General features: G+C 44.9%; 6 protein-coding genes across 13 annotated transcripts in view; 4 read left to right on the top strand and 2 right to left on the bottom strand.

Annotated features, from left to right (window-relative positions):
* RIN2 (Ras and Rab interactor 2) overlaps positions 1 to 128,973 on the top strand; it is a 214,463-nt gene extending 85,490 nt beyond the window's left edge. The window contains exons 3-12 of one of the 2 annotated variants that reach the window (XM_075339393.1): positions 29,245 to 29,345; positions 62,507 to 62,693; positions 71,518 to 71,629; positions 75,460 to 75,532; positions 89,034 to 89,125; positions 98,370 to 99,470; positions 117,107 to 117,412; positions 118,030 to 118,161; positions 121,776 to 121,939; positions 122,154 to 128,973. In XM_075339393.1, the coding sequence (XP_075195508.1) occupies positions 29,245 to 29,345; positions 62,507 to 62,693; positions 71,518 to 71,629; positions 75,460 to 75,532; positions 89,034 to 89,125; positions 98,370 to 99,470; positions 117,107 to 117,412; positions 118,030 to 118,161; positions 121,776 to 121,939; positions 122,154 to 122,492 (2,607 nt within the window). In that variant the 3' untranslated portion in view covers positions 122,493 to 128,973. The remainder of the gene's footprint in view (positions 1 to 29,244; positions 29,346 to 62,506; positions 62,694 to 71,517; positions 71,630 to 75,459; positions 75,533 to 89,033; positions 89,126 to 98,369; positions 99,471 to 117,106; positions 117,413 to 118,029; positions 118,162 to 121,775; positions 121,940 to 122,153) is intronic. The other variant, XM_075339394.1, reaches the window with a different exon arrangement.
* An 81,185-nt stretch (positions 128,974 to 210,158) lies between these two features.
* Positions 210,159 to 234,337, top strand: NAA20 (N-alpha-acetyltransferase 20, NatB catalytic subunit). The gene is made up of 6 exons (XM_075339392.1): positions 210,159 to 210,271; positions 219,508 to 219,532; positions 219,645 to 219,735; positions 223,056 to 223,191; positions 223,264 to 223,409; positions 231,452 to 234,337. The coding sequence occupies exons 1-6, from the start codon at positions 210,219 to 210,221 to the stop codon at positions 231,535 to 231,537; spliced, it is 537 nt and encodes a 178-aa protein (XP_075195507.1). The 5' UTR covers positions 210,159 to 210,218; the 3' UTR covers positions 231,538 to 234,337.
* A 23,080-nt stretch (positions 234,338 to 257,417) lies between these two features.
* Positions 257,418 to 349,617, bottom strand: CRNKL1 (crooked neck pre-mRNA splicing factor 1). The gene is made up of 14 exons (XM_075339391.1): positions 349,501 to 349,617; positions 346,706 to 346,858; positions 338,300 to 338,391; positions 336,332 to 336,490; positions 336,077 to 336,243; positions 322,000 to 322,178; positions 314,801 to 314,971; positions 314,520 to 314,711; positions 314,379 to 314,438; positions 289,619 to 289,699; positions 271,464 to 271,703; positions 264,050 to 264,151; positions 259,733 to 259,981; positions 257,418 to 257,727 (listed from the first exon to the last, which is right to left on the bottom strand). Exons 1-14 carry the CDS (start codon positions 349,546 to 349,548, stop codon positions 257,545 to 257,547), a joined length of 2,076 nt encoding a protein of 691 aa, XP_075195506.1. The 5' UTR covers positions 349,549 to 349,617; the 3' UTR covers positions 257,418 to 257,544.
* Positions 349,618 to 349,678: 61 nt separating this feature from the next.
* CFAP61 (cilia and flagella associated protein 61) lies at positions 349,679 to 797,421 on the top strand. 4 transcript variants are annotated; one of them, XM_075339388.1, is made up of 26 exons: positions 349,680 to 349,941; positions 352,008 to 352,179; positions 363,293 to 363,446; positions 393,220 to 393,296; positions 397,664 to 397,731; positions 402,797 to 402,923; positions 409,416 to 409,548; positions 422,825 to 422,978; positions 458,498 to 458,592; positions 477,898 to 478,073; positions 479,834 to 479,873; positions 498,326 to 498,465; positions 527,339 to 527,465; positions 531,866 to 531,943; positions 533,994 to 534,200; positions 551,697 to 551,831; positions 576,535 to 576,662; positions 657,754 to 657,846; positions 667,981 to 668,149; positions 675,266 to 675,440; positions 705,696 to 705,988; positions 708,659 to 708,986; positions 714,042 to 714,133; positions 715,786 to 715,991; positions 782,979 to 783,069; positions 797,071 to 797,421. In XM_075339388.1, exons 2-26 carry the CDS (start codon positions 352,037 to 352,039, stop codon positions 797,269 to 797,271), a joined length of 3,630 nt encoding a protein of 1,209 aa, XP_075195503.1. In that variant the 5' UTR covers positions 349,680 to 349,941; positions 352,008 to 352,036; the 3' UTR covers positions 797,272 to 797,421. The 4 variants fall into 4 exon arrangements, with proteins under 4 accessions (XP_075195504.1, XP_075195503.1, XP_075195502.1 ...); XM_075339387.1 differs by having other exon boundaries at positions 477,895 to 478,073; XM_075339389.1 differs by lacking the exon at positions 551,697 to 551,831 and having other exon boundaries at positions 349,679 to 349,941; positions 477,895 to 478,073.
* A 34,198-nt stretch (positions 797,422 to 831,619) lies between these two features.
* On the top strand, positions 831,620 to 835,187 carry INSM1 (INSM transcriptional repressor 1). The gene has a single exon (XM_075339386.1). The coding sequence runs from the start codon at positions 831,734 to 831,736 to the stop codon at positions 832,988 to 832,990; it is 1,257 nt and encodes a 418-aa protein (XP_075195501.1). The 5' UTR covers positions 831,620 to 831,733; the 3' UTR covers positions 832,991 to 835,187.
* Positions 835,188 to 850,657: 15,470 nt separating this feature from the next.
* LOC142296126 (ral GTPase-activating protein subunit alpha-2-like) overlaps positions 850,658 to 982,500 on the bottom strand; it is a 487,199-nt gene continuing 355,356 nt past the window's right edge. For 2 of the 4 annotated variants that reach the window (XM_075339383.1, XM_075339384.1), the window contains 4 exons: positions 980,034 to 980,192; positions 951,275 to 951,402; positions 878,053 to 878,174; positions 850,658 to 853,540 (listed from right to left, as the gene is read on the bottom strand). In XM_075339383.1, the coding sequence (XP_075195498.1) occupies positions 853,389 to 853,540; positions 878,053 to 878,174; positions 951,275 to 951,402; positions 980,034 to 980,192 (561 nt within the window). In that variant the 3' untranslated portion in view covers positions 850,658 to 853,388. Of the gene's footprint in view, positions 853,541 to 860,528; positions 860,560 to 878,052; positions 878,175 to 951,274; positions 951,403 to 980,033; positions 980,193 to 982,500 lie in introns of all 4 variants that reach the window. The other 2 variants (XR_012751590.1, XM_075339385.1) reach the window with 2 other exon arrangements.

Genomic DNA, 982,500 nt, shown 5'->3' with positions numbered 1-982,500 from the left:
AGCTTGGAAGCTCCTGAGCTTTTCCTTCTGCCGCTGTGATGTGCTAAACAGAACCACATGTGGACTCGTGAGCTTGGCCGGCGAGCGGCTCTCTGGTGGAGCGCTCCCTTACTAAATGAATTTTGAATAGTGTAAAGCATTGCCAGTTTTACATTTTTTCAACAAATCCAGCAATTTATGCTGTGCCAGTTCAGAAAATGTGGAAATTCTGTAAATATTCATATAAAAGGGTGTGTTACTGGTGGGGATGATGGGGGTATTGTATGATCCAGCGCCTTCACCAGTGTGCCTGTCTGTATGGAGAAAGCAGAGATGTGGCCACAATGCAGGTAAAGTAAAAAGTAAAGTAAAATTGAACTCTAGAATGCTAATTATTTGCACTTTTTTATTCTATATGAAAAGATTCGCAGAAATTTGTATGCCAAACAATTGTGTTGGCGATCAGTTTTAAGTGGTAGAAATCTGCCATAAATGAGGTCTGTACTGATCCTTAGGCCAGAGTCACACTTGCGAGAGGCTCGCGCGAGTCTCGCTTCGCATCACATTACCCGGTACAGCCTGCTGCTCTTTGCACAGGAGCATCTGAGCTGCATAGAAATACATGCAGCTGACCCACCCTTGTCAGGAGACTGTTCGGCTGATGCGATGTGAGACTCGCTCAAGTCTCTCACAAGTGTGACTCCGGCCTTAATGTGCAGGCATATCTGTAAGCTCCCCTACAACAGGTACAGTGCCTATCCAAGGCTAAATTAAAGCACCAATCCAGCGTTCTGATTTTATTTTAGCGCTGGGGTGACACTTTAAATCTAAGTTCCCTGCCCCTTGCCATATACGCATTTTCCGGCAGCGTCACCATTTTTCGGCTCCACTCCAGCTTCACGACGCCATCTTGTGACAGTAACTTTCGACTGTCCAGAAGTCAGAAGTGACATCACAGGCTCCCAATGAAAGTCTATGAGAGCCAGAACTAGACTTGTATTGAGCTAGTTCTGCCATCGGGTCATAAATTACAGGAGACTGACTGGAGCAGTGGCGACAGAAGATGAAGGTGCCTGAGGGTAAGTATAAGACAGGGGGCAGGGGACTAAAGGGCCTGTTACATGCTACGATATATCTAACGATATGTCGCCGGGGTCACGTTGTTAGTGACGCACATCCGGCATCGTTTGACATATCGTAGCTTGTGACAGCTACGAACAACTGTGAACGAGCAAAAATACTCACCTTATCGTTGCTCGCTGACACGTCGCTCATTTTCAAAAAAACGAACGTCCTTCTGTGCGCTGGTTGTTTATCGTTCCTGAGGCAGCACACATTGCTCCATGTGACACCCTGGGAACGATGAACTGCAGCTTACCTGCGTCCCGCCGGCAATGCGGAAGGAAGGAGGTGGGCAGGATATTACGTCCCGCTCATCTCCGCCCCTCTGCTTCTATTAGGCGGCTGCTGTGTGACGTCGCTATGACGCCGAACGTCCCTGCCCCTTCAGGAAGTAAATGTTCGCTGCCCACAGCGAGGTCGTTCGGGAGGTAGGTACATGTGACGGGGGTTACCGACTTTGTGTGACACGGGCAACAAAATGCCCGTGTTGCACAAACGATGGGGGCGGGTGCGATCGCACATATGATCGTCGGATAAATCGACGCTTGTAAAACGGCCTTTAGATTTGAAGTACCACTCCAGTGGGGCAGTAAAACAAAACAAAATGATGTAGTGGTGCTTTAAAGGTATCTTACCCAGCCAGTTCCCTGCTCCTTACCTATGTACACATAGTTATCTCTAGAAAACTTATCGACATATAAATTGACAAAATATGATCAATATCCGCCTTTGAGACCTCCCACTTGTAATCCAAAATGCCCACTTTTGGGTTTGGTGGCCACATGGCTGATATTGAAGGATTGTATCTAAAAGATTGAGACTCTTCGTTGAAATCACTTCTTATCACTAGTTTCAAGGCTTTTAATGGGTTGTACAAGAAATCTACCTATAAATGGCACTAGTGAGACCGCTTCTTTCCCTTTTGGAGGAGAGCTAATTTGCATATGAAGGTGGATTGGGGATTTTTCTAGTGGTTTTTGTATGAAATCCAACAGAAAATAAATGTATGTTATGCCCCTTTTTATCCTGTATGTGCATTGCCTGTGAGAAGTGAGAATTTCTCCCCTGATGGAGCCTATATGGCAGTGCGCGGAAGCTGTACATCTCCATACTAAGGTGTACAGCCTGCGTACACTGCCAATCAGGCTCTATGTGCCGGGATCTGCCATGTGCCGGGATCTGCCATGTGCCGGGATCTGCCATGTGCCGGGATCTGCCATGTGCCGGGATCTGCCATGTGCAGGATCTTTTATGGGGAATGTGTTCTCATAAAACCCAATCTGTGTCTGTCATCAGTAACAAGCATTTTACTATGATCTCGGGCTGCTGTATGATCGGCCTCCAGGAAAGCGCTGGAAAGTTTATAGAGAATTGAAGCTAAACGTCCTCTGTTGGTGATGACCTGCTTCACTTTACTTGGCATGTGTAGTCTATAATTAGTTTAACTGCTCTGTAATTGGAATTGCACTGACCTCCTCTCAAAAGTGTGATAGTAATGTGATTACCCGAAAATGTATATGCAGAAATTATGCAAAGCTCAGGGGACAGATAAAAAATATATTTTTATTCATGTAAAATTAAATTGATGATAAGCATAGAAGGTCATTACAGTAAATGGATCAGCAAAAGGATCACAGTGCATATTGGATATTAAAGGGAACCTGTCAGGTCCCATATGCGTTCTGACCTACAAGCAGGGTGCTGTGTGGCCTAGTAACCCTTTCCTACTCATCCCTGTGTTGTAATATTGTGTAATATGAATGTATAAAAAAAAGTTTTATTACTGCCATGTTCCCTATGTAAATGATCAGAGGGGGTAGTCCCCTGGGTGTCGCATCGCACTGTGGGCGTTTTCATGTTTTCCGTGGTATCATGCCCCTGTGGTCGTGATACCATGGATTTACATGAGCGACGTCACCGTCAGCTCCTTGAGATCCCGCGCGTGCACGCTTGCCATTCGCGCAGCCTTGTTATCCTGGTGCTTGCTTGTCGGTTTCACAAGTGCACTGCGCATGATCAGAAGACTCTTGTGGCTCAGACCATGCGCAGTGCGTGTCTGAATCCGACAAGTAAATATCCGGATAACAAGGTTGTGCTAATGGCAAGTGCGTGAGATCTCAAGGAGCGGATGGTGACGTCGCTCATGTAAATCCATGGTATCACGACCACAGGGGCATGATACCACAGAAAACATGAAAACGCCCACAGTGCGATGCGACACCCAGGGGACTAGCCCCTCTGATCATTTACATAGGGAACATGTAAGTAATAAAACTTTTTTTTATACATTCATATTACACAATAAAACACAGCGATGGGTAGGAAGGGGTTACTAGGCCACACATCACCCTGCTTCTGGTTAGAACACATATGAGCCCTGACAGGTTACCATTAAGTGATAGTTCAGTGTTATCACAGCGGTGAAGACAAATACTCACAAGAGGTAAAAACCAGAGCACCCCAAAAAATCAATGCCTAGAAGAAAGCTATGAAAAACAGAAAGGGTCCCACCTACTGAATTACAGTACTTACCCAGTGGTATTAATAATGGTTTACCTATACAAAAATGCGTTTCGCATCTGGCTTCATCAGGGGAGCCATCAATACTACTAGGAAAGTACTGTATTTCACTATGCTGGACACTGTTTTTCATTTTCTTTTTTTTTCTCTGCATTGGTTATCTTGGCTCTCTGGTGTTTACCTCTTGTAAGTATTTGTCTTCACTGCTGTGATGGTAATTGAACTATCATTTACACCCCGTATAGCCATATTTAGTGTGGTCTATGTGCTTACCTATTTACTGTAACTATCTTTTATGTATCTGACCTCTTATGGTAATCAATTACTTTTAATTTTATTTAAATAAAATATAATATTTTTATCCATCCCAAGTTTTGCAAAATTTCAGTGTGCGTACAGGAAAAGAAATAAATAATTAGATCAGAAGTGTAAAACCTGGTGGACAAAAGTGAAGCGAATGCATGAGGCTTAGTTGAGTGGATGATTAATTACTAATATATACATTGAAGTGGATGTATCTCCAGATTTCACAGTACAGATTAGCCCACATTACTAATAGCTCTCTGATCCCTGATGAAGCTATTGTACTTACTTTGTAAATCTGTGTGAGATTGGATGCATAATCTTGAAACTAAAATGAACATTTTGAGTCAGCTGAAGCTAAAGCTGGACCCACATACTGGTCATTTCAATATCAGACAGAAACCTTTTATATAGTCATTATTGAAAGCGCTATACAGTAACTTCTACTTCGATTTTCAAAGTAAGTGCACTGGCCTCATCAGGTCCAAAATATCTATTTGAGAATGCATGCAGTTTATACTGTGAAATTTGGTGACCTAATTTGTAATTATATTTTTTTTTTTTTTACAACTAGACCCAGGATAGTCTAAAAAGTCAAAATCTATTCTAATCTTGCTTTTTCCAGCTGCTAATTCAAAACACTGCCCAGTTATACCGCTTCACTCCTTGCTTTCTTTTGCACCGCGGAGGTGTTGCATATAAAAGGGAAAAAAGGCCTCTATCAAAATTGACTGATCATCTAATTTCCTCTGTCCATTACTTTCACCCTCTGCAAATAGCTGAAGAAAGCTGGGACTAGCTAGACATTTCCCAGGTGTGACTGCGGCAGAGGATATGTACCACCGTACTACATAGTGGCCATTCACAAATCCAAATAGGATGAATCCTCCAGAGTAGGAGCGCTCCATTGCTCCATGTGCTGAGGACCCTAATAAGTCTTATAGATATGTGATACCCCTGCACTACAACCTGCGGTCTCTATAAAATAAATGGGGCAGAGTTACTTTTCCCTTTTTGTCATCAATTTTTTATCCTTTTGTAACTTTCATATATAATTTAGCAAAACATTCATAATTGAAACTGATTTTGCTCCGTGTTTATTTGACCACAAATTTTAATCACTTTTACCAATGCAAATTACCCATATATAATCTGTAACAACCACATAACCACATCCATTATGTAAAGTTACTTCCAACAATTCTCATGTGTCTCAGAGCATATTCCCCCTGACTGTAGGACTGATGTCACTTTCAGTACAGGAAGGGAACAGTCCACTTACTGAGCGTCGCTGGTATGTAGATACCCAGAAACTGAGATCCCCATAGTTCAGAGATAAGAAGCTAAGAATGCAGATGACAATAAGCAGTTCCAGACAGGATAACAGGTTCTGCAAGATGCCTTCATGTTTAGGTCATTTCGGTATTATTTCGGTACTGCGTGGTGGTACATTATGATTAGAAATGTATTATATACTGCATATGACAGTAGAATCATTTACGCTATAATCTCCCATGTATCATTACACATAATCAACCACAATTAGCCATAATGTTGACACCACTGACAGATAACGTGAATAACAACATCTATTACCTGGGCACAATGGCACTTGTCAAAGGGTAGTATATGTTAGGCAGCAAGTAAACAGTCAGTTCTTGAAATTGAGGGGCTGCAAGCTGAAAAATAGGCAAGGATCTGAGCATTTTTGCATAGGGTACCAAATTGTGTTGTCTGGAGATCTGGGTCAGAGCATCACCAAAATGGCTAGCCTTCTGGGATGTTCCTAATGTGTAGATATTAATACCTACCAAAAGTGGTCCACAGTAGGACCATGTGCGCCCAAGGCTGAGAATTGAGTCCCAAGAGGTCTGATCCCAGATACCAAATAAGAAAATGTTACTGTTGGCTATGATAGATGGGTGTCTGGATACACAGTGTGTGTTACTTACCTGGAGAATAAGTGGTACCAGCATGCAATATGGGAAGAAGACAAACCAGTAGAGAGCGAGATTTTCTGGGCAATGACGTGCTGGGAAACCTTTGTCCTGGCATTTATGTGGATGTTACTTTGACACGTGCCACCTAAGTAAAAATTGCTATAGATTCTAGGAGCTACTAGGACATCCCCCTTGTTCCAGTGGTGTCTGGTCTCGCGTTCTCGAGGCTCACGTGAAGTTGATATGCCTATGGACAAATGCGTTGATGAACAGGAAGTGAGCACTGCAGCTGTCACTCACTTCCTGTTGATTGCTTCTGTGTCCCAAGGTGGGGAGACTGAAGCCGGCGGTGTTGTGACATCATGCGAATCCCGGCACATCTGGAACCGCACCACCACCAGGAATGAGTATAAGGCTGAGCACACATGGTGAGTAATACGGAGCGAGTGGAATGCGATTTTAAAAAAATCACATTCCACTCAAACCAATATTACTCTATGGGGCAGCTCATGATGATTTTTTTTTTTTTCTCAGCCCTAATCGTACTGAGAAAAAAATCACAGCAAGCTGCGGGTGGAATGTGATATTGTTCCACTCGCACCCATTCAAGTCTATGGGGGCAAAAGAAACATCGCATTGCACTCGCATTACAGTGGTGTAACGCGAGAGCATTGCGATTCTCGCATCAGCCGGCAACAAAGGATATAGGAAGATAACTCCCTCTCCTCCGCAGCGCTGGCCCTCCCCTCCGCAGCTATGGTCTGATCACACTATCGGACCACAGTCGCATGACCCTCGCATGACACTCTGCTCCCGCTGTGCTGCGAGCGCGAGCAGAGTGTCATGCAAGGATTCGCACTTATCCCTCTTTAACCTCAGCCTAAGCGCTTTTATTTTAATTGGGGGAAACCTGTGGAATAAGAAGGGTTTGTCCTAGTATTGGACAAACCCTTTAAGTACCCCTTCATAAAAACTGTATTCTCTAATGGCAATGGTCTCTTATTTTATAGCTCCAAGTCTGGGCAGCTTTTGGCCCTACTGTTACACAAATTCCTATGAAATGGAGATTGAGTCACAACGTCTTTAGGTTTTTTTTTCACTATGACCGCCACTATTGACCACAAGCCATGTCATGCAGCTCAGATCTATTCACTTGAATACAACCAAATTTAACCTAAATCGATTTACAGCTTTTAAATTCACAAGCATTTTGCAGTTTCTCAGCTTCAGTGATAGAAAGATGCAGAGAAATGGTGCTGAGCGCTGCCTTGAAGTTCATCAGATCATCTAAGGACAGCGCTGTGCACAGGGGGTGCTTATGTCGAGCTCTGCATGTGTTGCCTGCTCATATCAAGTTCAGAGACACTTCTAATCCATCCTGTGCCCAGACTGGTAATTATTACTTATTAAAGGGAAAGTAGATCAGGATGGCAGACTCTGGAAGAACTACAGAGTTATATTATAAAGAAATGCAGGAAAAGGTTATTTTACCAGCTATTATATCATGTTTTCTAAAGCATATTTTAATTTTTAGAAGGCACTCTGCAGACACGCCCTGCGGAGAAGGCTGTCAAAGTGCAGGGAAAGACATAGCAACAGTCACTCACTGTACAGCTCTCTGCACCGCATATAGATTCCCTTATACATTGCTTATACAGTTTGTCCACCCATATCCTGTCCACCACCATTAACTTGAGAACGGCGGCAGCTATAGGAATAGAAGTGGTGTCTAGGTATAGTAAAGTAGCCATGCGCTACTCAATGAAACCACCTTATAGCGCCACCTGGTGGAAAACAACGGAGTTAGCATTTTTATCTCGAAAACTGCATGAGAGAGAGAAAAAAAGTGAATTAAAAAATTGTAGGGCATCATCAATTCAATACGAAACGAAGGAGGACAAAGATGGCCAAAAGAGGAGGTGCAGGACCCGGAGAACGGAGACGCCCATCCGACCAGTCTGTGCCACACCAACCGTTAGGTAAGTATTATGAACATCCGGGGACAGGTTCCCTTTAAACGTTGACTTCCAGATGAAGTTCCTAATGACCTCTGTTAAGGGCATCATTTTATTCCAGGTCTGTATGTCAAACAAAGTTCAAAAACGTAATAAACACAGAGCCAAGGGCATGTGGAAAAAGAATGTCTAATGCGGGCGTCACACGGGACGGTAAATCATGCGATCGCATGAGCGATCGTACCCACCCCCATCGTTTGTGTGGCACGGGCAATTAGTTGCCCGTGGCACACAGTCGTTAACCCCCCCGTCACACGTACTTCCATCCCGGGCGACGTCGCTGTGGGCGGCAAACATCCTCTTCCTGAAGGGGTAGGGACGTTTGGCGTCACAGCGACATCACACAGCGGCCGGCCAATAGAAGCGGAGGGCGGAGATGAGCGGAACGTAAACATCCTGCCCACCTCCTTCCTTCCACATTGCCGGCGGGACGCAGGTAAGCTGTGTTCGTCGCTCCCGGGGTGTCACACGGAGCGATGTGTGCTGCCACGGGAGCGACAACCAACCGGAGCACAGAGGGAGGGACGATGTTATGAAAATTAATGACGTGTCAGCGATGAACGAGAAGGTGAGTATTTCTGCTCGTTCATAGGTGTCACACGCTACGATATCTCTGACGATGCCGGATGTGTGTCACTAACGACGTGACCCCGACGATGTATCGCCAGATATATCGTACTGTGTGACGCCCGCATAAAGCTCAGTGATGTAGGGAGCAGTCTTATCAATTTTCTTGTATCGAGGAGATCAGGGAATTCCCCCACTGCGGATCATTTTTCCCTGGAAATCCGGTATGTGTGTTTTGCAATGAAAATGCATCAGGCAAACCTCTACATAACAATCTGACATTTACCTTTATGCTTTACAGTGTGGATATAAAGTTAGCAAAACAAGACAAACAACATGCCAAACTCCACAAACGCACAAAGACTTCATTCTGCTTACTTATGTAAACTTGGTTTCTTTAATTAACAGCGGGGATTTCAACAAAATTTCCCGGAAGCAATTATTTATTTATTGTGTTATTAATTTCACTTAATGCCCAGTCATGGGATTTAATCATATATATATATATATATATATATATATATATATATAATATATATATATATATATATATATATATATATATATATATATATATTATAATATACACAGTGCCTACAAGTAGTATTCAACCCCCTGCAGAATTAGCTGGTTTACACATTCGGAATTAACTTGGCATTGTGACATTTGGACTGTAGATCAGCCTGGAAGTGTGAAATGCATTGCAGCAAAAAAGAATGTTATTTCTTTTTTTATTTTTTTTTTAAATTGTGAAAAGTTTATTCAGAGGGTCATTTATTATTCAACCCTTCAAACCACAAGAATTCTGTTTGGTTCCCCTAAAGTATTAAGAAGTATTTCAGGCACAAAGAACAATGCGCTTCACATGTTTGGATTAATTATCTTTTTCCAGCCTTTTCTGACTAATTAAGACCCTCCCCAAACTTGTGAACAGCACTCATACTTGGTCAACATGGGAAAGACAAAGGAGCATTCCAAGGCCATCAGAGACAAGATCGTGGAGGGTCACAAGGCTGGCAAGGGGTACAAAACCCTTTCCAAGGAGTTGGGCCTACCTGTCTCCACTGTTGGGAGCATCATCCGGAAGTGGAAGGCTTATGGAACTACTGTTAGCCTTCCACGGCTTGGACAGCCTTTGAAAGTTTCCACCCGTGCCGAGGCCAGTCTTGTCCGAAGAGTCAAGGCTAACCCAAGGACAACAAGGAAGGCGCTCCGGGAAGATCTCATGGCAGTGGGGACATTGGTTTCAGTCAATACCATAAGTAACGTACTCCACCGCAATGGTCTCCGTTCCAGACGAGCCCGTAAGGTACCTTTACTTTCAAAGCGTCATGTCAAGGCTCGTCTACAGTTTGCTCATGATCACTTGGAGGACTCTGAGACAGACTGGTTCAAGGTTCTCTGGTCTGATGAGACCAAGATCGAGATCTTTGGTGCCAACCACACACGTGACGTTTGGAGACTGGATGGCACTGCATACGACCCCAAGAATACCATCCCTACAGTCAAGCATGTTGGTGGCAGCATCATGCTGTGGGGCTGTTTCTCAGCCAAGGGGCCTGGCCATCTGGTCCGCATCCATGGGAAGATGGATAGCACGGCCTACCTGGAGATTTTGGCCAAGAACCTGCGCTCCTCCATCAAGGATCTTAAGATGGGTCGTCATTTCATCTTCCAACAAGACAACGACCCAAAGCACACAGCCAAGAAAACCAAGGGCTGGTTCAAGAGGGAAAAAATCAAGGTGTTGCAGTGGCCTAGTCAGTCTCCTGACCTTAACCCAATTGAAAACTTGTGGAAGGAGCTCAAGATTAAAGTCCACATGAGACACCCAAAGAACCTAGATAACTTGGAGAAGATCTGCATGGAGGAGTGGGCCAAGATAACTCCAGAGACCTGTGCCGGCTTGATCAGGTCTTATAAAAGACGATTATTAGCTGTAATTGCAAACAAGGGTTATTCCACAAAATATTAAACCCAGGGGTTGAATAATAATTGACCCACACTTTTATGTTGAAAATTTATTAAAATTTAACTGAGCAACATAACTTGTTGGTTTGTAAGATTTATGCATCTGTTAATAATTCCTGCTCTTGTTTGAAGTTTGCAGGCTCTAACATATTTGCATCTTATCAAACCTGCTAAATCTGCAGGGGGTTGAATACTACTTGTAGGCACTGTGTGTATGTATATATATATGTATATATATGTGTATATATATATATATATATATATATATATATAATATATATATATATATATATATACTGTATATATAAATAACAAAAAAAAAAAATATATATCAGAGACTAAGCCCCATTTCTTACGATAAATTTTGAAGTTGTGGCTTCTTCAACTTTTTTCGGGCCCCCATTCCAGACTCGTGTAATGTCCATCGCACATTGCTTGCATGGACGTCTGTAACGAAGCATACGAGCCGCCTCCATTGCCATGTTTGTCGGGCCAGATCTGATAGACCTTGTGATGAGCCGACTTGTCAACTCCGATATTTTGCTTGGACATCCACTTCTTAGCTTTGAACGGATGTACGTACTTCACTTCATAGTCTTCCAACTGTCATGGCACTCACATGATGCAGTTTGGTAAGCCTCAGTGGTTCCCCACCTTGATAAAGCTACATACCCTTCGCGAGCAAACTGTAGATGAGCCTTGACATGACGCTTTGAAAGTAAAGGTACCTTACGGGCTCGTCTGGAACGGAGACCATTGCGGTGGAGTACGTTACTTATGGTATTGACTGAAACCAATGTCCCCACTGCCATGAGATCTTCCCGGAGCGCCTTCCTTGTTGTCCTTGGGTTAGCCTTGACTCTTCGGACAAGCCTGGCCTCGGCACGGGTGGAAACTTTCAAAGGCTGTCCAGGCCGTGGAAGGCTAACAGTAGTTCCATAAGCCTTCCACTTCCGGATGATGCTCCCAACAGTGGAGACAGGTAGGCCCAACTCCTTGGAAAGGGTTTTGTACCCCTTGCCAGCCTTGTGACCCTCCACGATCTTGTCTCTGATGGCCTTGGAATGCTCCTTTTGTCTTTCCCATGTTGACCAAGTATGAGTGCTGTTCACAAGTTTGGGGAGGGTCTTAATTAGTCAGAAAAGGCTGGAAAAAGCGATAATTAATCCAAACATGTGAAGCTCATTGTTATTTGTGCCAGAAATACTTCTTAATACTTTAGGGGAACCAAACAGAATTCTGGTGGTTTGAGGGGTTGAATAATAAATGACCCTCTGAATAAACTTTTCACAATTTAAAAAAAAAAAAAAAAAAAGAAATAACATTCATTTTTGCTGCAGTGCATTTCACGCTTCCAGGCTGATCTACAGTCCAAATGTCACAATGCCAAGTTAATTCCGAATGTGTAAACCTGCTAAGTCTGCAGGGGGTTGAATACTACTTGTAGGCACTGTGTGTATAATATATATATATATATATATATATATATATATATATATATATATATATATATATATATATATATATATATATATATTTATATATTAATTTTTTTTTTTTTTTTGTCCATTTCAGTTGTTTGTAATTTTCATTCAATAATTCTGTACACCTAGCACATGGTCTTCTAAAAAATTCAAAACCTCACATTTGCATTCTTAAATATTTGTTTATTGGGATGATCGAATATCTCAGATATTCGGCTTCGCGAATATCCGACGAATAGGTCGCCGCTATTCGAATATTCAATGCGCAATGTAAGTCTATGGGAAGCCCGAATAGTTCCAAATAGTTGTTATTCGGGTTTCCCATAGACTTACATTGCGTATCGAATATTCGCGAATAGTCAAATAGAGGCAAATATTCGCGAAGCCGAATATTTGAGGTATTCAATCATCCCTATTTATTAACCTTTTTGGATTGTCCGACTACCCAGTAGTTGCTCAGTAATAAACCCTTAGAAAAACAGGATATCAAAGTCTAAACAGAATAGGTCAATCAAAATGATGAGTGCAGGCTGCTGAACGTTTTCTTTTGTATGTAACTGAAACCAAAATGTTACTGTGCTGCAGTAAATAATGTGATCTGTCCCAGAAACATGTACTTATTCATTTAAGTATCTGTTTCCTGTTTTTATCGCTTTCTGACATATTCCACACAGATTGCAATCACACGTGTCCCTGTCTGCAGGGATTTACGATCCTACATGCACACACACTGGAGTAAAGGTACCGTCACACTAAGCAACATCGCTAGCAACATCGCTGCTGAGGCACAACTTGCTAGCGATGTTGCTGTGTGTGACATCCAGCAACAACCTGGCCCCTGCTGTGAGGTCGTTGGTTGTTGCTGAATGTCCTGGGCCATTTTTTAGTTGTTGCTCTCCCGCTGTGAAGCACAGATCGCTGTGTGTGACAGCGAGACAGCAACAACTAAATGTGCAGGCAGCAGGAGTTGGCTTCTGCGGACGCTGGTAACCACGGTAAACAGCGGGTAAACAAGAAGCCCTTTCCTTGGTTACCCAATATTTACCATCGTTACCAGCGTCCGCCGCTCTCACTGTCAGTGCCGGCTCCCTGCTCTCTGCACACATAGCTAGACTACACATCGGGTAATTAACCCGATGTGTACTGTGGCTAGGTGTGCAGGGAGCCAGCGCTAAGCGGTATGCGCTGGTAACCAAGGTAAATATCGGGTTGGTTACCTGATATTTACTTTAGTTATCAAGCGCAGCATGCTTCCACGTGTGGCGACGCTCCAGCGATCCCTGCCAGGTCAGGTTGCTGGTGGGATCGCTGGAGCGTCGCTTAGTGTGACATCTCACCAACGACCTCCTAGCAACTTACCAGCGATCCCTATCAGGTTGTATCGTTGTTGGGATCGCTGGTAAGTTGTTTAGTGTGACTGGGCCTTTACTTTCATGGGAAGGCAATTAACTAATAATCATGTCTGGCAGCTTGAACCCGAGGGGGAATCTTTGAACAGAGCAGATATACCAACTCCTTGTAGATGTTCGGTGACCTCAGAGAAAATGGGTGCAGCCTAATGTTTAGATGTGAGCCAAATAAAGTGCACAAAAAGTTTGTCCAAAATTTTTGAGACCAAGAAAGTCAACTAAAGAGAGTGGAAACTGTGACATTCAGATAAACCAGATTTATAATCTAGCATAAACCACTTTGAAACATGTAAAGGTAGCACATGTTAAGACTTAAAGGGAATCTGTCAGCAGGTTTTTGCTACTTTATGAGAGCAGCGTGATGTAGGCAAAGACATCCTGAATCTAAAGATGTATCACTTAGATTACTGCGTGCAGCAGTTGTGACACAATCAAAGTTTTTAGATTTAGCAATACAGCAGATCTCAGAAAGCTGCCAAGCCCTGTATATACAATGTCTATACACAGTGAGCTGCTTATCACAGGAAGGGGGTGTGTGGTCAGACTAGTGTTGTCCTTGCAGTGTTAATACAAGGTAATAAAACCTTCGCTATAAGTAAACAACACCAGCAAGGTAATAAATGACACATATGACACATCGTTCTGCTGTCTTTATTTTACATAACAAAAACCTGCTGACAAATTTACTTTTTAAGGTCCATTTAAACTGTAAGATACTATTCCTACAACATATGAAACAGTGTTACATGGACTTTTTCTATGATGTAGAAACGTCTGGATCTCATGCAACCAGTGTTTTCCACATACTAGTGGTAGACTGATCTTCGGTGCATGTTCATATTCATTCTAAAGCTCGCCACACAGGTTAGATAAGTGTTAGTAAAAACCACTGATTTTAGCAAGATACAGTTATGATCTTATACAGGAGGGAATCTCCTGACCCCCTTTCCACAATTTAAAGGAATCCCGTGAGCAGGTCTTTAGTGCCAAAATAACGTCATCACAGTAGTGTACCTGTAATGATGATTACTCTCATATCTCTATTATAAGTCTTTGTCTCAATTTGCTTATAATCAAATGGCAAATTATGTAAATGAGCTCACAAGTGCAGGAGCTCGGTCTTTACTAGCGTCTTTATTTCTCCTCTCCTTTTTCGTCTCAATACCAGCATCATGGCAGTGATTGACAGGTCGCTGTATTCTGTGACCTGCTGTCCTACCTGCACTCTCACAGGTGCCGTTATTGGAAGGGGGGACACGTACAGATTGATAGCCCAGCTGTTACAATGTCATTAGGACATTAGCACTACCACCGAGAATGATGGCACGTGCGCAAAATCTTGGCTGGGGGAACAAGTAACAAAGCATCACAGAAAAAGCAGCCATTACCAACACAAGACCAGATTACCAATGCCCTACAGGATGCAGCAGGCCCCCATGATGATAAAGAAAGGGGCAAGACCGGTGCAAAATACTGATGAAAGAACCGCTCACAGCCTACCAATTCATGGAGGAGATGGTTGCTGATATTAGACATACACACAGATAGGGCCTGCATAGGCCGCTCGTCACATATAATGCACAGTATGTGACTTACAGCCTATTGATGACATACTCTTAGATCAGGCGGACTGCCCAGCACTCTATAAGTAGACTCCACAGAACCGGCACCCTGGGTTCTCCCAACCAACACTAAAAAGCCTGGCTGCATGCTGCATAAAGATGGGGGAACAAATTGGGTGGAGGGGAGTAGGTCACAGAGGAGTGCGGTGTCGGGAGGAGAAAGATGGAGACAGACTGGAGAGCTGCTAGTGAAGGCCAAGCGCCTGCATGTGAATGCTCATTTGTTTAAGAAATCGCCAATGGATTACATGAGAACGGCGACACGGACTTATAATATAAAGGCACGGAGGTAATCATCACTACAGGTACTTTACTGTGATTATGTTACTTTGGAGTCTACAAAGCTGTTGTTAGACAAAAGAAATTGGGCATGTTGAAAAAAAATAAATAAATAAAAAACATTATATATATATATATATATATATATATATATATATATATATATATATATATATATATATATATATATATATATATATATATATATATATATATATATATACACAGCGTGCTTAAAAAAAATGTATACACACATTGAGTTATCATAGAAAATGTATTCTCCGTCCTACAAGGTTAAATTTAAATTTACATTTTCTTTATTTTCCAAATTGGACTTAAGCTTTCCTTTTCCAGAAATGCAATCTTGTAGAATGGGAAATACATTTTCTATGAAAGTTCAAAGTATGTATACATTTCTTTTTTAAGCACCGTGTGTGTGTGTGTGTGTGTGTGTGTGGGTGTGTGTTTTTTATATATAATATTTTTTAATTTTATTTATTTATTTTTTGACGAAAAGTTAATTGTGACTTAAGCGGGCTTTACACGCTACGATATATCTAACGTCATTTGTGACTCTGGAGCTGATAGTTTCTATATGTATGTACACTTATAAGCACGTTAGCACCTTTTTTTTTTTTTTTTTTTTTTTTTTTTTTTAGTCAAGCAACTTTGCTATATTCAGCTAAATAGCTGAACACTATACTGTGCTTTGCTATTTACCTTGTCTGTGACTCTGTAGCTGACAGCCTGTGTATATATATTTATATACTGGTAAGCACTTTGGCACCTTATTTAACAAGTTTTTCTGCTTATTATTTTGTAATATACAGCTGAATTTTTCTTCCTATTCTGCTCTTTTTTCTTTTATTGAGATCGGTTTTTGCCATTTGGCTTGAATATTTTTAAAGGTATTTTGGCTGATTAGTTCCTTCCTTCTTACAACTTTCATGCGATCTAAATTGCAGGTCTGTATATTATACTCTGTATTTTGAGACTTTTTGGTCATTATTGTGCTTATATTTAAAGATCTTTACTGAATTAGGCTTTAGTCTTACATTTTCATGTGACTTTTATCAAAATTAGCACTTTGCACATTGCATCTTATTTTTTACTTTTATTTTTGATTTATGTAGTGATTGTTTCACCCCTATTTTCACAATAATTTTTTTGAGTAATATAGTCTTATGCACATTGTGTGTTCTTAATTTTTACATGATTCACACACTATTTTACCTTGAATATTATTATTAATTTTTTATAAAGTCACACGTAGATGTTTCTTATCCATCGGCCTAAAAATTTTTTTAAAAAAAGTAGTAATTTTTTCATAAGCGCATGAAGGTTTTAATAAGGATATTTAACCTGTATATATATACAAATTTGGAATACATTGTTTTATGTTATTTAATCTAAATTTGATAAACAGTTCGGCTTTGTATATACTTTGGTGCACGTTTTATAGTTTTTTTTATATTTTTTCATATTTTTGCTTATATATTGTCCCTCATGTTGAAGCATCATTATTATTATTATTGATTTTAACATTGATATGCATATTTTTATGAATTATTCAGAAATAAAACTTATTGAAATCACTGTTTTTTTGTGGACAATCCTTGCTCCTCAAATGTTGTTTTGAATTTTATTACAGTGAATATTAATTTCAGACCTTGTTGTTAATGATATATCTAACGAGATGTCGCTGGGGTCATGAGGTAAGTGACGCACATCCGGCATCGTTAGTGATATCGTAGCGTGTGACAGCTGTGAACGAGCAGAAATACTCATCTTCTCGTTCATCGCTGACATGTCGCTCATTTTCTAAAAATCGAACGTCCTGTTGTTCCTTGTTCCCGAGGCAGCACACATCGCTCCGTGTGACACCCCGGGAACGATGAACTGCAGCTTACCTGCATCCCACCGGCAATGCTGAAGAAAGGAAGTGGGCGGGATGTTTACGTCCCGCTCATCTCCGCCCATCCGCTTCTATTGGGTGGCTGCTGTGTGACGTCGCTGTGATGCCGAACGTCCCTCCCCCTTCAGGAAGTGGATGTTCGCCGCCCACAGCGAGGTCGTTTGGAAGGTAAGTACGTGTGACGGGGGTTACAGCATTGTGCGACACGGGCAAGAAATTGCCCGTGCCGCACAAACGATGGGGGCGGGTGCGATCGCACGACTAATTGAAACGTGTAAAGCAGCCTTTAGCCTACAGGTTTTACATGCATTCTGTAATGTAGTTTGAGTGATGGCATTTCTTCTTACATACCCGTGTCATTCAGACAGTGCCTCATTTTGGAAGTAACCCATCTTACGTGATTTGCTTGACAAGTACATGTTGACATCTGCTTCCGTTAGAATTTCTTTTGGCAACTTTTTGTTTTTGTATCTGTTCATTATTTTACGAATGCAGTAGAATTGATTCATCCATTTTATTATGTTTTTTTTTTTTTGTTTTTTTTTTTGTCATTTGGATTGTCTCCAAAGACTTATTTGTACAGTAGCAGGAAGCAGCAGGAAGGATGTAAAGCAGAACTCCGCCATGTCTCAGAATGGTTTCTAAGAGCCTCTTACACAGATAACATTCTTGCTATCATATAAGGCATTAGTGGAAGATTTGACTCCCTTTAGAAGTAAGAGATTTGGCTGAAGAATGATGAAGGCCACACAGCAAATCACACTCCTAAAGGTCCAGTTACACTAAGCAACTTACCAGCGATCCCAACAACGATAGGGATCGCTGGTAAGTTGCTAGGAGGTTGCTGGTGAGATGTCACACTGCGACGCTCCAGCGATCCCACCAGCAACCTGACCTGGCAGGGATCGCTGGAGCGTCGCTACACGAGTTGCTGGTGAGCTCACCAGCAACCAGTGACCAGCCCCCAGCGCCGCGTGGAAGATGCTGCGCTTGGTAACTAAGGTAAATATCGGGTAACCAACCCGATATTTACCTTGGTTACCAGTGCACGGAGCTACACGTGCAGAGAGCAGGGAGCAGCGCACACTGAGCGCTGGCTCCCTGCTCTCCTAGTTACAGCACACATCGGGTTAATTATCCGATGTGTGCTGCAGCTGCATGTGCACATAGCAGGGAGCAACGCACACCGTTTAGTGCTGGCTCCTTGCTCTCCTGGCTACAGCACACATCGGGTTAATTAACCCGATGTGTCCTGCAGCTACATGTGCACAGAGCAGGAGCCGGCACTGACAGTGAGAGCTGCGGAGGCTGGTAACAAAGGTAAATATCGGGTAACCAAGGACAGGGCTTCTTGGTTACCCGATGTTTACATTGGTTACCAGCCTCCGCAGAAGCCGGCTCCTGCTGCCTGCACATTTAGTTGTTGCTGTCTCGCTGTCACACACAGCGATCTGTGCTTCACAGCAGGACAGCAACAACTAAAAAATGGCCCAGGACATTCAGCAACAACAAACGACCTCACAGCAGGGGCCAGGTTGTTGCTGGATGTCACACACAGCAACATCGCTAGCAACGTCACAAAAGTTGTTCGTTAGCAGCGATGTTGCTAGCGATGTTGCTTAGTGTGACGGGGCCTTAAGGCCCAGTCACCCACAACGACTTACCAGCGATCCCGAAAACGATGCCACCTGATCAGGATCGCTGGGAGGTCGCAGGTGAGATGTCACACAGTCAGATCTTACCAGCGATGCAGGAACGATACAGGTCGCAGTAGTGACCTGTATAACGATCTCAGCAGTCACTGTGACCCTGTCACACAGTGTCAAGCACAGCGATGTGTCCTGCCCAGCAGTACATCGCCTTTGAAGAAAATGGCCTGGACCATTCTGCAACGACTAGAGATCTCACAGCAAGGGCCTGATCGCTGGTAGGTGTCACACACAGCGACATCGCTAACTGGATCGCTACTGCGTCACAGAAACGTCTAGCGATCTCGTTATGTGTGACGGTACCTTTAGGAGAGACATCCATGACTAAAGCTGGGTTCACACATAGCGACAGCGACAACGACGTCACTGTTACGTCACCATTTTCTGTGACGTAACAGCGACCTTGTAAGTCGCTGTTATGATCGCTGCTTAGCTGTCAAACACAGCGACGCAGCAGCGATCATAACGTCGCTACATGTGCAGAGAGCAGGGAGCCGCGCACACTGCTTAGCGCTGGCTCCCTGCTCTCCTAGCTACAGTACACATCGGGTTAATTACCCGATGTGTGCTGCAGCTACATGTGCAGAGAGCAGGGAGCCAGCACTGGCAGCGTGAGAGCGGCGGAGGCTGGTAACGAAGGTAAATATCGGGTAACTACCTTGGTTACCCGATGTTTACCCTGGTTACAGCTTACCGCAGGCTGTCAGACGCCGGCTCCTGCTCTCTGCTCGCTTCATTTCGTCGCTCTCTCGCTGTCACACACAGCGATGTGTGCTTATCAGCGGGAGAGCAAGAATAAAAAAACGAACCAGGGGTGTGTGTAACGAGCAGCGATCTCACAGCAGGGACCAGATCACTGCTCAGTGTCACACACAGCGAGATCGCTAATGAGGTCACTGCTGCGTCATCAAAACCGTGACTCAGCAGCGATCTCGCTGTGTGTGAAGCACCCCTTAAACATAAAGGGCATGTTATCATGGAAAATCCGACAACGCAAACGTCGTAAAAGATAGTGCTCAGACAAGTCTAATAAACCCTCCATTACATTTTCTTTTAAAAGAGATCAATACATTTTAGCAAATCTAAAAAGTTGAGTAACTTCACATATACAGTTGTGTTCAAAAGTTTACATACCCCAGTAGATTTTTTGCTTTCTTGGCCTTTTTACAGAGAATATGAATGAGAATACAAAAACTTTTTTTTTTCCACTCATGGTTAGTGGTTGGGTGAAAATGAAGCCATTTATTATCAAACTATTGTGTTTTCTATTTTTAAATCATAATGACAACCAAACACATCCAAATGACCCTGATCAAAAGTTCACATACCCAGTTCTTAATACCGTGTCCCTCTAACACCAATGACAGCTTGAAGTGCTAGTTGTGGATGAGGGTCTTTATTTTCTCAGATGGTAAAGCTGGGTTCACACATAGCGACAGCGACATCGCTGTTACGTCACCATTTTCTGTGACGTAACAGCGACCTTGTAAGTCGCTGTTATGATCGCTGCTTAGCTGTCAAACACAGCGACGCAGCAGCGATCATAAAGTCGCTACATGTGCAGGGAGCCGCGCACACTGCTTAGCGCTGGCTCCTTGCTCTCCTAGCTACAGTACACATAGGGTTAATTACCCGATGTGTAGTGCAGCTACATGTGCAGAGAGCAGGAGCCGGCACTGACAGCAAGAGCGGCGGAGGCTGGTAACGAAGGTAAATATCGGGTAACCAGGGAAAGGTCTTCCCTTGGTTACCCGATGTTTACAGTGGTTACAGCTTTCTGCAGCTGCCAGACGCTGGCTCCTGCTCGCTTCATTTCGTCGCTCTCTCGCTGTCACACACAGCGATGTGTGCTTCACAGCGGGAGAGCGACGACGAAAAAATGAAGCAGGACTTTCAGCAACGAGCAACGACCTCACAGCAGGGGCCAGCTCGTTGCTGGATGTCACACACAGCGACAGCGATGGGACGTCGCTGCAACGTCACAGAAAATGGTGACGTAGCAGCGACGTCGTTGTCGTCGTCGCTGTGTGTGACACCACCTTAAAGCTACCCTTTCTTCTTGGCAAAAAGTCTCCAGTTCCTGTCAGACCCGCAACACACATCCGTTTAATTTGTACGTGTGAGGTACGTATTTGCACGTACCGGAGACACGTACACACGGAGACCCATGTTATTTTATGGTAGATGGCACACACATGTAAAATCACACTGAACGTGTGTCCGTGTCGTAAGTACGTGTGTGTGCGCTTTTCTACATGGACAACATGTCCGTTTTTGTCCAGCAGCACGCAGGCACGGAACCGCTTTAGTCTATGGGTCCGTGAGCGGTAAGTATGAGAGAGGGCTGCTCACTTCAGTCACTCAGGAGATTAGCGGTCACTGGTGAATCCTTCACAGGTGACCGCTAATCAGTACGCGGCACACAGACAGAGCCACGGCATGACAATGAAGTCCGGTGAAGTTCACCCGAGTTCATTCTCATCGCGCAACTCTGTCTGCTGTCAGCCGACATGTATCAACGACATTGTGCAACACACAAACGGACATTCCACACGGACATTCCACGTACACATACACGGGCATTTTACACACAAACACTGACATTTTACACGTACACACGGCTCGCATACGCCATCACACGGATGCCATAGGTACCGGAGAAACGCCCCAAAAAAACGGAACACGGACCCGAAAAACGGACCGTGTCAAACGGACGTTTTTTTTTGCGGAAGTGTGTTTTTAGGCCTCAATTCCTTGACTTTCTTGCATGAACTGTGCACTTGAGTTCTTCCCAGAGTGACTCAATGATATTGAAGTCAGGAGACTGAGATGGCCACTCCAGAACCTTCACTTTGTTCTGGTGTAGCCAATGACAGGTCGACTTGGCCTTGTGTTTTGGATCGGTGTCGTTCTGCTCCTCTTCGGAGTGACATCACTGCTCTGCAGATTCTCCAGCTCATGCTATGCTCTCTGTGCATCAGAAGTCTCTTTTACAGTATAAGTCGATGGTGCCTTGTTCTGATGCTCCATAGACTTACACTTTAAAAGCCACTTTTGAGTCACACACAGCGCAGTGTGACCCGGAGAGTCTGAAGAGCAGTGACGTCACTGAGAATAGGAGCAGAACCGGACACCAGTGTAGGCAGTAGTATGTGATCTTAACACTCTAACATTACACTACATACACAGGTTTAGAGTAAAAAAATGTTTATCAGATGGCTTCTTTAAGTTTTTTGTATTGATCCTGAGTTTGTATTTTAGAGAGCAACTTTTAAAATTCCACAGGCTTCAGAGCTGAAATCATTCATAGCTGAGTGATTGTCTTCACACTCTTTCTCCGGTGATTTGCATCGTTTATGAGGCTGCAAATCTATCTAGTTTATTCCATTTTGCTGTAGAGTTGCTCAAGAGGAAGGCAAAGCAATCCTGATGAGACATTAGGAGACACAAATAACTTGTTTGTGCCAAATCTAGCAATCAGACGATTCCCTGGATCAACAACCCGTCATCACCGATCTAGCGCGCATTATGTGTAATGATATTTCTTTCAAGTCAGGCATCCAGACAACTTTTCAAATAGTTCACAAAATGAACCAAAACGTTATGTTACTCATTTTGCCTGGCTCCAGTGCCATGTTCAGGTGAATGGGTGGCCTTGGCTCCTGATGTCATTCAGGTGTTAGACAACCATGGACTTTATCATCCACTGTTCTAGTTTCTGCTTTTCACCATGGCCATGCTGGTTCAGGCCATAAACAAGCAGCTGTGTATTCTCAGTAATTTATAGTTTTTAAGACATCTGGAATCTAAAACTGATGTCAGACTTGATCAGCTGAAGACTTTGCCTCCTTCTTCAAGCAGAAGATTGACAACATCAGAGCAAGCTTTGGCCCACAATCACCACAGCCACTCCTCACAACTACTCAGCCTTCTTCCTCCAAACCCAGCTTCTCCCCATGATAGAAGATCATCTTTCCACTCTACTCTCAAGATCACATCTCACACCTGCCTGCTTGATCCACTCCCATCCCACCTCATCCCCAATCTCAGCACAGTCTTCATCCCAACCCTAAGCCATCTTTTCAACCTATCACTAACAACTGGTGTATTCCCTTCATGCTTTAAACATGCCTCAATCACACCCATCCTCAAAAAGCCCTCCCTTGACCCTTCCTCTGTGTCAAACTATCGCCCCATATCCCTTCTCCCCTGTGCCTCAAAACTACTGGAACAGCATGTCCATCTTGAACTGTCCTCTCACCTCTCTTCCTCCTCTCTCTTTGACCGGTTACAATCTGGCTTGCAACCCCATCATTCCACTGAAACTGCCCTGACCAAAGTCACTAACGACCTACTCATCGGAAAAGCCAAGCGAAACTACTCTGTCCTCATCCTCCTGGACCTGTCCTCTGCCTTTGACACAGTGGACCACTCCCTTCTACTACAAATTCTCTCATCTCTGAGCATCACAGACTTGGCGCTATCTTGGATCTCCTCATACTTAACCAACCGAACTTTCAGCGTCTCCCATTCTCACACCACTTCCTTATCTCGTCCCCGATCTGTCGGTGTCCCCCAAGGTTCAGTTCTTGGACCCCTGCTGTTCTCCATCTACACCTTCAGCCTGGGAGAGCTCATAGAGTCCCACGGCTTTCAACATCATCTCTACGCTGATGATACACAGATCTACCTCTCTGGATCTGACATCACCTCCCTACTAACCAGAATCCCACAATGTCTGTCTGCTATTTCATCCTTTTTCTCTGCTCAATCCCTAAAACTGAACATGGACAAAACTGAATTCATTGTCTTTCCTCCTCCTCACTCAACCCCCCCCCCCCCCCACCACCTGACATATCCATCAATATCAATGGCTGCTCACTTTCCCCAGTGCCACGTGCTCGCTGCCTGGAAGTAATCCTAGACTTTGATCTCTCTTTCAAGCCACACATCCAAGCCCTCTTCACCTCCTGCCACCTCCAACTCAAAAATATTTCCCGGATCCATACATTCCTTTCCCAAGAAGCTGCAAAAACCCTAGTACATGCCCTTATTATCTCCCGCCTGGATTATTGCAACCTCCTGCTCTGTGGCCTCCCTTCTAACAGTCTCGCACCCCTACAATCTATTCTAAACTATGCTGCCCGGCTCATCCACCTGTCCCCCCGCTACTCCCTGACCTCTCCTCTGCCAATCCCTTCACTGGCTTCCCATTGCCCAACGACTCCAGTTCAAAACACTAACCATGACATACAAAGCCATCCACAACCTGTCTCCTCCCTACATCTCTGACCTAGTCTCCCGGTACTTACCTGCACGTAACCTTCGATCCTCACAAGACCTCCTTCTCTACTCCCCTCTCATCTCCTCTTCCCACCATCGCATCCAAGATTTCTCCCGTGCCTCCCCCATACTCGGAATGCTCTGCCTCAACACATCAGACTCTCGCCTACCTTGACAAGCTTCAAAAGGAACCTGAAGACCCACCTCTCCTGACAAGCCTATAACCTGCCATAACCCTCAGTCTGATACAGCGCCGTACAATCAACTCTACCCTAACCTACCGTATCCTCACCTATCCCTTGTAGACTGTGAGCCCTCGTGGGCAGGGACCTCGATCCTCCTGTACCTGTCTGTGTCTTGTATTGTTTATGATTATTGTACTTGTCCCTATTATGTATACCCCTTTCACATGTAAAGCGCCATGGAATTGATGGCGCTATAATAATAAATAATAATAATTTACTTAAAGGTAAAACCTCCTACCATCTTAAAGGTGCATAGCTCCGCCATGCTTTGCCTAGTGATTGAGGTACATCTTGTTATGGCTCATGTTTCGGTGCTGAAGTCTTGATCCTGATCTCAGCCTTGGCCACGAGCCTGACCTGGCTCCCGCTTTATCTCTTGGATTGTCTAACTGGTAATTCTAGTTCTTCCTCTGGCTCTAACATTCACTAATGCTCTTGTGTTGCCCTGTGGCTTGTCAAATGCTTGCTGATGATGACCCTGGACTCCATTCCTGCCCACAACAGTCTTTTATCAATGCAACGACCACTGATCAATGACTATTTTGGAGGCCACAACCTGAAAATCCTCCTGAAACTGTCTGCAAACTGGTCTATCCAGCGTCAAGCTTAGAGATTTTATAAGGCCCTGTGTGCGTGCTGCATTTTTTTGCCACGTTTTTCAGGTGCAGTTTTGGTCTCCAAACCGCATGAATTTGCTTCCTCAGCAAAGTCTATGAGATTTAGCCGCATCAAAATGCATGCTTTTTTTGGATGGGTTGTGGCCAAAAATGCTGCATCTTTGTGGTCACCACAAAGATGCAGCATGCGCACATAGCCTAAGGCCTAAGACACACGGCATGAAAATCGGAGCGAATGGGATGCGATAAAACATCGCATTCCACTCGGCCCAATATTAACCTATGTGCTAGCATCCATGAGCGATTTTCTCAGCCCTAATCGGACCGAGAAAACAATTGCAGCATGCTGCGACTATAATGCGATCCAGGTTTCTCTCGGACCCATTCAAGTCTATGGGGTGAGAGAAAAATAACACTTCACTCGCAGTACACCGGTGTACCGCGAGTGCAGGGTGAGACTGGCAATAGCCAGCAACAGAGAGGAGAGGAAGATAAATCCCTCCCTCTCCTCCTCAGCGCCGGCCCACTCCTCCTGAGTGCTGGCCCACCCCCCCACAGCTGAGGTCCGATCGCATGATCGGACCTCAGTCACAGTGACACTCACATGACACTCTGCTCCTGCTGTGCTGCCACCGTGAGCCGAGTGTCATGCGAGGATCGCAGTAGTCCCCATTTGGCCCAATCACCCTGTGCCAGCTAGAAAGCTATTCTGGTGCAGTACCTAGTGCTACCCTGGGGGTGGCGCTGTGTGCAGCATTATAACAATTACCTATGACATCTTCACTTTCAGAAGAACTTTTCTCTGTATGAGGGTTTGTAAATGTTTTCCTTTGAACTCATTCATACTTTTTAGATATCTCAGAGTTGAGTTCCTAGTATTTTACGTCAGGAAATAACCTTGGAAAAGGGAACGAGAGCACAATACCAAAATTCAGGAAGCTCTAATCTGTGTCCATCAGTTCATGGTTCATGCTATAAATACACATAGGAGTAATCTGTCTGCTGCAGATGAAATATTACCGCACATCACTAATGATAACTGTGACTTAGTAAATTGAGATTTTTACAGATTTTTGTGTTTTTATGTTGGTAATGGGTGGGTATTTTGTTAAATGTCAAACTTCTTATCCTGAATATTCTTATTCTTGCTTATACAGCTCTAACATATTCCCCATTGGGGCTCACAATCTAAATACCCAATCAGTATATCTATGGATTGTAGGAGGAAACCCACGCAATCACGAGGAGAACATGTAAACTCCTTACAGATGTTGTCCATGGTGGGATTAGAACTGAGGAACTTGGTCAATTTCTGTATCAGGCTAAATTCAAAGAAATTCTACAGCTAAAATATTCTTTTAGCAACATAAGATTGAGGTTTGATGGAAAGTTCCCCATCTTTATCACTACTGACTAACTATGGGACATGGGTGACGTGGACAGACCAGAGGCTAGGGTTACCCAGACCCACAGGTATAAAAGAGGTTGTTCAGTTCTCTCTCAATACAAGTGAATTGAGCAAGACCTAGTATGTCTAGTTGGTATATGGCATAATAGAATTTCTAGTTTTTTGGGTGGGGTTTTTTTCTACATTTTTCTCATTAGCGACACTCTCTTCTTTATAGGACACATTTGGCATTACAGTCCATCCCTATTGAAAAGGAATCTGTCAGCAGGTTCTTGCTATGTAAGATGAAACCAGCATGCTGTAAGGGTTAGCACAGAAAGTTAAAGGATGCCCGATCTTGTCACAATCCGATTTGCTGTCTGTTTAAGCAGCAGGAATTATCATTGCTCGGACTACAATGCTATGTGAGGGCAGCCCGGCACGCCTCCTCCTCTCACACTTCACTGTCAATGTACAATCTAATACATGACTAAAGCTAAAAATTCAGATTTTTTTATCAGAATGGCTGCACCCAGTAATCTAAGTGATACATCGTTGGATTCAGAATCTCATTGCCTACATCATGCTGCCCTCAGATGAGGTAGCAAAAAACCTGCTGACAGATTCTCTTTAAGTAAATGTGACTGAGATGCAAAACCAAAGACCGTCTATGAAGCAGGAGTGACACTTTTTGGAAAAAGGAAAAAAAACCTCATTTTTTTAATACTTCTATTTCACTTACCTGAGTGGTAGAATAGAATGTGAAACATAGTGGTCATTTTTTTTTTTCCATCGGATAAATATGTAGAAACTTACTGATGTATTAGTTTATTTGTGGGCTTCAAAGGTAACTACATTGAAATATTATTTTGTTCTGTATTGGACGATTGTTACATTATGTTACGAGCTTTGGTTTATTAAATGCTGCAGTTACTTGTGTCAGTTCTTGTTTACCTTCCATTTGCAGTAATATGAGGTGCCTTGTGGAGTGGCACAGGCGCTCCCTTGTCAGACGCTTTGGTGCAGATGATGTCGCTGTTTGTGCTCGTTAGTGACTGTTTATGGTGCAGGTTAATAATTACTTTGCCAAGGACTTTTTGACCTTGAAACGGTATTTTACTATTTCTCAAGATCATTATAAGAACGCCGGGATAATCCTTGATGGTATGGCCATTTCTTAGCGTGATGATAGTAAATCAATAGTTTTATTTTTTTAAGTGTTTCTGTAACCGGGGTACTTGACATTGCATGCCATAGGGAAAGTGTTTTAGTTTTTATAGAAAAAGCTCCACTCTTATCCTTAAGGCCCCGTCACACGCTACAATATATCTAACGATATGTCGTCGGGGTCACGGAATTTGTGACGCACATCCGGCATCGTTAGAGATGTCGTAGCGTGTGACACCTATGAGCGACTGTTAACGAGCAAAAATACTCACCTTACTGTTGCTCGTTGACATGTCGTTCATTTTCATAAAGTCGTTCCTCCTTCTGTGCGCCGGTTGTTCGTCGTTCCTGAGGCAGCACACATCGCTCCGTGTGACACCCCGGGAACGATGAACATCTCCTTACCTGCGTCCACCGGCAATGAGGAAGGAAGGAGGTGGGCGGGATGTTCCGGCTGCTCATCTCCGCCCCTCCTCTTCTATTGGGCGGCCACTGTGTGATGTCGCTGTGACACCGAACGTCCCTCCCCCTTCAGGAAGTGGATGTTCGCCGCCCACAGCAAGGTCGTTAGGGAGGTAAGTATGTGTTACGGGGGTTACCGACATTGTGCGCCACGGGCAATGAATTGCCCGTGACGCACAACCGACGAGGGCGGGTGCGATCGCTCATGCGATCGCATGATATATCGAAGCGTGTGACGGGGCCTTAAGGCCGGAGTCACATTAGCGTATGGCATCCGATGCGAGCGTAACAGATGCGATATGCTAATCACACCTCTGTGAGCGTGAGCTGAGTGTCATTCGACTGTGACTCGATCTTGTGATTGGGTCACAGCTGCGGAGGAGAGGGCTGACACTGCAGAGGAGAGGGAGGGGTTAATCCCCCCCCCCCCGACATCTCCATTTTCAGCCTGTGCGTATATCGTACTGCACTTGGTCCGAGTGCAGTCTGATGTTTCTCTCGCACCCATACACTTGTTTGCTGTCCTTGGCGGTGCAGTCCCTGCGATGCCCCGGCTTCCAGGTCCTCAGTGCAGTGAATAATCAACAAATATAATGTGCGGGGGTCAGAAGCGGGAGACTGCAGAGCCGAAGAAAACAGCGCTGGATACAGGTGAATATAGAAAATATTTTTATTTCAAAAACCCGTGTTTTCTCCGGTACGTGTCACACTGATGTCACAAGTGTATGTATGACCATACCAATACACGTGGCTTGTACCTGATTAAATACGGACATCTAAAAGGGGTCTTATGGTGTGAGTTTGGACTATGTATGGCAGTATGTACATTGGCCAGAGATCATACAAGACTAATTTCCTAGTCCTTAGTAATAAAATATTGTAACAGTTTGACAATTTACAAACTTGAACTTGGTAAATTTGCTCTTAATATTTATATATCTTCATTGTATAATAATGTTCAATAATGTGGTTTCATCAGGTCCGATCCTCTCCTGCTATGTGTACATTTATTTCTACCTTTTATATTGTTTTATTAATATAATCAGTCTTCGGTATAGCTATTAGTAGAAGGCAGCGTGTCTGCTATATGCTATGGGATATTTACTGTACGCATCCTGCTCTTCTTGTGTATTTGGGGAAGTTCAGGGCGTTCAGATTTACAATCCGCACAATGAAGTGACTAAACCTGCCTGAAGTCTGAGTGCACGCCCTCCAGCCAACTCACGTCAGTGTTTTGTCCTTCCTCAGCTCATTGACACCATTGCCACAGAGATCGGGGAATGGAAACAGGAGATGGTACACACCGAATTCAGCGTCCGTCATGAAGAGGAGCTGATCGAATGCTTGAGGTGAGGATGTGTACAGGAACGCCAGAGTCCGGAGAATTTGTCCTCTACTTTTACACTTGTCGGCACCATTGTAAATATTACCGTGGTCACTGACAACGCTAGCTACACTGCAATATCTATCAGCAGGGGGTTTTATCGCACCAACATATACCACAGTGCTGTATCCAGCACACGATTACTCATTCCTATCAGAACCAGACCTCCGTTGTCCCTCACCGATCTACAGACATGTAGGATAGCACATAAAGGATAAAAAAGTGTGTGTGTGTGTATATGTATATGTATATAATATTATATATATATTATATATATGTGTGTATGTATGTAAATTTAAGTGTGACCCTATAAATATGCCTTACGACTAAGTAGTTAAGCCGTTTCTCATATACACACACACACACACACACACACACACACACACACTATATATATATATATATATATATATATATATATATATATATATATATATATATATATATATATATATATATATATATATATATATATATATATATATATATATATATATATATATATATATATATATATATATATATATATATATATATATATATATATATATATATATATATATATATTTATCTACAGATTATATGTGTGGGTAATAAATATATATATATATATATATATATATATATATATATATATATATATATATATAAAATGTACACACTGTGTGTGTGTATATATATGCACGTATATAATCTATAATTTATGGACAGGTTGCTAAATAGATATTTTGTGTGTATATGTGTACTAATACATATATATTAGTACACATATACACACAATATCTATTTAGCAACCTGTTCATAAATTATAGATTATATACGTGCGTATGTGTGTGTATATATACAGTGTACATATACATGTACAACATATATTTATTACCCACACATATATATATATATCTATCTATCTATAGATTATATTTTTTGTGTGTGTGTATGTATATAATATATATATATTATATTATAATTATAATTATTTAATTATAATTATTATTATATAATTATTATTTTTTAATTATAATTATAATTAATATTATATTATATTATTATTATATTATATTATATATATATTATAAATTTACAGTATATGTGTATATATATACTCTATACACTGTATAGAGTGGTTTACGGATTCTTTTTAAATAATACATTTTTTATTCATTTCATAAAGTTGTTTTTTTTTTTTTTGTTTTTTTTTGTTGCACATATGGTATGTTAATATGAGATATATTTCTTCCTTTTGAATTGATTTCCCATTGCCTACATATAATACCGTTTTAGCATCTCCACTAACTGTACAGCGTCAGAACGGCGTCCATACTATCACCACATCATAATTCCCTTGTTTTACAATAATTCTACCAATATGTGTTCTAAAAGGGAAAAAATTTGTGAATAAAATCAAGTTAGCTTAAAAATTCCATTCTGTAATAGTATGCTGCTATTTCGTAACATTTCAGTTTTAGAAATGTCTGACTTAGCAGAATTTACTGATTGCATTACACAAGACATCCATCCAGTTAGCTGTCTTCTGACTATACTAGTTGACTCACATTTTGGTTATTGACCTAAAGCCGGTCATAGATATGAGATTTCAGCAGGTCGAAATTAGCACATGTTGCCTGACATTAATCTCATAGGTATAACCGTTTTAGAAATGATGGTAATTTGTGAGTTGCTCCCATATATATGGTCTTCCTTCACCCTATAATGCAGGGGTCCCTAACCTGTAGCTCGGGAGCCACATGTGACTCGCAAGCCCATGATGTGTGGTTCGCGGCTGTCTGCAAGCTTGGTATCCTAACACCACATCTAGCAAATAACTGTGAAGAACAGTTAGGCTATGTGCACACACTGCATTTTTTTGACGCTGCGTTTTTGTGCGTTTTTGGCCGCTAAAAACGCACCTGCGTCGAAAAAACGCGGCAAAAAACGCACGCCTTTTGCCACGATTTGGTGCGTTTTTTGCTGCGTTTTGCTGCGTTTTTGCTCACTGCGTCCTTATGCGTTTTTTATCAGTGAACAAAAAAAAAAGGTCTGATGTCATTTCCTCCTTCAATGTGTTCTTCATTCTCCACTAGTGTATGCAGAAGAGCAGACAGCTGCAGAACTACAAGGCTCAGCATCCTCCATCCAATAGTGTATGCAGGAGAGCAGACAGCAGCTGTCGAACTACAAGGCTCAGCATCCTCCTTCCAGGACTGTATGCAGGATTTCTTTGCCCCCCCAAACAAAAAAAATTACATGGGCTTCGCCATATTTTTGTATGCTAGCCGGGTACAGCAGGCAGGTACGGGCTGCCCCCAACCCCCAGCTGCCTATTTGTACCCGGCTGGGAACCAAAAATATAGAGAAGCCCTTTTTTTTTTAAATTATTTCATGAGATAATTTTAAAAAAAAAATGACGTGAGCTTCGCCCAATTTTTAAGTCCAGCCGGGTACAACTAGGCAGCTGGGGATTGGAATCCACAGTGCAGGGTACCCATGCTTTCTGGGCACCCCCGCTGTGAATTGCAGTCCCGCAGCCACCCCAGAAAATGGCGCTTTCATAGAAGCGCCATCTTCTGGCGCTGTATCCAACTCTTCCAGCTGCCCTGAAGCCGGGTGGCTAGCTGGGTAATAATAATGGAGTTAGGGCTAGCTGTATATTATCAGCTAGCCCTAAGCCCGAAATTCATGGTGTCACGCCAATATTAGACATGGCCACCATGAATTTCTAGTAAAGATAAAAAAAAAACACAACACACAGAAAAATATTTTTATTAGAAATAAAACACAACACAATTAGTGACTCCATCTTTAATGAAATAAAGAACCCCCCCTCCGCAGTAATCCTGGGTCAGGGTCCCGCGCCGTCCAATCCGGATCCAATATCATCTGATCGGTTTGCTGGAAGGCAAAGCGATCAGATGATGTGTCAGGATCAAGTGCCTGAATCACACCACACATCAGCTGATTGTATAAAAGCCGGTTATACAATCAGCAGATGCATCGGTGCAAAAAAAAAAAATAATACTCACTTATGTGCTGATTACCGGCAGCTCCTGGAGCGATTGGAGGAGTCTGATCCCGTCTGATCGCTGCAGCAGCTGCCGGTAATCAGGGATGAAGTCTCCTGACGCATCCGCTGATACCGGCCGGGCGCCCGCATCACCGCGATACTTACGATCACCTGATGCGTCAGGTGACTGCATCAGGTGATCCATCGCCAGGTCCTGCATCCATCGGAGCTTTCCCGGCCGTCTGCACACAGCCGGAGCGGGGGTGGCGATACCGTGAGAGGAGATGGGAGCGGGCATGGCACCGGGAGTCTGCAGACAGGTGAGTATAACTTTTTTTTTTTTTTTTTTCTACTGTTAACTTTTGTTTTCGCAGCCACTTCCACCTCCGGCCTGTACATGGCGCCGCACGGCAGCATACATGCACAGGACCGGAGGTGGAAGCGACGGTGACGGTACCGGGAGGATTCACGCTTCTGTATATACTGACAGAAGGAATCCTCTTCCTGTACACGTCACTTTACTACCCACCTCCTGCGTTTATAGCTGCGTTTTTGGTCTTAGAAACGCACCAAAACGCAGCTATTTGCGTTTTTCATTGCGTCTTTCAACATCCCATTGAACTCAATGGATGAAAAGCGCAGTGAAAAACGCGGGAATAATTGACATGCTGCGTTTGTGTGGCACCACAAAAACGCAGCTGAAAAAAAAACAGATGTGTGGGGACAGCAAAAATGAAAACTCATAGACTTTGCTGGGGAAGCAAAGTCATGCAGTTTTGAGGCCAAAAACGCACCCGAAAAACGCGCAAAAACGCCGAGAAAAACGCACTGTGTGCACATAGCCTTATTTGGTCTTCAGATAATGACTTTTATGAGTAGCCCCGGACAAAAGAGCAGATCTGGATGGGGGTAATGCAGGAACCCCTTGATCTATGTATACCATCTTATTGTAATTTATGTGGAAAAGCTGTGGATGCCATTATACTAGTAAATGGGGGCTCTGGGTGTCACTATTTGGAAGGGAATGGGAGCTGGATGTGGCTTATGACCCTCTCTCAGCTAGATGTGGCTCAGGATCCTCTCTCAGAACTGCATGTGGCTCGCGACCCTCTCTCAGAACTGCATGTGGCTCGCGACCCTCTGTCAGAACTGCATGTGGCTCGCGAACCTCTCTCTGAGCTGCATGTGGCTCGCGACCCTCTCTCTGAGCTGGATGTGGCTCGCGACCCTCTCTCTGAGCTGCATGTGGCTCGCGACCCTCTCTCTGAGCTGGATGTGGCTCGCGACCCTCTCTGAGCTGGATGTGGCTCGCGACCCTCTCTCTGAGCTGGATGTGGCTCGCGACCCTCTCTCAGAGCTGGATGTGGCTCGCGACCCTCTCTCGGAGCTGGATGGGCTTTCAAGGTTTAAAAGGTTGGAGACCTCTGCTATTATGTTAATATACAATATATATTGTGGTGGAAAGATATGCATATATAGCCCTATTATCAGATCTGGATGTTTAGTAATGTCACTAATTCTTACTCAAGGTCCATTTTTCATTAGCGTCACAGAGATCCATTCGCTATTCCTTTTTCTCCAACCAAAGACAAATATGGTTCCCAGAAGAGAGGGCAAGGAAAATCTTCCCAATTCAAATGTTTGGAAATATTTACTTTGTTCCCAGTGAGATCCATTCCTAATTTGAGATGAGAAAACCAGAAGGCAGAATGCCCCCGCTCTAACACTAGTGTTAAGGAATATGTCGCTATTAATATAACTACTTACAATGTTTTCATGGCAAATATTATTCTATCACTGTCTGTAGTTATAGGAGCCATTGTCTTGATTCATTATGTAGATTCAGATTGAATGTATTCATAATAACAGTCTCTATGGTTATGACGAGTAGAGTAAATATTCGTCTTCGTACCTTTGACATAGCTTTTACCACGTTGTCCTATTTATTCAGAAATAGTAGGAAAATCAACATTTTTAGGAGATTGTCATTGGTTTGTGAAAGTAAAAAACATCCTAATGTCCCAGGGCCACTGTACATCTTATCGAAGTTTATTTAGTGGGTATTCGTGTTTCTTAAGCTGGGGCTACATAGCGATTTTGGTTGCCCCAGAGGTCACGCTGGTTGTAAAAAGTTGAAACCCATTGGATATTTAGTGATATGCTTGTCACAGTTATCTGAGGGGTTGCAATAAGACCTCATTCACCTGCATTATGACAAAATATAACAGAAGCTTAGAGCGATCTCCTGCCTTGGAACCCGTGTCACCACCCAAGTCACCATGTAGCACCAAATGTATGAACCTTTTGTAGTGCTCTAATTCTATAAAGGCAATCAAGTGTTCCCCCCCCCCCCCTTCATTGTGTAGTAATGTCCTCCATCCTGGTATATATATTACCCATCCTGGTATATATGTCCTTCATCCTGGTATATAGGTCCCACATCCTGGTATATAGGTCCCACATCCTGGTTTATATGTCCCCCATCCTGGTATATACAGCTCTGGCAAAAAATAACAGTCCACTGGAAAATTTTTCGTTTTTCTGATTTTTTTCTCTTTATAGGTATATTTTTGAGTAAAATGTAAATTGTTCTTTTATTCTATAAACTACTGACAACATGTCTCCAAATTTCCAAACAATACATTTTGTATTTATTTTCTGAAAATGAGAAATGGTCAAAATAACAAAAAAAATTGCATTTCTTTCAGACCTCAACTATTGCAACGAAAACAAGTTCATAATCATTTAGAAACCACAATACTAATGTTTTACCTCATGAGTTCAGAAATCAATATTTTGTGGAATAACCATGATTTTTAATCCCAGCTTTCATGCGTCTTGGCATGCTTTCCACCAGTCTTTCACACTGCTTTTGGGTTCCCTTACGTCACTCCTGGCCAGTGGACTGAGGTGTACTCTGGTTGGAATTCAACTGACACTGGAACTGTGTAGTGGTCTCTTAATTTTTGCCAGAGCTGTATGTCCTCCATCCTGGTATATATATCCTTATCCTTGACCACGTCCTGGTAAATATGTCCCCATCCTGGGCATCTTCCTGGCATATATAGTACCCATTCTAGCTCATTAAAAAACAAACGCATAAAACCTCTCGGTGTCTTCCTCTGTAGCCGTGGCATGTACCCCCCAGTTATGGGCACATCAGCGTCAGCTGCTGGCCTCTGTTCGGCTGGCAGTGTGTATTGCAGTGCTGGATCTAACTAGTCTCTGTTCTGCAATGCATTACAGCTGGATATGCATCCTCAGACACACCTCCTCCAGCTGAATTATGTGCTGGGGTCAGCGGGCTCCTGTACCACCAGGCAGAGGTTGAGACTCCAATCATTACGCCCTTGGCTCTCAGAACAACAGGCAAAAGTGTGAACGGCCCCTGTGGACTTTCTTGCTTGGCCATTGATACTGTAGTATTCACAGAGAGAAGTATTTATTCTCAGCATCAAGCATTGTAGTGGGTCACTGATAACAAATCATTATGGTTTTACCTTTCCTGGTCACCACCTAAGGCATGTCGCTCTGATATTCCTCTTCTAAAATGTATGAATTAACTCCTAATGGAATGTCACCATTTGAGGACGATTCCTTCCACAATCTGACAATGTCCAGTCCATGCTGACGGCTTATGACAGTGCAGGGATGCTCCCATTTTGACATTGAAATGGAAACAAACAGTTCTCCTATTTATTAATATATTTCCAAGAGGAATAATAGCGGAACGGCACAGGGCACCTTCCTGTACTGATGCGTCAGAATTTCTTAGGCGCTCTATTGGGAGACCCAGACGATTGGGTGTATAGCACTGCCTCCGGAGGCCACACAAAGCAATTACACTAAAAAGTGTAAGGCCCCTCCCCTTCTGGCTATACACCCCCAGTGGGATCACTGGCTCACCAGTTTTCTGCTTTGTGCGAAGGAGGTCAGACATCCACGCATAGCTCCACTGTTTGTAGTCAGCAGTAGCTGCTGGCTCTATCGGATGGAAGAAAAGAGGGCCCATATGGGGCCCCCAGCATGCTCCCTTCTCACCCGCGGTTGGTGCTTGTAAGGTTGAGGTACCTATTGCTGGTACGGAGGCTGGAGCCCACATGCTGTTTTCCTTCCACATCCCCTGGAGGGCTCTGTGGAAGTGGGATCTTGCCGGCCACCAAGCCCTGGGGCCGGGCTCCATCCACAGACCCATAGAACCTGCTGGATTGGGAGCGGGAGTGCCGTTCAGGGACAAGGCCCTGCAACTTTCAGGTACTCTGTGTCCCCGGCAGGCACGGACACTCTCAGGGCTTGCTGAGCGTTGTAGTGCGCCGGGGACAGTGGCGCTGTACGCTAGGGGTTAGGTCACTGCAGCTTTGCTGAGTGACGTTGTGTGTTGGGAACTACTGCGCCGACCGCTCCTGGAGCGGCGGCGCAGCTGCGACTTGTGGTGCGCCGGGGGCTTTGCGCCGACCGCGCTTTTACGGCGGCGGCGCTTCTAACTTTAGCCCCCGGCTTCTGCGGCCTAGCGCCGCTTCGTTCCCGCCCCCACCCTGTCAATCAGGGTAGGGGAGAGACGCTGCTCAATGGCAGCGCCGAGGGCTGGAGCTTTATTTACATGCTCCAGCCCTCTCACTAGGCACAAGGGGAAGCAGACTTCCCGCTCTTCGTCGGTGTACGCCCAGGGCCCGCCCCCCCTCTCCACAAGGACGCCGGCAGCCATTACACATGCGATCTGGCTGGGGAAAGGCAGCAGGCTCTGGGAGACCCAGACTAGAGGGATTTCTGGCGACCACACACCGCTCCTAAGCGGGCGGTAAGCTGCACAGTAGTGCTGGCCCCACTAGTGCCTCAGTGATATATTAGTGTACTTTTTTCTTGGTACCATATATATATATATATATAGTTGCACTGTAAGGTCGCTTCTTGGCTGGACACCCTGTACTGCTCTGAGGAGGCAGCAACATGTCATCCGCAAAACGCAAGGCTGCCAAGGCACGGGCTGTGTACACTGTTTGTACTGCATGTGGGGCTGATCTACCGGCAGGCTCCAATGATTCACATTGTGTGCAATGTTCAGTCCCAGTGGCACTTCGTCAGCCAGAGCCTATTGTGGTGGTAGCCCAGGCAGAGACGCCTGTGAACCCTGCCCCGGTAACGGGGACAGACTTTGCAGTATTTGCTGATAAAATGTCTGAGGCTATGACAAAAATCCTGGAGACCTTGCAGGCCAGGCCAGTTCCTCAGACCATGGACACTGCTGTGGCTATGCTCTCTAGTCCCCCTCAGTTGGAACTAATCCGTACTTCAAGGGGGTCTCAAGCATCACAAGCTGAAGTCTCTGACTCAGATGACAGTCCCAGGCAGCCTAAGCGAGCTCGCTGGGAAAGACCCTCGACGTCATCACACTGCTCAGGGTCTCAGCGAGAAGAATCTCTCTGTGATGAGACTGAGGACGGTGATCAGGATTCTAATCCTGAGGCCCCTCTCAATCTGGATGCCCCTGATGGTGACGCCATGGTTAATGACCTTATATCGGCGATTAATAGACTGTTGGATATTTCTCCCCCAGCTCCTTCAGCAGAGGAGGCAGCTGCACAGCAGGAGAAGTTCCATTTCCTGTATCCCAAGCGTAAATTAAGTGCTTTTTTGGACCACTCTGACTTCAGAGAATCAATCCAGAAGCACGACGCTCATCCAGACAAGCGTTTCTCTAAGCGTTCTAAGGATACCCGTTATCCTTTTCCCGCTGCAGTGGCCAAACGCTGGACCCAGTGCCCAAAGGTGGATCCCCCAATTTCCAAGCTTGCGGCTAGATCCATAGTCGCAGTAGAGGATGGCGCTTCACTTAAAGATGCCAACGACAGACAGATGGACCTTTGGTTGAAATCTGTCTATGAAGCTATCGGCGCGTCGTTTGCTCCAGCATTCGCGGCCGTGTGGGCACTACAAGCTATTTCAGCTGGTTTAGCACAGGTGGATGCTATCATGCATCCAGCAGTGCCACAGGTGGCGTCCCTAACTTCGCAAATGTCTGCGTTTGCGACCTATGCTATCAATGCTGTCCTAGAATCTACGAGCCGTACCTCTATGGCGGCCGCCAATTCTGTGGTTTTGCGCAGAGCCTTATGGTTAAAGGACTGGAAAGCAGATGCTGGTTCCAAAAAATGCTTAACCAGCTTGCCATTATCTAGAGACAGACTGTTTGGTGAGCCATTGGCTGAAATCATAAAACAGTCCAAGGGTAAGGACTCTTCCTTGCCACAGCCCAGAGCAAGTAAACCTCAACAGAAAAAGTGGCAGTCGAGGTTTCGGTCCTTTCGAGGCTCGGGCAAGCCCCAATTCTCCTCGTCCAAAGGGACTCAGAAAGGACAAGGGAGCTCAGATTCCTGGCGGGCTCACTCACGTCCCAGGAAAGCAAATGGAGGAACCGCTTCCAAGGCGGCTACCTCATGACTTTCGGCCTCCTCCCTCCGCATCCTCGGTCGGTGGCAGGCTCTCCCGCTTTTGCGACATTTGGCTGTCACAGGTCAAAGACCGGTGGGTAACAGACATTTTGTCTCGCGGGTACAGAATCGAGTTCAGTTCTCGGCCTCCACTTCGGTTCTTCAGAACCTCCCCACACCCCAACCGAGCAGATGCCCTGCTGCAGGCGGTGGACTCTCTAAGAGCAGAAGGAGTCGTGATCCCTGTCCCCCCTCTGGAACGGGGGCGAGGATTTTACTCCAATCTCTTTGTGGTTCCAAAAAAGGACGGCTCCTTCCGTCCTGTTCTGGACCTAAAACTGCTCAACAAGCATGTGAACGCCAGGCGGTTCCGGATGGAATCCCTCCGCTCAGTCATTGCCTCAATGTCCCAAGGAGATTTCCTAGCATCAATAGACATCAAAGATGCTTATCTCCACGTGCCGATTGCTACGGAGCACCAACGCTTTCTGCGCTTCGTGATAGGAGACGAACATCTTCAGTTCGTGGCTCTGCCATTTGGTCTGGCGACAGCCCCCCGGGTGTTCACCAAGATCATGGCAGCAGTGGTAGCAGTCTTGCACTCTCACGGACACTCTGTGATCCCTTACTTGGACGATCTACTGGTCAAGGCACCCTCTCAGGAGGCATGCCAACTCAGCCTGAATTTTGCACTGGAGACTCTCCAGGCGTTCGGGTGGATCATCAACTTCCCAAAGTCAAATCTGTCACCGACCCAATCACTAACGTATCTTGGCATGGAGTTTCATACTCTCTCAGCGATAGTGAAGCTTCCGCTGAGCAAGCAGCGGTCACTACAGACAGGGGTGCAGGCTCTCCTTCAAGGTCAGTCGCACTCCTTAAGACGCCTCATGCACTTCCTCGGGAAGATGGTGGCGGCAATAGAGGCGGTTCCGTTTGCGCAGTTTCATCTGCGTCCACTTCAATGGGACATTCTCCGCCAATGGGACGGGAAGTCGACATCCCTGGACAGGAAAGTCTCCCTTTCCCAGACGGCCAAGGACTCTCTGCAGTGGTGGCTCCTTTCCACCTCATTATCACAGGGAAGATCCTTCCTACCACCGTCCTGGGCGGTGGTCACGACAGACGCGAGTCTGTCAGGGTGGGGAGCAGTGTTTCTCCACCACAGGGCTCAGGGTACGTGGACTCAGCAGGAGTCCAGCCTTCAGATCAATGTTCTGGAAATCAGAGCAGTGTTTCTTGCCCTACTAGCCTTCCAGCAGTGGCTGGAAGGGAAGCAGATCCGAATTCAATCGGACAACTCCACAGCGGTGGCATACATCAATCACCAAGGAGGGACTCGCAGTCGGCAAGCCTTCCAGGAAGTCCGGCGCATTATGATGTGGGTGGAAGCCACGGCCTCCACCATATCCGCAGTTCACATCCCCGGCGTAGAAAACTGGGAAGCAGACTTCCTCAGTCGCCAGGGCATGGACGCAGGGGAATGGTCCCTTCACCCGGACGTGTTTCAGGAAATCTGTCGCCGATGGGGAAGGCCGGACGTCGACCTAATGGCGTCCCGGCACAACAACAAGGTCCCAACCTTCATGGCACGGTCTCGCGATCAAAGAGCTCTAGCAGCAGACGCCCTAGTGCAAGATTGGTCGCAGTTCCGGCTCCCTTATGTGTTTCCACCTCTGGCACTCTTGCCCAGAGTGCTACGCAAGATCAGATCCGACTGCAGCCGCGTCATACTCGTCGCTCCAGACTGGCCGAGGAGGGCGTGGTATCCGGATCTGTGGCATCTCACGGTCGGCCAACCGTGGGCACTACCAGACCGACCAGACTTACTGTCCCAAGGGCCGTTTTTCCATCGGAATTCTGCGGCCCTCAACCTGACTGCGTGGCCATTGAGTCCTGGATCCTAGCGTCTTCAGGCTTATCCCAAGGGGTCGTTGCCACCATGAGACAGGCTAGGAAGCCCACGTCTGCTAAGATCTACCACAGAACGTGGAGGATATTCTTATCCTGGTGCTCTGCTCAGAGAGTGTCTCCCTGGCCATTTGCATTACCTACCCTTCTTTCTTTCCTCCAATCTGGGTTAGAAAAAGGTTTGTCGCTCGGCTCCCTTAAAGGGCAAGTCTCGGCGCTATCCGTCTTTTTTCAGAAGCGTCTAGCACGGCTTCCTAAGGTGCGCACGTTCCTACAGGGGGTTTGCCATATAGTTCCCCCGTACAAGCGGCCGTTAGATCCATGGGATCTGAACAGGGTACTAGTTGCCCTCCAGAAGCCGCCCTTCGAGCCTCTGAAGGAGGTTTCACTTTCTAGACTATCACAGAAAGTGGCTTTTCTGGTAGCGATCACATCTCTTCGGAGAGTGTCTGAGCTAGCAGCGTTGTCTTCCAAGGCTCCCTTCCTGGTCTTCCACCAGGACAAGGTAGTGCTGCGCCCCATTCAGGAGTTTCTCCCCAAGGTGGTATCCTCTTTTCATCTTAATCAGGATATCTTTTTGCCTTCGTTTTGTCCTCATGCAGTTCATCGGTATGAGAAGGATTTACATTTGTTAGATCTGGTGAGAGCACTCAGAATCTACATTTCCCGCACAGCGCCCCTGCGCCGTTCGGATGCACTCTTTGTCCTTGTCGCTGGTAAGCGCAAAGGGTCGCAGGCTTCTAAGGCCACCCTGGCTCGATGGATCAAAGAACCAATTCTTGAAGCCTACCGTTCTGCGGGGCTTCAGGTTCCATCAGGGCTGAAGGCCCATTCTACCAGAGCCGTGGGTGCGTCCTGGGCATTGCGACACCAGGCTACGGCTCAACAGGTGTGCCAGGCAGCTACCTGGTCGAGTCTGCACACTTTCACCAAACATTATCAGGTGCATACCTATGCTTCGGCGGACGCCAGCCTAGGTAGAAGAGTCCTGCAGGCGGCAGTTGCCTCCCCGTAGGGGAGGGCTGTCTTGCAGCTCTAACATGAGGTATTTCTTTACCCACCCAGGGACAGCTTTTGGACGTCCCAATCGTCTGGGTCTCCCAATAGAGCGCCGAAGAAGAAGGGAATTTTGTTACTTACCGTAAATTCCTTTTCTTCTAGCTCTTATTGGGAGACCCAGCACCCGCCCTGTTGTCCTTCGGGATTTTTGGTTTGTTTGCGGGTACACATGTTGTTCATGTTGAACGGTTTTCAGTTCTCCGATGTTACTCGGAGTGAATTTGTTTAAACCAGTTATTGGCTTTCCTCCTTCTTGCTTTTGCACTAAAACTGGTGAGCCAGTGATCCCACTGGGGGTGTATAGCCAGAAGGGGAGGGGCCTTACACTTTTTAGTGTAATTGCTTTGTGTGGCCTCCGGAGGCAGTGCTATACACCCAATCGTCTGGGTCTCCCAATAAGAGCTAGAAGAAAAGGAATTTACGGTAAGTAACAAAATTCCCTTCTTTTACTCTTGGGGAATACAAATATTTACTAAAGGCTGCTGCGTATATGACTAAACTCACTGATGACTAATTGTCAACGATGATTATTTTCCCAGTACACAGATCTCGCTGGGCACACAGACTCGTTACTGGCACAGTTAGGACTCGCAGCCTCCTCGAACTACAATGATAAGACGGCGCCTTTTCCTTCAACTTCCATAGGTTAAGTGTAAGGGGTACTTTATACGCTGCGACATCGTTACCGATATATCGTCGGGGTAACGTCGTTAGTGACGCACATCCGGCGCCGGTAGCGACATCGCAACGTATAACACTAATGAGCGACTATCAACAATCACAAAATCATTCCAAAATGGTGATCGTTGACACGTCATTCATTTCCTTAAAATCGCTGCTGCCACAGGTACGAGGTTGTTCGTCATTCCTGCGGCACCACACATCGCTATGTGTGACACCGCAGGAGTGACGAACATCTCCTTACCTGCGTCCACCGGCAATGAGGAAGGAAGAAGGTGGGCGGGATGTTACGTCCTGCTCATCTCTGCCCCTCCGCTTCTATTGGCCGGCCGCTTAGTGACGTCGCTGTGACGCCGAACGCACCTCCCCCTTGAGGGAGGGATTGTTCGGCAGTCACAGCGACGTCGCTGACCAGGTATGTACGTGTGACGCTGCCGTAGCGATAATGTTGGCTACGGCAGCGAGCACCAAATGTCGCACGAGCAACGGGGGCTGGAGCTATCGTGTACAACCGCTAGAAATTGTTAGCGATGTCGCAACCTGTAAAGCACCCCTAAGGCTGGGGTCACACGAGTGTATACAAAAATTGGTCCAATTTTCATCCAGAAAAGTGAAACAATTTCTTTTCTCACTTATTATCCATGTGGTGTCCATATGCAATCCTTTTTTTTTTTTTTTTCTCAGCAGCTATGATTCATTTACAATTTTTTTTTCTTGCACCCGTACACTTGAATAGGCAAGTCGCGTCTGATTTACGTGTCCACTCGCAGCGTGCTGTGATTTTATCCTCATGCTGAGCACAGTTGAGAATAAAACTACAGATCTGCACTCCCTCACTGAATATCATGGGTCCGAGTCCAGTCCCTTTTTGTCATTGGATTGCTCTCATCCAATTTATACACTTGTGTGAGCGAGCTCTATGTGGGCCGCTTTACTATTGTTAGCCTGCCTCCACTACCATCGGCAGAAAATGGGACAAATTTTAGCAGAAATTGTTGCATCTAGCTTTAGACCTATTATTATTAGTTAAAAGGCATCTGTCGTTAGGATCAGCCCTCTCTATGGGCATGTAGAGCATAGAAAGGCAAATAAAATGATATCCTGATATCTCAGATGTCTTAACCCACAGAAATCCTTGTTTTTCTTAATATGTAAATCAGCTGTTCAGCTCTATGGGCCGGACATAGATCTCCCTGAGATTATTGTAGATGAAAGGGGGTGTTACCAGTGTGAGACCTGTAGATCAGGAGAGCAGACTGTCAGTCATTACATGTCTCATACTGGTAACGCCTCCTTTCATTTAAAATAAGCTCTGGATGTAGATTCTCAGGGAGATCTTTGTCTGGCCCCTAGATGTTAATAGCTCATTTACATATAGGAGAAATTCTGATTTCTCTGCAATAAGACAGATAACCAGGTATCAAGGTATTTTCAGCCTTCTATAACCTGCATTCAAGAGATGGCATAGCAGGGGTTGATCCCAGACAGATTCCCTTTAATAATAATTAAATTATTTATTAAATTATTTTACTGACTTATATAGCACTATTAATTCCAAAACACTTTATAGACATGATCATCACTGATCCCATTGGGGCTCACAATCTAGATTTCCTATTTGTATGTCTTTGGAGTATGGGTGGAAACTGGAGTACCCAAAGGAAATCCACGCAAATACGGGGAGAACATACAAACTCCTTTAGATGTGTCCTTACAGCACTGGGGTCCTGGGTTCAAATCCCGCAAAGGACAAGAATTTAGTTTGCCATTTCCCCCTCGCTCCCCATACTGTGTCTTTACATTTTCCCCCTTGCTCCAAATACTGTGTTCTAAAATGTTGCTCCCAACACTGAGTGTCCATATACACTCCCTCCAACTCTCTCTATACTGTGTCCACATACACTCTCCTCCCTCTCCCCTTACTGTGTCTGTATACATTCCCCCTACCCTTTACCCATACTGTGGCCTCAAATTCCCACCTCCCTCACTCCACATACTGTCCTCAAATTTTTCCCCCCTGTGTGCTCCTAATACAGTGTTCCTCCATCCTTTCTCCCTCTGTGCTGTGCACACAAATTTCTCCCCCCCCCACTCCACCTTTCCCTAAATTACAGCATATCTTTAGTGTCTTCAGGGGTGGGGTAGCAAAATCCAGCCGTCGGGGAGACATCTTGGGCTGCTGAATCAGGCGACCTAACTGAGCCCAGCTGCGCCTGTGACAATGCCCCGCCTGCCCCCCCCCATAGATACCCCACTATCTGCCTGTACAGAGGGGACCTGTAGTTTCAAATGCTTGTACAGAGGAGACCTGTAGTTTCAAATGCCTGTACAGAGGAGACCCGCAGCTTTGCAATCCTGTACAGAGGAGACCCGCAGCTTTGAAATCCTTTACAGAGGAGACCTGCAGCTTTGAAATCCTGTACAGAGGAGATCTGCAGCTTTGAAATCCTGTACAGAGGAGACCCGCAGCTTTGCCATCCTGTACAGAGGAGACCCACAGCTTTGCCATCCTGTACAGAGGAGACCCGCAGCTTTGCAATCCTGTACAGAGGAGACCCGCAGCTTTGCAATCCTGTACAGAGGAGACCCGTAGCTTTGAAATCCTTTACAGAGGAGACCTGCAGCTTTGAAATCCTGTACAGAGGAGATCTGCAGCTTTGAAATCCTGTACAGAGGAGACCCGCAGCTTTGCCATCCTGTACAGAGGAGACCCGCAGCTTTGCCATCCTGTACAGAGGAGACCCGCAGCTTTGCCATCCTGTACAGAGGAGACCCGCAGCTTTGCCATCCTGTACAGAGGAGACCCGCAGCTTTGCCATCCTGTACAGAGGAGACCCGCAGCTTTGCCATCCTGTACAGAGGAGACCCGCAGCTTTGCCATCCTGTACAGAGGCGACCCGCAGCTTTGCCATCCTGTACAGAGGCGACCCGCAGTTTGAGATGCCTGTACACAGGGTAGTGTGAATGAAGCCCAATGTATATTTTCAAGCGTAAACTGTAGAAATCTGGACGGACGTTTTTTTATATCCTTCCAAGCTTCCATATTTAGTACAGGTAACTAAGCTGCATGACTACCATTGCAATCAACACTCACATTATAGTAACCATTTACTAAATTTGGGAGCCAAAGAAACAATTACTCTAGCAGATTTGTACAGTTTGTGCCGAGTCTGCAGAACAGACCACGAGACGCCCAGCTGCATGGTCTGAGGAAATCTGCTAAATTTAAAAAGTACATACGGTATATTGAAACAGTTTTTAGGGCACATCTGCATAATCTATGGCAGCTCACTAATTGCAGCTTATTCCATTTAATGGTTCAACAGAGGTTTATCTAGGGCTCACGTCTTGTACTGCAGTTGTTTCATGTGCAACGTTATGAGTAATTGGTATTCAGATGAAGCTGCTTTTCTTATACCCATCTAAAGTCTAATATTCCTATTTAACGCCCTAATATCATGGGAATCTTGATAGTTTCCAATTTTATACAAATACAGATGCGGTTCTGCACCCCCGCGTTATACCTTGAAATGGTATAGGGAAGTAGTAGGTGATGCCCGGGCCTTTATCCAATAGCACACTGGTCATGGGTACACGTTGAGGGAAAAGAATTCCTATATGAGTCCCAGGAGATCAGAAGACAACAGCACAAGCCTTTCGATATCCAAAACATGCGTTATTTAATCCAAGAAGTGCATTAAAAAGCGGGGAGAGAGCCAGGTGCAGGCCCCCAGGGGACGACGGCTGTTTTGCACCTCCTAGTGCTTCCATGGGACCCGGAGCACGTTTTGGATATCGAATGGATTGTGCCGTTGTCTTCTGATCTCCTAGTTTCCGATTTTTCTATCCGTGCAAAAGCAGCCAGACTACAGAATTGTGGCCCTTCTGCCGCAGATATGGTATTATACACCTATTTTATACACTTGTGTTTTCCTGGATTTGGCCGCTTTCTCTACTTCCTTTGTTATAATACCGAGCAGCAGGAGAGAGGAGACAGGATGGGTGTGGGGGGCCCGGAGCCTTAGATATTGACTCTTAACTATGCTTTCATTTTCAGTGATGTAACAATGCAGAATATATTAAGCCTGGACCTTCTGACAAGAGCAGTCATTATGAAAGCTTTACCTGAAAATCAAAATCTGTTTGTACTTCATATAAAGATATTTACTCCTCCACAACCTATATGTCTTGGAGACACATGGCGTCTTCTTCTACACTGCAGGTTGTATTGGCAGTACACACTCATCATTTACGTAGCATTGTCTTAAATAGGTGCTTAGAATAAAAGCAGTGACGCAATCACTTGAGGCTGCTCTGACAGCTGTCAAACGTCCCATCCCCATGTTTCATTCCAAAAATTCTTTGCAAAAATGTCAGTGTATATATATTCTGGTGCTTGGTGTATCATTGTGATTTTCACTATTATACATTTTGTAAATTCTCCCTGTAACTGTATCAGAACCAGACACAAATGTGGGGACGGACAGTGCCAGAGGCTTCTTACATGCCCCTTCTTCTGCAGTAGCCGCTTCTGGCAGACGTGACTAGCTCCTGGCTGTAACTGCGTGATGTGTGTGCCACCCAGGTTATTTGTTGGCCAGCACTGCCATCACACACTGCATATAGTATACGTGATGTGATATATTGGATTGACTTCTTCTTTGTTGACCTGCTTAGCCCCGGGATACCTTACTGCAGCGGTCCCAAACCTTTCTCACCTTGAGAGCCACATACAACTCTGGTCACGAGCCACATCAAGAGTCCCTTCGCCTGTAGTAGTGATTCCCAGAGCCAGTGTAATGATAACCAAAGCTTACAGCCAGAAATCGCATCGTGGCCTTGTACACCCCTCCTATATATGCAGCATAATTACATTCAAGCATTCCCACACCACCCCTATTCAGCTTTTTCACATCTGGCGCTCCCAACACACTATCGAACCCCTTCTTACTGACAGTATCAGCCTATCATAGTTATCTCCCACCTGCCACTATTTGCACATCCGAATCTGCTCTTCTGTGCGGGACTACTCACCATCTGGAGATCTGCTATTCATAGTTGCCAGACCTGGTGCTAATGTACCAAGCTGGCAGACAACTTGGAGCCACAAATCACAGGCCAGCAAGCCACATGTGTCTTTCAAGCCACAGGTTGAGGACCTCTACCTTACTGTATCAACCTTTTAGACCTCCTTAGCACTCTATTAGAATTAGAAAAACATGGCTACTTTCTTTCTTTTTGAAACAGCGCCACACCTGTCACAGGGTTGGGTCTGGTATTGCATAGATTGCATTACAGATGACTGGTATGGCCCTCTTTTTTTAATAAAGTAGCTTTTCTTCAATTCCTATGCATCCCGTTTTAGAATTACTAAGCAAAATCCTCTGAATATGATATAATTAACTAATAAAATGAGGCAGGGGGCCAAGATGATGTAACTGCATAGCAATTGTGGAGAGTTGGGAGACAACTTTTAAAGGAATTTTAATGGCTGCTATACGTGGTTATCACCATTGGCAATCCAGCGTCTGGTAGACCAAGGTTAATGAAAAACAGCATATCAAAACTATAAACCATTGGATGATATTTCCTTTTTTTAAGTTATTTTGTAACTGATCACATATTTAGATAGTATAAAATAAACATCACATTATAGGCCCCTGTGCACATTAGATAGCTGTTGGCCATGACGGCTATCCCACATTCTCCTCCGCGTGGCTTTCTCTATGGGCAGCCACTGCCTGACTCTGGTCGAGACTAACCTCTTCAGAGAATAATATGGTGTGGTATTGAGTTTCAACAGGTCAGAGCCTTTTACCCCTGAAATCCTATGTTGGTGGAGACTTGGGAGGCCCCTATACAAATTAGAGGGTTGGCCGATCCCGCAGTTATCGATAACTTCAGCCGACCATAGTCTAATGTAAAACCAACGCAAAGATGGTGATCTGAGACAAAGGAACTCAGATGTGCAAGAAGAGATAAACAACAAAGAAGAAAAAGCATGGTAGACCAAAATAACAAAAAATTGGTTAGAACTTTTATTAAATATAGATTTGAAGGATCTGTCACTCGAGTCAAGCTACCAAAACCACAGGCAGCATGAAATTATAGCCATGCTGTGCGATTACAGCCAGATGAGTGTTTCTCTGAATTGCTCCCTACTCCCCTTGAATGGATTGCCATGTATATACATAGAGAAACCCCTGTCAGAGACCTGTCAGTCAACTAGAGCAGTAAGGTGAGACGTCAGCCAGGCACTGGAGTAAGGGGTCTGACCAGTCTGGGGTCGCTCCTGCCCAGCTTCTTCCTGCATTGCCATAGTTGATTGCCAGGTCTCTACCATGTGTATACATAGGAAGAAACCTGTCAATCAAAGAGAGCGCTCTGGGGAAAATCTGGTCACGGATGAGGCCAGACTGGTAAGGTCTCTCCCTATAGTCCTCGTCAAACTATGTTTTCTCTGAAACATTACAGCATTTCGTAGGAGTGCGTATCTGGCTGCAATAGTGTAGCCATGCTCTAATTTCATGCTGTCGGTTTGGGCACCATGAATCGAGTGACAGCTTCCCTTCAGAAGACATGTAAATATCCAACATATTAGGCACAACCCCCAACACCCCACAAAAACACAGGTTAGTGAGTGAGCCAGCAGGGAACCCCATACAAAATGGATATGTGGCTTAAACCCCATAAAAATGCAGATAAAATGAAAATAACACATGTGGTCTGATGGACAAATGTCAAAAAAGTGGCAAGATAAAAGTTATAAGACCCTGCAAAAATTGAATGAAGGAAATAAATATAAAAGTAGCATGGTATAATAGTGATCACCCACTACAGCACACATTTCGCAACTGCTTCCTCTGGGGTGTCCTTTTGGTCTAATTTTTGTAGGGCTAGAGTTGAGCGAGTATCTAACTATTTGTACTCACTATACTCATAATGAATACCGTCTAATACTCATGTATTCATTCCTAATAGCGTGTGCAATGTAAGTCAATGGGGAAAAACTCGCAAAATAACAAGTAACCTGAATTCAGCACTATTCGATACTGGCATGAATAGTACGGCATTCGGGTTACTAGTTACTTTGCGAGTTTTTCCCCATTCACTTGCATTGCACACGCTATTGGGAACGGATACATGAGTGTTAGACAGTACTCGTTATGAGTATAGCGAGCACGAATAGTTAGATACTCGCTCAACTCTAGTAGGGACCGTTAAGAAGTTTGCAGAGTAATCTCAATATCTGAACGTCAGTCACTTTCTAGCCTTGTTTAGCCTGGGCAGGTCATCTTCCTGTGTGTAAAGTGGAAAAAATGTAGTTATTGATTTCCTACGACGTAAGAGAGCAAAGTGCAGCTTAGGTAGTTGCACATGTAAATACATGGGAATAGCCGGGTGATGATACAGAGGAATAGGACACGTGCGGTTTATAGAAAGTGTAAATATCTCAGTATAGGCAGGAAGAAAACCACACCATGGCAGGCTATCATTATATCACTTTTACTATCCAGCTGATGTGATGGTAGGAGAAAACATAGAGAAGTATTTACTTAATCATTGCTTATCGTTAATGCCCGCTCAGATCTACCTCAATTGTACAGTATACAGTCCATGTATGACAAAACACACACACATGCAACATCTGTAGAACCTCTTTGAGGACTTCTAGTTTGGTATTGATCTCAAAAGAGCTTTTGTAGGAACTGTCCAACATTACAATGCACCATGTACTAACGGGAACCTGTCAGGTCCCAAGTGCAGCCAGAACCACGAGCAGTTCTGGGTGTGTGCATTTGGGCTACTCGTTACATTGTGAGTTTTTCCCCATTGATTTGCATTGCACTTGCTATTTGGAACAAATATGTGAGTATAGCAAGAACGAATAGTTAGGTACTCGCTCAACTCTACACTGTGTTCCAAATTATGCAAAAAATATTTTTTCATATTTTCCTAAATTAACTTTATGAATTGCAGTCATTGTTATTTTCCAGTCATCTACTATTCGAGTATAATTGAAATGTTTTTGATCAAACTGCCTATGAAAACATATATCTTTTTATACATATATATATATTTTTATACATATATTTTTAAAAATAATAAACACTCAAAATGCCCTCAAAATCCATGTTCCAAATTATTATGCACAGCAGAGTTTTCAACCTTTTTCTTTTGAAAAACAAAATGCTCAATTGTGAAATTATAAGCATTATCAGCTTATTACAAAATTAAATCAAACCGTTTTCAAGTCAAAACTTAATTCTAGGTGGTGTTACATTTGCACATAGGACCTCTTGTTTGAAAGAAGCTTCTGAACTCTCTCGTCCATTGAATTTGTCAGTTTTTGGATGGTTTGTGCTTCAATTGTTTTGCATGTGGACAGAATACCCTCCCAGAGCTGTTGCTTAGATGTGAACTGCCTCCCACTAGCATAGACACTCCTTTTGATGATGCTCCAGAGGTTCTCAATGGGGTTGAGGTCAGGGGAAGATGGTGGCCACACCATTAGTTTGTCCTCTTTTATGCCCATAGCAGCCAGAGATGCAGATGTGTTATTTGCAGCATGAGACGGTGCATTATCATGCATGAAAATGATCTTGCTGCAAAATGCACGGTTCTTCCTCCTGAACCATGGCAGGAAGTGCTGTTTTAGGAACTCCAGAGATTATGGAGTTCATCTTTACCCCTTCACGGATCCTAAAGGGGCCGACAATCTGTCTTCCCATGATTCCAGCCCAAAACATTACTCCACCTCCTCCTTGTTGGCGCCTTAACCGTGTTTTCATGTGGTTTCCATCAACCAGCCATCCTCCACTCCATCCATCTGGACCATCGAGCGTTGCTCGGCACTCATTGATGAACAAAACCGTTTCGAAGTCAGTCTTCGTGTATCGTTTGACCCACTGGAGCCGTTTCTGCTTGTGTGCAGTGGATAGAGGTGGTCGACAGGATGGCTTACGCACAGCTGCAAACCTCTGAAGGACCCTGCATCTTGTTGTTCGGGGGACGTTGGAGGCACCAGCAGCTTCAAAAACTTGTCTGCTGCTATGACATGGCATTTTAGCAGCTGCTCTTTTAATCTGAGGCAATTGCCTGTTGGAAAGAGTCCTCAATTTCTCCTTATCAGCACGCACACGCGTGTGCTGTGAATCAGCTATATACTTTTTGATTGTGCGATGATCACGATGAAGTGTCTTGGCAATGCTGATTGTAGTCATGCCTTGACCTAAATACTCCACAATTTGTTGCTTCTCAGCAGCCGACACATCCTTTTTCTTTCCCATTTTGGCAAAAAACGTAGGCTGCTTAATAATGTGGAACAGCCTTCTTAAGTAGTCTTGCCTTTATTTGGACACAGCTTCCAAACTAATTTGCACAGGTATCTGCAATTGCTTTCAGTGATATAAAGAGCCCTGACACACATCACCATCAATGAGTTTACATGACAAACAAAAAATTTCTAACCTTATCACTCCAACTCTTTTTGCATAATAATTTGGAACACCGTGTAGTAGGTACCGTTAAGCAGTTTGCAGAGTAATCTCAATATCTGAACGTCAGTCACTTTCTAGCCTTGTTTAGCCTGGGCAGGGCATCTTCCTGTGTGTAAAGTGGAAAAAATGTAGTTATTGATTTCCTATGATGTAAGAGAGCAAAGTGCAGCTTAGGTAGTAGAATCCCTGTCTAGTAGTTCTAGCATATAGCAGCGTACATAAACAGACCTGTAGAAAAAAGTATTTCTAATGATCGCTTATGATATGCTAATGAGCACAGGAACTAGTCGCAAAGGCATTAGTTCCCTGGTTGGTCGTCCCACTAAGGGTGCCTTCACACTTTAGCGATGCAGCAGCGATCCCACCAGCGATCTGACCTGGTCAGGATCGCTGCTGCATCGCTACATGGTCACTGGTGAGCTGTCAAACAGGCAGATCTCACCAGCGACCAGTGACCAGCCCCCAGACAGCAGCGACGTGCAAGCGACGCTGCGCTTGCACGGAGCCGGCGTCTGGAAGCTGCGGACACTGGTAACTAAGGTAAACATCGGGTATGGTTACCCGATGTTTGCATTAGTTACCAGCGCACACCACTTAGCTGTGTGTGCAGGGAGCAGGAGCCGGCACTGGCAGCGTGAGAGCTGCGGAGGCTGGTAACGAAGGTAAATATTGGGTAACCACCTTGGTTACCTGATGTTTACCTTGGTTACAGCTTACCGCAGGCGGTTAGACGCCGGCTCCTGCTCCCTGCACATTCAGGATTGTTGCTCTCTCGCTGTCACACACAGCGATGTGTGCTTATCAGCGGGAGAGCAACAATAAAAAAACGAACCAGGGCTGTGTGTAACGAGCAGCGATCTCACAGCAGGGGCCAGATCGCTGCTCAGTGTCACACACAGCGAGATCGCTAATGAGGTCACAAAAAACGTGACTCAGCAGCGATCTCAGTAGCGATCTCGCTGTGTGTGAAGCACCCCTTAGCCTAAAGCATGTTATCACACCCCCTGTGGGCATGCCAACATGCTATGTTCACACAGGGCATCTTTTGTTATGTGCGTTTTGAGTGATTCTCATTTTCTGAAAATGCACCCGTGGCAAAAATGCATGCGTTTTGACGCATTTTTACTGCGTTTTTCTCAATGCGTTTTGTAAGTGAAATCTATTGACTGGATGGCTCAAAAACGTGGTAACTCAAAGAATTGACAAGCATCTTGGGTTCATCTTGAAAAACGCAGCCAACAAAAGATGCCCAGTGTGGACAGTAAGATAGAAATCTCATAGACTTTGCTGCGGGAAGGAAATGCATGCATTTTGGTGCATCTTTGTAACCTCAAAAACGCACCAAAAGATGCCCTGTACGAACTTAGCCTTACAATTGCCCAGCGGCTTCTGCATCCAGGTATAGCCTAAAATAGAGGGGTAGTGCACACAAGTGTGACTATCTATCCATTCTGTCTCACCATTAAATCGAAGAGTCTGGAACACCATTCTATTATGTAAAACAAAAAATTATATACCATATTACAGAGAGAGATTTATCGATTGGGGCCAGAAAAGCCTTCCTATGGCTCAGGACGAAATCAGATAACACGGAGGCACAGTAGAGACCCCATGCACCTCTGTTATGCTTTTCAATGTAGGCTATATCATTACAATGCAAAATGCTGCTAATGGCAAATTACATTTGCAATCCTAAAGGGTGCTTTACACGCTGCGACATCGCTAACGATATATCGTTGGGGGTCACGTCGTTTGTGACGCACATCCGGCGCCGTTAGGGACATCGCAGCGTGTGACACCAAGGCGCGACGATCAACGATCGCAAAAGCATCAAAAATCATTGAACGTTGACACATCACTCCTTTTCATAATATCGTTGCTGCTGCAGGTACGATGTTGTTCGTCGTTCCTGCGGCAGCCCACATAGCTATGTGTGACACCGCAGGAACGACAAACATCTCTTTACCTGCGTCCACCGGCAATGCGGAAGGAAGGAAGTGGGCGGGATCTTCCGCCCGCTCATCTCCGCCCCTCCTCTGCTATTGGGCGGCCGCTTAGTGACGCTGCAGTGACGTCGCGATGACACCGAACGCACTTCCCCCTTGAAGGAGGGATTGTTCGGCGGTCACAGCGATTTCATTGACCAGGTATGTGCGTGTGATGCTGCCGTAGCGATAATGTTCGCTACGGCAGCGATCACGAAATGTCGCATGGGAGTGGGTGCTATCGCGCACAACATTGCTAGCGATGTCGCAACGTGTAAAGCACCCTTAGCTGTCATACATACTCTATAAATGTAAGATATTAGGAGTATATATAAACTGCTACTGCTGGGATCATTGCACTTTAAGAATACTCACTTATTGCGCCAACCACCAATAGCTTGAAGTTGGCATGCCGTCGTCTTTACCGTACATAAAAACAGGTTTCGTTTTTATGCACTGGGTCCAGCTGGCTATGACATGAGAGCGGAGCTTTCCGTTCTAATGTGTTTACCAGATTCTCACTGATGTTCTAATTCTTTAATTCTTTCTCCAGAAGTTGTGTCGCCAAAGCTGCATATTTCTAATTGTCCGCAGCAATGGGACGTTCTACAGGATGTGCTGGTCTGTGGGATAAGGAAGCTTTCTAAACACAATGGTGACGCTCTATGTCCAGAACGCAGTGTACAGGACATGTCCTTATATAAGGTCTTATATAAATACGTCCTATGTATTTACATTTCATTAAGTGGAAGGAAAAGTGTCAGTAAATAAGGACATACCAGTACAGAATAGCGGGAATTTCCTAAGTAGTATCTTTAAAGAACATTCGTTTAACCACTGGAGTCTGTTTTGAGACTGTATTTAAGGGGTTTTCCATAGATCTGGACAGGGAATTGACTAAACGGAATATTTCATGGCAGATATTCCGGTTTCCTTCCTGCAGTATCTTGGTGTAGCTGTTTAATAAGCAGTCAATGCAATCTTCCTGAGTATCCATTGGGGCACTACAGTGTACCTTTCATGATATCCTATAGTCTGCAAATGGGAAACAGAAGTGGGAAGAAGCTAAACACATTTATCCTGCTTACTGGGAAGCTGCCGTGAATTTGCAGTGCCCCAGGCCGGCCGGCTCTGCTTTCAGATCCTTTCCGCTGCTAACTGAATAGAATCCAAACTTCCAATTAGGGATGTGGAAACTTTGCTTTTAGTAATTTTGTGATGTTTTCCGTCAAGGTATGTGCATACTTTGGCATCGCATTCAATACCTCTGAAATATTCAGGAAAAAAAGAAAACGCTTACCATGAAAGTGACTGCAGAGAGCACATATCCTCACTTATTGGTACTTCTGTGGTGGGAAGGTGATAACACGAAGATAAGTCATTGTGTCAAAGTCTGTATTGGGGAAAAGAGAGTTCAGAGACTTAAGCGGGCTTTACACGCTACGATATATCTAACGAGATGTCGGCGGGGTCACGCCGTAAGTGACGCACATCCGGCATCGTTAGTGATATCATAGCGTGTGACAGCTATGAACGAGCAGAAATACTCCCCTTCTCGTTCATCGTTGACACGTCGCTCATTTTCTAAAAATCGAACGTCCGGTTGTTCAATGTTCCCGAGGCAGCACACATCGCAGTGTGTGACACCCCGGGAGCGATGAACACAGCTTACCTGCGTTCCGCCGGCAATGCGGAAGAAAGAAGGTGGGCGGGATGTTTACGTCCCGCTCATCTCCGCCCCTCAGCTTCTATTGGCCGGCCGCTGTGTGACGTTGCTGTGACACCGAACGTCCCTCCCCTTCAGGAAGTGGATGTTCGCCGCCCACAGCGAGGTTGTTTGGAAGGTAAGTACGTGTGACGGGGTTACAACATTGTGCGACACGGGCAACAAATTGCCCGTGCCGCACAAACTATGGGGACGGGTGCGATCGCAAATGCGATCGCACGACATATTGAAACGTGTAAAGCAGGCTTTACTTTTTGTTCTCGGTCTAAAGGCCCCATACACGTTACCTGGCTCTCAGATGAACTATCCACTATTAGAGATGAGTGGACACGTAGAAGTTCAGATCGGCGGGTTAAGACAGACTTTTATATAAAGTTCGATTTGGGACCTGGACTTGTCCTGAACTCCAATGGAAGTCAATAATTAGGCAGTTCGGGTCTCCACCTACATGCAGACAGCCATAAAGAGATCACTTCCGGGGGAGGATGGGCTGGGTTTTCCATATTTATTTATTTAGTTAGTTAGTTAGTTATTTTGAGTGCACACTACATCAGATTACGATGTTGTTACCCCCAGTGTGAACTGTTCAAACATGACAAGCGGCTCACACTGAGCCGAGCACTGAGCGTACCCGAGCTTGCGCAAGTAGTTTGCATACGTGAAGCAAAAGATCTCCGAACCCGAACTGTTTTTGTTTTTTTTTTGTAATGTCTGTGTTCAGTAAGAACTGTAAACCTCAGGTTCGCTCATCCCTATCCAATATCTCTCGCCCATACACATGAAGGTTCAGCTTGGATGACTTCTTCATTGTACTCTGAGAGACATAGAGCAAAAGGATCGGCCACTGAAAATCAAGAGGCCTTTTCTCTCTGACACGATCTGTCCGGTAACAGCCAGGTGGCCTTCAAACACATCAGACTGCCGACAAATCCTGACCATATCGGCTGGTTTGTCCAGCTTTAGCCTAATGTAAATGCGTTCCTTTCTTTCAGTTTCCATCTTGCTCCTGGATTTCTGTACCACAAATATTATATCTAGAGCTTTCAGTCATTTTTTTTTAAACTGTCTAGTTATTTATTGAATATATAAAGGGATAAATAAAAACACACAATCATTAGGCACTTAACTGTGCTGAGATATATACAAAGGAACAATTACTGAGAGATGGAAATATTAACCAAAACAATTAACTAATTACTGAGGGTTATACAGAGAAAAAAACAATATTTGAGCCTTAAAGAGCAAGATATGAAAATACATATCCAAAATTGCTTAACGGGAACCTGTCACCAGATTTGGCAACTATAAGCTGCGACCACCATTAGTGGGCTCTTTTATATACAGCTTTCTAACATACTGTATACAGTATAAGAGCCCAGGCCGCTGTGTAGAACATAAAAAACACTTTGTAATACTTAAGGGTCGAGGCGGTGCAGACTGGTCAGATGGGTGTCTCTATTCTCTGGTACCAGCGCCTCCTCTTTTGGCCATCTTTGGCCTCCTTCTTCTGAAGCCTAGGTGCATGACGTGTCCTACGTCATCCACACAAGCCAACACTGGGGTCCTGCGCAGGCGCACTTTAATCTGCCCTGAGCATGGCAGATAAAAAGTATTGTGGTGCATCTGCACGGGATCTTGATGCCGGCTAGCGTGGATGACGTAGGAAATGTCACGCACCCAGGCTTCAGAAGGAGGACAAAGATGGCCGAAAGAGGAGGCGCTGGTACCAGAGAATGGAGACACCCATACGACCAGTCTCCACTGCACCACCCCTTAGGTGAGTATTATAAAGTGAGTTTTACGTTCTACACAGCGGCCTGGGCTGTTATACAGCATTCTAACATGCTGTATATATAAGAGCCCACTGGTGGTGGCCACATCTGGTGACTGGTTCCCTTTAAGTCGATTGAACTAGACATGAAAGTAAACAAAGAAGAATAAAGAGAAAAGCTTAAAAGAAGAATAGCAAAAGGAGAAACACAAAGAAAAGAGAAGAGGACATGGGGGGGAGGGGGTTTAAGGAAGGATAGAATATGAAAATGTTCCTAGATTAGGCCCAAAGGTCACAGATCAGTTTTCCTCAGCAAGATATTCATCCAACGCTCTAAATTCCATCCAATAAAAACCAGGTATTATGGAAATGATCATAAGAATTATGAACTCTTCCATTAACATCACCTATCAGAGGGAGATTGTCGGAGCAGTATCTTTCTTCCAAAGTGGGAGAAGACTCGCTCTTGCAGTTACAATTAGATATCTTAATATCGAATGCTTGTAGGTTTTATGGGAATGACACAGTGATGGAGGACAAGAGCCAGGTCCAAGTCTAAAATAAGATTTGTGATTTTACATATCCCCTCCTGCACCTTCCCCCAAAAAAAAGACCGAAACCTGCAGGACCAGAGAATGTGTAACATATGACCCTCCTCCTCACCGCATCTCCAACACAAGGGACTGGCCTCCGGGAAGATCGAGTGCAGGCGAAGCGGGACTGTATACCACCTGAAGAGTCATTTATACCCGGCCTCATAAAAACAGACAAAGACATAATTTATGCGTTAGGGTGAAGATGCACTTCCACTCTTCACAGGTCCCTCCTTCCACAGGTCTCTCCGTGTGTGTGTGTGTGTGTGTGTGTGTGTGTGTGTGTGTGTAGGTGGTGCAGTTAGTCAAAGGGGGAAAGCAAGGAGGGGAGAAGCCGCTGGACGGATGACAGTTATGCTTAGTTAATAATTAGGAATTCAGGATGCAGAGGAGAGAGAAGTGGCTCATAAATGATAAATGGAGAAAAAAGTATATTTCTCTGATAAGATATAATACAAGTGTTCATATAACTGCTTTCATTATTTATTTAACGTAATTTTCAGATAAGAGGCAACTCAAATGTAGAGGAGGAAAATTGGGAAAAAAACTTTTTTAAATGTTAAAATGGGAGTTTGTCTTGTAGTCTTATGGTCCGTTTTATAGGCTGAATGTAGCTTACCAGGGGGCAATGCTGGGAGAGGGGTTGTTGCGGTAGTGCGAGTGAGGTGCTGTTGATCTCCTGGCAACGGACGGGATGGACTTCAGGAAAATGCGCAGATTGAGATCTCTGAGAGCCTAGATCTCCATCTGCGCATGCACCACCTCCAGCGCCATTTTCCTGAAGTCCATTGCGTTTGTCGCCGGGAGATCAATGACGCCTGCCTATCTCCGCCAGTACACCCCCTCCTCCCAGCCCATGGCCCACAGCATCACCCCAATCATACCGCTACTTTCTTCCTGTGACCCCCCCCTTCCACCGCCCCCATAAAGCTTCATTCGGCTTATATGACGCACCCCCATTTCCCCCACTTCCCCATTTTTGGGGAAAAAAAGTGCATTTTGTAATCCGAAAAATATGGTATGCAGTTTTATAAGGAATCTGCCAGCGTTTCTTTAGCTCAATCTTGGTGGTAATCCGACAAACTAGCCTTCACTGATGACTCTGATGTCTCTTGAATTATTGTCCCTTGCGAATAGATGGGAATTGAAGATACAGGATGCTTGCCTGCTCGAGAGACCCCTAGAGGACAGTTGGAGAATTATTTGTACAACGCAGGAGTTGTTAAAAGCCGACACATGCATATATGTTCAGCAGGTTCTCTCCAGCCTCTCTATAGTAATAACAGCTTAGGGGAAGGTAAAGCTGCCGACACCCTGTATGTTTTAGTAAGGCAGTCATCCTCTCAGTAGTGCAGCCTCAGGCTTTAGTTTTCTGGTGTCACTAGGTCGAAGTGTAGGTTAAATATTTATTAGGGATTTAAATATACATCATTCCTTACAAACATGTTATTCTGAATATTGTAATTAATATATATAGCATATGGATAATAGGCTGGGCAGCACAGTGGCTCAGTGGTTAGCACTGCAGTCTTGCAGAACCTGGGTTCAAATCCCACCAAGGACAACATCTGAAAGGAGTTTGTATGTTCTCCCCATATTTCTTGCAGGTTCCCCAGTTTCCTCCCACACCCCAATGAGATAGGCAGTTTATAGTTTGAGCCCCAATGTGGACAATGATGATGGTGCCTGTAAAGCACTGTGAAATTAATAGTGCTATACAGTGTGTCCACCCATATCCTGTCCACCACCATTAACTTGAGAACGGCGGCAGCTATAGGCATAGAAGTGGTGTCTAGGTATAGTAAAGTAGCCATGCACTACGCAATGAAGCCACCTATAGCGCCACCTGGTGGAAAACAACGGAGTTAGCATTTTTATTTCGAAAAGGGAACGAGATAGAGAAAAAAAAAAGTGAATTACAAAATTGTAGGGCATCATCAATTCAATACGAATCGACACCTTGCATAGCTGCCGCCGTTCTCAAGTTAATGGCGGTGGACAGGATATGGCTGGACACACTGTATAAGTGAACATAATAGGGCATGCTGTGATGTAACATTTCAAAACAGAACTCCATGAATCTGACAGCAGAATGCAGGTAGCCATTTACAATGCAACTTTTGTAATATAAAATATTGAAAGATCATAATTGTCCATTTTTGGTTGCCACATTTCCACTAAAAATGCAATGAAAAGTGATCAAAACATCATATGTTCTCCAAAATGGCATTGATAAAAATGTCAGCTTGGCGTGAACAAAATAAAAAGTTATGGTTCATAGAAAATGCCCAATTCAATTCAATTTTTTATTTTTTTTTTAATTTTAATTTTTTTTACTGCTAAAATAATAAACCTTGTTTGCATCATTATAATTATTACTGACCTGTGGAATCCTATCACCAGATCATTTTTACTCTACAATGAACGCCGTTAAAACACCCAAAAAACAATTTATATATTTTTTTCACTGTTTTGCACCACTTGGAATATTTTTCCATTTTTCAGTACAGTATTTTGTAAAATGAACAGTGTCATTCAAAATTACAACAGGCCCCATGAAAAATAAACCCTAATAAATAAAAAGTTATAGCTCTTGGAGGAAGGGGAAGAAAAAACAAAAACTCAACAATGGAAAAATGTCAGTGTCATGAAGGGGTTTAGTCACCTGAAAGTAGAGCGATCATTTAAAATTGGATAATGTGCGGATGTTTCAGTGATCACATTTCCACAGGGGATATGATCCGTGTCCACTAGATGGAGGAAGACCGCAGGATTAGTTACTGAAGCAGAGCTGTGAGCGAGTCCTGTGCCGTGTGTTGGGAACTTTTGTACAAGTCTGAATTATGCATTTTGTCCGACTCCTCCCTAGCTTCTAACCATGGGGTTGTGTTACCTATTTTAAGGATACTCGCCCACCGTTTATGGTCCTGACTAATAGGCCGCACCGTGCCACATCTTGGCAGTGCTCTGGAATGTGCACTTGTTCAGACAACAACCCTTATAAAACATCTATAAAGAACACATTCAGTTTATGGGGCATGCTATGCAAGTAGCCTGGAGTAAAAACTTAATCCATTAAAGTTCATCAAATTGAAATTAAATTCAACCATAATGAATCAGATACCGACTACAGCATTACTGTCACATGTCCACCAGAGTCCGCTCCTGTGACTTCTGCTGTATTCCCCCGTGGGTGGTGCTGGTGATGGGGGAGGAGTCAGTGGCTCTGGTGGGCAAAGGCTCCGCTCATCCATTAAGCTGGGTTTCACTAGGATCTGCAGTACCAATAGCTGACTGTGGTGGCGTGTGCCTTCCAGCTGAAGTCACCACATTTCAGTCAGGGCCAATGGGAAGACACCACACCCTTATTATTCCTCCTCGCTGGTAGCTGCCAGATAGTCTTGTTACTGCTGTCGCCTGGTTCACATACTGCTTGATACTATTGATTCCCGTGTTTTGACCTCTGCCTGTTCTCTGACCACTCTCCTGCCTGCTGTTTTTGTACTTTGCTGCCATATCCGGTTTGACCTTAGCCTGATTACCTGACCACTCTCTTGCCTGTCCAATTTGTCCGTTTTGTATCTCTGTTTTGACTCTTCCTGGCGACCACTCTTCTCCGGATTGCAGCTTTCCATAGGCAGCGACCTCCTGGGCCCTGTAGCAATCCCAGATCCCTGTACAGGGGTTAAAGGGTTTCGGGGTCCTCGGGATCCTGCTGAGTGAGCGATTAGCCATAAGGCCCCTTTACACACTGAGACTTTCTAGCGATCCCACCAGCGATCCCGACCTGGCCGGGATAGCTGGAAAGTCTCTGGTGAGCTGTCAAACAGGCAAACCTGGCCAACGACGCAGCAGCGATATGGACCTACAGAACGACCTAGCTGGTCGTTGGGGACGTGCCAAAACAGCTATTTGAAAGGGAAGTCGCTAACTAAGTCGTTGTAACGGTGTCAAACACAATGATGCTTGCTGCGCAGCGGGAAATAATGGACAAAAAATGTTCCTGAGATATGTGTAGCTATCAGCGACCTCACAGTGGGAGCCAGGTCGCTGATGCGTGTCACACACTGCAATGTCGTTGGGGAGGTCGCTATTACGTCACAAAACCGGTGACCTTACAGCGATATCGCTAGCCATGTTGTAGTGTGTAAAGGGGCCTTTAGTCTGACCGCCATCCTGAGTCTGTGGTCCCGGGCAGACGTCACAATTACAGACCAACAACACATTGTCCACATTCCCGTCAAAGAGTCAGCTAAAAGTCTACAATAAAGCGTGCACTCTACTGCCAGAATGTTAAAACACCAAGTGACAAGTCCTTTTTCTGTCTGGCACTGGACCAGCAGAAATACGTTATAGTAAAAACTCCACCCTGATTAGATTAAATGGGGAGTCAATATACAAAACTGGATGTAATAATCCTTCTAAGAACCCCAGAGAGATGTACTTGAATGTTGCTATTTTTTTTACACAGTATTGAAAAGGAGATGGAGAAGAACATATTGGTTGAAAAGAAAGCTTTTCTTCGTGACTCGGGATATGAAAGCGTTGCCTACAAGCCCAGCATTCTGGATAAACTTCTCCACACTCATCCCGTGTGGCTTCAACTTGGTCTGAGCGATGACAAGGTCCAAGACGTCCTCCAAGATCAGCCTCCTGGGGTATGTGCAGGTTCATGGTAATTCTACTGATCATCCGAATACTATTGACATATTGTCATTTTATTGGATTATAGACACAATGAGGAGATTATTTTTCACATTTATCATTGCAAATGGTTTCTTATTCACAGAGTAGGTTTATCTTATGCTATATTGACCCATGGTTATGACACTATATCAAATATTAGAATGTAGTCCAACTAAAGGAAATCTGTCATCAGGTTTTTGCTAACTCATCTGAGCGCAGCATGATGTAGGCAAAGAGACCATAAATCCAGTGATGTATCACTTAGATTACTGGGTGCAGCCATTCTGACACAATCACAGTTTAGTTTTAGCAATGTATAAGAGTTGAGAAAGCTAACCCCGCCCACTCCAGGCTCTCTATGTGCAACCTCTATAGCCAGTGAGCTGCTAATCACAACAGGGGGTGTGTCAGCTTACCAAACATGAGGGAGTGTAGTCCAGCAATGATAATCTCCTGGTGCTAAAACAAACATGGCAGGTAAGCAACAGCATTGACCTTGATAAAAGACACATTACTGATATCTGTCTTTTAACTTCTACATGTTTTCTTCAGATTACGTAGCAAAAATCTGCTGACAGATTCCCTTTTAAGGCATAGAAACGGAGGTATAACGGTAAACCCAAATCAAAATGGGCCGTAGCATAACCCAAAATGGGAACTATTTTCTGTTGAGAGCGCTGCGAAATGATCACTTTTGCAAGCCACGAAATAAACATGTGACTGATGGCTAGATAGACTTCAGAAATGCATAAAATGCTACTATTTTAGATATAATGTCCACTGTTACGTTTTACGTCCTAAGGCCCTGTGCACACACTGCGTTTTTACCCGCGTTTTTTGTGTTTTTGCTGCAGAAATTTCTTGACAAAATGGTTGTAACCTTTCTGCAGACATTTCCCAGCAAAACCTATGGGGGAAAAAAAATTAGCTGTGCTCACACTGCGTTTTTATCTCAAGAACATCCTTTCTGCAGAATTTCTTGAGAAAAAGAATGTGCATGTCACTTCTCTTCTGCAGGTACCTGCGTTTTTTGCCATAGATAATGGTTAAAAAAAATGCAGGGACCAACACATGGAAAAACGCACCAAAAACGCGACAAATTGCTGTAAAAATGCTTGCGTTTTTGGTGTGTTTTTTAACGCAAGTGCGCTAATCTTTCAGACTCTCAAGAAATTTCTTGAGAACTTCATTTTCTAGTGCGCACAGGGCCTAAATAGCGAGTTGATTAATCATCATTTATCAGTAAAGTGCTTGGAGCTTCATTTAGTTGACAAAAAGATCAACTACAAACATATCTTGCTTTCTGAAACCTGGATAAAGAGCTTATAGGGCCCTCTATGGGTAAAAGCTTGAGAGGGTATCGGCAAGCTGTTTAGTGTAGGCCCTCAACCAGTGATCCCAAAATAGCTGCCGGGCAATCCAGTCTGAACTGCAGAATGTGCCTTGTTCATAGTGGAAACATGAAGCGTAGCCTGTGTATTCATAAAATACCAGCAGTAGAGTAATAAAGAAGACTGGACTAAGGAACTTTCAACAATTTTTTCACATTGAACTGGACACAGGATGTAATTGTGGCTACTGAGCTGAATGAAAGGTTTTCTTTTTTCATTTTTTATTTTGCCTCTCCATTGAGAAGATATTAGCCAAGTATTTGGCACCCAATGAGTTATCAAATGGTTTTCACTGGGGGCGTGTACTTCTTCTCTCTGTATTGTGTTTATCCAATCAAAATCAGGCAGCAACACTCAAAGGAAATAATAACACGCCCCTACCATAGCTCAGAGCAGGTTTCTCAGTGTATGAGATGTAATGGTGCAGCTCTGATCTCCAGGTTTATCCTCCTGCGTGAGTCAATGAGGCGGAGGGGCAGTACAGCTGAGCTTAGCTGTGTCACATTACAAAGCTCTCCCGATTACTGTGTGCTATAAGCTAAGGTGGGGATGTGTTGTTCTTTCCTTTAAGTGTTGCGATCTGATTACGATTGTGAGGTATCATACAAAGAGAAGTAGCCCACCTTCTCCCCCGTTGATTGATAAAATCTCCGCAATGGAGAGGCAATATAAATTAAAAAAAAACGTTTTATTCCATTTTGAAGTTATTAATACATCGTGTGTCAAGTTCAACATTAAAAGCATGGTGAAAGGTCCTTAAAGAGTTTGTCCACTACTTTTATATTGATGGCCTATCCTTAGAATAGGTAATCAATGTCTGATCGTCCGATACCCTGCACCCCCACCAATCAACTGTTCTTGGTACAAGTGGCAGCAAGTGCTCAGTTCCGGAGTTGCCCTGACAACTGATAGCTACGTCCGGATACTGCAGATCTTTCACCTGTTTATTTGAATGGAAGGCAGATGTGCAGTACTCAGCCCCTGACGTTATTAGTTGATGGGGCAGCTCCGGAACTGAGCATTTCTGGCTGCCGGATCCAAGAGCAGTTGATCGTGGGGGTGCAGGGTGTCAGACCCCAGCTGATCAGACATTGATAACTTATACTAAAGGCCCCGTCACATGCAGCGACGTATCTAACGATATATCGCCAGGGTCACGGATTCTGTGACGCACATCCGGCATCGTTAGCGACGTCGTTGCGTGTGACACGCATGAACAACCGTTAACGATGAAAAATACTCACCAAATCATCCATCGTTGAGACACGTTGTTCCTTTTTAAAAAATCATTGATTGTTGAGCACGCAGGTTGTTCGTCGTTCCCGAGGCAGCACACATTGCTACATGTGACACCTCGGGAACGACGAACTGCCGCATTGCTGGCGGCCGCAGGTGAGCTGAAGGAAGGAGGTGGGCGGGATGTTACGTCCCGCTCATCTCCTCATCTCCGCCCCTCCGCTTCTATTGGGCAGCCGCTTAGTGACGCCGCTGTGACGCCGCACGTACCGCCCCTCTAGAAAGGAGGCGGTTCGCCGGCAACAGCGACGTCTCTAGGCAGGAAAGTCCCGTGTGACGGATCCGAACGATATTGTGCGCCACGGGCAGCGATTTTGCCCGTGACACACAAACTACGGGGGGCGGGCGCTTGCACCAGCGATATCGCTAGCAATATCGCTGCGTGTAACACGCCCTTAAGAATAGGCCATCAATGTTAAACTAGTGGCCAACCTCTTTAAATAAGATAGCCTTTACACATAGAATGTGATGAAACTGATTGAAGGGTGCTCTGCTTTTGGAGAGGTTTCAGAGTATCCTGTGTTTCGTGTGAAGTATAATCAGTCTCCATACACACACGCCATGTGCACAGCATACATGCAGCCTCCTACAGCCAAGTTCCGTTGTACAGCACCTGTTACTTGCAAATGTTAACAATTTTGGGAATACAATGGAGCATTATTAAAAGTGAGAATTCCCTCTGGATGGACTTTATGACATTTCCAGCCCCGGACAGCTGCAGCTATAGCACACCGCACACAATATCAGCTGGCTTCACTATTTTTTAAGAAAAACACATTTCTTCCTAGCACCCTGCACCCCCCAATGTACCCACAGTCCTAATGACTTCTGCATAAAAGGTGATCCTGTTTGTGAACTTCAGTCGAACCTTTGAGGCTACTAGATGTTGTGGGCTGAAATAGTGCTGAGCTGTTGAGGGTAAAATTGAGCTTGGCTCTATACTCTTGGAGCGCTCTGAATTGGGCTGGACTCCTGCCATACATTTCTTCTCTCAAGGAAATTTCCACCCTTTTGATAGAAATTTTGCTCTGCTCTATTATTATTCCTACAATTTAGAATACACAGAGTTTTTTCCATTCCCACAAGTAAATCCAAAAATTTATCTATGTTACCTACTTAATCTTCTATCTGTAAGGGTCAACTATAAAACAATTTTATTTTATTTTTTATTTATTCTGGGTCTTTTTATTTTTGTGATTACCAATCATCTAATGATATTTATTAGTTTCTCTTAATATTTAAAATCTCTGCTCAGGGAAAAATTCATAGTTTCCCAGGATAAAATGATTTGTGCCCCCTGCTACCTACCATAATCTCATCAGTATGTTGGATCCGATTTTCATCCATTTCTGGTCTGTCTGTTTTTACCATCAGTGTGACATTTATTTATTTTTTCCTGCAAAAAGGGCAAAAAATCCACGCTCCTTCCCAGTATACTGTAGTAAATAGATGGCACTCGGATGGCACGTGTATATCAGCTTTTTTGTGCTGGTCGTTTTTTCATGTACCCAATGATTTGAATTGGGTGAGTTTAGTTCACATATGGGATCAAAACTGGACTTGTCTCCATTTTTTATTTTTTTTTTTTATATATATAGACAATTGGTCGGTCAAAACAATGTACAAGTGAACAAACCCATAGACTACAATGTGTACATGATGAAGCCGGTGGACTTACTATGAAAATCCATACCAGAATGGGTACCGTATATAATTCTGGCATTCAGTTATAGAATGATGAGTCAGAGTGTATTTATCCTTGGCCCACCTAGTCTTAGGGTGCTTTTCATACTGTATTCTTCTCTAAATTATTTGGTCCTGTTGGGACTTATGTCCAAACCACCCAATATGGGATCTGGACGTATGTATCGACAGAGCCATTGAATATAATGATGCAGATGGAGTAACCATGTGTTATGTTGAGCATCATTTTCAAGTAGTAGACTGCGTCTGGGTGTCTGACTCCAGTCAGTGTATACAACAGAGCACACGGTGACTCCTTCTGTGCCATTGTAGTCAATGGTCCCTTCGGCACATACTTCCAAATTCCGTATTGGGAGGGGGCCCTGACCGGACACTGAACGTGGGAAGACAGTAGTGTAAAGGGGCCTTTACTGACAACTGCAGCATGTACTGAGCAGCGTGAGATATCCACAGCAGCAGGGAGGACGGATACTGAAGAGCTGTCAATCACATTGGTTGGTATAGATTGAGTTAAATTTCAGAAAAGACTATACAACTATCCTGAGATGGATTTTCAAGGTAAATACACCAGCCTCACCAGGTCCACAAGTTCTATTTGATAGTGTATGCAGTTTGTACTGCACAACTTTGCATCGGAGATACCATGCCAACTGTTGCAATAATGAATGTTGGCAGAGGGGAGTCACTGCAGTATGTACACTGTTTTATCTTGCATACACAAGCTAGCTGGCTGGCTGTCACAAACGTACGTGACTGTATGGAAAAAGTGACTTTATCAGTGGGTGTTTTCCTGGTATTTCTGCATTGATAAATTAATATGACTCTTATACAAAGTAGAGAAGTAGAGTCCAAGCTTTGAATATGAGATATAATAGAGATGTCCATCTTTTTACAACTTGTAAGCCACATTCATCTTAAAGTGACAGTCAGAAGCCATATTTAAGCCATTAATATTACAGTGTTATAGCCTGAGGAATGCTAAATCATCACATTTTAGTTTTCACATATAGTTTTTAGTTTGACATTTGACACACTGATATAACACCATCCAAGCTGTTACTGTTCTGGGGATAAGTTTGTACATTGAGAATTTAGGTGTCAAATTAATTGAGTAAATATAGTAAAAGCTCAAGGTGTCTATGATGAGCCAGTGCTCCCGACACTTGTTGGGGACCTCTCCGATATTGGGGATGCAAAATTTAGGATGACACATTCCTCTATATATTAAAAAAAAAGCTTACCTGTCAAGCAGAGACTTTGGGGAAGGTCCGGCATGAAGTGAGACACACAAATAAACAAGGGTTCACTTCAACAAATAATGGGTACACTGGGGACACTTTAACAACCGTGGGCCCTGGTGCTAGAGAGAGGGATGATTGGACACCTCCTGCACTCCTAGCCATTCCCTACACAGGTTCTGCACCTGTCACCGAGCAGGATACTTGAAGCCCTGAGAAACCCTGCAATAACCCTAGCTAGTGAGTTGGCAGGTGAGTATCGCTAGTCCTACCGCTCCACTAATACAACATGAAGGTAAGGTAGAGCAGACTGGGGAAACAGACACCAGGCCTGCAGCCTACACCACTTCACTGCAACAAGGGCTCCAGCTGCTCCTTCCACCTCGGGGCCTAGCTTCAGAATGGATTCAGAATAATCAGTGCTCTCTCCTGTGCTGAGATAATGTTATGAATGTGCCCCTGCTATGTACTGTGTAATGACTGTGTCCAACCATGCAAAGTTGCCACAGTTTATGACCAGCACTTACCATAGCTGGCCAGGTGAGGAATTACAAATCCCTTATGATAAGCAAGTATACAGACAAAACAGCAGGGGCTTGCATCTGGTGCTTTCTGAGGTAACATTTTCCTGCCTGTTTTATCACAGGAGCAAGTGTTTCTGCCACTTCTCCAGCCCTCTGAGCTCATCATAAATCAAGTAAAGCCTGGTTTACATGTTACGATTCTGCATACGATATCGTATGCGATCGTAACCGCCCCCATCGTATGTGCGACACGTTCAATTTTGTTGAATGTGCCGCACAAACGATTAACCCCCGTCACACGTACTTACCCGTCCATATGACCTCGATGTGGGCGCCGAACGTCCACTTCCAGGAGTGGGAGGGACGTTCGGCGTCACATCGACGTCACGCGGCAGCCGGCCAATAGAAGCGGAGGGGTGGAGATGAGCGGGACGTAAACATCCCGCCCATCTCCTTCCTTCCGCATTGCTGGCTGGGAGCCGCAGGACGCAGGTAAGATCTGTTCATCGTTCCCGGGGTGTCACATACTGCGATGTGTGCTACCCCGGGTACGATGAACAACCTGACGTTCAATTCATGAGGAATGAACAACGTGCGTGCGATGAACGTTTTACCGTTCAATCGCATGTAGCTGTTACACACTGCAATGTACCTTACGATGCCGGATGTGCGTCACTTACGACGTGACCCCGTGACTAAAGCGGGCTTTAGTGATGAAGAAGTGCCAATGGCCGCTGAGCTTACAGTCAGGGCCAGAAATATTTGGACAGTGACACAAGTTTTGTTATTTTAGCTGTTTACAAAAACATGTTCAGAAATACAATTATATATATATATATATAATATGGGCTGAAAGTGCACACTCCCAGCTGCAATATGAGAGTTTTCACATCCAAATCGGAGAAAGGGTTTAGGAATCATAGCTCTGTAATGCATAGCTCCTCTTTTTCAAGGGACCAAAAGTAATTGGACAAGGGACTCTAAGGGCTGCAATTAACTCTGAAGGCGTCTCCCTTGTTAACCTGTAATCAATGAAGTAGTTAAAAGGTCTGGGGTTGATTACAGGTGTGTGGTTTTGCATTTGGAAGCTGTTGCTGTGACCAGACAACATGCGGTCTAAGGAACTCTCAATTGAGGTGAAGCAGAACATCCTGAGGCTGAGAAAAAAGAAAAAATCCATCAGAGATAGCAGACATGCTTGGAGTAGCAAAATCAACAGTCGGGTACATTCTGAGAAAAAAGGAATTGACTGGTGAGCTTGGGAACTCAAAAAGGCCTGGGCGTCCACGGATGACAACAGTGGTGGATGATCGCCGCATACTTTCTTTGGTGAAGAAGAACCCGTTCACAACATCAACTGAAGTCCAGAACACTCTCAGTGAAGTAGGTGTATCTGTCTCTAAGTCAACAGTAAAGAGAAGACTTCATGAAAGTAAATACAAAGGGTTCACATCTAGATGCAAACCATTCATCAATTCCAAAAATAGACAAGCCAGAGTTAAATTTGCTGAAAAACACCTCATGAAGCCAGCTCAGTTCTGGAAAAGTATTCTATGGACAGATGAGACAAAGATCAACCTGTACCAGAATGATGGGAAGAAAAAAGTTTGGAGAAGAAAGGGAACGGCACATGATCCAAGGCACACCACATCCTCTGTAAAACATGGTGGAGGCAACGTCATGGCATGGGCATGCATGGCTTTCAATGGCACTGGGTCACTTGTGTTTATTGATGACATAACAGCAGACAAGAGTAGCCAGATGAATTCTGAAGTGTACCGGGATATACTTTCAGCCCAGATTCAGCCAAATGCCGCAAAGTTGATCGGACGGCGCTTCATAGTACAGATGGACAATGACCCCAAGCATACAGCCAAAGCTACCCAGGAGTTCATGAGTGCAAAAAAGTGGAACATTCTGCAATGGCCAAGTCAATCACCAGATCTTAACCCAATTGAGCATGCATTTCACTTGCTCAAATCCAGACTTAAGACGGAAAGACCCACAAACAAGCAAGACCTGAAGGCTGCGCCTGTAAAGGCCTGGCAAAGCATTAAGAAGGAGAAAACCCAGCGTTTGGTGATGTCCATGGGTTCCAGACTTAAGGCAGTGATTGCCTCCAAAGGATTCGCAACAAAATATTGAAAATAAAAATATTTTGTTTGGGTTTGGTTTATTTGTCCAATTACTTTTGACCTCCTAAAATGTGGAGTGTTTGTAAAGAAATGTGTACAATTCCTACAATTTCTATCAGATATTTTTGTTCAAACCTTCAAATTAAACGTTACAATCTGCACTTGAATTCTGTTGTAGAGGTTTCATTTCAAATCCAATGTGGTGGCATGCAGAGCCCAACTCGCGAAAATTGTGTCACTGTCCAAATATTTCTGGACCTAACTGTATATGTTACTGACTTTGAATGATAATGAACTGGAGGGCTGGAGACGCGGCAGAACTCTCACTCTTATGATAAAGTGAAAAGAGTGGAAGAGCCGAGGTCGGGAAGACCGAAAAGGAAGTAGAATGAAAGCATAGTATGCATTGTGCTCTCCATAACAGGTTTGACTTTTAGGGATATTAGATGTTTGCCATCTTTCCATTTTTAATTGTACCTCTAATGTTGTTGAATTTGCTTCCTAACAGACCTTTTTGGTGCGGAAGTCTACAGCGCTCCAGAAGAAAGTCATCTCACTTCGGGTCCAAGAAGAGTCTGGGTCGTGGTTTCAAGAATTTGTGATTAGGGAAAGTTCATACAGTAAGTGGAATCTCTAATCCTCCTGAATATCACTCACTAATGATTGTGTTTGTTTTTTAAAGCCATACTTTTTTTTTTTCTGTGATATGTAACATGTTTTACGACTTGTCAGTTTTTACAAATTAGGACACTGAAAAAAGCATATAAACCTTTGGAATCTTAAATGGATGTGTAGGGAAGAATTGTATTTATTTTTTATTTATTTTATTTTTTTTTTTTTTGCATGTATACGGCTAAAACAAGATGTATGAGAATCTGCAATAATTGATCTGTGCCTAAAAAGGCTTTTCACAATTTTGCTTCCTCTTGATAAGATGCCGGCTGATAACATGTAAAGGGCATTGTGAACCTAAATCACCATTGATTCCCAAAGATACTTGGTAAAGCACCAAAATTCTTGTGACTACTATACTGGAAAGTACCATAATTTGGAATCAATTGCCCTTGTTCTAATACCCTGTATTTGATATGTACAGTAAGATAATTGGAGATACTTTAAGCTTTAATCGAGTCTTCAATCAAGAACAATATCTGAGATTCAGGATCTTGTAAATCATGAATCCGAACAATTGTGTATTGGATATTTTCATCAAAGCCATTGCCACATGCAGGTGATTAGTCAACGATCCAAATCCCTAACTTATCTCCCAATGTGTGGGTGTCTTCTTTTTGTGAATTTGTTCAATATCCTAAACTTCAGATTTTTTTCCATTAAGGCTATGTTCACATAGAGCATTTTTGCTATGTTTTTTTTTCCGTATAAAAACCTTATCTTCTGGCAGGAAGTCTCCTGGTTGTTTTCTGCGGTTTTGGCCAGGCTTTGGTATGGTTTTTATGGTGTTTTTTGCAGCGTTTTTTACTGCAGGTTTTTTTGCATTTCTTTTGGTAGTGATGCCCAGACCAAGTGCAGACCCACAGGGGTTCAAAAGTACCCGAGTCTCGGGCCGGGATTGATCTGCATCCGGGACTCTGGTAAAAAAAATAAAAAGTAAAATGGTCTATGAGACCCCCCTCCATTACTAATCTGTAAGTGAAAGTAAAGAAACACCTCCCATTTATTAATCTAGAGGTTAGTGGCAGCTATGAGCTGCAATTTACTGCTGGGTATCAAAATTAGGGTGGGACCACACTCTCTCTCTCTTTTTTTTTTTAATTTATTTATTTAATAATAATATAATAATGATTAAAAAAGTGCTGCATGTGGTTCCTCCTATTTTGATACACAGCGAAGATAACTGCACGGCTGGGGGCTGGAGCCTGTAGCTGTAGGCTTTATCTGTGCTGAGTATCACAATATGGCGGGACCCTACTCCAATTTTTTATTTATTTTATTTTTATAGCACGATTAGACGCGCATAGCCTCTGAGATTGGTAGCCGTCAGACGTGCTGTCACTCAGGGTGGGGGTGCGTGTGACTGCAAACAATCACATACGCCGGTGGGCGGGGAGAGCAGTAAATATGCATGAGGCTAATGAGCAGCCCCAGAAGTAAAAGGAGGTGCAAGGAGGTCAGCCGTGCCAGAGCCTCGGTAAGTATAGCGCGCCTGTTCCACTCCCCCTATCTTTTCCACCACCATTTTTAAATGCCGGATTCTGGTCCCCATATTATATAGGTACAGTCGTCAAGCTAGATATTCTGGATCAATTCCAGGCCGGAACTGGGTTTTTTACTAACCCAGTTAGGCCCGCCGATCCAGGGTATCTGCGAGTCCGCCCATCACTAGGGTGAGAACCAAGACAAAAACCGCTGAAAGAATTGACATGTAAAGCAGCAAAAACCAAGGCACCTGACGAAACTGGTAGGAAAACACCGCAGGTGTGTGTATGAGATTTCTATAATCTCATAGGCTTTGCTGTGATTGTGAAGGCAGCATTTTATTAGCATGGATATGCATAAAAGCAAAGCAAAACCACGCTAAAAACACTGCAAAATCACCCTATGTGAACATAGCCGAAGGCTTCTTTCACTTCTGTGCATTTGTGGTTGAATGTGCAACAGAATATACAATGCAGTTGTCTACGTAGTATTATTTTTCTTTTCTTTACACTTTCTTGGCACAGGTTGGATGCAATTTTCATTGTCTGGCATATTTTTGTTTCTGAACCAAGAGATGTTAACAAAGACACTCTATGCTGTGCGCAGTTTTCCTCCTACGAACATGCCTCAGATGGGTATTCTCTGACATGCCTCTTGTAGATTTTCTCCAAACACAACTAAACGTTGCACAGTCATCAGCAAATATCAAACCTGGCATAGTAAACCTGTGATTCTTGGGTCTACGTGTCCCAGCTTGACTAATACAAGGATAGCATAAAGTAACAATGGTGGTCTCACGCTCATTTATAGTTGTTTGCATTATTCCTATCTTACCGAAACTTTGCGGTCATAAAAGGTTTTGTTTCCATTAACATAAAGCAGCGTCAACGCTCTCGTACAACCCACGGATTACGCAAATGATATGCAATGTTTATTAGTTTAAATCACCACTCCGGTGGTTTTTTTTTTTTTTATATCACCCCCGGAGTGGTATCACTAATGTGTGTTCCCTGCCCAGACTATAATCATTACGCCGTTTCTGCTCTCCCTGGCGCCACTTTGGTCTCATTCTGCATTTTATGAACTCAGCTTCTGACTGACCAGAAATCATATATTCTAATTGTTAGTCTATGAGAACCTCATTCTGGCTCTCATAGACTTGCATTAAGTAGTGACTGGAATACTGGAGCGATCCAACTTGTCACAACTACCAAAACATTAGTGATAAATAAAAACATACGCTAGGGTTTTGCTTGAAGGAATAAGTGGAGACGGACTGAACTACTAACTGGTAATGCTCTATTGAGATTGTCTCCATAGCTGTGTGATAGGTGACATAATATAGGCTCCAAAATATGATGGTAACATGTTAAACCATTAGTGTATGTGCATGTGTTTTAGTATTTGCAGCAGAAAGATCTGTAGCAATTACTTGTATTGGCAGGTAAAGTGCAAATACATGTGTTTTTTGTGTGGTTTTTTTTTTTTATTTTTTTTTTAATTTTATATATATATATTATATATATATATATATATATATATATATATATATATATATATATATATATATATATATATATATATAATATATTTTATAAAAATATATATATATATATAAATATAAATTTTTTTTTTCTTCAATTTATTGGGATGGGTGAAATCTTTAGTAAAAATGCTGAAAGAATTGCACCAAATCTGCATGGAAAAATAAGCAACGTGTGCATTTTACACCTATTTTAGTTGTGATCTTGATTGGGCATTTTTGCCATTGAAGTTAGGGAGAAAATATAAGCATAGAATGGTGTCTAATCAACAAGAGTGAAAAATATGTAGAAATAGATGTGTAAATGCAAATTTCATAACCTCCCATTGGCTAATTTCACACATCTGTCTGCCGTGATCAGAGCAGTAAACATCCTGCCTAACACCACTACAGACGCCAGCATTTGTATGGGCAAAGCCAGAGAGGGTTGCGGATCATGTGAGTCCTTTGTTTTGTTTTCTAACTTCTTCATTGTGCAACTCTGATCTGTTTTGACCCATTTTTCAAGGATGAGTGAATGTTCCAGGAATGAGGAAAAGGGACATAAATTCCCGGCTCCTTATATTTAGCCGAATTACTCTGCTGGCAAAGAAATGTGCGCGGCACAGTTGTTTTCAATTAGGAGAACACTGCTTTGTTTGATAGTTGCAAAACATTACTGCTTACTCTGTGCAGAAAAACACCAGGATCTGATTTAACCTCCTCTTGTTTGCGGTCTTATATGGTGTCCATTATCTTTTGTCCCCCCAGCTTTTTCCTTGGAAGGATCTGGAATCAGCTTTGCGGATGTTTTTAGGCTTGTTGCGTTTTACTGCATCAGCAGGTAAGAGTCATATGAATGTAAATTTAATATATTAGTTTATATATTTATTGTAAGGCATATATAAATACACCTAGATTTTAATTTTGAAGGTAATACATATAATATTATAATTTAGAGGGGTTGCAGAGAGAACTGCTCTACCTGTCACGATCGTCTCTTTTCAGAGATTAGTGACAGCTTTAGGACTGGAGCCTCTCATCTCCATTTGGGACTCTACATTTAAATGTTTTGTTTCTCTTGGTGCTGAGACAGTTAATGTCAGTTTTGCTGCAAGCTGCTTTCCAGTAGGGCAGGTCAGCTGGAGCTGCTCTGTAGCCCCGCCCCTTTGTGTTTAAGCAGCAGGGTTTCCCAGTAATCTTTGCTGATTATACAAAGCCATTTGTATTAGTGCAGCAGGGAGCCTTACCTTCCCACTCACTAGCCAGAACTATTTAAGGGTTTTTTCAGGGCTTCTGGTTCCTTCTCGGCGACAGGTGCGGAACCTGTATAGGGTCTGGCTAGGAGTGCAGGGTACAGCGGCAGGTAAAGGCAGGAGGTGTCCCATCTACCCTCTCACTAGCGCCAGAGCCCTCATTGTTATTGTGTTCCTGGTGTCTCCCTTGTTTGTTGTGGTGTTGCGGGATGTTTTTGTTGTAAGTTCAGACATCTTTTGGTCAGAACATGCCCACCACGTCTAAACAAGTGACAGTACCATTCTGGAGGACTTGAGCCATCATTGTTTAAGGCTAGTTTCACACTTGCATTGAACGGCATCCGTTTCATTGCGTTGTGTGACGGATGCAACAGATGTGTTGCATATAGTGGCACAACGAATGCAATGGATCGCACAAAACAACGGAATCTGCTTTTTTTTTTTTTTTTCTTTTTTTCTTTACAGTTTTACCGGCGGCAGACTATTGTGAGCGATCAGCTGATCACCCGGCCGCCAGGTGATCAGCTGATCGCTCACAGAAGCCGGCCGCCGGGTGATCAGCTGATGGCTCAGAGAAGCCGGACGCCGGGTGATCAGCTGATCGCTCACAGCAGCCGGTCGCCAGGTGATCAGCTGACTGCTCAAAGAAGCCGGCCGCCGGGTGATCAGCTGATCATTCGGCCGGCGAGAATATGTGCGGGGGGCGGGGTGGGTGGAGCCGAGCGGGACCATGGCGCTGAGGACGTCAGTGCCGCAGGGACTGCATGGCTGGGGACGTGTGTGTGTATGTGTGTGCATGAGTACATGCGGAGTGGAGTGCGGGAGGGGGCGGAGCCGAGCGGGGGAAGTGTCGGGCTCCCTACACACGTAGCCAGGGTAAATATCGGGTAACTAAGCAAAGCACTTTGCTTGGTTACCCGATATTTACCTTGGCTACCAGCGTTAACCGCTCAGCGCTGGCTCCTTGCACACGTAGCCAGGGTAAATATCGGGTTACTAAGCAAAGCGCTTTGCTTAGTAACCCAATGTGTACCCTAGTTACGTGTGCAGGGAGCCAGAGAGAGCATGCGCAGCGAAATCCTAAGGATTCTGCTGCTCAAAAAAACGTTACATGCTGCGTTCCTTCCGCCCGGCGGAAGCAACGCAGGTACTTCTGTCACAATCCGTCATCCATACAAGTCTATGGGAAGCAGCGGAATCCGTTCACGTATTCCGCTGTTTTTCAAAATGGCGGATTGCGACTGAAGGAAAACAACGCAAGTGTGAAACTGGCCTAAGAAGAATGGCCATGCGTCTGAATGGCTGCCATGCAATGCCAGAGATCCCCCCTCTAGTGGACACTGTAGTAGAAATGCGTGGTCGGCTGCAGCTTCCTCCAATAAAATCAGCAGCTGCCAACAAGCTTTGGGTCTATCACCTGATTATCCAAGAGGCTTCTTTCTGAAGGAATAGTCTGTAATTAGTCAGCCCCTTTAAGGCTATGTGCCCACGGGGATAGTGTCCTGCGGATATATAGATATGCTCCCAGGAAACAGCACCACAACTTCTGTCTGTTTCGATGTTGCGGAATGTCCTGCGGATATGGTGCGGGCATTCTGCATTGAGGATACAGTACCATGGCTTCGGCACTGCATCCTCAATGCCGAACAAGTGCTGCAGTGATCTCCCCCGATCACTGCAGCACTTGTTCTGCATTGAGGATGCAGTGCCGAATGCATGATGGAGGTAAGTATGAACTCCCCCATTCATACTTCCATCATGCAGCACCTCGCTTTCCGGCAGCCGGGTTACTCTCTCAGCGTCTGCAGGAGAAGGTGGGCGGGCCTGAACTAGCTCCGGCTGTCACATGACGGGAGCTCGTGCAGGCTCCGCCCACCTCTTCCTTCCTGTACCTGGATTCACCGCGCTCCTGTACACCGGACAGAGAAAGTGACTCTGGTGAGGCAGGTAAGTATATGGGACCCTGCGGAGAAATCCGCAACAATAATTGACATGCTGCAGATTTTTCCGCACGAAAATCTGCACGATTTCCGCTGCGGAAAGATCCGCAGCGTGGGCACAGCATTTCCCAAATGCCATAGAAATGGCTGGGGAGTAGCTGTGCTGCAGATTTCTGGAAAATCCGCGGCTTTTCCGCGAGAAATCCGCGGCAAAATCCGCGCATTTTCCGCAGCGTGAGCACATGGCCTTAGAGTGTTTTTAGTGCTTGTTCTGTGTATTCTTATACGGCACTAGATTTCTCATTTAGTTTTAACATTAACTTTTCCAATATTTGAGAAAAATAAACCTAGGTCAGTGCGAAAATATGGCCAAAGTGTTCAAAGAGTCCACGGCCAACTTTAGGCCCAATTACCCTCTCAGGCCAGTCTATAACTGCCCAAATCATGACCATGACTCAGTTCTATTTGAGGTATAAATCCGGTTTTTATGTTACATGTATTTTAAAAAAAAAATGAAAAAAATTGCCAATTGTTTTTTTATTAAAAAGAATATTAGTAAACTTGCAAAATTCACAATGGCCGCTGGCGCTTTTTTAGACTCTTAACTTCCTGTTCTTTCAGAACGAGTTTTCAGCAGGTTCAATATCATCACAGACAGGATTACAATGACAGGTAACACCTGTCACACTACCCACCAATCACAATAAGTAATTTTACAGCTGACCATAATTTATATTTGGTCCAAATGAGGATTTGATGGGTGGAAAGAGGAGGCATAAGTCAGTGTGGAATGGTTTCAGTAAAAGGTGCTTCCACCTGGTTGTCATGAAAGCCACAAAGATTTGGGATCTATAATAAAACCAGCCGTCAGAAGCAGATGATCCGGAAGAAGTGAGTGGCATATGTATGTAAAGGAAAGGGGTAGAATTACTAGTGGTCGAACAAGTTCTCTTACCCAAACATTTAGGGGTACTTTGCACACTACGACATCGCAGGTGTTATGTCTGTGGGGTCAAATCGAAAGTTATGCACATCCGGCGTCGCTGTCGATATCTGAGTGTGTAAATCGTTTTTGATACGATTAACGAGCGCAAAAGCGTCGAAATCGTATCATCGGTGTAGCGTCGGTCATTTCCATAATTTCGGAAGGACCGCTGTTACGATGTTGTTCCTCGTTCCTGCGGCAGCACACATCGCTGTGTGTGAAGCCGCAGGAGCGAGGAACATCTCCTACCTGCGTCCTGCGGCTCACGCCAGCTATGCGGAAGGAAGGAGGTAGGCGGGATGTTTACGTCCGGTCATCTCCGCCCCTCCGCTTCTAATGGTCGCCTGCCGTGTGACGTCGCTGTGACGACACATGACCTGCCCCCTTAGGAAGGAGGCGGTTCGCCGGCCAGAGCGACGTCGCATGGCAGGTGAGTGCATGTGAAGCTGCCGTAGCGATAATGTTCACTACGGCAGCTATCAGAAGAGATCGCAGCTGGGGCGGGGACTATCGCGCTCGGCATCACAGCATTGGCTTGCGATGTCGTAGTGTGCAAAGTACGCCTTACTCCATTTCAAGCCTGAAATCCTAAAGGCTAACAAATACAGTGTATTTCTTATTTTGTGCTTATTTTTAAGAGAACCTTTTTTTAAAGTGTTTGTTTTGAGACTCCACACTCCTGTACTGCCCCTCCCCCATTCTGACTAAAGCCTCTTTCACATGTCAGTGATTCTGGTACATATGTGCTAGTTTTTATACGTACCAGAATCACTGACACACGCAGACCTATTATAATCAATGCGCCTGCGCACACATCAGTGATTTTTCACTGACCGTGTCTCTGTGCGGCATCCATGCATGTCCGTGATTGCTGCACGGAGACATGTCCGTTTTTTCTGGTATCACTGATATCCCACGGACCACACTATGGTGTTATCCATGAAACACGTACCAGAAAAACACGGACATTGAAAATAAAAAGCATTTTTTACTCACCTTCTCCAGCGACGATGTCTCCGGCCTTTGTATGCTGCTACTTCAGAGCCGGCTGCTTATTCTCATGCATATTCATGTATGGAGCCACAGCCGACCCGGAAGTAGCTGCAGCGGGGGTGGAAACACAGCAGAGCCAGAGAGTTCAGCACCACGGACAACAGGAGCGGGGACAGGTGAGTTTATCTCCATGTGCAATCACAGATGACGGATCACATCTCATGGATTGCACATGGACCACCCACGTGTGCTGTAAATCATGGCATACGGAGGGACATAGGTGGTTTTAACACGTCAATGAAAAACATCTGTTTTTCACTGACGTGTGAAACCGGCCTAAATCACGCTCAGGTCTGCTATTCTCCAGCACGTGCTGCACACTGCAGTGTGTTTTGTGAAAACATGTCTGCAATCTGTTCTAAGCTGTGGAGGGGGCGTGGTTTTCTCTCCCCAATTTGTTGCTGCATGCTTTTGATTGATCAGAAAGAGGAAGATGTACACGCCCCCAGTGAAATCTCTCTGGTAATGACCACCTGGACTTAAAAAATAACTGTTTAGGCGCCAAAACCTTTGATTGCTAATATCTCCACAATGGAGAGGAAGAATTTTAAAAAAATAAAAAAAGTTTTATTCCGCTATACATCGCCTATTACATTGTGTGCTCAGCGTAATATGAAAAATTTGGTGAGAATTCCTCTTAAACCCAGAGGTCCAATGTGGGTAATTGTACTTTGTGTTTCCAAGGGCAATCAACACAATGGAGTTGGAATCTGTGTGTGTGAATGGCTTCCTTGCTATGATGTAATCTCAGAGCCAAAAAGATAAATGTAGTAAATTGCTAGTGAACCATGTGTTAGCTAATGTGAAAAGTTCACTCATGAGATCGTGTAATAGCAACATGAAGGCCGCAGTATTATTTTGATGAATTAGCTGTTTATTGTTCTGTTTCCCGACGCTCCATTTAATATCTGCTGTTCCTGTTATTGTTCATTCTTACTATCTTTATAGCCTGTGATAACAATCTGAGGCTTATATTGTAAAATAAGAGCTTTATTATGAGCTCGGGCTGAGATCTGCTGTTTAGGAATGGCTGTGACAAGCACATGTGGTCGGCTGATTGAGGATAATGCTGGTCTGGGCTGTAGACCAAGGAAACATGTAATAATATCAGCTCCTATGAAAGGAAGTGACAAACATGGGCTCATCTGCACCCGATGCTCCCTTGTGTTCTTTAGGCAGAAATTGCGAATGACGGATTTGTGCCATAACTGGTGGAAATATGATCCATGTTTCCACCTCAAAAGGGACTTTTCCTGCACCCAGGAAGCCGGGTCATGGTGCGTAGCTCTCCGACGGAACAATGAATCACACTGTAAACTCACTGCACCTTGTATTTTTTTTTTTCTTTTGTTCCTTAGAGGAAGTTGTGAATACAACTATTTTTTTGGAGAAGTACAGAATATATTAGAGACACTATAGAAATATATTTTTTTTATTTTTTTTAATTTATTTCTTCATTGCATCAGGCGGTAGGCTGCATGTGTTTATGTATATATGTATTTATACTATACATATATGTATTTTCTGCTGCATATAGCTGTGCACTACATTTTCCTGAATTGCAGTATATACAATCATGGCCGAAAGCGTTGGCCCTCTAGAAATTATTACAGAAAATGAAGTATTTCTCCCAGAAAATGATTGCAATTGCACGTTTTGTCATACACATGTTTATTTCCTTTGTGTATTGGAACAACAGGAAAAAAACACATAAAAATGCAAATGTACATAATTTTACACTAAAGGGTACTTTACATGCTGCGATATCGCTAGGGAGCGTACCCACCCCCATCAGTTGTGCGTCACGAACACATCGCTGCCCGTGGCGCACAACATCGCTAACACCCGTCACACTACTTACCTTCCCTGCGACGTCGCTCTGGCCAGCGAACCACCTCCTTTCTAAGGGGGTTGGTTCGTGCGGCATCACACGGTAGCCGTCCAATAGCAGAGGAGGGGCGGAGATGAGCGGCCGGAACATGCCGCCCACCTCCTTCCTTCCTCATTGCCGGTGGACGCAGGTAAAGAGATGTTCGTCGTTCCTGCGGTGTCACACACAGTGATGTGTGCTGCCACAGGAACGACAAACAACATCGTACCTGCAGCAGCAACGATATTAAGGAAATAAATGACGTGTCAACGAGCAACGATTTTTCACGTTTTTGCGCTCGTTGATCGTTGCTCATTGGTGTTACACGCTTCGATGTCGCTAACGGCGCCGGATGTGCGTCACTAACGCCGTGACCCCGACGATACATCGTTAGCAATGTCGCAGTGTGTAAAGCACCCTCTACCCTCAAATGGGCCGGACAAAATTGTTGGAACCCTCAACTTAACATTTGATTGCACACCCTTTACCCTTTGGAATAAATAACTGCAATCAATCATTTCCTATAATCATCAACAAGCTTCTTACACCTCACAACTGGAATTTTGGACCACTCTTCTTTTGCAAGCTTTTCTCATATTTGAAGGGTGTCTTCTCCTAACATCACTTTTAAGATTTATCCATAGGTGATCAATGGGATTTAGATCCAGACTCATTGTTGCCACTTCATAGCTCTGCAACGCTTTGTTTCCATCCATTTCTGGGGTGCTTCTTGAAATATGTTAGGTCATGGGTCTTCCAGGAAGACAATGACACCAAAGACGCAAACCACGCTTTCTGACACTGGGCACTACATTGCAACCCAAAATCCTTTGCTAATCTTTAGATTTCATGATGCCTTGTGCACAGTCAAGGCATCCAATGCCAGAGGCATAAACACAAACCTAAATATCTTTGAACCTCTACCATATTTGACTGTGTACTGTGTTCTTTTCTTTGTTGCCCTCTTTGTGTTGTCTGTAAACTGTGGAATGAGATGCTTTACCAAAAAGCTCTATCTTGGTCTTATCTGTCCACACGACGCTTTTCTATAAGGATTTTGGCAAACTACAGCCTAGCTTTGTTAGGTCTCTGTGTCAGCAGTGGGGTCCTCCTGGGTCTCTTACCATAGCGTTTCTTTTAATTAAAATGTCGACAGATAATTTGCGCTGACACTGATGCACCCTGAGCCTGCAGGATGGCTTGAATTTCTTTGGAACTTGATTGGGGTTGCTTATCCACCATCCAAACTATCTTGCGTTGCAACCGTTCATCAATTTTTCTCTGCCGTCCACATCCAGAGACATTAGCTACAATGACATGTCTTGTAATCATCTTGATTATGTTGCACAGCATGGAAAAAGGAGCATTAAGTTCTCTGAAGATGGACGTTTAACCTTGAGATTGTTAATATTTTTCAACAATTTAGGTTCTCAAGTCCTCAGACAGTTCTCGTCTCCTCTTTCTGTTCTCCATGCTTAGTGTAGCACACACAGAAACACAATGCAAAGATTGAGTCAACTTCTCTTTTCACCTGGTTTTAGGTGTGATTTTCATATTGCCCACACCTGTTACTTGCTACAGTTGAGCTTGAACGAGCATAACATACTTGAGGCCCCCTTCACACGTCAGTGAAAAACACTGACGTTCTTCACTGACGTGTAAAACACGCACATGTTCCTCCGTGTGCCGTGATTCACGGCACACATGGGTTGTCCAGGTGCAATCCGTGATCCATGATTGCAAATGGACATTACTCACCTGCCTTCGCTCCTGCTGTCCATGGTGCTGAACTCCTCGGCTCTGCAGCGTCCGCCCACCACTCTCTGCAGCTACTTCCGGGTTGGCTGTTCCTGCTTTCATGAATATTCATGAGCCGGGCAGGAGCTGCAGAGAGCGGAGGCTGCACAGCGAATCGCTGGAAAGGTGAGTTGAAAATGTTTATTTTAGGTCACTGTTTTTCTGGTACGTGTTTCACGGATCACACACGGATCACACCATAGCGTGGTCTGTGGGTCATCAGTGATGCCAGAAAAAAACGGACATGTCTCCTGCAGAATCACAGACATGCATGTATGCTGCACGGAGACACGTTCAGTGACAAATCACTGATGTGTGAGCAGACCCATTGATTATAATGTGTCTGCGTATGTCAGTGATTCTGGTACGTACAAAAAAAAGCACAAACGTACCAGAATCACTGACGTGTGAAGGGGGCCTGAAACAAAGTTGTTTACCCACAATTTTGGAAAGGTGGCAACAATTTTCTTCAGCCCATTTTTGAGATTTAGTGTGTGATGATATCCAATTTGACTTTTTTTTTTTTTTTTTTTTTCTCTGTTGGAAAATGGAAAGTTGAAAATCTACACATACAGTCATGGCCAAAACTGTTGGCACCCATGAAATTGTTCCAGAAAATGATTGCAATTTCTCATGTTTTGTTATACACATGTTTATTTTATTTGTGTGTATTGGAACAACACAAAAAAAAGAAAACCAGGGAAAAAATGCCAATTGGACATAATTTCACTCAAAACCCCATGTGACCGCCGTTCCCAGCTCTGACATTGGCAGATCCTCTCAACGCACAGTGTGTGTGATGTGAGAGGTCACAAGTCTGCAGTTATATAGTGTGACTGCAGACTTATGTATTTACGGTAGATCGGACAACCGGAAAGTTACTGTATTAGGTGCCAAATACTTTGATTGGTAATATCTTAGAGAACTGAAATTAAAAAAAACAAACAGGAAAAAATGTTTTATTCCACTCTGTAGCCACTATTACATTGTGTGTCCCGTTCAACATGAAACGCATGAACTACGGTAACCACCAGGATTTTACCAGATAAAGTAAAGGCAGTGCCATACTGGCAGTAGCATGGTGATTAAATTCATGTCTTCACTGTTCAGATTTCATCTTTGATTACAGAAAAAAACATTGATAAAGGTCCAGAAAATGGTGCATTCCTTGATTAACATGTGCAGCGGGGCGGCGTGGGTCGGGTCCCCCTTGTAAATTCCTTCTCTAGCGTCCTCCTGGCTTGCCCCTTTTCTTTATTCAAATTTCGCACGGCTCTGCGCATTGATTTCTTCATTAAAATGGCGCTAGAGTGAGTGCATGTGCATACTGCGATCTCTGGCACCATTTTATTGAAGAGCCTGTGGAAAAACTGTGTGCGGCAATGGCTCAGGCGCAGATAAAAGAAATGACTTAATCTGCGCATGCGCTGCTGCCGCTCAGTCTTCTCCGCAGTGTCTTCGATAAAATGGTGCCTACGATCGTGGGCGACAAGGTGGCTCAGCGGTTAGCACTGCAGTCTTGCAGTCCTGGGGTCCTGGGTTCAAATGCCACCAAGGACAACATCTGCAAGGAGTTTGTATGTTCTCCCCGCGTTTGCTCCGGGTACTCCGGTTTCCTCCCACACTCTAAAGACATACTGATAGGGAACCTAGATTGTGATCCCAATTTCGACAGTGTTGCCATTGTATGTAAAGCTCTGTGGAATTAACAGCGCTATAGAAATTAATAAATATTATATCATTATTATTATTATTATTATTATATTACGATCGTGGGACGCGCATGCGCTGCCTCCGGTGCCATTTTAATGAAGAAATCATTACTCTAGCAAAACGTGCGCAATGCCAATAGCAACAATGGCAGTAACGCATGAAATTTGAACAAAGGGGATGCCGGAGGAGGAATTTACAGAGTATCTGACCCACAAAGGCCTGCCCCGGTGCACACGTCAATCAAGGAATGCACCAATTTATGGACCTTTGTCAACTTTTTTTTTTTCTGTAATCGAAGATCCAATCCGAAAAGTGAAGGTATGATTTTAATCACCATCCTAGCGCCATGATGGCACTGCCTTTACTTTATATGGGAAAATTCTGGTGTCTGGTCCTCTTTAAAGGATTATCCAGAGATTGTACTGCAATTGTATAGGATTGGTATAATTATTTAACAGTAGTTTTTCTTATTGCTTATTTTTGTTTAGTAATAACCATTTTTATGTGTTCCAATCGAAACTGGTCAATTGGATGAGGGTCCCTAGATACTGCAGGTGGTGGAGGATGCGGGCACGAGCCACTCATGTCCTCTATGTAGCATGCAATGGTTGTTGATATCTTTATAGCATTTTGAGTACAAACGTAAGAAGCTCAAAGGAAAAATCGTGCTCAATATAACGTATGCATAGATAATTATCATAATCAGATAATTGTCATCAAGTGCATTATCCTAAATATCCCCAGTAGTTACAACAGCACAGTTCCTCTTTGTGATCAGGTTCCCTGACATTACGATCTGACCTCAGAAGCTCTTCATTCATGCACATTTTTTTCAAGCCGTTGGACTGTTTCCAGGCTGCGCTATACAATGTTTTTGGCCGGCACATCCTAAGTAACCTCAAATAAACTTTTCGTTTCATGCTGTGTATAAACAGGACTTGATACCGTAGGTATAAAAAGCATTTTGGAAGCACGCAGCGCCTGCTCTGTCGTATTTGACCCCACTGTTTATAGGGAAATGACATAATGCAGCCATGAAAGCTTTACTGAAATTTATATGCGTGCCAATAACTCGGGGATAAAGCGCATATAAACTTATTATCGCACATCATTATTTAGTATATGGCACTACTATGTTCCACATGTTCTCTGGATGAAATATGTCCTCTCCTTGCATAAACCTGTGCACTGCACTACACTATCCATTTCCACAGATCGCTAAAAAAGCTACGGGCACTCTACGATGGGCGCAAAATCTCCATATATCCTGATTTTTCTTTATTTTAAAGCGCTCATCATGGCTTTAATAAAGAAGCCATTCTTGGAAAGTGTTACTAGAATTACTTCAGTGGAAGTTTTTACTAAACTGCTGTGTCTTATTAGTCACGGATTTATTGCAGTTTTGCTATGGATTTCAATCTTAATTGAATGTGGACAATACCGCATTGAAGTTCGCAGTATCGTAAAGTCGTTTTATTTTTCTAGGAACAACAGATTCTGTATAAAAAGTCACTTCACTCAAAAATGCTGGTATTTTCATGAAGATTTTGCAGTAGTTTTTGCGGTTTGGTTATGGTGCTTTGTGTTCCATACTTGCTGCAGTTTATGCAGGTAGACTAAAATGTGTCATCTGGAAATTGAAAGTGTCCTACAGCTATAATCACATAGCCAAAATAATGCTCTATACAGGGCTGTATGGAAAGCTCCTTTACAGCGATGTACAGTTTTGGCGATGTTCACACAGTGCACAATTATGGTGCAGCATTTGCATGAACTTTGGTGACATTTAGTTAAATATCTGGGCACTTTGTGAGAGATGTGTGGCAATATGTGGACATAAATACCATATTTTTCGGACTATAAGACGCACCGGACTATAAGACGCACCCTGGTTTTAGAGGAGGAAAATAGGAAGATAAAATTTTAAGCAAAAAATGTGGTCATGACGAGTTGAGCGGATCGGTCATAATCCGGGTCCGGCGGATCCGGATCGGGTTGCCGCCAAAGTCCGGATCCGATCCGGAATCCTCGGCCATGTAAATCAATGGAGAGAGAGAGGGGGAGAGAGAGGGGGAGAGAGAGAGAGAGATCCGGATCGCGAATCCCGGGTACTGGTCGGACTCGGATCGGGCGCTCAAACCGTGCGGATCAGGATTTTGCGGATCCGGGTCCGCTCAACACTAGTCATGACACACTGTTATGGGGCGAGTATCTGCTGCTGACACTGTTATGGGGGTAATGTCCCCAAATTCTCTAAGGTACCCTATCCTGGTAATGATCCTCCTGCCTTGTATATGATCCCCATCCTTGTGTGTGTGTGTGTGTGTGTGTGTGTGTGTGTGTGTATATATATATATATATATATATATATATATATATATATATATATATATATATATATATATGTATATATATATTATATATATATATATATATATATTATATATATATATCTATATCTGTATGTCCCTCATCCTGGTATAGCCCCCATCCTGGTAAATACCCCCATCCTGGTATGTGCTCCCATCCTGGTAAATACCCCCATCCTGGTATGTGCTCCCATCCTGGTATATGCACTCTTCCTGGTATATGGCCTGCATTTTGTTGCACATGAAATGAGGCTAATGAGCGGGACCACGTGGTCCACGTGGGGGGTGCTCCACCACCACCGCACCCCCCTTTTCCGCAGCCATTGGACTATAAGATGCACCCCCCACTTTCCCCCAAAATTTTTGAGGAAAAAAAAGTGCGTCTTATAATCCAAAAAATACGGTATAGCCTTATGTAGGTGCTAGATGGCTCAACATTATAATTGTATGACATTATCTGGTACTGTGGCTACACCATAATGTATGGCTGTGTGTGCACAAAATGGGCTCCCTGTGTATATTCTGCATATATTACACGTGTCCTTCTTTACGTGTGCTGTATGTGGCACAAGATAGCCAGCTGTAAAAAAAAAAAAAAGAAAAACAGAATTTTCTGATACCCAAATATATGTGCTCTAGGTGTCTAAGCGTGGTCATCACCCAGTAATTGTGATGTTTACAGCCTGTTAAAGCGAATCTGTCAGCAGGTTTTTGCTACCTCATCTGAGAGTAGCATGATGTAGGCAATAAGTCCCTGAGTTCAACGATGTATTACTTAGATTACTGTGTGCAGCTGTTCTGACACAGTGAAAGATTTTATATGTAGCAGAGCTGTGGGAGCTGTCCCCGCCCACACCAGGCTTTCAGTATATATTTCCATAGACAGAAGCTGCTAATCACAGAAGGGGGCAGAGTCGGACTAGATTTCAGTGCTGCTGAGACCCACTAATGATAAAGATAACCGGCTTAAGCTAAAGTCTCTGTTTTAACTATAGCAGCATTCTGTCTTCAGGTTACATTGCAAAAACCTGCTGACAGGGTCCCTCTAAGGGTTTAGCTGGCATGTCACAACATTGTATGGAATTTTTAGGGGGTAATAATTGGAACCTTTAACCAACAGAGTAGAGTGGGCACTTCTGTGTATGGACACTGAACAGCATTGTATGTGCATCGCACACTAATGTTTCTGTTTCCTTTCTCAAAAACATTAAAAAAAACGCATCAAAACTGCACTAATGAGAACTACATTTATGGGGACCTATTGGGCCCATCTTCTACATTCCGATTTAGCCATGAAAATTCTGCATGATCAGTAGTAAAATATCTCTAATAATTCTACATTTTATTTCTCTTTACCAACAGGGACGTCCTTCCGTTTACCCTGAAATTGCCTCACGCCATTGCCAAAGCAAAGTCAGATGCTGAACTTGAAGATATTTCTCATCTGGGGATCGGTGAGTATATTTATTAATAATTATGCCCCAACGTAAGATCTCATACTGTTTGGAGGTGTAATAAGACACTTATGGAGGTGCACTTCTCAATGCATTGCTAAAGAAAATGGCTCTAGCCATAGAGGACATTACCAAGACACAAGGAGTTGTTGCCAGCTTCTTATTTCTTCTGCATGGTTTCTATGCTATGTCTATGGTGCCTAAGCTTAGTGCGTGTTTACATTGTATGATTATTGTGATTGAGCATACCCATAATCGTCCAGTGTTTTACAAGTTGTCAATCACTCCGCGAACAAGCAAAAAACTTGTCTGCCAATTGAAATTATTTTTAAGCTTCCTTTAAAATCTTAGTTCTAAGCAGCACATAGTCCTGTGCATATAAGACGTGCTGCCGAGAACACTGACCGTATATCTGCACAATACAATCTATTAATAATAGATCTGTGCACATATTAAACGGCTGCTGATCGGCTTGTATGTTGCCCAGTTGGCCAGTGTAAACAACCCAAATCATTAATGCTTCAAGTGGGGTTATGTTTTGCTTTTTGGTTTTTTTTTTGGGGTTTTGTTTTTTTTATATCAAACAAATTTTATTAGGCATGTTATAGTCATAACAAATCATGGCATCATCAGAATGCAATATATATCAAGGCTTACAATATTCTTTATATAACTATAAACAGCCCATCCCTTTTCCCCTCCCTTACCACCCCTTAACTTGAGAAAAATTTGCAATACAAGTCATACCAGATACAAGATCATAAAAGCAAACAATTAAAGAGCACATCGCTGGCAAGCGCTCATCAGAAAGCACAGAAGGACTTCGAATCCACTCACCCCATTGTTTACCGAACTTGGGAATGGCACCTCTTTTGATATAAATTCTTTTCTCCATTAAAATGATATTATTTAGGCTGGCAATTATCTCGGATATCCCAGGGTGGGTTAATGTTTAACTATGAATTACTTAACTTATTTTAACCCAAGAACCCCTTTATCACCTTATCAGTGAGTGTTTGACCCCTGGGACCCTAACAAATCAGCATAATAGGGGATTTTATCTCCAACAGGGCACTTTGATCCCCATTAGAAAATGGAGCGGCACCTGACTGCGGCTCCATTCATTTTCATAGGGAATGAAGCGCAGTTCGAGCATGTGCAAAGCCACTTTACTGTAAAAGATAAAAGTTCCCTATTCTGTTGATCGGTGTAAGTCGCGGTGGTTGGACTCCACAGATCAACCAGTTATCATCCATCCTGTGATAACTTCTTTTACCCGGATATCCCTTTAATGGGTCACATGTAATAAACAGATCTGAAACGTAAAACATAGAATATTTATGATAACAGTACTTTTGTAAATCCTATACACTTGATTCCAAGGACATGCGTGGCAAAATCTACATTAGTAAGCTACCGGAGCTAGCAGAACATCGGTCAGTACAATGCCATCCCACCAGACTTTTCTGCATGTCCTATCAAAGTTTACCTAAAACTGTAATTGTGTCAGCTTTTCAATTAATTACGGGTATGAAGTTTACACAGACACAGCACCATACACAGTAGAGTGACTGTACTTGGCCATGCAGCTCACTTAAATAAAGCCAGGTTAAACAGAATTCACATTTTTTTTCAAACTCTTAGAAACTGAACATCTTTCATCAGTGTTCTGGATCCAGTTTTCATTTATTTTTGGTCCATGTGCCCATTTTTTTCCCATCTGTGTGTCATCTGTTTTTCTTGTTCGCTTCTCCTAGCAATCAATTTCTTGCACTAACCCATTCACTTGAATAGACTGTTTCAGTATTCAAGTCAGGTAGGACTTGGTTGTATTAGGTTTTCATGTGGACCACGGATCAGAAAAACAAAACAAAAAAATATTACATGTGAAAACTCCCCTGTTACCAATATGCAAAATATGTAACCAGGCAGAACATTAAAATAAACAAATAATTACACCTTCAGCCCCTTTCACACTGCGTTATGACCTAGATTCACTGGTCTCAATGAGGCTTACGTCCAAAACCCCCCGCAAAACTGGTTTCAGATGTATGCGCCAACGGGGCCATCGACTATAATGGTGCACCATGTGCTCTGTCATGCACCATTTTTGGGTTTATACACTTTCTGCAGGTGGATACCCAGATGCAGTCTACTATGTTTGGGTGTCTGCCTGCAGAAAGCATATACGCCCAAAAATGGTGCAAGACAGAGCACACGGTGACTCCGTATGCACCATTATAGTCAATGGCCCTGTTGGCGTATGCGTACGAAACCCGTTTTGCGGGGGAATTTGGATGGAAGCCCCAATGGGTCCATGAATGTAGGTCATATCGCAGTGTGAATGAAGCCTTAATGTGAATTTATCTTAAAAGGTTATTTCCTTTTCTGGCATGGAAATACCTGCTTTTATAAGGCAGCCAAAAGTGGTCCATACAACTCCAAGAAGTGTATGGGGGTTCCAGAAGTATAGCACGGCACACTATACACTTCCTTCACAAATAATTTTTCATTCCTTTACTCTAACTGAGACTTTATCCATTCTGAAGCTAACTTTAGAAACTTACAAAAAGCAGATTTTCTGACAACCTACTTGGCTTGCATATGATAAACATTTGAGCGCTCTCGTCTTTCCTCCTTTTCTACATCAGTCTTGGGCCTCCTACAAGTAGGCCAGACATATGTTTGAGTTCTTCGCAGAGTTTCCTGTTACTCATGGTTATAATCTATGAAAGCACACAGCATGTCTTTTTTTTTTTTTTTTTTTCTGACCACGCACTATGATAAATTCCTGGTTTAGCAATCCACACGCATGCAGCTGTGTGTTTACAGGCAGAGAGGGAAGGAAAAAAGCTGAGCAGCTGATGATCTGGGCCGAGGCTGAAAAAAGGAGCTTTCAGCTTTCATTTGCCTTGCCTGCCCTTTCTGCAAAATACTCTTTTTGTTCCCTGCCAGGACAATACACTTGTCCTGAAATGTTACTTATAAAAGCTGTTCTTGGTCAGGTGTGTGTGTGTGTGTGTGTGTGTGTGTGTGTTCACTCTGCAGCAATAACTCCTGGCATGTGTAATAGGTGGATTGTATTAATGTGATGTACGTGCAATCTAAGGCGCGTGCTCACTGCAAACTCCTAGCTGTACAGCGCCATAGTCAGCATCCATAGCATGCAGGCATACAAAAGTTCACATGTGCCATGTTTTATCAGACTCCGCATTACTCTAACACCATCAATTCTAGAGAAGAACATCTCCGTATTACAATGCCGTTTGAAGGATCTTGCGCCTTCTAGGCCACAAGGATACCCAGCAGAGAATGCTGGTGGCAGAACTCAAGATTGCCTTGGCCCGGCTGCCAGGGAGAACTGCAGATTAAAGGGAACCTGTCAGGTGCAATATGCAGCCAGTGCCACAAGCAGTTCTGGGTGCATATTGCTAATCTCTGCCCAACTGTCCCAGCATTTACTAACATACATAAAGAGATCTTTATAAAAAGTATTTCTAAAGATCTTATATCATATGCTAACGATCGTAGGGACTAGTTGCAAGGGTGTTCTTGCACCTGACTAGTCCGCCCTCTTAGCATGTTGGCACGTGCAACAGGGTCGAGCCAACATGCTATTCATTGGCCATCGTTATCGGCAGTGACGTGTGAACTTTTGTCTGTTGTCACTGCTTCAGACCGCCGGGTTTAGGGTCGGTGCGCATGATCAGAAGTCCCAGCACTTCCAGTCATGCGCATTATAAAGCCAGCTGTATGCATCCCGGCTATAGAGAGGTCTAGTGCGCATGACCGGAAGTGCAGGGATTTCTGATCGTGCACACTGACCCTAAACCTGGCTGTTTGAGGCGGTGACAACGGACACAGGAATGCGCGTCACCGCTGATGACACTGGGCATTGTTTAGCAGGTTATCACACCCCTATGGGCCTGCTAACATGCTAAGAGGTCAGACTAGTTGGGAGAAAATCACGCCCTTGTGACTAGTCCCTGCACTCATTAGCATATCTTAAAGGATCTTTAGAAATACTTTTTCTAAAGCTCTGTTTATGTATCGTAGTATAGCCTGGGATAGTTAGGCAGGCATTAGCAGTATGTACCCAGAACTGCTTATGGTTCTGGGTGCATATTAGACCTTACAGGGTCACTTTGACAATGAGTTTACGTGAGGTTTCACTTGATTTGTTATTGCCTGCTCATTTTTTTATTACTTTCTTGGTTAAACTAAATGTGAGCTGTTTGTTTGTCTTCATCATCAAAGGGTTCTTTACAGTTAGAGCAGTCAGACTGTGGAATGTCCTACTACAAGAGGTAGTAGTGGCAGACACTGTAAAAAGGGCTGGATGATTTTCTCTGTATGCAGAATATTGCTACTTATTGTGACAAAAATGTATGATTGGTGGAGAAAGGTTGAACTTCATGGATTTAGGTCTTTTTTTCAAACTATGTAACTATTATTTGACCTTGGCCAGACTCCGGCCATATATCTATTACCTTAGGGTACGTCCACATCTACTGGAGTTGAAGAGAACTTTTGGAGCATATGGAGAAAGCATATCTGAAAACGTAACAATATTGTGGAAGATTTTTATGCAGATTTATTTAACGTATTTGCCTGCTTAAAAATAGTTGGACTGCTGGAATAATAAGGACTATACTCTTCCCTGGTCCTGTATATTTGCCTCCAGCTATGGCCTGAATCACATGTGACCATTGCAGCCTATGATTGACCGCAGCGGTCACAAGGATTGTGCAGAGATTGGTGGGGGCCATAGATGCTTTGCCATAAGATTTTCAGAGGAGATATAGTTTGGGGTTTCTTAATTTTACACTTATCTGAAATTGTTGATTTTCCTGTGGTCCTGGCAGGTAATGTGCAGCAATATCAATGACAAGTCTGTGTGTATTCTGTAGCAGGATTAGACATGTTGCATATTTAAAGTCTGCACCACATGGCAATTTCTTTGTGGCAATTATCTACTACATATGGAAAAGATACATTCACACAAGATGATAAATGAAAGCAATAGCTGCCCTTGGACGTAGTCTGCTGACCATGTGGACCATGACCTCCGCAAGTCAGTCCTGGATGTGAAGATATGAGGTCCGATGGATATGACTAAAGGTCGCTTTACACGGAACAATATCGCTAATGAGATGTTGTTGGGGGTCACGGAATTCGTGACGCACAGCCGGCCTCGTTAGCGACGTTGTGGCGTGTAAAACGCACGAACGACCGTTAACGATCAAAATTTCTTACCTAATCGTTGATTGTCGATGCGTCGTTCCTTTCCCGATTATCGCTGCAGGTTGTGCGTCGTTCCTGCGGCAGCACACATTGCTATGTGTGACACCACAGTAACAAGGAACATCATCTTACCTGCGGCCGCCCGCAATGAGGAAGGAAGGAGGTTGGCGGGATGTTCGTCCCGCTCAACTCCGCCCCTCCGCTTCTATTGGGCGGCCGCTTAGTGACGCCGCTGTGGTTCGCCGGCCACAGCGATGTCACTAGGCAGGTAAGTAGTGTGACGGGTGTAAGCGATGTTGTGCGCCACGGGCAGCGATTTGCCCGTGACGCACAACCGACAGGGGCGGGTACGCTCGCAAGCGATATCGATAGCGATATCGCTGCATGTAAAGTGCCCTTAAGGCTATGAAATGTCTAAATATATAGTTTTCAGCATCTCTACCTGTACATCCAGGGGTGGGAGATCCAAGTAGTTTTTTTTACTTGGATGCTGCCTTCTTCTAGTTGGTTGTTGGTGACGATATATTGTTCAAGTTTAATGTAAAAAAAAAACCAAAACACCATGGAATTCCTCCTCTAGTTAAGGGGAGAATTGTATTTATTAAGAGTTTTGCAATAATGATTTTCACAGCAAAAAAAGTTGTGATGTGATGTATGTCTTCAAGGCTTGATGTTTTATAACTGCGCCGGTAAAGCCAAAGTCACCGCACAGGACTAACCGAATATTCAGGCTTGTTATAAGCCACAGTGAAATGACAAAAAGATATATATCAGCAGCACCGAAAAGTCACTCAGCTGAATGACTGCACAAACATTAAAAGGGTAAAAAAAAATAATTATCAAATATATGGGATTCACCACAGTATGTCTACAATCCTGGGATCACATGTATTATGGATGATTTATTACATGAATGCTCCCACAACAGATCCCAATACTACACAATATGACCCAGCAACAATATTACCCATTGACAGGTCCTGATACTACACAATATGACACAGCGACAGGTCCTGATACTACACAATATGACCCAGCGACAGGTCCTGATACTACACAATATGACCCAGCAACAATATTACCCATTGACAGGTCCTGATACTACACAATATGACACAGCGACAGGTCCTGATACTACACAATATGACCCAGCGACAGGTCCTGATACTACACAATATGACCCAGCAACAATATTACCCATTGACAGGTCCTGATACTACACAATATTACTCAGCGACAGGCCCTGATACAACACAATATGACCCAGCAACAGGTCCTGATACTACACAATATGACCCAGCGACAGGTCCTGATACTACACAATATGACCCAGCAACAATATTACCCATTGACAGGTCCTGATACTACACAATATTACTCAGCGACAGGCCCTGATACAACACAATATGACCCAGCGACAGGCCCTGATACTACACAATATGACCCAGTGACAGGCCCTGATACTACACAATATGACCCAGCGACAGGCCCTGATACTACACAATATGACCCAGTAACAGGTCCTGATACTACACAATATGACCCAGCGACAGGCCCTGATACTACACAATATCACCCAGCAACAATATTACCCATTGACAGGTCCTGATACTACACAATATGACCCAGCGACAGGCCCTGATACTACACAATATGACTCAGCGACAGGTCCTGATACTACACAATATGACCCAGTGACAGGCCCTGATACTACACAATATGACCCAGCGACAGGCCCTGATACTACACAATATGACCCAGTAACAGGTCCTGATACTACACAATATGACCCAGCGACAGGTCCTGATACTACACAATATGACCCAGCGACAGGCCCTGATACTACACAATATGACCCAGTAACAGGTCCTGATACTACACAATATGACCCAGTAACAGGTCCTGATACTACACAATATGACCCAGCGACAGGTCCTGATACTACACAATATGACCCAGCGACAGGTCCTGACAGTATGACCTAGCGACAGGTCCTGATACTACATAATATGACCCAGCGACAGGTCCTGACAGTATGACCTAGCGACAGGTCCTGATACTACATAATATGACCCAGTGACAGATCCCAAAACTACACAATATGACCCAGCAACAGGTCCTGATACTACACAACATGACCCAGTGACAGGTCCTGATGCTACACACTATAACCCAGCGACAGGTCCTGATACTACACAATATGACCCAGCGACAGGTCCTGACAGTATGACCTAGCGACAGGTCCTGATACTACATAATATGACCCAGTGACAGATCCCAAAACTACACAATATGACCCAGCAACAGGTCCTGATACTACACAACATGACCCAGTGACAGGTCCTGATGCTACACACTATAACCCAGCGACAGGTCCTGATACTACACAATATGACCCAGCGACAGGTCCTGATACTACACAATATGACCCAGCGACAGGTCCCATTACTACACAGTATGACCCAGCAACAATATGACCCAGCCACAGGTCCTGATACTACACAATATGACCCAGCAACAGGTACTGACACGACACAATATGACCCAGCAACAGGTACTGACCCTACACAATATGACCCAGCGGCAGGTCCTGATACTACACAATATGACCCAGCAACAGGTCCTGATAATATGACCTAGCGACAGGTCCTGATGCTACACAATATGACCCAGTGACAGGTCTTGCTACTACACAATATGACCCAGAGAGAGGGGAGCCAGCACGATCTGAAATTGGCATGCATCATATAAAAAGTGAAAATTCACAGATTTATTCCAACTGTACTACAATAAAAAAAAAAAAAAATGAGATTTTTAGCAAATAATTGATCAATTTTTTGAGCCACCCCTGCCAACGTCACGGCAAATCTCAATAGGGGGGTCCTACTCTACATTCTGTATTTCATGTGCCATGCGGCCTCCTAGATAAAGTTAAAAGCAGAACCATAATACAGCACACATACCTGTAACCTGTATATAACCGCTTCTATGTTGCAAAAAAGGCACTTGTGGATAGAGACCAGCCCAGGTCCCAGCATGTGGAGCAAGCTCTGCACCATACCAGGACTATATCAGAACTGATCCTCCCAGTGCCAAACAGCAACCATTGATAAAGGAGGACCAGATCCAAGATGGTGCTTAATTAGCAATGCCTGTGGAAAGGGTGAGGCAACTGAATCTGAACAGCTACCAACAGGAGGAATACAAAGCAAACCAAAATCAGGCGTGCATGGCATGGTGGTGACCGGCCACCAGAATTTGACCCAGCGACAGGTCCCAATACTACACAATATGACCTAGTGACAGGTCCTGATACTACATAATATGACCCAGTGACAGATCCCATTACTACACAGTATGACCCAGCAACAGTATGACCCAGCCACAGGTCCTGATACTACACAATATGACCCAGCAACAGATCCCAATACTACACAATCTGACCCAGCGACAGGTCTTGCTACTACACAATATGACCCAGCGACAGGTCCCAATACTACACAATATGACCCAGCGACAGGTCCCAATACAACACAATATGATGCAGCGACAGGTCTCGATACTACACAATATGACCCAGCGACAGGTGCTGGTACTACACAATATGACCCAGTAACAGGTCCTGATACTATACAATATGACCCAGCGATAGCTGCTGACACTACACAATATGACCCAGTGACGGGTCCCGATACTGCACAATATAACATTATGATATACATAGTATGGATTTCTGTTTCAGGTACAATTCAATGGCTGCAATTTCCCTTCTCTGAGTTTGTAATGTGAAGTAAATACCATTCTGACTTCTCCACACTTATTTGCCGGCGTTGTGCCACCCAGATGATGGTTTGTGGTTTGTCGTCTGTGGAAGAGTAGATTAACCTCCTTGTAAACTTGTGAAAGTTATTGATGCTATTCATTTTATATCCGACACATACGGTATTTGTGCACGTGTTTCTTTCACACATTGACGGTTGTTTTGTGTTTTTCTTTTAAGACTTTTGGAAATCTTCTGCAAACATCAGACCAAAATATCCTCCACCTTCTCCCAAGCCTCTCCCCCAAGGCAGTGTCAAGAGGCAGTCACATCATCTACCTCTTATAAATGGAGTGCATTCTCTCCGCACCAGAACGCCCTCAGAACTGGAATGTAGCCAGACCAACGGAGCTCTGTGTTTCATTAATCCTCTCTTCTTAAAAGTGCACAGCCAAGACTCAGGGGGAAGCTTGAAGAGGGACAGCACAAGAACCCTAGAAGCAAATGGCCTAGAGAGGGCGAGATCACCACCTCCCAGGCCCCCACCCCCTTCCATTAACAGTCGTCGCACAAACTTTCAGCTGTCCAGAGCTGTACAGTCAGAGCCAAGCATGCCAGAAACACTTATTGATACTAGGCACGGGAACTTGGACTCTCCTAAACTTGCTGTTCCGATCCCCCCTCCTCGCTTGAAGAAACAGGCTACCATTAACAGGTGGCAAAACAACGAACAGATCCCATCACTTAATAGCTCCTGTACGTCTTCTTTTGACTCTCAGCCTGAAGAATCTCCACTCCAGAAACAAATGCAGAACATGAACGTGAGCCAGATGAGCAGTTCACCTGTGCAGGGCACCTTACGCATACAGCGTCTGAGCGATATGAGCATCTCAACGTCCTCATCGGACTCTTACGAGTACGACCGTAGTATAGTGCCTGCATTTTACGAAGGTGACAGCTTGGAGGATTGTGAAGAAGAGAGTGATCAGGAGAGCATCGCGCCACCAGTAAAGTCCAGAAATAAGAGGGGTACATCTCTGGGACTCTCCAAACTCGTGAAAACTCACCTGCGTAAAATGAGTGGAGTCTTCAGTTCCTTGGTGACACCAGAGAAGAAGATGATAAAGAAGATTGTTGCCATGTCTCGGGACAAGTGTACGTATTTTGGGTGTCTTGTACAGGATTACATCAGTTTTCTGCAGGAGAATAAGGACTGCCACGTCTCCAGCACAGATATGTTGCACACCATCCGACAATTTATGACTCAAGTTAAGAATTATTTGGCCCAGAGCTCGGAACTGGACCCCCCAATTGAATCCCTGATTCCAGAGGATCAAATCGGTAAGACACAGTTATTTCATACTAAATCACAATGTATGTATTGCACAAGATCCTATAATGCAGCCATGTTATGGCATCAATTACTTCTGTTATGTCTTCATATATCTTCATATATCTTAGACCTATGGTTCATGGAAAAATATTAGGAATGGTGAATTCAATCAATGTCTTACAACGTGTAGCCCAAATTCTGCATACATCCTAGGAAATAGTACCTCAGATGTTTTTGTTTATCCATGAAAGGCACAGACTGCTTAAGTAATATGGACGTCAGGCCGGGGGGGAACATGAAAAGGATTCGGTAACGAAAACCACTTGCAGCGTGTCTAAGGCATCTGTCTTAGGAGTTAATCAATCGCGTATTAGTTGTCAGTGACAAGTGATGTATTTTACAGATCTTTAAGAGCTTGCACCCACTATATGATGAGGGTTGAATATGGCAACCTATACACATACACACTCGCACACATATATACGGTATATATATAAATATACGGTATATATATATATATAAATAAATATATATAATATATATTTAAGTCTGATGCAATAGAGATCTGTTAATATTCCGTTACAAAAATGCTTCTGCAATGCAGAGGTTAATGTCTACCAGGACCAGCACCCCTTGGCTCCTCTTAGGAATTTCTTCTGCTTGGCCCGTCCCTTTTTCCTTGGATGCTGCCAGGAAGGTATCTTGCCAAGCTACTCGCTGCTTTCAATTCACATATTCAAGTGGAAATGAAAACTGAGAAAAAAACCTTCCCAGGCTTGGCATCGGCAATGCTAATTAAATTATATTTTGCTGGTCTCCACTTGTCTGCATATGATTTAACTCCTTTTATGCCAGGCTTATTGCCTGTGCAAGAGACTCCCTGCGCCAGGATTTTGGCCTGTGATACATAAGTATAAAGTGTCAAGGACCTCCACCCCCTAGGCTTAATAGATGGGAACAAACAGGTGGCAAGCATTGCCCCCCCCACTGATCTAGTGTGTTAGGTATGGACAATTTTGCAAATGCTAATGCTCCATGAGTGACTCTGGAAGTTGGGATGCCCCGAGCAGTGAATCTTGAGCGTTTCGCCTTATATATACTGCTGTTTTGTGCTTTATGATTCTGTAAGTGCAGTTTCCATTGTTGATATGGGCTCGTTCTGTACCTCCAAGTGCCACAAATTGTATACAGAAATATCCAAAAATGTTGCATGTACCAAGCTTCGGGATTTCTCCAAGCCCCATTCAGCTGATTAAGACAGTCCATAACCAAGCTACATGTGATAGGGAGTGTTTCAAGTCATAAATAGATATAAATATCTTAAATTAAAACTATTGCTCCACCTTTTAAACTATATTAATTAGTAGAGAATTGTGTAATAAGAGGTTTCCTGGGATATATAGTATATTATATATGCTAATAATGTCCTCCCATCTCTAATCGGTAGGAGTGCTCAGATAACAATCTGTAAAGGGTTTTTCCAAGATGAGTCTTCAGGATCGTACGGCCCCCGACTTCCTGCTTCACGCTTCTGAAGATTAACAGTTTAGACCAGTGTTCCAAACTCCAGCCCTCAAGGCCTACCAATAGTGTCAATGTCTTAAGGATTCCCTTACTATTGCACAGGTGATCATGTAATCACCTCCACAGGTGATGACTCCAAAACCTGTGCCCTACTAAGGAAATCCTGGAAACATGCCCTATTGGTAGGCCTTAAGGACTGGAGTTTAGGAACACTGGTTTAGACCATCATCATAGACGTGCCACTGTTTCAAACTCCCCCGCCCCCCCCCCCCCCCCCCCGGCTTTTTTGCCTCTGCAGCATGCGAGAAGCACCTGGGGGGGGGGCAGAGTCTGGTCTGATGAATTGACCTGGCCAGCTTCAGAGCGGTGCCAGCAGGCTGCAGAGCATAAAACATGCTAAAACCGCATGCTAGCCTAGAAGATCATCTATATAGAGGTGGTTGGTAACCTAGGAAACAAGCTGTACACTTCAAAATTAAAATTCAATTATGAGATATGGGGTAAATTTACAAAGCTTGCAATTTTACCCATGGATGAACTTGAGACCACCCCTTTAAGGCTGCAGGAAATTGTAAATTCTGACATTTGGATACTGGCACCTGTAGTCTGTTTCTGTGATAGCTGAGATCATTACACTGCACTACATACATGTTGTGTGTGTGTGTGTATGTATGTATGTACGTGTGTATGTATATGTGTGTGTGTGTGTGTATATATATGTGTGTATATATATATATATATATATATATATATATATATATATATATATATATATATATATATATATATATATATATATATATATATAATATATATATATTATATATATATATAATATATAAGAGTGGGTCCCATGGATGACATAATATAGTATATTCCCGGCACTGCTAAAATTACCATTAGTGTTTGCATTATGTCAGAACCTGTCGCTGCCAATGTCAATGCTTTCCTAACCATTGTCAACAACACATTTATTATGTGAGCCTCTTAACTGAGTTGTTGCTTAATCCACCCACCCACGAGTCCTAGAAACCAGACAGGTTTTTATTTCCCGGGGCCACAGCACACTGAGCGTGCATCGACCTCCCTTGTAGGATGAAGTCATCCTACTATAGAACTTACAACACTTTTGTATGATGAGGGATTGTATTGTGACTAATGTTTATTATATATATTTATTAATATTGTGTCTTTTTCATTTACTAAGATTCACTGGTGACTTTTCTGCATAGCATATTTTTGGTGTATAAGCATCTATACCACATAGTAAAAAAAAAAATTTGGGGGGGCAGCATTCTTTGCAGGAAAAAGTAACATTTTCAGTAAAACTATATACATTTTTTTGTACATCATAGGATCACTTTTTTAAAAAGTTTTCACTTTTTTTTTTAATGAAATGCCATTCATCGCATCGTAAGGGTTATGATACGGTTTTATAGCTTGAATCGTTTCGGATGTGGCGATAACATGCACTTTTTTTAATTTAAGTTGCTATATAAAAACATATTTTTAATGTTAACAAAAATTTCCACACTTTATTTAGAAAATGTACTTTTTTTTTTTTTTACATTTTACCCCCTTTTATAAGTAATATTGTTTTACAAATGGCATGATATAGTAATTCTGGCCAACATATTGAGGTAATTTTTCCATGGGGTCCTCATCATGTAGTAATATGCCCATCCTTGTCCCCATCCTGTAGTAATGTGCCCTATCCTGGTCTCTTTCTTGTAGTAATGTGCCCTATTCTAGTCTGCGTCTTGTAGTAATATGCCCTATCCTGGTCCCCTTCTTGTAGTAAAGCCTTATCCTGGTCCCCATCCTGTAGTAATGTGTCCATCCTTGTCCCCTGTAAGAATGTCCCCATCCTGTAGTAATGTGCCCATCGTGGTCTCCTTGTAGTAATGTCCCATCCTGTAGTAATGTGCCCATCCTGGTCTCCTTGTAGTAATGTCCCCATCATGTAGTAATGTGCCCATCCTGTAGTATTGTGCCCATCCTTGTCTCCTTGTAATAATGTCCCCCTTGTAATAATGTCTCCTCCCTGTAATAATGTGCCCGTCCTGGACTCCTTGTAGTAATGTCTCAATCCTGTAGTATTGTACCATTCTGATCTCCTTGTAGTCATGTCCCATCCTGTACTAATTTTCCCTTATGTACTGTTCTTCATATACACATTAAAAAAAAAAAATCTTCTCACCTGTCCTCCGTTCCCTCGGTGTCCTCTTCCCTTCTTCTTCTTGCAGCCCACAGGCTCGTGGACCCCGTGACGTTCGCGGCCGATGCCTATACTAGTCAGTGCTTATTTCATTTGAATGAACAGTTGGCGCCATGCAGAGCTTCACTGCAGCCCTAAACAAATGGCAGCTGCCGGCCAGAGTCCAGTGCTTGATGTCCTATCACTACGTCAGCTGCTGGCCTGTGATTGGCTGGCGGTTGCCTTAGGTATAGCTGCAGAGAGCTCAGCATGGCGCCAGCAGTTGATTAAAATGAAATAAGCGCTGACTACTGAGGCCCCCGGCACCGATCGTCACGGGGTCCATGGGCCTGCGGGCCTCAAGAAGAAGCCTGAGGGGCCGCGTGTTTGAGACCTCTGATATATACTATAGAATACTTTATACAGTAAAGCAACATGATGTACAACATATGGATGACACATGTATCACTCAGATGCCCCCTGTGTGGTACCCCCATTGTTGGCAGCTGCAGATAGATGGATGTCCCAGTACTACTAAAGCTGGTCCTCCACACTTGATCAATGTGATCCGAACCTGCTGATTTTGCCAGTACCAGCTAACAATTTAATGTGTATCGGGATCTTTAAACTTCTGTAGCAGATTTTGGGGTAGAGAAGAATCAGGAAGTTATATTTTAACATGTCAGGTCCATTATTGTACAGGAAATAGTTTGCCACCACAGGTGTATGGCAGCAGCGTGCTCCTGAGACCTGAACGTGTATGTCTATGGGGGTTGGGAGGGAAAGCTATTGGACAATGAGTGTCTGGCCAACATATCATATACAGTCATGGCCAAAAGTTTTGAGAATGCTACAAATATTAATTTTTACAAAGTCTACTGCTTAAGTTTTTCTAATGGCAATTTGCATATACTCCAGAATGTCATAAAGAGTGATCAGCTTAACAGCAATTACTTGCAAAGTCAATATTGGCTAAGAAAATGAACTTAAACCCCCAAAACACATTTCAACATCATTGCATTCCTGCCTTAAAAGGAGCAGCTAACATTGTTTTAGTGATTGTTCCATTAACACAGGTGTGTTTGTTGATGAGGACAGGGCTGGCGATCAATCAGTCATGATTAAGTAAGAATGACACCACTGGACACTTTAAAAGGAGGCTGGTGCTTGGTATCATTGTTTCTCTTCAGTTAACCATGGTTATCTCTAAAGAAACACGTGCAGCCATCATTGCTCTACACAAAAATGGCCTAACAGGGAAGAGTATCGCAGCTACAAAGATTGCACCTCAGTCAACAATCTATCGCATCATCAAGAACTTCAAGGAGAGAGCTTCCATTGTTGCCAAAAAGGCTCCAGGGCGCCCAAGAAGGACCAGCAAACGCCAGGACCGTATCTTAAAACTGTTTCAGCTGCAGGATCGGACTACCAGCAGTGCCGAGCTAGCTCAGCAATGGCAGCAGGCTGGTGTGAGTGCTTCTGCACGCACTGTGAGGCGGAGACTGCTTGAGCAAGGCCTGGTTCCAAGGAGGGCAGCAAAGAAGCCACTTCTCTCCAGAAAAAACATCAGGGATCGACTGTTATTCTGCAAAAGGTACAGGGAGTGGACTGCTGAGGACTGGGGTAAAGTCATTTTCTCAGATGAATCCCCTTTTCGATTGTTTGGGACATCTGGAAAACAGCTTATTAGGAGAAGAAGAGGTGAGCGCTACCACCAGTCTTGTCTCATGCCAACTGTTAAGCATCCTGAAACGATTCATGTGTGGGGTTGCTTCTCAGCCAAGGGAATCGGCTCACTCACAGTCTTGCCTAAAAACACAGCCATGAATAAAGAATGGTACCAGAATGTCCTCCAAGAGCAACCTCTCCCAACTGTCCAAGAGCAGTTTGGCGCCCAACAATGCCTTTTCCAGCATGATGGAGCACCTTGCCATAATAATAATAATAATAATAATCTTTATTTCTATAGCGCCAACATATTCCGTAGCGCTTTACAATTCAGGAGGATCATATACAAACAAGTAACAGTTATAGAAATACAATATTTAGAGGGGGAAAAAAAAATACAACCCTGCTCGTGAGAGCTTACAATCTACAATGAGATGGGGGGAGAGGCAAGGTTCAAGTGCTTATTTACAATGACAATCCAACCATCTCACGGAAATGGGGCTGGATAATGGTTTCCTGGACCAGTGGGCCCGAGCCTTGAGATGCCTTTGGGTGCCATGGAGTTTGATGTGGAGCTATGTTGTGAGAGGTTGTAGAGGGACTATGTGAATCGAATCTGCCATAAAGCAAAGGTGATCACTAAATGGCTCATGGAACAAAACATAGAGATTTTGGGTCCATGGCCTGGAAACTCCCCAGATCTTAATCCCATTGAGAACTTGTGGGCAATCATCAAGAGACGGGTGGACAAACAAAAACCAACAAATTCTGGCAAAATGCAAGCATTGCTTATGCAAGAATGGACAGCTATCAGTCAGGATTTGATCCAGAAGTTGATTGAGAGCATGCCAGGGAGAATTGCAGAGGTCCTGAAGAAGGATCAACACTGCAAATATTGACTTGCTGCATTAACTCATTCTAACTGTCAATATAACCTTTTGGTACTCATAATATGATTGCAATTATATTTCTGTATGTGATGTAAACATCAGACAAACACAATTAAAAACCAGAGGGCAACAGATCATGTGAAAATATCATTTTGGTGTCATTCTCAAAACTTTTGGCCATGACTGTATTATAGATGTGGTCAGTCTGATCATGGTGTGTAGTATGTGGTTCATTGACCCAGGATTATACAATGGCCGCTTAGCACTACAACCAGATGTTTGTTTCATAACATTATCAAGTAGGATTTCTGTCTGTTTATATATTGTAACTGATTCACTATAATAATTGGTGGATCTGTATGTAATACTTATTATTGCCCAATACCATTTCTGATATTTCACTGTTGTACAGAGTGTACCGTCCTATTAGTCCGTATGTTGTTTTACTTCTCATCCTCGAATATAATCCAATATTAATGTAGCCAGCAGTGAAATCCAATGTTTGCTTTTCTGCTGAAACCCGCTGCTCATCTGTGTCGGCATTGCTCAATCATCCAGACAGAAACTTGTGACTAATGCTTGAAACTCCATGTGGTTTTGGCATCAGAATAGCTTAATAGGAAGCCATTGTGCTAGTCAGCATTACAGGAGCTGGAGGGGACTGCATAATACCCTCAGTTACTATTTATAATCGGAGACCCTTCCGCTGTCTTCCTAAGGTATTGCAGGTGAAGTAATCCCTCTAATCCAGCTTCCAGGAAAGATCCTGTGTGGTTAGCATTATGTGAAAACAGCGGTATCAGCGATCTTCAGTGCTGCAGCCACAATGAAGGTTTTATCTCTTGGACATTATCATTGCTGCAAACTGTGACCAGCTGTCTTGTGTCAAGTCATTCAGCCACGCCCCCTGCTCTGTTAAGCAGGTTACTGTCGATACACAATGTACACAGAGAGCTGTGTTGTGGGCGGGGTTAGCTTTCTGAGCACTGCTACATCTAACACTCGGTGTTACAACTCTTGCACCCAGTAAACTAAGTGATACATATCTGGAATCGGGGTCTCTTTTTTTCCTACATTATGCTGCTCTCAGATAAGGTAGCAAATACTTTGTGACAGGTTCCCTTTAGGTCAGACCATACACATGAGATAGTTGATGGCCGAATACTCGTTTCGCAGACTGTTTCTACCCCGTACGCGGGAACTCAGCATCTATAGTAGCAGCTTATCTCCCCTCAATACAAAAGGATCGTAAGTTGACATTCCAATAGTCCGGATCCTTCTTTCTCCCACCATCATCTGTCAGAGAAGAGTCAGGAGGCCCCATATACATTAGATGGTCTCACCTAAATTGGCAGGTTTCACCGGCTTCCATCGAATATGTATTAGGGCATCTATGCACACACTTATCACTCATTTGGGCTATCAAGATGCAGGATTAACCAGATTTAATTCAGCAATAAGGTCCATGCTCCTGATAATCTGCTAACACTGTCATCTTTACCTTTTATATTGGAACAATGATATCTATAAAACAGATCAATTTCTGAACAGTTCCAAACAAGTCCCGAAGGATCCGATTGACTAAAGGGGGTGTTACACGCAGCGATATCGCTGGTGAAAGCACCCACCCCCATTATTTGTGCGTCACGGGCAAATCGCTGCCTGTGGCGCACAATATCGTTCGGAGCTGTCACACAAGACTTACCTGACTAGCGACGTCGCTGTTGCCAGCGAACCGCCTCCTTTCTAAAGGGGCGGTTCGTGCAGCGTCACAGCGGCGTCACTAAGCGGCCGCCCAATAGAAGCGGAGAGGCGGAGATGAGCGGGACATAACATCCCGCCCACCTCCTTCCTTCCGCATTTCCAGTGGCCGCAGGTAAGCTGCAGTTCGTCATTCCCGAGGTGTCACATGTAGCGATGTGTGCTGCATCGGGAACGACGAACAACCTGCGTGCTCAACAATCAACGATTTTTTAAAAAGGAACGACATGTCAACGATGGACAATTTGAGTATTGTCCATCGTTAACGGTCGTTCGTGCGTGTCACATGCAACAACGTCGCTAACGATGCCGGATGTGAGTCACGGACGTGTGACGGGGCCTTTACAATGGCCTGTCTGGTTTCCATCATGGTTTGGGTGAGCCGGAATGGTGTTGCACACTGTCCTATTTTTGCCATCAAACATACAGAACACATGATGGAACGAGCATGGACAGGAGCCTTGTAGTTTGTCTCGTCTTGGGCTTTGTTATCCCTGATCCCAGGTTGGAACCTCCTCAGAATAAATAAATCACAATGGCCAGCATTATTTATGAAGTTGTAGAACAAAAGTGAAAAGACAGAGGATTTCTGCCCAGTGTATTTAATGCTAATGCTGCTCCATAAAGGATCCCAGTGTTCGGTGACATCATTGTTATTCAGTTGCTGTGCAAGATATTGTAATTCCTCCTCGTGTATAACATACAGAGAGGCAGCGGCAGCTGAGTAGGCCCCAGCCTGAATGTCACTGGACATGATAAATATACATGTCCTCATCTGAAAGGACAGGAGCATGAGTATTAAATAAAGCGAGCATTCAGACACCATTCGTCTATTACGTCCTAAGCCTTCCATAGAATGTATAAAGCGGTCAGCTCCATTCCTTACCACGCACACATGCATGATCAATTCGACCAAGTGTGCATGTGTTCTGAACACTGAAAAGGGAATCGGCTGCTGCTAGACCTCTCTGGGGGCGACGTATACACCCTGAGAACAATAGGATCAGACTGAAAAAAATGGCACATAATAATATGTTAACATTGAGACACCATGTGAACAATGCTGTAAAAATACTCAAAGCCTGTACTGAATGCATTGTAAGCCTGTACTAAGCCCAGCACCATATTACTTACTTATATACTTACATATCTGGTCTTTATCGTCTTCATTGTTAATTATTTGTTAGTCATTTGAATAAATAGGCCATTTAGTAGCTTTTACCACTAAGGCTGGGTTCACACATAGCGACAGCGATAACGACGTCGCTGTTACGTCACCATTTTCTGTGACGTAACAGCGACCTAGTAAGTCGCTGTTATGATCGCTGCTTAGCTATCAAACACAGTGACGCAGCAGCGATCATAACGTCGCTACATGTGCAGAGAGCAGGGAGCCGCGCACACTGCTTAGCGCTGGCTCCCTGCTCTCCTAGCTACAGTACACATCGGGTTAATTAACCCGATGTGTACTGCAACCACATGTGCAGAGAGCTGGGAGCCGGCACTGGCAGCGTGAGAGCGGCAGAGGCTGGTAACGAAGGTAAATATCGGGTAACCACCTTGGTTACCCGATGTTTACCTTTGTTACAGCTTACCGCAGGCTGTCAGACGCTGGCTCCTGCTCCCTGCATATTCAGGAATGTTGCTCTCTCGCTGTCACACACAGCGATGTGTGCTTATCAGCGGGAGAGCAACAATACAAAAACGAACCAGGGTTGTGTGTAACGAGCAGCGATCTCACAGCAGGGGCCAGATCACTGCTCAGTGTCACACACAGCGAGATCGCTAATGAGGTCACTGTTGCGTCACCAAAACCGTGACGTAGCAGCGATTTCGGTCGCGATCTCGCTATGTGTGAAGCACCCCTAAGGTATTTCTATCATAGGGGGTCCTAAAATATTGAGCCATAATCAGTTTAAACCATTCAAAGTGATGTTTGAATTTCGGATTTAGCTGAATAACCAGTTGCATGCCGAGCAGCAGTGTGTAAATCAGACACGCATTTCTTAGGCCAACTCATTAGTATAACTGATTGGATGCGGTCTCTTATCACCAGCAGTTCTAGGGAAATCAGAAATATCCACATTGTAACACTTGGTTTATTTTAGGAATACTCATAACCGACAAGGAATGCAGAGCATGAAGTCTCAGGACCTATTCATCGACTGTCCTTGAATGAGCTGAGCACACGATCAGAGGGTCAAGTCAATGCATGATGGGTCAAGACTATTAACAATGGTTCTGTGTTACATGTTGAAGGTTCTGTCACGTAGAAGTCACATTACAGCTTGTTATCTTGCATTTATGTCCTGACTTTCTAAGACACAGATGAGTCACCTGTGAAGTTGACACAACCGTGGCTCAGTGGTTGAATGTTCACATTGGTGGCTCAGTAATTAAATGTTCAGTGAAGGCTTAGTGGTTAGCACTGGTGTCTTGTAGCACTCCATTTAATATCAATGAGAAAAATCCATGTCTGTATGCTGTATATTAGAGTATACACATGTCATAGTGCCATCAGGTTCCTATGGCTGTGGTCACAATCTTTCTAATCCCTGAAACGTGAGTCCTCTGTACAGTAATCAGACATGTGTTAATGACACTGCTTTATGGACCTAAAGTGAGGCCCTGACACTAAAGGGTGGAAACCACAGGTGAAGTAGTTCGCAATCCTGGAGACTCATCCCTAATAAAGTGAACAGGTGCCATTTTTTGGACACAGGGACACTGGCTCTGAGCAGTCACGCTCACGTGCTGTAGCAATCACCCTTTGCACAAAACTCTAGTCAAGTACCCTAGACAGATAGACGGTAGAGGAGGCACTGTGTGGTGGTGAGGTCTTGATAGATAATTGAGAACTCTACCATATATTCTCCTCCAAGTTACTCAAGTTTGTGCTAGGATGAGCAGTAATAAAAGCTCTACTGCAGCAGATAAACTCAAGGAATTCGCTAGGGGGGACCAGCGGGACAACACTAAAACATTAAGTGCCTCAGTCCAAAAACCCTGGAGCATGAATTGGAGGAAGGGCAGGAAGACCTAACTCTACACCAGGTCTCAGAGCACTTACTACAGGCCCTCTCAGTTTGTAAGTGCGCAATGACTGGGAAACTTGAGGAGGTACGGTCAGACGTGAGACTTTTACGTCAAGATATCCAGGCTTTAAGTGGCCATATCTCTGAAGTGGAATCTAGAGTATCATGTTTGCAGTACAAACTTTCCCCTATGGCAACCAAACTAAACAAGTTGGCTGGGTCAACAGATGATCTTGAAAAACAACTTTGCCGCAATAATATTAGGGTTCTTGGTTTACCTGAAAAAGCTGAAGGTCAACATCCTGAACAATTTATTGAAACCTCAGTTAAATCTTACTTGGGAGATGAATTTTCCCCCATGTTTGCAGTGAAGAGAGCCCATAGTGTTCCAGCAAAACCCCTACCTCTAGAAGCCCCTCCTAAACCATTACTAGAAGTATAGCTACAGTATAAAGAGCACGTTACACGCTACGATATATCAAACGATATGTCGTTGGGGTCACGTCGTTAGTGACGCACATCCGGCATCGTTTGACATATCGTAGCGTGTGACAGCTACGTGCGACTGTGAACGAGCAAAAATACTCACCTTATCGTTGCTCGTTGACACGTCGCTCATTTTCTAAAAATCGAACGTCCTTCTGTGCTCCGGTTGTTCATCGTTCCCGAGGCAGCACACATCGCTCCGTGTGACACCCCGGGAACGATGAACTGCAGCTTACCTGCATCCCGCCGACAATGCAGAAGGAAGGAGGTGGGCGGGATGTTTACGTCCCGCTCATCTACGCCCCTCCGCTTCTATTGGCCGGCCGCTATGTGACGTCGCTGTGACGCCAAACGTCCCGCCCCCTTCAGGAAGTGGATGTTCGCCGCCCACAGCGAGGTCGTTTGTAAGGTAAGTACTTGTGACGGGGGTTTACAACTTTGTGCGACACGGGCAACAAATTGCCCGTAAAGCACAAACGATGGGGGCGGGTGCGATCGCTCATGCGAACGCACGATAAATAGTAGCGTGTAAAGCAGGCTTAACCATGCAACAGTCTCCATATATCTAGATTTTTCTGTGGATCTCCAAAAGCAGAGAGCCCAGTTCATGGATACCAAGAGTAAGTTTAAAGACCGAAACATTTCTTATTCTATGGTTTCTCTGTCTCAACTCCACATCGTATACACGGGATCCACAATTTTCTTCGCTAACCCCAGCAAAATGTTGGAATGGTTGCAATTTCATCCTGGAGAAATTGTAATCTCTCACCAAAGGACACCCGGATCCTTCGTTCGTAGGAGCTCTGGTTTTGCAGATTGTTGGTAACAAGTATACATTTCAATATATTTAGTGTGGTTATCCCCGAAATTGTAAACTTTACGAGGTATCACCCTCCTTATCTTTCCACAGTTAAGTTGATATTTGTTTGTTGCTTGCTGCCAAGACTCTAGTTTTTTGCACTCCTCTACGTACTTTATTGACTCAGATTGGACGAGTCACTTTTTGTATATACAGTGCCTATAAGTAGTATTCAACCCCCTGCAGATTTAGCAGGTTTACACATTCGGAATTAACTTGGCATTGTGACATTTGGACTGTAGATCAGCCTGGAAGTGTGAAATGCACTGCAGCAAAAAAGAATGTTATTTCTTTTTTTATTTTTTTTTTAAATTGTGAAAAGTTTATTCAGAGGGTCATTTATTATTCAACCCCTCAAACCACAAGAATTCTGTTTGGTTCCCCTAAAGTATTAAGAAGTATTTCAGGCACAAAGAACAATGAGCTTCACATGTTTGGATTAATTATCTCTTTTTCCAGCCTTTTCTGACTAATTAAGACCCTCTCCAAACTTGTGAACAGCACTCATACTTGGTCAACATGGGAAAGACAAAGGAGCATTCCAAGGCCATCAGAGACAAGATCGTGGAGGGTCACAAGGCTGGCAAGGGGTACAAAACCCTTTCCAAGGAGTTGGGCCTACCTGTCTCCACTGTTGGGAGCATCATCCGGAAGTGGAAGGCTTATGGAACTACTGTTGGCCTTCCACGGCCTGGACAGCCTTTGAAAGTTTCCACCCGTGCCGAGGCCAGGCTTGTCCAAAGAGTCAAGGCTAACCCAAGGACAACAAGGAAGGAGCTCTGGGAAGATCTCAAGACAGTGGGGACATTGGTTTCAGTCAATACCATAAGTAACGTACTCCACCGCAATGGTCTCCGTTCCAGACGAGCCCGTAAGGTACCTTTTACTTTCAAAGCGTCATGTCAAGGCTCGTCTACAGTTTGCTCATGATCACTTGGAGGACTCTGAGACAGACTGGTTCAAGGTTCTCTGGTCTGATGAGACCAAGATCGAGATCTTTGGTGCCAACCACACACGTGACGTTTGGAGACTGGATGGCACTGCATACGACCCCAAGAATACCATCCCTACAGTCAAGCATGGTGGTGGCAGCATCATGCTGTGGGGCTGTTTCTCAGCCAAGGGGCCTGGCCATCTGGTCCGAATCCATGGGAAGATGGATAGCACGGCCTACCTGGAGATTTTGGCCAAGAACCTCCGCTCCTCCATCAAGGATCTTAAGATGGGTCGTCATTTCATCTTCCAACAAGACAACGATCCAAAGCACACAGCCAAGAAAACCAAGGCCTGGTTCAAGAGGGAAAAAATCAATGTGTTGCAGTGGCCTAGTCAGTCTCCTGACCTTAACCCAATTCAAAACTTGTGGAAGGAGCTCAAGATTAAAGTCCACATGAGACACCCAAAGAACCTAGATAACTTGGAGAAGATCTGCATGGAGGAGTGGGCCAAGATAACTCCAGAGACCTGTGCCGGCCTGATCAGGTCTTATAAAAGACGATTATTAGCTGTAATTGCAAACAAGGGTTATTCCACAAAATATTAAACCTAGGGGTTGAATAATAATTGACCCACACTTTTATGTTGAAAATGTATTAAAATTTAACTGAGCAACATAACTTGTTGGTTTGTAAGATTTATGCATCTGTTAATAAATACTGCTCTTGTTTGTAGTTTGCAGGCTCTAATTTATTTGCATCTCACCAAACCTGCTAAATCTGCAGGGGGTTGAACACTACTTGTAGGCACTGTATACTGCTCAAAAAAAAATAGGGAACACTAAAATACCATTTTGTTGTTTAAGTGTTCCCTTTATTTTTTTTTGAGCAGTGTGTATGTATATATATATATATATATATATATATATATATATATATATATATATATATATATATATATATATATATATATATATACAGTTAGGTCCAGAAATATTTGGACAGTGACACAAGTTTTGTTATTTTAGCTGTTTACAAAAATATGTTCAGAAATACAATTATATATATAATATGGGCTGAAAGTGCACACTCCCAGCTGCAATATGAGAGTTTTCACATCCAAATCGGAGAAAGGGTTTAGGAATCATAGCTCTGTAATGCATAGCCTCTTCTTTTTCAAGGGACCAAAAGTAATTGGACAAGGGACTCTAAGGGCTGCAATTAACTCTGAAGGCGTCTCCCTCGTTAACCTGTAATCAATGAAGTAGTTAAAAGGTCTGGGGTTGATTACAGGTGTGTAGTTTTGCATTTGGAAGCTGTTGCTGTGACCAGACAACATGCGGTCTAAGGAACTCTCAATTGAGGTGAAGCAGAACATCCTGAGGCTGAAAAAAAAGAAAAAATCCATCAGAGAGATAGCAGACATGCTTGGAGTAGCAAAATCAACAGTCGGGTACATTCTGAGAAAAAAGGAATTGACTGGTGAGCTTGGGAACTCAAAAAGGCCTGGGCGTCCACGGATGACAACAGTGGTGGATGATTGCCGCATACTTTGGTGAAGAAGAACCCGTTCACAACATCAACTGAAGTCCAGAACACTCTCAGTGAAGTAGGTGTATCTGTCTCTAAGTCAACAGTAAAGAGAAGACTCCATGAAAGTAAATACAAAGGGTTCACATCTAGATGCAAACCATTCATCAATTCCAAAAATAGACAGGCCAGAGTTAAATTTGCTGAAAAACACCTCATGAAGCCAGCTCAGTTCTGGAAAAGTATTCTATGGACAGATGAGACAAAGATCAACCTGTACCAGAATGATGGGAAGAAAAAAGTTTGGAGAAGAAAGGGAACGGCACATGATCCAAGGCACACCACAACCTCTGTAAAACATGGTGGAGGCAACGTGATGGCATGGGCATGCATGGCTTTCAATGGCACTGGGTCACTTGTGTTTATTGATGACATAACAGCAAACAAGAGTAGCCGGATGAATTCTGAAGTGTACCGGGATATACTTTCAGCCCAGATTCAGCCAAATGCCGCAAAGTTGATCGGACGGCGCTTCATAGTACAGATGGACAATGAACCCAAGCATACAGCCAAAGCTACCCAGGAGTTCATGAGTGCAAAAAAGTGGAACATTCTGCAATGGCCAAGTCAATCACCAGATCTTAACCCAATTGAGCATGCATTTCACTTGCTCAAATCCAGACTTAAGACGGAAAGACCCACAAACAAGCAAGACCTGAAGGCTGCGGCTGTAAAGGCCTGGCAAAGCATTAAGAAGGAGGAAACCCAGCGTTTGGTGATGTCCATGGGTTCCAGACTTAAGGCAGTGATTGCCTCCAAAGGATTCGCAACAAAATATTGAAAAAATATTTTGTTTGGGTTTGGTTTATTTGTCCAATTACTTTTGACCTCCTAAAATGTGGAGTGTTTGTAAAGAAATGTGTACAATTCCTACAATTTCTATCAGATATTTTTGTTCAAACCTTCAAATTAAATGTTACAATCTGCACTTGAATTCTGTTGTAGAGGTTTCATTTCAAATCCAATGTGGTGGCATGCAGAGCCCAACTCGCGAAAATTGTGTCACTGTCCAAATATTTCTGGACCTAACTGTATATATGTGTATATATATATATATATATATATATATATATATATATATATATATATATATATATATATATATATATATATATTTCATATAATATATTTGATAGATTTTCTGGCCCTTCTATAAACTGTCGGCATGAATGCATCTTTCATGTGGACCCTCTGCCCATTAGTTTTTTGGTCACTTTTACCAGTGGTTACACATTTTAAATATTTAAGGATCAACATTCATCAAGACAGTAAAAGGGATATCTTTTAACATTCTACTACTATTAAATTATGCCAAACTGAAGTTTTATCTTTGGGGGAAACTACCTTCAGCAGTGCAGTGCCTGGACGCATAAACCTAATTAAGATGACATTATGGGCAAAATTCAGTTCTAAAAAATCCTGATGAAGCTAAGAAACCCTGGCGAAACGTACCTTGGGTGTCTTTAGGTCCACTTTGTGGGGACTGTTGGGACCACCAGGAGCCTTCCTTGGGACACAGCCATGCACTTGGCTTTTTAAGAGTCTGGTATGTCCATTCCCTTTAATTGCTATATTGTGTTATCTTTTTAGTCTGGGTGAAGGATAGTCCACAGGAACCTGAATATTTATTGCATTTCTCTTGTATTGACCATATTCCTTTTCTCCCTTTCTGACTATTTTGTATCAACAGCCCCTTTTGTCCGTACAATATTAGGGGTGGTGCTTCATCCCCATCATGCTTGATTTTATATACACAGGGGTTTTATTATGTTTACTGTTTGATCGATTGTCATTAGTACAATTTTGTACTTTTGCACTTTATACTCCAGTCCTCTTTCCTTGCTAATGACTCTTGGAGTTTTGGGCTTGCTATGGTTTAGCCGTACCTGGACTAACCATTAGCCATTATAGTTTGCATTTTTTTTGAGGAGTTTCTCATTTACATGGGTTTTGATTGACTTGCTGTTATCAAACTATGTAATGATACGAGTACCTGAGCAGCTCCTTTATACAGTATATACCGTTTGAAGAACAATGCATATTGTTGTACTTTTGTTTCCTACTTCTGAAGATGTTGTTTGGAATACAATTTTCTATAAAACAAATAAAAAAAAAAAAGATAACTATAGAAATGTGTTCAGTTATCACTACTCATATTAATCATATCTACCAATAAGCTGAAAAATGGGGTTGAGAGGCGACTGTTTAATCAGCAGCATAAAAAGCTGCCCTGGGTCCATAAGTAAAAATAATATACAAGAAGGGCTGGCTGATATTACTAACAGTTTTTCCAGAACCAATGGCTGATATGACAGCTGTCCCAGCATTCCTCCTGGAGTGTTAATATTGGGAGGGTGCCATGGTGTTAGATGATGTAAGGGAGGGTGTGTTACCGGATATTGCTATTTAGGACACTTTCTCTGGAGTAGCATATTGTGCCTATAACAGCTGATTAGGCTGCTGAACATGTACATAAGGGGAAGACAAATATTCAGTGTTAATTAGACATAACCATAATTACTAATACATATGATGACTATAAAGTCTAACACTATAGTTGGAGTAGATAGATAGATAATTGATGTCATAAATATCTTGCTTGGTAATTCCTGTAGGCGCCTTTTTGATTCTGCATTTTCAATGTTGGTTTTTCCTCTATATCCGTTGTCTTCATTGACCTGCTTCAATTACTTTTTCAGATGCCGTCCTGGAGAAAGCCATGCACAAATGTATCTTAAAGCCCCTTAAAGGCTACATAGAAAACATGCTGAAGAACTTCCGCACAACAGATGGATCCTGGAGCCAGCTAAAGGAAAACCTTTTGCTAGTAAGAAAGAGGACTCCTCAGGAACTTGGGGTTTTGACCCCTACGCCAGAGGCCGTAGATGTGGAAAAGATCAGATTCAAGTTCTCTACCATGCAGAAAATGTATTCTCCAGTGAAGAAAGTGATGCTGTTACTGAGAATCTGCAAGCTCATTTATACGTGTATGGAGAATAACTCAGGTACGGATCTTCCGCACTGGATCCTATTTCCCGTTCGTTGGGTTGATAAATAAAACAGGCGCAAGAAGTAAATTCCTTAGACATGAGTATTTCCTTTCTTGCTCTTTTTATGGCTGATGGCCTGGTCTGGTCATCTGCAGTCAGGTTTAATCGGTTGAGTAGCTGAGGACAACATATTGTATGTGCATTGGGATCAGAGACTAAGTCGGCACAAAGACACTATGGCTGTTGAGCCTTAATAATACTGTATCCAATAGAGTATTTCAAGTAAAAAATCAGACCTGCACAGGGGTACAGTTTGGCCCCAACACTTCTATGCGTGCCGTCAGGTGGCTGCGTAGAACTTGGGAGGTTGTACAGGAGCCATAATAAGGACGTGTGAGGAGACCTAAGGCTTAATGTGAAGCCAAAAATAATTAAATTGACCCTACGTCACAGGACTGAATCACATTACTATATGCCGATGCTAGTAGTAACATTTTCAGGAAGAGCTGGTTAGTAGGCACTAGCAAATATAAATTCTACATATGTCTGTTTATTAAAACCATCGATCCGTGTCATGTGACATTGTTTTCACTTGTATCAGTAGTAATTATTGGTTTCTATGTCCCTGACAGGGAGGATGTATGGCGCAGATGACTTTTTGCCAGTGCTGACGTACGTCATCGCTCAGTGCGACATGCTGGAAATTGACACTGAAATTGAATATATGATGGAACTGCTGGACCCATCTCTGCTACATGGAGAAGGTAAAATGACCTGATTAACGAGTAATTAATTTTTTGTTTAACAATTGTATCAGTTTGGAAGGTTAATAATGTATCCAATGCAAATGAGCCCTGTAGAGGCCTCAAAAGGGAACCTGATGCCTAAGGTGCTGCCCCCTCTACAGAGATAATCTGAACTCCTTGTACATGGACACAGAAATATGGATACTGAATAAGAACAAGGGAAGCCAGGCAAGTAGATCGGGAAAAACAGTAGCTTAAAGGAAACCTGTCACCAGGTTTTTCCCTTATGAGCTGCGGCCACCACCAGTAAACCCTTTATATACAGTACTCTAGAATCGTTTAAAAGCCCAGGCCGCTCTGTAGAACGTAAAAAAGACCTTTATAATACTCATCTAGAAGGTGGTCCGGTTTGATGGTTGTCTCTGCTCTCAGTCCGGCACCTCCTCTATCTTGTGTGATCACCATCCTCTTGCCCAGCCCATTGTTACGTCCTGCGTCATTCACGGAAAGGTCTCCATTGCACCGCTGCGCATGTGCACTTGGGTCTACCATGCTGATCGCAGATCAAAGTATTGTTGTGCGCATGTATGATCGCTCTTTGACCTTTTCTCGCGCCTCTGCATTACAGTACTTTACTCTGCCCTCAGCAGGGCAGATGATAGAGCAAGAGCACAATGGAGGCCTCTTTGTGAATGATGCAGGACGCATCAAACACATGGGGCTAGATAGGAGGATGACGATAGCAAGAAGAGAGGGGGCACCATATGGAGAGCAGTGACACCTATCGGACAGGACTGCCCTCTAGGTGAGTATTATAAAAGTGTTTTTTACGTTCTACACAGCGGCCTGGGCTCTTATATACTGTATTTTGGAATGTTTGATATAAGAGCTCACTGGTTGTGGCCGCAGCTTATAAGAGGAAAAACCTGGTGATAGGGTCCCTTTAACGTACTGTTTTTCCCGGTCTACTTGCCTGGCTTTCCTTGTTCTTATTGAGTATCCATACTCCTGTGTCTATGTACATGGAGTATGGATTCTCTCTGTAGAGGGCGCAGCACCTTAAGCGTCTGCTCACTCTTTAGCACGGTAGTGCGGTCACTTGGTCTTCTGCAATGTGGCATATTTTTCTATTTTTCATGTCACTGTCTATTATTTCATATATCTATGTGGCTGCTATCAATCATATCTTCAAATGTTAACAGCAGCTCAGGCAACATATCACCCCATAATCATATACAGAGAAAAGTAGAACAGAATATTAACAAATCATCTAGTGATTACATTCCCTTTAAAAGGTATACATGTATTTCTCATGTGGTCATTCTACCGATAACGGATGGATTCATGCAGAAGTGTCTGTTATGTCTGCCCCTTTATAAAGACTGAAGTAATTTTACATCCAAACACTGTGTAATCTGGAAATGAAATGGAAGAACGTGGCTTAGTAATAGTCATAATAATATATAATATTACTATTGGTGTTCACCACTTTTCTGATGAGGAAGAATATGCGGCACAAGTATTTCCTCTGCCCAGTGATCTTTTTTTGCACAGCATGATTTTTCCATTGCAGAATTCCTGTGTTTTTATGGTCAGGGTATAGTAAATTGTTCCATGCTGCGGAGGGAGTTGTACTGTAAGTCTCAGATAACCCGAGGGAACCTCCTTCTCCTTCCTGGACGTGTCTAATCAAAGCCATAGCAAAAATAGTTCCTGCCATAGAGAAAATAGTCTGCCACTCAGAGATAACAAAGCATCAGATCTGGAAATATATAGCACAGCAGCATAAGGAGGATATGGAATGAAATAATGACAGCTTCTCCTGTGAATACGGCGCATGATAAAAAAAAATGGTGGAAAACTGTTGGCAAATATATATATGTATGTATGTATGTACGTATGTATGTGTGTGTGTGTGTGTGTGTGTGTGTGTGTGTGTGTGTGTGTGTGTATATATATATATATATATAAATTTATTTACTTATTTTTTTTTTTTTTTATCAATGTGTCCCAATGTGCCTCTGCTGTATTGTCTGGTACTAGATATACCATTTCAGACCTATCATATTATTTATGCTGAGGTGATGTTACTTGGTGATTTCCACGCCTACAGGCTTGGTGACAATTGGGCAAGAATATGGAAAGCCGGCGCAGCAATGCTGCTTATTAGTGGGACCGGATTTGCTGGCCCCACCGATAATATCCTGGAATAATAAAGGTGACATTACTTCCACATAGCTTTTCAGATTCTTTGGCTACAACAAGACAGGATGGTTTTTCCCATACTGCTCTACACTTCAGAACAGGAGGTGTCCAGTTTAGAAAACCCATTATCAAATACTCTTGTTAGGGACTTGAAGCAGCATTCCAGAGTGGGGGGTTTTCAGCGCTGGAGTGGCGGATTTAACTTAAAGGGGACCAACCATCAGGATTTTCCTATATAAACTAAAGCCAGTGCTATACTGCCGCTATCATGCTGATTCTATACATACCTTTTAGTTGTGAGATCAGATATATAATTTCTGAAATACACTGTTATTTGATAGCAGCTACAGAATATATAATATGTGGATTGGGTTTTGCTAGTTATTCCTGCCCCTGTCTGCCGCAGAAAGGGACGGGAATAACTAGCATTACCCGACCCACCTATTAGATATTCTGTAGCTGCTATCAATCAAATAACAGCGCATTTCACAAAATTTACTTGCCTGTATTTCAGAAACTTTACATCCAATCTCACAACTAAAGGTATGTATAGAATCAGCATGCTAGTGCCAGTATAGCACTGGCTTTAGTTTATATAGGAAAATCCCAGTGGTTGGCCCTCTCTAAGATGCCTGCCTTTTTTCTTATACTTGTCCGCCAGCATTTTCACCTTTTTCTCAACGTTACTCTGGTCCCGTGGCACCATCTTGTGATCATAACCGCTAATCAGCCAGAAATGAGGAGTTACGGCACCAGCTCTCAATGCATCTCTATGATAGCCAGAATGAGACTCTCATAGACTTGCATTGAGTTGTGATTTCCTTTGTACTCCATGAAACACTGGAGCTGCCGGCAGGTCACAAATTGCTGGAGACTGACGAGAGCGACACTGATAACGGATGAAGGTGATGGTGAGTGAATTCAAGACTGGGGCAGGGGACTTAGATTTAAAGCACCACTCTAGCGGTGAAATAAAAAAATATATATACTGTCGTGGTACTGTAAAAAAGAAGAATCTGCATATTTATAAACCAAAGTGGAGAGTGGTCCCCATCAAAAGTGTCTCTAACGCTGGAAGACCAGTCTTGGCCTGCTTTACTCAGGCAACTCCTTTATTTGAATAGAAATTGTGCAATCTTGTCCTAGTGGTGGTGCTGCCATGAAACTGAAAACGTTCTACTAGGTTTTCCCACCGATTGCAACAGAGCACTGGAGATCACACCACACTTTAAGAGACATTTAATACAAGTTGGGAGTAGGAAACCCCTAGAAAGAGGAAGCATAAAAGAGTTGTGAAGCCTTATGTAAGAAGGTTCCTATAAATCAGAGCTAATTATCAGTCTTTAACATTCATTTTGTGCCTTTTTTTTCAACCTGACAGTGTGGCCCTGATTTTACACCGCTAACTTGTATCCATTAATTTCTAGGAGGCTACTACCTGACCAGTGCATATGGAGCTCTATCCTTGATAAAGAATTTCCAGGAGGAACAAGCGGCACGATTACTAAATTCTGAGACCAGAGACACATTAAAGCAATGGCACAAGAGGAGGACTGCAAATAGGACCATTCCATCCATTGACGACTTTCAGGTACGACCCATTACATCTGGCAGGCCATATCCTTTTATATATCCTAAGACTAAACCAATGGTAACTGTCTATAATTTCAGAGCACTCTGACATATCATGTCATAAACGTCCAATACTCTTAATAGTTTATTATTTTTAGAAAGAATAATTGTAAATGATTAGGTTTATGAGTGTGATTTGTTGTCATTGACCTTATCTATGTGCTGTTTTACAGAACTACCTGAGGGTGGCCCTGCAGGAGGTGGACAGCGGGTGTACAGGGAAGACACTTATAGTTAAGCCCTATACCACGACCGATGACCTATGCCAGATGTGTGCCCTGAGGTTTAACGTAAAGGATCCAGAAAATTATGGCCTCTTCCTTTACATTGATGACACCTGGCAGCAGCTGAGTGAGGACACCTACCCGCAAAAAATCAAAGCCGAGCTGCACAGTCGACCCAACCTCCAAGTCTTTCACTTTGTGTATAAGCGCATCAATAATGATCTCCAGGGTATAATCAGCTATGACAATGATGAAGACGATGACAATGACGATGATGCGGATTTTTAGAAGCTGTTTGTTCCACGATAGATGGTTTTGCACTTGAGTAGCTCTATAGAGGTGGAGTCTAGCTCCGTTGGGCATTGTCTGCTAATGAACACTTAGTGTATACTAGTAGCCAAACTGTGGTCACGTGAAGATCTCAATGGAAGTAGATTTTCAATATTCAAGTATCTTGGATCGAGAATGTCATTGGGTGGAGACCAAAGTTTGGAGCATTGGACTTGTTGAGCGCCAGGCAATTTCAAGACTGTAGTGATCGGTTACACTTTGGGATGTTGCCGAAGTCCTTAGAATGGTGGGAGCGTCGTGTCTGTATATTTCCATTTTTATTAAACGGGTTTTTTTTATAATCATGGAGAAAAGTGAATAGGGAGAGGATGGTCTTGTTCACAGAATTAGTTGGCACTGAAATTTGGGTTTGTCAATTAAATACACACAACAACTCCTTCATCCATGTAAATGTCCCAAGGTACAAGGACGTCCTCAGCTGTACTGTTATTTTGTAATATATTTTAGCAGTGGAGTCTTTTGTATGATGTATATATTATGTATTTTTTTAAGACCGTGACTCCTTGTTTTATAAGCAGCTATTATAGTGTGTGACTTATTTTAACTACTATTTTCCAATGTAGACGTCAATAAGAACTGGTTAATCTGATCACGTGCGTCACTGGTGATGTCACTGGACAGTACTGGTTATTAAGGTTTATACAATGACTTCCAATCCAATGTATGTCTCCGGTTACATCTAAGACTGGGAGACAGGACAGCGAAACGCTCATCTGCTTCACCTTTAGTACCAATGGCACATTCTTTACTCCAAACACTTCTCTGGAATCCAAAGAGGATATCTGACACCGCCTATTACATGGCAGCAGGCATAAATTTAATATGTAGACATTTATTTCAGGTCCTAAAAATCTGAAATAATTTCAGATTCTAATCTGACACATCGCACATACTTCTAGGTGTCATATTTCAATAATGATTGTGTATATAGGAAAATGGTGACTGGTATATGTAGGTTGTTTAGGATTGTAAACTGTCTAATTTAAAGTTACCAAGTGTTCAGGACTGGTCCCTTCATATTATGTAGTGTTACAGGTACCCTAAAAACACCAGAATAGTGTGCAGTATTGTGCCCGCTCCGTTAACTCCTTAAGGCTATGTGTCCATGATGCGTTTTTACCTGCTTTTCTGCAGCGTTTTCAAGTGCACCTTTTTAATGCCAAAATGTATGTGTTGTGATTTCCCAGCAAAGTCTATGAGAAATAGGGATTTCTTGTGCGCACTTTGCAGTTCAAAACGCTGCGTTTCATTTGCATAATTTTGGGCAAAAACTCAGCGTTTAAAAAAGCAGCATGTAATTGTTTTTGCCATTTGGGCTGCGTTTTGATAACATTGAAGTCAATGAGAAGTTGGAAAAAGCAAGCAACATCAAAATTCCAGCGTTTTACGTGCTTTTTAGGTGCAGAAATCATGCGTTTTGGACTACATAAACTCATGTTGTTTTGGCATCAAAATAATGAAATATGTCCCTTTACACACACACATAGTCCGACAATTAAAATAATGAAATATATGAATTTATTGCTATTTTAGCGATAAATAGTATAAAACCACTATAATTTTATGAAATATAAATTTTATCTTTATTTTTACAATATTTGTGTCCATTTTTTTCCCTTTTTTTCATTGTGTTTGACTGTTTAAACTTTATTTAGCAGTGTCTTTATGTTCAAAATGCATCTGTCTAAACCCAATGGAAAAGCATGTAAATAGCGCTAAAAACGCGGTAAAAACTCATGCGTTTTTTGCCCTAGTTTGTGGTAAAAAGCAACTTTGGCAAAATCAATTACTGTCAGAGGGTGCGTTTAGAACTACAAGTAGCTCGACGTATCGTGGACACATAGCCTTACTGCTCCTGAACAGACTGGTAAAGCTAGTGCTCGGGGCGGACGTATCATTAGGGCAACCTGTGCAACCACACTGGGGCCCAAGAGGGAAGAGGGACAATTTCTATCTCCAAACCAGGTAGAATTGTTCATTTTATTGTTATTGGACTGAAAAGGGCCCATTGGGACCCTCATCTGTCTGTGTTTGCCAGTGCTAGTGCCACAAATGCTTCTTCCTCCATAAGCCACTCTCGGGCTTGGGTTGTTCTTCATGTGCTAAGAAAGCTACTTGATCATGTCTCCATAGTATCTACAGGTGCCTGCTCACCTGACAGAGGCCACAAGTGTCCAAATTGCCTCTGCTTACTCCGTATATATGTCTGTGTACCTTTTTTACTTTGCAGAATACCATAACACACTGTGCTATAACCGAAACATAACATGTATCATGTGGTATCAGTTTTTTCATATTAGGAACCTATGGTGCCACCATATGCCTATACAACGTTATCTGCCAAATGTATATGCCAGGAAATACTAACAGTATACCTCCGACAGACCATGTAAAATACAGAGTAGAAAAAATGTGAACATCAGACATTTAATTGTTTTTATGATACAATAATCAAGATATTTGGATAGAACATAAAATATTTATTGGAATACAACTTTAGAACACAAAAAACTAATAAATTGTAAATATGTAATATATATATATATATATATATACACACAGTGTATATACACACACAAGATATATATGTAATCTACTGTATATTACATAGTGTATTACATATTTACAATTTATTACAGTTTTTTGTGTTCTAAAGTTGTATTCCAATAAATATATTTTATGTTCTATCCAAATATCTTGATTATCGTATCATAAAAATTATTAAATGTCTGATGTTCACATACACATATTCATGTACTACAATAAATTTTTCACCTAACTAAGCAATATATGTAGGAGTCGGAGTCGGAGCCGGAGTCGGAGTCGGTGCAAGAGAATTTGAGGAGTCGGAGTCGGAGTCGAAGGTTTGGCTTACCGACTCCACAGCCCTGCTAGAGACATCTTACCTTTAAAGAGTGGTGACCAATATTGTTAAATGGACATCTGCTCATGGAAGGACACTTTTTTAGATCTCGTGCATTTCTAAGTGCCATAGGGTACCATTTGCAGTAGTGGTAAAGTAGGTGTCGCATCTACTAATATACGTGCTTCTGGAATCCCTTGCCGTGGTATTCGCTTGTATAGATATATTCTAAAGAACAATCGGTTTCATTGCCATGGCTTATAATCACTGGGTATAATATGATGTCACTATGGCAGTAGCTGTAACAGTCGCTCATACACGGTTATAGTGCTGGCCCTGATGTGGCGGAGTATGGCATACGTATGCCCTGCACATTCCTCAGGACCTGCACCAGGAATAACCAAATGTATACAATACTGGCATAGAAAACTGTAACATTGTGCAACAACCCAACATTACTTCAATGACCAGAAACCTAATGAGGAGTAAAATACCGTACACACTATTTAAATGCATATAACATTGCTGGAAGTATCTCATTGTCACCAGCATTGGTTTGACTACACTGTTAGATGCAGTGCATCACAGTATGATTACAAGGTTAATATAAAAGAAAATCATTAAAAAAAAACTGCTATAGTTTTTAATTTTAGCTATATTTGTTAGAAATTCATATCACAGTTTCGGGAAAACTGTATTTTAGGTATAAGTCATAAATGTGCATGTGTAGTTAACATTTAATATATAAGAACATGTTATCTCTTGCTGGCTCTAGAGCATCACATCTATATGTTGTAATGGGTATATAACATGAGTTGTCGTAGGCAGCGGTCGCTTTATTAAGGTGTATGAAGGTTTTCATGTACGTCGGCTTTGTATCTCGGCTGCAGAAAGGAGTCTGTTGCAGATGGCAGCCCGTCTTTTGCAGAGACGAGATTGTCGAGGGATTACATGCAAGTGAAATATGTCTGGTAAATGAAGTGATGGTTGTATATGAGCTGATTTGGCTGAGGTATTGGTCCAATAGCTCATTTTGAAGACTAACTTACTAAACTAAGTGTTAATGTAATGTTCTCCTTTGTCCTCATTTACTTGTGGGGCGTTGATCAGGTGAAAGCTGACAATCCGGTTTTAAGACAGTAAATCATCTCAACTATGAACTGCTTTGTCCTTTTTCACAATAAGCTATTTTTTCCCATACCTTTCTCTTTGGCGGCAGCATCAAAGGCCATTAACTTTCCCTACAAATATAAGTAAATTTGCCAGGTGCAGAGTTGATTTTTGAGTCAATGGATGCCATCAGATGCTCCAGGACAACAGCTGAGTTGCATTTCTTCAGTTTGTCTCCAAAGTTCCAGAATTGTCATCCTCTGGGTTATGTGGATTGTAGAAAAAAAGGTTGGCGTAAAGGTAGATATGCATATTGACCGACAGCCATCTCTCCCATACACAGGAGTGCTCATTCGGCCGAGTCCTCATGTGTTCAGGTTCTGCCGGCATCTTATCTCCAGAAGAACAAATTTATCCCCAGTCTGAAAACGGGCATGCTCGAACACCAGCTCACCAACAATCACTTGGATGGCGCCCCCATACACATTAGAGTGTTGGACGAATTGTCCTTACCGGGGGGTTCAGCCAATGTTAGTCTAATGTGTATAGGGGCCTTTATTCTCATCCATGGTATAGCAGCTAAGCGCCGTGTAAGTCAGCATGGATGAGCTACAATACTACACAGTGCCAATGAAGTGATGCTGCTTCTAAAGAAAAGGTGACCCTCTTTTGTAACCCGATACACCCCCATAGAGTTGATAAATATTCCAATCAATAATTCTAATGTTATGATTGGGTGAACCTGCATATAAAGAAGACCTGTAGCTTGGCATAAATATGTAATTGTGTTAGTTGGTGTAAAATGCTGCCATTCTCCTGAACCTGGTATTAATTTTACTTTCTTCCTTGCCTCTCTGTTCCTGAGATATCGCCCTCTCCTTCTCTGTATACAAGTGAAGACCTTTCAGCCAACTAGGCATGGTTCTCAAGAAGACTCCTATAAAAATATAATGGTCACGCCCAGTTGGCTAACAAGACTAGAATGACTTACATGAAAGATGAAGTCCATATCACTGGGATAAAGAGGCTCCGGAACCATACAAGAACAACTACAGATTCAGGAAAACAGTATTTACCCCAAGTGAAAAAAAAAAGGAACAACATATTTAAAGCAAATGACTGGACCTCTTTAAGTAGTAATCTTAATTTAAGTAGTCATCTAAAATTAAATCTTAGTTTACCCGGCTACAACCATACATTACTTTTATATTGCCTTTATGAAAAACTTCCACTTTAGTTCGGGTTTCAATTCCAAATTATGGGACACATCAGGCTGCAAAAACAAGTATGATAATTTTTGGAACGATATAGTCCAAGGCCCATCTATGACTACTGGAAAAATGTCAGCACTAGTTTTACGTACTGTATTGATTTTAGGGTAATTTTAGGAGGCACAGTATTAAAAAGCGGTATTAAAGAAGAGAATTTGTTACAGTTTAATAAGGATGTAAACCAGCATTATAATATCTCCATACATATTTCGGTAGACCCTGACGATGTATTGAGATTTACCTTTCAGTTTTAAGAACTTAAAAAAGACTAAAATGAGTATTTACCACTGGATTAAAGAAATTGGACGTTATCTAGGATTGTGTAAATGCAGATTTTTAATTGTGTAGTAAAATCAGTCAAGAATACTTTGAGTATAAAGTTTTCAAGATCGCTGCGTGATATCAAAGAATTAAAATATACTGTTAATTATATCGGAACCTGCGTTCTATAATAGAATGATTACATTCACTAACAGGAGGCATAGATCTTGAAAATGGAGGCATTAAAGAACAAAGTGTTTCAGAAAATGGCTTATATTTTTTTGTTTAATAATAAATTAGGTATTTACACGTAAGTAGAAAACTTCTTAAAGTGAAGTAGCACCAGCAAATAGTAGAAATGAAATTTGTAGAGGAAAAAAAAATAATGGATATATCGGCTTTAATTCCCCAACCAAAGTCCTTTATTGCCGGCAGTGACAAGGTCTTAGGATGTACTGGACAGATCCAAGTAGAGACGAGCACTAGAATGTAGTGAATGGCATTGATTGATATAATATTGTGATGTAACAGTACTGTACTAGTCTGCTGGCCCAGACAATGGCAGAGTTATGGAGAGAAATCTTGAAATGGGTTTGCAGGCACAAACCCCGTGATTCTGTTAGGTTGTACAAGATACTTTATATATGACTTCATGAAAGTAAACACTAATTATTTAAAGTTATTTCATTTTATGTAGGTTGCTTTTAAAATAAATAAAAGGTAAAAAAAAAATATATGTAAGGAACAAAAAATGTATTAATGTAAAAACACAAATGTTTTTTCATTCAGTATGCCAGATAAAGGCGACGTGCTTTTTTAAGGTCATCTTAGTACTTTAGTCTTCTCTGGATTTATTTGTATTGTGATATGTATGTATTTTGCACATAATAAATGGTTATGTGGTTTGATAATATTTGTGGTCTTATGTTTTATATTTGTGTGGATACTTCTTTAGGCCCCCTTCACACGTCCGTGATACACGTGCGTGTTTGGTCCGTTTCCGTATATACCGGAGACACGGCCAAACGTGCACCAATGTTAATCTATGATTGTGGTCACACGTGCGTTATTTCATTATGTCCGTGTGTCCGTGATCCGTATGTGTTTGCGTTTTGCACAGATGCATGTCCGTTATCTGCACGGAGCACGCACACGTGGACACAATGAAAGTCTATGGGTATGTGCACACACGTTAGTAAACACGTATGCATCTACCTATAGTCCGTGTCCGTTTGGTGTTTTTATTTCTAGTGATGTCGGCTATTCTTTCTATTTCTGTGTATGTGGGTCAATCTCCCTGAGTCCGTCGGTCGGTCTCTCTGTCGGTCTCTCTGTCTGTCTGTCCCTCTCTCACAGTCTATCGGTCAGTTTCCCCCCCTCTCTCATACTTACCGTTCCCCGATCCCCGGCGCGGCGCTGCACGGCTTTCTCACTGCTGCGGCGGCTTTTACTATTTTGAAAAAGCCGGCCGCTCATTAAACAATCTCCTATTCCCTGCTTTCCCCGCCCACCGGCGCCTATGATTAGTTACAGTGAGACACGCCCCCACACTGAGTGACAGGTGCCTCACTGCACCCAATCACAGCAGCCGGTGGGCGTGTCTATACTGTGCAGTAAAATAAATAAATAAATAATTAAAAAAAAACGGCGTGCGGTCCCCCCCCAATTTTAATGCCAGCCAGATAAAGCCATACGGCTGAAGGCTGGTATTCTCAGGATATAGGTATATAGGTATTGTCAGGCGTCTCACCGAGATACCCTCCATGATTAATCTGTAAATTACAGTAAATAAACACACACACCAGAAAAAATCCTTTATTAGAAATAAAAAACACACACATATACCCTGGTTCACCACTTTAATCAGCCCCAAAAAGCCCTCCATGTCCGGCGTCATCCAGGATGGTCCAGCGTCGCATCCAGCTCTGCTGCATGGAGGTGACCGGAGCTGCAGCAGACACAGCCGCTCCTGTCACCTCCACGCAGCTAATGAAGACAGCCGCGCGATCAGCTGAGCTGTCACTGAGGTTACCCGCTGTTACTGGATCCAGTGACAGCGGGTAACCTCAGTGACAGCTCAGCTGATCGCGCTACTCACCTCATTTGCTGCGTGGAAGTGACCGGAGCGGCGGTGTCTTCTGCAGCTCCGGTCACCTCCATGCAGCAGCGCTGGATGCGACGCTGGAGCATCCTGGATTCCGGCGGACATGGTGGGCTTTTTGGGGCTGATTAAAGTGGTGAACCAGGGTATATGTGTGTGTTTTTTATTTCTTATGTGTGTTTATTTACTGTAATTTACAGATTAATCATGGAGGGTATCTCGGTGAGACGCCTGACATGATTAATCTAGGATTTAGTGGCAGCTATGGGCTGCCATTAACTCCTTATTACCCCGATTTGCCAAAGCACCAGGGCAAATCGGGAAGAGCCGGGTACAGCCCCAGAACTGTCGCATATAATGTATGCGGCAATTCTGGGCGGCTGCTGACTGATATTGTTAGGGTGGGGGGCTCCCCATAACGTGGAGCTCCCCATCCTGAGAATACCAGCCTTCAGCCGTATGGCTTTATCTGGCTGGCATTAAAATTGGGGGGGACCGCACGCCGTTTTTTTTTAATTATTTATTTATTTTACTGCACAGTATAGACACGCCCACCGGCTGCTGTGATTGGGTGCAGTGAGGCACCTGTCACTCAGTGTGGGGGCGTGTCTCACTGCAACCAATCATAGGCGCCGGTGGGCGGGGAAAGCAGGGAATAGGAGATTGTTTAATGAGCGGCCGGCTTTTTCAAAATAGTAAAAGCCGCCGCAGCAGTGTGAATGCCGTGCAGCGCCGCGCCGGGGATCGAGGAACGGTGAGTATGAGAGAGGGGGGGAAACTTCAGTCACTCGGGGGATTAGCGGTCATCGGTGAATCCTTCACAGGTGACCGCTAATCAGTACTAGACACAGACAGAGCCGCGGTATGAGGATAAAGTCGGGTGAAGTTCACCCGAGTTCATGCTCATCGCGCAACTCTGTCTGCTGTCAGCCGACATTTATAAACGGCATTGTGCATCACACACACGGACATTCCACACGGACATTCCACGTACACATACACGTTAATTCCACACACACACACGGACGTTCTACACACAAACACGGCTAGCATACGCAATTCACACAGGTGCCACACGGACCATAAAAACGGACAGAAAAACGGGACACGGACCCGAAAAACGGCCCGTAACACACGTGCGTGTTTTTCACGGACGTGTGAAGGGGGCCTTAGAAACACAAAGGTGGAGTGTAAAGTCCCTTGACGTCATTGAAAGATGTGCCTAGGGCCTGTCAATCATCAGACTAATAGTATCCTGAAATAGGGCTTGAGCAGCCCCTTGAGGATTTGCAACTAATGATGAGCGAGTTTCGAAATACTTGGATTCGCGATACTCATAAAGAATACTGTCTAATACGTATGGATTCCGAATAGTGAGTGCAATGCAAGTCAATGGGGAATACTCGGAATGTAACGAGTAACCCGAATGCCGCGTCTTTCGTGCGAGTAGCGAATAGTACGGCATTCGGGTTACTTGTTGCATTGCGAGTTTTCCCCATTGCATTGCAATTGCACACACTATTCGGAATGCATGCGCGAGTATTAGACAGTACTCGTTACGAGTATTGCAAATCCAAGTATTTCGAAACTCACTCATCATTACTTGCAACTTTTATTGGTGTACAATATCAAAAAATCCATAAATCCAAAAATGGGTAGCTTAAGATTTAATGCCCCATAATAGCACACTCTGAAAAACAGGAGGAACACAGAGTATGATGTAAAATTAACAAATTTATTATAGGAACTGGCACAAGAAGAAGAGGGAAGAATAGTCCATGAACCAAGATGCAATACAAAATACAAATGCAATAAAATAGTACAATGACTATTACCAAGGGTATGGGCGTTGGGTGTGAAATCCCAGTCACATGAAAAGATGATTATTTTTATTTTCTGCTGCAGATAAGCTTAAGACCTAATAATAATGCATATCACCTATAGTGCAAGTATATGTAATCCTATAATGTACCCCTATATGCACTGTTTGGTATATAGTCATTGCACACAATCCCATGCACACTGTATAGCAGCACATGTGAAATTATAAATGAATCATATCAATATGGCCAAAGAGAATCACCATGCAAATAAGTAGGTCTGTTGCAACTAAATAGAAAATTGAAACAGATAAAACCAAGCAGTGGCTATACAGAATGTACAAAAAGCACCTGTACAGGGGCTAACAGAGATGGGTAAAGAATAACATATCATCCAAAATTGCACTAAAGGGGGCTTTACACGCTACGACATCGCTAATGCGAACTCATTGGGGTCACGGAATTGGTGACGCACATCCGGCCGCATTAGCGATGCCGTTGCATGTGACACCTATGAGCGATTTTGCATCGTTGCAAAAACGTGCAAAATCGCTCATCGGTGACATGGGGGTCCATTCTCAAAAATCGTTACTGCAGCAGTAACGAGGTTGTTCCTCGTTCCTGTTGGCAGCACACATCGCTCCGTGTGACACCGCAGGAACGAGGACCCTCTCCTTACCTGCCTCCCGGCCACTATGCGGAAGGAAGGAGGTGGGTGGGATGTTACGTCCCACTCATCTCCGCCCCTCTGCTTCTATTGGGCTGCGGTTCAGTGACGCAGCTGTGACGTCGCTGTGATGCTGAACGAACCGCCCCCTTAGAAAGGAGGCGGTTCGCCGGTTACAGCGACGTCGCCGGGCAGGTAAGTAGTGTGACGGGTCTGGGCGATGTTGTGCGGCACGGGCAGCGATTTGCCAGTGTCGCACAACAGATGGGGGCGGGTACCCACGCTAGCGATATCGGTACCGATATCGCAGCGTGTAAAGCGGCCTTAAGTATTGCACAATGCCCAAGTAGCATTCACATGGTCCCCAGATAAACATATAGAGCAATACCCATTTGTTTGCACACAAAGGTCCACTGGACGTAGCAGAGAGGTCCCCCAATACCTGAGACTCCGACATACGTTTCACGATATGAATGTAATATCATTTCATCATCATGATGAACATTACATTGTACGATTACATATACTTGCTGTAATGCTGCCACCAGGGGGAGCCAGAGCTCTGTAGCATAATACACTACACAGAGCAATGAGAACCAGGAAGTGAATTCACAGCGTTCTCATGCATTACCTCAAAGCACAGCTGAGAAGCAGAGCTGCCGAGCATGCAAGGAATAGTCACACAGGCTGGGTCAAACACCGCACGGGCAGAAGCAGGACCGAAGGAACGAGCAAAAGCGGAGTCAAAGTCAGGCCAAGGTCAGTACCGGAGGAAGCAACCGAGTGGGGAAATAGGAGAGGGGACAGAGGACAGGAGGGACGACCAGGGGATGGAACACAGACAAGGGCACGGGGGCACAGGAACAGACAGATCAGGATATCACTCACAGGACCAGCAATCACAGGCAAAGCAGTGCTAAGCTTATAGCCGGCACTGGTTCACTGGAAATGCCAGCTTTTAAAGCATCCAGGGTCTGGAAGTGAGGCTCGAGAGAAGGCTCTGCCCCCTAGCCATGTGGACAGGGAGGCGAACCATGACACTTGCACTATAGGTGATATACATTATTATTATTATTATTATTATTATTATTATTATTATTATGTGCTTATCTGCAGCAGAAAATAAAAATAATCATCTTTTCATGTGACTGGGATTTCACACCCAACACCCATACCCTTGGTAATAGTCATGGTACTATTTTATTGCATTTGTATATTTTGTATTGCATCTTGGCCCATGGACTATTCTGCCCTCTTCTTGTGCCAGTTCCTATAATAAATTTGTTAATTTTGCACCATACTCTGTGTTCCTCCTCCTGTTTTTCAATTTTTTTATTGGTGTACGTTGCTGTAAGTCCCAAAAGTTTATAGTCATATGCTGGCTAGTTAATGAAATTAATATTCTCTCCTTTTCCCACCATTAATGAAAAACTGATATTTCCGCCTTCCCACCCATAATCAATGACGCTGGCAGACAGGAAGACAGGATTATGGGCGGGAAGGCGGAAATATCATTTTTTCATTAATGCATGACCCAATCACTGACAATACAAAATGTCATCCCCGAAAATAAGCGCTAGCGCACCTTTTTGGGGCTAAAATTAAAGCAGTGTCTTATTTTTGGGGAAACACTATCTGTTATATATCGATCTATCATCTAAATATCTTTTTTTCAAATCAGGTTCATTTTTATTAAAGGGAACGAGCAGTTCTGGGTGCATATTGCTAATCCCTGCCTAATCGTCCCTGTATCTAGTAGCATATGATAAAGAATCTTTAGAAATACTTTTTCTAAAGATCTCTTTATCATATGCTAATGAGGCCAGGGACTGGTCGCAAGGGCGTTACTGGCCGCCCTCTTAGCATGTTAGTATGCCCACAGGGGTGTGCGAACATGCTATTCAATGCAGCATTACCAGCGGTGACGCACGTACCTGTGTCTGTGGTGAACGCTAAGCTGAATGCCCCACACTTCCAGTCATTCGCAGTATGAAGCTGGGTGTACACGTCCGAGCCTCAGACAGGTCTAGTGTGCATGACCAGAAGTGCGGGACATTCAGCTCTGCGTTCACCGTGAGCGTCCAGCCACGCCCCCCAAATTTTATAGAAGTTCTTCAGTGAAATTCTTTTAAGGTATACCCCCTTCTCCAACCGAAGTATGGCGTTAATTCTCTCCCTCAGGTCCTTGATAGCCGGAGGAACTGGATCCAACCAGTGATAAGCCAACAGTTTCCTGGCCTGATATAGAAGTCGCGTAATACCAATCGTCAACGGTAAGTTCAAATCCGAATCTCCATCCAGGAGACCCAGGATGCATGTAACTGGTCTTGGTTGTAGTCTTAGGGGTACTTTGCACGTTGCAACATCGCAGGTGCGATGTCGATGGGGTCAAATCGAAAGTGACTCACATCCAGCGTCGCTGTCGACATCGCAGTATGTGAATCCTTTTACATACGATTAACGAGCGCAAAAGGGTCGTTATCGTATGATCGGTGTAGGGTCCAACATTTCCATAATTTTGCAGCAGCGACGGTACGATGTTGTTCCTCGTTCCAGCAGGCAGCACACATCGCTGTGTGTGAAGCCGTAGGAGCGAGGAACATCACCTTACCTGCGTCCCGGCTGCAATGAGGAAGGATGGAGGTGGGCGGGATGTTTACGTCCCGCTCATCTCCGCCCCTCCGCTTCTATTGGCCGCCTGCCGTGTGACGTCGCTGTGACGCCGCACGACCCGCCCCCTTAGGAAGGAGGCGGGTCGCCAGCCAGAGCGACGTCGCAGGGCAGGTAAGTGCATGTGAAGCTGCCGTAGCGATAATGTTCGCTACGGCAGCAATCACAAGATATCGCTGCTGCGACGGGGGCGGGGACTATCGCGCTCGACATCGCAGCATTGGCTTGCGATGTCGTAGTGTGCAAAGTACCCCTTAGACTGAAAACCTGCTCAATCAAAGCACACACTGCCCTCCAATATGCTTCAATATTCCCACAGGACCACATCATATGCAACAGGTCAGAATTCTCCCGCCCACATCTAGTACAGAAGTCATCCGTCCTGACCCCATTTTATGTAATAGACCTGGTGTCCTGCACACCCTATGCAGCAAAAATAACTGTGACAGTCGTTGATTTTCAGAGACAGTCAAGCCCGGAGTCTGGGGCAGGATGCCATTGTGGCGCCCCTGAGGCTTCCGTCGCCACAGGTCATTGCACCCCATTCAGCGGTGTGATGCCCCATTCTGGGTGAGGAAGGGAGTGAACACCGGTCCCCTGGTAAATCCACACTACACCCATTGCTAGGAACATACTGGGACCTGGGAAAGTGGCAGTTACCCTCCCATGCTGCATGCTGGGAGGGGCCGTAAGACCCATCCCTGCTCCTATAGGGTAGATCAGAGCAACTGGGGAGGTGGGAGGTGCCACAAGAGAGCAGATAGAGAAAGGAAGGTCAAGTTAGTTTCGGTCTACCTCAGGGAGTGAGAGAGTGAGGAGCCAGCATGTAGTTGAAGAAGGAGAACGAGAGAAAGTGGGGAAGGAGGAGGAGGCAGGCAAGGAGGAGAAGAGAAAGGAAAGAAAGCTCCAAGTCAGTCAGGAGCTGAGAAACAGAAAGAGACGCTTCCTGGTGAAGATCCTGGGACTCGGAGGGTCCAGGTGACACCACGCGGGGAACAGAAGAAGTCGCAGGGCCACGGGTAGTCTGTAGAGCTGTCCAGGGCAGTTTAGAGCTGCGGTGGCCTGTTCCACAAGAACATCGGTGGAGGGATCAAGCTGCAACAGGGGACGGTCCCTAGAGACTGGAGGAGTGCAAAGATCATCTCCAAACAGTAAAAACCGAGGCCCAGGGAATGTTGTAAACTCCCCGGGCCAGAACCCATAGCAGACCTTCCAGAAAAGGGGTAATCAGCCGACAGGTGACCCCCCCAGCCTGGAGGCTGTAGTGGAGGCCAAGCCAGGTTCACCCTATCAAAGGCAAGGCTAAGGAAGACAGCAGAAGATAGAGACACTAAAGAGAAGGTGTGAGGCAAATCCCGGGATATGAAGATGAATTATGACTTCCAGTCATAATCGCTCATCACTCCCTGGCAGTGCCCCCTCCCTTCTTGTCCTCAATGTCCAGCATCTGTGAAGGTGTCACATCCCATGGCCATCTCCTATGATATGGAAATTAGGTGATGTGGGAACAATGGACACAGGATGACTCCCTGCCGTGACCCTGTGGTAGGAGCTGCTATCTAATTAGCAAGCTTGGAAGTATCCAGACAGAACGACTCCAGTAAAAAATGGTTCATATCTCGCAAGCCATATTTCCGATAAATATGGCAACCATAAAAATGGTGTCTCCGCATGCGGACGACGCTGGCACACCCTTTTTATGGGAGCGGGAGCTTGGGAAATACCCCAGGCGTGATATCAGCCAATGGGGAACTAGTAGACAAGTCATGAGTCCTCTCATTCTGTAGCTAAATTCATAGCTGTCACAATGAGAGCATTGGCGTCTGCCTACGACGCTCCCAGGCCAAGTTATGGCCATATCCATGTTGTGGATTTTGTCCATAACTCCAGCCAGGGGTGGAGCAGTGCTCCCTCTGAGGTCACTAAGGTAGGAGGGGACCTGGATTTGCCCAGGTTGATAACCCTACTTCGGCCATTTTCCAGGGTTCTTTCGCTGGGGGTCACGTGTAGGAAACATCTGTGGGAGTTCCTGGAAACCTGGTCTACAGCGCCCCCCTGTGGCCAGACGCACAAGGTAACTGATTGAATTGCATACCTGTTTGTAAACCATGCTTTATCTGTAACTGTACTCTGACCTATGTATATTCTGTAGATTCCCTATTGTATATATTGTAGTTTCTAGTGTGCGTTAGGCTGATTAAATTATATAATTAATCTTGGGCTGTTCTGTTATCTCGATCTTGAATCCCACGTCTGTGTGTTCGGCTAATAGTTACCGTGAAGCGGTTGGTGGCAGCGAGTTGTGCCAAGGATTATTGTGGGGAGGCCAGTGAGATTCGGGGAGGTTTTATATATTCCGCCCGCGGAGGTCGGGGGAATATATACCCTACTCTCACCGGGGACCCTTCAATAATCGGCATAAGTAGTATAGCGGCCTCCTTGCTTATTGTCGGGCAATTCCATAATTGGCCTGACTATAAGAGGGGCGCTAGAGAGCGCGTCACGTGCTCTGTCTGTCGGTCGGGAGGTATAAAGGAGGGGTGACCCCCACTTGTTACCCCCCGATTGTGACGTACTGGTAGCCAGCGCGGGGGATTTCTGAGTGACCCCCCCGGTGGTTCCTGACAGAAGGGTACCGGCTTTTACTCTCAGAATCACCCAGAAACGGCGGAGGTCCCTGACAGTGGTCCCAGCAGTCCAAGGGCCCCTGGGCCCCGACAGGAATTGTGAGTAAAGAACTTGAACTGCACCCTTGGAGTGGTCTCTGTTATTTCAGCTGCATAGACATTCACAAGCACCAACTGTGCCCCGGGCATTGCTCCACCTGTGGGGAGCAGTACCACCATTGCTGCCATAACATCATCCCGGTGGCCTCACACAGCAGCGGCGGCTTAATAGCCGCATACCACAGGTGGCGTCACGAACACAAACTTTATTCATCAAGCCACATACTCTACTGACACCCACCAGGGCCACGGAGTCGGGCCCAGCCACCACTGACTACCACCGGACTAGTCCGGCCCGGCACCGGGTGTCCCATAGCCCTGGGGTGGGCGAGTCACCATCCAAATTGCTTATCTGTCATAGGTCCTACATCTCTCTCCCACTTCTCTCTAATTTGTAGAAGGAATTTGTTGAGATTTCTAGGTAGCAGCGCGGTATATAACCTAGAGATAATACCATAGGAGCGGTCCGAGATCAGCAGGTCAGCGAGGGTGTGATTTCGCTCTATACTAATACCCACATGGCATGTCTGTGTCTTGTCGGCGTGCCGGAGTTGTACGTACTAATAGGAGGAACTATGGGGTATCCCAAATGCAGCCTGAAGCTGATCAAAACTTTTAAGTATGTTATTCTGAAGTATCTGAGACACCAAATGCACACCCCTGTCCACCCACATTCTTCAGCCCGGGAGTTTCTGCAGCTCTAATAGTCCATGATTATGCCATAAGGTCCAGCACTCTGTTGTTCCCAATACTCCCAGCAACTCCTTCCCTCTATCCCACACTCTATATAGCAGTGCCAAAGTTGAATATGAAGGTCTGTTTTTGGAAGAGTATCCCGTGTCCAGAAAAGCCACTGGGTGTCTCCATTTTGTAACGCTCGTCACCAATTTACCCCCAACATCATATTTCCCCATCCCTTAAAATACTGCATCTGTGCTGCAATGTAGTAAATCCACGGGTTGGGGACTACCTGGCCCCCCTCCTCCTTCCATCTCTGCAAGGTCTCAAAACGAATTCTGGCCTGCTGCTTTTTCCACAGGAGTTTCCAAAACAAAGTGTTTATTTTACGTAAAAACTTCCAATGTATCCATATCGGGGCGTTGTGGAGAAGGTACAAAAGTTTATGCATCAGCCCCATTTTTTGTAGGTTGTTTCGGCCATTAAGGGACAGCGGGATTCGGCACCAAGCGTCTATCTTAAAGTAAAGCAGTAGAGGTTCTAAGTTTTGAGTATAATAATCTTGTGGCCGGGCACTGACCACTATCCCCAGGTATTTAAATTTATCCACCATCGGGATTTGCAAACCCAGGGCAGAGTCGTTTGGTGTGAGCGGATCTTTAGGGAGCAAGGCTGACTTCTCCGAATTTATTAGGAGCCCTGAATGTTTCCCAAATTAATTTAAATCATTGATTGTTCTCAGTGAGAGAAACAAAATTATAATCTTGTTGTGATAGCTTTTAATGGCTAACTAAAATAAAGTATAACTATGTCTTTTTAACCAAATTCTTTACTAACTGCCAGGCCCACTGACGTCTCCACCTCACTAAAATACAATAATATATTGTCGGCATATAGAGATACCTTTTGCTCTGGCCCTCTGATCCCAAATCCTTTTACACCAGTGGAGGCACGAAGCATAGCCGCTAATGGTTCAATTGCCGCTGCGAATAATAAAGGAGTGAGAGGACAGCCCTGTCTTGTGCCCTTGGCCCAGGTTAAAAGGCGATGAAGTGCATCGTTTTTGCCTTTCGGGTTCAAATTTCTCTTATATACACAACACGAATGTACGCTTTCATAGTGTCCCACACAATATGCTTAGACGCCATGCCATCATTCATCGTAAAAAATTCCTGTATAGTGTCAGTCAGAGTGCTCCCTATCAAATGTATCCAGAAGGGGTTAAGCCACCATGGTACACCCGCCAGCTGACTTGGGTCCCAAAGCCTGAGACGGACTCGTAGTGGGGAGTGGTCTGATACCCCCCTGGCCAGATATGTGACTGATGATACATAAGACAGCAGCTTAGCGTTGCTGATGGCTATGTCTATCAGGGACAGTGAATGATGAGAGCTGGAATAACATGAGAATTGCCGAACCTTTGGGTTTCTTATTCACCAAAAATCTACATACCCCAATTCCTTCATCAGTCTAGCAAGGGAAGTAGCCACCGCCCCCTCCTAGATATTTCCTGTATGTAGCTTATCCCAGAAAGTATGCAGGTAATTATAATCTCCTATTAATAGGGTGGGGACCTCAGGGAGGGAAGCAATAAAATTAAAAATACGTTTCACTGGTTCACTTGCATACGGCGGTGAAATATATATAACAACTAGAATGCAGCGCACATATAGAGGACACAGTAGGGACACACATTTCTACTCTCCTGGTCTACAGAATTTGAGACATGAGAATGGCACCGTCCTGTGTACTAGGATGCACACCCCCCTGGCATGTATGGAATACACGGAATGGTACTTGTGAGCTACCCATTTTTTGTGCAGCAAGTGGATCCGTTCTTCCAAGTGCATTTCTGAAAAAATATTAATGCTGACTGAAGCTGCCGGAGCAACGTAAACATCGCTGATCTTTTAATTGCGTCACCTCATGCCCATACATTCCATGCCACTATATTAGCCTTCTTTGTCATAGGGGTGAGCATACAAATCCAACAGCAGAGCGCAGTAGGGAGACCTCCCTGGACCTATCTGTACCATCTTTCTGCAGAAGAGCATAGACCAAGCAAGTGTGCAGAACAAAAAAAACAAACAACATATACACATACAGCAAAGTAACCAAGACATTCCTCTCAGAGGGAGGTGGGGCTAAAATAACACAGAGAGCATATGGCAAATTAACTGCCTGAGAAGTCAAGAACTGTCCATAAGTGTTACAGCCAGGTAGCATGGCAAAGTCACTTCCACAAATCCAACATCAAGAAAATGGCAGCCATCTTCAGCGAGCATTTTTGCACAGCATTTTTTCATTAGTATCGAGCCATGTTGCCGCATCCTTTTAGTGAATCAAAAAATTGTGTCCCGCCATCCACCACAACTCACAACCCGGTAGGGTACATCATCGAGTAAGGAACCTGCAACTGCCTCAGACTTTTTATATGTCGATAACTTGCGCTCCCCTCTGCTGTATTTCGCCGAAAAATCTGGAACCAGCGAGACCCTGTGACCATAGTAGCCAGAACCTTAATCTCCTGGCCCTGTGGAGCACAGCGTCACTGTCCCGGAAGTGCAGCAGCTGAGGCGTATAGGGCGATGCGGTGCCCCTGGTAGCGGGGGTCGGGTGGGGACCCTATGTGCACACTCGATAGTAAAGAAAAGGGAGAACAGATTCTTGCCCAAGGTCTTAAGGAGCCACATTTCAAATAAGGCCACTGAGTTATTACCCTCCACCTTCTCCGGGACGGAGTTTGCTCCTACAGGACTTGTTCTCCAGATCGTCCACCTTGGCCCTGAGCAGTGAGATAATATGGATTGCTCTGCCAAGGTCCCGAGTCAGAGGGGGAAGCTTATCCTCTGTGGAGCTGACCCATTCCTCCGGGGCCCCCACCAGCACATTAACCCCTGCAGGCTGCAGCTCCTGTTTGATAGAAGATTTATCCACTTTAATTCCTTTCATCTGCACATTCATAGTGGCCAGCATATTATTGCAGGTGTTCACAGCCATCAGCACATTATTGAGGGTGGGCTCAAGGTGTCTCACAAGCTGCATCTTCAGGGTGCTCCCCTGGGTACCTCTGCTACAACATGCTCATAATTCAGTGCCGGTCCCTGGGTTAAGGAGAGGGTTTTCTTTGCACTCTGTGTCAGCACTTTGGCCTAGTCTAATGTCTAAGCCAGACCCTTTCATTTATGTATTAGTTTTTTTAAAAAAGGGGGCAGTAATTACTATTGAAATCAGGCAGGTGGACAGGTCACTTGTTCACAAGGGGTGAGGATGCCCTCTGTGTCAAAAACAATGTGATGTGTAGATGTTCTGGGACTGGCGCTCAGCTTAAACTTGATCAATAAATTCCATGGGTTGCCACTTGTACGTCACATCTTTTGTAGTTTGAGGTTTAAATTGATGGTAATTTGGAGAAAGATGTGTGACAACTCACTCTTGGCTTTGATGAAAAAGAAAAACCTTCACGTATCCTGTGACAACCAAAGGGGTAACAGCTTAGGTTGGCAATGTTCCCTTTTTCTGTAACCATACACCAGCACATGACCCCTTATGTAATATTAACAAACAAGTGATTGTAGAATATCTGTAGTTCCCCTGAACACATCAGGGTGCTACAAGGTTCTGCATCCCCACAAGGATGCAGGGCCTATCCCCTTAGGGACCCAGAACTCCAGTGTTGGTAACACCAAAAACCCAGGTAATCCCAGTTTTCCCCAACATTCCCCCATATAATGGTACCCAGCTAGGGTGGGACCAATGGATGGCCGTCTAGAGGTGGAGCCACTCCAGTCCACTAGTTGACCAGGTGAGAGGGGCAGACTGTGGAGAGAAGTCGGGAAGACAGTAGTCAGAACTGAGGTGACTATTGAAAGTGTCAGACAACAGAGGTGTAAAGGTGGAAGCGAAGTGACATCCTGGCTCGGGTTGACGGTGACCTGGTACCCAGGAGAAGTGGTAGCCGGTGGAGTATGGTAGAGTACTCCCGGAACTATGCACCGACGGGGTACAGGACCCTAGGACAGGAAAGAGCTTCAAGTCGACCTGTTAACACCTGCACAGCAAAGGGGACCATCAAGGACCTTGCTGACAATAAAGAATCCGAAGACTCAGTAGCAAAGGGAGAGCCGGGGACAGGACCAGAGACTCCCACACATCCCCACAGGATTCACACGGGGACAGAAGTGGACAAACCATAGAACGGGGACCCCCAGTGTTCTATACCACGGGGAACCAATTACCAGAGACAGGTCCAGGGGGAGAGGGTACCAGAGAACCAAACTGGCACTGAGATGAAGGGGACCTGGAGGAGAAACCAGCCGGCCTCGGGCAACCAGTTAACATCTGCAGAAAGTGAGTAAACCAGTTGCACTGAATACCTGTGTGGACTACCTTCTTCCGACGCCCACTGCATCATACAGTGCACGGAAATGGATAACGGCCACCACAGTGACAATCCCAAGAGAGATACTGCCCGAAACTGAATACCCCATATCCCTGGGTGCTACATATCCACACAAACATTAAGAGTAAGGAAGGAGTAAATGTCGTCAGGCCCGCCAAACTTCAAAATGAAAACTGCTTTTTAGAAAACTGGACCCCAAAGAATTCCTGTAAGGTAAAATAACAAAGAAAGAAAGTTCTCACCGTTTTAGAGCGCGCCCCTCGCTGCTGCACTGCTTACTGTGTTTCGGAAAGCTCAGCGGCTTTTTCCTACCCATGGAATACACCGTGTGCAGAATTATTGGGCAAGTTGTATTTTAGAGGAATTTTTATTATTGATCAACAACTATGTTCTCAATCAACCCAAAAGACTCATAAACATCAAAGCTTAATATCTTTGGAAGTTGTAGTGTTTTTTTTTTTAGATTTGGCTATCTTAGGAGGATATCTGTTTGTGCAGGTAACTATTACTGTGCAGAATTACTAGGCAACTTAATAAAAACCAAATATATTCCCATCTCACTTGTTTATTTTCACCAGGTAAACCAATATAACTGCACAAAATTTAGAAATAAACATTTCTGACATGCAAAAACAAAACCCCCCAAAAATATTGAACAATATAGCCACCTTTCTTTCTGATGACACTCAACAGCCTACCATCCATAGATTCTGTTAGTTGCTTGATCTGTTTACGATCAACATTGCGTTCAGCAGCCACCACAGCCTCCCAGATACTGTTCCGAGAGATGTACTGTTTACCCTCCCTGTAGATATTACATTTTATGAGGGACCACAGGTTCTCTATGGGGTTCAGATCACGTGAACAAGGGAACCAAGTCGTTATTTTTTCATCTTTTAGACCTTTACTGGCCAGCCACACAGTGGAGTAGTTGGATGCATGTGATGGAGCATTGTCCTGCATGAAAATTATGTTTTACTTGAACGATACCGACTTCTTCCTGTAACACTGCTAGAAGAAGTTGTCTTCCAGAAACTGGCAGTAGGTCTGGGAGTTGAGCTTCACTCCATCCTCAACCCGAAAAGGTAAAACAAGTTCATCTTTGATGATACCAGCCCATACCAGTACCCCACCTCCACCCTGCTGGTGTCTGAGTCAGAGTGGAGATCTCTGCCCTTTACTGATCCAGCCTCTGGCCCATCCATCTGACCCATCAAGAGTCACTCTCATTACATCAGTCCATAAAACCTTTGAAAAATCAGTCTTAAGATATTTCTTGGCCCAGTCTTGACGTTTTATCTTATGTTTCTTGTTCAAAGGTGGTCGTTTTTCAGCCTTCCTTACCTTAGCCATGTCCCTGAGTATGGCACACCTTGTGCTTTTTGATACACAAGTAATGTTATAGCTCTGAAATATGGCCAAACTGGTGGCAAATGGCATCTTGGCAGCTTCACGCTTGATTTTCCTCAATTCATGGGCAGTTATTTTGTGCCTTTTTTTTGCCCAACACGCTTCTTGCGACCCTGTTGGCTATTTGCCATGAACTGCTGCATCTCTCTGCAAGACATCTCACAATTTTGGGGTTTTCAGAGCCCGTCAAATCTCTCTTCTGACCCATTTTGCCAAAGGAAAGGAAGTTGCTTAATAATTAAGCACACCTTATATAGGGTGTTGATGTCATTACACCACACCCCTCCTCATTACAGAGATGCACATCACCTGATTTAATTAATTGGTAGTTGGCTCTCAAGCCTATACAGCTTGGAGTAGGACAACATGTATAAAAAGTATCAAGTGATACAAATACTTATTTGCCTAATAATTCTGCACAGTGTAGAGTACTAGAGATGTGCATGCTTCACCCCCGCTCCATTGTTTGTCTACGGGACGTCTGGATAATGCCAAGTGCAATACTCTAATTCCAGCAGACCGATTTAGAATGAATGAAGCTGAGGCCGAGCATATGCACTGCCACTTCATTCAAGAATAAACTGAGGCAGATTCCCAATCTTGGAATCAACAATGAGCAGCAAATGATCCCTTATCCTACAGATGGATTATAACTTTTTTTGGGGGGGAACAAAACTTTTATTAAAGCGGATCTGTCACTAGATTTCACAATGTAACCTGCATACATGTTAAAATAGATCTCTTAGACCTGATAAGGATGCTGAATCTACAGTGCTGGCCAAAAGTATTGGCACCCCTGCAATTCTGTCAGATAATACTCAGTTTCTTCTTGAAAATGTTTGCAATCACAAATTCTTTGGTATTATTATCTTCATTTATTTTGCTTGCAATGAAAAAACACAAAGGAGAATGAAACAAAAATCAAATCATTGATCATTTCACACAAAACTCCAAAAATGGGCAAGACAAAAGTATTGGCACCCTTAGCCTAATACTTGGTTGCACAACCTTTAGCCAAAATAACTGCGAACAACCGCTTCCGGTAACAATCAATGAGTTTCTTACAATGCTCTGATGGAATTTTAGACCATTCTTCTTTGGCAAACTGCTCCAGGTCCCTGAGATTTGAAGGGTGTCTTCTCCAAACTGCCATTTTGAGATCTCTCCACAGGTGTTCTATGGGATTCAGGTCTGGACTCATTGCTGGCCACTTTAGTAGTCTCCAGTGCTTTCTATCAAACCATTTTCTAGTGCTTTTTGAAGTGTGTTTTGGGTCATTGTCCTGCTGGAAGACCCATGACCTCTGAGGAAGACCCAGCTTTCTCACACTGGGCCCTACATTATGCTGCAAAATGTGTTGGTAGTCTTCAGACTTCATAGTGCCATACACATGGTCAAGCAGTCCAGTGCCAGAGGCAGAAAAGCAACCCCAAAACATCAGGGAACCTCCGAAATGTTTGACTGTAGGGACTGTGTTCTTTTCTTTTTTTTACCTGTAAACTCTATGTTGATGGCTTTTCCCAAAAAGCTCTACTTTTGTCTCATCTGACCAGAGAACACTCTTCCAAGACGTTTTAGGCTTTCTCAGGTAAGTTTTGGCAAACTTCAGCCTGGCTTTTTTATGTCTCGGGGTAAGAGGTGGGGTCTTCCTGGGTATCCTACCATACAGTCCCTTTTCATTCAGACGCCAACAGATAGTACGGGTTGACACTGTTGTACCCTCGGACTGCAGGGCAGCTTGAACTTGTTTGGATGCTAAGCCTGCTTTACACGTTACGATTAAGCATACGATATCGTATGCGATCGTAACCGCCCCCATCGTATATGCGGCACGTTCAATTTGTTAAACGTGTTGCACAAACGATTATTTGCTGTCACACGTACTTACCCTTCCATATGACCTCGATGTGGGCGGCGAACGACCACTTCCTGGAGTCGGAGGGACGTTCGGCGTCACATCGACGTCACGCAGCAGCCGGCCAATAGAAGCGGAGGGGCGGAGATGAGCGGGACGCAAGCATCCTGCCCACCTCCTTCCTTCCACATTGCCGGCGGGAGCCGCGGGACGCGGTAAGATCTGTTCATCGTTCCCGGGGTGTCACACACTGCGATGTGTGCAACCTCGGGAACATTGAACAACCTCATGTTTAATTTTTAGCAATTGAACGACGTGCATGCGATGAACGTTTTAACGTTCAATCGCAATCGCACGTAGCTGTCACACGCTACAATATAACTTAAGATGCCGGATGTGCGGCACTTATGACGTGACCCTGCCGACACATCGTAAGATATATTGTAGCGTGTAAAGCCCGCTTTAGTTGAGGTTCTTTATCCACCATCCGCACAAACTTGCGTTGAAATCTCTCGTCAATTTTTCTTTTCCTTCCACATCTAGGGAGGTTAGCTACAGTGCCATGGGCTTTCAACTTCTTGATGACACTGCGCACCATAGACACAGGAACTTTCAGGTCTTTGGAGATGGACTTGTAGCCTTGAGATTGCTCATGCTTCCTCACAATTTGGATTCTCAAGTCCTCAGACAGTTCTTTGGTCTTCTTTCTTTTCTCCATGCTCAATGTGGTACACACAAGGACAGAGGTTGAGTCAACTTTAATCCATGTCAACTGGCTGCAAGTCTGATTTAGTTATTGCCAACACCTGTTAGGTGCCACAGGTAAGTTACAGGTGCTGTTAATTACACAAATTAGAGAAGCATCACATGATTTTTCAAACAGCGCCAATACTTTTGTCCACCCCCTTTTTTTATGTTTGGTGTGGAATTATATCCAATTTGGCTTTATGACAATTTTTTTTTTTTATTGAAGACGAATTAAATGAAGATAATAATACCAAAGAATTTGTAATTGCAATCATTTTCAAGAAGAAACTGAGTGTTATCTGACAGAATTGCAGGGGTGCCAATATTTTGGCCAGCACTGTAGTTGTTTGAAAATCCATGACAGGATAGCTATATAATCTATATATATAATTGCCTTATTCTGTCTGTCTGTCTGTCTGTATGTCTGTCTGTCATGCTCCAAAATTGTGTCCTTACGGTGACACAAAGCTGATTGGCCGCTGGGCTCGCCATGGCCCCGCCCCCCCCCACACGGATTGGCCTCTCGCCCCGACTCTCTGCAGGACCCGCCCCCCTCACGCAATGCACGCTCGCTCTGGCCCAACTGACACGGAGCTCCGACTCCCAGGTGAGTACACACACACACATCAGATCACACTCACTCTCACACACACCTCACACATCACATCCACACACTCACAACATCCTGGGATATCGCTTGCTTCTACACCGGCTCCGTCACGATCCCAGCAGCGCCAGACATAACCTTGCGATGCTGGGATCTTGACGGAGCCCGTGAACGCTGGTAACCATTATACACATCGGGTAACTAAGGTCCCTTAGTTACCCGATGTGTATCATAGTTACCAGTGTACACCGGCTCCCGGTACACATGTGCAGGGAGCCGGCATTATACTCCTCTCCCCCCAGGACTACTCCTCCTATTACAGTCCTCCTATTATACTCCTCTCTGAGTATAATAGGAGAACTATTATAGCATGGGGGATGTAGCACGATGGGGGGTGCGCAGCATGGGGGATGTAGCACGATGGGGGGTGCACAGCATGGGGGATGTAGCACGATGGGGAGTGCGCAGCATGGGGGATGTAGCACGATGGGGAGTGCGCAGCATGGGGGATGTAGCACGATGGGGAGTGCGCAGCATGGGGGATGTAGCACGATGGGGAGTGCGCAGCATGGGGGATGTAGCACGATGGGGAGTGCGCAGCATGGGGGATGTAGCACGATGGGGAGGTGCGCAGCATGGGGGATGTAGCACGATGGGGAGGGCGCAGCATGGGGGATGTAGCACGATGGGGAGTGCGCAGCATTGCGGATGGAGTACGATGGCGGGTGCGCAGCATGGGGGATGTAGCACGATGGGGAGTGCGCAGCATGGGGGATGTAGCACGATGGGGAGTGCGCAGCATGGGGGATGTAGCACGATGGGGAGTGTGCAGCATGGGGGATGTAGCACGATGGGGAGTGCGCAGCATGGGGGATGTAGCACGATGGGGAGTGCGCAGCATGGGGGATGTAGCACGATGGGGGGTGCGCAGCATGGGGGATGGAGCACGATGGGGGGTGCGCAGCATGGGGGATGTAGCACGCTGGGGAGTGCGCAGCATGGGGGATGTAGCACGATGGGGAGTGCTCAGCATGGGGGATGTAGCACGATGGGGAGTGCGCAGCATGGGGGATGTATCACGATGGGGAGTGCGCAGCATGGGGGATGTAGCACGATGGGGAGTGTGCATCATGGGGGATGTAGCACGATGGGGAGTGCGCAGCATGGGGGATGTAGCACGATGGGGAGGTGCGCAGCATGGGGGATGTAGCACGATGGGGAGTGCGCAGCATGGGGGATGTAGCACGATGGGGAGTGCGCAGCATGGGGGATGTAGCACGATGGGGAGTGTGCAGCATGGGGGATGTAGCACGATGGGGAGTGCGCAGCATGGGGGATGTAGCACGATGGGGAGTGCGCAGCATGGGGGATGTAGCACGATGGGGAGTGCGCAGCATGGGGGATGTAGCACGATGGGGAGGTGCGCAGCATGGGGGATGGAGCACGATGGGGAGTGCGCAGCATGGGGGATGTAGCACGATGGGGAGTGCGCAGCATGGCGGATGGAGCACGATGGCGGGTGCGCAGCATGGGGGATGGAGCACGATGGGGAGTGCGCAGCATGGGGGATGTAGCACGATGGGGGATGTAGCACGAAGGGGGATGTAGCACGATGGGGGGTGCGCAGCATGGGGCATGCAGCACGATGGGGAGTGCGCAGCATGGGGGATGTAGCACGATGGGGAGTGCGCAGCATGGGGGATGTAGCACGATGGGGAGTGCGCAGCATGGGGGATGTAGCACGATGGGGAGTGCGCAGCATGGCGGATGTAGCACGATGGGGAGTGCGCAGCATGGCGGATGGAGCACGATGGCGGGTGCGCAGCATTGGGGGATGTAGCACGATGGGGAGTGCGCAGCATGGGGGATGTAGCACAATGGGGGATGTAGCACGATGGGGGATGTAGCACGATGGGGGGTGCGCAGCATGGGGGATGTAGCACGATGAGGAGTGCACAGCATGGGGGATGTAGCACGATGGGGAGTGCGCAGCATGGGGGATGTAGCACGATGGGGGGTGCGCAGCATGGGGGATGTAGCACGATGGGGGGTGCGCAGCATGGGGGATGGAGCATGATGGGGAGTGCGCAGCATGGAGGATGGAGCACGATGGGGAGTGCGCAGCATGGAGGATGGAGCACGATGGGGAGTGCGCAGCATGGAGGATGGAGCACGATGGGGAGTGCGCAGCATGGGGGATGGAGCACGATGGGGGGTGCGCAGTATGGGGGATGGAGCACGATGGGGAATGCGCAGCATAGGGGATAGGGCATGATGGGGGGTGCGCAGCATGGGGGATGGAGCACACCTCCCCCCAACACACACACACACACACACACAGGGAACCACAAACACCGCCATACACAGACACCCACACACACAGACAACGCTGCACACACACAACACCCAACACACAAACACCGCGGCATACATAAATATACGCACATACCGCACAACACACACATTGCACAAAACATACCTCCCCCCAAAACACACCACACCCACACAAACCGCGCAACTCACACACACACAACGCTACAGACACACAGCGCTCCACAAACAACGCAACACACATACAACACCGCTCTCACCCCCCGCCACACCCAGACAACACCCAGAACATGTACAGCGCCCTACACAAACACTTGGTAACTACACACAACAACATATATATATATATATATATCTATATCTATATCTATAACAAAAATCATACATGAACTACACAATACGTAAATTCTAGAATAGCCGATGCGTAGAATCGGGCCACCTTCTAGTCTATTATAAAAGTTTAACTCTCCTCCCAGTTAGCTTGATTGACAGTTCTTCAGTGTCCGTGCTGCTGCTGAGTTCTCACACTGCTCAGTACAATCTGCAACTGACAATCAGGCTGGTTGCTCGGAGACTGAATACATCGACTCATGAGAGCTCTCATTCTTTAGCTGGACTCTTAAAATGCTCATCTTAATATCAGGATCATACATCTATTCTGTCATTGATTTTTAAAGTTAATACACCAGTCTCATCAAGTCTAAAAGATCTATTTAATATTGTATGCAGTTAGTATTGTGAAATATGTTGACAGATCAGCTTTAAAGATTTGGTATTTCTTTAATAGGACATTTATTACATCAGCTGATCAAGTATTGGAGTAAAGCTGGGTTCACACTAAGCGACAGCAACAACGACGTTGCTGTTACGTCACCATTTTCTGTGACATAACAGCGACCTTGTAAGTCGCTGTTATGATCGCTGCTTAGCTGTCAAACACAGCAGAAGCAGCGATCATAACGTCGCTACATGTGCAGAGAGCAGGGAGCCGCGCTTAGCGCTGGCTCCTTGCTCTCCTAGCTACAGTACACATCGGGTTAATTAACCCGATGTGTACTGCAGCTACATGTCACAGTGCAGAGAGCAGGGAGCCGCGCACACTGCTTAGCGCTGGCTCCTTGCTTTCCTTGCTACAGTATACATCGGGTTAATTACCCGATGTGTACTGCAGCTACATGTGCACAGAGCAGGAGCCGGCGCTGGCAGCAAGAGCGGAGGCTGGTAACTAAGGTAAATATCGGGTAACCAGGGAAAGGCCTTCCCTTGGTTACCCGATGTTTACGCTGGTTACAGCTTACCGCAGCTGCCAGACGCCGGCTCCTGCTCCCTGCTCGCTTCATTTCGTCGCTCTCTCGTTGTCACACACAGCGATGTGTGTGTCACAGCGGGAGAGTGACGACCAAAAAATGAAGCTGGACATTCAGCAACGACCGGCGACCTCACAGCAGGGGCCAGCTCGTTGCTGGATGTCACACACAGCGACAGCGACGGGACGTCGCTGCAACGTCACAGAAAATGGTGACGTAGCAGCGACGTCGTTGTCGCTGTGTGTGACACCAGCTTAAGACAAGCTGTTTACATAGAAGACTACTCTCCAATATACTTGTCCACAAATGCTGGTGTGTTACCAATACTGTAATTCAGGTCAGATGTTGTTTCTCCAAGTATTTGTATTCCTGCAAATATGCCAGAATTCTTAGAAATCCCTATCACGGGTGAATGAATATTTATCACTAGTAATGCTTATTTTGGCAAGTGTAATGCGGCAGTGGAGAAACAAACTTAATGCATAGTATAGAAGTGATAATTGAATTATATCCACGTTCCATTTCCATAAAACATAAAATTATTGTTTAGCTCCAACATGGCCATACGAAAAACATACCGTATTCTGTACTCACCACAGAGTAATGGTTTCAACAGACCAATATTATCTAACTAGTAACCCTTTAACAACTGCTGATAAGTAAATCACATCCGTTAAGGGGCTTAATTCCCTCATCTTATTGCTGGCGATCGGGAACAAGTGAATCTTTTCACCAAAAGATAAAAGCATTATAGCTCTCAGAATATGGCACAAAAAAGTATTTATTTTTTTTATAAAAAAGCATTTTTATTGTGTGATAGCAGCAAAACATAAAAAAAATAATCTGGTATCACTGTAATGGCAGAGACCCGAAAAATAAAGCTGTCTCATAACTTACACTGCACGGTGAACTACGTAAAAATAAATATAGGAACTATTCTTGTCCTGCCTATTTGTTCATTTAATCTCATAGATATCGGAATAAGGATTGGTTCACATTTATCCTGCTCTCTCCGCTGAGCACTTGTGTTAGGGTTTTCGTGTAAATCCTAAAAAACGCAATTCATTCAAAACCCCCAATGGAATCAGTCGCTATAATGAGGCAGATGGAGACACTTTGGACTCTGTCCGGTCTCCAGTTGTGTCACGTTATTTTAGGCGTCTTTTTTTTAGTGCACAAGTGTGGACGGTCACAGTTCTGTATATGTCTAAAAACATGGATACCACCTGTACATATGCCAAACAAAATACAAAGTGTCTCCAAATGCCTCATTATAGTGAGTGGTTCAGTTAGGGGTTTTGTCTGAATTGCGGTTTTTAGAAATTACACGGAAACCGCAATGTAAGTCTTCAGGGTAAAACAACAAAATATGATTCCAGCTTTATACTGGAAGCAATTAAAAATGTTCTGTACCCCAAAATGTTACCAACAAAAACCCTTAACTTATCCTGAACAAAATCAGCCCCGACTCAGGTCTGTCATCTGTCACTGAAAGTTTACAGGGCTCACTGGTTACTGGTAGAACAAAGACTCTGGAACAGTGATATGACTCCCACCCACCCAAATAAAATCCAAATCCAAATGCCCCCTTCCTTCTGAGCCCCATTGTGCCTAAACCACAGTATGCAATCACGTTTATCATTATTGTAGTGGGGAGAGAACATTTAACAATTTACAGGGTGCGTGTCGCCAGAAGCACAAGCTGGGCACAATGTATGGGCTCTAGACTGGCATATTTGCAATTCTCCACAAAGAAAAGCACAGCATGGATGTTACAAAATAGTCCCTGCAGCCGTGGATGAAGTCATTGAGAGGTGCAATTTCTCCAATGACCTCACGTTTGGGATATTTCTGCTGTTCTATGTCACAAGGAGGTTTTTGCAAGCATCACCAACTGTCATGGCGGTGCCAAGGTCTTTGGAAAGTACAGATTCTTGCACTCTGCCTACTAATTTCTCTGATGTCTGTGATCAGATCAGAGAGACTCAGGCGTCAACCCACAGATATGTAGTTCATAGACAGGCTAGCAATAGTTAATCTCTGCTGGGCTGCTCGTTAATCTACTTTAGTCACATGATATGGGGGAGCCAGGCACTTTCACTCCCCTCCTATATATGCTGGCAGGACACTTCCATTAGTGCCACCTATAGTTTGTCTATACCAGTCTGGAGATGTGGCTTGATCCAGACTTACTGGTGTTTGTAGTGCTTTATTGCTGTGTGCGATTGGGGTGTTAACCTTTGTTGTTCATTTGTTGCTGCCTTACTTCTCTTGCTCTTCTCCCTAGTTTCCTACTCTTTGTTGCTGTAAGTTTGTAGTGTGTCTGAGTTTTGGTTTTTCCGCGTCTGTCTAAATCTGTGTTGCCATCACGCACCTGCCCTTTCCTTCCTTTGGGGGGGTACAGATTAGTTCTGGTAAGGAAAATAGCCAGGCACAGGACTCAGGCATCTCCACCATTAGGGGTAACCCTGAAGTTAGGGATAGCCTATGGTCCCCTAATGTGAAGGGCAATATAGAAGCCTGTCCCTCATTATCCTGCAGTCACATCGTAACATTATAGCTCGCCCTACTTTTGCAACTTTCCAGGATGGATCCAGTTTCTGCATTAGCGACACAATTATGGAGCTTGTCTTTTCATGTGGCTAAACTAAAAGTGACGGTACAGCAGCAAGCTCAGTCCGCCACACCGGTGTAATCTGCCCTGGTCTCTGGATCATCAGAGCTCAAACTACCTCTGCTGGAAAGATATTCAGGGCAGCGCAACTGGTTTGCTACATTCAGAGAGGCATGTAAGTTATATTTCCGTTTACGTCCCCACTCCTCTGGTGGTAAGGAACAGCGGGTTGTAATTATTTACCACAAAAAAAACTGGAGATTTTAATTGGCTGAAGTGAAAATATGTATATTTTCTTGATCAATCATTATACAAAATATAGAAAGAATTATAAAGACAAAAAACACCACACAGTTAAAAACAAGGTGCCATTGATGTTAGCAAGGGAAGAAAGGGAGAGGGAAAGGGTCCCACCCTATCCTAATCCCACAAGAGGCATGCACACCAGTGTATATTAAGGGGTGTATCATGGGAGTACAAGATATAACCATAAAATTATGATGGTATCCAAAGGGTAATGAATAATATATAAAGGGGACAGGGTTATTGCACATGCCAATGTATTTAATTTACTATATTGCCCTATGTCCCAGCCATAATTAGACGGAGAGAAAATTTACTCAGAAAGGGATGGTAGAAGGTTCTCACCCATAATGCAGTAACCCCACCGATGTGCCTCTATCTGCCTGAAACCTCCGCCGCGCGTTTTGCGATGTTACATTTACCGCTTCGTCCGGGAGAATGATCTGAATTAAAATTGCAGGACCTTAAATCCCCGGTCACATGACCGGATTGGTTGCGCACTATCCGGCCTCAACAGCCAATCCGTGCCGAACATTGGCGCATGCGCGCCGCATGTACCATGCCCAGAAACGCCCACGCCAGTGTCATGGAGACGCACACAGGGAGCGCGCACAGCGCCACAGATTACTATGGATACCGCGCACACGCCCACATCTCCATACAGACACTGACGTAGGACATCACAGGCACGCACAGGCGGCAGGCACGCGCACCGACGGCAAGGAGAGGCTGTTCACACAGCATATAGTGATAAGGAAATTATATAGATGATAGTATAAGTACTATGCATACAGAAATAGCCATAATAATCATAATATATTTAAAATTGCATAAAATTATAAAGCTGTTTCTTCTTTGCACTTTCTTTCTGTATGCATCATGTGTTTTCCTTCATTATCGCTTTAAAATGTATAGAATTCAATCATATTCACTATGTTCAGATGACAGACAGTACAATAAGAATGGACCTGCAACAATCAAAAAGGGCAGAAAGAGAGGATTTTGTTTAGAGACAATGGATTTAACATATGAAACCATTTATTAGCACCATATAAATATATTGAAAAAATACTTAAAAACACATTAAAAATTGATGGTAGGTACACAATAAATATATTACATATTGGAATTAAATTATAAAAAGCAGGAGAAGCTCAGAGACTCGTTGAGCCCTTTAGGGAACACAGTATCCAACACAGTAATCCACCTCGCCTCCCTTTGGGCCAGGAGTTTCTTAACGTCAGCACCCCATATACCCATGTGGCCACATCAATCCCCCTGACACTGAAAGATTTAGGATTACACTCATGGAAGGCCTTAAAGTATCTGGGGATGGTCTTAAGTTCTGCCTCATTTGTCGTCATTCTAGCTGCGCCAATATCCCTCACATGTTCCCGTACTCTCACCCTCAATTCTCTAGAGGTGAGACCTACATAGATTTTTCCACACGTGCCATAAATTATTGTCTCTTTCTTGAGAAGGCCTTTTCCTTGCCCTCTGAATCTCCTTTATTTTTGACGGAGGACATTTTTTCTCGGCGCTTGGGCTCCTCTATGTTAATCCGGATAGAACATCATTAACCGAGTTTAAGATCCATTCCCTGCAACAGGGGAATCGACCTGCAGAGGATTATTACTCTGAATTCTGGAGCTGGTCCACAGATACACAGTGGAATGACCCGGCGCTGAAAGGACAGTTTTTCCAGGGAGGCATTGGTTATGTATGAGACTCCTCCTTCTTTAGAGTGCTCTATGTCTTTGGTAATATGTATTGATCGCTGATTTCGACAGAGGTCCCATGAATTTAAATCATCTTGTGAGAGGGTTTCTGTATCTGTATTACCTTCAGAGGCCTCACCCAAGCCCATGCAGCATGTAGGAATGTCCTGTGGAGGGAGAACCTCCACTTAACTAAGAAAGGGCGGAACCTGTTTTTTACTGTGGCAAAGAGACACTTTATCTGTGCCTGTCCCTCGGTGCCCAGGCAAAGACGTCAGTCGTAAACCACTAGGCTCAGGTTGTTTGGGGGATCCCAACCTGGGTTTACGCATATCCTTCACAATGGTGTCTCAATGTTTAATATCCGCTAGAGTTAAGGTTGAGGGACAAGAAATTTTTACTACGGTTTTTCTAGACAGTGGTTTAGGGGCTAACATGATCGATGAACAGTTTGCTCATTCCACAGGGTTGGATTTGAAGGTATTAACAAATCCTATTCAGATTTTTGCTATTGATTCTTCGCCTCCTTTTCAGGGGGGCTTTTTTGAGTGTGTACAGGAGCTGGAATTCTGAATAGAGGTACTGCATTCAGAGCGGATATTATGTTATGTTCTCAAGGGCCTTCTACACAAATGGTATTGGGGTTTCCCTGGTTAGCCTTACATATCACTACCATTGATTGGCAAACTCAGGAGATAATGAAATGAAGTACATATATATAATTTTATTCTAACAGTGATGCTAGTGCTCTGACCAGGAGAATATAGCGAAAATCTGCTGACAGTCAGTTTCTGCTACAGAGCCCGGCTCACCGTACCCGCACTGCAGGCAGTGGAAGACGGGGTATTTCTGGACAGTGTCACCGTGAGTGGATGTGGCATTGGGGACCCGTGCTGCCCTGTGGTGGACTGTGGTAAAGTGGCTGGAGGAGGCTGCGTCAGCAGCAGAGTTAACACTTTACAGTTTGAACAACCGTACCTCCCGATGTGGGAAGATGCATGTTTGTAATGTTTAACTTTTTTTTTTCCGTTTAATAAATGCAGGTAGCTGGACAGCCCGCGGACGGTCTGTATTTTACCAAGGGGAAGTGTGCCGCCCTGGCAAAACCAGGGTGTCACAGAGGTCTGCATCCATCTTTTTGGTGCAGCTCTCCCTCTCCCTTGGGGAGTTTCCCACACCAATACACACCAGCCAATCAGGCCCCACTTGCCCCCTCCTCAGGAAAACGGGAGGAGGAGAGAGGAGCTTGGGGAGAGCAGAGTATAGTTTCAGTCAGTCTGAGGAGAAAGGGCTGGAAGCAGCCCCTGTGTGGGGCTGGGAGAAGTGGCAGTGAGGGCCTCAGGAATAGGCCAGCCGCTTCCTGTGTACGGAGCAGACACAGACACCAGGCAGGAAAAAAACACCCGATTTACACACACGGGTGTGGGACCCGTCGTCACAGCAGCCGTGGGCACCAGCTACCAGCAACTTGGTTAATTCTTGGACTCGTGTCAGTTATTGCCTTATACTGTGAGTACTCCTGCACCACCCGGTTCAAGCCGTGGACTGCACCCGTTACTCCCCAATCCATCACACCGGGGTCCCGGGACATCAACACCCTACCCGTGGAGGGAAAATCACCACCTTGCTGCCCATTACCATCCCCGGGATCCTGTGACTGGCAGCAGCGGTGCTCCATTACCTCACCGCACACCACGGGTGGCGTCACGGAACATAGACTACCAAATCTCTCCTGTATATAACGCCCCTTTTGTTGTGGTGCCTGGGATGACAGACCGGGTCACGCCACCGTGATACCTTCAGAAGCGACCCCTTGGCCCGGATCTGAGTACCCCCTATCCCTGGGCGACACACATGCTGTATATAGGGGGCTGTGTGTGGGCTCATGCTGTATATATAGGGCTGTGTGTGGGCTCATGCTGTGTACAGGAGACTGTGTGTTGTCTCATGCTGTATATAGTAGGGCTGTGTGTAGCTCATGCTGTTTATAGAGGGGCTGTGCGTGCGCTTATGATGTATATAGGGCACTGTTTGTGGCTCATGCTGCATATAAGAGGGCTGGGGGGATCATACTGTATATAGGGGGCTGTGTGGGGATCATACTGTATATAGGGGGCTGTGTGGGGATCATACTTTATATAGGAGGATGTGTAGGCTCATATTGTATATATGGGTCTGTGAGGGATCTGATACGGTATATGGGAGGGTGTCAGCAGACTTAAGCCTGGTCAATATTAAGTGATACAATTACTAGTAATATAAAATAATATGATTAATATGTTAAAATTAAAATTGAGCAAAATTAATATCAGCCTATTCATTCGGTCTCCACAACAGTCATGGTCTCTCATGTTGCCCCTCAGGAATATGAATTGCCCACCTCTACTATACACTATACAGTATATACAGAACTCCTGTGATCTCCATTTTAGGCTATATTTACATGACTGTCCCATTTTTACGGTCCACAAAAAACGGTCCTGTTTTTTCACGGATGTATCTGTGTGGCATCCGCATGACATCCGTGCCATTCCGTATACGAGCTGACTGCAAAAAAACGTAAGCAGCTAGATAGATAAATAGATGGATAGATATAGATAGATTATTATATATTTTATACAAATAATATACATATTAACCCCTTGAGGATATTATTAGTATTTTTCGGGGGGGTTTTCCGCTTTTGTCTTTCTTTTGTATTTTCCAATATCTTTTGTTTTTTTTATTTTTTTTGCTATGAGACAAGGATGTGTTTGAGCCTCTGTTTCTTTCTTGGAAATGGAGGAGGCTCATATCCAGTGAAAGTAACTGCAATTATCTGTGAAGAAACAGGTTTATTGAACCACATTTCAGTATACAATACAATTCAGGACTCACAGGTCCCTTTCTCAAATAGGAAAGACTAATAAACAGTGCATTAAAACAAATTTCAAGGCATAGATTCAATATTGAGAGGGATGTTCTCCCTATTTTAATTTTTAGGGTAGCACGCTCCATCAACCAACCACATACATAGCAACACTCATAATTTATCAACGCATAGCGCAGGCACGCCACAACAGACAACTTGTGTGCGCATGCGCAGTGCTCAAAACACTTTAATGGCATCTTGAAGATTACTTAACATCACACCTTGGCACTGCAGCTCAGCACCCATAGCTTTTCATCATTTTAACTTTCATTTTTAAACTCTCAATTGGTTTGAATAGACTATTTGGTTTATTGATGTTTTAATTTACCAATTTATCTTGTGATTAAATTCTCATTTAAAAAGTTCTGTGGCATCACACCCTTTGCAACACTGCAGGGCTTTGCTATGGTTTTAATTATATTTAAATTATTTGTTTTAAGCTCTTCACGACACATGACGTACTGGGTACATCATGGATCGTGTCAGGTTAATCCCTGCCTGCTGCCGTTGGCAGCCGGCAGTGATCCCTGCATATGTCAGCTGATTTGAACAGCTGACATATGCGGCTATCAGGCACCAGTGGGTCCGGGACCAACTAGCGCCTGTTAACCCCTTGCGTCTCACGGTCAAAATGTGACAGTGAGATGAAACAGCGCGCCGCGGTAAACATTCACTTACTCGGCTCCATCGGTAGTCACGCGATGTAATCACATGGATCCGATGGTTGCCATGGTAGCACAGGGTCATGTGATAGTTCCTGTAGCTAGCATGAGTCACTTCTTCTTTCACTCGGCCAGCTGCTGCCACTGACAAGAGGTGAGTGTCATGATCCAGGGCCGGGATTCTCTGCTCAAGAGTTTCCCAGACCCGGCCTGGTCATGTCAGGGGTTAACTCCAATCAGCCTCATTCTGGTTTCAGAAGACACTATATCTGGCCTCTGCAATTGCATCCTGGTGCTGGTTATAGTTTTGCTCTGCAGCCTGTGACTGGCTCTGGTGAGAATTCCTGTTTGATCTGACTCCTTGTTACCGTGGCCTGACCTGTACCCTTCCCCTCTCGTCCGTCTGTCCCAGCCCCTGATTTCCTGCTCCTGTCTGTTGTTTGTATTTCCCTCTGCATATCTGATCTCCCGACTTCCGAGTCGGTTCTGTTTTCTAACTTGGTTTTGTTTCTCCCTTTGCAGTGACTCGACTTTCATGGCTTAAGCCTGGCTTAAGACTCTGACTGTTTGACTACTCTTTTGCCTCCTGTTGGTTTGCCTGTTAACTGACTGCTGAAGTTACACTGCTGTACTTCAGCTGCAGTTCTGTTGATGTGTTACTTTGTCTCTCCTTCACTATTCTGCTAACCGCCTACTGGGGAATACACGCTGTACTACGTCCTACCAACCCTTTGTACAGCGTGACAGTGAGCTTTTCTGCTGGTCTCAGTTGTGTAGCTGTGATCAACAGAAAAGAATGAGCAATCAGACTGCTGATCCTTACAGTCCCCTAGGGGGACTAATAAAATAAAAAAACTTTTAAAAATTAAAAAAAATTAAAAAACCCCTAAAACGTCAAATCCCCTCTTAAAAAAAATATAAAATATACACATATTTGGTATCACCGAATTCGGAAATACCCGATCTATCAAAATATAAAATCAATTAATCTGATCGGTAAATGGCGTAGCAGCAAAAAAAATCCAAATGACAAAATTACATTTTTGGTCACCACATATTTTGCGCAAGATGCGATAACAGGCGATCAAAACATAGCATCTGTGCAAATGTGGTACTATTAAAAGCATCAGCTTGAGATGCACAAAATAAACCATCACTGAGCCGTAGATCCCGAAAAATGAGAACACTAAGAAAATGGTGCAAAAAGTGTGTCTTTTTTTTGGACAAATTTGTGAATTTTTTTAACCCCTGAAATAAAAGTAAACCTATACATGTGTGGTGTCTACGAACTCGTACCGAACTGAGGCATCACACTCGCCACTGGTGGACATATAGCTGGTGCAGCCTGTGCAGCCGCAGGGGGGCCTAGAGGGGTAGGGGGCCCATTACAAACAAGGTCTGACTGGCCTGGCTAGAGAGCGTAGGCTCCGAGTCCTCAGCAAGCCCCCTGTGCTTGATAGAGAGGGGGCCTGCAGCCGGTAACCACAGTTGTTAGAATGGGCCCATGGGCCATTAAACGTCACTGCTATGCGCCGAGTACTGACATCACCATGCAGCTCATATCATAGCAGTGAAGTTTAATGGCCGCTGGTCTATCAAAGGTCGCGCATATTAGCGAGCGGCCTTTGATAGGCCAACGCCCATTAAATGTCACTGCTAAGCGCTGCATACTGACGTCGGCACACAGCAGTAACATTTGATAGCCCATTTGCCCGTTCTAACAATCGCAGTTACCGGCTGCAGGCCCTCTTTATATCACGCACAGGTGGCCCGCCGAGGTCGTGCTATGTGCCTGGAACTGCCATCAGTGCGCGGTGCACAGCAGAGACATTTATTGGCCATCACTGCTTTCCACTTTGCCGCTGAGGCTGCAATGACTCTGTGTCAGACTGCAGAGACTGTGAGTACACACTGAGGGACAGAGTGAGAGAGAGCAGTGTGGGGTGAGTGGACTACATGGAAAATGGGAGGCACAGTATTTAAAAGTGAAGAAACAGTATGAAGAAGAGATTAACTGTATAGAGAGGTAAGAACTTGAGGGCATAGTATGGATAAGTGGGACCATGGGGGCAGTATAGATAAGTGGCAGCATAGGGGGATTATAGATAATTGGGAGCTTAGGGGGGACAGCATGCATAAGTGGCAGCATAAGGGGCAGTATGGATAAGTGGGAGCATAGCGGGAGCAGTATAGATAAGTGGGAGCATAGGGGAGCAGTATGGATAAGTGGGAGTATAGGGAGGCAGTATGGATAAGTGGGAGCATAGGGGGCAGTATGGATAAGTGGAAGCTTAGGGGAACAGCATTGATAAGTGGCAGCATAGGGGGCAGTATGGATAAGTGGGAGCATAGGGGGCAGTATGGATCAGTGAGAGTATAGGGGGCAGTATGGATAAGTGGGAGCATGGGGGAACAGTATGGATAAGTGGGAGCAACGGGGGGATTGTATGGAGAAGAGGGAGTATAGGGAGGTGTGAAGCCCCTCCAGTGCAGTGTCGGTGCATTACCTTCAGGGACTCCACTCGGCTGGATCCTGTCACAGGTAGGAGATCTTCTATTTAGGATTGTCGTGACGCCACTCTCAGAATTGCGGTCAGTGGGGACCGCCACTGCAGATTAAGGGATGCCTGGGGCTGATGGTGGGTGCAGTCAGTTGTAGTAGCCTCCTGAGAGTGAGGCAAGCCCCAGGGCCCTGTGTAGGTGTGTAGAACCACAAGGCGCAGAATAACTCCACACAAGCAGAATGTCTTTCAGGGGTTTTACTCACAGTTGATGGCAGGGTGAGTAACCCGGGCGTAGCTGGGATGAACCAGGCTGGAACCAGGTGTCCTTCAGGCTGACTGATGAGGGTGGCTACCGACTCGCCTTCCTTAGCCCTTCTGTGGTTTGTGGTAACCCCGACTTTTAGTCCCTATGGGGGTCACCCAGGGAAGTAGCTGCTCCCCTCTTTTGTTTGCCGTTTGCTTGTCGCCTGGACCAGATCACTCCAGCTGCTTGCCTCCTGTGAACTATGGGCCCTAACTGTGGCTACGTGGCTGCGGCTTTTGTGGTGTTGTGGCGTGGGCTTTAAGGGCCCCACACCGGCAGGTTTAGCAAGGAAAGGTGGATCTATCCCCGCATCGGGATCTGCCGCCCGTTTGGGCCTGGTACTCCCTGACAGTCTCCGTACTTTCCACTACACTGCTCTCTCTCTAGCTGTGTGTGGTGTTCGGGCAGCACTACCAGGTGACCGTTCTCCCCCGTCGGTAGTCACTGCGCGGACGCTGTTAGACTGCAACAGCTCCAGGGTCTGCTTCTGCTCTTCCTGGACTGCTGCACTAAACTGGCTCACTCGTGGGACCTGCACTGCTGCTCCTGTCTGAGCTCCACTTCTTTGCTCCTCACTCCTCCACACTCTGCTTCAGACTGTTTACTCCTCCTTCTCTTTTCCCCTTGTGCCTGCCTACGCCACCTAGCAACCAGGCTCTCTACCACACCCCTTGAGTGGAGATGGAGGCTTCGCCCCCTCCACTCCTCAAGTGGAGGTGAAGGCTTTGCCCCCTCCTGGGATCCCCAGGGGTCCTCCCAAAGGTACATGTGTGAGACCTGATCACTATGCGCCTGTGTAGTCACACCTCGGTCAGCCTTCTGGATTACCTGTTTTGTACTGTCCCCAGCATGGGTGCAGTACTCAGTGGTGCCTGACCAGGTCAGGGGCGCCACAGAGGCATTATGGATAAGTGGAAGCAATGGGGGGATTGTATGGAGAAGTGGGATTGTAGGGGGTATGTATGGAGAAGTAGAGGAACTATATGTTGAAGTAAGAGCATGGGTGGACAGTATGGAGAGGTAGATCTATTTTCTGGTAACAACCTTACCATTGTTAAAGAAGGCTCGCAATAAATGTTGTATTCACTAAATTTGTGTATGTGCATGTAATGTGTGATAATATACTCACCTACCGCTGCGCACTCTGGTGTCCAGCGCTGACCTCCATTTCTCAGTAGCGTTAGCGTCACTGTGCTATAGACTCTCCGGGACACGCTACTCTTACAAGTCCCAGAGGTGACTTTTTGCCTCGGGGAGGACGGGGGGGGGGTTGCAGGGGGGCTGGCCCATACAATCAGGCAGTCACATTTTATTTGCAATTTTTTTCGCACTTGGAATTTTTTGCTGTTTTCCAGTACACTATATAGTAAAACTAATGGTTTCATTCAAAAGTACAACTCGTCCCGCAAAAAATATGCTCTCATATGGCAAAATTGACGAAAAAAAATAAAAAGTTACGGCTTTTGGTAGAAGGGGAGGAAACAAAAAAAATCGGAAAAAAGTTAAATCGTCCGGGGCACTGTTTATATATTCTCTTTATTGAGAAAAGGCCCTGTACGCCCTGAAACACTTTGCATTACAAGAGTTGGTTCAATATATTTTTTTCTTCACCGTTATCTGGGATTATTTTCACTGGATGTCAACAGCCTTCATTGTCAAACAAAAACACAGAAGTCCTAACAAAATTGTCGTCTCATGGCATTATTTCTAGCAATGAGTGAGCACTACCATACTCAGGTGCTCGGTACCCATAATGAGCAGTTAGACACTTGGATGGGTGCGACTCGCGTACAGAGTATAATAGAAGTCAATGGGAAACTTGAGCAAGTTTCTTCCGAAAAAATTCTCGAGTTCTCCATTGACTTCTATTATACTCAGTACATGAGTTGAGCCCATTCGAGCAGCCGATTGTTCGTTATGAGTACTGAGAAGCTAAGCATAGTAGTGCTCACTCATCAACAATTATTTCCACTCCAATTGAAGCATGGCAGCTATATCACTCGGAAAGCAGCAGTGCCATCAAGCATTCAGCCTTTTTTTTCTAGGCGAGCTGTACATTTTATTTGTACCACTGACATACAAAATTACAGTACATTTTATCACTTTTTATAGTGCGGTTCATTAGTATTTTATTGCCCACCCATGGAACATTAGGATGACAGACATGGCATTCAAACAGCCCAAAGCTGTCATAATAGCTCATCAGTAACATGTCATTCTTCTCAGGTGAGGTGAAAGAGGCCATTGACCACCACATATAGGGGTTAAGCCGCTGTGATCAAAGCAACCGAACAATACAGCCAGCACTCTCTGAGTATAGCCAGCGTCACACTTCCGTATGACTCGGCGAGTCTCGCATCGGCATCACCCGTCACGGCCGTACACTCTCCTGACATATACAATATGCAAGTGTGATTCTGGCCTAAGGATAATGCTCGGTTCCCTACACACGCAAGCAGAGATGAACCTGTCAGTCCACAGAAAAGCTGCTAAGTACTTACCTTTTCGACTAGTTCCCCATACTACCGTAGTATGTTTTCTCTGAAACGCCACAGTATTTCAGAGTCAAACATACCTGGCTTGAAAATATGCACCCAGTGATTTTGGGAGCGTGTACCAGCTGTTAGGTTCCCTTTAACATATGTAATACTGAAGAGCATATAGAAAACAGCAGGGGCATATCTAGAAGGGACAGGCAGGGTATATGCCCTGGGCATAGCTGGCAGAGGGCAGCCTGACAGCTGGCACAGAGAAAGTGTAAAACGCCTGTTCTTAGCAATCAATTGTACACATGTCTTTCAGATGTGAGGACACTTCTGGGTCAGGGCGATAGTAGCAGTGTGATAAGGTCATCTACTCACAATGCTGATGTTACTTTCTGGCACAGAACACTGATGTGGTAAACACTCCAATAGAGCTGAAGAAATAAAAGATTTTTTTGTAATTTGCGGGAGGATTTGAGGAGACAGTATGGGGAGAATGTGTGAGGAGACAGAAAGAAGAGTGAGTTGTATGAAGAAACAATATGAAAAGTGAGGGGTAGTAATGTGTGAAGAAGGGAATTGTTGAGCTATGGTGAGAATGGGTGTGGACACGGTTTTGGAAGAGAGGGAGGAAAGTGTCAGGAAACTGTATGAGGAGCAAGGAAGGAATGATTGTGAACACAGTATAGAGACAGAGGGGGGAACGTGTGAGGAAACAGTATGAGGAGTGAGGGGTATGGGTACGAACAAAGTCTGGGGAGAAAGGGGGGATGTGTGAAGAAATTGTAAGAAGGGCAAGAGAGGAATGGATGTGGACACATTATAGAGAGAGGGGGGAATGTGTGATGAAACCATATGAGTAGCGGGAGAGGGAATGGGTGCAGAAAGTATGGGGAGCAGGGTGGATGTGTGAAGAAACAGTATGGAGAGCAAGTGGGTAAATATGTGAGGAAATAGTATGGTTAGTGGGGGGCTTAATGATACAGTATGAGGGAGGGAGGAAATGTGTGAACAGACTATTGAGTGGAATTTTGAGGGGAGAGCATGGGGGAGGGATAAATGTATGAGGAGACTATTGAGGAAAAAGGTGTGAGGAGATAGTATGGGGTAAGAAAAGTGTGAGGGGGCCCAGAACAGAGAATGGGTTGTGTGGGTGCAGGTATAGTGAAGGAGTAGCATGGGGATACAGTGTGAGGACATAACAAGGAGGGCAGGGGCTGGCTGGCACATTTTAGCCTGGGGGGCAATCATAAGGCAGTGTCCCTCAGGTTGCGTCGGGCCACCTTTGGTCTGTTTATCTCTGGCCACTGCATTAAAGCAGCATTGGTAACAGGCATTATGAACAGACTGGTACATATATATGGGAACAGAACCGTGCTTACTGTTTACGTAGATACTGCAACAGAACCAAGATGACTACAGAGATATGGGAACTGCAAGGAGCTTACTACAGAGATATGGGAACAGAACCGAGCTTACTACAGAGATAAGGGAGCAGAGCCGAGCTTACTACAGAGATATGGGAGCAGAACTGAGCTTACTACAGAGATATGGGAGCAAAACTGAGCTTATTGCAGAGATACAGGAGCAGAACCAAGATTACTACAGAGATACAGGAACAGGTATGGGAGCAGAACTCAACTTACTACAGAGATAAGGGAGCAGAACCGAGATTACTACAAAGTTATGGGAGCAGAACCGAGATTACTACAGAGATATGGGAGCAGAACTGAGCTTACTAGAGATATGGGAGCAGAACTGAGCTTACTACAGAGATATGGGAGCAGAACTGAGCTTACTACTGAGATATGGGAGCAGAACCGAGCTTATTGCAGAGATACAGGAGCAGAACCAAGATTACTACAGAGATACAGGAACAGGTATGGGAGCAGAACTGAACTTACTACAGAGATAAGGGAACAGAACCAAGCTTACTACAAAGATAAGGGAGCAGAGCCGAGATTACTACAGAGATATGGGAGCAGAACTGAGCTTACTACAGAGATATGGGAGCAGAACTGAGCTTACTACAGAGATAAGGGAGCTAAACCGAGTTTACTGCAGAGATACAGGAGAAGAACCGAGATTACTACAGAGATACAGGAGCAGAACCGAGTTTACTACAAAGTTATGGGAGCAAAACCGAGCTTACTGCAGAGATACAGGAGCAGAACGGAGCTTACTACAGAGATTAGGGAGCAGAGGCACACTTACTACAGAGATAAGGGAGCAGAACCGAGCTTACTACAGAGAAATGAGAGCAGAACAGAGCTTACTACAGAGATAAGGGAGCAGAACCGAGCTTACTACAGAGATATGGGAGCAGAACCAAGCTTACTACAGAGATATGGGAGCAGAACTGAGCCTACTACAGAGATATGAGAGCATAACTGAGCTTACTACAGAGATACGAGAGCAAAACCGAGCTTACTACAGAGATAAGGGAGCTAAACCGAGCTTACTGCAGAGATACAGGAGCAGAACTCAGATTACTACAGAGATACAGGAGCAGAACTGAGCTTACTACAGAGATATGGGAGCAGAGCTGAGCTTACTACAAAGTTATGGGAGCAAAACTGAGCTTACTACAGAGATAAGCGAGCAAAACTGAGATTACTACAGAGATAAGGGAGCTAAACCAAGCTTACTGAAGAGATACAGGAGCAGAACCGAGATTACTACAGAGATAGAGGAGCAGAACCGAGCTTACTAAAGAGATAAGGGAGCAGAGCCGCACTTACTACAGAGATAAGGGAGCAGAACCGAGCTTACTATAGAGAAATGGGAGCAGAACAGAGCTTACTACAGAGATAAGGGAGCAGAACCGAGCTTACTACAGAGATATGGGAGCAGAACCGAGCTTACTACAAAGATACGAGAGCAAAACCGAGCTTACTACAGAGATAAGGGAGCAGAACTGAGCTTACTACAGAGATATGGGAGCAGAACCGAGCTTACTACAGAGAAATGGAAGCAGAACAGAGCTTACTACAGAGATATGGGAGCAGAACCTAGATTACTACAGAGATATGGGAGCACAGCTGAGCCTACTACAGAGATATGAGAGCAGAACCGAGCTTACTACAGAGATATAGGAGCAGAATTGAGCTTACTACAGAGAAATGGGAGCAGAACCGAGTTAACTACATAGATATGGGAGCAGAACCGAGCTTACTACAGAGATACAGGAGCAGAACCGAGCTTGCTGTACCTATACAGGAACAAAATCGTACTTACTCAGTCTACTACATAGAAACAGCAGCAGGACACCAAGCCACCTAAATAACTACGGGAACAGAACAAGGTTACTGCATAGACACAGTACCAGAACTAAGCTTACTGCTTAAATATGGTACCATAACTGAGCTTACTGTGTTGATATAGGAGCAAAACCATACTTGCTACATAGATACAGTACCATAACCCAGCTAACTACATGTACAATTACAAAGCTTATCCTATATTTTCAATGTTAAACTTGTACAGAACACGACTGGCACACGGACTATACACTTATGCCTTCTGTGTGCTGTACGTGTTTTTCACGGCCCCCTAGCCTCCTATTGGCCCTTGTCATATGCGCTGCTGGGGAAAAAAAAAGATGTCTCTGTAGGGAATGGATCACACACGGTCTGTATAAACACACGGATATGCGAGCAGCACCATAGATTATAATGGGTACGCGTTGTAACCGTGAAAAAAAACGGATACAACACATACTACATACACAGAGATGTGAAGGAGGCCATAAGGTGGTGACATAGCTACGTCACAGTGCAGGGGTTAATTTCACTTTTTTTTTCATAAACATGGAAAGACAAATGAAATTCCCTAACACATATGTGAATGAGCCCTTAGTGTTTTTACTGAGTCCAAAATGCTGCATTGTACAGTACAGGCACAGTGGATGGATTTATAGAAATCTCCAGCCCCCTTGGCTTCTTTTAGATGCTCCATAAACTGACCTGTGGCGTTGGTTTCCTATCCTCAGCAAGTCAATTTATTTTAACAGTGATGCTAGTGCTCTGAGCAGGAAAATATAGCGAAAATCTGCTGACAGTCACTCTAGAGTCTTCACCAGAGAAAGTATGCTGCGTCGAGACCGTGAGGACGCCTGATGGTGGGCACTCACTCATATAGATTTAGTGTTATGCCCTAAAGATACGTTTTACACATACACAATGCACTCTTAGGGGCACTTTGCACACTGCGACATCGCAGGTGCGATGTCGGTGGGGTCAAATTGAAAATGACGCACTTCCGGCATCGCATGCGACATCGCAGTGTGTAAAGGCTGGATGATACGATTAACGAGCGCAAAAGCGTCGTAATCGTATCATCGGTACAGCGTCGGCGTAATCCATAATTACGCTGACGCAATGGTCCGATGTTGTTCCTCGCTCCTGCGGCAGCACACATCGCTGTGTGTGAAGTCGCAGGAGCGAGGAACGTCTCCTACCGGCCTCACTGCGGCTTCCGTAGGATATGCGGAAGGAAGGAGGTGGGCAGGATGTTTACATCCTGCTCATCTCCGCCCCTCCGCTCTGATTGGCCGCCTGCCGTGTGACGTCGCAGTGACGCCGCACGACCCGCCCCCTTAACAAGGAGGCGGGTCGCCGGCCACAGGGACGTCGCATGGCAGGTGAGTGTGTGTGTGAAGCTGGCGTAGCGATAACTTTCGCTACGCCAGCTATCACCACATATCGCTGCTGCGACGGGGGCGGGCACTATCGCACTCGGCATCGCAGCATCGGCCTGCGATGTCGTAGTGTGCAAAGCCCGCCTAAGGCTATGTGCCCACAGTCTGGACATGGTATGTCCTGGACGCAGCATGTCCTCTCCTGCGGGGCCGCGAGTGCTCTCCACAGGAACCACAGCGGCCTGTGTCGACAGTCAGGGTTCGGGCCGCTGTGGTCTCTCTCTTCTGTTCTCTTTGTGGAGACACTTGTGGCTACACAGCAATAAATTGACATGCCAGGGCTCGGGAAGCCACACCACAGGTTAGTTTTCACTGTGGGCTGTACACACACAGTGGGCATAGGATTTCTAGAAATCCCATCCACTGTGCTTGTACTGTACAATGCAGCGAAAACACTCTGAATACAAAACACTGGGAACCCTGAGGGTGGGCACGCAGCCTTACATACAGGCATCTTACCAACATACACAACCCCAAAAACACGGACATGTAAACATACAGTACAGAGATGTGTACACATATACAGCATTCAGTCGTATACACCTACACACACCTGCATACAGCCGTATATACCTACACACACCTGCGTACAGCCATATAGACCTGCAGACACCTGCATACAGCCAAATAGACCTACAGACACCTGCATTCAGCTGTACACACCTACACACACCCGTGTACAGCTGTATATACCTACACACACCTGTGTACAGCCGTATACACATACACACACCTGCGTACAGCCGTATACACCTACACACACCTGCGTACAGCCGTATACACATACACACACCTGCGTACAGCTGTATACATATACACACACCTGTGTACAGCCGTATACACATACAGACACCTGCGTACAGCCGTATACACATACAAACAACTGCATACAGCTGTATACATATACACACACCTGCGTACAGCCGTATACACATACCAACACACCTTCTGTATTCCAACACTTTGCTTAGGCTGCTTTCACACATCCGATTTTTGCTGAACGGCACAATACGGCGCTTTGCAGAAAAAACGCAACCGTTTTTTTTTGCCGCCGGTTGCGTTTTTTCCGCATAGACTTGCATTAGCGCCGTATTGTGCCGTATGGCCTTGCGTTGCGTCCGTTTTTTGCCGGATGCGGCATATTTAGCCCATGCAGCGGCCGAATGGAACGTTGCCTGGCACTTTTTTTGTGCGGCGAAAAAAACGCATTGCAACGGATCCGGCGCGATGCGGCCCGATTTACAATGCAAGCCTATGGACGCCGGATGCGTTTTTTTGAACTGTGCATGCTCAGTATCAAGCCGCATCCGTCAAAAAACAGACGGGCCGCATGGAAAAACTTATGCAACGGATCAATTTTTTTCGCCGCATCCGTTGCATAGGTTTTTGAGCCGAATTGTGCATGATGCAAAAAACTGATGTGTGAAAGCAGCCTTATGAAGTTTTTTAACATCTTTTGAGGAATTTTATAATTCTTTACTTAGGTGACATTCTCATATACTCATGGGATTATGGGTCTCATATGGAACATGTCAGATAGGTACTACAGATTCTCAGAGATAATAAGTTGTATGCTAAGATTAAGGGGTACTTTACACACTACGACATCGCAAACCGATGGTAGCGATGCTGAGTGCGATAGTCCCCGCCCACGTCACAGCTGCAATATCGTCTGATAGCTGCAGTAGCGAACATTATCGCTACGGCAGCTTCACATGCACTTACCTGCCCTGTGACGTCGCTCTGGCTGGCGAACCGCCTCCTACCTATTGTTGAGAAGGACCTTTCCATCAAATACTTAATTAACCTCTTGACAAGGGATTGTGGGAAATATGTCGATTTGCCTTACATAATTCAGGTTTCAGATCATATACATGACACAGATATAAAGATGACCACCATTTCCTTTCTCCACACCTTGTTTGGAATGCAAGGAATGTCCAGATGAAAGAAGATACCATATAAGGGAAGACCCCTGGTCAAGCTAGAAGACCAACCCACAGATCAGATGACATCACAGACCAAACCATCAGCATGGATCCACTAAATGACGTCCCTCCCATCATCATGGTTTCATCCACTGGTCAGACCCGCCCATCAACAGCAACACGGATCTCCCCATTCGCTAGCCCATGAACTGTCCCACTAAATGGGCATATCTGAACTTGTGTACGCCCCTAGCCTATATCAAGAGGACGCATGATTCTCCTCAGTCTGTTTTGGTGCCATCTTTACTGTGACCAAGAAGAGATTTCATATCCGACTGTGTCTGGTGTGAATTCTTTTATGCATGCACTTGGCCCATATCAATTTGGCCAGGCAGTAGGCAACTAGTGATCTCTGGTTAAGAGTTCACCCTAACATTATTGGCACCCAACGTGGGGCCATCAGACGTCGACACCCGGAAACCCTTGGAATCGGCAATTGGAACGGCAGGACGAGCTCCACACCTTGAGAAAGGAGATTGATCGCCTCCCATTAAACACGGTGAGTCTGCTGATTTTTATAATCTGTAGTCTTTCCTGTGTGATCTCGGGGTGTGTGGCACTGATTGCCTGACTGTGTCCGGTTTTCAGGGTCTCTGTACACGACAGACGGGTCTCACGGCTGCTGGCCATATTAATTGCGGAAAGAACTATCACGTGTTCAGTTGCCTGCTGCCTGTTTGTCTCAAGGGGAGATTGACTGGTAGTTAAAAGAGCAAGTGGGTTTGTGAGCAGTGTCTGGAAACAAAAAGGATATTGTCTGTCACATGGTTTGTGGTTGCCTGTGATATGGTTTGTGGTTTTTGTAGTGCCAAGCTCAGACTGAGTGCACAGCTTTTTGTACTGCCAAGCTCAGACTGAGTGCAGGGCTTTTTGTAGTGTCAAGCTCAGACTGAGTGCAGAGCTTTTTGTAGTGCCAAGCTCAGACTGAGTGCAGAGCCAGATGTAAGTGCCAAGCTCAGACTGAGTGCAGAGCCAGATGTAAGTGCCAAGCTCAGACTGAGTGCAGAGCCAGATGTAAGGGCCCAGCTTTGGCTAGACTGAGTGCAGAGCCTTACGTTATACATAAATCTAACCTTTTTAAAGTGTTTTTTCCTGGAGTGAATCGGCTGGTATAGACACCTTGTAGCCAGGGGTGACACCATTGGTGTCTTTGTGAATTACAGAACACAGAAATCAGACAGGGACCACATGACAGAGTAAGGAAGGATTTGGAAGTGTGTGCTGCAAACCCTAGGTTTTCTTTAGTGTTTCAGTTGTGTCATCTCCCCATCTCTTTGTTTGTCTGTTATTCTTATCTTGGTCTGCATAGAGAAATATTGTTTGGTGTTGTTTATCTTGGGAGAGGATGGAAAAATTGATGAAGTTTTGTCGTATTGGCAATAAGCCAAATTCAGATGGCAAATTAGACCCATGCACATTAGTTGAAGCTCGTGAAGGAAAGAGTCATATAAAACAATATACAAAACTCATGACATTGTGTGGGATGCCAGCAGGAGGAAGATTGCAGCCTTTAGAGTGGAAGCTTGTGTTAACAGAGAGAAAAGGTGTTTTGGAAGACAATGGATTGCTATCTGCTACTTGTGCATGGGGAAGAGTTTCTGAAAGATTATATAGAGAGAACTGGGTAGAAGAAGTGAGGAAAAAGAAAGACAAAGTTTTAAATTATGTGTATTACAAGAATATACCTTGTGAGCGACCACCTCCATATAATGCTGATGCTGTAGGATGTGGTGACTCTAGGCCGCAAAATGGTGGACAAAAGCCATGTGCCACTTCTAGTGTCCGCCATTTTGTTGAAGACAAATGTGCTCGACCCGGTGGTAGCCATTTTGTTGAAGACAAATGTGCTCGACCTGGTGGTAGCCATTTTGTTGAAGACAAATGTGCTCTCCCCGGCGGTAGCCATTTTGTTGAAGACAAATGTGCTCAACCCAGCGGTAGCCATTTTGTTGAAGACAAATGTGCTCGACCCAGGGAAATGAACAAGGCAGGTGCACCACCCTAAGAGTAATAAATAGTTAGGTGCTCACCCATGTAGCGGAAAGGGCTGAACAATGTATAAAGAAAAGAGCTACATATAACAGGGAGCACACCCACAATAGTATATATATATAAAAGGCAGTCTTTATTGTAACAGCAAGAATAAAAACACTAAAAAATTTGACACACAAGATAACACGGCCTGAAACCCCTTGTGACCCCCGTCATGTACACAGCATGAGCAATAATATGCGATCATGAAGACGTCATACATATAACCTATAAATCATGCAAAATTGTATAAAGGCTGATGAAATATCTCACATAAATGCACAATGCCAACTGGCTTGTACACAATCAGAAAAACCTGCTTAGAGGATATATATAACCATATAGTAACAGTGCCCACTGGCCATGAAAAACAGTCATATCCCAAAGGAAAATATATATATAGACGGCAGACAGTACCAATATATGTCAGGGGAGCAGTATCACCTCCTAGACCACATGTAAGGCAAGCAGTTATCCATCCACAGGCAACCACTATATAAAATGTGGCAGCCAGATAATGGCAAAGAATTATACCATGTGCAAGTAAGCGAGGCAAATAAGCAAGGCCAAAGGAGGTACACAGGGGACAGAGAATACCGTGGGGGACCCACGCGTATCGCCGCACAGCGGCTTCCTCAGGGCAAGTGTGTACATCGTAGCCTACAACAAAGAGGGTATATAAGCCTATTAGTTAGAAGATCATGAGAATCACCTGTGTGGAGGCTGGCAGTAGAACCCATTCATGACCATATGGGAGCGCATATTACAGCGGCTGTAATGCATATAGATGCGCGCCGCCATCTTGGAAATTCCGCGCATGCGCGGAAAGTCAAAGATCGGTGCGCGTCATCAACAGGGAACTGCGCATGCGCAATATCACACGTACACGAAGAAGCAGCAATAAGAAGAGGGAATCCTGTATGTAATTTTAAGAGTCCACAGCACCCCCAATAATTGTGGTGAGACAAGGAGTATATAAATATATATCCGAGGGACAAACTGACAACAGTGTATACGGTAAAGTGAAGTAAAGAAATTACAGAAAAATAGATAAAGAAAAATGAAAATGAATATAAAACTGAAAATAAAATAGAATTAAATTAATACAAAAAGAAATAAAAGTAACCAAAAAGGATATGAAACATACGTGAGATGGAAAAAGAGAGCAATAGTGAAATATGTACAAAACTGTAAAATAGAAAATGATAGTAATGAAAGAAAAAAAAAATGATTGTAACAATGAAAATGGGAGGGGGGGTGAAAGGGGGGGGGAAAGGGGATATATCAGTGAATATGAAAAAACTGTACCAAATTACCACAAAAATGGAAAGCCAAAATAGCACAATTTACAAATCATCATCAGTATTCAACTCCCGGCCTTTCATTTTGCAACCATGGAAGGGAAAGTAGGAAAAAAAAAAAAAGGAAGAAAGTTTTTTTATATATAATATCCAATATACACTTAGAGTCAAGAAAGTTCCACAGATACTCCGTATAGAGTAAAAAGATCTTTTTGCGTAGTAGAAATCCGGATTTCATAATCCACAATCGGTGGTCTTGTGTGGGATATAAAGCAAGGCCCAGAAATTTCACAGGGGGAACAATGAGTCCAAGGAATTCCCCAGATATTCCATATAGAATGAGATGAATATATAGCCCACAGACGATAGTCTTGTGTGGAATATCAACCAAATGCCAGAAAGTCCACAAAGGGCAGAGGGACGTCCAAGATGTTCCCAGATTTTCCGTGTAGGGTATGATAGACGTCTTGTAGAAAGAGAATCAAAATTTCGCAATCCGCCGTTGGTAGTCCTGCATAAGATGCACACCAAATGTCAGGGTATCTACAAAAGGAAGAAGGAAAATATAAGGAAAAAGGGGGAGGGGGGGGTCAATCACCCCAAAAAACCAGTGAACGGAAGATCTTCATTCAGTCCATCCGGGGCTACCGAATTTAAATTATATATCCACTTTGCTTCATTTTGGAGTAGCCACTTATGGCATGAGCCACCTCTCCCATTACCCACAAACTTCTGTAGTCCCAAAATGCGAATATTTGTGCAGGACCCATGGTGGTGTGCCAAAAAATGTGCCGCCACCGGAGTTATAGGATTACCTTTATCCTGATCAGTAGCCGCCAGGTTGATGGTGGAAAGGTGTTTTTGTGCTCTTTTCCTGAGCTCCTGGGAAGTCTGACCAACATAAATCATGTTACATGGGCATATTAAGGCGTAAATAACATTCTTCGTTTTACAATTAATGTAAGCCTTAAGAGGGTGCTTTGAAGAGTTCTGTGGATGACAAAAGATATTTGGCACAGGATGCATGTATCTGCAAATACTGCAGTTGCCACATGGAAAGGATCCCCTAAGAGATATACCCCGATTTAATTTGTGGCAAATCCCAGAAAAATGGCTGACAACCAGAGTGTCCTTCAAATTAGGAGCTCTTCTGGCTGTCAGCAAGGGATGAGGGCTAACCACCTGTGCTGTTTGAGTGTCCGCCACCAAAATATCCCAATGCTTCTGTAAAATGTTTTTGATCTTACCCCATTGGTCATTGTACGTAGTGATGAACCGAGTGCGAGCATCATTCGTCCGACATTTTGGAGTAATAAGTGACAATTGCGACTCTGACTTGGCCTGTTGGTGGGCTCTGGAGATGGTGCTCCTGGGATAACCACGTTCAAGAAATCTAGAAGTGAGATTTTTAGCCTGTTGTTTATAATTGGCATCATCAGTACAATTGCGTCTAATACGCAAAAACTGGCCAGTCGGAATACCTTGTCGAATGTGCAGGGGATGAAAGCTCTGGTATTGAAGAAGACTGTTTGTGGAGGTGGCCTTACGATACAGATTTGTAGAGAGCGCACTACCCTTAGTTGACACTTCCAGGTCCAAAAACGTGACTGTAGAAGAAGAGACGGTAGAGGTCAAAAATATATTGAACCTGTTGTTATTCAAAGACGTCAAAAACTGCGCACAATCCCCCTCAGAGCCCCGCCACACAAAAAAGACGTCATCAATGTAACGATGCCAATGCATGACATGAGTACTGAAGGCGGGTAATGAATAGACAATAGTGGACTCCCACCACCCCAAAAAGAGGTTGGCAATAGCCGGTGCGCACCGTGCGCCCATTGCCACCCCAGAAATCTGTCTATAGAACTTTCTATCAAATAGAAAGTAGTTATGCTGGAAAATGAACTCCAGCAATTCAATCAAAAATGAATCATGCATGCGGTCAGACCCACCCTGGAGGTCCAGAAAGTGTGTGACCGCATGCATACCATCCCTGTGCCTGATATTGGTATATAAGGATTCGACATCACAGGTGACCAAAAGGTCACCTGGAAGAAGTACAATATCTTGGCAAATCCGAATGAAATGTGAAGAGTCCTGAATGAACGATGGCAACGCACTAACCAGTGGTTGGAGAAAAAAATCCACATAAACACTGGCTTTCTCGCATAAACTACCAATGCTTGCCACAATAGGTCGACCAGGTGGCTTAATTATGGATTTATGCACCTTCGGTAGCATATAAAAGGTTGGAATAATCGGGTGCTCGATCCACAAATACTTCTTCTCACTCTCAGTGATGATCCCCAATTGCCAGGCAAAATCCAATAGGTGTCGAAATTTAGATGTAAAAAAGGGGGTGGGATCAGATGGGAGTCTGGAGTAAAACTCCTTATTACTCAACTGTCGGTTAGCCTCTTCCAAATATAAATCCACTGGCCAAATCACCACATTCCCCCCCTTGTCCGCCTCTTTCACCAAGAAGTTCTTATTATTTTTCAAGCTCTGAATAGCTAGTTTCTCTGCCCGACTGAAATTAGGGGCCCTTGGTGTAAAAAGTTGCAATTTGTAAATATCTGCTTTAACAAGTTCAAAAAAGATACGGACAGCTGGTACCAATGAAAGGGGGGGGTTGGCAGTGGATTTGTTCTTAAAGGGGAAACGAGGCTTACCTGGGCCACTCTCGTTTTCTTGTAGTAGATCCAGAAGATCTTGAAACGCATTCTGCTCCTCCGATCTCATATTGTCAATAACCGTAGGTTTATTATACAGGACCTGAAAAATAAGGTTTCTGCAGAACAAAAAGAGGTCCTTGGTCAGAGTAAATTTGTCCAATGCACATGTCGGAGAAAAGGTGAGACCTCTTTCCAACACAGACGTCTCCTGTGAGGTCAGTGTGTAATCAGTCAGATTAATAATCCGGAGTTTATCATCACTCACCTGGCCAGCCGGCTCTGAGACAGAAGCCATCTCTAAGGACGCTTGGCCCTCCCCATGTTGGTACGCTGGGGTCCCCGATTCCTGGATCTGGTGTATCTCGGTGAATGAACGCCCCCGCCGGCCCCCTCTTCTGGTCCGGCGTCTGGGTCGCTGTCCACCGAGGACAAAAAATCACTGGAACTATTGCCAGCAGTGGATGTCTGGCCAGTTTGCCGAGGGACATAATTCCTAGAGCGTGTCGGACGTCTCAGATTCCCTTTATGCTTCCATCTATACGCCGACTTAGTATCGAAATCGGTCTGATCACGATGAAATTTCTTCCTTTTTTTATTTATAATGTCTTTCTCATACACATTCATAGAATCTTTCAACTTTTGCTGGAACATCAGAACCTGGGCTTGATTATCAATTTTGGCTAATTTTGTTTCAAGGTCTTTTATATTGGTTTTGGTTGTCGCCAAAAGTGTTCTATCATGTTCTAACAACATATTGATCAATATATTAGAACAGCGACCCAGACCCTGCTCCCACGTCTCCTGGAAATCCAGGGAAGGTTCCCAGGCCGGAAAAATCGAGACCCGAAGGCCCCTCGGTACAATCCCAATGCGCAAATACTCCTCAAGATACCGGATGTTCCACCACAATCTTATGCCAGTTTTGTGGGCTGTGGTCAAATCAGAAGTGAGCAATGTAAACTCATCTGTACTGCTGATAGTATGAGTACTCAGTCCAAACACATGGCCAGATTGGGCCAAACATGCCGCTTCACGCGATTCCCAGTCCATATGGGATCCCCACCACGGCCAAAATATGCAATTTGTGTATAATACTAACAATATTAAAATATTCAATACCAGGTGTGCTACCTTAGAGAAGCCCACAACAATGAGGGCAAAGGAGGACCAAGGGAAATGAACAAGGCAGGTGCACCACCCTAAGAGTAATAAATAGTTAGGTGCTCACCCATGTAGCGGAAAGGGCTGAACAATGTGCTCGACCCGGCGGTAGCCATTTTGTTGAAGACAAATGTGCTCGACCTGGTGGTAGCCATTTTGTTGAAGACAAATGTGCTCGACCCGGTGGTAGCCATTTTGTTGAAGACAAATGTGCTCTCCCCGGTGGTAGCCATTTTGTTGAAGACAAATGTGCTCAACCCGGCGGTAGCCATTTTGTTGAAGACAAATGTGCTCAACCCGGTGGTAGCCATTTTGTTGAAGACAAATGTGCTCGTGCTCTCCCCAATGGTAGCCATTTTGTTGAAGACAAATGTGCTCGACCCGGCGGTAGCCATTTTGTTGAAGAGAAATGTGCTGGACCTGGTGGTAGCCATTTTGTTGAAGACAAATGTGCTCGTGCTCTCCCCAATGGTAGCCATTTTGTTGAAGACAAATGTGCTCGACCCGGTGGTAGCCATTTTGTTGAAGAGAAATGTGCTGGACCTGGTGGTAGCCATTTTGTTGAAGACAAATGTGCTCGTGCTCTCCCCAATGGTAGCCATTTTGTTGAAGACAAATGTGCTCGACCCGGTGGTAGCCATTTTGTTGAAGACAAATGTGCTCGACCCGGTGGTAGCCATTTTGTTGAAGAGAAATGTGCTGGACCTGGTGGTAGCCATTTTGTTGAAGACAAATGTGCTCTCCCCGGCGGTAGCCATTTTGTTGAAGACAAATGTGCTCGTGCTCTCCCCAATGGTAGCCATTTTGTTGAAGACAAATGTGCTCGACCCGGTGATAGCCATTTTGTTGAAGACAGATGTGCTGTCCCTAGTGGCACCCGCCCAGATTCCTTCTAACCAGTAATGACCATTAACGGTCAGTACTACATCCCTCTGAGAAGTGAACAGACATTACCCACATTTCCTGTCACAACGATTTCCAGTGAAGCATCAACCCTTTCCCCCACCACTTCCGCTGTGAATCCAGCTATCCTCCCACCTGGATCATCCCCAGCACCGACACTTTCCACTGTCACTTCCACTGCTAATTTAGCTGCACAATCATAAGAATCACTCTCAGCACCAACCCTTTCTACTGTCACCTTTGAGGTCAATCCAGTCACACACTCACGTGAGCCACTCCAAGCAGCAACCTTTCCTCCCAACACTTCTGATGCAACAGCACTCTCACGCTCACGCAGTCTCTCTAATACTACTCCCGGTGCCTCGAGGGTCCTTTCACAACCAAGTGCACATCTATATGGGACGGTAGCCACTGTATCAGAGGAAGGCACATTTTGGGAAGGGAACACTAATACCACAGGAAGCATAGGGGGAAGGGAGTACTGGCAACCAGTTCTTGAAAAAGAGATTCCAGAAGGACCTTTATTGGTGGTGGGTAAGGGGGATATAACAACAATGGAGACAGATGCTATTGTCAATGCTGCAAATTCTCATTTAAAACACAATGGAGGTATAGCTAGAGCTATAGTGGAGGCAGGAGGGGCGACTATTCAAGCTGACAGTCGAGTCATTGTTGAGTCACGTGGGCAGATAGCTATTGGGGACATAGCAGTGACTAAACCCCGCAGTCTTCCCTGTAGATTGATTATACACGCTGTGATATCTACTTTTGACCCCATACATCCGGACGTTAGTACACAACATCTTCGCACAGCAATAACTCGCATTTTAGAATATGCGAATACTAGTCAGCAGATTGAAACCCTGACAATCCCCGCTATTGGTTCTGGCATTTTTGGATATCCCGTTCATGCATGCGCAAGAGAGATAGTAGGCGTTATAATGAACAAATGCAGCCCCCCAAACATTTGCTGTCTCTCTGAAATCAGGTTGATTAGTAATGAACACCGGATAGTAAAAGCTCTCAAGACTGCCTGCCTCACCTGGACTCCACCTCATGATATAGGAACTGTTCAGTCGGAAACTCTCCTTCCAGGCTTAACACCTCCTCCTGCTCCTCTCATACAAGTGTCGATGCCTATACCCCCGCTGCCACCTCCAATCCCACCGCTGGTGCCACTACCGATAGCGGAAAAGCCCACGTCTGGAGAGCCCACCCGCTATGTCAAGTTTACACCACAACAAGCTGCTACTCTATTGAACCAGCTTCCAGATCCGGAAAAACAGCCGATGCCTTTTTACAGAAGCATGCTTCAAATCCAGAGAAATTACTCCGTAATGTGGCAAGATCTAATTTCCCTGGCAAATCTTAAAGCGGGCGATGCATCTTGGCTTGTTATGGAAACTGCATTCAATGATGCCACACTTGTCAGTGACACCACGTGGGACTCCGGTTTTGAGTTCTGCCAACAACTTAAAACATGGGCCTCAGATAAGCTGGCTGATCAGTCAACATCTTTCAAGGATGTCACACAATACTCAGGAGAATCAGTGGAAAGATACCATGCTCGTTTAACTCAAATGTTTAGTGACCTCGGTTTCAGTAACCAAATCAAGGTTCAACGGACACTGCTCGTCATCTCATTTGTTGAAGGCCTTCGAGAAGTCCTGAAGAAGCAATTTCAACTAATCAGACCTGAGTATGCTACATTGGATCCTAAGGATGTCTTAACAATAGCTAAAGGATTCGAGAAGGCACTTCCTGAAAAATCTACAACAGCCTCAAGCAAGAAGACCCATATCCTATGGACTAACGTACGAGATCAAGACCAGTTATCTCCAGCACCACATAACAAAGATGCCTGCTTCAATTGTGGCAATACCGGACATTATAGACGAAACTGTAAGGCACCTCCTCAAGGACGCAGATTCAGGAACCACAATGAAGATAATCAAAGATTCAACTATCCTCGTCACAATGATCTATACTACAGACGACCGTTCCAAGCTCAGATTCATTCTGATACTAACCATACCGCTGCTCTGGTGGATCTAAATACCCAATAGGACAAGGGCAAGCCCGTGTCCACTACTTTGGCTTCTACGTCTGGTCCAATAGCCAAAGTAACTATCAACGTTCAAGGCAAACCCTTACCGTTCCTTGTGGATACAGGTGCAGCCAGAAGTGTTATCAGACTACAGGACCTGCCTTTTCCCGACCTGATATCCTCTGAAGCTGTGACATGCGTGGGAGTAGATGGCAAGCCTACGTCTAACAAGCTCACCCGAGAAGTACAGGTTGGACCATACGAAGATGTATTTATGCGTCTAGTGGTGTCCCCCACTTGTCCCACTAACCTTCTGGGAGCAGACCTTCCCCAAAGATTGAGAGCGACTATCAACTATTCATCTAATGGTCTTACCATCACCATTACTGATCCGCTCGATCCGAGTGAAGCGTGTCAACTTCAAGCAGCACCTTTGCTTATGATGATGGACGAAGTCGTTAATGCTGCCTCGGGTATTCCACCAGAAGTGATGTCGCAAGTCCCATCTACTCTATGGTCCACTAGTCCTGAAGATATTGGACGTCTTGCTGTACCTCCGGTACGGGCCATTCTTAAACCTGGAGATCAACTCCCCAGGGTGCCTCAGTACCCACTGTGAGGTAGTATGGTCGGCTGCGCGGCAGAAGACACGGGATCCAGGCACCAATGGTCACAGCACACGGTTTATTGCATAAACAAAGTCCAAAACAGCACACAACACGTTCTGGAATGTCCTCCTCCTGGACCAACAAGCCAGGTTCCAGAAATGGCTCGTATGTGCTTCTTTGGCAGAAACTCAGGGAGTTGTGTTCACTCCCCCACACTAGAGGCCCACGCCCATGTTCCTGTTTCCTTTTAACCCTCCTTTCAGCCTGCAGGGAAACAGCATTAACCCTGGAGTGGAGTTGCTTTCTATACATGGAGGGAGCACAACCGGGGCGAGACGTACCGGCCGTCATAGACAACCCCGGTCACAGTCTCACATACCCCCCCTCAGTTCAAGCGTGCGGGGTTGAACTCCCACCATCAAACATGGGCCGCGGGACAAGGCATCAACGTTTCCCTACAACCAACCGGCCCGGTGTTCAACCGTAAACCAGAAGTTCTGTAGAGAAAGGAACCACCGGGTAACCCGGGCATTCCGTTCCTTGGCGGACCTCATCCAGACCAGCGGAGAGTGATCAGTCACCAAGCGAAACTGCCGTCCTAGCAGGTAATAGCGTAGGGACTCCAAGGCCCACTTGATCGCCAGGCACTCCTCCACTAAGCTATAATTCTGCTCGGGAGGGGTGAGCTTCCTACTTAAGAAAGTGACAGGGTGTTCCTCCCCCTGAACCACCTGAGACAGCACTGCCCCCAGGCCGACCTCAGAGGCGTCAGTCTGTACTATGAACTCCTTCCGGAAATCAGGGTTGACAAGAACGGGCTGTCCGCACAGGACCCCCTTCAGGGCCCGGAAGGAGTCCTCGGCCTGCGGAGTCCAGCGCACCATGACGGACATCTTGCCTTTGAGAAGGTCCGTCAAGGGGGCTGATAGTCCCGCAAAATTTTTAACAAACCTCCTGTAGTACCCCACGATACCCAGGAAGGCCCTAACCTGCTTCGTGGTCAGGGGTCTAGGCCACTTCTGGATCGCCTCAACTTTGTTAATTTGGGGCTTAATCACTCCTTGGCCTATTACGTAGCCCAAGTAGCGGGCTTCCGTGAGCCCCAACGCACATTTCTTGGGATTGGCTGTCAACCCGGCTGTTCGGAGCGCGTTCACCACCGCTTGTACCTGTTCCAAGTGGGTCTGCCACTCGGAGCTGTAAATAATGATGTCATCAAGGTACGCTGATGCATACGCCTGGTGGGGTTCCAGCACCAAGTCCATCAACCTCTGGAACATGGCCGGAGCGCCATGTAATCCAAAAGGCAAGACAACATAGTGGAAGAGACCCTCCGGCGTAACAAAAGCGGTTTTCTCCTTGGCGGACTCCGTCAGTGGCACCTGCCAGTACCCCTTGGTCAGGTCGAGCGTGGTGAAATATCGCGCCTGTCCCAGCCTATCAATCAGCTCATCCACCCGGGGCATGGGGTAGAGATTGAACTTGGATATTTCGTTCAATCTCCTAAAGTCATTGCAGAACCTTAAGGAGCCATCGGGTTTTGGTATTAGGACAATGGGGCTAGCCCATTCACTCCGGGATTTTTTGATGACCCCCAGGCGTAGCATTGTCTTCACTTCCTCTGATATGGCTTGTCTTCGAGCCTCCGGCACCCGGTATGGCTTCAGGCGTACCTTCAGGTGAGGCTCGGTGACAATGTCATGTCGTATCAGACTGGTCCTACCAGGCAGCTCGGAGAAGACATCGGGGTTCTGCTGAACCAGCCGTCTGGCCCCTCATCTCTGTTGCTTGGTGAGGGCTTCTCCAATCCTTACTTCCGGTTCGTCCTCTCCGGAGGTCGCTGGAGCCGGGTTTGAACTACCCGAAGAGGAGGGAGATGGGGAAAAATCAACCATCAGGCTTTCCTGTTCCCGCCAAGGTTTTAACAGGTTGACATGGTATATTTGTTCAGGTTTCCGCCTACCGGGCTGCAATACCTTATAGTTGACCACCCCGATTCTTTCCTTTATCTCGTAGGGGCCTTGCCACTGAGCCAGGAATTTACTCTCTGCCGTGGGGACCAATACCAACACCCGATCCCCGGGGTTAAAGGTCCGCACGGTGGCTTGTCTATTGTAAATGCTCCTTCACAATTGGCATGACCGCGCTTATGCGGTTCTGCATTCCTAAAATGTGTTCAATCACACTTTTATGGGGTTGGGCTCCTGCTCCCATGTTTCCTTTGCCAGGTCCAACAATCCCCGGGGGTGTCACCCGTATAACAACTCAAAAGGCGAAAACCCCGTGGATGCCTGTGGCACCTCTCGGATGGCAAACAGCAAATAGGGAAGCATCATATCCCAGTCTTTCCGGTCTTTGGAAATCACCCTTTTGAGCATGGTTTTCAGGGTTTTATTGAATCGCTCCACTAAACTGTCCGTTTGAGGATGATACACAGACGTACGCAACTGCTTGCTCTGGAGTAGCCGGCATAGCTCTTTTGTCACTTTAGACATGAATGGGGTCCCCTGATCCGTAAGGATCTCCTTGGGCAACCCCACCCGGCAGAACACAGCAAACAACTCCCGAGCTATAAGCTTCGCTGCAGTATGTCTGAGAGGTATCGCCTCTGGATATCGGGTGGCATAGTCAACGATCACTATGATGTGTTGGTGCCCTCGAGCGGACTTTACGAGGGGCCCCACCAGATCCATCCCTATCCGTTCAAAAGGGACTTCTATAATGGGTAACGGTACCAACGGACTGCGAAAGTGGGCCAGGGGTGCGGTAAGCTGACACTCCGGGCAGGTTTCGCAGAACGGTTTTACCTCCCCAAAGACCCCGGGCCAATAGAACCTTTGCAATATTCGCTCCTGCGTTTTCTTGACCCCTAGGTGACCACTCATCAGGTGTTTATGAGCCAAGTCGAGGACCCGCCGGCGATATGGCTGGGGCACCACCAACTGCTCTACCCCCACGCCCCGTATTTCATCTACCCGGTAGAGGAAATCCTGCTTAAGAGCGAAATGGGGGTACCTTACCTGGGCACCGGGCACCTGTGCCACCCCGTCAACCACTGTCACCCGACTCCGGGCATGTATTAATGTAGGGTCCTGGAGTTGGGCTGTCCCAAACGTATCCGGGGATGCCTCCAACTCCGGGATGGGCTCGACCATCTCAGCCTCTCCTGCCAATACCTCTAGGAGTGACCTATCAGGTTCACATTCTGTCCCTATCATGGGGACCCCTACGGCAGGTGTCCCGGATTCGGGATTGTCGGGCTCAGGTCCCGAACTGTCCAATATCTGAGGGGACTAAGGAGGCCCCTTCCATAGAGTCCAAAAATATGGCAGATCCCTTCCTAGGATCACGTCATAGGGAAGAGTGTTCATAAGTCCCACCTCATGTTGCACCTAACCGCAGGGTGCTGTGATGGTGACAACCCCCGTGGGATAGTCTCGGCGGTCCCCATGTATGCAAACCACCCCCACTGTACGTCCTGTGGCCTTTACTTCAGCCATTAGGGTTGATCGCACAAGGGTCACTAAGCTTCCGGAATCCAACAAGCCTGTAACCGGACATCCATTCACCTGTATTTGGCACAAGTGGGGCTCAGTCTCCGGGGAGACAAGGTCCACGGTACACACCGCCTGAGCATACATTGAACCCCGCCGGGTAACCCCACAATCCATGGGCTCCGTGGTGAGTGGACACTGGGCTTCCATATGTCCCACCCACTGGCACCACCAACATCTAATAGGGAAGGAAACCCCCTTGACGAGTTGTCGTTTAGGGTACATAGCCTTCCGGACCTCAGGGACGGCGGGCGCGGCCTCAGACGGGACGGTAGCGGACTCCCGCACCAGTGTCAGCGGTGGGTCCTTGGCCCGAGGCTTGGAGGGGCCGGACCGACGGGCGGCACGCAAAGTCTCAGTGTCCCGTATCAAGTCCTGCGTAGCCACATGCCGCTCCACCAGGCACACTAATTGGTCCAGGGTACTTGGGTCGCCCTGTCCTACCCACCGTTGAATGGTGACGGGTAAAGTGCGCACAAAGCGATCAACCACCACCCTCTCCACCATTTGCGCACGGCTCAGAGTGTCAGGCTGCAACCACTTCTTTACCAGATGCAACAAGTCATAGGCTTGGGAGCGTACGGGTTTGACTTCCTCATAGAACCACTGATTTACCCGCTGAGCCCGTACATAGGTATTCACCCCCAACCGAGCAAGTATTTCGGCTTTCAGGGTCACATATTCTATGGCGTCCTCGGTACAGAGGTCCAGGTATGCTTTTTGAGGCTCCCCCATCAGATAGGGCGACAATACCTCAACCCACTGGGGGGTCGGCAGCTTCTCCCGCTCGGCCACCCGCTCAAACACCGCCAGGAACGCTTCCACATCATCCCCCGGGGTCATCTTTTGCAACGCTTGTCTCACCGCTTTCTGGACGCTGCCGTCGTCACCCGGTCCCGGGGTTGTTGCTGCCGGTCCGGCACGGATCGACTTGGCCAGGAGAACCATCTGTTCTTGGTGCCTTTGTTCCTGCAATTGCAAGGAGTGCTGGTGCTGTTGCTGCTGACGATCCAACGACCGGAGCAGGTGTGCATTAGTCTGTTGTTGCTGTGCATTAGCCTGAGCCAGCTGCTTTAGTATGTCCTCCATGGCGTCGCCGGGTTTGGGCTGTAGTATAGCCTCTCGAATCCAGGGCATGCGCTACTGGGTCACCAGGGATGGATACTACACCTCACCGGGCTGGCATGCCCACGTTCTCCACCATCTGTGAGGTAGTATGGTCGGCTGCGCGGCAGAAGACACAGGATCCAGGCACCAATGGTCACAGCACACGGTTTATTGCACAAACAAAGTCCAAAACAGCACACAACAGGTTCTGGAATGTCCTCCTCCTGGACCAACAAGCCAGGTTCCAGAAATGGCTCGTATGTGCTTCTTTGGCAGAAACTCAGGGAGTTGTGTTCACTCCCCCACACTAGGGGCCCACACCCATGTTCCTGTTTCCTTTTAACCCTCCTTTCAGCCTGCAGGGAAACAGCATTAACCCTGGAGTGGAGTTGCTTTCTATACATGGAGGGAGCACAACCGGGGCGAGACGTACCGGCCGTCATAGACAACCCCGGTCACAGTCTCACACCACTCAAATCTGCCCAGGAAGAGTCTTTAGGCACTCAAATTAGGACTCTCTTGGATAACGGGGCACTAGTCAAATGTACCTCTCTCTGTAACACGCCTTTGTTCCCAGACAAGAAGAGGACATTGAAGGGAGAGGCCCCAAAGTACCATATGGTTCAAGATCTCCGGGCTGTTAATGCAGCAACTGTATTGGAAAGTCCCATCGTGCCCAATCCACATACATTGCTGTCTCAGATACCCTCGGATGCTACATGTTTCACTGTCATCGATCTAGCCAATGCTTTCTTCAGCGTACCAATGCATCCAGAAGATTGGTACCTGTTTGCCTTCACTTACCAAGGATCACAATACACCTGGACGGTCTTGCCACAAGGAGCACAGAATTCACCAAGTCATTTCTCTCAAGCCCTTGCCTCTTGTCTGCAGCCTTGGAGAGAGATGAACCATCAGGTTGTTCTCCTTCAGTATGTGGATGATCTTCTATTGTGTTGTCCTGATCAAGCAGTAGCTGAAAAATCAAGTCTCAGTCTTCTACTTCACCTCGCACAACAGAACTGCAAAGTGTCCCTCAACAAAGTTCAATGGTGTCAACCCAAAGTTGTGTTTCTAGGACACTGTCTCTCTCCAGGGTTAAAACATCTCACAAGTGAAAGAAAAGACGCAATTGAGACAGTTCCTCTACCAAAAGGAACTAAGCAGCTACAAGCTTTCTTGGGACTTATCACCTACTGCCGGCAGTGGATTCCAGATGCCTCCAAGTTGATGCAACCATTGTATGATGACCTCAAGTTGTCTGCTTTCCCACTAAAACCAGAGTCTGTGGAAGCTTTTTATGCTCTTAAACAAGCCATACAATCTGCACCAGCCCTTGGAATCCCGAATTATCAGCTGCCTTTCTACCTGTTTATCAGTGAAGTAGCAGGACATGCCTCCGGAGTCCTAGCCCAGAAACATGGGGGAAAAACAAGACCCATCGGTTATTCCTCTGCCCGTCTGGACTCTGTGTCTCGAGCTTCACCAACTTGCCTTAGAGCTGTACATGCTGCACATATGCTCCTGGACAAGACTTCAGACATCATCTTAGGACATCCAGTGCTCTTGATGGCTCCACATGATCTCAAAGCTATACTTGACCAGACTCAACCTAAACATCTGTCACTACAGCGTCATATGAGACTCCAATGTTCCCTCCTAATTCCGGATAATGTCACTCTTGTCCGCTGTACCGTCCTTAACCCGTCCACACTGCTTCCTCTTTCCAGGGGGGATGTAGATGATGACAGTCATGCTCCAGGAGAAGAGGCCTATACATACTCAGAGGATCATGACTGTCTACAACAGATGCAGCAAGAAGCAGCCTCAAAGAAAATTGTGTCCGAAAACCCACTCCCGCATGCTGACCTGACGTTCTTCACTGATGGTTCAAGATTTGCAGATGAAACAGGAAGGTTCCATACAGGATATGCCGTGGTTACATATGACCAGGTTATCTCAGCCGGATCCCTACCACCACACATGTCTGCACAAGAAGCGGAACTTAAGGCTTTGACGCTGGCCTGTCAAGAAGCGGCAGAGAAGGTGGTTAACATCTACACGGATTCAAGATATGCTTTCGGAGTGGCTCATGACTTTGGCAGCATCTGGGCAGCCAGAGGATACCTAACGTCCAGTGGAAATCCTGTAAAACATGCTGTTGCCATACAAGAACTTGTGGCTGCTGTGGACCTACCTTCGGAGGTTGCAGTGATCAAGATTAAAGCTCATGGGAAATTAAATTCTCCAGAGGCGAAGGGAAACTTCTTTGCTGACAAAATAGCGAAAACATATGCTGTGCACCCACCTGGGAAAGAAAAAGCAGTGGTGTACGTGTCTCAAGATCCTGAAGAGGGACTCCAGAGCTCTCCTATGAAGTTTATTCATCTACACCAAGACAAGGCACCCGATGATGAGAAAAAGCATTGGCAAGAAACAGGAGCAAAAAAGGATGAAAATGGAGTTTGGAGGAAGAACAAAAAGATCTGTCTACCCCGCAACCTATACCCCTCGGTGACAGAATGGGCACACGGTATCACCCATAGAGGCAAGAACCAGATGAATGACTTGATTTGGAAGACGTATCTGGCACCAGGGATCTCTACTGTCACCCAAAACTATTGCAAGTCCTGCCTTGTGTGTGCAAAATGCAATCCAGCACCACCCCAGAAAGTTACTCAAAAACATTTGGCCAAACCACTCTATCCTTTCCAAAGAATTCAAATTGATCATATTCAAATGCCAAATATAGGGAAGTACGAGTATGTACTGGTAGTGACTGACATGTTCTCAGGATGGCCCGAAGCCTATCCGGTAACCAATATGACTGCCAGGGGGACTGTTAAGAGACTGATAACTGAGTTAGTATGCAGATATGGGGTCCCAGAGGTAATTGAGAGTGACCAAGGACCTGCATTCACAGCAGTATTGACGAAGGAGCTATGGACGTTTGTAGGAGCGGATTTGGGTCTATATACCCCATATCACCCTCAGAGCAGTGGAAAAGTAGAAAGAGTTAATGGTACCCTGAAAAACAAAATCCTGAAAGCTAGTCAGGAGGTTAAACTTCCCTGGACAGACATTTTGCCTATTGTCTTATATTCAGTCAGAAACACTCCAAGGGGTCCCACTAAACTCACACCATACGAGATTCTTTTTGGGGGGCCTCCAAGGCTGGGTCAATACTTCCCACAACAGCTAGCTTTAGGTAGTGATACTCTTGTGAATTATGCTGTTGCCCTTGCTAAAGAATTGTCAATAACACATGCACGAGTTTTATCATCCATTCCAGATCCAGATTCCAGTGAAGGTGTCCATAATTTCCAACCTGGTGACTACGTGCTGGTAAAGAAGTTCACCAGAAAGACAGCCCTGGAAGCGAGATTTGAGGGTCCCTACCAAGTGCTTCTGACTACTCCCACTTCTGTCAAACTCGAAGGAAGACCAACGTGGATACACGCCTCCCACTGCAAGAAGTTCACGCCTCCATCAGAGCCTTCTGCATAATGCCGCATATCTTTTACCTTATGTATTACACCTTTCTACACTCATTTGTAGGAGCACAACAGGCCGCGATCACCCAAACTGGGGGGGTGATTACATTCTGGTATAACACCACTACACATGTTGCTTCTTTTAAATTCGATTATTGTGATGTAGTACAGTGTGACACTCAATGGGCTTCCTCACCTTCCTCAATGAGTCAACCAGCACAATTAAGATCAGGACAACAATATATATGTGTTACAGGTGATGGGTGGGGACAAACATGTGGTTCATGGAGGGCAGTCGGGTGGAACACTGGTGAAGATTGGGGGTATAGACCGAAAACAGCCCTAAATAAACTAGACTCCCATGGCAAACCTCTACTCAACAGGATGACACTCTCCCGTACAAAAGTCATCAAGCCCTGTGATACTATTGGTCAATGTAATCCACTAGTCCTTAACCTGGAGAACCCTCAACCTGGCGATAATGGCACCTATCTACTGGGCACATATGTATATGGTGGGTGTGCTAGTTGTGCCCATCTAGGTGTGTTCAGATTAGCAGACATGAGAGAAATGTCGACAAAAGATAGAAACACACTCAAATTCCCTAATGTTCCGTATTCAAAAACTTAATAAAATGATGGCCATTGCAAACCCCACATTTGAAGATATCCTTGCTGTTGAAACAGGGTACACTGAGACCAACTTATGGTTGAAGTGGATGAAATATACCGCCAATCAATATAATAAGTCTAATTGCTTTGTCTGTGCAGGGGCGAGACCCCACCTAGGATCTGTCCCTCTAGATCTCCCCCCAGATGTGGAAAAATGTTTCCTGAGTCTGTTCACTAACAAATCCCTTAGTGAATTAAATTGTGAAAACTGGAAAAAGAAGTACCCCATAGTCACAGACACACCTAACCCAGGTCAAGGAATCACCATATATCCAGGAAAATACATCTGTTATACTAACACTGAGGGGAACACATTTGTGGGTAATTTCACAGAGGGATATTGCAGCAGATATAGTAATGCCACCAGAGAAGACCTGGTCAACCAGACCCAGTCCATTTCTGATGTCTTCTGGATATGTGGGTACATGAAGATCAGAACTCATTTAGAAGGTGAATGGATGGGGGAATGCACACTAGCCAAAGCCATAATACCCTTCTACATATCAGCAGAAGGAGAGGAAGCCCTAACATCAGAAGAGCTACACAGAACAAAAAGAGAGACAAATCCCGAACCCAAAGGCAGTTTTGACCCCCATGTTTACATTGATGCTATAGGAGTCCCAAGGGGGGTACCAGAAGAATTTAAAGCCAGGGATCAAGTCAAAGCAGGTTTTGAGTCATTCATACTACCTCTAGTGACCATAAATAAAAACGTAGACTGGATCAATTACATCTCTTATAACCAACAAAGATTTGTCAATTACGCTAGAGAAGCTCTTCAAGGTTTGGCAGATCAGCTAGGCCCTACATCAATAATGGCGTTTCAAAACAGGATGGCCCTTGACATGATACTGGCAGAGAAAGGAGGTGTTTGTAAAATGGTGAAATCCGCGTGTTGTACCTATATTCCAGACAATACGGGTCCCACCGGGAAGGTTACGGTAGCCATAAAAAAGCTAGCTTCTCTACAAAAAGAATTAAAAAGGAATTGAGGTGTAGAGGATCCCTGGGACCAATACTTTTCATGGATGAAGGGATGGCAGAGATGGCTAGCTCAGATAGGCATAGTGATCCTTGTTGTCTTAATTGTTGTAGCTATTGTTGTTTGTTGTGTTTTTCCCTGTATAAGGAAGATGATCGAGAAAGGAGTAGAAACGTCAGTCCCCACTTTCCTAGCTCAGGAGGTTAGCTATTCTGTAGATATAGAGCAGCTAGGCCCCCTTCAGTCTTTCACAGTCCCCAGCTAGGCAGTCAGAGTAGGGCGAGTACATCAGGCCCCAATCGAAGTCTGTACCAATGGGGGCAAAGGCTTAGCATTGCTCGTATAGCGGGCAGCAAAAAGAAAAGAGTTGCAGCCAGGTATTGGAGACTGATGGGTTAGGAGTAGGGTCAGAAGGTTAATAAAGTATTTAGGGGGGACTGTTGAGGGGGACCTTTCCATCAAATACTTAATTAACCTCTTGACAAGGGATTGTGGGAAATATGTCGATTTGCCTTACATAATTCAGGTTTCAGATCATATACATGACACAGATATAAAGATGACCACCATTTCCTTTCTCCACACCTTGCTTGGAATGCAAGGAATGTCCAGATGAAAGAAGATACCATATAAGGGAAGACCCCTGGTCAAGCTAGAAGACCAACCCACAGATCAGATGACATCACAGACCAAACCATCAGCATGGATCCACTAAATGACGTCCCTCCCATCATCATGGTTTCATCCACTGGTCAGACCCGCCCATCAACAGCAACACGGATCTCCCCATTCGCTAGCCCATGAACTGTCCCACTAAATGGGCATATCTGAACTTGTGTACGCCCCTAGCCTATATCAAGAGGACGCATGATTCTCCTCAGTCTGTTTTGGTGCCATCTTTACTGTGACCAAGAAGAGATTTCATATCCGACTGTGTCTGGTGTGAATTCTTTTATGCATGCACTTGGCCCATATCAATTTGGCCAGGCAGTAGGCAACTAGTGATCTCTGGTTAAGAGTTCACCCTAACATTATGGGGGCGGGTCGTGCAGCGTCACAGCAACGTCACACGGCATGCGGCCAATAGAAGCAGGGGGGCGTAAACATCCCGCCCACCTCCTTCCTTCCTCATTGCAGCCGGGACACAGGTAAGGCGATCTTCCTCGCTCCTGCGGCTTCACACACATCGATGTGTGCTGCCGCAGGAACGAGGAACAACATCGTAACATCGGTCCTTCCAAAATTATGTAAATGACCGACGCTACACCGATCATACGATTTCGACACTTTTGCGCTCGTTAATCGTAGTAAAAAGGATTCACACACTCCGATGTCGACAGCGATGCCGGATGTGCGTCACTTTCAATTTGACCCCACCGACATCGCACCTGCGATGTCGTAGTGTGCAAAGTACCCCTGAGAATTGTCAATTCACCCTTTTTGGGGTATATAATTTCGCCGCCAGGTGTTCGGATGAATCCCACTAAATTACAGGCTATATTAAAATGTGACCATCTGGGAAACCTTAAGGCTCTGCAATGTGTTCTAGGTTTTGCGGATTATTACAGAACATTTATTAAGAACTTTTCTGCCATAGCAAGACCACTCACTGACATGACTAAAAAAGGTAAGAACTTCTCGAGATACTCTGAGGGTACTTTAACAGTCTTAAAAACTGCCTCTTGTCAGCACCTGTATAGACACAGCCTGATTTATCTCGGCCTTTAGGGTATGTTCACACATCAGGTTTTTGCTCTGCGGCACAATCCGGTGATTTGTAGGAAAAACGGATCCGTTTTTTTTGCCGCCGGGTGCGGTTTTTCCTCATAGACTTTTATTAACACCGGATTGTGCCGCATGTACTTGCGTTTGATCTGGTTTTTGCCGGATTCAGAAAAAAATCATCACTCCGGCGGCCGCACAGGACGCAGAGAGGAACGTTTTTTTCCTGTGGCAAAAAAACGCACAGCGCCGCACCCGGCATGGTGCATAATGAAAGTCTATGAGCCCCGGATGCGGTGGCATACATCAAACGCCGGAAACATGTACCGGATCCGGGTTTTACTTCTGAACATGCCCAGAAGTGATAACAAGTCATTGCTTGTCAGAAAATCAATCACTCACTCACTCTCTCTCAAACTCTCTCACTCATTGACTCACTGACTCTCTCACTCACTGACTCACTGACTCATTCACTCACTCTCACCCACTCACCGATCACGGGCGCGGCACTGCACGGCTGTCACACTGCTGGCGGCTTCTCCTGATTTGAAAATGCCGGCCGCCCATTATTCAATCTCGTATTCCCTGCTTCCCCCACTCACCGGTGCCTATGATTGGTTGCAGTCAGGCACGCCCCCACGCTGAGTGACAGCTGTCTCACTACAACCAATCACAGCCGCCAGTGGGCGGGTCTATATCTGCAGTAAAAAAAGTAAATAAATAATTTAAAAAAAACGACGTGCAGTCCCCCCAATTTTGATACCAGCCAAGATAAAGCCACACGGCTGAGGGCTGGTATTCTCAGCATGGGGAGCCCCACGTTATGGGGAGTCCCCCAGCCTAACAATATCAACCAGCAGCCGCCTGGAATTGCCCGACACCAGGGCAATTCGGGACTCTACCCGGCTCATCCCGAATTGCCCTGGTGCGGTGGCAATCGGGGTAATAAGGGGTTAATCATGGCAGGCGTCTATGAAACACCCCCAATGATTAACCTGTAAGTTAAAGTAAATAAACACACACACCCCAAAAAATACTTTATTTGGAATAAAAGACAAAAAAACACCCTCTTTCACCATTTTATTAAAATCCCCAAATACCCCTCCAAGTCCGACGTAATCCACAGAGGTCCCACGACGATTTCAGTTTTGCTACATGAAGCTGACAGGAGCGGCAGTAGAAAACTGCCGCTCCCGGGAGCTCCACGCAGCAACTGAAGGGAGTCGCGCTGTCAGCGGGGACGTCACTGAGGTAATGCCTGTGTGTGCGGTGATGATGCGTGCGGTAGTGCCTGCTTGTGCTGTGATGATGCGTGCGAGAGTGCCTGGGTGTTCGGTGATGATGCGTTCGAGAATGTCAGTGTATGTGCGGTGATGATGGGTGCGGTAGTGCCTGCGTGTGCTGTGATGATGCGTGCGAGAGTGCCTGGGTGTGCAATGATGGTGCGTGCGGGAGTGCCGGTGTATGTACGGTGATGGTGCGTGCGGGAGTGCCTGTGTATGTGCGGTGATGATGCGTGCAGGAGTGCCGGTGTATGTGCAGTGATGGTGCGTGCGGGAGTGCCGGTGTATGTGCGATGATGATGCGTGCGGGAGTGCCGGTGTATGTGCAATGATGGTGCGTCCGGGAGTGCCGGTGTATGTGCGGTGATGGTGCGTGCGGGAGTGCCTGTGTATGTGCGGTGATGATGCGTGCAGGAGTGCCGGTGTATGTGCAGTGATGGTGCGTGCGGGAGTGCCGGTGTATGTGCGGTGATGGTGCGTGCGGGAGTGCCTGCGTGTGCGGTGATGGTGGGGGCGGTAGTGCCGGTGTTTGTGCGGTGATGATGTCTCTCTCTCAGCATAAAAAAAAACAACAAAAAAAAAGGATCCGTTTTTTTTACCGGATCCGGTGCATCCGTTTTTACACAATCTGAGACGGATCCGTTGCATCAGGCACAAACTGGATTGTGCCTGATTGGAACAAACTGATGTGTGAACTTAGCCTTAACTGTAGAGGTTGTTGCATCAGAAGTGTGTGTAGAAACTGTGCTGTCTCATGTCTGTCACTTGGTAAACTGCATCTATGTGCTTTTTTCTCTAAGAAACTATTGTCAGCAGAACGATATTGGTAACAGGGAATTACTTACGATCAAATTAGCATTTCAGGAGTGACTACACCATTTGGAAGGAGCTATCCATCCTGTTACAGTAATTGTCGACCATAAAAAGCTTCTCTAACTTGAGTCTGCAAAGCGTCTTAGGCGGGCTTTGCACGTTGCGACATCGCAAGCCGATGCTGCGATGTCGCACGCGATAGTCCCCGCCCCCGTCGCAGTTGCGATATCCTTGTGATAGCTGCCGTAGCGAACATTATCGCTACGGCAGCTTCACATGGACTCACCTGCCCTGCGACCGTCGCTCTGGCCGGCGACCCGCCTCCTTCTTAAGGGGGCGGGTCGTGCGGCGTCACAGCGACGTCACACGGCAGGCGGCCAATAAGAGCGGAGGGGCGGAGATGAGCGGGATATAAACATCCCGCCCACCTCCTTCCTTCCGCATATCCTACGGAAGCCGCAATGACGCCGGTAGGAGATGTACCTCGCTCCTGTGACTTCACACACACAGCGATGTGTGCTGCCGCAGGAGCGAGGAACAACATCGGACCGTCGCATCAGCGTAATTATGGATTACGCCGACGGTGCACCGATGATACGATTACGACGCTTTTGTGCTCGTTAATCGTATCATCTAGGCTTTACACACTGCGATGTCGCATGCGATGCCGGATGTGCGTCACTTTCAAATTGACCCCACCGACATCACACCTGCGATGTCGTAGTGTGCAAAGCCCGCCTAAGGCTACTTTCACACTTGCGTTGGACGGCTTCCATAGCATTGCGTTGTGTTACGGATGCAACGGATGCGTTGCATATAGTGGCACAACGGATGCTATGGATCGTACAAAACAACGGAAAGCTTTTTTATATATTTTTTTTCTTCTTTACAGTTTTACCGGCAGCAGACTATTGTGAACGATCAGCTGATCGCTCTCAATAGCCGGCGGCCGGTCGCTCAGCTGAGCGCTGTCACTTGCTGGCGGCCGGGCATGCCGGCGGGCGAGCGCTCAGTTGAGCACTATCACTTGCCGGCGGCCGGTCGCTCAGCTGAGCGCAGTCACTTGCCGGCGGGCGCTCAGCTGAGCGATGTCACTTGCCGGCTGGCGGGCGCTCAGCTGAACGTTCAGCCACCGCGAGACGTTGCATGCTGCATTCCTCCCGCTGGGCGGAAGCAACGGAGCGTCGCCCAGCTGAAGCAACGCAGGTCCTTTTGGCACAATCCGTCAATCATACAAGTCTATGGGAAACAGTGGAATCCGTTAACGGATTCCGCTGTTTTCCAAAAGGGCGGATTGTAACGGAAGGAAAACAACGTAAGTGGGAAAGTACCCTTACAAAGACAAGCTCATTGATCATTGTTGTTCAATAGGTTTAACTTCTTTGTAACTTATCGCCCTTGTACTAAAAACATTAGGCCGATGCTTTGTCCAGGAGATTTGTGGTGGGAGAACACTGTGAGGAAAGGTCCCCATTCTTCAGAAGGGAGTGGTGGTGTCAGTTCTTAGTGCTGATTTTGAATCTGAGATAACAGAAGCTCAATGTGATGCGTCATCTGGGGTTCCGGTGAACAAGTCGTTTGTTCCTCTGAAGCTAGATGATTTTGTTCATCCTGGGTTTAAAAGAACTCCTGATCTCATACTGCGTCACTTTTGGTAGCCCAAAATTCAGAGGGATGTGGTAGCCTATGAGCCTGCCTATGCCACCTATGTGCGCTATAAGGCACCTCACTCTAGTCCTCCTGGATGTTTGTAGCTTTTGCATGTCCCCAGTCAACCTTGAAAAAGACTGATGGCACATCCTACCTTTCTAATGTGAACAGGTGCAAACTGAACATGAAGCATAGTAACAAAAATGAGACAGTTGCACTCTGTAGCGCTACGACATGTCGCACAATGAATTTGAGAATATAGATATGCATTAGTGCCTTGAAAAACATGCAAAAATTTAGATACTTAGCACACAAAAATGGCCAGTTTTATTTGAGCCCAACAGCCAATAGCAAGACGACCTCTTTTTGGTTGGGTCCCTATCCATCTAATGCCTCTCTTTCGGTTAAAAAAACCCCTACAATATATGGGCAAATAAGAACCTGAAAATTGAGAATTAAAGTTGTCTGAGGCTGAAGAGCAGGAGTGCTCAATCAGAAGGCATAGCCCTGTAATGAAAGAAAAAGACTGATGGCACATCCTACCTTTCTAATGTGAACAGGTAAAAACTGAACATGAAACATAGTGGATGTTGGGCTCACATAAAACTTGCCATTTTTGTGTGCTAAGTATCTCAATTTTTGCATGTTTTTTTCATAGCAGTAATGCATGTAAATATTCCCATATTCATTGTTCCACATGTCTTAGCGCTACAAAGTGCAACTGTCTCCTTTTTGCTACTATGTTTCATGTTCAGTTTGCACCATCTTATGTCTGTAACGTCCGACAGGTCGGAAATCAGAAGTTACGTCACAAGCGCTCAATACAAGTCTATGAAAGTCAGAAAGAGGCTGGTGCGAGGCTCCCATAGACTTGTATTGAGCTGTGACCTCCTGCGTACTTCATGAAACACTGGAGCAGCCAGTAGGTCACGAATCACAGGAAACCGACTGGAGCGACACTAAAAACAGATGAAGATGCCGGAGGGTGAGTATCAGACAGGGAGTAGGAGACTTAGATATAAAGCACCGATGAAATGAAAAAAAAAAAAAAACAACAACAACGCTGGACTGGTGCTTTAAGTTGAGTGGTGCGGGGAGACGCCAGTCTTTGACTACATCAAACCTGTCAAGGCTCTTTCTGTGGTCCCCAGCTGAATTTTCAAGCAACATTTTGTCTGAAACGCTGCAGTGTAAAACAAATCTGGCTGCCAGGCTCTGATTCATGCTGCCCGTTGTTCGGGTAGCATGAAAATAATAACAGGTTGCTTTAAAGACGTGTGTCCCAATTCTTTACTTCATGTAGTGTTATGAGCTTATTAAATTGTGATGTAAGCTTTAGTAGATCCAAAATGTTACTGTTTTTTCTACCAGATGGTGACGTTAAAAATATGTGCCTACAATCAGGACCGACTGCGTCCTGGATGCGATGGGTCCTGACCTGTAGGGCCGCAAGTCTCCTCCGCAGATGACCTTAGCTGCTCGTGCCCAAGATCCGGGCTTGGGCAGATGTGGGCTCTCGCTGTGTTCTTCCTGCGGAGAACACTTGCATCTCCGCAGCAATAAATTGACATGCTGCGGCTCGGGAACAGCACCGCAGGTCAGTTTTTGCTGCTGGAAAAACAAGCACAGTGGGCATTGGATATCTTTAAATCCCATCCACTGTGCTTGTACTGCACAACACAGTGTTTTGACCGCACCGAAACATGCTGCGTCCAAAACGCTGTGAGCCCTGATCGTGGGCACGCAGCCTAAGGCCCCCTTCACACGTCCGTGTCTCCGGTACGTGTTAGGTCCGTTTCCGTATGTACCGGAGACACGGACACACGTACTCCAATGTTATTCAATGTATGGAGTTACACGTGCGTTTTTCCATAAGGTGTATGTGTCCGTGTGCATGATACGTTTGTTTGTCCGTAAAACACGGATGCATGTCCATTTTCTGCACGGAACACGCACACACGCACCCAATGAAAGTCTATGGATCCGTGAGCACACGTACGTGACACGGATGCATCTCTGTATAGTCCGTGTACGTTTTGTGCTTTTTTGAAGCGATGTCGGTCAATCTTTTTTTTCTGTGTATGTCAGTCAATCTCCCTCAGTCGGTAGGTCGGTCTCTCTCTGTCTGTCGGTCGGTCTCTCTCTCTTGTCTGTCTCTCTCTCAGTCTGTCGGTAGGTCTCCCCCCTCTCTCATACTCACTGTTCCCCGATCACTGCCGCGGCGCTGCACAGCTGTTAAAAAAACTCCGGCGGCTTTTACTATTTTGAAAAAGCCTGTGACGGGGTGTACATCAGAGCAAAGAGAGACAACAGGCCGAGGATGATCCAACAGGTTTACTAACAGGAATACAGGAACAGCACACGACAAGTCCAAATAAAACAGATTCGGGGGCCCTTCCCGACAATCCTCGGACCGGATAACAAAGCAATCGTCCTTACAGTAGTCCAAAGAGTTCCACACAATCCCACGGGCCGCCACACAGGCCTAGCTCCGTCCGTGTCCACAGCCACCCAGGCTGGGGCTCCTGCTCTCTTCAAGTTTCAGCTCACTCTGAAGTTACAAAAAGGGAAATGCATTGTCTGTGCTCCTTGACCAGCCCACCATGTTCAGGGGGTGGGGGTCACACATCCTATCATCAATGCTTTGGTCCATCACAGGGCTCCGATATGTCTGCCAGCCACAGTAGATGAAGGGATCCCCTGCTGTGCAGAACAATGACTATTCCTTCACTGGCCAATTCAATTACAGATTAGATACACAACTCTGGAAAGAAGAGGACAGGCTATTTACATAATCACATTAGATGCCAAGACTGCAATTGTATGAGAGAGACACATTGAGATCAGTAGCTCCCCCAAGGAAATACATGAATTACAACTAATACAACCAGGGAAATATGCATATCATGACATAGTATCACAGCATATACAGTGAGAGGGTAAATTACATCTTCACAATCCCTCCCCCTCCCAATTTGTGTACGTACTAGGGACCTCTACAGGTCACTGGTTAAGTACACACAGGCAGAGCGTTACTTACATGTGGCTTCATGCAGCCACGAATTGGCATCGTAGCTCTCCCACATCATTGCCCAGGAGAACAGCTGCAGGCAGACCACCCATCACCCCAACCACACATCGCCTGACCCCAAAACCAAAGTTCAGATCCACAGTGGCTGTGGGAATAGTCCTCCATTGTCCACCAGCCAGTTCAATAACAATCCCAGGTCCTCTATGGATTGCCTCAGGCCGAACCACTCGGGGATCAGCCAGTGTGAGGAAAGCACCCGAGTCACAAAATCCAACAAGTCTCTGTCCATCCAGCACAACCTCCTGCAAGTGCTTACCTCGATGAGCAGAAGTCGTCATAACTGCGGGTCGCACCCCGTAAACTCCTGGTGGTGCAACATGGGGGGCTGAGTCACTAGGCCAGTCCTCACATAACGGTGCCACATCTTCCTCCATGGCACTGGGCTGTAAATAATTAACAATCCGATTGGGTGCAGGATCAGTCCTCATTTGAACAGCTGGGCAGGAGACTTGCCGATGCCCTGGCTGTCCACATTGATAGCATCTGAGCTGGGTCTCCCTCCATCCAAGGCGTCCTCTTGGGTAAGGGGTAGGGGAACTTGGAGGCCGGCTCCCACCTGAAGGTGCTGTAGGGGTTTGAGGATGATTCCTCCATGGCCTGGCTGGGCATGAGGCCTGCAAATGCCCGGGATGCCTACAAACATAACACCTGCGCTCTGTTACTTCCTCTCCCCGGCGTATTCCAGAAAGTGCAGTAGAAGCAACTGGAGGCACATTAACACGGGTATCAACATGTGGTGGCTTAGAGGAACGGGGAACAATGGGGACAGAATAACTGGGGGCATCCGGTGTTGTGGAGCTGTTAGGCGTCTCTCCATCCTCCAACAGAACCCTCCACTGAGGCTTGATGGTGAGAGCCTCATCAGCGAGAGCAGCAGCTTCCTCCACTGTCGCTGGTTTTCTCTCACGCACCCATTCCCGGATCTCAGCGGGGCACTGGGCAAAGAATTGTTCTTTTAGGATGACCTGCAGGAAGGTCTCCCAAGATAAGGCCTCCTCTGCCTCCAGCCAGCGATTACATATTTGTTTGAGTCTATGAGCATATATCTTAAAAGACACTTCCCCATCACAGGCTAAAGCACGGAACTGAGTCCTGTAAGTGTCTGGGGTCACAGCATAATGTTTTAGAATACTCTGTTTAATCTCCGCATACTCACAGTTCCACCGAGGGTCCATAGCTCTATAGGCTTCAGCAGCTCCTCCCTCTAGGAGCCCAACCAGATGCCGGACACGCTCCCTGTCCGGGACTTCCATTAATCGACACTGATGCTCAAAGTCCTGGAAGAAGCCCTCAATGTCGCCTGCAGCCTCATTAAACTGCTTGAAGTCTTTGCGGGACACTCTGGGAAGTTCCCTCATGATGGGTGCTGGGGTTACAGTCTGTCTGGAACCTCTCGCGGCTTCCACAGCGAGCTGCTTATCCAGCAATGCCATCTCCTCCATCCTGCGCTCCTTCTCTTCAGCTCCACGCATGGCCTCCCTCTTATCTTCTATGGTGGCCTCATCTCCAAGCAGTGCCATCTTTTCCTTGTACCACACAACCCATTGACTTTTTTGGGTATTCACCTCCGGCTCCCGTCTTTGCTCCCCTTGCTGTGGAAATTGTTCCTCGGTGCAATCTTGCAGGCAAGCGTGTTCCAATGCCTCAATTAGTTGCTCCTTGGAGAGTCCTTTGAAACGAACTCCTACTTCACGGGCCTTTGATTGCAGGCTCCCCAAAGTCCAGGTCTTGTACTCTGCAGTGTTGGTTCCTGATGTTGAGCCATTGTCCTCCATTCCTTCTGCTCTGATCCCAGCGCTGCCAACCAGTTTGTGACGGGGTGTACATCAGAGCAAAGAGAGACAACAGGCCGAGGATGATCCAACAGGTTTACTAACAGGAATACAGGAACAGCACACGACAAGTCCAAATAAAACAGATTCGGGGGCCCTTCCCGACAATCCTCGGACCGGATAACAAAGCAATCGTCCTTACAGTAGTCCAAAGAGTTCCACACAATCCCACGGGCCGCCACACAGGCCTAGCTCCGTCCGTGTCCACAGCCACCCAGGCTGGGGCTCCTGCTCTCTTCAAGTTTCAGCTCACTCTGAAGTTACAAAAAGGGAAATGCATTGTCTGTGCTCCTTGACCAGCCCACCATGTTCAGGGGGTGGGGGTCACACATCCTATCATCAATGCTTTGGTCCATCACAGGGCTCCGATATGTCTGCCAGCCACAGTAGATGAAGGGATCCCCTGCTGTGCAGAACAATGACTATTCCTTCACTGGCCAATTCAATTACAGATTAGATACACAACTCTGGAAAGAAGAGGACAGGCTATTTACATAATCACATTAGATGCCAAGACTGCAATTGTATGAGAGAGACACATTGAGATCAGTAGCTCCCCCAAGGAAATACATGAATTACAACTAATACAACCAGGGAAATATGCATATCATGACATAGTATCACAGCATATACAGTGAGAGGGTAAATTACATCTTCACAAAGCCGCCCGCTCATTCTTCAATCTCGTATTCCCTGCTTTCCCTGCCCACCGGCGCCTATGATTGGTTGCAGTGAGACACGCCCCCACGCTGAGTGACAGCTGTCTCACTGCAACCAATCACAGCCACTGGTGGGCGTGTCAATATCGAGCAGTAAAAAAAAAAAAAATTTAAAAAAACGACGTGCGTCCCCCCAATTTTGATACCAGCCAGGGTAAAGCCAAATGGCTGAAGGCTGGTATTCTCAGGATGGGGAACTCCACGTTATGGGGAGCCCCCCAGCCTATCAATATCAGCCAGCAGCCTCCCAGAATTGCCGCATCCATTAGATGCGACAGTACCAGGACTCTATCCGGCTCATCCCGATTTACCCTGGTACATTGGCAATCGAGGTAATAAGGAGTTAATGGCAGCAGCCCATAGCTGCCACTATGTCCAAGATTAATCATGACAGGCGTCTCCCCGAGATACCTTCCATGATTAACCTGTAAGTTAAAGAAAATAAGCACACACAACGAAAAATCCTTTATTTGAAATAATAAACAAAAAACACCACCCTCGTTCACCACTTTATTAAGCCCCGAAAGCCCCTCTAGCTCCGGCGTAATCCACAGAGGTCCCGCGACGCTCTCAGCTCTGCTACATGAAGGTGACAGGAGCTGCAGTAGAACACCGCCGCTCCTGTCAGCTCCACGCAGCAACTGAGGTGAGTAGCGCGATCAGCGATGATGTCACTCAGGTTACTCGCGGCCACCGCTGGATCCTCCAACTGTGACAGCAAGTTGCCCGAGTGACAGCGATGAAGTCACAAGTGGGTTGCGGTCTCGGGTGGAGGATCCAGCTAGCCGTGGGTAACCTGTGTGACAGCAGCGCTAAATGCGCTCACTTCAGTCACTCAGGGGATTAGCGGTCACCGGTGTGTCCTTCATAGGTGACCGCTAATCAGTACGCAACACAGACAGAGCCGCGGGTTGACAATGAAGACGGGTGAAGTTCATCCGAGTTCATTCACATCGCGCAACGCTGTCTGTCTGATGTCAGCGGGCATATAGCAACGTCATTGTGCATCACACACGGAACATTTCACACGGACAACACACAGACAACACACTGACATTACACTTACGTATCTCACGCACACACTGCCATTCCACACGCACACACGGCTAGCATACACAATCACACAGATGTCCCACGTCCTAGAAAAACGGACAAAAAAAATGGAACACGGACCCGAAAAACGGCACGTAAGACATGCACGTGTTTTTCACAGACATGTGAAGGGGGCCTAAGGTTGACCAGCTCAGGGTTGGTCCTTGAGAGAAGATGAGAAGTCATATACATTGGTGCTGTCCCTTGTTCTTTATTATATAGTATGGCATCATATTCAAAATGCCTCAAAAAGCAAAAAATGTAGAATTTCTTGAGGGAACTGGTGGTTACAGTGGAGTCAACAATTATCTCTATGATCGCTGGTTTGGGCATGATAAGGCACGGCCGGGCGCTGCACCAATGTATGTTTTCTAGCATATATACATTGGAAGACATTGTTTGCGTTGATCACCGTATTTATGAAGCCCCTGCATCCCCTTTTCTAACATGCAGGGCCGGATTAAGGTTGGTGGGGGCCCCTGGGCAGAAAATCTGGTGGGGGCCCAATAACGTTAACATTTTAACCATAACAGTAGAGCACGAACTGTAGCATTTAGATATAAATACTGCACCTCAGTCTCACATTCCCCCTCCTCAGCATACTGTGCCCTCCATACTGTGCCCTCACACTGGCCCCCATGCTGCCCCTTCTCTATACTGCCTACCTCCTTCACTATCCAGTCACTATACTGCACCTTAGTCTTGCATTCCCCTCCGCAGCATACTGTGCCCTCCATACTGTGCCCTCACACTGGCCCCCATGCTGCCCCTTCTCTATACTGCCTACCTCCTTCACTATCCAGTCACTATACTGCACCTTAGTCTTGCATTCCCCTCCGCAGCATACTGTGTCCTCCATACTGTGCCCTCACACTGGCCACCATGCTGCCCCTTCTCTATACTGCCTACCTCCTTCACTATCCAGTCACTATACTGCACCTTAGTCTTGCATTCCCCTCCGCAGCATACTGTGTCCTCCATACTGTGCCCTCACACTGGCCACCATGCTGCCCCTTCTCTATACTGCCTACCTCCTTCACTATCCAGTCACTATACTGCACCTTAGTCTTGCATTCCCCCTCCGCAGCATACTGTGTCCTCCATACTGTGCCCTCACACTGGCCACCATGCTGCCCCTTCTCTATACTGCCTACCTCCTTCACTATCCAGTCACTATACTGCACCTTAGTCTTGCATTCCCCTCCGCAGCATACTGTGTCCTCCATACTGTGTCCTCACACTGGCCACCAGGCTGCTCCTTCTCTATACTGCCTACCTCCTTCACTATCCAGTCACCATACTGCACCTCAGTCTCACATTCCCCCTCCTCAGTATACTGTGTCCTCACACTGGCCACCATGCTGCCCCTTCTCTATGCTGCCTACCTGCTTCATTGTCCAGTCACTATACTGTATCTCCGTCTCACTTTCCCCCTTCTCAGCATCCTATGCCCTCCATACTGTGCCCTCACACTGGCCACCATGCCGCCCCTTCTCTATACTGCCTACCTCCTTCACTATCCAGTCACCATACTGCACCTCAGTCTTACATTCCCCTCCGCAACATAGTGTGTCCTCCATACTGTGCCCTCACACTGGCCACCATGCTGCCTCTTCTCTATACTGCCTACCTCCTTCACTATCCAGTCACCATACTGCACCTCAGTCTTACATTCCCCTCCGCAGCATACTGTGTCCTCCATACTGTGCCCTCACACTGGCCACCATGCTGCCCCTTCTCTATACTGCCTATCTCCTTCACTATCCAGTCACCATACTGCACCTCAGTCTCACATTCCCCCTCCTCAGCATACTGTGCCCTCACACTGGCCACCATGCCGCCCCTTCTCTATACTACCTACCTCCTTCACTATACAGTCACTATACTGCACCTCAGTCTCACATTCCCCCTCCTCAGCATACTGTGCCCTCCATACTGTGCCCTCACACTGGCCACCATGCCGCCCCTTCTCTATACTGCCTACCTCCTTCACTATCCAGTCACCATACTGCACCTCAGTCTTACATTCCCCTCCGCAGCATACTGTGTCCTCCATACTGTGCCCTCACACTGCCCACCATGCTGCCCCTTCTCTATACTGCCTATCTCCTTCACTATCCAGTCACTATTCTGCACCTCAGTCTCACATTCCCCCTCCTCAGCATACTGTGCCCTCCATACTGTGCCCTCACACTGGCCACCATACTGCTCCTTCTCTATACTGCACCTCAGTCTCACATTCCCTCTCCTCAGCATACTGTGTCCTCCATACTGTGCCCTCACACTGGCCACCATACTGCCCCTTCTCTATACTGCTTATCCCCCCTCCCCCACTACCCAGTCTCCATTCTATGCCCCGCACACTTTTCTTTCCCAATACTGTCCACTTACAATTTTCTCCCACCATACTGCTGCCTCACATTTTCCAATGGTGCCCCCCTGATTGCTGTGCAGGGACAAATATGCCGCATGCCCCCCAAAGGTACGCCTCTGTACAGTGTACAGGAGAATACATGACTGGTACACGCAGGGCCGGCTCCATGTTTTTGTAGGTCCTGGGCGAAAAAGTCTCAGTGGGCCCCATCCACACATAGACATGCACAGATACTGTACATACACATACAGGCATACGTACACATACAGTATATATTTAAAGACAAATTCACAAAAACACATATAAACAGACATAAATCTAGACACAGTCATACACACCGACATACATAGATGACACATAGATACGCATCATACATGCACACACAGACAAATTTTTATATTTTTATCTAATTTTTAATATTGGGAAGCCGGCAACAGCCTCATTCACCTCCCCGCTTGTCTCCATCCAGCTCCTCCTGGGCACGTGTCTGTGCCACGCTGATTGGTGGCTGACACTAACAGACATGGCCGCACAGAGAACACTAACACTGCTGTATATACATCACAAGAGAGGCTGGGGACATACACATTACTGGGGACATCCATATTACTGAGGAAAGGGGTACATAGCAATGGGGGGCATACAGCTCTAGAGGGGGGCAGTGGCTCTGAGGTGGGGGGGACAAAGAGCTCTGAGGTGGGGGATGACATGCAGCTCTGGGGATATACAGCTCTGTGGTGTAGAGGACATACAACTCTGGGGGTATAGTATTATGCAGCCCCCATATTCCTCCATATAGTGTTATGAAGCTCCCATAGTCCTCCATATAGTATTATGCAGCCCCCATGTAGCACTATGCAGCCCCCATATGGCACTATGCAGCCCCCATATGGCATTATGCAGCCCCCATATGGCATTATGCAGCCCCCATATGGCACTATGCAGCCCCCATATGGCACTATGCAGCCCCCATATGGCACTATGCAGCCCCCATATGGCACTATGCAGCCCCCATATGGCACTATGCAGCCCCCCATATAGTACAATGCACACCCATATAGCATTAGGCACCCTCATGTAGTACACAGCCCCTATATAGCACAGTGCAGACCCAGATAGCATTAGGCATCCTCACATAGTACACAGCCCCTATATAGCACAGAGCAGACCAAATAATATTAAGCACCTTCACATAGTACACAGCCCCTATATAGCACAGTGCAGAGCCAGATAGCATTAGACACTCACGTAGTTCACAGCCCCTATATAGCACAGTGCAGAGCCAGATAGCATTAGGCATCCTCACGTAGTATACATCCCCTATATAGCACAGTGCAGAGCCAGATAGCATTAGGCATCCTCACGTAGTATACATCCCCTATATAGCACAGTGCAGAGCCAGATAGCATTAGGCATCCTCACGTAGTATACAGCCCGTATATAGCAAAAAGCAGACCCAGATAGCATTAGGCATCCTCATATAGTGTACAGCCCCTATATAGCACAGTGCAGAACCAGATAGCATTAGGCACCTTCATGTAGTATACAGTCCATATATAGCACAGTGCAGAACCAGATAGCATTAGGCACCCTCATGTAGTATACAGCCCCCATATCATTTAATGCACCCCCATGGTCGTCTGGCCACAGTGATTGTACATACTCACTTCTCCTCGTTCCCCCGCTCCTCCGGTCTCCTCAGCGTGTCCACTGCTGTCGCTTTCTCTGACCTCTCAGTAGGCGCGCAGTGATCACGTCACCACGCTCTGCTGCAGAGCTGTCAGAATGCCAACAGACACAGCGAGAATCATGAGAGAGAGCGCGCCGCTCCATCTCATCATTGCTCTCAATTGTATCGGCAGCTGCGATGCCGATACAATTGAAAGCGCGATCCTCGGCGGGGGGAGGCAGCGCGGGCACCGGGCCCCCCTTACTAGCGCTACGCCACTCCTGCCACCGCGAGTGGGCCCCCCCAGCATTTGACCGGGTTTACTGTGATACAGACACCAGATGTTATAGAATATACACATTATTATATACCATCTGATGTGTGTACACAGTATATCACACTGCTCTGTGCACTGGATGTGATATACCATGTACACAGATATACAATGCCCTGCACTGATCACACCTGGACCTACAGGACCTCACATATTCTAAATGTAATATGGGCCATATAGTGTAATGTGTGCTGCAGGCTCAGATGTGATCAGTGCAGGATCTGTGTAGTGATGTCTGTGCTGGAGATCAGTGTGAGTTATTGCAAGGGAGAGATGAGGCTGCAGCCGATGACCCGGCACTGACAGCCCGACCTGTACTGACAGCCCGACCTGATCTGCTGCAGTTCAGACTCCGGCAATAACTCACACTGATCCCGGGCAGAGCTGCCGCTGACACTATGGAACCGGTCTGGAGTTATCAGCGGCGTCTGCTCCCTCCTCACTGCAGCCTCCTGCCCGGCCGGCACCATGATTAATAACCTCATACTTACCGGGATCCACTGAAACCTCCGGTCCTCCCACAAGCTCCTCTACGGCAGGAACTTAGAAGCAGCAACAGGTGCGCGGTGACGTCATCCTAGCAGACGCAGCCCACAGAGCGTGCAGTGGGCGTGTCTGCAGAAAAGTGACGGCCGGGATTGAAATTCTTTAAAGGTACAGTGCGGTCCTGAACCACACTGCGGCGTTAATAAAATGGCGCCCACACTGATGGTGGTGGGGGCCCCCTCAGAAGCTCTTGTGGTGGGGGCCCCTGGGCGGGAGCCCCGTCTGCCCCGCCTATAATCCGGCCCTGCTAACATGTGTGGTCTTTCAGTCCGTGAACTCAATCCCAACCCATTCCTGTGACAGATCTGTCTCGGCTGCATTAGTGCTCTGTATACGCAGATGGACCGAGCGAAATGAGCAAAATTCTGCCTCAGATTGTGCTCAAAAACACGGTTTATGTGAGTGCCATGTGTATGGGTCACATTTGTGATAGGCAGTGTGGTGTACCATGCAGAATTATTCACGCCCTTGCCATTATATCCACATAGTGTTTTTTTTAGGTTTTTGCACCCAGTTCAGACTTAGAATGGTGTTCCAAACGTTATTCCTTACTTGCCATTATATCGGCACCCAATATTGTCATCAAAGGGGTGTCATGTGCCCTGTCTCGGATTTATGTCAAAGGTAGAAGTGTATTATTTATTACATCTGCCCATAGGTATTACTAAATCTTGTGAGGAGGCGGCAGACATTTTGTCTATTCCACAGCTGGACAACCATTTGCTCTAAGTCTCCCCCACATACCTATGAAAATAGGACTGAGCGTGACAGCTGCTGACGTGATAATAATAGCCTGACAGACACTGGTGACAGGCCACAGAGCGCTAAACTGCACGGCCATCACATCGCCATGACAACTGCCGCCCTGCCAGCGTTCTGCATGGCTGCCGAGTATTTTGCCAGTGCTCTGACGTCACTTCCGCGCACACTTCCTTTCGTGACTGCCAGACTTCCGACAGTGGTGGCCGGCGTGCTGCCGCTACAGAGGGAGGATGACTTCCCTGAGAGCCTTCAACTGTGACGATCTATTTCGGTTCAACAACATGTAAGACGAGGGGCTGGAGAGCACGTGATATTTAGGATGTTCCTTCCCAGAAAGCAGCCCTGCATGCTGGGGATAACTTTACAGGGGTTGTTTGACCAGCACTGTTTATAAATAGAGCTGGCCTTAAAGGGGATGTCTGACCTGGATTATAGTCGGTAACCATGGATACTATGATGGGTTGGTGCTGAATCTGTGTCACAATGGACCGCACTGACTCACAGAGGCGCAGGAGGTTACTGAGGGGCCCATTGTTTTGTTAGGAAAGAAAGTGATGGAATCAGGACCAGTGGCTCTGCCTGGCTGTGATCATGGCTGTATGACATGGCTGCTCCTATGGGTTATTCCTACCATATTAGGGTACTTTCCCACTTGCATTGTTTTCCTTCAGTTGCAATCCGCCGTTTTGGAAAATAGCGGAATCCGTTAGCGGATTCCGCTGCTTCCCATAGACTTGTATGGATGACGGATTGCAAGTGATGGACCTGCGTTGCTTCCGCTGGGCGACGCTGTGTTGCTTCCACTGTGCGGAAGGAACGCAGCATGTAACTTTTTTTGAGCAGCACAATCCGTAGGATTTCGCTGCGCATGCTCTCTCTGGCTCCCTGCACACATAACCAGGGTACACATCGGGTTACTAAGCAATGCGCCTTGCTTAGTTACTCAATATTTACCCTGGCTACTTGTGCAGGGAGCCCGACACTTCCCTGCTCGTCTCCGTCCCCTCCCGCAGTCCGCATGTACGTACACGCACACGCACACACACACCTGTCCCCAACCATGCAGTCCCCGCGGCACTGACGTCCTCAGCGCCATGGCCCTGCTCGGCTCCACCCGCCCCGCGCGCACATTCTCGGCTGCTGTGAGCGATCAGCTGATCGTTCACAATAGTCTGCCACCGGTAAAACTGTAAAGGAAAAAAAAAAGATTCCGTTGTTTTGTACAATCCGTTGTGCCACTAAATACAACACATCCGTCACACAACGCAAAGCAACGGATGCTGTTCAACGCAAGTGTGAAACTAGCCTTAGGTTCCTACAGGATAGGTGACACTAGGTGCTCAGTGTCTGACCTCCGAGGCATCCATTAATCCTAAGAACCAGCCACAGAAAGGCCCCTTCAGATAGGAGCAAGGGCTGCCGTCACCGCATGCTTCATTGTCTATGACGAGAGCCAAGCACATCTCCACTAGCTGCGCTGGCCTCTGCTCCATTCTCCTGTGCCCTGCCCTGCACTAGCCTCATCGGCCTCTGCTCCATTCTCCTGTGCCCTGCCCTGCACTAGCCGCATCAGCCTCTGCTCCACTATCCTGTGCCCTGCTCTTCACTAGCCGCGCTGGCCACTGCTCCATTCTCCTGTGCCCTGCCCTGCACTAGCTGCGCTGGCCTCTGCTCTATTCTCCTGTGCCCTGCCCTCCACTAGCTGCGCTGGCCTCTGCTCTATTCTCCTGTGCCCTGCCCTCCACTAGCTGCGCTGGCCTCTGCTCTATTCTCCTGTGCCCTGCCCTCCACTAGCTGCGCTGGCCTCTGCTCTATTCTCCTGTGCCCTGCCCTCCACTAGCTGCGCTGGCCTCTGCTCTATTCTCCTGTGCCCTGCCCTCCACTAGCTGCGCTGGCCTCTGCTCTATTCTCCTGTGCCCTGCCCTCCACTAGCTGCGCTGGCCTCTGCTCTATTCTCCTGTGCCCTGCCCTCCACTAGCTGCGCTGGCCTCTGCTCTATTCTCCTGTGCCCTGCCCTCCACTAGCTGCGCTGGCCTCTGCTCTATTCTCCTGTGCCCTGCCCTCCACTAGCTGCGCTGGCCTCTGCTCTATTCTCCTGTGCCCTGCCCTCCACTAGCTGCGCTGGCCTCTGCTCTATTCTCCTGTGCCCTGCCCTCCACTAGCTGCGCTGGCCTCTGCTCTATTCTCCTGTGCCCTGCCCTCCACTAGCCGCGCTGGCCTCTGCTCCATTCTCCTGTGACCTGCTGTCCACTAGCCGCACTGGCCTCTGCTCTATTCTCCTGTGCCTACTCTCCACTAGCCGCGCTGGCCTCTGATCCATTCTCCTGTGCCCTGCTGTTCACTAGCCGCGCTGGCCTCTGCTCCATTCTCCTGTGCCCTACTCTCCACTAGCTGTGCTGGCCTCTGCTCCATTCTCCTGTGCCCTGCTCTCCACTAGCTGCGCTGGCCTCTGCTCCATTCTCCTGTGCCCTGCTCTCCACTAGCTGCGCTGGCCTCTGCTCTATTCTCCTGTGCCCTGCCCTCCACTAGCCGCGCTGGCCACTGCTCCATTCTCCTGTGCCCTGCCCTCCACTAGCTGCGCTGGCCTCTGCTCCATTCTCCTGAGCCCTGCTCTCCACTAGCTGCGCTGGCCTCTGCTCTATTCTCCTGTGCCCTGCCCTCCACTAGCCGCGCTGGCCACTGCTCCATTCTCCTGTGCCCTGCCCTCCACTAGCCGCGCTGGCCACTGCTCCATTCTCCTGTGCCCTGCCCTCCACTAGCCGCGCTGGCCACTGCTCCATTCTCCTGTGCCCTGCCCTCCACTAGCTGCGCTGGTCTCTGCTCTATTCTCCTGTGCCCTGCCCTCCACTAGCTGCGCTGGCCTCTGCTCTATTCTCCTGTGCCCTGCCCTCCACTAGCCGCGCTGGCCACTGCTCCATTCTCCTGTGCCCTGCCCTCCACTAGCCGCGCTGGCCACTGCTCCATTCTCCTGTGCCCTGCCCTCCACTAGCCGCGCTGGCCCACTGCTCCATTCTCCTGTGCCCTGCCCTTCACTAGCCACTGCTCCATTCTCCTGTGCCCTGCCCTCCACTAGCCGCGCTGGCCACTGTTCCATTCTCCTGTGCCCTGCCCTGTACTAGCCGCGCTGGCCACTGCTCCATTCTCCTGTGCCCTGCCCTCCACTAGCCGCGCTGGCCACTGTTCCATTCTCCTGTGCCCTGCCCTGCACTAGCCGCGCTGGCCACTGCTCCATTCTCCTGTGCCCTGCCCTCCACTAGCCGCGCTGGCCTCTGCTCCATTCTCTTGTGCCCTGCCCTCCACTAGCCACGCTGGCCATTGCGCCATTCTCCTGTGCCCTACTCTCCACTAGCCGCGCTGGCCACTGTTCCATTCTCCTGTGCCCTGCCCTCTGCTCCATTCTCCTGTGCCCTGCCCTCCACTAGCTGCGCTGGCCATTGCGCCGGCCATTGCGCCATTCTCCTGTGCCCTGCCCTCCACTAGCCGCGCTGGCCTCTGCTCCATTCTCCTGTGCCCTGCCCTCCACTAGCCGCGCTGGCCTCTGCTCCATTCTCCTGTGCCCTGCTGTTCACTAGCCGCGCTGGCCTCTGCTCCATTCTCCTGTGCCCTGCTCTCCACTAGCTGCGCTGGCCACTGCTCCATTCTCCTGTGCCCTGCCCTCCACTAGCCGCGCTGGCCACTGCTCCATTCTCCTGTGCCCTGCCCTCCACTAGCCGCGCTGGCCACTGCTCCATTCTCCTGTGCCCTGCCCTCCACTAGCTGCGCTGGCCTCTGCTCTATTCTCCTGTGCCCTGCCCTCCACTAGCCGCGCTGGCCACTGCTCCATTCTCCTGTGCCCTGCCCTCCACTAGCCGCGCTGGCCACTGCTCCATTCTCCTGTGCCCTGCCCTGTACTAGCCGCGCTGGCCACTGCTCCATTCTCCTGTGCCCTGCCCTGTACTAGCCGCGCTGGCCACTGCTCCATTCTCCTGTGCCCTACCCTCCACTAGCCGCGCTGGCCACTGTTCCATTCTCCTGTGCCCTGCACTAGCCGCGCTGGCCACTGCTCCATTCTCCTGTGCCCTGCCCTCCACTAGCCGCGCTGGCCACTGTTCCATTCTCCTGTGCCCTGCCCTGCACTAGCTGCGCTGGCCTCTGCTCCATTCTCCTGTGCCCTGCCCTCCACTAGCCACGCTGGCCATTGCGCCATTCTCCTGTGCCCTACTCTCCACTAGCCGCGCTGGCCACTGTTCCATTCTCCTGTGCCCTGCCCTCCACTAGCCGCGCTGGCCACTGTTCCATTCTCCTGTGCCCTGCCCTCCACTAGCTGCGCTGGCCATTGCGCCGGCCATTGCGCCATTCTCCTGTGCCCTGCCCTCCACTAGCCGCGCTGGCCTCTGCTCCATTCTCCTGTGCCCTGCTCTCCACTAGCCGCGCTGGCCACTGCTCCATTCTCCTGTGCCCTGCCCTCCACTAGCCGAGCTGGCCTCTGCTCCATTCTCCTGTGCCCTGCTCTCCACTAGCTGCGCTGACCACTACTCCATTCTCCTGAGCCCTGCTCTCCACTAGCCGCATCGGCCACTGCTCCATTCTCCTGTGCCCTGCTCTCCACTAGCTGCGCTGGCCACTGCTCCATTCTCCTGTGCCCTGCCCTCCACTAGCTGCGCTGGCCACTGCTCCATTCTCCTGTGCCCTGCCCTCCACTAGCTGCGCTGGCCACTGCTCCATTCTCCTGTGCCCTGCCCTCCACTAGCTGCGCTGGCCACTGCTCCATTCTCCTGTGCCCTGCCCTCCACTAGCCGTGCTGGCCACTGCTCCATTCTCCCGTGCCCTGCCCTCCACTAGCTGCGTTGGCCACTGCTCCATTCTCCTGAGCCCTGCTCTCCACTAGCCGCGCTGGCCACTGCTCCATTCTCCTGAGCCCTGCTCTCCACTAGCCGCGCTGGCCACTGCTCCATTCTCCTGTGCCCTGCCCTCCACTAGCCGCGCTGGCCACTGCTCCATTCTCCTGTGCCCTGCTCTCCACTAGCCGCGCTGGCCTCTGCTCCATTCTCCTGTGCCCTGCTCTCCACTAGCTGCGCTGGCCACTGCTCCATTCTCCTGTGCCCTGCTCTCCACTAGCTGCGCTGGCCACTGCTCCATTCTCCTGTGCCCTGCCCTCCACTAGCTGCGCTGGCCTCTGCTCCATTCTCCTGTGCCCTGCTCTCCACTAGCTGCGCTGGCCACTGCTCCATTCTCCTGTGCCCTGCCCTCCACTAGCTGCGCTGGCCACTGCTCCATTCTCCTGTGCCCTGCCCTCCACTAGCTGCGCTGGCCACTGCTCCATTCTCCTGTGCCCTGCCCTCCACTAGCTGCGCTGGCCACTGCTCCATTCTCCTGTGCCCTGCCCTCCACTAGCCGCGCTGGCCACTGCTCCATTCTCCTGTGCCCTGCTCTCCACTAGCCGCGCTGGCCTCTGCTCCATTCTCCTGTGCCCTGCTCTCCACTAGCTGCGCTGGCCACTGCTCCATTCTCCTGTGCCCTGCTCTCCACTAGCTGCGCTGGCCACTGCTCCATTCTCCTGTGCCCTGCCCTCCACTAGCTGCGCTGGCCACTGCTCCATTCTCCTGTGCCCTGCCCTCCACTAGCTGCGCTGGCCTCTGCTCCATTCTCCTGTGCCCTGCCCTCCACTAGCCGCGCTGGCCTCTGCTCCATTCTCCTGTGCCCTGCCCTCCACTAGCTGCGCTGGCCACTGCTCCATTCTCCTGTGCCCTGCTCTCTTGGTCAGTGATGACCCCTGCGGTCAGGTTGCAATAGATCAAGGTTTTCACAAGAGATGAGTAACTGCATTAGCCAGTCCCTGGTTCAGCAGTCACATCATAAACTGACAGGAGCCCTGGAAATGCCTCCTACCCATGGGGGTCCCCGGTGTTCAGATTTGTGGTCCCAGCATGACGTCGTTGTTGCAGTGTGACACGTATGACATCTTGCCGGACCTACATGTCAGGAGAAGCGCATCCCACCCGGCAGTCACGGACTACAGACTTGGCTGCTGCACCAGGGTCCTGCAAATCGTTGTCTCCTATTACGAGTGCCTCGAGTAAGGCTGTGTTCACACGCTGCTTTTTATTCTGCAGCAAAACCTGTGCTTTTGGCAGTAAAAAAAAAAAAAAAAAAAAAAGGCTTCCACAAAACAGGTTTTGCTGCATTTTTTATGTCCTTTGTCTACAGTACACGGTTAAATAAAGTTAGTTTCATTCACCAAAAAAGCTGCAAAATCGTTGAAGAAATGGACACGCTGCTTCTTCAAAAATGCAGCAGTTTTCCATTTCAGTCTGGAAATAAAGCAATTGTGTGCGCAGATTCCTGAGATCTGATCGCTTTTGCTGGAAATGTAAAAAGCAGCTTTTAATTTGCTTAAAACTCTTGAGAAAATGCTGTAGACTGTGCGCACGCTGCGTTTTTTTCTGACCATAAAGATGCAGCATTTTTGGCCCCAAAAAATCGCGCCCACAGGAAAAACGCATTAAAAAACGCATGGGTTTTTGCTACGTTTTTGTCCAATGCATTCAGTGGGTGAAAAATGCAAATATAATTGACATGCTGCGTCTTGGTCGTCACCACAAAGATGCAGCAAAAAAAACAACCTGAAATGTGCGGACAGCCAAAATGAAATCTCAGACTTTGCTGGGGAAGGAAATTCATGCAGTTTTGAGACCAAAACCGCACCGAAAAATGCGCAAAAAACCGCAGTGTGCGCACATAGCCTAAAAATGCATTTATACTGTAGGATGATCGTGAACAATGCATTCCTAGGAACGCTCGTTTCGTAATAACTGTACAACCAAAACACACTGCTGCTCACTCCACGGAGGAGCAAAACACTCGGTTGCCAGATGAATTGATCTGTTGGTTCATTTAACAGGACTTGCCGGGGACAATGGCAGCCAATATTCACTAACCGATGTATGAGGCCTCTTTCACACGTCCGTGCCTCCGGTACGTGTATGGTCAGTTTTCTCACGTACCGGAGACATGGGCACACGTAGACCCATTAAAATCAATGGGTCTCCGTTCACGTGCGTATTCTGCGATGGATAGTGTGTACGTGTGGAGCATACATGTGCCCATGTGCTCCACACATAGACATGTCCCTGTTTTCTCCGGCATCACGGGTGTCACACGTAACACAAACGGACCACATGGATGTGTTCCGTGTGACACACCGAAGAAAACACCTGTATCTGCGAGGAAAAAAACCCCAAAACTTTGCTCACCTTCTCCAGCCCTCCTGTCTTTGTCGCTGCTGTCACTTGCTGCCGACCGCCGCTCATTGAATATTCACTTCACTGCGGCCGGAGGAAGCAGCAGCAGCGGGGAGTCGGCAGGACCGGAGACCGAAGATCAGTACCACGACAGCTGAGTAGAAAGTTTCCGTTCTCCGTGTGTTATCACGGATAACACACGGAGAACAGACGTAGGCCATAAACAAGGCTCATGGAGGGCAAAACGCACCTCTGAAACGCCCGTAAAAAACGTGCGTGGTTTTTCACGGACGTGTGAAAGAGGCCTTACTCAGTATTTAGTGCCCGGTCTGCCTGTGTAAATAACAGTCCGTCAGTAAATAAGTAGCCGATCGGCGGTCATTTAGTGCCCAGGTCAGGAGTTGAAAATGGACCCTCGCACTGTATTTGTGCTCTACCGTTACTGATATAGGGCAGTGTTTCTATGCCAAGACCTCTTTACAGTGCCCATACGTCCTCACTAGCTGCTGTGAACACGCGATCAGCTGACTGCATTCTCTCCTGACCCTGCACATGCATGCATACACCACCTGGTAGAGCGTTCATGTGTCTTCACAGCTGCCAGACTTTACATTCCGGATCCTTCTTCTGTATGTCAGGGCCTCCACAGAGACGCATCGTAGATGTTTGCTTTCTGTGAATTTTTCGGTCTGCTGGCCTTGCTGTAAAGAATATGGGCATCATACACTCATAAAATCTCATGATTAGTGATGGGTGGTCACACAGATACCTGAGATTGGCAGGTCCAACAGGGTTAAAAATAAAAAATAAATCCCAATTCGTGCCTGAAATTGATCTCTAATATCTGGTCGGACGCCGGTTCCCATATAAGTGTATGGGGACCAGAATGTGGCGCTTTAAAATAGTGTTAGAATGTATAGGGGAATTGGAGCAGGTACGTTATATTTACCGAGTCTCTGCTCAGCTCTACCGCTACTTCCAGGGCCGCTCATTATCCTTCATACATATTCACTGCGTCCTCCACCCACCAGCAGTCTGCGCGTCCCTGGTTGCAGTCAGACGTGCCCCCACTCTGTCTGAGAGCGTGTCTGGCTGCAACCAATCAGAGGCACTATGTGTGCATCTCTATTGTTATAAAAATAAATATAAAATTGGCATAGGGTCCCCCCATATTATGATACCCAACACAGATAAAACCTACAGGTACAGGCTGTGGTACCCAGCCGTGCGCTTTTCTTGGTTGCTTATCAAAATAAGAGGCACCGCGTGCTGTTTTTTTTTTTTTTTTTTTTAATTATTGAAATAATTTTAAAAAAATAGCTTGCGGTCCCCCCAATTTTAGCACCCAGCCACGATAAAGATGGGAGCTGGTATTCTCGGGCTGGGGAGGCCCATGCTTGTTTGTCCCCAAAGCCTAAAAATAGCAGCCTGCACTCGCCCAGTATTGTCGCATCCATTAGATGCAACAATCCCAAAACTTTTCCCAGCTCTTCCCAATTGCCCTTGTGCGGTGGCAATCAGGGTAATAAGGGTTTATTAACAGCTCACAGCTACCACTAAGCCCTAGATTAGTAATGGGAGGCATCGGAGAGCCCCCCATTACTAATCTGTAAGCTAAAAGACATAAACACAGACACCAAAAAAAATCCTTTGTGTGAAATAAAGTAAAAAAAAAAAAACCTCCTCTTTCACCCCTTTATTAACCCCCAAAATACCCAGGTCCGATGTAATCCATACAAGGTCCCATGACGATTCCAGCTGCGAGCTTCAGGCAGAGAATGAGCCGCCTGATCACCACCGGTGATGTTACTCAGGTTGTTTGCGCTCACAGCTGGAGGTTAAAACAGTCCTCCACCTGTGATCCCAGGTATCCTCACCTGAGGTCAGGTTACCTGAGGTCACAGGTGGAGGACTGTGGGAATCTCCAGCTGTGACTGCAAATAACCTGAGTGATATCCCCACTCATTCTCTATCTGAAGCTCACAGTGCTTTTGCATATGCCCCAACTGTTTATACTTAACCCTTTGCCTTTCCCATGCTTTATACAGCAGCCCTGCTTGCTGAGGTTAGCTGCAGTCCATAAACACAATCCCAGTACTAAATGAGCAGGAAGAGGAATGATTATAAACTATACAAAATCGGCATCATACATGTCCTAACCCAACTCCGGCTGTGGAGATAGCTTGCAGTCTTAGTGCTATGTATCCAATGCTTAGGTTATTAATTATGGTTATTCTTGGTTTATTGGATGGTATTTTGGCCATGACAAGCACTTAACATGTATTTATTTTTTCACCAGAAATTTGGATCCTCTCACAGAAACTGTATCCTTTTTGACTAATGTAAAATCCCTTCAAGTTCTTTATATGAAACCGCGTTGTTACAGAGATCATGGCGAGACCATGGAAGTGAATGTTCCCTTAACGGCAGCTGTAGTATGGGATCCCCTTCTACCTGCAGTATCTGGCGCACTGGCCCGAATACTTCATTGTCGCTGAGGCGCCTGGTGGAGAACTTATGGGTTACAGTAAGTACGTCTACACTGATATAATACACATGGTGGGACCTGAGCTCTTATCGGAAAAAGCAAGTGACCTACAGCGATTAACAGAGTAATCTTTGATCTGTTATGTCCACTGTTTGGTGGTTTTGGTTGGTGGGGGTCCTGGTTATGAGACCTCCACTAATTGCTGAAGTAGAGATGACTAGTGGGTTGTACTTCGAGCACCAGGAGTGATGTTAAAATCCTGAAAATGTAATGCATCTTTAAATATTGTGTTGGGAGTAGCGGCAGAGGTCACGCATTTCGAGCAGTGCTGCTCTTAGTTTTGGCTACAGTCATTGTGGTACAATATTTAAAAGCAATTGCCAACCAATCATAATACTAGAATCTCACATGTTAAACTAGGCCAATCCTGGTGATAGCCACTGAGATGTGAAATTAGCACTTGATGATATACAACAACCAGATTATTATTGCCAAATGTAGGTAGTGAACATTAGACCTGCGCATAAAAAGCTCCCTTCTTTGTGAGTGTGATGTACCTGCCTGGGTCCAGTGTCCATCCCGCACCTCTGTGGCAGCCTGACCTCACTTCTGCCCCAGGCATCCTGGGCACGTGATGACGTTGCAGCACCTTGTAAGCAGCAGAGGAACGAGGATGGCAGGCGCAGAATTGAAGACTGGCTGCTGCAGCCCCAACTGGACACTATGGACCCTTTCAATGTAACTTAATATTGCTTATAGCTACGCTTAAACCAAAGGGCAGAAGCACTCAGCTTATGACCTCGGTTCCACTTGCGTATAACTTCCGATGCGAGAGAAGAGGGTGCGATGTACTAATGACCCTCAGCTCAGGCTCTGCTGCGAGCGCAAGCCGAGTATCATGTGACTGTGATCTGATCTTGTGATCGGATCACAGCTGCGGAGAAGAGGGAGGGAGCACTTTCTCCCCATCTCCTCCGCTGCCTGTCTCTCCGTTTATCGCACTGCACTCAGATGACCTGCGAGTGCAATGCAATGTTTCACACACTCCCATAGACTTGTGTGAGTTGAGACATGCTGTCCAACACAGCATGCTGCGATTCTTTTGAGAAATCAATCGCAGATGGACACTGCCCCATAGTTTTGCACTGATGCAAGTGCAAACTTTTGTTTTATTGGATTGCACTCGTCTGTACAAAACGCAAGTGGAACCGAGGTCTGTTTGAGTGTGAGCAGAGGAGTGTATGGGCTCAGTGGGATGTCTTTTCATCTATACTCTGTTCTGCTGGAATATAAGCTGAGCCCTTCTGCTCCTTGGTTTCAGTGATTGGGTGAAAACTTAGGACATGGATACAATTAACCACCATTAAATAGAGGAGAACATCAAAGCATATTTGGAACATTCGCTGCCCCTTAGGGCTCAGCTCTCTACTGTCCGAGGCTCCATTGCCATTTCTATAAAATTTGATGTGATGTCAGAACAACAAAAAAAAATAAAAAACCCCATTATAGGTCAGGTTGGTTTGGCCAAGATAATACAAATGTGCGTAGGTTAAGGTGATCCTCCACCCTGGCACTGAAGATTGACTTTTATATTTGTCACATATAGTCGCCTTACCAGGTACTTTTCATATGTCTCCTCAGCTAGAGACCGTGTCCTGGTCCTCCTACATCTAAGATGGCAGCCGCAGTGGTATAGAGTACAGTGTTTACTCTGAGCTGCTCCTCCACAGGAGAGGTCGGGGAGGTCTGGTTCAGACTTTCCACTACTCCCTATACCACTGATTACAGTCTTGGATGCAGGAGATCCAGAATTCGGCCTCAACGGAGGAGCTAGGAGGACGCAAATGGAAAGCACCTGGTGGAGCGGCTGTACATGGCAAGTGTAGAGTCACTTTCAGTGATGGGCGGAGGTCAGATTTAACTCTTACCTATTGCTAGAAGACTTAAAAGTAGATAATTGATATTTTATGATGACATGTGGATATCTTCCAGCCGGACAGGTTCAGCTGGTTGGATAGAGCTCATACCTTCAGCAAAGGCACATGAGTACAGAGCATTGCTTATTAGGAAATGTGCTGGGAGATCTTGTTGCTTTTATGACACACAATTGAGATGAGCTTGTTGTCCCCTCAGTACCTGACCTTGCAGTCACCGTTCTTTTCCCTTCTCCTCCTCCAGAGGGAGAACAGCTGTAAGTCCCTCTGGTCCTTTCCCTTTTCTGTACTTGACAATTATGTTGATTGAGACCAGTAATCGAGGACAGGGCTTCCATCTTTTTACAAAGTACAGTGGAACCTCGCTTAACGAGTAACCAACTTAACAAGAATTTCACTTAACAAGCAAAGCTTTCTGTAAATTTGTAACCCGGCTTACGAGAAAGCTTGGCTGTACGAGCAAAATCCTCACTGCACACACTTCCGGTTCCGCACGCACGCACGCACGCACACACACACACACACACACACACACACACACACACACACACACACACACACACACACACACACACACACACACACACACACACACACACACACACACACACACACACACACACACACACACACAATATTATGCTCACCTTACCTTCCATTCCACCGCCGGCCTCATGGTTCTTGTAGTCCGCCGGCTCATTGCGACGTCCTCGCGGCGAACTACAAGACCCAGGAGGCCGGGGATGGAACGGAAGGTAAGGTGAGCATAATATGTGTACCTTCAGTTCCATCGCCGGCCTCCTGGGTCCTGTAGTTCGCCGCTCCACTCCAGGCTGTGCATCGGCAACCATAGCGACGAAGCAGGAACTTCCTTTGTCACCTCTACTCAAAGGCAGCGCACTGGCCAATCGGAGGCAAGCGGCTCCTGCCTTTGACGTCAGCGCTCTGGCAGCGGAAGTTCCTCCCTCGTCGTTATGGTAACCCAATACACGGCCCGCACCGGAGAACAGCAAGTCTCAGGAGACCGGCGATGGAAGGTAAGGTGAGCATTGTGGGTGTGTGTGGAATGACACAATAGGGGACCAGGATGGGACATTTAACAAGTTGTGGAACGAATTGTCTGCATTGCAATGATTTCCTATGGGAAATCTTGCTTTGCTGAACGAGTAACTTGGCTAACAAGCACAGTCCCAGAACAGATTGTTCTCGTTAACAAAGGTTCCACTGTATAGCGAAGCTGAAACTAGACCATGCTCTGCTTCTATGTTGTAAAGTTTTCACCTACCTACCTATTTTATGTGGATGCTGATTTTACTTATCCTTCACCTCCGAATATACCATTGTGTAAGCCATTAGGTAAATTGGTGTGTGAGGTTATTACCGGTCTGTGTTCTCCTTAGTAAATTTGATTTCATTGTATTGCAGTAATGGGGAAAGCGGAAGGATCGGTGGCCAGAGAGGAGTGGCACGGCCACGTCACCGCACTCTCCGTAGCACCTGAATTCCGCCGTCTTGGTTTGGCAGCTAAACTCATGGAGCTCCTAGAAGAAATATCTGAGAGGTGACAACTCTTCTGTGTTCATTACATTGCGGGTTTTATACTCTGCGCTAATATCTGTTTCTTCTTATTCAGGAAAGGAGGATTCTTTGTGGATCTTTTTGTTAGAGTATCTAATCAGGTTGCAGTTAACATGTACAAGCAGCTGGGTTATAGTGTGTACAGGACCGTGATCGAGTACTATTCAGCCAGCAACGGGGAGCCAGATGAGGATGCCTATGGTAAGTAGCAAGATGGAGTTATGGAATAAACTCGTACAGTGCCTTGGTGCAATGCCCGGAGCACATTGAGGTACTGTTACAGTCGAGGGTTATTCCCTTCTCTGACTCTCAGGGCTAAGATGGGAATAACTGCTTCTACATCCCAGCTCCCAATGACACGGTTAGGCTGTGTGCACATGTTGCGTTTCTTACTCTTATTTTCTGAAAATTTTCACATCTGAAAGTACCGTATTTTTCGTTTTATAAGACGCGCCGGATTATAAGACGCACCCCAAATTTAGAGAAATAATAAGGGGTCCATCTTATACTCCTTTGGGGTCACAAGATGCAGGGACTGTGCTGTAGCAGGGCGATGCTGCAGGCGCTATGGTGGCTGTGTGAAGCAGGGCGTGCTGTGGGTGTCACAGATGGCGGTGCGAGCTTTAAAGAAATTGCTCCCGGAGTTGATGCATGCACAGATTGAGCTCTCAGCTCAGTGACAAGCAGAGAACTCATCTGCGCACACGTTATCTCCGGGCGCTATTTTTTTTTTTTTTTTTTTATAAAGTCCGCTGCCGGGAGATCAATGGTCCAGAGGCGACGCGTGCGCAGATGATATCTCGAGCCGATCGCTCCATCTGCGCACGCGACGACTCCTGGTGCCGTTATTTGAAGCCCACACCGCTGAAGCATTTCACCCGCCGCACCACCCTGCTCCACACACTCCCCACTGCAGCCAGCACAGCGACCATTCTCCACTTCCCGATAAGCTACATTAGCATTATAAAAACACACCCCGTTTCTTTGTCGCTCCATTGGGAGACCCAGACAATTGGGTGTATAGCTTCTGCCTCCGGAGGCCACACAAAGTTATTACACTTTAAAAAGTGTAACCCCTCCCCTCTGCTATACACCCTCCCGTGCATCACGGGCCCATCAGTTTTATGCTTTGTGTTGAAGGAGGCACACATTCACGCAAGCTCCACATTTTAGTCAGCAGCAGCTGCTGACTTTATCGGATGGAAGAAAAGAGGGCCCCTCACAGGGCCCCCGGCATGCTCCCTTCTCACCCCACTTGGGTCGGCGGTGCTGTTAAGGTTGAGGTACCCATTGCGGGTACAAAGGCTGGAGCCACATGCCGTTTTCCTTCCCCATCCCTTAGGGGCACTGGGACCGGGCTCCCTCCGCAGCCCCTGTGGGAACCTGACGGACAGGAGACTGGATGTCATCAGGGACAGGCCCTGCTTCTCTGAGGTACTCTGTGTCCCCTTGGGGACGGCGCATAGAGCGCCTGTGGATCGGACACTGCAGCAGCTGCGCTGTGTTTGGGGCCGCCGGGACTACCGCACCGACCGTGCCCGTTTGCCGGCCGCGCTTATAACTCGAGTCCCCGGCTTTTGCGGCCTAGTACCGCATATTCCCGCCCCCGGGCCTGCCAGTCAGGGGCAAGGGCGGGACGCTAGACTGAACGTCAGCGGTGAGGGCTGGAGCATACTTAGTATCCTCCTCCCCCCTCACTGAGCACTGCGGGGCACCAGATTCCCGCACTTTCTAAGGCACGCCCACGGCTCCCTCCTCCTCACAGAACGCTGGCAGCCATTATTATCATCGCTGCTGCCGGAGGAGAACTTCAGATAGAGCTCCATAACTCTGGGAGGCCCAGGCAGGGAATCTGGTGGACACACAACCGCTGAGCGCGGTCGGTAAGCCGCACCTGTTACAGGTGCTGGCCCCCATGGGTGCCGCAGTGTGTATATATATATATATCCATATTGGGTATACATTTGCTCTGCTCGGCTGCAGTATTTGCTTAGCTATATACCCTCACTGTTTGCTAAGAGGAGATAACAGCATGTCTGCAAAAAGCAAGGGTGCCAAGGCACAGGCTTATTTTGCAACTTGTACCTCTTGTGCGGCTATGTTACCTGCAGGTTCCACCTACCCTCATTGTGTGCAATGCTCGGCCTCTGTGACACTCACTCAGCCGGAGCCTCAGGCACTGGTGGGACCCTCGGCTCAGGTAGAACCACCGGCTGTTACTGTCCAGGTGGCAGGGACAGAGTTTGCAGTGTTGGCTGACAAACTTTCTGAGTCCCTTTCACAATCCATGGCTCAGTCTATGGACAAATGGTCTGCTAAGATACTTGAAGCTTTGCAGTCCAGACCGGTAACACAGGCCCCGGGCACTGTTGAATCATTGACCCCAGGCCCCCCTCGGTTAGAGCAGCAAACTGCTCCTGAGGTGACACATAGGTCCCACGGGGAGGACTCCGACTCGGACTGTAGTCACAGACCGTCTAAGCGGGCTCGCTGGGGACCTTCATCCACTTCATCACGCTGCTCAGGGTCTCAGCATGAGGACTCTCTGGAGGATGAGGCGGACGTTGCAGCTCAGGGCTCTGATCCGGACGGTGCTCTCAATCTTGATACACCTGAAGGAGACGCCATTGTAAATGACCTTATAGCGTCCATTAACCAGGTGCTAGAACTTCCTCCTCCAACTCCACCTGTTGAGGAGTCAGCTTCACAACAGGAGAAACACCAGTTTAGGTTTCCCAAACGTACAAGGAGTGCTTTTTTCGATCACTCTAACTTCAGGGATGCTGTCCGGAAGCACAGAGCATATCCGGACAAGCGCTTTACTAAGCGCCTTAATGACACACGTTACCCCTTCCCACCTGATGTAGTTAAGGGTTGGGCTCAGTGTCCCAAGGTGGATCCTCCAGTCTCTAGGCTGGCGGCTAGATCCGTGGTATCAGTGGCAGATGGCTCATCGCTCAAAGATGCCACTGACAGGCAAATAGAGCTCCTGATGAAATCCATCTATGAAGCCATAGGTGCGTCTTTTGCTCCAGCATTTGCAGCCGTGTGGGCACTCCAAGCTATCTCAGCTTGTCTGTCTGAGATTAATGCGGTCACACGCACCGCTACTCCGCAGGTCGTGTCTTTGACTTCTCAGGCGTCGGCTTTTTCGTCCTACGCCATGAACGCGGTCCTCGATTCGGTGAGCCGTACAGCGGTAGCATCCGCCAATTCGGTGGCAGTCCGCAGGGCCATGTGGCTACGCGAATGGAAGGCAGACTCTGCTTCCAAGAAGTTCTTAACCGGTTTGCCATTTTCCGGCGACCGCTTGTTTGGCGAGCAATTGGACGAAATTATCAAGCAATCCAAGGGAAAGGACTCGTCCTTACCCCAGTCTAAACCGAACAGACCTCAGCAGCGAAAGATTCAATCGAGGTTTCGGTCCTTTCGGCCCTCAGCCAGGTCCCAATCCTCCACGTCCAACAGGTCACAGAAGGGCCAGAGCAACTCTTCGGCATGGCGGTCTAAGTCACGTCCTAAAAAGACCGCCGGAGGAGCCACCCCCAAGGCGGCCTCCTCATGACTTTCGGTCTCCACAAACCGCATCCTCGGTCGGTGGCAGGCTCTTCCGCTTTTGCGACGCCTGGTGGCCACATGTCCAAGACCGATGGGTGAGAGACATTCTGTCTCACGGTTACAGGATAGAGCTCAGTTCTCGTCCTCCGACTCGTTTCTTCAGAACATCTCCGCCCCCCGAGCGAGCCGATGCACTTTTTCAGGCGGTAAACACTCTGAAGGCAGAAGGAGTGGTGATTCCCGTTCCACCTCAGGAACATGGTCACGGATTCTACTCCAACTTGTTCGTGGTGCCAAAAAAGGACGGATCATTCCGTCCCGTTCTAGACCTCAAGCTGCTCAACAAGCATGTGAGCACCAGAAGGTTTCGGATGGAATCTCTCCGCTCAGTCATCGCCTCGATGTCACAAGGAGACTTCCTAGCATCAGTCGACATCAAAGATGCTTATCTCCATGTGCCAATCGCTCCCGAGCATCACCGCTTCCTGCGTTTCGCCATCGGGGACGAACACCTTCAGTTCGTGGCACTGCCTTTCGGCCTGGCGACAGCCCCACGGGTCTTCACCAAGGTCATGGCAGCAGTGGTGGCGGTCCTACACTCTCAGGGCCACTCGGTGATCCCTTACTTAGACGATCTTCTAGTCAAGGCACCCTCCAGGGTGGCATGCCAACACAGCCTGACCGTCACTCTGGAGACTCTCCAGAGGTTCGGGTGGATCATCAATTTCCCAAAGTCAAATTTGACACCGACCCAATCGCTGACTTACCTCGGGATGGAGTTTCATACCCTTTCAGCGATAGTGAAGCTCCCGCTGGACAAACAGCGTTCACTACAGACAGGGGTACAATCTCTTCTTCGGGGTCAGTCACACCCCTTGAGGCGCCTCATGCACTTCCTAGGGAAGATGGTGGCAGCAATGGAGGCAGTTCCTTTTGCGCAGTTTCATCTGCGTCCACTTCAATGGGATATCCTCCGCAAATGGGACAAGAAGCCGACGTCCCTAGACAGGAACGTTTCGCTGTCACGGACAGCCAAGACCTCTCTTCAGTGGTGGCTTCTTCCCACTTCCTTGTCAAAAGGAAAATCCTTCTTGCCCCCATCCTGGGCTGTGGTCACGACGGACGCGAGTCTGTCAGGGTGGGGAGCGGTCTTCCTCCACCACAGGGCTCAGGGAACCTGGACTCCGACAGAGTCTTCCCTTCAGATCAACGTTCTGGAGATAAGGGCAGTGTATCTGGCCCTAAAGGCGTTCCAGCGGTGGCTGGAGGGACGGCAGATCCGAATACAGTCTGACAACGCCACGGCGGTTGCGTACATCAACCACCAGGGCGGCACTCGCAGTCTTCAAGCCTTCCGAGAAGTTCAGCGGATTCTGCTGTGGGCGGAAGCCACAGCCTCCACCATCTCCGCAGTTCACATCCCGGGCGTAGAAAACTGGGAAGCAGATTTTCTCAGTCGCCAGGGCATGGATGCAGGGGAATGGTCTCTTCACCCGGACGTGTTTCGGGAGATCTGTTGCCGCTGGGGAACGCCGGACGTCGATCTAATGGCGTCTCGGCACAACAACAAAGTCCCGGCATTTATGGCTCGGTCCAAGGATCACAGAGCTCTGGCGGCAGACGCGTTAGTTCAGGACTGGTCGCAGTTTCAACTGCCTTATGTATTTCCTCCTCTGGCACTGCTGCCCAGAGTATTACGCAAGATCAGGTCCGACTGCAGTCGCGCCATCCTCGTCGCTCCAGACTGGCCGAGGAGATCGTGGTACCCGGATCTGTGGCACCTCACGGTGGGTCAACCGTGGGCACTCCCAGACCGACCAGACTTGCTGTCTCAAGGGCCATTTTTCCATCTGAATTCCGCGGCCCTCAACCTGACGGTGTGGCCATTGAGTCCTGGCTCCTAGCGTCATCAGGGTTATCTCAAGATGTCATTGCCACCATGAGACAGGCCAGGAAACCAACGTCCGCCAAGATCTACCACAGAACTTGGAGGATCTTCTTATCCTGGTGCTCTGATCAGGGTTTCTCTCCCTGGCCGTTTGCCTTGCCCACTTTTCTTTCTTTCCTTCAATCCGGATTGGACAAGGGCTTGTCTCTCGGCTCTCTCAAGGGACAAGTATCGGCGCTTTCCGTGTTTTTTCAAAAGCGTCTAGCCAGGCTTCCGCAGGTCCGTACGTTCCTGCAGGGAGTTTGCCACATAGTCCCACCTTACCAGCGTCCGCTAGAACCCTGGGATCTTAACAGAGTGCTGACGGCTCTCCAGAAGCCACCTTTCGAGCCGATGCGGGATGTCTCTCTATCTCGCCTTTCGCAGAAGGTGGCCTTCCTAGTGGCAGTCACATCACTTCGGAGAGTGTCTGAGCTAGCAGCGCTGTCATGCAAAGCCCCCTTCCTGGTGTTTCACCAGGATAAGGTGGCTCTGCGTCCGGTCCCGGAATTTCTACCTAAGGTGGTATCCCCGTTTCATCTCAATCAGGATATCGCCTTACCTTCTTTTTGCCCTCATCCAGTTCACCAATGTGAAAAGTATTTGCACTTGTTAGATCTTGTGAGAGCACTCAGGCTCTACATTTCACGCACGGCGCCCTTGCGCCGTTCTGATGCGCTCTTTGTCCTTGTCGCTGGACAGCGTAAGGGGTCGCAAGCTTCCAAGTCAACCTTGGCTAGGTGGATCAAGGAACCGATTCTTGAAGCCTACCGTTCGTCTGGGCTTCCGATTCCTTCAGGGCTGAAAGCCCATTCTACCAGAGCTGTAGGTGCGTCCTGGGCATTGCGGCACCAGGCTACGGCTCAGCAGGTGTGTCAGGCAGCTACCTGGTCGAGTCTGCACACTTTTACAAAACACTATCAGGTGCATACCTATGCTTCGGCAGACGCCAGCCTAGGTAGGCGAGTCCTTCAGGCGGCAGTGGCCCACCTGTAAGAAGGGACCGTTGTTTCGGCTCTTTTTTTATCGAGGTATTCTTTTACCCACCCAGGGATTGCTTTTGGACATCCCAATTGTCTGGGTCTCCCAATGGAGCGACAAAGAAGAAGGGAATTTTGTTTACTTACCGTAAATTCCTTTTCTTCTAGCTCCTATTGGGAGACCCAGCTCCCGCCCCTGTTCCCTTCGGGCTGTTGTTCTTTTGTGTACACATGTTGTTCATGTTCAATTGTTCTTTGGTTCATGGTTTCAGTTCTCCGAATATCCTTCGGATTGAATTTACCTTAGACCAATTTATAAGTTTCCTCCTTCCTGCTTTGGCACCAAAACTGATGGGCCCGTGATGCACGGGAGGGTGTATAGCAGAGGGGAGGGGTTACACTTTTTAAAGTGTAATAACTTTGTGTGGCCTCCGGAGGCAGAAGCTATACACCCAATTGTCTGGGTCTCCCAATAGGAGCTAGAAGAAAAGGAATTTACGGTAAGTAAACAAAATTCCCTTCTTTCTCCATATAAATGAATGGGAGTTAAGGAAACAGTAGCAAAGCTGACTTGCAATGTTGTGGAAACAGTGTAGACAGCAGCACTACACGGTTTCTGTAAATCCCATTAATTTCTATGAACCTTGCACAAGGAGCATATCACAGCTGCACTCGCCTGTTTCAGTAGTCCGGTTTCTGGTGGCCGAGACCTACAAGCACTTATTCTGAGACATTAATAATGGAGTGACCCTTCAAGGTGATGGCACTGCAGGAAGTTGTAAGTTGTAATTTACAGCTGAACTCCCGGCCTCTCAATGCTGCCCCTGGCCTGGCAATAGCACAGGAAAAAGAGAAAGATCGGCTGTAATTGTACTTCTGTAGACAAATGAGCAGGTTAATGAAACGACTGCAGAATTTCAGAATATCTCATCCAATGGCCATGACTTTGTCATAAATCTTCTAAGGTCACAATTCAGAACCTAAAAGCCACATGCGCTGAATGTCAGGTATACAGTGACGGTCAGCCACCGAAGAAGAAGCTTGGGATGTGAATGAAATGTAATAAATCTGTCAGGTCCTGCTGTATTCTTAGGGGCACTTTGCACACTACGACATCGCAAGCAATGCTGCGATGCCGTGCGCGATAGTCCCCGCTGCGATATCATGGTGATAGCTGGCGTAGCGAACATTATCGCTACGCCAGCTTCACATGCACTCACCTGCCCTGCGACGTTGCTCTGGCCGGCGACCTGCCTCCTTATTAAGGGGGGCGGGTTGTGCGGCATCATAGCGATGTCACACGGCAGGTGGCCAATAGAAGCGGAGATGAGCGGGATGTAAACATCCCGCCCACCTTCTTCCTTCCGCATTGGCGGCCGGGACGCAGGTAGGAGATGTTCCTCGCTCCTCCGGCTTCACACACAGCGATGTGTGCTGCCGCAGGAATGAGAAACAACATCGTAACATCGGTCTTTCCCAATTGATGGAAATGACCGACGCTACACCGATGATACGATTACGACGCTTTTGCGCTTGTTAATCGTATCATAAAGGATTTACACACTACGATGTCGACAGCGACGCCGGATGTGCATCACTTTCGATTTGACCCCACCGACATCGCACCTGCGATGTCGTAATGTGCAAAGGGCCCCTAAGTGTTTCTGGTCAGATTGCTTTGTTTACATTTGGCATGTGATTTCTAGAGATTTTCCCTGTTAGCAGTGTAACATTATACCGTCCTGTTCGTGATTCCTTCTCCTGTGTTTTCTTTGCAGACATGAGAAAAGCACTTTCCCGAGACACAGAGAAAAAGTCCATCATTCCTTTACCGCACCCAGTGAGACCGGAGGATATTGAATAACCTTAGCTGTGGTTCTTGGGCAAAATAGTGGAGATCATATTTGCATATTCTGTATATATAGCACAGAGCTAAACTAGTCCGACAGCGTTCTTTCCATTAATCACAAACTGCTAGAAATAGCCTGCAATGTTATTTTCTACAAAAAGCCCTTCTGTACTCGCTCACTGTAACTCTGCTCATGTTCAGTCAAATCATTCAAGTCCTATTAGGTGTCTTTGCTTATAAAATGGTCTTAAAGGGAACCTGTCACCAGATTTGTCTCCTATAACCTGCGACCACCACCACTGAGCCCTAATATACAGCATTCTAGAATACTGTATAGAAGAGCGAGCCCAGGATGATCTGTAGAACAAATACCTTATATTATACTCGCCTGGTGTGGTCGGGTCCAATGGGCGTTGCTGGACTCAGTTTGACACTACCTAACTTCTTACGATCATCATCCTCCATCCCTGCTTTGTGTGGATGACGTGTCCTAAGTCATCCACATTGAGGCCTCCTTTGCGCTGCTACACACGCACACTTCTCTCTGCCCTGCCGAGAGCAAAGCAAAAAGTACTGTAATGCGCAGGCTTGGGGAAAGGTCAAAGAATGTCCACCCATGTGCACTACAATACTTTGCTCTGTCGTTGGCAGTGCGCGTGTGCAGGAGCGCATTGGAGGCCTCGATGTGGATGATGTAGGACGGGTCATCTACATGGAACAGGAAAGGAGGATGGCGATGGATGGAAGATAGGAGGTGACGGACCAAGACCAGCCATGCACATTGGACTCGACCACTCCGCAGGGGAGTATAATAAAAGCTTTTTTTACATTATACAGAGTGGCCTGGGCTCTTATACACAGTGTGCAAGAATACTGTATATAATAGCTTACTGGTGGTCGCCGCAGCTTATATGGGACAAATTTGGTGACAAGTTCCATTTTAATAACAGAACTTATAACAATATGCTAAATCTTCGCCTAAAATTACCTGACTTTTCTGATCATGTAATGAATATGGTAGCTGACTGATATAAAGGGGTGCATTGGCAGCGATAATTCATTGAGCAGTGAGGAGCGCTGACGACGTTGTGTCTCCATATCCCTGCCCGGTCTCGTGCACGATCGAGCTGATGGATAACTTTCTTCCGGCTGGGAGGGACATGCCACTGTAGGTCAGTGGGTCGAAGAGAAGCCGCTGGGACCAGCCATCTGGACCAGTGATCCGAAACGCGTTGTCCCAGCCGGCCTGTCCAAAGTAGGTTCTCTTAAACACTGCAGTGTTTCAGAGTGAAACAGCTGAAGTAACAGCCAGTGACTGAGTCACGCTCTGTGATATCAGCATGATCAGCTGTCAGATTCACTGTTAGGGTCCAGTCACACTAAGCAACTTACCAGCGATCCCAACAACGATAGGGATCGCTGGTAAGTTGCTAGGAGGTTGCTGGTGAGCTGTCACACTGCGACGCTCCAGCGATCCCACCAGCAACCTGACCTGGCAGGGATCGCTGGAGCGTGGCTACACGAGTTGCTGGTGAGCTCACCAGCAACCAGTGACCAGCCCCCAGTCTCCTAGTTACAGCACACATCAGGTTAATTAACCCGATGTGTGCTGCAGCTAAATGTGCACAGAGCAGGGAGCAGCGCACACTGAGCGCTGGCTCCTTGCTCTCCTAGTTACAGCACACATCGGGTTAATTGCCTGATGTGTGCTGCAGCTACATGTGCACAGAGCAGGAGCCAGCAGCACAGGCAGTGAGAGCGGAGGAGGCTGGTATCAAAGGTAAATATCGGGTAACCAAGGACAGGGCTTCTTGGTTACCCGATGTTTACATTAGTTACCAGCCTCAGCAGAAGCTGGCTCCCTGCTCACTGCACATTTAGTTGTTGCTGTCTCGCTGTCACACACAGCGATCTGTGCTTCACAGCAGGACAGCAACAACTAAAAAATGGCCCAGGACATTCAGCAACAACCAACGACCTCACAGCAGGGGCCAGGTTGTTGCTGGATGTCACACACAGCAACATCGCTAGCAACGTCACAAAAGTTGTTCGTTACCAGCGATGTTGCTTAGTGTGACGGGGCCTTAAGTGGACGCACGTAACCGATTCATATGATATAAAAGATTAGATACAGTGCGTGAAAGGTTCCAGCCACTGCTGCACAACTAGTCTGTATGTGTGATATGCTAAAGGATGGGAGCATTTTAAGGGTACGGTCATATTTACCACTACATTAGTTACAAATGCGCTGATAAACCACATGTACATTTGTATGTAGAACACAAAAAAAAAGACTGACACTTAAAGTGGTGTCCAGGATTAGAAAAAAAATAAAATTTAAAGGGTTTGTATCTGGTAATGCTGTGCATCCTAATCCAGGTATATTAGGCTGAGCTGTAGTACCAGACAGAGACAATGGACCAGAGGGGCGCTGTTTTTGGAAAATACCATCAACATCTAATCTGATCCTATGCGTTTCCTTTGAACACCAGCCTCTGTAGTGAGAGATTCTCAGGATACAAATGAGTCAATAAATTCTCATTTTGGTATAATATTGTAAAGTTGTCACTTGCTGGGGCCATATGTTATGTTCTTACGCAGCGCCCCATAGACCTGCTGCACTTATATGGATGTGTAAATAGTAATATAAGGTGGTGCCTTTGCCCAAGAACCTTGTGTATATACTGCTTCAGTCTGCCAGGCCGCTGTGATAATGATCTGCTCTGTAACCTGCTCCTTTGTTAGGAGATGATGATGCTGTAATAAGCTGATGAGACTGTGTATGCAATAAAATGTGCTGCTGTTTTAGAATATAGTAATTGCTGAGGTTTTAAAATATAATTTGTAAAATATCTGCAATGAAGGAATACGAGGGGCTGCTAAGTCTTTGGGATAGGATGATGAAACTTTAAATTTATTCCACATACTCTCCACTGATGTTAACACACTTCTTACATCGGTATTCCAAGTTCTATAAGTTTAGCAAAAAGAAGGATTTTGGTTGTGCCTCAAACCAAGCATCCGTAGCAGCCATGGCATCAGAAATGGGGTGAAATTTTTTTACCCTTCATGTGTTTATTCAGGTTTGGAAACGGATGATAGTCGGAGGGAGCTAAATCTGGTGACTAAAGTGGGTGGTCAACCAGCTGGAAGCCCAACTCTGCCAGTTTTGCAATGGTCTCTTTTGCAGTGGGAACGGAAGCGCTGTCTTGCAGGAACGAGATTCCTTTTGACCTTCAGAGCAGCCTTCAATTAGTCCAAAAGTTCAATGTAATCCTTGCATTGATGGTGGAACCCTTTTGAAGGTAGTCAGCTAGCAGCACACCCTCCTTATCCCATAACACAGAAGCCATCACCTTAGTGGCTGATTTTTGCACCCTGAACTTCTCTGGATGAGGAGAACCACTATGCTTCCTCTCTTTTGACTGCTCCTTGTTTTCAGGGTCATACAAATAAATCCAGGTCTCATCCATAGTGACTGGTCGATCCAGAAAGTTCTTATCAGTCCGGAAACGCTGACAAATGGACGGGGAAGTTTTCACTCGCATGCTTCTCTGATCTGTTGTCAAACATTTGGGGACCCACTTTGCAGATAGCTTCCTCATGTCCAATGTTCATGGATAATGACACAAACACGTTCATTGGAAATCCCCATGATGTCTGCTATTGCTTTAGCTGAAATTCATCAATTCTCCAGTATGAGGTTGTGCACAGCATTGACTATCTCTGGAACAACCACCACTCTGGCGTCCAGGACGTTCCTCATCATTGGTGCTGAAGTGGCCCGTTTCAAATTTGGCAACCCAGTTCTTAACTATAGAATATGAACGACATTGATCTCCCAATGTCTGCGACATATCACCATGAATATCCTTTGTGGACTTTCCTTGCAGAAACGAGAATTTTATCCCTCCTCTGCTCTCAGTTGCTGTGAATATCACATTCGACTCCTCCGTCTTGTTTTCCTGTGTGCGTAGAACACTGTTGCCATAAGCAACAAACTATTTTGAAAACATATATAAGACACATAAGGCTTTCATGTGCTGTAACATTCCTTACCATAGAAACAAAAAAGATCACAAAGACTTATCAGAAGCCCCTTATATATCGTTTAAAATCCAAGGCTGCATTCACAATCCTTCAGTAGTCAGAGCTGAACTCTCCCAGAAATCAATATTGCCCGTATGTGTGGACAAAGCTTGCTCTGTTTTCACAGCTTTGCAGAAGATTGACTAGACTTGTTTGTAAAATGGTTGGTCCCATCGGGGTCATCTATGGCATATCCACGGGATCTGCACAAATGTCAAAATGATCCAGAGCCCACCTACTGCGACTCACATCTGGTTGAGATGTGATGCCCATGATGTGGGCCGCTGTACCTGGGAATGTCATCTATTGCAAAGCATGCAATATCATCCTGTAGTTTTCTAGTTCTGTACAGACAGTTTAGGTACAGCCATATGGACATATTTTGCAGCAATTTTATCTGAATTTTACCGCCTGCTGCAACCTGATATCAAGATGTCTGCTCCACCGCATGTAAAATACAAGCCGCACCAAAGAGTGAAACTGAAGCCATCCCATTATAGACAGCCATGTATGTGAATAGCTGCTATGTAATCTGACTTTTCTGCTGCAGTGAAAATAGCAGTCTGGTAGTTTATAGCACTCCCTAGCAAAATCTGCTGTTTCCCAAGCATGGGTGCTAGGACAAAATCTATTTGCCTACCGCATAAACGCTCCTGACATGAGTGATGGGCCTTTACTCTGTTTTTAAACTTAAAGGGAATTTCTCACACAGTCAAAATTAGCAAGTTTTTGCTCTTATTTTATTCCTGACATTCCAGAGTGCATGTTTTTAAAATCATTAAACAATCAGGCTTGTTGCTCATAGTGTTAAGGCTTTTTCAGACATCCGTGCAACATGGCCATGCATAGACCTGAATGTATGGACTGGCTGCGGCTTTCCTGCCCAGAGTGTGACAGATTCATATATTTCTGTCTTGCTTGGAGCAGAACACCCATAGCCAGTCTGTTGCACTGTGGCCGTGCGTGGACTGGCCGCAGGTCTCCTGTGCCGAGCGTGACAGCCTCATAGAAATATACAAAGCGGTCACACTCTGGTCAGAAGAGCTACAGAAAGCCTGTGCTCTGCCCGTGTTGCACAGATGTTTGTAGGAGCCTTTATGATGAAGGGCAGCCTAAAGATATGAGCTTAGAGAATTCTGTGAGCAATGCCTCCTTGAGAAAGACTGTAAACTTTAGCACTAAATAAAATGGCCCATATCCCTTTATTAATAAGAACCTGTCATTACAATTTACTATAATACTTTCTTTGAGATATTTCACTGATAAAAGAGGTTGTCACCATTCAATCTTTGAGAATAACCTAGGAGCAGTTTATACCAAACATCCCACTGTTCCCAAGTCCAACCCTGAGCCTCCGCTCAAAGTGCCTGGCATTTGTTACAGCGCTGACATGTCGACAGCCAATCGGTAAGCTTAGCAGCCCTGAGTGTCACATTCTGTCTACACTGGAAAAGACTATGCTTACCGGTTGGCTGCTGCACTTTCTACATGTCAGCACCACATCCAGTGCCAGATTCTGGGAGCAATGGTGAAGACTAGAGTTGAGCGAGTTATTCGTAGTACTTGCTATACTCATAACGAGTACTGTCTAATACTCGTGTATTCATTCTTAATAGCGTGTGCAAAGCAAGTCAATGGGGAAAAACTCGCAAAGTAATGAGTAACCAGAATGTCGTACTATTCGTGTGAGTATCAAATAGTGTGGCATTCGGGTTACTCATTACTTTGTGAGTTTTCCCCATTGACTTGCTTTGCACACGCTATTCAGAATGAATATGTATTAGACAGTACTTGTTATGAGTATAGCGAGTACAAATAGTTAAGTCTTGCTAGAGTTGAGCAAGTACATATCGATGGATGCAGAGACATACTTTTTTTTTAAATTATCCAAACTGCATCCGGGATGAAGATTAAAGGAGTTCAGAATTATATTAATTTTTTTTTACTACAGGCCTAAAAACCAACAGGAGATCGATTCTGACTACCTGCCTGCTTTTCCCAGCTCAGAGCGGTCACAGACTACTTCTAGCGGCAGCTGCTCCACAGTAACTGAGCAGCTCTTCCCTTTCCGGTCTGCTCTGGCGGTAGGGCGTGACTGCCAACGTCTTGCTGGTTAACAGCTGTCTGTCAGCATGTTGTCGACAGTCACGCTGTGTCAATGGAGCAGAATGAAAGGCAAGCCAAAGCTCTGTCAATGCGATGTTAGCGTAAACCACTGAATCACCGGCAGGAGTGGTCTGTGACCTCTGTGCAGGCAGAGGTCGGCATCGGGCAGAACAGGCAGGTAGTCCACAACTACCTACCTGTTCGTTCTTAGGCACATAGTAAATAAATGTAGTAGTCCCAAATAAACTCTTTTTAACTGAAAGGATAAATGCTTTAAAAACAAAATTTTGAAATGTGTACGTCATTCTCCTGGGATTCACTGCCTGTTTATCTTTTTTTTTTCTTTTAACCTTAATGTGAAATAAGACTTTTTCTCCTTTTTTCTGACGTGTTGTCAGATATAATTTCAAGCCCTGAAGAAGAGGTCTGACAATACTAGATGATGTATTCTGCACACACCACCACTCCAGGACATAAGTGTGCTGACTATGTGGCTTCACAAACCACATTACTTCCTTCTGAATCAGAGTTTTGCTCCATCACTCCTGCTGTTATAAAAAAAAAAAAAATATTACAGACTAATAACATATATACAGTGGGTACAGAAAGTATTCAGACCCCTTTTATTTTTCACTGTTTTATTCCAGCCATTTGGTAAATTAAAAAAAATCTTTTTTTTCCGTAATGTACACTCTGTACCCCATCTTGACAGAAAAAAACCGGAGAAATGTATACATTTTTGCACATTAATTAAACAAAAATAACAAATATCACATGGTCATAAATATTCAGACCCTTTGCTTAGAATTGAGTAGAAGCACTCTTTTGAGCTAGTACAGCCATGAGTCTTCTTGGGAATGATGCAACAAGTTTTTTACACCTAGATTTGGGGATCCTCGGCCATTCTTCCTTCCAGATCCTCTCTAGTTTTGTCAGGTTGGATGGTGAACGTTGTTGAACAGCCATTTTCAGGTCTCTCCAGAGATGCTCAATTGGGTTTAGGTCAAGGCTCTGGCTAGGACAGTCAAGAATGGTCACAGAGTTGTTCTGAAGCCACTCCTTTGTTATTTTACCTGTGTGCTTGGTGGAAGGTGAACCTTCAGCCAAGTCTGAGATCCAGAGCACTCTGGAAGAGATTTTCTTCCAAGATATTTCTGTACTTGACTGCGTTCATCTTTCCTTTAATTGCAACCAGTTATCCTGTCCTTGCAGCTGAAAAACACCCCCATAGCATAATGCTGCCACCACTATGTTTCACTGTTGGGATTGTATTGGGTAGGTGATGAGCAGTGCCTGGTTTTATCCACACATACCATCAAAAAGTTCTATCCTTGTCTCATCAGACCGGAGAATCTTATTTCTCATTGTCTGGGAGTGCTTCATGTTTTTTTTTGTCAAACTCTATGCGGGCTTTCATATGTCTTGCACTGAGGAGAGGCTTCCGTTGGGCCATTCTGCCATAAAGGCCCGACTGGTGGAGGGCTGCAGTGATAGTTGACTTTGTGGAACTTTCTACCATCTCCCTACTGCATCTCTGGAGCTCAGCCACAGTGATCTTGAGGGTTTTCTTTACCTCTCTCACCAAGGCTGTTCTCCCATGATTGCTCAGTTTGGCTGGACAGCCAGGTCTAGGAAGAGTTCTGGTGGTCCCAAACTTCTTCCATTTAAGCATTATGGAGGCCATTGTGCTCTTCGGAACCCTTAAGTACTGCAGAAAGTATTTTGTTACCTTGGCCAGATCTGTGCCTTGCCACAGTTCTGTCTCCGGTTCTTATTTGGTCTGTGAGATCTTATATAGACAGCTGTGTGCCTTCCAAAATCAAGTCCTATTAGGTTGCTTTCACACATCCGGTTTTTGCTGAGTGGCACAATACAGCGCTTTGCAGAAAAAACACAAACGTTTATTTGCCGCCGGTTACGTTTTTTCCGCATAGACTTGCATTAGTGCCATATTGTACCGCATGGCCTTGCGTTGCGTCCGGTTTTTGCCAGATGCGGCATATTTAGCCCATGCGATGGGCGGATGAAACATTACCTGGCACTTTTTTTGTGCAGCGAAAAAACCGCATCGCGACGGATCCGGCACAATTTACAATGCAAGCCTATGGACACCGGATGCGGCGTCCTACAGTAAAAACCGCATCCAGCCACCGGATGCGTTTTTTTTTAACTACGCATACTCAGTATCAAGCCGCATCCATCAAAAAACGGACAGGCTGCATGGAAAAACTTATGCAACGGATCAGTTTTTTTCGCCGCATCCGCATAGGTTTTTGAGCCGGATTAATCCGCACTGCAAAAACCGGATGTGTGAAAGCAGCCTAAGTTTAATTAAACACAGCTGGATTCCAATGAAGGAGTAAAATAATCTCAAGGAAGATCACAAGGAAAAAGAGAATTTTGTTTACTTACCGTAAATTCTTTTTCTTATAGTTCCGTCTTGGGAGACCCAGACCTTGGGTGTTTAGCTTCTGCCTCCGGAGGACACACAAAGTACTACACCTAAAAGTGTAGCTCCTCCCTCTGAGCTTATACACCCCCTGGTGAGCCAGTCCCAGCCAGTTTAGTGCAAAAGCTGAAGGAGAATAGCCACCCACAAGTAGAACAGAGCAAGAGCCGGAAAAACCGGAGACTCTGTCCACGACAACAGCCGGTGAAAACACGCGGAACAAGGAAATTGCCAACAGGCAACAGGGAGGGAGCTGGGTCTCCCAAGACGGAACTATAAGAAAAAGAATTTACGGTAAGTAAACAAAATTCTCTTTTTCTTTATCGTTCCTTTGGGAGACCCAGACCTTGGGACGTTCCAAAGCAGTCCCTGGGTGGGAAATAAACAGAAAAACTAAGAAGTAGGCAGAACCTAACTTCACAAATGGGCGACCGCCGCCTGAAGGATGCGTCTGCCCAAGCTCGCATCTGCCGAAGCATGAGCATGCACTTGGTAGTGCTTCGAGAAGGTATGCAGTCTAGCCCAAGTGGCAGCCTGACAGACTTGTTGAGCCGTAGCCTGGTGCCTAAAAGCCCAAGAGGCACCGACAGCTCTGGTCGAGTGTGCTTTGATCCCCGGCGGGGGAGGCGCCTGCGTTCTCTGGTAGGCGTCCGAAATGGTCGACCTAATCCAACGGGCTAAGGTCGGCTTAGAAGCAGGGAGGCCCTTGCGCAGACCTGTGGTTAGCACAAAAAGAGAGGTGCACCGCCTAAGCGCAGCGGTGCGAGACACATAGATCCGGAGAGCACGCACCAGATCTAGAGTATGTAGAGCTTTTTCAAAGCGATGAACAGGGGCCGGACAGAAGGAAGGTAAGGTAATGTCCTGGTTAAGGTGGAAGGGAGAGACCACCTTAGGAAGAAAGTCCGGAGTCGGACGGAGAACCACCTTGTCTTGATGAAAGACTAAAAAAGGTGACTCCGAGGAGAGCGCAGCCAAAATCAGAGACTCTCCTGAGAGAAGTTATGGCAACCAGAAAGGCCACTTTCTGTGAAAGACGATACAAAGAAACCTCCCTAAGGCCGGTTTCACACATCCGGCTTTTTGCCGTTTTGCCGGATACGGCGCTCTCCCGTACAGTTAATACAGTACAATGACAGCGCAACAAGCGCTGGTCACATGCTGTCATGTAACCCGGAAGTTACAGCGCTGTCACTGTACTGTATTAACTGTACGGGACAGTGCTGCATCCGGCAAAACGGCAAAAAGCCGGATGTGTGAAACCGGCCTAAGAGGCTCAAAGGGGGGTTTCTGCAAGACTGTGAGAACCAAGTTAAGGTCCCAGGGGTCCAAGGGCCGCCGGTAAGGCGGAATGATGTGAGACGCGCCCTGCATGAAGGTGCGGACCTGAGCCAGCCGAGCGAGACGCCGCTGGAACAGAACTGACAGAGCCGAAACTTGTCCCTTGAGAGAGTTGAGGGACCGTCCTAGCTGCAGACCGGACTGTAGAAAAGACAGAAGAGTCGGCAAGGAGAATGGCCAAGGAGGATGGCCGGTAGAGCGACACCAGGACAGGAAAATTTTCCAAGTCCTGTGATAGATCTTAGCGGAGGAAGACTTGCGCGCCCAAGTCATAGTGGAGATGACTTCAGGGGGGATACCAGAAGCCGTCAAAATCCAGGACTCAAGAGCCACGCTGTCAATTTGAGGGCCGCAGAATTCGGGCGGAAAAACGGACCTTGCGAGAGTAGATCTGGACGGTCCGGGAGATGCCACGGCATCTCTACGGACAGTTGGAGCAGATCCGGATACCAAGCTCGCCTGGGCCAGTCCGGTGCAATGAGGATGACTCGATGACCCTCCATTCTGATCTTGCACAGGACTCTGGGCAAGAGAGCTAGAGGGGGAAACACGTAGGACAGACGAAACTGGGACCAGTCCTGAACCAGAGCGTCCGTGGCGAAGGCCTTAGGATCGTGGGAGCGAGCCACGTAAACAGGAACTTTGTTGTTGTGACGGGATGCCATTAGGTCCACGTCCGGAGTGCCCCATTTGCGGCAGATCGACTGAAATACTGCCGGGTGCAGGGACCACTCGCCACCGTCCACGGTTTGACGGCTGAGATAATCTGCCTCCCAGTTGTCTACGCCTGGGATGTGGACTGCGGATATGGTGGACCTGGAGTCTTCCGCCCATTGAAGAATGCGTTGTACCTCCATCATTGCCAGGCGGCTGCGTGTCCCGCCTTGATGATTGATGTAGGCAACCGCTGTCGCGTTGTCTGACTGGACTCGAATGTGTCTGGCCGCCAGCAGGTGGTGAAATGCTAGGAGAGCTAAAAGCACGGCTCTGGTTTCCAGCACATTGATTGAAAGGGCTGACTCGGACGGAGTCCAAGTGCCCTGTGCTCTGTGGTGGAGACATACCGCTCCCCAGCCGGAGAGACTGGCATCCGTGGTGAGAATCACCCAGGACGGGGCCAGGAAGGAGCGCCCTTGGGACAGGGAGAGGGGCCGAAGCCACCACTGAAGAGAGCTCCTGGTCCGTGGCGACAGAGCCACTAACTTGTGTAAGGAGGAAGGCCGCTTGTCCCAACAGCAGAGAATGTCCAGCTGCAGGGGGCGCAGATGGAACTGGGCAAAGGGAACAGCCTCCATGGACGCCACCATTTGACCCAGCACCTGCATCAGACGCCTGAGGGTATAACGGCGGGGCCTCAGGAGAGAGCGCACCGCCAACTGGAGTGACAGCTGTTTGTTTAAGGGCAACTTCACAAGTGCCGGCAAAGTCTTGAACTGCATCCCTAGGTACGTGAGACTCTGGGTCGGAGTCAGAGTGGATTTGGGAAGATTGACAAGCCACCCGAATTGGGCTAGAGTGGCGAGAGTGAGCAAGACACTCCGCTGACAGTCTGCGCTGGATGGAGCCTTGACTAGAAGGTTGTCCAGGTAAGGGAGCACTGCCAACCCCTGGAGGTGCAGAACCGCAATCACTGCTGCCATGACCTTGGTGAATACCCGAGGGGCCGTGGCTAACCCGAAGGGGAGAGCCACGAATTGGAAATGATCTTCTCCTATTGCAAAACGTAGCCAACGCTGGTAGGCATCTCTGATGTCGATGGACGCTAGGAAATCCCCTTGGGTCATTGAGGCAATGACTGATCGCAGAGACTCCATGCGAAAGTGCCGCACCCGAACATGCTTGTTGAGAAGCTTGAGATCCAGGATGGGCCGGAAGGTACCGTCCTTTTTGGGAACTAGGAAGAGGTTTGAGTAAAAACCTCTGAACCGTTCCCGGGCGGGAACTGGTACAATTACTCCGTTGGCCTGCAAGGCTGCCACGGCCTGTGAGAAGGCGGCGGCCTTGGAGCAGGGGGGAGTTGAGAGAAAAAAATCTGTTTGGTGGGCTGGAAGAGAATTCTATCCTGTAGCCGTGAGAGATGAGATCTCTCACCCACTGATCGGAGACTTGTTGAAACCAAGCGTCGCCAAAGTGGGAGAGCCTGCCACCGACTAAGGACGTTGCTGGAGCGGGCAGAGAGTCACGAGGAGGCTGCCTTAGTGGCAGAACCTCCTGCGGTCTTCTGTGGACGCACTTTTGGGCGCCAGTTGGATTTCTGGTCCTTAGCTGAGTTAGCGGACGAGGCGGTGGGCTTAGAGGACGACCAGTTGGAGGAACGAAAGGAGCGAAACCTCGACTGATTCCTACCCTGGGCAGGTTTCCTGGTCTTGGTTTGTGGCATGGAAGTACTCTTCCCGCCAGTAGCTTCTTTAATAATTTCATCCAGCTGTTCACTGAACAGCCGGGAACCAGCAAAAGGGAGCCCAGCAAGGTACTTCTTTGAAGAAGCATCTGCCTTCCACTCTTGAAGCCACAAGATCCTGCGGATAACGAGGGAATTAGCCGAAGCCACCGCAGTGCGGTGAGAAGCCTCTAGCATGGCAGACATGGCATAAGATGAAAAAGCTGAAGCTTGAGAAGTTAAGGCAACCATCTCGGGCATAGATTCCCTGGTGAGGGAATGCATCTCCTCTAGAGAAGCAGAGATAGCTTTGAGAGCCCACACTGCTGCAAAAGTTGGGGAAAACGCGGCCCCCGCCGCTTCATACACGGATTTGGACAGAAGGTCAATCTGACGGTCAGTGGAATCCCTAAGGGAAGTGCCATCAGCCACCGACACAACAGTCCGGGCTGAGAGCCTAGACACCGGAGGGTCTACCTTTGGGGAGTGAGCCCACTCCTTGACCACCTCAGGTGGAAAGGGAAAACTGTCATCAGAACCACGCTTTGGAAAGCGTTTGTCAGGACAGGCCCTGGGTTTGGTCACAGTGGTCTGAAAACTGGAGTGGTTAAAGAACACACTCTTTACTCTCTTAGGCGAGGTAAACTGGTGCTTTTCTGCCAGAGAGGGTTGCTCCTCTGATACTGGCGGATTGAGATCCAGTACAGAATTAATGGAAGCAATCAAGTCACTGAGATCTGAGTCACCCTCGGAAAGATCAATGGGGCACATGGAGTTAGCCTCCGAGCCCCCTGTAAAGGCATCCTCCTCATCTTGCGAGTCAGCTCTTGAATCAGAGCCGCGGGATGAGGAGGGAGAGGAAACCCTGCGGCTCCTCTTAGGAGGATGTGGTCTGTGCCCTGATGATGAATCCTCTGTGAGCTCCGGTGGATGGAGGTCAGATGATAGGGATCCTAAAGGACCCTTAGCAAGAGCATTAGAGGCACCCTGTGGAGGGTGGCTGATGCATATTCATCAAAGTCCTGGACAGAAGTCCCATGGACTCAGCAAAAGACTGGGAGATAGACCTAGAGAAGGACTCTACCCAGGCCGGGGGTTCAGCCACAGGTGCAGAAGCAGCCTGAGAGACCACTGGGGGTGAGGCTCCAGGCTGTGGCACCTCCAAGTTAGAGCAGACATCACAATGTGGATAGGTGCTCGGTTCAGGCAGCAGGAGCTTACATGCAGCGCATACAGTATAAAGCTTTGGACCCTTGCTCCTCGTGTGAGACATGCTGCTGCAGTGGGGACAGCTTCTACAAAGAGAATGAACCCCAGGGAGTATAAACAGAGGTCCACAACCAGAGACCGGCTGTGGCTTACCAGACCGCTGGAAGCGGTGTTGTGTGCCCTCCAGATCCCGAAGCCCGGACCCCCAATGCACAGCACCTCAGCAAGGATGTAGAGTGCAGGATGGCCCAGCGCAGAGTGAACCCTGTCCAAGAAAATGGCCGCCGGAGCGAAGAGAGGGGGCGGGACGGGGGCAGCCCTGTAGGAAAGCGGGATCTGGAGGGCCATAGAGACCTGCAGGGGAGGAGTCACGCACAAGCAGTGGGGAGTGTCCCTCCCCTGTGCAGGACAGCCGCCGAGAGGAGCCGTGCCTGTCCCTCTGTATGAGTGACATGCGAGGGCCGGTAACAGAAACTAGGCCTCCGGCGAAGCCGGGGCCTAAATTTGAGCAGCGAGGCCGACGCGCAGGCACCATCGGCGCGGTTCTCGGGCGAAAGCCAGAGAACCCGCCGGAAATGCCAAAATAAATACAGCAAACACACTCTCCCCATACAATAAAGGACAGGGACCCCCAACATATGAACGTCTCAGGTACTTAGCTGCTGAGACGCAGGGCCAGGTCCCTGGGGATGAGTGCTCCAGTCCAGCAGAGTCCTAAAGGGCTGTGGACGGAGACCGGTGTCCTGCCAGGCATGGAGACCGCGCTGGCTCCCACTTCAAGCCAGAGCCCAGGAGGGATGGTGAAGGAGCACGGCATGTAAGGCTCCAGCCTTGGAAATCAACCTTACAACACCACCGACACAGTGGGGTGAGAAGGGACATGCCGGGAGTCCAGACGTGGACCCGTACTTCTTCAATCTCTTTCCAAAAAGCAAAGAAGGGAATTTTGTTTACTTACCGTAAATTCCTTTTCTTCTAGCTCCTATTGGGAGACCCAGACAATTGGGTGTATAGCTTCTGCCTCTGGAGGCCACACAAACTATTACACTTTAAAAAGTGTAACCCTCCCCTCTGCCTATACACCCTCCCGTGCATCACGGGCTCCTCAGTTTTGGTGCAAAAGCAGGAAGGAGGAAACTTATAAATTGGTCTAAGGTAAATTCAATCCGAAGGATGTTCGGAGAACTGAAAACCATGAACCAAAGGAACAATTCAACATGAACAACATGTGTACACAAAAGAACAAACAGCCCGAAGGGAACAGGGGCGGGTGCTGGGTCTCCCAATAGGAGCTAGAAGAAAAGGAATTTACGGTAAGTAAACAAAATTCCCTTCTTCTTTGTCGCTCCATTGGGAGACCCAGACAATTGGGACGTCCAAAAGCAGTCCCTGGGTGGGTAAAAGAATACCTCGATAAAAAGAGCCGAAAACGACCCCCTCTTACAGGTGGGCAACCGCCGCCTGAAGGACTCGCCTACCTAGACTGGCGTCTGCCGAAGCATAGGTATGCACCTGATAGTGTTTCGTGAAAGTGTGCAGACTAGCCCAGGTAGCTGCCTGACACACCTGCTGAGCCGTAGCCCGGTGCCGCAATGCCCAGGACGCACCCACGGCTCTGGTAGAATGGGCTTTCAGCCCCAAAGGAAGCGGAAGTCCAGAAGAACGGTAGGCTTCAAGAATCGGTTCCTTGATCCACCGAGCCAAGGTTGACTTGGAAGCCTGCGAACCCTTACGCTGGCCAGCGACAAGGACAAAGAGCGCATCTGAACGGCGCAGGGGCGCCGTGCGAGACACGTAGAGCCGGAGTGCTCTCACCAGATCTAATGAGTGCAAATCCTTTTCACATTGGTGAATTGGATTAGGGCAAAATGAAGGTAAGGAGATATCCTGATTGAGATGAAAAGGAGATACCACCTTAGGGAGAAATTCCGGAACAGGACGCAGAACCACCTTATCCTGGTGAAAAACCAGGAAGGGGGCTTTGCATGACAGCGCTGCCAGCTCCGACACCCTACGGAGCGATGTAACTGCCACTAGAAATGCCACCTTCTGCGAAAGACGTGATAAAGAGACCTCCCGCAGCGGCTCGAAAGGTGGTTTCTGAAGAGCCGTTAGCACCCTGTTAAGGTCCCAGGGTTCCAGCGGACGCTTGTACGGTGGGACTATGTGGCAAACTCCCTGCAGGAACGTGCGGACCTGCGGAAGCCTGGCTAGACGCTTTTGAAAAAATACGGATAGCGCCGATACTTGTCCCTTGAGAGAGCCGAGAGACAAACCCTTGTCCATTCCGGATTGAAGGAATGAAAGAAAAGTGGGTAAGGCAAAGGGCCAGGGAGTAAAACCATTATCAGAGCACCAGGATAAGAAGATCCTCCAAGACCTGTGATAGATCTTGGCGGATGTTTGTTTCCTGGCCTGTCTCATGGTGGCAATGACATCTTGAGATAACCCTGAGGACGCTAGGAGCCAGGACTCAATGGCCACACAGTCAGGTTGAGGGCCACAGAATTCAGATGGAAAAACGGCCCTTGTGACAGCAAGTCTGGGCGGTCTGGGAGCGCCCACGGTTGACCCACCGTGAGATGCCACAGATCCGGGTACCACGACCGCCTCGGCCAATCTGGAGCGACGAGAATGGCGCGACGACAGTCGGACCTGATTTTGCGCAGCACTCTGGGCAGCATCGCCAGAGGAGGAAATACATAAGGCAGTCGAAACTGCGACCAATCCTGAACTAACGCGTCCGCCGCCAGAGCTCTGTGATCTTGAGACTGGGCCATGAATGCCGGGACTTTGTTGTTGTGCCGTGACGCCATGAGATCGACGTCCGGCGTTCCCCAGCGGCGACAGATCTCTCGAAACACGTCTGGGTGAAGAGACCATTCCCCCGCGTCCATGCCCTGACGACTGAGAAAATCTGCTTCCCAGTTTTCTACGCCCGGGATGTGAACTGCGGAGATGGTGGAAGCTGTGGCTTCCACCCACTGCAGAATCCGTCGGACTTCCTGGAAGGCTTGACGACTGCGAGTGCCGCCTTGGTGGTTGATGTATGCGACGGCAGTGGCGTCCGACTGGATACGGATCTGCCTGCCCTCCAGCCACCGATGAAAAGCCAATAGGGCTAGATACACTGCCCTTATCTCCAGAATATTGATCTGAAGGGATGACTATCGGAGTCCAGGTTCCCTGAGCCCTGTGGTGGAGAAAAACCGCCCCCCACCCTGACAGGCTCGCGTCCGTGGTGACCACAGCCCAGGTTGGGGGTAGGAAGGATTTTCCCTGCGACAGAGTTGGGAAGGAGCCACCACTGAAGTGACGTCTTGGTTGCAAGGGAAAGAGACGTTCCTGTCGAGGGAAGTCGACCTCCTGTCCCATTTGTGGAGAATGTCCCACTGGAGTGGCCGCAGATGGAATTGCGCGAAGGGCACTGCCTCCATTGCTGCCACCATCTTCCCCAGGAAGTGCATGAGGCGCCTCAGGGGGTGTGACTGACCCCGAAGAAGAGATTGCACCCCTGCCTGCAGAGAAAGCTGCTTGTCCAGCGGTAGCATGACTACCGCTGACTGTATGAAACTCCATCCCGAGGTAAGTCAGTGATTGGGTCGGTGTCAACTTGGATTTTGGGAAGTTGATGATCCACCCGAACTGCTGGAGAGTCGCCAGAGCGACGGTAAGGGTATGTGCGCACGTTGCTTTTTACCTGCTTTTTACCTGCTTTTTTGCCGCTTTTTCTTCTGCGCTGTTTAATGCCAAAATGGATGTGTTCTTCTATTCAAGCAAAGTCTATGGGAATTTGGGTTTCTTGTTCACACTATGTTGTTCAAAATGCTGCCTTTTTGTGGCAGAACTTTGGTCAAAAACTCAGCTTTGCAGTGCACAACCCAAATGGCAAAAACAATTGACATGTTGCTTCTTTGAAAAGCTGAGTTTTTGACCAAAGTTCTGCCACAAAAAGGCAGCATTTTGAACAACATAGTGTGAACAAGAAACCCAAATTCCCATAGACTTTGCTTGAATAGAAGAACACATCCATTTTGGCATTAAACAGCGCAGAAGAAAAAGCAGCAAAAAAAGCAGGTAAAAAGCAGGTAAAAAGCAACGTGCGCACATACCCTAAGGCTGTTTTGACATGCCATCTGAGAAGGTGCCCTGACTAGCAGATCGTCTAAGTAGGGAATCACCGAGTGGCCCTGAGAGTGTAGGACCGCCACAACGGATGCCATGACCTTGGTGAACACCCATGGGGCTGTCGCCAGGCCGAAAGGCAATGCCACGAACTGAAGGTGTTCGCCCCCGATGGCGAAACGCAAAAAGCGTTGATGTTCGGGTGCGATCGGCACATGGAGATAAGCATCCTTGATGTCGATCGATGCTAGGAAGTCTCCTTGTGACATCGATGCGATGACCGAGCGGAGAGATTCCATCCGAAACCGTCTGGTGCTCACATGTCTGTTGAGCAGTTTGAGGTCCAGAACGGGACGGAATGAACCGTCCTTCTTTGGCACCACGAACAAGTTGGAGTAAAAGCCGCGACCATGTTCCTGGGGGGGAACAGGGATCACAACTCCTTCTGTCTTCAGAGCGTCCACCGCCTGAAAAAGTGCATCGGCCCGCGCGGGGGGGCGGAGAGGTTCTGAAGAAACGAGTCGGGGGACGAGAGCTGAACTCTATCCTGTAACCGTGAGACAGAATGTCTCTCACCCATCGGTCTTGAACATGTGGCCACCAGGCGTCGCAAAAGCGGGAGAGCCTGCCACCGACCGAGGATGCGGTTCGGGGATGCCGAGAGTCATGAAGAGGCCGCCTTGGAGGCATTGCCTCCGGCGGGTTTTTGGGGGCGTGACTTAGCCCGCCACGCATAGGAGTTCCTCTGGCCTTTCTCCGGCCTGCTGGACGAAGAGGATTGGGGCTTGGCGGAGGGACGAAAGGACCGAAACCTCGATTGTATTTTCCGTTGCTGAGGTCTCTTCGGTTTGGACTGGGGTAAGGAGGAGTCCTTTCCCTTGGATTCCTTAATAATCTCATCCAATCGTTCGCCAAACAATCGGTCGCCAGAAAACGGCAAACCGGTTAAGAACCTCTTGGAAGCCGAGTCTGCCTTCCATTCGCGCAGACACATGGCCCTGCGGACTGCCACAGAATTAGCGGATGCCACCGCTGTACGGCTAGCAGAGTCTAGGACTGCGTTCATGGCGTAGGAAGAAAAAGCTGACGCCTGAGAAGTCAAAGACGCAACCTGCGGAGCAGAATTACGTGTGACAGCATTAATCTCAGCCAGACAAGCTGAGATAGCTTGGAGTGCCCACACGGCTGCAAAAGCCGGGGCAAAAGACGCGCCCGTGGCTTCCTAGATGGATTTCACCAGGAGCTCTATCTGCCTGTCAGTGGCATCTTTTAGCGATGAGCCATCTGCAACCGATACCACAGATCTAGCCGCCAATCTAGAGACTGGAGGATCCACCTTGGGACATTGAGCCCAACCCTTAACTACGTCAGAGGGGAAGGGGTAACGTGTGTCAGTGAGGCGCTTAGTAAAGCGCTTGTCCGGAACCGCTCTGGGCTTCTGGACAGCATCTCTGAAGTTAGAGTGATCGAAAAAAGCACTCCGTGTACGTTTAGGGAACCGAAACTGGTGTTTCTCCTGCTGAGAAGTCGACTCCTCTACAGGTGGCGGCGGGGGAGATAGATCTAACACCTGGTTGATGGACGAGATAAGGTCATTTACTATGGCGTCCCCTTCAGGTGTATCAAGATTGAGAGCAACGTCGGGGTCAGAGCCCTGAGCTGCGACATCCGCCTCGTCCTCCAGAGAGTCCTCAAGCTGGGAACCCGAGCAGCGTGAAGAAGTCGGGGAAGATTCCCAGCGAGCCCGCTTAGCCGGTCTAGGACTGTGTTCCAGGCAGGAGTCCTCCACGTGAGACCTAGGGCCCCCCCTGGGAGCGCGCTGCGGTGCGGAGAGAGAGGGGCCTGGAGGCGACGATCCAACAGGGCCCGGGGCCTGTGTAAGGACCGGTCTGGACTGCAAAGCTTCAAGCAGCTTGGCAGACCATTTGTCCATAGACTGAGCCATGGATTGTGAAAGTGACTCAGAGTTTCTCAGCAAAAACGACAAACTCTGTCCCTGCCGCCTGGACAGGGGGAGCAGGGGGGTCTACCTGAGCCAAGGGGCCCACTAGTGACCGAGGCTCCGGCTGAGCAAGCAAAACAGGGGTCGAGCATTGCTCACAGTGAGGGTAGGTGGAACCCGCAGGTAACATAGCCGCACAAGAGGTACAGGTCGCAAAATAACCCTGTGCCTTGGCACCCTTGCTCCTTGTGGACGACATGCTGTTGTCTCCTAGGAGAGTGATCACTGAGGGTATATGGGAAAAGGTATATAGCCCGACCGAACAGAAATTATATAATATATATATATATATATATATATATATATATATATATATATATATATATATATATATATATATATATATATATATATATATATATATATATATATATATATATATATATAGTATCTATTCCGGCACCCTAAGGGGACCAGCACCGGGTGACCGGTGTGGCTTACCGACCGCTAAAAAGCGGAGCGTGTGTTCTCCAGATTCCCTGCCTTAGGTCTCCCAGAGTTGCAGAGGTCTTTCCTGTAATCCTCCACCGGCAGAATGCCAAAAAAATGGCTGCCGGGTCTCTCTGGGGAGGAGTGGAGCTGTGGGCGGCGCTAGAAAAGCGCGGGAATCTGGGGTCCCCACAGTGATCAGTGAGGGGGGAGGAAACATACAGGATGCTCCGGCCCTCACATCCGACGTCAGGTCGGCAGTCCCGCCCTTACCCCTGACAGACAGGCCCGGGGGCGGGAGTTTTGCTACTAGGCCGCAATGAAGCCGGGGACTAAATTTAAGACCGCGGCCGACAAGCAGGCGCGGTCGGCGCGGAAGTCCGCCGGTCTTCACAAATCAGCAGCTGCTGCAGCGTCCGGGATGAAGGCGCTCCATGCATAGCCCCCATGGGGACACAGAGTACCTTAGAGATGCAGGGCCCGGTCCCTGAGGATGGATAGACTCCTGTTCGGCAGATTCCCACAGGGGCTGCGGAGGGAGCACGGTCCCAGTAAATGGATGACCGCTCAAGATCCCACTTCTCCCAGAGCCGCTAAGGGATGGTGAAGGAAAACGGCATGAGGCTCCGGCCTTGTACCCGCAATGGGTACCTCAACCTTAACAGCACCGCCGACGTAGTGGGGTGAGAAGGGAACATGCCGGGGGCCCCGTGGGGGCCCACTTTTCTTCCAACCGATATAACTAATATGAGAATGCATGAGTGGATGTGTGCCTCCTTCCACACAAAGCATAAAACTGAGGAGCCCGTGATGCACGGGAGGGTGTATAGGCAGAGGGGAGGGGTTACACTTTTTAAAGTGTAATACTTTGTGTGGCCTCCGGAGGCAGAAGCTATACACCCAATTGACTGGGTCTCCCAATGGAGCGACAAAGAAAAAATCATATGAGAATGCATGTGTGGATGTATGCCTCCTGAACACAAAGCGATAAACTGGCTGGGACTGGCTCACCAGGGGGTGTATAAGCTCAGAGGGAGGAGCTACACTTTTAGGTGTAGTACTTTGTGTGTCCTCCGGAGGCAGAAGCTAAAACACCCAAGGTCTGGGTCTCCCAAAGGAACGATAAAGAAATGGACAGCATGTGACTTAAATATGAGTGTTTAATTAAAGGGTCTGAATACTTATGACCATGTGATATTTAAGTTTTTCTTGTTTAATAAATTTGCAAAAATGTCTACATTTCTGTTTTTTTTTTGTCAAGATGGGGTGCAGCGTCTACATTAATGAGAAAAAACAACTTACCAAATAGCTGCAAAGAAACAGAGTGAAAAATTTAGAGGGACCTCAATACTTTCCATAGTGTGTGTGCGTGCGTTCTAAGTGAAAATGGCCAAATGTGCCCAATTAGCCATTTTCCCTCCTTGGTGGTACAAGGTCTCAGGTGAGAATGGGGAGTAGGTGCGTAACATTTGGTGTTATCCCTCTCACACATACTGGTCACTGGAAGATTAAAATGGCACATCATGGCAAAGAATTCTGAGGATCTGGGGAACAAAATATAGATTTGTCGACAAGCTCTACATAAAGATGGCCCTGGATATAATATTTCCAACACCCTGGGTGGCAAAGACCATACGGCAGTTTAACAAGACAGGATCCACTGATAACAGGCCTCGCCAACGGACGACCAAAGATGTTGAGTGACTGTGCTCAGCGTCATATCCAGAGGTTGTCTTTTCAAAATAGACCTATTAGTGCTGGCAGTATTCAGAGGTTACAGGGGTGGTGGTGGGGGGGAATCAGCCTGTCAGTGCTCAGCCCATGCGCCGCACACTGCATCAAATTAGTCGGTATGGCTGGTATCCCAGAAAGAAGCCTCTTCTAGAGATGCACACAAAAGCCCACAAACAGTGCTGAAGACAAGCAGAATAAGGACATGTATTACTGGAACCATGTCCTGTGGTCTGATGAGACCAAGATAAACTTAATGATTACACCATTGAACCAAATATGTGACAGCAACCAGGTGAGGTTTCAAAGAGTTGTGTGTCTTCCCTACAGTCAAGTATGGTGGTGAGTGTAATGGTTTGGGGACTGCAGGAGTGCTGCCGGCTGTGGGGAGCTGCAGGAACCATGAATGTCAACATGTATTGTCAAACAATAGAAATTAAGAAAGAGTTAATCTGCGCCGCCAGACGATGTAGATTATATTATTGGTCGTGTTTCAAAGCCCTCAAAGGCTTTCTTCATCAGGACAATCATATACAGGTAAGCAGTATACAAGCACACATATATACCGTATATATAGTCTAACAAAAAAAAGGGGCAGGTAATTACAAAGGTCAGAATGAACGTCAGTGATGACAACAAATGAAACAGGAAAAAAAAAAAAAAAACACAGTTAAAGGGAACCTGTCACCGGATATTCATAATACTTACCTAACAGTGGGTGCGGAGCAGACTTGTCGGATGGGTGTCTCCATTCTCTGGGTCCTGCGCCTCCTCTTTCAGCCATCTTTGTCCTCCTTCCGAAGCTAGTGTGGATGACATGTTCTAAGTAATCTACACTATCCCACATTGAGGTCCTGCCAACCATAGCGTCCCACATCCTCAGCGCAGCCTGAGGACCAAGTGAGCCTCTGTGTTTTGGGTCAATCCAAAAGGAGATAGCTCAATGGGACAGTGGAAGAGTCCTGCTCTAATAACTGTTTCGAGGACCAATGGTGGTGGCTCCTATGGTTAATGGATATATACACGTGTCCATTGTTTTATTTTTGGGGTTCTGAGCCACACAGATTTATTTTAAATTTAATGTTTTTTTGACATACAGTATTTCTTTACAATGATTCTTGAGTTAACAGAATTTTATTATTTTTATGCAACGTTACTTTGTTTTTTTCTGTTTTCTTCGTTGTCACCACTGACATGCATTCTGACCACTGTAATTACCCGCCCCTCTTGTCAGACCATATATACAGTATACCGTATGTGCTCTTGTATACTGCTTACCTGTATAGGATTGTTCAGATGAAGAAGCCTTTGAGGTGTTTGCAATGTGTTGATCAATAAATCATATTTGATCTACATCATCTGGACTATGTGGCAGCGCACGAGATTAACCATTTCTTCATTTCCATTGTTTGATCTCCACCTGAATTCTGCAGCGGCCTACAGGCATTTATGGTGGTTGTGACTTGCACAACCACATGAGGTGAGCCTCTGAGTTTTTCTATTTTATTTGTAATTGGATAAGACCCTATTTGTGCGATTTCCCTTTCCAGCCCCTATTTATTAATATGTACTGGAACATACTGAAGCAGAACATGATCCGCAGGGCAGTATTCCAACATGAACACGACCGCAAACACACCTCCAAGATGACCACTGCCTTGCTGAAGAAACAGAGTAAGGTCATAAGCCCACGGGAGAAAGTAACTGCAGATTTTGCTGCGGGAAAACCCGCGTATTTTCTAGATTTTCCAGATAAATCCGCTGGTTTACGCAAGTACAGACACTCCCATTTTATCCTATGGGATTTGGGGAGTGCTGTATCAATGCTGCTGTATTTGCAGCTGCGGATTTCCCGCAGCCACACAATTCCGCATGAATAAATGACATGCAGTTATCTGCAGAATTCCTGCCTTTCCACTATGGAGATACAGGGCGGGACATTCGCAGGAATTCCTCATGAAATCCGTACCGTTTCCGCAGGTTTACCGCAACAATTCTGCAGAAATACCGCATCAATGGATAGCTGCGGATTCCGGGGAGTTGCTGTTGCGTGAACCTGCAGAAATACCTGCAGAAAAGTCCGCATTTACTTTCTCGCGTGGGCACATGGCCTAAAGATTCTGTAATGGCCAAGCATGTCTCCAGACCTAAACCCTATTGGGCATCTGTGGGGCCTCTTCAAACAGAAAGTGGAGGAGCGCAAGGTCTCTAACATCCACCAGCTCCATGATGTTATCATGAAGATTGGAAGAGGATTCCAGTGGCTTTTCTGAAGCTCTAGTGAACTCCATGCCCCAGACAGTTAAAGGTCGTACTTGAAGATAATGGTGGCTACACAAAATATTGACACTTTGGGCACAATTTGGCCATTTTCACTTAGAGGTGTACTCACTATTGCTGCAGTTTTGACATTAATGGTTGTGTTTAGTTATTTTTATTATATTTACACTTTTTTACAAGCTGTACACTGACTATGTTACAACACTGAAGATATGATACTTTGGTACAGTGTAAAGTAAAGATCTAAAAATTAGAAAAATGGTATGAGTGTACTCACTTTTGTGATATACTGTACTTATAGCATGATTCAAAGCTTTCATGCCAGAATTCTGGCATACAAGCTTTGAAAAGGCACAAACCTTTGGCACAACTCAGGAGTTGCGTCAACATTTTGCGACTTGGGTGTTTTCACACCAGTTTCTCCCATATCCCTCATAACTGGCGTAGCCATGACAAAACAGGAGCATGGTGAGGATGTGATGCCACAGCTTGTTTAATAAGTGAGCTTTTTGGCTTTGCATATTCCACTTGTAAGACACTCAAGAATCATGTAGAAGCGTGCACCTCTTCTTGAATCAGGAGCATCTGACACCATGCAACCTGATCAAGATCCCCCCACCCACTGGTCTTGATTACTTTGGGACTAAGTGCACATATTGTCCAAGACATGAAAAATGTAAATAGCAGGTAGTATCCAGCAGTTACTTATAGCAAATAGAGGGCAGCAGTTATAACCTGCCCAGGCCAAGTAACTAATGCACTAGCAGGATGCAGCAAGACCCCCAATGAAGTGGAGGCATCACAGGTGCAAGAGAAGCAAATCACTCTCACACTTCCAAATCGATGGAGGGGGTGATTGTTGGTTGATAAAATTGCACACTAATGGCTTTCATAGGGCGCCGTTCACACATGTAGGTGCTCAGTATCATATATAATATATATATATATATATATTATACATATATTATATATATATATATATATATATATGGTATTGTGGCCAAAATACGGTTGCCCATAACCTGGCCATAATACAATCTAATACCTCATATATTTTATATATTTTTTTTGCCCATAATTTATACAGGATGCAGCCAGGCCTCTTAATGTAGGCCTTGTATATTAGAGTCCCCTTCCGTTTATGGTGCACTTAGATAGTACTAGGCAGCTCGCCTAGTCGAACAGTATGGGCGTAAGTAATAGGCTGCTAGCCAGATACTGTGCACCTACATGTATGAACGGCGCCCTATACAAGCCATCTGTGTGCAATTTTATCAACCAGCAATCGCCTCTTCCATCGATTGGGAGTGATTTGCTTCTTTTGGAGCTGTGTTGCCTCCTCCTTATTGGGGGGTCTTGCTGCATCCTACTAGTGCATTAGTTCCTTGGCCTGGGCAGGTTATAACTGCTGCCCTCTATTTGCTGTAAGTAATTCCTGAATTTTTGGAGGAGATTTTTATCCCTTTTTTTGTTGCTTTTTTATAGTATCCAGCAGTAAATCGATCTGAACGTTTCATAGAGCTCAATCCATCATCCAAAAATAAAAGTATGGAACAATTGCAAACTTACCAAGACATGGCCGTCCACCTAAATTGACGTCCCAAGCATGAGAGCAGTAATTTGACCATGGTCCTCTCGGCTGCTTCCCTTTCTGTAGGAGCTGCAGAGATCCACAGCTCAGGTGGGACAATCTGCATGTATGTATTATACATACACCACACAGGGAGGGAGCTGCTTTCCAATGAAGGAACGTGTAAACTATTACAAATGGTTTATTTTCACATAAGAGGCTTAAACAGCTTAATAACAAATTCATCTGGTCTGAGGTATGTACAAGGAAATACAAAGGGTAGTAAGAAAGGCCGGAGAGCTCTCCCTGTGTCAGGAGCAGCTCTCGTCAATGTCTTTATCAGGATCTTGTCCGTCGTCCTCCTCATCCTCCTCATCTTCATTCTTCTGTTGCTTCTTCCAGAGTTTGGCCATGGCAAGAAGCTTAAGATTGGGTTGATTAGCTGCATCTTCTGGGAATATGTAGTCGTAGTATTCCTCCCATCCAGCATCAGACTAGAAAAAAATACATCACAATTATAAAATGTTAGTTGGTGGCAGACATTGCAGGCCGGCATACAAGGGTTATTAGGCCCCGAGCGATCAGCACTTTATAGTCTATCCTGTGGAAGAATCATCATTTTAACGCCTGTGCCGATTGGGCACCATTCCAGAGCGGGTTTTTTGGGGTTTTTTTCAGCTCTGTAGTGGTGCTTTAAATGTAAGTCTCCTGCCCAGTCATATACCCACCTTCTGGCGACTTCATAGTTTTTCGGCACCATTCCAGTCCCTCATCGCCTTCCTGTGACTATTACTTAGAACTGTCCGGAAACCAGAAGTTACATCACCAGCTCTCAATGCACGTTTATGAGGCCAGAACGAGTCTTTCAGAGAGATTCATTGACTAGTAACCTCCGGCACTGTCCATAAAACACTGGAGCGGCCAACATGTCACAAATCACAGGTGACCACCTGAAGCGGTCCTCGAAACAGATGTAGACGCCGGAAGGTGAAGATAAGATAGTATATAGGGGACTTACATTTACAGAATCACTCCAGAGGTGCAATGAAGAAAAAAGACAAAACCGCTGGAGTGATGCTTTAAATTGTTTGAAGAGAAAAAAAAATAAAATGTAAATTTCATGAGACTATTAGAAGAAGAATAAAATGCAGAATGTAATAAAAACTGATCAAAAAGTCACATACAGCACAACATGGCACCAACAAAAAAAAACAAAAAAACCCAAACAGCTGGTCACAAAAAAAGAATAAGTTCTTGGTATAGCTCTGGTGGCAGAAACGTGTGAAACTCAGATCTCAGAATATGGCCACCCAAAACAAAATGATTTTTTTTAAAACGTGTATTATACAAAAGTAATAAAACAATACAAATTTGATAATGCCATAATCGTGCTGACCTGCAGAACAACAACATTAGTACTTGTTACTTATTGTTGTAGCATGAAGAATTGCATAACAGTTAAAATCATAGACAGTGGCAGAATTGGTGTTTTGCTTAAATTTCACCCAATAAAGACTTAATTATGATAGGTAACATGTATCCTACAATGAGGACACTGAAAACCACAAATCATAATCCCTCCCATAGAAAAAAAAAACAACAAAAAAAAAAATAACCAAACACCCAAATAATACTGTTCCGGCCCTCAAACTATAAAGATGAGATCCAAAGTGCTGTTCCTGTAATTAAGTGTGACGCTGGAGCTGCTCCTCGGTGCTCCCCCTGCCCTCTGGGATGTTACATCACGGGCCTGGCCTACTCCATGCTGTTGGTCACAGCCAGCCACCTGATAATAGCTGCTACCCTGCAGTCCAAGAACAGAAGCAGGTAATATAATGGGGCTGGCTGTTACCAACAGCATGGAGCATACCAGGCCCCCTGATGTGTGCTGTAAAGTCCCAGAGGGAAAGTGGGAGCAGAAAAGGGCAGCATACACCCATGGTCTTCTGTGTCCCCCAAAGAAGCGACAGAGAAAGAGCTGTTTCAGCATCACAATGAATTACAGGTACAGAAACAGCATTGTGCATCTCATCTTCATAGTTCATGAAGGCAGGGACAGTAATATATATATATTTTCTTATCTCCCCGAGGTACCAGTTTAAGGGGACTGTCAACCCAGAATGACTCTTCAAACCACGTACAGGCACTAGTGCATGATGGTGGGGTAATTATTTAAGTGCAACTTCCCGCCTGATTGTTGTCCCTATAGCTCCATCCCCCATCCTCCTCTTTGATCAACAGCTCTAGCTTTATAGAGCCAGAGAAGGGAGGACAATGATGTGGAAAACAAGCACTTGGGAAGGTGCACTTAAATAATTACCCCACCATGATAAGCCGAACGCCTGTACTTGGTTTGCACAGTCATTCTGTGCTGACAGAGTCCCATTAACAAAGCGTTGTGTTGTACCAATACAGTGGTCAATAGTACTGATGCAACTTGGGCTCTGGAGGTCTGCACTCAGAGGAGAACAAAATCCATCCGTATACAAATAAACTTACCCCATCCTCTGCTTGAAGTTTTCGCCTTTTCTTGACTCTCTCTGGCATGAGTTTGGCCACTCTCTGCTGTGTGGATTCGGCACCAAACTCTTGTTCGTAGCTTTTCCAGGACTCCAGTAACATCAGCCGCTCTTCCTTCTCCTCACAGTTCCTCAGCGTCTTATTTGCTTCCTCATAGATCTGTCTACATTTCATCAAAGTCTCACCGCTTCCAGTAGTCAACTCAAACTGTGCAAAGCTTATCCAGACCTGGAAAGTGAAGCAGCAATTAGCAGGGTAACTGAATGCAGAGGCTGTGAACATTACCTTTCTATAGAAACCACTTCTTGGAAAGCTCCATTAATGATCACTTTACGCAGATGTCTACCTCACTGGTGCACTTCCCCAGCGGATGGAACAGGAGCTGTACAGCCAGGAGACGGACGTAAATACACAGCCAATAACCTGCTACAACTTCAAATAGAATTAACGATAAATGTTATGTTATGTTATAAATGCTTAAAATTGGCTGGTCATTGAAGCTATTTTAAGGCTAGTCATTTTTTTTCCTTTTCGCCCCCTGATTATTAGTGAAAAATGAAAATTATGAAACAAAGGCAAAAATAAAACTATACATTTACAGTCCTGCTCGAAAATGTTGGCACCCTTGAAATTGTTGCAGAACATTAAGTATTTCACTGATAAAATTATTGCAATTACACGTTTTGTTAAATTTCACACAAAACCCCAAAAACGGGCTGGAAAAAATTGCTGCCACATTTCCAAAATTGTGAGCAAACATCTTTGTTTCAAGCATGTGATGCTCGTTCATACTCATCTGTGGCAAGTAACAGGTGTGGGCAATATTTAAACACCTGAAACCAAATCTAAAAAGGGGAGAAGTTGACAATCTTTGCAGTGTGTGTGTGTGTGTGTGTGTGTGTGTGTGTGTGTGTGTGTGTGTGTGTGTGTGTGTGTCACACTAAGCATGGAGAACAGAAAGGAGACGAGAACTGTCTGAGGCCTTGAGAATAAAAATTGTTGAAAAATATCAAAACTTCAAGGTTAAAAGCCTATCTCCAGAGCTCTTGATGATCCTTTGTCCACGATGCGCAACAGAATCAAGACGTTTACAACCCATGCAACTGTAGCTAATCTCCTTGGACAGCAGAGATTGATGAAAGGGTGAAATACAGGATAGACCAGATGGTGAATAAGCAGCCACAGTCGAGTTTCAAAGAAATTCGAGCCATCCTGCAGGCTCAGGTGCATTAGTGTCGGCGCAAAATATCAGTCGACATTTGAATGAAATGACACGCTATGGCAGGAGACCCAGGAGGACCAAACTGCTGACACAGGCATAAAAAAGCATAAGCTAGACTGCAGCTTGCCAAAATGTATGCAAGCTAAAATCCTTCTGGGAAAGTGTCTTGTGGACAGATGAGACCAAGATCGAGCTTTTTGGTAAAGCACATAAAATTCTACTGTTTACTGAAAACGGAATGACATCTACAAAAACAACACAGTACTTCAAATATGGTGGAGATTGAAAGATGTTTTAGGTTGTTTTGTTGCCTCAGGCACTAGGTATCTTGACCTTGACTGTGTACAAGACATCATGAAATCTGAAGACTACTAAAGGATTTTGGGTCGCAATGTAGTGCTCAGCGTCAGAAAGCGGGGTTTGTGTCCTTTGTCATGGGTCTTCCAGCAGGACAATGACCCCAAACATACTTCAAGAAGCCTCCAGAAAAGGATGGAAACAAAGCGCTGGAGAATTCTGAAGTGGCAGCAATAAGTCTGGATCTAAATCCTATTGAATAGCTGAGGTGAGATCTTAAAATTGCTGTTTGGGGAAAGCGCCTTAAATATGAGAGACCTGGAGCAGTTTGCAAATGACGAGTGGTCCAAATTCCAGTTGAGAGGTGTGAAGTCTGTTGATGGATATAGGAAGCGATTGATTGCAACCAGATCTGTATTTGAGGGTGCCAACAATTTTGTCCAGCCTATTTTTGGAGTATTGTGTGAAATTATGTCCCATTTGCCTTTTATTTCTAGGGTTTTTGGGTTATCCCAATATTCACAAAGGAAATAAATGTGTATTACAAAATGTGTAATTCCAATCATTTTCTGAGAGAAATACTTCATTTTCTGGAACAATTTCAAGAGTGCCAACATTTTTAATTGTGTACAGAGTCATGATCGAAACTGATTTTTGTCTTTTATTTGTACATATATTTTTTTGTAACACTTAAAACTTGGAGAATAATTATTATCATTATTATAGCGCCATTTATTCCATGGCGCTGTAGATGTGAAAAGGGGTATACATAATTGGGACAAGTACAATTTTGTTGTGCAATTTCTCCTAAATACAGGGATACCCCACATGTGGTCAGAAACTCTTGTTTTGGCACAAAGAAATGCTCGGAAGAGAAGAAGGAGCGCCATTTGATTTTTGCAGTGTAAAATGGTCGGGAATAGATTGCATGTGGAGAGTTGATGAGGTTCCTAAACAGCAAAAACCACCCAAAAGAGACAACGTTTTGGAAATTACACCCCTCAAGGAATTTATCTAAGGGGCTGGTGAGCTTCTTAAACCTATTCTATTGATGCTTCACAGAATTTTATAATATTGGGTTGCGAAAATGAAAATGTTATGGTTTTCTTTTTTCAACGAAAATGATGCTGAAGGCCCAAATGTTTAAATTTTAACAAGGGTAACCACAAAATTTGTTATATGATTTCTCCTGAGTATGGCAATAGCCCCCATATGTGGTCGGAAACGACTTTTCAGGCACAACGCATTCTGGATGCATCGATACAAAATATTTTTACTTTATTAGTTTATTTTTACATAAATATTTTTGTTTATTGGAGTACTATTTTTTGTTCTTATTGTGTGGGTTTTTCTTAAGTTTTTCCAAGTCCCTCTATGGGACTGATTTTTATTACTCTCATCACTGGTCTCATGCACTGCAATAGACATGAATTGCACTACAAGACACCTCCCAGATTACACTGAAAGAATGCCTGTTAGGCCGGTTTCACACATCCGGCTTTTCGCCGGATCCGGCGCTCTCCCGTACAGACAATACAGTACAGTGACAGCGCTGTAACTTCCGGGTCACATGCGCCGGTCACATGACAGCATGTGACCGGCGCTTGTTGCGCTGTCACTGTACTGTAGTCACTGTATGGGAGAGCGCCGGATCCGGCAAACCGGCGAAAAGCCGGATGTGTGAAACCGGCCTTATACCCTACCTATGGCTAGGTCTAACAGGCCACCATACTTGACACACCAGGAGGTCATTGTTTGACTTTGTTGTGCCATGACAACCATCGGCTCCCAGTGATTTTGTCACGGGTTCCGATGGGGGTAAGAAAGGTAGCCTTCACCCTCTAACAACCATCTAAATGCTACGTCATCTGGAGGGTTAGGCCGGGGCCACACAGGGCACTAGTGCGATGCTCGCATGACACTTGGCTCGCGCTGGCAGCACAGCAGGAGATGAGTGTCATGCTAGTATCCTTGCGACTGCAGTCCGACTGTGCGAGCGGACCTCAGCTATGGGGGCGGCCCGGCTCTCAGGAGGGGCGGGCCAGCGCTGCGGAGGGGCGGGCTGGCACGGAGGAGGGGAGGGAGGGATTTCTCTCCATCTCTCCTCCGTAGCCGGCTATTGCGATTCTCGCTCTGCACGTGCGATACACCGGAGTACCGCGAGTGCAGTGCGATTTTTCTTTCGCCCCATTCACTTGAATGGGTGTGAGAAAAATGAGTGTCGCATTACAATCGCAGCATGCTGCGATTGTTTTCTCGGTCCGATTAGGGCTGAGAAAATGATCGCTCATGTGTGCTGACACAGGCTAGAATTGGTCTGAGTGGAATGCGATGTTTTATCGCACTCCACTCGCACCAATTTTCTCGCCGTGTAGCTTAGGCCTTAATGACTCAAGAGTGGCGTGCGCCGGACCTGGCTATCACTGCAGGAACTCGGCTGTCAGCTAAGCTGAGCACCTGCGGTAATCGTGTAGGGAAGTTCTGATATTTCAGCACATGCCACCAATTACATGCTGTGTTCAGTCAGATTGATTGATCACAGCGATCAGAGTGCGGGGACCGCTGTAATTGGTTCCTGCATCTTTTCCAGTGTCGGTCAGCTGTCAGCATGGAGCAATTTTCACACACTGACAGTTTAAATCCATGACGGACATAGCACATCAGAATGGCGGGACTCACACCTGCTCATGAGGTGCTATGCACATCATGGGGTATTAAGGGATTAAAAGGGCATGATACTGATACAAAACACCTCAATTTCCCGTGTTACTGAATACCTTGACGTGTTGTGTCCTCTGCAGAAGTCGCCTATATAGATTTCTTGTCTTCTCAAATTCTTCTTGTTCTATTTCAAAGTCAATATAAGATTTCCAGAGAACCTGCCAGTGAGAAATTGACAAGATCATGAGTGAGAACGGATATGATATATGTAATTTGTGTAAATATGTGTATATTATATATATATATATATATATATATTTATTACACACATATATACACACACACACATATATACACACACACACACACACATATATACACACACATATGTAAAAATATATAAATCGAAAAAGGTGTCATTGTCGTGCTTTTATAGAGCTCCACATCTTCACACTTATGACTGATAATTATGGCATATCCGCAGGATAAACCATGAATATAGACAGGCATCACCTCTGGAGTGCTGAACATAGTAACAGAAAGGAGACCGTTGCGCACTCTATAGCGCTAAAATACATGGAACGAAGGGAATTTTGTTTACTTACCGTAAATTCCTTTTCTTCTAGCTCCTATTGGGAGACCCAGACAATTGGGTTTATAGCTTCTGCCTCCGGAGGCCACACAAAGTATTACACTTTAAAAAGTGTAACCCCTCCCCTCTGCCTATACACCCTCCCGTGGATCACGGGCTCCTCAGTTTTGGTGCAAAAGCAGGAAGGAGAAAACATAAATTGGTCTAGGGTAAATTCAATCCGAAGGATGTTCGGAGAACTGAAAACCATGAACCAAAAGAACAATTCAACATGAACAACATGTGTACACAAAAGAACAACCAGCCCGAAGGGAACAGGGGCGGGTGCTGGGTCTCCCAATAGGAGCTAGAAGAAAAGGAATTTACGGTAAGTAAACAAAATTCCCTTCTTGTCGCTCCATTGGGAGACCCAGACAATTGGGACGTCCAAAAGCAGTCCCTGGGTGGGTAAAAGAATACCTCAATAAAAAGAGCCGCAACGGCCCCCTCTTACAGGTGGGCAACCGCCGCCTGAAGGACTCGCCTACCTAAACTGGCGTCTGCCGAAGCATAGGTATGCACTTGATAGCGTTTCGTGACAGTGTGCAGACTAGACCACGTAGCTGCCTGACACACCTGCTGAGCCGTAGCCCGGTGCCGCAATGCCCAGGACGCACCCACGGCTCTGGTAGAATGGGCTTTCAGCCCTGAAGGAAGCGGAAGCCCAGAAGAACGGTAGGCTTCGAGAATCGGCTCCTTGATCCACCGAGCCAAGGTTGACTTGGAAGCCTGCAAACCCTTACGCTGGCCAGCGACAAGGACAAAGAGCGCATCTGAACGACGCAGGGGCGCCGTGCGAGACACGTAGAACCGGAGTGCTCTCACTAGATCCAAAGAGTGCAAATCCTTTTCACATTGGTGAATTGGATTAGGGCAAAATGAAGGCAAGGAGATATCTTGATTGAGATGAAAAGGAGATACCACCTTAGGGAGAAAATCCGGGACCGGACGCAGAACCACCTTATCCTGGTGAAACACCAGGAAGGGGGCTTTGCATGACAGCGCTGCAAGCTCAGACACTCTCCGGAGTGATATAACTGCCACTAGAAAGGCCACCTTCTGCGAAAGACGTGATAAAGAGACATCCCGCAGCGGCTCGAAAGGTGGTTTCTGAAGAGCCGTTAGCACCCTGTTAAGATCCCAGGGTTCTAGTGGACGTTTGTAAGGTGGGACTATGTGGCAAACTCCCTGCAGGAACGTGCGGACCTGCGGAAGCCTGGCTAGGCGCTTTTGAAAAAATACGGAGAGCGCCGATACTTGGCCCTTGAGAGAGCCGAGTGACAAACCCTTGTCCATTCCGGATTGAAGGAATGAAAGAAAAGTGGGTAAGGCAAACGGCCATGGAAGAAAACCGTTATCAGAGCACCAGGATAAGAAGATTTGCCAAGACCTGTAATAGATCTTGGCGGACGTTGGCTTCCTGGCCTGTCTCATGGTGGCAATGACATCCTGAGATAACCCTGAAGACGCTAGGAGCCAGGACTCAATGGCCACACAGTCAGGTTGAGGGCCACAGAATTCAGATGGAAAAACGGGCCTTGTGACAGCAAGTCTGGGCGGTCTGGAAGCGCCCACGGTTGTCCCACCGTGAGATGCCACAGATCCGGGTACCACGACCGCCTCGGCCAATCTGGAGCGACGAGAATGGCGCGACGGCAGTCGGATCTGATCTTGCGTAACACTCTGGGCAGCATCGCCAGAGGAGGAAACACGTAAGGCAGTCGAAACTGCGACCAATCCTGAACTAACGCATCCGCCGCCAGAGCTCTGTGATCCAGAGACCGAGCCATGAATGCCGGGACTTTGTTGTTGTGCCTTGACGCCATGAGATCGACGTCCGGCGTTCCCCAGCGGCGACAGATCTCTCAAAACACTTCTGGGTGCAGAGACCATTCCCCCGCATCCATGCCCTGACGACTGAGAAAATCTGCTTCCCAGTTTTCTACGCCCGGGATGTGAACTGCGGAGATGGTGGAGGCTGTGGCTTCCACCCACTGCAGAATCTGCCGGACTTCCTGGAAGGCTTGACGACTGCGAGTGCCACCTTGGTGGTTGATGTATGCGACGGCAGTGGCGTTGTCCGACTGGATACGGATCTGCCTGCCCTCCAGCCACCGATGGAAAGCCAATAGGGCTAGATACACCGCCCTTATCTTCAGAACATTGATCTGAAGGGAAGACTCTCGGAGTCCAGGTTCCCTGAGTCCTGTGGTGGAGAAAAACCGCTCCCCAACCTGACAGGCTCGCGTCCGTGGTGACCACAGCCCAGGTTGGGGGTAGGAAGGATTTTCCCTGCGATAGAGAATTGGGAAGGAGCCACCACTGAAGAGACGTCTTGGTTGCAAGGGAAAGAGAGACTTTCCTGTCGAGGGAAGCCGACCTCCTGTCCCATTTGCGGAGAATGTCCCATTGGAGTGGCCGCAGATGGAATTGTGCGAACGGGACTGCCTCCATCGCTGCCACCATCTTCCCCAGGAAGTGCATGAGGCGCCTCAAGGGGTGTGACTGACCCCGAAGAAGAGATTGCACCCCTGCCTGCAGAGAAAGCTGTTTGTCCAGCGGTAGCTTGACTACCGCTGACTGTGTATGAAACTCCATCCCGAGGTAAGTCAGTGATTGGGTCGGTGTCAACTTGGATTTCGGGAAGTTGATGATCCACCCGAACTGCTGGAGAGTCGCCAGAGCGACGGTAAGGCTGTGTTGACACGCCACCCGAGAAGGTGCCCTGACTAGGAGATCGTCTAAGTAGGGAATCACCGAGTGGCCCTGAGAGTGTAGGACCGCCACAACGGATGCCATGACTTTGGTGAAAACCCGTGGGGCTGTCGCCAGGCCGAAAGGCAATGCCACGAACTAAAGGTGTTCGTCCCCGATGGCGAAACGCAAGAAGCGTTGATGTTCGGGTGCGATCGGCACGTGGAGATAAGCATCCTTGATGTCGATCGATGCTAGGAAGTCTCCTTGTGACATCGAGGCGATGACCAAGCGGAGAGATTCCATCCGAAACGGTCTGGTGCTCACATGTCTGTTGAGTAGTTTGAGGTCCTGAACGGGACGGAATGATCCGTCCTTTTTTGGCACCACGAACAAGTTGGAGTAAAAGCCGCGACCACGTTCCTGAGGGGGAACGGGGATCACAACTCCTTCTGTCTTCAGAGCGTCCACTGCCTGAAAAAGTGCGTCGGCCCGAGCGGGGGGCGGAGAGGTTCTGAAGAAACGAGTCGGAGGACGAGAGCTGAACTCTATCCTGTAACCGTGAGACAGAATGTCTCTCACCCATCGGTCTTGAACATGTGGCCACCAGGCGTCGCAAAAGCGGGAGAGCCTGCCACCGACCGAGGATGCGGCTCGGGGATGCCGAGAGTCATTAGGAGGCCGCCTTGGAGGCAGTGCCTCCTGCGGCCTTTTGGGGGCGTGACTTGGACCGCCACGCATAGGAGTTCCTCTGGCCTTTCTCCGGCCTGCTGGACGAAGAGGATTGGGGCTTGGCGGAGGGACGAAAGGACCGAAACCTTGATTGTATTTTTCGTTGCTGAAGTCTCTTAGGTTTGGACTGGGGTAAGGAGGAGTCCTTTCCCTTGGATTCCTTAATAATCTCATCCAATCGTTCGCCAAACAAGCGGTCGCCAGAAAACGGCAAACCGGTTAAGAACCTCTTGGAGGCCGAGTCTGCCTTCCATTCGCGCAGCCACGTGGCCCTGCGGACAGCCACAGAGTTAGCGGATGCCACCGCTGTACGGCTAGCAGAGTCTAGGACTGCGTTCATGGCGTAGGAAGAAAAAGCTGACGCTTGAGAAGTCAAAGACGCAACCTGCGGAGCAGAATTACGTGTGACCGCATTAATCTCAGCCAGACAAGCTGAGATAGCTTGGAGTGCCCACACGGCTGCAAAGGCCGGGGCAAAAGACGCGCCCGTGGCTTCATAAATGGATTTCACCAGGAGCTCTATCTGCCTGTCAGTGGCATCCTTTAGCGATGAGCCATCTGCAACCGATACCACAGATCTAGCCGCCAGCCTAGAGACTGGAGGATCCACCTTGGGACATTGAGCCCAACCCTTAACTACTTCAGAGGGGAAGGGGTAACGTGTGTCAGTAAGGCGCTTAGTAAAGCGCTTGTCCGGAACCGCTCTGGGCTTCTGGACAGCATCTCTGAAGTTAGAGTGATCGAAAAACGCACTCCGTGTACGTTTGGGGAACCGAAACTGGTGTTTCTCCTGCTGAGAAGCAGACTCCTCTACAGGTGTAGGCGGGGGAGAGAGATCTAACACCTGGTTGATGGACGAGATAAGATCATTTACTAAGGCGTCCCCTTCAGGTGTATCAAGGTTGAGGGCGACGTCAGGGTCAGAGCCCTGAGCTGCGACGTCCGCCTCGTCCTCCAGCGAGTCCTCAAGCTGGGAACCCGAGCAGCGTGAAGAAGTCGGGGAAGATTCCCAGCGAGCCCGCTTAGCCTGTCTAGGACTGTGGTCCGGGCAGGAGTCCTCCACGTGAGACCTAGGGCCCAACCTGGGAGCACGCTGCGGTGCGGACCGAGAGGGGCCTGGAGGCGACGATGCAACAGGGGCCGGGGCCTGTGTAAGGACCGGTCTGGACTGCAAAGATTCAAGCAGCTTGGCAGACCATTTGTCCATAGACTGATCCATGGATTGTGAAAGTGACTCAGAGAGTCTCTCAGCAAAAGAGGCGAACTCTGTCCCTGCCGCCTGGACAGGGGGAGCAGGGGGGTCTACATGAGCCGAGGGGCCCACTAGTGACCGAGGCTCCGGCTGAGCAAGCGAAACAGGGGTCGAGCATTGCTCACAGTGAGGGTAGGTGGAACCCGCAGGTAACATAGCCCCACAAGAGGTACAGGCCGCAAAAAAACCCTGTGCCTTAGCACCTTTGCTCCTTGTGGACGACATGCTGTTGTCTCCTAGGAGAGTGATCACTGAGGGTATATGGGAAAGAGTATACAGCCCGACCGAACAGAAATATATATATAAATACGTATCTATTCCGGCACCCTAGGGGGACCAGCACCGGGTGACCGGTGTGGCTTACCGACCGCTAAAAAGCGGAGTGTGTGTCCTCCAGATTCCCTGCCTCAGGTCTCCCAGAGCTGCAGAGCTCTTCCCTGAGAATCCTCCACCGGCAGAATGCCAAAAAATGGCTGCCGGAGCTCTCAGGGGAGGAGTGGAGCCGTGGGCGGCGCCAGGAAAGTGCGGGAATCTGGGGTCCCCACAGTGATCAGTGAGGGGGGAGGAAACATACAGGATGCTCCGGCCCTCACAGCCGACATCAGATCGGCCGTCCCGCCCTTACCCCTGACAGGCAGGCCCGGGGGCGGGATTTTTGCTACTAGGCCGCGATGAAGCCGGGGACTAAATTTAAGACCGTGCCCGACAAGCAGGCGCGGTCGGCGCGGAAGTCCGCCGGCCTTCTCAATTCAGCAGCTGCTGCAGCGTCCGGGAAGAAGGCGCTCCCTGCACAGTCCCCATGGGGACACAGAGTACCTTATAGTTGCAGGGCCCGGTCCCTGAGGAAGAATAGACTCCGATCCGGCAGATTCCCACAGGGGCTGCGGAGGGAGCACGGTCCCAGTAAATGGATGACCGGTCAGGATCCCACTTCTCCCAGAGCCGCTAAGGGATGGTGAAGGAGACGGCATGAGGCTCCGGCCTTTGTACCCGCAATGGGTACCTCAACCTTAACAACACCGCCGACGTAGTGGGGTGAGAAGGGAACATGCCGGGGGCCCCTCTTTTCTTCCAACCGATATAAGTAATATGAGAATGCATGAGTGGATGTGTGCCTCCTTCCACACAAAGCATAAAACTGAGGAGCTCGTGATCCACGGGAGGGTGTATAGGCAGAGGGGAGGGGTTACACTTTTTTAAGTGTAATACTTTGTGTGGCCTCCGGAGGCAGAAGCTATACACCCAATTGTCTGGGTCTCCCAATGGAGCGACAAAGAAAATGAATATGGGAATATAGAAATGCATTACTGGTATGAAAAACATGTAAAATTTAGATCCTTTGCACCCAAAATTGGCCAGATTTTATGGGCGCCCAACAGCCAGCGGCAAAATGACCTCAGTTTTGTTGGGTCCCTATCAAACAAATGCCATCAGTCTTTTTCTTAGATTACAAGGTTATGCCTTCAGGTTGAGCACTCCTGCTCTTCAGCCTCAGGCTATTTTAATTCTCTATTTGTAGGTTCCTGTTTACCCATAAATTGTAGTGTTTTTTTAACCCAAAATGAGGCATTAGTTGCAGTGTGCAACTGTCTCCTTTTTGTTACTAGGTTTTATATTCAGTTTGCACCTGTTCACATTACATTAGAAACATAGGATGTGTCATCAGTCTTTCTTGAACTTCTTACAAAAGGTGGCTCCTGATTCCCATAGTAAGGGCCCCCATAAGAAAAATGAGGCTCTTTCATTCCTATGAGTAATACAGAATCAGCAGAGGCAGAATGCTGGACAGCTCTTGTAGCTCCTATAGCAGTGAATAGAGAGAACTGCTAATTTCAGGGTCACATCTTCCATGATTCTCTGCCTTGACAAATTCGGGTTTAGGGGACCCAGATCCGCTTTCTACAAGATGTTACAGTATACAATATGTGATCCGTTTGTTTTTTTTGCATGCCCATTGAAATACAGATCACAGTACTGCATGCTGCAATCTATAACACACAGACCATATGTATGTGTATAAAAACGTTCCCGAGAACTATCACATTGACATGCATTGGTCTTTGTGCTGTGTACCTGCTAGCCATTTTGCAGACAGACCGCACACGCACAAGGACTAATTGGATACCGGTCTGGACGAGCCCTTACTGTGACAATTTTGTGACAACTTCTCCAGTGCTTTTTTCCCAATCTTAACACAAAGTTAATAAGTAACGTAACTTACTTCAGGCATGTCAAGCCGTGGTTGTCCAATAGCCAACTCATACACCGCTCGGGCCCTCTCCGTATCTCCTAGAATGGTTTCCAGCTCGGCAAACTTTATCCACGTGGTGCAGTTTTCTGGAGCAAATTCCAGGAACTTCTCGTACAGTTTTCTACAGCGGTCAAATTCTCGAAGCTGCAGCTCCAGCTCTATGTAACCTTTAAATAGTTTGTGCTTTGGACATTTTCCGATAGAGGTTCCCTACGTAAAAGAAATAAGTGGTAAGTTATACAATGTAAGTTACCAAATGCAAAATATCCAGCTGGTAACTCCAGGCCAAATATCTCTCTCCGAGGTTCTTCGAATCCTTGCGTCATGCACCACCCCTCCAGCCCTGCACTACAAATAAACGATATACATTTTAAAGATCGTGTTCCATTATTTGGAACCAGAAATGTCTGCCTTTACCACTATAGATCACAGCACATTTATTTTATTTGGCAGATCTAGGGTCTTTACTACACCTACCCTTTAGGCTGCTACTTGAAACCACCAGCAGCATTAGAAATATTTAAAGGCACAGGGCATATTTGCAAATGCAAAATAAAGCAACTTTGTAAATGGTTTTCTTTAAAAATTTACTATCATTTTGATGCCGTAGGATCTATGCAACTCTTTCACATAGTTGGCTGTGCTGCTGCTTCTAACATAGATCCAATAGCACACTGCTCCATGGTAATATTGGCTTTCTATACCTGGCCAATTTAACATCTCATGGAAGCCTAGTGTTGAGGGATATCAGCTAAAGGGGGAGGAAGGGAGTTTTTGTTTTTTTTACATAGACAAGAGTGTGGAGAGGAGAGGAAACATGTTCAAGGAGGGAGGATTACACAGAATGTATAGTATAAGTGTAGATGAGGAGAACATAAGCGGTGGTCTGCACGTGGTGAATCACAAAGGCTGGGTATCAGTGTAGCAAGAGAGCAAGAGGTGAGAGCCCACTGCAGAGCTTGCAAACGGGAGGATGGGAAATCACATTAACATTACTGTGCCAATGTAAGAAATAAATTGTCCACGAGAAGTATAGAAGTGGAAAGCAGTACAGGAATACAGCGGTGTCCATACATGAGAGCTAGTGAAGGCAGCAGCATCCTAGACATATGAAACTCACATCCAGAATGTACAAAAACAGATTAGAAAAGTGTGAAACTAGGACCAGGATGTACCGTAACTCATTAATCATGAATCAAGGAATTACAGCCAGAAACTGAATGCAACGTTTAAGCTTAAAACGGCTGTCAGGACTCAAAGTTTAGAAGTGGCAGGAACAGCTTCAGAATACCAAAAAGCAGGCAAACTAACCTGCTGTAGCCCCCACAAATCCAGTACAGGCTGCTCCAGGGCTCAGCGCTCTGATAGAAAGCTATCACGGCCAGTTCGGATGGATCACTAATGATAAGCCGGTCAAGGTCACTCACAGGCCTCAGCCATCAGGTGGTGCCATCACTTACTGTCCCGTCAGACACCAGAGCAGCCTCAGCTGCATCCATGGGGTTACAGAAGGTGAGCATTCCTGATTGGGTTACTATGAAGCCATCCATGATACTAGTCAAATCTGGCTGCGGATATAGACAGGGTCACACAGCAGTAGTGGCATGCAGACTTTCCTACATGTTTTAGCATTAGAGCGGTGTCCTCGCACAATATACAGAATGATAGTCATTACACAATGAAAGAGAAGCAAGTTAAGCGCTAGGTAAGAGTAAGTCAGGTGGTGGTATACATCTAGGATTGTACAAGGGCAGTATGTTGTAGGATAAATTCATTGAAAGGAGGACCGGAGTTATCTTGTTAATGAAAAAAGGAAGCGTTCTTCATGGACTCCCCCTCGTTCAGATCCATTTTCGAGAATGTGACTATTTGTCTTCCCCCTTGCTGAGATAGGGGAGAAATCTCCTTGCTGTTCCACTTGTTGGTTTCCCTGAGCGATCAGGGGGGCTGGCATTGGACAAGCTCTGGCCCACATTCCTCCAATCCCTGCCTTTCTCTTTACTTCTGTGGATGGCCGCCTCTGTTCTGTTCTTTTTGTTCCTTTTATCAGTTCTTGATACTTCTGTTTCCAAGTTACATGCTTTATTCTTATCTTTGGTTACTCTGCTTTTGGACACAACTACATGGACATTGGGACCTATTTAAGAATTAATCTGATATATGTAGAGATCTTTATTGTATTGGATCATCTATTGTTACAACTGTTTTCTCAACACGTGTCGATGGCGGTGTCCTAGTGGTTGTCCTAAGAGGACTATATAGACATATTGTTAATACTGTTTTGCATTATCTTGTAATTCCATGAAAGTTTAAATAAATAAATAAAAAAAAACAACCCAAAACCCCCCCAAAACTTTAAAACTACTTTAAAATAACCAAATAGGAAAGGTCATCTCTCATCAGTCGACATGTACTTGTGTGTAAAATATATATATCACTCATACATGGTAATCAGGTTTGCCGATTTATACAACTAACCCCTTCACCACCCGGCAATTTTCCACCTTTCCTCCCCTTTTCCAAAATCCTAACCTTGTTTTTTTTGTGGGACGAGTTGTACTTTTGAATAAAATCATTATAATTTACCATATATTGTACTGGAAAACAGGAATAAAATTCCAAATGCGGTTTTGGAGGTCATATATTTACTATGTTCACTATATGCAGTAGCGTAGCTAGCGGGGGGGTGGGGGGGGGCAGAGGGTGCGGCCGCCCCGAGCCCGTGCTCAGAGGGGGCCCACCCAGAGCTGTGATACCATTAACTATATCAGCGTGCACAGCGCGCCGATATAGTTAAACTCTGCGGCAGTGCGGAGGAGACTATATCCCTGCACTGCTGCTGATGACAGCACACACAGGACACAGCATAGTGACATCATCGCTCAGCGCCGGGACTCTGCTGTCTTGTGCACGCGATGTCCTGCCTGCACTGCAACGCTCAAGACCTGAAGGAGCAGGTGAGTAGGATTTTTGTTTTGTAAAACACAGCACAGGGGACATGTATACCAAGGCTGGGAGCCCATATATACCAGCTGGAGGCCCATATACACCAGCACAGGGCCCAGGATGAAGGCTCATATATACTAACATGAGGGCCCATATATACTAGCATGGGGCCCAAGGTGGAAGCCCATATACACCAGAAAGGGACCCATCTCGGGGGCCCATATACACCAGGCTGGGAATCCATATACACCAGGATGGGGACATACTATATATACCAGGATAGGGGACATTATTACATAATGAAGGGGGAGTAACACATGTATTGTTATGATTTAGAAAGCTGAAGGGGCCAGTACATGTGACAAACATGAGAATGGAGAATGGGGGGGGCAGATACAAATGTTTCATCGGGGACCATCGGTCTGTAGGTATGCCACTGGTGTGGGGGGCACTTATAGAGTGTGAGGAGCCTTTATACAGTGTGGGAGCTAATGTAGGGGTCATTATACAGTGTGAGAGCTAATGGGGGGCCTTTATATACTGTATAGGAGCTAATATGGGGGCTGTCATACTGTGGTAACTACTTTGGGGGTCCTCATACAGTGTGTGGGGCCACTATTGAAGCCATTATACAATGTGGCGGCTACTGTGGGAACAATTAATCAGTGTGTCAGCTACTATGGTGTCCATTATACAGTGTGTGTACTGTTTTGGGGGAGCTGTAGGCCCATCATACTGTGTATAGGGGAGGTATAGAGGTATCATATTGTATATAGGGGAGGGGTAGGGGCATCTTACTGTGTATAGGGGAGGTGTAGAGGCATCATACTCTGCATAGGGGAGGTGTAGAGGCATCATACTGTGTATAGGGGAGGTGTAGAGGCATCATACTATGTATAGTGGCGATATCAAACTGTGTAAAGGAGGTGTACAGTTATACTGTGTATAGGGTAGGTGTAGAAGCAGAGCTATGGGAACATCATACTGTGTATAAGGGAGGTGTAAGGGATTCATACTGTGTATAGACGAGTTGTACATTGGAGGGACATTGAATAATGTTAAGTGGACACTTAGGAACCATTAAAGGGAACCTGTCATCAGAAATTTCGCCCAAAAGCTAAAAGATTCCCCCTCTGCAGCTCCTGGGCTGCATTCTAGGAAGGTCCCTGTTATTATTGTGCCCCATGTGAGACCAAAATAAAGCCTTTATAAAGTTCTACCTTTTTGTATGCAGCTTCTGTAAATCTGACACGGGGGCGGGCTCTCTGCCGTCCGTTATTCTGCCTCCTGGTCCTGTATGCCGCCCCCATCGCTCCTTTCCATATCTGATGCACCGCCCACTGCTCCAGCCATCCCCGCGCATGCCCAGTGCCAGTCTCACGGGACTGAGCAGTGTGTGACCGCTGGTGACGTGTGCGCAGACAAGTGATTATGGGCGGGACTGTGACTGTTATCAGCAAGTACCCGCCCATAATCTCGTGAGCGCGCAAACCTCTCCAGCGGTCACACTGAGCTCAGTGTAGATGCTAGACTGTATGGGCTGCTTCCAGGGATGACGTCCCTTTGTCATGTGATAGTATTTTGAACACGCCCCTATCACATGACAAAGGGACGTCATCCCTGGAAGCAGCCCATACAGTCTAGCATCTACTCTGAGCACAGTGTGACCGCTGGAGAGGTTTGCGCGCTCACGAGATTATGGGCGGGTACTTGCTGATAACAGTCACAGTCCCGCCCATAATCACTTGTCTGCGCACACGTCACCAGCGGTCACACTGCTCAGTCCCGTGAGACTGGCACTGGGCATGCGCGGGGATGGCTGGAGCAGTGGGCGGTGCATCAGATATGGAAAGGAGCGATGGGGGCGGCATACAGGACCAGGGGGCAAAATAACGGACATCAGAGAGCCCGCCCCCGTGTCAGATTTACAGAAGCTGCATACAAAAAGGTAGAACTTTATAAAGGCTTTATTTTGGTCTCACATGGGGCACAATAATAACAGGGACCTTCCTAGAATGCAGCCCAGGAGCTGCAGAGGGGGAATCTTTTAGCTTTTGGGCGAAATTTCTGCTGACAGGTTCCCTTTAATGTTATAGGAGCACTCAGGGTATTGTGACCGTCAAAGGCACACTGGGGGCGGCATTACTACTTTCTAGGAACAATAAGTGGGCACTTTTCTAGGGCACTTACACAGGTCACTAATATTTTCTAGGGGGATATGTTACCATTTATTTTTCTGTCAATCTTGCTATATAAAGGGCTTATTTTTTGCAGGACGAGCTGTACTTTTGAATAAAACCATACGTACTGGAATACGGCAAAAAAATTCAAAGTGCGAAAAAAATTGCAAAAAAAAAAAAAAAGAGAATTTTGTTTACTTACCGTAAATTCTTTTTCTTATAGTTCCGTATTGGGAGACCCAGACATTGGGTGTATAGCTTCTGCCTCCGGAGGACACACAAAGTACTACACTAAAAAGTGTAGCTCCTCCCTCTGAGCATATACACCCCCTGGATAACCAGATCTAGCCAGTTTAGTGCAAAAGCTGAAGGAGAATAGCCACCCACAAGTAAAGACAGAGCAAGAACCGGAACAACCGGAGCCTCTGTCTACAACAACAGCCGGTGATAACACGCGGAACAAGAAACTGCCAACAGGCAACAGGGAGGGTGCTGGGTCTCCCATGTCGGAACTATAAGAAAAAGAATTTACGGTAAGTAAACAAAATTCTCTTTTTCTTTATCGTTCCTATGGGAGACCCAGACATTGGGACGTCTCAAAGCAGTCCATGGGTGGGAATAAACAGAAAACTGAGAAGTAGGCGGAGCCTAACTTCACAAATGGGCGACAGCCGCCTGAAGGATGCGTCTGCCCAAGCTCGCATCTGCCGAAGCATGAGCATGCACTTGGTAGTGCTTTGAAAAGGTATGCAGGCTAGTCCAAGTTGCAGCCTGACAGACCTGCTGAGCCGTAGCCTGGTGCCTGAAAGCCCAAGAGGCACCGACAGCTCTGGTCGAGTGTGCCTTGATCCCCGGCGGGGGAGGCACCTGAGTACACTGGTAGGCATCGGATATGGCCGACCTAATCCAACGAGCTAAGGTCGGCTTAGAAGCCGAGAGGCCCTTACGCCGACCTGTGGTTAGCACAAAAAGAGAGGTGCACCGCCTAAGAACAGCGGTGCGAGACACATAGATCCGGAGCGCCCGCACCAGATCCAGAGTATGCAACGCTTTTTCTTTTTTTTTGTAAATTCTTTATTTAAGATGTTTCTTAATATTACAGAAATGAAATTGCAACAACAAATAAGCATAAACATGTATTTTTCAGATGAAAGGAAAGAGAAAAGGAAAGGAAAGAGGGAGAGATGGGGACGTGAGTTTGGTATAAAGTAAAGAGAGGACAAGGGGTTGGGAATGTAGAGGGGGTAGGGGAAGGGGAAAAGGTGAGATTCCCACCTATTTCTAAGAAGGTGTCTGGTTACTAGGATTTATATATATGAAAGTATGAAAAGGTTTTGTTTTCAGAGGTGTGTATGAACAACGTGTTTGTTTTGCTTAACTGTCTATTCGGTTTCTGAGCTAATGTGTTATCTTTGGATGAGAAAATTTGTCAAGAGATTTTAGTTAGCTTTTGGTATCTGTCCCATTTGTCCCAAGATTCTAAAAGCTTCGCATTTTTCCTAGTGTAATGCAATCGAGCTTTTTCATGTACGCTTATAAGATTTGATTCATTGAACCACTCGGTTAGACTCGGTGCATCGCCTTCTTTCCAGTGTCTGGCTATTAGAAGTTTTGCTGCATTTATGAGATGAGGTATTATTGAGAGTTTGTTTAGGTGTTCCTTTTGTGGATCTAGATTGAGGATAATAAAGTTTGGGTTGAAAGGGAGTTTGGTCTTGAGAGCATTTTCTATGTGAATTTTAATGGAATCCCAATATTTTGCTATTTTTGGGCAATAATACCAAATGTGTGAAGGGGTGCCAGTCATTTGATTACATCTCCAGCAGTGTGGTGACAAGGAGTTGTCAATTTTGTAGAGAATGTCTGGGGTTTTATACCACCGGGAGATAATTTTATAGTTGAGTTCTTGATATCTAGATGCGGTTGATAGGTTGTGGGCGTTGTTGAAGATCATTTGAATTTCACTAGGGTTGAAGGTGGTGTTTAGTTCCATTTCCCATCTATTAATGTAAGAAGGTTTTTCCGAAGTGTTATATAGTAGTTTGTATATTTTTGAGATTAGCCTATTCTTCCCTTGAGCATGTAGTAGAAATTCTTGTTGGGGGGACGGGTTTGAAGGGGAAATATCTGGGATGTGATATGAAGCTAGGTCTCTAATGATGGCTAGGTCTTTATCTTTTAAATCTATTGGATTAAAGATGGATTTTAGCTCTTGTATAGTTAATGGTTCATGGTTATGGATTATCTCTGACAGTGTTATGTTGCAGAGATTTTTTGATGTCCTAATTTTGTTTTTTAGGAGTCTAAATTTTTGCGGGATTACATGTAAAATGGGGGTGGCTCTGCAAATATTCGGAATTAGATCTAGTTTTTTATTAAATTTGTGCCAAAGCTTAAGTGTTACTTTGGTAAAAGGGTTCAGTATGTCTTTAAATTTGAATCTGTTGTGAGGGGTTGGCCATAGAAAATGTGATAGGTCTCCTTTTAAGTTGCTGATTTCCAAGGTAGTCCAGTTTTCTAGGGGGGTTTGTCCTCATCTCCATGAGTCTGGCTATGTGTGTGGCTAGCCAATAGCGTTCAAAATCTGGGAGTCCTGTACCTCCTTTAGATTTAGGAGCAGTCAGTATAGTGTACTTTAGTCTATGGCTCTTTTTGAGCCATATAAAATTTGAGATCATGTTTTTCAATTTGCTGAAGAAATGTTGTGGGATATCTGTAGGGATTACTTGTAGAAGATATAAGATTTTTGGCAGAATGATCATCTTGATTAAATTGGTTCTCCCAAACCACGAGATTGGTAAACTGCTCCAAGCGGAAATGTCGGCTTCTATTTTGTGAAAAAGTGGCTTGAGATTCAGATCGTATAGTTGAGACAGGGAGTTGCTAATTCTTACGCCTAGGTGGGTGATGGAATTGCTAATACTGAAAGGGGATGATTCTGATACATTTTTCCATATTTTGGGGGGAATGTTAGTTTAATAAATGGGATTTTGAAAAATTTATTTTGAAGTTGGAGACTTCACTATATAACTTGAAATCAGCGGTAAGGGCCTTAATTGAATTTGAAGGGTTCGTTAAAATGAAAAGTATGTCATCTGCAAATGCCGCGGATTTGTATTCTATTTGGTTGCATTTCAGGCCTGAGATCTTGGGATTTTGTCTTATTTTCTGGAGAAAGGTTTCTATTGTTAGAATAAATAGAAGTGGTGAAAGGGGACAGCCCTGTCTGGTTCCATTTTTTATGTTAAAACTAGAGGAGAGTTCATTATTTATTTTTAGCTTTGCGGTTGGGGTGGTATAAAGTGCCAGGATTTTGTCAATGAATAAGGGTGGGAAGCCAAATTTTTTTAAAGTTTGTTCGATAAATAGCCAATTGACGCGGTCGAAAGCTTTTTCTGCATCTGAGGTGATGATTGCAGTTTCAATATTGTTATGTTTTGCATATTGAATGGCATTTAGTGTTTTAATTACATTATCTTTTGCTTCTCTCTCTTTTGTAAATCCCACTTGTTCTAGGTTTATAAGATCAGGTATTATGTTTTGCATTCTTTTTGCTATGATTTTGGCATACAGTTTTACGTCATTGTTAATCAGCGAAATTGGTCTATAGCTTCCGCAAAGGGATGGATCTTTTCCTTCTTTTGGGATTAGAGTTATGTGAGCTGTTAGGGCTTCTTTATTGAATGGGTTATTCTTGTTTATATAGTTAAAATAGTTTGTCATATGTGGAACTAGTTCTGTTTTAAAAATTTTGTAGTACTCAATTGAAAAACCATCCGGGCCTGGACTTTCCCCTCCCGGAGTTGAGTTTATGGATGATTCTACTTCTTGGGAGGATATTGGGATCGTTAGATTTTGTGCTTGTTGGGTTGTGAGTTTAGGTAATTTCAGGTCTTTTAGGAAAGTTTTTATGAGTTTTGTTTTCCCCTCTTGAGACTCTTGTGCTGTTGTGAGGTTGTATAAGTTGGAGTAGTATGAAGAGAAAATATTAGCAATGTCTTCTGTTTTGTGATGTACTTTGTCATTCGTATTTTTAATTTTTGTGATATATGTTGTATTTGTTTGTTTTTTAATCATGTTTGCTAAATTACGTCCACTTTTGTTGGAGTAAAGGTAGGATCGAAACCTTGCATAGTTAAGGTATTTTTCGCTTTTTTGATTTAAAAGAGCTCTGAGCTCAGATCTTAGCTTGAATAAGTCCTTCTGTAATGAAGGGTTTTGATTTGTTTTATGTTGTCCTTCTAAGTTTTTTATTTGGTCTAGAAGGGAAATTGTTGTTTTTTCTCTTTCTTTTTTGGTTCTAGTGCCGAGTTCTATTAAAGTACCTCGTAGAACTGCTTTGTGGGCTTCCCAAACGTTAGGGTCACATATGTTATTGAAGCAATTTTCTCTAAAGTAGTTTTGGATGGACGTTCTTATGTAGTCTTGAGAAGTTTTGTTTTTTATTAAACTGTTATTGAGTTTCCAATTGAGTGGGCATCTTCTGCCTTGTGAAAGCTTTATGTTTAAAAGTAGGGGGGCATGATCAGAAAGTAATATTATATCATAATGTATTTTTTCAACATTGCTTAGAAGTTGATGGGATATGAATAGATAATCTATTCTGGAGTATTTCTTATGGACTTGTGAGTAATAAGAGTAATCTTTGGTTGAGGGGTATGAGATCCTCCAGCTGTCGACCAGAAGTAATTCTGTGAGGGATTTTTTAATGAAATTTACTGTTTTAATTGGGATCGTTGAATGTTCATCTGAGGTGTCTGATGGAGGGTGTAGAGGGATATTGAAGTCACCTCCTAATATTATATTCCCTTCTGAAAAAAGATGCAGAGTGTTGAATATTTTCTTAAAGAAGGGCAGCTGGTTAGTATTTGGGGCGTAGATGTTTATGATTGTGTATAAGGAGTTGTATAGTTGGCATTTCAAGAAGATGAACCTGCCGTCTGGATCATAAATGACGTCTTTGAGGTTAAAGGGTATCTTTTTATGGATAATAATCGAGACCCCTTTATTTTTCTTGATTGGGGAATTGGCATTAAACCATCTAGTGTAGACCTTATTTTTTGTTACTGGTGTGTACGTCTTCTTGAAGGGAGTCACCTGGAGAAGAGCGATATCTATTTGGTGTTTGTTAAGATAGCTCAGTATTTGTGATCTTTTTTGGGGGATGTTCATGCCTTTAACATTGAACGTTATAAAGTTAAGATTAGCCATAGTTACCATGAAATAATTGATAATTTATCTTTGAAATTTGGGTAGGTATCTGGGAAGGGTGAAAAAGATTTAGTATAGGGTAGAGTGTGAGATATTTGAGTCTCTTAGCCATAGCCTTGAGACGTTGTGAATTTCTCAAATTGAGAAATGAAAAAACAAAGAAAATTTGCAGCTGGAAGGGATAGGGTAAGCCAAGCCAATCCCTTCCAGTGTAATCTGCAATAGTGGATTTTCCGGTCCGTTTTTCAAAGCGATGAACAGGAGCCGGACAAAAGGAAGGCAGGGAAATGTCCTGGTTAAGGTGGAAAGGAGAAACCACCTTAGGGAGAAAATCCGGAGTCGGACGGAGAACCACCTTGTCTTGATGAAAAACCAAAAAAGGTGACTCCGAAGAGAGCGCAGCCAAATCAGAAACTCTCCTGAGGGAAGTTATGGCCACTAGAAAGACCACTTTCTGTGAAAGACGAGACAAAGAAACCTCCCTAAGAGGCTCAAAGGGGGGTTTCTGCAAGGCCGTGAGGACCAGATTGAGGTCCCAGGGATCCAAGGGCCGCCGGTAAGGCGGAATGATGTGAGACGCGCCCTGCATGAAGGTGCGCACCTGAGCCAGCCGGCGATACGCCGCTGGAACAGCACTGACAGAGCAGAGACTTTCCCTTGAGGGAATTGAGGGATAGTCCTAGCAGCAGACTGGACTGTAGAAAGGACAGAAGGGTCGGCAAGGAAAAAGGCCAAGGAGCATGGCCGGAAGAGCGACACCAGGACAGGAAAATTCTCCAGGTCCTGTGATAGATTTTGGCCGAGGAAGACTTCCGAGCCCGAGTCATAGTGGAGAGGACTTCAGGAGGAATACCAGAAGCCGTCAAGATCCAGGACTCAAGAGCCACGCCGTCAATCTGAGAGCCGCAGAATTCTGGCGGAAAAACGGACCTTGTGAGAGAAGGTCTGGACGGTCCGGAAGATGCCACGGCACCTCTACGGACAGATGGAGCAGGTCTGGGTACCAAGCTCGCCTGGGCCAGTCCGGTGCAATGAGGATGACCCGACGGCCCTCCATTCTGATCTTGCGCAGAACTCTGGGCAAGAGAGCTAGAGGGGGAAACACGTAGGACAGACGAAACTGGGACCAATCTTGAACCAGAGCGTCCGCTGCAAGGGCCTGAGGACCGTGGGAGCGAGCCACGTAAACCGGAACCTTGTTGTTGTGCCGGGATGCCATTAGATCCACTTCCGGAGTGCCCCACTTGCGACAGATTGACTGAAACACTGCCGGATGCAGGGACCACTCGCCACTGTCCACGGTTTGACGGCTGAGATAATCTGCTTCCCAGTTTTCCACGCCTGGGATGTGGACTGCGGATATGGTGGACTTGGAGTCCTCCGTCCATTGAAGGATGCGTTGAACCTCCAACATTGCCAGGCGGCTGCGTGTCCTGCCTTGGTGATTGATGTAGGCAACCACTGTCGCGTTGTCTGACTGGACTCGGATGTGCTTGCCCGCCAAAAGGTGGTGAAAGGCTAGGAGAGCCAGAAGCACAGCTCTGGTTTCCAGCACATTGATCGAGAGGGCTGACTCGGACGGAGTCCAAGTGCCCTGTGCTCGGTGGTGGAGACATACCGCTCCCCAGCCGGATAGACTGGCATCCGTGGTGAGGATCACCCAGGACGGGGCCAGGAAGGAGCGTCCCTGAGACAGAGAGAGGGGCCGAAGCCACCACTGAAGGGAGCCCCTGGTCTGTGGCGACAGAGCCACTAGCCTGTGCAAGGAGGAAGTCCGCTTGTCCCAACAGCGGAGAATGTCCAGCTGCAGAGGACGCAGATGGAACTGGGCAAAGGGAACAGCCTCCATTGACGCCACCATCTGACCCAGCACCTGCATCAGGTGCCTGATGGAATGACGGCGGGGCCTCAGCAGAGAGCGCACCGCCAGATGGAGGGACTGCTGTTTGACTAAGGGCAGCTTCACAAGTGCCGGCAGAGTCTCGAACTGCATCCCTAGGTACGTGAGCCTCTGGGTCGGAGTCAGAGTGGATTTGGGCAGATTGACAAGCCACCCGAATTGGGTTAGAGTGGCGAGAGTGAGCGAGACACTCCGCTGACAGTCTGCGCTGGATGAAGCCTTGACTAGAAGGTCGTCCAGGTAAGGAATCACTGCCAACCCCTGGAGGTGCAGAACCGCAACCACTGCTGCCATGACCTTGGTAAATACTCAAGGGGCCGTGGCTAACCCGAAGGGGAGAGCCACGAATTGGAAATGTTCCTCTCCGATTGCAAAACGTAGCCAACGCTGGTGTGAAACTGCAATTGGCACATGCAGATAGGCATCTCTGATGTCGATGGATGCCAGGAAATCTCCTTGGGTCATTGAGGCAATGTCTGATCGCTGAGACTCCATGCGAAAATGCCGCACCTGATCATGCTTGTTGAGAAGCTTGAGATCCAGGATGGGTCGGAAGGAACCGTCCTTTTTGGGGACTAGGAAGAGATTTGAGTAGAAACCTCTGAACCGTTCACGGGCGGGAACCGGTACGATTACTCCGTTGGCCTGCAAGGATGCCACGGCCTGAGAGAAGGCGGCGGCCTTGGAGCAGGGGGGAGTTGACAGAAAAAAATCTGTTTGGCGGGCTGGAAGAGAATTCTATCCTGTAGCCGTGGGAGATGATATCCCGCACCCACTGATCGGAGATGTGTTGAAACCACACGTCGCCAAAGTGGGAGAGCCTGCCACCGACTGAGGATGTTGCTGGCGCGGCCAGATAGTCAAGAGGAGGCTGCCTTAGTGGCAGCAGCTCCTGCGGTCTTTTGTGGACGCGCCTTTGTGCGCCAGTTGGGTTTTTGGTCCTTGGCTGAGTTAGTGGACGAGGCCGAGGGCTTAGAGGATGACCAGTTGGAGGAACGAAAGGAACGAAACCTCGACTGGTTCCTACCCTGGGCAGGTTTCCTGGTTTTAGTTTGTGGCATGGAAGTACTCTTCCCGCCAGTAGCTTCCTTAATAATTTCATCCAGTTGTTCACCGAATAGCCTGGATCCAGCAAAAGGGAGCCCAGCAAGGTACTTCTTTGAAGAAGCATCTGCCTTCCACTCTCGAAGCCACAAGATCCTGCGGATAGCGAGGGAATTAGCCGAAGCCACCGCAGTGCGGTGAGAAGCCTCCAGCATGGCAGACATGGCATAGGATGAAAAAGCTGAAGCTTAGGAAGTTAAGGCAACGATTTCGGGCATAGATTCCCTGGTGAGGGAATGCATCTCCTCTAGAGAAGCAGAGATGGCCTTGAGAGCCCATACTGCTGCAAAAGATGGGGAGAACGAGGCCCCAGCCGCCTCATATACAGATTTGGCCAGAAGGTCAACCTGGCGGTCAGTGGAATCCTTAAGAGAGGTGCCATCAGCCACTGACACAACGGTCCGGGCTGAGAGTCTACCTTTGGTGAATGAGCCCACTCCTTGACCACCTCAGGTGGAAAGGGAAAATGGTCATCAGAACCACGCTTTGGGAAGAGTTTGTCAGGACAGGCCCTAGGCTTGGTCACAGTGGCCTGAAAACTGGAGTGGTTAAAGAACACACTTCTTGTCCTCTTAGGCAAGGTAAACTGGTGCTTTTCTGCCAGAGAGGGTTGCTCCTCTGATACTGGCGGATTGAGGTCCAGTACAGAATTAATGGACGCAATCAAATCACTAACATCTGCGTCACTTTCGGACAGATCAATGGGGCACATGGAGGTAGCGTCCGAGCCCCCAGTAAAAACATCCTCCTCGTCCTGCGAGTCAGCTCGTGAATCAGAGCCGCGGGACGAGGAAGGAGAGGGGACCCTGCGTCTCCTTTTAGGAGGACGGGGTCTGGGACCAGATGAAGAATCCTCTGTGAGCTCTGCTGAGAGAGCCCTAGCAGCAGAGGCGCCCTGAGAAGGGGGCTGATGCATGTTCAGCAAAGTCCGGGACAGCTGTCCCATGGAGTCGGCAAAAGACTGGGAGATTGACCTAGAGAAGGATTCTACCCAAGCCGGGGGTTCAGCCACCGGAGCCGGAGCAGCCGGAGGGACCACTGTTGGTGCGATTCCAGGCTGAGGCATTGTCAGGTTAGAGCAGGCATCACAATGTGGATATGTGCTCGGTTCAGGCAGCACGAGCTTACATGCAGTGCATATTGAGTACAGCCTTGCAGCCTTGCTCCTCGTGTGAGACATGCTGCTGAAGTGGGGGCTCTGAGCCAGAATGACCCCCAGAGAGTATATAAGAAGGTCCACAACCGGAGGTTGTGGCTTACCAGACCGTTTGTGTGCCCTCCAGATCCCACAGCCCGGACCCCCAAGCAGCTTAGCAGGGATGCTGCAGCCAGCGCTGATCCAGAGAAAAACGCTGAGAAAATGGCGCCGGAGCGAGGAGAGGGGGCGGGACCTGCTCTGAGAGCGGGATCTGGAGGGCCAAGGAGATTTACAGGGGAGGGGACATGTACTCAGAGAGGAGTGTCCCTCCCCTGTGCCGAACGGCCGCTGGGCGGAGCCGCACTGTCCCTCTGCATGATTGACATGCGAGGGCAGTGAAATCGAAAGTAGGCCTCCGGCGAAGCCGGGGCCTAAATTTAAGCGATGCGGCCGGCGCGCAGGCACCATCGGCGCGGTTCTCAGGCGACAGCCAGAGAACCGGCCGGAAATGTCACAAAAGTTACACAGCACACTCTCCCACCATAATAAAGTACCGGGACCCCCCGAATATAAATGTCTCAGGTACTTAGCTTGCTGAGACACAGGGTTTCAAGTCCCTGGGGATGAGTGCTCCGTCCAGCAGGATCCTGAAGGGCTGCGGATGGAGACCGGTCTCCTGCAAAGCAAGGAGAACTGTGCTGGCTCCCACTTCAAGCCAGAGCCCGAGGGATGGTGAAGGAGCGCGGCATGTAAGGCTCCAGCCTTGTAAATCAACCTTAACAGCACCGCCGACACAGTGGGGTGAGAAGGGACATGCCGGGAGTCCAGGCTTGGACCCGCTTTTCTTCAAAAACTTTCCAAAAATGAAAAATCAGATGAGAATGCATGTGTGGATGTATGCCTCCTGAACACAAAGCAATGAACTGGCTAGATCTGGTTATCCAGGGGGTGTATATGCTCAGAGGGAGGAGCTACACTTTTTAGTGTAGTACTTTGTGTGTCCTCCGGAGACAGAAGCTATACACCCAATGTCTGGGTCTCCCATAGGAACGATAAAGAAAGTGTGAATGCCCGATTGTTTTGGGATATTTTTTCACCGTGTTCACTATATGGTAAAACCGATGTGTCGATGTGATGCCTGAGGTCGGTGCGAGTTTGTAGACACCAAAGATGTATAGATTTACTTTTATCTAAGGGGTTAAATTTTTTTTTCCACAAGTTTGTCCATAAAAAAGGGAGCACTTTTTGCACCATTTTCCGTGATCCGTAGCGTTCATTTTTCGAGATCTATGCTCAGTGACAGCTTATTTTTTGCGTCGAGCTGACGTTTCTAACAGTACCATTATTGTGCAGATGCTACGTTTTGATCGCTTGTTATCGCATCTTGCGCAAAATAATCATTGACCAAAAAACAATTTTGGCGGTTGGATTTTTTTTTTGCCGCTACGCCGCTTACTGATCAGATTAATTGATTTTATATTTTGATTGATCGGGCATTTTGGAAAGTGGCGATACCAAATGTGTGAATATTTTTTCTTTTTTTTTAAGTCTTATTTTCAATGGGGCAAAAGGGGGGTGATTTGAACTTTTAGGCGTTTTTTTTACTTTTTTGTTTTAATTGTCTTCCTAGGGAACTATAAGGATTAGCAGTTTTATCGCTTGTTCCTTTCTGTAGATCACAGCTGCACAGCTGAGATCTACAGAAAAGTTGCTTTACTCTCACACACGGCAGTCTGCCGGGTATAAGAGGAAGTGGACTCATGATAAGTACAGGAGTCATCACAAGGCCCTGGGCTACCATGACAACCGTCGGATAAACTTCCAATGGCGCCGGGTAAGTGAATACTTACCGTGGCGCTCTGTTTCATCTCACTGTCACATTTTGACAGCGAGATGCAAGGGGTTAACAAGCGCAAGTTGGTCCCGAACCCACTTGTGCCTGATAGCCACACATGTCAGCTGTTCAAATCAGCTGACATGTGCAGGGACCTCTGCTGTCAGCGGGGATTAACCTGACACGTCATAAGTCGTGAAGAGGTTAAAAACGCCCCCCCTACACCTTTTCACTAGTCCCCTATGGGGACTTGAAGCTGCGATCCCTCGCTTGTGCTGTACAGGGCAATACATCAGCACCGCTCTATGTAGCAGAGATTATGATCTATGAATAGCAGCTCGCAGCTGACGTTCACATGAAGTTCGTCATGATTGATACAGAGGTCATCAGCTGACCCCTGGCTATTATGACAACCCATCGGCGACCTGCAATCACGTTATGGGGTCAGGCAATGGGAGCGAGGAATGGCGCGCTTCCTCACCGGCGTGTGTTAAATCCTCTGTCAGAGATAGATAGCGGGATTTAACTAGTGGAGGGAGGAGTTCCGATCCGCCTACAACTGTTAGAGACACACGTCGGCTGATGAGATCAGCCTACATGCTTGGAAACATGCGGAATCAGCGTTGCGAGCCAGCATCAAAAAGGAGGGACATGACCTATGACGTACCAGTACTTCATAGGTCATGAATTGGTTAAAAAGAATCTGTCAGCAGGTTTTTGTTTTATAATCAGAGCAGCATATTATACGCCAAGCGAGTCCGATTCCAGCAATGTGTCACTTACTGGGCTGCTTAGTGCAGTTTTGATAGAATTTTTGTTTGACTGATTAAGATGTGGTAGAGCTAAGACTTCTGGGCTGTGTATAACCTGCCCTCACTACTGGCAGCTTCTTGTGTACTGTATACATGGTCAGCAAGCTGTTAATCAGTGGTGGGGTTATATAGATTAGTCCGACTGCTCTGCGCTTGTGATGTAGTCCTCTAGTGATAATCTCCTACTTATAAAATACTGATTATATTGAAACCACAACAAAGCCCAAAAAGTGACATCGCTGGAATCAGGGTCTCTTGCTCTATATTATGCTGCTCTGATTGAATTGCAAAAGCCTGCAAATTCCCTTTAAAGCTGTATTAACTACAGTATAAATTAATTTAAAAAAAAAATAAATAAAATCTGTAAAACTTGTGATTTATGTAAAAAATATTCGCTATTCTCGGGCTGTTTTTTTAGTTGGCATTGTCTACCTTCATTTACACAATGACTAAAAACTTTAATCATATAAAACCCCTTTAACCTCGGTGACTGGGAGACTCCGTTTCTTTGCACTTTCAATTTTTCCTCTCCTTTATTCAGAGTCATAACCTACCTTTCTGTCGACAGATGATCGTCTTGTATGGGGGACAAGTTGTAGTTTTGAATGACATCATTCAATTTACAATATTATGAGCTGAAAAATGGCGAAAAAGACCAGGCAATAATGGGGGCTTATAGCAGGCTCCCGACTACCATGTTAACCCATAGGCACCCTTTGGCACAGGAGGCAAGATAGGTCACACGCCCTCTATTGACAGCAATATTTAAATAGTTAAGCAGAGTGATCAGAGCTCACTCCGGTCGTTGCCATTATAGGCAGATGCCAGCTGTATAAAACAGCCGACATCTGCTGGGTATGATGCAAATGCACTTCTTTAACCCGCTGTATCCTGAAGCCATAAAATTGTTATATGGTAAAGAAGGGGTTAATTGTTCTAACTAAGAATCAGCAAGAAAAGAAATTGTAATAAACCATAACATGCGGTTAGATAAACTTACCAACGCTTTCCGGGCAAATGGAAGATTCTTTTGTCTTATTTCAAACTGTGCGTACATTAACCAGATTTTTGCAAAGGTAAACTGGAAGACAAAAAAAAACAAACAAACCTCAAAAAGAATAAGAACACCAACTTTATGTGAAAATGGTGCTGTGAACAGGAATGTGTTCCCTCTCACAAGTATATTGGGCTTTATATTATTAACCCCTTCACCCCCGGCCACTAAAACACCCTAATGACCGGGCCATTTTTTGTTATTCTGACCAGTGTCACTTTGACAGGTTATAACACTGGAATGCTTCAACGGATCCTGGCGATTCTGAGATTGTTTTTTCGTGACATATTGTACTTCATGTCAGTGGTAAATTTAGGCCGATATTTTTTGCGTTTATTTGTGAAAATTTAGGAAATTTTGCGAAAATTATGAAAATTTCGCAATTTTCAAACTTTGAAAATTTATGCCCATAAATCTGAGCGACATGTCACACAAAATAGTTAATAAACTTTCCCACTTGTCTACTTTCCATCAGCGCAATTTTCTAAACAAATTTTTTTTTTCGTTAGGAAGTTAGAAGGGGTCAAAGGTCATCAGCAATTTCTCATTTTTCCAACAAAATTTACAAAATAATTTTTTTTAGGGACCACATTACATTTGAAGGGACTTTGAGAGGCCGAGGTGAAAGAAAATACCCAAAAGTGACCCCATTCTAAAAACTGCACCCCTCACACTGCTCAAAACCACAGCCAAGAAGTTTATTAACCCTTTAGGTGCTTCACAGGAACCAAAACAATATGGAAGGAAAAAATGAAAATTTTACTTTTTAACACAAAAATGTTACTTTAGCCATAAAATTTTCATTTTTACAAGGGAGAAAAGAGAAAGTGCACCATACAATTTATTGTGCATGTTCTCCTGAGTACGCTGATACCACATATGTGGTAAAAATCAATTGTTTGGGTGCATGGCAGAGGTCGAAAGGGAAGGAGCGCCATTTGAATTTTTGAACGCAAAATTAGCTGGACTCATTAGCGGACGCCATGTCGGGTTTGAAGACCCCCTGAGGTGCCTAAACAATGGAGCTCCCCCCACAAGTGACCCCATTTTGGAAACTAGAGCCCTCAAATAATTTTTCTAGATGTTTGGTGAGCACTTTGAACACCTGGGGGCTTCACAGAACTTTATATCGTTGAGCCGTGAAAAGAAAGAAGGGAATTTTGTTTACTTACCGTAAATTCCTTTTCTTCTAGCTCCAATTGGGAGACCCAGACAGTGGGTGTATAGCTACTGCCTCTGGAGGCCGCACAAAGAACTACACTTAAAAGTGTAAGGCCCCTCCCCTTCTGGCTATACACCCTCCCGTAGGAGTACGGATTCCTCAGTTTTAGTACCAAAGCAAGAAGGAGGAAAGCCAATAACAGTTTCAAAAACAAATTCAATCCGATAACAAGATCGGAGAACTTAAGAAACAACATGAACAACATGTGCACCCGAAAAACGAAACCCTAAGAACAAATAGGGCGGGTGCTGGGTCTCCCAATTGGAGCTAGAAGAAAAGGAATTTACGGTAAGTAAACAAAATTCCCTTCTTTTTCGCTCCTAATTGGGAGACCCAGACAGTGGGACGTCCAAAAGCAGTCCCTGGGTGGGTAAAAAGATACCACATGAACGGGCTGTCAGACAGCCTCTTCCTACAGGTGGGCCACCGCCGCCTGAAGGACCTGTCTACCTAGGCTGGCATCTGCCGAAGCGTAGGTATGCACTTGATAGTGTCTGGTAAACGTGTGCAGACTCGACCAGGTAGCCGCCTGGCACACTTGCTGAGCCGTAGCCTGATGCCGCAATGCCCAGGACGCACCCACGGCTCTGGTAGAATGGGCCTTCAGTCCAGATGGAATCGGAAGCCCAGCAGAACGGTATGTGTGAAGAATTGGTTCCTTGATCCACCGCGCCAGGGTGGATTTGGAAGCTTGCGATCCCTTATGCTGACCAGCGACTAGGACAAAGAGCGCATCAGAACGGCGTAGAGACGCCGTGCGAGAAATGCAAATCCTGAGTGCTCTCACCAGGTCCAACAGATGTAAACCCTTTTCAAATTGGTGAACTGGATGCGGACACAAAGATGGCAAAGTGATATCCTGATTGAGATGAAAGGAAGAAACCACCTTGGGAGAAAACTCTGGAATTGGACGCAGTACTACCTTGTCTTGGTGAAACACCAGGAAGGGAGATTTGCAAGATAACGCCGCTAGCTCGGACACTCTTCGAAGAGACGTGACCGCCACAAGAAAAACTACCTTTTGTGAAAGCCGAGAAAGGGAAACCTCTTTCAAAGGCTCGAAAGGCGGCTTCTGGAGAGCAATGAGAACCTTGTTCAGATCCCAGGGTTCCAATGGCCGTCTGTAAGGAGGAACGATATGACAAACTCCTTGGAGAAACGTGCGTACTTTAGAAAGTCGTGCCAAGCGCTTCTGAAAGAATACGGATAGCGCGGAGACTTGACCCTTAAGAGAGCTAAGCGACAAACCTTTTTCCAACCCAGACTGCAGGAAGGAAAGAAAAATTGGCAATGCAAATGGCCAGGGAGAAAACCCTTGAGCCAAGCACCACGCTAAGAATATCTTCCACGTCCTGTGATAGATCTTAGCTGAGGATGGTTTTCTAGCCTGTCTCATTGTGGCAACAACTTCATGAGATAAACCTGAGGCCGCTAGGATCCAGGACTCAATGGCCACACAGTCAGGTTCAGGGCCGCAGAATTCAGATGGAAAAACGGCCCTTGAGACAGCAAATCTTGACGGTCTGGTAGTGTCCACGGTTGGCCTACCGTGAGATGCCACAGATCCGGGTACCACGACCTTCTTGGCCAATCTGGAGCGACGAGTATGGCTCGATGGCAGTCGGACCTGATTTTCCGGAGAACTCTGGGTAACAATGCTAGAGGTGGGAACACATAGGGGAGTCGGAATTGCGACCAATCCTGAACCAAGGCGTCTGCCGCCAGTGCTCGGTGATCGTGAGACCGTGCCATGAAAACTGGGACCTTGTTGTTGTGCCGTGACGCCATCAGATCGACGTCCGGCGTCCCCCAGCGGCAACAGATCTGCTGAAACACGTCCGGGTGAAGGGACCATTCTCCTGCGTCCATGCCCTGGCGACTGAGAAAGTCTGCTTCCCAGTTTTCCACGCCTGGGATGTGAACTGCGGATATGGTGGACGCTCTGCTTTCCACCCACGTCAAAATCCGCTGGACTTCTTGAAAAGCTTGGCGACTGCGTGTTCCCCCTTGGTGGTTGATGTACGCCACCGCCGTGGAATTGTCCGACTGAATCCGAATCTGCTTGCCTTCCAGCCATTGTTGGAAGGCTCGCAGGGCAAGATAGATTGCTCTGATTTCCAGAACATTGATCTGCAGGGTGGACTCTTCCTGAGTCCACTTCCCCTGAGCCCTGTGGTGGAGAAACACCGCTCCCCACCCTGATAGGCTCGCATCCGTCGTGACCACTGCCCAGGACGGGGGAAGGAACGACTTTCCCTGTGACAATGAGGTGGGGAGAAGCCACCAACGCAGAGAGTCCTTGGCAGTCTGAGAGAGGGAGACAGTCCTGTCGAGGGACGTCGATTTCCCATCCCATTGGCGTAGAATGTCCCATTGTAGAGGGCGCAGATGAAACTGCGCGAACGGGACTGCCTCCATTGCTGCTACCATCTTTCCTAGGAAATGCATGAGGCGCCTCAGTGAGTGCGACTGGCTCTGAAGGAGAGATTGCACTCCAGTCCGTGGCGAGCACTGCTTGTCCAGTGGAAGCTTCACTATCGCTGATAGAGTATGGAACTCCATGCCAAGATAAGTCAGAGATTGGGTCGGGGTTAGATGAGACTTTGGAAAGTTGATAATCCACCCGAAACTCTGGAGAGTGTCTAGTGCCACCTTCAGACTGTGCTGGCATGCCTCTTGAGAGGGTGCCTTTATAAGCAGGTCGTCTAGATACGGGATGACCGAGTGACCCTGCGAGTGCAGAACAGCTACTACTGCTGCCATGACTTTGGTGAAGACCCGGGGGGCTGTTGCCAGACCGAAAGGTAACGCTACGAACTGCAGGTGTTCGTCGTGTATGACGAAGCGTAGGAAACGCTGATGCTCTGGTGCAATCGGCACGTGGAGATACGCATCTTTGATATCTATTGATGCTAGAAAATCTCCTTGAGACATTGAGGCTATGACGGAGCGTAGGGATTCCATCCGGAACCTCCTGACTTTTACGTGTCTGTTGAGCAACTTTAGATCCAGGACGGGTCGATACGATCCGTCCTTTTTTGGGACCACAAACAGATTGGAGTAAAAACTGTGACCTTGTTCCTGAAGAGGGACGGAGGTCACCACTCCTTCCGCCTTTAGAGCGGCCACCGCCTGCAACAGAGCATCGGCTCGGTCTGGTGGTGGAGAAGTTCTGAAGAAACGAGTTGGCGGACGAGAACTGAACTCTATCCTGTACCCGTGAGACAGAATATCCCTCACCCAACGGTCTTTGACGCGTGACAGCCAAATGTCGCCAAAGTGGGAAAGCCTCCCACCGACCGCGGGTGTGGGAATCGGAGACTGCAAGTCAGGAGGACGCCGTCTTGGCAACGGTTCCTCCGGCTGTCCTTTTTGGGCGTGACTGAGACCTCCAAGAATCTGAGCGTCTCTGGTCTTTTTGAGTCTTTTTTGACGAGGCGAATTGGGACCTGCTCGGTCCTCGAAATGACCGATAACCAGACTGACCCTTCCTCTGTTGGGGTTTGTTTTGTCTGTGTTGCGGTAAGGATGAGTCCTTACCCTTGGAGTGTTTGATGATTTCATCCAAACGCTCTCCAAACAATCGGTCACGAGAAAAAGGCAAATTGGTTAAGCACTTTTTGGAATGAGAATCTGCTTTCCAATGTCTCAACCACAGGGCCCTACGCAAAACAACGGAGTTGGCTGACGCCACTGCCGTGCGGCTTGTAGCGTCAAGAACAGCATTAATCGCGTACGACGCGAATGCCGCCATTTGCGAGGTCAATGGTGCTACCTGCGGGGCAAATGCACGTGTGACTGAGTCGACTTGCGCAAGCCCGGCTGAGATAGCTTGGAGTGCCCATACGGCCGCAAAAGATGGCGCTAACGACGCTCCAATCGCTTCATAGATGGATTTCAGCCAGAGCTCCATCTGCCTGTCAGTGGCATCTTTAAGTGCCGCTCCATCTTCAACTGCAACCAAGGATCTAGCTGCAAGCCTGGAAATTGGAGGATCCACTTTTGGACACTGGGTCCAACCCTTGACCACCTCAGGGGGAAAAGGATAGCGTGTATCTTTAAGCCGTTTAGAAAAACGCCTTTCAGGATAAGCGTGGGGTTTCTGGATTGCGTCTCTAAAGTCAGCGTGGTCCAGAAAAGTGCTTAATGTACGCTTAGGGTATCTGAAATGGATTCTCTCGTGCTGCGAAGCTGACTCCTCTACAAGAGGAGCTGGTGGGGAAATATTTAACATCTTATTGATGTTAAATATAAGATCATTAACTATGGCGTCGCCATCTGGTGTATCTAGATTGAGAGCGGTCCCAGGATCAGAATCCTGATCAGTTACGTCCGCCTCATCACCCATAGATTCATCTCGCTGGGATCCTGACCATTGAGATGAATGTGAAGGCCCGTCATAGCGAGCCCGCTTAGGCTGCCCGGGGCCATCGTCCGAGTCAGAGTCTTCACCCTGAGGTGTATGTGCCCGTCCCGGAGCTTGGAGGTAATTCAGCTGAGGGGGACCAGGGGGCAATGATTGCACAGTGTCCGTGGCCTGAAGTACAGGCCTAGCTCGCAATGTGTCAAGAATTTGTGACATAGTGAGAGACATTCTGTCAGCAAAAGCTGCAAACTCAGTTCCTGTCACCTGGACAGCATTCACAGGTGGTACACCCTGGGTCACGTCCAGCAGAGGTCCCGACTGTGCAAGCGCCGCAGGGGCCGAGCACTGCACACAATGGGGGTCCGTGGAGCCTGCCGGTAGAAAAGTCCCACATGCGGTGCAGGAAGCATATAATGTCTGTGCCTTGGCACCCTTGCGTTTTACGGACGACATGCTGCTGGCTCTCTGCAATGTGAGAGAGTCTATAGCCAAAGGGCGACCAGCGCTATGCAATACAAAGTATTTGTAGAAACAAAATACTAAGAATACTACTGGCACAAGAGGGGGTGAGCCCTGAGGGCTGCTTACCGCCCGCTGAATAGCGGGTAAGAGGCGCAGAATTCCTTGTCTGGGTCTCCCCGGCTCCCCTCTGCAGCTCAGCGTGTCAGCAGGAATGGCTGCCGGCGTCTGTGGAGAGGGGCGGTCCGTGGGAGTTCCTAAACAAAAGTGCGGGAAACAGTGTCCCCTCTGTGCCGATTGTGAGGGCTGGAGTATGTAAAAACGACTCCAGCCCTCGGCGCTGATGCACTGACCAGCGTCCCGCCCCTCTCCTGACTGGCAGGTCTGGGGGCGGGAACGAACGGAAGCAGGCCGCAAAAGCCGGGGACTCGAGTTATCAGCGCGGCCGCCGTAAAAGCGCGGCCCGCGCTGAAGTCCCCGGCGCACCACAAGTGCCAGCCGCGCCGCAGTCCCAGCGGCCGGCGCGACCGATTCCCAGAAGTGTGCCTGCTTCAGCGAAGCTGAATGAGGCCATGGCACAAGCGCCGCAGCGCTGATGTCCCCGGCGCACTACAACACCCAGCATGCTGCGGTGTGAGCGCCAAATGCACGGGGACACAGAGTACCTTGAGGAAGCAGGGCCATGTCCCTGATGTACTCCGCTCCATCCAGCATCTTCTCCAGGGGCTGTAGATGGAGCACGGTCTCAGTGCCTGGAGACCAGTAAATCCCACTTCACCCAGAGCCCTGTAAAAAGGGATGGGGAAGGAATCAGCATGTGGGCTCCAGCCGCCGTACCCGCAATGGGTACCTCAACCTTACAAACACCTCCGACATACAGTGGGGTGAGAAGGGAGCATGCTGGGAGCCCTGTATGGGCCCTCTTTTCTTCCATCCGACATAGTCAGCAGCTGCTGCTGACTAAAAACAATGGAGCTATGCGTGCGTGTCTGACCTCCTGCGCACAAAGCTAAAACTGAGGAATCCGTACTCCTACGGGAGGGTGTATAGCCAGAAGGGGAGGGGCCTTACACTTTTAAGTGTAGTTCTTTGTGCGGCCTCCAGAGGCAGTAGCTATACACCCACTGTCTGGGTCTCCCAATTAGGAGCGAAAAAGAAAACATTTTTTTTACCACAAAACGGTTGCTTCAACTAGGTAGCTTTTTTTTCACAAGGGTATCAGGAAAAAAATCACCATGAAATTTATAGTGCATTTTTTCCTGAGTACGGCGATACCTCATATGTGGTGGAAAGTAATTGTTTGGGTGCATGGCGGGGCTCAGAAGAGAAGGAACGCCATTTGACAGCAAAATTGGTTGGAATCATTAGCGGACGCCATGTCACGTTTGGAGACCCCCTATGGTGCCTAAACAGTGGAGCTCCCCCACAAGTGACCCCATTTTGGAAACTAGACCCCTCAAGGAGTTTATCTAGATGTTTAGCGAGCCCCAAGGGGCTCCACAGAAGTTGATAATGTTGAGCCAGGAATACAATTTTTTTTTTTTCACCACAAAACTGTCACTTGAACCAGGTAGCTTTTTTTTTCCACAAGGGTATCAGGAAAAAATGCACCATAAAACTTATTGTGCAATTTCTCCTGAGTACGCAGATACCTCATATGTGGTGGAAAGTAATTGTTTGGGCGCATGGCGGGGCTCAAAAGAGAAGGAACGCCATTTGACAGCAAAATTGGTTGGAATCATTGGTGGACGCCAAGTCACGTTTGGAGACCCCCTATGGTGCCTAAACAGTGGAGCTCCCCCACAAATTACCCCATTTTGGAACTAGACCCCCTCAAGGAATTTATCTAGATATTTGGTGAGCCCCTTGTACCCCCAGGGGCTCCACAGAAGTTGATAACGTTGAACTGTGAAAATTGTTTTTTTTATTTTTAACCACAAATTTTTTTGCATCAATCAGGTAGTTTTTTTTTTTTACAACGGTATCAGGAAAAACTGCGCCATAAAACGTATTGTGCAATTTTTCCTGAGTACGTAGATACCTCATATGTGGTGGAAAGTAATTGTTTGGGCGCATGTCAGGGCTCAGAAGAGAAGGAGCGCCATTTGACTTTTCAAACGCACAGACGCGGTGCACTGATCTGCCGCTGCAGGATGCACAGTCGGATGCGATACAAAAAGTGTCGGGGACACGTAAAAAAAAAAACGCCAAAAATTGACCATGGATGCAGATACGTTATGTGCATCCCTGATCAGCGCTTGGCGGGATGCACGGACGGATGCGATACAAAAAGCGTCGCAGATACGGAAAAAAGTCACGCCAAAAATTGAGCAGGGATGCAGATACGTTATCTGCATCCCTGATCAGCGCTTGGCGGGACGCACGGACGGATGAGGTGTAAAAATGGACAGGGGATACAGAAAAAAAAAAAAAAAGTTATACTCAGTACCCAGAGGATCACTGACCAGAAGAGCTGCAGGAGGAACAGATGGCAGAGAGATGGACAGCTTTACAGGAGCAGCAGGCAGGAAGTTGGGCAGATCAGCAGAATGCCCAGGAAGGACCCAGCGATGGAGGCAGATGTGATCGGGCCAGTTAAGACCTCGGACGACCCGGTGAAGACAGGTAAGAGGACGTCGGGAGAGAGAAGAGGGGGGGGAAAGCGCAGAGGGGGGCGGGAGAGCGCAGAGGGGGCGGGAGAGCGCAGAGGGGGGGGGAGAGCGCAGAGGGGGGGGGGGAGAGCGCAGAGGGGGGGGGGAGAGCGCAGAGGGGGGGGGGGAGAGCGCAGAGGGGGGGGGGGAGAGCGCAGAGGGGGGGGGAGCGCAGAGGGGGGGGGGGAGCGCAGAGGGGGGGGAGAGCGCAGAGGGGGGGGGGAGAGCGCAGAGGGGGGGGGAGAGCGCAGAGGGGGGGGAGAGCGCAGAGGGGGGGGGGAGAGCGCAGAGGGGGGGGGGGAGAGCGCAGAGGGGGGGGGGGAGAGCGCAGAGGGGGGGGGGGGGGGAGAGCGCAGAGGGGGGGGGGGGGAGAGCGCAGAGGGGGGGGAGAGCGCAGAGGGGGGGGGAGAGCGCAGAGGGAGAGAGGGGGGGGAGAGCAGAGGGAGAGAGGGGGGGAGAGCAGAGGGAGAGAGGGGGGGAGAGCAGAGGGAGAGAGGGGGGGAGAGCAGAGGGAGAGAGGGGGGGAGAGCAGAGGGAGAGAGGGAGGGGAGAGCAGAGGGAGAGAGGGAGGGGAGAGCAGAGGGAGAGAGGGAGGGGAGAGCAGAGGGAGAGAGGGAGGGGAGAGCAGAGGGAGAGAGGGGGGGGAGAGCAGAGGGAGAGAGGGGGGGGAGAGCAGAGGGAGAGAGGGGGGGGAGAGCAGAGGGAGAGAGGGGGGGGAGAGCAGAGGGAGAGAGGGGGGGGGGGAGCAGAGGGAGAGAGGGGGGGGAGAGCAGAGGGAGAGAGGGGGGGGAGAACAGAGGGAGAGAGGGGGGGGGGACAGAGGGAGAGAGGGGGGGAGAACAGAGGGAGAGAGGGGGGGGGGAGAACAGAGGGAGAGAGGGGGGGGAGAACAGAGGGAGAGAGGGGGGGGGGGGAGAACAGAGGGAGAGAGGGGGGGGGGACAGTGGGAGAGAGAAGGGGGAGAACAGAGGGAGAGAGAAGGGGGAGAACAGAGGGAGAGAGAAGGGGGAGAACAGAGGGAGAGAGAAGGGGGAGAACAGAGGGAGAGAGAAGGGGGAGAACAGAGGGAGAGAGAAGGGGGAGAACAGAGGGAGAGAGGGGGGGAGAACAGAGGGAGAGAGGGGGGGAGAGCAGAGGGAGAGAGGGGGGGAGAGCAGAGGGAGAGAGGGGGGGGAGAGCAGAGGGAGAGAGGGGGGGGGGGAGCAGAGGGAGAGGGGGGGGAGAGCAGAGGGGGGGGGAGAGCGCAGAGGGGGGGGGAGAGCGCAGAGGGGGGGGGGGGGAGAGCGCAGAGGGGGGGGGAGAGCGCAGAGGGGGGGGGAGAGCGCAGAGGGAGAGAGGGGGGGGAGAACAGAGGGAGAGGGGGGGGGGAGAACAGAGGGAGAGGGGGGGGGAACAGAGGGAGAGAGAACAGAGGGAGAGAGGGGGGGAGAACAGAGGGAGAGAGGGGGGGAGAACAGAGGGAGAGAGGGGGGGAGAACAGAGGGAGAGAGGGGGGGAGAACAGAGGGAGAGAGGGGGGGAGAACAGAGGGAGAGAGGGGGGGAGAACAGAGGGAGAGAGGGGGGGAGAACAGAGGGAGAGAGGGGGGGAGAACAGAGGGAGAGAGGGGGGGAGAACAGAGGGAGAGAGGGGGGGAGAACAGAGGGAGAGAGGGGGGGAGAACAGAGGGAGAGAGGGGGGGAGAACAGAGGGAGAGAGGGGGGGAGAACAGAGGGAGAGAGGGAGAGAACAGAGGGAGAGAGGGGGGGGAGAACAGAGGGAGAGAGGGGGGGGAGAACAGAGGGAGAGAGGGGGGGGGGGAACAGAGGGAGAGAGGGGGGGAGAACAGAGGGGGAGACCGGAGAGGGAGCTGCAGAAGCAGAATAGAGATAATGGGGGAGGCAGTCAGATCGCGGGGGGAGCAGATCGGGATGTCGGGGGGGGGGAGGGGGAAGATCAGGGTGTGGGGGGGCAGATCGCAGGGGGGCACGGGCAGGGGCCATCACGGGAGCGCGCACGGGCTGCAAGGTGAGCACAGTACTCATGTGCAGCAGGAGCGGTGACCTCAGCTACGGCGGCGGCGGCAGCAGCAGCGGTGGCGTGGTACCACAAGTACCAGCCACTGCACGCTGCAGACATGTTGGGAGAGGGCTCGCAGGCCAGCACAGGCCTGGGGAGGGCGGCCACCGGCAGATCAGACCGCCCCACTGCACACTGATTGGAGCAATTGCGCGTCATAGCACGATCGCTCCAATCAGTGCTGCAGGGGCTGGGGGCGACATTTTAGAGCTCCGGCTATGATGTGGTGAAGCTGCTAGAGCAGATCATAGCAGCATAGATCTCACAGTATCGCAGTAATTCTGGCATTATTTTTGCCGTAATTAGTGCGAACGATGTGGTTGGCGGTTCAGATTTGAACAGCCAATCACATCGATCGTCGATAGGGGGTTGCGATGCCACCCCCCTGGGGTCAAGCAAAGGTCCCCTGCTGTAAGAAACAGCAGGGGACATCATTTGAAAGCAGTTGCTATGGCCACGGCAATCAAATGAACTTTAGGCCGTAAAATTACGTCCCTGGTCGTTAAGTCACGTTAAAATAGGACGTAATTTTACTGCCCGCGGTCGTGAAGGGGTTAAAGGAGATGTCCAGAACTTTAACATTGATGACATTTCTTAAGATAGGTGATGAATGTCTCATTGGTGAGTGTGCGCCCCGCCGATCAGTGGTACCGGGTGCCATTGCTGGGCAGGATTAGTTAGGAACCGGCGCAGCACAGCTCCATCAACAGTATAGTTGCAGCAGCTGGGTACGGCATATCCATCCTCTGATTGGCTCAATAGTTGAAGGGTATGCAGTACCTGGCCAGGGCCACAGTTCCGTCAATGACTAATTCTGGCTAGGGCTGGTGACACTGAAAACAGCAGATTGGCGGGGGTGCCAAGTGTCGCAACCCCACCAGACATTGATGACCTAAGGATAGGTCATCAGTGTTAAAGGGAACCTGTCAGCAGAAATTTCGCCCAAAACCTAAAAGATTCCCCCTCTGCAGCTCCTGGGCTGCTTTCTAGAAAGGTCCCTGTTATTATTGTGCCCCATGTGAGACCAAAATAAAGAGTTTATAAAGTGGTACCTTTTTGTATGCAGATTCTGTAAATGGGACACGGGGGCGGGCTCTCTGCCGTCCGTTATTCTGCCCCCTGGTCCTGTATGCCGCCCCCATCGCTCCTTTCCATAGCTGATGCACCGCCCACTGCTCCAGCGATCCCCGCGCATGCCCAGTGCCAGTCTCACGGGACTGAGCAGTGTGACCGCTGGTGACGTGTGCGCAGACAAGTGTTTATGGGCGGGGCTGTGATTGTTATCAGCAAGTACCCGCCCATAATCTCGTGAGCGCGCAAACCTCTCCAGCGGTCACACTGTGCTCAGTGTAGATGCTAGACTGTATGGGCTGCATCCAGGGATGACGTCCCTTTGTCACGTGATAGGGGCGTGTTCAAAATACTATCACGTGACAAAGGGACGTCATCCCTGGAAGCAGCCCATACAGTCTAGCACTACCCTGAGCACAGTGTGACCGCTGGAGAGGTTTGCGCGCTCACGAGATTATGGGCGGGTACTTGCTGATAACAATTACAGTCCCGCCCATAATCACTTGTCTGCGCACAAGTTACCAGCGGTCACACTGCTCAGTCCCGTGAGACTGGCACTGGGCATGCGCGGGGATGGCTGGAGCAGTGGGTGGTGCATCAGCTATGGAAAGGAGCGAAGGGGGGCGGCATACAGGACCAGGAGGCAGAACAATGGACGCCAGAGAGCCCGCCCCCGTGTCACATTTACAGTATCTGAATACAAAAAGGTACCACTTTATAAAGTCTTTATTTTGGTCTCACATGGGGCACAATAATAACAGGGACCTTTCTAGAATGCAGCCCAGGAGCTGCAGAGGGGGAATCTTTTAGGTTTTGGTCGAAATTTCTGCTGACAGGTTCCCTTTAAAGTCACATACATAACCTTTACATTGTAAAATTAATTTGAAGCAGAAGCCGAGAGGCTCCGATTAGATCTTTGAACAAATTATTAAACAACATTTATGCAAGTACCTGGATGAGAAGGAAGTGATTAACCAGAGCCAGCATGGGTTTGTAACAAATAAGTCATGTCAGACTAACTTAATTTCCTTCTATGACAAAATCACTGACTGGGTGGATCAGGGAAATGCAGTAGATATAGTATATCTTGACTTCAGTAAAGCATTTGACAAAGTATCTCATACAATCCTTATTGAAAAAATGACCAAGTGTGGAATGGACAAGGCAACTGTTAGGCTGTGTGCACACGTTGCGTTTTTTACCGCGGAAACGCTGCGTTTTGAACCGCAGCGTTTCAGTGGCAAATTGCATGCGTTCAGCTTTCCCAGCAAAGTGTATGGGAAAGCTGAAAAATCAGTGCACACAATGCGTTTCTTTCAGCAGCGTTTTGGATGCCAAAAATCGGTGCGGAAAGAAAAGCAGCATGTCACTTCTTTTGTGCGTTGTGGCTGCGTTCTCTCCCCCATTGAAATCAATGATGTGGGGTCAGAACGCAGCTACACCGCATGGACCTGCTTTTTTGTTGCGGTCCGCGGCCTTTGTCGGCACGCCAGAACGCAGGCATTTACCTGGAAGTGAGGTCAAGAGGTTTCCTGTTGACCTCACTTCCTGGCAAAGCCCCCGGTGTCGCCAAAGTGCCCGCCCCGACCCCCGACCCCCCTCCCGAAAATCCAACATGGCCGCGCGCACAGTAGCGCACCGGCCGCCCTGCTCCTATGATTTCTGTCGCATGTGCAATAACACATGCGACAGAAAAAGAGAATTTTGTTTACTTACCGTAAATTCTTTTTCTTGTAGTTCCGACATGGGAGACCCAAACCATGGGTGTATAGCTAGCGCCTCCGGAGGACACACAAAGCACTACACTCAAACGTGTAGCTCCTCCCTCCGGGCTATATACACCCCCTGGATGACAATCTACCCAGTTCAGTGCAAAAGCTGAAGGAGGACATCCACCCATAAGTAGAGAGAGTAAAACTCGGCAAAACCAGAACTCTGTCTACTAACAACAGCCGTGAAGCACACGGAACAAAAAACTGCCAACAGGCAACAGGGAGGGAGCTGGGTCTCCCATGTCGGAACTACAAGAAAAAGAATTTACGGTAAGTAAACAAAATTCTCTTTTTCTTTATCGTTCCTTCCATGGGAGACCCAAACCATGGGACGTTCCAAAGCAGTCCATGGGTGGGAAATAAACTAAACTGAGAAGTAGGCAAAACCTAACTTCACAAATGGGCGACAGCCGCCTGAAGGATGAGTCTGCCCAAGCTCGCATCTGCTGAAGCATGAGCATGCACTTGGTAGTGCTTAGAAAAAGTGTGCAGACTGGACCAAGTGGCAGCCTGACACACCTGCTGAGCCGTAGCCTGGTGCCTGAAAGCCCAGGAGGCACCGACAGCTCTGGTCGAGTGCGCCTTAATCCCTGGCGGGGGAGGCACCTGAGAAGACTGGTAGGCATCGGCGATAGCCGACCTAACCCAACGAGCCAGGGTCGGTTTACACGCCGAGAGGCCCTTGCGCTGACCCGTGGTTAGCACAAAAAGTGAGGTGCACCGCCGAAAAACGGCGGTGCGAGACACATAGATTCGGAGCGCCCGCACCAAATCCAAGGTGTGCAACGCCTTCTCAAAGCGATGCACAGGGGCCGGACAAAGAGAGGGCAATGAAATGTCCTGGTTAAGGTGGAAGGAAGACACCACCTTAGGGAGAAAGTCCGGAGTCGGACGAAGAACCACCTTGTCTTGGTGAAACACCAAAAAGGGGGATTCCGAAGAAAGCGCAGCCAAATCAGAAACTCTCCTGAGAGAAGTTATGGCTACCAGAAAGACAACTTTCTGTGAAAGTCTAGCCAAGGGAACCTCCTTGAGAGGCTCAAAAGGGGGTTTCTGTAAGGCCGTGAGGACCAGATTAAGGTCCCAGGGATCCAAGGGTCGTCGGTAAGGAGGGATGATGTGAGATGCGCCCTGCATGAAGGTGCGCACCTGAGCCAGTCGGGCGATACGCCGCTGGAAGAATACCGACAAAGCCGACACCTGTCCCTTAAGGGAATTGAGGGACAGACCCAACTGTAGACCTGACTGTAGAAAAGACAGGATGGTCGGCAAGGCGAACGGCCAAGGAGCATGGCCGGAAGATCGACACCAGGACAGGAAAATTCTCCAAGTCCTATGGTAAATCTTAGCCGAGGAAGACTTCCGAGCCTGAGTCATGGTGGAGATGACCTCAGAGGGAATACCAGAAGCCGTCAAGATCCAGGACTCAAGAGCCACGCCGTCAATCTGAGAGCCGCAGAATTCTGGCGGAAGAACGGACCTTGAGAGAGAAGGTCTGGGCGGTCCGGGAGACGCCACGGCATCTCTACGGACAGGCGGAGCAGGTCTGGGTACCAGGCTCGCCTGGGCCAGTCCGGAGCAATGAGTATGACTCGACGGCCCTCCATTCGGATCTTGCGCAGAACCCTGGGCAAGAGCGCTAGAGGGGGAAACACATAGGCCAGACTGAACTGAGACCAATCCTGAACCAGTGCGTCTGCTGCGAAGGCTTGAGGATCGTGGGAGCGAGCCACGTAAACCGGAACCTTGTTGTTGTGCCGGGAAGCCATTAGATCTACCTTCGGAGTGCCCCACTTGCGGCAGATTGATCTGAACACTGACGGATGCAGGGCCCACTCGCCGCCGTCCACGGTTTGACGGCTGAGATAATCGGCCTCCCAGTTTTCCACACCTGGGATGTGGACTGCGGATATGGTGGACTTTGAGTCCTCTGTCCACTGGAGGATTCGTTGAACCTCCAACATCGCCAGACGGCTGTGAGTTCCGCCCTGGTGATTGATGTAGGCAACCGCTGTCGCGTTGTCCGACTGAACCCGAATGTGCTTGCCCGCCAATAGGTGGTGAAAGTCTAGGAGAGCTAGAAACACAGCTCTGATTTCCAGCACATTGATCGGGAGGGCTGATTCGGACGGAGTCCAAGTGCCCTGTGCTCGGTGATGGAGAAACACCGCTCCCCAGCCGGAGAGACTGGCATCCGTGGTGAGGATCACCCAGGACGGAGTCAGGAAGGAACGTCCCTGTGAAAGGGAGAGGGGCTGAAGCCACCACTGAAGGGAGTTCCTGGCCTGTGATGACAGAGCCACCAGCCTGTCCAAAGAAGAGATCCGCTTGTCCCAACAGCGGAGAATGTCCAGCTGCAAGGGGCGCAGATGGAACTGGGCAAAGGGAACCGCTTCCATGGACGCCACCATCTGACCCAGCACCTGCATGAGGTGTCTGATGGAATGACGGCGGTGCCTCAGCAGAGAGCGCACCGCCAGACGAAGGGACTGCTGTTTGACTAAGGGCAACTTGACAAGTGCCGGCAGAGTCTCGAATTGCATCCCTAGGTACAAAAGTACCTGGGTCGGGGTCAGAGTCGACTTGGGGAGGTTGACAAGCCACCCGAACTGAATTAGCGTGGCGACAGTGAGAGACACTCCGCTGACAGTCTACACTGGATGAGGCCTTGACTAGAAGGTCGTCCAGGTAGGGAATCACTGCCAACCCCTGGAGGTGCAGGACCGCAACCACTGCTGCCATGACCTTGGTGAACACTCGGGGGGCCGTGGCTAAGCCAAAGGGAAGAGCCACGAACTGGAAATGTTCCTCTCCGATTGCAAAGCGTAGCCAGCGCTGGTGTGAGACCGCAATAGGCACATGCAGATAGGCATCTCTGATGTCGATGGATGCCAGAAAATCTCCCTGGGTCATTGAGGCAATGACCGATCTCAGAGATTCCATGCGAAAGTGCCGCACCTGAACATGCTTGTTGAGAAGCTTGAGATCCAGGATGGGCCGGGAGGAACCGTCCTTTTTGGGAACTAGAAAGAGGTTTGAGTAGAAACCGCTGAACCGTTCCCGGGCGGGGACCGGAACAATTACATCGTTGGCCTGCAGGGATGCCACGGCCTGAGAGAAGGCGGCGGCTTTGGAGCAGGGGGGGGTGGACAGAAAAAATCTGTTTGGCGGGCTGGAAGAAAAAGGTATCCTGTAGCCGTGGGTGATGATATCCCGCACCCACTGATCGGAGACGTGTTGCAACCACACGTCGCCAAAGTGGGAGAGCCTGCCCCCGACCAAGGACGTTGCTGGCGCGGCCAGATAGTCACGAGGAGGCTGCCTTGGTGGCAGCGGCTCCTCCGGTCTTTTGAGGACGCGGCTTTGCACGCCAGTTGGATTTACGATCCTTGGCGGTAGTGGACGAGACTGTGGGCTTAGAGGATGACCAGTTAGAGGAACGAAAGGAACGAAACCTCGATTGGTTCCTGCCCTGGGCAGGTTTCTTGGGTTTAGCTTGTGGCAAGGAAGTACTCTTCCCGCCAGTAGCTTCCTTAATTATGTCATCCAGCTGTTCCCCAAACAGCCGTGACCCCGTAAAAGGGAGACTCGCAAGGAACTTCTTAGAGGAAGCGTCCGCCTTCCACTCTCGAAGCCACAAGATCCTGCGGATCGCGAGGGAGTTAGCGGAGGCCACTGCCGTGCGGTGAGAAGCCTCCAGGATGGCAGACATGGCGTAGGATGCAAAAGCCGAAGCTCGGGAAGTTAAGGCATCCATCTCAGGAATAGAGTCCCTGGAGAGGGAATGAATCTCCGCCAGAGAGGCAGAGATAGCCTTAAGAGCCCACACCGCCGCAAAAGACGGAGAGAAGGAGGCTCCTGCCGCCTCAAATACAGACTTGGCCAGAAGGTCAACCTGGCGGTCAGTGGGGTCCTTAAGAGAAGTGCCGTCAGCCACAGCAACGACTGTGCGGGCTGAGATTCTGGACACTGGAGGGTCTACCTTTGGGGACTGGGCCCAGTCCTTAACCACCTCCGGTGGAAACGGGAAACGGTCATCTGAACCAGGGCTGTGGAGTCGGTAAGCCAAACCTTCGACTCCGACTCCTCAAATTCTCTTGCACCGACTCCGACTCCAGCTCCGACTCAGACTCCGACTCCTACATATATTGCTTATAGTTAGGTGAAAAATTTATTGTAGTACATGAATATGTGTATGTGAACATCAGACATTTAATAATTTTTATGATACAATAATCAAGATATTTGGATAGAACATAAAATATATTTATTGGAATACAACTTTAGAACACAAAAAAACTGTAATAAATTGTAAATAAGTAATACACTATGTAATATACAGTAGATTACATATATATCTTGTGTGTGTATATACACTATATATATATATATATATATATATATATATATATATATATATATATATATATATATATATATATATATATATATATATATATATATATATATATATATATATAATTTATTTATTACATATTTACAATTTATTAGTTTTTTGTGTTCTAAAGTTGTATTCCAATAAATATTTTATGTTCTATCCAAATATCTTGATTATTGTATCATAAAAACAATTAAATGTCTGATGTTCACATTGTACTACAATAAATTTTTCACTTAAATATACGCATTATACTAAATGTTATTATTTAGTAAAATATTCAGCACATTCTGCATTGCACTCCTGTCCCCAATTTATTATATATTTTAGGAGTCGGAGTCGGTGCATTTTATACCGACTCCGACTCCACCAAAATGAGCTCCGACTCCGACTCCGACTCCACAGCCCTGATCTGAACTACGCTTCAGAAAGCGTTTGTCAGGACAGGCCCTGGGCTTGTTAACAGTGGTCTGAAAGCTGGAGTGGTTAAAAAACATACTCCTGGGCTTTTTAGGAGAGGTAAACTGGTGTACCTCTACCAGAGAGGGTTGATCCTCTGACTCATGTGGGTTGAGGTTCAGTACAGAGTTAATGGACGCAATCAAGTCACTAACGTCCGCATCGCCCTCAGACAAGTCAATGGGGTACATAGAGGCAGAGTCTGAGCCCACAGTAAGTGAATCATCCTCGCCCTGCACCTCGGCTTGTGAATCAGAGCCGTGGGACAAGGAAGGAGAAGGGTCCGTGCGTCTCCGTTTAGGGGGACGGGGTCCTAGGACATGCTCTGAGGGCTCTGCAGAGCTCGGAGCCGCAGAGACTGATGCATAGACAGCAGCGTCTGGGACAGCTGCCCCATGGAATCGGCAAACGACTTGGAAAGAGCCTGTGAAAAGGATGCTACCCAAGCCGAGGGTTCAGCCACCGGGGCCAAAGCAGCCGGAGGGACCCCTGCGGAGGCTCCAGGCTGAGACACAACCATATTAGCACAGTTATCACAATGTGGGTACGTGCTAGGCTCTGGCAGAATAAGCTTGCAAGCAGTGCATATAGCATACATGTTTGCAGCCTTGCTCCTAGTGACAGACATGCTGCTGTGGAGGAAGCTCTGCAGCCAAAACACACTCCTGTAGAATGCCTGAAAGTGTACAAAAATCCACAACCAGAAGTTGTGGCTTACCAGCCCTGCACTCTGTGTGTCCTCCGGATTTCACCGCTCCCCTGTGAAGTGTCAGTCTTCCAGACAGTATGCTGCTGCAGCATCCAGCGCTTCTCAGTGTAAAACACGCTGAGAAAATGGCGCTGGGAGAAGGAGGGGGGGCGTGTATAAGCCCAGGAGCGGGAAAAACAGAGGGCAGAGAGATACAGGGAGGTAGACAGGGGAGGGGACATCTCCTTAGAGAGGAGTGCCCTCCCCTCTGCTGGCCGGGCGGTGGGCGGCGCTGTATGCAAAACATGCAGGAGAAGCCAAAAACGAAACTAGGCCCAAACTGAAGCCGGGGCCTAGATTTTAAAGTGCGGCCGACGAGCAGGCACCGTCGGCGCGGTTCTCATGGGAAATTCCCAGAACCGGCCGAAATTAACAGTAACGCTAAAGCACATACTGCCCCCATAATAAAAGTACCCGGGACCCCTGAAAAAACGTCTCAATACTTAGCTTTGAGACGCAGGGCCATGTCCCTGAGTGGGGGTTAACGCTCCTTCCAGCAGGGACCAGACAGGGCTGTGGATGGAGCCGGCCTCCTGCAAGCAGAGAGGACCGTGGAGGCTCCCACTTCAAACAGAGCCTCGACAGAGGATGCGAAGGAGCTCGGCATGTGAAGGCTGCAGCCTTATGAAAATCAACCTTAACAGCACCCCGCAGAGTGGAGCGTGAAGGGACATGCCGGGAGTCCAGACTGGACCCGCTTTTCTTCCAAATCTTTAAAATATTAAAATAAAATTGAAAAAAATATGAGGAAATGAAAGTGTGTGTGATCCTCCTGGAACACAAAGCGTTGAACTGGGTAGATTGTCATCCAGGGGGTGTATATAGCCCGGAGGGAGGAGCTACACGTTTGAGTGTAGTGCTTTGTGTGTCCTCTGGAGGCGCTAGCTATACACCCATGGTTTGGGTCTCCCATGGAAGGAACGATAAAGAAAAATGCCCCCCAGGCCCTGCCCGTTCACCCCAATTCCCCCCGGTGTCATACATATCTGTCCGGTCGCAGCGCTGATCCCCCGCGGCTCCCTCCTCCTTCACAGTGCACGCTGGCCGGTCACATGTGCAGAGCAGCTGACAGCCAGCACTGTGTTCAGTGTGAGCTGTGCTGGCTGCTCGGCAGTCTGCAGCTGTGACCCGGGGAGAGTAGGTGCAGATTTTTGGCACCCACTCTCCTCAAATGGAGGGTCTGCCCTCCTAGAAAATGGGGGATACGTTCCCTGAACGTGTCCCCCATATTCTAGAAGGTCCAGAGCCGACGTGGGACATCCAAATGGATTTCTGCGGACCCATTTTTTTTATTAAATTGGAGAACAAGGGAATGATTTGGGGAGTGTTTTTTCTAATAAAAAATTTTTTGTTGTCTTTTTTTGCTTTTGTTTACTGTCAATTAGTTATGTCGGGTGTCTGATAGACGCCGTGACATCACTAATTGCTGGGCTCGATGCCAGGTGACATTACACATCTGGTATCAACCCCATTTATTACCCCGTTAGCCAACGCACCAGGGCGCGGGGTGAGTTGGGGCGAAGCGCCAGGATTGGCGCATCTAATGGATGCGCCACTTCTGGGGCGGCTGTGGCCTGCTATTTTTAGGCTGGGAAGAGTCCAATAACCATGGCTCTTCCCACCCTGAAAATACCAGACCTCAGCTGTCAGCTTCACCTTGGCTGGTGATCTAATTTGGGGGGACCCCATGTTATTTTTTTTTTTATTATTATTTTTATTTATAAATAAAAAAAAAAAACCTGGGGAGCCCTCCAAATTGATCACCAGACAAGATGAAGCTGTCAGCTGTGGTTTGCAGGCTACAGCTGTCTGCTTTACCCTGACTGGCTATCAAAAATAGGGGGGACCCCACGCCATTTTTTTTTTTGTTTTTGTGATAAAAACTAGGCTAGGCACCCTTTAGTGCCACATGAAAGGTACTAAAGGTGCCAGCTTAGAATATGCAGGGGGGGGTGGGACGTTGTATATATATTTGACCTCCATTGACGCTTTTTAGGCTGGATGCCCACAATCGGGGTTTGCAGCGTTTTGGGCGCAGATTGTTTTCCCTGCGTCCATGACGCTGCGTTGTGCAGTAGAAGCACAGTGGAAGGATTTTTAGAAATCTCATGCCCACTGTGCTTCTTTTCTCCGCAGCATAAACCGACCGGTGGCGCAGCTTCCCGAGCCTCAGCATGTCAATTTATGCTGCGTAGATGAGTGTTCTCTGCAGGTAGCATAGAGCTCCACAGCAGCCTGAACCCAAATCGTGGGCATGGCCAGCTGCGTTCTCCCGTGGACAACACTCACATCTCTGCAGGAGGCTGACACTGTGTACTGGACGCCGTGTCGCTGGATCATGGCCACATAGCCTTAGGCCTGTTTCACACGTCAGTGATTCTGGGACGTTTGTGCTTTTTTTTAAACCAGAATCACTGACATACGCAGACCCATTATAATGAATGGGTCTGCTCACACATCAGTGATTTTTCACTGCACGTGTCTCCGTGCGGCGTACCCGCGTGTGCGTGATAGCCGCACGGAGACATGTCCATTTTTTTCTGGCATCACTGATGTTCCACGGACCACGCAGTGGTGTGGTCCGTGAAACACGTGCCAGAAAAAAAGTGCTTTTAAAATAAAAATCATTTTTACTCACCCGGCGTCCAGCGATGTCCTCTGCAGCCCGTGCAGCTTGCTGCTTCTGAGCCGGCTCATTATTGTCGCGCATATTCATGATGTGCGACACAGCCGACCCGGAAGCAGCTGCTGCGGGGGTCAGCGCCAGCCGGATGCTGCACCGCGTGAGCGATCAGCACCATGGAGAGCGGGAGCGGGCACAGGTGAGTTAATCTCTAAGTGCAATCACGGGCCACGGAGAACGGAGCCCGGATTGCACTTAGACAACCCATGTGTGCCGTGATTCACGGCACACGGAGGGACATGTGCATGTTTTACACGCCAGTGAAAAACGTCACTGTTTTTCACTGACGTGTGAAACGGGCCTAAAAGTGAGAATATTGTTGCTACAGCAACATTTTGGGTGAAGTAGCTGTGGATTCAAAATGCTTAATATACTCCTGAATAAAATCCTTGAGGGGTGCAGATTCCAAAATGGGGTCACTTGTGGGGGTTTTCTGACGTATAGGTACCCAAGGGGCTCTGCTAATGTGACATGGTGCGCGAAGTTTATTTCAACTTTTCCAAAATTCAAATGGTGCTCCTTCCATTCCAAGCGCTCCCATTTATCCAAACAGAATGTGGAGAAGGAAATGACATCACAGGTTTTTTTTTCCAAAGGTCTGTGTTCAACCAACTTTATTAACACTGACAAGTCTTAAAAAACGCACCTAAAAAAACGCATGAAAAACGCATGAAAAAAGCATGAAAAACGCATGCGTTTTCGATGCCTTTTTCTCAAAAAAGCATTGTTTACAATTCTCCCCTCTGCCAGAGGGTGCGTTTTTTTCCGCGCTGAAAAAAAAGCAACGTGTGCACATACCCTAAAGGCCCCGTCACACTAAGCAACATCGCTAGCAACATCGCTGCTAACGAACAACTTTTGTGACGTTGCTAGTGATGTTGCTGTGTGTGACATCCAGCAACAACCTGGCCCCTGCTGTGAGGTCGTTGGTTGTTGCTGAATGTCCTGGGCCATTTTTTAGTTGTTGCTGTCCCGCTGTGAAGCACAGATCGCTGTGTGTGACAGCGAGACAGCAACAACTAAATGTGCAGGCAGCAGGAGCCGACTTCTGCGGAGGCTGGTAACCAATGTAAACATCGGGTAACCAAGAAGCCCTGTCCTTGGTTACCCGATATTTACCTTTGTTATCAGCCTCCTCCGCTCTCACTGTCAGTGCCGGCTCCTGCTCTGTGCACATGTAGCTGCAGCACACATCGGGTAATTAACCCAATGTGGGCTGTAACTAGGAGAGCAAGGAGCCAGCGCTAAGCATTGTGCGCTGCTCCCTGCTCTCTGCACATTTAGCTGCAGTACACATCGGGTAATTAACCCGATGTGTGCTGTAACTAGGAGAGCAGGGAGCCAGCGCTCAGTGTGCGCTGCTCCCTGCTCTCTGCACGTGTAGCTCCGTGCGGTGGTAACCAAGGTAAATATCGGGTTGGTTACCCGATATTTACCTTAGTTACCAAGCGCAGCATCTTCCACGCGGCGCTGGGGGCTTGTCACTGGTTGCTGGTGAGCTCACCAGCAACTTGTGTAGCGACGCTCCAGCGATCCCTGCCAGGTCAGGTTGCTGGTGGGATCGCTGGAGCGTCGCAGTGTGACATCTCACCAGCAACCTCCTAGCAACTTACCAGCGATCCCTATCGTTGTTGGGATCGCTGGTAAGTTGCTTAGTGTGACTGGACCTTTAGATGGATTTGTAACTGGCTTAGTGATCGGAGTCAAAGAGTGGTCATAAATGGCTGCACATAAAGTTGGAAGATTGTCTTAAGTGGGCTCCGTCCTGGGCCCGGTGATGTTCAACATCTTTATCAATGATTTAGATAAAGGTATTAAGGGTAAACTGATTAAATTTGCTGATGACACAAAGCTAGGAGGAATAGCTAATACTAGAGAAGAGACAGAGAGGATTCAACAAGATCTAAACAAGATGGAACATTGGGCAGTAACTAATAGAATGGTTTTTAACAGGGAGAAATGCAAAGTCATACATCTTGGCAAGAATAATGAAAAGAGCATATACAGCATAGGAGGAATAGAGCTATCCAAAAACATGTGTGAAAAAGACTTAGGTATACTAATAGATCACAGACGGAACATAAGTCAACAGTGTGACGCAGCAGCAAACACCATTCTAGGATGTATTTACAGAAGCATACAGTCTAGATCACGTGAAGTCATTATCCCCCTTTACTCCTCTTTGGTCAGACCTCATCTGGAATATTGTGTCCAGTTCTGGGCACCACATTTTAAATAAGACATCAACAAGCTGGAGCAAGTTCAGAATGGTGACTGGTGACCAGAGTGACCAGAATGGTGACTGGTCTGCAAACCATGTCATATGAGGAACGGTTACAGGATTTAGGATTGTTTAGCTTGCAAAAGAGAAGACTGAGAGGAGACTTAATAGCTGTCTAAAAATATCTTAAAGGCTGTCACAATGTAGAGGGATCAGTTTTATTCTCATATTCACAAGGAAAGACTAGAAGCAATGGGATGAAACTTATGGGGAGGAGACACAGATTAGATATTAGAAAAAACTTTTTGACAGTGAGAGTGATCAATGAGTGGCGCAGGCTGCCACGAGAGGTTGTGAGTTCTCCTTCAATGGAAGTCTTTAAAAAGAGGTTGGACGGACATCTGTCTGGGATGATTTAGTGAATCCTGCTTTGAGCAGGGGGTTGGACCAGATGACCCAGGAGGTCCATTCCAACTCTAATATTCTATGATTCTATGACTATAATGACATTAGGTTTGGTGGTGTAAGGCAATAGATGGAATCCTGACCCCCTACACCATTGTAGCCCCCAATAACTGCAAAAGTCAACTCCCTTTACCTTTTTGTGAGGTATTAGCTCTAAGCAAGCCTGATACACTTGTCTTGTCAGTTCTGGATCCTGTAAAGTATAGATAACATGGTTGGACTCATGACAAATATTCTACCAATGACTGATTAAGCCGCACTGCCTTCTATATACCCTGGCCTCCAGCTCCTCATACAAGGCGTAATTGATCCATAGGTAGATGTATCTCTTCCAGTGCCTTTTCTCTTTAGTGGGTGGAACATTGGCAATTGCTCGCTCATACACTTCTCGGACAGTGTCGGCATCGGTGTCACTTTCCACCAATCGCAAGTAATCAAACCAAGCATCGTAATTATGGGGATTAGCCTAAAAAAAAAAAACCAAAAAAACAACACATCCTTAGGAGAGGTAATGCAAGAGAATAAAAAGAAGAATTGCAAGTAATAACTCGTTACCTTCACTTCTTCCTCGTACTGAAACCTCCTCTTGTTCACAATGATATCTTCAATGCCTCGCCGGTCACCGTACTTCTTCTCAAAAATGGTATAGGTTTTGAAGAGCTCTTGGGCTTGATGCTTTGGGATTCTGTCCAGGGCGTACTTGTATATAACCCGGACCCTTTCCGACTGGATAATACAGCAGGGAAAATATACAGATGAGATCCTAATAGAGATACACTAGATACAATATTAGAAATAAAATGTGAGTTGTGCTTCTGTAACATACAAAATACAGTGTGTGGTGATTGACATGATCGGATGTGTGTACATTATATAATAAACACTACTCACAAAAAGTTAGGAATATTTGGCTTTCTGGTAGCTTCTCATAGGACAAAATAAGATACCCACACTTTGCACTGACGAGGGGCAATCACCCCGAAACACCGTATCTGCAAATTGGGATTCTGATCTGGCATATATCCTAGGTCATATGAAAAGGCTTGTTAAAAGGCCACTTTTGACTTTTAGGATTGCTACTTCTAATAGGTGGCGCTAGAGTTTGTCTCCTTTCCTGGAGAGACAATTTGGCTTTCTGGTGAAATTTATGGAATATGTGAAAAGTTCACGCTACAGTGATATTTTATCATGAAAGTGGGCATTTAAATGGAAACATCCAACGGGAGGGGGGGGGATGGGTCAGGGGTTTTTCTCATCTCAAACAATTTATTGAAACAAAAGCCAACAACAGTGGTGGGTATACCCCGCAAAATGCCAAAGGCTCAATAATGTGTCATCTGGTCTTGAGCATCAATTACAGCTGACATCGACGTCTGTTCACAAGTGGAGTTATTGTTTGCGGAGGCATGGCATCCCATCTCTTGAAGGGCGGCCCTCAGGTCATTGAGGTTCTGGGGTACAGAGTTACGAGCCTCTATGCGACAGCTCAGCTGATCCCATAGGTTTTCTGTGGGATTCACGTCTGGAGAAAGTGTAGGCCATGCCATTTGAAGTACACCAGTCTTCAGCAGCTGTTCCCCAATAATGCGACCTCGATAAGTTCAAGCATTGTTGTCTAAGAAAATGATATTAGGCCGGTGTTGTTCATTCAAAGGCACAATTACTGGATTAATGATGGTATTCCAGTATCAGGGGCTTGTCACTACCATTCACAAAGTTTAGGGCAGTTCTGTATTGACTAGACACACCTGCCCACATTATAACATCACCACCAAAGGCTCGTCTGGTGATAACAGTGGCTAATGCACAGCACTCACCTTGAGGTCTCAAACATCGTTGGTGGCCATCATTTCTGCTCAGCATGAATCAACTTCATCAGTGAACAGCACTGAGGCCCAATGGTCCCTCATCCAGCAAGACGATACCTGTGCCTTGTGTTGTGCACAGGTACCCCTTGCAGGTTGTCTAGCACGCAGTCCACCCTGATGTAAACAATTTCAAATGGTTTTACGTGAAACTTAGATGCTTCTCATCTCCCTTAAATGTGCCTGAAGTTGTGTGGCAGTCATCTTCTGGTTCTTCAAGCATTATTCAAAATGAAGAGGTCATCAGTGTGGTATATGGCCAAAGGATTTCCCCTTCTATGCCTTTCTGTGACTCTTCCAGTCTCTCTGTATCTCTGTTGGAACCTGCTGATGACACTAACACTCTAAGCTCAGTGGTCACTTTCGTCTGAGAACATCCCGCTTGAAGCCTCACAATGGCACGGTACTGTTGATCAATTGTTAGGTGTCGTCTAAAGGGGGCTTTACACGCTGCGACATCGCTAACGATATAACGTCGGGGTCACGGTGTTTGTGACGCACATCCGGCGTCGTTAGCGTCATCGCAACGTGTAACGCCTATGAGCGACCTTAAACGATCGCAAAACAGGCAAAAATTGTTGATCTGTGAAACGTCGTTCATTTACCAAAAATAGTTATCTGGTCAGTAGCGAGGCTGTGTGTTGTTCCTGCAGAAGCACACATCACTGTGTGTGACACCGCAGGAACGACGAACATCTCCTTACCTGCGTCCACCGGCAATGAGGGAGGAAGGAGGTGTGCCGCATGTTCTGGCCACTCATCTCCGCCCCTCCTCTGCTATTGGCCGGCCGCTTAGTGACGCCGTTGTGACGTTGCTATGACGCCGAACGCACCTCCCCCTTGAAGGAGGGATTGTTCGGCAGTCACAGCAACGTCGCTGACAAGGTATGTGCGTGTGACGCTGCCGTAGCGATAATGTTCGCTGTGGCAGCGATCACCAAATGTCGCACAAACGACGGGGGCGGGTGCTATCGCTAGCGATGTCACAGCGTGTAAAGCACCCTTTAGTCTGATGATATCGAAATGTGAACGGCATGATGAGGAGGACTGTTTAAATTCTAATATGAGCCCCAAAATTTATTGGGTGATTCATGCATCAAACACCTGTTGTGAATTTTGCCATTAATATCCTTGTTAGAGAACAGAAAGTTGTGCAAAAAGTAGAGACTTTGAACAGTTGGACATGTGCGTTCAAAAGTCTAGAGAAGGTCATGTGAATTCACCTGGAAAGGTTAGCGGGCACTTTAGAATTATCTTGAAATTCCACCTGAAAGCCAAATATCCAAAACGTTTGGTGAGTAGTATTATACAATCATAATACACAGTATATGAAAGTCTGTAAGAGACCGAGAATAAAACAACATGTAAAGATCAAGAAAGCTTGACTATTAACCCTAGAACAGTGATGGCGAACCTATGGCACGTGTGCCACCAGGGGCACGCAGAGCCCATTCTGCTGGCACGCGCGCTGTGTCCTCATCCTGCCGCTTTGATCTGCTGGTGCGGTGGCGCCGGCAGATCAAAGCTGTGTTGGAGCGGAGGAGACATTTCTCCTCGCTCTGACACTCCTCCTCTCCCAAGCTGCAGGTGTGTTGCCTAGGAGACTGAGGAGCGTCAGTGAGCGGTGCCGGCGTAATGAGGTCTTCTGGCCGCGTGGGAACTGAGGACCCAGCGGCGCACAGCGGTGGAGCGTGTGCTGGGAGGTGAGTTGTATGTTGTGTTTTTTTTTTTTTATAACTCGTGTGCGGCTGTGCCAAGGTGGGGATGGGGGGGGGGGGGGGCAGTGTCAGAATGGGGTGGGGGAGAACACACATGCCAGCATGGGGTGGAAAAACACACATGCCAGCATGGGGTGGAAAAACACACATGCCAGCATGGGGTGGAAAAACACACATGCCAGCATGGGGTGGAAAAACACACATGCCAGGATGGGGGGGGGGGAAGAGACACAATGCATGCCAGGATGGGGAAACTATACATGCCAAGATGGGGAAACATACATGCCAGGATGGAGGAAACATGCATGGCAGGATGGGGAAACATACATGCCAAGATGGAGGAAACATGCATGGCAGGATGGGGAAACATACATGCCAAGATGGAGGAAACATGCATGGCAGGATGGGGAAACATACATGCCAAGATGGAGGAAACATGCATGGCAGGATGGGGAAACATACATGCCAAGATGGAGGAAACATGCATGGCAGGATGGGGAAACATACATGCCAAGATGGAGGAAACATGCATGGCAGGATGGGGAAACATACATGCCAAGATGGAGGAAACATGCATGGCAGGATGGGGAAACATACATGCCAAGATGGAGGAAACATGCATGCCAGGATGGGGAAACATACATGCCAAGATGGAGGAAACATGCATGCCAGGATGGAGGAAATATGCCATGATACGGTACATTTACCAGGAAGGGGAACATGCCAGGAAGGTGGACATTTACCAGGATGGGGGTAAATTAACCAGGATTGGGAACATTTACCAGGATGGAGGACATTTACCAGGAATGGGGTATATGCCGGGATGAAGGAACATTTACAAGGATGGGCAATATGCCAGGATGGAGGACATTTACCAGGATGAGGTATATTTACCAGGATGGGGCCATGATGGGGATATACTAGAATGTAGGAAATAGATATCAGGATGGGGGAAATGTTTACCAAGAAGTGGCCCAGGAAGGGGGACATAACTACACAATGAAATAAGAGGGGAGTAACTCGTTTGTCTTTATGGGATTTCAAGATGTTCAGACTTTGAAATGTAGGTGTGGATTACAGGGTGACATCTGATTGCATTTCATGCTAAAATCTCTGTCTAATATGCGGCAATTTATTCCAGAAAGATCAATCCAACTGCTGTGTCTGGAAAGGGCTCAGCTTCCATGTGTGGTAAGCGTGATGCCCCCTGCTGAAGAGAAGACTGCAAAGGTAAGGTTAAAATCAACTATTTACATAACAGGATTGGTTGGCACTTCGGAAAAAAAATTGGGTTTAGGGCTACAGTTTGGGCACTCGGCCTGTAAAAGGTTCGCCACGACTGCCCTAGAACGTGCAACATAGAAATCAACCATAGAAATCAAGTAACGTAGCAGGCCTGCGAAGGCCCTTCTAGGGTTAAACATTTCCTGTTACAATACAGAATGTGCTGGTCTTACCATACTTTTCTTTTTTTAAAATGTAGCCTTCTAAAAATGGTACCCGTTACCTTCCCTGACATTTCTATTTTGCCAAAAATGTGTATTGCCCAGGAAATAATTCTGGAAAATTTATTTTTCTATAACTATGAATTGTCAGTAAGAGATAAATGGCATAACTGGGTGTTACCATTCCCCTTGACAAAGCGGTGTGTCCCTACACATTCTGACCTTGCGCTATCAGTGCTGTCAGTGTCAGAATGTGTAAGGACACCCCCGAGTGGTGACAGATACAATTCTAGGAGGGATAAAAGAAAAACGGCCCTAAGAAAACAAGATCCAGACATCTCATATTATGGCCAATGCAATTACTTAGTAAAATAGACAAATCCGTAGAGGTGACATTTCCTCTTTAAAACCTAATTCACATTTTGAATTCATTTTAATTCATTTTAAGCAAAAATGATAAATAAGAGGTGTAAAGTATTTTTCAACATTAAGGCTTCACACCTCCACAGTAGGAATAAGGGGCCTGAGTCATTAACGCTTTTATGTCAGAATTCTGGAGTAAAAGTTTTGACGTCCCGACTCATTTAATTCATGACAAGCTGTGACTGGAGTGAGACTTCTGACATAGTGCAAGGAGGTGCTCGCCACTCCTCAGACGTCCTCCTCTTCATCAATCAGGAGGGACCACCTAATCAGGACCCATGTGAACAATGCAGGTCTTGCACAAGTATTTAAACTGTGATTGATTTAGGATGATATACTGCCACCTTCTGGACAAGGGCAATATTACACTACAGTTCAAAAGTTAGGGGTCACTTATATATTTCCTTATTTTTTAAAGAAAAGCACTTTTTTTTTTTAAAGAAACTAACATTAAACAGAAATACACTCTATACATTGTTAATGTGGTAAATGACAATTCTAGCTCCAAACATCTGTTTAATGCAATAGTTACATAGGTGTATAGAGGTCCATTTCCAACAACCACCACTCCAGTGTTCTAATGGTACACGGTGTTTGCTGACTGTGTTAGAAGGCTAATGGATGTTTAGAAATCCCTTGAAAACCCTTGTGCAAGTATATTAGCAAAGGTGAAAACAGTTTTGCTGATCAGAGAAGCTATAAACCTGACCTTCCTTTGAGCTAGTTGAGAATCTGGAGCATTACATTTGTTGGTTCCATTAAACTCTCAAAATAGCCAGAAAAAGAGAACTTTCATGTGAAACTCGACAGTCTATTCTTGTTCTTAGAAATGAAGGATATTCCATGTGAGAAATTGCCAAGAAACTGAAGATTTCCTACAACGGTGTGTACTACTACCTTCAGATGAGTGGACAAACAGGCTCTAACCAGAGTAGAAAGAGAAGTGGGAGGCCGCGCTGCACAACTGAGCGACAAGTACATTAGAGTCTCTATTTTGAGAAATCAACGCCTCACAGGTCCTCAATTGGCAGCTTCATTAAATAGTACCTGCAAAACGCCAGTGTCAACATCTACAGTGAAGAGGCGACTCCGGGATGCCGGCCTTCAGGGCCGAGTGGCAAAGAAAGAGCCATATCTGACACTGGCTAATAAAAAGTAAAAGATTAATATGGGCAAAAAAAAAAAAAAAAAAAAAAAAATCACAGATATTGGACAAAGAACATTTGTGAGATGCAGAACTACTGAAAAGATGCTGGAAGAGTGCCTCACGCCATCTGTCAAGCATGGTGGAGGTAATGTGATGGTCTGGGGTTGCTTTGATGCTGGTAAAGTGGGGGATTTGTACAATGTAAAAGGGATTTTGAATAAGGAAGACTATTACTCCATTTTGCAACGCCATACCCTGTGGACAGCGCTTGATTGGAGCCAATTTCATCCTACAACAGGAAAATGACCCAAAGCACACATCCAAATTATGCATGAACTATTTAGGGAAGAAGCAGACAGCTGGTATTCTATCTGTAATGGAGATGCCAGCCCAGTCACCAGATCTCAACCCCATTGAGCTGTTGTGGGAGCAGCTTGACCGTATGGTACGCAAAAAGTGCCCATCAACCCAATCCAACTTGTGGGGTGAGGGGGAAGCATGGGGTGAAATATCTCCAGATTACCTCATCAAATTAACAGCCAGAATGCCAAAGGTCTGCAAAGCTGGAATTTCTGCAAAGGAGCATTCTGTGCCGAAAGCAAAGTTTCAAGAAGAAAATTATTATTTCAAGTAAAAATCATTATTTCTAACCTCGTCAATGTCTGGACGATATTTTCTATTCATTGCGCAACTCATTTGATAAATAAAATTGAGATTTTTCATGGAAAAGACAAAATTGTCTGGGTGATCCCAAACTTTTGAATGGTAGTGTATATTTAATCACAATTTAGGACAAAAACTTTATACGTTCACAAATATAGGTTGTTTTTGTTAACACTTTACATGAACAATGATATCTCAAGCCATAAAAGGGCCTCATTAGAGGTTTAGGACCCTTCTGCTTCACACAGACACATTGAAGTTTTTCTTCTGACAGATTCCTTGTGAATTGGACAGTGGAGCTTCTCAATTGGAATTCAGAGACACTAAGGTACTCCTCCTCTGCGAGTGCAGCTTCCTGAGGGATATGATGGCTCCATACACCCAGTCCTACAGAGCCTTCACTGGAGAACACAGGCGGTATAGATCGATGCTAGATCTTATCTCCACAGCATCCATTATTCTGTATAGTAAAAATCAGATGTAATAAACTCACCTCTTTTTGATTCTCTTCAAATTTGGCAAATGCTACATACAGATTCTCATCCATGTGATCCTCGCCAAAAAACTCCACAGCGCGCTCATAAACTTTCCGGCCGTGCGCTATATAACCGTGCTTTTCTTCAAATCGGGCGTACTTAATCCAGTTCTTTACATCAGGGTGTACAATGACAAGTGCACATGTATTAAGGAAAATCTGCACAAAGTCCAGCAAATAACATAAATGATCTGCTTGAAATGCCAGAAATGATGCAAAACACTTGTGCAACTCGTAATTACACCAAAAATGTGCATCTTTTGTCTCTCAGCAGTTATACAAGCAGCACTAATATAGATCAAACTCACAATTCAGCACAGAGTTTAAGAATTAACCTCCGCTGCATGGCAGCCGGTCCAGAAACGCTCCAAAGACATAGGGGAAGATGCATCAAGATATCAGTTGCAACATTTTTGCGTAACTCCAAACTTTTGCACAAAAACATTGCAACTTTTGGCGTTTACATGCAAGTCAATGGCCAGCTACACCAATATGGGAGTGGCGTGGGCAAGAAGAAGGGAATTTTGTTTACTTACCGTAAATTCCTTTTCTTCTAGCTCCTATTGGGAGACCCAGACAATTGGGTGTATAGCTTCTGCCTCCGGAGGCCACACAAAGTATTACACTTTAAAAAGTGTAACCCCTCCCCTCTGCCTATACATCCCCCCGTGCATCACGGGCTCCTCAGTTTTGGTGCAAAAGCAGGAAGGAGGAAACTTATAAATTGGTCTAAGGTAAATTCAATCCGAAGGATGTTCGGAGAACTGAAACCATGAACCCAGAACAATTCAACATGAACAACATGTGTACACAAAAGAACAACAGCCCGAAGGGAACAGGGGCGGGTGCTGGGTCTCCCAATAGGAGCTAGAAGAAAAGGAATTTACGGTAAGTAAACAAAATTCCCTTCTTCTTTGTCGCTCCATTGGGAGACCCAGACAATTGGGACGTCCAAAAGCAGTCCCTGGGTGGGTAAAGAATACCTCGGTAATAGAGCCGTAAAACGGCCCCTTCCTACAGGTGGGCAACCGCCGCCTGAAGGACTCGCCTACCTAGGCTGGCATCTGCCGAAGCGCAGGTATGCACCTGATAGTGTTTCGTGAAAGTGTGCAGACTCGACCAGGTAGCCGCCTGACACACCTGCTGAGCCGTAGCCTGGTGCCGCAATGCCCAGGACGCACCCACGGCTCTGGTAGAATGGGCTTTCAGCCCTGAAGTAACCTGAAGCCCAGAAGAACGGTAGGCTTCTAGAATTGGTTCCTTGATCCACCGAGCCAAGGTTGACTTGGAAGCCTGCGACCCTTTACGCTGGCCAGCAACAAGGACAAAGAGCGCATCCGAGCGGCGCAGGGGCGCCGTACGAGAAATGTAGAGTCTAAGTGCTCTCACAAGATCTAACAAGTGCAAATCCTTTTCACATTGGTGAACTGGATGAGGGCAAAAAGAAGGTAAGGAGATATCCTGATTGAGATGAAAAGGGGATACCACCTTAGGGAGAAATTCCGGAACCGGACGCAGAACCACCTTGTCCTGGTGAAACACCAGGAAGGGGGCTTTGCATGACAGTGCAGCTAGCTCAGACACTCTCCGAAGTGATGTGACTGCCACTAGGAAGACCACCTTCTGCGAAAGGCGTGAAAGAGAAATATCTCTCATTGGCTCGAAAGGTGGTTTCTGAAGAGCCGTTAGCACCCTGTTCAGATCCCAGGGTTCTAGCGGACGCTTGTAAGGAGGGACTATGTGGCAAACTCCCTGCAGGAACGTGCGGACCTGCGGAAGCCTGGCTAGACGCTTTTGAAAAAACACAGAGAGCGCCGAGACTTGTCCCTTAATAGAGCCGAGAGACAAACCCTTTTCCATTCCGGATTGAAGGAAGGACAGAAAAGTGGGCAAGGCAAATGGCCAGGGAGTAAAACCCTGATCAGAGCACCAGGATAAGAAGATCCTCCACGTCCTGTGGTAGATCTTGGCGGACGTTGGTTTCCTGGCCTGTCTCATAGTGGCAATGACCTCTTGAGATAACCCTGAAGACGCTAGGATCCAGGACTCAATGGCCACACAGTCAGGTTGAGGGCCGCAGAATTCAGGTGGAAAAATGGCCCTTGAGACAGTAAGTCTGGACGGTCTGGTAGTGCCCACGGTTGACCCACCGTGAGATGCCACAGATCCGGGTACCACGACCTCCTCGGCCAATCTGGGGCGATGAGGATGGCGCGGCGGCAGTCGGACCTGATCTTGCGTAACACTCTGGGCAGTAGTGCCAGAGGAGGAAATACATAAGGCAGCCGAAACTGCGACCAATCCTGAACTTATGCGTCTGCCGCTAGAGCTCTGTGATCTTGAGACCGTGCCATGAATGCCGGGACCTTGTTGTTGTGCCGGGACGCCATTAGATCGACGTCCGGCGTTCCCCAGCGGCAACAGATCTCTTGAAACACGTCCGGGTGAAGAGACCATTCCCCTGCGTCCATGCCCTGGCGACTGAGAAAGTCTGCTTCCCAGTTTTCTACGCCCGGGATGTGAACTGCGGAGATGGTGGAGGCTGTGGCTTCCACCCACAGCAGAATCCGCCGAACTTCCTGGAAGGCTTGCCGACTGCGTGTGCCGCCTTGGTGGTTGATGTATGCCACCGCCGTGGCGTTGTCCGACTGAATTCGGATCTGCCTGCCTTCCAGCCACGGCTGGAACGCCTTTAGGGCTAGATACACTGCCCTTATCTCCAGAACATTGATCTGAAGGGAGGACTCTGGCTGAGTCCAGGTACCCTGAGCCCTGTGGTGGAGGAAGACCGCTCCCCACCCTGACAGACTCGCGTCCGTCGTGACCACAGCCCAGGATGGGGGTAGGAATGATTTCCCCTTCGACAAAGAAGTGGGAAGAAGCCACCACTGAAGGGAGGCCTTGGCTGCCCGAGAAAGGGAGACGTTCCTGTCGAGGGACGTCGACTTCCTGTCCCATTTGCGGAGAATGTCCCATTGAAGTGGACGCAGATGAAACTGCGCAAATGGAACTGCCTCCATTGCTGCCACCATCTTCCCTAGGAAGTGCATGAGGCGCCTCAAGGGGTGCGACTGGGCTCGAAGGAGAGATTGCACTCCTGTCCGTAGTGAACGCTGTTTGTCTAGCGGAAGTTTCACTATCGCTGAGAGAGTATGAAACTCCATCCCGAGATATGTCAGCGATTGGGTGGGTGTCAATTTTGACTTTGGGAAATTGATGATCCACCCGAATCTCTGGAGAGTCTCCAGAGCAATGTTCAGGCTGTGTTGGCATGCCACCCGAGAGGGGGCCTTGACAAGGAGATCGTCTAAGTAAGGGATCACCGAGTGTCCCTGAGAGTGTAGGACTGCTACCACTGTTGCCATGACCTTGGTGAAGACCCGTGGGGCTCTCGCCAGGCCGAAAGGCAGCGCCATGAACTGAAGGTGTTCGTCCCCGATGGCGAAACGCAGGAAGCGCTGATGCTCTGGTGCAATCAGCACGTGGAGATAAGCATCCCCGATGTCGATTGATGCTAGGAAGTCTCCTTGGGACATCGAGGCGATGACGGAGCGGAGAGATTCCATCCGGAACCGCCTGGTTTTCACGTGTTTGTTGAGCAGTTTGAGGTCCAGAACGGGACGGAAAGATCCGTCCTTTTTTGGCACCACAAACAAGTTGGAGTAAAAACCGTGAGCCCATTGCTGAAGGGGAACAGGGATCACCACTCCTTCTGCCTTCAGAGTGCTCACCGCCTGAAGAAGAGCATCGGCTCGCTCGGGGGGGCGGAGATGTTCTGAAGAAACGAGTCGGAGGACGAGAGCGGAACTCTATCCTGTAACCGTGAGACAGAATGTCTCTCACCCATCGGTCTTGGACACGTGGCAACCAGGCGTCGCAAAAGCGGGAGAGCCTGCCACCGACCGAGGATGCGGTTTGGGGAGGCCGAAAGTCATGAGGAGGCCGCTTTGGGAGCGGTTCCTCCGGCGGTCTTTTTAGGACGTGACTTAGACCGCCATGAATCAGAGTTCCTCTGACCCTTCTGTGGCCTGTTGGACGAGGAGAATTGAGACCTGGCTGCGGGCCGAAAGGACCGAAACCTCGATTGTACCTTCCGTTGTTGAGGTCTATTTGGTTTGGACTGGGGTAAGGACGAGTCCTTTCCCTTGGATTGTTTAATGATTTCATCCAATTGCTCGCCAAACAGGCGGTCGCCAGAAAATGGCAAACCGGTTAAGAACTTTTTGGAAGCAGAGTCTGCCTTCCATTCACGTAGCCACATGGCCCTGCGGACTGCCACCGAATTGGCGGATGCTACCGCCGTACGGCTCGCAGAGTCCAGGACAGCATTCATGGCGTAGGACGCAAACGCCGACGCCTGAGAGGTTAAGGACACAACCTGCGGAGTAGAGGCACGTGTGACTGCATTAATCTCAGACTGACAAGCTGAGATAGCTTGGAGTGCCCATACGGCTGCGAATGCCGGAGCAAAGGACGCGCCGATAGCTTCATAGATGGATTTCATCAGGAGCTCTATCTGCCTGTCAGTGGCATCCTTGAGTGATGCACCGTCTGCCACTGCAACTATGGATCTAGCCGCCAGTCTGGAGATTGGAGGATCCACCTTGGGACACTGAGCCCAACCCTTGACTACGTCAGGGGGGAAGGGATAACGTGTGTCATTAAGGCGCTTAGTAAAGCGCTTATCTGGAAAAGCTCGGTGTTTCTGGACTGTATCTCTGAAGTCGGAGTGATCAAGAAACGCACTCCGTATACGTTTGGGAAACCTAAAATGGAATTTCTCCTGCTGAGAAGCTGACTCCTCAATCTGAGGAGTTGGAGGAGAAAGATCCAACACCTGATTGATGGACGCTATAAGGTCGTTTACTATGGCGTCCCCTTCAGGTCTATCAAGGTTGAGAGCGGCGTCAGAATCAGAGCCCTGATCTGCCACCTCCGCTTCATCCTCCAGAGAGTCCTCATGCTGAGACCCTGAACACTGTGATGAAGTCGAGGAAAGCTCCCGGCGAGCCCGCTTAGCCGGTCTGGGACTGCGGTCCGTGTCAGAGTCCTCACCGTGGGACCTATGAGTCGCCCCAGGAGCACTTTGCTGCGCCGACCGAGGGGGGCCTGAGGGAAAAGGTTCAAAAGTGCCCGGGGCCTGTGTTACAGGTCTGGACTGCAAAGCTTCTAGTATCTTAGCAGACCATTTATCCATAGACTCAGAAAGTTTGTCAGCGAATACTGCAAACTCTGTCCCTGTCACCTGGACAGTGGCAGCAGGTGGTTCCACCTGGGCCGAGGGTCCCACCAGTGGCAGAGGCTCCGGCTGAGTGAGTGTCACAGGGGCCGAGCATTGCACACAATGAGGGTAGGTGGAACCTGCAGGTAGCATAGCCGCACATGAGGTACAGGTTGCAAAGTAAGCCTGTGCCTTGGCACCCTTGCTTTTTGCGGACGACATGCTGTTGTCTCCTCTTAGAGCAATCAGAGAGGGTATATAGCCAAAGCACTAGTGCGGCCGTACAGAGTAAATGTATACAATATAATCATATAAATATACACTTCGGCACCCAGGGGGGCAAGCACCTAGTAACAGGTGCGCTTACCGACCGCCCTCAGCGTTTGTGTGACCACCAGATTCCCTGCCTGTGCCTCCCAGAGCTGTGGAGCTCGTCTCAGAAGTTCTCCAGCGTCAGAAGTGCTGATAGGAATGGCTGCCAGCGTTCTGAGAGGAGGAGGGAGCCGTGGGCGTGCCTTAGAAAGTGCGGGAATCTGGTGCCCCACGGTGCTCAGTGAGGGGGGAGGAGGATACTAAGTATGCTCCAGCCCTCAGCGCTGACGTCCAGTGCAGCGTCCCGCCCTTACCCCTGACTGGCAGGCCCGGGGGCGGGAATATGCGGTACTAGGCCGCAAAAGCCGGGGACTAAAGTTATAAGCGCGGCCGGCAAACAAGCGCGGTCAGCGCGGTAGTCCCGGCGCGCAAACACAACCAGCAGCTGCTGCAGCGTCCATTAGACAGGCGCTCTATGCGCCGTCCCCAAGGGGACACAGAGTACCTCAGAGGAGCAGGGCCTGTCCCTGACGATACCCGGTCTCCTGTCCAGCAGATTCCCCCAGGGGCTGCGGAGGGAGCACGGTCCCAGTGCATGGTGACCGTTTAGGATCCCACTTCACCCAGAGCCCCTAAGGGATGGGGAAGGAAAACAGCATGTGGCTCCAGCCTTTGTACCCGCAATGGGTACCTCAACCTTAACAACACCGCCGACCAGAGTGGCGTGAGAAGGGAGCATGCCGGGGGCCCTGTTATGGGCCCTCTTTTCTTCCATCCGATATAGTCAGCAGCTGCTGCTGACTAAATTGTGGAGCTTGCGTGCATGTGTGCCTCCTTCAACACAAAGCATAAAAACTGAAAAGCCCGTGATGCACGGGGGGGTGTATAGGCAGAGGGGAGGGGTTTACACTTTTTAAAGTGTAATACTTTGTGTGGCCTCCGGAGGCAGAAGCTATACACCCAGTTGTCTGGGTCTCCCAATGGAGCGACAAAGAAATTCCCTTCTTCTTTGTCGCTCCATTGGGAGACCCAGACAATTGGGACGTCCAAGAGCAGTCCCTGGGTGGGTAAAACAATACCTCAATAAAAAGAGCCGAAAACGGCCCCCTCTTACAGGTGGGCCACCGCCGCCTGAAGGACTCGCCTACCTAGACTGGCGTCTGCCAAAGCATAGGTATGCACTTGATAGTGTTTCGTGAAAGTGTGCAGACTAGACCACGTAGCTGCCTGACACACCTGCTGAGCCGTAGCCCGGTGCCGCAATGCCCAGGACGCACCCACGGCTCTGGTAGAATGGGCTTTCAGCCCTGAAGGAAGCGGAAGCCCAGAAGAACGGTAGGCTTCGAGAATCGGTTCCTTGATCCACCGAGCCAAGGTTGACTTGGAAGCCTGCGAACCCTTACGCTGGCCAGCGACAAGGACAAAGAGCGCATCTGAACGGCGCAGGGGCGGCGTGCGAGACACGTAGAACCGGAGTGCTGTCACTAGATCCAAAGAGTGCAAATCCTTTTCACACTGGTGAATTGGATTAGGGCAAAATGAAGGCAAGGAGATATCCTGATTGAGATGAAAAGGGGATACCACCTTAGGGAGAAATTCCGGGACCGGACGCAGAACCACCTTATCCTGGTGAAACACCAGGAAGGGGGCTTTGCATGACAGCGCTGCAAGCTCAGACACCCTCCGGAGTGATGTGACTGCCACTAGAAAGGCCACCTTCTGCGAAAGACGTGATAAAGAGACATCCCGCAGCGGCTCGAAAGGTGGTTTCTGAAGAGCCGTTAGCACCCTGTTAAGATCCTAGGGTTCCAGCGGACGCTTGTAAGGTGGGACTATGTGGCAAACTCCCTGCAGGAACGTGCGGACCTGCGGAAGCCTGGCTAGGCGCTTTTGAAAAAATACGGAGAGCGCTGATACTTGGCCCTTGAGAGACCCGAGTGACAAATCCTTGTCCATTCCGGATTGAAGGAATGAAAGAAAAGTGGGTAAGGCAAACGGCCATGGAGGAAAACCGTTATCAGAGCACCAGGATAAGAAGATTTGCCAAGACCTGTAATAGATCTTGGCGGACGTTGGCTTCCTGGCCTGTCTCATGGTGGCAATGACATCCTGAGATAACCCTGAAGACGCTAGGAGCCAGGACTCAATGGCCACACAGTTAGGTTGAGGGCCACAGAATTCAGATGGAAAAACGGGCCTTGTGACAGCAAGTCTGGGCGGTCTGGAAGCGCCCACGGTTGACCCACCGTGAGATGCCACAGATCCGGGTACCACGACCGCCTCGGCCAGTCTGGAGCGATGAGAATGGCGCGACGGCAGTCGGACCTGATCTTGCGTAACACTCTGGGCAGCATCGCCAGAGGAGGAAATACATAAGGCAGTCGAAACTGCGACCAATCCTGAACTAACGCGTCCGCCGCCAGAGCTCTGTGATCCTGAGACCGTGCCATGAATGCCGGGACTTTGTTGTTGTGCCGTGACGCCATGAGATCGACGTCCGGCGTCCCCCAGCGGCGACAGATCTCTCAAAACACTTCTGGGTGCAGAGACCATTCCCCCGCATCCATGCCCTGACGACTGAGAAAATCTGCTTCCCAGTTTTCTACGCCCGGGATGTGAACTGCGGAGATGGTGGAGGCTGTGGCTTCCACCCACTGCAGAATCCGCCGGACTTCCTGGAAGGCTTGACGACTGCGAGTGCCGCCTTGGTGGTTGATGTATGAAACGGCAGTGGCGTTGTCCGACTGGATACGGATCTGCCTGCCCTCCAGCCACCGATGGAAAGCCAATAGGGCTAGATACACTGCCCTTATCTCCAGAACATTGATCTGAAGGGAAGACTATCGGAGTCCAGGTTCCCTGAGCCCTGTGGTGGAGAAAAACCGCTCCCCACCCTGACAGGCTCGCGTCCGTGGTGACCACAGCCCAGGTTGGGGGTAGGAAGGATTTTCCCTGCGATAGAGAATTGGGAAGGAGCCACCACTGAAGTGACGTCTTGGTTGCAAGGGAAAGAGAGACATTCCTGTCGAGGGAAGCCGACCTCCTGTCCCATTTGCGGAGAATGTCCCATTGGAGTGGCCGTAGATGGAATTGCGCGAACGGCACTGCCTCCATCGCTGCCACCATCTTCCCCAGGAAGTGCATGAGGCGCCTTAAGGGGTGTGACTGACTCCGAAGAAGTGATTGCACCCCTGCCTGCAGAGAAAGCTGTTTGTCCCGCGGTAGCTTGACTACCGCTGGCTGGGTATGAAACTCCATCCCGAGGTAAGTCAGTGATTGGGTCGGTGTCAACTTGGATTTCGGGAAGTTGATGATCCACCCGAACTGCTGGACAGTCGCTGGACAGTCGCCAGAGCGACGGTAAGGCTTTGTTGACACGCCACCCGAGAAGGGGCCCTGACTAGGAGATCGTCTAAGTAGGGGATCACCGAGTGGCCCTGAGAGTGCAGGACCGCCACGACGGATGCCATGACTTTGGTGAAAACCCGTGGGGCTGTCGCCAGGCCGAAAGGCAATGCCACGAACTGAAGGTGTTCGTCCCCGATGGCGAAACGCAAGAAACGTTGATGTTCGGGTGCGATCGGCACGTGGAGATAAGCATCCTTGATGTCGATCGATGCTAGGAAGTCTCCTTGTGACATCGAGGCGATGACCGAGCGGAGAGATTCCATCCGAAACAGTCTGGTTCTCACATGTCTGTTGAGTAGCTTGAGGTCCAGAACAGGACGGAATGATCCGTCCATTTTTGGCACCACGAACAAGTTGGAGTAAAAGCCGCGACCACGTTCCTGAAGGGGAACGGGGATCACAACTCCTTCTGTCTTCAGAGCGTCCACTGCCTGAAACAGTGCGTCGGCCTGAGCGGGTCGGAGAGGTTCTGAAGAAGCGAGCCGCCGGACGAGAGCTGAACTCTATCCTGTAACCGTGAGACAGAATGTCTCTCACCCATCGGTCTTGAACATGTGGCCACCAGGCGTCGCCAAAGCGGGAGAGCCTGCCACCGACCGAGGATGCGGCTAGGGGAGGCCGAGAGTCATGAGGAGGCCGCCTTGGAGGCAGTGCCTCCTGCGGCCTTTTGGGGGCGTGACTTGGACCTCCACGCATAGGAGTTCCTCTGGCCTTTCTCCGGCCTGCTGGACGAAGAGGATTGGGGCTTGGCGGAGGGACGAAAGGACCGAAACCTCGATTGGATTTTTCTCTGCTGAGGTCTCTTAGGTTTGGACTGGGGTAAGGAGGAGTCCTTTCCCTTGGATTCCTTAATAATCTCATCCAATCGTTCGCCAAACAAGCGGTCGCCAGAAAACGGCAAACCGGTTAAGAACCTCTTGGAGGCCGAGTCTGCCTTCCATTCGCGCAGCCACATGGCCCTGCGGACTGCCACAGAGTTAGCGGATGCAACAGCTGTACGGCTAGCAGAGTCCAGGACTGCGTTCATGGCGTAGGATGAAAAGGCTGACGCTTGAGAGGTCAAAGACGCAACTTGCGGAGCAGAATTACGTGTGACAGCATTAACCTCAGCCAGACAAGCCGAGATAGCTTGGAGTGCCCACACGGCTGCAAAGGCCGGGGCAAAAGACGCGCCCGTGGCCTCATAAATGGACTTCACCAGGAGCTCTATCTGCCTGTCAGTGGCATCCTTTAGCGATGAGCCATCTGCAACCGATACCACAGATCTAGCCGCCAATCTAGAGACTGGGGGATCCACCTTGGGACAGTGAGCCCAACCCTTAACAACTTCAGATGGGAAGGGGTAACGCGTGTCAGTGAGGCGCTTAGTAAAGCGCTTGTCCGGAACCGCTCTAGGCTTCTGGACAGCGTCTCTGAAGTTAGAGTGATCGAAAAACGCACTGCGTGTACGTTTGGGGAACCGAAACTGGTGTTTCTCCTGCTGAGACGCCGACTCCTCTACAGTAGGAGGCGGGGGAGAGAGATCTAACACCTGGTTGATGGACGAGATAAGATCATTCACTAAGGCGTCCCCTTCAGGTGTATCAAGGTTAAGGGCGACGTCAGGGTCAGAGCCCTGAGCTGCGACGTCCGCCTCTTCCTCCAGAGAGTCCTCAAGCTGGGAACCCGAGCAGCGTGAAGAAGTCGGGGGAAGATTCCCAGCGAGCCCGCTTAGCCGGTCTAGGACTGTGGTCCGGGCAGGAGTCCTCCACCTGAGACCTAGGGCCCAATCTGGGAGCGCGCTGCGGCGCGGACCGAGAGGGGCCTGGCGGCGACGATCCAACAGGGGCCGGGGCCTGTGAAAGGACCGGTCTGGACTGCAAAGCTTCTAGCAGCTTCGCAGACTATTTGTCCATGGACTGAGCCATGGATTGTGAAAGTGACTCAGAGAGTTTCTCAGCAAAAGAGGCGAACTCTGTCCCTGCCGCCTGGACAGGGGGAGCAGGGGGGGGTCTACATGAGCCGAGGGGCCCACTAGTGACCGAGGCTCCGGCTGAGCAAGCGAAACAGGGGTTGAGCATTGCTCACAGTGAGGGTAGGTGGAACCCGCAGGTAACATAGCCCCACAAGAGGTACAGGCCGCAAAAAAAACCCCTGTGCCTTAACAGCTTTGCTCCTTGTGGACGACATGCTGTTGTCCCCTAGGAGAGTGATCACTGAGGGTATATGGGAAAAAAGGGGTATACAGCCCGACCGAACAGATAGATAGATAGATAGATATCTCTCTCATATATATATATATATATATATATATATACATACATACATACATACATACATACATACATACATACATACATACATACATACATACATACATACATACATACATACATACATACATACATCTATTCCGGCACCCTAGGGGGACCAGCACCGGGTGACCGGTGTGGCTTACCGACCGCTACCAAGCGGAGTGTGTCCTCCAGATTCCCTGCCTTAGGTCCCCTGGAGCTGCAGAGCTGTTCACTGAGAATCCTCCACCGGCAGAATGCCAAAAAATGGCTGCCGGAGCTCTCAGGGGAGGAGTGGAGCCGTGGGCGGCGCCAGGAAAGTGCGGGAATCCGGGGTCCCCACAGTGATCAGTGAGGGGGGAGGAAAACATGCAGGATGCTCCAGCCCTCACATCCGACGTCAGGTCGGTAATCCCGCCCTTACCCCTGACAGGCAGGCCCGGGGGCGGGATTTTTGCGATGAAGCCGGGGACTAAATTTGAGACCGCGCCCGACAAGCAGGCCCGGTCGGCACGGAAGTCCGCCGGCCTTCTCAATTCAGCAGCTGCCGCAGCTTCCGGGAAGAAGGTGCGCTCCCTGCACAGTCCCCAATGGGGACACAGAGTACCTTTGAGTTGCAGGGCCCGGTCCGAGGTTGAATAGACTCCGGTCCGGCAGGTTCCCACAGGGGCTGCGGAGGGAGCACGGTCCCAGTAAATGGATGACCGCTTAGGATCCCACTTCTCCCAGAGCCGCTAAGGGATGGTGAAGGAGACGGCATGTGGCTCCAGCCTTTGTACCCGCAATGGGTACTTCAACCTTAACAACACCGCCGACGTAGTGGGGTGAGAAGGGAACATGCCGGGGGCCCCGTGGGGGCCCTCTTTTCTTCCAACCAACATAACTAATATGAGAATGCATGAGTGGATGTGTGCCTCCTTCCACACAAAGCATAAAACTGAGGAGCCCGTGATCCAAGGGAGGGTGTATAGGCAGAGGGGAGGGGTTACACTTTTTAAAGTGTAATACTTTGTGTGGCCTCCGGAGGCAGAAGCTATACACCCAATTGTCTGGGTCTCCCAATGGAGCGACAAAGAAAAAGCGTAGTTATGTCCACCCATCAAATACAGAAGTTACGTCACTACAGTTCACATACGTTTCTAGCAGTGGTGTATGCTGGTACCAGACAGGCCAGATACATCAATTAATGTTTGATACTTAATGAACCAGTTCATTACCCCAGCGAGCACGTCATTAAGACTTAGATTGTGAGCCACACGGGGGACAGTGATGATGAGGTCTATAAAGCGTTGTGGAAAATGTTGGCGCTGTATAAGCAGACAGAGTTAAATATAGTTACTCAGTCTTAGATAGTGATGAGCAAACCCGAACTATAAATTTCAGGGTCCGTACCGGGCACCTAGTGTCTGTACTTGGACCCCGAACATTGACTTCTCAGAGACGTCCGTGTTACTGTTCGGGTCTGGCCACCCGGATAAAGGGCTAGGTGGCTGCAAAAGGAAGCAAAATGGCAATCAAAGCAGAACAATTTTGAGTTTCCTTGTCGCTGTCCCACCGATTCCAGGTCCACTCATTAAACCTTATGACTATTCACCGCTTCCTCCGCCCACCGTCTGATTGGTTGCAGTCAGACTGTGCCTCCATGCTCTGTGGGGAAGCAGTGAATAGTCATAAGGTTTAATGAGCGGACCTGGAAGCAGTGTGACAGCCACGTGGAAACTTGGTAAGTACAACTGTCCTGTTTTAACTCCCAAGTTGATTCCTTTTGCCGCCCCATAGCCTAGCTCTTACTAAAGCAGGCTTTACACACTACGATATTTCTAGCGATATCATACGCTAAAGGTGCGTTCGACGTCACGGCGACGTCACTAAGCGGCCGGCCAATCAAAGCGGAGGGGCGGAGATGAGTGGGACGAATATCCCGCCCACCTCCTTCCTTCTTCATTGCGTGCGGGACGCAGGTAAGGTGAGGCTCCTGCGGTGTCACACACAGCGATGTGTGCTGCTGCAGGAACGAGGAACAACATCTATAAACAACCATTAACAATTTTTGGTTTTAGGACGACCTCTCCATGGTGAACGATTTTCACCACTTTGGAGGACGTTTAAGGTCGCTGGTAAGTGTTACACGCTGCGATACCTTTAATGACGCCGGATGTGCGTCACTAACGACGTGACCCCGACGATAACACATTAACGATATCGTAGAGTGTAAAGCCCCCATAACACCACGTTATAGCACTAAAGTTCAGGTCCCCATAGACTTATATGGGGTTTGGGCTCAAGTTCGGTCTCGAACGGGACTGGACCAGGTGAACCCGAACATCTGCAAGTTCACCCATCTCTAGTCTAACTTTTCTTTTTTTTTTAAGGCTCGATTGACAATGTGGACGTAGTTTTCATTATTCAGACTTTGGGGAAATTCATAATTTTGGACTTTGCATATGTGCCAATTCATGCAACATTGTGCTCCAGTTTCATTAATTTGGCACAAAAACTGCACACCCAAAGGAAAAAAAAAACCCAGAAAAAACAAATGAATTAATAAGGATCTTTGTGTCCCCAACCATGCCAGACGAGTGTATATGACATGCCTAGTTTACAGCTGGAAGGACCCAGGGGGTCAAGTATAATTGGGTATTTATTGGTCGGCTTTCCTGAGCCAATCAGCATTCCAAGAATTGTTCCCGGTAATTGTCAGCTACTCCCCAACCACACACAAACAGGTTATCTTTAAAGTATTTCCAAATATACTTTTTAGTTGGGCGTCAGGTATGTATATGGAAAAAAGCAAAGGTTTGTTTTGCATTAGAAAGGATATATCTTTCATATATGGAGCGTGCTCTGTCCACCTCCTTGTAACGAAGCTCAAAATTGATGAAGGAATGCCAGGCTTGTTCCTCAGGCTGCCACTCCATCCAGCGCTCAAACACTTGCCTAGTCCCAGCCACGTTGCCCAGCATCTCTTCCATGTAGGTGTATTTATACCTTTAAAATGAAATATGAAATGCGGTACACTGAGGTCCCATGTCACAAACAGGTTGGACACTGTAAGCTTCAGGGGTAGGTTGCTTACCAGAACTGGTTGACTCTGGGAAGAATGGTGATGGCTCTATCCCAGATGTTACGTGCATGGTTAACCTGGCGATTCTTCATCTCCATTTCGGCGTACTTGAGCCATAATGTAATATTCCTGTGATCCACATCTAAGGCTCGTTCGTATATCGATCGTGATCTATGGAAGGGGGAAAAAAAAACACAATTTATAAAAGATGAAAGTATGACGGATACGTTACCCTTAACCTGTGGATTGATGGGATTAAAGTTAGACACAATTTACATAGATTTGTGTTTAACTACTTTTGTCCCAGAATATCACTTTAAAAAAAAAAAAAAAAATCTGTAAGGACTCTTTTATTGCCATCATCTTGGATACATACAGCTTTTTGATCACTGATTTAATTCTTGTCAATACTTTACTCAGAGTCCGTAAAATTATGACATCAATTTAGGGATTAGTTTTGTGTGACAAATTGTCATGTTCAAGTATAACTTGTTTGAATACATGTGGCTTTTTAAAAAAAAAAAAAACAAAAAAAAAACAGCAAACAAAAAAACCCAAAAAACTAAAAACACATTGCTAACCATTCACTAAAGCAGATCTACCATATTCCCTATATTCTGCTGCTCGATCCAACAAACGACAATACTTAATCTATAGTTTTTTACTTCACTAATTATGCTGCTTCTTATCCCATTTTTAGTAGAAAAGATGAGAAAAGAGAAAAAAAACAAAACCCAAAACTTAGCAACAATGGCACTTATTTTGTATTTGTATTGTTATGGCTTTCATCGTGCAGGATAAAAAAAAAATATAATAAGTTCACACTATGAGTCAATGCGATTACAGCAACTAAGATCTTTAGATTTACTACTTTTGCACCCCACAAAAAAAGAATAAAAATAGAACTTAATATTTGGTACAGAAACCTGTTTTCAATTACAGAGGTCAGACGTTTTCTGTACTTCTTGACCAGGTTTGCACACACTGCAGCAGAGATTTTGGCCCACTTCTTCATACAGGTCTTCTCCAGATCTTTCAGGTTTCGTGGCTGTCGCTGGGCAATCTTGAGTTTCAGCTCCCTCCAAAGATTTTCTATGGGGTTCAGGTCTGGAGTCTGGCTAGGCCACTCGAGGAGCTTGAAATGCTTCTTATGAAACCACTCCTTAGTTGCCCTGGCTGTGTGTTTTGGGATCTTCCTCAATTTGCAGCATAAGTAATTAAATAGTTTTATAGTATTAGCTGTTACAGATGAGGCGGTACTAAATATATGTTTTTTTCTTCCAGCCTATCATTAGGCTTCATTTAGACATCAGTGATTTTTCTTGTAAGCAAAAGTCATTTTCATCATTGATAATTCGTTTTTTTTGGATTTTTTTTATGTGTATGAGAAGACTTCCCAACCTTCTATAAAACAAACTATAAAAATCAGATAGCGTATAGTTGGAGTATACGTGCTGTATGATATTATCTTGGACCTCTAGACTTAGAAGACAGAAGGGAACAGAATTCCTACACAGAAAACGGACTTTGAATCAAGCCTTATCCTGTTGGTTAGTATTTTAGAACTTGCCTCTGGAAGGATCTATTAGGCTCTGGTTTATAAAAGACCTAAAGGCCTTAAGCATTTGGGTGCTTCAGCTCCATGTGATTGTTGAGGAAAGATGATTGAGTGACAAAAGGCGCTCTCTGCCTTTGTCAAAACACCTTACACGCTGCAGTCACTCTTGACCACGGCATGTAAGGAGTTAGCAGAGATGTTGCAGATTCTAGCCTTGCTACCTTCATGCTGATGTGTCCCTGCTTACAGTGGGGAGTAGGTAGGGTGACAATGATTAAGCCTGGGGTACACAATGATGGTTGGAAAACAGCCCAGCCTTTATATACACTAATGGAAATAGGCATTAAGGATTTGGAAAATAAAGTAAAGTAGTCACAAGAAGCTCATGGGTCTTCACCAATGACATCTAGTGGTGCACTTACCTTTGAACCTCTTTGAGACTTTCCTCCCATTGTGCATACTTTATCCAGTTGCTAATAACAGTTCTATTTTTCCTGATGTTATCTTCAAAAGTCTGAAGGTGAAAAAAAATTTAATCAGAAATATTGAAATTGCAGGAGCCCCAAGGTGCTGTGTCCTGACGCGTACGCCTTGTTTTGATGAATCCACCGCGAAACGAGTGTCAGGCGTAGGGGACACAGCACCTGGGGGCTGCTGCAATCTGGCCAAGCATTATTCAGGTAGTTGATTCCACTCCAAAGACATACAGATAGGGAATTTAGATTGTGAGCCCCAATGGGAACAAGTGTTCCTGATGTATGTAAAGCGCTGCGGAATATATTAGCGCTATATAAAAAAAATAAAGATTTAGCAACATTGGTTTTCTTACCATTCTATCTGGATATTCTTTATTATAGCTTCATCTACAAGCACTGATATTTCTTTGCAGTTCCCCCTCCGTATACCATCAGTATACTTTGTTACTTTTTTGTTTTATAAGCAGGTATAGGGATTGAACTATAGGTGCCCTTCACATACGGTATATTTATATATTATTTTGGATACTTAAGCGGGCTTTACAAGCTACAATATATCTAACGATGTGTCGGCGGGGTCACGTCGTAAGTGACGCACATCCGGCATCGTTAGTGTTGTTGTAGCATGTGACAGCTACGTGCGATTGAACGTTAAAACGTTCATCGCATACACGTCGTTCAATTGCTAAAAATTCAACGTGTGGTTGTTCAATGTTCCCGAGGTAGCACACATCACAGTGTGTGACACCCCGGGAACGATGAACACATCTTACCTGCGCCCCGCCGGCAATGCGGAAGGAAGGAGGTGGCGGGATGTTTACGTCCCGCTCATCTCCGCCCCTCCGCTTCTATTGGCCAGCTGCCGTGTGACGTCGCTGTGACACCGAACATCCCTCCCACTCCAGGAAGAGGATGTTCGCTGCCCACATCGAGGTCGTATGGACGGGTAAGTATGTGTGACGGCAAATAATAGTTTGTGCGACACGGGCAACAAATTGAACGTGCCGCACATATGATGGGGGCGGGTACGATCGCATACGAGATCGTATGTTGGATCGTAACATGTAAAGCAGGCTTTACAAATAACCTCTTACATCTTCTTTAAGCAGAAGCTTGTTTTAAGGTTTACACACACTGCACTTTAATTTTTTGCATATGACTGTTACACTTTTACACTTTTTTTTGTGAGGTGTTGTGAATCCCTGTTTGTTCTACTTGATAAGAATTTCCCTGTATTTTCACATATTTTTATTAAAACCGTTTTTTAAATTATATAATAAAAGAAGGGAATTTTGTTTACTTACCGTAAATTCCTTTTCTTCTAGCTCCTATTGGGAGACCCAGACAATTGTTTTTTGACAATTGGGTGTATAGCTTCTGCCTCCGGAGGCCACACAAAGTATTACACTTAAAAGTGTAAACCCCTCCCCTCTGCCTATACACCCCCCCGTGCATCACGGGCTCCTCAGTTTTGGTGCAAAAGCAGGAAGGAGGAAACTTATAAATTGGTCTAAGGTAAATTCAATCCGAAGGATGTTCGGAGAACTGAAAACCATGAACCCAGAACAATTCAACATGAACAACATGTGTACACAAAAGAACAACAGCCCGAAGGGAACAGGGGCGGGTGCTGGGTCTCCCAATAGGAGCTAGAAGAAAAGGAATTTACGGTAAGTAAACAAAATTCCCTTCTTTGTCGCTCCATTGGAAGACCCAGACAATTGGGACGTCCAAAAGCAGTCCCTGGGTGGGTAAAAGAATACCTCGGTAATAGAGCCGTAAAACGGCCCCTTCCTACAGGTGGGCAACCGCCACCTGAAGGACTCGCCTACCTAGGCTGGCATCTGCCGAAGCGTAGGTATGCACCTGATAGTGTTTCGTGAAAGTGTGCAGACTCGACCAGGTAGCCGCCTGACACACCTGCTGAGCCGTAGCCTGGTGCCGCAATGCCCAGGACGCACCCACGGCTCTGGTAGAATGGGCTTTCAGCCCTGAAGGAACCGGAAGCCCAGAAGAACGGTAGGCTTCAAGAATTGGTTCCTTGATCCACCGAGCCAAGGTTGACTTGGAAGCCTGCGACCCTTTACGCTGGCCAGCGACAAGGACAAAGAGCGCATCCGAGCGGCGCAGGGGCGCCGTACGAGAAATGTAGAGTCTAAGTGCTCTCACAAGATCTAACAAGTGCAAATCCTTTTCACATTGGTGAACTGGATGAGGGCAAAAAGAAGGTAAGGAGATATCCTGATTGAGATGAAAAGGGGATACCACCTTAGGGAGAAATTCCGGAACCGGACGCAGAACCACCTTGTCCTGGTGAAACACCAGGAAGGGGGCTTTGCATGACAGTGCAGCTAGCTCAGACACTCTCCGAAGTGATGTGACTGCCACTAGGAAGACCACCTTCTGCGAAAGGCGTGAAAGAGAAATATCTCTCATTGGCTCGAAAGGTGGTTTCTGAAGAGCCGTTAGCACCCTGTTCAGATCCCAGGGTTCTAGCGGACGCTTGTAAGGAGGGACTATGTGGCAAACTCCCTGCAGGAACGTGCGGACCTGCGGAAGCCTGGCTAGACGCTTTTGAAAAAACACAGAGAGCGCCGAGACTTGTCCCTTAAGAGAGCCGAGAGACAAACCCTTTTCCATTCCGGATTGAAGGAAGGACAGAAAAGTGGGCAAGGCAAATGGCCAGGGAGTAAAACCCTGATCGGAGCACCAGGATAAGAAGATCCTCCACGTCCTGTGGTAGATCTTGGCGGACGTTGGTTTCCTGGCCTGTCTCATAGTGGCAATGACCTCTTGAGATAACCCTGAAGACGCTAGGATCCAGGACTCAATGGCCACACAGTCAGGTTGAGGGCCGCAGAATTCAGATGGAAAAATGGCCCTTGAGACAGTAAGTCTGGACGGTCTGGTAGTGCCCACGGTTGACCCACCGTGAGATGCCACAGATCCGGGTACCACGACCTCCTCGGCCAGTCTGGGGCGATGAGGATGGCGCGGCGGCAGTCGGACCTGATCTTGCGTAATACTCTGGGCAGTAGTGCCAGAGGAGGAAATACATAAGGCAGCCGAAACTGCGACCAATCCTGAACTAATGCGTCTGCCGCCAGAGCTCTGTGATCTTGGAACCGTGCCATGAATGCCGGGACCTTGTTGTTGTGCCGGGACGCCATTAGGTCGACGTCCGGCTTCCCCCAGCGGCAACAGATCTCTTGAAACACGTCCGGGTGAAGAGACCATTCCCCTGCGTCCATGCCCTGGCGACTGAGAAAGTCTGCTTCCCAGTTTTCTACGCCCGGGATGTGAACTGCGGAGATGGTGGAGGCTGTGGCTTCCACCCACAGCAGAATCCGCCGAACTTCCTGGAAGGCTTGCCGACTGCGTGTGCCGCCTTGGTGGTTGATGTATGCCACCGCCGTGGCGTTGTCCGACTGAATTCGGATCTGCCTGCCTTCCAGCCACGGCTGGAACGCCTTTAGGGCTAGATACACTGCCCTTATCTCCAGAACATTGATCTGAAGGGAGGACTCTGGCTGAGTCCAGGTACCCTGAGCCCTGTGGTGGAGGAAGACCGCTCCCCACCCTGACAGACTCGCGTCCGTCGTGACCACAGCCCAGGATGGGGGTAGGAATGATTTCCCCTTCGACAAAGAAGTGGGAAGAAGCCACCACTGAAGGGAGGCCTTGGCTGTCCGAGAAAGAGAGACGTTCCTGTCGAGGGACGTCGACTTCCTGTCCCATTTGCGGAGAATGTCCCATTGAAGTGGACGCAGATGAAACTGCGCAAATGGAACTGCCTCCATTGCTGCCACCATCTTCCCTAGGAAGTGCATGAGGCGCCTCAAGGGGTGCGACTGGGCTCGAAGGAGAGATTGCACCCCTGTCCGTAGTGAACGCTGTTTGTCCAGCGGAAGTTTCACTATCGCTGAGAGAGTATGAAACTCCATCCCGAGATATGTCAGCGATTGGGTCGGGTGTCAATTTTGAGTTTGGGAAATTGATGATCCACCCGAATCTCTGGAGAGTCTCCAGAGCAATGTTCAGGCTGTGTTGGCATGCCACCCGAGAGGGGGCCTTGACAAGGAGATCGTCTAAGTAAGGGATCACCGAGTGTCCCTGAGAGTGTAGGACTGCTACCACTGTTGCCATGACCTTGGTGAAGACCCGTGGGGCTGTCGCCAGGCCGAAAGGCAGCGCCACGAACTGAAGGTGTTCGTCCCCGATGGCGAAACGCAGGAAGCGCTGATGCTCTGGTGCAATCGGCACGTGGAGATAAGCATCCCTGATGTCGATTGATGCTAGGAAGTCTCCTTGGGACATCGAGGCGATGACGGAGCGGAGAGATTCCATCCGGAACCGCCTGGTTTTCACGTGTCTGTTGAGCAGTTTGAGGTCCAGAACGGGACGGAAAGATCCGTCCTTTTTTGGCACCACAAACAAGTTGGAGTAAAAACCGTGACCCCATTGCTGAAGGGGAACAGGGATCACCACTCCTTCTGCCTTCAGAGTGCTCACCGCCTGAAGAAGAGCATCGGCTCGCTCGGGGGGCGGAGATGTTCTGAAGAAACGAGTCGGAGGACGAGAGCGGAACTCTATCCTGTAACCGTGAGACAGAATGTCTCTCACCCATCGGTCTTGGACATGTGGCAACCAGGCGTCGCAAAAGCGGGAGAGCCTGCCACCGACCGAGGATGCGGTTTGGGGAGGCCGAAAGTCATGAGGAGGCCGCTTTGGGAGCGGTTCCTCCGGCGGTCTTTTTAGGACGTGACTTAGACCGCCATGAATCAGAGTTCCTCTGACCCTTCTGTGGCCTGTTGGGACGAGGAGAATTGAGACCTGGCTGAGGGCCGAAAGGACCGAAACCTCGATTGTACCTTCCGTTGTTGAGGTCTGTTTGGTTTGGACTGGGGTAAGGACGAGTCCTTTCCCTTGGATTGTTTAATGATTTCATCCAATTGCTCGCCAAACAGGCGGTCGCCAGAAAATGGCAAACCGGTTAAGAACTTTTTGGAAGCAGAGTCTGCCTTCCATTCACGTAGCCACATGGCCCTGCGGACTGCCACCGAATTGGCGGATGCTACCGCCGTACGGCTCGCAGAGTCCAGGACAGCATTCATGGCGTAGGACGCAAACGCCGACGCCTGAGAGGTTAAGGACACAACCTGCGGAGTAGAGGCACGTGTGACTGCATTAATCTCAGACTGACAAGCTGAGATAGCTTGGAGTGCCCATAGGGCTGCGAATGCCGGAGCAAAGGACGCGCCGATAGCTTCATAGATGGATTTCATCAGGAGCTCTATCTGCCTGTCAGTGGCATCCTTGAGTGATGCACCGTCTGCCACTGCAACTATGGATCTAGCCGCCAGTCTAGAGATTGGAGGATCCACCTTGGGACACTGAGCCCAACCCTTGACTACGTCAGGGGGGAAGGGATAACATGTGTCATTAAGGCGCTTAGTAAAGCGCTTATCTGGAAAAGCTCGGTGTTTCTGGACTGTATCTCTGAAGTCGGAGTGATCAAGAAACGCACTCCGTGTACGTTTGGGAAACCTAAAATGGAATTTCTCCTGCTGAGAAGCTGACTCCTCAATCTGAGGAGTTAGAGGAGAAAGATCCAACACCTGATTGATGGACGCTATAAGGTCGTTTACTATGGCGTCCCCTTCAGGTGTATCAAGGTTGAGAGCGGCGTCAGAATCAGAGCCCTGATCTGCCACCTCCGCTTCATCCTCCAGAGAGTCTTCATGCTGAGACCCTGAACACTGTGATGAGGTCGAGGGAATCTCCCGGCGAGCCCGTTTAGCCGGTCTGGGACTGCGGTCCGTGTCGGAGTCCTCACCGTGGGACCTATGAGTCGCCCCAGGAGCACTTTGCTGCGCCGACCGAGGGGGGTCTGAGGGAAAAGGTTCAACAGTGCCCGGGGCCTGTGTTACAGGTCTGGACTGCAAAGCTTCTAGTATCTTAGCAGACCATTTATCCATAGACTCAGAAAGTTTGTCAGCGAATACTGCAAACTCTGTCCCTGTCACCTGGACAGTGGCAGCAGGTGGTTCCACCTGGGCCGAGGGTCCCACCAGTGGCAGAGGCTCCGGCTGAGTGAGTGTCACAGGGGCCGAGCATTGCACACAATGAGGGTAGGTGGAACCTGCAGGTAGCATAGCCGCACATGAGGTACAGGTTGCAAAGTAAGCCTGTGCCTTGGCACCCTTGCTTTTTGCGGACGACATGCTGTTGTCTCCTCTTAGAGCAATCAGAGAGGGTATATAGCCAAAGCAATAGTGCGGCCGTACAGAGTAAATGTATACAATATAAGCATATAAATATACACTTCGGCACCCAGGGGGGCAAGCACCTAGTAACAGGTGCGGCTTACCGACCGCCCCCAGCGTTTGTGTGACCACCAGATTCCCTGCCTGGGCCTCCCAGAGCTGTGGAGCTCGTCTCAGAAGTTCTCCAGCGTCAGAAGTGCTGATAGGAATGGCTGCCAGCGTTCTGAGAGGAGGAGGGAGCCGTGGGCGTGCCTTAGAAAGTGCGGGAATCTGGTGCCCCACGGTGCTCAGTGAGGGGGGAGGAGGATACTAAGTATGCTCCAGCCCTCAGCGCTGACGTCCAGTGCAGTGTCCCGCCCTTACCCCTGACTGGCAGGCCCGGGGGCGGGAATATGCGGTACTAGGCCGCAAAAGCCGGGGACTAAAGTTATAAGCGCGGCCGGCAAACAAGCGCGGTCAGCGCGGTAGTCCCGGCGCACAAACACAACCAGCAGCTGCTGCAGCGTCCATTAGACAGGCGCTCTATGCGCCGTCCCCAAGGGGACACAGAGTACCTCAGAGGAGCAGGGCCTGTCCCTGACGATACCCGGTCTCCTGTCCAGCAGATTCCCCCAGGGGCTGCGGAGGGAGCACGGTCCCAGTGCCTGGTGACCGGTTAGGATCCCACTTCACCCAGAGCCCCTAAGGGATGGGGAAGGAAAACAGCATGTGGCTCCAGCCTTTGTACCCGCAATGGGTACCTCAACCTTAACAGCACCGCCGACCAGAGTGGGGTGAGAAGGGAGCATGCCGGGGGCCCTGTTATGGGCCCTCTTTTCTTCCATCCGATATAGTCAGCAGCTGCTGCTGACTAAATTGTGGAGCTTGCGTGCATGTGTGCCTCCTTCAACACAAAGCATAAAAACTGAGGAGCCCGTGATGCACGGGGGGGTGTATAGGCAGAGGGGAGGGGGTTACACTTTTTAAAGTGTAATACTTTGTGTGGCCTCCGGAGGCAGAAGCTATACACCCAATTGTCAAAAAACAATTGTCTGGGTCTCCCAATGGAGCGACAAAGAAATCACATATTTTAATTTTGGTATTTGCCTCTTTGGTCTGTATCCAGACCTCAGTTGGTGGTATTGTATCAGAAGGAGGTGGTATCACACCATTATTTGTGCTAGGACATTGGTATTATATGGCTGCAATACATAGTACAGGCTCAGCTGGAAGTCAGTGCAGGGTGATATAGGATACCTTACAGGGAGTACAGAATGATAAAGAGTTCATGCATCTGAGCTCCTAGTGCGGGGAAAAAAACCATCAGGTACTTGCCTCACATATACATGAGCCTCAGAACAGTGGAGTGATTATCGGTAATTCTGCTTCTATACATTTCCTCGGATTATTGGAAGCAGAGAGACCCCATATGGAACATTCTTAAAAGGTTATTCCCGTGTCCTTTTGTAAGAAGAATTGCAAAATGCTTGTAAAAATCATTATTACTTACCGGTAATGGTTTTAACAGACCCACAACAGCGCCACTACTTCTGGTGGCGCTGTCGTGGCGACGGGAAAAATCATGATGACTTACTGGTAATGTTTTTTTCCAGAGCCACGACAGCACCACCTGAAGTAGTGGCGCTATCGTGGCGACAGGAAAAAGAAACTATGCAATTCATTTTTTGTTTAAAAAAAAAAAAAAAAAATCCTCTTTGCTCTCAAGTATGGGGAGAATTTTTAATTTTGTTTGTTGCCTTGGTTACCAGCCACCGCTACAGTATAGTTCCACTGGTAGAACATGCACAGTGCATACAATTCTGCAATCGAGCTTCAAAGCGCTGCTCTAAAGCTAGCCGGGTCACTGTTTGCTCCTGATCACGGACAGTTTTCAGCGCAATTACTCTTTTCCAATGCTACACAAGAAAAGCAGCCTCATATTAGCAGCGTACAGATCATGGCTCTGATGTAACAATGCTGCAGGTCTGAAACTGTCAATCAGGAGTGTAGAGCCCCCAACAAACAAAGTCAGAACGTTAGGAAGGGGGTGCTCTCCGACATGAGAAGATGTGACAACCACTTTAAGCCAAACCACACCAGTACTTGCCTTTCTCTTTCTTAATTTGTAGTCATTGAGCTCCTCTTCATCGGTGATCTTCTGCTTGGGAGGAGGCGGCAGTAACTCAAGTTCTCTCTCCTTGGCTTCTCTAAGCAATTGCTCCGCTGTTATCTGCACTTCAGCCGGGGCTTTATTTTTTACCTATGAAGACAATGGATGTGTTAACTGCATGACATATATACATGGTGTGTATAGTACCTGACACTGGCTATTGTTATCACATTACTGTCAGAAGGACTACAAGTAACAGCTGAGGATCTCAATATACAATCATCTTACACACAAAAGAAACAAGCTTTCAAACACTGATAAAAATGGCTTATGGGACATTTAGGCTATGTGCACACGTTGCCTTCTTTGGTGACCACAAAGATGCAGCGTTTTTTGCTGCGTTTTACAACGCTTTTTCTAATGCATTGCATGGGTGAAAAACGCTGGCAAAGACGCAGAAAGAATTGACATGTTGCCTCTTTGTGGTCACCACAAAAATGCACCTAGAACAAAACTGCACTGTGCGGACAACAAAAAAGAAAACTCAGACTTTGCTGGGGAAGGAAAATAATGCGGTTTTAAGACCAAAAACGCACCCAAAAAATGCGCAAAAACGCAGTGAAAAATGCACTGTGCACACAGCCTTAGACTACATGCGCACACTGCAGCTTTTACTGCGTTTTTGGTGACGTATTGAGGTCACAAAGATGCACCCAAATACATGCATTTCCTTCTCTCAGCAAAGTCTGGGATTTCTATTTTGCTATGCGCACAGTGCATTTTTTTTGGCTGTGTTTTTGAAGACACAACCAAGATGAAGGAGATCAATTCTTTTTGCATTTTGGAGGACTGGTAGATGAATTCCCGCCGACTTGGGAAAATGGAGGGGCCCCCATGTCTTTATTTAATAAATAAATTAAAAAAAAAAAGCGTGTTCTCCCTTATTTTTCATAACCCGCCAAGGTACAGCAGACAGCTGAGGGATTCAGCCTGTAGTAGTTCTCATGCTGGACATGAAAAATGAGGGGGGGGGGGGACCCCATGTCTTTTTTTTTTAACCAAAAAATAAATTTAAAAAAAAATTGCTGGCCAAGCTAGCTATCGCTTTATCGAGCTATTCTGTTATTTCTGTTTTTTTCTATCAATTATCCTATCATATTTTGTTTCTCCTTAAAAAACGCGGCAAAAATGTCATGCATTTTTTGAGCCACAAGCTGCGTTTCTATGACCACAGGATAAAAAGATACACTCAGAAAAAGATGCAGCGTGTGCACAGTCTTATACATACAGACATCTGACCAATTTCTGTTCAATCAGATCAAAATTGCTGTGTGGAAAGGATTATTTCATCTGATTGAAATCTGTCAGAAAATGGATTGTATGCTAAAAGAAAACCAATCCAGTCTGCCAAACACAATGATTGCAGATTGTGAATAGATATCTGGAAGACAACGCCACTATCAGGGCCCCATACACATTAGATTGAGCCGACAGTGTAATGCTGGAGGGGGCCCAATATCCATGGCCCCCACCTGTCTGCTTTACTGTGTCTGGATATCAAAAAAGGGGGGCTGGAACCACACGTCTTTTTCTCCCCTGTATTTTGATATCCAGCTAGGGTAAAGCTTACAGGTGGGGTCTGCAGTTTTACCCTCGCTGGCTGTCAAAATATGGCAAGAGCCTATATCATTATTTTTTAATTACTTTTTACACTACTGTACAGCAAACTGACTGCAACCAATCACAGATGCAGCCACATGGTGGGAGGAGTGTATAGCAGTCTGCAACCAATCACAGACACTGACACAGAGGCTGGGCAGGGGAAGCAGTGAATATTTATGAATCTTCATTAGTGGGCCCAGAAGAGAGTCTGACTGTCGCGTGATCCTCCGGGAAACACGGCGTGTATAACTGTCTTGCTCTTACAACCATTTAAGGCCTCATTTACACGTCTGTGCAAAACACACACATTTTGCACAGTCCATGGTGTAGGTGCGTATGTGTGCTGTCAGTGTGCTCTGTGTGACATCCGCATAGCACACTGACAGCATGAACTTTTATACTCACCTGCCCATGGTGCTGCTGTGTCTGGCGCTGCTGCAGCTTCCGGTCCTTGGTGCAGTGATGCGATGAGCGGGGGTCGGAAGTGACAGCAGCGTCAAAAGACAGCAGTTCTCTAGAAGGTGAGTATAGGAAATCATTTTATTTCACAGACACGTGGTTTTCTCTGGTACATGTCACACGGAGCACATCAGTGTGCGGTCTGTGTGACACCCGTGTTGCCAGAGACATGTATCCATGTGGAGCATATGGACACCCGGTCTGCAGGTGTGCGCAAACCCATTGATTTTAATGGGTCTACGTGTGTCAGTGTCTCTGGTCTGTGTGAAAACGGTCGTGTGAAGGAGGCCTAACTTCCATTTGTAGCCCCCTAGACCTTACTACAGCCATTTTACACCCCTGAACGTCTCATCCCCATTGACTTGTATGGGGTTTGTGGTTCATTCACATTCAGCGTCAGGTTCGCTCGCCACATCTAATTTTTCTGCGGTCACACCCGGCCCCTCGCTGCAGTCTATTCTGTTGTTGTCATTATTGACTTTTGTTGTTAAACCTGTAAAAAACAGAAAAGACAGTGCAGAAGAAGAAACCATCTTCTGCACGGCGTCTCATGCTGGGACTTCTGGTGCCACAGCCAGCACTATTAACCCCTCCCTGCCCTCTATAGCAGCCTGCTGAGTGTAGAAGGCTCCGCACAGCTGCAGGCCTCACCACCCGCTCCCCCCACACACCTTGGCCACTTTCGGGATCCTCTGCTTGCCCGCCGCTGTGGAAGCCATGGTGCCTGCTACTCAGCGCGGAACCTCCGGGAACACACACACGGGAACTTTACGAAATCACGTATAGCCGAACGTGATGACGTCAGAACGTAACCTTACAGCCTCCTCCAATGATGGTCTCACAAACACTAGAGGCAGAAGTGTTCCCTGACTGCTTTCTCTTGGCTATAGTGTAGAACCCATATCTCCGAGAAAATGGCCGCCAGCCCTGGGTTATTTTCAAGTTTTCGCCATGTTCTTGGAGACCAAAGTACAGCGGGTGTTACACAGTGACGAGAGGCTGGTGACGTCAGGCCCCTGAGTTTCTATAGCAACCAAACAGCGCGTCCTGTCCAGTATCGCTAGGAACCGGACCACATCGCTTTGGTCTCCGGGGTGAGGAGCAGGTGACAGGTGAGCTCGGCCCCGGGTGTGTCCTGCTGCTGACTGCTAGTGTGCCGCATTGCTGGGACTTGTTGTTCCTCCTGACAGCCTTGTAGTCTTCTATGGTGACACTATGGAATGGCAGATAACAATGTATGGGCTTTCATACAGTTCTCCAGCAGTGCCCGAGCTTCTCCTGTGTGCAGAGCTCTGCCCTGTACACTCACTATACAGACTGCTGCCTGCATATTACAGCAGAGGGTCTGACACCATCAGAGGTTTTAGCTTTAGCAATGTAGCAGAGCTGAGAAAGCTGTCCCCGCCCACACCTGGCTCTGTATGTACTATAGAAAGTGAGCTGCTAATCACAGCAGGGGGCGGAGTCGGACGAGTGCCTGCATCAGCTAGTCACAGCAATGATAAGGTGCTAGTGATAAAACACTCAGTTTAGGTAAACTGCAGCACACAGCCTGATGTGTAATACATTGCTGAATTCTGTGTGTTTACCCCTACATCATGCTGTACTCAGATTACATAGCAAAAACTTGCTGACAGATTCCCTATAAAGGGGGTTAACTAGGACCTGGACAAACCATTTCAAATGACGTTGTCCCCTTGTAAAATAAGAACACCTCATGCTCATTCCTGCATCGGCGCTGTTCCAGTGACGTCAGTGCTGGGTCTCCCAGGCTTTGTGTGACGTTATCTTTCTTTTAAAGCCTGAGATCGTGCTTTCATCACCATAATGCCCTGAATATTTTAACAATGCCACATAAAAAATCAGTACACAAGGACATGGTCTATGGTAGCCCACTCCGAAAGGAAGAAGGCCCCAATAAACCATTCCCTATCCCTCCAAGTAGTGGCTCCTCTTCACCAAAGCTCAGGGAAAGCACAAAGTGTGCTCTCAGCATCCCCCCGAGCTGCCACCCAAGTGACACCAGAGCCACCCTAGAATGGCTGCTCCTGAAGGGGTAAGCAGAAATTTGATGGCCAAACACTCCCCCTTCCCCCCCAAACCCTTCAGGAGGAAACCCATAAGGGAACCTTATCCTGAGAAGGCCTTGATGCAAAAAGGGACACAGTGAAAAACAAAAGTAATAGTGATACGGTAGCTATTTATGGTATAAAACTGACCGGACCTCCCGATGTAAAAAACACCTATCCTTGCCGGAAGGCCTGAATTAAAGGTGTGCCCTCAGAAGGCGTGACAGAGAAGTGCTGTGCCAATGTGTCATAGAACTCAGTGGGTTCCCCACGCCTGATGAGTACTCCTGGGGTACTGTGCACCTCGGGCTCTCACAGTAGCCCGACCAAGGCCAGGGTCTCCACCGGATGACTATATAAGCCACCCAGCGTACTGATGATCTATGAGCATGGCTTTGCACGTCCCATTTTATCAGTCACAATAGTGGAGGGGAGCCAGAGCACCGCTTCTGACATGCTGGCATCCATGGCTCATCTTATGATTAGCCGGCCTGGCATGATGTCATCACTACTACATGACTCACATGTGGCACTGCATCAGGTTGGCTAATAAAAGAAGAATCACTGACGCCAATAGGTAAGAAGTGGTTTTCCCTATTCCCATACTGTGGTCACAAATCACGGTCATGGCTGATGGAATGGGACGTGTGAATTAATTTGTGCCAACTTTAGTGATGTTGCAGTATGTAGTAAAATAATCATAAGCTTTTCAAAAATAGCCCTAATGGAGCGGCACATTCTGAGTTTACGGCACGTTGTTGCTTTGTTCCTCCCTGTATAAATAAAGGTTGCCCAGTGTGAGCCGGAACAAAGTATTGTACAGAGATTTTAGCAAGAACTGTTCATGGCATTGATGTAACATGTACATTTATAGGATATCACCCAATGTCTTGCCAATCTATGCATTGAGTCATGTTTCCAGGCGCCTTGCGATATTCCTATACCTGAGAAGTTTGCTACTTCCTGCCATGATTTCATCATTAAACTGCATTTGCCAGTATTCCTTTATGTGTGAAGTGATCTAGTGTTGTATGCTGCCTCCATAAAACCATCTAGTAGGTTTATTATTCATGCTTTGATCATGTATCTCTTGTCCTTTGTTCTTTCAGTTCCATTTTACAGCTTTCCTCCTTCCATAATGATTATCCTGACCTCAGAAAGTGGCACAACTACAGTAGTGACTGTCAGAAGGACAGAGTCCCAAGATGTCCAGGGCATCTCCAAACTCAAGACGTCCATCACTCAGCGACTATTTGGAAATGTGAATGTTATATATCTGCTGTAAGTACACCCTAAGATCAGTGCACTCCAAGATAAGTGCACCCCTAAATAAGTACACCCCGCCATAAGTGCACTCCAAGTACACCCCAAGATAAGTGCACCCCAAGATATTAGTCGGCTTTTTCTGATCTTCCTTTTGTGTTGTCATTATGTCTCTCCAAAGAACTCCAGTCGGTTTTGCTTATGTCAGTGCAATCTACATGCTCTATCTATAAGGTCACACCATAGAAGAGGAGGTGCCAGTCCTGGAACCCCTCTAAAAGCAAGAACAGAGGGCCACTACAAAAACCAAACACATTTTTTTGCAGTGGCCCTAAATGTGTCATCATCCACAGTTTCCTCACAAATTAGTTTTCAATAGGGTTGTGTGAGATAATATAATAATAATATTTATTCATTTATATAGCGCTGTTAATTCCACAGCGCTTTACATACAATGGTAATCCCCATTGGGGCTCAAAATCTAGGTTCCCTATGAGTATGTTTTTGGAGAGTGGGAGGAAACCGGAGTACCCGGAGGAAACTCACGCAAACACAGGGAAAACATGCAAACTCCTTGCAGACGGTGTCCTTGAAAATGGCCATAAATGGGGATGACTTATATATAATTTAAATTGGGAGAGAAAAGGCGCAATAGGGTCTTACCCGATTTACTGGGTCAAAAATATAAAGAAGTGGTGCACTCACCTGATCGGGTTGTGCCAGTCACAACTCCTTTAGTAGCATAAGCGAGTGCCTAAGCGGTCCAGCAGCAGCCCTGTTGTACAAGTAGAACATAAAATTTGGAACTGGAGGAAAAACAAGTTTAGCGCCGCGCTTGAAGACCACGGACATCAGTGTTGAAACACAATTCTTTTATTTCATTTCATTCCTACGCGTTTCGGAGACCACAACTGCCTCCTTCTTCAGGGAAAAGAACTTATAGAAACCAAGGAGGAGCCTTTAAAAAGGGATGTACAGAAAAATATACTATACTACTTGAAAATATAATATATGCCCCGTTTCTATATGCTGTGATTCGCATATCATTTGCACTAGGTTATTAATGGTCTTTTGTAGCTAATCATGAGGCACTACTAAATCCCTCTGATAGTGTAATGGTTGTGAGATGGCCGGTCAACTTCACGGCCTCTCTACTCCGGGTTCGTGTCAAATATCACTATCAGTTGTATATCTGTTTCCTTCTTTTTTCTCCCGTTTTTCTTCCCCTTTTTTTCTCTTTTTTTTTTTTCCTCTTTCTTACACTAAATCGATTTTTTATGAAGGCTCCTCCTTGGTATCTGTAAGTTCTTTTTCCTGAAGAAGGAGGCAGTTGCGGTCTCCGAAACACGTAGGAATGAAATGAAATAAAAGAATTGTGTTTCAACACTGATGTCCGTGGTCTTCAAGCACGGCGCTAAACCTGTTTTTCCTCCAGTTCCAAATTTGATGTTCCACTTATATATAATTTGACATTTTCTCTGGCTGGTTATTATAGGGCCATAGACTATAATCATGAAAATCATGGAATAAATAACTTCCCACTGCAATTTTTACCTTCCAACTGTATCAGTGCTATATGTAGCCTAAGTGTGGCCTTACAAACTAGTTTAAAATTACTCTAAAGCCTGCTTTACACGTTGCAATTAGTTGTACAATCGCATTTGCGATGTGACACGCCCAGGTTGCATACGGGATCTTATGAGATTGCACGTAGGTCGTTCATTTGCTGTCACACGAGCGTTAGTAGTCTATGTTAAATTGATCAATTTTGTGTGCGATCCTTTAGATCATGTGTTCTGTGACGTATGCATTGGGCACCTTTTTTTTTTTTTTTTTTTTTTTTTTTTTTTATTTATTGACTTGCCAAGCGTGTGTAAGGCTTCTGCCACACTCACGTGAAATTCACGCACGTGCCGAGAGACACGTATTTTCCCTGCGTGTTGCGTGCAGGTAAGTACGTGTCTCTGGTACGTGCGGGACACGTGTGTTCTACGTGTGCTATCCGCGATAGCACACGTAGAACCGGTAATTATTATACTCACCTGGTCCTTCCTGATGTCCGCGCTGCTGTCCGTGGTGCTGATCCTCGGTCTCCAGCCCTCCCGTCTCCCCGCTGCTGCTGCTGCCAGGCATTGAAGTGAATATTCTATGAGAATAATGAGCGGCGGTCGGCAGCAAGAGGCAGCAGCGGCAGAGACAGGAGGGCTGGAGAAGGTGAGTTAATGTTTTTTTATTTTTCACTGACATGTGTGGTTTCTCCGGTGCGTGTCACACGGGACCGCATCCACACTACACCCGTGTGGTGCGGGTGCGGGCCGTGTGACACCCGTGCTGCGGGAGAAAACACTGACATGTCAGCGCTTTCAAAAAAGCACACACGTACAAACGCACACGGACACACGTTCCGTGTGGTTTTACGTGTGTGTGCCTGCTACAATAGGGTAGCATTGGTTAAAGTGTCTCCGTGCCGCCGGTACGTGTAAAAAATGACAAACACGTGCCGGCAGCACGGATGTGTGGCGCTAGCCTAATGTGTAGGGATGCGTTTTTACTATGTCATCTGCCATTCAGCTCTGTTACATGGCTGCTAACAGCAGACACAGACAGCCATGTAGCAGAGCTGAATGGCAAATGACAGCAGACACAGACAGAGCCGCACTGTCAGAATGAACTCGGGTGAACTTCACCCGACTTCATTGTCATGCTGCGGCTCTGTCTGTGTCGCGTCCTGATTAGCGGTCACCTGTGAAGGACTCACCGGTGACCGCTAATCTCCTGAGTAACTGAATTGAGCAGCCCTCTCTCATACTCACCAATCCCCGATCCCCGGCGCTGCACGGCATTCACACTGCTCCGGCGGCTTTTACTGTTTTGAAAAAATCGGCCGCCCATTAAACAATCTCGTATTCCCTGCTTTCCCCGCCCACCGGCGCCTATGATTGGTTACAGTGAGACACCCCGCCACGCTGAGTGACAGGTGTCACACTGCACCCAATCACAGCAGCCGGTGGCCGTGTCTATACTGTGTAGTGAAATAAATAATTAAATAATTTAAAAAAACGACGTGCGGTCCCCCCCAATTTTAAAACCAGCCAGATAAAGCCATACGGCTGAAGGCTGGTATTCTCAGGATGGGGAGCTCCACGTTATGGGGAGCCCCCCAGCCTAACAATATCAGCCAGCAGCCGCCCAGAATTGCCGCATACATTATATGCGACAGTTCTGGGACTGTACCTGGCTCTTCCCGATTTGCCCTGGTGCGTTGGCAAATCGGGGTAATAAGGAGTTATTGGCAGCCCATAGCTGCCAATAAGTCCTAGATTAATCATGTCAGGCGTCTCCCCGAGATACCTTCCATGATTAATCTGTAAATTACAGTAAATAAACACACACACCCGAAAAAAGAGAATTTTGTTTACTTACCGTAAATTCTTTTTCTTATAGTTCCGACATGGGAGACCCAGACCATGGGTGTATAGCTTCTGCCTCCGGAGGACACACAAAGTACTACACTAAAAGTGTAGCTCCTCCCTCCGAGCATATACACCCCCCGGATGACAAATCCAACCAGTTTAGTGCAAAAGCTGAAGGAGGACATCCACCCATAAGTAGAGATAGAGTAAAACCCGGAATAACCGGAACCTCTGTCTACAACAACAGCCGGTGATACAAGAAAACTGCCAACAGGCAACAGGGAGGGTGCTGGGTCTCCCATGTCGGAACTATAAGAAAAAGAATTTACGGTAAGTAAACAAAATTCTCTTTTTCTTCATCGTTCCTTATGGGAGACCCAGACCATGGGACATCTCAAAGCAGTCCATGGGTGGGAAATAAACAGAAACTGAGAAGTAGGCAAAACCTAACTTCACAAATGGGCGACAGCCGCCCGAAGGATGCGTCTGCCCAAGCTCGCATCTGCCGAAGCATGAGCATGCACTTGGTAGTGCTTCGAAAAGGTGTGCAGACTAGACCAAGTGGCAGCCTGACAGACCTGCTGAGCCGTAGCCTGGTGCCTGAAAGCCCAAGAGGCACCGACAGCTCTGGTCGAGTGCGCCTTGAACCCCGGCGGGGGAGGCACCTGAGAACATTGGTAGGCATCTGATATGGCCGACCTAATCCAACGAGCTAGGGTCGGTTTAGAAGCCGAGAGACCCTTGCGCTGATCTGTGGTCAGCACAAAAAAGAGAGGTGCACCGCCTAAGAACGGCGGTGCGTGACACATAGATCCGGAGCGTCCGCACCAAATCTAAAGCATGCAACGCTTTCTCAAAGCGATGCACAGGGCCCGAATAAAGGGAAGACAATGAAATGTCCTGGTTAAGGTGGAAAGGAGACACCACCTTAGGGAGAAAACCCCGGAGTCGGACGGAGAACCACCTTGTCTTGGTGAAAAAAACAAAAAGGGTGACTCCGAAGAGAGCACAGTCAAATCAGAGACTCTCTTGAGAGAAGTTATGCCCACCAGAAAGGCCACTTTCTGTGAAAGACGAAACAACGAAACCTCCCTAAGAGGCTCAAAGGGGGGTTTCAGTAAGACCGTGAGGACCAGATTAAGGTCCCAGGGATCCAGAGGCCGCCGGTAAGGCGGAATGATGTAAGATGTGCCCTGCATGAAGGTGCGCACCTGGGCCAGTCGGGCGATACGCCGCTGGAACAACACTGATAGAGCCGAGACCTGTCCCTTGAGGGAATTGAGGGAGAGTCCTAGCTGCAGACCGGACTGTAGAAAGGACAAGATGGTCGGCAAGGAAAAAGGCCAAGGAGCATGGCCGGAAGAGCGACACCAGGACAGGAAAATTCTCCAAGTCCTGTGGTAAATCCTGGCCGAGGAAGACTTCCGAGCCTGAGTTATAGTGGAGATGACCTCGGAAGGAATGCCTGAAGCCGTAAGGATCCAGGACCCAAGAGTCACGCCGTCAATCTGAGAGCCACAGAATTCTGGCGGAAAAACGGACCTTGTGAGAGAAGGTCTGGGCAGTCCGGGAGATGCCACGGCACCTCTACGGACAGACGGAGCAGGTCTGGGAACCAAGCTCGCTTGGGCCAGTCTGGGGCGATGAGTATGACCCGACGGCCTTCCATTCTGATCTTGCGCAGAACTCTGGGCAAGAGGGGAAAAACACGTAGGTCAGACGGAACTGGGACCAATCCTGAACCAGCGCGTCCGCCGCCAAGGACTGAGGATCGTGGGAGCGAGCCACGTAAACCGGGACCTTGTTGTTGTGCCGGGATGCCATTAGATAACTTCCGGAGTGCCCCACTTGCGGCAGATTGACCGGAACACTGCCGGACGCAGGGCCCACTCGCCGCTGTCCACGGTTTGACGGCTGAGATAATCTGCCTCCCAGTGTTCTACGCCTGGGATGTGGACTGCGGAATGCGTTGAATTTCCAACAGGGCTAGGCGGCTGCGAGTCCCCCCCTGGTGATTGATGTAGGCAACTGCTGTCGCGTTGTCTGACTGCACTCGAATGTGCTTGCCCACCGACAGGTGGTGAAAAGCTACGAGAGTTAGGAGCACAGCTCTGATTTCCAGCACATTGATCGAGAGGGCTGATTCAGACAGAATCCAAGTGCCCTGTGCTCGGTGGTGGAGAACACTGCTCCCCAGCCGGATAGACTGTCATCCGTGGTGAGAATTACCCGGGACGGGGCCAGAAAGGAGCGTCCCTGGGACAGAGAGAGGGGCCTAAGCCACCACTAAAGAGAGCTCCTAGTCTGTGGCGACAGAGCCACCAGCTTGTGCAAAGAAGAGGGCCGCTTGTCCCAACAGCGGAGAATGTCCAGCTGCAGGGGACGCAGATGGAACTGGCAAAGGGAACCGCTTCCATTGACGCCACCATCTGACCCAGCACCTGCATGAGGTGCCTGATGGAATGACGGGGGAGCCTCAGCAGAGAGCGAACCGCCAGATGAAGGGACTGCTGTTTGACTAAGGGCAGCTTCACAAGTGCCAGCAGAGTCTCGAATTGCATCCCTAGGTACATAAGTTCCTGGGTCGGGGTCAGAGTGGACTTGTAGCGAGAGTGAGCGCGACACTCCGCTGACAGTCTGCACTGGATGAAGCCTTAACTAGAAGGTCGTCCCGGAAAGGAATCACTGCCAACCCCTGGAGGTGCAGAACCGCAACCACTGCTGCCGTGACCTTGTGAATACACGAGGGGCCGTGGCTAACCCGAAGGGGAGAGCCACGAATTGGAAATGTCCCTCTCCGATTACAAAACGTAGCCAACGCTGGTGTGAAACTGCGATTGGCATATGCAGATAGACATCTCTGATGTCGATGGATGCTAAGAAATCTCCTAGGGTCATTGACTGATCGCAGAGACTCCATGCAAAAAAGCCGCACCTGAACATGCTTGTTGAGAAGCTTGAGATCCAGGTCGGAAGGCACCGTCCTTTTCGGGGACTAGGAAGAGATTTGAGTAGAAATCTCAGAACCGTTCCCAGTCGGGAACAGGTACAATTACTCCATTGGCCTGCAAGAATGCCACGGCCTGTGAGAAGGCGGCGGCCTTGGAGCCCCCTGCGGAGGTGACAGAAAAAAATCTGTTTGGCGGGCTGGATAGAATTCCATTCTGTAGCCGTGGGGATGGTATCCCACACCCACTGATCGAAGACGTGTTGGAACCACACGTCGCCCAAGCTTAAATTATCATTGGCTCTGTATTTTCGGGGCGGCCGGGACTCGAACTCGTGGAGCTGTGAGTTCATTGTTTCAAAGGCAGCAGCTTTACCACTGAGCTACTGCCTCTATTTGGGAGAGCCTGCCACCGACCAAGGCCGTTACTGGCGCGGCCAGATAATCAAGAGGAGGCTGCCTTAGAGGCAGCAGCTCCTGCTGACTTCTGAGGACGCGGCTTCATGCGCCAGTTGGTTTACGGACCCTGGCTGAGTTAGTGGACGAGGCCTAGGGCTTAGAGGATGACCAGTTAGAGGGACGAAAGGAACGAAACCTCGACTGGTTCCTGCCCTGGGGGTTTGTGGCATGGAAGTACTCTTCCTGCCAAAAGCTTCCTTAATAATTTCATCCAGCTGTTCCCGAATAGACTGGTCCCAGCAAAAGGGAGCCCAGCAAGGAACTTCGTAAGAAGCATCTGCCTTCCACTCTCGAAGCCACAGGAGCCTGCGGATAGCGAGGGAAGTAGCCGAGGCCACCGCAGTGCGGTGACAGTCTCCAGCATGGCAGACATGGCATAGGATGAAAAGACTAAAGCCTGGAAGTTAAGGCAACCATTTCAGGCATAGAGTCCCTGGTGAGGGAATGCATCTCCTCCAGAGAAGCAGAGATGGCTTTGAGAGCCCGCACTGCTGCAAAAGATGGGGAGAACGAGGCCCCTGCCGCCTCATATTTAGGTTTGGCCAGAAGGTCAACCTGGCGGACAGTGGAATCCTTAGAGAGGTGCCGTCAGCCTCTGATACAACTGTCCGGGCTGAAAGTCTAGACACCGGAGGGTCCACCCTTGGTGAATGAGCCCACTCCTTGACCACCTCTGGTGGAAGGGGAAAACAGTCATGAGAACCACGCTTTGGGAAGCGTCTGTCAGGACGGGCTCTGGGCCTGGTCACAGTGGCTGAAAAACTGGAGTGGTTAAGGAACACACTCCTTGTTCTCTTAAGGTATACAGATGCTTTTCTGCCAGAGGGGGATGCTCCCCTGATACAGGCGGATTGAGGTCCAGTACAAATATAATGGACGCAATCAAATCATTAGCATCTGCGTCACCTTCGGACAGATCAATGGTACATGAAGTGGCGTCCGAGCCCCTAGTAAAGGCATCCTCCTCGTCCTGCAAGTCAGCTCGTGAATCAGAGCCGTGGGACGAGGAAGGAAGGGGAACCTGCGTCTCCGTTTTAGGAGGACGGGGTCTGAGACCAAATGAAGAATCCTCTGTGAGCTTTGCTGAGCAAGCCGTAGCAGCAGAAGCGCCCTGAGAAGGGGGCTGATGCATGCTCAGCAGAGTCCGGGACAGCTGTCCCCTGGAGAGAGGGATTATACTCAAACCGGGGGTTCAGCCACCGGAGCCGGAGCAGCCGGAGGGACCACTGATGAGCTTCCAGGCTGATGTTAGAGTAAGCATCACAATGTGGTTATGTGCTCGGTACAGGCAGTACGAGTCTACATGCAGTGCATAGTAAGAACAGCCTTGCAGCCTTGCTCTGATGTGAGACATGCTGCAGAAGTGGGGGCTCTGTCCAGAATGACCCCCAGCAGAGTGTATAAGCAACTGCACAACCGGAGGTTGTGATTTGCCAGACTGTTTAACATAGAGACATCTCTGTGCCCTCCAGATCCCCCAGCCCAGGCCCCCATTTGTCACAATGTGGTATGCAGCATTGAGAACGCTGATAAAATGGCGCCGGAGCGAGGAGAGGGGGCGGGGCCTACTCTGAGAGCGGGCTCCGGAGGGCAAATGAGGTATACAGGGGAGGGAATCTTTCCTCAGTGAGGAGTGTCCGCTCCCTGTGCTGAACAGCCGCTGGGCGGAGCCGCACTGTCTCTCTGCATGACTGACATGCAGGGGCACTGAAACCGAAAGTAGGCCGCAACTGAAGCCGGGGCCTAGATTTTTACATGCGGCCGACGAGCAGGCACCCTCGGCGCGGTTCTCAGGAAAAACCCAGAGAACCGTCCGGAAATCACAGCAAAGTTAACAAACACACTCCCCCCTCAATAAATGTACAAGGGACCCCTGAATAACGTCTCAATACTTAGCTTATGAGACGCAGGGCCATGTCCCTGGGGGGGGGGTAAACGCTCCGTCCGGCAGGATCCTGACAGGGCTGCGGATGTAGACCGGTCTCCTGCAAGCAGAGAGAACTGTGATGGCTCCCACTTCAAGCCAGAGCCCCAGGGGATGGTGAAGGAGCGCAGCATGTAAGGCTCCAGCCTTGTAAAGTCAACCTTAACAGCACCGCCGACACAGTGGGGTGAGAAGGGACATGCCGGGAGTCCAGACTGGACCCGCTTTTCTTCCAAATCTTTGAAATCAAAAAATTAAAAATCAAAAATCAGAAAATGCATGTGTGTGTGTGACCTCCTGAACACAAAGCATTGAACTGGTTGGATTTGTCATCCGGGGGGTGTATATGCTCGGAGGGAGGAGCTACACTTTTAGTGTAGTACTTTGTGTGTCCTCCGGAGGCAGAAGCTATACACCCATGGTCTGGGTCTCCCATAAGGAACGATGAAGAAAAATCCTTTATTAGAAATAAAAAACACAAACATATACCCTGGTTAACCACTTTAATCAGCCCCAAAAAGCCCTCCATGTGCGGCGTAATCCAGGATGCTCCAGCGTCGCATCCAGCTCTGCTGCATGGAGGTGACCGGAGCTGCAGCAGACACAGCCGCTCTGGTCACCTCCACACAGCAACTGAAGACAGCCGCGTGATCAGCTGAGCTGTCAGTGAGGTTACCCGCTGTCACTGGATACAGCGGTGGCCGCGGGTAACCTCAGTGACAGCTCAGCTGATCGCGCTACTCACCGCCGCTCCTCTCACCTCCACGCAGCAACTGAGGTGAGTAGCGCGATCAGCTGAGCTGTCACTGAGGCTACCCGCGGCCACCGCTGGATCCAGTGACAGCGGGTAACCTCAGTGACAGCTCAGCTGATCGCGCGGCTGTCTTCAGTTGCTGTGTGGAGTTGACTGGAGCGGCTGTGTCTGCTGCAGCTCCGGTCACCTGCATGCAGCAGCGCTGGAAGCGACGCTGGAGCATCCTGGATTACGCCGGACATGGAGGGCTTTTTGGGGCTGATTAAAGTGGTTAACCAGGGTATATGTTTGTGTTTTTTATTTCTAATAAAGGATTTTTTCGGGTGTGTGTGTTTATTTACTGTAATTTACAGATTAATCATGAAAGGTATCTCGGGGAGACGCCTGACATGATTAATCTAGGACTTATTGGCAGCTATGGGCTGCCATTAACTCCTTATTACCCCGATTTGCCAATGCACCAGGGCAAATCGGGAAGAGCCGGGTACAGTCCCAGAACTGTCGCATATAATGTATGCGGCAATTCTGGGCGGCTGTTGGCTGATATTGTTAGGCTGGGGGGCTCCCCATAACGTGGAGCTCCCCATCCTGAGAATACCAGCTTTCAGCCGTATGGCTTTATCTGGCTGGTTTTAAAATTGGGGGGGACCGCACGCCGTTTTTTTTAATTATTTAATTATTTATTTCACTACACAGTATAGACACGCCCACCGGCTGCTGTGATTGCGTGCAGTGTGACACCTGTCACTCAGCGTGGGGGCGTGTCTCACTGTAACCAATCATAGGCGCCGGTAGGCGGGGAAAGCAGGGAATACGAGATTGTTTAATGGGCGACCGGCTTTTTTAAAACCGTAAAAGCCGCCGGAGCAGTGTGAACGCTGTGCATCGCCGCGCATCGGGGATCGGTGAGTATGAGAGAGTGGGTAAGAGGGATAGACTGACATGGTCAGAGAGAGAGGGACAGAGATCGTGACCGACTGACAGAGATTAGTGAATGACAGACATTGTGAGGCGCTTCAGAACGCAGCTTTTCAGCTGCACTCTGAAGCGGACCTTTTTTAAGCTGCGGTGCAGAGCGCACACCTGCGCACATAGCCTCAGACATCAAAATCGTATGAGGGATGTCACACGTTTCAATTGACTAGGTTTGCGCAACAAAACGCTCAATTCTAGACAAAGATACGATGTGTTTGCGATCAACGGTTTTGCGTTCAATCCTGATCGCACGTAGCTGTCACACGCAGATACCTCACAAACGATGCCGGATGTGCGTCACTTACAACTTGACCCCAACGACGGATTGTGAGATATATTGAAGCGTGTAAAGTGGGCTTTAGAGCTTCCTGCACACACAATGGACATGCCCACCACCGCCACTGCACCCATGTATGCAAAAAAAGTATCCTTTTTGCATATATCGGGCCAATATGCATTGGCATTCCATTTTTTTTACTACTGTTGCTTCTGCGGATGGAACAGGTAAGTAATTCTTCTTGTGCCGGTTTCTCGCACGGATGCTTTTTGATTGATCCAGGATAACCCCATTAATATGTATTAGTACCTAATGTGTTGGAATATTATTTGCTTTCACAAAGTACATTGGATTATATAATAAAAGTCCATTTTTTTTTCAGTGAAAAGTCCAACCTGGCACTGACCATCAGTGACGAGGAGAATAATGTTGTGGCTCATGCGGCCTTTCTGGACTATCCAAGCTGGGATGTGTCAGATCAAGCAGAATGGGAAGATTGGATGTATGGCAACTATGAAGAGACAGACAAATGCACAGTGAGTATAATCATAATGTGTAATTAAAACCCGAAATACTGTGTAAGACGCTAAGAGAAGTTATCGTAATATCATGAAAGATATATTTTTTTGTGTGCCATATTTTTTTATTTTTTCCATCTTAAGTTACTTAAAAACATGAATGACTGAAATAAAAAATAAAGGAGCATTGAGTCCCATCAGGTGATCCCATCGACTGCTATAGGCACACAACAGATTGTTTGCTGCAGGTGACTCGCCCACCCCAGGGCTATGGGACACCCGGAGTCGGGCCGGACTAGTCCGGGGGTAGTCAGTGGTGGCGGGGCCCGACTCCGTGACCCTGGTGGGGTCAACTAATATGGCAGTTATGGTGGTGGTGATATTAATTAAAGTTTGTGGAATTATTCGTGACGCCACCTGTGGATTGCGGCTATGGAGCCGCCGCTGCGGGATGGGACCTCCGGGGCTGATGGATTAGCAGCTGGGATGGTTCTGCTCCCCACAGGTGGAGCGGTACCCCGGGGCAACCGTTGGTGCTTGTAAGAGTCTATGATGCTTTGGAAGTGGATGCGGTGCAGGGCGAAATAAAGGAGGCAACACCAGGGGGTGCAGTTTCAAGATCTTTTACTCACTGTTCAGCTGCTGTAGACAAGGGGTTGCCCACTGGTGTGCTGGGATCCCCTGTCAGGGGCCTCCGCCGATCCCGGGTAGATCTCAAGATAAATGCCGGTGCACCCTAGTTTGTGTCTCCTTCCTAGACTGTCTTCATAGCCTTGACCTTTGTAGATAGACTTGTCTCGGCCTCCACCATAGGTTCTGGTCAAGAAGGCTTGCCTGGATGGAATCTTGCCCTCTTCCCAGGGTATCTACGGTGGGTTGTGGCCCGGTGCGCTTGCAACCACCCTGGGCCTCGGTGTTTACTTTTGGAAATGTCTTTCTTTCCTTAGTTTCTAGGGACTGTCCCTGATTGCAGCCTGATCCCTCCACCCGATGTTCTAGTGGAACAGGCCACGAGCTTGAAAGCCTTTCAGTGGCCCTGGAATCCTTTCTTTCTTAGTCTGTGGTGTCACCTGGGCCTAGCTGGGCCCCAGAATCTCCACCAGGAAGCTTCTCCTTCTCTGTCACTTTTCTGAGGTGTCTACCTCCTTCTCCTTCTCTCTCCAACTCTCCAACTCAACTGCTCCAGACTCACTGCTTCCAACTAACTGACCTTGAACTTCCTGTTCTGCTCTAACCTTCTGTTGGCTCCTCCCACTTTCCCAGTTGCTAGGCCCCACCCTATGGGAGAAGAGATGGGTCTTACGGCCCCCCATCATACAGCATGGGGGTAGCTGCCACTATCTCCGGTCCCAACATATGCCTAACAATGGGTGTAGTGTGAATTTGCCTGTGAACCGGCGTTTACCTTTGTCCTTAGCCAGGATGGGACATCACACCTCTGGCTGAGGTGCAATGTCTCTGTGGCGACGGAAGCCTCAGGGGCGCCACACAGGCTCCACTGGCAGTACTGGGCATATTGGGATCATTTATGTTAATATGGAAAGATGGTGACATCAGATTGGTTCCTAAACATTAACCAATTACAATTTAAAGATATGAGAGACATGTTTTTCAAGTCAGCTTTATTTTTTTAATAATAATAATAATAATAATAATAAAAAATGTATTCATTGATAAAGCTCTATTAATTCCACAGCGCTTTACATACATTAGCAACACTATCCCCATCGGGGCTCACAATCTATATTCCCTATCAGTATGTCTTTGTAGTCTGGGAGGAAACCAGAGGAATTCCAAACAAACACGGGGAGAACATACACACTCCTTGCAGATGTTGTCCTTGGTGGGATTTAAACCCGGGACCCCAGCAAGGCTGCAGTGCTAACCACTGAGCCACCTCTTTGTGACTACATTGCCATTATTTTTTTTTTTTAATTCTTTTATTTATAAATGTAATCCTTTAACAGTACACGTAACAGTTCTTAAGATCAAATGGACCTTTGTAAGATACATTCAACACACCAAAAAATAGGACATAAGGCACACTTTACATTTTTACATTGTGACAGAAAATGTTCCCGCAAATGCCCCCTTTCAGGTGTATAGACATTCAAGGTTCCATCTAGCTTTTTCAAAGAATAAATTCATATTTAACAGGTAACATACGTAACTCACCAAGAATAGTAAGAAGCGAAAGAGGAAAAGACCAGAAAGAAAGCAAGAGAAATAAAACAAAGAATAGAAAAGAGTGAGAAACTGGGGAAAAGGAGAAGGGTGGTGGGGGGGAGGGCTGGGAGGTGGAGGGGCCAGGTGAGGGTAAGAAGGGGTGGGGGGGGCTGGGAGGTGAAGGGGCCAGGTGAGGGTAAGAAGGGGTGGTGGGGGGGCTGGGAGGTGGAGGGGCCAGGTGAGGGTAACAAGGGGGGGTGGGGGGGGGTCTGGGGATCCGCTTATGTACTACCTTCTGTGGTTCCCTCAGCCGCCTCAACACCGCCCACCAGAGCACCATAGTCCTCCGAATGCTGGAAGTCCATCCACTCCCTCCACGTGGCCCAAAATTTCTCATATGAGTTGTGTAATGATGAAGCTAGATCCTCCATATACATGAGGTCATTGACCTTATTGATCCATTGAACCAGCGAGGGGGGTGCCGTGCTCCTCCATCTCTCTGGGATGCACACTCTCACCGCCATGATGAGGAACTTCCTCAGAGATTTTTTGTATATTTTTTCAGAAGTCCCACAGTGATGTAACAGGGCGGCAGCAGGTCCCAATTCCTCCTCTCCACCCGTCACCCGTGAAATTATATCAGACACTCCCCTCCAGAAGGGCCGGATCGCCTCACATTCCCAGAACACGTGTAGAATGTTGCCCTCTGCTGTGCCACACCGCCAGCACATGGGATCAACCGTTGGGAACATCGCATGTAACCTCGAAGGTACTCTGTACCATCTGGTTAGCAGCTTGTAGCTAGCCTCTTGAAACCTGGAGCTGATGGAGGATGTGTGCGCCAATCTGTAGACCCTTTCCCACTGTGTTGGTGTCAGCTGGATTCCCAGATCCCGTTCCCACTGTGAAGCAAAAGGGGGGATTTGTTGGTCCGGGGGCAAAGATAGGAGCGAATATACTGCCGAAAGAGAATGCCGTATCGTGCCTGGTCCCATACATATTTGTTCAAACTGTGTCTTGGGTCGCTGAAAGAGGGATCTGGCTGGAAGGCTACTGAAAAAGTGTGCCAGTTGCAAGCATCTCCAATGACCAAGTGAGCTGGGATCCTGTTTAGCTGCCAATCCCTCTACCGACGGCCAGGTGTCCCAGTTTCCAAAGTCCTCTACCCGATCCACCCCGCCCCGAACCCAAGACTGAAAAACTGGATCCGCTCTGCCTGGCTCAAAGGCAGGATGGCTCAGGATTGGCGTCAAGCTCGATTGCCTGGGTAACATTTCTGATTGCACCTACCCCGTATTACAGTATTTCACAGTTGACCCGATAGTTGGATGTGTTTTCAAGCTTGCATGGACCTCCGAGAGCACCCATGGCAATTTGTTGAGGGGAATTGGGGAAAAGGACTGTTCAATTTGTATCCAAGCCTTTTGAGACCCGTTCCTGCACCAATCAATCATTCTAGTTAGATGACCTGCTAAATGATACCTTCTCATGTCTGGCAGCCCAATCCCCCCGCTACACTTGGTCCTGTGCAAAATAGCTCTTTTTATTCGTACCGATTTACCTGCCCAAATGAAGGAGGACTGAATGGACTCCAGAGATTTGAAAAATCCTGAGGGTATTTTGATTGGGAGCGCCTGCAGTAGATATAGAATTCTAGGTAAGATATTCATTTTGTAAATCTGGCTTCTGCCAAACCAAGAGAATAATGATTTCCCCCATCTGTCACAGTCTCGCCTAATGGAAGACAGCAGAGACGGGAAATTCTGAGAGTAGAGCAGACCGAGATCCCCAGTCAGCCGTATCCCCAGGTAATTTAGAGATTGGGATGCCCATCGGAAATTAAACGATCCCTTCAACTCTTCCACCTCTTTGGATGAGAGATTTATGTTAAGGGCCTCAGATTTCGTGAAATTTATCTTGAAATTTGATAAACTGGAGTATCTCCGGAATTCCCTCATTAAGTTGGGCAGGGAGATCTTGGGGGCTGAAACGAAAAACAGGAGATCGTCCGCATATGCAGCTACTTTGTGCGTAACATGGCCCACCCCAATACCCGCAATATCTGAGTTGGCTCGTACGTGTCTGAGGAAGGGTTCTAGCGTCAAGATGAAGATTAAGGGAGACAGCGGACATCCCTGACGGGTGCCATTAGATATTTTAAATGGGTCCGACAGAATCCCATTCACTCGGACTCTCGCCGAGGGTACCGAGTATAAAGACATGATCCAACCCATCATTCCACTTCCCAACCCCAGACACCCGAGCGTGGCTTCCATAAAGGTCCAATCCACTCTATCAAAAGCCTTTTCGGCATCAGTTGACAGCAGGATAGAGGGTAGACCCCCACTTTTAGCTTTATATATCAAATTAATGGCCTTAACTGTGTTATCACGTGCCTCACGACCCGCCATAAACCCTGCCTGATCTGGGTGGATTATTTGAGAGATCAGAGGTGCCAGCCTGCTTGCAAGGATTTTAGCAAATAATTTTGTATCCACATTCAACAGGGATATCGGGCGATAGCTAGCACATTGTGTTGGGTCTTTCCCCATCTTAGGTATTACCGTGATGTGTGCTCTCAATGAATCTGCATTGGGAGTTGAGCCCTCTGAAGCCCTAGAATTAAAGGCTGACAGGAGGTATGGGGATATAATCTCCTTAAGTTTTTTGTAGTATACGAGGGGGAGTCCATCAGGCCCAGGTGCCTTTCCCGATTTGGATGACCCTATTGCGTCCACCAGCTCTTGATTTGAAATTGGAGTTTCCAATGCGGCTTTCTCGGAGTCTGTCAACCGCGGCATTTTTGCTTCTCTGATGTACTCTGAAATTTTACTTTTAATAGATGATATTGACAAAGTGGGGTCATGTGTCTCTAAATTATATAAGGATGCATAGAATTTTTGGAACGTCTCCGCAATTTCTGCCGAAGAATGTAATATTGATCCCTGAGGGTGTGTAGGGGAAATTTTTGATATAAAGGTTGTCGCCTGTTGTTGTCTGAGTGCTCTCGCTAATGTCTTGCTACACTTGTTCCCATATTCATAAAAATGTCTACGGCATCTATTAAGGACCCCTTTTGCCTTGCTGTTAAGTAGTTTCCGTAGCTCGTCCCGGACTTTGAATAAGGTTCCCCCCACCTCCGCCGAGGGCATCTGCTTATGTTGTGTCTCCAGATCTCTCAGCTGTGTTAGCAGTCTGTTGACCTCTAGTTCCCTTTCCCTCTTTCTTCTTGCCCCTTGCTGTATGAGAACCCCTCGAATAACACATTTGTGGGCCTCCCAGACCGTCGTTGGTGATGTATCCCCACCCGCGTTCAACGTAAAGTATTCAGTCAGGGAGTTCTGTACTGACTGAAGGCCTTCAGGGTCCTCCAGTAGGGAAGTGTTCAGTCTCCATTGACACTGCTGTGGAAACGGAGACTGTAGGGTTTAGAGCGATATTGAAATCATGATGATCATAATGAGTGTCCCCTCCACGAAATCCTCCATAGTTTCAACAAATCCGGCCAGGGTATCAATTTGCCCCACATTGGGGAGGTATATAGAAGCTAATGTGTAAATATGCGTAGCGATCCTGCCCTTCACCAACAATAGCCGTCCCCTGTCATCACTGCGGGAGTCCATGAATTCCCAAGGGATGGAGCGCGAGACAAGAATACTAGTACCTCGGGACTTCGGGTCCGGCGAGAAGCTATGATACGCCTCAGGGAACCAGCGTGATGTCAATTTAAACGGTTTATGTTTGCACAGATGCGTTTCTTGCAAGAAAGCAATTTGGACCCCCATTTTTTTTAACGTATTTGCCAGGATAGACCTCTTACCCGGGCTATGTAAACCTTTCACATTCAATGTCCCACATTTCACCTCCGAGTTCCCTGGTTTATGCATGTTGGGTCAGGAACAGTGTTGAACCCCCTACAAAACACTGACCGGATACGGGAAAGTGGGGTAAGGATCGGGTGGGGGGGGGATCAAGAATCAAGTAGAAAAAAGAACTAGCAGCAGAGAAGAAAGAGCAGAGAGAGAGAAAAAAAAAAAAAAAAGCGATAAGTATTAGCAGATAGAAAATATGAACAGTAACAGCTGGCCTAAAGGAATGGCCAGTAAGTTTCACACAATAAAACTATGCAGTCTCTGAAGAACTTAGAGACCTGGTGCTCTCCAGATGGGAGAACCACCCTTGGGGTGCGTGGAAGACCAAGGGCAAAAGCTAAACAAGCTCGAGGCAGAAATGACAATATTATAGTGAACTGAAAATCCATGTCTCACCCCCCCCGTTACACGACAGGGCAGTGAGAGGCACATTTCTTAGAAGAACAACACATTTATCAGACTATCCATCAACATTATCAATTGAAGGGTCCATGTGAGACCCCCTTAGGGGGAGAGAGAGACAAAGAGAGGGGGTGTGAAAGGGAAAGCGAAAGAGATAGAAAAGGGGAGAAAAAGATAAAGAAGAGAGAGAGTGGAGGAAGAGAGAAAAAGGGGCGAAAGAGAAACGACGAGCAGAGAGAGAGCGAAGAAAGAGAGAAAGGGACGAGAGAGAAAAGGAGGAGCAAGAAGAGAGAGGAGAAAGAGAGGGAAGAGAGAGAGAGAAGAGGGAGAGAAAAAGAGAAAAGGGAGGAACACAAACGGATAAAAGAGAGCATAGAGGGGGAATAATAATCTCTCCACCTCTCTCCCTGCCACCCAAGAAAAGAGAGACAAATATATTTCAAGTAGCAATTAACCCAATATTTAAGTTCGCGTCCGGCCTATAAGGGGCCATCCTCCCACATCTCCCGCTCCCCCCACCACAAGATAGAAAACCGCAATCAGACCCAAGTCTTCAATCTGGCTCCTCCTGGGAAGATTCTCCGGCCGGCTTGGGATCCCTGGAACTCTTCTGAGGTCTTGCACGGCGGCGTCCACCTTCTCTTCTTCTTTGGGGTAACCCGACGGGTCTGTCCATATGTAGCCAGTTAGGGATCTCCACTGCCGGTGTATCAAGAAATTGGAAGAGACCCTCCACCTCCTCCGGCCGCTCCAGCAGATATTGGTCTCCATTGTGGCGTACTATTAGGTGAAATGGATGTCCCCATCTGTAAGATGCTCCTTTCTCTTTAATTTTTTGTAGAATAGGGAGGAGCTGACGCCTCATATACAGGGTTCTGGCTGATATGTCAGGAAAAAGCTTGATTTCAGACCCTTTGTAAGAGACGGTTCCATGGACCCATGCCTTCCTCAGTATGGCTTCTTTATCCATGTAGTAATGCAGTCTGCACAGAACATCTCTCGGCTGTGCTGTGTCACCCGGCCCCTGGCGGAACACTCTGTGGACTCTGTCGATCACATAAGTGGAGTCCTCTGCAGCTCCCATCACTTTGTTGAAAATTAAAGTTACAGACTTAAGGAGGGCAGCTGCTGCTATCTCTTCTGGGATGCCTTTCAAACGAATATTATTTCGCCTCCCCCTGTTTTCTTGGTCATCTAACAGGATGGCGATATTTTGCAGGTGTGTACTGGCTTTGGATAGAGTTTGCTCCAGTGTGTTAACTCTTTCAAATAGTGTAAACACATCATTCTCCACTGCAGTGGTGCATGTATCCAGAGCATCAATGTCCCCTTTCACAATGGACAGAGCCCTCTCATGTGCCGCCTCCATTTTAGTAACTAGATTGTCCAGGTCATGTTTGGTGGGGAGAGCAGCCAGCAGCTGCAGGATGCGCTCTGTATCCACAGTGGATCTTCCTGGGTTAACTCCTTGTGTGATCTGACCTCCATTTTGGTTCCCCTGACTGTGTGGGGATTGACTGCTTTGGGAACCTGACAACTCCTGACATGCCTGGGAGGCCCTGCATTCATTACCCCCATGCATATCTCCATCAGTGCCCAGACTCCTGCTCTCTTCACCAGCCTGGCTCATCAAGCTCTGCTGTGGGGCCTGAACTCCACCGCCCCCCTCCTTCTGAGTATTCTGTGCAGCAGCCTCACCTCCTGTATACCCCTGCACCACTGGTCTCTGTGACGAAAGCAGAGATCTCGGTCCCAGCTGATCTCTGACGGTACCGCCCTGTACCTGCACGCCATGCATCGCCACCGCCACTTCTGTCCCGCTGCCACCACTGACGGCTGCTGTTGCTGCAGGCCCCTGCCTCATGGATGCAGGTGCCATTACTGGAGCAGGCCTGGAGACCGGAGAGAGCTTCCCCCCTTTGAACAGACGATCCACTGCTGCGCTGCTGCTTCTCAGGGCTGGTGGTCCGGTCTGTGGTGCTGTGCCTCTCTTCCCCGGCATGTTAGAGAGTGCCAGGTGGGTTTTGCTATGTTATTTGCCACCTCAGCCTGCAAGAGCTCCTACAGAGCACGTCTGCCTGCCATCAAGCTCAAGCCACGCCCCTACATTGCCATTATTTGTGCTAAAATTTATCAAAGTGTCACATGATGTTTGATGAATTTGACGCAGAAACTGCTGTATGAATACTGACATGAACAATACAATAGCCATATGTAGAAATTAAAGTATGAAAATGGAATCTGCATTACTGCCATGAACTTTAAAAATAAGGAGAAATTTGTCTTTTGAATTGATCAATACAACAGAGCCCCAACACCTCGTCACAGTATTTTGTACGTTGGAGTCATGGTAAGTTTTTTAACTGCATGAGAGGACACACATTAGCTAGGGACCCCAACGTAAAGAATACCGTGACGAGGTGTTGGGGCTCTGTTGTATTGATCAATTCAATAGCTAAATTTCTCCTTATTCTTTAGTTCATGGCAGTTATGGAGATTCCATTGTCATATTTTCATTCTCACATATAGCTATTGTATTTTTCAGGCCAGTATTCATACAGTAGTTTCTGCTTTACATGTATTCCCCTTGCACTGTCGCTGGTGTGCATACTTTCTCTCTATATAGTGAAGTTTTTTTAGGGTTTTTGCACCCAGTTCAGACTCAAAATTGGTGTTCCAGACATTATTTCTTAACTGATTTGTAGTCTTTCGTTTGTGAACCCAACCCCACCCACACCTATTGCAAGTCCACATTATATGCATATATAGCCTGGGTCTCAAGCTTCCCACACACAATAAGTTTTTTAACTGTAAGAGAGGACACACATTAGCTAGGGACCCCAACGTAAAGAATACCGTGACGAGGTGTTGGGGCTCTGTTGTATAGATCAATTCAATAGCCAAGTTTCTCCTTATTCTAAAAGTTCATGGCAGTTATGCAGATTCCATTTTCATACTTTCATTTCTACATATCGTTATTGTATTGTTCATGTCAGTATTCATACAGAAGTTTCTGCTTTACATTTATTCCCCTAGAATTAACAGCAGACGTGCTCAGTAGAGAAGGGACTAACTCAGCCCTTGAAATAGAGGTCCCTGATGCCGCTTTGTTTCAGGGAGGGGGCATACGCTGCAGCAGTGACTGCAGCATATGCCCACCCGATGGCCACTCATTTTAGTCTCCCAGCATGCACTTGGATTCTCAAACAAAGCATCATTAAACATGAAGTAATAGAAAAAAAATAAAGCCATTAGATAGCATAGTGATGAAACAATAGGGAATTTTTAATCAAAGTTTATTAGAAAAAAGATTAGATTACAAGTAGTTGTCCAGTAGTGCATAATCCCTTTAAAGAGAATCTTTTTGGCTACCTCATCTGAAACCAGCATAACGTAGAGACAGAGACCCTGATTGCAACGATGTATCGCTTAGTGCACTAGGTTTGTCGCGGGCGGGGAGGAGGGTGTCAGCACACTACGCTCCTCACCCCTTCTGCTCGGGTCCGGCGGTTGCTGCTCAGTGGTGGCTCGAGCTGTGGGCCGGATCCCGGGGGTTTCTCGAGCGGCACTCCTCGCCCGTGAGTGAAAGGGATTGGTTGGGTGTGGGGATTGTTTATTGTCCGTGACGCCACCCACGGTTGTGGTGATTGCACCACCGCTGCTCTAGATGGGGATCCCGGGGATGGTGATGCGGAGCAGCCAGGTGTTGTGTTGCCCCTCCGTGGGTAGGGGTTGGTGATCCCGGGGCCCGGTGATGGCTTGGGGGGTGCAGGGCCTGGTGGGCGCAGGGACGCGGGGGCAGCGCTGTGCCTTGCGGCACTGTGGTACTCACTCAGCCTGAGACGTTGACACAGTTTTTACGGTAAACCAAACGGCTGGTAAAACGGTCCCACGGACGGCTGCACTTGCTCTCCCAGTAGGTGACGGTGATGTCCCTCTTCCTAGCACCTTTGTGTACTTGTTGGTTGCGATGGGTCCCCACCGGTAACCCGCTCCCCGGCTTCAAGCTGGACCGGAGGAGCTCTACTCTTTGCCCGCAGGCGCTGGCCCTGAGAAACTGGTGCCTTGGCGGTGGCGGTGTCTCTCCTACTCTGGTTGGGCTGTTGCCTTCAATCGGGACTTGGTTGTTGGGGGATCTACGTCCCCTTCACTGACGGATTTGGCAAATTTTGGCGACTCCAAGCCTTGCCGGGGTCCGAGAGGCCCCTGCCCTGGTGCTGACTGTCCTTCGGAACACTGCTCCAGACCGCCGGGCACACAGCCTCCGGGGTCCTTCCAGGAACTTCCAAACGGTCCCCCTCCAGACAGTCACCGCCGTTGCTGACCTTGCTGACCTGTCCTGCACACAGCTGGACTACTTCAGGCTTTTGCACACTCTTTCTGTTCTGTCACCACTCTTGCTTTCCTCCTTTACTACTTTTCTTCCTTCTACTTTCACTTAGCTGTTTACTCCTTCACTCCCCTAGCTTATCTGCCTGGTTTTTCCCGCCTCCAGAGCTGTGATCTCCTCGGTGGGCGGAGCCAACCACCTGGCCCACCCCCTGGTGTGAATCATCAGCCTCTGGAGGAAGGCAACAAGGATTTTTGTTTAGCTTTGGTGTTCCTAACTGGGATGTAGGGTGTGGTGGTGTGTGACCTGTGTCCCCTGGCTTGCCCAGGGCGACACATTCCCCCTTAGCAAAATGCAGACCGTCCGCGGGCTGCCGTCCAACACCGGTTTTATTTTTCTGTAAAAGATAACATGGTAAAATAACATATGTACATTTTTAATAACTCTTCCCTTAACGGGAGGCACATTTCTTAAACGTTTCAAACGGTTTACGGTTACGGTTTCCGCTCTCTCCCACCCAAGCAACCTGGCCCTGATGCTGCCCCTAAAGCCCAGGCAGCACCCCTTGACCCACAGTCCAGCACAAGTCACCCGAGCGGGATCTGTCCTTCCCCTCCAGAGGGTAGCCACCGGTTCCTTTGGTGGCTGGGCCCCAGCCTGCTCTGCTCAGGGCCCTCCCTCCAACCTGCCTCTCCGGAGGCGGCATTGCGGAAACGGTAACGGCAAACAACATATTTACAAGCCACTTAACGTTTGTGGGTGCCCTGCAAGTTCACGGGCTTGTCCATGGATAGTTTCCATGCAAAACTTTTTAAATGGTCCCTACGGGGACAACGGTGCCGGCTCCAGCCGGTTCAATCACAAAGCAAATCAGGTTAAACTTCGGTAATCATTTTCATCATTAGCAGAACTTTCAAACTTTTTCAAACTTTTAAACAAACAAACACTCTTTACATTCCCTGACCCCTTTTACTCACAGAACGGTCTCCCAGTACCTAAGTGGAGGTCTACCTAGGTTGGAACGGGTGGACCTTCGGGGACCGGTGTCAGTGGTACTAGACAGTGGGGTAGAGGAAACAATCGGTTCCTCCTCCCTGCTATGGTGTGGAGCAGGCGGAGGTGTAGGGGAGCTGAGTACAGGTTCATCCCTGGGCACTGGCACTGGTTCTGGCTCACGGTTAACCGCTTCCACTACTTCTTCATCCACGGGTTGTGGGAACAGTATCACTGGAAGAATCACCGCGCCGTTCTGTGTAGGCCAGTTTGCTGGGAAGTCACCCATTACAGTGTGGATTACCTCTGCTGCCTTCTCTGCTGGTGGAGGAACCGGTACTTCAGCCTCTGCCTCCAACGCTGGGGGGCACCTTTTTAGATGGTCCCGGGAAACTGTGGCCAGGGTGCCCCCTTGGTCACGACTGATCTGGTAGGCCTTCCCATCTCCCCATTCTGTGGGTTGTATGACGTAAGGGACTTGCTCCCACTGATCATCCAGCTTGTGGGCCTTCCTCTTCCGTTTCAGCACTACATCTCCGGGCTGGAAAGGACCCGCGGACGCCTTCTGATTGAACCGGTGCTCCTGCTGTTCTCGACTTCGACTGAGGTTTTTCTCCACATACTCCTGGATTTGCCGGTATTGTGCTCTCCTCCGACTTTCCCACTCCACCGTCGAAGGAAGTGCTTCTGGGGCCTCCAACCCCATCTCCAGATCCACTGGCAGGCGGCCAGGCCGAGCCCTCATCAGATACGCTGGGGTGCACTTCGTCGAGCTAGAGGGGATATTATTGTACATGTCGACCAAGTCGGGTAACTTTTCCGGCCACAGGTTCCGTTCTTCCAGCGGTAGCGTCTTGAGAAGCCCCAGGACCAAGTGGTTCATTTTCTCGCACATGCCGTTGGTTTGGGCGTGGTACGGAGTGGTCCGGATTTTCTTGCAGCCGTACAACTTGCAGAATTCGTGGAACACCTCTGCTTCAAAGGCCGGGCCTTGGTCAGTCAGCACCTTTTCGGGGTACCCATGGGGTCGGCAAAAATAAGCCTGGAACGCTCGAGCAGCAGTTCGACCAGTCAGGTCCTTAACGGGGACTACCACCATAAATCTTGAGTAGTGGTCTACAATGGTCAATGCGTAGGTGTACCCACTTCGGCTAGGGGTGAGCTTGACATGGTCTAGGGCGACCAACTCCAGCGGCTGATGGGTGACTATTGGATGTAAGGGTGCCCTCTGGCTAGTCTCGTCCTTTCTCCTCAGCGTACAAGGACCGCACTCTCGGCACCAGGCTTCCACCGATTCACGCATCCCACTCCAATAGAACCGCTCCCTCAACAGCATCTCCAGCTTCTTCCACCCGAAGTGGCCAGCACCATCATGGTATGCCCGCAGGACAGTAGCGACGTCAGCTTGAGGAATGACCAACTGGCATATTTTCTCATGGGTCTTCGGGTTGATCAGCTCACGGTACAGCCTCCCTTGGTGTAGGTAATGCCGTTTCCGTTCCTTCCACAAGCGTTGGGCTTCGGCTGGAGCGGCAGGGTCTATTCCCGTAGCACCTTGTTCCACCAGAGTCTTAACAAGGCGAACAGCCGGCGCTTGGTCCTGAGCTTCCTGCCACTCTTGACTGGGCCGTGGGTCCAGATCCACTCGTTGCTGATGTACTTGTACCCTCTCAGTAGGCGGCTGGTGAAACGCAGGCAACTCGATCTCCTCGAGGTCGTCATCCTCGCACCCCTCTTCTGACAAATGGGGCATTCGGGAGAGTGCATCCGCATTTATGTTGACGCGACCGGCTCGGTACTTTATGGTGAAATCATAGTTGGCTAGCCGGGCTACCCACCGCTGCTCCAGCGCGCCTAACTTGGCCGTGTTCAGGTGAGTCAGCGGATTGTTGTCCGTAAACGCGGTGAATGTTGCTGCCGCCAAGTAGTGGCGGAACCGCTCCGTGATAGCCCACACCAACGCCAATAGCTCGAGCTTGAAGGAGCTGTAGTTCTCAGGGTTCCTTTCGGTCGGCCGGAGTTTTCGGCTAGCATAGGCAATCACCTTCTCCTTTCCATCCTGGACCTGGGATAGGACCGCTCCTAGCCCCACGTTACTGGCGTCCGTGTGGAGGATGAACGGGCGCCCATAATCAGGGTACGCCAGGACCTCTTCTCCGGTCAAGGCCGCCTTCAACTGGCAAAAGGACTCCTCATGCTTGTCCTCCCACGACAGTGGGGCTCCAATGGGTCTACCACCTTTGGTCTGTCCCACGAGGAGGTCTTGCATGGGGGCAGCCATCTTCGTGTACCCCTTTATAAAGCGCCGATAGTACCCCACCAGACCCAGAAACTGCCTTACTTCCCTCACTGTAGTTGGTCTCGGCCAGCTCTGGATGGCAGTAATCTTCTCAGGGTCGGGGGCGACACCATCCGCACTCACCACATGCCCTAGATACTGCACCCGGGGTTTCAGCAGGGGGCATTTAGAGGGCTTCAATTTCATCCCGTACTTGGCAAGGGACGCGAACACCTCGGCCAGGTGCTCCAGATGGGCCTCATACGTCTGGGAATAAACAATCACATCATCCAAGTACAACAGGACGGTCTCGAAGTTTAAATGTCCCAGACAGCACTCCATCAGCCGTTGAAAGGTTCCGGGGGCATTGCACAGCCCAAACGGCATGCTATTGAATTCGCAGAGCCCTATCGGGGTGGTGAAGGCGGTCTTCTCCCGGTCCTCTGGGGCCACGGCCACTTGCCAGTATCCGCTGGTGAGGTCAAGGGTCGAGAAGTAGTTTGCAGTTCTCAGTGCAGCCAAAGACTCTTCAATACGAGGTAATGGATAGGCATCTTTATGGGTTATCTGGTTGATCTTCCGGTAGTCCACACACATCCGCATGGTACCATCCTTCTTCTTGACCAGTACCAACGCAGCGGCCCAGGGACTACAGCTGTCCCGAATAACCCCTGCTTCCTTCATATTCCTCAACATATCCTTGGCACACTGGTAATGTGCAGGGGGAATAGGTCTATACCTCTCTTTGATAGGGGGATGTTCACCGGTGGGGATGTGGTGTTGGACCCCCTTGATCTGCCCAAAGTCTAGGGGGTGCTTACTGAAAACCTGTTCGTACGCCTGCACCACCCTGTATACCCCTGCCCTGTGATGTGTAGGGGTATCATCAGTGCCTACATGTAGCTGTTGATGCCACTCCTTTGTCTCCCCCTGGGGTGGGGAAGTGCTGGTGGTAGGTGGGAGTGTGGATGGACTGGCTTCATGGATAGTGTGAGGGTCCAGAGTGAGCAGCTTGGCAATGGTGGCATACCGGGGAAGCCTGACTTCTTCCTCTCCACAGTTCAGCACTCTCACAGGCACTCTCCCTTTCTTCACATCCACCACCCCTCGGGCGGCCATTACAGTGGGCCAGTGCTCGGAAGGCATGGGCTCCATCATTGCAGGGTAGTCACGCCCCTGAGGCCCTACTGCTGCCCTACACCAGATCATCATCTCGCTCCTAGGGGGCACAGTCAATGGAGCAACATCCATCACTCTCACTCCACCAATCTCCCCTCCTGTTGAGCTTACATGCTGGCGGTACATCAGGGCTCGGATCTCACGCTGCACAGCCCTCTGCCGGCTCCCTGCCGCTGTGGCGGCCAGCTGTTGTAATAGGGTTAACACATCAGCCATGCAGTGCTCCATCACATTGGTTCCCAGCACTATTTTCGGGTTATGATCACTGGGTTCATTCATGATCACAATCATACCCTGGTGTTGCAGTTCGGCTTGCCCCACTGTCATAGCCACTTGTTTATACCCCACCTGGGTCAATGGAAGTCCATTAGCGGCAATCAACGTTATACTATTGTCTGGGGGCGCTAGCTCGTCTACGGCCCAATACCGCTGGTACAACGTGTACGGTATGGTAGTTACCTGTGATCCAGTGTCCAAGAGAGCCATCACTGGTATGCCGTCCACAGCCACGGGGATGATGGGGCGGGCCCCGATATATCGGTCCCGCCAGTCCAGGGGGCCACGATGTTCTACTCCTGAGGATTGGCCCGGGGCCCCAGGGGTTGCTCGTTTAACGGGCACTGTCGGAAGTAATGACCCGGCTTACGGCACTTGTAGCAGATTGGGGGTCTGCTCCGCGGGTTGTTAGCACTTTTCCGCTGCATCCAGGGAACATCCTCGGGACTGTCAGCAAGCTGTATCTGTGCTGGAGGCTGAGATCTGGTCAGAGGTTGTAGTGCAGCCAGGATTTTGGCAACCATCCATGCGACGGACCTGGGCTGCCAGTTCTTCCACTGTGCTGCTCGGGGCTGCAGGTGTTGGAGAGGTTGGTTTGGCTGAGGCCGCCACAACGGGAGCCGTCTCGATGGGCCACGGGGCGGGTTCCAGAACTTCGGTTGCTGGGGGCTGTAGTGCTTTAATGGCCCGCTCCTTTAACACAGCAAAGTCCACATCAGGGTGTTCCAGGGCCCACAGCCGGAGTTGTTTACGATCCTCAGGGGACCTCCTCCCCTGCGCAAATTGCTCCACTAACATCTTGTTGCTATCCGCCTCATTAATAGGGTTCGCCCGCTTCAGCGTGCGGAGGGCGGTCTGCAGACGTAGAGCATAGTCCCGAATGCTATCCCCAGCTCGTTGCCGGCACTGGTAAAACTGCATCCTCAGCTCAGCTTCAGTCCGGGTCTCGAAGGCAGTCTGTAGCTTCTCAAAGATGGTGGCTACAGAGAGCCGGTCCCCCTCGGCCCAGGTCTCCGCTTCCTGCTCCGCCGCACCGGTTAACTGGCCTAGCACTATCGCTGCACGTTGCTTATCAGTCAGGGGGTACAGCTCTAGCAACGGGTTAAGCTTTTTCCGGAAGGCCTGTAGGGCATCCGGTTTCCCGTCATACTGCGGTAGCCAGGCAGCTCCGGGCGCATAGGGCAAGGAGAACGGCATGACCTGAGCGAGCGCGGGGGCCGCGGCACCTCCCGCCGGTACGGCCGGGACCTGGGCAGGTCCATTCCCATCCGCGGGTGCCGCTGCGGCTGCGACCACCGCTCCTCCAGCGGCTCCGTCGGGCGCAGACATCTTGTTTCCGTCCCCCTTAGCTCTTTCCGGCCCCTCCTTTCTCGGGGCGGGGTTTTGGCCTTCGCGCCTCTACTACTCGAGAAGACGCTCGAGCGGGAACTTTTCGCGCCAAAGATGGCGGCTTCTGAAATTTTTCTGCCGGATACCTCCGGCGGTAACAAGGCGCACCTCTACCAGACGGCAGAGCGGTAAGATCCTGTTCGTGACGCCAAGTTGTCGCGGGCGGGGAGGAGGGTGTCAGCAGACTACGCTCACCCCTTCTGCTCGGGTCCGGCGGTTGCTGCTCAGTGGTGGCTCGAGCTGTGGGCCGGATCCCGGGGGTTTCTCGAGCGGCACTCCTCGCCCGTGAGTTAAAGGGATTGGTTGGGTGTGGGGATTGTTTATTGTCCGTGACGCCACCCACGGTTGTGGTGATTGCACCACCGCTGCTCTAGATGGGGATCCCGGGGATGGTGATGCGGAGCAGCCAGGTGTTGTGTTGCCCCTCCGTGGGTAGGGGTTGGTGATCCCGGGGCCCGGTGATGGCTTGGGGGGTACAGGGCCTGGTGGGCGCAGGGACGCGGGGGCAGCGCTGTGCCTTGCGGCACTGTGGTACTCACTCAGCCTGAGACGTTGACACAGTTTTTACGGTAAACCAAACGGCTGGTAAAACGGTCCCACGGACGGCTGCACTTGCTCTCCCAGTAGGTGACGGTGATGTCCCTCTTCCTAGCACCTTTGTGTACTTGTTGGTTGCGATGGGTCCCCACCGGTAACCCGCTCCCCGGCTTCAAGCTGGACCGGAGGAGCTCTACTCTTTGCCCGCAGGCGCTGGCCCTGAGAAACTGGTGCCTTGGCGGTGGCGGTGTCTCTCCTACTCTGGTTGGGCTGTTGCCTTCAATCGGGACTTGGTTGTTGGGGGATCTACGTCCCCTTCACTGACGGATTTGGCAAATTTTGGCGACTCCAAGCCTTGCCGGGGTCTGAGAGGCCCCTGCCCTGGTGCTGACTGTCCTTCGGAACACTGCTCCAGACCGCCGGGCACACAGCCTCCGGGGTCCTTCCAGGAACTTCCAAACGGTCCCCCTCCAGACAGTCACCGCCGTTGCTGACCTTGCTGACCTGTCCTGCACACAGCTGGACTACTTCAGGCTTTTGCACACTCTTTCTGTTCTGTCACCACTCTTGCTTTCCTCCTTTACTACTTTTCTTCCTTCTACTTTCACTTAGCTGTTTACTCCTTCACTCCCCTAGCTTATCTGCCTGGTTTTTCCCGCCTCCAGAGCTGTGATCTCCTCGGTGGGCGGAGCCAACCGCCTGGCCCACCCCCTGGTGTGAATCATCAGCCTCTGGAGGAAGGCAACAAGGATTTTTGTTTAGCTTTGGTGTTCCTAACTGGGATGTAGGGTGTGGTGGTGTGTGACCTGTGTCCCCTGGCTTGCCCAGGGTGACACAGGTTCAGCAGTTGTGACACACTCACAGTTCTTAGATGTAGTAGAGCTCAAACACCTAACACCGCCCACACCATAGCTCTATGTGTACATTGTCTATTGACAGTTAGCTGCTTATCAGAGATGGGGCCATGGTCAGACAACTGCTCATGAACTCTATAGTCCAAGCAGTGGTAATCACCTGGTGGTAAAACCCTCATTGTGTGTAAACAACAGCAGTCAGCCTAATAAGTGACACATCACTAAAATCTGTGTCTTAACCCCTACATCATGCTGTCATCATTATATAGCAAAATCCTGCTGACAGATTCCATTTAAGGAGATTACTCACAGGCCATACTTATTGTCATACTACATATCTAAGGATCCATGAGTCAATCTCTTGTACACAACTCCAGGGAAACTACTAACAAGGATTTATTTTATACTCATCCACCACAACACATTAACACTGTTTTGGGAGTGCGTACCATTCTAACATGTGCAGGACAGTGCCAGTTCTTTTGCTTAGTAAATCTTCCTGAGTGGACATTTCTTTTTCTTTAGCATTCTGCCAGCACTATAGAAGCTGGTGCTATTTTTCTCTTTCTTCCCAGCATGCAATGCACAGTCATTGTTCTATTATGTCTATATGCAGTTTGACAAAAAGGAGAACAAAAGCAGAGACGTAAAGACCCACTCCCACTATCTGTAATTTCACTCCGCAGACAGATTACACCTTACAACAGGCAGTAGGCTCTGGTACTTAGGAGTGATTATCCCGGGATAAGACAGTATCTGCCAAATGCTGGCAATAAATATAGTGTCTATTAAATCCAGGTATTGCTGCTATATATTAAAGGCGGTTTCTGGTCTTATAAGACAAGTCTGCAGTCACTCTATGTGACCGCAGACTGCCAAATTAATTGTATTTTTCTTGTGGGAGGGCGGTCACATGCTCACTTGTATGCGATTTACATACTTGCGGTCATGAGTCAACTAGAAGCCTATACTTCTCTCAATTCTCTTCTATACAGAGAAGCCGATTGAAAATAGTCTGTATGTGACTGAAACTGTACACATGGCACACATGCAGTCATGTGCCGCCCTCCCTGTCTCTCTCTCTCCCTTGTCTTTCTCTATCTCTCTGTCTGTCTCTATCTTTCTCTGTCTGTCTCTCTATCCATCTCTCTGTCTGTCTCTCTCTGGCTTTTTCTATCCCTTTCTCTGTCTGTCTCTCTCTATCCCTCTCTCTCTGTCTGTTTCTCTCCCTCTTTGTCTGTCTCTATCTCTGTTTGTCTCTCTCTAGCCCTCTCTCTCTGTCTGTCTCTCTGGCTTTCTCTATCCCTCTCTCTTTGTCTGTCTCTATCTCTGTCTGTCTCTCTCCCTCTCTGTCTGTCTCTATCTCTGTCTCTCTCTATCCATCTCTCTCTGTCTCTCTTCCTCTCTGTCTATCTCTATGTCTGCCTTTTTCTATCTCTCTGTCTCCCTGTCTCTGTCTCTCTCTCTTTAGCTGTCTCTCTAGCAGTCTCTCTCTGTCTCTTTCTGTCTCTCTATCAGTCTCTCTTTGTCTCTACCAATCTCTCTCTATCTATCTCTGTCTCTGTCTGCCTCTCACTGTCTGTCTCGGTTTGTCTCTTTCTGTCTCTCTATCCGTCTCTGTCTGTCTCTCTCTGTCTCTCTCTTTCTGTTGGTCCATCTCTCTGTCTGTCTCTCTGCATCTCCCTCTCTCTTTCTGTCTCTCTCCTGTCTTATACTAAGAATATCCTTTGTTGCCTATATAACCAATCGGAGCTCCTATAAATGACCTGTAGCTTCCAACTCCATTGACTTTAATGTAAGCAGGTTTTTTGGCGAATAACTGAAAAGCGCAGGGTTAAATTCTCCCCTAAAAACAAAGTCTATAACGTTCCATGAGACAAATGAGGTGGCTGTGTAAAATTTTGTGATTGTAAATGCGAGTAAGGATTCCTTTAATGGAGAGACACACATACACACATACATACAGTCAGCTTTATATATTTGATTTTCAAGCATCCTCTTCAGAGACATCTCGTGCCACCTATCAGGGGTAACAATCCTAAAAGTCAATATCGACCCTGTAAGGAGCCTTGCCTAAGGGGGGCTTTACATGTTGCGACATCGCTTCCGAAATATTGTCAGGGTCACGTCGTTAGTGACGCACATCCAGCGCCAGTAGCGACATCGCAACGTGTAAATCCTAGGTGCGACGATAAACGATCGCAAAAGCGTCAAAAATCGGTGATCTGTGTAGCGTCGTTCATTTTCATAATGTTGGGTCGACCGCAGGTACGATGTTGTTTGTCGTTCCTGCAGCTCCACACATCGCTGTGTGTAAACCCGCAGGAGCGACAAACATTACCTTTCCTGCCTCCACCGGCAATGCGGAAGGGAGAAGGTGGGCGGGATGTTATGTCCCGCTCATCTCCGCCCCTCCACTTCTATTGGCTGGCCGATTTCTGACGTCGCGGTGACGTCGCTGTGACGCCGAACGCACCTCCCCCTTGAATGAGGGATTGTTCGGCAGTCACAGCGACGTCGCAGAGCAGGTATGTGTGTGTGAAGCTGCCGTAGCGATAATGTTCACTACGGCAGCAAACACCATGTATCGCATGTACAATGGGGGCGGGTGCTATGTCACTGGGCATCGCTAGCCAATGCTAGCGCTATCGCAGCGTGTAAAGCCCAACTTAGAATAAGAAGGCAAACCAGACTCTCCATTTATAGACATGTTTCAGGAGTTTTCCCCTCATCAGTGCAAAGCAGAATATTTTTTATATTGTTACCATTTTTCAAACCCAGATATTCCTCAAGTCATCTGTGCTGCTGTGACCAGCTAAGTGTCTTATTAATCATTTTACTGCCCTGCTAATTCTACACTATGACAATACGGTCAGGCTTCGGCTCTGATCCTAGTAGAATATGCAATTCATTGTACAATTTCTGGTGTAAAGATGTTGCTCTGATTCTGCGAGATGTTGATGATAATGACACAGTGATAAAACTCTCATCAGAATGAACCGAGTGGTTATTTTTGGTAATGTGTAAAACAAGCCACAAAATTAAAAAATAGGTGATGTGCCGGGCCTGTTTCCATACATGTAAAAATAAGTGGGGCACCGAGGTTCACTCCTAAACACACAATGGCTCATTTATCTAAACAGGTTTTTTACAAGTACAGTTAGGTCCAGAAATATTTGGACAGTGACACAAGTTTTGTTATTTTAGCTGTTTAAAAAAACATGTTCAGAAATACAATTATATATATAATATGGGCTGAAAGTACACACTCCCAGCTGCAATATGAGAGTTTTCACATCCAAATCGGAGAAAGGGTTTAGGAATCATAGCTCTGTAATGCATAGCCTCCTCTTTTTAAAGGGACCAAAAGTAATTGGACAAGGGACTCTAAGGGCTGCAATTAACTCTGAAGGCGTTGTGACGGGGTATGCGACAGAGCAGTAAGGGACGCCAGGCCAAGGAACAATCCAAGAAGATTTAATGAGGCAGGGAGTATAAACCATCCAATATTAAAATGGTTCTTTAGAGTCCACACAAAGGAAATAGGTCCGGGGGCGCCAAGGAGAATGCAAAAGTCCTCAAAGTCCAATCGTCCATGTACGGGCGAAAAGGAGCTGGCCTTAGCACAGGTCCTCACCCTTCACTCAACAAAGCATAACTAAAAACTAAAACATGTGGCTGAATCTCCCACCCCTCCTTAGATCCACCCCCTTAACATTTGCTACTTGTAGCTACTAGCTAGAAAAGGGTTCCTAGACACAGTCTCCAGAGATTATGTACTAGGCAATCCCCCTGCAGAGGAGAACAATATATATGAAACCCCCCCAAATCAAGGACAATAGCTACGGCTGAAGCCTGATTGCAATATGATACAGGCTGGGGGGATATAATGTTACAACCCCTTCCCCCTCAATTGGTGTACGGACTAGTGACCTCAACAGGTCGCTTGTCAAGTACACGTAAACATGGTGGACCTGACTCAGGGCTCTTCTTGCCTGGACAATCCGTCTGCATTTTGGTGTTGGCTGCCCCTTCTATATTGTATGGTAAAGTTATAGGGTTGAAGAGCCAGGCTCCATCGTAGTAATCGTCCATTGTCCCCAGAGACTCTGTTCAGCCAGGTGAGGGGATTGTGATCAGTAACCACACTGAATTCTCGTCCATACAGATACGGCCGTAGTTTCCTAAGGGCCCACACTACAGCCAGACATTCTTTTTCAACAGTTGCATAGGCCACTTCTCGGTCCAGCAGTTTCCTGCTGAGATAGGCAATGGGGTGCTCCTTCCCGGCTGCATTCACCTGGCTGAGGACAGCTCCCAGTCCATAAGAAGAGGCATCCGTCTGCACAATTAATCTCCTCTTGTAGTCTGGAGCAGCCAGAACAGGGTCGCAGACCAAGGCGTCCTTCAGCCGGTTAAAAGCCTCATCACAGGCTGGAGTCCAGATCACCAGCCGGGGCATCGTTTTCTTCGTGAGGTCTGTAAGGGGCTTGGCCACACTGCTGAAATGAGAAACAAATTTTCGGTAATAACTGGCAGTGCCCAAAAAAGCCATAACTTGTTTCTTGGTTTGGGGTACAGGCCAGTCTCTAATAGCCTGGATTTTGGCAGGTTCAGGACGTAACTTCCCCCCTCCTACTCGATGCCCTAGATATTGGACTTCACCCATCCCCAATTGGCATTTATCAGGTCGAATAGTTAGGCCTGCTGTGAGAATCCGGTCAAGAACAACAGCTACTTGATTCAGATGTTCCTCCCATGTGTGGCTGAAGATGGCGATATCATCCAGGTAGGCACAAGCGAAGTCGCCACATCCCCGGAGGATCTGGTCCACCATTCTCTGAAAGGTTGCAGGGGCTTTTTTCATTCCGAAAGGCATGTTTAGAAATTCATACAGACCAAAGGGGGTTATAAAAGCCGACTTTTCTCTACCTTCCTCCGTCAGGGGAATTTGCCAGTATCCCTTACTGAGATCCAAGGTGGTGACGTATCGTGCCCCAGCTAGGCGGTCTAGAAGTTCATCAATGCGGGGCATTGGGTAAGCATCACTGATGGTATGGTCATTTAGTCGTCTGTAGTCCACACAAAATCGAGTACTCCCATCTTTCTTGGGTACTAACACAACAGGAGAGGCCCAAGGATTATGGGAGGCCTGAATCACCCCAAGCTGTAACATCTCCTCCAGCTCATGCTGCATGGTGTTTCTAACTGATTCTGGTACCTGGTAGGGAGCCTGTTGTATGGGACGGATGCCCTGAGTGTCCACATGATGTTGGGTTACTGTGGTTCGACCTGGTCGGGATGAGAAAGCAGCCTGTCTCTGATGGAGCACTCCCAGCATTTGTTTTTCCTATAAGGAATCTAAGTGATCTCTCAGAGGAACCTGTTCCACAGTGGATGGGGCTCTGGCTGCTTCAACAAGATCAGGTAATGGGTCCTCATCCTCCTGACCATCTTCTGAAGCCAGCCGACAGCTTGCTATCATAGGTAATGTCCGGTCATGGTACTCCTTAATCATATTCACATGGACAGTCCTTTGTCTTAGACCCTGATCATCTAGAGCAAGAAGGTAATTGGTGTCGTTTAGTTTTCTGAGAACCCGGAAGGGACCCTCCCATGTTGTCTGGAGTTTATTTTGCCGATGGGGAACAATCATTAAGACTTGTTGTCCCTCTACAAATTCTCGATAGCGTGCTTTGCGGTCATACCATGTCTTCTGTCTGGTTTGAGCCATCCGCACATGATTCTGAGCCAAACTAGCAAGTTGAGCCAGAGTTTCACAAAGCTTGAGGACATATGGAACAACAGGAGTTCCTGTATCTTCAATTTGCCCCTCCCAATATTCCTTTAGCAGAGTTAAGGGTCCTCTGACCTTTCTTCCATAGAGTAGTTCAAAGGGGGAAAACCCAGTGGACTACTGGGGAACTTCCCGGTAGACGAACAGGAGATGGGGTAGGTACTTCTCCCAGTCGGAATCACTGTCAGTGAAGGCCCTTAGCATATTTTTCAGTGTTTGATTAAACCGTTCACAAAGTCCATTGGTTTGAGGATGGTATGCTGTAGTTCGAATTGCCCGTACTCCACAGGTGCGCCACAGGTGCGCCACAGACACTGCACCAACTCTGACATAAACTGGGAGCCTTGGTCCGATAAGATTTCACTGGGGAATCCTACTCGGGTGAAAATGGTAACAAGGGCCTCGGCCACCTTGGCTGCAGAAATACTTGACAAGGCCACGGCTTCTGGATATCGGGTGGCGTAGTCCACAACAGTGAGAATGTACTGCTTTCCAGATTTACTTGGTTTAGCCAGTGGTCCAATGAGATCGACAGCTACTCTTTGAAAGGGTTCTTCTATTATAGGGAGTGGTTGCAAGGGTGCCTTTGGGTGATCTCCGGGTCGCCCTCTACGCTGACATATGTCGCAGGTTCGGCAGAAATGCGCCACTGCTTGAGAAATTCCAGGCCAATAGAAAATTTGAGTCAATCGTCTCTCGGTGCGGGTTTTCCTTTGATGGCCAGCAGTAGGAATGTCATGAGCAAGGTGTAATAGGGAAATTCTGTATTTCTGAGGAACAATCAGCTGTTTGCTATAAGTCCAGGGCTTATCTAAGGAGTCAGCGTTGGTAACTCGATATAGGAGTCCATTTTCTCTGATAATTTTTTCCCCATTTTCTCCTAACTGCCCTACTTCAGCCCGAGCTCTAAAGCTAGCCAGGATGAGGTCAGTCTCTACCTCTTGTCTAAACTGAACTTTATCCCAAGTGACATTCATAGGAGACCCACAAGAAGAATCACTCACCGGCTGTGAAGGCAGTTCGGGTGGCCTCAGTTCCATTGATGGGTTGAACACGTCCACGTCTGATGCTCTCTTTGCTTGACTTCTGGTTATCGCGCCGACAAAGTGGCATTGAAGATTCCCCACATCATTCCCTAGAAGAATGTCTGCAGGAAGGCCGCTCATCACACCAATCGTGCATTGTTTTGCTCCAAAGCCATAATCCAGGGTCACACTCGCTCTTGGAATATATCTCTGAGTACCTCCAGCCAATTCAATAGCAATTCCTGGTCCCTTTTGCACTGCTTCTGGTTGAATTACTCGGGGATCTGCGATGGGGAGAAAAGCCCCAGTGTCACGAAAGGCAACAACTTTTTGGCCATCCAGCACAACCTCCTGTAGATGTTTATGCTGAAGATCAGAAGAACGGGCGGCTGTGGCTCGCACCCCATAGACTCCTGGTAGGGAAGTCAACATATCAGAGTCACTTGGCAAATCATCAGGGAATGAATCCAGCTCTTCTCCTGTTGAGGGTGTCTGTAGATAATGAACAGGCAAAGGGGGTCTGTAACTGTTTTGCCTCTGAGCACCTGGACAGTGAGCTTGCAGATGACCAGGCTGCCCACATCCATAACATCTGCGTTCTATGAGTCTTTCTCCACGTCGTACTCCCAAAGAGGAGGCAGGAGTAGTAGGAGGCACATTCACACGGGGTCCGCCATGTGTTGGTAGTCTATTGGGACGGTGAACATTGGAGGCCAAAGGAGAAGGGACCACTGGTGTTGGGGAGCTGGTAGTTTTTTTGTCACCGACTAGTAGCCTTCTCCATTGAGGCTTGATTGTGAGCACCTCATCAGCTAGAGCGGCAGCTTGTTCCACAGTTGATGGCTTTCTCTCACGCACCCATTCTCTGATTTCCGCAGGGCACCTGGCATAGAACTGCTCTTTCAGGATGACCTGGAGGAAGGTCTCCCAAGTTAAGGCCCCCTCTCCCTCCAGCCAGCGATGGCATACTTGTTTCTTGTCTTGTTTCAGTGGGCAAACATCTTGAAAGACACTTCTCCATCACAGGCTAATGTACGGAACTTAGTCCTATAAGTATCTGGGGTCACGGCATAATGTTCCAGAATGGTCTGTTTTATCTCCCCATATTCACAATTCCACTGAGGGTCCATAGCTCTATAGGCGTCGGCAGCTCCACCCTCCAAGAGGCCCACCAGGTGTCTGACTCGCTCTCTTTCTGGGACTTCCATTAATCGGCACTGATGCTCAAAGTCCTGGAAGAAGCCCTCAATGTCACCTGCAGCTTCATTAAATGGCTTAAAGTCCTTGCGGGACACTCTGGAGAATTCCCTCATAGTTGGTGCTGTGGTTAAAGTTTGTCTGGAGCCTCTAGCTGCTTCCACAGCAAATCTCCTCTCCAGCAATGCCCTCTCCTTAGCTCCGCGAATAGCCTCCCTCTTATCTTCTATGGTGGCCTCATCTCCAAGCAGTGCCATCTCCTCCTCATACCACACAATCCATTGACTTTTTTGTGTATTTACCTCCAGCTCCCATCTTTCCTCCCTTTGCTGTGGAAATTGTTCCTCGGTGCCATCTTGCAGGCAAGCGTTTTCCAATGCCTCAATTAGTTGCTCCTTAGAGAGTCCTTTGTAACCGACTCCTAATTCACGGTACATTGTTTGTAGGCTCACCACAGTCCAGTTCTTGTACTCTGAGGTTCTGATTCCAGATGTTAATGGGCCGTTGTCCTCCATTCTTTCTGCTCTGATCCCGCTGCTGCCACCAGTTTGTGACGGGGTATGCGACAGAGCAGTAAGGGACGCCAGGCCAAGGAACAATCCAAGAAGATTTAATGAGGCAGGGAGCATAAACCATCCAATATTAAAATGGTTCTTTAGAGTCCACACAAAGGAAATAGGTCCGGGGGCGCCAAGGAGAATGCAAAAGTCCTCAAAGTCCAATCGTCCATGTACGGGCGAAAAGGAGCTGGCCTTAGCACAGGTCCTCACCCTTCACTCAACAAAGCATAACTAAAAACTAAAACATGTGGCTGAATCTCCCACCCCTCCTTAGATCCACCCCCTTAACATTTGCTACTTGTAGCTACTAGCTACCGTGTTTCCCCGAAAGTAAGGCCCTGTCTTACATTAATTTTACCCCCAAAAGTCCCACCCTGCCTTACTTTCGGGGGAGGCCTTACATTGGAAAAAAAAATAACACCCCATCCTCCCCCCTGCAGCCTCCCCGTTGTTTGAAAGTCCGGCATCCACCCCATCCTCCCCCCTGCAGCCTCCCCATTGTTTGAAAGTCCAGCATCCACCCCATCCTCCCCCCTGCAGCCTCCCCATTGTTTGAGAGTCTGGCATCCACCCCATCCTCCCCCCTGCAGCCTCCCCATACAGTGGTTCTGCCCCCCACTCTGCCACCACACACACTGACACATACGGTACCGGTACAGCCCCACACGGCACCCACACACATATCGTACCGGTACCGTACACACACACACACACTGACACATACAGCCCCATACGGCACCCATACACATACCGTACACATACCGTACACACACACACGTGTAACTTACCATTACTTTCCTTCTGTTTCGATCTCCTCTGCGGTGCCGGGCTGACGATTCGGATGCCGGGGACGCTGGACCAATCGGAGCGAGCCTGCAGGCGGTGACGTCGCGGCTGATTCGGCCAATCAGCTGCGAGCCGGCTGACTGGCCAATCACAGCTCGAGCTGATGGCCAGCAGGGAGCCTGTGACGAACAGGCTGATCGGCCAATCAGCATCGAGCAGGAAGGTATCGAGCAGCATCGAGCGGTAAGTTCCTGTACTTTCCCCAGGGCCCCCACCCATATGCGGCCATACTGTCCCCAGTGACCCCACCCATAGGTGGCCTTACATTCCCCGGGCCCCCCCGCTACCCTGCCTTACAATCGGGGGGTGCCCTACATTGGCGGACCCCCCCGAAACCCCTACCCTGCCTTACTTTCGGGGGGGTCCTACTTTCGGGGAAACACGGTAGAAAAGGGTTCCTAGACACAGTCTCCAGAGATTATGTACTAGGCAAGCCCCCTGCAGAGGAGAACAATATATATGCAACCCCCCCAAATCAAGGACAATAGCTACGGCTGAAGCCTGATTGCAATATGATACAGGCTGGGGGGATATAATGTTACAGGCGTCTCCCTCGTTAACCTGTAATCAATGAAGTAGTTAAAAGGTCTGGGGTTGATTACAGGTTTGTGGTTTTGCATTTGGAAGCTGTTTCTGTGACCAGACAACATGCGGTCTAAGGAACTCTCAATTGAGGTGAAGCAGAACATCCTGAGGCTGAAAAAAAAGAAAAAATCCATCAGAGATATAGCAGACATGCTTGGAGTAGCAAAATCAACAGTCGGGTACATTCTGAGAAAAAAGGAATTGACTGGTGAGCTTGGGAACTCAAAAAGGCCTGGGCGTCGACGGATGACAACAGTGGTGGATGATCGCCGCATACTTTCTTTGGTGAAGAAGAACCCGTTCACAACATCAACTGAAGTCCAGAACACTCTCAGTGAAGTAGGTGTATCTGTCTCTAAGTCAACAGTAAAGAGAAGACTCCATGAAAGTAAATACAAAGGGTTCACATCTAGATGCAAACCATTCATCAATTCCAAAAATAGACAGGCCAGAGTTAAATTTGCTGAAAAACACCTCATTAAGCCAGCTCAGTTCTGGAAAAGTATTCTATGGACAGATGAGACAAAGATCAACCTGTACCAGAATGATGGGAAGAAAAAAGTTTGGAGAAGAAAGGGAACGGCACATGATCCAAGGCACACCACATCCTCTGTAAAACATGGTGGAGGCAACGTGATGGCATGGGCATGCATGGCTTTCAATGGCACTGGGTCACTTGTGTTTATTGATGACATAACAGCAGACAAGAATAGCCGGATGAATTCTGAAGTGTACCGGGATATACTTTCAGCCCAGATTCAGCCAAATGCCGCAAAGTTGATCGGACGGCGCTTCATAGTACAGATGGACAATGACCCCAAGCATACAGCCAAAGCTACCCAGGAGTTCATGAGTGCAAAAAAGTGGAACATTCTGCAATGGCCAAGTCAATCACCAGATCTTAACCCAATTGAGCATGCATTTCACTTGCTCAAATCCAGACTTAAGACAGAAAGACGCACAAACAAGCAAGACCTGAAGGCTGCGGCTGTAAAGGCCTGGCAAAGCATTAAGAAGGAGGAAACCCAGCGTTTGGTGATGTCCATGGGTTGCCTCCAAAGGAACAAAATATTGAAAATAAAAATATTTTGTTTGGGTTTGGTTTATTTGTCCAATTACTTTTGACCTCCTAAAATGTGGAGTGTTTGTAAAGAAATGTGTACAATTCCTACAATTTCTATCAGATATTTTTGTTCAAACCTTCAAATTAAACGTTACAATCTGCACTTGAATTCTGTTGTAGAGGTTTCATTTCAAATCCAATGTGGTGGCATGCAGAGCCCAACTCGCGAAAATTGTGTCACTGTCCAAATATTTCTGGACCTAACTGTATATGGAGGAGAAATTGGCACAAGTGTGTGCAGTGTGCACCACATTCATAAAGCATTTTAATAACATATTTGCATATTGTCTTGCTCTAAAAATGAGTGTCAGGTCCATAAAGCATGTGCCGTATAAATCATGTCGGCCAGTCTTATTTCTGATAACTGATTTCTATTTTTCAGCCATTGAACACCTTATTTTTACATATGTTTGTGTCAGAAGAGGAATTTTCCGTACAGAGCATCAAAGAGATCATCAAGTGAGTGATTTATTACCAAATTCACCAGACATCACTGTTATTAGATGTCGTCATGCTCCTATGTTACACAATGAGACCTTATCCACCTCTGGGACCTCACCTGTCAGGATATAGGGACACAGTAACATCCATTTGTAGACTTTGTGTGGCCGCTTTACTCCTTGCATTTGGTGGAGAGGTGGATACTTGTCTATATATACTATACTATACAGTCATATGAAAAAGTTTTGGCACTCCTATTAATGTTAACCTTTGTTCTTTATAACAATTTGGGTTTTTGCAACAGTTATTTCAGTTTCATATATCTAATAACTGATGGACTGAGTAATATTTCTGGATTGAAATGAGGTTTATTGTACTAACAGAAAATGTGCAATCCGCATTTAAACAAAATTTGACAGGTGCAAAAGTATGGGCACCTCAACATAAAAGGGACATTAATATTTTGTAGATCCTCCTTTTGCAAAAATAACAGCCTCTAGTCGATTCCTGTAGCTTTTAATGAGTTCCTGGATCCTGGATGAAGGTATATTTGACCATTCCTGTTTACTAAACAATTCCAGTTCAGTTAAGTTTGATGGTCGCTGAGCAATAATGTGCAAGAATCAGTGACGAAGTTGAAGTTACGCAGGGGATGGATATTTCAGCAAGACAATGATCCAAAACACCGCTCCAAATCTACTCAGGCATTCATGCAGAGGAACAATTACAATGTTCTGGAATGGCCATCCCAGTCCCCAGACCTGAATATCATTGAAAATCTGTGGGATGATTTGAAGCGTGCTGTCCATGCTCAGTGACCATGTTGAGGTGCCCATACTTTTGCACCGGTCAAATTTTGTTTAAATGTGGATTGCACATTTTCTGTTAGTACAATAAACCTCATTTCAATCCAGAAATATTACTCAGTCCATCAGTTATTAGATATATGAAACTGAAATAGCTGTTGCAAAAACCCAAATTGTTATAAAGAAAAAAGGTTAACATTAATAGGGGTGCCCAAACGTTTTCATATGAGAAAGCCGCGGAGACACCATCACATGTTTCTCAACGCAGTGATTCTAGAGCAAAGCCCCCTGGGAAGTATGCAAATGAGAAAGCCGCGGAGACACCATCACATGTTTCTCAACGCTGGCAGGAAACTAGCCAGGTCTTTCACCGGGAAGGAACAACCACGGGAAGGGCAGTCTCCAGTCAAGGAGACCACCTATACCAAACATGGTATCCATCCACAGACAGCCGTTTCGGGGTATTTGCCCCTCATCAGTGTGGAGTAGGAATCTGGCTAGTGGGGGCAATGCCTAGTAAAAGACTACTTAAGCAAGCATTGTTGACCTTAGGGAGATCAACATATCCACTGCGGAGACACCATCACGTGTTTCTCAATGCAGTGATTCTAGAGCAAAGCCCCCTGGGAAGTATGCAAATGAGAAAGCCGCGGAGACACCATCACATGTTTCTCAACGCCAAACATGGTATCCATCCACAGACAGCCGTTTGAAACGGCTGTCTGTAGATGGATACCATGTTTGGTATAGGTGGTCTCCTTGACTGGAGACTGCCCTTCCTGTGGTTGTTCCTTCCCGGTGAAAGACCTGGCTAGTTTCCTGCCAGCGTTGAGAAACATGTGATGGTGTCTCCGCGGCTTTCTCATTTGCATACTTCCCAGGGGGCTTTGCTCTAGAATCACTGCGTTGAGAAACACGTGATGGTGTCTCCGCAGTGGATATGTTGATCTCCCTAAGGTCAACAATGCTTGCTCAAACGTTTTCATATGACTGTATACTGCAATACTGTTGTAAAATTTAAATCACCTCCTTTTTCCCCTCTAAATCAAGGAAATGTCCATAAAAGTCCAATATATCAAAATATTAAACTAATGAACCAATATATTGTAAATATCGTAAAGAGAAAAAAAAATAAAAATACCAAAATTGTGGGTTTTTGGTCACTGCACCTCCCTAAAAAATACAAGGAAAACTATGTACCCAAATTGGTATCAATAATTCTGTCAGCTTGACCCACAAAATTAAGCCCTCTGGCAGCTCCATTAGCAGAAAAATAAAAATGCCATAGGCCTTGAAAAATGGCAACAAAAACCCAATTTTTGTATGTTTACGAACTTACAATTTTTTTTTTCACCATTTAAAGGGAATGTGTCACAAGGTTTTTGCTATGTAATCTGAGAACAGCAAGATGATGGGGCAAAAACGCTGATTCCAGTGATGTGTCCCTTGCTGGTCTGCATGCTGTTATTTTGATTCAATCACTGTTTTTTCTTCTGCAGATTAGCAGAGCTTGGAATGCCAGGCCCTTTACAACCCCACCCACACCACTGATTGGTGGTTTTCTGTGTACAGAGAAAAATCTGCTAATCAGTGGTGGGGGTGGGTCTACACACAGTAGTTGACTAGGAGGAACGAGACACGTACTCCTGTAATGATAATCTCCTGCTAATAAAACTGATTTTATTGAATCAGTAGCACACTGTCTAGTAAGTGACACATCTCTGGAATCAGGGTCGCTGCCCCTACATCATGGTACTACCAGATTTTATAAGAAAAACCTACTGACAGAACACCTTTAAATAAAAAAAAAACTGTGCAAGTTTAGAATCACCATAATTGTATTGAAAAGAAAAATCATATTCCCAAGCCATCGTACCATGCAATGCATGCTGTAAAAACAAAACATAAAAACCATAACGGAATTGCATTTTTATCATACACTGCATTGTTCAGCTGGCTATGCATTCTAGTCATATCATCCTCATTCACCATGTTAAATGATATTATTCGCTCTTAAAAGCGTTTAGTCACGCTGGATGTCCTATTCCTCCATTAATAATTATTGGAAACATGCGTTATCTGTGTATAGACAGGAGGAATAACTCTACGATGTATCACAGGACTCCAGCCTCTTCAATGTCTTCTGGTGATTCTCAGCACGGCCTCATAATTCACCTTTTATGTCATCTCCATGTGTATACACTCCACAGGATACATTGTTCTACTCCTGCATATTGGGAGGCTCCGAGAGCGGAGCATCTGGTGCAATGTTTGCTTTTGCATCACATTTAGAGCACTTCTTCCTATCATTTATTAAACCACATTTTATTGTTAAGGTTTTCTTGGAAAAAGCGGGCATTGTCAATACCATTCTTATATAAATGGCACGTACTTACTAATGACATTGGAGAAACCATTTAAGGTTAACTCATGCACTGCCAGATTTACTGCTGCTTATTCTGGTTATTCATTCTGCACAATTGCCATTATTTAGGTAATTGGAACACATACGAATACAAAAACTGAACAAAACCTTTGACACAATTCTAGTACTGTATTTCTTATTCAACATTGCGTAGGGTTAATATGTGATATCCGATGAATCCTGTAAATTGTGCAAGATAACCACAGTGGCTGGATATATACCATCATTGTATTCATGGCCCCTTCAATAAATCTTGACACAGTGTATTATTCCCCCATAGGCCTATGCAGATATTAGACTTGTGATCTCTTTTCCATTTACTATTGATTCATGAACATTATATATTTTATTAAATCTTGGAACGTTTGTAGTTTCCAGTTTTTGAAACATGTTTAGAAAAAAACAAAATAGACTTTAAATTGAAAATGACGGGCCTGTTTTGAGCCCATGGCGGTACCCAAAATATTAGCAGTATGTTAAAATCTGTAGTAGTAGTATAAGAGAGTGCACTGAAGGTGAAGTCTTTGTTCTGTAGACTACCATGATCAACAAAACAAAATTTTCAGCATTATAGAGCCCATTAGACTAATCTTGTTAACATGAGCACATGCAAATCAACATAAAATAGTTTCTTCTCTAACCTGCCTCTTATACAAGACAGATTGTTACATATTAATGGACAGAAACACTAGCAACCACTAGATCAAGTGCTGATAAACCACACTGAAAAACTACCGACAGTCCAACGGGTCCTGTGTGGATAAACATAAAAGAAACTATGTATGTGGTACAGTCATGCTAATAAGACAGTATGATGGCCTGATAACTATTGCTCATAGAAATATACAGAATGCGGTATATTTGCATCAGATAAAAGACATGTCACATAAGTATTCCAACTCCAGACCGATCCATTTATAAGGCCGGTTCAGTATTTGGTCTGTTTTTTACATCAGTATTTGTAAGCCAAATCAGGAGTAGAATAGAAACAAGAGCATTAGCATTAGCGTCTGGTTTTGGCTTACAAATACTGATGTGAAATACTGACCAAATACTGAATGTGTGAACATGGCCTGTCATGTGGATGAACCTTCTGGTTACATTGTTTTTATACTTAGAAGTCCTCATACTTTCTTACCTTGTGTTTCTTACAGAGCCGTGTTTACTACAGTCGTAGATCTACATTTTGTGTGTCTTGTCACTCCACACAAAGTTAATTTGGGTAAGTTGCACCCATTTTTTTATATAACAATACATTTTTAACTCCAGATGACACAGGCATTTACATATTGTATGTGGAAAAGGACTTTCCTTATCTGAATATGTTTCTGGACTTTTCTGTGTAAACAAGGGAAAAGTAATAGTGCGCCCCCGATTTCTGCTTCTAGGTCCAATTTACCTGTAATGTTTACATCTTTTACACCAGCTATATGGTTGCTAAAAACACTGGGAAGTAGAATATCAAGTTGTTCTAAATATATTATTCTCTAAATGTGACATATGGATGTCAATGCCAACAATTGCCTATGTGACATGTGCGACAGTATTGGAGTTTTTTTGCTAGGCTTTGTGACAAGGCTGGACTCACACATGTAATCTTTGATAGAGCTTGAATTGTAGATTTTTACACAGTGTTTTACACAAATACAAAGAAAGAAAGAATAAATCCTAGTGAAAAAAAAACAATCGTTGTATTGCTACAAAGTAATTTTGTTCATAATTTCAAATTGTATCATTGTTGCTTTCCTAATGACCTATCCGATAATAAATCACATTATTTTTTTTTATTATTTTTGTTTTTTTTACAATAATCCTTTATCTCCAATCTATAGTGCCATGATCAGCTGGTCCCATAAACAGTGAATAAAGCGAAGTCCATGATTGTGCACCTCTGCTCCATTAAAAGGGTTGTCCAGGTTTATCAGAAGAGTCTGTTTTTAGGCTATGTGCCCACGGGAGTTTGTACCTGCGGATATATCCGCAGGTACATCCGCAGGTTTCCCGCAGCTACCCCCCGAAAACCAGTAGTAGTTGTACTACTGCGGTAGTACAGCGAAATAGCTGCGGTAAACATGAGGACATTCATGCGGCTTACCTGCGGAAGTCCCAGCCACTATCTCCATAAATAATTGACATGCAATTATGTGCGGGTGCGGGACATCCGCAGCATGATCCACAGCCGCATATTCCGCAGCGTGGACACAGACACTCCCCATGTCCCATAGGATAACGTGGAGAGTGTCTGTACTTGCTAAAACCTGCAGATTTATCTAGAAAATCCAAATAAATCTGCAGGTTTTCCACAGCAAAATCCGCGGGTACAGAGTCCCGTGGGCACATAGCCTTATATGTGAATGCAAACTTGTGAAACCTCAGATCGCACAAAGCGGGCACTGGGAGGGTTTTCCCGTGGAAGTGGTGAGACCGAGCGGTCATGTAACCACAAATATGAGACATGCATACTTCTGGCCACATTCCAACTAGACTTGTGTGGCCTCGTTCAGTTCACACGACTAGTCGGAATGTAGCCAGAAGTATGCATGTCTCATACTTTCAGTCACATGGATGCTCATTGTGGGGGTTCTAATTCCTCGATACCAGCAGTTGGACCTCCAGCGATCAGCAAAGTATCCCCTATCCTTCGCATAGAGAATAACTTGTTCTTTTTTCACAATACTTTTTATGTACCCCAAAATGATGTGACAACTTATCTACTCTTCCCATAAACAAGCCCCTACTTAAATGCATGTTTTGGGGTCTTAAAAAAATCATTTTTTTAATTGGATTACTTTAAAAATTTTCACCCTTTGCCTTCTATAGCAATTGTGTTGCACTGTTTATTGCTAGCTGCAGAATGAGTTAACTGTGAATCAGTCAGCCAGCTCTGACAGTCTGATGGGGAGTTGGTGACTATTATCTGTCTTTTACTGAGCTCCTCTCAGAGTTATGACCACAAACCAAATACAAGTAGAATATGCAGGTAACCAAAGAGATCTTTAATGATACTCATTTGCAATAATGATTTTTAGCCCCAAATACATGAATTTAAAGGAGTTGTCCGACATAAACTCCAAAAATGTTTTCAAGCTAATCTGTGCTGCATTGTCATATAAAACATCCCCACATTATTATTTTTGTTTTCTGACTTTTGTTCCTCTTGAATTATCCCTTTATTCTCTGCAGCTCTTTGTTTACCTTCAGCTCAAGCAAACATGAAATCTTCCAATATTCTTGGTTGTCAAACCTCACAGTCAGAGCCGACACCGCCTGGCCTCACTGTCCAGCCCTGCCCCCTGCCCGCCCTCTGCACACTCATTGGCTGTCAGCAGTCTGCCCAGCACCTGACCTTTCATCACTACAGCATTAGAAATAACAGAGCAGAGATCCTGACACCTCACACCTCACATCAGATGCTGACACACTGCTGTGCGGGCAGAGGCTGACACACTGCTGTGCGGGCAGATGCTGACACACTGCTGTGCGGGCAGATGCTGACACACTGCTGTGCGAGCAGATGCTGACACACTGCTGTGCGGGCAGATGCTGACACACTGCTGTGCGGGCAGATGCTGACACACTCCTGTGTGGGCAGATGCTGATACACTGCTGTGCGGGCAGATGCTGACACACTGCTGTGCGGGCAGAGGCTGACACCCTGCAGTGCGGGCAGATGCTGACACACTGCTGTGCGGGCAGATGCTGACACACTCCTGTGTGGGCAGATGCTGATACACTGCTGTGCGGGCAGATGCTGACACACTCCTGTGTGGGCAGATGCTGACACACTCCTGTGCGGGCAGATGCTGAAACACTGCTGTGCGGGCAGATGCTAACACACTGCTGTGCGGGCAGATGCTGACACACTGCTGTGTGGGCAGATGCTGACACACTGCTGTGTGGGCAGATGCTGACACACTGCTGTGCGGGCAGATGCTGACACACTGCTGTGCGGGCAGATGCTGACACACTGCTGTGCGGGCAGATGCTGACACTGCTGTGCGGGCAGATGCTGACACACTGCTGTGCGGGCAGATGCTGACACACTGCTGTGCGGGCAGATGCTGACACACTGCAGTGCGGGCAGATGCTGACACACTGCAGTGCGGGGAGATGCTGACACACTGCAGTGCGGGGAGATGCTGACACACTGCTGTGCGGGCAGATGCTGACACACTGCTTTGCGGACAGATGCTGACACACTGCTGTGCGGGCAGATGCTGACACACTGCTGTGCGGGCAGATGCTGACACACTGCTGTGCGGGCAGATGCTGACACACTGCTGTGCGGGCAGATGCTGACACACTGCTGTGCGGGCAGATGCTGACACACTGCAGTGCGGGGAGATGCTGACACACTGCAGTGCGAAAGATGCTGACACACTGCAGTGTGGGGAGATGTTGAAACAATGCAGTGCAGGCAGCCTTGGGGCTGGCCCCGGAGCGGAACAGAGACTGCAAGGGAACCCGACGGAAGTCACACGGAAGTGCTTCCATGCGGCTTCTGGGGATTTTGCGGACCCATTGACTTGTATTGAGTCATGGTCCGTTATTACGGAACAGAATAAGACATGTTCCATAATAACAGATCAAACATACGGCATCCGATGTGTTTCTTTGTATGATCGGATGCACATGGAAGTGCTTCAGTGTGCTATCCGATTCGACACACAAGACATTGAAAAGATGGTCCTTTCAGTAGGTCCGCAAAAAAACTGGAACTGACTAGGACAGACGGAACGGTCGTTTGAATGAGCCCTTAACCCCAAAAATACGTTTGAAGTTACACCGTAATCCACACAATGTGCCACGACAGTCCTGGCTCTGCTACATCCGAGCCTGGAGAGACCGAAAACATGTCCGATCTCTCTAGGCTCCAGGAAACACTGACAAGAAGGAACCGGCTAGCAGCAGTGACATCACTCAGTTCACCAGAGGTCATACCTGGGTTCCCACGGTATGACCTCTGGTGACCCAAGTACCGTACTCTGGTTTAAAGTACGGGTCCATGCCCCACACTCTGCAAGCCCTTTAACACTGACAGTGCCGGCCAGGGAGTACGGGGCTACCCCGAACTCCCAGATCGGCACTGTCAGTGTTAAAGGTCTGGCGAGGTGTGGGACATGGTCTCTTCCCCCCTCCCGTGTTCTCTCTTCCCTCCTCTCGTGCTCTCTCTTCCCCCCGTGCTCTGCCTCCCACACTTTCGTTCATCTCTCTTCCCCCGTGCTCTCTCTCCACCCCTCCCGTGCTCTCTCCCCCCGTTCTCTCTCTCCCACATTCCCATGCTCTCTTTTCCCCCTGTGCTCTGTCACGCAAACTCCGTGCTCTCTATCCCACACTCTCGTTCATCTCTCTTCCCCCCCTGTGCTCTCTCTCCCCCCTCCCGTGCTCTCTACCCCATGTGCTCTCTCTTCCCCCGTGCACTCTACCCCTGTGTTCTCTCTCCCACACTCCTGTGCTCTCTCTTCTCCCCCTCTGCTCTCTTTTGCCCCCCTGTGCTCTCTCTTCCACATTCCCGTGCTCTGTCTTCCCCCCTGTGCTCTGTCTCCCACACTCCCGTTCATCTCTCTTCCCCCCTGTGCTCTCTCTCCCCCCCTCCGATATGAGCACAGGTCCGATATGCAGGAGATTAGTGCTGGTCTTTGCTCCCGGCTTTAAATCGCTGCAAAAACACTGCTTAATGGATGCAGAGTTTCAGCATATTACATGCCGATTTCATGCGCTCGGGATGCTGCCTCTCCCATAGACAGATTGGGAGCTGCATCCAAAGCGCACAAGTTAATTGACATGCTGCTTTTTTGAACGCACGGATTTGGGTCAAAATTTTAGCACCCAAATCGCTGCGTTCAAAAAAGCAACATGCACATGTATCATGCACAATCTTCATAGATTGTGCAGTGAACGCAGGACGCATGCATTTACGCTGCAGTGCAATACGCAGCGTAAATGCATGCTATTACGCAACGTGCACACAAGCCCTAATGTGTTTATTTTGCTATATACTTGTATTCCCCTTGCAATAGCAGTGTTGCAGCTCTTTTTCTTTGATTTCGTGCTTTTCTTCTTTTATGCCCCCTCTATGCATAATTTGTGCTGTTACCATGATTCTTATCCTGGAGGAATAACAGGACGGTTCTCAGAATGTTGTGCTCCTAGAAAAGGCGCTGAGGATTGTTATCTTATGATGAATGCAAGATTCTGGTTGTTTGGAAATTCATTATAAAACATAGTTTATAATTTGTTTATTCACATTAAATTTTAATACATTTTTCTATTTGCAATCTTCCCAGTTCCAGCCTTGGCTTCTGTATTTGAACCTGTCAGGAGCGTTCCAGGATCCAAGCTTACCGAGAGGTTTTCAGTGTATATGTGCCACAGACACGATCACTGTCCCCAGCTCCATGTGCGGAAAGCCAGGTATCACTATCTCTGCTTAAAGTTACAGAAAATCCTGTTTTTTTTCAATGGGAAGGGGGTCATGTGACACATCAAACACATAGAGAATTGCACAAGAAAAGCAATCGTTATCCGGCTTATTTTGCTTTTTTTTTTTTCATTTCACTACTGGACTAAATAGGAGCAGGTAAGTAGATAGCAACTACGTACCTGCTCTGCTGTCAGCCCCTCTCCTCAGGCTCAGAGCAGTCATGTGACCACTCCTGCTGGGATTTTGCTGCTTCCTGTGATATCACGTCAACAAGGGCAGGACCCTGTTGACGGGCATCACAGCCGACGACATGTTGCCACCCTGCTGGGTGGGTACAGTGCGTCAGTGTCCTCGCACTCATTCTGTAGTGCAGTGATCTCAAAGACTCAGGGCATGCGGCTCCTGATGCTTCTTGCAGTCCGCAGCCCCCTTGATGATCGCTCCCTGTGCTGGGGGCCATGCAGTCAGCTCTTTATATTAGATGACTGATTTCCGGGCGCTGTGCAGATGCGAGCTCTCTATACAGCTACTGCAATGATCAGTCGCCGGTCAATCAGAGGCTAGCAACTGATCATTGGACACGGAGGGAACGAGGACAAATGAGAAGAATTTGTCTTTGTTTTTATGTGTATGTGAAGAATGGCACAATATTGGTCAATTCTACAGGATGGAGAATTGCTACAAGAAGAGGACTAGGAAAAGAGGACATTACTACAAGAAGAGGACTAGGAAAGGGGACATTACTACAAGAAGAGGACCAGGAAAGGGGACATTACTATAAGAAGAGGACCAGGAAAGGAGACATTACTACAAGAATAGGACCAGGAAAGGGGACATTACTACAAGAAGAGGACCAGGAAAGGAGACATTACTACAAGAAGAGGACCAGGAAAGGAGACATTACTACAAGAAGAGGACCAGGAAAATGGGACATTGCTACAAGAAGAGGACCAGGAAAGGAGACATTACTACAAGAAGAGGACCAGGAAAGGAGACATTACTACAAGAAGAGGACCAGGAAAGGGGACATTACTACAAGAAGAGGACCAGGAAAGGAGACATTACTACAAGAAGAGGACCAGGAAAGGGGACATTGCTACAAGAAGAGGACCAGGAAAGGAGACATTGCTACAAGAAGAGGACCAGGAAAGGAGACATTACTACAAGAAGAGGACCAGGAAAGGAGACATTACTACAAGAAGAGGACCAGGAAAGGGGACATTGCTACAAGAAGAGGACCAGGAAAGGAGACATTGCTACAAGAAGAGGACCAGGAAAGGGGACATTACTATAGGATGAGCAGGATGGGCACAATACTACAGGATGGGCACATTATTAAAAGATGGGCATAAGGATGGGGCATGGTGGGGGCATTACTATAGGATAGGCACAAGGATGGGCACATTGCTACATTATATGTGCCCATATAGTCCTCTGTGGTAATGTGCCCATATTGTCCTCTGCTAGAGGTCAGTGCTAGGCAGAATACTGACAGCCAATGAATGTGCAGAGGGCGGGGCTGGACACTGAGGCCACGCGATGCCAGCTCTGACTGTGAGGTTTGGCAACCTAGGAGAGGAAAAAGTCAAGTTTACTTGAACTGCAGGTAAATAAAGTGGGTGAAGAGAATAAAGTGATAATTCAAGAGGAGCTAAAGTCAGAAAACAAAAAAAAATAATGTAGGCGTGTTTTATATGACGATACAGCACAGATTAGCTTAAAAAAAATGTTGGAGTTTATGTCGGACAACTCCTTTAAATTTCTGGACCAATTTCAAGGGTACTAACACTTTCGACCATGACTATATATTAGAATACAAAAATACATACAGCTGCACTCTGAAATGCTAACATTGAATAAGGGAACTCTAGTATTGCATTACTGCTATAGGAATATTTGAAAAAAAGAGATAATTAGCTTATGTTTTGGCCAAAGCATGCGAGCCAACGACAAAGTGGTCTCTCCTATCTATATATACTAGGACCCTAACTTGCTGGACTTGTGGATCAGTCTTTTTGATATATTTGTAGTGCATTTCTTTCTGACTGACTACTACGCCCTGTAACCAGACTGTGTCCACCCTCTTTAATAGCTGGATCCTTTCCGTTCAGACACGTAGGTTTTTAACCCAGATCGCGGCATTTCAAATTAGAGTCCCTGCATACAAGTGATTATCTTGTCGTGGTCACCGGGCTCACATGCATTGGCCAATACATAAGCTAATTATCTCTTTTTTCAAATATTCCTATAGCAGTAATGCAATACCAGAGTTCCCTTATTCAATGTTAGCATTTCAGAGTGCAGCTGTATGTGTTTTTGTTATTCTAATATATAGTCATGGCCAAATGTGTTGGCACCCTTGAAATTGTTCCAGAAATGTAAGTATTTCACCCTGAAAATTATTACATTTGCACATTTTATGTTATACACATGTTTATTTCCTTAAGGCCCCGTTACATGCAACGACATATCTAACGATATATCACCGGGGTCACAGATTCTGTGACGCACATCTGGCATCGTTAGCGACGTCGTTGCGTGTGACACCAACGAACGGCCATTAACGATCAAAAATACTCACTTTATCGTTGATCGTTGACACGTCGTTCATTTTCAAAAAATCGTTGATTGTTGAGGACGCAGGTTGTTCGTTGTTCGCGATTAAGCACACATCGCTATGTGTGACACCTCGGGAACGACGAACTACAGCTTACCTGTGGCCGCCGGCAATGAGGAAGGAAGGAGGTGGGCGGGATGTTATGTCCCGCTCATCTCTGCCCCTCTGCTTCTATTGGGCGGCCGCTTAGTGACTTCGCTGTTTCGCCGCACGAACCGCCCCCTTAGAAAGGAGGCGGTTCGCCGGCAACAGCGACGTCACTAGGCAGGTAAGTATGTGTGACGGCTCCGAACGATTTTGTGCGCCACGGGCAGCGATTTGCCCGTGATGCACAAACGACGGAAGCGGGTGCTTTCACCAGCGATATCGTGATGTGTTTTGGAGCAAAAAAAAACAGAAAAAAAAGCTAATTTTTTAGAATTTCACACAAAACTCAAAAAATGGGTCAGACAAAATTTTTGGCACCATCAAATTAATATTTGGTTGCACACCCTTTACCCTTTGGAATAAATATCTGCAATCAATCGCCTCCTATAATCATCAACAAACTTCTTACATCTCTCAACTGGACTCTTCTTTTGCAAACTTCTCCAGGTCTCTCATATTTGAAGGCGTCTTCTCCCAATAGCAATTTTAAAATCTCTCTACAGGTGTTCAATGGGATTTAGATCCGGACTCATTGCTGCCACTTCAGAACTCTCCAGCGCTTTATTTCCATCCATTTCTCGATGTTCCATAAAGTATATTTAGGGTCATTGTCCCCCAGCTTTCCATCACTGGGCACTACATTGCAACCCAAAATCCTTTGGTAATCTTCAGATTTCATGATGCCTTGCACAGTGATGGCAGCAAAACAATCCCATCACAGCTTGTAAAATGATCGTTTATAGCTATTAAACTTTGCAAACAAAACTATTGTTCACTTGCAAAACATTAATAATCCTTTTGAACAAGACACCAAACTGCACGTCGGCTGAGTTCTTGGCTACATCTGACTCTCCGGTGGACCTTACCCCAAAACTTTTCACTAGAGATCTAATTTTTGTCCTTGACGTTGAGGAAGAATATGTCGACATGTACACCTTTTACCTTAAATTAATATTGACTTTTGTTTTCCTAGGCCCACATGTAAATTTGTACAGCAAGGGTAAGAAAAGGTGGCACTATGTTAGTTATACCACCAAACACGTTAAAGGGAAGTGTTACCATGTTTTTGCTGCAGCAGCAGCATGATGTAGGGATGGAGACCCTGATTCCAGCGCTGTATCACTTATTTTACTGGGTACGGCAGTTATGATAAAAAAATAGAATCTCAATTTTCTCATCTGCAGATGTAGTAGGACTCAGAATGCTGAGCTGTGTATAACTCCGCCCACACCACTGATTGTCAGCTTTTTGTGTACATTGTATTATGCCAGAAAGCTGCTAATCAGTGGTGAGGTGGGGTTGGACTAGGAGGCACAAGACACCTAGTTCTCTAATCATAATCTCCTGCTGATAAAACAGTGATTTTATTGAAAAAGAAAAGCACAGCCCAGTAAGGCCTCTTTCACATGTCAGTTAAAAACACATATGTTTTTCACTGACATGTTAAAGGTGCGTATGTCCCTCTGTGTGCCTTGATTTTGGCACACATGTGTTCTCTGTATGCTATCCGTGATAGCACACGGAGAGCAGGAACTTTATACTTACCTGTCCCCAGCACTGCTGTCCGTGGTGCTGATGTCCCATCGCTGCTGTCTCCAGCGCTGTTACTTCCGGGTCTGTGGTGCAGTGAATATGCAATGAGCGGGCCCTGAAACTAGAGACAACAGCCCCGAAGATAGCAGTGCTGGAGACAGGTGAGTATAGAAAATTATTTTTTTTCAAAGACACATGTTTTCTCCGGTACGTGTCACATCACTGTGTGGTCCGTGTGACATCAGTGGTGCCGAAGAAAAACGGACCCGTCTCCGTGCAGAGCACACAGGCACCTGTGTGCAACACACGGACACATGGTACGTGAGAAATCACTAATGTGTGCGCAGACACATTGATTTTAATGGGTCTGCGTATGTCATAGTTTCCAATATGTATAAAATTGGTGACATACACACCAGAATCACTGACGTGTGAAGGAGGCTTAAGTGACACATCGCTGGAATCAGGGTTTCTGCTCCTACATTATGCTATTCTCAAATTACATAGCAAAAACCCGCTGACAGATTCTCTTAATGTCTTTTCATATAAAAGGTCGTATCGGCGCTCGCTTAACATTCTCCATCTCATGAAAAATGTCCAAATTTATATGGCCCATGATGACCGTAGGTAGAACATGACTGAGCCTCTCATTGTGCGTTGTGTAGGCTCTGACCTCTGCAGATGACACTATCCGCAGTTATTTAGTATTGTGCATTTTAATGTTTTGTAATGTTTTGACCACATGGGGGCGCTGCAGCTCTTTTAATAATAAATGTTATCGGAACTGCTCTACATAGAAGAAAGCCAAGCAAATATCGGTATATTAATGATATAATGTGGCAGAATGAGACACTAATGAATGCACTAGAAGTCTCCTAAGAAGTATTAATGGCAGGTTTTTCTTCTAGAAATGGACTTGGTAGTCAGAATCAGGAAAATTTAAATAAAAGGGATGATTATTATTATTATTATTATTATTATTTAAATAATTTGGATAGTAAAATTATTTTTATATACAATTTCCTAACTCCATTTCTACAACTCCAGCAATACATACCGTATACAGCAGAAATGTATCAATGTTCATTTTATTGAGTTACTTCTGTCTTCTTCAGTGATCCATGAATCTTCTTGATAACAGTATTTAGGCTACCTGGGCACGACAGTACCGACATCTTGTTTGTCTTCCTGGATACTATGTTGACCTTGAAACATTTAGCAACAGGAAGATGTAAAGTAGCGTTTAGGCTAGTTTCACACTTGCGTTGGATGGCTTCCATAGCATTGCGTTGTGTGAGGGATGCAACAAATGCGTTGCATATAGTGGCACAACGGATGCTACGGATCGTACAAAACAACGGAAAGCTTTTTTTTTCTTCTTTACAGTTTTACCAGCAGCAGACTATTGTGAACGATCAGCTGATCGCTCTCAATAGCCGGCGGCCGGGCGCTCAGCTGAGCACTGTCACTTACCGGCAGCCGGGCATGCCGGCGGCTGGGCACTCAGCTGAGCGCTGTCACTTGCCGGCAGCCGGGCATGCCGGCGGGCGGGCGCTCAGTTGAGCGCTGTCACTTGCCGGCGGTTGGGCATGCCTGCGGGCGGGCGCTCATCTGAACGTTCGGCCACCGCGAGACAAAATAAAGTTTGTGATTTAAAAAAAAAAGAAAAAAAAAGAGCATGCGCTGTGAAATCCTGAGGATTCCACTGCTCAAAAAAAAGGTTACATGCTGCGTTACTCCCGCTGGGCGGAAGCAATGGAGCGTCACCCAGTGGAAGCAACGCAGGTCCTTTTGGCACAATCCGTCAACCATACAAGTCTATGGGAAACAGCGGAATCCGTTAACGGATTCCGCTGTTTTCCAAAAGGGCGGATTGTAACGGAAGGAAAACAACGCAAGTGTGAAAGTACCCTTACAGTATCAGCAAAGTAATTGAAAGTTCTGATTGAGCTTTAAATCTGCAACATATCAATTCTTTCAGTGTTTTTGCAATGTTTTTTTTACCCATTCAAATGAATATGAAAAAAAAATGCATAAAAAAACGCTGCAAAAATTCAAGTAGATTTCCCCCATATAACTAAAAATTAAATAATAAACACTGATGGTGGAATAAAGATCCCTAATATGTAGTAAATGCTCTGATCTGCAGACTCTTCATGTTGAACATTCCGATTTTGCTTTCTAGGGTAGAAGATCATGATGACTTGATTCCAATTTTTCTGCGTCACAATGATGCCCTGACTGCCACGTATGGAGAGTATTTCCTGGCCGAACTTATCAAGGCACAAGATGAGCACAACCATGCTGTCGTTTGTGAGGTTTGTGTGCTTTCTTCTTCATGGGTATATCCATGTTCTAGTCGGATGCATGGTGTCTTAAAGGGATTATCCACATTAGGACAACTCCTTCTCATTCCCCATGTTTGCCCCCATTAAAATAAAGAAAGGTTATACTCACATCACTTGCACACACAATTCCAGCAGTGTCGGTGCTCACGTTCTTGGGGCTTGTATGAGTTTGTGACGTCACATGAACCCCGAGCCCAGTCACTGCCGACTTCTCTCTCACCGGATTTGGTTGTATAAGCAATCAACAGGAAGTGAGCAGCTGCCACAACTCTCACTTCTTATTAAATACTTATATGTCTGAAGGCTAAGCGAGAGAAGTCGACAGTCATTGGGTGCAGGGCTTAAGAGAAGCCGACAGTGACTGGGTGCAGGACTAGAGAGAAGCCGGCGGTGACTGTATGCAGGGCTCAAGAGAAACCAGTATTGACTGGGAGCAGGGCTCCATAGAAACCGGCGGCGACTGGGTGCAGGGCAGGTCGAAGCCAGTGGTGACTGGGTGCAGGGCTCAAGAGAAGCCGGTGGTGACTATGTGCAGGGCTCAACAGAAGCCGGTGGTGACTGGGTGCAGGGCTCGAGAGAAGCCGGTGGTGACTGGGTGCAGGGCTTGAGAGAAGCCGGTGGTGACTGGGTGCAGGGCTTGAGAGAAGCCGGCGGTGACTGGGTGCAGGGCTCGAGAGAAGCTGGCGGTGATTGCATGCAGGGCTTGAGAGAAACCGGCAGTGACTGGGTGCATGGGTGCAGGGCTTGAGAGAAGCCAGGAGTGACTGGGTGCAGGGCTTGAGAGAAGCCGGTGGTGACTGGGTGCAGGGCTTGAGAGAAGCCAGCAGTGACTGGGTGCAGGGCTTGAGAGAAGCCAGCAGTGACTGGGTGCAGGGCTTGAGAGAAGCCAGGAGTGACTGGGTGCAGGGCTTGAGAGAAGCCGGTGGTGACTGGGTGCAGGGCTTGAGAGAAGCCAGCAGTGACTGGGTGCAGGGCTTGAGAGAGGCCGGCGGTGACTGTATGCAGGGCTCAAGAGAAACTAGCGGTGACTGGTAGCAGGGCTCCAGAGAAACCGGCGGCGACTGGGTGCAGGGCTTGAGAGAAGCCAGCGGTGACTGGGTGCAGGGCTTCAGTGACGTAAAAGCTGGGAACTGTGCCGCCATGGAAGGTGAGTATAAGTTGTTGTTTTTTTTTGAGAATTAGAAGGAGTTGTCCTTGTAGTGAACAACCCATTTAAGCTGCCCAAAGACAAGAAGATGTGCCATCGATCCAACCAAATAGTTATTACTATCCTACTCAAGTCGCAATACTGCATATTAATAAATACAGTATGTCTTCAATATGAGGAATAATTTTCCACTATTTACTACCATAGGGGAGGGACAGGTTTAAGGGTCAGTCGACAAGAAGCGGAGGTGTCATCTATCATTAGGGTACCAACCTCCATGGCTAGGCAGGGGACAGATGTGCTATTAGGACAAGATTAGGATTATCTGTGACAACTCTTCCCATTTGTTACCTTACCCTTTCTATAGCACTATGCACCTTTTACAATGACTTTGCAATTCGTCTGATCATTCTTCATAACAATCTGGAGTTATTGCAATTTGTCACTTTAAAAACTGAAGCAGCAAACTTTTTGAATTTGTGTCAGTTTCAACATTTTTAGCCATGACTGTATAAATATATGATCTCTGGTCATTCAATTGCTGGAGCACTGGCCACTCTCAAAAATGAGGAGTCCCAAAGCCCCCTGTGTGAATGGACCAGTATTGTGTGACCACCTTTCCATTCACTTCTATGAGACTAAGGAAGAGTTAAGGCCCCGTTACACGGCACGATATATCGGGTGATCTCATGAGCGACGTGACACGCCCAGATCGTATTTACAATTTGCCGGTATCGCTCATAGGTCGTTTATTTGCTGTCACACGTAAAGATCTCAAAATCGACGCATCAGCGATCAACGATATATTGTTATACAGGCGGTCGTTTGAATGTTGTTCATCGTTGGCAGGGTGTTAAACGGAGCAATATGTCGGCTGCGTCCCCAAAAGCGAACAATTTTTTTTAGAAATGAACGACGTGTCAACGATCCACGATTTTCATCCTATTTGCGATCGTTCAGAGTCGCTCGTAGGTGTCACACGCAATGACGTTGCGAACGATGCCGGATGTGCATCACGGAATCCGTGACCCCGACAACATATCGCCCGATATATCGTCTCGTGTAACGCCGCCTTTAGACCCATCAGTCATAGAAGTGATCAGTCATACTCCTCCATTCAGTCCGGGGACTATATGATCAGCCAGGATCATCTCAGCGCTCTGACTCCATACTGTGTATTGGGGATGAATATATGTAGTGGGATAATGCATGTAACTAAAAAGTAAAATCTGTTGTTACATGACGTAAAGCCAGTAATTTCAGTGTAATATGATGTTACAAATCATGACTTGAGATTGCCCTCTGCATTATATAACCATTAACATGTGTCCTATTCGCACGTATAGACATTTTAGAAGATCCATCTCCCCTGAGCATCAAACAGGCGACACCTCAATGAGCACAGTGTTTAGCCTAATTACCCCAATATGTATCCTCTTTCTAATGTCCTCACAGAAATTCTGGAAATCATAAAATAAATGTTCCTGGCGGGATCCCCATTATTTCTAGCGGAATTTCCAGTACTTTGGGAGAATACATCTGCATTAAAAGAGTAGTGTATAATACATCACATCTCCTATGTGTGGAAGATAGATTAGATACAATTCTAGTAAAATACTGAATACTGCATAGGAACATCATCCTCTAGGATAGCAACAACCACAGGCTAAAAGAAGGATATGATTGCTGGGGGTCTGGCAGCTGAGACCACCACTAAGCCCAAATAAAAGAGGCCCAAGATCACCTATGTTAATGGCGTGAGCATGTGCGACCACCAGTGCTATGGACAGTGATTGGGGCAGTGGTCACTCATGCTCATTACCACTGCATTCACACAAGAGTCTCTGGGTCCCCTTGCCTGGGATCAGTGAGGTTCACAGTAGTCAGAACCCCACAGTTTATATGTTTATCATCTATTGCTAGAATATGCCTTTATTTCATAATCAATTGATGTCTGACCTCTGGGACCTCCTATAATCTTGATCATGAATGGTCTGTAACTCTGATTTAGTTTTTGTTCTGCACAGATGCGATCCTGGGCCCCTAGTAACTTATGTAGACCCCATTCACTTCACTGGGGTGATGCTGCCGTTCCCTGCTCAGTGATTAGCCAGATGTTCTGCTATGCAGGGAAATACATTAAAGGGGATGCAGCCCCACAGTCCCTTCCATTTCAGGACTGGCGAGAGTCCCAGAGGCCAGGTCAAGCATTTACTTTAGAAAGGTTTTAGGATGGGATTAACTCTTTCAGTTCCTCTGGTCTGCTATAGGCCTTATATAGAGACTGATCATTTCTGCAGCTCCCTAGTACTGTATTGTTGTAGGCGCACAGGTCCATATTGCCTCATATTTTGTGCTATTCCTGCTATATGCATTTTCTCCATAAAACTGGAGATTTCTTTGTGGCTTTCCATATGTGCAGTGCATATTGTTATAGAGATAATTGTATCTGACAATGAGCCATTAGTGTAATCACGTACGGCAAACAGCGACACAATAAATAATAGATCCGTGCCACGAGCCTCCAGAACTGGAATACACTGAAAAGACATTTCAGGCGGAGGGTTCAGCACTGTTAGGATAGACAGGCCGGTCTGAGCCAAGCTTCATACATGAAGCTGGCACATCTCCGGCTCACATATGGTAGATGGATTGGTTCATCAGCCTGTGCCGAGCATCGGGCCCATAGTACGGGGGGCAGCGCCTCTGCTTCTGTTCAGGCGCTGCTAGAGGACAAAACACACAGAGGAATAAAGTTGTTAGTGTTGGATTTTCCTTCTATCTGTGCGTCCAATCTGAGCTGATAATGAGGCAGAACTTGCGGTACGTTCCCACCATTTTTAATCTATTTTTTAGCCTGTGGTTTAGTTTACAGCAGCCTCAAGGTAAAACATTACGAAGAATGGAGTGTCTGATAATATCTATGGTTAAGACCATGGGCAACTAATTGTCAGTGTATGAGTGGCCATAACTATAGATACCTAAGCTGCAATGTCCTGCACATGAGGTAAGACATATGGCTATATCAAAAGAACTATACTACATTTCTAATTGAAGGTATTTACTAATATTAATAGTATTACACCTACTACATATTAGGATAGGATCTTGGAGATGGGAATACCCCTTTAAGGCAGTATCAAGAATTGAATCTAATCTGTGAGCTAAACTGTGAAACCATGTGGTGGTTTTGAATCATTTTAGTGCTACAGTTACCAATATTTCCGCGGATGTTTACACCTGTCCCATAACCTGACCCCCCACTCCATGTAAATGCCCATTTTGCGCCAGGCTTACGTAAATGCTTCCCATTTTAACCCAAGAAATCTGGGACAGCTGGCGGCTTTGTATTGTACCTTTAGCTATGAGTAAATGGCTATCCACAACGCTGTGCAATGCCGCCATTTTATGTAGAGTTTGGCCATTTTTTATCCAGATTTCTAATATACCGTAAACCTTTATGTCTAGTGAGAAAAAATGCATATGTTGGACATGGTGCTTCCCGGACAGTCTCGCAGCTCCAACAGCTTCTACGCAGATACAGAATATTCTGCAGCCTGTATCTGCGAACGCACCGAATCCTATCAGCGCTGTGTATAAGTGGGCTGAGCAAGAAAACAGCTAGGAAACCAGTTACATCAGTAAATCATGGGTAACCACCAATCATTTTTTCTTTTTCTGTAGACCGGGGAGAGCTGTGAGTATTTTCTGTCCTCTCCATGGGTCTTGGCTTCTTCTGCTTCCTGGCACAGAACACACAGATTTATTACAAATCAGAAATGTTACTTCAAAGTGACCAACGCTTGAGAAAAAAAAAAGATTCACTGCAGAAGACCTGTCACTCGTCTTAAATATACAATTTTTATTACATGGTTGTAATGCCGCTGTTTTTTGAACCTGGTGTTATATTTTTTTTTGTTCCTGAGATACGGCGCCTCTTCCCTGGATGTGAATCTAGTCATTTTAGCCAACTGGATGTGGTCATTAATAATATGCTCAAGAGTTGAGGACCATGAACCATGAACAGTTGGCTACAGAGTTAGAGTACTTTTTTTTTCAAAACAATTTTTATTGATTTTACAAACTTATTTCAATATCGTATCAAAAGTAGTATGATTTACAAAAGACAAGATTGCAGCTGTCGATAAGTATCATTGGAAGGGGTAGAATCCCCTCTCTATCTCCAATCCCGCTTCAGATTGCATTGACAGATAATGAATCAGAGTTAAAAAATCCAAACATAACATAAATGAAACAAACCCCTGAACCCCTGTGCCATTCTCTAATAGTTCTAGTGCCAATGTCATGTCTTGATGACGTCATGTTGTCTCGCCTTTGTCCCTCACCTGGGTCCCTGCTAATTAGTCCTCAGCTTTCCCAGACTATCCTGGATTTCATTTATGAGGTACCACTCCGTATGTCTGAAGGGTGCCACTAAATGGCTTATGTCCTCCTGTTTGTAATGAACTTCTATAAAAGTTTTCCACCTCCTAAAAAACTTGGTTGTCAAATTATCCTTGTCCCTTTCTGCTTCTAATTTCTCCAGCCTCAAAAGGTTGTGCAGTTCACTGATGACTTCCCCTATGGCTGGGGCCTCCTCCTGTATCCAGTGCCTTAGGATGCATCTTTTAGCTATCATGGCTATGTCATGTATGATTACAAATGTTTTTTTGTCCTGAGCGTTCAATCCCCCTCTAACTCCACCCTCCAAAAAGTGGAAGATCCACACCATTAGTTCTAGTTTGCAGGAAATTTTCCATGTTGTTTGAACTAACGCTCTGACTTGGTACCAAAACCTCTTTATTGGACTGCATTCCCACAAACCGTGCAGCATGTCTGTTTTTTCTTTGTGGCACTTAGGACACCGTGCCTCCCTGCCCGGAATGTTGAAGCCCAAAACAGCCCTGTGTAATATCCTAAATTGGGTGTCCCTCCAGCTCTCGTTAGTGACTTGTTTCCTCATCTGAACCCATCCTTTCAGTATGACCTCCACTACTTCCTGTCCTTTCAGTTGTTTTTCCCATGCTAGAAGTGTTCGACTATCTTCCCTGGATATTAGCACACCTCTAAATGTTTGGTATATTCGGGAAACATTTACATTTGTTACGCTACATCCCATGAGCTCATCAATCATGCTCTTGTTCAATTCCCTTCCAATCTCACCAAGCTCTTTCAGTATTCCATGTTTCAATTGTTCGTACTGCATAATGTGGGGGCCGTTGAGATTGTACTTATCAAGCACCTCCCGACCTGTCATCCATCTTCTCTCTTCCACATTCATGACATCTATCAGACTCCTAATGCCTCTCTCTTTCCATTTGAGGAATAATTTATTCTCTCTCCCCTGGGGAAAGTTTGGTGACGCCCAAGGATTTAGGTATTTTGATACCTTCCAGGAGAGTCCCAATTTCCGTCTAACCAATCTCCAGGCCAACATGGTGTCTCGAAATATAACCGAGTTTCTTATATGACCTTCAACCTTAGACATTGGGGAGTGTAAAATGGACGTCAGGTCCCATGGTTCTGCATACTTGAGTTCCGTTCCATAATCTGAGTGCCTGCTCGTTCCTCTCAGCCAGTCAATCACATGTCTCATAATGCATACAATGTTATACCCTCTGACATCCGGAAAATTTATCCCACCCTCCTCCACTGACTTCATCAGCGTGCGCAGCTTTATTCTGGGTTTCCTTCCCCTCCAAACAAAGTCTGCATACGCTGAATTAAGTCTGTTGACGTCTTTCAGTGTTATCAATAGCGGGATCGTCTGAAAGGGGTACAGCAGCCTAGGGAAGCTCATCATTTTTATGAGGTGACATCGTGCCAATAGTGGCAGGGGCAGCCCCTTCCAGCCCCTCAACTGGTTAATGATTTTTCTAATCAATGGACCATAATTCAATTTATAAATTAATTCCGTCGTCCTCCCTATATGTACTCCCAGGTACTTTACTGATGAGTGCGCTATAGGGATCCCATTCACATGACCCTCACTTGGGTTTCCCACAGTTGGTCCTTTGCCTCCGCTCAGGAATAAGAGCTCGCATTTTTTTTTGTTTAACTTAAAGCCTGAAAAGGCACCAAATTTTCCAATCATATCAAGTGTCCAGGGTAGGTCCGCAACAGGGTCCCCCATATACAAAATCACGTCATCGGCGAACAGCGCTAACTTCATCTCTTTTCCCCTTATTTTGATCCCTTTAAAACTATTGTGACCCTGCAGCACTCTTGATAGGGGTTCTATTGCAAGGTTAAAAAGTAGGGGGGATAGCGGGCATCCCTGTCTCGTCCCTTTCATCAGGGGGAACACGTCAGACAAAAATCCCGGTGTGTGGATCCTTGCTCCCGAGTTGGCATACAAATTGTTAATGTAAAGTCTCATCCTACCCACTATCCCTGCGGCCTCCATCACCTTGTCCAACCAGTTCCAGTTAACATTGTCGAACGCTTTCTCAGCATCAAGCGTGACTAAAGCAGGGCTTGCCTTTCCCTCTGTACGCCCCAGTCTAACCGCATCAACCACTAAAATCGTCTTTCTAATATTGGTCACTGCATTTCTTCCTTTTATAAACCCTACCTGGTGTTCTGAAATTAATCTAGGTAAGACTGCTGCCAATCTGTCAGCCATGATTTTAGACATTATTTTTAAGTCCTGGTTGATGAGCGAAATGGGTCTATAACTCGAGGGGTCGTCCAGGTCCTTGGCTCCCTTAGGAATTAATTTAATGTACGCTATATTTGCATTTTTAGGGATTTCTGCTCCTCCCAGTATCGCATTAAAGACTGAGGTTAAATCCGGCGAAATCTGGTCCTTGAGGGCTTTATAAAATTCACTATTAAAACCATCGGGCCCTGGCGCCTTGTTGGTGCTAAGTTCCCCAATTGTTCTTGAGACCTCCTCCTCCGTGATGTTTGTATTTAGGGCCTCCCTTTCCTCCTCCGTTAAGCTAGGTAGTTGGGCTTGTCGTAGCCACTCCGATTCGTCAGTCATGTCATTCTGTCCTGGCCCGTACAACTTTCTATAATATTCTCCCAGCACCTTGTTAATATCTTTAGGATCCGAAGTCATCCCCCCATCCTTCGTTTTCAATGAAGAGATTACTGTCATTTTTCTGTTGCCTCTTGCTAGATTTGCCAACATCCTCCCCGCCTTGTTACCAAATCTATGAAGATCTGCCTCTTTATGTGACCAAAATAATTGCTCCTTTTTTTTTGCCCACTCGTCAAAATCTATCTTGGTTGCCAGCCACCTCTCCCTTGCCCTGCTAGACCTGTCTGACAGATAATTAGTATACGCTAGACGTACTGCCTCACTGTGCAAGTTGTAATTCGCATTCGTCTTCCGTTTGACCATGGCAGCATACCCCATCAAGCGTCCTCTCAAGACCGCCTTTGCAGTTTCCCAGAACAAAATCGGGGTCACCCTGTGATCCTTGTTATCCTCTGAGAACTCCTCCCACCATTCTTTTATTATCCTGCGAAAATTGTCCTGTCTAAGGAGAAACGTCGGGAATCTCCAAATAATATCTGATCCCCTTTTGAATTTTTCTCTAAGGTCCACTCTCACCGGGCTGTGGTCTGAGATTACCATATTCTCAATCATACAGTTTTGCACACCATTCGCAAGTTCCATAGATAACCAGATCTGGTCTATGCGAGACCAACTGTTGTGTGGGTGAGAGAAGTGCGTATATTCTCTATCGTGCGGGTGAGTTAGTCTCCAGATGTCTTTTAGGCCTACATCCTCCAGTGATACATCTCTGTGATTTGTTCCCTTATCCCCGGATCCTGGCTCCCCCTCTCCCTTGCTTCTATCCTCCACCGAGTCTGGCACTGCATTGAAATCCCCCGCCACTATGATGTTAGGCTCCTTGTCCAAGAGAATTATGGCTTTTATGGTGTCGTGAAACTGATTCTGCTTCGAGTTTGGGCCATAAATATTATATATGCTGAGTGTCCCCGCTGGGCTATTAATTATTATGTGCTGCCATCTTCCCTGGTCATCCTCTTCCTGAGCCACTATTTCATGTCTAAGTTGCTTGTTTATCAAAATCATTGTGCCCGCCTTCCTTCCTTGCGCCGCTGCCCCATATACTGAGCCCACCCAGTACTTTTTCATGCGAAAGAAATCTTCCCTCCCCAAGTGAGTTTCTTGTAATAGAGCAATGTCTGTTTTTAATCTTTTCAAGTGTCTTAGTACCATTGCTCGTTTGTTAGGTGATCTTAGGCCCTTAACATTCCATGTCGTTAGTTGCACCATGTTTGTCTGGGTAATTTGCTCTTATCAATACCACCCCCCAGGTCCCCAGCTGTAGGAGAGACACGACTATCATTATATCCTTCACACGTGGTTTCCCCAGAATGGCATTTCTTTTCCCCAACCTGTGTGTAAACTCTTAAACAACATATGCAAAGTATAAATCCTACAACAGTATAACAAGTTGTCCCTTTGGTGGGACTTTCGGCACTTTTTGCCATGCTAGTGGCTTCCCTTTTTCCTGGCCAAAATATGAGTCTCCCTAGTCCCCCCCCAATAGACAGATTCAGAGCTCTATCCCCCGCGTAAAACATAACGATCTGAAGTAATATACATAGATTAAAACATTATGTTATAAGTGGTAGGACCTTAAAGAGAGTTCATCTACTGGGTTAGTCCTAGTTTCGTGGGACCTTCCTGCCGACCCATTCGTGCCCACTGTATTTGGACCTGCAAAGCAATCCACAAAGAGAGAAGAACAACGGAGCAGAGACAAAGAGATAAAAGAGCCCAGCATAGAAATAGATAAAGGATATCATAGCCAAGAAGCACGAGAGGGGAAGAAACAGCGCAGAGGAGAAGAGAAGAAAGAAGCGAGGAGTAGTATTGGAAAAAAGGCAAGAGAGGTAGAACCGGGGAGGGCATAGAGAGAGAGAGGGGGGAAAAGAGGGGAAGGGAGAAAGAGAAAAGAAGGGAGAACACACCAGAGACAAATTAGGGGAGAGAAGGGAGGAGGTAGGGAAGAAAAGAGAGAGGGAGAGGAAGAAGAGAGGGGGAGAGGAGAAAAAGGAGAGAAAAAAAAAAAAAAAGGGGGAGGAGGGGAGGGAGAGTAGGTGACTTGTTCAGTCTCCCCTCCGTCCCCTTCACGCTGGCTCGTCCCCCTCGGCTCGGCCACCTTCCTCACTCAGGGGGGTAGATCGATAAGGGCCAGTAGAGATCAGTTCAAGAGTCATCTTGTGTCTTGGTGTCTTTCAAGAACGCTGCTCCCTGGGTCCCATCCCTGGGCTAAACTGCTGGGCTGGACTGCGTCTCCCCTCTCCACTGGCCTCGGGTTGTGTTTGCCTTCCGCGTTGTCCACCTTCTCCTCTCGAACCCGTTGGGGAACCTTTTCTGAAGTTTTCTCCTCCACTGGGTCTCCTCTCCTGCCCCTCCGTCCGGTTCCCTTTATGTTCTGACATGAGAATATTCTCCGCCTCCTTGTGATCTTTATAGTATGAGAACGAACCATTGGAGTTCCTGACCTTCAGCACTGCCGGGTAGAGTAGTTGGCATTTTATTCTTTTATTGTACAGAAATGTGCACAGTTTACTGAAGTCCTTCCTCCGTTTGGACACATCAACGGAATAATCCCCAAAGATCAGCAGTCTACTTCCTTGGTATTGTAAATGTCGCTTTCGTTCTCTAAAGGCTTTTCAGAATTTCCTCTTTGTGCTTGTAGTCAAGGTATTTGACTATCACCTGTCTGGCTCTTGAGGGCGGTTTATTGCTTGAATTTTGCCCTTCTCCCTCCTTCGCCTCTTGCTGCCTCAATGGTCCCACTCTGTGGGCTCTCTCCACTCTAAATTTCGCCTTTATGCCCAGCGCCTGTGGTAGTTCCGCCTCACAAATATTGTCCAGCTGTCCCGGTGTTACCGATTCTGGCAGCCCCACAATGCGAAGATTGTTTCGTCTCGATCTGTTTTCTAGGTCCTCTGCCTTGTCTCTCAGGTAATCATTAGATTTTACAAGAGTTGCTATCTGTGCTTGCATGGTCAAGATTGTCTCCTCAGAGTTAGAGATTCTTTGCTCTGCTTCTGTGAGTCTCTTTGAATGATCAGTCAATTGCTTCTGCATGGCGGCTAGTGAAGTTTGTACGGCTACTTCAATGGCTATTTTTATGTCTTTGGACAAGTGAGATGCTACTTCTACTGCCAGTTTTTTATAATCCATATGAAACTCTTGCACTTGCTTGTTTTGGTCAGCAGGTGGTGCTGTTTTCTTAGATCTGCTTATTTGCATTGAATCTCTGCCTCCCTCAGATGTCTTGTAAAATTGAGATGTCAGTGGATCCTGTTGTTGTTTTTTTTTTCCTCCTTTACAGGGGGTGCCTGAGGTTGATCTCCTCCTGTATTGCGGCTGTCTCCCTCTGGGCCCTCTACTTCGCTGGGTTTCATTTTCCTCCAGCCCTCCTACTCCTCCATAGCTCCCCTCCATAACGCCAGCGTCCTCCTCTCCAGTCTCTCCCCCCACCTCCCCCTCATCCTCCCACTGTGAGCTGCCCTCCTCCGACCCCTGCAGCCACCTGTCTCCAGCTCCACAGTCCTCTGCCTCTGCAGCCGTGTCCTCTGCTAATCCCTCGCTCCGACCCGGCTCCATCGCGTCTCTTCCCCGCACCTCTGGCTCCGCCCCCGGCCCACTCATCGGCGCCATGTTCCTCTCCTCCATTCCCCTCATGTCCACAGCGTCGCCGCCTCTCCCGGGCCCTTCACCGCCGCTGGCGCTCCTCAGCAGGTATCTGTCCATAGCTGCAGATCTCCGCTTTCAGGCTGGGTCCCTCCCGTCCCGGACTCCGATGCGGGGGGGCTGCTGTCTGACTGCTTTTCTCGGGGGGGGCAGGAGCTTCTCCTTTATGCCTCCACCGCGGCCAGGACCGGAACCGGAAGTTCGTTAGAGTACTTTTACACTTGCGTTGTTTTCCTTCAGTCGCAATCCGCCCTTTTGGAAAACAGCGGACTTGTATGGATGACGGATTGTGCAAAAAGTACCTGCCTTGCTTCCGATGACCGACGCTGTGTTGCTTCCGCCGAGCGGAAGCAACGCAGCATGTAACGTTAATTGCTTGCGTCAAAATGACGCCGAGCAGCAGATTCCGTTGCTTCCGTTAAAATTTATAATGGCTCCATATGGTAGCGGATTCCGTTGCAAAGTGCTTTAAAATGGAATCCGCTGCTGGATTCCGCTAATTTCTACTGAGCATGCCCAGAATGAAAAAAATGAAGAGAAAGAAAACGGAGCCGACGCATTTTGTTAGATGGACGCCTAACGGACGCTAAACGGGTCCGTTATCTCACAGGAATCAGCTAACTGATTCCTGTGAAACAACGTTGCATCTGTTGACAACTCAAAAATAACGGATGCGTCAAAACGATGCAGCAACGGACCCAGCGGATTTCGCCCAACGCAAGTGTGAAACTAGCCTTACATACATACATACAAAGAAGAGGACCATGAAAAAAGAGTTTCCAGCTCACCTGATAATAGAATCACCTTGTTCCTTGCTCAAAGGAACAATGCAAGGAGGTCAGCTCTGTGTCCAAGAGGTGGGTCCAAAAGCATTAGAAATTTTTTTTCCCAGCAACACGTTTGATTAATTCCTTAAAAAGCCATTTATTTCCAAAGATTAAAACAACACTAGGTTGTATGGATATCCATAAGAAAACAGAAAACACGTCTAAAGAAGAGCACCATGTATGATGTCATATGGATTGGGCTACAGGCTTGTATTACACTTCTATAGGCACTTATTGTACTTTCAGTTGGTTCTTCCACATCTTCTCCCTAGAAAACCAATTACCAAAAATGCCCTACAGTGACATACATCTGCCAAAGACGTAACTGGCTACACCTTCCAACTCTGGGCGCATACTGACTAGAGGTCTTCCAAAGGGACCCTCTTATGGCACACATCTGACCCATCATAGGCCACCACTGAGAGGACACTCCGGACACAGCGGACATCAGTGTCATCCTATGACTACATTGCTCCTCAGCAGCTGACTTATTGTGGTGTTTTCCAGGTGTACATATTCAGAATATGACCTAGTAATGTTCCTGAACCCCCTGTGCCATGTTGTCTCTCTGTACAGGACCAAGGCTTCGCTGTGGGCTTCATGAGCGTCTGTTCTGAGGTGAACGTCCAGCTGCTGCAAGACTCATTTGATCTGGGGCCTTTCCATGGTTTGTGCAAACCACATCCTGATGATCTCCTGCAAACAGAAGAGTATCTAGGTTCTGAAAAAGGTATGGCCACCTACACCAACTAAATTCTGAGAAACATTATAATAAATAAGAAAATAACACATAAAATACAATTGTCTGCTTATTTTTAATGCATCTGAGGACAAACATTATACGTTCTAAAACTGAAAAGATCCAAATTTGAGAAAACCTTTTATGTAGTCCTACAGTATTGAGCAATTTTAAAATGAAGGTTATATGGCTTGGCCAATGTAAAAAAAAATATTTTAAGGCATGAATATACTTAAATTAAAAAATATTGGCATATTCACCTTCCAGTGCCCCCGGGGATCCAATGCCGGCCACTCAGGTGGTCTGGCCCAGCCTTGTAAGTCATTCCCTACTACTCGGGTTTTGACTGGTAGAAAGCGAAGTACAGCCCTCTCTATTTCCACCAGTCCCATACACAAATAATGTAGCGGAGTCCAAGCACGTGCACCTCCATTCCATCCAAAATGGGGCTATACAGTACTTTAATCTTGGGAGAGCTGGAGGTCCCAGCAGATGGCCACCCGGGAATCAGCAAGTTACTCCTATCCTACAGATAGCGTAGCAGAAAATTTGCAATTTTTCAGATTAACATGTATTAAAATGTATAAAAGTATTAAGCATTCACAGCACAAAAGAATAAATGAAACTTTGATGGGGTAAACAAGGGGAATGAGTAGGAGTTGTCCAAGTAGTAGACAACCCCTTTAATGCTCACATGACATAAACAATGTCATGTGATCTCCAGGAGACTTGGAGCTGAGGAGCAGCATTGGGTCAGGAAGATAAGTTTGCTTTTTTTCTTATTTTATTTAGCACACTAGGAGCATTTAAGAGGGGTTGCTCAGTAGTGTACAACCCTTTATGTAATGCTATACTGGATTTTCTAATATGCAGTTTTTTATCATTTTATAACTGAATAGTGTTAAATTTTTGAGATCTCTGGGAAATTAAATACTTCTATAGTTTGTTTTGCAAACATTTTTTTACCTTGCTAAGTAAAGAACATGTTAATATAAAGGGAATTTGTCAGCAGGTTTTTGCTATGTAAGCTGACAGCAGCAAAATGTAGGGACAGAGATACGGATTCCAGCTATATACTGTATCACTTAATCTACTGGGTGCAACCATTGTGAAAGAGTCACAGTTTTCTCTTGTAGATCTAACAGAGCTCAGAGTGCTGAGCTGTGTATAACCCTGCCCACAGCACTGATGGGCAGCTTCCTGTGTACACTGTATATCAAAAAAGCTGCTAATTAGTGCTGGGGGGTTGTTTGAACTATAAAACACAAGGCAACTTGTCCTGTAGTGACACTTTCCTGCTGATAAAACACTGATTGTATTGAAACAGCAGAACAATGCCCAGTAAGTGTTACGTCACCGCCGGAGTCTGCTCCAGCGACTTCTGCTCCTATCGCCAGGCGACGCCGTGTTCCTGCCGTGGATGGTGTTGGTGATGGGAGAGGAGTCGATGCCAGCGGCACCGGTGGGCGCAGGCTCCGATCATCCACTGGGCTGGGTTAGCTTGGGATCTGCAGTACCGCTGGCTTCTGTGGGTGGCGTGTGTCTTCCAGCTGAAGTTGCCAGCATTCAGCTACAGCCAATGGGAAGACACCACACCCTTCTTATTCCCCCTCCTGTCACATGACCACTGCCAGAGATAGTTCTGATTTCCTGGCTCCTGGTCCGCCCTATTCTGTTTTGCGATTCCTTTGTGCTGACTTTTGCGTGTTTTCTGACTACCCTTCTTCCTGCTGCTTTTGTACCTCGCTGTCCGATCCGGATTAGACCTCTGCTCCGTTTTCTGATTACGTCCTTGTCTGCCGATTCTGTCCCTGTTCTGCTATTCCTGGTTTGACCCTGCCTGACGACCTTCTCATCGGACTGCAGCCTTCCACGGGTAGTGATCTCCAGGGCCCTGTGTAATTCCAAATCACTGTATAGGGGTTAAAGGATTTCAGGGTTCTGGGGGTCCTACTTGGTGAGTGGCTTCTCTCTAGTCTGTCCATTATATCCCACCTGAGTCTGTTGATCCAGGCAGGCGTTACAGTAAGTGACACTTCACCATAATCAGGGTCATTGCACCTACGTCATAGTAGTCTCAAATTACATAGAAAAAACCTGCTGACAGATTCCCTTTATTAGGTCTGTCTGGGCAAAATCATTTTTTTCTCTAGGGCTTGGTATGTTAAAAAATAATAAAGCTATACTCACATCCGGCACTTACCTGATCCAGCACAAGCCGTGCCTTGGTTAGTGTTTATTCTGGAAGGGAGATGGCAGCAGGCGAGCAGTAGCAGGACAGATGTGGTTGGTGACTGGCCATCACAATCAGGTGACTTCCATAGCATGTTATCGGTGGCATTAGATAATAGGTGCATCTGTCTCGTACTGTAATAATTATTGAAAAAAGGATAAAAATTGCATATGGAAAATGTTGAGGATTGGTACAAGTAAATGTACTTTGATGTCAGTGCATGTAACTTTCTATAAATAAAGGTTTTATGGTGAAGCTTTACAGTTTATGGACGTGAACAAGGATTATGTGCCTACAAGCTCACATAAAAATAGCTTCCTTACAGCTGTGTGTGAATGGTGTCTTGCTTGCCTTTTTGACACCAGATTGCATTTTGCTTTCCATTTTTTGCATCAGACCGAGGCAGATATCCTTTAGTCGCCAGGACTCGTACACCCAGGCCCAGCTGCACACCACTAGTGCTTCAGTATCTTTGCCAGGTCTAATCACCCATTTCCACCAGACACCAGCTGCACAGCATCAGTGCTAGATACATTCTGCCAACCGTGGCTTCCAGCTTTCTCCTTTTCCTTCGATGCCAGGAGCCCTCTAAAATTTCTCACTGGAAATTAGTAGCAAAAATTGACAGGTTGTGGGAAATCATTGGAAAACCTCAACTAATTTCATTCTCTGCTGAGGACACTCCAGTTCTACCACTGAACATTTACGAGTCACTATACCCTTAAAGAGGTTGTCCACTTCTTGGACATCCCTTTCTCAATCCTTATTTTTGCCCCCAGTAAAATACTAACACTAATATTCACCTGCAGTGCCGTTTCAGTGGTGTCAGCACTGGCTCTCCAGGGGATAGCATGACTTTGTTATCTCACATGATCTTTCCGGCCAAGCAGCGCTGGCTTCACTCTCCTCTCCTTTGGACAAATATGTGGCTGCTCTCTTTGACCTCCCCCGGTTATCAATTATGTCCATGGAGAGGAGAGTGAAGCCAGCGCTGATTGGCTTCATGATAATGTCATGCAATCCCTGGGAGAGCCAGTGCCAACACTGCTGGAACACAGCTGGTGGGATGAGTATAAGTGTTATATGTTTACTGTGGGGAAACATGGAGATTGAGAAGGGGTTGTCTGAGTAGTGCACAAACCTTTAAATAAGGAATGATTCCTTTTTGGTAAAAATAAAATTGGTTTGAAAGGTAGCCAGCACAATAAGTGTGTGAAATGCATATGCACTAGGTGAAATCTGGAGCAAACTGGTGTCAAAATCCACTTGTAACATGTGACTTCGAAGCAGATTCGCTACAAAATTCTCCATCCGGGCAGATGTCCTTAGGATATGTGCTCAGTTATCAGGTTTGCTATGGCTTTTTCCTCAGCATATCAAAATCCACGTTAGATAGTGCAGAGCTCAGGCCAGTGGCTAAACCATGCAGCCAGCCTGAACTGTCAATCATCGGAGCCCACCGCACTAAGGGAGCAGGAAGGCTTAAGGCAGAGGGTCAGGGTGGTATTTTGTTTGTTTTTTTACTTATTTATGAACACTTGTATCTATCTAACAAAAAACAAAACAGCACAAGTCAACCTTAGCAAACGATGCACATTCACCAGCTGTCACCCACACAACTTCATAATATGAAAATCCAAAAATGTGGATGGCCCACATGCAAAAAATAAAAATAATATAGTGGTTTATTTCTTAATGTGGAAAAATGACAACTTTTTGGCTCACAATTACTTGAGCCTTTTGCCTCCTTTTTTGACTTTCAGACCTATCTACTTATCTGTATATACATTGTCTAGGTGTGTGTATATACATTGCCTGTGTGTGTGTGTGTGTATATATATATATATACTGATATATATATATATATATATATGTATATGTGTGTACAAATATATTTTTATATACTATATTTTTCGGACTGTAATAAATCGTGCGATCGCACCCGCCCTCGTCGTTTGTGCGTCATGGGCAATTAGTTGCTCGTGGCGCACAAAGTCGTTAACCCCCCCGTCACACGTACTTACCTCCCGGGCGACATCGCTGTGGGAGGCGAACATCCTCTTCCTGAAGGGGGAGGGACGTTCGGTGTCACAGCGACGTCACACGGCAGCCGGCCAATAGAAGCGGAGGGGCGGAGATGAGCGGGACGTAACATCCCGCCCACCTCCTTCCTTCCGCATTGCCGGCGGGATGCATGTAAGCTGTGTTCGTCGCTCCTGGGGTGTCACACGTAGCGATGTGTGCTGCCACGGGAGCAACGAACAACCGGCGCGCAGAAGGAGGAACGAGATTATGAAAATGAGCGACGTGTCAACGATGAACGAGAAGGTGAGTATTTCTGCTCGTTCATAGGTGTCACACGGTACGATATCTCTGACGATGTGGGATGTGCGTAACTAACGACGAGACCCCGACGAAATATCACCAAATATATCGTACCGTGTGACGCCCACATTAGACTATGTGCTGACGATCAGGATGTGTCCTGGATGCAGCGGGTCCTGACCTGCGGGTCCACGAGTCTCCTCCGCAGTAGAACGCAGGAGACCGCAGCTGCTTGTACCACGATCAGGGTTCAGTGCGCTGCAGTCTCTCGCTTGTGTTCTGCCTACGGAGGACGCATGTGAATCCGCAGCAAACAATTGACATGCTGCAGTCTGGAAAGATGCACCGCAGGTCAGTGTTTACTGCAGAAAAAACAAGCACAGTGGGCACGAGATCTACTATGCTTGTACTGTACACCTCAGCGTTTTGGATGCAGCTGAAGTATGCTGCATCCAAAATGCTGCAAACACTGATCGTAGGCACGTACCCTAAGATGCACCTGTCTTTAAGACGCACCTGTCTTTAAGATGCACCTTGGTTTGGACAGCACAAAATAGGAAAAATTAAATATTAAAAATAGAACTACCCTGGTGACATAAAGATGTGGAGGGGATAATGTCACTAATGTTGGAGCTCTGCGGTTGTGCTTGTTTCTTGGTGCTCTAAGGTAGAAGAGGGGGTAATGATTTATTCCAAAGTGGTAAAAGTACAGTGACACGCAAAAGGTTAACAATGTTTTGAACTTTCGACTGTCAGGCTCCATATCTCACCATCCACTACAGCTTTGAGCATGATACGACCTTCATTTCCTAGACAAACATCTTGGCTATCTCATACATACATTTGACTTCCAACTATTTAGCATATGATCAGTTATGCAGATTTTTGACATGTCACTGCATTGTTACTGTTTTGCTTCTAAAAATCTACATTTAATTTTTATTATTTTGTTAATATTTTGTAAATCCACCTTTGGCTTTCAACACTACCTGAATACTTCTGGGCATCCACTCGATCAGATTCAACAAGTCTCGACCGAAATCTGATGCCATGTTTCTTCTACATATTCCCAATGTTGGTGCATACGGGTTGACTCACTTGGGTATGTATACGGCTTTATCTTCAACTTTACCCACAGGTTTTCTATTGGGTTGTGGTCTGGGGACTGTGAAGGCCAATCCAGCACCTCTTTTTCATTGTCATTGAACCATTTATTCTCCAATCTCGATGTATGCTTCAGGCTATTGTCCTGCTGGAATGCTATATTGTCCTTTTCATACCCATAGTACTCGTCGAGTAGGATACTCACATATAGCTCATCACTGAGACCACTATTGATTCTGGTCAGGTATCTAACACCTTTAGCTGTGAAAAGTGACGTAGCAACTGCTTTTGCCGCCTGGGGCGGTCGTCAAGTTTGCCGTCCCCCTCCGTTCGTCATCGATAATCCAGAATATATATAACTTGGGTATCTTGGGTATTGGGTGACGGATGGAGGGGGGCAGCGGCTGATGGGAGAGCGGTGGTGTATGAAGGGGGGCAGCGGCTGATCGGGAGAGCGGTGGTGGATGCAGGGGGGCAGAGGCTGATGGGGAGAGCGGTGGCAGATGGAGGGGGGGCAGCAAATTGAGGAGCGCGGTGGCAGATCCAGGCAGTAACGGCGGTGGATCTCGGCGGTGACTACTGCTGGTGCGGCTGAAAGGGGGCAGTGACGGGGGCAGCGGTGGATTGGGGGCAGCGGTGGATCCGGGGGCACTTACCAAATGGCACTTGTAGGGATCACTCTCCCCAGCTTTCACCGATGAAGTGAAGCTGAGGTGAGTGGTCACCTACAGGTCAGCGGCCCCAGATCCAAGGTGATTGGAGAGATCGGTCTCTCCAATCAGAGCTCGGGGCTGGTGAAACAAAGTTCACACAGCTCAAGCCAGTGATCAGTGCTATAGCTGCACTGATCATGGCTGGATTTCAATGTTATAGCCATTTTCAATGGCTGAAATATCAGTGGCTGTGATTGGCTGAACAGAGTTCGTCAGCCAATCACAGCCTCCGTAGGTCCGGGGGGGAGACACCACCCCTCCTGAGGTCAGGCAGATGTCCCCTCCTCCCCGAATCTAAGGTTTTTGTACACCCATCGTAGCCACCGAGGCATCGGGGCTGCGATTTCACCATGACGTATTGGGTACGTCATGGGTCGTTAAGTACCAGGTCACCATGAAGTACCCAGTATGTCATGGGTCGTTAAGAGGTTAATCAACAATTATTATTCCTTCTATGTTTTTCTATTTTTTATTTTTCACCCCCAAAATTCCGCTCCCCTGACACGGACTGTGGCGGACTGCCCCCTCCGCCCCCCCCCCTCCTTTGCTACGCCACTGGCTGTGAAGCAACTCCATATCATCAGGCTTCCTTCACGAAACTCGACAGTTCCTATAATTTCTCGATCTGTTAGCCCCCTTTTCTCTTGTTTCTTCTAAACTTCTACCCATCAGAGCCTTTTGTTTCATCACTCCAAATCACCTGTTTCTACCGTTCATGTTTTAGACTCCTTTGCAAACTCGAGCAGAGGCTTCTAATGATGATATTGAAGTCAAGTCTTCACCTTTTTTCAGGCCACCATTCCAGACTTCTGTAATGTATATCACACAGTGCTTGCATGGACAGCTTTGCTCTCACTATTACGAAACAAACGAGCCACCTCCACTGCTTTTCGTTACAGAACTAATAGACCTTGCGATAAGCTGAATTGTTGACTCCCATATTTTCCCTGGACATACACCTCTTGGCTTTTGAATGGATGGACGGACTTAATTTCGTATTTGTCGAACTGTCATGGCACTGTCAAGTGAAGTAAGGGGATAACCAGGGACCGGGGCTCCTATACTGACCTTCAGGCTAGGGGAGCCTTAGCTGTCCCTTATGTCTGAGGTACTTCTGATGGTGAGGAGGTCTGGACAGCCAGCCTAGCCCTGATCCTGGCCAGCCTTGCTCTAGTAGCCACACTCCCCAACCTCTGGGCAGGGCCGTGACAGGAGTGATTAATCCCACGGAAAAAGACAGACAGGGAAAAAACAAAAGTCAAACTCACTGCAAGCATACACAGAGGTATAGAGAATACGTGCTCAGTGGGAAATGGTGAACAGGGTGGAAATAAGCAAACAACAAGGATATTTCCACAACACCTTCTCATTCAAAGATTTTTCTTTATTTACATGACTCTGAAAATTGTAGATTCACATTGAAGGCATCAAAACTATGAATTAACACATGTGGAATGAAATACTTAACAAAATAGTGTGAAACAACTGAAAATATGCTTTATATTCTAGGTCCTTCAAAGTAGCCACCTTTTGCTTTGATTACTGCTTTGCACACTCTTGGCATTCTCTTGATGAGCTTCAAGAGGTAGTCACCGGAAATAGTTTTCACTTCACAGGTGTGCCCTGTCAGGTTTAATAAGTGGGATTTCTTGTCTTATAAATGGGGTTGGGACCATCAGTTGTGTTGTGCAGAAGTCTGGTGGATACACAGCTGATAGTCCTACTGAATAGACTGTTATCATTTATTTTATGGCAAGAAAAAAGCAGCTAAGTAAAGAAAAACAAGTGGCCATCATTACATTAAGAAATGAAGGTCAGTCAGTCCGAGAAAATGGGAAAACTTTTAAAGTGTCCCCAAGTGCAGTGCCAAAAACCTCAAACGCTACAAAGAAACTGGCTCACATGAGGACTGCCCCAGGAAAGGAGGACCAAGAGTCACCTCTGCGGTGGAGGATAAGTTTATCCGAGTCACCAGCCTCAGAAATCGCAGGTTAACAGCAGCTCAGATTAGAGACCAGGTCCACAACACACCAACTAGCGCACAGAAAATATCCAGAATTTGGAACACCACATCACAGGGAACGGTATCGCAACAAGCTATAATCGGAGTCGAAGTATTAAATTCACCATCTTAAAAAGGGCAGGGAGCAGCTGTGATAGGTCTCTCACAGCATGTGAATCAAGAGACAATCACCAGGCTAGTAGAACTTAACTCCTGCAAGCCTTAACCAAAGAGAACACAGCTTTGTCTACGCCCAACCCTGTCTGAGAAACTCAAAAGCCTAACAAGAGACCTAGGGTGTAGTGTCAGACTCTGCTGTATGAACAGGGTCATATGCCGCTCTGATACTCAGTGAATTCTGAGCTAAACTGTGCTAAACCCAGTGTGACAGGCACTCACATGATGCAGTTTGGCAATTTTTCTTGGCCAAGGGACCACTAGCAATGAACTGTATGATGCTGTTTCTCTTTTCTTGGAAAATCTTGTTCGTGAGTGTTATATTTAAACCACTGACCTTTTGCTTTTGATCGCAGTTGATTCTTTTGGTGAGGTAAAAAATTTCCCTGCCTGTTTTTGTGTAAAAATGTTTTACCTCCAAAAAGATGTATTTGCGATCCTGTGCTGTAATGTCTGTATACTTTTTTTATTTCCTCCCTTGAAGATGTGGTATGATTAGACCATGTTCCTGCACGGTCAGAAACAGCCACTAAACAGCACAGAGCAGGGACATATACTACTGTATATCTCAGCACAGGAACATTTTTTTTTTAATACGTCCAAGGTGGAACTAATTATTTTACAAGATTTATTTATATTATTATTAAAATGAACTTTGTTCATGGGGAAAACCCCTTTAAGCTACTTGCAGCAAAATATAATGCTAATGCTCTAACATAAAATGCACAACTCGTTGTTCCTTAGCACAAATGGGCTATAACATCAGACAATCAATCTGAAGGCCATTGTTATCTAAGGGATTAGAAACACAAGACTCCAGTGGGCAAAAGAGCACAAAAATTGGATCAATTATCAGAAGAAAAACCTTACCTGGTTAGACGAATCCATATTTCTCTTGCGCCTTCCTGACGGAAGGGTCGGAATTTGGGACAAGCAACATGAATAAATGGACCATTCCTGTCAGATGGCAACACTTCAGGTTGGTGTGTGCAGAGTAAATGTAGGGGCAATCTGTTCTTTGCTCATACTAGGTCCTCTATTACCTGGGAATGGGCTTTTGGACATTAGAACTCATCTAAGCATTCTGGCCGACCATGTTCATCCTTTCATGGAAGTTCATGCTGGATAATGCACCAATTATTGCGCTTTTTCTCGCTCTCAGGAAACGCTTTTCTGTTTCCCTTTGAAAGCAAGTGCACTCAAACTGGTTATCTGCTTGTGTAGCCCATCCTAAGGAACGAGGACTTCTGCCTTCAGACATGTTAGTTGGATAGCACCATTGTATTTGGCCTATTCATCAGAGCAATTCTTGACATCCTCTTCTGACTGCTTCCGTTAACTAGTTCTTCACATCCACTGGATCCCTTTTCCGTTAATGTTTTTGCTTGATCACATCATTCTCATATACTCTCAACACCATTGTGAAAGAAAACCCCACCAGGTTGACAGAGGTTGAAAATCTGTTCCTGTTTAGTCTAGCACAGCTAACCATACTTTTCTTCGATGCTGCTCATGTCGCTTAAAGGGAATCTATCACCCTTTTGTGTCTTTTTTTTTTATTAATATGGGCATACAGGAGGCATAAAGATGATATTATCCATACCTGTATGCCTCCTGGATGAGAGGTCGATTAGCAAAAATCCTCTTTTATATCATCTATCTTCCAAGCTATGGGGGGGGGGTGCTGCCCGTAAGATAAGCCTGCCTCCAGTCTTCATTATATAGGATTCCTCATGCCCTGCTCTTCCCTGGTGTCCCTGTGACAGGTGCACGGACGGAAATCCAGCGCATTATGCCTGCCGTCCCTCCCTGTACTTTTCCACCCTTCCTGTGCGCAGGCATCGGGGAGTCACTACTGCTTCATAGTGCAGGGGAGAGACGGCAGGCAGAATGCGAAGGCGCTAGATTTCCAGCCGCGCACTAAACAACACAGGGACTCTGAAGAGAAGGGGAACAAGAATCCTGTATAATGAAGACAGGAAGCCAGCTTATCATTCGGGCAGCACATGCCCCATAGCCTGGAAGATAGCAGATATAAAAGAGGATTAAGGGGTACTTTGCACACTACGACATCGCAAGCCGATGCTGCGATGCCGAGTGCGATAGTCCCCGCCCCGTCGCAGCTGCGATATCATTGTGATAGCTGCCGTAGCGAATATTATCGCTACGGCTGCTTCACATACACTCACCTGCCGTGCGACGTCGCTCTGGCCGGCGAACCGCCTCCTTATTAAGGAGGCGGGCCAATAGGAGCGGAGGGGTGGAGATGAGCGGGATGTAAACATCCCGCCCACCTCCTTCCTTCCGCATAGCCGACGGGAGCTGTGGTGACGCAGGTAGGAGATGTTCCTCGCTCCTGCGACTTCACACACAGCGATGTGTGCTGCCGCTGGAGCGAGGAACAACATCGGACCGTCGCGTCAGTGTAATTATGGAATTCGCCGACGCTACACCGATGATACGATTACGACGCTTTTGCGCTCATTAATCGTATCATCTAGGATTTACACACTACGATGTCGAGAGCGACGCAGGAAGTGTGTCACTTTCGACATGACCCCACCGACATCACACCTGCGATGTCATAGTGTGCAAAGTGCCCCTTATTCCAAACTACCCCACATCCAGGAGGCAGACAGGTATGGCTAATTTCACCTTTATGCCACCTGTATGCCCATATTACTAACTAAAAAAAAACACAAAAAGGTGACAGATTCCCTTTAATGTTTCCATTCTGATTTGAATACACACTAAAAGTGATCCACAGAAGATTAGCTCACTTGATTTAATGCTTCACTCCAGAGTCGTGTCTATTTTCCATACAGGAGAGTCACATTCCTGTAAGGGCACTCAAGTAAAAGTCATTTTTTGTTTTAGAATATGGATGTTAACTACTCAACAAAAAATGCACTACACAAATATGCCTAACAGTAAAGTTTCAGTGTAAATCGTTTTGATGAGTTATAGAACGTCAGACCATTGTATATGTTTTTCTGTCCAATTTAACATTACAGAATAGATTCTCAGAAATATTAGCATTAATATTTAGCATTAGAGCCTAATCGGCATTACCTTTCAGTGCTATGTTCTGCAAGACTCCCTCCTAGTGTGATGAGCTGTCTCACAATAGGGAACGGCATTACGGCACATACTACACACTGTTTATCCGCTCTTGCTGTATGGAAGGAATCAGCCACTTGTCTCAATCATGTTCACTGCTCGCGCCTATCATGTCTCATCAGTTCTCCCCTCTCTCTTCTGCTGCGATGGTTCTTCAGTCATTGCAACCCGTTATGTAATATTCAACATGCGATGGAGAACAGTCTGTGCACTTGGAAGTCTATGGGGTCCTTCTACTGATAGAAACTGATTACAAAATAGATTGTAGTTAATGTCCCTTGGTCACCTACAGCATTCTGTAAACAAGCGTCAAATATACAGTAACTAAAAGTGATACAGATGTAAAGAGGCAAAATTGTTACATTTCTTAAAGGGAATCTGTCACCAGGTTTTTGATATGTAATCTGAGAGCAGCATTTTGTAGGGGATGAGAGCCTGATTCCAAGGATGTGTCACTTCCTTGTCTATAAGGCGTCATTTTGCTAAAATCACCACTGTTTTCTGTGCTGCAGAGCTAGCTGAGCTCAGAATGCTGAGCCCTGTATAACCCCACCCACACTGTGTACACTGTATAGTGACAGAAATCTGCTAATCATTGGTGGATTAATTGATTTGTAGTCTTTCGTTTGTGAACCCAACCCCACCCACACCTATTACCGGTCCACATTATACATATATAGCCTGGGTATCAGCTTCCCACACACAGTAAGTTTTTTAACTGCAAGAGAGGACATACATTAGCTAGGGAGTGGGACCCCAACGTAAGAGAATACCGTGACGAGGTGTTGGGGCTCTGTTGTATTGATCAATTCAATAGCCAAATTTCTCTTTATCCTTAAAGTCCATAGCAATTATGCAGATTCCATTTTCATACTTTCATTTCTACCGTTATCATATTTTCATTTTTACATATAGCTATTGTATTTTTCATGTCAGTATTCACATAGCAGTTTCGGCTTTACATTTATTCCCCTTGCACTGTCGCTGGTGTGTAGACCTTCTCATTACATAATCATTGGCGGAGGGCAGGATTACACAGAGCAGTTGACTAGAAGGCACAAAACACCTAGTCCTGTAGTGATAATCTCCTGCAGATAAAACACTGATTTTATTGACACAGCAACACACAGCCTTGTAAGTGACACATCATTGGAATCAGGGTCTTTGTCCCTATATCATGCTGCTCTCAAATTACATATCAAAACCTGCTGACAGATTCCCTTTAAATTCTTAAAACTACAAAGTTTTTGTAAAAACATACACATTTGCAATTTAAAGGGGTGGTTCACTACTCAGCATTAGTGGCCACATTGCTCTAAAACTCATAGGGAAGACTTTTGGCAACTACCTTGTATAGTACCTTCCTTCTGCCTCTGAGTGGCGCTATTGCTGTCCGCTCATCCCCATAAAGTGACCCCCGGGCTCTGTGACCTCTGAAATCCACATCAACTTTCAGTTGACCCAACATCACCGAGGCGGGCACCAGTCTCCCTGAGTGACGGGGCTTTAGGCGGAGTTTCACCACTCGTCACAGCCCAGGATCTTGCGTACTCTCTCCTTCACTGCAGAGCGCCGCAAGCAGGAGCGATGCTAGACTGTGACGAGTGGTGAAACTCCACTCACAGCCCAGTCACTCAGGGATACTGGAGCCGGCCTCGGTGATGTTGGGTCAACTGGAAGTTGACGGGACATCACTGGATCTCAGAGGTCACGGAGCCCGGGGGTCACTTGTTGGGGATGAGCGGACCGCAATAGCGCCGCTCAGGGGCAGAATGTACTACACAAGGTATTTGAGAATAGCCTTCTCAGACTAGTCTGAGGGAAGAGCTGAACTAGTATGGTCTCTCCCAATGGTCCCAAGCTGTGAGTGTATATTCTCTGAAACACTGGAGTGTTTGGGAGAATAACACACCCTGCTAAAGTTGTGCAGACTGGCTGCGATTAATGCTGGCTGTGGTTTTGGAAGTAGCAATTGCTAGACAGGTTCCATTTAAAGGGAATCTGTCACCAGGTTTTTGTTACCCCATCTGAAAGCACCATAATTTAGAGAAAGAGAGCCTGACTCCAGAGATGTCACTTACTGAGCTGTTTGCTTTCTTTTTGTTAAACTCAATGTTTTCTATGTTGCAGATCTAGCAATTATACAGAACTCATGAATATGCTGGACTACCTTGCAGCATTCCAACTAGTCCTCTAATGATAATCTACCTGCTGATTAAACAGTGATTTTATCAAAACTACCCTAAGCAGCTCAGTAAGTGACACATCGCTGGAATCAGGATCTCTGTCCCTACATTATGCTGCTCTCAGATTGTGTCAAAAACCTGTTGACAGATTCCCTTTAAGGCCACTATACAAGTTTAACTAAAGTTGGCCGTACCTGCCAGTATCCTCAAGATTAGCAGACAATCTAATGGGTACAGGGATCCTCCAGAAGATTGTTGGAGACGATAATGGTCAGGTATGTAGCAACCTACCCTTTTGTTACTCTTTCTCTCACCCTAGTTTATAAATACATGAGCATTCAGCTAAGCCAATCATTCCTGTATATGGGGGGAGGTGGGAACCATCGACAGCTATGTAATGTGTATGGGGACCTTTAGTCATCTGGGTGTATTCCTGTTGCCTTTTTCCTGCCTGGCTTTACTTGATAGCCAGGTGTCTCCACATTTGAGTTTTGGGAGAGATCTGTCAATTATACTGAGCCATGGTGGACATGCCAGGATGATTGTTCACCCCACTGTTTTCTAAACTGTTTTCTCAGAATTTCGTGAACATTTCAGAATAAAACATAATAGTCTGCAATGAGAGAGACTCTGTATATGTAACGCTGCAGCATGAATCACCTGACAGCTGTTGGTGTGCTGCTCCATACTTTTGCTTTACATTCTTACGGCGTACACTGTTAACTTTGTTCTTCTCGCAAAAACAAAAGAAAAAAGGGAAAAATTTAATCGCACAACAAAGTTTATTTTCCCAAAAAATAAAGTCTTATTATCCATATATGGACACGTTATACACTTTGAAAGCAATTAGAGTGCCCCACAAGTGCCATCAAATCTGAAAACTACAATTCTTACATTAGTATGTAATTTTAGCACCAAATGTTTCACACCATTGTTTTTTTACATATTGACAGCAACACAACATTTTAGTTGCAAACTGCTGCTAGAAAGAAATAAGCGCTTTCACAGTCCAAGTTTTGCGGAAAGAGTTTTTCAGGTAAGATTTTGCATTTGCAGAATTCCTTAGGTACCAGTACAGTGGATCACCCTGGTAGGAGAACCCATTCTTGAAATGACACCTATTAAAGAACTCGCTTAGAATTTTATCGAGTATTACAACCCCATTTAATTGGGTTTGCTAAGAGATCCATTTTTGCCGATAGCAATGCCAATTGTGTACAGTGAATGTTTTACCGCCTGCAGTTTTACCATGGATTCCATTTCAGTGCCAAATATAGTGTGCCCAGTTTTTGACATTGTAAAAATACATAATAATTATGATTGTTTCATGGTTTTACAAACTATTTATTCTAATCTTTAGCCCGGACACAGGCAGAGACATTGTCAGGCAGCGTATGTTCAGAATACATAGCGAGGTCAGAAGCAAAAGGGTCAGGATAAACAAAAAACAAGCCGGGTCAATAACAGGAGAGTCCAAACAGAAGTGAACAGACAAGGCACTGGAGGTGAACTGACAAAGACCTAAGATGAGGCCAAGTGTGGAGGGAGGAGCTGACCAATATAGCCACTGCAGGCAGGGAGCAAGCCAGGGAAGCAGAATACATGTGGTTAAATTCCTGCAAAGTCAGACCACGCCTCCCTATAGCCAGGTGGAACCTCTAGCAACAGCAGAATGCAGCAGAACTGGGTGTGTTGCAAAGGGAGAAGCAGAGGGTTGCCTGCAATGAGTAAGGCGACGTGTACAAGCTGGGTGACTCACAGGCATGATACATAAGACTACACTTATTTTTTTTAATTTTAAGGTAAATTCATTTTATTCAAATTATGTAATTCATAAAAGTATAGAAATTAACAAATGCTACCACACTGTCACGGCAGGTACGGGGAAGTACCAAGCGAAGGGGAAGGGAAACCCTGTGTCTAGCCTACCACTGGGTCCTGTGTTCCCTCACCGTCCTAGATAGGTTCAGCACCTATGTGCCGAGCCAGATACCTGACCCTAAGCTGACCCTGATCTGGGCCCTAGGTAGGGAGCGGATGAGATGAGCTCTTCGTCAACCCCACTAGGCACTAAAGGACACACAGGGATAACAAACTAGGGAAAAGAACAAACAACTCATCTCTAGACGACTTAGTAAGAAGTACAGTAAACAGCATTAACAATCCCACGGATGAGTGAAAGCCGCCTGCTTGCATTTAGAGCTTGTGAAGGAACTGAATAATATCACCAGCACAAGTCCAGGGAAGATGGGAGTATTTAAGCACATGGGGAATACTGATAATTATCAGCTGGACGGAAGGAGTGCTCTGCTGGGTCCTAAAGGGGAATAGATGAAAACCCAGCAGGAATGCTACCTAGTACAATGAATACTAGCAGTAGGAATAATAGAAAGTCAGGGAGCATTTTGCACATCCAAAGACTATGACCTTCTATTGCCAGAAACCACACCCTGTCACCCTGGACCGGGCTAAGGTTTATGTGAACATTAATTGTAAGAATTTTGCATTACTATAATACATTTAAAAAAATCTGAAAAGTTTGATCAAACTGTGTGACCCCATCTGCCAGGGTCCACTATAAATGTCATAAAAAACAATAAACCATACACATATTAGGTATTCCCATATTCATCAATACCTTCATAATAAAGTTATGTTCTCAATTTTAACTGTGAACCATAAAAGAAATATTAATCTAATAATGGTGGAATTAGATAATTTCTGCTTCAACATGTTCAGTATATTCAGTAAATAAAAATGGTTGACAGAACTTCAAGTTAGGTGATGAATACCCATGGTGGGGCATCAATCAACTGTTAGCAGGTCTGTTAAAAAATATACGACTTACTTATTTGTTTAAGTAAGTACGCGATGAAGCACTGGAAAGATAAGCTTCAAGATTTAAAAATAAATAGATATATTTTGTATAGAATAAAAATCATTGACAAAAGTAAAATAGTTCATTGTATGTTGATCAGTTACAGAAAAGAAAAAGTATATTTTCCTTTATCTTACGTGATGGCTTGTTTGAGGTTCTAGTGCATAATAGTCCATTTCTCTGCTAAATCAATAGACGTTTTGGCTCTACATTCAGCTTTTTCTGGTTCTTGAATGGGTTAGGTCATGCTGTAGGACTCGGACGTGTCCTCCATTAGGGTCTCTTGCTTCTGTTCTGACGTGTTCCTGCAGTGATGAGCCCCCGAATGAAGTGAGTCCCCCTTTGTGTTAAGTGATGGAGTATTTCTATGTTTTAGGTGCAGCTGATGATATTCTTCTTAGGAAATCCTATCCCTTGCATGATGCAACTCTTCACCAGGATTACACACGGACATACACTTTTGATATGTCAGCAAAAAATCAAATAAATATATACAGTACAGACCAAAAGTTTGGACACACCTTCTCATTCAAAGAGTTTTCTTTATTTTCAGGACTCTGAAAATTGTAGATTCACATTGAAGGCATCAAAACTATGAATTAACACATGTGGAATGAAATACTTAACAAAAAAGTGTGAAACAACTGAAAATATGTCTTATATTCTAGGTTCTTCAAAGTAGCCACCTTTTGCTTTGATTACTGCTTTGTACACTCTTGGCATTCTCTTGATGAGCTTCAAGTTGTAGTCACCGGAAATGGTCTTCCAACTGTCTTGAAGGAGTTCCCAGAGATGCTTAGCACTTGTTGGCCCTTTTGCCTTCACTCTGCTGTCCAGCTCACTCCAAACCATCTCGATTGGGTTCAGGTCTGGTGACTGTGGAGACCTCGTTATCTGGCATAGCACCCCATCACTCTCCTTCTTAGTCAAATAGCCCTTACACAGCCTGGGGGTGTGTTTGGGGTCATTGTCCTGTTAAAAAATAAATGATGGTCCAACTAAACGCAAACCGGATGGAATAGCACGCCGCTGCAGGATGCTGTGGTAGCCATGCTGGTTTAGTATGTCTTCAATTTTGAATAAATCCCCAACAGTGTCACCAGCAAAGCCCCCCCACACCATCACACCAATCTCCTCCATGTTTCACGGTGTGAACCAGGCATGTAGAGTCCATCCGTTCACCTTTTCTACAAAGACATGGTGGTTGGATCCAAAGATCTCAAATTTGTACTCATCAGACCAAAGCACAGATTTCCACTGGTCTAATGTCCATTCCTTGTGCTCTTTATCCCAAACAAGTCTCTTTCTGCTTGTTGCCTGTCCTTAGCAGTGGTTTCCTAGCAGCTATTTTACCATGGAGGCTGTTGCACAAAGTCTCCTCTTCACAGTTGTTCTAGAGATGAGAAGGTGTGTCCAAACTTTTGGTAAGTACTATATATATATATATATATATATATATATATATATATTAGTGTGAATTATTTAATGAATGTGGACTTCTTACAAGGTCCCACCATGGCCACTACACAGGCCAGAAATCCACTGTACAGAGTGCAGTGGCCGTTGGAGGTACTGCAGATCAGCTCCTATTCTGTTCTAAGAAAATGAAAAAAAAAGATATTTTTAAATGACTGTAAATAAAACAAGCAGTGAAAGCTTTCCTGTCATTGATGGTGGCTGTTGTGATTTCATTCACCTTCTCTAGGTTTCCCTTCTTCAGGATGTTTTCTGCTCATATGATGATCTGTCATTTATAAGTTCGGGTCTCTAATAATCACCATGTGTATTTTCCCACCCAGTGGCTTCATTTCCTTAATCTTTGCACTGTCCACAGGTAGTTATTGTTTTCCTCTTAGAAATCCATGTTGAACAACAACAAGGAATAATTAGGCAAAAATCAATTGTAAGTATACTGTCGATATGCCATTTATGTCAGGAGATAATTACAGTTATTTGGATGTTACTCTATGTGGGGTCAGGAATTAGTCGCTGGAGAACGCTGATTTGTAACTATTGAAAAGATTTTCCTCTAGGTAACACACTGAGCGTTGTGGTCCTGCTGGGGTTTTTTTCTCTTTCAAATCCTAATGTCTTTTCTGTTTTCCGAAACAGCTTTTACATCTGTGATTATTGAATTTAGAAGTGCGCTTGTTTTCAGCTAACATTTCAGATGTTTTCTACATAAGAAAACCTCTCAGCCAAGTGGGGATGAATAGATTAATAATTTAAATTAAAATAATTCAAATTCCAATCTATATGATCAGGATTTGTCTAAAATAAATAAGGATAGATCTGTAAAATACATGGACAAAAGTATTGGGACACACCTCTTAATTCAAGTTTTTATTCTGTCCTATTGCACTAGAAAAAAAATGATCAGTTATTTGCTAAAAATCTCATTTTGTATTATATTACAGTTAGAATAAATCTGAGAATTTTCACTTTTTATGTGATGCATGCCACTTTCAGTTCGTGCTGGCTGTAGTTATGCTACATTGGTCTGGTGGCTGACCACCACCATGCCATGCACGCCTGACCTTGGTTTGCAATATATATTATATTGGTGGCTGTTCACATTCAGCCACCTCACCCATTTTCACAGGGATTGCTAATTAAGCACCATACTTGGATCTGGTCTGCCTTTATTTGTGGTTGCTGGTCTGGCACTGGGAGGGTCAGTTCTGACATTGTCCTGGTGTGTGTGGTGTCTACTGCACATGCTGGGACTTGGGCTGCTTTTTATCCGCAGTTGCCTCTTTTGCAACATGGAAGCGGCTATATACAGGTTACAGGTATGTGTGCTACAATATGGTTCTGCTTTTAATTTATCTTGGAGGCTGCAAGGCACATGAAATACATACAGTTAGGTCCAGAAATATTTGGACAGTGACACAATTTTCGCGAGTTGGGCTCTGCATGCCACCACATTGGATTTGAAATGAAACCTCTACAACAGAATTCAAGTGCAGATTGTAACGTTTAATTTGAAGGTTTGAACAAAAATATCTGATAGAAATTGTAGGAATTGTACACATTTCTTTACAAACACTCCACATTTTAGGAGGTCAAAAGTAATTGGACAGATAAACCAAACCCAAAAAAAAAAAATTATTTTCAATATTTTGTTGCGAATCCTTTGGAGGCAATCAGTGCCTTAAGTCTGGAACCCATGGACATCACCAAACGCTGGGTTTCCTCCTTCTTAATGCTTTGCCAGGCCTTTACAGCTGCAGCCTTCAGGTCTTGCTTGTTTGTGGGTCTTTTCGTCTTAAGTCTGGATTTGAGCAAGTGAAATGCATGCTCAATTGGGTTAAGATCTGGTGATTGACTTGGCCATTGCAGAATGTTGCACTTTTTTACACTCATGAACTCCTGGGTAGCTTTGGCTGTATGCTTGGGGTCATTGTCCATCTGTACTATGAAGCGCCGTCCGATCAACTTTGCGGCATTTGGCTGAATCTGGGCTGAAAGTATATCCCGGTACACTTCAGAATTCATCCGGCTACTCTTGTCTGCTGTTATGTCATCAATAAACACAAGTGACCCAGTGCCATTGAAAGCCATGCATGCCCATGCCATCACGTTGCCTCCACCATGTTTTACAGAGGATGTGGTGTGCCTTGGATCATGTGCCGTTCCCTTTCTTCTCCAAACTTTTTTCTTCCCATCATTCTGGTACAGGTCGATCTTTGTCTCATCTGTCCATAGAATACTTTTCCAGAACTGAGCTGGCTTCATGAGGTGTTTTTCAGCAAATTTAACTCTGGCCTGTCTATTTTTGGAATTGATGAATGGTTTGCATCTAGATGTGAACCCTTTGTATTTACTTTCATGGAGTCTTCTCTTTACTGTTGACTTAGAGACAGATACACCTACTTCACTGAGAGTGTTCTGGACTTCAGTTGATGTTGTGAACGGGTTCTTCTTCACCAAAGAAAGTATGCGGCGATCATCCACCACTGTTGTCATCCGTGGATGCCCAGGCCTTTTTGAGTTCCCAAGCTCACCAGTCAATTCCTTTTTTCTCAGAATGTACCCGACTGTTGATTTTGCTCCTCCCAAGCATGTCTACTATCTCTCTGATGGATTTTTTCTTTTTTTTCAGCCTCAGGATGTTCTGCTTCACCTCAATTGAGAGTTCCTTAGACTGCATGTTGTCTGGTCACAGCAACAGCTTCCAAATGCAAAACCACACACCTGTAATCAACCCCAGACCTTTTAACTACTTCATTGATTACAGGTTAACGAGGGAGACGCCTTCAGAGTTAATTGCAGCCCTTAGAGTCCCTTGTCCAATTACTTTTGGTCCCTTTAAAAAGAGGAGGCTATGCATTACAGAGCTATGATTCCTAAACCCTTTCTCCGATTTGGATGTGAAAACTCTCATATTGCAGCTGGGAGTGTGCACTTTCGCCCATATTATATATATAATTGTATTTCTGTTTTTGTAAACAGCTAAAATAACAAAACTTGTGTCACTGTCCAAATATTTCTGGACCTAACTGTAATATAGAGTAGGACCCCTTATTGAGATTTGCCGTGACGTGGCAGGGGTGGCTCCAAGAATTGATCAGTTATTTGCTAAAAATCTCATTTTGTATTATAGTACAGTTGGAATAAATCTGTGAATTTACACTTTTTACATGATGCATGCCACTCTCAGATCGTGCTGGCTCCCCTCTCTCTTTTGCACTAGGTGTATAATATATCCTTACTAACATTTCACTATAACAATGAATATCTTCCTTATAAAATATTCCACAATCAACTGAATGGTATTATTGAAAAATGAAAGCATTTATGAGCCTCAAAGTGGAAGACCATGTAAAATTACAGAGCAGAATCAGAAATGCTGAGCATACTAAAGCTCTATTGACTCGATCACTATACTGTAGAGCTCTAAACCTTTTCTGGCTTTACCATAAGCAGAAAATCTGTGCACCATGAGCTTCATGGCAAGGATTTCCACGGCTGAGCAGCTGCAGTGAAGCCTTATATTACCAAGCACAATGTCAAGTGTTGGATGGAGTGGTGTACAGCATGCAACCACTGAACTGTGGAGCATAACCATGTTTTGTGGAGGGATGAATCCCGCTTCTTTATTTGGATCTGGCAGTCTGATGGACGAGTCAGGGTTTGGCGAATGCAATTAACATGTTACTTGCTTGACTATATTTACAGACAAAAAAGACTTACATGCCAAAGCTTGCAACTAAAAAAAACAAAAAAGCAAAAACAAAATTGCTAAATATTTTTTGAGGTGTATTGCATATCAGAATGGCCATTCTCATACCTGCCCAGTAGACACGTCACAGCAACCTCATTGTACTGGGTCCTACTCTATATTACTACCTCTTTCATGGTTTAAAAAGCACATATATTTGGGGAAAACACCTCAAAAATATTTAAATTTTCTTTTTTTTTTTTTGTTGCTTGACTATATTGTAGAAATTGTAGAATTTGGTAGATAGGGATAATTCTGTGTGGCTATTTTTCATGGGTTGGCCTAGTCCACTTCCAAAACATTTGAGACAGTTGTATGCTTCCAACTTTGTGAGAAAGTTTGAGGAAGGCCCTTTTCTGTTCCAGCCTGACTGTTCCTCTGTACAGAAAGCAAATTCTACAAAGGTACATTCTATAACACCTTCACGATATCTGGCGTAAGCTACTTTCACACTTGCGTTTTTTTCCTTCAGTCGCAATCCGCCGTTTTGGAAAACAGCGGAATCTGTTAACGGATTCCGCTGCTTCCCATAGACTTGTAAGGACGATGGATTGCAACTGATGGACCTGCGTTGCTTCCGCTGGCCGACGCTGTGTAGCTTCCGCTCGGCGGAAGGAACGCAGCATGTAACGTTTTTTGTGCAGCGGAATCCTTAGGATTTCGCTGTGCATGCTCTCTCTGGTTCCTTGCACACGTAACCAGGGTACACATCGGGTTACTAAGCAAAGCGCTTTGTTTAGTTACACGATATTTACCCTGGCTACGTGTGGAAGGAGCCAGTGCTAAGCGGCGTACGCTGGTAAGCAAGGTAAATATCGGGTAACCAAGCAAAGTGCTTTGCTTAGTTACCCGATATTTACCCTGGCTACGTGTGCAGGGAGCCCGACACTTCCCAGCTCGGCTCCGCCCCCTCCCGCACTCCACTCCGCATGTACACACGCACAAACACAGACACACACACACACATTCACCTGTCCCCAGCCATGCAGTCCCCGACACTGACGTTCTCAGCGCCATGGCCCCGCTCGGCTCCACCCACCCCACACTCCGCCCCCCGCACACATTCTCGGCGGATGAACGATCAGCTGATCACCCGGCGGCCGGCTGCTGTGAGTGATCAGCTGATCACCCGGCGGCCGGCTGCTGTGAGCGATCAGCTGATCACCCGGCGGCCGGCTGCTGTGAGCGATCAGCTGATCACCCGGCGGCCGGCTGCTGTGAGCGATCAGCTGATCGTTCACAATAGTCTGCCGCCGGTAAAACTGTAAAGAAAGAAAAAAAAAAGCAGATTCCGTTGCTTTCTACAATCCATTGCATCCGTTGTGCCACTATATGCAACGCATCCGTTGCATCCGTCACACAATGCAATGCAACGGATGCCGTTCAACGCAAGTGTGAAACTAGCCATACATGTACAGCGCCGCAGGAGATGCGTTTTCACAAACAGCCATACATGAATGCTGGTACGATTGCGTCGTCTCGCATGCAGCACCGGCGAGATCATCAGCGGGTGTCAGCTATGTATCATAGCTGTCATCCTGCTGTAATGCCCACTGTCGGTGCTAGCACCGATCGTGAGCTTTTAACCTCTATGATGCCGCTGTCAATAGTGACAGCGGCATCGATCAGTTTGTAGAGGGATGGGTCTCCCCCTCTGCTCTGATCGGCATAACGCGATATTGCGCTGTGACAATAATCTCCATGGTGATCCCTAGCCAAAAAATGGCCACAGGGTCCCCCAGGTACGGACTGTCTATGAAATCCTCCCTTGAGCAGAACCTGACATGCCTCCTGCCTGTGTGCCAGTCACTGATCTAATGTACTGCAATGTAAAAGCATTACAGAGCATTAGATCAGCGATCAGGGCACGGAAAGTTGATGTCCCAAAAATAAGCCCCCACTCAGCTCCGTCCGCAGAAAAATAAAAACTCATACCTTTCCGAATATAGCAATGCAAAAAAACAATTCTTTTTTCCCATTAAAAAAATATGTATTACATAAAAGCGGCATAACATAAAAAAACTAAATGTGGTATTGCTGTAATCGTTCTGACACAAAGAATAAAATCGTCTTTTTAATTTTACCACACAGTGAACAGCATGAAATAAATAAAAATCCTGAATTGCTGTTTTATGTTAATTTTGCCTCCCAAAAACTGGAATGTTTTTTTCCAAAAATCATCCAGTGCGCCATTTTAACCATTTCATTTTTTTATGACTTAGGGTTTTTTTTTGTTTTTTTTTTAAAGAAAGCCTATAATATGGTTTAATTTCCATGTGAATAGATGTCTTGTAATAAATGGTATTCATATATGCCCTGGATGGCTTAATTTGATCCCTTTACCACACCCGTTATGTAGGCTTGAATTTATACAGTGTGTCCAGTCATATCCTGTCCACCGCCATTAACTTGAGAACAGCGGCAGCTATAGGCATAGAAGTGGTGTCTAGGTATAGTAAAGTAGCCATCCGCTACGCAATGAAACCACCTATTGCGCCACCTGGTGGAAAACAATGGAGTTAGCATTTTTATCTTGAAAACGGAACGAGATAGAGAAAAATTAAAAAGTGAATTACAAAGTTGTAGGGCATCATAAATTCAATACAAATCGATACCTTGCATACAGAAATGCTATGATTAGAACGTGTAAAACTCACAAGGCTGCGGACGTGAAGCGATACCTCATGGAGACCTTCCTACAAGTCATTGGGTATGGTGGCTGCGTGGAGTGGCCTCCACGCTCACTTGACCTGACCCTATTGGACTTCTTTCTGTGAGGTCACATCAAATAGCAGATGTATGCGACCCCTCCACCAACATTGCAGGACCTACGACGACGTATCACAGATGCTTGTGCAAATGTGTCACCTACCATATTGCACAACGTGCAACAAGATACCAAGATACAGTATGCTGTCCAGAGTCCAGATGTGCATTGCAGCTGACGGTGGCCACTTTGAGCAACAAAGTTAAATGAGCGCCATATGCGTGACCAGCATTCAATGTTTTGGGGGGATCATGGGTTTCATATCATAGCATTTCTGTATGCAAGGTGTCGATTTGTATTGAATTGATGATGCCCTACAATTTTTTAATTCACTTTTTTTCTCTATCTCATTCCGTTTTCAAGATAAAAATGCTAACTCTGTTGTTTTCCATAAGGTGGCGCAATAGGTGGTTTCATTGCATAGCGCATGGATACTTTACTATACCTAGACACCACTTCTGTGTCTATAGCTGCTGCCGTTCTCACGTTAATGGCGGTGGACAGGATATGGGCGGACACACTGTATGTGATTGGGTGTCTAGTAATGAATGGTATTTGTATATGCCCTGAAAGGGTTAATTTGATCCCAGTACCACACCTGTTGTGAATGTCAGTTATGCTTTGGCTGCTGGTAGGCTCCCTCTTGTGGCCAGGAATGGTTTGGACAGGTGTGTTGAGCAATGGGCGTTTCCATTGCTAACTCTCTGCTTATTTAAATCCTGGTCTGATATACGGCATAGCCTGCTGTCAGTTGTTCTTTGTTCACCAGCCTGCTTCATTCTGCTCCACACCACATCTACCCCAGATAAGTGCTTTGCTCTTTATTTGTTGTTTGGTTCTTTTACTCTTATCTGAGTTTGTCATTTGCTGTGGTTGTTTTCAGTTTATTTGCATGCAGGGATTTTCCCTCTCAGTTGCTTAGCTGGGAAACTCCCTGCAGTTTTGTTTGGAGTATAGCTCCTATATGTCCATGTGTTTGTGGCTTTTTGAATTTGTAATGATTCTTCTTTTTCTGTTCATTGGTATGAAAAGAGCGCCTGGTATAGGACGGAGTGCAGATCGTGCGATCTGAGGACCTTTTTGTACTATCAGGAATTTGGAATTTTGCAGGATTTTTCTCTGGCCACCATCAGCCCCTTTCCTGTCCTTTCCTATTTTAGTCAGTGGGGACCTCACCTTTTGCTAATCCTATCATCTATCTGTGTATTGTGTTTTCCTATATCACCGCAGTCTTTGAATGTGGGGGGCTTGCTATTCTTTGTCTATTTTCTGAGGCAGAGAGTTATTCATCTTTCCTTCCTTTAGGATAGCTAGTTCTCCGGCTGGGTTCGCGGTGCACAGGATGTTAGTTCACCCCTCGGCTACTTCTAGTGTTGATGGTTAGTAAGGGGATGGCGGCCAGATTAGTTGCCAATGCTCTTGTCACCTTTTACCAATGAGTTATGGTGGTCTTCCATGGTTCCAGATCATAACACACACCTATTGTATTTTATGTGTACTTGAATCCCTATATGTTGTGAAACTGAAATGACAAAAAAGGGGGCGCAAATGGTGTCTTATCCGGTGGTATCAAAAAGAATTTTAAAGGTGCACTAACCTGGTGTGGTGAGTGCATATGTGAATAGGTGTCTAGTAACAATTGGTATTTGTACATGTCCTGATTGAGTTAATTTGATCCCTGTACCACACCCATTACGTAGGCTTGAATTCCTATGTGAATAGGTGACTAATAATGAATGGCATCTATGCAAGCTCTAAAAGGGTTAATTTGATCCCTGTGCCACACCGATTGTGTGTGCTTGAATCCCTATGTGAAAACAGATTTTATTATACTCGTCTGCAGGGTGGTCCGTTCCAATTGGCGTCGCTGGTCTCAGTCCCACGCTTCCTCTCTTCTTGTGTTCGCCATCCTCTTTCCCTGCTACCGTGTGGATGACACGTCCTACCAGATCCACACAGAGGCCTCCATTGCGCTCCTGTGACACACACTTCACTCTGCCCTGCTGTGGGCAGAGCAAAATATTGTAATGTGCAGGGAAAAGTCAAAGCACACCCATGCATGCGCACTACAATACTTTGATCTGCCCTTAGCAGGGTAGAGAGAAGTGTGCGTGTGCAGGAGCTCAATGGTTACAAGTGAAAAGGTTTTGGTACCGTGTTAGCCAGTTGAAAAATTATTGAATGTTCTCAGGGAGAGGAACAAAATTATAATCTTGTGATACCTTTTAATGGCTAACTAAAATAAAATAAAGTGATGTTACAAAGCAAGCTTTCGAGACATCTCAGGTCCCTTCATCAGGCATGGTATGATAAAATATCAGACGAAACACAAATATATGCACAAACAGAGCACAGGGATGGCTAATAAAAGACATTTAAATAAAAAAAAAACACTGAGCTTAGAAAGTTAATCCTTAATTAGCTTTGATTAGTGGTGTGAGAGTTTTATTGTCCCAATATCCATGTAGGATCAGTGGTCTGGTGAGTCTCTGGAATAGAGTCCTCAGATTTTGTAATGGGCTATAAATCCTCCTGACAGGTGTGTCCACACATTTTAATGAATTTGTATTCCCAGACCCTGCGATGGCTCTGTGATCTGAAGTTGCCTTTTAATATGACAACTTTCATATGGTTTATGTTGTGTCCTGAAGCACAAAAATGTTTGGCCACAGGTAAATGGATTTTTTTGTCTGTAATTGTGTGGCGGTGAGAGCTCATCCTTGCTCTCAGTCTCTGTCCTGTTTCTCCAACATAGAGGCCCCCAAAGACCAAAAACCGGATACAGATCCCTAACTCACAGAAGGACTATAAAATTCCTGGTACATTCACATGTTCCTCTTCCAATGTGGTGTACTTAATCTTGTGCACTATATGTCCTATTGGGGGCCTCTATGTTGGAGAAACCGGACAGAGACTGAGAGCAAGGATGAAATCTTACCGCCACACAATTACAGACAAAAAAATCCATTTACCTGTGGATAACGGTGATCGCAAGAAGATAGGAGGTGCCAGACCAAGACCAGCGATGCCCATCCGACCGGAACATCCTGAGGGGAGAATAATAAAAGCTGTTTTTTACATTATACAGCACGGCCTGGGGACCTGTCTACAATATTGATTGTAGAATGCTGTACGTAAGAGCTCAGTGGTGGTGGCCGTAGCTTATAAGGGGAAAACCTGGTGACAGGTTCCCTTTACTTATACAGATGTCTGCCATTAAGGAATTTAGGGGCATGTATTTCCTATAATCATATAAAATAAGTTAGTATCTATACTGTAAGAAATTCCAAGACATATTCTGTAACAGGAAGACGACCCCCGACATCTACAGTGTTTTGTTACTTTAGTTCTTTCTAATGTATGATCCCCTTATGGCACCAGGAACCGGGAGGTGCTGTTACCTCTACACCCTTATAGCTATATCCTTGAAGATCCTGGATCTTCTGTTGTAAGGCATGACATTTTTAAGGCCACTTATGATTAGTGATATTATACTGAACATTGCATTACACTTCTACTCAACTATCAGAAGCCATAACTAATGGATTCGGAGTGAGTGCCCATGCTGCTCCTCCATCATCTGGTAGGGTTTAACAAATATAGAAACAACTGTGTACACGGCATGTTTGCGAGATAAAGGGCACCAGTGACATGTTCCTGAAATGTGAGTCCTGCTCTTGTTAAATAGAACAATAGGACAGCTTGCATGTCACTCAGCCTGTTTATTGCTGCCTTGAAAGTGGACGAGGACTGATAAGCTCATCTGTACGTTCACATGTGTCCGCAGTGCGTAATACACGAGGTGGCATTTATGTGATTTTGTACCGGAAACTACAGCAGCTGCACTGTTCTTCATAATGACTTTGTTAATGTTGATTTACACCAATTGTAATCTATTTAAATACGACCCAATTAAAAAAAAATGCACCCTTTAATTTTTATTGTATTTTCAAAAATAAAAACCAGAACTAGAAAATCCAACTGAACTCAGTGTGTAATATCATGCTTCAACATGAACGAAAAAAGTAAAATATCCTTCATTTTGAAGATGATAGTTAATATGACAGACGGCGGAAGAACTGCAGTGTAAAGTGAAAATCTTTCCCCCCACTAATGGCAATTTTCAAAGGTCTCTTTTCATAGGCTTCAAAATACATGAAAATGTTTCTTTAATTGGGAACTTCAATAGTTTTGCCCTTATATCAGTGTCTTTTAGTAATAGAGATATATTCGGAAGGAATAATCAAAGTAAAAGAACATTGCTGACTGAATCACTTTCTCACACATATGATATATTTCTAGAGATTTTTAATTTACATTTTGAAAAAAAGAAACATGCTGTGTGCGCTTATTCCCAGGAGAAAACCACAAATGCTGCAAAGTTAACTTTCTTGTAAATAATGAGTTTCTCTTGGGGTTTTTTGATTCCTAGCGAACACTCATATTCTTTGGATCGAGAGACGACGAGGAGCGGGGGGCACCCAATACTTTATGGCTGGTAGGTAGGCGATGGGGAGGGATAGACCCCCCCCACCTATAATAATAGGACGTCTACCCCGCAAAACTACAACTATTGTAGTTGGCTTACCTATAACTAAGAGATTACCATCACTCCTCCCACAAATCGTCTATACCACTTTCCACACCCACCTCACGTGACCGGTCTATACTGAGTGGACATTGAGAAGCAATATAGCTTTTTATAGTTAATGATTTTAATATTGAATACTAATAAAAATCTATTTTAGGATTTTTTCTTTTGTTTTTTTCCTTTATATTTAGGCCTAGTGCTGGCTTGCACAGGGTAAGTGCAGTGGCGCCATGAGTTTTCCTCACTCCTCACACGTGTACTGCACCTGACCTCTCAGAGAAGAACCATCACAAAATGTCTGCTCTGGTTTTTATAAACCTACATGCCTTCCATGTCCCCTCCCACCATGTGACCTAAGACTGGGCTAAACATGGGCAGCGTCTTTAGTTTCCAGAAAGCTATGAATTGGCAGTTTTCCCCATATCTCCGCCCCTGAGTGTCCCACGCAAAAGATATGACCATCATATTTCCCATCAGGATTTTATTTATCTATAGATAGGAAACACTCCCCCTCCTCCTCATCACATTATAATCTGTTATGTTTGTATCTACCTTTTTCTTACCTGTTATTTTTTAATTTAGCTTTCTGAACTTGATCTTAAAATGGTGACCATACAATGCAACAACTTTTTTTGCAGTCATGACAGCACAGTCAGTCCCTGAATAGTCCAATTCCATAGTTTATAAAAAATAGTATATTATAAAGTTGGAATAACTAATAAAAGAAAATGAAAGGCAACAAATCAATTTGTCAGGCAGTTACTTGCAATTATTTTTAATTTCATTTTATTTTAATATAAAGATCATAACCCTATAGTACAGGTAAATATAAGAAACTGTGTAATATGTGTTATCAGGGAAATCTGCTTTTTTCCCTACTTATGAGCCATTTTTTCCCCTCCTCACCCACCATCCACTCTGTAAAAATAAAAATCAGCTCAAATCCATCTTGGTCAAAGCAAAACAACCTGTTAGCAGAGAGAACATAGGTTACACCTCCTAATGTACTGTATTGAAAATAGAGGGTTGAAGGCTGGAGGAGCTCTTGGCACAGTGAAGCTGGAGCCGCATCTGCCCGTGTCTGCTTCTCTATCAAACAATTGTTTTACCTGTCTTCAGTCCTGGATGCACAGCCGCACAGCTCAGTACTGCTGTAATCTTTCATGCGGCTACTGCTTCTGTCTCATGTACTTTAGAGAAATAAGAGAAGGAATTTATCATGTCTATGTAGTGTGTATACAACATATTAAAGAAGGTAGTCTTCACCAAATAGCTCAGAGAGAACTGAAAAGTACTCTGGAGTCACACTTGTGTTTAACTCGTGCGAGGATCGCATTGGCAGCGTCTTTCCTGACAGGAGAGGGTTAGCTCCATCTATTTCTATGCAGATGACACGCTCCAGTCAGGAGAGAGACCAGAAGGTCCAGGTGATGCCCTGCAATCCTCATGCAAGTCACATGCAAGTATGACTCCAACCTTAGAGAGAGAGAGAGAGAGTAAGTAGAGGGGGAAATTTATACAATACTTATGATGGACAGAAATAGTTTTAATCCTCATATATACATACATGTGCCAGCTTAACTTGTGGCTATTTTTGGTGGCCATACACCTTTCTTAATTGACAACTGAAAGGTTTTTTTCCCGATCTCCCTTCATACATGTGCGCATAGCTTGGGAAAGATTAAAGGATCAGGTATGTTTTAAATTAATTTGCTTGATCGTTCACCCTTGCACATGTACATTTGAGGTAGAGTTTGGTAACCAACAACACTAGAAGTTTATCTGGTTCTACCAAAATCAGCAGGTTTAGCTGACATTAACTACAGTGGAACCTCCCTTAACGAGTAACCCAGTTAACGAGAATTTCGCTTAACAAGCAAAGCTTTCTGTAAATTTGTAGCTCGGTTTACGAGAAAGCTTTGCTGTACGAGCAAAATACTCAACGCACTTACTTCCGGTTCCGTATCTCCACCACGCTCTAACCCGCACTTGCAGTCCACACAACCACACACAAGCACGCACAAACACACACGCACGCACACACATACAGTATTATGCTCACCTTACCTTCCGTTCCACCGACGGCCTCATGGTTCTTGTAGTCCGCCGGTACATCGCGACGTCCTCGCGGCGAACTACAAGACCCAGGAGGCCGGCGATGGAACGGAAGGTAAGGTGAGCATAATATGTGTACCTTCAGTTCCATCGCCGGTCTCCTGGGTCCTGTAGTTCGCCGGTATAGGCTGTGCATCGGCAACCATAGCGACGAAGCAGGAACTTCCTCTGTCACCGCTACTCAAAGGCAGCGCACTGACCAATCAGAGGCAAGCGTCTCCTGCCTTTGACGTCAGCGCTCTGGCAGTGAAAGTTCCTCCCTCGTCGTTATGGTAACCCGATACACAGTCCGTTCTAGCGAACAGCAAGTCCCAGGAGACGGAAGGTAAGGTGAGCATATGTGCGTGCATGCTTGTGTGTTTGTGTGTGTTTGTACATGTTTGTGTGTGTTTGTGCATGTGTGGAATTTTAACAATTTGTGGAACGAATTGTCTGCATTGCAATGATTTCCTATGGGAAATCTTGCTTTGCTGAACAAGTAACTTGGTTAACAAGCACAATCCCAGAACGGATTGTTCTCGTTAACCAAGGTTCCACTGTACTTCATTCCCAGGCAATTTTCCATTTTTCGTCTTTTCCTTTTTTCTTTTTATCCTTCCCTTAATCCAAGAGCTATACATTTCTTATTTTTCCCTCAATATAGCCATATGAGGGCTTGGTTTTTTGCAGGACGAGTTGTACTTTTGAATGACATCATTAATTTTACCGTATATTGTAGTGGAAAACAGGAAAAAAAAGAGAGGTGAAATTGCAAAAAAGTGCAATTCCACAATCTTTTTTTTCTTTTTTCTTATTTCCATGTTCATGTTATGCTGATTATATTATTATTATAATTCCCCAGGTCAGTATGCGTTCATAGATACCAAACATGTACAGTTTTACATTTATTTAAGTGGTGAAAAATTCTAAATTTTGTAAAAAAAAAAAAAAAGAATTGTGCTTTTGTTGTCATTTTCCGAGACCCATAATATTTTCGTTTGTCAGAATCTGAGGCTCAATGATGGCTTATATTTTGCATCTTGAGCTGACATTTTTAATTATACCATTTTTGGATAGATGGAATGTTTTGATCAACTGTTATTGCATTTTAATGCAATGTTGCGGAGACCAAAAAACATAATTATGGCGTTTTGAATTTTTTTTCTTTCTACGACCTTTATTAATCAGATTAATTAGTTTTATATTTTGATAGATTGGGCATTTAGCAATACCAAATATATGTAGGGAAAAAGGGGGGTGATTTAAACTTGTGGTTTTTTAAAATTTTTATTTATGTATATATATATATATATATATATATATATATATATATATATATATATATATATATATATATATATGTATGTGTGTGTGTGTGTGTGTGTGTGTGTATATATATATGTGTGTGTATATATATATATATATATATATATATATATATATATATATATATATATATTTTTTTTTTTATTTTTTTTTATTGATTTTACTAGTCCTCCTAGGGGATTTGAAGCCTGCACTATCTGATCGCTTCTGGTGTTCAGAGCAGTGCTTCAGTATCCCTTTGATCAGCAAAAATGCTGACCTCCTGTGAATGCCAGCACTTTGCAGGCATTCACAGGAACTTTGTCTTGAAAGCAAAAGGGGCATTAACTGACCACTAGCTGTCATAACAACACATTGAAGTCCCGTCATCAAGTCACGGGGTTACCATGGCGATATCCCCGCCGGAGGGCGTTAGATCGCGCTGTCAGAGTTTGACAGCACAATCTAACTAGTTAGCAGGTGCGTGTGGATCCGAGCCACTCGTGCCTATTAGCTGGACATGTTGGCTGATCAGATCAGCAGAGCTGTGCGGGGAAAGATGCGAGCTTAGAGCGTGAACTTGCATCAGTCAGGGACACGACCAAAGGACGTTCAGGTACGTCCTGGGTCTTGAAGGGGTTAATCTATATTATTTACTGCCAAGTCCTCCTTATATATTTATATACTTACTGCCAAGTCCCCATGCGTGTAACATCTGATCACAGGTGTCCCCTCTGATCAGAAAGTGACATACTGTAACTTGCTGAGACTAGAAAACTTGTTTAACCTCAGGGGCTCTCCATGAAAATATATTGTCCAAACACCTTTCCCTTATTCCCATGAAATATTCTTACAGTGATAGAATTTTCTGTCATTGTAAAAAAAATAAATAAAAATGAAGTGAAAGAATATGTAAAATGATTATGAATGCACTCCAACAATCTTGGTAACATAAGGCCCCGTGACATGCTACGATATATCTAACGATACGGGTCACGGAATTTGTGACGCACATCCGGCATCGTTAGAGATGTCGTAGCGTGTGATACCACCGAACAACTGTTAACGAGCAAAAATACTCACCTTATCGTTGCTCGATGACACGTCGTTCATTTTCATAATGTCGTTCCTCCTTCTGCGCGCCGATTGTTAGTCGTTCCCGAGGCAGCACACATCGCTACGTGTGACACCCTGGGAACAACGAACACAGCTTACCTGCGTCCCGCCGGCAATGCGAAAGGAAGGAGGTGGGCGGGATGTTTACGTCCTGCTCATCTCCACCCCTCCGCTTCTATTGGGCGGCCGCTGTGTGACGTCGCTGTGACGCCGAACGTCCAACCCCCTTCAGGAAGAGGATGTTCGCCGCCCACAGCGACGTCATTAGGGAGGTAAGTACAAGTGATGGGGGTTAGCGACATTGTGCGCCACGGGCAACGAATTGCCCGTGACGCACAAACGTCGGGGGCGATTGCACGATATATCGTCGCGTGTAGCGCCGGCTATAGCCGTGTCTCCAGGACATGGAACGCCCATTCTCACACGTACCGGAGACATGGACACAAGTAGACAAATTAAAGTCAGTGGGCTTACCCACACGTCCGTGTTTTGACATGGACTGTGTGTCCGTGTGGAGCACATGCGTGTCCGTGTGCTCCACATGGTGACATGTATGTTTTCTGCCAGCAGCACGGATGTGACACGGATGACATACTGATGGAATTCGTGTGACATCAGTGCGCGATGTATTTTTATACTTACCTGACTCCAGGGCTGCTTTCACACTTGCTTCGGGCACGCTCATTATGCTCATGAATATTCACTGCACTGACTGCGGACCCAGAGACAGGTAAGCATACAAGATCATGCTGTCTGTCTGCTATCCGGATGTCACACGGATAGCACACAAACAGCACATGGAATTTGTACCCACAATACATAGTTTGGTGGGGGGAGAGGGTATTTCTCTTTTTATTGAAAGATTTCCTCTGAATTTATGTGTTGTTTAAAAACATTAAAATCTCAAGTGAATGGACGATAAACTGCAGTACTTGGCAGCGGCCTTTAACCAACGTGCACACTGTGTTCTTCTCTACAAATTTGCTTACATCCTGCACAGGTTTACGCAAGAAAGCCAATCATCTAAAGCAAGGATAGTTGATAAGTTTGGTCTCTAGTGGTCCTACAGCTGTACCCCTGTGATCACAATCCTCTGTTCTTCCTCCTTATTTGAAGCTTAATGTAGGGGCAGGGACACATGCATATTGCAACTATGTTCATTTTCTATGGAAATGATGGAGATTACCAAGTAGAGTTGAGTAACAAAAAAGGCCTCCAAAGGTATCCGTGTGTGTGTCCAAGAACAGTGTGCAATGATACTGTCTGCTCTGTGTTAAAAATCCAGTGAAAAGAAAAATAAACATGGACCTGTCATTTTGTAACACCTATACACATCAATGAGAGAGGAAGAGAATGATTTCTGGAAACATCTATCCATAGACTGAAGTGTGTGTCCCAGCTCTGTCTGCCATACTACAAGAACTGTCAAGGCAGTCTAATAGCTCAAAGGCAACAAATATCATTAGCCTTGTTTGTAGTGGCAAGACTGCACTTAGCCCGGGCAATCTGCAGTTGTTAATGGCTTCCAGAATCCAATCTGCTTCTCTTTTCAAACACAACAGTCACTTTAATTAATATCCGAAAATAAACATATAATACGTCTTTAATTAATTAGCCTTAAGTCATTACCAGTTGCTTCTCAGTGTTTGATGTAAACATTATGACTGTCTTCCAGGAGATGTAATGCTAAGCAGACAAACAAGTCAAAGGTCAGGATCCAAATTATCTCTGCTGTCAGACGTCATAAGTGTTCAAGAGACAGATGAGAAGGTAAGGTACAAAACACTTTAATTAATAGGTCTCATTTGGAAATCTGTGTCTGCTTCATTATTGTCATCATTATATGTTCTAGAGTGTAAGAAATGAAGATATCAGGAGTACTTACTTAGGCCGGTTTCACACATCCGGCTTTTTGTCGTTTTGCCGGATGCGGCGCTCTCCCGTACAGTTAATACAGTACAGTGACAGCGCAACAAGCGCCGGTCACATGCTGTCATGTGACCGGCGCATGTGACCCGGAAGTTACAGCGCTGTCATTGTACTGTATTAACTGTACGGGAGAGCGCCGCATCCGGCAAAACGGCAAAAAGCCGGATGTGTGAAACCGGCCTTAGGCTTCTGTTCTTTCATGTGATAATTGTGTAAGATCCCTTTCTTCATCATCAGAGATCTCAAAAGTTACCTAAAGGGGTGGTCCTGCATCTAAAAGGTTCTTCTTTACTATCTATCTGTACACACTAAACACTTTTCTAATTAGCGTTATTACACACAGAGGTGTAACTAGGGTTTCTAGGCAAGCAGATCTGTCAGCTGAATCCTAACAGGGAGTATATTACATGCTGTTAGGGTTGGGCATACTACAGTGCTTAATTTTATAATTAGTGATTGTCCAGTTTTATGATGAAAGTCTGCAATCATTCTGGTGACTGCAGACTTCTGAATTCTCACAACGCATGCTCTGCACACTTTTAGGATTCTCCTATACCAGTGGCGAGAGTGGACGGACATGTGAGCACAAGTATGCCAGGTACTGCACATCCGCCTCATTGATTTAAATATGAGCGGATGTTTAGTACCCAGCCACAGCCACTATCAGAAGACAGAGCAGATCTGGAATTGAGCACTTCTGGCCACCTGCTGCTGGCGGTACCTAGAACAGCCTGATTGTCCGTGGGGAGGGGGGGGGCGGGACTGTGTGTACAGGATCAGAACTAATAACAGCATAGGAATAAAATTAGCAGAACCACCAGAGGTACAGAAATACATATTTAGAACACCCATTTGTACAGAAACACAGCATCACAGCCACCAACAGTAAAGAAATTCATCATCAGAACCCCCAGCAGTTTAGACATTCCTCGCCAGAACCACTACCAGTACAAAAATTATTCATGAGAACCACCAGCAGTACAGATATACATCCATATAATCTCATAAAAACAGAAACACAGCATCAAAACCCTCATCAGCACAGAAATACATCACCAGAACCACCAACAGTATATAATACATCAATTGTAATGTCAGGTCAGTTCCATATACATTTGTATTGCATGAACCTACAGTTTCCAGTAGACTTCCATCCCCTCTGATCTTTTGCAGCACATTCTGGCACAATACCTTTAAAAATAGCAGAATGATTATAATGCTCCTATATAAAAAATATCTACCCTACGCTGTGTGCCTGATTAAATAATTGCCCTTCTCTCTGTTCTATGCACAAAATATTGATGCATACACTGTCCCTCAAATGGTACATTCTCTCCACACTCCCCTCTTGTTTCCATACTTTGCCCCCTTTTCACACTGTCCTCTACACTGTGCCACCACTGTACTGCCCATTCTTTATACTGTGCCCCATCATCACATACCCCTCTTCGCTATGACTTCACACTGTCCCCCCATGTTGCCCCCTCTCCATATGACCCCACTACCAAGTCTCTATTTTTTGCTCCCTCACATTTTTTTCATGCTATACTGTCTCCTCACTACCGCCACACTCATTTCCTTTTACTCAACATACTGTGTCCGCATACATTTCCTCTTCGCTCCCTATACTGTATCTGCACCCGTTCTGCCCACTTGCTCCGAATACTGTGTCCTCAAAGATTACTCCCTTGCTCACATATAGTCCTGATATTTCCCATACTCTGTACTAAGATTTTTTTCTCCTGTTTTCTCCCCATACTGTGTTCGTATGCACTACCCCTTTGATCCCCATATTATATTTGTATACCATACATCCCCCTTACCCACCCTCTCTCCTCATACTGTGTGATCATATATATTCCCCCTCCCCACTCTGTGTGGCTATATACATTCCCCCTCACCACCCTCTCTCCCTGTACTGTGTGGCAATATATACACATTCCCCCTTCTCCGCCCTCCATCCCCATTCTGTGTGGTCATATATATACATCTTCCTCCCCTACCCTGTCCCTTTTAGTTGTGGCCTTATATATGTGGCACTCCTGAGGCTCAGTCGTCACAGGGAATTGCATCTGATTTAAGTTGTAATTCTCTCCCGGGTGAGAAGAGGTTAACCACTCGTTTCTGCCACTTAGGCTACTTTCACACATCCGGTTTGAGCCCTGCGGCTCAATCCGGCTGTGAAAACTATGCAACGGATGCGGTGAAAACACCGCATCCTTTGCATAAGTTTTTACATGCGGCCGGTCCGTTTTTTTCCGGTTGCGGCATGCTACTGAGCATGCGCAGTGGAAAATACCACATGCGGCGACCGGATGCGGTTTTTTCCGCATCGCGCCGCATCCGGCCTCCATAGGGATGCATTGAAAAATGCGCCGCAGCGGCCGGATGCGGCTCGATGCGGTGTTTTTTGCCGGAGCAAAAAACGTTGCAAAGAACGTTCGATCCGGCCGCCGCATCGGCTACATCTGCCGCATGCGGCAAAAACCGGACCGAACGCAAGCCCCTGCGGCACAATAAGGCACTAATGTAAGTCTATGCAAAAAAAACCGCAATCGGCGTTACAAAAGCCGGTTGCGGTTTTTCTGCAGAACGCCGTATTGTGCCACAGAGCAAAAATCCGGATGTGTGAAAGTACCCTTACACAGAACATCTAGTATGAGTCACCACATACAGGAATCCAGACTTCAGGTGGTTACCATAGCAACAGGTAATTCCCCAGCACTGCTGAGTCATTCCAGAGGGTGGGGGCTGCTCAGTGAAGGAGTAGAAAGAGACAAAACAGTTTCACTTCAGTGAGAGAACAGTCTGAGACAGCGAAGAGAGAACGGGTCCCCTAGGGGGAGCGTTACACACAGCTCCCCTCAGGGGGACCACCCGGGATGCATGCCTAAGAGCTATCTCAGAGAATTAGGAGAAAGTGCCAGAACATCATGGGACTTGTAGTACCACGGCTACTATAGAGAGTGCTTCACAGAACTTCTATAGCTATAACCGGCCAGTCTGGAAGAGGACAAGAGACAGAGGCGACCGGTGAAGATGGTGAGACAGAGGAGACATGGCAGCTGGTGGGGAGCTTAACCACTTCCACAGTGCCAGCGCAGTCGGGGTGCAGAACCCTCAGTTGGGGAAACCTTCATGGACTCTAACAAATCTGCAGGGGTTGGAGATTTCATCTCCCATCGCCCATCACCCACTTTTCCTGAAGCACAGTGACATATAGGATCTGGGGTCGGGACAGGACACATAACACAGACAGCGGAGTCCCCAAGTTGTTTCAGGCCACGGGGAGCCGCAATTAGCGCAAGGAGGAAGGTCTCACACATTTCCACAGACACCGGTGATTGCCTCCGATTCACCCGGGACCGGCTGGAGTCCATCCATGGCGGCGGAAAGCGGCACCTCCAGGGAGCTTTAAGAACTGTGAGTAAACGGAACTTTGAACCGCAGTTCCCTGTGTCGTTCTTGTCATTGCCGGTGCCGCCGCCCCTTGCTTTGGCGCCATCAGCCGTCCCCATCGTCCTCCTCATCCTTGGGGCTCGCTCCATCTGTGGGGAGCTGGACTATCTGAGCTGCGTTAACATCAGCCCCGGAGGAGGGCAACATTTCGCAGCGGTGGCTAATTCCTGGCCGCACACCATGGGTGGCACTGCAAAGCATCCCCTATTCCCATCCAACACAGCCGCTGGGAGAGGAAAAGTTGCAGGAGGGGTTGGCGGGCGAGACCCCAGTCGCCACTGCAACCGGTGACGTTTCCCAGGGACCTTTCGCCCTCCTTCCATCCCCCTCTACACCGAACACCCGTTCGTCTGCCCTTTACATGTAGCCGACGGGACCACGGAGCCGGGTCAGGCCAGTCACATCAACTCCACAAAACCACTGGCCCGGTGACGAGTAACCCCTGAGTCCCCGTGGGGCACTACATATACATTCCCCTTCACCACCCTCTCTGCCAATACTGCATGGCCATATATACATCTCCCTTCCCCACCCTGTGTCCTCATACTGTGTCGCCATATATACATTTCCCCTCCTCATCCTCTCGCCACTTACCACCAGCACTGTTTGTCGCCTCTGATCACAGGGAGTCAGTGCGCTGCACTTTCTCTGAGTCCAGATGTCAACTGCTTGACAACCAGACTAAAGGCCGCTTTACACGCTACGATATATCTAACGTTATGTCGTTGGGGTCACGTCGTTAGTGACGCACATCCGGCCTCGTTTGACATATCATAGCGTGTAACACAAATGAGCGACTGTGAACGAGCAAAAATACTCACCTTATCGTTGCTTGTTGACACGTCGTTCATTTTAAAAAAATCGAACGTCCTTCTGTGCTCCGGTTGTTCAGCGTTCCCGAGGCAGCACACATTGCTCCGTGTGACACCCCGGGAACGATGAACTGCAGCTTACCTGCGTCCCGCCGGCAATACAGAAGGAAGGAGGTGGGTGGGATGTTTACGTCCCGCTCATTTCCGCCCCTCCGCTTCTATTGGCCGGCTGCTGTGTGATGTCGCTGTGACGCCGAACGTCCCTCCCCCTTCAGGAAGAGGATTTTCGCCGCCCACAGCGAGGTCGTTCGGGAGGTAAGTACGTGTGACGGGGGTTACTGAGTTTGTTCGACACGGGCAACAAATTGCCCGTATCGCACAAACGATGGGGGCGGGTGCGATCGCACATGCGAATGCACGATAAATTGATACGTGTAAAGCAGCCTTTAGAATAGCCAGCTGCCACTACGGAGGGTGGCAAAACACAGCTGCCGAGAGACTCTAAGGCCCTGTGCGCACACTGCGTTTCTTGCCGCAGATTTGCTGCGGTTCTTGCTGCAGAATTGGGGTAGTATTTGTTCATAAGCTTCATGCAGTTCTTCCCCAGCAAAGTCTATGAGAAATCCAAAATGCTGTGTGCACGTTGCGTCTTTTTTCCTTACAGGTTTTGCTGCAGAATTTCTGCCAGTTAAATAGGGTTTGTCAGATAATTAAGGAAATTAGCACCAGGTGCCAGATCATCAATAATAATTACATCAATAATTTGCAGGTATCTGAAAGTGTTCTCTAATTTTGATCAGAGTTATTTTTAATTTATTAATTTACATATTAAGTACGTGTGCGTTTAAAAAAAATGAATTTCTGAACTAAGCTTAAAATACTGCGAGTTTACTCATGTTAGGATATAATAACATAGGATTAAGGCTGCTTTACACATAGTGACATCGCTAGCGATCACACCCGCCCCCGTCGTTTGTGCGTCACAGGCAAATTGCTGCCCGTGGCGAACAATATTGCAGGTACGCGTCACATGAACTTACCTTCCTAACAACGTCGCTGTGGCCGGCGAACAACCTCTTTTTTAAGGTGGCGGTTCATGTGGCGTCACAGCGACGTCACACGACAGGCATCCAATAGAAGCAGAGGGGCGGAGAGCAGCCGAATAAACGTCACTCCCACCTCGGAGGACGCAGGTACGGTGTTGTTTGTTGTTCCCGGGGTGTCACATGTAGCGATGTGTGCTGCCTCAGGAACAACGAACAACCTGCGTCCCAAAACGAGCAACGATTTTTTGAAAATGAACGACGTGTCAACGATCAGCGACTTGGTGAGTATTTGGGATCGTTAGCGGTCGCTCGTACGTGTCACACGCAACGATGACGCTAACGAGGCCAGATGTGCGTCACAAATTCCTTGACCCCAGCGATATATCGTTAGTGATGTCGTTGCGTTTAATGGGGCCTTTACACAATGACCTTAACATTAAGGAAATTGTGTGGTGTTCTCTAATTTTGATCTCCACTGTATGTGTTACTACGGTAATTGAGGATCTGTCCTTCCTGCACACTGACACTGTAAAATAACTGCTGACTGAGAGAAAGTAAAACCCTATTATCAATATATTCACACATTTCTAGGAGGAACACCAGAGGAACAGTACCACATAATATAAGAAATTATGTGCCAAGATTGGATAGGGGAAATTTAAAGAGGACCTGTCATCACAGTTTTGCATGTTATAGTAAAGGCATGGCCATAATGGCGCTGTTAAACAGATTAAATAGATACCATTAATGAATAAATTTAATGTAATATGCTAATTACCCTTTTGGCACGTTCATGGGGAGTTAGTTCACTAGAAGTAGTCCTCCTGCTCAGCATGTTATCACGCCCCTGTGGACATGATAACATGATTTGTGTTTCATTGCCAAGTCTCTGCAGATATTGCGCATGTGCCCTGCTTTTTTCCCATTGTTTGCTTCTCGGTTTCAGAGAGGTGCACTGGGGCAAGTCTGGAAATGAAGAAGAATGCTCCTTAACTTCCGGACATGCACAGTGCGCCGATCTGGGACATGTAGTTATGGCTTCAGAGGCACAATGATATTGTGAAGAAAGTTGCGCGCATGCGCAAGATTTGCAGTTAGCTGGTAATGACGACACTTCGTGCAAATCATGTTATGTCCATGTGACAAGATGCTGAGAGGCCGCCTTGTTTGAGGAAATTCCCCGTGGACAAGTCATAAGGCTAATTAACATGTTAAAAACAGGGTTTATAAAGAGTTTTTTAAATATGCACTTAGGTGTAAACACAATACAGGGCTGATTAGCAAGGGTATTTATAAATATACCAATACTGGTTGGTTGGAGGGCATGAGGGAATTGTTAGGTTCTCTTTAATCAGTATGACAGCACCGTTATTGCCGTACCTTTACTTTAACATGCTAAATCGTGATGACAAGTTCTCAATAAGATCCAATTCCACTTGCTAATTGTTGACAATTCCTCAGTTTCTAAGCAATTATATTAATACTGGCCAGTGGGCAAGAAGACCGATGTTATGATGTAAAATTATTTGCAATGGGTAAATTCCACAGCATAAATTTAAACTCCACCAGAGGTCAATTTATACTTTTGGTAAATATCACCTATATCATGACTTGTTTAATATGCTATGAAGTTTCTGACCTGAATTCCGCAGTAGAAAATCTGAAATGTATTCGCTACATGAGAACTTAGCCTAAGTATAAATGCCGTCATTAGAAATCGGTGATGCTACTCATTTGTAGAAAACTCCTACTCACTGGAAATCCAGTTTCATCAAAAAAGTAAAGGAAAACACAGAAGTATGGGTGGTACGGTGGCTCAGTGGTTAGCACTGCAGTCTTGCAGCGCTGGGATCGTGGGTTCAAATCCCACCAAGGACAACATCTGCAAGGAGTGTGTATGTTCTCCCTGTGTTTGCGAGGGTTTCCTCCGGGTACTCCGGTTTCCTCCCACACTCCAAAGACATCCTGATAGGGAATTTAGATTGTGAGCCCCAAATGGGGACAGTGTTGCTGATGTATGTACAGCGCTATGGAATTAATAGTGCTATGTAAGTGAATAAATATTATTATTATTATTATAATTATTATGTGATTGACTAAAAATCTGACTTAGTATTTCGAACACGCCCCTATCACATGACAAAGGGACGTCATCCCTGGAAGCAGCCCATACAGTCTAGCATCTACACTGAGCTCAGTGTGAATGCTGGAGAGGTTTGCGCGCTCAAGAGATTATGGCCGGGTACTTGCTGATAACAGTCACAGTCCCGTCCATAATCACTTGCCTGCGCACACGTCACCAGCGGTCACACTGCTCAGTCCTGTGAGACTGGCACTGGGCATGCGCGGGGATGGCTGGAGCAGTGGGCGGTGCATCAGATATGGAAAGGAGCGATGGGGGCGGCATACAGGACCAGGAGGCAGAATAACGGACGGCAGAGAGCCCGCCCCCGTGACGGATTTACAGAAGCTGCATACAAAAAGGTAGAACTTTATAAAGGCTTTATTTTGGTCTCACATGGGGCACAATAATAACAGGGACCTTCCTAGAATGCAGCCCAGGAGCTGCAGAGGGGGAATCTTTTAGCTTTTGGGCGAAATTTCTGATGACAGGTTCCCTTTAATAAACTGCTGTTTGGGCATCTGAGATTCAGACAAATCCTGGTACACGGACATTGTCTGTGTGTTCTTGTGTTTGTCTCCGATGCATCGGCATTAATTGGACCAACATTGGCAGATCTGGAGATCGCTTGGCCTCTCATACTAAATTAGCTTTCCGAGGAAAGGGGTTTCCACGACATAAGTAACTTGCAACTTCCCTAAATTCCCTCTCAGGGCTTCAGTACTATACCAAGCTGTATTTTTAAACCCTTTCATTAAATATGAGATTTCCAACTGAGTAAAACAAAGTTCAATAAACGTTCTCCAGGTTTTAAAGAATTTGTCTGTTTTTTTTCTTTTTGTTTCTCAATCTCAATTTTTTTTCAAAAACCATCAGTCTCTTTAGTAAGTCCTTCTGATACCTCTGCCAACTGCCTTTCTAACCAATGTCTAAGTGTGCATTTCTTTGCTACCAGCAATACCGTGTGAATTATGAGGGGGGCTCCCTGCCTCCTATCTCCCCCACTTTCATGTGAGTTGAGATAATGGAAGATACATGCCTAAGGCTGCTTTCACACTACGTTTTTTTAACATGCGTCATGAACGTTTTTTTGCTGTAAAAGTGGATATTGTTTTTACAAAGAAAAACGCATGCAAACGCATGTGTTATTTTGCAGGATCCTATCACTTGAAGTTTATGGGCGGGCATTGAAGTCATATGATCGGGAGTGAGGGGAACTGAACGTGATAGACTGGGAGCCGGTATCTGACAGCTGCGGACGCTGGTAACCAAGGTAAACATCGGGTAACTAAGCGAAGTGCTTTGCTTGGATACCCGATATTTACCTTGGTTATGAGCGTCTGCAGCTGCTAGGAGCCGGGCTGCCTGCTCCCTGCACACGTACCCAAGGTAAACATCGGGTAACTAAGCGAAGTGCTTTGCTTGGTTACCCGATACATACCTTGGTTACGAGCGTCCGCCGCTCTCAGGCGGGGGAGAAAGAGAGGGAGGAGAGAGAGAGGGAGGGGGAGAGAGAGACTGATCACGCCAGGCTGGTTTCTGGGCATGCTCAGTAGAGCAAGCAGGATCCTGTCTATCAGCATACCAGCGTTCACATGCGTTTGCGTGCAGTATATTCAGGATCCAGTTAAAAACAGTATTTGGACGCAGCTCAAAAACGCTACAAGTAGTGTTTTTGAACAAAGTTAAAAAACTACAAGTCGCTGGATCCTCACTATAACGCACGCAAACGCATGTGAACGCATGTTGACGCGAGTCCATTGCAAATGCATTGAAATGAAAACGCATTTGCACTGGATCCGTTTTTGCGTTAAAAAAAATGTTCATGACGCAAGTTAAAAAAACGTAGTGTGAAAGCAGCCTAAGGGGTTTTAGGAACCTCCACATTTCAGATATACTTTGTGTAATCTATAATGTCTCCCCGCATGTTCTGAATAATCGAGCATTCCCACAGACATTGAAATAGATTTGCTCTCTGTAATCTACATTTTGGATAAGCCGTTAGATAATGTGCAGGTGAATTTCGGAAGGAAAGGTTTAATGCATATGTCGCCTTTTGTATTATTTTGAAATACATTTCTCTCCACTGCTCAATGATCATAACCTTCCTCACTTTATTCCATTCCTCCATGATCTTTTCGTACAACTATGAATCTTTTATGGCTTTGTTCCACCCCAAAAAAATCTCTTCACTCTAACTTGATTGTGCTTCCGTCGCACTATATATTATTTTTTTTCGTGCCCATTTTTTTCAGCAACCACACATCCGTAAAGTGAGAGAACTTTATCCTAATAGGTGTATAAGCAACCCAATTATACCACAAATGACCATGATCGTCATTTTCAGATGTAAGTTGAAACACATATTTGCGTTTTTTTTCCCGCGTTTTAAACTGTTTTAATGATCTTTTAAGCAAGGGAAAAGACAACTTCACCTGATGAATGAACGATTCAGCAGTTGATTCAGACATTCCATGCCATTACAAATAAATCAAGTTTCTATTACAAATTCCTAAGGAGTGCCAGATTTATTGTTTACATCACATATAAGGAGTGGTATCCTATCTGCAGCACCCATCATCAGACGGAGTGACGTGTATCCTATCACATCATAAAATATTAACTTTACTCCTCCCAGGTGGCCACCAAACATCAGTTACAGAGGCATCTCTGGAGAGGCTTTAGTCACCACTCGGTATACAGTGAGCAGCGTCTGTATGCACACCCTGGCACATTGATTGACAGCTCACTATGTAGTGTATCTCCGTAACGTGAGCTGTAAATCAAAGTGTCGGGCTATACTAACAGATGCTCCTCTCAATAATGTGCGTGATGACTGTAGCCGAGCCGCCATGCCTCCGTGGATGAAAGCTGGCGGCTCCTGGGAAAAATAAAATTACTTTTCTCCCAGTAGCCACGCATTCAGAAAGGTGGACGAACAACATTTGGAACGCTATTAACCTGCAGATTAACCCTATAACTGCAGGTAATTAATGTTTAGGGAAATGACAGGTTCCCTTTTAATAGAAATAAAAAAGTAATCATATGCACAGCAAGTTATTTGTACATTGTAATATACCGTACATATTGTTTTTTTTACATTGTTTTTTAGTGCTTTTTCATTTGGGTTTACCCTTAGTTTGCTATGAAAATTCAGCTCTCCTGGAATCTTATCTCTATCATCATAAGAATCTGCTTGAGATATTCCCTAAATACTGCTAACTTTGAAATTAGATAAGTTACATGTCATTCACCTTATTAAAGATTGTCCAATGGGGGCGTGGCCTGGACCTCATGTAGAGAGGAAGCAGCGTGGGTGAGCTCCTGCCTGGATCCTGAAATATCCTGCACACCGGCCTTGCTGACAGGCACTACCGACCCTGGAGGGCTGCAACACTACTTATAACACCCGGGGAAGCGAGCACAGCCAGGATATGCCGACCCGCAGCAGCAATAAAAGGGACAGAGACGCGCAGGAGCGTGCCTCTGAAGAATCCAATATGGCGCCGCCGGCATGCACACCATCCCGAGCTGGAGCAGTGGGAGTAGCAAGCAGGTTGGAGCGGTTTGCCAGAGTGGCCCCTGGCACAGAGCCTACCTACAACGAGGCACCCGATGGCAGCGCTGAACGGGCCCTGGAGCAGGGAGAAAACATACCCAACGGTGAGACTGTGAGTACCCTGGGCCCTGCATGTTCAGCAGCACAAGATATGCAGACACAGAGGCCTGCGCTGGCAGAGGGAGGAGGGGGAGATGTGGAGCAAACAACACCTGTTTTCACTGAGGCCACACTGAGAGACATTCTGGCAGCAATTAACTCTTGCAATACCACATTGGCCACTCTAAGCAGCCAGATGGGAACTGTCACCTCAGATATGGCCTGTATTAAACGTGAGCTGCAAGGGGTGACTGTCAGAATGGGGGAGCTGGAGGAAAGAGTGAGTACAACAGAGGATAAATTACCACCAATGTCACGAGAGCTGGGAAAGGCCACGCAAAATATCTCCACACTGCTAAACAAGGTGGATGATTTAGAGAACTGCTCCCGCAGAAGTAATTTGAGACTGGTGGGGGTCCCAGAGAGGATGGAGGGCAATGACCCATTGAATTTCTTTGAAAAATGGCTTAAAGACATCATGGGAAAAGACATACTATCCTCTTTTTTCACCATTGAAAGAGCGCACAGGGTCCCTGCGCGTGCCCCACAGCCGGGAGCACCCCCATGTCCTATTCTGATTAAACTACTGCACTATAAAGATAGGGACACTATCCTGCGCAGAGCCAGAGATATCAAAGAACTTGCAATTGATGGGAGGAAGATATCAATATTTCCTGATTTCTCCATGGAAGTGCAATGTAAAAGAGCGCAATTTATTGAGATCAAAAAACGCCTGCGCAACCTACAAGTGCCATATTCCATGATGTACCCTGCTAAGCTGCGGATTGCTGTGAACGGAGAGACTCATTTTTTTGATACGGCTGGGGCGGCGCTGTCTTGGCTGGATATCAATGAGAGGTCTCTGAGGAGGAAGAATACCTGAGATTTCCCTTTCTGCCGCCAGGCGTTGTTTTTGTTTGGGACGCTATGCTGGTGGGCTCATTACAGTTAAATTCATCTAGGATCCAGGATGGGAGACGGCCGGTTCATTGTGGACACACGCTGCACTAGCGAGTTGTGGACCCCCCTCCCTGCATGGACTTGAGGCGTATTTTTAGCCCTGATTCTCTCTATTTGGGAGAAATGTGTAAGATACACTTGATTTTGAGGGCAGGGGCACTGCGCACTGGTGTGCGGAGCCCTATCTCTCTCCTTGTTTTTCTTGTTTATTGTTGTATGATGCAATCTGTTTGGGAAGTGTGGTGTACCTCAGTTGTGTCGCTCAACCTAATGTTTTTGAGAATCGGTGGAGAACGCCTCACTCCTCCAGGTATGAAGTATCCGTCCGGATCATATCTTAGTCTACGCTTATGGCGACATCTTTAAATATTGTAGCGTGGAATGTTAGAGGGCTCGGAGATGCGAACAAAAGATGTGCTATATTTACTCACCTACAGAAACTTTTACCGGCTATTTTATGTCTCTCCGAGACCCACATGGTCAGGGATAATGTTCATTGGCTGAGGAAGGGATGGATCGCGCATGAATATCATTCCACATACTCGACCCATGCACAGGGTGTGAGTATGTTGGTGCACAAATCCATCCCGTTCTCATGTACCAAATCAGTGATTGACCCGGGGGGCAGATATGTATGTTTGCTTTGCACGCTGTATGGTATACAATTTATTCTGGTTGCGATATATATCCCTCCACCATATTCAGTCGAACCGGTAAAAAGGATATTGTCTATTTTAGATTCCCTTCCATCTGTGCCGACGCTTTTGATAGGGATGTAAGTAATTATTAAAATCCCCTATCTAGATAAATTACACTCGGGAAACATATCGGAGAACGCCGCCCCGACTTCATTTGCTAGAATGCTAACAGAGCTGGGTTTTGTAGATCTTTGGCGTGCCCAACACCCCACAACCAAACAGTTCTCATGTTACTCTAGCTCCCACCACACCATGTCACGGATAGACTTGGCTATTGGAAACGCACTTATGGCCTCATATACACAAAAGGTGGCCTACCTACCTAGAAGTGTATCTGATCACTCACCATTACATGTTACGCTTGCATGGGGAAACCCCCTCACTCTGCCCAGGCCTATCTGGAAACTTAATCCCTTCTGGATCCAGCTTATTGGGGGATCTTTATATGGTAACATTCTGGAATACTTTCATCTTAATGAGTGCTCTGCACCGCCACACATAGTTTGGGACTCTATGAAAGCTGTGGTAAGGGGCATATATATTAGAGAAATATGCATACGCAAAAATCAAACCAAATGTTACACCCAGAGTCTGATTCAGAAGGTATCTGATGCGGAGGCTGCGGTGGTGCTCAACCCGACAGTAGAAACTAAAAACACTCTAGAGAAGGCACAGATGTCACTCAAAGAAAATCTCATGTCGGTGGCAGAAAATAAACGCTATTTCCTTAAACAAAATTATTTTATGGCGGGGGAGGGCGTGGGGCACCTACTGGCCACAGTCATTAGAGCACAGGAAGGATCTTCCTATATAAATAGGTTAAAGACGGAATCAGGTGACTTTTTAACAGAAAGCGAGGATATAATAAGAGAAATAAAGAGGTATTATATGCGGCTATACACATCAGACTGAGACCTCACGGAGACTGAGAAGTATTTGGATGCTCTCTCTCTTCCTACACTGAGTGATATAATCAGGGAATTGCAGGACCGGGACATCTCATTGGAAGAACTGGAGGAAGCGCTTGGCCAGACACAAAATGAAAAAGCTCCGGAAACGGATGGCCTGCCTGGAGAGTTTTATAAAACGTATGTACCCTTACTGCTACCCAAACTACTTAAGGTATTTGAAGAATCTGAAAGGCAGAGGGTCCTCCCGCCCTCTATGAGGGAAGCCTTAATAGTCTTAATATTAAAACCCGGAAAAGATCCAGAGATCCCGGATTCGTATCGCCCAATTTCTTTCCTACAAACAGACATTAAATTGCTGGCCAAGGTGCTCGCCAATAGGATGTCCCGAGTCATCTCATCTATAGTACAGAGTGATCAGACAGGATTCATTCCATGCAGAGCCACATCTATGAATCTCAGGAAATTATATTTGGGAATTCAACATAGTTCTGAGGTACCGGGGGAAAGGGCAATTTTGTCTTTAGACGCCGCTAAGGCGTTCGATAGCCTTGAATGGGAATATATGTGGGCTGTACTTCGGAAAATGGGCTTTGGACATAGATTCATAAATTGGGTAAAACTGCTATACGACTCACCGGTGGCGAAGGTTAGGGTTAATGGCAGGGTCTCCGAGTCTTTTCCTCTTGGAAGAGGTACTAGACAGGGGTGCCCGCTTTCACCCTTGCTATTCGCGACTGCAGTGGAGCCGTTGGCAGTGGCAATACGGAAATCCAGGGAGGTAGAGGGATTTCGGTGTGGAGCCGTGGAACAAAAGATATCATTATACGCAGACGATCTACTCTTATATTTAGACAGGGTACGTTCCTCGATTTTGCCGGCAATGAATATCATTCGGGAATTTGGACAGAGGTCTGGTCTATGAATCAACTGGTCCAAGTCGGCTTTAATGCCGTTGGACCCCCTTCCGGGGGACTTTTCGGACTTACAGATTCCAGTTCCTGTGGTCCGGGAGTTTAAATATCTGGGAGTAATTGTCAGCCCAATCCCGAAGGATTTCCAGGCCCTAAATCTGGAACCCCTGTTTCAGCGATTCAGAGCAAAAGTGCATACCTGGTGCCGCTTGCCGCTATCAAATATCGGCAGATCCAATTTAATTAAAATGGTAATGATGCCACAATTACTATACCTTATACATAATTCTCCAGTGTGGATATGTAGGGAATTTTTTGTAAAAATTAATACAATATTCCGGGAACTTATTTGGAAGAAAAAGCAAGCTAGGATTCGACTGGAAGTGCTACAGAGGGGAAAGGAGGAGGGAGGACTGGCGGTACCAAACCCAGATATATACTATATAGCCTCCCAGATGCAACATCTGAGGGGTTGGGGCAAAGAAGGAGGGTGTGATACCAGTGGTGATATAGTGAGAGAGGGATCAGTATGGAAGTACCCAGGTTGCCGGTTGGATGTGGGACAAAGACAGATAAATGGGGCACGATATCCCACACTGGCTATGATATTCCGGGTGTGGGACAGGGGTAAGTCTCTTTTGGGGATAAGCGGACCTACAGAGCTCTGGCCACTGTGGCAGAACCCCGACTTGCCAGAAATTAAAAAATTAGTAGGGTTCAGAGGATGGGAGGTTAAAGGGATCCATTTAGTGTCACAAGTACTACAAAATAATACTCTTAAAAGCTTTGAATAACTGAGAACGGAGTTTCACCTTCCGCATGTCTTCTTTTATCAGTATTTGCAGCTGAGACACGCACTGGAAAGACAGGGGAGGACAAACCCAGTAACAGTGACACATAATCAAACATTACATAGGCTGCTTACATCTGAGTCCTCTAAGGGTCTTATTTCGGAACTATATAAAAAAATTACTACCTGCCCATCTGGAAACACATCCATTGATTGTTAAAAGCAAATGGGAACGAGACGTCGGTCCCCTGACGGAAGGCCAGTGGTCTGATATATTGGAACAAGTTCCTAAACTGGCGGTATCGGAGTGCCAAAAGCTGTCTCAAATATATCTCATCCACAGGGTATATAAAACTCCCGGTCTACTATTTAAGATGGGACTCAGACCAAACACACAGTGTGTTAGGTGTGGACAGGATGATGCCCATTTGATGCATGTTATGTGGGAATGTGGACACATTGGTGATTTCTGGAACCAAACCCTGGGACTTATAGATCAAATATATCATATCACAATACAACCGTCGCCCCGCCTGTGCCTGTTGAGTCTGTGGGAAGGAGAAGTGGATCCGGATTCTCCAACAGCCCTGGGAATAGCCCGTATCTTGTACCAAGCAAGAAAGCTACTTGCATATCACTGGTTAGACCCTCTACCACCAACATTACCAGAGCTCAAAAACAAATTAAATAACGTCATAAGATTGGAAAGGGGAGTTTATTTAAAAAGAAAAACATTGAAAAAGTTTTACAGCATTTGGCGGCCATGGATAGAGTTGCCGGGCCTACCCTCTAGTGCACTGGTTCGGGATGCAATGCTGGACCGGTTACTGTTGTGCCTGCAGTGATGGCATGTGTGAGGAAGGGAATTAAAACTAGTTTTTTCTGTGACGAAGTGGACTTTGAATGAAGAGGTGAGAGAGGACTGGAACGGTTTCATTGATGACTGCACGGAGAGGGAGGCGCGGGAGAGTATAGCAATATGATGTGGAGCGACACGGCTGATGGAGGAGGTGTTCCTGTTAGTCTGAGGCATTATTGCATAATTTAAGTTTTGTTTATTTGTAGAGCCACGAGGTTTGTAGGCTCAAGCTATATAATATAATTATGATTTGAGAACTCTATTACTATATTTACATATATGCAGAGAAAGAACCTGATTTATAAATCACATGTGTTTATCTGTTGTTTATTGTTATCAGTTATATGAAAAGTGAAATACTCTCTGTATTGATCCCTAATGATTTAATAAAAAAAGATCTGATTTAAAAAAAAAAAAAGATTGTCCAATGAATGCGCACAACTGTGGAACATACTCAGGCAGCGGTCTGTTGTTACTAATACAAGGGGCTGCTTATAAGTCTTTGGCTTTACCCAGAAAGAAACGAGATAGGATGATGAAACTTTACATTTATTCCACATACTCTCCATTGATGTCAGCACACTTCTTACATCAGTATTCCAAGTTCTGTAAGCATAGCAAAAAGAAGAATTTCGGCTGTGCCTTAAGGCCGCTTTACACGCTACGACATCGCTCAAGCAATCTCGTTGGGGTCACAGAATTTGTGACACACATCCGGCCACTTTAGCAATGTTGTTGCGTGTGAGACCTATGAGTGATTTTGCATCGTCGCAAAAACGTGCAAAATCGCTAATCGGTGACATGCCCCACTATTCCCAATTATCGTTGCTGCAGCATGTACGATGTAGTTCGCCGTTCCTGCGGCAGCACACATCGCTATGTGTGACACCGCAGGAACGAGGAACCTCACCTTACCTGCGGCCGCCGGCAATGCGGAAGGAAGGAGGTGGGCGGTATGTTACATCCCGCTCATCTCTGCCCCTCCGCTTTTATTGGCGCCCGCTTAGTGACGTCGCTGTGACACCGAACGAACCGCCCCCAAAGAAAGGAGGCGGTTCGCCGGTCACAGCGACGTTGCTAGGCAGGTAAGTAGTGTGACGGGTCTGAGCAATGTTGTGCGCCACAGGCAGTGATTTGCCCATGTCACACAACCGATGGGGGCGGGTACGCATGCTAGCGATATCGGTAACGATATCGCAGCGTGTAAAGCGGCCTTTAAACCAGGCATCCATAGTAGCCATGACATCAGAAATGGTGTAACGTTTGGTACCCTTGAGGTGTTTCTTCAGGTTTGGATACAGATGATAGTCACAGGGAGCTAGATCTGGTGAATAAGGTGGGCAATCAACCAGCTGGAAGCCCACCTCTGCCTTGCTTGAACAAGATTCCTTTGGACAGCTTGCCGTGCCTTTTGGCCTTCAGAGCAGCCTTCAATGAGTCCACAAGTTCAATGTAATACCTTGTATTGATGGTTAAACCCTTTTGAAGGTAGTCCACTAGCAGCATGCCCTCCTTATCCCAGAACACAGACATCATCACCTTAGTGGCTGATTTTTGCACCCTGAACTTCTTTCGATGAGGAGAACCACTGTGCCGCCACTCTTTTGGCTGCTCCTTGTTTTCAGGGTCATACAACTTAGATCCAGGTCTCATCCACAGTGACCAGTCGATCCAGGAAGTTCTTATCAGTCCGGAAACGCTGACAAATGGACCCGGAAGTTTTCACTCGCATGCTTCTCTGATCTGTTGTCAAACATTTGGGGACCCACTTAACAGATAGCTTCCTCATGTCCAAATGTTCATGGATAATGACACAAACACGTTCACAGGAAATCCCCATGATGTCTGCTGTTGCTTTAGCTGAAATTCGACTATTCTCCAGTATGAGGTTGTGCACAGCATCGTCGATCTCCAGAACAACAGGACGTTCCTCATCATTGGTGCTGAGGTGGCCCTTTTTAAATTTGGCAGTTCTTAACTGTGGAATATGAAGGACATTGATCCCCCAATGTCTGTGACCTATCACCATGAATAACCTTTGCGGACTTTCCTTGCAGAAACAAGAATTTTATCACTCCTCTGCTCTCAGTTGCTGTGAATATTGCATTAGTCTTCGCCATTTTGTTTTCCCGCGTGCGTAGAACACTGTTGCCATAAACAACAAACACAAAATTTTGAAAACATATATTAGACACATAAGGCTTTCATGTGATGTAACATTTGTTACCATAGAAACAAAAAAAAATCACAAAGTTAAAGACTTATCAGAAGCCCCTTGTAGAACTGCGGGAGGGAGGACGGGCCGTAGTGGTTCCTTACGGGCAATTCAGACATGGAATTTACACTTGGCAAAGTATTTCAAGCAGTGTGAGATCTCACTTTCTATAAATACTCAATTAGTGCATTTGAACAATATGTCCATTCTTTCACTTAGGTTTACGTGTCCTAATGGCGGTATCGCTTTAATAATATTAGCAGCTTGCATTATTTCCAGAACATAAAACATAAAACACTCAGTTCTGTTGACCTAGTTTTTCGTTAATAAGGTTGCATATCTTCTACTTTTGAAATCAAAATACAGAATTTCTTTTATACAATTTTATTAGGAGTCTGGGCGTCTATGAATTTGAAGTAGAAGACAGCAAAAGTTTGTTGAGCCTGTAAAGTAGAGGCAGTTGTAAATGTAGAAGTCACAATTTATTCTTTTATCATTTCCATACATTCTTGCTCGTTGTGTGTATGGGTCTTTTATCATGCACATTCGGAGAACTCGCCTGAATTCATAAAACTTTTGGATTTGTTTGTGCATTTACTTACTGCACATTTGTGGCCGCTACACCATTTGTAGTGGCTGGTGATGCATTGTTTTTTTGTATTCGATTAAAGGTAATTCTCATACCCCCACCTCTAATTGCAGCAGATAGGAGATCTGAACCGGGCTTCTAGTGCAGATGGTGCCATCGAAAGTGTGATTAGCAAAACCCCAGAGATACCAAGCCCAGAAGCCGAGAGGCAGCCCTTCCGCACTGTGTACAAAGGGGACGTCACTGCCTTCTGCATACAACTGTTTTGCATTGATGAAAAGCATGAAACAAGGCAAGTATAGAATATTGGATATAGTTATGACTGTCCACCTATAGCCATACTACAACTTTTGTATAGTAGTTGGCGGACTCGCAGATATCGGGAAGCGTCGGGTCTAACCGGGTTAAACAAAAAACCCATCTCCAGTCCAGGATTGATCCTGGGTATCTGGCTGGACACCAGTCCCCATATAAGTCTATGGGGACCAGAATCCGGTGATTAAAAATGATGGTAGAAAGGATAGGGGAATAGTAGCAAGCGGGCTATACTTACAGCAGCTGTAACTGCTCCTGTGGCCGCTCATACACTTTCGGGACCGCTCATTACCTTCATTGCATATGCCCACCTGCGTTAGTGATTGGTTGCATTCAGACGTCCCCGCACCTTGACTGGCAGTGTGTCAGCTGAATGCTTCCAATCAGAGACGCTGGGTGCGACTATTGTGGTATAAAAATAATTAAATTAAAAATATTGGCATAGGGTCCCCCATATTATGATACCCAGCACAGATAAAGCATATGGCTACTAGCTGCAGCCCCCAGCCGTGAACTTATCTTGGCTGTGTATCAAAGTAAGAGTAACCGCATGCATTTGTTTTGTTTTTTTTATTTCATTATTGAAATGAATAATTTAAAAAACAGCATGTGGACCTCCAAAATTTTGATACCCAACCAAGATAAAGCTCTACAGCTGGGGGCTGGTATTCTCAGGCTGAGGAGACCCATGCTTATTAGGCCCCCCAGCCTAAAAATAGCAGCCTGCAGCCATCTAGGTTTGCTGCATCCATTAGATGCAACAAGCCCGGCACTTTATCAGCCTATAGCAGCCTGGAATTGCCGCATCCATTAGAGGCGGCAATTCTGGCGCTGAACCCAGCTCTTCGGGTTACTCTGGTGCGGAGGCATTTGGGGTAATAGGGGTTAATCGCAGCTCACATCTGCCACTAATCCCTAGATTAATGATGGGAGGCGTCTATGAGACCACCCGATTACTGATCTGTAAGTCAAAAGAAATAAACACAAACACCGAAAGCATCCTTTATTTGAAATAAAAGACAACAAAAAACATCCTCTTTCACCACTTTATTGACCCCTAAAAGACCCCAAAAGGTCCGACTTAATCCATACTAGGTCCCACAATGATCCCAACTCTGCTACATCTGAAGTTACAGCGAGTGGCCATATAACATAAACCGTATGCTGTAACTTCAGGTAGAGACTGAACTGCAGCGATCAGTGGTGACGTATCTCAGGTTAGCTGCGGTCACAGCTGTCGGTTCCGATGGTCCTCCACCTATGTCCGCATGTAATTTGACACCAGGTAACTTCATTAAACTCAGTGACCTCACCTCGAAGAAAAACAAGAGTTTGTCCCTTGTTCACCAATCTAAATTCTGCTGTTGATATTGACCGCAGCATATAGAAAGTTAAAAGGCCATGATTGATACCAACACCGATTGTGGCTAATGCACAGGTTGTCAGCCACAGTGTATGCTGACACCCGCTGAATTTTCACCCATCGGATGATACTAATCTTATTCCTCATGTCAGTTAAAAGGCATGTTGGTTGGCATTAGGGGGTTAACTAAGAAAAATTTGAGATTGTTAAGTTGTAGTGTTTTACAGAAATAAAAGATACAGAATTTCCGGTCACTGTTTCTTTACATAAGTATTTTCCCCATGATCATATCAAATATCCTCTTGGTTTGACTTGATGCAATGCGTGAGTTCTCTAACTCTTTTGTTTTTGTTGTTTCTTTTTGTAATATACAGGTCCATTGATTTTTTGAGTCATGTCTTCCAGCTATTTCCTGTAAGTATAATTCCTCAATAAATGAAGCTAGTAACAAGAAAAAATCAGCTCATTGCTGAGAAAATAGTTATACTGAAGGCTGCCAGTGTAAAGGGGGCTTTACACGCTGCGATATCAGTGCCGATATCGATAGCGTGCGTACCCGCCCCCATTGTTTGTGCGACACGGGCATATTGCTGCCCGTCGCGCACAAAATCACGCACCCCCGTCACACGGACTTACCTGCCCTGCGACATCACTCTGGCTGGCGATCTGCCTCCTTTCTATGGGGGCGGGTCGTGCGGTGTCACAGCGACGTCACACGGCAGGCGTTTAATAGAAACGGAGGGGCGGAAATGAGCGGAACGTAACATCCCGCCCACCTCCTTCCTTCCGCATTGCTGGTGAAGGCAGGTAAGGAGATGTTCCTTGCTCCTGCGGTGTCACACATAGCGATGTGTGCTGCCGCAGGAACGAGGAACAACATCGCTAATGAGACGTAAACGATTTTTTGTTTTAGGACGACCTCTCCGCGGCAAATGATTTTGGCAGCTTTTGCGATATTTTTAGGTCGCACGTAAGTGTCACACACTGCGATATCGTTAATAAAGCCAGATGTGCGTAACTAACGATGTGACCCCGACGATAAAACATTAACGATATTGTAGCGTGTAAAGCCCGCTTTAGTCCTTAGGTACATGACCGAGCTGTGGGCAGAAGCCTGTACAAGAGCGCACAGGCTCTGTCACGTGGGAAAGCGTCCGTGCCTCATCTGATGGAGAATGTCACGTTTGTTGTAAAAATGTATAGGCTCTCTTCAGATCTTCATTATCAGTGCTATTATAGCATGTAATGGCCATTTACTAGGAATGGTAATGAGCAGCCATAATTCTAATTGCCCAGAGTACTTGTAATAAGAAAATTACTCTAAATTGTGAGAAAAGTTGATAGATGTAAATGTGAAAGATCTTAAGACAAAATCACTGAAATCACTACTGTACTCAATACATATAATCAGCGATGTTAACATTGTTACTAAATATGGTATTGCCAATATACTTCAAACCATACATGTCAAAAATCAATTTAAAGGGATTTTCCACCACATTGCTATCGATGACATATATTGGATTGTTGGAGGTTCGACACCCAGCACCTGGACAAATCAGCTGATTGTAGCTTTGACAGAGGTAGGATGTAAATAATGTATGAGACATAAAACCTCACCCCATACACGCTTTATTGGCCAGGAATTGCAGATCAGATCCTATTATTTGAACGGGAGCTTTTCTGTAGTACCCCGTATAGGCAACCATATAGTGTAATGGAGGAGTGCTGTTCCGCTCCATACACTATTTACATCCAGCCTCTGCCGGCAGAGTAAACAGATGATTGATGGGGACTGTCCCACTCCCCCTGATCTGCTATTGATAACATACGGTATGTGAGTGATAGGTCATTAGTAGCAATGTGGTGGAAAACTTGAAAAAATGGCAAATTCAGTAATTCATGGTAAACCGCCAATTGTACCCACGGCCGCCAATTCACGTGTAATAACAATTTAGGGCCTCTTTTAGACATCAGCGGTTTTGTTTTTTTTACGGCAAAAAAACAGATTGATTTTAAGCCAATACAATATATCACACATATGAGTAGACCCCTCCCATTTTTAGTAAATATGTTTTAATATGTTTTCATGGGACAACACTGAAGATATGACACTTTGATGCAATGTCAGTGTACAACTTGTATAAGTCCGGGGCCGCACGGGGACTAATGCGATCCTCGCATGACACTCAGCTCGTGCTGGCAGCTTAGCAGGAGCCGAGTGTCATGCAAGTGTCACTGCGACTGAGGTTCGATCATGCGATCGGACCTCAGCTGTGGGGGACTGACCGGCACTGAGGAGGGGCGGGCCAGCGCTGAGGAGGGGCGGACCGGCACGAAGGAGGAGAGGGTGGGATTTATCTCACTCTCTCCTCCGTAGCCGGCTATTGCCATTTTCGTACTTCACTCGTGGTACACTGGTGTACCGCGAGTGCAGTGCGATCTTTCTCTCGCCCCATAGACTTGAATGGGTGCGAGAGAAAGAGTCTGGCATTACAGTCGAAGCATTCTGCGATTGTTTTCTCGGTCCGATTGGGGCCGAGAAAATAATCACTCATGGGTGCTGGTACATAGGCTAATATTGGTCCGAGTGGAATGCGATGTTTTATCACACTCCACTCGGTCCGATTTTCATGCCGCGTGTCTTAGGTCTTATAGTGTAAATTTGCTGTGCTGTATAAATAACTCAACACACAGCCATTAATGTCTAAACCGCTGGCAACAAAAGTGAGTACACCCCCAAGTGAAATTGGCCCGATTGTGTCCATTGATTGACACTGGCAGAACTGTTTTGTCTGTTTTTGGGTCAGGAAAAACAGAGCTGTCCATTCTGCTCTGTTACCCTACCTGAAAGACAAGAGAAAAAGGAAAAATAAAAAGATACACCTTTTGCAGAAATGGGTCTTGAGCTCCGGACCTGTGTCTGCCTCCTACTGACACTAAGCTAAACTATATAGGCGGGTATAGCCTACTGAGGAGGAGCCAACTTTTTTTTTTCTTAAGCTGTAATTCTTAGTATCAGCCTCCTGGTGGCAGCAGTATACAACCAAGGTTTCTTTGTCTCCCCATGAAGGCCACAAGTAAGGGATTTTATAGTAAGTCCGAATATCCACATTTTTTTCATTGACCAATAGCTTTGTATGGGTTATTTTGATCCATGGACTGATCAAAATGTCCTCGTGATTTTTCTACAGACACATTTTTCAGAACAAAACGTGTGTACATGTAAACAGCTCCAAAGACTATAAGAGCATGTTCTATCCATAAAAGGCACACATAGAGCACATACATGATAAACCTGAGTCTGAATGAGGTCTAAAGTGTTCTTAGATAAGATCTAGTTTAGAGTAATAGATTGATCCTATCTTACCACAACTCCTCCACTTATTAACCTAGAAAAGACTGACGTTCTGGTAATGAATTATCAGGAGCTCCCGTCTCGGCTCTGGGTAAATGGCTAGCCTCAGGCCAGCCTCACAGACAGCTATTTTATTAGCTGTAGACTGTCCTCAGACAGATGGTGTCTGTATCTTACATTATAAACTGTAAATGCACTGTTCAGTAATGTACCTCTTAGCAGTGTTCTGATAAATGTGTTTTTTTTCTTTTATTAGCTTATTTTTATCATACGGTAACAAAGGTTTAGACTGCGGTTAAGCGGCAACACTGAAATCGCAGCATTGGATGTAATGGTTTCCTATGGTGTCACATTGTGTCCTGCGATATGTTGTGACTATGACACAAATTTGCAAATATTAGCATATGTGCTGTATTTTCTGTCCGTGATTGCAAAACACATGAAACACACTTGCCATAGATGTCAATGGAAGTCACATGTGATATGCAACTTATCTGCAACTTGCCTGTTTATTTAACCCCTTCACGACCGCGGGCAGTAAAATTACGTCCTATTTTAACGTGACTTAACGACCAGGGACGTAATTTTACTGCCTAAACTTCATTTGATTGCCGTGGCCATAGCAACGGCTTTCAAATGATGTCCCCTGCTGTTTCTTACAGCAGGGGACCTTTGCTTGACCCCAGGGGGGGTGGCATCGCCACCCCCTATCGACGATCGATGTGATTGGCTGTTCAAATCGGAACCGCCAACCACATCGATCGCACTAATTTCGGCAAAAATAATGCCCGAATTAGTGCGATCCTGTGAGATCCAGCTATGAGATGCCGCAGCTGCTGCAGCATATCATAGGTGGACCTCAAACATGCCGCCCCCAGCCCCTGCAGCACTGATTGGAGCGATCGTGCTATGACGCGCAATCGCTCCAATCAGTGTGCAGTGGGGCGGTCTGATCTGCCGGTGGCCGCCCTCCCCAGGCCTGTACTGCTCTGGGGACCCTCCCCCAACATGGCTGCAGCGTGGAGTGGCTGGTACTTTTGGTACCACGCCACCGCTGCTGCCGCCGCAGACGCCGCCTCTGCTGTCACCGCGCCAGCTCCAAAGGTAAGTATTGCGCTCCGGCGATGGCCCCTGCGCGCTCCCGTGAAGGCCCCTGCGCGCTCCCGTGAAGGCCCCTGCCCGTGCCCCCCCAGATCTGCCCCCCTACGCCCCGATCTGCCCCCCTACGCCCCGATCTGCCCCCCGGCATCCCGATCTGCTCCCCACGCGCTCTGCCTGCCTCCTCTGTCATCTGCTTCCAAGGTTCCTTCCTTCTGCTTTTGCTTCTCCGCCCCCTCTGCTCTCCCTCTAACCCCCCCCCATCTGCCCCCCCTCTGCCCCCCCTCTCCCCATCCCCCCCTGCACCCCCCCGACGTCCTCTTACCTGCCTTCACGGGTCGTCCGAGGTCTTCACTGGCCCGATCACATCTGCCTCCATCGCTGGGTCCTTCTGCTGATCTGTCCAACGTCCTGCCTGCTGCTGGTGTAAAGCTGTCTATCTCACTGCCTTCTTGTTCCTCTGCAACTCTTCTGGTCAGTGATCCTCTTGGTACTGTGAGTATAACTTTTTTTTTTTTTTCTTGTATCCTGTCCATTTTTACACTTCATCTGTCCGTGCGTCCCGCCAAGCGCTGATCAGGGATGCAGATAACGGATCTGCATCCGTGGTCAGTTTTTGGCATGACTTTTTTCCGTATTCGCGACGCTTTTTGTATCGCGTCCGTCCGTGCGTCCCGCCGAGCGCTGATCAGGGATGCAGATAACGGATCGGCATCCCTGCTCAATTTTTGGCGTGACTTTTTTCCGTATTCGCGACGCTTTTTGTATCGCGTCCGACCGTGCGTCCCGCCGAGCGCTGATCAGGGATGCAGATAACGGATCGGCATCCCTGCTCAATTTTTGGCGTGACTTTTTTCCGTATTCGCGACGCTTTTTGTATCGCATCCGTCCGTGCGTCCCGCCGAGCGCTGATCAGGGATGCAGATAACGGATCGGCATCCCTGCTCAATTTTTGGCGTGACTTTTTTCCGTATTCGCGACAATTTTTGTATGGCATCCGTCTGTGCGTCCCGCCGAGCGCTGATCAGGGATGCACATAACATATCTGCATCCATGGTCAATTTTTGGCGTGACTTTTTTTTTCCGTATCCCCGACGCTTTTTTTATCGCATCCGACCGTGCGTCCTGCAGCGGCCGATCAGTGCACTGCGTCTGTGCGTTTGAAAAGTCAAATGGCGCTCCTTCTCTTCTGAGCCCCGCCGTGCGCCCAAACAATTACTTTCCACCACATATGAGGTATCTGCGTACTCAGGAGAAAATGCACAATACATTTTATGGTGCATTTTTTCCTGTTACCCTTGTGAAAAAAAAAGCTACCTAATTGAAGCAACCGTTTTGTGGTAAAAAAAATTTTTTTTCTTTTCACGGCTCAACGCTATAAACTTCTGTGAAGCCCCCAGGTGTTCAAAGTGCTCACCAAACATCTAGAAAAATTATTTGAGGGCTCTAGTTTCCAAAATGGGGTCACTTGTGGGGGAGCTCCATTGTTTAGGCACCTCAGGGGGTCTTCAAACCTGACATGGCGTCCGCTAATGAGTGCAGCTAATTTTGCATTTAAATGGCGCTCCTTGCCTTCCGAGCACTGCCGTGTGTCCAAACATTTGATTTCCACCACATATGAGGTATCTGCGTACTCAGGAGAAAATGGACAATACATTTTATGTTGCATTTTTTCCCAATACCCTTGTGAAAAAAAAAGCTACCTAGTTGAAGCAACAGTTTTGTGGTAAAAAAAAATGTTTTTCTTTTCACGGCTCAACGTTATGAACTTCTGTGAAGCCCCCAGGTGTTCAAAGTGCTCATCAAACATCTAGAAAAAATATTTGAGGGCTCTAGTTTCCAAAATGGGGTCACTTGTGGGGGAGCTCCATTGTTTAGGCACCTCAGGGGGTCTTCAAACCCGACATGGCGTCCGCTAATTAGTGCAGCTAATTTTGCATTTAAATGGCGCTCCTTGCCTTCCGAGCACTGCCGTGTGTCCAAACATTTGATTTCCACCACATATGAGGTATCTGCGTACTCAGGAGAAAATGGACAATACATTTTATGTTGCATTTTTTCCCGATACCCTTGTGAAAAAAAAAGCTACCTAGTTGAAGCAACAGTTTTGTGGTAAAAAAAAAATTTTTTTCTTTTCACGGCTCAACGTTATAAACTTCTGTGAAGCCCCCAGGTGTTCAAAGTGCTCATCAAACATCTAGAAAAAATATTTGAGGGCTCTAGTTTCCAAAATGGGGTCACTTGTGGGGGAGCTCCATTGTTTAGGCACCTCAGGGGGTCTTCAAACCCGACATGGCGTCCGCTAATTAGTGCAGCTAATTTTGCGTTCAAAAATTCAAATGGCGCTCCTTGCATTCCGAGCACTGCCGTGTGTCCAAACATTTGATTTCCACCACATATGAGGTATCTGCGTACTCAGGAGAAAATGGACAATATATTTTATGTTGCATTTTTTCCCAATACCCTTGTGAAAAAAAAGCTACCTAGTTGAAGCAACAGTTTTGTGGTAAAAAAAAATTTTTTTTCTTTTCACGGCTCAACGTTATAAACTTCTGTGAAGCCCCCAGGTGTTCAAAGTGCTCATCAAACATCTAGAAAAAATATTTGAGGGCTCTAGTTTCCAAAATGGGGTCACTTGTGGGGGAGCTCCATTGTTTAGGCACCTCAGGGGGTCTTCAAACCCGACATGGCGTCCGCTAATTAGTGCAGCTAATTTTGCGTTCAAAAATTCAAATGGCGCTCCTTGCATTCCGAGCACTGCCGTGTGTCCAAACATTTGATTTCCACCACATATGAGGTATCTGCGTACTCAGGAGAAAATGGACAATATATTTTATGTTGCATTTTTTCCCAATACCCTTGTGAAAAAAAAAGCTACCTAGTTGAAGCAACAGTTTTGTGGTAAAAAAAAAAAATTTTCTTTTCACGGCTCAACGTTATAAACTTCTGTGAAGCCCCCAGGTGTTCAAAGTGCTCATCAAACATCTAGAAAAAATATTTGAGGGCTCTAGTTTCCAAAATGGGGTCACTTGTGGGGGAGCTCCATTGTTTAGGCACCTCAGGGGGTCTTCAAACCCGACATGGCGTCCGCTAATTAGTGCAGCTAATTTTGCGTTCAAAAATTCAAATGGCGCTCCTTGCATTCCAAGCACTGCCGTGTGTCCAAACATTTGATTTCCACCACATATGAGGTATCTGCGTACTCAGGAGAAAATGGACAATACATTTTATGGTGCATTTTTTCCCAATACCCTTGTGAAAAAAAAAGCTACCTAGTTGAAGCAACAGTTTTGTGGTAAAAAAAATTTTTTTTCTTTTCACGGCTCAACGTTATAAACTTCTGTGAAGCCCCCAGGTGTTCAAAGTGCTCATCAAACATCTAGAAAAAATATTTGAGGGCTCTAGTTTCCAAAATGGGGTCACTTGTGGGGGAGCTCCATTGTTTAGGCACCTCAGGGGGTCTTCAAACCCGACATGGCGTCCGCTAATGAGTGCAGCTAATTTTGCGTTCAAAAATTCAAATGGCGCTCCTTCCCTTCCGAGCTCCGCTGTGCACCCAAACAATTGATTTTTACCACATATGGGGTATCGGCGTACTCAGGAGAAAATGCACAATAAATTGTAGGGTGCACTTTCTCTTTTCTCCCTTGTGAAAATGAAAATTTTATGGCTAAAGTAACATTTTTGTGTTAAAAAGTAAAATTTTCATTTTTTCCTTCCACATTGCTTTGGTTCCTGTGAAACACCTAAAGGGTTAATAAACTTTTTGGATGTGGTTTTGAGCAGAGTGAGGGGTGCAGTTTTTAGAATGGGGTCACTTTTGGGTATTTTCTGTCACCTCGGCCTCTCAAAGTCACCTCAAATGTGATGTGGTCCCTAAAAAAAATTATTTTCTAAATTTTGTTGGAAAAATGAGAAATTGCTGATGAACTTTGACCCCTTCTAACTTCCTAACGAAAAAAAAATTTGTTTCGAAAATTGCGCTGATGTAAAGTAGACAAGTGGGAAATGTTATTTAGTAACTATTTTGTGTGACATATTTCTCAGATTTATGGGCATAAATTTTCAAAGTTTGAAAATTGCGAAATTTTCAAAATTTTCGCCAAATTTCCTAAATTTTCACAAATAAACGCAAAAAATATCGGCCTAAATTTACCACTGACATGAAGTAAAATATGTCACGAAAAAACAATCTCAGAATTGCCAGGATCCGTTGAAGCGTTCCAGAGTTATAACCTGTCAAAGTGACACTGGTCAGAATTGCAAAAAATGGCCCGGTCATTAGGGTGTTTTAGTGGCCGGGGGTGAAGGGGTTAAAGGAAAATTACAGCTTTAATATAGTCCGTGAACAGCAGACAAGTTGCACAACTTTTCAGAGAATTACTGTTGTATGACAAATGTCGCAGTATAGCCCTAGCCTAGAGATAAAGGTAATCTGTCACCAGGTGTTTTCCATCTAACCTGAGAGGAGCAAATTGTAGAGACAGAGGCCCTGATTCCAGCGGTGTTTCACTTACTGGGTGGCTTAGTGTAGTTTTGATAAAATCACTGATTAATCAACAGTAGAATATTATTAGAAGACTACTTGGCATGCTGCCAGATAGTCCAGCATATTTTTGAGCTCTGTATAACTGTTAGATCTTCAGCAGAGAAAACATTGGCTTTATCAAAATGACAGGAAACAGCTCAGTAAGTGACACATCACTGGAATCAGGATCTCTGCCCCTACATTATGTTCCTCTCAGATAGGGGAGCAAAAACCTGGTGACAGATTCCCTTTAAGTCTTCTGTTACCCCCCACCAAACATACCCCATTTTTGTGCAGTACCAGCTTAAATTTGAGCAGGACTTGTCATCTCTCCTGACATGTCTTTTTAAGTAAATACTTACATTCCATATAATGATACTTCTTCATATAAATTGGTATTCTGTTGTTCCTCTGTTATTCCTATTTATAAATACATTGGCAACTTGGTGTTACCAGCTGGGGGTGCAAACTGTGTAGAGACACGCCCTCTTTACAAGGGGAATGACAACACCCACTTATATATACACATGTCCAGCAGGACTAACGGGAATGGCACAATATAAAGATGTGAGCGAAGATACCAGGAATCGTTCTATCACATGGAATACCAGTATGTACTAAAATTACATATCATGAAAGCTGATGACTCTTTAACATGATAGGATCACAGCTGCAGAGGAGAGGGAGGGATTAATCCCCCCATCTCCTCTATTATCAACTGATGCGATTATCGCACTGCACTCGGATATCATCCAAGTGCAGTCCGATGTTTCGCTCGCCCCCATAGAATTGTATAGATGTGAGTGACACAACTCTCACTGACAATTACTGCATACTGCAATTTTTCTTTCATCCAGAATCTGGATTAGAAAAAGCTGACAATTTGCTCTCCCTCATTGCATAACATTGGTCCGAGTGCAATGTGACATTTTCTTGCATTGCACTCGTCAAAGTTACTGTGAGTTACAGCATGTTATATCTGGTCAGCTGCATTCACAATTCTGCAGGCTTCACTGAAATCTCCCAGCATCCTTTGCTAGCTCAATGTCACCTGGGAGGTTCTCTTTCTAGGATCCTCATCTCTTGGCCTGGGTGTAGAGTGGTTACAAAGAGCATCTTTCTTTCCTGAGGTCTTGTCCTGTTGTACATTACACAGAGAACCTACATATTGGTCTGGGGTCCAACCTGCCATGCCATTTTGTAACATGGATAAAAGACCCCCATCAGGGATAAAAAAAAATCCCTGTTCTGCTAATCGGTGTGAGCACCAGTGGTATGACATCCTTATGTGGATAGGTGATTACTTGTTTTCACTGGACAACCAATTTAATTACCAAAACAAAAACAAAAAGATAAATCACTTCACCCATAGTTAAAATGGTAAGGGTCTAATTCGAAGGTACATGGAATTATGAGGCTCGTGGTCCTCAAATAGAAGCAACAGAAAAATAGGATATTCCAGCACCAAATATTAAAATCCAAAAATATATTGAAACATGATAAAATTCAAAAAAGTCAGAACACAACACTTGAATAAAAACATTTTTCTAAAATCCTCTCTTTGAGATATGTAGCAATCATCTCTAGATGATTTTGTTGCAATTTAACCCTGTGGTGGTGCTGCCAGTCCTGATGAGGGGCCGTGCTGCAGTCAGACGCTTTTGATTCATGAACAGGTAGACGCCTTCTCATCAATCTTGAGTATCTGATGAGCGTCACATACCTACACGCGTAATGCCAGAAACCTCCCTCCAGTCAGGTACTCAAGTGAGATTTTTGGCATAGGAAAAGCCACATCTCATCATGAAATAGATGAGCTGTCTTGTCACGCTTCGTCCTGCCACAGCTTTGCCCATTTTGGTAGAGATGGGAGAAACTGAAGTGAAGATTCCCAGAGTCACAAAATTTAGGTTCAGCTCTAAGTTGTACCTAAACTTTGAGACTTTTCAAAGCTTTTATTCTAGTATTAAGAAACCGGACAACACAGTTATTGGGGGGTGCTACTGCTATGGACAATAAGAAACACGCTGCCACTTTAAGAGACAGAAACCTCCCCGTGTTGAGGGGTAATGGAATGTTCTGCTCCCCCTGCAGAAAAGTGTGCTAATGGACAGCTCGAGTGTAAGAAGAGAAGGGAGTTTCTGTTTTGCTTTTAGATGCATGTGAAGGAACACACAGCCTGTGTGTCTCGGAGGATTGGAGTTTTTCTTCTGAATCGAGAGAGAGACTTGCAGATAACAGGGAACAAGCGAGGAATCTGAAGCAAGAAGAAGATTTTGATCTCCTTAACCCGGCCCAGGAGAAGTGCGCACCTCCGGATGAGACTGTTGTTGGGGGGCCCCCGGGACTGGATCCATGTCCCCAGCATCACTGTGAGTTGAATATGGTGCACATACTAGGGGCTAAAGTAGGCTTCAGTAGGTAGAACACGGCATCCGTGTGGCCCGTTTAGCAGAGGCCAGAGAGGTTACGTGTAGAGTAGCATTGTACCTGACTGTTTTTGTGTTTCTTGAACCTGTAATAGTTGGAGCACCGTGCTATTGAGCGGACCAGCTAGAGAATACAAAAGTGTTGTTAAATCACATTTTGCCACTGTATACCCCGTGCCTGAACCTGCCGTCTCCACATCTTTCCCCGCCTGTTAATAAATACACCCTTGTTGTTCGCACCTCGTCTTGTGTACTGTAACCTACTCTGCACTGCGGTGGTCCTCTCGGCCATCGCTTCAAGTGGCGCTGCGAGCAGGGTACGGTCACCAAGATGGAGGCAGCAGACAGCAACGGCGGGAACGCTAATGTTAATGGGGGTGCTGTGGGCAATGGTGGAACCCTTGCAAGGACACTTCCAATGGGCACCATATTTAGTGTGCTACCAAAATTCGATGGCAATAACATGGCACTGTGCGACTGGGTGTCCCGGCTGCAGAGCACCCTGAAAGTGTATAACATCGGCCCAGAGCTTGAGGTGGACATCGCTTTGACTGCCCTAGAGGGAGAAGCACGTAGAAACGTCTGTCTACAACCAGAACCCACCCGTAGTACCCTGAAAGAGTTAGTTGGATTCTTGGAAGAGATCTATGGCGAGACTGCTAGCGCGGGACATCTTCACGCCAAATTGTTTTCGAGGCTGCAGCGGGAAGAAGAAGGGATCTCTCAGTATGCAACAGCACTACAAGAAGTGTTAGCGGAGGTCCAGAGAAAGGAGTCAGATGGACTCGGCGGCATAGGCTCTACCGACCGGATACACCGGGAACAGTTTATTCTGGGATTGCATAGCGTATCCTTGCGGCGAGCCCTGGCAGAACGGGTCCGAGCGAATTCGGCTCTTACTTTTTGTCAAATCCTAGCAGAAGCAGTAGCCCGAAGTAAAGAAGAAAGTTACGCATCTGGAGTGGTGCGCGTCCAAACCGCCACCTCCAGAGTGGACCCAAACTGCCAGGTGGGACTGGTCCAGGTGGTGCAAGATTTACAGAAATCCGTTCTCAACGTACAGGAGAAGCTGACCCAGATGGAGCAAAGAATGAGGGACTTGTCTGGTGAACATCCCTACCCAGCTGCATCCTCCTCCTTCCAACCTGGCCCATCATACTCACGCAATAATTCCTCGGCTCTACCAATGGGGGACTGGAGGCTGCAGGCTTCCTTTCGTCAGCCACCAGAGGCACGAGGTATTCCCCAGCGAGGAGAAGACATCCACTGCTGGGGATGTGGAGATCGGGGGCATATTGCCAGGGGGTGCCGGAATAACACTCAAAGCCAACGGAAGCCATCGTTAAACTACCAACCCCCGCAGTAGTGCGGCACTCTGCGGGGGAGGCGAGAAGGGAGGCCGCTCCGTATCATAACGAACATTTGATCTCTGGTTGTCCCATCCTACGTGCTGAATTCGAGAGTGTCCCAGTGAATTGCTTGATAGATACTGGGTCACAAGTGACGATGATGCCAGAAGCATATTTCAATCAACATTTCCAGACACTGGCCAGGCCAGAGAAAGAGACCCTGATCCGGGTGATTGCTGCTAATCAACAACCGATCCCGGTCACAGGAGTTGTGTGGATGAATGTTCGAATCTGTGGGCAAGAAGTGGGGAAAAAAGGGATCCTACTAGTCCCCGAGCCCATCAACGAAGATGTACCTGTAATATTGGGGATGAATGTCCTACGTGAATTAGATCAGATTATGTTCACCAAACGGGGACCCGGATACTGGAAGCAAGCTACTACACATAAGCCTACACAGGAAGCACTTCAACGGCTGATCCGCGTCTGTGGGACGCAGAAGAGTGTGCCATCTCATCAGACGGTAGGGGTCATCAGGGCTCCTGGGAAGGAACCTATAATCCTGCCTCCCGGCCGAGAAAGTATATTACACCTCCCAGTGGGAACCTATCGCAATCTCGATGGGATAGAAGTGATTGTTCAGCCTGTAGCAACCGAAAGAGTGGACCAAGAAGTTATGATAGCTCGTACGGTAGCTGTGGTCCAACAAGGACGCGTCCCTATCAGAGCCTTGAATGTGGGCCCCGGTGAGGCCACCTTGCCTCGAGGGACGGATCTGGCCCTGGTGTACGTACATAAAAGCGAGGTAATGAGTCATAAAGAGATATCCTTATCGCCGATAGAAGGTGTGGGGTGGACCCTTGCAGTCTCTGCGAGGGCCAAAGAGATGCCATCCCCAGAGTGGAGTGGAAAGGCCATCCTCGATCAGATGGAAGTGGATATGAATTCGCTGGGCCCTGAGCGTGTGCAAGCAGTAGAAGCTATGCTGTGGGAGAACCAGGCTGCATTCGCTCGCCACGCTGAAGATTTCGGCTGCACTGAAGCCATCATGCATGAGATACCGACCGGGGAAGCTCGCCCGATTCGAGAACGGTACCGACAGATCCCTCCCAAGATGTACAAAGAGGTAAAGACGTTACTGAAGCAGATGCTGAATTCAGGAATAGTGCAGGGCAGCCAGAGCCCTTGGGCGGCCCCGGTGGTACTCGTCAAGAAAAAGGATGGAACCATCCGGTTCTGTGTAGACTACAGAAAACTCAACGCTTGTACCGTTCGCAACTCGTACCCATTACCACGAATCGAAGAATCCTTGACGGCCTTGGGGAAGGCCAAGTACTTCTCCACCTTGGATTTAGCAAGCGGGTACTGGCAAGTACCTGTGGCGGAAAAAGACAAAGCCAAGACCGCGTTCATCCTCCCAATGGGATTGTTTGAGTTTAACCGGATGCCCTTCGGACTCTCCAATGCTCCGGGCACGTTTCAACGGTTGATGGAAAAGTGCTTGGGAGACCTAAATTTTGAAGCTACCCTGATCTATCTGGATGACATCATCGTGTTCTCGGCCACGTTCAAAGAACACCTTGACCGGCTTGGACAGGTACTCGGGAGACTGCAGGCTCATAACCTGAAGGTGAAGCCCAAAAAATGCCACCTCTTCAAGAGAGAGATCGAGTACCTGGGCCACACAGTGTCACAAGATGGAGTCCTACCCTCCACAGAAAAGGTGGCGGCCATTCAGAAGTGGCCAGTCCCTCGAACGGTGAGGGAACTCAAGGCATTTCTTGGACTCGCCGGATATTACCGCCGGTTCGTCAAAGACTTCGCAAAGGTGGCGGGTCCTTTGAACGAGCTGCTGAGGGGGACCGCCGGAGTGTCGAAGAACCAGGGCATCTCTTGGGCTCAAAGACAAGATGAGGCTTTTCAGGCTTTGAAGAATGCCCTTACTTCAGCCCCGATCCTGGCCTATGCGGACTTCGACCGACCATTCCTGCTGTACACAGATGGTAGCCTTCATGGACTCGGTGCCGTATTGTCTCAGATGCAAAATGGACATGAGAGAGTCATTGGCTACGCCAGTAGGTCCCTGCGGGACAGCGAAATAAACCCCCACAATTACAGCTCCTTTCGACTAGAGCTCCTGGCCCTAGTGTGGGCCATGACAGAGAAATTTTCTGGCTTCCTGACAGGAACCAAGATCCAGGTCCGGACAGACAATAATCCTCTGGCCCACCTTGAGAATACCAAATTGGGAGCCTTGGAACAACGGTGGGTGGCTCGCCTTGCAAAGTTTGACTTTACCATCTGTTATCGCCCTGCTACCGAAAACGCAAATGTGGATGGGCTGTCAAGAGTGACAGTGGAGACCCCAGTGGGGATCTCGATGAACGATTAGAGGAGGAAGAAACGCCAGACTTTAGCAAGTTTGGGCCCTCGGTGGTTGCGTCCCAGTTGAGTAGGCAGGCTTGCACACTGCCCCGGTCCCTGGGGAGAACCAATGAAGAATGGGGACGTGCTCAAGATGCAGACGAAGGGCTGCAACAGATGAAACACTGGGTAACTGAGAAGCAGAAGCCAGACAAACAAGAAAGGGCTAACCTGGACGCCGAGATGAAGAGTGTCTTACACCAGTGGGATAGACTGGAAGTTCGAGGATCAGTGTTATATCGTAAGAGACAACAGCCAAAAGATATAGAAGCAAGATGGCAGGTGGTCATCCCCGGAAAAATGGCTCAAGAGGTAGCTAAGGAAGCTCACGAGTTTGGCGCTCACTTTGGACCTGAAAAGAACTACCAATGGTTACAGCAGTACGTGTACTGCCCCAGGTTGGAGTCTGTGGTGGAAGAGGTTTGCCGGCAATGTCAAGTATGCGACCTCGTTAAAAGCACCGAACAAAGGGCACCCGTTCAGACCATACAGACCAAAGAAGCGCTAGAACTGTTGATGATTGATTATCTCCTCGTGGGACACTCCACTCGGGGACTACAATACTGTTTGGTTATGACCGACCATTTCTCCAAGTTCGCTGTAGTCACCCCGACTAGAGATCAGACTGCTGAGTCAGCGGCACGGGCCATCTGCCAAGACTTCATCCGGGTGTATGGATGCCCGAAGCGGATCCACTCCGATCAAGGTGCATGTTTTCAAGGCAAGGTGATGGAGGAATTATGTCGTATGTATGACATCGAGCGATCTCGGACTACACCTTACCATCCCCAAGGCAATGGAGCATGTGAACGCTTCAACCGAACTCTACTTCAAATGCTGAGAACATTAGAGGAAGATAAGAAGGCATGTTGGCCAGATTACCTGGCAGAACTGGTCTGGGCCTACAATAACCGAGTTCACTCCACTACAGGTTACACCCCATATCTACTGCTGTTTGGAAGAGTTGGGCGAGAAATCATCGAGCTGAATTTGGAGCAGCCAGAGGATTTCATGGAACGAACTGTCACTTCGTGGGTGAAAGAACATCGACAAAGATTACAGACGATACGTCGGTTGGCTTGTCAACAGCTACAGAAGAAAGAACATATGAGCCCTAAACCGATTCAAGAGATACCGCTTCAACCTGGAGATCGAGTGTTAGTCAGAGAGAAACGCCCCAAGGGTAAACTGAGTGAAAGATGGGAAGTTCAACCCTACAGAGTAATCGAACGGGTGTATGCTGACGGCCCGGTCTACAAGGTGCAAATTGAGAATGGAGCGTCCGGCCCTAGAGTACTACACAGAAATATGTTGCGACCATGCCGGTCTGAAGCTCTTTCTACGCCAAGATCTCCTGCAGTCTCTGCCCCACTCCCTGAACATACGTCATCTGTGTGTGAAGTCGATGATGACTGGTGGACAGCCCCCCGATGCAGGGGGGGATCCTCAGCCTTCCGGAAACGGAGATCACATGGATGAGCCACTACTGCCACGGGAAGAAGAGACCAGCCAAGATTCCACTGCAGCTCCCACAGCAAGTGTTCTGCCGGAAGCTAGTCAAGCCGGGCCTGATAGTCAAGATCTTAGAAGATCTCAGAGGTCTACTGCAGGGGTTCCACCAATCCGATATGTTGAACAATGTACTAGGTCTGCTGTACTGCCATTGTTGTCTCCTCTACAGGTTTGAACCTTCCTTCAAAACACAGTGGGCTCGAAGCTGTGATGGCCGAGGACGACCATCATTAAGTGGGGAGGCATATTGGGGGGTGCTACTGCTATGGACAATAAGAAACACGCTGCCACTTTAAGAGACAGAAACCTCCCCGTGTTGAGGGGTAATGGAATGTTCTGCTCCCCCTGCAGAAAGTGTGCTAATGGACAGCTCGAGTGTAAGAAGAGAAGGGAGTTTCTGTTTTGCTTTTAGATGCATGTGAAGGAACACACAGCCGGTGTGTCTCGGAGGATTGGAGTTTTTCTTCTGAATCGAGAGAGAGACTTGCAGATAACAGGGAACAAGCGAGGAATCTGAAGCAAGAAGAAGATTTTGATCTCCTTAACCCGGCCCAGGAGAAGTGCGCACCTTCGGATGAGACTGTTGTTGGGGGGCCCCCGGGACTGGATCCACGTCCCCAGCATCACTGTGAGTTGAATATGGTGCACATACTAGGGGCTAAAGTAGGCTTCAGTAGGTAGAACACGGCATCCGTGTGGCCCGTTTAGCAGAGGCCAGAGAGGTTACGTGTAGAGTAGCATTGTATCTGACTGTTTTTTGTGTTTCTTGAACCTGTAATAGTTGGAGCACCGTGCTATTGAGCGGACCAGCTAGAGAATACAAAAGTGTTGTTAAATCACGTTTTTGCCACTGTATACCCCGTGCCTGAACCTGCCTTCTCCACATCTTTCCCCGCCTGTTAATAAATACACCCTTGTTGTTCGCACCTCGTCTTGTGTACTGTAACCTACTCTGCACTGCGGTGGTCCTCTCGGCCATCGCTTCACAGTTATACCCTCTTTCTGTCATCTTAGTGCTGTCAGGTTTCTACTGTTGCCTCAGTGGTGACAAAAACTGTCACACCGATGAATACTGGATACAGCACACTGATAAAAGACTGTTCGTTTTATCGCCTATGCGATAAAATAGACTTCAAATTGAGGCCTTATTGCGGCATATTTGCAGTATTGGGGACCGGAAGTGACTGGATGTGACCACCTGGAGATAGTAGGCAGAGTGGAGATAGGGTGGGCATGACCAGCTTAGATGGCCCGGGTAGTGGAAAAGACATTGATTTTTAACTCCACGTGGTCATGAAGTTCTTTATAATAGAAGCAGGAGTCTGGGGGTAAGACCCCAGGCAGGGGTTAAAGTGGCACACATGCAGCTTACTTGGTGGGCGTGATGCTTGTCTTGGTGGGCGTGGCCTGACTTACCTTCTGTGCAGTATATCAAGGGACACTATGACATGTCCAAATGATATTCTGTTATATATCACGTAACAAGTCTTAAATATGCCCCACAATTGGGGAACTTACCCCCCAGACCCTGCTTCTATTATAAACTCCATGACCATGTGGACTTATGCCCACTATCACCGCTCCCGACCACGAACTCCGGGCGATCATGCCCACTGTCTTCATTCTGCCCACTATCTCTGCCCGATCATGCCCAGTCACTTCTGGTCCCCGATACTGCAAGTATGCCCTTATTGCCAGTGTTCCTCACAATTTACAGCTGATTGTTGGGGGTCCTAGTAGGAAGACACATTCTGTAAACTTATTGTCAAACAAATAATGATTGTGAAAAGTGGAGAACCTCATTTATTTCGCTAACACCAGCCCTAAAACTGATCATACAGTTAGTAAGTTGGACCATGCCGGAGTAGATATCTACAATACATGAAAGATTTGCAGGGTGCAGGAATAAATAATTTCCACACTAAACGTTTGACAAACAATCAGTATAATTAAAGCTAAGGCAGTATTAATGTAGGTAAAGTATTATCGCTCATGTAATGCTATGGTATTGTTTATTTATAAGGTGCCCCTGCCAGCCCCCGCCATGAAATCATTCCAGGCTAATAGTGTGATCTCTGATGCATGAAACATTTTAATTAATTAGTATTTATTCCCAGTTGTATGATATGCATGGATTCCAGTAATGTGTTTGTGTTTCATTGCTCAAGGATAAAGACTTCTGCATCATCACGGTTCCTCACCTCACCCCTGAATTTCCTCTGCTCCAGAGCTTTGTGCGAGCCGTGCCTCTGAGTACATGCACTTTGCCTCAGGAGCTTTATATTTTCCACCGAGCTGGCTTGATCAAGTAAGTGGAAAATCAACCTCAGCAATCTCAGCTTGTCTTTTTATACACCTGCACATGTGAGCAAATAGGATCAGGGCCAGATTAAGGTTGGTGGGGGCCCCTGGGCAGAAAATCTGGTGGGGGCCCCATAACGTTAACATTTTAAGCCATAACAGTAGAGCACGAACTGTAGCATTTAGATATAAATCCACTGAGCATGGATCGTATCCTGTTCTGCCACATTCAGATTTACACTTATACACAGAAAATAAAGTTACTCACATTTTTTTATTGATCCCAATGTTAAGACAGCCAAGTAATAGTAAAAATACAGAAAGGGAAAGTTCTCACTGGCAGCAATGGTTGCTGAAAATCACAATGTGCTCTCTATTGTATTGTCTCCGGAGTAGTACATAGCAGCTGATGTCTGCACACGGTATGCCATACACTGTATCAGAGGTGGATCTAGGTTTTCCTGTCCATGGAGTAGGAGGTCAGTTTGGCGCCCCCTTCTATACACGGCTTATGCGGTTTGAGTAGTTGTCATGTGACCGCTCATACGCCATTTTCACACGTGCCACGTGCCGATGAGCTGCTCTTCCTAATTCTCTCGATGTTCAGTGAAATACTACAGCCCATAAAGAGAAGCAGGAAGAGAAGCTAATTGTGACTCAAAGTATTAAAATGACCTGCAAGTGGTCATGTGACCACTTCTAAAATTAGCAAGCAGAGCCGAATCCTTACATTGAGTATATTACAGGTTGTTGGATTGGGCATGCTACGGGGCTTACTTTTATTATTAAAGGGGTTGTCCAGCTCGACAAGGAAAATTTGTAGTTATATGACTGCAGACTTCTGAATTCTCACAGCTTGCGGACTGCACAGTGTCATGATTTTCCCGTGCCATGAGCAAGTAGTCATGGCACTGCAAGTATGCGATTTGCTTACTTCCGGCCACATTCAAATTAGACGTCTGCAGCCTCACTCAATAGTTACATGCCCTCAAGCTCTCACTGCTGGCATCGGAGAGTCCTGACAGTGTGCAGTGTGCACACTGAGGATTCAGAAGTCTGCAGTCACATAGAAACTTTCATCACAAACCTGGACAACCCCTTTAATGCTACTAACATAATTTAGAAACCCTTGCGGTCATGTAATTTTACAAATCATGGCTTGCTACATGTGTACAGGATCAGAATCAGTAAAATGTACATAAATACACTGTGTGCAGAATTATTAGACAAATGAGTATTTTGCTCACATGATACTTTTATACATGTTGTCCTACTCCAAGCTGTATAGGCTGAGAGCCAACTACCAATTAAGTAAATCCGGTGATGTGCATCTCTGTAATGAGTAGGGGTGCGGTGTAATGACATCAACACCCTATATAAGGTGTGCTTAATTATTAGGCAACTTCTTTTTCCTTTGGCAGAATGGGTCAAAAGAGAGATGTGACGGGCTCTGAAAAGTCCAAAACTGTGCGATGTCTTGCAGAGGGATGCAGCAGTCTTGAAATTGCCAAACTTTTGAAGCGTGATCACCGAACAATCAAGCGTTTCATGGCAAATAGCCAACAGGGTCGCAAGAAGTGTGTTGGGCAAAAAAGGCGCAAAATAACTGCCCATAAACTGAGAAAAATCAAGCATGAAGCTGCCAAGATGCCATTTGCCACCAGTTTGGCCATATTTCAGAGCTGCAACATTACTAGAGTATCAAAAAGCACAAGGTGTGCCATACTCAGGGACATGGCCAAGGTAAGGAAGGCGGAAAACCACCACCTCTGACCAAGAAACATAAGATAAAACCTCAAGACTGGGCCAAGAAATATCTGAAGACTGATGTTTCAAAGGTTTTATGGACTGATGAAATGAGAGTGACTCTTGATAGACCAGATGGATGGGCCGAGGCTGGATCAGTAAAGGGCAGAGAGCTCCACTCCGACTCAGACACCAGCAAGGTGGAGGTGGGCACTGGTATGGGCTGGGATCAGCAAAGATCAACTTGTGGGACCTTTTCTGGTTGAGGATGGAGTGAAGCTCAACTCCCAGACCTACTGCCAGTTTCTGGAAGACAACTTCTTCAAGCAGTGGTACAGGAAGAAGTCGGTATCGTTCAAGAAAAACATGATTTTCATGCAGGACAATGCTCCATCACATTAATCCAACTACTCCACAGCGTGGCTGGCCAGTAAAGGTCTAAAAGATGAAAAAATAATGACATGGCCCCCTTGTTCACCTGATCTGAACCCCATAGAGAACCTGTGGTCCCTCATAAAATGTGAGATCTACAGGGAGGGAAAACAGTGCACCTCTGGGAGCAGTGTCTGGAGGCTGTGGTGGCTGCTGCACGCAATGTTGATCGTAAACAGATCAAGCACTGACAGAATCTATGGATGGTCGGCTGCTGAGTGTCATCAGAAAGAAAGGGGGCGATATTGGGCACTCATTTTTTGGGGTTTTGTTTTTGCATGTCAGAAATGTTTATTTCTAAATTTTGTGCAGTTATATTGGTTTACCTGGTGAAAATAAACAAGTGAGATGGGAATATATTTGCTTTTTATTAAGTTGCCTAATAATTCTGCACAGTAATAGTTACCTGCACAGACAGATATCCTCCTAAGATAGCCAAATCTAAAAAAAAACCCACCCCAACTTCCAAAAATATTAAGATTTGATATTTATGAGTCTTTTGGGCTAATTGAGAACATAGTTGTTGATCAATAATAAAAAAAAATCCTCTAAAATATAAAATGCCTAATAATTCTGCACACGGTGTACAGCACCAGAACCAAAAGCAATACCAAAATACATCACTAGCACCCTCATCAGTAAACGAATATATCACCAGAACCACCAATACATGACTACAGTACCAAATTTACTACAACAATATATTGTAATGTCACATCCCCATATACATTTGTATCACATGAATTAACAACTCCCAGTATGTCCTTAACAATTGTAAGAAAATGCTGGGAATTGTTATCAGTATTCATCAGACTTTGGACCATACAGGAACCACAGTCCTGATGAGAAGCATTGAGTATCACACACATACAGTTACATCCAGGTACCTTGTATGTGACATCTTCTCTGATCGGAGTCATCTTATTCTTTCTTCTCCATCTTGTCCAGACGTCATGATGACTTTTCACATCCACAGCTCCTCTCTGCAGACCTCCCGGGTCTTCTGCAGCACATCTCGACATTATGCCCTTAAAATAAATAGCAGAATGATTATAATGCTCCTAAATATAAATATATGACCTACGCTGTGCGCCTGAATAAATAATTGCCCCTCACTGTGGTCCCTGCACAAAATGACCCACACAATGTCATTCTTATGGTACATGGCCTCTTCTTTCAGTACTGGGCCCCCTCTTCACACCGTCCTCTACATTGTGTACCCACTATACTTCCAAATGTCTATACTGTGCCCCCTCCTCACACGCCCCCTCCTGAGCTGTACCCTCACACTGTTCCCCATGCTATCCCCTCTCTATACTGCCCTAACCCTCAGTACCAAAATCACTGAAAGTGCAACTCAATCTCACATTACCCCTCTTCAGCATACTGTGCCCTCCATACTGTGCCCTCACACTGGCCACCATGCTGCCCCTTCTCTATACTGCCTACCTCCTTCACTATACAGTCACTATACCGCACCTCAGTCTCACATTCCCCCTCCTCAGCATACTGTGCCTCCATACTGTGCCCTCACACTGGCCACCATGCCGCCCCTTCTCTATACTGCCTACCTCCTTCACTATCCAGTCACTATACCGCACCTCAGTCTCACATTCCCCCTCCTCAGCATACTGTGCCCTCCATACTGTGCCCTCACACTGGCCACCATGCTGCCCCTTCTCTATACTGCCTACCTCCTTCACTATCCAGTCACTATACCGCACCTCAGTCTCACATTCCCCCTCCTCAGTATACTGTGCCCTCCATACTGTGCCCTCACACTGGCCACCATGCTGCCCCTTCTCTATACTGCCTACCTCCTTCACTATACAGTCACTATACCGCACCTCGGTCTCACATTCCCCCTCCTCAGCATACTGTGCCTCCATACTGTGCCCTCACACTGGCCACCATGCCGCCCCTTCTCTATACTGCCTACCTCCTTCACTATACAGTCACTATACTGTACCTCCGTCTCACATTCCCCCTCCTCAGCATACTGTGCCCTCACACTGGCCACCATGCCGCCCCTTCTCTATACTGCCTACCTCCTTCACTATACAGTCACTATACCGCACCTCAGTCTCACATTCCCCCTCCTCAGCATACTGTGCCCTCCATACTGTGCCCTCACACTGGCCACCATGCTGACCCTTCTCTATACTGCCTACCTGCTTCACTATACAGTCACTATACCGCACCTCAGTCTCACATTCCCCCTCCTCAGCATACTGTGCCTCCATACTGTGCCCTCACACTGGCCACCATGCTGCCCCTTCTCTATACTGCCTACCTCCTTCACTATACAGTCACTATACCGCACCTTAGTCTCACATTCCCCCTCCTCAGCATACTGTGCCCTCCATACTGTGCCCTCACACTGGCCACCATGCTGACCCTTCTCTATACTGCCTACCTCCTTCACTATACAGTCACTATACCGCACCTCAGTCTCACATTCCCCCTCCACAGCATACTGTGCCCTCACACTGGCCACCATGCTGCCCCTTCTCTATACTGCTTATGTTCCCCACTACCCAGGCTCTATACTATGCCCCTCACACTTTTCTCCACCAATACTCTCCACTTACAATTTTCTCCCACCATACTGCTGCCTCACACTTTTTAATGGTGCCCCCCTGATTGCCGTGCAGGGGAACATATGCCGCATGCCCCCCAAAGGTACGCCCCTGTACAGTGTACAGGAGAATACATGACTGTTACACAATATACTGTGATACAGACATCAGAGGTTATACAATATACACATTATTATATACCATCTGATGTGTGTACACAGTGTATCACACTACTCTCTCTGTACGCTGGATGTGGTATACCATGTGCACAGATATACAATGCCCTGCACTGATCACACCTGGGCCTACAGGACAGGATGTAACATATTCTAGATGTAATATGGGCCATATAGTGTAATGTCTGCTGCAGGCTCAGATGTGATCAGTGCAGGATTCTGTGTGTAGTGATGTCTGTGCTGGAGATCAGTGTGAGTTATTGCAGGGGAGGGATGAGGCTGCAGCCGATGACCCGGCACTGACAGCCCGACCTGATCTGCTGCAGCTCACACTCCTGCAATATCTCACACTGATAGCAGAGTGGCCGCTGACACTATGGAATCCCGTCTGGAGTTATCAGCGGCGTCTGCTCCCTCCTCACTGCAGCCTCCTGCCCGGCCGGCACCATGATTAATGACCTCATACTTACCGGGATCCACTGAGACCTCCGGTCCTCCCACAAGCTCCTCTACGGCAGGAAGAAACAGCAGCGCGGTGACGTCATCCTGGCAGACGCAGCCCACACAGCGTGCAGTGGGCGTGTCTGCAGTACAGTGATGGCCGGGATTGAAATACCTTAAAGGTACAGTGCAGTCTTGAACCACTGCGACATTAATAAAATGGCGGACACACAGATGGTGGTGGGGGCCCCCTCAGAGGCTCTTGTGGTGGGGGCCCCTGGGCTGAAGCCCCGTCTGCCCCGCCTATAATCCGGCCCTGAATAGGATCACAATATCTTGTCATGTCGGTGCGCGCCTCCTGACTTCCACCATCCGGTGCTTTTTTCTTAGAGCTGTATTAAAAAAGGATGAAAAGAATCCCCTAATTAAAAAAAAAAACCTCAACATATTGCACACAAATATACAAGTACTTTTACATTTTCTGACATAATGAGCCTTTTGTACAAAGTCTTCTTTGTGTTTAGAATAGGTTTTATATCTCCTTTATGTAGAGAGGTCTTGGATCTATAGTTGTCGTAATCTCAATATGACTAATGAACGTGTTGTCTTTTTATTAATCTATTAAACTAATTGTTATTACAGTTTAAGACAAGGTAGAAAAAGAATGGGAGTTCCGTAAGAAAGAAGATGTCAGAAAATGTGAATATAGATAATAAATGCTAAGAATTAACAGGCAGATAGAGAAGAGACCTATTGTGTAACATACTAATGCAAAAAACAAATATACAAGTAGGTAAGCGTATAGGCTGTAAGGCTATGTGTCCACGAGAGAATGTTGCTGCGGATTTTTGTGCCTCAAAATCCGCAGCTTTCCCCCAGAATCCGCACCTTAGCATAGCTGCGGATTTGACGCGGATTTGACGCGGATTTGACGCGGATTTCGTTGCGGATTTTGATGCGGATTTTGTCCATTGTACTCTAATGTGTTTCTGAATAAAGCTTTGACTGTTTTGAAAGCAAAAAAAAGTCTCTTTGTGTCATTTCCTGTCCCAACCCTCCTTTCTTCTCCATTATCCATTTTGTTAGCAGTCTCACAGTGTGCTTATACAGAAAAGCTGCGGCCAACACCACTGGGCTCTTACATTCTAACAGGCTGTATATAATAACCCAGTGGTGGTGGCCGCAGCTTATAGCCAAAAAATGTGGTCCCATGTTCCCTTTCACTGTTATTTAAAAAAAAAAAAAAAATGTGCTCCGCTGTATTTTCACTGTCCAGCCCGATGCAAGCAAGCAACTGGGGGCTGTGCTTCTCAGCGGGATAAGGCTGAAGCATTCTCTGCCCCTCCCGCTGAGAAAAACAGTCCTCAGCTGCCCCTGAAAATGGCGGCTTCATTGTGAAGCGCCATTCTCAGGTGCTGTACCGAGGCTCATCCAGTCGCCCTGATGCATTTGGCTGGCTGGGTAATCTGAAGGGGTTAATGCCAGTTTTCTGCAAACTGGCACTAAGCCCGAGGTTCATAATGTCATGCCTGTGTAGACACGGCCATTATGAACCTCCGTTTGGTAATAAAGAAAAGAAAACACTTTTTGAAAAATTTTATTTGAAATAAAAACACACAAACATCCCTGATTCCCATCTTTATTACTCCCAAGCCTCAGAGGTTAATCCAGGACAATATCACAGGAAAGCTCTCTGCCGGCTGCTGGGAGCGGCAGAACTCACTGGCCGGGTCAGCTCAGTTCATAGCTGAGCTCGGGTCAGCTGACTTCAGAGCATCAGCTGACCCGGGCACAGAAGTCAGCCGGTCAGCTGACTTAATTCGCGAGCGCGGGCGGGTCAGCTGAGTGCACATCGACAGCTGAATAGTCGGCCGATGTGCACTCATCTGACCCAGGCACGGACGTCAACCGGTCCCAGCAGACGGAAGAGAGCTTTGCAGCATCTCGTACACTGACGGCTGCTGGGACCGGCTGACGTCCGTGCCCGGGTCACATGACTGCACATCGTATGCTGACTTAATTCGCGAGCGCGGGCGGGTCAGCTGACTGCACACCGACCAGCTGATGTGCCGGGCTCCGATGTGCACTCATGTGACCCGGGCACGGACGTCAGCCGGTCCCAGCAGACAGAAGAGAGCTGTGCAGCATCTCGTACACTGACAGCTGCTGTGACCGGCTGACGCCAGTGCCCGGGTCAGCCGGGTGCACATCGGAGCTGTCATGGATTATCGTCGGGGGATTCAGGGAGTAATAAAGATGGGAATCAGGGATGTTTGTGTGTTTTTATTTCAAATAAAATTTTTCAAAAAGTGTTTTCTTTTCTTTATTACCAAACGGAGGTTCATAATGGCCGTGTCTACACAGGCATGACATTATGAACCTCGGGCTTAGTGCCAGTTTGCAGAAAACTGGCATTAACCCCTTCAGATTACCCAGCCAGCCAAATGCATCAGGGCGGCTGGATGAGCCTCGGTACAGCACCTGAGAATGGCGCTTCACAATGAAGCCGCCATTTTCAGGGGCAGCTGAGGACTGTTTTTCTCAGCGGGAGGGGCAGAGAATGCTTCAGCCTTATCCCGCTGAGAAGCACAGCCCTCAGTTGCTTGCTTGCATCGGGCTGGACAGTGAAAATACAGCGGAGCACATTTTTTTTTTTTTTTTTAAAAAGAATTGTGAAAAAAGAGCTGGGATCCTGTTTTGCCAGCTAAAAGCAAGCAGCCTGTAACTAGCTGCTTTTAGCTGGCAATCCAGAGTCCGGTCACAACACGACTACACTGCCACTACTCTACACTACAAAATGGTGAAACTTCCTCTTCCTGAACTATCCTACATCACTTCCTGCGGATTTGTTTGCGAGATCCGCACCAAATCCGCAGGAAAAAGAGCCTGTGGGAACAGACCTGCGGATTTCTTGCGGATTTTACACCTTGCATTGACTTGCATGGGAAAAATCCGCACCAAAATCCGCAACAATAATTGACATGCTGCAGATTTTTCCGCATCAAAATCCGCGGCAAATCCGCCGCGGAAAAATCCGCAGCATGGGCACAGCATTTCCAAAATGCCATTGAAATGGCTTGGAAGTGCTGCTGCTGCAGATTTTCGGCAAATCCGCGGTAAATCCGCGGCAAATCCGCGGCAAAATCCGCGGTAAATCCGCAGCGTGGGCACATAGCCTAATGAATCTTAGGCCACGTGCACAGATTGAGTATTTGGCGAGTTGTTTTTTTTACCTTACTCCTGGCTTTGGCTTACAAATCCTGATGTTGAGTATTTGGTGAGTTTTTACCTCAGATTTTGTAAGATAAAACCAGGAGTGGAACAAATCCTAAGGTAAAAATTCACCAAATATTCAATGTGCACGTGGCCTTAATCACAATAATAAATATACATAAACTAAGGCCACATGCACATGTTGAGTATTTGGTGAGTTTTTACGTATGCATGTGGCCTTATTTTATGTATATATTATCGTGATTAAGGCCATGTGCACACATTGAATACTTGGTGAATTTTTACCTTAGGATTTGTTGCACTCCTGGTTTTAGCTTACAAAATCTGAGGTAAAAACTCACCAAATATTCAACGTGTGCACGTGACCTTAATCACGATAATAGATACACAAACTAAGGCCACATGCACACAATGAGTATTTAGTGAGTTTTTTACATCAGTATTTGTAGCCAAAACCAGGAGGGGAACGATCAGAGGATAAGTTTAAGGTCGAAGTCAAACTTGTGAGAAACTTGCGCGAGTCTCTCATCTCACCACACGGCAAGGCCGCACACTCTCTGGATAGGAGCGTCTCAGCTGCATAAAAATACATGCATCCGACCCGCTCCTGTCAGGAGAGTGTGCGGCCATGCCACATGATGCGATGAGAGACTCGTGTGAGTCTCTCGCAAGTTTGACTCCGGCCTAATAGAAACATGAGCACCACTTTGTTACCTACTCCTGGTGGCACGGTGGCTCAGTGGTTAGCACTGCAGTCTTGCAGCGCTGGGGTCCTGGGTTCAAATCCCCCCAAGCACAACATCTGCAAGGAGTTTGTATGTTCTCCCCGTGTTTGCGTGGGTTTCCTCCGGGTTCTCCGGTTTCCTCCCACACTCCAAAGACATACAGATAGGGAATTTAGATTGTGAGCCCCAATGGGGATAGTGTTCCTATTGTATGAAAAGTGCTGCGGAATATGTTAGCGCTATATAAAAATAAATATTTATTTATTTTTATTTTATTTTTGAATTACAAATCCAGAAGTAGATACTCACCAAATATCCAACTTGTACACATGGCCTTAATCACGATAATATATACACAAACTAAGGTCATGTGCACACGTTCAGTATTTGGTGAGTATTTTACCTCAGCATACGTAAGCCAAAACCAGGACTGGAACAATCAGAGAAAAGAATAATATTGGGGGCTGCTGATAAGTCTTTGGCTTTGTGATCTTTTTTTTTGTTTCTGTGGTAACGAATGTTACATCACATGAATGCCCTATGTGTATAATATATGTTTTAAAAATTTTGTGTTTGTTACTTATGGCAACAGTGTTCTACGGACGCAGGGAAACAAAAAATGTCGGAGTCTAATGCGATATTTACAGCAACTGAGCAGAGAAGGGATAAAATTCTTGTTTCTGCAAGGGAAGTCCGCAAAGGATATTCATGGTGATATGTCGCAGAATTGGGGGGGTCAATGCCCTTCATATTCTATAGTTAAGAACTGGGTTGCCAAATGTAAAATGGGCCACATCAGCACCAACGAGGAGGAACGTCATGGATGACCGAGAGTGGTGGTTGTTCCGGAGATTGTCGATGCTGTGCACAACCTCATACTGGAGAATCGACGAATTTCAGCCAAAGCAATAGCAGACATCATAGCCATTTCCCATGAACATGTTTGTGTCATTATCCATGAACATTTGGACATGAGGAAGCTATCTGCAAAGTGGGTCCCCAAATATTTGACAACATATCAGAGAGACAAGCAAGTGAAAACTTTCCGATCCATTTGTCAATGTTTCCGGACTGATAAGAGCTTCCTGGATCGACTGGTCACTATAGATGAGACCTGGATTGATTTGTATGACCCTGAAAACAAGGAGCAGGTCAAAAGAGAGGACGCACAGTGGTTCTCCTCATCCAAAGAAGTTCAGGGTGCAAAAATCAGGCACTAAGGTGATAGCGTCTGTCATCTGGGATAAGGAGGGCGTGCTGCTAGTGGACTACCTTCAGAAGGGTTCCACCATCGATGCAAGGTATTACATTGAACTTTTAGACCAATTGAAGGCAGCTCTGAAGGCCAAAAGGCTCGGCAAGCTGTCCAAAGGAATCTTGTTCAAGCAAGGCAGAGGTGAGCTTCCAGCTGACTGATCGCCCACCTTATTCACCAGATCTAGCTCCCTCTGACCATCAGCGATCACGACGACGATCTGACCTCATCAGGATCGCTGCTGCATCGTTACATGGTCGCTGGTGAGCTGTCAAACAGGCAGATCTCACCAGCGACCAGTGACCAGCCCCCAGCCAGCAGCGATGCGTGTTGTTCCTGCAAGACAACGCCTCTGCTCACACTGCACAAGCGACCACGGCAAAACTGGCAGAGCTCGGTTTCTAGCTGGATGACCACCCACCTTATTCACCAGATCTACCTCCCTCCTATCATCTGTTTCCAAACCTGAAGAAACACCTCAGGGGTACCAAATTTCACACCATTTCTGATGCCATGGCTGCTACGGATGCCTGGTTTGAGACACAACCAAAATCCTTATTTTTGTTAGGCTTACAGAACTTGGAATACTGATGTTAGAAGTGTGGTGACATCAGTGGAGAGTGTGTGGAATAAATGTAAAGTTTCATCATCCTATCTCGTTTCTTTCTGGCTAAAGTAGAAAGACTTAGCAGCCCCTCGTGGAAACACGGGCACTATTTCTACAATTGTTACCCACTCCTGGTTTTGGCTTAGGGTATGATTCCACTTGTGCATAGCTTCCGATGCGAGAGTGTACCGCCCCGTGCTCGGCTGCAGCCGAGCCGCTCGGATCTGGGCTTGCTGGTGGGTGGCTCGAGCGTCTCCGGATCCGGGGGCCCTGTGGTCACTTCAATCTGAAAGGGGCTGGCGGTTTAGGGGACGTAGGTGTACGGCCGGAGCCGTGGTTAAGTGTTTGTGACGTCACCCACGGAATGTGGTGAAGGTGGACACCACCGCTGCGGTTTACGGGGCACCCGGGGGAGATGTTACGCAGCAAGTGGTTAATCCCTCCGTTGGTAGGGATGGTGGCCCCAGGACCCGTTGGGGGTGTTTGGCGGTGCAGGGAGATGGGCGGCCGGAGGGCACTGGTGTACTCACGATTAGAAACACACACAAGTCTCTGGTAAACCAAGGTGATGGTGGTCGGTGCCCTCAGCCGGCTACAGTCTGGTCCCCCACCCGATTGGTGGTCTCTGCCTTTCTCCTGCACCTGTTTGTGATGATGGACTACCTGAACTTGCAATACAGGAGTCCGCTCCCCGGCTTGTAGATGTCGGAAGAGCCCTTTGCCCGCAGACGCTGGCCCGTGGGATCTCTCTGCCATGGCGGTGGCTTTCTATCCCCCTCGTTGGGATGTTGTCTTCAGTCGGGACTTTGGGTGGGAAAGGACCTATAGTCCTGGCCGCAATCAGTTAATTAGCTAGCCCCCAGTAGCTTCTGGACCTAGCTTCAGGGTCTGAGTACCCCCCTTTGTGCTCCGGTTTCCAGTCGATTCCCCAGGTCGGTACCGGCGGGCCACTACCCTGTCCCGGTCCACCACGGTTCCACCAAGCCATCTTCCCGGCTCCTGCAGGCAGAGGCCTCCATATGCCTCCTACCCAAAGGTGCCCGGGCTCCAACCCTGGCACCTTTCAGTCTGCTACAGGCCTGTCACACAGGCCTGACCTCCTCCATTCAACTCTCAAACTAGACTCCTAAACTCAACTGACTTGTGTTTCCTGCCTCAGGCTCTCTGAACTCCTCGGTGGGCATGCCAACCGCCTGGCTCCTTCCCCTGGTGTGTCTATCCAGCACTGAGAGAGGTGACTAGGGTTTTAATGGTTTGGCTGCTGGCACCTTGTTAGGGAACTGGTGTTGTGCGGGGCTCTATCTGTGACTACCTGGCTGGTCCAGGGCGTCACAAGAGCATCAGAAGCAATTTGCTAATGACCCTCTGCTGCGCGTGTGAGCCGAGGGTCATACAACTGTGATGCAATCTTGCAATTGTATCAAAGCTGCGGAGAAGAGAGAGGGAGCACTTTCTCCCCATCTCCTCTGCTGTCTGTCTCTGCGTATATCCCACTGCAGTTGGATGACATGCAAGTGCAGTGCGATGTTTCACACGCTCCCATATACTTGTATGGGGGTGCGTGAGCCGAGACTCGCTGCCAAACGCAGTATGCTGCGATTCATTTTTCTTCCGGATATGGCTTGAAAAATCAATCGCAGTTGGACTTTGCCCAATAGTTTTGCACTAGAGTGAGAGCAATCCGATGTTTTATCGGATTGCACTTGTACATGCAAAACACATGTGGAAGCGAACCCTTACAAATACTGAGGTAAAAACCTCACCAAATACTCAACATGTACACGTAGCCGAGTTCTGGGGAAAAAAGTGTAGTCTGAGTGAAAAGTGAATTGTCTGCACACACAGTAAGGGTTGTCATTTCTACATCCAGATCATGACTGCCCTATAGGACAAAAACACACTTCCGCATAAAAAACGTACGTGTGACATGGTCCGTTTTTCGGGTCCGTGTTCCGTTTTTTTGGGTGTTTCTCTGGTACGTATGACATCCGTGTGATGGTGTATGCTATCCGTGTGCGCGTGTGGAATGTCCGTGTGTGCGTGTGGAATGTCAGTGTATGTGTACGTGAAATGTCCGTGTGTAACGTCCGTGTGTGTGGTAAAATGTCGTTGATACATGTCGGCAGACAGCAGACAGAGTTGCGCGATGAGAATGAACTCGGGTGAACTTCACCCGACTTCATCTTCATACTGTGGCTCTGTCTGTGTCGCGTATTGATTAGCGGTCACCCGTGAAGGACTCACCAGTGACCGCTAATCCCCAGAGTGACTGAAGTGAGCAGCGCGATTAGTGCTGCCGTCACTCAGGCTACCCGCGGCTAGCTGGATCCTCCACCCGTGACCACAACTCACCTGTGACTTCATCGCTGTCACTCGGGCGACTTGCTGTCACGGTTGGAGGATCCAGCGGTGGCCGCAAGTAACCTGAGTGACGTCATCGCTGATCGCGCGGCTCACCTCAGTTGCTGGATGGAGGTGACAGGAGCGGCGGTGTTCTTCTGCCGCTCCTGTCACCTTCATGTAGCAGAGCTGGAAGCGACGCTGGAACTCCGTGGATTATGCCGGACATGGATGGGTATTTGGGGCATAATAAATTGGTGAACGAGGGTATTTGTTATTGTTTATTATTTCAAATAAAGGATTTTTTCATGTGTGTTTATTAACTTTAACTTGCAGGTTAATCATTGGGGGTGTCTCATAAATGCCTGCAATGATTAATCTAGGACTTATTGGCAGCTATGGGCTGCCATTAATTCCTTATTACCCCGATTGCCAACGCACCAGGGCAAATCGGGAAGAGCCGAGTAGAGTCCCAGAACTGTCGCATCTATTGTATGCGGCAATTCTGGGTGGCTGCTGGCTGATATTGTTGGGCTGGTGGGCTCCCCATAACATGGGGCTCCCCATCCTGAGAATACCATCCTTCAGCCGTATGGCTTTATCTTGGCTGGAATCAAAATGGGGGGGGACCGCACGCCGTTTTTTTTAATTAATTATTTATTTATTTCACTGCACAGTATAGAGCCGCCCACCGGCTGCTGTGATTGGGTGCAGTGAGACAGCTGTCACTCAGCGTGGGGGCGTGTCTGACTGCAACCAATCATAGGCGCCGGTGGGCGGGGGAAGCAGGGAATACGAGATTGATTAATGAGCGGCCGGCATTTTCAAATGAATTGAAGCCGTGTATTTTCGGCACAGCTTTTCCTCGCTGCTCTGGTGATCGAGGATTGATAAGTATGAGCCGGGGTAAGAAAAAGGCCGAGCGCCAATGTAAGTATGACTGAGAACAGCAGAAAAAAAGGTAAGTAGACTGACTTTAATAAATAAAAAAAAATAGATCGCTCGTTTAAAAACGCACACGGATGAAACGTGCTGAACACGGACATGCTCCATGTGCCGTCCGTGCAGGCACGGACCCATTGACTTTAGCGGGTCCGTGCCTGCGTGCTGACCGCCAAAAACGGACATGTTGTCTGTGCGGGAAAACGCACACACGTACTTATCACACGGACACACTATCCGTGTGATTTTACGCGTGTGTGCCATCACCCATAGAATAACATGGGTCTCCGTGTCTCCGTGTTTCCGGTACGTGCAAAAACGTACCAAACACGTACCGGAGGCACGGATGTGTGTTGTGGGCCATACAGTGTCCAGTCCTTGGTGGCAGCCGGTCTTCACTTTTGCACCAAACGTCCATGCCACGTCATCTTGGATGCCTCTGGTGCACTTACTACGCCCCTTAATGGTCTGATATGCCGGGCACAGGAGTGAGGACCAGCTGCCATGAAAGCCTTTGACTTCACACCAAACTAGGACAGCACAAATCAAATTTATCAGTTGGCCCATCACATGCTACTATTATAATAGTCCATGTGGAGTCCTATTTTTCTTTAGTTCTATAGCATGCACTAACAAATGCTCCTTAGTGTAATGATATTTTTGGCATGGCCAATATGGACTCATAAATACCGCCCACTTGGATCAACCTTAGCTGCCTATGCATCATGCACTTAAACTTCTTTAAAACTTCTTACCCTGAAAAAAACAGTAGTCATAAATGTGCATTACTGCTCCATGTAATGCCTATGGGTCTCACACAGACTGCTGCGCTCTGTACTTAGCTATCTATGAAATCTTAAAAGTGTTAATGATCTACGTGACTACCACTTCTTTCAAACTTCTTAGGAGCGCCCATCCTGGTGACCAGATGGAGTCCCAGCAATGGGACCTCCAGTCATCATACCTTTATCACCTATCCCATGGAAAGGTGGTGAATGTTTTTTTCATGGGCTAATCCTTTGCATATAGGCCATGTATGTGCAGACTTTTACAGAAAAATCTGTAACAAGGTCTCCCAGCTTTACACTGCACAGCGGATAGCGGTGAGTATCACTGTGCAGGGAAATACTGAGAAGGAGCCACTGCGATTGGCATTTGGCCCCTACTGATTGATGCCATATTCTAGCAACACATCATCATTTACTAAAATAGAAAAACTCCTTAAAGGGAATCTGTCACCAGGTTTTTGCTTCCCCGTCTGAGATCAGCATAATGTAGGGGCAGAAATCTTGATTCCAGTGATGTCACTTACTGAGCTGTTTGCTGTCATTTTGATAAAATCAATGTTTTCTCTGCTGCAGATCTGCGGCCTCTTTCACATGTCAGATAAATACACAGACGTTTTTCACTGACGTGTGAAAAACGCATATGTCCATCCTTGTGCCGTGATTCATGGCACACGTGGGTTGTCCATGTGCTATTCGTGATACATGATCCGTCATTCATCATCTGTGATAGCACATGGAGGTATACTCCCCTGTCCCCTCTCCTGCTGTCCGTGGTGCTGAACTCTTCGGTTTTGCTGTGTTTCTGCCCCCGCTGCAGCTACTTCCGGATCGCCGTGTCGTTCATAACTGAATATTCATGACAGTAATTAGCCGGCTCAGAAGCAGCAGCCAGCAGAGGCCGGAGACAGTGTCGCTGGAGAAGGTGAGTATAAAATGCTTTTTATTTTCAACGTCCGTGTTTTTCTTGTACGTGTTTCACGGATCATACCATAGTGTGGTTCGTGGGACATTAGTGATGCCAGAAAAAAATGGACATGTCTCCGGATACACGTGTACGCCACACAGAGACATGGTCAGTGAAAAATCACTGTGTGCGCAGACAAATTGATTTTAATTGGTCTGTGTATGTCCATGATTCTGGTACGTATAAAACCTATCATATACGTACCAGAATCAGAGATGTGTGAAAGAGTCTTTATACAGAGCTCATGAATATGCTGGACTACCTGGCAGCATGCCAAATAGTCATCTAATGATAATGTACTGTTGATTAAACAGAGTGATTTTATCAAAACTACACTAAGCAGCGCAGCAAGTGACACATCGCTGGAATCAGGATCTCTGCCCTTAAGATATGCTGTTCTCAAATTAGGTGTTAAAAAGTTGGTGAGAGATTCCCTTTAAATCACTGATTCAGGAAATTGTACTTTAAACTGCATAAAATTGTGGTCTGTAGGGGGAATTCTTTATGCACCAGCCTTGATCCAAGGTCTGATTTGGTAATACACCGTGTGCAGAATTATTAGACAAGTTGTATTTTAGGGGATTTTTTTTATTAGTAATCAACAACTAAGTTCTCAATCAACCCAAAAGACTCATAAATATCAAAGCTTAATATTTTTGGAAGTTGGAGTGTTTTTTTTTTAGATTTGGCTATCTTAGGAGGATATCTGTTTGTGCAGGTAACTATTACTGTGCAGAATTATTAGGCAACTTAATAAAAAACAAATATATTCCCATCTCACTTGTTTGTTTTCACCAGGTAAACCAATATAACTGCACAAAATGCAGAAATAAACATTTCTGACATTCAAAAACAAAACCCAAAAACATTATTCACCAATATAGCCACCTTTCTTTCTGATGACACTCAACAGCCTACCATCCATATATTCTGTCAGTTGCTTGATCTTTTTATGATCAACATTGCGTGCAGCAGCCACCACAGCCTCCCAGACACTGTTCCGAGAGGTGTACTGTTTTCCCTCCCTGTAGATCTCACAGTTTATGAGGGACCACTGGTTCTCTATGGGGTTCAGATCAGGTGAACAAGGGGCCATGTCATTATTTTTTCATCTTTTAGACCTTTACTGGCCAGCCACGCTGTGGAGTAGTTGGATGCATGTGATGGAATTGTCCTTCATGAAAATCATGTTTTCTTGAACGATACCGACTTCTTCCTGTACCACTGCTTGAAGAAGTTGTCTTCCAGAAACTGGCAGTATGTCTGGGAGTTGAGCTTCACTCCATCCTCAACCTGAAAAGGTCCCACAAGTTCATCTTTGATGATACCAGCCCATACCAGTACCCACCTCCACCTTGCTGGTGTCTGAGTCGGAGTGGCGCTCTCTGCCCTTTACTGATCCAGCTTCCGGCCCATCCATCTGGCCCATCAAGAGTCACTCATTTCATCAGTCCATAAAACCTTTGAAAAATCAGTCTTAAGATATTTCTTGGCCCAGTCTTGACGTTTTCAAAGGTGGTCGTTTTTCAGCCTTCCTTACCTTGGCTATGTGCCTGAGTATGGCACACCTTGTGCTTTTGATACTCCTGTAACGTTGCAGCTCTGAAATATGGCCAAACTGATGGCAAATGGCATCTTGGCAGCTTCACGCTTGATTTTCCTCAATTCATGGGCAGTTATTTTTCGCCTTTTTTGCCCAACACGCTTCTTGCGACCCTGCTGGCTATTTGCCATGAAACGCTTGATTCTTCGGTGATCACGCTTCAAAGGTTTCTCAATTTCAAGACTGCTGCATCCCTCTCCAAGACATCTCACAATTTTGGACTTTTCAGAGCCTGTCAAATCTCTCTTCTAACCCATTTTGCCAAAGGAAAGGAAGTTGCCTAATAATTAAGCACACCTTATATAGGGTGTTGATGTCACTACAGAGATTCACATCACCTGATTTACTTAATTGGTTGTTGGCTCTCAAGCCTATACAGCTTGGAGTAGGACAACATATATAAAAAGTATCATGTGATCAAAATACTCATTTGCCTAATAATTCTGCACACAGTGTATGCAGCAAATTAACTAAAAAAGTGCAGGCCTCTTACTGAATTTGGTGCTTTTTCAGCTGCCATGCACCTGACTCAGAAATGTTCTGCTGTCATAGACTCAAATCTACTTTTGATTTAATTTTGTAGAGTAAATTATTCAGAATCTTTTGGGCCATGAAACATTATGCCGCTCCTTCTAAGCTCCACCTGCTTTTTCAAAAAGTTGATGGACCTGATGTAAAAAACACTAAAAGTTGCCGATCTTTTGCACCCCTATACAGTATGCAAAGCTTTATGGCTTTTGTATCCCAGTTTTCTTGTGAAAATGACTTGGCATGTTCTCTCCAATGTGTATTTTCACACCTTCTACTATAAGGAAAGGATCGATGTCAGTAAATAAATTCTGTAAATCCTCACTGCAACTGTTCATATAAGGATGATGTGGGCTTATTATAATCCAACACACAAAGCTGATAATTAGAGATGATAATTAGTCTCATTAGTGGTCTTCACTCCCAGCATAAGATAAATGTGGCATTGTAGAGGTGTTTAATTCAATATCATTGTAATTGTATTCTTCTTGGATCATAAATTACAAATGACCTGAGAAAATTCACATTGCCTAAACCATTTTGGGTATCCGTTATTAGTAAACATCTTCAGTATGCGAGTATTCAAAACCATCCCGATAATTATACATTTGTCATTATTTTTACATCAGTGTGCTTGAATACTTTAATTGTATGCAGAAAGTGGATGCGAAATAGTAAAGAAGTTAATCAAATGGCTAATAGAATCCAGACACCCATCAGAGCGATGGGACTAAGCTTTAATTAATGAGCACAGATCCTACAGATAAGAACGCTGAACTTAATTAATATGATGTCTTCTGATCATTACACCGCTGGTGGTGTCTAGGAGAGGATAAAATAGACATGTTTAGTCACATGCATATGTAATCGATGCCGGGTGCTTTTATTCCACACTTTATAGTATTTCACATTTGTATTTTTCTTTTTTTTTTTCATTATTTTATAGCCGGTGACATAAATATTGAACACGTCACCAATTTTCTAAGTAAATATATTTCTAAAGGTGCTATTGACATGAATGTCTTCCTACATGTCGATAACAACCCATCCAATCCACACAGACAAAAAAATCAAACCATAGATGTCCATAAATTAAAATGATGTGTAATAATGAGAAATAACAGAGGAAAAAGTATTGAACAAATGAAGAAAGAGAAAAGCAAAAAGCCATGGAAAGTCATGACAACAGCTGAAATTTATCAGAAATTAGAACACAATCCTGCCACTTAGTGAAAAATATCATCTGGCTCAACTGATGGACTATTAAATAGTGTATACTCAGTGTATGTATATATTTACATACAGTACAGACACACCTCATTCAAAGAGTTTTCTTTATTTACATGACTCTGAAAATTGTAGATTCACATTGAAGGCATCAAAACTATGAATTAACACATATGGAATGAAATACTTAACAAAAAAGTGTGAAACAACTGAAAATATGTCTTATATTTAAGTTCTTCAAGGTAGCCACCTTTTGCTTTGATTACTGCTTTGCACACTCTTGGCATCCTCTTGATTAGCTTCAATAGGTAATCACCGGAAATGGTTTTCACTTCACAGGTGTGCCCTGTCAGGTTTAATAAGTGGGATTTCTTGCCTTATAAATGGGGTTGGGACCATCAGTTGTGTTGTGCAGAAGTCTGGTGGATACATAGCTGATAGTCCTACTGAATAGAATTTGTATTATGGCAAGAAAAAAAGCAGCTAAGTAAAGTAAAACGAGTGGCCATCATTACTTTAAGAAATGAAGGTCAGTCAGTCCAAAAAATTGGGAAAACTTTAAAAGTGTCCCCAAGTGCAGTGGCAAAAACAATCAAATGCTAAAAGAAACTGGCTCACATGAGGACAGCCCCAGGAAAGGAAGACCAAGAGTCACCTTTGCTGTGGAGGATATGTTTATCCGAGTCACCAGCCTCAGAAATCGCAGGTTAACAGCAGCTCAGATTAGAGACCAGATCAATGCCACACAGAGTTCTAGCAGCAGACACCTCTCTAAAACAACTGTTAAGAGGAGACTTTGTGCAGCAGGCCTTCATGGTAAAATAGCTGCTAGGAAACCACTGCTAAGGACAGGCAACAAGCAGAAGAGACTTGTTTGGGCTAAAGAACATAAGGAATGGACATTAGACCAGTGGAAATCTGTGCTTTGGTCTGATGATTCCAAACTTGAGATCTTTAGATCCAACCACCGTGATTTTGTGCAACGCAGAAAAGGTGAACGGATGCACTCTACATGCCTGGTTCCCACCGTGAAGCATGGAGGAGGAGATGTGATGGTTTGGGGGTGCAAAGCAGTAATGAAAGGAAAAGGTGGCTACTTTGAAGAACCTAGAATATAAGACATATTTTCAGCTATTTCACACGTTTTTGTTAAGTATTTCATGCCACATGTGTTAATTAATAGTTTTGATGCCTTCAAAGTGAATATACATTTTCAGAGTCATGAAAATAAAGAAAACTCTTTGAATGAGAAGGTGTGTCCAAACTTTTGGTCTGTACTGTATATTCAGCAGGTGAAATAAGTATTAAACACGTCACCAGTTTTTTTTTTATAAATATATTTCTAAAGGTGCTATTGATATGGAATTCTCACCAGATGCTGGTAACAACCCATCCATTCCACACAGACAAAGAAATACAGGGTGGGCCATAAGTATGGATTCATCCGTGATAAAATGGAAGAGGTTGCTGATATCACCTTTTCGTTTGTGGCATATTAGTACATAGGAGGGTCCAAACTTTTGAGGCCGGGTGACGCCCATGGCAGCCATCTGCAAAGCCACCATTTTCAACTTTAATTTTTTCAATGGGAAGGGGGTCATGTGACACATCAAACACATAGAGAATTGCACAAGTACAACAATGGTGTGCTCAGTTTTAACATAGCTTTATTCATTATCGCGTTATTAACACGTTTGTGACATGAAACAACGGCAGTAACCCACTAAAGGATGTGCTCAAAGTGCTGCCCATTGTGTTTAGTTGTCAACACGATTTTCTTCTCCCACTCTTGACACACCGAGAGCAATACCGCAGATCCAGGATCAAGGATGTCTGGCACCTGAAACAACGAATACAGGAGGCCTGTGGTAGCATTTCTTCTGCGGTCTTGCTCTTGGTGTGTCAAGAGTGGGAGAAGAGAATCGCATTGACAATTCAACACAATGGGCAGCACTAAGTGGCAGGATTGTTTTTTAATTAATAACTATCAGCTGGTTTCATGACTTTCAATGACTTTTTGCACCTTTATTTCGTCATGTGTTCACTACTTTTTCCATGTGTCATTTCTCATTATTACACACAACTAAATTTATAGACATCTAAGATTTGATTCCTTTGCCTATGTGGACTGCATGGATTATTACCGACAGCTGGTGAGAAACTCATGTCAATAGCACCTTCATAAACATGTTTACTTTGAAAATTAGTGACTTGTTCAATACTTATTTTACACTGTATTTAAGTGACAATCTACAATTCTGTATAGTATATCTGGCTCAGAATTTAGTAAATAGTTTGGAGCAAATATTTTGCTTTAAAGGGATTGCCTTACAGTTATGTAGAGGGTCTCACTTTGGCCTGTGCCCTAGTCCTCTCTACAGCGCAAGAGGATAGGGATGGTTGGCGGGGGTCTTGATTGGGTGTGTGAACTTTGTGTGTGCACGCCATACCTTTATGCAGATCCCCAAACAATCCAGGAGACTCCCGCCAGGGATTAATAATGGACACAGATTCAATTTTCTTGTGTAACAGTCTTTTATTAATATGCAAATAAGAAAGCCGCGGAGACCCCATCACGTGTTTCTCAACGCTGCCAGGAAACTAGCCAGGTCTTTCACCGGGAAGGAACAACCACGGGAAGGGCAGTCTCCAGTCAAGGAGACCACCTATACCAAACATGGTATCCATCCACAGACAGCCGTTTCGGGGTATTTACCCCTCATCAGTGTGGAGTAGGAATCTGGCTAGTGGGGGCAATGCCTAGTAAAAGACTACTTAAGCAAGCATTGTTGACCTTAGGGAGATCAACATATCCACTGCGGAGACACCATCACGTGTTTCTCAACGCAGTGATTCTAGAGCATTGCCCCCTGGGAAGTATGTTGGATATGTTGATCTCCCTAAGGTCAACAATGCTTGCTTAAGTAGTCTTTTACTAGGCATTGCCCCCACTAGCCAGATTCCTACTCCACACTGATGAGGGGCAAATACCCCGAAACGGCTGTCTGTGGATGGATACCATGTTTGGTATAGGTGGTCTCCTTGACTGGAGACTGCCCTTCCCGTGGTTGTTCCTTCCCGGTGAAAGACCTGGCTAGTTTCCTGGCAGCGTTGAGAAACACGTGATGGTGTCTCTGCGGCTTTCTTATTTGCATACTTCCCAGGGGGCAATGCTCTAGAATCACTGCGTTGAGAAACACGTGATGGTGTCTCCGCAGTGGATATGTTGATCTCCCTAAGGTCAACAATGCTTGCTTAAGTAGTCTTTTACTAGGCATTGCCCCCACTAGCCAGATTCCTACTCCACACTGATGAGGGGCAAATACCCCGAAACGGCTGTCTGTGGATGGATACCATGTTTGGTATAGGTGGTCTCCTTGACTGGAGACTGCCCTTCCCGTGGTTGTTCCTTCCCGGTGAAAGACCTGGCTAGTTTCCTGGCAGCGTTGAGAAACACGTGATGGTGTCTCCGCGGCTTTCTTATTTGCATACTTCCCAGGGGGCAATGCTCTAGAATCACTGCGTTGAGAAACACGTGATGGTGTCTCCGCAGTGGATATGTTGATCTCCCTAAGGTCAACAATGCTTGCTTAAGTAGTCTTTTACTAGGCATTGCCCCCACTAGCCAGATTCCTACTCCACACTGATGAGGGGCAAATACCCCGAAACGGCTGTCTGTGGATGGATACCATGTTTGGTATAGGTGGTCTCCTTGACTGGAGACTGCCCTTCCCGTGGTTGTTCCTTCCCGGTGAAAGACCTGGCTAGTTTCCTGGCAGCGTTGAGAAACACGTGATGGTGTCTCCGCGGCTTTCTTATTTGCATACTTCCCAGGGGGCAATGCTCTAGAATCACTGCGTTGAGAAACACGTGATGGTGTCTCCGCAGTGGATATGTTGATCTCCCTAAGGTCAACAATGCTTGCTTAAGTAGTCTTTTATTAATAGTTACGCACAGTACTTCAGTCACGTCATTACTGTGGGCACAACACTTGAACATTGTGGGCATAAAACACTTTACTTCAAAAGACACGTCTACCACTGACTGTTCCCTGGCTCTTGGTATTACTGCTGCTGTTACATTGTCCTTTCTTTCACTTGCTGACTCAAAACTAGTCCTGAAGGTCCTGTTCCTTCCAACGATTCTTGCCGACCTGCGCTCCCAATGAACAACGCTCACTTAGCTTCCCTGTTCCAACTTGTTCTCCCAAGTCCATATCAGCCCTCCACTATAGAACTAGTACTGCTGGACACAATTGTGCCCCTGGATGCCCGGGTTGGGGGTCTGGTGGGATAGAGCACTCCTCTGGTCCGTCCTACATTCCAGCAGCCCTTTAACACTAGAAGTCCCAGAGAGGGGTCATTTCACATTTCTACCTTTGTAACCCAGAGACGGGTCGAATAACCTGAAGGATTTTAGCTAACATCCTATAATCACCGTCTTTTGTTCTGTAATTAAGGCCATTACTGTCGCACCACAGAAGGTTGTTGTTTTCCATTGAGTTTAGCCATTAGTTTCTAGTTAGTTCTATTCAGTTTAGACTAAGGGTCATTTGACCCTCTTTCGGGACTTCAGGGGGGAGCTCGAAATTTCTGGGACTTCTAGTGTTAAAGTTACAGAACATGTCGCTTATCCACAGGATACAAGATAAATAGAAATGGTGCAAATGATTCTCAAGACTTGATCCATCATCCTTTGTTATGTTTGGCAGGTATGTGGGAGTTCTGAGAACCTCCTCTTTTCCAGACAGCAATGGCGGCTCTTCTTTTAATTTGCCAGCCTTCTGCGATGTAACATGTACGTCACACAGCAACAATGAAATCTCGCCAAGCTAGCTAATCAAAAGAAGTTAATGCTAGGAGGTAGAAGGAGGTTATCAAGGTTTCCATCCAGCACACTCAGATTACTGATGAATCAGGTCCTGCAAATCGATTTTGACCAAGTGTTTGATCTCTGGGGGTCCCACAACTGCGACTCCACAGATCACTAGGATGAAAGTCCTTTGTTTACTGATTCAAAGGAGCAGCACTGCCTTTGCTCACTGCTCCAGTCATTGCCTGAGTGGCAAAGATAGATAAAAAGACAGACAATAAATAGAGCAGAGCACGCGGTTGTGACAGCCAATGAACTAAACAGTGGGCACAAAACCTTTGTTTTCGTGATTAGTGTGGGTCGCTGCAGGGCCCCCCTAGCAATCAGACACATCACAGTTTGTGTCGCTAGGTGAAATGTTGTGGGATAGCCATTTATATTTTTCTAAGGGCCATTTTTATGAAGGCAATCTGTGTAAATAAGCACATTTCATGATTCAACAAGTCAAAATTGATTTAACAATATTGTAATGTATATGTGCTCCAAAATAGGGAAAAGGATTGTCTGTGCAAAAATATAATTTTACCAGTGGTTGGTTACATTATAAAATAATACAAAGCTGTGCTCACCTACCAGCATCCAGAACAGACCACTCTGTGGTCAGCATTGTTACTTATTTTTATATAGCGTTATCAAATTCAGTAGCACTTTACAGACATCATTATCATCACTGTCTCTGTTAATGCTCACAATCTAAATTTTCCTACAAGTGTTTCTTTGTAGTACTCAAAGGAAACCCACGCAAACATGGGGAGAACATACAAACTCCTTGTAAATGTTGTTCTGATGAGATTTGAACCGTGGACCCCAGCACTAAATAGCAACACTGCTAACCACAGAGCCACTGTGGTTGTACAATATAAGGAAATAGTCACAATTCATAGTGGCAAGAAGCAAGTAAGAGGACACTGTGGGAACAGAGGACAGGTGAAAATATTTTTTGTTGTGTGTATGTGTGAACAACGACATAATAGGGTACAAAAAGGGGACCAGAATGAGGACATTACTAAAGGATGGGCAGATTAATACACAGCACAAAGATGGGGCACATTATTAGAGGAGACAATATGGGCTCATTACTACAGGAGACAATAAGGGCTCATTAATACAGGGGACAATATACGCACATTACTATAGGAGGCAATAAAGGCACAGTACTACAGGAGGCAATATAGGCACATTACTACAGGAGACAATATGGGCACATTACTACAGAGGACAATATGGGCACATTACTATATGGGCACATCACTACAGGGGACAATATGGGCAAATTACTACAGGGGACAATATGGGCACATTACTACGGGAGACAATATGGGCACATTACTACAGGGTACAATATGGGCACATTACTACAGGGTACAATATGGGCATATTACTACAGGAGACAATATGGGTATATTAGTACAGGAGACAATATGGGCACATTACTCCCAGTAGCTTCTGCATTTCCCACCCTAGGCTTATACACGAGTCAATAAGTTTATCCAGTTTTTTGGGTAAAATTAGGTGTCTTGGCTTATTTTCGGATCGGCTTATACTTGAATATATACGGTAATATCTCTTGAAGGAAAAATCATCCTACTTTTTAGGATGAGAATGGAACAATTTTTTTATACGCTTATGCAATTCTATATCTAAGATTCAAACCTTTGAGCCCTATGAATACAATATTGATCTGGGCTGCATTACAGTATCAGGCATAGTACACAACGGTACCCAAACTTTTGCATCTGCCCATTTTTCTTTTTGCAATGTTTCAAATATAAAAGATGAAAATAATTGTATTTTTGGCTAAAATACAAAGGAAATGTCTCATCTGCCTTTTAGAGATCATTTAATCTTCAACTTGCTTAACTTTTCACAATAACAGTAATTTTGACCAGGGATTCCAAAACCTTTACATGCCACTGTATGCGCCAGCTACTTCATATCTCTGTTGATAGTCAACCTCTGAACCACCGCAGTCATCCATGTAATTAGAAGTTAGGGACAAGCTTAGGACTCCATGTGTGTACCACTATATATAGTTACATAGTTACATAGTTACTTAGGTTGAAAAAAGACCTAGGTCCATCTAGTTCAACCTTCCTCCACCAGTTCTACATTTGGTCACTAAGTCATTTATAACCAACAATGTTGTGTGTACTGAGGAAATCATCCAGCCCTTTTTTAAAAGCTGTTATAGTATCTGCCATTACTACCTCTTGTGGTCGGCATTCCACAGTCTGACTGCTCTAACTGTAAAGAACCCTTTCCTATTTAGCTGTTGGAATCGCTTTTCTTCCACTCGCAGTGAGTGCCCCCTGGTCCTTATTATTGTCTTTGGAAGAAATAAATCATGTGTCAGTCCTTTATATTGACCACACATGTATTTATACATATAAATGAGATCTCCTCTGAGACGTCTTTTTTCTAAGCTAAACAAATCCAACTTTTTAAACCCCTCATCATATGGGAGGCCTTCCATTCCTTGTAATAGTCTAGTTACCGCCTTTGAACTGCCTCTAACTTCTGAATGTCCTTTTAAAAATGTGGATCCCAAAACTGGATCCCATATTCCAGATGTGGCCTTACAAGTGATTTATAGAGGGGTAACAATACGTTGCGATCCCGGGATCTAATCTCTCTTTTTATACACCATAACATCTTGTTTGCTTTAGCAACATTTAATATTTTAATAATATTTGGCAAATTGCAGAGAATTCTTTTAATATGCAATGGGAAAAAAGTTTAAGCATAGTAATTACATCACAAAACGTAGTAAACTCTTTGATCTCATTGAAACCCATTCTTTGTCTTTGTTATTATTCTGATAAGGCATGGACGTGTGGGTTTTTCATTATCCCTGTGCCATGCTATACAGCATTCCCTCTGAGATCTAAACCAGACTGTGTGCATAAGTACTAAAAGCCAGAGGGATTAATGCTCTAATGGTATTGTAGCTGTATTTCCATAGTATACATACGGCATAGTACACAACGGTACCCAAACTTTTGCATCTGCCCATTTTTCTTTTTGCAATGTTTCAAATATAAAAGATGAAAATAATTGTATTTTTGGCTAAAATACAAAGGAAATGTCTCATCTGCCTTTTAGAGATCATTTAATCTTCAACTTGCTTAACTTTTCACAATAACAGTAATTTTGACCAGGGATTCCAAAACCTTTACATGCCACTGTATGCGCCAGCTACTTCATATCTCTGTTGATAGTCAACCTCTGAACCACCGCAGTCATCCATGTAATTAGAAGTTAGGGACAAGCTTAGGACTCCATGTGTGTACCACTATATATAGTTACATAGTTACATAGTTACTTAGGTTGAAAAAAGACCTAGGTCCATCTAGTTCAACCTTCCTCCACCAGTTCTACATTTGGTCACTAAGTCATTTATAACCAACAATGTTGTGTGTACTGAGGAAATCATCCAGCCCTTTTTTAAAAGCTGTTATAGTATCTGCCATTACTACCTCTTGTGGTCGGCATTCCACAGTCTGACTGCTCTAACTGTAAAGAACCCTTTCCTATTTAGCTGTTGGAATCGCTTTTCTTCCACTCGCAGTGAGTGCCCCCTGGTCCTTATTATTGTCTTTGGAAGAAATAAATCATGTGTCAGTCCTTTATATTGACCACACATGTATTTATACATATAAATGAGATCTCCTCTGAGACGTCTTTTTTCTAAGCTAAACAAATCCAACTTTTTAAACCCCTCATCATATGGGAGGCCTTCCATTCCTTGTAATAGTCTAGTTACCGCCTTTGAACTGCCTCTAACTTCTGAATGTCCTTTTAAAAATGTGGATCCCAAAACTGGATCCCATATTCCAGATGTGGCCTTACAAGTGATTTATAGAGGGGTAACAATACGTTGCGATCCCGGGATCTAATCTCTCTTTTTATACACCATAACATCTTGTTTGCTTTAGCAACATTTAATATTTTAATAATATTTGGCAAATTGCAGAGAATTCTTTTAATATGCAATGGGAAAAAAGTTTAAGCATAGTAATTACATCACAAAACGTAGTAAACTCTTTGATCTCATTGAAACCCATTCTTTGTCTTTGTTATTATTCTGATAAGGCATGGACGTGTGGGTTTTTCATTATCCCTGTGCCATGCTATACAGCATTCCCTCTGAGATCTAAACCAGACTGTGTGCATAAGTACTAAAAGCCAGAGGGATTAATGCTCTAATGGTATTGTAGCTGTATTTCCACGAGCTTCTCCGTGTTGCTTCCTGCCTCGGAATAATGGTCCTGAAAGAACAGCTCCGGTGGGCCTCGGCACTGAACATTGTGTGTTTCCCAGCTCCTGCTTCCTAACAGGCTGCATTAGTCCATTTAATCTCCAATTAGATTTCATGCAGTCATAAAGTAATCATTTACATGAGTTTTTACCTTTTATTTCAGCTTGTTACAGGTAAGGCCAGCAAAGTCTAGTGATGTAACATCTGTTAAAAACCTGATTGACAACCTACATGTCCATGAAAGCATACTGGATGACCTCAAGATCTACAATGAAGCACGAAGGGACGCTGTAAGTGGAGTTATTCAGAATTGGTATAAAATTGATTAACCCATCCCGAGCTTGTCGTTACTGACAGGTATTACGTTGGTAAATCTGAAGTCAATATTTGCTGCGGCGTGCTGTGTAAGGGGGCACATTCCTGTTGGCAAATCTGAAAATTATAGATTCCTCTGCTGTATGTAAACAAGGTAACAATTATTGAAAAGAAAAATCAAAGCATTTAATGCATCAATTTATTGTGCAGCCTTGGAGATTTAGAAGGTTTTACATAAGAGAAGCTAGAGTTATTCTACATTAGCAGCTGACCCCTGGTATTAGATAGGAATCTGCCCTGAGATCTAAGAATGTGTGGCTGTACCTTTTCTCCAATGTTAGAAAATAATTGAATAATGTACATTTCTGAAAATATATCCATTCTTAATTTATTAATTGTTCAGTTACCATCTGACATTTATGTGATATTCTCACTATTCAAACCTCGTTAATGAATAATAGGGAATATATATTATTCATAGTTTTGAGATGTAAAGACGACACAAATCCATTAAGTGAAACCTATAACCTAACATTCTGAGTCCGTGGAGGGCAAAATCCTCATGAGGCAGATGCAATATCTGACTTGTTTTCTGAATAGGCATCCCATCACAAAATCTGGTACTTATAACTAGTGATGGGCAAACCCCCCGATGTTTGGGATCAGTGGGAGCCTCACCCGAACTCTTGTAAAGTTCGTGTTCGGGGTCAGATATAATACGAACTTGCGTCCGAACCCCAAACTTGGACTTTACAGTTATGTGATGGGTCGGGGGGCTGTAAAATAAAGAATATAGTTAATTATAAACATTGTCATTATGCTTACAGGTTCCGCAATGCGTCCTGCAGACTCTGTCTCCTGGCCGCTTCTGCTTCTGGGTCCGATCATTTTTATGCCCCCGAGTAGCCACCACTGACTACAGGACCTTCCATGACATCATAGCCGTGTTACCAGTCTGGTGTGAATGTTGTATTACCTCATGGGTTACAGACTGGTCACATGGCTATGATGTCATGGAAGGTCCTGTAGTCAGTGGTGGTTACCAGGGGGCACAGCTGACCAGCCTCAGCTATGCACTCGGGTGTTTGTCTTCTCGCACAGATGTAGGAGAGCTGAAGATGCTCACCCACCTTTGGACTATGCCGAAGGTTTTTTTTGGGTAATAAAGTTGGAGTCCTAAATGTCTCCTGTTTTTTATTTCTAATAAAATATTTTTTCTCTGTGTTGTTGTTTTATTTTACTGTTAAAATAACAGACGATTACAGACGCTGTCACAGAGTGGGCGTCTGTGCTTGGATGCTGGAGTAACCTGAAACCAGCCCATACATTCTAGCATCTAGAATGTATGGGCAGATACAAAGTTACTCCAACAGCCAATCACAGACTCCCATTCTGCGTGACAGCATCTGTGATTGTCTGTTGGGTCCCTCACATATATAGTAGTGTAAAAATAAATAAATAATTTTAAAAAAATGACATAGCACTCGCTGTATTTTGATCGCCAGTCAGATAAAACCAGGCCACTGGGGGCTGGGATTCTCAGCGTGGTAAGGCCCAAGCGTTCTGGGCCCCCCCACGCTAAAAACTGCAGCCCACAGCCGCCCCTGGAAATGCCACATTGTTTCTTAGCGCCATTTCCAGGCGCTTTACCCGGCTCATCTATCGGCCTTGATGGTGGTGGCATGCTGGGTAATAAAGGGGTTAATACCAGCTTTGTATTCTCACCTGGCACAAAGCCCGAAAATCATGGTGTCATGTCAAATTAGACATGGCCACCATGAATTTGTAGCATACAGTAAAAAAAAAAACCCACAACACATATATTTCTAATAAAAAAAAATTCTAACAAAAAATTTTTTTAGAGACTCCATCTTTATTCTAAAAAATCCTTAGTCCGATGTAGTCCACAGTAGAGCAATGTCAGCTCTCCTTCATAGCTCTGTATAGAGAAGTGTCTCTACAAAACGAGAAGCAGGGAGAGCAATGTCAGCTCTGCTTCATCACTCGGTACAGACAAGTGTTTCTACAGAGCGAGAAGCAGGAAGAGCAATGTCAGCTCTGCTTCATCACTCTGTACAGACAAGTGTTTCTACAGAGCAAGAAGCAGGGAGAGCAATGTCAGCTCTGCTTCATCACTCTGTAAAGACAAGTGTCTCCACAGAGCGAGAAGCAGGCTGACACTGAGAGTATGATTCCACTTGCGTATGACTCGTGCGACTATCGCATTGCATCACCCCGCACGGCACACACTCTCCTGACAGGAACACCTTAGCTGCATGGAAATATATGCAGCCAACCCGCTTCTGTCAGGAGATTGTGCGCCGTGCAGGGTGATATCGATGCGAGACTCGCACAGTGACAGTCAAAGTTCAATCAAATCCATGAGCCATGGACTCGGGTGAACCCTGATGTCACTGCGAACACAGCCGAAGACTGCCGAGTGACAACAGGGCAGTGAATACCCTCGGAAGTTAATGATCGGACCTGGAAGCAGAAGAGGCCAGGAGACAGAGTCTGCAGGACGCATCGCAGGACCTGTAAGTATAATCATAATGTTTTTTTACTAATGTGCTTTCTTTTTTTACAGCCCCTGGACCCGAACTGGATCCGAACTGTAACACGAGCTTCTCAGGAAAGCTAGTATTCAGGATCGTGTGCACGAACACCATGTGTTCAGTACGGACCCCGAACTTTACAGTTCGGGTTCGCCCATCATTACTTATAACCTGTCTCCAGCCCCCGTCTCCAGCCCTAGTTTATCAATTTATTTGTTTTTTAAAAATAAAAAAATACAAAAGGTCCGCCATAAACCATGGTGAGGTCCTACAACGTTCGACAAAAGTGAACATGAAAAGACATAAAAAGAGACAATTATTTAAAAAATAAAGACAAGAGACACCCTCTTTTCCAATTTATTTCCCTGTCAAAGCCCTAATCCTGGTCCGCCGTAATGCAATTAGGGGGCCCACGTCGATCCCACACTGCTGGCATATTCAATGGAGAACCGAAGTTCCCCATTGTTTGTGAGAGCAGCCCCTACAGGCACACACACTGCTGTGTATGCTTCCCTGCGGTGACGTGGACCTAATAAGGTCAGCCCAGGTCGCCACAGGGGCGCCCTCAGCAGTGTGTATGTGGCTATGGCAGTGATGTCACGGGTTAATCGGAGTTCCCAATGAACTCTAATGAACCCGTAAAGTCACTCTCACTACACAATGAGCATAATAAGCGGGGTTGGAAGCATGTGACAGCAGCTAAGAAGACAGCAGCGCTGGAGACAGGTGAGTATAGAAATTAATTTTATCTCACAGACACATTTTTTCACCAATATGTGTCACACTGTTACACGGATTACATCCGTTTTTCGGTCTTTGTGACACCTGTGCTGGTGGAGAAAAAACAGACCTGTCTCCGTATGTGCGTGTGAAAACACGGCCATGTGAGTAAAACCATAGAATAACATGTTAAAAATGCATGTCAGATGTACCTGAAACACTGACGTCTGAAAGGGGGCTTTACACGCACCGACATCGCTAACGAGATGTCGTTGGGGTCACGGAATTCGTGACGCACATCCAGCCTCGTTAGCGATGTTGTTGCATGTGAAACGCAGGAACAACCATCAACAATCAAAATTACACACCTAATCGTTGATTGTTGACACGTCGTTCTAATCCCAAATCTCGTTGCTGTTGCAGGACGCAGGTTGTTCGTCGTTCCTGCGGCAGCACACTTCGCTATATGACACCGCAGGAACGAGGAACAACATCGTACCTACGGCCGCCGGCAATGAGGAAGGAAGGAGGTGGCCGGGATGTTACGGCTGGTCATCTCTGCCCCTCCGCTTCTATTGAGCGGCCGCTTAGTGACGCCACTGTGACGCCACATAAACCGCCCCCTTAGAAAGGAGGCAGTTTGCCGGCCACAGCGATGTCGCTAGGCAGATAAGTATGTGGGACGGGTGTTAGCGATGTTGTGTGCCACGGGCAGCAATTTGCCCATGACGCACAACCAACGGGGGCGGGTGCTTTCACCAGCGACATCGCTAGCGATGTCGCTCTGTGTAATGTGGCCTTTAGGGTTTGGCCAAGCTCCATGGAAACCAGCAGTACACTATAAAAGCTACCTCAGCATGAGAATAACAGCGGATAGAAAAAGCAAGTCAATTGCAAACTTGCTTATTTTTAGTAATTTAATAATTTGAGAACAACCTTTAAAACCGAACACACTTTAAAGCAATCTTGCTCAGACATTACTGAAGATGTTTTCTTGTCCTTAGCTGCAATACAGCCAGCAACTGATTTGTGTGCAAAATTTGTATGATTAGATTGGTGGATATGATTGTCTCTCTTATTTTCCATATAACTCATTGCAGGATGGCACACCACTGCAGGCATTTGTTGCTGAAGTTGCTGACCAGATCGTTGGTGTTGCAGTTCTCAGAAATGAAGAGGTAAACTATTTTATGTTGAAATTCTAGTTATCTGTATACAATACACGTCTGTGTACCGATACCCAGTGTGGTAAACCTAAAATCAGTGATACGCCTGATGTTTTTATGGCCGCCAAACTTAATATAAAGTAAACGTTAATGAAAGACCACTTCTATTAGAAGATCGAGTCTTTATCCAGACGATACTACTCCATCATACAGATCTTCAGTTCCCTAATACACTTTGTGTAGTGACCTCTTTTTTATAAGAACAACCCTTCAAAAAGACTTTTCAGCATACAGTCATATGAAAAAGTTTGGGCACCCCTATTAATGTTTACCTTTTTTCTTTATAACAATTTGGGTTTTTGCAACAGCTATTTCAGTTTCATATATCTAATAACTGATGGACTGAGTAATATTTCTGGATTGAAATGAGGTTTATTGTATTAACAGAAAATGTGCAATCCGCATTTAAACAAAATTTGACCGGTGCAAAAGTATGGCCACCCTTATCAATTTCTTGATTTGAACACTCCTACCTACTTTTTACTGACTTACTAAAGCACTAAATTGGTTTTGTAACCTCATTGAGCTTTGAACTTCATAGGCAGGTGTATCCAATCATGAGAAAAGGTGTTTAAGGGGGCCACTTGCAAGTTGTTCTCCTATTTGAATCTCCTATGAAGAGTGGCATTATGCTCCTCAAAACAACTGATCTGAAAACAAAGATTATTCAACATTAGTTGTTCAGGGGAAGGATACAAAAACTTTTCTCAGAGATATAAACTGTCAGTTTCCACTGTGAGGAACATAGTAAGGAAATGGAAGAACACAGGTACAGTTCTTGTTAAGCCCAGAAGTGGCAGGCCAAGAAAAATATCAGAAAGGCAGAGAAGAAGAATGGTGAGAACAGTCAAGGACAATCCACAGACCACCTCCAAAGACCTGCAGCATCATCTTGCTGCAGATGGTGTCAATGTGCATCGGTCAACAATACAGCGCACGTTGCACAAGGAGAAGCTGTATGGGAGAGTGATGTGAAAAAAGCTGTTTCTGCAAACACGCCACAAACAGAGTCGCCTGAGGTATGCAAAAGCACATTTGGACAAGCCAGTTACATTTTGGAAGAAGGTCCTGTGGACTGATGAAACAAAGATTGAGTGCGGATTGCGCATTTTCCGTTAGTACAATAAACCTCATTTGAATCCATAAATATTACTCAGTCCATCAGTTATTAGATATATGAAACTGAAATATCTGTTGCAAAAACCCAAATTCTTATAAAGAAAAAAGGTTAACATTAATAGGGGTGCCCAAACGTTTTCATATGACTGCATATTTGCATGTTGTCTCTGGGTGGTCATTCTCTGTCCTTGGATTGTAGACTATTGGAAATGTGATTGCATTTTCAGTCTTCATGCACAGGATAGTATTTCGGCTCTGTGGGCATAATAGGTCTCCAATTTATGTAATGGGTCCTCTACAGCACCACCTTACATCCTGACACATATGGAGGTTTGAGACAAATCCACCAGATATATATTGTGGCAAGCTTTATATGATGTTTTATATGCCGCTATATCTTTCACTGGTGGCATTGCTAAGGTAGAATATCTCTGTGTATATGGCACAAGGAAGCCTGTGGAACTGTGGAGCTGTGTGCATTGCGCTTGAGTGTCAGTTTACTTTCTGTGGTGCCTTGATTTATAAAACTGTGGTTTTGTGATTGTTTTTTGGGCTGTGTTAAAGTGGGGAAGTGTATCCTGTTTTCAGCCATAACGGTAATTTTATAGGTATAGCACAGCAGTAGCTCAGCACAAACTGCTACAATTATGTGTCTAGGAACCATTCTAATTTGTTTTCTTACTGTGGGGCCATACAGTGTCTTGATGGATGCCTTGGCATACATCCTTGGACCACTGTAGGATTTATACGTTGTGAACATATATGGCAAACACCATGTGCACCTAGCCTAGTTGAGATTATTATATCTAGGTGACATAAATTTCTGTCTGTGTGCAGACTTATGATCTGTATTCCATGTACATTGTTCTTTATTGCTTTGTAGGATATTGAGTACATTCGTTCACACTACAACATTGAGGATTTTATCTACTTCAGTCATCATCAGCGGGATGAGCACGGACATCTCCACCATTATGCCCTCAATCCTATATTTAAACACTACAGCCGGCATTTCCTGAAAGAGATCCTTCGCTTATCTCACAAGTCCTCTCTGTATTACCCTGTTTACCCACCATATGTAAAATATCAGGTAAATTAGTCTGCACAATTAAACAGAGACTTCTTTGTGATTAATTTGAAATGATTTTTTTGATAATTTTTTAAATGTATTATTTCTAATCTTAACTAACAATCACAACATTAAAACTGTGGCTATAAGGGCTAGGACACATGGCGAATAAAACGGCCCAAGTGAAATGCAATAATAAATCACATTCCACTCGGACCCACGTTACTCTATGGGGCCATTCCCATCTGTGATTATTTTCTCAGCCCTAATCTGACCAAGAAAACAGTCACACTATGCTGTGGGTGGAAGCCGATCCATATTCACTCACACCAATACAAGTCAATTGGTGCGAGTGAAATTTTGCACTACACTCGGATGACACCGGAGTGCAGTGCGAAAATCACATCAGCTGGCAGTGCAGGAGATAGGGAGATTAATCCCTCCCTCTACTCCTCAGCTGTAATCCGATCGCAGGATCGAATCACAATGGCATGGCACACAGCCCATGCTCGCAGCACAGCGGGAGCCAAGGGTCTTTAACATATTGCATCCTACAGTGCCTTGCGAAAGTATAAATATCGTTCTCCTTCACAATTGTGTCCCACTTGTTGATTCTTCACCATAAAATTTAACATTTTTATCTTTGTTTGAAGGATGAAATGTGGGAAAAGGTTGAAAAATTCAAGGGGGCCGAATACTTTCCCAAGGCACTGTATGTACTCTCGTCGGATGCCATATGCTTTTGTGGCCCCCGACCTAATGTGAAGAGTTAATAAGCAATTGATACAAATATGTCATTCCTTACCTTTAATTTTGGCTTGATGTATCTCAAAATGAGTGACATGAGAAAACAGTCAGAAAAAAACACAATTTGACAATATTCTTTTGGGAGCTGCTAAAGGGGTTGTCCTCTTTCAGAAAACTGTCTTCTATAGGCTGTGGTAGTCTTAAAAACACAAACCAAATTATACATACTCTGCCCTGAGCCAGCGCTGGCTCGGAGCCGCTACCCTGCTTTGTGTTGTTTGTCTGCAGCACTGACATCATGTCAACTGGGGTGCAACCATTCACTGATTTCAGGACCTCTGCCGTATAGATGGTACAAGCTGTTGAGTTCACTGATTGGCTGCAGCGCTGTGGACGTGATATCAGTACTGCTGATAAACAAATGAGACTGTGAGAGCCATTGCTGGACCTGGGTCAGTAATACTCATTTTGTTTTATTATGACTACTGCAGCTTATAGAAGAATGTTTTCTCAAAGGGGACAATTTTAATCCTGTATGGTCTCCCAGTTGTTAGCATGGCACAATAGACTGAATTTGGTTTGGTTAGAAACTGGACACATTAAAAGGGTTGTCCGGTCTTCTGATAAAAGTCTGTAGTCACGTGGTGCGTATATTGTCAAGATGCACCGGTATTGCCAGTGAGAGCTATTTGTATATGTGGCACCCCTGGGCTTCAGGCACCACAGGGTATTACACCACTTTTCAGGGGTAATATCTATCCCGGGTGAGGAGGGGGGTTAACCTGCCGGTGCCTTCACAAAACACACACATACAACAATAAGGTGCTTACTCACAGGGGGTTGGACTAGGGCAGACAGGATAGTTAGCCATCATGAAGCATGGGACTTTCCCAGTCACTAGGACAACCACCGAGGGCAGGCACCATAGGGTAGAAGTAGGCGCAACCATCACACTTACAGCAGACCTTCCCAGGTACAGCTAGGGATAACACCTAGCACTGACAACTGGGGTTAGTGTTCCTCTCTCTTCGTGGGCCTGCGGGTTGGAGCAGGAGGCTCGACCCGGGTTCCGGATAGCAACCAAGGGACTCTTCACTAAAAGACTTTCATGGGCACCGGCGGTGACCGCCAACTATCCGGGATCGGCTGGAGCCCATCATGTCAGAGATCGGTACTCTGGGGCAGCGCCTGAACTACTTGTGAGTAAAAGACATGGAACCGCAGCCCCTGCCTCTGCGTCTCATTTGCCGTCGCCAGGTGCTTCATCGCCAACGGGGACTACCACCACCCCCATCTGTCCTGCATCATCCTCCCCGGGGTAATCCCGCTCCGTCTGTGGGGAGCGACACCATCCCGGCTGCGACCCTCACCGTCAGCCCCGGAGAGCAGCACCCGCAGCGGCTGCCCATCCCTCGCCGCGTATCACAGGTGGCATCACGATTATCTAATAGACTTTCCTAGTAACTACCACCCCCATCCTGCCTCCTGTACACCGCCTTTCCTCCCCTCCTGTATGCCTAGGGGTAACGGAATTGGGCCAGGCCACCCTTTGATATCGCATAGGATCTGCACCCTCAGCCCAGCAACGAGTAGGTTAAAACACCTGCCCCGTGGGGCGCTACATATACATGAGGTCAAATGTTGACTAGAATTCACTTGAATTGAAAGAAGCCAGGCACGTCTAGTCTGAATGTGGCCGGAAGTATGCAAATTTCATATCTAACTGACAATAACGGTTAGTTTTGACAGCATACATATCTCATGGTGTCAGGATTCAGAAGTCTGCAGTCACATAGAGTGGCTGCAGACCTTTATCAGAAGATGGCGCAGACCCTTTAATATGATTTGTGGAAAGATAAGGGGGGGAACATCAGTACATAGAATTAGCCTTAGGCCTAGGTTCCACTTGCGCATAGCTTCCGATGCAGGGGGATCGGAAAGCAATATGCTGATGACCCTCTGCTGGGAGTATGAGCCGAGGGTCATGCGACTGTGATCCAATCTTGTGATCGGATCACCGCTGCGAAGAAGAGGGGGGGAGGAGCACTTTCTCCCTCTCCTCCACGGCCTGTCTTTGTGTACATCGCACTGCTGTTAGATGACATTCGAGTGCAGTGCGATGTTTCACACGCAGGCATAGACTTGTATGGGGGGGTGTGAGATGATACTTACTGCAATTATTTACTGCATCCTGCAATTCATTTCTCATGCCGATATGGCATGAGAAACCAATCGCAGATGGACACTGACCCATAGTTTTGCACTAGCGTGAGAGCAATCCTGTTTTATCAGATTGCACTCGTCCTTGTAAAACGCAAGTGGAACTGAACCCTTACTGGGTGAAAATGATCATTTGTAGTTTTCTCTAACAATGTTGTGGTATTACCATTATGATGCTCTTCAATGAGCTTTATTCAGATCTGAAACCTACAAAGAAAATAAGTGCATGTAGAACCAATGCTATATAATATATATATAATATATATATATATATATATATATATATATATATATATTATATTCAAAATATAATTATTGAATTAAAAAAGAGGATATAAAATATAAACGACACACACAAAATGTCAGTTATCTAATACTATACCAACGAGGGAATAATAAAATACTTGTGATTAGACATAATATATTTATGCATACAGTATTATAGAGGTGTATACTGACATGAGGCATAGAAGTATGGAGGGAGAAGTAGAAAAAAACGTATAAAGCTATTAGCCAAGTTACAGTAATATAATAGTATGCATTTACCTCTTTTATTTATTTTATATTATTGGTACTAAATGCACTTCTTTTCTTTGTAGGTTTTATATTTATATAGTGCTGAGCCTCTATCATTTTCCATGGTGATATGTCGTACACTCACTTCTCTGTGTACATTTAGTTATACTCTAACATTCACAGTTTGATGTACCTTCACCCATTCCTTCAGTGTGTCCTCAAATCTGCTGTAAAGTGAATATATTTGAGAGATGAAGTTACGTGGCCCACACACATGAACATCTCTGTCAGATAACAAGTATTATTTGCGTTTCTCTCATTTATTTGTTTTTATTTTTATTATCTATTTAATATTGCTTGTATAGCACCAACATATTCTGTCACCATTCATAAAAGGGAACCTGTCAGGTCCCATATGCATTCTAACCTACAAGCAGGGTGATGTGTGGCCTAGAAACCCCTTCCTACCCATCCCTGTGTTGTAATATTGTGTAATATGATTTTATAAAAAAAGATTTATAACTTACATGTTCCCTATGTAAATAGAAGAGGGTCTAGTCCCCAGGGTGTTGCATCGCCCAGTAGGTGTTTGCATGCTTTCTGTGGGTGTGATACCATGGATTTACATGAGCGACGTGTGCTTGTGAAGGCAGCAAGTAAACACCCGGATATGAAGACTGCGCGAACGCGTGGGTCTCCAGGAGCTTTCCGTGTTATCACGCCCCTGTGGGTGTGATAACAAGACCAACCATGCGCAGAGTGCATCTAAAGTCGGCAAGTAAACACCCGGATATGAAGGGAGCGCGAAAGTTAAGCGCACACTTGCAAGATCTCCAGGAGCTGACAGTGATGTCGCTAATGTAAATCCATGGTATCACCACGGAAAGCATGCAAATGCGATGCAATGCCCTGGCGAATATACCCTCTCCTATTTACATAGGGAACATGTAAATTATAAAACTTTTTTTATAAAATCATATTACACAATATTACAACACAGGGATGGCTAGGAAGGAGTTTCTAGGCCACACATCACGCTGCTTGTAGGTCAGAACGCATATGGGACCTGACAGGTTCCCTTTAAGCTCTGCCCTAAGGAGACTATTTATCTACTTTCCCTATTTTAGAGTGGGTTTACATTAGCTTCAGAATAGTAGGCTGTTGGCTTAACTGTAATACCCATGTGCACAGAATAGTTGTTTATGAGTAGTTTTATGCAAATACACTGTATAGCTTAAAAATTAGGGATGATCGAATACTTCGATTATTCGGCTTCACAAATATTTTCCGAATACCTCGCCACTATTCGACTATTTGCGAATATTTGATTCGCAATGTAAGTCTATGGGAAACCCGAATAACAACTGTTCGGAACTATTCGGGCTTCCCATAGACTTACATTGCGCATCGAATAGTCGAATAGCGGCAAGGTATTCAGAAAATATTTGCGAAGCCGAATAATCAAAGTATTCGATCATCCCTATTAAAAATCATTTCACCTGACAAACAAGCGTTTTGCTGATTTCACAGGTGGCTGGCAGCCTGTTTACACTAGCCAATTATCAGTAAACTAGCTTTCCTAGGAATGCTCCTTTAGGCCTCTTTCACACGTTCGTGAAAAACCACGCACGTTTTTCACGGACGTGTCAGAGGTGCGTTTTGCCCTCTGTGAGCCGTGTTTATTGCCTACTTTTGTTCTCCGTGTGTTATCCGTGATAACACACGGAGAACGGAAACTTTCTACTCACCTGTCCCTGGCTTTGCTGTCCGTAGTGCTGATCTTCGGTCTCCGGTCCTGCTGACTCCCCGCTGCTGCTGCTTCCGGCCGCAGTGAAGTGAATATTCAATGAGCATAATGAGCGGTGGTCAGCAGCAAGTGACAGCAGCGGCAGAGACTGCAGGGCTGGAGAAGGTGAGTAAAGTTTTGTTTTTTTTTTCTTGCAGACACATGTCTTTTCTCCAGTGCGTGTCACACGGAACACATCCGTGTGGTCAGTTTGTGTTACGTGTGACCCGTTTGCATTCCGCGTGACACCCGTGATGCCGGAGAGAAAACGGACATGTTGCCGTGAGAAACGCACGGACACACGTAACTACGGAATGGACACACGCTCCGTGCGAAAATACATACAGTACGTGTGTCCTAAACCATAGGAAGACATAGGTCTACATGTGTACGTGTCTCCGGTACGTGAGGAAACGGACCATACACGTACCGGAGGCATGTATGTGTGAAAGAGGCCTTACATTGTAAAGTGTAAATGCTCCCATAGGCTCCCTAACACATGCAACTGAAACTGAGAAAGAGCAGTTGAGACATTCTTTTAATAACCATGTCCATTCTTTTCAGCAGTTTTGCGAAGGTTTTTCACCCTAGTGACGGGTGAACTCACAGAAATCCAGGATCGGCAGGTCTAACTGGATTCCATCCCGGAATTGATCCAGGGCATCTGGCCGTATGCCAGTCTGTGGAGACCAGAAGCCAGCACTTAAAAATGGTGGTGGAAAATATAGGGGGATTCGAGCAGGTGCGCTATACTTACCGACGCGGCTGTACGCTCCCGCGACCCCTCCTTCACTTCCTTAGCCACTCATTACCTTTATTGTATATTCACTGCTTTCCCCACCCACCGGCTTCTGTGATTGGTTGCAGTCAGATGCGCCCCCAGCCTTTGTGAGGCTAATGAGGGGCTGCGGGAGCAGGTATGATTGAGCCTAGAACAAAAGTGGGCAATTCATTTTCCCGTGGGGCCGCATGAGAAATTGGGATGGTTTTAGAGGGCCAGACTAATATAATTAACTCAGTTCTACCCAATACTGCATATAGTATATATACTATCCCTTCAAAAATGAACAGTAGGGTAAACAATACAAATATTCAATGAAAATATGGAGGTCAGTAAGTGGCATAGACATTACTGTGGTCAGTAGGGGGCATACACATTACTGGGGCTTGTGGGGCATTCATACTAGCCCTGGTGGCCTGTGGAGCATACATACTGACAGTAGTGGCCTGTGGAGCATACATACTGGCCCTGGTGGCCTGTGTAGCATACATACTGACAGTGGTGGCCTGTGGGGCATACATACTGGCCCTGGTGGCCTGTGGGGCATACATACTGGCCCTGGTGGCCTGTGGAGCATAAATACTGACAGTGGTGGCCTGTGGGGCATACATACTGGCCCTGGTGGCCTGTGGAGCATTCATACTGACAGTGGTGGCCTGTGGAGCATACATACTTGCCCTGGTGGCCTGTGGAGCATACATACTGACAGTGGTGGCCTGTGGAGCATACATACTGGCCCTGGTGGCCTGTGGAGCATACATACTGACCCTGGTGGCCTGTGGGGCATACATACTGGCCTGGGGGTGCTGAGTGCACAGGCTGGCAACACTGGAAGACACTGAGGGAACAGGCAGGAAGCACTGCAGCAGCAGAGCCTGAGGGCTCTATTGGCTGCCTTCTCTGAGTCCCCTGTGTGTCTGCGTCTTCTATTGCAGGCACAGGGGGAACCTGAGAAGACACAAGTGCTGCTCTCCTGCTCTCCCCTCCTCCTGCAGGCACTCTGCACTCTCCCTGCTGCTACTGGTGCACATTACCTCAGTTGCAGAACAGACGTTTTTGAAGTGGCCATTGTGGAGTTGAGCTGGTCACATGTGAGGATCCTGGGTAGAAGGGGCATGCAAAGGGAGCGTGGCCAGCATCAAGAGAGCAGCAGGAAAAGACAAGGAAGGCATCCGAGGAGAGGGTGTGTTTGTGTCCAGCATTGAGGGGGCGTGGACGACCGCAAAAGTGGCGTGGCCAGCAGCATAGACACCATGGAAGGCACCCAGAGACTGTGGCCAGCATCCAGAGGGGGCATGACTGGCAGCAAGAGTGGGCGTGACCGGCAGAGTGGGGGCATGGCAGCTGCTTATCACTGCACTGCGGGATACATAGCTCCCGGCCCTGAGAGCGGGGCTGAGGCATAAAATCGTAGATCAGGCCACTCCAAGGTTTGGTCTAGAATGTACAGGCTTTTTCCAGTTTAGTATGCGTGACCAACTGGGTTAGTGGGCATGACCGGCTTGATTAGTGAGATTGACAATGTTTTCTCTTATCCACTACAATTACGCAAGGAGGGGGTTTCGCTTCCCCTGCGCCCCCATGTGATAGAAGCAAGTTGAAATGACGTCATAACTGAAAGGAGGCCGTACACTCTAGCATCTACTGAGCAGGTACAGTGTTGCCGGAGACTGGTAAAGTATAGTGTGCTTGCTTGACTTTGTTTTTACTTTTTTTTATTACCCGAGTGCCGGATCAATCCCGACTCGGGCCTGCCACTTGTGTACTTTTGAACCCCTGTGGGTCTGCACTTGGTCCGGACATCACAGAAAGTGCAAAAAAAAACGCTGCAAAAACTGCTGCAAAAATGCCACAAAAAACACAGATGACTCCCAGGAGACATCCTGCCACAAGATCAGGTTTGGTCAGCAAAAAAAAGCTGCAAAAACTCCCTGTGTGAACATAGCCTAAAAGTCTTCTGCTAGCTTTTCAAAACCTCATTGATAGCCTGACTTTTCCACCCCTTCTCCTTGTGAGGGATGATTGTTTAAAGCTGTCAGGGCAAACCCGATCACTTCTTTAACCCCTTTATGACCAATGACATACCTTTATGTCAGTGGTCATGTATGGTCCTCTAATGCGGGCTCTTGTGATGAGCCTGCAGTATTCCTTACACATGTCGAGTGATCTGATCAGCAGACATGTGCAGCTAACAGATCCACATGCGCCTGTTAACCAGTTAGATTGTGCTTTAAAACTCTGACAGCGTGATCTAACATGCGCCGGCGGGGATTGCGCTGTTCCCTGATGCCATTGCGACTCTCGTGACGCGATCACGGGACGCAGATGGGTTTTCATGACAGTGTGGTCAGCTGATGACCCCTGTCACTGTTATGACCTGCATTTCTGCTGTTTGAGACGGATGCTGAAGCATCGCTCTGAACAGCAGAAGCGATTGGATAGTGCAGGCTTCAAGTCAGTAATCTTTTTCAGGTGTTTATTTCTGTTAATGTTGATGATTATGGCTTACAGCCAATGAAAACCCAAAAGTCATTATCTCAATATATTAGAATATTACATGAGAACAACAGAAAAAAAAGATTTTAAACTCAGAAATGTTGGCACGTACAGAAAAGTCTGTGCAGTAAATGGCTCAATACTTGGTCAGGGCTCCTTTTGCATGAATTACTGCATCAATGCGACGTGGCATGGAGGCGATCAGCCTGTGTCACTGCTGAGGTGTTATGGAAGCCCAGGTTACTTTGATAGCAGCCTTCAGCTCGTCTGCATTGTTGGGTCTGGGGTCTCTCATCTTCCTCTTGAGAATACTCTATAGATTATCTATAGGGTTTAAGTCAGGTGAGTTCGCTGGCCAATCAAGCACAGTGATACTGGGGTTATTAAACCAGGTATTGTTACTTTTGCCTGTGTGGACAGGTGCCAATGAAATTTCCGTGTCCAAAAAGCTTGTTGGCAGAGGGAATCATGAAGTGCTCTAAAATTTCTTGGTAGACGGCTGTGCTGACTTTGGTCTTGATAAAACACAGTGGACCTACACCAGCAGATGACATGGCTCCCCAAATTATCAATGATTGTGGAAACTTCATACTGAACCCCAAGCAGCTTGGATTGTGGCCTCTCCACGCTTCCTCCAGACTCTGGAACCTTGATTTCCAAATGAAATGCAAAACATTCTTTCATCTGAAAGCAACACCTTGGACCACTGAGCAACAGTACAGTTCTTTTTCTCTTTGGCCCAGGTAAGACACTTCTAACATTGTCTATTGGTCATGAGTGGCTTGACACAAGGAATGAGACAAGTTGTAGCCCATATCCTGGATACGTCTGTTTATGGTGGCTCCAGAAGCACTGACTCCAGCAGCAGTCCACGCCTTGTGAATCTCCCCCAATTTTTTGAATGGCCTTTTCTTCATAGTATCATAGTTTTTAAGGTTGAAGGGAGACTCTAAGTCCATCTAGTTCAACCCGTAGCCTAACATGTTGATCCAGAGGAAGGCAAAAAAAACCAAAAAAAAAACCCCAATGTGACAAACAAGTTCCAATGGGGAAAAAATTTCCTTCCTGACTCCACATCCGGCAATCAGACTAGTTCCCTGGATCAACACCCTGTCATAAAATCTAATATACATAACTGGTAATATTAAATTTTTCAAGAAAGGCGTCCAGGCTCTGCTTAAATGTTAGTAGTGAATCACTCATTACAACATCATGCGGCAGAGAGTTCCATAGTCTCACTGCTCGTACAGTAAAGAATCCTCGTCTGTGATTATGATTAAACCTTCTTTCCTCAAGACGTAGCGGATGCCCCCGTGTTCCAGTCGCAGGCCTAGGTGTAAAAAGATCTTTGGAAAGGTCTCTGTACTGTCCCCTCATATATTTATACATTGTGATTAGATCCCCCCTAAGCCTTCGTTTTTCCAGACTAAATAACCCCAAGTTTAATAACCTGTCTTGGTATTGCAGCCCCCCCATTCCTCTAATAATCTTGGTCGCTCTTCTCTGCACCCTCTCCAGTTCAGCTATGTCCTTCTTATATATCGGTGACCAGACTTGTACACAGTATTCTAAGTGCGGTCGCACTAGTGACTTGTACAGAGGTAGAACTATATTTTTTTCATGAACACTTATACCTCTTTTAATACATCCCATTATTTTATTAGCCCTGGCAGCAGCTGCCTGACACTGTCCACTAAAGTGAAGTTTACCATCCACCCATACACCCAAGTCTTTTTCTGTGCCTGTTTTACCCAGTGTTCTACAATTAAGTACATAATCATACATTTTATTTCCTCTACCCAAGTGCATGACCTTACATTTATCTACATTAAACTTCAATTGCCACTTCTCAGCCCAATTCTCCAATTTACATAAATCTCCCTGTAATATAAACTTATCCTCCTCTGTATTGATTACCCTGCAGAGTTTAGTATCATCTGCAAATATTGAAATTCTACTCCGCATGCCCCCAACAAGGTCATTAATAAATATGTTGAAAAGAAGCGGGCCCAATACTGACCCCTGTGGTACCCCACTATGAACTGAGACCCAGTCCGAGTACGTACCATTAATAACCACCCTTTGTTTCCTATCACTGAGCCTAATTTTAACCCAGTTACACATATTTTCCCCTATCCCCATTATTCTCATTTTATGTACCAACCTTTTGTGTGGCACCGTATCAAAAGCTTTTGAAAAGTCCATATACACAACATCCACTGCATTTCCCTGGTCCAGGCTTGAACTTACCTCTTCATAGAAGCTGATCAAATTAGTTTGACAGGATCGATCCCTCATAAACCCATGTTGATACTCTGTCATAAGGTTATTTTTCTTGAGATACTCCAGTATAGCATCTCTCAAGAACCCCTCAAGGATTTTACCAACCGTAGAGGTTAAACTTACCGGCCTATAATTTCCCGGCTCAGTTTTTGTCCCCTTTTTGAATATTGGCACCACATTTGCTATGCGCCAGTCCTGCGGTACCGACCCTGTTATTAAGGAATCTGAGAAGATTAAAAATAATGGTCTATCTATCACAGAACTCAATTCCTGTAGTACTCTGGGGTGTATGCCATCTGGGACCGGAGATTTGTCAACCTTAGTGATTTCGAGGCGGCGTCGTACTTCCTGCTGGGTTAAGCAGGTAATATTCAAGGGTGAATTTATGGCATCACTGGTCATGTCATCTGCCATGGCATTTTCTTGTATAAAAACCGTAGAAAAAAATTCATTCAGCAGGTTGGCTTTACCCTCATCCCCTTCCACCATTTCACCAAGACTATTTTTAAGGGGGTCAACACTATCGCTTTTCAGTTTTTTACTGTTTATGTAGTTAAAGAATATTTTAGGATTATTTTTACTTTCTCTTGTAATGAGTCTCTCTGTCTCAAACTTAGCTAACTTAATTTGCTTTTTACATATTTTATTTAATTTTCTATAATTATATAATGCCTCATCACTACCTACCCTCTTTAATTCTTTTAAGGCTTTCTGTTTTTCTTTTATTGCTTCCCTTACAGCTCTATTTAGCCATAGGGGTTTCTTCCTATTTCTAGCATGTTTGTTCCCATAGGGTATATTTTCTGCACAAGCCCTATTCAGGATGCTCATAAAAGTCTCCCATTTGCTTTGTGTACTTTTATTACTTAGTACATCATCCCAGTTTATTGCATTAAGATCATCTCTCAACCGTTTAAAATTTGCTTTCCTGAAGTTTAGTGTCCTTGTAGCCCCTCTACTATACATCTTACTAAAGAATACATGAAAACTTATTATTTTGTGATCACTATTCCCCAAGTAACCCCCAACTTGTATATTTGATATGCGGTCTGGCCTATTGGTTAGTACAAGGTCTAGTAGTGCTCCCCCTCTTGTGGGGTCATGTACCATTTGTGAAAGGTAATTATCTTTCATTGTTATCAAAAATCTATTTCCTTTGCTGGAACTGCAAGTTTCTGTTCCCCAATTTATATCAGGATAGTTAAAGTCCCCCATAATAATTACCTCTCCGAGACTCGCTGCTTTATCAATTTGCTTTATGAGGAGATTCTTAACCTCTTCCATAATATTCGGCATCTTATAACACACCCCTATCAGTATTTTATTATTCATTCTCCCCCCCCTTATCTCCACCCATAGGGACTCTACATTCTCAGTACCCTCACATATTTTGTCACGCAGGATGGGTTTTAAGGATGATTTTACATATAGACACACACCTCCCCCTCGCTTATTTGTACGGTCATTCCTGAATAGGCTATAACCCTGTAAATTAACAGCCCAGTCATAGCTCTCATCCAGCCATGTCTCTGATATCCCCACAATATCATAATTTTCTTCCAACAATATTAATTCTAATTCCTCCACCTTATTTGTGAGGCTTCGAGCATTAGTGTACATGCACGTTACGTATGACTCTGTACCTGTATTCCTGCTTACTGTATTAACTGTCCTAACCCTTCCCCCCGTACCACCCCCAATTTCATTACTTGTGCCCTGGTCACTATCTGCACTACATTCCCCTTCTATAAAGTGAATACCCTCGCCCCCCATTCCTAGTTTAAACACTCCTCCAACCTTCTAGCCATTTTCTGCCCCAGCAGAGCTGCACCCTCCCCATTAAGATGCAGCCCATCCCTAGCATAGAATCTGTAGCCAACTGAAAAGTCGGCCCAATTCTCCAGGAACCCAAAACCCTCTTTTCTACACCAATTCCTGAGCCACCTGTTAACCTCCCTGATCTCCCTTTGCCTCTCTAGTGTGGCTCGTGGCACAGGTAGTATTTCCGAAAATACCACCTTGGAGGTCCATGCTTTAAGCTTACAACCTAATTCCTTGAAATCATCTTTAAGGACCTTCCACCTACCTCTAACTTTGTCATTTGTGCCAATGTGTACAATGACCGCTGGGTCCTCCCCAGCCCCTCCCAGTAATCTGTCAACCCGATCAGCGATGTGCCGAACTCGAGCGCCAGGAAGACAACACACTGTTCGGCGATCCCTGTCTTTGTGACAGATTGCCCTATCTGTCCCCCTAATAATTGAGTCCCCCACTACCAGTACCTGTCTTGCCTGCCCTGCACTCCTATTCCCCCCCTTACTGGAGCAGACACTCCTCTGGCATTCAGAGGTCATGCCTTGCTGCAGCAATGCTACCCCTGTAATGACATCCCCCTCATCTGCCAAGTTTGCAAACCTATTGGGGTGTGTCAGTTCAGGACTAGCCTTCCTAGCACTTTTCCCTTTACCCCCCTTTCTAACTGTCACCCAGCTACCTACCTCACCGTCCTGCCGCTCCCTACTACGATCCTCGCCCACATCTGACCCAGCAAGCTGCTGCTCAGTGAGCAGCAAACTCCTTTCCATATGGCTAACGCATCTCAGAGTTGCCAGCTGCTCATTTAGATCCAGTATCTGGGCTTCTTCTTAACAATCCTATCAAGGCTGCAGTTATCCCGGTTGCTTGTGCACCTTTTTTTTACCACACTTTTTCCTTCCACTCAACTTTTCATTGATATGCTTGGATACAGCACTCTGTGAACAGCCAGCTTCTTTAGCAATGACCTTTTGTGGCTTACTCTCCTTGTTGAGTGTGTCAATGACTGCCTTCTTGACGTCTGTCATGTCAGCAGTCTTCCTCATGATTATGTAACCTACTGAGCCAGACCAAGGAACCATTTGAAATGCTTTTGCAGGTGTTTTAAAAGCCTTTGCAGGTGTTTTGTGGTAATTAGTCTAATTTTGATTAGGGAGAGTTATAGGCCACCCTAAAAGATGTGTTTTAGGCCTCTTTCACACGTCAGTGATTCTGGTACGTATGTGCTAGTTTTTATACGTACCAGAATCACGGACATACGCAGACCCATTAATATCAGTGGGTCTGCGCACACATCAATGATTTTTCACTGACCCTGTCTCCGTGCAGCATACATGCATGTCAGTGTGCTCCGCATGGAGACATGTTCGTTTTTTTTCTGGCATCACTGATGTCTCACGGACCACACTAAGGTGTGATCCGTGAAACACGTACAAGAAAATCACCAGTGATGCTGTCTTCAGCCTCTGCTGCCTCCTCCTTCCAGCACGGCAGCTTATTCTCTTGCATATTCATTTAAGTACGGAGCAGCCGAAGTAGCTGCAGCAGGGTCAGCGGTAACAGGATACACTGCAGAGCCGAAGAGCTCAGCACCACGGACAGCAGGAGCGGGACAGGTGAGTATATGTCCATGTGCTATCACGGATGACTGACAGGGATCACGGATAGCACATGGACATACAGTGCCTACAAGTAGTATTCAACCCCCTGCAGATTTAGCAGGTTTGATAAGATGCAAATAAGTTAGAGCCTGCAAACTTCAAACAAGAGCAGGATTTAGTAACAGATGCATAAATCTTACAAACCAACAAGTTATGTTGCTCAGTTAAATTTTAATAAATTTTCAACATAAAAGTGTGGGTCAATTATTATTCAACCCCTAGGTTTAATATTTTGTGGAATAACCCTTGTTTGCAATTACAGCTAATAATCGTCTTTTATAAGACCTGATCAGGCCGGCACAGGTCTCTGGAGTTATCTTGGCCCACTCCTCCATGCAGATCTTCTCCAAGTTATCTAGGTTCTTTGCGTGTCTCATGTGGACTTTAATCTTGAGCTCCTTCCACAAGTTTTCAATTGGGTTAAGGTCAGGAGACTGACTAGGCCACCTCAACACCTTGATTTTTTCCCTCTTGAACCAGGCCTTGGTTTTCTTGGCTGTGTGCTTTGGGTCGTTGTCTTGTTGGAAGATGAAATGACGACCCATCTTAAGATCCTTGATGGAGGAGCGGAGGTTCTTAACCAAAATCTCCAGGTAGGCCGTGCTATCCATCTTCCCATGGATGCGGACCAGATGGCCAGGCCCCTTGGCTGAGAAACAGCCCCACAGCATGATGCTGCCACCACCATGCTTGACTGTAGGGATGGTATTCTTGGGGTCGTATGCAGTGCCATCCAGTCTCCAAATGTCACGTGTGTGGTTGGCACCAAAGATCTCGATCTTGGTCTCATCAGACCAGAGAACCTTGAACCAGTCTGTCTCAGAGTCCTCCAAGTGATCATGAGCAAACTGTAGACGAGCCTTGACATGACGCTTTGAAAGTAAAGGTACCTTACGGGCTCGTCTGGAACGGAGACCATTGCGGTGGAGTACGTTACTTATGGTATTGACTGAAACCAATGTCCCCACTGCCATGAGATCTTCCCGGAGCTCCTTCCTTGTTGTCCTTGGGTTAGCCTTGACTCTTCGGACAAGCCTGGCCTCGGCACGGGTGGAAACTTTCAAAGGCTGTCCAGGCCGTGGAAGGCTAACAGTAGTTCCATAAGCCTTCCACTTCCGGATGATGCTCCCAACAGTGGAGACAGGTAGGCCCAACTCCTTGGAAAGGGTTTTGTACCCCTTGCCAGCCTTGTGACCCTCCACGATCTTGTCTCTGATGGCCTTGGAATGCTCCTTTGTCTTTCCCATGTTGACAAAGTATGAGTGCTGTTCACAAGTTTGGGGAGGGTCTTAATTAGTCAGAAAAGGCTGGAAAAAGAGATAATTAATCCAAACATGTGACGCTTATTGTTATTTGTGCCTGAAATACTTCTTAATACTTTAGGGGAACCAAACAGAATTCTTGTGGTTTGAGGGGTTGAATAATAAATGACCCTCTGAATAAACTTTTCACAATTTAAAAAAAAAAAATAAAAAAAGAAATAACATTCTTTTTTGCTGCAGTGCATTTCACACTTCCAGGCTGATCTACAGTCCAAATGTCACAATGCCAAGTTAATTCCGAATGTGTAAACCTGCTAAATCTGCATTGGGTTGAATACTACTTGTAGGTACTGTATGTGTTTTTTACACATCAGTGAAAAACGTCTGTGTTTTTCACTGATGTGTGAAACAGGCCTTAGGGAGCATCTGGAGCTATGTAAGTTGTGTATCGTCTTAGTTTCTTGGGGTAGAGAATTCCAGAGGATTTGTGCAGCTCGGGAGAAGTCTAGGAGTCGGGAGTGGGAGGTTCGGAATAGTGTGGATCGCGTCCCGCAAAAAAAAACAAAAAACAAACCCTCATATGGCTATATTGACATAAAAATAAAAAAATGAAGGTTCTTGGAAGGAGAAAACAAAATGAAAACTAAAAAACGGAAAATCGCCTGGGAGTGAAGAGGTTAATAATTTTGCAACCTGGCTTCTGCACTGTCTGTTCTGTGACTTTCCCACACTCATTAGGGGTGACGTTACCATTCCCATTGATAATATAATCCACTCTCTGAATCTGCTGCTCATCTTCTTTCTGTAACCTAATCTCTAGGCCTCTCACAGTTTACTAACTCTCGTGAAGATCTTCTTCCGATTTTGCTCATTGTATGATTTTAATAACTCCCCACCTTCTGACCACAACTTACTTTTTTTTCTCTATTGAAGTTTGTTACTCTACTAAGGACACCACACATATGGAAACTATCTGCCATCAACACCCAGCAATTTATGAAGGATTTGCAGCCAGCCCTGACCCCAATCTCTTCCCTCTTATTTCCACACTTAGCTTTGAAACATTATGCAAGACATTAGAGTAAGGTCACGTACACACGGTGAGTATTTGGTATTTTACATCAGTATTTGTAGCCAAAACCAGGAGTAGTGCCTGTGTTTCTATTACACTCTCCTCTGATTGTTGCCCTCCTGGTTTTGCCGTACAAATACTGAAGAAAAAAGTTGCCAAATACTGAACGTGTGCTCGTGGCCTTAACAAGAATAGCACAGTTCTTTAGAAAAACAGAAACTTTTTTTTATCTTGGACAAATCATTTACGTAAACCTGGAGAAGTAGTGAGAAAAAAAACGAACTTCCTGCAAACTGTGCATGTGCTGGTGTAAAATTCAGGATACTTGGTAACCATCATGTCAAAGAGACAGCGTAGGATTCACCTTGTACATCAATGCCGTAATGATAGGCCCAAGTTTAGTATTTGCGCATTCTAGTAATTCCTCGGAACCAAAGGAAGAACACATTTCTTCAGTGATCCTTTCTGTAACCAGAGTCTTATTTCCCATCAATTGAAGCAGTAGGAGGTTCTGAGCACAAGATCCTTGACTAATGCAGAAGAAAAATAGGAGGTAAAATGAGATAATTTACGATTGGTAGTGAGAGAATTTGCTCCTGGGAAAAATTCTGGTACAGCAAAATGCCATAAACCAAGCCACTTGTTTATCTGTCATTCCCACAGAGATGGTAATGTAATTACTCTCATAATTATCTTCATTAGTGGTGGGTATTATGTGAACTCCTTCCCCGGCTCTAGCACTATGTTTATTTGTTATTATTTTTCTCTAACCCTGGCTTTCAATTTGCCAAGTCCGTTAAGAATTGCGCGTTTGTTAAACATCTGCGAGACGCGGAGTTGGCATTCTCCTTACTAAAATGAAGATGGTTGTCTTTCAGTTTAAGAATCCCTGCTCCCATTCACTGACATCTGCCCTTCATTACATGGTTCCCGTGCGACCAAGACGACAGATTGTCTATCCTCTGGAAAAGCTTGGCATAAATGCTCCATCAAAGCAGGTCTCCAAGGATCAGGTGGGTAACAGAAGCTACAGCAGGCAACAGGCACCATGCCAGGCTCTACAAGGTTTGGCAGATGGCATGGAATTGCTGTCTCAGTATGAATAGGTTGCTTCTTAATTACACAGTACTGGGTGTTCATACCCTCACAGAGTGAGCTGTATCCAAATGTTTAAATGTACCGTATGTATCATGAATGTAGCTAGAACTCACATCTCTTACATCTCAGAGATAATGCCACAACCTGATGCAGCCAAACTAACTCGTAATAAAGGTTCCATGAACTCAAAAAAGTAATAAAAAGGACTTCTGCTTCAGTCTGAGTTCCTGTTGCTTGGCATAGAAGCGCCCACTGTTGTGTATGTGAGTTCCCCCTGTCGTATTGATGTATGTCAGACTTTTACCGATACTTCTTTCACAATACTTTGTACTAGTGCTGTCTCGACATAAGACATACCATAATGCCCCTGGGCTTACAAAGTTTCCATGTTCTCTGTATGATGTAGCCAACTTGATTGAGGTGCTTTTCAAATTAGCACCATTGCTGTCACCTCCACAAGAGCCATGACTGTTTTAATGGATCATTAAGAAACTAATCTCAACTTATCGTGATAGACCCCACTTACTTTTATTGGTCCATTGGATTTTGTATAAGTTTGCTTTTACTTCTGGAAAAAGATATGTTGCAATCTGTAGTGGAAATCCCCCAAAAACTCAACTAAGTAGTTTTCTGTTAGTCAGAGTATTATTGGTAGTAAATATGTTTCTTCTAATAATTTTTCTGTGTAATTTACTGACTGTGTGTAGGCCCATAGCAGTCGTGGCCTTCATTGAGTAGGCCCTGGCGTGTAAGTGTCCTCAGGGGGCCTGCAGACCTATTTTGACCTCAAACAGTATAGGATAATATAACAGTAGCAGAAAACAATAGGACTGGCCCCAATATATATATATATGTACAAGTAGTAAAGGCCAGAGACCTGCAATGCAGCAGATATGACCCTTCACACATTTTGGCATCTACATTTAGCCATTCATGTTTGAAAATAGGAAACAGCCATAGTTTTTTCCATATGATAGTAAACTGTGCAAAGGAATAGAAAATTATGCAGTAGTCTCAATGTTATACTTAGATCAAAGCACACTAGTGAATCTAAGCACAAGAAAGAGGTAAGCTGCTGCCAGACACCTTCAGCGACAGCCTTTTTGTTTTATTTATTGTACCTCTAGAGTGGTGCTTTAAATCTAAGTCTCCAGCCCCCTGTCTTATACTCACTCTTTGGCGTCTTTATCTTTTTTCAGTGTCGCTCCTGACGGTCTCTTGTGATTTGTGGCCTGCCAGCAGCTCCTGTGTTTCATGGAGCATGCCGAAGTCACAACACAATGCAAGTCTATGACAGCTTATTTCTGGCCTTATTCTTGCTCTTATAGAATTACATTGGGAGCTTGTGACGTAACTTCTGACTTCCTGCCAGTTTGAAGTTACTGTCACAGGATGTCGCCGCAGTAGCGGAGCAGCATCAGTAAAAGGGGAAGCTGTCAGAAGGTGAATATATGACAGGGAGCAGAGGGCTCAGAATTAAAACATCACTCCATCCCTGAAATACAACAACAGTGCAGTGGTGCTTTAAGAAGATTCAAATCCAACATGCCTGATCCTTTTTCTGTAATATTCTAATGCTATTGGAAAGTTGGGACACTATCATGCAAATGTGAAGATTATCTGGTCTTGTTAAAATTGCTATGTTTGGGCGAGATTCATCTAATGTTTATCGCCATCTTAAAAATGCAGGTAAATTTCTTGAGGCACACTTTTTGTCCTTGAGCTTGAACTTGTCAAAACCTTAGTGTCCATAAAATGATGAGTAATTGGAGTCTCATGAATTTTCATTTTCTGTTTATGCCTAAAACTAAACTCTAAACTGGTGTTCTGTTGCTTGACATTAGGGCCGCGTGGGAGCTCAGATGGTGAATTTACAGTTAAATCTAAGCTGTGGGGGTCACATGTTTGACAACCGAGTGTAGTTGTTTGGATAAAGATTCTAAGCATGTTCACAATGGGAAGTACTCAGTGCTCTCTAAATTATTTTCTCTTAAAGAACTACTATGATTACTAGAATAGATCATCACTATCAGATTAGTTGGGGTTCAACACCCCAACAATTATCTCTTACCAGCTCCAGTAGTGGACAAAGAGAAATACAACGATTCCATCACACAGATTAGTGGCCAAAACAGGTACAACAGATCCCATACACTGATAACATCCGGCTGCTGCTGGAGCAGATAGGAACTGGTAACAGCTAATTTCGGGGTGCTTGGTGTCTATTTTAAAGCTGAGCTACCTGCACAGTCTGCCAGCCTCTGTCTATTTCCGAATGTAACCAATGTTGGTGGAAGAAAGGGTAAAAAAACGCACTGCCATGGAAGTAATCCGAAATTCAGGCTTATAAGGATCCCTATCTTTATTTGTCAATGCGTTTCAGAGAGAATTTTCCTTCTTCAGGACAAAAATCACATGAATGATTATCTCTGAAACGCGTTGACAAAGATCATAATCCTTACCAGCCTTAATTTGGGCTCTCTCCATTGCATTGCGTTTTTTAACCCTTTCTTCCCTTTCTTCAGTACTCCGGCAGTTATGTTGCACACTATTGTAGTACGGTAGTTGTGACTTTCAGAACTACAGAAAGTGAGCCTTTATACTCCAAATGGGGTTTGCTAATATCTCAGATAAGACCCTATTTGCGCGTCTTTGTCTCTACAGTTGTCTTCTATTTCCGAGTATAACCACAACTGTATTTACAAAGTTATATGACTTTTTCTGCAGATTTAGACAGAGAAATGTCATTGAATGCTGTTTTAATAATGTTGATTAGAGTAGAAGGAGCTGCCAGCTGCCATTGTAGATGATGAGATATTATATATTCCCCGTGCAGTTGTCTTTAACAAGATGTTGTTTGCAATTTCATTGTAAGTTAAAATGCTCACGGTAGCTTCATTGTATTATGGCATCAGCAAAGTGATGAGCCCGGGTGTATTCTAGTCTGTTCTTCCTAATCCCAAACTATATTTGCAGTCATTTATTATTTTTTGAAGTAATGGAATCCTTGTTTGGAAAAGAAATCATCAATTTTCAGCCTGTTTACTTCTGCACTATCCTCACCATCTGCCTGTGTGCGGCAATCCATCTGCTCATAGTAATTATGTAATTATTGATACAAGAGAAGAATAGGTGAAATCATCATTTAGAATAACTGACCTGTTTTGACAGCTTATTTTTTTTTCTTTCCTCCTGTTTTTTTTTTCACGTGGATGAAGCAGACACGAACAGACTCAATCACTACATTACATTAGTAAACTACTATATTACTGTAAATACTGATATATGAAGACAGAAACACCAATAGGTACATGGCTCTGTAGACTAAATTTATCCTCAGATTTATTTATCTAGAAAATCCTAGGAAAGAAATGATTCATCTTTGAATTTATTCTAGAATGTGATCTACGGTACATACGTCTTCCATAATTCATAAACTTTGTCGGGATTTTCCTACAGTTTATTTTTCTCATGTTTAGCCGTGAAAGCTAGGAAACCTAGGATTCTGGTATTATATACTCGTTGACCTCTTAAGTTCAATCCCTTTCATCACTATAGCTACCAAAGCCGACAAGACACAGCTCAATCTGAAGCCACAAAAGAGCATCTCCATCATGAAAAATAACATTTAATGGTGATTTCCCATCCGTAAAGCATTGGAGTAATACTAAGATAAGCCATCATTTTATAATGTTAGAGGTCTGACCTCTGGGACACCTAATAAGATTGAAAATTATGTGAATTCAGTGGCAATAAAGAGCAGTACCTTTTGTAGTTTTTCTCTGCACAGTGCTGGTACTAGCAGGTAAACGCACCCCACCACATTCACTCCTTATTTCACTTATAGTAAAGCAGTTTATGCTCCACAGCTGTTCTTCCTGCTGTAATCATGTTGGAGGTAAAGAGGTTACCCTGCAAAGACAATTTATCACCAATTCGCTGGATTGGTGATAGCTTATAGATCAGTGGGTATCCAACTGCTGGGACCCAAATGGGGCACATTTATCCCTGTTAGAAGGGAACATCAATACGCAAGCTTGAATGCTGCTCCATTGATTCCCAATGGGACTGCCAAAAAAAGCCAAGCGCAGCCCTATAGGGAATGAACGGAACGTCAGTCGGGCATGCGCTCTGCAACTCCATTCTAACAGGAATAACTATGCTCCATTGGGGCTAAATTTCCCCGTTCAGTTCCAGCTGTCAGCTCCTCGCAGATCTATAAGTTGTTACCTATCCTGTTGATTTTCATTGAACAACCCCTTTTAGGAACTGAGCATTTTAGCCACCGAGCATTGTGAACCAGGTGCTGTGGTTACCTATAACTAGTACCCGTAAATAGAGCATTATGAGTTTCAGAACACTGATTTGCCGGGAGATTCATTTAATTGAATCAGTGAGCCCCCTGTACTCATGGAGTCCTCAAAGATTTTGTTTCCAGAAGTTGATTAATATATGAAGTCTGCTTTACATGCAGCGACATTGCTAGCGATGTCGCTAGCGATCGCACCCGCACCCGTCGTTTGTGCGTCACGGCCAAATCGCTGCCTGTGGTGTACAATATCGCTAGTAGGCGTCACAAGCACTTAGCTTCCGAACGATGTCGCTGTGGCCGGTGAACAATCTCTTCTTTAAGGGGGAGGTTCGTGTGGCGTCACACAGCCGGCGACCAATAGAAGCGGAGGGGCGGAGAGCAGCCGCATTAACAACACCCCTACCTCGTTGCTGGAGGATGAAGAAACACTGTTGTTCGTCGTTCCCGGGGTGTCACACGTAGCGATGTGTGCTGCCTCAGGAACGACGAACAACCTGCGTTCACAACGAGCAACGACATTTTGAAAATGAATGACGTGGCAACGATCAACGATTTAGGGGAGTATTTTTGATCGTTAGCGGTGGCTCTTAGGTGTTACACGCAACGACGTCGCTAACAACGCCGGATGTGCGTCACGAATTCCGTGACCCCGACGACATATCGTTAGATATGTGGTTGCGTGTAAAGTGGCCTTAAGACTGGTCTTCTTCTTTCTAAAGCCAGTAAAGACTTGAAGTTTGTACGCCTTTTACTGTGCACTTTACTAATCAAACAAAAGTTATGTTGGGTTTTCTTATGAGCAATGAACACGGAGACATCAGGTCAAGTGTCCTGGCAATGTCATTAGACAATGGAGTTCACAATCTGCAGCCTCCAGTGATAGACACGGAAAATAATACTTGTACAGAGCAGCGCCAGTTCTGTTAACCATTTCAGTACTACAAGGCCGCCAATATTATGGGGTAGATTTATTAAATAAGTATTTAGAAAATACACTCACAATTGGATATTTATTTTTATACAAGTTTTGCACCACTTTAAGCAGTTTAAATCAGAAAACTGGTGAAAACTGCATGCTGAATTGGAGGCTTTTGCGTATCTTTATTTTAATTACATCATATATTATATAACACAGTTAGTCAGGATAGTTTATAAATGAGTTAGTATGTAAGGAATACCGTAAGGAAAGTAGCCACGGTTGCACTGTAGCTTTACAGCGCTGGGGTCCTGGGTTTAAATCACAACAAAGACAACAAAGACAACATCTGCAAGGAGTTTGTATGTTCTCCCTGTGTTTGTGTGGGTTTCCTCCAGGTTCTCTGGTCTCCTCCCACACTCCAAATAGTGATAGGGGATTTAGATTGTAGGCCAAATTGGGGATAGTGATGATCATGTCTGTGAAGTACTGTGGAATTAATGGTACTAGAAGACAAAAGAAGGTACAGAACCACATTTTTTTGTTTTTGCCAGCAGGGGTGTAACTACTAGTGACTGCCATGCTTTTGAATTACAAGTTTGGGTTGTATGGAGTTTCTATGTCAAACATATTTTTTATTATTTCAATTGACAAAACTGTGCTGCAAATAACTGTATCTCACATACTCAGCAGTTCACGATTAAACGTGTTTATGCAGTTCTGCAACATGTGAACCCTGCCTAAGTTACTTTCAATTAATTGATTTATGCCCTTTCCCCTTTAGTAAATCTAGGGGATCCTATGTAGTACTTTCCAATATCAATTTGATTGACTGATGAAGAGTACCATGATACCACACGCTCTTCCCAGTGCTCCTCCTCACTGCTCCAGTGACTCAGCCAGCAGCACTGTATTACATGATAATCTTTGGTGCCTGGCCACAGCAGTCAGATACAGGCAGCCACCCAAAGGCCTCCACTCCCACCATGATCATGTATAAGACCATGGAGGGCCTTCAGGTGTGGTTGCTGTTGCACTCCCTACTTTTACGATTGTTACGGCCCTGCCTTCTTAAACTTTTTAAGATCAATGGGATCTTATTGGATTCCTAAAGAGCAGGGTTGTCTATGAGCCAATATAAGATCCATGTAGGCATCCACAGCTCAAAAGAAAGGGCCAGTAGGTGTCCTGTGATGTTTTTATCAGTTAAATTTGGGGGGCTAAGTTTAAGCACAGCAGTGTGTAAAATGATAAGAGGTAGCGCTTTGCTCTGTCTAGGGCACGTGTACACCCCAGCATGTTTATTTCAATGGAAAGACATGGTGACAGGTTCTCTTCGGGGCATTGCCTTAGACTAAAAAACCTTTTATATTGTAGTACTATGTGCTAATCATTGTAACACACAACAGAATACTTCAACTGCTGAGCTGCAGCCTGACGGCCTTTTTAATTGTGATCAGAGACGTCTCGCGCTCATCTGATTATTTTGCAGTTACATTCTATCCTCATTAAGTCCTCGTGCTGTCCTTTATTGAAGAAATGCAGCTCTTTCTTCTTCTGTATTCAGATAGCTACTTGTTAACTAGTCTGAGACAGCTGAAAAGACAGTCTTGTTCTCTCTACACAATGATCATTCAGCCTCCCCATAAATGCCATTAACACCTGTATGCCGCTGACATCTTGCTTTCCAGACAAGGTAGGTCATCTTCCTTTTAATTTCGCAAATGTGCAGAAGTGACAAACATTGGGGACATTCCTGCTAACAATGCCATCTGCTGCCTGACAAGATTGGGCAATAGTCAAGCTCTCAAATGAGATGTAATGGAAAAAACACAGAAAACCTGCTCACTTTTACTCTAAGGAAATTTGCCGTCAGCCAGCACTTTCCATGTAATGTGTTTACAGTGGAGATCTGAGCCATAAATTGACAGGTTTGACTTGGTAAAAGCGCAGTGAACCCTGGATCTTAGTATATAACCATTGAGCTCTGTAATCAGTAACCTGGTTCCAGGTCTGCTGTTTATAGCCTCCTGAATGTAGATGCTAACAGTCTAGATTGGGAAAATTGCTCTAAAAAATTGTCGTCCACCAGTTTCTGATGTAGCAGACATAGTTGCTTATACCAGCCCCAGCCTGGCTGAGCTCATATTTCAGATTTAGTTTTTCCTGGTGAATAGGATTCGAAAGAACATCTTGAATGTTTTCTGATATGATCTAAGTGGTCATTAAAAGGTATACCAGACAAGAAAAATTTCAATGCCAAGATAAAAGTCTGCCTCTGGTAAAGAAGGACGAGCTTTTCACTATCATGAACAAGCTGACTTTTATATGCTTATATACAATGGTGTTTCTGGTTTATAAAATCCATTATGAAACTCCATGTAGGACTTTCTAAGTTAATATAGGGATTCTTCTGTTCAGGTTTTCCATCTATTAGTGTAGAATGGGCTGTAAAACACATCTTTCGCTCAATACGATCCAACATATCCATGCATTACGTGAACAGGACTTTACGACTAATATTAACTGTATAGTGCTTAGTTTTCTCTGTGGTGTTGTTAAAGGGAAATTGAATGCTTGCTGCCAGGTTCTTACAGATAATAACTGGGACACACACTGGGTCTACCTGAAATCCGATTGCCCAAGGTGACCCTCTTAACAGGAAGCTGTTGTTCAAATCAGATGATCCCTTAAAAGTATGGAGGAATTTAGCCCTACTCCTTTTTTCAATGTTGCTTAGAGAGGTTGGCCACCTCTTTTACATTGATGGGCTATCCTTAGGGGCACTTTGCACACTCCGACATCGCAAGCCGATGCTTGCGATGCCGAGCGCGATAGTCCCCGCCCCCGTCGCAGCTGCGATATCATGGTGATAGTTGGCGTAGCGAAAATTATCGCTACGCCAGCTTCCCATGCACTCACCTGCCCTGCGACGTCGCGCTGACCGGCGACCCGCCTCCTTATTAAGGGGGCGGGTCGTGCGGCGTCATAGCGATGTCACAGGCAGGCGGCCAATAGAAGCGGAGGGGCAGAGATGAGCGGGACGTAAACATCCCGCTCACCTCCTTCCTTTGCATAGCTGGCGTGAGCCGCAGGACGCAGGTAGGAGATGTTCCTCGCTCCTGCGGCTTCACACACAGCGATGTGTGATGCCGCTGGAACGAGGAACAACATCGTAACATCGGTCATTTCCAAATTATGGAAATGACCAACGCTACACCGATGATACAATTGCGACGATTTTGCGCTCGTTAATCGTATCAAAAAAGCTTTACATACTACGATATCGCGTGCGACGCCGGATGTGCGTCACTTTCAATTTGACCCCACCGACATCGAACCTGCGATGTCGTAGTGTGCAAAGTGCCCCTTAGATTAGGTCAACAATGTCTAATCAGCTAGGGTCCAATATCTGGCACCCCCGCCGATCAGCTGTCAGCGGTGGCAGCCTATGGCCATAAATGCTCAGTTCCGGAGCTGCCCAGTTAACCTATAGTGGCTGCGGCCAGGTACTTCACATCTGCCTCATTGATTTGAATGGGAGGCAAATGGGCAGTACCCGGCAGTGGCCACTATCAAAAGACGGGGCAGTTCTCAACTGAGCATTTGCAGTGGCAGCACCAAGAACAGCTGATCCACCGGGTCTTGGACCCCGGTAGATCAGACATTGATGACCTGTCTTAACAAGAGGCCATGAATGTTAAAGTAGTGGCCAACATTTTTAAGTTAATTGGGTTTTGCGGTCATTCATTTATGTACAACCCTCCTAAAGTCATGCCACAGCATTTCAATTGGGTTGAAGTCTGGACTTTGACTGGACCTTTCAAACGCCTTATTTTTTTTCTATTTTAGCTATTCTTATGTAGGTTTAGTGGTGTGATGGAAATCATTGTTCTGCTGCATGACCTAATTTCAGCAAAGCTTTAGCTTTTGGATAGTTGGCTTCATATAGGACTCTGCAGGAGCACAACAAACGAGCTCATCCATGGGACCCACCTTCCTGTCCCATTTTGCAGGGGGGTGCAGGACACGACTTTTGATGCCAGAACAGTGTGAACAGGTGATTGGTTGGATGGCAGATAATGCTTCCAGTATGTTTCCCAGATCCACACTGTCTTTGTAGCCAAGAGTCTTGACCACTTAATCCTCAACCTGATCCTCCTTCCTTCCTCCCACCATGGCGAGTCCCAGGAGACAAGTGATTCCACACTCAGACACTCAGAAGAGCTCTTTAAATTTCCATGTATTGTTTCTGGCCTCTCTCCCTACACGCTTCAAAAGGGAAATGAAGAGATCGTGTGTAGTGATGCCCAAATATTTGAGCAGCCATGGTCAGAAGACGAAGGTGGGGAACAGCAATTAGTATCTCAAAAGATAGATGATGATGAGACACAGTTGCCAACAAGTGGTGGTGTTACGTCAGGAAGTCAGGAGTACCAGAGTTTAGAAGTGGAAGATGAGGTGGTGAACGATGAAGTCACTGACCCAACCGGCGAAGGTGCCATGCAGAGCAAGAACAGCAGCGCAGAGGGGGAGGGATCTGCAGCACTGCAACAGGCAGGAAGAGGCAGTGGTGTGTCCAGAGGGAGAAGGCGGGCAACTGTTTCCCATAGCACCCCCATACTGCAAGTTTCTAGGCCAGGTTAGGCGTTACTCTGTCTGGTGCTTTTTTTAAAGAAAATGCAGGCGATAAAATAATGGTCATTTGCTACCTGTGCCATATCAAGAACAGCAGGAGCCTGACAACTACCAGCCTGATCATCACCAGCATGCTCATGCATATGTCATCAAAGCAGCCGACTAGGTGGGCCGAATGCCTGGGTCCACAATTAGTATCTGCATGTGACAACAGAGCCTCTTCCCCTGTTCTATGTGCTTGCCAATCCCCTGTCCAGGACGCAGACGCGGGTGCCTCCCGCCCTGCACCTGTCATTGCACATTCACAAGCTCCATCAGCAAATACGTCTCATTCAGCTGTCCCTTCAGTCCTTGGAACGCAAATTTAAATATCCAGCCACCCACCCACAGGCCCGAGCACTAAACAAGCACATTTCCATACTGCTTACCCTGTAAATTTTGCCTTTTAGGCTTATTGACACTGAGGCTTTGGCAACCTTATGGCAGTGCCCATCCCTTGGTACTAGGTCCCCAGCCGCCACTATTTTTCCTGTTGTGCCATCCCTGCCTTACACAAGCATGTGTCCTATAACATCACCCGTGCCCTGACCAACGCAGAATTGTAGGTACTAGTTCCATCAGGGGTTTCCTCCACCTCCTATGTCATTTCCTGCACCCTCTCCGCATCCTCATCCGAATTATCATCTTGGAACATGTCGTCCATATCAGTCACAAGCTGGAAGCACTGCCTCTATGAAATGGCAACAGGCTCTGCTGAAACTAATTTGTTTAGGTGACAAACGGCACACTGCAGCAAAGTTGTGGAAAGCTATAACAGGCCAGACATATCTGTGACTGTCACCGCTAAACCTTCAACCAGACATGGTCATTTGTGATAATGGCCATAACCTGGTGGCTCGCATACATACCATGCCTGGTCCACGTGCTCACTTTAGTGGTTCAGCAGTTTCTGAAAACCTACCCAGATTTAACTGAGCTACTTGTGAAGGTATGCTGTGCGTGCGCCCATTTCCGCAAGTCCAGCAGTCTGGCAGTGCTACAGCAGTGCTTGCAGAGGGCAGTAATTGAATACCAGCTACTACATGCCAGTAATTATTACGGTCAGCCTCCGCACATAGGGACCGACAAGTGGGCATGGCTGTCTAATATCTGTGAGGTTCTACAAAACTTTGAGGAATCCACCAAGATGACGCCATAATCAGCGTAACCATCCAGTTTCTGTATATACTCAAACGCTCGCTGCTTACAGTTAAAAAGGAAGACTTGCATGTGGACTAGGTTGAGATGGAGGAAGAAAGTGATACTGCCCAACCCAGCTTCCTCTCATCTTCTCAGCACAGATTGGGTGATAATGAGGAGAAGGAGGAAGAGGAGGAGAAACAGGAGATGGTTGCCTTCACTACAGAGGGTACAACCCACACCAGCTTCATCCCATCTGTTCAGTGTGGATATGCTGAAGAGGAGGAGGATATGGAATGTTGTCCTCCTGTAGGGGATGGGAAAGTCTTGACTGTTGGGAGTCAAACACAAGGAGAACATACAAACTCCTTGCAGATGTTGTCCTTGATGGGATTTGAACTCCAGTGCTGGAAGACTGCTGTGCCAACCAATGAGCCACCACACTGCCCCCTCTCCTTCCTGCGGCGGAGAGGGCTAGTAAAAGGGTGCAATACCAGAAGGCCCTAGTCAAACAATTCATGCAAAAAAATACCATCTAAAAACGCTGGCGGCAGGTGCTATAGTTCCTTGTGCAATCAAGGAGCAAAAACGAGGGAGACACACACCAGGTCCAACAGAAGCAGGGGAACACTATCAAAGGACTGAGACAGTTTCAATAGGCCCTCCCAGCACCCAGGCCCTGATGTGCGGGGTATTCTGGCAAGGAGGGAAAAGTTTTGGAAAATGGTGAAGGAGTACCTAGCCAACTGTAGCACCATCTTCGGTGATTCCTCTGTGCCATATAGCTATTGGGTATCCAAGCTTGACATGTGGCATGAACTGTGTCTCTCTACGCCTTTGAAGTGCTGACCTGCCCTGACGCTAGCATTTTGTCAGAGAGGCTTTTAACTGCCGCCGGGGGCATAATAACTCATAGGTGCATCTGCCTGTCATCTGAAAATGCTGACAGGCTGACTCTTATCAAAATAAACAGGGCCTAGCTTGACCAAGACATCTCATCCCCACTGGATGATAGCAGAAAAGCCTAAATCCAATTCAGTTGTTCCTTTCTTTGGTGTATTCCCATGCTTCTTCCCACCCAAAAAAGGGTATAAGGTTCATGATTTTGTCAAGAAGTATAAGGGGATAACTGGGGACAGGGGCTCCAAGACTAGCTCTCAGGCTAGGAGGTCCTAGCTGTCCCTTATCCCAGAGGTACTTCTGATAGTGAAGAGGTCTGGACCGCTAACCTAGCCCTGTATCAGGCAGTATATGATCAGGATTAAATAAAGAGCAGGAAGGGAATAAACAAGCATCATTCAGTAGTTCACCAGCAACTGGATCACAACCGCACATGGACTACTATCGCTTAAAGCTATAATCTGCACAGTAAGTCAGTTTCCACCATCTTAAAAAGGTGGTGAGAAGGTGTGATAGGTTTTTCATAACATTTGATGCTAGAGGTAACCAGCAGACTAAGGGAGATTTACCCCCTCCAGCCCAATCACTAATGAGAAAACAGCTGGTCGACGCCCAAGCCTGCGTGTGCAACTCAGAAGCCCCAGAGAAACCCTCAGTGTGGACTGTCAGTCTGTGGTGTCAACAGCGCCAGATACCGTCATGACACTCGGTGAGTTTTAAGCCAAATGCCATGTGACAGATTTCTTTCTTTTCTTGTCCTCCTCTTCCACCATATCAAAAGGGTCATCACGCGACCCTCGTTCAAAATTTTAGAAAGTCATCATGCGGCCCTTGCTCCAAATTTTTAGAGGGTCATCAGGTGGCCTTTGCTCCAAATTTTGTTAGATAGTAATCAAGCGGCTCTCACTCATAATATTTATAGGGTCATCAGGCAGCCATCGCTCAAAGTTTTTAAAAGGTAAACAGGCGGCCCTCACTCATAATTTTTAGAGGCTCATTATGTGACATTCCCTCTTAATTTTTCCAGTGTGTGTATGATGCCCTTCTTTTTAATTTTTTTCAGGATGTGCATGAGGCCTCCTACTACACTTTTCTTACATACATAGATGTTTACCATCCAGGGGTAAATGTTTGTCACCCCTTGCACTTAGTGCACAGGCTTTATCAGTCTAGGATCCCATTCTTTAAAAATGGGAAAAAGTGTTTTCTGAGGCTTTCCTCTACATGTCTTTCAGGGTGTATTGCAGTTCCTCCTATTTTTTAGTAGCCATTGCACTTGTATAGGCTTTATGAATCCCACTACCTAACTATTTTGACAGAATGTGTATGAGGCCCTCCGTTTCTGTCTAATTAAGGATGTATCAGAGTCCCTCTTTCTTCTAATTTTTGGCACTTCTTGCATTGTATAGGCTTTGTGAGTTTCAGAGTTCCTCATTCATAAATTAAACAGGATATGTCTGGTCATGTCACACACACCACATGCCCAGATAAGGTAGTAAAATGTTAAAATTACATTTACCTGTGAATACTGGTGGGTGTCGTTTTATTTCCCCTCTCTACTATGTCATCTACTGTAATCATTAGTGACTGGGAAGTACGGTAAGAAATGGCCTGGCTATTAAGGGGGGGAGGAGTCTATTTTTTTTTCTCCTTTTAAGTCTGCCTTATATAGAAGTCATTCTACAGAAAAGAATGTTTCCTAACATTTTTTTCCTGTAAAATCCATTTTATCTTTTGTATGCTTCATTGTCAGTCTGAAAAAGTGGTGTAATACTCTGACAACATTGTTCCCGGCAGTGACCTGAGAGTCAGAGATGCATCCAATCGTCTTCCACATGATGTTTCCATTCCGTTTGAGTCCTGTTTCCATTCATGTCAGCGATTTTCCTGCTTGCCCAGTCCTCCTGTTAGGGTCTTCTGGAAAAATGCTCGAGTTTCCCATTGACTTCCATTATACTCGGTACTCTTGGTACTCATGCACGTCCGAGAGTCCCACCTGCTCAGTTCGAGTGCCGAACTCCCGAGCATTTTAGTGCTTGCTCACCAATAGTTTGTTTTCCTTAGTATTTTGTTATCGCATGCATAATTGCTACAGACCTGCAAACTTGCAAAACTTCTGCTTTTATAGAGTAGGTCACACTTGCTGATGAACCATTAATCAAGGGCATTTGATCAGTATCACCTGGCTGCTACTTACCATCTTAATTTCTATGAAAGCAGTAAGGGTGCATTTTGTCCTGGTATCTTTTTTAATAATGATACTTTGTAATTTGTCATGTGTTTATCTCAATTCAAAGAGGGTGTTGTTAGTTTTTCTCATGACTGTACATACATATATACACACATGTATATGATATTTTTATGAAGGTGTTCATGCAATTTGCTGTACATGTATGATCCTATAATGGCATAAAGAACTCAGCCACATATTTGGCAGTGGACATCAGTTACATTTTACAGCATCTGGTGGTTAGACAGATGGAGGAGGCACGCTCTGTCACCCCATACGTTTCCCACTTACTGATTTCAAGGTCATTGTGGCAGCCAGGGGATAACCAATGACCATAGATCTACTGTGTTATTGTACCTATTAAACCCGTCAAGTTATAATTTGTTGTACATGGCAATTTAGAATTAATGTGCTGTCTTATATGAGCAATAAAATGTATACATAGTTAGGTACCAGTGGGACAAATAAAAAGCATAAGTAAAAGCACAAAAGTTTTAAAATAAACTGGAGCTGCTAGCAGGTCACAAATCACAGGAGACCAACCGGAGCAACTCTGGAAACAGTTGAAGACGACAGCAGGTAAGTATAAGACCAGGAGAGGGGTACTTACAATTAAAGCACCAATCGAGTGCTGAAATAAAAAAAAACACGTGTAAAGGTTCTCTACCAAAATTATCAACCCTCCTAAGTTCTTTATATTACGTAACCACCAAACGTGTACTTTTTTTCAGTTTAAGTGGTGAAAAAAAACAAACTAAACTTTTGTAAAAAAAAGAAAAAAAAATCTTGTCGCTATTTTCCAAGACCCATAACGTTTTTACTTTTTCTGATATGGGCCTGTGAGAGGACTTCTCTTTTTGTGTCCTGATTTGACGTTTTTACTGATACCATTTTGGGGTAGATATGATGTTTTGATCTTTTGGTCGCCTCTTATAGCATATTATTGCACTGTTGCAGTGGCCCAAAAACTTAATTCTGGCATTTGTTTCTTTTTTTTTCTATTTTTTTTTTAATTACGTTATTTACCAATCAGATTCATTTATTTTATATACTTTTACAAATACAATGATTAAAGATGGGAAAACCAGCAGATGTTTGGGTTTGGCAGGTTCAATCGTATCAATCAGAGATGCTGTGCCTGCCAGTGGGCGGAAGAAGCCGTGAATATGTATGAGGGTAATGAGTTTCCCTGGAAGTAGTTACAGCCGTGCAGGAGATTCGTTAAGTATAAGGCTATGTGCGCACGTTTGACAAATAGTCCGCAGCATTTTGACACCGCATGTGCGTTCCAAAACTGCGCTTTGGATTGCAGAATGGATGCAGAATTCATGCGTACTGTATGCTTGCTCATAGATTTTGCAAAATTCTCAGTCTTTGCTGGGGACACAGAACACATGCGTTTACAAAGCAGTTGAAAACGCTGCGGAAACGCATGAAAAATGCACACGTGCGCACACAGCCTAAAGCTCCTGCTCTAATCTCCCTAGCCCTTTCTACCACCATTTTAGAGCACAATATTTGGATCCCCATAGACTTATATGGGGATTGATATCAAGGCAGCAGATATTCAGGATTAATTTCGGTCCCGAACCAGGTGGTGTTTTTTTGGTTTTTTTTGTTTTTTTTTTTAAATCCGGTTGGACCCATTGTTCTCGAATATCTGCGGGTTCGCCCATCTCTACCCACAAGTGTTCAATTGAGCTGAGGTGTGGGGCCTGTGGGGGCCAATCCAGCAACTATACTTCATTGTCACTGAACCATTTCTTCGCCAATCTTGATGTATGCTTCGGATCGTTGTTCTGCTGGAACAATATTTCGTCCTTTTCATATCCAATGTACTCGAGTCTACGATTTAACTCCTCTTGTAGCATACTCACTTATAACTCAGCATTGAAACCACCATCGATCCTGGCCATGTATCAAATGTTTTTGGCTGAGAAACAACCCCATGTCATCAGGCTTCCTCCACTAAAGGTGTGACGACATGGACTCTCATGGGTTAAAGTTTCTTAACATTCAGCCAGACGTATTGTTCTTTTGTGTAGTACCTCATGTTTGCTTAGCTATTGTATCTCCAGACTCTTCCAGTAATCATTGTATTGTAGTTGTGTATTGCTAATGTGATTACCTTAGTAGCCATTGTCGAGTCTGTGACTTGCAGACTTCATGTAGATATCCTCAGTCTTTCTATGCACACCATTTAAATGAACATTATCCATGCAGCTTGAAATTCATCCAATGGGAGAAGCAATCTTGTCCAACCAATCCGATGAGGACGCAGTGTACCCAAGTGGAAGGCTGTGGCTATAAAAGGGATTTCTTTAAGCCACCAGGGGGTTGTTGATGGATGCTGATGGATCGATCCAGTCTAAGCTCTTAGGAGCTGACTAGAGGATCAGGATATCTTATGGCTTCAATCTAGGGACTCCAGTTCCGGTTGGAGACCATATCCACAGCCTAGGGATTTCGACTCCGGCTGCCAGGATTGTAACATCATACCAGGACTACCTAAGGAGGACACTCAGGTTGGGACAGTTCAGTCACCTGTTACAGACTTTGCAGACCTCATATAGCTTCCTAAATCTAGCGGGGTGCTGCTGGATTGGAGTAAATAGCCCTGGAACCTCTGAGGCATGGACATTCTACATCCCTGGTGAGCCAGCGGAAGGGTGAGACTCTGTTGCCTGTTACATTTGTGTGTTTTGCTGGTTATGTGTTATGTGCCATTAATTGTTTGGGGATCCAATAAAGTCTAATTATTGTGGTTCCCTCACCCTGTGTTGTCTGAGTAGTGTTACGCCCACGATTAAGGAGGCCGGCGTTCAGTTAGGATGAGCCCTGAGCCACGCTGTCTTTCTAAAGGCGGCGGGTTTTAGTGGACGAGAGCACCCACTGATCCCCGTGTCTCCACAACAGGTCCTTCAAGTTTTCGATCCATTAGCCCCTTTTTCCCTCGTTTCTTCCAGACCCATTTCCACCCATCAGAGCCTAGTGTATTGACTTTCGTCTCATCACTCCAAATCACACATTAACAATCTTCTACCGTCCATTTTTCATACTTCTTTGCAAACTCAAGCTAATGATTCTCATGATGATATTGAGGTCAAGGCTTCTTCGCCTTTTTTCGGACCGCCATTCCAGACTTGTGTAATGTGCATCGCACAGTGCTTGCATGGTTGTCTGTGATCTTACTGTTACAAAGCACTTGACCCATCTCCACTGCCGTGTTTGTCGATAGACTTTGTGATGAACTGACTTGTTGACTCTGATATTTTGCCTGGACATACACCTCTTTGCTTTTGAATGGATGCATGGACTTCATTTCTTATTGTTCCAACTGTCATGGCACTTACATGACGCAGTTTTTCATCGTTATTAATGAGCTGGATGATGCTGTTTCTCTTTTGTTGGAAAATCTTTTTCTTTGCTACTCCTTGATTCAAACCTGTGACTTTTCTTTCTTTTGGAAATCAACCTATTAAAACACTGAGCTATGAGGGAATGTGAAAACAGGTTGTAATTTTGTAGTATACTGGAAGAAAATGTTTTTCAAATACCAGGAGCAAAACAGTAACAATGCAGTAACATACAAGAATCTTCATAACTAATCATATACTAAATTGTTGTAAGTCAAATTTATGTATGAGATAGCCAAGATGATTTTCTATAAAATGAATGTAGTCTCACCTTCAAAACTGTAGTGGATGGTGAGATATGGAGCCTAAAAGTCAAAAGTTTAAAACATTGTTACCCTTTTGCTCGTCAATGTATATCATGGTCCTCATATAGCCTCCTATATACATGAGCCCCACATGGCCCCCTATATGCATAATCCTCACAAAGCCCACTATATACAGTATGCTCTCATGCGCACATGAAAAATACAAACCCCACATACTCACCTCTCACCAGTTCCCCCACCGCTCTGCTGAACTGATACTCCGCACAGCTGACTCACACACTCAGCAGTGAAAGAATAGGCCAGCAGCCTCTTCCCTCCAGCAATGTATTCACCGCTATCCACAGGATGTAAATAGTGGTGACATAGGTTGATGTGCAGCAGCGTTGGCAGAAACCATGGTGTGGCCTGCGATCCACTATTTTGAGCCCTTCAGCTGTCACACTCCTTGGGCCATACTGGAATAGCCAGAGGGCCGGATGTGGCCCGTGGCACTCACTTTGTCCAGCCCTAGTCTAAGGTATATGGGTGCTTTGAATAGATTTTTAAAAATGGCCGTTTTCAGTGTTTAAAATGGGCTGGATCTAATTAAATTGAAGATCCACATATTCATACAGATCTTTAGTGCTATTCATAATTATTGCACTGTAGTACCAATGTAATGGTGGACAATTACTGATTTCCTTCTGTTGGACCCCTAAGCTATTTACTTTGTACTGAAAGGCATCTGAATGTTCATTCTGTAGTCCATGTGGAACATTTGTTCAAGCCTTATACAATATTGATGAGTTGACATAGCGTTGGGCCTTATGGCATGGAAAACAAGCCCAGACAGCATCTGATAAATACCTCCACGTTATGCCTTTTTGTTTAATTACCCGTCAAGCATTACCAGCAGACATCTTCATATCTTGATTGATAACTCGTACTCCATATGTTTTCTGACTAATGCGTGGTGAAGTTGTATAATGTCCGCTTTTACATCAATGTACTTATCAGGGATCCTGTTCCTGGGTCTGATGAAAGTAAAGCTGTTGCTATGTGCATGTCATAGGAGCCTTTTATCTTCTTAAACCCTGAGAGTGTTAACGGTTCATATACCCAACTGCTACTGTGGAAATTGCTGCCTGACATACATATTGTTTAGCTGGAAACTATAGACCGTCCTTCATGGTTAATATATGCAGAAAAATCAAAAACCTTAAAGACATCGATGAGATAAATGATTCTTCCTTTTAATAGAATGTTATTCATATGCTTTTAATCAAAGGTCCATGAGATATTCTCTCCACTAGCAATATCTACAAGGCATAAGCAGGGCTACAGGCTAGTGTTTGTATTTTTAATTACAGGCAGAGAACGCACACATCTGAAAAACATGTGAATAACGTAAATACAGTGCCTTGCGAAGGTATTCGGCCCCCTTGAATTTGTCAACCTTTACCTACATTTCAGGCTTCAAACATAAAGGTAAACATTTTTAAATTAATTGTGAAGAATCAACAAGTGGGACACAATTATGAAGTTGAACAACATGTATTGCTTATTTTAAACTTTTTTAAAAAATAAATAACTGAAAAGTGGGGCTTGCAATATTATTCGTTCCCTTTTACTTTCAGTGCAGCAAACTCACTCCAGAAGTTTATTGAGGATCTCTGAATGATCCAATGTTGTCCTAAATGACTGATGATGATAAATATAAGCCTCCTGTGTGTAATCTAGTATCCGTATAAATGCACCTGCTCTGTGATAGTCTCAGTGCTCTGTTTAAAGCACAGATAGCATCATGAAGACCAAGGAACACAACAGGCAGGTCCGTGATACTGTTGTGGAGAAGTTTAAAGCCGGATTTCGTTACAAAAAGATTTCCAAAACTTTAAACATCCCAAGGAGCACTGGTCAAGCGATCATATTGAAATGGAAGGAGTATCATACCACTGCAAATCTACCAAGATCCGGCCGTCCATCCAAACTTTCATCTCAAACAAGGAGAAGACTGATCAGATATGCAGTCAAGAGGCCCTTAATCACTCTGGATGAACTGCAGAGATCTACAGCTGAGGTGGGAGAGTCTGTCCATAGGACAACAATCAGTTGTATACTGCACAAATCTGGCCTTTATAGAAGAGTGGCAAGAAGAAAGCCATTTCTCAAAGATATCCATAAAAAGTGTCATTTAAAGTTTGCCACTAGCCACTTGGGAGACACACCAAACATGTGGAAGAAGGTGCTCTGGTCAGATGAAACCAAAATCGAACTTTTTGGGCACAATGCCAAACAATATATTTGGCGTAAAAGCAACACAGCTCATCACCCTGAACACACCATCCCCACTGTCAAACATGGTGGTGGCAGCATCATGGTTTGGGCCTTCTTTTCTTCAGCAGGGACAGGGAAGATAGTTAAAATTGATGGGAAGATGGATGGAGCCAAATACAGGACCATTCCTGAAGAAAATCTGTTGGAGTCTGCAAAAGACCTGAGATTGGGACAGAGATTTGTCTTCCAATAAGACAATGATCCCAAACATAAAGCAAAATCTACAATAGAATGGTTCAAAAATAAACATATTCCGGTGTTAGAAGAACGGCCAAGTCAAAGTCCAGACCTGAATCCAATCGATAATCTGTGGAAAGAGCTGAAAACTGCTGTTCACAAATGCTCTCCATCCAACCTCACTCAGCACCAGCTGTTTGCAAAGGAAGAATGGGCAAGAATTTCAGTCTCTTGATGCGCAAAACTGATAGACCCTTACCCCAAGCGACTTGAGGCTGTAATCGCAGCAAAAGGTGGCGCTACAAAGTATTAACTTAAAGGGGACGAATAATATTGTACGCCCCACTTTTCAGTTATTTATTTTTTAAAAATGTTTAAAATAAACAATAAATTTCATTCAACTTCACAATTGTGTCCCACTTGTTGATTCTTCACCATTAATTTAATTTTTTTTATCTTTATGTTTGAAGCCTGAAATGTGGGTAAAGGTTGACAAATTCAAGGGGGCTGAATACTTTTGCAAACCACTGTAAGTAAATTTAATATATACATTTACTTAAAAATATAGATCTATAGAAAGATCATAAAGGCCTGAACTTAAGTTGGCAAGAATTAAATTGCTAGTTAAACACTATTCCTTTCTAATAAAGTCATGATAATGCTTTGCTAGGATTTGCCATCACTTTATATTCAGTGGGGAGTGTCATCTTTGGGATCTCCACCGATTCTGAGAATAAAAGAACCATAGTGTCCTTTACTAAGTATTCCCTGCATAGCGGCGCTTATGACCACCAGCCTGGGAAAAGGCAGTAAATGGGAGATAATGTTAAACTAGACCTGCAACAGCCTCTTATTTATCAAGATTATCAACCTTATTTAAAGTTGTAATCATATCTTATAAAATAATAGTATTGCTAAGATATACCATCACTTTACCATCGGAGGCCACAGAAGTTCGATTGCCTCCTATACTAAATTGATGGCATATCCTAATGATACCAATACTTTATAAGATTGGACTATGACTTTAAAAATATGTTAATAATTTTTTCTGTACTTCATATACATTAATTGAGCAACTGATTTGAAGCCAGTACCCTAGACTTGTAAAACTGCAAAAAGTTAGTAATTTGGTTCTTTGTGATATAGATGTTGGTATATATTGGAGCAAGGTATGCACTACGCCGAGATTTGGATTGCCTCTTGAAATTTTTTACACCTTAATAGCTTCTATTAGTGTGTCCTTTAAAATAAATGTGATTGTACAGTGTCTGTTTGTTTTTGTGTTTGGATATTTGTACAAGACCAATTTCCAAGAACAGTTATCTGAATTCATTTTTCTAACTGCAAAGTGCCTACAGTGAAACATGGTGGTGGCAGTGTCCTTACAGTACGTGGGGCTGTAAGAGTGCTACTGGTGTCAGGGAGCTTTTTTTTGCTTCAACTAGTTTGAGTAAAACTAAAGATTTTGTAATGAAAGTTATATTATTAAACTTACTTTCATATTATGGGTAATATAATGTTATATTAAACTCAGTCTTGTTAGCATTTTGGAGATTATTATTGTTTTCAGTGAGATGTTCATTAAAATATTTTTCAATGGGGGTGCACTCATTTATGCTTAGCACTGTATATGCAGTTTAGTCCATAACTATTTAGAAAGTAACCAAATCTTCACGATTTTGGCTTTCCATGCCACTATTTTTTATTTAAAATGTAACAACTGAGATGCAGTTGTAGTGTAGCCTTTCAGGTTTAATGGCATGGAACAAAAATATCCTGTGAACCGTTTAGGAATCGCAGCCATTTTTCTACAACGCCTATTCATTTCAGGGTCTTGATGGGGTTGAGATCTGGTGATTGACTTGGCCATTGTAGAATATTCCACTTCTTTGCCTTAAACTGCTGGGTTACTTTTGCAGTATGTTTTGGGTCATTGTCCATCAGTACTGTGAAGTGCTGTCTAATCAACATTGCTTAATTTTGTTGAACCTTAGCAGAAAGAATAGCCCTATACACTTTGGAATTCATCCAGCTGCTTAAGTCACATCATCAATAAACACTTGTGACCAAGTGTTGTTGGAAGCCATGCATGCCCAGCCATCACATTGCAGTGCCTCCACCATGTTTTACAAATGATGTGGTGTGCTTTAGATCATGAAGAGGAAAGAGTTCTGCCCAGCGCAAGGAGGAGAAATACGTCAGTAAATTTCCAGGTGCTTTATTTTACTTGGTTTCCAATAAAACGATCATATAAACATATGAACAGTTAAGACATAGTCCTCCGTGGATATTGACACAACAGCGACGCGTTTCAGCTACTGGAGTGTAGCCATTGTCAAATAAAAATAAAAAATCATCTAGACTTTAATGAGTTACACAGCTTTTTTAAAATAATCCAGCTTATATTATGGAACCGTATTTATTAGTTCATGTGAAAAAACGACTCAGATATGGAAAATGGTGAAAATCATTAAAATACATTTTGGCATATTTGTCTTTAAACAGGCGTGACGAGCATATGCCAAGCTGAGCAATGCCCTTGCCTAACAGCTTATTCTATCATTTTATTTTTTTTAATATAACCCAGTTTAATGGTACCTAGTGTGGCCACTGGATGTCAGAATTCTTCTGTACAAAGCTTGGATTAGCAAGACATGTGTTGGTTGAAATGGAGAAGGGAAGATAATACAATTTGGCTCATATTTCCAAATTTTGGTGCAGATGCAAAAACTCAATAACAGGAAATATGATTAAATAGGAATCTGATTTAATAATAAATTAGCAAATGTGGAGTCTGTGGAGACATGAGGGTCGGGGTGCTCTTGTCTGCTGGCCTGGCTGTCTGTAGGAAGGTGGCATGGACCAGAACTCATTCCACTGAATGCCCGAACTCCTTCCCCATGGACAGAACACTACCCAAACAACACAGCCTGAGGTTACCACACTCCGCTAAGACTCTATTAGCTTACCAACAGACAATAGTATATAGTACATTCCCAGCAAGGACACAAGATGGCGCAAGTGACAGAGTCTCGCCCTTCTGCTGACTCGCCAGATATTAATACCTCCATGACTTCGAGGCATCCAAGGCCACTTTCCCAGCCAACAACACCCCACCTTTGGCAGGCAACCACTGAGAGGCGATAGCAGTAAATTTAGGACGCCAACTGAGCACAGAGATGTATGTGACCAGGTGACCAAATAGTTCCAACCTGCATTCTCAAAACAAGTTTGTGGACTCACTGTTGGATAGAGGAACAGTTCTGTAATCCACCAGCTAAAACCATGGTCACTAGACTTCTCGTCCTGTAGAATCACCGGAAGGTGGTTCTACATGGAGCAGGCCCCTTTTTGTATCCCTCAGATTCCATTTTTGGGTATTTTGTCCAACAGAATTGGAGGGAGATAATGGCTGTTCCCTCATTGTTCGCTACATCAGTTGTCCTCCAGATGATACCAGCTAGTACACCGCAGGGGCTGATGGAATCCGCAATCAGCAAGCATCCCACAAGTTAGCATACAAAAAAGGGCACCGGACAGTCCCACATGAAACAATGGCCCATGTCCCTTGACTCACAAAACAAAGAAATGATACCTCTGGCATAATTAAGAATAAGTTCACTCCCACACAAGTGGCCAGATATTCCTTGTTGATGCTGAGTTGTCTTTATAGCTATTTTAGTTGGCATATTACAAGTTTTATTGACTTTGTTGATAATGTTTTATACTGAATACCTGTTATTGTGTTTTTTTAACCATTTTTAAGATGTTTCTAACATTGTGCCCTAGAAATATTTTATATGACTTCAAATCAACAATATATTATAATTTCAGTAAATCATTTATTTGTATAAAGTGTTTGAAGAACATGATTGTGCCAACCACTTTCTAAAATGACATATCTAAAATAGGATTTTCCATTAAATCATTTTGGTTCTTTTTTTGATAAATAACAGTAGTTTTCTATTTGAAAATCACTTGCACCTTATTGTGAAAACTTTTAATTAGAATCTATGTGACAAATTTATCAGAATATTTATCCCAATTTTCTGGCATAAAGAAATGTGGAAAGCTGCGGTATTTTGTCTGCCACTTTTCTGATTACAAAAATTAGAAAGAAATAAAAACAAAACAAAGGCAGATCCAACCAGTACTTGTCCTCGTAATGAATGTGGTACACTTTTTGCTGTGGAGGAGATTGAAGTGCAATGATTTACCAGTGTAAATAAATAAAATATAATCTAGTGTTCATTTTTTTTCCACAGCCACCTTATGCTTTGTACCACATTAATCGGAAGCTTACCTTGGAGCCCAAAATAACCATCAATGCCCGTATTGTCGTAGTGGGTGCATCAGATGTTGGAGTATCTTTCCTTGAAACGCTTGTATTTTGGTAAGATTCTTTTTCACTCATTTTTATTAAAGGGCTTGTGCAGGACTTTAACAATGAAGACCTTTCCTCAGAATAAGTCATCAATATCGGATCGGCAACCCCGCTGTTCAGATGTTACCAATGCCTCTAGCCTGAGCTACACAGTTGCGAAGCTGCAATTCTGTCAACTGTATATTGGCCATGGCTGGGTACTGTATACCCACCCCTATACAAATCAATAGAGGGTGTATGTGCAGTACCTGACTGCAGCAATTATTCCGTGGACAGAGCTGTGCAGTGCCACAACAAGGTCCGGTAGGTGGAGGTATCGGAACAGCTAATTGGCAGGGGGTTCCGGGTGTCACACTCCCACCAATTAGACATTGATGACCTATCCTAAGATCCCCTGTGTTAGTTTTTATAAAATATAAAGTAAAAAAGTTAAAAAAGAACATATCTTATAGTTTATGATATCACAACATTTGTTAGAGTCTCTAAATATTCCCCGGAATAGTATCTAAACTTCTTTCACAAATGTATTGCTCTAAGAAACTTTGAAACCTATCTATAAGGCCTCTTTCACACGTCAGTGAAAAACACACACATTTTTCACTAACGTGTTAAAGGTGCATATTGGCCACTTGTGTGCCGTGATTTTTGCACATGTGTGTTCTCCGGGTGCTATCCGTAATAGCACATGTGTGTTCTCCTGGTGCTATCCGTAATAGCACACGGAGAGCAGGACCTTTATACTCACCTCTCCCCGACTCTGCTGTCCGTGGTGCTGATGTCCCCCGCGTTGCTGTCTCCAGCCGCTGCTGTATCCCCGCTGCTATTATTTCTGGGTTGTGGTGCAGTGAATATTCACGAGCATAATTAGCAGGCCTAGAAGCAAGTGACAGCAGCGCTGAAGACAGCAGCGTTGGAGAAGATGAGCATAGAAATTTATTTTATTTCACAGGCACATGTTTTATTCGGTACGTGTCACATGGATCACATAACTGTGTGGTCCGTGTGACATCAGTGATGCCAGAGAAAACAGTGAACTTAGAGAGAAATCACTGATGTGTGCGCAGACACATTAATTTTAAAAACAGTGACATATGTACTGGAATCACTGAGGTGTGAAGGGGGCCTTAAAAGATAAATTCCTAAAAGTCTAACTTTTCAGTCACTGTTTCCTGCACCGATCATTCACTTTCAAAAACAAGTTGAATATCACTTAACCTTCACCGACTCTCTGCTGCTGTCCTGGTCTCTGTTGTTTGTCCCCAGTGCTGACGTCACATCCACGGCGCTGTAGACAATCGCTGACTTTAGCAGCGCTGGACATGTAGTTGGCACGTGCCACTTATGTCACTGAATGGCTGCAGCTCTGCCGACATGAAATCAGTGCTGCAGTCAAACAGCCGATACAGGGGCTGTGGCAGACAACTGGCGATTGGCCTGTGGAGGGTCAGTTATCCTCAGTTTTGTTATAACTATCGCAGCTTTTATCCCATAGTTTTCAGAAAGGGCACAGCTCTTAAATTGGAATCAATCACTGATAATGAAACATGGCCCTTATTTTATTAATAATAATAGGCTATTTATTTTGTCTCATTATTTATGTTATTTTTATGTTTTTGATTTCTAATATCATCAATGTGGATTTTTAGTATCATTTATTTTAGGATCATTTTGTGTCTAAAGGAAAAATAAGAAAAAGCTATTTCATTCTGACTTCTAACAGCGTAATGTTGTATTAAAATAAAGTTATAATGCGTGGGACATGCATTAAGGGACTTTTCTGTTATTTAGTGATAGGCCTAGGACACATGGCGAGTTAAACAGTCCGAGTGGAATGAAATAAAAATTTGCCTTCCTCTCAGACCCATGTTAGTTTATAGGGCCGGTCCCATGTGCGATTTTTTTTTTCTTCTCACCCCTAATCAGACCAAGAAAACAGTCTATGGATGTGAGTGAAACATCACACTGCACTCGGATGACACCAGAGTGCAGTGTGATAATCGCATAAGCGATGGAGGAGATGGGGAGATTAGTCCCTCCCTCTCCTCCGCAGCTGTGATCTGATCGCAGGATCGGATCATAGTGGCATGACACTCGGAGCCCGCTTACAGCACAGAGAGCTGGCATCATTAGCATAACGCATGCTCGTGTGGCCTTAGCCATAGGGGATGGATAGATTAGGACCACTGGGAGCAGGCTTATCAGTGTGGTTTGGGCTGTCAGTAATTGAACATTTTACTTTTACGCAATTGTAATGATCTAAACTTTAACGCCTCAGTTCCACTTGCGCATAGCTTACAATGCGATAGCATCAGAAGCGATATGCTAATGACCCTCTGCTGTGAGTGTGAGCCAAGGCTCATGCGTCTGTGATATGATCTTACAATCGGATCACAGCTGCGGAGAAGAGGGAGCACTTTCTCCCTATCTCCTCTGCGGCCTGTCTCAGCGTATATCGCACTGCGGCCAGATGACATGCGAGTACAGTGTGATTAGAAAAATAAAAAAGGATTGTGCACCGCACTGCTTACCTATACTGGAGGTAGTGTGATGTTTCTGTCCCAAACACAGTTCAGTGTAAAGTTTCCTTGATTACATCCATTTGCTTTCAGATTCACGGAAAAGCATTTTGTCTAATCTTGATGGATCCAACAAAGTCCCTTACCGAGGTGCTATTGCCCAATTTAAACAAGTATATCCACGGGACCCGTGAAAGCACCCCTAGTGGTGCGAAACGGTACCGTCGTCCTCGTGCTCCCCTCCCTGCATTCCCTCATGTCCGTCTCACCTGTCAGCATTGAAAAATAAAATAGTCCCAGGATATCGGTGAGTGCTGCCCTGTCTCCTTTTGTTCTACGAGTGCAGTGTGATGTTTCACACGCACCCATAGACTTGTATGAGTGCGTGTGAACTGAGACTCATTGCCAAACGCAGCATGCTGCGATTCATTTCTCATGCCGATATAGCATGAGAAATCAATTGTAGACTGGTAATCTAATCTGTCACCAAGTTTTCGCTACTCCATCTGAGAGCAGTATGATGTAGGGGTAGATAATGTAATTCTAGTGATGTTTCATTACTCGACTACTTGCTGCATTTTTTTTTTGCAAAATCAGTGTTTTATCTGCTGCGGCTCTACCAGTTCTCAGAATGCTGAGCTGTGTATAACCTGCTCACACTGCTGATTGGCAGCTTTCTGTATACACTGTGCATAGGCAGAAAGTAGCAGTCAGTGGTGGGGTGGTGTTATATAGAGCTCATTAATATGGTGGACCACATAGCAGCAGGTTTACTAGTTCTTTTGTGCTAAAATCACTGTTTTATCAGCAGGAGATTATCAAAAATTTCAGCAAGCAGTCCAGTAAATGACATAGTTACATAGCTACATAGGTTGAAAAAAGACCTAGGTCCTCCCTCCACCAATTATATATTTGATCACTAAATCATTTATAACCGACAGTGGTGTGTGTACTGAGGAAATCATCCAGCCCTTTTTTGAAACTTGTTATAGTATCTGCCATTACTACCTCTTGTGGTAGGGCATTCCACAATCTTAGTACTCTAAGTGGTACTTTGCACGTTGCGACATCGCTACTGTGATATCGTTTGGGTCAAATCGACAGTGACGCACATCCGCGCCGGTAACTACGTCGCAACGTGTAAAGCCTAAAAGCACCGATAAACGATCGCAAAAGCGTCGTAAATCGGTGATCTGTGTAGTGTCGGTCATTTCCATAATTTCGCTGCAGCGACAGGTACGATGTTGTTCCTCATTCCTGCGACAGCACACATCTCTGTGTATGAAGCCGCAGGAGCGAGGAACATCTCCTTACCTGCCTCCTGCAGCTATGCGGAAGGAAGGAGGTAGGCGGGATGTTTACGTCCCGTTTATCTCCGCCCCTCCACTTCTATTGGCCGCCTGCCGTGTGATGTCGCTGTGACGCCGCACGACCCGCCCCCTTAGGAAGGAGGCGGGTCACCTGCCAGAGCGACGTCGCAAGGCAGGTAAGTGTGTGTGAAGCTGCTGTAGCGATAATGTTCGCTACGGCAGCTACCACAAGATATCACATCTGTGACGGGGGCGGGGACTATCGCGCTCAGCATTGCTACAATCGGCTAGCGATGTCGCAACGTGCAAAGTACCCCTAACTGTAAAGAACCCTTTCATATTTAGCTGCCAGAAATTAGACATCTCTGGAATCAGGATCTCTGTCTCTACATTATGCTGCTCTCATATTAGGAGGCAAAAGCCTGATGACAGATTCCTTTTAAATTTCTTAAATGTATTTGTAGTTTTTTTTCACAGTACATTTTATCTACTATAACAGCTTTTTGCTCTTTGCTGCATACCGCCACATAAGAGCTCTACTCCAACATGTAGACACAATGAATTGTGTGGAAAGAAAAGCCATCTCTGAAATCCATTTTGGATGTGACATTTCATATGCCACAATTCTGAAATGACCTCGGCTAATTGGAGTGATGTTCTTAACAACCGCTCAAATCCTTCTGACTCCGTAGTATCTTGTCTGGGCCTCACTTTAGCAGTGGGTTTTAATCCTTCCCTTTGTATACAGGTGGAAGTAATGTAATTGCTTCTTGATAAGGGTAAATATCCTTTGTAATCCATGATTGAAAATATCTTTTTAATCCGTCCGGTACTGAAAGTAAGTTTCAAAGAGATGGAGAAATGTAATGTAAATACTACAGAGATAAGGGAAATTACATAAACCCAGAACAGAAATGTAATAAAGTGACGTGTGTGTCTGTGGATTATGGAATCTGATTTACCATTCATATGCACAGGGGATTATTTGCACTGCAGTCTGCTGATATCGTTGAAATGAGACCATGTCTCTTTGACAGATACATTTAAATATTATTCTCCCTTGAACATTTGATCATTGTCTTTGCCATGTCATTGCTTTTACTTGTCCCTATAATATTCTTTTAGATCAGTATCATTTTATATTTGGTTAAAACACCAAGAAATTTGCTGATAATAATGAAGAAAACTTTCCTTTACAAATATTTTATTTAAAAAAAAACAAAAAAAACCCTTGAACTTTACACATCTGTTAAAGTGGTTGTCCTTGACTATTTTTTTTTTTTTTACTGTGGGTCTAAGTACTAATATGCAGGTAGTTGCTAACTACTTGCCTATTCTGCCCGGTGCCTGTTGTGAGTTTTAAGCCCATAGTTAAAAAAAAACAAAATCGTCCCGGACAACCCCTTTAAATGTCTACTCCTTAATTTTACATTGTTGTAAGAGGGTATATGGCTCAGCCGCCCAAGTCCCGCTAATCACCATGTAGTCCTGTGTCTGTGTAATGTTCGGATTTTATGTTATAGTGTAATGTGTTCATACGGCCACTTGGTGGTCACAATGTATTATCTGCTTCCCTGGTACTCTCGGGCTAGGGAGAGTTAATGGCAGGGAGTAGTTTAGTTATGAACACAGGAAGTAGTTGGAGAGTCCCTAAGGGAGAGTAACAGACTGCGTCTGTGGGAGACATGGTGAGAGAAGAACCTCGTTAACTTTAATTTGGTGTGACCGTCGGGTCAAATCCGGGTTCCGGACATGCAGGGTCCTAGTCAGGAGAGGACTGTCCGAAGTGCGTCCCAAGGTGTGGGTCGAGTCCCTGCGGCATGGGTGGTGGCCGTTCCCTGGCGGATACCCAAAGAACCCCCTCAGTCGGCGGAAGGTCAGTGGGCTCCAAAGCAAGGAGTAGGTCCTCATAAAACCGTACAGAGGAGTGCTGTCACAGAAGACCCTGTCAATAGGTTCCAGCTAAATCCCTGTGGGTGGGACAAGGGCTGACCGGAAGGACTTTTTGATTCTGATTTGATGGAGCTAAGAGAGAGGATGAGAGGCTCAGGGTCTCCAACAGAAACCCGAGTACCAGGGAAGTGGTCGGCAGGCAAAGCATATGTAATATCCATTGCTAATGGAAACCCCTTCGGGTATGAAGAGTGTGCCCGCTTAAAGCGTGAAGAAACTGTCAGTTTGATTGTTGTCAGTAAAGAAGTTTTTAGATGAAGAAATCTGTGAAAGTGTCTCTATGCAACCGACCCGCTCCAGTGAGGAGAGTGTAAGTCAGTGCCGGTTGATGCAACGCTAGATACACATGAGGCACTCGCAAGTGTGACGCCGGCCTAACACTGAGCTGCACTAGAAAGGCGATAGGGGTACAGAGAAATAACACCGGGCTGCACTACAGCCCAACAGCAGTCTATACTACGACCAGCCGTCTCTGCACGATTATCATGGCCCCTGACTGCCTCTTTAACATTGTTTTGGTTAGATTTTTCCTAAATTTCAGATTTTTTAAAAAAAGTGACTCCATTAAGTGTCGGTAGTTGGTACATTTACATTAGCCTTTCAGAAATTGCAGATAAAACCATCACCTCATTGTTAAATGGGATTCAAGAATTGATCATCTATAGCCCCTGGCAAAAATTATGGACTCACCTGGCTCTGAGGATGTTCATTCAGTTGTTTACTTTTGTTTAAAAAAAGCAGATCACAGACATGGCACAAAACTAAAGTAAAGTGCTGGCCAAAAGTATTGGCACCCCTGCAATTCTGTCAGATAATACTCAGTTTCTTCTTGAAAATGATTGCAATCACAAATTCTTTGGTATTATTACCTTCATTTATTTTGCTTGCAATGAAAAAACACATAAGAGAATGAAACAAAAATCAAATAATTGATCATTTCACACAAAACTCCAAAAATGGGCCAGACAAAAGTATTGGCACCCTTAGCCTAATACTAGGTTGCACAACCTTTAGCCAAAATAACTGCGAACAACCGCTTACGGTAACCATCAATGAGTTTCTTACAATGCTCTGCTGGAATTTTAGACCATTCTTCTTTGTCAAACTGCTCCAGGTCCCTGAGATTTAAAGGGTACCTTCTCCAAACTGCCATTTTGAGATCTCTCCACAGGTGTTCTATGGGGTTCAGGTCTGGACTCATTGCTGGCCACTTGAGTAGTCTCCAGTGCTTTCTATCAATCCATTTTCTAGTGCTTTTTGAAGTGTGTTTTGGGTCATTGTCCTGCTGGAAGACCCATGACCTCTGAGGGAGACCCAGCTTTCTCACACTGGGCCCTACATTATGCTGCAAAATTTGTTGGTAGTCTTCAGACTTCATAATGCCATGCACACGGTCAAGCAGTCCAGTGCCAGAGGCAGCAAAGCAACCCCAAAACATCAGGGAACCTCCGCCATGTTTTACTGAAGGGACCGTGTTCTTTTCTTTGAATACCTCTTTTTTTTCCTGTAAACTCTATGTTGATGGCTTTTCCCAAAAAGCTTTACTTTTGTCTCATCTGACCAGAGAACATTCTTCCAAAACGTTTTAGGCTTTCTCAGGTAAGTTTTGGCAAACTCCAGCCTGGCTTTTTTATGTCTCGGGGTAAGAAGTGGGGTCTTCCTGGGTATCCTACCATACAGTCCCTTTTCATTCAGATGCCGACGGATAGTACGGGTTGACACTGTTGTACCCTCGGACTGCAGGGCAGCTTGAACTTGTTTGGATGTTAAGCCAGCTTTACACGCTGCAATGTATCTTACAATGTGTCGGTGGGGTCACGCCGTAAGTGACGCACATCCGGCATCGTAAGGTACATTGCAGTGTGTAACAGCTACGTGCGATTGCGATTGAACGGTAAAACGTTCATCACATGCACGTCGTTCATTCCTCATGAATTGAACGTCAGATTGTTCATCGTACCCGGGGTAGCACACATCGCAGTGTGTGACACCCCGGGAACGATGAACAGATCTTACCTGCGTCCTGCGGCTCCCGGCCGGTAATGCGGAAGGAAGGAGGTGGGCGGGATGTTTACGTCCCGCTCAGCTCCGCTCCTCCGCTTCTATTGGCCGGCTGCCACGTGACGTCGCTGTGACGCCGAACGTCCCTCCCACTCCAGGAAGTGGGCGATCGCCGCCCACATCGAGTTCGTATGGACGGGTAAGTACGTGTGACGGGGGTTAGTCGTTTGTGCGGCACATTCAACAAATTGAACGTGCCACACATAGGATGGGGGCGTTGCAAATCGCATATGATATCGTATGCGAAATTGCAACGTGTAAAGCTGGCTTTACTCGAGGTTCTTTATCCACCATCCGCATAATCTTGCGTTGAAATCTCTCGTCAATTTTCCTTTTCCTTCCACATCTAGGGAGGTTAGCCACAGTGCCATGGGCTTTCAACTTTTTGATGACACTGCGCACCATAGACACAGGAACTTTCAGGTCTTTGGAGATGGACTTGTAGCCTTGAGATTGCTCATGCTTCCTCACAATTTGGATTCTCAAGTCCTCAGACAGTTCTTTGGTCTTCTTTCTTTTCTCCATGCTCAATGTGGTGCACACAAGGACACAGGACAGAGGTTGAGTCAACTTTAATAATCCATGTCAACTGGCTGCAAGTGTGATTTAGTTATTGCCAACACCTGTTAGATGCCACAGGTAAGTTACAGGTGCTGTTAATTATACAAATTAGAGAAGCATCACATGATTTTTCAAACAGTGCCACTACTTTTGTCCACCCCCTTTTTATGTTTGGTGTGGAATTATATCCAATTTGGCTTTATAACAATTTTTTTTTTTTTTTCCATTGAAGACAAATTAAATGAAGATAATACCAAATAATTTGTGATTGCAATCATTTCCAAGAAGAAACTGAGTATTATTTGACAGAATTGCATGGGTGCCAATACTTTTGGCCAGCACTGTAATTTCAAATGGCAACTTTCTGGCTTTAAGAAAGACTAAAATAAAATCATGAAAAATAATGTGCTAACCAGTAATGGTTACTTTTCAAGACCAAACAGGAGGACACAAATATGGAATCACTCAATTGGGAGGAAAAAATTATGGAATCATGAAAAACAAACAAACAAAAGAACACTCCAATACATCACTAGTATTTTGTTGCACCACCTCTGGCTTTTATAACAGCTTGCAGTCTCTGAGTGATGGACTTAATGAGTGACAAACAGTACACTTCATTAACCTGGCTGCAACTTTCTCTGATTACTGTTGCCAGATCAGCTTTGCAGGTTGGTGCCTTGTCACGGACCATTTTCTTCAACTTCCACCAAAGATTTTCGATTGGATTGAGATCCTGACTATTTGCAGGCCATGTCATTGACCTTATGTGTCTTCTTTCAAGGAATGTTTTCACAGTTTTTGCTCTATGGCAGGATGCATTATCATCTTGATAAATGATTTCACCATCCCCAAACATCCTTTCAATTGATGGGATAAGAAAAGTGTCAAAAATTCAATGTAAACTTGAGCATTTTTTGAAGATGTAATGACAGCCATCTCCCCAGTGCCTTTACCTGACATGCAGCCCCATATCATCAATATCATCAATGACTGTAGAAATTTACATGTTCTTTTTAGGCAGTCATCTTTTTATTGTTTAGCTTTTCTGTATGTAAATCCCTTTTCCTTTAGGCGGTTTCTTACAGTTCGGTCACAGACATTGACTTCAGTTTTGTTACGTCACCGCCGGAGTCTGCTCCAGCGACTTCTGCTCCGATCGCCAGGCGACGCTGTGTTCCTGGCGTGGATGGTGCTGGTGATGGGAGAGAAGTCGATGCCAGCGGTACCAGTTGGCGCGGGCTCCGATCATCCACTGGGCTGGGTTGGTTTGGGATCTGCAGTACCGCTGGCTGACTGTGGGTGGCGTGTATCTTCCAGCTGAAGTTGCCGGCGTTCAGCTGCAACCAATGGGAAGACACCACACCCTTCTTGTTTCCCCTCCTGTCACATGATCACTGCCAGATATAGTTCTGATTTTCCTGGCTCCTGTTACGTCCTATTCTGTTGGTGATTCCTGTGTTGACTTATGCGTGTTTTTGACTACCCCCTTCTGCCTACTGTTTTTGTACCTTGCTGCCCGACCCGGATCTGACCTCTGCTACGTTTGCTGACTACGTCACTGCCTACCGATTCTGTCCCTGTTCCGCAATTCCTGGTTTGACCCTGCCTGACTACTACTCTCATCGGACTGCAGCCTTCCACGGGTAGTGATCTCCAGGGTCCTGTGTAATTCCAAATCCCTGTATAGGGGTTAAAGGGTTTCAGGGTTCTGGGGGTCCTACTTGGTGAGTGGCTTCCCTCTAGCCTCCCCTTTACAGCCCATCTGAGTCTGTGGATCCAGGCAGGCGTTACAAGTTTACTCCCATTCCTCATTTGTTTTGTTGTGCATTTCCTGTTTTGGAGACATATTGCTTTAACTTTCCTGTCTTGACGCTTTGATGTCTTCCTTGGTTTACCATTATGTTTGCCTTTAACAACCTTCCCACGTTGTTTGTATTTGGTCCAGATTTTAGACACAGCTGACTGTGAACAACCAACATCTTTTGCAACATTGCATGATGATGTACCCTCTTTTAAGAGTTTGATAATCCTCTCCTTTGTTTCAGTTGACATTTCTCGTGTTGGAGCCATGAGTCATGTCAGTCCACTTGGTGCCACAGCTCTCCAAGGTGTGATCACTCTATAGATGCAGATTAACGAACAGATCTTATTTGATGCATGTGTTAGTTTTGGGAATTAAAATTTACAGGGTGATTCTATAATTTTTTCCTCATAATTGAGTGATTCCATAATTTCCCCCCATGTTTGGTCTTGAAAAGTAACTGCTACTGGCACATTAAGTTCTCATGGTTTTTTTTTAGTGTTTCTTATAGCCAGAAAGTTGCCATTTGAAATGTCTTTAGTTTTGTGCCATGTCTGTGATCTGCTTTTTTTTTTAAACAAAAGTAAACAATTGAATGAAAATCCTCAGAGCCAGGTGATTCCATAATTTTTGCCAGGGGTTGTACAATGTGAGAGGGATCAGCAGACATCTCCTCAGACAGTGGCCGGATATAAGCAATGTACAGTCAGAACACAGCAGTCCTGTACGTTGTTTGGTGACCGCTGAATGGATGATAACGAGGAGCACTCGGCAGTGTCCACTAAGTAATGTTTTGGGCTGATGTATTTTGCTCCATTCAACACCGGAGCAGATTTAAGATGATCGGTGGGTGAGCTCGGTTTCAGACCTTCATCTATCTCGTATTGATGATCTATTCTACCGCTGGTTTTATCAAATGGTAAGTCTTGGCAAAAGCCTTTTTAAAATTCCACGCTAGTGAGGGTTTTTTTTTTTTTTATAATATTACCATTTATTAGCAATCAGTCAAAAAAGTTCAATGTGTGCATTAAAATATTTGTCAGTCACTGTCAACTATTTCCAGTGCCCCACCAGGCCTCTCCTGGATCATATGACTGTAGTTCTGACCATCTGCATCCACACAGCATTTCTGGGTAGATCAGGTCATAAACTTGAGATTCAGACTAAGGTTCTCATAGACTTACATTAAAAACAATCTGTCATCAGGTTTCTGCTATGTAATCTGAGAGCAGCATAATGCAGCGGCACAGATGCTGATTCTAATGTATCACTTGATCCTCTGCATGCTCTCATTTTGATACAATCCCTGTTTTCTCTAGCGAACATCTGCTGATAAAACACTGATTTAATTGAAACTAATACGTGACACATCAATGAAATCAGACTCTCACCACCTACATGCTCCCAGACTTGCTTGGCTCGAGTTTAGTGGAATTTAGTCTTTCTCTCTCTCCTCCTCGGCCCTCTTGTTAAGGGCTTCCCCAAAGATGAAAGAGAAAGAATATGCTTGGGGAAATTCGAGTATATTAAGCACCCAAGTATCTCAAGCACCCTAATACTTGATCGAGTATCAAACCGTGCCGAGCAAGCTCGATCATCATTAATCTTTGATACATATTATAAAGGGTTAAAAAAAAATTAAATAATATTTTTAGGTAATATTTGTTTTTCCAGGCAGCAATGTTTTGGTTGTCAGCATGAGGCTAGACTGTTAAAAAGCATCTATCCACATGAAAACTATTACCACCAGTATTTTATTAGAAGATAGAACACATTTTGCTGCATGAGCCAAGATAGCTGTGTGCATTCTCTTGGCTGTGTATAAAATATGAGGGAACCCACATGGCTTTCTTTAATTATAAATTATTTCTAAAAAACGATATGCGGTCCTACCCCCAATTTTGATACCCTGTGCAGATAAAGCAGACAGCTAGGGGTTGGTATTCTAAGGCTGGGGATGCCCATGATTATTGGGCCCTCTCCAATCTTAAAATACTAGCCAAAATTGGCGGATCCATTAGATCCTTGGAGCGGTAGCAATTGGGGTAATATAAGGGGTTAATGACCGCTGTGTTTTGTCAAAAAATCGCATCTGCTATGAAACCCAAAGTTATAACTGGGGAGAGGTCTTTGAGATCCCCCCATTGCTAATCATGTAAGTAAAAATTAATAAACACAAACACAGAGAAAAACCCTTTGTTTAAAAAAAAAAGAAAAATAAACCCTCTTTCTCCAATTCATTAACCTCCAAAACACCCCTGCAGGTCCGACGTAGTCCACACCACGATGTCCCACGATGATCCCGACTCTGCTACATTTGAGGTCTCAGTGCGCAATTATATAAACGCAACTGATCACTACGACTGCAGAACACGCTGAAGGATCTGCAGTTGTGAGCCTTCACATAAGTGAGTTCACTTGAGGTCACAGCTAAAGGTTCCCACAGAACCCCAGCTGTGACATCAGGTGAACTCGATGAACTCACCTCAGGAGAACTGTCTGGGAACTCACCTAAGTTGAACTCCGTTAACGAAATGCCAGATTACCGACTTAGGCTATGTGCGCATATTGAGTATTTGGTTGCAGAAAATCTTCATTTCCTGGCTGAAAAATGCACCAAAAATGCAATTCAGTTTTGATACATTTATCTGCCAGGAGATGCAGATTTTGTGCAGAAATATGTTGCAGAAATCTGCACCAAATCTGCATCTACTGGCAGAAAAACGCACCAGGAGGTGCAGATTTGCAGTCGAAATTTATGCAACCAGTTTCTGTACGAAGTCTGCATCTTCTAACAGAAAAACGTGTCAAACTCACATCATGTTTTTGGTGCGTTTTTCTACCAGGAGATGCAGATTTCTTCAACATATTTCTGCACCAAATCTGCATCTGCCAGAAAACAAATCAAAACTACATCATGTTTTTGGTACATTTAACTGACAGGAGATGCAGATTTTATGCAACCAAATACTGAAATACTCAACGTGCACACATCGCCTAAGCCTGTAATCTAACATTGAGTTCACCTCAGGTGAGTTCATAGAGTTCACCTGAGGAACTCTATGAACTCACCTGAGGTGAACTCAATGTTAGATTACAGGCTTAGACTCACTGATTTTACCTGAGGTCAATGCTGGAGTACCGTGGGAACCACCAGCTGTGATCTCAGGTTAACTGACTGATGTCACTGCTCATAGCTGCGGATCCATCAGTGTGTTTCTCAGACTGCAGTGATCAATTGCATTTTTCTAACGTGACAGCACATTGCTACCTCAAAATGTAGCAGAGCTGGGATCGTTATGGGACGTCATGGAATGGATTGTCAGACATGTAGGGTTGTTTTAAGGGTTAATAAATTGGAACAAGAGGGTGTTTGTTTTATTTTTTAAATAAAGCATTTTTCTATGCGTTTTGTTTTTATATTTTTTTACTTACACGATTAGTAATGGGGGTTATCTCATAGAATTCTCCCTATTACTAATCCAGGGCTTTGCGGCAGCTGTGATTTTTTGACAAATTACAGCTCTTATTAACCCCTTATATTACCCCAACTGCCAACACTATAGGTCAATCAGGATGAGACGAGTAAGCACCAGGTTTCACGCATTTAATGAATGCACCAATTCTGGAGTGGTTACAAGCTGCTATTTTTAGACTGAGGAGGGCCCAACATCCATGGGCCTCCCCGGCTTGAGAATACCAGCTCCCAGTTCTCTGCTTTATCTTGGCTGGGCTTCGAAACTGAGGAGGAACCCACCTCATTTTTTAAAATTATTTATTTAAATAATTTTAAAAGGCCGCATGAGGTATCTCGTATTTTAATATACAGCCAAGATGACGCACACAGCTGGTGCCTGTAATGAGTATCAACATTCAGTGGACCTTACTCCATTTTTTTCCAATTACCGTATTTCTTGGATTATAAGATGCACTCAAAATTTAAAGACAGAAATTAGGAAAATAAGAATTTTCAATGTTAAAAAAGGGGACCGTTTATCAATTCTGGAGTCCAGTTTATATGACGGATATAACTCACCGGCTGGAGGGGTGTGGGAGCGGTGGAGCATTTTTTTTCCATGTTTTTTATTATTTTTGCAAAATAAAAATACTCATCAATTTGATCAATATGATTTTAGAAGATTGTATCTCAGCCTTGATTGCAGCTACCGAAGCAATCCAGGGTTTATTTTTGAGTTGGATTAAAATAGTCACAGTAGTCATGACCCAGCCTGAGATATCATGGGTTAGGCGGAAGTCACATGAACGTATGAAAAAACGGATCCAATCTAATCCAGAAGACTTGGACGAGTGGTATCCGTGTGGTATTCAGTGTGTACTGCGAGTGCTATGCGAGTGGGTGACTTTTTTCCTCACTTGTCATCCGTGTGCTGTCCGTTTGCTGTCAGTATGCTGTCAGTGTGCAATCCGTTTTTTTTTCTCAGCAACTATTAGTCATTTACAGGAACATTTACAGTGTTCTGTGCTAATGATAGTAATGTATCCATAAAAACAGACATCACTAGGACGGTGCTTGTGGTCGTCCATTTTTTTTTCTCGCACCCATTGACTTGTATTGACTAGTTTTGCATGATTTCGGCAACAAATGACAGCATGTTGCGAATTTTCTCTCATCTAGAATCTGGATGAGAAAAAAGCTGATCATCTGCTCTGCCTCATTGACTAACATTGGTCCAAGTGCAATGTGAGATATTCTTGAATTGCACTCGCGTGAGTCATATGCTCGTGTTAGCGTACCCTTAAGGCTGGTGCCACACGGGGATTACTGCGATCCCTTTGCATGACACTCGGCTCACGCTAGCAGTACAGCAGAGCCGAGTGTCATGCGAGTGTCCCTGCGACTGAGGTCTGATCATGCAAGCGGACCTCAGCTGAGGGGGCGGGTCTGCGCTAAGGAGGGGAGGGCCGGTGCTGAGGAGGGGCGGGCCGACACTGAGGAGGGGAGGGAGGGATTTATCTCCTTCTCTCCTCCGTAGCCGGCTATTGCCACTCTCGCCCTGCACTTTTGGTACACCGGTGTACCGCGAGTGCAGTACGATTTTTCTCTCGCCCCATAGACTTGAATGGGTGCGAGAGAAAACAGGATAGCATTACAGTGGCAGCATGCTGCAATTGTTTTCTCGGTCCGATTAGGGCTAAGAAAATAATCGCTCATTATGAGTGCTGACACATAGGCTAATATTGGTCCGAGTGGAGGGCAATTTTTATTTTTTTTATTTTTATTTTAAATCGCACTCCACTCGCACCTATTTTCATGCCATGTGGCTTAGGTCCATGCACATCGAGCCAATCTCGAACCACAAGCACAGACTGGCTGTGCCTCTTCCGACTCAAGCATCACAGCCTCATAGCAATATATGAAGCCTTCATGCTCCATCCGGGATACCCACAGCCAGTCTGTGCATTACAATTCAATATCAGACCATTGTGCACGGACATCTGAATGAGCCCTTAGAAGCAGAAACGGGAGTATGAGTTGCAGCCACCTGCAGCTCTTACTATAATCTCTGATATCTTGGGCTGGATCACAACTTCTGCAGCAAGTCTAGTCTCAGTTTCAAAAAGAGTTTCAATAGAAAACAATATAAACGTTTACTTTTTTTTTAAAAAAAATTTTTAATTTTTTTTCTTCTCTTACATAAATAAAGAGGGCAGTCCCACTTTTAGTAATGTAAAGTTAGATCCGCATGGAATGTCTACAGATCGTTTGCAAGCAGAGCCGACATAATGACAGGGTTGTGATAACTTCTGTTATCTGGCGGCACAATACCCAATATCCTGCACATCTGTCCTTCCTGGCATTCACTAGCCCAACACTTTTGGTTTAATTAGGCATTTTATCTTCACATTAGTCTGAGGATATCTGAAGCCTTCCAACACTGCCTGTCACTAATTAGTGGACTAATTAAATAGTTAGCGCATACTTTCTGATCACAGATCTTACCTGTAATAAATGCTTTTTGGTGGCTTTTATTTCGCCGCACTATCTGTCGCCTTGTTGCCGGCTGATAAGAACGAGCTGTTCCCTGTAGTGTGAATTATATTGTTGCAGTGAAGGTGATTGAGGGAAGATGACATTGTAATGTTTCAGCATTTGTTCTGCGGAGCCGTTAATCTCTCGTCACTCTGAAGTTATTGGCGTCTTTTGACACAAGTGAATAGAGCGCAGATCATTTGTGAAGATTGATTGGTGGAATTCTCTCCATTGGTAATGGTGATGGATACTATCAATGACAGATAACAATTTTACATTAGTTAAACCTTCTGTCTATTGATCTCTGCGTATGTAAACATTCAGGAATACTGTAAATCTATGCGTTCCTACTGTGTGGTTTATAAGATACGCGCTCTCCCTGTTTCCCGGTGATTTTTTATTACCTTTGTTTTGTATCACTTAAAACCAGTACCAATGTCCTTTACAATCTCTCTAAGATATTGCCTTGTCTTAAAAATTAACCATCGTTTCCATTTTTTCTCTATTAATCCATAGATGTCAAAATCATAGTATCATAGTTTTTAAGGTTGAAGGGAGACTCTAAGTCCATCTAGTTCAACCCGTAGCCTAACATGTTGATCCAGAGGAAGGCAAAAAAACCCCAATGTGGCAAACAAGTTCCAATGGGGAAAAAATTTCCTTCCTGACTCCACATCCGGCAATCAGACTAGTTCCCTGGATCAATACCCTGTCATAAAATCTAATATACATAACTGGTAATATTACATTTTTCAAGAAAGGCATCCAGGCTCTGCTTAAATGTTAGTAGTGAATCACTCATTACAACATCATGCGGCAGAGAGTTCCATAGTCTCACTGCTCGTACAGTAAAGAATCCTCGTCTGTGATTATGATTAAACCTTCTTTCCTCAAGACGTAGCGGATGCCCCCGTGTTCCAGTCGCAGGCCTAGGTGTAAAAAGATCTTTGGAAAGGTCTCTGTACTGTCCCCTCATATATTTATACATTGTGATTAGATCCCCCCTAAGCCTTCGTTTTTCCAAACTAAATAACCCCATGTTTAATAACCTGTCTTGGTATTGCAGCCCACCCATTCCTCTAATAATCTTGGTGGCTCTTCTCTGCACCCTCTCCAGTTCAGCTATGTCCTTCTTATATATCGGTGACCAGAATTGTACACAGTATTCTAAGTGCGGTCGCACTAGTGACTTGTACAGAGGTAGAACTATATTTTTTTCATGAACACTTATACCTCTTTTAATACATCCCATTATTTTATTAGCCCTGGCAGCAGCTGCCTGACACTGTCCACTAAAGTGAAGTTTACCATCCACCCATACACCCAAGTCTTTTTCTGTGTCTGTTTTACCCAGTGTTCTACAATTAAGTACATAATCATAAATGTTATTTCCTCTACCCAAGTGCATGACCTTACATTTATCTACATTAAACTTCAATTGCCACTTCTCAGCCCAATCCTCCAATTTACATAAATCTCCCTGTAATATAAAATTATCCTCCTCTGTATTGATTACCCTGCAGAGTTTAGTATCATCTGCAAATATTGAAATTCTACTCCGCATGCCCCCAACAAGGTCATTTATAAATATGTTGAAAAGAAGCGGGCCCAATACTGACCCCTGTGGTACCCCACTATGAACTGAGACCCAGTCCGAGTACGTACCATTAATAACCACCCTTTGTTTCCTATCAGTGAGCCAGTTTTTAACCCAGTTACACATATTTTCCCCTATCCCCATTATTCTCATTTTATGTACCAACCTTTTGTGTGGTACCGTATCAAAAGCTTTTGAAAAGTCCATATACACAACATCCACTGCATTTCCCTGGTCCAGGCTTGAACTTACCGCTTCATAGAAGCTGATCAAATTAGTTTGACAGGATCGATCCCTCATAAACCCATGTTGATACTCTGTCATAAGGTTATTTTTCTTGAGATACTCCAGTATAGCATCTCTCAAGAAGCCCTCAAGGATTTTACCAACCGTAGAGGTTAAACTTACCGGCCTATAATTTCCCGGCTCAGTTTTTGTCCCCTTTTTGAATATTGGCACCACATTTGCTATGCGCCAGTCCTGCGGTACCGACCCTGTTATTAAGGAATCTGAGAAGATTAAAAATAATGGTCTATCTATCACAGAACTCAATTCCTGTAGTACTCTGGGGTGTATGCCATCCGGGCCCGGAGATTTGTCAACCTTAGTGATTTCGAGGCGGTGGCGTACTTCCTGCTGGGTTAAGCAGGTAATATTCAAGGGTGAATTTATGGTATCACTGGTCATGTCATCTGCCATGGCATTTTCTTGTATAAAAACCGTAGAAAAAAAGTCATTCAGCAGGTTGGCTTTACCCTCATCCCCTTCCACCATTTCACCAAGACTATTTTTAAGGGGGTCAACACTATCGCTTTTCAGTTTTTTACTGTTTATGTAGTTAAAGAATATTTTAGGATTATTTTTACTTTCTCTCGCAATGAGTCTCTCTGTCTCAAACTTAGCTAACTTAATTTGCTTTTTACATATTTTATTTAATTTTCTATAATTATATAATGCCTCATCACTACCTACCCTCTTTAATTCTTTTAAGGCTTTCTGTTTTTCTTTTATTGCTTCCCTTACAGCTCTATTTAGCCATAGGGGTTTCCTCCTATTTCTAGCATGTTTGTTCCCATAGGGTATATTTTCTGCACAAGCCCTATTCAGGATGCTCATAAAAGTCTCCCATTTGCTTTGTGTACTTTTATTACTTAGTACATCATCCCAGTTTATTACACTAAGATCATCTCTCAACCGTTTAAAATTTGCTTTCCTGAAGTTTAGTGTCCTTGTAGCCCCTCTACTATACATCTTACTAAAGAATACATGAAAAGTTATTATTTTGTGATCACTATTCCCCAAGTAACCCCCAACTTGTATATTTGATATGCGGTCTGGCCTATTGGTTAGTACAAGGTCTAGTAGTGCTCCCCCTCTTGTGGGGTCCTGTACCATTTGTGAAAGGTAATTATCTTTCATTGTTATCAAAAATCTATTTCCTTTGCTGGAACTGCAAGTTTCTGTTCCCCAATTTATATCAGGATAGTTAAAGTCCCCCATAATAATTACCTCTCCGAGACTCGCTGCTTTATCAATTTGCTTTATGAGGAGATTCTCTACCTCTTCCATAATATTCAGCGTCTTATAACACACCCCTATCAGTATTTTATTATTCATTCTCTCCCCCCTTATCTCCACCCATAGGGACTCTACATTCTCAGTACCCTCACATATGTTGTCCCGCAGGATAGGTTTTAAGGATCATTTTACATATAGACACACACCTCCCCCTCGCTTATTTGTACGGTCATTCCTGAATAGGCTATAACCCTGTAAATTAACAGCCCAGTCATAGCTCTCATCCAGCCATGTCTCTGATATCCCCACTATATCATAATTTTCTTCCAACAATATTAATTCTAATTCCTCCACCTTATTTGTGAGGCTTCGGGCATTAGTGTACATGCACGTTACGTATGACTCTGTACCTATATTCCTGCTTACTGTATTGACTGTCCTAACCCTTCCCCCCGTACCACCCCCAATTTCATTACTTGTGCCCTGGTCACTATCTGCACTACATTCCCCTTCTATAAAGTGAATACCCTCTAATATAAAGATTAGAGGGTATTCACTTTATAGAAGGGGAATGTAGTGCAGATAGTGTAATATAAAAATATAAAGCTTTGTAATATATCTTATTTTTGAAATCTGCTTTCTCTTTCTCAAAATTCTAAATTCCTCTAGTAAAATCTGTCTTCAGTGTATACGGACTTTCTCATTACTGAGATGATAGGAAATGACAGTTGGTGCCCATAACATTTTATGGACAACAGAAACTGTTATTTCAGGAGAACTTAAGGGTGCTTTACATTCTGCGACCTCGCTAGCGATCTGCCAAGATCGCACATAGGTCTTTTTTATAGCGCCGGTCACATGTGCAATCTCGGCAGATCACATCTGCGATCTGGCATGTCACATCGCTAACGAGATCGCTAGCGAGGTCGCAGCATGTAAAGCGTGTAAAGCTTTATTAGAGTTTTAAAGCACCAACTGTTATGTATTTCAGTAATGGCAAAATCTGTCTTTACTAAATACAGATTTATGCGGGCGTCACACGATACGATCTATCGTGCAATTTCACGATCGATCGTACCCGCCCCCGTCGTTTGTGCGTCACGGGCAATTTGTTGGTCGTGGCGCACAAAGTCGTTAAACTGCCATCACACGTACTTACCTGCTGAGCGACGTCGCTGAGGACGAACATCCACTTCCTGAAGGGGGTGGGACGTTCTGCATCATAGCGACATCACACAGCGGCCGGCCAATAGAAGCGAAGGGGCGGAGATGAGCGGGACGTAAACATCCCGCCCACCTCCTTCCTTCCGCATTGCCGGCGGGAGCTGCGGGACGCAGGTAAGCTGTGTTCATCGTTCCCGGGGTGTCACACGGAGCGACGTGTGCTGCTCCGGGTACGATGAACAACCGGCGCAAAGAAAAATAAACGACTTTTTAAAAATGAGTGATGTGTCAACGATACACGATTTGCGAACGTTCTGCGTCGCTCGTAGGTGTCACACGGGACGACGTCGTAAACTATGCCGGATGTGCGTAAAAAAAAAACGTGACCCCGTCGACATATCGCACGATAGATCGTCTCGTGTGACGCCCGCATTACAGATTTTACCCATGACTTGAGAGGGATAGATTAGTCCAGGAAGAGAAAGAAGCAAATTTCTCTGATATGATATATATTTCTTATTTCTTATGTACTATTGATTTAGGAAATCAAAATTAAAACACCAATTACTCAATAATTCGTTATGGTGATCACTAAAGGTTTTTAAGGAGTGCATGTTACAATGTTTCAGGCTTCCATATGTCATATTTGCTCATTTGCATATGTCACATTGAACACACCATGGGAAGCAGATAATAGAGCTGGAGTAATTTAGCAGATTGGCATATACAGTTGTAAGCAACATTATTTAACCCCCCTCAAGGAAATATTTATTCTATTAACTTTTTTGGATCACTCTTTTGACAATCCAAGAATATTTGGGAACTGGAGGCCATCTCTCATGAGGAATGGGCTAAGATTTCTCAAACTCTGCCAGAAGCTGATATCTGACAATACGTCATGCTTGCATGTTAAAGACACCTGTCATAAAGGGGGGGAATAATTCCCAGACTGCGGTAGCAATTACAAAAGGTATTTTGTAATGAATTTGCAAAAAAACACTTTTTATATTAGTTGTGTTGACTTGAGCTATTTTAATTGTTCTTGCTTGATTAGTCTAGTCCAGAAAATTTGTAAATTTTACTAACAAACCTAATTTGCAATTCGGGTTGAATAATTTTGAAATTTTGAAAACTTAATTGCAAGATTCAGTATAATTTGTAATTATTTTATTTAAATATCACTCTGGGCTTAGCAGTCCAGTGGGCAGTCCAATTGATGATTTGGCAGCAGGACGGCTCCAGGTTTTTGTGGGCTCTGGGCGAAAGAGTCTCAGTGGGCCCCATCCACACATAGACATGCACAGATACATACACATACAGGCATACATACACATACATATTTAAGGAGAAATTCACAAAAACACATATAAATAGACCTAAATCTAGACACAGTCATATACACTGACATATATAGATACACATCATACATGCACACACAGACACATTATTTTTATATATATATATATATATATATATATATATATATATATATATATATATTTCTAATATTGGGAAGCTGGCAACAGCCTCATTCACCTCCCCCCTTGTCTCCATCCAGCTCCTCCTAGATTGGTGGCAGTCACTAGCAAACATAGCCGCACATAGAGCACACTAACACTACTGTATATACATCACAAGAGAGGCTGGGGACATACACATTACTGGGGGGCATACATATTACTGAGAAAAGGGGTATACAACAATAGGGGCATACATCTCTAGAGGGGGCAGTGTATCTGATGTGGGGGAACAAACAGCTCTGAGGTGGGGGGTGACATGCAGCTCTGGGGGTATAAAGCTCTGGGGTGGGTCGTGACATATAGCTCTGCATGGTATACAGCACTAGGGTGGGGGTACATACAGCTCTGAGGTGGTATACAGCATCGGGGTGGAGGGGACATACAAATCTGGGGGTATGGTAGTATGCAACCCCCATATTCTTTCATATAGTGTTATGAAGCGACCATAGTCCTCCATATAATATTATGTAGCCCCATGTAGCATTATGCAACCCCCAAATTGCACTATGCAGCCCCCCGTATGGCATTATGCAGCCCCCATATGGCACTATGCAGCCCCCATATGGCACTATGCAACTCCCATATAACATTAAGCAGACCCATACAGCATTAGGCACCCTCATGTAGTATACAGCCAGCATATAGCACAATGCAGACCCAGATAGTATTAGGCACCTTCATGTAGTATACAGCCCGCATATAGCACAATGCAGACCCAGATAGCATTATGCACCGCCATGTGGTATACAGCCTGCATATAGCACAATGCAGACCCAGATACCATTAGGAACCCTCATATAGTACATAGCCCCTATATAGCACAATGCAGAGCCAGATAGCATTGAGCACACTGATGTAGTATACAGCCTGCATATAGCACAATACAGACCTAGATAGCACAGTGCAGACCCAGATAGCATTAGGCATCCTCATGTAGTATACAGCCCCTATATAGCACAGTGCAGAGCCAGGTAGCATTAGGCATCCTCATGTAGTACATAGCCCCTATATAGCACAGTGCTCCGTCCACTGCTGTCGCTCTGACCTCACTGCAGGCGCGCAGTGTTGATGTCACCGTTCTCCACTGTTGAGCTGTCAGAGCGCCGACAGACACAGCGGGGAGAATGATGCAGGGCAAATCCCACCAAGGACACCATCTGCAAGGAGTTTGTATGTTCTACCCGTGTTTGTGTGGGTTTCCTCCGGGCACTCCGGTTTCCTCCCACACTCCAAAGACATATAGATAGGGAATTTAGATTGTGAGCCCCTATGGGGACAGTGTTCCTGATGTATGTAAAGCGCTGTGGAATATGTTAGCGCTATATAAAAATAAAGATTTATTTTTATTATTTTTTATGAGAGAGGGAGTGTGCCGCCCCATCTCATCATTGCTTTCAAATGTATTGGTAACTGCGATGCTGATACAATTGAAAGTGCGATCCTCGGCGGGGGGAGGCTGGTGACAGCGTGGGCAGCGGGCCCCCCTGACTAGTGACACAATCCTCCATACAAACCTTGTGCAACCCTGCTTGAAATTAATTGTTTTTCATACATACTCTATGGGATTGCCATGGTCTATTAAGGAGGTTGCCTTGGTCTGTGACCCGTTCATATGTAAATGTATTTATGCAGTCTCCCTGGTGGACTGTTGATTACCTGACTGCATACGTAGGTATAACGGTTCACATGTAATCGTTACCTCCTATAAGTATTAATTATTATTGATTGTCAGCAGTCTGCTTAAGATCATTGCCTATGTCCACACTTGTTAGTGCCGCCCTGCACCTATCCACCAATAAAGTTTTTCACCTTTGTACCTTGGATTCTGGTCGTAATTTCTCTTGTTTGCCCCCTGACTAGTGGTACACCACTCCTGCCACCGTGAGTGGCTCCCCCCAGCAGGCCAGGGCCCCGGCATTTGACCGGGTTTGCTGGGTGCTGACGCCGCCCTGATTGACAGTCTTATTTGTATAAAGGGGGCTTTACACGCTGCGACATCGCTAATGCGGAGTCGTTGGGGTCACGGAATTTGTGACGCACATCCGGCCGCATTAGCGATGCCGTTGCGTGTGACACCGATAAGCGATTTTGCATTGTTGCAAAAACGTGCAAAATCGCTAATCGGCGACATGGGGGTCCATTCTTAAAAATCGTTACTGCAGCAGTAACGAAGTTGTTCCTCGTTCCTGCGGCAGCACACATCGCTGCGTGTGACACCGCAGGAACGAGGAAGCTCTCCTTACCTGCCTCCCGGTCACAATGCGGAAGGAAGGAGGTGGGCGGGATGTTACGTCCCGCTCATCTCCGCCCCTCCGCTGCTATTGGGCGGCGGTTCAGTGACGCTTCAGTGACGTCGCTGTGACGCCGCACGGACCGCCCCCTTAGAAAGGAGGCGGTTCGCCGGTCACAGCGACGTCGCCGGACAGGTAAGTATGTGTGACGGGTCTGGGTGATGTTGTGCGGCATGGGCATCGATTTGCCCGTGTCGCACAACAGATGGGGGCGGGTACCCACACTAGCGATATCGGGACCGATATCGCAGTGTGTAAAGTAGCCTTTAGTGTACATATAGAAACAGTTGTCTGAAATTGATTAGTGCTCCCCTACTGGTCCTCTGAATCTTGAATGAATAGAAAGTTAGAAATACAATATGTAATGGATTAATCTGTTTGATTCTCCTATACTCTATAACAGTCATGGCGAACCTTTTACAGGCCGAGTGCCCAAACTGTAGCCCTAAACCCAAATTTTTTGCCGAAGTGCCAACCAATCCTATTATGTAAATAATTAATTGTAACCTTACCTTTGCAGCCTTCTCTTCAGCAGGGGGCATCACGCTCATGCATGCTTACTACACATTGAAGCTGAGCCCCTGTCCTTTCCAGACACAGCAGTTGGATTGATCTTTCTGGAAAAAAATTGCAGCATATTACACAGAGATTTTAGCCTGGAATGCAATCAGATGTCACCCTGTAATCCACATCTACATGTCAAAGTCTGAAGATCTTGAAATCCCATAAAGATGTACGAGTTGCTCCCCTCCCCTTCATTGTGTAGTTATGTCCCCCTTCCTGGCCACTTCCTGGTAAACATGTCCCCCATCCTGACATATATTTACTACATTCTGGTATATTTGTCCCCATCATGGCCCCATCCTGGTAAATGTACCCAATCCTGACATATTGCCCATCCTTATAAATGTTCCCCCATCCCGGCATGTACCCCATTCCTGGTAAATGTTCCCAATCCTGGTTAATTTACCCCCATCCAGGTAAATGTACCCTATCGTGGCATGTTTCCTCCATCCTGGCATGCATGTTTCCTCCATCCTGGTATGCATGTTTCCTCCATCCTGGCATGCATGTTTTCCCCATCCTGGCATGCATGTTTTCCCCATCCTGGCATGCATGTTTTCCCCATCCTGGCATGCATGTTTTAACCATCCTGGCATGCATGTTTCCTCTATCCTGGCATGCATGTTTCCTCCATCCTGGCATGCATTGTTCCCCATCCTGGCATGCATGTCATCCCCCCATGCTGGCATGCGTGTTCCCCCCCCATGCTGGCATGTGTGTTCTCCCACCCCATGCTGGCATGTGCGTTCCCCCTCCCCCACCCCATGCTGGCATGTGCGTTCCCCCACCCCCCGCTGGCATGTGCATTCCCCCTCCCCCACTCCATGCTGGCATGTGTGTTCCCCCTCCCCATGCTGGCATGTCCGTTCCCCCTCCCCCACCCTATGCTGGCATGTGCATTCCCCCACCCCCCGCTGGCATGTGTGTTCCCCCTCCCCCACCCTATGCTGGCATGTGCGTTCCCCCACCCCCCGCTGGCATGTGCGTTCCCCCTCCCGCACCCCATGCTGGCATGTGCGTTCCCCCTCCTCCTCCCCACTCTGGCATGTGCGTTCCCCCACTCCACTCTGGCATGTGCGTTCCCCCACTCCACTCTGGCATGTGCGTTCCCCCACCCCCACCCCACGCTGGCATGTCCGTTCCCCCTCTCCCACCCCACGCTGGCATGTGCGTTCCCCCACCCCATCCTGGCGCTGCCCCCCCATCCCCACCTTGGCACAGCCGCACACGAGTTATAAAAAAAAAGAAAAAAAGCAACGCACAACTTACCTTCCTGCACCCGCTCCCCCGCTGCGCGCCGCTGGGTCCTCAGATCCCACGCGGCCAGCAGACGACGCCGGCACCACTCTCTGACGCTCCTCCGTCTCCTAGGCAACACACCTGCAGCCTGGGGGAGGAGCAATGTCAGAGCGGAGGAGAAATGTCTCCTCCGCTCCAACACAGATTTGATCTGCCGGCGCGACTGCACTAGCAGACCAAAGCTGCAGGATCGGGCGACAGCACGCGTGCCAGCAGAATGGGCTCAGCGTGCCCCTGGTGGCACGCGTGCCATAGGTTCGCCATCACTGCTCTATAACATTTTGACCACCGTTTACCTTTTAAAGTGCCCGTACAGTTTTATTTGTAAATTCATCCCAACACCCTTATACTCCTCATACTCATCAGATCAGCGTAGAGTTCTTACATTTTCAATTCAGAAAAGGAAAATAAGCCTCTGCTAGAAAGCTTCAGCGAGAGCTTATGTCCTTGAGGCCAAAAACATTGGGCATTGAAAATCAACATACCAAAACCTTCTTTCCCCTTGGCAACCTATGTCTGCAGAGAGTTAGGAAACTGCTCTTTATTTGAAATTTGGAAAGGGGATGTCGAGACTTCAAGCACTAATATACCTTCAGATAAGGGTAGGCTATATACTTGTCACAAATCAACCACTCATTGTGTTATAAAAACGCTCAGCCGCCTAATAGATGCCAGGGCTCTGCTGGGGTGTCAAGTTTCTGAGTGACAGCAGTGCTACCCAATCTGGGACTGAAGTTGCCTGGTTTGTTCCCATGCAATTTGAAGATTACCGGGGCTGTCACCCTTTAAGGTGGTAAGTCACCTATTTAGCTGGCTGGCAGTGACCAGGTCACTGCCAGTGGTAGCTTTAAGCTCGGTGGTGTCAGTGTGCTTTGTTCCTGTTCTCAGTCTCTGATCAGTTGTTGCTTAACCTTTCAACTGTCTCCGGACTACCTGTTTGCCCAGCCCCTTTGGCTACCTTCCTGGAATTTACACCTTGGACCATCGCCTGGCTACGCTTCTGTCTTACCCCTTTGGTTATTATGAGCCCTCCTGGTATCTGACCCCAGACCTCTTGACTACCCAGCCTCCAGGCTCGCCTGTGAGTTGTGACTCAGTGTCACATTGCAACCTTTTTAGCTCATTTTGATAAGCATGCATCCAGTTCACATGCTTTGTGATCAGATGGCGAATCTGATGCAAATGATTCAGGATCTGGCTATGGAATATTGGAATCTTGACAATCACAGTTGCAGGGACAGGTTTCTAATTTTTTTAAGACTCCCTATAGCTCTTCACTGCTAGATGTGACTGTGATATCTGCACCCCGTTGTGCAGTTGGACTCTCCTGAAACTATAGTGACCCTTCCTGAAAAAATAAAACAAAAAACAGTTTAGAGCATTCAGGGATAGCTGTAAATAATTTTTTACCCTATGACCATTGTAGGGTAAATTACTGTATTTTGCAGACTAACCGAACCACTAGGTTTTAGAGGTGGAAAATAGGAAAAAAAAAAATTGAAGCAAACAATGTGGTCATGACACACTGTTATGAGGGTAAAATCCCCAATTCCCCAATTCTATACTAACATACCGCATCTTGGGCCTCTTCTAGGTATATATGTCCCCCAGCCTGAGATATATATAGTGTGAGACTCATGTGGGATTAGTGGATGAGTGCAGGTATATCTCACCCCGGTATCGGTCCTATGTGACTTAGCCTGGTCAGGATCACCTGGCTGCTAATGGATTAATGGGAGGTGAAGGACTGATGTAAAAGGAGTCTGAGAAGTTGAGGGAGGGTCTCCATCTGGGCAACACAGTAAGGCTATGTGCGCACGTTGCGTACAAGCCCTGCAGAAATTTCTGCAGCGATCTGAAGAGCACATGTGCGCTTTAGATCGCTGCAGAAATGTCCGTAGTGAGCGCCGATTCCATGCGCTCTGCCTGCAGCTCCTGCCATAGACAGAGCAGGAGCTGCCGGCAAAGCGCAGGAAAGAAGTGACATGTCACTTCTTTTTGCGCAGCGCTTCGGCAGTAGCCGAAGCGCTGCGCTCTTAGACGCCACGTGCGCACGGCCCCTGCACAATCTCCATAGACTGTGCAGGGGCCGCAGGACGCATGCAGTTACGCTGCGCTACAAAGCGCAGCGTAACTGCATGTTTTTACGCAACGTGCGCACATAACCTAAGCCTGTCTGTGTAGGAGACACTTGTGAGGAGCAGTGCTTGATGTCTGTATGGTTTAGCTGGAAGGGAGAAGCCCTCCAGTGTGTAGTCAGGATATCACCGTGTATAGTTAGCGCCGGACAGGCAAGGATTTATTTTGTTGGTGTTTTTCTTTTGTTTATGCTTCACTGCAATAAACCTGACCAAGCGTCAGTTACACCTTGAATTCGGCTATCTGCCTGAGGTGAATACGTGCCCTGTGAACCCAGCAAAGGCGATCCCTGAGCGTGTTTTCACAATAGATATATATAATATAATGATCCCCATCATGGGCCCATCCTGGTATATATGTCCCCAATCCTGGTAAATTCATGGCCAAAAGTGTTGGCGCCCTTGAAGTTGTTCCTGAAAATGAAGTGTTTCTCTCAGAAAATTATTGCAGTTACATGTTTTGTAATACACATTTATTTCCTTTGTGAGTATTGGAACAACATAAGAAAAAAATGAGAAAAAAAAGGCAAATTGATCATAATTTCACACAAAAATGGGCCTGACAAAATTGTTGTCATCTTTGCAAGATTGTGGGTAAATAACTTTGTTTCAAGCATGTGATGCTTGTTCAAACTCGCCTGTGGCAAGTAACAGGTGTGGGCAACAAGAAAATCACACCTGAAACCAGATAAAAAAGGTGAAAATTTGATTCAGTCTTGGCATTGTGTGTCTATGTGATGCCGTGGCAAAACCAGGTAGTCACAGACGTAGTCCACCCTCCTTGATACCACCAAAAACCCACACCCAGGTAACACACAGCCATTAAAGCCTAGCCACCCCCTCATGACAATAGGGACACACCAGTAGGCTGGATCAGGCAGATGAGAACGCCCACCTAGGGGTCCTGAGGTGTCAGGGGCGGGAACAAAACAGAGAGAGTCAAGGTCTGAGAGTTGACAGAGAGAGAGTTGAGTTGAGAGAAGTGGAGTCAGGGGTAGGGGCCCCTGGACTACCTGACTAGGTGGCAGATAGCAAACAGGGCCACAGGCAACGGAGATCCGGTCGCGGGAGACCTTAAGTGGACCAGAGCAGGGTTATAGCCCGCCAGTGCCGACAGCGGGAATCCGGTCTGGAGGCCGTGCACAGACTGGGTGCCTGGACCCTAGGACAAGGAAGGTTGCATGCCCCTTGTTAATTAACCAGCAGAGGACGAGGTTTCAGGCCTTGTTCTCCAGAAGCCCAGAGAGCGAAACGGAAGCCCAACGCGGGGGATAGGGTGTCCGTCAGAACCCACAGAAATCCCAAGGGTCAGATTTCGCGGGCCACAGCTCCCAAATATACACAGTACCGGGAGTGGACTTCCCCATTCCAGGCGGAGTCGTCCCACAGAAGACAGAGACACAGGGTGCAGGAGGAAGGGACCCCTATTTGCTACACCCGGGTGTGGGACCCGAATACACCCGCCAAAGGCGACCGGTCACTGGCAACTTGGTTTACCACTGGACTTGTATGTCATTCTTGAACTGTGAGTACACCATTGTTCCCCGGTCCAACCCAGCACGCCACCTCCAGCAGCCTTTACTCCCGCGTACCTAGGCCCCGGGACCATGCCTCCCCTACCCGTGGAGGGGATCCCATCTTGCTGCTCCACGCCATCAGCCCCGGGCGCCCCATCACCAGGCAGCGGCGGTGTCACCATCCCTCACCACAACCCACGGGTGGCGTCACCGACACATCAATCCCCTGTAGATATCCCCTTCCGACGGTTGTGAGGACGGACAGCTGTGCGAGCCCGGGTCCGAGCGGCCCCAGAAGCGACAGCGGCCCCCGCCCGCAACATCTATGTGTGTCACACTAAAGCCGGTTGTACACGCTGCGACAGCGCTAGCCGATGCTAGCGATGCCGAGCGTGATAGCACCCGTCCCCGTCGTACGGCCGATATGTGTTGATCACTGCCATAGGGAACATTATCGCTACGGCAGCGTCACACGCACTTACCTGCCCTGCGACATCACTGTGACCGGTGATCCGCCTCCTTTCTAAGGGGGGCGGTTCGTTCAGCGTCACAGTGACGTCACAGCAGCGTCACTGAACCGCCGCCCAATAGAAAAGGAGGGGAGGAGATGAGCGGCCGTAACCTCCCGGCCACCCCCTTTCTTGCTCCTTTTCCGGTGGAGGCAGGTAAGGAGATGTTTGTCGTTCCAGCGGCGTCACACACAGCGATGTGTCAGGTAAGGAGATGTTTGTCGTTCCAGAGGCGTCACACACACCGGATGTGCGTCACTACCGATATATCGGTAGCGATGTCGCAGCTTGTAAAGCCCGCTTAAGCATGGAGAACAGAAAGAGAAAAGTCTGAGGACTTTAGAACCGAAATTCTTGAAACATATCAACAATCTCAAGATCACAAGCCCATCGCCAGAGATCTTGATACTACTTTGTACATGATACCAAACATAATCAAGAAGTTTACAAACCATGTCACTGTAGCTAATCTCCCTGGACATGGACATCAGAGAAAAATTGATGAAAGGTTGCAACGCAGGATAGTCCAGATTGTGGACACACAGACCCAATCAAGTTCCAAATAAATTCAAGCTGTCTTAGAGGGTCAGAGTGCATCAGTGTCAGTGCAAACTATCCGTTGACATTTGATTAAAATGAAACACTATAGCAGGAGACCCACAAGGACCCCACTGCTGACACAGAGACATAGAAAAGCTTGACTGCAGTTTTCCAAAATGTTCGTAAGACAAAATCAATCCAAAAAAGTGTTTTGTGTAGAGATGAGTGAACCCGAGGTTCAGTGTTCGTACCAAACACAGACTTTACACAAAAAAACAGAGTTTGGATTCTAAGTTCAGGTGCTTTACATATGAACACCACTCGCGCGAGCATCCTCAGCCCAGTGCGAGCCACTTGCAGTGTTTGAACAGCTTGCACTGGGGTTAACAACAGTATGATTGAATATAGTGTGCACCCAAAAAAAATATCAGTTTATTGCTTGCTGTATGTGGGCAGTGTTGATGTGGTACTGATGCAATTTTTTTTTGCCAGGAGATCCAGATTTGGTGTAGGAATTTGGTGTATACATTTCAGCACCAATTCTTCTAGCAGATGCAGGTCTCATTGAAGTCAAATTTAAATTTACCTGCGATCACAGGTGGGGAACCTCCAACTGTGACAACAGGTAAACTTAGTGATGTCACTGCTCACAGCTGTGGCTCAGTCAGTACTGCGCTGTGACTTCAGTATGTACCAGAGCCAGGATTGTTGTGGGACCTCGCGTGGATTATGTCGGACATGGGTATTTGGGGGTTAATACATTAGAGAAAGAGGTGTTTTTTTTTATTTTATTTCAAATATAGATTTTTTAGATGTTTGTGTTTATTTATTTTTTTTTTTCAGTCCCAAGATTGATAATGGGGGGGAGGGTCTCATAGATCCCTACCCATTACTAATTTAGGACTTAGTGGCAGCTGTGCGCTGTCATTAACCCCTTATATTACCTCAATTGATACAGTACAACGGCAATCGGGATGAGCTGGTTAAAGTGCTGAAATTGTCGCATCTAATGGCTGCGACAATTCTGGCAGGTTGCAAGCTGATATTTTTAGCCTGGGGGCCTAATAACCATGGGCCTCCCTGGACTGCGAATACCAGCATTCAGCTGTTGGCTTTATCATGATGATGGGTGGACCACATGCTGTTTTTTTAAATTATTTATTTAAATAATTAAAAAAAACAAAGCCCAATAGGGTCCATCTTTTTTTGATACACAGCAAAGATAAGCACACGGCTGGGGGCAGCAGCCTTTAGCCGTAATGCTTTATCTGCACTGGGATCACAATGTATGGGGATCCTACACGATTTTGTTGAATTTATTTATTTTTACACTATTATAGGGATGCAGACAGCATGTGTGATTCCAAACTATCACAGATGCTGTCACACAGGGTGTGGACGCAGTTTGACTGCAACCAAGCACAGACACCGGGACTGACAGTCAACAGAGGAAGTAATGAGTGGACCCAGAAGCAATGTGACAGCCACACGGGAGTCTCAGTAAGTATAATTGTCCTGCTTTGTAGCCCCTGTAGCCCTTTCTTCCACCATTTCACAGCACAATGTTCGGGCCCCCATTGATTTATATGGGTTTGGCATCCGGACCCGAACCAGATTTTTTTCCCAGACCTGCAAACCCGAACATCTGCGAGTTCGCCCATCTTTAGTAAGAAGCTTGTTGATAGGAAGTGATTGATTACAGTTATTTATTCTAAAGGGTATGCAACAAAATACTGAGTTGAGGGTGCCAACAATTTTGCCCATTTTGGAGTTTTGAATGACATTATGTCCAATTTGCCCTTTTATCTCAGTTTTTTTGTTGTTGTTCCAATACACACAAAGTAAATAAACATGTGTATGACAAAACATGTGTAATTTCACAATCATTTTCTGAGAAAAATACTTTATTTTCTGGAAAAATTTCAAGGGTCCAACAATTTCAGACCCTGACTGTATATTCAGTATGTCCCTAATACAAGTAAATATGCCACCCATTATGCCGCACACATAAAAAAATTAAACTATTCTACTCACCTTACTTTCCCTGGTGCGTGTCGTCGTATTCTGATTTTGGCAACTGACATCGGCGTGTAAGTGGGGTAGCACACGATGTCACTGCCATGTGCCCCCAGTTTCATGCTAACATCAGCTACAGGCTAATTCAAAATAAATATTCGCTAGTTCCGGGATTATGGGCATGGGGAGCAGTGAATATTAATTCTCTTTAATAGCGGACACACGCGATCTCCCCATTAGCGGTAGTAAATCGGAGGCTGAGGTGATCACTGCAATCTTTATTAAAGAAAGTTAATATTCACTGCTCCCCTCGCTCATAATCCCACCCACCCCTTGAGCTTCAGTTCTGAGAGGTGAATGGGATTATGGGAGCAGTGAATAATAATTATTTTAACAGTGGGCACACATGTTTGACCCAGACGTTGACTTCCTATAGCAGCAACCTTCTCCATCCTCCTGTGACCCACTCCACCACTGCCCTCCCACAGCGAAGCTCCAACATAATCCACGATCCAAGATTGCTACTACAGCAACTGTGATTAGCAGTTAAGTACAGCTATTCACAGGCACTGGGTAAGACCATAATGATCATTAGAGGTGCTGTCTCAACGCTGTGCTCAGTGAGCTTGTCTATTGTATGGCTGCTGCGGGCTGCTATTTTTAGGCTGGGATGGTCCAATTAATCCTAGACCTTTCCAGCCTGTCATACCAGCCTGAAGCTGTCTGTTTTACCTTGGCTCGTCAAAATTGATGGGGGGGACTTTTTAATTAGTATTTAAATTTTTAACTTCCATGCAGCGAACTTCATGCTGTTCCCATTCCTTTTGAGCACTATTTCCATCCATTTCAGCAATGTTACTGCCCTGCCAGACTTCCAAGTCTGGCTCTGCCAGAAAAATGCTAGAGTTCCCCATAGACTTCCATTATACTCTTTATTCGAAACGAGTGGGTCTGAGTGTTCGACCTGCTCAATTCGAGCATGAGCAGTCAACCATTTAGTGTTTGCTATTGACAAAACACTGCTGCCTCAAAACCTTATTAAACAAGAAACGGTGGAGTTCACAATCCCAATGGGAGCACTTCATTCTGAATCCATTTCCTGTTTCATATGGGAATTTCCCTCTTGGTGTGGTATTTGGACTTTCATGGCTACTTATTAATAATCCTGTTATTGATTGGGTTCATAAGGAGATTGTTAAGCGGAGTCCCATTTGTCATAAGAAGTGTTTAAAGTCTATACAAATATCCTCCGTTAGTCAGGAGGGTGTGCCAAGGTACCTGAAAAACTTTGGAAATCTGTTCTTGGATAAAGAGGGAGGGATACTTCCTCCCCATTGTCCCTATGATTGTGCTATTAATCTTATTTCTAATGCCAAATTACCTAAAGCTCTCCTTTATAATTTATCTGGGCCAGAACGCACTGCCATAGAAAATTCTGTGGTCAAAAGCTTAGAAAAGGGTCATATCCATTGTTCTTCCTCTCCTGTAGCTACAGGATTTTTTTTTGTGAAAAAGAAAGATGGTGGCCTCCATCCTTCCCTTGATTTTCGAGAACTGAACAAAATCACTGTTAAGAAAACATACCCACTTCCACTCAACCCCGACCTTCATAATCAACTTACGGAGTGGCTGAGTGGTTTCTAAGCTAGACCTTAGGCTATGTGCGCACGTTGCATAATTTCATGCGTTTACGCTGCATATTACACTTCAACGTAAACGCATGCGTCCTGCGTCCCCAGCACAATCTTTGAAGATTGTGATGATCCATCCGAACGTTGCGTTTGAGAGTGCAGCGATTTGTATGCTGAAATTTTGATCCAAAACGGTGCGCTCAAAACAGCAACATGTCACTTCTTTTGTGCGCTTTGGATGCTGCTCCTACTGTCTATGGGAGAGGCAGCATCCAGAGCTCATGAAATCGGCATCTATTCTGCAGAAACACTGCATTCATTACACAGTGTTTCTACAGCGATTTGAAGCGCACATGCACTGCCAAATCGCTGCAGAATTTTCAGCATGGACACTACGCAACGTGCGCACAAAGCCTTAGGGGTACTTTGCACGCTGCGACATCGCAGGCCGATGCTGCGATGCCGAGCGCGATAGTCCCCGCCCCCGTCGCAGCAGCGATATCCTTGTGATAGCTGCCGTAGCGAACATTATCGCTACGGCAGCTTCACATGCACTCACCTGTCCTGCGACCGTCGCTCTGGCTGGCGACCCGCCTCCTTGTTAAGGGGGCGGGTTGTGCGGCGTCACTGCGACGTCACACGGCAGGCGGCAAATAGGAGCGGAGGGGCGGAGATGAGCAGGATGTAAACATCCCGCCCACCTCCTTCCTTCCGCATATCCTACGGAAGCCGCGGGGACGCCTGTAGGAGATGTTCCTCGCTCCTGCGGCTTCACACACAGCGATGTGTGCTGCCACAGGAGCGAGGAACAACATCGGACTGTCGCGTCAGCGTAATTATGGATTACGCCGACGCTGAACCGATGATACGATTACGACGCTTTTGCGCTCGTTAATCGTATCATCGAGCCTTTACACACTACGATGTCGCATGCGATGCCGGAAGTGCATCATTTTCAATTTGACCCCACCGACATCGCACCTGCGATGTCGAAGTGTGCAAAGCCTTAGAGGTGTATACAATTATATTCTCATCACGAAGGGTGGTGAGTGGAAAATAGCGTTTCTTATTTCTGAGGGATTATCCGAAAATCTTTTCCTGCCATTTGGGTTAACCTTTGCGCTAGCAGTTTTCCAAAACTTTATTAATTAGATCTTTTCTGATTGCTTTGGGCAATTTGTTGTGTTTTACCTTGATAACATTTCCATTTTTTCCTGATTTGGTTTCCCAACTGGAACATGTCTGGGTAGTACTACAAAGATTGAGGGAGAATTTTTTGTTTGCTAAAATTGTGAAATGTATTTTTGTTCAGGATATTGCATTCTTAGGGTTAATTTTATAAGTCGATGGGTTTTAGATGGATCCTTTGAAAGTTGAAGGCCATAATAGATTTGGTTCAAACAGGTGATGTGAAGGTGTTGCAATGTTTTCTACCAACTATTATATGAATTTCACTATAGGTTTTTTTCAGATCTCAAGGTTTGGTCACCAGATGCTATTGGGGCTTTTAAAAAATTGAAAGAACGTTTCATGTCTGCATCTGCTTCTGTTCTTATCCAACCTGGACTCCAAGAACCTTTTATTATAAAGGTGAACACTTCAGAAGTCAGGGAAGAGGCCGTTTTATCTCAGGGTCACAAAACTCTGACCAATTGAGACCATGTTAATTTTTTAATTTATTTTTGTCTGTTGAAAGAAATTATGATGTGGGGAATCATTAGTAACTAGCAGTCAAATTAGCGTTTGAGTAATGGAGGCATTTTTTGAAGGGGGCAGTTCATCAAGCTACTGTGGTCACTGACCATAAGAATTTAGCTCATATTGAATAAACTAAACATCTAACTCAAAGACAGGCCAAATGATTTTTTTTTCTCTGGATTAATTGTTTCTATCAAAATCAGGCTGGGGTCCAAGAATATGAAGGCTTACGCATTATCACGCACTTTTAATTCAGTTTCTTCTGCAGGACCTCCATTGTGATTACTGCGGTAACTTCGGAGTTGGAAGCGGAAATCCATTAAGGACAGTCATTGGCCCCTTCCGCTACTCCAGGGTCCAAATTATTTGTACCGGTGTACTTAAGATTGTGTCTGTTGTAAGAGTGTAATGATTCCGTCTTGAGTGGACCACTGGGAGTCACGGCTTTGCAGTGAGCTATTGCCAGTCTCTTTTGGTGGTCCTCTATGAATAATGATATTAAAGATTTTATATCCACTTGAGAAGTTTGCAGACGTGCTAAAGTCTGTTGTAACCGGCTGGCCGGGGAATTGGCCCCAATGCCAATTCCATAAAAGACCATGGACTCATCGGTTCATGGATTTCATAACTGATATGCCTCTGTCTGGTGGAAAAACGGTTATTTGGGTGGTGGTTCACTGATTCAGTAAACTGGCTCACTTTATATCTTTGTCAGAGTTACTTAATGCAGAGACACTCTCTAGGTTGTTTATTTGTCACACTGTGAGACTGCGTGGAATTCCTCTTAACATTGTGTCTAATAGGGGAGTGTAGTTTGTTTCCAAATTCTGGAGAGCCTTTGTGAGACATGGGAATTGACTTGTAATTTTTTTCTGCCTACTACCGTGGAACCAGCAGTCTGACAAGAACAACAAATCAATCTTTTGAGCAAATTTTGTGGTGTTTTGTTGAGCCTCAGCAGGAGAACTGGTCTTCATTTCTACCTCTTGCCGAGTTTGCCTTTATCCCCTTAACACTAGAACTACTGGACTCGTGACAGCTATATAGAAATACATGGTGCAAAGTAGTCAAAATGACTACCTCAGTAGTTCTAGTGTTAATGACCGTGGACAGTAATATTATGTCCCTGCAGTCATAGTGTTAATCCCCACCGGCTGCTGCAGTCTGCAGGCAGGGATCCGCACACATGTCAGCTGATTTGTACACCTGACGTGTGTCTTGCAGGTACGAGTGGAATCGCTATCCACCCGTACCTGTTAACTCCTTAAATGGCAATCGCATTAGAGGTTTATACACCACCCGATACCGTGGATTCGGTGGTTGTCATGGTAGCACAGGGTCAGGTGATGACTTCTGTAGCTCACATGACTCAGGTCCTTTAACCAGTAGCTGAGTACTTCAGATTATAAGAGATGAGCATTTCTCCTGGTCTGAGTTGTGCTGCTCTGATAGGGAGAAATGAATGAGCAATCAGACTGCTGATCCTTATAGTCCCCTAGGGGTACTAGTAAAATTAAAAAAAAAAAAAGTTTAAAAAAGTTTTGAAAACTTAAACAAAATAAAAAAAACCTAAAAGTTGAAATCACCTGCCTTTCGCCCCATTGAAAATTAAAGGTTAAAAAAATAAAAAAAACATACACACATTTGGTTCAGAAATGCCCGATGTATCAAAATATAAAATCAGTTAATCTGATCGGTAAACAACGTAGCGGCAAAAAAAATCCAAATGCCAAAATTACATTAACAGGCAATCAAAACGTAGCAATCGACACAAAAATAGTACCGTTGAAAACGTCAGCCCAAGACACAAAAAATAAACTGTCACTGAGCTACAGATCTTGAAAAATTACAATGTTATGGGTCGTGGAAAATGGCGCAAAATGTACCCCACGTTTTTCAGACAAACTTTAGATTTTTTTTAACCCCTTAGATAAAAGTAAACCTATTCATGTTTGGTGTCTACAAACTCGCACCGACCTGAGGCATCACACCAGCACATCAGTTTTACCATATGGAAAACACAGTAAATAAAATATCTCAAAAACAATAGTGCAATCACACTTTTTTTTGCAATTTTTCCACATTTGGAATTTTTTTGCAGTTTTCCAGTACACTATATGGTAAAACTCATAGTTTCACTTACAAGTACAGCTAGTTCTGCAAAAAACAAGCCCTCACATGACCAGATTGACTGAAAAATAAAAACGTTACGTCTATCGGAAGAAGAATGGCGAAAAAAACCCCGGAAAGCGCAAAATCGGCTGGTCGTGAAGGGGTTAACAGTCGGGTCAATCAGTTCTTTTCTAATTATGGTTTTCATCCTTATTTTGGTGAATTTTCTAAGATTAGTTCTAAATGTCTGGGTGTAGTGGTCACCATACATAAACTTGGGGATGTCTGGATGGAGGTTCAAAAGAATATTGGGGCCACTCAGATTAGCCAAAAACAGAAGGCTGATAGAAAACATTCAACTGGTCTTGCCTTTAAAGTAGACAATAAAGTTTGGTTGTCGTCCAAGAACATTAAACTGAAAGTACCATCGGCGAAGTTGTGTCCAAAGTTCATTGGTCCCTCTGAGATTCTGGATGTGGTCAATCCTGTGTATTTTAGGTTTAATCTTCCCCCTTCTTTTCACAGCCCCAGTGTTTCCATTAATCTGTATTAGAGGAGTTCTTCCCTTTAGTAGCCTTCTCCGGTATCAGTTAATGGAGATCTGGAGTACAAGGTACAGTGGATCGTGGATTCTTTGATGGTTCAAAATTCCATCCACCCCTAATAGATGGAAGTGGTGTGCAAAGCTGTTAAGATTCTGAGTGACAGCAATGCTGCTCAGTCTGGGGCTACAACAGGCTGGGTCATTCCCATGCAAATTGAGGATTGCCTTGCAGCCTTACCATGGACTGAGACTGCTGGGCCTCCTTCAGCTGTCACCCTTTTAGATGATTAGCCGGCTATTTAGCTGGCTGGCAGTGTAGCTTTAAACTCGGAGGTGTTAGCGTGCTTTGTTCCTGTGCTCAGTCTCTGATCAGTTGTTGCCTTTAACCTGTCTCCTGACTACTCGTTTGCCTAACCCTTTTGTCTTTATCTTCTACCTTCTTGGAATTTTGACCTTGGACCATAATCTATGTCTCTATCTTAGGCCCGTTTCACACATCCGGCATTTCGCCGGATTGCTAGATCCGGCACACTTCAGTACAGTGTAATACTGTACAATGGTATCGCGGCAAGCTCCGGTCACATGACAGCATATGACCGGAGCTTGCCGCGATTTCATTGTACAGTATTGCACTGTACTGGAGTGTGTCAGATCCGGCAATCCGGCGAAATGCCGGATGTGTGAAACGGGCCTTACCCCTTTGGTTATTTCAAGCTCTCTTAGTATCTGACCCCAGACCTCTTGACTACTCAGCCTCTCAGCTAGTCTGTGAGTATTGACGTAGTGTCACAGTGCTAAGTATTTCTATAAGGGTTATCGCTCTGCATAGTTGTGATAGTTTCTGCAGTTCAGAAATATATCTGTGCATATTACATTTATTATATTATATTAATATGCAGATATTCAGAAATCATTAGCACAGGACAGAACTGTTCATACTGTCCCCTGTACGCGAATAGTGATGTCCCTGCAGTTTCACCTGTTGAATGGATTGTGACCTTTAGCCATATTATTCATGGCCGATGAGTCAGTGACACTATGCAAATGGAGTATTACTTGTCTGTTATTAGGGACTTAGTGTTATATTTTGTCTAGTACAGAATTCCTAATAATGTATGTGAGATGGCAGTAACTCAGTACCTTATTTTTATTAGGATTTTTTTTTTTTTTAAAATACCTGTTCTATTACAACATAACAATTATATTGTAAAATCCAGCACTACGTCATTGTAATTTCGCTTACAGTGAGTCATGCATCATCCTTCTAACCCCCATGGTGGTTGTGACTCAACCCCAGTGTATGTGGGCAAGTAACAAATGACAAATATTAATAGGTCTCTTTGCTTGTATTATTCATTGAAACTAAAAAAGTGCATTCGGGAGATTGCCTTAAAGGAGCACTGACAATGCAAAGCTATGAATGGTACAACTAAAAAAATAAATTCACAAATAGGGAAGTTTCAATATGAAATGATATATAAGGTAAAATTCTGATCATGATGGCAGATTTTCTTTTTACAGCTGATGGACTAAATTGTATATAAATCAGTACAAAATGGGATTATTATGTTATATATTTTCCTCAGTGCTTGCTGCAGTCACAGTGATCTGTGACTGCAGCTTATTGACACTATCTACAAGGAGTCTGTGGTGGTCTAAAGGGTGCTTTACACGCTGCGATATCGCTAACGATATATCGTCGGGGTCACGGTGTTTGTGACGCACATCCGGCGTCGTTAGCGACATCGCAGCGTGTGACAGCTAGGAGCTACGATCAACGATCACAAAAACGTAAAAAATCATTGATCGCTGACACGTCGCTCCTTTTCATAATATCGTTGCTGCTGCAGGTACGATGTTGTTCGTCGTTCCTGCGGCACCACACATCGCTATGTGTGACACCGCAGGAACGACGAACATCTCCTTACCTGCGTCCACCTCGAATGACAAAGGAAGAAGGTGGGCGGGATCGTCCGCCCGCTCATTTCTGCCCCTCCGCTTCTATTGGACGGCTGCCGTGTGACGTCACTGTGACGCCGCACGAACCACCCACTTAGAAAGGAGGCGGTTCGCCAGCCAGAGCGACGTCGCAGGAAAGGTAAGTCCGTGTGACAGGTGTAAGCGATGTTGTGCGCCACGGGCAGTGATTTGCCTGTGTCGCACAACCGATGGAGGTAGGTACGCTCGCTAGCGATAACGATACCGATATCACAGCGTGTAAAGTGCCCTTTAGACACACCTCCTATCTCATGATTGGTTCTGGCTACTGTTTTTTTCTTCCCCCTGCAGATCCGCCTCATCTGATCTGTTCATCAGTACATGTCCCAGCATTGAGCGATGATTTCTATTACTGCAAGAGTAGAATGATTGTAAAGTAAGGAAAACTAAGGAAAGAACCTTAGGGTATGTTCATATAGTTGAGATCGATCCAAAACGTTTTCGACAAAGATAAAACTGGCTGAAATCAGATGCTGACTAGTGATCAGTGGATTCGCAGATAACTGGGACCGACGGATCTAACCGGATTAAAAAAAAAAATCGATTTTTTAACCCGGAATTGATTCCACATATGTAGCCGGACGCCGGTCCCCATCTAAGTCTATGGGGACCAGAATTCGGCGCACAAAAATGGTGATAGAAGGGATAGGGGAATTGGAGCAAGGACTTCATACTTACCGAGTCTCCAGCATGGCTGTAACTGCTCCCGCGGCCGCTCATTCTTTTCCCAGGGCCGCTCATTATTGCTCATCCATATTTATTGCTTCACCCACCCACCGGCAGTTCTGGTTTCTGTGATTGGTTGCAGTCAGATACACCCCCAGTCTGTGTGATAGCCAGTGGGACCTCATGTGGATTACGTCAGACCTGAGTGTTTTGGGGGTTAATAAATTGATGAAAGTGTTTTTTTGGTATTTTAGCTCAAATAAAGGAATTTTTTTTTTTAATTTGTCCCTTAGAGATTAGAAATGGGGGGTCTCATAGATGCCTCCCATTACTAATCTAGGGCTTAGTGGCAGCTGTGAGCTGCAATTAACCCTTTATTAACCGTATTGCCACCACACCAGGGCAATCGGGATGAGCTGGGTAAAGTACCATGATTGTCACATCTAATGAATGTGGCAATCCTGGACAGCTGCAGGCTGCTATTTTTAGGCTGAGGGGCAATGAGCACAGCTCTCCCAAGCCTGAGAATACTAGCTCATTAGCTGTCGGCCTTATCATGGTTGGGTATCAAAATTGGAGGGACTGAACGGCGTTTTTTAAATAATTTATTTAAATAATTAAAAAAATCTGCATGCGTTTCATCTTATTTTGATACACAGCCAAGATAGGTGCACAGCTGGGGGCTGCAGCTTGTAGCCGTATGCTTTATTTGTGCTGAGTATCATAATACAGGGGGACCCTATTCAATTTTTTTTTTTTTTAATTTAATTTTACACCACGATAGGGACCCGCAGACAGGGTCTGTAATTGGTTGCAGTCAGACGCTGTCACACAGGCTAGTTTGGGTAGGGGAAGCAGTGCATATGGATTTGTGATGAGTGGCCCTGGAAGAAGAGTGAGTGACCCAGAAGCCGTTACAGCTGCGCTGAAGACTCTGCGCTTGCTTCATTCTTATTTTCATTATTTTTCCTTTTATTTTTTTTTTTTTTATTTCCTGAGTGCTGGATCTGGATCATTAACCAGCGTTCCCTGAGAATTATGGGCCCAAGTCCTGCAGTCTGGTATGTTTGAAACCACGCGGATCCGGACTTTTACAGTCCGGGTCCGCCTATCACTAATGCTGACACTTTAATTTCTGTGGTAGATGTGCACTCTTGCAGGTATTCTGCTGCAATACCTGTAAGAGAAATAACCCTCTAATCGATCATTGGAGCTAGACTCATGACTGGCTCATCAGATCTCTATTAAAAAAGGGTATCAATTTTACATTGGAGGACAACTGCCGTACCTATAGAGCCATACTACAAATTCCACATGTAAAAATGTGCCTGATATTAATGCTGTTGAAAACTTCAGATATTTTCTTGCATGGTTGATAACAGGAAACAATAGAATATTGCTGGCAGATAACATCCACTTTCAGTGTACCTCGTGACGATAGACGAAATATACACCACTGTTAAAATACCATGTTTTTGTCATGTAGAAAAATCACACCAAGAACAATAATTTCGGAACTTTTTTTCACTGCTTTACTTATATGCATAGAGTGGATATAAAAAAACCCCATAATAAATTATGGGCTAAATTTTTTACTATTTCCCCTTAATTTATAAATTTGGTGCTAAAACAGTATTTTAATGGAAACAGAATTATTTTGCATCTAAATGTTATAAAGTTTCATGAATCACCTGTAGGTTAAAAATGCTTAGTGTACCCCTAGATAAATTCATTGAGAGGTGTAGTTTCCAAAATGTGGTCACGTGGTTTGTTTTTTTTTGCTGTTTTGGCATGTCAGGGGCTCTGCAAATGCAACATGGCATCTGCAGTCTATTCAAGATAAATTTCCGCTCCAAAAATCAAACAGCGCTCTTTCCTTTTTGCGCACTGCCATGTGCCCAAACAGCAGTTTTTCACCACATAGGGTATCATCATGTTTCGGAAAAAATGCCTAGCATATTATGGGGTTCGTTTTCTCCTATTATCCATTGTGAAAATTACAATTTTGGTCCTAAAGCAACCTCTTAGCGGAAAAACCCCATAATTTTTGTTTTCACATCCACATCTTAAAAATTTCTGTGAAGCACCTATTGGTTCAATATACTGAACACAACCCCAGATGATTGCCGGTTGTCCAAACAGAGGTTTCTGATCACATGTGGGGTAGATCATATTTGGGGTATTGGTGTGCTCAGAAGAAATTGGGTAACAAAATTGGGGTACATTTTTTTGTTCTATCCCTTGTAAAACTGAAAAATTGGAACTAAACCAACACTTTAGAAGAGATATTAATTTTGTTTTTTTATTCCATTTTGCATTAATTCTTGTGTAGCATCTGAAGGATTAAAAAAAATTTGAAGTATTTGAGGGATGCGGTTTTTAAAATGTTATAATTTTTGGGAATTTCTAATATATAAGCCCCTCAAAGTCCATTTATATCTGAATAAAGAAACAGATTTAGTAAATTTCTTGAAAAAATTAGAAATTGCTGCTAAACCGTTAACTAGAGATGAGTGGACCTGTTGAAGTGTGGTTTGGCCTCTTCATCTGGACTTTAGATAAAGTTCGATTTGGGACCCAGAGTTGACCTGAACCCAAATGGAAGTCACTAATTGGGCAGTTTGGGTCTCTGTCCACATGCAGCCAGGCATATAGAGATAACTTCCAAGGGCGTGTGGGCTGGGTTTTTCCTTTTTTTTTTTTTTTTATTGCTGTACACTTCATCCAATAACGCTGTTGTTAACCCCAGTGTGAGTCATTCCAACACTGAAAGCGGCTCGCACTGGGCTGAACACCGAGCGTTTGCGAGCACATCAATTCTCACGCGTGTGGTGCTCATTCACAAAATACTTGAACTCCAGTTCCGAACTTTGTTTTTTTTTTATTTTTGTAAATTCTGAGTTTGGTACAAACACTGAACCTTGGATTCGATCATCTCTACTTTTATCTTTTCTAACCAGAGCCGCTGTCAGCACCCGGCAAGTGCTGGGGCCTTGGACAGGCGGGGGACCCACTTGCCCTTGGCAGAGGCGGTGATGTATTTTTTGTTCCCCTTGCCGATTTCCAGGGACTACAGTGCTCGGGTCGGCAGCTGCACTTTCCTGGCTGCCGGTTTTCTAAATCCGTACTTGCAAGCAGTGATTACTGCTGAATGCTACTTGCAGGGGAATTAAAGTTCATCTGTATAGTCCCCCATCCCAGAGCTGTATTCCCCATTGTAGAGCTGTGTGACCCCCATTGCTGTATGTACCCCTCCCCAATAATGTGTATGACCCCCAGTAATACGGAAAGTTTTCAGACCCCTTTAAGTTTTTCACTCTTTGTTTAATTGCAGCCATTTCGAAAATTCAAAAAAGTTGATTTTTTTTCTCATTAATGTACACTCTGCACCCCATCCTGACAGAAAAAAAACAGAAATGTAGAAATGTTTGCAAATTTATTAAACAAGAAAAACTGAAACATTACATGGTCATAAGTATTCAGACCCTTTGCTCAGTATTGAGTAAAAGCATCCTTTTGAGCTAGTACAACCATGAGTCTTCTTGGGAATGATGCAACAAGTTTTTCACACTTGGATTTGAGGATCCTCTGCCATTCTTCCTTGCAGATCATCTCCAGTTCCGTTAGGTTTGATGGTGAACGTTGGTGGACAGCATTTTCAGGTCTTTCTAGAGATGCTCAATTGGGTTTAGGTCAGGGCTCTGGCTGGGCCAGTCAAGAATGGTCACAGAGTTGTTCTGAAGCCACTCCTTTTGTTATTTTATCTGTGTGCTTAAGACCATTGTCTTGTTGGAAGGTGAACCTTCAGCCAAGTCTGATGTCCAGAGCACTCAGGAAGAGGTTTTCTTTCACAATATCTCTGTACTTGGCCGCATTCATCTTTCCTTCAATTGCAACCAGTTGTCCTGTCTCTGCAGCTGAAAAACACCCCCATAGCATGATGCTGCCACCACCATGTTTCACTGCTAGTATTGTATTGGGCAAGTGATGAGCAGTGGCTGGTTTTCTCCCCACATACCACTTAGAATAATCACCAAAAAGTTCTATCTTCGTCTCATGAGACCAGAGAATCTTATTCCTCATAGTCTGGAAGTCCTTCATGTGTTTTTTTGCATCTCTATGCGGGCTTTCATTTGTTTTGCACTGAGGAGAGGCTTCCGTCGGGTTGCTCTGCCATAAAAGCCCGATTGGTGGAGGGCTGCAGTGATGGTTGACTTTGTGGAACTTTCTCCCATCTCCCTACTGTATCTCCGGAGCTCAGCCACAATGATCTAGGGGTTCGTATTTACCTCTCTCACCTAGGCTCTTCTCCCATGAATGCTCAGTTTGGCTGGACAGCCAGGTCTAGGAAGAGTTCTGGTGGTCCCAAACATCTTCCATTTAAGGATTATGGAAGCCACTGTGCTTTTAGAAACCTTGTGTACTGCAAAAATTCTTTTGAAACCTTGGCCAGATCTGTGCCTTGCCACAATTCTGTCTCAGAGCTCCTTGGGCAGTTCCTTTGACTTCATGATTCTCATTTGGTCTGACATGCACTGTGAGCTGTGAGGTCTATATAGACAGGTGTGTGCCTTTCCAAATCAAGTCCTATCAGTTTAATTAAACACAGCCGGACTTCAATGAAGGAGTAGAACCATCTCAAGGAGGATCACAAGGAAATGGACGGCATGTGACTTAAATAGGAGTGTGTGAGCAAAGGGTCTGAATACTTATGACCATGTAATATTTCAAGTTTTCTTGTTTAATAAATGTGCAAACATTTCTACATTTCTGTTTTTTCTGTCAAGATGGGGTGCAGAGTGTACATTAATGAGAAAAAAAATGAACTTTTTTGAATTTACCAAATGGCTGCAATAAAACAAAGGGTGAAAAATTGAAAGGGGTCTGAATACTTTCATACTCACTGTATGTCCCCAGCCTCTCCTGTGATGTATATACAGCAGTGTCAGTGTCAGTGTGTTTTGTGCTCGACCATGTCTGTTAATGATGGCCACCAATCAGCACGGCACAGCCACATGCCCGGGAGGAGCTGGATGGGAGACAAGCGAAGAAGGTGAGTGAGGCTGCTGACGGTGTCCCATATTTAAAATACCTCTAATGTGTCTGTATGTATGATGTGTGTTTCTATGTATGTCACTGTATATAACTGTGTATAGATTTATGTCTATATGTGTTTTTGTGAATTTGTGTTTAAATATGTATATGTACGTACTGTATGCCTGATGTATCAGCTGATCGTTCACAAAAGCCGCCGCCAGCCGATCAGATGATTGTTCGGCCACCGAGAGAGACATTGATTTCAATGATTAAACACAAGAGCTGAGCATGCGCAGTGAAAACAGAAGGCTCAAAAAACGTTACATGCTGCATTCCTGCTGCCCGACGGTCAGTCGTTCCACTACTGATCCGTCATGCGGCAGATGCAACGCAAGGCCATCAGTCGCAATCCGTCGTCCATACAAGTCTATGTGGGAAAAACGGAATCCTGCAAAATATTTTGCAGGATACCGTATTTCCTCAAGGCGATGGATTGCAACTGATGCAAAACAACGCAAGTGTGAAAGCAGCCTTAAGGATAAAAAATTGAAAGTTATAAAATTGCAACATTTTTGCCAAAATTCTGATATTTTCACAAATGAACACAAGACAAAATGATCACAAAAGATCAACCTAAATTTACCTTTAACATAAAGCACAAGGTGACGCAAAAAAAAACAACTTTCATAATCATTGGAATTTTTTGAAGCATTCCAGAGTTATTACACAAAGTGAAACTGGTCAGAAATCTAAAAATTTTCATTCAAGGTCAAAATTAGCTCTGTCAATAAAGGGTGAAATAGCAAAAACCTGCTGAAAGTTTCCATTGAAAATTAGTTTAAAGGGAACCAAGCAGCAGGATTTTCATACATAAAGAAAAGCCAATGCTATACCGGTGCTAGGATGCTGAATGTAACCATAACGTTTGTTCAGAGACTGGATGTTTTATTTCAGAAATATGTGCAAGTAAAGTTCCAGCAATGCACTGCTTTTTGATTGACAGGTGCAATAGGAAGGGAATATGTGGGTTAGGTCTTGCTATCCCTGCCCCTGTCTATCTGCCTGCACCTGTCAATCAGATAGCAGTGCATTGCTGGAACTTTACGTGCACATACTTTTGAAATAAAACCTCCAATCTCTGAATAAAATATATGCTTACATTCAGCATCCTAGCACCGGTATAGCACTGGCTTTACTTTATATATGAAAATTCTGCTGGTTGGTTGCCTTTAAATGTGATTGCCAAGAGGGTGCTCACACTTAAGGGTGCTTTACACGCTGCAACATTGCTAGCGATTGCTAGCGATGTCGCGAGCATTAGCACCACCCCCGTCGTTGGTGTGATATGTGTTGATCGCTACCGTAGCGCACATTATCGCTACGGCAGCGTCACACGCACATACCTGTTCTGCGACTTCGCTGTGCCGCCGAACAATCCCTCCTTCAAGGGGGAGGTGCGTTCGGTGTCATAGCGGCGTCACAAAATGGCCGTCCAATAGCAGAGGAGGGGCGGAGACGAGCGGCCAGAACATGCCGCCCACCTCCTTTCTTCCTCATTGCCAGTGGACGGAGGTAAGGAGATGATCGTTGCTCCTACGTTGTCACACACAGCGATGTGTGCTGCCGCAGGAGCAAGGAACAACCTCGCTACGTACGAGACAACAATTTTTGGTAAATGAACGACCTCTCATATACCAACGATTTTTGTCTCTTTTGCGATCGTTTAAGGTTGCTCATTGGTGTCACACGCTGTGATGTCGCTAACGGCGCCGGATGTGCGTCACAAACACTGTGACCCCGACAATATATCGTTAGCGATGTCGCACCGTGTAAATGGCCCTTTATGCAACCTCATTATTTTAGTCTTGTTATGTTTATTTTCAACATCAAAATGATTTTAGTTTGTTACTCAATGGATTTGTACAGATTATAGTTATAGGTGACTGTAAAAATGGAAAAAGTTCTGAAATTATTCTTTCTGAGATGTTTTTTATTTTTTTTTATTTTTTTACCTGACATTTCAACAGGAGTGTGTAAACTTTTGACATCTATGTACAGTACAGACCAAAAGTTTGGACACACGTTCTCATTCAAAGAGTTTTCTTTATTTTCAGGACTCTGAAAATTGTAGGTTCACTGTGAAGGCATCAAAACTATGAATTAAAACATATGGAATGAAATACTTAAAAAAAAAAAAATGTGAAACAACTGAAAATATGTCTTATATTCTAGGTTCTTCAAAGTAGCCACCCTTTGCTTTCATTACTACTTGGTACACTCTTGGCATTCTCTTGATGAGCTTCAAGAGGTAGTCACCGGAAATGGTTTTCCAACAGTCTTGAAGGAGTTCCCAGAGATGCTTAGCACTTGTTCGCCCTTTTACCTTCACTCTGCGGTCCAGCTCACCCCAAACCATCTCAATTGGGTTCAGGTCTGGTGACTGTGGAGACCAGGTCATCTGGCGTAGCACCCCATCACTCTCCTTCTTAGTCAAATAGCCCTTACACAGCCTGGAGGTGTGTTTGGGGTCATTGTCCTGTTGAAAAATAAATGATGGTCCAACTAAATGCACACCGGATGGAATAGCACGCCGCTGCAAGATGCTGTGGTAGCCATGCTGGTTCAGTATGCCTTCAATTTTGAATAAATCCCTAACAGTGTCACCAGCAAAGCACCCCCACACCATCACACCTCCTCCTCCATGCTTCATGGTGGGAACCAGCCATGTAGAGTCCATCCGTTCACCTTTTCTACAAAGACACGGTGGTTGGATCCAAAGATCTCAAATTTGGACTCATCAGACCAAAGCACAGATTTCCACTGGTCTAATGTCCATTCCTTGTGTTCTTTAGCCCAAACAAGTCTCTTCTGCTTGTTGCCTGTCCTTAGCAGTGGTTTCCTAGCAGCTATTTTACCAAGAAGGCCTGCTGCACAAAGCCTCCTCTTAACAGTTGTTCTAGAGATGAGAAGGTGTGTCCAAACTTTTGGTCTGTATATGCCCTGGTTCACACTCTTCTAACACAATTCCGGCCAAGAAATCGGTAGAGTATACTATGTTGCATTTATCATTACATTACTAATTACTCATCATTACTTCTCTTCAGTGTCATCTCTCATTAGTTATGTCCTTTATTAAATTGACTGGATCACATTGATTTTCCCCGCAGCTCAGGTCAATAAACCCGTATAGTTACACTGAAGATGTGTGATTCATTTTCTTATAACAACTTTTTTAATTACTCTATCCTTAGAGATGTTTAATGTATAATGTTCTTTTCATGAAATTAAAATCAATGAGAATAAAATCAATGATCGTATAAATGACAAGTGTTTTTAACAACTAGCCGAGTTTCTCGCCTGGTGGCACTGCATCTTAGCTTCATGGTAACCTCCTTAAAACTGATTTGGGTCATGTTAAGGTGATAAAAAAGGACTATAAATTACACGTGAGAATATTTGTATGCCAGCCCCATTAGCAGAACATTTCTGCTACTGAGAGGAGCAATATTTATTACCGAATTTTGAAAGGTTCCGTTGACTTATTAGTGATTTATTTATTTGTACAATTTTTGTGACTGTATTATTAGAATTGTTTATCAAATATGTTGTCCAGTTTCGTTGACCTGAAGTATAGTCTCTTCAAACAGACATTTAAACAATAGCGATCAGTAAAATTAATGGTAATTTAACGCCACAATGTCGTCTGTTGTAAATTTATATTTTAAAAAATGGATAAACTGCCGGCGCTTCCTAACCTGAAGCTCTGTGTAGGTGCATACTGAACATAACGTATAATATCACAATAACAGTTGCACTCAAGCAAGAGGGAAAACACAGGAATATGAACATGCATTACTTCTTAGAAAAATCATGAGAAACATGAGATAGTAAATAAAAATGGCAAATTTTTGAGAGGTACACCATGACGTGGTAACTGGGCTCAATTAAAATTGGCCAATGCAACTGTTATTGTGATAGTAAATTCACATTTAGTCTTGACATCGATACCACATTTGCTACCTTGCTCTACATCAGTTTTGCTAACTACAAGATAACGTGATGTTTATGAATTTTGGTTTGTTGAATCCAACAATAACATGCATTTCCTCGTCACGTCTTATTTTTCCGCAAAACACTGCTTACTAAGGAACTCTAAGGCTATGTGCCCACGCTGTGGAAAATTTGTGGAATTTGCTGCGATTTTTTTTGCGGAAATTGTGCGGATTTTTCAAAAATCCGCAGTACAGCGAGTCACCAGCCATTTCTATGGCATTTTAGAACTGCTGTGTCCATGCTGCGTTTTTTTCCACAGCGGAAATAATGCGGATTTCCCTGTGGAAAAATCTGCAGCATGTCAATTATTCCTGCGGATTTTTCCGCACAATTCCATACTTACCTGCCTTGATAGAAGACACCGGGAGGAGCGCAGTCGAGCCAGGAGCAGGAAGCAGGTGGTGGGCGGGGCCTGCACGAGCTCCAGTCATGTGACAGCCAGAGCTAGTTCAGGCCCGCTTACCTTCTCCTGCAATGTGCAGACAGACACGGCCGGAAAGTCAAGTGCTGCGTGATAGAGGTAAGTATGAATGCCCCGATCACTCCAGCACTTGTTCTGCATTGAGGATGCAGTGACAAAGCCATGGTACTATATCCTCAATGCAGAATGACTGCAGCATATCCGCAGGACATTCCTCAATAAAACCGTAACACTAAAACAGACAAAGTTGTGCTGCGGATTTCTGGCAGCTCCTGCGGAATGTGCTACAGATATATCCACAGGACACTTTCCCCGTGGGCACATAGCCTAACTGTAATAGCGTAACATTATTTATAATTTTAAGTACATTATTTAGATATGCAGTTGGTATAACTAATAGGATGACTGCTTAACCCCTTCACCCATGGCAATTTTTCATTTTTTGTTTTTTCCTCCTCTTTTTCCAACAGCCATAACTTTGTAATTTTTCCATCAATATTGCCATGAGGGCTTGTTTTTTTTGAAACCATTAGTTTTACAAAATAGTGTACTGGAAACCGGGAAAAAATTCCAAGTGTGGTGAAATTACAAAAAAAAGTGCAATTGCACTATTGTTTTTAGGGTCTTTTATTCACCCTGTTCGCTATATGGTAAAACGGTGCGATTTCATGGATACCAAGCATGTATAGGTTTACTTTTATCTAAGGGGTGAAAAAAATTCAGACGTTTGTCCAAAAACAGAATAGCGCTTTTGTCGCCATTTTCTGAAACCTGTAGCATTCTCATCTTTTGTGATCTTAGGCTCAGTGATGGATTATTTTTCACGTCTTAAGCTGACATTTTTAATTATACCATTTTGGCATAGATGCAACATTTTGAACGCCAGTTATTACATTTTAATGCAATGTTGTGGTGACCAAAAATGTAAATTTGTCGTTTGGAATATTTTATTGCCACCACGTGTACTCATCATATTAGTTGATTTTATATTTTGATAGATCAGGCATGTCTGAATATAGTGATATTAAATGTGTATTTTTTAATTTTTAAAAACTTTTTTTTCTTTTTACTAGATTTCACTAGTCCCCCTAAGGGACTTTATCACTGCACTATCCAATCACTTGTGCTGATTAATGCTGTAGCATTGCTCTGATCAACAAAAATGCAGTGTTCCTGCAGGTGGCGGCGCTCTGTCGGGCCTGACAGGAAATACATAGCGTCAGGGATCATCAGCTGACTCTGTGCTATCATCGCAATACCATGGCGCCCTGTGATCGTGTCACAGGGCCGTTGATGGCGGCGAGGAATGGTGTGATCCCCACCGCAGCCATTAAAATCATGCTGACAGAATTTGACAGCGCACGCTAAGTGGTAAGCAGGCACTGGGTGGATCTCTGATCCACCCGTGCCTGTTAGCCACATATGTATGCTGATCGGATCAGCAGACATGTGCGGGATTAGTGGAGGCTCGCCGCCAGAGCCTGCGGTTACTAGAGGAAACGACCTTGGACGTATATATATACACGTCCAAGGTCATGAAGGGGTTAATAAGCAGTTAAAAACTGTAACTGTCAGAATTTATAGCAATATAAGCCACATAAAAACTGACAGCAGCATTGTCGTTTAAGAGGCTTACAAGCTGCAGCAAATTTATCTCTGTGAGGCCTGTTTCCTCCACTGTGAAAAACACAGACGTTTTTCACTGACATTTTAAAATTGCATATGTCCCTTCGTGTGCCATGATTCATGGCACACGTGCGTTCTCCATGTGCAACCTGTGATCCGTTAGCACATGGAGATAAACTCACCTGTCCCCGCTTCTGCTGTCCGTGGTGCTGAAGTGTCCCAGATGCTGTTTCTGGCCACTGCTGTCTCACCTCTGCTACTACTTCTGGGTCAGCTGTACAGTGCATAAATGCATATGCATAAAAATAATTAGCCAGCTTGGAAGCAGAGGCAGCAGCGGCCGGAGACAGCATCGCTGAAAACAGGTGAGTTTAAAAAGCTTTTTATTTTCAGTGTACATTTTTTTCTGGTACATGTTTCAGGGATCACACCATAGTGTGGTCTGTGAGACCTCAGTGATGCCAGAAAAAAAAGAGACATGTTTCCGTGCGGAATTCACGGAGACATGGTCAGAGAAAAATCACTGATGTGTGAGCAGACCCATTGATTATAATGGGTGTGTGTACGTTAACCCATCATTCTAACCTTTTTTTTCCCACTGCACAGGCCCCATAATAAAGTATCCAAGACGGCACTTTTTTGTATTTTTCACAAATCTTTCTGTTTAGAGTTTGCTATATGACATTATTTTGGTGAGGATCTCATGTGACTCTGGGGTCATTTATCTTTTCAGCTGCCCTATGAATTTTCCACAACCATCTGTATTTGTCTACTTTATGGCAGTGGTTTTATTATCATGGAAAAAGCACAATGGTGATTCAGGACATGAATTCATAAACTAATTTGCTTGCTTTTATCTAGACTGCTATGTTAAGTAGATGAATTTTCTTGCTTTCTATTGATCAACACTGCATAAAATAACTCACAACTGATGATTGGCTTTGGTCTGATTGCAGTGGTACTAAATGGCGGGGACTAGTCTGATTGCATTACCACACATGAAAGTCATAATTCTCAGTGTGGTATTTAGTATTGTTTCATGGACAGAACATATTGTAGAAATAATCAGCTTTACAATATATTTTAATGGCACAATTTCAAGTTTTGTAATTTTTATAAACTCATGAAAATGTATAAAAATGACTCAGCCCTTGCTACAGTAAAGCTTCCATTTGTAGCTACTTTATGAATAGTTTTGATATTATACAATTGCAATTTGTTATTATCAGCGGGATCAATTATGATAGTTTTTTCCTTTTACGCTTCAGGTAAATAAAGTTTCCTTCCCTGTCAAATACAGATTTCAGATAAGGCCGCCATCCCGGGGGCGGTTGTGATACCACCGTTGAGTTCAGCACATATAGGGCATTCAACGCAGGTTCCTTTAAATGCTATGGACACGTTTGACATGAAAACATTTCTTTTACATATGTTTGTGGTTACTTTTAGTTAATAAAATTGTACTAACTTTCGGTCTGCAATCAGCATTTCTTCTTCTAATAGAAGTTTCAGATTTTCTCTTGACGAAATATTTCTTCCAGGAATATAGGCTGGATTTGAGCTCTATGTGTATCCGTATCCTGCTTTCTGCCTATGTAAGAGAGCAGTTTTAAGAGTTTACGTACACTGGCGTATAAAATATTTCTCATCCAGAAAAGTGGGATGAGTGAAATCTGATTGGCATTCCGTATGTTATGCAAGTGTGCATTTTTATTTTCTCTCCTAACATCCGTATGACATCCGTGTGCAACACATTTTTTTTCCTCAGCAGCTATTATTCAACAATCATTTACAGGACCATTTACAGTGTCCTAGGCTGGTAATGTATCCGGAAAAAACGCATGCCACTAGGATGGTCCATGTGCCGTCCGGTTTTTTTTTTCTTGCACGCATAGATAGGCGAGTCTCATCCAATTTATATTTGCAATCATGGCATGCTGCAATTTTTTTCTTACGTTGAATACAGCTGAGAAAAAAAATCGCAGATCTGCACTGCCTCATTGAATAGCATTGGTCCAAGTGCAATCCCGTTTTTTCTCACATTTCACTCATCCGAGTTATTCGCTATGTGATGAACCCCTATGGCCGCGGAAACATGTGTTTGCTAACTGTGTTAGAAGGCTAATGGATTTTTAGAAATCCCTTGAAAATCCTTCTGCAAGTATGTTAGGATATATCCGTTATGGGTCATGAAGGGGTTAAATTAAACAAATACATGCTATACATTGTTAATGTTGTAAATGACTATTCTAGCTTCAAACATCTGTTTTTTAATGCAATATCTACATAGGTATATAGAGGCCCATTTCCAACAACCACCACTCCAGGGTTCTAATGGTACATTGTGTTTGCTAACTGTGTAAGAAGGCTTATGAATGTTTAGAAATCCCTTGATAACCTTTGTGCAAGTATATTAGCACCGCTGAAAACAGTTTTGCTGATTAGAGAAGCTATAAAACTGACCTTCCTTTGAGCTAGTTGAGAATCTGGAGCATTACATTTGTTGGTTCCATTAGACTCTCAAAATGGCCAGCAAAAGAGAACTTTCATGTGAAACGTGACAGTCTATTCTTGTTCTTAAAAATGAAGAATATTCCATGTGAGAAATTGCCAAGAAACTAAAGATTTCCAACAACGGTGTGTACTACTCCCTTCACATGAGAGCACAAACAGGCTCTAACCAGAGTAGAAAGAGAAGTGGGAGGCCGCGCTGCACAACTGAGCAACAAGATAAGTACATTAGAGTCTCTAGTTTGAGAAATCGACACCTGACATGTCCTCAACTGGCAGCTTCTTTATATAGTACCCGCAAAACGCCAGTGTCAACTTCAGTAAAGAGGCGACTATGGGATGCTGGCCTTCAAGGCTGAGTGGCGAAGAAAAAGCCATAGTTGAGACTGGCTAATAAAAGGAAAAGATTAATATTGGCAAAAGACACAGACATTGGACAGAGGAAGATTGGAAAAAGTGTTATGGACAGACGAATCAAAGTTTGAGGTGTTTGGATCACGCAGAAGAACATAGTCATATGAAAAAGTTTGGGCACCCCTATTAATGTTAACCTTTTTTCTTTATAACAATTTGGGTTTTTGCAACAGCTATTTCAGTTTCATATATCTAATAACTGATGGACTGAGTAATATTTCTGGATTGAAATGAGGTTTATTGTACTAACAGAAAATGTGCAATCCGCATTTAAACAAAATTTGACCGGTGCAAAAGTATGGGCACCTTATCAATTTCTTGATTTTAACACTCCTAACTACTTTTTACTGACTTACTAAAGCACTAAATTGATTTTGTAATCTCATTGAGCTTTGAACTTCATAGGCAGGTGTATCCAATCATGAGAAAAGGTATTTAAGGTGGCCACTTGCAAGTTGTTCTCCTATTTGAATCTCCTATGAAGAGTGGCATCATGGGCTTTTCAAAACAACTCTCAAATGATCTTAAAACAAAGATTATTCAACATAGTTGTTCAAGGGAAGGATACAAAAAGTTGTCTCAGAGATTTAAACTGTCAGTTTCCACTGTGAGGAACATAGTAAGGAAATGGAAGAACACAGGTACAGTTCTTGTTAAGCCCAGAAGTGGCAGGCCAAGAAAAATATCAGAAAGGCAGAGAAGAAGAATGGTGAGAACAGTCAAGGACAATCCACAGACCACCTCCAAAGACCTGCAGCATCAGCTTGCTGCAGATGGTGTCAATGTACATCGGTCAACAATACAGCGCACATTGCACAAGGAGAAGCTGTATGGGAGAGTGATGCAAAAGAAGCCTTTTCTGCAAGCACGCCACAAACAGAGTCTCCTGAGGTATGCAAAAGCACATTTGGACAAGCCAGTTACATTTTGGAAGAAGGTCCTGTGGACTGATGAAACAAAGATTGAGTTGTTTGGTCATACAAAAAGGCGTTATGCATGGAGGCAAAAAAACACGGCATTCCAAGAAAAGCACTTGCTACCCACAGTAAAATTTGGTGGAGGTTCCATCATGCTTTGGGGCTGTGTGGCCAATGCCGGCACCGGGAATCTTGTTAAAGTTGAGGGTCGCATGGATTCAACTCAGTATCAGCAGATTCTTGACAATAATGTGCAAGAATCAGTGATGAAGTTGAAGTTACGCAGGGGATGGATATTTCAGCAAGACAATGATCCAAAACACCGCTCCAAATCTACTCAGGCATTCATGCAGAGGAACAATTACAATGTTCTGTAATGGCCATCCCAGTCCCCAGACCTGAATATCATTAATAATCTGTGGGATGATTTGAAGCGTGCTGTCCATGCTTGGCGACCATCAAACTTAACTGAACTGGAACTGTTTTGTAAACAGGAATGGTCAAATATACCTTCATTCAGGATTCAGGAACTCATTAAAAGCTACAGGAAGCGACTAGAGGCTGTGATTTTTGCAAAAGGAGGATCTACAAAATATTAATGTCACTTTTATGTTGAGGTGCCTATACTTTTGCTCTGGTCAAATTTTGTTTAAATGCGGATTGCACATTTTCTGTTAGTACAATAAACCTCATTTCAATCCAGAAATATTACTCAGTCCATCAGTTATTAGGTAGATGAAACTGAAATAGCTGTTGCAAAAACCCAAATTGTTATAAAGAAAAAACGTTAACATTAATAGGGGTGCCCAAACGTTTTCATATGACTGTATGTGAGATGCAAATCTACTGAAAAAATGCTGTAAGAGTGCCTGACGCCATCTGTCAAGCATGGTGGAGGTAATGTGATGTCTGGGGTTGCTTTGGTGCTGGTAAAGTGGGAGATTTGTACAAGGTAAAAGGGATTTTGAATAAGGAAGGCGATCACTCCATTTTGCAATGCCATGCCGTACCCTGTGGACAGCGCTTGATTGAAGCCAATTTCATCCTACAACAGGACAATGACCCAAAGCACAGCTCCAAATTATGCATGAACTATTTAGGGAAGAAGCAGGCAGCTGGTATTCTATCTGTAATGGAGTGGCCAGCCCAGTCACCAGATCTCAACCCTATTGAGCTGTTGTGGGAGCAGCTTGACCGTATGGTACGCAAAAAGTGCCCATCACGGCAATCCAACTTGTGGGAAGGTCTTCTGGAAGCATGGGGTGAAATATCTCCAGATTACCTCTGTAAATTAACAGCTAGAATGCCTAAAGAGGGCTTTACACGCTAGCGATATCTGTACCGATATCGCTAGCATGCGTTCCTGCCCCCATCGTTTGTGCGACACGGGCATATCGCTCCCCGTCGCGCACAAAATCGCGCTCCCCCATCACACGGCTTACCTGCCCTGTGACGTCGCTCTGGCCGGCGATCCGCCTCCTTTCTAAGGGGCTGGTCGTTCGGCGTCACAGCGACGTCACACGGCAGGCGTCCAATAGAAACAGAGGGGCGGAGATGAGCGGGATGTGACAAGCTTTTCTCCCCCCCATTCACCTTTTGTGTCTCCCCTATTTCCTCATAGACTGCAAGCTTACGAGCAGGGCCCTCACTCCTCCTGGTATCTTAATTTTGTTATTTTGTATTGTCCCATATTGTCTGTACATGTCCCCTCTTAATTGTAAAGCGCTGCGGAATATGTTGGCGCTATAGAAATAAAACTTATTATTATTATTATTCCGCCCACCTCCTTCCACATTAGCGGTGGAGGCAGGTAAGGAGATGTTCCTCGCTCCTGTAGTGTCACACACAGCGATGTGTGCTGCCGCAGGAACGAAGAACAACATCGCTAATGAGAGGTAAACGATTTTTTGTTTTAGGACGACCTCTCTGCGGCAAACGATTTTGGCCGCTTTTGCGATCGTTTTATGTCGTACATAAGTGTCACACTCTACGATATCGTTAGTGACGCACATCTGGCGTCATTAACGACCTGACCCCGACGATAAAACATTAACAATTTCGTAGCGTGTAAAGCCCCCTAAAGGTTTGTAAATCTGGAATTGCTGCAAAGGGAGCATTCTTTGATGAAAGCATAGTTTGAAGGAGAAAATTATTATTTCAAGTAAAAATCATTATTTATAACCTAGTCAATGTCTGGACTATATTTTTTATTCATTATGCAACTCATTTGATAAATAAAAGTATAATTTTTCATGAAAAAGACAAAATTGTCTGGGTGATCCCAAACTTTTGAACTGTAGTGTAGCTCTGACCCACATAATTGAATAACAGTAGCCAGATTGCAATCTGATTTTTTTTATCGGCTTGCAATCATCCAATTCATACTCTGATGTGACCCCGGCCTAAGGGGTACTTTGCACACTACGACATCGCAAGTCGATGCTTGCGATGACGAGCGCGATAGTACCCGCCCATGTCCTAGCAGCGATATCTTGTGATCGCTGCCGTAGCGAACATTATCGCTACGGCAGCTTCACACGCACTTACCTGCCCTGCGACGTCGCTCTGGCCGGCGACTCGCTTCCTTCCTAAGGGGGCGGGTCGTGCGGCATCACAGCGACGTCACACGGCAGGCGGCCAATAGAAGCAGAGGGGCGGAGATTAGCGGGACGTAAACATCTCGCCCACCTCCGTCCTTCCGCATAGCCAGCGTGAGCCGCGGTGACGCAGGTAGGAGATGTTCCTCGCTCCTGCGGCTTCTCACACAGCGATGTGTGCTGCCGCAGGGGAACGAGGAACAACTTCGTACCGTCGCTGCCGTGCAATTATGAAAATGTCGGACACTACACCGATGATACGATTACAACGCTTTTGCGCTCGTTAATCGTATCAAAAACGCTTTACACACTACGATATCGACAGCGACGCCAGATGTGCGTCACTTTCGATTTGACCCCACCGATATCGCAGCTGCGATGTCGTAGTGTGCAAAGTACCCCTAACACTGAGAGAAGGGAGGGAAGAGCAGAGTGAATCCTCCGGTGGATTTTTCTGTTGTTTGGCCCTCATCTAGTTAAAGGACTTACAGATATTCACAGTGCAAATCATTGTATATTTTTAATAAAGTCTATTTAGAAAGATGCTTTAAAGGTTATGCTCTTCTGCATAAATGAATGTTATAATGTTATAATATTATATAATATATATGTTGTTATAATAATTTTGAGATTTCTTGCGTATTTAAAATGTCTACCCTTCCTTGAGATATTAAAACTATTCTTTTGTGTACAGCTTGTTGCATGGGAGACTGACCACAGCTGCTAGACAATAGAACTTTTGCAGTGCTTTCAAGCTCTTTTCTATTCAGCTTCTAAGCACCATTTTGAAGCTGGTCATGATAATTAGAGTGTGCTGATATGCCATAATCCCAACTAGCTTCAGTGCATTGCTTACAAGCAAAATAGCAGCCATAGTCGGTCTTCATCTAGGCAATGATCTGTAAGCAAGAGAAAGGTGTGCTCAACCCCTTCTCAATCTGAGTGTTTGTCACCTTTAAAATAAAAATACTTTTACTGCCCTGCAGTGCTGACAATGTTGCAGTAATGTCACTCTCCCAGGGCTCTTGTGAGATTATGTCTAGTGATAGGCAGACTCGCAGACAACCAGGACCAGCTGGTCCAACCAGATTTTAAAAAAAAATCTGATACCAGGCTGGATGCTGGTCCCCATATAAGTCTATGGGGACCAGAATCTGGCGATTAAAAATGGTGGTAGAAGGGATACTGGGATAGGAAAAAGTGTGTGCTTCATACTTACCGAGTCTCTGGCGCAGCTGTAACTGTTCCCGCGGCGGTTCATTCACTTCTGGGGCCACTCATTACCTTCATTGAATATGCACTGCTTTCCCCACCCACCAGCATCTATGATTGGTTGCAGTCAGACACGCCCCCAGCCCATGTGACAGCATGTCTGACTGTAACCAATCACAGGGGCTGTCTGCAGGTCTAACGTACTGTAAAAATAAATAAATAAATTGGCATAGAGTCCCCCCCCACATATTATGGTACCCAGCACAGATAAAGCATACAGCTACAGGTTGCAGCCCCCAGCTGTGCACTTATCTTGGCTGTGCATCAAAATACGAGGATCCGCATGCAGATTTTTTTTCTTTTTAATTATTTAAATAAATAATTAAAAACATACAGCATGCAATCCCCCCACCCCAATTTTCATAACCACACATGATAAAGCCCAATAGCTGAGGGCTCGTATTCTCAGGCTAGGGACACCCATGCTTATTGGGCTCCCCCCAGCCTAAAAATAGCACCCTGGAGCCGCCCGGAATTGTCGCATCCATGAGATGTGACAGTCTGGCACTTTACCCGGGCGTTCCCGATTGCCCTGGTGCGGTGGCAATCGGGGTAATAATGGATTAATTGCCACTCACAACTGCCAATAAACCTTAGCTTAGTAATGGGAGTTATCTATGAGACCCCCAGGTTACTAATCTGTAAGTGAAAAGAAATAAACACAAACACCAACAAATACTTTATTTGAAATGAAATACAAAAAAACACCCTCTTTCACCACTTTATCAACCCCCAAAAACCCCTGCAGGTCCAACGTAATCCACACGAGGTCCCATGATGATTCCAGCTCTGCTACATCTGACGTCACAGAGCGCAATATTGGAACATGAACACCTGCTGTGAGGTTCAGGCAGAGACTAAGTGAGCTGCGCTATCAGTAGTTTCGTATCTCAGGTTATCTGCGGTCTCAGCTGGAGGTTCACTTCCTATTGATGTTGTGTCGCTGAGTCCCTACTTGCTGACAAACTCTGAGGTAGACGAGTCAAGAGGCCTAGGGTCACATACCAAGAGAGCTCATCATAAACAGAGGGATAAGACAAAAGAGTAAACAGGTCACAGTCCGAGGTCAGAATTCCTGGAAGGAACAAAGGGGCTAATGCGGGCGTCACACGGTATGATCTATCGTGCGATCATACCCGCCCTCGTCGTTTGTGCGTCACGGGCAAATCGCTGCCCGTGGTGCACAAAGTCGTTAAACCGCCATCACACGTACTTACCTGCTGATTGACGTCGCTGTGGGCGGCGAACATCCACTTCCTGAAGGGGGTGGGACGTTCAGCGTCACAGCGATGTCACACAGCCGCCGGCCAATAGAAGCGGAGGGGCGGAGATGAGCGGGACGTAAACATCCCGCCCACCTTCTTCCTTCAGCATTGCCGGCGGTCGCAGGTAAGCTGCAGTTCATCATTCCCGGGGTGTCACACGGAGCGATGTGTGCTACCCCGGATACGATGAACAACCGATGCAGGGAAGAATAAACGATTTTTTAAAAATAAACGACGAGTACACGATACACGATTTGTAACCGATTTGCGATCGTTTGGAGTCGCTCGTAGGTGTCACACGGGACGATGTCGCCAATGAAGCCGGATGTGCGTCACGAAACCGTGACCCCGACGACATATCGCACGATGGATCGTCTCGTGTGATGCCCGCATTACAGATAGTCAAAGGCAAGGTCCAAAGTCAGGCAGCAAAAGATCTGAAAACCAGGGCAATAGAAACAAGGCACACACCACCAAGCTAAGCCTATGACTGGCAATAGTCAGACCACACTCCGCCAGTTATTTATCCAGGTAATCGCTCAAAACGGGAGACACCTGGAAAAAACTCGGCACACCCCTGCCCTGACTGGGCTACTGGATTGTCACTCAAAATACTGACAACTTAGCACGCCCCGGAATGTATAGAGCGGCTGAGCTGTCAACTCACTGAGTCCAGGACACAGTGAGTGGCGGAATCGTGACAGATGGTTGATATGTCCAAAGACAGAGAGAGTGAAGCCAGCACTGATTGCATGCTTGATGTAACAATGTCACATTGCCCCCCAGAGAGAGCGAGTGTTGATGGCACTGGAGGTGAGTATAAGGGCATGTGCCCATGATCAGGACTCACTGCATCCTAGACGCAGCGGGACCTGACCGCAGCTGCTTGTACCCACAATCAGGGTTCAGTGCGCTGCGGTCTCTCGCTTGTGTTCTTCCTACGGAGGACGCATGCGAATCCGCAGCAAACAATTGACATGCTGCGGTCTGGAAAGACGCACCGCAGGTCAATGTTTGCTGTGGAAAAAATAAGCACAGTAGCCACGGGATTTCTTGAAATCCCATCCACTGTGCTTCAACTGTACAACACAGCTGAACCATGCTGCGTTCATAATGCAGCAAACACTGATCGTGGACACGCACCTTAAGTGTTTTTATTTTAATGGGACAACTGTGTGATTTAAAAGAGGTTGTTTGAGAATGACTGCAAATTCTAATAAGCAGTAAATTGCAAAATTACTTCTTTTTACAAGAAATATCAGGCAAAAGCCATCTATCAACATATGAATAACCTCTTGAAGGGGTTGTTTGGGCATATAATATTGTTGAACCATCCACTGGTGGGGGCTGACACCCGGCAGTCAGTTCAAGTGGCCGGATGTAAACACTGAACAATAATGAACAACTTAGCTCTGTTTGGGTTCTGCAGGAAATATAAGCTGGTCTGCAGTACTCTGCAGTGGCTGCGATGCATTAAACAGGGCTGAGTTGTTCATCTCTAGTCACTGTCTACATCTGTCTGCCCCTAGAATTATAATAGCTGTTCGAAGAGGTTTCCAGGCTCCAAGGCCTTCACCATGCCTCCCAACTGTCCCGGATTCTGTGGGACTGTCCCGATTTGAGAGCTCTCTCCCACAGTCCCACGGCTCACAGCTGTTGTCCCGGCTCCTCCCCACAATGCAGTGAATAAATTAAGTTCTCATCTGCTCTGGGTTTCCAGGACGGCCGGGACTCGAGTTCATGAACTCATTGTCCATAGGCAGCAGCTCTACCATTGAGCCACTGCCTGTATTGAAAAACATAGGAAGATTTGGTAATCTTGACCTCTGTATTGCAGTAGAGAAACAGAAGCAGATTATTCAGCTACATGGATGGATGGATGGATGGATGGATGGATGGATGGATAGATACATGGATAGATACATGATAGATTCACATACATGATAGATAGATGGATAGATAGATGATACATGATAGATAGATAGATAATAGATAGAGGGATAGATAGATAATAGATACATGACAAATATACAGTTAGGTGCAGAAATATTTGGACAGTGACACAATTTTCGCGAGTTGGGCTCTGCATGCCACCACATTGGATTTGAAATGAAACCTCTACAACAGAATTCAAGTGCAGATTGTAACATTTAATTTGAAGGTTTGAACAAAAATATCTGATAGAAATTGTAGGAATTGTACACATTTCTTTACAAACACTCCACATTTTAGGAGGTCAAAAGTAATTGGACAAATAAACCAAACCCAAACAAAATATTTTTATTTTCAATATTTTGTTGCGAATCCTTTGGAGGCAATCACTGCCTTAAGTCTGGAACCCATGGACATCACCAAACGCTGGATTTCCTCCTTCTTAATACTTTGCCAGGCCTTTACAGCCGCAGCCTTCAGGTCTTGCTTGTTTGTGGGTCTTTCCGTCTTAAGTCTGGATTTGAGCAAGTGAAATGCATGCTCAATTGGGTTAAGATCTGGTGATTGACTTGGCCATTGCAGAATGTTCCACTTTTTTGCACTCATGAACTCCTGGGTAGCTTTGGCTGTATGCTTGGGGTCATTGTCCATCTGTACTATGAAGCGCCGTCCGATCAACTTTGCGGCATTTGGCTGAATCTGGGCTGAAAGTATATCCCAATACACTTCAGAATTCATCCGGCTACTCTTGTCTGCTGTTATGTCATCAATAAACACAAGTGACCCAGTGCCATTGAAAGCCATGCATGCCCATGCCATCACGTTGCCTCCACCATGTTTTACAGAGGATGTGGTGTGCCTTGGATCATGTGCCGTTCCCTTTCTTCTCCAAACTTTTTTCTTCCCATCATTCTGGTACAGGTTGATCTTTGTCTCATCTGTCCATAGAATACTTTTCCAGAACTGAGCTGGCTTCATGAGGTGTTTTTCAGCAAATTTAACTCTGGCCTGTCTATTTTTGGAATTGATGAATGGTTTGCATCTAGATGTGAACCCTTTGTATTTACTTTCATGGAGTCTTCTCTTTACTGTTGACTTAGAGACAGATACACCTACTTCACTGAGAGTGTTCTGGACTTCAGTTGATGTTGTGAACGGGTTCTTCTTCACCAAAGAAAGTATACGGCGATCATCCACCACTGTTGTCATCCGTGGACGCCCAGGCCTTTTTGAGTTCCCAAGCTCACCAGTCAATTCTTTTTTTCTCAGAATGTACCCGACTGTTGATTTTGCTACTCCAAGCATGTTTGCTATCTCTCTGATGGATTTTTTCTTTTTTTTCCAGCCTCAGGATGTTCTGCTTCACCTCAATTGAGAGTTCCTTAGACCGCATGTTGTCTGGTCACAGCAACAACTTCCAAATGCAAAACCACACACCTGTAATCAACCCCAGACCTTTTAACTACTTCATTGATTACAGGTTAACGAGGGAGACGCCTTCAGAGTTAATTGCAGCCCTTAGGGTCCCTTGTCCGATTACTTTTGGTCCCTTGAAAAAGAGGAGGCTATGCATTACAGAGCTATGATTCCTAAACCCTTTCTCCGATTTGGATGTGAAAACTCTCATATTGCAGCTGGGAGTGTGCACTTTCAGCCCATATTATATATATAATTGTATTTCGGAACATGTTTTTGTAAACAGCTAAAATAACAAAACTTGTGTCAGTGTCCAAATATTTCTGGACCCAACTGTAGATAAATACTGCATCTCTTTGTAGGTGAAGTCAGATTCATTTGTTCCCATAAAACTACTATAATGAAATGAGGAAAAAATATACAAATATACAGTATATAAAAAAATGTTCTTTATTTTAACCACCTTAAATTCAAACCAGCAACTTTCAAACATGTGTTCAGCAGCCCTTAGCTGCTGAACCACAAGGAATGATGATGTCAGAGGGAGGATTTTATATAAATGAACTTACAATACAGCCTCTGATTACACAGCTGATTGCACAGGACATAAAGCTCCATTGTACAGAGCAGCATCTCTGTCTCCTATATTCTACAGGGAGAGGAAAAGTTATTTTTTCTTCTAATAAAATTACTACAAATAATTAAAAAAAAATAGAGTAATGTGATTTTATTACACTTTTTTTATAAAATAATAAACATCACAAATCAGCAAATTACATGGACATATTTAGTGCCCCTGTAATCGTAATGACCCGAACAACACAGCAATCAGATTATTTATGGGGGATCGGTAAATGGCGTAAAAAAAATGGCGCAATTTATTATTTTTCTTTATTAAAACCCATAAAAAAATGTAATAATGTATTGTTGAGGCCATGTTCACACGTAGTGTATATGCTGCGTTTTTTCTGCAGGTGTCCGCACCATGAGCGCAATAACATTCTTCTCTGATTATTGCTTGTCTGTGGTATTTTCTATGCATTTTCCCTCTTATTTGATACATGTTTGGTGCAGATGTGAATCCTGAAGCTTATAAAGAAAAAAAACACCAAAACCGCAGAGTTCAGCAGCGTCTTTAGATGCTCAGCGGTCGGAGATTTCATGACGTCTCATCCACTTTCTTGGACAATAATAATAATAATTTTTTATTATTACTATTATTATTAAATAATGGAGGAAAGGCTTAAAAAGTGCAGCAAAAATGGATTGTGTAGTTTGGTGCAGACAGCGGCAGAAACAAAAAGAAACAGAATTTATGCAGCGTGTGAACATGGCCTTATAGGCACAAATAACGTCATAAAGTGACACATATAAATATAAGAAAATTCTGGCTGCTATGCCTATGAATGAACAGTCTGGGACATCTGCTGAATGACCCTTAGGCTATGTCCGCACGTTGCTTTTTACCTGCTTTTTACCTGCTTTTTTGCTGCTTTTTCAACTGCAGCGTTTAATGCCAAAATGGTTGTGTTCTGCTTTTCAAGCAAAGTCTATGGGAATTTGGGTTTCTTGTCCGCACTATGCAGTTCAAACTGCAGCTTTTTTGTTGCAGAACTTTGGTCAAAAACTCAGCTTTGCAGTGCAAAACCCAAATGGCAAAAACAATTCACATGTCAATTGTTTTTGCTATTTGGGTTTTGCACTGCAAAGCTGAGTTTTTGACCAAAGTTCTGCAACAAAAAGGCTGCAGTTTGAACTGCATAGTGCGGACAAGAAACCCAAATTCCCATAGACTTTGCTTGAAAAGTAGAACACAACCATTTTGGCATTAAACGCTGCAGTTGAAAAAGCAGCAAAAAAGCAGGTAAAAAGCAGGTAAAAAGCAACGTGCGGACATAGCCTTACTGTCAAATGGGTGTGGCTAGGGGTGTGGTCAAAATTTGCTGTGGTGCGCAGACTTTGTCCCACTTTCCTTTCTTCAAAAGTTGGGAGGTATGCCTTCACCAATATGATATTGATGATGTTCGTCAAGATAAGACAACCTTTTTAAGTTTGTAGTTGTGTAAATGCAAATGAAAAATAAAAAATTCTGTGTGACAGTATATATATCTTACAAGGGAGTTGTAACCTTTTGAACTATTTTCTTTGGTCCAGTGCATCTAAAGGCTGCTTTACACGCAGCGACATCGCTAGCGATGTCGCTGGTGAAATCACCCACCCCCGTCGGTTGTGCGTCACGGGCAAATCGCTGCCCGTGGCGCACAACATTGCTAGAACCCATCACACAGACTTACCTGCCTAGCGACATCACTGTGGCCGGCGTACCGCCTCCTTTCTAAGGGCGCGATTTGTGTGGCATCACAGCGACGTCAAACGGCAGCCGTCCTATAGAAGCGGAGGGGCGGAGAGCATCCGAAAGAAAGTGACGCCCACCTCGTTGCTGGAGGACGCAGGTAAGGTGTTGTTCCTCATTCCTGGGGTGTCACACATAGCGATGTGTGCTGCCTCAGGAACGACGAACAACCTGCGTCCTGCAACAGCAACGATATTTCGATTTAGAACGACATGTCAACGATCAACGATTAGGTGAGTAATTTTGATCATTAGCGGTTGTTCATACGTTTCACACGCAACAACGTCGCTAACAAGACCGGATGTGCGTCACGAATTCCGTGACCCCAACGACCTCTCGTTAGTGATGTCGTTGCGTGTAAAGCCCACTTTAGATAAAGAATGACCCAGTTATTTTGCTTACCTACTCCTAAGTACTGTAAAGGCAGCTGTAGTGAGTGTCACATGTTTTACATGGTTTATACAGTATATTTCTGGGGAGGCTGCAAAGCTGCATTTTCTTGCAGATATAACATCTTCCACCCTAGGGAATGTAGGGTGTTTCTCCCAGCAATAAAGGCTTTATTTGAGGTCTGTGTATCCAGGATGCTGCTGTTTACACTTGCTTTTATGTATTACAACAGCTCTAATATTTTATTTCTTCACCTCATGTTTTCATCCTTGTCTATAGCTTTAGACTCTGCTCTAGACTTTACTACTAAAAAGTCTAGTGCAGAGGTGCCCAAACTTTTTTTTTTTTTTCAGTAAATCATTTTTTCTTCAGTTTAAAGGCAAGGTAAATAAATTATTGTCACAAACATAAGAACGTAACAACAGTGATGTTGAAACACCGCCAAATATTCGGTTCGTTTAGGAGAATATCCTATCAAGAGAATATACATACAAAGGTGTGACATCAATGCTTGTCAAGAAAAATAAAATAGATAACGTATTTTATACCAACTTGAAAATTACATTTGTCAAAGACATTAGTATAGAATGCAATTTTATAAAAACATTGTGCATACCAACATTAAATGTAAAGGCTAACTATAAATCAGAGGAAAGAAATAAAGGAAGAAAAGAATAATAGAGGGGGGTATGGGGAAAAAGGAGGATTAGGAGGGGAGAGGCAGGGTGCCCATAGAGCGCCCTTGCAGGTGTAGGCGCATCTACTCACATATAGCGACCATTAGGTACATATCGGATCTTGTAGGGGGGAAAACATAGGTAAAACCCCCTACCTAAGCCAAGAGGCACAGTCCGAGCCCTTCCGGAAAAGAGTCCAAGATAACCAAGTGCCAGCATATTTATCCCATTTGTCACTATCATCTGCCATCAGGGATTCTATACGGTTTAATCTATTCATCTCCTCGAACCATTCCCTAACAGAGGGAACTGTAGTTGTGCTCCAATGTCTTGAGATAATCATACGAGCGGCAATGAGAAAGAAATGCAGGACACCCCCTTTGGCCACGCAGAGGGACCCAGGAAGTAAGGACAGCAAGGCGAATTGAGGAGTGTCCCCAAACCTTTTGACCTTTAGAGCCGCATTCAGCTCTGAGAGAGGATTGCTAGCCACATCCAGCACCCGCCCTCCTCACAGTAGTGACACCCAGAACCCCCATTACCCCCATGACAGTCAAAGCTCTTCCACAGAAATCACAACACCAAGTTAGTATTTAATACCTCCATTCAGATCTGCTCTTGTGTGTGGGCCTGCTGACAAATGTCACCATTTGGAGAACTGCATAGCTAATTGCAATACCTAGTGCAAATGTATCTAGCTGGCAGACATTCGTGAGCCACATGTCATGGGCCCGTGATCCACATTTGGCTCCCGAGCCACTGGTTGGGAACCCCTGGTCTAGAGTATTGAGTAGAGAGGAGAAAGTAGCTTGATATGAACTGCCATGGGCATTCCCTATAAAGACCACATGTGGCTTGTTCTGTGTGGTATTTGCTAAGATCAGCAATAACTATGTGATTGGTGAAGGTACGGAACAGATTGAAGAATAGTGAACTGTTCTTATGGCCAAACTTTGTGCTGGAGCAGTAACCCTAATCGAGAGGCATAGCTACTGGCTTCCGATTATCAAAGGTTGAGGCACACCATTTACAAAGTCATGGCTCTGACCTTGAGATGGAAATAAGCATTCACAATTTCAATGGAGAAGTACTTTTCTTTACATCTTAGTAACACCTTATTGTTTCTTTAAGGATTTATAGAGCTACCTGTTGTTGAAAACAACTTTTTTTTTTAAATTGACGCTGGTCTGACATATCAGCTGATCACCATAATTCACTATCTCCGAGCAATCTGCATATACTGTCTATAGACATAGATTTGACAAATACTTGGCTGAGCTTGCCACATATGGAGCCAATCTATGCCAATGTTGCTGTATTTTTGGTGATAGGCAGTTGTCCTTCATGACATTCATATGCACTCATCAAGCTTATAGAAAGGGTTGTGTTCATGAGTAAATCCCTTTAACAGTTAATAATGGTAGGGAAAACTTACAAATACACCTGATTTTATTAAAAGCAGAGTGCGTCTATGACTCTTTGTATTTCAAGGATTCTGGCATTTAGCTCTTATACTATGTACATCCCCTTCAGATGCGCCATGCTATGAAATTCAGCAACATTTTTACTTATTTCCCTAGATACCCTAATACCTTCCATGCAATAGAAGAGCCTGTTAAGCAGATCTCTTTTTTGTATCCACAGCAACATGAAATCCCTTCTGGAATTAGCCAGTGCTACTAAAATGCAGGTGCACTTGCTAAATGTTTCCGTGGAATTGTGCTCATATCTTCAACCTTTTTGCCAAAGCAACACATAAATAAGAAGCGTGATTAATTCTAGCTGCAAAATTAATTAGACATGCTTGACTCATTTCCCTAATATACCTATCCTCTATTAGCTAATTATTTTAATTGGGTAATCCAGGCTTTGCGTTTTTCTATATTAGGACTAAATTTACATTAAACACAATTAATTTGCTGTAAAATCTAATAAAACACTGTTAGAGCTTTTCAGAACAGATGTAAAATGAATAAGTAACAATTAAACAAGCGATTCCAATTTAAGCAATATGCATGTTACCTTTGGAAAGGAAGGTCGGGGCTTCAAATTCCTTATTTGATCGGAAGACATGACTTTCTGGTTCAAAGCACAAAAATATATAGAACCACACATTGAGGGAGGTTGGTCATGGTTAAGAATTATCATCAACTAATAATATGCAGAAGCTTTTTTTTCAGGAAAAAGAAGGTGGAATCAAAATTGTTGGACATATCAACAGACTTAAAAATGCTGATGACACAATATTGATGGCAACAAGCTTAAATGGAATTAAGGACTTATTATGGAGTGTCAGGATGGAAAGCTCGAACATTGGACTTCTATTCAATACAAAGAAGACAAAGATATTGACTACTGCCAAATACGACTGGGACTCATTTAAGATGGATGACGATAAATTGGAAGTTATACAGTACTTCAACATACTCAGACCAATGATCACTCGAGATGCAGCAACGACACTAGAAGTCGATAGGAGACTAGCTATGGGCAAATCAACAATTAATCTATTGGACAAGGTCTTCAAATTGAGGAACATTTCATTGGTTTTGAAGACATGGCTTGTACATAGTCTGGTCTTTTCTGTGGTAACATATGGATGTGAAACCTGGACAATAAAGGAACAAGATGGAAGAAGAATGTGATGCTGGAGAAGGATGTTATCCTTACTATGGATGGCAAGAAGAACAAACAAATAATTTTGGAACAAATCAAACTAGATATGTAACGCAAAGAAAGTATTACCAAGCTACGACTTGCCTACTATGGACACATCATATGACAGAGCAGTCACTTGAGAAGGACGTCATGGTCAGAAAAATAGAATGAACAAAGTAAAGAGGAAGACCAGCAACCCAATGGCTTGATATTATCAAGAAAACGTAGAGAGGACTCTGTTGGATCTATCTAGGCTGGCGCAAGATCGATCTTCCTACAAAGCATTCATCAATCAAGTTGCAATGGCTCGAGATCAAGCTAAAAGCCATTAAATAATAATAAAATGATGATCATAACTGCAGGTTACATGTAGAAAACCTCGTTCAGTTATTGGTGATCATTTTTTGTGACATTGGATGAAAGCAGAGAACTCTTTCTAAGAAGTTCCTTCACCAAAAGATCGTTCCTTAAGACCATTGGATGAAAATTGTCAACTAGACTGACAATGGCTGTGTTAAAACAATTGTTGATAAACTTTGTCGGAACAAGGATAGTTTTTTTTGTAATCTTCTGTTTTGATCAACATTAGATTAACTATATGGCTACCTAAATGGGTGGAAAAAATGTTTTTCAAATATTAGAAATTGCTGAAACTATTTTTATAATTTACTATTTTTTAAAAAAAAAGCCCTTTATTTAAGGACCTATACAGTAGGAAACACTTCTGTTTTTTCTGTATCAAAATATCAAGGTTGTATTGTGGCCCAAGGGTTTTGGCAGTGTACTCAAAGGGGTCATGTCGTCTCATCAAAGCTACCTTTTTTCACAGCTTGCCTAGTTCTTACCCACTAGTTCTCCACCTGCCTATCCTTTTCTCATGATGAATGGTCCTCCCGCCATATTCTCATGTATCCCTCCTCACCATCTGCATCACAAAATCACATAACCACAGAGTTCAAGACCCAAAGAACACAGCTCATACCCCCTTTCCCAGGATTACATTGGTCTGCAGTGTTAATGGTGGCACTCAGGCAGACATTGTTAGGCTACATGCGCACACTGCAGTTTTTGTTGTCACAAAAAACTGCACCTTTGAGACATCAAAACTGCACCAAAATGGCACCTTGTCCCAGAGAGCCAGGAAATGTAAAAAAAAAACAAAACAAAAAACAAAAACGCTTGCAATGATCCTGCATTTTAAGTGCGTTTTGGATGCATTTTAAGTGGGTTTTTTAGTTCTCATTTTGATGCGTTTTGTTTTGTGACAATTATAGTGATGGGCGGACTGGACTGTGACGTGCGACACCCACGGGTGAAAAGGTACCCGAGTGCTGGGCCAAGGTTGGATTTCTCAGGGAATTCCATGTATTAATCCAGATCAGGCACTTGGGAAATAAAAAAAATAAAGTAATAAATTAAAAAAAAAATAAAGCGAGCATGCTATGCTTACCGAATCACCGGCGCAGCTATACACTGTTTCGCAGCCGCTCATTCTTCTTCTGGGGCCGCTCATTAAGCTCATACATATTCACTGCTTCTCCAATCCACCAGTGTCTGTGATTGGTTGCAGTCAGACAGCGCCCCCAGCCTGTGTGACAGCTTGTCTGATGCTTACAATCACAGACCCAGTGTTACAGTGGGACTGGCAGATTAGGATAAGGTGGTATATTTCCCAATCGCCAGTCGGGGTCCACCGTCCTCCAGATGACAAAGGAGTTGCTGGCAACCTGAAGGTTAGGTGGAGAGTACAGAGCTGGGTGGCTCTGAAACTAATATGAGCCTGACCCGAGTTAAACGCCACTCAGATCAGGAGACTGTGAACCCTGCTGGCGTCACAGGATCCACGCATCCAGCCCAGGAACACCCTGTTAACCCACAGAGGTCCTGGGGTACGCTGCCCGTGTGCGTAGGGGGCACCCCCAGGGCAGGTGGTGCAGCAGCCCGATTAACCCCTTAACGATCCATGACGTCCTGGGTACGTCATGGATCGTGTGAGGTTAATCCCCGCTCTCTGCCGCGGGCAGGCCGCGGCGATCCGCGCACATATCCGCTGTTTTCAACAGCTGACATGTGTGCCTGCTATTCGCGGGTGGAATCACTTCCACCCACAATTATTAACCCCTTACGTCTCGTTGCCAAAATCTGACAGCGAGATGTATATGCGCGCCGCCATTACAGTGACTTACCCCTCCCCCATCAGAAGTCACGTGACATAATCACGTGACTTTCGGTGGTTGCCATGGTAGCTAACATGAGTCACTTCCTCCCAATGCCCGAATACAGCCGGCATTGAAAGTAAAGCACCATATCTGCAGTTCTCAGCTCTGTAGCTGTGATCTGGAGATATGGCAGAGCGATCAGATTGCTGATCGCTATAGCCCCCTAGGGGGACTAGTAAAATAAAAAAAAAAATATAAAAAATTAAAAAAAATAAAAAAACCTAAAAGTTCAAATCACCCCCCTTTCACCCCATTGAAAATTAAAGGGTTAAAAAAAAATAAAAATATACACATTTTGTATTGCCGCGTTCAGAAATGCCCGATCAAAATATAAAATCAATTAATCTGATTGTAACGGCATAGCTGCAAAAAAAAAATTCCAAATGCCAAAATTACGTTTTTTTGGTCGCCGCAAATTTTGCGCAAAATGCAATGACAGACAATCAAAAAGTAGCATCTGCGCAAAAATGGTACAGATAAAAACATCAGCTCGAGGCTCAAAAAATAAGCTGTCACAAAAATGAGAACGCTACGGGTTTTGGAAAATGGCGCAAAACATGCGCAACTTTGTTTGGACAAGCTTGTGAATTTTTTTTAACCCCTTAAATACAATTAAACCTATTCATGTTTGGTGTCTACAAGCTCATACCGACATCACAGTGACACATCAGTTTTACCATATAGTGAACACGGTGAATAAAATATCCCAAACTATTGTGCGATCACATTTTTTTTGCAATTTTTCCGCACTTGGAATTTTTTTGCCATTTTCCAGTACACTGTATGGTAAAACTTATGGTTTCATTTAAAAGTACAACTTGTCCTGCAAAAAACAAGCCCTTATATGGCAAGATTGACGGAAAAATAAAAAAGGTACAGCTTTCGGAAGAAAGAGACGAAAAAAACAAAACGGAAAAACACAATGCCCGGGGGCTAAAGGGGTTAACACCACTGGGCTACTCCAGCAGGACTAGTAGGACAGAGTCCGTCCCTCATCGTACCGTGGTACAGGTGTGCACAGATACGAGTGTCCGATACCGGCGCCTAACCCTAATTACGCTCTTTCCTATGGTTTCCAATCCTACTGGGTGAGTTCCGCAATGGGCTTTACACATGGAGGTGTGCTCTCAACTTGCATATGAGAAGACTGCGTACCTCCATGTTGTCTCCAGTCCCTTTTATTACCTAGGGTCCGCCCCAAACCCAGGGTGAACCACAATGACACCTCCAGGAGCAGAGTGCCACATCATCAGTGACATCACCAGCGGCCTATCCGGAACCTCCACATCACTGATGACCTCATGACTGTCACACCCGAAACACCTCACAGTCATTGTCTGACGACCAATGGTGAGATGCCGTGTCATAGGGGCGAGCCAGTCCGGAGTTGCCACATCATCAGGATACCTAATGCGTGCCGGCCCATCAGGGCCTGCCACCTCACGGACATGCCCAGTGAGGTCCTAACCGGACCTAGCCTCTGATACATTAAGTGCCTGAGCATGCTCAGTAGCCTGAACAACAGTCTCAGAAATCAAACTATCTGTGTGAGCATGCTCAGTTGGCACAACACAGGACTTAGACATGGCACGAAGTCCAAGTACCTGTGCAAAGAGGCTTTTCGCACTAAGTGTAGGAGCATGTTCGGTAGCCCGAACTGAGGACTTAAGGCCCTGTCACACACAGAGATAAATCTGCGGCAGATCTGTGGTTGCAGTGAAATCATGGACATATTGTTCCATTTGTACACAGCCACAAACCTGGCACTGATTGTCCACAATTTCACTGCAACCACAGATCTGCCGCAGATTTATCTCTGTGTGTGACAGGGCCTTTAGCCACAGAAATGGCACAATCAGGCTGAGCATGCTCACTAGGCGAAACACTGGACTTAGGCTCTGGCTGGGGTAAATTGGCACATGCATGCACACTAGTCGCTTCTCCACACTTAGATGTGGAGGAGGAAGCAGCCAACTGGACAACCCGAGGCACGGACAAAAATGTCGGCTGGCGCCTGGGCGCAACTGGAACCGCAGTAGGCTGCTTGTGGCTATGGCGGCGCCGACTCATAACACCCGGTCTGCAGGTCGATATAGTACTGTAAATGTAATTAAATACAATATTTGGTATAGGCTCCCCCATATTATGATACCCAGCACAGATAAAGCCCACGGTTACAGGCTGCAGCCCCAAGCCATGCCCTTATCTTTTCTATGTATCAAAATACACAGCAAGAAAGGGCAACAGTGTTTACCTGTCCAGGCCATAGAAACAAATGCACTAACAGGATGCAGCAAAACCCACTAATAAAGATAGAGGCAACGGGTGTAAAACACTGATGGATCGACCACTCACACACTGCCACTCAATGGAGTGGGTGATTGCTTAGTATAAAAATTAAACACAAATGGCTTCTATAGGCTGCCGTTCACACATGTAGGTGCACAGTGTCTGGCTTAGAGCAAATTGATGACACCCATACTATTAGAGTTGGCGGGCTGCCCAGCACTATATAAGTGCACCACACAGGAACGGAGACCCCAGTTTACAAGGCCTAGATTAATGAGCCTGGCTGCATCCTGTATAAAGATATGATAAATGCAAAAAAAATGTGTGTATATATATATATATAATATATATATATATATATATATATATATATATATATATATATATATATATATATATGAGGTATTAGTTATGGTTTAGCTTTTAAATGTAGGCCTTGTAAACTAGGTCTCTGTGGGTTGGCGGGGGATTCATTTATGAGATCTCCCATCACCATTATCATCATTATCATCATTAGTGAAAAGCGCAGGGACAAAACACAAAAAGATAGAACATTCTGCAGTTTATTTGTCAGAAGTTTGTGACAAATAAACTGCAGACAAAAAAAATGCAATGTGCAGACAAACAAATCTAAATTCTCATAGACTTTGCTGGGAAGATAAAAGTGAGAACTTTCTGACAACAAAACGACACCAAAAAAGCAGCAAAAACGCGGCAAGTAGTCTTAGGGTATGTGCGCACGTTGCGTAAATACATGCAGTTACGCTGCGCTTTGTAGCGCAGTGTAACTGCATGCGTCCTGCGTCCCCTGCACAGTCTATGGAGATTGTGCAGGGGCCGTGCGCACGTGGCGTTTAAGAGCGCAGCGCTTCGGCTATTGCCGAAGCGCTGCGTAAAAAGAAGTGACATGTCACTTCTTTCCTGCGCTTTGCCGGCAGCTCCTGCTCTGTCTATGGCAGGAGCTGCAGGCAGAGCGCATGGAATCGGCGCTCACTACGGACATTTCTGCAGCGATCTAAAGCGCACATGTGCTCTTCAGATCGCTGCAGAAATTTCTGCAGTGACTGTACGCAACGTGCGCACATAGCCTTAGGGTGATGACTTGTATCTGTTATAAAGCCATTCTTCTGCCACATCTTAAATTCCTAAAATACACCCACATACAATCTCTTGCACGCTCCTGCCTCTTGCACCTCAAAAACATCTCTAGAATCCGCCCGTTTCTCACAATGGAAACGACAAAAACCCTCACCGTGGCCCTGATCCACTCCTGACTACTGTAACTCTGTATTAATTGGTCTCCCCCTAACTAGACTCTCTCCTCTACAGTCCATCCTTAATGTAGCAGCCAGGGTCACCTATCTGGCTAACCACTACTCAGATGCATCTGCTCTGTGCCAGTCATTGCACTGGCTGCCCATATATCACAGGATCTAATTCAAACTGCTTGTTCTCACCCACAAAGCTCTCCACAGTGCGGCACCCCCCTACATCTCCACCCTCCTCTCTGTCTATCACCCCACCCGTTCTCTACGCTCTGCAAATGACTTTCGACTAACATCCACACTAATTTGAACCTCCCACTCCCGAATCCAAGACTTCTTCCGAGCTGCACCAATCCTCTGGAACGCTCTATCCCAAGAAGTTAGGACGAATCACAACTTACTAAAAAAACGCATCTTTTTAGGGCGGCCTATTACACTCCCTAATCAAATTTAATTCACATAGTCCCTCTACAACTTCTCACAACATAACCCCACGTCAAACTCCATGGCACCCAAATGCATCTCAAGGTTCTGGACAATTGGTCCAGGCAGCCATTATCTATCCCCCATTTCCTTGAGATGGCTGGATTGTCATTCTAAATAAGCACGTGTACCTTGCCCCCCCCCTTCCCATCTAATTGTAGATTGTAAGCTCTCACGAGGAAGGTTGTCTTTTCTCCCTCTAAATATTGTATTTCTATAACTGTTACTTGTTTGTATATGATCCTCCTGAATTGTAAAGCGCTGCGGAATATGTTGGCGCTATAGAAATAAAGATTAGTATTATTATTATTATTATTTATTATTAAAATTGTTTTAAAAAGTTGACAACTGAGCTACAAAGTTAAATAAAGGGAAATAAGTATGGCAAATAAAAAAAATGGAATCCCTAGAGTCAGTGTTCCTCCTTTATAAGGATAATGTTGAAATTGTAATGCTTTCTTTCACAGGGTTTGTTTGTGTCCATGTCTCAGAGCAATCTTCCATTTTGCTGCTACTTTCACAGCTGAGGGGGTAATAATATAATATTAAAACAAAGTTCTGTTGGATGCAGTCCTCCTGCTCTGCAATGTATTCAGTGTTTACTCAAATGTGTCAAAGTCTCCAACCAGAGGCATGGAATGAAGCTACATCTCCTCAATGCAAAATCTGTATTGGAAATCTCCAACTATTATATTCCTCTTACCGTACTTGTTTCATCTCTTGTGGCAGATGGGTCATTACTAGTGCCATTCAGAAACCAGGGTCCTGCTGTAACTGCAACCTAAATAAAGCAACAACATTCTTCCATCTAAAGCCTGCTTTACACGTTGCAATTTCATATACGATATCGTATGCGATTTGCAACGCCCCCATCGTATGTGTGGCACATTCAATTTGTTGAACGTGCCGCACAAATGATTAACCCCCGTCACACGTACTTACCTACCATACGACCTCGGTGTGGGCGGCGAACGTCCACTTCCTGGAGTGGGAGGGACGTTCGGCGTCACATCCACGTCACGTGGCAGCCGGCCAATAGAAGCGGAGGGGCGGAGATGAGCGGCACGTAAACATCCCGCCCACCTCCTTCCTTCTTCATTGTGGGCCGGGAGCCGCAGGACGTAGGTAAGATTTGTTCTTCGTTCCCGGGGTGTCACACACAGCGATGTGTGCTACCCCGGGTACGATGAACAATCTGACGTGCAATTCTAGAGAAAGGTACGATGTGTATGAGCTGAATGTTTTACCATTCAATCTCAATCGCATGTACCTGTCACACACTGCAATGTACCTTACGATGCTGGATGTGCGTCACTTACGACGTGACCCCACCGACACATTGTAAGATACATTGCAGCGTGTAAAGCAGGCTTTAGTTTGGCTAAAGATCTCTTCCAGTTTATAAAGACAAACTGTTGAAAGGATTTTTTTAGTATCGGAAGTTATGCCATATTGACTAGAAAACACTATAACTTTCAGATTGATGAGGGTCTAATAAAAAAAACAAGATATTGCCCCTTTCAGCGTTTTATGTTCACAATACTGCGGCCGCTCCCAGCCATTAGTTGTGCTGATTCTGAGTTGCAGTTCCTGTACAGTGCTGCGCCATGACCACCTCTAAGTTGTAAAGACTTATGACATAGCTGTTGTTCTTTACCAGTGTTGTCATCACTTTTTATTGGAATTAATTGGGTTCTCATAGGACTGACCTCCACTGATCATTGAAGGGACAGCTTTGCAATTCAACTCTTTTGAATGAAAGCAGTCATGTCACGTCACCGAACTGTCAATCATCAATAGAAGACTGAACCTGAGAATACCCCCTTGAAGGTGTTGTTCACAGCCAGCTGTGAGCACTGCAGATCAGTTCTTATTTAGAGACTAGTAGTTGATATGTAGTTCTTGGCAGCTCTTACTCTTACTTTTGAATGGAGCTGAACTGTTTACCTCTATTTATTTTTTCCATCGAACTGTCACACGATGTTTGGCTCTAAACACGCCAAGTGTCATGGTGGAATCAGATGCTGTTTAGACTACAGACTCTGACATTCCATACAATGCTTTCTCTGGTGCTTCTGAGTTGCACAGGCAGGCTTGGGCATCGACCAACGTGTGCTCATTAGTGAACAGACTTGCAGGAGTTAATGTCTGCTAGCCTGCTGGTTACCTTTTGGATCACATGTTGTGGGAAACCTACCACAGGTACTCCCTGCCTTTTGAAGATGGAGGAATCTGTCTTCCCAGGCGGACTATAGCTTTAACTAACCCGGTTTGTGTGCTGTTGTGTTCCAGTTGCTGTAGATTTATTACATGCTGCTTGCTGTGCTGTGGTTGTCTGGTTACTTCCTCCCTGCTCTTTATTTCCTCTTTATCACGTATTGTCTTTTATCTCCATGTGTGCTAGCTGTGTGATAGAGTTTTACTTTCCCCTTTTATCCTTATCTGTGGGTTCAGCCACTCCTGTCCCGGGCCTTCCCTGGGGTTAAAGAGTATTGGTGCAGGGTTATCCAGGAGCAGGGCAAGGAAGGCGGCCCAGACATCTTCACCATCAGAGGTATCTCTAGGATCAGGGACAGCTAGGGCCCCCTAGCCTGAGGGCCAGATTAGGAACCCGCTCCCCTGCTATCCCCTCACGCCCTGTGACACCAACTGCTATGTACTGGATGAATGATAAATACAGTATATGATTGGTGGTGGGCCAAACTTTGGATCCTCCAACAATCATGTGAACACCACAGTGTTCCCTGTGAGAATAAAGTGATAATGGGATTTGATCTTATATGGGTATATGTCAGCAGTAATGCATACTACCACCCCATTCACACATTCACACAGGCTATATAAGATCCTTGTTCTTAGGATGGAGGGTGGATTCTCGCTGACCATACATTTAATATTCAAGAGATAACTCCTTTAAAGGTACCCAACACCAAGACACCAGTCAGTACATTTAAATAAACACAACACCATGAGCACCAGTTAGTGTAGACCGTGAAGAAGGCGGCATATTGTCACCGCCGAAACGCGTAGTCTGTTCAGCGTGATGTCCGCACCTTATTGAACTCTGGAAACTTTTTAATCCATTTGCAATAAATTTTTGGATTTTAACTACCACCTGAAGTCTCCATTCCTGCTGAACCTCCCCACGTTTATTTTGTGTATATATATATATATATATATATATATATATATATATATATATATAAAATGTGTGTAGATATATACATATAATATATATATATATATATATATATATATATATATATACAGTATATAGTTGTAGATAGATAGAGATGAACAAACAATCTTCTTCAAGCAGTGCTTATGAACAAGTAAGATATATATATATTTATATATCAGTGTTGCGATAGATCACAATTACAAGCTAATTTACATGAATCACAAAAAATCAATCATACAGTTCATCATATAGATTATAATGATACTATGAACTTCTTTATTGCACTTTATTTAATATGTATGGCCCCATTGATAATTATCTATGGGGCCATACATATGAAATAAAGTGCAATAAAGAAGTTCATAGTATCATTCATTTACACAATATGTGCATTCATAATGAAGTGTTGTGCAAAATAATATGGCATAAATATGCTCATGTGCTTTTTATGAGTAGGGAGAAAGATGGCTCACCCATAGCTATAATTCTGTTTGGGAATGGGAATTTGGGAATTACATATATTAATAATTAAATTATTGAAAATATTGCTACTTATTACAATGTCTATTTAATAACATCATATACATCTCCATTTTGTTTTGCAGCCCACATCTAAAATTCAATAATATCACTTTGATTTCAAGTCACGGCCTTCCAGGAAATAATAGTTGTATGAACCAATCATTTCTCGCAAGCAGGTATGTCAAATGCTTGGACTTGAAAGCCAAAAATAACATGCATAGTATAAAACAAGTTTTTGAATTAGTTCTTAATTTTAGGTTAGGTACCACCATAGGGACCTAGTGTAAAAAATCTGTAAAACAAACACAAACACATATACCTGTCCGCTGTTGGCCAAAACAACACACTTTTGTCCACCATCTGGGGAATGGAGGACTATGGGAACGTCATAGTATATGTCCGGAAAGGCTTGAGATATAGACTGTAGGCTCAGTACACAGACACAGTGTGTACTAAGAGAAACCACTAGTAATCTCACCAGAAATCACTATGATGCTTTAAATGTCATAAAACTTACTTTATTGATACATTATTAAAACAGAAAAAATGACAATATTTTGGCTTGGCACGAAATAGGGCAGTGGAAATCACAAATGCGTTTCCCCTACACAAGGGGGAGAGGTGGATACGGGCATATCAAACCCATCTGAGAATTAATTGTACCATGGTTAGCAGAATATATCGATTAGTCCCATAAATCTACTTCAGCAATATATCAACCGAATCGAGCTAAAGTACTGGAAAGAATACATTTACTTGTCCACCCAGACAAAACATATGCCTCGGCCGTGGGAGGATTCTTCAGAATCTAAAGTAACCAGATTTCTATAAGTAATAAATACTCTACCGCAACCCCAGGGCTTCATATGGGTGAGCAACCAAACTAGCTCTCTCTGTTATCAGCCACTGATCAATTCATCAGGGGCAGGCAAAAAAGTTTTTTTAAAATACCCGCACTTACAATGATGACGTGAGGTCTGTGAGCCAGTAGACCTGGGTATATCTATCCACCTGTGTCCAGGAGCATATAGCTATAGAGCAAAATCTTTTCCCCACTGGGGCCGGAATTTTATAAAATTACACCGGTATCTTTATTTAAGCTCCCTACAAAGGGGGACAGACCCATCGGTCACTCGATCTCATACACACAGTTACATGCTGTATACAGACTAATCACTAACCTGACAGATGGTGACAATATACGCCCGCAGCCACCACGCCTCAACGCGTTTCACGTACTGCTTCTTCGGGAGGCAGGTGTACTTACTGTGGGGCTGTGAGGTCTATATATACATAAGTATAATGCAAAATTACTCCCAGATGTTCCAAAGTCCTGCCGTTATCCAAACACATGTTTTCACGGCGCGGCCGCCGCCATGACGGAGGGATGTGTCTAAATGATGCGATGCCTGTTCCGGCCGCGTCAGTGCACCACCCACCGCGACCGCCATGGCAACGCGATGCCACAGCCATCGTGCATGCACAGCACTCCGGCGCCTCGGCCGTACAGAGGCATCGCTCATCCACCGCCCAGCTTCACCGCGCACAGCATGTGTTGATACTACGGCTCCCTGATATAAACTTTTTTTCGGGAGTTTTGCTCAGATCATTCTCATAACTATATTCAGACAATTGGTAAGTTTATAAAAAACATATCCTAAAGGACTCATAGGTAATCACATGGATTGCATCCTCTGCAGGTAGCTCATTACAATTTCTTTTTCCTTTTTTAAAAACTCACCGCAGAGGAGGTCCATCCATAAGATTCCCATCCCAGAATAATTCATCTTATCACCAATATTTAAAGAAGTTGTCCAGTTACCAAAACTGATTTTTTTTTTCTGATAAATCTTGGTAATATGTGCCCCTCAACACATCTATTATGTTTTTTTAGCAAAATTAGGTTTTATTGTGCACTAGCAGCACATGCTCATTGCTGGCTCCAGCTCTGATGGGGTTAATCTTTCCTCTGACTTCCTGTGTTCAGTTCCTACAAGTACCAGAATTCTTTGTGGCTCTAGGGCGGTGTCTAGCTTATCTAAGCACCAGGACTGGCACATCTAATGGATGCGCTACTTCTGGGGCGGCTGCAGCCTGCTATTTTTAGGCTGGGGAGTGTCCAATAACGGTGAACCTCCCTAGTCTGAGAATACCAGACCACAGCTGTCCGCTTTACCTTGGCTGGTGATCCAATTTCGGGGGACCCCGTGTTTTTTGTTTTAAATTATTTAGTTAATTTAAAATAACAGTGTGGGGGGGCCTCTGTTTTGGATTACCAGCCAAGGTGAAGCTGCCAGCTGTGGTTTGCAGGCTGCAGCCGTTTGCTTTACCCTAGCTGGCTACAAAAGATAGGGGGACCGCATGTCATTTTTTTTATTTATTTATTTTTTGGCTAAATACAAGACTAAGCACCTTAGTGCCATATGACAGTCACAAAAGGGTGCCAGCTTAGAATATACAGGGAGGTAGGACATTATATATGTCTTTCTTATCTATCTATCTATCTATCTATCTATCTATCTATCCAGCCCTCTATTCATTCATTCATTCATTCATCCCTCTATCCCTCTGTCTCTATATCTATCTATCCATCTCTATATCTACTCATCTATTTATCTTTCTTGCTGCTTCCGTTTTTTGCGGTTCGCAAAAAAAAACGGAAGGCACGCAGATGTCACACGGATTCCACTAGGATGCATCCGTGAAAAAAAAGGACCGTTTTTTGTGGCCCGCAAAAACGGAACGGTCATGTGAATGTAGCCTTAACAGCAGTCACTGCCTGCTGCCGATCACATGTGACCGTGTGCAGGCTGTGTGTGCGGGCTGTGTGTACAGGAGTTCAGCTGAGTTCAGATCAGCTGACTCAAGTGTCGGCTGATCAGGCTGGGGCCACACGGGAATTACTGCGATCCCCTCGTATTACACTCGGCTCACGCTCAGTACAGCAGAGCGGAGTGTCATGCGTGTGTCCCTGCGACTGAGGTCCGACTGTGCGAGCAGACCTCAGCTGTGGGGGGCGGTCCGCCACTCGAGGGGTGGGCCAGCACTGAGGAGGGGTTTGAGGGATTTCTCTCCCTCTCTCCTTCGTAGTCCACCGATGTACCGCAAGTGCAGTGCGATTTTTCTCTCACCACATACACTTGAATGGGTAAAAGAGAGAGTCTTGCATTACAGTTGTAGCATGCTGCGATTGTTTTCTCGGTCCAATTAGGGCGGAGAAAATAATCGCTCATGTGCGCTGACACACAGGCTAATATTGGCCCGAGTGGAATGCGATGTTTTATCGCACTCCACTCGCACTGTGTTTCTCGCCGTGTGGCTTAGACCTTACTTGTTCTATGTCCCCCTGCATCCATCGCAGCATGTGCAGGCTGGAGTTCAGCTGAGTTCAGATCAGCTGACTCCAGTGCTGGACTGAACTCCGCTGACCTCACAGCCCGTACACGCTGCAATGGATGCAGGGGGACACAGAACAAGTAATTGGCCGACACTGGAGTCATCTGATTACTTGGGATGAATTGAGCAGTAAAATGCTCTGGTGCTCGATGGGCGAAGCCCATGTCGATTTTATTTTAAAAATTCATTAAAAATAAAAAAATAAAAAAAATCACATTGTTTGTGGGCTCCCGCTGCATTTTCTATTGCTAAGGGTAACCCAAGAAGCTACTGGCTGCTAACCCCCGCTGCTTGGTGTTACTTTCACTGGCAATAGAAATCCAGGGAAGCATTTTTTTTTTTTTTTATTATAAGGGTTTTTGCCTGAAAACTTTTTTAAAAAAATGACGTGGGCTTCGCCATATTTTTGTATGCTAGCCAGGTACACCAGGCAGCTACGGGCTGCCCCCAACCCCCAGCTGCCTAATTGTACCCAGCTGGGAACCAAAAATATAGAGAAGCCCTTTTTTTTTTTATTTCATGAATTTCATGAAATAATTAAAAAAAAAAAGACGTGGGCTTCGCCGAATTTTTGAGTCCAGCCAGGTACAACTAGGCAGCTGGGGATTGGAATCCGCAGTGCAGGGTGCCCAAGCTTTCTGGGCACCCCCTCTGTGAATTGCAGTCCGCAGCCACCCCAGAAAATGGCGCTTTCATAGAAGCGCCATCTTCTGGCGCTGTATCCAACTCTTCCAGCTGCCCAGGTGACTGGTGGCTCGCTGGGTAATAATGGGGTTAGGGATAGCTGTAAATTATAAGCTGGCCCTAAGCCCAAAATTCATGGGGTCACGCCAATATTAGACATGGCCACCATGAATTTCTAGTAAAGATTAAAAAAACACAAAACACAGAAAAATATTTTTATTAGAAATAAAACACAACACAATTAGTGACTCCGTCTTTATTGAAATAAAGAACCCCCCTCAGCAGTAATCCTGGGTCCAGGGTCCCGCGCCATCCAATACGGATCCAATATCATCTGATCGGTTTGCTGGAAGGCAAAGCGATCATATGATGTCAGGTTAAAGGACATGAATCACACGACACAGCAGCTGATTGTATAAAAGCCGGTTATACAATCAGCTGATGCATCAGTGAAAAAAAAAAAACCTCACTTATGTGCTGATTACCGACAGCTCCTGGAGCGATCGGACGGGAGTCTGATCCCGTCAGATCGGTGCCGGTAATCAGCTGATGAAGTCTCCTGATGGCATCAGCTGATAGCCAGCCGGGCGCTAAAAAGATGGCGTCACCGCGAGACTACGATCAGCTGATGCGTCAGGTGACCGCATCAGGTGATCAGCACCAGGTCCTGCAGGCATCGGACATGTCCGGAGAGTCTGCACACAGCTGGAGCGGCGGTCCTGGGAGAGGAGCTGGGAGCGGACATGGTACCGGGAGTCTGCAGACAGGTGAGTATGACATTTTTTTTTCTATTGTTCACTTTTGATTTAGCAGCTGCCTCCATCTCCCGCCCGTACATTGCGCCGCACGGGAGCTGACATGGCACCGGACGGGAGATGGAAGCGGTGGTGACGGTACCGGGAGGATTCACGCTTCTGTGTTTAATGACAGAAGGAATCCTCTTCCTGTACACGTCACTTTACTACCCACCCCTTGCGTTTATAGCTGCGTTTTTAGTCATAGAAACGCACTAAAACGCAGCTATATTTGCAAATTGTGTTTTTCATTGCGTTTTTGAACATCTCATTCAACTCAATGGGTGTAAAACGCAGTGAAAAAACACAAAAATAATTGACATGCTGCGTTTCTGTGGGCACCACAAAAACGCAGCTGAAAAAAATGCTGTGTGCAGACAGCAAAAATGAAAACTCATAGACTTTGCTGGGGAAGCAAAGTCATGCAGTTTTCTGAGCAAAAACGCACCCGAAAAACGCGCAAAAACGCCACGAAAAACGCACTGTGTGAACTTACCCTTAGTTGGTGACATGCAGCACCGCAGGTGACAGAGCAGAGCAAGTTGGTGACATGCTCTGCTCTGACACATAGTGTGCTGCATGTCACTGTATCCACTCTGGGACTTGTTGTGCAGGTGACCGGATGATACATGTCACTAACTTGCTCCACTCTGTGACTTCTGCTGCATTGTTCCAACTGTATACACTCTCACCTGCACAACAAGTCTCAGAGTGGGGCAGTTATTGACATGTATCATCCGGTCACCTGCACAACAAGTCCCAGAGTGGAGACAGATAGTGACATGCAGCACACTATGTGTCAGAGCAGAGCATGTCACTGTCTCCACTCTGGGACTTGTTGTGCAGGTGACAGAGTGGAGCAGATTGGTCCCATGCAGCGTCCGGTCACCTGTGCTGCTGGTAGGATTATATGATCACACTGCCGACACCGCCCGCTCTCCTGACAGCTGAGCACAGCGGGCGGGTGGACAGTGTGATCACATACTTGCGTGACAGGGGGGATTTCAGTGGAGGAAACCCCCCCTGTACTCCACACTGGAGCCCATACCTCCCACAGCTGACGGATGGTAAGCGCGCGCTCTGCCTTCACCGCTCCACACTGACGTCCTCCGGATCCTCCCCTCGATGCTGGGCTGTGACGTGCGGTAGTCACCGCCCACAGCCCAGTGAATCAGTGTGAGTGGCGCCGGCATCCTCTGACGTACCCGTCTAGTTTGAGAGCCCGGAAATGCCGGGACGTCAGAGGATGCTGGCGGCCACAGCTCCAGGGGGTCATGTGACAGGCACTGAGCGTGCAGGATAGCACCGCTCAGTGCCAGAACTGGAAATACAAGCCAATGGAGAAGATGCATATAATGGTAAGTGACACTCATTGGGAAAATGAAAAAAATGGGTGAACCACCCCTTTACCCGCTCCAAGGGTATATCCCAGGCAATCATGCATATACATAAACAGTTATAAATTAGTTTCTAACAGTATGCATGTATGTAATCCATAGTCCAGATCCACATTAGAGATACATATGGTGCTAAGGATATCCATCCATTACATCGATCCAGGATATGCGGGTACTTGCATTCATCATAAATACTACGCATATATAATATGTTATATCCCATAGTCTGAGATCAGCAGCAAAATACAAGTGATGCTGAAAATATACAGTCGATGTCAATCAAATCAGCCGGAATATTTCAAGATGGAAATCCCCCGTGAGTCTCTCAATTGACGTGCTCCATAATTCTTTAGTTCTTATTGCCTTGCACGTATCCATGATGCATATCTGTTTTGTCCTCCAATAGTAATATTTCACCACCTCCAGCACCCTTTCTTCTCCAAAAAATATTATAGATCGAATATAACTAGCAAACTCGAATGGAGAAGAAAACAAGTATTAGTACACCCGAACAGAACATCAATTTAACAATGTGTCCAACCTTCTTTGTCAACTTTATATATAAAAGACCGTATAAAATATGAATAAAAATACAAAACATCTCTGATAGAAGAATTTAGAGTTCAAAGAAAGGCGCTGAAGCCGATTGACTCATTTAAGCCGTCTGTGGATATTGTGCCCAGATGGTATATCCACCGGCTCTCAAGTTGGGCCAGGGTTCTGCCCACATCCCTGCCACGCACATCCACCTTAAGCTGATCAATTGCTTTGACTCTAAGGTGTCTAGAGTCAGAATTGTGAAAATCCTTGAAGTGTCGTGGTATTGTTTTTAATTTCTCATTACTCAGAGCCTCCTTAGAGTTTTTAATATCCCTGACATGTTCTCCCACCCAAGTCCTAAGTTCGCGGGTGGTCATGCCAATGTAATATAAATCACAAGGACAGGAGGCCTGGTAAATCACGGCTTTTGAGGTACAGCTTAAATATAGTCTGATGTCATATTCTTTATTATTTCTAGTACCCCTGAAAGTTTTGGCTTTGCGCATATTCGCGCAAGCCTTGCATAGGCCACACGGGAAAAAGCCTGTAATACCTGTTTTATTTTGACTGTTTTTTCCAAACCCATAATGGCTATGGATCAAATGGTTCTTGATATTCCTAGCTCTTCTTGCTGTTATGAGCGGGTATGGTGACAGATTTTTACACAGGATCGGGTCAGTCCTCAGGATATCCAAATGTCTCCTGAGGATCCCACCCATATCCTTCCACCGGTTGTTGTATGTTGTAATTAATCTTACTCCGCTGTCCTTACAGGGACTAGATTGTAGATAATTGGGATATAGCAGAGAATTTCTAGTATGGGATCTTGCCCGATCCATACCGCGCTTAATCATTCTTCGGCTATACCCCCGATGTAAAAATCTATCCGTTAAGTCCTCAGCTTGTTTTGAGAAGGCTGTCTCGGAGGAGCAGATCCTCCTGGCTCTAAGAGACTGGGCTACAGGAATGCTCCTGATGGTAGCAGAAGTATGGGAAGATTGAGCATGGAGGAATGCATTAGTGGCTGTAGGCTTCCTGTACACTTCCGTATCCAGGGTGCCATTCTTTGTTACAGTGATTTTAATATCTAAAAAATCCATTTCCCGGCCACTTTTATAAGTTAAGAAGACATTGATTGAGTTCTGATTGAGTCTGTCTACAAATCTGTCTAAATCCATGGGAGACCCCTCCCACAGAAACCAGACGTCGTCGATATATCTCATCCAGTTGTGTATTTTACAGATATCGTTTTTTATAAACTTACCAATTGTCTGAATATAGTTATGAGAATGATCTGAGCAAAACTCCCGAAAAAAAGTTTATAACAGGGAGCCGTAGTATCAACACATGCTGTGCGCGGCGAAGCTGGGCGGTGGATGAGCGTTGCCTCTGTACGGCCGAAGCGCCGGTGTTCTGCGCATGCGCGATGGCTGTGGCATCGCGTTGCCATGGCGGTCGCGGTGGGCGGTGCACTGACGCGGCCGGAACAGGCATCGCATCATTTAGACACATCCCTCCGTCATGGCGGCGGGCGCGCCGTGAAAACATGTGTTTGGATAATGGCAGGACTTTGGAACACCTGGGAGTAATTTTGCATTATACTTATGTATATATAGACCTCACAGCCCCACAGTAAGTACACCTGCCTCCCGAAGAAGCAGTACGTGAAACGCGTTGAGGCGTGGTGGCTGCGGGCGTATATTGTTACCATCTGTCAGGTTAGTGATTAGTCTGTATACAGCATGTAACTGTGTGTATGAGATCGAGTGACCGATGGGTCTGTCCCCCTTTGTAGGGAGCTTAAATAAAGATACCGGTGTAATTTTATAAAATTCCGGCCCCAGTGGGGAAAAGATTTTGCTCTATAGTTATATGCTCCTGGACACAGGTGGACAGATATACCCAGGTCTACTGGCTCACAGACCTCACGTCATCATTGTAAGTGCGGGTATTTTGAAAAAACTTTTTGCCTGCCCCTGATGAATTGATCAGTGGCTGATAACAGAGAGAGCTAGTTTGGTTGCTCACCCATATGAAGCCCTGGGGTTGCGGTAGAGTATTTATTACTTATAGAAATCTGGTTACTTTAGATTCTGAAGAATCCTCCCACGGCCGAGGCATATGTTTTGTCTGGGTGGACAAGTAAATGTATTCTTTCCAGTACTTTAGCTCGATTCGGTTGATATATTGCTGAAGTAGCTTTATGGGACTAATCGATATATTCTGCTAACCATGGTACAATTAATTCTCAGATGGGTTTGATATGCCCGTATCCACCTCTCCCCCTTGTGTAGGGGAAACGCATTTGTGATTTCCACTGCCCTATTTCGTGCCAATCCAAAATATTGTCATTTTTTCTGTTTTAATAATGTATCAATAAAGTAAGTTTTATGACATTTAAAGCATCATAGTGATTTCTGGTGAGATTACTAGTGGTTTCTCTATATATAAGATGTTGTAACAGTGTGTACTAATGATTGTAACAGTGTGTACTAAGCCTTTCTTATATTCCAAAAGCTGCTAGACATTAAACATGAACATACTTGTCTATAGCAATGTCTATAACAGATGTGCACAACAATTTTTTGGCCCAAGGACCACATTGCCATATTGAACCTATCCCAAGAGCTGCAAAAAAATTGAAAGGGGTCCTTACATTAACACTAGAACTACTGAGGTAGTCATTTTGACTACTTTGCACTATGTATTTCTATATAGGTGTCACGAATCCAGTAGTTCTAGTGTTAATACATCACCAGACCCATAAATAAAAATATCTCCCATGCTGTGCTCCTGAAAAACTAATTGCCCCTCACTGTGCTTCCTTATCAAAATATCCCCCTCTTATGATCACTATTTTCGATGGTTTTGCATTGATTTTTAGCCGGGCTCCAAATGAAATCCACCTGAAATAAACATTCTGTGCCCATACCCTAAAGAAGCAGTGGTAGAAAACTCATCATTTTCCACCTCCTCAGAAAACCCTGTCTGCGCATATCCTTAGGGATCCTAGAAAACAAACCCTACTGACATTGATAAAACATGGATGACACATGCAGTGGGAGCGCAGTCCATGCTTACAACGGAAGAACACATTGCACAGTGCCAAGCTGCGGTGTCTGTTGGAGTTGGTAGTAGGCGCACAAATTATTCTCTGTTTCGTATTTATCTTGGCAAGTTTCATTATTTGCATCATAAAAACAGCTTTGTTATTGTCTCAGTAAAAACCCAAAAGAACCAGAAGGTATTCGATCCAACACTGGCTGCCTCCACTGTTGAGGTATTGGCCGCTGGTGTAAGTACTGTTTTGTTTCGTGGATGTCGGCTATTCAACAGCGTGTTGAATTATAAATAATCTCTCGCTATAGGCTTTTGGAAAGCTCATTGCAAGACAACAGACTTAAACCACTAGAGGATCTCCACCAAACCCACCAGATGTCTAATTAATGCCTGCTGTCAGCTGCTAAAATGTCACTTACAGGTTTTTTTCTTTTCCCAGCCACTGTTATAATGATAAAGATTATGCACTGATGTCACTTCGGTCCTGGGTTAATGTTGTGGTTGGTAAAATGACTGGCATAGACAGAGCTGCCAAGTTTGTGATTGTTTCCAATGATAGAAAAGTACCATATGACCATCTAATTCTTTGCACTGGGCAGCAGTACCAGGTAAGCGATTGCATTTGATTCTGTTGATGTACTGTGTTAATCTGAAAATGTATTTCATTTCTAAACATCTATGGGTAATAACTATAAGACTTAGCCTTTCACATTTTGCATTGTTGCTTGGAAAATCAGTGCAGTGATGGGATGCCAGCTGATAATCCGGTGCCAAGTTCTGTGCTGGGTTTAGAGTTGCTTGGGATATACTGTTTATTTGTTAACACATCCCGATGAGTATTTGGGTGGATTTACATGTTTTATATCAGTTGTGCACCATGAGAGGCTATACACACCTTTAATGGCTCTCGGCTGAATCCTCTCCATGTAGAGAGGGAAGAAAGTGACTGCCAGACGCCTATGGTTTCTAATCTAGAGGAGGGACAGAAGAATTCTGGTTTTGGATTTGTCAGGATCAGGCTTCAGGAGGCCTACGAACATATTAGATGATGGTACCACCGAAATTGTCAACTTTAGTCTTATGTGTATGTGGTCTGTTAAGAGTGTTTATTGTGCCACAGACATTTACATATTCTAGTAAAAAAGAAATTAATGCATATATTGAACGTTTCCTTCTACAGACGTACATGTTGTTAGTTGTGTTACAGAGTGCTGTGGCCATGATGCAAGTCTCGGTGAAGTACGCAGCGTCACATCCTTGTGGAGAAGCAGGGGCATGGTTATAGGGATGCAGTAGTAGCAGCCACCCCTGGTTCTGGGGTCTAGGGTCACACAAAGACCCCTTCTCTAATTTAGATAAAACCATTATTTTATCTGGCACTTGGTAGCTGGTGAGAGGCTCTAGTACATATTTGTCATTGGAGCCCAACCATGGAACAGAGGACCTGGCAACTGTTAATAATTTCCCTTTACATAACATTTCCTCCATGATAAAGAGTGCCATATTCAATATGATGAAGTTGTGCACAAGTTTTGTACAGCTGCTCACAGTGATCATATTGCTCTGTTATGTAGATTTTTAAGAATTTTATAAACTACTATTTGGTACCCCTACGAGTTTTCCTATTATCTCCTAGTAGGATTGCTTTTGGGTAAAAACACTTCCATAATTTGGTATGTGATGGAACATGCCATAATGTTGTGTTCTTGCAAATGTGTGAAATCAAACAGACTTTACTCCCAAACCTGGAAAAGAGCTCAAATACAAAAAGTACCCCGTTCTTGGAAAGCCTTTATGGCCACACATTATGAGAACAGTGAATTGGTATCAATGACAAATGTGTAATTCTTCTTTTCACCGTTGTTAGTCCTGTAAGCAAATGTGAACACTTGCCAGGATCCTCCAAAATCACAACTGTTTGCTGAGATTCAACCAACTTAAAGGGAATCTGTCACCCTTTTGCATTTTTTTTGTGAGCATACAGGAGGCATAAAGGTGAAATTAGCCATACCTGTCTGCCTCCTGGATGATGGGTCGTTTGGCAAGAATCCTCTTTTATATCTTCTATATTCCGGGCTATGGGGTGTCTGCTGCCAGGAAGACAAGCCTGCCTCCAGTCATCATTATACAGGATTCCTCCTCCCCTTCTCTTCCCTGGTGTCCCTGTGATGTCAGGTGCACGTCCAGAAATCTCACGCTTGTGCATTATGCCTGCCATCCCTCCCTGCACTGTTCCACCCTTCTGTGGACATAGGCTTTAATTTTGCTGTGCGCAGGCACCGGGGAGTCACTGCTGCTTCAGAGTGCAGGAGAGAGACGGCAGGCATAATGCGCAGGCGCAGGATTTCTGGCCACGCAGCTGATGACAGAGGCGCATATTAAAGAGAAGGAGAGGAAGAATCCTGTGTAATGAAGACAGGAAGCCAGCTTATCTTCCGGGCAGCATACACCCCATAGCCCGGAAGATAGACGATATGAAAGAGGATTTATTCCAAACGACCCCTCATCCAGGAGTCATACAGGTATGGTTAATATCACCTTTATGCCACCTGTATGCCCATATTAATAACTAACTAAAACTCAAAAGGGTGACAGATGCCCTCTAATAAAAAAGGGATTGTACAAAACAGACAATGGCTTTGGCACAAAATGACTCTTCAAACCAAGCAAGCACAGGCACTCGATGCACCCTTTGTGTAGCCGAGCAGTGAAGTTCACCTTCCCACTTACTTGTTTGCCTTCTATAGGTGCCCTACTCTGGTTCCTGAAAATCTAAGGCCGGCCTCACACGGTACGATCTATCGTGAGATTGCACGAGTGATCGTACCCGCCCCCGTCGTTTATGCGTCACGGGCAATTAGTTGCCCGTGGCGCACAAAGTCGTTAAATCCCGGTCACACGCACTTACCTCCCTTACGACGTCGCTGTGGGCGGCGAACATCCTCTTCCTGAAGGGGAAGGGACGTTCGGCGTCACAGCGACGTCACATAGCGGCCAGCCAATTGAAGCGGAGGGGCGGAGATGAGCAGGACGTAACATCCCGCCAACCTCCTTCCTTCTGCATTGCCGGCAGGACGCAGGCAAGCTGTGTTCGTCGTTCCCGGGGTGTCACACGGAGCGATGTGTGCTGCCTCGGGAACGACGAACAACCGGCGCGCAGAAGGAGGACCGACATTTTGAAAATGAACTACGTGTCAACGAGCAACGATAAGGTGAGTATTTTTGCTCATTCACAGTCGTTTTGAGGTGTCACACGGTACGATATGTCAAACGATGCCGGATGTGCGTCACTAACGATGTGACCCCGACGACATATCGCCTGATATATCGTACCGTGTGACGCCGGCATAAGGCTGTTAGTTAAGGATGAAATGTGCCAAGATGGAAAACAAACAGGTGGGAAGGTAGACTGAACTTTTTGGCTACACCAAAGGCTGCACCGAGCACTTGTGCTTGGTTTGAACAGTCACTCTATTCTGATAGACCCAATTTAAAAGTTCTGTCAGTCCATATCAGATATAATCTATGGGGTATATTTGTTATTGGAAAATAACTACAGTTTTCTGTCTCCTGTATGATTATGTATCTTAAGAAAGGAATAGATTGTTGCAGAGATATGATATAAAGAAAATACCTCTCATCTTTGAAGGGCTTAATCACTCTTTTCCACCTGTCGATTAGTCTTGGTGAAGCTTGATGTTTGGACAGGCAAATGAAATTCATCACCAAAAGAACACAATTCTTTAAATGAAGGAAAAAAAACAGATTTCCCTGGTGCGGCAGATTGAATAAACACTGATATGGTTTGCTAGCAACCAAAGTTGCTTAAATATTGTTTTTGATAGCACGTATCAAGCGTATTGACCCATTATCTTGTTTGCAGTCAGCTTTTACTGCCTGCAGACATCTGGACTTTTGTGAGGAAGGAACGACAAGCATGTTTTTCACATAATATAACATAAATAATTGCATAACAACATGTACAGTCACAGCGCTACCGGTGCATCTCGAGATTGTTGTTTTTGCTTTGGCTTTTGTTATGTTGCTCCTAAGTTGACTTAATGCATAGCTATGAATTCATGCCCTGTATCCGCATGTTACACATTAGATGCCCTAACCATTACTGGAATAAGCTGTCCGTAATGTAGCCACCATGTACTAGTAACACAAAACAGTTTGCATTTTATTTTCCGTCTTCCTGTGCTTCCTTTATGAGTGTTAACTTGTTTTTGTTCTCACAGAGATACATTTTTATTGTTTTTATTTTTGTAGATTGTAGAATGACTGTCTTCATAATGTTCTTAGATTAATCATCCACTCAAAATGTTTTTGGATTTTGTTTTATGGAAACAATAAATAGTATAAAAACCTACCTTGGGCGTCTTAATATTTCTCCCAGTTAATAGCCAATTAAATAGTAAAGTGTTTAACTTTCTTTTGAGGTCTGAGCCTTTTCTATTGGGAAGTTGTTGATGTTTTTTGCTTAGTGATAAATCAATAAATGAGCAAAATACATGAGATGGTGAAAGGTAAAAGGTAGTATTATCTCTGCGTAAAGGTGCCCATGGCCATCTGTTGTTGATTTATAAAAATGGACAATTTTAACCAAATTGTCAGGTTAAAGGAAACCTGTCACCACTTTTTTGGCCTATAAGCTGTGGCCACCATCACCGGGTTCTTATATACAGCATTCTAACATGCTGTGTATAAGAGCCCAGGCCGCTGTGAGAACATAAAAAACACTTTATAATACTTACTTAAAGGTTGCGCGGTTGGCCATATGGGCGTCTCCATTGTCCGGTGCCAGCGCTGCCTCTTTCAGCCATCTTCGTCCTCCATCTTCTGAAGCCGCGGTGCATGAAGCGTCCGATGTCATACACACTCGCCGGCATTCAGGTCCTGAGCAGGGCAGATCAAAGTATTGTAGTGCGTCTGCGCAGGACCAGCGAGTGTGTATGATGTAGCCGCGTCATGCACCCAGGCTTCAGAAAGAGGACGAAGATGGCCGAAAGAGGAGGCGCTGGCACCGGAGAATGGAGACACCCATATGGCCAACCGTGCGACCGTTAGGTAAGTATTATAAAGTGTTTTTTATGTTCTCACAGCTGCCTGGGCTCTTATATACAGCATGTTAGAATGCTGTATATAAGAGCCCGGTGGTGGTGGCCGCAGCTTATACACCAAAAAAGTGGTGACAGGTTCCCTTTAAACAAATTTTAACCGACCAGAAAAAAAATGCCTCATAGAGGTACCATACCGTTGAATGTAATAAGTGCGATCATAAAGGGTACAAGTCCACAGCCTTTATATACATTCATAATCATTTTATAAACAAGAGAATATTTTAAAGTAAAAAGTCCTGAGCAGTGGTATGGTGGTCACCAAAATCCACGTCAACTGACGCTATGCAGCAGGTATTGTGCATAGACATTTAGGAAAATTATGATGCATAAAAGAGAACAATATTTGGATTTATCAGAATGTTGTACAATACTCAGGTGCATAAAATATAATACAAATTTTCGAGTTATTTTGGTGATATTATATTGCATTGATCCCCAATTGCTATGGCAGCATGTACTTCTCTTGTCTGTTTTGTGGACCAGAATAACATATATAAAAGAATGTAGCTCCTGCGCCCATCTTCACTTTACTGATGAACATATACTGTAGAGCTGCACACACGGCATCACGTGGACACTCGTCTCTTCTTCTCCAGTCAATCATTCTTTTATATGTTCCAAACATTCTGAAGAAGACTTCATCAGTTAAATATCCTTCAGGAACAACTTCTCTCAACGATCGAGCAGCAATTTATTGATGAAAAATGCCTTTTCCAGCATAATGGAGACCATGTCACAAGGAAAAAGTGATAACTAAAGCGGGCTTTACACACTACAACAAATCTAACGATGTGTCGGCGGGGTCACGTTGTAAGTGACGCACATCCGGCATCGTTAGTGTTGTTGTAGCGTGTGACAGCTATGTGCGATTGCGATTGAACGTAAAACCGTTCATCGCATACCCCTCGTTCATTTCCATAAAATTGCACATCGGTTGCTCAATGTTCCCGAGGCAGCACACATGCAGTGTGTGACACCCCGGGAACGATGAACAGATCTTACCTGCGTCCCGCGGCTCCCGCCGGTAATGTGGAAGGAAGGCGGTGGGCGGGATGTTTACGTCCTGCTCATCTCCGCCCCTCCACATCTATTGGCTGGCTGCCGCGTGACATCGCTGTGACGCCGAACGTCCCTCCCACTCCAGGAAGTGGATGTTCGCTGCCCACATCGAGGTCGTATGGACGGGTAAGTACGTGTGACAGCAATTAATCGTTTGTGCGACACGGTCAACAAATTGAACGTGTTGCACATACAATGGCGGCATGTCACATCGCATACGATATCGTATGCAGAATTGAAAGGTGTAAAGCAGGCTTAAGTAAGGAAAACATTGAAATTTTTAGCCTATGGCCAGGAAACTCCCTAGGAGTCAATATGATGGAGAATCTGTGATCAATCCTCAAAAAACAGGTGGACCAACATAAACACAGCAGCAAAAATTAGGTAAAAATGGGTTGCTGTCAGTGAGAATTTGTCCCAGAAGCTGATATCCTGTAGCCAGCGCGAATTCCAGAAGTCTTGAAAAATAAGAGATTACATTGTAAATTTTAAGTCAAAATTTTGACAATGCAAGTTTTAAACTTTTGAAATTCTGATAATTGTATTTCAGTACCCATAGAAACATCTGACTAAAAGCAGAGGTGAATCTAGGTGTTCTTGCACCCAAGGTTGCGGTTTGACTAGTTGTCATGTGACCGCACATATGGGATTTACATTCTTATAATCACGTGCCAACTAGCTGCTCTTCCTAATTTTCTCACTACGGTCCCTGCTTCATTTCAGAGAAGCAGGTAGAGAAGCTAATTAGAAATTGACTACAAATATGAAAATCACATATGAGTGGTCATATGGTGGCTGCTGGAACTGGCAAGCAGAACAAGATCCTGAATCATAATCAGTACATAAATAAATCATCAAAATCAGTACATGAATACATCACCAGAACCACCAACAATACATGAATACATAAACCGAATAAGTGCATGAATACATTACCAAAATTACCAACATTACAAAATTACAGCATCACAACCATTATCAGCACATGAATATATCATCAGAACCATCATTTGTATATGAATACAACACCAAGCATAGTACTGCGATCAATTACCGTATCAGGTCAGCCTCATATACAGTTGTACTTTGATGTCAGTAACATGGTCAAGTGACTTGATTGCACTGCTCAGACGTCGCATAGACCCTGGAAGTGCCAGCATTTGGGTCTTCAATGGTACTCACACAAGAAAGATGTGTGTATAATTAAATACAAGGAGCCGGCCTTTTCCATGTTCTCTGAACCGGCTGTTAGTTTTGCAAAAGACATGGAGAACAGACTAATTCCAGTCCTAGGGGTATGTAAAAATGCCACATGAGACATACCACAGACTGCTGCATTAGGCTGTCCAACGACACCCCCCATGATGGCTACAACCAAAGCAAAATGCCCCACCCACCTCTCCTCCAGTGATACCCCTGCTAAAATATTTTAAAACACTGATACTGCAATCTTTGTGAAAACCAAAATTTGTGTCAGTCTCACAACTTTTGGTCACGACTGTATATTTATGTAATTTTTTCTTTCTTTACACTGTTATATAGCTCCCGTGCCCCAGTGGGGTTGACATTAGCAAGCCTTTAACTACCCAAGATGTCCCAGACTGCTCCAAACAGAAATATAAGGGTAAAATTCCTTCAAATTTATTGACTTTACATGATAATGAAGACTGCATAAAGGCGATGAACCAGCTGAAAGACAATGTGATAAACCAAAAAGGTAAGAAAAAAACTCCAGTCTATTATGTTCTTCACTACATTTCCAATGAATGCCATTTTCTTTGCATCTTCAGTGTATAATTAGCATCTAATTAATTGCAACAAAATGTTTCATTTGTCATGCCTTGTTTTTTGCTTCATTCAAAGCATAATTTTTGTGGGTTTTTTTGTTTTTTTAAGGGGGAAGGGGAGTAGTAAAAAGAAAAATAGTACAAGGGAAGGAAGGCTGGGCTCTGTTTAATTATATGTAATTACTGTACAAAAAATGAAAGTTCTGAAAGCACTGTATGGCTAAACTCATTAACTAACTAATTAAAGAATAATTTGATTAACAAGTGTGCTTTGCAATTATGTGAGAAAATATGTATTATTATGAGCGCTAAAAAGCTCTGGTGGGGAAAAGATGCCTAATTTAAGAATCATTTCCAAAGTATTTAAAATCATTTTTATAATGTCTTTTTTGGCTTGGAGTCATTTATACTAATAAGGGACAAACAGTCATTTCGCATTTATTGTTTACTTTAAATTGCCTTTTTTTGTCACCTGCTTAATTAGGATTTTCAGCCTTTTATCTCATTTAAATAATTGAACTTTTGTCTAATTTATGGCTGAAAAATTAGAACATGCCTTATTTCTACAGCAGAGGGGTCCAGCTAGGAAATATATATATTGTGCACTCGATAAATAAAAATAAATGTTGTCCTTAGGCCTCCTTCAGATGTCCGTGAATCACGTTTTCATGGATAGAACCCGTGCGTAGTAAGATGAGACCCTCACAGACCTCCAGGATGGAAGAGTACCCTGTTCTTCCCATGCCACACTTATGATTACCATAAGAGCAGTTGGTTGCAGACTCACCATCACTTAATGTATTGTCTATGGGAGTGATGACAATAGTTGCGCACATTTTCTTTTCCATAGACTTTTCCCCTGTTTTGAAACTTATTCTGTATAGGCCCTGTACTCTGGTAAGTCCTATTTGACAAATAATATGAATGCTGCAACTGTAATGAGACATTGCTTATACTAGGAAACCGATGGGAGACATACCGGAATCGGCAGTGCATAAGAGGAGGCCAGTTTACCAAAAACGTCCAAAATTAATCATAAGCTTCACAAAACTTAACCACTTAACCCATACCCCATTGAATGTCTACCGGGGTAAATAACATGAAACAAAAAGCTTAAACAATCACACAATTATAGATAAAATCCAAATGTAATTATTTTACAAAAAATCTAGAATAAATATTCACAGTATAGAAAATATTTTATCACAAAATTCAGAGTAGAAAGTTGTATTTAAAATATCATACAATTCCAAAGTGCATAAGTGCCAACCACGGTAACCTCATGAATAATTTAAATGAATTAATTTTATAACCATAAAACCGATGGCCATATATACAGTGTGTCCACCCATATCCTGTCCACCGCCATTAACTTGAGAACGGCAGCACCTATAGGCATAGAAGTGGTGTCTAGGTATAGTAAAGTAGCCATGCGCTATGCAATGAAACCACCTATAGCGCCACCTGGTGGAAAACAACAGAGTTAGCATTTTTATCTTGAAAACGGAACAAGATAGAGAAAAAAAGTGAATTAAAAAATTGTAGGGCATCATCAATTCAATACGAATCGACACCTTGCATACAAAAATGCTATGATATGAAACCCATGACCCCACCCCAAAAACATTGAATGCTGGTCACGCATATGGCGCTCATTTAACTTTGATGCTCAAAGTGGCCACCGTCAGCTGCAATGCACATCTGGACTCTGGACAGCATACTGTATCTTGCTGCACATTGTGCAATATGGAAGGTGACACGTTTGCACAAGTATCTGTGACACGTCATCATATGTCGTGCAATGTTGGTGGAGGGGTCGCATACACCTGCTGTTTGAAATGACCTCACAGAAAGAAGTCCAATGGAATCAGGTCAGGCGAGCGTGGAGGCTACTCCACGGAGTCACCATACCCAATGACTTGTAAGAAGGTCTCCATGAAGTATCGCTTCACGTCCGCAGCCTTGTGAGTTTTACACGTTCTAATCATAGCATTTCTGTATGCAAGGTGTCGATTCGTATTGAATTGATGATGCCCTACAACTTTGTAATTCACTTTTTTTTCTCTATCTCGTTCCGTTTTGCGAGATAAATATGCTAACTCCGTTGTTTTCCACCAGATGGCGCTATAGGTGGTTTCATTGCGTAGCGCATGGATACTTTACTATACCTAGATATCACTTCTGTACCTATAGCTTCCGCCATTCTCAAGTTAATGGCGGTGGACAGGATATGGGTGAACACACTGTATATGTAAAAAATATGTAAATAGTATTTAACAAGATCAACAGCAATGGACCAAGAGTATTAAGTTGCAAAATGCAGCAGCATATCAGGAAATAGATGTAAACATAATTACACTGTGAAAAATAATGAAATAATCAATACTATCTAGGTAGATGTCTATTAAAAATTACTCTTTGACCTAAATAGAACAGTATATAATCATGCTTTCTCATATATAAATATCGATTGCTACCGTGAATGCAAAAAGCTACACAGGTCAGCTGACGAGTAGCCGCAGTTTCTCCAGCTAAACTGTTCGTTATTCAATTGAGATGCACCTATTACGATAGCACACTGCAGCGTCTCCAGTCAGTCTATTTGCAGTAAGATAAAATACAAATACTGCCATGGCCACACTAAGGGAAGACATACAAATTATGCAGCGTCCTATTAAAGGTCAGTAAGATATAGCAAACAATCAATAAAGAATTTGGATTTTATCTATAATTGTGGGATTGTTTAAACGTTTTTTCATGTTATTTACCCCGGTAGTCATTCAATGGCATAAGAGGGGTCCAGTCTGGAGGTGGATACGGGGCCAATAAGTTTTAGACTGCGTGTCCACGATCAGCATTTTCACGATCACGTAGCATGTGTCAGCTGCGTCCAAAATGCTGCATTGTACAGTACAAGCATAGTGGATGGGATTTCCAGAAATCTCTTGCCCACTGTGTTTTTTTTTTCATGCAGCGAAAACTTACTTGCAGTGTGGCTTACCGAGCCGCAGCATGTCAATTCTTTGCTGCGGAGACACAAGCGTTCTCTGCAGGGTGATCATAGCAAGAGACCATAACTGCCCAAATCCTGATTGTAAGCATGAGCAGCTGCGGTCTCCTTCAGTGAAAACTTGTGGTCCCACAGGTTAAGACCAGCATGCAGCAGGTCCTTATCATGGGCACGTACCCTTAGGCCCTGTGCGCAATAGAAAAAGGATTTTTCTCAAGAAATTTCTTCTGAAAGATTAGCGCACTTGCGTAAAAAAAACCCGCACCAATAATGCACCGAAAACCGCATGCGTTTTTGGTGTATTTTTCCACAGGTTGGTCCCTGCGTTTTTTTTACCATTATCTATGGCAAATAACGCAGGTACCTGCCGAAAAGAAGAGACATGCTCATTCTTTTTCTCAAGAAATTCTGCAGAAAGGATGTTCTTGAGAAGAAAACGCAGTGTGCGCACAGCTATTTTTTTTTCCATAGGTTTTGCTGGGGAATGTCTGCAGAAAGGTTACAACCATTTTCTCAAGAAATTTCTGCAGCAAAAACGCAAAAAAAACCGCAGGTCAAAACGCAGTGTGTGCACAGGAAAATCCCCTTTACATAGAGTAGCATGGGGAAGGCACAACTGATCTCTCCTTTCAACTCCTCTTGTCTGTGGTCTTATGGTCATTGGAGAATGAAGGACACAAGTCCTCCATTCTGGCGATCACTGTGTCGTCCAATAGTGGAACCCCCAGCAATAGAACAATTATAGCCTCTCTAGGGTAAAGGAGATAATTTTCGTACAATGAGTACCCCACAATAGGAGCTGTATGAGAAAAGTATATGACCTACCTAGCTCATCACTCCAAATACAACATACAGTGGGTACTATCTTATCTAACTCCTAAATGTATTAAGCCTATGTGTATAACCATTTTGGTGCACTAAATGTGTATTTTCTATACATACTCCAAAATTACATTCAGCTTTACATTTTCCACAACGCAAGGTGGGATCAAGAAGCAGTAACTACGCTGGATTGTGGGCAGCATGGAGGAATATCATTATCAAATAGCCAACTAAATTTACATCATGTAACAATCTATTAATATTACAGTAGAAAATGGGGCAGCTCACCTTTTATTGAGCAGGCACATGTGAGGGATAATACTTGGGGAGCTTTGTAATGTACTGTGTACATCTCTTTTTAATCCATTTAACCTTTTTGTTGTTGGTATATTTCTTTGCTTTTCGTCAAGTACGGTAATCTTCTGATACTGTGATGGTCATCACCTCCATAAATCTGTGCAGCAATATACAAGCAAGAAAGCCCATTACGGCTCTAGTGGAGTGAGTGACCTATCTCTCCGAAGATCCAACACAAACAACTATCTTTTTCAAACAGAACAAGTAAATCTCATTTTATGAAATAATATTGATCACTTTCCTCTTGGTGCAATGGCATTGTGTTTGCAGTGTAACTTGTGGCTTATAGCTAAGCGCTCCTGTCTGACAGATTTTCTTCCCAACAGGTTTCCAACATTTTGAATCTCCTTCTATTTTTCTATGAGTTCTTTAGTATCAGCTACTCCTACCCAATCTTTTTTCATGACTGTCTTCTCTTGGTATACAACAAGACTCAGTACTCGTCTCTCTTCTCGTCTACTCATAGAACCAGGGCTGTTGCTGTAATTATAGAGGTAGAAGTCTTAAAGGTACTTTGCACGCTGCGACATCGCAGGCCGATGCTGCGATGCCGAGCGCGATAGTACCCGCCTCCGTCGCAGCAGCGATATCCTTGTGATAGCTGCCGTAGCGAACATTATCGCTACGGCAGCTTCACATGGACTCACCTGCCCTGCGACCGTCGCTCTGGCCGGCGACCCGCCTCCTTGTTAAGGGGGCGGGTCGTGCAGCGTCATAGCGACGTCACACGGCAGGTGGCCAATCGGAGCGGAGGGGCGGAGATGAGTGGAATGTAAACATCCCGCCCACCTCCTTCCTTCCGCATATCCTACGGAAGCCGCAGTGACGCCGGTAGGAGATGTTCCTCGCTCCTGCGGCTTCACACACAGCGATGTGTGCTGCCGCAGGAGCGAGGAACAACATCGGACTGTCGCCGACGCTGCACCGATGATACGATTACGACGCTTTTGCGCTCGTTAATCGTATCATCGAGCCTTTACACACTACGATGTCGCATGCGATGCCGGAAGTGCGTCATTTCCAATTTGACCCCACCGACATCGCACCTCCGATGTCGTAGTGTGCAAAGCCCGCCTTACTTGGACCCTGAGGAACCTAAAGAGGCCCATACAAATTAGATAAAAGTCTTCCTAACCAGTTGACTTTATTTGGTATATCAATTTCTGATCTATTTGTTTTCATGGACGATAATTTGAGGACAGATATAATGTCTGATTGCCACTTCATCCTATCTCCTATTGAAAACACATAGCCACTATGGGTTTTCTTGGGAGAGATAGTTGTCTGTTGAAAAAATTTTTTGGATGACAGGTAAAGGTACCGTCACACTAAGCAACATCGCTAGCAACATCGCTGCTGAGGCACAACTTGCTAGCGATGTTGCTGTGTGTGACATCCAGCAACAACCTGGCCCCTGCTGTGAGGTCGCTGGTTGTTGCTGAATGTCCTGGGCCATTTTTTAGTTGTTGCTCTCCCGCTGTGAAGCACACATCACTGTGTGTGACAGCGAGAGAGCAACAACTGAATGTGCAGTGAGCAGGGAGCCGGCTTCTGCGGACGCTGGTAACCAATGTAAATATCGGGTAACCAAGAAGCCCTTTACTTGGTTAACTGATATTTACCTTCATTACCAGCGTCCGCCGTTCTCAGCTGTCAGTGCCGGCTCCCTGCTCCCTGCACATGTAGCTGGAGTACACATCGGGTAATTAACCCGATGTGTACTGTGGCTAGGAGTGCAGGGAACAGGGAGCAGGCACTGGCAGTGTGATAGCGGCGGACGCTGGTAACGAAGGTAAATATCGAGTAACCAAGGGAAGGGCTTCTTGGTTACCCGATGTTTACCGTGGTTACCAGCGTCCGCAGAAGCCGGCTGGGTGCACACGTAGCAGAGTACACATCGGGTAATTAACCCGATGTGTACTGTGGCTAGGTGTGCAGGGAGCCAGCGCTAAGCGGTGTGCGCTGGTAACCAAGGTAAATATCGGGTTGGTTACCCAATATTTACCTTAGTTACCAAGCGCAGCATGCTTCCACGTGTAGCGACGCTCCAGCGATCCCTGCCAGGTCAGGTTGCTGGTGGGATCGCTGGAGTGTGACATCTCACCAGCGACCTCCTAGCAACTTACCAGCGATCGCTATCAGGTTGTATCGTTGTTGGGATCGCTGGTAAGTTGTTTAGTGTGACTGGGCCTTAACTGGCAGACAAGATAAGATTGCCAACAGGCACAAAGGAAAACACCAATAATTATTTGACTTACTTATATAGCTCCCTTACAGATATTATCTTCACTATCCTCATTGGGGTTCACAATCTAAATTTCCTATCAGTATTTGGAGTGTGGAAGGAAACTGGAAAACCCTTAGGAAACCCATGCAAACACGGCGAGAACATACAAACCCCTTTCAGATGGCGTCCTTGGTAGTATTTGAACCAAGCGCTGAAAGGCCACAGTCCTAACCACTAAGCGACCATGCTGCCCAGATAAGATAAATGTTAAATAGTTGGTAAGTGTGCCCAGATATTATATCAAAACCCAGGAGATACACATCTTACTAATAGTTTGACCAACCCATTAGCTCTTTCTATGATATCTACATATATATACAGTATATATATATATATATATATATATATATATATAAATATATTTATACAGTACAGACCAAAAGTTTGGACACACCTCATCTCTAGAACAACTGTTAAGAGGAGACTTTGTGCAGCAGGCCTTCATGGTAAAATAGCTGCTAGGAAACCACTGCTAAGGACAGGCAACAAGCAGAAGAGACTTGTTTGGGCTAAAGAATACAAGGAATGGACATTAGATCAGTGGAAATCCGTGCTTTGGTCTGATGAGTCCAAATTTGAGATCTTTGGATCCAACCACCATGTCTTTGTAGAAAAGGTGAACGGATGGACTCTACATGGCTGGTTCCCACCGTGAAGCATGGAGGAGGAGGTGTGATGGTGTGGGGAGTGCTTTGCTGGTGACACTGTTGGGGATTTATTCAAACTTGAAGGCATACAGAACCAGCATGGCTACCACAGCATCTTTCAGCGGTGTGCTATTCCATCCGGTTTGCGTTTATTTGGACCATCATTTATTTTTCAACAGGACAATGACCCCAAACACACCTCCAGGCTGCGTAAGGGCTAAGGAGAGTGATGGGGTGCTACGCCAGATGATCTGGTCTCCACAGTCACCAGACCTGAACCCAATCGAGATGGTTTGGGGTGAGCTGCACTGCAGAGTGAAGGCAAAAGGGCCAACAAGTGCTAAGCATCTCTGGGAACTCCTTCAAGACTATTGGAAAACCATTTCCGGTGACTACCTCTTGATGCTCATCAAGAGAATGCCAAGAGTGTGCAAAGTACTGTAGTAATGAAAGCAAAAGGTGGCTACTTTGCAGAACCTAGAATATAAGACATATTTTCAGTTGTTTCACACTTTAAGTATTTTATTCCACATGTTTTAATTCATAGTTTTGATGCCTTCAATGTGAATCTACAATTTTCAGAGTCCTGAAAATAAAGAAAACTCTTTGAATGCAAAGGTGTGTCCAAACTTTTGGTCAGTGCTGTATATAAAATCACCCCATGCATATTTATTTCTTTGCTCACTCCAGTATCTAGCAGTCATATACTCCTTTATGTCCTATTGTGCCGCCCCTGCAGCGGTCGAACCGCTCGGATCCGGGGGTGATTATTTGTGGCTCGAGGGTCTCCGGACCCGGGGGCTAGGGGCCACACTCAAATGAAGAGAGGGTTATTTACAGGGGAGATATACTTCGTGACGCCACCCATAGTGTACGGTAATTGGGAGTACCGCCGCTGCCGTTGGGAGTACCCGGAGTGATGGAGTGGGGCAGCTAGATGTGGTCAACCTCCACAGGTAGGGCAAGGCCCCGGGACTCTGTGGGATGCCGTGGGATGCAGGGGTCACTCAGGTACTCACTCAGTCAATAAGCAGACGATGACAACCGGGTAAACCAAATCTCGGGGTATCGCTGCCGCTTGAGGGGAGCTCGTCCGGGTCCCGTCCCCTATAGTGTTGCCTGGTGATCCGTGACCTGCCTCCTGGCACTAAGTTTAACTTCAACGTGGTGGCCCAGTAGTCTGAAACTTGCCAAGCCCCGCTCCCCACTGTGGCTAAGTGTGGGAGCCTGCTCTTAGAGCTCATGCTTGGGATTTTCTGGACCGTTTCTTTGGAAGGCCCTATCCCCCTCGTTGCGCTAGTGCTGCGATTCTGAAGTGGGTGGAAACAGATCATAAAGGCTCCGTTCTCCTCATGTTAATTGCCTGGTTGCCTGAAGCTTCTCCCCGACCTAGGGTCCGTGTACCCCGCCGTGTCTTTGGTCCCCGACTTGTGATAGTGCTAGGCTGCTGACCGTCCTCCTTAATAGGTCCAGGCACCTAGCCGCAATCCCCTGCGACCGGGGGTCCGACTCCTCTAGGTCCAGACCACCGTCTGCAACCTAGCTTCTCTTGGGAGCCACCACTCCCAACCTCCTCTGAGCTCCTCACAGCTCGAGGGCTACTTCCCACCCCTCCACTGACTACTCACTGACTGACTACACTCCTCACCTCCCCTCCCTGACCCCCCAGGTGAGCGACTCTATTCCACTTAAGCCGTCCACTGGTGTGCCTGGTGGGTGTGGTGCAGTGTGTATCTAGGATTTGATTTGCTGTTGGAGGCAACACCATAAGATAGGGACCCAGAACCATGAGGGACTTGGAATACTGCGCGGAAGGGCAGTTTGTGCAGTACGCTGTGACGACCTGATAGTCCAGGGGCGTCACACTTTTGCTTTTTGAAACTAAACATGGACAAATCTGAGCTTATCATCTTTCTTCCATTACAATCTGCTTCAGTATCCTTATCTGTTAAATGGATCCATCGGGCCCATATGTCTGAACCTCCCCGCAAAATAGAAATAGAGGCGGACAGCAAGACATAGTTGATTACGTCTTACTGAGCACACTGTAACTCCATCTCCATAATTATAGTCAATGGTCCTGTTGGCGGACATGCCCGAATGATGTTTTGTGTGGCGTTCAGATGTAAGCCCCAATGAAAATGCTATGTGGACCCAGCTATCATCTGACACAGTTTTCGGACTCTTACCTTCAGTTTCCCATGCTCACTAATTCAAAAACATTTCCCATATCTGACAAACCAGTGGACCAAAATCTTATTGCACTCACTCATCTTACTTGTCTCTACGGCTCTGCTTCTTCAGACACTTCTATCTAATCTTACACTTATTGGTCGGCTTTTTTTGCACATCCTAGACCAGCTCTCTACCAATAAGCCACCCACATTTAAGTTAAGCCACATCCCTTTGTCACATGATGCATAAAACCTTATTGAATAATAAAAAAATTAAAAACAGGGAGAGAAAGGGTTTTTTTTGGCCGACTATCAAAACACCACAAATAAGAGAAAATACCAGAACCATCTAGAAATCACAATAATTTTATTGAGGTAGAAAAGACAGTTTAATATATAAAAATTTATCCCATGTGGGGTTAACAATTAAACATACATAAATCACATCGCATAATAACAATAAAGGGTACTTTGCACGTTGCAACATCGCTAGCATCGGCTAGCGATGCTGAGCGCGATAGTACCCGCCCCCATCGCACATGCGATATGTGGTGATGACAGCTTCACACGCACATACCTGGTCGGCGACGTCGCTGTGACTGCCGAAATATCCCTCCTTCAAGGGGGAGGTGCGTTCGGCGTCACAGCGACGTCACCACGACGTCACTAATCGGCCGGCCAATAGAAGCGGAGGGGCGGAGATGAGTGGGACATAACATCCCGCCCACCTTCTTCCTTCCACATTGCCGTCGGGACGCAGGTAAGGAGATGTTTGTCGCTCCTGCGGGTTTACACACAGCGATGTGTGGAGCTGCAGGAACGACAAACATCGTACCTGCGGTCGACCCGACATTATGAAAATGTCCGACGCTACACATATCACCGATTTTTGACGCTTTTGCGATCGTTTATCGGCGCATCTAGGATAGGATTTACACATTGCGATGTCGTTACCGGCGCCGGATGTGCGTCACTAACGACGTGACCCCAACGATATTCCAGATGCGATGTCGCAGTGTGTAAAGTACCCCTAAGGTGAACAGGAAAAAGTGGGGACCTCCGAAATAAGCCCTATGATGGGACAACACACCGGGACCTGAGTGCAATAACCACCTCCATGGGGAGTTAAAGTATATGAAAAACCCTGGTGATCTTTAGTTCAAATGGGATTAACATAGTGTACCACAGACAGCAACTAGATGGTGCTCAAGTAGCTATGATAAGAGGTGCCGAGCACAGGTATCGGGGTGCGTCCAACCCCGATGCACGTTTCGATATTATCTTCCTCGGGGGGCCCAATTCCTGCGCTCGGCACATCTTATCTTGGGTAAGTAAAAATGCCGGTGGTTAGAGTTCCTTAGGGATCTGTTCAGCCAGTGTTATTGTGTGTATCTAGGTGTATGAATGCTACTTGAGCACCATCTAGTTGCTGTCTGTGGTACACTGTGTTAATCCCATTTGAACTCAAGATCACCAGGGTTTTTCATATACTTTAACTCCCCATGGAAGTTTTTATTACGCTCAGGTCCCGGTGTGTTTTCCCACCATAGGGCTTATTTGGAGGTCCCCACTTTTTCCTGTTCACCTTATTGTTATTATGCGATGTGATTTATGTATGTCTAATTGTTAACCCCACATGGGATATATTTTTATATATTGAATTGTCTTTTCTACCTCAATAAAATTATTGTGACTTCTAGATGGTTCTGGTATTTTGTCTAAAGCCCGCTTTACACGCTGCAATATATCTTACAATGTGTCGGCGGGGTCACGTCGTAAGTGACGCACATCCGGCATTGTAAGTTACATTGCAGTGTGTGACAGGTACGTGCGATTGCGATTGAACGTTAAAACGTTCATCGCATACACATCGTACCTTTCTCTAGAATTGCACGTCAGATTGTTCATCGTACCCGGGGTAGCGCACATCGCAGTGTGTGACACCCCGGGAATGATGAACAGATCTTACCTACATCCTGCGGCTCCCGGCCCACAATGCGGAAGGAAGGAGGTGGGCGGGATGTTTACGTCCCGCTCAGCTCCGCCCCTCCACTTCTATTGGCCAGCTGCCGCGTGACGTCGATGTGACGCCGAACGTCCCTCCCACTCCAGGAAGTGGACGTTCGCCGCCCACATCGAGGTCGTATGGAAGATAAGTAAGTGTGACGGGGGTTAATCGTTTGTGCGGCACGTTCAACAAATTGAACTTGCCACACATACGATGGGGGCGTTGCAAATCGCATACGATATCGTATGCGAAATTGCAACGTGTAAAGCAGGCTTGATTTGTGGGGTTTTGATAGTCGGCTAAAAAAAAAACCCCTTTCTCTCCCTGTTTTTAAATCATGTACACTTATGGGGGGTGGTCGATCAATTGAAAATGAATGTCCTATTTTGCCTTACTTTTGTTCTAATGAATAATAACAAATGTTGCACATTTACAGCTCAGGTCAATTAATTTTATATTATGATTGGATTTTTACAGGTGTGGCCAAATTTACAAAGTGTAATTTTGAGGCCACTTTTCATCATTATTTTGCATCAATACTTGTAAGCAAAAATCAAGGGGTGGAATCTGCATTTAGAAAACATAATGGAAAGATTGTATTTTGTATCCATTCCTAATTTTGGCTTACAAATACTGATGAGTTAAAGTACCTTCATCTAAGGTTGTGTTCGGACATTTGAACCCATGCAAAAGGTTGCATTGTTGACTATGCCTTGCCAACCACAACTAGGCATATATGGCTGAAAATTATCTCAGACAGAGCACACTGTGACTCCGTCTGCATCACCATAGTCAATGGCCTGTCAGCACATATACCGGAATCCCATTTTGCTGGGATTTCACCAGAAGCCCTGGAGGAGCCACTGAATGTACACCAAAACGTGATGTGACCATAGCCTAACCTCAAGGACTTCACTATACACATACAGAGAACACACCGTGTGCTGATGTTTAATGAGTTTGAGACATGTCATTGTGTAATTATGTTGCACATTCCAGACATGACTGATGGTAATGACTTTATATTCTCTGGATTTGTTCCAGGTACCCTGACACTTTCCATATTGGTTAATCATAATCAAACCACTTGTACACTCTTAATTAATGGACAAATATTTTGCTTGGCTTTGGTATAAAAGCCTTTTGAAACATGCTTTGCATATTCTGATCGCACAGTTTTGTCTAGATACTACTATGTGATGAACCTGCTATTTAACTCTCAGCAGTATTGGACCATACACTGCTGCCATTGGTGTTTATCTGCTTCTCTCTATTCGGCATTTGTTGCTTTCTTTTCGGTGTTCTCAGTTGCTTGGCCTCTCAAATATTTCTTTCCTGATGTCACGTATTATTACACCTCAGATATCTCTCTACTTTTTTATTTTTATCAATCTTTTTTTTTTCCTTGTTTTACCTTGTAGTCATTTTTGCTTTGCCTTTTCTCTATTCTGCCCTCCATCCTTTATTCTGTCTACTGGGTTCATATTTTTTAGCCATCTGTATTCTTTAGGTTGCAATCACAATTGCTGTTTTTTTAGCAATTTTTAGTACAATTTTTTGAACCAAAGCCAGGAGTGCATGAAAATGAAAATAAATGACTTTCTGTTACACGTCTTCATCTTGCTAGATCCAAGATCCAATTTTGGCTAAAAAAAACCCAAAAGCAATAAAACTTCAAGTTTGATTTGTTCTTACTATCTGACATGAAATCAGAATATGTAGTAGAATGGATACACACGGCACTTCTAGAGATGGTGCACAAGTAGCTTCCAAAACCATCTCAAGTAGATGTAGAGACTTGGCACTGACATAGGTGAAATGTAATTGCTTTATAGTAGATAAGTTGTAGAACCAGCATAAATAAGCACAGACATTTCAGTCAAACAAGACCTTCATAGTGATGCCATCTATTTTGTGAAGTGCACCAGTCCCTCCTGCAGCAAAACAAACCCACAACATGATGCTGCTACCCTCATGTTTCACAGTTGGGATGGTGTTCTTAGGCTTCAAAGATTCTCCCTCTTTCCTACAAACATAATGATTTTCATTATGACCAAACAGTTCAATTTTAGTTTCGTCAGACCACAGGAGTGTGACACTGGGTACGGGAAAGTATCAAGCGAAAGGGAAGGGAAGCCCTGTGTCTAGGGAAAGGGAAGATGGTGACCCCTGACTAAACCTACTGCTGGTCCCTAGGGTTCTTCACCACTCTTGATAGGTCCCGCACTTATGCTCTGAGCCGGATACCTGACCCTAGGTATCCCTAGTTCTCGGTCTTAAATATGGAATGGATGGGATGAGCTATTCGTCAACTCGACTAAACACTATATACAGTGCCTACAAGTAGTATTCAACCCCCTGCAGATTTAGCAGGTTTACACATTCGGAATTAACTTGGCATTGTGACATTTGGACTGTAGATCAGCCTGGAAGTGTGAAATGTACTGCAGCAAAAAAGAATGTTATTTGTTTGTTTGGTTTTTTTTTTTAAATTGTGAAAAGTTTATTCAGAGGGTCATTTATTATTCAACCCCTCAAACCACCAGAATTCTGTTTGGTTCCCATAAAGTATTAAGAAGTATTTCAGGCACAAAGAACAATGAGCTTCACATGTTTGGATTAATTATCTCTTTTTCCAGCCTTTTCTGACTAATTAAGACCCTCCCCAAACTTGTGAACAGCACTCATACATGGTCAACATGGGAAAGACAAAGGAGCATTCCAAGGCCATCAGAGACAAGATCGTGGAGGGTCACAAGGCTGGCAAGAGGTACAAAACCCTTTCCAAGGAGTTGGGCCTACCTGTCTCCACTGTTGGGAGCATCATCCGGAAGTGGAAGGCTTATGGAACTACTGTTAGCCTTACACGGCCTGGAAAGCCTTTGAAAGTTTCCTCCCGTGCCGAGGCCAGGCTTGTCCGAAGAGTCAAGCCTAACCCAAGGACAACAAGGAAGGAGCTCCGGGAAGATCTCATGGCAGTGGGGACATTGGTTTCAGTCAATACCATAAGTAACGTACTCCACCGCAATGGTCTCCGTTCCAGACGAGCCCGTAAGGTACCTTTACTTTCAAAGCATCATGTCAAGGCTCGTCTACAGTTTGCTCATGATCACTTGGAGGACTCTGAGACAGACTGGTTCAAGGTTCTCTGGTCTGATGAGACCAAGATCGAGATCTTTGGTGCTAACCACACACGTGACGTTTGGAGACTGGATGGCACTGCACACGACCCCAAGAATACCATCCCTACAGTCAAGCATGGTGGTGGCAGCATCATGCTGTGGGGCTGTTTCTCAGCCAAGGGGCCTGGCCATCTGGTCCGCATCCATGGGAAGATGGCTAGCACGGCCTACCTGGAGATTTTGGCCAAGAACTTCCGCTCCTCCATCAAGGATCTTAAGATGGATCGTCATTTCATCTTCCAACAAGACAACGACCCAAAGCACACAGCCAAGAAAACCAAGGCTTGGTTCAAGAGGGAAAAAATCAAGGTGTTGCAGTGGCCTAGTCAGTCTCCTGACCTTAACCCAATTGAAAACTTGTGGAAGGAGCTCAAGATTAAAGTCCACATGAGACACCCAAAGAACCTAGATAACTTGGAGAAGATCTGCATGGAGGAGTGGGCCAAGATAACTCCAGAGACCTGTGCCGGCCTGATCAGGTCTTATAAAAGATGATTATTAGCTGTAATTGCAAACAAGGGTTATTCCACAAAATATTAAACCTAGGGGTTGAATAATAATTGACCCACACTTTTATGTTGAAAATGTATTAAAATTTAACTGAGCAACATAACTTGTTGGTTTGTAAAGATTTATGCATCTGTTAATAAATCCTGCTCTTGTTTGAAGTTTGCAGGCTCTAACTTATTTGCATCTTATCAAACCTGCTAAATCTGCAGGGGGTTGAATACTACTTGTAGGCACTGTACGACACAAAGAGGTCACATAGGGGGGGAAATGCATGAACTACTTATCTACAGATCACACAAGTAGACGTTCAGCAAAGTTTTCAGCTATGATACCACAGAGGAGCACAAGCAACCAAGGATTGAATTAATTGAATAATAATACCAGCACCAGTCCAAGGATGGAAGGTGTATATAAGCAACAAAATAATGCTGATGATCAGCAGCTGGGTGGAAGGCGAGCTCCTGCTGGGTCCAAAAGGGGGAGAGATGAATCCAGCAGGAGAGCTACCTATACCAATAAATACTGACAGCAGGAACAATGGAAAGTCAGGGAGCATTCTGCGCAGCCAAACATTGTGACCTTCTATGGCCAGAAATCACATGACTGTCTGTCACTTGTGACACACCCATGACAAGGACATGTCTCCAAAAATTAAAGACTTTGTTTCTGTGTGCATGTGCAAACATTAATCTGGCTTTTTACAGTATGTTACTTTCGGAGTTATGGCTTCTTCCTGGCAGAGTGGCCTTTCAGCCCATGTTGATACAGTATTCATTTCACTGTGGATAATGAAACAATATTTTTAACTTCTGCCAGCATCTTCACAAGGTCTTTTGCTTTTGTTCTTGGGTTGATATGCAGTTGTCTGACCAAAGCACGTTCATCTCTGCTACACAAAACTCATCTCCTTCCCGAGCGGTATGATGGCTGGACATTCCCATCTTGTTTGTACTTGCGTATAATTGTTTGTACAGATGAGCAAGGCACCTTCAGGTGTCTGGAAATTGTACCCAAGGATGAACCAGGCTTGTGCAAGTCCACAATTCTCTTTCTGAGATTTTGGCTGATTTCTTTTCACCTTCCCATGATGCTTCACAAAGAAGCAGTGTGTTTCAGGTGTGCATTAAAATCCATCCACAGGTGTGTCTGTAATTAACTCAGATGTTGCCAATAAGAAGCTTTGAAAGACATGACATCATCATATGGTCTGTCCCATATTGTTTGCATAGTACTGTTAGGGGTACTTTGCACACTACGACATCGCAGCTGCGATGTCGGTGGGCTCAAATCAATAGTGACGCACATCCGGCGTCGCTGTAGACATCGGAGTGTGTAAATCGTTTTTGATACGATTAACGAGCGCAAAAGCGTCGAAATCGTATCATCGGTGTAGTGTCGGTCATTTTCATAATGTCGCGGCAGCGACAGGTAAGATGTTGTTCCTCATTCCTGTGGCAGCACACATCGCTATGTGAGAAGCCACAGGAGCGAGGAACATCTCCTTACCTGCGTCCTGCGGCTCTCGCCGGCTATGCGGAAGGACGCAGGTGGGCGGGATGTTTATGTCCCTCTCATCTCCGCCCCTCTGCTTCTATTGGCCGCCTGCCGTGTGACGTCGCTGTGACGCCGCATGACCCGCCCCCTTAGGAAGGAGGCGGTTCGCCGGCCAGAGCGACGTCGCAGGGCAGGTAAGTGCATGTGAAGCTGCCGCAGCGATAATGTTCGCTACGGCAGCTATCACAAGCTATCTGCTGCGACGGGGGCGAGGACTATCGCGCTCGGCATCGATACCATCGGCTTGCGATGTTGTAGTGTGCAAAGTACCCCTTAGTTTATGTAAACTTTTGACTCTGCAGAAAGTAATAAAAATGCCTTAAAACATTCTCTCTCTCTCATTATTCTGCCATTTGGCAAATCTAAATAATTTTGGTTCCTAATTGACCTAAAACGGGAAAGGTTTATTCTGATTTCATGTCAGATAGTGAGAAAAACCTGCAGATGTGTCTTTTTTTTATAGTGTATAGCGGGCTTTACACGCTGCGACATCGCTAATGCGGAGTCGTTGGGGTCACGGAATTCGTGACACACATCCGGCCGCATTAGCGATGCCGTTGCGTGTGACACCGATAAGCGATTTTGCATCGTTGCAAAAACGTGCAAAATCGCTAATCGGCGACATGGGGGTCCATTCTCAAATCTCGTTACTGCAGCAGTAACGAGGTTGTTCCTCGTTCCTACGGCAGCACACATCGCTGCGTGTGACGCCGCAGGAACGAGGAAGCTCCCCTTACCTGCCTCCCGGCCGCTATGAGGAAGGAAGGAGGTGGGCGGGATGTTACGTCCCGCTCAGCTCCGCCCCTCCGCTTCTATTGGGCGGCGGTTCAGTGACGTCGCTGTGACGCCGCACGGACCGCCCCCTTAGAAAGGAGGCGGTTCGCCCGTCACAGCGACGTCGCCGGACAGGTATGTATGTGTGACGGCTGTTGTGCGACACGGGCAGCGATTTGCCCGTGTCGCGCAACAGATGGGGGCGGGTACCCACACTAGCGATATCGGGACCGATATCGCAGTGTATAAAGTAGCCTTAAGTAAACTTCTGGTTTCAACTGTATATGGGACTGTTATTCGGTTGTCAAAACTTTTGCAATGAATATTCTCCAAGTGAATATCCATTTATTATTTGAATCTTTCAATTCACCCTGTTTCCATAATCACTAAAGGTTCTAGGACATTTCCCTCCTGTCTTTTACAATATCGAATGTTACTAAGTAATCTCATCTCTAATCTGAAATAATCTCAAGTGTTTCATTTTACATTAGTTATACAAATAATGGAATAATATCATTGTATTTATTTACATAATTAATGTACTTAGGAAATACTGAATATTTATTAGCGTTACATTTCAGTAGTCCCTATTTAATTTATTTAAAAAGAGAAAGTTTTACTTTATTGCATTAAATCATGGCCATTTTTCTAATTAGACGCTGCTTAGTAATTTTCCACGATTCCACATTGCTTAACTGCTTAGGAAGTAGATTGCTGGCTGTAATAAAAAGTGTTTTTATTAATCCATTCTCCAGTGTGCTTTGTGACACCTGTAATTTTTATCTAGATGTTGAGATTAAAAATGTTAATAATCTTTTTGTCTTCAGCTGTCAGGAAGGCTGCCAATATTAGAAGGAAAGCGCTTTCCTAAATATGTACCACTTATTATAATATTAGCTCGCGTTTAGCACTCATTTCACAGCTGCTTAATTATACTGTGTATGTAGCATTAATTATAGTATTTATTCATCTGTGTGGTCTCTTAATTTATAATTTCTCCCTAAGCAGAGTGTCCTACAGAATCCCTTACTCCTCTGAAAAAAAAAAGAGAAAATTGAATATTTAGGCTGCTTTCACACATCCGTTTTTTCCTGTGCCTCACAATCCGGCGCTTTGCAGAAAAAACGCAACCGTTTTTTTTCGCCGCCGGTTGCGTTTTTTTTGCATAGACTTACATTAGTGCCGTATTGTGCCGCATGGGCTTGCGTTCCGTCCGGTTTTTGCCGCATGTGGCAGATTTAGCCGATGCGGCGGCCGGATGGAGTGTTGCCTGGCACGTTTTTTTGTCCGGCAAAAAAAACCCGCATCGCGCCGCATCCGGCCGATGCGGTGCGATTTGCAATGCATGCCAATGGACGCCGCATGCGGCGTCCTGCAGCAAAAGACGCATCCGGCCGCCGCATGCAGTTTTTCCCACTGCGCATGCTCAGTAGCCTGTCACAAGCGGCAAAAAACGGACGGGCCGCATGTTAAAAATGTATGCAAAGGATGCGGTTTTGTCGCCGCATCCGTTGCATAGGTTTTAGAGCCGGATTGGCTGGCTCTGCTAAAACCGGAGGTGTGAAAGCAGCCTAAGTATCATATAACAAAAATATTCTCACTTTTCATAATTGGAGCTGAACAAAAAGATTCACCGGACCCTGGTGTGGCATCCACAGCGGTACTTCGTGGCAGTCCTTCCAGGGTTCTGTGAACTTCCTTGGCCAGCACTTGACTCCATCATAGAAACCTTGAAAGTGGCAGAGGCGCTCATGATGACGGCATTCAAGTGCCGGACAAGAAAAGTCCCAGGACACTGGTAGGACTGCCACGGAGTACCAACATGTATGCCGGATTGGAGCCCAATAGATTATTTTTTCTCATCTCTAGTTATAATGTTCATCTCTGTAAGCCACAGCTATAGCTGAGATGTTAGTTGCTTTGTGTATATTAAAAAAAGTATTCATACCCATGAACATTTCTACATTTTTTCACATTATACCCACAAACATAAATTAAATTTTATTTTGATTTAGTATGATTTATCAACATCAAGTAGTAACTATTTATGAAGTGAAAAAACAATGATACTAGGTTGTTTAAAACTGTAATTTGAGTTAATACTTTGTAAGGCCACCTCTAGCTGCAATTTCTGCTGCAAGTCTTTTGGGCTATATCCCTACATACTGAAATCTGTGTCCATTCTTCTTTGCAAACTAGCTCAGTGAGATTGGATGGAGGCATCTGTGAACAGCAATTTTCAAGTCTTGCCACAGATTCTCAATGGGATTTAGGTCTGGATTGTGACTGGGCCCTGCACACACATGGATATGCTTTAATCTAAACCATTCATTGTAGCTCTAGCAGCTTTGGGTCATTGTCCTGCTGGAAAGTGAACCTACGCCCCAGTCTCAAGACTTTTGCAGCTTCTAATAGGTTTTCCTCCACGATTGCCCTGTATTTAGCTCCATCCATTTTCCTTTCAACTCTGATCAGCTTCCCTGTTGCTGGTGAGAAAAGCATCTCCACAGCATGATGCTGCTACCACCAAGTTTAAAGGATATGTCCGGTACTTTTTTTTTTTTTTTTTAAATGTGCCTAAACACCAACAAGCAGGTAGTTTTTACCTACCTGTCTGTTGTGTCCGGCACTGCTCCAGACCACTCCTGCCAGCGATTCAGCTGCTCCTGCTGATGTCGCGTCAACAGAGCAGCGTTTCTCATCCGCTTTGCTTTGTAGACGGGGGGGGACATGCTGATTGACAGCTGGCTCCCCCAGTTAGGCAGCAGGGAGACAGCTGTCAATCAGCATGATGTCAGCAGTCCCGTCCTCTCTACACAGCTGAGTGTAAAAGAGGCTTCCACTCTGTTAATGAAACCATTGTATGGCCTGCAAGAGCGGTCTGTGGCTGCTCTGTGCCAGCAAAAAATGGCGCCGGACACAATAGGCACATAGGTAGCAATTACCTGCCTATTAGTGCTTAGCCACATTTTTTTTTTTTTAGTTAAAGTCTTGGATATAGCCCTTAACGTTATGAATGGTGATTTCAGGGTGATGTGCAATGTCAGTTTTCCGCCACATAGCGTTCTAAATTCAGCCCAAAAAGTTCTCCTTTCTCATCTGACCAGAGCAAATTCCACTTGACATGTAGGGAACACGCAAAAACAAAATGTGTTTGAATGGCCCAAAGTCCAGACCTAAATCCCATTGAGAATCTCTGACAAGACTTGATAATTGCTGATCACAGACGTCTCCATCCAATCTCACTTAGGCTATGTGCGCACTTTCCGTTTCCACCTGCTTTTCAGCTGCTTTTTAAGTCCGTTTTGAACTGCAGCGTTTTAATGCCAAAATGCATGCGTTTTAATTTTCCAGCAGTCTATAGAAAATGTGGATTTCTTGTCCGCACTTTGCGTTTCCAAACGAAGCATTTAATTTGCATATTTTTGTGGCAAAAACCATGCGTTCAAAGAAGCAGCATGTCAATTGTTTTTGCCATTTTGGCTGCATTCTACATCCATTGAAATCAATGAGTTGTAGAAAATCGCTGCCAAAATGTGAAGCAGTGCGCTTGCATTGCATTATTATTGTGATCCACATGTTTTTTTTAACATAACAAAGGCAGGTCTTTCGTCTTTCTCTCTCTGTCGGTCGGTCTGTCGATCGGTCTCTCTCTCTCTATGTCTCTATCTCTCTCTCTGTCCATGTCAGTCTCTCCCTCCCCCCCTCTCTCATACTCACTGATCCACGATCACCAGCGCGGCGCTGCACGGCGTTCATACTGTGGCGGCTTCTTCTCTTTGAAAAAGCCGGCCGCTCATTAATCCATCACGTATTCCCTGCTTTCCCCGCCTATGATTGGTTGCAGTCAGACATGCCCCCACGCTGAGTGACAGCTGTCTCACTGCAACCAATCACATCCGCCGGTGGGTGTGTCTATATCGAGCAGTTAAATAAATAAATAAATAAATGAAAAAAAAACGACGTGCGGTCCCCCCCATTTGGATACCAGCCAGGGTAAAGCCATACGGCTGGAGGCTGGTATTTTCGGGATGGGGAGCTCCACGTTATGGGGAGCTCCCCAGCCTAACAATATCAGCCAGCAGCCGCCCGGAATTCCCGCATCCATTAGATGCGAAAGTCCCGGAACTTTACCGGCTCATCCCGACTTGCCCTGGTGCGGTGGAAAACAGGGTAATAAGGAGTTAATGGCAGCAGCCCATAGCTGCCACTAAGTCCTAGGTTAATCATGGCAGGCGTCTCCCCGAGATACCTTCCATGATGAACATGTAAGTTAAAGTAAATAAACACACACATCCAAAAAATTCTTTATTTGGAATGAAAGACAAAAAAACACCCTCTTTCACCACTTTATTAATTCCTCAAAAACACCTCCATGTCTGACGTAATCCACACAAGGTCCCACGACGCTTCCAGCTCAGCTACATCGGAAGCTGACAGGAGCGGCACTAGAACACCGCCGCTCCTGTGAGCTCCATGCAGCAACTGAAGTGAGTCGCGCAATCAGCTTGAGCTGTCACTGAGATTACTCGTGGCCACTGCTCTCACGTGTAGGACTGCAGCTGTGACAGCGAGTAACCTGAGTGAAAGCACAGCTGATCGTGCGTCTCACTGTAGTCACTCAGGGGATTTGCGATCACAGGTGAGTCCTTCACGTGTGACCGCAAATCAAGCCGCGGCACACGCACACAGCCGCGCGATCACAATGAAGTCGGGTGAAGTTCATCCGAGTTCATTCTGATCGGCCGGCACTGTCCGCAGCCAGCCATGACAGTGACAGTGTAGTCCCACTCGGCTCTGCTGCAAGTCTATGGGGATGCTGCAGAGCCGAGTGGGTGCATACTGTGAAAAATGTGCGTTCTGGATGCATGAATTCTCTCCAGGAATGTTCGCACTTTGCGTTCTGCAGAATGCGTCTTTTTCAGTTGTGTTCTGAGTCGCACACACAGTGACTTTTTCGCTGCAGAATTGAACTGCAAAGTGCGCACATAGCCTTAGCGTAAGGCCAGACTAGTGGTCATGGTGGAGGTGTGACCTTGGATCTGAATAGTATGATAGGTGGGAGATGACTATCTAGTTCATTGTTAAATGGACCTGTGTCTTTGTGGTTTTCCCCATCAAACAAGCTGTTGCCCTGCAAAGTTACGGTATATCCCCTCCTAACAAACCAGTCACAGTTGACCTTAAACTTATGGTATATTGATGCTTTGCATAATTGCTGTAGATTCTGTTGTGGAAAATATTCTGCAACTACTCTGTACATCTGAAACCACTACATTCAATTATAGAAATAATTGCAACACAGTCCGTAGCGAATTCAGCTTCAGGATTTGGAAGTAGAAGCTTCCTTTAATTTTGGGTTTTTCTAAACTTGCATGTCTTGCTATAGTGTTCACTGTATGAATATTCTACAGTAAGTACCAACTCTCCATGTAGTGTAGAATGCAGGCACACTGAATATTACTATTAAAGGGGTATTTCACTTTTAAAAAACTTGAGCCCAAATGATTACATACTTGTAATCACCAAACTCATAAAATATTCACGCTCCCCTTGTCCTGCTCTAGCTCTTCACAGCAGCTCTAGGCTCTTTGTGTTTATTACAGCGGTGATGCCACAGCTACAGCGAACATTCTCTGCTGCAGCCAATCACTGAACTCAGTTGTTCATGCCAACTACATCAGCAGAGCGGCCAACTCTGTGATTAGCTGCATTGTTAATGTGTGCTGTAGTTGTGATGTCAGTACCAGTGCCCATATGCACAGACCAGAGCAATGACGGATAGCTGGAGATGGACCCAGGGAGTCTCACTACTATCTTTTTGTTGTTTTACAAGATGCAATTGTTTGGGCACAACTGTGAAAGTTAAAAACCGCTTTAAATTTTGGGATTGATACATCAAAGTTATTATGCCATTATTCTGGTGTAAAAAAGCTTTGTACCAAGGCCTGAGTACTGCCATACCTTTTCTCAATCAAGAAATAACTTAAATAGGACCTGCCTGACAAAGTAAAGTAGACCAGAAGATCCTTAAAAGCTAGACATTATGCCATGATCCAAAGAAATTCAGGAACAAATAATAAACAAAGTAATTGAGATCTATCAGTCTGTGAAAGGTTATAAAGACATTTCTAAAGCTTTGGGACTCCAGCGAATCAGAGTGAGAGACATTATCCACAAATAGCAAAAACATAGAAAAGTGATGAACCTTCCCAGGAGTGGCTGGCAAACCAAAATTAACCCAAGAACGCAGCAATGACTCATCAAAGTGGTCACAAAAGACCCCACAACTCCAGGCCTCACTTGCCTCAGTTAAGGTCAGTTCATGACTCCCCCATGAGAAAGAGACTGGGCAAAAATAGCCTGCATGGCAGAGTTCCAAGATGAAAACCATTGTAGTGGACAGGGACACCTGGGAGCCCCAAGGAAACCTAGAGAGATACAAGATCTACAAGTAAACAGCACTGGAACCTACTACCCTGCATGGAATAAGGAAGTGAAGTTTCTGTGACCTTAGGGATCATATTTAAAGGAGGGATTCTCCTCTCTGGACATAAAAAACTATTCCGGAAAACAATCCTATGATGAAGGGCACCATGGTAAAAACATGACCCCGCACTGCAAAGAGATGAACATGCCAATTTAAGGAGTTGAACATGATAAAATGAGCATATCTACAGGATGGAAAAATATTAAGAATAAAAGAAATAGAAGTGAACTACTCTATCAAAGTTTTGGACTAAAGAAAAATAGACAGAAAATACCTTTTATTGAGTGCTGTCTATGAATTGAAATAGACCCCTGATGAACTCCAGAAGTGTGGGGAGAAACGTGTCGGGTCATTACAGTTTTGGGTCAACTCATTAAGTGGGTCAACACTTGTTTTAAATTAACTAATATCTCTCCTATATTGGTGGTGAGAAGAAAACTATTCTAAATCTCTTAAATATCTATCACACCTTTTCATCCAATCTGCACTGGTGCCTATACCTACTCCTCAACCCCTAGCATACGGCAGTAGGGAAAAAGTAGGAAGGGCGAGCCGCTGAGGAGTGGGGGCACCAATTAATTAATCTAGGGTGCCGACCCCCACAGGATAGCCAGTAACAGAACCAAAGGGAAAGAATTGGGTTATTAAATCACAGGGATTGTGTCACGAAGTGTGGGTAATACACAGGTATTTGTTTTAGTATTTATTGTTAATTGAGTCTAAAATACAATAAAAACCTTTAAAGTAGATACTTTCTGTGATACTTTGGGACTTCAGTGAATCAGAGTGAGAGACATCATCCACAAATAGCAAAAACATAGAACAGTGGTGAACCTTCCCAGGAGCGCCTGGCAAACCAAAATTACCCCAAGAACGCAGCAATGACTCATCAAAGTGGTCACAAAAGACCCCACAACAATATTCAAAAAACTCCAGGCCTCACTTGCCTCAGTTAAGGTAAGTTCATGACTCCACCATGAGAAAGAGACTGGGCAAAAATAGCCTGCATGGCAGAGTTCCAAGATGAAAACCACTGCTGAGATAAAATAACATGAAGGCTTGTTTCAGTTTTGCCAGAAAACATCTTCATGATCCCCAAGACTTTTGGGAGAATTCTCTGTGGAGTGATGAGACAAAAGTTGAACTTTTTGGAAGACGTACAGTTAGGTCCAGAAATATTTGGACAGTGACACAATTTTCGCGAGTTGGGCTCTGCATGCCACCACATTGGATTTGAAATGAAACCTCTACAACAGAATTCAAGTGCAGATTGTAACGTTTAATTTGAAGGTTTGAACAAAAATATCTGATAGAAATTGTAGGAATTGTACACATTTCTTTACAAACACTACACATTTTAGGAGGTCAAAAGTAATTGGACAAATAAACCAAACCCAATCAAAATATTTTTATTTTCAATATTTTGTTGCGAATCCTTTGGAGGCAATCACTGCCTTAAGTCTGGAACCCATGGACATCACCAAACGCTGGGTTTCCTCCTTCTTAATGCTTTGCCAGGCCTTTACAGGCGCAGCCTTCAGGTCTTGCTTGTTTGTGGGTCTTTCCGTCTTAAGTCTGGATTTGAGCAAGTGAAATGCATGCTCAATTGGGTTAAGATCTGGTGATTGACTTGGTCATTGCAGAATGTTCCACTTTTTTGCACTCATGAACTCCTGGGTAGCTTTGGCTGTATGCTTGGGGTCATTGTCCATGTGTACTATGAAGCACCGTCCGATCAACTTTGCGGCATTTGGCTGAATCTGGGCTGAAAGTATATCCCGGTACACTTCAGAATTCATCCGGCTACTCTTGTCTGCTGTTATGTCATCAATAAACACAAGTGACCCAGTGCCATTGAAAGCCATGCATGCCCATGCCATCACGTTGCCTCCACCATGTTTTACAGAGGATGTGGTGTGCCTTCGATCATGTGCCGTTCCCTTTCTTCTCCAAACTTTTTTCTTCCCATCATTCTGGTACAGGTTGATCTTTGTCTCATCTGTCCATAGAATACTTTTCTAGAACTGAGCTGGCTTCATGAGGTGTTTTTCAGCACATTTAACTCTGGCCTGTCTATTTTTGGAATTGATGAATGGTTTGCATCTAGATGTGAACCCTTTGTATTTACTTTCATGGAGTCTTCTCTTTACTGTTGACTTAGAGACAGATACACCTACTTCACTGAGAGTGTTCTGGACTTCAGTTGATGTTGTGAACGGGTTCTTCTTCACCAAAGAAAGTATGCGGCGATCATCCACCACTGTTGTCATCCGTGGACGCCCAGGCCTTTTTGAGTTCCCAAGCTCACCAGTCAATTCCTTTTTTCTCAGAATGTACCCGACTGTTGATTTTGCTACTCCAAGCATGTCTGCTATCTCTCTGATGGATTTTTTCTTTTTTTTCAGCCTCAGGATGTTCTGCTTCACCTTAATTGAGAGTTCCTTAGACCGCATGTTGTCTGGTCACAGCAACAGCTTCCAAATGCAAAACCACACACTTGTAATCAACCCCAGACCTTTTAACTACTTCATTGATTACAGGTTAACGAGGGAGACGCCTTCAGAGTTAATTGCAGCCCTTAGAGTCCCTTGTCCAATTACTTTTGGTCCCTTGAAAAAGAGGAGGCTATGCATTACAGAGCTATGATTCCTAAACCCTTTCTCCGATTTGGATGTGAAAACTCTCATATTGCAGCTGGGAGTGTGCACTTTCAGCCCATATTATATATATAATTGTATTTCTGAACATGTTTTTGTAAACAGCTAAAATAACAAAACTTGTGTCACTGTCCAAATATTTCTGGACCTAACTGTATGTCCAATTACATTTGGTGTAGCAGTAACACCATTACAGAAAAGGAACATCATATAAACAGTAAAATATGGTGGTAGTGTGATAGTCTGGGGCTGTTTTGCTGTTTCAGAGCCTGGAATACTTGCTGTGGTAAATGGAACCATGAATTCTGCTATCTACCAAAATATCCTGAAGGAGAATTAAGGGCTCATGTGCATGTAACTGCAGAATATGCTGCAGCAATTTGACAGCACATGTGTGCTTCAAATCGCTGCAGAAACACTACATAATAAATGCAGTATTTTGTTAAAAAAAAGCTGTTTTCATGCGCTAGGGATGCTGCCCCCACCATAGACAGATTGGGAGCTGCATCCAGAGCGCACAAATAATTGACATGCTGCTTTTATGAACGCACGGATTTGGGTCAAAATTTTAGCACCCAAATCGCTGCGTTCAAAAAAGCAACATGCGCACGTCTCATGCACAATCTACATAGATTGTGCAGGGGACGCAGGACGCATGCATTTACGCTGCAGTGCTAAACGCAGCGTAAATGCATGTCAGTACGCAACGTGCTCACGAGCCTTTAGACTGACATTAAGGCGGGCTTTGTACACTACGACATCGCAGGTGCGATGTCGGTGGGGTCAAATTGAAAGTGACGCACATCCGGCATCGCATGCGACATCGTACTGTGTAAAGCCTAGATGATACGATTAACGAGCGCAAAATCGTCGTAATCGTATCATCGGTGCAGCGTCGGCGTAATCCATAATTACGCTGACGCGACGGTCTGATGTTGTTCCTCGCTCCTGCGGCAGCACACATCGCTGTGTGTGAAGTCGCAGGAGCGAGGAACATCTCCTACCGGCGTCACCGCGGCTTCCGTAGGATATGCGGAAGGAAGGAGGTGGGCGGGATGTTTACATCCTGCTCATCTCCGCCCCTCCGCCGCTATTGGCCGCCTGCCGTGTTACGTCGCTATGACGCCGCACGACCCGCCCCCTTAGGAAGGAGGCGGGTCACCGGCCAGAGCGACGGTCGCAGGGTGGGTGAGTGCATGTGAAGCTGGCGTAGCGATAATTTTCGCTACGCCAGCTATCACACGATATCGCACCTGCGACGGGGGCGGGGACTATCGCGTGCGACATCGCAGCATCGGCTTGCGATGTCGCAACGTGCAAAGCCCGCCTAAGTCCTGACCTTAATCCGGTTGAGATACTGTGGCATGATCTTAAAAAGGCAGTTCATGCTCGGAAACCCTCCAACGTGGCTGAATTTTAACAATTTTAGCAAAGATGAGTGGGCCAAAATTCCTCATGAGCGTTGTAAAAGATTCATTGCAAGTTATCGCAAACGCTTGATTGCAGTTGTCACTGCTAAGGGTGAAGTTTACAACCCAAGGCCAGATATAAGGTTTAGGGGGCATTTACTTTTTCACACAGGGCCCTGTAGGTTTGGATTTCTTTTTCCATAAATAATAAAGACCTTCATTTATAATCTGCATTTTGGGATTACTTGTGTTATCTTTGTCTAATATTTAAATTTGTTTGGTGATCTGAAACATTTCAGTGTGACAAACATGCAAAAGAATAAGAAACCAGGAAGGGGGCAAACACTTTTTCACACCACTGTATATGTGTTTGTGTATTCCAAACTTGTCATTCCTGAGTGGCTAGTGCCAAGACTGTTAGTAGTCCATGTAAAGGGAGCCTGTCTGTTGACTCTGTCTCTTTAAACCATTAACAGCAAGAATCAGAGCCCAGCTGCACGATTGCAGTCTGTTATTTTCTTCTTTGATACGCTTCCCTGGCCAGCTTTTTCCTGCACCACTCTAGTTCATTGACAGGTTTTTCTCATGTGTGTGCATATGGAGATACCTGTATGTCACCTAGAGCGATGCACGGAGAAGCCAGCTGGGAGGGAGTGGGGGCGCTGGAAAGGTCTTATCTCTCACTGTAGTCCGGATGTTTATACCATGGTTTCTCTGAAACACCTGGGCTTTTCAACAAAACATATACAGTACCTGGCCAGAACTGTGCAGCCTGCAGCCAAGATCTGGTTCATGCTGCCCATTGTTTGGGTAGCATCAATCAACTGGCAGGTGCCCTTTAAGAGATTGTTAACAAGTAGCAGAAAAATAAATGGAATTTCTAAAATCTCATTCACATAGTGCTGGGTTTTTTTGCATTTTGAGCTTTGTAGTAATTTTTTTATACCGCAGCATGTCAATTCTTTCTGTTTTGCTGGTTTTTTTACCCATTCAGTTGAATGTATAAAAAAATCATCAAAAATACATAAAAATAATTGCATGAAAATGCATAAAAATGAGCAAAATTTCACAGCATTTTTCCTGCTGGTACGCTGCATTTTCCATGTGGGAAAAAAACACTAGAGTTGCCAGATATCCACATACATTCCTGTAACACTCCTGTTATCCATTAAAGCAGCTCTCCAGCGTTTTGTGTTTTTTTTAGTGCTGGAGTGACGCTTTAAATGTAAGCCCCGTGCCCCGGAATTATACTCACACTCAGGTGACTTCATTGTTTTTCGGTGCGCTCCGGCCCCACAACGCCATTTTGTGACATAACTTCTGATTGGCCGAAAGTCAGAAGTTATGTCACAAGATCTCAATGAAAGTCTATGAGAGCAAGAACGAGGCTCTCATACACTTGGATTGATTTGTGACCTCTGGTGTGCTCCATGAAACACTGGAGCTGCTGGCAGGTCACATATCACCGAGACCGACACGAGTGGTAGCAATAGAAGATGAAGATGCAGGAGGGTGCGTATAAGATTGGAGTCAGGGGACTTAGATTTAAAGCACCACTCCAGCGGTGCGATATGAAAAATTCTGGAGAGGTGCTTTGAATAAAATGAGGAGATTTGACAGAAATCTAACTGAACTTTTGTATTTTTTGGGAGAGGGAGTATATATATTTAGGTATATTGTACATTATTTCTATCAAGTACCATTTTGGGCATTGTAGGCAATCATAGCTGACTGTCGACATTGAAACAAATATAGATGTAGGCAGTCTTCAGAGCAAGATGGCGATTCATTTCATGTCCTTTAATTCTGCTGGTATTTACCAACTACATATTTATTTACCACGAGAAATTAATAGAAGTAGAAGCTGTGATCTAAGTGACATAATTATGCAGGGCACATGAGCCACAATTTAAGGTGCATTTTCCGTTCCCCATTGTAATCACTATACTCGTGTTTTGTTGTGCTCATAAAGAGATGCAAGCAAACCTATTAAAATGTTCTTTTCTTCGGCACAATCCATGGAAATCTATGTTCTTTTTAAGCAGGATAGTTCTTATTAGTTTTGAAATTGCCAAATGCTATTCATCTGAGCTAAGCACACTCTACTTTTGTGGGATGTTTTGTTCAGATTCCTCTGTAAATTTTCGAGTTTCGAGTTGCCAGGCAACGCTCTTCTCCTCTAGTATCACTTAAATAATCGGGTCAGAGAGAGCAAATCTGTATCATCTAAAATCTCTTCCACCAATAAGCTCTTATTATTCTATGTAATGTATTTCTTTTTGTTTTTCCTTTCTTTTCTTTAAGGAAATGTGATTGTATATGGGAACACACTTGATAGTTACACCACAGTTGCTACGCTCATGTCATTGGGAATGTGTGGCTCTCGAATTCATTTTGTACAGCCTCCACTTACATCAAATGTCACTTGCTTTAACAATTACGCCATAGAAGAAGCTGTACATAAAGGTTTATCAGCAGCCGGCGTGACGACTTACTACAATTGTAAACTGGCGCAGTGGAATGACGGTGCGGATCCAGATCCTATAGATTGTGCGTCATTCACCACTGATTCAAAACCACTGAAACTACCCTGCATCGTGAGTAAAACATATCTTATGTAATGAGTAATGTAATATACGAAAATATATATATACATATATAGATAAATATATATATATATATATATATACTGTGTGTATATATATATATATATATATATTTATATTTATAACACGCTATGTATATATACAGTTGGTACCGAAAGGGTACTGAAAGTGTTGGCACCCTTGAAATTGTTCCAACAAATGAAGTCTTTCTCCTAGAAAGGTATTGCAAATACACTTGTTTTGTTTTACACAAGATTACTTCCTTTGTGTGTTTTGGAACAGCACAAAAAAACACAGGAAAATAAAGGTATATTGGACATAATTTCACACACAACTCAAAAAATGGGCCAGACAAAATATTTGGTACCCTCAACTTAATATTTGGTTGGGATCATTGTCCTGCTGGAAGACCAATGACCTGTGACGCAATACTAGCTTTCTGACACTAGGCACTATACTGCGACCCAAAATCCTTTGGTAATCTTCATATTTTTAGATTGCCTGCACACAGTAAAGGCACCCAGTGCCAAAGGTAGAAAAAAACAACCCCAAAACATCTTTCAACCTCCACCATATTTGACTGTAGGCACTGTGTTCTTTTTTTTTTTAGGCCACATTTCATTTTCAGTAAACAGTAAAATGATGTACTTTACTAAAAAAAAACTCTATCTTGGTCTCATCTTTCCACAAGATGCTTTCTCAGAAGCATTTAGCTTACTTCATGCGCATTTTGGCAAACTGTACTCTAATGTTTCTTTGTCAGCAGTGGGCTCCCCCTGCGTCTCCTGCCACCGCATTTCATTTCATTCAAATGTCGATGAATAGTTTGTGCTGGCAGTGATGCACCCTCAGCTTGATTTTTTTTTTTTTAATTTGATTGGGGCTGCTTTTCCAACATCCAGACTATCTTGCATTGCAACCTTTCATCAATTTTTCTCTGCTGTACATGTCCAGGAAAATCAGTTACAGTGCCATAGATTGTAAACGTCTTGACTATGTTGCACACCATGGACAAAGGAACATCAAGATCTGGAGATGACTTGTAACCTTGATATTGTCACCAAAGGATTTTAGATCGTAATGTAGTGTACAGTGTTAGAAAGCTGGATTTTGTCCTAGGTCATGGGTCTTCCAGCAGGACAATAACTCCAAACATACTTCAAGAAGCACCCAGAAATGGATCAAAACAAAGTGCTGGAAAGTTCTGAAGTGTCAGCAATGAGTCCGGCTCTACATCCCATTGAACACCTGTGAGGAGATCTTGAAATTGCTGTTGGGAAAAGGCACTCTTCAGATAGGAGAGACCTAGAGCAGTTTGCAAAAGAAAAGTGGCCCAAAATTCCTTTTGAGAATCATAAGAAACTTGTTGATGGTTATAGGAAGTGATTGATTGCAGTTATTTATTCCAAAGATTGTGCAACCAAATATTAAGTAAAGGATGCCAGCAATTTTGGCCAGCCAATTTTTGGGATTTTGTGTGAAATTATGTCATTTGCCTTTTTTTCATATTTTTTCCAATATACACAAAGGAAATAAAAATATGTGTGACAAAACGTGTAATTGCAATAATGTTCTGGGATAAATACTTCATTTTCTGGAAAAATTTCAAGGGCGCCAACGCTTTTGGCCATGGCTGTAAATAACTTGATAGTGAAACCTTTTTCCCTGAGATTGCAAAAAATGAATCAGAACAGTATATCCCCCTATTGAGGTAAATGTAGGTGATCATAAGATATCAGGAAGACAAAATCAACTGCAAGTACAGATAATCTTAAAGCTACTGTGACATTATTTTAAGCAAAGTATTTAACAGACACATAATGAAGAGAAACAAATGTCCATAATAATTACCACCGGACCCTTCTGAGGAAGCTATTGAGCAAAATGCGCATTAGGGGTTCCAGTGGTAACTATTATTTGCATATCTAATAAGTGTTTATTTCTTTAGGCAAAGTGGAATAAGATCATGGTAGACTACTTTGGGTTACATAGTTACATAAGTTGAAAAAGACCTAGATCCATCAAGTTCTCCACCAATTATACATTTTTTGTCACTAAATTGCTTATAACTTAGAATGTTGTGTGCTGTGAAAAACAGCCAGCTCTTTTTTAACATTTGCTATAGTTTCTGCTATATCCAAATATGCACTTACCTCCTCATAGAACCCCAACATGTTGGTTAGACACGACTTATCTTTCATGAAGCCATCTGTTATTATCATATTCTCTCTAATATATCATTGCATGTCAGCTCTTATAATGCCCTCAAAAACTTTGCAGACCACTGATATCAGACGGTAATTGTCTGGATCCACCCTCTTACCTTTCTTAAATATCCGTTCCATCAGCCATCTTCCAATCCTGAGGCACCAACCCTGTTATGTTGCGAGAAAAAAATAAAATATGACTTTTTGTGTCCTATATCTCGTCAGATGGACTGTGTAGGGAGACATCCTTTTGACAAGGAGAATGGTAACGCCCAAATATAAGTTTGTTCTTTTCATAATGGAAAGAATAAGAGAGGAATGGCACATACAGAAAGTTTCCCTCAAAATTGTTAGTTTGTGATAAGAGCGTTTGTGTGTGTGTTTATCAGCTTTGTTTTTACCAGCAGTAATTATGTATGCATACATTTTACTTTTACATTATTTTGTCTTTTAGGCATTCTTCAACTTCTGGGAGAAGAAAGTAGATTACGATGTCTTCAAGGCAGTTAACAGTGCCTGCCTGGTATATGATGGAAAGCTGGTTATTGATACTACATTTCACACAAATGATTCTTCTATAAGAGCAGCAGGACCACTGACCAAGTACTCCAATAGATATTATGTTAATGAGTGGTCTCACAGCTACTTCAGCTCCAAGGAGATAGGCGTTCAGCTAGCTGCTACCATGCTTCCCCTTTTCGACCCGACACTTGAACCTATCAGAGAACCGTCGCCGGAATGTGACAAACTCATCCCAATCTATAAAGGGCCTAAAATTCAAGGTTAGTTTCTAGATATTATGTTGAGTTTCATTGCAGTGAAATTCTGATTATCTTGAAGACAATTATGCAAATGGCCAATACATTATAGCACCTCTCTGACTTACAAACAGGTGCACTAATACAAATCAGAGTTTGCCAAAATGTGCGGAAAGTTAAAAATCAACTGTCATCTGTTAGATAACTTACTACAGACTTCCAAATTACCCCAAGCATAAGAACAGTTTGCCATGCACTTCATAAAATAGGTTTCCATGACTGAGACGAGAGATAAAAGCCTCAGATTACAATGCACAATTACCACGTCATAGGACTAAAGAAGGGGCAAATTCGTGGTGGACTTTCACACAGATTGACGCCTCTTGGAAAACAGGGCCCTATCCCTTCTTGTGTTTGAAGCCTTTTTTTAATCTGTTTTGGGGTGTTTTTAATTTGCTTCATATTTACACTTATTTTATTCGGCGCCTATTTTTAAAGTCTGTTTTATATGTGTTCACCTCTTTTTTAGTTTATTTTTTTAGCACCCATCAATTGGTCTGGGTTTGGGCTTTTCCAACGTTTCATTAATTACAAAATGTTAGTACTATTGTACTCTAGTCTTCACCTTGGAGGCATTTTATGTATTTTTGCACAAGTGTAACAACATGTTACTAAAATGTGCGACTTTTTCTGCTGAAACGTTGCAAATAAAAAGTTAAAGGTGAAAATAAAGTACATTTTTAATTTACGGAAAATTCAATAACCACGTGCACTATTTTCAAGAGAAATGTCAATGAATACAATAAAACACAAAAAGAAAAGTGACTTTAAAAAAAAAAAGATGACGAGTCTATAGTACCCAGTGTAAATTTGAGGTAGGAAGGATAATGTTACATGGCTTTTTTTTCGGGTTTGAAATGGGTCCTTTACTCCAAGTGATGGGTGATATTGAAGAGAATCTGACAGCAGGATTTCACACTCCAAACTATTGATATGTCAATGTACCTCTTTCAAAGACAAGTCTAGCAACATCTTTATGTAACCAGTCCATTCCTCCGTTGCTGAGAAATTAGCATTTTAGTTGATATGTAAATGAGCTTGTAGATGTGAAGACTTTGTCACTCCAGCTCTGTTCTTCTTCCAGCATCACCTCCTCCTGCTTGACTAAAAGCCTCTATACTGTGTAAATTCAGACAAAGGTGCTGTCAGTCAAACAGAGGAGGTGGTGCTTGGCAGTAAATAGAGCTGGAGTGACAGATGCTTCAGATCCACAAATAGCTCTTCAACCTCCTTTTCATATCAATATAAACACTGATTTCTTAGTAGTAGAGAAATAGAGCCATGTAAAGGTATTGCTGGACTTTTTCCTTTGATACCACCATACGCTAAGACCTTGCATGTTTCCAACTTGTGGTTTGAAGAGCGCACATTCTTAGACACAAGATCCCCCATGTTAATCCGATATAAATATATATTATAGAGCCAAGCACCTTCGTCACTATTTGCTATAGGATTGAACATATGGCGGCGTAATCTTTTTATAAATACTCTAATTACAAGTACTACTAATATATTTGAGAACTGCATTGTCTCAAATGTTATATTTGTGGGAATAGTTTGTGCAAGAATAAAAAAGGCATTGTGAATTTAACTTTCTCAGCAATATTTTTTTTAGCAGTCTATCACATGTGCTCTACAGGAATATTACAGACTGTCATAAATAATATAGTGACAGGTCTGTAGGACAATAATTGTTATGGGCGGAATGGTAACAATCGATCCTGCCGGGACGGGGATGTGGATCCACTGCACCACGGATTCCAGGTTTACTCTGGAGGGGGATGACTAAGCCGTCTTCTCTAAAACCTCTGGTGGTGAGGTTAGGGTTGTGCTTCAGGTAGCCGCCAGGTACCACTCCAAAGGAGTCCCTGGATCTGTGGAAGCTGACACTGACCGAAAGAGGCCAGACAAAATAGAGCCTCTGCTGGGACAGGATTAGGATAACCTGCAGGGAGGAAGATGCTACAGGTACAGACGGAACTGAATCAGGTACAGATTCATGTTCAGGTGGGAACATGGATTCAGGAACACATGCAGATACTGGGACACAGGAACAGACACAGGTGCACAGGCTGGTAACGGGATACAGGAGTGGATCAGGCTGGTACCAGGACAAATCAAGAACTCAAGGTGGTAACGGGACACAGGAATGGTTCAGTGACTCAGTCTGCTATCGGGACAGAAGGATAAAGTAGTAACTCAGGTTGTTGCCGGTACACAGGCACAGATACAGGAACTCAGTCTGGTACCGAGACACAGGCACAGATACAGGAACTCAGGCTAGTACCAGGACACAGGAACGATTAGGGCCTCCGGATGGAACTGGGAATGGGATCAGGAACTCAGTCTTGAACCAGAAACAGATAATGAACTCTAGCTGGAACCAGGAATCATGAACATGATCAAGAACTCAGACTGGAATCGGGGACGATGAACTGGATCAGTAACTAAGCCTGGAACTGGGAACCAAGAATGGGAACAAGAACTCAAGAAAGGATCGGGACACTGGAGTAGGTTCAGGTATTTGGAAAGGTTCGGGTCCCAGCACTCGGACAGGTTAGGTTTTAGGCACTCATGACAGGTCTGAGTTCAAGCACTCAGACAGGTTCGGGTTCAGGCACTTGGACAGGTTCAGACCTGGATCGGGATTAGATCAGGTATATGGGCAAGAACTGAATCTGGAACAGGATCTAAAGAAAAGAAGAGCCAGTAGACAAAAGGCACAATGGTTACAGTAAACTTTGTTGCACAGGCACCTTCCAATAGTGAAGGGTGCCTTAAATATCTGGTACTTCTCAGCGATAGAATGGGTACACATCAGGAATGTGAGCAATGCCCCTTTAAGAAGTAAGGAGCAGGCACCAAGGAAACCCATGTGGCCCTGGGAGCCGTGGTGGGCACAGAAGCAGGGAGAAACAGCAGCGTGATGAACGGAGCAGTGACTCCGTCAGAGTCACTTCCAGTTAGTGCAAGGAAAGCCAGCATTACAATAATCTAAATACAGATTTGTAGATACTGAATGGAAACATGGGGCTGAAATGTGATGTCAAATAATACGTTATGCTACATCCATTATGCATTGTTGACATGTTAGGCATGTTTTTTCGACATGTACATCAAGAATAATGGCTTATCAGTAATGAGTTAAAAAAAGGGAATGGTGTTAATTATTATGTGGCACACCAAAATTCAAAGAATCATAAAATCACAGAAGGGTAAAGTTGTGAGAGACCTCAAGAGCCATCAGGTCCAACCTCCTGCAAGTACATGTATTCCTAACTCATCCTTAATGTTTATCCAGCTTCCGCTTGAAGATTTCGATTTATAGAGAGCTTACTATCGCCTGTGGTAGCCTGTTCCACTCTCTGACTGCCCTCACTGTCAGAAAGCTTTTCCTAATGTCTAATCTGAATCTCTTCCCTTTTAGTGTCATCTCATTGATTCTTGTATTTCCATGTGCTAATGAGAATAGGGCAGTTCACGCTGCTCAATGACTACCTTTCATATATTTGTAGACCGCTATTAAGTCGTCTCTCAACCTTTTCTTTTGCAAACTAAACATTCCTAGTTCATTTAGATGGTCTTCAACAACAACCCATCCAATCCACACAGGCAAAGAAATCAAACCATAGATGTCCTTAAATTTAGTGATGTATAATATTGAGAATTGACACAGAAAAAAAGTATTGAACATATGAAGAAAGAGAGGTACCAAAAGCCATGGCACTAGCTGAAATCTATAAGTAATTAGAAAACAAGCTTGCTATACATGGTGGCAATATTAGCAGATTCAAATCATGTCCTATAAAAAGGTATCTCATTACCAAGGTGCCACACAACAAACATCCCATGATGGATAAAACCAGTGAGCTGTCTCAAGAACTTCACATCCTTCTTGTTGCAAAACGTACTGATAGTATTGGTTACAGAAGAATTTCTAAACTACTGAAGGTTCCAGTGAGCATGATTGGGGCCATAATCCAGAAGTGGAAAGGACATCATTTCACCATCAATCGTTCATGACCAGGTGCTCCCTGCAGGCTTTCAGACAAGAGATAAAATAATTATCTAAAGAGTTGCCCAAGATCCAAGAACCCCATGTGGAGAGCTACAGAACAACCTGGAATAAGCAAGTACAATTATTTCAAAGAAAACATAATGCACTCATCCTCCATTGCCTATATGCACGCTCACCACACAAGGCTCCATTGCTGAACAAAAAGCATTTTCAAGCGCGTTTCAAGTTTGCTCAACAATATTTAGACAAGCCTGTGAAATACTGGGAGAATATAGTCTGGTCAGATGAGACCAAAATTAATTTCTTTGGATGCCGTAATACACACCATGTTTGGAGGCCAAAGGCATTGCATGCCACCCCAAAAACACCATACAAACAGTGAAGTTTGGAGGTGTGAAAATCATGATGTGGGGCTTTTTTTCAGCATACAGCACTGGCAGACTTCATATAATAGAAGGAAGGATTAATTGACAAATGTACCAAGACATTCTTGATAACAATCTGCTGTCATGTACCAGGATGATGAAGATGAAGCGAGGGTGAACATTTCCGCAAGACAATGATCCCAAACACACAGCCAAGGAAACTCTCAATTGGTTTTAGAGAAAGAAAATAAAGCTGCTAGAATAGCTGAGACAATCACCTGACCTGAATCCAATAAAGGAGGCGTCTTGAAGCTGTGATCACCAACAAAAACTTTTGTACGAAGTATGAAATAAATTTCAGTAAGTGTGTTACTTTTTCCCTGTGTCATTTATCATTAATACATATCACTAAATTTATGATTATCTGTGGTTAGATCTCTTTGCCTATGTGGATTGGATGGGTTGTTACCGACATCTGGTGAAAAATTCACTTCAATAGCACCTTTGAAAGTATATTTGCTTACAAAAAGCTGATGTGTTCAATACTTATTTCACCCACTGTATGTAAGGAAAGATTAAAATAATTGAGCTTTAATTCTATGTAATGATATACTATGTTGGTTTATGCTATATTAGGTGGTCTTGTTCCTGGAGGTTATTACTATTTACATGTCACAAAACCTGCAATTCCATCTCCTCTAGAAGCTCAGATGGCGCAGCCAAGTTATGTAAGTAAAATAGTTTGATCAGTAGTACGCATAAGTAATATATACATGTACACACAGTGGATATAAAAAGTCTACATACTCGTGTTAAAATACCAGGTTTTTGTCATGTTAAAAATTACTCCAAATCTGTCAGATTGTGAGGGCATCTTCTATGTACAGTGCTCTCTTTAGGTCAATCCACAGATTTTCATTTGGATTCAGGCCTGGGCTCCTCGAATGCCACCATTTTAAAACTCTGATCTTCCATAGCAAAGCCATAGAAGCTAATTTTGCTTATTTGGAGATATTCTCAGGGAAGCTGTTGTGCTTAATGGTGAAATTTCTCTTCATCTTCAACTTTTTAGCAGAATCCTGAAAGTTGTGTTTCAAAATTGACTGATATTTTGAACTGTTCAGACTTCCCTCCGCTTTGACTAAAACCCCAGTTACAGCTGCTGATAAACAACCCCAAAGTATAATGCTGCCTCCGCCACATTTCACTGTGGGTATGGTGATCTTTTGGTGATGAGCAGTGTTAGCTTTGTGCCAAACACCCCTTTTGAGATTCTGACCATCAAACATTATCACGTTTTTCCACATGCATTTGGCAGACTTCATGTAGATTTTGGCTAAACTTTGGGCTTGTATGCTTTTTTTTTGTAAGAATAAGCTTTAATTTTACCACCCTACTCCACAAGCCACAATGAAGAATAAGGGAGTTTGTTCTCACATGCAGTATACAGCAAGTACTTTCCACAAATTTCTATTGGTCCCTGAATATTGTTTTAGGCCTCTTGGCAGCCTAATAGACCAATTCTCTTCTTGCCTTTTCAATAATTTTTGAGGTACGTCCAGTTCTAGAGAATGTTACTGCTTTGCCAAATTTAAGCCATTTCTTGATGACCGTCTTCACATTGTTCAATGGTATATCTATGACTTGGAAAAATATTTGCACCCTTCTCACTCCAATAATTAATTTTAACCATGAGATCCTTTTGCTGTGTTGTAAACTGATTACAAATTACAGAATGGCTTTATGAACCTTTTAAGTATATTAAAATAAGTAGCTTTAGCTGGATTGAAAAATGCTTATCTTTACATCAGGCTAATACAGCCATTCTGACATGAATTTTCAAAGTAACTAGACAGGCCTCATCTAATCTAAGAGCGCTACTTTTTTTTATTGATGGCCTAAGGATAGGCCATTAGTATCTTATCAATAGTGGCACCCTCACCTATCAGCTGTTACCACCAATTGCCAGAAGTTCTTGAATGTTGCTGTAACACCGCAGTTCCATCATTTTTATAGTGGCCCCGGCTGGATACTGCAGATCTACCTATATTTAAAGGAATATGGGGTGGATCTGCTGTACCCGCCAGTGGCCATATAGTTATGATGGAGCTGCTGTGTCCTGGAAGCATCCGAGATCTTCCAGCCTACCCTAGTCAGATATTGATGGCCTATCCTGAGGATAAGCCAACAATAAAAAAGGAGTGTCCCACCTCTTTAAAAATGTATGGTGTTTGTATTGTCAAATCATATCCACTTCAACCAATCTCAGTAGTGTGAAACAAAATCTGCAAGAGATCTATAGAATTGTTTGGCTTTACTCACCATTTTCATTTCAACTTAATTCAACATTTATTAAATACTTTTTACAATGATATTTTAGGGACAAGAAATGATAACTGGCAAAGCAACTAGTGGAGATTACTTCCGGCTGCACATCAATCAGTACAGCATGGTGGAAGCTATAACTTGTTTATCGCTGAAGCCATTTCCAGCATCCAATCTTATATGCTTATATGGACAGCACGAGCGTCTTCTGAATAATCTGGGTTCTCGTTTTAAAGAAGGACTCATTCTAGACCTCTACAGGTAAGATCCTTAACCATGGTACATTATTGGTATTTTTCTACATGGATGCTTATAGTATAACCAAGCACCATAGGAAGATATGTGCAAGACTCATAATGTACATGATTGTATAAAAAGAAAAATGTAAAAGGACCCACAAATGAATTCTAGAGAAGTACTCCAGAGAGTACACAAGATTAACTGTTATTAGCAATCAACTTAATCAGGAATGTAAAGCAAGTTTGGTATCAGTATATAAAGACCTTATAAATAGTAATGGGGTACCAACAAGAGTATTCCCCTTTACACAAATATAGGCCTATAACTTGATACAGAAAAACAGAGCAACCTTACCACAAGGCCCAGAAAACCAGGTAGCTATCCTCACACTGCGCGTTTCGCCTGCTTGCTTTGCATTGGGTTGAAAAGCCCAGCTAAGAACTGGTGTGGCACAAAAGCAAAATGGTCAGGGAGTGGTATGTATTAAGCATTATGTAGAAAAAGTGCGACATATTTCTGCTTTCAAAATACAGGACCTGGGAAAGACAAAGATTAAAGGAGTTGCCCAATAGAGATTTATCACATAGACATTTATTAAGATACATGATAAATATAGGATCCCTGCAGGTTCGACTGTCAGAAGCTGCCAACAGCCTCCACAACTGCCTGATTCTTATCTCTCCTAACATCTACCATTGGGGATGATTTAGGAGGTCACCATACACATTAGATAGTTAGCTAATCCCACTGAAATCGCTGAGATTGTAATGATTGGAAATCTCTTATAACCATATTTTATACACAACAGAACATAGATCACAGATCACAAAGTTATAATTAGACATTTACATTTTTCCATTTCATTTGAAAAATTAGCTCATTGAGAAATTAATGGCAGCCACACATCACAAAAAAGTTGGCACACGGTTCACAAAAAGCTGGAAAAGTAAGTGGTGCTAATTAAAACAAGGCAAGGAGTGGGGGTCGGGAGGCAATTTTCAGCTAAACCACATGAATGCATATAAAAAAAAGTGTGTTAGAGAGGCAGAGACTCTCAGAAGCAAAGATGATCAGAGGATCATCAATTTGTGGACTATTGCATCTACAAATTGTGCAATGACTTCAGTAAAATGTTTCTCAATGTAAAATTGCAAAGTCTAGAGATGGGCGAACCCACTGATGTTCAGGTATGCCGGTTCCAACTGGACTTATCAAAAGAAAAAGTCTGATTTTCCTTCTAAGAAATGCAGATTTGGTGTAGAAATTTGTTGCAGAAAATTCTGCACCAAATCTACATCACCTGGAAGAAAAATGCATCAAAATTGCATCATGTTTTTGTGTGGTGTGGTGTGTTTTTCTGCCAGGAGAGGTAGTACTCAACTTGCGTACATAGCATAAGCTAGTAACTTGGCATTGAGTTCACCTCGGGTAATTTCATACTTTTCACCGGAGCTGAGTTCATTGAGTTCGCCTGAAGTCACAGCTGGGGTACCGTGGGAACCGCAGCTGTGACCTCAGGTGAACTATCTCACGTCACCACTCATAGCTGCGTCTCTGTCAGTGTGTTCCTGACTCCACAATGCTTGGTCACGTTTTCTAGTTTGACTGCACACTGCGATCTCAATATGTAGCAGGGCCAGGATTGCCGTGGGACATTGTGTCTGTGGATTATGTCAGACCTGCTGGGTTGTTTAGGGGGTTAATAAATTAGAGAAAGAGGTGTATTTTGTTTGTTAACTAAAGTATTTTTTTGTGTTTTTTTTTATTTTTACTTACATGATTAGTAATGGAAAGGTCTCATAGACCCCTCTCCATTGCTAACCTTGGGTTTGATGACAGCTGTGATTTTTTTGACAAATCACAGCTGTCATTAACACCTTATATTACCCCGATTGCCACCACTCCAGGTCAGTGGGGATGAACCATATCTAATGAACGCATTAATTCTGGGGTGGCTGCGGGCTGCTTTGTAAGGCTGGGGGGCCCAATTACCATGGGTTTGTCCTGCCTGAGAATATCAGCCCCCAGCTGTCTGCATTATTTTGGCTGAATGTCAAAATTGGGGGAACTGCACTCCGTTTTTTAAATGATTTATTTAAATAATTTTAGAAAAGCCTCATGGGGTTCCTCATATTTTTATACCTAGCCAAGATAACGCACACAGCTGGGGTCTGCAGCCTCTAGCTGTCTGCTTTATCTGTGCTGGGTTTCAAAATACAGAAGACCCTATGCAATTTTTCCAATTATTTATTTTTACACTCCACTTCAGGGACCCAGATAGATAGTGTGATGGCAACCGATCACAGATGCCGGCAGTCTGATTGCAATTAATCACAGATGCTGTCACAGAGGGTGGGCAGAGGAAACAGTGAGTAATCATGAGGTTTAATGAGTGGACCCGGAAGCAGTGTGAAAGCTGCACGGAGTAAGTGTTACTTTAATCCCCATTTTGCTTCCTTTTGCACCATTTTATAACACTTAAGTTCGGATCCCCATAGATTATATTATTATGGGGTTCAGGGTCGGTGATCAAGTTCGTGTTCAAGTCCGGTCCTGAACCGAACTTTTTTTTTTTAAAGTCCTGTCGGACCCGAACATCTGCGGGCTCTTCCACCTCTACCCAGGTCTGTTGAGCAGCTAGAATCCTTCATCAGGTTGATTCCTCTTACAAAATTCCAGCAATTGTTTTCTTCATTTCTTAGACATTTACAGACTTTTAAAAAGAGCAAGGATGCGCTACACGATAGTAGATATGGCCCTGACCCAATTTTTTCAAGATATGTTGCTGCCATCATCTTCTAAAAGAGTTAATTTTTTTCATCCAAAATGGAAAAATGTGGAACGTTTGTTTATCTTCTGATCGGTGTTCTATAATCTGAATAAAATATTGCTATAAGAGATTTCCAATTTTGGGGGGATTTTGTGACTTTGCACTGTATATGACTGGCTCTATAATCAATAAATTGTTTAAGAAACTGAAAGGTAATGTAAACCAGAATGAAACCTGAAAAGTCTATGTTAGGCTTTGATGATAATTTAGGAATACTTCCTATGAACCATCCAGTGGGTATCTTACATTCAGCTTTCTTGGTGAAGGAACCAGACAATATTGAATTATTCCCTTGAGTACACTGCATCGCTTATGTATACTGAGGATCGGATGATTCAGAATAAAAGACCGTGACATTTCTTCTGCTGCTTTGAGTACCCGCATTTTCTTCAATGAAAACACACAATTTCTGCTTCTATGAAAAGTTTCCTTAGATGCATTGATTTGTTGTTCGAGCTAAACAAAAATTACTTTTCAAAAATCATTTTACTTCCTATTTTGTCCTGAATGCATCATGGATAAAAGCGTCCAGTGCACTGTGGAGAAAGCAATAGCATTGCTACATTCAGAAATATGTTCATTCCTCGGCTCCCCAAGTCCTGATTGAAGAATCTTTTTTACTATGTGTTACTTCAAACTCTTAAGGTTGGGTCACTTTGTAGTAAAAAAGCTTTTGTAGTGTTAAAGTGTGGTAGCTAGCATATTACATACTGGAGCATATATTTCAAGCTAAAGGTACCAGAATTGAGTCGTAATTTATTGCGAAAAAAACTGTCTTCAATGATTTGCCCAATATTTATTATGTATTCTAAAGTCTTTTAACTAGTTATGGGTGGACCTCCACTGCGACAATCCCGGAACTTTACCCTGCTCATCCCGATTGCTTGGATGCAGTGGCAATCGGGATAATATAAGGGGTTAATGACAACTCACAGCTGTCACTAAAGGTACCGTCACTCTAAGCGACGCTCCAGCGATCCCACCAGCAACCTGACCTGGCAGGGATCGCTGGAGCATCGCTACACGGGTTGCTGGTGAGCTGCCAAACAGGCAGATCTCACCAGCAACCAGTGACCAGCCCCCAGCCAGCAGCGACGCGTGGAAGCGATGCTGCGCTTGGTAACTAAGGTAAATATCGGGTAACCAACCCGATATTTACCTTGGTTACCAGCACACACCGCTTAGCGCTGGCTCCCTGCACTCCTAGCCAGAGTACACATCGGGTTAATTACCCGATGTGTAGTCTGGCTATGTGTGCAGGGAACAGGGAGCCAGCACTGGCAGCGTGAGAGCGGCGGACGCTGGTAACGAAGGTAAATATCGGGTAACCAATGAAAGGGCTTCTTGGTTACCCGATATTTACATTGGTTACCAGCGTCTGCAGAAGCCGGCTCCCTGCTCACTGCACATTCAGTTGTTGCTCTGTCACTGTCACACACAGCGATGTGTGCTTCACAGCGGGAGAGCAACTAAAAAATGGTCCAGGATATTCAGCAACAACCAGCGACCTCACAGCAGGGGCCAGGTTGTTGCTGGATGTCACACAGCAACATCGCTAGCAACATCGCTGTTGCGTCACAAAAGTCGTGCCTCCGCAGCGATGTTGCTAGCGATGTTGCTTAGTGAGACGTGGCCTTAAGTCGTAGATTAGTAATGGGAGGCGTCTGAGACCCTCCATTACTAATCTGTAAGTAAAAATAAATAAAACACAAAGCAGAAAAAATCCTTTATTTGAAATAAAATACAAAAAAACCTCTTTCACCCCTTTATTAACCCCAAAAACACCCAGTTCCAATGTAATTCTCACGAGGTCCCATGACGATTCCAGTTCTGCTACATACTGAAGTCACAGCACATGGGCACAGAACATGACCGCATGGTGTGGGCTTTAGCCAGAGAATAACTGAGCTGCAGCGATGAGTGGTGACATCACTCTTATTTGTGGTCACAGCTGGAGGTTCCAACGGTCCTTGACCTGTGACCGCAGGTAATTTGACCTAAGGTGACCTCATTAATCTCAGTGAGGTCACTGAGTTTACAGACCTGCATCTCTTGGCAAAAAAATTGTGTTTTTTTTCTTCCAAGAGATGCAGATTTGGTGCTGAAATTTATATACCATATTCCTGGACCAAATCTACATTTGCTGGCAAAAAATTGCATCAAAACTGCATTTCGTTTTGTTGCGATTTTTTTCCAAGGCGATGCAGACTTGGTGCAGGAATATGGTATATAAATTTCAGCACCAAATTTGTATCACTTGGCAAGAAAACACACAAAAATATTTTTGACACAGTTTCGGTGCACTTTTCTGCCAGGAGATGCAAATTTGGTGCAGAAATCTTGTGCAGACATTTCAGCACCAAATTTGCATCTCCTGGCAGAAAACCACACCAAAATGGCGTCAAAACTGTTTTTGTGCATTTTTGGCAATAGATGTAGATTTGGTGCTGAAATTTATACACCATATTCCTGCACCAAACCTGCATCACATTGCAACAAAATCACAGCTCTGTCGCATCAAACCACATTGTATTTTGATGCGTTTTTTTGCCAGAAGATGCAGATTAGGTGCAGGAATATGGTGTATAAATTTCAGCACCAAATCTGCATTTCTTGGCAAAAAATACGGCTTAATGCCAAGAGATGCAGGTCTGTGAACTCAGTGACCTCAGGAATATGAGAATGTGAAATTGCCCAGTTTCCTCAAATGCCACTCCTGCATACCAACCTGCCTCGTATTAGTTAGTTTTTTTAGACTCTTGCAATTAAAGAGACCTTTGATTATATCATCCAACCACAAAATCACCCTCAAGGGGATCAGGTGCAATAATAACCCAATTGTTAAAATTCATATTTTTATTCTTATTAAATAATTTAAAATCATAACAATTCAATAAAATCAACAAGGGGTCCCAATGACCAAGGACAATCCACACTGACAAATGTACAAAATATATACCAATATTTATTCACTTTTATATAGTGCTATTAATTCCATAGTGCTTTACGTACATTGGCAACACTGTCCCCATTGGGGCTCACAATCTAAGGTCTCTATCAGGATGTCTTTGGAGTGTGGGAGGAAACCGAAGAACCTGGAGGAAACCCATGCAAATACTGGGAGAACATACAAACTCCTTGTAGGTGTTTTTCCTTGGTGGGATTTGAACCCAGGACCCCAGCGCTGCAAGACTGCAATGCTAACCACTGAGCCACTGGGCCGCCTACAATCCTACAACTTATATATACAAGGCATGTAATAATCATTATATAATACTATTAGTACAATTATAATCAACTTCCAAAATACCTGTATATACTGTGATGGTAAATATAATTTAAAGCTAAATTTCACTATAGAAACAGCATTAACTCAAGTATGAAATACTTTTCACCATATACTGACTTAGTTATGGTACACTAAAGACAGAGATCAGTTAATTTTAGTTTTAATACATTCTACCCACAATGATTACAATATATTAACCCCTTCACGACCTTGGACGGATCTATCCGTCCAGGATCGTGTCCCGTTAAGCCCCGCCCCCTGCCGCGGGCAGGCGGCGTGGATCGGCACACATATCAGCTGTTTTCAACAGCTGACGTGTGCCTCCTAGCCGCGGGTGGAATCGCTTCCACCCGCGGCCATTAAGCCCTTAAATCTTGCTGCCAAAGTCTGGCAGCAAGATTTAAATGCGCGCGGCCATGTTTGTTACTTACCGCCGCCCCCACCGGAAGTCACGTGTGTTATCACGTGACTATCGGTGGTTGCCATCGTAGCACAGGGTCATGTGATGACGCCTGCTGCTATGATGTTTCACTTTCGTTTTCCCTCGGCCGAGAGCAGAGGGAAAACCAAAGTGACTGAATCTGCTGTTTACAGCTGTATTGCTGTGACCAGCAGATAGCGATCAGCGATTGGATTGCTGATTGCTATAGCCCCCTAGGGGAACTAGTAAAATAAAAAAAAAAAGTAAAAAAAAAAGTTTTAGAAAATAAAAAAAAAAAAAAAAACCTAAAAGTTCAAATCACCCCCCTTTCCCCCCACTGAAAATTAAAGGGTTAAAAAATAAATAAATATACACATATTTGGTATCGCCGCGTTCAGAAATGCCCGATCTATCAAAATATAAAATCAATTAATCTGATTAGTAAACGGCGTAGTGGCAAAAAAATTCCAAACACCAAATTTACGTTTTTTGGTCGCCGCAAGTTTTACGCAAAATGCAATAACAGGCGATCAAAATGTAGCATCTGCGCAAAAATGGTACCATTATAAACGTCAGCTCGAGACGCAAAAAATAAGCCATCACTGAGCCATAGATCCCAAAAAATAAGAACGCTATGTGTTTCGGAAAATGGCGCAAAACGTGCGCCACTTTTATTGGACAAACTTGTGAATTTTTTTTAACCCCTTATATACAAGTAAACCTATACATGTTTGGTGTCTACAAACTCGCACCGACCTGAGGCATCACATAGATACATCAGTTTTATCATAAAGTGAACACGGTGAATAAAATATCCCAAAAACTATTGTAAGATCCCACTTTTTTTGCAATTTTTCCGCACTTGGAATTTTTTTGCCGTTTTCCAGTACACTATATGGTAAAACTTATGATTTCATTTAAAAGTACAACTCGTCCCGCAAAAAACAAGCCCTCATATGGCAAGATTGACGGAATAATAAAAAAGTTACGGCTCTCGGAAGAAAAGGAGCAAAAAACAAAAACGCAAAAACGGAAAGTGCCCGGGGGCTGAAGGGGTTAAATTACTAAGTTAATGGTTAATGGATATGAATGAATTACTCAGTAGTGACCCATCATACTGCTAGTGGCCCATTTATTGTAAATAAGCAACAACTATAGATTAGGCCCAGTTATATCTGACTAAACATGTCTAGTAGAATGGACATAACAACCCCAGCATCGACCAATGCACTCAAGTGAATGGAATGGTAGGGTGTACTGACCTGTGTACTGAAATCCGCTGTGTGGACATCCGCACCCCTGAAAATCTTCTATTACATCATGTCACATTACTGTGAAGTCATCAAAGGTCCTTAAACAATCTAATTCTAGGGTCCCAAAGAGAGTGGGGGCCATGAGAAATTGTTCTGTTTGACTCCCCCTAACGCCAGCCTTGGCTGTAACTAGGGATTATTTTTGCAGTAGGGCTTATATTTCACGCATACTCTAAAAATACTGTGAAATCAAGCCAGGGCTTATTTTAGGGGTAGGTCTTATTTTCGAGAAAAACCCGTATTACATAGTTAACCCCTTCATGACATCCACCAAACATGTACTGCACAAGTCGGAAGTGGGTCCATGGAGCGGGCTTACGAGGTGAGCCCTTCACATACTCGGCAGGTGATGGCTGTGTGTGACAGCCAGGACCTGCTTCTAACAATCACAATTGCTAACCTATTAAATACCCGCTGTCAAACTCTGACAGCGGCATTTAACACATGCTGACATGGGGGTACGTCATTTTAATCTGTGGCATAGCATTATATAGCACAAGCAATCATATGATCGCAGGTTATAGTCCCCTAAGGGGACTATTAAGAACAGTGAAAAGTAAAAAAAAAAAAGTTTAAAAAAACATTAAAGTTAAAATCACCTGCTCCCTTTTTGCACCATTAAAAATAAAGGTAATAATAAAATTTAAAAAATACACATATGTGGTATCGCCAAGTTCAGAAAAGTCCAACCAATGAAGATATAAAAATAATGAACCCGATCGGTAAACAGTGTAAACAGAAAAAATTCCGGAACCTCCAAAATTCAGGGTTTTTTGGTTGCTGCAATACCAAAAATATCCTGTAACAAGCTATCAAAACATCGCATCTATCCCAAAATCATATCAGTAAAAAGTTAAGACATCACACTGTTCCATAGACCAAAAAATTAAAGTGTTATGGGCCTTGGAAATTGGTGACACAACAGCCAAAAAGCCCAAAGGTTTTTTTTTTGCAAAGCTATGTTTTTTTTTCATCACTAAAATAAAAAAATGTGGACATGTTTCGTATCGCTGTAATCGTATTCATGAGGAAAATCATATTATGAGACATGTTTTACCACAAAATGTACAGTACACTGTAAAACCAATTCCCCAAAAGCCATGTCAGAATTGCTGGTTTTTTTTCACAATTTCTCTCCAATCTGATTTTTTTTCCCCATTTTTCAGTACACTATGTGGTGATATGAATGGAGTCATTCAAAACTAAGACGTGTCCTGCAAAAAAACCCAAGCCCTCATAAGTGTATGTGGACATAAAAATAAAAAAAGTTATGACCCTGGGGAGAAGGGGAAGAAAAAACGAAAATGCAAAAATGGAAATTGGCCGCGTTGTGAAAGGATTAACTAGGTGGAGTGGAGATGTGCATGCTTAACCTCTACTCCATTCATCATGCGTGGGACTGCTGGAAATAGCTAAGCTATTAGGTATTAGGCTGAAATTTTTATGTTTTGTTTTTTTTACTCTTTTTATTAGTCTTCTTAAGGTCCTTGAACTTGTGGCCACTTGAATGCCAATAATATACATTACAGTACTGCAGTATTGCATTCTATTGTAAAATTACTGGTCTCCCATAAAGTCCAGGAACAGCAAAGGCTTCATAGGAGTAACATTATAAGGCCGGTGTCACACTTGCGATTGCCTCGTGTGTATCTCGCGCGAGTCTCGTGGTGCATCACCCGGCACAGACTCACACTCTCCTCACAGGAGCGTCTCACCTGCATAGAGATGCGTGCAACCGACCCGCTCCTGTGAGGAGAGTGTGAGTCCGTGCCGTGTGATGCACCGTGAGACTCACGCGAGATACACGCGAGGCAATCGCAAGTGTGATACCGGCTTAATAGACATAGTGGCCTTCAGTAGACCTCTGGCTACCATTGCCACTCATTGGCAATTAGCAATCTCACTGCACAAAATAACTGAGGCTCTGGAGGGGTGACTGCCATGTTGGAGCCTTTTAAATGCCTCTGTCATCATTAAAATTTCCATTCAAGAGGTCAAGCTGCTGGAGTTGGAATTAGCTTTGACCACATCAGTTATTATGATGCGCCGGCTGTGTAACACAGGTGTGGAGCTGGGGAAGTTCCTGAGGCCTGCTCCATATCATGATGACGCATGGCTGCCATATAAGTTCAGAGGCGACTGCCAAGGGGTTAATGGACAGTTAAGGGTTCATTTGCTCTGTTGTGTTGCTAGAGGAAAAAGAAACAATATTACCAGGATTTCCCAAAGATCGTTACGAGAAGTCCCCCACAACTGTCTGGGGCATCCAGTGATCTAATTATCAGGGGAACCTTCCAACTAAAGGCAGAGACATGAGACATTCCTAGCAGCCGGAAAAATCCCTTTTTACAGCTTTGTAACCTTTATTAATTGACTCTTAATATAGAAACAGAAGTAATTGGTCAAAAAGTGGCGTTAAGCCTCCCCCCACGTGTTGAGATCTCCTCTTTGTTTAGAGAACCTGTGTACCGGTATTACTCCTCTTATATGTCACAGGCACAAAGTCTATATGAAGGTGGTGAACCGAGAACGATGTATATCTAAACTATGAGTAAGTGAATGAAGCTTTCTAATGGTGAACATGAACGCTCTCAGATGCATAGCAAACCATATTGGCCTAGGAAAGGCTTTATCAACAAAAATAGAGTCTGGAGCTAAGTGGCATAAGGCAGAAGAAAACACTTTTAAATCATTTCATGTTTCTAAGAAATCTTTAACAAAGAACTGAAAAAAGGAAAGGAGGTTTTTTGTCCATGACTCTCTTTTGTGGTCACCAGTGTCATCATCCCGAACCTCCCTAGGACAAGGATTGTAAGTGCTACTTACAAGTCAATAGCTAGACGTGATAACATGCATTACCCAGCTACTCATGTACTCGTCTCTCTTGGCAGTCAAGCACGATGACCTTCTGGAAAGCAGTAATGCTTCAAAGCATTTTGAAACAAACACTACCATGAACGGGAGAAGAAAGATAAAAGGAGCGCCGGAGATGTTCATATGAAATATTATTAATAAATAGGTGACATTGTTCTGCTGTCATTCTACACTGTAGTGCTCTTGTATAGGGCTGAACGCTTTGTGATATATGTTTCAGTCAAAATTAGCTCTTATACCATTAGGAATGGCTATGAATGGAGAGGGGAGCACTTCAGATGGAAAAGCCGATACAATATGTATTATAGAAAGCAAGAATTTATCTGTGAGTGGGGTTTCATGAAATGCCTTTCTATTGTTCATACATGTATAATGGAAGGCAATGATATAGTACATTTTTATAGTAATGCAAAGTTTTTATCCCAACAACAATATGCACAAATATACATGTATATTAAAAAGAATGAGGCGAGCCTAGTATCTATGTCCTATGATCAAAGGCTGTTGTATAGTTATATAAAGAGATACATACACTGTAATTCTGACTCAATGTATCAGTGACCTGTACAGGATTACAACAGGAGCTCCTGGAGCCAAAGTAGCGTGTGCTTACAGTATGTAAAACTTCCTCTCTATCTGAATAGTCAAGAATATTGTAGATTCCCCTGTGATTGTGGGGTTTTAACAGGGTCTTAAAGGGTCAGGGGCCCAGTTCCAAAGGCAAATGTTGTCTACTCCTCCTCGCACCCCCCCTTTGGTAAAAATAAATAAATAAATACAGTTCCTTGAAAAAGTATTCATGCCCTGTGAGCTTTTACATCCACAAGCTTAAATGTATGTTATTGGGATTTTATGTGATATACCAACACTAACTAGCAAGGAAGTGTAACGTAAATTATATATATTTTTTCTAAATGTTATAAAAATATAAATTTGAAAATTATGACGTGCATTTTGTATTCAGCCCATTTGTAGCATGATCCCCTAGTAAAATCCTGAGTATTCTGGTTATAAGTAAACTGAGCAGCAGTACTCAAGGTCAAGCAGTAGCTGCAAATGTAAACAAGTTTTTAGGGTGTATAAAAAGAGAGATTAGATCCCGTGATCTCAGCGTATTGTTACCGCTCTCTAAAATCACTTGTAAGGCCACATCTGGAATATGGGATCCAGATTTGGGCTCCACATTTTAAAAAGGATGTTCAGAAGTTAGTTCAAAGGCAGGCAACTAGATTATTGTAAGGAATGGAACGCCTTCCATATGATGAGAGGTTGAAAAAGTTAGATTTGTTTACCTTAGAAAAAAGACGTCTCAGAGGAGATCTCATTTATACATGTAAATACATGTGTGGTCAATATAAAGGACTGGCACATGACTTATTCCTTCCAAAGACAATACTAAGGACCAGGGGGCACTCACTAGAAGTGGAAGAAAGGCGATTGCGGCAGCTAATTAGGAAAGGGTTCTTTACAGTTAGAGCAGTCAGATTGTGGAATGCCCTATCACAAGACGTAGTAATGGCATATACTATAACAACTATAAAAAAAAGGGCTGGATGATTTCCTCAGTACACACAAAATCGTCCGTTATAAATGATTTAGTGACAAAATGTAGAATTGGTGGAGGAAGGTTGAACTAGATGGACCTAGGTCTTTTTTCAACCTATGTAACTATATACACACGAGACAGGTAAAAAATAAAGTTGTGAAGAAGAGTAAAGCAGGCTTTACGTTAAAAATAAATAGCCTAAGCTCTGAACATCTCGCAGAGCACTGTTCAATCCATCATCTTAAAATAGAAAGAATATGGCACAACTGAAAACCTACCAAAACATGGCTGTCCACCTTAACTGACATCCCAAGCAAGGAGAGCTCTAATTAGAGACACTGCCAAGAGGCCCATGGTCACTCTGAAGGAGCTGCAGTGATCCACAGCTCAGGTGGGAGAATCTGTCCACAGGAAAATTATTAGTCATATACTCCACAAATTTGGCTTCAATGAAAGAGTGGCAAAAGGAATTTTTAAAAAACAAGTCATAGGAAGTCCTGCTTGCACTTATCAAAAAAGCCATATAAGGTACACAGTATGTGGAAGAAGATGCTTTGGTCAGATGAGACCATAGTAGAACTTTCTGGGCTAAATTCTATGAGGTGGAAAACAAACACTGCACATCACCTTGAAAACACCATCCACACCATCTGTCATGGTGGTGGCAGCATCATGCTGGGAGGATGATTTTCTTCAGTAGTGACAAGGAAGCTGGTCAGAGTTCATGGGAAGTTGGATTTAGCTAAATACAGGGCAATCATGCAGGAAAACCTTGAGACTAGGGCATAGGTGCACCTTCTAGCAGAACAACAACCCTAAACATATTAGTACACTTAACTCCCAGGTGTCCGGCATCCAACAAGAATATGGGAGTTGGCCCAGAGATCTTTGTCCGAGCACCACACCTTATCCTGCAGCACGCTGAATGAACTTTGGATCTGGTGAGCTGATCAACTATTGTTCCTATACATACTGCCAGAGCTACAATGGAATGGTTTAGATCAGAGGTCTCAAATACGCGGCCCACGGGCCGCATGCAGCCCCCAGGGCTGCTTGTGGCGGCCTGCAGACCCCGTGACGATCACAGCTCTATGCCGCGGGTCAGCGCCGGCAGGACCTTACTACAATTGAATCATTGCCGCTCTGAGGAGCTGTCTGCACTATACCAATGGCTGCTGCCCGCCAATCAGATGCAAGGAACTGATGTCACTGTATGACGTCACCACCTTGCATCTGATTGGCCGACGGTAGCCATTGGTATAACGCAGACAGCTCCTCAGCGCAGCACCGAAATTGATTCAATTGTAGAAACGTCCTGCCGGCGCCGGCCCTGGGCATAGAGCTGTGATCGTCATGGGCCGCAACAAGCAAGTACTTGGTCATGATGAGGACCAGCTGTGTCCCTCGACACGGCGGGTCCTCACCTGCACGGCCGCTAGTCTCCTCTGCAGGAGACCGCAGCACCCGTGCCCACGATCAGGGTCCAGAGCGCTGCTGTCTCTGCTGTGTTCTCCCTAGGGAGGGCATGCGACTCCGCAGCATGAATTCACATGCTGCGGCCTCTGCAAACCGCACCACAGATCCAGTTTCACTGCTGGTCTCACAAGCATAGTGGCCATGGGATTTTTAGAAATCCCATTCACTATGCTTGTACTGTATAACACTGTGTTTTGGACGCAGCTGAAACATGCTGCATCCAAAACGCTGCTAACACTGATCGTGGGCAGACAGGGAATGGAGGAAAGGTGAGGAGAATTTTTTTTTTTTGCGTATTACTAAAGGATGGGTACAATACTACAGGACACAAGGATGAGCACAATACTACAAGGATGGGTACAATATTACTGGGCATAATACTACAAGGATGAGTACAATACTACAGGGCACAGTACCACAAGAATGAGCACAATACTATAGGGCACAATACTACAAGGATGGGCACAATACAGCAGGACACAATACTATAGGACACAAGGATGAGCACAATACTACTGGGCACAATACTACAAGGATGGGCACAATACTACAGGGCAGAATACCACAAGGATGAGCACAATACTACAAGGATGGGCACAACATTACAGGGCACAATACCACAAGGATGAGCACAAAACTACAAGGATGGGCACAATACTACAGGACACAATACTACAAGGATGAGCACAATACTACAGGGCACAATACCACAAGGATAAGCACAATACTAGAGGGCACAATACTACAGGACACAAGGATGAACACAATACTGCAGGGCACAATAAACACAACTTCACTTTGTCCCGCTCACCTGCTTGCTGCCAGAGATTGCTTATCCAGGACTGTGCACGGAAAGGAAGGTAGCAGAACTCATTTCATGTGTATAGAAAAAAATTCCAGCACCAAGTCCATAGGAAATCTTCATTAAAAATTCATCTTTTATTTATCAAAACTTATAAAAATCCATGTTAGCAATTGCCCCAACAGAGGACGCGTTTCGAACGACAAAGTTCTTAATCCGTCTCTAAATTTAGAGACGGATTAAGAACTTTGTCGTTCGAAACGCGTCCTCTGTTGGGGCAATTGCTAACATGGATTTTTATAAGTTTTGATAAATAAAAGATGAATTTTTAATGAAGATTTCCTATGGACTTGGTGCTGGAATTTTTTTCTATATGCAGGGCACAATACTATAGGACACAGGGATGAACACAATACTGCAGGGCACAATACTACAGGACACAAGGATGAACACAATACTGCAGGGCACAATACTATAGGACACAGGGATGAACACAATACTGCAGGGCACAATACTACAGGACACAAGGATGAACACAATACTGCAGGGCACAATACTATAGGACACAGGGATGAACACAATACTGCAGGGCACAATACTACAGGACACAAGGATGAACACAATACTGCAGGGCACAATACTACAGGACACAGGGATGAACACAATACTGCAGGGCACAATACTACAGGACACAAGGATGAACACAATACTGCAGGGCACAATACTACAGGGCACAATACTGCAAGGCAAAAGGATGGGCACTACTACTGGACACAATACTACAAGGATGGGCACAATACTACTGGGCACAATACTACAAGGATAGGCACAATACCATAAGGATTGGCACAATACAACTGGGCACAATACTACAAGGATGGGCACAATACCACAAGGATGGGAACAATGCTACTAGGTACAATACTACAAGGATGAATACTACTGGTCACAATGCTACAAGGATGGGCACAATACTACAAGGATGGGCACAATACTACTGGGCACAATACTACAAGGATGGGCACAATACTACTGGGCACAATACCACAAGAATGGACACAATACCACAAGGATGGACACAATACTACAGGGATGAGCACAATACTACAGGGATGAGCACAATACTACTGGGCACAATATTACAAGGATGAGCACAATACTACTGGGCACAATACTACAAGGATGGGCACAATATTATAAGGATGAGCACAATACCACAAGGATGAGCACAGAACTACAGGGCATAATGCTACAAGGATGGGCATAATACTACTGGGTACAATACTACAGGGCTCAAGGATGGGCACAATACCGTACTACTGGGAACAATACCACAAGGTGAGCGCATAATACTACAAGGATGGGCACAATAATAAAAATATGGGCACAATACTAAAAGGATGGGCATAATACCACAAGGATGAGCACAGTACTACAGGGCACACAGATAGGGACATTACTACAATATATTGGCTAAGATTAGTATATGATGCTGCTAAATTTAAAACAATATTACAAGAAGGTCATAAAATTCAAAATAAAGCATGAATTTATTTTTTGCCATTAAAAATGCTTTTTTATATATAAACTTAACTAAACAAAAAAGTGCAGGTTTGTTATAATAAACAAGCAAAAACTGTTCAAAAAAGTGATCCAAAGGTGTATAGAAAAAAAACATGAATTCATTAAAAATGTCACTTTGTCCTGCAAAGAATGCGGCCCCTCTCAATTTTTTTTTTCTATATGCGGCCCATACACCCAACTGAGTTTGAGACCCCTGGTTTAGATCAAAGCATATTCATGTACTCTATGTGAATGATTCAAAGTCCAGACCTAAATCTCATTTAGAATCTGTGACAAGACTTGAAGGCTGCTCTGAACAAACGCCTCCATGCAATCCCATTGAGCTAGAGATATTTTTTAAATGGGCAAAATTTTCAGCCTCTAGAAGTGTAAAGCTGGTAGAGACATACCCCCAAAAGACTTGCAACATTAATTTGCAAAGAAAGGTGGTTTTATAAAGTATTAACTTAGGAGGCTGAATACAAATGTACATCACAATTTTCAGATTTTTTAAAATATTTTACCTTATCATTTTCTTTACACTCCATGAACACTTGCTACTATGTATTGGTATATCACATAAATTCCCAATAAATACATCTAAATTTCTGGATGTAACATGAATAAATGTGGAAACGTTCATAGGTTCTGAATACTTTTTCAATGTACTGTATGGTGTGTGTGTGTGTGTGTGCGTTGGGGGAAAGTAGGGGGTGCGTCTTATAATCCGAATATACGGGGGGGTGTATATATATATATATATATATATATATATATATATATATATATATATATATATATATACACACACACTGCAGGGTCCAGAGGAGGTGGGGGTAGCTCTGGAGCGCTGCTGGGGGCTTGTGAAAGCTGCAGGCGGCAGCGTTAGATCTCCTGCTCCCGCTCATATAATATGCACTGCTGCACTGCCGCTGTTCATCACCGTGGTGCTGAAACCGCACCGCAGTGATGGGCTGGGGCAGCGGCGTATATTATATGTGCCTGCGCCCCCCTGTGATGGCACATGCCCCCCCTGTGTTAGATATTGCCCCCATGCTGCTGCTCATCCTAAAATAAAAGAGCTTTACTTACCCCCTCCACCGTTTCTCCCCTGTGTCCCTGCTTCCACTGTGATCAGGCACGCAGAGATGATATCACTCTGCTGTGCCGATCACATGACCAGCACCGAGAACCAGGAAGTGGAGGAGCAGAAGCACGGAGGGAGACACGAGGGAGGACAGCGCTGAGAAGGTAAGGAAAGAGTGTTTTATTTTACTATGGGCAGCAGCATGGGGGCGATATCTAACACAGGGGGACTTGTGCGATCTATAGGGGGCCATACGCAGCACAGGGGGATGTGTGCAATCCATAGGGGGCCACAAGCAGCACAGGGGGACGGGTGCCATCCATAGGGGGCCATGGGCAGCACAAGGGGATGCATGCCATCCATAGGAGACCTGTGCTAGCTGTAGGAGACCTGTGCCATCTATAGGAGACCTGTGCCAGCTGTAGGAGACCTGTGCCAGCTGTAGGGGACGTGTGCCAGCAATAGGAAACTTGTGCCAGGCTGCCAGCAATAGGGGACGCATGTCAGCACAGGGGGACATGTGCCATAAATAGGGGATGTGTGCCAGCAATAGGGGACGTGTGCCATCAATGGGGGACATGTGGCATCACTGGGGGACGTGTGCCAGCACAAGGGGGCTATATTCAATATAAGGGGCCATATCCAGATTAAGGGGGCTAATTTTAGGATGGGGGGCTATGAGGGACATATACCCTATATGATTTGTTAGACGGACACTGGCATTATAAGATGGACCCCATTTAACATTAAAAAAAAAAATAAATTCTCTTTTCCTTCACCTAATTTGGGGGTGCGTCTTATAATCAGATGCGTCTTATAAAGCGAAAAGTACGGTGTGTGTGTGTGTGTGTGTATATATATACACATATATATACCGTGTGTATATATATATGATTTGCGTTCCCAAGTGTTTTCAGCATGGCAGAACACAGACCACTATTAATAATCTCATTTGTTATCATACACAGCCAATGTATCTGTGTGTGGTGCTCATACTCGATACTGAGCAAATCAAGATGTTTTCAAACTTGTATTTCTATTTTTCATAATTTGCATATAATTAACATTTCTATCTATGATTTTTATAGTTCCACAACTTTTCCTTCTTGGTGCTTCAGTTTGATTGTGAGGTATATAATATATAATATATGATACTGTGAAAAGGTTTCAGGCAGATGAGGAAAAATGCTGCAAAGAATGCTTTAAAAAATTTAAATGTTAATAATTTAATGTTAAAAGCTAAGAAAATGCAAAGTGAGTAAACAAAAGAGAAATCTAAATCAAATCAATATTTGGTGTGATCACTGTTTGTTTGTTTTTAACAGCATTAAAGTATCAATTCTTATTGGTACACTTGCACTAAGTGAAGGATTTTGTAGAATTACAGTCAGGTAAATACAGCTCTGGCAAAAATTAAGAGACCACTGCAGTTTTATAAAAAGCAGCTTCTCTACATGTTTGACAGCCATTCCATTCTAGTGTCAGTTGAATTCCAACCAGATTACACCTCATTCTTCATTCTACTTAATGTGCTTTTGATTAGGTGATCAAATCTTATTTAACGAGGGAAAGTATAAAAAAAACACTGCTGTGGTCTTCACAATCCTCTTGCAATAGGACAAGATGGATGGCAAAACAAGTGCTAGTAATATTCCAAACGTAATAGGAATGAAAAAATTACTTTTAACGATGCCAAAAGAGTTGAAAAGAAAAGTCTTGAGTGAGGAAAAGAAGGGCTCAATTCTGACTTTACTAGCAGACGGATACAGTGAGCGTCATGTTGCCTCCATCCTTAACATTTCTAAGACAGCAGTCCATTACAACAAGGTCACGCAGCAGACACTGGGAACAACAAAGCTACAGACCGGCGGGAAAAAGCGACTCTCCACTGACCGGGATGACCGTCATCTTATTCGAATGTCACTCAGCAACCGCAGGATGACATTAAGTGCCCTACAAAAGGAATGGCAAATGGCAGCTGGGGTGAAGTGCACAGCAAGAACAGTTTGTAACACGCTCCTAGAGGCAGGGCTCAAGTCATGTAAAGCTAGCAAAAAGCCTTTGATCAATGAGAAGCAAAGGAGAGCCAGGCTGAAGTTTGGCAAAGACCATAAGGATTGGACCATAGAGGACTGGAGTAAGGTAATCTTCTCTGATGAGTCTAATTTTCAGCTTTGTCCAACACCTAGTCGTCTAATGGTTAGACGAAGACCTGGAGAGGCGTACAAGCCGCAATGTCTTTCACCCACTGTGAAATTTGTAGGAGGATTGGTGATGATCTGCGGATGCTTCAGCAAGGCTGGAATTGGGCAGATTAAACTGTATGAAGGATGAATGAATCAAACCATATACAAGGCTCTCCTGGAAAAACAGTTGCTTCCTTCTGCTCAAGCAATGTTCCCCAACTTTGAGGACTGTTTTTTCCAGCAGGACAAGGCGCCATGCCACACAGCTAGGTCAATCAATGTGTTGATGAAGGACCACCACATCAAAACCCTGTCATGGCCAGCCAAATCTCCAGACCTGAACTCCATTGAAAACCTCTGGAATGTAATCAAGAGGAAGATGGATAGTCACAAGCCATCAAACAAAGAACTGCTTAAATTTTTGCACCAGGAGTGGCATAAGGTCACCCAAAAGCAGTGTGAAAGACTGGTGGAAAGCAGCCAAGACGCATGAAAGCTGTGATTAAAAATCATGGTTATTCCACAAAATATTGATTTCTGAACTCTTCCTGTGTTAAAACATTAGTATTGTTGTTTCTAAATGATTATGAACTTGTTTTCTTTGCATTATTTGAGGTCTGAAAGCAATGCATTGTTTTGTTATTTTGACCATTTCTCATTTTCAGACAATAAATACAAAATTTATTGCTTGGAAATTCGGAGACATGTCAGTAGTAGTTTATAGAATAAAAGAACAATTTACATTTTACTCAAAAATATACCTATAAAGAGAAAAATCAGAAAAACTGAACATTTTGCAGTGGTTTCTTAATTTTTGCCAGAGCTGTATGTAACCAGTTATACCGAACAGATGATAATGATTATCATTTTCATATCTAGGGTGATGTAGGAGGTTTAAATCTGTGTGAGGAACAGCCAAACTGTGCTACAAAGGTGAGGTTGTGGAAGATATTTTCATATCACAGGTCATAGACCATGGCAAAACTGAGCAAGGCAACAAAATACAAGGCAGTCCCAGTATTTCACATGCTAGTCTAAATGTTGTTGAGCAAACTTTAAACACGCTTGAACATGCTTTTTGTTCAGGAATGGAGTTTTGCATGGTGAACGTCCATTCAGGCCATGGAGTTTGAGCGCATAAGTTATTGTTTTCTTTGAAATAATTGTACCAATTGATTCCAGGTATCTCTGTAGCGCAACAAAGGAGGCCCTTGGCTCTTGGATAACCCTTCTGATAATTCTTTTCACTTTTCTGTCTGAAATTTTGTGAGAAGTACCTGGTTGTGGCCGGTTAATGGTGAAATTATATTCTTTCCACTTCCGGATTATGGCACCAACAGTGCTCAATGAAACCTTCAATAGTTTAGAAATTAATGCCATCAGTATGTTTTGCAACAATAACGTTGTGAAATTTTTGTGACGGCTCGCTGGTTTTACCCATCATGAGATGTTTCTTGTGTGGCACCTTGATAATTAGACACCTTTTATAGGCCATCAGTTGAACCAGCTGATATTATTTTTCACCAAGTGGCAGGATTGCTTTCTAACTTTTTATAGATTTCAGCTGGTGTCATAAATAACTCTTTATGGCTTTTTGCACCTCTCTTTCTTCATGTGTTCAATGAGTTTTCATTGTGTCATTTTTACAAATAACTTTGTTTATGGGCATCTATGGTTTTATTTCTTTGCCAGCATGGATTGGATGGGTTGTTGCCGACATGTGTTGAGAATTCCATGTCAATACCACCTTTAGAAATATATTTAAAAAAAAAATAAGTGACATGTTCAATACTTATTTCACCTGCTGTATATATGAAAATGTATACATACAGCTGGTATACACCTCTTAATAGGCCATCAGTTGAGCAAGCTAGTATTATTTTTCACTAAGTGGCAGGATTATTTTCTAATTTCTGCTAGATTTTAGCTGGTGTCATAACGTTCCATGGCTTTTTTCACCTCTTTTTCTTTATGTGTTCAATACTTTACCCCTGTGTCATTTCTCATTATTAAACATCACTTAATGTATGGACATCTATGATTTGATTTATTTGCCTGAGTGGAAATTCATGTCAATACCACCTTTCGAAATCTGTTTACTTTAAAATTGGTGATGAGTTCAATACCTATTTCACCCTATAGATAGGAAGATATATAAGTAGATAGATAGATTACATGCTTAAGAAGGTTAGCCAGGCACAAAATCAAGATAATGTCACTGTCCCCATGATAAGACCTTAATATTCCCTATTGCTTCTCTGTTACCTTTTTTTCACTTTTTCGCGCCCCCCCCCATTCTGTCCCTTCAACCATCCTTGTATTATTGCATGTATTCTGAACCTCCTACCTGTTCTCTATCTGTGCCTTTAACACTTGAAGTCCCAGAGAGGGGTCATTTACCATTTCTACCTTTGGAACCCAGAGACGGGTCGAATGACCTGAAGGATTTTAGCTAACATCTTATAATCACCGACTTTTGTTCTGTAATTAAGGCCTTTACTGTCGCACCACAGGAGGTTGTTTTCCATTGAGTTTAGCCATTTAGTTTCTAGTTAGTTCTATTCGGTTTGGACTAAGGGTCATTTGACCCTCTTTCAGGACTTCAGGGGGGAGCTCGAAATTTCTGCTACGTCTAGTGCTAGACTACATTACCCAAAAGACAGTGGTGAATCAGTAAAACAACTTAATCTACAAATCACCATCCTGAGACTTCTGTACAGTCTGTGTACTTCAGGGGAGCAATTAGTTATATCATTTATCACTTCTAATGTTTTCTAGCCCTCTTCAATGCCCAGCATGTGTCTTTTGGCCCACAGTCACTAGTTGATAAGAAAAAAAATCTTCTCTCTTGAGCCCACACTGCTTCTGCTCAACCTCCTGCTTCATATTCACAATTCACTCACAACTGAGAATCACAGGCTACACCCTCCCCCAAGACATCACAGTTCAGAACATACTGTTGTGAGAGCTGCTGGCTGAGTACTGCCCCCTATTTGCAGAACTCTTCCCGAAAAACAAGTTACAATCTGTTCAAAGCACAGACAGGAACACTCTGTGATCTGTGCTTGGAATAGACTGTAGCAGGAAGTAAGGAGCTGGAAGTCACATGAACACGATGGCACAGAAACAGAGCAGAATTTTAACAGCAAGTAAACTATGAAGTTTCTTAATTTCTTATAGGCGTTACAATGCTTTATGTGCCTGGAAAAGTCTATTAACAATAAGTAGATTTACATTTTGTTTGTGAAAATACATCAGAAATTATTTTCAACAAAATATTCTACAAATGTGTAATATGAGACTGAAGCCTGACTCTTTGTATTACATCTTAACGGGAAAAAAAAGGAAAGAAGATATAGCAACTATGATGCAGAACTGTATCTGTACAGTAATGGTGCTTTACTCATGCTTAACTGTCTTCATGGCATATTAAAGTGTGTAGGTGGGAAGCTGATTGATTTTCCTTGAAAATACACCAATGATCTCATTTGTCATTTGTTTTTAAATATGTATTCATGATTCAGGTTGTGGCAGAACAAAGACACTGCTCTCTTTACAATATACTTCTATTAACTATTCAATTGTGTGTAGAACTTTGCACATAAAAGAAAACAGAATAATTTCAATATGTAGAGAGATCGATGAGCATGTAATATCTAATTATTTTCAGGATTTTTACAGCTGCCATGCATATTGGGGAAATTAGCATTATGATAGAAGATATCCATTAAAATCACAGTTTAGAAAGAACAAAAAAGAACGTTTAGCAGTGTTGCAGGCCATCATGTTCCTCAAAGCATTGTCACAGGAAGAAAGCTTGAGTTCCATCAGTAAAGGGTGGCTGCTGTTTCTGCTTTTCCGTGCTTTTTTGTTACTTAAAGCGACCCTCCACCCCTGAACCTAAATGTCACTATACATTTCTAATGGATATACAGTTAGGTCCAGAAATATTTGGACAGTGACACAAGTTTTGTTATTTTAGCTGTTTACAAAAACATGTTCAGAAATACAATTGTATATATAATATGGGCTGAAAGTGCACACTCCCAGCTGCAATATGAGAGTTTTCACATCCAAATCGGAGAAAGGGTTTAAGAATCATAGCTCTGTAATGCATAGCCTCCTCTTTTTCAAGGGACCAAAAGTAATTGGACAAGGGACTCTAAGTGCTGCAATTAACTCTGAAGGCGTCTCCTTCGTTAACCTGTAATCAATGAAGTAGTTAAAAGGTCTGGGGTTGATTACAGGTGTGTGGTTTTGCATTTGGAAGCTGTTGCTGTGACCAGACAACATGCGGTCTAAGGAACTCTCAATTGAGGTGAAGCAGAACATCCTGAGGCTGAAAAAAAAAAGAAAAAATCCATCAGAGAGATAGCAGACATGCTTGGAGTAGCAAAATCAACAGTCGGGTACATTCTGAGAAAAAAGGAATTGACTGGTGAGCTTGGGAACTCAAAAAGGCCTGGGCGTCCACGGATGACAACAGTGGTGGATGATCGCCGCATACTTTCTTTGGTGAAGAAGAACCCATTCACAACATCAACTGAAGTCCAGAACACTCTCAGTGAAGTAGGTGTATCTGTCTCTAAGTCAACAGTAAAGAGAAGACTCCATGAAAGTAAATACAAAGGGTTCACATCTAGATGCAAACCATTCATCAATTCCAAAAATAGACAGGCCAGAGTTAAATTTGCTGAAAAACACCTCATGAAGCCAGCTCAGTTCTGGAAAAGTATTCTATGGACAGATGAGACCAAGATCAACCTGTACCAGAATGATGGGAAGAAAAAAGTTTGGAGAAGAAAGGGAACGGCACATGATCCAAGGCACACCACATCCTCTGTAAAACATGGTGGAGGCAACGTGATGGCATGGGCATGCATGGCTTTCAATGGCACTGGGTCACTTGTGTTTATTGATGACATAACAGCAGACAAGAGTAGCCGGATGAATTCTGAAGCTTACCGGGATATACTTTCAGCCCAGATTCAGCCAAATGCCGCAAAGTTGGTCGGACGGCGCTTCATAGTACAGATGGACAATGACCCCAAGCATACAGCCAAAGCTACCCAGGAGTTCATGAGTGCTAAAAAGTGGAACATTCTGCAATGGCCAAGTCAATCACCAGATCTTAACCCAATTGAGCATGCATTTCACTTGCTCAAATCCAGACTTAAGACGGAAAGACCCACAAACAAGCAAGACCTGAAGCCTGCTGCTGTAAAGGCCTGGCAAAGCATTAAGAAGGAGGAAACCCAGCGTTTGGTGATGTCCATGGGTTCCAGACTTAAGGCAGTGATTGCCTCCAAAGGATTCGCAACAAAATATTGAAAATAAAAATATTTTGTTTGGGTTTGGTTTATTTGTCCAATTACTTTTGACCTCCTAAAATGTGGAGTGTTTGTAAAGAAATGTGTACAATTCCTACAATTTCTATCAGATATTTTTGTTCAAACCTTCAAATTAAACGTTACAATCTGCACTTGAATTCTGTTGTAGAGGTTTCATTTCAAATCCAATGTGGTGGCATGCAGAGCCCAACTCGCGAAAATTGTGTCACTGTCCAAATATTTCTGGACCTAACTGTATATGGTAACTGGGGCCACAATGTAATGGCAGCTATTCTCTTTTACAAAAAGCCCCTGTAAAGTTACAGGGACCACTGTGAAAAATCTGAACCATGCCTTTCTTTTTTTTCCATTGGTGTGGAATAGACCAGCCCTGATGACAGCAGCGTTGTGTCCGTTCCTCAACAGAGAAAAGACAGGGAAGGCATGGTTCCGATTTTCTATATTTCTATATCATTTCCATTGTTTCTGTGCATCCCATTTTGGGGAAGAATAAAACAGGCTACTGATCTTCCTATCACATACAAAAAAATCGTGAATCAGCTCCAAGGAATCTGCTACAGATGGATGCCTCTTTTGGGTGCGGTGCACAGGACAAACAGGCCGGCTCCTGAGCAATACAATCCAAAAAAGTGCAAATACAGTGGAACCTCGCTTAATGAGTAACTCAGTTAGCGAGTATTTTGCTTAACGAGCAAAGCACGCTGTAAATTTGTAACTCAGTTTACGAGCAAGCTTTGCCGTACGAGTATAATACTCACCGCACCCACTTCCGGTTCCGTACATCCACCGCGCTCTAACCCACACTTGCAGTGCTCACAAACACACAAAAACACACACAAACACGCACGTGCACACACATATTATGCTCACCTTACCGTCCGTTCCATCGCCGGCCTCATGGTTCTTGTAGTTTGCCGCTACAGGATGTGTATCGGGTAACCATCGCGACGAGGGAGGAACTTCCGTTGTCAGCCGCTACTCAAAGGCAGTACGCTGGCCAATCAGAGGCAAGCAGCTACTGCCTTTGACGTCAGTGCTCTGACAATGGAAGTTCCTCTCTCGTCGCAATGGTTACCCGATACACATCCTGTAACGCCGAACTGCAAGATCCAGGATGCCGGCAATCGAACGGAAGGAAAAGTGAGCATACTGTGTGTATGCGTGCGTGTTTGTGTGTGTCTGGGCGAGTTTGTGTGTGTTTGTACGTGTTTGTACGTGTGTGGAATGTCACAATAGGGGACCAGGATTGGAGATTTAACAAATTGTGGAACGAATTGTCTGCATTGCAATGATTTCCTATGGGAAATCTTGCTTTGCTGAACGAGTAACTTGGTTAACAAGCACAGTCCCAGAACGCATTGTTCTCATTAACCAAGGTTCCACTGTACCAGCATTCGCAAAATTAATAAAAACATCACATTTATTAATCCATAAGATACTAAAATGACACAGACACTAGCAGGTCTACACGTTTTGAGAGTAGACTCGAGCCTAGACTTATGGATTAATAAATGTGATGTTTTTCTTAATTTTGCAGATGCTATATTTTTTTGGACTGACCTTTCTATATCTGCCAACTTTCCAAGAAAAAATGAGTAATAAATCACGTGACACGCTATGGCAAAATTTTAAGGCCACACTCTTAACTACACTCCTAGACAAACACCTTTTAATTCTCTCCTGACCATATAAAGATAATATTTTAAAAGTAATGGATGAATATTGTAAAAACAAAACCCCTAAAAAAAGTCAAAATTGCAAATTTTTTACCATTTTATCCCACTAGGATTTTTTTCCCCCATTTTTGAGTATATCATATTGAAAAATAGATGGTGTCACTTAAAAGTACAACAAATAAAGCTTTGTTAATCAGACAAAAAGGTTATAACTCTTGGAAGCAGGGGACGTAAAATTACAAACCATAAAAACGAAAATTGGCTGCAGAGGCAGGGGGATTAGATGGGTTGTCTAGGCTTGGGACAAAAGTCTGCAGGCGCCTTATGCTACTGTAGACTGCGGAATCTTGACAGTGTGTGATCCGCATGCTGTTGCGGTTTCACAATATTGCAGATTTGAGCGTACAGTCACAACATCTTTAATGCTAAGAGCTCTATTCTCCATTTTACTTGATTTTGGAAGTAATTAGTTTGCAGAATAGGAACCACACTGTTTATTTTCCTTGCAAAGGAAAAAAGTACCATGACATTGCATCCATTGTTTTTTGTGACTCTTCTTCACCAAGGACCACACTTTGTTTGACCTTTGTTTCCTAAATATACCCAACTGGGGCAAATAACAATGGTTATTTGTTGGAGACAACTTTTTTATAAATACTAATTTATAGTATATTTTTCTTTCCATTCCATTTTGCTTTTTGATGTCTTGTCCTTTGTTAGACAGAACTTCATAACATCAGATGAGTGATGATATCGCTTGTATCCAAAGTACATCAAGCTATTTAGCTTTTCCACAACCATCATTTTTATACTATTCGATATTCATTAGCTTCCATTTGTAATCCTATAGCAAAATAGATAATTGTAGCAGAAAAAAAAAACATTTCGGTTGTATTGAAAAGAACATTGTCTAGCAAAAGAATGAAGCCTGTATTCAAGGGAAGTAATTGAGGCAGGATTCGGACATGAAATGTGCCTATCTGTACTCTTCAATCCATGCCACTTGTGCTCACATTAACTGCTCATAATCTTAGTGCCGCTCACCTAGGCAGGCAGCGCACGGCGGCTCTTATTTACAGGCAAGCATCGGCACTGCTAATGCTTTAACCCCACTGGCCTTTTCACTTAGACCCAATTTATACGGGCCATTGTTTGTATCAGGCTAAAAGTGATTAAATAATTATTGCAATTTTAATGAGATGCCAAGATGAAATTGCATGTATAATGAGATAATTATAATAAATGCCAAACCAATAATAGGTAATAGAGACATTAGGGTAGAAGAATGAGCAGAGATCCTGTATAATACGTGAAGGGTTTTTTTTTTCCGGAGCACTGAGTAAGAGATATGACTATGTTTAACAAAGGGATTTTACACAATAATAATTACCAATCAGATTATGCTAAATGTGCGCTATGTGATGCATATGTAATGAGTTATGAAGAGTACATCGGGGGGAAAAACCTCGCTGCTTCTGGAATGTACAGGGATAAATAGGTTCACAATTACATAAAAGCTGTATCATTTGGTTCTTATTGTTCAACCCCTTTTAATATTTTTTTTTACCCAGCAAAAGACTAGGAAATGGGAACAGCTACAGTATTGACTGAGCGGCTGAGTGGGACTAATGCAGCTCGGTACACTGCGCAGTCTAATTAGAGGTAAATAGGTGTGCTTTTTATGAGGCCAGCAGCAGAATAGCAGAGCAGAAATATAGGAAGGCAAACAAGAGATCTAGCATGTTTCTTTTGTACTGGAATTAAATGGCAGCCACACTTCAAACTACTAATTCCATCTCTGAGAACCAAATCAATAAAAATCGCTTGACAACTTAAGGTAATTTTCAGGAGGTTTTCTGTTTCATTTCCTCTCCATATTGCAGAAGAGAGAGCAGACTTCATGGCTAATTTGCTAAGGTAAGAAATAAATGAGTGGTACCTTTTTGAAAATTGGAATTTGGAAGATGTTTACATCCATTTATAAAAATGAGCATTATTAAATGAATAAACGCAGAAAAACAGAGGAAGCTTTGATCATACAAAGCCTATAATTCATTATTATTATTATTATTATTATTATTATTACTAATAATAATTATCAATAGATGTAGTTAAAAAAATGCCAAATGTCATCTATATATTGGCTTTACAACTTTTTTTTCGTAAGCTCTTCATTTTTTTGGACAGTGATTAGAATTTGCATTTGCCCTTTGATACGTTTCTATATAGTATTACACATTAGTAATGTGCCACCCCCACGTCAGCAGCCGGGCTACTCGGATCCGGATCCGCGATGGCTCGAGGGGCGTCTGGACTCTGGGGTCGTGAGGCCACTCGAATAAAGGGGGTATTTACAAGGGATTGTGCATTTAGAGTTCATGACGCCACCCGTGGTGTGTGGTAAGATGGAGTACCACTGCGGCAGCTGGGAGTACCCAGTGGTGATGGAGTGGGCAGCCAGGTGTTTAACCCCTCCACGGGTAGTGGGGATGCCCCGGGACTCGGTGATGGTGGCGGGACGAGCCGTTGGGGACGTGGGAGTTACTTGCATACTCACTCAGTCCATAAAGCTGACACCGACAACTTAGTAAACCAAAGTTCTGGACACCGCTGCCGCTGAGTGGGAGCACGCTTGGGTCCCGTTTCTGCTGGTGTTGCCTGATGATCTGTGACCTTTCCCTTGGTACCTTGTTCTCTTGTAGTTGGCCCCTATAGCTTGAAACTAATCGGGTTCCGCTCCCCAGTGTGGCTAACTGAGGGAGCTTGCTCTCAGGGTTCACGCTTGAATTTCTTGGACCGTTTTAGTGGAAAGTCCTATCCTCCTCGTTGCGCTAGTACCCCGATTTTGGAGCGGTTGGAGAGCGGATCTTGAAGGCTCCGTTCTCGTCGGGTGAATTTTCAGGTTGCCTGAAGCTACTCCCTGACCTAGGGTCCACGTACCCCGTCGTGCCCTGGTCCCAGCCCAGTGATGATACAAGGCCGCCGGCTGTCCTCCACGACTATACCATGCCCCTTGTCACGATCCCCTGCGACCGGGGTCCAGCTCCTACCAGGCCCAGACCACCGTCTGCTACCCAATATTTCCAAGGAGCCCAGCTCCTGACCTCCTCTCTCCTTCATCTCCAACACTACACTGGCCTACTCCTGACACTCCTGACCTCCCCTTACCAACCCCCCAAGTGGACGACCCTATTCCACTCAGGCCGTCCACTGGTTTGTCTGGTGGGTGTGGTGCAGAGTGTTCCTAGGATTTTGATTAGCTGGTTTTGGCAACACCATTGGTTAGGGACCCGTAACCAAGGAGGAGGTAGATATTGCACAGGAGGGCAGATTGCACAATACCCTGTGACGACCTGATAGGCCAGGGTGTCACAGTAACCTGAGTGAAACACATGAACTAATTGTTGAACATTATCATTCTTGTTTGTCATGTACAACACCCTGTGATTGCAGAATCAAGGGAATGCACTCTGGTGTAAGGCTACATGCCCACGATCTGGACTTGCTGTGTCCTGGATGCGGCGGGTCCTAACCTGTGGCGCTGTGAGACTGCTCTGCAGTAGAAAACAGGAGACCGCAGCTGCTTGTACCACGATCAGGGTTCAGTGTGCTGCGGTCTCTCACTTGCGTTCTCCCTACAGAGGACACTTGCAACTTCACAGCAAACAATTGACATGCTACGGATTAGAAACTTGCACAGCAGGTAAGTGTTCGCTGCGGGAAAAACAGCACAGCGGGCACGGGATTTGCATTGTACACCACAGCGTTTTGGATGCAGCTGAAGCATGCTGCATCCAAAATGGTGTGAACACTGATCGTGGGCATGTACCCTAACACTGCTGAGCAACTGCAGCCATTACTATTTAATCAAAGCCGACATTCACCCTGACAGAATTTCAATGAGCTGCAGCTAACGAGTGCATGTACCTTGGTTGCAACCTGCACATGACAACACAATGTCACATCACCTGTTTAAACAGTGGCGTCAACATAGCTGGAACATCTCAGAAGAGAGATTGATGGTAATTCGCTGTAGTTTGATCACTTTGACTTATAGTGATTAATAGATAGAAGTGGCAGTGGTACTAGTATGCCACATCTCTTTTCATCTAGTTTTTTTTTTTGCATGGTCGCATAATTTACCAGAGACATTAATTGGTAGTCCATGTGGTCTCCAGGGAAAACTCAGAGAAGTCGAAAGTAGGTGAAATAAAGTAGTTCTATACTTTCCTATTGCTGCTGTTTTGTGCTACTTATTGGTGGAGGTCACAATGATCAGACTAATCTGACCACGATGGCATGTCCTAGTGACATGCCACCAAGGTCTGTCTCAAGACAACTCTCCTAAATGCTTTCACTAAGCACACTTTATGTAGCCTGAGCCTGAGTCTGGAGTCACATTAGCGTATGGCATCCGAATACAAATGATATGCTAATAACACTCGGTTCAGGCTCTGCTGCAAGCGTGAGATGAGTGTCATGCAACTGCGATATGATCTTACAATCGGATCACAGGTGCAGAGAAGAAAAGGGATTAATTTCTCCATCTCCTCAATTGCCTGTATCCGTGTATATCTGAGTGCATTCCGATGTTCTACACGCACCCATAGATTTGTATGGGTGTGAGGGAGCCAAGACTCGCAGACAATCGAGCATGCTGCGATTTTTTTTTTTTTCCTCAGTCCGATTCGGTCCAACTCAGTGTGACTCCGGCCTTAACGAGATTCTAAACCACAGTGCTAAAGAATGCTTTGGTTTGTGGAGTCCTTAGATATCTGCTGACATATCCACTTAAGGCTACTTTACACACTGCGATATCGGTCCCGATATCGCTAGTGTGGGTACCCGCCCCCATCTGTTGCGCGACACGGGCACATCGCTGCCCGTGCCGCACAACATCGCCCAGACCCGTCACACATACATACCTGTCCGGCGACGTCGCTGTGGCGGGCGAACCGCCTCCTTTCTAAGGGGGCGGTCCGTGCGGCGTCACAGCGACGTCACTGAACCGCCGCCCAATAGCAGCGGAGGGGCGGAGCTGAGCGGGACGTAACATCCCGCCCACCTCCTTCCTTCCTCATAGCAGCCGGGAGGCAGGTAAGGGGAGGTTCCTCGTTCCTGCGGCGTCACACGCAGCGATGTGTGCTGCCGCAGGAACGAGGAACAACCTCGTTACTGCTGCGGTAACGAGATTTGAGAATGGACCCCCATGTCGCCGATTAGCGATTTTGCACGTTTTTGCAACGATGCAAAATCGCTTATCGGTGTCACACGCAACGGCATCGCTAATGCGGCCGGATGTGCGTCACGAATTCCGTGACCCCAACGACTCCGCATTAGCGATGTCGCAGCGTGTAAAGCCCGCTTTAGATAAAGGTCAAACTCTCAAGCATGTTGTTAAATCCACAGGATTACTATTTTATTTAGAGAGGTTATTCAGGAATAAAATAAAAATAAAAGAAACACGATATAAATAAAATCCGAAATGCGTTTATTTAGCAAATCACATTCGTTTGGTTTACAAGCTCATTACAAGTGTTTGTGTATATATACAGTATATATATTTTTATATACGGTATATATTTATTTTTGTGTGTTATGTAATAAATATATATATATATATATATATATGTATATATACTGTACATATCTCAATATGTCAGAATTTAAAGCTTAGCTTTTAATAATATTATTCATAACAGAAGTAAATGGCTATTGGTACAAAAAAAAACATAATAGGCGACACACACTTAGGCTGCTGTCACACTACGTTTTTTTAACATGCGTCATGAACGTTTTTTTGCTGTAAAAGGGGATCCTGCTTTTACAGCAAAAAAACGCATGCAAACGCATGTGTTATTTTGCAGGATCCTGTCACTTTAAGTTTATGGGCGGGCATTGGAGTCATGTGATCGGGAGTCAGTGGAACAGAACATGATAGACGGGGAGCCGGCTCGTAACCAAGGTAAACATCTGGTAACTTGCTTGGATACCCGATATTTATCTTAGTTACGAGCATCTGCAGATACTAGGAGTCGGGCTCCCTGCACACGTAACCAACCTAAACATCGGGTAACTAAGAGAAGCGCTTTCCTTGGTTACCCGATATTTCTCTTTGTTACGAGTGTCTGCAGCTCTCAGGTGGGGGAGAGAGAGGAGAGGGAGGTGGAGAGAGGGACTGATCACCCGAGGCTGGTTTCTGTGCATGCTCAGTAGAGCGAGCAGGATCCTGTCTATCAGCATGCCAGCGTTTGCATGCAGTATAGTCAGGATCCAGCAATTTGCAGTATTTGGACGCAGCTCAAAAATGCTACAAGTAGCATTTTTGAAACATGTTAAAAAACTGCAACTCGCTGGATCCTCACTATAACGCACGCAAACGCAGGTGAACGCATGTTGACGCGAGTCCATTGCAAATGCATTGAAATGAAAACGCATTTGCACTGGATCCGCTTTTGCGTTAAAAAAAACGTTCATGACGGATGTTAAAAAAACGTAGTGTGAAAGCAGCCTTAGGAAAAAGGAAGAGAAACGCAACAAAAAAAACCTCCCTTATTGTCTATAAAGGAGGTATTTTGAACAAAGGATGGGAAAAGTAGGTAACCATGGTTAAAGGTTACATTAGATTTTTGTTAATAGAAAAATGGAACAATCTCACCCTTCTTGTTGTACAATGGTAGTCATCAGGATCCTCAAACCAAGGTGCCAATCCTTTTCTTGAGAGGGAGACAATCCAATATACCAGAAACTTATCAAATTCAATGAGGTTCAAATTGACCATGTTGTACCCCAGATACTCCCATGCTTACGAGGTGTCACGTCCCCACCGTAGTCCACTCCTGCGACTTCTGCTTCAATCACCAGGCGACGCCGTGTTCCTGCTGTGGACTGTGCTGGTGATAGGAGAGGAGTCAATGCCAGTGGTTCTGGTGGGCGCAGGCTCCGCTCATCCACTAAGCTGGGTTTCCCTGGGACCTGCACTACCACTGGCTGACTGTAGGTGGCATGTGTCTTCCAGCTGAAGTTACCACAATTCAGCTACAGCCAATGGGAAGACACCACAGACTTTTAATTCCCTCTCCTGTCTGTTGGTCACTGCCAGAGATAGTTTTGTATTCCTGCTTTTTGGTTCCCGCTCTGTTCTGAATAGTGATCCCTGTGATTTGACCTCTGCCTGTTCTCTCACTACCATTCTGCCTGCCATGTTTGTACCTCGCTGCCAGATCCAGATTTGACCTCTGCCTGGTTTCCTGACTACGTCCTTGTCTGCCGATTTTGTCCCTGTTTTGCATCTCCTGGTTTGACCCTGCCTGACTACTACTCTCCTCTGGACTGCAGCCTTCCACAGGTAGCAACCTCTGTGGCCCTGTAGTAATTCTAAATCCCTGTATAGGGGTTAAAGGATTTCCGGGTTCTCATGGTGCTGCTTTGTGAGTGGCTTTCCTCTAGCCTCTCCGTGACAGCCAGTCTGAGTCTGTGGTTCCAGGCAGGCGTTACACAAGGGCAGTCCACAGCTGGCCCTAATGATAACTGACCCTATGCATTTTCTTAGATGTCTTAACTCGTTTCCTCCAAATTGGAATCCTCAGGGGAATATGCCCTAGCATATGGTTATCCTACAATAGAGCTGCATTCATAAGTGATGGCCTCTGTCTATATCTTGATAGATTAAACCTTGTAGTGACAGAGAAAGGGAGTGTTTTATACTCGTGTATCCTCCTTAATTAAATACATGTGTGTAATAATTGAACACATGCTTACATATCCACGTGGTCTCATCTAATCACCCGGAATAAGCAGCGTCCTGTTGTTTGAATATTGTAATGGCGGCCATCTGACATACAGTTCGTGGAGTGTAAGGCCGGAAGTGACATCAGTTATGCTGGGATGTATGATCTTGGAGCGCATCGCCATGTTCAGCACATCTCTTCTTGAACCATGTATATTACCCTCGCTGATGGAATGCAAAGACTAGAAGTGGCGTCGGTTGTTAGACGCAAAATGTCACATCCATCCTGTGGAACACACGGCCATAACCAATGCATTTATTAATAAACCATTTTTTAAAAGGTATATAATATCTTTAAGGTGACTTTTGACCAAACAAAAATAAAAAATGCATTATGGCACATAGCTTAATTAAGAGGAAAAGTGAAAAGCCAGAAAGAAGGGGAAAATTACAAAACACAGCCAAAATGTAGTTGACTGTTTTTTTTTTTCATAATATTCCCCTTCTGTCTTGGTTGTATTTTTTTTCCTCAATTAATCTATGTGGCATAATGCACTTTTTATTTTACTTTTTTTGTCAAAAGTCACCTTGAATGTATTTTATTATGAAAATCATTAAAACCCTATTCCTCCTTTAAAACCGTATCTGTTCTGTGAAAAATTAGTTTGGCTATACTTACCAGGTTACTTTGATAACCAGATTTGTTGAACACATCGATTCCTTAAGTTTTAATCAATAAGATGAGTGTCACTGTTCGTCTCACTTATGATAAACTGGAATTGATCTAAGTTTGATTAAACAAGGGTATCTGTCATTGTGTGCATTGTGTTTTGGTTCTCTGATCATAGATCTTATAACAAGAAGGTGCGATAACATAAACATTAGAGACCCATGTGGTTTAGGGGGCGAGCATGTCCTGCCCTATGTTCCAGAGATAGGATCTTACACTTTGCGTGTCAGAATGAATCAATAAATGTGTTAGCTATGGCTGTGCAACCGACACCACTTCTGGTTTTCACGTTCCATCAACGCGGGTAATATATGCAGCTGAAGACGAAATGCGCTAAACATGGCCATGCACTCCAAGAGCATACTTCTCAGCATTAATGACGTCACTTCCGGCCTTGCGCTCCACTAATCGGATATCAGATGGCTGCCATTACAATAATCAAACGCCTTTATTCTCGGCGATTAGATGAGAAAACGTGCATATCTAAGCGTGTGTTCAATTATTACACAAATGTATTTAATTATTTATACCAGTATAAAAGACTTCCCTCCTCTGTCACTACAAGGCTTAATCTATCAAGACATAGAAAGAAGCCATTACTGGCACTTACGTATAAATGCAGCTCTATTGTAAGATAACCATATGCTAGGGCACATATCCCTGATGACTCCATATTGCAGGAAATGTGTTGGGACACCTAAGAAAATGCATAGGGTTAGTTATGTTTAAGGACAGCTGTGGACTGCCCTTGTAAAGGCGGGAGTATGTGGCATACAACAGGATCAATGTGAGTTCCCATAGAGTTTGATAAAGCTCTCATTATTGGATTGCTTCCCTCTCAAGAAAAGGATTGGCACCTTGCTTTCAGGACCCTGATAACTACCCTTGAACAACAAGAAGGGTGACATTTTGACATTCAGGATTCATATCTCACCATCCACTGCATCCAGCGTCAGTCTGGCGTGTAGGGGTAGCGGGGAAACATCCGGTAGGCCCCGACCTTGTCTTCAATCTAAGCTGTCTCTGGCAGCCTGCAGAGCACCCGCCGGGTGTATTAAAATGACCTGCGGCCGCAGCACTTTTGATACACGTCCCAACAGTCTAAAGAGCCGCGGCCGCAGGTTATTTTAATACACCCGGCGGGGGCCCCTGCAGGCTGCCGGAGCTACAGGGGGGGGCAGAAGGGGCGGTCCTGTCCTGGAGAGTTCCTTCCGAGAAGAAAATGCATTCAGTGGTTTAGCAGCCAGGTCCTGCGATGATGTCACACCCATGTGACTGTGTGGGAAGAGCCGGGCAGGAGCTGCCGGAGGAGATGTGCCCGCTGGTAATGAGAGATGAGGAGTGCTGGGAGGGTGCAGGATGAGTGGCATATAAGGGGCCAGACTGTGACAGAGGGGTGTTAAGTGATACAGGGTGTGCAGATTATGGGGTTTCAGTGAGTTTGAGAGAGGGGTAATTTGAGGTACAGCTAGTCTGTCTGAGATATGCAGGACATGGGGGTGCAGGGTGTGTGCACCAGTCCCTGCTGCGTGACATCAGTGGAGTCAACACAGTAACCATATATCAGTAGGGATTAGTAAAAGAGGGATAGCAGCAGTCAGAGTTTGGGATGGCATTGGGAAAGCTGGGTGCTGAGCTGAGGGAAAGAGGCTCTCTTTCTCATCGCCTAACTTTCCTATGTTCTGATATCCATCTTGTCCTCAGATCCCACCTCCCAGCTTTCCCATTCTTTGAAGCACTGCAGAATATGTCAGCGCTATATAAACTTAAAGATTTGATTTGATCATGGGAAAGCTGGGTACTGAGGACAAACTGGCTATCAGAACATAGAAAAGCTGGGTGCTGAGGGAAAGAGCCGAGTGTCAGTGTCATTATCCTGTACCCCCTGTGTCAGCGTTATAATCCCGTTCCCCCAGTGTCAGCGTCATTATCCTATACCATCAGTGTCATTATCCTGTACAGCCTGTGTCAGCATTATAAACCCGTACCCCCAGTGTCAGCGTCATTATCCTGTACCCTCAGTGTCAGTGTCATTATCCTGTACAGCCTGTGTCAGCATTATAATCCCGTACCCCCAGTGTCAGCGTCATTATCCTGTACCCTCAGTGTCAGTGTCATTATCCTGTACAGCCTGTGTCAGCATTATAATCCCGTACCCCCAGTGTCAGCGTCATTATCCTGTACCCTCAGTGTCAGTGTCATTATCCTGTACAGCCTGTGTCAGCATTATAAACCCGTACCCCCAGTGTCAGCGTCATTATCCTGTACCCTCAGTGTCAGTGTCATTATCCTGTACAGCCTGTGTCAGCATTATAATCCCGTACCCCCAGTGTCAGCGTCATTATCACGTACCCCCAGTGTCAGCGTCATTATCCTGCACCCCCAGTATCAGTGTCATTATCCCGTACCCCGAGTGTCAGTGTCATTATCCTGTACACCCAGTGTCAGTGTCATTATCCCGTACCCCGAGTCTTAAGGGGGCTTTAAACAGTAGCGATATCGCTATCAATTTGTAGCGATAGCGAGCGTGTAAGTACCCGCCCCCGTCGCGCATGCGATTGTTTGTGATCGCTGCCGTAGCGAACATTATCGCTACGGCAGCGTCACACATACTTACCTGATCGTCGTCGTCGCTGTGACTGCCGAACAATCCCTCCTTCAAGGGGGAGGGACGTTCGGCGTCACAGCGACGTCACCGCAACGTCACTAAGCGGTCGGCCAATCAAAGCGGAGGGGCGGAGATGAGCAGGACGTAACATCCCGCCCACCTCCTTCCTTCCGCATTGGGGCCGGCGGCAGGTAAGGAGACGTTCCTCGCTCCTGCGGTGTCACACATAGCGATGTGTGCTGCCGCATGAGCGATGAACCACCTGGATAAACAACCCTTACCGATTTTTGAGTTTGGGACGACCTCTCCATGGTGAACGATTTTCACCATTTTTGAGGTCGCTTAAGGTCGCTAGTCAGTGTCACACGCTGCGATATCGTTAATGACGCCGGATGTGCGTCACTAACAACTTGACCCCGACGACCAAACATTAACGATATCGTAGCGTGTAAAGCCCCCTTAAGTGTCATTATCCTGTACTCCAGTGTCAGTGTCATTATCCTGTACACCCAGTGTCAGTGTTATTATCTTATGCTATATGTATTTACTCTTCAGGGGGATGTGATGATAGTACAGGAGGGTCCTCAATATAAATACATGTAAAAAAAAAAAAGCCTCATCTGCCTATACAGCAGTATTGTCAGAATACACAGGACTAGTAAAGGGTTTATCCAACATGTAAGACTAGTTTGGAAACCATAGTCAGTCTTTTAAAGGGCCTCTGTCCCCACAGAATGACTGTTCACATCCAGTACAGACACTGATGGCCGATCATTACCTGATAATTATGTAAATGTGTGAAGGTGGAAAGAGAAGACAAATATTCACCAGAATCTCCAAATGGAAAAAGTGTATTGGAGGGTAATGCTTCACACCTCCACATATTGACTCTAAAGCGGGCTTTACACGCTACGACATCGCTCAAGTGATCTTGTTGGGGTCATGGAATTTGTGACGCACATCCGGTCGCTTTAGCGATGCCGTTGCATGTGACACCTATGAGCGATTTTGCATCGTCGCAAAAACGTGCAAAATTGCTCATCGGTGACATGGGGGTCCATTCTCAAATATCGTTACTGCAGCAGTAACGAAGTTGTTCCTCGTTCCTGCGGCAGCACACATCGCTCCGTGTGACACCGCAGGAACGAGGAACCTCACCTTACCTGCGTCCAGGCCACAATGCGGAAGGAAGGAGGTGGGCGGGATGTTACGTCCCGCTCACTCCGCCCCTCTGCTTCTATTGGGCGGCGGTTCAGTGACGCTGCTGTGACGTCGCTGTGATGCTGAACGAACCGCCCCCTTAGAAAGGAGGCGGTTCGCCGGTCACAGCGACGTCCCAGGGAAGGTAAGTAGTGTGACGGGTCCGGGCAATGTTGTGCGACACGGGCAGCGATTGGCCCATGTCGCACAACCGATGGGGGGTGGGTACGCACGCTGGCGATATCAGTACCGATATCGCAGTGTGTAAAGCGGCCTTTAGGCCCTGTGTGCACTGGAAAATGGCATTTTCTTAAGAAATTTCCGCACCCACTGGCACAATTCCACACCCGCGGCAAAAAACCTCACCAAAACCTGCATGCGTATTTGCCGCGGTCTGTTGCATTTTTGGTGCAGATTTGCCTCGGTTTTTACGCGGGTTGGTCCCTGTGGTTTTTAACCATTTTTAATGGCAAAAACGCAGGTACCTGCAGAAATTAAGTGACATGCTACTTCTTTTTGCTGCAAAAATTCTACAGCAAAACCTGGAGAGAAAAAAAACAGTGTGCACACACCATTTTGATTTTCTCATAGATTTTGCTGGAGAAGGACTGCAGAAAGGTTATGAACAAATTCTGCAGCTTTTCTGCAGCAAAATCTGCAGGATGTCCGTGTGTAAGAAAAACTGCGCCTAATTGTAAATAATAGATTCCATTATTAACTACAATAAATAAGATGCTACAAGAAATCCTGTGATATCTGCAGGGCACAATACAGGTCCATTTTGCGCACTGTAGAGTTTGCTGAGAGAAGGCAAAAATGATCAAGAATAAAAACGTTTATGGTAGCTATAGTGTGGGCTCCTTGAGTCAATTATCCTGGTAGGCCCCTCACACCCCAATCAGACCCTGAAGGAATCTATGGGTAGAAGCACCCTTTTGAGCTATTGCACCCATGAGTCTTCTTGGGACTGATGCAACAAGTTTTGCACACCTGGCTTTGGAGATTTGGGTTTAGGTCAGGGCTCTGGCTGGGCCAGTCAAGAATGGTCACAGAGGTATTCTGAAGCCACTCCTTTGTTATTTTAGCTGTGTACTTAGGGTCATTGTCTTGTTGGAAGGTGAACCTTCTGCCAAGGCTGAGGTTAAGAGCACTCTGGAAGAGGGTTTTTTCCAGGACATCTCCGTACTTTGCCGCATTCATCTTTCCTTCAATTGCAACCATAAATCCTGTCCCTGCAGCTTAAAAACACCCCATAGCATGATGCTGCCACCACCATGTTTCACTGTTGGGATTGTATTAGGCATGTGATGAGCAGTGCCTGGTTTTCTCCCCACATACTGCTTAAAATTGTCACCAAAAAGTTCTATCTTCATCTCATCAGACTAGAGAATCTTATTTCTCTTAGTCTGGGAGTCCTTCATGTGTTTTTTTGCAAACTCTATGTGGGCTTTCATATATCTTGCACTGATGAGAGGCTTCCGTTGGGCCACTCTGCCATAAAAGCCCAACTGGTGGAGGGCTGCAGTGATAGTTGACTTTGTGGAACTTTCTCCCATCTCCCTACTGCAGCTCTGGAGCTCAGCCACAGGGATATTAGGGTTCTTCTTTACCTCTCTCACCTAGGCTCTTCTCCCACAGTTGCTCAGTTTGGCTGACCAGGTCTAGGAAGAGTTCTGGTGGTCCCAAACGTCTTCCATTTAAGGATTATGGAGGCCACTGTGCTCTTAGGAACCTTGAGTACTGTAGAAATTATTTTGTAACCTTGGCCAGCTCTGTGCCTTGCCACAATTCTGTCTCTGATCTCATTGGGCATTTCCTTTGACCTCATTTGGTCTGACATGCACTGTAAACTGTGAGGTTTTATATAGACAGGTGTGTGCCTTTCCAAATCAAGTCCTATCAGTTTAATTGAACACAGCTGGACATCAATGAAGGAGTAGAGCCATCTCAAGGAGGATCACAAGGAAATGGACAGCATGTGACTTAAATATGAGTGTCTGAGAAAGGGTCTGAATACTTATGACCATGTGATATTTCAGTTTTTCTTGTTTAATAAATTTTCAAAAATTTCTACATTTACTTTTTTTTCTGACAAGATGGGGTGCAGAGTGTACATTAATGAAAAAAATTGAACTTTTTTAATTTTATCAAATAGCTGCAATGAAACAAAGAGGGAAAAATTTAAAGGGGTCTGAATACTTTCTGTACTCACTGTATAAATGCAGCTCTACTGTAGGATAACCATATGCTAGGGCACATTCCCCTGATGGCTCTATATTGGAGAAAATGCATTAGGACACCTAAGAAAATGCATAGGGTTAGTTATCTTTAAGGACAGCTGTGGACTGCCTTTGTAAGGGCAGGAGTATGTAGCAGACAACAGGATCAATGTGAGTTCCCATAGAGTTTGATGAGGCTCTCGTATATTGGATTGCTTCCCTCTCAAGAAAAGGATTGGCACCTTGTTTTGAGGACCCTGATGACTATCCTTGAACAACAAGAAGGGTAAAATTGTTCCATTTTTCTGTTAACAGAAATCTGATGTAACCCCTAACCAAGGGTATGAACGTTTCTCGCCCCTTGTTCAAAATACCTCCTTTATAGACAATAAGGGAGTTTTTTGTTTTTGTTGTGTTTTAATTCCTTTTCTCTATCTGTGTGCCTTCTATTATGGGTTATTATTTTTTTTTGCTACCAATAGACATATACTCCATTTAGGAATAATATTATTAAAAGCTAAGTTTTAAATTCTCACATATTGCTATTTATACATTTAACTAGTGAGTCTTATTTGAACGGGGTCGATCACTAGATCTCATTAATTACTACAGTACATTAGAATGGCCGCCATCTTTATACACCCACAGAAATGTGTCCTAGAATGTTAATAAGACAAGTGCCTATGAGCATGTGCTGTAGGAAAATAGGCAGCTTTGATTTGGAGATACACTGACGAGCAAAAGGGTAACAATGTTTTGAACTTTTAATATTCAGGCTTCATATCTCACTATCCAGTACAGCTTCAAAACTGAGACTACCTTCATTTTATAGATAATCACCATGGCTATTTCATACATAAATTTGACTTGCAACTATTTAGCATATAATTAGTTCTGAAAATTCTTGTAATGTCACTGCATTGTTACTGTTTTGGGCCTAAAAATCTAAATTACATTTTTATTATTTTGTTGGTATTTTGTAAATCCACCTTTTGGTTGTAACACTACCTGACTCCTTCTGGGCATACTCTCGATCACATTCAAGCATGTCTCAACCAAACACTGATTCCAGGTCTCTTTCATACGTTCAGAATGTTGTTGCATATTGGTTGACTCACTTGGGTATGTATATACAGTTAGGTCCAGAAATATTTGGACAGTGACACAAGTTTTGTTATTTCAGCTGTTTACAAAAACATATTCAGAAATACAATTCTATATATAATATGGGCTGAAAGTGCACACTCCCAGCTGCAATATGAGAGTTTTCACATCCAAATCGGAGAAAGGGTTTAGGAATCATAGCTCTGTAATGCAAAGCCTCCTCTTTTTAAAAGGACCAAAAGTAATTGGACAATGGACTCTAAGGGCTGCAATTAACTCTGAAGGCGTCTCCCTCGTTAACCTGTAATCAATGAAGTAGTTAAAAGGTCTGGGGTTAATTACAGGTGTGTGGTTTTGCATTTGGAACCTGTTGCTGTGACCAGACAACATGCGGTCTAAGGAACTCTCAATTGAGGTGAAGCAGAACTTCCTGAGGCTGAAAAAAAAGAAAAAATCCATCAGAGAGATAGCAGACATGCTTGGAGTAGCAAAATCAACAGTCGGGTACATTCTGAGAAAAAAGGAATTGACTGGTGAGCTTGGGAACTCAAAAAGGCCTGGGCGTCTATGGATGACAACAGTGGTGGATGATCGCCGCATACTTTCTTTGGTGAAGAAGAACCCGTTCACAACATCAACTGAAGTCCAGAACACTCTCAGTGAAGTAGGTGTATCTGTCTCTAAGTCAACAGGAAAGAGAAGACTCCATGAAAGTAAATACAAAGGGTTCACATCTAGATGCAAACCATTCATCAATTCCAAAAATAGACAGGCCAGAGTTAAATTTGCTGAAAAACACCTCATGAAGCCAGCTCAGTTCTGGAAAAGTATTCTATGGACAGATGAGACAAAGATCAACCTCTACCAGAATGATGGGAAGAAAAAAGTTTGGAGAAGAAAGGAAACGGCACATGATCCAAGGCACACTACATCCTCTGTAAAACATGGTGGAGGCAACGTGATGGCATGGGCATGCATGGCTTTCAATGGCACTGGGTCACTTGTGTTTATTGATGACATAACAGCAGACAAGAGTAGCCGGATGAATTCTGAAGTGTACCAGGATATACTTTCAGCCCAGATTCAGCCAAATGCCGCAAAGTTGATCGGACGGCGCTTCATAGTACAGATGGACAATGACCCCAAGCATACAGCCAAAGCTACCCAGGAGTTCATGAGTGCAAAAAAGTGGAACATTCTGCAATGGCCAAGTCAATCACCAGATCTTAACCCAATTGAGCATGCATTTCACTTGCTCAAATCCAGACTTAAGACGGAAAGACCCACAAACAAGCAAGACCTGAAGGCTGCGGCTGTAAAGGCCTGGCAAAGCATTAAGAAGGAGGAAACCCAGCGTTTGGTGATGTCCATGGGTTCCAGACTTAAGGCAGTGATTGCCTCCAAAGGATTCGCAAGAAAATATTGAAAATAAAAATATTTTGTTTGGGTTTGGTTTATTTGTCCAATTACTTTTGACCTCCTAAAATGTGGAGTGTTTGTAAAGAAATGTGTACAATTCCTACAATTTCTATCAGATATTTTTGATCAAACCTTCAAATTAAACGTTACAATCTGCACTTGAATTCTGTTGTAGAGGTTTCATTTCAAATCCAATGTGGTGGCATGCAGAGCCCAACTCGCGAAAATTGTGTCACTGTCCAAATATTTCTGGACCTAACTGTAGCTTTTTCTTCAACTCTACACAAGTGTTTGATTGGCTTACGTCTTGGGGACTGTGGGGGCCAATCTTGCACCTCTATTTCATTGTCATTGAACCATTTTTTCCCCAATCTCGACTTATGCATGGGATCATTGTCCTGCTGGAACACTATGTTGTCCTTTGCATACCCACAGTACTCCAGTATACGAAGTAACTCATCTTATACTGCATGATACTCACATACAGCTCAGCACTGAGATGATCATCAATCCTAGTCAAGTATCCAATGCCTTTGTCTGTGAAACAACCTCATATCATCAGGTTTCCTCCACCGAATTTTACAGTTCCTGCAATTTCTCGATCAGTTAGACCCTTTTCCTCTTGTTTCTTCCAGACCCATCCTAGTGTAGTCTGTTGACTTTCGTCTCATTGCTCCAAATCACCCATTTATAATCTTCTACTGTCCACTTTTCGCACTTTTTGGCAAACGTAGGTTCAACGCTTCTTATGATGATATTGAAGTTAGGGCTTCTTTAGCTTTTTATAGTCCACCATTCCAGACATGTATAACATGCATCACACAGTGCTTGCATGGATATCTACGATCTCACTATTACGAAGCATACAAGCATTCTCCACTGCTGTGTTTGTCACTCCAGAACTGATAGATTTTGTGATGAGCCAACTTGTTGACTCCAATATTTTGCCTGGATGTCCACCTATTGGCTTTTAAATGGATGGACAAACTTTATATCATATTGTTCCAACTATCATGGCACTTAGATGGTGCAGTTTTGCAATTCTGTTGGCCAGAGACCACTATCCATTAGCTGGATTATGCTGTTTCTCTTTTCTTGGGAAATTTTCATCATGGCTGGTCCTCGATTCAAACCAGTGACCTTTCGCTTGAGAATCAACCTAATAACACACTGAGCTATTAGGGAATGTGAGAACAGGTTGTAATTTGTATATTACAGAAAGAAAAAGATTTTTCCACCACCAGGAACAAAACAGTAACAATGCAATGCCATGACAAGAATCTGCAAAACTAAGCATATACTAAATAGTTGCAAGTCAAATTTATGTATGAGATAACCATCATGATTGTTTATAATATGATGGTAGTCTCACGTTTGAAGCTGTAGTGGATGGTGAGTTATGAAGCTGGGAAGCCAAAAGTTCAAAACATTGTTACCTTTTTGCTCGTCAGTGTAGCTTGATAGCATGTGATATAGGTTATCTCCAGAATAGTGCAGGTACGCAGCATTTAGAAACACATGAAGAACATTAGTGTAAGCAGTGTCTTCTTACTTTCACACCCCTGGTATCTCCAGTATTAGATCAGAAATACATGGTGGATAGAAGTGTAAGCAGCTTCTTCTTTCCTCAGCATCCCTTGTATCATCATTATTATATCAGAAAGACAGGGCGGATAGCAGTATGAGCAGGCCATTGTTTTCTTAACCCCCTGGTAGTTCTAGTACTAGATCAGATAGACATGGTGAACAACAGTGTGAGCAGGCTCTTCTTACCTCAGCAACCCTGGTATCTCTCGTATTATGTTAGATAGGGTGGATAACAGTGTAGCAGCCTCGTCTTACTTCAGCACCTTTAGTATATATAGTATATATAGTATAGTATATATAGTATTAGATCAGATAGATAGGGTGGACAGCAGTATGAACAGCCTCTTTCTATCTCAGCACCCCTGGAATCTTCAGAATTAGATCAGAATGACAGGGTGGCCATCAGTCTAAACAGCTTCTTCTTATCTTAGCACCCCTGGTATTTGCAGTATTAGATCAAATAGACAAGGAGGACAGCAGTGTGAGCAGTCTCTTCTTACCTCAGCACCCCTGATATCACCAGAATAGAGATAATATAGATAAAGTAGACAGCAGTGTGAACATCTTCTTTTAACCTCAACACCCTGGTATCTCTAGTATTAGATCAGATAAATAGGGTGGACAGCAGTGTAAGCAGCCTCTTCTTACCGCAGCTCCCTTGATATGTTCAGTATTATATCCGATATATAGAGTAGGTAGTAGTGTAAGCAGCCTCCTCATACCTCAGCACCTCTAGTATCTCCAGTATATTAAGTTATGCTGATCGCAGAGCTGCCTTCGCAACAAAAATCACTTAATGGAAAAAGCACTAAGATTAAGATTCAGCAGGTACAATGACACATGAAACCATAATCACTGTCAGGAGTCAGGAATAGTGATTTCTGTTTGATGTGTATTTTTTTATATTTGTCAATTCGTAGTCTGCTCCATGGTCCAATAATTTCTGAAAAGAGCATGTTACCAGATTTCACCTCCTTCCTGTATTATCCTGTGTTTATTCCAATAAATTTTATTGTAGTCAAAGAAGACAGTGGAACATATGGCGGTGTAATTCTTGGCTATATCCTCTCTGCTAGTGGTCTTTTAAAAGCGTTGCCTGAGACTTTACAAGCTGCTGATGTTATCCTCAAATCCCAAATTAGATTTTGTAATAATAATACTTTTCTAATGACCATTAAGTCTTCTGGACTTATTTAAAAGCATTCAAAATGTGCTGAAAAAAAGCCATATAGCATAAAGAGGTCAAAATTACCATAAAAGCTACCAAGACATTACCGAGAAAATCAGACTTCCTTCTCCTGTGTGGATCATACTGTGTAACCTTGAACAATGTTTAAAGAAAGCTGAATTATCCTCCTTGATCCATGGAATATAAATTAAAGCGCGAGTATTAATCACAAGATCAAGGCCTTATGATGACACCATTAGACACAAGATTTAAGCAGCATTTGGCTTTGGGATTTGTAAATGGCAATAAAAGTCACATCATTTAATAAGCTGAGTATATTACGGTAGCAGTAAAAATAAATGATTTACTCTAAAAGGGACATGGATTTGTCATACATTATATATTCAGGATGGCCTAGCTAGCTTCTGCTCTGTAGGAAGAGACTATAAAAACTAATACCTTTCTTATCTGTTTTTCAGTTATCAGGGATTAGTTTTTTTTTATAGGTGAAGTTTATTAATTGTATATTGAAAGTTCTGCAATTATTTAAAGGGGATGTCCAGGGCTGTGATTGTGGGGGTTCGACACCTGGCACCCTCACCAATGAGATGAAGCTTGATTTGGCATTGGCTGGGTACACAATGTACTAGTTGGAACACAGCAGCCCATGAATGTCGACTGCGCTTTGTCTTCCATTCAAGTGACTTGAATGAGAGATACTCTGCAGTGATCAATAAGCAATGCACAGGGCTGCTGAATTTTGCCCCTTTCATCGATTAGTTATGCCCACTGTTGGAGCAATTTTGCACTGATCAATGAGGATGCTATATGTTGGCCATTCACCAATCTCAAATTAATGACCTATGGATGGATAAGACTGTAATATATCAGTTCAGGATAACCCATGACTGCACTATTGTATTTGCTTCCTTCCCGACTTCAACCAACCCACCATGCCTTTACCCTTTTTCCACAGATTCCCCCGCCAAAAAACACATGAAACCAGCTTGTAAAAATTGGTCAAATCAGCCCTTTATTACACAAACATAATAGTAAATAAATAACATAAGTTTCTTCAAGCGAGGAGGGTTCTTGGAGCTCCAAAAATCTGGCGGATGTTCCTATAATATTAATAAATCATCCAGCGTTGCCCCCAGATGCGAACACAAGCTTGGAGACACCTCTTACCGGAAAACCATTTCCCTAACACCAACTCCCAGGGGACCCCACCCTGGAAAGCCCCAAAATCTGCCAGATAATTACCATTCCAAAGGAAAAGGAGGGGATTACCATCCACCTGATGTATAACCCCCACCACCATTTTACCACCAACTCCAAGAACCCACCTCACTACTGCTTGCCAAAATGACACCGAACAATTTATTAAAGTGCAACACTAAAAACCCACACCCCAACTCAACACAGGGCGGCAGGGTGGGACCTTTTCTGCTGGCCACCCCCCTTTCTGATCCTATATACGGTACTCCATTCAAACTTATCCACCCCCCAACTCCTACACCAGTCCCCCTAAACTTTTGACCCCCCCACAACCCACACTTTCCTTTCCTCCTACAATTTAACCCCTCGTCACCCTACAAAGTGAGTCATGGGTCACTTTGCCCATGGCTCCGCTGTGGGCTCCGTTCAGCTTGTTATTATACTTCATGATACAATTCTTTTTATGTTCAAAATGTCTGCTTGCTGTTTGTGAAAGCAAACAATATTGCTTACATTCTGAAACTGAAAACCTGTGCTCCTCACATACGTCTTTTTCATAATGTTTTTGTTCACCATAACCCTAATTGGTAGGAAGTGTATCAGATTCGGTGTAGATAGAATCAGACTCTATATACAGAAAGGTCAGTATAAAGGGTCTTGGAGGAGCTTGTTCTATTTACACTTCTGACTGTTAGTTTGAAGTGGTCGCTGTTGTTGAAATGTATGCCTAGATCTATGCCTGGATCCTCCGAGCTGTCTGAAGCCGTTAAAAATAAAGTTATAGATGCTAATGAGTCTGTACATGGGATTAAAGAAAATTAAAAGTAAAAGGGATGAAGATGCCAAAAAATGGCAAACTTTCCCAACCCAGGACTTACCAGAAAGTTTTGTGAGATAGCAAAAAGCAAGATTATAATGGAAGAGTGTAAGATACTAAGAATTACTAACCCTACAGGTATATCACTGCTGCATTTGTCTACCATTAGAAATAGCCTCATAACGTTGCTGATTAGATCTACATAGGAAGTGTGTTGGGACAAGACTACATTTTTCCCATGAACATACATTATACTTTGGCAAATACCATGAGTCCTGGAATACGCTAACTAATGAGAAGAGTTTTGGCAGGATTTAATAGTTTATGGTTGAAAACACTGTTCCGTCAGGTTAAACCTATAACCTAATATGTAACCAGAGGAACACCGAACCCCATGAGGCAGATGCTAATTGCTGCATATTATGGAAATATCCTTCTCAATCCCACATGTGGCAAACAGCCTGGTTCCCTGGTTCAAATTTCCATCTCCAGACCTGGTACCCATAATATATAATATATTTTCCACGAAAGTCACTCTTGTATTTGTTTAGAGAATCGACTATTACAACATCATGTGGCAGAGAGTTCCATAGTGTCACTGCTCTTATAGTAAAGAATTGCTGCCTCTCATAATGATTAAACTTTCTTTTGTCTAGATGTAGAGAATGCCTCTTGGTTAACGATAAGGGATGAGCGAATGTATTCACCAATGTTCGGTATCTTTCGGATAACAGGCTATTCGAATGATTTGATATCCGACGAATAAAACTACATCCGCTCCGATACTTTCAGTTTCATTTCTGACTTCCTGGCGCTCGTTTTCCAGGCTCCAGATTCAGCGTAATCCACGAGAGAGAGAAAGAGAGAGAGAGATAGAGACTCTGTACCCGTTCTGTTTCTGCCTATACCCCGGTCACCAAAGCTCGCCGTTAGGTCCAACATCAAATTATTTTGGTTTCCCATAGACTTACATTGGGCGTCGAATAGTCGCGAATAGTTGAATAGTGGTGACGTATTCGCCGGCTATTCGGCAAAGTGAATATTAGGGTATTCGATCATCCCTATTAATGATGTAAACCTAGGTGTAAATAGATCATTATACAGATCTCTGTACTGTCCCTTCATATGTCACGGTGTGACTGCAAGTGTCACGCCGGGTGCGACAGGACTCCCAGAGAATGGTGCAACCCAGAGATAAAACCAGGGAAGCAATACAACGGAATGTCCTGGCACTAGGGAGTGGGGTCACCCCCTAACATTTCCCCCCGTATGCCATCACATGCCTAGGCCCTCACTGGTACTGAACTTACCCTGCCTAGTGTGAAGGCCAGCGAGACGCTAGTCTTGCCACTGTAATCATCCACCACGTGGGAGGTAAAACAAATAGGAGAAAGACACAACAAATAGAACTCCACAGATTCTCCAGCAAGAAGCTTCTCAGTTGCAACAGAAATGAACACCTAAGCTCTTGCGAGACAGGCTCCTTTAGAATGGACAGTATAGTATGAACTATAGTCAACAAAGGGAGGAGAGAGGAGTGAATATTTATAGCACAAGGGAGTGGCTGCGGCTGAAGACAAATTTTTACATTACTGAGATGGTAGATGACAGTTACAGCTAATAAGGGTCCATACAGATGGGAGGGGTGTGAAGGAGGGAAGTGCTCTGCTTCTCGTTCCTTCCTCCTGTCCCCCTTCCCAGCTACAGAGATGACACTTGCTACGAATAATTCTATCTTTGTAATGTGATCATTTGTCTTCACTGAATACAGATTTTACCTTTGAATTGAGAATTTTGAAAATGACTGATCAGTCCAGCAGGAAAAAGAAGTAGATTTATCTAATAAGATATATTACAAAGTTTCTTATTTTCATACGTACAATTGAATTAAAACAATGGTTACTCATTAATAAGCTTGATTGCTATTCACTGCACTACACTTGTCTATATTAAACTTCAATAGCCAAGATGCTGGTAGAAACTCGTGGAACAAAAATCAGCACTGCCTCTGGGCATCAGTTCCCTACTCTGCAAATAAAAAATGCTGCTATAATTTGTTGTGAAGCCCCAAGTAAAGGAAGATTGAAAGGAATGGCAACTGATATAAGATTTTACTTGATATGAATTGAATAAATCAATATAAATACTGGGATTTTCTTTGAGATACTCTAAGGTTATGTGTCCATGGGACTATGTACCCGCAAATATATCCGCAGGTATGTCCCGCATAGCTGCGGGATTCCAGCGAAATATCTGCGGTAAACCTGCGGACATTGGTGCGACTTACCTGCGGAAGTCCCGGCCTCTATCTCCATAGTGGAAGGCCGGGATTTCTGCAGGTAATTCCGCAGGAATAATTAACATGCAGGTATGTGCGGCTGTGGGACATCCGCAGCATATTCTGCAGCCGCACATACCGCAGCATGGACACAGACACTTCCCATGTCCCATAGGATAACATGGGGAGTGTCTGTACTTGCTAAAACCTGTGGATTTATCTAGAAAATCCAGATAAATCCGCAGGTTTTCCGCGGCAACATCCGCAGGTACATAGTCCCGTGGGCACATAGCCTAAAGGGGGCTTTACATGCTGCGACATCGCTAATGCGAACTCGTTGGGGTCACGGAATTTGTGACGCACATCCGGCCGCATTAGCGATGCCGTTGCGTGTGACACCGATGAGCGATTTTGCATCGTTGCAAAAACGTTCAAAATCGCTTATCGGTGACATGGGGGTTCATTCTCAAAAATCGTTACTGCAGCAGTAACGAGGTTGTCCCTCGTTCCTGCGGCAGCACACATCGCTCCGTGTGACGCCGCAGGAATGAGGAAGCTCTCCTTACCTGCCTCCCGGCCGCTATGCGGAAAGAAGGAGGTGGGCGGGATGTTACGTCCCGCTCATCTCCGCCCCTCCGCTGCTATTGGGCGGCCGCTCAGTGACGTCGCTGTGACGCCGCACGGACCGCCCCCTTAGAAAGGAGGCGGTTCGCCGGTCACAGCGACGTCGCCGGGTAGGTAAGTATGTGTGACGGGTCTGGGCGATGTTGTGCGGCACAGGCAGCGATTTGCCCGTGTCGCGCAACAGATGGGGGCGGGTACCCACACTAGCGATATCGGGACCGATATCGCAGTGTGTAAAGTAGCCTTAAGGCTATGTGCACATGTAGCGTAATTTCATGCATTTACGTTGCGTTTATCACTACAGCGTAAATGTATGTGCATAATCTGTGCTCACGATGCTCTTTTGAACGCAGCGATTTGAGATGCTGCTCCCACTCTGTCTATGGGAGAGGCAGCATCCAGAGCGCATGAAATCGGCATCTATGCTGCAAACACACTGCATCCATTAAGCACATGGCACATGTGCTGCCAAATCGCTGCAGAAATTTCAGCATGTACGTGTTCACATAGCCTTAAATAGCACCTCTTAGAATACCTTCAAAGATTTTGCCCAGGAATTTACCAGAATCATCCAATACCCACTGTAAGGATGGTGGAAGAAATTATATTATTTGGGGTTGCTCTGTACCATTAGAGCTTTGGCACCTCAGCATTTTAAAAATCCACTCTGAATTCTGCATTGTAGCCAATGGTGCTTGAGAATAATGTGAGGCCGTCTCCAAGAAGATTGAAGCTCAGCTGAAAGTGCCCCATAAACATGCCAATAAAGCCACCAAGAAGTAGCTGAATAAGTGTTCTTCAATTGTCAAGTCAAAGCTGGGCTCTGAGTCCCATCAAGATGCTGAGTGAGAAGATTGAAATAGGCTGTGCATTCAAGAACACTTATATTGCACATGTCTCCATGGAGAAGTAGAAAAAAAAATCTCCTGGTCTATGTCAGAGACTGGAAACCAGTAATAAGAAATCAAGCTGGCAATTGTTTATGATAATTGGGAGAATACCAGTTTTATTTTGTGTAAAAATCAAATATTTTAAACGGTTAAAGAAAATAAATATATATGTGACTTACTTTTTCCCATGATATGTATATACTGTATAATGAAAGTAATATGAAGCCAAGAACATATTAAAGGGAACCGGTCACCAGGTTTTTCCCCTTATGAGCTGCGGCCACCAGTGAGCCTTTATAGACAGTATTCTGGAATGCTGTATATAAGAGCTAAGGCCGCTGTGTATAATGTGGAAGAACACCTTTATAATACTCACATAGGGGGTGGTCTGGTTCAATGGGCATTGCTGGTTTTAGTCCAGCGCCTCCTCTCTTCTTTTGATCGCCGTACTCCTGCCCAGCCCCGTGTGCATGTCGTGCCCTGCGTCATTCACAGAGAGGTCTCTGTAATGCGCAGGTGCAAGAAAAGGTCAAAGACCGCCCGCACATGCACACTACAGTACTTTGCTCTGCTCTCAGCAAGGCAGATCAAAGTGCGCCTGCGCAGGAGTGCAATGGAGGCCTCTCTGTGAATAACGCAGGACGCGTCATGCACACGGGGCTGGGCAGGAGGACGCCAATCACACAAGATGGAGTAGGCGCCTGATTGTGAGCAGCGACACCCAACGGACCAGACCGCCCCCTAGGTGAGTATCATAAAGGTGTTTTTTACATTCTACACAGCGGCCTGGGCTCTTATATACAGTATTCTACAATGCTATATATAAGAACTCAGTGGTAGTGGTCGCAGCTCATAAGGGAAAAATCTGGTGACAGGTTCCCTTTAATGGGGTCATTTTTAGTTTTTGAGTTAAATAACAAATATTTTTTTTTTTTTTCCGAAGCCAGACCTTTTGAATATGTGGACGACGGACACAAAGAAAAAGCCGCGACATCATTAATGTTTTGTAAAATTTCTTTAAAGGTCAAAGACTGTAATTTGTACATCACTGCACATTATTCTATGCCGAAATGCTATTTTAAAATAAATGCCCTAAACATCTCTAGTGCTAAGATTACAGGAGGCAAAATCTCTTGACTAAGGGTTGCACATAAATGATCTCTTATGAAGAGATGTATAATGAAAAAGTGCCCAAAAGCTGCTCCAGGGAGTATTAAGGTCCATCAACGGAAGAACACATAGCAGAGCAACTTGGGAGGTAACAAATAGCAGACATTTCCAAGATAACATAATGCAATAAAAATGACTCTAATCAAAGAGGAAGACATTACAAAACCGCACTGAAAAACTAATGTTCTGAATGTTCTTGTATGATGATTGCTGGAAGATAAGAGTCAGAAAGAATATTCTACTTAGGATATTTAGGTGATTTCAGGTGTACATCATCCGTCTCCATAGAATACAGGTTTAATTGCAATGATCACTCACACCTAAAAGTTTGAGTTACATTACAATTAATTACATTTTTCATCCGGCAATGGAGAAATGGTCCTAGTTCTCTTTCGGAGCTGGTGTTAATAGTGTGCAATGCTGAAGTTGGTCCAGATGAAGATTCTGTTCACACATCTTGTTTTTTTTGTTTCTCTATAGCCTGACAGAGTGAAAGGGAAATCAGAAAGACATAATAAATGTCATTATTAGTCAACACTCATTACAAAATGGACTTTAATGGATACATTTTAGCTCCTGCAAAAGATGCAAACTACAGTGCCAATGGGAACAGAGCCAAAAATAATCATATATATGATAGTTGTCATTTTATTCTAATATTGGAGTATATGATTTTTTTTGTTCTAATTAGGTCACCTAGTTATTTGCAATCAATTCATGTTAATCTTGTAGTCTGTACTGATGAGTAGAGATTAGCGAACCCGAACTTCGTACCGATCACTGCCTTTACAAAAAAATCAGTGTCCAAATTCGGAGTTTGGGTGTTCTTTGTATGCTAACCACTTGATTGAGCATCGGTGTGCTCGAGTATGCTTGGTGCTCAGGCCAGTATGAGACTTTGCTGTCTGTGAATGGGGAAAATACTTTTTCATATGTAGTGTGTACAAATGAAAATCTCACGTTCCCTCCGCCCTCTACTCCCAGAAATGCTCTGTTTATTGCTGACTGTATGTGGGCGAAGAGCCGAATTGCCCGATCATTGAGTTCCAATGAGATTCAAGCTCCTGGATCAAGGTCGGGCCTAGTCGGGGTCCCGAACTGAACTTTATCTAAAGTCAGGCTGAACCTGGCGAATCTGAACTTTCATGGGTTCGCTCATCTCTACTGCTGAGGTCAAAACACCAAGTGTGGAGAATTGTTTTCTATTACACACTTATGTATAGACAGATTGAAGTGAGATGACTACAACTACGGTAACCACCATGAGTCCATTACTTTACAAGTGTGATAATTATTCTTCGTTTGTTTTCTTCGCATTTATTTTAGATACCAAATAAATATTTTTCAGAAGACTCCATTCATATTAAGGTTCAACCTTGTCCCTGTGAGCTGAAGCACTATTGACTAACCTCCCGCCCTGAGTGTAGTGAGAAAACTACCAGACACCAAGAGCAATCCTGTATTTCTCATAGTCTCTACTGATTTGTGTTATTGATAGGGAGCAGTAGTGCAGGTACCTAGAGAGAACATACTCCCTGGTAATTAGTTATTTAAAGGGAACCTGTCACCACTTTTTTGGCGTGTAAGCTGCGGCCACCACCACCGGGCTCTTATATACAGCATTCTAACATGCTGTATATAAGAGCCCAGGCAGCTGTGAGAACATAAAAAACCCTTTATAATACTGACCTAATGGTCATGCAGTGGCCCATATGGGTGTCTCCGTTCTCCGGGGCCGGCGCCTCTTCTTTCGGCCATCTTCGTCCTCTTTCTGAAGCCTGTGTGCATGACGCGTCTACGTCATACACACTCGTCGATCCTGCGCAGGCGCACTACAATACTTTGCTCTGCCCTGCTCAGGGCAGATCAAAGTGCGCCTGCTCAGGACCTGAATGCCGGCGAGTGTGGATGATGTCGAACGCGTCATGCACCGCAGCTAGAGAAGAAGGAGGACGGATATGGCCCATCTGGCCAACCGAGCGACCGTTAAGTGGGCTTTACACGCTACAACAAATCTAACGATGTGTCGGCGGGGTCACGTCGTAAGTGACACACATCCGGCATCGTTAGTCTTGTAGCGTGTGACAGCTACGTGCGATTGCGATTGAACATAAAACCGTTCAATGCATACACGTCGTTCATTTCCTTAAAATTGCATGTCGGGTTGTTCAATGTTCCCGAGGTACCACACATCGCAGTGCGTGACACCCCGGGAATGATGAACAGATCTTACCTGCGTCCCGCGGCTCCCGCCGGCAATGCGTAAGGAAGGAGGTGGGCGGGATGTTTACGTCCCGCTCAGCTCCGCCCCTCCGCTTCTATTGGCCGGCTGCCGCGTGACGTCGCTGTAACGCTGAACGTCCCTCCCACTCCAGGAAGTGGATGTTCGCCGCCCACAGCGAGGTCGTATGGAAGGGTAAGTATGTGTGACGGGAAATAATCGTTTGTGCGACATGGTCAACAAATTGAACGTGCCGCACATACGATGGGGGCGGGTATGATTGCATACGATATCGTATGTGATATCGTAAGGTGTAAAGCAGCCTTTAGGTAAGTATTATAAAGTGTTTTTTATGTTCTCACAGCGGCTTGGGCTCTTATTAGATCATGTTAGAATGCTGTATATAAGAGCCCGGTGGTGGTGGCCGCAGCTTATACGCCAAAAAAGTGGTAACAGGTTCCCTTTAACCCCTTCATTGATATGTTCCTAATAATACCTTCACTACCATAAACCAGTGTTTCTCATCTGCAGACCTCAAGTACCCTCAACAGGTCATAGCTTGAGGATATCCAATAAAGGACATTGGAGTCATCTTCTGGGGACTTGACAATTATTGCACCAAAGAAATCCAGAAAAACGTTTGGGGGTATTCTGAGGACTGGAGTTCATAAACATTTATTAACCCAATTTCCTATAATGGAGGTTCACTGTGTTCACCTTACTTTTATGGAATTTATTGAATGTATATCAGCAAGATATAGAGAACAACTGGAGTATGACAACAAGGTCAGACTACATGGGTTGTTTGTAGTCTGTCACCATGGAGACACATAGGTCTGCTAAGATGCTGATGAATGAAAAACAAAAAGATATGAAGCAAAAGCAAATGAGTTGCACAGGGGGTGAAGCAGTAAATGCTGTTATTCCTGATTTGTCTTACTATACAGGTAAAACCAAAATTGTAATATACAAAGTTAAAGGAAAACAGCAATTTTGTTTGTAGTAAATGCATTTAGGCATGTAATGTATGATTTTGTAGTACATGTGTATTATTCAGCAACTTTGCTTCAAAGAAATAATGTATTTTCTAGCTGGTTTTCGAGAAAGAAATTAGAAAACAGTATTTATGGGTAATTTCCATTCCCAAGCATGCTGCTATTTCATCCTTTTTATCTTGCTCTGAATCTCGCCTGTGTCATCTGACATCACGTTGTTGTTCTCGGAGACACCTGTTCTTCTTGCATCCTTTTATTTAGTTTGTTAGCTGTCTCTGCCTGCCATGTTTATTCTAATCATTTAATGTTATTCTAGCCCCCGTCCTTTAATCGAATGGAAGTTAGACTTTATCGGCTGCCCTTTGGAATTCTTGTTTGATTTCTAGCAAGGACGCATTAGGTTTATTTGAGCATTTTACAGAAATGTCATTTATTGGATGTTATATAAACCGGCTCCATGCTGAAGTCATGGTTACTGTGTTCGCCTTATCAGCAGCTCATTTGGTCCTTCCACACAAACTCGCATCTCTCACAAAGCAGAAGGTGTCAGATTTCATTTTGTCTATCGGCCTTGCAATTACCTTGAAAGAAAGGTCCTAACTTGTTGTTCTGGCCTTTTAAACGGCAGTCGCTTTTAGTTTATTTTCACCAGTGAGCCTAACCAATCACTTAATATCAGAGTTCCTTGTTGTAAAATTATTTTTTAACAGTTAAAAACTATATATATATTTCTTATAAAATACATTTATGATTAATCTAAAAAGAGTTGTCCTTTTTCAGCAAGCATTTGCCCACATACCCAGTAACTTGTAAAAAAACAAACTGGGCTTTACTTACCATCACTGGGTCCAGCTGTGTGTCTCCTCGGCCCTGGTCTCTGCTGTTTGTTTCCAGTGCGCACCACTGCCGCCGATCAACAGAGCCAGGCGGCTTTACACGCAACGACATAGCTAACGAGATGTCGTTGGGGTCACGGAATTCATTAGTGACGTTGTTGCGTGTGAAACGCACGAATGACCGTTAACGATCAAAATTACTTACCTGATCGTTGACGCGTTGTTCCTTTCCCGATTATCGTTGCTGTTGCAGGACGCAGATTGTTCCTCGTTCCTGCGGCAGCACACATCGCTACGGGTGACACCGCAGGAACGAGGAACATCACCTTATCTGCGGCCGCCCGCAATGAGGAAGGAAGGAGGTGGGCGTGATGTTACGGCCGCTCATCTCCGCCCCTCCACTTCTATTGGGCAGCCGCTTAGTGACGCCGCTGTGACGCCGCACGAACCACCCCCCTTAGAAAGGAGGCGGTTCGCCGGCCACAGCGATGTCGCTAGGCAGGTAAGTATATGTGACGGGTGTAAGCGATTTGCCCGTGACGCACAACCGACGGGGGCGGGTACGCTCGCTAGCGATATCGATAGCGATATCGCTGCGTGTAAAGTGCCCTTTAGACAGTGGCAGAAACAAAGCGCTGAACCCAGGGAGGGTAAGTAAATCTCAGTTTGTTTTTCACAAGTAACTGAGCATACGACCAAAAGTTTGATAAACGTACACAGGCCCTTTTATCCATCATTTGGTCTCACAAGTGGCTCTTACCCCCTTAAAGGGATTCAGTAACCAGATTTTTGCCACCTAATCTGAGGGCACCATAACATAAGGGCACAGATCCTGATTCCAGCAGTGTTTCACTTACTGTACTGCTTAGTGTAGTTTTGATAAACTCATTGTTTAATCAGCAGTAGATTATCATTACAGGACTACTTGGCATGCTGCCAAGTAGTCCAGCATATTCATAAGTTCTGTATAACTGCTAGATCTGCAGCAGAGAAAACATTAATTTATCAAAATTATAGCAAACAGCTCAGTAAGTGACACATCGCTGGAATCAGGGTCTCTGTCTCCACATTATGCTGCTCTCAGATGGGGTAGAAAAAAACTGGTGATAGAATTAAAGCTCTTCACCCATGATTGTAAAAATTTCCATCAATTTCAAGTTTGTTTCATGTGCAATTTTGTTAGAATATTTGGTTTTCTAGCATTTTTTTTAAGAATATTATAAACATTTTTAAAATTACAAAAACACATAACGTATATAAACAAAAGAAACAGAGTAAAAAGCGGTTGCTCTGTTTAAGAAGAGATGATTCTACAATTGCAGTCGAAACTGTTGGCACACTTGAAATTGTTCCAGAAAATGAGGTATTTCTCCAAGAAAATTATTGCAGTTACACATGTTTTGTTATACACATGTTTATTTCCTTCATGTGTACTGGAACAACACAAAAAAAGCAAAGAAAAAAGGCAAATTGGAGATAATTTCATACAAATCGCCAAAAATGGGCACAACAAAATGCAATGCTGCTCTGATCTACAGAAATGAACCAGCGATCAGACTGCTGATCCTTATAGTCCCCTAGGGGAACTAGTAAAATAAAAAAAAAAGTAAAAAAAAAGTTTTAAAGAATAAAAAACCCTAAAAGTTCAAATCACCCCCATTCGCCCCATTGAAAAATTAAAGGGTTAAAAAAAAAAAATATTCACATATTTGGTGTTGCCGTGTTCAGAAACAAAATATGAAATCAATTAATCTGATCGCTAAACGGCATAGTGGCAAAAAAATTATAAATGCCAAAATTATGTATTTTGGTCGCCACAAATTTTGCGTAAAAGGCAATAACATACAATCGAAACGTAGCAGCTGCACAAAAATAGGACTGTTAAAAATATCAGCTCGAGATGCAAAAAATAAGTTGTCAATGAGCCACAAAACCCAAAAAATGAGAACACTACGTTTTTCAGAAAATGGCGCAAAAAGTGCGCCTTTTTTAGACAAATGTCTGATTTTTTTTAACCCCTTAGGTAACAGTAGACCTATACATGTTTGGTGTCTACAAACTCGTATTGACCTGAGGCATCAAACCGACACATCAGTTTTACCATATAGTGAGCACGGTGAATAAAATTTCCCAAAAACAATCGTGTAATTGCACTATTTTTGCAATTTATCCGTACTTTGAATTTTTTTGCCGTTTTCCAGTACACTATATGGTAAAAATTATGGTTTAATTTAAAAATAAAACTTGTCCTGCAAAAAATAAGCTCTCATATGGCAAGATTGACGGAAAAATAAAAATGTTATGGCTCTCGAAAGGAAGGGGAGCAAAAACGGAGAATCATCCGGGGGTGAAGGGGATGATGTGCTTTTATAAAATGCTCTATCTTGGTCTCATCTGTCCACAAGACGCTTTTCTAAAAGGATTTTGACTCACTCAAGTCCATTTTAGCAAACTGCAGTCTAGCTTTTTTATGTCTCTGTGTCAGCAGTGGGGTCCTCCTGGGTCTCCTGCCATAGTGTTTCATGTTATTCAAATATTGACAGATAGTTTACGCTGATACTGAGCTCCGACATAGATGGTACCAAAGGTGAGTATAGGCTTTGTTTATGGGTGAATACAAGGAGTATGGGGAGAGGTTTCCTTGTAGTGGACGACCCCTTTAATGTTAAATATGTTTTTAGCATACAAATAGTTTTTGGAGTTAGGTTATGTGCACACATTAAAGTATTTGGTTGCAAAAATTTCTGCATCTCTTGGTAGGAAAAACGCAGCTTGAAATGCACGTTTTTGACGCATAATGCGTTTTTGCCACTTTTTTGCATGCGTTGTTCATTTTTCATGCTGTAGATTATTTTCTGTCACAAATATGCAAGAAAAAAAATCTTTAACATGTGCACTAAACTTCAGGATTCTCCTTGACTTTGCGGGCATATGCATTTGCTTGAAGTTTTGTGACAAAACTGCAATAACAAATGCATAAAACAAAAGTGATAAACACGCATTTTTTGCACACGGCCTAAAAATAAACATGTGTATCAATTTTTTGGTCCAAAAGATGTTGAGGAAGTAGTAACTTTATTACGATATTTGTACAAATCGCCTTCAATGTTATGATATTTTTTTCTGAAAATACCCTGGAATATATATAATATATACATAGTGTGGCACATATAATTCATCACACACCCAAAGTAGACTGCAGAACAAGCTTAATATGATTTGCACACCTAATATATTGTCCAGGATAATCTCTGTCTAGAAACCATATTAAGCCGGGAACAGTTCAGTTTAATTCTATTTACCTAATTAGGAGTAATTGAATCATTTATCGTGTGAATTCGGGGAATCATTTGATTGGGCTGCAGCTTAAAATATTAAGAACAGGTTTTAATCTTTGGAAAATATTAAATATTCTAACTTTTCATTTAAAATAAACCAACAATACAAAGCAAAAAATAGTAAATGTGAGCGGCACATACAGTACAATACAGTCAGAAGACTTTACAGTCCCTCTGCCTGCACTGTAGAAAGGTTAAGTGACCTATATACGGGTGCATGCAAACACGATACACAATGCTGCTCGCCATTAGAATAATGTTTGTAGGTGTGTGTGTGTATATGTATATATATATATATATATATATATATATATATATACACATAGTATATAAGACATTATACCACACCGGTAAAAATGTTACATGTAAAATAACTAGATATGTTACTGCTTTTTTATGGAGTCAACTACGTGTTTGCCGCCGTTCTTAATATCAGAAAATCTGCAGATAACAAGTGTATATATTTTTTCTAGAAGAAAAACCTCTCCAAAATTCTGTTCTCATATATGATGTGCAGTATATAACTGCATAAAAAAAGAAGATATTGGAGTCATAACAAACAAAAGTGATTTTATTGTACATATTAAGAGGCATTTGTTAAGGCTGCTTTACATGGTACGACCGATTGTGCGATTTCACAATCGATCGTACCCGCCCCCATCCTTTTTGCGTCACGGGCAAATCGCTGCCCGTGTCGCACAAAGTCAGTAACCCCCGTCACACATACTTACCTCTCGTGCGACCTCGCTGTGGGCGGCGAACGTCCACTTCCTGGAGTGGGAGGGACGTTCGGCGTCACAGCGACATCACACGGCCGCCGGCCAATGGAAGCGGAGGGGCGGAGATGAGCGGGATGTAAACATGCCGCCTACCTCCTTCCTTCACATAGCCGGCGGCGGCCGCGTGACGCAGGTGAGCTGCTGTTCATCGTTCCCCGGGGTGTCACACGGAGCGACGTGTGCTACCCCGGAAATGATGAACAACTAAATTAAACGATATTATGGAACCTAGCGAGCAGTACACGGCTCACAATTTGTGAGCGATACTGCGTCGCTAGGAGGTGTCACACAGGTCGGCATCGCCAGCGATGCCGGATGTGTGTCACAAAAACCGTGACCCCGACGATCTATCGCACGATAGATTGTCTGGTGTAAAGCAGCCTTTACATGATTGGAGAGTCCTCAGATTCATTGTACATTATTCGGTGCTATATTACTTATAAGGCCGGGACCACACGGGGATCTACTGCGATCCTCGCATGACACTCGTCTCACGCTGGCAGCACAGCAGGAGCCGAGTGTCATGCGAGTGTCACTGCGACTGAGGTCCGATCATGCGATCAGACCTCAGCTGCGGGGGGCGGGCCGGCTCTGAGAAGGGGCAGGCCGGCTCTGAGAAGGGGCAGGCCGGCACTGAGGAGGGGTGGGCAGGCACTGAGGAGGGGCGGGAGGGATTTATCTCCCTCTCTCCTCCGTTGCCGGCTATTGCCATTCTCGCCCTGCGCTCGCAGTACACTGGTGTACTGCGAGTGCAGTGCGATTTTTCTCTTGCCCCTTAGACTTGAATGCGTGCGAAAGAAACAAAGATCACATTACAGTTGCAGTATGCTGCGATTGTTTTCTCGGTCCGATTAGGGCTGAGAAAATAATCACTCATGTGTGCTGACACATAGGCTAATATTGGTCCGCGGGGAATGAGATTTTTTTTTATCGCACTCCACTCGCTCCGATTTTCATGCCGTGTGTCTTAGGCCTTACAGTAAAGAACCCTTCACTATATTGTTGTCTAAACTACCTTTCCTCCAGATGTAATGAATGTTCCAGGGTCTTTGCACAGTTCTTGGAGTAATAAGATCCTATTCCAGTTTTTGTATTGATGCTATATACAGTACAGACCAAAAGTTTGGACACACTTCTCATTCAAAGAGTTTTCTTTATTTTCATGACTGAAAATTGTAGATTCACATTGAAGGCATTAAAACTATGAATTAACACATGTGGAATTAAATACTTAACAAAAAAGTGTGAAACAACTGAAAATATGTCTTATATTCTAGGTTATTCAAAGTAGCCACCTTTTGCTTTGATTACTGCTTTGCACACTCTTGGCATTCTCTTGATGAGCTTTAAGAGGTAGTCACCGGAAATGGTCTTCCAACAGTTTTGAAGGAGTTCTCAGAGATGCTTAACACTTATTGGCCCTTTTGTCTTCACTCTGCGGTCCAGCTCACCCCAAACCATCTCGCTTGGGTTTAGGTCTGGTGACTGTGGAGGCCAGGTCATCTGGAGTAGCACCCCATCACTATCCTTCTTAGTCAAAGAGCCCTTATACAGCCTGGAGGTGTGTTTGGGGTCATTGTCCTGTTGAAAAATAAATGATGGTTCAACTAAACGCAGACCAGATGGCCTGGTCTCTAATCTGAGCTGCTGTTAACCTGCGATTTCTGAGGCTGGTAACTCGGATAAACTTATCCTCCGCAACAGAGGTGACTCTTGGTCTTCCTTTCCTGGGGCGGTCCTCATGTGAGCCAGTTTCTTTGTAGTGTTTGATGGTTTTTGCCACTGCACTTGGGGACACTTTTAAAGTTTTCCCAATTTTTCGGACTGACTGATCTTCATTTCTTAAAGTAAGGATGGCCACTCGTTTTTCTTTACTTAGCTGCTTTTTCCTTGCCATAACACAAATTCTAACAGTCTATTCAGTAGGAGTATAAGCTGTGTATCCACCAGACTTCTGCACAACACAACTGATGGTCCTAACCCTATTTATAAGGCAAGAAATCCCACTTATTAAACCTGACAGGGCACACATGAGTAGTGAAAACCATTTCCGGTGACCACCTCTTAAAGCTCATCAAGAGAATGCCAAGAGTGTGCAAAGCAGTAATCAAAGGTGGCTACTTTGAAGAACCTGGAATATAAGACATATTTTCAGTTGTTTCACACTTTTTTGTTAAGTATTTCATTCCAATTGTGTTAATTCATAGTTTTGATGCCTTCAATGTGAATCTACAATTTTCAGAGTCATGAAAATAAAGAAAACTCTTTGAATGAGAAGGTGTGTCCAAACTTTTTGTCTGTACTGTATATTCATACATAAGTTCACATTTAAGGCATATTTACTATAGGAGACCTTCCATCCCATATAATAATTTTGTTTATTACAAGCCCTCTAGCTCTCCTATATCCATTATACCTTGTGGAGCCCAAAACTAAATATTATGTTTGAGATGTGGCCTTAGTATTGTTTTCTAGAAGGGTACTAGTACATTGGGATTAAAGGTTTCTACGCCTCTTTTCATACTTCATAAAATTCTATTTGCTTTTGCAGCTGCTGTCTGACATTGAGTGCTGCTGCTTATCTTACTTGTAACTAAAATACTCCAGTCCTCTTCCTATTCTGTGATCAATCGCCGGGTTTTATAATACTTTTTATAATATTTAATGTATCGCAGTACTGTCGCCTGGGTACGCAATCTGAACAGGAAATTCATCAATTGTTTAGCTAAAGGGGTTTTCTCATGAAGAAAAACCTTATTATTGAAAGCAGAGAGCCACATACAAATTGCAGCTCTTCCTCTGATGGACCTCCTCATCTTCCACATTGAAAATTGGCAACCAAAGCTGATCACTACAGATTTCTAAAGCTATGATAACCTTATTACTGAGCCGGCATCGTTTTAAAAAGATCTTTTCCTTTCCCTTTAGGTACATCCTTAAAGAGAACCAACCACCAGGATTTTGCTATATGAAGTAAAGGCAGTGCCATATTGGCTGTAAGATGCTGAATCCAGGCATACCTGTTGTAGAAAAATCGGATACTTGGTTACAGAAATATCTTTAAACAAAGAGGCAGAAATGCACTGCATTATGATTGACAGGAGAAACGGGGCAAATAAAGAAAAGGAGGCACATCATAGAGGAAGCCAACCCACAAAGGCCCGCCCGTGTTGCACCTGTCAATCAAAGTGCAGTACATTTCTGCAACTTTGATTAGAGATATTTCTGTAACCAGGCATCCCATCTTTCTACAACAGGTATGCCTAGATTCAGCATCCGAGAGCCAGTATGCCGCTGCCTTTAGTTCACATAGCAAAATCCTGGTGGGTGCACCTCTTTAAGACCTACCACATGGGTGCATTGACCCATACTCAATTTTGCCAGAAAACTGCTGTCACCCACCAAATCGTGACACGGAATTAAGTGGCTTTCCTGGTGATAAAGCTGTTTTCTGTCAAAATTGCCATTTAATTGCACCGCCAAATTTCCTCATGACGTTCTTTAAAGTGTCTATTTTTTAGGGTCCTGTGACACCAAGAGTTTAGAATGTGCATGATGAAATACAGTTTATTGCAATGTATCTGTTAAAATCAGAGCTATACTTCGGACCAACTCGGACATTCGGGGAATCAAAATAGCGAATAGTGAATATAAATGTTCGGCATTCGCCGATGACCTTCTGATCTATTTTTAAAACCCTTTGTTTGGGCTCCCTGTGTTGATGTCCAAGCTGGAGCGATTTGGGAGGTGGTCCGGTTTCAAAATTAATCTTGACAAATCGGAGGCTTTGAACGTGGCCCTGCCCCAGAGTCAGGTTTCCTCTTTGCGTTCCGGTTTTCCCTTCAGATGGCCCCGTGGCGATAGTATTGGTTACCTGGGTATTACTATTCTGTCTGACCTCTCCAGGCTGTTCTCCCTTAATTTCCAACAATTTGTTACTAAGCTGGAGAAGGATCTTGCGGCGTGGCATGTTACGTCCCGCTCATCTCCGCCCCTCCGCTTCTATTGGGCGGCGGTTCAGTGACGCTGCTGTGACGTCGCTGTGATGCTGAACGAACCGCCCCCTTAGAAAGGAGGCGGTTCGCCGGTCACAGCGACGTCGCATGGAAGGTAAGTCCATGTGACAGGTCCGTGTCGCACAACCCATGGAGGCGGGTATGCATGCTGGCGATATCGGTACCGATATCGCAGTGTGTAAAGCGGCCTTAAGTCTCCTTTCCTTCTTCACTCTTTCCTTCTCTCCTTTGTTCTCTTTTTAAGTGATTCCTGCCTCTGATGCAGTAGAAGATCGAGGGAAAAGTTTGTGGGACTACATTCGGTGCGAGTCAAATGTATTTAATATGATCACCTGAGTTGCAAGAATACGTGATTTACTGACTATAGATTGCTGTTATTAATGGTACCATGATGCTATTCTCTCTATTTTTGCATATCAATGATTGGAATTGCTTTTGTTATGAAAACCAATAAAATGTTACATTTGAAAAAATCAGAGCTATATACGTATGATCCATTTTAATTTTTGAGCATCTATAGATTTGAATTAGTGAGTTTCACAAAAAAGGATTTTTTTTTTTCAAATGGACACTTTGTGTGTGTGGGGAAAAAAATGTCGTCTAATCAGCGCTATTGAATACCAGGTCAGTGTGCCGTCAGATTCAATTCGGACAGCAGACGTCTGTTTAAGACGTTTGTGTGAACGAGCCCTATTAGAGGCGAGAGCGATGCAGGAGAATTTACTAATTCATATTCACACTGACATCCCTATGGAAGCGTGTAAACTTCTCCTCCTACTAATTAGACCTCTTGTATATTTACATGGCCTCTAATACAGTCAGTTTTATCTGTTAATTGAGGGTTTGCATGTACAGGACTTGAAGGATGTCGCATTAATAAGTAAATATATTAAGATTAAATAGAAGTTGAGTTGTTTTCAGAACACTGAATACTGATTTATCACTTAGTAATTATCAGGAAAAACAAATAAATCTGCCCCTTGTTATGAGCAAAAAGTGGGAACGAAGCCCCTATATGAGGGTTAGATGTCACATTGTGTCTGCATGACCGTCCTCCAGGACTTGAGGTTACAGAGATGGACGCACGTTTGTACATGAATTATAATGCTTATATAACAGATATCTGGTACAAAACAAGAAAGTTGTGAATTAGTGCACAATGCGGCTGCAGCACTGCAGCGCTAGCCTGGCCTGTTTTTCTGTCATATATTAATCCTCAGACCTTAATGCTGAACAACATTTGTGTCATTGTCTACACAAATTTAATTTGTTTATGCACCAGTTCAGTTAATCCTACAATCTGCTTTTCTCAAATGAGACCGGATAATGGAGACATGGTCCCTCACAGGTCTTCAGGCTTTTAAATTCTGATAAAATCAGGATTCTTCACTGGGTCTTGCTACAGCTCTGAATTAAGCCACTTTAAGTGTAATTACCAGAGCTGGCTGTACATCAGGAACATCCATTAAAAAAATTGATTGACCATGCTGTTATGGGGAGGCATTTTATGAACAAACGATCCTGATGGGCCCTGAGCTGTAAATTATGAAAGAAAAAAAAAAAAGGGAAAAAAATCAGGTAAATACTTTATTAGCTGTTAATGAAAGGTTCACCGGATAACTCAATTTTTTTCTCCTTCTCAAAACAGCTACTTCATGGAAACGTGGTGCATGGCCATCTATCACGATCGCTTTATTGATTTCCAGCAAGAGGTGCGCGAAATCCTAGCATCCAAGAAAGTAAGAAAAATCACTATCTCCTGTTCTCTAAGAGGCGTAACTTTGTCCTGGTGCTTCACAGCTCGTTAGGACAGGCCACTTTGTTCTGGATTATGTGAGCCTGCAGCAATATGTATTAGCTTCAGACTAACATAATTATATATAGACTTTGCGGTGAGATGGCTAAACTCACAAATGTGGATGTTTTTGATGAATTCCCTATAGGAGATGCTACACATCATACTCCATTCTCTGTCTATTTGTATATTGTTAAAAGGGAACTGAACTGTGTTTCCAGCAAACTTAGTATAAATCAATATTCCAAGTGAATACAAGAAATAATGTAATATATCTGATCAAAACATTCTGCTTCCTTCCCCACTTATGAGACACTTTTCCCCTCCCCCGCCTTCTGAACTTGCCATACACTTTTAAAATAAACAGCTGCACTCCTCTTGCAAAAAACAAGACAAGACTGTCTGCCAGTGGTATCCTGTTATACTCTACAAAAAAGGGGAAGAGGGAATAGTGAGGGGCATATTAAGAATACAACCTGAGGGGACAAAGAAAGATTATGCCTAGTATTCTAACACGCCTTTTTAGTTCATCCCATAGATGGAGTCACATCTACACAGCTCAGTACTGCTATATAATCCCCTCGATACTGCTGCTGCTTCTTCTGTATGCTCATTAAAGAATCAAGAGAAGGAATCCATCTCTGTATGCTTTGCTGTGTATGGAAGACATCACAATAGCTAGTCTTCTCCCACCAGCTCAGAACATATTGCCATCACATGGGAAAACTGGTATAAATGCATAGAGGTCTTATTAAGTCCAAAGATAGTGTTATTCTCATGCACACACAAGCCATTGCTTATTATGTAAAGTTACTTTAAAGTGAAGTTTACTCTTTAGGCAGTTGCTTGTTGAAAATCATTATATCCAGTGGAACCCCTCCCCCAAAAACTACAGACCTGTTGAAGATCCAGACTTCTCTGTCATCATTCAATCACCTAGTAATGATGATGGCACCAAGGCATCGTTAGATCTGTGTGTCTTCCTGATTCCTTCTCTGCCATTTGACGCTCCCCCATTGATTGATGGCTTTGTGGCACCATGTTCCTCCACAACACCCACTGACACTTATCAAATTGATCTCTGAGACAAGTAGCAAATAAACACCAATTCCTCCTTCCTTAATTGGAACTACGTTAAGCTGGTGTCACACTAAACGACAGCGACAACGACGTCGCTGTTACGTCACCATTTTCAGTGACGTAACAGCGACCTTGTAAGTCGCTGTTATGATCGCTGCTTAGCTGTCAAACACAGCAGAAGCAGCGATCATAAGGTCGCTGTGCTACATGTTCAGAGAGCAGGGAGCCGCGCTTAGCGCTGGCTCCTTGCTCTCCTGCAGTACACATCGGGTTAATTAACCCGATGTGTGCTGCAGCTACATGTCACAGTGCAGAGAGCAGGGAGCCGCGCGCACTGCTTAGCGCTGGCTTCCTGCTCTCCTTGCTACAGTATACATCGGGTTAATTACCCGATGCGTACTGCAGCCACATGTCACAGTGCAGGAGCCGGCACTGGCAGCAAGAGCGGAGGCTGGTAACCAGCGTAAACATCGGGTAACCAGGGTAAGGTCTTCCCTTGGTTACCCGATGTTTACGCTGGTTACAGCTTACCGCAGCTGCCAGTGCCGGCTCCTGATCGCTTCATTTCGTCGCTCTCTCGCTGTCACACACAGCGATGTGTGTGTCACAGCGGGAGAGTGACGACCAAAAAATGAAGCTGGACATTCAGCAACGACCGGCGACCTCACAGCAGGGGCCAGGTCGTTGCTGGATGTCACACACAGCGACAGCGACGGGACGTCGCTGCAACGTCACAGAAAATGGTGACGTAGCAGCGACGTCGTTGTCGTCGTCGTTATGTGTGACACCAGCTTTACTTATTTTTTTTTACCTACTTCTGTTGACATTTTGTTTGAGAATCTCCATGTCCTGCTGGGATAATCAAATGGGACATCATCAGGGCTCAGAGGCTGCGGTCACTGCAGCAGCCATTGTCCCCACCTTGAAACGAGGCATCATCAGTGATGTCCATTTCAGGGCCTGGGCTAAACCTCTACTGAGCATATGTACCGTATGTAGTCAACTCAGACGTCTCCACAGTATGAGATCCCTTCTTACTATGCGATATTCCCCAACAAAGGCATGGCTGGTCTCGGCTCACCGCGTTCTCTCCTTATAATATGCACTGACAGTGTGCTATCTTGCCGACTTGTCGCTTCTCAGAGTTTGTGAAGAAGTGCACTGTCACTGTGCATCAAAAAGATTATTGCACAATGAGAAGGGAACTCATACTAAGCGTATGTCGGAATTGACAACTGACACATGCTCAGTAGAGCACTGACTAGCTCAGCCCCTGAAACAAACGTCACTGATGACTCTTTGACTTTGGGTAGGGACAGACATTTGCTGCTGTATCTAGGTTTTGTTGCAGATCACATCCAATCCACAAAACACTAATTTCTGCCCCAACCAGGACCCTAACCATACAGATACAGATTATGTAGCTCTACTTCATAATTGATATCATTTTGTTATGTGACCTGATGAGGATAAGATGATAGGAATTGTGGTGCTTTAACACTAGAAGTCCCAGAAATTTCGAGCTCCCCCCTGAAGTCCCGAAAGAGGGTCAAATGACCCTTAGTCCAAACTGACAACTCTGATGGCTCCAATTAGCACAAAAGAATGTCATTCGGCCCGTCTCTGGGTTCCAAAGGTAGAAATGTTAAATGACCCCTCTCTGGGACTTCTAGTGTTAAAAAGACAGTAAAGTACAAGGAACCCCCAAAAATGTGGCATTTCCTTCTTTGTTTTAAAGATATGGGGTTTAACTAACCATATGACGGACCTGTCTTCTCAATGAGTATGGTACTCAGAAAATTGACCATAATGTGACAGAATCTGAGATGTTAAATTTGCCATTAGATCTAAATACATACTATTGTTCTATGTCAGGGGGCGGGAACCTATGGCTCGCGAGCCAGATTTGGCTCTTTTGATGGCTGCATCTGGCTCGCAGACCAATTTTTAATTAAAAAAATACTGTATTTTCCGGTTTGTAAGACGCACTTTGTTTCCCCCAAAATTGAAAAATGGGAAATATGGGGGTGCGTCTTACAAACTGCATATGGCTTACTGGGGCGGTAGTGGTGGTGCAGGGTTGGTGATACTGCAAGGTCGAGTGGTGTTGCAGCGGCGAGCCTGCAGTAGCCAGCGGACTGCGGGCTGCTTTGAATCTCCTGCAATTGACGAGATCGACTTCAAGAAAATGGCTGCAGAGGTGGCATGGGCGTAAATAGGACTCCACAGCCATTTTCTTGAAGTCCATCAGGTCGATCTGCGCACGCGCCACGGCCATTTTCTTGATGTCGATCTCGTCAACTGCGGTTGATTCAAAGCAGCCCGCAGTCCGCTGGCTACTGCGGGCTTGCCGTTGTGACAACCTATGAGCCCACAGCAGTATTGTCGAGCCTTCGCACACTGACGCTCTTGAGCTGCAACACCCCCACCTCCGTGCCCACAGCATCACCTACCCTGCCTCCTGCGGCATTCAGAGCCGCTCCACCTCCGCCGCTCCCCCCTGGTGAGTATGGCTCTCATGGAATTACATTTTAAAATATGTGGCATTCATGGCTCCCGACCCCTGTTTTGTGGTATCTGACACTTGCCTAAGGTTACCTAAAAAACTAAATTATTGGCATGTCAAGCCATTTATAAAGAAAACCCCTTTATTTCACAATTTAAAGTGAAACTGTGGCCACATTTTTTACATTGTGAAATGTTCCTTCTAGGGGCAAATACTATACCAGCACTTTTAATTCTGTTTGCTAAAGGGCATTTAAAGGGAAGCTGTTAAGATGTACTTCCTGTCCGATCTGTGGATAGCATGGTATAGAAAAGTAGGAGCTGAGCAGAATGATATATGGGTTTGTTGGACAAGAATCCGTATAACTTGTACTTTATTCATTGAAATCCCTTGTGTTTGTGTACATGAGTCCAGTGGGCGGTCCTACTAGTGATTGACAGCTGTCTCTGCATGCATGGAAGACTGTCACTCCCTGAATTAGACTGCCCATTGGCCGCTTAAACATTCAAATGGCAGGGATTTCAATGAATAGAAATGAAAATTTTACTGATAATTTTCCCACAAAAATGTATATTACTGTGATCATGTCCTCCTGCTCCAAAATGTCCTGCCTGCAGATCAGATCCCATTATCAGAATGACAGGTTCCCTTTCACACCAGAAGAAGTAGCCAAATTACCGTATGTTACTGGGCTGTACAGAATTTGTCAAAATGGCATCTACGTCTCTGTTATTGCTCCCTATTTTGCAGATATTACCTGAGTCATGACCTTACAGATTTCTTGCCATGCCTGCCACCTACTTTCATTTTGCATGTAGAGGGCAGCTTTTCGCTCCATTTTAGACTTTGTTGCCTTCTGCATTTGGAACTAGTATTATGTGCAGAGTTAATGCAGAGGGCGACAGAGCAAGAAGTCTGGGAGGGGTAGCCTCCACCAATAGCTGCAGTCCAGGAAGTGATGTCACAGAAAGCAAGAAGTGATGTCCCAGAAGGCAGGAAGTGATGTCCCAGAAGGCAGGAAGTGATGTCCCAGAAGGCAGCAAGAGATGTCACAGAAGGCAGCAAGTGATGTCACAGAAGGCAGCAAGTGATGTCACAGAAGGCAGGAAGTGATGTCACAGAAGGCAGGAAGTGATGTCACAGAAGGGGCATCATTTTAGTAACTTCCATGCAAGCTAGTTACACCCAACCATTTTATCTACTGTGGTGTTTAAGGTCTTTATTGTACAGAGCAACATGTAAACTCACATTGAAGGGACCCGACCTCAAAAACAAATGCCATTCGCATAATAAATAAGGTTATTAGCAACATTTTACAAATAACGAAAATTTGCCTGGCGTTTGATTGGAAAGTGCTCCTGCCAGGAAAACAAGGACATCTACAATGTGACCAAAAAGTGTGTGAACCCCTACAATACAGCACGCACAGATGCAAATTCGAGGCTTTATACTTTATACCAGGAAAATCACATTGTGAACAGCCACTAAGTTAACCCTTGTTAAAGCCACTCTGTAAAGTGTTTCTGCCTCACGATGGATGGACCTACAGTATATTCCAATATCAGATGATTAAACTTAGAACTATGAAGTGAGATTCTACAACATTTATATATGAGTGAACTTGTCACTAAACTTCTTTTTCATTTTTTTGGTGGTTCTTTAAATGTTCAGCAGTAACAAATGGTAAAATCTAATACAGATGGAACAATTTGGCACCCATTCTTCACAATAAAACATAGGGGTCATTAGTATAGAGTTACATGAGCTTATTCCTAAATGGGAAACATCATTAAGTGGAGAGCTGTATGGCTTTTAGCAGTAATTAAGGTTTCTGAGATGTTTTCCAGTGTGAAAACAAAAATATGTAATCAGAGCCAATTGGAGACTTTGTCTGCAAAATTCGGTGAAGTCAGATGATGATTTATTACAGGGATGAGTCCATTGCTATCTGTTGCAGAGATGAAGGTGAAGGAGAAGTCTGTAAACCTGCCCAAGCAGATTAGTGTTTTTAGTGATATGCCAGCATAACATAGGCATGGATCACTTTCCTGCAAATGTAAGACCAGAATCTTGGCTGTCAAACACACCTGAACTTGTGGTGTAACTGCCGAGGTCGGAGAAAAGTGTAATTACCGCTGATTTTAGCATTATGTCCATTCTAATTACAATGTGCATCCATAAGAACACTTTTTCTCCATCATCAAGCCATGTTAGCATGGTGCCGATCAGCCATCAAGCCAACAAAATGCTCATTCGTCAGCTGCTTTTATAATTTTTGCAGGCCAATAACAACTCACTGTCAGTAGCACATTTCCCTTTATAAGCAGAAGCTATATTGCCGACAACATGCATGATTACAGAATAATACTTCTGTCGCCACACAATGGCCCATTTGAACAGTGCCATGAATGTTACTATTTTATTGCCACGGCTCACTTGAGTATTCCGGGTTTTTTTACATCCGCCATACAGTTCTAGGGGTATGGGCCTTTTTACTTAGTGTTCATGTTTATTTTACCAAGGATTCATGGCATAAAAAAAAGTGTCCCCATGGAATCCTGTGAGCCACACTCGCTCGGTAAAGACCATAGAACTAGCACTAAATAAAAAAAGTTTGCCGAATTTAAAAAGCAAAACAAAGACAAACAAAAAGCAGAATACTCAGGGGGGCAGTGGAAATAAAAGAGCAAAAATTGGTCACTTTTGACCACCTGATGACAGGTCTTCTTTAAAGAAAAAAATAAAAATTATATTCAGAATTGTCAAAATGCTACCAATGTACTCTGAAAAGTATGGAAATTCACCATGAGCCCATTGACCCTTCTCACTGCTATTGTCAGTCATGCTATCTAGAGATGGGTGAACCGGTTCCAGTTGGACTTTAAAAATAAATCCGATTCGGGACTAGACTTGAACCCTCACATCTGCCCAGACACCAAACCCTATATAAGTCTATGAGGGTCTGAACATGGTGCTGTAAAATGGTGGTAGAAAGGGCTAGGATTAGAATAGGAGTGTTATACTTACTGAGTTTCATGTGCTGTAACACTGCTTCCGGGTTCGCTCATTAACCCTCATACATATTCACTGCTTCCGTCACCCACCATCAGTCCCAAAATCTGTGATTGGTTGCAGTCAGACCGCGCTCCTACCCTGGGTAACAATGTCTGTGATTGGTTGGAACCACACATGCTGTATTCTTCCTTATAGTGGTGTAAAAGTAAATAAATTGGCATAGGGTCCTCCCATATTGTGATACCCAGTAGTGACATCACTAAGTTTAACTGCAGTCACAGGTAGAGGCTCCCACGGTAACTCACCTGTGACCGCAGTTAAACTCACCTCAGGTGAATTGATCGAACTCCGTGACCTCACCTCATGTGAACTGAGTTCAATTAGATCTGCATTTCCTGGCAGAAAACCACAATTTTTTTTGCCAAGAGATGCAGATTTGGTGCTAAAATTTGTACACCAAATTCCTGCACCAAATCTGCATATTCTGGCAAAAAACCGCATCCAAACCTTATGCGTTTTTTTTGCCAGGAGATGCAGATTTAGTGCAGGAACTTGGTGTTTATATTCGAGCACCAAATTTCCATATCTTTGCAAAAAAACAAACACGCACAAAAATAGTTTTCTGCCAGGATTTGCCAATTTGGTGCTGAAATGTCTGCACCAAATTACTGCACAAAATTTGCATCTCCTGGCAGAAAACCTCACCAAAACGGCGTCAAAACCGTTTGTCAGGGTTTTTTTGCCATGGAGATTTGGAGCTGAAATTTATACACCACATTCCTGCACCAAATCTGCATCTCCCAGCAAAAAATCGCATCAAAATGCGATGCAGTTTTGGTGCGATTTTTTTTTTTTTTTGCCAGGAGATGCAGATTTGGTGCTGAAAGTTATACACCAAATCTGCATCTTCTTGCAAAAAAATGCATCAAAACGAATGACTGAAAGGCTCTTCCGGGGAGTAAAAAGATTTAGTGTGTGAAAAAAACCAAACCCCCAGAAATGCTTTTTATGGCTGGCTGTATATGGGTGGAGAGCCGAACTGCCCAATAATTAACTTCCATAATACTCGTTACTTGAGGTGAGCTCTTTCAGAGCGTTTGACCTGTTCGCATTTAGTAGTGTGCACCCAAGCATTTTAGTGCTTGCCCAAGATCATTATCCATTTGTAGAAGCCATCCTTTTTTCAACTTCAGCTTTTTTTACAGATGGTGTCATGTTTGCATCAAGAATTTGTTGAAATTTAATTGAACCCATTCTTCTCTCTACCCGTGAAATGTTCCCCGTGTCATTGGCTGCAACACAAGCCCAAAGCATGATTGATCCACTCAATGCTTAATGGTTGGCAAAACATTCTTTTCCTGAAATTCTGTGCCCTTTTTTCTCCACACATACCTTTGATTATTGTGGCATGGCCAAAGAGTTCTATTTTAACCTCATTGGACCACAGGACCTATTTTCAAAATGCATCAGGGTTGTTTAGATGCTCTTTTGCATACTTCTGATGTTGCATTTTATGATGAAAACGCAGGAGAGGGTTTCTTCTGATGACTCTTCCATAAAGGCCATATTTCTGCAGGTGTCTCTGAACCGTAGAACAATTTACCACAACTCCAGAGTCTATTAAATTGTCCTGATGGTTTTTTATAGTCAAGCGGGGGATCTAATTTACCTCTCTAGCAATCCTATGAGCAGCTCTCGAAAAAATTTAGCTTGATCTTCCAGACCTTATCTTGATCTCCACTGTTCATGTTAACTGCCATTTCTTTATGACATTCCGAACTGAGGAAAAGGCAACTTGTAAACACTTTCCTATCTTCTTATAATCTTCTCCTGCTTTGTGGGCCTCCACCATTTTCATTTTCAGAGTGCTAGGCAGCTGCTTAGAAGAACCCATACTTGGCTGCTGCTGTCTTGTGGCACACGGTTAGGGGAGGCTGGATATTTATAAGGCCTCTTTCACATGTCCGTGGAAAACACACAAGTTTTTCATAGACATGCTGAAGGTAATCAGGAGATCAGGAACTTTTTACTCACTTGTCCCCAGTACTGCTGTCTGTGGTGCTGATGTCTCCAGCGCTGCTGCTTCTGGGTCCGCAGTGCAGTGAATATGCAATGAACATAATGAGTGTGCCCTGAAGCAAGTGACAGCAGTGCTTAGACAGTTGAGTATAGAAATTAATTTTATTTCAAAGATGCGTGTTTTCTCCGCTACATGTCCGCTACGTGTCACACGGATCCCGCCACTGTGGGGTTCCTGTGACACCAGTGCTGTCGGAGAAAAACGGACTTGTCTCTGTGCGGAAAACACATACACGCGTGTGCTCCATACGGACACACAGCCCTTGTGGATACACTGATGTGTGCGTAGACCCATTGATTTTAAGAAGTCTGCATATGTCAGTGATTCTGGTACGTATGAAAACGGCGACACATGTACCGGAATCACTGATGTGTGAAGGGGGCATAAAGCTGTGACCTTTTCATCACCTGGCCTTTCCTAACAGGCTAATTAAGGTTTGAAACCTTGGTCAAAGTTATCTGAGTACATAAATCTCCAAGGGTGCACAAACCTTTGCATTGGCTCATTTTCTTTTTTTGCTAATTTTAAAAGTTGAAAATATATACCATGTGTATATATATATATATATATATATATATACTGTATATATTTATTTTTCTTGCCTAAAATACAAATGGAATGTGTCATCTTTAACTAGGGGTGCCCAAACCTTTGCATGTCACTGTATACAGTGCCTACAAGTAGTATTCAACCCCCTGCAGATTTAGCAGGTTTACACTTGGCATTGTGACATTTGGACTGTAGATCAGCCTGGAAGTGTGAAATGCACTGCAGCAAAAAAGTTATTTCTTTTTTTTTTTTTTTAAATTGTGAAAAGTTTATTCAGAGGGTCATTTATTATTCAACCCCTCAAACCACCAGAATTCTGTTTGGTTCCCCTAAAGTATTAAGAAGTATTTCAGGCACAAAGAACAATGAGCTTCACATGTTTGGATTAATTATCTCTTTTTCCAGCCTTTTCTGACTAATTAAGGCCCTCCCCAAACTTGTGAACAGCACTCATACTTGGTCAACATGGGAAAGACAAAGGAGCATTCCAAGGCCATCAGAGACAAGATCGTGGAGGGTCACAAGGCTGGCAAGGGGTACAAAAGCCTTTCCAAGGAGTTGGGCCTACCTGTCTCCACTGTTGGGAGCATCATCCGGAAGTGGAAGGCTTATGGAACTACTGTTAGCCTTCCACGGCCTGGACAGCCTTTCAAAGTTTCCACCCGTGCCGAGGCCAGGCTTGTCCGAAGAGTCAAGGCTAACCCAAGGACAACAAGGAAGGAGCTCCGGGAAGATCTCATGGCAGTGGGGACATTGGTTTCAGTCAATACCATAAGTAACGTACTCCACTGTAATGGTCTCCGTTCCAGACGAGCCCGTAAGGTACCTTTACTTTCAAAGCGTCATGTCAAGGCTCGTCTACAGTTTGCTCATGATCACTTGGAGGACTCTGAGACAGACTGGTTCAAGGTTCTCTGGTCTGATGAGACCAAGATCGAGATCTTTGGTGCCAACCACACACGTGACGTTTGGAGACTGGATGGCACTGCATACGACCCCAAGAATACCATCCCTACAGTCAAGCATGGTGGTGGCAGCATCATGCTGTTGGGCTGTTTCTCAGCCAAGGGGCCTGGCCATCTGGTCCGCATCCATGGGAAGATGGATAGCACGGCCTACCTGGAGATTTTGGCCAAGAACCTCCGCTCCTCCATCAAGGATCTTAAGATGGGTCGTCATTTCATCTTCCAACAAGACAACGACCCAAAGCACACAGCCAAGTAAACCAAAGCCTGGTTTAAGAGGGAAAAAATCAAGGTGTTGCAGTGGCCTAGTCAGTCTCCTGACCTTAACCCAATTGAAAACTTGTGGAAGGAGCTCAAGATTAAAGTCCACATGAGACACCCAAAGAACCTAGATAACTTGGAGAAGATCTGCATGGAGGAGTGGGCCAAGATAACTCCAGAGACCTGTGCCGGCCTGATCAGGTCTTATAAAAGACGATTATTAGCTGTAATTGCAAACAAGGGTTATTCCACAAAATATTAAACCTAGGGGTTGAATAATAATTGACCCACACTTTTATGTTGAAAATTTATTAAAATTTAACTGAGCAACATAACTTGTTGGTTTGTAAGATTTATGCATCTGTTAATAAATCCTGCTCTTGTTTGAAGTTTGCAGGCTCTAACTTATTTGCATCTTATCAAACCTGCGAAATCTGCAGGGGGTTGAATACTACTTGTAGGCACTGTATATACCAGCATCATGTAGTTCAGATGGTGGCTGAACGGTTTGGATTTTTTGTGCACAGTATGTGATTCCAGGTCAGGTTTTGGGTTCTTCCTATTTGATAATATACCAGTGAAGGTGCCCATGTGCACACACAAGAACGTCAGCTAATCCTCTCAGATAGCCACAGCCACCAAGCACATTTAGCTCCTGCTGTGAAGATGCTGGACCAGCTGCCTCCACGTCTGATGCCAGCTATTACCATCCTCTTGGTAGTACATGCGGATGTTCAGCTTGCTGCCTCCCTTGAGACATAGTCATTTTTACAGAGCAGCCAAGCATCCTTTATTAGAGGGACGGTGATCCCAAATCTCTACATTTGTAATGCAGGACTGAGCATTTGCTATCCCGAGGACAAAGATGAATAACACTTTGTTTCTCTGCCTCAGAAATGACTGCATGGCCCCGTCTATTCCTGTAGTTTACAATCAGCCATCTCGCTGAGGATACTTAAGGCACTAATCCAGTCACTTTTAATAGCGTGCCGTTTTCCGTCTGACTCCAGTACATGTTAATGCATTTTTTTTTCTTTCTCTCCAGATTTTTATATCCTTCATTTACTGCTCTCTGGTGATTTCATTAGACTCAGTCCGTTTTATTCTATGTCAACACAACGATAATAAAATAATATGTGATAAAATATCTGCGTCGCTTCCATGAACTCAATAAATTATTTAATTCTGTGGCATTTTGTCAAATATTGATTTTGGAATCTCCCCGAATGCATCGTATATATCTGAGATTCAGTGACATCCTTGATCTTTTCTGTATGAGACTTTTAACCCGAGGTCCACCTGCTGAAAGTTGAGTTGATGCACCGTCCTGCCCTTCACCCCGCAGTGTGAGCGGTTTATGGATGCAACTTAACACCAGGACCGTTTCCTAGAAAATGTTCATTTCCTTCTGTTCTGTGTCAAAACCCATAATGCTTGTAGACATTAATGCTTTTTCTGTCACTGTTTCCCCATCTTCCCCAAACAGGTTCTTCCTTTATGTTTTATCACAGATATGTTAAACATAGCCCCGGGCGTGCACACAGCCATCTCCAGCCTGCCGCTATAGTCCCTGATCCTCGGCTTTGACTATCAATTAGGCATATTCCGGGCACCGCTAAACTCTTATTATTTCAGTGTTGTGCCTTTTATACATTTGCGTTCTGTAGCTTGGGGGCCAAGCCTTCATTTTCACTTGTTTTTATTGGTTTGTTGTTAGTTTTGCCGAGACCTTTTATGTAGTGACAAGACATAGAATTTTGCAATATCCATAGAATATCCAGAATTGTGAAAAAAAAGCGCCTTGTTCTCATAGTATAGCTATTCCCTGATGAAGAAATTGTTATATCTTTTTCATTTTATATGTAATCTTGTCTTTGCCTAGAAATAAATTTGGAAAAACATAAACTGTTCATCTATTTTCCCAAAAATGTAATAAAAAGTGAATAAAAAGTTCAGTTTACCCTAAAATGCTACCAGTGAAAACTACAGTTTGATCAGCAAACTAAACTGAATAAAAATAATAAAAAAAAAAAGTATGGGGGGATTCGTCAAGATCGGTGATTCTTTCACCAGTATTGATGAGGGGATGGCTCGGACCAGACGCTCCTGATTCTTTAGGAGGTGTATGCCTCTAAGGGCCGTTTCACACATCCGGCATTTAGCCGGATTGCTGGATCCGGCACACTCCAGTACAGCGTAATACAGTACAATGGCATCACGGCAACCTCCGGTCACATGCTGTCATGTGACCGGAGCTTGCCGCGATGCCATTGTACTATATTAACTCTGTACTGGAGTGTGACGGATCCGACAATCCGGCGAAATGTCAGATGTGTGAAACGGCCCTTAATGAATCGGGCGAGGTGTGAAGTGTACTCTGCTGGAGTAAGATTTCAAGCGTAGTGAAGACTGCCGCTCGTCACACCCCTGCCCTAGATCTGCCCACTATTTTGGCGCTTAAGTGAGAGTGGCGTGAAAAAGGCAGAGTAACCCCACATTGTGCAAAAAAATGCGACTTTTTAAAGCTTTTTTTTTTTTTTAGCCAGAAATGTGTTGAAAAAGCTTTGATGAATAGCCCCTATGGTGTTTGGAATGAGGCAATGAAAAAAATAAAAACAATAAACTTGATAATTTTTCAAAAGTAGCACAATGAAGATGCAGCAAAGGAGTATATATCTAGGTAATCACAGGGGCAAATTCATCAATGTCTAATCACAGATATGTAGAGAGCAGATACAACAGATCAGACCTGGTGCTTGTGACTTATAAAATAGTCATATATAAAGCATAAGGGAAAAGCTACGTATGTATGCCATCATTGACTGTTATGGTACACAAATTAGGGCATAATGAATTAACCCCCCCCCATCCTTTTCTTGTTTCACTTTGGAGAGACTATAAGGCCATGTGCCCATGGGAGAAAATACCTGCGGATTTTGCTGCAGAAAATCTGCAGATTTTCTAGATTTTACAGATAAATCTGCAGGTTTGCGCAAGTACAGACACTCCCCATGTTATCCTAAGCGATTTGGGGAGTGCTGGTTCATTGCTGCGGAAAATGCTGTGGATTTCCCGCAGCTGCAAAGAGCTGCATGTCAATTATTCATGCGGATTTTCCTGCGGAATTCCTGCCTTTCTACTATGGAGATACAGGGGGGGGGGGAATCCGCAGGAATAATACTCGAATTCCGCAATAATTCCGCATGAAATCCACATAAATGGATAGCTGCGGATTCCGGGGAGCAGCTGCGTGAACCTGTGGAAATACCTGCAGAAAATTCCACAGGTAGTGTCTCCCATGGGCATAGGGCCTTATAATTTCACTTTGGAGATAATATCATCTTGTCATCAGAAAATAACTTTTTGGCACAAATTCGTTTGGATGCCTATGCCATTGTGTATAGTGCTGATTCTCCACATTATATGAGCTACATAAACTTGTATGGTTGGTTTTACAATACTTAATGAATCTGTATCTTGCTTCTGTAGGTGCATGACCAGCCTTCCATGAAGGAACTAGCTCAGAAGGTCACAGAAGATGAACTGAACCTTGCGGAAACCCCCCAGAAATACCTGAGACGCATACTTGAGCAAAATGGATACAAAAATGACATTGAGAGAAGAATCCTGGACTATCTTAATTACAACAGCAACCACTTGTCCATGTTTGCCAGGCCTGGGATTGTATAGGGCTCCATTAAATACTTAGGTAGTTAATTTCTGCATTTGCAAATTAATGATTGCCTATAGGATTCTCTACACAGTGCATTCTGCATGTTGGCCTGTAGGGGGAGGCGCTGTCTACTCACCACTGTCTTGGGAACATAGTATTAAATAAACAGAAATACACCTTTAATGAGTTTTGGTGTCTTGGCTTTCTAGTATATGTTGGGTCAATATGAAAAAAAAATTACTCTCCGTGTAAAGTCATATATACAGGAACCTAATGCATATGATTATTAAAACCAGTGCAGACCAGATTTGCACAACATTCTTGTACTATTTAATAACCATTATAACCTCTATGGTTTTTCTTACAAAAACATATATATAACATTTTCAGATCAACAAAAACAACTTGCAGCGATGTGTAGTTGTTTATACATTAATCAGGGAGCACGGAGCTCGCGCCAACCGCTGCCATCCGATCTGCTTGGATATTCAACGTGATTCCAATAATTGTAACACCCCGGTTGTCAGAGGATGGCACATCTCCAACTGCTGCAAAAACATTACTAGCATGTGATTTCTCCGTATTCTTTCATCTACCAGATTAGCAGGAATTAACATAATGCTCTGTAACTATTAAAGTACAGTATATTGATTATTTTCCTTCTGTCCTGCGATCAAACAAGGTCTGTGCTTATCGCCATGGTCAGTGCCTGCACCGTCTGCGGACAATGGACCAGCAGGGGCTCTGTCTACAAAACCAAGGGCAGGAGAGAATAAAAATGCTGAAACATTAAAAATGAGGACAACGAAATAGAAAAAGTGAGCAGCGCATTGAGAGGAGCGTTCTTCTGCAGACGGCACTGTACGTTTCTTCAGCCACTGAGTTGTGTGTCTGGCTTTCTTAATAGATCTCATTGTCCCTGCGCTGATTGTCTCTACTCTGAGTTTCTTTACTCAGAAGGAAAAAACATAATTACACAGACCGGTGAAGATAAAATTGCTGTCACCCTGGAAAGACATCAGTGTATACAGATCTTGAGACCAAAAAAAAATCAATAAACAGGCAGCTCTGCCAACTCTCGCCACTTAGAGTGCAGCATCTGGTGTGCTACAGACTGGCATTCATCTACGGAGGGCTACCAATAACTCCGCTATGCTCCTCATCAATCAGATAGCACCCCGCAATATATAGTAATCCACATTCAGCTGGTTATTATCAGGGAACTCTCCAGGGATATGTGGAATTCAGAGGATGTAAGTTTCACTGACATCTTCACATCGGTGACCAGAAAAATGCCCACAGGAAAATTGCCCACAGGAAAAATGCCCACATGAATATTGCCCATAGGAAAAATGCCCACACGGATAATTGCCCACACGGAAAATTGCCCACATGGATAATTGCCCACACGGAAAATTGCCCACACGGAAAATTGCCCACACGGAAAATTGCCCACATGGAAAATTGCCCACATGGAAAATTGCCCACACGGAAAATTGCCAATTGCAGCATCAGAAAGTTTCAGATCTATGATATTTGAGGTGCAAGGTGAGGATGTTCACATGATATGTGAAAAATGTCCACAGAAAATTGCCAACAGACATGAATGCCCACTAGGATTGGGGACCATGTAACTCAGGATGGGAACATATATACCAGGATGGAGACAACGTGGACCATACATACCAGGATGAGGACCTTATATACCAGCATTGGGTCATATACACCAGGATGAGGACATATTCACCAGGATGATGGGCATATATACCAGGACGGAGGACATTACTACATAATGAAGGGGGAAAGGAGGCAGTTCATAAGTCTTGATAGAAGTTAGAACACTACAAGGGCCCGTACATGTGAGAACATGTGTGAGTGGGGGGGGGGGAGGTCCAAATTTCACACTGGGGCTCATTGGACTCTAGTTACACCACTGCAAAAACATATCATACATTCCCACCACGAACACAAGGTGGTACAAGCGACAGAGTCTCACCTCTCTGCTGTGCCTTTGGGGCTTTCAGGACAAGCTATGGCTACTTTCACAATTGCGTTGTTTGGCATCCGTCACAATGTGTTGTGTGACGCATGTGACGGATGCGTTGTAAATAGTGTGATAGTAAAGGCAACAGATTCCTGTGAAATAACACGTTGCGTTAGTTTTCTTTAGCCGAGAGAGAGCCCCCATCATCACCGCACACACACAGGCACTACCGCCCCCATCATCACCACACACACACAGGCACTACCGCCCCCATCATCACCGCACACATGCAGGCACTACCGCCCACATCATCACCGCACACACCCCAGCACTACCGCCCCCATCATCATCACACACGCAGGCACTACTGCCCCCATCATCACCGCCCACACACAGGCACTACCGTCCCTATCATCACAGCACACACCGTCACTACCGCCCCCATCATCACCGCACACAGCAGCACTACCGCCCCCATCATCATCGCACACACCACAGCACTACCGCCCCATCATCACCGCACACACCCCAGCACTACCGCCCCCATCATCACCCCACACACGCAGGCACTACCGCCCCCATCATCACCGCACACACGCAGGCACTAACGCACACATCATCACTGCACACACTCCGGCACTACCACCCCCATCACCACCGCCGCACACCCCGGCACTACCGCACCCATCATCACCGTACACACCGGCACTACCGCCCCCATCATCACCGCACACATGCAGGTACTACCGCCCCCATCATTAATGCACACACCAGCACTACCTCAGTGACATCCCCGCTGACAGCGCAATTCACTTCAGTTGCTGTGTGGAGCTGACAGAGAGTGGTAATGGTCTGTGGCCGCTCCTGTCAGCTTCATGTAGCAGAGCTGAAAGCGTCATGGGACCTCTGTCGATCACGTCGGATCTGGAGGGGTATTTGGGGATTTTAATAAAGTGGTGAAAAAGGGTGTATTTTTGTCTTTTATTTCAAATAAAGGATTTTTTTTGGTGTATGTGTTTATTTACTTTCACTTACAGATTAATCATGGGGGGTTTCTCATAGACGCCTGCCATGATTAACCTAGGACTTAGTGGCAGCTATGGGCTGCAATTAACTCCTAATTACCCCGATTGCCACCGCACCAGGGCAATTTGGGATGAGCCGGGTAGAGTCCCGGGACTGTCGCATCTAATGGATGTGGCAATTTCGAGCGGCTGCTGGCTGATATTTTTAGGCTGGGGGGCTCCCCATCCTGAGAATACCAGCCTTCAGCTGTGTGGCTTTACCATGGCTAGTATCAAAATTGGGGAGGACCGCACGCCGTTTTTTTTAAAATTATTTATTTATTTATTGTACTGCATGATATAGACCCGCTCACCGGTGGCTGTGATTGGTTGCAGTGAGATAGCTGTCACTCAGCGTGGGGGCGCATCTGACTGCAACCAATCATAGGCACCGGTGGGCGGGGGAAGCAGGGAATACGAGATGGAATAATGAGCGGCCGACATTTTCAAAAGAGGAGAAGCCACCAGAGCATGGTGACAGCTGTGCAGCGCCGCGCCCATGATTGGTGAGTATGAGAGAGGGGGTGAGAGGGAGAGACCGACCGATAGAGAGCGATAGAGAGACCAGGAGTGATTTTAAACAATTTAGATCGTTCTGCTGGACATGCTGAGCATGTGTGACGCCCTGGATTAGCCAGGTAGTCACAGGTAGGCCCTTGCACAAACACCTTCCCCTAAAAAGGTACCAGCAGCCAACCTTAAAACCCTGAGTCACCCCTCTCAGGACTTGACGTTCACACCCGGGGGTGGAGCCAGGTGGTTGGCCACACCCACCGAGGTGTTCGGAGAGCCTGAGGCGGGAAAAACAGAGTTCAGTGACAGGAGTGGAGGAGAGTGTTAGCAAAGTGTGCACGTCTGTCAGGGATCTGGGTTGGAGCCCGGATACCCTGTGGCCAGGTGGCAGACGGTGGTGGCCGCCTACAGGAGCAGGGATTACAGCCGGTGGAACCGTAAGGAACCGGGACCAGGTAGTGGCCCGCCGGTACCGAACCGGGGAACCGATTGGAAACCAGAGCACCAGGAGGGGTACTCAGACCCAGTACGAGGCCCAGAAGCCACTGGACTGAGTTGAATTCACTGATTGGGGTCTGGACTTTAGGTCCTTTCCCACCCAAGACCCGACTGAAGACAACAGCCCAACCAGAGGGATAGAAAGCCACCGCCCAGGCATCGAGATCCCACGGGCCAGCGTCTGCGAGCAAACGGGCTCTACTGGCACACACAAAGCTGGGGAGCGGACTACTGTTGCTCAGGCATAGGAGTCACCACTCTACTAAAAGTGAGGTGCAGGAGAAAGGCGGAAACCACCAACCTGAAAAAAGGGGAGAAGCGCAGCCGGCTGCGGGCATCGTCCACCATCTTGTTTGGTTTACCAGAGACTCCAGTGTGTCTGTAATAGTGAGTACAACAGTTCCCTCGGGCCGCGCACCGCATCGCACCAACAAGCCAGCACACATCCCCCCTCCTCAGCACCCTCGGGCCCCCGGGACCATCACCCCCTACCCACAGAGGGGTCAACACCAAGCTGCGCAACACCATCCCCGGGAGCCTAGTCAACGGCAGCGGTGGTGTCCATCCATTCACCACAACCCATGGGTGGCTTCACAAACTTAACCCTAAAAACAACCGCGGCCTCGGCCGTGGACCTCCCCACCGAACACCACCCCTCATGTAGCGTCAGCATCCCTTCAGAGTGACGTGACCCCCGGGTCCGGGAGGAGCTCGAGCCACCCACCGATGAGCCCGGATCCGTGCGTCTCGGCAGCCGGCCAAGCCCCGGGGCGGTACATATGCTCAGTAGAATGTGATGGAATCCATCAGCGGATTCCGCTGCTTAGCTCATAGCGGCGGAATCCGCCACCAAAGACGATCATTAGACACTTTGGCGGATTCCAACGGAATCCGCCAAGGTGAGTTGTTTTAACGACACCAAAAACGCTACATGCTGCGTTCCCTCCTCCCGGTGCTCAGTCAAAATAACGACTCAGTGTCGGCCAGCGGATGAAACGCAGACACTGCGTCAAAGTGCGTTGTCAATATAAGTCTATGGAGAATAGCGCAGTCCGTTAACGGACTGCGCTATTTTCCATAGTGGCGGATTGCGATGAACGCAAGTGTGAAAGTACCCTATCTCTGCCAGCAGCACCCTGCTTTTGGTGGGCTCCCCTAAGATGATAATGTATTAGATATGACCTGCAGTCACATGTAACTCAACAGATAATGCAGTGATACTTTTGTGAGTACAGATAGTAGTGATTGCTCCTCTTGATCACACTGCTGCTGGTTCTGCATGTGCTGCTGTTTTGGGCTGGTGGAAGGAGTAAGGCAGAATCAGTGAGATTAGAGCAGACTGTATCTATCTATCGCTGATAATGACAGACTGCTGCTACAAACCACAGATCTTCAGCATTTTTGCAGTTTTGCACTAGGTCAACTGTAAATCACAAGTTGATGACCTATCATGTGAGCATCCTCACCTTGCACCTCAAATATCATAGATCTGAAACTTTGTGATGCTGCAATTGGCGATTTTCTGTGTGGGCAATTTTCCGTGTGGGCAATTTTCCGTGTGGGCAATTTTCAGTGTGGGCAATTTTCCGTGTGGGCAATTTTCCGTGTGGGCAATTTTCCGTGTGGGCAATTTTCCATGTGGGCAATTTTCCATGTGGGCAATTTTCCTGTGGGCATTTTTCCTGTGGGCAATTTTCCTGTGGGCAATTTTCAGGGTACCCTTCATATCTAACATGTCTATCTTTTTCTTTTTCCTGGGAAGAATGCTGTCAATCAGTGGTGTGGGCGGGGTTATACAGAGCACATTAGTCCGGGAAATGGTAGATATGAAGCAGATAAAACTGTTATTTTATGAAAATGACAGCAACGAGCCCAGTAAGTCACACCCTGATGGAATCAGGGTCTCTGCCTACGGGTTCGGTTCCACTTGTATTTTGCACGGACGAGTGCAATCCGATAAAACATTGGCTTGCATTTTCGCACCAGTGCAAAACTATAGGCCAGTGTTCATAGCGGCATGAGGAATGAGTCGCAATATGCTGCGTTTGGCAGCAAGTCTCGGCTCACGCACACCCATACAAGTCTATGGGAGCGTGTGAAACATCGCACTGCACTCGCATGTAATCCGAGTGCAGTGCGATTTACGCAGAGACAGGCCGGGGAGAAGATGGGGAGAAAGTGCTCCCTCCCTCTTCTCTGTACCTGTGATGCAATCGCAAGATTGCTTTACAGTCGCATGACACGCGCATGACGCTCGCAGCGGAGGGTCATTACCACATTGCTTCCGGTGCTCTCGCATCAGAAGCTATATGCTAGTGGAACCGTACCCTTAACATCACTGATTCCTTTTAAGAAAGAAACAAACTCACAAACAAACTGAAGTCAGCTGCAGTAAAGGCCTGGCAAAGCCTCACACAGGAGGAAACCCAGCGTTTGGTGACGTCCATGGCTTCCAGACTTCAGTCCGCCATTGCCTGCAAAGGATTCTAAACAAAGTACCATAAATAAAATGTTCATTTTTAATAAAGTAAATTTGTCCAATTACTTGTGAGCCCCTGAAATGAGGAGTCTTCGTAGAAAAATGGTTGCAATTCCTAAACGTGTCACAAGATATTTTTGTTCATCTCCTAAATTAAACCTGAAAGTCTCCACTTCAATTACATCTCAGTTGTTTGATTTTAAATCATATAAACGTGGCATGCAGAGCCCAAATCATACATGTCAGTCTTAATGAAGGGGAGTGGTGGAGTAAGAGACATCTGATTCATGAATGAATGTTACTTAATGAATTCAGCACATCTTCTCAGAGGTGTGCGCCTCATCAGAAACGTTATTTCAGTCAAGGGGCTGGAGTATCATTTCTGACGTAAATTAGGCCACTAAAGTGAAGAATTCAGCAGGTTAACACCACCACGCCCTGTTCATGCTCTACACACCCTGGCTGGGACTAGAGTGAAAACCTTTTGTGCAACCTAAAAACTGGCATAAATACTTTGATGAATTGGCCCCATAGTATGCAAAAATGAGAACATAGATCTGTCTATAACAAATCAAATTTGTTAGGAATTTTACAGATTATTTGGGTGCTTTGTTTTTTAAAAATACAACAAAAAAAATCAACCAGCCGGCCACCATTTTGCACTATTCTTTTGAGGGACAGGAAGGTTAAAATAATAAAATACATTACACTACTCACCTGTCCTAAGCACTCACCTATGCGCACCCCAGTCCTCCCTGCCACCCCGCCAGTATCTGGTTCTTCTGCCTTTTTGGATACTGTGGGTTAAGAATGATGCGCATCATGATGGGCATCGCTTCCTTATGATGTGTCTGTTTCCGACCAGTGAACAGTTACAGCACCAGAACTGAAGAATAGAGCTGAGGACCGAGAGCTGCAAATGGAAAACCTCAGACCGGGGAGTATAATAAATTCTAGCTTAACCCCTTCCGGGCCTTCAGTTTATTATGGTTTTGGGTCTGCATAACCAAACTTCTTTTCACAGCAATTCTCGTACTTTTGGTTTGGACCAAATTGCTAGACGATTTGAGCAAATCTGCCCGAAACGAATATTGGGAGATTTGCTCACTATTATTTTTTTTTACTTTAAAGCACCATTAATTGCAGGGTGCGATACGTGTGACGAGGATTTACGTACTTGGACATGGCACGGAAATAAATATGCAACAGCTAAGTAATCACCACATGAAAATTTTTATTATAAATAGTAAAAAAAGAAACATGGAAAACACACAAATAGTAAAAACACTTAAAAAAACAGTGAGTAAACAATTTATGTGTATCCATAATAAATCAAAGACCAAAAGTATATCAGGGGTACTTCAAGGAGGAAGACCAGTATATATAATTATACCAATAAAATAAATTTTTATTAATAAATTGATTAAAACCAAATAATTACATCCATACAGACAAACACACAGTGTGCGTGTAGTGTGTGGGTACACAGACAGGTATAAGAAGATGGTATAGAGGGGCCTACGGTGAATATGATAACAGGATTATTCAAAAATGGACACTGGGGGGTTTTATCTTTCCCTCCACTTGGTCCTACCTAACAATGGGGTTTTAAGCACCGTAAGTGTGTGGTGCCCCCATTCCACGACGGCTTACCCTCTCTGCTCCTATCTACCTTAAAAATTATCTAGCACCAATATCCAAAAGTGCAAGGTGCAGTAGAATCAGCACATAGCACTACCAGGAATTAGGTATCTACCTCTCGGACCCAGATGAACGGGCCCTATGGGACATTGTGAACGGACATATAAGATCTTTTGGGTGGCATTTTGGACAACTGGGATGCGATTCTGCTCCCAATTGCCATGTTCTGATCCCCTGATGAACCCCAACAACTAGTGGGGGGAAATGCGTAAGGTGAAGGAAATGTGTATATACACAATACCAGTATAATATTTAATCAATACCATCTTCTTATACCTCTCTACCAAGTGTGTACTCACACACTACACGCACACTGTGTGTTTGTCTGTATGGATGTAATTATTTGCTTTTAATCAATTATTAATAAAAATTTATTTTATGGGTATAATTATATATACTGGTCTGTATCCATAATAAAGCCACCGCCTAACCTCATCTGCCTGGGGAATGCCAGTGCACAGGTTATATGACAAAAAATACTACAAATAGATAAAGTCAGAAAAAAGGAGAGCCAAATATGCACATGGTAACCAGAAATACCCCTCCCCCCACACACACCAATGAATAAATAACTGACGCTACCATGAGATGGGTATTAGGGCTTGGTATAAATACAGCAAAGATGCTTAAATAACACCAACAGGAAGGTAAAGATAAACCCATAGAATAAATAAAAAAGAAGGTGTAAAAAAACGGTAAATGAACGGGAAAGAAACCTGTGAAAATCCAGGTAAGCTATGAGATGAGGACTGCACCCCACACGTTTCACCACTGCAATGTGGCTTCCTCAGGGGTGAAGGTGTGATTTGAGAAAATCCTAACATATGGCTGGGGTCAGGTAAGCGTATAGCATTAGATGCGAGAGCAAGGGATGTTATATGCTAATTACACTGGGCTCAAGCTCTAGTATGAGTGTGAGCTGAGTGTCATCTATGCGAGAATTGTATCACAGGTGAGGAGGAAAAATTAATTTCTCCATCTTCTCCATTGCCTGTCTCTGTGTGTATTGGACTGCACTCGGATGTTTCACACACACCTAGACTTGTATGGATGCTATTGAGCCGAGACACGCTGCCAATCTTAGCATGCTGTGATTTTTCTTTCATGCCGATTTGGCATGAGAAAAAAAAAATGCAGATCTGCCCTGCCTCATTGAATAACATTGGTTAGAGTGCCATGCAATATTTTCTTGTCTGATTTATAAGCTCATGTGACCCCGGCCTATGGGGGATGCTCAGGAGGCATTTTGGAGATTGTTGTGTCTCAAGGTACTGTACAAAGGCAAAAGAAATAATGAGATTTGTGAGCATCGGAGAATTGTGTTGGGGGATTACACAGATGTTTGGGGGGGGAGACAGATTGTGCATGGCCTTGTAAGTCATTGTTAACATTTTAAATTTAATTTTCTGGGTCAATGGAAGTCAGTGAAGAGATTGGCAGAAGCCAAAGGCAGAGGAGTAGTGAGAGGAGAGGTGGATTAATCAGGTACAAGAGTAAAGGATAGATTGGAGAGGTGCAAAAGTTTTGCATGGGAGGATAGCATAGGATATTGCAGTAGTCAAGGCAGGATATGAGGGAATGTACTATCAACTTGTTAACTCAGGGTTGAGGAAAGAGCAGATTTGGGAAATGTTTTTAAGTTAAAAGCAGCAGTAGGTGGTCAGGATTTCGAAGTGTCGTGTGAAGGCCAGAGCAAAATCAAAACGTTACACCAAGGCAGCGAGCTTGAAAGATGGGAAAGTGTAGAGTCATTTAAGGTGATGGATAAGTCTGGTAAGTGAAATGATGATGAGTTCAGTTTTGTTGATTTTCAGTTTTAGGAAGTGTGATGAGAAGGAGGATGATCGAACTGATAGACATTCTGGGATTCTGGACAGCAGAGAGGTGGCATCTGGGCCTGAGATGTAGATTTTAGTGTTGTCATTGTATAGGTGGTGTAGAAAACTGTGGGACTTCGAGTTGTTCCAGACCAAAGGGTATAAATGGAGAAAAGTAGAAGTTCTAAATCAGAGCCTTGTGGGACACAAAAAAGGATGAGGAGATAGTGTGAGAATGGGAGATAGTAAATGTGAGGTATGAGATCCAAAAAATGGCGAGGTCGATAATGCCAAGGAAAAGGATTTGTAGTAGGAGAGAGTGGTTGGCAATTGACAGATATAGGAAGAATACATTGTATAGTATTGTTTAGCTCATTTGTTATACTGTATTATTACTTTTCGTAATCGGTCACTGGTAATGTCCAATACATACTCTATTTTGAGGGTTGGAGCAGCAGCTTAGCACCTGGCAGGGTAACAATCTGAAACGCGTTTTCCATAGTTGCGCCTCTGGTAGACTGACCTGATCATACTCCCTCTGTACACTCCTGCAGGATAGCTTGGCACAATTAAATCACCAAAATATGAATTGAGAAAAAAAAATCAGTCGCCCACATTACTGTAATTCAAAGTATTGTTAGCCAGTGTCCATGCCTGACTATTGACACTTGATGTGAAAAATGTATGATTGCATGTGCCATGTTTAATAAATCTTTTATAACATACAGTTAGGTCCAGAAATATTTGGACAGTGACACAAGTTTTGTTATTTTAGCTGTTTACAAAAACATGTTCAGAAATACAATTATATATATAATATGGGCTGAAAGTGCACACTCCCAGCTGCAATATGAGAGTTTTCACATCCAAATCGGAGAAAGGGTTTAGGAATCATAGCTCTGTAATGCATAGCCTCCTCTTTTTCAAGGGACCAAAAGTAATTGGACAAGGGACTCTAAGGGCTGCAATTAACTCTGAAGGCGTCTCCCTCGTTAACCTGTAATCAATGAAGTAGTTAAAAGGTCTGGGGTTGATTACAAGTGTGTGGTTTTGCATTTGGAAGCTGTTGCTGTGACCAGACAACATGCGGTCTAAGGAACTCTCAATTGAGGTGAAGCAGAACATCCTGAGGCTGAAAAAAAAGAAAAAATCCATCAGAGAGATAGCAGACATGCTTGGAGTAGCAAAATCAACAGTCGGGTACATTCTGAGAAAAAAGGAATTAACTAGTGAGCTTGGGAACTCAAAAAGGCCTGGGCGTCCACGGATGACAACAGTGGTGGATGATCGCCGCATACTTTCTTTGGTGAAGAAGAACCCGTTCACAACATCAACTGAAGTCCAGAACACTCTCAGTGAAGTAGGTGTATCTGTCTCTAAGTCAACAGTAAAGAGAAGACTCCATGAAAGTAAATACAAAGGGTTCACATCTAGATGCAAACCATTCATCAATTCCAAAAATAGACAGGCCAGAGTTAAATTTGCTGAAAAACACCTCATGAAGCCAGCCCAGTTCTGGAAAAGTATTCTATGGACAGATGAGACCAAGATCAACCTGTACCAGAATGATGGGAAGAAAAAAGTTTGGAGAAGAAAGGGAACGGCACATGATCCAAGGCACACCACATCCTCTGTAAAACATGGTGGAGGCAACGTGATGGCATGGGCATGCATGGCTTTCAATGGCACTGGGTCACTTGTGTTGATGACATAACAGCAGACAAGAGTAGCCGGATGAATTCTGAAGTGTACCGGGATATACTTTCAGCCCAGATTCAGCCAAATGCCGCAAAGTTGATCGGACGGCGCTTCATAGTACAGATGGACAATGACCCCAAGCATACAGCCAAAGCTACCCAGGAGTTCATGAGTGCAAAAAAGTGGAACATTCTGCAATGGCCAAGTCAATCACCAGATCTTAACCCAATTGAGCATGCATTTCACTTGCTCAAATCCAGACTTAAGACGGAAAGACCCACAAACAAGCAAGACCTGAAGGCTGCGGCTGTAAAGGCCTAGCAAAGCATTAAGAAGGAGGAAACCCAGCGTTTGGTGATGTCCATGGGTTCCAGACTTAAGGCAGTGATTGCCTCCAAAGGATTCGCAACAAAATATTGAAAATAAAAATATTTTTTTTGGGTTTGGTTTATTTGTCCAATTACTTTTGACCTCCTAAAATGTGGAGTGTTTGTAAAGAAATGTGTACAATTCCTACAATTTCTATCAGATATTTTTGTTCAAACCTTCAAATTAAACGTTACAATCTGCACTTGAATTCTGTTGTAGAGGTTTCATTTCAAATCCAATGTGGTGGCATGCAGAGCCCAACTCGCGAGAATTGTGTCACTGTCCAAATATTTCTGGACCTAACTGTACATTACTGCTAATATCTGTTACACTGGCTCAAATTCTAAAACCTCAGCCAAAGACTCTGTGGGGTAGAGATGGAAGTTTTTTATTTAGGACTTTTTTTTAAAGACGTGTACTTCATAAATGTGTCTAAACCTTCTCCGTCTTATAGTAAATAATAAGAACAAAAATAAAAAGTTAAAGGTCTATGAGAGAATAATTCTGTCCTGTAAATCAATAGAATTATTGGAGCCAGAAATATTGATTGCTGAGGAATGTATTGTCACTATAGAAATATGATTGTTCTCAATCCATTCAAGACATCTGCCATACATTTACAGCACAACTTGGAAGTGGGTGTATGGAGATGGCTAAAGGGGTAAGGTCGCTCTATATCTGGCAGTAATGGCTGTGTGTGACAGCTAGGACCTACCTCTAACAATAGTGGGTGGGTGGAGATCAGCAGCAATTGTTAACCTGTTAAGTCCCGCTGTCAAACTCTAACAGCGGCATCTAACATGCACTAACATGGGGGTGCACCATTCTGAGCACCCATCGGCATGCCTGTGACTTGTTCGCGGTTACCTGATGGGTTGTATGACAGCTGGGGGACTGCTGAAGACCACTGTGCTTGTCATAGCAGCGCTCCTTTGTGGCCGAGCTTCAAAGGAGATAGTGATTTTCAATATATGCAGCAATGTTATGGCGTTGCTGTATATATCCCAAGCGATTATGATATGCACAACTACTACGGTATTAAGAATAGTAAAAAGCAGACAAAAAAAAGTTTTTAAAAATATATGAAAAAAAATAAAACATTAAAACTCAAATCACCACCTTTTTGTCCCATTAAAAAAAATAAAAAAAATACACATATGTGGTAACACAGAGTTTAGAAATGTCGGATCAATCAAAATATAAAAATAATTAATCAGATTGGAAAGCACTGTAAACCCCAAAAAATTCAAGAAATTACTTTTTTTTGGTCACTGCAATATCACAAAAAATGCTGTAACAAGCAATCAAAGACATCATATCTATCCGAATATGGTGTCAATAAAAAAAGGCATCTCGCCCAGCAAAAAATAAGCCATCATACAGCTCCATTGACCAAAAAATGTAAATGTTATGGGCCATAGAAAATGGTGACACAACTCCTCAAAATGTTTTTTTTGCAAACTTCTGATATTTTTTTCACCACCAAAATAATTACATTATCTGGACATGTTTGGTATCACCTTAATTGTACTGATGAAGAAAATCTTATTGCAAGATCATTTTTACTACAAAATGTACACCGTAAATTTTTTTTAAAAAAAACATGTCAGAAATGTGTTTTTTTTCCACAACTTCTCCCGATTTGGAATTTTTCTTCCTGTTTTCCAGTAAACTATGTGGTAAAACAAAGTCATTCTTAAGTACAACTTGTCCCTCCAAAAAAACAAGCCTTCATGTGTCAATGTGGACAGAAAAATAAAAAGTTATGCCTCTGGGAAGAAGTGGAGGAAAAATGAACATGCAAGAACGGAAACTGGCTGCATCGTGAAGGGATAAAAACAAATTTGGGCATTAGACTTATTAGTAGAAGCTAGAATTGTTAGTGCCAGATATAATAATAAATGTATCTGTCACCTGTTACATATATATATATATATATATATATATATATATATATATATATATATATATATATCTCTATATATATATATAGAGATATATATATATATATATATATATATATATATATATATATATATATATATATCGGAGAATAGATTGTTTGGGGGCTAAAAGTTAGAATCAGATGTAGAAATGCAAAAACCTACTGCTGCCCGCTCTGGAAATAACAGATATGAAGAGGAGGATATATCTATCAAAATCATGGTCGGTTTATTACTTTGTAACTCACACTACGTTGCTCATTAAGCAGAGCTGCGATACTTTCTGCAGCTGTGTCTAATAAAATACATTGGGAACAGAACGGTCTCATTGACAGCTACATTTATGAAAGATGTGGGAGTTGTAAAGAAAGCTGGAGAAGCCATGTCTGAAATTCTATTTTTTCCCCGACATTTTCTAATTTTTTGAATTTGAAAAATCACAAGATACAAAATACATTAGGAAAATGTTTGTATCAATATGTCTGGACAGCAGTTAATGCGATTGTTTGCCATTGCCTTTATAGCAATAACATATTCCACAGCACTGTACAAAGTCACCATAGTACTTTCCTCTATTTTAGAAATACACACTAGGGTCAAGTTCATAAGAGGCCAATGATGTATATTTTCTGAAAAACTTTTTTTTGTATATATTACTTCTCTTACTATAAAAGAATCCAACCTGGGTTCCTTGATCTCGCCATTTCTCGAAGACAGCAGCAACAAACTGTTTTCAGACTGCTTACTCTAGGAATTGTGATGGCAAATATCAATTTCCAGCCAAAACATGAAAATTATAGATTATTTTCCCTTCATACACACAAAGCTTCTCTTCTTAGGTGAGAATGGGAGTCTATTTTATTATGATTGTGAATGACAGCTATAGTCACACCTTACAAAACGGTCAGCAAAATGCTTGTTCGGTAAACGACTATTGCTCTCGTCACCCCATATACATGTTCATTCAACTGAGCATGCATGATAGAAAAAGGAGAATAAGTTCTGGGGGCTCCTTATTCCCCAGAAGAACAAAAGGATTGGACATGTTGAAATTAAACATGCTTGAGCCTCCTCATTTGGGAGAAGAGTTGGGCACATTAGCCAATCCCACCAAACTGGTGGGATTAGCTGGAATTTATCCATAGAGTATGCCAACCTTCAGAATCAACTTAATGTTCTTGAAGGTTTTGTTAGAAAAGTAGATGCTAAAGATAATTCTTCCCGTGAAGTGAGCCTGGCTCCAAGGCAGCGGGCAGAACTACTGGCCTACAGCCACATGCCAAAACAAATATGCTGTATTTTTCTCTTTATCAGACTTATCTGCTTTATCTCAGTATATAGATAGGAGGAAAATACTCCACACGATTGTCACCCGAAATAGTCATACAATCACTGTGGCCGAGAGCTTGGAGTCGGGGTCCGGACATGTGTAAGGGAGGAGATGTTGATTTTCTCTCTGGTTGCCTTAGAGAAGAATGATGATAAAGCTGGATAAAGTATACATGGCTTAAGGGAGTGTGTATAGTATGAAGGTGGTGGGGGTGGAGAGGGCTAACCTGCAGCTGTATGCTAATAGGGGAAAAATCCACGGCCTCCAACATTAAACAAGCAGGCACTAGGAACACACATCACTGAGCAAACATAGTGTACTAGAAGGGACAAAAATAAAATAATACCAATGTACAAACAGCCAGCGAAAGCATGAAGAATGAACACGAGAGGGGGACCAGGCACCGGCCATTGTGTGTCTGCATGTGGCCATTTCCATAGAGCAAGTAAAGGATCTAAATTGTGAAGACTCAACAACCTGTTCTGTCCACAAAAACAATCGATGTGTCACAGACGCACACCTCCCTCGGCTCGTATTGTCAGGGCATTGTTCCCCGCATTTCCTTAAAACCACTGGACGTGGCGAGTGACTTTCGATTCTTCCTCAGATCATTGTATCCCTCGTCTGCTCTTTTACCCATAATTTGTACCTGCTTTCACGTCTCCACCACGTTGAGCTGCTGGAAAATGGTTTCTATTAAACAAACTTTGTGCCAGGAACAAAGACTAAATGACCGTCCTGATCTATTTCCCTTATAAAGTAATGATGATTGGTCACACCATTATACTTCTCCAGGAAAATCTTCCCCATACTAGTATGTGTTAACCATTTGGTAACCTGGAGACGTTAACAAAAGGCCAGGCTTTGCATTTTGCTGGAAGGATTGAATGGAGGCAACAGATTGCAATGTGTATTGTTCAGCAAATTCCTAATGTATTTACCCCCTTTCAGTTTTGGCCCTCGTTGCTTTTTTTTTTTATTCATTCCCTATTCCACTGTCTCTCCCTATTAATTTCCCTTTCTCCCTTTTCCCTGTTCATTCCATTCTATTATGAATGTAATTATTTAAACGGGAGATCTATTGCAGCTTTATGCTAATGACCCGAACAAAGGAAAGGGGTCTGGGGAGGGGAGTAAGGTGAATAGGCAAAGAAATGAAACTGGAGGGAGGGGGTTTAGGCAAGAGTGCCAGGGGTTGACCATGTGTGAGTGTATGATTATGTGGAGCTCTGCTGTGTGCGCTACCGGAGGAGAAAACCACGAGAACAGCAAGTGCTACCATTTGGGATGACGATGTCCCCTGGTTATAGGAAAGGATCCTTAGGATCTATAACACTTACTAACTATGGCGCACTGATGAAGACATCCCCTGGTTATAGGAAGGTACCTTAAGATCTATAGCACTTACTAACAGTCGAGTACTGATGACAACATCCCCTGGTTATAGGAAGGGATTCTTAGGATCTATAGCACTTATTAACAGTCGAGTACTGATGACAACGTCCCCTGGTTATAGGAAGGGATCCTTAGGATCTATAGCACTTACTATCTGTGGCGCACTGACGACAACGTCCCCTGGTTATATGAAGGGATTGTTGGGATCCATAGCACTTATTAAGCACTTATTATTATCGAGCACTGACGCAAAACGATAAGAAGTTTTCCATATGTTGCACATTTATTCTATGGTTGTGTTTCCTTATCCACAAGCTTTAGACTTTACCTTGGTATTCCAAAAATAATTAAAATGAAGATTAATAGCAACCTAAGATGCTAAAGAACTAGTTCAGCCATGATTTGTTCATTATCCTGTGTGACTAAGGATGATACAAATATAGGTTCCTATAATAACCAGTTGGTTTCTGCGTCAAGTATCCTTGGCAGGACCTGTAGACCTCTGATTTGTGCCATAAATACTTGAATCATTTTAATTTACTAATTAAATTATTTAAATAAATAATAATAATAATAATAATAATAATAATAAAAAAAAAAAAAAAGGATATACAGAATCCTCTATGTGCTTTGAGTTACTAGATTTCCTTTCCACTTTATAAACTATCCAGTGATCTTGATAATATAGTAACTTATTTGGAATTGTCTGGTCCTTGATAATTTCAATAATATATATAATAATTATCAGTAAAATTAAATTTTCCATTAGAGTTAAACAAGCAAAGTGTACAAAGAAATATATGAAAGACCAAAATGCTGCTCTTAGTAAAAAAAAAAAACCAAAAAATAAAAATAACCAGCAGCAGTATAGTATATAACATAATAAAGTGTAATAATCGCCAGCTGATTATTGATACAGACAAGAACAATAAGGTTCTCCTAAGATTTTAGAGGCTGAGAGGAGGTTTTTTGGTCTATGGCTATGTTCACATGCAGCATTTTTTTTAACAGCCAAAACCTGCTCTCTTGTGAGAAATACGCTACATTCAAAAAGCAGGTTTGTGATTTGTCTACAGTACATGTTTAATAAAGTTACGATAGTTTAATTCAGCAAAAATGCAACAAAAAGTGCAGTAATAACGGTTTGCAGTGTTTTTTTTCACTTTTTCATTGCTTTTTATGGGTGAAAAAATGAATCAAAAACACAGAAAATTGACATGTTGCAAATCTCAGAAATGCAGTTCTCAAATTTAGTCACTTAAAAAAAACAAGAGTGTGCGAGAGATTTCTGAAAACTCCTCGATTTTGCTGGTATTTGCATAAAGAAATGCTACAAAAACAAACAAAATGCTGGGTGTGAACACAGCCTCTTTGTACACCATGATAAAATAGTAAAAACTAAAAATTCTATTTATAAAAAAGTGAGATGTTAATAGTAGAAAGATATGTTTTTCATGTTTCTGATACTTGCAAGGACAATGCTTGAGGACCTTGCATCCGTTGCACTAATTTACACCGGACAGTGATAGTGAACTTTTCCATGATGACAGACCCTTGTACCAGGTGCAGACTGATGTCTGGCTTCTGTGTGCACCAACACTTGTGTTCTAGATGTGTAACAATCGCACAAAGTCTACTCTACATTCACAAGGTGACAACGTCGTCCTCTTTTATCTCCGAGATGTAGCAGCCACTGGTTCCTCCAGATACAATGGCCTCACGGCTAACTTCTCCGGGGTCAAACACTACACAAACAGCCCATTCTTCATGCTCGGGGTGATAATAGAGGCACCGAGCCCCTGAATGCAGCACACTTCTACTGACACAATCAGAAATAAAACAAAGGCACAGAAGGGGAATCAGCCATCAGCGAGCTATTGATTACAACTGCAAAATACATCATCAGACAAAAAGCGGGACAGGCACCGTAATGTGCCTGCGTTCAGAAAAATGCAGCCGAGAGTTATATTACATCTAACCGGGTCAAATTGCTGTGCAGACACTTCTCTCCTCATTTCACAAATACTAACTTACATAATAATGTGTAATAGCCGGGAATTTAGCTGATCACAGAAGCTGCAGGACCTGAAGAGCTGCCGAGCGCTGACAGCAGAATGTGCCATGTCTCTTATCTGAAATCACATTCATTATCCAAAATCCCATTTCTATCGTGTTTATCTGGGGTTTCTCTTCTTGGCTGCAGGTTGAAAGGGGCGCAGTCTCCATTTCACCACATGCATCTATGAATCTCTGGAAATATTGCCCCTGAATTACATCTCCGCCGCCCACGGTGGAAATTGGCGCCATTTCTGGATCCTGAATGCTAATTTAATTCCATAACAAAACGTAAATGCCTTTCACTTATATTTCCGCCAACACTTCTAGGACTTGACCGGACGACAGAAACTATCAAAGTACAAATATCTACAAATGTGTCTGGAGATGTGAAATTGTAGTTATCATAGGGGCAGAACTGTGGTGCCGCTGAGAAATATTACCGTCAAAGCCCAAAAATGTTTCATTTAGATGGGGTGGCTCTTTAAAAAAAAACAAAAAAAAAACTAATAAAAATTGTAAAAGGAAAATCCATATTCATTCTAAACCAGCCACATTCCCCCACTGTAAGGTCCCCTTCACATGTCCGTTAAAATCACGCACGTTTTTCACGGACGTGTCAAAGGTGCCCTCCGTGTGCTGTGTTTATGGCACACGTGTGTTCTCCGTGTACTATCCGTGATAACACACGGAGATCGGGAACTTTCTGCTCACCTGTCCCTGGCATTGCTGTTTGTGGTGCTGATCTTCGGTCTCCGGTCCTGCTGACTCCCCGCTGGTGCTGCTTCCGGCCTGCAGTGTAGTGAATATGCAATGAGCATAATGAGCGGGGGTCGGAAGCAAGTGGCAGCAGTGGCAGAGACAGCAGGGCTGGAGAAGGTGAGTATAGAGTTTTTTTTTTTACAAACACGTGTGTTTTCTCCGGTGCGTGTCACACGAATCACATCCATGCGGTCCATGTGCCAGGCCATGTGACACCCGTGATGCCGGAGAAAAACGGACATGTCTACGTGTGGAGAACACAAGCACATGTATGCTCCACACGTACACACGGTCCATAGCAAAACACGCATGTGTGCGCAGACCCATTGATTTTAATGGGTCTACGTGTTCCCGTGTCTCTGGCACGTGAGGAAACGGACCAAACACGCACCGGAGACACGGACGTGTGAAGGAGGCCTAAGGCTGTGAATCAATAGTGTGTTATCTATAGGAATCATCAGATGATGTGAGGGTTCCCTGCATTCCCTGCCTGTCATGAAGATCTTGTATCCAATCTTTATAAAGGAAACTATATTGAAGAAAACAAAAGTAGAAATCTAAGTATAATAAAAAAAAGGCAAAACTATTATTCAGATTATGTAGGTACAGACATATGGATAGACTGGGCTCACATCTGCACAAGGATTAATGCAAGAGAAAAAGGCAAATACTGGCAGCGCATGATCAGTCATGTACTGGATACAATGGCGCAGAGCAGACCTCATGGACTATAGCCGTGGCTATTAAGTTTTCATCACGCAGTCTATGATTTTAGCCAAAAAATAGTGCAACATAGTTTTTTTTAGTGAAATCAGATGTGAGCATAGCCTTAAAGGGGCTGTCTGGTACTTTTATTGATGTCCTAACCTTTCGATAAATCATCAATTCCAGATTGGTGGGAGTGACATATGCAGGGCCACCAACAATCAGCTGTTCCCGATGCTGGCTGGATATGATCATTTGCGGAGCCACCAACAATCAGCTGTTCCCGATGCTGGCTGGATATGATCATTTGCGGAGCCACCAACAATCAGCTGTTCCTGATGCTGGCTGGATATGATCATTTGCGTAACCGCCAACAATCAGCTATTCCCGATGATGAAAAAACAAAAAGCAGCACCAAATGTGCACTACAGCACTAAACATTCCAAACTGTACTTATTTTAAAAAATTTTGAGATTTTTGGCAAAAAATTGCAATTTCTTGAGCTGCTTCGCCACGTCACGGCAAATCTCATTTGAAGCAGTCCTACACTAAAATATTCTTATAAAATGTGCCATACGGCCTCACATATGAATAGTAGAACTGCTCTTAGCAGCACTCACCTGGTCTATTTCAATCCCGTACCCATGACTGAGTCATGGCTGTGGGCGGGACAGGTCCAAGCAAATGCTGCATGAAGTAAATAGCCTGTGGACAAAGCCTGATGACTTAATGTGAACAGTCACCAACCGCCAAAATCTAGACAGATGGAATACATCCCAAATTGGGGTGCAAAGCAAGGTGGAGGTCAACCACCGACCAATTCAATGAAGAAAAAACAAAAAGCAGCACCAAATGTGCACTACAGCACTAAACATTCCAAACTGTACTTATTTTAAAAATTTTGAGATTTTTGGCAAAAAATTGCAATTTCTTGAGCTGCTTCGCCACGTCACGGCAAATCTCATTTGAAGCAGTCCTACACTAAAATATTCTTATAAAATGTGCCATACGGCCTCACATATGAATAGTAGAACTGCTCTTAGCAGCACTCACCTGGTCTATTTCAATCCCGTACCCATGACTGAGTCATGGCTGTGGGCGGGACAGGTCCAAGCAAATGCTGCATGAAGTAAATAGCCTGTGGACAAAGCCTGATGACTTAATGTGAACAGTCACCAACCGCCAAAATCTAGACAGATGGAATACATCCCAAATTGGGGTGCAAAGCAAGGTGGAGGTCAACCACCGACCAATTCAATGAAGAAAAAACAAAAAGCAGCACCAAATGTGCACTACAGCACTAAACATTCCAAACTGTACTTATTTTAAAAATTTTGAGATTTTTGGCAAAAAATTGCAATTTCTTGAGCTGCTTCGCCACGTCACGGCAAATCTCATTTGAAGCAGTCCTACACTAAAATATTCTTATAAAATGTGCCATACGGCCTCACATATGAATAGTAGAACTGCTCTTAGCAGCACTCACCTGGTCTATTTCAATCCCGTACCCATGACTGAGTCATGGCTGTGGGCGGGACAGGTCCAAGCAAATGCTGCATGAAGTAAATAGCCTGTGGACAAAGCCTGATGACTTAATGTGAACAGTCACCAACCGCCAAAATCTAGACAGATGGAATACATCCCAAATTGGGGTGCAAAGCAAGGTGGAGGTCAACCACCGACCAATTCAATGAAGAAAAAACAAAAAGCAGCACCAAATGTGCACTACAGCACTTCATTGAATTGGTCGGTGGTTGACCTCCACCTTGCTTTGCACCCCAATTTGGGATGTATTCCATCTGTCTAGATTTTTGCGGTTGGTGACTGTTCACATTAAGTCATCAGGCTTTGTCCACAGGCTATTTACTTCATGCAGCATTTGCTTGGACCTGTCCCGCCCACAGCCATGACTCAGTCATGGGTACGGGATTGAAATAGACCAGGTGAGTGCTTTTTAAAATAAGTACAGTTTGGAATGTTTAGTGCTGTAGTGCACATTTGGTGCTGCTTTTTGTTTTTTCTTCATTGAATTGGTCGGTGGTTGACCTCCACCTTGCTTTGCACCCCAATTTGGGATGTATTCCATCTGTCTAGATTTTTGCGGTTGGTGACTGTTCACATTAAGTCATCAGGCTTTGTCCACAGGCTATTTACTTCATGCAGCATTTGCTTGGACCTGTCCCGACCACAGCCATGACTCAGTCATGGGTACGGGATTGAAATAGACCAGGTGAGTGCTGCTAAGAGCAGTTCTACTATTCATATGTGAGGCCGTATGGCACATTTTATAAAAATATTTTAGTGTAGGACTGCTTCAAATGAGATTTGCCGTGACGTGGCGAAGCAGCTCAAGAAATTGCAATTTTTTGCCAAAAATCTCAAAATTTTTAAAATAAGTACAGTTTGGAATGTTTAGTGCTGTAGTGCACATTTGGTGCTGCTTTTTGTTTTTTATTCCCGATGATGGCCAGATGTGATCATTTGCAGAGCCATCAACAATCAGCTGTTCTCAATGCTGGCCGGATATGATCATCTGTGGAGCCATCAACAATCAGCTGTTTCTGATGCTAGCTGGATATGATCATTTGTGGAGCTCTTTCACCTACATAGTGGTCACAGTGGGGTACTGCAGATCCGCCCCTGTACATTCTTTTTTTTTTTTAATTCTTTATTTATAAACAGACCCATACATAACAAAAAAACTATCAGCCTAAAGCCAAATAAACAGACTTTGAGAGCAGAGGGCTACCACACAAAGCGACACGTCAAATTGTCCCTCTCAATCAATAGTACGGGACCATCCATTTTTAAGATATACAGTGAAAAAGGAAGGCAGTACCTTAAAGATAGACCACAACACATTAGAAAAACACAGTCAGCAGGCGATCATAGTCGTTAGAGAACTTAAATTCCAGCCAAGGGAACCAAGTCCGCCCCTGTACATCCTAATAGGGGATGTGCAGTATCCAGCAGTGGCCACTATGCAAATAACGGAGGTGTGCAGCTCCACAAGTGATGACATCCGGGGGCCGCTGGAGTTGGGAACAGCTGATTGACTATTGCACCCCCAAAAATCTAGAACTGATGACCTATTCTAAGGATAGGCCATGAATATTAAAGCACTGGACAGCCCCTTATAGTACTCCACAGAAGGGTAAATAGCCCATTTTGTTGTGACATGTGATAAGAATGTTATACTACTGATTTGCAGGAGAATATGATGAAGCATTTGGCTTACATGTGCTGTGGGAGGGCATGCAAAGATGATCTTTACTCATTAGTCAGATGCGTGTCTGTGAACTCATGAGGACCAGTGGGTGACATTGGGTGCCATACAATACAGCAGGAAAATGGGTACTAAGGCCCGTTTCACACGTCAGTGAAAAACACAGACGTTTTTCACTGGCGTGTAAAACACGCACATGTCCCTGCGTGTGCCGTGAATCTCGGCACACGTGGGTTGTCTAAGTGCAATCCGGGCTCCGTTCTCCGTGGCCCGTGAATGCACTTAGAAATCAACTCACCTGCGCCCGCTCCCGCTGTCCATGGTGCTGAATCCTCCCGCGATGCAGCATCCGGCCGGCGCTGACCCCTGCAGCAGCTGCTTCCGGGTCAGCTGTGTCGCGCATAATGAATATGCGCGACAGTAATCAGCCGGCTTAGAAGCAGCAGGGAGAACGGGCTGCAGAGGACATCGCTGGACGCCGGGTGAGTTAAAATGTTTATTATTTTAAATGCACGTTTTTTTCTGGCACGTGTTTCACGGACCACACCACTGCGTGGTCCGTGGAACATCAGTGATGCCAGAAAAAAATGGACATGTCTCCGTGCAGCAATCACGGACACGCGGGTACACCGCACGGAGACACGTGCAGTGAAAAATCACTGACGTGTGAGCAGACCCATTCATTATAATGGGTCTGCGTATGTCAGTGATTCTGGTACGTTTTAAAAAAAGCACAAACGTCCCAGAATCACTGACGTGTGAAAGAGGCCTAACAAAGAGGTTTCCTCGGAGCTCTCCGCTGGTTCTCAGGCCCCCAAGAGTTTGCTTCACTGTCAGGAACCTGAAAATCAAACAATAAAATATAAGGCTATATCTATATGAAGTTATACAGAACAGAACAATGCCCCAGTGTGGTAGTGGCTGAGAAGGGACCCGTAAGAGCTGTCATGCCGGAGTGTACAGTTGGGGGCCGGAGGCAGCCCCCAGTGTCTGGTCAGTGTACAGGGATGTATGTAATCTCTCCACATCCTGCACCTGCCCCGCAGGGCTCTGCTGCTTCTCTTGTGTAGTGTCAGCTGCCGAGCCCTCCAGCTACTGTACAATGCTACACCTCTCCGCACAGCATCCTCTGCCTCCGCACGCAGGACAATGCAGACCCACAAAACCAGCATGTCCCCTTATCCAGGAGGGCTTCACATCGGAGCCATCACTTGGCTGCTGCAGCGCAGATCGGATGGATTCCCCTCATAGCAGGGGCGACTCTAGAAACCTATTCCATATTACAGTAAATAAATAAATGAAGGGTAACAATTGTGATCGTATTAGTGAAATTCCAGGTCTGCACCCCACATGATAAATTAGCCAGCAATAAAGCCATAAACCTGTGCCTGGCCCCTTTGTCTGGGATTAGATGGATGGAGATGTGATGACCACAATCTGGGTGGCTTTTGTGAGATCAGAGTGGCTCGGCCTCTGGTGACTTTGTGTCCAGGGCCGGCTATACATGGCTTTTTGTTTGTGTCCATGGAGAGACAGTTGGTCAGAGGAGGCTGCGTCCCACCCTGCACACCCCCCTTCTTGCAGGCACGTGTCTCCAAATACAGCAGATTGGCCACAATCCCCTCTTCAATAGCAAGAGGTTAATTTCCTATAGCCAGAGGTGAAAGGGCAAAGGGTCCACACACACTTTATTTATAGCGCCTGCCTATTAGCTCTCTGTACTGCCCACAGTGAGGACGGGAGGAAACAACCATTGTAGTAAATAGCAGTAAACACCATAATGACTCAGTAATATCCACCGCTAATAAATAAGCTGTATGATAGAAGAGGTGACAGCCCCAGTACACCAACCTTACTGGTCTACAAGCCTGGACTGGAGCAGGAGAGCCACCGGTGGGCACAGATCCGGCATGTGGCATCAGTCTTCATCACACTCTGGATATTTGATCTGAAAAATTCTAAATAAGACAAAATGAGAAAGAGAAGCGTATTTATCTCAGCGAGCAGCGGGGTCCGATACTCAGGTATACACGGGGGGCTGCGGACACTGCACATACAGAGCAGCCAACCACCCACATTCATCACTTGTAAGAATCCTGCCATCAGTCGTCATACAGATAGTGCCTATAATACTTATAGTTACTGCCTATACCTACAGTTAGTGCCTATAACACCTACAAATAGTGCCTATAATACCTACAGTTAGTGCCTATAATACCTATAGTTACTGCCTATACCTACAGTTAATGCCTATAATACCTACAGATAGTGCCTATAATACCTACAGTTAGTGCCTATACCTACAGTTAATGCCTATAATACCTACAGATAGTGCCTATAATACCTACAAATAGTGCCTATAATACCTACAGTTAGTGCCTATAATACCTACAGTTAATGCCTATAATACCTACAGTTACTGCCTATTCCTACAGTTAATGCCTATAATACCTACAGATCGTGCCTATAATACCTACAGTTAGTGCCTATAATACCTACAGTTAGTGCCTATAATACCTAGTTAGTGCCTATAATACCTACAGTTAGTGCCTATAATACCTACAGTTAGTGCCTATAATACCTAGTTACTGCCTATAGTACCTACAGTTAATGCCTAAAATACCTACAGATAGTGCCTATAATACCTACAGTTAGTGCCTATAATACTTACAGATAGTGCCTATAATACCTACAGTTAGTGCCTATAATACTTACAGATAGTGCCTATAATACTTACAGTTACTATCTATAATACCTACAGATAGTACATATACTACCTACTGTTAGTGCCTATAATACCTAGTTAGTGCCTATAATATCTACCGTTAGCATGTAATGCCTACAGTTACTGTCCATAATACTTACAGTTAGTGCCTATAATACATACATCCCCCACAATAACCACCAGGGAGGCTGCGTACTAACAGCTGGTGGTACAGTAATACTTATAGTAATACTTACAATACTCGGAATACAGTCAGTGCTGATAAAATGTACAGAATACACTGGTATACACCTAAGATTGTATTATTAACCTGATTATTAAGTATTGCACATGAGAAAGGCAATTTCAAGAAATTCAGTAACAATTTTACCATCCCAGTCCCATCACCACCCTCCTCGTGTGCACCTCACCCAAACCTACAAACTCTTTGTCCCAAGTAGTAGATGGGGGATTGTACCCCGAGAATTTAAGGTAAATACCAATTTGTACCTTCAAAGTTTGACACTAATCTCTTCCTAGAATCTAACAAGAAAGTGTTCATAAAACATTAGCAATTATCAAAAACCGGTGAGTAAATTTCCCCCTTAGGCTGCTTTCACACCTCCGGTTTTTGCAGTGCGGCTCAATCCGGCTCAAAACCTATGCAACGGATGCGGTGAAAAAACCGTATCCGTTGCATAAGTTTTCCCATGTGGCCCGTCCGTTTTTTGATGGATGCGGCTTGATACTGAGCATGCACAGTGTAAAAAAATGCATCTGGCGGCCGGATGCGATTTTTGCCGCAGGACGCTGCATCTGGCGTCCATAGGCTTGCATTGTAAATCGCGCCGCATCGCGATGCGTTTTTTTCGCCGCACAAAAAAAACGTGCCAGGCAACGTTCCATCCGGCCGTCGCATGGGCTAAATATGCTGCATCCGGCAAAAAACGGACGCAACGCAAGGCCATGCGGCACAATACGGCGCTAATGCAAGACAATGCGGGAAAAAACGCAACCGGCGGCAAAAAAAAACAAACGGTTGCGTTTTTTCTGCAAAGCGCCGTATTGTGCCGCTCAGCAAAAAACGGATGTGTGAAAGCAGCCTTATACCGCCAGCAGTAACACCTGCTGCATTACTTACCGCTAACACATATAATGCTTGTGTACCGCCCCACACTAATATGTACAATACATCTATACAGGATCACAAAAGTGTATGCAGAGTTGTCCATTTTATGTCAAGAAACCACAGTCGATGTTTCCTCTGCACATTTCACGCCCGTATACCATTTAAGAACAATGTAATTAATAAAGGACAAGTCCAGATTTCCATCCTTATAACTAGCGGCTCCATGGAGAACTCGACAGGCGGCGATTCTGACCCAAATTACAGATCGCTGAGATTAATTACATGGTCCCAATGTAAAAGATAAGTGAGCTGCCAGTGACCGCCCGGGCGGCGTCAGCTTCACACAAGGACGTTTAATCCCTTCACCTGAAGGAGCCCCAGCACTGAATATACTCAGTGAAAAATAGTCTGCCGGTATATTGGAGGATGGCAGAGCAATTGGCTGCGGGTTGCCTCTCATCGCCCTGAAGTCCCTGAGCGCGGACCCCCCAGCCTCATCAAACTAGGGCTGAGAACAGATACCAGGTACTATTGGGCAAAGGCGTCACCGGCCACCCCCAATATCAGGTCTACAGCTCTCACCCCTGTAAAAGGACATGGGTTGTGGTTAGGGGAGGGTCCACGTTCTCATCCTCCATACTTTTCTACTCGACATCCGTCCCACCTCTCCTTGCCCTCCATTCCCCTCTCTCTTCGCCCTCCATCCCCCCTCCTCCCATCCCTCCTATCCCTCCTTCCTCCTCTTATTCCTCCCTTCTCTCTGCCCCTCTCTCCTTGGCCTCTGTCCCTCTCTTCTCACCCTCTGTCCCCACTCCTTTCCTTGCCCTCCATTCATACCCTCTTTGCCCTCCTAGGCTCGCCATCTGTCCCTTCCTCCCCTCACCCTCCATCCCCCCTCTCCTCGTTCTAAATCCTTCCTCTCCATTGTTCCCCCTCTCCTCCATCCCCACTATCATCGCTCTCCGTTTTCTCCCTGAAATTCATCCCCACTCTACTTGCCCTCTGTCCTTCCTCCCCTCTCCCTAAATCCTCTTCTCCTCGCCCTCTTATCTCCTTCATCCCCCTCTCCTTCTGTCCCACCTTTCCACGTCCTCCGGTCCCCCTCTCCTTCCGTCCTCTGTTTCCCTCTCCTCGTCCTCTTTTCCGCATCCCCCTTGCCCCCTCTCCTCAATTTCCTTCCAGTCCCACCTGTCCTTGCCCTTCCTCTCTTCATTTCCCCTCTCCTTCCCCCTCTGCTTGCCCTCTTCTCATCCCCCTCTCCAATCCCTTCATCCCACTTTCTTGCCCTCCATCCCCCTCTCCTAGCCTTTCGTCCACCTCTCCTCACCTTCCATCCTCCCTCTGCTTGCCCTCCGTCCCTCTCTTTGCCTTCCTCCATCACCTCTCTCTTAGCCCTTCATCCCCGTTTCCTTGCTCTCCAACACCCTTTTTGCCCTCCCAGCCTCTGTCCCCCTTTCTTCAGCCTCCTCTGCTCGTCCTCTGTCCCTTCTCCTAGCCCTCCTTCCCCCATCCTCTGTCCCCCTCTCTTCAGCCTCCTCTGCTCGTCCTCTGTCCCCCTCTCCTAGCCCTCCTTCCCCCCATCCTCTGTCCCCCTCTCTTCAGCCTCCTCTGCTCGTCCTCTGTCCCTCTCTCCTAGCCCTTCGTCCCCCAGCCTCTGTCCCCCTCTCTTCAGCCTCCTCTGCTCGTCCTCTGTCCCCCTCTCCTAGCCCTCCTTCCCCCATCCTCTGTCCCCCTCTCTTCAGCCTCCTCTGCTCGTCCTCTGTCCCTCTCTCCTAGCCCTTCGTCCCCCAGCCTCTGTCCCCCCTCTCTTCAGCCTATTTTGCTCGTCCTCTGTCCCTCTCTCCTAGCCCTCCGTCCCCCAGCCTCTGTCCCCCCTCTCTTCAGCCTATTTTGCTCGTCCTCTGTCCCTCTCTCCTAGCCCTCTGTCCCCCAGCCTCTGTCCCCCTCTCTTCAGCCTCCTCTGTTCGTCCTCTGTCCCCCTCTCCTAGCCCTCCTTCCCCCATCCTCTGTCCCCCTCTCTTCAGCCTCCTCTGCTCGTCCTCTGTCCCTCTCTCCTAGCCCTCCTTCCCCCATCCTGTCCCCCTCTCTTCAGCCTATTTTGCTCGTCCTCTGTCCCTCTCTCCTAGCCCTCCTTCCCCCATCCTCTGTCCCCCTCTCTTCAGCCTCCTCTGTTCGTCCTCTGTCCCCCTCTCCTAGCCCTCCGTCCCCCAGCCTCTGTCCCCCTCCTCTGCTCGTCCTCTGTCCCTCTCTCCTAGCCCTCCGTCCCCCAGCCTCTGTCCCCCTCTCTTCAGCCTCCTCTGCTCGTCCTCTGTCCCTCTCTCCTAGCCCTCCGTCCCCCAGCCTCTGCCCCCCTCTCTTCAGCCTCCTCTGCTCGTCCTCTGTCCCTCTCTCCTAGCCCTCCTTCCCCCAGCCTCTGTCCCCCTCTCTTCAGCCTCCTCTGCTCGTCCTCTGTCCCTCTCTCCTAGCCCTCCGTCCCCCATCCTCTGTCCCCCTCTCTTCAGCCTCCTCTGCTCGTCCTCTGTCCCTCTCTCCTAGCCCTCCGTCCCCCAGCCTCTGCCCCCCTCTCTTCAGCCTCCTCTGCTCGTCCTCTGTCCCTCTCTCCTAGCCCTCCGTCCCTCAGCCTCTGTCCCCCTCTCTTCAGCCTCCTCTGCTCGTCCTCTGTCCCTCTCTCCTAGCCCTCCGTCCCCCAGCCTCTGTCCCCCTCTCTTCAGCCTCCTCTGCTCGTCCTCTGTCCCTCTCTCCTAGCCCTCCGTCCCCCAGCCTCTGTCCCCCTCTCTTCAGCCTCCTCTGCTCGTCCTCTGTCCCTCTCTCCTAGCCCTCCGTCCCCCAGCCTCTGTCCCCCTCTCTTCAGCCTCCTCTGCTCGTCCTCTGTCCCTCTCTCCTAGCCCTCCTTCCCCCAGCCTCTGTCCCCCTCTCTTCAGCCTCCTCTGCTCGTCCTCTGTCCCTCTCTCCTAGCCCTCCGTCCCCCTCTCTTCAGCCTCCTCTGCTCGTCCTCTGTCCCTGTCTCTTAGCCCTCCTTCCCCCAGCCTCTGTCCCCCTCTCTTCAGCCTCCTCTGCTCGTCCTCTGTCCCTCTCTCCTAGCCCTCCGTCCCCCAGCCTCTGTCCCCCTCTCTTCAGCCTCCTCTGCTCGTCCTCTGTCCCTCTCTCCTAGCCCTCCGTCCCTCAGCCTCTGTCCCCCTCTCTTCAGCCTCCTCTGCTCGTCCTCTGTCCCTGTCTCCTAGCCCTCCGTCCCCCATCCTCTGTCCCCCTCTCTTCAGCCTCCTCTGCTCGTCCTCTGTCCCTGTCTCCTAGCCCTCCGTCCCCCATCCTCTGTCCCCCTCTCTTCAGCCTCCTCTGCTCGTCCTCTGTCCCTCTCTCCTAGCCCTTCGTCCCCCAGCCTCTGTCCCCCTCTCTTCAGCCTCCTCTGCTCGTCCTCTGTCCCCCTCTCCTAGCCCTCCTTCCCCCATCCTCTGTCCCCCTCTCTTCAGCCTCCTCTGCTCGTCCTCTGTCCCTCTCTCCTAGCCCTTCGTCCCCCAGCCTCTGTCCCCCCTCTCTTCAGCCTATTTTGCTCGTCCTCTGTCCCTCTCTCCTAGCCCTCCGTCCCCCAGCCTCTGTCCCCCCTCTCTTCAGCCTATTTTGCTCGTCCTCTGTCCCTCTCTCCTAGCCCTCTGTCCCCCAGCCTCTGTCCCCCTCTCTTCAGCCTCCTCTGTTCGTCCTCTGTCCCCCTCTCCTAGCCCTCCTTCCCCCATCCTCTGTCCCCCTCTCTTCAGCCTCCTCTGCTCGTCCTCTGTCCCTCTCTCCTAGCCCTCCTTCCCCCATCCTGTCCCCCTCTCTTCAGCCTATTTTGCTCGTCCTCTGTCCCTCTCTCCTAGCCCTCCTTCCCCCATCCTCTGTCCCCCTCTCTTCAGCCTCCTCTGTTCGTCCTCTGTCCCCCTCTCCTAGCCCTCCGTCCCCCAGCCTCTGTCCCCCTCCTCTGCTCGTCCTCTGTCCCTCTCTCCTAGCCCTCCGTCCCCCAGCCTCTGTCCCCCTCTCTTCAGCCTCCTCTGCTCGTCCTCTGTCCCTCTCTCCTAGCCCTCCGTCCCCCAGCCTCTGCCCCCCTCTCTTCAGCCTCCTCTGCTCGTCCTCTGTCCCTCTCTCCTAGCCCTCCTTCCCCCAGCCTCTGTCCCCCTCTCTTCAGCCTCCTCTGCTCGTCCTCTGTCCCTCTCTCCTAGCCCTCCGTCCCCCATCCTCTGTCCCCCTCTCTTCAGCCTCCTCTGCTCGTCCTCTGTCCCTCTCTCCTAGCCCTCCGTCCCCCAGCCTCTGCCCCCCTCTCTTCAGCCTCCTCTGCTCGTCCTCTGTCCCTCTCTCCTAGCCCTCCGTCCCTCAGCCTCTGTCCCCCTCTCTTCAGCCTCCTCTGCTCGTCCTCTGTCCCTCTCTCCTAGCCCTCCGTCCCCCAGCCTCTGTCCCCCTCTCTTCAGCCTCCTCTGCTCGTCCTCTGTCCCTCTCTCCTAGCCCTCCGTCCCCCAGCCTCTGTCCCCCTCTCTTCAGCCTCCTCTGCTCGTCCTCTGTCCCTCTCTCCTAGCCCTCCGTCCCCCAGCCTCTGTCCCCCTCTCTTCAGCCTCCTCTGCTCGTCCTCTGTCCCTCTCTCCTAGCCCTCCTTCCCCCAGCCTCTGTCCCCCTCTCTTCAGCCTCCTCTGCTCGTCCTCTGTCCCTCTCTCCTAGCCCTCCGTCCCCCTCTCTTCAGCCTCCTCTGCTCGTCCTCTGTCCCTGTCTCTTAGCCCTCCTTCCCCCAGCCTCTGTCCCCCTCTCTTCAGCCTCCTCTGCTCGTCCTCTGTCCCTCTCTCCTAGCCCTCCGTCCCCCAGCCTCTGTCCCCCTCTCTTCAGCCTCCTCTGCTCGTCCTCTGTCCCTCTCTCCTAGCCCTCCGTCCCTCAGCCTCTGTCCCCCTCTCTTCAGCCTCCTCTGCTCGTCCTCTGTCCCTGTCTCCTAGCCCTCCGTCCCCCATCCTCTGTCCCCCTCTCTTCAGCCTCCTCTGCTCGTCCTCTGTCCCTGTCTCCTAGCCCTCCGTCCCCCATCCTCTGTCCCCCTCTCTTCAGCCTCCTCTGCTCGTCCTCTGTCCCTCTCTCCTAGCCCTTCGTCCCCCAGCCTCTGTCCCCCTCTCTTCAGCCTCCTCTGCTCGTCCTCTGTCCCCCTCTCCTAGCCCTCCTTCCCCCATCCTCTGTCCCCCTCTCTTCAGCCTCCTCTGCTCGTCCTCTGTCCCTCTCTCCTAGCCCTTCGTCCCCCAGCCTCTGTCCCCCCTCTCTTCAGCCTATTTTGCTCGTCCTCTGTCCCTCTCTCCTAGCCCTCCGTCCCCCAGCCTCTGTCCCCCCTCTCTTCAGCCTATTTTGCTCGTCCTCTGTCCCTCTCTCCTAGCCCTCTGTCCCCCAGCCTCTGTCCCCCTCTCTTCAGCCTCCTCTGTTCGTCCTCTGTCCCCCTCTCCTAGCCCTCCTTCCCCCATCCTCTGTCCCCCTCTCTTCAGCCTCCTCTGCTCGTCCTCTGTCCCTCTCTCCTAGCCCTCCTTCCCCCATCCTGTCCCCCTCTCTTCAGCCTATTTTGCTCGTCCTCTGTCCCTCTCTCCTAGCCCTCCTTCCCCCATCCTCTGTCCCCCTCTCTTCAGCCTCCTCTGTTCGTCCTCTGTCCCCCTCTCCTAGCCCTCCGTCCCCCAGCCTCTGTCCCCCTCCTCTGCTCGTCCTCTGTCCCTCTCTCCTAGCCCTCCGTCCCCCAGCCTCTGTCCCCCTCTCTTCAGCCTCCTCTGCTCGTCCTCTGTCCCTCTCTCCTAGCCCTCCGTCCCCCAGCCTCTGCCCCCCTCTCTTCAGCCTCCTCTGCTCGTCCTCTGTCCCTCTCTCCTAGCCCTCCTTCCCCCAGCCTCTGTCCCCCTCTCTTCAGCCTCCTCTGCTCGTCCTCTGTCCCTCTCTCCTAGCCCTCCGTCCCCCATCCTCTGTCCCCCTCTCTTCAGCCTCCTCTGCTCGTCCTCTGTCCCTCTCTCCTAGCCCTCCGTCCCCCAGCCTCTGCCCCCCTCTCTTCAGCCTCCTCTGCTCGTCCTCTGTCCCTCTCTCCTAGCCCTCCGTCCCTCAGCCTCTGTCCCCCTCTCTTCAGCCTCCTCTGCTCGTCCTCTGTCCCTCTCTCCTAGCCCTCCGTCCCCCAGCCTCTGTCCCCCTCTCTTCAGCCTCCTCTGCTCGTCCTCTGTCCCTCTCTCCTAGCCCTCCGTCCCCCAGCCTCTGTCCCCCTCTCTTCAGCCTCCTCTGCTCGTCCTCTGTCCCTCTCTCCTAGCCCTCCGTCCCCCAGCCTCTGTCCCCCTCTCTTCAGCCTCCTCTGCTCGTCCTCTGTCCCTCTCTCCTAGCCCTCCTTCCCCCAGCCTCTGTCCCCCTCTCTTCAGCCTCCTCTGCTCGTCCTCTGTCCCTCTCTCCTAGCCCTCCGTCCCCCTCTCTTCAGCCTCCTCTGCTCGTCCTCTGTCCCTGTCTCTTAGCCCTCCTTCCCCCAGCCTCTGTCCCCCTCTCTTCAGCCTCCTCTGCTCGTCCTCTGTCCCTCTCTCCTAGCCCTCCGTCCCCCAGCCTCTGTCCCCCTCTCTTCAGCCTCCTCTGCTCGTCCTCTGTCCCTGTCTCCTAGCCCTCCGTCCCCCATCCTCTGTCCCCCTCTCTTCAGCCTCCTCTGCTCGTCCTCTGTCCCTGTCTCCTAGCCCTCCGTCCCCCATCCTCTGTCCCCCTCTCTTCAGCCTCCTCTGCTCGTCCTCTGTCCCTCTCTCCTAGCCCTCCGTCCCCCAGCCTCTGTCCCCCTCTCTCGCCCCCTCCTGCAGGCACGTGTGTCCAGCCATTGAGATGCAGCGAGGCGTGAGGTCGGGCGGGGTCGGGCGTGTGCCGCCGCCGCCGGAGGGGAGGGGCGGGGCTCAGGTACATCTGCCGCTCGCTCCTGGCCCCGCCCCCCGCAGCACTCCAGCCGCCGGGCCCGGCCTGTGATTGGTTGCGGCGCTGACAGCTCGGCGTGCGCTCGGGAACATCCAGGCTTATAAGGGGAGGCGGCCCCGGGGCTGAGGATCCACAACGTGCAGCACCTCGGACAGAGCCGACGAGGCCAGAGCAGCACCTCGGACAGTGCCCGCACCGCCGCCCGCAGCCATGCCTAAAGGCTTCCTGGTGAAGAGGAGCAGAAAGTCCCCGCCCGTGTCATACCGGGTCCGGGATGAGGATGAGGAGCGCGGGCAGTGGCTGATGATCGCTGCGGTGTCCGGGCAGCGGCCGGAGCTGTGTCCGGCAACAGGAGGATCTCCGGCCCCGGCCAGTCCAGACCGAGCGGCCCCTGCGCCCCCCTGCAGCCCGCGGCAGCCTCCAGCCGGACAGTACGGGAACCCCGACTCCGTGCAGCAGTCCCTGTCCAGCCCGACCCGCCCGGTGAGCCGGGACTACCTGGAGCGCAGCTTCAGCCTGGGCTCCCCAGTGTCCGCAGAGTCCTTCCCGGCGCTGGTGCCCTCCATGGAGCCGCTGCTGTACGTGCCCACCGACCTGAAGCTCAGCTCCTCCGGGTCCCTGCCGCCTGCCTCCTCCGCCTCCTCCGGGCTCCCCCTGAAGCGCCCAGCCGAGCCCCCGAGCAAGGTGAGCGGACACCCGGCCACCAAGCCGCCCGCCGCCAAGAAGACCAAAGCCATCCGCAAGCTGACATTCGAGGACGAGGTGACCACGTCCCCGGTGCTGGGGCTGAAGATCAAGGAGGGTCCGGTGGAGCCGCGCAGCTCCGGCCACAAGCCGCTGGGGGAGTTCATCTGCCAGCTGTGCCGGGAGGAGTACAGCGACCCCTTCTCCCTGGCGCAGCACAAGTGCTCGCGCATCGTGCGGGTGGAGTACCGCTGCCCCGAGTGCGACAAGGTGTTCAGCTGCCCGGCCAACCTGGCCTCACACCGCCGCTGGCACAAGCCGCGGCCCCCCGCAGCGCCCCCCGCCGCCAAGGACGAGCCGCTCAGCGACCGCGACACCCCGAGCCCCGGCGCCTCCGAGTCCGGCTCCGAGGACGGCCTGTACGAGTGCCCGCAGTGCGCCAAGAAGTTCCGGCGCCAGGCCTACCTGCGGAAGCACCTGCTGTGCCACTCCGCCGAGGAGCTGCTGTACCCGGAGGAGCGGAGGGCAAAGAGCCCCGGGGCCATCAACCTGAGCGGCACCGCAGAGTGCCACCCGTGCCCGGTGTGCGGGGAGACGTTCCCGGGGAAGAGCGGCCAGGAGCGGCACCTCCGCCTGCTGCACTCCGCCCAGCTGTTCCCCTGCAAGTACTGCCCGGCCACCTTCTACAGCTCGCCCGGCCTCACCCGCCACATCAACAAGTGCCACCCGTCCGAGAACCGGCAGGTGATCCTGCTGCAGGTGCCGGTGCGCCCGGCCTGCTGAGCCCAAAGACTGGAGCAGCTCTGCCCACACTGCCCTTCCAGAGGGACTACAGGTGCCAGGCATCCCGGGCCGGCACCTACTGGCATTGGACTGCTGCCAAACTATGGCCCTGACCACTGTGGCCTGAGAGAACTGTGCCTTTCCTGATACAACCCATGCTGCCGCCCTCCCCGGCGCTGCCACTCTCTGCCGCCCTCCCCGGCGCTGCCACTCTCTGCCACCCTCCCCGGCACTGCCACTCTCTGCCGCCCTCCCCCGGCGCTGCCACTCTCTGCCGCCCTCCCCGACGCAGCCACTCTCTGCCATCCTCCCCGGCGCTGCCACTCTCTGCCATCCTCCCCGACGCTGCCACTCTCTGCCGCCCTCCCCGACGCAGCCACTCTCTGCCGCCCTCCCCAGCGCTGCCACTCTCTGCCATCCTCCCCGGCGCTGCCACTCTCTGCCATCCTCCCCAGCGCTGCCAGTCTCTACCACCCTCCCTGGCACTGCCACTCTCTGCCGCCCTCCCCCGGCGCAGCCACTCTCTGCCGCCCTCCCCCGGCGCAGCCACTCTCTGCTGCCCTCTCCCGGCGCAGCCACTCTCTGCCATCCTCCCCAGCGCTGCCACTCTCTGCCACCCTCCCCGGCTCTGCCACCCTCTCCCCAGCGCTGCCACTCTCTACCGCCCTCCCCCGGCACTGCCACTCTCTGCCACCCTCCCCCCGGCGCTGCCACTCTCTGCCGCCCTCCCCCGGCTCTGCCGCCCTCCCCAGCGCTGCCACGCTCTGCCACCCTTCACCTCTACTTACTGTTCTCTTGCTGCCAAATGAAGACACAGCCAGAACGCCGCACACAGGCTGAAGTGCATTAATGTGGTTATTGTGCTTTAAAGGCAGACATGCCAGTCTGATGCCCGGGCAGCGAGCACTATGGGTGACTGTACCAAGGACTGTGCCCACCTGGTAGGGGAGGCAGCGTCCCTGTACTAGAGCAATAATGTTCTCCAGAGACCACTGAGTGGAGCGACACATGGAGGCGGTGCGGTCCCCTCGCCCACCGGGGTGGCACCTTGCACTCTGACCACTTGGCATTGCACCTCCAGCCTTAATCGGGTAACATTATTGCTGAGCTGCCTCCCGCCATCACTAGTGATGCAAACCTGTGATAGTGTTGTGTGTGCCCCCGGCCTGGCACCGGAGCGTAGCCGTAGTCTTTTCTGTTGTAGGATGGCCCGTCCTGGTGTTGGTCAGACGCTGTGTTTGGTGTAGCTCATGTGTGGGGTGGGCACCGTGTACCTGCCAGCTCTGCCCACTCCTGTAATGTTCTGTCTGGAGTCCACATCTTCTGCCTTTGTACCTGACATGATGATTAGCTTTATTCCGGTTGCTGAATGCCGCCGGACCCCGTCTCTGTATTTTTTGGTTGTAGGATGGGGGAGGGGAGACGTTTATTTAGTCTTTAGCCACAAATGCCTTGTCTTGATAACTTGTAGAGGAAACGATGACCTGCCTTGTATGACTTCACAGTGACGGCCCAGTCTCCACCACTGCCGGGCGCTTACACAAAGATCCAAATGTATATGTTAATTTTATGATTAATTATGTTTATTTATTCCTTTATTTATTTATGTGAATGACAGATGTGACTTATTGATCCGCTTTTCTTGGAGTATTTTCGGTCTCATTCCGGATCGCCACCTCTCGGTTCTTATTTATTTGCCTTCCTTTTCTTACATAGTGAAGCATTGAAGGTTTGCGCCTTTCTACATTCCTAAACAAATGGCTATTTCCATTCATTGTGCTTTAAGGGGCAGACGGCTCTTGTAAACGGATAGCTCTTATATGTCTAGAAGCAATCTCTTTTCTACATACATTATTTTCTTACCCGCTAGCTATTTATAGAGAGCTTCAATAGAACTGTTTCGACTGTGTAACAATTTGCTATTCAAATAAAATATTTTCAAATTCAAATGTTAAAAAAAATACTTGTGACTCTTGTATTTTCTGTCCATGATCCATAAAGCAGCTCGTCATATAGAACGTCCCCCACCCCCAGCAGACCCCTGGTGTAGACCCCATTATTCTGTGGTGCACGTCATCTTCCCATATATCCTCCATATATCAGCCTCCGCTATGAGATGGTCATCTGCAGATTTCACTGTATATTATAGACCTGTGCACTGAGGACATCAAGGAGATGAATGGGCAAACTATTGGGCAGCAGGAGCATCAGTTATATCAATCTATACAATATAAGAAATATGGTGTCTAGTATAGTCTCATCATTTTACATTACTTAATATTTTTATTCACTTATCTTAGTATTGTTTGATTTATTTTACTCATAGGTTTTGAAGTTTGTGTGTGTATGTATACATACATCTCAAAATCCTGTGTGTGTGTGTATACATACACCTCAAAATCCTGTGTGTGTATACATACACCTCAAAATCCTATGTATGTATACATACACCTCAAAATCCTGAGACTGAATAAGAACTGGATGTTCGAAACGCGTCCTCTCTGACATGGGCTTACACTATAGCATGGACTTTTTAATGATAAGAAAATAAAGAAGTTTTTATTTTAAAGTACAACATGCCTGGAGTTTTGTGCTGGTGAAATCCTTCAACTACCTCAAAATCATGTGCTGTGTGTGTATACATACACCTCAAAATCCTGTGTGTATGTATACATACACCTCAAAAATCCTGTGTGTATGTATACATACACCTCAAAATCCTGTGTGTATGTATACATACACCTCAAAATCCTATGTATGTATACATACACCTCAAAATCCTGTGTGTATGTATACATACACCTCAAAATCCTGTGTGTGTATGTATACATACACCTCAAAATCCTATGTATGTATACATACACCTCAAAATCCTGTGTGTGTATGTATACATACACCTTAAAATCCTAAGTGTGTGTGTGTGTATATATATTATATTATATTATATATATATATATATATATATATATATATATATATATATATATATATATATATATTATATATATATATATATATTTTCTATTCTTAAAATTACAATAATTGAAGACTACATGTTGCCCTTTTAATCTGCTGGTCACATTAATCATAGGCTAATCTATTCAATGGATACATGGTACAAACACAAGTGGTATATTGTATAGAACAGGGTGAGATATGGGTGATTTGGGCTCGCACATTCAGTTACAGGGGGTGTCCAGTCCTTAAGTCCTTTCTTAAAGTCATGTTAGCACTGTACAGACGCTCGGTGCATCGTGGTGGGGCCAATCATATACACCTTCCCACCTACTTCTTTTCTATCAATCCCCCCCCCCCTCTCCTTTTTTTAAAGCTTTGGCTTCATAGAATCAGAGAAGGGAGGAGACAGATGGAAAACAATCAGATTGGAAGGTTTATACAAATGACTGTCAGTGAGTGCCAGTACTTGGTTTGAATTACTAATCTATACTGACCGTCACTTTAAACTACAAGGCTGCGCACTGTGAGGATTCTCCGGTACTATCAATTCACCCCAAGTATGCGACATCCATACTCTTGGACACTTTCTGACTAGATGGGCGCAGCCTCACTCAATACAAGTGTATTCATCAAATCCAGAAACAGTAGTTAAATATGGCCGGTAGTATGGGCATCACATACTTGGGGTCAAATTGTACCGGAGAATCCTCACAGTGCACATACTTTGGGTTAAATGACTGCACATTCCTGACACCAGAGAATCCTAACATTGTGCAGTGTGCATGAGGAATCACAAGCCGCATAGTCACTGCAGGCATAAAGGGAATCTGTGACTAGGTTTTTGCTCCCCCATCTGAGAGCAGCATAAAGGTAGAGACAGAGACTCCTTGATTCCAGCGATGTGTCACTTACTGAGCTGTTTGCTGTCATTTTGATAAAATCACTGTCCTCTTCTGCAGGTCTAGCAGTTATACAGAGCACATGAATATGCTGGACTACCTGGCAGGACGTCAAGTAGTCCTGTAATGATAATCTAAGGCTGATTAAACAGTGATTTTATCAAAACTACACTAAGCAGCCCAGTAAGTGACACACAGCTGAAGTCAGGATCGCTGCCCCTATGTTATGCTGCTCTCAGATTAGCAAAAACCTGGTGACAAATTCACTTTAAGACCAGACAACACCTTTAAGTTTCAAGACTATCCGTTTTTGGGATCTCTTGCTAGAGTTATGATAGACTGTAAAAAAACCCCAATGTATTATTGAGGATTTGCTAGCCAGAGTAGAAGAACGAATGCCAGCCATCATTTTCTCCATGGGACTGCAGAGATGAAGGTTATCTGGTGACTTTTTTTTTGGGGAGGGGGGGGGATGTTATATATTAGAAATGCATTAGACATACAGTAGTAACGTCCACATGGAGGGATATTTTCCTAGTCATACTTATAGAAGTATCACACACTTGTGTATAATCACTGGAGTAAGTGACAGCGCAGTTCACATTTGAAAAAACCTTAGGGCTCTCATTACAGAGGTTATTCTCTGCTGGACCCAGGTCTCCCTCTATGGCTCGCTATTTGTTACCATCTTTTCATGTAGTCATTAAAATGTATCATCCACTGCGGAATCTCAGTTATGATGACTTTTCTATCTAGCGGCTCTTTTTCTGATTTAGCGCACTGAGGGGTGGTCCGTCTGTTGGTACAACTCCATGTTAGATCCATCTGAAATGAAGCAGACTGTCTAGATAAGCGAGAGGAGAGAGCACACATCCATCTCAATCTCATATATCCAACACAGAGGGAACATGTCAATCTTTTTGGTATATGAAGCTGCCGGTTTTCTAATAAGGTGTTTACACATAGATTTATACAGATCTGTATGTATAGGTTGACCTCTACCAGGGATTTGGTTTGCAAAAAAGGGGGATCAAGTTTGCAAATCTGACAAATGTACCATCCATAAGACTATTAGGACGTCCAGGAGTACAGGAACACAATGCACAAGATGTCATTTCTTTGTATACGCTGAACCTCAATGCCATTGCAGAACATTTTGGCTGCATCTCACGACAATGAATGAATGAATGACATCTCACGACAAAAAACTGTTAGCACCCCAACATCGGGGATCTACAAGATCAGGCCGTGGGTTAATGGTATGACAAAGAATAAGAAAATGCCAATAGGCTATGTTCAGGTAATAGAGCTGTATTAGTGCACTTCAAAGGAAACTCCTGGAATCACTATTCTGTCTATTCTAAGACATTAAGTGTCCCCAACAGCCTGGAAATATCTAGGACCGATGGGGGCCAGAGGCTAAGGGGCCACTGTGGGGTAAGAGCATCGGGGAACTGGATCAAAACTGCAAAGGAAAAAATGGAGCAATTCATGACAATTCTCAGAGGTGAAATCTGTTGATGGCTCTCTGCCATCTAGCTTAACTGTGGGTTTTATTTATTATATATATATATATATATATATATATATATATATATATATATATATATATAAATTGCACAAACAATAAAGGAAACACAATGGTATGTTAGTGTTCCCTTTTTTGAGCAGTATATATATATATATATATATATATAAAAAATGTGTGTATGTGTGTGTATATATATATATATATATATATATATATATATATATATATATATATATATATATATATATATACACACACACACACACACCCACAGTTAAGCTAAGAGCCAAACACGCACTGTATATATACTCTCCATTTCTTATTATCTGCTCAGCCTGGGGTCCATCTGTGTTCTTCTAGATGTTGGGTAAGAGTTTTCTGTGAGTAGAAACATATTTAGGAGGTTACCCCATACTAATTTTGTTGATAATTCTTACCAATTAAAGTAACCTGTGTGAATTTCTATTAGAGGAAATGGCAAGCCTTCGCAATGAAGCGGTCCCACCATGACTAGAAATGTTGATGATCAAGCAGATTGTGGGTCCCCTGTGCACATAATGTGATGTGCTCATCGCGTTCTCTTCAGGTCACTGGGGAAAACACAACCTGGTAAATTAGTCGAGTGTCCAAGATGTGTGCAGTAGCCAACGCCTTAAGAGACAAGATATTAGACATAGGAGCCTTATTAAAAAGGATTATAGCTACATTGTGTGAGATATATATATATATATATATATATATATATATATATATATATATTATAATGAATAATTGTATGTCTGATACCCATCACCTGACTGGGTACAGCCGGAGGATAAAGTAAGATCAATGGAAAGAAACCTCTAGTAACTTTCTTAATACGAAGGACAGTGAACCCAGGGTCAACCCATGGTTATGATCCCAGCACAGAATGTGGCTATTCAATAAAAAAGGGTAAAGAAATAGGTAAACAACAGAAAATATAGGAGAAAATAAATACTTATTTGTCAACTGATTGGTGCCATCTGGAGTATATTTATTGTGAAAGGTACCAGGAGGTGTAAGTATAATATATAAATATAATACACACTAGGCTTCTGCTCTGCCGGCTGATCAAACCTTCTAGATGTCACAGTCAATAGCAACTGTGGCAAAGAAGCAGCTATATGAAGGCTGGAGGTGCCTTGTCACCCCATCTCCCCCCACAAAGTAATCTTGGGGGGACTGAAGAGTTAATTAACTGGCCTAATGTACAGCTTTTCAGTACATTGCATAGGAGGTGTCATTAAAAGAACAATCCATCCTGTATAATCCATCCCTACATTTTTGAGGCTAAAGTTATGGCACTTGGAAGGGAGATAGCCAATGGCCTAGATACGCCATGTTTCAGAAATTTCCAAAAGAAGCCCAGCCATTTAGTGTTCTACTCTTCATAAGGTTCACAATAAGGCTACAGGCACATATCTGTTGTCCACCAACCATTTTTTTTTCTCAGATCACACGCTGACCCATAGAGTTTCATTGATCCAAACACATCGGATCTGTGTCTGTGGTCCGTGACACTCTGATCAACTGATTAGCGGATTAAAAAGTGGCCATTTTGTGTTTATTTTCTGATCTAGAATAGTTTTTGAAATAGCAGGCAACTCGGCACCGTCCACAATGTTGAGGAGCATACGGAGCTGTGTTTGTTAGCAGCCAGACATTAAAAAGAACCAGCCACCAGGATTTTTCTATATGAAGTAAAGGCAGTCGCATACAGGCACTAAGATGCTGAATCCAAGTATACCTGCTGTAGAAAGATCAGTTGCAGAAATATCTTTAATCAAAGTCACAGAAATGCACTGCACTGTGACGGGTGCATCAGAGGTAGGCCTTTGTTGGTCGGGTCCTCAGCATTTATTTCACCTCCTGCATCTTGTATTGCATGCCCCTTTTTTTTATATTTGAACATTGTGCCGTGCGATGCGTGCGCATTGCCACGGTAATTATGTCTTCATTAAAATGGCGCCAGAATCCGCGTATGCTCGTACCACAATCTCTGGCGCCATTTTATTGAAGACACTGCGGTGAAGACTATGGCCAGCAGGGCCGCATGTGCAGATGTATATAAAAAAAAAAACCTGTGTACAATTCGATGTCTCTCATAGTCTTCACCGCAGTGTCTTCATTAACATGGGCCCGGAGATCACGGTACTCACATGCGCGGACCCCAGCGCCATTTTAATGAAGACAGAATAACTGTGGCAGTGTGCACACGCCAACAACAACAATGGTGGCGCGATATTCAAATAAATAAAGAAAAAGGGGCAAGCAAGGAGGACACCGAAGGAGGAACAAATACCGAGGACCCAACCCAAAAAGGCCCGCCCATGTTGCACCTATCAAAGTGCAGGGCATTTCTGCAAATTTGATTAAATATATTTCATCAACCATGCATCCAATCTTTCTACAACTGGTATGCCTGGATTCAGCATCTTAGTGCTTCTATGCCACTGCCTTTACCTCATATAGCAAAACCCTGGTGGTTGGTTCTCTTTAAGGCTATGTGCACACTGTTTTTTCCACAAATTTTCTTGCAGTCTTAATCAATCCTGCAAGGAAAAACGCATCTCTGCAAAGTCTATGAGATTCCTGAAGTGCTGTGCCCACGTTGCAAATGTATTCCTTGCAGATTTTGGTGCAGAAAAGCTGCACCAAACAATTGGCATGTCAATTGTTTGTGTTTTTCCCCAGTTTCCTATCTCAATATATAAAATAACGCATCGAAAATTGCAAAACCGTGGTAAAAAAAAATGCACGTTTTGTTTTCCCTATCAAGAGTTGCAGTTTTGTGTACAGAAAATCTGCAAGGTGGGCATATACCCTTACAGTGGCTGTATAATCCAGCCTAGATTGGGATTGGACTAGGAAGAGGCACACTTTTTGTATCAGATTTTTGCATGACTTTATTGTTGCAACCCAATGCTGGATTTTCTTTGGCCGATTCTTGTGAACAAGTCTTCTTAGAAACAGTGGTCTCATGATAACCCTGCAGTGTAAACAGGCTGCTGATTGACCCACAAATGAGCAAAATGCTGGTTTGTAAGGTGAAATGATTTTTAAGCCTACTTAAAAATAACCATTCCTAGGCAGCACATTGTTCTGTGTAAATAGGACGTGCTGCCGAGTACAATGACAACCTATGTGCACAAAACAATGCAATTAAAGGGAACCAACCAGCAGAATTTGTTACATAAAGTAAAGCCAATGCCACACTGGCGCTAGGAAGCTGAATGCAATGATACTTTTAGTTCACAGATTGGATGCTTGATTGCTGAAAAATGTCTAATCCAAGTTCCAGAAATGCACTGCTAGTTTCCGTGGTGTGTGCATTGTGGTGGTACTATGTGGGTCTGGTCTTGCGTTCTTCATCCGCCCCTGTATGTTGACCTGGCCTTTATTCTCCTGTCGCCGCTGATATCCAGCGTGAGCGCAGTAGCATTGGGAAGTATCTAATCAACACTTCATTAAGATGGCATTTGAGTCGGTGGCTGCACATAGCCCTATCCACGGCGCCATCTTATTGCAGACTGTCTCCTCCTGCTTCCTACATGTCTGATGATGTTGCTGAGGGTGGTGTATACGCCATTGCATCCTTTTCCTTCTTCAAGACCGCAGAAGCACGCTCGGCCAAATCAGAAGAGGAGCCTGTCCCTAGCAGCAGCAGCTCGCTGCACACTAAGCAGACGGGACGCTTGGAATCAAGCCGCCCTCGGCAACAGCATCACACAGGTAGGAAGCAGAAGGAGATTGTCTTCAATAAGATGGCGCCGGAGATAGGGCTATGAACAGGCACTACGCCATCTTAGTGAAGAGTTGATAAATTACTTCCGTATGTTACTGCGCATGTGCCATACATAAAGATGAAGGCAGCGTCAGAAGAATAAAGACCAGGTCAGCATACAGGACCGGATGAAAAACGCAAGACCTGACTCACATAGTCCCGCCCTGATGCATAGGCCAATGGCATTTCTGGGACTTGGATTAAAGATTTTACAGCAATCAAGCATGCAATCTGTTATTTAACCCCTTCACCCCCAGGTGATTTTAGTTTTTTTGTTTTTTGCTCCCCTTCCGAGAGCCATAAATATTCATTTTTCCGTCAATCTTGCCATATTAGGGCTTGTTTTTTGCGGGACGAGTTGTACTTTTAAATTAAACCATAGGTTTTACCATATAGTGGTACTGGAAAACGGCAAAAAAATTCCGAGTGCAGAAAAATTGCAAAAAAAAAGTGCAATTGCACTATTGTTTTGGGGGCACTTTATTCACAGTGTTCACTATATGGTAAAACAGATGTGTTGGTTTGATGCCTTAGTTCGGTGCGAGTTTGCAGATATCAAACATGTATAAGTTTACTTTTATCTAAGGGGTTAAAAAAGATTCAGAAGTTTGTCCAAAAAAGTGGCACGCTTTTTTTGCGCCATTTTCCTTGACCTAGTGTTCTCATTTTTCGAGATATGGGGCTCAGTGACGGCCTATTGTTGCCATCGGCTGACAGTTTAATGATACCAATTTTGCACAGATGCTAAGTTTTGATTGCCTGTTATTGCATTCTGCACAAAATTTGTGAAGACCAAAAAACATTTTGGAGTTTGCTATTTTATTTTTTTTGCCACTACACTGTTTACCAATCAGGTTAATTGACTTTATATTTTGATAGATCGGGCATTTTTGAACTTGGCGATACCAAATTTGTGTATATATTTTTTTTTATTATTGTTTAATTTTCAACGGGGCAAATGGGGGGTGATTTGAACTTTTAGGTTTTTTTTTTAAAAACTTTTTTTATTTTACTAGCCCCCCTAGGTTACTATAAGATTAGCAGTCTGATCGCTCATTAATTTCTGTTGATCAGAGCTGCTCAGCTCTGATCAGCAGAAATGCTGTGTTTCTGTTACAGCCGCTGCTCTGCCAGCTGTAACAGGAACTAAGTCATGATAGCAACATGACCCGTTGCTACCATGACAACATCACAGGGCCTCCGATGGCGGCGGGGAAAGGTGATTTCCCCACTGCGGCGATTTAAATTGCACTGTCACACGGGTGGATTGCGGCTCCACCTGCGCCTGTAAGCCACATATGTCTGCTGTTCAATTTAGCAGAAATGTGCAGGGATCGCAGCCGGCTCACCGCAGTAGCCGGCGGTGATGACCCCTTCAAGATTAAGGCTGTACCGGTAGGTCGTTGATCGTGAAGGGGCTAAAGGTATCATTAGATTCAGCTTCCTAACGCTAGTGTGGCACTGGTTTTACTTTATATAGCACAATTTTGAAGTTTAGTTTCCTTTAATGATCGTTAAAATAAAAAAAAAAATGCAGTCCATCTGCATAATTAAGCTATTAAATGAACCCAAATGAGCAAACAAGTAGCTGATCTGCGGACAATTAACACAGCAAGTCAGGCGGTGTAAACCCACCCTCGCATATTGACAAACTGTGGTTTCCCAGGGTTTATAGTACTTGTGGCATTCACTGACTCTTCAAAAGGCAGGGGCCATGAACATTTCTTGCAGAGGTATGTAAAAGACAAGAAAAGTATCCACTATGCAAACACATGGTAATCAGTCTGACACTTCTGTTAATTTAAAAAAATCTGATAAATCAATTCATGCAACACCGTTAAGTGAGGAGCGGACTCAAAATTTGATTAGTATGTATATAGCTTGGGGAAACGTAATGCAAGCAATGTAAAACGGCAAGATCTTATGGTGGAAAGTGTTTCCATAGCATACTCCAATGACATATCTATATCTAACTACCATATCTACAGACCCTTATACAGTATATCACTAACATGAGTACACCCCTCAAATTTTTGTAAATATATTTCATTGGACAACACTGAAGATATGACTTTGATAGAATGTAAATTATTCAGTGTATGTTTGTATAACAGGGTAAATTGGGCATCTCCTCTAAATAACACACAGCTATTAAAGGGAATCTGTCGTCAGGTTTTTTCCACCTAATCTGAGAGCAGCATAACGTAGGGGTAGAGATCCTGATTCCAGTGATGTGTCACTTACTGGGCTGCTTAGTGTAGTTTTGATAAAATCTTTGTTTAATCACCAGTAAATTATGATTAGAAGACTACTTGGTGTGCTGACAGGTAATCCAGCATATTCATGAGCTCTGTATAATTGTTAGATCTGCAGCAGAAAAAAACATTGATTTATCAAAATGCCAGCAAACAGCTCAGTAAGTGACATATCACTGGAATCAGGGTCTCTGTCTCTACATTATGCTGCTCTCAGAAGGGGTAGCAAAACCCTGGTGACAGATTCCCTTTAATGTCTAAACCGCTGACAACAAAAGTGAGTGAAAATGGCCAAATTGTGCCCAATTAGCCATTTTCCGTCCCCAGTGTCATGTGACACATGTTACAAGGTCTCAGGTGTGAATGGGGAGCAGGTGTGTTACATTTGGTGTTATCCCTCACACACTCTCATACTGGTCACTGGAAGATCAACATGGCACCTCATAGCATAGAATTCTCTGAGGATCTGAAAAAAGAAAAAAAAACAACTTGTGCTACATAAAGATGGCCTAGGCCAGGGGTCCCCAACTCCAGTCCTCAAGGGGCACAAACAGTGCATGTTTTCAGCATTTTCTTATTATTGCACAGGTTTTGCAATCATCACCTGTGCCGAGGATTAAATTGCCACATGTGCAATATTAAGGAGACCCTGAAAACATGCACTGTTGGTGGCCCTTGAGGACTAGAGTTGGGGGACCCCTGGCCTAGGCTATAAGAAGGTTTTCTTTTCAAAATTGATGTATGATTACTGCCAGCATTGCTGCAGAGGTTAAAGGGGTGAGGGAGGGGGTCAGCCTGTCAGTACTCAGACCATAAACCACACACTGCATCAAATTGGTCTGCATGGCTGTTGTCCCAGAAGGAATCTTCTAAAGATAATACACAAGAAAGCTTGCAAACAGTTTGCTGAAGACAAGCAGACTAAGGACATGGATTACTTTGGTCTGATGAGCCAGATATAAACTTATTTGATTCAGGTGGCTCAAGTGCGTCTAGTGGAAACCAGGTGAGGAGTACACAGACAAGTGTGTCTTGCCTACAGTCAAGCATGGTGGTAGGAGTGTAATGGTTTGGGGCTACATGAGTGTTGCCGGCTGTGGAGAGCTACAGTTCTCTGAGGGAACCATGAATGCCAACATGTACTGTGACATACTGAAGCAGAGCATGATCCCCTCCCTTCAAAAACTGAGCCCCAGGGCAATATTCCAACATGATAATGACCCCAAAACACACCTCCAAGACTACCACTTCCCTGCTAAAGAAACTGAGGGTAAAGGTGCTAAACTGGCCAAGCATGTCTCCAGACCTAAACCCTATTGAGCATCTGTGGGGCATCCTCAGATGAAAAGTGGAGGAGCGCACGGTCTCTAACATCCACCAGCTCCATGATGTCGTCATGGAGGAGGAAAGAGGATTCCAGTGGCTCCTGTGAAGCTTTAGTGAACTCCATCTCCAAGAGTGTAAAGGAGCACTTGAAGATAATGGTGGCCACATGAAAAAAATTGATACTTTGGGCACAATTTTACCATTTTCAGTTAGGGGTGTACTCACTTTTGTTCCCAGTGGTTTAGACATCAATGGCTGTGTGTTGTTAGTTAGAGGACGCACCAAATTTACAATGTTCTACAAGTTGTACACTGACTACTTTACATATTATCAAAGTGTCAGAACTTCAGTATTGTCCCATGAAAAGATAGAATAACATATTTACAAAATTGTGAGGTGTACTCACTTTTATGATATACTTTACATGTGCATATGTATCTAGAAGGCTGTAATGGTCGGTGGTCACAAACCAAAAAATAGGTTAATATTGCATATACAAAAAAACAAACATCCCAAAAGATTTCCTCTTTAAAGTGTAGATGTCATTTCATAATAATTTATCATGTGTGTACACGAAGAACGACACTATTTCTGGTCATTACGTGACTTGTATTCTTCATTTGTCACCAGTTTTCAGCTGTGCAGTTTCTCTCCAATTTTCCGTTATTTCAAAGCTAGTGGATGAAGACGAGCCACTGTAAAGCTCCCATACACAGTACACATACATGAGATATCTCTACTCTTCTGTCTTTCTGTAGCGCATGGTCAGAAGCAGAATGAAGGACTTAATACAGCATTATCATTGCTGTGAATTAGACACTTGGGTGAAATAAAACACCTACTAAAAAATAACAGAACTATGGCATAGGCAGCTGTATTTTCCAACCTTCAGTCTATCTGGTCTTGAGTAAGACATTTTATCTGTATTGATAAGTGAATAATGTTTTCAGGAGGGAAGAGAAATGACTCTTAAGTGGAGAAATAACCAGATTTATTTGATAAGTTTTTTTTAAAATTTCTCTTTACTATTGATTTAGGCTACTTTCACACTTCCGTTTTTTTGCATTAGTCCCAATCTGTTTGACTGATGGGACGGATGTGCTGTAAAGCTGATGCAACGGATCCAGTAAAAAAACAGATCCGTCGTATATTTTTTTGTCTGTGTGAAAGGTCATTTGGTATTGAAAATGTATGTGAAGCCATCCCGGGAGGAGAGAGAGAAAAAGAGAGAAAAAAAAAAAGAGAGAAAGAGAGAGAGCGAGAGAGAGAGAAAGAGAGAGAAAAAGAGAGAGAAAGAGAGAAAAAGAGAGAAAGAGAGAAAAAGAGAGAGAGAGAGAAAGAGAGAAAGAGAAAAAGAGAAAAAGAGAAGAGAGAAAAAGAAAGAGAAAAAGAGAAAAAGAGAGAGAAAGAGAAAAAGAGAGGAGAGAAAAAGAGAGAGAAAGAGAAAAAGAGAAAGAAAAAGAGAAAGGGAGAGAGAAAGAGAAAGAAAGAGAGAAAGAGAGAGAGAAAGAGAGAAAGAGAGAGAGAGAAAGAAAGAGAGAGAAAGAGAGAGAGAGAGAAAGAGAGAGAGAAAGAAAGAGGGACAGAAAGAGAGAGAAAGAGAGATTCTCACCAGAAAGGAATTTACATATCTGACCATGTTCGGTTGCTAAAAGACGGAACCGTATTCAGACAGATTCCCTCGCCCATAGGCTACCATTATAATACACGACGGACGCCGACGCATCCGTCGCTGTCCATTTTTTCGCCGCACAGAAAAAAACGTTACATGTTGTGTTGCTTCCGCCCAACGGTCAGTCCTTCCACAACTGATCCGTTGCACGGCGGATGCAACGCTGGGCCATCAGTCGCAATCCGTCATTAATAGAAGTCTACGGGGAGAAAACTGAATCCTGCAAAATATTTAGCAGGATACCGAATTTACTCAAGACCATAAATTGTGACTGATACAAAAAGACGGAAGTGTGAAAGCAGCCTTCTGCAAATGGTAAAGAATGTTAAAATGGCAGTGACCACCTCTCAATGACATTGACCCTGCGATATGTATACTTGATTTTGTGCCCCATTGGTGACTGGGATTGATGTAAGTGATGGTCTTCATGCAGAGCTGTAAAATGATGGCGCTATAAAAGCTACAGGAAGGAAATGGCGTTAAGGTACAAAGAAAATGACAGATTGTGAATTTTAAATACTTTTTAATTAAATTCAATTGAAATTAGGAAAAACACAAATCATTTCAGGAAATATTTAAAAAGAAACAAATGATATGTCAGCAGTAAATTCGGGGTTTTCAAGCATTCATTTTGTTTTACAAATATTACAATTAATGCACCAAAAGGGAAAAATTGAAAGGACCCGCATTTCTTATCGCACACCCTCAATATAAAAAACATGATTTATAATATACATTTATATTCCTATGTACAACATCTAATAGAATTTAAAGAATATTGAACATCCAGAACTGTTCACACCGAACACTTCCCAAGCCAGTACGACAAAGGCCTGTGACAAGGTGGCCCCACACACGGAGAAAGGCCACAAACCCCAAATATCAAGTTCACGCACAACCCACAAGAATACAAAGAACCCTGTTCACTCCCAGTCTAAGACTAAGACAAACAATATTCGAAGGAAAGAAATAAAATCTTTCTGGTCCACTTTCTTCTTCTTTTCCGAGTGAAGACTGGGTGGTATGGACTGAATAGAGGGTGACTGACAGCTTCTAAAACAGACTTAATGGTGATAGGCAAGATGAATGCGATTCTGAATTCTGCACTGACTCATATTTACAGGCATCACCTTTGTAATTCCAGAGGAACTGACAGCCAAAGTGCTTAAATCCTCTCCTTCACATCACCCCGAGTGCTGTACAAATCTCACCGAGATGAAGAGCAGGAATCCTGAAAGAACGCGGTGTAATCCATTCTCTGCTGTGCGCGAGAGAAACATTACGTCTGCTCCTACTACTGGAAATGGCCCAATGATTTCACCCCTGGTAAACCTACAGCAGCTCCGCTCTATGGCAGCCAGCACTTACATTCTCATAAATATCTATAGTGCCTGGTAATTGCTAAATCACAAACGGGCTGAACCTGAAAGAGACTGGAAGCTCGCCTTTTCCTTTCATATTCCATAGGATGTGGTTTAGAAGTCGCCAAGACACAACTGAGGCAAATATTCAGAGCGGAGTAAGTAAATATAATGGCCATGTGGACGCCTTACATATGTAAAAAGGTTTTCCCATCTTGTACATTTAAGGGCATAGCCACAGGATATGCCCAAAAAACATCTGATAGATGCAAGTCCCACCTCTTAAATCTCATTTCTTGCCAACTTTTTAATACAGGGCAAATTTCTCCAAAATATCCAGGAAATCGGTAACTTTGGGAATGTTGTGGGTGACACTGGGCCACTCTGTCATCGTACTGGTGTCCAAGGGCACATTTAGGGGGCAGAGTTTGGGACGCTTTGCACACTGCAACCCTTCATCTACTGGCAAACTATCTGGAAAAGTTGGCAAGTATGATCCCTGACTCCCGTCCCGCTGGTAAACTGGCTGCAGTGAATGGGAGGGTGGTCACGGAGGAGTCACTGTCCATTACAGTCTATGGAAGTGTCTAAAATGTGTAAGACAGGAATAACCCTTCAAAGATTGTCTGAGACTACAAAAAGGTTTTCTTTTATTCCAAAAACAACATTTCCATAGACTACACTAGAAAGATGCTCAGCTGGAATATCAGATGAAGCCGATGGACAGCGGTAGTGCGTTATGTCTAATTACAGAAAACCCCCCTGCTCTAGTTTTGTAGCTAAAGGTAAAATCAATTGGTAAGATATTCTCACAATTCCCATTTAGTGTTAGGTTGGGTTTTCACATTGCGGCAATTGCATTTGGACAGAACTGCGGTCACATTTAGGTGGCCATTGGACACACAATTCCACAAGTGCCCACAGGTATTACCTTTACATTCCAACGGCTATTAGCCAATTTATGCAGGTCTGGTTTTGAGGCCAGCCTAATGCTGTGGATTCATAGTGTATACGGTATAAAACCAGTAGAATTAGGTAGGAATGACATATAGAAATATAAATATCACTGATCAGATCAGCGTTCCAATATATTTTAATTATGGAGAAGTTTGGTCAGTGCAAACAAACACCATAACAGAAATAAAATGCAAGATTGTATTTGCTAACATTTAAAGTAGTTACGATTGTCCTCAGTACACAACTTGCTACATTAGAGTCTGTATAATTAGCCAAAATATTATTTATGGCCCCTTAAAGGGGTTATCTGGGACTTTGTTTTTTGCTCCCTATAGTGCTGAGAACTTAAAAAGAGCCCCAATCACCAGGATTTTTCTATATAACCTAAAGCCAGTGCTATACTGGCACTATCAGGCTGATTCTATTCATACCTTTAGTTGTCAGCAAGGGTGTGTAGGCTTTGAAACACAAGCAAGGAAAGTTTGTAAAATCAGCAGCTTTTTGAATGACAGCAGCTACAGCTGGGGTGGGTATTCATAGTTATCCTCTCTCCCTGTTATTTATACTAATTCTATTATAGAATCGATTTACTTTGTGACTAAAAGGACCTGTCCTGATGTCATACCCATGTGACCAGATGGGGCGGGCCTCATCCAATATAGCTGATATCAGGAAGCATCATTTTCTGTTGTCTGAGGCCCCGCCCCTTCCTTTCACATGGGTATGACATCAGCACAGGACCTTTTACTCACAAAGGAAATCGATTCTATATTAGAATTAGCATAAATAACAGGGGGAAGGGGATAACTATGAATACCCACCCCAGCTATTAGCTACTGCTGTAATTCCCAAAGCTGATGATTTTACAAACTTTTCTTGCTTAGGTTTCAAAACCTAAACATCCTAGCTGACAACTAAAGGTATGTATAGAATCAGCCATTAGGTTATATAGGAAAATCCTGGTGAATGGTGCGCTTTAACGGCAAGTAGCTGCTAACCTTCTGCATGGTCTGCCCTGCGGTGATTCTGTTTGACCACGTTTCAACAGGGCAGCTCTTCTGGGGTCACTACGGATGTAGTACTGATTAACAGCTGGATTCCCACAGTAAAGGGGGCTTTACACGCTACGACATCGCTAATGCGAACTCGGGGTCACGGAATGAGTGACGCACATGCGGCCGCTTTAGCGATGCCGTTGCGTGTGACACCGATGAGCGATTTTGCATCGTTGCAAAAACTTGCAAAATCGCTCATCGGTGACATGGGGGTCCATTCTCAAAAATCGTTACTGCAGCAGTAACGAGGTTGTTCCTCGTTCCTGCGGCAGCACACATCGCTCCGTGTGACACCGCAGGAACGAGGAAGCTCTCCTACCTGCCTCCCGGCCGCTATGCGTAAGGAAGGAGGTGGGCGGGATGTTACGTCCCGCTCAGCTCCGCCCCTCTGCTGCTATTGGGCGGCCGCTCTGTGACGCCGCACGGACCACCCCCTTAGAAAGGAGGCGGTTCGCCGGTCACAGCGACGTCGCCGGGCAGGTAAGTATGTGTGACAGGTCTGGGCGATGTTGTGCGGCACGGGCAGCGATTTGCCAGTGTCGCGGAACAGATGGGGGCGGGTACCCACACTAGCGATATCGGGACCGATATCGCAGTGTGTAAAGCCCGCTTTAGGCAACAGGAAGCTGATTGTCAATCAGCACGATATCGGCAGTGATGTCCAATCGATGGAGTAGAGCAGAAGAGAAGGAACTGCCCTGTTGGCGTGATGTCACTGGAATCAGGAGACCGCTCTGAGCTGGAACAGACCATCGCAGGGCATGACTGACAGGTAGTTGACAACTACCTGTTGGTAACCTTTTAGTCCCATAGCCCAAAGAAAAAGGAAGATAGTCCTGAATAACCCCCTTTAACTTTTATCGGAAAGGTTGCTGCCAGGGTAAGTCTGTCCTTTACTAGATGCTAATCATGACCAACATTCACCTACAAAACAACAAACACAGGAGGCTACAATATCTCCAATATGCAAATGACACAATTACTACTAATTTGCAGTTGACCTGCTGGAGATGAGCGAGAGAAGGTGGCTCTGTCAGAAGAGGCGTCTGCAAGGCCTGGATTTACACAGTCGCAGGCTCTCTCACTGAGAAGACATCTGTTGATTTAGCCTCAGGAGATTCACACTGCTTAATGCTCTGCCATCGCTGTCTGAGAGTGGAAATAAAGCTTCTGCTCCAGAGTCCACACAGCCACATTTCAGTGTAATCTACAATCCCTATTTACTTCAAACTAATCAATGCAAACCTGAATAAAGTACAGAAAAAAATCACTTAAATTAGTGCAAAAATCCCATCGACACACACAAAACACACAAGTGCCCGAATATGCATCCAGCTGCATGTAAAGACATCTCTACTTCATATATGACTAATGTAACTGAACAGAAATGAATCACATTGAACAACGTCCTAAGCTGCTAATTCAGAAGACCAAAAATGTAGAAGATTACATGGAAAGTAAGAAGTATCCAATACATAGATGTGAGAACATCGTACAAGGCCACGACGACAATACGCTCAATCAAACATAAACTTTAAAACAAATCTGCCTGGAGCAAAACTGGAAATAAACTTTGTTTTTTTTTTCTTCCTTTAGGAAAGAAAGGTCTGAAATAAAACATTAAAAACAGTTGTATAAATATGTGCGGAAACCATGCAAAATAAGACGACAGTGAAAAAAAAAGGAAAGATGAAGCATATCGGAGATCTCCTGGAGCAGAGGCCATGGAATATACTGCTGATGCACAACAAGGAAAATCCTATCTTAAAAGCATCTTCGTGAGAGGTCAAAACGTGCATCGTTGATTTCCAGTAATGTAAATGTCCCAGTCCAGTAGCTCTGAAGATGGCTTGGCTTTTGGATCTGGTGGGTGTCCGAGCTCATAGTCTCCTATCTATATCTTCTGAGGTCACAAGATGCTTTTAAGGTGGATTTTTTCTGCTTAAAATTCCATTTCTTTGCGCAATGTTTAATATCTCTGGGCCTAGATCTCTGCATATAATTAAAAATATAGACTTTTTTTCCTTCTTTTATACACACCACTGGAAAATTCACATATTTAAGGCCCTGTTCCCACAGATCCATACTTCAGCCTGTTCGGAAAGGAACCCGGTATAAGAGAAGTTTAAATATACGTGGCTTCTTAAGACACAGAGACTAAGCCTTGTTTAGTGTGCCCTCTGTTCCACTTCCCAGCAGTGAAAGTGTTACACAGCTAGCCGTAACAATGTGAGGCAATGACATCCTTAATACCTAAAAAGCCTTGTTGTTGTGCTTCCTGCTCGCGGCTGGTGTGGTCCCTCGGCCTCCGGTGCAGTTGCATCATTACACTTTGTCAGACAATCCTCTTGCCATCATACACGTTACTACCATAGTTGCATCATATCTCAGTGCCTAATGGTTGGTTTACCAACAACCTGCCCAGGGGAATCCTGCCCCGTCAGGCACATTACAACATTGCACAGCTCGTCCTTTTTAAAAAGTTCTATTCACAGGTGCAAAGTCAGAGATTTCTATAGATTGTTTTTTTAATGATTAAAAACAGCTCTTTACTAGAGTTCAGTATAAAAAAAAGTGCTTCAATTGGAAGATTTGCTGACAGCACTGGCGGAGCGTCGAAGCTTTCCCGAAACTTTAGTTCTGGTGGCGCGACTTAGTGTTGGAGAGGTGGGTTCTGGTGGGTCTGGTCCGGTGCTCACAGACAGATCAGAACTGGTACTCGAAGGGAGACCTAGAAGAAAAAAAAGAAGACATTGAAATATTGAGAGAAGATTTACACTGCTCTGTGAAGATTTTCATTAAAAGGACGAGCAGGTCCCAACAGAAAAATGTCCAATTCAACAGGTTTACACAAAAATCGGTAATTTGATAGCAGTTCTTCAGGATGACTGATGTTATTCAGCGTTGGATCACGTGCTGGGATCTTCGCTTCTATACATTCTTCCAGACTCGTTCTACGTATCAGTATCTCAAGCTGCCAGATGTGTTTAGTGGCAGATGTTTCTGCATCAGAATGGAGCTACCTATTATATTTCCTCGCAATATTAGGCAAAAGTTCTTAAAGGGGTACTCTTACTACCCTGAGACCCTTAGAGATTGTTTAGTAGGTGTTCTTACATAACGTCCAATCACTTTAGGGCAAGTAAAAAGGACGCTGACTATTAGTAAGCAATGCATATATTACATTAAAAAAACGTTATAGACAACAACACATGCCAATAAGACGCATACAAGCTCCAGGCCTAGGGCATAAAAAAAAATAGAACTTCCTATAATGGTATGCAATTCCGGCAGCTAAATAGGAAAGGGTTCTTTACAGTTAGAGCAGTCAGACTGTGGAATACACTACCACAAGAGGTAGTAATGGCAGATACTATAACAGCTTTTAAAAAAGGGCTGGATGATTTCCTCAGTACACAAAACATTGTTGGTTATAAATGACTTAGTGACCAAATGTAGAACTGGTGGAGGAAGGTTGAACTAGATGGACCTAGGTCTTTTTTCAACCTAAGTAACTATGTAACTATGTAAAACATTTACCTATCGCCAGTTCTCTGCACTCACCCATGCACAATAACAATCCATTTAAGAACCGTACCCCCAGCATGGAGGCCGGGTGTTTGTCCTTCGCTATGTGGGGCTGTAGCCTTTCATTGGGTCACTATGTGACGCACAGTTAAAAAATGAAAGGCACAATGACAGAATGGGACCGTTTTTGTGCCATTTTGCAGTGAATGGTTGCAGTTCTGATCTACATTTTTTTGCCCGCATGGTAAAAAACACGAGACGTTTTACCATGTTTCAAAAAGACCATGCAAATCTGCACACGTGAAAGTCATCTTAGGGATTTTCAGCCCGACTAGCAATTTTCTCCCAAAAGAAACAGCGCCACTCTTGCCCATAGGCCATGTTTGGTATTGCAGTTAAACAATTAGGGTAGTTATGATCCCAAACACAGCATAAAAGAATGGAAGAAGAAAAAAAAGAAGAAAAAAAAAAGTCACTTTTCACGGCTTTCTAGGAATGATTACTGAAGAAGGGAAGCAGCCAGAAATGATATAGTGAATAAGGGATGGACATGAAATGCGTTCGCACAAGCTGAAGCTTCTTGTCCAGGTGCTGTATAATAGGTGATCAGGTCTCAGCTTTAGCTCAAGCTCTTGTGTGTTCCCAAAAAAATCAGACCTGATCAAATAAAACCAGTAGGGTGACATCCTGCAGGTCCCAGGCTTACGTAAGCTTGCATGCTGATATTTTAAACATTAACTTACGACGCAATTATTCCCAGAAGAGGAAGATGACTGAAGGTCATGACAAAATAGCTTCTCTGAATGGGAGCAGATGAGGTAGCAGCTATTAAACATAACAGAAAATGAATAAAATTAAGGCCTGCGAGTAACAAATCTTCCCCAGTACAATTATAACCGTGCACCGAGGAATTCAGAAATGTCTGTTGCAATCGAGGACTGTTGTTGCTTGCAGTTGGCGCACAGTCTCTCTGGGCAGCACGGGGAGAGGGAATTTAATTTCATCACTTACTCTCTTTATGCATCATCTTTAAATCATGAGATATTGCCACAAACAACTGCACATGCAAAAATCTCCGCGCTAACCCCTCCGACACAATGGAGGGAAGTGATAATGAAGTGGATGCCAGGGAAAATGCTGCACTGGAGAATACTAAGGAGATGCACAAATCTGAAACCGCTCAAATCCTGTAATGCAGAATGTGCTGTGTAATTACCGTTATTAATAATACAGCAGACGATAGATGTAGAGTGTTGCTGTGATCTATGGAGGGTTCAGAAGGGTGAATCTTGGCCTCTGTATTCGGCATCAAAACGCCGATCCCAGAAGCGTAGGTTGCTCTAAAGCTGGCTGATGGCCATAAACAGGACGTCGCCCAACAGTGAATGGAGGGAGCGGACAAAGAAGTGTGTCCCTGGAATATATTGAGTTATCGTGGGAGAGTCAGGAGATCCCTACGTTTTGTAGTCCACAGGGGTCAGGGTCTTTCAGCCAGTATACTAATTCTAAAGAGAATCCTTTGCTTACGGAGGGGCTCTCTATTTTTAAGACTTGGTCTTCAAGGTGGCCAAGAGGTTTTAAAAGAAAAAGTAGGCCGTATATTTTTACACGTGGTTCTAATCCTGCCCTTTTGGTCACCAGGGTCTCTCATCTCTGGTAAATTCCATTTATTTATTGTTTTTTTTTCCCTTAACAATTTGAGAAGTATCAAATTATTTTAGGGGCTGGAAAACAAATTTATGTTCTTTTACTTTGATTTTTTTTCTGAGGAATAAGAAAAAATATGGTAATATGTCACAATCTCTCTGGGGCATAACTTTTGAGACTGGTGAGGGTGGTCTACTCTGTCATAGGGGAATATAGCGCATTTTAGGCCACGTTCTCATAGATCTGCTGCAAAACGTCAGCTTCTGCACTGAAAATCATGGAGTGTATTTCATTTTTTGGGGGAAAACAAAACATTTTAGAGCATGGCCCAGATTATTACAAGTTCTGCATGCCAATAATATTGTGGTAATGTCGTGGATTTTGTACACCGATTTCCACCTTTTCAATGGGCCGTCTGTGTGATGGGTCCTCCGGAGTGAGCTCTTTGCAGCTGTTCTGAGGTCTGGCCTATACATGTGGGTATGGAATAGGGAACTTGTCTCCAATTCCACAGTAGAACTTGTTTTTGTAAATTCTAAGATACTTTCCGTTCATCTATTGCTTTAAAAACACAATACCAATATGTGATCACACTGTCAGTGCAGCTTGGTTCTGTATTGTTAATTCATGAACGAGAAATACATAGATCAATAATATAAGACAAATTCCGACCAATATGGAAAGTCTGAGGCCATTACTTGCCACCCAGGTTGACATTGTGAGGACTAAGCATTATATACTGCAAACGGCTAAACATTTATACAGTCCCTATTCAGCCCACTCCCTTCCTTCTGTTTCCCACCAAGAGAGGTCAGTACATCATTGTGATGGGATTTAGCTTTGGCACAATTATATAATTATTCCAAACAATGTGTCTTTGAAATGTAAAACTCAACATGGCTTTAGATAATCAAATGTTAATTTTACTTAATGGTGTTCAGAAACCACCAATATCTAGACTGCTGTCACGAACTCTACTGGAGGCCACCATGATGCACCTGACCACACAATTTGGCCACTTATCACTATATTAAGACTTCCTTGGTCTTTTATGTACTAAAAAAAAAATATTCACGATTAGGACTCTGTAAAGAATTTATTAAAATGGTCTGGAAAAACAAGAAAGGCACAAAAGGTATATGGCTCATTGGACCCCGTATCTAAAATAGACTACTGTATATTTCGAAAACCTAAGTATAATAGTAGCTGTCAAGAATCTTGTAATAAGATGAACTCCTCACTCAGAAACCATCAACTATTAGCTAAACCTGTCACACTAATCCATTATTTGGAAACGTACCATACTATATCATAGTTCCCCCCGGGGGTTCCCTTCCAAGTCCACAGACTTAGCCAGTGATAGATAAGGGTAACATTAATGTAGAGTTCTTGCTGTTTAATATATTAGAATCGTTTTCCAAAAAGAGATATCCTCTCTAAATGACAAGTATCATGATGGCTACAGGAAGCATATTAAAAAACTTGGAACAGGAGCTCCACATATAGTCATCTGCAAAATTGGTGTGCTTAAAAGTGTTGATCTAAAAATCCAATTTTACATAGTTATTGAGGAGTATTATGGTACCGGTGGAGGGTCCCAAATTCAATACTCCTCATTGGTCAGAGCAGCTACAAGAATTGTCTCTCGCTCTGGAGGATGGGTACAGTTATTTCAATACGATTTCTGTAATGCTCCATTTCCCCCGTAGTAGCGCTGCAGGGGAAATGACCTACTGTGATTAGCTTTTTGTAAAGGGTCCCTGCCTCCTGCCCAAAAAATGTATTTTCACGTTAGACAACCCCTTTATTTCCTTCCCAGGTCATCATTTCAGGGTTACAAATATATTGGCTTGTTTTTCATTATATGCCAACATAAAGATGGCTCAATTTTACCTTTATGGAACTAGCCTAACCCTAAAATTAACAAAGACTATCCTAGGTCAGTAAAATCTATGGAAACAACATGTACAGATCTGTATGAGTTTGATATGACACTGCTCATGTTAGAAATTCTAGACTAAAAAGAACTGGAGCGTGACAACAATCTACTGAATTAAAGTACAAAAAAATATACTGATAAAATTAAAAAATGGTGAGGATCAAGAGCAGAAGGGAGGAGAGGGGAAGACCAATCTAATTCACTCACACTTAAAGAAAACTGCTCTGTGAAAAAATGCAGATGCTTGTTAGTCTGGGGTTAGGAATGAAAATTCTTTATCCTTTTTTTCAGTTCCCTCAGGGCATGGAGATGGGGGAGGGAGCGGCTTTTTGTATCATATGTTCCTGCAGCTAAACAGAATGGCAGATGGTCAAATTAATACAAATTCAGCCAATTGGGCAAGCTGGAGCAGTCTTCACGCAAGCTAGTGAACAATACTGCTCCTGTGCATATAAAGAACAGTGCAGTCCAAACAAACCGGAGTGTAAAGGCAGCCACACCTAGGCGCTCACAGGCGCTCACAACATTCCATTAGCCCGAAAACTTTGCACATTCCATCAGTCAAAACTTTCTTCTGGCAAATCCTTAACTATGCAATCAACCTTGAAGCTTCTTCTGAAGCATCTTGATTGATAGAGAGACAGCAGCTGCACAACGAGCAAGTAATAACCACAGAGATAAAGCCTTTCATACAAATATTGTAATTCCACTTGCAAGCTGCCTGGCACGAACTCTAATTACTTGGCCTTTTTCTTGTAATGAAACTTTGAAGGTCTGTTTCCACACCAAGCTGTAAACCAATTAACCCGCTTTATCCCAGACAGGGTATTCTAACAGCGCCTGCGCGGAGGCACTAAAAAACCCCCAAAGTATTAATCATCCGTGTAGAGATCGCCTACCAATACAAAGTAAAAAAAAAAATCCTTAGCTACATATAAAATAAGAAAATTCTATCATTAACAATTTAAAAAAAAAAAAAAAAAAATATTTAATACATGTATTTTCTACAAGATCGGTAAGATAACTTCTACATCACTATGGCTTTTAAATAGAATCAGAGCCTAAAATGAAGCATTAGATTTTGCAATAATTTTAATTGATTTATAAAACAAATATTAATGACATTAAAAACAAGAAGAAAAAAAGGATAAAAGAAGTATATAGCAAAGGGTGAAAAGCAATAAAATGAAAGAGCAGGTGTGCAATACAAATTCCCCAAAAGCCAGTGCTTGTGAAATCCCTTACTCGTACATACTCTATGGAAAGAATGTACTTTGTCATTACATTATTATTTTTCACTTTCCTTAGGGTAACCACTCACTGATTGTGGCTTAGAAGAGCTCATTATATATAAATGGGACCGATCTTTCCTTACAGACGTGACACGTAGAGGCTTACGCTGCTGCTCGCTGGTTTAGGAGACACTAAATACGATTTGTAACGAGGATGCTGATGGCTGGTATTATAACGAAACTAATACCCAAGTGATAATTATGGATGGACTAAGGATATTGATTATATGGTTATAATTGTCAGGATATATTGTGTAATTAGAGGCACTCCATCTCCAGAAATTTTCCTTATATCCGTCACGACTTGTAGCCCCCTTATAATTTCCAGCGAGGAACACAATTTTATGCATCACTCCTCATAAGAGGCGCGATTTAGTATGCACTTTTGTTTCTTAGCATTCCAAGGAATAATTTAGCGTCCACCCCCCCTTTCCCTTGAGGTTACAGCTTTAGTTCTGATCATTATGCCTTAGACCAGGCTTCCTCTGCGTCCTTCATTATATACAAGTACGCTGTCACTATCTTTCAGTCCTACTGCTGAATTGTAAATTGCCCAGACAAACAAGCAGAGGCAACGAGCCTGCAAAGGTCACACCTGGCGTGTGGCCAGCCTGCTCCCTGCTCGGTACACTATTCCCCTCCAATCTCTAGGTTCATAGCACTCAATGATTCCTCTTCTTTTGTCTGCCTTTCCTCTCCCAGCTGTTCCATTCAGAAGCCCAATCTGCCCTCCCCCAGGAAAGAAAAAAGGGGGAAAAAAAAGGTACTTATTAAGTTTAGCTAACTCAAAGGGCTATAGTAGCACAGCACGTGCCGATTCTTATCTGTGTATCTGCAGATCCGATTCTATGCTTCTTAAGCTTACAGAGGCAACGAGAGAGAGGCAAAAGAAAAAGTAAATGGATTTTAACTCCCATTGGCGCCCCTGCAGCAATTCAAACAAAAGTGCAAAGCAACAAAGACATGTTCCAGTATGGCAGGTGCTGGTGTCAGATTCCGCCCCAAGCAAACAGAAGCAGGAGAAAAGGAAAAAGAATGTGCCTTTCCGTTGAAGCTCAGACATGCAGGGGCAGGGGGAATTACTAATGGTGCAGAGTTATTGTCAGTGCCACTACAGTCAGGTGTTCGTTCCCAATAACACTTGTTTCAGAGAAGCTTCTCTGAGAATTTGTTTTCTTTTAATTGAAAGGGTTTTTTTTGTCTTTTGCGCCCCCATTACAGGCAGCATAATAAGAGCAGATTAGTAAAAGAGAAAAGCCACAGTGAAACAAGCCAGGGTTCCCGGTGCAGCCTCCTATTTGTACAAGTCTTACCTTATTCATAACCGTTAAGACATTTTCTAATCTAAAAGAAAGGAAAGAACAAAGGAAAAAAACAACAACAAGGAGTAAGTACGACACACGAGCTGCATCTGAGCAAGAGCCATAAGCCTAACAAGCTGGCTTGTTTATGAGCGGACACATTGCAGGATAGATATAAGTGGTCAGTCACATTGCAGGATAGATATAAGTGGTCAGTCACATTGCAGGATAGATATAAGTGGTCAGCCACATTGCAGGATAGATATAAGTGAACAGTCACATTGCAGGATAGATATAAGTGGTCAGTCACATTGCAGGATAGATATAAGTGATCAGTCACATTGCAGGATAGATATAAGTGATCAGTCACATTGCAGGATAGATATAAGTGATCAGTCACATTGCAGGATAGATATAAGTGATCAGTCACATTGCAGGATAGATATAAGTGATCAGTCACATTGCAGGATAGATATAAGTGATCAGTCACATTTCAGGATAGATATAAGTGAACACGCACAATTCAGGTAGCCAATCTAATTAGGGAACATTGCAGCAAACAGAAAGGAGTCATTAGATTGACCCTTCACTGTGGTACTGAGAAGAGACTATACATTTGTCAAGTGTACCCCCGTTTCCTGGTGCTCTCCATTTGCCTCCACTGCTGCATTCAAGATGGCCACCACAGTGATCTGGGGAGCAGCAGTACACTGGTAAAGTCTGAACCACCCCTCCCTGGTGTTTCCTCTGCGTTGATCAGACTTTCCATTGCTCTTCATGTCACTGCGGCGGAAAAATTTAAATTTTGGAAGAACAGAAACCGTCTCCGTGGAAGAGACCGTGGCATAAACTGAATCCATCGCGGAGGGCACCTATACAAGGCAAATGTTTAGACACTTTTCAGTGCTGGGGCACTTTAAAGCCTCAGATCATTGGCTCCTGATGTGCTGAATCTTAGGCAGTGCGCTAGTAGCCATTATGGAGTTATAGCCATTTTACAAGTACCTATTTATTATTATAGCGTCATTTATTCCATGGTGCTTTACATGCTAAAAGGGGTATACATAATAAAAACAAGTACAATAATCATGAACAATACAAGCCACAGACTGGTACAGGAGGAAAGAGGACCCTGCCCATGAGGGCTCACAGTCTACATTTATGACACTTAGCACCTGTAAATTCACCACTGGCTGAAAACAACAATTTATAAGCATCTAACACTTTCTTATAATGCTAAAACAAGAAATCTAAACGTTGCACTAAATGCTGCTCAGCCTTTCAAAATATTAATTTTAGCAAAATTGTACAACAAAAATATCGATCTGAAAAGTCATTTTTGAAGTGTGTAACTTATTTTTGAATATTACAGAAGCGAAATCCAGAACTTGACCCCCAAGGCGTTTAGCCCAGCTTCTGGGTCACACTTACCTGTTATTTATATTATATATAGGCTGTATCACTCATTGATAGTTCAATAACTACAATACCAGACCATACCAATCACAAATGTTTCTGCCGGATCAGGCAGAAGGAAGCACGTTCTGAATGCTTACGTATAAAACTGCACCCAACGCTGAATTTTAAATCCATTAATTATCCATTTTCACAAGTGGCATAAAATATTACACACATTTAGATAGCAAGAAGAAAACTGGATAGAATTGGAGAGCTGGGGGTGGAGGGGTGCATTGTTATTTCCGGGAGAAGGCTTCTGGCTGTTCTTCTTTTTTCACTAAGCATTATAGCACAGGAAAAAAGATCACTCCTTTCAAGTCAAAAGGATTAGTTTACATCCTAGAACGCAATATCATAATCCTTCATAATTACAAGCAAACCCACAGGGATGACCAATGTTCTGTACTAGTCACATTTGGCTAGGGATGTTTATTTCATACTTCAGGTTTTCGTATATAGATTAGCAGAAGGAAAAAAATAGTTATATTCCCACGACCTGTTAAAAAACACATTAAAACAACAATATAAAAAACACTAAACCTAACCTCTGGGGCTTCTGTATTGCTCAGCTGGTCTCGGCATAATCTGACCTCTTGTGATGATGTCTCATTCCATGTGACTGCTGCAGCCAATCACAATTACTCAAAGAGGAGGGCCCAGACGCATTCCCCTCATGAATATACCGGACTCCTAAACTAAGTGTCCTGTGTATTATTTGATCATTTCTTTCAATCAAATAGCACAATATTTTAGGGGAAAGTTTTAACTAACAGTTTGATAATAGATCTGCTTAAAGGCATTTTCCCATGAGCAAAGTTATTTTGATCAATAGATCTTCGAATAAAAACAAGTTCAACAATTGAATGTGATTAAAACAAATGCTCCTGTGCTGAGATAATCTTATAAATGTGCCCCTGTCATGTACTATATAATGGCTGTGTCTGACAGGGGAGGAAGCAAAATAGTATGCAAACATTACAGCATGGGACTCTTTCTGTGAGGTAAAACATTGCTTAAAAAAATAGGCAGGGAAATACTTTACCTCACAAAAAGAATCAGCTGTGATCCCATGCTGTAATGTATTTATATTCTTTTCTTTCCTCCCTGGCCCAGGAGCTGGGGTATGAGCAGACCATGTCCCTGTATGGTCAGACACATCCATTACACAGTACATAGCAGGGACACATTTATAACATTATCTCAGCACAGGAACATTAGTTTTTAATCAAATCCAATTGTAGATCTTATTTTTATTCAAAGATCTATTGATTAAAATTAACTTTGTTCATGGGAAAACCCCTTTAAATATTATAGAGTAGCCAAAGACAGTTCAGATCTCAATTCAGTTAAGAACTTCTGGACATAAATGCTTTTTGTTTTTTTCCTCTACATGTAGTCATGTCATGATTTTTGCATCATTTCTTTTCCGGAAAAAAAGCAGTAAACATGGTTGAGACTTGTGAATAAACCTGAAGGACTATATTTACTCTCCATCTTAAAACACTGTCCGCATGGGCAGAGCTAGTGGAGTTGCACTGGTGGTGTTAGTTCCTTCAGAATAGTGTTTGTGGCGGAGCTTCACAGTAGTATCATCGGAAGACTGTATTGTCAGGAGAGCCATTAACTATATTGGTAACTTTAAAACGTTGCATTGCCGATGAGATACGTCGATAGTCCCATGACTGTTAGATTAGAACTGTAGGGTGGTTTTTCTCCACAATTAAGTGAGAATGTGTTCGCACAATGAAGATATAACTAGAGCATAGAAGACCAGGGCACGCCGTGTAACTTACATTTTATTCTACATAAGTATCAAGACTGCAAACTATATTGTAAGGAATGACAGCATCATCCAAGAGACAAGTGGACAACATGCTTCTGTCTCTGCGTAAGGCAAGGCTGGGAGTCAGCATACCGATAGTACACTATTAGGAAAGCCGAGAACAGGGTTTTCTAGAGACAAAAAGTGTCCTGTTGTAGGAAGGCCAGCACCTTCTTTGATGGATGAGAAAAAAGAAGCAGCCTGAAAGGTTTGGAGAAGGGAATGTTTGGGGTGGACAAAGAGAAAAGGTGAGGAGGGGGAGAACAGATGTAGGCACAGAAGGGGAGAAGATATCTAGAAGGGAAAAGGACACAATAGGTCAGAAATGAATGAGGGCAAGAGGGAGGGGGGCTGGAAGGAGGAACAATAGAGCGAAGGGGAACTGACACTGAACAAGAGATCCACTGGGACTGGGGGTAGCAGAAGTCATATTGCTGACGGCTGGAGAGATGAGCAGATGAATTGTTTTACTAGGACGCATTCAATTCTTACTTGATTATGGAGAAAACAATTTAGAAAAATACTTATTGCCAGGACTATCGAAGCAAGATTAACTATTGTAACAAAGGCATCTGTAAAAGTTGCTACTTTATATAATAAAACTTGGAAAAATACTATCCAATTTTGCAAACATCATATTCCGAATAATATAACTGGACCCATACCATAAAACAACAGGCAATTATCACTATAAAATAAATGCAAGGACATGCTGGAAGTGGAAGAATGATGATATATAATTAATCTCCAGCATCCTCCCTCCCTGCCCTCCGCTCCAGACGCCAGCCCACCCTCAAGCTATGACAGCTGTTAAGCAGGGCTCCTCTCCACCCAGGACAGCACTGTGGATGCACAACTGCTGTTCTCTAAACGGTTAAGCCGTGGATAGTCATACACGCTGCAGATCAATTACTCTTACAGCTATGGACTCTGAAAAATAAAAAGTTCTATTTTAGGGCTAAACAACAATTAAATAGTTATCAGTACAACTGAACGTTTTTAATGGCAGATATACAGTACTCCAGAAGATCAGAGGCCGGCCGTAGATGGCCGTAGGTGACTAAAGCCTGCTTTACACATGTCGATATGTCGTGCGATCGCATTTGCGATTGCACTCGCCCCCATCGTTTGTGCGGCACGGGCAATTTGTTGCCCATGTCCCACAAAGTCGTAAACCCCCATCACACGTACTTAACTGTGAACATCCTCTTCCTGAAGGGGTACGGACGTTCGGCATCACAGCGGCCAGCCAATAGAAGCGGAGGGGCGGAGATGAGTGGGACGTAACATCCTGCCCACCTCCATCCTTCCGCATTGCCAGCGGCTGCAGGTAAGCCGCAGTTCATCGTTCCCGGGGTGTCACATGGAGCGATGTGTGCTGCCTCGGGAACAATGAACAACCGGAGCACAGAAGGACGTTCAATTTATAGAAAATGAGCGACAAGTCAACGAGCAACGATAAAGTGAGTATTTTTGCTCGTTCACAGTCGCACGTAGCTGTCACATGCTACGATATGTCAAACGATGCTGGATGTGCGTCACTAACGACGTGAACCCGACGGCATATCGTTAGATATATCGTAGCGAGTAAAGCGGCCTTAAGTCTAGTCTTCTCTAATGTGAAAATACAAGACGTTCGTCCAAGGAATCTTGACTATTACTCTGGTAAAATCCACACTACGAGGCGAAGTTCACTCAAGCATACAAGAAATAGTCAGATTTTCATCCACAAGCATTTTTCTGTAATGTCATCCATATCAAACCAGTTTTCTAAGCAGTTATTAAAATTTACAACAAATACAGGTTCCTCTATTAGATTGTTACGATCTATCTGTAAAATCAGATGCTATGTGGTTGATCCGAATGGAATGATTTTTTCTTTTACACACCCATAGACTTGAAAAGGCAAAACTCATCCAAAATACAGAAGAGACTAGCACAAGCTGAGATTTCTTTTTCTTGTGGACTATCTGTGTAACAAAAAACAATCATGAAAAGTCCAATTGAATAACATTGGTCTAAGTGTGGTCTGTTCTTTTCCACGTACAACACTCAGAGGACAGAAAATACAGTCGTATGAACTTCGCCTAACACAATAGCACTGAAATAATGAGGCCACACAATTTATTTAGGGCATTGATATTTTAAAAGTGTTCCCCTATATGCTATTGTCTGCATCAGTTCTATTGTAGAAGATTTCATTGGGTTACTGATATTTTACTTTAAATTTAAAAGTATACATTTGACAGATGAGTTTTTACTAAATTTTTCATATTGAACTGGGCACAAGATGTAACAGCGGCTGCAGAAAGGGGACTTTTTTTTTCATTATTTTTTTTTTTAACTCAGAGTCAACTACCGTATTACATTCCGTATCAATATGACACATTTGGTGAAAGGACTTCTTTAAAGTACCGTATATGCCGGCGTATAAGACGACTGGGCATATAAGACGACCCCCAACTTCTGCCCTAAAAATATAGAATTTGGGATATCTTGTGATACATACGGTATTCAGTATGCTTCAGTATGCTAAGAGCAGGGGGCCGCACTGTGTGAGGAGGTGTTTTTTTTACTGTCCAGTATAACCAATAGGATTAGTGCAGGGGCGGGGGAGTCACCGGGCCGAGAAAGGATGCGAGGGGAATCTGGCGTTACTGCACTAATCCTATTGGTTATACTGGACAGTGAAAAAAAAACCACCTCCTCACACAGTGCGGCCCCCTGCTATATATCCGCTATATATCCACTGTATATGCTGTATGATATACCAGTACGGGGCCGGGCTGTGTATCGCGTTTCCATAACGACGAGGCAGGAACTTCCCTGCTAGAGCGCTGACGTCAAGGCAGAGCTGCTTGCCTCTGATTGGCCAGCGCTCTGCCATTCAGCAGCAGTGACAGGAAGTTCCTCCCTCGTCGCTATGGAGGCAGAATCCAAGCGTGGAACGGAGTGGAGCGGCGCACTACAGCACCCAGGTGTATATCCGGCGTATAAGACGACCCCCCACTGTAGCCATTATTTTAAGGGGGTAAAAAGTCGTCTTATACGCCAGTATATACGGTATTCTAGATTGCATTGGACTCCAATTGAAAATGTCTTTCATTTAAAGTCTAGTCTGAACATTATCTTATCCCAAGGCTTTAAACATTTCATTACTGAAGAGAGGGGGCGCGGGTTGCAGTAGAGGGTCTTCGCTCCAGTTCGTACTGTTAATCAGTGCTTCTAGTATTAAGGAGAAACACTGCCCAGAATGGGGGCCATACCTGTAGCCCTGCTCCATGTATAATATAGAAGTCTCTTTTGCACCCTAAATTCATATGATTTATTGCATTCAAGGGATTTCAGAGGATCAATAAAAATTTACTTAAAAGTCAGTAAATACCATAAAGTAATGACAAAATAAACATTATTTACCTTTACTAATTTCCTGTTGCTTCAGTGCCTCCTCTTCTTCGTCGGTCTTGGTCTACTTCCCTGCAGCGGCCACGAGCAACTTACACATGTGACTGCTACAGCAGAGGTAGAAGAGACCGGGGAGGAGCACGGAGGAGGCCGTTATTGACTCAAAGCAAACTTTTCTTGACCTTTTAAAAATCTATTGAGAATTTTGACATCCATAACCCTCCTGAGGACATATGAACGTACCCAAACTTTAAAAGTTCAGAACACATATTACAAAAACCCACCAGAGTTTGAGTTTGGATGCTATATAGGCATGCAACCACTCGGGCATCGCTTTCTTGGGTACAATCGGCGCCCAGCCCAGTGCGAGCCGCTTGCATTGTTTGAACAGCTCTCACTGGGTGTAAAATTGTTATTGGATGTAGTGTACAAATCCCCTTCCCCCCAAAAAAAATGCCCTCCCACCCCTGGAAGTGGTGTGTTTATGGCTGGTTGCATATGGGCGGAGACCCAAACTGCCAAATGTGTGACTTCCAATAAGGTTCAGGTCAAGTCCTGGTCCAGAACAGAACAATCTAAAATCCGGCTGAACCCGCAGAACCTGAACTTCCACGGGTCCACTCATCTCTACTCCAGAGTCCTAACTCAAGTTCTAGACACTGGATTCTAATGTTATCATTCAGAAATTAGACTACTTACTGTATATTACCCAAATTTATGCACTGTATCCAGGTTGACCTGCCACTTTTATTGTTCAACTGATCAAATTAGTGCAACCTAATTCATATGTAATAAAATAAGAGCAGATCCTTAGGATGGGACTACTTTGGGAATGTTCGCCTAGTCGTCTTGTACAATACATTGTCACAGTGAATTTTCTTCTAATTTGATTACACATGTGAGGACCAAACGATAAAATAATTGTTGCTAGCACGACGGCGGGATCTAATGAAAACGCAATTCAGCTAATTACATGAAAATTAATATAAAGCCACATAATAATTAGGGCTTCAACATTTACTAACCTCTTGACATGTGAAATAAAAAAATCGTCAACTGGCAAAGATATGCAAATTGTCAACTATATGACCCAACAAACATGTTTATACACACATATAATTATGCTAATGTCCCATAATAGAGCCAAGAACGTGTTTTATCTAACGTGTATTGAAAAGTGACAGAAATATACCTAATTGAGTCAATTAGTGCAATCCTTTGACTGGGGGCGAGATGCCTCGGGCTATGATTTAAAGTGTCTATAGTATCAGAAATGGGCTTGTGTGTTCACAAGTGACAGATTTTGCTGCAGCCGTAAATTAACATATGTGACCCTAGATGATGGATTCATTAAAACAAAAACCCAAACAGGTACATTAGGAAATTGGAAATAATAATCCCTTAGAGGTTCCAATGAACCATACAAATGCAGTAAAATATACACGAGTGCCTGTGGCACTGACAGAGCGGTAAATCTTTGTTATATCTGCGCCCGGAGTAACAGGTAAGAGTCCGTTTACATCTCCTCGTCTTAGGCGCATCCCTACTCTTGGCTTTGCAGATCATTAGCATGCAGAATGACCTCATAGTGAACAGATGTACGCGGAGGCCGCCGTGAATAGATCAGTCCTCTCAGCGGTCGACGGTCCCCATGTAATTAACCCTTTGGAGGTTCCATCTACTTCCCTCCACATAATGATCATGGGCATTGTGCGGAAGCACCAACACTCAGCCTAGAAAGAGCAAATACTTAAGACCATAAACAGCTTGCAAAGCTGTAGTAGCAATTTGCTGAATTAGTGCACGAGTGGCTCCAGGGCTGGCCGTACACATGATCTTTCCCTACAAATATTAAAAGAATTAATCAATTACAAATGATGCAAAAATATCACAGGCTCTTAAGCAACAAGTATTTATCAGTCGGAACCATTGTGTGAGTATCAATCGCATACAGTCCATATTGCCAACGCCATGGTGTTGTAAAAGGGAAAAGAAGTTGTCTAAGGAGATCTACAGTCTTCACTCTGCAGATTATTTTGCCTTTAGAATAAAAAAAAATAATTAGTTCATGACCCCATTTTTGAATGGAGTTACAGTATGGGACATGAAAAGCCCTCATCTTCCTTAGGGTACCTTCACACTTTAGCGATGCAGCAGCGATCCCACCAGCGATCTGACCTGGTCAGGATCGCTGCTGCATCGCTACATGGTCGCTGGTGAGCTGTCAAACAGGCAGATCTCACCAGCGACCAGTGACCAGCCCCCAGCCGGCAGCGACGCTGCGCTTGCACGGAGCCGGCGTCTGGAAGCTGCGGACACTGGTAACGTTACCCGATGTTTACCTTAGTTACCAGCGCACACCGTTTCGCTTAGCGTGTGCAGGGAGCAGGAGCCGGCACTGGCAGCGTGAGAGCTGCGGAGGCTGGTAACGAAGGTAAATATCGGGTAACCACCTTGGTTACCCGATGTTTACCTTGGTTACAGCTTACCGCAGGCTGTCAGACGCCGGCTCCTGCTCCCTGCACATTCAGGATTGTTGCTCTCTTGCTGTCACACACAGCGATGTGTGCTTATCAGCGGGAGAGCAACAATAAAAAACGAACCAGGGCTGTGTGTAACGAGCAGCGATCTCACAGGAGGGGCCAGATCGCTGCTCAATGTCACACACAGCGAGATCGCTAATGAGGTCACAAAAAACGTGACTCAGCAGCGATCTCAGTAGCGATCTCGCTGTGTGTGAAGTACCCCTTAGGCACAATGATCAACATTCATTGCAGTGCTGAAGGAGTTAAATGGTCATGATCATTAGCAAAATCAGTGTTTCATGCACAGTAAAAGTCAACAGATGAGGGCAAGGGTAAAATGTAAAATGCACTACAATAGAAACTGTGGCAAAATTATTGAAAAGTTTTAGTAATGTGGATGAATCAAGAAAATCAATCTGCAAAAAGGGCACTTGTTGATGGACTGTCAAGCGGAGATAGCAGATAGTATATCAGATGGCTATCCATTGTCACCGGTAGCAGGTTTATGCTAAGATGCAATCAAGATAACAGAAGGGAGGAAAAAAAATCCAAACAACTCCACTCCAATTGACTTAAAAATAAGAGAACTGAAATCAAATGGTAGATGCTTCTGTGGTCACAAGAAACCAACACTGTCTGTTCCAGTCAATAAAACAAAGCTTTTTATCCATCAAAGCCTAATCTCACACCACAACCACCGGAGAGGAGGCAGCGGGTTCTGACAGCCCTGCGGAGGTAGTGTGCACAGGACACAGAGAACTCATGGCAGGGAACTGCAGCTTGGGAGAGGACACAACAACCCAAAAGCTACTTATTGACTTAAAAACAATGTCATGAAGGTTCCAAAAAGCGCTTTATAACTGGAAAGACCTAATAGGCTGGTGTACTTACACTGAATATGAAGCTAGTGTAGTTACTAACAATAATGCGTTTGGGAGTTTTCCAGCCTGATGTTAAAACGTGCTTTCCACTATACCAACACCGATCCATAAGGAAGGTCATCAACATCAGAAAATGGAGGTCCAATACTGATTAGTTGCTAGTAGGATGTAAACATTGTGATGGAGCCAAAGGCTAGCGCTCTGTCACACTGTTTAGTAGCCACTCTCTGGTACTACAGATCAGCTCCATTCCTTTGAACAGGAGCTGATCAGCAATAGTGTACTGCCCCTGCAGCAGTCTGACTGCTCGGATCCGGGGTTGCTGTGGCTCGAGGGTCTCCGGACCCAGGGACTTGCAGCCGCTCGAAGAAAATGAAAGGGGGTTATTTACAGGGGATTAGTGTTTGTGACGCCACCCGTGGTTCGCGGTAAGGGGAGTACCGCCCCTACCGATGGGAGTACCCGGGGGAGATGGAATGGGGCAGCCAGATGACGTTCCCTCCACGGGTAGGGGAGGCCCCGGGACTCTGGGCGGTGAAGGTGTAGGGAAGCGTAGTGCAGGCCAGGCGGGCAGACTCAGGGGAGAGCAGCATACTCACTCAGACCGTGTGGATGTTGATGTGACCATTAAGTAGACTCTGACACAGGAGTAAACCAAGACACTCTGGGTAGCTCATCCGGGAATCCGTCTCCGTTGGTATTGCTGGCGGTCTGGAGACTGCCTCCATGCCTGAAGCTGTCGGGGTCCCACTCCCTATAATTAAATGGAGGGGCTGTGCTCTTGATGGCTGATACTTGGGATTTCAGTGGGCCGCATAAGCTGGAAAGCCTTATCCCCCTTGTTGTGTTGGTGCCTTCGATCTCTGAGCTCTTGGGGAAAGTTCATAAAGAGACTATTCTCCACAGGTTAATTATAAGGTTGCGTGAAGCTACTCCCTGATCTAGGGACCAGTACCCTGCCATGCTCGGTACCGGTCCAGTTACTAGATTTTCCGGTGCCGACCGTTCTCCAAAACTAAGTCTGGGCACCTTTCTCCAATACTCTGCGATCAGGTCTTTGACTCCTCCGGTCCCAGACCACCGTCTGCGACCTATGCAACATTTCCCAGGGAGCTCCAACTCCCTCAGCTCCTCACTCTCTGAGTTATACTACTCAACTATGTTCCTCTCACCAGTCTGCCTGACCCCTAGGCGGGTGGCTCTTTTCCAGCTAGACCACCCACTGGTGTGGTGTGAGGTGTGGCTAGGATCTGAATGCTGATGGAAGCAATACCAATAGTTAGGATCCCAGAACCATGGAGGGTGAGTTCAGCACCATAAGAGAAAGGAGTGCAGTTCCCTGTGACACCCTGATTAGGTCAGGGGCATCACAATAGCATCTAATATTGAGGATTATAAAAATGAAGTGAAAAGTCCTTTAAAACGAGCTCCAGCTAAATTTAATATCAGATGGGAAAACTTTAAAAATTACCTTCATCATAACTTCAACAAAGGAACGGCCTGAGGATGAAACAAGTGTCTCCCATTTGTAGCTGTGTAAAAAAATCTTTATTGTTAAAGGGGTTGTATGGCCAAGGGGCTCAAGTCTGCATCGCTCTGTGTGGAGGCAGACTTGCGAATCCTCACAGTGTACGCACGGGGAGGATTCTCTGGTGCCAGTGCCAAGAGCGGGTGGTGATGTAACAATGAGTATGAGATTTTCAGACTTCTGGACACATTCTGACTAGAAGTACTCACTTGTATTGAGTAAGGCCTCACATATTTAGCTGGCACATGACCACATGTATCTAAAGTGCATACTTGTCATCACACACCTGCCCGGTCCAAGTTCTGGCAATAGAGAATCCTGGCAGCGTGTGCACTGTGACGATTCACAAGTCTATAGCCACACAGAGACTGTAGATTTGTACCCTTTGGCTGGAAAACCCCTTTAATGCACAAGTAAAGAGAATCTGTCACCAAGTTTTTGCTCCCTCATCTGAAAGCATAATAATGTAGAGACAGAGACCCTGATTCCAGCGATGTGTCACTTACTGAGCTGTTTGCTATCATTTTGATTTAAATCAATGTTTTCTCTGCTGCAGATACAGCAATTATACAGAGCTCATGAATATGCTGGACTACCTGGCAGCACACCAAGTTATTCTGTAATGATAATTCACTGCTGATTAATCAGTGATTTTATCAAAACTACAGTAAACAACCTAGTAAGTGACATCACTGGAATCAGGATCTCTGCCCCTATATCATGCTGCTCTCAGATTAACTGTTAAAAACCCGTGGACAGATTCCCTTTAAGAATTTGCTACCAATTTCAATTAGAAGTTAAAAGTGTTGTCCCCTTTAACAAAATCTTAATTTCCGGTTGCACTTGGTTACATAATAACAAACTGCTGAGTCACCGGTGCTTATCTTGATGTCCAGTTTTGGCTCTGGTGCTGATGTCACATCGAAAATATTTCAGCCAATAAATGAGCTTAGCGGCCCTGCCCATGTAGGCAGAACACTCCCCGCAGGGCTGCTGAGCTCACTGATTGGCTGCTGAGTTGTTGGCATGATGCCAGCACTATAGCCAATTCCGGACACGGGAGCAGTGCCAGGGACTCAGCGCTGGACTTGGGGGTGCTAACTAAAGTGCAACTTGGTTTTTTTAACAGCAAAGTGAAGCCTAAAACTAAGACTTTCACAAAAGGGGACTACCCGTTTAAGTAAACTGACATAAGACAATAAGCCTTGTGGTTTAGGATGGCTTAGAGTGGTCCACATACAATACATAGTCTCATCATGGCCCCTGCGTGGCTAATCACAAAGCTTCACCAATATGAACATTTTTCTTCCTAAATAATGAGTAGGGGAAAATTGATTTCAAGCCAAGTACACACCAGCTAATAATGGAAGTTTTTTTTTTCTTCTAATTATTTGAGTTGTTCAAAATTTGGCAGAAAGTTCAAATGCAAAAAAAAAAAAAAAAAGAACAAAAAAATAGTTTGCACCTGTCCCACTTCTATTAACTATGGAGGGTGGGAATAAAGAGAATGGGAGCAAATGAAAAGCCTTAACTTCAGCGCTTTCCAATGTTGCTTAGTATTCCAGTTCAACAAAGATAAATAGAGGCCATCCCAATGTTTCTTGACGCCTCTCCAGGAAGCAGGGCACGATTATGTAAATAGCATCGGTTCCCCTTACTTCTGCCAGCTTGCTTATCTCCAAAGCCTTCTGCCTGCTGCTACTGGCGACCAATACAAGTGTATGCACACAGCTCTTATCTCTGAACAAAGCTCGAGAAAGGCACAAGGACGGAGGCCAGCAATGTTGGACAGTGACGCATGGCTGATTCTCTGTACGATTTATTTAACCGAATTTAATTTCTTTTCTTCACGACTGCAGTTTTGATCAGAGATATTTATGAACTGTGCCAAATGGGAGATTAGAAAAGCAAGATGTCTAGAAGCGCAGTTATTAATTAAACTGAAGGAGGGAGAGGAGGGTTTTTATACGGCTAATGACGGACATGTATCTGTGCTGATGAATTTCATTTAAAGTGAGCAGACTGTCGCCAGCCCATTCCCTAAATGTGAAAAGCCGATCACAGCTTTCTGTGTATGAAGGAAACAGAAGAAAATAACTTGTCCTGCCCTTAGGCCTGTATGACCGGCTGGAGACAATCACACAACGAAACGTTCCATGTGGACTACTGGTCACAATGGCTACTAAGAGCTAAAGGGAGTCTGATCCCTACATAGTCTGCTGTCCTGACCCAATATAGAGAATGGTGAAATCAGTGCACATATACGCAGGGTGATGGTTATGCAGGGTGCACTAAAGTGTAATCCATATTTAATGCCCAGGGCAACCCAATTTAAAATGCCCAAGCGGCAGCCCCTTTATGTACAGGGTGATTTGAGTGACAGTTCTAAAGGCCACAGAGCGAAGAGGCCGGGGAGTGTTTGAGGAAAACTCCAGAACGGACAACTACCTGGGCACTTCACATCACCATACCGGAAGCATTAAAGGGAATCTGTCACCTGTTTTTTGCCACCTAATCTGAGATCTGCAAAACATAGGGGCAGACACCCCGATTCCAGCGGTGTCACTTACTGGGCTGTTTAGTGTAGTTTTGATAAAATCCTGTTCAATCAGGACTACTTGGCATACTGCCAGATAGTCCAGCACATTCATGAGCTCTATTAACTGCTAGATCTGCAGCAGAGAAAACATTGATTTTATCAAAATTACAGCAAACAGCTCAGTAAGTGACACATCGCTGGGATCAGGGTCTCTGTCTCTAAATTATGCTGCTCTCAGATGAGGGGCAAAAATCTGGTGACAGATTCCCTTTAACACATGGATTATTTTTAATACAAATCAGAATGACCATCACCCCAGATTTGCTTATACTGCTTCCCACATTTATATAAACGCTATTACCAGGTTTAAGGGATCAAACAGACATTTCCTATAAAGAAAACCTAAATAATATTTTAAAATGGGCTGTCTCACTTTGTACATTTATCACCCATCCTCACAGTATGATAATAATGGATTGCCTGTGATCTATTGATAGCTAAATCCAGAATGCCAAGTCCTAAGTTCCTAGTAGTGAAGAATTTGAGTGAAAGTATGATGGAGCATGTGCCGGACGCTCCAATGTCTACAGCTAATAGAAACAGCGGGCGGTGTACTCGGCTGCCTCTGATCTGCGGAGGCACTAAGAGAGTGGAATCCAGTTATAACCTATACTGGCAGCAGAGTCTCCAGCATTGCACACTGACTGGATGCAGCCACTGTTCAGCATCCACATGTGGGGGGGGACACAGCGGAGAAGAATTCACGTGGCTAAAATCACAAGACCACCGCCAACTTGAGAGCTATAGACCAAACTCTGCCACTATCCAGTGATTACAGTCAGTCTATAGGTCATGAGGTCTAAAAGTGGAGGTTTGGAATAAGGTGATGCGCCGACTTTTGGAATTTTTAGAATTTTACTAGAAAATTGGCTAAACCATTTCATAGTCTGGTGCAACATCAGTTCTTAAAGGGAACCTGTCATCAGAAATTTCGCCCAAAAGCTAAAAGCTTCCCCCTCTGCAGCTCCTGGGCTGCATTCTAGGAAGATCCCTGTTATTATTGTGCCCCATGTGAGACCAAAATAAAGCCTTTATAAAGTTCTACCTTTTTGTATGCAGCTTCTGTAAATGTGTCACGGGGGCGGGCTTTCTGGCGTCCGTTATTCTGCCTCCTGGTCCTGTATGCCGCCCCCATCGCTCCTTTCCATATCTGATGCACCGCCCACTGTTCCAGCCATCCCCGCGCATGCCCAGTGCCAGTCTCACAGGACTGAGCAGTGTGACCGCTGGTGACATGTGCGCAGGCAAGTGATTATGGGCGGGACTGTGACTGTTATCAGCAAGTACCCGCCCATAATCTCGTGAGCGCGCAAACCTCTCCAGCGGTCACACTGTACTCAGTGTAGATGCTAGACTGTATGGGCTGCTTCCAGGGATGACGTCCCTTTGTCATGTGATAGTATTTTGAACACGCCCCTATCACATGACAAAGGGACGTCATCCCTGGAAGCAGCCCATACAGTCTAGCATCTACACTGAGCTCAGTGTGAATGCTGGAGAGGTTTGCGCGCTCACGAGATTATGGGCGGGTACTTGCTGATAACAGTCACAGTCCCGCCCATAATCACTTGCCTGCGCACACGTCACCAGCGGTCACACTGCTCAGTCCTGTGAGACTGGCACTGGGCATGCGCGGGGATGGCTGGAGCAGTGGGCGGTGCATCAGATATGGAAAGGAGCGATGGGGGCGGCATAGAGGACCAGGAGGCAGAATAACGGACGGCAGAGAGCCCGCCCCCGTGACACATTTACAGAAGCTGCATACAAAAAGGTAGAACTTTATAAAGGCTTTATTTTGGTCTCACATGGGGCACAATAATAACAGGGACCTTCCTAGAATGCAGCCCAGGAGCTGCAGAGGGGGAATCTTTTAGCTTTTGGGCGAAATTTCTGATGACAGGTTCCCTTTAACTTGCTTAAAGCTCTTGTGGTTGACTGCATGGAAAACCTGCCGGCCATTCTGCCGGAAAGATGTCCCGGAGGAGCAGAGGCCGTTATAGCAAAGTTTTGAGATAGGATTTGCACTAAGCGGATATGGACGTTTGGAAAGTGACCACCTACTGATGGCCATTATTCTTACATCCTCATACTGGTTCTTCGCTCTTATATAACCGTGTCCTGAATATCTTACCACTGGAAGCCATTCCATATCTTATACTGCACATTGTAATGCCTCCAGATTTGTCAGTGTGCGTATTAGTGTTGAATGAATATAATGTATATTAGCTATATATGTCCTGAGCTTAATATAAGAATAGATAGTGGCAATTAAAGAACATATACCAGGTCAACAACTAATACCTGCAATATAAAGACATGGCCATAAACACATAGGGAGAAGCAGCAGAGAAAAAGCAAGCAATTAATGAGCCCAGCAGGAGGCCAAACACAGGGGGAATTCAGCTACATCCCAATTTTAACTAGAATGACCCACGGTTCCATTAAAATCTGAAAACTATAAAACCAGAGATGACATATAAAGACAGACGTATAGAACATTGCTCTCACATTTGTTTCTAGCAGATTTGAGAAGCCATAAAACCTTACGATTGTCCTATGAGCCATCACCCAAACATTCCTGATTCATTAATCCCTGACCCCGGTGTCTGGGCAGTATAATCCCTGTTTAGCATTAGCAGAAACGACTTCTACTGTGATGGCCAATCTGTCCTCTACATTCAGCCCGGCATCCAAACCCAAAGAAAAGGCAAGCAGAAATGCAGACTTTTCTACTCAGCACTGTACCTTTAGCATGCGATATAAACTGTAGACCACTGGCAAAAGAAAGCAAATTAAGCTTGCCAAGTAAAAAAAAAAAAAAAAAATAAAGAACTGGCAAAATATAACAAGTGTCGTGTCAGAGATATAAGTATGATCCCCATCATTTACTGAAACAAAGAGGCAAATATACTTTTTCTGATAAAACACAAAAGATAATATTAAGTGTCCTGCCATCACCAGTAGGGGGAGCTGAAGAGCAGGACGCATACTGATTATATACACGGTGAGTTATAAGTGGTATATTTTATTGTACACATGTGATTTTTGTTCACGAATGGATATTCATTTCAAACTTCTGGACTAAAAACCAACAAAAAATATACATTTCTGTTACTGCATGGTATTTTCAGGTTTTCCATATGCCTATTTATCCAGCACTCATGTGTTTTTTCAAAGACTGAATTGCCATTCATTTTTATGTTGCTCTGTAATTAGAACAAGTATATAAAAAGTTCTCTATAGGTCATTAGGGGGAAACACAATTCTAATAATGTCCAGTAAGATCATATACTAATGTGTACAGACAGTAATACTCACCTAAGCCAACCAGGGAGTAACTGGGGGTCGGAGAGAACACTTGAGCGGCAAAGTCTTCGAACGTCATCACCTCTCTGTGATTCTGAATTATTGCTTCAAGGTACAGAGCCCTTTCCTCGTAGCTGGAGCGATGAAGTTAAGGAAACATCAAGAATGGATCAGAACAACAAAAAGTTACAATGCACTGTATGTGAGGAAAAAAACATCAATATAAAAACAAAAAGTTACAATGCACTGTTTAGATGATTATATACCGGTACATAGTGTGGGGGAAAAAACATCAATATAAAGACAACAGAAGTTACAATGCACTGTTTAGATGATTATTATATACAGTACAGACCAAAACTTTGGACACACCTCATCTCTAGAACAACTGTTAAGAGGAGACTTTGTGCAGCAGGCCTTCATGGTAAAATAGCTGCTAGGAAACCACTGCTAAGGACAGGCAACAAGCAGAAGAGACTTGTTTGGGCTAAAGAACACAAGGAATGGACATTAGACCAGTGGAAATCTGTGCTTTGGTCTGATGAGTCTAAATCTGAGATCTTTGGATTCAACCACCGTGTCTTTGTAGAAAAGGTGAACGGTTGGACTCCACATGGCTTGTTGCCATCGTGAAGCATGGAGGAGGAGGTGTGATGGTGTGGGGGTGCTTTGCTGGTGACACTGTTGGGGATTTATTCAAAACTAAAAAGGCATACAGAACCAGCATGCCTACCACAGCATCTAGCAGCGGCGTGCTATTCCATCCAGTTTGCGTTTAGTTGGACAATCATTTATTTTTCAACAGTACAATGACCCCAAACACACCTCCAGGCTGTAAGGGCTATTTGACTAAGAAGGAGAGTGATGGGGTGCTACGCCAGCTGACCTGGCCTACACAGTCACCAGACCTGAACCCAATCGAGATGGTTTGGGGTGAGGTGGACCGCAGAGTGAAGGCAAAAGGGCGAACAAGTGCTAAGCATCTCTGGGAACTCCTTCAAGACTGTTGGAAGACCATTTCCGGTGACTACCTCTTGAATCTCATCAAGAGAATGCCAAGAGTGTGCAAAGCAGTAATCAAAGCAAAAGGTGGCTACTTTGAAGAACCTAGAATATAAGACATATTCTTATTTTTTTCACAATTTTTTAAGTATTTCATTCCACATGTTTAAATTCATAGCTTTGATGCCTTCAATGTGAATCTCCAATTTTCAGAGTCATGAAAATAAAGAAAACTCTTTGAATGAGGAGGTGTGTCCAAACATTTGGTTTGTACTGTATATATACATAATGTGGGGAAGAAACAATATACAAACAACAAAACGTTACAATGCAGTTTAGATGATGAATATATACATATAATGTGGAGGAAAAACATCAATATAAAAACAACAAAACGTTACAATGCACTGTTTAGATGGTAAATACAGTATATACTGTACATACATAATGTGTGTGGGGGAAGCAATATTAAAACAACAAGCCAAACTTCATGTCACAAAACAGCGGAATACAACAAATTCCATTAACACAACACAGTTTTTAGCATTTAAACAAGTATAAAAATAATAATAATAATAATCTTTATTTCTATAGCGCCAACATATTCCGCAGTGCTTTACAATTCAGAGCTCTATATACGAAATTTTGTGAAATTGGTATATTTTCAGGATCTTATTTTTATATTCTCAGATCAATCGAGCAAATATCAAAACGCGTCTCTAGCTGTTAATTTATTCAGGTCGTTGCATCAAGTGCTTTGGTGGAAATTAAAAACTTTTCCGTTACACAAAAGGTTAAATGACATGGGCCTGATTCAATGCAGCCCAAATTCTATGAAGAGCCCGTACAAGTAGCTGAGTGACAAGTAAACGCTGGCAGCGTACGGCCGCTTGTCTGGGCAGTTTTATGTGCTGCTGCTGCGGTCATTACTGGCTGAACTGGTTAATGAATGAGCTTCCAAACTTGCTTGGAGAGGAGACACACGCCCAAGCCCTTTTCTAAGGGGAAGGAATGATGCCATTCACAGCTCATTACAGGCATGCTTATTCTGCGCAGAGCTTGGCTGTTGCCAGGGCTGAGCGCTGCACACTGCCACAGCAAGCCTCTGGTCCTGTAAACAGCGGGATACGAGGCTTGAGTGGCCGTCTGGCGGGCAAGCACTCTGACACTAAGCTGGCACGTGCTGGAACAGCAGGAGCAGGCTACTGCGTGACAAATTACTGAAAGAGCCCAGCTAAACTTATGTCACACTGCCACCTGAGCCACGGACCTCTCCGGGCCGGCCATCTTTCTGCAATTCATTGGTCACCTTTTTTTCTGTATTCTGCTGAAAGGTCAGTTTAAAGATGTACTACCTATAAAATAGCGTCTAATACTCGTACAAGCTATAAATCATCTTCTAACAGCTCAGTACATAAGTCTTGTATCTAGCCACCCACCTACGTCATATTTATCCAATCATTCATCTATCTCATATTACACTATCTATTTGATATCTATCTACTATAATCTGGTAACTTAGTCTTTGAATTTATCCATGATTCTTATAAAATGTATTCACTTATATAGCGCCTTTAAAGGGACTTGTTACCAGGTTTTTGCCACCTAATCTGAGATCAGTATGATGAAGGAAAAGAGACCCTGATTCCAGTGATGTGTCACTTACTGCACTGCTTAGTGTAGCAATTATAAAATCACTGTTTAATTAGTAGGAGTTTATCATTACAGGACTACTTGGCGTGCTGTCAGATAGTCCAGCATGTTCATGAGCTCTGCATAACTACTAGATCTGCAGCAGAGAAAACAGAGATATCATCATATTGACAGCAAACAGCTCAGTAAGTGACATCGCTGGAATCAGGGTCTCTGCTCTACATTATGCGGTTTTCAGATGGGGGAGCAAAAACCTGTTGACAGATTCCCTTTAATTCCACAGTGCCTACATACATCAGTAACACTGTCCCTATTGGGGCTCACAATTTAAATTCCCTATCAGGAGGATTTTGATGTGTGGGAAGAAATTGTAAAAACCCAGAGGAAACCCATGCAAACATGGAGAGAACATACAAACTCCTTGTGGGATTTGAACCCAGGACCCCAGAGCTGCAAGACTGCAGTGGTAACCACTGAGCCACATCCATCTGACCATTATAGAAATGTGTTGTTTTTTTTTTTTTAATGTAATATTTCAATTATTTTTATTTATTATGTTCAATTTTATAGCGCTATTATCCACAGCTCTTTACAGACACCATCACTGTCCTAAATCGGGGCTCAAAATCCAAGACTGAGGCCACACAGGGATTACTGCGAGTCCTCACATGATACTCGGCACACGCTCGCAGCACAGCGGGAGCCAAGTTTCATGTGACTGTGGTCCGATCGGATCATAGTTACGGAGGGAAGGGCAGGCGCTGCAGAGGGGAGGGCAGGCGCTGCAGAGGGGAGGGCAGGCGCTGCAGAGGGGAGGGCAGGCGCTGCAGAGGGGAGGGCAGGCGCTGCAGAGGGGAGGGCAGGCGCTGCAGAGGGGAGGGCAGGCGTTGCAGAGGGGAGGGCAGGCGCTGCAGAGGGGAGGGCAGGCGCTGCAGAGGGGAGGGCAGGCGCTGCAGAGGGGAGGGATTTATCTCCCTATCTCCTCCGTTGCCGGCTGATGCGAGAATCGCACTGCACTCGCATGACACCGGTGTACTGCGAGTTCAGTACGATGTTTCTCTCGCCCCATAGACTTGAATGGGTGCGAGTGGAACAAAATCCTATTCCACCCGCAGCATGCTGTAACTGTTTTCTCGGTCCGATTAGGGCTGAGAAAATAATTGCTCATGGGAGCAGCCCCGTAGAGTAATATTGGTCCGAGTGGAATGCGATTTTTTATCACATTCCACTGCTCCATATTACTCGTGTGTGCTGACCCATTCCCCATCAGTACGTCTTTAAAGTTTGGGAGAAAACCAACGCACAATTCATACTACCTTGTCATTAGCACACACATTTCCATAACAAACACCCTGCAATGCAGTGATCTGTCCATGGTGCTGAAACAGACAAGAGTCCTGCACAGATATTAATGTATTTATTCCGGATACTTTCAAACATCGCACGACACCCATCACACGATCAAGCTATAAGAAAAGCACGGACGGATCACACACTGCAATGAGTTCTACTAAACGACTGTTTCTTTCATAAGCTGCTTAACTTTAATATTGTTTCAATCCTCCTCAGCATCTGCTACTCAGATTTTGTCTTTTTTTTTTCTCTTTTCTTTTTTTAAATTAAAGAAAAAAACAAAAAAAAACAACAACAAAAAAAAAACAGGATAATTTATCAATGGGGGTTACCGGAGCGGTGTGCCTGAATACGGCTTTTTGCAGAACTTTTGTGTGACTGAGCGGCTCATTCAGCGTTTGTACTCGAAGGAATTCTAAGGTGCTCGGTCTCAATGACAATAAGAAAGTAAATTAAAATGTTTCTTCGGAAAAAAAATAAAAAAAGCTTCAAAACAGAAAAGCTATTCATTTCAACTTCATTATTTCTCATCACTGAACGAGTCCCCAAACCTCCCCCAATTTCCAGAGAAGACCGAAACATTAACATTCCACTTTTCACATCGCTATGGCCCCGTTTTATCAAAATAATTTACATGTGAACATGGAATATTCTTCAACACATCAGAACACAAAGATGACAGGGGAGAGAAGACTGAAGGGAATAAACATTAATCGCAAAATGCTAATTTATTCTAATATACACCTGTTCCATGATACGGAAACGGAGACAACAAGGGTCGGAAAAATAAAAGAAGCAAATTATTTTCTTTATCGGAAGGTAAACAATCGGTGGGGGGCAGGAAGGGGGCCGTAACAAGGGCGCACGCCAGGATTTCAAAGGGCTGGAGTTTAAAAGGAAACAAAGATGATAAAGTGGCTGACATTCCAATAATTTATACAGGCCATTCAGTGTTTAGATTGCCTTACCACTAGACTGTGATTAGATAAATATATTAATATGGATACAACCAAGAGATGATACAAGTCAGTGTGGTCATTCTTAAAGAGCCAGGCCTGCAGTGTAAAGCATGGAAAAGTGAAAAAAGGCAAAGCTCAATTCAATGACAATTGGTGGATTTCAGACAACTGCAACTATCAATTGGACAGTGACGATCAAACGTAGGTCATCAAACCATGACTGAATGTAGAGTTATGAAAGCAAGGTCTTATAACGCAACTGTGCTATGGCTCATACCTACCTTCATACTTCTACAGCTGTGCTTTACTAGTACAGAGCGGTGATCTGTGACTTCAGGTTAGCTATAATGCCTACAGGGAGTCTGCGGTAGTCTTGGACACACCCCCAGCCTGACGATTTGTCCAAGCTGTTACTTTGCCCCTCCCTCTGCAGTTCTGCCTCCTCAGATTGGCTGCTGTGTGTAAACACATCTATCACAGGCAATGCTGTAAATCAGTACACGGACAGCCAATTTCTATTGCAGTCATTGAAAGAATGATTATACCGTATAGAGGAGAAAATCATTATCAGTTACCTGCCCCACGGAGTCATGAACCTATGGATGAAATATGAGGGTCCCTTTTTGAGGCCTTTTCCAATAACTACAGTTAAATGGAACCTGTCATGTGGCTTATTGATATTAAACTGCCTCTAATGTGTTGTAAATGATGCAATGTGCATCCCTAACATAGTTAAAAAATAATTATATATATTTATGTTTAAAACAAACAAACAACTGTATGTGTGAATGCAGGGCATCTGTAGGTTTCAGTCATAGAGGCGGCACTTTTGCTGGATTCAGTCACTGTTACTAAGTTCAGGCATGATTCTTCTTTTAACCACCAATTCTCCTCTACTGAGATCCACCCATTATGGTCACATGGTCATGACCTCACCACAGGTCCTTCACCACGACTTCTCTGCTGATCACTACAGGTCCTTCAGCACCTCTTCTCTGCTGAGCTCCATCTATTACAGTCACATCGTTGTGAAATCAGTACAGGTCCTTCACCACCACTTGTCTTCTGCTGATCACCACAGGTCCTTGACCCTCACTTCGCCTCTGCTTATCTCCGGAGCTCAGCATTGGAGAAGTGATGGTGAAGGACCTTTGGTGATGTCACGACTATGTGATCATAATGGGCGGAGCTCAGCAGAGAAGTGCGGTGAATGACCTTTGGTGAGATCATGACCATGTGACTATAATGGTTGGAGTTCAGCAGAGAAGTGGTGGTGAAGGTCCTGTGGTGTAACCAATTACACTGAGGGGTGCCGTAACTAATTTCCAAAAAGAACCGTGACTGAACTTGTGTGACAGTGATTAAACCCAGCAAAAGTGCAGCCCCTATGACTGAACCCTAAGGTATGTACTGCAATCACCTAAGCACATGAAGTCATTTTTTTTCTTTAAACCATGTTAGTGATATAGATTGCATCGGGGTAGCTTAATATAAAATTAAAAAAAACCCAACATGATAGGTTCCCTTTAAGAATTAGAACAGCCTACTGATTTTGATGCTGAAGGAAAACAAAAATAAAAACCTTCAGCTAGTTGTTAGAGGATGAAAACTTCTTCAGATAGATCAGGTGTCTCCAACCTATGGCTAACGGGCCTGTGATGTGTGGCTCGCTGCTGTTTTCTAGCTCTGTGCATAAGCAACAGATCTAGCAAACCGCTATGAAGAGCCGGTTTCCAGAGGGTGACTTTTGTGAGTAGCCCATCATGGAAGAGCGAAACTAATTGGGGGGTAAGGTTGGAACCCTGGATCCTAGTATACTGCCTCTGTGTGATTTTTGTGGAAAAGCTTTGGCTGTCATAATACCGGTAATGGGGGCTCTGGGTGTCACTACTGTAAGGGGGCAGGAGCTGGATGGGGACCTCTGAGATAGTGGGGTGAGAGATATACACTCCCTAATAGGTAGAACTGGTGGATATGAGTATCTAAACATTACAACACTTATACATGCTAATAAAACTATTTTCATTGGCCTTATAGGGCAAACAACTCTTGTAAAGGGGAATCTCCCACCTAGGATGCCCCTCTGCTGGCCGCTAAGAAAAAGTGGCTCTTGTTATTGTGTGACCAGCCAGTCTATTATTCCACTATTAGGCAACAACCGGTGATTGGAGAAGTATAGTTTCTGTATGGTTACAGGCATGATTTAATGTTGGTTTGTAATACTATACTTTCAACTTGAGGCCATTTAATTTTCCAAAAATTTAGGGGACTTTTCAGAAGCACCAGACCTGTAAATCATACAATCGTGGTTGCAAATTGATCTGAAATAACTGATACATATTTGGCCATAGAGATTGGTTTGCTGTAACATAATAGAGATTTACTGCAATTCTACAGAATGTCTCAGTAATGGACATAAAAGAATTAATTGAAGTAGACGGAAAGGTTTTAAAAGAAAAAAAGTGGGGGCTACAGGAAGGACAGAACACACACACACACACACACACAAACACTGTTTTTTCGTTACAGTTTATATATTTTCCATGAAAAAAAAATAAACAAAAATAAATAATCCAATTCAGGCTCTTTTTTGGATTAAACTAAAACATGAACGTAATACACCGATACCTGATGAATGATCACTGCAATTGCAGGGAATGTGGTCAATAATTAGTTCTTTCTCCTGCTGAGTTGCTCAGAAGGATGGCAGACAAGACAGCGGCAGGTACAGATGGAAGTCATTTCTCTGGTTAGTAACAATGGAGATAGTCTAGAGGAAATCTGACTGCCTGACCTTTGACAAAACAAACAATGATATACTATATACAGGACACTATCTAGTAGAAACCAAGCTACAGAAGCACAGGTTCCCTGCTCCGGTAATAAAAAGTTGTCAAGGGAAGAATCACTCATGTATGGAGAGATAATATAAGTGACAACTCAACTAAAGGGTCAAATTTCAGAAAATGGCAGGGGTTAAGTACCTAAACTCAGCCCTGACATTTTATCTCGTTGAAAATTGCTCGGCAGGATGGCCGCCACCGCTGTAGTCAAGGTGATGGATATTGCCTTGACTTTAATCTGCCCCTTCAACCATCTGATCTCCTTCCAGAAACTGTGCTGACACCTAACATCAGATGACAGAAAAGACTTCACTATGGAGCAGATGGGCATGGGCTGATGACATTTACCATGGCACAGCCTTCCTGCCCACTCCATTCCGCCGTGCCAGGAAACCGGGCCAGAGTATTAATTTATGGGCACTATATGTTAACAAACATTGGGGCATTCATAAAGTGTGTCCTAACAATCATCACACCACCACTTGGTGTGTAACCATGGCTGACTGCGTCTCCTCAATCCAATGTCCGTAAAAACAGTTTTTCTTTTTTTCAGATTTTCATCAATCTTTGCCAGTGTGTCAATTTTTACAATCATGGATTTTTACTGATGAAAAATAAAACACTGTATTTTTCGGATAACGCGCACTTTTCCTTGGGAGCAAAATGAGGGGTGAGTCTTATAATCCGAAAGTAGCTTACCGGGGTGGAGGGGGGTGGTAGAGAATAGTCACAGGAAGCAGCGGCGATGCTGCAGGCGCTGTGCTGGTGCTCGCTGCGAGCGGTGAGGCAGGAACCATCCTGAAAATATCGGCGGTGCAGGCTTCAAATAATGGCGCGCCAGAGAATGGCGTGTGCACAGATGGCGCTCACGGCCCAAGATCTTATCTGAGCACGCGTGACCTTTGGTCCATTGATCTCCCATCAGCGGACTTAAGGAAAATGGCATCCGGAGGTGGTGTGCAGATGACATCTCGGCTTGTCATTGAGTTGATAGCTCAGTCTGCATAAGCGCTGACTCCGGGCACCATTTCTTTGAAGTCTGCACAAATGACAGTTTCTGGATGTTCCCTGTCACACAGTGCCTGCAGCAACCATCTGGGACACAGGCCACACCGCTTAAAGCATCACCACCCCCCTTGCCTCCTGTGACCCCGCTACACCACCGATGCCCCCCCAGTAAGACACCACCAGATTATAAGACGGACCCCATTTTTTTTCCTGTAAATTTGTGGTGCGTCTTATAAAAAAAAATTACAGTAAATTACAAAGTTTCTTCTATTCATTGCAATGTTAATTACAACACCACAAGTACTGCGCTTTGATGCCATCCGTGTGGTCCATGATTTTTACAGACTCGCTTGGGTGATTTTGATCCATGATTCCGATCAAAAACAGACATTTGTGATTTTTTTCCAGAATACTTGATCCATAAAAAAACAAGGACAAGTCAAAACCTCCATATACTATAATGGCTATGTTTTCTATTCTATCCAGGAAAATAATTGACAGATCACATACGTCTCTCACAGATGATGCCTACACTATAAAGTGCCCACTGTAGACTTAGCCCACAACCATTATTATTAGGTCTTACAAAGCTTGGCTCATGCCTAAACGTAGCAAAAAAGGAGGAAAAAAATGTCAGCTTACTCACTTCACGGTTCCTGTGGATTGCATGGATATACCTTGGCACGGTATAAAGATCAATAAAAAACTGAATTAGGAACCCGACAACAATAGAGGATACTTTATGATAAAACTTCAACTTTATTCTTCCATTAAAATCAATTCCAAGATCAGACCACCCAAGAATATATACAAAAGACTGGGATTGAAACCAACGCGTTTCAGTTATACACAGCCTTATTCATGGTTTGACATGATCTAAATGTAGGTTACAACTGCCCCGAATCTTGGCATCCAGGCAGGGAGGGTTAATTTTGATGCCCTTGCAGGTCTTGTGAAAAACTGTAAAAAACTTTTATTATACTAATGATGATAAAGCTGATCCACTGCTATGAAAAATAATCATGGCACCATATGAAGCAGGCCAGTGATGTAAAATAAATGCTATTGTCAAAGATGATACATTCTGGCGAAACATCCTTTTAGGAGTAAGTCCAGTTATTGGAAAAAAGTCCAGCGCAGTCCTCAGAATGTAGATTTAAAAGTAATAGACCTTTATTCATATAAATCCAATAAAAATTGTAGAATACAAAGCGGTCAGCAGGATATAAAGAGGTTTATAGGGACGCCATTAAACTACGCGTTTCGACACATAGTCTTAGTCATGTTCAAGTCCAGTTATTAGATTAAAATGGTGATGTCATATGAAGGAGAAAAGCTCAGAATTTGTCATTGGCCAACACAACCTTTTGTAGAAGCGACCATGAAAAGGAGAATTTTCCCTTTAAATGCCATAAAATAGAAAAACAAGAAAAGCATAGAAAAACAAAGCTGAACCTTCCATGACCTTCCCGTAATGCATGGTACGCGCTCATTCAAATCATCTAAAGAAAAGCCAAAAACAAAAAAATGGACATTAAAAGAAAGAAACATCTTCAAGTCTGATTGACTCATAAAAAACATTCCCAAAAGATAATTAGCCATTAGATGGTGCAATTAAGGATTTTATTAAAAGCCTAAAGAAAAGCCAATAATACAATGTTATCAAGCTTTTCCACGTAGAAATGACTATCAGTTGTAATATAGTAACCCTGACGTGCACATTTTAGGTTCCCCGAAAGTCAAGGTAAACCGTGTGCGTTAACATGATTGCTCCGCAAATTTAAAGTTCAAGGTCAAGGGTGATACAGTGACATCTAAAACGATGAGACATTCATCACAGACCTTGTTTCTCATAAGACAACAGTAAGGTTGCGTCACAGTAATGCGGAGAATACTTTTAAGACTCATAAGCAACCAAATTGCCCAAGTTGAGGGAAAAAAAACAAAAAAACAGAGACCACAATTCATGAAGCAGTTTTACCAGAATTCTGTCATAAAACTACTTGAAAAGTTGATGTTCTTTTTGCGGAGCTTGAAGTTGAGCAGAAATGTTGCAACTTTGGCATTTTTAGGCTATGTGCGCACACTGCATTTTTTTTATACCTGCGGATTTACCCGCGGAATTTCTGCTGCGGAATTGATGTACACGTCACTTCTTTTCTGCAGGTACCATCCCGAGGAAAATCCGCAGAAAAAACGCGTCAAATCATGTCAAAAAACCGCGGGAGCGGTATTCTTCCATAGGGTGCGTTTTTTTCTTAAGAAAAGTCCATTTTCTTGTGCGCACATAGCCTTAAACTTTTTAAACCAGGGCCGCCCAGCCCCCCATACTATATTGGAAAAGTAACTCGGACAGGGTGTGGTCAAGAGCGCTCCACAAATCTATCAGGATTTAAGCAAAGAAGAAAGTTACGACCAGCTGGTGTATGTCTGGCGGTGACCACAGAAAGATGAAAGATGCAACAAATCTATTAAGAAGCAAATACATCTTAATGATTTTGGCGCATCTTAAATAGTTGTCCACTAGTTGGACAATCCCTTCTTCATCACTATGTTTGACCACCAGTAAAATAATAATACTTCCAGTATATCACAAACGTGAGTACACCCCACACATTTTTTTTTAAATATTTTATCTTTTCATGGGACCACACTAAAGATATAACACTTTGATACAATGCAAAGTAGTCAGTGTGCAGCTTGCATAAAAGTGTAAATTTGCAGTGCCCGCTAAATAACACACAACCATTAATGACTAAACCACTGGCAACAAAAGTGAGTACATCCCTAAGTAAGAACCTAAGTCAAAATGGCTAAATTGTGCCCAAATTGTCAACATTTTGTGTGGTCACCATTATCTTCAAGCTCTGCCTTATCTCACTTGGGCATGGAGTTCATTAGAGCTTCCTTGGAGCCACTTGAATCCTCTTTCATCCTCCATGACGACATCATGGATCTAGTGAATATTAGAGACCTTGTGCTCCTCTACCTTTAATTTAAGCATGCCCCACAGATGTTCAATAGGGATTAGGTCTGGAGACATGTTTGGTCAGTCCAGCACCTTTATCCTCAGTTTCTTTAGCAAAGCAGTGGTCATCTTGGAGATGTGTTTTGCTGTCATCCTTATGTTGGAATGCTTCCCCGTTTCCGAAGGGAGGGGATCATGCTCGGCTTTAGCATGTTACAGTACATGTTGCAATTCATGGCTCCCTCAATGAATTGTAGCTCACCACTGTCGGCAGCTCTGATGCAGCCAAACCATGACACTCCCACCACCATGCTTGACTGTAGGTAAGACACACTTTATTTGTACTCCTCACCTGGTTGCTGCCACACATGCTTGACAGTAACTAAAGAACCCCTTCCTGTTTAAGCTGCTGCAATCGCCTTTCTTCCACCCATAATGAGTGCCCCCTAATCTTTAGGAATACATCATGTGCCAGTCCTTGTAGTGACCACACATATATTTATAAATATAAATGAGATCTCCTCTGAGATGTCTTTTTTTTATAAGCTAAACAAATTAACTTTTCCAACCTCTCATCATATGGGAGGTCTTCCATTCCTTGCAGTAATCTAGTTACCTGCCTTTGAACTGACTAACTTCTGAATGTCCTTTTTAAAATGTGGAGCCCAAAACTGGATCCCATATTCTAGATGTGACCTTACAAGTGATTTATAGAGGGGTAACAATACGTGGGATCACTTTATATTTTTACAGGATGCTTTGCTATTTCATACAGCAGAGAAGTGGTATACCCACCCAGGGAAGGCCATAGGGACATGCTAATGTTCTCCGTCAGGTGAAAGTCACGTTATGGAATCTGTTTCTGTTCCAATTAAATACTATGGGAATTATGGAAACATTTGCACTCGTCTGTGTGGCACTTCATTTTACAATTACACCCAGCCTTAACACTCCCTGTATGAAAGGCTTATATGGGAATGAGAAGTAATAACTTGTAGTAAGTAACCTTCATTATGATCATATAAACTCATATAGAAACACAGTCTATCCTACATGTAACTACATATAATGATGGTAAATGATCACTGTCGATCACCTATTGCTGTAGTATAATTTTGGCATTATTTAAGTCCTGTTTATTAGTAATGATTCCAGAGACTTCCGTTTATGGTACGACCTGGGTCACCAAAACAAGGTAAAACTATTTGGTCTTGTCCTTCTTGTATTCTTTACTTCAAAAAATCAAAAAAAATACAGTGAAGGTATCCTAACAAGATACATCTGGAATTGTAAGAAAGCGCTTTAAAGCACCCGTGAACACTACAAAATATTCTTGATTCAGTTTGAGCATCTCAGAAAATGAAGTAGAAAGGCGATGGAGGGCTATGAGCAATCAATGGTTGAATATGATCCATTTTCTCATTTTGTCTGAAAAGCCTCATATAAAGCTTAAGTCACTTTCTCTATCAAGTAAGGCGGCTGTGCGTGCTTTCTGTGTGAAATTCTCAAGCCTGTAACACAAATGACCACATTACCAGCGCAGGCAGCCGAACAGCTGGGTCTCACATAGCAGCTCTCAAATCAAAACTCCAGGGTCAACAGCACAAAATCCAATAGAAATAACAGGGAGCAGGCAATGGAAACTCAATAATCAATTACTGGATATTCAGTGCAAGAAGAGCTGACCTTTTAAATGATGGATCAAGCAAGGAGGTAGTATATTCATTGTGCCATATAATTCACAGTAATGGCCATGGACAAGAGGTCTTCAGAGACTTCGAAAGACTGTCTGTACATAGCTGTATTAGAGTGACATAGCCATGGACAAAATTCCACATTGGTTCCTAGTAATATTAAAAGGCCATCTCTGCCGAACACAAAAGGCCGGCTGACTAAGACCGCGGCCATGATTACCAACGTCTCTTGGGCCACTGAGGCTGAAAATATGATTGCCCTCTATTAGTCATTCAGCAAAGACTTGGAGGACTTGTTGAGGTTGCCGCAATTTTCACATGATGCACTGCAGTAACAAGGCTGAGGACATGATAGCAAGACGTTATCTTAAAGGGGTGGTCCACTACACAGAATAGTGGCCACACATCGCTGTAAAGCTCATAAAGAAGGCTTTTAGTACATTTTGCCTCTGAGCGGCGCTTTTGTGATCTGACATCACCGCGGCCGGCCCCAGTCTACCTGAGTGACTGGGCTGTGGGTGGCGTTTCACCGTTCGTCACAGCCCAGCATCGTTCCTACTTGCGGCGCTCTGCAGTGAAGGAGGGAGTACGCGAGATGCTTGGCTGTGACAAGCGGTGGAAAGCCGCTCACAGCCCAGTCACTCAGGGATGCTGGGGCCAGCCGCGGTGATGCCGGGTCAAATCGAAGTTGACGTGACATCACTAGATCATAGAGGTCACGGAGCCTGGGAGTCATGTGATGGGGATGAGAGGACCGCAATAGTGCCGCTTAGAGACACAATTGACTACACTAAGTATTTCAGAAATGCCTCCTTTGTGAGCTTTACATCAATGTGTGGCCACTATGGTGTGTAGTAAATCACTTTTTAATGCCAGAATTCAATATGGGGACATTATTTTTACGTTAAAAGGGTATGAGCAGTGCAACCACTGAGTCCCCAATCAGGAGACCAGGGATCTCATGTCCGCCATGTGGAAGGAACAATAATGAAGATACAAGATCACAGCTCCATTTTCGGTCTATTGGCTTGAATGTCCCATAGACATACCACAGCTCCACAGGCCACAAGAACTGGACACAATTGAGGCATGAACGCTACCGGTCAATTCACACAAAAGACACAAAACCAATACTTACATAGAATTTGTTCATCTTCCCCTTGTTTGAGAAGATTTCTTCCTGATACTTAGTATTGCATCCACATTCCAGAAAACATAAAAAAAACACAAAACAGAAAAAAAAAATAAAATAATGGTCACCAGGTTTAAGCTGGCTTTCTGAAAGCAGCATAAAATAGGGGCAGAGCCCCAGATTCCAGTGGTGTGTCTCTTACTAAGCTTAATGTAGCTTTGATCAATGTTTTATTTGCTGCAACTCAGCTAGTCCTCTCAAAGATGGGCTCCTACTATGTAATCCTTCATACTCACACACACCACCACTGAGTTTGCAGAGGCAGAAAGTTACCAGTGTATGCAGAGGGCTCAACTAGAAGGAGCTCATTATTGAGACAACTAGTAGCAGATATGGGTTTTCTCAAAACTACAGCAAAAAGCCCAGAAAGTGACTCACTGATACAATCAGGGTCACTCTTCCGATGTTATGCTGGCCTCAGACTGATATATAAAGTTAGTGACAGATTTCCCTTAGACTGTCGTCATATGAAATTCCCTATGATGTGTAGGAACTGGAAGCCCAGTGAACGCTCCTGTGAATCTCTGTACAGCGGTGCAGAAAAGGTTTGTGCTGTGTTATAACAGTAAGTTTACTGCTAAAGAAAACTCAAACCACGAAAAAGAAAAACAAGTGATATATAACAAGAAAGCGTTGCACTTCATAGTGATAACAATTCTGTTATATAATTGTAAGAAACACTTATTACTCCGCTCCTAAAAGACGTCCCAGTAATGCCAACTGTTTCTTAGAAACACACAGCATGTGTTCTCTCAACTTATTGTTTCCTGTCGCATCCAAATCCCTGAACTTCCCTTGGTCTTCTGAGAGCAGTGTAACAATGTAGGTGTCCTGTTCTATCAGTGCTGCCGATAGCCACGTTATGTAATTAGCCGCCTTGTTCTACAAGCAGAGCCATTACCAAGGGAATTATTTGTGGGGAAAGGCTGCATGTAACCAAGCAATGCAGTCCTCTGAGTGTTGCTGCACCGTTAATCCCATTCATAATGACGGTAACATGTACGCATTTCTAGAAGTCTCCTAATCAGTTGTTGCTTTATAGCGAGGAATGGAAAGTTAATTGAATCTCTGGAGACTTCATGATTTTTAACTTGGTAGGGCCACTTCTCTCACTTCTTACACGAAGACTGATATCCAACAGCAAAAATACTACAGAAAAAAAGGACGCTCTGGATTGTAGTCATTTTGAAGACTATATAATTGCCAAACTGCCAATTCTTTAATATTGCATTTCTTGAAATGCATATTGAATATAAAAATAGTTTGGACAAAACTGCATGACCTCTGCAGGCCCATTTAGGTTTGTGAAACTAATGAAGATACAAGAAGTCCAGCACTTGGCCATCTACTTCTGTACCACAGACACTAAGGCGGGCTTTACACGTTGCGACATCACTACCGATATATCGTCGGGGTCACGTAGTTAGTGACGCACATACGGCGCCGGTAGCGTCATCGCAACGTGTAAATCCTAGGTGCGACGATGAACGAGCGCAAAAGCGTAAAAAAAAAAAAATCGCTGATCTGTGTCACGTCGTTCATTTCCATAATGTCGTTACTGCTGCAGATACGATGTTGTTTGTCGTTCCTGCAGCAGCACACATTGCTGTGTATGAAACCGCAGGAACGACAAACATCTCCTTACCTGCGTCCACCAGCTATGTGGAAGGAAGGAGGTGGGCGGGATGTTATGTCTCACTCATCTCTTCCCCTCCGCTTCTATTGGCCGGCTGCTTAGTGACGTCGCGGTGACGCCGAACGCACCTCCCCCTTGAAGGAGGGATTGTTCGGCGGTCACGGCGATGTCGCCGACCAGGTATATGCGTGTGAAGCTGCCGTAGCGATTATGTTCGCTACGGCAGCAAGCACTAGATATCGCATGTACGATGGGGACGGGTGCTATCGCTCTTGACATCGCTAGCAATTGCTAGCGATGTAGCAGCGTGTAAAGCCCGCCTAAGGAGTCATGAACAACTATGCTGTCAGGAAATCGATGGGTTCCCCTGAAAATGTATCCAAAAAAAGAATGGAACAGCTCAACGAATGTATGTTTATTCCAAAATGTTTAAAACAGGAACAGCAAATCCATAAAAAAAATCCATAATAACCAACACGCTTCTGACATCAAGTGCCATTATGCAATGTGACCATGATTAAGCGCACTTGATGTCAAAAGCGTGTTTGTGTATGGATTTTTTTTTATGGATTTGCTGTACCTTTTTTGAACATTTTAGAATAAAAAGTTGGAAAAATGTTAATATACACTCGTTAAGCCAGATGATTCTTTCTTTGAATTTACAAGGTGCACCAGGACAGTAGCGAGGTTCCAAGCACGGAGCACTTATCTAAGGTGAGCCATTTTCAACCTCACAAATCCTATCAAATATATGTCACTTAGCCTCCTTAAGGTGACTAAAAAAAAAAAAAATCCTTAAAATTTTGGTGTCTGCATTCACTATAAGGGGCAATGAGTAGAGATGAGTGAACCATAATAGTAAAGTTCGGTGTTTGCATTGAACACGGACTTTATAAAAAAAATGGTTCACAGTGGGGGGTAAAAACAACGTTATCGGATGTAGTGTGCACAAACCCCCCCCCCCCCAAACAAATAGGGAAAACCCCGCTCAACCTCCCCCAGAAGTGTTCTGTATATAGCTGCTGCATGTGCATGGAGAACTGAACTGCCCAATCAGTTACTTCCGATTGTGTTCTCAGGTCAAGTCTGTGGCCCGATCTGAACTGTATCTACAGTCCGGCTGAACCAACGAACCGAACTTCCACGAGTCCGCTCGTCTCTAGCTATGAATCACGGTCACAGCTCCAACTGAGCTCAACATATGGTACATTTAAAGATTATTGAGAATAAGATTTCACAAAATCTAATGTGAATGTAAAAATAGCAAAGCTAAAATTGCAACATATAATAGAATACATAGACTTCAGCTGGCTGACTATTCTCTACATGAAGAGGAAGACTTTAATCTCGTTTCAATTATATCTCTCGTCAGGAGCACTAACTGGAAGGTGCTATAAAAAGATGCATACGACAAACATTTCCAGTAGATTAAGGCCCATGAGTAAGAAGTCATTTGTAAACTTCACATAAAAGTATGTCTAGTAAATGGATTGTATATCAAACAATCCAATACATGTAAACTAGGGATGAGCGAACTGCTTGGTGCTCAGTAAGCCTAACAAGCATTTGGATGCTCTGTACATATTTAAAGAGTAGAATGGAAGTCAATGGGAGCCTCAAGCATTTTTTCTGAAAACCTTAATCATCCATTACTTTTTGGATTTTGTTTTGTTGTTGACTTGACTACATGAGTTTTCAGGTCAGTACCAGTATTGCGATATGAAACACATGTATATATCTCCATATATTATATACATCTCTATCTACATATATATATCTATACACATTACATCTCTGTCTATATATCTCATATTAGATTATATATATATATATATATATATATATATATATATATATATATATATATATATATATATATATATTAGATATATATATATTAGATATAATATATCTACTGTAATAAATTCTACTGGTAAAAAAACCCCAGAAAGTTGTATAAGAAAAAATGATTGCTTTGTCACTTTCTGAGAGAAGGGACTTTACTTCTTTTTTTTTTTTGGCGGACCTGTGTGAGGACTTGTTTTTGTGTTGTGAGCTGACATTCTATGGATATCATTTTGTGTTACATTTGTTTTACTTTTTATTGCTGTTAGAGATGGTCAGTGGAATTTAATGGGTTACTATCCATGATCAGAGCTTAGCAGTGCTCCAATCGCTGCTGTTTCAGGAACTTTCCAGCCAAAAGCCGGTATCTGGCAAATATGGTGTGTTCTCAGATCGTTAGCCCACTCCACACACTGGCACATGGCTTGTGACATACATATGATCTCTGTGGGGGATCGCAGGGAGGGCGAGTGTAATATATATATTTTTTTTTTTAAGTGTGTTGCATGATGGGGGTCAGGTACCAGGATGGGGGATCATATATATCTTGATGGGGAATATATACCATAATGGAGGCCATGTACTAGAATAGGGGGCTATGTATCATGTTGGGAGCCATGTACCATAATTGGGGGGGGGGTCATATAGCAGGATGGGGGACCATAAAAACCTAGGATTAGGGAGTCATATACCAGGATGGGGGTCATGTACCAGGATGAGGGATCATATATACCTGGATGAGGGCCGTATACCAAAATGGGGCATTATAAATACTAGTATGGGGGCCATGTACTAGGTTAGAGGATCATTTAAACAATAACATAACATGGGGCCATATACCAGAATGGGGGACTAGAAGTAGGGCCTGGAATGGATTAATAGCACCTCAATTAATTTTAAGATTACACGTTGATATGAAGAATTACACTATACAATGAACTTCATGTTTCTGTCTACTGCAACGCCCAAAAAATGCCTTGGATATGCTATGGCTGAATATTGGTAATCAGATGCTTAAAGTGTAATGGCCAATTCTGGTTGAGAAAGCCATTTCTCCAAGCTTGTGTATCGTAAGCAGCACATTAGCGTGATAATGTTCATATTGTCTATACATGACACATTTGTTGTTCATCCAGCCTTCAATTTCTCCAGAGAAAATTGAAAAATGTTCTGGATGAACTGGTTGACAGGAGTCATATGGAATAGCAATTACTATGAGCTGTCAGGAATGGTTAAGCCCAAACATCTGCAGACGTTCCGAGGGTTTTGTTTTATTTATAAGGGATATTCATGCAAACAGATTAACCATGACATTCCCAGGTAAGACGTGCCCACAAACTATTAGCAGCCAGGTTAGGAAGACCACAAACAGAAAACACATGACCACTTTATGGCTTAATATTCAGACTTCTTTTTGAATTATAAAGGGGAAGTGGACCTCAGTACAACTAAAGATAAATTCTTATTTAATGTATTTTCATTATTTAATGGCAAAATGGAAAAATATAACATGGACGGCGATACTTTTACCAACTTTGTACCACCAAATCACTTTTACGGCCAAGTATAAGTATACAGTATTACAGTATTACGTATAAGAAATCCAGGAACAAGGCTAAACTCAATGTTAGGGTCATGATCAGGACCTGAGCCTAATAACATGATAGGAATAAAAGCCAGCACACTGCTAATGGGGAGGATTCAAACGTCTACAGTCACATAGAATGATTACAGACTTGTACCCCCAGGCCGGACTACCCCTCTAAGGCCGGTTTCACATATCCGGCTTTTCGCCGGATTGCCGGATGTGGCGCACGCCAGTACACTGTATACAGTAGAATGGCAGTGCATCAAGCGCCGGTCACATGCTGTCATGTGACTGGAGCATGTGACCCGGAAGTTGCGGCGCTGCCATTGTACTGTATACACACAATGTACTGGCGTGCGCTGCATCCGGCGAAAAGCCGGATGTGTGAAACCAACCTAAAGGCCGAATTCAGACGGCTGTGAAGCTTTTTAAATAAGCAGTAAAGCTGTAATGGATTGAAGGCCCCTTCCCCCTTTTAACCTCCCAACACTTTCAATAAAAATAAAGGTATGTTCACAAAGCAGATTTACTGCAGGTTTTATTTTTGCAGAATATCTGCAACAAAAACTGCCACGAATTCCGCACATATTACTGCAGTTTGACCTCCATTTGCTTAAATGGAGAAGAACTACAATACCAAACACAGCTCATGGACTAAAGCGACATTGTGTTTAGAAATTAAAAAGCGGACCATTTTTTCTAATCCTGGAAATTTGCTTAAGCAACTGTGGCTATAAGGCTGGGGCCACACGGGGACTAATGCACTCCTCGATCATTGTAATGCACTTTCATATATTTGTACATAGTACAGTGCAGGACTCAATTTTTCTATGTATTATCTGATGGCCTGTTCATCTGACCTGGCGATCAAATAATACAACACTTCTCCAGTATGTGTCACTGAAGATAAAACCAGATTTTCAGCTGCTACTCATTAGGCTATGTCCACACGCTACATTTTTTTCTGACCACAAAGATGCAGCATTTCTGGCCGCAAAAAATGCACAAAAACGCACAGGTAAAAATGCATGCGGTTTACCGCATTTTGGTGCGTTTTTTGCTGCGTTTTTTCCAATGCATTGCATGGGTGAAAAACGCAGAAATAACGGACATGTGGCATCTTTGTGGTCACCACAAAAACGCACCTAAAACAAAATGTCACTGTGCAGACAGCAAAAATGAAAACTCATAGACTTGGCTGAGGAAGCAAAGTCATGCAGTTTTTAGACCAAAAGCGCACCCGAAAAACACAGCGTGCGACCATAGCCTTAAAGGAAATTTGCTCCCCCATCTGAGAGCAGCATAATGTAGAGCATGGGTCCCCAATTCCAGTCCTCAAGGGCCGCCAACAGTGCATGTTTTCAGGATTTCCTTAGTATTTCACATGTGATAATTTAATCACCTGCACAGTTGATGATTCCAACACCCATGCAATGCTAAGGAAATCCTGAAAACATGCACTGTTGGCGGCCCTCGAGGACTGGAGTTGGGGAACCCTGATGTAGAGGCAGAGACCCTGATTCCAGCAATGTGTCACTTACTGAGCTGTTTGCTGTCATTTTGATAAAATCATTGTTTTTTCTGTTGCAGATCTAGCAGTTATACAGAGCTCATGAATATGCTGGACTACCTGCAGCACACCAAGTAGTCCTCTAATGATAATCTACTGCTGATTACACAGTGATTTTATCAAAACTACACTAAGCAGCCCAGTAAGTGACATCTCTAGAATCAGGATCTCTGCCTCTAAATTATGTTGCTCTCAGATTAGATGGCAAAAACCTGGTGACAGATTACCGTCAAGGTGGACTGTAAATATGCAACATTTTACAATAATAATAAAAAAAAAATATCCCCCCTCCAGAACAGGTTAAGGAGCGGTATCTGTTTTGGTTGCATAGTAAACAATACATGTTGCGGATTTTGTTGTGTGACTTGCAATGTGTTTTCTTTTGTACGTTTCTGGACTAAATCATAGCTTGCTGAATCCTGCAGTTGGTTTTGTACATAATATTGGTGGTGTCTACTTTATATATTGCCTGTAAAAATGCTGCTTCTGAAGTAATGGAAAATACCTATCAAGTGAAAAGAAAATAATTAAATTATTGGCAAGGGAAAATTGTATTTGACCAAAATGTAAAAGAAAAGCCATTTATCACAGAGCTGTCACATCTTCTGGATGAGTGGTCTTCACAAGACCTCCCCATAAATCCTATCCGTAAGTGCCAAGTTACATGTACAGATGCGTTTGGGTAAGCACCTAACATTCCCTCTGATAAGCGGTCAGCAACTAATTACAAAACTGTAATTCCCCTTATTTAACCACTACAGGAATAAATTCCCAGATGGTTTGGAAATGGGCCAGATTATACAAATGGGTAACTCCAGTTCTGGCCACCAATGACTCTTGCACCTGCTTCTTGGAATTGGAAAGTATAGAGCCTTATGTGTGGGAAAATACACTGGCGAAGAGTTCCTCTATAGGCCTCCGAGATAGTACAAATGCATTATTTGCCATCTGTAGGAGAATTTCACCAATTTTAAAGGCATGCATCATTTAATCATTAGAACTATTACTAATTGCAAGGAAATTAGGTTTTTCTATAAACCATGACTTGTGAATAAACAATAGTCACTTAAAAGACTATTAAAAATGTAAGAAAATGGCACTAACCAAACATTACTTCATAAATGCTTACTTTTTAAATACTTAGATAAAAAGACCCTTAAAATTATATCTATATAATTATTATTATTTATATTCCTGCACCGTGAACTTTTCCCTATTTTTTCACGGTTTTCACAGTTTTTCCCCAATTCACTTTAGGACTATATGACCTAAAATTAAAAATACATTAGTAAATTTATAGTAGACCATTTTATCAAAAGTATTCATACCCCATGAACGTTTCAATATTTTTTCCGCATTACACCCACAAACTAAATGTATTTTATTGGGACTTTACGTGAAATACCAACACTAAGTATAAAGTATTTGTGAGGGAAAAAAGGAAATTATATGGTTTTCTAAATATTTTAAAAATATAAATCTGAAAATTATGACATGCATTTGTATTTAGCCCCTGAGTCAATACTTTGTAAGATCACCTTTAGCTGCAGTTTCTGCTGCAAGTCTTTTGGTGTAAGTCTCTACCAGCTTTTTTGATCTAGAGGGTGAAATTTTTGCCCATTCTTTGATTGCAAAATATATCTAGCTCAGTGAGATTGGATGGAAGCGTCTGTGAACATCAATTATCAAATCTTGTCAGAGATTCTCAATGGGATTCAAGTCTGGACTTTGAGCCATTCATGTTCATGAATTATACTTTGACCTAAACTAGTACACTGGAGCTCTGACTGTATGTTTAGGATCGTTGTCCTGCTGGAACGTGAATCTATGCCCCAGTCTCATGTCTTTTGCAGACACTAAGGCTAAGTTCACATTTCCGTTGTTTTGTATCAGTCACATGCGTCGCTTGACACATGTGACTGATGCGCTGTACAACGCTGTACAACGGATGACAAAGAACAGAATTCTGTCGGATTCCGTTGTGTGCGGGGGGCGGAGTTCGGGGGGGAGGGGGAGCCGAGCGGGGCCGCGGCACTGAGGACGTCAGTGCCGCAGGGACTGCAGGACAGGTGAGTGTGTGTGTGTGTGAGAGAGTGAGTGAGTGAGTGTGTGTGTGTACACGTGCAGAATGCGGGAGGGGCGGAGCCGAGCCGAGCGGGGGGCGGGGCCAGGCACTGAGGATGTCAGTGGCAGTGCTGCGGTCTGCATGGCTGGGGACAGGTGAGTGTGTGTGTGTACATGCGGAGTGCGGGAGGGGGTGGAGCTGAGCGGGGGAGGGGCCAGACGAGGGTGTCAGTGGCAGTGCTTGTCTGCATGGCTGGGGACAGGTGTGTGTGTGTGTGTGTGTGTGTGTGTGTGTGTACATACATGTGCGGAGTGCGGGAGGGGGCGGGGCCGAGCGGGGAAGTGTCGGCCTCCCTGCACACATAACCAGCCTAAATATCGGGTAACAGCAAAGCACCCGATGTTTACCTTGGTTACCCGATATTTACCTTGGTTACGGGCCTACACCGCTTAGCGCTGGCTCCTTGCACCGTAACCAGGGTAAATATCGGGTAACCAACCAAAGCTCGTGACGTGTGCAGGGAGCCAGAGAGCATGCGTAGCGAAATCCGATCGCACTGCTCAAAAAAACGTTACATGCTGCGTTCCTCCCGCCCGGCGGTCAGTCGTTCCACGACTGATCAGTCGGGCGGAGGGTGCAACGCAGCATCATCAGTCACAATCCGCTGCTCATACAAGTCTATGGGAGCAACGGAATCCGCTAAACGGATTCCGTTGTTTACAAGAGCAGCGGATTGTGACTGATACATTTTAGCGGAAATGTGAACTTAGCCTAACAGGTTTTCCACCAGGATTGCACTATATTTAGTTCCATCCATCTTCACATCAACTCTGACCAGCTTCTCTATCCCTGCTGAAAAAAAGCATCCCCACAGCATAATGTTTGCTGTGTTTCTAACATGGCAGATGGAAGAAGGTGCTCTGGTCAGATGAGACCCAAGTAGCTTTTTGCAATTAGCCGAAAAAAAATCTAGGTGTGGTTAAACGAACGCTGCACATTACCCTGAAAAAAAACATCCACACAATCAAACATGGTGGTAGCAGCATTATGGTGTGGAGATGCTTTTCTTCAGCATGTACAGGGAAGCTGATCAGAGTTGAAGGGAAGATTGGTTGAGCTAAATACAAAGCAATCCTGGATTCAGAGGCGCTGAATACTAATGCACATCACAATTTTCAAATTTAGATTTGCTAAAGGGAACCTGTGAGGTCGATTATACACCCAGAGCCATGAACAGTTCTGGGTGCATATTGCGAATCCCTGCCTAATTGTCCCTGTATACACTAGTATAGAAAAAGAGATCTTTAGAAAAAGTATTTCGAAAGATCTTTTATCGTATGCTAATGAGCGAGGGGGCCTAGTTCCCTGGGCGTTAGTTCCCTGGCCAGTCGCCTCCATTAGCATGTTAGTACACCCCTGTGGGCGTGCTATCATGCTAATGAATAGCAGCGTCACAGGATGATCTCACTCTCCTCTCTGCTGCCATCGCCGCCAGATGCTGGATTTCGGCTCAGTGCGCATGACCCCGGAGTTTGGGTCATGCGCACTATGAAGCTGGGTGTAGGTGTCCTGGCTTCAAACTGAAGTAGTGCGCAGGACCCACACTCCGGGGTCATGCGCTCCGAGCCGAAATCCAGCGTCAGACGCAATGGCTGCGGAGAGGTGACTGAGATCATCTTGTGACGCTGCGTATTCATTAGCACGATAGCAACACTCACTGGGGCGTACTAACATGCTAAAGGAGGCAACTGGCCGGGGAACTAACGCCCAGGGGACTAGTCCCCTCGCTCATTAGCATACGGTAAAAGATTTTTAGAAATACTTTTTCTAATGATCTCTTTATCTATGCTAGTGTATACAGTGACAGTTAGGCAGGGATTAGCAATATACACCCAGAACTGCTCGTGGTTCTGGGTGCATATTGGCCCTGACAGGTTCCCTTTAAATATTTAGAAAACCATTTCTTTTAGACTTCACAAATACTTGCTAATTTGAGTTGGTATCTTACATAAAATACATCTAAATTTGTGGGTGTAATGCGAAACAAAAAATATATAGAGAAGTTTAAAGCAATTTGTGAAAAATATTCTGGACAGTCTCTGAAGACTGAGGATTTTCAACTGCGAGTTTGTAATAACTCAAGACAGGTCTTCAAAACTCATCATTCAAAAGCAAGTTTCTTGGAAACCATTATGCTTCATTTGTAATGTGTAACCTCAGCTAAAACAGGTATATTATCTCTTATGGATGTAGTAACTATCACAGTCATACCACTCTCTTTTCTACAACTCTGGCTGTCAATATAACAGAACATAGCAATGTCGGACAAATAATATAAATTATTTTAAGGGGAATCGGTCAGCATATATTACAGCCTGGCTTGCAGCAGCGTACGTTTCACTCTGAAACACGGCGGTGTTTCAGAGAGCATATTTTGAAAGCTCCTCCAGAAACTTGACTGCATGCAGGGACTGATAACATTTGGCAAAAGTCATATTTCATGAATCTTCTTAACCCCTTCAGCCCCAGAGCGTTATCAGTTTTTGTTTTTTGCTCCCCTTCTTCCGAGAGCCGTAACTTTTTTATTTTTCTGTCAATCTTGCCATATGAGGGCTTGTTTTTTGCGGGACAAGTTGTACTTTTAAATAAAGCCATAAGTTTTACCGTATAGTGTACTGGAAAACAGCAAAAAAAATTCCAAGTGTGGAAAAACTGCAAAAAAAACCTGTGATCGCACAATAGTTTTTGGGATATTTTATTCACAGTGTTCACTGTATGGTAAAACTGATGTGTCATTGTGATGCCTGAGGTCGTTGCGAGTTTGTAGACACCAAACATGTATAGGTTTACTTATAGCTAAAGGGGTTAAAAAAAATTCACAAGCTTGTCCAATAAAAGTGGCGTACGTTTTGCGCCATTTTCTGAAACCCGTAGTGTACTCATTTTTTAGGATCAATGTCTCAGTGACTGTTTATTTTTTGCGTCTCGAGCATTTTTAATGGTACCATTTTGCGCAGATGCTACATTTTGATCGCCTGTTATTGCATTTTGCGTAAAACTTGCGGTGACCAAAAAATGTAATTTTGGCATTTGGAATTGTTTTGCCGCTACGCCGGTTACTGATCAGATTAATTGATTTTAGATTTTGATAGATCGGGCATTTCTGGACGTGGCAATATCAAATGTGTATTTTTTTTAACCCTTTAATTTTCAATGGGGTGAAAGGGGGATGATTTGAACTTTTAGGTTTTTGGGGGTTTTTTTAATTTTTTTTTTTTTTTACTTTTTTTTTATTTTACTAGTCCCCCTAGGGGGCTATATGGAGCAACAATCCGATTGCTCTGCCCTACCTGCTGATCACAGCTACAGAGCTGTAAACAGCAGATATGATCACTTTCTGATTCACTCGGCTCCGGGCCGAGTGAAACCGAAAGTGACTCATGATAGCTACAGGCATCATCACATGACCCACGGGCTACCATGGCAACCACCAAAAGTCACATGATCACGCACGTGACTTCCGGTGGGGGCGGCGGTAAAAATAATGGCTTTGGCAGCGAGATGTAAGGGGTTAAATGTTGCGGGTGGAAGCGATTCCACTCATAACATCCAGGCACACGTCAGCTGTTGAAAACAGCCGATATGTGCGTGGATCGCCACGATCTGCCCACGGCAGGGGGCGGGGTTTAACCTCACACGATCCATGACTGATAGATCAGTCATTGGTCGTGAAGGGGTTAAGCATCTAGATAAGCAAAGTTGTTGAGGGAAAAAAAAGGCAAAGACAGACAATAGTAGCAGAAAACATAGAGAACAAGGTGCAAATACTAAAGCCAATAAAAAGGAACAAATTACTGCAGAAAACTGGAAAAACGACAATAGGGCCAAAGTACCTGGTCAAGTTTTCAAGTATGGACTGTGAGAAACAAACTTTTCAGAGTATAACATAAAACTGCTGCAATCAAGAACCAAGTCTCTGACTCATGCTGCCCGTCGTTCAGGCCGTTGGATTTAAATGACAGGTTCCCTTTAAAGAGCACCAATCACCAGGATTTTCCTATATAACCTAAAGCCAGTGCTATACTGTCATTATCATGCTGATTCTATACATACCATAAGTTGTTAGCTAGGATGTACAGGATTTGAAGCACGTAAGAAAAGATTGTAATATGAGCAGTTTTGGAGTGGCAGCCACCGATCAGCTGATAGCTGGGGTGGGTATTCATAGTGATCCCTGCCCCCCTGCTGGTCCATCCTCCCCATTTTTTATGCTAATTCTATTATAGAATAGTTTTACTAGGTCACTAGAAGGACCTGTGCTGATGTCATACCCATGCGACCAGAAGGGGTGGGGCCTCAGCCAACAGAAAAATAACGTTGCTTCTTGGTATCAGCTAGGTTGGCTGAGGCCCCACCCCTTCTGGTCACATTGGTATGACATCAGCAAAGGTCCTTCTAGTCACTTAGTAAAATAATTCTATAATAGAATTAGCATAAATAATGGGGAGAATGGACAGCGAGGGGGGAGGGAATCACTATGAATATCCAGCCCAGCTATCAGCTGATCGGCAGCTGCTGCCACTCAAAAACTACTCATATTACTTGCTTTTGTTTCAAAACCTACGTATATATCCTAGCTAAAAGCTAAAGGTATATATAGAATCAGCCTGATAGCACCAGTACAGCACTGGCTTCAGGTTATATAGGAAAATACTGGTGATTCGTGCTCTTTAAGGGCCATGTACACAGAACCTCTGTAAGTCCACTTGTAATTTCATAACCACACACACGGCAAATCATCATTTAAGGTCCATATTAGACTTTCTACTCTGCTCCGGGTGGCCACTGAAAACCTCCAGTCCTTCCTAAGACGACAGAGGCTTGATGAAATGTATGCTTGTGAACAAGTATCAGGTGCCAAATACTTATTTGTCACAGAAACAACTATAGAAAAATTCAGTTTTATAGTAACACTGTGGCATCAGTGAAGATTAGTAACTGGGTTGCTTTTAAGGATAGCTTGAGACCTAACTGTATAATATTTTAAGTATACAACAGATACTGTACATCCTGAGATACATTTACTGAAAATGTTAATGAACTATCATCACACCATACATACACTGCTCAACATTGAAATAACAATGCTAAGAAGGAAAAGTCATGGAATTATGGAAATCACAGGATGGATAGAAATGGTAATGAAAAGCAAATGATGGAAAAAAAACTTTTTAAAACATCTCGATTTCTTCAGTCTTGAATATGAGCGACACAAAGAAATTGCCGCACTTACACCCCATATTCCCCATCAGTATCAGATCTTTAGGGGGTCTACCTCCCAGGACCCTCTGTGGACAGTGGACTGAAGAATATACAATGATAGCGTGAGTGCCTTGTCCCCTCCATTATCTATTGGGCCCAGTACTGTACATTTAGCAGGGGCTATGCCTGCCATGGTACTTGGTCATAAGCACAGTTATTACCAAATGTATGGTGATGAAAGGGGCTAAACAATAGAGCTCCATCCACAGACACAGGTGTTGTATTTCTTAAGGATTAGCCATCAAACTCATTCACAGAAAACCACTTTGGAGATACAAATGGCGATGTTCATTATGTGACGCAGAACGCTTTACTATAACAATAACATATCCATTTTAACCCTAGAACGCGCAAGCAATTCAATCTACCATAGAAAACAAATGACCTAGCAGGCCTGCGAGGCCCCAGGTATGCGTTCTAGGGTTAATGCCCAATTTAGGCTGATGTTAGTCCGAATACGGATCATGATGTCCAAACTGGCTGTGGGTCTACTCTGCTGAATTCAACAACCTCATGTGCCTCTATGAAGCCGGTCTGAGCGTTGTGGTCCATATTTGTATGGTAAGTGTTGGACGTGTGACACTAGTCTACAATGCACAGGATATAATAGTTATAGTGTACATTAGACGCAGCACATAATGAGCTTCTGTGTATTCGCTGGCCTATTTATGGAAAAACCATAATCCTTTCTCGGTCCGTTTTCCATTGTGTTTGGAAAAAACAACACCTGCAAAAAGTCCTTTACCAAACAAAACGTCACCCCCGCACATCCAAAGCGGATTCAGCCCGGCCCGTTAAACACCAATAATATTATCCAATGTTCAAGGGGCATTAATTGCGGAGGTATCAGAATGTGCTTATTTGAAGAAGACACTTCTCTGTGTCAAAACAATGACCGGCGCTTTCTAAAATGAAAAGATTCAGTGCGCACATTAACACATCAAAAGGCACGCGGAGCAAGGCAAGAACATTTGCATGGCTGCCACTTTCATCTTGATGGCAATTGGTGTAAAATCTATTTTGACTCAAATGAGAAGATTTGTCACAAGGACATCATTTCCACCTCAATCTAAACAGGACGGTAAAATAAAGCATTGACAAATTAACCCTTTCAATGCACTTCTACTATGTTATCAAACAATAGACATTCAAGACCTATTACAAATGTACTAATATAGGCGGCTTCTTCCAGTGGGTCTCATTTTTGTGTAATTATGCCTGAATACATGTATCCATGAAAACATTAACATTTTTGGGATGTAAAACGGCGCGTTCCTATTGCAGCAAATAGGTTCAGGTTTCACAATATTGTACAAACTGTCTAAATTAAAGGGAACCTGTCGGGTGCAATATGCACACACAATCATGAGCAGTTCTGGAGGCATATTTCTAATACCTGCCTACCTGACCCTGTATCTAGTAGCATACATAAATCTTTAGAAAAAGTATTCCACAAGGGCATTACTTCCCCCGACTAGTCCGTTCTCTTAGCATATTAGTACGCTCACAGGGGAGTGCTAACATGGTATTCAATGTCCAATGCACAGCATCATCGGCGGTGAAGCGCATATCTGTGTCCGTTGTCAGCGCCTCAGATGTGGGGCTTAGGCTCAGTGCGCATGATCAAAAATCCCTTGCACTTCCATGACACGCGTATTAGACCTCTCTGAAGCTGAGATACGTTCATCCGGCTTCATAGAGCGCATGACCGCAGGAGCGGTGACAATGGACACAGGTACGAGCATCACCGGCTATGAGGTTGGGCAAAGGGTATTGAATAGCATGTTATCACGCCTCTATGGGTGTGCTAAAATGCAAACAGCGCGGACTAGTCGGGTGAAGGAACGCCATTGCGACTAGTCTCTGCGCTCATTAGCATATCATAAAGCATTTATAGAAATACTTTTTCTAAAGATCTCTTTATGTATGCTACTATAGCCTTGGACAGTCAGGCAGGGATTAGCAATCACCCAGAACTGCTTGTGGTTCTGGGGTCATACTGGACCTGACAAGTTTCTTTTAACTAGATTTCTTAGACCTTATGATTTTGGCATACTTACTTTGAAAATCCAAATCAGAGCAGCTCTAAAATCCCTATTGAAAGTCTTTTTGACCGATATTAAATTGAGCAATTTAAGAATCCAGATAGATAAAATGTTCATTATAGCAAGCGAATTATACAACCATTCTGAAATGGATTTTCAAGGTAAGTACACGAGCCTGGTCAGGTCTAAGATGTATTTAATAATGTATGCAGCCTGCATTGTAAAATCAAGTATGATCACCTGATTTTTTTTATGGAAAATAGTGTTGTTCAGTAACATATTCCTTAGCATGGTGGAGCATATAATCCATACTACATGAATATTATAGACTGGTATATGTTCTTTAATGCCTAAATTAGTAAATGTGGTAGTGTAGGAGAATATTAGGAGGTGCTGGTCAGATTTGATTTTTGTAGTATACATTTGGAGGTGATGATGGCTTCTCCTTCCAGCAGTCTAAAGGGCCATTTACACGCTGCGACATCGCTAACGATATATCGTCGGGGGTCACGGTGTTTGTGACACACATCTGGCGTCGTTAAAGACATTGCAGCATGTTACACCTATGAGCGACCTTAAACAATCACAAAAGAGGCAAAAGTCGTTGGTCTGTGACACGTCGTTCATTTACCAAAAATCGTTGTCTAGTCAGTGGCGAGTTTGTTTGTCGTTCCTGCGGCGTAACACATCGCTATGTGTGGCACCGCAGGAGCGACAAACATCTCCTTACCTGCGTCCACCGGCAATGAGGAAGGAAGGAGGTGGGTGGCATGTTCCTGCTGCTCATCTCCGCCCCTCATCTTCTATTGGACGGCCGTTTTGTGACGTCGAACGCACGTCCCCCTTGAAGGAGGGATTGTTCAGCATCAACAGCGACGTCGCTCAGCAGGTATGTGCATGTGACGCTGCCGTAGCAATAACGTTCGGTACGGCAGCGATCACCACATATCGCACCAATGACGGGGGCAGGTGCTATCGCTCGCGACATCGCTAGCAATTGCTAGCGATGTCGCAACGTGTAAAGCACCCTTAAGGCTGCTTGTAATCAGTGCTGCATCCTACCTAACCTTTAAATTTGTATGGTTTTGGTCAAGGAGAGGTAAGTACAATAAAAAAGGTTAGGATGCCATCAAAAACAATGGTACGCCTTGTTGTGGGAACACATGAATTGGCCAGTCTATGGGCTCGTTCCTTCCTTTTGCGAGTATTCTATAATCAGAAGTAATGCAGTTTACATTTTATATATTCAATGATTGCACAAATTTTGATATATCATATGCATATACAGAGGAAAGCAGTGCTTCTTGTTTTCATTGTCCACGTTTGTTTCTGTAAAAGGTGGCTTTACACGGTAGCGATATCGCTAGCAATTTCTAGCGATATCGAGCGTGTAAGTACCCACCGCCGTCGCGCATGCGATTGTTTGTGATCGCTGCCGTAGTGAACATAATCACTACGGCAGCGTCACACGTACTTACCTGGTCGGCGACGTCGCTGTGACTGCCGAACAATCCCTCCTTCAAGGGGGAGGGACGTTCGGCATCACAGCGACGTCACCGCAACGTCACTAAGCGGCCAGCCAATCAAAGCGGAGGGGCGAAGATGAGCAGGACGTAAAATCCCGCCCACCTCCTTCCTTCTGCATTGTGGCCGGCAAGGAGTCGGTCCTCGCTCCTGCGGTGTCACACATAGCGATGTGTGCTGCCGCAAGAGCGATGAACAACATGGATAAACAACCCTTACCAATTTTTGAGTTTGGGACGACCTCTCCATGGTGAACGATTTTCATCATTTTTGAGGTCGCTTAAGGTCGCTGGTCAGTGTCACACGCTGCAATATCGATGACGCCGGATGTGCGTCACTAACAACGTGACCCCAACGATAAAACATTAACGATATCGTAGTGTGTAAAGCCCACTTTACTATATACAGGGTGAGCCATTTATATGGATACACCTAAATAAAATGGGAATGGTTGGTGATATCAACTTCCTGTTTGTGGCTTATGTGGGAGGAGGGAAAGTTTTCAAGATGGGAGGTAACCATAGCGGCCATTTTGAAGTTGGCCATTTTGGATCCAACTTTAATTTTTTCAATGGGAAGAGGGTCATATAATACATCAAACGTCTTGAGAATTTCACAACCCTGCAACCCTCTTCTCGTACTCTTGACACACTAATAGCAACACCGCAGAAGAAATGCTACCACAGACTTCCTGTATTCGTTGTTTCAGATGCACATCTTGTATCTTCACAGCATAAACAAGTGCCTTCAGATCAGTGTTTCTCAACTCCAGTCCTCAAGACCCACCAACAGATCATGTTTTCAGGTTTTCCTCAATGAGGTTTTCAGGATTTCATTAATGTTGCACAGGTGATGGAACTATTCCCTGTCTAATATTGAGGAAAACGTGAAAACATGATCTGTTGGTGGGTCTTGAGGACTGGAGTTGAGAAACACTGCTTCAGATGATCCAAAAGATAAAAGTCTAAGGGGGTCAGATCGGGAAACCATGGTGGCCTTTCAACTGGCCCACGATGACCAATCCACTTTCCAGGACATTAATCATGTAGGAATGCTCAGACCTGACACCCATAATGTGATGGTGCACATCAAACAACAGATACTGGAAGCCTGTGGTAGCATTTCTTCTGCGGTGTTGCTATTAGTGTGTCAAGAGTTGGAGAAGAGGGTTGCATTGACAATCCAACACAATGGGCAGCACTTGGAACACATTTTAGAAGTGGTAATAAAATTGTAAATAACTAATGAATGAAGTCATATTAAAACCAAGCACATCATTGTTTTTCTTGTGAAATTCTCAAGACGTAACATGACCCGCTTCCCATTGAAAAAAATAAAGTTGGATCCAAAATGGCCAACTTCAAAATGGCTGCTATAGTTACCACCCATCTTGAAAAGTTTCCCCCCTTCCACATACTAGTGAGCCACAAACAGGAAGTTGATATCACAAACCATTCCCATTTTATTTAGGTGTATCCATATAAATGGCCCACCCTGTACAATGGAATTATGTGGGGGCAAAACCCACCAGCACCTTGCTTCTTCAATTCCACTACTGATCTATAATCCATGGCATCAGTAGGCACAAAGCTGATCCACCGGTAGTATCGGTGTTCATATGTAGACCACTAATAAAGGCAAGGGAGACTGCTGGAGCAGGTTTCATATTTCATTTTTACATAGTTTGATAACTCTAAATATGCAAAGATCAAAATATTGTAACTTACTGCATTTCCCTAATCAACCCCGATATCACAAAATATTGGAACAACCAAAGCTGCATTCAACTCGATATAGAAATGGATCGTCCTGTCATTTCTCTGTTTGTTTTATTTGATCCTACAACAATAATAAGATGCAATTATTAGGAAAGCTCTCATGAAACATGGAATGGTAAGATGAAAGGCTGTTTTTTATGACTCCTAGATTTTTATTCTGTAATTTTAAGGTAATGCAAAATAGTATTGCATGTAATAGTCTTTAATAAAATGAAATATTTCAGGCAATAGCAGCACAGCCGATGAGTGGGAAAAGCCAATACACAGCTATATCTACTATCACATTAAATGTGTACTAAAGAGCATACAACACAAGCTGTATAAAATACAGGGTTTTTTTCTGTATCTGCAATCCCATTTTTTTGCATGTATTTTTTTTGTTTTCAACTGGAGTTACTGACGCCGTCGTCAGGCCTGTCAATACGACCAGACTATATTAGTCTGGTCGTATTGACAGGCCTGACGATGGCTATATTTTTTTCACTTGGACAATCCTTGATATGCAAAGGTACTATATTTTCCGGTGTATAAGACGACTGGGCGTATAAAGATGACCCCCAACTTTTCCAGTTAAAATATAGGAGTTTGATCTCCCACATGCGCGCCTGCGCCGCTTCACTGCAGTCCTCAGGACAAGATCTGACAGACAGAGAAGAAGGTAATAGAATACAAGGGCGGCTCAGACGGGTCAAAAAGGCATGTTTTTCTGGGCACAGCGCCTCGCTCTCTCTTTTTTCCATGTCCCGACGCCTGTAGCTTGCTTCACCTACATCTTCCCGGTGAGGCGCCCCCTCACCTCGTCACTTCAGTCCTCAGGAATGAGATCTGAGAGGCAGAGAAGGAGGTAGTAGGATACAAGGGTGGGTCAGATGGGTGAAAGAGGCATGCTTTTCTGGGCACTGCACCTCTCTCTCTTTTTTCCATACCCCGGGCGTCCCAGATGCCTGTAGCTTGCTTCACCTACACCTTCCTGGTGAGGCACTCCCTCACCTCATCACTTCAGTCCTCAGGAGCGAGATCTGAGAGGCAGAGAAGGAGGTAATAGGATAGAAAGGTGGGCCAGAGGGATGCGCTACTGCTCTGATAGACTTGGAGATAAGAAGGGTTTATAAATTACCTAACTATACGCCCTATAAGACGACCCCTGACTTTTGAGAAGATTTTCAGGGGTTAAAAAGTTGTCTTATATGATGGAAAATACGGTACATTGGTTATTATTGGATCAATGTATTGTCCGTTTAGTATACGGACAGCTCATAATGTTTTGATGCCTTAAAGTGTTTTGAGCCTTGGGGAAATAGATCCTCTACCACCCACCAAAACGCTACATTCACACAACCATTTCCATTTTTACGTCTGTGTAAAAAAGGCCATTTTTCTCTTATATGTCATCTATTTTGCATCATGCTCAATAAGTATTTTGATCATTCATTTTTAAAAAAAATAAAGAATGTAGAACTTTTATCTATTGACATTCCGCAATGGATCAAACCCCAACTGATCAGACACGGATGATCTATCCTAAGGGATTGGCCATCAATGTATAAGTGGACAACCTCAAATATATCACATCTTTTTTGTTGAATACTGTTGATTTAGATCCAGACCTGCATCTCATGTAGGGAAGATTTCACCATTGGAGGCATACTTCATTAAGGTACATCCAGTTTCCACTTCACAAGTATAAATCAAAAATGGAGAAACTAGCTATGTCCTTCCTGGCTGATGTCATCACTAGACACATTACAGCAGTTCTTGTTTATTTCAACTTGCATAATATTAAAATGCATCTGATATTTCACACTCTACACACATACATTTAATTAGGCATGTCTCTGTATTGGGAGAAACAGAGGCATAAATTTCTCTCTGGTTAACTATATGGCAGATAATCACAATGAGAGCAAAAATATCAGATAACTGCTTTTGGTCTAAAAAAAAGGGAAGATTCTAGTGTTCAATGTACCACAAACATATCATGCTTAAAGGATTTTTCATAGATTGAACAATGATGTTTGGAAATGACTAATTCTAATTAATGCAATATGTTTAGAATCACTGGTCTGCAGCACAAACCACTCAGCATACAAGGAAATATTACAATTACTGCGCTTAAAGGGGTATTACCAGAAACAAAGCCTCCCCTATCCATAGAATGTGCACCTCTGATCCTTTCAAGATTGAGCTTCACACAGCCTGGTCCTCAGGATGGCTGGGGGTCTCAGCAGTCAACTCCAACTAATAAGTTATCCCCTATCCTAGAGACAGGGGACAATACTCCCATAGGGATTAAACATCCCAGTTACTATTTTTGACAAGAGTTGACATTTGAATGGGTTGCATCATTGGCAGTAACCAGTTTTCAAAATATGTCCATGGTAGTAATCTGATGACCCAAGGCCCCCGCTCATGACATCCTTGTACACACTAGAAGAAAAGTGTAATACTTCATGATGGCCATTCAGATGAATGGCAGATTATTATTAAAGAGAACTGAAGGCTGTGGAAACATGAGCCGATTGTAGACAGAGCTTCTCCATTCTGCTTTATTGGTGGGGAGTCTTGAGACTACTTCTTCATGGTGTCCATATACCTAATGCATATGTATGGGGGCTGTCTTTATGAGAAACCTCATTAAGTATAGAATATAACTGAAGCTCAGAGACAAAGTTGGTGAGGAAAATTATATGCAACAGTAACAAGAAGGAATTTTTTTTTCCCCTCCTGTAAGGGCAATAATCATTTAAAACTCTTCAAGCCTAAACCATTGGATTGGCAATGCTAAAAGGGACACTAAAAACTTAAGCTTTTATTCTATGTAATACTAAATGCAATAATAAAATACAGTAGCTTAATTAAAAAATCCTCTTTTCAAACCTAATTTTGACAAAAACTCTAATTAAGCACTGGAATAATAAATCTCTAATCTCTTTGCAACTCTTTTCAAGTATTAATATGTAAGTGTGAGTTTTGGGATTCCATAATGAACGCGACTGCAAGATTTCTTTGTAATCAATGAGCAAAAAGCTGGAATGCAAATCCTATTCAACATCTTGAGAATACTAAGAGCTTTTTACAAGGCAAAGAACATGCTGAAAAGTTCATTAATTAAACAGTACTTGAAGAACAGATGGAATGGCTATCCGGACTCTAATTACTGTAAGTTGGCATGTAGGTTTGCAGACCTTAATGAGATTCAATAAAACAAGTGGTTGAACATCAATCACTATCAAGAAGAGAAAAGAAAAAAAAAATGCTGAAAGATGAGCAGACTTATTAGGCAACAAGTTATAACATCGCAGTGAATCCACATAATGGAATTTCAGTACAAGGTTAGAAAAAAATCTTAAACCTCTCACAAAAGTCCTCTTAATGGTAAAAAACATTTCAGATTTCATTCACAGTTTTCTTCTTCACATTCAGATTGGGCACCAGAGTTTAACCCAATGCACGTGTCAAGCATTTCTATAGGATGCAGTTATAGGATCTACATCAAAAGCAGCAGAACAGTCAGCTTTGTAAAACAGTTACATAGACTCTACAACAACAAAACACAAAGAAACACAAGATGACTGTGCATCTTACTCGGTCTATAGGGTCCATACAACATCTTGCATCATGGAGTAAGGATGATTTTGAGAAAGGTCAGGAATTCGTCCATAACTAAATGGGAGGACCTGGTCAATGACCTGAAGAGAGCTGGGACCACAGTCTCAAAGATCATCATCGGTAACTGACTACACCATCATGGATTAAAATCCTGCAGGGCACGCAAGGTTACCCTGCTCATGATATCAAATGGGCCTGGACATGTGCTGTTTGCCAATGACTATCTTAATGATGCGGAGGAGGCATGAGAAAAGTCATTATGGACAGATGAGACCAAAACAGAACTTTCTGGTATCAACTCCACTTTCTGTGTTTGGAGGAAGAGGAAGGATGAGTACAACCACAAGAACACTGTCTCAACCGTGAAACAAGGGGGTGGAAATATTATTCTTTAGTGTTGCTTTTATGCAAAGGGGACAGGGCGACTGCACTGCATTGAAGAGAGGATGGATGGGGTCATCAATTGACAGATTTTAACAAACATCCTCCTTCCCTCAGTAAAACCATTGGAGATGGGTCGCGGATAGCTAGTCTCCAGACCTGAACCCCATAGAAAATGTCTAGAGGGAGCCAAAACTCAATATTGCCCAGCGACAGCCACGAAACCTGAAAGATCTGGAGAAGATCTGTATGGAGGAGTGGGTCAAAACCCCTGCTCCAGTGTGTGCAAATTTGGTCAAGAACTACAGGTAACATCTGACCTCTGTAATTGCAAACAAAGGTTTCTGTACCAAATATTAAGTTCTATTTTTCTATTGTATCAAATACTTATTTATCCCACTGTATAAATCCAAACTATATTTTATGAACTAGGCAGATATTGTAAAGTAAGAGTTTGGGTGCTGAAGGGATATCTTTAAATGGCCGAGAACACTAGCTGAACACAAGTGGGTACAGTAATTAGTGGAACAGAAATCTTTTTTGTCACTTACAAAATATCTTTTTGAAAATGAGACACTGAGGGCTCTTTTTCATCTGTAGCGAAATAAAAAGGTAGAGAATCTAAGGCACTTAGTGTTTTTTTTTCTTCCAACCTACCAGAAAATTGAGTTAATAAGACTGTTTCAAACCCAAAAAAATATATAATGTTTTTTTTGCATAGCATTAATTAGACCCTTGCTTGTACAGAACTAAAAGGCTCTTAACCTTATCTCTTTGTAAGTCTGTCTTTGTTGCCTCGGATGCTGGAGAGAAGAAAAGTCTGCTCTTAAAATCTGTAGAATAGCTTAAAAGAAAAATAAAAGTACTATATAAAATATTAAAACAAACAAAAAGAAAACATTATTGCAAATACTTAGCTGACAATTTTCAATTCCATTTTTTTTCCTTCATAGGTAGCAAAAACAACAAGATTATTATTGTTTGTTTTTTTTTTAACAGATTGCTATCTCAGAATCAATTAAAACCTGAAGAAAAGCTGATTGACTGAAGGTCATATCTGACACTGTATCCTGCATAAAATAATAAAATCAGCCCAGCTGACTACTAAGAAACAACACTTGAATTATAAAATTGCAGATACTGTACTTAACCCTTTAAACCTATGTGATTAGCATAAAATTCAAATCTTTTGGAACTGTAATCAAAAGGTCAAAGCTGGACATTTTTGTTAAAATTTTTTGGTCTCAAAAAAAAAAAAAAAAAGAAAAAGTAAAAAATAAATAAATAAATAAAAATGTAACATTTGCATTCCAGGACTGATGTGTTTTGTTACCATGACATGAAAAAATTGATATTATTTCTCTTAATGTTCTTTTGTCTTGTGTTTAAAATAGAAAAAGGCATTATTCCATATTTATAATAAGCGTATAACAGACATTTCTTAGATACTTGATTATTTTCTATCACCAAATTGTTGGAATTGCTTCTGCCCTGTTGTCTTTTTTTTATAACAGTTTCAGGATAATCATGGAAAACTTGTGACTATGCCTGAATTTCTGTACCCATATTACAGAGGTGTCATTTTCCACTATGTGCACAATCATTAGGCGACTCTTCACAGACCAGATGGAGGGGGTCTATGGCTGGATTAGTAATGGGGACAAACCTGCAGTTTGACGCCTAACAAGGTGGACGTGGGGTAGTGCTATGGGTTGGTATTCATGATGTACAGACACTGACTGTAAAAGTCCAGATCCAAGTGGGTTCAAAAGAAACCTGGCACCAACCCAGGGCCTGGAGTTCTCAGTGACCTCCGTGTAACGATCCGACCACCCAGGTAACAAAAAACAAAAAGAAAATAACAATAAAGCAAGCACTTTATACTTACCAGTCTCCGCGCGGCTGTACACTGCTACCAGGGCCGCTCATTATCTTCATGCATATGCACTGCTTCTCCCTCCCACTGGCAGTCCCTGCATCTCTGATTGGTTGCAGTCAGACAGCACCTCCACCCTGTGTTTAGGCTGGGGTCTTATGACCATGGGCCTCCCCAGCCTGAGAATAGCAGCTACCAGCTGTCGGCTTTATCATGGCTGGGTATCAAAATTTGGGGAGACTGCACAACATTTTTTAAAATTATTGATTTAAATAATAAAAAAAAAAAGCCAAAACGCTCGTGATTCTTCTTATTTTGATACAGAGCCAAGATAAGCACATAGCTGGGGGCTGCAGCCTGTAGCCGTATGCTTTATCTGTGCTAGGTATCATAATATGGGCGTACCCTACACCAATGTTTTAAGTTTGATTCTTATTTTGATACAGAGCCAAGAAAAGCACATAACTGGGGGCTGCAGCCTGTAGCCGTATGCTTTATCTGTGCTAGGTATCATAATATGGGCGTACCCTACACCAATTTTTTAAGTTACTTATTTTTACAGCTATATAGATGCAGACAGAGTGTGTGATTGAAAGCAGGCATAAAGGCTGTCATACAGGGTGGGGGACACTGCATGCCTGCATCCAATCAGAGACATGGATACTGCCAGTGGATAGGTGAAGCAGTGCATATGCATTAAGTTAATGAGCAGTCGTAGAAGCAGTAAACAAGTGCGTGGAGACTGGTAAGTATGAAGCGCATGCTCCAATTCCCCTATCCCTTCTACCACCATTTTTAAGCTCTTGATTCACCATAGACTTACATGGTGACTGCCATCCAGCCAGCTAACTGGGATTAATACAGTGTCTGAGCTGAGTTTTTTATTTTTAAACCCAGTTGGACTCCCCAATCCCGGGTATCTGCGAGTGTGCCATCACTAGTTGATATGATTAAAGATGATCTAGTTCAACTTTTTTGAGTTGAAGATGGACACAAAATCAATTGCAAAGCCACTCTCAGCTTTTAGAAGACACTATATTCAAGCAGTTTCATAGGAAAAAGTTTGCATCTTTCAAGAAAAATATGATTTTTTATTCAGAAAAGTGCTCCATCGTATGCATCGAAGTCTGCACTACTTGGCTGACAGTAAAGCCCTTTAATATGAAAGAATAATGACCTGGCCCTTCCTCATCTGATCTAAACCCCATTGAGAACCTGTGGTCCTTCTTGAACGGGAGATTTACAGTGAAGGAAAACAGTCCCCTCTCTGAGCAGAGTCTGGGAGGCTGTAGTTGGTGCTGCCCAAAAAAGTTGATCATTGACAAATTAAGAAACCAACAGACTCAATGGATGAAAAGTTTATGACAGTTATTGAAATAAGGATGGCTATATTGACAACAGATGAAAATAACTGAAATGGGAAGATTTATATTTTTCACTTAGTTGAATAATAATTCTGCACACATTCCACTCAAAAAGACAAACCCCAATTTAACGATTCAGGTTTATTAAACTTTTGATTGATAGAAGGAACTGTAATTATTCAACAATAAAGTTAATCATTATATATATATATATATAAATTGTCCAATTTTGCCCACAGTGTATATAAATTTGTTACAGGGAATCTGTCACCAGGTTTTTTTGCTACCTCATCTCTGAGCTGTTTGCTGTTATTTTGATAAAATCAATCTTTTTTCTGCTGCAGGTATAGCAGTTATACAGAGATCATGAATATGCTGGACTACCTGACAGCACGCTAAGTAGTCCTGTAATGATAATCTACTGATTAATCAGTGATTTCATAAAAGCTACACTAAAACAGCCCAGTGAGTGACGCATCGCTGGAATCCGGCCAGAATTTTCTACAATGAAAATGCAAATACGATAATGTCTATAGGCGACAAGCTGCAATGACCCAGGCACTATGACAAAAAATTATCCTCTAAATAGGTTTTCTAATGCAGTATAGTTGTATTAAGAGGAATCTATCAGCAGGTTAATACCATGGAATCTGAGAGTAGCATGATATAGTGGCAGGTGCCTGATTCCTGAGATGTGTCCACTTAATGGATTGCTTGATACAGTTTTAATAGAATCACAGTTTTCTCTACTGAAGGTGCAGCAGTGCTATGATTGCTGCTCTGTGTATAACCCACCCACACCACTGATTGGCAGCTTCCTATGTGCAGTGTACATTATCAACAGGTTGCCAGTCAGTGGTAGGGGACGGGTTACACAGATTAGCTGACTTGTATGCGACCTAAGCTGGTGTCACACATAACGACGACGACAACGACGTCGCTGCTACGTCACCATTTTCTGTGACGTTGCAGCGACGTCCCGTCGCTGTCGCTGTGTGTGACATCCAGCAACGACCTGGCCCCTGCTGTGAGGTCGCCGGTCGTTGCTGAATGTCCAGCTTCATTTTTTGGTCGTCACTCTCCCGCTGTGACACACACATCGCTGTGTGTGACAGCGAGAGAGCGACGAAATGAAGCGAGCAGGAGCCGGCACTGGCAGCTGCGGTAAGCTGTAACCAGCGTAAACATCGGGTAACCAAGGGAAGACCTTTCCCTAGTTACCCGATGTTTACGCTGGTTACCAGCCTCCGCTCTTGCTGCCAGCGCCGGCTCCTGCACTGTGACATGTGGCTGCAGTATGCATCGGGTAATTAACCCGATGCATACTGTAGCAAGGAGAGCAAGGAGCCAGCGCTAAGCAGTGCGTGCGGCTCCTTGCTCTCTGCACTGTGACATGTAGCTGCAGCACACATCGGGTTAATTAACCCGATGTGTACTGTAGGAGAGCAAGGAGCCAGCGCTAAGCGCGGCTCCCTGCTCTCTGCACATGTAGCACAGCGACGTTATGATCGCTGCTTCTGCTGTGTTTGACAGCTAAGCAGCGATCATAACAGCGACTTACAAGGTCGCTGTTACGTCACCGAAAATGGTGACGTAACAGCGACGTCGTTGTCGCTGTCGCTTAGTGTGAACCCAGCTCTAGTATGGCAGTGGTAATCTGCTGCTGATAAAACACTGATTGTATTCAAACTGCAGCACAAAGCCTAGTAAGTAAAACAATCCATGGAATCAGGCTCCCTGCCCCTACATTAAACTCCTCTTAGATTTAATAGAAAAATATATTGACAAATTCCCTGTCTTCTCAGTTTTCCAGTGCTGTTCTGGTTCCATTCTGGGTCAGGAAACTCTCCTTTGTTGGACTGCTGTGTGGGGCGAAGCTATCAATGTAAACCTTTGAAGACTCAAAGAAAAATTCCCATCCGGGTTTTCAAAGTATTGTCCCATACTGAACTGCTTTTAAAATGCTGCAGCATTTCAGAGGAAACCATCTGCCTGCAATAGCTCAGCCAGTGTCTTATTCATGGTGCCCGTGGATCAGGCAGCGTGAATAAGCGAAGAGGTTAAGTCTATAAATTAAAAAAAATGTTAACATAAGCATTAAATGCCCAGAAGGTAAAAAGGGAAATCGCCAGCTCAGCTACGTTTCCAAATGTAGACTTCGGAGAGCCTGGAGCAGAAGCTGCTGCAAGGCAATGATCAAATAAAAAAGGAAAAAACAGAGAAAAGGGAATGCTTAATATTAAAATATCTTCTGTCTATCACTACATATACAGTACAGACCAAAAGTTTAGACACACCTTCTCATTCAAAGAGTTTTCTTTATTTTCATGACTCTGAAAATTGTAGATTCACTTTGAAGGCATCAAAACTATGAATTAACAATAGAGATGAGCGAACCGGTCGCGGTTCGGCTCGAGGTCGGTTATCCAAACGGAGCTCCCGTTCGAGTTCGGTTCGTCGAACCGAACTCGAACTGCATAGGAAACAATGGCAGGCAATCACAAACACATAAAAATACCTAGAAAACACCCTCAAAGGTGTCCAAAAGGTGACAAACAACTCACAACACAACACATGGGAAAGTGACAAGGACAAATTCTCATGTGAAAACAAAACAAACAGCGTTACGAGGAAAAAGAGGACGAGACACAGATATAGGCATGGCATGCCCTTCTAAAATCATGTAAAACACCGCAAGGTGACTCCAAGCGGAGTCTCCCTTTTTTCCAAAAATTGGGCCACACAGACACCCCTTCAGTGGCAGCACTTGTGCCCCAGTTGTACACTTCACAACTAGATTTGCATCAAGCACATTCAAAAATACGCCATACTTAACCGTCCCCAGGATGACACCGGGGTAGGTAGCAAAGTCTTTCCTTATCCCAGCTCTGTTCATCTTGGATCATTTTAAAAAAACACAGCAAGCAAGGGTTACTCCAAGCAGAGTCTCCCTTTTTTTCCAAAAATTGGGCCCCACACACACCCACCCATTCAGTGGCAGCACTTGTGCCCTAGTTGTACACTTCACAGCTAGATTTGCATCAAGCACATTCAAAAATACGCTATGCTTAACCGTCCCCAGGATGACACCGGGGTAGGTAGCAAAGTCTTTCCTGATCCCAGCTCTGTTCATCTTGGATCATTTTTAAAAAACACAGCAAGCAAGGGCTACTCCAAGCGGAGCCTCCCTTTTTTCAAAAAATTGGGCCACACAGACACCCCATCAGTGGCAGCACTTGTGCCCTAGTTGCAAACAGGATGTTTTGATTTGCATCAAGCACATTCCAAATCCACAAGCATTTACTCTCCCCAGGATGACACAGGGGTAGTAAATTTCTGGTGGATCCATGACTTGTTCATTTTGATGAACGTTAGTCTGTCCACATTGTCATTGGACAGACGCGTGCGCTTATCTGTCAGCACACACCCAGCAGCACTGAAGACACGTTCAGAGACAACGCTGGCAGCTGGACACGACAAAATCTCCAAGGCGTAAGTTGAGAGCTCTGGCCATTTTTCTAGATTTGAAGCCCAAAAGGAGCAAGGCTCAATTTGCAAAGTCATGGCATCGATGTTCATTTGGAGATACTCCTGTATCATCCTCTCCAGCCGTTGACTATGTGTCAGACTTGTTGTCTCTGGTGGCCTTGCAAAGGAGGGTCTAAAAAAATTATGAAAAGATTCCATAAAATTGCTGTTACCAGCACCAGATACGGTCCTACTGGTACGGGTAGACTGTTGAAGATGACGAGACCGTCCCATGTTTGTCAAGTTACAACTGGGAGAATCACTCCCTGCACCTGCACGGTTGTTTGGTGGAAAAGCCGAGCTAAGATCGAGTAACAGCTTCTGCTGATACTCCTGCATACGTGCGTCCCTTTCTATGGCTGGAATTATGTCACAAAATTTGGACTTGTACCGGGGATCTAATAGTGTGGAAATCCAGTAGTCATCATCACTTCTAATTTTGACAATACGAGGGTCATGTTGGAGGCAGTGCAACAAGAAGGCACTCATGTGTCTTGCGCAGCCATGTGGACCAAGTCCACGCTGTGTTTGTGGCATAGAGGTGCTACCCGTTCTTTCTTCCTCTGACATCTCCCCCCAACCTCTTTCAACTGAAATTTGACCAAGGTCTCCCTCATCTGCTGAGTCTTCCATGTCCATGGACAGTTCGTCCTCCATTTCTTCATGTTCTCCTGCACCTTCCTCAACATTTCGCCTGCTACTATGCGCCCTTGTTGATCCCTGTCCCCCATGGTCCCATGCCTGCTGCGTTGGTGATGATGAACGTCTGGACCTTGGTGATGTTGTTGTCCCTTGCGCATATGAATCCTCCTGTAGTTCCTCCCCTTCCTGTTGTCCCACCCCCTGACTCCGAATAGTGTTTAGCGTGTGCTCCAGCATGTAAATGACTGGAATCGTCATGCTGATAATGGCATTGTCAGCGCTAAACATATTCGTCGCCATGTCGAAACTGTGCAGAAGGGTGTATAGGTCCTTGATCTGAGACCACTCCATCAGGGTGATCTGCCCCACCTCTGCATCTCGTTGGCCCAGGCTATACGTCATGACGTATTGCACCAGGGCTCGGCGGTGCTGCCACAGTCGCTGTAACATGTGGGGAGTCGAAATCCAGCGTGTCGCCACATCGCATTTCAGGCGATGAACCGGCAGGCCGAAAGACTTCTGGAGAGATGCAAGTCGCTCAGCTGCGGCGGTTGAACGGCGGAAGTGAGCAGACAGTTTTCGTGCCCTGGTCAGAAGGCCATCTAGGCCGGGATAGTGTGTTAAGAATTGCTGGACGGCAAGGTTCAACACGTGAGCCATACAAGGCACGTGTGTCACCTTGCCCAGGCGAAGGGCCGCACCCAGGTTTGCAGCATTGTCGCACACGGCCTTACTAGGCTGCAGGTTGAGTGGAGACAACCATTTATTAAACTCTGACCGCAGAGCTGACCACAACTCCTCAGCTGTGTGACTCCTATTCCCAAGACATGTCAAGCTAAAGACCGCCTGATACCGTTGCGCTCTACTGCCAGCATAGTAATGAGGGGTGTGTGATTCCTTCTGCGCAGTGAGAACGCTGGTGGCCTGACCAGGCAGGCTTGGGGCGGAGGTGGAGGACCCAGATGAGGTGGAGGAGGCAGAAGCAGTGGCGGAACTTGGACAGACAGAGGATTGACACACAAGTCGTGGGGACGGCAAGACTTGTGCAGCAGACCCTTCACCATCTATCACCATAGTTACCCAGTGCCCAGTCAGCGACATGTAACTTCCCTGTCCATGCTTACTGGTCCAAGTATCGGTGGTGAAATGCACCCGTTCACACACAGAGTTTCTCAAGGAAGCGGTGATGTTGTGTGCGACATGCTGGTGTAGCGCGGGCACACCTTTCTTAGAGAAGTAGTGGCGACTAGGCATCTGGTACTGGGGCACAGCGTCAGACATAAGGTCTCTAAAATCCTGTGTGTCCACTAGGCGGAAAGGCAGCATTTCGGTAGCCAAGAGCTTACAGAGGGATAGAGTCAACCTCTTAGCTTTGTCATGGGTCGCAGGAAATGGCCTTTTATTTGACCACATCTGAGGGACAGAGATCTGGCTGCTGTGTGTAGACGGTGTTGAGTAGGGTGTCCCTGGAAAAATGCAGGTTTGTGAGGAAAGTGCAGGCGGAGACATGATATTGCCTTCATCCAACGTTGGTGCTATCGATGTCTGAGAGAGCTGTACACACTCACTTGTTTCCCCTTCCAAACCAACTGACGACCTACCAAGCAAAGTGCCTGTTGCGGTTACAGTGGTGGAAGCTGTGCGTGGAAAACCAGGTGTGACAGCTGTCCCCACAGTCCTAGAAGATGAAGAGCGCGCGGATGCACTGGAAGGGGCAGGCCGTGGATGGTTCGTTCCGCTAGGCCGCATTGCAGCACAGTGAGCTTCCCACCGGGACCTATGATATTTATTCATGTGACGATTCATGGAAGAAGTTGTCAAACTGCTGAGGTTTTGACCTCTACTAACAGAATCACGACAAATTTTACACATCACATAATTTGGGCGATCTTTTTCTATGTCAAAAAAGGACCAGGCTAGGCAAGGCTTAGAGGGCATGCGACCTGCTGAGCCCCCCCGACTAGTGCTCAGAGGCAGAGTGGTGGCTGAGGATGCAGTTGTAGACGTTCTACCAGTGCTCCGACTCTGTCCAGGAAGGCGCAAGGTAACTTCGTCGTCGGTTGCATCCTCCTCCACCACCACCTCTGTTGACCTCCTCGAGTGCCTGACTGGGGGTTGACAGTAGGTGGGATCTAGAACTTCATCATCAATTGTTGTGTTTGCACTCCCCCCCCCCTCCGACCGAGCCTCTTCTTGCAGTGACCGAATATTTAAGTTGTCATCCCAATCGGGTATCTGCGTCTCATCTTCATCAGTATGTTCCTCATTGTCTATAACCACAGGTGTTACAGTTTGTGATAAAGGGTCAACATTAAGCTCAGAAACTTGGTCCTCACGGCCTGAATCAAAGTCACAAAGGTTCTGGGCATCACTGCAGACCATTTCCTGGTCTGTACTCACTGTAGCTTGGGAGCAGACCTCTGATTCCCAGGCTATAGTGTGACTGAACAGCTCTGCAGACTCAGCCATCTCAGTTCCACCATACTGTGCAGGGCTGATGGAGACTTCAGAGCTGGGAGAAAGCAAGTTTGATTGGGATGACAACTCAGAGGACTGGTGTTTTTTGGACGCGGTACTTGAAGTGGCTGAGAGGGCACTTGTTGGACCAAGCATTTTTCTTTTTTGGCCATCATCTACCTTTGTTCCTGTTGTTCGTGTCCGTAAAAAAGGGAGCACATCGGATTGTCCATGGTAAGTAGTAGACATCTTACTTTTGCTGGTAGATGGTCTATCTTCAGCAGATGATAATGGAGCTTTGCCACCTTCCCCACGGACAAACCCTTTTTTTCCTTTTCCAGCACGCCTCTTCCCCTTTCCACCAGCATCTGTCATTTTGCCACTCATGTTGATTGCAACAAGATTGTGCACTGAAAATGTGGTAGCAAAAATTGAGAGGTGGTGTAGATTGCAGCGGTGGTCTAGCTTTATTAACAGCAGAATAATAAAGAATAAATATCCCTGACAATGCAACTACGGCCCTTAAACTGGCAGCATAAATTGCTAGTATAATGGCTTAGTAACTATCAGTTTGAGTGTGCAATGCAGGCAGACGTGCTGCAAATATCTGTGCACTACTGGGACTATACAGAAGTCCAATAGCCACGTTTAGGATGCCACTAGGTTCACTCAGTGTTTGCTAGTATAATGGCTTAGTTATAATGAGTTGGAGTGTGCAATGCAGGCAGACGTGCTGCAAATATCTGTGCACTACTGGGACTATACAGAAGTCCAACAGCCACGTTTAGGATGACACTAGGTACACTCAGTGTTTGCTAGTATAATGGCTTAGTAACTATCAGTTTGAGTGTGCAATGCAGGCAGAGGTGCTGCAAATATCTGCACTACTGGGACTATACAGAAGTCCAATAGCCACGTTTAGGATGCCACTAGGTACACTCAGTGTTTGCTAGTATAATGGCTTAGTTATCATGAGTTGGAGTGTGCAGAGGACAGGAGGGTACAGTGCCAGGGTTGTGGGGCTCTGGGTAGAGGAATGGAAGCCTGCCTTTCTATTCCCTCCTAATGGGGAAATGCAGCGAGGAAATCCCTGACCTTAGCTACACAGACGCTGTCATCTTGTGTAGCTGTTAAACTCTGTTTTCAGGACCTGTCACCTATGGCTCTGACCCTGCCGGTACGAGCCCTTAAAAGGACTGATAGAAAGTGCTCTCCCTAAGCTGTCCAGCGCTGTGTATGGAGCGCATACAGCAGTATCAGCGATAGGAGCTGCACCAGTGATGTCTGACACCAAGGACGCAGAAGGCAGATAATGGCGTGCTAGAGGAAAATGTCCGGTTTTATAATGCAGGGACATGTGACATGGACATCCTATCACACATGCCGTTGCTTCTCTGGCTAAAAGTCCACTTAGCTGTGTGTGTGTGTGTCTGGGATTGGCTGCCATGCTGGCCCTCCCCACTACACGCGCGCGCTTAGGGAAGGAAGACAAGGAAAAAAAAAAAATATGGCGATCGCCATTATCCATACAGCAGTGATCTGAAGGCGCTGTTCCCGCACACTATACACTGAAATTTCATAATAGTGTGAGTCACAGAGTGACTTACACTATTACAGCGGAAAGCCAGCTAGGAATTAGCTGGTTTTTTTGCTGCTAGAACCGTTCTCGAACGTATGTAGAACTATCGAGCTTTTGCAAAAAAGCTCGAGTTCTAGTTCGATCTAGAACAGCCCCCAAAATCACTCGAGCCGCGAACTGGGGAAGCACGAACCTAGAACCGCGCTCAACTCTAATTAACACATGTGGAATGAAATACTTAACAAAAAAGTGTGAAACTGAAAATATGTCTTATATTCTAGGTTCTTTAAAGTAGCCACCTTGTGTATTGATTACTGCTTTGCACACTCTTGATGAGCTTCAAGAGGTAGTCACCGGAAATGGTCTTCCAACAGTCTTGAAGGAGTTCCCAGAGATGCTTAGCACTTGTTGGCCCTTTTGCCTTCACTCTGGGGTCCAGCTCACCCCAAACCATCTCGATTGGGTTCAGGTCTGGTGACTGTGGAGGCCAGGTCATCTGGCGTAGAACCCCATCACTCTCCTTCTTAGTCAAATAGCCCTTGCACAGCCTGGAGGTGTGTTTGGGGTTATTGTCCGGTTGAAAAATAAATGATGGTTCAACTAAACGCAAACCGGATGGAATGCTGGTTCAGTATGCCTTCACTTTTGAATAAATCTCCAACAGTGTCAACAGCAAAGCACCATCACACCTCCTCCTCCATGCTTCACGGTGGGAACCAGGCATGTAGAGTCCATCCGTTCACCTTTTCTACAAAGACACGGTGGTTGGATCCAAAGATCTCAAATTTAAACTCATCAGACCAAAGCACAGATTTCCACTGGTCTAATGTCCATTCCTTGGGTTCTTTAGCCCAAACAAATCTCTTCTGCTTGTTGCCTGTCCTTAGCAGTGGCTTCCTAGCAGCTATTTTACCATGAAGGCCTGCTGCACAAAGTCTCCTCTTAACAGTTGTTCTAGAGATGTGTCTGCTGCTAGAACTCTGTGTGGCATTGACCTGGTCTCTAATCTGAGCTGCTGTTAACCTGCGATTTCTGAGGCTGGTGAGTCAGATAAACTTATCCTCCGCAGCAGAGGTAACTCTTGGTCTTCTTTTCCTGGGGCGGACCTCACGTGAGACAGTTTCTTTGCAGCGTTTGATGGTTTTTGCTACTGCACTTGGGGACACTTTCAAAGTTTTCCCAATTTTTCGGACTGACTGACATAATTTCTTAAAGTAATGATGGCCACATTTTTCTTAACTTAGAATTTGTATTATGGCAAGACAAAAGCAGCTAACAGTCTATTCAGTAGGATTATCAGCTGTGTATCCACCAGACTTCAGCACAACACAACTGATGGTCCCAACCCCATTTATATGGCAAGAAATCCCACTTATTAAACCTGACAGGGCACACCTGTGAAGTGAAAACTATTTCCGGTGACTACCTCTTGAAGCTCATCAAGAGAATGCCAAGAGTGTGCAAAGGAGTAATTAAAGCAAAAGGTGGCTACTTTGAAGAACCTAGAATATAAGACATATTTTCAGTTGTTTCACACTTTTTTGTTAAGTATTTCATTCCACATGTGTTAATTCATAGTTTTGATGCCTTCAATGTGAATCTACAATTTTCAAAGTCATGAAAATAAAGAAAACTCTTTAAATGAGAAGGTGTGTCCAAACGTTTGGTCTGTATTGTATATATATTTTTTCTGATATCAATTTATTTTTATGCGCATATATACCCTTTTCAGTGTAGTTCCCCATCTCATCCTGCCACATTCTTGTTTTTTTTGTTTATGTGTATGTGATTTACATTGCATTAATGTTGTTCAGATCATTTAAATAAAATTTTCATATTGTAATAAAAAGCACTCCCTTTTCTCTGGTTTTTCATATAATTTTGGCGTATTATCATGCGGTGGCCATCTTAAAGGTAACACTTGTTACCTGATGGCCATTTATCCTAACCATGTGCCTTAAGGATTTCTTGTTTCTTCAATTAAAAATTGAGGCTGCTTTGTCCATCTCCATGCAAAGAAATTAAAACGTATAACTTTATTTCAAACATTAAAAATTCATAGAAAAATGGTGAGTGGAAACTGATCATCAACGCGTTTCCAACGCTGTATGCGTTCTTAATCAGGATGAAATTCACTATGAGGATGAGAACTGTATACTCTATAACAGTGATGGCGAACCTATGGCACGCTGAGCCCATTCTGCTGGCACGCGTGCTGTCGCCCGATCCTGCAGCTTTGGTCTGCTAGTGCAGTCGCGCCGGCAGATCAAATCTGTGTTGGAGCGGAGGAGACATTTCTCCTCCGCTCTGACACTCCTCCTCCCCCAGGCTGCAGGTGTGTTGCCTAGGAGACGGAGGTTGGAGGAGCGTCAGAGAGCGGCGCCGGCGTCGTCTGCTGGCCGCGTGGGAACTGAGGACCCAGCAGCGTGCAGAGGTGGAGCGGGTGCAGGAGGGTAAGTTGTGTGTTGCTTTTTTTTTTTTTTTATATAACTCGTGTGCGGCTGTGCCAAGGTGGGGATGGGGGGCAACACCAGCATGGGGTGGGGGAACGCACATGCCAGCGTGGGGTGGGGGTGGGGGAACGCACATGCCAGCGTGGGGTGGGGGGGGAACGCACATGGCAGCGTGGGGGTGGGGGGAACACACATGCCAGCGTGGGGTGGGAGGAACGCACATGGCAGCGTGGGGTGGGGGGGAACGCACTTGGCAGCGTGGGGTGGGGGGGAACGCACTTGGCAGCATGGGGTGGGGGAACGCACATGCCAGCATGGGGTGGGAGAACGCACATGCCAGCATGGGGTGGGGGAACGCACATGCCAGCATGGGGTGGGAGAACACGCATGCCAGCATGGGGTGGGAGACATGCATGCCAGCATGGGGGGGGGGGGAGAACACGCATGCCAGCATGGGGGGAATGACATACATGCCAGGATGGAGAACAATGCATGCCAGGGTGGGGAACAATGCATGGCAGGGTGGGGAAACATGCATGGCAGGATGGAGGAAACATGCATGCCAGGATGGAGAAAACATGCATGCCAGGATGGAGGAAACATGCATGCCGGGATGGGGGAAACATGCATGGCAGGATGGGGGAAACATGCATGCCAGGATGGGGGAAACATGCATGCCAGGATGGGGGAAACATGCATGCCAGGATGGGGGAAACATGCATGCCAGGATGGGGGAAACATGCATGCAAGGATGGAGGAAACATGCCACGATAGGGTACATTTACCAGGATGGGGGTAAATTAACCAGGATTGGGAATATTTACCAGGATGGAGGACATTTACCAGGAATGGGGTACATGCCGGGATAGGGGAACATTTACAAGGATGGGCAATATGTCAGGATGGGGTACATTTACCAGCATGGGGGAACATCCAGAATGGGTAACATTTACCAGGATGGAGGACATTTACCAGGATGGGGCCGTGATGGGAACAAATATACCAGAATGTAGGAAATATATATCAGGATGGGGGACATGTTTACCAGGAAGTGGCCAGGAAGGGGGACAGAACTACACAATGATGGGGAGGGGAGCCACTCGTACGTCTTTATGGGATTTCAAGATGTTCAGACTTTGAAATGTAGATGTGGATTACAGGGTGAAATCTGATTGCATTCCATGCTAAAATCTCTGTCTAATATGCTGCAATTTTTTCCAGAAAGATCAATCCAACTGCTGTGTCTGGAAAGGGCTCAGCTTCAATGTGTGGTAAGCATAAGCGTGATGCCCCCTGCTGAAGAGAAGACGGCAAAGGTAAGATTAAAATCAATTCTTTATATAATAGGATTGGTTGACACTTCGGAAAAAAAATTGGGTTTAGGGCTACAGTTTGGGCACTCAGCCTGTAAAAGGTTCCCCATGACTGCTCTATAATAATAGAATAATAGTATAATAATATAATAGAAAACTCCATCCCTCTCAGATGAAAACTACACCTAATATGCACGTGAGGTTTAATTATCGTAATGTGATGGTGTGTGTGGGCAAAGAGTCTGTAATCTGCATCATCGAAAGAAACTACATTTCAGGGAATATATAGTTTCTTTCAATGATGCAGATTACAGACTCTTTGCCCACACACACCATCACATTACGATAATTAGACCTCACAAGCATATTAGGTGTAGTTTTTATCTGAGAGGGATGGTGTTTTCTTTTGGAGACTATATAGTTTTTATCCACATAAGAGTATTTTATCCGCATAGTGCATTTCATCATGATTAACAATGCATACCGAGATGAAAAAGCAGTGATGATCAGGATCCACTTGCCACTCGCCTGTGGATTTTAAAATCTTTTAAACAAAATGATAATTTTAGCCTATTTGGATCCAGCTAGACTAACCCACCTCATTTTTTCAGTTGTGACTCGGTGGCATGTTTCAGGAATACTTGGCCATCTCTGGTTCCAATGTAATGATCTTAACAATATTACACACTAGTTGTAGTACACAGCGTTGCCCCAGATAGTAACTAAGTGCCTCTCTATCTCTCTCTGTCTGTCCCTCTGTCTCTCGGTTTCTCTCTCGGTGTCTGTTTCTCTTTCTATCTCTGTCTGTCTGTCTCTCTCTGTGTGTCTGCCTCTGTTTCTCTGTCTCTTTCTCTCTATCCATCTCTCCACCAAAATCACATTAAATGACACAATCTTCTTATACTAACAATGCCTACAGCAACCAGAGTTCCTATTAATGACCTGTAGCTTCCAACTCCATTGACTTTCATGTAAGAAGGCTTTTTGGTGAATAACTAAAGCGCGGGGTTAAGTTATCCCCCTCAAAACAGTCTATGACGTTCCCAGAGTCAAATGAGGTTGCTCTGCAAATTTTCGTATTTCTACCATGTAGACAATCATTTGATAAAATCCTGTTCCTTCCAATTATTTCTGTTCAATTCCTTTTTCAGTGGGTCTTCTGCTTCTACTGAGCAAAGTTCTGTACTGTTTCAATGGCCTCCTTCGCCACCTGCACATAGGACCTCATTTTTTCTTCGGTCTCCTCTAAGCTTCCTGCCATGAGTACAGTTCCAACTGTCTCTTACTGCTCCTTAGGATGTACTATCTGTTCTGTGGCGCTCTCTCCTTTCACAACAATACCCTATTACATGCAGGTCTGCAACTCATTAGACATTAGGTCTTTCTCCTCTGAATACTCTGCCCTGTCTGACTCATCACCAGGAACTGGCTCACTGTATGACCATGTAGCTCCTCCCTCCTGAGCTAATCGCAACTGTTGATCCTGTATGAGCCTGACCATGTTCATGTTATTTACCATATTAAAAAATAAAAAAAAACATTTAAAAGAGTGCAATACATTGTATAACATCCCATTTTATTCAAGGGGGTATGGGCAGCACTCTTTCACATCCTTACATATATAAAGTCCAAAGAATGATAGCTTTACTACTTGGATTTGACATCCAGATCTTCGTATAAAGCATGATGGTAAAAAGTAACACCTATGGTGAAGGAAGCAGTTTCAACATCCATCTCAAAATATAGATGAGGATATCAAACATAGAAAAAGCATAAAATAAAAACGTACAAACTTTTTAATAAAATTCAATTTTTTGCACAGGAAACAGTAACCATAAACTATGTGTGAGCAAGGCCTTATGGTGAATAATTAGAAGTATTATTGCTACTTCACCAAATAGCCATGGCTTACATGTATTACGTGTATATTCACTAAACCAACAGCAGATTCCATTAGTAAACTGTCCTTAACCCTTAGAAGATTCCAGCCTCCCGCTGAGCAGTGTACATTAGTCTAATGACCACAATACACTTTAGCACCTACAAACAGTGCCAGAAATCACTTTGAAGATGTGCGACAAGAGTGGGCAACACATGTCAATTAGCATTATAATTCCGAAAAACGTAAACACCGGCTTTGCACGGGGGAGCAGACAGATTGGGTTTTAAATGTTAATGATTAAGTACATTTTAGGCAATAAACTTGAATCGTAAAAAAGAACAGGAGCCATATTGTACATTCAGTCAAGGAAGAAGACCTTGTGGATTTGGACAATGCTCCCATTAGATATCACTCACGTCCATACCTACGTTTATAGACATTAGGAATAAACTCTTAATTTGACCTCCTATTTGCAATACTGGCTTAGCTGCACAATGTCCTATTCTCCTGTTTAGAGAAAAAATCCCCCGCCCCCAAATTAAAAAAAAATTCTGTTCAGTCCAGGTCCATAATTAATCATCCATTTAGTGTTTGGGGTGCTGGAAATATTGGTTACATCAAACCGTTATGGGTTTGCAATGCTTTGGATTATTCTAAGCTGACACTTTATTTGCTGAACCACTAATAAAATACTTTTCCAAATATCCAGCATTTTTTTCTAAAGAAGCTTATGGCAGCGAGGTAAAAACTAAGGCGTATACAGCGCCACACAGAACATGTCCGCAAAGGCAATATCTGCAAAAACGCTGTATATTTTGCAGTGGATTTACAGTATATTTTACCGCTTTCAAATGAAACGTACAGGATAAATTGCAAGGCAGCGAATGTCAGATCCATAGAGTCAATTTACGCTACAGACTTTCCCTGCAGCTTGTGGGTGGGATTCCTGAAAATCTCATCCATAAACCTTGTACTGTTAGCGCCAGCAGGTGATTTTCTGTCCTAAAAATCTGAGCGGAAAAACACCACTGCATTTAGGTCCCTAAGGCTGTGTGCCAAAGAGGAGGTTTTGTTGCTTTATATTTTCGCTGCGTCACAAATCAAGCCTCTTACATTTCCAGCAAAGTGTATGGGATCTATAGAAATCTCCTGCCCACTGTGATTTTTTTAATCTACAACATGTCAATATCAGTTTTATGCGCAGATTTTCCCCATAAAAATTGAATTCTAATCTACCAGTAAAAAATCTGCACAATTAGGGAGTTTGTGTGGTGGAAACACAAAAAAACCCGCATGTAATCAACACATGACATGCCAAATACCAGTAACTAGCAAAAATAAAGCAGCATTGTTTAGCCCCTTCATGACCTTGCGATTTTTCGCACTTATTTTTTTTTCTTCTTCCAGGAGCCATAACTTTTTACTTTTCCGTCAATATAGCCATATGAGGGCTTGTTTTTTGTAGGATGAGTTGTACTTTTGAACATTCTGCCCTGTATTATACCGGAGAAAAAAAATTCCAAGGGTGGTTAAATTGAAAAAAAAAGTGCAATTCTGCTGGTTCTTTTAATTTACCATGTTCACTATTTGGTAAAACTGACCTACTATCATGATTCCCCAAGGTCAGTACGAGTTCGTAGAGAACAAATGAATACTTTTCTTTAAGTAGTTAAAAAAAAAATAATTTCAAAAATGTGTAAAAAAACACCTGAATTGCGCTTTTGTCTGAGACCCGTAGTGTTCTCATTTTTCAGGATCTAGAGCTGTGTGAGGGATTATTTTTTTAGCCCTGAGCTAACACGTTCTTATAATATTTTTGGATAGATGTGATATTTTGATCGCCTCTTATTTTATTGCAATGTTGTGGCGACCAAAAAAACCCCCACGTAATTCTGGGGTTTCGATTTTTTTGCATTACGCTGTTCATCAATCAGATTAATTTTTTATATTATAACTTTTTATTGTATTTACTAGTCTTCTTGGGGAACTTGAACCTGTGATTGATCGATTGCTTGTGCTGTACAGAGCATCAGCACTGCCCTGTACAGCAGAAATCGCTATCTCCTGTGAATGCTGGCTCGCAGCCGGCATTCATAGGAAAAGCATCATGACAGCCACAAGGGTCATCAGCTGATCCCTGGCTGGCATGACAACCCATCGGCGCCCCACGATTATGTTACAGGGTACCGATGGAAGCAGGGAATGACGCGCTCCCTGATGGCGCATTAAATCACGCTGTCAGAGATTGCCAGCAGGATTTAACTGGTTAACAGCTACGGGTGAATCTCTGATCAACCTTTTGCAGATCAGCTGTCATGTGCAAGCAAAGATGCAAGCCAGCCTGCATCAAAGGCAGGGAGATGACATCTAGAATCATAGAATATTAGAGTTGGAATGGACCTCCTGGGTCATCTAGTCCAACCCCCTGCTCAAAGCAGGATTCACTAAATCATCCCAGACAGATGTCCATCCAACCTCTTTTTAAAGACTTCCATTGACGTACAATAGGTCGTGAAGGGGTTAAAACAAGACACATCAACATGAGACAAAAACAGGTAAAAAACGCACTAAAAAACACAATGAAAATAAAAAGCAAGTAACTAATTTAGTTGATAGAAGCAAAAATAGTACAAAAAAATCTGCATCATCAAAAACTCATCGTAGGAATGTAGCCTAACATGCATGCTCATTAATTTATTTTTATTTTTTGGGGGGTGGGCGAGTAAGTAAAAGAAGATGATAAAAACAGACAAAATAATGTAATAAAAATACTAATTTTCAGTTACATATATCCGGATTCACATCTTCCAACATCGGATTTTAATTCATTATTTTTTATAGTTACTTGAATATTAACTATAAAATATTATATCCGTTACCGTCTAAAACGTCCAAATGGTAAAGACCATTGAATTGCGATTTGCAGTTTATAAACTTTTAGGATTATTTTCCCTTTAATAACCACACGCTTTGTAAGACTTCATAGCCTGAGGGTTAAAAGCATGGGTGTGGAAGGTGGCTTTTGTTTGGAAAAATTAGCAATGCTATGAGTCATTGTGCATTAGAGCTGGAATAGTTTTGCATCTTGTATGAATCCAGACACCATATGCCATGCGAGGCTCTATTACTTTATTTGGTGCCGTTGCAGACAGGGCAGACACGTGGGTATCCCCAATGGAAAGGCTGTCTCCTCTCAGTGGTGAGTGGAGGAACCCAGTGATCTGAACACATCAGACATTGTAGCTAGCAGCAGGAACAGCTGGTAAGCTAGCAAGAAGCAATGGCAATACAGAACTAGAATGTTAATGAGACCCAGCAAACTGACAACACAACCCCTAAAAGAAAATTATCTTAATTGTCTTCTAATTTTGCAATTTACAAGCGGGATACACAACATATCTTCAAATATCTAAAACAACATAAAAAAATACTAAACCACATAAACAAGACAAAGACCACCTCCGAGTGGAACGTTGGAGCAGTTCTGTTACATGATGTCCGAAATAATAAAATACTGCTGCAGCCATACCTAGGGCCCCTATGAAATCAACGAAAAGCATATTCTAAAATGCTGCGATTTCGATGGACGTTTCTATCGTGTTACACTTGCGTGAGCAATGCGAGATGACATCTAAAGCAAATGCTAATGAACAGCCCTGTTTAATATTCCTAAATGCAATGGCTCCTCAAAAGCTCAGTGATACGTGTATTATGGCCCACTGAGTGGCGGCTGGTTACTGTGTTAATCCGGCATATTTAAGTGGAAGGAAAATGAAGCTGATGAAGTGTTTGAGATGCAGACTGCTCAATTAACCCCTTAAGTGCAAAGGTGGCCTGCAAACACTGCATATAAATAATCAGAGATTAGAGACATAATGCAAGAAAGCAACATGCAGTGCGGCACACTACTATCTAACAGCAAGATTCGGCATCTGTTAGGTAGTTATTCCTCTCTAATTCACAGAGTGAAAATTCTATAATAATACTACTACAAAAGAGTGGCTCCTCTCCTACGGCAAGGCTTTTTGATTAATACATAAAACAGTAGGGACGAGGAAAAAAATAAAGGCTGCCAAAGAGTAACTCAACAATACATAAAAATGGTATTTTCTATAATAAAGAATCCTCTTACTAGTTCTTAAATGTACAATGAAGGCTCAACTCTAGAAAGAGCTATCCATGAGTGAGTGGTGCAGCGTTCTGACTGCGTCCCCATCAATTGCAATCTAATGTTTACCTAGGTCTATTGGCGCTCTCTATCATGTAGCTTTCCCCTATACCAGGGGTCCCCAACCTGTGGCTCAAAAGCCACATGTGGCTTGCAGACCCATGATGTGTGGCTTGCGGCTCTGTCAACTTGGTGCATTTGCACCAGGTTTTGCAAACAGCTATGAATAGAAAGTTTCCAGATGGTGACATTTGTGAGTAGCAGCACACAGAAGAACAGATCTGAATGGAGTAGGAACTCCTGGATATTGGCATACTGAGCCGGTGTGGCAATTTTTATTGAAAAGCTTTGTCTGTTATACTGGTAATGGGGGTCTGGGTGTCACTACTGTGAAAGGCGGAAGCTAAATGTAGCTCACAAACCTCTCTCAGAGCTGGATGTGGCTCACGAACCTCTTTCAGAACAGAGTGTGGCTCTCAAGATCAGAATGGTTGTGAACCACCGTTCTATACATTGGAAGAAAAAGACAAGGTGTATTCTAAAATCCCTCTAATATGAAAAGTTGTAAAACCTAAGTAGAAGTAAAAAGGAGGGCTATGTCCTTTGGTCTGAAGCAATTATCAGAAAATGACTCATTTAAATAAGGATTTTGTATTGCATGTGCAGCACCCCTGAGGTCTCAGGTGCCACAAAATGTGAACATGGAAACCCAAACCCCGGAATATCCGTGCCAGTAAACACACCAGCACCCTCAGGCCACATACATAACCCCAATTCCAGACTGGGAAATTGCCTAGCAACAGGTAAAAGGGATGGGCACTTATTGGCTAATTGCCACCCAATCTGTAGGGAGAGACCCAGCAAGGGGAGGAGCCAGTGGTCAGTTGGGAAGTTGCCGGGAGGAAGTGAAGCAGAGTGTAGAGAGAGGTAGTTTAAGAGAGGAGAGTGAAGGAGAGAGGAGTGAGAGTGTGAAGGAAAGGTGTAAAGACCTAAAGTAAGAACGGGATGCTGTAAAGGAGACAAGGTCTGTGGAGTAAGGAACCAGGACTCCAGGAACCGTGAGTTACCTGCGGAAGTATAATACTCCAGGAATCGCGGGGTGCCTGTAGAAGTCTGGAACTTGGGCTCACATGACTCAGCACAAGGCGGGGTGCAGACCCTGGGACAGCGGGACACTTTATGGTCAACTGTATATCTGCCAGGTGAGGGGATCTCCAGGGTCCCTCACCAACCAAAAAGTCTGAAGCATCAGCAGCAAAGAGGGGACCTAGGACAAGGAACAGAAGTCCACCCATTAAATAGTCCAGGCTGCCTGCAATAGGACCAAGATTGAAACAGAGGGAATCACCCAGAAGCTCTAAGCCTCGAGAGTGCAATACAAACGAGTGTGCACGGAGGACAGCTACCCCAGGTCACAACTGGCACGAAGAACAAGGAGAGCGGGAACACCTGACACCGGCACCAGCGGGTCCAGGTACCGAGCCAAAAGTAAAAAGGCAAGTTGAAACTAAGACCGGTGTGGACTGTTTCCTTCTCGCCTCCGTACACATACACTGACTGTCCCCTACTATAGCCCCCTCATCATCCACTGCTGGGGCCCAGCCCTGCTTGCGGAGGGCCCAAAACACCTAAGCTGCACTACTCCACCAGCCCCAGCAGGACTCTGCAGCGGCAGCTTCAATAACCTGGCTGCACATTGCAAGTGGTGTAGTCGAAAAACTTTTTATTTTCTTTTATTTTTCTTCCATTTTTCACCCCCTTTTATCGGACCGACGCCCTGAGTCATAGAATCGGGCATCGTCCGCGACCACGACTGTTCCCCACTGCGCACCACACGTCCGGGACTGAATAACCCACAACCCTGGGGCGTCACATATGTATTTTTACTTTTTAATTTTGGCAATATCTTTTTTTTTTTTTCTTAACCTATACTCACCTTTATTAAAAATAAAAAAATAGAAATTTTGCAATTTCCACACTGACTACTGTGTTTTTTTTTGTTTTTTTTTAGACTTTTCCTGTTATTACAGTAAACATATCATGTACATAGCCAGAATGGCCAGACCACCATCCAGATACACAGATATTGTTTCCTAATACAACAGGACATTAGAGCCTAGAATAGCCCCAGTGGCCAGTGTGAAAAATGAAAGATTTCTATTTTAAATACAGATTGTGAAAGATTTAAAAAAAAAAAAAAAATAAAATTATCCCTAAATATTTTAAAAATACATCTAACACTAAATCCTAGTTTAAATAATATGTCAACTTCTGATGATAGCTTCCTTACAATGACCACAAACACAGATAACTGGCCGACAACTATCCCTCCCAGTTAATCCATGCACAGAACCCCACAGCTTGGCCTAATGGTCCTCTGTTCTCCTCCAGCAGCAAGTTATCTCCAAAGTGAACAAAAAAATTGTCCACAAACTCAAGCCAAATCCTTCACTCCACTTAAATTATCTTGAAGGACAAGTCAGAAGGCCCCAATATACATTACAGGGTAGTCCAATCCTACTGCGTTCGACTAACTTTTCATAATTTTATTCAGGTCGTTAAGCGGAATGCCTATACACCTTTACCAGCGCACATCCTCTTCATAACTATCATATACATGCACCGTACACAGTCAAACTTACATATTTACTTTGCTAGGGAATTAGGACTATGCCGTTTCCAGTCACCTTTGGCAACTGCTTAACTCCAATGGAAAGAATGGCTTGGCATATTGAATTTTAATACATTCAAAGTCAGTTTCTTCCAAAATCTGGCCTGGGAAGTTAACGTTAATTGAAGAATAATAATAATACAAACACTTTTTTTACTTCAACTGCATAATAATCTAATAAATATTTTTAAATATCTGTTTATAGACACCATTTCAAGGTTAAATAAAAGCAGAATTAGAGCCATCTAACAACTAGGATATCTTCTACACCTAGACCCAAATTAATGTGTTCCAGACCTAAAGGGCTAACTCACACCACCAATTTTCAGCCTGCGTGCGATTCAATATCGGATCACACTCAGACCATTGTTATTTTATGGAGCTAATGAAATGTTCAATTTTTTGTCTCAGACAGAGACTGTCTGAAAAAAAAAAAAAAAAAAGATTGCCGCATGTCCAAGTTGGATCTGATTATTGGATTGCACTCTGCCATGCAAGGCTATGAGTCCATGGAAAACATTGGACTGCACTCGGTTGACATCTGAGTGCAGTCACATTTTCACGAAGATGGACAATTTTTCTTAGTCTTCTCTTCAGCCAAGAGAATCGGATCACACTAGGTTTACAGTGGGATTAAACTCTGATCAGAGTTTGATTTGTGTGATTTTCATAATTGGCCCGATTCTCTAGGATGAAAGAATATATGACCTTCTCCCCCTCACCTAACCATGACTAAAAGTAAAATTATTGTTTGGGAGTAAGAAAGAAGTCCCTGCTAAATTTATTGGTTTCAGAATAAAATGATGGCTTAAAAATAAAAAGGAAAATGCACATCTTGAAGGTAATAGAACATATATACACTCTAATTTATTTTAGTGATTATATTCTGAAAAATAAAATAAAAAAAACACTAGTATGAATATGAAATATCTCAAATTTTTGTCCAAGTTTCTGAAGGGTGCTACAAGTAAGAGCACTTTTTCCACAATCTCATGTAATGCTACCTAAAAGCTTTGCCTTGCATGAGTTGTAACAGGCTAGGACAGATTAGAGCTATCGATTGATGCCTGGAGAAGGTTCTCACTGTGAGAACGGAAGGTAAGCAGTGGAGACAGACAGCTAAAATATCGATCTACAGCAGCAGGGAAACTGCACTTCAAAATGAAGGTCAAGGCTTTTTTATCCCACCTATTATAGCTACCGCAGTGTTCATCAGGGCACAGCCAAGATTGGTGTTGCTTGGGCAAGTGCTTATGCCTCAAAACTCCGCTCTGTCTTTAGATAACTGGTTACAATAACTGACAGGAACAGCTCAAGATGGCAAGTTAAATCTTGTGCTTCCGTCTGAGCAAGGTAACAAAGACCGACTGCAGACAAACCTGTCACTCAAGGATGATCAGCTCACAGAAGAGAGCCGTCAGGTGCCACAGTGAATAAATTGCCGCAGCGATGATGGGCTCTGTTCAAGACTTCCATAATCGTTTCCAAATGAATCCACATACAGGTGTCAGATAGACACATTCATGAAGAAAGAAAATGAATGGAAATGAAGGATGGACTTCGTAGAAAGAAGCTTTAGCTATTACTTAAGAAGTAGACTAATCCCTTTCGGATAAAAATCTATCTTAGAAAGGTCTAACAAATCTCAATAGAGTTCAATAGATAATATAACATATGATTAAAACATATAGAGTAATAAAAAAAAATTAGAGGATCAGGAATATGATTTTGAATAACTTAAAAAAAGAAAACGCCAAGTCTACATATGCGGTAATTATTTTGGATTCAGAGAGATGATCTACAATGTAATCAGACCTAATTCTTGTTATGAAGTAACATTGTGAACTTTCTAAAGTTCTAAAGGCTCAAGAGAAATGTATTTTTATATTAAACCGGCCTCTACTGCAGGATGAATATCTGCACCTTGTAAGGTCTTTGTACAAAGCAATGATTAAAACGTAGTGCGAGACCCTTACTGCCATTTGCCTATTCTTCGAAACCCATAGAAATGCTTTATAGGAGACAGTATATGAGTTATATTATTCTATCAACTGCGTCTGTCTGCTGACGGGAACCTGACAATGACTCTGGACAATGGCCAGTATTTCATGTTGAACTTTAAAGGAACTTTATAAAGAGATATGACCTCTTAAAGTGATTTAACCAAGTTCGAGTTCAGGGCTTGGCATGTGGTAGTGGGGAAAGAGTGTAGGAAAAGCAAAAGGTCACCTGTGAAAAAACACACTGATCATTTTCATACTAGTATATACACAAATTGAGTACAATTTCTGGAACTGTATTGTCACCATATTTTCTCTTCCATGTACCATTGTGTATCAATGCCCCATGTCAAAGGAATTGTGCAGATGAAAATTAATTAAACTAATTAATATACTTTTTATTCTAATTTTGGATCTGAAACCCAACGCCCACACTGCTGGCTTAGTTTCAACACAGAGCAAAGGTTATTACCACCTCTCTGACTTGCTCATTTTAATAATTTTAAGGCTCTGTGCACACTAGGCGGATTTTACCGTGGATTTGCGCATGTTTCGCTGCAGAAAATGTTCATAACCTTTCTGCAGTGATTCACCAGAAAAACCTATGGGAAAAAAAAAATGCTGTCCGCACAAGGCGGATTTTGACAGCTACAGGTTTGCTGCGGGATTCCCGCAGCAAAAAGAAGAGCATGTCACTTCTTTTCCGCAGGTAACTGCGGTATTTCACTTATGTAATCGTGAAATCCCACAAGGAACAACCTGCGTAAAAAAACGCACCAAATCCGCACGAAAACGCAGGCGGATTTCGGTGTTTTTTTTGCGTTTTTTTTCCCGCGAGTGCGGAAATCTTTCAGAGCCTGCGGAATTTTTTTAAGAAAATTCCATTTTCTAGTGCCCACAGGGCCTAAGAGTTAAGCCTTCTTCCTTTTCTGGCTTTTGATGGCGCTAGAGGCTGGTTCAGGTAGTTAAATGAGCCCTTTCCACAACCCCCTCAATAATGTCACTAACAAACAGAGAGAGGGAATGAAGTTCTCTGCTATGTTGATCTTCTGGGAGCAAGAGACTATGTATAAAATCGGGACTCTGGGGAGGTTTTAGTAGTTTTGTTTTGAACAACCATGTAACACCTTTAAGACTTTTTTTTTCCCCCCAAGGGGTTCAAGTGTCACGCTAGGTACGGGAAGTAGTAAGCGCATGGCCAAAGGGAAGGGAAACCCTGGGTCTAGGGATAGGGAAGATGGTGACCCCTGACCAAACCTACTGCTGCTCTCTGGGGTCCCTCACCACCCTAGATAGGTTCCACACCTATGCGCCGAGCCGGATACCTGACCCTAGATATCCCTAGTGCTGGGCCCTAAATAGGGAATGGATGGGATGAGCTTTTTTTTCAACCCCACTAAACAACTTTAGACGACACAAGGGAGACACACATGGGGAAAAGCATGAACTACTTCTCATTAGATGATTAATAGAAGGTCAGAAGTTTTCAGCAACGTTACCACAGAGGAGTACAAGCAACCTAGGCTTGAAAGAACTGAAAATATCACCAACACAGTCCAAAGGAAGGAAGGGGTATTTAAACACCAACAACACCAAAAGAATACTGATAATCAACAACTGGGTGTAAGTATAGCTCCTGCTGGGTCCAAATCAGAGAGAGATGAATGCAGCAAGAACGCTACCTATACCAATGAATGGTGACAGCAGGAACAATGGAAAGTAAGGGATTCTGAGCAGCCAGACGCTGTGACCTTCTATGACCAGAAACCAAATGTCTGTCACATGTGACACACCTGTGACATCAAGATTCTGATCTAAAGGTAGTCTTTAGTCAAATTGGTTCTCCAATGAATTACTTTGTTTTAACAAAGGTTTTTTAATCTGTTTCCTTATACAGATATATGTCTGTGATATGGCAAGATATGAGCTAGGAACATTAACTATTCTTCGTTAAAAGTTGCATAAAATCTTCACATAGCGAACAAAAAACAAAACCATAGAAAAGTTCAAAGTATTAGTGCAACATTTAGCAAAAAAACCCAAAAAAACAAAAACAAAACAAAAACATAGTAGGACAAACCTTATTGAGACGGACATATAAAATAATACATTTAGCATACATTACACTCTTGGACTCTAAATTCTGCCAAACTTAACCTCAATATTACAAAAAAAAAAAAAGTTTAAACCTAAAATATATAATATACCTAAATATATAATTGTCATTTTAGAATTTTAGAAATCTGCTTCATAAAATATTAGCTGCTATTAGACTATGCTATAAAAATCCGAGAGGACATTTGACAAGGTAATATATGGCACCATCCAATATCAAGGACAATAGCCACAGTCCGACAGACAGACGATGTTGGGATAATAAGAGAGGGTCTAGTATTATTTTTTTGCCTCGAAAAATGTGATAGGACTTATTTTCAGGGGAGGTCTTATATTTTCCCATGTACAATCCACATTTATTCTTGAACAAAAAAAAAAATAAATCTAAATTTATTCAACCATAATCCTGTCATCACATTCTGGTACATCAACATTTTGTGTTAATTCTATTACTAGTTTAGATGCACATTTTCTTATCTGATCTGCTACTCTCATGGTGCAGAACCAGTCCTATAGTGGTGGGTACATACCATATGTACAAAGGATTAAATTATCTGCTTACATTTATTATTCTCTATGTACTGCAAAGTTTACCCTCAAAAGAAAGCAGATACCCCCTAAAAACAAAACAAAACGCACTTACCAGATCCCAAAAAATTAGAATTGGCAAGTGAATGGTTAACACATACAAATCTGCGTTGCTATCAGATGTTCTACAGCGGCTGGCTCCACCTGGTGACCGGAAGCAGTATCACTTGTGTGTAGTTATTCTGGTACCCGATCTGTTTGTGAGAGCTGCAGTTGAATGCGGCTGGAATGGTGAGGGAGCTGACAGCAATACAGATCTCTGTGTGAGAGCCCATTCACCATTGGCCCTTGACAACTGTAATTAGTTTGGAGTCTGGTGAGGGCAAATTTTTTTTTTTTTTCTTTTGGGAGGGAGAGTCTGCTTTCTTTTGGGGGTGTCTGCATTCTTTGATGAAGAGTCCTGCTGCATTAACTTTTTTAGCTGATTGGACACTTCTTCATGAAACCACAACTAGGGCTTATTTTTGAAGTAGAGCAAAATGGACCTAGCGTCACCTGTCACAGGTGCTCAGGAGAAAAAATATATATAGTAGAGGAAAAGTAGCTCCGGCACAACGTTTATTTCCCAATTGCAAATCAAACATGAAAAAACGTGAATGTCTCTTTAAATTTTTATTGAAAAAAGGGGGATGATACAGTTGCAGAAAGTCCGCCTATGACAACGTTTCGGCCTTCGTCTCGGCCTTCATCTGGTCGGACAGACTGACTAGTTGAGTAGTGTTCCCCAAATGACGGTACTGGTAGGTACAGTAAATCGCATTAACACGTTAGTTGTCTAATGGTGGATGGGCTGGTTAAATCCTGAACCAACGACGGGGTCCCATCAACATTTTTGGATTTGTCTATAGGGGTTCTCTGCGGTATATGAGTAATGATTAGCTCTGTAAGAGCTGTGAGGCCTCACCAGACGCACAGGGCACATAAGCGGCTTCTTCACACTATGCTTGCCTACACATAGGTTTTCCTTACTCAGCAAACCGCTATACTTATAAGCCCTCTCCATAGCCGTTCATATTGGATAATTGAGGTATAGAGCCCTGGATCCCATTTAACTTGTGGACACTATCCATGTATTTCATTTTTCTTCTGCCATGTGCAATTGAGCTAAGTTAAGCACCGATTTCTGACATCCGTACCAATTCCAGATAGCAATCTACCACACAGAACCCCGGTCTAAGGATTTTTTGACATCCTGCCACTCATATACGGATTGGCCTCACAGCTCTTACAGAGCTAATCATTACTCATATACCGCAGAGAACCCCTATTAGACAAATCCAAAAATGTTGATGGGACCCCGTCGTTGGTTCAGGATTTAACCAGCCCATCCACCATTAGACAACTAACGTGTTAATGCGATTTACTGTACCTACCAGTACCGTCATTTGGGGAACCATACTCAACTAGTCAGTCTGCCCGACCAGATGAAGGCCGAGACGAAGGCCGAAACGTTGTCATAGGCGGACTTTATGTAACTGTATCATCCCCCTTTTTTCAATAAAAATTTAAAGAGACATTCACGTTTTTTCATGTTTGATTTGCAATTGGGAAATAAACGGTGTGCCGGAGCTACTTTTCCTCTACTATATTTTTGAAGTAGAGCTTATATTTTAAGCATATACCCAAAAAATCCTACTAGGGCTTATTCTTATTTTCGGGGTAAGTTATTTTTGGAGAAACAGGGTACTATGTAGCCTAAGGCAGAGTTCAGACATGTGGATTTAATGGTATGCATACTGACCGCATTACAGGGTTTAATCTTGGGTTTCCCGACCTGAACATAGTCTCATAGGCATAAGGTTGTAGGTTCAAGTCAGTAGGTCCATGCATTGCGGTCTGTATGTGCAGCATGAAATTCGGCTGTGTGACCCTTAGACACATTAGAGACCCTCAACATGTGTCAGTAAAACCTTTCAGATGCTTTTTTTTTTTTACTAAAGAACTCGATTTTTGCTAGCAAAATATTAAAGGGGTATTTGCTGTTACCAATATTCATCATCTATCCACAAGTGAGAAATCTCAGACTGATGAGAGATTGACTGCTGGGATACCCATAGATCTCTAGAATTGGTACAGATGTAAAAAATCCATGAATATTAAAGAAAACGAGAGGGGGGAAAGTTGTCGGCTAAGATAATAAAAAAAAAAACTAAAAAAAACTTTGTTAGCATGTACTTATAAAAAAGCTTTCAAGCACTAAAAAATGTATTATTTGGTGGAATTTGCCATCGTGGTCAAATGATTACAGTGCAAACCCCCGAAATTTTTCAATGGCTCAGCAGGTTTCTGGTCCCCATGGAAACCAAATCTGGTACATTGTCCTCCACTCAGCTGGAGTATTGAATGTTGGGGCCTTTTGTGCATGATGAGATTTCTTCAGCAACCTTCCAGCAGCAGACTTCAGTGCTTCCTCCTGACTCGCTTCTAATTGAGATGCAAATTAATCTCTGTGGCTGATTACACTTCCCTCAAAGCTTGTGACAAGTGCAGCTGTATCCAGAGTCTGCAGACGTTCCAACAAGTGACTTCAGCTGTCTTTACTTGAAAACGGCTGCCAGGCTTCCACTGTCCTTGTGGAGATAGATTTGTTTCAAAAACACCCTTTCCCCAAACTCTAGTAGACACAATTAGCCATCACTCCATTGTCATCTTTGTGGTTCCTGCAGAGGAAGCTCCGTACAACTTTCATGCGGTAGAATCAGACGGAGGACAGGTCAGGACTCGGCTGTTCTAATACTCATCCTAATTGTAATCCTCCTAAATAGTTTTACTAACCAAAATCCAGCACCCGATGTACTTTATGGTTTGATCTTTATAGTACTTCAGACCAAATTTAGAGGTGGAGACTACGGCGCACAATACTTACACTCTTCTAGATGCTGATACCAAAGGCTTGTGACTACCATGAATCTTAAAAAGGTACTTACCACCCACCCCTTTTTTTCTTAATTTGTGAATGTGGCCGATATGCTCAGCAAATTAGTGGGAGACCACATCGTGAGTCCCCCACCAACTACTCAAAAGACTTGTCAGATGTGCGACGCTCAGGAGGAAAAAGCACTCGGTTCCTGTATGAGAGTGTGTGAGGTTTTGTCAATCAGTGCCCAACCAGTGATGACTTCAGATTTTGGACTTCCACTAGCCTGGAACAGAGAACCAGTTACATGAAGCCCTTGAAAACCCCGAGGGGAATGAGTGAAGGATTGCCATGGGGATACCGTCAAAATAACCTACAGATTGAGGTCAGCATCAGTAATCAAGTTTTTTAGACTTTCCTCATGTGTGCACCGAAAACCAAACAAGACTTTACTGATGTAACACAACGTCAAAGTCACAGTTGTTCCTCTGGCCAAAAGTGTATCTAATATTAGGATTTACTCTTCAGGATAAGAAATTGGGGAAATGCTCCTCAACATTAAAATTGCAACACCGGTAAAGACAAGCCAAAGTTGTACAAATCAGTGAATGACATAGCCAAGATCTTTAAATGATCAATTTTTGAAGCACCTAGCTCTAATCTGTGGCATATGGAAGGCACACAAAAGCCAGATCCAAAACTATTTTTTTTAGTCATCAAAAACTGGATTAAGTCTTGTGGGATGATTTTGAAAGGACTCCTATGTTTTGATCTGCCAGTTATTGGAAACTGAAGGGGTCTTTACATGGCAAGATAATCAGCGATGATTGTGAACCGTTCGATTAACAATAACAATTATCTTGTTGTGTAAACAGTCCGCTGATCACCCATTAAATGAGCAAAACATTTGCTTGCCGGATAAAATGATCTTTTACGCAGTTCTCAGTGGTGGATCGCCCTGTGTAAACAGGACTTGTACTGCAGAGAACTATGGCAGCCTATGGGCGATCTAGGACTGATCACTCAGTGAGCATTGTTTGCTCTGGTCTGCCCATTTAACCCCTTCAGCCCCGGGGCACTTTCCGTTTTTGTGTTTTTGTTTTTTGCTCCCCTTCTTCAGAGAGCCGTAACTTTTTTTATTTTTCCGTCAATCTTGCCATATGAGGGCTTGTTTTATGCGGAACAAGTTGTACATTTAAATTAAACCATAGGTTTTACCATATGGTGTACTGGAAAACAGCAAAAAAATTCCAAATGCGGAAAAATTGCAAAAAAAGTGTGATGGCACAATAGTTTTTGGGATGTTTATTCACTGTGTTCACTATATAGTAAAACTGATGTGTGTGTATGATGCCTGAGGTTGGTGCGATTTTGTAGACACCAAACATGTATAGGTTTACTTGTATCTAAGGGGTTAAAAAAAATTCACAAGCTTGTCCAATAAAAGTGGCGCACGTTTTGCGCCATTTTCCAAAACACGTAGCGTTCTTATTTTTTGGGATCTATGGCTCAGTGACGGCTTATTTTTTGCATCTCGAGCTGACGTTTCTAATGGTACCATTTTTGCGCAGATGCTACGTTTTGATCGCCTGTTATTGCATTTTGCGTAAAACTTGCGGCGACCAAAAACCGTAAGTTTGGCGTTTGGAATTTTTTTGCCACTACGCCGTTTACAAATCAGATTAATTGATTTTATTTCTGAACACGGCGATACCAAATATGTGTATATTTATTTATTTTTCAACCCTTTAATTTTCAATGGGGGGGAAAGGGGGGTGATTTGAACTTTTAGGGGTTTTTTTTATTTTTTAATTTTTTTTTTTACTTTTTTTTTATTTTACTAGTCCCCCTAGGGGGCTATAGCGATCAGCAATCCGATCGCTCTTATCTATCTGCTGATCACAGCTATACAGCTGTAAACAGCAGATTCAGTCACTTTCTGTTTCTCTCTGCTCGCGGCCGAGGGAAAACGAAAGTGAAACTTCATAGCTGCAGGCGTCATCACATGACCCTGTGCTACGATGGCAACCACCGATAGTCACGTGATCACGCACGTGACTTCCGGTGGGGGCGGCAGTAAGTAAAAAAACATGGCCGCGCGCATATAAATCTTGCTGCCAGACTTTGGCAGCAAGATTTAAGGGGTTAATGGCCGCAGGTGGAAGCGATTCAGGCACACATCAGCTGTTGAAAACAGCTGATATGTGTGCCGACCGCCATCTTCCCGCAGCAGGGGGCGGGGCTTAACGGGACACGCTCCATGACGGATATATCCGTCCATGGTCGTGAAGGGGTTAAAGAAGCAAAAGACTGCTGATTGGTAAAACTTTACTGAGTGGCGGTCATATTATGCAGTCAATCCATGCAAACTCTGCCAGATCACAACATGATTGGTTAGGCCTAGAAATCTGCACTATTTAATGTTGTGTGGTTGGGACAACAATGATGAGCTGACAGCAACATGTGTACAGATTATCATATTAGAAGAATGATACATAGTGATCTATTCTGCACTTAAAGTACAATTTGACATCACAGTCTAAACAAACCATCAGAAGGCAATTGCGTGATATTGTGCTAGAAGACAGACGTCAAGCTAAAGGTGTTCCATTGACCCAATGCCACCATTCTCAAAGGCTATCATGGTTCACAGTAAAACATAAATGGAAGCTTTAATAAACAGCTACCCTCTTCAGAAATTAGTTCAACTTGCATCTTTGACACAATGATAACTGGAGATGAATCGGGAGACTATGTGGTCAACACCATGAAGAGGTCTTCACGAGGGAACATCACAATGGTTATACTGTGGTGTAAGATAATATACAGTAGCTGAACCCAACTAGCTGTCATTTTAGGTACACCAACAGCTCGGCATTAGATTGATTTTGTCATGGAACAAGTGGTACAGCCATTTTTCCAAAATGTCCCAGGAGCCATTTTTTAACATGACAAAGCTAGGCTGCATGTTGCAAGTCTAACACTGAGCAGCCTGTGTGGCCTAAACATGCTACCATGGTCTGTAGTGTCTCCCATTGAGCACATCTGGGATGTTATTGGTTGGCAATGGAAAAGGGAGCTACCAAAAGTGAATTTACATTATTTGCCTGCCAGAGCATCCAGTGTGGTGGAACATTTCTTGGACAACCAACAATATCCTCATTGATTCCATATTGTTTTTATCATTTCCATATCATTAAAATGTCTTTCAAATTTCCTTCTTGGTGTTGCAATTTCAATGTTGAGGAGTTTTTTTCTATTAGGAGAAAAAAACATTTTACATTATAAATAAGCTGTAATCTCAGTTCAATACATTTTTTTATATCTTAAGACACATTTTTCAAAATCAAATCTGCCATTCTAGGTTAATAATGACATGTTCTTCTGTCTTCTTTAAAGAAATCTTCTTAATAATAAGCCCACAAAGCCCCATGTCACCATCCATTCATAATATGTGAATACCACTAGTAAGACTGAAGATGGATCGTGTCAACTTGTGGGCGTATTGTTGACAATGCGACATCAGTAAGGATGATCGTTGTGCTTTGATTTTCCTTCCAAGATGATGCAGTTCTTCTTTCAATTTATGTAAAATGTCAATCTCCGCATGACAGCCACCTGTGCGCTGCCAAAATATGAAATTAAAGCACTTACCGTGACCAAAGGAGGCCTCCTTTATGACACATGCCTAACATAAAAAGGATACAAGCTCTGGTAGAGAGGGATAAGGGACTTGACTGCTCGGCTGGCATTGATACAGGTTGCACACACTAGAGTTGGCAACAGCTTTTCTGTCACAATAGCGCCATCAAAAAGGGGACCGAAAAATGGCACCTGTAAAATAAACACAGGATTTTGAGACAAAAGCATTTTCTTAGATTTGACCACAAAAGAAAGCTTTCATAGTGCCAATGTTGCTTTTCTGCAGCATCACAGGTAGTATTCTCTATGCATAGTTACACACAGCAATGAGGTCTACAGATGACACATGCCACACGTCGTCACATATGCACAATCCATGTTTATATGTGGAGAAAGACAATGTTATAGCCTAACAGGGTCATATATTTAGGGTGGATCTCCCTCAAAGAGATTAATCCGCATTGGTCACCAAAATGCTAAAACAAATATTCTGCACTATGTGAGTGCTATGGTCTTCATATAAAATGGACTTGAGCATTTCTTAATGAATATTCATCAGCATTTTGATTAAACCTTCTGCATCTGCCCAAGCAACTAGGAATAATTAGGAGGTTTTTTACTCATTGGCCTAGATAGTTACAGAGAATCTGATTTGTGTTTGTTCAAAACCATCACTGAACAAGTGTATAAGATACATCCGTGACAAAGCTTACAATGCTAATGTATGGTGGCCATCATACAGCCGTGTTATGGCAGCGGGACCCAGACCCCTCATGGTACCCGGAAAACCTATGGTTGTAAGGATGCTAATATAAAGCAGGCTTGCTCCTGTACAATATTTTACACATCTATTAGACTACTTAAAAAGAGCCATCAGGACATCTGAGGTGGACACATGGTTTAACCCTCCAGAGTATATATTGTACAGTAGGATTAGTTGCAATTAAAAAGAATAGAGCCAAATAATCTTCAAAAACCATTAAAAGAATGAACAAGTTCTTTAAAATTGATGGCACTTCATCAGAATCTGCATTCAGCACTAGACCTCATTCACACGTCCATGTTTAAACACATACAAAAAATAACCATACCAGTGCCATTAGATTTGTGGATTAGTGTGTCAACTGTGTGTTCGTTTTAAACATCAGTGTGTCATCAGAGTTTTTTTGTGGACGGATGAATAAATAAATTACAAAGCTTCTCCCATACTTTGCAATGTTAAAACACATACAACACACAATGCCATCCGTGTGCTGTACGTGTTTTTTACTGACCCATAGACTTGTATTGGCCCTTGTCATCCGTGCTCTTGGAAAAATATTGACTGCTGTGAGCGCGAGTGACCTATGGAGCCTCGTTCTGAGAATTTTTTTTAGAACAAGGCTTCACAGCTCTCTTGTGGTCAGCGTCAGGTGCAAAATTTCTCACGCTCGTGAGAAATTCTGTGCGTGCTGTATACCGGGAGTGACTTATGAAGCCTCGTTCTGAAAACCTTCTCAGAACGAGGCTCCATAGGATTCGATGGATTTCGTGGGACATTATACCATTAAGATTACATAAGAGCTTTGAAGATTTTTTTTTTAATTAATAAATTGATGAACGAGGGAGTAGGCAGCTATCCATTACTAACCCATGGGTTTAATTGTCAGCTCACATTACACAGCTGACATGATCCCAAAAATTATTACCCTGATTGCACACAAGGGCAATTGGGAAGAGCAGTACAAAACGCCAAAATTGGAGCATCTAATGGATGTGCCACTTCTGGAGTAGCTGTGGGCTGGTGTTTCTAGGCTGGGAAAAGCCAAATAACCATGGTCCTTCCCAGTATGATTATACCAGACCCCAGCTGTTTTTTTTTTTTTTAAATATTTTTTTTTTTTTATTTATTTTGTACCCAGCAGTGTCCAGGCATCTTGCCCATGCTGAAAGCTTGTTGATTGGCTGCACTTAAGCCTTTCAGCAAGCTATATTCAGCAGCTAAACAGCATCCAAACTCATAACTCGGATATCTGTGAAAATTCTGTGTTTGAGTTATCGTTCGGGTTCACTCATTCCTACTGATGACATAAGCTGAAAGGTCCTTCAGCTGGTAAGGACCTGCAGCATCCATGTAGCATTATAGTTGTACAGATAACTTCCTCTGCTGCACTGATCAGTAATGGGTACAGTAGGATGCTCTGTCAGCATTCTCATCGATGACAGAGCAAGCTGTCTCCAGACTATAAGCCATACACTTTTTAGCAAGATATTTTAGTAAAAAACAAAATGGACGTAGTTTTCAGACAATGTTGATGTTTGCTATAACAGGAAAATGTATTGAAACGGTGTAGCCAACTACACCAAGACAATCGAAAACATTAGTCTGTCAATTTGACTAATTGTTCCACATGTCATATATATATATATATATATATATATATATATATATATATATAAATAAAAAAAATGCAGAGATGTAGTTTAAACTGAAATATAAGAATGCTCATTACTTTCTTTATATTTATGGCCAACCTTATACTAACCCAACAAAACATATTATAGAGCATGAATGTACAGAGGTATTAATTACATGGTAACAGTACATTAACCAATACACATATACAGATTAGATTATTGACAACCAAACCCACAGACTTCAGCCAGACTGGCAGATGATTTACCGTAATGTGTATGGTGGCTTCCCTACTCTACCATGATAGTTGTTGTGAAGGAAAAGAGGGATGAGGCATTTTAATTCAATATGCCAGGCAATTCTTTCCCATGACAATCTGTCTGTGGAGAGTTGAGAGGCCGTATATATAAAATTTATTTTATTGATTTACATAATCATAACATTCTTGACAAACAGTTTCAAATATTTAAAAAAGTGGTGAACTTCATCCATAATGAACAGGGGTTCTGAGAGGAGGGTGGTCACTCCAAAATACACAATTTGTCTTTACAGATATCAAGTGTATATTACTCATAATGAGTTACATTACAGTGTATATTACTCATAATGAGTAATCAATGCACAGCGCCAAGCAGAAGGGCAATATATATATATATATACATACACACACATATATATATATAGATATATATATATATATATATATATAAGAGAGAGAGAGAGATATATATATACATATATATATATATATATGATAAGATATATATCTATCTCATATATATATATATATATATATATATATATATATATATATATATATATATATCTCTATATCTCTCTATATATCTCTATATCTCTCTATATATCTCTATATATCTCTCTCTCTCTCTATATATATATATATATATATATATATATATATATATATATGAGATATATATATATATATATATATGAGATAAGATTATATTATATATATATATATATATATATATATATATATATATATATATATATATATATATATATATATATATATATATATATAAAGGTGATATACTTAAAAAGGGAATCTGTCAGCAGGTTTTTACTACCTCATCTGAGAGCAGCATGATGTAGGCAAAGAGTTCCTGAATCTAAAGGTGTATGACTTAGATTACTGGGTGCAGCTGGTCTGACACAATCAGAATTTTTAGCTTTAGTCATGTAGCAGAGGTGAGAAAGCTGTCCCCACCCACACCAGGCTCTCTATAAAGATTGTATATTAACAGTGAGGTGTCAATCTTAGATGGGGGAGTGCCGGACTGCCATGAGTGTGACTCTGTAGACCCAGTCCTGCTGCTTAAATAAACAGCAAATAAACAACAGATCGGACCTTGACTAGACAGGCATCCCTGAATTTTATGTCCTAACCCTTGCAGCCTGCACTCTTCAGCTTGCATAGCAAAAACCTGCTGACAGATTCCCTTTAATGTAATATAGATCTCTTACTAATGCAAAGTGCGTAATGCATAAAGTCATACTAATCTTTCCTGTTAAATAGCCATACGTGCATAGTGACATCCCATAGGGAAACTATACATACTGATAATAAGTCAAGTAGACAGTCCCCCGACGAAGCGTAGTGACGTGAAACACGTGTTGGGACGTCGGTCTCCACATGTAACCCCGGTACCAGACGTTGACTGAGCTGCTAGTTTACAGGTGAGTGATATTGGTTGCCATTATGTCTGATTATTCATGGATGGTAGTGAGCTACAATCATTATGATGTAATCCTTTTAGTTACAAATGTTTCACACCATCTAATGTTAGTTCCCACTGTATCCCATTACTGAATTTATACATCATATTTACTGGTCCTTTTATTCTGGGGGCACGTGGGGTTCTTTCCCCTTTTGCACTATACCCCATCCCTATTCTGTTTAATTATCTGTATCCTGGAGCAAAAAGTAAATAAATTATTATAATAATATTATGGTGTTCCGTCTTAGGATACTATGTCTACTCCTGGCAAAATGTAAAGACTCTTTTCTTTCTGGGATTCTAATAAGTCAAGTATAACTAACATCAAATAACATTGAAGGCCGATTACCAACCGTCTGTCACCTCCATGTAGGACAAGAGTTGTCGTTGATTCTTCTAAGGGTCTGATAGAGTGGAGAATCATAAAGATTTATATAGTTTGGGACAATAGGATCATAATTATGTGGACTCCCTCCCAACAGAGAGTTATGTGACAGCTGATGTCATCATGGATCATATGACTGAGATCACTCATCGTTGAGTATATAAATGAACAACAATGCCACGAGGCATTATATAAATATATATATATATATATATATATATATATATATATATATATATATATATATATATATATATATATATATATATATATATATATATATATATATATATATACCACCACACCTCAATCAAAGAGTTTTCTTTATTTTCATGACTTTAAAAATTTTAGATTCACATTGAAGGCATCAAAACTGAATTAAAACATGTGGAATGAAATACTTAAAAAAGTGTGAAACAACTGAAAATATGTCTTATATTCTAGGTTCTTCAAAGTAGCCACCTTTTGCTTTGATTACTGCTTTACACACTCTTGGCATTCTCTTGATGAGCTTCAAGAGGTAGTCACCAGTAATGGTTTTCCAACAGTCTTGAAGGAGTTCCCAGAGATGCTTAGCACTTGTTGGCCCTTTTGCCTTCACTCTCTCTACGGTCCAGCTCACCCCAAACCATCTCGATTGGGTTCAGGTCTGGTGACTGTGGAGGCCAGGTCATCTGGCGTAGCATCCCATCACTCTCCTTCTTAGTCAAATAGCCCTTACACAGCCTTGAGGTGTGTTTGGGGTCAATGTCCTGTTGAAAAATAAATGATGGTCCAACTAAACGCAAAGCGGATGGAATAGCATGCCGCTGCAAGATGCTGTGGTAGCCATGCTGGTTTAGTATGCCTTCAATTTTGAATAAATCCCCAACAGTGTCAGTAGCAAAGCACCTCCACACCATCACACCTGCTCCTCCATGCTTCATGGTGGAAACCAGCCATGTAGAGTCCATCCGTTCACCATTTCTACAAAGACACGGTGGTTGGATCCAAAGATCTCAAACTTGGACTCATCAGACCAAAGCACAGATTTCCACTGGTCTAATGTCCATTCCTTGTGTTCTTTAGCTCAAACAAGTCTCTTCTGCTTGTTGCCTGTCCTTAGCAGTGGTTTCCTAGCAGGTATTTTACCATGAAGGCCTGCTGCACAAAGTCTCCTCTTAACAGTTGTTCTAGAGATAAGAAGGTGTGTCCAAACTTTTGCTCTGTACTGTGTGTGTATATATTATATATATATATATATATATATATATATATATATATATATATATATATATATATATATATATATATATATATATATATATATATATATATATATATATATATATATATATATATATATATATATACACACACACACACACACACACACACACAGATACCAGATATACAGATGGTTCTGTAGAACTTCTAGTTTGGCCAACAATATATTTTGTTTCTGCAGGAGATAACCTGCACCAAAAGTGTCTGGCAGCAGTGTTTACTCCACTCTCTATATTGAAAGAACATGGACGCTCGGCCAACTCAAGAGTGCGTCTAAACGGTGTTTTTATGTCTTTAGGCTCTGTCCAAACTGACACTACATGTTTGCAGGGACTTTGACCGTTTTGATGTCAAAATATACAAAGCACAAAACACAATTCTTGCCATTAAAGAGACTGGAACCCAGATGGATCCCATATAGCCAATAGGGTCTAGCGGTCACAATTCAGTCCACATACAGCATAATATCCCTGATTATGGTAGAAATTATACTAGTGTAATATAGACAAAAAGAAAAAGTGTACAAATGAATACCAGTGCCGAAAACTAAGATGGAATAATTGCTTGTAGAAAAACAAAAATCACAATCTGGTGTAAACCATCTTATTTTCCATCCTGTTATGTAAGCAGCAGTATTTTCTGAATTATTAAAAACAAAACGGCCATAAAACAACCACAAATGAAAAATCAGATGAAAACAAGCCATTCATAAGGGATTTTATTCATTTATTTTTGTGAAGGAAGACAAGAGATGGGTGATGCTGTGATTAGTGACATTTGACAGGGGTCACAAACCGCTCTCGACACTGGCAGAATGAATGGGGAATCTGTTTTTCTGCATACATCAAGAGATAATAGAGTAGCATTAATAATAAAGAGATGTGGAGTGCACAACCATCCCCAAAATAACACGAGGAAGCAAATACTGTTCTGCCAGTTGTTACAGAGACGTGACAGACATGCATCTAATCAGCATCCAGCATTAGAAGAGAAAGAAGGGGGTGCAAAAAAAAAAAAAGAGCGTATATAAAGCCTAAGTATCGATCGGCCCAATCACAACTGCCTCCTATCCTGAAGAGCTCAGCAGGGCAGATTGAGCAGCTCTCGTAAGAGACAGACTGCAGCCTCGGACTCCACTCCAGCACTTTGATAAGCTCACTTAGGTCCTCCAGGGAGAAAACGGTCAGGTCTGACACCAGATTTGCACCATCTGTTCCCCTTTTCTTATATCTGCAGAGCAGCCCTAACTGACCACAGCCAGCTCAGATACAGAGGGGTGCTGGCTTTAGTAATACACTACTGCAAGAGAAGAAACACATGCTTTTTGAATTATTAATTTAGCACTTTAAAAAGCTAGCTGCATGCCTTCAGGTGTTCCCATCCACACAAGAGACTGAAGAAAAAACAAACAAAAAAACATAAATGCTATAAATGCTTCTGGACAAAATGGTAACACCCCCCCCCCCCTGAAATGGCCGAGAGTGAAACAGTAAACAACAAAAATAATCTACTTGTGCTTAGGATCAAAGCCATCAATGAGTATTAAGTAAATGATAACATTGCACATTAAGGAACAGCGCATACAGCGGTAGTAGAAGTTATGCAAACATCTCACTAAGTTCTCCAAAACTGCGTGAGTTGCCATGTGCTTGAACTGTCTGCGGCTTGGTTTCTCAAGTTTTAAAGGGAACCTGTCACCACGTTTTCGGCCTATAAGCTGCAGGCACCACCACCGGGCTCTTATATACAGCATTCTAACATGCTGTATATAAGAGCCAAGGCCGGGGGTAGAACATTAAAAACACTTTATAATACTTACCTAATGGTCGCACGGTGGGCCTTATGGGCGTCTCTGTGGTCCGGTGCTGGCGCTGCCTCCTTTGTCCATCTTTGTGCTCCTTCTTCTCTAGCTGCGGTGCATGACGGGTCCGATGTCATACACACTCGCCAGCATTCCGGACCTGAGCAGGCGCACTTTGATCTGCCCTGAGCAGCTTCAGAAAGAGGATGAAGATGGCCGAAAGAGGCGGCGCCGGCACTGGACAATGGAGACGCCCATGAAGCCCACCGCAGCGACTGTTAGGTAAGTATTATAAGGTGTTTTTTTATGTTATACCCCCAGCCTGGGCTCTTATATACAGCATGTTAGAATGCTGTATATAAGATCCCGGTGGTGGTGGCCGCAGCTTATAAGCCAAACATGTGGTGACAGGTTCCCTTTAACCTTGTGGTTGTGCTGCCAGTGTGTGCAAACTATCTCAAATGTCTAATCTTTGGACTGGGTCACTTACTTGAGAGCACAGACAGTAATATTAAAGTGGGAAAAAAATGTTAAAAGAAATTTTTTAAGCATATCATTTCATCCTCCCCTTTTCCCCGCTTAGAAATAAAGTAAATATAAAAGTATTGCCACCTCTATAAACGGTGTAATCAATAAAAATAAAAAAGTATAAATAGAAGTAAAAAAAATAACATATCAGAATCTTATGTTTTTCTGTTGACACACTTCATAAAAAAAATGCAGTAACAAGAGGTCAAAACATTGCTATGTACGCCAAAATAATACCAATACGAATGTCAACCCTCCATGCAAAAAGTAAGCCCTTAGGCCTCTTTCACACGTCAGTGAAAAAGACATATTTTTCACTAACGTGTTTTGAAGGTGCATATGGCCTTCCGTGTGTGTGATTTTGGAACGTGTGTTCTCCGTGTGCAATCTGTGATAGCACATGGAGAGCAGGAATTTGATGCTTACCTGTCCCCGATGATACTGTCCCCGGCACTGCTGCTTCCGGGTCCACGGTGCAGTGAATATGCAATGAGCATAATGAGCGGGCCCTAAAGCAAGAGACAGCAGCACCGAAGACAGAATCGCTGACAGGCAAGTATAGAAAATCATTTTAATTCACAGACATGTGTTTTCTCCGGTACGTGTCACATGGATCACGCCACTGCGTGGTCTGTATGACATCACTGATGAAGGAGAAAAAATGGACTTGTCTCCACGCGGAATACACAGACGTGTGTGCGCTGCACGGACACACAGTCCATGAGAAATCACTGATGTGTGTGCAGACCCATTGATTTTAATGTGTCTGCGTATGTCTATGATTCCGGTATGTATAAAAATGACGTTATACGTACCGGAATCACTGACGTGTGAAGGAGGACCTTAAGCAGCTTCATTGTTGGAATAATAAAAAAATGTATTCGTATGAGAAAATGGCAACAAGTTTTCATTTTTTTTGCCTTTGCTGAGAAATGTAAAAAAAACTTAAGTCAAAAAACTTTCCCATAAATTTTTAAAAAAGTTCTGAATATGTTTTAGACATCAAAATAAGAAATAAATTTGGTATCGCCATAAATAAAAAAAAAAGAACAGAGGAATCATACTACCAGGTTAATGTCCTGAAAAGTATTCAAAAAGTTTTTACTATAAAAACAAACAAAAAACCCAAACAAACAACAAAATGGAAAAAACACGCACTTTCTAAAATGACACAGCGGACGAGGTTACAAAGGTCTATGGTCTGCAGTCAATGACACTAGTTAAAACACGAGGGAATGGGTAAATTATTGTACCAAATGGCTGAGAATTAATCTCCAATGACTGGCCACAGTATAACGAGGCATCTGTGTCCCCGAGAGCCCATACTGGGTCCCTAGCGGTATGTGTGGTGAGCAGAGCCCGCGTGCTAGTCTTTGTCCGCCGTGGCAGGCAGCTTTTCACCTCTTTGTGTAGAATACCCTCATACATCTGTGACGTGTGGAATGCTTTCATTCTAACAGACTTACTATTGTCTTTTTCTCTGCAGCTTGGTCGAGCAAAGGCTGCATTACGTCTGTGATAATTATATTGCTTAATTAAGTGAAGAAAAAGGCAGAAGTCGGATTTCTATATTTACCGAGAGAAGCCAATATAAATATCAATTTTGCTCCGCTCTTTTTGCATCAGAACTTTGCGTGTGACGGACAAATGAATACAGAGCCAACACTGGCCCAGGTGCCCCAATCCGAATGCAAACCAAAGACTAACATTATGCTACATAAAAGCCAAATGCTGCTGGGGACTCGTAACCTGATAGACAGGGCAGCCTTTTCATTTGATTAGGGGATGCAATTTAAATACCAAGAAAGAGGCCAAATAGCAGACATCTCCCTTCCAAGCGTCTCCCACACCCTGGGGTCAGGAGCTAGCGAAGTTAAGGTCAGCTGCACTTGCCCTGGAAATGTCTGGATACAGTTTATTGCTTTGCAATGGCTTTGTCTTCTTTTTAATATAGCAGTGCCATTACGATTAAAGCGTCCGAGCCGTGTGCACATGACCCTAGGAAGGCAATATCAATGGCTACTGGTATGACATTTATAAATCAAAGTCATTAGAATTCAGTCTTTTTATGATCACGCATTTTTCTGTTGTCAAGGAACATTGGTATTTAACAAGGACTTATCATCAGGCCAAAAATTGCCAGCTTAAATAGTGATGAGCAAACACTACCATGCTTGGGTCTCGTAATGAGCAGCTGGATGCTTGGACGGGCACCACTCGAGTAATCGAGTATAATGGAAGTCAATGGGGAACGCAAGCATTTTTCCGGGAAATCTAGAATAATGCTCGCGTTTCCTATTGACTTCCATTATATTCGGGATTGGAGTTGTGCTCATCTGAGCATTAACTGCTCCTTACGAGTACAGAGCACCTGAGAATGGTAGTGTTCAATCATCACTACTCCTAAATAGAGCTGGAAAGACTCGCAAAAAAACAGGACCTGCTCAATGTAAAAAAAAAAACCAAAAAAACCCGGATCCGCTCCAGATTCCGGCCCCCATTGGTCGTAGAACGGATAGAGGTATGGGGGAGAAAGTGGTGGACTTAGCAAGGCACCGGCATGGCTATACTCTGCACCCAGGTCTTGCATTCACTTCCTGGGCCGCTAATCACAGTCAGACACACAGTCAGACAGGACCCCACCCTGAGTGGCAGCGTGTCACATGACTGCGTCCAATCACAGGCGCCAGTAGGCGGAGAAAGCAGTGTAACTGAAGGAGCCCATACATTCTAGCATCTACCATGAGCTTAGGATGTATGGCCTCATTCCAAGTTAGTGGGCGTGACCGGCTTGGTTATTGAGCGTGGTGAGGTTTCCTCTCGTCCACCATATTCATGCAAGGGGGAGCTTCGCACCCCCCCCCACACTCTCTCGGGGTCTCACCCCCAGACTCCCGTTTCTATTATAAACACCTCCATGCCCACGTGGACTTGGAATAATAAAGTTTATTCTGGATGGAAACATCGGACGGCATTTTGAACATGCCCCATCATGTGATCAGAGCGTCTTGAAATTACATCATACTTGGAAGGATCCCATACACAAGCATCTACCGTCCGTATCATGGTATAAACCTAAATAAAACAATTGGTGCTGGGTCCCACCCCCCCGGGTATTCTGATACCCAGCACAGATGAGCAGGCTGCAGCCTCATCCCTGCAATTATCTTGGCTAGATATCAAAAGAAGAGGAACCGCATGCGGCTTCCTTTTTATTTAAATAACTAATAAAAAAACAAAAAAAAACATAAACAATGTGCAGTCCCCCCTAATTTAGATACCCAGCCAAGATAAAGCCAGCTGGGGGCTAGCATTCTTAGGCTGGAGAGAATATCAGCTTTCAGCCGCCTGATATTGCTGCATCCATTAGATGTGACAAGCCCGGGATTTTACCGGCTCTTCTCGATTGCCCTGGTGCGGTGGCAATCGGGGTAATAAGTGGTTAATAGCGCACAGCTGCTACTTAACCCTAGGTTAGTAATAGTAGAGTCTAGGACACCCGTATCACTAATCTGTAAGTGACAGTAAATAAATACAAAACACAGAAAAAAAATCCTTTATTTGGAATAAAAAGACAAAAAAGCCCCCTCTTTCACCACTTTATTAAAGGAGTTGTCCGACATAAGCTCCAAATTTTTTTAAGCTAATCTGTGCTGTATTGTCATATAAAACATTCCTACATTATTTTTTTGGTTTTCTAACTTTTGTTCCTCTTGAATTATCCCTTTATTCTCTGCACACACTTTATTTACCTGCAACTCAACCAAACATGAAATCTTCCTATTCCAAACCTCACTGTCCAGAGCCGCCTTCTGTACACTCATCGGCTGCCAGTATTCTGCCCAGCACTGACCTCTCATCACTACAGCATTGAAAAGAACAGCCCCACCACATAGGGCTCTGGAGGCTCCACCACATAGGGCTCTGCAGGGCGGCTACATGACGTTGGCTGTGATACACGTCTACATGGCGAGCATAAGCTCCTGCCCCTGTTGACGTGACATTACAGGAAGTAGCAAAATCCCGGCAGGAGCAGTCACATGACCGCTCTGAGCCGGAGAGAGGAGCTGACAGCAGGGCAGGTAGGTAGTTACTTACCTGCCCCAAGGTAGCCTAATAGTGAAATAATAAAAAAAAGCGCAAAATAACCCGAATAACCCCTTTTAACCCAAGACACCCTACAGATAAGATGTAATCCACATGAGATCCCACGATGATTACAGCTCTGCTACATCTGAATATCACAGCGAGCAGCCACAGCTGTTCCAGAGACTGAATGAGCCGCGATGACTTGATGCAGGGAGACGCGTCACACATGCTGGGGACGCGTCTGACTGCAACCTATCATAGAGGCCAAGGCAGCTGGTGGGCGAGGAAAGCCGTGCATATGAAATGAGTGGCACAGGGAGGCCGCAGAAGCAGGCTACAGCAGTGTCGGAGCCGTGTACAGTCGGGCTGGAGTCTGGGTAAGTATGCGCTCGCTTCACTCTTAGTTTCTTTATTTTTCCTTTATTTTTTTTTAGTTTTTAGAGATCCGGATCAAACAGCGGAATCTAGGGCCCAGCACCCGGGCAACTGTGAAACCGCATGGATCCGAACTTTTACAGTCCGGTCCGCCCAGCCCCACTCCTAAAGTATTCCCCCTGCTCCCCTATTTATTTTTTTTAAATCCACGATACAGTTCCAGAGATACAAGAGTCTTTTTAGTGATATTTTTTAGGATCATTTCCAAAGGGGTGGTGCTTACAGGATTCTCTTGGGCATGTCTTTAGGCTGCTTTACATTATTACCACCCCCTTGAAAAAAACCTAAAAATTAGCATTGGATAAAAAGGCCCATTTCTCTGGAAGCATATGGTGGAATTATAAATAATAAAAAATGGAATCCTTACGGGAGGAATGGTAATAAAATAGGAGCAAAAAAATAGTCATTTTTACACAAGGGAGAGGTTGTCTTTAACAGTCACCAGTTACTACTCAGCACAAATATCTTCAGGTTTAGAGTGTTTCCGCAAACAGAGCACCATCAGGGGTACATCTACACCTGTGCAAACATTTTTATTGCTCAATTGTATGTAATATTAATCATCTTTACAAACTTTCATAATTAAATATTTTCTAAATTCTTGGAAAGGGTCAAGTGGTTGATCATTGACCATGCTCTATCATTGAAAGACCTCCATCTCCACATACACCTTCATAAGTTGTTATGGTTGTTTTGATAGTGGAAAAAGCTTTTATTTCACTACGTTGGAAAAAACAAACAAAAAACACAACAGAATTCCCACAGTTTTCATTATAGCTTTGGTGAATGAAAATTTGATACAAGTTCTAAACACCTTGGTATTTAGGAATCTGTAGCCTGTCAGGAAATTAAATGTGACTTTGGGTGTCTTCCTTTGGGATGCTTCTTCTTCTTAAACCATTTGTCCTCAACCCTATGTGGCTACTATCCTTACATTTCCTGCCCTTTTCCCATCCCCACTTTTTTCTTCTCCACCTTATTCTCTATGTTCCTTTTTTTGTTTCCTCCTCTACCTTCCTTTTTTCTCCTGCCTATACTTTTTTTTACCATTTTCAGGAGGGAGTGGAGGTATAAGGCCAGGGCCACATGGGGCACTAGTGCGATGCTTGCATGACACTCAACTCACGCTAGCAGCACAGCAGGAGCCGAGTGTCGTGCTAGTATCCCTGTTACTGCGGTCTGACAGTGCGAGCGGACCTCAGCTGCGGGGGGCGGGCCGGCTCTCAGGAGGTGCGGGCCAGCGCTGCGGAGGAGGGAGGGATTTCTCTCCCTCTCTCCTCCATAGCCAGCAATTGCGATTCTCGCTCTGCACACGCGGTGCATCGGTGTACCGCGAGTGCAGTGCGATTTTTCTCTCGCCCCATTCACTTGAATGGGTGCGAGAGAGAAATGAGTCGCGCATTACAGTTGCAGCATGCTGCGATTATTTTCTCAGCCCTAATCGGACTGAGAAAACAATCGCTCATGTGCGCTGACACACAGGCTAATATTGGTCCGAGTGGAATGCGATGTTTTATCACACTCCACTCGCACTGATTTTCTTGCAGTGTGGCTTAGGCCTAACCTCTCTGGAAGCAGGTTCTACATACAGATATCGAAGATCACACAAAAAAAAAAGGTTTTTGTTGAGCTCTGTATAAAGGTCCAGTCACACTAAGCAACTTACCAGCGATCCCAACAACGATAGGGATCGCTGGTAAGTTGCTAGGAGGTTGCTGGTGAGATGTCACACTGCGACGCTCCAGCGATCCCACCAGCAACCTGACCTGGCAGGGATCGCTGGAGCGTGGCTACACGAGTTGCTGGTGAGCTCACCAGCAACCAGTGACCAGCCCCCAGCGCCGCGTGGAAGATGCTGCGCTTGGTAACTAAGGTAAATATCGGGTAACCAACCCGATATTTACCTTGGTTACCAGCGCATGCAGCTACACGTGCAGAGAGCAGGGAGCAGCGCACACTGAGCGCTGGCTCCCTGCTCTCCTAGTTACAGCACACATCGGGTTAATTACCCGATGTGTGCTGCAGCTACATGTGCACAGAGCAGCGCACACTGCTTAGCGCTGGCTCCTTGCTCTCCTAGTTACATCACACATCGGGTTAATTACCTGATGTGTGCTGCAGCTAAATGTGCACAGAGCAGGAGCCGTCACTGACAGTGAGAGCGGCGGAGGCTGGTAACAAAGGTAAATATCGGGTAACCAAGGACAGGGCTTCTTGGTTACCCGATGTTTACATTGGTTACCAGCCTCCGCAGAAGCCGGCTCCTGCTGCCTGCACATTTAGTTGTTGCTGTCTCGCTGTCACACACAGCGATCTGTGCTTCACAGCGGGACAGCAACAACTAAAAAATGGCCCAGGACATTCAGCAACAACCACCGACCTCACAGCAGGGGCCAGGTTGTTGCTGGATGTCACACACAGCAACATCGCTAGCAACGTCACAAAAGTTGTTCGTTAGCAGCGATGTTGCTAGCGATGTTGCTTAGTGTGACGGGGCCTTAACTCTGCCCACATCACTGACTTTTCTGTGTACACTGTGCATAGGCAAAAAGCTGGCAATCAGTGGAGTGGATGGGATTGTAAGGAGTTAATTAACATGGAGAACTAAATGCAGAAGGTTGACTAGTCCTCTAGTGATAATCTCCTGCTGATAAAACAGTGATTTTATCAAAACTACAGTAAGTAGCCTGGTAAATGATGCCCCTAGAATCAGGGTCTTAGCCACTATATCATGATATTCTCAGATGAGGTAGCAAACCTGGTGACTGATTCCCATTAAAATTGCCATCATTATTATATAAAGTAAAGGACTGGAGGGAGCAGTTTAAATATGGTCATGCATGCTGCATAACAGATACATCCACTTTTTCTAATGCCCTTTGCATTATACTGAATGATGAGAATTTTAGAGTTGAACTCCTATTAATTTCAAAAACCTTTAACCCCTTCATGACCAGATTTTTTTATACTCGTGCTTTTATTTTTTTTGCTACATTCCTTACAAGAACCATACCTTTATTTTGCCATCAACATAGCTGTCTATGGGCTTGTTTTATTGAAGTTTTGAATGACACCATCCAGGTGAAGAATTCATCCAGGAGTGTAGTGAGCAGTTTTAATTCTCGGGTGATTCACAGAATTGTACAACATTGTGCTGAGTAAACGAGAAATTCACATTTTTTTCTAATAAAATGTTGGTTTGACCCCAAACATTTAATTTTCAAGAGGGGTAATAAGAGAAAATAAAGAGTACAATTTGTTATGGAATTTCTTTTTTAGTGCACCACTACTGCACATGTGGTGGAAAACTACTGTTTGGGCACATGGCAGAGCTCGGACAGGAGGAGTAATAGGGAAAAAAATGGACTGCACTGTTTGTTGTGCAATTTCTGCTGAGTGCGTCATGTAATCGAGAACTACTTTTGAGGCACAAAACTCGAAAGGGAAGGGGCACCATAATACAATGCAGATTTTGGTGTTCTGATTTGCAGGTGTGTAAGGAGCACACACACCTGAAATTACTCTCCTATCTCCAAGGAGCCGTCTGCCTCTTAAAGGGGTACAAGTCTGCGAGTTGGGAGCTTTGGCTTCACTGCCTTCACTAACTGAGGTTAGATGGCACCGTTCATGCCATGCTCTCAGTAGGAGAGTTGACCCGTCTCCAGATGCTGACACTGTCTGTTTGCTGCTTTGGCTTCACTACCTGACAGCATCAACATCCAGAAGCGAGCAACTCTCCTAGTGAGAATGCGGCACGAATGGCACCATCTTACTTCCATTAGTGAAGGCAGTGAAGCCAGAGCCACGTGTGTCAGCAAAAACGTTTCGGCGTGTCCCCTCTGACATGCGTGTTATAGGTTAGCCATTACTGGCTTAACCACATGGTGAGACTCTGGAGGGAAGGAGTGCTATTTGACTCTTATAGCACAGATTTTCCAAGAATAGTTTACAGACTTAATATACAGTGCCCCTATGTGCTAGAAGAGCAGAATCCTAAAATTGCAAACCTGCCATTATAGTGCCCAGTACATTGTAGTGCATGAACATTGTGCCCAGCTTGTGCTTCTGGAGAAATGCCAGATTTGTATATTTTGTTCTGTGTTTAGCTACTATCACGCACTAAAAACACTTTTTTTTTTTTTAAATACAAAAATTGCTTTCTTTTTTTTTGGGAGGCAGGATGAATATGATTCAGTAAATCAGGAACTGGGGGATAGTTTTCTTTCTTTCACCGATCACCATGGGGTAAAGTTTATAAGACAGATTTATTTTTCAGTTCAGTACGATTACAGCGATAACACATTTGTATAATTTAAAAATCAAACAAAAAAAAACAAAACATTGTGCTGCTTTTACACTATAAAAAACATTTTTATAGAAAAAAATGTTTTTGCCTAGTTTTATTCTGAGAGCTACAGCTTTTTTATTTTTCAGCCAATGGGGCTAAAGAGGGCTTGAATTTTTTAGGACAAGATGACTTCAGCTATACTATTTTTATTTATATGCAACTTTTTGATCGCATTTTATTTAACTTTTTTTAATGATGAAAAAGCATAATTTTTGACGCTTTTTTAATTTATTTTTCTTACAGTGTTGACTGAAGGGGTTAAAAAATGTGAGTTTTATAGATTGGGATGTTCCTGATGTGGCAATACCAAATTTTTTTTTTACTTTAGATTTTATCTTTCCAAAAATATATGTATTTATTGGTGTAAAATGTAATTTTTTTTCTTTATTTTAAGAATTTTTTAAAAATCCTTTACTATTTTTTTCCCAATTTTTTTTGTCCCTGTTTGTACAGGATTTTACCTTTTATTATTCTGATCACTGGTGTAATGCATTGCAATGCACATACATTGCCAAACTTTACAAGTCTCAGTACTCTGCCTCCTCCATTGAAACACACTACACCTTGCACTTGCAGCAAGTGATCTGGTCTGGGAACACAAGATATGAAAAAAATTGTATGTGGGAATAAACTAAAAGGCTACCTGTGGGGTGCAATATGCACAGATAACCATGAGCATTTCTGGGTGCATATTGCTAATCCCTGCCTGTCTCTGTATACACTAGTATAGATAAAGAGATCTTCAGAAAAAGTATTTCTAGAGATCTTTTATCGTATGCTAATGAGTGTGGGAATTGGCCCCCTGCGTGTTGCTTCCCTGGCTAGTGAGCTCCATTAGCATGTTAGTATGCCCCTGTGGGTGTACTAACATGCTAGTGAATGCGCAGCATCAGAGGATGATCTCACTCATCTGTCCGCTACGATCGCCGCCCGACACTGGATTTTGGCTCAGTGCGCATGACCCTGGAGTTTTGGTCATGCGCACTATAAGATCGGGTGTACATGTCCTGGATTCAAACTGAAGTAGTGCGCATGACCAAAACTCCGGGGTCTTGTGCACTGAGCCAAAATCCAGCGTTGGACGTGCTGGCAGCAGAGAGGTGAGTGCGATCATCCTCTGACGCTGTGCATTCATTAGCATGATAGCATGCCCACAGGAGCGTACTAACATGCTAATTGAGCCGACTAGCCAGGGGAACTAACGCCCAGGAGACTAGTCCCCTCGCTCATTAGCATATGATAGATATTTAGAAATACTTTTTCTATGCTATTAAACAGGGATGGTTAGGAAGGGAAGAGTAATATGTACCCAGAACTGCTCGTGGTTCTGGGTGCATATTGGACCTGACAAGTTCCCTTTAATATAGATAACCATGCTTTTACGGTATAATACCCTACACCAGGGGTTACCCATCTGTGGCAAACAAGCAATTGGTTGACTATAACGGTCAGCATTCCTCGACAGCGCTGAGGATCTGTCTTGGGAGATCAATGGCCATTACTTGCCCCCCATCATTTTACTCTACAGAAGAATATGGTAGCATGTATGCTGAAAAAGTGAAAACCGCTTTACAGAGTTTCTGACTAAGAAGCATCTGTGAAGATAATGGTGATGATGACATTTCTGATTGTATTACATGCAGATCTAAGAACAGCAGCAGCAAGGAGTGAGACATGTATACAACAAAGCAGAGTACACTGTCGTGTACCGCGATTGTTGTGGATTTTATGTCCAGATTTTCAGATCGAAAATCCACATTAGACTAAAGCAGCTGCAAAATTGATGAGATTTCGGAACATCGTGTGAATTCTGGTTTCAGATTTTTCCCTTACGGCTTATTGTTTCCAAGGGAAAAAAGTCTTATGTTTACGCTTTTAAAGAAAATGTTGTACTCTGCTGAAATAATTACAGTGCATTAATTAATGCTGGAACTCCTCTGTACACCTAATTGTCATACATTTGCAACATCGTATCGAACTGAATGTTAAAGTACTTTAATGAATGTGGACTGATTTTCTCAGTCCCTCATTTATCTGGCAGTCAGAGCCCTTGACTGCGCTTTCTAGCACTTGAGACTAGGCTTTGATCACTGTTTTCCAAGTAGATGAATGCAGAAAACTATTTTATATTTATAGGCATATCTTCTATGCCTCTTGGCTGTGGATGTGAGTAACATAACGGGCAAGTCTTATATTTTGGAGGCATCCATTTACCATACTTCCATGAGTCTATCCAGCTATAACGCTTATGGTTTGTGGAGGTGGGTAAAATCAATAACCGTTCTTTTCTTACTAGATCCATGATGTTCTGAGTCATTTCTAGCCACAGTATCCAGAGAAAATACCTTCATGACAAAAGACATTTATGGAAGGGGTTCATATGTGCTATAATTACATATTTAGATAGAGTTAGGTCTTCTTCCACTTGCTTGCTCACGCTCTACTTCTCACAGCTGGTGACATATCTCCCAATCCTGGACCTAAGCTGATGCCCGCCATTATTTCTCCATCATATAAAGCACCACCCACCAGAAATTACTCCAATGTCACCAACATAAAACCCATTCCCCTGACCCCAACTACGCCACTCCCTCTTTATGAAGCACTTCCATCTGCAATAACCTCCTCATGCAATCTATCCTTCCTTAGCCTCGCCAAAATATGGCTGACACCCTATGACACTGCCTCCCCTGCACTTCACCCACACGCCTCGCCCTAGCAATAAACACAGTGGAGGAGTGGGTCTTCTCCTTACTAACAACTGCAGCTTCAACCCAATCCCACCTCTCCCCTCTGTTGTCCACTTTATCTGTAATATTCTCCCTCTAACCTCCAAGTGGCCGTCATTTACAGACCTCCAGGCCCAGCCACTGCCTTTATTGACCACTTCTCCACCTGGCTTCTACACTGTCTCTCTGCTGACATTCCCACCATCATTTTGGGTGACTTCAAAATCCCCCCGATATCCGCCAATCAACAGCCTCCAAACTCTTGTTGCTTGCTTCATCCCTTTGGTCTTACTCAGTGGCCCTCCATAGCCACCCATACATTAGACCTTCTCTTCGCCCGCCTCTACTCTCTATCTAATCTCACTACCTCAACTCCCCCTCTATCTAACCACTATCTACTTACAATCTCATCCCTGTTCACTTCTCCTGCCCTGCAAGTTCAGCAACTAGCACACCCCCGCCGAAACTTGACACACCTAGACACTTGCACACTGAATATCTACCACTGTCCTACATCTCTTCACTCCACGATATAGACAGTGCCACTGTTTTCTACAGCACCACACTCACATAAGCTATGGAATCAGTCGACCCTCCCGTGCATGGCAGAGTGCTACAAATCAAAAGACAACCCTGGCAGACCACACTAAAGAGCTTGGAAGAAAACACTCACAGGAAAACTTCACCACATTCAAACATGCAACACTCACATTCAAGTTGACCCTCACCTCTGTTATACAGGATTACTTCAAAACCCTAGGATCTTCTTAATCTAAGAACCCCAAACAGATTTTTAACACTAAAGTCCCTCCTCCGCCCACCACTGCCCCATCTAATCTCATTCATCTCTGCAGAAGACTAATGCACATTTCAACAAAATCGACCAAATCAGGCAAGTCTGTATTGCTCAACCAAAACAACCCCATATTTATAAACAGACTATTGCCCCTCCTCACCATCACGGAAGGAGAGTTTACCCATCTGCTCTCCAACTCGCATCTCGCCATTTGTGTGCTTGATCCATCCAATCCCACCTCCGCTCCAAGCTCACCACCATGTTTATCACAGCCCTTTCCCATCTCTTAAACTTATCATTAACTTTTGATACCTTCCCTTCTGATTTCAAACAACCCAACAATCACACCTATCCAACAGAAACTATCCCTTGACCAGACCTTTACATCCAGCTATCGGCCCATATGAATGCTGCAGTTCGTCTCCAAGCTCCTCACAATGCACACGCACACTGTACTTTGCTCCCACCTCTCATCTAACTCACTCTTTGACAACCTTCAATCCAGCTTCCGTTCCCACCACTCCACTGAAACTGCTCTAACATTACTAACGACTTACCGTCAAAGCTAACAGACACTTCTATATTTTCCTGCCTGTAGACCTGTCCTCTGTCTTTGACACAGTCGATAACTCTCTCCTACTACAGATGCTCTCTTCCCACTAGATCACAGATCGTGTTCTCTCCTGAATCTGCTCATAGCTTTCCAACAGCACATTTAGCATCTCCCACACAACCACCTCATCCCATCCTCTCTCTATCGGAGTCCCACAAGGCTTTGTCTTGGGACTCCTACTCTTCTCCATCTACACCTTTGGCTATTCCAGGTTCAGTCACAGGGGTGACACCGGCGCATTTTCAGTGTATGGAGAGCGGCGGCTGTAACCGCACCCCCTGCACTGACTGACAGCTACTCAGCATTAAAACCTGCTGTCAGTCAGTGCAGAATTACATCTGCTGCTCTCCATACACAGCAGTGACTGAACCTGCGCCGTCCCCGTGACTGAAACCAAAATACTGCTGGGATGATTAAAGTTAATTTACTCATGGTAGCGAGGTTAATGTACAGGCACTGGGCAGGTTCAGAATGCCAATAACCTGCAGATTAACATCATATCTGCAGGCTAATAGCATTTTTCCACATCACAGGTTCCCTTTAAAGAGCTGTAATTCCTAAACCCTTAAGGTACCGTCACACTTCGCGACGCTCCAGCGTTCCCACCAGCGATCTGACCTGGCAGGGATCGCTGGAGCGTCGCTACATGGTCGCTGGTGACCTGTCAAACAGGCAGGTCTCCACAACGATCAGAGATCAGCCAGCAGCGACCCGTGTAACGACGCTGTGCTTGGTTACTATAGTACACATCAGGTTACTAAGCAAAGCACTTTGCTTATAGTTACCCGATGTGTACCTTGGCTACGTGTGCAGGGAGCCGGCTTCTAGAAGCTGCGGACTCTGGTAACCAAGGTAAATATCAGGTAACCAAGCAAAGCCTTTGCTTGTTTACTCGATGTGTACCTTGGTTACCAGCGTCCGCAGAAGATGGCTCCCTGCTCCCTGCAAATTCAGATCGTTGCTCTGTCGCTGTCACACACAGCGATGTGTGCTTCACAGCGGGAGAGCAACGACCAAAAAAATGGTCCAGGACATTCAGCAACGACCGGCAACCTCACAGCAGGGGCCAGGTCGTTGCTGGATGTCACACACAGCGACATCGCTAGCAACATCGCTGTTGCATCACAAAAACCGTGACTCAGCAGCGATGTCGCTTAGTGAGACGTGGCCTTTACTTCAATTAGGATGTTAACATCATTAAATTAAAGCTGAGAGTCTGCACTTTAATCCCATACTGATTATGTAATCATCTTGAATACGTTTTGATAAACAGCTAAAATGCAAAACCTGTGTCAATGTCCAAATATAAGGGGTGAAATAAGGATTGAACAACCCATTTTTTAAGTAATTTATTTCTAAACGTGCTATTGACATGAATTTCTCACCAGAGGTCAGTAAACTCATACGGTCCACACAGGCAACTACATTAAACCATACAAAAACTTGTGAACAAGAAGGGGTATTTATCAGGGCTGTGGAGTCGGTAAGCCAAACCTTCGACTCCGACTCCGACTCCGACTCCTCAAATTCTCTTGCACCGACTCCGACTCCGGCTCCGGCTCCGACTCCGGCTCCGACTCCTACATATATTGCTTATAGTTAGGTGAAAAATTTATTGTAGTACATGAATATGTGTATGTGAACATCAGACATTTAATAATTTGTATGATACAATAATCAAGATATTTGGATAGAACATAAAATATATTTATTGGAATACAACTTTAGAACACAAAAAACTGTAATAAATTGTAAATATGTAATACACTATGTAATATACAGTAGATTACATATATATCTTGTGTGTGTGTGTATATACACTGTATATATATATATATATATATTATATTACATATTTACAATTTATTAGTTTTTTTGTGTTCTAAAGTTGTATTCCAATAAATATTTTATGTTCTATCCAAATATCTTGATTATTGTATCATAAAAACAATTAAATGTCTGATGTTCACATTGTACTACAATAAATTTTTCACTTAAATATAAGCATTATACTAAATGTTGTTATTTAGTAAAATATTCAGCACATTCTGCATTGCACTCCTGTCCCCAATTTATTATATATTTTAGGAGTCGGAGTCGGTGCATTTTATACCGACTCCGACTCCGACTCCACCAAAATGAGCTCCGACTCCGACTCCACGACTCCGACTCCGACTCCACAGCCCTGGTATTTATCATGTTTTTTTTAAGTAAAACTACTGTACCACAGTTGTGAAAAAGTATAGAGTTTTTATGATTACAAAAAGTGCAAATATCAAAAATCACAAGTGATGACAGTTAGTAGTTAGACATACATAGTTAAAATCCAATTAGATGAGACAGAGAGAGAAAGAGGTCCCAGGGAGGGAGACAGACTACCCCTTAACTAAAACTGGTAAGAAAGTAGTATTACTATATCCCAGGGGGGGGGCATATAAGTAACCAAAAGATATCAATAATATATCCCCTGGGCTAGTGGAGTGATGGAATGTCCATACATTAAACAGTAACCAACAGGATAAGGTCCAAATCAGGGCCTGAGTACACCAGTATGTAACACCACCAGAATAATCTCAGAGAAAAAGAAAAAAAAAAGTCATACAGTGGTGGATAAATTGGCACCTGAAGGACCTACCTGTGGTATGTATAGCACCCAGAAAGGGAGTCTGTCAGCCTCACATGTGGACCCGGTCCCGACACGTGTTTCACATGTGCTTCAACGGGAGACCGTGATGTTACATACTGGTGTACTCAGGCCCTGATTTGGACCTTATCCTGTTGGTTACTGTTTAATGTATGGACATTCCATCACTCCACTAGCCCAGGGGGTATACTATTGATATCTTTTGGTTACTTATATGCCCCCCCCGGGATATAGTAATACTACTTTCTTACCAGTTTTAGTTAAGGGGTAGTCTGTCTCCCTCCCTGGGACCTCTTTCTCTCTCTGTCTCATCTAATTGGATTTTAACTATGCATGTCTAACTACTGTCATCACATGTGATTTTTGCACTTTGTAATAATAAAAACTGTACTTTTTCGCAACTGTGGTACAGTAGTTTTATTTTCAAAAACATGATAAATACCCCTTCTTGTTCACAAGTTTTTGTATGTATTCTATGGGGTCCATGTATATTACAACAAATATGAGGTCCGCTCTACTTTGTCTCTGTTTTCCTACCTTAAACCATAGATGTCCATAAATTTAGTGATATTTAAGAAATGACACAGGGGAAAAGTACTGAATTCGCTTACTGATGTTTGGACAAAAGCCTTTGTTGGTAATAACAGCTTTAAGACGCCTCCTGTATAGACACTAGTTGCACACATTGCACAGGTGTGATTTAGGCCCATACTTACCCAAAAACGTTCTTTAAATCTAGAAGGTCCCGTGGGCTCCTAGAACTCTGAGCTTTAATTCCTTCCATAAATTTTCCACTGGATTCAGGTCAGGTGATCAGCTGGGCCATTCCAACAGCTTTCTTTTCTTTCTCTGCAATCAACAGAGTCTCCTTAGCTGTGTGTTTGAAACGAGGGAGGACATTTCAGGAAAACAATGATCATATCATCATCATCATCCTGATAATTGGCAGCAGATTTTTATCAAGAATGTCTCGGTACCATAGTTCATTCATTCTTCCTCCAATCATATGAAGCTTGCCAGTGCCGTGATATGCAGTGCAGTTTGGCCTCTAAAGGCTGTGTGCACACGCTGCATTCCTTTGCGGCTATTTTACGGGTTTTTTGGTGCAGTTTGTTAACCAAAACTGCATGTCTTTCCTTCTCCCAGCAAAGTCTATGAGAATTCAGAAATGCTGTGCGCGCGTTTTTTTTTTGTTGTTTTTTTTTTAGCCCTCCCAGCCATTGATTTCACTAAAAAAAAAAAAAAAAAAACCACAACATGGAAAAAGAAAACAAGCAAAAACCACTTGCATTTTTTTGCTGTGTTTTCTGGCACAAGATACATTTTTTTTTTGTCAACAAATTTTCTGCAGCGTGCACACATAGCTACACCTTATCTGTGTTATGGCATCCAGAAAGTTAAATTTTGGTCTCATGTGACCAGAATATATTCGCTTAGTATTTTACAGGCTTGTCTAAATGTTGTTGAGCAAACTTTAAAGGTGCTTGAACATGCTTTTTGTGCATTAATGGCAGTTTTGCGTGATGAGCGTGCATACAGGCCACAGAGGTTGCGTGTATTACTTATTGTTTTCTTTGAAACAATTGTACCTGCTGATTCCAGGTCTTTTCTGTAACTCTCTACAGATGGTCCTTGGCTCTTGGACAACTCTGCTTAATTATTTTCACTTCTCCGTCTGAAATCTTACCAACAACAGGGCTAACTGGAGCCTTCAGTAGTTTAGAAATTCTTCTGTAACCAATGTCATCATTATGTTTTGCAACAATAATGTTGCAAAGGTCTTGAGACAGCTCACTGGTGTTATCCATCATGAGATGTTTCTTGTTTGCCACCTTGGTAACAAGACATCTTTTTATAAACCATAAGTTGAACCAGCTGATATAATTTTTCTTTAAGTGTCAGGATTACTTTCTAATTACGTACAGATTTCAGCTGCTGTCATAACTTTCCATAGCTTTTTGCACCTCTCTTTATTCATGTGTTCAATACTTTTTCATGTGTCATTTCTCATTATTACACATAATCTATGGTTGAATTTCTCTGCCTGTGTGGATTGGATGGGTTGTTACCGACATCTGGTGAGAAATTAAACTCAACTGCACCTTTAGAAATAGATTTACTTTAGAAAACTGGTGACATGTTCTACACGGTATGAACAGAGAGAGAGAGAGCGAGCGAGCGAGAGAAACAAGCATATACGTATACACACTGTAATTGTATTTTAGTGAGATTTTATGTGATATTCCAACACACTGAGCAGCAAGTAATTGTGAAGTGTAAAGGAAATTATAAATGGTTTTCTAAATATTTTCAGAATATAAAACTGAAAATTGTGACATGCATTTGTATTTCGTATAAAACCCTTAAATAAAATCCTGAGTGCCCAATTGCCTCCAGGAGTTACGTGAAGAGCAAATGGAGTTCACCGGTGTGTAATTTATGCTTGGTATAACTACAGTTGTTCTGTAAAGGTCTCAGATGTTTGTTTGAGAACATCAGGGATAACACAGTATGAAAACCAAGCAACCCACCAGACAGGTCAAGGACAAAGTTGTGGAGATAAGTAAAGCAGGGTGAGATTATAAAAAAAAATAGCCCATGCTCTGAACATCACATGAAGTACTGTTAAATCCATCATCCAAAAATGGGAGCATGGCACAACTGCAAACCTAACAAGTCACCGCCATCCAACTAAACTGAATATCCGAAGGAAGGAGAGTAGTAACTAGAGAAGCAGCCAATAGTTCACTTGGGAGGAGCTGCAGAGATCCACAGCTCAGGTGGAAGAATCTGTCCACGGGACTAGTATTAGGTTGGGGTCACACTAACATATGAAAAAAAAAATCGGACTTATTCTAATCCAGGAGAGGACAATTTAAATTTGTTTGGTATTCTATAGGTCATGCGAGTGCTAATCGAGGGAGCAATTTTTTTCTAGTGTAGCATCCATATGACATGTGTATGCCATCTGTATGAAATGTGTTTTTTTTTTCCTCAGCAGCTATTATTCTACAGTCATGTACAGGACCATTTACAGTGTTCTATGTTACAGAATGGTGATGTATCTGTAAAAACCGCACATCGCGCCACATGGATGGTCTGTGTGGTGTCCGATTTTTTTCTTGTGCCCATAGACCAATTTACAACAGCCACTTGCAGCATGTGGCAAAGTTTTTTCTTATCCTGAATACAGGTACAAAAAACCCCACAGATCTGCTCTGTATCATTGACTAAGGCGGGCTTTGCACGTTGCGACATCGCAAGCCGATGCTGCGATGTCGCACGCGATAGTCCCCGCCCCCGTTGCAGGTACGATATCGTGTGATAGCTGGCGTAGCGAAAATTATCTATGTAGCTTCACACGCACTCACCCGCCCTGCGACCGTCGCTCTGGCCGTCGCCCCGCCTCCTTTCTAAGGGGGCGGGTCGTGCGGCGTCATAGCGACGTCACACGGCAGGCGACCAATAGCGGCGGAGGGGCGGAGATGAGCAGGATGTAAACATCCCGCCCACCTCCTTCCTTCCACATATCCTACGGAAGCCGCGGTGACGCCGGTAGATGTTCCTCGCTCCTGCGGCTTCACACACAGCGATGTGTGCTGCCGCAGGAACGAGGAACCACATTGGACCGTCGCGTCAGCGTAATTATGGATTACGCCGACGCTGCACCGATGATACGATTACGACGATTTTGCGCTCGTTAATCATATCATCTAGGCTTTACACACTACGATGTCGCATGCGATGCCGGATGTGCGTCACTTTCAATTTGACCCCACCGACATCGCACCTGCAATGTCGTAGTGTGCAAAGCCGCCCTAACACTGCTCTGAGTGCAAGGTGAGATTTTCTTGGATTGCACTAGTCTAATTCATACACTGGTGTGAGCGAGGGCTTAGTCGTATATTCCATAAATCTGGCCTTTATGTAATAGTGGCGAGGAGGAAGACATTTTTGTAAACAAACCATAAGAAGTCCTGTTTGCAATTTGCAACAAGCCCTGTAGGTGTAGGGGACACAACTTGTATATGGAAGAAGGTGCTCTTGTCAGATGAGACCAAAGTAGAACTTCTTGGGCTAAATGCTAAAATTATGTGTGACAGAAAACTAAGACAGCAGCATGTTGTGGGGATGCTTTTCTACAGGGAAATCCTGGAGGAAAACCTATTACAGGCTGCAAAACACATGAGACTGGGGCATAAGTTCACATTTCAGCAGGACAACGACCGACCGTAACATCCTGACAGACCTCCAATGGATGGTTTAGATCAAAGAATATATCTGTTTAAATAGCCCAGTCAAAGTCCAAACCTAAATCTCATTTAGAATCTTTGTCAAGACTTAAAAATTGCTGATCACAGACGCCTCCATTCAATCTCACTGAGCTAGAGCTATTTAGCAAAGAGTGGTCAAGAATTCAGGCCTCTGAATATGCAAAGCTGTTTGAGAGTACCACAAAAGACTTGCAGCAGTAACTGCAGCAAAAGGTGGTCTTACAAAGTATGGACACAAAGGGGATCAATACAAATGCAGGTCACAAGATTCAGATTTATATGTTTTACAGATATTTAGAAAACCATGTATCATTTCCTTTACACTTCACAAATACTTGCTACTTACTGATGGTACATCACATAAAATACATTTAAAAACTAACCATTTTATTTATTTAAAAAGCAAAATCATACACATTGAAGCAAGAAACTTAGCAATATATCATCATTTTTACTGAGATAGAAGATGGCAGCTAGTGATTTTAAGATTCTATTTAAATGGGAAGGAGTGGCTACATGAAGTGCTCTATCTCATCTGCCATTTCAGTAATGTAACATGTCTTCACTGAATACAGATTACACCTGTGAATTGAAAATTTAAAAAATAAATGATCAGTCCTGGAGGAGAAACAAGTAAGTTTCTCGGATATGACGCAGTGCAAAGCTTCTTATGTCCATGTGTACTATTGAGTTAAGAAATAAAAATTAAAACAGCAGTTACACTTTAAGATATGACCATTTTTACTATCTTTCAAAAAAAATAATAAATAACTACCTCTGGTTTCTTCATTATTTCTATAAAATACATCCGATTCTTCATTGGGTATATAATAATTAAAACATCTCCAAAATCTGTGGGTATAATGCCCCTTCGGTAGTTCCTAGTATGTTCAGACCAAACAATGTGAACTTCATCATTTCCAAGGTGCCGAAGCTGAAAAATAAAAACAAAGATTAGAACAGATAGACAATATGACATTTGTACATACATACATTATATATACACACATATATAAAGGTTTGGACCGTGAAGAAGGCAGACTAGACCGCCGAAACGCGTAGTCCCATTTGCGCTATTTCCCAGCCATTCACATTGGTTCCTAATCCTTGTGGGTCTTTTTTATTTTTTGAAGATCAATAAAGAAATGAAAGTTTTACTCCAATCCTGGTTTGCGGAGTCCCTGCTGGATTTTCTTGTTTTTTCCATATTATATCTATATCTATCTATCTATATATATAAAATTATAAACACACACGCACATCTTAAACGCACATTCACTAAAAACCTTTTTAATGCTAATCTAAGAAAAAGCAACTTGTATTGCCAAAGTTTTTTTAAAATTATTTTCAGGATTTTGTTCCCCCATCTGAGCGCAGCATAATGTAGAGACAGACTCCCTGATTCGGGTGATGTGTCACTTACTGGGCTGCTTAGTGTAGTTTTGATAAAATCACTGTTAAGCAGGAGATTATCATTAGAGGACTACTGGGCATGCTGTCAGGTACTTGAGCATATTTATGACCTCTGTATACTGCTAGATCTGCAGCAGAGAAAACATTGATTTTATCAAAATGACAGCAAACAGCTCAGTAAGTGACACATCGCTGGAATCAGGGGCTCTACCTCTACATTATCTGCTCTCAGATGAGGAATCAAAAACCTGGTGACCAGAGTCGCTTTAATAACCGTATAGAAGATAAGAATGGGAGTTTAATTTAGTCCTGTCTGAGGATGTTTGGTGAGAACACACACACACACACGCACGCACGCACGCGCACACACACGCACGCACGCGCACACACACACGCACGCACGCGCACACACACACGCACGCACGCGCACACACACGCACGCACGCGCACACACACGCACGCACAAACACGCACAAACACACGCGCACACATACGCGCACACACACACGCACACACACGCACACGCACACACACACTATTCCTGTCCCAGTAAGGCCAGATCTATTCAATCTGAACTGGGTGTCCTTGGCAGCAGCCGGCGTCCACTATAAGCCTCTGAACAAATGCTCATTTTCCAAGCGTAAGCAAAACTCTAATACTAACAGACTGTCCATGCGCCAGTCCCATTCAGTAGCTGAAAAGGCCATCTACCTCCCCTCTTCTCCCCGCTCTCGTGTTCCCTATATGCAGCCAGCCGGGCAGCACGCCACTGGTGACACTGGTCATGGTAAACACCTAATGGTCTGACCTCTATTCCCCACTAATTGCATTACATGGCCAGCTGGCTCCAGCAAGAACTTGTCTGTTTGATTGAAGAATTTCTGCTCTCCAATAGTCGCGGCTGCTGCTTTCACAAAGTATCTTGAGCCTGACAACCCCATTGTCTTCCTGACAGTGTGCCCATCCTAAAATCTAAGTTTTATTTGTAAATTAACCGAGAAACTTCCTGCCAGATCAGCGGTGCCTGGAGACTAATAATGTGCTCCTTTCATTCCCTTTCACTCTTACTGTATCATTGCCAATTTGTTTTTCTGCTGCCGGCCAGCCCCAGGCTATAAAAGGCTGGTAAGACATAAGTGCAATTATAGTCCTGAAGTCAAATGAATTGGACAAATCCAATAGCACAGCCCTGTCCCCACTTTACAAACCCCTACAGCAGAGAGATTAGCGGCTAAAAATCTAATCTCGAAATAGCTAACAAATTTCTACAGCAGAGGAGCAAGAGTTCACGATCGGGCTACATCTAGGGCTCTGCATGGAGAGTGTGGAGAAAGGTTTGACTGCAAATGCGGCCAACTATCAAATAAACCCTACCTCGTCTATAACCGGTGAAAAAACTCATTTCAGAGCTGTTAGCGGCAATTTAGTTAGGATAACAGGACAGATTGTAAGAAGCTGTTAGCGTGATTGATTTCTTATTCTAGCAGAGAGACATCCTGATAAAGAATGTTTACTGCTAATGAACACAAATCTGGGAGCTGAAAAAGGTATCACTGAGTCATGGCCGCTTCGGTAGGGAATCTTCCTGCCAAAACGAGGCATCCGTTCCTCTGTAGCTAGCCGTCTGTGGAGGTGGACTTCAGCATGGCTGGATTCATCTAGGCACCACAGCTACAAGTCATCTAATTCCCACCAGCGTGGTGTGATGCTCCGAGAACGCCAACTGCCTCAACTAAGGAAGCCATGGCTTCATCAAAGCTCATCAATCAGCATTGAACATGACACTTTCCAGCTGAAGAACACAAGATGGATCTTGCCTCTGACACAGG

This window comes from Anomaloglossus baeobatrachus, chromosome 3 (assembly GCF_048569485.1).
Source record: "Anomaloglossus baeobatrachus isolate aAnoBae1 chromosome 3, aAnoBae1.hap1, whole genome shotgun sequence".
Classification (NCBI taxonomy): domain Eukaryota; kingdom Metazoa; phylum Chordata; class Amphibia; order Anura; family Aromobatidae; genus Anomaloglossus; species Anomaloglossus baeobatrachus.
The sequence above is the reverse complement of the archived record's forward strand: the minus strand, read 5'-3'. Positions and strand labels throughout refer to the sequence as shown.

What these genes read in the sequence shown, in the direction of transcription:
- CFAP61 (XM_075339387.1), top strand. Translation starts at nt 352,037, where the DNA reads ATGATTATCCTGACCTCAGAAAGTGGCACAACTACAGTAGTGACTGTC. An exon ending in ATGTCTTCCAGCTATTTCCT is followed by an intron (nt 479,874 to 498,325) that starts GTAAGTATAATT and finishes TCATTGCTCAAG; the next exon opens with GATAAAGACTTCTGCATCAT. An exon ending in CACTGAAACTACCCTGCATC is followed by an intron (nt 705,989 to 708,658) that starts GTGAGTAAAACA and finishes TTTGTCTTTTAG; the next exon opens with GCATTCTTCAACTTCTGGGA.
- INSM1 (XM_075339386.1), top strand. Translation starts at nt 831,734, where the DNA reads ATGCCTAAAGGCTTCCTGGTGAAGAGGAGCAGAAAGTCCCCGCCCGTG.
- NAA20 (XM_075339392.1), top strand. Translation starts at nt 210,219, where the DNA reads ATGACTTCCCTGAGAGCCTTCAACTGTGACGATCTATTTCGGTTCAAC. An exon ending in TGGATCCTCTCACAGAAACT is followed by an intron (nt 219,533 to 219,644) that starts GTATCCTTTTTG and finishes CGGCAGCTGTAG; the next exon opens with TATGGGATCCCCTTCTACCT. An exon ending in GCCAGATGAGGATGCCTATG is followed by an intron (nt 223,410 to 231,451) that starts GTAAGTAGCAAG and finishes TTTTCTTTGCAG; the next exon opens with ACATGAGAAAAGCACTTTCC.
- CRNKL1 (XM_075339391.1), bottom strand. Translation starts at nt 349,548, where the DNA reads ATGGCTTCCACAGCGGCGGGCAAGCAGAGGATCCCGAAAGTGGCCAAG. An exon ending in ACAAATTAAGAAAGAGAAAG is followed by an intron (nt 338,392 to 346,705) that starts GCAAGTACTGGT and finishes TTTCACCTTCAG; the next exon opens with ACTTTTGAAGATAACATCAG. An exon ending in TTGAAGAGAATCAAAAAGAG is followed by an intron (nt 314,972 to 321,999) that starts GTGAGTTTATTA and finishes TGTATTATCCAG; the next exon opens with TCGGAAAGGGTCCGGGTTAT.